Genomic DNA, 1,153,433 nt, shown 5'->3' with positions numbered 1-1,153,433 from the left:
TAAATCATGTTAGTCACTTAGACCCCTATTATCTTTACCACTGCCCCACTTTTTCGGCTTGTCTGTTCTCTTATAATGTCCTTTAAACATGAGTCACTTTTGTTGACATCAGATTCAAAAAGCTGAGGTTCTCATGACTCACGATAATTACAATACTATATAGAATCATCTTGATCTTCACTCACAACTGCTGATTCATAATAAAAAAGCACCAATGATAAGTCATAGAACTTTAAGTGGTGCTATACACAAAGGAAGGCAATCACTGGAGTACCAGCAGTCTAGACTGTACCAATTCCTCATGGTCCATAAACAAAGTATTTATGACATGTTCCAAGAAGAGACAGTGTTCCTCCATTTAACTATACACTCCTACAAACCACACAATATTCTCATTATATTGTAAATCTCACAAGACAGGGATCCTAATTCCTGTTTTCAGCAGTGAATACAAACAAAAACAGGTCTCACCAGAGGGACCACATTTCTCATATCAGACATGTACATTATAACAATATTTGTGGGCAGTTTGCTGATAGCTTTGTGTCTAGATCAAAATTTCAAGACCTCGTTTTTCTATATAAAAATTTAGTGTTTTTTTTTGTTTGTTTCATTTTTTTTTTATTGATCTATGCATTTCTATCTTATGCCAAATATCAATTCATATTGTTGCTTTATTTTAAAATTCTGTATTTCATAATTACAATGATATTCAGATTTATGTTTTACTATGTGTATGTAACATGCAATCTTTGTTTTATCAATAATAATCAATAAAAACATTGAAACACAACTTTTTTAGCAATTAAAAAAAAAAAAAATGTAAAGGCCCCCATTTTTACATAAAAAAAATATATTTTCCTTCCTAAAGGCCCTCCCTAGCAGAATTCCAGTTCAATAACGTGATTTGGTCACTGTTCCTGGATCTCCAAATCAGAAATTATGTATGTCTATAAATTACAAAATCTAGCACAAATTCCCCTCTAGTTAGTTTAGGCACCACTTGTAAAAGGTTAATGGTAGTTAATTCCTTATTAGACCTAATGGCTTCTACGTTACTTTCATATAATATCTGGATATTTGAAATAATCCATAATAAGATTTTTTTTTTGGGGTCTGATATGAATATTAAGGGGAACACCACACCAAAATATAAAAAAAAAATTGTGGGAGTCCCCCAAAAAACCAAACCAGGCCCTTTAGGTCTGGTATGGATATTAAGGGGAACCCTGAGCCAATTTTTTTTAAATGGTGAAGGGGTCCCCCCAAAATCCATACCTGGCCCTTCAGGTCTACTATGGATTGTAAGGGATACCCTGTGCCAAAATGAACTGTACCAGGTCACATGCCCTCAACATGGGGAGGATGCTTTGGGGTCCCCCCAAAGCACCTTGTCCCCATGTTGATGGGGACAAGGGCCTCATCCCCACAACCCTTGCCCGGTGGTTGTGGGGTCTGCAGGTGGGGGGCTTATCGGAATCTGTTAGTTCCCTTTAACAAGGGGACCCCCAGATCCCACCCCCATATGTGAATGGGTATCGGGTACATCGTACCCCTACACATTAACCAAAAAAAGTGTCAAAATGGTAAAAATTACAGTAGACAATTTGGGTTCTTTATTAAAAAAAAGTGTCAGGATCAGCAGCTAGGGAGACCAGGCACGTAGCTACACAAGGGAACTGAGACCAAACAAAGGATATATATATTAAAATGATATTTATTTATAGTGAAACACAGCAAACCATTAACACAGCAAACACAGCACACAGTACATGTGAACATAAACAAACACCAAAAGACAGATAACAAAGGAACCTAACTACTAACTATATACAAAAACCATCTAAAGGACAAGGGTACAGGGAAAGCAAGGTTGCAAGGAAGGGGGCTCTCAACAGGGTACTCGAATAGAAGCAATGCAGGAACAAAGCAGAGAGTTAGGCTGCTTTCACACTGGGGCGGTATTCAGGCGTTACAGCGCTAAAAATAGCGCCTGTGTAGCGCCTGAAAAAAACCGGCCCCTTTCACTCCAGTGTGAAAGCCGGAGGGCTTTCACACTGGAGCGATGCGCTGGCAGGACGGTGAAAAAAGTCCTGCTAGCCGCATCTTTGGAGCGGTGAAGGAGCGGTGTATTCACCGCTCCTAAACCGCTCCTAAACCGCTCCTACCCATTGAAATCAATGGGACACCGCGGCAATACCGCCGGCAAAGCGCCGCTGCAGCCTGCTGGCTCCTGGGTGACACCTGCTGGTGGACACTGGAACTGCAGCAAACAGCCCTGAGCAGGAAAGTGCCACCAGCGGGCAAACTTAATCCTAACAAAAAGAAAAAAAAACTGTCCCGCAATGTCCATTCTTCTTCGATCACAGCATCCGACGACCCGAGAAAAAAAAACGCAACTACTTCACCTCTATGGGAGGCTCCCACTGACTGAAGCCTCTTTGCGATGACACCTGTTATATAGCTGAGGGCGGGGCCATCCGGTGACGTAAATGGGTGACCCGCCCCCTCTGGCACCACATGATGTCCCTCTCATCCAGATCCCCATACACTTTTTATGGCAATAACTTGCATATATGATTGATTTTTCATGTTTGTGTCCCATAGACTCTAACGGTGTTCGCATGTTCGTACAAATTTTTTGCCTGTTCACATGTTCTGGTGCAAACTGAACCGGGGGGTTCGGGTCATCTCTAATGATGACCCACTTGTCAAGCCAAGTCGCCAAAGTAAACACTGCTGCTGGACATCAAGTCTGAGATAGCTGCATTGAAGTTACAAATGGCTCAGATGATGGACATGGTAAACATATTGGCGGCAAAGTTCACCAAGTCGTCCGATGAGGGTGTTGTGGGTCAGAATGTACCCCCGGACATACCTGTTGCGCCTGGCCAGAGGCCAATGAATCAAGACGTCTGTCTAAATTGTGGAGGTGTAGGTCATTACCAGAGAGTATGCCCAAGTCCGTTGCAAAGAGTGGAAGGCTGACGTGGACCACAGAGAGTTGATCCTTTTTATGCCAATAAACACTTAAACACTTTTCATGGCAATAACATGCATATAAGCCTTTAAAATTAGCACTTTTGATTTTTCATATTCGTGTCCCATAGACTTTAACAGTGTTCATGCGTTCGCATCAATTTTTTGCCTGTTCGCAAGTTCTGGTGCGAACCGAATCGGGGGTGTTCGGCTCATCCTTACTAGTGATAAATAACTAGCTGCCAAGGTGGGTTCTGCTTCTCAAATCAATTTTTTAATTAGGATGGAACAGAAGACTCTATAGTCCTTTCTCCAAAGCCCACTGTTGACAAGGTACCTGGGTCTACTCCATAATGCTTGAAAAACTATGTTGGGACAACCATGATACTCCTCTACAGATGGATTCCATAGATGCTCTTGAACAGGCTGCCCATGAGGCTGTAACCGCTCTGGCAGAGTGCGCAGCCACAGCTGAAAGAGGCTCACAAATCCTCGCCCTATATGCCCACCCAAGCCTACTAGAGGCCAGGCAGTAGCCTCTTATTCATGATGATTTCCAGTTGGAATGATGAAATACCTATTAGACAATCTGAAAGGAGCAATTGTGGACAGATAAGATGTGTGATCTTCTGGAAAGTTAGGTAATGCTCAGATGTCTGTTTAATGGAGGGCCATTGCTACCTTTGGTACAAGATGACCTACAGAACGCAACTCTACTGTTTCTGGAAAGAAAACAGTATCTTTTCCTGGAGCTCCAAGAGCTTGCATCTCGAACATCCTTCTGCCTGAAGATACTACGATAAGGTCCTGCTTTGAAGGTAATGTCTCAAACTGCATGCTGCTCTGCGGAGCAACTGTTGCAGGAAATCCAGCAACACTTATAGGTCTCACTTGGGAAAGACTCCCCTTCTTGGTGGTTGAATCATCATGACTGCCTTCAGAAATTGTGCAACTAAAGGATCTTTGGTCCATTTAAACATTATTATTGTTGATACAACCGACACTTGCAACCTTAAAGCGTTTGTTAACCCACAAAAAATAAAAAATCCTGTTCCTGACTGTATTTTGACCCCCTGTATCGCCTGAAATACCTGGCTGATCATGTCAGTTTCTACCCTGCCCTCTGTACACTGACTCCGATATATCAGGGTTGCTGAGCCCTGACACCGTTGTCAGCGTACGTGCCTCTGTCATACGCTGCTATCTGCAGTTCTCCTGTCTCCCTCTGTCCTCCTCCCCCTCCCCTCCCTGCCTGTCATCTCTCACTATAGCTGATCTGCTCCTCTCCCTGCTGCTTCAAAACAAACTGACCTGTATATCATCCCTTCTGTTGGATTAAAAATCTGTGTCCTAGTGCCTATGCTTTATTTAAAAAAAAACGATTCTACCTGTTTTAACGGGGTCTTACAGCGATCACATGAATCCATGCTCTCAGCTCCTCCCCTCCCGGCTGACATCAGCAGGAGAATCTCAGGTAGAAATATTTTTTTTTTAAATAAAGCACAGGTACTAGGATGCAGCTTTTTATCTGACAGAGGGGATGATATAAAGATAAGATAGTGGCTTAACAACCACTTTAATGAGTATGGGTTAAGGCCCATGTCTAATCGGGGCTAGAGACAGCCAGAACCGCTGTCACCGAAGGCACAGTATGATCAAAACAAACTTGTTCCAGTTTTAGTGTAGATTTTGTTAGTAGAGTGTCTTCTAACATGTAGCAAAGTAGAGACCATTCTGGAGCAACTCTGGAGCAACCTCTGGATCCCAAGTCTATGTATGTGCGGATGGGAATTGCCTTCTGTATCCTGAAGTGAATCTCCAGGGAAACCCAAGGCCTCCTTGGCCAATATGGAGGAATGGTAATGACTTCCATATTCTCTCTCGACAGCCTCAAGAGGAATCTCATTACGAGAGATGTTGGGGGAAATATATAAGCTAGATTGCAGTTCCAGGAGAGACCAGAGCATCTGTTCCCTCTGCCTGGGGGTGCGAAACCAGGTCAGACATTTCCCAAGTTTGTGATTGCTGTGGGAACTTGGAAGTGAAGAGGTCTGTCTGTGGTAGGTTCCACCAGTGGACCAGCTCGGAGAAGACCTGGGCATAGGGCCCACTCGTGATCTGGGAAGCTTGCACGATAGTCGGTCTGCCTGTTCAGATTTCCTAGAAGATAAACTGCTCTCAGAATTTGTAGGTGATTTTCTGCCCTGGACATTGTGGATTTCACCTCTCTCAAAAGTATATTACTGCAAGTTCCTCCCTAGTTTTGAATATAGGCAACCGCTGCCCTGCTGACCAACTGCACAGGGACTGGTCTTCCCTTGATTCTGTGATGCAGCGCACTTGAGACCATCCCCTTGGTTGGGAATCTCCACTTGCCTTGACCTACAGTCCATCGCAATGCGCCTTCCAGACTGTCTTGCTGACATGATTCGTAACAGTGATCCAGTCGAACTGCTCTAACGGGACATGACTTCCTCAAGGTCTCTCTCTTTGGCCACCACCGCAGACTCCTACTCATATTGAGTGACACTGTTTTTAACTGTACTAGATTCTAGAGTTTCCTCCATTGAGCTAAGAATTCCAGCTGAAACTGACACAGGTGCCAGTGCCCCCAAGGGATGACGACATTATGCCCAAAAGATTGAGACATTGAGAAGCCATCAAAAAAGCGGATGCTACTGTCCTCAGAATTCCCTTTGTGACTGTCCCTGTTTTCTCTGGAGGAGGCAAAAAAGAGGAATTGGCAGAGTGTCCCCAGGTACACCAACTGTTGAGTCAGAGAGAGTTGGCTTTTTTTTTTTTTGGGTATCTCTACAGGGTGTGTTTGAGGATCTCTTGGTGTGTCAGCAATTTTTCCAGACTTTTGGTTAGAAGAAAAATGTCGTCTGGGTAGTGGCGAAGACGGAGACCCTTTTTTCTGAGTGTAGCTAACAAGGCCCTGCGAATATTCTCAATGACATGCACAAGCCAAAAGATATGCTGTTAAACTGAAGATCGCAACACTTCCAGAAGGAAAGAAGGAAAAAACTTGAGATGTGAAGATAGGATCCTGAAGGTCCAGTAATAGCACCTAACTGTCTGGCTGCACTGTTTGAATGAACTCTGTCTTGAAGTTCCCTAAGAGGATAAAACAGTTCAACCTCTTCAGATCTGTAATTGGACACCAGCCACCAACCTTTGCGAACCACAAATAGTGTCGAATAGAAACCTGTATATTTCCTCCTGGGTCTGAAGTGTCTATATGTATTGTAGCTGCCCACCTGGTTTTGTGGTAAATCTGGCTGCTTGGTGGGAGAGACTGGTCTGGAGAAGGAGCAGTGAGGAATCTCCCAAAATGACCATGAGTGTTGGATACCTTCACCCAAGAATCTGCACAACTTGCTGTCCACATACCTGTGCGGCGTGCCAATCTGTCTCCTACCGCATGAGTTGGGACTGGCCCTCATCAAAAGGCTTAGTGAGTTACTGCGGCATATTCAGGGTTTTTTACTTATGGGCCTTGAGAAAGGTTGTCTGTTTCCTTCCATACTCTACCTAGGACCTAGAGAAGTGGAACCTGCTGGGAGAAGAAATACAACCTTGCCTTTTAACACCAGGTATATGGTTCCCAGAGGGAACAAATGAAACCAAGCAACTCTAGGTCTTCCTCTGATGAAGAGGCACTACTATTGTCTGCAGGCTGCCCCCTTGGCAGGGTAGCAGAACTAAGTTAATAAGGGCTACCTGCCTAGGTTGCTTTTCCAGTGGCCTAAATGGCAACTCAGGGGACTGCCTAGCTGAGATTATTGATGTGTTCAACATTCACTTTCCTAAGTGAATAGTAGTGTCAGGAATTCCCGGGTCTTGAACTTCAGGCTCCTACAGACTGAATCATGACTTGCCAGGTCTGTCACTGCAGCCTTTCCACCCTCTTTAATATTGATGACATTTTGGGTGTTGCGTGTCAACTGCAAACTCCTCCAGGCAGCCTTTACACACCAATCTGTTGGCCATAGGTACTGTGCCACAGGCCCTGCAGGACCTTTGCAGGATTCAGACTTGCATTCCCATGAAAGATGCATTTGTCCACTCAGCCATAGCCAGAGCTGCTTCTACTGTGCCTCTGGTGTTGCTCTGGGGAAGAGGCGGTAAGACGTCATCCCTGGAATTTTTCCCTTGAGTGGAAGTGGCCTCTACGGTTATGCTCCACTGAAGAACGTCTGTCCTCTCTGGCTCTTGATCTTTTAGGCTTCATTCACACTGGACGCTATAACAATGTTATAAAAATGGCAGTAGCTTTACAGTGAGGTTTTTCAAAGGTTTTCAATGTTTTTGCAATAGCGTTTTTTAACGTTTTTTTCTCAATGGGATCAAAAACATGACACACAAAAAAATGCTGGTGAGCCGCGTTTTTGAGCGTTTGTCTGCGTTTTTTTGCATTCTTTGACAGAGAGTGTTGCATGGACACATAGGATAACATGCTGGAGAGTTTTATTGACTGTAGAAAAAAAGTCTGAAGCCAAAAACAGCAGCTGTAAAAACGTCCAAAACGTCCAGTGTGAATGAGGCCTTACAGCGAGCGCATGCGGGGCTGAAATAAATCAAAGCAATCCACATAAGGAAGCAATCTTTGATAGAATAAGGAGGCACTCTTTGATAGCAGCCTTCAGCTCGTCTGCATTGTTGGGTCTGGTGTCTCTCATCTTCCTCTTGACAATACTCCACAGATTCTCTATGGGGTTTAGGTCAGTTTGCTAACAAATCAAGCAAAGTGATACCATGATCCTTAAAGCAGGTATTGGTACTTTTGAAGTGCTCTATAATTTCCTGGTAGAGGGCTACACTGACTTTGGACTTGATAAACCATAGTGGTTTAATGATCATGATACCACTGTGCTTGATTGGCCAGCAAACTCGCCTGACCTAAACCCCATAGAGAATCTGTGGGGTATTGTCAAGAAGAAGATGAGAGACACCAGACCTAACAATACAGATGAGCTGAAAGCCATTATCAAAGAAACCTGGGCTGCCACTTCCATAACACCTCAGTAGTGCCGCAGGCTGATCGCCTCCATGCCAAGCCGCATTGATGCAGTAATTCATGCAAAAGGTGCAACCAAGTATTGAGCGCATACTATACTGTACATGGACATACTTTTTAGTAAGCCAACATTTCTGTGTTAAAAATACTTTTCTTTTATTGGTCTTATGTAATATTCTAATTTTCTGAGATACCGAATTTTGGGATTTTAGTAGCTGTAAGCCATAGTCATCAAAATTAACCAGTTCCCGACCAGCGCACGCCGATATACGCTGGCAGAATGGCACAAACAGGCAAATTTTAAATTTGCCGCCGCCACATTGCGTGCGGCCAAAGCTATGACTTTTGCACAAACCAATCAATAAACGCTTATTGCAATTTTTTTTTTACCAAAAATATGTAGAAGAATACGTATCTGCCTAAACTGAGGGGAAAAAAAGATTTTTAGATATTTTTGGGGGAAAAAATAAAAACCGCAGGGGTGATCAAATATTAGCAAAAGAAAGCTCTATTTGTGGGAAAAAAAGGATGTCAATTTTGTTTGGGAGCCACGTCGCACAGTTAAAGCGACGCAGTGCCGAATTGCAAAAAGTGCTCTGGTCAGGAAGGGGGTAAAATCTTCTGGGGCAGAAGCTAAAAGAAAGAAATGCTTGAAATAATTCACTGTAACGTATCTATATAAAATATATGAGTTTCACTTTTTGAATTGAATTACTGAAATAGATAAACTTTTTGATTACATCCATCCGTCTGGATTTTGTGGAGCGGAGCAGATCGAATCGGATGTCAACGGACATGTCACCGCTGACATCCGCTGCTCCATAGAGCTGTATGGAGCGACCATTCAGATCCACCTTAAAAAACTGACAGGTGGATCTGATCAGTCCGCACATGTGAAAGGAGCCTTACAAAGCATGTAGAGGTCTGACATTTTTATAATAGGTACTCTTCAACTGTGAGAGACAGAATCTAAAACAAATCTAAAATAAAAATCCCGAAAATCACATTGCATGATTTTTAAATAATGAATTTGCATTTTATTGCATGACCTAAGTATTTGATCACCTACCAACCAGTAAGAATTCCGACTCTCACAGACCTGTTATTTTTTATTTAACCACTTCCCGACCAGCGCACGACGATGTACGTCGACAGAATGGCACGGGCAGGCATATTGGCGTACATGTACGTCCAATATTCGATGCCGCCCTGCCATCGGGAGCGCACCGCCGGCGGCGCGCTCCCGCGCTGGTCGGGACCCCCGTGAGTCCGGTCGCGGGACCCGCGGACTCGATCGCCGCGGGCATCCCCGCGATCGTCTCACGGAGCGGCCGAATGGAGGAAATGCTGTATAAACAACATTTTTCCATTCTGCCTAGCAACTAGTGACGCTGATCTCTGCTCCATGTGATTGGAGCAGAGATCAGTGTACACTAAATGAAAGCCCAACCCCCCCACAGTTAGTAACACACCCCTAGGAACACTTAACCCCTACACTGCCACCCACTGGTTAACCCTTTCACTGCCAGTGTCATTTACACAGGAATCACTGCATTTATATAGCAGTGATTACTGTATAAATGACAATGGTCCCAAAAATGTGTCAAAAATGTCCGATGGGTCCCCGACAATGTCGCAGTCACAATAAAAATCGCAGATCGCCGCCATTACTAGTAAAAAAAAAAATAATAAAAAATTATTAATAAAAATGCTATAAAACTATCCCTATTTTGTAAACGCTATAACTTTTGCGCAAACCAATCAATAATCGCTTATTGCGATTTTTTTTACCAAAAATATGTAGAAGAATACGTATCGGCCTAAATTGAGGGAAAAAAATGTTTTTTTATATATTTTTGGAGGATATTTATTATAACAAAAAGTAAAAAATAATGCGTTTTTTTCAAAATTGTCGCTCTATTTTTGTTTATAGCGCAAAAAATAAAAAACGCAGGGGTGATCAAATACCACCAAAAGAAAGCTCTATTTGTGGGAAAAAAAGTACGTCAATTTTGTTTGGGAGCCACGTCGCACGACCGCGCAATTGTCAGTTAAAGCGACGCAGTGCCGAATCGCAAAAAGTGGTCTGGTCTTTGACCAGCAAATTGGTCCGGTCTGAAAGTGGTTAAGAAGCCCTTCTGTTCTCCACTCATTACCCATATTAACTGTACCTGTTTGAACTCATTACCTGTATAAAAAACAGCTGTCCACACACTCAATCAAACAGACTCCAACCTCTCCACACTGGCCAAGACCAGAGAGCTGTATAAGGACATCAGGGATAAAATTGTAGACCTGCACAAGGCTGGGATGGGCTACATGACGATAGGCAAGCAGCTTGGTGAGAAGGCAACAACTGTTGGCACAATTATTGGAAAATGGAAGAAGTTCAAGATAACAGTCAATCTCAAGAGAGATATACACCACCGCTCAAAGGCAGGTCCTGGGAACTCAGAGATAATTGCTCCAGGTGAAGGGATCCGGGTGCGAACCACAGCATGCAGATAACGTGCCTAATGACAGAACTCTGGACGGCCGCACTCCAATGCTAAAATGCTCCAATACTAAAATGATGCTTTATTCAAATAATATTTAGGACACAGCAAATGACATCACAGCGAAAGATGCTAACCCCTGACGCGTTTCGCACTAAGGCTAGTCCTTACTCATAGCTGGTTGTCAACCAGCTATGAGTAAGCACTAGCCTTAGTGCAAAATGCATCAGCTGTTAGCATCTTTCGCTGTGATGTAATTTGCTGTGTCCTAAAGGTTCCCCTGCTCGAGCCAGCGCATGTCCAGGCCCGTCTGAAGTTTGCCAATGACCATCTGGATGATCCAGAGAAGGAATGGGAGGAGGTCATGTGGTCTGATGAGACAAAAATAGAGCTTTGTGGTCTAAATTCCACTTGCCATGTTTGGAGGAAGAAGGATGAGTACAACCCCAAGAACACCATCCCAACTGTGAAGCATAGAGATGGAAACATCATTCTTTGGGGCTGCTTTTTTGAAAAGGGGACAGGACGACTGCACCGTATTGGGGGAGGATGGATGCATGTATAGCGAAATCTTGGCCAACTACCTCCTTCCCTCAGTAAGAGCTTTGAAGATGGGGCGTGGCTGGGTCTTCCGACCCAAAACACACGGCCAGGGCAACTAAGGAGTGGCCCCGTAAGAAGCATCTCAAGGTTCTGGAGTGGCCTAGCCAATCTCCAGACCTGAACCCAACAGAAAATCTTCGGAGGGAGCTGAAAGTCCATATTGCCCAGCGACAGCCCCGAAACCTAAAGGATCTGGAGAAGGTCTGTATGAAGGAGTGGGCCAAAATCCCTGCTGCAGTGTGTGCAAACCTGGTCAAGAACTACAGGAAATGTATGATCTCTGTAATTGCAAACAAAGGTTTCTGTACCAAATATTAATTTCTGCTTTTCTGATGTATCAAATACTTATGTTATGCAATAAAATGCAAATTAATTACCTAAAAATCATACAATGTGATTTTCTGGATTTTTGTTTTAGATTCCGTCTCTCACAATTGAAGAATACCTATGATAAAAATTACAGACCGGCAGTGTATCAAATACTCGTTCTCCCTGCTGTATGTATAATATATATATATATATATATATATATATATATATATATATATATATATATATATAATAAGTAATGCTGAGAACATAAAGAGCTTAAACAGATACAGGTGGATAGGAACAACCAAAATTCCCAGGTGGACAACACATATTAGGGAATTATCACAGGGAAATCTTGCTGTTGGGATATCCAAGGTATATAAGAATCTAGGGACTCACTGAAGCCCCTCAGGCCTATATCACATGTATCTAATCAAAGATTAAAATATACTGACCCTTTAATGACTGGTAGGATTTAAACTTCCCAAAACTCATGCAAAACTAAAATATTATTTTGGGGTTCATTTGATCTCTAATGCCCCATACACACGGTCGGAAATTCCAACGGAAAAAGTCCGATCGGATTATGTTGTCGGAAAATCCGATCATGTGTGGTCTCTATCGGACTTTTTCTGTCAGAATTTCCGACGGAAAAAGTTTGAGAGCTGGATCTAAAATTTTCCAACAACAAGATCCGATCTGACTTTTTCTGATCGTGTGTAGAGAATTCCAACGCACAAAGTGCCACACATGCTCAGAAAATTTTGTTGAGAGGAAAGCTATTGGCTACTGGCCTCTACGTAGTCCCGTTGTACGTCACCTCGTTCCGAACGATCTGATTTTCCGACAACTTTGTGCTACAATGTGTATACAAGACAAGTTTCGGACAAAATCCGTAAGAAAAAATCAGACGGACTTTGTGGTCGGAATGTCCGACCGTGTGTATGGGGCATAAAATATATGCATTGTAAAGAATTAAATTAGAATGGCAAATTGCCCTATTATTTGATACCATTTTCCCTTTCTTACATAGATTTGAAATTTTATATAAGGTGCTGTGATGACTGGAATGTATAGAAATGCTGACCTTTTATTCATTGGCATTTTTAGATCAGCTGTTTTGTGCGGAGGAAATGAAAGATCCCAAAGAAAGGAGCTGTCTTGTGGTTTTAGTGCAGCGGGTCAGAGGTACTTCATTCATCTGCAGTATTGTGTGTGGGTTGTTGACTGTTTGACATTTGTGAATCAGTTTTGTCCTCTGTGTCCTACACACAAATCACTCAAGTGACTGCAGTCTATGTGTTAACTTGCTTGTTGATTTTCTTTGTGACCCCCAAGTGGGTATTTCAGCTGAGCTGAGAGGCTCTTTTTATTTTCCAGCAGTTAAACAGAAGGTCATACACAAGAATTTCCCAGAGTTGGGAAAGTGAACGTTCACAAAATAATTTTTAATAAAAATTGCTTAAATCTTTTTAAAGTTTATATTTTTAAAATGCAAAGATAATAAAAAAGTGTACAAATTCATTTTTGGTTTGGCAATATGAAACCGATACTGATGAAAATATAAATGTTTGAGATATTTAAAGCAATTAACAACCAAAGCAGAAAATTGCACACTGATCAGCCATATTAGTGGTAGGCTAGAAACATAAGGAATGCAACAGTTACAGTATCAAGTAGCCTATGATTTAGGGGGGGGGGGGGGGGGTCAGTGTCGGGCCTAGAAGGGTAAGGGGGAAAATTGTTGCTTAGGGAGAGAAGGGAAGTTGGTAAGGGAACGGGAAAAGGGGCTGGCAGTGTTGGGCATGTTAGTGTTAATGTTCCAAGAGAAGGTAATTCATTTTTTATTAAAATATTTATTGAAATATGCAATAATATTAAACTACAAATACCCGAAATAGGGAAAGTTTCTGCAGCCCTGCCCTGTGCACAGGTGTGCACAGCCTATTGCATTAGGGCGTGCACCCCGAAGCTCAAACACACATGCAAGTGTGTGTGTCCACACATAGAGTATATGACCCCCGCACGTTGGTCTCCCTGCCTGCAGAGTGAAAGAGAAGTTCTTAAGCACTTCTCTTATGGACAAGTCAATAAGAGAGAGATCTTTTCCATCTCCCTGCCTGCACACAGAGTGATAATGCTAATGCACACAAGGTGATTAGTGTGTGCCCAGGCACATCTGGCACACCCTGTGCGTAAGCATATGCCTATGTGGTACAAGCAACTTCCACAGATCCAGCTCTGCCCAGCTTGTAGCTCCTTTGTGTCTCTTCTGGTTTAGAGCCGTCCCGCAAAACCTCCCGGCTTCCTGTTTTTTAAATTTTTTAAGTATACAGAGACAATGTGAGTATGTTTCCAACAGTATACACCTAATAAATCTTTTGCATAACGGTATTATGCTGTGGGAACATCTTTTTTCTGTATGAGGGTGAAACGGATGAAACGAAAGACCAAAGCAAGGAGAGATCTGGAAACTGCCGCACAGGGTAAAAAACACTGTGAATGTGAAATACCCCTTTGCGGGGTGAGTACTTCCAGTGAGTGCAATACCTATAGGGGAGCACCATAAGAAGCCCCAGCACAGAGGCACGATCCAAAAGCACCTGTCACTTTTTACCAAAGACTTTGTGTTTTCATGTAAGGACTGTGCCATATCAATTTGTTCACCCAAGCACAAGTCACAATAAGACTGCACTTATGTCACGATATGTACATATAAAGAAAAAAGTACAGCGCTGGAAAAATAAATATAAATGCAACATTTACAAACACAAAAGTGATACCATTGCAAAATAAAAATAAATATTCAGGACCATAAAAATGAATCAAATGTGTCCATAAATATTCAAAACCATTGAGTTAAAAGGATTATCTGCACTATTGGTGTTTCTTCTCTCCTCGGTTTTTTTATCGCTATAAGCAGTCCTATACTACCGGAATTTCACTGGATATCTGTGGCGCACGTATGGGGGGAATTCCATTGATGTGTACCTGACTACCCTGGAAGTAATCGTTTTTTTCCTTCGTTTGGACATCTCTGAAAGATCTTCTGCTTGGAATGTCCAAGAATTTCTACTAACCCTATTTAAAAGGCTCTCTGGTAAGCCTTTAATTTTACTAAAGTTACGGGCAATACTATGCGGTGAATGTTAACATCCATAATCGGCAGTCAAGTCATCATATTACAATACATAATTTCTTTGGACACTGTTATATGTAATTTTTGGTCTATGATAAGTCTCATTATTCTGGGCAAATTTAGACCATCATATGTTTATGGACATGTTTGCTTTATCTCTATGGTTTTGAATATTTATGGACACATTCGATTCACTTTTATGGTTCTGAATATTTATTTTTATTTTGCAATGGCATCACTTTTTTGATGGATGACCGCATGGGTGCATAGTGACCAATGCCATCTATATGTGAACTTCAGTGGGATCAAGAGCAAACTAGCTGCAGATACCCAACATAACACAATGTTATAGCCAGCAAAATAGCTTTGTTTATGCTGGGGTTTATTGCATACTTTAAACGAACCGTGTGCAATTTAATTTGCATATCCTTGTCAAACCTGCGAAACCAGAATAATATCTTTTTATCTATCCCCTTAGTGCTGGAGTTCCTATGCATAGAGTTAAAAAGTTTCACGGTTCAAACAACTCAAATGCAATTGTGTCAATATGAAATCAATCAATTTAGATCAGTCGCAATAATTATCACAGTGGTCAATTGTTTCACAAATATTTGTTCTATTAAGCTCTATTAAATGACTCCATATAAAAACATTACACAACCATCCCTACCACACGACCTGGCCCTCATAATCATCATCCTCCTAATGAGTAATGGTACAAAAAATATTTTTGTGATTCAAATTTATTAACTATAACACATTATTAAATGTGGTACAATTAAATTGAATGAAATATGTAACCTTTAAATAAATGTTACGCAAGAGAAAATTTACCCTCGTCTTAATAATGACAACAAAGGCACAAATGTTTACTGTAGTAATGGCAATCTACAAACAGATACTTGTAGATAATTGCAGGCTTTTTATTCTTTGCATACCTCATTTTTCATTTCCTACCCCTTCTTTTTACAATAGGCATTTTAACTAATGCCAAATTAATATATCCCCCTTTACTTCTTGGAATTTTGCCTAAAACTCTGGGTTTGCCTCCTGAAACATGTGACAGGAACTTCCCAAGATGCATGTGTGAGGCCAGGGTTACATTACCAGTGCATCATTTAACCAGGAGGTATAAAAAACATTAGCTGTAAGTGACAGCAAAAAAAATGAATGTAAAAAATGAAAAAAACTTGCAGTGGCTAAATAATGTCTCCTCACTATCTAGCCATCCCGAATTTTTACATTTTTCAAATTCTCAGCTGCAGTTTTTATCCTTTCATGCACATGTATCCTATGTTGTGCATAGTGTCTGAATAAAACGCCTTACCAAAAGGTTCTTTACAATATTGGAAGCCCCCCATTTTTATTTCCTTGGGAAATTTGTTCGGCGGACATGAGATTCTGATCTGGACATTGGAGGAACTGTTGCAGAGAGGCATATCCCTTATACCACTGTTTCCCTTGATGTCAGGAGCTGACAATTTCCTATGCTTGTTTGACCTTCCATAACAGAGGGTACACTGTGTGGGGTATGAGTAAAGCCTAATCCCGTGTACACACTACCAGACTTTTTGACAGCAAAGGCCCGACGGAACGAGACGATTTTGTGTGGGCTCCATCGGACCTTTGCTTGCCAAAAATCCGGCGGACTTTAGAAATAGAACATGTTTTAAATGTTTCCACCGGAACTCCACCGGACCAAGAAATCCGTTCATGTGTATGCTAGTCCAACAGACAAAAACCGACGCTAGGGCAGCTATTGGCTACTGGCTATGAAATTCCTTATTCTAGTCCGGTCGTACGTCATCACGTTCGAATCCGTCAGACTTTAGTGTGATTGTGTGTGGCCAAGTCCGTTCATTCGGAAAGTCCGTCGGAAGTCCGCCGAAAGTCCGTCGGAAAGACCGTCGGACCTAGTCCTTCGAAAAGTCCGGTCGTGTGTAAGCGGCATTACTTTATGTTAGTGAATCACCTGGTGAAGGATACCGTTTGGAGTTCAAAGCACCTAGCACTTTATTCAGCACGTTTCAAGAAATTGGACTCTCCCAGAATGCCATGTTTACTGGCCGGGAAGTACAGGAGGCTGAAGAAAGAAAGAAAGAAAAAGTCCCAGTGGCTCCAGGAGTGCAGTTGCCTATAGGGGATGGCTGGAACTGATGTCTCGCCAGCAAGATGTGCAGATGGGTCAGTTCAGGCCACAGGCAGAGACATGGTCAGTAAACAGGCAAAGGATCGGTCCACGCAGCAGGCAGAAATGTGGTCAATAAAAAGGCCAGAGTTAGTACCGGCAGCAGCAGTACTGCAATGGTGTGTGGTGAATAGGAACTCTGTTGCTGGCTGCACTGGTCCAGTGACAGTGGGACTTGTGTAGCAGCAATCAGGAACACTGTTGCTGGCACGGTGGAGATTCCTGGTTCCTTGCTTCTGGAGAAACACTGTGATCCATTCCAGCCAGCTGCCCAATCCTTTCCAGCTATCCGAAACAGCGGTAGCAGACTTTGACAAGCATGTATATTCTATCATCTTGTAAGTGTTTTTAATCTTATCCTATTAAAGTCATAATTTTAATACTACACTCAGGTCGGCGCCTCCCCCTCCCTGTTTTTTCCTTACATGTCTTGCAGAGTTCTGGACACACTTACTTTTTAACCCTTAATACCCCTTTCTTTTCCAACCACCCAACCTATGGATACATCAACATCCAGCTATTACAGCCACAGACTATACTCCTAAAGATTACTCTATTTGGAGTGCTACACTGACTATACTAGATAAGCACTGACTATACTGCTAACTCTGTTGACTTACACTGGTCTGGTGACATTGGAACTGGTGTGGTGACAATTAGGGGTACCATTGCTGACTTACACTGGTGTGGTGACAATCAGGGGTACCATTGCTGACTTACACTGGTGTGGTGACACTGCAACTGGTGTGGTGGTGATCAGGGACACGGGAACTGGTGTGGCAGTGATCAGGAACACTAACTGTTTTGACAGTGATCAGGGACAATATGACTGGTGAGGGGGTGATCAGGTACACAGTAACTGGTGTGGAGGTGATTATGGACAATATTACTGGTGTGGTAGTAATCAGGAACACTTGTACTGGTGTGGCATGAACAGGAACACTGTGAGGTTGATCAGGGACACTGTATCTGACGTGGTTTTGATCAGGGACACTGTAACCTGTGTGGCGGTAATCAGGGACACTGTGTCTGGCATGGCATTGATTAGGGACACTGTAACTTATGTGGGAGTGATCAAGGACAATGTAACTGGTGTGGTGGGGATCATGTGCAAAAATTTGGCTTGTGTGGCAGTGTTCAGGGACACTGAGACTGATGTGAGAATGATCAAGAACCCTGCAACTGGTATGGCAGTGATCAGGGACATTGTAAACAGTGTGGTGATTGGGACAATATGACTGGTGTAGCGGTGATCAGGGAAACGCGGTATGTCGTGATCAGAGACACTTTAACTGGTGTAGCGGTGATTAGGGACAGTGTAGGTGGCGTAGCAGTGATTAGGGGCAAAATGACTGGTGTGGCAGTGATCAAGGATACTGGTACTAATGTGGAAGTGTTTAGGGATGTTGAGACTGATGTGGTGGTGATCAAGGACACTGCGAGCGGTATGGTGGTGATCAGGAACTCTGTCATTGCTGTGGACTTGTTCAAGGTCACTGTAACTTGTCTGGCAGTGATTAGGGACAATATGAGTGGTGTTTGTCGGTGATTACGGACAATATGACTGGTGTAGCAGTGATCAGGGGCACTGGGACTGGTGCGGCAGTGATTAGGGACACTGGTAGTGGGTTGCAAGTGATTAGGGACACTGAATGGTGTGGTGCTGTTTAAGGATACTGAGTGGCAGCACTGCTTTGTACTGCTTCGGTCGTGATAAGCAACAATAGTTGGCTGCACTAACATATATTAATATCAGCCATTATACATGATTACCGCCATAGCAATATGTTGTCACCATAGTGACAGTGCGCTCGCTCAAGTGAGAGTATGTAAAAAAACAAACAAAATATTTCACATAGTGTCAACAGCAGGGCCGGTCCTAGACTATTTTGCGCCCTAGGCGAAACCAGCTACTTGCGCCCCCCCCCCCTCTCAAAAAAGAATCTAAAATGAATTCAATAGTTTTAGCCCCAGAACTCCTGGTGGAGGGATGAGCCGGGTGGACAGGAGGGGGGTGCATGCAGGTGGAGGGATGAGCCAGGTGGACAGGAGGGGGGGTGCAGCCAGGTGGAGGGATGAAGTCAGGTGGACAGGAGGGGGGGTGCAGTCAGGTGGAGGAATGAAGTCGGGTGGACAGGAGGGGGGTGCAGCCAGGTGGAGGGATGAAGTCAGGTGGAGGGATGAGCCAGGTGGACAGGAGGGGGTGCAGCCAGGTGGAGGGATGAAGTCAGGTGGTGGGATGAGCCAAGTGGACAGGAGGGGGGGTGCAGCCAGGTGGAGGGATGGAGTTAGGTGGACAGGAGGGGGTGCAGCCAGGTGTAGGGATTAGCCAGGTGGACAGGAAAGGGTGCAGCCAGGTGGAGGGATGATCCAGGTAGACAGGAGGGGGGTGCAGCCAGGTGGAGGGATGAAGTCAGGTGGTGGGATGATCCAGGTGGACAGGAGGGGGGTGCAGCCAGGTGGAGGGATAAAGTCAGGTGGTGGGATGAGTCAGGTGGACAGGAGGGGGGGGTGCAGCCAGATGGAGGGATGGAGTTAGGTGGACAGGAGGGGGTGCAGCCAGGTGAAGGGATGGAGTTAAGTGGACAGGAGGGGGTGCAGCCAGGTGTAGGGATGAGCCAGGTGGACAGGAGGGGGGGTGCAGCCAGGTGGAGGTATGGAGTTAGGTGGACAGGAGGGGGTGCAGCCAGGTGTAGGGATGAGCCAGGTGGACAGGAAAGGGTGCAGCCAGGTGGAGGGATGAGCCAGGTGGACAGGAGGGGGTGCAGCCAGGTGGAGGGATGAGCCAGGTGGACAGGAGGGGGTGCAGCCAGGTGGAGGGATGGAGTTAGGTGGAGGGATGAGCCTGGTTGACTGCTGGATATTTGTTATATCCAGCAGCAGGATCTCTAAAAGGATCCTTTTTCTTCCCATGAAATCATCATCTGCTGAGGCAACGTAATGTCATTCCCATCATTTGAGTAAAGTAATACATGGGCAACTTTTTTGCCATCCTGCCATTGGTGATTTGTCTCTAGCAGCAAAATGGCCTGTCTGGCATTACCCTGAAGCATACATAGATGGATACCTTCCAATATAAAATCACTGATTCTGTAAAGCTGCATTTAAAGGTTGGACTGCAAAATAACACCAGCATGTTTTTATTGGAATATTCTACAGAAAGCAGATCTAATAACTTAGTTGCATAAATATTTACATAAATCTTGCTTACATTCCAAACATTTAGCTGTAGGTCAGTATGTTCCACCCTCATAATGGGATCGTCTTCAAACACTGCGAGTAAAGTTTGTATGGCATTCAGACGTACCACATTCCACAATGACTACCCTTATATTAGTTTGCAAGGTTCTGCAATCCTTTATTGGTCTAGTTTAATAAACCTGTTATCCTGGATGGAAAGTAAACCTGCATCACTAAGGCTTAATGTACACGGGACGTTTTAAAATCTCTGCTGAACGATTTAACTTGACAGATAGTAACCAATATTAAAACATTTCTGTTTTGCCGCATTTAGCCGCGTTTGCATTTAGAAGCATTTTTTTGGTTAAGGTGCCTACTCATAAAGGTTAGTTTTTGTCTTACCACGTTTCACCTAATAATAGTGCTCACTTTTTAACCAGTTTATAAAACGAAGAATAAGCATCGGTAATGATTTGTATTCAAAAATATACAAAATCTGAAAAACTGGTGAAAAATGCAAAGAAAAAGTATACCACCTTAAAGTTATATTGAACTTAGTTTTAAAGCCGTTTCAGCTGCTGATTTGAAAAAAAAAAATGAACAGAGCATATCCTTCCATTGTGTGAATTAGTCTCAATCCAATGCACTGAGTGTGATTTTTGTTTCCAATCTCTACCGTCTGCTATCTTCATTTCTAATTTCTGATAGGTTATCCTGACACCGCAGAATCTTGAGAAATGGCACTGATCCCTACTCCATCACACAGAAGGTGACTGACAGTCTCAGCTGTGCACGTCTAGCCATCCTGTATCCAGGGGGTGTCTAGTATTTTCCTTTCCTGGGAAGTAGTTGCCTGGGACAGTTTGTAGCTTCTCATCTGGCTTCTCACTTATGTTCTAGAATTGCTGCAGTGCTCTTCTGCCACCACTAGGTATTACTGGTACTTAGAGCTATAGTTATAGGGGTGTAGCAAATTTTGTGCTAATGAGTCTTTATATCCCTTCTCTCTACCACTAGTAGCTTCTTGCAGTGGTACATGCTGGGTGAGGCTATACATGTTTGAGGAGTGGCCTTGTGAGCTTTCTTTACCCCAGCTTTGGTCTGGAGAGGATGTGTACAAGTGCTTGTGCTGTGAAGGACTGAGTCCTATAGGGCCTAGCACAGCATTGTTCAAGCTGTCCTGCCTGGCTGAGGAGGATTTCCAAGCTTTCCCAATTGATGTCTGCTGAAAGGGGACCAGTGTCTGCCCTTTAAAGTGTCCTGGCACTCCCTTGGACTAAAGGTTTCTGGAAGCCCTCATTAATAATGGAGACCTAACCCTAAGTCTCTCTCCCTGTGAAGCTAGAGCAATAAAACTTGAAAAGACTAAAGTGACTGGTGCCCTTCATTGTCATGTGATGCTCTCCACTGCGGTCATGGATCCAACCTAAGGTAAATGCTAGCCTTCTCCCTGCTGAAGGGGAGTCACCTCCTCTAAACCACGCAGGAGGGGTGCTATATACATTTCCCTATAAAAATGTAAACTAAAAAAGTATACGTGCCACATGTGAAAGCTGCCTAATCATGTCATAAGATTTAATATATAACACAATCAGTATAACAGGTAGTCAGTAGGATCAAAAATGAACACAACCTCAGAACAACCTCAGGTGTATGGGTCGACCAACACTAATGAGGAAAAGTCTGATCTAACCAAGCATGGAATGTTGCTGGGTGATCTGGAGGGGAAGCTCCATCTAATGTACAAATGGGAAAGAAGAGGTGCAAAACCTGTATGGTGAACTTCCTAAAGGGGAAGTTCCGCTCTTCCTCCTCTGTCATATTTGGAATATTCATTTTTGGTGGGGAGTACCTAGTTGTGAGTTCTCCTCAAACCCTCCCTCCCTGCAGCCTTCTGGGACACATCACTGGTCCCAGAAGGATGTGTAACGATTCACAAAGCACAGCACGGCTTGTGTAGTGGGCAGCCAGTTGTGAAGCCACAAGGAGTCACAGCCTGCTGCCCACAGTTAACATGCCGGAACCGGGGACCAAAAACTGATGGAGAAAAGGAAAGGGTAAGGACAGTGCTGAATCCTTGGACAGGGGAGTGTCTGTTTTTTAAAAGTCAACAGCTACAGATTTTGTAACTGCTGACTTAAAATTTTTGCATATTTTACTGAAGCTTCTCTTCAAGGTGGTGACATGACTGCTGCCCCAGGTTTCCTGTTCCAGGGTGGCTCCCAGTGGCGCATCATCCATGGGTGCAGGGTGTTCACTGAATATGGGCCCCCGAAGGGTAGGGGGTCCACTGTTCTCTGACCCACACTACACCCATGGATGATCCATCCCTGGTTGACAGCCAGGGATGATCGGTGTGGTGGTGGGGCACCCGCCGCACCACCACCCACCACCACACCGATCATCACTGACAGTCCCTCTGTGTCCTCCTCTGGCCCCCCTGTGTCCTCTTCGGGTCTTCCCTCGTCCCCCGAAGCACTGTGAAAAAATGTATAAAAAAGAATAGAATTTTAAAAAATAATTAAAAATAAAATACGGTAATACAAATAAAAAAAATCCTGACACTGTGCATTGCTGTGGACACCACCCACTGAAAAATTAAAATACAAAAAAATGAAACTGTACAAAATAAATAAATAAAAATAAAGAACAACTGACACTGTCCATTGCCCTACTGACACCATCCTGCAGATACTACCCACCGCCACATACTCTGCACTCCTCTCCTGCACATACTACCCACCGCTATACACTCCATACTCCTCTTCCGCACATACTATCCACTGCCATGTATTCCATACTCCTCTCCCTGCACATACTACCCACTGCCATACACTCCACACTCCTCTCCTGGCTATACTACCCACCTCTATACACTCCATACTCCTCTTCTACACATACTATCCACTGCCATACACTCCATACTCCTCTCCCTACACATACTACCCACCACCATACACTCTGCACTCCTCTTATTCCATTACTACCCACCTCTATACACCCCATACCCCTCTCCTGCACATACTACCGATTGCCATACACTCCAAAATCCTCTTCCTGCACAGACTACCCACAGCCGTACACTCTACACTCCTTATCTGCCATTACTACCCACCTGCATACACCCCATACTTCTATCCTGCACATACTACCCACTGCCATAAACGCTACACTTCTCTCCTGCACATACTACCTACTGCCATACACTCCGCACTCCTCTCCCTGCACATACTACCCACCACCGTACACTCCACAGCCTTCTCCTGCACATACTACTCACCGCCATATACTTCGCACTTTTCTCCTGCACATACTACCTACTGCCATACACTCCGCACTCTTCTCCCTGCGCATACTACCCACCATCCTAAACTCCACACTCTTCTCCTGCACATACTACCCACCACTGTACACTTCTCACTGTACAATCCCTATTTAACATTACTAAATTTTTCACTAGTAAGTCATCTCAGATTCTATTTAACCACACACCCTTTAAGCCGCGCCCAATATTTAGGTCAATTTAAACCACGCCCACTTCCTGTTGCAGCGTGATAAGCACCCCACATTTATTTCTTTATCAATGTCTAGGTCCCATTTTTGATCTTGCACACGGCCCACTGATTTCATGATACACCCCTGGTGGCTCATGCAGCATCCTATGGAGTAAAACTGTCATGCAAGGACTAGATTTTTTTTCTCCCTACTCTGTGTGCATCAATAGAAACATACAGCCCCATAGATTCTTTCTCCTAGGTGACTCCAGACTGCACTGTGTACTGTTAGCTCTTTTCTGTGAAGTTTAGTGAAGCAGCACCAAGAGAGTAGGTGCCAGCATTAAAAGTTGTAAACTGTAAGGTCTAGGGTAAGAATTTCAACAAACGGTTTACTCGGAAATGTTTATTTTATTCTGCTCAGTGTGTTAAGCTAAAAAAAAAAAAAAAAAAACACAATGGGTATAATACTATAATGAAATTTCTTCTTTTTTTCTTCTCTCTCTGGCTTCTTTACTTCAAAGAGACTGTAGAATAGGGAACAAAAAACAATACTGGTGCAGATATAAAGTGCATGCATACCTGCACACACCTGTAGCAGCTTCCCAATCCCGTGGTAAGGCCAAATGTTGGGCTGTTCAGACATCGTACGTGCAATGTTATCCTAGGGACACCGCCTGCTTTCCATCTTCACAATGAGCATGCACAGCTATGCAGGGAACTCATGTGTGGTCTAGCTACCACAGTTGCTCCCTGATCCTAAAAAATGATGTGACAAGTCACATGGCAGTGCCAGAGGGTGAAAACAAGGAGACCTCTGATAAGCTGCCAGCAGACATGCCAGATAATGCAGATTCAATAAAAATGTGTTTACTGCCAAGTACAAAAGCAATGGCAAGTCTGATGCTCCAGTTGTCCCACATCACTTACAAGTTTATCTTCTAGTAGTATTGTTTATAGCTTGTTATCTTACTGGATGGATGAAATAAAATCAATAGGAACTGCAACTGTCTGGGTTCATGGTCTACCATGCGTGTAACGATAATTTGGGTGACTGGGGGGGGGAAATTTCAATTAAAATGATTTACATTTTATGAAAAAGAAAAGATTATCACCAACACATTTTCCATTTACCGTAGATGGAATTTCTTTTTTACTGATGTTTCCTGTTTGAACAGGATCACAGGCAGTCATTCAGGTGTCATAGATTTTTCCATAATCATGAAAATGTGGTGGAATCACAAACAAATTCTTGTATATAGCCAGTGGGGGTTCTTTGTGACGGCCCTCCCCAAATCAGTAATTAAAATGGTTTCATATAGGGAATCCCCTCTATATCACAGAAGTTATGCATACCTGTAGGCCACACATCAAAACCACTCCTTGCATACCTGAGGACTTTCTAAAAACAGCAGACCTGAGAATGGGTAGGGGCAGAATACCAATGGCTGTTCAGCATCATAGCAAATTTAAGATTTTCATAGCAGTGTAAAATGAAGAGCTAAGAGTGGTGAAGGAAGACATGCCCAGTGGGAGCAAAAAAATATAATTGCTTTGGTGATGTCAGCGCAAGAACTAAACGCCACGGTGTCAGTGTCAGTGGGAGAAAAAAAATTCTGCTGCGTCGGTGGGAGCAAAAACTGCTGTTGCGTTGGTGTCATGGAAGAAGGCGGGCTGGGAGGCTGAGGAGGTGAGTTCTTTGGGGTACACTAAACTAGTTGGCCCTGTGTGGCTGTATGGTAGGGGAGCTAATGGGGCTAATCTAAAGGAGCGGCTTTTACATTTTCCTAGAAATAAGATTCTTTTTTACAAATGGCAATACTGTATTACTAATGTAATCCCACAACAAAGGTATACAGTTGTCTTATGACCTGAAGTGTGAAACAACATCCACCAACACCCAATGTCAGAGATCATTATTATTTAAGGTACTTATATAGCACTGTCAATTTACACAGAACTTTACATATACATTGTACATTTTACATCACTCCCTACCCTCAAGGAGCTTACAATCTAAGGTCCCTAACTCACATTCATACACTAGGGTCAGCTTAGACAGAAACTAATTAATCTACCCGCATGTCTTTGGAGTGTGGGAGGAAACTGGAGTACCCAGAGGAAACCCACAAAGGCAGAATATACAAACTCCAGGCAGGTAGTGTTGTGGTTGGGATTTGAACCAACGACCCTTTTTACTGCTAGGTGAGAGTTCTGCCTGCTACACCACTGTGCCACCTGGTATGAAGGTGAATGCAAAAAATGAATGTGAGCCTGGGAGCACAAAGGAGCTGTGAACGCAGGGATTCAGTGAGCATCCAGTGCTGCAGTGTGTTCTTTGAGATTTTAAATAATCATACCCATCTCAATCAGCAAGTAGGTAATTTCCATGTCTTTGACAAAACTGACACACACACAGTGAGGTCCGGCCTTACCCCCTGCTCCCTCCTCATTGAATTCTATTGAGAGCAGCAGGCGCCAATGGCTCCCACTGATGCCTCCATATCCATTGAGAGAGAGAAAGCAGAGCTGCTCTTCTGGGGAACATTGCTGGATCCTCATAGGACCGAATGTAACTTCAGAAGTTATGTAATGTGTTAAATTGTTTTGTGTGTGTTCTTTCGTTTCTGAGCATGCGATATCTTGCTCTTACGATTTTTTTCAGACCAAAACTGTACTACTTAAACAAAAATCGGATGTTGTGTTTACGTACAACAAAAATTTTATAGCCTGCACATCCAGTTTTTGTCGTCTGAAAATTAGGAATCAGCTGTCAAAAGTACCGTACTAACAATCCAAAAAGCGGCACACCGTTGATCGGGTGAAAGTTTACTTCAGATTTTCTGATCATGTGTACGGGCCTTAAGAGAGGTCTCCAACAGCCCCAACATTTCATAGGGTGTTCAGGTAACTCTTGAAACAATTGGGGTCAAAATGCACGTGCCTGCAAGAAATGAGATTTCACCAAATTAACCTGTATGAGAGTTAAAAAAGCCACTGTTGTCCAAAGCAAACACCAGAGCAAGGTTACAGTATGCCATGTTCTGTAACGATTTGCTTAAAGACAAACACTGTTTGGTCACAGTATCAGCAGACCTTTTTTGCTGCCAGCCAAAGACAGTATTTCAGGAAAACCTCTAACAACTGTTCTGCTTCTGGGCATGGGCAGCTCAAAGTCACCTACACATTCTGCATTATATTAAAGTGTGCTTGAGAATGTGAGGCCATCTGTCCAAAAATTAAAGCTGATCCGGAAATTAGTATTTCAACAGAATGATCCAAGGCCCACTAACAAATCTAACCATCCAAGGAATGGCTAAAAAAAAAAGAAATAGAGGGGTATGGACTGCCCAAGTCAAGACCCTGATTTGAATTCTGTTAAAATTGTGTAGGAGGATTTTGATACTGGCAGTTCATACAAAAAAAAAAAAAACTCAACAATATGTATTTTTTCATTAAAATAACAAACATGTTATACTTACCTGCTCTTTGCAATGGTTTTGCACAGAGCAGCCCCAATCCTCATCTTCTCTGGCTCCTCCGCTTGCTATGGGGGCACTCTTGCAAGCTCAATCCCGACCCCGTTCTATATAGTTTATTTACTAAAGCTGGAGAGTGCAAAATCAGGCTCAGTTCGGCATAGAAACCAATCAGCTTACAGGTTATTACAAAAGCTTAATTGAACAAGCAAGGTTAGAAGCTGAATGGTTTCTATGCAGAAGTGTGCCTGATTTTGCACTCTCCAGCTTTAGTAAATTAACCCCTACGTGTCCATAAGACATACAGAGCATGGCTTGACACTGCCCCTCGCTCTCTTCTCAGCCAATGACTCCCGTTGCTGTGTCTGAGCCAATGCCAAATACCCGAGCCTCTGCTCTTGTGCACATCACTGGATCAAAATCGGCTCAGGTATTTGGGGGATCGGGGGGGAGGGGTGTTGCAGGGGGCGAAGAATTTTTACCTTAAAGCGGAGTTCCAGTTATTTTGTGTTTATTAAAAGTCATCAGCTACAAAAAGTGTAGCTGTTGACTTTTGAAGTGGTTGTAAACCCCTTACAACCACTTTTAACCTACAGGAAAGCCTAGATTAAGGTTTACCTGTAGGTGCAAGAAATATCTCTCAAACCTAAAAGGTTTAGGAGATATTTGCAAGAATAGCAGCTCTGATGTCTACGGTGCATGCATCGAGCGCAGACGCACTGAGCGCGCCGTTTCTAATGGCGGCACCAGCGATACCCTGAAGTCACTGGTGGCAACGGAGGTGGTGACCGGGGACCACTGCGGGGGCTTCGATCTCAGGTAAGTAATTCATAATGAGCTAGTATGCTATGCATACTAGCTCATTATTCCTTTGCCTTGCATGGTGTCTTCTTTTTTTTTTCTTAAGAGGCTTTACTTCCTCTTTAATAAACAGCAACTCACCTGTCCCACAATGCAGCAGTGCGCTCACCCCAGCCGTTTTCACCGTGTCTTCTCTTGGCAGCGCCAGTATCTTTACTTTGGACACCCTACTGTGACAGCTTGTGGCTTCACAGCTGGGTGCCTACTGCTGTTCAAGCGGTGGTGCTCTCTGTGACTGGTCCGGAAGTCTTCAGGTCATATGTCCCAGAAGACTTTGGGAAGGAGAACTTCTGGTTCGGATCACCTAAGGAGCCTAACCTGTCAAAATCAGGTACCCGCTAGGCCGTTACCCTCCACCCCAAAAGCTCTGTTTCACAAACAGGAGCCAGGGAGGAGGCCTTAAAGTGAAACTTCCCTTTTTTGGGTGGCGCTTCGCTTTAATGTATAGAATGCACAGAGCTGATGACAGAGACCAGGGGGGAGGTTTACAAAATGTCCACAAGAAGTACTTTCTGCTAAAGGGAGCAATGCCAGCTTTCGATGTCACTGGTGCACTTATTTTTTTCACAGTACATCATTACATCTGTCAAATTTTTGCTGAACAAATGACTGAAAAGGCAAATTTTCCTTGTGTTCTTAATAAAGTACATTACAGTTTTCTGTAGGCACTGTTTGAATAAAGATCTACGGTCTTCATGCTCAAATATGAATTTAGAATGCATGCAAATTTAGAATGTGGTGTATGTTGTTACCACCCTGAAGGCTCAACCCTATTGTATATAAACCCTTATCTTGCCTGACATCCGTCTAGTGACAGCCACTTGCATTAACGCCCTTATGCTTTTTTTGCTTATTATGAGATGCTCTCCATGAGATAGTTCCAACGGCCTGTACCCCGACAAACAAGAATTCTACATTACATTCATTTACATGAACATCTGTTTAATTTGCTTATCCAATGATCTTCAAGTTTGTATGAAAAAATCCCGTCAAACAAAAAAATGTTGTAGAACAGCCTTTCTCAGCCAGGATTCCTCCAGAGTTTGCTGGGGGTTTCTTGATCAGTCAGTTATTTCTGACTCTCAAATAAGTAAACATGGACACCAATGATCTTTTTAGCTATTTGCAAGGTTAATTTCACATTAACATCCTGAATTTGTTTTGTTTTTTAATGCAGGATAAATTCCCTGGGAAGTATCCAGAGCAGGTTCCCCTCTGCTTAGGGGTACTTGTGTTTACATGTATTCAAATGCACTTTGACGCATTCCGAGTACCTAATCTTCCCCTAGACGCATAGAATTAATTTTTTTCTAAACGCAGCTAAACTGAATGCACCTAGCAGGCTCGTTCATACCTGCACAACTCAAATAGCATGCAAAAGGGCCATGTTTCTGCCCCTGGGAAGCACAGGTGTTCTGTACAGCCGTGGCCACCAGCCTGTTAAAATCAATGACAGAGGCAGAAACTACAGAGTGCGTAGAGAATTTTGATCGGACCAAGTGCCATGCATGCTCAGATCAAATTCCTACATCAAAGCTATTGGCTACTAGCCTGAATGTAGTCCCATCGTAACAAAATTACGTCATCACGCTCTGAAAGATCAGATTTTTCGCCAACTTTGTCCGACCGTGTGTATGCAACAGTTTCGGACAAGATCCGATGGACAAAATCCGACGGGCAAAATCCGACGGATTTGGTTGTGGAAATCTCCGACTGTGTGTACAGGGGCTTAGTATCAAAGTCAATAATAAAGAACTCTATTACTTTGACTAAATCCAGAGAATAGCCATTCACAGCTGGATGTTCAATCTAGTTGGATAGTCCCTCTCTCACAAGGCCTAGCAGCCAACAGGGTGCTTAAATCAGGAATAAGTCTCTGCCACAGACTTTGTTGTAGAACATGTAGGAATAAGTCTCTGCCACAAACGTTGTTATAGAACGTGTAGAAAACTAGGATTTGTAGAACATTCGTTTGGTACCAGTATCTTTCAGCCGGTTCGGCGATACTCACGAGATTGGATTCACTAAAGTCCCTCAGCCTCACCAGGCTCTTGCTAAGATGCCAACCCGTACGTGGCCTTCTTCTGAAGAGTCCTCCCATGGATAGCTACGAAGTTCCTGGGCCTCTCCACAACCGGAGACAGCACCGGACCACCTCCGAATCCTTGCCTTAGTTTCCTTGCCTCGGGCTAGCCAACCCCAAGACATAAAGTCGGGTGGATCCGCACCCCAGGCCATAGCCTTCCTGAGGGATGGTCAGGAGGACCAGAACCATGGAGTCAGAACATACTTCTGGACCGGAACCCCCAACCACGTGACATCAGCATCTTAAGTACCCTCTCCCAGAAAGCACAGCAAGAGTGACACTCCAACTGGGCTGGCTCTGAGAGAAAGTAACCTTAAAGCACCCAACCAGACTATGTTTCCATGCCTGCCAGAAGAGACAGTGCCCCCTATGGCCAGGCTGAACACCCTATAGTCCAGTCAGACTGATTCTGAGGTGCAAATTTGGAATAATTATACCCAAACCAAACTGCAGTTCAGGTGTAACATTAAAGTGGTTCTGCACCTAAAAAAAAATATTAAAAGCCAGCAGCTACTAATATTGAAGCTGCTGACTTTTAATAAAATCCCACTTACCTGTCCCAGGGTCCAGTGATGTCGGTGGCAGATGACGAGCGATCGCTCGTCTCGTTGCTGTCCCCGCCGCCATCCTCTGTCAGGGAATCGGGAAGTGAAGCCTGGCGGCTTCACTGCCTGGTTCCCTACTGCGCATGCAGGTAACTATCCAGGTAACTATCCGGCTACTGCGGATTATCCAGGTAACTGCACCCCCCTCCCCCCTGAAAGGTGCCGATTGTGGAACCGGAGGGGGGGAGGGATCAGATAAGCGGAACTTCCCCTTTAGGGTGAAGAACCACTTTAAATTTCAAAAACATAGCACATGCTCTTCAGGAGCCAGCGCTACCCTAGGAACGGAAGAAGTATTCTTCCCACTGACCACCAGTGGAAGGGGTTATCTTTCCACTGACCACCAATGGAAGGGGTTATCTTTCCACTGACCACCAATGGAAGGGGTTTTGTTCCCACTGACCAACAATGGAAGTGGTATTCTTCCCACTGACCATCATTGGAAGGGATATTCTTACCACTGACCATCATTAGAAGGGGTATTCTTCCTACTGACCACCAATGGAAGGCATAGCAGAAGGAGTATTTTCTCCACTGAATATGAACAGAAGGAGTATTCTTCCCACTGACCATCATTATAAGGGGTATTCTTCCCACTGACCACCATTGGAAGGGGTTATCTTCCCACTGACCGCCAGTGTAAGGGGTATTATTCCCACTAACCACCAGTGTAGGGGTATTCTTCCCACTGACCATCAGTGGAAGAGATGTTCTTCCCACTGACCAGCAATGGAAGGGTATTCTTCCCACTGGCCACCAATGGAAGAAATATTCTTCTCAATGACCATCAACAAACAACCAATGGAAGAAGTATTCTAACTACTGTCTATTAGCAGAAGGAATATTTTCTCCACTGACTATGAACAGAAGGAGTATTATTCCCACTGACCCCCATTGGAAGGGGTATTCTTCCCACTGACCACCAGTGTAAGGGGTATTCTTCCCACTGACCACCAGTGTAAGGGGTATTCTTCCCACTGACCATCAGTGGAAGAGATGTTCTTCCCACTGACCAGCAATGGAAGGGTATTCTTCCCACTGGCCACCAATGGAAGAAATATTCTTCCCAATGACCATCAACAAACAACCAATGGAAGAAGTATTCTAACTACTGACCATTAGCAGAGGGAGTATTTTCTCCACTGACTATAAACAGGAGTATTCTTCCCACTGACCACCATTGGAAGGGGTTATCTTCCCACTGACCACCAGTGGAAGGAGTATTCTTCCCCCCTGACCAATGAAAGGAGTATTTTTCCCACTCACCCGTAGGGTAGTGTATCCTGAGCTGTAAATACAGTAATTAGTAGCAGGGTTTCCTGATACAGAAAGTTATTTCAAAAGTCCCTGTTTAAAAAAAAAAAAACATCCTGAAAATAACTGCTCTAGAATATAAAGAAAAATCTAAGAAAAATAAAATACAATTTAACAATGATAACTGTAACCAGTATATATTATATCAAATATGTACAGTGTGGAAGCAGAATTCAGAAAGCTGTCCTCCATTTCTCATTATAATAGAACCTAATGTGTAAGTCCAGAGAGAAGACAGTGAATCACATGTCTGAGTATGTTGTCACTGTCAGGATGTGTTGCGAAAGATCAGACAGGGGACAGGAGCTATCTTCCCCTGCACAGCCCCCCTTCACTGGTGACAGTGTGCTTTTACTACAGCTCAGTTTGACATTTGCAGATCAGCTGTGTGTTCTCCCTCCACCTCTGTCCCTCCCTCTGCTGCTTTGAATGAGAAAAAAAAAAAAAAAAAAGAATAGGCAGCCCTGTGTGCTGGATGGGCTGGATTCCCTCCAGATCTCCGTGAATCAGCTCCAGGGAGCTCAGCTTCTACTAGAGTCCTTAACAGCAGAGCCCATCAACGTCCCCTGGAAGGATCTACCACTGTGGAGGCACCCCTAAAAGTCACCCCTAGACTACCCCTCTGTGCAGAGACTACAGGCTGGAATACAAGGAGCTCACAATTCCCCTCTTACTTCTACTTCACATCCCTACCCAACATCATCACAGTCACCCCTGTGCAGAGGACAGCTGGGGAGGTAAGTTATCAATGGGGTGCACTGGCCACAATCTACAACTTATATGACTGCAACCTGAGATCACATTTAACTTATTTTATTATATAATAAAATAAGTTAAATTGGAGCTCAGATTTTATATATATATATATATATATATATATATATATAGCTACAAATGTAGCCAGAAGGGGAAGGAGGGTACGACATCCTAATAATCTACTGATTGAAAAAATAAATGTATAATAAAATAAGTTAAATGTGATCTCATATTATATATATATATATATATATATATATATATATATATATATATGTCTGCAAATGCAGCCAGAAGGGGAAGGAGGAGGGTACAACATCCTAACAATCTACTGATTGAAAAAAGAAAAAAATAGAAACAAAAGCAGACTTTTAAGATACCCAGATAGCATATCATATAAAAATATTTGGTTTTAATAAATAATAAATATACATGATTAAAACATATTAAATACTTACACTTGGGGTGCGATATGCTCTCAATATATATTGAAGTAGCCTAGTTGCTGTGGTTTTAATACGTTTTTAATCATTTGTATATTAATACAATCAGATGTTTTTACATCATATACTGTCTTGCTACCTTTTAACATCTGCTTGGTGCTTTTTGTTTTTTTAGGTTGAATATGTATTTATTGAAAAACAGTAGTATAGGCGCTTTTTATTTATTTTATTTTTTTCAATATATTTTTTAAAGTATATATATCAATAACAGCAAGCCTGACAGACGTTTTATTATACCATTTATTTTGCATATGCTGCATACCTGATCTCATCCACTCTGTAAGTGTTCATACTCACTAGCTCCTACTTATAATGGCATTGGATGCATTGATAAGTGACCCCCAGCTATGTACTATGGCGTTCTCTCCTCTAGGACGCAGCATTTTCTTTACAGACCTCAGGTCCAGTAACAGGTAAAGGACATCAGGCTATGATAGTGAATAGAGGCAGTATGATATTTATACAATAATCACAGTGTACTGTTGGTAATAATCGGAAGCGCAAGCACACTTAGAATATTTGGTGAAACTCATTTTTTTGTTGGCAGTTTAGGGGTTAAGCAATGGGTACAGTGATATTCTGTTTCATATGGTTTGAATTGATGTAAAGGCAGTTTGTGTTAAAGAGTAGAATGGGGGCATTGATCCCAGGCTGGAATTCCCATTTGGTCTACCTATGTTTACAGTAAAGTGCCTCCCTAACATTTCACAAGCTCAGGTTACCAGGCATAGAGATATTATACAAAGTTAACCTCTTCCTAGCCTGGTAGGTGGAGTTTCAGCTTTGCGGGCTGCTTCTAACTGCGGTGATAGTAATTCACCTACAACAAGTGGAAGGAACTCGGTCTGTTCTGGTGCCAGATTTCCAGCCTTCAACAGCAATACCATAATCATTAATTCAAAGTCTATATTTCTTTAGTCTATAGTTATAGTTGCAGTAGTGTGCAGTTGGTTCATGGCAGCAAATCAGAAATCGCTTTTAGGTGCTTAGAGTGGTCTTGCTGATGAAAGATGATTCCCGATTGGTAGGTTACTGTCCACCACTGCTCTCTGCACCTTGTTGTAAAATAAGCCCAACAGAAACCTGATTTAGTAATATAAGGGTAAGAATTGTAAACCTATATTTAACTGACAAGAGATATTCCAGAGTTTGCTTTTGTCCCTATTATTATTAATAGTATGATCTTTTATTTATAAAACAGTGACAATATTCCACAGCACTGTATGTCTGCATGTATGAAAGCAGACATGTAATACATGCCCACTTTTATTAATATTTTTTTTACATTATTCTTAAGTGGGTTTCAAAATGGAACACATTATTGATAAGCTTTTTAAAAAATATTTTTATTCAAAGTAAACATTAAAATGACAGGAGTACTAATTCAACTTTATTATATTTAAAGGAAAACTCCGCTTTTGCTAAAACATTAATTTAGCATATAAAACTGCTACATGAACTATTTTGCAATGGAAACTTGAAGGTAAGGCATTATAATAACTTACCAGTTAAATCAGCCCCTGAGCTCGGATCCATCCTGTATATAGTTTGTAATAAAATGCTTCCTAAATAGTGTTTCTTTTTTTTATTTTCTATTTTTTTTTTTTTGTTTTTTTTTTAGTTTTTCTGTGTGGTCACATGACCACAAAGTTGCAATGCTTCTCTGTACAGTATAGGAGCCATCATCAGTATCAAGGTCATCCCACCAGCATCCACAGCTTTCAGGGTTGCCAAGTGTTGTCAGCTGTCAGAGTGCTGGAGCTTTGCGGTCATGTGACTGTATAGAAAAAAATATAAGAAGAGATATATTATATATTTTTTTACAGGACAGATGAGAGCTAAGAGGGATAAGCATTTAACTGGTTATTGTGGTGCCTTTCCTCCTACTTTAAAGTTTCTAAAGGTAACATTTTGTTTTTACAAAAATAACAAACATGTTATACTTACCTGCTCTGTGCAGTGGTTTTGCACAGAGCAGCCTAGATCCTCCTCTTCTCTATTCCCACACTGGCACTCTTGGATCCTCCTCTTCATCCAGTGCCCCCATATGAAGCTGCTTCCTATGAGGGCACTCGTGCGGGCTTGCTCCCGAGCCCCACTGCCTGCATCCATAGACACAGACACTGACACTGATCGATCACAGTGGAAGCTGCTGCTATGGATCTGTCCTGTGAGGAGGGCCAGAGCAGAGAGAGCCCCTGCTCTCATGTATCCTTAATTATAAGGGAGTATTTTTTTTGGGGGGGGGGGGGGGGCTGGATACAGAAGTTTTTCTTTTTTTACCCGCAAAATGCATGAAGGTCAAAAAACTTCAACCTTCTGAACCACTTTAATGTTCTTAAAAGTTACTTTTTCCATTTTAGTCTGCAGCTGCTGTAATCTTCTAAAGTGTCAAAATGTTCAATGTAATATGATGTAACCTGTACAGGACTGGTGTAGAGAAAGCCCCCAGAAATGTCATTTACTGCCTCTGTGACTGGTTCACTGATTTTATCTATACTAAGGCTTCTTTCACATCTCCAGAATGCTACATTAAAGAGGAGGTCCAGCCCCCCCACGGAAAATTAAAAGTTAGTAGCTACAAATAATGCAGCTGCTAACTTTTAATATATGGACTCTTGCCTGTGCAGGGAGCCCACAATATCATAACCCCAGCTGATCTCCGGATTGGCTGTCGGGTACAGCAGCTGCCATTCCTTGTTATGGCCTTTCGGCTTCACATCCGGTTCCCTACTGCACATGTGCTAAGCCCACGGAAGTATGGAACGGTATCTGTCAAAAACTGGTACCCGTTCCCATCCCCCCACCCCCCCCCCCCGAAAGGTGCCAAATGTGGCACCAGAGGGGGGTAGGATACGGATAAGCAGAAAGTTCCACTTTTGCGTAGAACTCCGCTTTAAAGTCAATGGGACTGTGCCGTAACCACGTGCCAAAGACTTTAATCTGTGAGTTTGGCAAGTGGTACGACTTGCCAAACTCAACATGCCAAGTTAAAATTGCAGCACGGTGAAGCATTGAACCGTGGCCTTGGCAGTGTGAACACACCCGAGTGGCCACCGTGTCACATTGTAAGTGGGCGGTCGGGGGTAGTAAAAATGTGGACCCGATTTTACCACTTCCCCCTTTTTCTCCGGTCACCCATGTAAACTTCGTCTTGGATACATTTTTGGTGTGATATTTCCAAACCCTTATCTACTGACACTGCAGCTTTCCTTATAAGAACACTGAGATTTGCTTAGGTGGTTGTAACAAAGTCTGAAACGCTCATTCGGAAAACAGTAAAGGCTAGGAACCTGCAAACGTTTGTTAAAATCTGTGCATTGTGCATTGATCACCAAGAAAACCGACATTTTCTTTACATGATTAGGTATTGAAAGTGAGCAGTGCCTAGACCAAAAATAATAAATTAGCTTCCACCAAGTCCTGCTTTAGAGCAAATACCACAAGATTCCTGCTGAAACGTTTTAGCCAGAAAAACCCTTTGATTTTCTGATTTCATTTTTACTTGTTACTGAGACTTTTATTTTCCTAGACTTCAAGGCCAACTGCTAGCTCCATGTCCAATTAGAATGCCTTTACTGGCCACTGAGGCAGGCTCATCGGACATTTGAGAAAAAAAATTACACACCATTATGGGGAAGGTACATTGGACATTTGGATGACAGTTACCAGGGCTTAGCCGTGAAGTACGGCTCAGTAATAAAGTAAACAAACTCAGCAAGATAATTGCAGGCATCTTGTATTGTAGGCTCTTTGGCACATATTTTACTTGTACTTTGCAATATATATTCAGCAGTGCCAGATCTAAATTTGTAAAGTGTACTGTAGGTATTCCCAGTTAACTTTTCAATAGAAACTTTAAAGTCTTACTCAAGTCAAAAAGGGGGCTTTGAGGATTTTGATTGGATTCAGGCTTTAGAATGATCCTGTTACATAAGTAAAATTGTCCCTAAAAGTGACACCTAAAAGAAAGAAAGTGAAAACCTACCTCTCCTGCCACTGGGGCGCTGATCCAATCCAGGTAAAACACTATCTTTAGTTTTCTTTAGAAACCCACACTTCCAGGAGTGCCAATCATCTGGTCTCCTGGAGCACTTAGTGTAGGGTGACCAGACATCCCCGGTTTCCGGGGACAGTCCCGGGATTGAGGACACTGTCCCCAGACCAATCTGTCCCCGGTTTTGTCCCCAGGTTGGATTTGAACAGGGACTGAGGCATTTTCAAAGAAGTCAGTGCAGAATAAAAAAAATCTCAATTACACACCTCCGCTCCACCACTCCTACTAGCTTAGGGGGAGGGGGTGTATTTTTTTCCATTATCTGGGCCCCTTTCTGATGATGATGTGCTGGTCGGAGCAGAGGAAATATTTCTTCAGTTTCGGGCGCATGCCCATTCAGCTCTGCTCGCATGTTCTTCTGCCTTGGCTTAAGTCCCGGCCAACTACCTACCTGCTTGTCAGACTTGACATGCTGTGAGGCGTGCGGCGGCGGCGATGGGCAGAGAGTCGCTGATTGGCACCATTACCAGTAAAAAAAAAAAAAAAAACCCTGGATTTTATTTTAAAAATCTGATCTCCTGGAGTACTTAGTGGCCCTACCCACTGACCTCCACGTCATTACTGTATCCTATAGTAAAGTTGAGGTCGGTGGGAGGAACCATTGAAGCACCTCAAGGGGCCTGGAGATCAACATTTCAGTTCTTGAGAATATTTCAACTGGAGATTTCTTTGAAATAGAAATTGGAATGGAACAGCATTTGGTGACAAGGGCTGCAGAAGAGTTAGGGCAGATTCACACTGAGCTGCTGCGTATGGCCACAGCATAGTGTGCCCACAGTTTTGATGTGCATTAGCTGTGCTTTGCCATCAACTTCTATTATGCCCTGCGGTTTTGATGCACTTTCTGAAAGTGCATCAAAAGTCCTGGTACTAGAAGTTCCAGATACTCTATAACCATGTCAGTATAGCAGTTTATTGTACAGCTATTTTGGTGTCAATCTCTAGTTGCAGTATTTGATTTTTATTCATTTTTTATGATCCTGTACGAAATCTTGTTAAAATGCATTGATAACACAACAGAGCAGTACAGTATTACATTTGTTTATTTGTGCCATTGTATCCCACCCCAGGCTCTATCGGTTCCTGCAATTTGCTTTACTGCACATTCCAAAAGCTAGAACAAAGACTTGTAGCATGTAGCTTTGCTTATTTTTCTATGGATAAAGAAAATCTCTTTCAATATGCTGCTTCCTCCCAAGTGACTTCCACATAATTGTGACAGCCAGGGTTATACGACTTTATTGTAATGAAGAACCCAGAGAAATGAATTTGACCTCTCTCTTGGATACTATTCTTGGATACTATTACAGGGTAACAGATTATTTTCATGCTGAGAAAAGAATCACTAGGTTGCTCAAAACACTTACCGGGCTTATTCAATAACCAAGGAGCAAAGTGTAGTAACGCATAGAAACCAATCACAAATCCCTTAACTAACTGCAAATGGAGGGTAGTTCCTTGGACTGGAAATGGAGGGTTTCTTAAACTGTTTATTTACTGTAAAGTAGAGCTAAAGTATTCACATTGGTATTAATAGCTTGCTACCACTCTTGCAAAGTGCAGTTTCCAATGCAGAAGATCACAGTGCAACATTTAGTGTTCATTAAAAAAAAATATATATATATACTTTTATACAGCTTGCACTAAAATGGCAAATGGCACCTAAAGTTTCATCTTCATTTTTTTCCAGTTGCAGAGATGTATGGCTGGATGTCCACTGTTTTCCAGTTGGGGAGACGTATGGCTGGATGTGCACTGTTTTCCAGTTGGGGAGACATATGGCTGGATGTGCACTGTTTTCCAGTTGGGGGATGTATGGCTGGATGTGCACTGTTTTCCATTTGGGGAAATGTATGGCTGGATGTGCACTGTTTTCATGTGGGGAGATGTATGGCTGGATGTGCACTGTTTTCCAGATGGGGAGACGTATGGCTGGATGTGCACTGTTTTCATGTGGGGAGATGTATGGCTGGATGTGCACTGTTTTCAAGTTGGGGAGACGTATGGCTGGATGTGCACTGTTTTCCAGTTGGGGAAATGTATGGCTGTATGTGCACTGTTTTCATGTGGGAAGATGTATGGCTGGATGTGCACTGTTTTCATGTGGGGAGATGTATGACTGGATGTGCACTGTTTTCATGTGGGGAGATGTATGGCTGGATGTGCACTGTTTTCCAGATGGGGAGACATATGGCTGGATGTGCACTGTTTTCCAGTTGGGGAAATGTATGGCTGGATGTGCACTGTTTTCCAGTTGGGGAGACGTATGGCTGGATGTGCATTGTTTTCATGTGGGGAGATGTATGGCTGGATGTGCACTGTTTTCCAGATGGGGAGAAATATGGCTGGATGTGCACTGTTTTCCAGTTGGGGAAATGTATGGCTGGATGTGCACTGTTTTCCAGTTGGGGAGACGTATGGCTGGATGTGCACTGTTTTCATGTGGGGAGACGTATGGCTGGATGTGCACTGTTTTCCAGTTGGGGAGACGTATGGCTGGATGTGCACTGTTTTCCAGTTGGGGAGACGTATGGCTGGATGTGCACTGTTTTCCAGTTGGGGGATGTATGGCTGGATGTGCACTGTTTTCCATTTGGGGAAATGTATGGCTGGATGTGCACTGTTTTCATGTGGGGAGGTGTATGGCTGGATGTGCACTGTTTTCCAGATGGGGAGACGTATGGCTGGATGTGCACTGTTTTCATGTGGGGAGATGTATGGCTGGATGTGCACTGTTTTCATGTGTGGAGATGTATGGCTGGATGTGCACTGTTTTCCAGATGGGGAGACGTATGGCTGGATGTGCACTGTTTTCATGTGGGGAGATGTATGGCTGGATGTGCACTGTTTTCAAGTTGGGGAGACGTATGGCTGGATGTGCACTGTTTTCCAGTTGGGGAAATGTATGGCTGTATGTGCACTGTTTTCATGTGGGAAGATGTATGGCTGGATGTGCACTGTTTTCATGTGGGGAGATGTATGGCTGGATGTGCACTGTTTTCCAGATGGGGAGACGTATGGCTGGATGTGCACTGTTTTCATGTGGGGAGATGTATGGCTGGATGTGCACTGTTTTCAAGTTGGGGAGACGTATGGCTGGATGTGCACTGTTTTCCAGTTGGGGAAATGTATGGCTGTATGTGCACTGTTTTCATGTGGGAAGATGTATGGCTGGATGTGCACTGTTTTCATGTGGGGAGATGTATGGCTGGATGTGCACTGTTTTCATGTGGGGAGATGTATGGCTGGATGTGCACTGTTTTCCAGATGGGGAGACATATGGCTGGATGTGCACTGTTTTCCAGTTGGGGAAATGTATGGCTGGATGTGCACTGTTTTCCAGTTGGGGAGACGTATGGCTGGATGTGCACTGTTTTCATGTGGGGAGACGTGTGGCTGGATGTGCACTGTTTTCCAGTTGGGGAGACGTATGGCTGGATGTGCACTGTTTTCATGTGTGGAGATGTATTGCTGGACGTGCACTGTTTTCAGTTGGGGAGATGTATGTCTGGATGTGTACTGTGTTCCAGTTGGGAAGACGTATGCTTGGATGTACACTGTTTTCCAGTTGGGGATATGTATGGCTGGATGTGCACTGTTTTCATGTGGGGAGATATATGGCTGGATGTGCACTGTTTTCCAGTTGGGGGATGTATGGCTGGATGTCCACTGTTTTCCAGTTGGGGAGATGTATGGCTGGATGTCCACTGTTTTCCAGTTGGGGAGATGTATGAGTGGATGTCCATCCAGTTGCTGAAATATATGGCTGGATTTCTGCAGAACCCAAAGGTTTGCAGCACCTGTAAGAAAACTCCTGACTTTAAGGAACCTTTTAGGAAACTTCTCTACACAATATTCAGGCAGAGGATGCTTACTCAAGTGTACAAAGCATCATAGCTCCCCTCTGGTGATTTATGTATAACCATGCCTACTGAGTAAAATCATATGTTATTGTTATGCAGAGCATCACAGGATCCCGAGATTTGTAGAAATGAATATAAACAATAGCATTGCTAATATTGTAGCTACCTTATTAATGTTAATGTATTCCTAAACCTAGGGCTTCATCCGAGGGTGTTCTGCATGTGCACAGTAGGAGGTTCCCAGATTTGTGTGTGATTTGCAAGTCGGACGTGTGGAAGAAATAAACAGCCAACAGATCAGGTTTTTCTGGGAGTTGACCAAGGCTCTGCCAGACATGGTAGGACATCTGAATCTTCAAGGCATGGAAGACAGCTTAAAGGACAAGAATCGGGAAGGGTTACTGGACAGTCCTGATTCTGGACTCCCACCGAGCCCCAGCCCTCCTTTTTACTCTATTTCCCCAGGCATCTCTGAGAGCAGAGCTGAGGGCAGCACCACCCCAACACATTACCCTGGATATGCCTACAGGAAGGAAGTCAAGGAGGCCAAAGTGGTAAGTACTTTATTCCTGCCTTTATATATTGCCTATTTACTTGGTCAAACCTGCATTCTTCTATTCCTTACGTATAATTAGAATGTGTCTTGTGTTAACATGTTCTTGACATTTTAGGTGTTATTCCATTGTGTATTCATTGCATTAGAGCATGTTAATAGGGACAGGGTGGGGTCTCATACACATTATAATGCTCTAATAATCATAGGTTGTTGCAGAAGTATTCCAAGGGTAGAGTGTTACAAGAAATACTCTCAGAAGAAAATTAATTATCTATTCAACATTTTTGGTAATATCTTGAAAGCGTGTTCAAAATAAGATGTGGAGACATCTGTATCCCACCGAGACTGTGTGCCCTCAGATCTCCACCAACAGACTTTGTGCATAATAAATTTTAAAATGAAATGCAGGCAATGTGCATTTTGACTGTAATTTGGGGGTTTGTCAAAATGGAGATAAAACAATGTTTTGCAGATTTGTGCAGAGGACAATGTACAACTAGCAATTATCTCTTTGTATATTGATAAAATTGCTGATTACAATAAGCTCATCAATTCACACAGTGTTATCATTTCTGTTACCATCTGTGATTCTTAGATCTGAATCTGTAATGCAGTGCTTTTGGCTTTCCCTTGCGGTTCTCTGTTATTTTTTGGCATGAACGTACCTGCTATCAAAGTATAGAAATACTAAAAAGAATGTTTGTGATTTAGATATTGTTTCCTCTTGTGGCTGGTTTGGTGTCCAGCACCCAGCAACACAAGTGACTGCGGTTAGTCTGTGGGTCAGTAGCTGTCCATGGATCAGTTGTTGTTGGGAATCAGTGCAATATGCATTACATTACATAACACTAATATATGTGTTCAGTAAGGCAGTATAAACAACACGGATGTAGAAACCCTTAGCAACCAATCAAAAATCATGTCTGAGTTGACTGGAGAGAGTAATCTAAAGTCCCATTGGTTGTTATGCAGCTCAAAGTTGTTCTTCACCTTTCCTTTTTTAATAAACCTACCAAACATTTTCCATCATTTAATTTTCTATATGTTTCATCTGTTTGACAAAATGATCTGCAGATGACAAATCAGGATTCAGATACTGCCACTACTGGCATGCAAAGCAGGCATTGGGGTTTATTTACGGAAGGCAAATCCACTTTGCACTACAAGTGCACTGCAAATGCTCTTGGAAGTGCAGTCGCTGTAGATCTGAAGGGAAGATCTGAAATGAGGGGAAGCTCTGCTGATTTTATCATCCAATCAAGTGCAAGCTAAAATGCTGTTTTTTCTTTTCCTTGCATGTCCCCCTCAGACCTACAGTTAACTTCATCTTATTGTATTTTATTTCTGCAGCCAAACCCCAGAACCCCCCTCATGGTTGCAGCCACCCCCCCCCCCCCCCCCCTCATTTCAGTCTTTTCTTTAATACATTTTTTTTTATATAACTTGTTTTAAGGGCTTAGGTAAAGCATAATGCAATAAGCATGGTTTATAATGTATCTGGTACCGGTATTATTCAGCTTAGTCTAGGCACAAAAATGAAAAATTCTCATTGGTTGCTTTGGATTCCTGCACATTGTTGCACATTGCCCTATATCATTTACTTAATGCCTAAATATCTGAAAGCTAATTTACATGAATGCATTAATAGTATGGAAGAGCTATTTGATCTAAATAATCTTGTCAATATAAGTGTTATTAAATCCATTACACATAATTTGTAGTCTGAAAGAAACACTTGCATGATGCAAGAAATGCAACATTACTTTCTTTTCAGGGCTATTCAGATCTGCTATGGGAGACTTCCTTCTATGGGGTGGCTGCATTGCCTTTTGTGGTCTCCCTGGAGCCCTAGCATAGCCGTCCCTATCTGCATGCTCCCGATGGGGACTATAAGCATGCATAAAGATGCACTGTGTTCTGACACAGGCAGAGAGGCAGTTCCTGCACAAGATGGCTTCGCCCACCAACTTGTGATTGACAGCTGCTTGCCTGACCCACGCCCAGGAACGGACTGACCATTCAGCCAATCGGGCTCTGCCCGAGGACCCCGGGCCATTAGGGGGCCCCATCAGGGTTGCCAGCCACAGTAAAACCAGGGACAGTATGTAAAAATCCTCTCCAGTACCTTCTTAGCCAATAGAAACATGTCTGTGTATACTATGTGTACATGTATGTGTATACTGTGTGACTGTATACTGTGTGTGTGTGTTTTTGTATACTGTGTGGCCCAATAATCTCTGATTGCCTGGGGGCCCCATAATCTCCTATTGCCCGGGGGCCCCATGAGTTGTCAGTCTGCCCCTGCCCGCGCCCAAAGAATTATTCGACATCTAGACCTGATATGAGCGGGTTAGGTGATCATTCTATGCATTCCCAAATGGAAGTTTTGGAAACTGCTGCAAATGAGAGAAGGCTGTGTGCACAACCCTAAAAGGTTACAAATATCTTTAGAGCCGGTTCACCTCTGTGTGGTGCCTTCCTTTTTGAGCATGTTTTATATGTGTTTTAGGCACATTACCATTGATATCCCTAAAACACATGTTTACATTAAAGCGCATCAAAGATGCAGAAAGTGGGATTTTTTCTAACGTACAGCAACTAAATGCACAGGCCATTTTAATTAAAAAAAGGATTTGGTCGAAAAGAAAGTTAACTTTCACTAAGGAGGGTTTAATACTACGATGTATATTTTGTAGTTATAAATGTACATGGGGTAATTGCGCTGTAGATAATTGCAGCAAGTAATAGTGCCGAGCCAACGATAACTCCCTCCTTGGCAAATCTACACATTTCTATACCTAATACAATAATAAAATTGTACTAGAGCAAGCCTGTAAAAATGGGAAAGAGTTAAATGATTGTAAACGCTGCAAATATGAGCTTACTGAAAATATATATTATTATATACTGCAACGGTATAATATGAGAAGCATATTAATGTAAGCGCTGTGCTCATAGGGGTTGATTTACTAAAGGCAAATAGACTGTGCACTTTTCAAAGAGCAGTTTCTTTCTGCAAGTGCAGTTGCTCCAGAGCTTAGTAAATGAGGTTACGCTTTACTTTTACCCAATCACGTGCAAGGAAAATTTAAAAAACAGCATTTTTGCGTGCAAATGATTGGATGATGGAAGTCAGCAGAGATTCTGCTCATGTACTAAGCTCTGGAGCAACTGCTCTTGCAGAGTGCAACTGCCTATTTGCCTTTAGTAAATTAACACTGTAATGTCCTGTTTTTATGTAGCGTATATGCTGAAAAAAGTCCTTTGTTTGTCCACTGGGGAGTGTCCTGTCCATGCAATGTGCTACTATGCTCATCAAGAGCCCTGCACAGTGAACATGGGAACTCATTCTTGAAAGAAGCTACTACATTTGCTATGCTTACTTTAAATAGCATGAGGCTATAAAACTACATTGCAGAAACTTCCTGAAAATGTATCATAGGTTCACTGTCCTCATTACTTTCATACAGTTTTTTGGGTTTTTTTTAATAGAAAAAAGTGAATATTGATCTGAGACTACGTGTTTTTTAGCCCCCAGGTTGAAAAAAGGGGGGGGGGGCAGTTCAGCTTAAAATAGGCTTGATTGTTCTGCCATTGAAAGTCTTGCAAATGCTTGGAGAAGAAGCAACTGTCTGTGCTAGGTATCTCTCAATGCTTGAAGTGGAAACCTAGAGAGAGAAAAAGAAAGAGATTGAATGTTGGCAGCCTTGTAAGTAACAAGTATAAAAAAAAGTATACATATTCTGTAGTAGTGGCATCTCCTTCACAGAAAAAGACTGGAATGTATTGCATAGCTCCCAACTGTCCCTGAATTCGAGGGACTGTCCCTGATTTGGAGCAATGTCCCGCATTTCTCCTCATTTGTCCCTCATTTTGGTCTGATCTATATAGATAAGTGTTTTCTAGCACTAAACCTTTCATCTTATTTCCAAATTGCTGCATTTGTAAATTCCAAAACCTAATATAAAGGAATGATAGTGGTAAAAAAAAAGCCCTTGTGGGTTTAACCAATTTAGTTTTTTTATATAATTCTCCTTTAAGGGGGCGTGGCACTGGGTGTGTCCTATGCCTGCATACTTTTGCTGATAGGTGTCCCTCATTCCCATCTCAAAAAGTTGGGAGGTATGGTATAGTAAGTTTAGTAAGTTCTAGACAGGCTAGAATTGAAAGCCGTAGTAACAAAAAAAATGTAATATATTGAAGTTTACCAATCCTTAAATGTGGTGGCTTCTTCAATGTTCTACTTTTAAAATGTTTTCATTTATTTCACCTAGTGATCTGGCCAATACTACAATTCCCATCTAAAGCCCCATACACACGGGCTGAATGTCAGGAGACAACAGCCAACATTCGGCCCGTGTGTATGTCTGTCTGTCAAACACGCATGCTGGAAAACTAGCCGACCAACTCTCAATCACGCTCTTAGCCAATGGTAGAAAGCGCTGAATGGGGTGTTCTGGCGGGGGGGGGGGGCGCCCCCCTGTCAGAACACAATAGCTCAGCGGGGGAGATCGCTGGACTAACCTCGCATTGGGAGGAGCTGTCAAACCTGTATTGTTTACCTGGCTTTAGGGTGTCTCCAGTCTGAATGTAACAGCAACGGAAATTCCTTTAGACAATGGCCTTGTCAGCCTGGGGAGAGAGTAGTGTTAGATACACAAGCAGATTTAAATAGATTTCACTAACAAAGTAAAGCCAAACCTCAGCTAACACTTTTTAAGCAGTTACAGTAATAGTTTATTCCTTTTGGGATAGAGATTTTACCATACTGCCCAACATTTTGAGATGGGAATGAGGGACACCTACTTGCAAATGTATGTAGGCATAGGACACACCCACCTGACACACTCCCTTAAAGGAGAATTAACCAAAAAAGGATAATTAAATCCACTAGGACTTTTACCACTCCTATTCCTTTATATTGGCTTTTAAATTTACAAATGCAGAAATTTAGAAATTGGATGAAAGGTTTAGCAATTTTGAAAGATAAAAAGTGCATTTTAGATGCAACTATATGGATCAGACCAAAATGAGGGACAAATGAGGGGCAAAGAGGGACAGAGGGACATTGCTACAAATCAGAGACAGTCCCTCCAAATCAGGGACAGTTGGATGCTATGGTTTTACATTAAAGAATAAAAGCTGACCATTGTAAGGACCCCTGCCAGTGTTAAATGGTTTATCCCCACCCTCTAACTGATCGTTTTAAAAGATGGTAAAGCAGGGTGAAAAGTTCTTACTGGCTGGATCACCAGATCAACCGAAAAAGAAAAAAAATGCAGCCATCACATCTGATTGCTAAAATGTTATGTTTTTTTTTTTTTTACGTTTAATGCCGTTTTATTGCTGGAAGCTCAATAAAGTTGGTTGCAGCCAGTTTAAAAGAGAAGTATAGAAGATTCTATGGTTATACTTCTCTTCTGGGTCCCAGAACTGCACTTCATTTTGCAGTCATGTGACCCAGAATCAGCCAACAGTGGGCTTAAGACAGCCATACATTGATGGAAATTCAGCCAGTTCAGCAAGGACCAGCCGAATTTCGATGCATGTATGGGCAGCCTGTTTGTACTCAAGTTGATCCATCGATCAACTTGGGTACAATTGAAGGAAAGAAAATCAAATCATCTGTGGCTTACCTAACGGCCACTGTCAGGTGATCTCACAGAGCCGCTGTAGGCTCTGGAAGGATCCCAGCCATATTGTCAGTTTTCACCCAGCTGCCTGATTGACGGCTGGCTCTGGCTCTCAGCGGGACAGCCATAGCCAGCTGCACCCACATCCTCTCCAGGAGAGGGGCAGAGTGGAGAGTGTTGACTGACATTCAGTGCTCTCTGCTCCGAGCAGTCATGTGATCGCTCTGTTCTCAGTCTTAAGGCTGACGTAGGACAGCTGCAGCATCATAGAGGAGAGTATGCATGTTTTTTTTTATAACCCCAAACTTCTATAAACTGTGCTGTATGACCATTCGACTCACATTTCTATTATTTATGTGATTGTTACCTAACTTATTGAGCAACGCATGGCTAATTGACTTCTGCAAAAACATAATATCACAATGACTTACAGTCAAGTGTTTGTTAATTTGGTTTTGATTGCAAAATATGTTAACTAGGTGGAAATTGCTCAAGTGTTATTGCTGTGTTGGTTACCTTTTTCCTCTGCATTGTACTGCGGTAATCTTATTGTGGGCTAGAAATATTTTGGCAAACATTAGTGTGAGCAACTTCTACCAAAATGTACCAATACTTAAAGTATGACTAATACCATGCATCTTGGTGTGTGATTTTGCACACACATCAGCAAGGTGCATTGAGGGGCCATCAGGAATTAATTTAGGGCCATTAAGAATAAATGGTTTTGTGCTCTGCATGAACACCAACAATTTTGCATACATTCCTGCATCACACACGTGAACCCAGCCTAAAGCCTGATTTTGGAGAGTGGCGAGCGATTAAAACACCTGTCAGGCTTTTATTGCTGTCTGTATCCTTGTTAGGGAGATTCGCCCTCTCTATTTGTCCTGTTTTCCGTTATCACCAATAGTGAAAGTGAAAAAATTCCAAATCCCAAATTTTGGGTTGTCACCAGAACAGAAATAGAAGGAAAATCTTTCAATGGGAACACTAGTTCTGGTGACTGCCAGGGATTCCTTCACTTTGGAGGGATTATCTCTCACTTCCTGTTTTGGCAATGCGACAGGAAGTGAATGGAAATCTACCCAATGAGACACAAAAAAATAAACTGAGAGGGTTTATAACCCTGCCTTATTCTATCCAAAAATGATTTAGTTCTACTTTGGACCAAGAAATGTGACAGTGATGTAAAAAAAACTGAAACAAATAAAAATGCAGTAATATTGCAGCTATGACAAGGATTAAAGTGGCCTGACCTGTCATGTTAATTCTGCTGCCACCTCTTCTTGACATGATACTTTAAAAGAGAAGTAAAGGTTGTTCCCCCCCCCCCCCCCCCCCAGTCCAGGTGTATGCAGCATGGGCACGATGCTGCATCTGTCCCTTGGCGCTTCTACACTGATAACTGCGCGATCGAACATTTACTCGGTTTTCAGAGCTCTGTGAGCAGAAATCTGCAGACTCAGGCACAACTCTCTGCTCTGCTCCCTCCCCGCTCTTTGGAGCGCTGAGCTGTGGAGGGGCGCGGAGCAGCTGTCTCAGGCTCTTAGCGGCTCCCTGAGAGTCTAAGACGGGTGTCAGTCCAGGCACTGGGCAGATCCAGACTTCCATTGTCGCAATGACATGGAGCCTGGACTGGGCTGATTTCTGCAACGTCAGCAGAGAGTGGACTTCAGTCGGCTGAAAATGGGTCATAGGAGTGCAAACTAACTGTTCTCCTGTGATCCATAGGAGAAGTACTGCCAAATGATCTTAGGCTGGACTTCTCCTTTAATATCATGTTGTGACATTTCTTAAACTTCCATTAAGTTCTTAGGGCTCCTTCAGACTGGTGATAATGCCTTCCCTTCTCTGAAAAAAACGATCAGCAGTGAAGAGCTTTTCAAGGAGCAGTATAACAGTGGCTGGCAGGAATTGAGGAGATGCTACTGCTGCCTCCTGACACTTATTTCTTTTTGATTTCTTTTTATTTGCTAAATGGCAATTCTTCTTTGCAGGATCACTCTGCAACTGTGAGATAAGGATTTGTTTTGCAGATTGGGTGCGGCCCCATTGATCTCAGCTAGTCAGTTTGACAGGCAGTGCTGTCTGTAAAACTCTGCAGCCCATGTTAAAATTGTTGCATACAGCCCAGATAGCGTGGAACAAATTTGTGGCAGTGTTGAATTGTAAGTCATATTAACTTGCTGCACATGTTCACTGGCAAGTTGTACACTTGCAGAGCACTTGAAGCACAAGTTCTAGTTGACACTTTTCCAATATGTAGCAAACTTGCATGGAAAGTCTCTAGCAAGAGCAAAGTTGCAGTGGTGAGTCTACAGCGAGAGCTCTGCAAGTCTACAGCATGAAAATTTAGACACAGTGACCCCTGTGGTGGGATGACTATCACACGACATAACTGAACCAGAAGTTGCAGCAGACTTGCAGAATGTTTGCAAAGAAAGTTGATCTGGAGTCATGCAATGTGGACTTGATGCAATTATGCAACAAGCTTGTGAGCCTGGCAAGTCTAGCAATAGCTTAGCAAGTCATTTTCAAACTTGCCGCTCAATTGCTTGCTATCTGGGAGCCTGTCAGACTGTAATGTTAGAATTCCGGTGGGCAGCCAGAAATAGTAACTTTTTTTATTTTTTTTAGTGCTCTCCAGCCGCCAGTGTGAAAGAGCCCTAAATCAGTAACCACAAAAATGTTCATGCAGTGAGGTGTAGTTAGTGATTGAGAGCTTAAGAAAGCTGAGAGAACATGGTGCCAAGGTCACTAATTAGAAGAAGCAGTGAGTATCATCATTAACAGTATTGGAGGATTGAAGGATAATTTAAAAAGTTTACAGAATATCCAAGTGAGGCCCTTACCATATGGCCTGTATCATTCCCTGCCAGGCATTAGAAACTGTAACTAAGTCAGCTTTCACACTGAAAGCATCGGGCGTTGGTTCCAAAGCACTGCTCGCTTTAGCGGCACTGTTTAAGCGGCGCTAGCGGGGCGCTTTTAACCCCCCAAAAAAGGGTTAAAAACTCCCACTTTGCATCGCTTTCAAAGCACTTTTCAGGTGCTTTGAAAGCGATGCCCATTCATTCAAATGGGCAGGGCACTTTGGGAGCGATAAATACAGCGCTCCCAACCCGCTCCAAAGATGCTGCTTGCAGGACTTTTTGGATCAGCCCAAAAGCGCATCGCCCCAGTGTCAACAGTCACACTGGAATGAATGGGAGGCAGTTTTGAGGCGCTTAGCAGAGGCTAAACGCCTGAATACTGCCAGTGTGAAAGGGGTCTAATAGTAAGTGTTGCTCACAACAACCAATGCTGTTCACTTATATCGAAAGCATGTTGGAGAAGTAATAATCTAGGCCAGTGATACTCAACCAAGGTTCCGTGGAACTGTAGGGTTCCTCTAGAGGTTGCTAGGGGTTCCTTCAGCATTGGCCAATTTCTGCCTCTCAGATATGTTCCCGCTCACACCATTGATCTTTTTAGCTATCTGTAAGGAGGTAATTCTTCCCAATGACCACAAGTGTAAGGACCATTCTTCCCACTGACTATCACACTAATATATCATGAGTTGTAGATTTCTCATTTTTAGCAGGGGTTCCCCGAGACCGGAGAACTATTTCAAGGGTTCCTCTGTGTTGAAAAGGTTGAGAAAGGCTGATCTAGGCTGATGTGGGACATAGGGGTTGATTTACTAAAGGATAATAGACTGTGCACTCTGTAAAGAGTAGTTGCACTCTGCAAGAGCAGTTGCTCCAGAACTTAATAAATGAGCAGAAGCTCTGCTGACCTCTATCATCCAATCATGTGCAAGCAAAAATGCAGTGTTTTTTTTTATTTTCCTTGCACGTGATTGGGTACTTTTTGCAAATTTAAACTTTACCTCATTTACTAAACTCTGGAGCAACTGCGCTTGCAGGGTGCAACTGAACTTTGCAAAGTCTATTTGCCTTTAGTAAATCAACCTCATAGTGTCAATTCTGTTCATCTACACTATTTGTTGCATGTGATTGATTTCTGTAAAGAAATCCAAACAAATTAACAATCAAATTCCAGGAATAATACAAGACTAACCTGAGCTTAAAGTCAAAGATGAAATAGGGTTTTCTTGTTTTTACAGCTGGTGTGGACAGAGCAGGCTATATACGCCAAGCATGGCTCTGGTGTACCATATGCTGTCAAACTGTATTTCAATGACATTGTCAACATCTGTACATATTCAGTGCTGGCTGCACTTGGCTTTGAAGTCCAGGTCTTTCCTTTCTGAGAGTTAAACTGAAATTGCCAACTCATGCCTTTTGACTTCTTTTTGAAACTTACAAATCTGAAACAGGTAACAGTGCCCATAGCGGTCATCATGCAGTGTTTAATGCAGACATGGTTAATGGTAATTGTTTACAGATGTCCCTGATACACTAGATCAAAAAAGAACTGGTTGTCTAATATGGGCCACATAGAAACTGTTTATGTTCCCAGTTTATCTGTGTAATATAATTCTACTTCTGTATCTGACAGCAGGGTCAGGTTGATGCAAGTCTTTTGAAAAACAAAAGTTGAATCTGGTGTACTTTAATCCCATTCAATCCAATCAGATTTAAAGTGGTTGTAAACCCTTACATACTCAATGAAGTGACTGACACTGACACAGGTGATACATAGAAATGAAACAAGTCATCCTACATAGATTGTACCTGTTTATCTGCAGTCTTCTTATCTCTACATCTGTTTAAAGTCAAGAATTAATAATGCTTGCCTGAGTTGTCACAAAAAAGGGGGCAGAGATCTAAAGTTACACTCTGCAGAGTTCAGTGAGGGGAGCTCTGAGAGCTGATTGGAGGAAAGCTTCCCATGGGGGCACTCGTGCAGGCTGACTCCCAAGCGCTGATGCTGCATCCATTAACACAGACAGTGGGACTCGGCCCGCACTCTGCTCCTTTCGACACTGGCTTGGATTGACAGCAGTGGGAGCAAACAGGCTCCCAGTGCCACAGCAGAGCCAGTAAGACTGGGAAGCAAAGGCAGAGAAGTGATCCCTTTAAAATAAAAGTGGTCTCTGTGGCGGATTCGCTGCAAGATCACTTTTATCGGTGGCAGGAGAGGGCCCCCCTCCCGCCATACTCCGGTCGTCTCCGGCGCTTACCGGAGCCGTCGCCGTCCGCTCCCCTCATTGCCTGGATGCCGAGTGAGGGGAAGATGGTCCCCGCTTGGCTCCATAGCATTGGAGGGCGGGAGCGACGTCAAACTTTTTTTTTCTTATTGCTTTTTTTTTTCTTATTGCTTTTAAGAGTAAATATGAGATACTGAGGTCTTTTTGACCCCAGAGCTCATATTTAAGAGGTCCTGCCATGCTTTTTTCTATTACAAGGGATGTTTACATTCATTGTAATAGGAATAAAAGTGACCCAAAAATTATTATTTTTTTAAAGGACAGTGTCAAAATAAAAAATAAAAAGTAAAATAAATAAGAAAAGTCAGTCAGCATTAGAAATATTCAAGAGCTCCGGGAGAGGATGATTTATGATTAACTTTCATCCCTGGTCAAACATGACCCCTCTTAACACCTTCCTACCCGGCCTATAGTAAAAGGCAGGAGCACTGTTGTTCTGGGAGGACATCATATGACGCCCCCACGAAAGTGCCTCTGGTGTTGCCACGCAGCTGCGCAATCTGTCACTAGCTGTGCCCACGGAAACAAAACCGATCACTGCACCAGCCTGCTGCCAGTGTCATGTGATGGCTGCAACTAATTACAGCAGATCACATAACAATTGTAAACAATGGATGGCTTCCTTTCATACCATCCATTGCATACAATTGTATTGCTAGCTGTGATCGATCACAGTGAACACAAGTTCCAGGCAGAGCCAATCACAGGTCATCTGTACCATGTGATTAGCTTTGACCAATCATAGCTAATCACAACAAAAGACACTGAATTAACTAATTTAATTCAGTAAAAAATGTTTTATATCAATGGAATTCATTGGTACAGTATATGTAAACATAATGTGTAAAAAAATAAATAAAATGTTATCACTACCCCAGAGTAGTACAGTGTTACTATAGAAGAAAAAAGGTTTTAATACATTTTTTTAATATATATATATATATATATATATAACTGGTGTGGCGGTGATCAGGGATACTGACTGTTGACAGTATTTAAAAATAATATATATATATATATATATATATACATATACATAGTATCTCACAAAAGTAAGTACACCCCTCACATTTTTGTAAATATTTTATTATATCTTTTTATGTGACAGCACTGAAGAAATGACACTTTGCTACAATGTAAAGTAGTGAGTGTACAGTTTGTATAACAGTGTAAATTTGCTGTCCCCTCAAAATAACTCAACACACAGCCATTAATGTCTAAACCGCTGGCAACAAAAAGTGATTACACCCCTAAGTGAAAATGTCCACATTGGGCCCATTAGCCATTTTCCCTCCCCAGTGTCATGTGACTAGTTAGTGTTACAAGGTTTCAGGTGTGAATTGGGAGCAGGTGTTTTAAATTTGGTGCTATCGCTCTCACTATACTGGCCACTGGAAGTTCAACATAATACCTCATGGTAAAGAACTCTCTGAGGATCTGAAAAAAAGAATTGTTGCTCCACATAAAGAAGGTCTAGGCTGTAAGAAGATTGCTGAGACCCTGAAACTGAGCTGCAGCATGGTAGCCAAGACCTTACAGCAGTTTAACAGGACAGATTTCACTCAGAACAGGCCTCGCCATGGTTGACCAAAGAAGATGAGTGCACATGCTCAGCGTCATGTCCAGAGGTTGTCTTTGGGAAATAAACATATGAGTGCTGCCAGCATTGCTACAGAGGTTGAAGGGTCAGCCTATCAGTGCTCAGAGCATACGCCGCACACTGTATCAAATTGGTCTGGATGTCTGTCGTCCCAGAAGGAAGCCTCATCTAAAGATGGTGCACAAGAAAGCCCACAGTTTACTGAAGACAAGCAGACTAAGGACATGGATTACTGGAACCATGTCCTGTGGTCTGATGAGAGCAAGTTAAACTTATTTGGTTCAGATGGTGTCAAGCATGTGTGGTGGCAACCAGGTGAGGAGTACAAAGACAAGTGTGTCTTGTCTACAGTCAAGCATGGTGGTGGGAGTGTCATGGTCTGTGGCTGCATAAGTGCTGCCGACACTGGAGAGCTACAGTTCACTGAGGGAACCATGAATGCCAACATGTACTGTGACATACTGAAGCAGAGCATGATCTCTTCCCTTCGGAGACTGGGCCGCAAGGCAGTATTCCAACATAATCACTACCCCAAGACGACCACTCTTTTGCTAAAGAAGCTGAGGGTAAAGGTGATGGACTAGCCAATCATGCCTCCAGACCTAAACCCCATTGAGCATCTGTGGGGCATCCTCAAACAAAAGGTGGAGGAGCACAAGGTCTCTATAATCCACCAGATCAATAATGTCATCATGGAGGAGTGGAAGAGGACTCCAGTGGCAACCTGTGAAGCTCCGATGAACTCCATGCCCATGAGGGTTAAGGCAGTGCTGGAAAATAATGATGGCCACACAAAATATTGACACTTTGGGCCCAATTTGGACATTTTAACTTAGGTGTGTACATATATATATATATATATATATATATATATATATATATATTTATATATTTTTTTATTTTTTTTCTTTTAAATAGTGTCAACAGTCAGTGTCCCTGATCACCGCCACACCAGTTATATGATAATGCTGTATTTCACTGGTGACAGTATGTAAACAAAAGAAAATTCTTAATTTTCCAAATAATAGTCAATAATAATAATAGACAAAAAATTACAACTTCAATAACTCAACATGCCTCTACTAAATACCTTGGACTGCATACTTTCCAAAAAGGGGTCATTTGGGGGTTAGATGGGGAATGAGATAGGGTATCAGTACATCAGGATTGACCGATTTTCAGATATATACCAGTTTGTGGACTCTATAACCTTCCTTCATACTTTCCGCTTGCCGTCCGGCTCACTGAGTGTGATTGTGGGTCCCACAGACTCGATGTCTGCTGGGGGTACCCACGATTATCTCACGGAGAGAGGAATAATGGGGAAATGTTGATGTAAACAATCATTTCCCCATTCTGCCTAGTGACACTGACACTAATCATAGCTCCCTGTAATCGGGAGCGGTGATCAGTGTTGTGTCACACATAGCCCCTCCCCCACAGTTAGAATCACTCCCTAGGACACACTTAACCCCTACAGCGCCACCTGCATTTTTAATTGCACTGATCTCTGTATAAATGTGACTGGTCCCAAAATTGAGCCAGAAGTGTCCGATCTGTCCGCCATAATGTCGCAGTCATGATAAAAATCGCTGATCGCCGCCGTTACTAGTAAAAAAAAAATATTAATAAAAATGCCATAAAACTATCCCCTATTTTGTAGACACTATAACTTTTGCGCAAACCAATCAATAAACCCTTTTTGATTATAGCTCAAAAAAATAAAAACTGCAGTGATCAAATACCACTAAAAGAAAGCTCTATTTGTGGGAAAAAAGGACATCAATTTTGTTTGGGAGCCACGTCGCACGACCGGGCAATTGTCACTTAAAGAGACACTGTGCCGAATCGCAAAAAGTGCTCTGGTCTTTGACCAGTCAAATGGTCCGGCACAATTGGCACCTTTCAGGGGGGAGGGGGTGCAGATACCTGGATAATCCAGATATCTGCACCCAATTCCGGGAAAAGCTAGCTGCTCGTGCTAAATTTTCTCATCCTTGTAGTTTAAAATATATGTTGATTTGACCCCACTAATGATTTGAAAATTGAACGGACAGTCCTGAAATGAACGGTTTCAAACGAAAATCTTCTAGTGTATGGCCAGCTTTATCCTCAGCTCTAAATGTCTGTGAGACGCTTGTGATGAGGGTAATGCCCCTTTACTCAAATATGCCAGCATGGAGCACTGGAGCAGAAGGACGGGGGCATGATGCCAGAAAAAGCAATTTTAAGGCATTTCAGAGTTAAAAACTAGTTAAAAATCATAACAAATGGCAATACAGGACACAACAAGAAAGTATGAGATATTAACTTTTCTTGCTGTACCCAGTGCCCAGTGTTGAAGAAAGGAGACTCATCTTTTTAATGCCATGAGAATGTAATGGTTATCCTGAATTGTGTGACTGACTTATTGGTGTACTTAACTGAAATAATGGTGAGTCAGGCTTCCTAGTTTCAGTCATTCTGCCAATCAAACTTCCTGAAAGAAGGAACATTTAGTGACTCACGTGACAACCAAGAGCCAGAAGAATCACTCATTTGTATATCCTAAAATAGTAAATGAGTGCAGTAAGCATTTTAAATAGCATATATTAGGAAATCTACCATTGACTATTGCTAAATCAGGTTTATCAAGGAGTTCTCCTTTAAGTTTACCTATCCACTGAACTTAAAGTGTTAACCCCCCAAAAAATACAGATCCTGGTCCCTTAAGGCAGATTAAACAGCACAGTACTGTGTAATCTGTCCCCTCTAATCTGTAAAAAAAAAAACTCCCTGAACCTGCCACTTCCTGTATCCCCCTCTCTGCGCTGACCATCAGGGCTGCTGTGGTCAGCGTACATCCCTCCGTTATCCGCATCCCTGCTCTGCTCTCCTCTCTCCCCCTCTCCCCCTCCTCCCTGCCTGTCAGCTCTGTGTCTCTGTCTCGGCCCCCCTCCCGCTGCTGTTATTATAAATCAAAAATTCTAAATGGTCACTTCCAGCCCCTCTACTATAGCCTGGCATAGCACACTGTACATATCTTTTATAAAAACAAGCATTGTAAATACTGATTTAGCGTGATCTTCAGGCCGGTCACGTGACTCTTGGTCAGTTTTCAGGGCTCCTGCAGGAGAGGCTGAGTGCAAAAGACATGTACAGTGTGCTATGCCAGGCTCTAGACGGAGCTGGCAGTGATGTCTATAAATGGGTTCACAAAGACTTTAGCAAGACAACCATGTACACTATATAACTAAAAGTATTGGAACGCCTTCCTTTACATGTACCTGAACTTTAATGGCATCCCAATCTTAGCTTGTAGGGTTTAATATTGAGTTGGCCCACCATTTGCAGCTATAACATCTTCAATTCTTCTGGGAAGGCTGTCCACAAAGTTTAGGAGTGAAGCCGCGTACACACAGGCGGATTGTATGGCCTACTTAGTCCGTCATACAATCCGACGGACAGTCTGTCCTACTTTCGAATGAACGGACTTGACCACACACGGATGCACAAACAGTCCGTCGAAAGCTTGCGCGATGACGTGTACAGCAGGTACGACGGGACTAGAAATAGGAAGTCCAATACACAGCAATGCAACCTTTCGCCGTGTAAATCCTTTCTGAGCATGCGCCATTCTTAGTCCGTCGAACTAGCCTACTGACAAGCGGATTGTCCGCTGAAACCAAAGTATGATGGACAGTATTTCGAAAAATCCGAAATACTTAGTACGCCAGACTGCACGCTGAAAAAGTCAGCTGAAGCCCACACACGAGCGGACTGTCCGCTGAAATGTGTTTCGACGGACTAAGTAGGCCATACAGTCCGCCCGTGTGTACGCGGCTTTAGTCTATGGGAATGTTTGACCATTCTTCCAGAAGTGTATTTGTGAGGTCAGGCAATGATGTGGACAAGAATTCCTGGCTCGCAGTCTCCGCTCTAATTAATCTCAAAGGTGTTCTATCGGGTTGAGTCAGGACTCTGTGCAGGCCAGTCAAGTTCCTCCACTCCAAACTTGCTCATCCATGGATATGATTCTTTTCTCCTTATGTTTTCTGTGTTCCCTCTGCGCAATCTGTGTCATTCCTGTTGCTTTCCCCCTTTAGCAACAGTAAATCTGAAAGCTGTCAGCTGATCAGCCTCTCTAGTGGCTCTAATTTTAGGCACAGTGCAGAGAATAGAGAGCAGCTGAGCATGCGCAGAGCAGGATGAGACAGTGCATTACTGGATTTTAAACAGTATAGGCACTTATTTTTTATGTTTTACATAGCTATACCTGCAAAAGGGGCCAGCCTGAAATAATGTAGCAGGACATAATTTTCTGACTAAAGTTCCACTGTAAGTAAAAAAAATTAAGAAACATTGTATTTGTATGTGTGACTTCTGTTCTTCCACTATGATATCCCCTTGAAAATAAATCATATGGTTTCTAACAGATGACACAGCGTAGAGGCATTTTACTTTTGGATATTTTCGGGGATAAATTCCTTAGCGCTAACAGTAGTGTTTTGTACGCAGGAACAAATGCTGCTCATTGCCTGGCTTACATTAAGTAAACTACTAAGTTTATGTAACAGTAATTTTATTGCAGACAGAATGTCCAAAAACGAAAAACAGACTGAACTGAACATCTTTTCAATGTAAAATATTTATTGATGCTTTTGCTTTCAGCAGCACGACAAAAAGTGAAGCCCTACCTTAGTCTCTCCAATCCAGGGTTTCTTAACAAGGGTTCCTCCAGAGGTTGCTTGAGCATTGAGCAATTTCTGCCTCTGAGATAGTTACATAGTTGGTAAGGTTGAATAAAGACACCAGTCCATCCAGTTCAACCTGAGTGAGTTTCTACAGTTGTCCCTATCCCTGTACATTGCACACTCTCATCAGTCCCTACCCTCAAGGAGCCCACAATCCAAGGTCCCCATTCATATACTAGGGCCAATTTTTGGACAGAAGCCAATTAGCCTACCAGCATGTCTTTGGACTGTGGGGGGAGGCCTGTGCGGGCACAGGGAGAACATGCAAACTCCAGGCAGGTAGTGTTGTGGTTGGGATTCGAACCAGCGACCCTTTTTACTGCTAGGTGAGAGTGGTAACCACTACACAACTATGCCTCCCCAAAAATAAGTTCCCATTTACACTATTAGACCCCTTTCACACCAGGGCGTTTTGCAGGTAAAGCGTTAGAAATAGCGCCTACAATCCGCCCTAAAGAAGCTGCACCATTGTGTGTAGTGTGAAAGCCCCGAGGCCTTTCACACTACAGCGGTGTGCTGGCAGGACGTCAGAAAAAAGTCCTGCCAGCAGCTTCTTTGGAGCGGTTTACCGCTCCTCCACCGCTGCTCCCCATTGAAATCAATGGCGCAGCGCTGTAATACCGCCGGCAAAACGCCGCTATTGCGGCGTATTGCCGGCAGTTTTAACCCTTTCGCAGGCGCTAGCGGTGGGTAAAAGCGGCCGAAATGCGCCGCAAATCCAGCGGTAAAACGCCGCTAAAAATAGCGGCGTTTTACCGCCGACGCAATGGGCGGTGTGGTGTGAAAGGGGTCTTAATATTTTTAACTATCTGAAGGGGATACTTCTCCCCGGTGACCACAAGTGTAAGGAGCATCCTTCCCACTGACCATCAGGCCAATTTATCATGAGTTGTAGATATAGTTATTTTTAGCAGGGGTTCTCTGAGACCCAAAAGTTATTTGAAAGGTTCCTCTGTGTTGAAAAGGTTGAGAAAGGCTGCTGCATACACTACATCTCCCTGCAACTCTGACACCAACCCTGACCTTTAGGCCCATTCACTTCTACATGTTCCAGGTACACACGAGCAGGAACACACGAGCAGGAACACGCTCACTTAAATAGGCTTGGATGCGCAACGCTTGAAAAACGTGCAAAAAAAAGTGTGTAAAAATATGCATTCATCCTACACTAGGTGTGAATGAGGCCTTAAAGCAGTATTAAATCCAAATACAAAAATGTAATATATTGCAGCTTACCAATCCTTAGACGTGGAGGTCGCATTTGTTTTACTTTTTTTAGGCTTTTTTCCCTGGTGATCTGACCAGTAACAAACCTCCTGTCTTAGGGTATCTGCATTCGGGATGAAGGAGCAGTGGAAAAATTCACAGAATTGTCAGATTGGGGAGAGGGTAGTGTTAGATGTGTTACTAGATTTAGATAGACTTGACTAACAAATTAAAGTTGAACTCCAGCTAAGGCCGTGTACACACGGGCGGATTGTCTGTCCAACTTAGTCCGCTGAACCGTGTTTCAGCGGACAATCCGCTCGTGTGTGGGCTTCAGCGGACTTTTTCAGCGGACTGTCTGACGAACAAAGTCTTACGGAATTTCCGTAATTTTGTCCGTTCAAACTTGGTTTTGTCCGTCCAAACTTGGTTTCAGCAGGCAGTCCGCTCGTGTGTAGGCACGTTGGACGGACTAAGTATGGCGCATGCTCAGAAAGGATTTACACGGCCTAAGGTTGCATTGCAGTGTATAGGACGGCGTTTTTCTAGTCCCGTCGTACGTGCTGTACACGTCATCACGCACGCTTTCAGCGGACTGTCTGCTCATCGTGTGTGGTCAAGTCTGTTCATTCAAATTTTGAACGGACTGTCTGTCGGATTGTCTGACGAACTTAGTTGGGCAGACAATCCGCCCGTGTGTACGCGGCCTAATACTTTATAAGCAATTACAGCAAACGTTTTTTTTTTCTTTTGGGATAAAAGTTTTACATAAATGAAAAAAAGTTGACTTTTGTAAGCATCTCTGGCAGGGATAAATGTTTTTCTCAACGCTCTGACACTTTTGCTAGATAGTTGGTCTGTTATAAAAAAAAAATAATAGCCTTAGTGCCCGTTCACACAGGGGCGACACAACTTGCAGCGCGACTCACAGACGCGACCTGCACACGACTTCAGCAGCGACTTGCAAAACGACTACTGTATAGAAGTCAATGCAAGTCGCCTGAAGTCGCCCCAAAAATAGTACAGGAACCTTTTTCTCAGTCGGAGCGACTTGAGTCGCTCCTATTAGAATGGTTCCATAGTACAGAACGGAGCGCGACTTTTCAGGCGACTAAGTCGCCTGACAAGTCACGGTAGTGTGAACGGGCACTTACTGGCCAGATCACCAGGTGAAGATGAAACAATAAATAACTAAAAAAGAGAACTAAAGTAACCACTACATATAACTGGTAAGCTGTAATATATTTTTTATGTTTTTGGGGTTAAAGCAATATTCAGCTCAACTTGAAATGTAATATATTGGAGGTTATCAATCCCAGCTAGTAAGGCTGGGTTCACACTTATGTGAATTGGATGTGGTTTTTCTTGCATCCAATTCGCATGACAGGAGATTGAGACCGGCTCTCAATGAAGCCAGTTCACACATCTCCGGGGCGACTGCGGAGCTGATTGCTCAGCCATCCTGTGCACCTTTAGCTCCATTTCAGGTCCAGATTCAGGCCTGATTTATCCCTGAAACGGAAAACAGGGACACACCAGAACCTTGCCGAGAGCCGCATCCACATTCAGGGGGTACCCAGCCTAAATTTTCAAGCGGAGCTTTAGTGGTAGCATCACTGTCAAAGACGGAATGTTAGTAAAATTTTAGCAATTTTTTTTAGGAAAGAAGCAGCAATCACCAGTGGGGCGCTCATCATTAGAAGTACATTATTGGTTCTTAGTTAATACCCAGTAAACTTTTTTCTCAGAATTCATTTTTAAACATAATTCCTTGTTTTAATACCCATTTCTTACCTTCATTTCTTTCTTTCAGAGCCCCTGCACTAAAGACGCTTAAAGATACTGGTGCCAACATAACCTGTTTCACGCATTTAGGCCTCACGCACTCTGGACATTATAAAAATAGAAGTAGCGTTAGCTGTAGAAAGCTGTAGCTGTAGGAGCATTTTTTTATTTTTTTTTAGCAAAACTATACTCCTACAAAAGCTTATGGCTCAAAAACGCTGATAAATTCAGAGTAGCAAAACATTTCAGATTTTATCAGAGTTAGAGCATTTTTACAGCTGAAAACTCCTCTTAAAACCCAGTAGTTCTGGGGGGGGGGGGGGGGGGGGTTCAGCCAAAAAAACACTGCTGACAGCCAATGGGGGTTATTTACAAAAGGCAAATCCACTTTGCACTACAAGTGCACTGAAAGTGCATTTGGAAGTGCAGTCGCTTTAAATCTCAGGGGTAGATCTGAAATGAGGGGAAGCTCTGCTGATTTTATCATCCAATCATGTACAAGCTAAATTGCTGTCTTTTATTTTCCTTGCATATCCCCCTTGGATCTACAGCAACTGCACTTCCAAGTGCACTTTCAGTGCATTTGTAGTGCAAAGTGGATTTGCCTTTAGTAAATAACCCCCTATATGTGCATGGACACATAGGATAACATGCTGGGGAGTTTACTGTCTGCAAAAAAAAAATGCCTGAAGCCAAAAACAGCAGCTGAAAAAACATCCATTGTACATGAGGCCTTATTATTAACGTTTCTGTGTTACCTGTAGTTCTGCATAGTGGAACATCAGGTAAACGGCTATGTACATAGTTCAGTTGTTAATGTGATGTCCTATTTTTCAAAAGATTAAAAAGTTTTTCATTCAGTCTTATTCTATCACCCCTGTTAAACATAAAAGCCACCTCAGCCTAGTACATGATCCAAAGCACTATTTATTAGACGGAAAGTTAGGGGATACCCTTGAAACGCGGCAGTACCTTCACTTTTGGGTGACATTATTTGGAATCTCTCCTGATATATGTAATGAGCTTTTAATGCTTTTTTGTTTGTGAGTAAAATTGCTTACACTTACCTTTAAATTGTGTTTTGGATAATTAATTGGGCTGGTGCACCCTCTTTTGTGTTTCATTATATAGTATTTTTAAAATCCCCCCAGTCTGAAGAGGGCTGTAAGGCATAGTGGATACTTGAGGATTGATAATGCAATACATTAGAGCAGCCTTTCTCAACCTTTTCAACACAGAGGAACCCTTGAAATAGTTCTCCGGTCTCAGGGAACCCCTGCTAAAAATGAGAAATCTACAATTCATGATACAATAGTGTGATGGTCAGTGGGAAGAATGCTCATTACACTTGTGGTTATTGGGAAGAATTACCTCCTTACAGGTAGCTAAAAAGATCAATGGTGTTGGAGGGATCTTATCTAAGAGGCAGAAATGGTCCAATGATGAAGGAACCCCTAGCAACCTTTGGAGGAACCCTAGTTGAGAATCACTGCATTAGAGTCTGAATTGCTCAAAGTTCTGGTCCCCTCCATCCAAGTCTACTAGGCAAGGGATTGTGGGAAGCTTATACTTATGACATTTAATTCATACATAACTGAAATAAAATGCTATATTTGTATTTTTCTACCTGGAATTCAGCTTGAATAAGATAAACCTAAGGGCAGTAATTTGAAAATAATTGAGTCAGAAGATGTGCGTCATTAAATTAGGGTGCTAAAAACAAGTATAATAATATTTGTTATTTGATAATGTTCACCATTGATCATTGGAAATTATACATAAAGCCCATTTAACCACAGAATGTGCAGGTGTATAGCAAAAGCTTTAAGTGATAAACTGGGATTAAGGGCCTCCGTGTATGATTCTACAGGCTCAAGATATATTTATTTTGTGGGTGGAAAAATACCACAGTTTTTGTATTTTACCCTCAGCAGACATGTGGAAAATCCCTGCAATATTAAAGGGGGGACTGCTTTGAACCAGTGGAGTATGTCTGGACATTTGGCTTACTTCTCTGAACTGATAAGAGATAACTCTCTTTTCTTGGGGTCTCCTATGTGTTTGTGGCCTATAAACAGTTGGAGACTACCAACAGCCACAATGGAATTACCAACTTTTGTTGCCATCTCATAAGTATGGTATAAGCATAAGTTATATTTTATCAAGAAACACAGTTTAACTGATCACAATGCACGGCAGCGGAAAAATGTTTCAGCCCTAAGACCCCTTTCACACCACACCGCCCATAGCGTGAGCGGTAAAAACGCCGCTATTTTTAACTGCGTTTTACTGCCGGATTTGTGGTGCATTTTGGCCGCTAGCGGGGCGCTTCTACCCCCGCTAGCGGCCGAGAAAGGGTTAAAACCGCTAGCAATACGCCGCAATAGGTATTACAGCGCTGCCCCATTGATTTCAATGGGGAGCAGTGGTGGAGCAGCGGTAAACACACCGCTCCTTCACCGCTCCAAAGAAGCTGCTGGCAGGACTTTTCCCTGACGTCCTACCGCTGTAGTGTGAAAACCTGAGCGCTTTCACACTGGAGACAATAGTGCAGCTTTTTTAGGGCGGATTGCAGGTGCTAAATCTAACGCTATAGCGCCTGCAAAACGCCCTGGTGTGAAAGGGGTCTAATACTTTCCACGTGCTGTAGATCAGTGCAACTGATTGTCATCAGCCCATTTTGGAGCAATAGATTGGAAGACCTGTTGAGCACAAAGCCACCTATGAACTTTACCCAACCAATGATTTTTATTTACAACCCCAAATTTAAAAATAAGTTGGGATGCTGTGTAAAAAAATTTAAAAACAGAATGCAATGATTTGCAAATCTCATAACCTCCATATTTAGTCACAATGGAAAACATATCAAATGTTTAAACTGAGAAAATGTACCATTAAAAAAAGGGTCATTTTGAAATTGATGGCAGCAACACTTCCCAAAAAAGTTGGGACATGGCAGCAAAAAGCTGCAAAAGTCAGTGGAAGAGCTGGGAGAACATTTTTCAACTAATTAGGTTAATTGGCAACAGATCAGAAACATGATTGGGTATAAAAAGAGCATCTTGTAGAGTCAAAGTGTCTCAGAAGTAGACCAATAGGTGTTTATGTTTGCGTCTTCACATATATAGCTCTCTATATTAATAATCTGTATATGTGATTTTTATATTTGTGGAAAGGACTGGACGGATTTAACAGATTTTTCTGGCAAACATAAAAAATGGTTCTCTATTATGGAATTCGTATATGACCCCCCTCAAGCTATTATAGTGTTAACACGTATACTCGTCAATCCTATTACTATATCTTTTATAAAGACTTCTAAAGTTTTATTGGCCTTATAATGATCACAAAAAAATGGTTGGAATTTATATGTGCAAAGCAAAATAAAAATGAATGTATCAGCATATGATCACAAAAAAATGGTTGGACATTATATGTGCAAAGCAAAACAAAAATTAATGTATCAGCATATGGTAATATAATATATGGAAGTCAGATAGGTCGTGATTCCAGACTAAACCCTCCGGTTGCATTATTGTGCTGTGCAAGCAGCCTGAAAGGAACAGAATTAGAAATATATGATCTGATGTACCTGCTAATGCTGCTAGTTCAGCTTTTGCTGTCTCAGATTTTCATTTAATGGATCTAGGTTATTGATCAACTCATGCCTCCCAACTTTCTGAGATGAGAAAGATGGGCACCTTTTAGCAAAGAGTATGTAGAAACAAGACACGGAGACCATGCAGACCAGATAAAATTAATAACCCAAAAAATTATTGCCTTAACCCACAAGTGCAAATTGTTCACCATTATGCCGCGTACACACGGTCGAACTGTTTGACGTACTTAGTCCGTTGAAACACATTTCAGCGGACAATCCGCTCGTGTGTGGGCTTCAGCGGACTTTTTCAGCGTGCAGTCCGGAGTACTAAGAATTTCAAATTTTCCAAAAATCTGTCCGTCGTACTTTGGTTTCAGCGGACAATACGGTCGTCAGTATGCTAGTTCGACGGACTAAGAATGGCGCATGCCCAGAAAGGATTTACACGGCGGAAGGGTGCTTTGCTGTGTCTTGGACTTCCTATTTCTAGTCCCATCGTACGTGCTGTACACGTCATCGCGCAAGCTTTCGACGGACTGTTTGTGCATCCGTGTGTGGTCAAGTCCGTTCAGTGGAAAGTACGACGTATTGTCCGTCGGATTGTATGACGGACTAAGTACATCAAACAGTTCGACCGTGTGTACGCGGCATTACTTTTCCTTAAATGGATGAAAAATTGAGTATTGTTACAGTTGAATAATTCAATTTTATAAACATCCATAGATCTAAGTTAATGACAACAGGATGTTAGACCGCTGGAGCTTAGGGAAGAAGACTTTGCAGGGATGGGTCTAGCACTGCGGAGGAGCAGAGGATTAGATAAGTAAATCTACTTTAACAAGTCCCCTAGATCTAAAGGAGTCCTTGCAGTACAGGCATAGCCCCACTGCAAAGAATAATATTCAAGCTTCCCAGGGATGTGCTTGAAGTATATTCTGTCAGAAAATGTGTGTTCTAAAGATACAGAGTGTTTAGAAACAGAAGATACCCACTTCTATGAAGTGCACAAAGTCCTATCTTTAAATCCTAAAGTTGGCCATACATTAATCTTGTAATGCAGGTTGGATGAAAAATAAATGACCCGATTCACCTTCAATATGGATGAGGGAATCCCTCCCGCTACACTGAGACTTCCGCTCCATCAGAACACAGTGATCAGTGCTGCTAGCTATAGCCTGCGGTACTGATCATTTGGGAAAAACCCAAAATGCTGGTTGTACAGAAGCCAATTGCTAGATCGACTTCTGCACAACCAGCCTGCCCATACATGGATCGAAATTTGACTGGTCCCTGCCTGCCTTAAGTCTCAGGCCCCTTTCACATTGGGGCGGTGCGGGCGTCGGCGGTAAAGCGCTGCTATTTTTAGCAGCGCTTTACCGTAGTTTTAGCGGCGGTATGCGGCCGCTAGCGGGGTGGTTTTAACCCCCGCTAGCGTCCGAAAAAGGGTTAAAACCGCCCACAAATCGCCGCTGCAGCATAGCCGCGCTGCCCCATTGATTTCAATGGGTAGGAGCAGTGAATACACTTTTTTCACCGTCCTGCCAGCGCACCGCTCCAGTGTGAAAACCCTCCGACTTTCACACTGGAGTGAAAGGGGCCGTTTTTTCAGGCGCTATTTTTAGCGCTCTAGCGCCTGAAAACCGCCCCAGTGTGAAAGGGGCCTTACTGTAAATTTCAGATATGTACTACCAGTAATATACTTATTTTAAGTGAAAAACCTTAAAATAGATGTAGCAGTATACCAGCACTACAGCTGTATTGTGCACATGTGACATTATTTTGGTGGTTTGAAGTTGAAGAAAAGGCCAGACAAAATCTCCTGATATCAAAAGCAGAAACCAAAGATCCTATTTCATTTATTTATAGAAGAAAGTTATATTAGTAAGTGTTTTGCAAATTTCCTTCCTTTGCAAATCAACCAGGGATAATTTGTTTGAATAGACATTGCATATGTTCTGGTTGCGCTGTGACCAGATAGAAGTTTAATGTTGCCAGTCAGATATTGATTATTTCTAAGGCGATGTTGTACCATACAGTTTGTAGAGCTTTTGCCAGCATACACTTTTGGCCTTCTCTATGCACTGTCATCCTGGATAATGGAAAAACAGGAAGAAGCTGTAAGGTGAAAATATGAGAAGCATGTGATCTTGATAGCAAACACAGGCAGATGATATTTAAATCTAATGGATTAGATTTCCATCAATTATTTCAACATTATTGGCAGTCTTTATGTGGGTCACTTCTGAGAAACAAAACCACACAAGGCGTAATTTAGAACTAGTTAAATGTGTTGAATGAATTCTTCTTATTTTTCTTGTTACCTTGAATTGAAAAATCACAAAATTTCGGCTTCTGGCCTTTTTCCAGGAATATTTTATGCCGAAATAGGCTTTAGTTTCCTGATCTGCTGTTATTGTTATGGTTTAGGTGACAGAATGTCCTTTTTTTATTGATCATGTCTTGCTGAACTTCCTGACAGCTAATTATTGGAAAACAATACAGAAAAGGGCATCTGTGTAAGATACACTGTAAGGTTGCTTACCCAGACTAACCTTTGCCATACAGGTAAAGAATGGATTTCTTTGCTCCCCCCCACCCCAAAGCACCTTGTCCCCATGTTTATGAGGACAAGGGCCACTTCCCGACAACCCTGGCTGTTGGTTGTCGGGGTCTGGGGGCGGGGGGCTTATCAGAATCCGGGAGCCCCCTTTAATAAGGGGGCCCCCAGATACCGCCCCCACCCTATGTGAATGAGTATGGGGTACAATTTACCCCTACCCATTCACCTGGTGAAAAAAAGTGTAAATAAAAAAACAACACAAGTTTTTAAAATAATTTATTAGACAGCTCCGGTGGTCTTCTCTTCTTCCGTCTGGGGGGGGGGGGGTCTTCTCGCCAGACTACACTATCTTCTGCTAGCTCTTTTTCTAGCGGAGGAGCCTGGCTTCCTTCTTCGTCATCGCCGCCGTCTGGGGGTATTCTTCCGACTTCGGAGTCTTGTTCCACTCTTCTGGCCCTTGTCCTCACCAACATGGGGACAAGGTGCTTTGGAGTGGGGGGGGGCAGGCTGCGTGCTCGGATAAGGGTCTGCTATGGACTTTGGGGGGGACCCCCACGCCGTTTTTTCCACGTAGGGGTTCCCCTTTAAATACATACCAGGTGACGGGGCCAGTGAAGTGTCAATCTCGCTGATGGAGGCGGCAACATTGACTTCCTTTGCTAGTTCCGTCTACCTGGAGCCCCGTTCAAAATTAACGGACTTTTCTCCATGTGGGCAAGTCCATTCATTTCAAAAGTCCGGCGGACTAGCACACAGACGGATGGATTTTGAGTCAAAACTTCTTTCTAAGCCTGCCGGACTTTTGGAAAGAAAAAGTCCACCGGAGCCCACACACGGGCGGATTGTCCGGTGGACTCTGGTCCGCCAGACCAAGTCTGCCGGATAATCCGATCGTGTGTACGCGGCATAAGGGATGTTGATCCCGTGACCTACCTGGAATGGAATGATATGTGCTTTAATTTGATTATTTTGTAAAAGGCTGTACAAGTGGCGTGTGGAGCACTTTATCACTGGTGGTGCACTGATGTTGGTAGATTTAAACGTGAGCACAATATTTATATTGGTGTCCATTTTATTTATAAAATATGACACTATATGAGTTTCTTTTGGGTTTCACATGTGATGAGTTGAAGATGTTTGAGAAGAAAAGGTGAAAGGAGAAGACACACAGTTGGTGATTTTGAGAGTTTATTGAACCCATTTGGCATAAGTGGATTGGAAATCTGGTAAGAGGCTTGGGAAGTCATCTGCAGGATAATACCCAGCTTTCATAATTGTTCCTGAAGCTCTGGACATTATCTTGAATTTTTGAGCTAAAGAATGAGCCCAACCCAGCTCAGGATTCAAGCCCATTCTTTAAACAGCAACTATAGTCAGGGGAGGAAGTACATCAGTGAATTGATAATTCTATCTAGGAGACATTGCACCTACCCAGAACAGCGGCAGCCCATCCATAAGAGAGCAGGGGTGCCACCTCCAATCCATGCGCCCGGCCCCTAATCTACATGCAGGGCGCCGGACGCATGGATTCCAATGGCGTTTTTTTTTTTTTTTAAGCACATGATTAATTGGCTTAAAACAAATTGTGGGCTCAGGGCTCAAAGCACTGCACACAGAGCCCACCTAGTTGTGTGTATCTTCCTGATTCTCCTCCCAGCCAAATCAGGAAGCAGGACCCAATTGGCCAAGATGAGAAGCGATCCTGTTGGCCGTCTAGAAGGAGGAAGGAGGAGATGCAGTGCAGAAGTCACAGTGATGACAAGGAGGAGAAGGCACAGGGGAAGACCCCGCCCAGAGGAAGCACTGCCCCACGACCTAGATGGGGTACATGCAGGACTGGTGACTGACTGGGGGTGGAGTTGCGGGTAACCGGGTAACCCGACCAACTGACCTGGGGGGTGGCTGTGGGTGCATTGTTTGCCGCCGTCCCCAAAAATAATAAAAAATTTGTTCAATATATTTTTTAGCTCATTTATTACTGTAGTATGCTCACATGTGAGGCTGCATGCAACTTAACAGTAAGGAGATACTTTTCCATGTTTGCTGTTTGTTTGCGCTTGGCGTGCATAAATGTGATACACACATTTGCAAACGTCAAGTGTTTGCCAAAACACCGTTGACAGGAGGAAAGGTGTCTAGAGGAGATAGCAAAAATGTCCAGTGTGCATGAGGCCTTAAAACTGAGGTCTGCCCACCCCTGCAAAAATTTAAAGCCAGCAGCTACACATACTACAGCTTCTGAATTAATAATAGGACACTTACCTGTCCTGGAGTCCAGTGATGTCGGCACCGCAGCTGATGTTTCCATCAGCCTTTGGGTGCTGCCGCTGCCATTGCCGGTAAGGGAATCTGGGACTGCAGCATTGCGTCTTCACGCCGGATCCCTACTGCACATGCGGCAGTCACCGCTGTGCTCTCCTACTGGCCCGGTGGCAGGGAAAGCAGGAGGGGGGGAGGAAAAAGCAGAGATGTCACTCCCCCCAAAAGGTGCCAAACGAGCGGAAGTTCTACTTTTGGGTGGAACTCTGATTTAAAGTGATTTACCCTTGTAGAATGTATATATATTGTGGCAGCAGGCAGGTAAAGTCACCTGGTTGTATCCAGGATGGTAAATATGTGTGTCCTAGATTCAGGCTTTATGCAGACTTTTACAATTAGAGGGGAAGAGTTAATGAGCCCAGCTGAAGTAAGTGGGCTCATTAAGACCTCTACAAAAAACCCCAGCATGCTTAGGGAGATGCTCCATCCTGGAACCAGTTTTGTGTGTATAGACTGGGGAGTCTGAGATCTGTTCTGTGCGGTGAGTTAACGCCTGTGTGGCAAACCCCTACAATAGAGACAGGGACTGGGGCAGCACAAGGCTGCACCCAGTTGTTAGACAGGGAGTCTACGTGTGTAGTTAGAGGTCAAGCTGACCAGGATTTATTTTCTTGATTTATTTTGTTTGGCTGTTATATGTATCACTGCATGTAGCCTAAATAAACCGGATCTTTTGTTTTTTGAACCTACACCGCTGTCTGCTGTGCCTGACTTTGTGTTGTGAACCCATCCAGGGGGTCACACACACCCGCTGCCGAGCTAACCCCTCACAGTTGGTGGAGAATGCGGGCACTTTTTTTTTTTGTTAAGGCCAGCATGGAGGAGATACTGAGACAGCTGGCTCTAGCAAATGCAAACCAGCAACAAGCAAATGCAAATCAGCAGCAAACAAATGCAGGTTTACAAAAGAGCCTTGCAGCCCAGCAGCAGATAAATGCAACTTTGCAGCAGAGTTTGGAAAATCAGCAGAAGGCTCACCAGCAGAGTTTGGAAGCTCAGCAACAAGCCCAGCAGCGATCTGAAGCCCGCTTCATAGACCTGTTGCAGAAGCAAGAGCAGAATTTTCAACAGAAAATAGAGACATTAATACAGCAACGTCCGCAGACCAATGAAGCAAGTGGTTACAATAATACCGCATCCTTTGGTGTGAGCCGTTTACTGACAAAAATGACTGGAGAGGATGATCCGGAGGTGTTTTTGACCACATTTGAAAGGACTGCTGAAAGGGAAAAGTGGCCTAAGGAGCAATGGGCTGGACTGGTGGCCCCTCTGTTAACTGGGGAATCGCAGAAAGCTTATTATGACCTAGAGCCTGACCAAGCAAAAGACTATGTGGTGCTAAAAGCAGAAATATTGGCACGGCTGGGTGTCACCCTGGCCGTCCGGGCTCAGCGTGTTTATAACTGGACTTTTCAGGTTGGAAAACCTCCCAGGTCTCAAATGTATGATCTCATTCACCTGAGCAGGAAGTGGCTGCAGCCAGAGACTTTGACTGCACCAAACATTGTGGAACGTGTGGTTATGGATCGTTTCCTGAGAGCTCTTCCTACTGCCATCCAAAAATGGGTAAGCCATGGAGACCCAGAAAATGCAGATAAACTTGTGGATCTGGTTGAGAGGTACTTGGCTACAGAGAACCTGACCACCTCTTCCAGGGACTCACGGACTTTCCCGCCTAAGACCAGATCATCCCCAGTGACGGGTAAGATGACTCCAAGGGGTGAGGGTGGAGAGAGTGAGAGGGTGGGAGTTCTACCTAAGGTCTGGCGGGAGCAGCCCAGGAAGCCCATGCTGCAAGAGGCAGCGGAAAAGATTATTTGCTACCGCTGCCGGCAAGAGGGACATATTGCAGCCAATTGCCCAGTTGTGGATGAGCCTATGCAATGTGACTTTATAAGGGAGAGACGTCAGTCGCTGTTTGCGACAGTTGCATGCACTGCCATTCGGGGACCTGAGAGACATTTATGTAAAATGTGTATTAATGGTAGGCATGTTGATGTGTTGCTAGATTCAGGTAGCCTGGTAACATTGATAAAAGCTGAATTAGTTACTACAGAGGTCTCTGGGAAGAACAGGGTGGCTGTTATTTGTGTGCATGGGGACACCCGAGAGTATCCTGTAACTTCAGTGTTTTTTGAGACCCCCAAAGGTAACCTCTCTCATCAGGTGGGGTTAGTGTCTCACTTACCACATGATGCTATTGTGGGAAGGGATTTTCCAAAATTCTGGGAACTCTGGGATTGTCCTGAGCCCCCCACTGGTGCCCCTATAGACCAGGAAGATGACCAGAATTCCTCTGGGAGTGGTGAGGACTCTCCTGAATTTCCCTTGTCGGTATTGGCGGGGGAAACTCGAGAAACTGGGGAGGAGCCAACATCCTCAGTTGAAAACATGCCGTCTGTGGAGTTTTCGGACCTTGAGGTTCACAGGGAAAATTTTGCCACAGAACAGTTAAAAGACCCCACCCTAATAAAGGCACGGGAAAATGTGGTGAAAATAGATGGCGAGTTAGTGAACCCAGATAAGACTTGCACTTACCCGTACTTCACTGTGGAAAGGGACCTGCTGTATCGAGTGGCTCAAAGGGCAGAAGAAACCATTGAGCAACTTGTGGTGCCCAAACCTTACAGGAAGTTGGTGTTAGAATTGGCCCATGGGCACATTCTGGGAGGTCATCTGGGGACCGAAAAAACCAGAGAGAGGGTACTGCAGAGATTCTATTGGCCTGGGGTCATGAAGGAAACAGAAAATTATTGTTCCTCCTGCCCTGTGTGTCAGAAGTCGGCACCTATGCCACATTTCCGTAACCCGCTGGTACCTCTTCCTATCATTGAGGTCCCCTTTGAAAGGATCACAATGGATTTGGTAGGTCCGATAATGAAGTCCGCTAGGGGGCATCAGTACATTTTGGTTATATTGGACTATGCCACCCGTTATCCGGAAGCAATTCCTCTTCGAAATACCTCTGCCAAAACCATAGCCAAAGAGCTATCTCTTGTTTTTAGCCGCGTGGGTATTTGTAAGGAACTGCTTACGGACCAAGGTACACCCTTTATGTCCCGGGTTATGAAAGAATTATGCAAGTTGTACAAAGTGAAGCAATTGCGTACATCTGTGTATCACCCCCAAACAGATGGGTTGGTTGAAAGATTCAACAAAACCCTAAAACAAATGTTAAAGAAGGTGGTGGATAGAGATGGAAAGAATTGGGATTGTCTAATACCCTATCTGATGTTTGCCATTAGGGAGGTACCCCAATCCTCTACGGGTTTCTCACCCTTCGAGTTGCTCTATGGGAGACACCCAAGAGGGCTGCTGGATATCGCCAAGGAAACTTGGGAAAATGAGAGTTCTCCTCACAGGAGTGTGATTGAGCATGTTGCCCTGATGCAAGATAGAATTGCACAGGTAATGCCAATTGTAAAGGAACATTTAACCCAAGCGCAGTTAGCACAGCAGAGAGTGTACAACCGTGGGGCCAAGACACGTACTTTTTCCCCGGGGGATAGGGTCTTGGTGCTAGTCCCTACGGTTGAAAGCAAATTTCTGGCCAAATGGCAAGGTCCATATGAAGTAATTGAAAAAATTAGTGAGGTGAACTACAGGGTTAGACAGCCAGGAAGGCGAAAGCCGGAGCAGATCTATCACGTCAATCTGCTGAAAGCCTGGAGGGATAGGGAATCCCTAGTCGCAGAGACTTTGTCACAAGTACAGCCTGATTGCTTAGTTCCTGAGGTTGGAATAGCAGACACCTTATCGAAAGCCCAACAACAGGAGGTTAAAGAGTTTGTACTTCGTAACAAAGAGATTTTCTCTGAGCTTCCGGGACAAACATCTGGCATAGAGCATGACATTATCACCCCGCCAGGAGAAAGGGTAAAACTAAAACCTTATAGAATACCAGAGGCCCGACGGGAGGCAATACGTGGGGAGGTTCAAAGGATGTTGGATTTGGGTGTGATAGAGGAGTCCCAGAGTGACTGGTCCAGTCCTATCGTACTAGTGCCCAAACCTGATGGGAGCTGGCGGATTTGTAACGATTTTCGACAATTAAATAAAGTTACAAAATTTGACACCTACCCCATGCCGCGTATAGATGAGTTGATTGACCGGCTGGGAACAGCCCGATATATGACAACTCTTGATCTCACCAAAGGGTATTGGCAAATTCCCCTGGCCGAGTCGGCCAAGGAGAAAACTGCGTTTGTAACCCCAGATGGGGCATTCCAATATAAGAGAATGCCGTTTGGGTTACAGAATGCACCGGCAACGTTCCAGCGAAAAATGGATACGATTCTGAGGCCCCATCAGAAATATGCTGCAGCTTACCTGGATGATGTGATTATCCATAGCACAGACTGGGTCTCACATTTGCCAAAAGTACAAGCAGTCCTAGACTCTATCCGGGAAGCTGGGTTTACGGCCAATCCAAAGAAGTGTACCATTGGACAGGAGGAGGCCAAATATCTTGGGTACACTATTGGGAGGGGGGGTGATAAAACCCCAAGTCAATAAAGTCGAGGCCATACAGAGTTGGCCACGTCCCAACAGCAAGAAACAGGTACGAGCCTTTCTGGGAATCGCTGGCTATTATCGACGATTCATTCCCCATTTTGCTTCTCAGGCTGTGCCCCTCACCAACCTGACAAAAGGGAAAGAGTCGGTTATGGTTAAATGGTCCCCAGAGGCTGAGGAAGCATTTCAGTCCTTAAAAACAGCCTTATGTAGCCAGCCAGTGTTGTATTCACCAGACTTCTCTAAGGACTTTGTTGTACAAACTGATGCATCAGACGTTGGGTTAGGAGCAGTGTTATCCCAGGTCTGGAACGGGGAAGAGCACCCAGTCATTTACCTCAGCAGGAAGTTAAAGTCCCATGAGGTAAATTACTCCACGATTGAGAAGGAATGTTTAGCAGTGAAGTGGGCTCCAGATTCCCTTCGGTACTATCTGCTAGGTAGGCACTTTGACCTGGTGACTGATCACGCTCCTTTAAAGTGGATGGCTCAGAACAAGGAGACCAATAGAAGGGTAAATAGGTGGTTCCTGGCCCTACAGGAATTTAACTTTACAGTTAAGCATCGCCCTGGTGTTAAAATGGGGAATGTGGATGCTTTGTCTCGGATACATGCGTGTCTGACTGCTGGTGTTACAACCCCAAGGTTGAAACAAGAGGGGGGGGTATGTGGCAGCAGGCAGGTAAAGTCACCTGGTTGTATCCAGGATGGTAAATATGTGTGTCCTAGATTCAGGCTTTATGCAGACTTTTACAATTAGAGGGGAAGAGTTAATGAGCCCAGCTGAAGTAAGTGGGCTCATTAAGACCTCTACAAAAAACCCCAGCATGCTTAGGGAGATGCTCCATCCTGGAACCAGTTTTGTGTGTATAGACTGGGGAGTCTGAGATCTGTTCTGTGCGGTGAGTTAACGCCTGTGTGGCAAACCCCTACAATAGAGACAGGGACTGGGGCAGCACAAGGCTGCACCCAGTTGTTAGACAGGGAGTCTACGTGTGTAGTTAGAGGTCAAGCTGACCAGGATTTATTTTCTTGTTTTATTTTGTTTGGCTGTTATATGTATCACTGCATGTAGCCTAAATAAACCGGATCTTTTGTTTTTTGAACCTACACCGCTGTCTGCTGTGCCTGACTTTGTGTTGTGAACCCATCCAGGGGGTCACACACACCCGCTGCCGAGCTAACCCCTCACAATATATATATATATATATATATATATATATTTGTTTATTTTTATTGTTACCACACCAAGAGAAGAAACCTGAAGGAGTATTAGGGATGGATGAAAGGGATATAATTACACATTCAAGTTATCTATAAAGGTAGAAATATCAACTTGTAATTATCTGCTGGCTGCTTTCAAGTATGGCAAAACCCAATTTTTTTTTCACTGTTTGGCATCATGCCTCACTGAATACTGTACAGCTTTCTTATGCTCTGTACACACGACCGGACTTTCTAGCAGAAAAGGTTCAACGGAATCATTCTGTCGGACATTCCGATCCTGTGTGGGCTTCATCTGACTTTTTCTTTCTAAAATTCTGACGGACCAAGAAATATAACACGTTTCAAATCTTTCCACCGGAACCAGTTCCTATCGAGAAAACCGCTCACCTGTATGCTGTTCTGACGGACCAAAATGACGAAGGGCAGCTATTGGGTACTGGCTATGGAACTTCCTTTTCCTAGTCCCGTTGTACGTCATCACGTTCTAAACGATTGGACCTTGGTGTGATTGGGTGTAGGCAAGTCTGTTTTGGCGGAACTCCGTCGAAAAGTCCTTCGAAGTTCAGTCCGACGAGAAGTCTGCTCGTGTGTACGCAGCATTAGGCACATATTTTTAGGCCACTTTCACAGGCGTTATATCGCTAAAAATAGCGGCTGTAAAGTGCCTTTCCTGTCATTCCAGTGTGAAAGCCCAAGTGCGATTGCGGTGCGCTTGCGGGACATTAAAAAAAGTCCTGCAAGCAGCATCTTTGAGGTGCTTTAGGAGCGATGTATACACCGCTCCTAAAGTGCCCCTGTCCATTGAAATCAATGAGCAGCACCGCCAAAGCGCCCACAAAGCACTTCGGCAGTGGCGCTTTGTGGGCGCTTTTAGCCCGTTTTTAGCCTCAAGTGGAGGTTAAAAGCGCCCCGCTAGCGGCCAAAAAGCGCAGCTATAATGACAGTAACCACCGACACCCCCAATGCCCCAGTGTGAAAGTGACCTTACTGAATGCAAATGTTCTTAACTGAAAAGTCTGCCAGTAACAGCACTTCTTGCAGGCTAACAACGGTAAGCTGCTGCCTCACAATTTACGACAGCATTCTTAGCCTGCTGGGTGAACTGCTCTAGTTGATCAATGGGCTGCCCATTAGGTCTGCAGAAAGCATTCACAGGACTGATAGACAGTCCAATAACTTACTGAGGAAGTGTGCATGGCAGGCTGACACTTTCATTTCCACTGTGAGGTTTATTATAATTTGCTTACTGTGTGTCTCACACCTACTTGGTAAATAGAAGCTAGAACACAGAGAAGCTAATGATTATTCTCTCCATGTAAATGTAATCCATGGCTATTAAGCCTGTCTATAAAGTGTGATGGAAGGAGTGTAAGCACAAGATTTTGTATAAGAAGGATCATCTTTCTATGGCAATCACTTTTCAAAAAGGATGGGTAATTTTTGACAAGTGCTTCTATAGTAGACATCTTGGAGCCAAGATGTGTTTACAAGCTGAGCATGAAAACTAAATGAGATATATTATGTCATGGCAATATTTGAATTAATTATATATTTTTGACAGGGTAGTTCATGTTGATTTGTCTTGAGGTTTTTGGGGGGTTTTCAGTAGGTGTAAAAAAAATGCCCAGGTATTAGAGGCTTGTGGGAGTACAAACTGCACCTACATCATTGGCCAGTGGGATTAGAAAATGTCTCTGTAATAGTGGTCAGTACAAGTAATAAATGCCTAGGCCTTAGTGATCAGTGGGAGTAAACAATGCCTCTACATCATTGGTCAGTGGGATTACAAAATGCTTCTGCAACAGTGATCAGGAGAAGTAATATATGGCCATGAGTCAGTGGTCAATGGGAGTAACAATACTCCTGCAACAGTGATCAGTAGGAGTAAAAATTACCCTGCATTGGTGATCCGCAGAAGTACAAAATTTCTTGCATCAGTGAAGGTAGAAGATGCCCCCTGCGTCAGTGGAAGTAGATATGCCCCTGAATCAGTGGTCAGAATTAAGTAAAACTAAATAAAGCAATGGGCACTGATCGGATTCATCCCAGAGTTCTAAGAGAACTTTGAGATATAGTTCTTGGACCATTAACAGATCTTTGTAATCAATCTCTTCTAACTATATTAACCCCCCTGACGGTATTCCCGAGTCTGGCTCGGGGTGGAATTTTCATACCAAAAGCGGTATCCCCGAGCCAGACTCGGGACTGCATCGCTGGATCCAGGAGGATGTTTACTTACCTTCTCCCTCGGATCCAGCGATGTCTCCCCGCTGTACGAGCGAGCCGTGTCTCGCTCGATGCATCACATCGCCGATCTCCGTGCCCTGCGAGCGTTGCGACGCACGGGGACGGAGATCGGCGCCAAATTCAAAAAGTGAAACAAACAGTAAACATACAGTATAATGTAATCTTACAGATTACATTGCTGTATGTAAATATTTCACATCCCCGTTGTCCCTAGTGGTCTGTCCAGTGTCCTGCATGCAGTTTTATGTAATAAAAACTGTTCTTTATGCCTGGAAACTGGAGATTGTCCATAGCAACCAAACTGTCATTTTACATCAAAAATGGTTTTAGACCAGCTAGAAAACAGCGATAATAAATTAGAATCACTCGCAGAATTGAGCGATAGCGATTTGTGGGGAGATCCGTCATCAAATACTGAAAAGTAATGACAGTGACAATTCTGCAACTGAGCAAATTTCAGTGTTTTTAATTTGATTACATTATTGAATAATTTTTATTATTGTTATATTATTATTTGGTACAATTATTTATAATTATTTATTATATTATAATTTATGATTTCATTTTTCAAAACTTTTTTATACCCGGGATGTCTGCTAGACTCTGGTTTGGACAGATTTAAGTGAGTTATTCCTAAGAATTGCAGGACTACAATATAAAACGCCAAATTTTCATGCAAAATAATGGTACCGCTTTTAGCACCTAAAATCCGAAATAATCGTACCGCCAGGGAGGTTAACAGTGTTTTGGACCAGGGTGGTGCTGTGGACATAGCATATCTTGATCTCAGCAAGGCATTTGATACAGTTCCACGTAATGATCTAATACAAAAGTTGTAAAAGCTAGGACTTGACCCTTGGGTGGTTCAGTGAAAATGTAGTTGGCTAAAGGATAGATACCAGTGTGTGCACTCAGAACAGAGACCAGTCCCTAGTGGGGTACCACAAGGCTCTGTACTGGGTCCTGTTCAATTTAACCTATATGTAAGTGATAGAACTAAAAGTTTGTTGGGTAAGGTATGTCTTTATGCTGATGACACAAAGGTGTGTAATAGGGTTGATATCCCTGGAGGTGTCTGTAACATGGAACATGATTTTGCATTGCTGGAAGATTGATCAAAGCAGTGGAGACTGCCGTTTAATATTTCTAAATGTAAAATAATGCACCTAGGGAGAAAGGAATCCCCTGAGAGAGATTGGGGGTATGGGGTTATCCAGCACTACAGGAGAAAATATTTGGGTTGCTTATTTCAGATGGTTGCAAAATGAGCAAACTGTGCCCAGGCAATGGGAAAATCAAATAGAATACTGGGATGCATCACTAGATGGATCACCAGCAGGAGAAAGGAGGTCCTGATTCCCCTATATAGATCTTTAGTGAGACCTAAAAATACAGTGTCCAGTTCTGGAGACCTCACTTACAGAAAGATATTGATACAATAGAACAAGTCCAGGGACGGGTAACAAAAATGGTGAAAGGTGTGGGGGATAAAACATATCGAGAGCGACTTTAGGAACTTAATATGTACAGCCTGAAGGAAAGAAGGGAAAGGGGAGACATGATTGAAACCTTTTAATACATTAAGGGGGTGAATAGGATTCAGGAGTGCAGTATTTTCAATATGAAACCAAAACCAAGAACATGGGGACACGACCAAACTAAATGGAGAAAAAACGAATCTTAGAAAATATTATTTTACTGAAAGTAGTTGATGATTAAAATAAACTACCAACAGAGGTAGTGATACAGTCAACGGTAAATGTCTTCAAACATGCTTGGGATAAACATAGATCTATAGTCAGACAACAAGGTTAATGGACTACTCAGTCTTTTTCTGCCGTCACTTTTCTGTGTTTCTATATTTCTAAGTAATAAAATAGAGCATAGCCTGGTTAGCAAGCACCTAGCATTAGATTGACAGCATTATGTGGTGCAGTAGTATCTAGTTTACATCGACATGCTTCTTTCTACTACAGTGGTTCTCAACTCCTGTCCTCAGGACCCACTAACAGGCCAGATTTTAAGTATTACCTTGGGAAGATGCAGACTAGTGCAATCACTGAGCAGCAAATGATATCACCTGTGTAGTGATGGCCGAACGGTTCGCCCGGCGGTCGTTTCGCGGCGAATTTCCGACTTTCGCCGTCCGCGGGTTCGAACGCCTTTTTCCGTCGTTCGCCCCGGCGGACTTACGTGTTTAATGTATACAAGAACTTTAACCTTTCGTGACACGTTTATCATGTGTTACAGGACAACCAATTGAGACATGACAGCTCATGGACACTTGGACATTCCCCCTAACCTATAAATACACCCGATCCGGTGGCCATTTTACATTCTTTCTTCTGTCACTGTAGGGAAAGGATCCTGTGTGGAGTAGGGACAGAGAAAACGCTAGCTATTTGGTACACAAAAGTTCTTTTCAGGACTGGTATAGGTGTTAGGTCAGCAGCCTGAGTTTCTTTTGTCAGTTTAGATAAAGGGACAGAGCGCTGTATGCTGCTATTTTAGGGACAGCTCAGCCAGATTAGTCTTTCTTCATCATCATCATCATCATCATCATTAGCTGTTACTATCAGGTCCACAAAAGAGCTGTTCCAGCTAATCGTTCCAGCCTACTCTTTTTTGCCAATTTGTATAGGGACAGGCAGGAAGCAGTGTGTCAGGCAGTGAGGATAATTTTAAAGACTTGCTGTTACTATTAGTTCCACAAAGGTTCTTTTCAGGACTGGTATCAGTGGTACGGTAATAGGCTTGTACACGTATAATATTCTTTCTTCCAAATATAGAAAGAATATTATACTTGACTGCTGCCCTTCTGCTGCAGTCTGCTAATCATTCACAACTCACTTGTTCCACAAAAGTTCTTATAAGGACTGGTAACTTGGTCTGTCTAGGGTGCTACGGTACATAGGCTTGGGTGCGGTACAGTCTGCTGTTCTGTAAGGACCGCTATCGGTCCACAATAGATAGGGTTGCCGTGCACTACTGCTGACCGCTGCCCTATACTGCAGCAGTCCTTCAGCGGTATAGGGACTGACGCACAGTCTGCTAAACACTAACACACAACCTGCTTGGTCCACAAAAGTTCTTATAAGGACTGGTAACTTGGTATAGGGTGCTACGGTACATAGGCCTGAGTGCGTTACAGTCTGCTGTTCTGTAAGGACCGCTATCGGTCCACAATACATAGGGTTGACGTGCACTACTGCTGACCGCTGCCCTATACTGCAGCAGTCCTTCATTGGTATAGGGACTGACGTACAGTCTGCTAATCACTAACACACAACCTGCTTGGTCCACAAAAGTTCTTATAAGGACTGGTAACTTGGTATAGGGTGCTACGGTACATAGGCCTGAGTGCGTTACAGTCTGCTGTTCTGTAAGGACCGCTATCGGTCCACAATACATAGGGTTGCCGTGCACTACTGCTGACCGCTGCCCTATACTGCAGCAGTCCTTCAGCGGTATAGGGACTGACGCACAGTCTGCTAAACACTAACACACAACCTGCTTGGTCCACAAAAGTTCTTATAAGGACTGGTAACTTGGTATAGGGTGCTACGGTACATAGGCCTGAGTGCAGTACAGTCTGCTGTTCTGTAAGGACCGCTATCGGTCCACAATACATAGGGTTGCCGTGCACTACTGCTGACCGCTGTCCTATACTGCAGCAGTCCTTCATTGGTATAGGGACTGACGTACAGTCTGCTAATCACTAACACACAACCTGCTTGGTCCACAAAAGTTCTTATAAGGACTGGTAACTTGGTATAGGGTGCTACGGTACATAGGCCTGAGTGCGTTACAGTCTGCTGTTCTGTAAGGACCGCTATCGGTCCACAATACATAGGGTTGCCGTGCACTACTGCTGACCGCTGCCCTATACTGCAGCAGTCCTTCATTGGTATAGGGACTGACGTACAGTCTGCTAATCACTAACACACAACCTGCTTGGTCCACAAAAGTTCTTATAAGGACTGGTAACTTGGTATAGGGTGCTACGGTACATAGGCCTGAGTGCGTTACAGTCTGCTGTTCTGTAAGGACCGCTATCGGTCCACAATACATAGGGTTGCCGTGCACTACTGCTGACCGCTGCCCTATACTGCAGCAGTCCTTCATTGGTATAGGGACTGACGTACAGTCTGCTAATCACTAACACACAACCTGCTTGGTCCACAAAAGTTCTTATAAGGACTGGTAACTTGGTATAGGGTGCTACGGTACATAGGCCTGAGTGCGTTACAGTCTGCTGTTCTGTAAGGACCGCTATCGGTCCACAATACATAGGGTTGCCGTGCACTACTGCTGACCGCTGCCCTATACTGCAGCAGTCCTTCAGCGGTATAGGGACTGACGCACAGTCTGCTAAACACTAACACACAACCTGCTTGGTCCACAAAAGTTCTTATAAGGACTGGTAACTTGGTATAGGGTGCTACGGTACATAGGCCTGAGTGCAGTACAGTCTGCTGTTCTGTAAGGACCGCTATCGGTCCACAATACATAGGGTTGCCGTGCACTACTGCTGACCGCTGCCCTATACTGCAGCAGTCCTTCATTGGTATAGGGACTGACGTACAGTCTGCTAATCACTAACACACAACCTGCTTGGTCCACAAAAGTTCTTATAAGGACTGGTAACTTGGTATAGGGTGCTACGGTACATAGGCCTGAGTGCGTTACAGTCTGCTGTTCTGTAAGGACCGCTATCGGTCCACAATACATAGGGTTGCCGTGCACTACTGCTGACCGCTGCCCTATACTGCAGCAGTCCTTCATTGGTATAGGGACTGACGTACAGTCTGCTAATCACTAACACACAACCTGCTTGGTCCACAAAAGTTTTTATAAGGACTGGTAACTTGGTATAGGGTGCTACGGTACATAGGCCTGAGTGCAGTACAGTCTGCTGTTCTGTAAGGACCGCTATCGGTCCACAATACATAGGGTTGACGTGCACTACTGCTGACCGCTGCCCTATACTGCAGCAGTCCTTCAGCGGTATAGGGACTAAGAGTTTTGTCACAGGGTGATTTAAAAAATGACAGGCAGAGGAAGAGGCAGGCCCTTCCGCAGGGGTGGTAGGGGTAGGGCAGGAGCAACAGCCTTGAGCCAAAGTGGGAAGTTGCAGAAGGTGCGTTCAATTACTTTAAAGGACGCACCAGACTTGGTTGAGTGGCTCACTCAGCCTTATTCTTCTGCACCCTCCTCATCCTCTCGATCTGCACCCTCTTCTTCACTCTCTGCTATGTGCACCCCCAAAGACACTACCACCAACAACACCACCACCACCACATACCTTCCGCTTGAGTGCAAATGGGGGCCTTCATGCTCCAGTGTTTTAATAGGGACCCCCGTATAAAAAGCATGAGGGTCAAGGACCAGTACTGGGTGGCAACGTACTTAGATCCCCGGTACAAACACAAAATGGCGGAAATGTTACCGCCGTCGCAGAGGGCTGTCAGAATGCAGCACTTCCAGGCCTTGCTTCGAGAAATGCTGCATTCTGCTTTTGCGTGCGCTGGCAGAGGAGCAATTCCCACTCCCAGAGAAGGATTTGCGGGTACCAATCCAACAGCGCCTGCAAGAAGAGGCCGGTTTGAAGATGTGTTGGTGACTTCGGATATGAGGTCATTCTTTCAGCCGACCCATCGACAGGTGTCATCCGGATCCAGCATCAGGGAACGCCTAGACCGTCAGGTGTCCGACTACATTGGGTTAACGGCCGATGTGGACGCTCTGAGGAGTGATGAACCCCTAGACTACTGGGTGGGCAGGCTTGACCTCTGGCCAGAGCTTGCCCAATTTGCAATCGAACTGTTGGCTTGCCCCTCATCCAGTGTCCTGTCCGAAAGGACGTTCAGCGCAGCAGGGGGGATTGTGACCGATAAGCGTACTCGCCTAGCTCACGACAGTGTTAACTACCTCACATTTCTAAAAATGAATGAGGCATGGATCTCGGAGGAATTCAACACATGTGATCAGTAGACCATGTATATGTCTATAAACAATTTTTGGAATCAAGCACACAGACCTTCTTAATTCATTTGGCTCACTTCCCTGACCCAAAAAAGCACACCGTACTATATGCCCCTACCCTCCTCTTTGAAGAGGTTGAGCGGTGTCATATTTCTACTGGGGCTGCTTATTATGAGGGGTTCCCACCATCCCTGTGCTGTGCTGACTTCCTCCTGGGTGTTCTTATTATGAGGGGCTCCCACCATCCCTGTGCTGTGCTGACTTCCTCCTGGGGGTTCTTATTATGAGGGGCTCCCACCATCCCTGTGCTGTGCTGACTTCCTCCTGGGGGTTCTTATTATGAGGGGATCACACCATCCCTGTGCTGTGCTGACTTCCTCCTGGGGCTGCTTACGGTGCTGCTGTCAGCGCTGTATGTCACGGAGCTGCTGTCAGCGCTGTATGTCACGGAGCTGCTGTCAGCGCTGTATGTCACGGAGCTGCTGTCAGCGCTGTATGTCACGGAGCTGCTGTCAGCGCTGTATGTCACGGAGCTGCTGTCAGCGCTGTATGTCACGGAGCTGCTGTCAGCGCTGTATGTCACGGAGCTGCTGTCAGCGCTGTATGTCACGGAGCTGCTGTCAGCGCTGTATGTCACGGTGCTGCTGTCAGCGCTGTATGTCACGGAGCTGCTGTCAGCGCTGTATGTCACGGAGCTGCTGTCAGTGCTGTATGTCACGGAGCTGCTGTCAGCGCTGTATGTCACGGAGCTGCTGTCAGCGCTGTATGTCACGGAGCTGCTGTCAGCGCTGTATGTCACGGTGCTGCTGTCAGCGCTGTATGTCACGGAGCTGCTGTCAGCGCTGTATGTCACGGAGCTGCTGTCAGTGCTGTATGTCACGGAGCTGCTGTCAGCGCTGTATGTCACGGAGCTGCTGTCAGCGCTGTATGTCACGGAGCTGCTGTCAGCGCTGTATGTCACGGTGCTGCTGTCAGCGCTGTATGTCACGGAGCTGCTGTCAGCGCTGTATGTCACGGAGCTGCTGTCAGCGCTGTATGTCACGGAGCTGCTGTCAGCGCTGTATGTCACGGAGCTGCTGTCAGCGCTGTATGTCACGGAGCTGCTGTCAGCGCTGTATGTCACGGTGCTGATGTCAGTGCTCTGTATTACGGTGCTGCTGTCAGTGCTCTGTATCTCCTGCACCCTCTTGTTTGCCTACCCTGGTCCCTGACCTTCCCTCTCCTCCATTGCCTTCATTAGCTCCATAGTCCTGAATTGTCAGAACAATTTCCCAAATAAAAAAAAAATGCTTGTAGTTATCGATCCCAAATTCACCTCATACATGTATTATGCTATTGTCCAGGTGGTGGGACTACGTGCTACCCCCTAATAATTACCCCGTGGCCGCAAATTCGACCTAAAGGTTTGCGAAATTCGCCTCCCATTGAAGTCAATGGAGCCCGCGGCGAACGGTCGTTTTCGCGAACGTTTGTGCCCGTTCGCGTTTCGCGTTCGCGAAACGTCCCGTCGGAAGTTCGTCCATCACTACACCTGTGATGTATTTCTATTATCTTGCAAAGCTGGCCTGTTAGTGGGTCCTGAGGACAGCAGTTGAGAACCACTATTCTACCAGTAATACTGTACAAGGGTATGCCAGAAGCTAATATGAAAATTTGCCCTACGCTATAAATAATGGCCTGTTATGATGCTAAGGAAGAAGTTTTAACCATAGTTGGAAGGAAAATTCCTCATATGAATATTATGTTTTGGATGTAAGGTGACATCCACGTTATTGAACATGAATTACAAGCTGATTTATGTAAATGGAACATTCATGGCCTTCTCATGGTAAGCTGCCTTGTCAATGTGAGTGGGCTTACATGCATTAAGAAAGCTAAACACTATGCTTCTATGAGTTTCAACTCGTGTTATGGTCACCTACGGTAGACAGGTTTTAGCAGAGATGCCAGACTAAAACCCACCCCCTATACTGGGCAACAGCACTAAAGGACAGTGTCAATGGTGAATGACCACATAGGTGATAACAGCAAAGACGTCAACTAATACTGCACAGAAGAAGTCAGTGTTAAACCACTTTTGGACTTTACAAAACAAACTATATGGATAGATACGATAGAATGAATGTCGATATGGTGCCAGAAGATGGGCCCCTTGGGTCAGAAGGCACTGAATATATTACTATGGAAGGGCTAAGTATTTTTCAAATTACAGCTGGTGTGAATGATGTGACTAGACTAAAACCTTTTAGTTGTCTAGCCACTGATGTTGCCAGGTGATAAAAGAAAATCCAAAGCTTTAAAAATAGACTCATCATAGGAGCTTGAAACATGCAGAGTATGAATTAAGGTAACCCAGACACAATGAAGTTGGAATGGATTATTTAAACATCAACATCTTAGGGATCAGAGAACGCAAATGGACTAGCCTAGGACATTTTCATCCACAAGGCCATACAATCTACTATTCAGCTCAAGAACTACAAAGAAAAAATGATCAGCATAGACATTAACAAGGATAAAGTTCTCTGAATGATTGACCAATATCAGATATAATTGGAGCATTATCATTAAATTTAGGCAACAGTAGATGTTGAACATTAATATGGTACAAAAGGCGATAACATTTCAAAATGACATTATTTTTTTAAATCAGATTTTATTTAATGAAATGTTTAATCTTGAAAAATACAAAATTCAAAATGACATTTAAAAAAATCAAAATATGTTCTCCAGCGGGGGTCGGTAACCCGTCTATTACGGGCAGGTGATGGATAGAATGGTCCCATAAATGTTATGTGAAACAAATAAATAATACATCGCGGTGACGTCAGTACGCCGCTCCTCCCTACGCCGTTTCGTTAAAAGTAACGTCTTCCAGGGGCACTGTAACTTCGTTACTTTTAACGAAACGGCGTAGGGAGGAGCGGCGTACTGACGTCACCGCGATCTACGCTGAACCCGGAAGCGACGGGCAGCGTTACTAAGCCGGCCGGCAAACCTGTTTGATTTTTGAAAGCGAAGTTTTCTCCTACTTGATGTAAGTGCAATCTTTTTTAATTTATAAAATTTCATGACTGTATCACACTATGGCGATTCCTCTCGTTATTATATGTGCTGGGCAATGAGCGGTGTGGCCGTAGGATTCTTCTAACTACTTGAACCAAGCGCTTAAAAGGGATACATCCTCCATGCGGTCCAGGCTCAGAGGAAGTGTTTTAATATTGGCAATATCTGGTCTCTGAGATGGGATCAGTTTAGCTGGTAAGCGGCAGCAGTGTTGGTGGTGGAAGCCTTTTTTTCTGCAAACTCTGATGACACTTTTCCTAAATCGGTGTGGTGTGTTTAAACACGTTGGAGATTACAAGCAGAATCTTTTGTTGATGGGAAGATGGACTAATATTTGAACACTAGTATATGCATTTTTCTGTCTGCATTCTGTCAAATTTTTGTTTCATTTTTTGTTTTTTTTTGTTTCACATAACATTTATGGGATCAGTATAGCGCAGCTTATCTGGAAAAAATTATTTAAATTGTGGGTATCTCACGTTTAAAGCTGCTGCTGCATTTATAGTATATTTTCACAATTTCTTGTCACAATTGTTTTATTATTTCACACTAATTTTACATAGGAACAGCGCTGTATTTTTCTGGTTTCTATTTTGATGGATAGAATGGGTCCCTTGGTTGCGGAAAATTGGCGGGGGGTGGCATTTAGTGGAATAGATGGCTGTATTTTTCTCCACGCAGCAGCTGAAAGCCGGAAATGCCTGCTTCTCCTCTTCACCTTCCAGCCGGCATTCAGCTACTGCAGGGAGGAAAATACAGCCATCAGTTCCACTAAATGCCACCCCTCCTCTCCAGGGTCCTCTTTGTGTTGCCTGGCTTTGGTGTGCTCCAGTGGACCCCCACAGCGCTGCAAGGTTACCCTCCTCACCCCTCTCACTGGCAGCTGCTGGGGATGTGTCAGGATGGAGAGCAGGGAAGGGGCCAATAAATATTGAATTCATAACTGAAGCATGGTAAACGGTGTTTACTTTGCTTCACTTTGTGAATGAACAGGAAGCCATTCAGCACAGAGCACTTCCCGTTCATTCACTGTCCAGTGCAGCTGAGGCTGCAGAGAAAGGGACAGGGGAATCTTAGTCCTCAGCCCCTTTCTCTGTCTTAAACGTGAGACATTAGGGGTATGTTTAAACCCCTGATATTTCAATAAAGCCCCCAACGTTGCTTCTAAAAACAATTGTAAATAATAATTATAATATTGTAAAAAAAAATAAAAAAAATAACATATTACAAATAAAAAACTACAGACACTGTCCACTGCCCTACTAAAAATCAGCCTCTGTCCTACTGGCACCATCCACACTGCCCCACTCACACCATCCACTGCCCTACTGACACAGTCCATACACCATTCACTGCCCTACTAACTAAAACTGTCTACTGTCTTACTGACACTATCCACTGCCCTACTGAAAATTACCTTGACCCTACTGACACCGTCCACACTGCTCTACTGACACCATCCACTGCCCTACTGACACAGTCCACACACCATCCACTGCCCTACTGACACTGTTCACCCTGCCCTATTGACATCAACCACTGCCCTACTAACACCATCCACTGCCCTACTGACACAGTCCATACACCATCCACTGCCCTACTGACACTGTCCTCTGCCCTACTGACACTGTCCACACACCATCCACAGCCCTACTGACTGCCACTGTCCTACTTACATCATCCACTGCTCTACTGACACCATCCACTGCTCTACTGACACTGTCCACACACCATCCACAGCCCTACTGACTGCCACTGTCCTACTTACATCATCTACTGCTCTACTGACACCATCCACTGCTCTACTGACACTGTCCACACACCATCCACTGCCCTACTGACACTGCCTACTGCTCTACTGACCGACACCGTCCACTGTCTTACTAGCACTATCCACTGCCTTACTGGCACCAGCTTCTCTCCTACTGGCACCATCCACACTGCTCTACTGACATCATCCACTGACCATTCACTGCCCTACTGACACTGTCCTCTGACCTACTGATACTGTTGATACACCACCCACCGCCCTACTGACGCTGTCCATTGCTCTACTGACACCATCCACTGCTCTACTGACACTGTCCACACACCATCCACTGCCCTACTGACACTGCCTACTGCTCTACTGACCGACACCGTCCACTGTCTTACTAGCACTATAAACTGCCTTACTGGCACCAGCTTCTCTCCTACTGGCACCATCCACACTGCTCTACTGACATCATCCACTGACCATTCACTGCCCTACTGACACTGTCCTCTGACCTACTGATACTGTTGATACACCACCCACCACCCTACTGACGCTGTCCATTGCTCTACTGACACCATCCACTGCTCTACTGACACTGTCCACACACCATCCACTGCCCTACTGACACTGCCTACTGCTCTACTGACCGACACCGTCCACTGTCTTACTAGCACTATCCACTGCCTTACTGGCATCAGCTTCTCTCCTACTGGCACCATCCACACTGCTCTACTGACATCATCCACTGACCATTCACTGCCATACTGACACTGTCCTCTGACCTACTGATACTGTCGATACACCACCCACCGCCCTACTGACGCTGTCCATTGCTCTACTGACACCACCCACCACTCTACTGATGCTGTCTATTGCTCTACTGACTGACACTGTCCACTGTCTTACTAACACCGTCCTCTGCCCTACTGACACTGTTTAGTGACAAAGTCCACTGTGCTACTGACACTGTTCACACACCATCCACTGCCCTACTGACATGGTCTACTGCTCTACTGACTGACACTGTCCACTTTTACGGTAGGCCAAGTTTATATTTTTTCAGTGACGGTTGTTTTATTATATTTTCCTAAGTTTAACTTACTATTTAGGCCTTGCTGTTTAATTTTGTTTAATTTAAAAAGGGTGTCAAACTCTGGTGATCTTTGATTCCTTTCATGTTCATGTAGATTTCCACCTCTAAAAGATTGCATACCTCTTCTCTCCACGCATCTCTTTAGGGACATCTTTTTCAGCCATGTTCTCAAAATGCCAAATATATGTTTTTGTGCAGGTTGCGCGATTCATAGCTATGTTATTAGCAGTCATTTTAAAAAATGGAACATTTTTAATTGTGATTCATCTGTAAAGCTAAACATCTGGCAGCCAGCTAAATAAACATCTGAAATACATATTTGAGAACCTGACAAAGGATTTATTAGTTTGTTCAGCCACAACTTAGCCAGGTCCTTGACCTTTAATACAAGACATCTTAAACTTCACTGTAACACAGAGTAAACACCTGTTTTCTGCTCATGCAATAAAGGAGCAGCAACACACTGATAAGGACATCCCTCTTTTCATCTTTTTCTCTTCCAGTAAGCACATGAGCATTTCAGCAGAGCCTGATTGGCACCAAGTGCTGTTTCTCCCTTTCCCAGTCTGAGTGCTACTGTAAGGCTTCATTCACACTTGTTAAACTCCAAAGTTGCTCTGACTTTGGTTCAACTTTGATGTAACTTTAACACAACTTTGGATGGGTGCAAATTGGATTCGACTTTGGCTTTGACCAGTGATAATGGACAACTGTTGCACACAAGTTGCATTGTATAACATTCAGGTACAACTTTCATGCAACTTCTGAGGGTTAACATTAAAGTCTATGGCCCTCAAATTGCAAGAAAGTCAGACAAAAGTAGAAAAGTAGTGTATGAACTACTTTGAAGTTGTTGCAACTTTAAAGAGGCGGTTCAGCAGCTACAAATACTGTCGAATGCAGCCACTGCCACTCCTGGTAAGGGAACCCGGCAATGAAGCCTTTTGGCCTCATAGCCGGTACCCTACTGTGAGAAGCTCACTACACTTTCTAATTGGTCCGGCGGTGAAGGAAGGAGGAGGGGGCCGAACTTCTGACAGACCAGGCCGTGGCCCATCTCCCAGAAGTGGGGAATGGTACCTGTCAAAACAGGTACCCATTCTCCCCTCCCCCCTGAAAGGTGCCTGTGCCACTGGAGGGGAGGAGGAGACAGATAATCGGAAGTTCCACTTTAAGGGGAACCCTACTTTAAGTTGTGCACAGGGGCGGACTGACCATTTGGCCACTCGGGCAATGCCCGAGGGCCCGGGCCACTAGGGGGCCCCATCAGGGTTGCAAGCCTCAGTAAAACCAGGGACAGTATGTAAAAATCTGTGTTTTTTTCTGTCTTGGAAATGTCCCTTACCGACATCCTTTTGGTCTAAAAATCCTGAGATTATAGCTGCCCCACCTCTCCAGTACCTTCTCAGCCAATAGAAACATGTCTGTGTATACTGTATGTGTGTGTTTGTGTATACTGTATGGCCCCATAATCTCTGATTGCCTGGGGGCCCCATAATCTCCTATTACCCGGGGGCCCCTTGAGTTGTCAGTCTGCCCCTGGTTGTGCTTATATGTATGGGTATCATTGGAAAACATGAAGAACGACTTGTCACGCAGCTTTGATTTCCAAAGTTGTATGACAAGACACACAAGTGTGAATGGAGCCTAAGGGGGATTACAGGAGGTTTGCAACAGAAATTCAGGCACGTACACTAGTTGTATATAAAACACATTTCATGATTGAAATTAATACATGACTTTAAAAAAAGTAATATGTTTCCTAGCTTCTGGGAGTGCAAACAGCAATATATACTAACCCATAATATTGGGGAAATAATGAAGAAAAAGGGTCCCAAGAGAAGAAAACCTATGGTCAGACTTTAAAGGCACAACAAACAATGAAAGTATACAAAAATATTAACCTTTTTTTGAAAAATACATGAAGTACAGAGAACAGAGTCATGAAAGAAATATGAATAAAAATCATATATACAAACGACAATCCATATATGATGTGAGCCCTAAATGCATCTACGCGTTTCATTGTAAACTTCTTCAGGACACATTTGGGGTTCAATAGTTGCAAGGAAGAGAAAAGGGTCTCACTATCTTTCAAAGGAATCAGGTAATATGTGTTAATCAATCAGTGATCAGGCAAGGGGGTAGTTTGCAATAAAGGAAAAAACACGGAATAGCTAAAAAAAAAAAACAGAGCAGATTACAGAGCAGAGACACATAAGAGCCACCGGTGGGCTAGTCATTACAAGCGTCTAGATGTGATATTATCAAACAGGGGATATCATATCAGAGTAGATTCCTATGGGAGACAGGATACAAGCCAAAGACCATGGTGTAAAAATCATAAAGATCCCTCAGTCAAAGACAACCGCAAAAAGAAGCCTGACTGTCTATCAAGTATAGTGGATCCGGATTCATGTCTCTGTTGTCTGTACTTCATGTATTTTTCAATAAATGTTAATATTTTTGTATACTTTCATTGTTTGTTGTGCCTTTAAAGTCCGACCATAGGTTTTCTTCTTTTGGAACTCTTGTTCTTCATTATTTCCCCATTATTCACAGATGAGGCAATGTGAGTGCTTTTTCTCTTTTTAACCCATAGTATCCATTCCATAGTATGCTGGCTTAACGCTTGATGACCAGATGATGAATGGACACCTGGGCCAAATATTCCCTTTTCTCCCTTGTTGCTGACCCTTGGGCTTCATTCAGATATACGGATAAGGATTTCTGGGTTTTCTACAACTCCTCCAATCTGCTTACTGGTTCTAGGTCAGCAGTTCAGCATGTATAAAATTCATTTAGTTAGAATTACAGCCAAGCACCTAGAATGTTCAGAAGGGAATCAGCAGTAGTGACTCCTATATTCCTATATTATAACACGTGTGCTTTGAGGGTTAATTAGTAATATGGTTCAATGTCTTCTGACTGTTTAAAAGTGTTATGCAAGTCTGGATTGATGAAAGCTGTATCTGATTGGTCCCCATGGGCAAAGAGCAAGAACAGGCTATGGAAGCAAAAGGAATAAACATGCATGTGAAAGTGAAAAATAGACTTCCAATCAAATTATAGAGGAATCTGTGTTGATATACATGCTTAACAGGTGTGGAAAAATACCTTTATCAAAGCTTTTATAAATACAGATATCATGGCCAGTGCGTTATGTGTAAAAACTGTTTATTTTAACTAATGAACATGAAATGATTTCATATAAGCATGCAGGAGCTCCTTGCTGATGTCATATTTAGTGAAAGGGGGGAAGGTCCCCTTTAAATTTGGCTACAGTAGATTACCAAGTAAGCCAAGTAGACTTTCTGGCTTTAGCACAGCCGCAGAGATTGCTTGAAGGCAGGGGTCTCCCAAACTTTTAGTGAGAAGGCCAAAGGTTGTATTTTACAAATATGCATGGGATGAAAAAAAAAAAACTTTCATATATGGCCAAATCAAATTTAAATGAATTCATGCTTTTATTTTAATCAACTTGATATGATTTACAGTAACAGAGAAAAACCTTCAGTAAAACAAAGCAAAGACATTCCAAATAAGCTTGAGCCCATCACAGCTCCCCCTCACACAGAGTCCCTATCAAAGCCCCCCCATCAGAATCCCTCTTTACATCAAGGTCCATATTAGAGTCTCTCTCTACACCAGGGTCCTCATCAGAGTCCCTCCTTAGATCAAAGCCCCTCTTACATCAGAGTACTCATCAGAGTTGCCCTTACGTCAGAGTCCTCTTACATCAGAATATCCTTTTAGCGCAGTGGTCATCAACCCTGCCCTCAGGGCTCACTAACAGGCCAGGTTGCAAGATAACTGAAATACATTACAGGTCATATAATTTGCTGCTCAGTGATTGCAATATTCTAGTCTGCATCTCCCCAAGGTAACACATAAAACCTGGCCTGTTAGTGGGCCCTGAGGACAGGGTTGATGACCACTGCTTTAGCTTACATAAGAGTCCCAGTCAGAACCCCCATACATCAACATCCCCATCAAAGCACCCCCTTACATCAGAGTCCCATTTTACTTTAGCGGGCCAGATAAAACCTTGCACTGGGCCAGATTTGACCCACGGCTGCAGTTTTGGAGACTCCTGCTTTGTAGCATTGGCAGCCCACTAATTGGTTTCACTTGTTGGTTGATAGCAGGATTGTCGTAACACATTATTTGCCAAGAACTGTATGAAAGATATACTGGCTTTGGGGCATAAAGAGACTTGACTATGTTGCATTATTTGCAGAGTCATTTATAACAAACAGCAAACATTTATGCTGTGTACTTTATGTACCTCTGTCGATAGTGATGAACCTGCTGTTTTATATAAATGCTAATTATTCATCTTTGGTACACATACAATAGACAGAGCAAAATATTAATTTGATATTAGAGGAATTGTTTTCTAATCCAGCACTGACGTCACTGTTCAAATATTGCTCACTTAGTCATGTTTGCATAAACAGGATGGTTAAAGCTGCAAGACATCTAGTATTTCAAGGCAAATAAGGCAAACAGCAGACATCTAGTGCCACTATTGACACCTACTTCCACTGCCTGATATACTGTATGTTATGGCTATCATTACACCACAATAGCCGTTTTGACTGAGACTAGGTTCTTTTTTTTTTTTTTCTAAATACGTTCTATTTTTAACCCTTTTCACAAATGTGTGATCATAGAGAAATAGGTGAACATGCTCACATAGGCTAAATATGTGTACATGTACATCAATGAACACAAGTAGTTGTGCAAAACCTTACCGGCGCCCCTTTTCCCTATATTCTGAAAGCTGTCACCACAGACCCAGGCCAATCGAAACACTGCATTGTGTACAGTCAGCTGTCTACTATACCTCCAGACAAAGACTAATGCCCCATACACATGATCAGAAATTTTGCCAGCAAAAGTCCAACGTGAGGTTTTGGTCGGAAATTGCAACTGTGTGTAGGCCCCATTGGACTTTTGCTGGCGGAATTCCCGCCAGAAAAAGATTGAGAGCATGTTCTCTATTTTTCCGACAGAAAATGTTCAGATCGGAATTTCCGATCGCCTGTACCAATTCTGACGTACAAAATTCATATGCATGCTCGGAAACAATTTGATGCATGCTCAGAAGCATTGAACTTCATTTTCTCAGCTTGTCGTAGTGTTGTATGTCACCGCGTTCTTGACGGTCGAAAGTTTGGAGAACTTTTGTGTGACCGTGTGTATGCAAGCCAAGCTTGAGCGGAATTCCGTCGGAAAAACCATCCAAGATTTTTCCGATGAAAACTCTGATCGTCTGTACGTGGCATTAGAGCAAAAGGCATCTGCTACACATACATCCAGATTAAATGATACTGCAAAAGTGTGTTGTTTTGGTTTTTAAGGAAACTGTCCACTTAAAAAAATACCTGTACGGTTTCCCTTACAGCAAACTCAGTCTTCCTGATATAGTGCCCCAAGGCCATAGCAGTTTCTTTCAGGACTGTTCACATCCTCAGACTGCTTTCAGAGTGCCCCTTACCCTCCAAACTTGGGAAATAGTGACCTAATCCTTTCCACAGCATGCAACTTCCCTGTGGCTACCAAAGGTCATCATCAGACAGTCTCATTGACCAATAGGAAAGATTGAGGATAGGAGGAGCAGGATCAAGATGTGATTATGAAAGGTGCGGTTTCCAGTTGCTTGTGGGCAATTTATCAGGGAGACTGAACCCACACAATTCCTTAAAAGTGATGAAGCCCTCAAAGTAAATTGCATAATATTGCTGCCAACCTCAGCAAATACCATGAATCCTTTGCATCTCTCATCCAAACAATGTTGTTTCTTGGAAGAGTTGCATAGGTGACAACTTTTTATGCATCCTGCTGGCACCCACGTGTGGCTTTCCATCACCTAGTTGTATCTATACAGAGGCATATCTAGTGAAAATGGCGCCTATGGCAAGCACTGAAACTGCACCCCTGTCAAAACATTTGAAACCCATCTTTCAGATACTGCATACAGGACATAAGGGCTATGGACATGGTAGTTTCCTCCTCTGTCCCCTTTCATATTACCATACCTTGCCACATCAGTCAGTGTCCGCCTTCTGTTTTGTCACTGTGTCCCGTTCACCTCTCCAGTCAGGCACTGTGCACATCAATGTACTATACTCCTCTACCGGGCTTGCTTCACCCCCCAGTAATGTCCCCCTGAGTCCTCCTGTGGCCTGTGGCTCCTTTCTGCACCGTTGTGCCACTGTGGCACTGCTGAAAATGAGTGCTTTCCATTTACAAACCTCAGCACTATCATTTAAAAAAAAAAAAGAAAAAGCTTCAATTACAAATGGTTTTGCATAAACTATGAAAGTGTGTATTACACAAAGTGTGGAAGGATTCAGGAATGCATTATGTACAGAGTTCAGGAGTGTGCTATGTACAGAGGGCCTTGTTCAGGAGTGTGATATGCACAGGGAGTAGATTTCTGGAGTGCTAAATTTACAGAGTGCAAGGCTTGGGAGAGCACTAGGTACACACTGCAGGTTTCTGGAGTGCCTTTTGCATAGGGAGCAGGGTTCTGGAGTGCATTATGGAGTGCAGGATTCAGGAGAGTGCTAGATACAGAGTGCAGGATTCAGGAGAGTGCTAGATACAGAGTGCAGGTCATCCATCCACATCTCACTATTGCCCCTCTCTTCTGCCCTCATCTCCCCTCCCCAAAGCTCTACCGTCTTCCACTTATTTACCTTTTTAAAAGAAACTCCCTTCTGTAGATGGCTCTTCTATCCACTGCAGTCAGAGCTTCTTTATGCCTTTCAGTGCACTGGGTGCACACTCATTTTCAGCTCTTGAACTGGGAGCAGGAAGGAGATAAGAATTAGGGGCAGCTCACACCCCCCCCCCCCCCTCTCTTGAACACACTGCAGTCAGCCAGTCCAGCACTTGTTCTGACTATAGTGCAGAGCAGGGATGCTGTTCAAGGAGTGGTGGGAGAAGTCAGGCTTCTGTGTTTTAAAGTGAACGTGGCAATCTGTAAATGCAGGGTTACACAAGGCTGAAGGCCAGCTGCATATGCACTGTGCAGCTCCATTGACATCATCTGTCAGATCCAAGCTGTGATGTCGGTTATGGGCGGGACTGCTATCCAGACCCGCCTCCTCTGTCAAACAACCAGTATAATGAAAGAGTCAGCCAGAGCTGTCAGTTTTCTTTTTAAATTCACCGTGCTGGTTGAAAGAGAAAAAATAAATAGTGTGTACCCAATTTGATTTTCAGTGAAATGTCAGCTTTAATGTCTCCCCACATAAGGGATGGGCCTTAGCACAGAGCAAAGCATTCACTAGGTGCCTTTCAGACAGACAGATGGCAGGAGAGTGCAGGGATGGTGTCAGCAATGAAGGCGCTCAGCTGTAGTACTTACCTTTTACTTTAATCTGAATGGACAATGACAGGTTCTCTTTACCGCCAGACACTCCTAGGTGCCTGATCCTCCTCTCAGATCTCCTGTAGGGGGCCCCGGAGCCCACACACTGGACAGATCCAATCTGCAGAGAGATACAATATATGCAATGAGAGATCCCACCAATACATACAGAGAGCTGAGGGGGAGTCTAGCCTGACACATAATTTCCCCCACCAGCACAGCATGTAGTACCCAGGAAGTGATATCCTCAGCACTGCACATAGTGATAGCACAATAACAAACATCAGGGCTGCAGACACACAAACCTTCTCAGAATGCAGCTGACATGCTGGGACATGTAGTCCCTCCTGTGAATGTCCCAGATACCCCACCATCCAATCAGAGCTCAGCCTCCTCTCACTATAAACTCACCTCACATTCACCTGCTACTCAAGCCAGAAAGGACTAGGAGGAGGGGCGGGGCTTAGATACAACGTGCTAGAGGGGACGGGCCGCTGTGCTCTGTGTAAGTGAGGAATGGGGAAGTGTGGTGTGCGGGATGTGATAAGGAAGGGGAGGAGCATTACATATAATGAAGTGCATGTGTGCTGGCTTTTTCATTACACTGGTTGTTTGACAGAGGGGTGGATATGAGTAGCAGTTCCTCCCATCACCACTTGGTTCCGACAGGTGAAGTCTTTAATCGGAGCTGCACAGTGCACATCCAGCCGGCTTGCTTGCCAATCCCTGGATGTGCTGGATGTTCACATTGCTACAAGTCCTATTCAGCCACAATTATGCAGGAAAAAGCCTTGCTGCCCAGCTACTCAGGAGCGCCCCCTTCATATGGCACCCATGGCACTTGCCATGGGTGCCATACTCTGGATATGCTACTGCATCCATAGGGTGTAAAGCCACTCCCCTGCTCCTCCCTCCTCCCAGTGAGTGATTGACAGTGCAGCTTTAGCCTGCACTGTCCCTAGGAAAGGGATATTGTAATGCAATCATAGTGCATGCTCCTCTTTATGGAAGTTCCAAGAAGCAGTGCTCTTGGACTTGGAGCCAGCAGCAGTAAAGAAAGTAAAATTTAATTTTTTTAACACAAATCAAGAAAATATGTACCGCAGGCTGTTTTATAGGCTCCCTAAGCTGGGTTGTGTTGAAAAAAGTACACTTGCCTGCACCATTCTTGCTGTGAGCTTGTACAATATGTTGTCCAGTTTTCTCCTCATTTGCAATATATTAACATCATACAGTTTTTGTAACATCCGTCCTGTGATTTGTAAACAAGGGTTTGTCATTCAGAGTTAGGAAGAACTTTTTTCCTTATTTGGGGAAATTGGTCTATTCTGTATATCAGATTTTCTCAACCAGGGTTCCGTGGAACTTTGGGGTTCCTCTAGGTTGCTACAGGTTTCTTGATCAATGAGCACCTTCTGTTTCTCAGGTAAGTAACTACTGACTCCAATTATCTTTTTAGCTATCTGTAAGGGGGGTTCTTCCTAATGACCCTAAATGTAAAGTGAAATTTTCCTTTTGATCATCACACTAATGTACCGTGAATTCCAATTATAGTAATTATTAGCAGGGGTTACCTGAGACCAGAAGGGTATTTCAAGGGTTCCTCCATGTTAAAAAGGTTGAGAGAAGCTGCTGTGCATGCTTAAAATGCTTGTATTAGCTAAGAGTTTTCAAACAGGTTAAAGCAAACCTATATTTACATTTAAGACTGCAATGTGTCTGCATGTATTTTCAGGTATTTTGTAAAAACAAGTTTGCTTTGAAATGAAAAAAATATCTTTTTATTTCCATAAGATAAAATGGAGGTGCCCTGAAGTGCTAACATACTTCTTGATAACATTGTTTGAGATAAAACTGTAGAGTTCACAGGGAAACACTGAATTTCTAGCAGAATCAACAAATAGTTTTTGCATTTATTAAACAGATATAACAAAAACACTTTCAATAAAATATTTAACTGGCCAAAAGTGAGCAAATAAGATAAGTTCATTCTTAGCCGGCCATAGATGGGTCAAATCTCAGACGAGTTCCTGCTCAACCGGCCGAGAGAACCGTCAATGGTCGGCTTAACAATGATTTGAACCATGTATGGGCAGGCCTTATGTACCCAAGTTGATAGATCAATCAACTTGGATACAACCAGCCTGTGGGATTTTACATGTGATTATTGCTAGCAGCTGTTATAGCCACCAGCAATAATTACTGTGTTTTCCCGGCAGGGAGGGCTTCCCCCATCTCCCCACCAGGAGAACACAGTCGTTTTGTGGGAGGGTCTGTGTTGGTGTAGAAATCGAGAAAATGTCTTTCCTGCAACCTTGCAGGAAAGAAATGTGCTCTACCTATAGCCAGCCTTAGTGTTTACATACAATTTAAAAAACAGTTAAAATATTTTACAAGCTAGCAAAAAATGAATATATATCTTGTTGCATTACAGTCTCCCTTCAGTGCTCTTCGTCATTGACTGTCTTCATCAGGCTGGTGTTGTGACATATATGACAGCCTTATGGGATCCCAGTCTTTGAGATGACTAATATGATAGCTAAACTAGACTTGCAAAACAAAAAAAATACTTCCAGGAAGAGAATTTTGGCAAAAGAGACTTTGTCACGTCTACCAAAAAAAGTTTATCTAAACAATTATTTTCCTACTGTATACTGACTGAGCTACATGTGCAGTGCAGTGTATACTCCTACTACATTCCGGTATCTGGAGTAGAATAAAAAATTTGTATTGCAAATTGCATTGTATTTGTATTGCAAATTAGAAAAAGGGGGGGGGGGGCAGGGAGGAAAGGTCCATTTTCACAGTAAAGGTCTATTTCGTTGGAGAGGCAGGAAAGTGATGATGTTTTCTCCACCTCGTCCAATCAGAATACCCTTTGCATTCATTTATAAAAAGCACAATGGGGGTTATTTACCAAAGGCAAATCCACTTCGCACTGCAAGTGCACTTGGAAGTGCAGTCGGTTTAAATCTGAGGGGGTAGATCTGAAACGAGGGGAAGCTCTGCTGATTTTATCATCCAATCATGTGCAAGCTAAAATGATATTTTTTTTATTTTCCTTGCATGTCCCCCTCGGATCTACAGCAACTGCACTTCCAAGTGCACTTGTAGTGCAAAGTGGATTTGCCTTTAGTAAATAACCCCCAATGTTCTCTGAATGGAACCTGTGCTGAGTGAGCAGCTTCCGTGCTGCGTAATGATCACAGAACCGTGACTTACAGCTTCCACAAGGATGTTCCTGGTACGACACATGCACATGGACCAAGGGACAAGCTGGACTGATGTAACTATGCAAAAATATGCGTACCTTAAACGTCCACTTTAAGCAATGTAAAGTCATGAAATTGAATATTGCACCAAAATTCCCTAACTGCAGTTGGTGCAAATGGCATAAAAACCTCACTGTTCACCTTGTATAATGGTCTCTTAAAGTGGTTGTAAACCCTTACAAACCACTTTGACCTACAGGTAAGCCTAGATTAAGGCTTACCTGTAGGTCCAAGAAATATCTCCTAAACCTACACGGCTTAGGAGATATTTGCCAAAACACAGGCACTGCTGTCTACGGTGCATGCACCGTAGACAGCGGTGCGCAGGCGCACTGAGCGCACAGATCTCAACGGCGATATGCCGAGAGTGTGCATGCAGGAGTGACGTCATTGCGGCTTCATCGAATGACAGCAGCGGAGCAGCGAGACCCACTGAGAAGATGGATGCTCCGGACTACGGGGGTCTCCTGTGTCAGGTAAGTGACACATAATGGACTACTATGCGATGCATAGTAGTCCATTATGCTTTACCTTTGCAGGGAATCAAAGAGGAAGTAAACCCATCAGGGTTTACTTCCTCTTTAAGACAATGTTAAGACTTTGCAAACCCTAATTGAATAATTGCCTTCCCAATATTCCAAACTGAAGTGGTCAAAGAAATGACAGACAGGGGTCGCATTTATACACGTCTAAAACCACATACAGAAAGCACTCCGGTCTTTTATTTCATTTGCACATCTATATTGGAAAAATATATTTTAAATCTGATTGGGTATTATAGGCAAGCCATTAATGTATTTATTTAGATACTTTGATAAATGAAATCCTTTGTACTGTCATATCCACCCTCTCCATATTATTGGTATCTTGGAAGAAAAGCCTGGAGGAACCGAATGTTACAATTTCGAGGTGTATTGCTGATTTCAGGAGAAATGTGACACCTCACAAGAGCTACAGTTCCATTCTGGTTGGAAAGTGAATTTTCAGTGCCAAGACATTTTCTTTCTTGGCTGTCACCAACAGACCTATTGCCCACTTTAAATAAAAGAGTAAAAAAACTGGCAGTTTCACATGCCATAAACCCTGCTGATTTTAAATTGAGAATAACAGTATGCAAATGCGGAGTGAAAGTTTTCATGCAGAGTTTCTTTTGGCTTAACAAAACACCTCTTTCCTTCAACAGATTGGGCAGTGTACATTTTAATGTGCATACTTATGGGCTCAAAGGGTCCTGCAATACATTCTACACAGGCAAATCATTTTTATGGCCTATATTCACACAGTATACTGGTATTGTCTGTAATACAATGTAGTAATTCATGTTAATACTGACGCGATGTCGTGTTCCGTCTGAAGGTTCTTGCCGCTGTATTTTTTCAGGGTGTTTAAGCATCTATTAAAGAAGTGTGGGAATAGAAAAATAAATAAATAAACACATACTCACTTCCCTGTGGCCCGTCGACTCTTAGCCCTTGTACACACGGTCGGACATTTCGATGGACAATGTCCGATAGGACCATGTTGTCGGATAATCCAACAGTGTGTGGGCTCCATCGGACTGTTTCCGTCTGAGTATCCGACGGATCAAGTTTTCCAGCTGGGCTATAAAATTTTCCGACAACATGATCCGATCAGACTTTGTCCAATCATGTGTAGAGAATTCCGATTGGACAAAGTGCCACGCATGCTCAGATCAAATTTCTAGACCGAAGCTATTGGCTACTAGCCTGAACGTAGTCCCGTCCTAATGAAATAACGTCATCACGTTAAGTACGATCGAATTTTTTGAGTGATCACATGACCGCTGATCACATAGTTCTCAGTCTGTTCAGAGCTGAGATCAGTGACTGTAAGTCATCACTCTCTGCTCTGCCCCTCCCACGCTCACTAGAGCTCCAGGCTGTAGAGCAGGGTACTGAGAGGATAAGCTAGTTGGTGCCCACTGTCAGCTGATTGTGGGTCACAGGAGAGCACAAGTAAGTGGACTCACCTCCAGTCTGTGACAGAACAGTGAAAGGAGAAGCAGCACAGTGAACATATTTTGTTCTCTCCTCCTATCAGATTGCTTCTGTCAGTGCATGAACGGATTGGTTGCTTGTACTGCTCCTACCTCTAAGCCCTTGTACACAAGGTCGAACATTTTGACAACCAAATCCGTTGGATTTTGTCCGACGGATTTTGTCCGACGGATTTTGTCCGAAACTGTTGCATACACACGGTCGGACAAAGTTGTCGGAAAATGCGATCGTTCAGAACGTGGTGACGTTATTTCATTATGATGGGACTACGTTCAGGCTAGTAGCCAATAGCTTTGGTCTAGGAATTTGATCTGAGCATGCGTGGCACTTTGTCCGATCGGAATTCTCTAGACACAATCGGACAAAGTCCGATCGGATCATGTTGTCGGAAAATTTTATAGCCCAGCTGGAAAACTTGGTTCATCGGATATTCCGACGGAAACAGTCCGATGGAGCCCACGCACGGTCGGATTATCCGACAACACGGTCCTATTGGACATTGTCGATCGGAATATCCGACCGTGTGTACAGGGGCTTACACTCCAGATATGCTGTACAGGGACTGCAAGAGACTGATAGCAGGTTGAGTTCAGGTACTTACACTGCTTGTATTTAAAAGAGATTTAATGGTGCATTAATGTTTACAGAGCAAACTGATTAATCAGTGTTTTTTTATATCTGCCCGGAGCTTTAAGCATCTTTCTTTTAGGCAAAAGAACAAAATGCAAAGTAGAATCATTTCCAGCAACCAATTAACCAAGAATGTCCCCTGTTGTAAATTCTCAGAACTTGGAAATTCTGATTGATTTCTATAGGATACTATTTATATACCAAACTGTATGTTTTTCCTCCAGTCCTTATTGCCCAAGGCGTGGTTACTCATATTGTTGCAGCACATCTCTCTTTGACAAACAGAGCTAGCGGCATTTCCTTCCATGTGAGCCAAGTCAATATGAAACACTGCATTCATTTGTATGGATGTTTTGCAAGATAGGCTGGAGGCCATTGATGTGTTCTGGTTCAAGAACATTGAAATGCTAAAACATGTCAGCCTGGTTCTAATTTTTGAACTGTGCAGACATGGGAATTGTCTGGACTTGAAGCTTGTTTTCAACTACAAGCAACAAGGAGCTGAACATTTTTGTTTCTTTTTAATTAAAGCTGCAGGAAAGTATGGTCTATTATTAGTGTAACCCCCATTTTTTTACTACATGCATGAATATTAAAGTTAGCATTGCATAAAAGTGGTGGCTCAGACATATACTTTAAAAACACCATTTAATCCAGTTATGCACTCACTAACCATTTGAGCACTGGGTGCCATTTTAAAGCGCTTTTGCGATTACTTTTATTTGCCCCTGCATCAATTTAAAATAGCGCCTAGTCTTAGCAGGTCTAGTGGATCCCAGTCGGGGTTATTTGTTTAACTATCAGCTGTCAGTAATAACTATGGTCTAGCACTAAGCCCACCCTGTCTGTGTCACAAAAAAAAAGCTGGTTAAAAAAGCTCTCCTACAGTAAAAGGCAAACTTTACTGTTGAGTTTTATCATTCAGTTATACTAAATGTATTATTTTTTTTTTAATCAGAAAAGTTTTTATTGTGTCACAAAAACAGATGTACATTGTAAACAGAAACATCTTAGTACCTACAGTGTATACATTAGCAACAGTATTATATTCAGTTGTTGGTCTAAAGCATGGAACTTAGTCATGACATTTCTAACAATATACTTATATTAGATATGTTCCATCACTGCTTTTATGTATTTCTCCAGTAGGTTGGTAACAATGTACCTGACACACTGATAGTCCTAGACAAAAAGGGGAACTGTGATTGAACTAACTGCCTTCCAACGGGAAGGTGAAACTAGCTGATGCCTCTCCCCACAACCAGGACCTGGTTGGGCAATAGTGGTCGGTACCACTGGTTAACCCCTAGGGAAGGAGGTATTAAGAATGATCCCTACTTCCCTAAGCTAGCTCAAGGCTTTGTATTATTGTAACATGGTAAAGACAGTTGTCTTACATTTGGAGTAGTCTGTCAAGAACTAACTGAGAGGGTGCCAAACCCGGAGTGTCTAACCAGGGCTGCCAGATTTTATAGAACTTATTATTCGCAGTTCTGTGTTGATATGTCAGTTTTTCTTTAATTAGAGTATTATTAACCTGTTCGATCCACTGTTTCGTTGTTGGGCTATGTGGTGATAACCATAGACAAGCTATCTGCTTGCGTGCAATATATAATAATCTTGAGACTGCTATATTAGCCGGGGGGGGGGACGAACGATTCCTCGCCCACCACACCCAACAAGCATTTGACCGGGTGCAGCGGAACAGTGGATCGATATATTTCTGATATGGTATTGGTCACTGTGCTCCAATATCTGAATCATTTTGGGCAACGTCACATCAAGTGTATAAGGTCCCTGTTAGCCCACCCACATCTGGGGCACATACTAAATGTATTTGACATCTGTTTTTGTCAGACTTTTTTAGTTATATCCTATGCTAAATTCCGTATGTTGGTCAAATTAAGGATTTAATTAAAGCCCAAGAAATAAAAATATATCTAAGCAAAATTTGTTGGGAAACCCTATTTCCAAAGTAAGAAGTATAATAAATTAGGGTAGACTACAAATTCAGACATTTAAAAAAAATCAGAAACAACACATCTTCAAAAATAAAAAGGCTACGGCCATTAAAGAGGACCTTCTGTGTACACCGGCAAAAAAAAATCGGTTCCTCTTTTACCATTTTTGCTGAATAAACATAATTCCAAGCTCAAGGAATCCATTTAGTCTCTAATCTACATTTTCCTCTGCTGCTGCATGTCTGGTAATGCGTGGGTGATAATGCAGCTCCAGATTTGGTGCCGGGACTTGTAGTTTATATTGTCATTGTCTTAAAACAAGAGAGAGTTCTGCAGCTGAATGAAACTACTGCCTCCTGATATATGAGATGTGGGTATCTTGGCAGGATGCAGTATAGCAAAATGTTGCCTAGGCAAGAATTGAGGAAGTAGAAAGGTGTGGGTACCAAAAGGTTATAGAAAGGTATTTACAAGCCCTGAATTATAAAACAGGTTTGATTTTTAATACTGCAGAGGGAGGAAGAAATAAAAAAGATAGTATATCATTTTAGGTGAAAGGTCAAGGAACAAACAGAAGGAAAAGACTCTGTGTTTAAAGTACTTATAAAAATTGTTTAATATATTTTCTCATGCAGTTAAATGTTGTACCTGAATCTGCCTTAATATATGTCTCCTGTAATCCTCCTGCTCAGCAGCAATTGGATTGGGAGAGGCAGCACTCTAAACTGACTGTTCCTCTAACACTTAATATGTAGGAGGGAGAGCGCAGGGATGATGTCATCACTGTGTCATCACTGTTCCGTCAGTGTCCAATTACTGGCTGAGGGATGAAAAGGTAAAATTTAGGCAACTTATTTCCAATATTAACAAGACAAGAACTTTTACCATGATTTCAGAAGGGAAATATGTTGAACTATGCACAAGTAAGATAAGGTGTATACATAAGCTCAAACAATATGATTTCATATATACATTTTACCATGTTAACATAATTTAAACAGTTATTTTCAATCTTTTTAAATCCAAAGCCTTCATCAAAATTATACCTCGTAATTCTGCCATAGAGGTTCTTGTTCAGGCACTTCTTGTTATAGGCTTACAACCCTTACAGTTCTTGTCTCCAATTGGTGCTCCTGCATTACCACTCTGTGACACAAGCTTCTCATGGGGACTAAACACAGCCATGCCTATACACATTGTACAGGCATGGCCCGATGTTGTCACCATCAGAAAACACACCCCGAGACATTGCTGGAATACACGCATGTAGATAGGGATTGGCTGCAAAGAAGTTGCAGGTAATCAGGAAAACTGAGATGCAACAAGGTACGGAAAATGGCGAAAACCAATATTTTATATAAAAAAAAAAAGTTAAATGTCATTCATTTAGGGTTTGTGTCTAGTTTACTGTGGACCATGTAAATGAGCACAAAACTGAAATCCTGAGATTATTTTATCTAGACTACTGCTTGTTAGAGAAAATATGCTAAAGATAATTGTGTGAAAAATTAGTCCTTGTATGTGAGTTAAAAGAAATGGTAATCGTGTGCCAGATACATATCACATCCAGTAAATGCTGCATATATTTTTGCACACATTGCTTTTTCATACTGGTGCAGTAAAGCTGGCCATAGATGGTGGATAGAGAAATCCCCCTTGCAATGTACAAATTCAAATTCAACTGATCTCTGCTGAACTGGATGAATTTTGATCTGACTGTTGCCAATTTAACAATTTATTCTGAAGAAATTCCAGTTTCCTTGGTTAAATGGAATTATTCAAGCAATGGTATTTTGGTATTCTCCAAACAAGTCTATCACATTTTATGCAAAATCACTTCTGTGGCCCTGCACATAAGATTTGCAAAACCTACAATTTGTATACATTTGGAAAGTACTAAGGATGTCTACAAGTTACCTACATCCAGGGCAGATACCTTCCAGATGTTCCCCCAACAAAGTCTGGCACAGTGAGTCTCATAGACATACAGTACATAAACCTTTGGTATATACTGTAGGCATGCTTAGTGGATAAATCTTTTGGAAGCTAACTTTGTCCTTCATCTATAGTAATGTTATTGCCACTTTTAGTATACAGTCAGAAAAATTCTGTTTAGGGGTATAATGATACTGGTGAAAACTACAATACATTATGGTGATGGTTGTGCAGAGCTGGAATAGGTGGTCACATGGTTAAATTTTTAAATCCTAAAAATAAACGTATTTTCTTTGCTCCCTTCTGTTCATGAAATATATCATGGAAACGCTGTTAGTTTATATCTGATAAGTGCAAACAAATATCTGGTGATCATGCTAGAAATTCAGTGCTGTCCTGGGCATTTTGCAGTTTTATCTCAAGCAGTCTTATCAAACCAAAGGTTGGAAAAAGATTGCTTTGGGTCAAGCAAGTTGTGTGTTTTTAGGTAGAGGCAACTGACCAATCACTCTTCAAAGAGCAAGAGGCAAAATGCATTTCTTACTTTCTGTATGATGCGGTCTGTTCAGTAACAGGACTTTAAAAAAACTCACTTGGGAAAACAATGCTGGGCACTGGCTGTAGTGCTGATCAAAAGAGAATTCTCCAGCCAGCCAGCTGGAGAGAAGTCATTGGAACAGAAATGGCCAGATATGAATCAAATTTCAGCCGGTACCTACTGAACCGACTGAATTTCTATCCACCTATGGTCAGCTTAAAAAGAGTCTTGTGGGGTTTGAAGCATCCTTGACAAATATTTAAACGAAAACCTGGACACAAAAAAATAGAAAAATTTGAACTCTTTTATTACAATGAATATCAAATATTATTTTTCAAAAGTAAGTAAAAAGTAATATTCATAATAACTAGAAGTAATATTTAATATTTGTTTGGAAGAAATACCATATGAGTGTTATTAACATCTTTCAATGGTACATGAAATTGTTGCCCATGCAAGTCATTCACTTGATGACCTTCAATTTCTAACTGCACTGTAGCACCAGGTGATGGAATCTGGTCAACACAGGTTCATTTTGTTTCTTTTCATTTTTATAAAATAAATTTGTAATCTCTTAAGAGCTATGTGAGGTAGTTATGATGAATAGCCATTTTTAATTTCTCCTTCATGTTTTATAATGGAAAGCTTAGAACATCAGTAATGTTCTAATAAGAAAAATACAAGGGTGTAGAGTGCCGTCTTAAACCACCATTATTGGAGACGTATGTACTATATTTCATGCTTGAGCAGTTAAAATAGATAAATGAAATTTTCACCACAGTGAGTGTCAACCATTATTATGTTAGTTTAGTTATGTTATAAATCTTTTGGCAGTAATTTTGAATGTGGAAAAGCAGACTATAACTCAACCTGTCACTCTGAAAGAAGTTAACATGGAATTTATGCATACAGTTATTTAGAGCAGCGTCTGTCATTAAACTAAGCTGCTACTGCTTGCCTTCAATTAGAAAGACTTAACCCATTCAGACGTGGGGGAAGCTGAAGTATTAATAATTACCAGTGTTTGGTGTCAATCAGTATTTTTATATTTTCTTAATGGAAATGTTCAATTTCAGGTAATAAAAGTCACATTTATAGGAAGCCTGTACTGATGAAGTAAATAGTCTGTAATTGTTGACCTCCGCCAATGAAAATGCTGGTTCCCTACATATAACAATGAACCATTGGCTTTGCAACTTTCCCGGTCTCTAGAACAAGTATGCATATTTGGAACTTGTGCCTGTTACCTTTCTAATAATTATAATTGTTCTGGCTCTGTGTCTCAAAAAGTACTAGTTGTGAGCAAGACAACTGTTAAGTGTGCTTTAGAGTGTACTTCAAAGACTGCAACAAGAGTACTGAGGATTGGAGATTTGCATGCATGTCTACTTGATCTGAAGAGTACTGTGTAATTGAGGAATCAAGGCAATTGTGATGCATACATTACAGCATATGATTCTGCACAGATTCACTGATTGACCTGTTTTTCACTTGTTACTTGTCAGTAACTGAATACAACCCTTAAGATTTTATTTATTTTCTGATATGTGCTGAGCATAAAAATATGTGTTCCCCCTTACAGATCCCATACCTCCTCCTCAACAACTCCATGCCAGAAGTGCGGCCAAGGATGCAACCAGTTGTGTTTGGAGAAAGTATTGAAGTGAATCCTGAGCCAGTACAAGAAATAAGGTAAATCAGATCTTTGAGCTGTCCATTTTTGGAAGCTACCAGTTTAGTGTACTTTACTGAACTGCACATTATCAGTGCATTTTTTTATACATGTCTATGCTGTTACCTGGAAAAAAAAATTAAACAATGCAAGTGTTATTTTTTTAGATCAGGTGATGTTATTAATGCATCAAATAAGAGGCCCATGATTTTGCCCAGCACATTTAAGAAAAGAGGTCATATGATTGTAACTGACCATGGGAAAACAGTGTTAGAATGGAACTCATTCTGAATTTATGAACAGAGTAGCTACATTTTTAATAGTCTGGGTCAACCACCCTGTGATCAGCAATTAGGGGCTATTCTGAACCAGTCAAGTAGGCTCTCTTTTATAAAATGGTTGAATGGGCAAATACAGTGCCTTTCAAAAGTATTACCCCCCCCCCCCCCCTCTTGGGTTTTTACCTATTTTGTTACATTACAGCCTTTAGTTACATTTTTTTAATCTGAATTATATGTGATGGATCAGAACACAATAGTCTAAGTTGGTGAAGTAAAATTAGAAAAATATATACATAAAACTTTTTTTCAGAAATAAAAAAAATGATAATTGGCATGTGCATATGTATTCACCCTCTTTGTTATGAAGCCCATAAAAAGCTATGGTTCAACCAATTACATTCAGAAGTCATATAATTAGTGAAATGATGTCCACTTATGTGCAATCTAAGTGTCACATGGTCTGTCATTGCATATACACACCTTTTTGAAAGGCCCCAGAGGCTGCAACACCTAAGCAAGAGGCACCACTAACCAAACACTGCCATGGAGACCAAGGAACTCTCCAAACAAGGTCAGGGTTAGGTTATATAAAAAATATCCAAATCTTTGATGATCCCTAGGAGCAGCATCAAATCTATCATAACCAAATGGAAAGAACAAGGCACAACAGCAAACCTGCCAAGAGACGGCCACACACCAAAACTCACAGACTGGGCAAGGAGGGCATTAATCAGAGAGGCAGCACAGAGACCTAAGGTAACCCTGGAGGAGCTGCAGAGTTCCACAGCAGAGACTGGAGTATCTGTACATAGGATGAAAATAAGCTGTACGCCCCATAGAGTTGGGCTTTATGGCAGAGTGGCCAGAGGAAAGCCATTATTTTCAGCAAAAAACAAAATGGCACGTTTTGAGTTTGTGAAAAGGCATGTGGGAGACTCCCAAAATGTATGGAGGAAGGTGCTCTGGTTTGATGAGACTAAAATTTTACTTTTTGGCCATCAAAGAAAATGCTATGTCTGACGCAAACCCAACACATCAAATCACCCAAAGAACACCATCCCCTCAGCGAAGCATGGTGGTGGCAGCATCATGCTGTGGGATGTTTTTGAGCAGTTGGGACAGGGAAACTGGTCAGAGTTGAGGGAAAGATGAATGGTGCTAAATACAGGGATATTCTTGAGCAAGATCTGTACCTCTCTGTGTGTGATTTGAGGCTAGGATGGAGGTTCACCTTCCAGCAGGACAATGACCCCAAACACACTGCTAAAGCAACACTTGAGTGGTTTAAGTGGAAACATGTAAATGTGTTGAAATGGCCTAGTCAAAGCCCAGACCTCAATCCAATAGAAAATCTGTGGTCAGACTTTAGGGGGTGAATAGTTATGCACATTGACTTTTTCTGTTATTTTGTCCTATTTGTTGTTTGCTTCACAATTAAAAAAAAACTTCAAACTTGTGGGCATGTTCTGTAAATTAAATTATGCTAATCCTCAAACAATTCATGTTAAGTCCAGGTCGTGAGGCAACAAAACACAAAAAATGCCAAGGGGTGTGAATACTTTTGCAAAGCACTTTATAAGAAAAAGAGATCCTATTTAGGACAATCCAAAGAGAAAGATATTTTACCTTTCTCTTGACCACAACTGATGAAGTTATGAAATACTGATTCTGTTGCACGTGTCTTTTTTTTTTAAATAGATCATTTGTTACTATAAAACTATATTCGTAAAGCATTAACTGATTAGTTACCCAGTTCTAAAAAAGGGGCATGCTATAATGAAAGCAACCAATCCGAAGTCAGCTTTTAGCACTTTCATTTAGCCTCACAGTCATTTTAAATCTTTGTTTAAGAACACTCTCACCAGGTGCATTGAAAAACTAGTACTGTGGCAACACCATGAAAGCAGTTTGAGCTATGTCCAGAGATTGCCCAAGTGATACAAGATGCTACAAAAAACTATGGAATTAGTCATTTAAAATTTGTTCCATCTGCATTGGAGGTTGTGCCCCAAATTTGCTGTCATCCTCAAATTTCAGGGAAATACAACAATATTTCTGTAGTTTATCTGTATAAGATGGTGCTGATGAGCACGGTGTGGATATTAAGGAGGAGTATATAGATAGTAACTAATAGGGTTGTAGGTGTTGATGTGACAATAGCTTTCAAATCTGGTCAGGTTAGGTAGAGACCTACTAATGCTGACAAAATGCTTTCTTTACAAGTAACAACGGTGCTACTCCCTCAAGGAATCAAACAGTCAAACTCCATTTAAGTTTGATAAAAAAAATTGTGTAACAAAATCCACTTATTTATGAGTGCTTATTTTACAAATTTTAAAAAGCAACAGTAGCAAAATTGTTTCAGATGCCCATAAATAAAATGTTAGCAAACTTATTGAGATAATGATTCTCAACTTTATGGACAGTGAAGTTTGGATTGGAAAATCATCAGAAAAGTTAGTAAATAATATACTGTTTTTTTTTTTTTTACATGACATATCAAGCAATATATTTATTAAAGGTGTTTATATAGTATTATTGGTTACATACTATTGATTTAAATCAGTCGCTGCTCTCAAAGAGCTTACGATGTAAGGCCCCTATCTCACAGACATACTATTGCCAATTTAGACAGGTGCCAATTAACTTACCTGCATGTCTTTGGCGCATGTGTAGAAACCAGAGTTTCCAGCCAAAACCCACACAAGCACAAGGAAAACATACGAATGTCATGCAGCTATTGCTTTTGATAGAATTTCAACTGAGGACCTCAGTGCTGCAGGACAAAAGCGATAGCCACCCTGCTGTACATATGATACAAAGTATACAGCAATTCATGGATTAATTAGCTTATACTGTATTTTGTCAATTTGTATGCCAAACAACTTTTTAATCTTTGAATTTATGGATGCCATGTTTAAACCATTTTTCCGTTGTGCTACTCAAATTTATAATTTCTTAATCTTCCCTTGCAGGTGCAATTCTGAGATCAAATATGATTCAGAGAAGCATTACCGAGATCATGTATTCTATGCCCCAGTTCCTACCATCACTTCCTACAGTGAGACCATAATCTCCACTCCAAACTGCACATGGAGGAATTACAAATCTCAGCTGCTCTTTGAACCTCGCAACAAACCCTTAAGGTTTCAAAGCACAACCATCATATTCCCCAAACATGCCAAGAACATTTACAGAACAACACTCAATTACAATTGTGGGGGAGCCAAGAAATGGTTTGCATCAAGTGTGCAACTGGAACTGTGTGAGGAAACAAGCCCATGTATTATATATACTGACACCCTATAAACCTGATCAAGGACTATGCCCACCTTACTGAAGAACAACCAATGCACTTGGGCTTACAATTATAAGATGGCGGATCTATAGCTTAAGTGGTTTGGATTTCCCAAAACTAACATTATTAAAACTTGACTGTTTATGATTGAAAGACTTTTACACTACACTGGGATTTCCAGTGCGTTTATGTGAATATTGTATCTGTTCGCTACAATGCCCTGTTTGTTTTATGCTTTTTTGTACATACTTTTGTTTAAGTGGAAGAGTTTCAAGAGAGTTCAGTATGAAATTTATTGTTGTAACTTTTTCTCATGTTAGCTAAAGCTGGCGAGGCACTATCCAGTGCTTTATTCAATGCAATGAAGATTAAAGTATCACTTTAAATCATTGGCCTAAAGTATACCTTTAGAAAATGACACTGAAAAGTAAGCACATGAATTAAGTGCTGGCACCTAGTTGTGTCTATATATATATCTTTATAAGTCTGCACAACCCTGAGGTAGAGTAGCATGAATTCTGAATCACAACTCCCTGTGCAATGAACTACCAAATGATGCGTATCTGGCTTCGGTTGGAACTATATTTGCTATATGCCTGGAGTCTCTATTTGAATTTTGTAGGCGATCCTTGTTGTTTCCCTTTGTGTTGAATGCTGACCTGCTTTCTTTCACTCCTCTCCACTGGTCTGACTCTTTTATACAGGCCCATTGGTCAAGATAGAGGAGGGAAGTGCTAGGCCAGCCTTAGGCACTATTGAGAAACATGGACATTTTACAGATTAAACCTTGAAAAGAATATGCAGGCAACACCAGATCTTTACAGGGTCATTTTCATGACAGGTGTTCTTTTGATAAAAGCAAATTTATTGAAACAATGAAAATTTATAGCACAGAAAAATCTATTGTTCAAGAACAATACCATTTGAAAATAAAATATCTAATAAACAAAAATGAATCACTGCAGAAGGCAAAAATAAGTAATGTTTGCCTTAGAGGTGCAGCGGAGCTACCTTGGACCCTATCAGTTGGTGCAGTGAGAAGGAAAGAGCATTTTTGTATCAGGGTTACAATTGGGCTCCCCGGGACCATGGCTCCAATAGCTGTTGTTACCTCGGTTGTTACATCACTCATTGGATCATAAAACGGTATTCCAGAAAAATAATGCAGCTAAAATAATTTGATTTGGACAAAGCATTTCCAATGCTTGTCTGTCAAGATGAAGAACTGGAAATAAAAAAAAAATCTTACCATGTATGGCTAGCATAAAAATATTTAGTTAAATGACAATTTATCAATCATCTGCTATTAATGCCACATACATTGTGAATGTGTTACCCTACCTGGAGAGTTAGAGTTGTTGGTAATTACAGATCCAACAATGGATAACACATGGATAACATGAAAGCATGGATAACACAAGAACAGAACACAATAACAGAAAGTATGGCTATTCTTTGTTCTATTTTGGGGCCTTTAATTGTGTAACAGAGAAGCAGGTCGGGTGGTCAGCTCTTATACAGAGGGATCTGTGCAATGGGTGGTTTGGCTATATAACAACCACCAACATTTATAGGAAAGATAAGTATGTTATGCCTAAAGGAAGAATAGTTGCTGGACGATGTCATGACAGCACCTTGCAGTTGCATCCTATGCCAACCTCAATAGTTATTTTTATATTAATAAATTTCTTCTGGTACAGGTTTTATGGCTACACTCAATTCCACTAAGGCTGAAGTGCGCAGCTGAAAAATTCCTAGGTGCAAGGTTACCAATGTGCCTTAAATACAGCTGATGTCTATTTTTCTTAAGCTTTTTCTATCTTTTTGATGCCTGTTCCAAGATTTAATTGTTGAGCTTATAAATTCTATATTAGCTTTCTCAGCCCAATGTCAAAGTCTTTATAATATCAAATGTACTTTGTAATGTGCATGAATGAGGCCGAACACAGGCTTAAGCAGGCCACAAATTTGTGAAACTCCTTTTATTGCGTGTTTTAGGTAAATCCTATAACACAATATCATATCGTGTTATTCAGGTTCAAAGGAAGTAAAATAAGTATTTTTCCAAATTTAAGTGGTTATGTAGTGGAGCATTAATGTAACAGAATGTAAACAATTATTAGCTCACATTTCCCTTTAAAGATTAATGATGTTGATGGCAAGATGAGGTCTCTAATCACTTGTCATCTTGAAAAAACAGAAACCAATGTATGCAATCATTTTTAAAGTTCATCAGTGTATCCAGAATGTTTCATTTCAATGGTCTGTTTAGCGATTGCAAGGTACATAGAAGGGATAACCCCTATGGCTTAAACCCCTATGTAAGCATTACAAAGAGTGATGCCAGGCAGGTAGACAGTGCCCTAAATGAGAATATATGGCACTTTGGTTGGTTCTTTGATAAACATCCCACTGTAAGTATGTGAGATTAGGCACCATATATAACATTACAGTTTGCTATTTTCCTTATTCTTGAGTGGAAAAAAAATATTGTAAAATACAAATATGTACTTATAGGATGTGGGGTAAATGTGATTAAAATGCATTTCTATTTTTGATATTAGGATACATTGCAAATAAATAGTAATTTTTGTTCTGCATTTTGGAAGAATCAAAGCATATTAAAGCTGTTTCTAACTGTGATATGGATGCTTTATATAAAATGTGTTGCAGTTTATAATGACTTTGTTTCCTTTTGCTTATCACGTCTGATTTCCATATACTGTACATACATGTATCAGATCTGCTGCGAGTGAAGATGGCTGAAAAGTTAGAGGGGCTTTTAAACTAGGCGACAGGGGGAGGGTCCAGAGGTAGAGATAGTAAGCATGGAACATATTCCAGAAGGTAGTATTGGGGGCATTAGTGGTAGGTTGACTAAAGCACATAAACCCAAGGTAAGTATAGTAACAAGTCCCATTTGCAATCTCAGAACACCCAATAAGAGGATAGTATGCGACCGGTCTAAACTATGTGGCATGTTCACCATCATGTCCGCCTGGCAGACAACATGGGAGAACTAGAGACATTGTTGTAAGAGGAGGGTTTTATTTATTGTGGGAATTTCAGAGACTTGGTTCCACAGCTTTCATGATTGGCTGTCAACCATTCAAGGGTATTCCCTTTATTGCAGGGATAGAGAGGGTAAAAAAGAGGGAGGAGTATGCCTGTATATCAAGAATAATGTACAAATGAATGAGAGAGATTACATCACTAAGGGAGCTAGGGAGGAGGGGGAATCCTTATGGGTAGAGCTCCAAAGGGATGAAACTAAGGCGACAGTTATACTGGGAGTATGCTATAGGCTCCCTAACCTGAGGGAAGTGGGCGAGACGGACCTTCTATCACAATTTGGATTAGCAGCAAGGATGGAAGTGTCATTATAATGGGGGATTTTAATTATCCAGACATAGACTGGGCGGATGGAACTGCGCATTCGTCTAAGGCTTGCCAGTTCCTAAATGTCTTGCAGGACAATTTCATGGGTCAGATGGTAGACACACTAACTAGAAACAAAGCGTTACTAGATCTACTGATTAACTCTCCGCAAGATGTGGAAACCTTGTAAGAAGTTGCCCACCCCAGATTAATGGGGTGGGCAACTACATGGCAAATGAGGTTTGATGTGGAAAATTTTTAAATAATGCATTGGGGTGGCAAAAATACGAATGCAATCTACTCACTGGTGGAAGAACCTCTGGGGAATCAAGGATGGAAAAGGACCTCGGGCCCTAGTAGATGATAGGCTCAGCAATGGCATGCAATGCCAAGCTGCTGCTAACAAAGCAAACAGAACATTGGCATGCATTAAAAAGGGGATTAACTCAAGAGATAAAGCGATAATTCTCCCACTCTACAAGACTCTGGTCCAGCTTTACCTGGAGTATGCTGTCCAGTTCTGGGCACCAGTCCTCAAAAAGGATGTACTGGAAATGGAGCAAGTACAGAGAAGGACAACAAAGCTAATAAAGGGACTGGAGGATATTAGTTATGAAGAAAGGTTACGAACACTGAACCTATTCTCTCTGGAGAAGAGACGCTTGAGAGGAGATATGATTTCAATTCACAAGTACCATACTTGTGACCCCACAATAGGGATAAAACTGTTTTGTAGAAGGGAGTTTAATAACACACATGGCCACTCATTAAGATTAGATTGCGTAGAGGGTTTTTTACTGTACTGTTCTATAATGTAAAAGCGGCACGGATATGGAATTACCTTCCACAGGCAGTGGTTTCAGCGGGGAGCACCAATACTTTCAAAAAACTTTTAGATAAGCACCTGAACGGCCACAACATACAGGGATATGCAACATAATACTGAAATATTTAGAAAAATATGTTTGGGTTTTAACATTTTGCTAGAGAAAACATGTAACTTTGGGCTCCAAGATTATACAGTACATTACCTGTCTACACGCCGAAATATATCCACCTGCCTTTCTCCCGCTAAATACTGATGCTAATAAGTTCAGGCAAAGCTTAATCTGAGTTACTCCTTCAACAGAACAAGATGTATAAATAGCAAAATAAGACAATAGCAATAGGGTAGCTTCATAATTTGGCCTTCGCTGGACTGTTGGAGGCAAAAACAAGTTTTTTGGGCTGCTAGAGATGCTGGATACCTATTGTAAGTTCTCAGTTCAAGATTGGTCAATCCTTTATATCAGGGATAGGCAACCTCGGCCCTCCAGCTGTTTTGAAACTACAAATACCATCATGCCTCGGCCTCTAGGAGTCATGCTTGTGATTGTCAGGGTCTTGCAATGTCTCATGGGATTTGTAGCTTCAAAACAGCTGGAGTGCCAAGGTTGCCTACCTCTGCTTTATATGGAACAGAGGGAAGTATCAAAGTCGCAGATGTGCAATGTTGTTACTGCTGGCCAAATGCAAAGGTAGATTCCAGCTGAGTATGAGCAGATATCTCATCTATGGCCTATGTTTTCCAAATGCAGAAAAAATACATTTTGCCTCCAACAGTCCAGAGAAGGGCAAATTATTAAGCTACCTATTGATATTGTCTTATTTTGCTATTTATACATCTTGTTATGTTGAAGGAGTAACTCAGATTAAGCTTTGCCTGAATTTATTAGCATCAGGATTTAGCAGGAGAAAAGCAGGTGGATATATTTCGGCTGTAGACAGGCAATGTACTGTATAATCTTGGAGCCCAAAGCTACATGTTTTCCCTAGTAAAATGTTACAACCCAAACATATTTTTCTAAAATAAATCTCCTTATCTTGCAAGATACTTTTAATAAATAAAAAGTAAAATGTTTGCAGTTAAAAAAAAGATTTTAGAAAAGAAAATGTAAGTTTACTTTTACTTTCACACATGAGCTAAACAGTTAATGAAATCTTGATGCTTTTGGTCCTGACTGAGCACTAAGTTCCTACAGTCAGATAGTCCACTCTATTCTTTGTGGCAAAACCATGAAACCTAAAGTTTTTGTAACGGAAATTAAAAAAATAACAAAATAAATAACAAATATACTATACTTACCTGCTCTGTGCAATTGTTTTACACAAAACAGCCCCAATCCTCCTCTTCTCAGGTACCCCTGCCGGCACTCTGGGCCCCTTCCCCTTGCTGAATGCCCCCATAGCAAGCTGCCTGCTATAGGAGCACTCATGCATGATCCCTGCTCTGTATCCATAATACACAGAGGGCTTGGCTCAACCCTGCCTCCCAGCGCTCTCCTCATTGGCAGTGATTGGTAGCAGCAGGAGCTAATGGCTCCTGCTGCAGCATCTCAATCAATAAAGAGGGAAAGACCTGAGAGAGTCCCTCAACCTATGGACATCACTGGATTGAGATCAGGCTCATATTAAGGGGGCTGGGGGGGAGCTGCACATTGAAAATGTTTTTAAAAACCTTCAGCCCTTAGAACCACTTTAAGGTTCTTTGCAACAATATTAACTGCTTTGCAAAGTTTACCCCCCCCCCCATTTATGTCGATTGAACTGAAAACTAGGTGCACCGTATAATTGTGCTGCAGCTATACAAATATGTGTACAGTATGTCATCCCTTGTAATAATAAATATCTGGCTACTAATCACTGGTGTGACATGGTCATAACTTATGTTGGATAACATGAGTTAGCTACTGAGGCTGAAGGTTTTGGAGTCAGGTCAAAATTCTGCTAAAAAACATGAATCACTCTGCATCTAAGCAATAAAATTGCTGGAATTGCTATGACATAGTCTTCCACTTAACTGCAATGCTTTCTTTGCTAGCAACAAAAAATTCCTGTGTGGAAACCACAATTTCAGTTAAGAACCAATTCAATCATGCACTACCATGTGAAAATTATGTTTTCAATTCACAAAGGTCTTGTTCACTATATTCACTACTCTTCTTTTTTTTTTTTACAGAATAGTGTATGTAGAATTTAATTAGTAATCATGTTTTCAGTCCCAGAACTATGCTTAGCTTCTGAGTGATATCATTTGTTTGAGCCCTTTATACAGAATGGCTATAAAAACCTTTACAGCTTAGTGAACTGATGTCACAATCCTTAAAGGCTAAGTTCACCTTTTCAGAAAATAGCCTACGCATTCAAGAGGACCCGGTAGATATTGAAGAACTGTGCAGCTTTGTAAAGTATTTTTTCTTTTTTTGTCATACCTGTAATCCATGTGGAAGCCTGACCAAAAAAAAAATCCCAGTTAGCAATCCTCCTGTAATGCTTGGAATAAGCATCCAATAGTTTTCACATCCTAGCAATAATGCCAAATATAGGGATTGCTCACTGGGAGTTTTTCTGAGCTTCTGAGGGTAGGCTAATATTACCTACAGGTATGACAATATCATAATGAACTATGAAATATGCACTTTTTATACACATTGGGGCCCTTGTCTGCATAGGCAATTTAATAAAAAATACAGTACTAGGAACAGGCCACTCTGGAAAACAGGACTGAGCAGAGATATTAGTCTGCAGAGGTGGTGGTATGGGCCAGGCAAACAATTAGCTAGGATGGCACTTGAGCAGCACTCCAAGAGGGAAGCAGATCTCTGGCAAAATAAGAACAAACAGAAGGCGCTTCTTAGTGCAGTAACACAAAGCTATTTTATTGCCCAAGAATAAAAACACACTTACTAGAAGTTAAAAAGGACAAGGCTCTTCATATTCCTGGTGGAAGTGTAGAGTCCAACAATAGGCAGTCCACCATGGATATGATGAGCCTTTCCCATTTTACCTTCTAGTGTGTTTTTACTCTTGGGCAATACAATAACTTTGTGTTCCTGCACTTAGAAGCGCCTTCTGTTTGTTCTTATTTTATGGAAATGGTGAACTTTGTTGTTAAAGAAAACTTTTTTTGACTACAAGATAATGCTGACCATACAGAGGGTTGCCAATACATAGGCATAGAAGGGACCATCATGTGTCACAGCATATCTTCAATTTACCAGCTCAACCCCAAAACTTGCTGCTAGAACCACCAAGCAGGGCCGGCGCTACCACTAGGCGGACTAGGCAATCGCCTAGGGCGCACTGCCGCCTAGGGCGCCCGGCCGCTGGTTAGTTTATTCCTGGCTGCCTGCACAATGTCCTCCTTGCTGTCCGTGCCATGTCAACTTGTCAAGCAGCGGCGCCATCCGCCCTCCCCCTCGCCGCGCTCTGGCTTTCCAAAGTAATCCTCCTCACTGTTCAGACCTCTATAGGGCACCGCACCGCCTCTCAGTGTCTCAGGCAAGCCGCCCCCCTCCTCCCCTCCTCCCCTCCGCTCTCTGTCAGACGCTGTCAGCCTCAGTTATGCCACACTCACTCACACACAGGCAGGCACACTGCAGCCGCTCCCCCTCCCGCCCCCCACCCCCACCTGTCAGTCCGACGGTCTGGGAGAGGGACATGGACATTAGCAATGATGATCAGTCTGTCTGTGTGACTCACACACAGGCACAGTAGCAGCCGCTCCGCCCCTCCGCTCTCTGTAAGTCCTCTGTGAAGGCTTTGATAGCATGAAGGCCCTGGCCCCGCCCCCACGCTCTCCTGGAAGTTCCTGGAACGAAGGATGGATCATGGATGGATGCAGGCAGAGGCAGCATGCATGCATCATGGGATACAGCATCAGCTACGTGCAGCCTGGAACAGGAAGAGAAAAAAAAACCACACGAGGCAGGTACACAAGCTAGCAATTACTATTACTAATTAGCAATTAGTAGCAAATACAGTGGAGTTGGTGCCAGCAACAGGTGTTAGGCTGCTTTCACACTGGGGCGGTATTCAGGCGTTACAGCGCTAAAAATAGCGCCTGTGTAGCGCCTGAAAAAAACCGGCCCCTTTAACTCCAGTGTGAAAGCCGGAGGGCTTTCACACTGGAGCGATGCGCTGGCAGGACGGTGAAAAAAGTCCTGCTAGCCGCATCTTTGGAGCGGTGAAGGAGCGGTGTATTCACCGCTCCTAAACCGCTCCTACCCATTGAAATCAATGGGACACCGCGGCAATACCGCCGGCAAAGCGCCGCTGCAGCGGCGCTTTGTGGGCGGGTTTAACCCTTTTTCGGCCGCTAGCGGGGGTTAAAACCACCCCGCTAGCGCCCGCAGACCGCTGCTAAAACGACGGTAAAGCGCCGTTAAAAATAGTGGCGCTTTACCGCCGACGCCGCTCCCGCCCCAGTGTGAAAGCAGCCTTACTGGTGTGACCGTGAGGTAAGTAAAAAACTGTTGCTTTCTCTCTGTTACACCCCTTTCACACTGGGGCGTTTTTCAGGCGCTAGAGCGCTAAAAATAGCGCCTGAAAAAAAACGCCCCTTTCACTCCATCTAAATCAATGTGGCAGCGTGGCTATACCACCGGCAAAGCGCCACTGCAGCAGCGCTTTGCGGGCGGTTTTAACACTTTTTCGGCCGCTAGCGGGGCAGTTTTAACCCCCGCATACGCCGCTAAAACAACAGTAAAGCTCCGCTAAAAATAGCGGCGCTTTGCTGCTGAAGCCCGCACCACCCCAGTGTGAAAGGGGCCTTAATGTGAATGACATTATGTGAATGTGATGACCATGAAATGTAATTTTAAAATGTGAGTGTATATATATCTATTATATTGACTGTTGACTGATCTGCCAAATGTTCCCCCAAGTCTGTAATTTATGCACGCTGGTGAAGTGGCTTTGATGCGCTCTGGTGTGGCGGAATTGTTGAGCGCTGGTGAAGCAGTATTCATGGGCATTGGTGGGCGCTGGTGAGGCGGCATTGTTGAGCGCTGGTGAAGAGGTATTGATGGGCGCTGGTGAGGAGGTATTGATGGGCGCTGGTGAGGAGGTATTGATGGACGCTGGTGAGGAGGTATTGATGGACGCTGGTGAGGAGGTATTGATGGGCGCTGGTGAAACGATATTGATGGGCGCTGGTGAAACGATATTGATGGGCGCTGGTGAAACGATATTGATGGGCGCTGGTGAAGCGATATTGATGGGCGCTGGTGAAGCAGTATTGATGGGCGCTGGTGAAGCGATATTGATGGGCGCTGGTGAAGCAGTATTGATGGGCGCTGGTGAAGCAGTATTGATGGGCGCTGGTGAAACAGTATTGATGGGCGCTGGTGAAGCAGTATTGATGGGCGCTGGTGAAGCAGTATTGATGGGCGCTGGTGAAGCGATATTGATGGGCGCTGGTGAAGCAGTATTGATGGGCGCTGGTGAAGCAGTATTGATGGGCGCTGGTGAAGCAGTATTGATGGGCGCTGGTGAAGCAGTATTGATGGGCGCTGGTGAAGCAGTATTGATGGGCACTGGGGAAGCGGCATTGATGGGCACTGGTGAAGCAACATTGATGGGCGCTGGTGAAGCAGTATTGCTGGGCCCTGGTGAGGCTGCATTGAAGGGCGCTGGTGGCAGGGGAGGGCTGGTAGCCTTAGGCCTGGGGGGCAAGTCCAGTCAAGTAGCCCATTTAACCACCAAATTAGCTCCACGTTGCCTGCACAGAGAGAGAAATAGCTCCACGTTGCCTGCACAGAGAGAGAAATAGCTCCACGTTGCCTGCACAGAGAGAGAAATAGCTCCACGTTGCCCGCACAGAGAGAGAAATCGCTTCACATTGCCCGCACAGAGAGAGAAATCGCTTCACATTGCCCACACAGAGAGAGAAATCGCTTCACATTGCCCACACAGAGAGAGAAATCGCTTTACATTGCCCACACAGAGAGAGAAATCGCTTCACATTTCCCGCACAGAGAGAGAAATCGCTCCACATTGCAAGCACATCGAAAGAGAGAAATCGCTTTACATTGCCCACACAGAGAGAGAAATCGCTCCATATTGCATTTTCTCTGTGGAAGCAATGTTGAGAAGTCTCTCTCTCTCTGTAAAGGCCAGTGCACCAGTCCCCAGGGTCAGATTAAGGGCACTGTGGGCCTGGTGCAGCAGTGAAGCAGGTTTAGGAGTGGCAGGGATACGATGTAAATAACGTCATATCCTAGCTCTCCTGTTACTAGGCACCATGCTGCATCTCTAGGAGCCTGTGCTGGCTTGTGCCCAGACTTAGTCGCAGCTGCACAGGTGTAATGCTAGAGAAGCCTGGCATTTGATTTATCAAGCTTCCGTAAGAGCCGTGTGTGGGTGTGTGCTCTTAGGTGAAGGTTTCCGAGCCATCAGAATACAGTGATCACTGCTGGCAGCTATAGCAGCCAGCAGTGATCGTCAAAAAAAAAAAAGACACGCTGGTTGTACTGAAGTCAGTTGATCTTTCAAATTCTGTACAACCAGTCTGCCCATCAGGGCCAGTGCTACCACTAGGCAAACTAGGAAGCCGCCTAGTGCGCACTGCTGCCTAGGGGCGCCTGGCCACTGGTGTTACTACTCTGTTCTCTTTGCAACAAGCAACTAAGTCTCAGCATCAGCAGGCAGCCACCGCTCAGTTCGTACATAGCGTTGGAGGCGCAGTGGCGGCGGAGGACTGTGTCTGTGTCCCAACTCCTGAATGAATGGAAGCAAGCAAACATTCATTGATGGGCACAAGTAGGCTGCATTGATGTGCACTGGTGAGGCTACATTGATGGGCGCTGGTGAGGCTGCATTGATTGGTGCTGGTGAGGCTGCATTGATGGGCGCTGGTGAGGCTGCTTTGATGAGCGCTGGTGAGGCTGCTTTGATGGGCGCTGGCGAGGCTGCATTGATGGGCGCTGGCGAGGCTGCATTGATGGGCGCTGGCGAGGCTGCATTGATGGGCGCTGGCGAGGTTGCATTGATGGGTGCTGGCGAGGCTGCATTGATGGGCACTGGTGAGGCTGCTTTGATGAGCGCTGGTGAGGCTGCATTGATGGGCGCTGGTGAGGTGGCATTGATGGGCGCTGCTGAGGCTGCATTTGATGGGCACTGGTGGGCTGCATTTGATGGGTGCTTCATTAAAAAGGTGGGGTATACATGGGCAGGACAAAGGGGTGAAGTCAGGGGTGGAGCGGGGGGGGGGGGCGGCAAAATGAGGTTTCGCCTAGGGTGTCAAAAATCCTTGCACCAGCCCTGCCACCAAGATTTATGAAAGTACCATCTTTTGTGCAGTCAGTGTTTGTAAACCCCCCGAGTGACATTGTTGGTCTTGACAAATAAATGTTTAAGCACCAAATGCTGCATTATGGGAATGAGTGGGATATATACCTAGTCTCCCCACACCTGGAATTGTTGTCAGTTCTCTGGAGGGGAAAAGTGGTTATGCTAAGGGTATGCAGTGGCACCTTCTATAGAACCCCAGGATTAATTGTAGGTCTCTACTTTTAAGCTTGGTTCAGATTGAGTGCAAACGCACAGCAGGGGTCTGGTGTGTCCCTGTTCTCCATTTCAGGGAAAAATCAGGCCCGAACTTTTGCCTGAAATCGGACCTGAAACAGAGCCAAAGATGCACAGGACCCCTGTGCAATCCGCTCCACGACCGTCCCTGAAATGTGTGAACCAGCTCCATTGAGAGCTGGTCACAGTCTCCTGCCATGTGAATTGGATGCGGCGAATGTATAAACCTAAAAGAACATTTAATTAACCCAAAGCATTAAAGTTCTTTAAAACAGAAGTACATTAACAATTACCATGTATATTTTTAACACTAGTGCAACACAGCTGGTCTGTGAAAGTTCAGCATTTAGGAGAAAGCAACAGTATTTCTGTAAAGTATTGTCTGTAAAGCATACTGTTAGATGAAAGGAAGTTTCATCAAATATACATTTCAAAGTGTATTTCAAATTTCCTTCCCCTCAGATTTTCTTTTTTTAAATCAGAAATAAAGTTTATTGATTTTTACCAATGAATACAACAAATACAACCAACATATAAGGGTCAGTAATATGGATCCACAAACTTCGTCACCCATACATAATAGAGGAAAACAAAAGACCACTACATACTCTTAGAGTATAATCACATTAAAGATGCAGAGTTACATAATATGCACATATTAAGAAAAAGATGCAACCATAGTAAATCAATATTATATCAATTCAACCCAGAATTCTATCCATTAAGAGATTGACCGTTGCAAAACTTGGCACTGCTACCCAATCTCCCCAATCTCTCAAATTTGTCGGGCAACCGTGATGCTGGAAAAGTACATTTTCAAGCCTTAGACCCCATACACACCTTTAGATTTTCTTCAGATTTTTGTCTTCAGACTTACCAAAGCCATGTAGTGCGAGGGTCTGTCTGATTGATACAAATTGAAACTCTTAAGGTTTGACCTCATATTATATGGTTTTGGTAAATCTAAAAACAAAAATCTTCAGAAAATCTAATAGTGTGTATGGGGTCTAATGCCGCGTACACACGGTCGAACTGTATGACGTACTTAGTCCGTTGAAACACATTTCAACGGACAATCCGTTCGTGTGTGGGCTTCAGCTGACTTTTTCAGCGTGCAGTCCGGAGTACTAAGAATTTCGGTTTGCCCAAAAATCTTTCCGTCGTACTTTGGTTTCAGCGGACAATACGGTCGTCAGTATGCTAGTCCGACGGACTAAGAATGGCGCATGCCCAGAAAGGATTTACAGGGCTTTGCTGTGTCTTGGACTTCCTATTTCTAGTCCCGTCGTACGTGCTATACGTCATCGCGCAAGCTTTCGTCGGACTGTTTGTGTATCCGTGTGTGGTCAAGTCCGTTCAGTGGAAAGTACGCCGGATTGTCCGTCGGATTGTATGACGGACTAAGTACGTCATACAGTTCGACCGTGTGTACGCGGCATAAGAGTATCACCCATGCTAAGAACCCAGTCTCCATGAGTGGGAACCCTATCAGATTTATATCTTTGTAAAATGAGTGGCTTGAAATAGGGCTCTATTAACAGCAGTTTTCTGACCCTCAGTCAGCAAAAGGTCATCCACAGTGATGTGAAAGACCGTATTAATGGTGCTGATCACCCTAGTCCAATAACAATGTCGTTTAGGACATCGCCATAATAGATGGATAAGACCTGGCGTGGTGGTACATTTAACACAAAGGGGAGACTGTGGGATCTCCATACGATGTAGTTTCACAGGTGTATAATGGGCCCGAAGAACAATATATAGATATAGTGTTAAACAAGCTTTGTAGGACTGATTCAAGAGCATTATCCCAAAGTTCCTCTTCCACAGGGCCTATATCCTGTTCCCATTTCTCTTTAGCATTGCAAGGATAGTCAGCTAAATATAACAGGAGTAACATTGTACAACATCTGGAAATGAACCCTTTGGTATCTTGGACCGAGCACACATATCTAAAAACAGGCATTTTTTGATTGTAAGCTCTAACGAGCAGGGCCCTCTGATTCCTCTTGTACCAAATTGTCCTTACCATCAGTGCCAGACAGGCATTAGACTGACCCCAGAATTGAACTTGAGGGCATGGCCCATAAAGCAACATCAATTGCTGGCAAGGTCAAAACCACCACACGCAAGTCAATGGTACACTGACGAGCGCCCTACCACAGCCAGCACCTGCTTGATGCTAGATTGTAGGCCAAGATTAACATATTTAGGCCAATCATTTAAATTAACCTCATTGGGTCTTAATAAATACTGTTATCTCCCTCAAGACCCCGTTGGCAGACAACAATGTCACCAATCCCTTGAACAAATTAAAAACCTAGGCATTCACCTTGCGGCGAAACAGCTCCAAACAAGAACTAGAAACAAGAACAAAGTATGTGCCGGGCCAAAACCAGAAAAGGGGAACAATGTTGGACCGAACAATAGATTGGTAAAACTGGCACAACTTGAAACAATAACATGCTTAATAGTGGAAAATTAATCTACAGGCCATTAATGCCCTACATTGTTACCCCATACATCAGGGGTCTCAAACTGGTGGCCCTCCAGTTGTTGTGAAACTACAAGTCCCATGAGGCATTGCAAGGCTGACAGTTACAAGCATGATTCCCACAGGCAGAGGCATGATGGGACTTGCAGTTTTGCAACAGCTGGAGGGCTGCCAGTTTGAAACCCCTGCCATACATGAATGATAACAATGAAGGGGCCTAAAGTATTATTACAACGACCCTAAATAAAGGAAGAAGTGTACATTTGTTTCAGATCCACTTTAAATCCATTTAACAAATAATGTGGTCAAGCAGACTCTGTTCCTTTTCTTCTTGCTTGCCCAATCCTTTTATTCCTTACACCACAGGCAATCCTTGAATTGTTTTGGGCACACATAAATATCTAGAAATGCCTAAACCTTGATACAGTCTACCGCTATAAAAGAAAAATGTTTTTACTGTTCTATTTTTGTATTATGAAGTTGCATAACTGATTTATTCACTGCAATTACCTTAGTGAGCAGCCATTGTGGTCTAAAAGCTTAGAACCTACACTGATGTCTGTTACCACAAGAACTTCCACATACAATTTTGGTCCTTCCCTATCACAAATGTTTAGTGTAGTTATTATTTCACCCTCACCAATATTTCCACTGCTAGACTACCTGCTTGCACTGCCAGTCGGGCACACTGTTCTCCAGATTCCAGTAAATGTGGACTTCTCATTGTTTGGTGGAACTGGACTTTAACCCTTTACTACAAGACAGAAGCAGCTTAGGGCTATTACAAATTTGATTGTAAAGCACAATATAGAGACTTGTAGTCAAAGATGCCACTAGCAGGTTTACATCAGCACAGTTATCATAATATTACTATGATCTGCTTCTTACACGTACAAATACACAAAGAAGCTCTGACAGTAATGAGCTGCTAAAGTAAATGTAATTTTTTTATGTTTGCAGAAAAAGGAAAAAAGGTTAGAACCCCTGTCCAGTTTTTATAGCTGTCTGTGTTCCAACTGAAGAGTTCCACTGTCTCAGCTTGAAAATGTTTAACAAAGACACCTGTTTTATTGATAACTAAGCGAAGATTCACCCTCATTGTCATGAGCACAGTAACTTAAGAAAGGTCTACTTAATGAGATACAGACCACAAAGCTTTAAAGTGGTTGTAAAGGCAAAAGTTTTTTTTTAAATTAATGCATTCTATGTAGGGCTGGTGCAAGGATCTTTGACACCCTAGGTCGGGGGTGCCCAACCTTTTTAAGTGCGAGGCCACTTAAGCAACTTGGTAACCAGTCGCAGGCCACAATGAGTGGAGTGGGTGGATGACAGGTCATGGCTACTCTATAGACCCTCCGATCCGATCCAGCCAGATGAAAGGGGACAAATTCTCTTCTATTTTTTATATATAGACTCTGCCTGTAGCAAAAGCCGGTGCTGTACAGCAAGCATCGGCTTATGGGGCACTGCTCTGCAGCCGCTTTCTTCCTCTACCACCAGCTTCATTCACAACACTGATGCTGTGGTATGATGGATCGGCTTGCTAACCCGCCATTCCAGAGCAGGAGGTCACGGGCCACATTAGAGGGCTCCGCTGGCAACTGGTTGGCCGCCCCCTGCCCTAGGTGAAGCCTCGTTTTGCCATCCCACTTAACTCCGTCCCGGACCCCACCCCCTTTGCCCTGCCCATGTATATGGTGGAGGTGGCTGGGGTTATGGAAGCCACCCCCCCCCCAAAAAAAAAATGTCAAAATCAATAATTCGAGCATCAGAACTCCTGCATAACACTAAACTGATGACCTGTAGGGACTTTGCATCTGATGCTAGAATTATTGCTCTCACTCCAGTGTGTGCAATGATACATAACATTTGTAGGGCAATCATAGGTGCCAAAGCGCATGCATTTTTGTAAATGTGTGTGTGTGGGGGGGGGGGTGTACAGTATACAGGTGTGTTGGGGGAGGGGTGCACAGTATACAGGTGGGGGACGGTGTACAGTATACAGGTGGGGTGGGTGGTGTACAGTACTGGTGGGGGAGGGTGTACAGTATACAGGTGTGTGAGGGGTGTACAGTATAGAGGTGGGGGAGGGTGTACAGTATACAGGTGGGGGGAGGGGTGTACAGTATACAGGTGTGTGGGGGTGTAGAGTATACAGGTTGGGGAGGGGTGTACCGTATATAGGTGTGTGGAGGTGTACAGTATACAGGTGGGGGGTGTATAGTATACAGGTGGGGGTGTATAGTATACAGGTGTGTGGGGGGGTGTACAATATACATCCTGGCTCCTCACATCACCGGACACCAACTCTGCTCTTCTCCACCTTCTTGAACACCCATACACTTCTTCATCTTTCTGACCCCGGACAGTCCAACCCCACCTCCTCCGCGACATCATAATCTCTGCCCTTGAGAGTTCCTCATTCGTCTTCTCCCACTAATCTGGACGGAAAAGGACTCCACCTCCTGCAGATCGCCTTCTGAGGAGTTACTGAGTGATCTGAGGGAACTGCGAATGAGGAGGAGAGGGAGGGGGGTGACTATGACTGAAGGAGGATGATGGGAGGATGTCAGGAGAGTAGGGAACGCCATTGCCATTCTGCTGGTCTCAGCCAGTTATGTTCAACACCCCTAGTGACCGTGTGTTGCGACTTAGGTAGCAGTGCACCCTAGGCAGCTGCCTAGTTTGCCTAGTGGTAGCGCCGGCCCTGATTCTATGCATTAGGATAAAAAAACTGTGTGCAGCATCCCCCCCAATACTTACCTGAGCCCCATCTATATCCAGCGACATGGGAGCCCCATCTCTGTTCAGCGACACGAGTGCCTCAGCTGTCTGGGACTCTCCCTCCTAATTGGCTGAGACACAGCAACAGCGCCATTGGCTCCCGCTGCTGTCAATAAAACTCAGTTAGCCAATCAGGAGAAAGAGGGGGCTTCGGCTCCATGTCTGAATGGATACATGGAGCTACAGCTCGGCTCGGGTGCCCCCTTAGCAAGCTGCTTGCTGTGGGGGCACTCAACAGGACGGAGGAGCCAAGAGCTCCAGCCAGGGAACCGAGAAGAGGAGGATCCGTGCTGCCCTATGCAAAACCATGGCACAAAACAGGTAATTACAGCATGTTTGTTATTTTAATTTTAAAAAAAAAGCGAGACTTTGCAATCACTTTAGTCATCCTTTACTGTATCCAAAGCTAAAACAAAAAAACAACAAAAAAAATATGGTTTTGGCTTTACATACATTTTAAAGCAGACTTTTCATAAAAAATTCACACTTCACTTAATCTAACATTCTAAACCACTTGCCGACCAGCTGCTGTCATTATACGTTCCTGTGAATTTCCATACCTGTACATCGGCTCCTTTACGAGCCAGAGCAGCCATGCCTGCGCGCACTGCACAACAGGGGTCCTGATCTGCATTGCCAACGGGCCGCAATGTTGCAGTCCCACTAAAAATCGCAGATAAAAACGCCATAAAGCTATCCCCTATTTTTTAGACCTTATAACTATATCCGCTATAGAAATCTGTTTTTGTTTTTTTTTTGTTTTGTTTTTTGGGGGGGGGGGTTAATACCTATTACAGCAAAAAGTAATTACCGTATATACTCGAGTATAAGCCGAGATTTTCAGCCCCTTTTTTTAGGCTGAAAGTGCCCCCCTCGGCTTATACTCGAGTCACCGCCGTCTGTCTACCCGATCAGCGTGTCGTGCAGACAGACGGCGGCCATACCACTATTCAAAAGCCGCGCCTCCCTGTCTGTGATAGGCGGAACACTCAATTTCCCAGCAGTCAGTGGTCCGCCTATCACGGACATCCGCTCATCCTCATACTACGGACGGAGGCGCGGCTTTTGAACAGTGGAATGGCCGCCGTCTGTCACAGACGAGAAGAGGTGCGGCGATCCTGGCATGGCCACCGTATGTGCAGAAGGACACAGGCTCAGGACACAGGTAGGCTGGACACACAGGGCGGCTGGACACACAGGGCGGCTGGACACACAGGGATGGACGGACACACAGGGATGGACGGACACACAGGGATGGACGGACACACAGGGATGGACAGGCATGTCTCACCCTCGGCTTATACACGAGTCAATACGTTTTCCCATTTTTTTTGTGGTAAATTGGGGGCCTCGGCTTATATTCGGATCGACCTATACTCGAGTATATACGGTATTTATTTATTTATTTTTTCAAAATTGACACTATTTTTTTTGTTTATAGTGCAAAAAATAAAAACCACAGAGGTGATCAATTACCACCAATAGAAAGCTCTATTTGTGAGAAAATAAACATCAATTTTGTTTGGGTACAACGTCGCACGACCGCTAAATTGTCAGTTAAAGCGACGCAGTGCCGTATCACAAAAAATGGCCTGGTCATTAAGGGGGCAAATCCTTCCGGTCCTTAAGTGGTTAAAACAACATTTACAACAGATCTAAATATTCAGTCTCAGAGAAGTGTAAAAGCTCTCCTAGTGGCTGCTATTTTTCTGAAATTTCTCTACAACCAATGATGAGAACTTTCATTGCAAACAGGCATTCATTTTCTTTTGATACAAATTAAACCACAATATGAGAGCACATGCGTGGAATGATATTCATACTATTTGTTGGTAAAACCACCAGTTTTTTAAGATCCTTTATATTTTGAGGTAGCATATCATGTGCCTAAAACCACTTGAATCTTTCAAACCCCATTTCATCTTCACACTGTTGGCCCTGGAAACCAAAGTGTCTACACAAGAGCAGCCATGCAAGTTTTGTGCAAATTACCGATAACATACAGTATATGAGTTCTTGGAGCATGGCCAACAGATACTTTACACAAGAATTAAAAAAATACAAGTTTAATCTGCAGGGCGTATTCATGGCAATAAAAGGGAATTTACTTGTCAGTATCCTTTGCTGGTAAAACAATCTTTTATCATATGTTTTATCAACTGAAAACACAAACTAGTTGACTCTTAAAACACACCTGCTAGGGAGGGAAGGAAACTTGAAGGACTAGACAGATGATTACACAGTCAAACAAAGGCATCATTCAATCAATATAATTTGAGGACACAGCACTAAAATATAAATGTCTCATCATCAGTGGCTAGCTACTGCCAAAATAGATGTTTTTGTCTCTGTGGGGTTCAGCTTCAAGGGGAGAGCTATCAGAGAGGTAATCCCAGCCCCACATAAGGTTAAAGGGATACAGCAAACAAAAAGGATTCCCACGCAGGGGTAAAACAATCCAAAAACAAAAGTTCAGCCAAAAAGTTTGAAGCCTCCTGGCCGACCATTTACCTTATGAACCTCAATATTCTATGTGGCAGATACACACCATCAACAACTGACAGGTGCCGTCTGTCACATCTCCAAAGAACTGACTATTCTTCAACATTGAGCTACAAGCATATTCAAGTGTATTCTTTAAAGAGATGAACCATAAAAGTTCCATCTATCTCCCACCTGGAGAACATCAAAGAAGCAACAGTTTTATCTTATTCCCAACTGTGTTTCCACCTTTTGTTTAATGCAGAACCAAACCAGATAGGGCTGTGACATGGATAAGTCATAATTACTATAGCAGAACAAAGAAAGATATTCATTAACCCCTACGTTGGCACTCCATATTCGTGACACTATTCACGGCGCGCTGACCCTGGCCACCCGAACGGACAGTGAGACATGGGCTGTTGACTTGCTACCTTCCTTACAGCCCCCACATCAGAACTTGAAAGTGATGTCCCATCAAAGCCAAAACCTTGGCATTAGTATCAATTGCTTTTTATTACAAATGTTAATCATTTGGCAGTACTTAAATAAACAGTTGTACCTATGCTATTACTGGACATACTTCATTGTGACCAGCATCACATCTACCCAGTCCTGTGAGGATCACTTTAATATAAACCTAGGGCCCTGAGAGCTGTCTCTTCCTGCTTGATTACTTGCTTCAACAATACTCCAAGTATACATTTGACAGCAGTCTGGAGAAGCCCTTTGGTGTTTCCATTTAAGCCCATACACACCGATGATTATTTGGCTACAGCACTTGGAGTAAATGTGTGTCTTTGGTTTCACACAGAGCAGCCCTCATTCCTCTTCTCTGGTCCCCCTGCTGGTGCTCCTGCTTCCCCCTGCCCCCCCCCCCCCCCCCCCCCGCCAAGTGCACTCATTGCAAGCCATCCTCTATGGGGACACTCATGCAACACACCGAGTGTTTACATAGTTGCATTTGTCCAAGGTAACTATGCATATACCATACTTGTGGGATCCCACTAGAAGCTGGAAATCACTGTGGTAGGCACCTCTACTATTCTGATCTCCACTAGCTTCTGGGTGCCATTGCGAGCAGCTGCCTGCTGCATTGTGACCATAGAAGGTTGCCCCCTCAGCACAAATGCCATTCAGAGATCATTTTGCATTTCCTCATTGAATGCAAAACAGTCTCTGATTGGACAAGGTGGAGAGGTGGGACAGTGACATCACACTCTCCACCTCATCCCATTCATTGAGAAAATGCAAAGCATTCTCTGAAATGCATCCATGCTAAGCAGGCATCCCTTGTGTTCACAATGCAGCAGGGCAGGCAATCAAAGTGTGACCCTGAAGCTGGTAGAGATCACTGGAGCAGCGGTGTCTACTACAGCGATTTACAGCTTTTATTAGGCAATTTGACGAAAAATAGATTACAAGGCCATTAAGTAGTGTGAATTATTATTCTAAAATAAGGTTATCACTTAGTGTCACTTAAAGGGTCCATTTACACCTGCAGGAGCATGTATAAGGTTCTTCTGCTGGTATGCTCTGTTTAGAGATAGTAAGTACCCTCTACCTTTTTTTCTTGTTTACAAATTATTGAAATGTCACAAAAATGTAACAAAATTACATTTATTTCAACTTTCTGCACCATATACTCCCTGTGCAGCATAGAAATGTAGCCTGACCTTCAAAAAGATGTAAGGCATATTGCCTTGTCAATATGTTAGGCTATTGAATGGAAACACTGCCCAAAGCAGCCCTATTGGGCTGGGGTGAATGATCCCTTAGGACACATTTTCATCTATGCATGTTTGAAGAGATGCTTTTTTTGTAGCATTAGGCAGGTGCATTGACATGTGTCAACCTGCATTTCTTGACACACATTATCAATGTGGTTTTGAGTTTAGAATTTGGAGTGTATAGAGTTAACAGTTGGCTTGTTAATAACTCTTGCCAGTGCATAAAAATACATGTTTAATGCATTTTGATTCACTGATTCACTGGCATCACCTTCTATGGACCTTCCAATGCACTAAGGGCCCAATCATAACCTATGCTTTGAGCTGTACTCAGCAACCTTGCCAAAAGTATAGGCAAGGCCATGTGCCCCTAGTGCTATGGGTTCAGTTCACACCACTGCGCTGCAATGGTGTTGCCATGGACATTCACTGTACTGTTCATTTAAGCACAAGAGACTCTATTTTGTTCTCACTGTTGAAATGTGTTCTGTAACCTTCACCTAACACACAGACACATCTCCTACTAAACGCTCTCTACTCCCCCCTACCTTCTCAATGTTTTACTTTTGCAATTGTTCTATTTGCTAGCTTTTAATAATATATTTCTATTTGTTAGCTTTTAATAACATATTTTTATAAGCCAGCAGCTACAAATACTGCAGCTGCTGACTTTTAATAAATGGACACTCACCTGTCCCGGGGTCCAGCGATGCCGGCAGCCGAGGCCAATCGATTGCTCGGCTCTCGGCTGCTGCCGTCACCATTCTAGGTGAGGGAATCAGGAAGTGAAGCGCTGGGGCTTCACTTCCCGGTTCCCTACTGCGCATGCGCGAGTCACGCAGCGCAATAGGAATTGTCCGCGCTGCCTCTGGGACCCGTGTGTGTCCCAGCAGACAGCGCGCACGGACAGGAAGAGGCATAGACTCCCGTGGGAGTCTATGCCCGGAAGTGGGTGTAAATACCTGTCTTTGACAGGTATCTGCACCCCCTCCCCCCTGAAAGGTGCCAATTGTGACACCGGAGGGGGGGAAGGTTCCCATCAGCGGAAGTTCCACTTTAGGGTGGAACCCCGCTTTAACTTTATTTTAGAGTCCCAATCAGAAATTAATCACAACAATTTGGCGAGTCAGATATCATGAGGTTGGCAGAGTTTCCAGAAGGAACCGCGCTTTGATTGAGATCATCGGGAACGCAGACATCTAAATGCCGGCTAGGTAAGCTGTCCTTAAGCTTGCTATATTTCTGCCTTTCCTATGTATCCTATCTGTCGGTTCTCAAGGAAACCAGACCACTCTCGGACCTTTCTGGTTGGGTAACGTGTGTGTGTGAATGTGTTTGTGTCCCCCTTCACGGGTTGGACTGTGTGTGGATAGGGAGAATCCTCTGCAGTTCCCTGCGTTGACTCCTTGTGGACGACCTGGGTCAGAGGCACATGGTAGGGTCAGATAAAACTCACAGAGAAGAGAAGAGACGAGGAGGGTCTCTTAATGAGTGTTTTGTCTATTGTCATAAACCCCTTCTATCCACGTAGATAAGTGGAGACTATTCTTGTAAATCTGCAGATTTGCTGTACTATTTGTTTTAGAGGCAAGAGGGTATAGGCACAAGTAGAGAAGTTTGGCCAGTCATTATGGGCATTAAATTAATTAAGAGAATGAAGGGAGAGGGGCCTTCAGAAAATGCCCAGCGCAATATGAGCGCTAGAGAATATATGAACCGAAGGTACGGTTCCGCCTATACTGAGCCCCTAGATAAATGGGTAGAATGGACTAAGGGAACAGCTAAACCTTTAAAATCTGAAGGGACTTTTTATTTACAAGTATGGCAAACTTTTCTGCACGATTATGGCCCCTTACTGTGCAGTAAAGGAACGTGGAGAATAGCTTGCACATGGGAGACATAAGCTAAAGTAGCAAATCAAACTGGCTTGATGGAGATGTTTAATAAAAGTACTGCCCAAATTTACTACGTTTGGCCATAGAGGAGGACCCCCCACCTTATGTGGCTGCCAGTTTGGCTTTAAGGGGTCCACGCACAAAAGCAAAAGAATTCGATTACATGGAACACACAAAAGATGAGCTGGGAAATATAGTAGAGAGCAGAGGTTTAACAGCCCCATATAAACCTACAAAGAGGGATTTGGCTTGTATCCTAGAAACAGATGATTGGCATAAATCAAAAGGCACATATGCAAAACTAGATCTCTCTGAACTTAAGGCTTTGGCCAGAGAAAGAGAGATAGAGTCTGAACTTCCGGAGCAAACCATAATTTCCAAATTGTGGCAGCAAGATGAAGAGAGAAAGAAAGGAGATGCCACCCCTTCTGCCCCAGTCACAGAGCAATCTGTTGCAGTTTATCCTGTCAGAACCCAAATTGTTTTTGAAGGTAATGCTGTTGACAGTAAGTCTCAAATTAAATGGCATGTACCTTTGAGTCCCCAAGATATGAGATCCATATTAGAGGGATTGGGAGATCCTAGAAAGATCCAATTTGCAAACAAACTTAGAGCTGTACAGGAAGCATATGAGGCTTCTGCTACTGACATTCATCAGCTTCCGATTAAAGCATTGGGAAGCAACACGTCTGGCTATATACTTAAAGAATGTGGTGTAGATGTCAAAAATCTAGGTAAGATGGTTAGTGGATGGGAGGTTTGTAAAAAATTGAAGGAAATATTGCCCCAAATATACGGACAAACCTGACATGCTGAATTTATGAATGCTAAGCAAGGGAAAGAGGAGGCATCAGGGGCTTACTGGGGGAGGTTACGTGATATGTCTGAGGAAGCAGGCATTAAAATAGAGGAAGAGAAAGAGGGAGAAACTGCAAGTCCATCTACACAATTGGTGAAACAAAGGTTTCTTGATGGTCTAATACCCCAGTTTAAAGAAAAGTTGTTCACAGCAAGGCCTGAGGGAGGCATTATGTCTATTCGAGATGTCCTGCCTATCCTGTTATACATAGAAAACAGGATTAAGGCGCATGCGCGGCAGACCTGAAGATGGACGCTTAGTCTGGGAGCTCCGTCCCACCCTAGCAGCACGGGATTTGTAACGGCGTCCACACAGCCAGCATTTACTCGTTGATACCCCCATCGTGCAGCGGATACCCCAAGGACTCCCCCGATGTACTCGGGGGCTGTTCGGAGGAACCTGAAGCCCGCATTTGGGGCAGCCCACTCTCCTCACGGGGCAGCAGATATGGTGGCCGCGCCTCACTACACAGATGCGGCCTGCTCGGCCAGGACACAGCCTGCAGTCTCCTCCTCACCCTCTCCGCTCCAACAAACAGCAGGTATTATTCAAACAGACCTGGCTTCCCCAGCTTCCACAGTTTCCCTCCTAGAGCAATCCTTTCCAGATCTGGACTTTCCCCTCATAGGAGCCGGCCCCCCTCAGTCCCAACACCCACTACAGCCCGGGGATTTGGGCCTAATGCAGCCGATCAATGTGGCTGATCTTTTTGCCAAATTTGCTGATCTTTTGGACAGGGGTCTACAAAATACGGCCAACAAGATCACGAGTGACATTAAAGCGGACCTCCAGACCATAGGGTCTCGCATAGAAATGATAGAATCCAATCTGGACGTCACTATTGCCAGAACAAACCAAAACTCTGCTTGCCTACAAGTTTTACAAGAGCAATTAGAATCCGCCAATGCTAAAATAGACGACCTTAAAAATAGAAATCGGAGATGTAACTTTAGAGTCAGGGGTCTCCCGGAATCTTACAAGGATGTTCCTGAAACCATATGGGCCTTCATTAAAGACCTGCTTCCTGACACACCTCAGCATCGTTTGGAGCTCAACAGGGCTCACAGGGCCCTTAGGCCCCCTAGGGAAGATGGTCTTCCCCGTGACATAGTGGTGAAACCACATTTCTACACAGTGAAGGAGGAAGTAATGAAAAAAAACAGGTCAATGCCAAAAATAATATTTCAGGGGCACCACCTGCAAGTTTTTGCTGACATTTCACCATCCACTATACAAAATAGGCGTACATTGAAACCGCTACTTCAAATATTGATAGACAAGGAAATTAAATATTGGTGGCTCTTCCCGTTCCAACTGAAACTGCTCTTCAAAGGCAAGGCCTACACCTTCAGCCCACTCCAAGAAGGAAAAAAGCTTTTCTTACGACTTGACCTCATCACTCAGGACCCAAATGCTATGCAGCAGGATCCTCAACCACATTCGGCGAAGAGGCAACTTCCTTCCAGCCCCCTGAACCCGGTTTGGGAATTGGCAAGAAACAAGAAGTCGAAGGATAATGTTCCTCCTTGATCACCATTGGATTGACTTCTGTTCCTGTTCTGGGATTTTAGTTAGGGAACAGTCCCCAATCAGGGGCCTTGAGAAGGGGATACGTCAGGGAAGTATCCCCGCGCCTCAGTTGAGGCAGCTTCCGAGGTCTCCACCCAAGGAAAGGGGGGTTGTTATTTATTTTTATTTTTTTGTTATCTCTCCTCTTCATTTTGCTCGAGTTTCCTGGAAGCAGGATTGATGTTGCATAACACAGTTATTTGTTTGATGCTTTTTAGGATAATTACCTGTCGCCTTGTGCTCACCCTCCCTTTTCCTTTTTTTAGAAGGGGAGCTGTGTGCGGACATTCATATCACTGCTGGCCCTGGAGCCCTATTTGTAATGTTTATGATCTTCTGTTATAGTCCTACCTGCTGGGGTGGTGCTCATGCGCCCCATCCTGTCTAGTTAATCTGGTACTTTACCCTTCGCTGGGCAGGATTGCTCCCTGCCTCTTATCCCCTTCAGGGGTGGAGCTCAGGGAGGGTCATGTACCTTCTGCGGGTGGTCCTAGTTACCTCCCCGCTTCGGGAGACACGCTTGTCCCCCGACTTTTCTTTTTTGTCTCTTTCTGTCCTTCTCTTCTGCTTATTCTCTCCTCTATCTTTTTCTTAGAAGTCGTCCGGAAGGGAATCACGCGATTCCCACATCAGCTAGATGAGGTCGCCAGCTGGACCGTGGACTCTCTGGACTCTGAGATCGTGTATGGTAAGTGCCTTTGTTTGTCAGGGGCTCCTTACTCTTCTACTCAATGGCTGTAAACCCCCCAGATAAACTACCCCTTAAGCTAATTTCCCATAATACCCAAGGCCTAAACTCCCCGGCTAAAAGGCGTAAAATTTTCCAACATCTCCATTCACAAAAAGTGGATGTGGCTCTCATCCAACACATTTGCCTAAACGCTTCCACCCATCCTTTATACACTCCAAATTCCCTTGTTTCTCGTTGGCTAACGCAGAGGATAAAACTAAAGGGGTGGGAATATTTATGTCAAACAGATGCAAGTTTTCCCTCAAATCAGAACTTAAAGACCCGGACGGTAGATCTATCCTAGTGGTAGGAGAACTGGACGAACATCTATACTCATTCGTTTCATATTATGCACCCAACAGGGGGCAATTTTCCTTCTTTAAACAACTGCTGGACACTATATCACCTTTATTAGAGGGTACTGTAGTTTTTGGGGGTGATCGAAATACGGCTTTCGACCAGGGACTGGACAAGGTGCGACCCCCGGGTAAGTACCTTGTCAGACCCACTAAACAGAGCCTGCGTATAGCCAAACTAATCTCACAACACGGTTTAGTTGATATATGGAGAGAAATTAATCCATCCCTGAGAGATTTTACCCACTTCTCTAATCCATACCCATCTTTCTCGAGAATAGATCACATCTTGGTTGCCTCCTCAACCATTCCTCTGACTAACAGAGCATACATTAAAGATGTGGTATGGTCAGATCACTCTATGGTGGTTTTGACCTTCCAACGCCCCGGGGTTGTTAATGCTGGCGCGTTAATGAATTAATGAATCCATCTTCAGTGATCCTAGTAGAGCAGCAGAGATTGACCTCAAAATCAAAAATTACTTCCAAACTAATGATACACCAGATGTTGGTCCCTCCTGCCTCTGGGCTGCTCACAAGGCCGTCCTCAGAGGGCACCTTATTCAAATTGCTTCCCAAATTAACAAAGCTCAGAAGATTGACATTGATAGGTTGGAACGGGAATTCGCAGCATTATCCAAAAAACATAAGGCTCACCCCTCGGAGGTTCCCACCTTGGTTCTAGACGCAGCTCAAATTCGGCTCTAAATTTAGTGCTCACTACCAGAGCTGAAAATGGTCTGCTGGAACCAGTCCCGATTTTATTGCCAGGGTGACAGAATAGGCTCGGTGTTAGCACGCAGACTCTCACCAAAGAGCAGACCCACTGCACTCCCTAAAATCAAAATCCACGGTAGCACTTTATCTCAAAACCCCCAACGTATAATGGGACAGTTCCACTCCTTCTACCAATCCCTTTATAGTAATAAGGACAGCCCGTCGCAAGCGGAAGTTGATAGGTTCTTAAACACGGTTCAGAACCCAGTCTTGAAGACAGATTCTAGATGCCCCCATCTCACAGGAGGAGGTTTGTGCTTTGATTAAACGGTTAAAGGCCCACTCTGCTCCTGGCCTGGACGGCTTCTCTATCCCCTATTACAAATCCTTCTCCACCACCCTAGCTCCCTACATGGCCCGTTTTTATAATGAGCTCAGAAGAGGTGGTCAGTTAGATGCCTCTATTAATATGGCCTATGTAACGGTTATCCCTAAACCAGATAAAGACCCTAGCTCAGTTTCCAACTATAGACCGATTTCTCTTATTAATAACGATCTAAAGATCCTGATTAAAATCCTTGCAGACCGCCTGGCCTCCTTCATTAGTCTATACATCCATAAAGATCAAGTGGGCTTTATACCGGGGAGACAGGGCCCAGATCAGACACGTCGTGCCATTGACCTGATTTCCCTTCTAAATTCTAACTGGGACAAGGGGGCTCCAAGCCAAGACAGGGTTGCCTTTTATCTCTTGACCTGCAAAAGGCATTTGATTCCATTCACTGGCCATATATCTTTTCAACCTTACAGCGTTGGGGCTTTGGTGATCCATTTCTCAATGTTCTGCGTGCTCTCTACTCTACCCCCTTGGCCCAGGTGCGTCTGCAGGGATTTTACTCTGAATCTTTTCCCATATTAAGGGGTACAAGACAAGGGTGTCCCCTGTCCCCACTAATTTTCGCCATCGCTATTGAATCATTGGCAATCTCTATCAGAAACGATCCAAGCTTTCAGGGTATTCCTTGTGGCTCACAAACCCACAAATGTGCATTATTTGCGGATGACATACTACTATTTGTCACCTCTCCTCTAACATCTCTTCCTAACATTTGTCACCTCCTAGATGACTTTGGTTTAGCGTCAGGGCTCAAGGTCAACTATAACAAGTCCCAAGCACTTAACATTAATATGCCATGAATGCTCCTCTCCAGGCTCCGGGAGAACTTTCAGTTCTTGTGGAGTGACTCGTTCATCACGTACTTGGGGATAAAACTGACCCCCAGGGTGGAACTCCTCTACCAAGCTAACTACCCACCACTATATAAAAAACTGGAGGAGGATCTCTCTCGGTGGTCAGGGCTTCCCATGTCTTGGCTGGGTAGGATCAATACGATTAAGATGACCCTACTCCCCCGTATACTATACTACTTTAGAGCCCTTTCCAATACCAGTAATTAAAAACCACCTTGAACATTTCCAAGCCAAAATCATTAAATTCATCTGGGGAAAGAGCGGCCAAAGATTCGCCAAATCTGTTTTATTTAGATCCAGGTTAGAGGGAGGGCTCGGCCTGCCCAAACTGCTCTGGTACTTCCAAGCGGCACAACTTGCACAGCTCTCCAAGGTCTATTTACGATGGGAACACCCCGACTGGATACACATTGAGAGACTGGCAGTCCTTCTTCATACTCTGGATTTCCTCCTCTGGAGCCCTAGAAAATTAAGACCTCCGATTATGTCCCCGACGCTGTCCCATTCGTTTGCCTTGTGGGACTCCCTGAAAAGTAATGAACACCTAAACTCCCCCTTAGAACCTCTGAAACACCTATTCCACAAGCCAGAATTCCATCCGGGTCTAGACATTAGAGCCTTCCAGTGGTGGTTTTATAAAGGGTTGTACAGAATAGGGCACTTCCTTAGACCTCTGGGCCCTCTAACGAAAGCGTTCTGTGTTAGTAAATTAGATATGCCCAGGTCTGAATTCTTCAGATTCAAGCAGATTTCCGCGTTCCTACACAAACAATGTAAATCACTCCCAAATGGCCCGCAAATAACCCCATATGAACACTGGTGTGGGCAGGACATCGAGCAGAGGGGTGGGATCTCCCTAATCTACAGGGCGCTGTCATCCAGGAAGTCCAAGATATCTTACATGCTGGCTTGGGAAGGTGATTTAGCTCAAAGCTGGAGCTTGGAAACATGGCAAAGGAATTTTTTTTATTCTTACAAAGGCATTTTGAATACAGGTCTCATAGAAGCTAGCGTAAAAGTTTTTACCAGATGGTACCTAGTGCCCACAAAATTGGCTAAGATCTTCCCAACAGCATCTCCTTTCTGTTTTAGGGGCTGCAACCTCAGGGGTGACATGTTTCATGTATGGTGGTCCTATCCCAGGATTCAACATTTTTGGCGTAAAATTTTCTCATGGATCAGCAAAATCGCTTCAAGGCTTATTCTACCATCTCCCCTCATGGCTCTCCTCAATTTCCCTATAAAGGAAACTTCCAAGTTTACACAGCGCCTCTTCTACTTTATCTTACTGGGGGCCAAGCTCCCCCTGGCAAAAGCCTGGAAGAAAACATCGGTTTCACCCAGACTAGCTAGGAAAAAGATCTCCTGGATCATGAACCAAGAAAAGATGGCTAGTGTAATCTTGGACCGTTCCAAGAAATTCTACCACACTTGGGAACCTTGGGCTTCATTTGTTGGAATCACTCTCCCACATTGACCTCCTATACATGCCTGTCTGTCATTTACTTCTCCGGAGGACCTTCTCTCTCTTTTCCCCCTTTTCTTCTCATCTCTTCTACACCCTTTTTTCACTTCCTCTCTGATTGCTCTCCTTTTCCTCTTCTTTGCTTAACACTAGGCTGAGGCACCCTCAAGAAATAGTTCACCCACGACCAAGGTGTACAATCTCTATTTTTTTTTCTTACAACCTGCTGGGGCGCTACTACTTGACGATTGAGTCTCTCGGGTGGAGGACATGCTATAAGTAAATTTCTATTGGTTTCTACCTTGAGAGGGAGTTTTATATATTATTTTTCCTCCTTGGTAGCCCTCGCCTAGCACTTGCTGGGAACGCAAGGGCGTGTTTTCTAGTTCACATTTGTTCCGTTTATCATTCTTGGTAGGAAAAGGTTACGGAGTCACTCCTCCCTCCGAGGGGTTGGGGGGCTGAGGGGAGTTGCCCAGCCGCAACGTGTTCCCTTTTGGGGCGGTGGGGCGTCCTCCCCCGGCTAAGCCCATCTCCAGGCGGGGGACACTGACAAAAGGCTCCCAGGTGCCTAATTTGCTTTGAGGCCCTGATGTCCTTATCTTAAATCTGGTTGTGTAACCACATGGTATTAGCCTTAACCTAGTCATTGGTTGGTTTATTACTTGATTAAGTTGTCTCCTCATCCTCAAGATGTATCTCGCTTACATAGGGGCGATGTGTCCCATTGTATTTCACTATTTCCGTGTATTGTCATCCTTTGTTTTCGAAATAATAAAAATATATTGAAACAGAAAACAGGATTAACCAAAAAGACAGCTAACCCAAGGTTATTTACATGGGGAAGCAGAGAGGAAGAGGAAGAGGCAAAGACAATTTCAGAAATCATGGCAATCAGGGACCAATTATATGCTACAATTGTAAGGGGAAGGACACAGCAAAATTCTGCCATCTTCCTGACCGTAGACTGGAAAAGAGTTTAGAGGCACCTCGTGCTGATCCCAGTTCTCTGCCAAAAGCAGTGGATCAGGCATAGGAAAATGGCATGCCAGTATCAATCATGTTAAATCGGTGATCCCGAGGCCAGAGTAAAAGTATTTTTACAAGAACTCCCCTATCCTGAAGGAGAAACAGAATTAACCTGTTTAATAGATACTGGTGCAAGCCGAAGTGTTTTTAATATAGAGAACTTACCTCTGGGATTATTATCTACAAATGTTTTCTCTGGTGTTGGCCTAACCGGGACCTCTACTGATTTGGTTGAGTCCAAGCCATTTAAACTCAGGCTAAGACAGCAAACAGAAATTGTCACTAAAGTGTTAGTTTCAGACACAGTTCCTACCAATCTTTTGGGAGCTGACATTTTGAACCAAATTTTAGCAAATGTAGACTACACTCCTACAGGAGTCCAAGTGGTCACTAGTCTGTCAGGAGAAGTTTTAAATACTGCCTGTGGAGTATTTTTAATCCAAGACTCCACTCCGCCATTTCCACCAGAATTGAAAGTGATTCCTGCTGAATTATGGGCCACCAGCAAATATGATGTAGGTCTGCTGGATTGCACCCCAGTCATGATAAAAATTAAATCAGGAGCCCATCTCCCACAGATTAAACAATACCCACTGAGTATTGCTCAGACTGAGGGGATAAAGTATCAAATCACTCAACTGAAAGCAGCAAGGTTTGTTGTACCAATTAATTCCCAAGTCAATACACCCCTGTTCCCAATTGTAAAGAAGCCAGACAAGAAGAGTGGGCAGGTGACATACCGCATGGTTCATGGTTTGAGAGCCATTAACAATATAATTGAGGCAGATACCCCGATCATGCCCAATCCCCGCACTTTACTAAGTGGAATACCTGCCTCCAGCACATGCTTTACAGTGATTGATCTTGCAAATGCTTTATTTTCGGTGCCCCTGCATCCAGATTGCTGGCACCTTTTTTCTTTTACCAATGATGCCCAAAAGTTAGCATGGACAAGACTGCCCCAAGGCTGTGTGAGTAGCCCCTCTGAATATAATACTGCGTTAAAGCAAGAATTGGACCAATGGTCCCCCTCACACCCAAATACAGTTTTGTACATAGACGATTTGCTTATTTGTTCTGATACAAAGGACATTTGTAGTAGAGAAACAGTAAGCTTTCTCATGTTTCTCTATAACAGTAACAACAAAGTTAGCAAAGATAAACTACAATACTGCCAATAGAAAGTGATCTTCCTGGGTCACTGCATTTCACATGGAATCCGTCACCTAACCCCAGATAGAGTTAAAACTCTACAAAAATTAGAAAAGCCAAGAAATGTATGGCAACTACGTGCCTTCCTGGGGTTAGTGGGATATTGCAGGGAATGGATTCCAAATGCATCAGAACTTATGGCTCCTTTATATGAGGCTACCACTAGAAACCCTTTCAAACTCACATGGGACAATGAATTGCAGATGAAGGAGCTTATTAACATTTTGTCTGAAGCTCCCGCCATTGGACTTCCTGACTATACTAAGACTTTCTCATTGTTCTGTCATGAAGTCAATGGAATTGCTACAGGTGTACTCACCCAGCTACATGGAGACAAACAGAGGACTGTGATGTATGTATCAGCCTCATTAGACCCTGTCATCAAAGGCTCCCCCAGTAGTATGCGAGCCATAGCAGCCTGCATTTTGCTGCTAGACAAAGTAACTGAGCTTGCTCTAGATTCTGCTCTGATCCTGTATGTGCCACATGCAGTACAGGAAATCATGAATCAAGTAAATACCAGACATGTGTCTGCCAGTAGATTTGACAAGTACCAGTCTGCTCTTTTTGCTCCATCGAATTTAACAATCAAACAATGTGTTACTTTAAATCCGGCTAATCTTCTTCCTATAATTGATGAGGAAGATGCAACAAATGGTACTGATGTAGAATCAGAGAGTTTTTCTCATGATTGTATGGCTCTGATGGAGTTAGAAAGGGCTTATGTCACACCAGCAAAAGATGAGCCTTTATCAGATTGTGACACACACTTATTTATAGATGGTTCCAGATTTTACACTGATGATGGTCAGCCACCCACAGGGTTTGCTGTAACCACTACAGACACCATTTTACATCAGGAAGCATTGACACCCCAGATGTCAGAGTTGTGTGCTGTAGTCAAAGCATGTCATCTCCTAGAGAATCAAAGGGGAAACATTTACACTGACAGCAGATATGCGTTTGGAATCGCTCACAATTTTGGGGCTATTTGGAAAGCACGGAATTTCTGAGACATGTAAAACTCAGAGCAGCTATTTGAAGCCTTTCAGAAACCAGCAGAAGTTGCCATCTTGAAGGTAAAAGGGCAAGGGGAAAGACATGACAGCCAGAGGAAACGCTTAAGCGGACCAAGCGGCAAAGGATGCTGCCCTTATGGCATTTGGAGTCACACCCAGGTAGCAGGGACAGATTTCCCTCATCAAGAGCAGTGGGATGTAGAAACTCTAATTCAGTTGCAGAACCAGGCCCCTGATGAAGAGAAGGATAAGTGGATCAAATGTAATGCTACCCAAAATCAGCAGGGCCTGTGGAGCGCTAATAGGTCGTGTCTACCCAGGAATTTGTACCCAGTTTTAGCACAACTGGCACATGGCATCAGTCATCTTGCTAAGGGCGTGATGGTGACACTCACTGACTGCTATTGGATAGCACCTAGATTTAGTGCATTTTCAGCCAGGTTTTGTGCTTCATGTCTCACTTGTGCTCTGTACAATGAAGGGAGGCATGTCCATGTTCCCCAAAAGCATTCTACTAAGCCAGATTTCCCTTTCCAAAGAATTCAAATAGACTACATTCAGATGCCCAGAATAGGCACCTATGAGTATGCTTTAGTTTGTATTGACATGTTCTCAAGTTGGCCAGAGTGCTGGCCGGTAGCTAAAGCAAATGCAAAAACAACAGCAAAGAAAATTTTGAATGAAATAGTTTGTAGATATGAAGTTCCTGAAACTATTGAGAGTGACAGAGGAACCCATTTTACTGGGGAAGTAATGAAAGAGGTAGGTAATGGAAGCCCTTCACATACAGCAAGCTTTCCATACACCTTATCATCCACAAAGTAGTGGTAAAGTTGAGAGACTTAATGGAAATTTGAAAAACAGATGTGCAAAAATTAAAGCAGATACAGGAAAAGGATGGGTTGAAGCTTTGCCATTAGCCCTATATTCTGTATGAACTACCCCTAAACAACCACATGGGCTGTCCCCCTATGAGATTTTATTTGGAGGGCCACCCAAAACAGGGCTATATTTTCCCCAACAGTTGCAGGCTTCTCACTCTAGTCTGTTAGAATATGTTAAGTGTGTCCTAGGGAGTGATACTAACTGTGGGGGGAGGGGCTGTGTGTGACACGTCACTGATCAGCGCACCCGATTACAGGGAAAGCTGATCAGTGACAGTTTCATTAGGCAGAATGGGGAGATGCGTGTTTACATTAGCATCTCCCCGTTCTTCCTCACCATGAGACAATCGCGGGTATCTGCGCGGACATCAGGTCTGCGGTCACGGAGCTCCCGGGGGTGGGTGCACGCCCATGAGCTGCCTCCTAAAGGGCAACGTACAGGTACGTTAATCTGCCTGTACGTGCCCTTATGCCACAGTATATCTACGTGAGGCAGTCAGGAAGCAGTTAATTGAATACGCCGTGCTAAAAATTATATAGATTGTAGTGTATACTAAAACTATGTAAAATGAATCTAATTAATATAACTAATAAATGGATATGATATACAGACAAAACCAATTGAAAGTGCCTCGTGCATAACTGTGTTTAAAACCATAAACATAAACAAATAACATATAGAAAAAGTGCTCCTGTGCAATACATAGTGTCCAAATATGTCATAAATGTGCTGAAAATAAACAACACTGCAGGGGATATGTGATTCAGATCATAAGCAAAAGTGTTCACGTGCATATAAATCACATCCAAATTGCATCCAACTGCGTCTCTAGTAACGTGAAATATTTCCCCCTGTAGTAGATATGATATCCTTGAATCGACACTAGTTGCGGAGGGGTCAGGACAGCATGACAAGACATCTTTTAAGCTAAGGAGGACGCTTGTATCATCCCGATACCATGCTGGTATAATCTGCTACATGTTCATCATAGAATGGTGCACTGACGGACCTGATAAATGTGAGTACCCTAGATGGGGATCTTTGCTTTAGTGAAATAAATTGTTTAAAACAGAATTGCACTATTGAGTTTTTCCTTTCTCATATCCCATGAACCATGAGGAGTATGAAGTACAGTCCATTGTTGACTCCCGTAGGAGCATACAGTACCTGGTGCATTGGAAAGGGTATGGTCCGGAGGAACGCTCTTGGGTCTCATCCTCAGGCGTACATGCCCCTGTCCTCCTCTGTGATTTCCATAGACGTTTTCCCCTCAAGCCTGGTGGTCTTCCGAGGGGGAGGGGTCGTTGAGGAGGGGGTACTGTCAGGACTGGGCTCAGCCCTTCCTTCTCTGAGCTGGTCGCTCAGCTGTTGGCTAATTGCCAGCTCCCATCCTTCTCCACAGTTACTCAGCTGTTGATGATCCTGCTCATCAGTACTGCCTACTTAAGCTGTCCAGTCCAGTCTCTTTAGGTCAAATGGACTAACCCTATAGCTTCTTATAAATACAAGTTATGTATCAAAAGTGTATTTATAGCCAAACTTTTTTTGCTTACTACGGATAGAGTAGGGAAGGTTTAGAACAAAGGCCAGCAACAGGGTAATCGTGGTCTTCACATCAATTGCTGCCATGTTGTGGCATGAAGGGTTTTTGAAGATTAAACTGGTCTCCCTAAGGTTGAGAACCCTGCCATAGAGGATAGCTTTCCAATGAGAGGGAAATCTTCTCTTGGACAGCTGCCACAGGAAAAGGTGTCCTCATGGGAAGATTTCCTCTTTATTCCTGTTCTGGTAGCAGCTTAGACTTACCTTCGCTTTCATTCCTGGTAACATTGGTGATGAGGACAACTCGAGAGAGTAAATCCTTCCAACAGGGGCACAAACTGCCATAAAAACCTGACAGCGATTCTAACCCCTCACTATTAAAATCTAAAATAAATGCCTTTATGTATACTTTAAGTGACAAGAGGGGATTTCCACACATTTCATTTTTCCTTGCTTCCTGTTTGCATTTTTGGTACAGGAAGTAAAGGGAAACCTAGATATGCAACAAGTTTGGATTTAACAAAGAGGTATCTCAGCAGTTTAGGATATTTTCCTTTTTTTGGAGCACCAATAATTTGAAGAATTTAAAAGATGTGTAGATCTTATCACATGTATGAAATATTTGCCTTTTTGTGGTAGAAGCAAGCAGAACCATTCACTATACAACTTTGGGATCTTTGTGTATAATATGTCAAGTCTGGTCTGAGCAAACATAAATATACAACGTGTTAATGCCTCTATTTAACCATAGAAAAACTGTCCTCTCTAGAGTTAACACAGTCCCCCAATGCGATTTCTAGCAGATGCACAAATAGAAAGAGCACACTGTAGTCTAGAATTTATTAGTGTAGAAAAATACAAGCTTAGAAAATGTGGTTTCTGTCCAACTTTCCAGCCACAAGTTATAGAGCAGAAGTGAATGGGCAGGACACTAAAACTCTGTGTTCTGCTACTAATACAGAGAGAGAGAGAGAGATGTAGATAGAAAGATGGAGAGAGAGAGAGAATGAGATGGAGAGAGATGGAGACAGAGATGGAGAAAAAAATGGAGATAGAGAAAGAGAGATGGAGAAAGAAATGGAGACAGTGAGAGATGGAGACAGAGATGGAGAAAAAAATGGAGATAGAGAAAGAGAGATGGAGAAAGAAATGGAGACAGTGAGAGATGGAGACAGAGATGGAGAAAAAAATGGAGATAGAGAAAGAGAGATGGAGAAAGAAATGGAGACAGTGAGAGATGGAGACAGAGATGGAGAAAAAAATGGAGATAGAGAAAGAGAGATGGAGAAAGAAATGGAGACAGTGAGAGATGGAGCTAGAGAAAGAGATGAAGATATATATATAAAAAGAGAGAAAGGGCTGGAGATAGAGAGATAGATAAAGAGATGGAGAGACAGAGAGTCGAAAGAGAGAAATAGGGATGGAAGTAGAGAGAGAAGATGGAAAGAGAGAGAAAAAATATATAATAGTAACCAACGGTACAGTTGCTGTTTAATGATAAAAGGTAGAACTTTTCTGAAATTGTGTTTTTCTGTAAATTGTTAAGGTGCCACTTTACTGCACATAATGGTAAAATGGAGTGACTATATAGGGTTGATGTACTAGTACTGGAGAGTGCAAAATCTGTTGTAGCTGTGCATGGTCGCCAATCAGCTTCTAACTTCAGCTTTTTCAATTCAACTTTGACAAAAAAAACTGGAAGCTGGTTGGTTTCTATTCAGAGCTGTACCAGATTTTGCATTCTCTAGTTTTAGTAAATTAACCCCTATGTGTCTGAGTTCAGAAACCATCATAAATACTCATCATGCAATGCAGGTGTTCTTCATTGGGCACCACATTTGCTTGTGTGTGTCAAAAGATGCACACAGCCTGGCCTGGGATCCAGCCCACACATTCTCCAAAGCAAGTAGTTTGCTAAGGGGGCACTCGAAAAGGGAGGAGGAGTCAACAGTGCTAGTGGGGGGACCCCAGAAGAGGACGTTTGGGGCAGCTCTGTGCAAAATCATTGCACAGAGCAGGTACATATAACAAGTGTGTTTTAGAAATAAAAAAAAAAAACCTTTACAATCATTTTAAGCTGTATGTGGTCTTACAGAGTATGATTTTCGCTGACAGCATATTTTTGATATGTAATTGATTTTTTTTTTTTTTGCTTTTACCTTGATTTAACCACTTTCAGACCGGACCATTTTGCTGGTAAATGACCAGAGGTCTTTTTACACTTTGGCACTGCGCTGCTTTAACTGGTAATTGCGCGGTCATGCAATGTTGTACCCAAACAAAATTTGCGTCCTTTTCTTCCCACAAATAGAGCTTTCTTTTGATGGTATTTGATTGCCTCTGCGATTTTTATTTTTTGCGATATAAACGTAAAAAGACCGCAAATTTTGAAAAAAAATGATATTTTCTACTTTTTGTTATTAGAAAAATCCAATAAACTCAATTTTAGTCATACATTTAGGCCAAAATGTATTCAGCCACATGTCTTTGGTAAAAAAAAAGTCAATAATTGTATATTTATTGGTTTGCGCAAAAGTTGTCACATCTACAAACTAAGGTACGTTTTCTGGAATTTACGCAGCTTTTAGTTTACGACTGCCTATCTCATTTCTTGAGGTGCTAAAATGGCAGGGCAGTACAAAACCCCCCCAAATGACCCCATTTTGGAAAGTAGACCCCCTAAGGAAATTGATAAGAGGCATGTTGAGCCCATTGAATATTTTATTTTTTTGCCTCAAGCGATTGAATAATGACAAAAAAAAAATTTTTTTTTTTTTTTTACACAAAGTTGTCACTAAATGATATATTGCTCACACATGCTATGGGCGTATGTGAAATGACACCCCAAAATAAATTCTGCTGCTTCTCCTGAGTACGGGGATACCACATATGTGGGACTTTTTGGGAGCCTAGCCGCGTACGGGGCCCCGAAAACCAAGCACCGCCTTCAGGCTTTCTAAGGGCGTAAATTTTTGAGTTCACTTCTCACTACCTATTACAGTTTTGAAGGCCATAAAATGCCAAGATGGCACAAAACCCCCACAAATGACCCCATTTTAGAAAGTAGACACCCCAAGCTATTTGCTGAGAGGCATGTTGAGTTCATGGAATATTTTATATTTTGCCACAAGTTGCGGGAAAATTACAAACTTTTTTTTTTTTTTTTTTTTTTTCACAAAGTTGTCACTAAATGATATATTGCTCACACATGCCATGGGCATATGTGAAATGACACCCCAAAATAAATTCTGCTGCTTCTCCTGAGTACGGGGATACCACATATGTGGGACTTTTTGGGAGCCTAGCCGCGTACGGGGCCCCGAAAACCAAGCACCGCCTTCAGGCTTTCTAAGGGCGTAAATATTTGACTTCACTCCTCACTACCTATTACAGTTTTGAAGGCCATAAAATGCCAAGATGGCACAAAACCCCCACAAATGACCCCATTTTAGAAAGTAGACACCCCAAGCTATTTGCTGAGAGGCATGTTGAGTCCATGGAATATTTTATATTTTGCCACAAGTTGCGGGAAAATTACAAACTTTTTTTTTTTTTTTTTTTTTTTCACAAAGTTGTCACTAAATGATATATTGCTCACGCATGCCATGGGCATATGTGAAATGACACCCCAAAATAAATTCTGCTGCTTCTCCTGAGTACGGGGATACCACATATGTGGGACTTTTTGGGAGCCTAGCCGCGTACGGGGCCCCGAAAACCAAGCACCGCCTTCAGGCTTTCTAAGGGCGTTACAGTTTTGAAGGCCATAAAATGCCAAGATGGCACAAACCCCCCCCAAATGACCCCATTTTGGAAAGTAGACACCCCTAAATTTAGGGGTACACTAGTGAGACTAGGTAATAAATGGCGGGTGCCCTGAAACTATAAAAAAATAACTAACCAACCAGCGTCACCTGTAACAGTTATATGGTGATCACTGGTGAAAGGGTTAACTAGGGGGCAATCAGGGGGCTTTATGCGGTAGTATATGGGGGTCCCTGGCGCTATAAAAAGCTGCGGCGAACCTAAATACCTACTTGCCTAACTAGCGTCACCTGTGACACTAATACAGCGATCAGAAAAACGATCGCTTATTAGGCTGGGTTCACACTGGAGCGATGCGGGAACGCCACGAATGCGCGGCGGGTTCCCGCATCGCATGCCTCCCGGCGGCAGTTCACACTGCCCTATGCGAACTGCTGGGAGTGTCAGTGAAATGTTACTGACACCCCCAGATCAGTTCGCATATCGCAGTGCGATCTGCAAACTCGGATCGCATGGTGTGAACACCCATGCGATCCGATTCTGCTGCGGGCCAAAAAAAGGGTCCCGTGCGAATTTGCGGCGGGTGCGGCGGGTGTGGCGGGTGCGGCGAATGGCTGAACTCGAATCGCACAGAGATCGGATGTGATTTGCACTGCAGTGCGAATCACATCCGTTCTCAAACCGCTGCAATCTGAACCCAGCCTTAGTGACACTGGCGACGGGGGGTGATCACGGGGTTAAACCTTTATTGGGGGGGTTAGGGGGGTACCTTAGAACTAAAGGGGGCTAACCCTAACTGCCCTAACAGTTATTAGTCACAAATGACACCCGCCGGGTGATCAGGGGGTTAAACCTTTATTAGGTAATAAATGGCGGGTGCCCTGAAACTATAAAAAAATAACTAACCAACCAGCGTCACCTGTAACAGTTATATGGTGATCACTGGTGAAAGGGTTAACTAGGGGGCAATCAGGGGGCTTTATGCGGTAGTATATGGGGGTCCCTGGCGCTATAAAAAGCTGCGGCGAACCTAAATACCTACCTGCCTAACTAGCGTCACCTGGGACACTAATACGGCGATCAGAAAAATGATCGCTTATTAGGCTGGGTTCACACTGGAGCGATGCGGAAACGCCGCGAATCCGCGGCGGGTTCCCGCATCGCATGCCTCCCGGCGGCAGTTCACACTGCCCTATGCGAACTGCTGGGAGTGTCAGTGAAATGTTACTGACACCCCCAGATCAGTTCGCATATCGCAGTGCGATCTGCAAACTCGGATCGCATGGTGTGAACACCCATGCGATCCGATTCTGCTGCGGGCCAAAAAAAGGGTCCCGTGCGAATTTGCGGCGGGTGCGGCGGGTGTGGCGGGTGCGGCGAATGGCTGAACTCGAATCGCACAGAGATCGGATGTGATTTGCACTGCAGTGCGGTGCGAATCACATTCGTTCTCATAAACCGCTGCAATGTGAACCCAGCCTTAGTGACACTGGCGACGGGGGGTGATCACGGGGTTAAACCTTTATTGGGGGGGTTAGGGGGGTACATTAGAACTAAAGGGGGCTAACTCTAACTGCCCTAACAGTTATTACAGTCACAAATGACACCAATGCAAAAAAAAAAAAAAAAAAAAAAAAAATGACATTGGTGTCACTGTGACTGGGGGGCAGGGGTAATTGGGGGGGTGATCGGGGGGTAAAGGGGGGGTGTGAGTGTGCCTGGCATGTTCTACTGTGTGTGGGATGTGTTGGTGCAACTCACTGATCCGCTCTCCTCCGTGTCGGAACGAAAAATACCGACACGGAGGAGAGAATACATCACTTCCTCTCCTGTGTTTACATTACAGGAGAGGAAGTGATGTCACCGGGGATTTCTATTCGTCGGGAGCGATCGCGAGGGGGTGGCCATGAATGAATGGCCGTCCCCTCGTCCGGGATCGCTCCCGAACGAAAACCGACCGCCGCAGGCACCGGGCGGGGGCCCGATCGGGCCCCCGACCCGCGGGAGGCAAATCACGTACATGTACGTGCTTATGCCTGCCCGTGCCATTCTGCCGACGTACATCGGCGTTAGGCGGTCGGCAAGTGGTTAAGCAGCACCCCAACAGTCCTGTAGTTGCTGCTGCCCCTCTTCCATTGCAAAATGGAGTGATTTCAGTGATTGGCTCCAGGCTGCCTCAGCTGCACAGAGACCTTGCTGTTTATCTAAGAAAAGGTCAACGCTTTTCCCTATTGTTCTCGCTGTTGCTGCCGCTACTGCCACCATTTCTAAAACCCCTCTTCCTTCCTTTGCCAAAAAAACAAACCCCCAGGGGAAGCCCTCACATTTTTAAATCTCCAGAAAAAGAGGGAATACTGCAAAGGTTTTTAGGACCTTATACCATCATGAGAATATCTTAAAGCCCACTTCTTAAATCTAACTAGAGATAGAAGCACCTTGGTTAGTCTGCAGAATCCTATCTTTCTGCTCTTCTGTAAAGGTGATGCTAACTCCAAATTAGTGGAGAATGGGGGTCTAGACTGATTCTGATACAATTGGGAGAGCCCACCCACTGGTTGGAATTGAGGGTGACCTATCACTGAAGTCATATGTGATGATGGTTGTTCAACTAGGACAGATAATCTGTTTTTATTGCACCAATCACCAGGTGACTGTGTAGTGACTTGAGAAGCTTGTTAATGAGCCAAGGAAGACCACCATGAGGAATATCTGTCATCGCTTGTCTGTTCTAGTTGACTGCAGCATTTTTCTGAGGCATGTTTACACCAAACTAGAATTTGGGTCATACGGACTGCTCTGCGATATTTAATTGGGGTCAGGAACTCTTATACCATCGCTGCTTTTGGGCTGTGCCAAGAGGAACATGTTCACCCTATGGGATAGCTGATCTAAGCTGAAATGTCAGGTAGTGCATTATGGTTACAAAGAATTTAGTGCATACATTTACTGGGATTACAAACTTTGAACACACATGGTTTACCTCAAACCCATGACAGCGGCACTCCCCTTACCCCTACTATTTCGACAATTTAATATCTGAGGCCCATTTGCAATGTCACATGTCATAAAGTAACTGAGAAGTTGGCTTATGTATGTTCATGGGGACTGTTACCTGATAAAACCCCTTTAGAGGCTTATAAAAAGAACATACACATTACATTGCAAGCTATATTTACATTCCTTTTTAATGATTTGAAAGGTCATTTGAAGAGGTGAATAATTGAAGTGCCCCCTTGCGCCAAACTGGATTAAGTTACTATTACTGATATTTATATTGCTAAGCCAAGTAGTCTCGACAGATAGCAATACTGCCACTTCATCCATGTGAAGCAGGGTATTTTTTTCTATACATCTGCCAAAGTGTTAATTATTAGTCTGAGATTTAAACTGATATTTTAGGGCAGGAGTAAAATTGTCTCAATTGTATGCACTTTCTTTGCATCTTATGAAGATAAAAGACAGCCAAAACCTTTTTTTTTTTAGTTTTCTATAAAATGGGAAAGAGGTCCTCTGTTTATTTTTTAATGCTGTCTATGACTGAAATGGGTCACTGGGACAGGAAGGCAGAGACAGTCTGTATTCCCAGTGGATTGATCTTTGCTCTTATTTAGTAGATTCCATTAATTTCCTAGAAATATATATTATTAGAAATATAGAAAACAGAACACATGCACAAGAGGTGCAGGGTCTCACATTTTTCATACCTAGTGTTTTGAATGACCATTTTTATCAATTATGCTGGCTCTCTTTCGTAAAAGGCTGTTTACATACACCAGAATACCTCCAATAAGAGGAGGGGGTCATAAGATAAGTCCAAATTCATATAAAGCAGCACTGGTGCAATCCCAATGTTCGTAGAATCCAGTAACGTTTTTAGTTAAATAATTGACAGAAAAATCCAATGCATTTTCATGAGTCAGGGCTACAATACCAGTAAAAAAGTGTAAAAATGTATGAGTTAATTTGACATGGAAAAAAAAAAACATCTTGGGGATTCATATTATAAAGGATCTTTAAAAAGAGAGAGTCAAAAAAGCGATTTTGAAAAACAAATATTGTGATAATGTCATCTACAAATTAATATTTGTACAATTATAACACACAATAAAGTTATTACTAATAGAATGTCACAAATTGTTTGCGAAGTACAATAAAATAATGTTAATAAAGAATCATAGTGCATATACAATATAATCATTAGACATGTGCGATTAGTTTCGTACGAATCGCAAATTCGTACGAATTTCCCTAAATTCGTACATTCGGGAGGATCCGGAATACGTCATTGCCATGCGTCCGAATTTTGTACGCAATACGAACTTTTGTTTACGAATTTCGGGTTTCCACCATTCCTGTGCTAACATACTGAGCACAGCAGGGGTAGAGCCCCAGGAGGAAGTCAGCACAGCACAGGGATGGTGGGAGCCCCTCATAATGAGCACATGGCTGCCATGCACAGCTGCTCCAGTTTTTATCCCCCGCACTGTACGGGGTCAGCGGGGATGTGCGGGGTCACTGGAAATTGTTTTGTGTTACCAAGCATGTGCTCTCCGCACATCCCCGGTGACCCCAAACAGTGTGGGGTGATCAGGCGAAAACTGGACCAGCGATGCATGGCAGACAATCCGCTTCTCTCTTGTATTTTCAAATCTTAATGGAACAAACTGAAGAGAAGCTGATTGGTTGCCATGGGCAACTGCTCCAGATTCTGTTCTAGCAGTCATATGTGTAAATGAGAAGAATGGTGGGGGCACATCAGGGCACATTGGAGCACATCAGGGCACATTGGAGCACATCAGGGCACATTGGAGCACATCAGGGCATATTGGAGCACATTGGGGCACATCAGGGCACATCGGGGCACATCAGGGCATATTGGAGCACATTGGGGCACATCAGGGCATATTGGAGCACATTGGGACACATCAGGGCATATTGGAGCACATTGGGGAACATCAGGGCACATTGGGGCACATCAGGGCATATTGAAATACATTGGGGCACATCAGGGCACATTGGGCACATCAGGGCATATTAGAGCACATTGGGACACATTGGGGAGCATCAGGGCACATTGGGGCACATCAGGGCATATTGGAGCACATTGGGGCACATCAGGGCACATCGGGGCATATCAGGGCATATTGGAGCACATTGGGACACATTGGGGAACATCAGGGCACATTGGGGAACATCAGGGCACATTGTTTACCAGTCAGCATGCAGAGTAGCGCAGGAAGCGTGTGTAATAGGTTCTCTCTCCGCTCCTCCCTGGTGGCACCTCCTCTCTTCTCGTCCATCCCAGATGATGTCACAAGCAAATAGGGGTAGATGAGAAGCGAGGGGAGGGATTGTGTGGAGGAGGGACAGGGACCAACTACTAAGACCAAATCACAGAAAACACCCGCTCACTCTGGACACTTGTCGGAGGGCAGGACAGTAGCTCCTTGGAAATATCTGCGAGGGCAGGCCACTCCTCGCTCTTCCCCTGCCAAAAAAATATTGGATCTGTGGTGGGGTGCACTGGTGGGGCTGACAAATAGGACATGACAACCTCCTTTGCTGATATGGGTTTCTTGGGGTGCACTATGCTGGAGGTTCCCATTAGGGTGTCAAGTGCCTCAGCCAAGACAGAAGATGCTCCGCTGGCAGGAGCTCTGCTCACTTCACTAGATGTAGATGATGCATGGGAGAGGGGGTCTTCAATATCTTCTTCCTCCTCTTCCTCTTCTCCCAGACTTACCATCTTTCCCTCTGACGCACCCTGTCAATTAGTCTGTCCCGCCATGTTGTCAGAGCACTACACTGCACAGCCATTTTGCCCTTGATGCGAGGGTCACACATGGCAGCCAGCATCAGTTCTGGGCAAGAGGCGGTCAACTCCTGCGTGCACCTGCCCAACTCCATCAGAAATGTGTTTAGCAGAGCCAACACATCAGGTTGAGGGCCACCACCAGGCAAAGGTTCCTCAGCTGACTTGAACCGCTCCAATTTGCTCTGAAGGTGGTTGAAGAGTGGGAGCACATGACCAATGCTGGCATCCTCGCGGCTTAGGTGTTCTGTGACAGAGAGGAAAGGCTTGAGGACTGCCACAATCTGCCCGATTATGGCCCAGTCCTCCCTGCCTAAAGGTCTCTCTATGCCAATATTATGATCACAGGCCATGGCATGGAGAGCCTTCTGCTGCTCAAGGATGCGTTCCAGCATTGCTAGGGTTGAATTCCACCTAGTCCCCACATCCTGTTCCTGTTTTAGGCAGTGTTCTGGAAGGCCTGCCTTCCTCTGTTCCACCCTGAGGAGGTGGCTGTCCCTCACACTCCGATGGAAGTGGCCAGCCATCTTCCGAGAAGAGTCCACCACTTTGGACAGCCTTCCATCGCCGCCAGAAATGGTCTCCACCAACCGAAAACTGTCAGTTACCACCTGGTGGAGAAGGTGGGCTGAGCAGCGCACACCCACAAAGCTGCCATCCCTTACAGCCTTGACCATGTTGCTGCCTCCATCAGTGACAACATAGCCAATCCGGTAGTTGCTGTCTGCCTGTCCAAACCACTGCAACAACATTTTCTGCAGGGCTTGCAGGATTTTTCACGCTGTGTGCTTTTCATCAAGCACCTCAGCGTGCAGGAGGAAGGAACGGTACCCATGTTTGTCAACTACTGACGAGGATCCAGATGTTTGAACTACATCATGGGACACCTTGGCCTGCCACCAATGTGCCGTCAGGGACAGGAAGGCATGCTGGGCACTACACGCACTCCACAGGTCAGTGGTCAGGTGCACTGCCTGTCCACCTGCCCTTCCAATCTCCTCCTTGAGCACCCCGACACAAGACCTGTATAAGGCTGGCACCACAGTTTGGCTGAAGGTCTTACGTGATGGCACACGGTACTGTGGTGCAACAGCCTGCATCAACTGCTTAACGGGCTCACCTTCCACCATGTTGAAAGGTGCTCCTCCAACTGCAATGAGCTGGCCAATCAGGCGTGTTATTTTATGCACCTGCGCCCGAGACATACCCTTACTCTGAAAGCCACCAAAATCTTCCAGGGTGGCCTGGCTGGTATGGATTGGATGCGGGATGGTAACAGCATTTTTTTCTGCCTTATACTGGCTGGTGGTGCTGGCACTCATGGTGGCTGTGGCTGTGCCACTATTGGTTCCCCTTTTGGTGTTTGGAGGAGTGGCCATGATACTTTTCTCCCCTAACAGCACTGCATGGTGGTGCACACGCATGTGATGGTTCATGCCACTGTTACTGAGATGCCCTATGTCTCGGCCCCGGCTGACCTCCTTGCCACAGTGATTGCATTTGGCCTTTTGACCGACACCAATTCTTTTAAAATGCTGCCAAATGCTGGAACGGCAGCCACCACCTCGGACACTGCCTCATGGAATACCTTCCACTGCAGTGGTCACACTCTCTTTCTGAGGTTCGGCAGGAGCGGGAGGAAGAGACCTGAACATCCCAGGTATATTGGGTCCTGTGATGGACTGAGGTCTAATGGTTGCATTGGCCCATTCTGATGCTGGAGGCTTAGAAAGCACTTGGGCAGGGGTCTTTTCAGGAGAAAAAAGTAGTGGGGACTGAGGGGAGATACTTTCTGGGCTGTCGGTGGTGCCAACATGGGTAGAGGGCTGGAAATTAAATTTGTCTACAACAATGTCAGGAAAGCCTGCTTCCACCTCTTTCCCATTGCCAAGGGAACAGTGATCATTAGAAGCAGTAAACTCTGTCTCCTTGCTGACCACTGCCAAGCTCCCTGTAGTGCTGATGGTGATGGCACTGGCAGCAATGGTGGTGGTGACATCATCATGAGCCTCGGCCTCCTGACATGCTTCCTGCTGCATGGCCAGGATCTCCAGCTTTGGCTGCACAAATGTATGTGCACTGGGAACCCCTTTGGCCTGCCCTCTTCCATAAAAGGTACCAATGGGCAGCATGTTACCAGCAGCAGTGGCAGAGGTGGTAGCACGACTTTTGCTATGAATTGTGCTGCTGGTTCTAGGAGGTAAATCCTGGAACAGCTGGCGACATGCAAATGTCTGCTGTTTGCCAGGCTCTTTACCACCAGCAGTCTTCACTCCCAGTCACCTCAGCTTTATGGGAGGTGAGCTGAGCTCAGAGGCCGCAGAGACAGAACGTCCCACCTGCTGCTCATGTACACGGCTCATAGCTCTCCCTCTCCCAGCAGCACTCTTACTGCTTTTTTGGCCTTGTTTGCTGCTCATTTTTCCTTTAAAACTTAGAAAAATGTAGACAAAAAAAAATATGATTTTGATTGCAGCAAACTAACACCAAAATCACCAAATGTACAAAAAAAATATTATACAAACAGAAAATAACAAAATATTAACTAAATGAAACAAGAAATAAAAAAAAAATGATCTCTCAAAACCAACCAAAAAACGAATAAAACCAGAAACTAAACACTAAGAGATGATACACTTGCAAACTACAACTGATATAAACTAAAATGAACAATGAAAAACTAAGGATTTCAAAGATATTCGCTCAGATGCACAGACAAATAATCGTGTGAACTGCTCCACTACACTAACTAACCCACAAAGGGAAGTCACATGATTGGGCCTGCCCTGTAGTCCTCAGCAGCAGAAGAAAACCTCTGATTGGTCAACCAAGTCACGTGTTGTTTCCGTAGTAACGAAATTTGGACATATTGTCATATTGAGGTATATATTTTTTTCCTTTAAATTCATCGTAAAGAACGTTCGTACAAGTTAACGAACCTAACGACAATTCATATTTCGTACAAATTGAAATTGAATTTCGGACACGAAATACGAAGTACAAATTAATTCTAACACGAACCGGAACGGAACGAAACAAATTTATTGACGGCGCCCATGTCTAATAATCATACCCTTAGTTGTTGGTAAAAAGAGAAGAAAATGAAGGGTGGAAGAATGTTTGACTATGTGTGGTGCCAAAGGGGAGAACAAAAAAACAAAAATAGAGAAAAACAGTGACTGGTGGGGGAGGGGGGGATGTCAGGTCAGTTTTAACGGTTTGTGGGAAAGGGGCTATAATAGCTCTGTTATCCAGCAAGGATAAGCTGGAACCATGATGAGAAATAGGGAAGAATTATTAAATTACATTCCTAAGGGCAGAAATCAGATAAAAAAACTCTAGGATGTCAAGTAAAGGCACATCTGTCAATTTTGCCACCACATATTCCAAGGAATATCATCAAATACCAAAACTAAGATAATAAAAAAGAATTTGCCAATTTTATATACAGACACACATTTACTTGGAATGTTAGAAATGGGTTGCCACTTCTTGAGCCGACGAGTGCCAACTCTAGGCAATTTGCTAACACCTAGGCTTTTCTCCTCATCCAAAAAATGCAGGAGTTATCCGTGTAACATAAAGACTTGCAGGTACTGCCAATCTTAATATGTTAGGTAAAACGTCCTCCTTGATAGCTACAGAGGAAGAATTTTCCATAAAGCAATATATAAATTGTGGCACACAAGATGTAGTCTACCTAATTACCTGCATTATGTGGAGCCTGCAATATATGGGGTGTACCACACGCTCTCTAAGGACCCGAATAGGAGAACACTAGAGATTGTCATCAAGGTGATCTCTCCTTATTTAGATTCAGGGTAATAGAGAGGTTTTCACACTTGCCGAGAGGAGGTGATAGAGAGGAGGCTTTTGGGAAGAGAGGCCTGATAGATTTTTAGATTAAAGTGTAGGTTCACCTTTACAGAAAATCTGTAAGGTGAACTTACACTGGACCCCCTCCTCAAACCCCCCCCCCTTCCGCTAGCCTGGAGTCTGGCACTGACAGGTCATATTGCCGCTGTACCAGTCCAGGGATTTGAAACCCCTCAGGCTTTCTCTCCTCTTTGCCCGTGGTGACAGGATGGGCTGTGTGGGTTCTGATTGGTCAGCTCCTCCTATGTGATGGGGCCGACCAATTAGGATGCTCCAAAACGTACCTCCTGACGAGATACATTTTGGAGATTAAGCTGCAGGGGATTTATAAGCCCTAGATGGTGAGGCAGCAAGGAGGAAGACTGAGAATGCAGCTATAAACAGGTACTAATGTGAGTCTTTCTACGCTTTTTGAAATGGAATGCTTGATTGACCAGTGCTTCATGATTGTACAGAAAGGTGTGTTAGGTAAAAATGACAGGGCTTTAGTATGACCTTATTTAGTAGGTAATAACTTTGTGTATAATTGTTAGTTTTTGCTGTGAGCCCTGGATCCTTGAGAACGGAGCAATGTCTCAGTTCCAGCGCTGCAGATACATGGCTCACACGTGGTGCTTTTAATTTGAAGGTTAACCACAGCAATAAAACCCAACCCTATATTTCCATGTATGTCAGGAGAAATGGTAAGATATTTCTGACATGTACAGGCTGAATGTTGGCATTAGTGTGGCTGAGCTTTTCTTTCTCTTTTTTTTTTTTTATATCTCAGCTCTAATTTCTGGAAAACGTACTACTCTGCAATCTGGGAACCTGCGTAAGCATGGCGACCACACAAGGGAAATAGAAATCCCTAATAATCAACTGGGAATTGCTTGTACAGATGTGGTTTTCGTGAGTACATAGCAACATAGAGACCTCTTAGTAATGACTTTAATGATGTTGCTCTGCTACATAATCAACATATAGAATGGATGTAGATTAGGTGGCACCTATTCAAACCATTTATGAGTTAGGTTTGTTTTCACTAAAATACTCCCCATTCATGCCTGACAATCACATATTATTCTGGTAATTATTTTTAGCATTTTTATACTGTACATTTGATTAACTGTGTAATCTCACAAGAGTGCATTGACCGACAGCTCTAAAATCTGCAGTAAGTGAGCAAATAATGAATTGTCCAAAAAGGCAGTACACACATTACAGAATTTAAAAGAAAGAACAAAAAAACACAAAATAGAGACAAAATATGCTTCTCCCTGCTAAGTTGTAATTGGGAAATAAATCGTAAATTGCTTCTTTTGTGTCACAGTTCCATCGTCCATGAAGGAGTTCAATTGTAACTGCATATGCTTCAATTTTATGATATCAACACAGTAATAACAATACAAACAATAGTTATATTTGAAAATACAATAAAAGCTTACATCAAAAAAATCTCCTCTCATGTTGTGGGTTCTGCCTGTTTGCTGGTCTTCTCTTTACACAACTTCCTGGACCCTGCATCCTTTGCAGCTTCTCATCTGCTGTTTCCTTTCAATTTCTAAGGACTACATATCCCATATTACCGTGCTGCCTGCAAGCAGTAATTCCTGAACTGACTCTGCCTCCTAAAACTCCTCCTCTCAGCACCCCTGTAGTTCAGAAGGCAGGCCCTGTGAAGTGTGTAACACAACAGTGCCTACTCACAGAGCATAGTGCACACGTGTCACAGAATTTAAGGAAATAAATGTGTGGGGATCTTCACAAAGTATCATTCAGGTTAAAGTGATATTAGAGTCTTGTTATTTTTTGTTTAAAAATAACAAACATATACTTACTTATACTTAACTGCTCTGTGCAGTTTTGCACAGAGAAGCCCAGATCCTCCTCTTCTCGGGTCCCTCCCCAGTGCTCCTGGCCCCTCCCTTCAGCAAGCAGCATGCTATGGGGGCACCCAAGCCGAGCCGCTGCTCTGTGTGTCTATTTAGACACGGAGCTGTGGCTCGGCCCGCCTCTCTCTCTCTCCTCATTGACTCACTGCCTTTGATTGATCACCCCATGAGCTAGAGTCCCCAGACAGCCGAGACTCTCATGCAACATCGCTGGATAGAAATGGGGCTTAGGTAAGTATTGGGGGGCTGAGGGGGGCTGTGGCTTCCTTTCAAGCCATCCATTGTATACAATTGTGTTGCTAGCTGTGATTGATCACAGTGATCACATGGTACAGACTGGGCCAATCACGGCTCATCTGTACCATGTGATCAATTGAGGCCAATCACAGCTAATCACAACAAAACAAACTTAAATGTATTGCTATATTCAAACATAATCTGTAAAAAAAATAAAAATACTGATCACTTTCCCAGAGTAGTACAATGTTACTATGGTAACATTATATTGCTCTGGTCAAAGTGTTCTAAAACAAAAATCGTATAAAAATGTTTTAAAAAATACAAAAATAAAAAAGAATGGAAGAAAAAGATTTTTTTTTCCTACTGTCACCAGTCAGTGACCCTGATCACCACCACACCCGTTATATGATGATGCTGTACTGCGCTTATGACAGTATGAAAATAAAAATAAAAGTTTTTTTTAATTTCTTAATTATCCAAAAAATTATGACACTTCAAAAAACTTGCCCTGCCTCTTACTAAATACCTTGGACTGTCTACATTTCAAAATGGGATCATTTGGGGGATATCTGTACTGTCCTGGCATTTTTTGGCCCTCAAGAAATCAGATACAGAACATCAGCATTTATCAATTTTCAGATATATATATATCATAGATTACAGACTAAATTATATACACTAATTTGGGTTATTTTCACCAATGAATTGTAGCAGAATACATTGTGACCTAAATTGATGAAGAAAGATTATTTATTTGCAACATCTTATAGCAGAAAAAGAAAAACTTAACCACTTCAATACAGGACATGTATACACCCTTCCTTCCCAGACCAATTTTTAGCTTTCAACACTCTCACACTTTGAATGACAATTACTCAGTCATGCAACACTGTACCAAGGAAATTTTTTATATTTTTTCATACAAATAGAGCTTTCTTTTGGTGGTATATAATCACCACTGGGTTTTTTATTTTTTGCGACATATAACCCAATTTAGTGGATATTATCTGGTCTCTGTGAAAGTTATAGAGTCTACAAGCTATGGTGCAAATCATTGAAAATTGATCACACCTGATCACACCTGATGCATTGACGGCCTATCTCATTTCTTGAGGCCCTGAAATGTCAGGAAAGTACAAATACCCCCCAAATGACCCCTTTTTTAAACGTAGACAGTCTAAGGTATTTAGTATGAGGCATGGTGAGTTTTTTGAAGTTGTAATTTTTTTCCCACAATTCTTGGGAAAATTAAGAATTATTTTTTTCACAAAATTGTCATAATAACAAATTATTTCTAACGCACAGCATATGCATACTTCCAATTACACCCCAAAATACATTCTGTTACTCTTCCCGTGTATGGCGATACCACACGTGTGTGACATTTACACAGCCTGGCCACACAGAGAGGTCCAACATGCAGGGAGCACCATCAAGGGTTCTAGGAGCATAAATTACATCTCTAATTTCCTAACGACCTATTACATTAGTGAAGGCCCTGGAGCACAAGGACAGTGGAATTACCCACAAAATTACCCTATTTTGGAAAGCAGACACCCCAACGTCTATTCCATGAGGCATAATGAGTCTATTGAACAGTTCATTTTTTTCCACAAGTCTTCGGAAAACGTGGAAAGAAAATTAAAACGTATTTTTTTTTACTCAAAGTGGTCAGTTTATATAATATTTTTAAATCAAAGCATGTATATAGCAAAAATAACACCCCAAAACACATTCTGCTACTCCTCCTGAGTATGACAATGCCACATATTTGAGACTTTTACACAGCCTGGTCACATACAGAGGACCAACAGGCAGGGAGAACCATCAGGCGTTCTTGGAGCATAAATTACATTTCTACTTTCCTAACAACTTATTACACTTTTGAAGGCCCTGGAGCACCTGGACAATGGAACTACCCACAAAATTACCCCATTTTGGAAAACGAACACCCCAGCGTGTATTCTATGATGCATAACGAGTCTTTTGAATGGTTATTTTTTATACACAAGTCTTCAGAAAACGTGGAAAGAAAATGAAAATCTTTTTTTTTTTACACAAAGTTGTCAATTTATAAGATATTTCTAACACATAGCATGTATATAGCAAAAATGGCACCCCAAAATACATTCTGCTACTCCTCCTGAGTATGGCAATACCACATGCGTGAGACTTTTACACAGCCTGGCCACATACAGAGGCCCAACATTGAAGTAGTATCTTCAGGCGTTCTAGAAGCATAAATTACACATCTCATTTAATTCCCACCCATCACACTTTTGAAGGTCCTTGAGCACCAGGACAGTGGAATTACCCACAAAATGACCTCATTTTGGAAAGCAAACACCCCAACGTATATTCTATGAGGCATGGGCTGCATATAGGTACTCGGGTACTCTGATGGGCTGGTGACAGGTCCTTGGGTACTCTGATGGGCTGGTGACAGGTACTCAGGTACTCTGACGGGCTAGAGTTAGATGCTCGGGTACTCTGATGGCCTGGTGACAGGCACTTGGGTACTCTGATTGCCTGGTGACAAGCACTCGGGTACTCTGATGGCCTGGTGACAGGTACACTGGTGGCCTGGTGACAGGTACTGGGGTACTCGTATGGCCTGGTGACAGGTACTCGGGTACTCTGATGGCCTGGTGACATTTACTCAGGTACTCTGATGGGCTACAGATAGGTACTCTGATGGGCTGGTGATTGGGCTGCAGATAGGTACTCGGGTACTCTGATGGGTGCTGACAGGTACTTAGATGGGTAGTGATAGGTACTCAGGTATTCAGATGGGCTGTTACAGGTACTCAGGTACTCGTGTACTCAGATGGATTGTGACAGGTACTCAGGTACTTGGGTACTCAGATGAACTGTGACAGGTACTCAGATGAACTGTGACACAATACATTTTTTAGGCAATTTCCTATGATAGTAGGAGTTTTTTTCTTAGATAAGGATAGTATTAACCATTTGGATCCAGTGTGTCTCTGTCGGGGGGGTATAGTTCCTCAGTGGGACACCCCAATAGACACGTCAATGGGTCCACCGCCAGCTGAACCTAGTACACATGGTTAATTTTGGTGACAATTCTGCTCCAATATCGCACCAACTTGGGACATCTCCAGAGCATGTGGATGAGGTCACCCGGATGAGTCTGACATTTCAGACATATGGAAGTCTCTCGCCTACCCCATTTATGTAGCCATACAGGTATACAATATATTCAGTGCAATATAAACAGATGTGACAGTCTCTGCGCCGCGGATACTGACACCAGTGGTCCCACTACAAGAATCCAATCCCACTGTTCACCATAAATGGGACCAACATCTATCGCCCAACCCTCCCTGCAGGGTAAAAGGTCATGGGTTTGTATATTTGATAGTAGATGAGTATACATCCTAGAGATGATACAGTTTTTCTCAGGGTCGGTGTATATGGATTCCAAGAACGTGAAGTCCTCTAACTTCAGATTAGAGTGTCTATGCTGTCAACGCATGAAATGTTGTAGCTGTATGTGTGGGTAGTGATGACCTTTTAGCTCTGGGAATTCCCTCAGAAGTTGGCTATACAGTTTTATGACAGAGTCATTTCATTCTTGATTGAGGTATCCAATCCCTGCCCTATCCCAGATCGGGTGTTTTACAACTTTAGCTAAATCTGCATAAAAGCAGTTCTGACAAATGGGCATTTGACAAAGAAACCCAGTCAGTCCCAATTTATTCTTGATCCCTTTCCAGAGTTTCATTAATAGCTGAACTATGGGGCAATGAGAAGGGACCATAGGGAGGCCCATTTCCATATGGGATAAAGCTGTATATCCTGTATCAGGGCCAAGGAGTAGATCCTTGGAAGAGTCTGCAGTTGTCACTGGATACCAACCTGTAAAGTGTTGTAATTGGGCTGCAAAATAGTACATTTGTGGATGTGTAACAGCCATTCCCCCCTGATCTTTGGGAAGTTGCAGAGTGACAAGTTTAATTTGAGAGCCGACTTGTACCAATTTATGGCAAAACCTAACAACTGCCCGAACAGATTGATTAGGCGCATCACTGCCCTTAAAGAGTCCCCAGTATCTCCCAGATACAACAGAGTGTCGTCTGTATACAGGAAGATTTTGTCCTCTCTCTGTCCCCTACGGAAGCCCACGATGCTGGGGGAGGCCCGAACCATAGCTGCCAGGGGTTCCAATGCAAGGGCAAACAGCAGGGGCGACAGTGGGTGCTCAAATTAATCCTTATTTTCACCGTGGGTGCAGCATAAAAAAGTTGTACCCAAGATATGAGATCATTACCAGATTCTCCCGCTCTTTGGTTTTAGTTTTAATAGCGGTAATCTGTGTGATAATTAAGCCCCGTAAATGAGCCTTCAGGGCATCCCAGACCACCAGAGACCTAGCTGAAACCTGATTAAAATGCAAGAATTCTGTGACAGCTTTGGAAATGGGGTAAAATTCTGGAAAAATTGTAATCCAGAAGGGATTAACCTTCCACAGCCTATGCTTGTGACTAGGAGAAACAGTTACGTGGACACGTAGGAGAGAGTGATCCGAAATGTTACGTGGAACGTACATCACGGAATCAGTCATCTGATGTGCCAAAGTATTGCCCAGACATATATCTATGTGAGAGAGTCTGTCAGAGTTTCTCCCGCACGGAACGGGCAGATGCGCATGCGCGCCACTGGGCAGGCTAGGCATCGGCGCGCTGTTTGGCGCTAGTGGCCCTATTTAAAGGAGGCTGCTGCATCTGCCCAGTGCTGTTTGTCTGCGGCTCTGTATCCAAATTACCTGCTATCTGCCTGCTGTTGAAATATCTGATCCGGCTTCCGTCTGACCTCGCTGACCTCTCCTGCTCTGACCCCGGCCCTGCTTGACCTTGCTTTGGACCGAACCTCTGTTGCCGAATCCTTGCCTGCCTGCACTTCGCTTCTGCCTGCTGTACTTACCTGTCTGCATTACCCGTTGTGACCCGGCCTGCCTGACAATTCTTCTGCTGTCCAAATGTGCTGCACTCGGTCCTTGCTGCCGCTGCCCGTGCCTGCTGATCACTGCCTGCTTATCCACCATCTACCCTGCAGTTCCAGTATCCAGGAGGAACCAGCTGCTGCTTCCAATCAGACACTCCTACCCCGCTGCGCTCACGGGGCCGCTGTCTCCATTCCAGTGGTCCCTGAACCAGAGCTGTAAGAGAGGTCTTCTTCCATCAAGTCAGGCTCATCACCAGGTACCTAACAGAGTCATTTGTAGGACGCTGACTAGCAAGAAAAACAGTGCACATTAGGATTCCTGTCCCTCCACACATCTCGCAAGAAATCAAGCAATCCCCGCTTAAGCTTGCCACTAGCTCTGAGCGAAAAGTATCCATCTGTTTATCCATAACATTGTTTTAGTCTCCAATCACCCAAATAGGGATGTTGGAGTATGAGGTTATAAATTGTGCTAGACATTTCAGGCTGTCAAACAAGAAGGGTGGGGGGACATATATGTTTGCAATAATACACGTCAACCCTGCTAGTTTGCATAATAAAAAAAGGTGCCCTCCCTGATCATCAACCAGGGAGTGCAGTAACTGAAAGGAGACAGCATGCAAATTTAGTATGCTGACACCCTTGGAGTAAGCTTTGTCAGTGGAGTGGAAGAAGGTTGGATAACTACGGTGCTTAAGCGTAGAAGTAGTATAAGCTTGCAGGTGTGTTTCCTGTGAGCACATCACAGCAGGTTTTGGGCCTTCACCATAGAGAAAAATGCCACCCGCTTCACTCCATCATCCAACCCCCTCACATTTGACGAAATCAAAGTACACACATTAGACATAGGACAACGGAGTAGTAAGTAACTTGTAGGGATAGTTCCAGGTACAGAAAGTCAATAGGGGAATCCCCACATCTCCACTTAGTATCTGTGCACAAAAGGATTATCCAAAGTCCAGGTGAATAGATGGTGGTGTCTGCCAAAAAAAGGCAATTTCAGTTGTACAATGTTAGGGGGGCCCCCAACGTCTCAGTTCAACTCTGATTCAAAGAGACTTGCGAATCCAAATCATTGGTAAAATGTAGTGCAAGCAACTTATGTATTCCTCTCCACCTTAAAGGAAAGACTGAGAAAAGAGATCAACATGCTCAAATCTTCTCCTGAGGTATCCTCACTCAGTAGTAGTAGTAAAAAATAATACAATCAGGCCATGGGTGCTGGTGATTTTTTAAGGGTGTGCTCAATACGATCCAGCCAGTTGGACACATTAACGGGATGAAACAATTGCGTCTCACCATTTGCTGCAATTCTAAGCTTGGCAGGATACAACTTAGCATTCTTCACTTCAGTAAACTTGACCCTGCGGTGCTGTAGGTCAGCAGAGAAATCAGGGTAGAATGATATGTGTACATTATCCATCTTCATAAGGATGCCTTTGGTTCTGGCCTGATATAGTATGGCATCCTGATCTTTGAAATTTAGTAATTTAAATAGGAAAGGCTTAGGGTGCTCTCCAGGTTTAGGTGGTGTGGGTGGGACTCTACGAGCCCTTTCTACAGCAAACATGGGGGAGAAGGCGTCCTTGCCCAATGTGTTAATGAGCTAGTTTTCTATAAACGCCACCGAATTTTTCCCTTCAGCCTTCTCCGGTATGCACACCACACAGACATTATTGCGTCTCTCTCTGTTCTCCATGTCCTCTAAACGGACTGAGTGGCCTGTGATAATCGATTGCATATGGCAAACTTCTCTCTGTAGCGGCACAACATCATCCTCCACATTGTTCACTCTGTCTTCCAGGGCTGCAGTGCGGTCACGCAGTTTCTGCATGTCCGGTCTAATTAGATTCAGCTTCAGTTTCACTTGTTTGATCTCGGTAGTCAGGGTAGTAATACACATGTTACATGAGGTGACCGCTGCAAAAATGTCTCTAAAGCCCCATACACACTATCAGCTTTTCTGCTGAGTTTTTCCTTCAGATTTTCCAAAACCATATAATATGAGGACAAACCTTAGGAATTTCAATTTGTATGCAATCAGGCAGGCCCTTGCACTACATGGTTTTGGTAAAACCGAAGGAAAAACTCAGCAGAAAAACTGATAGTGTGTATGGGGCTTAAGGGTCAGTTCAGAGGTATGCAGCTCCTGGCCTTCTAGAGGCCTTCTTCAGGGGTTAGCGTACTCACTGTGTCCCACGATGAAGCAGGCTCCGAGTCGTCTGGCAATTGTTTTCTATTTTTTCTTTTCTTGCTCTAACCAAAATGGCAAAAAGTTCAACGTTGTTTCACAAAAGAATAGACTTGGATAGTGATCTCTCTTTTTAATCATGTTACTGTATTTTTCAAATCTAAATGGAGCTAAAAAAAAACTTACTTTTTAAAAAAATATGGATCATCATCCTGGTGTTTTGGCTTTGTGAATTCATCTTAAAGCAAAACTAAACCCATTGAGTTAACTTTTTTCCAAGCAGTTACATTCAAGACAAGTCATGTAAGATAACTGTTACAAATGCTTGTGCTCAGTGTCAAGCCATCACATGACTGGTGTCATAACTGATCACATGTGCGGTACCATGATAACAGCAAATTAAACATAGGGTAATGGCAGCTTCCTTGGCTATAAAGGTTTGAAAGGTTTAGTTCTGCGTTTAATGTGGTGTACCCATCTGTGTTAGCTTTACCTGTTCAGAGGCTGCCTGCCTGCCATGTTTCCCATTTCTGAAGCACACCAACAAATTTAGGCTCAGTCTAGAGGTCTTTTTAACATTTATTGCAGATCTTGAACAAAATGCAGGGAGGAGGTTTAGGGTGCAGGATACCCAAGGCATTCACTCATCTTGGGGGACAGCTTCCTGAAAATATTGTCCCAGCAGTATTAGGCCCTGTAGTAGCCTCAAAAAGTTAGGCTGCTAGGTAAATTTAGTTTTTGGTTTCAGTGTAGTGAGCTTAGCGGTGATTGATTGTTTTTGTATGTTCAAGGTTTTCTAAGCCGGGTGTTTGATTTCTTCCACCTGGAGGAAGCTTCCAGAATATAGGGCAGGGATGCAGATGACCAGTATGAATATTTATTATGCCCCAGCCAACCCTGGAAGGAGACTTCCAGAAGGTGGCTGAAAAGGTAATAGGAAGGGAAAATCCTGATCTCCTAGGGGGGTCCTGGGGGGGGTCCTGGGTCCTGGGTCTGGAGAAGGATATCTCCGCCACAGAGGAGGGCTGGGTGGAGGGGTGGAGGGCAGCTCCAAGGACATTATGAGTAAAAACCTTCCTGTAGATCTTGGATGTGCTTGTGCGAGAAGGGATCTATGTGCCAGAGGTTGCTACATGGACTTGAGCTGCTCTAATAGAGTCCTAGATATACTAGTCATTCTATGTTACTTCCAGAAAAGGCTGCTGTAAGAAGATTAGTGAGAGGTTTTTTCTCTCATTATTGCTATTAATCATTTTGGTGTATCCTGTGACCCTAAACCCCATAACCTATTAAAGGTTCTTCAAGCAAATATACTTAAAAGACATCTCCTAGATAGTGTTATTGATGCTGGTATGAATGGACTGGTGCTTGCGGGAGTGGACGGCTTTTGTACTTTTAGAGAAGAATCAGTAATTACCAGCAGTCCCTAGGGGAGTGGCGCTACACGAGCAGTCACAATCCTTAAGTAGCACTTTCTGGCATCTCACCCTCAAGAAGTACTTCCACACTTAGAGCTACAGACAAAAGGTCCTACTTTCCAGCTAAGCTTCCACAGGTAAGTTTCCTTCAGGCCCTCAGCCCATAGCACCCCCTGAGCCCTATTAGCAATAACTGTGGAAAAGGCACACATGTCCCCTCCCAGGAGGGAACCCCAGGAAAAATAGAAACGGATCAGATCCTCCCAAATATTGATCGTCTCCCCAATAACACCTTCTGGGTCAGACTATCAGGGATTGGCTAAGGTCCAGCAAACATTCATAACCCAGTGACTGATCCTCCAACTCTATTGCTGGAATATTCTTCTAGGCACCAAATTTAGGGAAATCCTGAGCAGTCCTGAAAAATGAGTTGCAGCTCACTTGGGTACAGTAAAGTCATATTACTAAATTTAGACAGCTCGGGGCAGGGGCGCTACAAATGGTTAAGCATCAATCAAAACGGAAATCGCAGTATTGGCATTAGAAACTAGGACCTGAACAACTGAACAGTAGCAAATATCCTTTCTGGAGCAATAAATTGGTAACTGATATACTGTCTCTTTAAAAGATCTTACATGCTGAAAAACACAAAATGTGTGTGCCTGTGTGGTCATTTTAAGGACTTGTATACAGAACAGTTGAGCTCATTTTGTATAACTGTCAGTGTATGTCCTCCACTCAAGCAACCCAGGTGCAATGATCAGCCTGTCATTGAATAGCTGTGGGTTGCTCATAAACACAAGTACAGCATATGGGTATATCCAAAAAAAAAAAAACGAATTTTATGAACAAAGGGGTGAGGTCTCTAAGGATTCCAGTGATGTAATTGATCATATATGTTCGGATAAGGGTATTGTCTGGATTTTTTCAATATTTTTTGTGTGGGGATTCCCCCTTAAATCGATAGTAGACCCGAAGGCCATGTAAGTAAATAGGGCCAGGTAACATCAATGATTGTTACGGACTCTGAGGTGCCTCCACCACCCAGTGTCCATAGCAACCATTGGCAGTGGGAAGCTGTCATGTGAAAAAGCTGTAGTAGAACCGATATTACACATGATTTTTGACTCCTGCTGAACAGGTAAATGTTTAGCCATTAGTTTAAACACCTGAACTGCCAAGGTTCAGTCCAAACCTGTGTTTGGACTGAACCATACGTTCAACCCCTCTCTTCAATAGGAATGTGCAGGAGAAAGGAAGGGATTAGGCAAGCATTTGTAAATGCCTAAGAGATCTGGCCATGACAGGAAGGTTTTGGAAGCAGCTACAAATTTGTGCCTGCAACTAATACCTGATGCGATGTCCAACGGCCTTTTACTCTCAGGATTTGTGAGATCTCTGATCTTGAGTTACTGGGTCTGCACGCAAGCTATGGCCAATAGGGGAAGGGGAGCTCTATCTTTTCTGTTTGATTTATTTGGATTCATTTATTTTATGTTATTAAAACTGCAACATGGCAAGCAGTCCTAGAATAAGTTTTAGTAGTATCATTCTCATGCAACATCGATCTCAACTTTTTGTTGATACACAGGGCATATAAAACGCCAATGAGGTTCCATCAATGGTATAGTAGGGAGAGTCCAGATGGCCCAAGATGCTATACTTTCCCTGCAAATCTCTTACATATGTTTTGGCATTGCCCTAAGCTTGTCCGCCACTGGCAACTCATTATTGATACCATTAAGTCATGTAAAAGGAAAACTCAGCAATGATCCACTTACCTGTGTGCTAGAATTTTTAGATAGGGAAGAATTCATATGTCAAACTAGAACCCCTATAGCCAGATTGCTATTCTTAGCGTGTAAATGTATTACTTCCAATTGGTTATCTCTGCTTCCCCCAACGTTTGAGGACTGGCGTACACAGGTTAACTCAGCCCTCTTTAAAGAACAACATATTTTACAACAAAGGGGTACTCCCCACAAATGTGATAAGCTGTGGGATCCATGGATACAGACCCCTGGGCTAGCCCCACTAGCACTCGTGTCATTACAGATTTTTCAATGTTAGTCCTCCTATATAAGTAAATTGTACTGTTTATGGTTCTTTGGTTCAGTTTTCCTTTTTGCCACAATGCCTCCCCCCCCCACTCTTTTTTTTCTCCTCCCCATGTGGTAAACCCATTACTGTCTTAGTTTATCGATTGTTGTATATGACACCCTCAGAATATAGATGGGAGTGAGTGGCGCATTATTTTCTTCTAGAATTACTAGCTTACTAGCCATTAAATATCTATGAAATCTTATTTTTAATGGGAATGTACATATTTGATAAGCCACTGCTATTTTGTTTGTGTATGCTGTTCATGATAGGATGGTGGCGGAAGTGTATAGTACTGATTCTTTAATGTACCTTTACTATTTTTTCCCTTTTTTATTGTGTTTTTTTTGTTTTTATTTTTGTAAACATAACAAAATGTCAATAAAAACTTATTTGATCAAAAAAAAAAATGCAACAGTTTGAGCTGAAACCCAGATAGGTGGACTTTCAAAACTTCCTGGTGAACAAGAGCAGAATAATGTCAGGAAATCTCTCGGCTGGGGTATCCACAGCTTACATTGTATAAAGCTTCATACACACGGGTGCATTCCCCCTACACTGTAAACATGCTGTGTCAGGGTGGTTCCGGTGCTGCATACAGTTGACTATAGACATGAATGGTGCAGGCAGCTATCCGCTTCTACTGCTACCTGTGTAAGGTGGCACATGCGCACAGACATAGGTACTGTTATCATCATCCTAACACCTTAGGCTTGCTTTTCATCCACACAGTCTGAGCAATATATTCACAATACAGTGTATGAATGTAACCTTTTGCAATGCTGATGTATACAGTAGTATTATTTGCTATCTAAATGTGTATATGATTTCAAGGTGACAGTGGCAACTTGAATTGCTTTTAATGGGCTTCGTTATGTATGCTCTGTATGTCATGTGGTGTCTCTGTGTTGCTGCTGTGCGTGAGACCTATAGCAACTCAGTTCTCAAGTGTCCTGATCACTACATTGGCATGTAGTAATGAAAATGCCATCAGACTGGTGTCTATGTTATGTACAGAGTTGTTTAGCCTATTTGCTAAATACGTTTTCTCAAACCTGCTAAAGAAAAAAATATACAAATGTATTCTGTATTCACCCAGCTCTATTTTGCCTACATTTTAAGGGTACATTCACGCCAGATGCATACAGATGCATATACCAGATACAGATTAGCTGTGTTTCAAATGCAGATGAATGGGTCAAAATTGCTTTTTTTTTTTACTGCATTTCTTGTGATCATGTCCAAATAAAGTGAGCTTGTAGGCAGGCGCATTCTATTTTCTCCCCAGCAGATGGCGCTCACTGCGGAGGCTCTGTTGTTGGAGAGAAAGTCAGGAGGAACAAGTTTCCTTGATGGTTTCCTGAGTCACTGGGGGAGCTATCCTATTAGATACTGCCACCCCATGTGACTCAAGCAGCTAACTTGAGTCAGGCAGAGCCTATTTAAGGCCCTGGCTCCTGGGATTGGCATGCATTTTGTGAGTGGAATGGGTAGGGATAGGTGCACCCCATCTGTTAGGGACAGTACTAATGTAAGGAAAAGATTCCTGATAAGGAGGGAAAGAGAAGGTACTCTGCTTCTCTGGACATCTTCCTGACTGGGTGCTGCATGGTCGGATCACCTATCTGGGTTTGGTCACTGAGAAGCTGCATATTTGTGTGCGGCAGGTGCCAAGGAGATAAAATATTTTACCCTTCAAATAATGCATCCCTCTGCTAACAGTCACAATATTTTGCATCTGGCAGAGCTGATCACTGTCTGGTTCTTTCAGTATTGTCCTTAGCAAAGAGTAGAGAATGGTTAGATTCTATGTTAACTTTTTATTGCTGTGAATCCATTGTGGCGATTCTGCTCACTTCCTTTATCAAAGACAGTTGTCACCAGGACAGAAAGTGAAGGCAAAACCAACCCCTAGCAGCTGTCATTGGAAAACATGCTTATTTTAAAAGCTGTGTGGTATCCATTCACTTTTCAGAGTTTTTCTCACACTTCCTGTCATGTCACCAGGTGATGAACTGAGATGGGGACACAGAATTCAAAGAAGTAAATGTGTGGGGATCTTAACAAAGTAAGTTTACAAACTTCAACATCATTCAAATATTTAGGAGTAGGTTACAAGCATTGAAACACAATGTGGAAATGAATATCTGATCTTCTTTAAAGTATAACTAAAGGCAAATTGTTCTTTTTTGAATAGAGTGGTGAGGCAGGAGAACCACTGTCGGGTTTTATTGATGTCTATGTCCCCATTAGGGTAACTTGCTTCCTCTATTTTCCTGATCGCCAATCTCACAGGTAATGAAATTAAGGCAAGCGCTATTTTTTTTTTGCCAACACAACAGGAATAGAGGCCAAATCTTCCAACAGATACCGGGGTGAGTAGTGGTGGATTACTGATAAGACATGATCTTTGATGGATCTTTCTAAGTTGATAATCTGTCACTGATGTCTATTTTAATTAAATTATGCAGACCAGAAAAGACAATCCATGTATAAAAAAATATGTATGTGTGGCTTACATACATTAACCATATGTCAACTATATATATTGTGAGGGGTTAGCTCGGCAGCGGGTGTGTGTGACCCCCTGGATGGGTTCACAACACAAAATCAGGCACAGCAGACAGCGTTGTAGGTGCAAAAAAACAAAAGATGCGGTTTATTTATGCTACATGCAGTGAAACATATAACAGCCAAACAAAAATAAAACATGAAAATAAATCCTGGTCAGCTTGACCTCTAATTACACACTTAGATTCCCTGTCTAACAACTGAGTGCAACCTTGTGCTGCACCAGTCCCTGTCTCTGTTGTAGAGGTTTGCCACACAGGCATTAACTCACCGCACAGAACAGGTGTCACACTCCCCAGTCTATACAACACAAAACTGGTTCCAGGATGGAGCATCTCCCTAAGCATGCTGGGGTTTTTTGTAGAGGTCTTAATGAGCCCACTTACTTCAGCTGGGCTCATTAACTCTTCCCCTCTAATTGTAAAAGTCTGCATAAAGCCTGAATCTAGGGCACACATATTTCCCATCCTGGATACAACAAGGTGACTTAACCTGCGTGCTGCCACATACCCCCCCCTCTTGTTTCAACCTTGGGGTTGTAACACAAGCAGTCAGACACGCATGTATCCGAGACAAAGCATCCACATTCCCCATTTTAACACCAGGGCGATGCTTAACTGTAAAGTTAAATTCTTGTAGGGCCAGGAACTACCTATTTACCCTTCTATTGGTCTCCTTGTTCTGAGCCATCCACTTTAAAGGAGCGTGATCAGTCACCAGGTCAAAGTGCCTACCTAGCAGATAGTACCGAAGGGAATCTAGAGCCCACTTCACTGCTAAACATTCCTTCTCAATCGTGGAGTAATTTACCTCATGGGACTTTAACTTCCTGCTGAGGTAAATGACTGGGTGCTCTTCCCCGTTCCAGACCTGGGATAACACTGCTCCTAACCCAACGTCTGATGCATCAGTTTGTACAACAAAGTCCTTAGAGAAGTCTGGCGAGTACAACACTGGCTGGCTACATAAGGCTGTTTTTAAGGACTGAAATGCTTCTTCAGCCTCTGGGGACCATTTAAACATAACAGACTCTTTCCCTTTTGTCAGGTTGGTGAGAGGCACCGCCTGAGAAGCAAAATGGGGAATGAATCGTCGTTAATAGCCAGCGATTCCCAGAAAGGCTCGTACCTGTTTCTTGCTGTTGGGACGTGGCCAACTCTGTATGGCCTCGACTTTATTTACTTGAGGTTTTATCACCCCCCTCCCAATAGTGTACCCAAGATATTTGGCCTCCTCCTGTCCAATGGTACACTTCTTTGGATTGGCCGTAAACCCAGCTTCCCGGATAGAGTCTAGGACTGCTTGTACTTTTGGCAAATGTGAGACCCAGTCTGTGCTATGAATAATCACATCATCCAGGTAAGCTGCAGCATATTTCTGATGGGGCCTCAGAATCTTATCCATTTTCCGCTGGAATGTTGCCGGTGCATTCTGTAACCCTGTAATTCTGTATTGGAATGCCCCATCTGGGGTTACAAACGCAGTTTTCTCCTTGGCCGACTCGGCCAGGGGAATTTGCCAATACCCTTTGGTGAGATCAAGAGTTGTCATATATCGGGCTGTTCCCAGCTGGTCAATCAACTCATCTATATGCGACATGGGGTAGGTGTCAAATTTTGTAACTTTATTTAATTGTCGAAAATCGTTACAAAACTGCCAGCTCCCATCAGGTTTGGGCACTAGTACGATAGGACTGGACCAGTCACTCTGGGACTCCTCTATCACACCCAATTCCAGCATCCTTTGAACCTCCCCACGTATTGCCTCCCGTCGGGCCTCTGGTATTCTATAAGGTTTTAGTTTTACCCTTTCTCCTGGCGGGGTGATAATGTCATGCTCTACGCCAGATGTTTGTCCCGGAAGCTCAGGGAAAATCTCTTTGTTACGAAGTACAAACTCTTTAACCTCCTGTTGTTGGGGTTTCGATAAGGTGTCTGCTATTCCAACCTCAGGAACTAAGCAATCAGGTTGTACTTGTGACAAAGTCTCTGCGACTAGGGATTCCCTATCCCTCCAGGCTTTCAGCAGATTGACGTGATAGATCTGCTCCGGCTTTCGCCTTCCTGGCTGTCTAACCCTGTAGTTCACCTCACTAATTTTTTCAATTACTTCATATGGACCTTGCCATTTGGCCAGAAATTTGATTTCAACCGTAGGGACTAGCACCAAGACCCTATCCCCTGGGGAAAAAGTACGGGTCTTGGCCCCACGGTTGTACACTCTCTGCTGTGCTAACTGTGCTTGGGTTAAATGTTCCTTTACAATTGGCATTACCTGTGCAATTCTATCTTGCATCAGGGCCACATGCTCAATCACACTCCTGTGAGGAGAACTCTCATTTTCCCAAGTTTCCTTGGCGATATCCAGCAGCCCTCTTGGGTGTCTCCCATAGAGCAACTCGAAGGGTGAGAAACCCATAGAGGATTGGGGTACCTCCCTAATGGCAAACATCAGATAGGGTATTAGACAATCCCAATTCTTTCCATCTCTATCCACCACCTTCTTTAACATTTGTTTTAGGGTTTTGTTGAATCTTTCAACCAACCCATCTGTTTGGGGGTGATACACAGATGTACGCAATTGCGTCACTTTGTACAACTTGCATAGCTCTTTCATAACCCGGGACATAAAGGGTGTACCTTGGTCCGTAAGCAGTTCCTTACAAATACCCACGCGGCTAAAAACAAGAGATAGCTCTTTGGCTATGGTTTTGGCCGAGGTATTTCGAAGAGGAATTGCTTCCGGATAACGGGTGGCATAGTCCAATATAACCAAAATGTACTGATGCCCCCTGGCGGACTTCATTATCGGACCTACCAAATCCATTGCGATCCTTTCAAAGGGGACCTCAATGATAGGAAGAGGTACCAGCGGGTTACGGAAATGTGGCATAGGTGCCGACTTCTGACACACAGGGCAGGAGGAACAATAATTTTCTATTTCCTTCATGACCCCAGGCCAATAGAATCTCTGCAATATCCTCTCTCTGGTTTTCTCTGTCCCCAGATGACCTCCCAGAATGTGCCCATGGGCCAATTCTAACACCAACTTCCTGTAAGGTTTGGGCACTACAAGTTGCTCAATGGTTTCTTCTGCCCTTTGAGCCACTCGATACAGCAGGTCCCTTTCCATAGTGAAGTAAGGATAAGTGCAAGTCTTATCTGGGTTCACTAACTCGCCATCTATTTTCACCACATTTTCCCGTGCCTTTATTAGGGTGGGGTCTTTTAACTGTTCTGTGGCAAAATTTTCCCTGTGAACCTCAAGATCCGAAAACTCCACAGAAGGCATGTTTTCATCTGAGGATGTTGGCTCCTCCCCAGTTTCTCGAGTTTCCCCCGCCAATACCGACAAGGGAAATTCAGGAGAGTCCTTACCACTCCCAGAGGAATTCTGGTCATCTTCCTGTTCTATAGGGGCACCAGTGGGGGGCTCAGGACAATCCCAGAGTTCCCAGAATTTTGGAAAATCCCTTCCCACAATAGCATCATGTGGTAAGTGAGACACTAACCCCACCTGATGAGAGAGGTTACCTTTGGGGGTCTCAAAAAACACTGAAGTTACAGGATACTCTCGGGTGTCCCCATGCACACAAATAACAGCCACCCTGTTCTTCCCAGAGACCTCTGTAGTAACTAATTCAGCTTTTATCAATGTTACCAGGCTACCTGAATCCAGCAACACATCAACATTTCTACCATTAATACACATTTTACATAAATGTTTCTCAGGTCCCCGAATGGCAGTGCATGCAACTGTCGCAAACAGCGACTGACGTCTCTCCCTTATAAAGTCACATTGCATAGGCTCATCCACAACGGGGCAATTGGCTGCAATATGTCCCTCTTGCCGGCAGCGGTAGCAAATAATCTTTTTCGCTGCCTCTTGCAGCATGGGCTTCCTGGGCTGCTCCCACCAGACCTAAGGTAGAACTCCCACCCTCTCACTCTCTCCACCCTCACCCCTTGGAGTCATCTTACCCGCCACTGGGGATGATCTGGTCTTAGGGTAAGGCCGCGTACACACGGGCGGACTGTTCGCCCAACCTTGTCCGCTGAACAGTGTTTGGGCGGACAGTCCGCTCGTGTGTGGGCTTTCAGCGGACAGTTTCAGCGGACAGTTTGACGGACAAAGTCTTTCGGAAATTCCGAAAAACTGTCCGCTGAAACTGTGTTTGAGCGAACAGTCCGCCCGTGTGTAGGCTACTTTCGAAATGAGCAAACTGTTCCCGCTCGGAGGAAAGTCTGCTCATTTCGAGCGCGTGTGAAGGTAGGCAGGGCCCGCGACGGAGACGTCGCGGGCTCCGCCGCCTGGAATGGGCTTAAAGGGGAACCCCAACGCCGAAAAAAATCGGCGTGGGGGTTCCCCCAAAGTCCACAACAGACCCTTGTCCGAGCACGCTACCCGGTCGGCCAGGAAAGGGGGGCGAGCGAGCGCGCCCCCCCTCCTGAGCCGTACCAGGCCGCGTGCCCTCAACATGGGGGGGGTACCTTGGGGAAGGGGGGGCCGCGCGGCCCCCCCACCCCAAAGCACCTTGTCCCCATGTTGATGAGGACAAGGGCCTCTTCCCGACAACCCTGGCCGTTGGTTGTCGGGGTCTGCGGGCGGGGGGCTTATCGGAATCCGGGAGCCCCCTTTAAGAAGGGGGCCCCCGGATACCGGCCCCCCACCCTATGTGAATGAGTATGGGGTACAATGTACCCCTACCCATTCACCTGTGAAATAAAGTACAAAAAAAAACACAACACAGAGAAAAAATATTTTATTGCACAGCTCCGGGGGTCTTCCGTCTTCGGGGGTCTTCTCGCCGGACTCCTCCGCTATCTTCGTGTAGCTCTTTTACTAGCGGAGGAGCCCGGCTTTCTTCCTCCCCGCCGCCGGCCTCTTCTCCCGACTTCGGGGGTCTTGTCCCCCTCTTCGGTTCTTCCGCCGGGCCACCGCGCCTTCTTATAGCTCTTTTACAGGCGGTGGCCCGGTCTTCTGTCGCCGCTGCCTTCCGTTCTTCTGTCGCCGCCTTCGGTTCTTCTGCCGGGCCACCGCGCCTTCTTGTAGCTCTTTTACAGGCGGTGGCCCGGTCTTCTGTCGCCGCTGTCGCCGTCGCCGCCTTCCGTTCTTCTTCTTCTTCTTGTTCTTCTTCCCCAGGAGATGTTGACACGTCGCTCTCTCCGGCCGGAATGCCAGAGCCGCGCTGTGCGGTCACTTATATAGTGACAATGGGGCGGTGTCACATGGTATATGTCACATGGGTTGATGTCACATGGGGACTATGACATCGTAAGGGGGCGGGGTCACCATGTGACCAACCCATGTGACATATACCATGTGACACCGCCCCATTGTCACTATATAAGTGACCGCACAGCGCGGCTCTGGCATTCCGGCCGGAGAGAGCGACGTGTCAACATCTCCTGGGGAAGAAGAACAAGAAGAAGAAGAAGAACGGAAGGCGGCGACGGCGACAGCGGCGACAGAAGACCGGGCCACCGCCTGTAAAAGAGCTACAAGAAGGCGCGGTGGCCCGGCAGAAGAACCGAAGGCGGCGACAGAAGAACGGAAGGCAGCGGCGACAGAAGACCGGGCCACCGCCTGTAAAAGAGCTATAAGAAGGCGCGGTGGCCCGGCGGAAGAACCGAAGAGGGGGACAAGACCCCCGAAGTCGGGAGAAGAGGCCGGCGGCGGGGAGGAAGAAAGCCGGGCTCCTCCGCTAGTAAAAGAGCTACACGAAGATAGCGGAGGAGTCCGGCGAGAAGACCCCCGAAGACGGAAGACCCCCGGAGCTGTGCAATAAAATATTTTTTCTCTGTGTTGTGTTTTTTTTTGTACTTTATTTCACAGGTGAATGGGTAGGGGTACATTGTACCCCATACTCATTCACATAGGGTGGGGGGCCGGTATCCGGGGGCCCCCTTCTTAAAGGGGGCTCCCGGATTCCGATAAGCCCCCCGCCCGCAGACCCCGACAACCAACGGCCAGGGTTGTCGGGAAGAGGCCCTTGTCCTCATCAACATGGGGACAAGGTGCTTTGGGGTGGGGGGGCCGCGCGGCCCCCCCTTCCCCAAGGCACCCCCCCATGTTGAGGGCACGCGGCCTGGTACGGCTCAGGAGGGGGGGCGCGCTCGCTCGCCCCCCTTTCCTGGCCGGCCGGGTAGCGTGCTCGGACAAGGGTCTGTTGTGGACTTTGGGGGAACCCCCACGCCGATTTTTTTCGGCGTTGGGGTTCCCCTTTAAGTCCATTCCAGGCGGCGGAGCCCGCGACGTCTCCTTCGCGGGCCCCGCCTACCTGTACACGCGCTCGAAATGGGCGGATTTGCCTCTGCCTTACGTGGGCGAGTCCGTTCATTTCAAAAGTTGAGCGAACTGTTTGGCAAACAGTTCGCTGAAACAGTCCGCTCAAAAAGTGCCGTGTGTGGCCATGTCCGTCCATGCTAATTTTGAGCGGACTGTTTGCCGAAACTGTTTGACAAACAAAGTTGGGCGAACAGTCCGCCCGTGTGTACGCGGCCTAAAAGTCCGTGAGTCCCTGGAAGAGGTGGTCAGGTTCTCTGTAGCCAAGTACCTCTCAACCAGATCCACAAGTTTATCTATATACATTTATGACCTTTTATAGTTATCTATATACATTTATGACCTTTTATAGTGGCACTTAGACTGTACGTATACACTGCTAAGCCGTATTTTTATTTTTATTTTTATTCTTATTTCTATTTTCTGGTATTTTTATATTTATTATTTATTCACCGGTTACACGTTTATTTACAATTTGGGCATAATTTGGTTTTCTTTCCCGTGAGAGTCATTTACCCCTAGTACCTCTGTGCAGCCCGCTCTGGATATAACTCTATAAGAGACATCCTCTATAAGATCTTTCATTCTGATCTCCTGTGTGTGGTGATAATTACTACTTACCTGGAATTTTCTCTTCCCTTCTTTCCCTGATGTTGAAGGTACTACTTCGCTCACATACATAGGGTTTATACACATATTTTATTTAGCTATGACAGGTAGCACCTGGGCCTCTCCCTTTCTTTCCTAATTTTCTAGATCCACAAGTTTATCTGCATTTTCTGGGTCTCCATGGCTTACCCATTTTTGGATGGCAGTAGGAAGAGCTCTCAGGAAACGATCCATAACCACACGTTCCACAATGTTTGGTGCGGTCAAAGTCTCTGGCTGTAGCCACTTCCTGCTCAGGTGAATGAGATCATACATTTGAGACCTGGGGGGTTTTCCAACCTGAAAGGTCCAATTATGCACACGCTGAGCCCGGACGGCCAGGGTGACACCCAGCCGTGCTAATATTTCTGTTTTTAGCACCACATAGTCTTTTGCTTGGTCAGGCTCTAGGTCATAATAAGCTTTCTGCGATTCCTCAGTTAACAGAGGGGCCACCAGTCCAGCCCATTGCTCCTTAGGCCACTTTTCCCTTTCAGCAGTCCTTTCAAATGTGGTCAAAAACACCTCCAGATCATCCTCTCCAGTCATTTTTGTCAGTAAACGGCTCACACCAAAGGATGCGGTATTATTGTAACCACTTGCTTCATTGGTCTGCGGACGTTGCTGTATTAATGTCTCTATTTGCTGTTGAAAACTCTGCTCTTGCTTCTGCAACAGGTCTATGAAGCGGGCTTCAGATCGCTGCTGGACTTGTTGCTGAGCTTCCAAACTCTGCTGCAAAGTTGCATTTGTCTGCTGCTGGGCTGCAAGGCTCTGTTGTTGAGCTGCAAGGCTCTTTTGTAAACCTGCATTTGTTTGCTGCTGATTTGCATTTGCTTGCTGCTGGTTTGCATTTGCTAGAGCCAGCTGTCTCAGTATCTCCTCCATGCTGGCCTTAACAAAAAAATAAAAAAAAAACTGCCAAAATTCTCCACCAACTGTGAAGGGTTAGCTCGGCAGCGGGTGTGTGTGACCCCTTGGATGGGTTCACAACACAAAATCAGGCACAGCAGACAGCGTTGTAGGTGCAAAAAAACAAAAGATGTGGTTTATTTATGCTACATGCAGTGAAACATATAACAGCCAAACAAAAATAAAACATGAAAATAAATCCTGGTCGGCTTGACCTCTAATTACACACTTAGATTCCCTGTCTAACAACTGAGTGCAGCCTTGTGCTGCACCAGTCCCTGTCTCTGTTGTAGAGGTTTGCCACACAGGCGTTAACTCACCGCACAGAACAGGTGTCACACTCCCCAGTCTATACAACACAAAACTGGTTCCAGGATGGAGCATCTCCCTAAGCATGCTGGGGTTTTTTGTAGAGGTCTTAATGAGCCCACTTACTTCAGCTGGGCTCATTAACTCTTCCCCTCTAATTGTAAAAGTCTGCATAAAGCCTGAATCTAGGGCACACATATTTCCCATCCTGGATACAACCAGGTGACTTAACCTGCGTGCTGCCACAATATATATATATATATATATATATATATATATATATATATATATATATATATATTATATATTATATATATTTATTAAATACATATATGTGAATTCCAATAAAGTATTTTTAATTCTATTTAGCCCGTTTTATTATCTAGACACCCACCTACAGCCTACACTGCTTGGGCCAGAGCCCACTCCAGCCTGTCAATGTCGATAGTGAAGGAGCAGAAGCACACTGGTGAGGTAATCTGTCTGCTCTCCTTGTGCCTAAGCATGTTAACAACGTAGCAAGCACTGTTTAAAGCAATAGGACTCTGACTGGCTTAGAATGCTGCCCCCCTCCCAGTGTACAGGAGACTACTGGTAAAATTCCAGTTGAATGTGAAATATGTTTATATTTTTTAATAAACATAGAATTTGATTAAATTGTGTTTTTATTCCTGCCTGGAATGTGGTTTTAAACACTTCAGCTCTGCTCACCTGTGTACCCTTATAGACCACAGAGCACTTTTTACATTTCCCCAATAGACCTCACTATTGAAAAGTTATTTACAATTGAATTAAAAAGGTAGGTAAAAGTATACATTTCTATCTATATTTCTATAGATATAGATATATCTATTTCTATCTATATAATGTCCCATTTGCAATTACACAAAAATGAAAATTCTGATATAAATTAAAGCGAAGTTCCACCGAAAAGTGGAACTTCCACTCATTTGATTCCTCCCCCCTCCGGTGCCACAATTGGCACCTTTCATATATATAATACAGGTATCTGCACCCACTTCCAGGAATAGACTCCCTCGGGAGTCACGCCCCTTCCCGCACCCCCCCCCCCACTGTTTCCTGGGAAACACACAGGTCCCAGGTGATAGCGGAGACCACTTACAGTGCGCAGCGCAACTCGCGCATGCGCACTAGGGAACCGGGAAGTGAAGCCGCAATGCTTCACTTCCTGATTCCCTCAATAAGAATGGCGGTGGCAGCAGCCAAGAGCCAAGCAATTGCTCGGCTGCCGACATCGCTGGACCCTGGGACAGGTAAGTGTCCATTTATTAAAAGTCAGCAGCTGCAGTATTTGTAGCTGCTGGCTTTTAATATTTTTTTTTTTTAGGTGGACTCCCTCTTTAAGTAAGGCTTGCACATTTTTGTTATGTGACACTAAAATAATTAAGGAACAAAAAGAGTTTGAAAAATAATGGGTAAAAAGGTGTAAAAAAAACTACAGGAAAACAAGGGGAAAAGGGAAAGAAGGCGTAACTATGGGGAAAGAAGAAAAGGATGTATGGCATACTGTATGTCCAAAGTAATTGGTGATGTTTTTTAGGGTGTATGCTGTACACCTTAAGTTCTCAACTGGTTACTGTAAAGTACTGCACAAAAGTTTTCGGCAGGTGTAAAGAAATGCTGTAAAGTAAGAATTGTTTAAAAATATATATTTTAATTTTTTATTTTTCTCAATTTACAAAATTCAAAGTGAACAAACAGTAGAGAAATCTAAAGCAAATCAATATTTGGTGTGACTACCCTTTGGCTTCAAACCAGCATATTCTTATTCTTGCACAAAGTCAGGGATTTTGTAGGATCAGAGTCAGGTGTATAATTACCCAATTATACTAAACAGATGCTAATAATCATAAATGTCAGGTGGCTTCTGTCGGACAGGCTGGTGTACACATGGGCCAAATGTTGGTGCTGGGTTCTGTTGAACCAGCCAATATTCGGCCCATGTGTACCAGGATTAACCCCCCTGACGGTCTTCCCGAGTCTGGCTCAGGGTGGAATTTTTATACCAAAAGCGGTAACCCCGAGCCAGACTCGGGACTGCATCGCTGGATCCAGGAGGAGGTTTACTTACCTTCTCCCTCGGATCCAGCGTTGTCTTCCCGCTGTACGAGTGAGCCGTGTCTCGCTCGATCTATCACATCGCCGTTCTCCGTGCCCTGCGAGCGTTGCGACGCACGGGGACGGAGATCGGCGCCAAATTCAAAAAGTGAAACACACAGTATACATACAGTATAATGTAATCTTACAGATTACATTGCTGTATGTAATTATTTCACATCCCCTTTGTCCCTAGTGGTTTCTCCAGTGCCCTGCATGCAGTTTTATATTATAAAAACTGTTCTTTATGCCTGGAAACTGGAGATTGTCCATAGCAACCAAAACTGTCCCTTTACATCAAAAATTATTTTAGACCAGCTAGAAAACAGCGATAATAAATTGTAATCACTCGCAGAATTGAGGGATAGCGATTTGTGCGGAGATCCGTCATCAAATATTGAAAAGTAATGACAGTGACAATTCTGCAACTGAGCAAATTTCAGTGTTTTTGATTTGATTACATTATTGAATAATTTTTATTATTATTATATTATTATTTGGTACAATTTTTTATAATTATTTATTATATTATAATTTATGATTTCATTTTTCAAACTTTATTATACCCAGGATGTCTGCTAGACTCTGGTTTGGACAGATTTAAGAGAGTTATTCCTAAGAATTACAGGACTACAATATAAAACGCCAAATTTTCATGCAAAATAATGGTACCGCTTTTAGCACCTAAAATCCGAAATAATCGTACCGCCAGGGAGGTTAAGGGCCCACTCAAACTATTGTGTTGTGGTAACTTGCTGCATGCATTTGTGTGATGTGGTGCCATTCATTGGGCCGGTACCCCAACATATTTGCTGGTGAACATGCAGATTGCGAACAGCAAAGGGTACATGCACCTTGTTTTGGTGTGTTCTGTTTTGTTGCTCAGTTCATGCAAATAAATGGTCTGCTTTAATGTAAACGCATTGCAATGATGTAAACAGCCCATAAATTGTGTGTGCTGTATTAAGTACAGTATCCCTGGAGTGCATATGAGCCTTACCTACTATACCAGGGATCTGCAATTAGCGGACCTCCAGTTGTTGCAAAACTACAAGTCCCATCATGCCTCTGCCTCTGGGTTTCATGCTTGTGCCTGTCAGAGTCTTGCTATGCCTCATGGGATTCGTAGTTCTGCAACAGCTGGAGGTCCGCTAATTGCATATCCCTGTGCTATACCATGTGACACCATCTTCAATTTAATTTGTTCCTCTTTGTTTGTAACACCTTCTACTTACTTACATAAGGTTGAGGATGACACAATGAAAACCAAATTAAAAATACACAAAAAAATATTTGTGTACAAATAGGACTATTTTCATACTCTCTCAACAAGATTAACAGTACCTGCAATTATTTTGGACAAATTATGACAAATCTTTGGAATCTCAATTGCTATGTAATGTATGTATAAGAACCATTATTATTACTCTTTTTCTGTTACCTGCTGAGTTTTACAGATGCAAGAATGGTCACTTTGAGTCTCAGTTCACACTGGTGCCGTGCGAGAACCCCTGCGAATCCAGCACAGGTTCCCGCATCACACCTTACTTGCAAGACAGTTCACACTGCCTTATGCAAACCGCTGCGGGTGTCGATACAAAGTTAATGACATCCCCAGATCGGTTTGCATATCGCAGTGCAAACTGTCAGTCCGGACATGAATCAGATCGCATGGGATTCTGGTGCAGACCAACAAGGGTCCTATTTGACTTTGGGCCGAATGCGATGCGAATTCAGCCATACAACCTGTATGGCTGAATTTGCATTGCACAGACATCGCATGTGATTTGCGTTGCGGTTCGGTGCGAACCAGATGAGAGGTCGCACAGCGCTCTGGTGTGAACCAAGCCTCAAGGTTTACTTATAATAAATAAACACTGCATATTTCTATGGTTTGCCAGTGTCTTTTATTTTTATATTTATTTTCAATAGTGTGGGTAAGGCCTTATTTAGACTTGCGGTTGGGGGGCTGCACCCCCTCCCCCCAAAAAATTGAAATTGGAGGGGGGAGGATGCAAGCATAACTTCCCCTTTTGGTTGAAGTTCCACATTAAATATTTATTGCAGTCTGTGTCCTTTGTGAGGAAATATTCCCCTCACTTCTTGTTCTCCTGACACCAAGAATCAAGAGGCTATGGATGTTACCTACAGAGTCACATTCAAAATCAATAAAAACAGACAGGTGTTCTAACCCTTCTCCATTGCAAAAATAAAATCGCTTGTGCCTCTGTCTCTGTCCACGTTAGAGAAACATCCCATCACTTCCTGTTTTTGTGACACCTTTTTACTTGGACAAGTAGTAAGTCTTCCAGCAGGGGCACATCAATAAAAATCGGATGGAGGTTACAAATTCCCCCATCTGTACAAAACTAAAGAGAAAAAAAAAAAGGTTTAACCAGGGTTTGGCTTTAACTAGATTTGCTAAAACAGAACTTTTCCATTCAGACTTGCAGGAGCTAGGTTTGCTGGGTGTGTCCCCAAAAGTTAGGACTTCAAATAACCCGATAAAACATCATACGAAGAATCAAACATCTGCTATAGGATCCTTTATTTCTGGAGCCAAGTTTGTGACTTGTGTGAATAGGATGAAGCTTCACTCAAATGCGTTATTGTTCTTTAGGTAACCTTCCCGGATGGTAGGAATAAACATTTTCTGACACTATGGAAAAGTGCCATAGCTTACTGTCAAATCTTTCCAGCCTGGTTCTGTTTAACTATGAAATATAAGTGACAGCTTGTCAAATACCCCCTAGATTCTCAGCTACTGGATGTCTTGTAGGACCATTAATCTGTCAGGACACATTTTATGATGTGTAGACTGTGGAGTATGTCACCAGCCGTTGCCTGCAGGAAGGTAGAGGACTGAGAACAGCTTCCAGTTCCAGTCCAGGTTCTCCACTTCATCCCGCTTCCCCTTTTCTATCACTGTATGCCCATATAAACCTTACACCTTTCCTCCTGTCTATCAGGGGCACTTCAGAGGACGGACACATGGTTTGAATATTTTGTTTTCTGCTTTTGTCGGTAGAAGTCTTTCGCTTCTTCTGTTTTTCCTGGAATTCCCACAGAGTTCTTGGAATGGGTTCATTTGCACATTTTATAGATTCTTCTTGGTTATTCCATGCTCAGATCCCACAAATACAGGCAGGATAAAACACTGACTACTGTTCTTCATTAGAACGCTCACTCTACAGACTGCTCATAGCACCCTTCCCCTATGGTCAGGCTAGCCTTCTTGGAGATGGGTGCTGAAGCTAACTGTGGATAAAAGATCATGATAGCACAGGTTACAGGCATGTACAGCAGTACTGGATGATGGAGATATTTACTGTTACATTAGGAGAGAATAGGCATATATATATATATATATATATATATATATATATATATATATATATATATATATATATATATATATGTATGTTTAACAGGGATGCTTGCTGTAATGTTTAATGGTTTATTGGTTGAGATTTATACCACCCACGTCTTTCCAGAAAGAGAAGCAAGATTTTAAACTGGCCTGCTGTGCTGTTAATTACTACTACCTGGGACTGCAGTCTGTTAGTGCATGAAGAACACTCAAATAGCTAGATGAAACATTTACAAATAAGATAACAACATGAGAAAATTAGATCTTTAGAGCCGGTTCACACTACAAAAATGCAGATGCGTTTCTGAATGTGCATTTTTTTATGCGTTTTCAATGTGTTTCAGTGCATTTTTTCCCCTTGTTTTTTTCTTTTTCCAAGGTTTCCTGTTTTTTTTGGTGCATTCCAGTGAATTTTTTGATTTTAGATGCATTAGAGTGCGTTGCTGATAAGTTTTGTCACATCCCAATACAGTTCTGTGCAGAAAAAATGCAGCTCTACTTATTTGGTGTGGTCACCATTATTTTCCAGCACTGCCTTAACCCTCTTTGGAATGGAGTTCACCAGAGCTTCACAGGTTGCCACTGGAGTCCTTTTCCACTCCTCCATGACAACATCACGGAGCTGGTGGATGTTAGAGACCTTGCGCTCCTCCACCTTCCATTTGAGGATGCCCCACAGATGCTCAATAGGGTTTAGGTCTGGAGACATGCTTGGCCAGTCCATCACCTTTACCCTCAGATTCTTTAGCAAGGCAGTGGAGGTCGTCTTGGAGGTGTGTTTGGGGTCGTTATAATGTTGGAATACTTCCCTGCATCCTAGCTTCCGAAGGGGATGCACGCTGGCATTCATGGTTCCCTCAATGAACTGTAGCTCTCCAGTGCCGGCAGCACTCATGCAGCCCCAGACCATGACACTCCCACCACCATCCTTGACTGTAGGCAAGACACACTTGTCTTTGTACTCCTCACCTGGTTGCCGCCACACACGCTTGACACCATCGGAACCAAATAAGTTTATCTTGGTCTCATCAGACCACATGACATGGTTCCAGTAATCCATGTTCTTAGTCTGCTTGTCCTCAAACTGTTTGTGAGCTTTCTTGTGCATCATCTTTAGAAGAGGCTTCCTTCTTGGACCACAGCCATGCAGACCAATTTGATGCAGTGTGTGGCGTATGGTCTGAGCACTGACATGCAGACCCCGCCCCCCCAACCCTTCAACCTCTGCAGCAATGCTGGCAGCACTCAAACATCTATTTCCCAAAGACAACCTCTGGATGTGATGCTGTTAAACTGCAGTATGGTCTTGGCCACAAAGCTGCAGCTCAGTTTCAGGGTCTTGGCAATCGTATAGCTATAATCTGATAACCCAAGCCCTCTTTATATAGAGCAACAATTCTTTTTTTCAGATCCTCAGAGAGTTCTTTGCCATGAGGGGCCATGTTGAACTTCCAGTGACCAGTATAAGAGAGTGAGAGCAATAACACCAAATTTAACACACCTGCTCCCCATTCACACCCGAGACCTTGTAACACTAATGACTCACATTGGGGAGGGAAAATGGCAAATGTGTGTGTGTGTGTGTGTGTGTGTGTGCGTGCGCGCACGCACACACACACACACACACACACACACACACACACACAGCACTATACAAAAGTTTAAGGCAGGTGTGAAGAAATGCTGTAAAGTAAGAATGCTTTCCAAAATTTATATTTTCATTGTTTTTGTAGTGCCACTCCTGTAAGATCAGCTAGAGAGATGCCCAGTGTTCCTTTTCTCAACAGTTACCCCACAGCTAGGCACATGGTCACAATCACTCTTCAGCTCAATAAACAATCCAGGGGTTTTATTATTTTTGTTTTTATTTTTGGGTAACTTGGATAGGATTAGGGAATTGAGTGGGATACTCCAAAAACAATATACAAATTGGAGAACACCTATCTTCTGTAGAACAATCAAAAAAAGAGTTTTTATTAACCACAGAGAGTTTATGTACATACATGGTGCAGAGCAAAACAGTTACCATATTTATCGGCGTATAACACGCACTCTTTTCCAGAGTTACCTGCTGTTGTGAGCCTCTGGGCGGCTTTCAGCCGCCTTCGGCCCTTCTAGGCAGCTTTCGTCCGACTTCAGCCGTTCTCAGCAGCTTTCGGCCACCTTTGGCCATTCTGCCGAGAACGGCCGAAAGCTGCCAAGAACGGCCAAAAGCTGCCAAGAACTACCGAGCGCCGCCGAGATACACAGGACATCCGGCTCTGTATCTCGGTGGCGCCACTTTTAAAAAAAAAGCTGCATATGAAACTGACAAGGCTGCAAATGATGGACAAGGCTGCAATTGACACTGACAAGGGTGCACCAATGGACAAGGCTGCATGACAAAGCTGCATATGACACTGACAAGGGTGCAATGATGGACAAGGCTGCATAACAAGGCTGCAAATGACACTGACAAGGGTGCAACGATGGACAAGGCTGCATGACAAAGCTGCATATGACACTGACAATTGTGCAATGATGGACAAGGCTGTATGACAAGGCTGTAAATGACACTGACAAGGGTGCAATGATGGACAAGGCTGCAGATTGACACTGATAAGGCTGCATTGATGGGCATTTAAATGTAAGTTTTTTTACCTTAAACTTCCCTCCTAAATTTTTTTTCCTTAAAATTTCCCCCCTAAACGTGTTATACGCCGGCACGCGTTATATGCCCATAAATATGGTATATATAAAAACAGCTTATACCAATATATATAATGACAGCATATTGTAACCATTAGTCTGAATACACAAGAACTATTCAACCGTTCTCCATTGTAACCAAATGATTGTTAATTTCTTGTTGTCCCCTCATTTAACTGGAGAGACACAATAACTGGTAATAAACCAAATCTAGAGGGGCTAGTCTGGGAACATCCAGCAATGGTGCCCCTAATTTGTCGAATTTGCCACTTTTGCCTCTATGCTGGTAGATATTTTCCAAGTCCCTGGAGAGCCACCACACAGATGTTAAATTCCTGGGCTATATCATTTCCACTGCTGGTTTTTTCGATGGACCCAGAGAAATTTTCGGCAGTCCTACAGTGGATCCGACCTGTGGGTTTACACCCTCTGCAGAATTTCCTGGGCTTTTGAGACCGGCTTACGAGAGGATCCTAGCTGATTCGGTGATTACGAGATATCTGAAGGAGTGGGTCGTTTTCCAGCTTTCCGCATCGAAACGTCTATGTGTCCGTATCTGGGCATACCGACCGATGATCTGGTAAGCCTCCATTCACGATTGATTTACAGAGGTGAAGGGTCCACGTGGTCAAGCACTATTTTTGTTTGAACAAACAAGATCGACTACACTTTTGTTGTACATTCACATGGGATATCTTCTACACTGTGTTGCACCATTATACATTTTTTGACTTTTTGATTTTTGGTTTTTGTTTTTCAAATTTATTGGACATTTGAGTTACAGACAAATGTTTTTTATTTGATGATTGAATTTTGTAAGCATTTTTCACGAAATGATTTTCACATTATTCAGATTCACAATATTTAGATCCCCATTATTTAGGTTTTTTACTAAAATTTATAAATTTTCTTAATAAGTCACATTTATATTCAGAGGTTAAACGCTGCACTTTTATTTTTTATTTTTTCTCTTTTGCCAACTATTATTGGAACTTTTTTTCGTAACTTCTCATCTCTGGTCAAGCCCGTGACTGATATGACCAGAAAGGACGGTAACCCACAGAGTTGGTCTCCAGAGTCCATTTGAGAGTCTCAAGGCTGCCTTTGTTTCTGCTCCTGTGTTGGCACATCCTAATCCTATGTTACCTTTTATCCTTGAGGTTGATGCTTCTGAGACTGGTGTTGGCGCCCTTATGTCTCAACGTCCTACCTCTGAGATCGCTATGCATCCTTGTGGCTACTTTTCCAAGAAATTGTCACCTGCAGATTGCAATTATGAGATTGGTGACAGAAAGCTGTTGACAATAATTTTAGCCCTGAAAGAATGGAGACATCTCCTCAAAAGGTACCACTGAGCCTGTTCTCATTCTTACTTACCATAAGAATCTCACATTCTTGTCTGAGGATAAATGCCTCTCTCCCAGAAGGGCGCGATGGGCTCTTTTCTTGTTAAGTTTCAATTACATTGTCTCATTCTTACCTGGTACTAAGAGCCTGTATCTCAATGGATGACTCAGCCCAAGAAAGGGTGACCAAAACCAGGAGCTTATCCTTCTGGATAACTGGGGATGAAACAACGCCACCTAAGGTCTGTCCGTGGTCACAGTACCCGGTACTAAGAATGCAAGGGCTGAAGCCTTGTCACAACAATTTTCCTCCACTTCCAAGTTGAAGTTGGTTCCTGTGATTCCTCCTGATCGTATTCTGGCTATGGTTCACACCAGTCTCACTTCTCCTTTGGGTGACAAAATTCTTCCATGCTCCTCCTGAGAAACCTTGTGACCGCTGCTTTGTCCCAGAGAGTCTCTGTACTGCTGTGTTCCAGACGTACCATTATCCCAAGGCAGCTGGCCACCCTGGGAAGAATCAACTCGTTTGGGCAATTTTCCAACAATTCTGGTTACCTAGTCTATGTGCTGATGTAACTGCCTTCGTAGCTGCCTGTTCCATGTGTGCTCAGAGTAAGACTCCATGACACCTTCCAGTGGGCCTCCTACAACCCATACCCAATGAAGAGAGACCCTGGACCCACCTGTCTATGGATCTCATTGTGGAGTTACCCAACTCCCAAGGCAACACTGTTATCCTTATGGTGGTTGACCGCTTCTCGAAGATGTGTCATTGCATTCCACTTAAGAAGTTGCCCACTTCTAAGGAACTGGCTTCCATTTTTGCTCGGGAGATCTTTCGCTTACATGTGCTACTCAAGGTGATTGTCTCAGACAGGGGTATTCAGTTTGTGTCCCAGTTTTGGCAAGCTGTTTGTACACAGTTGGGAATTCAGCTTGCTTTCTCCTCTGCATATCATCCGCAGTCTAATGGGGCCGCAGAACGAGCCAATTAGTCCTACGGTGCTATATTTCTGACCATAATAACAACTGGTCAATTCTATTACTGTGGGCAGAGTTTTCTCACAACAGTGCCTGGAATTCTGCTTCCCAATTGTCCCTGTTTATGGCAAATGATGGTTTCCAACCTTCCATGTTGCCTGACTCGTTTGTTCCGCAGAGTATTCCTGCGTTAGAGGAGCACCTCCGTTGTCTTGGTTCCAATTAGGAACAAGTCCAGGAGGCTTTGTGTCATGCTAATGATAGGTACAGACTCCATGCTGACCGTAGATGCCTGCCTGTGCCTTCCTACCAGGTTGGGGACAGGGTCTGGCTGTCATCTCGCAACCTCCGACTTCGTGTTCTCTGAAGTTCGCACCTCAGTTTATTGGGCCTTTCCATATTCTTCGTAGGATTAACCCAGTGGCTTACACATTAGACCTTCCTTCTAATATGCATATTTCAAATATATTTCATGTCTCCTTATTAAAACCTTTGGTCTGCAACCACTTTACCACCTCTGTGCCACGTCTTCACCCTTTACAGGTTGAGAACCATGAGCAGTATGAAGTACAGTCCATTGTTGACTCCCGTAGGTTCCGTGGGCGCATACAGTACCTGGTGCATTGGAAAAGGTATGGTCAGGAGGAACGCTCTTGGGTCTCATCCTTGGACATAAATGCCACATTTTGTCATGTTACAACCAAAAACGTAAATGTATTTTATTGGGGTTTTATGTGATAGACCAGTGATGGCGAACCTTGGCACCCCAGATGTTTTGAAACATTTCCCATGATGCTCATGCACTCTGCTGTGTAGTTGAGCATCATGGGAAATGTAGTTCCAAAACATCTGGGGCGTCAAAGTTCACCATCACTGTGATAGACCAACATAAAGTGGCACATAATTGTGAAGTGGAAGGAAAATTATAAATGGTTTTAATTTTTTTTACTAATAAATGTGTGAAAATTGTGACATGCTTTTATATTCAACCCTCACGAGTTAATGCTTTGCAGAACCACCTTTCGCTGCAATTACAGCTGCAAGTATTTTTTTTTTTTTTTTTTAACCAATTTCTCTTTATTAAATTTTTTAATCACAAGTTTACAATGACTTTCACAAATCAAAAAGACCCATCGTCTTCATATATATGTAATAAAAACAAAGCCATATACAGTATTCAAGTTACTACAGGCTTTCCTACTTAACTATCCCTCAGCCCCCCTCCCCAGCCCTCCCCCCCACCTCGAGCACGCGCTGTTTGTCCCAGCCACCTCAATCATGGTTGGCTGGTTGGGAGGTCCTGGTCGCCATGAGGAGAATAAAACCAAAAGAAAAAAAAAAGGTAGAAGAGTAGCACCCACAGAGAAGTCCACCACAAGGGGCTGGAGAGGTGTAAAGCCCCCCCCCCCCCCGCGGCCACGAACCAAACTAGCAGGTTCTGGGTCTATCCTTCGGCAGCCCCACTCAAGGGGTAACCCATATCACTCAACCAGGGGTTCCATAGTGCCCTGAATTTCTTTAAATTGTTTTGCTTTATGAACATCGCTCGTTCACACCAGATTGTGGAGTTGATTGCATTTGCCCATGCTTCCAATACAGGAGGGTTTTTGGCTTGCCAGTTTATTGCTATTAACCGCCTAGCCTGGTACAGGCACCTTAGTATAGACGTCCATGTTGGAGAATGAATTCTACCCTCCTCTAGGATGCCCAATAAGCAAACCTTGGCCTCTGGTTTCAGGGTGGTCTTAAAAGTCCTATTTATTCTCTGTACAATTTCCATTCAATACCTGTACAATTTTGGGCATTTCCACACCATGTGAAGAAGGTCCCCTGGTGCCCCACATCTGGGGCATTCATCCCTAGGTTTCCTACCCATTTTCCACATCTTATGGGGGGTATGGTATACTCTATGTATAAGAAACAAGTGAGACATTCGCTGTGATGGAGATATGGAAACCAAACTTCCTTGTTCAAGTGTCCTGTACCATTGCTTCTGTAGTTCCATAACATCTGGGGCGTCAAAGTTCACCATCACTGTGATAGACCAACATAAAGTGGCACATAATTGTGAAGTGGAAGGAAAATTATAAATGGTTTTAATTTTTTTTACTAATAAATATGTGAAAATTGTGACATGCTTTTATATTCAACCCTCACGAGTTAATGCTTTGCAGAACCACCTTTTGCTGCAATTACAGCTGCAAGTATTTTTAAATATGTCTCTAGCAGCTACCAGCTTTGCACATCTAGAGTGACATTTTTGCCCAGTCTGTGAACAGCAATTTTCATGTCTTGCCACAGATTCTCAATTGGATTTAGGTCTGGACTTTGACTGGCCCATTCTAACACATGAATATGCTTTGACCAGATCACCTTCTTCCACATTTGCTGTGTCTCCCACATGGCTTCTTGCAAACTGCAAACGGGACTTCTTATGGCTTTATTTCAATAGATTTCGTCTTGCCACTCTTACATAAAGGCCAGATTTGTGGAGTGCACTACTAATACTGGAGGGGCCAAGCAGGAAGCTGGTGACTGACAGTCACGGCTCTCTGCTCAGTGAAGACTGAGAACTGAGTGATCAGCGATTGCTCAATTCTTAGTTTTAGAAGTGATGTGGGGCAGATACAGCATTAATGTTGCATCCACCTAGGTGCGTATACATTTTTTTGGAAACCCACATTTCTATTTTAATCAAATGCAGTTCTGTAGCTTGAAAAGCTATGGTGGTTGAAAAATATTTAGCATCTGGATATGTCAAATTCCTGGTTTCCCTCTGCACTCAGTGGCTTCATCCTCCAGCATTACTATAGAGCACAGTATTGGCGTATAGGCCGAAGAATGGACAAATGAGTATTAGTCTTTTCGTTACGTGGGCCAGCCTTATGAAAAACATTTGAATCCAGCAATATAATAATTTTAAGCCTAAAAAAGTGTAGCACCCTGATGTTTAGGCAGGGTTGCTATTAACTTTATTTGCCAAGTGATAGTTGCCAATTGATAGGGGGTCAATTGATTTCACCCTAATTCTGGAATTGCTGCACTTCTCTCTTCTGTCACTAGATGGCCAGCTATCTGGTGGCATTATATAAGACAATAGCATTGCAAGGACAGATTAGGAAGGAATGGGGCGTCTCACACAATGGGCAGGGATTTTCTTGGGTCCCTTGGCCTGCTTGTAGAGCCTATTTATTTGGGTGGAGTCAGGTGATCAGGGTTCTGTGCCACCTGGATGGCAGTCTGGGTGGATATGTGTTGTAATGCCCCGGGTTGCTAGGCCATAAGCCTTGTGCATATCCCAGGGACATCTGGCTGCTAGGCTGTTTGAGGGCCTATCCAGAAGCCAGAGAACAGCGTAGGGTTGGGACTATGGCTTGCAGTCTAACCAGAAGCAACGGTTCTGCCAGCCAGAGAACCAGCTGTAGTCGGAGGTAGAAGAGGAAGCTGTCGCCACTAAGGGACCATCCGCTTTGCTATCGGAGATCATTGTGAGTAGCTACTAAAGCAACTACCTGAGCAGTATTCTCACCAGCTGGGGACGGTGAAGAATTGGGAAAACTTCAGCAGGTGCCAAGCCAGGAAAGCAGCAGGGATGCGGGAGTGACACTTGAGGAAGATACTGAGTGAGAAGATTGGAAGAGCTCAGGAGATCCAGTGGCTAGTGAATCTGTTAGTCTAGTGAAAGACTGGCAGCTCATTTGAGTGAAGTTCTACAATAGGAGATTGTAGAAGAAGTGGAGGAGTTCATTGCAACTGTGTTAAAAACTGTTACAAGATGGTTGCCATAGGAGTCAGCTTTCCTACCTATTCAGATGTGGTATCTAGCTGGATGCCTTTCCCTGCATGGCTGTCTGCCTATAGAAGTCTCAGAGTCTGCCGATTAACATTGCATCTACTAAAGGGTGTCCTGTCCCTAACCCTCTCATAGTTCTGTTTAACACAGAAGAAGACATTACGAAAAAATAAAACTTTTTGCATTCAAGAAGTGTCTGGCGCTCATCATTGTCTTACTGTACCCACTGTGGCTTCAATTGCTGTGTTAGGTACATTTTTTTTTTTTTTACATTTTTTATTTGTAATCGGAAGAAAGGACCGAACCGGCCACAAAAGGTAATAAATCAAAACAATCACAGTGCAGGTACGGTTAACAACAATCCGGGGTACAAGGCATAATACAACTGTAGCACAGGTATTCCCTGGTATCTACACTCAACAACCAACTGTCTAGGCCCGGCCGGGCCTCCCCCTCCTTTTCTTTTCTTTTTTTTTGTGAAAGAATGTAAAGAGGCGCAGGAACTCCAGTAGAGCCCTGAAGTGCCAAGGAAGGCAAGACTAGAGAGAAAGAAGGTGAATAGGGGAGAGAATAGGAGGGGAGAGGGGAGGGAGGGTCCAGGGGTGGACAGAAGGAAGGAGGTTGGGGGGGCGGGGACCCACAAGCATGGGCGTCCAATATACACAGGTAAGGTAAATCATTCAGTCAGCAGTTCAAGATATTATCCACTTCACGGTGGGTGATCTAGGGGCTCCCTAAGGGCCTGCCCCTCTTGTGAGTATTTGAATACATTCCATAGCTGCCTAATCTTGGAGTATAACTCCTGTCTATGTTGGCTCGTCAAAACAAGGTCCTCCATCCTATTAACATCCTCGACTTTCCTGACCCAGGTATTCAGAGTAGGCGGGAGCGGAGACTTCCAAGCAAGGGGGATGCATGCCTTCGCTGCGTCTACCAAATGTCTTATCAAGGATTTCTTATAGGAGCGTGTGGGTATGTCGTTTGCATGGAGTAGGAAGAACGCCGGTTCATCAGGAATCACATAGTCAGTGAACCTCTGCAGGATTCGACGAACCCCCTCCCAAAAACCTCTAAGTCTGGGGCAGGACCAAAAAGCGTGTAGCCAAGTCCCTTTTCCCTCCCGGCAGCGCCAGCAGTCATCTGTCACCGCCGGGAAGAATTTACGCAACACCACCGGGGTTCTATACCATCTCGTGAGGAGTTTATAGTTCGCCTCCTGCACTTTAGTGCAGATTGACGATTTGTGCGTAAACAGCACAATTTTCTGCTTCTGAAGATCTGTGAACGTGCAGTTCAGTTCCTTTTCCCATTTAATGAGACTCGGAAGCTGATAGCCTTCCGGCAGTACATTCAATAACGTGTAGGTCAAGGATAAAGTATGAGCCACCATCCCCGTTCCCGAGCATAGGTCGTCCATGGGTGTGGGAGCTGGGGCCGTGGCCCTAGGTGGCGTCAGAGTGTCTAGAAAGTGGCGCAGTTGTGCCGCTCTCAAAAAATCCAGTCGGTATGGGCCAATTGGGTCTGTCAGTTCTGCGGTCGTTCTCCAGCGTCCCGCAATACTAAAGTGCGAGGCCAGATAAAACCCTGATTCCTTCAGGGCTCGGAATATTGCATCAGATGCGCCCGGGGGGAAACGTGGGTTGTCCAGAATTGAGCAGAGGGGCGAATTATCGGTAAACAGTGGGGTCTGGGAGACCAGACGCGCACACCCCCCCCCACAGTGTTGCCTATGAGCGGGTGGCGCTTGAGGGCCGGCGGCACGTCATTGTAGCACCATGGTACAACATTCAGGAGGATCTCGCTCTGGGCTTGCTCCACTTGCGTCCACAGGTTCACCTTCTCATGACGACACCAGTCAATGAGTCTACCCAGCTGTGCCGCTTTGTAGTATGTGTGCACATCCGGCACCGCCAGACCCCCATATCGTTTTGGTAGTAATAGAATCTTCCCATGAAGCCTGGGCTTTTTCCCCGCCCAAAGAAAAGTAAAAAATGCTGACCGTATTTGTGCGAAGTAGGATAGCGGAATGTGTATTGGGAGAGCTTGGAGGAGGTAGAGAAATTTAGGAAGAACCATCATTTTCAGGATGTTACAGCGACCGAACCAAGAATGGAGGCCACTGTTCCATTTGTGTAACAGGGCTCGGACTCTATGAAGTAGGGGTGGGAAATTGAGTTGAAAAAGTTGGGATATTTTCGGGGGTATATGCGTGCCCAAGTACTTCAGGGCCACCTCTGTCCATTTCAGGTTGAAACATGTTTGTAGGTTAGTCAGCTGGGGGGCGGGTATGCCTATGCCCATGGCTTCCGATTTACTGAGATTTATACGAAAGTTGGAGAGTTTGCCATACGTTTCAAATTCACATAGTAAGGTAGGAAGCGATAGGGATGGATCAGCTAATGTAAACATTAAGTCATCTGCGTAGGCCGAGACTTTGTATTGTGTGTTCGCAACACCGATCCCTAAAATATCTGGGTTCCTCCTAACATGACAAAGGAACGGCTCCAGAGTCAGATCAAACAGCAGGGGGGAAAGAGGGCACCCCTGCCTGGTCCCATTAGTAATCTCAAACATATCTAGGAGAACACCGTTTGCTCTCACTCCAGCCGTCGGGTTGGAGTATACCGCCGAGATCCAAAGCATCATCTTGTCCCCCAGTCCTATGATCTCCAATGTGGAGAACATGAACCGCCAGCTCACTCGGTCGAATGCCTTTTCGGCGTCCGTCCTGAGGAATACGCATGGAATACGTTCCTTGTTCACCACATGCAGCAGATTCAGGACTTTGATAGTATTGTCCCTGGCTTCTCTGGTCGGCATGAAACCAACTTGATCTAAGTGGATCAAGCTAGGTAAATGCCGTTGTAGTCTAGTGGCCAAAATTTTCGTGAAGAGTTTCAGGTCCGTATTTAGCAAGGAAATGGGGCGGTAGCTCCCACATTGTGATTGATCCTTACCTTCTTTCGGTATTACAGAGATCTGGGCCTGTACAGTGGATTTATGGAAGTTTGAACCCGTGCTCAGGACATTAAAAAGATTAATCAGATGTGAACCTAAAGATGGGAGAAGGGTCTTATAGTATGTATTCGTGAGACCGTCCGGACCCAGCGCCTTTCCCGACTTGGTGGCGCCTAGCGCCGACTGAAGTTCCTGTAACGTAATTGGCTCTTCTAATTTCTCTATAACGTCGGCCGGTAAGGTGGGCATGAGGGAGGTGGCAATATATCGAGAAGTAGCATTTGGGGGCAGCGGGGGCGTGTGGAGATTATAGAGGGAGTCATAGAATGTTCTAAACTCTTGCAAAATTTGTTGTGGCAGGGAGATCTTCTGACCCCCCGCAGAGATTACATATGGTATATAAGAGGCAAGTGTTTGTTCTTTTAGATTACGAGCTAGGTTCCTCCCACACTTATCGCCGGATTCATATATTTTTTTCCGGCATATTTGGAGCATTGCCTTGGCCTTATAATGAAGCAGGTCGGTAATCTGCTTGCGAGCCACATCCAGTTCTCTACCCAATTGCGCTGTAGGAGTGTGTTTATGACACATTTCCAGGTTCTGCACCTTGAGCAGCAACGTCGTCAATTGTGCCGTCCTCTGCTTGTGGAGCCTAGAACCATGTTTAATAAGTACCCCACGGATCACTGCTTTGTGTGCTTCCCATATCACTCCAGGGTTACTCTCAGTATTCGAATTAGTCTGGAAGTAATAGTCTATTTCCCTAATTACATCCACGAGGATCTCCGGGTCCTGAAGAAGGCTGTCATTCAGGCGCCAGGGTGGCCTCTGTGATTTATGAATATCCGTAATGGCGTATCTCAGGGTTATCGGGGCATGGTCCGACCAAGTTATTGTTCCTATCGTGACATCCTTAACAGCATGTAAGTGTCTATGGGGGATTAGGAAGTAGTCTATACGCAAATATGTATGGTGTGGTCTGGAGTAAAAAGTGTAGTCCCTTTCCCCGGGATGAAAAAGTCTCCACGTATCAACAAGTTGTGCGGAATGTAAAAATGCAGAAACGCATTTGCGCATCTCTCGGGAGGTGGAAGAGAGACCCGTAGAGGTATCTTCCGTGGGAGTAAGAGGTATATTAAGGTCACCTCCTACTATAAGCTGGCCCTCTGTATATCGAGCAAGGTGAGATAGTCTGTTTTTGAGAAAGGCGTCCTGTCGGTCGTTGGGGGAATAAATATTCGCCAGGGTCACGACCGTCCCTCCCACCTTCCCTTTCAAAAACAAGTACCGCCCTTCCTTGTCAGATTGTACGTCTATAAACGTCCATGGCACTTTGGCCGAGATTAAAATAGATACTCCTCTCGATTTAGCCTCCGTGTACATGCAGTGGTAAACCGTGGGGAAGAACCTATTCGAGGAGTGGTAGAGAGTTAGCTCTGAAATGGGTCTCCTGTAAAAATACAATGTCCGCTTTCATACGTCTCATATCATGGAGTAGCATCCGTTTCTTCTCTGGGATGTTCAATCCCTTTAAATTTAGGGAGACCCCTGTAAGGTCAGCCATGCTCGTGAGTTCCGGGGGAGGGGGGGTGGGAAGGGATATAGTAGGCCGAAGCCTAGGGGAAAGAAAGTGGATGTAGGAAAGGGAGAGGTAACAGGTAGGCCTTTTGACCGGCCCGAAAAGAGAGATATGAAAAAGAATTAGGGCGCAGTCACAAGAGAGAACTGCGCAAAAGGACAGCTAATGGTGCTGAATACAGCTAAAGCGCTCCCTAGTGAGACACCGGGAATTGAGCGCGGTCCTAAGTGGGGTAGTGGTTGGACAGGGCAGAGAAGTGTGTCCCCCGGTCCCACCCACCACCCCCGGCAATCCAGCATATAACAAAAACATACATCGGCAAGAACATCTAATCACATATTGGGAACAGTATACAGCATATAACAACGTGATGGTTACCCACGGGGGGTAAAAACATTGGTTCATCAAGTCCTAGCTCAACTATAGGAGAGAGAATATCCTGGGAAAAAGAAGCAGTGCTAGGTATTCATTTGTCTAACAGCATACCCTCTACTCCCTGGCATAAAACACAACTCCGTGTCCCCCCCAATGCCCTCAACACAATACCAAACCTCTCTGCGGCCTGTAGGGGTACTCCCGCCCCCCAGCACAATGGGGGTACCCAGAGCCCCCCAGACCGCAGGGTAGAACAGCCCCCACCCAGCAAAACATCCCCCCCCCCCGAAGAGGAGAAAATAACCAAATCCCTCTGGCTAAGATAATCCAGCTTCTAAGGCATTGCATAAAATATCAAATGTGGGGCACAGAGCAGAGCCTGCACTTACGAGCAGTCCGGGAAGGTAGTTCCCACACGGCAAATGCATCTCCGCCCGGGATCCCTACATTCAGGGTGGAGTGCAGGCCGTTCAGCAGATGGCAACGTTCAGTCATGGAACCTGGTGCGATACCTGTGGCCCGCAACCCTCCTCCCCCCACTCTGAACAAAGTCAGTAACAATGTCCAGCCATCTTCAGGGCATCAATCTTCCCATTGCCATGTAGGGAGTATCAAAGAAAAAATTCCCCCCACAGCATGTCAAAGTACCTTGTTCCTCCGTAGAAAAATAGTCACTGCGGGGGTCAGGAGAGGATATAACAGAGCGGGGGGGTAAGGCCGCCGGTGCAGATGGGGGTAAAGAAAAAGCCGGTCCACGGAGGGCAAGAAAGGAGATCCCCCATCGGGGAAAAGTCACAAAACCGCTGGGCGAACACATAGAGGACAGTTGGGGAGGCCCAAGATAAGTCAGGGGTCAGGCAGCAGTACAAGGGAGCTACTCACGGTACGAAGGGTCCTCCCGCTGGGCCATCCTAGGTCTCCATCTGGTGTGTTGCAATCTGGGCTGTAACGGGCCTCTGTATGCGGAAGGTCTGGATCTACCTGTCGGGCGAGGGAGCAGTTGTAACCAGTCAGGTACAGGGATCTGTTCCACTTCAAGGAACCTGAACAGGCCGGGCAGGTCAGCTGGCGACTGCAGGGTGTACATATTCCCTTCCCTTCGGAAGGTGACAGCAAGCGGGTATCCCCAGCGATAGGTGCATCCCTTCGCCTTCGCCAACTCCAGGATAGGGCGTAGTAGGGCCCTACGTTTCAGCGTGGCCCTGGAAAGATCCGGGAGAATGGTAATGGCTGCTCCGTTTAGATCAACTTCTCCCTGCTCCCATGGTTCCAATGTGGAAAAGGAGGCTTCCCCCGCAGACACCCTTTCCGTCAAGGCGGACACATCTTCATTCACCTCCTGGATATCTCTGCGGTGCGTCTCCTCGAGTCGCAGGATAAGTGCCTCGATGTCAGTCCTGGTGGGGAGGGCCTGTATCAAGGACCGGAGGTCCTGCTCAATCTAGTCTGACCCCCGGGAGCCCCCTGGTACCTCCATGGGTGCTGGTGTCGACGGCAGAGTGTTCGCGGCTTGGTGCAGATCCGCTGGGTTGTCCCAACTTTCTGGCCGCGCTTGTGGTGCTCCGCATGGTGTGCCTTGTGGTGCCGCCATGTCCGCACCTGTGGACCGTCTCTGCGTGGGGTTAAAATAGCGCTGTATCGCTCCGGCAGGAGTCCCGGTACGGTCTCCTTTAGCAGCAGCCCTTCTCCTGCATCCTCTGGGTGAGTGCATGCCGATTTAGTAGCGGAATACCGTGGGTGGAAGGCCGGGGCCGGGAGCTCACAGAAAATGCGACTTCACTTCGCCATGTCCAGGCCATGCTCCCCGTGCTAGGTAAATTTAGTTGTGCACACTGTAATCAGTGCAGCTGCATGTGATTAGGTCTGTTCAGTGTTTAAAAACAAAAGGGAATGATGACGCAAAGACCAACTGAGTAATAATAATAAAATAAATAAAAAGGGGGATAATAATGAGAAAGTCTGTTCAGGGGAAAAGGATTATATATAGTTCCAATAAAAGTTCCAGTTAACACTGGTGGCTGCAGCCTTGAGAGTAGAAGCAAAACTCTGGAAAACAAAGATAAAAGAAAAAAGGTACGCCAGACTCAGTGCAGTATTATGGTATCTATTTAATAGAAATAAAAGCAAGCCAAATGGCTACTCACAAAAGGGAAATAAATTCAGGCTCCAAGGGGGAAGTCGTTCAGCGATCCAGCGTGCTGTCCGTATGGTGAGAAGATAGTAGGGTCAAGGTGTTATGGACATTAAGCAGCTGGGAGATGGAAGAGAGGTGTAGCCTCTGATGATATCCGGGAGGCTGGGAGGTACAGCACACAGGCGTACTATGCAACGAACAGAGACCGGAAACCGCAACCGTAAGTGCGTTCCAGCCTGGAACACAGACGAGGACCAGAAATGACGTGATTAGAGCAGCCAACAGGATGATGCATTTCACAGCATCCGCTGTTTCTTCAGATCCAGCTGACTGATTAGGAAGTCATGTATAAATAGGCTAAAGGGGATAATATTGTTATATTGATTATGTTTTTTTTTATCCATATTTATAATTACTATTTATATATATAGATGCATATCCTTAGTATATCTTTCATAGTTTTTTCTATCTGTTTTATATGTATACAGTGATCCCTGGTCCATCCATTAGTATGAAGCTATGCCTATGCATGTATTCAGCTTTATGTCAGCTATGGACGCTCCTCTGTCCCCTTCCCTTTAGCCTATTTATACATGACTTCCTGATCAGTCAGCTGGGTCTGAAGAAACAGCGGATGCTGTGAAACATGTCATCCTATTGGCTGCCCAAATCACGTCACTTCCGGGCCTTGTTGTCTGCATCCCATACTGGAACACACTTCCATTCCGGTTTCCGGTCTCCGTTGATTGCATAGTACGCCTGGGTGCTGTACCTCCGAGCCTCATGGACATCATCAGAGGCTGCACCGCTATTCCATCTCACGGCGGCTTACTGTCCATAACACCTTGACCCTGCTCTCTTCTCACCATACGGACAGCACCTTGGACCGCTGAACGACTCTGCCCCTTGAACCCTGCATTTATGTGCCTGAATTTACTTCTCTTTTGTGAGCAGCCATTTGGCTTGCTTTTATTTCTATTAAATGGATACCATAATACTGCACTGAGTCTGGCGCACCTGGTTTCTTTATCTGTTCAGTGTTTAAACTGCTGCTGGTTTGATTGCTTTCTCTGCTTTACAGAGGACAGTAGAACTCTCTGGAACATAGTTATGGAGCAATTTGAATAGCAGCATGAATACTTATACAGCCCTGGCCAATCCCAGGGAGGGTGGCCCTGAAGGCTGCTCGAAGTCTGCATAAATACTCAGAGGCACAGAGCTTCTCAGTCTTTCTTCAGGAGAGGAACACAGCCTGAAGAGCTTGCTTTCCTCCGGGCAGCCCTGTCATGTGCTTGATGTTGACGAGGCCTCAGCTGGGCTAGCTTAGGGACCTGGATGCTAAACCAACAGAGACTTGACTGAGGGGCTGTGGTCTGAAGATCTAGTCTGCAATCACAGGAGAAAGGTGTCACGATGATGCTGGAAGGAGGCAACAAACATTTCTAGGGAATTTGTGAATACAGACTGCTGAGACAGATCTAAAGCCGCGTACACACGGGCGGACTGTATGGCCAACTTAGTCCGTCAGACAATCCGACGGACAGTCCGTCCTACTTTCGAATGAACGGACTTGACCACACACGTATGCACAAACAGTCCGTCGAAAGCTTTGCCGATGACGTGTACAGCACGTACGACGGGACTAGAAATAGGAAGTCCAATACACAGCAATGCAACCTTTCGCCGTGTAAATCCTTTCTGAGCATGCGCCATACTTAGTCCGTCAAACTAGCCTACTCACGAGCGGATTGTCCGCTGAAACCAAAGTACGACGGACAATATTACGGAAATTCCGAAATACTTAGTCCGCCAGACTGCACGCTGAAAACGTCAGCTGAAGCCCACACACGAGCGGACTGTCCGCTGAAATGTGTTTCGACGGACTAAGTTGGCCAGACAGTCTGCCCGTGTGTACGCGGCTTTAGAGACATTTTGGCTGCTGCCATCCCTCTGGTGCTACAGAGTCAGCTGTGTGTTTGCGTAAAGGGGACATCAGCTGGTGCCCTGAAAAGCTCAGTCTATTTAGTTCTTTGTGAAGGGACTCTGATTGCTCAGGGAAAGAAGCTTATGTTCTTTAACTGCTTTTACTATAAAGCCAAGTCCATAGTTTGCTTTTACAAGGACTTCTGCTTCAGCTCTACAGAAGGAAGTTTATTGTCCTCATCTTGTATGCAATTCTCTTAACCCTATCCCAGTTATGCCCAAAAATAAAAACACTTATAAGAACACCCCTGGACTGGTTATTGAGCCAAAGAGTGACTGTGATTTTGTGCCTGGCTGTGGGGCAATCTACCGGGAAAGGGAAACTGGGCAATTTCCAGTGCCTTTGAGGTAGCACTGCGAATGTTAAACCTGGGCTAGTTCCTGAGACAAATAGCAGTGTCTGCATTACATATACTGCTTACGGAATTTATATAACCTCTCCAGAGCTAGTTACTAGGATTTTTGCTACAAAAAAAAAAAACACAAATAAAATATACAATCAATGTAATATGCTGGTGAAGAATACCATGTGTCCCCTAGAATTGAAAGTAACTATTTAAAATGATTTGTCACAACACTGTTGACTGAAGAGTTTACTCAATGCGGTTGACACAGAATTCAGAAGAACAATGTTGCCATCTAGAGTACATAGAGCAAACACAACTACTTTGTATAGGCAGGATCACTTGTATCTCATCTTTCTACAAAGCTTATGAGCAAAATATAAATATAAAAACTGGTGGAGAAACAACTAAGGCTGCCATTACTTGGGAATGAAGATGTCTGTACTTTTGAGGTGACTGACAGTCACTAGTAGATGCCAGCAGACCTTAAATGTTTGATTTTCTTTTCTCTCCCTTTTCATTTTGACCTTCTTTTCAAATGATATTAAAAATGTGCAGAGGCACCTTTAGTTGGTCAGACAAATTTATTTTTGACAAATCAGGTGAGGGATTGATAACTCTTCACTAATGGATTGTGCAGATGTTTACCTGATAGTTATAGATACAGCTTTGTTACTGTACATTAAATCTGCAATCTGATCACACCATTGCCTATGTCATGTGTAAACTCTATACTGATTTTTTATTTTTGTTAAATAAAGAATTGAAAAAAACAAAGCAGAAGAGTGTAATTTACATTCTGCCTGTCTGCAGTCTGCACTACACAGTTCAGACAGCTTCCAGACTATGCCAATGTGCACTCTGCTTGCTACAGCTGGTTGAATAGGCAGGGTGTGAATTTACTGTGTACTTTTCTGTATGCAAAAATAAAAAAAAGTAAGAATAAAAATATTGGTAACATTTTAGTGGCAATAATGTAACAGTTTAAAACGAATAAATATCATTTTTGTATTAATTGTAAAGTTATCTTCTTCCTTTTCTGAGAGTATATTACAAGGTACAGAACAGTATTGAGGTACATAGGATTATGCTGCTGCCTTAAAGAGATTGAACACTGTAAGGACAGTCCAATAAAGCTCATCCCACTCCCAGCAAGCCTCAGTTTTGTAGCAAGCAATAATTGGAAAGGACCAAAAACCAGAGGGGAAGACTCATGTCCCATAATGCACTCCAATACCCCATACACACAATATGACTTTCCGACAACAAAACTGTGGATTTTTGTTCGAAGGATGTTGGCTCCAACTTGTCTTGCATACACATGGTCACACAAATGTTGGCCAACAATTACGAACGTGGGAACAAGACGTACGACGAGCCAAGAAAAAGATGTTCAATAGCCAGTGGGGCTCTTTCTGCTTGATTCCAAGCAACGTGAACTTTTGTGCGTTGGACTTGTGTACACACGATCGGAAATTCTAACAACAAAGTTTTGTTGGCGGAAAATTTGAGAATCTGCTAGCCAACATTTGTTGGCCGAAAGTCCACCAACAAATGTTTGATGGAGCATACACACGGTCTGACTTTCAGCCAACAAGCTCACAGCCAACATTTGTTGTCGGAAAATCCGATCATGTTTACTGGGCAAAAGTCTACGAATGAAATGCATAAGATGCTGAAGCCGGAACCTGAAGTGGCCATTCCGCCATCTTGAGTATTGGAAGTTTGCATCTCTTTATCCATGTGAGCAGTATTTATGGTAAATAAAGTGTTTTAATGAGGATTTTTGCTTCTTTTATCCTTTCATGTCCTATATATCATTTACCCGTTGGGAGGTTGTGTATTAAGGGGACCAGAGGAGAGACATCAGAGAAGATTACTTGATGCAATCTCATGGTATTTAGCACACACAAGGGTGGTGCATTGTGGTATGGACTGATGTATTGGTAGATTCACAGTTTTGCACTTTATGGAGCACAGTTTAATGTACAGTACAATTCATTAAGTGTTATTAAATGTGGTTATATTACACTATTTACTGTTTCTTTTTTGAGTGACACTGATTAGGACAGGATTCTGGGACTGAGGATGTGGTTTTTAAGTGTAGTGATATACATTTTAAAGTGGATGTTTGGTAAGGAAATAAGCAAGATGGGTGAGAAAGTCACGTATCACTGGTGATATTCACGTGTATTTTATCACATACACACACATGTAAAAACAATATAGCATTTTTATGATAAGGTTTCAATACTAATTCAAGTACTACACTATATGAGTTTTTTATTTTTGGGGGATACACTTGTTATGAGATGGAGATTCATGCATAAGATGTGGAAAGATTGAAGTGAGAGGATTATTGGAAGCAATAATAAGACGCAGACGGTGGTGTTGTAAAGCTTTATTGGACCAAATTTGACATGCAGTATGTGGGTAAGAAAATCTATTAAAAGTCTGGGGGAGTGATGTAGCAGGAAGATACTCACCTTTGATAACTAATCTATTTCTGAAGCGCTGGACAGTTGGATCTAATTTCTTACAAACTGTCTCCGTAGGAACAATTTTGCAGCAAGAGGATCCTGCTCATCTATAATGACATTAGTGGCAGGTGATAATTTTGACACGGGGGATGATTTACTAAAACTGGACAGTGCAAAATCTGGTGCAACTCTCCATAAAAACCAATCGGCTTGTATGTTCAGCTTGTTCAATTAAGCTTTGACAAAACAAAAACAAAAAAAACTTGGAAGCAGATTGGTTTTTATGCAGAGCTGCACCAGATTTGCACTCTCCAGTTTTAGTAAATCAACCCCAGGAAGTCTGCCGAACCATCTACACAGTAGCGTGAGGCTACTGAGAGGAGTTCCAGTTTTTGGAGTACTGAGGGATCCACCAGAATCTATCTGGAGTTGCATTCTATGCACTTGTCCCAGATGGCCAGATTTTGGCAAACAGCCAACGATATCGTCAATGGTCCCATGGCTGAGGTCAACAAAGCAAAAGAGGCTTTAAGAAGGGCCTCAAACCTTTTTTCCACTGGGTCTTAGAAGGCTGGGAATACCTCCACCCGCACAGTAAGATTTGTTAAGGCAGGAAATAGCCGGATCCACCATAGCAATTTCCATTCTTATAGTAGACCTCCCTCATTGGGTACTGCAGCACAAACTGCTTGGGAGGATGGTACATTTTTTGTGGCCATACCCGGTCATTGTACAGAACATTTTAAACTAGTGGGTGAACTGAAATGTGTCTAGGTTTCTGGGACTTAGAGATCCCATACTAGTGACATTAGGTCTAGCAGATGGCCATGAATTTAGCTTCTGTCCACCAGAACCTTAGTGGTTTCTTTCAGCTTGGAAGATATTGAGGGAAACTGCCCATCCTCCTGGGAGGAGTTCTCAGAAGATTAATCTATAAGGAGGAGAGATTTGGTTTCCTGGAGAACTGGGCTGACTTTTGTTTGGTTACTGGCTCTATAGCAGGGACAGACTGCACCTAGATGGGGAGGGCACAGTTCAATTGGGAGAGAAGAGAAGATGGCCAAAAAGTTGGAGAAACATTTAAATTAGGGGGTGGGGGAAAGGATCAGGAGGAAGCTATAGCCAGAAATGAGAGAAGGGCAGAGGTTTCTATTGGGGGGCATTAGGGGTAGTTTAGCTAGAATGCCTAAACTCAAGGAGAGTAGGTTGGCAGAACCCAATTGCAGCCTCAGACCAACTAAGGAGGAGAAAATATGCACCTGTACAAAACTAAAAGGCCTATACACAAATGTTAGAAGTCTAGCTAAATTGAATGGATGAATGGAAGCTCCTGATACATGTGGGTTTTGACTTTGTGAGAATATCAGAAACTTGGTCTGACAGCTCACATGACTGGCTTATGACTGTCCAGGGGTACTCCTTGTAACGGAAGGACAGGAAGGGTAGAAAAGGGGGAGGGGTGTGCCAGTATGCCAAGAATGATTTGCTAGTGAACGCGAGGGACAACATTGTTAATGGGGCAAGGGAGGAGGTGTAATCCTTGTGGCTGGAGCTTCAAAGGGAAGAAACACATGGGAAGGTAAGAGTGGGCATATGCTACAGGCCCCCTAACCTGAAGGATAAGGCAGAGTCTGATCTCCTGTCACAGTTAGGAATGGCGGGGAGGCAGGACAATGTTATTATAATGGGGAACTTCAATTATCCATAGTGGCATTGGGCAGTCAGAACTGCTCACTTATCTATTGTACACCTGTTTTACACAGGCTTAAGAGTGTATAAGAGCAGCAAGCTTTGACACAGCATTTGCAGAGCATTCAGCAAGCTTCATTAAAGCTTTTAAAGTACCCTTCAACTCCAATTTTATAATGTTGAGCTCAAAACCTAATGGGAGTGCTGAATTCCACTTTAAGCAAGCTGCTAGCAGGCTTCAGCAGGCTTTCAACAAGCTTCAGGATGTGCTGAAGCAGCTTCTTTAAAGTGGCAATCAGCACTCCCATTAGGATCCATACTCAACATTTACAAACTGGAGCTGAATGATACTTTAAAAGCTTCAACAAAGCTTGCTGAAAGCTCTGCAAATGCTTTGTCAGAGCTTGCTGTTCACACTGCTCTTATACAAGTTATAATCTGGGTGAAAAAAAGCCTTGTATTTTACTAAAAGTCTCGCAGGACAATTTTGTGTGTCAATTGGTGGATCCCCAGACTAGAAATAATGTATTGCTAGACCTTCTAATTACAAATAACACAGATCTGATTGCAGACATGGAGATAAAGGACAACTTAGGAAACAGTGATCACAGGGTAATTACATTCAAAATAAATGATAGGGAAAGGAGGCACAAGGGTGGTCCAAGTGCACTAAATTTAAAACAAGCCAACTTTTCTAAACTGCGCTCAATACTACAAGGTATTAAATGGGATACAATTCTAGAAACAATGAACACTGAAGAAAAATGGGAGGGCTTTAAGAACATATTAAATAATGGCATTAGCTGATGTATTCCAATGGGCAACAAATATACGAGGGTTCTTCAAAAAATGTCCACACTTTTTTTTTAAAATAAGATAAAAAAAAAGTGCGGAAACGTTTTGAAGACTCCTCGTAAAAGAGCTAAGGTTAAACCTGGGTGGCTAAACTTTATCGTAAAAAGGTATATAAAACAGAAAAAAATGGCGTTTAAAAATTTAAGGCCGAGGGTTCATTGTTGGTTTTTCAACACCACAAGAAATGCAATAAGAAATGTAAGAACACAATCAGGAAAAAGGAGATTAAAAAAGAAAATCCACAAAATGTTTAAAACATATATTAATAGTAAGAAATCTAGGACAGAGCATATTGGCCCCATAAAGGATGATCAGGGGAAGTTGGTTACAAATGACTAGAAGACAACTGTACTAAATGCATTCTTCTCTTCAGTTATTACAAAGAAAAAAGGAGGGGTATTCATAACCAGGACTGTATCGTTAGTAACACAACACGGAATGTACCCTTGTGGCTAACAGAAGCCAGTATCCAAAAAGACTTGAAAAACTTAACGAAAAATAAATCACCAGGACCAAATTGCTTACACCCGGAAGTCCTCAAAGAACTTAACCAGGTTATAGCCAAACCATTATTCTTAATTTTTATGGACAGCTTAGTAACTGGAATGGTACCAGCTGTTTGGCAAGAAGCCGACATGGTACCAATATTTAAACAAGGGGCAAGATGTATACCTGGTAACTACAGGCCAGTCTATCTATTGTATGTAAACTATTGGTGGGGATGATAAACAGTATCATTAATAGTGATGGCCGAACGGTTCGCCCGGCGGTCGTTTTGCGGCGAATTTCGGCTGTTCGCGGTCCGCCCGTTCAGCGGACTATTGGCGCTGTTCGCCCGGCGGACTTCCGTGTTTTTACTGTGTAAAAGAACTTTGACCTGATGACACATCCATCATGGGGTACAGGACAGCCAATTGAGACATTACAGCACATGGACACTTGGACATTCCCCCTAACCTATAAATACACCCGATCCGGCGGCCATTTTACATTCTTTCTTCTGTCACTATAGGGAAAGGTTGCTGTGTGGAGCAGGGAGAGATAAATCGCTAGCTATTTGGTACACAAAAGTTCTTTTCAGGACTGGTATAGGTGTTAGGTGTATATAGGTTTGCTGTGCTACTGATTGTTGCAGCAGCCTGAGTGTCTTTTGTCAGTTTAGAGAAAGGGACAGAACGCTGTGTGCTGCTGTAGGGACAGCCAGATTAGTCATCATCATTAGCTGTTACTATCAGGTCCACAAAAGTGCTATTCCAGTAACCAGTTATTGTTCCAGCAGCCTCTGTTTTGCCAGTTTATATAGGGGCAGGCAGGAAGCAGTGTGTCAGGCAGTGAGGGTCAGTTTAAACAGTAGCTGTTACTATTAGTTCCACAAAGGTTCTTTTCAGGACTGGTATCAGTGGTATGGTAATAGGCTTGTACACGTATAATATTCTTTCTTCCAAATATAGAAAGAATATTATACTTGACTGCTGCCCTTCTGCTGCAGTCTGCTAATCATTCACAACTCACTTGTTCCACAAAGCTCTTTATCAGGACTGGTAACTTGGTCTAGGGTGCTACAGTACATAGGGTTGAGTGAGGTACAGTCTGCTATTCTATAAGGACTGTTATCGGTCCACAATACATAGGGTTGAGGTGCACTACTGCTGACCGCTGCCCTATACTGCAGCAGTCCTTCTCTGGTATAGGGACTGACGTACAGTCTGCTAATCACTCACACACAACCTACTTGGTCCGCAAAAGTCCTTATAAGGACTGGTAACTTGGTCTAGGGTGCTACAGTACATAGGGTTGAGTGAGGTACAGTCTGCTATTCTATAAGGACTGGTATCGGTCCACAATACGTAGGGTTGAGGTGCACTACTGCTGACCGCTGCCCTATACTGCAGCAGTCCTTCATTGGTATAGGGACTGAGAGCTTTGTCACAGGGTCATTTAAAAAATGACAGGCAGAGGAAGAGGCAGGCCCTTCCGCAGGGGTGGTAGGGGTAGGGCAGGAGCAACAGGCTTGAGCCAAAGTGGGAAGTTGCAGAAGGTGCGTTCAATTACTTTAAAGGACGCACCAGACTTGGTTGAATGGCTCGCTCAGCCTTACTCTTCTGCACCCTCCTCATCCTCTCGATCTGCACCCTCTTCTTCACTCTCTGCTATGTGCACCCCCAAAGACACTACCACCAACAACACCACCACCACATACCTTCCGCTTGAGTCACAGGAATTATTTTCCGATCCATATCAAGAGGACATTTCTGATGCGCAGCCACTCTCACGCTGCTGATGTCTGTGCGCTCAATCACGGTGCTGCTGTCAGTGCTGTATATCACGGTGCTGGTGTGAGTGCTTTATGTCACGCTGCTGATGTCAGTGCTCTCTATCACGGTGCTGCTGTCAGTGCTGTATATCACGGTGCTGGTGTGAGTGCTTTATGTCACGCTGCTGATGTCAGTGCTCTCTATCACGGTGCTGCTGTCAGTGCTGTATATCATGGTGCTGGTGTTAGTGCTTTATGTCACGCCACTGATGTCAGTGCTCTCTATCACGGTGCTCTTGTCAGATGACTCTATCACGGTGCAGGTGTCTTTGCTGTATGTCACGCTGCTGATGTCAGTGCTCTGTATCACGGTGCTGCTGTCAGATGACTCTATCACGGTGCAGGTGTCATTGCTGTATGTGACGCTGCTGGTGATCATCTCCTGCACCCTCTTCTTTGCCTACCCTGGTCCCTGACCTTCCCTCTCCTCCATTGCCTTCATGCGCTCCACAGTCCTGAATTGTCAGAACAATTTCCCATATAAAAAAGAATGCTTGTAGTTGTCGATCCCAGATTCACCTCATGTTTGCACAGCTAATAAATATTTTGTGGCTGCAAATTTGACCTATAGGTTTGCGAAGTTCGCCTCCCATTGAAGTCAATGGGGCCCGCCGCGAACGTTCCGGTTCGCGAACTATCGGCCGCGTTCGCGGTCCACGTTCGTGAAACGTCCCGTCGGAAGTTCGTCCATCACTAATCATTAATAGAAATCAGCATGGATTCATGAAAGATTGTTCTTGTTAGACCAATCTGTTAACATTCTATGAGGAAGTGAGAGGTTATCTCAATAAAGGAAAGACTGTGGATATGGTGTATCTGGATTTTTCAAAAGCATTCAACACAGTTTCCCATAAACGCCTATTTTACAAATTGAGGTCTTTTGGCATGGACAATAGTTTATGCACTTGGATAGCAAACTGGTTACAGGGGCGCATTCCAAAGAGTGATGATAAATAGTATGTACTCAGAATGGTCTGGAGTGGTAAGTGGGGTACCCCAAGGCTCTGTCCTGGGACCAATTCTATTCAATTTATTTATAAATGATATAGAGGTTGGTATAAATAGCTCAATCTTAGTGTTTGCTGAGGATACAAAGCTAAGCAGAGCAATAACTTCATAGCATGATACAGAAACCTTACATGGCAAATGAGGTTCAATGTTGAAAAATGTAAAGTATTGCACTTGGGGGCTATAAATATGAATTCAAATTACTTGCTGGGAGGTCCCTTTGGGGGAATCCTAGTAGATTACAGGCTCAGAAATGACATGCAAGATCCAGCTAGCAAAGATAGCAGAATTTTAGCATGCATTAAAAGGGTATCTGCTTAAGAGATAGGACTATAATTCTACCACTTTACAAAACTCTATCCGGCTGCATCTCAAGTATGCCATCCAGTCCTGGTCACCAATCTTTAGGAAGTATAGGTATGTGCTGGAACTGGAGAAAGTCCAGAGAAGATCAACAAAGCTAATATGGGGGCTGGAGGACCTCAGTTACGAGAAACGACTACAAGCATTAACATTTTTATCCCTGAAGAAGAGACGCTTAAAAGCAGATATGATAGTACTATATAAATATCTCAATAGTGATGCTAACATGGGGAGAAACTATTCAGCTTCAGGGAGCTAACAAAGACATACAGCCGCTTAATGAAGTCGCTTACCCTTAAACTGTGTAAGGGGTTCTTTACTGTCAAAGAGGTAAGAATGTGTAACTCCCTTCCACAAACGATGGTGTCAGTGGGAAGGATCAATAATTTAAAACAAGTCTTAGATGGCATCTTAACGAATGCAATAAACAGGGATTTGGGAAATAGTTTTGACATAAACACACCCACAGAGGTTGAATTGGATGAACTGGTGTTTCTATTCAACCTTACCATCTATGTAACCACGTAGCTCCTGCCACCCCTTCTGGACTGCCATTATTACCAGCTTCTTTCACTTCTCCTGGCCTGCCACCATTCCCAACTCTTGCCATCCCTGCTGGTCTGTACCTACCAGCATTACCAGCTCCTGCTACGTCTTCTGGCCTGCCACCATTACCAGTTCCTGACAACTTTGCTTGCTTACCACCTTTACTATCTCCTGCCACTTCTGCTTGCCTGCCACCATTACAAGCTCCTGCCACTTCTCTGGGCCTATTGCTGCTATCATTTCTAGCACCTTCCACCTGTCATGGACTGTTAATGCCAGTAACACCAGCTCCTGCCACCTTGGCCAGCCAACCGCCATTACTAGCTCCTCCATCCTCTCCTGGCCCACAACTGCCAATATTTCCAGTTCCTGCCAACTCTGCTGTCCTATTATATTAGCAGCTCCTGGGGCCTCTTCTGGCTATTTTGGTGCTCTAGCTGCAAAATAACTAATGTTTGCTTCAGAGTAAATCATTCTCTGTGTCTCCTAGTTTGCAGCCTATTTGAGTGCTCTGACACAGGGGCTGTAGCAAAGGCTGCAGGTACAGCGGTGATCAAGTCTGTGAGCACAATGGAGGTGGAAAGTTGTGGGAGCTGAGGTATATGCACACAGAGGCTTTGGAAGGTCAGGGGAACACTCTCAAAGCTTGTTTACACAGTGTGATGTGCTGCATTTTTCTGCACTGGATCAATGCAGGTCACTGCTAGGGCACACTGAAAGCAACTGTTTTCCATGTGTTCTTCTAACACTGCAACAGGAGGTCAAGTATGGCAAGCTGTGGTAAAATGTAGACATGTAACATTTTAGGTGTACTGGAAGGCATTGCCTATTAGCACACTGCAGTGCACTGTTGTGCGGAAACATAAATGACGTGTCACCTTGTGGCACTTCAAAATTGAAAAAATGTAAACTGCAACATGCTGAAATGTGCATCACACTGCAGCCTCACTGCCCCTGACCTCAGCTCACCTGCTAAAACGGAGCATTTTAACCACTTCAATACCAGGCACTTAAACACCTTCCTGCCCAGACCAGTTTTGAGCTTTCAGCGATGTCGCAATTTGAATGACTATTGCGCGGTCATACTACAATGTACCCAAATTAAATTTTTATCATTTTTTTCCCACAATTAGAACTTTCTTTTGGTGGTATTTGATCACGTCTACGTTTTTTTTTTTTTTGCTAAACAAAAAAAAATACAGAAAATTTTGAAAAAAAATATGTTTTTTTTTGTTTCAGTTTCAAAACTTTGTAAATAAGTAAGTTTTCTCCTTCGCTGATGGGCACTGATGGGGCTACACTGATGGGCACCGATGAGGTGGCACCAATGAAGTGGCACTGATGAGGTGGACACTGATATGTGGCACTGATGGGTGGCACTGATGGGCGACATGGATGGGCACTGATAGGTGGCACAAATTGGCACTGATAGCTGGCACGGTTTGGCATGGATGGGCGGCATAGATGGGTATGGATAGTCGGTACAGATGGGCATGGATAGGCGGCACAGATGGGCATGGATGGGCACTGATAGATGGCACAGATGGGCACTGATAAACGGCATTGTATTATATTATACTGTACTAATGGATGCCAAACAGTAATGCATGCCAATCAGTGATGCCCATTGTGGGCACTGATTGGCATCCATTATGAGCACTGATTGGCATCCATTGTGGGCACTGACTGGAATCCCTGGTGGTCTAGGGTGGCATACCTTGTGCTGGGCATCCCTGGTGGCGTCCAGGCTGCGCTGATAATCGATCAGCACATACCCCCCTGTCAGAGGAGCAGCCGATCGGCTTTCCTCTACTCGCGCCTGACAGACGCGAGTGAGGAAAAGCCGATCACCGGCTCTTCCTATTTACACTGTGATCAGCCGTGATTGGACACGGCTGATCACGTGGTAAAGAGTTTCCGTCGGAGGCTCTTTACCGATATCGTAGTTGCGGGGTGTCAGCCTGGAAAGTGGTTAAAACATGTTGTGCTACCTGAACAAGCCCTCATTGCTTGAGTGTTCTGTTTCAGTTTAAGTAACAGCTGTGACACTCCAGGAAAAACTCTGAAGTTTCCAAGGTGGTGCAACAGTTAGGAGGCATCAGTGCTGGATCGCAGTAGGAAACTGTGCCACTGTGCAGTGACTGTACAATATTGTTGGCTTGTCTCTAAAATAATACACTCATTTTGATTTCACGATAAAACCTGCCTTGTCTTTCACTCTCACATTGTAGTCTAATAAAGCAACTTACATAATGTGCATCAAGTGTACAATATTTCTGACTATTGTCTCTGAAATAACACATTCTAATTTTAATTTAGTTTTAACCACTTACAGACCAGAAGATTTTCCCCCTTAATAACCAGGCCATTTTTTTCGATGCGTCGTTTTAACTGACAATTGCGCTTCGTCATGCGACGCTGTACCCAAACAAAATTGACGTCCATTTTTTTCCACAAATAGAGCTTTCTTTTAGTGGTATTTATGCCATAAAGCAAAAAAGAGCAACAATTTAAAAAAATAAAAAATAAATAAATATTATATATATATATATATATATATATATATATATATATATATATTTTTTTTTTTTTTTTACTTTTTGCTATAATAAATATCTCCAATTTAAAAAACAAAAAACAAAATTTCTTCATCAGTTTAGGCTAATATATTGAACATATTTTTGGTAAAAAAAAAAAAAAAATCGCAAAAGGGGGGAAATTGATTGGTTTGTGCAGAAGTTATAGCGTCTACAGAATAGGGGATAGATTTATGGCATTTTTATTATTTATGTATTTTTTACTAGTTATGGCAGTGATCTGCATTTTTTAGTGGGACTGCAACATTGTGGCGGACAGATCGGACACTTTTTTGGGACCATTGACATTTACACAATGATCAGTGCTATAAAAATGCACCGATTACTGTGTAAATGTCACTGGCAGGCAAGGGGTTAACACTAGGGGGTGATCAATGGGGTTAAATGCGTTCCCTGGAAGGTGTTTCTAACTGTGGGAGGATGTCAGTTCCATCCCCTCCCCAGTTAAAAACACCTCCAGTCAGTCCCATCCCCCCTAGAAAAGTGTCAAAAGTGTCCGATCTGTCCACCACAATGTCGCAGTCCCGCTAAAAATCGCAGATCGCCAGCATTACTAGTAAAAAATAAATATTAAAACTGCCATAAATCTATCCCCTATTCTGTAGACACTATAACTAATCACTAGGAGCAGCAGATCTCTCCCTTTCTCCTCCCGTCAGATCGGGGATCTGTCTGTTTTACATTGACATATCCCCGTTCTGGCTCTCTTTCCCACGGGTGGCTGGCGGACATGCGCATCGGGTCACCCACTGTGCAGCGGGTGCGTGCGCTTGCTATGGCTCTTAAAGGAGCCAACGTACACCTACGGTGAATTACGGGAACAAGCCAACCTGCCTCAGTATAATGACAGCAGCTGGTTGGCAAGTGGTTAATCACCGCCTTGTCTCTCCGTCCTACACTGTGGCCTAATAAAGATGCTTATATAATGTGCCATGATGGTACAATATTTCTGGTTATAGCCCCAAATGAACCACTTTGACTCAAAATTGATATGGTCCAGAAATATTTAGACGGGATAATGGTAAATAAAGCACCTGGACCAGATGACACACACCCATGTGTCCTAAAAGAATTGAGCTTTTTCATTTCAAAACCAAACCTGATCGCTGTATTAATGCCAATGGTCCCAAAAATGTATGAAAATTGTTCGACGTGTCTGCCATAATGTTGCAGTTACAATAAAAAAAAAAAATAAAAAAAAAAAAAAAAAATCGCTGATTGCCGCCATTACTAGTAAAAAAAAAAAATTATTAATACAAATGCTATAAGACTATGCCCTATATTGTAGACGCTATAACTTTTGGGCAAACCAATCAATATGCACTTATTGCGATTTTTTTTTACCAAAAATGTGTAGAAAAATATGTATCATATTAGCTATAATGTCAAATATAAAGTTATATTATATCAACGTAATTATATACACAATTGAACAGTGTCACATATTTTGGTTTGTGCATTTTTTTTTTTAAATAATACTCATATGTACTCATTATCTATTGTTGAATACTAGAGATTATTGGTTCAAATACTGTATATGAGTTGGTATGTTTAGGAGTTCTATTAATGAAAATATTCATGCATGACGGTTATGCTTCACTTTCATGGCATTTAGAACACAAGTTAATTGTGTTGGGATATTTTCTCAAACACATACCAGTATATATATTTTTAAGAGGAGCCGGTGTTCTGCCTAATACAGTCCGCCCATCAAATGCTGTCCGCTCCGTACTGCGCATGCGCAGTACGGAGCAGCCGAAGCTTCGGAAAAACTCTGAAGTTGAACGGCGCCTGCGCCGTGAGTGGAGGAGGTAGCCCCACTATCCAAGCGGACATAGGGTTAAGAATTTTAGAGGGCCCCTCGCGGGCGAGCTTCGCTCGCCACGCTTCGGGCTCGGCCTCGCTCCGCTCGGCTCTTTTTTATTCTAACTCTATGTCCACTTGGATAGTGGGGATAGAACCTGGACTCACGGCGCAGGCGCCGTTCGTCCTCGGCAATTTTCGGAATCTGTGTTCCTGTGTACTGCGCATGCGCAGTACGCAGGGGACAGCATCTGATGGGGGACACTATTTTACAAGACACCGGAATATCTGGAGGGAAGTGACACAGTGGGTGGGATAAAAGGGGTTACACATAGATGAGATGAGGATCAGAGCTGGGAGATCTTGAAGGGGGCTGATAGAATTTTGTGATGGAAAGAATCTTGGAAGGCGAGAGGGTGTTTAGATATTGAAACACAGAGATGTAGGAATATTGGAAGAAGTCCTTTGGGACACCTAACGTGATGCTTCTCAAACAACACATTTCTTAAGCCATGGTAAAGTATTAATCTTTTAAATTTTACCTTTTGGGTAATTGAAGTTGTTTGAGCATATGCTTAAAGCGGAGGTCCACCCTAAAATGGACCTCCGCTCATCGGAATCCCCCCCCCTCCGGCGCCACAATCGGCACCTTTCAGGGGGGAGGGGGGTGCAGTTACCTGGATAATCCAGGTAACTGCACCCACTTCCGGGCTAGCTCTCTGCGGAACGGGGCGTACGTTACGCCCCTGTTCCGCAAGCGCCCGCCCCCTTCAGCAAGTGCCCCGCTGCCTGCTGGGAAACACACAGCTCCCAGAGGCAGCGGGGACCGTCCGGATTGCGCCGCGCGGCTCGCGCATGCGCAGTAGGGAACCGGGAAATGAAGCCGAAAGGCTCCATTTCCTGATTCCCATACCCAAGATGGCGGCGGGACCCGGCAGCCGAGCGAGCGATCGGCTTCGGGTGCCGACATCGCGGGCGCGCTGGACAGGTAAGTGTCACTATTTAAAAGTCAGCAGCTGCAGTATTTGTAGCTGCTGGCTTTTAAAAAAAAAAAAAAAAAAAAAAAAAAAAACGCGGAGTCCCGGTGGACTCCCGCTTTAACTAAACTAATCAATATTGGTAGTTCAGTTTTGAAGTGGAGTGAATTCTAACTGCAGTATGTTTTTTTTTTTGCTTTTTAACCAAGGGAGATATACATCTTGTTATAACTCACAAAACTAACTTCAAAGTCTTATGATTGGATTAGTTATAGTATGTGTTGAACCATAGATTCTTTCTAAATTTAAAAATGATTAAATTATCAAGCACAGTATAACATTTTGCCCGTGCATTTTTAAAGAGTAAGTTTGAAGGTCTATTTGTTTTGAGAAGTCACAGGTGTTAAAGCGAACGACAAGCTGTTTATAAAAGTCTGTGGAGCCACAGAAAGCTAATCACTAAGCCCCTGTATACACGGTCGGAGATTTCGACAACCAAATCCGTTGGATTTTGCCCGTCGGATTTTGTCCGTTGGATCTTGTCCAAAACTGTTGCATACACACGGTCGGACAAAGTTGTCGAAAAATCCGATCTTTCAGAACGTGATGACGTAATTTCGTTACGATGGAGCTACATTCAGGCTAGTAGCCAATAGCTTTGATGTAGGAATTTGATCTGAGCATGCGTGGCACTTGGTCCGATCAAAATTCTCTACACATGAATCGGGAGTATGTCCGATCGGCCCAGTTGGTCAGAAAATATTTCCAACAAGTTGGAAAATTGGGTCCGACGGATATTCCGACAGAATCAGTCCGATGCATACCACACACAGTCGGATTATCCGACAACACGGTCCGATAGGACACATTCCGACGGATTCTCCGACCGTGTGTACAAGGGCTAAGAGTTACCAAGTCTAAATTTATCAAGTTATCATTCAAGTATTGAAAGATGGTATTTTGGAATGAGAGCTTATAGTAGAAATGTGATTATCATTTGTATTCCCATATATATTTGAAAGTATATCTATTTTTGTATTATCACAAAATATACCTGATATTATTTTACACTGAATTTTTAGTTACTAAATATATATTTTTAGCATATCATTGTTATCACTTGTCTTCAAAATAGCACAGACAAACGAACTTGAATTTGTTTGTTTTGTGGAAATATGCAAAATCTCCTACAAAAACACAGATTTTGCATAATTTCATAAATACTATACGGTTTTAATATTTCAGTATAAACATTCTGACAGAGGTGTCTATATTTAAAAGGGATTAAAGTCTTTACCAAGTAACTATAGACCTTTTAGTTTAACTTTTATGGTCGAGAAGATACTGGAGAGTTTAATAAAAGACCACACAGATGAGTTCTTGCTGGAAAAAAAATATTTTAAGTAGACAGCATGGATTCATGAAAGACAGAAGTTGTCAGACAAATCTGATTTCTTTTTATGATTTGATTGAGCAACTATGTGGCAAATGAGGTTTAACCACTTCAGCTCCTGAAGGTTTCCCCCCCTTTATGACCAGGACAATTTTTGCGACTGTACCCAAATAAAATGTATGCCCTTTTTTTCCCTCCTCAAATCTTTTGGTGGTATTTGATCACCTCTGCATTTTTTTTTTGTTTTTGAACAAAAAAAAGACCAATTAAAAAAAAAAAAAATTATAATAATTTTACTAAAACCTTTAAAATAAAAAAAAAAAATGTACAAAATCGCATTTTCCATCAATTTAGGCCAATACAATAATCGGCTACATATTTTTGGTTAAAAAAAATCCACAAAAGAGTATATTGATTGGTTTGTGCAAAAGTTACAGCGTCTACAAACCATGGGATATATTTATGGAATTATTTTTTACTATTAATGACGGCCATCAGCGGCTTATAGCAGGACTGCGATATCATGGTGGAAAATCGAGCACTGACACTTGTTTGGGAACCAGTGACACTAATCCAGTGATCAGTGCTAAAAACGTGCAAGATCACTGTACTAATTACATAGACTAAGAAGATGTGATCAAAGGGTTAACTGTGTGCCTAGCCTGTATTTTATTACAGTGAGGTTTTACTAGGGCAAGACATAGATCTATGACCCGGCTTAGCAGGAACACAGGAACCATGTATTTCCTCCTTTCAGAACAGCAATCTGCTTTGTTTACAGGATGATCGGTGGGTGCTGAAGTTAGCCGCCCCCTACCCGGAAGTGCAGGATCGCATATATTAGGGTATTTCATTTTCTAATGGAAATATATATATATATATATATATATATATATATATATTTCTAATGGAAATAAATATATATATATATATACACATACATACATGTGATCCTGCGCATAGCGGCAAGTGGTTAACATTGATGAATGTAAAGTTATGAAATTGGGGGCAAACAAAAAATTGGGGTACAACTGGCGGAATCAATGGTGGAGTAGAATCCAGATGTTCTGGTAGATCATAGATTTAGTAAATGGCAAACTGCGATTTCCAAAGCGAACAAAACACTTTCTTGTATTAAAAGAAGTATGGACTCCAGAGAGAGAGAGACGTAATTTTGCCCCTGTCCAAAACATTAGTAAGACCTCATGTAGAATATGCAGTTCAGTTTTGGGCACCAGTTCACATAAAGGATATTGGGGAACTAGAGAAAGTGCAGAGAAGGGCAACCAAACTGATAAGAGGCAGGCAGGAGCTCAGCTATTAGAAGGGGAGATTAAGGGGGGATATGATCAACCTGTATAAATACATAAGTGGTTCATATAGCGAACTTGGTGTAGGTATTTGCTTTAAGGTCATCACAGAGGACAAGGGGGCACTCTGGGTCTGGAGGAAAAGAGATTTAACCTTCACATACAGCAAGGTTTATTCACAGTAAGAGCTGTGAAAATGTGGAATAGACTCCCGCAAGAGGTGGTTCTGGCCAGCTTGGTAAGTTGTTCTAAAAAGGCCTGAATTTTTTCTAAAATGCACAAAATGTTACTGGATACTAACATTTCATCCAGGGAATAGCGGATTGCCTTTTTGGGGATCAGGGAGGATTTTTTTTCCGCCACTGGAACAAACAAGATCTTGCTTTATTGGGTTTGTTTGCCTTCCTCTGCATCAACTGTGGCTATAGGATTGTGTGTATGAACTGAATAAATTTGTGTCTTTTTTCTAACCAGACGATGTGAAAAAGATCAGAAATGATGGGACGTCAGCAAGGAATTGGTGGTGAATGACAACTGGCAGAATCGCATAAAAATGTACAAAGATAATAACATGAAAGAGTGTCTCTATACAACTGAACAACTGAAGTATTCTTTATACTAAGAGAGAAATATTGAAAGGATTGCAAAGATTACTGTGCTGTTTATGATTGGGGCCTCAGGGAACCATTCAGGCTCCCTGTTCCTTAGTCCATCTTAACCCCTTCCTACTGACTGTACACATACCTGGCCTGACAGAAGTGAGTGTTCTTCCATACGGCTGCATATATGCACACCTGTGTTTGTGCTGGAAGTGTGCTGCACAGTGGGCTCCCAGTACAGACATCGGGCATTCACAGAGAACATCAGGTATCATACTAACGATCAGGAACCAGGAGGCCCAATTCCCAATCATCTAATCACTATAATAGCCTCTTACAAAATGTAAACAAAGAAGTGTGTGCATAAAAATAAAAAATAACTATATTGGGGTTTGATCTAGGTCATTGGCAGGGTTAGGATCAAAGGTCATGTTGTCAGCGAAATTTGGCCGTACGCAGAGCACACAGCCAAACCTCCTGTTTCTAATAATAATAACATTCCCGTCTTAATGATATAATACTTTACCTTACAACCCACTCATCCAAATGAACAGACATGACCATCCTTCTTACGTTCTCAAATCGGTCAGCATGACCGACCCCTCTCACCCGAGCATCGGCTTTTATTTACATATCATCAGGAAACCACACCCTGGAGGGTTTTCCTCCAACAGCTAAACGCCTCCTACAAAGCTTGTGACCTCACAGGAGCAACACAGGATGTGAATGACCATATAAGGATTTGACAACACAGGAACCCTTCCAACAGCGTTAGTTAAGCAATACAATACAATGCAATACAATACAGAAGAAGGTGGTATCTTCACAGAGAGCCAGACATTTGTTTTCCTTCAAAAGAACCAATCACAGACATGTATACATTCAAATAAGTCAATGATGCAAACCATACAAAACCAATGAACGATGACTACAATTCTGCTGATAATAATCGAGGTATGCATTGTTCTTTGGAACAATGTATATTAAAGATTATTCTACACCTCCCTGTGGATGGAAGGTTATCTGCACATGCACGCTGTGAAATCCCAAGATGTGCTGATCAGACACAGCGGAGACAACGAGCGTACATCCACCCACAACCAATCCCTGCAGAGAAAGCATATCCCCCAGATGATCGTCTGTGCAATGCACAGGGGCCCTTTCGTTGGCGGACATACCCCCACTCTGCAAACACCTCTTTCCAATCCCAGGAAGTTATCCACTACCTAACGGATCTCAACCAGCGTCAGTCTGCCCCAGTCAGCTCTTTAGAGCGGGCTAAGGGAAAACGAACACAGGGGGACTCTTATGACAATACATATTAAAATACATCTAAAACATCTTCATAAAATTTTCCACAACAATGTTTAGAGCCAAAGGTTGCGTTCAGTTTATTTTGGTTCGGAAAAAGTGTTTTTTAAATTAGTATCAGTGCCAGTGCATTTTAGGTAGGTAAAAAGAATAGGATTTTTTATACTCACCGTAAAATCCTTTTCTCTGTAATTCACCAACCGACACAGCTCCTCTCTTAGCCATTGGGTTGTTATGTCCACCACTAGGAGAATACTAGGCATTACTTGTTATGTAACACTCAGAACTTTTCAGTTCTGCCCAGGGGGTGGTCCCTTGGGCAACAACCCTCCAGCCTGCCATGCAGTCATCAGTACTTCAACAAGCAGTATAACGTAAAGAGAAAAAGGAGGGGCGGGTGCTGCGTCGGTCAGTGAATTACAGAGAAAAGGATTTTACTGTGAGTACAAAAAATCCTATTTTCTCTTATATTCACCGACCGACACAGCTTCTCTCTTAGCCATTGGGACGTCCCCAAGCAATGCCAAACGAGGGGTGGGAAAAACAGCATAGAAAACTTCCTCCACCATGGCAAGTGGGAACTAGTGAAACCCACCAAAAAAAAAAAAAAAACAACAGCGCGTGGAGAAATCCCCCACAAAACCAGGGGTTTATCATATGTAAAACAAAAAAGAATAACGGTGTATTATTTGCCCAGGCCGGCTCAGGTAAGGCGGGTACCAGCTACATTAAAGTGTGTCTGCCCCTCTGGTAACATCCGGCTGGGTTAGTCACAAGATCCCTTCCCATGTCTCCTCCCGCACTGTTACACCGTTATTATTTTTTGTTTTACATATGATTTTCTTCGTGAGCTTGGCTCTCCCTACTGGAAAAACATTTTTTGCTGGAGTTTCCTTCCTTTCCATTTGTTGGAATTTGTGGTGAAGAATATTGGAACCTCCTAGACGGTGCTGACCACCTCTCCATTGATTTGAAGACCCACAGCCCCCCTATTGGCTGATGGACCGGTTGGGATTTGATGTACAGCCCATGTAGAGTGGATGATCCATCTATATATGCTCGTATGACCTAGTGTACCCACACAGGTCCTGTAGCTCTGGTAAGAGTACCCACCCTTTTGCTTCTTTCGATTCAATTGGATGTCACTGCTGTGAATGTCTTTGAGATTACCCCTTGGCCTTTATACTGTATGAAATATCACATCCAAATCCCATGTGGATTTCAAGGATTTATTTTCATTATTTGGACTTTATAGTGTCCTTTTTGGCGTTAGTCATATTACTATTTTCTTTTTCTTATTTTCCTTAGCGCTACATTATAATTCTTCTCTTTCTTAGGACCCTCTGGCAGAATAAATAAGACTTCAGTCTTATGAATCTGAGCAGTTTTCTTCAAATAGATCTTCACTACTCTCACTACATCAAGTCAATGTAGTGACTTTTCTTCCCTGGAAGCTGGTCTTGGGAAAAAACGAAGGCAGGACAATATCTTCATTCAGATGAAAGCCTGAAACCACCTTTGGCAAAAAAATCTGGACAAGGGCACAACACCACCCTGTCCTCATGAATAATCAAATATGGCTCCTTACAAGAAAGAGCAGCCAATTCTGACACCCTCCTTGCCGAGGATATAGCAACCAAAAATATCAGCTTCCTTGTCAAAGGGACTAAAGGAATATGCTGCAACAGTTCGAATGGCTGTTTTTGTAACACAGACAAAACTAAGTTTAAGTCCCAAGGGCTTAAGGGTGATTTAACTGGCGGATTAATCCGCAGCACTCCCTGCATGAAACCCTGGACTAAAGAATGTGTAGGAAGCGGTCTTTGAAATAAAATTAATAAGGCTGAGACTTGGCCCTTAATAGTACTCAGGGCCAACTTCATCTCTACGCCTAACTGTAGAAAAGCAAGAATTCTGCCTATAATATGTAGCGGATGATATTTTGGACAAAATGTCATACGCATGTAAATTTAGTTTTTTGCCTCAGAACAGTAGGGGTTCTGAGGGTTAATCACGTAGGTTGGCCTTAACATCAGTCTGGCCGGGCTGTGTTGGAAGTTCTGCCTGGTCATGTGAGCAGTGAGGTGCACATGACAGGCCAGAACCAGGCCTGGTTGGACGTTTTGAGTATCAACCTTCTCGGAACCAATCAGTGGGAGTGCCGAGCCCGCTGAAGAGTCTGGGAAGGGGTACTTAATATGCGTTGGTCACGTGTTGAGAGGAGAGGAGTTTGTGAGGCCCGGGTGGTCTGTTCTGGTTCCAGGACCGGGGTAGCCCCGTGAGGGGTCCCGGTTACGGGGTGTGCGACATCCCGCAACATGTTCCGGTTAGAGGCCCCTGATAGACCTGCCTGGGCTGGGGTAGGGATCCGTCCATTCCCAAATCTCAGACCCTGCTGGTCCAAGGCGCAGTAACTGAGGGAGGATTCAAGGTGTCCGGGTGTGCTCTCAGCTTGGAGAGGCACCACAGCTCGTGGAAGTGACTGGGGAGGACTCTTCGGAGGAGGTCCAGCAAGTGGTATTCTGGGAAGTGCCTGGTTACTGAGTTGGGAAGTACATTGACAAATTCACATTTTTCCAGTATCATTGAGGAGACGGGAAACATTCCAGGTGATAAGGAAAAGGGTTCCTGCTCACCCTTAGTTACAACTTGCATACGTTCATAGGATTGCTTCAAGTTTTGCGTCAACATGCTGACTGCCATAGTCTCTGGCTAGAGATCTGTTCAGCCTTAAAGTACCTAGCTGCGAGTGGCTACTCTCTGGGTTTAATTAGAGACTTTGCTAGGCCTGCAGTTCAAGATGCCTGAGTTCTTCACCTGTGCCCTCTGTTCCCACAAGAGACTGTTATTGGATGTTATTACTGCAAAATAAAATCTTTCAAAAGGACTTTATTTGTGTCAGTGTTCAAGTCGTTGGGTATCAACCCTGGGAACCCCTAGACGTGGAAGAGCAGGCCAAGAGAAGGTAACTGGTAAGCCCAATAAGTCAAGGCCACCCTGCAAGGGTTGTTGTCGCTACATGTGGGGGCTTGTCCGGGATTTACAGTTACCTGCGCCACAAACTTAAACTGGGCCACAAAGATCAGCGCCATTTTGGAGAGACTTTCACTGAGGTGCGTAAGCACAAGAGGAGCCTGTATCAAAAGCCTGCAAAAGTACACAGGAGCCAGTGACCATTGGGAGGAGTCTGAGCTGATCTTTTCTCCGCACGAGGCACCGCGTGAGTGGGTGTTTTGCGGAAGGAAGGAGTGAGTCTGTTTTCTCGGAGCTCGGAGAGGAAAAAAAAAAAAGATGCATCGGCTTCAGCACGTGCAGCCAGCAGCAGGACCCAGGATGTCTACAGCGAGGGGCCCAGCAAGTGTGCAGATACCCGGCATAGTAATCACGGACACGGGCATTTGGTTGCTGCCGCAGGGGCGGTTTGTTCTGTGCAACATCGGGGATGTCGAGACCCTCGGAACGTTATGCGGAAGATGTGATGGGTTGGTCGCAAACCCTCGGCCGTTCGCCAGGTATCGGAAGTGCGGTAAGTACGTATTCAAAGTTGAACAACTCACTGTGCAACCCCGGGCCTTCCAGTATGACTGGGCCACGGGTATCTCCATTGAGAAGTCCATTGGATATGCCCCGGCATCGTCTTTCGGGGCTCAGAATGCCAGAAGGGATCCTGCCCCTTCTGAGGTTCCAGAGACTGGTACAGAAGTCGCGGATGTGACCCTGCAGGAGAAAGCTGCTGCTGCTGCAGCACCAGTCCCTAAAGTGTAGGAGCGGCTCAGCAACCCTCGCCACTGCAGAGGCAGGCCTGCCTTCTGCACCCCTAGACTGGATTTCTGGGGGAAAATGTTTAAATGTCAACCACGGGGAGCTGTGGATGCTGCTGTGGGAAGCTATTGGCCCGCTGGAGATTCCTCGCCTGGTTCACCAACTGAGAACGGCTCCGATGAAAGACGATTGGTATTTTGAACCTAGACTGCCGTGAATAAAGGTTTTAACTTTTTAAAAGCTTTTAGCTTGGTTCTAAATGTTGCCTGTGCATAGACACTGCCCGAGGATGACGGAGCCGTTAAGCCCCTGAGACTTTATATAAGCGGCCAGCAACAGAGTATGGACTTGATTTCACGCTCTCATACTGGGCGAAGTCATGGACATTGTAAAGGAAGTGACATGAGGAAAGTGTACAAGGCTAGCCTAAAATCTTGGAATCATGGCTAGCGATGTTCTTCCGGAGCTTTATGACAGATTTAAAGGATGCTTGTTTCACTGGAGGTACGGTGGGCACATCTACAGTGGTAAAGTTATAATATGACGACCGGATAAAGAGAGCGCCATTTACGTCATTACTACAGTTGATGCTCAAGGGAAAGATCTGACTCTACCTGACCCAAGGTTCTATTGGTGAGCTGTTCCTGGAGTCAAGTCTTTGAGAAGTTTTGCAGAAAGAAGAGGAGAGCTTCTTGTCTCTTCAAATTTTTTCAGTGTTTTTGCAATCCACAAAGACTCTGGGGTAGTTAGGCAGGTAGCTCTACAGGAAGATGCAGGTGAAGTTCTTCAGGCTTTTGGCCCATCGTGTTCATTTGTTAAAGGATTTGCAGTTACAGCGGCTCTGACCACTAGGTGGTGTGAGTCGGCAGAAAAGTAGTAGTAGTAGGCAGTAGTTTCACAAGCAATTTGAGCGTGTTAGAAAGATACTTCATGTGCTTATGAAGGAGGAAATTCCGTTGTGTCAATGATGGAATTTCGCCCTTCAAAACCAGAGTGTATAGTGTACAGTGTTGTCTTTTGTATTATGTTTTTCTTTAAGGATGCATCGAGATCAGCTGTCAAGGTCATCGGAGTCTGGGTGGGCTTAGACAGTTAGCTGGGTGGTATGCACACAGCATTGAATATGTCATTGTGATAAATGTTAATGTTTAAACAGGTTTCCCTTTTTTCCCTTCCCCAGCACCCAAAACAAGAGCTCAGGCACTACTTAGTTTTTGTGTAGGATTTTTTACCCTAGTTGTTACCTAGACGATGGGGACATCGTCTAAATGACTGGGGGGATGTGTAGCGGATCACATTTTGGACAAAATGTTATACGCATGTAAATTTAATTTTTTGCCTCAGAACAGTAGGGGTTCTGAGGGTTAATCACGTAGGTTGGCCTTGACATCAGTCTGGCCAGGCTGTGTTGGAAGTTCTGCCTGGTCATGTGAGCAGTGAGGTGCACATGACAGGCCAGAACCAGGCCTGGTTGGACGTTTTGAGTATCAACCTTCTCGGAACCAATCAGTGGGAGTGCCAGGCCTGCAGAGGAGTCTGGGAAGGAGTACTTAAGATGCGTGGGTCACGTGTTGAGAGGAGAGGAGTTCGTGAGGCCCGTGTGGTCTGTTCTGGTTCCAGGACCGGGGTAGCCCCGTGAGGGGTCCCGATCACTGGGTGTGTGACATTTTGTAACATGTCCCGGTTAGAGGCCCCTGATAGACCTGCCTTATCTGGGGTAGGGATCCGTCCATTCCCGAGTCTCGGACCCTGCTAGTCAGAGGCGCAGTAGCTGAAAAAGGATTCAAGGTGTTCGGGTGTGCTCTCGACTTGGAGAGGCACCACAGCTCGTGGAAGTGACCGGGGGAGGACTCCATTGAGGAGATGGGAAACGTTGCAGGTGCTGAGGAAAAAGGTTCCTGCTCACCCATAGTTACAACTTGCATATGTTCATAGGATTGCTTCAAGTTTTGAGTCAACGTACTGACTGCTATGGTCTCTGGCTAGAGATCTGTTCAACCTTAAAGTACCCAGCTGCGAGTGTCTACTCTCTGGGTGGAATTAGAGACTTTTCTAGACCTGCAGTTCAAGGTGCCTGAGTTCTTCACCCGTGCCCTCTGTTCCCACAAGAGACAGTGTTATTGGATGTTATTACTGCAAAATAAAACCTTTAAAAAAGGACTGTGTGTCAGCGTTCAAGTCGTTGGGTATCAACCCTGGGAAACCCTAGACGTGGAAGAGCAGGCCAAGAGAAGGTAACTGGTAAGCCCAATAAGTCAAGGCCGCCCTGCAAGGGTTGTGGCCACTACAAATATATCTCCGAGGGTGCCAACCCTTGGATTCACACCAAGAAACAAGTCTTCCAGACTCTAATATATAGCTCTAGAAGCTGGCTTCCTAGCATTAATCAAAGTCAAGATAATCAACCTGGCAAGCCCACGTTTCTTCAGAATGTGGGTCTCAATAGCCAAGCCATTAAATTTAGCGTTCGTAAAGTAGGATGGAATATCGGCCCCTGAGATAGCAGATCTGGCCTTAGTGTGAGGGGCCATAGACCCTCCACTGCCATCTTTACAATCTCTGCGTACCATGACCTTCTGGGCCATGCTGATGCTACCAGTATCACTGACTTTCTTTCCAGCTTGATCCTGCAAAGAAGTCGTGGTAGCAACTGAATTGGGGGAAATTCATAGATCAGTGAGAACTGATCCTAGGGGGTCACCAACGCATCTGTTCCGTAGGTGAGTGGGTCCCGTGTCCTGGACACAAAGTTGACTATCTTCGTGTTGAATCTGGACGCCAGAAGATCTACGTCCGGAGTCCCCCATCTTTGGCCCGAAACACTTTGGGGCGAAGAGACCATTCCCCCGGGAATAACTGCTGGCGACTCAGATAGTCCGCCTGCCAATTCTCTACTCCTGGAATAAAAACTGCCGATAGGCATGGGACATTCTCTTCTGCCCAAGTTAGAATCTGGTTCACCTCTCTCTGAGCTGAGAGACTCCTGGTGCCCCCTTGGTGATTGATATATGCCACAGCCGTGGCATTGTCAGATTGGATTCTGACAGGACAATTCTATAACCTGGAGGTCCAGGTCCTTAGAGCCAGATATACTGCCCGAATCTCTAGGATGTTGATGGGCAATGCTCTTTCGGTTCTTGACCATTGTCCCTGGACAGTCGACCTTTCTAGTACTGCTCCCCAGCCTGAAAGGCTGGCATCTGTCGTTACTATTTTCCAGATAACTGGTCTGAAGGATTTTCCCTTCAGCAGGTTCCGGGATAGTAACCACCAATTGAGGCTTTGGGACACTCTTGGGGACAACCGCATTGGCAAATCTAAAGCTTGAATTGTCTCGTTCCAAGCAAATAGGATACCGTTTAGAAACAGTCTCAAATGGAACTGGGCATAGGGAACTGCTTCGAATGACAACCTCATACAAAGGCGGATTTAAGGATTTTTCCTTGACCCGATCATCCTCACTAGCTCCTGTATGGAGCTGATCTTTGCGGGAGGCAAGAAGACCCTTTTCTGGACTGCGTCTATGATCATGCCCAAATACTCCAACCTCTTTGGTGGCTTTAGGGAGGACTTCTTTAGGTTGAGAATCCAACCCAGGTCTTCCAGGTCTGCTTGTAATGGCTACGCCTTGCTTCAAGCGAGCCACTGTCTATCAACAACAGATCACCCAAATAAGCCAAGACAGTTATGCCCTGTGCTCTTAACCTGGCTAGAGGTGGGGCTAGTACTTTTGTGTGGGGTGCTGTAGCAAGCCTGAAGGGCAAAGCTACAAACTGAAAGTGCTTTTCTTCTTCTTCGAAACGCAGAAACCTCTGGTGAGGAGGAAATATAGAGACATCAGAGATGCATATCTGCATGTCAATGGATGCCAGAAGTTCTCCTCCTTGTAGAATAGAAACTGCAGATTTTTACATAGTTAGTAAGGTTGAATAAAGACACTAGTCCATCCAGTTCAACCTGACTGAATGTCTACAATTGCCCCTATCCCTGTATATTGCACACTCACATCGGTCCCTACCCTCAAGGAGCCCACAATCCAAGGTCCCCGTTCATATACTAGGGCCAATTTAGACAGAAGTCAATGAACCCACCAGCATGTCTTTGGAGTGTGGGAGGAAACCGGAGTACCCAGAGGAAACCCACGCAGGCACAGGGAGAACATGCAAACTCCAGGCAGGTAGTGTTGTGGTTGGGATTTGAACCAGCGACCCTTTTTACTGCTAGGTGAGAGTGCTACCCACTACACCACTGTGCCGCCCCATTTGATTGACTCCATGCGAAAGGAACGGATCCCCAGGTACTGATTTAGATTCCGTAGATCTAGAATTGGTCTGATATCCCCATTTGGCTTTGGCACCGTAAATAGGTTTGAGTAGAACCCCAAACCTTGCTCTTGTTTGGGAATCTGTCTGATTACCCCTTGAGCCAATAAGTCGGTCTAATGCTTGTAACAGGGATTGCCTTTTGCCTGGATCCCTGGGAACGTTTGATCTCAGAAAACGGGACGGTGGAAACTCTCAAAATTCTAGCTTGTATCCTAGGGATACTGTGAAGAGAGTCCATTTGTCCTGAATCTCCTCTCGCCAGACTTCTGAGGATCTCAGAAGTCTTCCCCCCACCTTTGTGAGGGGGGATGCCTCTTCATGATGAGGCCTCGGTGTTCTGCTTTGCAGGCTTGCGGCCCCAGATCTTCCTTTGTGCCTGGGTTTGACCCTGGGATCTCCCCGTAGAGTCTGACGGTGTAGGCCGTCGCCCCTGCCTAGAGGTGGATGCCCTTGGCGCAGGGGAAAAAGTTTGTTTAAACGAAGGACGTTTATATTTTCTTTTGACTGGCAAAAGAGTACTCTTTCCACTGGAAATTGTTTGAATGTATTTATCCAAATTATCGCCAAATAGTCATTCTCCCTTAAAGGGGAAACTAGTTAGAAGGTTCTTACAAGGCGTTTCATCTAACCAACCCTTAACCAAAGGGACCATCGCATGTGTATAAGTACAAGCGCCCAGGTGAAGCCTGGTGAATAGAATCTTTTATAGCATCTATGGCAAAGCATAATACCCTAGGTAGCTCGGCCAACTCCTGAGCTTGTTGTGCAGGAAGCTCTTTGAGAGAATCTGTAAATTGGTCCTTTAAGGACTGACAGATGCATATAGCTGCTATTGCGGGCTGAGCTACGGTCCCCACCAAGGAAAAAAAAAAGACTTAACAGACCTTCCAATTTTTTATCTGTTGGCTCCTTGAGCATATGTGCATTGTCCACTGGACAAGTTAAACTTCTGTTCACATTGGAAACCGCAGCGTCCACTGCTGGAACCTTCCATCTCTTAGTGAATTTTTCATCCATAGGATAGAGAATAGAGAATCTCTTTGGAGGGGAAAAATGTTTATCCGGATGATCCCATTTGGAATAAATAAGCTTCTCTAGTAATGCGTGTACGGGAAAAGCATGTAAAGGCAGTAAAGGTTTCAGGGAACCCAAGGAGGGACCGGACCTTCAGCTGACTCTGTTAGGGGTAGCATGAAAGTGGAGTGGACCATCTCTGTAAGGCTCTGTATTCCAGATTGTGAAACTGGAACTGCAAGTATTGTTTCCTCCCTAGAGGAATAATCGGCTTGTTTTTCTGACAGCAGATTCCCATCTTTGTCTTTTTTTTTTTTTTTTAACTGTATCCCTAGCAACTGCCAGCATTGCAACAAGGTGCATAAAGAAAAAAAAACACATAGCCTTTCCCCAAAGTTTTTTGCCCTCTGCTGGGACTATAATACAGTGGGACAGTGCTGCTGAACAGACATGCATAGGTGTGCAAATTTTTAGTCCCCCTTAAAGAGACTTACTTTAGGCATATAAGATACATGAAGGAAAAAGCATAACCTTTTCCCCTACCTTGTCCTCGCTGCAGGATGCTGCTGACACAGCAGATCCAAACTTCGCCCATCACGACGGGCTGCATTTAAACACGTTCAAAGACTGGGGCCCTTTTAAAAGGGGTTCTGGGCCTTGTATAGCACCCCTCAGGATAACTTTAGGAAATGTGACAAGACCAAAAAGAGTCCTAGTTCCTAGGGTCCAGCTCTCAGAGAGAAGCGTTACAGGCAAAAAACCTTGTTATTGAACCGAGGTCCAGTTACCTGTTGTGGAGGTTCTTTAAATCCATCATCGATCCCTCTAGGAGTTCCTCAGAGCACATCTTAACTCCTGACCAACGCCTTAGACACTGGCAAAAAAACTGAGGTACTCCTGGAAGGAGGAGGGGTTATATAGGGGAGTCAACTTCCTGTATTGGTTATACCAGTGTCAACACCTCAAGGTAGGCCCATAACCCACTAAGTAAATACTTGAGGTTCTGTGTCCTATGATGTACGATAAAGAAAGAAGGCATAATTCACCCCTGGATACACCAAGTAATTGCATTATGTATGGTTTTACGAATACATGTTAAAGCATGGCTTTGACCAATCCACCGCTGGATATTTTACCTGGCCGCTGAGCTCTATCCCCCCCCCCCATCCCCACACTTGCAGTCGAAACAAGAGGAAGCTAGCATAGAGCAGTGAAGTCCTGAAAGTAGACAAGAGAACAGAGCTGGGAGGAGGTGTAAGCTGTGTTGTGCTCTCCTCATTCTGTCAGAACAACACTCTTCCATACAGCTGTTGATACAGGATTGCTCTTACATTGGACTGTATTGGACTTGAATTCATTACCCACCCCCCTACCCACATTTCTTGCTTTTAGGAGAGGAGAAGTCCTTGGAAGAAATGGGGGTAGGAAATGAAATGATCTACAGTCTCATGTAAGAGTGAGCCTGTGTCATCTGCTGTATAGAGGACAAGAGGGGGATTTGAGCCAGGAGAGGGGATTGGGGGAAATGTTTTGTGCTAGGGGGTGGGGGAATTTGTGCTAAGAGGGGGAATTGGGAAAGGAAAAAATGTATGCTAGGTTGGGAGGGAGTTGTGCTAGGAGGAGGAATTTGTCCTAGGAGGGGGATTTTTTGGGGGGGTGGGGGGAGACATATGTGTTAGGAAGGGGAATTAGGGGAGATTTTGGTAGGGATGGAGGATTTGTGCTGGGTAGTGTAAGTTTGAGGGGGCTGTGGTCAGCGGAGGGATTTGGGAGGATTCATGTTGAATTTCCCTATTGACTCCTTTACATACTGCCCTATTGACCTCGCATCCTTTGCCCCCTGACATTTTTTTACTGCACCTCTGCATCAAACTGTCAGAGTTGCAAAATGGTGTTCAATTATTTGATTTGTTTTACCCGATGTCATGAAGGAGTTAAACAGACATCATAAAAAAAAAGTCTTAGCCCAAAATGCGTAACAATACTGTGTTTCTTCTATAGTTGCTCCAATAAGTATGAATTTTAAAGTATTTCTGAAGGACGTTGATTGGCTTCTTTGTGTTTCTATATAAGAAAAGTAACAGTTAATTTAAGACCTTTTTCTACACATTAGCCAACATTTTTCTGCCATCTTTTTAACCACTTGACTTCCACAAGGTTTTACCCACCTTCATAACCAGACCAATTTCTTGCTATTCAGCATTGTGCTGCTTTAACCGGCAATTGCTTGGTGATGCAACACTGTACGCAAATAGAGCTTTATTGTGGTTGTATTTGATCACCACTGGGTTTTCTTTTTTTATTATATATATATAAAAAAAAAAAAAAAGGATGAACATTTTTGACTAAAAAACCCAATTTCTTTCTAGATATCTAATACAATCAAATTTCTTCATATATTTTGGCCAAAAGTATTCTGCTATATGTCTTTGGTTAAAAAAAAAAAAAAAAAAAAAAAAAAAAATCCCAATGAGTGTATAATAATTGGTTTGTGTGAAAGTTATAGCATCTACAAACTACAAGCAGCTCTGACTTTCTGACTACCCATTACATGTCTAGTATGACTGTGATAGCATGGCAGGAAAATCAGGGACTGGCGCTGACACTAGCTTTAAACTTACACTGCTAGTGACAATAATACAGTGATGCTACTGTACACGGTCACTGTACTAATAACACTGGCTGGGTAACATGGATGATCAGGAGTGCAATCAAGGGGTTACCTGTATGCCCAACAAATGTATGTGTGCTGAATTTACTCACAGATAGGCTGGCTTTGCTCCCTGATCTCAGCTCTGAACAGCAAGTGTGATCAGGGAGAAAAAGAACCAGATAGGTCTCCGTTCTTGTGATTGCAAACACAGTTATCTCTGTATTATGTTTGGCCACAGCCATCAGAAGGTTCCCTGTCAAAATCATTGGCTGTGAGCCTGCTGAGCAGCAGGGTTCGTGCAGACCTGTAAACCCAACAAAGCCACTGGCCAGCAGTAAAAGTTAACTATTGGTCAGCAAGTGGTTAAAGTGAAATGAGCAGTAATGGAAGTCTCTTTGTAGTCTGAAATAATAACCATGATGTTAACACCAAATCTGAATTTTGACTTACTTTTCAATTCCATATCTTGTAATACAGTACAGGATGCAGGCAACTTATTCATACACCATGGGTTTTAGGCTCATACCTTGGGGTGATTGGACACTGAATACTTTGGAGGACACGCTCCCTGGGGCTCCTCCTCCATAACTATACACCACTTAGTGAGTCCTCAGTTTTGTAGAAAGCAATGCAGAGTGATAAAGAATTGTAAATAGCGCTAGTGGGAAAAGACCACTTGCAAACAAACTGTTAATACACAAACCTCAATAATATATGTTAATAAATGTACCAAAACTATTGTATAAACTATATATACTGATCAAATACAAAGAAAAAGTCCATGAAATATTAAAGAAATATATAAAGACCATAATGTATTGTGTGCAAAAATAAATGAGACCACCACCGTGTCTATAGGATGAAGCAATTTATTCCAAATGTGTCACAATCTACCCTCAAGTGTATGTGTACTGTAACACATGGTTAGATGCACACAGCCTGCTTGCACTCCTCTGTCAGCAAAGACCCAGAATGGATGATGACTTCCAGGTAAGAGAAAGCAGCACAGATCCAGAATGGATGATACACAGAGCCTGCTTGCAGTCCTTTGCCAGCAGCGATTCAGGATGAATAATGGCCCCCTTGTGAGGTCCTGAGGAAAGAACAAACAGGCAATCCATTTGTACCTAAAAGCTATTGCTTCCATTAGACACTAATGTCCAATCAATATATAGAGACTTCCTTTTGATGCTTAGGAGCAGAGCACAAGAATGGCAGACCAATGTCCTCATTGAACGCCAAAATAACCTTTGGAAGAAAGGATGATCTTGAGCATATTACAACCTTAACGTTTGTGAAGTATGGGGCAAGGCTCTTTACATGAAACGACCGCCAGCTCAGAGTCTGACGCGACGTACAGACGAGATGGCCACTAAAATGGCTACTTTGCAGCTAGACTCTCTTAGAGAATACAGTAGTAACTTGGATTATGAGCATAATCCGTTCCAGAAACATGCTTGTAATCCAAAGCACTCATATATCAAAGTTTCCCCATAGGAATCAATAGAAACTCAGATAATTTGTTCCAAAATGACACAGTACTGTATGTGGCCAGAGGTGTGGAGGCACCGGTTTATGCAGTACCGTACATGGCCAGAGGTACCAGTCACTTGGGAAAGGAGTGTCCCTGATGCCCCCACACCTCTGGCCAAGTACTGCACACCCCAGCAGCTCGAATCCTGCTAGTCTTGCGAGACAACGCTCGCAAAATCGAGTCAGGATTTATAAATTTTTTTAAATGGCTCGTATTGCGAATATCTTGTAAACGGCGTTACTTGCAATCTGAGGTGCCACTGTATACCTGATGGGTTCAAAGGGTGGTGTGCAAGGCACAGAGAACCAAATGGAGGTCCCAGGGAAGCACAAGGGGCTGCAAAGGGGCCTGTCATGAGAAAAACCGTGAAGGATTTTACAAAGGGAATGCAAAGCCAAAGGCCTTTGGAAAGGATGGATAGGGACATAACTGCCCTTTTGAGCTGGACTCTAAGCAAGACCTGTTTGCAGGAAGGCTAAAATGCAAGGCACAGAGTGGTCTACAGGACTGAATTGACTGCAGTCACACCAGGCAAAGTAAAGGCCCGTACACATGATCTGACTTTTTGACAACAAACATGCAAATTAGGTGTTTTAAGGCAACATCCAACCGTGTGCACGTTCCATCGGACAAACTTTTTTGGTTTTCATCTGACTTTTGTTGGTTGTGCGAACAGACAAACTTTTTGACAACATAAGTCCAATGGAGCAAAGTCCGATCGTGTGTACACAAAACCATCAGACTTTTGTACAAAGAACAAACATGCATGCTCAGAACCAACGCAAAAGATCAGAAAACAATACAGAAGTGTGGCGCCGGAGTAATTGAAAGTCCTCTTTTAAAGTGTCAGTATGTTGAAACATCACTACGTTCGTGTTTGTTGCCTAAAAAGTCCAATCGTGTGTGCGCAATACAAATTTACGGCCAACGCCCTTTGAACAAAAGTCCACGGGAAAGTTTGTACAAAGTCCGATCGTGTGTATGAGGCTTAAGATTTACACGTATCATAGTACATTTTCCTTGGAGGTAGCTTTTCTTGCTATCAGCAAGGTAGGAATCACAGATTCCGAAACCCCTCTATCCTTTAAGACCTGCATTCAACAGCCATGCCGCCAAAGCCAGAGACTATGAAGCAGGGTGCAATAGAGGGCATTGAGCTAGCAGATCTGACCTGCTGAGTAGAGGCCGGGGTTGTCTCCAAGAAGTATGTTTGTGTACCAGGTTCTTACTGGCCAGTTCAGTGCCCGCAGAATCACTGGCTCTCTCATGCTCTATTTTGTGGATCTGGGGGCAGAATGCTTAGTGGAGGGAAGACATAGATGAGCCTGAACTGAGAACAAGGGATGCCTTTTCAAGAAGGATGTCTTTTTGGTGAGGCACTTGACTAATGCATCAAAACCGGTCATAGGTGGTAAGTTTAACCACTTAACGCAAATCGCCATCATTGTACGTCGGTCAGATAGCTGCCATAACCCTTGTATTTTCAATAAGAGCGAGCAGCTGGCTTTCATATAAAATGGTCTCTGCGGCGGATTCGCTGCAAGATCACTTTTATTGGGGGTGGGAGAGGGCTGTCGGTACCGGCGGAGATGATTACGTCCTTCCCCCAACAGGTATGGAGCCAAGTGAGGTAAAGATGGCCCCTACTCGGCTCCATAACATTGAATGGTGGAAGCGACATCAAATGTCACTTCTGCCCAACGGTCTTGAAGGGGATTTTTTTTTTTTAAAACAAAAACAAAACAAAAACCTAGACTTTTTTTTTTTATTATTACATTTTAGTGTAAATGTTAGATTTGACAGATCTCAAATTTAAGAGGTATGTGTGCAGAAGCAAACGCATACGTAAGACGCGGCCGCATATGAAAACTGTGAGGTATTGCCACGATCGTTATAGCGAGAGCAATAATTCTGGCACTAGACCTCCTCTGTAACTCTGTAAATTTTTAAATGCTTCCAATGGAAATTTTTAAGGGTAAAATTTTGTCGCAATTCCACGAGCAGGCACAATTTTGAAGCATGACATGTTGGGTATCAATTTACTCGCCGTAACATTATCTTTCACAATATAAAAAACAATTGGGCTAACTTTACTGTTGTCTTATTTTTTAAGTAAAAAAACAGGATTTTTATAACAGCTTACCTGTAAAATCCTTTTCTTTGATGTACATCAGGGGACACAGAGCCATAGTAATTACTATGTGGGTTTATATGGGAACTGACAGGTGATGGACACTAGCACGCCCCTAAGGCAAGAAGTGTACTCCCCATTACTGGGAGTCCTCAGTTTTGTAGCCAAGCAATACAAGTGTATAATAAGAAGGGAGGGACCTCTGTGTCCCCTGATGTACATCAAAGAAAATGATTTTACAGGTAAGCGGTTTTAAAAAAACTGTTTTCTTTTCTTACATCAGGGGTCACAGAGCCATAGTAGTTACTATGTGGGATGTCCCATAGCAATGGCAACTGAAGGGAGGGAGACGCAACAAAAAAGGAAGCCAGAAGACTCATACTGAAGCCTGCAGCATACTGCACCAAAGGCAATATCCTCATGACCTTTAACATCGATTTGATAAAATCTGGTAAACGTATGAATTGAAGACCAAGTTGCAGCCTTACAGATCTGACCCACAGAGTCCCGATGATGCATCGCCCAAGAGGCACTAACTGCCCTGGTTGAGTGTGCTTTAACATGAAAAGGAGGGATTTTCTTCTTTAAAACATAAGCCTGAATAATGACTTGACAAATCCACTTCTAAATTGGGGATTTCAACGCTGCCTGTCCTCTTTTTGAACCATCTGGCAGTAGGAATAAAACATCTGTTTTACGAACCTGAGCGGTCGCCTTTCAATACACTCTGACCGCTCTCACTACATCAAGGAAATGTAGTGCCTTTTCTTCACTAGATCGAGGCTCTGGGAAGGAAGAAGGAATTACAATATCTTGGTTTAAGTGTAAACCTGTCACCACCTTTGGTAGGAATTCAGGATAAGGATGTAACACCACTTTATCCTTATGCATGATCAGATATGGCGCTTTACAAGACAGAGCCGCTAGTTCTGATACTCTTCTAGCAGAAGAAATGGCACCCAGAAATATTATCTTTCTAGTCAAAAGAACCAAGGGAATATCACGTAAAGGTTCAAAAGGCTGTTTCTGCAATGCCAATAAGACCAAGTTTAAATCCCAAGGATTTAGAGGTGCCTTGATAGGGGGGATTGATCCGTGTTACCCCCTGAGCTACACACTAAAGAGTGAGGCCGCGTACACACGCGCGGACTGTTTGCCCAACCTTGTTCGTCAAACAGTCCGCTCAAAATTTGCATGAGCGGACTTGCCCACACACGAGCGGACTGTTTCAACGAACTGTTTGCCAAACAGTCCGCTCAACTTTTGAAATGAACGGACTCGCCCACGTAAGGCGGAGGCAAATCCGCCCATTTCGAGCGCGTGTACAGGTAGGCGGGGCCCGCGAAGGAGACGTCGCGGGCTCCGCCGCCTGGAATGGGCTTAAAGGGGAACCCCAACGCCGAAAAAAATCGGCGTGGGGGTTCCCCCAAAGTCCACACCAGACCCTTGTCCGAGCACGCTACCCGGCCGGCCAGGAAAGGGGGGCGAGCGAGCGCGCCCCCCCTCCTGAGCCGTACCAGGCCGCGTGCCCTCAACATGGGGGGGTGCCTTGGGGAAGGGGGGGCCGCGCGGCCCCCCCACCCCAAAGCACCTTGTCCCCATGTTGATGAGGACAAGGGCCAGGGTTGTCGGGGTCTGCGGGCGGGGGGCTTATCGGAATCCGGGAGCCCCCTTTAAGAAGGGGGCCCCCGGATACCGGCCCCCCACCCTATGTGAATGAGTATGGGGTACAATGTACCCCTACCCATTCACCTGTGAAATAAAGTACAAAAAAAAACACAACACAGGGGAAAAAATATTTTATTGCACAGCTCCGGGGGTCTTCCGTCTTCGGGGGTCTTCTCGCCGGACTCCTCCGCTATCTGTGTGTAGCTCTTTTACTAGCGGAGGAGTCCGGCTTTCTTCCTCCCCGCCGCCGGCCTCTTCTCCCGACTTCGGGGGTCTTGTCCCCCTCTTCGGTTCTTCTGCCGGGCCACCGCGCCTTCTTGTAGCTCTTTTACAGGCGGTGGCCCGGTCTTCTGTCGCCGCTGCCTTCCGTTCTTCTGTCGCCGCCTTCGGTTCTTCTGCCGGGCCACCGCGCCTTCTTGTAGCTCTTTTACAGGCGGTGGCCCGGTCTTCTGTCGCCGCTGTCGCCGCCGCCTTCCGTTCTTGTTGTTCTTCTTCTCCTGGAGATGTTGACTCGACGAGCTCTCCGGCCGGAATGCCAGGGACACGCTCCGCTGCCACTTATATAGTGACAATGGGGCGGTGTCACATGGTATATGTCACATGGGTTGGTCACATGGTGACCCCGCCCCCTTACGATGTCATAGTCCCCATGTGACATCAACCCATGTGACCAACCCATGTGACATATACCATGTGACCCCGCCCCATTGTCACTATATAAGTGACCGCACAGCGCGGCTCTGGCATTCCGGCCGGAGGGAGCGACGTGTCAACATCTCCTGGGGAAGAAGAAGAAGAACAAGAAGAAGAACAAGAACGGAAGGCGGCGACAGCGACAGCGGCGACAGAAGACCGGGCCACCGCCTGTAAAAGAGCTACAAGAAGGCGCGGTGGCCCGGCAGAAGAACCGAAGGCGGCGACAGAAGAACGGAAGGCAGCGGCGACAGAAGACCGGGCCACCGCCTGTAAAAGAGCTACAAGAAGGCGCGGTGGCCCGGCAGAAGAACCGAAGAGGGGGACAAGACCCCCGAAGTCGGGAGAAGAGGCCGGCGGCGGGGAGGAAGAAAGCCGGACTCCTCCGCTAGTAAAAGAGCTACACACAGATAGCGGAGGAGTCCGGCGAGAAGACCCCCGAAGACGGAAGACCCCCGGAGCTGTGCAATAAAATATTTTTTCCCCTGTGTTGTGTTTTTTTTTGTACTTTATTTCACAGGTGAATGGGTAGGGGTACATTGTACCCCATACTCATTCACATAGGGTGGGGGGCCGGTATCCGGGGGCCCCCTTCTTAAAGGGGGCTCCCGGATTCCGATAAGCCCCCCGCCCGCAGACCCCGACAACCAACGGCCAGGGTTGTCGGGAAGAGGCCCTTGTCCTCATCAACATGGGGACAAGGTGCTTTGGGGTGGGGGGGGCGCGCGGCCCCCCCTTCCCCAAGGCACCCCCCCATGTTGAGGGCACGCGGCCTGGTACGGCTCAGGAGGGGGGGCGCGCTCGCCCCCCTTTCCTGGCCGGCCGGGTAGCGTGCTCGGACAAGGGTCTGGTGTGGACTTTGGGGGAACCCCCACGCCGATTTTTTCGGCGTTGGGGTTCCCCTTTAAGCCCATTCCAGGCGGCGGAGCCCGCGACGTCTCCTTCGCGGGCCCCGCCTACCTGTACACGCGCTCGAAATGGGCGGACTTTCCGAGCGGGAACAGTCCGCTCATTTCGAAAGTACAGCGGACAGGCCCACACACGGGCGGACTGTTCGCTCAAACACAGTTTCAGCGGACAGTTTTTCGGAATTTCCGAAAGACTTTGTCCGTCCAACTGTCCGCTGAAACTGTCCGCTGAAAGCCCACACACGAGCGGACTGTCCGCCCAAACACTGTTCAGAGGACAAGGTTGGGCGAACAGTCCGCCCGTGTGTACGCGGCCTGAGAAGCCAGAGGCCGTTGAAAAAATCTTGACAAGGCCAAGATCTGGCCCTTGATCGTATTCAAGGCAGGGTTAATTTCTAATCCTATTTGCAGAAAATCAAGGATCCTACCTATGACATATTTCTCGGGGTGCCAACCCCTGGATCCACACCAGGAAACATATGCCTTCCAGACTCTATAATAAATGATTCTGGAAGCCGGCTTACTGGCATTAATCAAGGTAGACACTACCGAAGGAGACAACCCATGATCCTTTAGAATGTGGGTCTCAATAGCCAAACCGTTAAATTTTGTGACTGTAAGGTAGGATGGAATACCGGACCTTGTGTGAAAAGGTCTGGCCATAATGGCAGAGTCCAAGGGACTCCTACTGCCATCTTTATGATCTCAGCAAACCAAGATCTTCTGGGCCACCAGAATCACCTCCTTTTGTTCCTGCTTGATCCTGCGAAGAAGACGCGAAAGTAGCAGAACTGGAGGAAATGCATAGAGATAACTGATCCCATGGGAAGACTAATGCGTCTGTTCTGCAAGCTAGCAGATCCTTTGTTCTCAACACAAAGTTGTCAACCTTGTTGAATCTGGACGCTAACAGGTCCACGTCCAGAGTACCCCACCTCTGACATATTGCTAGGAAGATGTTGGGGTGAAGAGACCATTCCCACAGAAATAATTGTTGGCGACTCAAATAGTCTGCCTGCCAATTTTCTATTCCCAGAATGAATATTGCAGATAGGCAAGGGACGTTGTGTTCTGCCCAAGTCAGAACAAGATTCACTTCTTTTTGGGCTGCACGACTCCTCGTGCCCCCCTGGTGATTGATGCAAGCTACAGCCGTGGCATTGTCGGACTGAATCCTGACAGGACAGTCCCTCAGTCTGACTGTCCAGGACTTCAGAGCCAGACAAACTGCCTGAATCTCCAAAATGTTTATAGGCAAGGTCCTTTCCAACTTGGGCCATCTCCCCTGGACAGAATCCTCTTCCAGGACTGCTCCCCAGCCTAGAAGGCTGGCATCCGTTGTCACCACTTTTCAGGAGACTGGTAGAAGCTATTTCCCCTTTTGGAGATTGCTGGATACCAACCACCAATTTAGGCTCTGACGCACGTCGGGAGCCAGGCGTATTTGAAAATCTAAGGTTTGAACCTTCTTGTTCCAGGCCTCCAACAAGATTGTGTTTTGTAGCAATCATGAATGAAACTGTGTGTAAGGGATGGCCTCGATGGAGGCCACCATTTTTCCCAACAATCTCATGCACACTCGAATGGAAGGCTTTTTCTTTGCTTTGATGAGTTGAATTAGCTCTACAATGGAATGGATTCTTGTCTGGGGTAGAAATACCTTTTTCTGTATGGCATCTATGACCAGACCCAAGTACTGTAATCTCCTTGATGGTTTTAAGGAGGATTTTTCTGGGTTGAGAATCTAGCCTAGACATTCCAGGTAGTTTACAGTTGTGAACAGACTGTGGTTTAGACCTGAAACTGAATGATCTATTAAAAGCTGATCGTCTAAGTAGGCTAGGATCCTTATGCCTTGAGCCCTTAATCTGGCTAGAGGAAGTGCCAGAATTTGAGAACACCTGTGTTGCTGTGGCTACACTGAATGGCAGGTCCACAAACTGAAAATTATGATTTTCTATTTCGAAGTGCAGAAATTTCTGGTGAGCGGGAAATATTGGCACGTGGAGATATGCATCTTTGCTATTGATAGAAGCCAAAAAAAACCCTCCTTGGAGGATGGCAACAACCGACCGGATTGACTCCATGCAAAAGGATCGGATGATCAAGTGCCGATTCAGATCTTTGAGATCTAGAATAGGGCTTACTTCCCTGTTTGGTTTTGGAACTGTAAAAAGGTTTGAATAAAAACCTGTGCCCTGTTCCTCTAAGGGAACCTCTGATATCACCGACTAGATCCAGAGCTAGAAGGAGAGCCGCCTTCTTCTCTGGGTCCTTTGGAACATCTGACTTTAGAAACCGAGGAGACAGAAAATCTTGGAACTTGTTTGTAACCTAGAGAAACAGCAGAAGCCACCCACCTGTCTCGACATTGTCCCTGACAGATCCTTGAGAATTGCAGGAACCTTCCCCCCACCCGAGCGAGTGGGGCACCCCTTCATAAGGAGGCTTTAGCATTCTGTTTTGTGGGCTTTCTGCCCCAAGATCTCTTCTGACCTTGGTGCTGCCCTTGGGGTTTTCCCCTTGAACCTGATGGTTGAGGCCATCGAGACTCCCTAGAGGCTGATGCCCCTGGCACAGGTGAAGAAGCACTCTTAAAAAGGAGAAATGTTTGAATTTCTTGTTTACTGGTAAGAGCTTTTTCCATTCGAGCTCTTTTGTAGGTATTTATCCAAATCATCTCCAAATAGCCATTCACCATGAAAAGTGAAACTGACTAAGAGCTTTTTACACGGTGCTTTGGCTGACCAAATTTTCAGCCACAGAACTCAAGAATGCACAAGTCAAAGCATAAGCCGTGAGATTTGAATGATAGAATCTCTCATAGCATCTACTGTGAAACAGTGCGTCTGATAAATCAGCACAATGTTGGGCCTGTTCATCAGGCAAAACTTTAAGCATCTCCCCAAACTGTTCCTTAATGGACTGGGATACGCCAATTGCAGCAAGAACTGGCTGCACTACTGAACTTGCCAAAGCCATATGGCTTTTAGAAAGAAGCTCCAACTTTTTATCTGTTGGATCCTTTAAAATTAGAGCATTATCTACCGGACTTGTGAGATTCTTATTCACTGAGGCAAGTCCTCTTCCATAGGATAAAGTGTGGAGAATCTCTTAAGAGGATAATATTGTTTATCTGGCTGTTCCTATTCAGCATACATAAGCTTCCTTAGCCATGCATGAATAGGAAAGGCATCCCCAGATGGAGGAGGTTTTAATGATCCCAATTTAGAGGTGGGATCATCAAGAGCCTGCGCTGTAGGCAGCAAAAAGGTTGAATGAACCACCTTAGTAAGAGAGTGCACAAGCAACCTGTCTTGTGATGTTACTCCTTCTATATTAGGCTCCTCCGAAGAGGATAAACCCATATTTTCCAAACCTTTGGGAAGATCTACCTGATCCCCAGCATCCTGAACCTCCAAAAGAGGGTCTTGAGCACTAGATGGGGATCTGTTACGTTTGACCCCACCATGAAGGGATAAAATAGCATCAATCTTCTTTTCCAAACCAGCAATGGTAGAAGACAAAACCTCTTCTGTGACATACTCAGGGGCTGAAGTGTCTTGCGTGACTGCAACCACAGTTTCCCCCGGGGGCTCAATCTGACCGGCCGCAACACTCTCAGAAGAGGATGACATTCTTTTGGAAATTGTTTTAGTTTGTTGTGTAACCATTGACCCTTTAGAACTCTTAGGGGAGTTCCTGGTCCCTTTGCCACTCATAGCTTTAAAGCACAAAGCAGAGGCACTACCAGCAAAAGAATGTAAACTGCTAGGCTATAGTATAGTGCAATAGCTGCAATTAATCCTAGCCTCGTTATAGTACAATGTGTCAAAGGGAAATGCCTGTGTAACCAAACCTGATCCAGCCAACCTCTTTGCTGTCCCTCCACAGCCAGGCAGCAGCTATACACACAGTGCTTAAATCACTTCCTGTACGTGTGGCCAGCGTCTGACGCCGTTAGCCACGGCCCCCCCTTTCCTTCTCAAAGGAAAGTGCTTTGCCGAACGAGCGGCGTCTGCAGACATGGTGGAGGGGGTAAATCCCCCGCTGAGTGGCCGCGGTCTGTCCCTTTAAAAAAAAAAAAAAGAAAAGGCAACTGCTTTGGCATCCTATCCCCGAAGGGGAAAAAAAAACAATATTGGGGCACAGGAGGAGACCAGACCCCCCCTTCTTAACGGAGGATCTGCTGTGGCTGGAGGAGAGGAGAATGAAGGCTTCTGTGCTGTTTCCAGTGTCAGGACAGTGAGTGCTCAATACAGCCCCCAGTGGTGACATGACAACATTATACATAGGAGAAATTCCTGAGAAAATCTCCCTTACCTTTCACTCTTCACGGTGGGCTCCGAGACCTTTTAGGAAACCTTCAGGAACTGGGGAACCTCGGGTTACTCACAATCCTGGACCCGCAACAGCACCCTACCAGTAAAAACTTTATGACCTTACTACCAAAAAGTACTGGATCCCAGGGCCCGGCTCTCTAAAGAGAAACGCTTGCAAGCAAAACCGACTAATCTATCGATAATTTTTTCGATTAGTCATCGACTAGACGATTATTATTTTTTTAAATTAATCTAGTGTTTTTTTTTATTAGCTAATGAATCCTTTGGCTAACTTTACAAAAAATGATAAGTACATAAAAAAAAACTAAAAAAATAAAAAAAAAATGATAAGAGAATATAACTAGTACATACATATATATAAACTATATATATAGCTTTTATTTTCTGTTCAGAAGTTCATGAATGTTCATAATTTTTTACAATGCTTTCTTTTTTTAAGGGGGAGGGTGTGTCGGGACAGTGTCAGTGTGTTTTTTGCTTTTTTATTTTTTTTTTAAAACATTTTCTTTTGTTATTTATTGCAATTTTTTATCAGCCCTGTTGGGGGGGCTATGGTGAGATATCAGGGGTCTTAACAGACCTCTGACATCTCCCATTTGAGACAGGGAAAGGGACTGGGGACACAGATTGTTATCTGCTGCACTGATAATGAATGGAGAAGAAAGCGGCTTCTCTCCATTCATTAACTGAGACATTGTAATCACAGGTGGTTATAATGTTTCAGTTATGTGAATGGACAGTCAGTGGTCACTGACTCTGTCCATTCTGAAAACGAAGGAGCCTTCCCTTGGGCAACAACCCTCCAGCCTGCCATGCAGTTATCAGTACGTCAACAAGCAGTATAACGTAAAGAGAAAAAGGAGGGGGGGGGGGGGGTGCTGTGTCGGTCGGTGAATTACAGAGAAAAGGATTTTACAGTGAGTACAAAAAATCCTATTTTCTCTTATATTCACCGACCGACACAGCTCCTCTCTTAGCCATTGGGACGTCCCCAAGCAGTGCCAAACGAGGGGTGGGAAAACAGCATAAAAACTTCATCCACCATGGCAAGTGGGAACTAGTGAAACTTTACCCACAAAAAACAGTGCGTGGAGAGATCCACCACAAAACCAGGGTACCCTCAACAGGAGTGACTACCCACAACTACGGACTGTAATGCAACAGCACATCAAACTTAATGGTACTGCGTTTTTATCGAAAAACAAGGAAAAAAGAAAATATATTGCATATTCAATTGCAACTATACAGCTGCCAGCAAAACTTTGCGGCCAAAACAGGCATCAGCCGATGCACTGACGTCTACCTTGTAGAACTTGGTAAATGTGTGGACAGATGACCAGGTCACCGCTTTACACACCTGGGCGACAGACGCTTGGTGTCGGAAGGCTCAAGACGTTCTGATTTCCCTTGTGGAGTGGGCCGTGACCGGAAAGGGGGGCACCTGCCCCTTCAAGGTGTAGGCTTGTACTACATTCTGTCTGATCCACCTGGAAATGGTGGCTGATGAGACCGCCTTTTTGAGACCAGCCACCGAAACAACTTCTGACTTCTGAAAGGGAGCAGTGGCAGACAAATACAACCACGTCCAGAGCGCGAAGGGCCACTTCAGCTTAGGGCACAGAGATGGTAATACAATGTCCTCATTGATATGAAAAGCCGAGACCACCTTCAGTAGAAAAGACAAGACGGTTGCGGATGCAACACCACCTTATTCTTGTGGATAACCAGATAAGGCAACTTGCAGGACAAATCCGCCAGTTCCAAAACCCTCCTGGCCGATCTGATGGCCACTAGAAAGACCACTTTCTGGGAAAGAGTCAACAGGGGAATCTCCCTGATATTTTTGAAGCGCCGATAACACCAGGGTCAAATCCCATGGGGGTAACAGTGGACGCACCGGAGGGACTACATGTCACACCCCCTGAACAAAGGTACTCACTAATGAGTGAGCTGCCAGGGGTCGCTGAAAAAAAAAAAAAAAAAAAAAAAGACAGCCAAAGCTGATATTTGCCCCTTAATGGTGCTTAACACCAATTTCTGGTCTACTCCTCGTTGAAAAAAACAGCAGGATATAGAAAAGGAGAGCGGATGCCATCCTTTCTCCTCCCACATGGAGATGTAAGCCTTCCAGGTACAATGATATATCTTCCGAGAAGATTTCTGCACCCTCAACATAGTTGGGATCACAGAGTCAGACAAACCCCAGTTCCTCAACACCTGGCTCTCAATAGCTATGCCGTTAAAGCCAGAGATGGTAAAGCAGGATGCAGAATCGGACCTTGAGACAGAAGGTCCTCTCGTAACGGCAGTCGCCATGGGGCGTCCGCCACCAGGTGCACTAGGTCTGCGTACCAAGGATGCTGAGGGCAATCTGGGGCAATCAGTATTACTGGGATCCCCTCGACTTCCACTCTGCGAAGCAGACATGGTAACAGTTTCAGTGGAGGAAAGGCGTAGTTCAGCCAGTACTGATCCCACGGAGCCACCAGCGTATCCAACGCGTCTGCTCACAGATCTCTTGTCCTGGACACGAATCTCGGCACCTTCAAATTGAGACAGGAGGCCAGAAGATCCATGTCTGGTGTGTCCCACTTCAGGCACAGTAGCCTGAATACCTCCAGATGCAATGCCCATTCTCCTGGGTCCAGCATCTGGCGACTCAGATATTCCGCCTGCCAGTTCTCCACTCCTGGGATATAAATGGCTGACAGGCCCGGTACGTGTCGCTATGCCCACTGAAGTATGTGAGCGACCTCCCGTGCGGCGGCTGAGCTTCTTGTTCCCCCTTGGTGATTGACGTATGCCCCAGCCATGGCGTGGTCCGACTGGATCCTGATCGGACACCCCTAAAGTCTCATCGACCATGTGGAGAGGCACAGCCTGATCGCTCTTAGTTCGAGCAGATTGATTAGCAACTTGGATTCTTCCGCCGGCCAGAGGCCTTGAGCTGACTGAACCCCCATTACTCCACACCAACCGGATAGGCTGGCGTCCGTTGTGATCACTGTCCACTTCAGAGGTAGGAACGACTTCCCGGACTGAATCACCGGGGACCACAGCCACCAGATCATTGATCTCTGACTGACCTGCTCACCTGAATCTGTCGATCCAGGGACAACTGAGATTTGTCCCATTTTGACAAAATCTCCTTCTGCAGGACTCTAGTGTGGAACTGGGCATATGGTACTGCCTTGAAGGAGGCTACCATGAGTGCCAGGACTCGCAAGCAGAAGTGGAGCAATGACCGCTTGCGGTTCCTCAGCAGTTTTACCGCAGATCTGAGAGTCTGCAGTTTGTCTGAAGGGAGAAAAACTCTTGCTTCCCTGGAGTCCAGCAGCAAGCCCAAGTACTCCAGACGCTGGGTCGGTACAATCATCGACTTCTTTAGGTTCAACAGCCACCCAAATTCTTGCAAGGTCTGCATGGTGATCCCCACATCCTCCTCTAATTCTGTGGCGAAAGATGCCCTCAGGAGGAGATTGTCTAGGTATCCCACGATTGCCATCCCACGTTGCCACAGCAATGTCAAAACTGGAGCCAATACCTTGGTAAAGACTTGGGGGGCTGATGCCAGACCAAAAGGAAGAGCCACAAACTGGGAGTGGGCTTCCCCGACTGCAAAGTGCAGAAACTTTTGATGCCGAAGGCATATGGGTATGTGCAGGTACACATCCTGGATGTCCAAGGATGCCAGGGAGTCCCCTTGATGGAGTGCAGCGACTAGTGAGCAAACTGATTCCATTTTGAACCTCTGCGCTTTCACAAAGTGATTGAGGGCTTTTAGGTCCAAGATTGTAGTTCCCAAGAAGCAAGGGGTACGCACAAACAGATTTGAGTAGAATCCCTGGAAACATTCCGATTCTGGAACCGGTACAATCACCCTGCGACTCCGCAGGTCCCTTACTGCCCCAAAGAGGGCCTCCCGGCGAGCCGGGTATGCTGGAGGGGAAGAATCTATTTGGCGGCCAAGAGAGAAACTCTATCGTGTAGCCTGAGGAAATCAGACCCATTGGTCGGATAGCCAAGAGGACCACCGAGCTGCAAACTCCCGAAAGTGACCCCCCACTCAAGACATGGGTTCAAACCTTCATGCGGTAGCACTTTTGTTCGCTGGCTTGCGGTTCCAGGGACGTTTTTGTCCTTCCATGGTGGTCCTGTCAGGCTGGGGACGTTTAGCCGAAGCTACGGGTGGACAAAAAAGCAGTTTGTGAGAGGAAAAAGAGGGCCCTTGCCTACCGCGTGGCTCCTTAGCCTTCCTGGCCTGTGCGAGTAGGGTACTCTTACCACCAGTGGCATTTTTAATGTCATCCAAAGAGGCTCCAAAGAGTCGGTCGTCAAGGAAGGGAAGATCTGTCAGGGCTTTTTTTGGATGCCTGGTCAGCAGACCAGCATTTTAACCAAATCAGGCACCTCAGCACCACTGCAGACACTGAAGCCCTGGATAACAGGGGAAGAGTATCCAGGACCGCGTCACAAACGTACTTAAGGCCTTGCACTAGTTGGTCTGCTAGTTCCACGCAGACAGGAGAAGCCTGTTGCTCTCCCAATTCGCGATGCAACAGTTTTGCCCACTGTGTCTGCGGCACAAGTGCGGATGCCAGTACTGGTCGCACGGCTGACCTCACAACCGTAAACAATGAGCCACTGACTCGGCCTTCCTGTCCGCGGGATCCTTAAATGCAGGAGTCCCCTCTAGCGGGATCGCAGTTACTTTATTTAACCTGGATACTGGGGGGTCCACAACCGGAGGAGCCGACCACTTCTTGAGAAGGCTTTCCTCAAAAGGGTAACGCACTGCCAGGGGTTTGGGGACCGAAAACTTGTCAAAATAAGTCAGATACGGGAACACCTTAGGTGAACGTGCTGGCTTGCGGGACCCAAAGGGGACTGCTACATCAGCAGAGGGATCTGCTGGCTCCTGAATCTTCATGGTATCACGCACAGCTGTGATAACACTTGTTGGAGCACTTTTTTCGCAACGGACGACAAAAGTCGGACCGGGACTCATCCTCACTGTCCGAATGGTCCTGGTCAGCGTCATCTGACAAGACAGAGCAGGGGTCACCAGCCTCAGCAGAACAGAGTCTGCGTCAGAGCTCTGCCCAGAGGACGGGTGGGGGGCAGGGGCCATTTTTTTGCACCTTTCACCCTTTTTCCAACGTGCCACCTCCATCTTGGCAATGAACGAATTGAGGACCGCCGTCTGGGTGTCCATGGGCACTGCGCAGTCCGCAGGCGACCCGGTTGCAATTGCCTGGATTTCGGGGGAAGAAACACCAGATTCTGAAGCCATGCTGACCCTGGGGCTCTTTCCCGCCAGATTCACCACCCTGGGGCTCTTTCCCGCAGGCTCTATTCAGCAGGTAGTGCCTGTAGTCCCTGTTAGCTCCCAGGTGCAGAGAAAACAGTGCTGTGTCGGTGTCGCTAAAACTGCTCTGATGTATGCTCAGGCTTCAAGAAAATGGCTGCCCAGTGTCTAGCACAAGGACATAAAACACAGGGAAAATGGCTGTGAGAGCACAGGAGCACATGCTGCCACTAGAGAACACTAAAAAAACGTGTTCAGGCTTCAAGAAAATGGTCGCCGGTGTCCTGTATAGGAAATCACCAGGAAAATGGCAGATGAAGCCCAGGAGAGCAAGGCTGCCCTTGCCCACACCTAAAATGGCCACCAAAAGCAGCTCCATGAGGTACAGGGAGAAAACAATGGTGGTGAGCACAGCGCTGCGCAGGATGAAGAACAGGACCCAGGACACAGCCAGCGCAACCCCCCCAGGTGAGAGCCCCCCCGGAGAGCCCCTGCATAGACACACACACACTGCTCAGCAGCATCCCCAGATGGAAGGGGGGAGGAAGAGGGGGACAGGGAGAGAAGAGAGGGAGGTGAGGGACCCCCGAATCTACCTCCCAGGGAATGCCTAGCTGCTCAGCCCCGACGAGGCAGGGAGAGCTGTACTAACCAGTCCTGAAGAGCTGGGAGACATTCCATCACAGACCCACTCACTGATCAGTACAGGGTGGCTGCTGGCCCAGCATACTGTGACGCAGACATCAATAGCCCAGTCATATGCATGCCCAGGAGCATAAAAGCTCACCGACCACCTCTGGAGCTGAGGTTTCGTCGTGACCTAGCGCGTATCTGCGGCCTGCACACGCTCGATGGCCGGACTGGGGAGACAACAAGGATAAGAGTATCCAGCCTGTCAACCAGCCGGCTGTTGATAGTAGATCACAGGATCAATCACCTTGCACAAAAAGTCACGCTTCTGCAGAAAAAAGCACGGACTGATGGGCCCGCAGGGTTCCTAGGTCCTTTTCCTTCACTAGGCACTATATAAGAGCTGCGTAAATTGCTGGCGCTATATAAATCCTGAATAATAATAATAGGCAAAATAAAACTGATGACTGCTTAGCAGGCTGGAGGGTTGCTGTCCAAGAGACCGCCCCCTGGGCGGAACTAAAGAGTTCTGAGTGTTGTATTAGAACTAATGCCTAGTATTCTCCTAGTGGTGGGCATAACAACCCAATGGCTAAGAGAGGAGCTGTGTCGGTTGGTGAATATAAAAAATTTCTGAGAGGTCATAATTAACAAGTGAGATCCAAAATGATTCCACTTAAAGGGTAAGTTCACCTTTACAGAAAAATCTGTAAAAGGTGAACTTACACATGACCCCCTCTTCACCACCCCCCCACCCCATTCCCGCTGACCTGGAGATCGGCGATATCCGGCTATGAGCCCTGGTATAGCCGTGTCACTGGCCCGAGGCTTAGAAATCCCCCGCAGCTTAATCTCCAAAACTTACCCCTTCAGGAGATACATTTAGGCACATTCTAATTGGTCGGCGCTGACCAATCAGAACCAGCGTAGCCCGTCCTGTCAACGGGGGAGAAGAGGAGAGAAAGCCAAGGAGATTTGTAAGCCCCGGATTGGTGACCCGGCTATACCAGGGCTCTTAGCGGGATATCGTTGTGCTCCAGATCAGCGGGACTGGGGGAGGGGGGGGGTGAGGAGGGGGTCCTGTGTAAGTTCACCTTACAGATTTTTCTGTAAAGGTGAACTTACACTTTAAGAACTCATAACTGAACATTCCATCAGCATGGGAAAAGTCAGCTCTTTCCCTTGGATCCACCAATGCTCCTTTCAATACAGAAAATAATGTCCTTATCCTGCTGGATCACCACTCCAACTCTGACAGTGGGAATATCTTTTCCTCCCTGCAACTGAAAGCTCTTATAACAGCCGGAGTGCGGCTGTCCAGAGTTTATTCGTTTTCCATATACTTATAACAGGCGCATGGCTCTCAGGCTGAGGAGGAGTTTTTCAATCCTTGAAGGTTCAGGCAGTGTGGCCAAGAGAAGAATCCAAACTCCTCATCAACATCTTGAAAGCTCAGAGCCGCCAACTTGTCCCTCCAGCACCAATGCAGTCAGCCAATGACACAGTGGCATATATGAACCATTAATGGGACATGAGAAGCTCTGAGGGACACAAACTATATGCTCTCACTGAAAGAAATTCACTCTTTTTTACACAGTAACATTTGTAGATACAAGGTGACCCTGTCTTATCTGTCCACAGTGCTGAACTGTGAATAAAGAACAGGCTTGGCCCGTCGTGGTGAGCATACCGCTGAAGGGGTCTTCATGAACTGGATTTCATAGCGATAGACCACGGCTCTGGACTTCTATAGCACACTGCGGCTAACTTAATGTGTTGCACCAGATGCCAAGGTGAGAGCCCCAGACAGGATCCACTGCCAAAGCAACATTATAGACCTTCTTACAGTGCGAGGTCTGGATACGTCGCTCAAGGTTTTCTCAAGATTGGGCTGATCCAGATACACTGCCTCTATGTAGGCATTAAAAGACATTGAGGTTTAATTGAAGAATATGAAGATAAAATAATAGAATTCCAACACCTACAGACATTAGCAAAAAACAGAGGGCTCACAGGGTGGGGTAGGGTTGGCGTCCCAATGGGTTGAGTCCCCAAAAGCTTTGCCAGTGTCAAATCACCTGAAGGTACAAGCCGATAATCATGGTGTATTAACCACTTTCAGACCGAACCAATTTGCTGGTCAAAGACCAGACCACTTTTGGCGATTCGGCACTGCGTCGCTTTAACTGACAATTGCGCGGTCGTGCGACGTGGCTCCCAAACAAAATTGACGTCCTTTTTTTTCCCACAAATAGAGCTTTCTTTTGGTGGTATTTGATCACCCCTGCGTTTTTTATTTTTTGCGCTATAAACAAAAATAGAGCGACAATTTTGAAAAAAACTCATTATTTTTACTTTTTGTTATAATAAATATCCCCCAAAAATATATAAAAAAACATTTTTTTCCCTCAGTTTAGGCCGATACGTATTCTACATATTTTTGGTAAAAAAAAATCGCAATAAGCGATTATTGATTGGTTTGCGCAAAAGTTATAGCGTTTACAAAATAGGGATAGTTTTATAGCATTTTTATTAATAATTTTTTATTATTTTTGTTTTACTAGTAATGGCGGCGATCAGCGATTTTTATTGTGACTGCGACATTGTGGAGTTCCCATCGGACATTTTTGGGACCATTGTCATTTATACATTAATCACTGCTATATAAATGCAGTGATTCCTGTGTAAATGACACTGGCAGTGAAGGGGTTAACCAGTGGGTGGCAGTGTAGGGGTTAAGTGTTCCTAGGGGTGTGTTACTAACTGTGGGGGGGTTGGGCTTTCATTTAGTGAACACTGATCTCTGCTCCAATCACATGGAGCAGAGATCAGCGTCACTAGTTGCTAGGCAGAATGGAGAAATGTTGTTTACAACGGCATTTCTTCATTCGGCCGCTCCGTGAGACGACTCACGGAGGTCCCGACCAGCGCGGGAGCGCGCCGCCGGCGGCACGCTCCCGATGGCAGGGAGGCAAATTTAAAGGGACGTACATGTACGCCCATTTGCCTGCCCGTGCCATTCTGTCGACGTACATCGTCGTGCGCTGGTCGGCAAGTGGTTAAACAGTGCCTGTGTCCTGTAATGTACGATTAAGGCAATACCATTGTAACATTTTTAACCTACATAATTTGTCAAGCATACTGTATCTTAATTTTTTCACATGCCCCTTCATATTTTATATACAGTACATATTGGTTTGTAAACGTAAAGTTTTTTTCAATTTTGAAGAGAATACACAAATGAAAATATAGTAGCATCACACACAAGTAGTAAATATCAGCCCCCACAGCACATATAAGGGGTAATGTTTTAATTTATTTTTCTTTTTTTCCACAATATATATTTACTATATCATTCCCTGTATAAAAAAAAGAAACAACAATGTATTATACATGACATATTTTGCTTTACAGAAAATAAAACACCCAAAACTAAGGTCTGGAAATTCAGTTTCAAGTGATGTACCAGCTTCCTACTGCATAAATACAAAGATTGCAGCAAGTGCTAAACAGTTTAATGTTAAACCTAGAAGCAATGTTGTAAGTGTAGATGTGTAATTATGACCCAAGGTCAACAAAGCAAGTATATATACATACATACATACAAGCCCAAATAAAATGGGGTGAATGGCTGCAGTCATTCTAAATGATAGGGCCACACGCCATTGTAAGATCTGTGCTCATTGCGGCATGGTGGAAAGCACATTTTATTGTTTTTAAAGACAATACTTTGCTGTGCAAACTTTCTAGAACAAGATAACATTTTGCGTAAAGACTACTAGGGCAACTGTATAAAACTGGAAGAAAGGAAAATGGATGTATTGCTGATAGAAGCCAATTAGATGCTTGCCTTCATTTTTAAACCTGCAGTATAAAAATTATAGCAATACTCTGACTGGCAAGGACCAATGCCTCCATTTCCCAGTACCTACAGCTTTATGATATAGCCCGCTTGATGGTGCCACACAAGCCTCACCTCTTGAAGGTGGGTGAAAAGACTTAGACTTCTGTTTTGCTTCTCCTTTTACAACCAAAGGGATTAACCATACTATTTTTGACACATGCTAAACAGCATACCCTGTTTACTCACAGATAATGGATAAGTCACTGGATGCTCTACCAGGCTGAGCAACTGCATTGGAGGAGGCCAATCCCCTAAGCTAACTTTGCAGGCCTGACACTCAGTAACACAATCACAATAAATCTTACTTACTGAAAGGCAAAAAAGTTTTAAACTTTAATGTTCTTATCATTTACTCTTAGTTTGCTCAAGGCAGCATAAAAAATAAGCCATGAAGGGAAAGGTCAGCATCATTAGGAACAAGTGACACCAAACAACCCACATGTATGATTATGGGTTGGTGCCACAGTATATACAGTGAAGTTACATCTGCAAATTTGCAACCATGGAAAAAACATGCAGTGATTGCACAAAAGTCTGTTTCTTTATTTCACTAATACTCCTTCAGCAGAACATTCCATAGGTTGGGAAAAGGGGGTGGCATGTTAAGTGCTATCAGCACATAACCTGATGCATCAGGGAGAAAGATATGGCAAGGGAGCCTTTGGTAGGATCCTAACCAATCTGGTAACAGTTCTTCTATGGCCATGCATGCAGCTGCTCTGCACTGCTAGGTCGGTGTGCAATAAACTGGAATGTGTATATATCTTAAGTGCATATGAACACACGTACATACATATACAATGTACACAGACATACGTCATCACGCTTACAAGTTAGCTTTGATAACAAACCAATGCAATGTAGCAAAGCACCAGGTGGAAATATCCCCTGAGTAAAGAGCTGAATAATCCAATCTTCTGCAAGGTCCAGGACTTTCTACTTCTTCATGAGCAGCGGCATGCCACAAACTGAACAAAACCAATGGACCCTCAACTGAAGATTATGGAGTCTTTTTAAGGCTTTTCATACTATGGACGTTTCTTTCCAGTCGCAGGATTTCACTAGGTGCTTCCAAGCATTCAGATTGGCCGTGGGGATTGTGTCATTTTCAGACTTTCCATATTGATATGTTTACCACAAAGACACTTTTACTCGCTGTCAGAGAGCGTTTCATACTGGGAGCAAAGCAGTGGTTTTGGCTCTTCATCCCGGGCTCTCTGCGGGGTTAATGAGTTGCTCTGCGGAATGGTGGTTGAAGATGGTGGAGCCACAAGGCTGTTAGGGAGCCTGATTGTTAATGGGTTGAATGGAAATGGCGTTGACCCTGCAGTAGACAGTAAAGTCAGTATCAGATTATATTGCTTCTCTGGAATTTATGAGATTATGTACAAGACTAAAATCAAATTAAATACTTACATAGTAAATAATTTGTCAATTTTATAAAACACATTCAGGTACTAATCGGATTTACCCATTTTATTGTAATGCTGTTTATATATGAATATACTAAAAGGTATTTAGTCTATGGCAGATCCCATCATCCATGTTTGATATAGATATTATAAAACACACTTTTTATACCATCATTATTAATTACATTTATGTATAATTAGAAAAAATGTAAAATGATAAATTGGATTTTTCCTATAGCTTACCTGTAAAATCCTTTTCTTGGAGTTCATCACGGGACACAGACAGCCATAGTATTTACTATGTGGGTTACACGCCACCTATAGGTGAATGGACACTGGCAGATGAAACAGGAAGTTCTCCCCTATATAATCCCTCCTACACAGGAAGTACCTCATTTTTGAAGCAAAAGCAATGAATGTCCCAAAAAAATGGGAGGGACCTCGGTGTCCCATGATGAAGTCCAAGAAAAGGATTTTACAAGTAAGCTGTAGCAAAAATCCAATTTTCTTTATAGTAGATCACGGGACACCGAGCAGCCATAGTAATTACCATGTGGGATGTCCTAAGGCAGTGCCCTTGAGGTTAGGCAGACACAATCACAGAAACTACCACCTGATAAGGACTTATTCTGCTGCCCATAACATACTGTGGCCAAAGCAGTATCCTCAGTGGCTTTGATATCCATCTGACAAAATCCTGTGACTGTATGAACCAAAGACCATGTAGTGGCCTTAGAATCCTGAGCCACTGACACCTGATGGCACAAGATGCACCCACACACCTGGTAGCGAGCGCTTCCAAAAAGGGGTTGGGACCTTGCCCTGTCAAGCTATAGGCTTGAATAATTACCTGGCGGATCCAACAAAAATAGTTAACTTGGATGACTTCTGTCCATCCTGGGTTCTACTGGCAGCACAAACTGGGATTCCTGACCTGTGCCGACAACCTGACCACCTAAACTACCTGAGGAGTATGCAGCGAGTAATCCTGACCACCTAAACTACCTCCAGAGTATGCAGCGATCTTACTCCTGCCAACTGAGGATTAGAAAAGAAGGCAAGACATTGTTCTGATTCAAGTGGATGCAACATCACCTTATGATGCAAGACCAAGAACGGCCACTTGCATGAAAGAGCCACCAGCTCTGCCACTCGGTAAAGTGAAAGCAACCAAAGAAGTCATCTTCCGTGATAAAGGACTAACAGAGTCTCCCAATTGGTTCATGAAGTATGTATGAATTATGAACCAAGGAGTGAGAAAACAGCTTCTGGAGAAAAATGGATAGGGACAAAATCTGACCCTTAGCCCAGGTTCACACTGAGCTTCGGGAATAAAGCTGTGTGAGTTTAGCCAAACTCGCACGATTTCACTCCCACGTGTCAGTCCTGATTTAAGCTGCAATTTCAGAGACCTCTGTGCAGGTTTCTGCACAGATGTCAATGTAAAGTGCCACCCAAAATCACAAATAGTACAGAAACCTTTTGAAATCAGTGCGGCACCGCTAATGCAGAGTTGCACCGATTAGGAAGTGCAACTGCTGCCGATTTTACATGCGGTTTGACATGTCAAATCATACCAATGTGAACCAGGGCTTACTGGTACTTAAGGCCAATCTCCCTTCACTCATTAATTCATTCCCAATTAGAAAAAGGAAAGAAACTCCCACTCACATATCTGGGGGTGCCATTTCCTGGCTTTGCTTCAGGCATAAAAGATTGAAGCTACCTGAAGACTACTTCAAGGGGCTCAACTGTGCGGAGATACAGCCCACTGGACCGGGGATGTCCAAGAAGCAACCCCTGCAAGACTCGCTATGTCAGTGTACCAAGCCCTCCTGGGCCAATTCTGCTAACACTATTATCAGAGTTACCACTTCCCGGGTCCTCGCAAAAGAGAAGTCGAAACAGAGGGAGAGTGTCACTTAGGGAGAACTGGTCCTTAAGGTGTTACCAGTGCATCTACCACTATTGCCAGTGGGGACTCTCATCCCAGACCTGTCCCAACTTGTAGAACTTGGAATCTAGTAGATCCACTTGCAGAGTTCCCCAACATTGGGCAATTGCCAAAAAACATCTCAGGATGTAGAAAATGCATTGTCCCGGCATTAGTTGCTGATGACTGGAAAACCTCCCTGCCACTATTCTATACCTAGAATATGTGCTGGCGGTAGAGAGAGCACTTGTTGCGCCATCCCAGACAGAATGTGGTTCATCCTTCTGAGCCGCACGACCCACTGGTGCCACCCTGATGGTTGATATATATGCCACTGCAGAGGCATTTCCGGATTGAACCTAAATCTGGTTTGTCCCATAATCCAGAGCAAGGTATACTGGCACAAAGTTTCAAGAAATTGATGGGCAGTACTCTCTCCTGTGGAGACCAAAGTCCACTGAACTGTAGCCAGCTTCAAACCAACTAGAGAGGCTGACAACAGTGGTCATCTTCCTAACCCCTGAAAGGAAGAATTTCACCTTCTCCAATTTTAGCTCTGCAACACAGCAACGGCAACAGAGCCTTCTGGCAAACCAATGAAAATTGAAGATACAGGCAGAAAGAATGATCCTCTGCAAAAGACCTGGAGTAGGACTGTACATAGGGAACATGCTTTGATCTAGATATAAACTCCACATGCAGAATGTATTGACGGGAAATCTGGAACCGACTGCTTCCTGAGCAAAGGTTATTGATAGGGTTGCACCGATACGGATATCGGTATCAGTTCCGATACCAAGCATTTGCACAAGTACTTGTACTCGTGCAAATGCTCCAATACTTGACCCGATACCTGCACCCTCAGTGTAGCAGGGGAGCCGGGCAGCCTCACAAATGATTGGTGTGGCCAGGTACAAGCACTGCCCTCCCTGTATACCTTTAAATAAAGCAGCTGACGGACGCTTCTCCTCTCCCTCCTGCAGCTTTCAGCTGCTTTATTAAAAGGTAGAGAGGGAGATTGGTGCTTGTAACTGCCCCCACAGGTTGTCTAGACTCACCCCCGTGTCATCCTGCTGCTCCCCCCAGAGTCTGCTCTGGTCCCCCTTCTTACTCCTCTGGTCCCTCTCCATGCCCCTCCAGTCCGCTCCCACCCCCCCGTCCTGGATCTGTCAAGATGGAGAGCGGAGGAAGGAGCCGGTAAAATATGTAATTTACCGGCTCCTTCCTTTTCTGAATACACTGTCCATTCATAACAAACATCATAATCTGTGTTTACGATGCTTCAGTTTATGAATGGACAGTAGCCTCTGTCTCCTGTCCACTCATCTTCAGTGCATGCTGAGTCTGCAGAAAAAGGGACTAGGGAATCTGTGTTCTCAGTCCCTTTCCCTGTCTCAAAGGGGAGATGTCATATCTCACCAAAGCCCCCCAACAAGGCTGATAGAAAATAAAGAATTTTAATAAAAAATATTTAAAAGGTTAAATTGTAAAAATAAATAATAAAAATAAACACTGACACCGTCCATTACCCAAAAAATAAAATAAATTGTTAAAAATAAAAAAACTACTGACACAGTCCATGCCTCATCAGTGCTGCATATTAGTGTCACTGTCACATGGCATAAAAAAAAAAAAAAGTTTTACTCGGTCTTAAAAAAGTGGCATCGGTGCAACCCTAGTTATTGCGGTATACAGAGATTGACACCCCTTGCGTATTTAGTAAGCCCAGCACCAGGGCTAGGAGCTTTGTGAACCCTCGGAAGCTGTGGCCAGCCAGGACAGTCACAAAAAAAAACAAAAAAAAACCTTCTACTGCAATTGCAGAAATATTTGATGAGCCTGGAAAAAAACGGCACATGAAGATAAGCATTATTGATGACTTAGGACCCCGAAAACTACCTCTTGCAGAGAGGTCATTACTGAACAGATCAAGCTCATCTGAAACAGAAGGATGCCCAGCGGCTTGAGATCTTTTAGACCTCTTGTCCCCATTTAGTTTTGTAACTGCTATCATTCGAGTGTTTCACAATAATGAGCCCACAGCTTCTGCTCCAATAGCCAAACCAAGGCAAAGACTGTCTTGTGGCAGACCCAGACAGTCAACAAAAAGGTGTACTTAACCTACCAAGTTTTCTGGCCTGAGACACTCTCAAAACCCAGCAGCCTCAGATGCCTCCCTCACTTAGGAAGGGAAAGCTTATAGCACCTGGCAGTTTCCCATCTAAGGACTAATCAGGCATGTTTAGGGTGATGCGGCCTTTGTCCATTGCAGTTCTGTTAAACTCTCCTAATGACCTAATGTGTCAAGAATCACTAAAGTGCCAAACATAACAGTGGCTCGGATACACCAGACGCCACTGGTCCAACAGGAGACTGAACATCGACAGATCACTGGACCCGAGGGCGGTGTAACTGCCTCACTCGGCCACCTCTCCCTTCTGGAGTAATTTAGCTGGTCTAACAGGTAAATAATGTAGCGCCTATATTAGCCAAAACCTAACACGCAGTTCCCAGGAATGCAGGCCTAAAACAACGTTATTCTACTGCTACACAACCCTGAAGGTATGCAAGTATGTAGGTACCTAGGTATGCAAACATGTAGCTATAAAAATATTCTTGCTTTTCATGTATTATGTATGCAGTTTAATACAAATAAGCACATACTTATACAGTTTAATGCAAAAGAAAAATAAACATGCATTTATAGAATATGCGTTTATGCAAACATGCAACATGTAACATGCATCTTATGCAAACATTTATGCACACATGAGCAAACACATGTCTTATGCACACATGTACAAACATGTATAAACATGCATCTTTATGCAAACATGTATAAACATGCATCTTTATGCAAACATGTATAAACATGCATCTTTATGCAAACTTGCGTTTAATCAAACATGCCCCTGCTCAACTGCACCTAGTCTCATACAAGTTTTGCAGGATTAGCCAAGCACACAGGCATTCAATGCAGCCTCTATGATGCTTTAAAACAGCCTTAAAATGAGTTCCTGCAGACAAAATGCACGCTATTCTGGAGACAACTCCTTAAAAGTGCAGTGATACTCATATAGGGGTGTATCAACAGACAGGATTAAGTAGTAAGTAGACCTTTATGCAGTATATTATTATTATACAGGATCTATATAGCGCCGACCATGATTTGTCTAGTCACATAGCTCTCCCGTAGAACGCTCACATTTCATTATGTAGCCATGAGCTGAAGCTACTTTCAGAGGCCTTGTAGATCCTTCAGCTCACATGGTCAACCAGAAAAAAATAAATGGCTGCCCTTCTATACAGGAGTAGGCCATACAGATCGAATCTGCACCCTCTAGTGGCTGGAGGAAACACTGCAGCAAAATAATCCTGAGAAGTACACAGAGCATGAACAGCACACTGGGAGAAAAAACAGCTTTTTTTTCTTTTTAAGAGAAACTACAAAATGCAGACCTACTAGTCCTGCTGTAGGACTCTGAACATAACAGGTGTCCAACCTTCACCCATCACGGCGGCTTCATCATAGAAGACCTTCAGAGACTGAACCCCCCTTAATCTGAGGTCCAGTCCCCTGGACCTGTATAGCACCCTGCAGGAAAGCACCCTGGTCCGAACAAACACTGCACGGGTCCAGCGCCGTAAGGCTGCATTACAGGCAAACCTTGAGGAATCTTCTATCCTATCCAATGAGGCTCGGGTACCATCCATCTTGGCCGACAGCATTTTCGCATGGATCTGATAGAAGTCCTTGATTCTCAGTAGAACCGTTCCAGACCTCCAATTATGCTCCAAGAGCACATGTATCACATCAGTGACCACCACCTTACAGACACTGGCGAAAAAACAGAGGCACTTCCTGTGTAGGAGGGGTTATATATAGGGGAGGACTTCCTATTTGATCTGCCAGTGTCCATTCACCTACAGGTGGCGTATAACCCACATAGTAATTACTATGGCTGCTCTGTGTCCCATGATGTGATGTATAAAGAAAAATATTTTTAAAAATACACACATCTTCTGCACCCTGATGTACACTGAGAACCTCCTGCATATGTTAAGAGAGACAAAGTCACTTTGTCCATTTACGGTAAAGTGACAGTAACTGTGAAAAGCCCCACCCATTGATAATAACCTCTCCAGTGAACTGAAACCCTGTTCTGCAGAGATCATCATGAATTATGAACTAGGTTACAAATAAGGCCGCATTCACTTCTTACTGTTCCGTGAATGCAGGGTGAAGCGCAAGTCTCTGCTTGCGTTTCGGGAAACGCATAAAAAAAGGTGGCAAAATGCACATTGCGCATGCAGTGCCATTATTTCTTAACAGCACCCAAACATAGGTAGCTGTCCCCAGATTTGTGGCACAGAAAAATGTGTTTGGCTCAGTGCCAAAAAAAGGTGTGGTCACACAATTTAAAAGAGAAGTATTATATTTTATCATCCAATTCTCCGCTATTTTAGAATATATCTACATTTTTGGATTTGGTAGGGAAACCACATACGCTACATTTTACACTGTTTAAACAGCCTTTTAAGTTTGTAATGGACCCTGTCTAGAATAATGCCATGATACTTCTATGATGTTCATAGACATAATAGCATAAGTCCAGCATGTAGGCATGATCCATTGTTCTCTGGTTTTGCATGCTTGGATTATAGAGTAGTAGCAGGAGAGGCTTCCTGTTAGGTGCCTCCAGCACCACTTTACGAGAAGAAAAAATAGGATTTTTATATACAGCTTACCTGTAAAATCCTTTTCTTGAGAGTACATCACGGGACACAGTAGCTCATTACATAATGGGTTATATAGTCACCTCTGGTGATTGGACACTGGTTAACCCCAATTAAGGAGAATTCCTCCCCTATATAACCCCTCCCTTATGGGAGGCACCTCAGTTTTGTAGCAAAGCAATAGGAAACTATGTAAAACCCAAGAGGGACAGGAGCCCTGTGTCCCGTGATGTACTCTCAAGAAAAGGATTTTACAGGTAAGCTGTATATAAAAATCCTATTTTCTTGATCATACATGACGGGACACAGGAGCTCATTACATAGTGGGATGTACCAAAGCAATGCTCAGATTGAGGGGAGGGAGACACAGATCATAATTATAGACCGCCATGGGCCGGAGGACCTAAACTGCAGCCTGCAGTACACTGTGCCCAAAGGCGATATCCTCTTGCCCTCTGACATCCACCTGGTAGAATCTGGTGAATGTGTGGACTGATGACCAAGTTGCAGCCTTACAGATCTGAGCCAGGGAGGCCTGGTGATGCACTGCCCAAGAAGCACTTACAGCCCTAGTAGAGTGCGCTTTCACTTGAAAAGTAGGGATTTTCCCTCTAACACTATAGGCCTGAGAAATAATCTGTCTGATCCACCTTGAGAGAGTGGATTTTGATGCTGCCTGGCCCTTCCTAGGGCCTTCCGGCAAAATAAATAAGCAATCAGTTTTCCTTATCTGAGCCGTTGCTTGAAGATAGATAATGATTGCCCTAACCACATCCAAAGTGTGCAAGGATTCTTCATCTGCGGACTGTGGGTCCGGAAAAAAGGATTGTAGGATTACATCTTGATTCAAATGGAATCCCGAAACCACCTTGGGTAGAAAGGACCTGTTGGGGCGCATGACCACCCGGTCCTTATGAACAATTAGATACGGCTCTTTGCTGGAGAGAGCTGCTAGTTCTGACACTCTTCTAGCCGTGGAAATGGCTACCAAGAAAACCAATTTTTTGGTCAAAAGAACTAATGAAGTCAGATGCAAAGGTTCAAAAGGTTGCCCCTGCAAAGCCGAGAGAACCAAATTTAGATCCCATGGGCATACCGGAGGTTCGACTGGCGGCCTTATCCGCATAGCCCCCTGGATGAAAGCCCGCACCAGGGAATGCGATGCAAGTGGCTTCTGGAAAAATACTGACAAGGCCGAAATCTGCACCTTGATAGTGCTTACGGCCAAATTCATTTCTAGGCCTGACTGGAGAAAGGCCAAGATCCTGCTAATGACATACTTTCTAGGATGCCATCCCCTGAGTTCACACCAGGAAACATATGCCCTCCAGATTTTGTAGTAAATAAGCCTGGAGGCCGGCTTTCTGGCATTAACCAGAGTAGAAAGGACTTGCCCCGAAAGCCCACGGTCTCTCAGAATGTGGGTCTCAGCAGCCAAACCGTCAAATTCAGACTGTGCAAAGCAGGATGGTAGATTGGACCATGTGAGAGCAGATCTGGCCGGAGAGGGAGGATCCATGGCCTGCCTAAGGCCAACTTCATGATCTCTGCGTACCAAGGTAGCCTGGGCCAAGCCGGGGCTACCAAAAGGACCGACTTTGTTTCCCTCTTGACTCTTCCCAGGAACCGTGACAGAAGCGGGCACGGGGGGGGGGAAGCATAAATCAGATTGTACTGATCCCAGGGAACTGTCAGAGCATCTGACCCCTGAGCAAGTGTATCTCTTGTTCTTGACACAAATTTGTCCAGTTTTCTGTTGAACCTGGACGCAAACAGATCTACGTCCCCCACCTGCGACATATGTCCAAAAACACATCGGGGTGCAGAGCCCATTCTCCTGGGCACAACTGCTGGCGGCTCAGAAAATCCGCCTGCCAATTTTCCACTCCTGGAATGAAGACTGCAGAAAGGCATGGAACATGCTTTTCTGCCCAGGCGAAAAGGCGATTCACCTCTTTTTGCGCTACCAGACTCCTGGTACCGCCCTGGTGATTGATATAGGCCACTGCTGTGGCACTGTCGGACTGAACCCGAACAGGGAGACCCCGTAGTCTGGAAGACCACCTTATGAGAGCCATATAAACTGCCCGGATCTCCAAGACATTTATGGGCAATAGCCTCTCGATCGCAGACCATTTCCCCTGCGAGCATGTCTCCTCTAACACTGCTCCCTCCCCAGCCTGTCAGGCTGGCATTTGTCGTAATAACCTTCCATGGAAGAGGAAGAAAGGTTTTGCCTTTCAGCAAATTCTTGGTTTGTAACCACCAGACGAGACTTCTGTGTGTCCCTGGGGATAGACGCATAGGAAGATCCAAGGATTGGGGCTTCCTGTTCCAGGCCGCAAGGATGCATCTTTGCAGAGGCCTTGAGTGGAACTGGGCAAATGGGACGGCCTAGAAGGAGGCGACCATTTTCCCTAACAGTCTCATGCATATTACCGAATGGGGGAAGATCTCCTGCCCAGAATTAGGCGCACCAGATCCCCGATGGCCAAGGCTTTTGGCCTTGGAAGAAACATCTTGCCCTGAGCGGTGTCGATAAACATACCCAGGTATTCCAACCTGGTAGCAGGCTGTAGGGACGACTTTTCTAGGTTTATAATCCAACCTAGGCGTTCCAGGTGTTCTAGTGTTCTGGAAACACTGTGGTTCAGGAATGCTACTGTTTTCTCCATGAGAAGCAAGTCGTCTAGATAAGCCATGACGGCTATACCCTGAGCTCTTAGGTTTGCCAAGAGAGGGTCCAGAATCTTTGTGAAGACTCGAGGGGCCGTAGCAAGCCCGAACGGCAAGGCCACAAATTGAAAATGGCGCCGCTCTACCGCGAACCTTAGATACCTTTGGTGTGCGGGAAAAATTGGCAAATGGAGATATGCATCCTTGATGTCTATTGATGCCATAAACTCTCCCCCTTGCAGGGAGGAGACCACAGTGCGAATTGACTGCATTCGCAAGGACCGGATGCGTAAAAAACTGGTTCAAATCCTTCAGATCCAGGATAGGTCTGACACTTCCATTTGGCTTCGGAACGGTGAAGAGATTCGAGTAAAACCCTGAGCCCTGTTCTTTTGGGTCCACTTCTACTATCACCCCTTGGGATAGTAAGTGATCCAAGGCCAGAAATAGCGTTTTTTGCTTTACTGGATCCCTGGGGATCCTTGACCTTAGAAAGCGAGAAGGTGGAATCTCCTGAAACTCTAGCTTGTAGCCCAGAGACACCGAAGAGATCACCCACTTGTCCCGGATCTCTTCCCGCTAGACTTCCGCAAACTGCCGAAGCCTTCCCCCCACTCGGCCGGGCGGGGGTGCCCCTTCACAAGGAAGCTTTTGGGCTCTGCTTGGCAGGCTTCCACCCCTAAGTCTTTTTCTGCCCTTGGGCCCGACCCTGAGCCTTTCCTGTAGAGGAGGGTTGAGAAGGCCGTCGCCACTGCTTAGAGCTTGATGCTCCGGGAGAGAGAGAACGCCTAAATGATGGACGTTTGCTCTTTTTGACTGGAAGGAGAGTAGATTTACCCCCTGAAATTTTTTGGACGAATTTGTCTAATTCTTCTCCAAACAGACGTTCCCCTTTAAACGGGAACCCAATTCAAATGCTTCTTGCACGATAGCTCAGCTGCCCAATTCTTTAGCCATAGGGCCCTTCGCATGTGTACCAACAGGAGAGATAAACGAGATGCTTGTTGAACAGAATCCAAAATCGCATCAATCATGAAACACAGAATTTGAGGTATTTCTGCATAATTCTCCACTTCCTCACTGGGAAGGAGGCCAAGCATCCGCTTAACCTGTTCCTTGAGGAACTGACACAACCCCACGGCTGCGACTGTAGGTTGCACTACAGCGCCAGTCATGAAAAGAAGGCTTTTAATAATGTTTCTAACCTCTTATCAGTTGGATCTTTAAATACCTGAGCATTATCCAACGGACAGGTCAAGTTTTTATTCACACAAGAAACAGCCGCATCGACAGATGGGACCCCCCATTTCTTGGTGAAACTTTCCTCCAGAGGATAATGCATAGAAAACCTTTTAGGAGGAGTAAACAGTTTAATCGGGATGTCCCCAATCCTCATACATCAATTTATCCATTAAGGGATGAATTGGGAAGGAAAAAGCAGTCTGTGGGATTTTTCTGACTCCTAGGGAGGAAACAGAGGACGTAGCGACTTCAGCAGCAGGCATTCTGAATGTGGTACGCACCAATTTAGTATAATACTGCGCCTGTTTTCTGAGCGCCTGGGAGGAGGGGACTCTCTCCTCTTCCTCTGATTCCTCCGACTGCTCAAGATCCCTGTCCCAAGATAGGGATCTCTCCTCATTGTCAGAAGAATCATCTGAGAGAGGAATCTCAGCAGAGGGAGGGGATCTACCCCTTTTCCTGCTATTTTTCAGGGAAGCAGAAATAAAATCCATGATTCTCCCTTCAAAACCCTCCAATGTAGCCCTAAGGTCCTCAGTGACATATTGGGAGGAGGAGCGACGTCCTGACGCCACCAGCTCGCGTTGTTTGTTTGCGGAAGTATTGGGCGCGAATCGAGACCGGCCGGCTCGGATTTGCTTAACGAACGTTTTAAACATTATTTCTGTAAGTGCGCATTTGTCTCTTACGTCAGATTAAAATTTACTTGGGTTTTACACTATTGTGAGTTTTTATTACCTTCTATGTAAACCGGTGAGAGGGAGTGTATTTGGAGGCGAACTGGTTCCAGAATTCCTTTGTATCCATTTGTGAAAACCCTGGACCCTGGGGAATCAGTCATCCGCTCTGCATGGTTCTCTGTAATAAGGAACCATACACCTTCGGTAAGCGGCAGTAATATCTGTGGTGGAGGTTGTGCACGGTTCACGTTCGTTTTGGAGATTTATGCTGTCACCATATCACCGTGGAATATTTTGAAAATAGATATTTTTCATGGACTTTATGAACACTTTAATATTCAATGTTATGATTTCTTTCACTTATATTGATGTGTTATTAATGTTTTAAGGCAATTGGTCATTGGATGTCACATTGCTCCTTTCTTTGAATGTTCACATCATATTAGGATAATTCATTATTATGTATGGTGTCTTCACTGTCAATATTGATATATATTTGTTACCTAAAATAATTCTATCCTCTGGGATTAACTAAATAGTTATTTCCCATTTTATGAACAATATTGAGGTATATTTGCTGTCTTCATAGATTCAGCACTTATTATTTTTATGTGATTGCTCAAATTTCCTTGCACTTAAAACTTTTCCGCATAGGATTGATAAATTATTAAGTTAAAGTTATTGGAGTTTTTCACACAGGTGTATTTTTTGTTTTTTTGTGTAGTAACTTTTTTTAGCGCAACCCACCCTTTTTTTCCCTTTATGCCAAATGTAGTATAACATTTGGGTTGCTGCTTTTTCCTAGTTTTTTATTTGATAAGCGTGGTTTTTCCTCTTTTTTACCTCAGTGACATATACCGGGGCTGGGACATTAGGAGAGGCTGCAAAACCTGACAGGGGCACTGACTCGTCCTGTGAGGCTGGCTCCAGTCTTGCAGGGGGGGAATGGTAACTTACAGGCATTTTTAGAACCCCTGGACCTAGGCGGTGATTTACCAGTGCCTTTGTTACCTCCCCCTGAGACCCTCTTACGAGGAGACATAGTCCCAAGCTACAAAGCAGAGGTACTAGTACAAAGTGCAATCACTGTTGTGCTAAAAGTCTCACAATAACATATATATGCTTAATACTGCACAACCTGATGCTGCGTAGGTGTCTAAGGTTTGCCTGGATCCAATCCCCTGGGATGCTTACTGCCCACAGCTCCTGTGTCTCTCACTTGCAGTCCCCTGACGCTCTGGGCTTTTAAAACTGCCGCCTGGCGCCTGCCCAGTACAGCGCCGTGCACACCAACGTGCACGGCTCACAACCACACTCCCCCCTCCTCCATTAGCCCGGGAGTGCACGCGCGTGCACGAGGACTGCCGGAATCCGGGGGGGGGGGGGAAGGAGTCTCATCAGAGCTGCGTGGGACCCCCAGACTATGAGGGACCCCTGTATTACCTTGTTGTGGCAGGGACTGCAGTGGAGACGTGAGACCTCTGGAGAACCAGGCTTCACTGAGCGTGTATACTGAAAGGCATGTAAGTATGCATCAGGCTGCTCTTACTCCCTGTAGTGGTGGAAACCAGGTAAGACATACAACTACTCACAATGAAGAAATCCATCATATAATTATATATATAGGATTAACTTCCCTTACCTGTCCTCGCCACAGGAATTGCTGAAACAGACCAATTCCAGCCTTCACCCATCACGGCGAGCAGTGTTAGCCAACCTTCAGGTTTATCTGGGGCTCTTTCTCAGAAGAGCCTCCTACCTGGACCTTGTAAAAGACTCTGCCAGAAACTTTCGTGCGCTCTGTGTAAACAGTACACCAAGTCTGGTTTTCCCAGAGCCCAGTCTTCCAACAGGAGAGGACTTGCAGGCCAAACCTTATTTCTTCGGTTGACGAGGCCCGGGTACCATACCATCTTGGGAGTCAAATATCGGCCCGAGATATGGATCTGGTTTGTTGTAGCCCTTAGGCCCCCGCAGGGACCTACACAGAGCTTTCTTCATAGCACATGTTTTACGTGACCAACCACCATTGACACTGGCGAAAAAACTGAGGTGCCTCCCATATGGGAGGGGTTATATAGGGGAGGAATTCTCCTTAATTGGGGTTAACCAATGTCCAATCACCAGAGGTGACTATATAACCCACTATGTAATGAGTTCCTGTGTCCCATGATGTATGATCAAGAAAGAACGATTAAACAAGGTTCTGTAACCGACCTTATTATGATTTTCCCAAATAAACAGTTGTGTCTTTAACATTAGGGTACATGCACACTGGCCTTAAAAAAATGCCAGTTCTTTTGGCAGCTCATATAGAGCATTTTTGTACAGAAAAAAAACCTATCTGGTTTGCATTTTTGAGAACGTTTTTTCTGCAGAAAAAAAAAAAACAATGAATGCTTCTACAGACTCCAAAACACTGCCAAGAACTGCTAAACGCTGGTGTCCAGTGTTTTTTCTTAGGCCCCTTTCACACGGACGATCCGTTCAGGTCCGCCTGTCAGTTTTTCAGGCGGACCTGAACAGATGCTCTATAGAGGTCTATGGAGCGTCGGATGTCAGCGGTGACAAGTCCGCTGACATCTGACCCGCTCCGATCTGAAAAAGTGTGACGGAGGAAAAAGCTATTTTTCCATCAGTCATCGGATCGGGTGACGACGGACACTGCGGTCCTTCGTCACACGATCTCCTATAGGGGAGAGCGGCGCTGTGACAGGTCCGTCCCTGCGCAGTGTGCAGAGACAGACCTGTCATCTTCCTGCTCAGCGGAGATCACTCCGCCGATCCCCGCTGAGTAAGTGGATATCAGCACTGATCCGCCCCGTGTGAAAGGACCCTTAGTGTTTTTTAACATGGTTGTTAAGAAGTGGGCAGCCACCGGTGTCCTTAATAACCAGTGAATAGCAGGTTATAAAGGAGCGGGTGGCCACAGTGTCCTTAACCGATGTTTTATCAGCTGTCAGCGGGTTTTCTAATCATACCAAGCCCTTCGGGCCTGGTACAGTTTTTAAGGGAAACCCCACACCAAACATTAAATGAACAAAAAATAAAAAAACATAGCGTGGGGTTCCAAAGGCCAAAGTTGTGGGGAAGAGACCCTTTTCCTCATCAACAAGAGACAAGGTGCTTGGGGGGGGGGAGCCCTCCTACAAAAGCACCCCCCTGATGTTGAAGGCACGTGGGCTAGTATGGCTGAGGTGACTCTCACTCGCCCACACATTTTTATTTTACTTAAGGGTGAGGTTCCCTTTCAAATCTCTACAAAAAGTTTTTTTTTATGTCATCATTCTTTTGTTTACATTCAGCTGTCAGCTGGGAATCTCACTGATAGCTGATGAGTCATAGGTTGTTAAGGAACGTGGCATCCGCCTGCTCCTTAACAACTCGCTACTCACTGCCGGCACAAAAATGCTAAATATGAGCGTTTTTGAATCCAGCATTTTTCTGTTTTTTTTTTTAAGCTCCTAGTGTGCATGGAGCCAAAATGTAGCAGAAAGGTATATACCCTATTGCTCAGATCTGACACCTTTCAGAGTTCTGCACTACAATTCTGACAAGTCACACACTAGGGTTGATTTACTAAAACTGGAGAGTGCAAAATCTACACAGAAACCAATCAGCTTCCATTTTTTGTCATCAAAGCTTAATTGAACACGTTGATGTTAGAAGCTGATTGGCTACCAGCTACACTAGATTTTGCACTCTCTAGTTTTAGTAAATCAACTCCACTTTGTCCACTCAGCTGCGTTTATGCCCCAAGCAGAAACATTCTTTGTTCACTAATGCCTAAATCCTCATTACATACATTATTCCCTTACTAGTGTTTAAATCACTAGATCATGTTGCCCCGCTGATAGGACCAGTTGTACTGCCCTGTTGTACTGGGCCCAGATCACATCAGCTAAACGGGAGCCCAGGGAAACTTGATTGTTCATTTCTTCCTAAATGAATACATTGATTTTGCTAGACCACACTCCCACTCCTACTTGTTTACCAGAGCTTAAGTTACATTTCCCTGGCCCCAATCAGTTTAACAGAGGGGCCTGGGAAGTGGGAGTCCCCCCCGCCCCATTTTCGGGGCACAGGGGGGTAAAGTCAGCATCGCCGTTTTTCGAGGCACCCCGGGGGTGGGGTGTGAGGGGGGTTGGGGGGGTCCTGTCAGGAAGACTGTATAGGACCCCATCATCTCTAATAGCAACCCTGAGCTCCCATATCACAGCTCTCCCAATACTGCTGCAGTAGGCTCTCTCAAAGATCTACTGTTTTAAATGCAGCTATTCTTCTGATACTGTTTGAGTAGATTCTCTTTCATGTCTCCCTTTCCACTGTTTTAAGGCAGCTTTTCTGCCACTTTTCTTAACAATTTGTTCTCTTCATCTCAATCCTGCAATAAAGTCCACTTCAATCCTAACCTGCAATAAAGTCCACTGCATTCAGCACTGTACTCTCTCAGATCCCCTGTTTTATGCTGTGCTTTACTTAATTTGGACCCTCTGACAGCTGCATTTGTACTCCTATCTTTCTAACCAACCCATGATAATAGTTGCCCAATTCCTACTCGCCTATATTCTATTCCCTTTCCAAGTCTTTCTCCTCCAAACAATCCACAACTTCTCTTCTCTCTATTTTTCACCCACTCCCCTTCATCTCCCCACTTGGTCCATGATCAGCTTAAACAGCGCCTCCTATATTTTTCCTTCAAGGTCTAAAATCAGCTCCCAACTCTACCTTCCCTGCTGCATTTCCACAATCAGCTGCCAATCATCCTCCACCTCTATGATCGCCATCCAGTAACCCCCCCTTTGCATTCCTGATTTAGCCCGTAAACAGCCGCTTTTCCGGCTTCTCGATCATTCCCCTGGTCCATGACCATTTGCCATTCTGTCTCCTCACTCTCCCCCTGTATAATCTATGATCAGCTTTGATTCAATTATTAAGTGCCCATTCTGACCACCCACTCTGCATCCTAATACTACACCCCTATATTACAGACAGATTTCACTCGCTCTCTCTCCCCATAACCAGTTCAGGAAAGCCAAAACGCTTAATAAAATAGAACTGCCCAGTGCTCTGTGAAACCACAGACAAGCGCTGTTCTTTCTCATTTTTATATTTTTGGCACACTTAGTAAGTGTCCAGCTAAAATATTGTCTGCACAATAATGCATACAAATGTGTTGTAAAAAAAGAAAAAAAAAAAGTGTAACTCATTCATGAAAAGGCATATTATGATTCAAAATCTAATAAGAATCAGATGGTTTGAACGGGCATCTGTTATTGCCAAGTAAGAGAATGCAGTTCAAAGCTAAGCACTAGCTTAAAAAGCAACAGAATACAGCAATGGTGGTGCTCACCTGTTGAAGATGGCCTCTCCTCCCACACTCTGTTGGTTAAAGGAGTTTTCCTGTTACAGTCACCTTCTGAGTGTACTGACGATGCAGAGGGAGGACGTTCTCCAGAGGACTGCCCCAGGGCAGGTGATTTTGTTTTCCGGCTGTTTGGCCTTGATATTTTCGGCTTTCCTCCACTACCTGCAATTTTTAAAAAGACAGCCTCAAAGTACTGTTAAACTCCCCTAATCCCATGGAAATAAAGGATTCTGAACAAGTCTGCAAAAGCCATCATTTATAAAAGCCATAGGAATAGTAACAGTAATACTGGACTCTAAGGATTCTATTACAAGTTAATTTCCTCCTTGTTGCTCCTTCCTTGTCCTGGCTTACACACCCCTTGCATCACAAAATAGACTAACAGCAAAGTCACAAATGAAAAGAAAATAACCAGTACAAGCCCAGTAAAATGTAAGGATACCAATAAAAACTGGTAGGTCTTAAGTTACTAAAATTCCGGCCTAAATACTATTTAATAGTAAGGGCCAATTTGCACTATGTGCGGTGACAGATGTTTTACCACAGTATAAAATGTCCGTCACCGCAGAGACACACAGGAAACAGTTGTTTCCTATGTTTTCCATTAACACTGCAAAGCAGTATAGTGCTGCTCTGCAATGTGGTACGATAAAAGGCAGACATGCTGCATTTTATCGCAGCTCAACGACCAGAATCGCTCTGCAATGTCAGGCAGCGTGACTTTGCAGTGAATGCAGTGTATGAAGCATAACGCTTGTTCAAATAAAAAACAAGCAACAGAATCAACTTTTCTTGGCATGGCACTAAATCGGCACATGCCCGAGAACACCCTAGGGTTGCATATTCTGAGGCCGCGTACACACGGGCGGATTGTCTGCCCAACTTAGTCCGCTGAACCGTGTTTCAGCGGACAATCCGCTCGTGTGTGGGCTTCAGCGGACTTTTTCAGCGGACAGTCCGACGGACTTTGTCTTTCGGAATTTCCGTAATTTTGTCCGCTGAAACTTGGTTTTGTCCGTCCAAACTTGGTTTCAGCGGACAGTCCGCTCGTGTGTAGGCAAGTTGAACGGACTAAGTATGGCGCATGCTCAGAAAGGGTTTACACGGCCGAAGGTTGCATTGCAGTGTATTGGACGTCGTTTTTCTAGTCCCGTCGTACGTGCTGTACACGTCATCGCGCACGTTTTCAGCGGACTGTCTGTTCATCGTGTGTGGTCAAGTCCGTTCATTCAAAAGTTGAACGGACTGTCTGTCGGATTGTCTGACGAACTTAGTTGGGCGGACAATCCGCCCGTGTGTACGCGGCCTGAGTAGGATTTCAAAAGCAGAGGAAAAAAATATGTGCACGTGTTCATACAGACATCTCCAAGCACATGCTTTTTCCGAGAAAACCAATCGCGATAGGACAATTTATTCAAATATTGCTAAACACCTCTATGCCTGAAATGTGTTTTAGCATGTGAAGTCAATTCAGTAAGCTGTATGTTATTTTATCTCACAATACTGCAAGTTTTTCATTAATACATTAAAGTATGTGCACCCCTGTGCCTTTGGCCATACTTGTCTTGTGGGTCACATGGGTGCACTTACTTTTGCACTCATGTGACTCATAATTAGTTGGCAGTGGGCTAAAGCCTGGTGTTAGTTGGAGGTCACAGAGCTGGTTCAGGCTCTGGAAGGAACCCAACAATAATGTTGAGATCTACTCAGATGCCTTACTGGCAGATGGGGCAATGCTGAGAGCCTGAGCCAGCTGTTCCCACCCCTTCCTCAGCCCGGCATTCCAGTGAGTGCTGGAGGGGAAGAGTGGAGTGACTGACAGTCACCGCTCTCTGCTCAGAGCAGACCGAGAACTGAGCGATCATGTGATTACTCATTTCTCAGCCTTGGAGCCAGCATATTACAGTTGCATCAGACTAATGCTATAGCCATATAGGTAAGTATGTATGTTTGCTTTTTTTATTTTTTGTTTCCCACACTTCTTCTTTAAATTCACACAGATATCGCATAGGTGTATATTGCTTTTTATAGTTGTTTAACATTAAATTGAATGTGTTTTTTTGGTTTTGTGCAAGCAACCTTATTTTTATCTCAAGAGAGTCTCTTTTTCTCTTTACCACTAATTAGAGATGCTCACCATAAATTATTACCCTGCATCTAGTATATTTGCTAGATCAGCCACTAATTTGCTGTCTAAATCTTGGTAACCATAGCTATGGGTAAGGATTCTGTCACTGCCCATAACACCATGGCTCAGGGTGTGTAATACCCTTTCTGCTTAGACAGTGGTCACCAGTACTGCTCTCAGAGTTTCCCTTAATTTCTGTTGTGGCAGTTTATAATTCTGGATTTTCACTTTCAGTGACAATGACAATTACAGTGACAATGAGGGCAAATCTCCCTAGCGGGCACAGAGATTGCATTTAAAAGCTGAAAGGGGGTTCTAACCCCTTACTACTGTATCCAAAAGTAAAAAAAAAAATTTGCTTGGGCTTTAGGTGTATTTTAATTTGCCATGCAAGTGTTTTTAATCCTAAAAGTGTACTATACTGAAGTGTCTTTACTCTGGTGCCTTGACTTCCGATTTAATGTCATCCAGATGCTGTACATATTTTACGTGGAAAAACATATGTAACAAATTTTGAATACCAAAAACACAAAAATAAATATATCTTCCTTGCAAAAATTTTAATGATTCTTCACATATGTAAATACCATACCTGTATGCTACTTAAGTTCCCACAGACGTCTGGCCAAAAAAACTCCAGTACTTAGCTCTGGCCCCGCCCTTTCACTAGCACAGCTGGAGTGTCCTAGCTGCAGTTTTTTGTCATCTACCAGGGCCCCTTAACTACATATGCTATTTTTAAAGAACAAAGAAAGGAATAACGCAAGCAATAAAAGCAATGGAGAGGTAGGAAACCAGCACCTAGAAATGGTAATGGCAATATACATACTAATAAACCACTTGGTTAGATAAATCAAATATAGTGTACAAGTCCATATAATGTCTCCTCGAGCCAGGGGATGGGCTAGTAGCAGATCGAGAGAACCAATAAGCTCAAATTCACTCTGACGCACACATGCATAAGGAGGCAAAGGATGCAAATCAACAGCCTTTGTAGAACAGGCAAGGAAACGGACTCCAATTACCATGCCTCTTTCTCAAGCTAACAACTGAGGCTTAACAAAGAGGTGGAGCCTTGAACCAGATCACCATGGAGTTAGACTTATTCTCTGTGTAATCCAGAAGTTGTATAGTTTTGTTCTGTGGAGTGGTTGGTGTTCGTCAGCTCCATCCAAGTGTACTTGCTGCAGCGGGGCTAACCTCCAGTGGCGTTTCTTTGAGCGGTCCTGTACTCCTTTCTCCCGATTGGACACAAGAATGGAAGCTGGATTGTGTTCATCCATTCAGTACTTCCTCCCCAAGCACACACATCCACTTGCATCTAAAATCTACTATTATGGTTGTCAATGTATATGGCATACTGGTAACTGAAGTCCCTGTTTCCTTGGCTATTCAACAGAGGCTGCCGGGTTGTATCCTTCAGCTCCTTACACAGGTGTATATCAGATTTGAGTGAATTTGTGCTTATTGGTTCTCTTTGTCTACTGTTAGTCCATCCACCAGCTCCAGGAGACATTATACAAGTAAACTATATTTGATTTAGGTTGTCTTATCGCCATTTAGAAGCTTAATGTTAGAACGTAGAAGGGAATATACCACTATGTTGTTATTCCTGTAAGCTCAAAGAGTTAATACAAGGTATAATAAAACACTAGGTCAAGAGAATTGACAGTAGTCAAAAAATGCAACGAACACTCAGGCTTTGAAATATAAACCCCATTCCATTATTTGCTTTTGCCCCATAATAAAAAGCAAACAGTGGAATACAAAGTACCAGAGAAAATAAGGCAGGCAATGCTTTATAGTTTGTACTGTTACGAGAGACTGGCAAGTGTGGATAGAAAAAGAACACCAAGGAGGCAGAAGAATAAGAAAGTTAAGAGACATCAGGAAAGCCCAAAAGTAAGAAATGAAAAGCAGCAGCAGACCTGGCAAAGACCGCATGTCGTCATTCCGTCCATCAGCAGCTGTTATGGAGATAGCAGAGGGCAGACTTGCGTTGGCATTCAAAGGGTTAAAAGCATTGGTATTGAGGGCTGAGCGGTCTTCCCACTGCTCATCATATTTACCCATTAGGGCCTTCCTAATTATGGCCTCCAACCCAATGTTGCTGCCGGAGCTCTCCTGCACAGACTGTGGCCTGCAACTGATTGGTCCTACAGGGAAAACAAGAGAAATTCAAAAGATACTATTATTATTTAAAGCGTTCCTGTCACAGGACTTAGAAATCGGTGCCCTACACATCAAAGACATTCTCATGGCACAGTCAGTATTGTTTATTTTTATGTAAAACTTTGCAGTTTATGCGAAAACCACTACATTACCGATGCTTTGTGCAAAATTAATTAAAATGTACTCACTTCTAGAAAGACATGTGTGGCAATGCAGCATGATAAAACTAATTCCATGGATGATGCGCAATAAGGTTAGGGTACTGATAAGTTGCCTGTTAGATTATATGAGCCCTTTAAGATGTCTTAATTTCTTAAAAATGTGTTTGTCATTAATTTACTAGTAATTGATTTGGGGCTCTGGTTAATTTAAAGTATATTAATATATTTAAATATATATATATATATATATATATATATATATATATATATATATATATATATATATATATATATAGCGCTAGCAACTCCTGTGGCAAATAAGGGACCAAGCAGCTAACCTAATGTTTGAGCACGACAGACATGAATCAAGTGCACTAAATAAAGGTAGTTCTACACCCCAAAACGTAGCACATTATTAGATAAAAAGTGACAAGTTCAAGCATAAGTAATCATCATAGAGTGTGTACTCAAACATGAGTGCATCACTATGCTCCCACGCATTAATATAATTAATAAAAAAGCCAATAACCCAATATAAATTCCAGTGTGATAGTGATTAACACTACTCCTTAAAATGCAGTGCTCCACTTGTGAAATTGTCCATGATTCCACCATACAAAGAACACTTGCTAGCAGCTTACCAGAACACCATGACCTTCTAAGCATGAGTGGTCATGGTAAGCATGCGTAGAAGCTGAAGATGTTAGCGTCTGACAAAACGCGTATGTAAGTGGTGTTAATCACGTTCACACTGGCATTTATATTGTGTTAATGGAACTTTTTTCACTAATTATATTATTGAGTGGAAGCATAGTGACGCACTTCTGTTTGAGTATATGCTCTATGAGGATTACTTGCATGAATTTGTTTGTTGTCACTTATCTATCTTGGGTAATCACTGGGAGAGCACAATAGCTCAGCGGGAGGGATTCCCATGGTTGCAGGAAAGAAATTTGCTCCATCTATGGCTGGCTTAACAGTTGAATTGGACACAAATGACACAATCAGATCTAAACATTTCCAAAAAAATTATTGGTAAGTAATTGCAGCTAGCAAATATTTACAAAAAAATAATTAAAAATACTACCTGATCCCGTAATTGCTGGCATGTTAAATATTTCTGTTCCCGGTTGCCCAATGTCTGAAAAATCAATTAAGAAAACACAAATCTAAATTACAGTAAAATACAAAACCTTTATATCCTTTGTAAAACATCAAGTTATATCAAGCATTGGGGTTCAGTAAATAAAAGACAGCAATTATCCAGACTGGAGAAAAAAAAATAAATGTGATGCCGTCTGTTTATCCAAGAAACTTTGTCCAAGAAACTTTTTTCCATCTCTTAACTACAGAAAATTACGTTATCAGTGAATCCAGTTTTGAACTTGTTTTGTTTAATCACTTTAACTTCATCTGAACGATTTTTTCGCTCACTGCCAGAAAACAGTCCCACAGGAATTGAGCCTAGCAAGCATATCAGATGAACCATTAGTCCCATAGATCAAACAGCAGAGCTCTGCCTTTCAACATCAGATTTTCTGGTGCTGTAGAGCACTTCACGATGCTGAAAGAGATGATGTGGTGGTAATATGTTGTCCCACAGTCATGACAAAGCATTGCCTGTCAGTTCAGTTACCAGGTAAACTGAACAAATTACATTTTAGCAGTGAAAATACACCTTAAAAATACAGAACTTTCTCTGTGATATGCTGTGCCCTGACAAGCTAGAAGGTAAAACCTCGAAAGACAGTAGATTTGTAAAGGAGCAAACTCTTCTGATCTTGTCCCAAGCAAATTTTCAAACCACTCCCTCCCCAAAAAATCTAAACTTCTTCCATGTGAAAAAACAAATGTGGAAACTCTTACTATACTCTGGCTCATTCCTGTTGGCTGTACTAAGCTTTTTAATGATTTCTTGTTTCTTGGATTTAACCATAGCAGAGGTGCTCTCAGTCAGCTTACTGAAGAACGCCGGGGGTTGTGCGCTGTTCCCTGGGGATTTCGAACCCATTCTGTAGAGAAAGAGAAGAACATAGACCTTTACAAAACCTAATGACAAGTCTCTAGCAGTTACAGCTTACTTGAATGAGCAGTCTACCTTAAAGCGGATATTTCAATTTTGGGTAGAATCACTGTTGCAAATTTCCCATTAAAAAATAAAAGAGTTGCCAGCTCTAGCCCCCTTCCACAGCCATAATGAGGGAGTATTCTTTATTTTAATATACGGAAATTGTAGGCATAGGATCGAGAAAATTGAGTACTGTCCATGATACTTTTTTTATTTGTACTAACATACAATTTTTCAGGACAAGCTTTCGGGGTATGTCCTCTCTTCAAGGTCCAAGCAGTACTAATTCACAAAAACTGTAGCAGAATGTTAAAATGTAAAAAAACAAAACAAACAGGAAATAAAATACGGCTACAATCGCCTCAGGCATAGGATTGAAATTCCAGGGGGTGGTGGGGATTGGAGAGCCAATAACTGTGGTGTCAGATTCTTGCCAGATTCTCCTTTAAAGGCACAATATATATTTTTTTGAATAAAACCCATGGCCCTTTTAAAGGTCAAAGTAATTTGAACTGGAATAGGTTTGGAAATGAAATAATAATAAAAAACCTACATGACTGCATTTAGTACGTAAAAAAAATAAAAACTTGGAGATACTTTGGCACAATACATAAATAAACTAAACCCTGGGAATTCATTATGCCACTGTGTACCTAAGGCACCACTCAGAGTATAAAATGAGTTATGGGTCTTTTGCGGATGGTTTTCATTTACAGAAATGGGGAAGGCATGACACTTCTTTGATGCAGCAGTGCTTTGTGGGACTACAAATCCAAGCAATGCAACCACTGGCACTATCTAATAAGCAGTTATCAAACAGGTGTGAACTGAAATTTCTCATGATATGCAAGTATACAGGGTATACTAGGCTGCAGTCTATCATTTTTATTTAATTTTTTTTATTTTTAGGGGGGGTGACATTTAAGAATAACTGGACATTAGATAAGCATTTACTATGTTTGGAGGATTCATACAGCCACTATATTCTTTAGCTGGCTAGGTCCTAGTTTGAAGATCACACTCTCCTTAATTTAATCAAGTGGGGATCTCTCATCCAAGGCATTGCCAAAAGATAAGAAATCGTGGGGCGGTTTAGACCAATGGGGGCAAAACCAGTGGTCCATGGATCACTGATGGTCCATGAGAAAATGTGATACCCCTGGTGGTCCCTAGGGGCATCAACATTGTGGCGGATGTATACCCCCCAGTGTTGTTTTCAGTGTTCTCAATGCGTGCTGACAGTTGATACCCGATGCCTCCTCTGTAGTTCCAGCTCCTATGAACTCAGAGGGAGGCACTGGGAGTAGTAGGAGGGGACTTCAAATGGCAGCGCTGATCACAGACTGTGGGAGAGAGCACAAAGCTCAAGCACATGGCTGGATAAGTCTGATCCAATGATGAGTCTAAGGCAGTAGTGTTATGCAGAGTATGGTGGTGGTGGTGGTGGTGGTGGTGGTGGTGGGGGGGGGGGGGGGGGGGGGTGCAGAGAGATCCATAGCACTGCGTGTATAAGGCAGCAGTGTGATCCAGGGCAAGAGAGGCAAGAGGCTGCAGAATTGTATGTAGAAGGCATGTAGAACTCATGTTCGTGGTCCATGGGATTCAAAATTGAGAGTTGAGTGGTCCGAAAGGCTGGCGACCAATCGTTTCGACTACCCTGTGCACCCATAACTGAAATATCAGTTTTTGGCAGGACTGAACCTTTAAAAGTAATCTGGATATTGACAAGATTAGATATACAGGCACAATCCAATTGCAGTTCAGTATCTGTACCAGCCAGCACACAAGAACTTGATCGCTTGTGCTGGCTTATCAGGTGGAAAACAATAGTAATGGGACATAGTCCTCTAACCTTTCCATTTACTATTCCTCCTGATAAGCTTCAGTCAGTGATTGTAATACAATCATAGACATTAGACTTTCACCCAACCAGGTGAGAATAAAACACTGTCACCCTGTCATCTAATGTCTACAAGCATTTTACTCATTTAATTGTTACTTCAGTGAATATTTAAAAAAAAAAAAGATTTTTTTTTGGCCCATTTCTAAGCCTTTAGAAATTAGGAGAGAGTACAGAAATGTCTACCAGGACTGAATTGCAATTGTAAAAAAAGCAGACCACAGATAATGGTAAGATGGGGTTAAAAAAAGAGAGACAGAGAGAGGTCCATCTACCCATTGTTCTGTCAATCTATCATACATTTCTGCATTAACGTTCTATACTTACAATACCCTCAGCATGCACTGAAAATTGGCAGGTCAGTATGCAGACATAGTTAATGCAGTTTGAATTCTAAATCATAGGAAAGTCACACAATATAGAAATTTTGCTTTTAGGAACTCGTGGAATAAAGAAAAAAGTTTATTAAATTTGAAACAAAGAATTATATTTGTTTGAGGCAAGGCAACATTGTTGAATTATATCAGTTTAATGTTTTTTTTCTCACTAAAAGCAAGTCATCTATTTGAATACACGAGATGATGTACAACAACATTAGACCCACCTACATCTCCCATATTAGTAGTTGCTGCCTAACAGTGTGCAGTTAGCAGAAAATATATTTTAGCAAATAGCAACTGGAAAAGCATTTGGAGGGCAGCGTGTGCCTGGATACTGATGGAAAAAAAAAAAAAAAAAAGGCTGGCATGCTGTAAGAGTGCTTTACCTTGGTTCTGTTTGCTCTCCCTCTCTATATAAAGTTGGATATGTAGAGCTTCTAGCATACTCTGGCTGTCCCATGCCCTCTGGTGGAGAAATGGGGTCGATACCATCTTCTGATCCACTCAGCGCAGAAACTTTGTTTTGATCTGGTGATCTAAGGATCAACGAAGCTAAAGTTCATCTACTGTGCAAAGGAGTTTTAAAGAGCTCCTCCACTTACAAATAGAAAGTGGAAAACCTGTTGGTATGTTCCCTCCTCACCTGGATTCTCCTGATCACCTGTTAGAACAGTGCCCTGAACAATGTTAACAATAGGGCTCATGAGTCTGTGTTAAAGAGATGCAACTTCGAGTGGTGGTAGCCTTTAACCAATTTAAATAGCCGATTAGCAGCAAAATCCCACCCTGACAGCAGGAGGATGCACCTCAGATTTTCTACTTCATATTTAAAAGTTGAAAACATTCAAACTACACTTAAGGTGGTAGTATACTCCGCATTTTGATTTTAACCTACAGGTAAGCTTATAATAAAAGCTTACAGTGGGTATAGAAAAGAATCAACCCCTTTAAAATAATCACGTTGTTGCTTTTCAGCCGGAAATTAAGACAGACACACTTTTTGTTTTATCCAGCTGTATTTATAACATGTGAAAGATAGATCACCATGTTAGAAAAAATAAAATAATCAATCACAGAGTTGGAAAAAAGGATCTGCCCCTTTCAAAAATGATTTGTAAACTCATTGGGTGTAGCTAATCACCTTCTCAATACCACACAAAGCCACTTGACTCAACTAATCAGCAGAGCAGGAAAATCTTTCCTGGAGCATTTCAGTCCCTGGTAGAGCAACTGAAGCCAACAATCAGGAAGGAAAAAGGGAAGCACCACCAAGTGCAGTATCACAAATAGAATTGAATACAAATGGTTAAAAACACTCACAGGATTGGAATGAATAGATTGCTTGTCACAACAATCCGGATGTCCACCATAGATCCTCTGTCCTGCAGGCGCCGCCGGGATCTGGTCCATGGTGGATGAAAGTAGGGGGAATGGATCCTCTGGTAGACCGGGAGTGCACACCGACCTGCACTGGACACTCCCGCGTCACCAGGAAGGAAGAGGGGAGGCTGGACTTGACTGGGATAACAGACAGATGACAGGCTACGCGCTTGGAGCTCACTGCTCCTTCAGAGGCCTTTGAAGGTGCAGTGAGCTCTGAGCATGTAGGCGGTCATCTGTTTGTTATCCCAGTCAAGTCCAGCCTCCTCTCTTCCTTCCTGGTGACGTCACGTCCACCGATTTTTCCAGCGCGTGTTGGCATGCACTCCCTGTCTACCACAGAGGGTCCATCCCCCCTACTTTCATCCACCGTGGACCAGATCTCGATGGCACCTGCAGGACAGAGGATCTAGGGTGGACATGCGCATTCTTGTGACAAGCGATCTATTTATTCCAATCCTGTGAATGTTTTTAACCATTTGTATTAAATTCTATTTGTGATACTGCACTTGGTGGCACTTCTCTTTTTCCTTCCTTCTTGTATCCAGCAGAGCTGGCCATACTCTGAGGACAGCAGCCTAAAGTGCTTCACATACAGCCCTCAATTTATTTTATTTCATCATAAAGACTATTACAGCTTCCAGTGCTGAAGAATGGCAAGAAAAAAAAGCCACTCCTCAAGAAAGGCCACGTGCCATCACCACTGAGCTTTGCCACAATGCACCTTGAAGATTCTGAGGTCACATGGAAAAGGGTGTTATGGTCAGATGAGACTAAAATTGAATTATTTGGCCTCAACACCAAATAATATGCCTAGCAGAAATCCAATACAGCTCGCCATCCAAATAACACCATTCCTACAGTAAAGCATGGAGGTGGTAATATCCTCTGATGGGGGCGTTACTCTGCAGCAGGGACTGGAGTACTTGTCAAAATAGAAGGAAAAATAGATGGGGCAAACTACCGTCAAGTGTGTGAGGAAAATGTGCTGCCCCCTGCCTGAAAGTTGTCAATGGGAAGAAGGTTTACCTTCTAACATGACAATGCCCCAAAGCACACAGCAAAAATTACAACACAGTGGTTGAAGCAGAAAAAGGTGAATGTCCTTGCATAGCTTAGTCAGAACCCCATTGAAAATCTGTGGAATTACTTTAATACTGCAGTCCACAAAAGGTCACAATCAAATTTAACTTGAGCAGTTCTGCAAAGAAAAGTGGGCAAATAAGTCTAGATGTGCAAAGTTAGTAGAGACATATCCCAACAGACTAAAGGCTGCAATTAAAGCAAAAGGTGGTTTAACAAAATACTAACACAAGGGGGGGTGATAGCTGTATTTGTAGTGCAGAGTTGGAACAGGGAAGTAAATACAGATGGATAAAACAAAAAGGATCTGTCTTCATTTCAGGCTGCAAAGCAACAAAATGTGATTATTTTCTATACCCACTGTACCTGTAGGTTAAATGAATATCTCCTAAACGTGCATAGTTTAGGAGATATTTGCTTGGTTGGCAGCAAGTGACGTCACTGACACATGCACTCTGAAGGAATGGCATACCTGCGCCGTTCCTTCAGAACTCTGCACCATGGTGGATATCAGGTCAACGCGGTTTGACCATTCAAGTGGCTGCAGGCCACTTACCCAGAAGGAAGACTGGATGAAGATGGAATGCAGCAGTGACAGTGTGCTACTGGAGGGCTTTGTTTCAAGGCAAGGATTTCATACTAGCACATTATGCCTTTACCTTGCAGTGAGAATTTTTTTTTTGTTTCAGAGTTTACTATCGCTTTATCAGGGTCATACTAAAATACTCCAAGACAGCAATACAGCTGGAAGACACAGCAGTGTAAACACTGATGTGTGCATCAGCAAAGAAAGGTGAAACTATTACAGCTGGAATAAAGATTAAACCTCCCTTTTAGTAGCCGCCAGTTCTAAACACAAGACTCTTTCCTGCTAACTCTGCTTGTAGACTGCAGCTTTCCTCTCCATGGAATCCACTCACCTTTTCTCTCCACAGCTTCCTGGAGATGCCCTTGCAGTCTGAGCTGCTTCTTGTTGTTGAAGGACATGGTCGGTGGGGTTCTGCCTTAGATCCAGCACAGGGCAGCCGGCATAATACAGTGGTGCTGAGACTTGTTGGTGTAGCTGCTGTGGATGGTGCCTTGTGTAATCCTGTGTAATAACCTCCTGAATGACAAAAAAAAAAAAGTTTAGCTTATGAATTGCAACTAGGAAATCCACCATCATCTTCAATATTAATACATGACTCTCTTCCTACATCAATACATTCATTTGTTTCTTTTCTTCTGAAAATTGCATAGCTCACTTCCAATGTTTGAGTCCAGACAACCCCAGTTTTATACTCCATGGAAATATTTAGGCTGCTTTCACACTGCTCAGTCTTTCTTTTGTTTTTGCGTAAAAAAAGAAAAACACATGACCATTAAATACTATGGAATTCTTCACACTGGTCATCTGCGGATCCGCTGTTTTTTTCAAAGTGCCGCTTGCTGCATTTTTTGGTGCATGTTTAGTGCAAGTAAAAAAAAAAAAAAACACACACACACACACACACACACACACACACACACACAGAAATGAATGGAAAACACTTCAAAAATATGCAACAGAGCAATGTGAAAGTAGTCTTAGAGAAAGCTGAGGCAAGTGACAAACAGTCTTTCGACTATACACCTGGATCAATCATATATCAATAGGATGGTAAGGGCCCATTCACACGTGCGGACCGTTCAGATCCACTTGTCAGTTTTTTAAACGGATCTGAACAATCGCTCCATACATCTCTATGGAATGACAGATGTCAGCGGTCACATGTCCCGCTGACATCCCATCTGCCCCGATCTGCTCCGCGAAATCCAGATGGATGTAAATCCTATTTTCCATCCGTCTGATGGATCCAATGAAAACAGACAGGCGGTCTGTAATCATCCTATCCCCCCATAGAGGAGAGCAGAGATCTGACAGGTCCGTTTCTGCAGTGTGCAAAGACGGACTTGTCATCCGCCGGCTCAGTGGGCATCAATGGAGCGATCCCCGTTGAGCAAGCAGATGGCTGAATACGGATCCGCACATGTGAAAGGGGCCTAAGGGGAGTTCTCTCTGCTGGGACTCTGGACAACAGGGAAAGCCTGAACAGGGAATGAGCCCAGTCACTTCTAATCAAAATTGAGAAATCAGCACAAGGATAAATGTTTGCACTAATAAAGGGAGACATAATAGTTCAATATGGCTGGCTGTCTTTCTGAACGTCTGATTGGCCAAGGTCTGTTATGAAAGTAATCTGAGACTTCAATGCTGGACAAATCCAATCAGATCCCATAATGATCCTCAAACTTCTGCAACTAAATTAGTTTCCCTTGCATTACGAGGGTTAAAACTTAAACCTCACATTTAATTTTGGCAGGCGTCTTTTCTAGTAGGCATGCAGCAAGCTGTATAGATGAATATGGATGGCACTTGTTGCAGAGGCATAGAAGATGTCTTTGCAAGAAGGAGTGAATCATTTGATAGAGAAGACAAGACCATATAGCATTTTAGCGTAATCAATCACAGATCAGTTTCATCTAGAATAACTATTGGCAGTGGCGGCTGGTGCTCCATAGTAGGTTATATGGTTTTCATTGGCATAGTTAACAGCAGTGCAGTCAGTTACAGAAAAAAAGCGTAACACGCTGCATTTTTCTGCACTGGAATTTACTGGAAAAATGCACTGGAACATACACGCCCTTATGTAAGGTTAACAAAAAAAAAAAAGGAGGGGGGAAAAAATGCACTGGACCACATCAAAAACGCACTGGAACGCACCAAAAACACGCATGCAGAAAAGCATCCGGAACATATCCGGACTGTTTCTACGATGTGAGCTGGCCCTAAGGCTTTTCCCCCTCTGCTTTCACCTGATGATCTAGTCAGTAACACACCTGCAGTATTAAAGTGTCCCCCACTCTGGATGAAAGAGCACAGTGGCACCTTTGAACAGCAGCATTATTCATCTAAGACCCCTTTCACACTGAGGGCGTTTTGTAGGTGCTATAGCGTTAAAAATAGTGCCTGCAAAATGCCCTAAAACAGCTGCTCTATGCACTGCAGTGTGAAAGCCTGAGGGCTTTCACACTGGAGTGGTGCGCTGGCAGGGCATCACAAAAAGTCCTGCCAGCAGCTTCTTTGGAACAGTGAACTCACTGCTCCTCCCCATTGAAATCAATGGGGCAGCACTGCGATACCGCCAGCAAAACGCCTCTCCGGCAGTGTTTTGCAGGCGGATTTAACCCCTTTTGTGTGATAGGGCTCTTAGGGAGGGAAGGGTTAGATGTACTAGTAGATTTAGATAAACTAACAAATTGAAGCCTAACTTCAGCTCACAATTTATAAGTTACACCTCCATTTTTGTTCCTTTTGGGATAAAGGTTTTAATAAATAAATAAAAGCTGATTATAAGCACCCCTGTTAGTGGTAAATAATTTGTCCTCAGCCCTCTAACTGCTACATCTGCAGGTCTGCTTTTTTTTTCTGTGGAAAAAACAGACTTACTATCCAGATCAGCATGTGAAAATTAAGGAAATAAAGCCTAAAAAATAAAATTAATGCAAACATCATGTTTAAGTATTAGTAAGCTGTATAATAATATAGGTTTGGTTTTGGATTTAATACCACTTTATTAATAAGCCAGTGATGGCTGTGAACATGTTATATATTACTCTGCTTAGTGGGTGCTTCATTTAAAGTTGCAAACTACTATTTTGAGAATTTTCACTGGAGCAGAAATTGCTAGAAACGTTTACATTTCCTATGAGCACCTCAGTCGTAGACCTGCTTTGCTTTCCTCATGATAACAATGATAAGGTAACACATACACTAATATGCTGAGCCAGGGTGACTACACGTTGACTTTTCATATGAGACCCAGACTGTGACGCGTGACAAGGCGATTGCTGGCCATCAGTTTTCTGCCGTAGATGTCCTTCTGATAAATGCTTCATAGATGCTGTTTGGGAAAAAAAGATGCAAAAGATATTTACAATTACGCATATAGTTAATCCGAGTTAAAAAAAAAAAAATATATATATATATATATATATATATATATATATATATATATATATATATATATATATATATATATATATATATATATATATATATATATATATATAAAAATAAATAAAAAAAAGAACTCCTTTTATATGGATAGTAAAATCTAAATTTCCCTTATATTCAACTGTTGTCTCCTTGTCCTTTGTACTGTGCTCGGGAAAAAATAAAGTTGATCTTACTAATTTATTATTAACTGTTGATAGTAATCATATATTACTTATTCAGATCACATTTTTTTTTTAAATCAAACAATATTGTGATTAGTGTTATTATTCATTTTCAGTGTAACCTTCCATTCTATTTAATTGCCTGCAGTGCAGTACAGTAGCAATATCACTTACTAATGAAAGTTCCCACTCTATACTTGTTATAGTAGTTTGCAGCTCCCTCCTGAGGGATCAGGGAGGTGTACGCAAGAATGTATATTACCGTATCCTCTGTATATGTTACGTGCAGAGAAAGGGTAATATTTACAGTGTGTAAAGGGGTTAAAAAATATCTCAGGGGTCCTAATTCTCCTACATTCTCTATACAAATATTTAAAAAAATCGTTTTGGCCGGAGTTCTACTTCATCAGCATAACATATATGCAACTATATATTTAAAATGTATGTGTACAATCAATCACCTTGTTTGTGTCGGGATTCAAGCTCTATGCGTGCGTTGTCAGGGTCTTGTACAGAAAGCCGGCCTTGCTTCTCATGAGCCATGCGAGGAGAATTCAGAGGGCTAACTGCATCATGCCTGTCAGGGCTGTATCCAGATGGATATCCTAATCAGATGTACAGAGGTTAAGTATTTCAATCCAATCTACATTGACATGCCTTTAAATACAGTCACTGCAATGCAGCTGTGCAAAATGTGTTCACTTTGATGGCCAAGATCCCTCTGAATATTAGAATCCATAAAGAGGATTCAATGAAATGGTGCTACCACTAAGACAAACAATAGGAGCTCCTGGCAAAGGGTCTCCCTTGCACAGGATTGGATACAGAAACTTATGTATGACTAGAGCTTTACTTTAGGCCATGGTTCATGGAGGATGCCAACAGGTACAAATGTAACGGATACTGAGAGTTGTAAAAAAGCAGGATCTGCAGCATTGTCATTATTAGTAAAGTATTGATGTCAGTAGTGACATCCCTTGCGAGTGTCATGGGCTGCTGTATGTAGGTGTTACCCATACCCCCCAACATTTTGAGATGGGAATGAGGGACACCTACTAACAAACGTATGTAGGCATAGGACATGCCCCCCACCTTAAAGGAGAATTAACCATTAAAAAAATAAAAATAATAATTCAATCCACAAGGGCTCAACTCAAAATCCTTCCTTGCTCTGGGCCTGCATCCATACTGCTCATTTACCCCTAGGGGAGCCATGAAAAACTGTTTTGTTTATCCACACTGCTAGACTGGCTCTACAGCCTCTTCTCCCCTGTGCTCTGGCTAAGGTTTCAAGACTGATTTACAGACCATAGCCATGCACTGAATAGGACATTGAGGGACAGTCCACTGGCAGAACAGAGAGGAGCGCCACTTGTTGGGGAGCAGAGGATCAGATATGTTCTTTTCACATCCCATGGACTGAACAAGCAGTTAACCCTAGCAGTGCAGGTAAAGCCCCACTGGGAGATTTTACATTTTCTGGAGTTCAGCTTAAAGTGGTTCTAAAGCCTTAAGGTTTTTTCATCTTAATGCATTCTATGCTTACTTGGCTTGCGTTATTTTTATGTGTTTTGTCACACTACACTCACGGCAAAATTTAACTGTGTTTGGGGCCATATTAACCACTACAATACAGGGCACTTTCACCCCTTCCTTCCCAGCCCAATTTTCAGCTTTCAGCGCTCTAGCGCTTTCAGTGACAATTGCGCGGTCATGCTACACTGTACCCAAATGAAATTGTTATCATTTTGTTCGCACAAATAGAGCTTTATTTTGGTGTTATTTATTCACGACTCCGTTTTTTTTTTTGCGATATAAGCGCAAAAAAAGCGGAAATTTGGAAAAAAAACAATATTTTCTTTTTTCTATTTGAAAAGAAATCCAATAAAATCAAATTTTGTCATAAATTTAAGCCAAAATGTATTCTGCTACATGTTTTTGGTAAAAAAAATTCCGTTAAGTGTATAATAATTGGTTTGTGTGATCACGGACATATGTACGCAAATGATCATGTACATATGTGTGCAGGTGATCACGTACATATGTGTGCAGATAATCATTGGGACATGTGATTTTAGTGGGACATATGTGGGGGACATGTTTTTATTATTAGGGACATGTGTTTTTATTATTTGGGGACATGTATGTTTTGGGGACATGTGTGTTTTGGGGACAGTGTTTGTACTGTGTGGTGTGTTGTGTGTTTACACTACACTGGTGATCAGTGAGTAAAAAGCTGTAAAAAGCAGCCCATACCCACTGATCATCAGCCGGCTGCAGCGTTCTGCTCTCCTCTCCTCAGCGGTGACTTCCGTGTGAGGAGAGGAGAGCCGATTGCCTAGCAACCGGCTGTTTGTTTACATCACATGACGGCCGTGATTGGACACGGCCGTCATGTGATCATGAGGGCCAATCACAGAGCCCTCCTGCCGATCTGAGATGTGCCGTGTCCGGGTGACACGAGCACATCGGGATCGCTGATGGGTTTACTTCCTCTTTCATTCCCTGCAAAGGTAAAGCATAATGGACTACTATGCATCACATAGTAGTCCATTATGTGTCACTTACCTGACACAGGAGACAGCGAAGTCACCGCTGTCCCCTGTAGTTCCAAGCGTCCATCTTCTTGGTGGGTCTTGCTGCTCCGGCGATGTGATTCGCACGGGAGCCGACACTCGCGGCATATCGTCGCGATCTGCGGCTTACCCAGTGTGCCTGCGCGGTGGCCGTCTTCAGGTAAATATCTCCTAAACCGTATAGGTTTAGGAGATATTTCTTGGACCTACAGGTAAGCCTTAATCTAGGCTTACCTGTAGGTCAAAGTGGTTTGTAAGGGTTTACAACCACTTTAATTACATGCAGCTATGTACATCCTTACTTTTAGTATAAAACTAAAAGCAGATTGCTAGAAAATGCTAATTTATATGAGAAACACGGTTAAATTAAGATTAATCAGCTATAAAAATTAGTACTGTATTCAAGGTACTTGGATGGTAGAAGAATTTAATCTCCAAAAGGTACGGTTTTATTGTATAAAAATATACATATTTCATAGTAACCTGTTAGCAGACATCGGAACCATATGCGCTGCAGCAAAGACTTCATTACTTGTACAGTAAAATTCAATTTATACATGCACTTAGGCTGCAATCTATAACAAATTTGGAAGGTCCACACACAGTGGACATTTTGCACAGCTATTAACTTCCACAACCAGATAATCTTAGAACCAGAGCAGGCAATGTAGGATACTGCTTGGCATGATTATAAGATGTTGAATATTGCTGAAAAATGTCACAGTGAGGACACGCCACCAAGCCAAGCCACCCCAGAGTGACTGCAATCTGCCAGCAGTTAGACCCACAATCTGCATAAATAGGAGAGCAGCTAATCCCCTGGAGGCGATGGAATCACCAAATGCCGCAGCCTCTCCTGGGATCATCGGGACACAGGAGTTACTGCACTTTGGCTGAACTTTGTCTTATGATAATGACACACACAGAAATTGGGGGCTATCATCTGGGTCATATTCAGGAAAAGTTAAGACAGTAGCAGCAGCATGCGTCAGTTATTTATTTTCTTTTTTTTTTTTTTTTGCAAAATGGGAATGCCTAATGCAATATATACTGGCCTATAGGAGGTAGCACATGTATAAGCGTTAAACCTTTTTACAGATAGCATTTGAGACTGAAAAATTTATGTTAACCGACTCATACTGAAAAACAAAATCAAATAAACATGCAGTAGCTGTGAAAAACTGTTAGACATTGCTTTAAGAAAGGCCTGGATTCTTTCCTAGATGTACATAATACAATTGGGTACTGACATTTATAGGTGAAGATGATCCAGGGAAAATCCGATTGCCTCCCCTGCTGTGGTAAATTGAATCATGCTTTGCTGGGGTTTTTCGCCTTCCTCTGGATCAACTGTGGGTATAGGATTGTGTATATGGGATTGTATGAGATTTATTATGTATTTTTTGGTTGAACTAGATGGACTTGTGTCTTTTTTAAACTATCCAACATAGATGAGGAAGTATGGATTTTAAGTAGTACCCTTTACTGGCTAGTTTAAAGTGGAATTCCAGGTTATACCCAACTAGCCTTAAACTTGTCCCCTCTCCCTCCAAATACCTCTGCTAACTAACCTGTAAACTATGTAAATACTTACCTAATTTCAGGCTGTTTCAGTACAGTCATGTGATCTCCCATCAGCCATTGTAGTTGCAGAGGAGAGGAGGAAGTGCAAACAATGGATGGGCCATTGAAGTCTATGGGTGACGTCACCACTCATGGCTTTACTAGCCGTTGTTGGTGTACTCTCTCCTCTCCTGTGCAGCCTCCACTGGCTAACACAGGGGAAATCATGTGACTGGACTGGAGCGCCTCGAAATAGGTAAGTAGTAAACCGGTACAAACTACTTACCTCTGGGGCTGCTAGGAGGATACTCCCTTAATGCTCCTCTTTGGCATAATCCACGTCTAAGGGAATTTCTCCAAACGACTGTTGGATTATTCTGGTCTAGGCGTGGAGTGAAATTATTTACCCATTTATTCACCACGGGTACGTTTCCTCCCTTTTTAGATTTCCAGTGGGACTATAATCTTCCCTCCACAGCCTAGTTTGGTATTCACAACTATGACATACTGCAGCAACACAATCTGGCTTGACCAATGTATCTCTCCTCACCTACGTTTTCCACATATTACTCCTCTCTGCTTCATTCCACAAGTGAAAGTCCTCTGACTTAGGATTCTAACTGGAGAACAGATATTCCAGATCCCACGAAGGAAACCTGGCAGGAAATCCTTCTTCTACAGGTTTCCCCTGTCATTTCATCTAGGAATAAGGTTGTCCAAACCCAATTTCTTTACAGATCATACTATATTCCCTGTCTCCTCTGCCTGGGTAAGTTGCCCTCCTCTGTGTGTTCTAAATGCTCATCCATGGATGGCACGTTGTTCCATAAGGTCTGGGAGTGCCCATCTTTTAGAGCCTATTGGTCTGTGGTAATTGCTTTTATTAATTTTCTCACACAACTGCCTAATGTTTGTAATCCCTTGCAATGCATATACGGCTATATAGAGGACGATAGTCTCCGCTGTTCCAGAAAATCTGTTTTCTGGTACAATGATTTTTTTATAAAAATAAGTATAATATCTTGAAAAACTTTCACCCATACAGGTGCGTAGTTCAGTGAGCATGCACAAAACTTCTTTTGAGTTTTGTTATGTTCTATGCCAAGAAATCTATAGATGTGCACTGGAAATCACAGGTTCTTCCTACAACTTCTTTGCTTAATGTAATCAATCAGATTACATGATATAAACTGACATATGAGGCCAAGAGTTGCCCAAAGAAATTCCATAAAATGTGCACCCCATGGGTAGAGCTTGAGCAAACCATATCACCTGTCATTTAGGGTATTTGCAAGACCAAGTACATTAGTTCTGAATGGATTGTTACACATACATGCCTTGTTTTTTTTACAGTTTATGGCCCAATGATACTCTAATGATCCTATCCTCATTGCTTTTTGTATTCCTTTGTGGTATGCTTTTATTGTATGCATGATCCTTCCATGTATTATGACACTATACTGAATGCAGGGCAGTCTTTAATATTGATTGGACCCTGGGCAAACATTTTCTTGGGCCCCAATTGCATTTTTGCCCCCCCATCATTACACGGGACCCCCATTCCCCATACTACCCCCATTCCCCATACTACTGCCATAATTACACAGGACCTCCCTCCCACATACTACCCCCATCACTGCACAGGATCTCCTTCCCTATACTACCCCCATTATTACATAACCCCACATACTACGTTGCCACTCATGAACCGTTAGCGCACTGCTGGTTCTACAGAAATTAGGGTTATTGTTGAGAGTGCAAAGGTGGAAGGGGGGTTATTGTTGTCGGTGGAGCGGTAGGAGACGGGGTTATTGTTAGCGGTGGAGAGGTGGGTTACTGTTGGCGGTTGAGAGGTGGGAGGGGGGTTACTGTTGGCGGTTGAGAGGTGGGAGGGGTGTTACTGTTGGTAGAGAGGTGGGGGGGGGGTGTTACTGTTGGTAGAGAGGTGGGGGGGGGGGGTTATTGTTGGCAGTGGAGATGTGGGGGGTTATTGTTTAGTGGTGGAGAGGTGGTGAGGTGGGAAGGGGGTTACTGTTGAGGGTGAAGAAGCAGGGAGGGGGGTTATTGTTCAACCCATAGCTGTCAATCACTGCCCTGCACTACAACACCCAGCAGCCCTGACCTCCCCCTCCAAGAAGTTCTGCAGCCACCAATCACTGCCCTACACTACAACACCCAGCAGCCCTGCCTTCCCCCCTCCAAGAAGTTCTGCAGAAGCAGCCAATCATTGCCCTGCACTACAACACCCAGAAGATGTGCCACCCCCCCCTTCCAAGAAGTTATACAGCAGCTGAGACTTCCTGGGAATGTTATGATCAGAGGTAGGGGGAGGAGGAGCCTGGTTCAGGCAGCGCCTCCAAGGGAGACAGTATACTCACTGTGCAGAACAAAGTCAGCGACCCGCAGAGGAGGGATGGGAGGGTCGGAATGCAGCACATCACCGGGGAAGAGACTAAGTCCACTCAGACTGAGCTAAGGGGAAGGCGCGGGGCCGGTAGAGGACGTGACTTAACCTGTGCAGAGCTGGATAAAAAGTTACCACAAAGAGAAAACGAATCCGCTTGACTGATCAGCACAAGCTCAAGTAGCAGCTGCTTTAGGGCCCCACAACAATGAAAGGGTCCTGGGCAGCTTCCCTATTTGCCCTGCGTTAAAAACTGCCCCGAATGAATGGACATTCAGACTCTGTTCTGCACATTATTTGTATGCGAGCATTATTTGCTCTTTTTTGAACCTTTTACTTAAAATTTTTTTTTTTTTTTTTTAAAGCTAAAAGTATTTCACAGGTTAGTAGCATAGCTGCTAGAAGGGGGAGAGGGGACATTTAAAGGCTAGTTAGAAGTAAGCTGGAATTCTACTTTAAAGCTGAACTTCGGGCTAAATTATTATCGTTCAAATACAAAAGCTATGCATGCTTTTACTTAAATCTTAGGCTGTATTCACCCAGGAAGGGAGATCTGCTGGAACTCTTTTTCTCTCCAATAACTGTCCGCTCCCAACTGTGGTGTGGGGCAGTGTGGTGTGCGATCAATTCAGTGCATCACACACACACACACACAGCTCCCCTTTTTTTTTTTGTACAAATTTTATTTAAAGTGTTCAAACGTATACTTCATCTATATCACTGTACAGCAACGCAATGCACTGAGCTCTTCTACAGCATCATGTGATAAAATGTAGCATGTCTGCATTTTATCGCAGGACACTGCAGCGCTGCTCTGGGCTTCATTGTAGTACGAATGAGATACACAGTAAACAATTGTTTTCCGTGTGTCCTTGCGATGACCAGCATTTTATAATGCAGGAAAAATGCATGTCCTTTGTCCATTTCTTCCAGATCTTGTTATAATCCAGCATAAGTAAAAACTCTTGCACTTTGCCTTTTTTGCAAGCATTTCTTGTAATAAGGACTTGTAACTTCTACTTTCCTTGGGTGACTGGTCCTGTATCTGTCCCTCTGTAGTTTTCTGTAGGCAACTTGTAGTAGATGGTCCCATCCACAAATCTGCTCTCAGGACAGTGATTATGTCACTGCTACTATTTCAATGTAATATCTGGGCTTGCAATGGCATGTCATGCTATGCAAGTGGATTTTTATCATTTGACTAAAGAAATCTATATTTCAATAAAAGTTTTGTGTCCACAGTTCAGCATTAAGTTATAAAAGATGCAAGCTTTCAAAACATATTTGGCTTCTTTGCTGGCCATTACATACTACCTAACAAAACGACCTAGCAGGTTTCTAAAGCCTACATCTTAAAGTGGTTGTAAAACTCCCATTGATTAATTGTACCTCATATAGGTAAGCCTATAATAAGGCTTGCCTATAGGTACTGTAAATATCTCCTAAGCGTGCATGGTTTAGGAGATATTTACTGAATATGCAGCTGATGACATCATCGGCTTCTGAAGGAACAGCCACCTGTGCTGTTCCTTCAGAGCCCTGTGCTGTGACCAGTGGCTCCCAGTCACACAGCCAAAGTCCGCAGACCAGGATGAAAGATGGGTGAAGATGGGTGCCTCCTCCAGCGGTGACCATGCATCGGTGGAAGGCTTCACATCATGTGCTAGTACGTGATTCATACTAGCACATTATACCTTTACTTTGCAGGTCATAAAAAAAAAAGAAATCCATCGGTTTACTCAGGGTCAGCGCTAACACTAGGCAAAATAGGCAGCTGCCTAGGGCGCTCTGCTGCCTAGAGTGCAGCCACAGTCACTAGGGGTGTTGAAAATAATCGTCTGAGACCAGAGAGCAGCTGAATCGTGATGGTGTGCCATGCCTCTCCCGACATCCTCCAATTCCCCTCCTTTAGTAAGTCATCGCCCCCCCCCCCCTTCGTTCCCACAGATCGCTCAGTAACTTCTCAGAAGGCGATCTGAGGGGGCTGAGTCATGTTCTGTCCAGATTAGCAGGGAAGATGAATGAGGAACTCCAAAGGGCAGAGTTGTATAAGGTCATGGAAGAGGCTGGGTTGGACATCCAGGGTCAGGAAGAAGGCGGAGTGTATGGTCGGTAAGAAGAGCAGAGTCGATGTCCGTTGATGTGAGGAGCTGGGATGGGGCTCCGTACTCATCACACTCTGCCTGACAGGGAGTCACCTATCCACACAGCCTGACTGCCTCGTGTGTGATAAGAAGACACTGATCTACCTACACAGCTGTCTGCATCCAACTGTGCCCAGGGGTTGGATTGTACACCCCCTGACCCCCACCCCTGTATACTGTACACCCCCTGCCCCCACCCCTGTATACTGTACACCCACCCCACATACAACCTGTATACTGTAAATCCCCCCCCCACAGACACACACACCTGTATACTGTACCCCCCCCCCCCACACAGACAGCTGTATACTGTATATATATATATATATATATATATATATATATATATATATATATATATACACACACACATATACATACATACACACACACACACACACAAAAATGCACGTGATTTGGCACTTGTGATTGCCCTAGACATTATGTATCACCGCGCACACCGGAGTGAGAGCAATAATTATAGCATAACCCCTGCATAATGATAAACAGATGACCTTTAGGGGCTTTTAAAGTGCTGCCTATATAGTATACTGAAGTTTTTCATTGTTTCATGGGTGAACATACGCAAAGTCACATTCTGTGTACACAACACCTCCAGGTAGCATTGCAGTTACAGAAAAATACAGCGCTGCAGATTGAAAAGGAAAGGTAATTTTTAATAACGTTCGATAATATGGCTTGTGTCACAATTGTATATGCTATACATTTTTTTCTATTTGCCATTTTTTCCCCCCTTGAAAGTGGAGTTAAACTTTAACCACTTCAGCCCCGGAAGAATTTACCCCCTTCCTGACAGATCACTTTTTGTGTTTCGGCATTGCGTCGCTTTAACTGACAATTGCGCGGTCGTGCGACGTGGCTCCCACACAAAATTGATGTTCTTTTTTCCGCACAAATAGAGCTTTCTTTCGGTGGTATTTGATCATCTCTGCGGTTTTTATTTTTTGCGCCATAAACAAAAAAATAGCCACAAATTTTAAAAAAACAAAACAAAAAGCATTATTTTGTACTGTTTGCTATAATAAATATCCCCCAAAAAATATAAAAAAAAAACAAAACATTTTTTCCCTCTGTTTAGGCAATGTCACAGTCATGATAAAATTCACTGATCACTGCCATTACTAGTAAAAAAAAAAAAAAAAAAAAATATCAATAAAAATGCCATAACACTATCCCCTATTTTGTAGATGCTATAACTATTGCGCAAACCAATCAATAATACGATTATTGCGATTTATTTTTCATTTTTACCAAAAATATGTAGAAGATTACTTTTGCGCAAACCAATAAATAAAAGCTTACTGCGATTTATTTTTATCCAAAATATGTAGATTACGTAAAAAAAATAAAAAAATAAAATCGCAATAAGCATTTGATTGGTTTGCGCAAAAGTTATAGTGTCTACAAAATAGGGGATAGTGTGTATGGCATTTTTATTGATAATTTTTTTGTTTTACTAGTAATGGTGGCGATCAGTTATTTTTATCATCACTTCGACATTATGGCGGACACATCAGACAATTTTGACAAATTTTTGGGACCACTGGCATTAATACAGTGATCAACTGCATTGATTACTGTAAAAAGGTCACTGGCAGTGAAGGGGTTAACCCCTAGGTGGTGCTGTAGGGGTTAAGTGTGTCCTAGGAGTGATTCTAACTGTGGGGGAGGGGCTGTGTGTGACATGTCATTGATATACACACCCGATTACAGTAGGGCTGAAAAAATGAATCGATCAATTGACAACCAATTGATTATGAAATTAATTGATTACTATTTTCATAATAGATTAAATCAGCCAGTAACATAATGGGGTTAAAAAAAACCCCAAAAAACTAAAATTAGCCCTTTATAGTACAAAAAGAGCAAATAATCGCTACTGTAAATATTACTTTCACAGTTCTACAGTAAAAAAATGAACCCCTTACAGTAGCGATTATCTGCTTTTTTCTACTATAAAGGGCTAATTTTTGTTTTTTTAACCCCATCATGTTACTAAACGTCTTAGACCTGGTTCACATCTATGTGTTTTTTGGTGCTTTTTGCAGAAACGCACTACAGATCATTTATCATGGTTTCCTAAGGGACAGGTTCACATCTATGCTTTTTTTTTTCAACCGCTGTGTATTTGGAAACTTCAATGGATAAGCTGCAGAATGCATTTTTGCAGCAACTTGTGTTTTTTACTCTGCCCAACAAATTGGCCAAAAAACATGCAAAAACGCAAATCGCAGCAAAATCATGTGTGCAAACTTCAAAACACACAGCAAAAAGCACTGCAGAAACAGATCAAAAGCAAACTGCATAGTTGTGTACCGAGCCTTTTGTTGGCCACACCGATCAATTTTCAGACGAGAATATTCAGACGAAAAATCTTTGTACATTCGCTGAATGAAAGCATGTTTGAAATTTTCACTTGGTTTTAAGATTCTGTTTTTTCTGAACGAAAACCACATACACTGTCTGAAAATTCCTTTTACCAAGAAGTTTTCTATTTCCAAATTTTCCCGTCACTGTGGTTAAAAACGAGCGTCGATTTGACCCCACTAATGATTAGAAAATAGATTTCTTGATGAAAGATGTGAAGCCTGTGTATCTCTTTAAACCATTGGTTACACGTAACTGTTTTGCTCAGACAAATTTGTTCATTGTTCATTTTTCCTGGTTTTTCTTCAATAAAAGCATTATGGAATAAAAAATTAAAATAAATCGAACGAACGTTCTTAAAATGACAGTTTTTTTAAAATAAAAAAAACTTTCTCCGAGTCTGATGATATTTACTAGATTCACCCTTTAATAGTATATACAGTATATCTCTTCTAATATTATATACAGTATCTCTCTTCTGTCTGTTATTCTCAGAGTGGATTCGAGATTTTGCTCCCTAACCATATAGTTGGTTATTTATATTTACCACTGCATAGAGATATTTAAGAATAAATTACCTTTTTTTAAACTTTACATATTAACAAAATTATACACCACACTTTTTGTTTTTAAAGGTTATTAACCGATTAATTGAAACAATAATCGGCCAACTAATCGATTATAAAAATAATCGTTAGTTGCAGCCCTAATACATACATACATATATTTAAAACGCTTCTAAATGCAAACGTGGCATAACGGACGTTTTAAAACGTGGGTTACTGTCAAGTTAAATCGTTCAGGAGAGGTTGTAAAAGCGTACCGTGTACATGAAGTCTAACATGATTATTTAAAAAAATAAAACAAAAAAAACAAAAAACGAGCCTTTACAATCATTTTAAATGTTAATTTTGTATAGGGTAAGTTATAATAGCAGTTTTACTTACCTTACCCCTTTAACCTCTGGCAGATGGTTCTTTCCGGTTCCCTCCATCCTCCAGTGCTCTGGGCTGTTGACAGATTATTGCCTCCCTTACAATGCAGGACTGCTGTAATCCCGATTTTCACAATATTGCTACCTGTATCCTTAACACTAACTGTTACCTTTCCTAAGACACCATCCCCCACACTAACCTTCCCTAATGTAAATGTTTTTACCCTTCCTTCTGAAACATTATTTTCCACTTGCAGACCAACCCCATAGTGTTAAAACATAATGTATGCTGAATCTACTAAGACCAGCTAGCTTCCATCAACATTTATTCGGAAATGAATAATTCAATAAGGTTGATGGGCAAATGCAGGTTACTTCCAGGTACACTCCGCTTGACTTTGAGGTCAGTTTTTGAAGCATCTGAGATCACTCAGCATCCGTGAACATGTGCATTTAACCTGAAGTGGACCCCTTTCTGACCTACATTTGACAGCCGTCTAAGATGCATCAACCTGCTTTTACATCCCCATTGATTGAGAGGGATTAGAAACAAGTTCTGATGCAATAAAAAAAAAAAAAGCCTGTCCACGCACACCCAAGTCATATTCTCAACGCACCAAATGGTGAAAGCTCGCCCATTCGTCACAATAAACACTACAATAAAATCCAGAAAATTACCAACAGTTTGCCATAATAATTTCTTGGGAGCTGCCTCTGGATTTCTATGATCTCAATTAAAAGGCAGATTTTTCAAATCCATAACTGTACTATCACAATAAATACATAAAATGTGTAACAATGTATGAGGTATAGTGTAGGGTTTTTCCAGAATTAAAATCGCATTATAAAAGTTATTTAAAAAAAAAAAAAAAACCCTTATTCTCTCAGAGAGGCACAACACAATGCAGCAAGGAATGTATCCCCAAAGCTATTGTTTCAAAGATTTGGAATTAAAACACCACAATTTAAACTGAATAAAGTCAGCCAAGCACAAACTGAACAAAAAAAGAGAACAAAATGATTCCTCAAAAACAAAAATTAAATTAATCAGACAGATGATTTGTGTGCGGTGGGAAAAAAACAAAACAAAAACAAACTGGGAAGCTGAAAAAAGCCAATCACTTGTACGTGCATTAAAAACCAAAAGCAAAACAAAACAAAAAAAAAATATTATATTATACATATATATATATATAAATATATATATATGTATATAAGAATTTTAAATGTATACACTATATTTATATATAATATATGTATATAAATATAAAATATGAATAAAGAATATATATAGGCTACAAGCTTGGAACTACCTGCTCCCGTGTGTCTTACCATCACTACTGGCGCTGGTATTTAGCGAGGGTCTTTCTCGCTTCCCGTTATCACAAGAAATTTGACGCATGATAATGGCGTCTATGAAGTTGGCCGCGGTCATGGTGGTCTTACCGAGTGATCGGAGCTCCTGTTCCTGCATGGAAAAGGGTTTATTTGGGGTCTTGTCTCTATTGTGCTGCTCACTGGCTGGCACTGCTGTCTGGTCCAGGGGCTGAAGAGGTTGGCTTTTCCCCTGTCCGTTGTTATACTGGTGAGCTGAATTAGCCACAGCTGATGGATGAGGCCTGGACTCCATGTTCTTAATTGGTGATGTCTGTTCAATGGCTGCTGGTGGCAGCTTTGAATTGTAAAAGTTTTCAGTTCTCGAGCGATCAATTTTGCCTTCTCGTGTCCTTGCAATCTCTTTCTGAAGCATAGCATTTTCTGCAGTTTGGTAACTTTCTCTTTCACTAGTGGCACGCATAGACGAAGAGGAAAACTGTACAGAGGACCGAATGGGTGAAGAGCTGGAGGATGTTCTAAAGGGAAAATACAAGCCTTTTACTTTAAAAAAAATAAAAATAAAAAAATAAAAAAACATTTTAGAATATTTTACACTGAATTGTCTCTGCACTCTAACTTGTCACACACGTTTTCTGTGTGAATTGCATTTACCTTTGTTCGAAGAACAGATTTTCAGAATCTGTGGCTTGAACCTTGGTCTTCCAATGTGCTGGGATACAAGCTCAGAAACTAACACTAGTCTGAACATCTGAAAGTCCCTGTACTCTCCAAATCCCCTTTCACATGGGGCATACTGAGACAGCAGATCTGCCTGCTCAGCAGGGGAATCTGTCCGCTGATCCCTGCCGAGCAGGCTGATGACAGGTCCGTGTCTGCTCCACTCATGCAGAACAGACTTGGACACCGAATGCTGTTCTCTATGGGGCGGCCAGAGAGAAATTGACAACCTGGCTCTTTCCATCCCACGGTCATCCGATCCACTAGATGGATGGGGAAAGTCCTTTTTTTTTAGAGGATCGGAGGTTGGCAGGTGTAAACGATAGAGGGCAATGGAGGGCCTGATCGGATCCGCTTGTGTGAAATATCCCTAAAACTTTCAAGAAGACTATTGAACTGGAGATATAGTGTTAAAGTACAGTACAGAACTGAAATTTTCCTGATTTTCAAAGTATAATTAAAGGCAAAACTTTTACCTAGCATCTGCACAGCAAGCATTGGACTCAAAGCTCTGATAAGACTTCCATTATCCTACAATTCACTTACATACCTCTATCACAATGCACAGTAGAGAAAATGTTCACTTTAAACGCCTACATTCCCATGCCCTCTGCCAATAAGGCTTCTTACCGTAATACAGTTGAAGCCATGCTTTCTCCTCCAGTCATGAGATTTTTCATACCCGTGTTATGAAGAACGCTGGGACGTTGCTGGACATTTTCATGTGTCCGTGGGGATGCTGGGGAGTGCTGGTGGCTGTGACTCTGTGACGACAACCGTCCACTGCTTTGTTCTGTCCCTGAAAAGGCACAGAGTAAATAGGTAGGCTAATCTGCAGTATTCCTTGATATGAAGTATGCAAACTCAATAATGCAACTATTACAACAAGAAACGAAGAGATGAAACACAAAAGAGTACCTACCTGGCCTCCATATTGGCGCGTGTTCTATTGTCGTTGTAAGAACTGATTTTTCTCTTTCTCGGTCAGAGTTTGTTGAGGTCTGCTTGGTCATATGTGTGGTTGTTGCTGTAACAGAAATGCAATCCTTGTAAAAGAACCACAAACACAGTACAATAGAATGTTCACTATAAATTATTTTCTTGGAATCCATTGACAGAAATGGGAAGTCTCTAAACTTTGGGTTACACTGCTGCCTATAGGAGGATAGGAAACTGGCACACAAAAAAGGTCAACCCAGGATAACCCCTCTTACTACCAGCATGTTTCAGTTTTGTAGCAAAGCATGAGCAAGAGAATGATTATAAGCACAGAGGGGTGGGATCTGTGTCCCTCAATGGAACTGAAATAAAAGAATTTTACAAAACATTTTTTTCTTGTCCATTGAGGAAAGTCATTAACCATTTGGGTACCCAAAAGCTGTTAAACTGAAGGGTAGCAAACACAGCAAACACTAACCAGCCCATGAAAATGACAGGAAGAGTCATGCTCCCTGAAAGCAGCAGTAGCTGAGAGACTCTTCGTGCCTGAACATCCAGCAAATTAAGAAAATTTTTCTTTTGGTAAACTTAAGCCAAACAGAGAGATAGAAGAACAATGGCTGCTTGACTTAAGTAGCAGAAGCTACCACAGGCAAGTATTCCTGGGCCTCTACATCACCTTGCACCTATGCAAAACAAGAAAAGGTTTATTTGCGGATAGGACTGCCAGTTCAGACACTCATCTTGCTGAGGCGATGGCTACAAGGAACACCACTTTAAGAGTTTAGATGGTGAAAGAAAAGTCTCTAATAGGTTCTGAAGTGCAGCAAGAACCAGATAAGGATCCCAGAGTCACAGGGGAATGGATAAGTGGGAGGGCTGTGGAGAGACTTATTGCAGAATTCTCCTGAAAAAGGACTTAATCAGAGAGAGTGAGAAGGCCAACAGTCTGTAAACTGAATAAACCGGAGCCTTGAAAAGTGGTCAGAGTCACAGACACTAGTTCAGTTAGTGTTGGTTTGTTAACATGGACACATACCCAGTGTAATGACGGGCCTCAGGTGATACACAGAGATTAAACATCCTCCTAGATAAGCTTTACCTGTTTTTCTGCAGTCTTCTCTCCTCCTCATCTGTTCAAAGTCCAGAATTTTTAAAGTTTGGTAAGCATTCAGAAAAAAGGGAGATGGAGAGCTGGAGTTGCACTCTGCGGAGCTCAGTGAAGAGAGTTCTGGGAGCTGATTGCAGGAAAGGAACACCCCCCACCCCCTCTCCATCCCACAGCACACAGGAACAGAGCTAAGGCCTTCAATCAGCTGGAGCTCCCTTCTCTGTCACCTTTATGCTTTGTTCATATTTCATGTCTGCGGTTTACAACATTGCCATTGTGAGGCTTTTGGTTCCTACTTGTACATAACAGCAGTGGTGATGTCCGACTAAGAGAATAGGGACCAGCACCTTGGTAAATATCCAAGAGGCTGAAATGAAGGGCCACAAACTGCTAAAGTAGAGACCCCACAGCAAAACAGAGACATTGTTGATGCACTGAAGAGATGGGGATATGTAAACAAGCACATTTGAAGTCCAAAAGGAGCTAGAAAGTTCCCAGTGTGTAGGGAATCAATAGCAAAGTTGGTAGATTCCATGCAGAAGTTTCTGACTTAAATAAAGACATTTCAATTTTGACATCTAGAATGGGGCAAATGCCTTCTTAGGGCTTGGACACACTGAAAGGGTTGGATTAAAATCACTATAACAGTTCTGTCACAGAAACTGGAGCAGCGACGCCTTGAATTAAAAGAACTGAGAGGGCTTGACAGAGATCTGTTAATCTGTACGGTGCCACAGGAAAGTTGCAGGTGAGAAACTGAGGAAGTGGCACAGAATGAAAACCCAGTTTGTAGCCCTGGGAGAGCACCTCTCGAACACTAGCATTTGCAAATATTAACAAACATCCCCTACTGAAAAGTTAGAGAACACCTGGGGACTTGACAGATTTTGAATTCCAGACCTTGTGGGTGGACAGGGAGCAAGGCTTGGGGGTCTTGATGTAGGGGGCAAAAAAGTAAAGCAAATGGGACTCTTTTTTTTAACAGATTCGGTGGGAAGAAGGCTTTGCGGTCTGTACATCAGGCTTCTTCCACTGAGAAGATGGGTGTTCCCTATAGCATTCTTGATGCTGTTGTGAAGAACTGGTCCAAAGAGATAGTGTCACTCAAGGCTTTGCGGATCAGGTACATTTTACACAGGGGTTCTGTAGACCAGCAAGTGAGAAAAAAAAAGACAGGACCCTGGACAGCTGGAAGCAGGAGAGAGTCTGATGGCTGGAGATAACCGTCTGCAGGCTACAGGGATGGATCGAAGACTGAAGTTTCACATGGCTCTTGGCCATCGGAGAAGCCATCGAATAAGAGAACTTCTGTGGCACAACTAGCAGGGGATTAAAGATGCCCAAAGACCCAATAATTGAGGTAGCGCCTGGTGCTCGGCCTGACCAATCTGCTAACTAAATGAGTCTTCAGAGCAAGGTTTGAGGCAATACCAATTGCTCTGAACCTGGAAAATCCTTTGTATCTCCCTTTTGCCAGAATGTGGTGTGAAAAGCTACCGATTCAGAGTCCAGTACTCAAAGACAACAACTAAGCTTTACTAGCAGCAATCAGTGCTGAAGGAAATATATTCATCAAGCAAAAAACAGGCATACTGGTAGTGGGAGGGTTATCCTGGGCAGGCCTACAGTTTTGTTGGCCAGTGTCTGATCCTACTCTAGGCAGAAAGATAATTTGTAGGTTAAAGACTTCCGGTGTTCCCCAATAGATAAGAAAATATTGTTTGAGAACCTAGATTTTATGATTTCAGGTGGGCAAACAAGTGAAGGAAGTGATTTCAAATGACTGATACTTTTTTTTTTTTTTACAATATAGCAACCATTCTCCTTCACTTTCCACCTGAAAATCCTTCCTTTTCCACTGACCTTCCTTATAACCAAAGAATGAAATCAGGTATAAATGACATAAAGTGCTACTTATTATCATATTATCAATATCCAGATGGGGGCCTACAAGTTAGAATATGGGGTTGAGTAAACTAATTGCAAGAAATATAACAAATACTTCCTTATACGAACCAGAACAGAGAAAAAAGGATTGACTGTAGACAATTTTACAAAACATTTTTTTCATGAAGTTGAAGGAAAAGCAGTTTGATTTTAAACTGCATAAGGGATTCTTTATTGTTGCAGCAGTACGGATGTGGAACTCACCACAGTTGGTGGTGTCAGCTGGGAGTGTAGATACATTTTAAAAACTTTTGGACACATCTCTTAGCAAACACAATGTACAGGGATATTGAAAATGGAAGTGACACACATACACACTGAACTGAATGGATTGGTGTCTTTATTTAACCTTACCAGCTATGTAACTATGTCTCAACAAACTGCTGTTACTGTGACTGCATGTTTTAGCTGGACAAATGTTCTTGTAGTTACCTGGAGATAAAGGTGAGCTACTGAGACGGCTGCTAAAAGTTTGTGGGCTTCCAGAGATGTATGTGACACGATCTATGGTGGCAGATGAGGAGCCTGCAGACTGAGGTATTAGGACAGGCAGTGGCACTTGAGACAAATCTATAATTCCTGCAAGTAATAAAAGAGAACAGCAGACATTGAGTACATTACGTCAAATGCTTATTTGCTAGCAAAAATAATTTAACAAAGAAAAACAAGGACCATAGTTATAATAACTGTATCCAATCTAATTCCAAAACTTAATGCACTTATATCCAGCTATATCTATTATAAACAACTGTACATATTTCAGGGAAAAAAAAACTCCTCTCAAGTTTGTAATGGAAATGTGTAAGTTCTGTATATAATTGTATTCCATTTTATATGTATTGCACACTGCCCTCACTGTGCACACGGCACTAATAATTTTTTCAGTACGTTTTCATTCTTTCGAGTCCTGATTAGAATTAGCCTGCCTATATAACGCCCCTTGTTACCATAAACGTACAATTGTAATATTAATGTGATACCTACGTAATCATGTGTATAAAAACCTTCAATTGCGTCATAATAAAACAGAACAGTTATTTGGAAAGATGCGGAGTGTATCTTTTGTGTCTGTTCCCTACTGCAGTAGTTATTAATTTGGAACCACTAATCAATATGAGGATAGGAGTTGCCTATCTATAAAATGTCCAGTTCAAGTTAAAATACACACAGCTCAATTTTGTCTTGTCAGTCTAAGGCCTCGTGCACACTGGATGTTTTTACAGATGCTGTTTTTGGCTACAGATGTTTTTTTTCCTACAGTCAAACTCTCCAGCATGTTATCCATGCGTCCATGCACACATAGGCTGTTAGCAACTGTTTTGGCTGGGGTGTTTTTTGGCTGTAAAAAAAACCCCAAAGCTAGTGGGTTCCGAGGGGAGTTTTTAAGCTGTAAACAGTTAACACCGAAAAAACACTGATAAACGCTCAAAAACACGGCTCACCAGGCTTTTTTTTTTTTTTTTTTTTTTTTTTTTTAACGTTTTTGATCCCATTGAAAAAAATAAAAATAAAAAAGCTATAAAATGCTGAAAAAAAAATGTATTGCAAAAATGTTGAAAAACTCACTGCAAAGCTACTGGTGTTTTTAGAACATTGTTATAAGGTCCAGTGTACATGAGGCCTAAGGGCTAAACAAGCAAAGAAATGTTTGATTCCCCTATCCATACTAACAGCATGGCTAGAGGAATCTCAGCTGTTGGATATTGTATTCAGGCAGCTGTATTTGATAAAATGCGGTCACTGTTTAGCCAATAATCATCCTCCTGGCTCTGTCAATTTTTAATTTGACTTTTGCCAAGTTAGGTTGTGCTTGCAGGGCCACCCACAGCTCATGTTTTGGCTGATTGGTGGGTGGACATCGCTCCAACCTGGGAACCTGGGATTCTACTGCCTCTCATATGATTGAAATCAGAGGTTGCACAGATATTTGCCAATTACAGAGGGAATATATATATATTCATATCTCACATCACACACATACATACACATATACAAAAAATAAAAACTTGCAAGAAACAAAGACTAAATAAATTCAAGAGCTGTTTAGAAATGTAGCTTTGTAAATTTTGCATACTTGTATTTTAGGGTGCATCTTGGCATGCTATTTGTACATGCTAAAGCATATTAAATTATCCTTACAATGCCAGAAAGTACAGCAAATCCTCTTTAAGCATGCCAAATGCTCCTGAGAGGAGTGTGGTACCCACTGATCATTAATATTATATTTATGGAAACAACTGAGTCTGCTCATCAGCTGACATCATGGTTTCCAAGCTAAGAACACAGTCATTATACCTGCCATGATGAATAATCAGCTTTATATACTGAAAATTAAAGTTGTAGTGGACACAAAGCTAAATGACATTCTGTGCATACTTCGAGGACCTGCTGTGTAGTTGAGAGCCATGGCAGGGTCCCTTGTTGGCAACCCACGCAGCATTTCTGCCCTCTGTGCCATAGCAGTTGAAGGGTTGTGGTGCATGTGCTGAGAGGTGATATAGTCATTGATGATGGTCTGGCGATTTTCCATGGCAGCAGTGTCTGGGTATCCTCGAATGAGATATGGTGAAAAAAGGTGGGGATAAGCTGGATTGGGAGCCATGTGTCTGGGTAAGTAATAGGCAGCTGTAGAAAAGATAAAAAAAAAAAAAAAAAAAAAAGATTATAAAAAATAAACCACATTAGACAATTCAAAACGTTCAGTTACAATTGCCTCTAGTGAATGAAACTGTATGCAAAGGAATTCTAACACACATCTTTATTATGATAACATAACAATGTTTTTGTCCAGATGTAGCAGAATTCACTGACAAGTGCATTTGACCTGAAGTTTTCCTTCTCATAGAATCTGCATAGGAAATACAACACCTTTTTGAAGTGAACAAAAGGCCATTGACACAGGAACAAACTATGCTTTTAGTAGGAAGTGTCAGAGATTATACCTGCTTCCAACGGGATCCCTCTGGAAATGGCAGCGGGGTCAAAGGGTAGGGGAATATGACCACGATACAACTCTGGGTTGACTCTTTGCAGTAAGTGCTCATAGGTGGACATGGCATGAAGATGTTCAGGGACCGTGGTGTGGGGAGATTTGGAGCTTGACATTTCTCTGGGATTTGGGGTGCTCTTCCTTTCCTGAGTCACAGGTTTTCCAGAACTCATGCTGCCTGAGGATGACAAAACAGCTACATGAAACAGACAATTATAATGTTCAACCTGAATTTCTTCACTTAAAATGAATTCAGTGTAAGAAATAAAGTAAAGGTTTAGCACAATTATCCACTTCAGCCCCAGAAGGTACGGCCTTGCGTTGTTTTTAAACTGACAATTGTGCGGTTGTTCAATGCTGTACCCAAAGAGAATTGATGTCCTTTTTTTCCCCCACAAATAGAGCATTCTTTTGGTGGTATTTGATCACCTCTGCAGTTTTTATTTTTTGTGCTATAAAACAAAAAAGACTGACAATTAAAAAAAAAAAAAAAATGTTTTTTTATTTTTTGACTTTCTTCATTCGTTTAGACCAATATGTATTCTGATGCATATTTTTAGCGGGACTGTGACATTGCGGCAGACAAATCTGAGGACCAGTGACACCAATACAGTGGTGATCAGTGCTAAAAAAAAATGCATTGATCCCTGTATAAATGACACTGGCAGGGAAGGGGTTAACTACAGGGGTGATCAAGGGGTAAATGCGTTCCCTGGGAGGTGTTTTCTAACTGTGGGGGAGTGAATTCACCGAAGGAAGAGAGAGAGAGAGAGAGAGAGAGAGAGAGAGAGAGAGAGAGAGAGAGAGAGAGAGAGAGAGAGAGATTGTGATTCGGCTGATTGGACACAGTGGGAGCCAATCACAGCGGGAGCAGTGTGCCCCCTAAACTGCGTACACAAAATCACCTACAGGTACGTCATTTTGCGCACCCGGGCCGCCCTGCCGCAGTAACACCCCTTTCACACCACACTGCCCTTTGCGTCGGCGGTAAAATGCCGCTATTTTTGCGGCGCATTTCGGCCGCTAGCGGGGCACTTTTACCCCCCGCTAGCGGCCGCAAAAGGGTTAAAACCGCTGGCAATATGCCGCAATAGAGGTGTTTTACCGGCGCCATTACAGCGCTGCTCCATTGATTTCAATGGGGAACAGCGGTGGAGGAGCGGTAAACACACCGTTCCTTCGCCGCTCCAAAGAAGCTGCTGGCAGGACTTTTTTCTGACGTCCTGCCAGCGCACCGCTGTAGTGTGAAAGCCCTCGGGGCTTTCACACTACACACAATGGTGCAGCTTCTTTAGGGCGGATTGCAGGCGCTATTTCTAACGCTATAGCGCCTGCAAAACGCCCTGGTGTGAAAGGGGTGTAAATGTACATGGGGCGGTCTGGAAGCGGTTAAACAACAACTTGCAAGAACTGCATGAAAACACAACCCAAATGGCATTTAAAAAACAGCAACCCTTCTAGGAAAAATAAATCTCCATCCTAAGGTGCCCAAGGATACCCTCAATGTTAATACAATGTTCTAACTATAGAATTATAGCTTGTTTTTCCAAGATACTCAACTTACAGCGGTTCTACACCTTAAAAAAAATATTAAAAGCCAGCAGCTACAAATATTGCAGCTGCTGACTTTTAATAAATGGACACTTACCTGTCCCAGGGTCCAGTGATGTTGGCGGCAGATGACGAGCGATCGCTCGTCTCTCTGCTGCCCCCGCCGCCTTCCTCTCTCAGGGAATTGGGAAGTGAAGCGTTGTGGCTTCACTGTCTGGTTCCCTACTGCGCATGCGCGTGTCACGCTGCGCATCTCTGCTGGTCCCCGCTGTGTCCTGGGAACTGTGTGTTTCCCAGAACACAACGGGGGGGGCATCTGCGGCGGTCTGTCCTGGAAGTGGGTGCAGATACCTGGATTATCCAGGTAACTGCACCCCCCTCCCCCCTGAAAAGGTGCCGATTGTGGCACCGGAGGGGGGGAGGGATCAGATGAGCGGAACTTCTGCGGCGGTCTGTCCCGGAAGTGGGTGCACATACCTGGATTATCCAGGTAACTGCACCCCCCTCCCCCCTGAAAGGTGCCGATTGTGGCACCGGAGGGGGGGAGGGATCAGATGAGCGGAACTTCCCCTTTAGGGTGGAGAACCGCTTTAAAGTGGATGTAAACCCGATTCATGAAATTTGAACTGGGCACATATATCTGCAGTGTTTAGTTATCTCTCTTCAAAGCACACCCCATGGCTTTCTCCTGCTCCTTTCTTCTGTTATCAGCCTGATAACTTCTGACAAGTTCTCCATCAACTGAGATAAAATCAAAGGCTGAATTTTGTGTTGGGGAGGTTGCTATAAATAGATTAGCAGAGAGCTAAATTATTCACAGAACAGCTCTGAGAGTCTCTGCCTATGTGGTGTGCCTTTCCTCCAATCAGCTGTCTTGGCTGAGTGCCCAGACTTCACTTTCAGTGCTGAATAGGAAGAGAAAATCTCCTAACAGATCTGAACTTTCTAAAGAATATATAAATCTGAAGAAAGCAGATATGCATGTAAAACGTACATAGGGAGATTTGTTTAATCTCTGTGTATCATCTGAGGCTGTTCACTTCACTGGGTATATGTATGGATTTACATCCACTTTAAGCACACCTTTTAAGACCAAGTTCCCATCTTTTTGCTCATATCTTTTAACCAGTCAACCAAAACTTAGGATTAGTGGCGTTTTGAAATAGTCATAATGTGCACACTTTTCTGGCATAACCGCTTGAATCTCTGGCCAAGGTCTTTTGGGTAGGGAAGAATGACATTCATTAAGGCACACAGTTTTGTAAGATTAAATATAAATGGGTCATGCTGCTAACTACATGGGGATCTGGACACTAAACAAAGTTCAGTGGGCCAGCCCCACAATGGGCTGTAACCCCACCACTTACAAGCATGTTTAGTTGTAGCAAGCAAATAAAAAGTCAACCCAACAAGAAGGCTGGGATAGCTGCCCTCAAACATAAAAGAGTAAAAAAAAAGTTCTCTATCATTTACTGAGAGACATGGCACTAAATTCAGCACAATGGAGCAATGTAACTGCCCTAACTACATCATGGAAAAGTAGACAAATCTCCCTAGGATGGTCTACAGCAAAACAAAGCAATTGTCCTCATTTATGCAAAAGGAAGAAACAAAGCTGACAAAAATTAAGGTCGCCCATGCACAATAAACGTGGAGCACAATAAAAGGGCTCCTAACAGGACAAGGCTGCCTGTTCCAAGAACCTCCCGGCTGAGCAAATTTCCAACAGGAATTACATTTTAGGGTAAAGTTGGAAGATATCACCCAGCGGTTCCAAAGGAGGTTGATGTAGAACTGAAAGAAGCAGATTTGTGGGGGTGGTCTCAAAAGGAAGAGCAACATGGATTGCCCCTGATAAAAGTATGAACAAATGAGTGTTGCCACTGGAAGAGGACAGCCAAAGGCCGACACACCTTGCCCCTAATAATGCTAAGGGCTGAACACAGCTGGAGGACAGAAAGGAAAGGATTTTGCCCAGGAAAAAAACAGGCAGGATTGATCACAAGAGTCTCATACCACCAAAATGCACTTCTCAGGTGCAGTAGTATACCTTACAAAGGTATAAGGCATGTTGTTGAAGCCAACTACAATTCAAGAAATCAGTGAGAAAACAAACCTTTCTGGACCAACCTGGAACAACTAGGATGAAAAAAATATCTTCTAATTCGAATTTCTCTGACAAAGCATCTTTTGGGAGCTTGAACAGAGGGGTGGGAAAAAAAACATACATCAGTGTCCCAAAGAGCTAGAAAGCCATTACCATTGTCTACTTTCTGGCTAAACTGGGAGGCCAATACATCTATGTTCACCGTCTACCTGTATCCCTGGCAGATCTGTCAAATACCTTCCAGTATTCAAGCTCTGATTAATTAAAAAGCCTGCCTTCCAGATGTCCACAGATAAGTTGTGAATATGCCAGAACATACTGCTGAACACATCATTTACTCCACCTTTCTGGAGGCACAGTTGAATTGCCAGTTCAATGTTTGGAGCTTAGTTTCCTCTGGATATCCATCGAAAGCTTAACTTTGGGATTTAAAAAAAAAATTGCACTTTTTTTCATCTAAAGCTAGAGAAACTCCAGAATTTTTGTAAAAAAAAAAAAAAAAAACCCTTGTCGTGAGGCTACAACTGCAAGGGTTAGATGTTTGTCAAGTCTGAAGATAAAGGAATATGCTGTAATACTTGCCTTACTCTTTGACCAGCAGTCACACTCCAAGGTCATCATATACAATGCCGGACCAAAAATTCTATACTATACTTGGACAGCGAGGGCCTGCCCACAACCTGGAGAGTCAGAGAAGAGAAGAAGAGCCAGAAGTCTTCCAGAGTGAGGCATATGGCGAGTATTACAGCTTATTCCCCTATCTTAAAACGGTGCAGTTAACCACTGCAGTGAAGAATGGTAAAAACAGGGCCCTAAATGCAAAAAACAGTAACGCTATCGACCTTTTTTAGACTTCCAGGGACAAGCACCCCAGCAGAAGAGAGCCACACTCACTAGTAGTAAGCGAGTTTTCAGAGCATCTGAGAGTGTTGCAGCTTTCATTGCTCTAACTTGGAGAAAGCAACCGCTGTAAATAAGGTAATCTGGTGATCTGCCATGACATATTGCAAGGCCCTGTGACGTAAAGAAGATCCAGATATGCCAGTGCAGGGCCGTTGCAGAGATAACTTTGAATACTTTGAAAACTTTTCCCACTACTTGATTTATTCTTGATATTTGAAATCCCAAGGTTTTCCTAATTTTCTACAAACAGAGCTGGAGAGCTACTTTCTTAGGACACAAAACTGGGAATTTTTGGTACAAAACTGTATACTTCAGTGAACGATTAAGAAAATACTAAACACTAATACAATACTAGGATTTGTTGAGATTTATATCCATATGGGCTTGCCCTGAGAGTAAGGGGAGGTTTGGTGTGACCTTGCTTGCTCTTTGACCTTTTCAAGAAAAGCCACAGTTACTTATTCATTATATACACCTCTAAGATGGCTCAGTGTTGCCAATAGATGGCAGAATGTTCTGCAATGTCACACTACAGCTTGCACATTTATGGCAACACGCATTGTTAATATACTGTATATTTAACACACTTTTGTTTTTAGATTAACGGCACTATTGGCCAGCTAGATATAGAATATAAAATATATGTATTTGATATACAAAAAGAAAGGAGCATGACACAGAAAGAAAAAAAAAAAAAAAAAAGACACCCATGGTCAGAGTAGCTAGAGATACATTTATATTTATACCTTCATGTTGTCGTTGTGCAGAATCTCTTGTTGGAACAGGAGATCCTCTGTTCAAGGGATGACTGCTGTATGATGCTCCATGGGTTAACTGATGCTCTTCATAAGTCAATGGGCTGTGCCTGGGTTTCCCAGGGTCTGGCACAATTACAGGGGCCCCCCTGGTTATCGATCCAGAACCAGCTCGACTTTTCAGCATCATCTCATCATATACCCGATCCATGGTTCTGTGGTCCTGTAATACTTCCATTGGGTGTAAAGAATGATAAGGCCGACCTGTACTACCAATAATAGACCGTACATCATGCTTTTTAGAGCTCACTGAAGCGCCACTGTCATACTTCAAAGGTGTACCCTGTAGAATGAAAAAAACAAACCGCTTTTTAAGAACCACTCAACTATAGAAATTAATATTAAGTAATTATAGTATTTTTTTTATAAATAAGAGATGACTGTTAATAGATACGTACTTTGAATTGCAATTACAATTGAAATTTCGGTTCCCAAAAACAAAAGTGACTGTATGTGCCTATTTGAATAGAGAATTCAATTTTCAAATGAGACAACATTGATTATACTGACTTATGCCGGCCATACACGGTTTCGAATTTCGAAAGAATTTTCTTTTGAAAATCGTATCTAAGAATTTTCGTATGAATTTCGCACCATTAGTGGGCTGCAGCAACAGCCGATTTTCGTGCAGAAATAAAATTTGAGGAATCGGACATGTTGGAAATTTTTAGAAAAACTAACGATTTTCTAATCAATGATGGGAGAATCGTGCGAGAAACGTAATAAGAAAAGAAAATGTACGGAGATAAACGAAAATTTACGGAGAGAAAAGAAGATTCCCAGCCAAGAAAATTCTTTTCTGTAGCAACATGAGGTGAAATTGAAGGCTTGGTCGGCCGAATTTCGAAAATCAGTGGTGGCACCATCGGATCACAAAAAAAAACGAATTTTCTGATTTTGAAAAGAAAATTTGTTCGAAATTCGACCGTGTATGGCCTGCATTAGGCACCAGCCTAAGTCAAAAAATTCCAAAAACCACGACACTGAAGGTCACAAATTCTGTTCTTGCAAGAGTTGGATTTGTAAATTTCTCCTGCTTCATAATTAGCTTTAGACTAAGAGAGGAATTTTATAAATGTGTATAATGACTGCGTTGACAAAAATGTGAATCAAATTACTAAACCGTTTACCACATATAAAAGTGCAAAAAATAAAATGAATGAACAGCAGAAAAAAAAAAATACAACTAATATCCAATGTATCAGTAAGTCCCATGCAAATAATAGTTGCTTAAAAGAGGAAGTTCAGCCAAAAATGAACTAAATCGACTACCAGCCACATACTAAAACTAATCTATCTAGGCCTGTAAAGCAGAAATGGCTATACATACCTTTCCTGCAGCTATCGGCGGATGTGGTGTAGAAGAGACAGCCAACAATGGCTGAGAAGGGACGTCACCCATAGACTTACTATAGGGATTCCGTTGTCTGGTGCCTCTCCTGCACACGCCTACACAGAAAAGCCACTGCTGACAGCTCAGCCTGGGACCAGACCGGCTGCAGAAAAGGTTTGTATAGCGATTTTTGGTTTACAGGGTTAGATAGATTAGTCTTAGATTTTGGCTGAACTTCTACTGTAAAAAAACAGACATCAGGTACATACATCGCTTGTGGTCAAGATGGCTGCTGCGGCCCCCCGGGACCAGAAGCTGGCTTGCGCTGCAGGTATGGAATGTAACGTATTGGCTGGGGAACACTGCCTCAGCAGCATTCTACTGGAAGGAATCACATCCTGGGTACATGTGAATGGTCAAGTTGGTGATGGTGACAAGTGGATTGGTTGCCCACACATCGGCTCCAGGTTCTGCCTGCTCCAGTTTTAATAAATCCCCCCTTATGTGTTTAAAGAGTAAATACATTTTTGTTTGTTTAGTGCAGGGGTGGGCAAGCAGTCGTTTATTTGAACGGTCAGATATTTGTGCATTCCGCAGGGAAAAAGTCCTTGACCCTTTTTTTTTTGTTTAAACGTGGCTGCATGGACCTGCATGGTGCTTTTACACCGTGAAGTTTCACGCACTACCTTTTCCGTTGCATGGGGGTGCCATTAAGAATTAATGGCACCGCTGTGCGTCTGCGGGAACGTATGTTTAACAAGCATTCCCACACTTGTAATAGTGTGAAACTAGTCTAAAGGATGATTAAACCTCCCCAAAAAAATGTAACATATTTCAGCCTACCAGTCTCTAGATGTGGTGGCTACTTTAGTTTTCATTTGACAGCAACATGTAGGTTTATATAACTGAACCATTCTTGAATTTAAACCCATGCTTATTACAGTGTGATTTAATAAAAACAGACAGAAAAAAAAATCACATAGTTTGGAATAAAGTAAACAGTGACATAAATACCACATTAGTAAGGTTGACATTTGTCTGCTAAGTGATTCCACGATGACAGGAATATGCACAAGTGTTATTCTGCAAAACTATTGTATGTTATCTAAGTATCTGGCTGTGCTCTTTGCTTCCATGGGCTGGCTCTGAGAACACATTCTTATGGAAAGGTGCCCACTGTCTTACAACATGTTTGCCAGAGGCTTTCCACTCTTCAAAGCCAAGTGTGTTATAGTGTGTAGACTGATCTTTCACCCATTAGCCACAATGCTGTTTCATAAGACATTATTTCTCACACACTTTGGTAAGAGAAAAATATACTCTGTTAAAACACAGAAAAGCAATCAGCATTACCCTAAAAACTGCTGCTATAGGTTACAGCAGTTTGCTCTTTTCACTACTTTACTGAATAGTCTCCAAAAAGGCCCAATATATGGGCATTACCATGATACAAAGGTCAGTTCACACCTTATAAATTTGTATAATGATTAGGCTGGTATAATAAAGATGCAAAAATCAGCTATACAAATAGAAATAGCACTCATTTTTGATCCTACATTGCACTGTTAACTTTGATTTCAACAAACTTTACTAAAATGTCACAGACATTTTATAAAGTTCAGTTGGCTGCTGTGGTGGATTGCCTCCCACTGCGCTGTACTGAACAAAAAGTACTGCATGCATTACTTTTTTCACTGCACACCACCCGCACATAAACGCAACACAGTGGTGGTATCTGGGCACACAGGCGACAAGGCATTTGGCTTGCCATGCAGTGGGTCTGCGCTGCTGTACAATGCTCTGTGATAAAGTGCAGCATGTAGCATTTTGTCATGGATCACTGCAGTGCAGCTCCGGAAAACAATTGTTTGTTGTGTGTCCTAGGAGTGACTGGCCTTCCTGGTTACCGTACTATGTGTGAAATGGGCTCAACTCAGGGGGATAATTTGCTATCTGGGCCTCAGATATTATGCGAAATGTAACTTCTAAATTTGTCTGGATTCTGTGGTTTATTTTCAGTTTCAAAAACAGTTTATTTTCATAATGGATTGCCTATTTAAGTCTTCTTTTCAAGCATTCATTCCATTCCCCAGTAATGTATGAAACTCGTGTTTCCAAGCTGTTACGGGGCATTTGGCGTTTCAAATGCCTCTGAACATCCGTTCTGAATTCATTTTTTTGCTTTCCAAAAATGCCTCTAAACACAACTGCCCAGAAACAACTATAAATGACCCTGTGTACATGTACTGATAAGATAACAGAGGAGAGTTCAGGGGCAGCTGAAAAAAAAAACTGCTCCAAACGTCCGTTTACCAGCAGCAGTGTACATGAGGCATTAAACACAATACACTGTATGACATAGTTATGTATAAAACAAGGGAAAAAATGAATAAAACTTTCATGTATAAATTTATACTTTTTCTCATGCTGTATTTATCGATTAACATAAGGCCAAAGCGCAAACACGAACACTACAAACACAATATGTAAGATTACGTATTGCCAGGGTAACACAACATCTTAAGAGGTCTACAATCTAGATGGGAAAATTGCCCCAACAACAGATTTACAGAAAAATGCTGAGAGGCGCTCATTAAAAGTGGAGTTCCAGGCATATTTTTGTTTATTAAAAGTCAGCAGCTACAAAAAGTGTAGCTGCTGACTTATTAAACTGCCACTCACCTGTCCCACGATCCAGCAGTGCACTCACCCATGTTGTGTTCTCCTGTGCTCTCCCTCGGTGGCGCCAGGATCTCTACTATGGGCACCTGGCTGTGACAGCTTGTGGCTTCACAGTTGGGTGCCCACAGTGCATGTGCGAGTGGCGCTGCGCTCTGTGACTGGTCCCAAAGTCTTCTAGGACCGGTCATATGTCCCAGAAGACTTCAGGAGGGAGAACTTCCGCTTCCAAACATCTAAAGGGACCAGAACGAAAGTGGGAGCTGATACCTGTCATAATCGGATACCTGCCCCCCCCCTCCCCCAAAAGTTACGTTTCACAAACAGAAGCCAGGGAGGTGGCCTTAAAGCACAAGTTCCACCTTTGGGTGGAACTCTGCTTTAAGTTTAGGAGGGGCTAAGAGTAAAGGAGAGTCAGGGTAGGGGGTAGGTAAAAGGGCATCAGAGAGAGGGTACAGAAGATGGGGATATAGTAGGATAGAGAGAGATACAACAAAAGTAGAATATATAAAAGTAAATAAAACTATAAGTCACTGTGTTAATTGCGGATACAAGTTAGAGGAAAGGAAAACTAACCACAAAACACATATTTTGTATTATTTGGTAAATATTATATCTTGCACCTTCACCTTCTTTGACCGTGGGCACTACTGGAGACTTCCAATAAGTTGGGAAACAAGTCATTTGCCAGCATTAAGGAGGTGAGGCCTCAACAAGACCCCACAGACTTCTTTGTGTAATGAAATGGCATAGGGAGGGGATCATTGGGGTAGCAATATAACTATTTCACGCCCTCGCTATGGCCGAAAGACAGCTACAGTACAGGCTTACATTGCCGGGAGGGCATCCATGTACGTCCTCAGGGACGATGTACTCTAATCACCGAGTCTGTGGGACTCGGCTGATTAGATTGGAGTAAAATGTCTATCCCAGCCCTTTAACCATGTGATCAGCTGTCAGCCAATGATAGCTGATCACATGATGTAAACAGAAGCTGGTAATCTGCCTTTTTTCCCCTCATGCTTATAGTGCGAGGAGAAAAAGATAAGCCAATTACCTGCTTGTGTAAACAGGACATCAGTCCCACAAGGTCACTGCTGCTAACCAGTGCCACCTATCAGTGCCTCACCAGTGCCACCTATCAGTGCCTCACCAGTGCCACCTATCAGTGCCTCACCAGTGCCACCTATCAGTGCTGCCTCATCAGCCTACATCAATGAAGGAGAGGAATTACCAGTTTGCAAAATTTTATAACAATGAAAACAGTTTTATTTTAGTTTTTTTTTCAAAATTTTACATTTTTTTTTGTTGGTTTAGAAAAAAAGGAAAAAACCCCAGCGGGATTAAATACCACCAAAAGAAAGCTCTATTTGTGTGAAAAAAGATCAAAATGTCATATGGGTAGTGTAGCATGACCGCGCAATTGTCATTCAAAGAGTGACAGCACTGAAAGCTGAAAATTGGGCTGGGCAAGAAGGGGTTATATGTGCCCAGTAAGCAAGTGGTTAAACTATGTAGTATCAGGTGATATTGAAGCTTCTGATTTTGCTTCAGGAGGATTTTTCTACCATGAGCATCAAAGGTCAGGTACCACTTCTCCAATCTGACCTAGCCGCGTTTAGCAACGTAACACTGACAATAAATATACACTGTTCACTCAGTAGTGTCCTTACCCCTAGCAGAAACATTGTTCCCTTACCAGTATCTATATTCCTACAGATTATCCTTTCACCAGTGTCCACCTTGATATATGCTCTCTGAATGCATGAAAGTATTTACATTCATTTTGACAATAAAGGCTACAAGCAACCAGCCCTGCCCCATTTACTAGGAATAGCATACCTGTGTAATAGAGCCATCTTTAAGAGGCCTGGAAGTCACCGGAATCTCGGCGCTGTGTCTCATTTCTTCCCTGGGGATCTCATGGACAGACCTCCCAGCTTCCTTCACTGTGGCCACCATGTCCTCATGGGTTTTCAACTTCAGCGGGCCTGAAAGACCTTCATGTGCTCTAACTTTGTAGGCATCAGATAGGCTTCGTGGTGGAGTGCTTTCTCTTTTCAGCTGCTTGGCTTCTCTTCTGAGGTAGTCATCTGGAGCATCAGCAAAGGAGCGTGGGATTCCTGAAGATTAAAGCCAGATTGCAAAATGAAAAATCAAATAAACTAAAGTGAACTTATCACACAAAGCAGAGTAACGTAAAAAAATATATATTAAAAACACCATGGGAAAGCAGCACCAAATGCATATGACCCTTCCAAACCAAATAAAGTGGTATTAAACACAAAACCAAAAAGGTAATATATTGCAGCTTACCAATCTTTAGATGTGGTGGCTGCATTTGTTTTAATTTTTACCTCTGTTTTCACCTGGTCATATGGCCAGTAACACACCTTCTGTAGAGTAGAGTGCCCCCCACTCTGGATGAAGGCACACAGGGGCACCTTTGGGCAGCAACACAGTCAGTCTGGGGGGAAGGGAATGTTAGTTGTACTAGCAGATTTAAATACACTAGCAAATCGAAACCAAACTTCCGCTAACACTTTATAGACAGTTACAGCAAACACTTTTTCCCTTTCACATAATTAAAAGCTGATCATTGTAAGCACCCCTGTTAACCCTTTCATGACTAAGCCTATTTTTGGAATTTGGTGTTTACAAGTTAAAATCCATATTTTTTGCTAGAAAATTACTTGGAACCCCCAAACATTATATATATTTTTTTAGCAGAGACTCTAGAGAATAAAACGGCGATTGTTGCAATATTTTATGTCACACTGTATTTGCGCAGCGGTGTTCTAAACGCAACTTTTTGGGAAAAGGGACACTTTCATGAATTAAAAAAAAACGAAACAGTTAAATTAGCCCAATTTTTTGCATAATGTGAAAGATAATGTTACGCCGAGTAAATAGATACCAAACATGTCACACTTTATAATCGCACGCACTCGTGGAATGACGAAAAAGTACAGTACCTAAAAATCTCAATAGGCGACGCTTTAAAATTGTTTTACGGTTACCAGGTTAGCGTTACAGAGGAGGTCTAGTGCTAGAATTATTGCTCTCGCTCTGACAATCACAAGGATTTCTCACATGTGTGATTTGAACACCGTTTACATATGCGGACGCGACTTCCGTATGCGTTTTCTTTGCTTCGCGAGCTCGCGGGGACGGCGGGCACTTTAAAAAAAAAAATTTTTTACATTTATTTTAAAATGAATTGTTTTAAAAAAAAATAATAATAATTTTGATCACTTTTATTGCTGTCACAAGGAATGTAAACATCCCTTGTGACAGTAATAGGTGGTGAGAGGTACTCTTTATGGAGGGATCAGGGGTCTAAAAGACCCCCCACCCCTCCTTTACACTTCAAAGTATTCAGATCACTGAAAACGGCGATTCTGAATACTGTATATTTTTTTAAAACAGGCGCCATTGGCAGCCGAGTAAAAGGGGAGGGACAGCATGACGTTGCTTCCGTGTTTACTATTAGGAGACTGGAATGATGCCGATTACGGCGTCATTCCAGTTCCTCTCCAGCAGCCGGAGGCATCACATCTTGAATCGGTGCTGCGGCGGGAGGGGGGGTGGGGGAGTCCCCTCCCGCTCCTCCGGCATAACAGCCGAGCGGCTTTTAACCGGCTGGATAGCCAATCGTCTGCTGTAAAAAACGGTGCGGGCATCATCCCGGTATACCCCCCGGAAGCCGAGTACGCACATCTGCATACGCTCGGTGGGAAGGGGTTAATCTTGAATGATTTGTTGCATCCCTGTAACTGATACATTCTGGAGAGCTTGTTCTTTTGGAAAACAGACTTACTAGCCAGATCACCAGATGATAATTGTAGAAAGAAAGACAAGAAATATAATGCAGCCATCACATCTAAGAAATGGTAAGCTGCAATATAATAAATGTTTGCTTTTGGGTTTATTACCACTTTACTCTATGGAACATGCCTACTATTTATGCCAGCAAAGTGGATGTTAACAAAACTAGGGCCTCGATAGGTTCCTATCCCTACAACATTACAATGGCAATATAGACAAAGCAACCTTGTATAAACTGTTGTTACAGCCAGACCAATCTGAAACATTAACTGCAATCATTTTGATCTCAAAACCAAAAATCCATTTATAATATTAAAATATAACTAAAGGCAAAACTTTTTTCCAGTTTTAGATTGGAGTGGAGAAGGATTAAGACGCTTGTCCGTTTATACTGCGTCTGTGCCCCCATTAAGGAGATTCACTCTCTCTCGCTTTATCCAAACCCATTATCATTAAAAGTGAAAGTAAAGAAAATCATAAATCTTGGGTTGTCCCCAGAAAAAGTAATAGAGGGGAAATTTTCCAATGGGAACACTAGCTCTGGTGATCTGGGGGTCCCCAAGGAATTGCCTATAGTAAAGGAAATTAAGGGAAATATCCGCAATGGGACACAAATGGGCAATGAAGGGGGTTAAGTGTGCCCTAGGGAGTGATTATAACTGTGGAGGAGATGGGCTTTAACACATGACAGCGATCACTGCTCCCGATCACAGGGAGCATTGATCTCTGTCATGTCACAAGGCAGAACAGAGAAATGCCTTGTTTAAAAAGGCATCCCCTCGTTCTACCTCTCTGTGACGTGATCGCAGGCACCCGGTAGACATGGAATCCGCGGGACCCGCGGTCACAGAAAACACGGCAGGAGTGCGCCCGCAACACTGCTTCTTAAAGAGGTTGTCCCTGTATGCCCTTTTGCCCACCCGTGCCATTCTGCCGACATATATCGTTGTGCAGCGGTCTAGAAGCAGTTAAGTATATCTAAACCCAACAACAAAAAAGTAAATGTATTGCAACTTACTGTGCAACCTGAAATCTCAAACAATGTGACCACCCTTTCCAATTATCTTCTGTGAACTACAGAACCCCCCCCCCCCCCCCCCCCTCATGTTATGGAGATGAGAAGGGTGGTGTTCTGTAGCCTTATCACAATTCCTGCTCTCGAGTGACAAAATTGCTCCATCATACATACGAGTGAGTACTGTTACATTTGAACAGGAAGTGTGTTACTGCCATCACCAAGTATACATTACGTGGGGAAAAAAAAAAAAATTCAGCTAAAGATTAGCATTGTCACCCTAGGAAAGTACTACAGAACACCTTCACCTGCCCTGGTAGAGGGTGCAGTTCTTTAGTCCACAGAGGTAGCTGCAAACAATGTAACTTATAAAGTGTACAGCACAGGCAGAAAGCAAGGAACATTATAAGCGCACAAAAATTCTGGTAGACTCAACAGGTACCGTATTTATCGGCATATAACACGCACAGGCGTATAACACGCACCTTCATTTTAGGAGAGAAGTTTCAGGAATTTTTTTTTTCATTTTAAATGAAGAACTTTGAAGCAAAATAAGGGCCAGTGCCCATCAATGCAGCCTCACCATTGCCCATCTATAGCCTGATCAATGTCCATCTGCAGCCTCACAATTGCCCATCAATGCCCATCTACAGCCTCACAATTGCTAATCAATGCAGCTTGATCAATGCCCACCTGCAGCCTCACCTTTTCCATAAATGCAGCCTGATCAGTGCCCATCTGCAGACTCACCTTAGATTACTGTTGCCTCGGAGGGGACAGGGATGGGGCGGGACGAGTGCCGTCAGATTACATACAGCGCAAATCTGTTTACTTGGCAGGCTCTTTAATACAAAGTTCTATGATAGCCAGAACACTGGTCCAATGCCGCCCAGGAGACAGGACTTCCTATTAGAGAGGCCGCAGAGCAAACAGGAGATTTTTGCTGTATGTAATCTGACGGCTCTTGTCCTGTCCCCTCCCTGTTCCCTCCTAGGCAGCCCAAATTGCAGTATCGGCTTATAACACGCACACCCGATTTTCAGGGTGAAAAAGTGAGCGTTATACACCAATAAATACAGTATCTGTTTTGCACTTTCAGTGGTATATCTACAGACTATAAGGGGCCGAAAAAAATAGTTTGTTAGGGTTTACATATACTTTGAGAAACATATAAGGGAACTACCTAGTGCCTCCACAAATGGAAAATCATTTTTGGTGGACTTAATATTTAATAACATGTCTATTATTAAAGTGTTTAGGCCCCTTTCACACTGGGGCAGTGCGGGCATCTGCGGTAAATCTGCGCTATTTTTATCGCCGCTTTACCAGCACTATCCGGCCGCTAGTGGGGCGGTTTTAACCCCCGCTAGTGGGCAAAAACGGGTTAAAAAATGCCCGCAAAGCGCCTCTGCAGCGGCACTTTGCTGGCAGTATAGCTGCGCTGCCCCATTGATTTCAATGGGTAGGAGCGGTGAAGGAGCAGTGAATACACCGCTTCAAAGATCCTGCTAAATGGACTATTTTTACCATCCTGCTGGTGCACCGCTCCAGTGTGAAAGCCCTCCGGCTTTCACACTGGAGTTAAAAGGGCCGCTTTTTTCAGGTGCTATACAGGGGCCTTATGGAAGGTTTATGTGGTATATTTTAATAGAACAAGGATATACTGCAGGGTACATTTTGCACCAGGATCTAGAAATTCTTAGCCATGACTACCTTTCCTAACATAGCTTTAATTTTTTTTTTTTTGTGTGTAGACAGTGGGACCAAATTATAAAAGATCTTTGAGCAATGTGTAGTAATATGAAATTTCAAGTCAATCCAAAATATAAACTGTTGGTGCAAGCAATGAAAGTTAACTGGTAGAAGATACAAAAGAAAAATATGATTCCATGTCTGAATAAAGGAAACTGCCATACAAAAATGTGCAATCCTAAAAGCACTAAGTGTAATCAGCTGATGACACAACCAAATAAGTAAATACACAGCAGCCGGAGCTATGTCCGGATTTTGTGTGTGTACGATTTGTATATGCAAAGCTGACCTCAAATGAACTGAAACTCTTTGGGTAATCTCTGTGACCAGCCTACATTGTACCAAAGCATTAAGCAGCAGGCATTCTCCTAGCACACTGCTTGTCCTAAGAAGAAAAACATCATGTACCTAAAGAGTGCAATGTTCCTGCTTCAGTTTTATTTACACTTCTATTACCACACAGAACACTAGGCAGTTGCATTCGTTTATAGTTTGTTAATCAAGCTAAAGGAGTCAAAAATTATGTTTTTTTAAATAAATGGATTGAAGGGTTTCCAATTATGAACATGATTTATAAATTATTTTTTAGGCGTATAAAAAAAGTTCTTTTAACAACACTCCAATACAGTGATGGCAAAAATTGTATTACTTACAATAGATGCCTTATGTTGCCTTTGTTACTTTTACTGGTTACATACAGGTACATTCTGAATGACCACATTCCTTACGTCAGGGGTGCTCAACCTTTTGAAGAGCGAGGGTCACAATGAACTGTGTGTTTTACCCCCCCCCCCAAATTTGCAAATGTAAATGAGCTCTTACTGTTCTGAGTCCCCTATAATTTTGCTTACACACTGATGTGCTGCAGTTTACCAGCACCGTGCCTATGGGTTAGCTGTACTTTGCTGAGGACTGCTATTATATTTTACAGGTGTGGTACATTTTCGGAAAATGCAGTAAAACTCTTGCATTCAGGAGTTTTGGTGCGCTTTCAGAAAGTGCACCTAACCCGCAGAATATAATAGACGTCTACGGCTCAGTGCAGCTAACCCACAAGTGCACTGTGCGGCAACTGTGGATTAATTTGAAAGCAGGCTAATAACCATTGCAGATTATTAATATTATGTCCATTGCTAAACTGTGAATGATATATGCACTGGCCTTTCATTTCTTTACTTTCTGAGCTTCAGGAACCACCTCTCTGCAAATCTGCAGGCATCAACGGCTGCAGTTTTGCTGTCCCAGGTGGAGTGCATTTGATATGACCACCTAGGACAGGAGCCGGCGCTATAGAGGAAGAATTGGCTTCTGCAGCTTTGCTAGCTTCCTCTACAACCCACCATCCTAGAGCAGGAGGTTGAGGGCCAGATCAGAGATCCGCGGGTAGGGCAGCCATGCCTTATGTGGTAGCAGGGTAGCTATGAGAAGAAACTATACAAGCATGGAGATAGATGTATCTAAGAATGTAGTGCCAATAAAGGGGGTTGTATCACATCACAGGGACTGCAGTTTAGCAGGATGCACTCAGACTGCTGGAGCTACAGGTTAACCTGGTACCCTACTAAAATAAAAAACAGTGTCAGAAAAAATGATAATGCATACATACATGTTTTGTATTGCTATAGCTATGCAACTATGTACTAGGAAATACGGTTTAATACGGTTTATGAGGGATTCAATAAAATCTACACTATATATAATTTCTGAAACTGCCAAATATAGGTTTCCAAAATTTGACTTTCAAAATGAACACGCAAGGCTACAAAGAAAAGCAAACTAGTGTCAACAACTAGCAGCTGCTAAGATAACAAGCACAAATAATATAATCCAAAATCTGAGGCAGAACAGTACCTGTGGGGCAATATCTCACACAACAGCACTGAAGTTAAAATGAGGTTCCACTTTTTTGTTGGGAAAAAAGCATAAAAAATGTTTGAAAACTTCATTACATGTAACTAAGTTCATATTAATAACACTTTGATACATCAAGATGCATCATGAATTTCTGGAAGCAGACCAGCAGTAGCAGTTCACTTTGGGCACAAGCCTCATGAATCAAAATAAATTACAAATCATTCGAAATTAGAGAAACGGAACATTTAAAAAACAATGCATTACCCTGTGTTATGGAGCCTCTTATATGTTGTGGTGGTTCCTTCATGGTGTGTGGACTATGTCTGTCTCCAGGAATGGCTCTTCCCATTAAACCTGCACATATACACACAAAGACAATACTGAATTGATGCCAAAATTCTCATAGTAACATTTTTTTTTTTAAATGGACATCCATTACATTCATTTTGTACTGTCTAAGTTGGCATCTTTCTGTGCAATGTGACCTGAGAAATCCATTGCCAGACCTTATACAGCATTTGGCATAGAGTACGTTGGGTGTGCTGGCTGAGGTGTAATGCGTCTCTGCTATGCTATGTGACAGCTGTTCCTACCTAGTATTATTAAGTCACATTTACCTGGATTTGTTTTGTAATGTTGAAGAAAATAGGATTTTTGTACTTATTGTAAAATCCTTATTGTGGAGTATTTTAAGGGCCAGAGGAAGTCTTAAACCTTTGAGTTATACTGCTGCCAAATGGGAGGATTGGACAGTAGTAAACAAAAAATAAAATAAAAAATTAGGCCAGCCCAGGATAACCTCACCTACTACCAGCATTCCTTTGTTTTGTAGTATACCAAGTGCATTGTGGGAGTATAAAACCTGAAGGATGTCAAAAAGCAGTTCAACTGAGAAGGTGGGCAAAAAAATAATGCTAACAGGTCCAAGAAAAAAAAAAAAAAAACAGAACTGGGGACTAACGCATAGAGCATGCCTGAATAAAAGATCAGGCCGAGTCCTTGCAAATCTATGAAACTGTTGCTTGATGCCTAAAAGTCAAAGAAGAACTTATAGAGCATAGTAGTGTGTGCCTTGACAAGGGTGCAACTTGTCTCTTGACACACCATAAGCTCCTGCAGCCTTTTGGGTTCATCCAGCATGAGAAAAAAGAAAATTGTCGAAAAAGGAAAAAATAAATACAAATAAATAAAATCAGTGAAGAAGGAAAAATTCTAGGCCTCAACACCATCTTTGTAAATTTGCAAAACCAGAAATGATTTCTTGTAGCATAAGGATGAAAGTTCAGACACTCACCTCACTGAGGCATCCAGGAAAGCGTTACAGCTGACCACTATCTGCTCCACATGTTTAATAAGGAAGGGATCACCCATACTAGTGGTTGTATCTCTTAAAAGAGATTTTGACCAAACGCGGTTTGACAAGTCACATCAAGATCAGTTAAAGGGCAGTACCAGCCAGCAAGAACAGAATTCTATAAAGGGCTTCCAAGCTCTTTCACGTGGCTTTTGCAAGAAAGAGCAGCAGTGGGGAGATGCTTCCTCAATGCTGGATGACAGGGATAAAAGTGCAAAGTATGCTTATGTGACACTCCACCCAGTAAATAATGTCAGACTGACTGACAATAAGGGGAACTAAAAATGACTTATGCAAATGAGGAAGCTCCCTGTGCTCGCCTGACTGGCCTCACCCACTAAGCAAGTCCTTTATGACAGGGCAATCACTGAGGCAATGCCAGCGGCTTTGGAACTGGACCAGCACACTCTGCAGCCAACCTTTACCAGAAATCATTCAGGAAAGTGGCCCTCTCTGAAACAGTGCTTAAAGATCACTTCCAGGCTATGCCCTCAACATCCAATTAGGTCTGGATGTGGTATTCTAAAAGCCAGGCTAACCACAACCATTCTGGATAGATGCAATGGAAGAGACAAAGCTCCAGCAACAAAGTATAGAAGAGTTTAGACTGAAGAAAAAAGTGCTAGCAAAAAAAGGGATTTTATTCCACCTGTAAAATCCATTTCTAGAGTGCATTACAGGACGGAGGATAAAATATTCTAGAATTCTGCGTTATGCAGGCCAACCAAGCTAAACCAGCCCTGTATAACCCCATCCTACTCCCAAAAAGCCTCAGTTTTTTAAAACGCAGTAATGAGAGTAAATCATAAGAAACAGAGGGGAGGGACATGTGATCAGTACCCCAAAAGGGACTTTATAGGTGGGACAAAAATTTTCTTTTCTTAATAGTATTCTACAGGACACAGGATGAAATATTGTGGAACCAATGGGATGTCCAAATGCAGTTCAACTAAGTGGTGGGGAATAAAGCAATTGAAAGTCTAACAGGCAAAAAACAAAACAAAAAACAAAACAAAAACAAAGCTGGCATCTGCTAAGGTCTGAATGTCCACCTATTAAAACTTAACCAACATGCGAACCAATGGCCAGATGAAAGCCTTGAACTACAAGTATCGTCATCCGTTGCAGGTGATGGCTTGTAGTTCTGAATGGTCTGTGAGGTCACCAATGAGTGACCTTGTAGTTTATTCACAAGCCCTGCAACTTGTAAATAGCCAGCTCGCATACAGGTACAGGCTGAAAGCTGCAGCGCTGATCTGCAGGAGTCTGCCATTGCACCCCTGATCCACTGTGCAATGCTTTCCAGACTCTTTAAGGAAAAATAATAAATGCACTTTTTTTTCCTGCAAAAATATGTGCATTTAATATTTTTTCCCAAAAGGTGAATTTAGCCCTTAAGTCGCTTTAACAGTTAGAATTTAGGAAGCTATTATGAGGAATAATGTTTCTAGCATTATATAGGAAGCTCAGCTGAATGAGACTGCTTATAAGAGCCACATGAAAGTTCGATGTTCAATCTGCTGCTGCCCACTTATGACTACTACGGGGTATACCATTAACCTGGATAAATGAGAACCTTCGCCGAGGCATATATATTATCATTAAACATGACATAGGAATCAAACAGTTAGACCTACCTTCTGTAGGGCCGGCTGGCAACTCACGGACATGTAAACCTCTTGGAATCTGTCCCTCCATCATATCGTAAGTGCGTTTTGCAGCACTTGACTCTTGAGTGGACCCAATACTTCGATGGTCCTCTTTGGAGTTTTGAGAGGTTGATCCACCTAAAAAGCAAGGCAGCAGTGTTAATCACACAATCAATTAAAGTGTCATCAGCTGTTGAGTTAAATTACTGAGAGATGTCCAGCATTATTTTTTTCCCCTTTGAGCCAAACAGTAAGGCTAATTTCACACTAGGGCGTTGGGGGCGTCGGCGGTAAAGCGCCTCTATTTTTACAGTCGTTTTAGCAGCTCTATTTGGCCACTAGTGGGGAGCTTTGAATCCCCGCTAGCAGCTGAAAAAAAGTTAAAACCACCTCGGAAAGGGGCGCAGGCGCTATGCAGGGACTATTTTTGGCGCTATAGCGCCTGTAAAGCTCCTCAAACAGCCTAAACACTACTATATAGACCAATTACAGAGAGTCACATCTTGGCATCAAAATAAAGGAAAAGAAAAAAATCACAAAGAAAAAAATAAAAAAAAAAGTCCACAAGGGTGACACCAAAGATAGAGGATTCAATAGGAAATAATAATCCTTGCCTTGTTTTAAACATGAGGAAGACTGCCAATAGCAGATAAACCCAATAAGTTAATGTGTAGAATCTGACTAACGAGCAAAGTGAAGAACACTTGTAATTAATAATAAAAGCAGTAATCAATTAGTAGCTGTCCTAGTTTCTAGATTACAAAATAAAAAACTAACTGGGAGTACATATATTTTTCATGCCTGCAGTATGAATACATACGTTTGTTTCGTTGACAAATTAAAAAAAATGCATTTCTGTAATATAAGGTGCTGTAACATTCTTTTCAGTAAAGGTATTCAGAGTATGCTGGACACAACGGAACACTCCATGTGTACATTTGTCAAAAAGGTCATCGCATTTTTTTGAATTGTGAAATAAGCTTTGAGTAACTACTATTTATGTACTTTGGAAATTGCAAGAAAAGATTGAAACCTCACAGTTTTTTATTACCATTGGAGATATTCTCTTACTTGATGTCACATTAGGTTTACCATCTCCAGCTTCTTCAGTATCCAGGATGGTGACTAATGCTATTGGAATAGGCAACTGTAAATTTTTTTGCTTTATAATTATTTTAGACAAAACCAAGCCAGTCACTAATCCCTGGATATTTTGGCATAGAGCAGCTTTCCGGGACTAACATAGCCTATTCTCTTACAGAGTATTCCCTACCTTTCTACACCATCACTTGAGTGCATGCATACTGGAAGTGGTTGCAAAAAGGCTGCAGAAGAGCAGCAGCACTGAAATGCAACAAAGGATAAAAAAGTGAACATTGAAATTTTTAAGAAAAAATAAACAATTTTAGCACTGTGGCTAAGTGGTTAGCAGTTCCGCCTACCAGTACTAGGGTCATTGGTTTGAAACCCAACCACGGCACTACCAGCCTCGAGTTTGCATGCTCTCCCTGTGCGGATTTCCTCCCACACTCAAAAGAAATGCTGGTAGGTTAATTGGCTCCTGTCCAAATTAGCCATAATATATGTATGAATGTGAAATGGAGATCTTAGATTGTAAGCTCCTTGAGGGCAGGGACTGATGTGAATGTACAATATCTGCAAAGCGCTGTGTAAATTAATAGAACTATATAAGTACCTGTAATAAATAAACAAACAATGTGCAGGGCTGTAGTAAAATAAATATCATTCATTTAGGGTTTATATACAATTTAAAGGTGCTATCTTTTGTTACCTTCGCTGAAATGAATTGTGCCAATTACAAGTGCAGCCCTTCAATGTATACACAAGATATATTATAGTCTGGCCATAAAATGAAAGGCCCACTAAAAGGTCGAATTTTTATTTAGGTATTGCAAAGAAAAATTTATTATGTAGTTGGTTAATGGCTTATCTTCTACACACTCTTACACATTTCAAGTATAAATATTCTTCAGTCCATTCATTTGTGTTGTATAGGGTCTATAAAAAAAAAAAAAAAAAAAAAAAAGGTAAAAAAGATCCTAGGACTTACCATCGAGTGACAGGATGTGGCCTTTCATGCCTTCATAAATGACTTTACCCTTGGACACTGGTTCCTCACGCATTCTGTCCACCCTGCATGGGCTATTTTCTCCCATGATCTTGGAAATGGTTCCTTTGTAAAGTACTTCAGCTGGAGTGCCCTAAAGATGTGTTGAAATGGATGCAAGAGAAAAACAAAATGAAACAGAGTCGGGTATTATATGTGATAACCCTAATGCACCATTTCAATAAACATCAGCCCACAGGGTAGACTTACATGTGTAATGGACCCTCTGTACGATAATTGAGGATCTGGTGTATGACGACTACCTGGTAAGCCTTTAGTGAGACTTCCTCCTTGAGCTGTACCTGTAATAGAAACACCAATGCCTTTTTCGAACCAATGAAATAATACCTCTCTTATACTGCTTTTGTATGGATCACCCATGTAGGTCATGGGGTTAAGGGAATTATAGTATCCCTTTTAGTATGAAGTGTAAAAGTGCCCTGGTCAGGAAGGGGCTAAAACCTTCCGGGGCTGAAGTGGTTAAATAACAAACATGTTATACTTATCTGCTCTGTGCAATGTTTTTGCACAGAGCAACCTGGATCCTCCTCTTCTCGGGTCCCATGCTGGCGCTCTTGGCCCCTCCCTCCAAACTACTTGCTATGGGGCACCCTAGCAGGCTCACTCCCAATTCGCTGCTCGGCATGTCCATTCAGACACAGTGCCGTGGCTTGGCTGTTCCCTCTCTCTCTTCTCATTGGCTCACTGGCTGTGATTGACAGCAGCGGGAGCCAATGCTGGAAGGGGTGGGCAAGCCTAGGCACTGTCAAAGTGCCCAAGGTTTACTTGTCAGAAGGGTTGAGTTTGGCCATAGCTGCAGGTACTGGGGCCTGCTGCAGGCATCTCTAGGCACCTGCACTTTATATGTGTATCAGTTTCATGTATTTTCATTTGATTCACTAAAAATGTGATAAAAATAAACTTTTTTTGTTATTCAACACTGCATCGTTTTAACTGACTGTCGTGCGACATTGTAGCCAAATCAAATTGATGTCCTTTTTTTTCCCACAAATAGAGCTTTCTTTTGGTGGCATTTGAACACCTCTGCGGTTTTTATTTTTTGTGCTATAAAAAAAAAAAAAAAAAAAAAAAAGAGCAACAATTTCGGGGAAAAAAAATGCAATATTTTTTACTTTTTGCTATTAGAAATATCCCCCAAAAACATATAAAAAAAAAACATTTTTTTTCCTAAGTTTAGGCTGATATGTATTATTCTACATATTTTTGGGGAAAACAAAATCACAATAAGCGTATATTAATTGGTTTGCGCAAAAGTTATAGCGTCTACAAAATAGGGGAGGACACATCGGACACTTTTGACACTATTTTGGGACCACTGTCATTTATACAGCGATCAGTGCTATAAAAATGCACGGATTACTGTGTAAATGAAACTGACAGGGAAGGGGTTAACCATTAGAGGGCAATGAAGGGGTTAAGTGTGTCCTGGGGAGTGATTCTTACTGTGGGGGGAAGGGCTACCTAGGACATAACAGCGATCACTGCTCCCGATCACAGGGAGTAGTGGATCTCTGTCATGACACAAGGCAGAACAGGGAAATGCCTTGTTTACATAGGCACGTCCCCGTTCTACCTCTGCACACCGCAATCGCGGGCCGCTGGAGAACATAGTTCCTGGGACCCACGGTTATGCTCCTGCGGAGTGTGTGCACCCAAAAGGCAGCAAATGTAAAGGGACGTACCTGTACGCCCATTTGCCTGCCTGTGCCATCATACATCTGTGTGCGGTGGTCGGCAAGCGGTAAAAAACAAACAAAACAAAAAAAAACACCACAACAACAAGCCTTTAATATTACTTTAAATCTCTCTTTAACATAGGGAAGGCTTCTTGGTGGAATAATCATATCAAGTCACCCAAGTCTTGCCTAGAGCTGGATTCCCACTGTTGCGGTGAATTAAAGTGCACTATACCATGCTTAATACCATACCTTACATTAGGACAGCCTATTCATTTAAATGGGCATTGCGGCAGTACAATAGCGCAAACCCTGATCTAAAGGAGAAAGGCAGCACAATGTACTGCCATTTATGTTATAAACACAGGTGTAGAGAAAGGATATTTTAAATTTGTGGCCATTCAAGAGAATATATTAACTGTACTATAATGAAGAGTACATCTCATGTCTTATGTTACAGAAAAGTGCATATAATATATTTCAGACACGACCCTTACACTAATTGAGCTTTAGCACTACTATTTTCACAGCATCTTTCAGTTTTCAGTGCTGTAATACTAGGCAATTACTTGTTTATGTAACATAACATTTATAGTATATCATTTTGTTCGACAAATAGAGCTTTCTTTTAGTGGGATTTAGAGAGGGGGAGGGTGGAGATAAGGAGTTAATGCGCAACATGGTGGCTAGGTGGTTAGCCTCCGTGTTGTACCCACATTAATTTTATAGTATATCATTTTGTTAGACAAATAGAGCTTTCATTTAGTAGTAGTTAGCAAGGGGGAGGATGGATATGAGGGGGTTAATGCTCAACACGGTGGCTAAGTGGTTAGCACTTCCACCTAGCAGCACTAGGATCATCAGTTCGAAACCCAACCACGCCACTATCTGCCTGGAGTTTGCATGTTCTCCCTGTGACTGCAAGGGTTTCCTCCGGGTACTCAGATTTCCTCCCACACTCCAAAGACATGCTGGTAAGTTAACTGGCTAAATTGTCCTGCATGTATGAATGTGAGTTGGGGACCTTAAATGATAAGCTCCTTGAGGGGAGGGACTGATGCGAATGTACAATACATATGTAAATCCAATCACTGTTCAATTCATGCTGCCTTAGCCTTCACAACATTGCTAGAATACACTCCTTTTTAACTAATGACACCACCAAGGTTCTAAATTCACTCCCTGGCTATCTCTTGCCTCAGCTACTGCAACTCCCTCCTCATTGGATTACCTTTACACAGACTATTCTCCCTTCAGTCCATAATGAATGCCATTGCAAGACTCATCCACCTTACCAACCATTCAGTGTCCTCCACCCCTCTCTGCCAATCCCTCCACAGGCTTCCACTCACCCAACAAATAAAATTCAAAGTACTAACAATAATTTACTAAGCCATCCATAACTCTGCCCCCAGCAACATCATTAACCTAGTCCCAAATTACCAACCAAGCCGCTCTCTTTGGTTCTCCCAAGACTGCCTGCTCTCTAGCTCCCTTGTCACCACCTCCCATGCTCATCTCCAGGAGTTCTCCAGAGCTTCTCCCAACCTTTGGAACTCCCTACCCAATCTGTCCGACTGTCCCCTAATCGATCCATCTTTAGATGATCCCTGAAAACCCTTCTCTTTAAAGAAGCCTATCCTGCTTCTAACTAATACACTGTTTTACTTCCTCCATCAACTGATTTCCCACAGCTATCACCTTTTGTATCAATTGACCCTCCCTTTTTAGATTGTAAGCTCTAATGAGTAGGGCTCTCCGATTCCACTTGTACTAAATTGTAATGTAACTGTAATGTCTGCCTTCATTTTGTTAGTTGGTGCTTTATAAATCCTGTATAATAATAATAATAAAAAAGTGCTGTATAAATTGACGGCGATATACAAGTATCTGTAATAAATAAATAATGTGCATAAGGCAAGTGAGTGTGTTATATACAAGTCACTAAAGAGATAGGCTGGAGAGATGTACAAGAGAGGAGGGTTAAAAAAACAAAAACAAAAAAAACAATCTAACCTTTTTTTACTGCAATTTTTACATTACTGTATCTGGCCATTACAAAACACAGAGCCATTCAGACAGGCTCTGTACATTTTGTCAGTGATATGCACTGCGCACACACAAGTAGTAAACATAGCGCCATATTTAAATGATGCTCCAGAAATGTACATCCACCCTCTCACCATTTATTAATGTGTGGCGATTAATGGTGGTTCTTATATTGGTTACTTCATTTTATGAAGATTACTAATCATTATACCTCCTGAAATTACGCTATTGTTGTATAAAATAATAAGAGCAACTTCTTTCAGTTACAAAACAAATTTGAGCTCATTTGACATAGGAAGATATGTACTAGATTTCCTAACATATCACGCACTGTAGGTCAAGCCAAAAACATGTCACCTAAAATGATGGGTGGCATATTTAGAAAAGCAGAATTCTAGAACTTTAGAGAACAAGAAAACTAATTTAACACCTTAAACCCTAAAGCCATTTACTGTTTTTAATGTGCAAGAACACACAAAGATTTATAATTCTGCTATTAAACCATAGAAATCTTACAGAGAAGCATTAAAATATATGTAACCTGGATATTTATTATTTCACTGAAGTGCACGCAGCCATCCTATCTGCACCTGTGATATCAAAGAACAATGTCAGTGAGGCCATAACCAGGGCAAATAGGTGGAGATTGGGGTCAGTGCTGTGGACTACATGTAAGCATGCATTTAAAAAGTGTATTATAGAGCTGGCCATAGATGGACTGCAAGAGAGAAGTCGATCTAATGGTTGGCTTCTCTCGAACATTAATGTTGAAAAATCTTTCTTCGATTGGATTTGTAGCCAATCGGCTGCAGCTTTGATCAGTGTATTCTGACAGCGGAGGAGTTTCCATTGTCAGAATACAGTGGCACAGCGGGGAGGATTTCTCCATCCACCCTAAATGCGCAGATGGGGGAATCAGCAAATTTTTCTTTGATCAGTCTGTGGGCTGATCAAAGAAAGATAAATAAAAATCCATCCATAGTCCGCTTTATTCTCACAATGACAAAACGATTGCATTATACTGTAATTTACAACATTTGTAGACAGATGTGGCTGTAAATGAACACAAGAGTACCGTAATTCCTACCCCTGAATATTGAGCTTTCTTGAGGTGTCTGCATAACCAGGTTCTCTGGCTGGCTTCTGGGTGAGAGTTGCTCCTGTTTTACAGCCAGAAAAGGCACTGAAAAATAACAAATAAATAAAAAAAAAGAAATCCATTAGCATATACATTTTTGCTCCTTTTCTTTGGACACATTTTCATCACTAGCCCTATGCCAACATGGGTTTGCTGCTTGTCAGTTACTTCAGCCCCTGCAGTAGGAGGCAAAGCTTTCTCCAACACCCCTTCTGTAGAGTTCAGCTTAGGGAATATCATTCACGTGACCATCACATGCTCCAATTTATTTACAGCACACTGCAGAAAGCACTCAGGTATATAATATGCACAAATGACAATTGCAAGTGAGAAAAGGCACACAAATCACACCTTAAGGCAGTAGATTTCCAAAAAGAAACCGTTCATCTTAAAATCTGTTCATGGTTCATAGATTTTATCTCTAGCACAGAAATACCTTATGACGATAGTGCTTGTGACACATTCCCCCTTACAAAAGTTAACAAAACAGCATCCCAGCACATTGTAAGCAATAACTTCTTGCAGTTTTTCCTCCCTCTGGCAAATAGGACAACTGACAAAATAAATGCACGCTATGGCAGAGAGGAATGTAATGTGAGTCTAACAGGCAGAAAATGTTCCCGATACAAATAAATATGTACCACTCCCACTTCCTGCGTGTACACACATATCCCGCTCATTCAATGCACTCATACCTCTCTGAATTTTACAGAGCCATAAAGAAAAAGTGCCACCATTCATTTCCTCCAAAACACTCCTGTGCAAAGTTCACTGTATTTAAAAATGATCTATTAAACCTTTATTGCAGTAGCAGTGTGATAACAAACTCATAAAAGGAAGTCACCTTCTGGAAGTCTGATGACCCAAGAAAAACATGTTTAACCATCTGATTTCCAGCATGATTTCTACCCAGCATATAGCACATAGACATAGCAGGATAGTTGGATTTGCACACTCTTGAACTGGATCCCTCTTGATCCTAAGTGCTGTAGGCTGCTCTGTAAACTTGCAAAGCTTGCTTTGCTTTTAACAAATATGTAAATAAAAAGCCTGGGGAGGTGGAGGAAAGCAGCGTAGATGCACTTCAATTCATGTCTACCCAAGGAATTATTGACCAGTGTGGCCACCTGCTTGCTTTTACAGTTGTGAGATTTTGCATCTGGCAGAAAACAAAGTAGAGACACAGACTGCCATCTCATGTCTATGGGCTGTTTTACTGTATAAACGATTAAAGATCCCAATATGCTAAAGATGCAATTTTCTCTTACAAACATTTTATTGGCATTTAGCACATAATACAGTGCCATTTGTCATATAACAACATGAAACCCGATAAAGAAAAAAAAAAAAAAAAAAAAAAATTGCGGTCCTAAGAGACACAACATTACACACAAAGGCACTAGCAGTAAGACCAGTGCACATTGAAAATTGTACAATTAGCGGGAACATAAGAATGTTCCACTAAAGTCATAAGCAACAAGTCAAAGAAATTACATGTCTGCTCTACATATCAAATATGTCCAACAGCTGTCTAAAACAAGATCGGCCAGTGCCAAAGGGCCAGGCTGGTGTAAAGTTAGATCACAGAAAATTAAGGTTTAAGGGAGGAGGTTAAAAAGAAACCAGGATTATAGGTCGGGGAAGGACAAAGGGGAGGGGAGGGGGGAGGTCTCAGGGGTCCATGTACCAAGAGAAAGCAAATGACCACTCAAGTAAGCCAAATGGTGTTGCCAACATCCCTGGTATAGATACGGAGCAGTGGTCCTTGGTGATGTTTACACCAGATGTTTTTTTAGCTTATTTGTATAATAAATTTTGATATATTTTTGTACCTTTTTGTTCTCTTTGTTTGCCTCTAAAGTCTCACTAGTACCGGTGGGGGGGGGGGGGGGGGGTTACTTTTTGCTCCGTACATGGGACCAAGAGAGGTCAGATTGCTAAAAGATGATCATCAAAATGTGAAGGATTGGTGTGGGTTATCCAAGGCTGCCCAACCTGAAGAAATTTATCATGGGAGTTAGCCAGTTTTACTGCTTCAAAACTAAGAGCGGGCAATTTAGAGGCTCGTGTAAGGTTGGTTACCGTAAAAAGATGCAATGCTAGCTGACGTTTCGAGCAATACAACGTCTCTATAGGTTTAAAAGGTGGGTTTCCCAAGGATTCATCTTGAAAACCAAATGCAGTATATATGTAGGAGGGCATAGACCCAGATCCATAGTCCGCCTGATTTTGGGCAAAACCACCAAATACGTGCCACCCCACCCTGGCTGGGGATATCCTCGAAAGCAAGTCGAGGGGTAGAAAGGAACAAAACAGGCCAGACTATCTGGCATATAGTATCATCAGTATAGATATTTAGAAGCATTCTTAAGAGTTGTAAGATTTCTAAACATTAAGAGAGTGCTAGGGCCATGATCTGCCAGTCCCCTGGAGTCAGCCCCCAAACTCACTTTCCCATTGCTGCTAAATAGCTCGTAGACAGGGTTTCTTTAAAGATATAATTGCAGTATTGATCAAAGAGATAAGACCTGTAGAGTGTGGATGTGCTTTACAGAGACTTTTGAACGACATCAGGGGATAAGGAGAGTGCTGAGAACGAAGGACCAACAAGGTGAAATCATGAAACTGTATGTAGCGGAATCTTGTAGGGCAATCTAAGTAAGCCAAACATCAGGATCCTTTTAGGGATGAGAATGGAAATCCGTAAATCCATGTTCATTCCACCAGCAAAATTGCCCTGGGCTATCCATTCCTGGAGAAAACAGAGGGCAATGCAGTGGTAGATGGGGCGAATTTAGACCAGCAGAGAATGTAACAGAATCCCAAAGCCAAATCATGTGAAGCAAAATGGGGCTCAGATGGAGGGCGGGAAGAGGGAGGGAGCCAAGCTAATGAGGAAAGGGGACCAGGTTGATAGTGGTCCAGAAGACGACTGAAATTTTCAATACACTTGGATTGCATAGATTTAAAACATAACTCGGTTTAAAATAAAACACTATAACGCTAAACACCAAAAAAATATTTAAACTGCACCATTTTATCCACTTCAAAAATTACTGAATCCATTTTTTTACACAGGGACACCATACAGACTGAAATCTGTCTTGATATTAGCGTCTTGTAATTCCTTGTACTGCAGCACTGTGCATCAACCAGGGCTGTACTGTTCATTATCACCTTTAATGTGCATCTGCACATTAGAAGTGTCAATTCTGTAGAAAGGGGCTTACCAGAGTGGGAACCATGTCATTGCTGAACATATTATGTGTCGGTGATACACACCAGGAAGACTGGCAACACACAATCTTCAAAGGCTCAAGCTTCATAGGAGATTTTTGGTACTCCACACCCGCTAAAAGCACTAGTGATTATTCGTTCAACATCTACTCACCAGCACAAAATTTATAAAGCAGCCATAGGCATAAGGGTACTTTAAAGTGGTTGTAAACCCCAGTCATTGAATCTGAGCAAAGCACGTATATCTTTAGTGTTTACTTATCTCTCCAAAGCTCTAAGCCCCTGTTCACACTGCATCTGACTTTAGTCGTACAATTTCAAAGCTGCAGGTCAATGCAACTTCAGGTGCGACTTGGCTGACAATAGGTCTATGCAAGTCGCACCTGAAATTGCAAAAAACAGTGCAGGAATCTTTTTCAAATCAAATCGGTGTGGCACCGCAAAGTCGACATTGCGCCAATTTGAACAGTTCCATGGCCGACAATAGGGTGCGACTTGTTCTGCGATGTGGACCTGTCAAAGAACATGACACGTCGCACCAGTGTGAATGGGGGCTGTGTGTTGTTTCTTTGTTGCTCTGTTATCAGCATGAGTCACTTATGAGAAGTTTTGGCGACACATGAGATAAAGTTGTGTGTGTGTGTTGGGGGGTGTGGGGTGTGTGTGTGTGTGTGTGTGGGGGGGGGGGGGGGGTGTTTGGGAACTCATCAGACAGCTTGTCTATTCAGAACAGTGTTCTTCAGCTGTGTGGAGCGGGGTGTGTTCCTTTCCTCCAGACAGCTCACACACAGTGTTTAACTGCAGCCGCTCTGCCCCCTCCTCTGTGCTCTGGACAGATGAAGAATGATTTTACATTTTTTCTGCCCTTTTGAAGGGGTGCAGAGAGGAAGAGACTGCAGACAAACAAGTAAACCCTATGTGGGAGGATTTGTTTAATCTTTGTGTATCAGCTGAGGCTGTTCACTTCAGTGGGTATATTGTGAGGATTTACAACCGCTTTAAAAGGTACTACAAACTTTTACTAAAATATGTAGTTGAACAAAAAACCTGTGCTCTTAGGAGCATGACGAGAGGCAGAATATCAGGACTGGAGAGCTGCATGACTCGTGACCCTTTTGCGCAGTTATGATATCTGTACTGAGCCAGAGCTACAGTTGTTCACACTTATAGTTATAGCTGAAACATTCCAGTCAATGTGTGCTAAAGGCAACAAGACGTGTCAAGGATGATGAAAGGAGGTTGCAGACAAACCGTCATTATAAGTGAACTTTGCTTTATAAAGAGAACTGGAGTTCACCGTGGTTCAGTCATGCACAGAGGGAGGTCAGTGACCCGGGTCTGCTCAGCAATGTTGTGTTTATACTGGACAGTCCTTTTTTTTTTTCTGCTTGTATCTGGCAGGCTTACTGTGAACACAATTGAGTGCTGTAAGTGGAATCATTTAGTAACACACTTGGCATTTAAAAGGGGAAGGGAATTTACGAACAGGAACATTGACAACATATATCTGGCTATAACACAAAGGACAATTTATAAATTAAAGTGATCACATAAACATAACTGGACAGAACAGATTTGAACTTACGCTCCTCACCCAGTTTTTTTGGGTCCACATTGATTGGTAAACCCATTGTGATGGACCCTACAGGGACCTTTGCATGTTCAGAGCTGTATGGAGCATGAAGTGGGATGGGAACACCCTGAAAATAGAAACATTGTTGACACAAGGCTCAGTTAATCCTTACCAAAATTAAAACTAAAAAACAAATGGAATGGAATAAATGACATTTTCTGTTTGTTTTCAATGTTTCTTATTAGTATCATTAAGGCTGGATTCACACCATACTGCGGTGAAAAATGTTTTACTGCATTGTAAAACGTCCATTTACCGCAAGGACAAACAATTAATTCCCATTCACACTGCATTGCAACCTGTTGCAGACATCACAGCACACCGTTCCAAATCACATGGCTGTATAACACCGCAGCATATCATACGTCACATAAAGTTTGTACAAATCAAAACAAAAACAAAACAAACAAAAAAGAAAGCTTTGCGATGTGTTGAATTGCATACCACACTGTATCTTACTGCAGCTGGGAACGGTGAGCAGCCAAAGTGGTAAAGGGCATGGGCATGCAGCTTTGCATGCCCATGTGAATTCAGCCTAAATGATAACCAAATCCAAGAAAAAAAAAAACATAATATTGCAGCTTCCAAGTCCTTAGATGCATTGGCTGCCTTACTTTTTTTTAAATGATTTGTATATTTTCAGCAAGTATAGAGAATACCTGTTGATCTTGCTAAAAATGCAGCATCCTGGTCACTTGTGAGCTGTACTGAAAGCAAAAATAAATGTAATCTTTCTTCTATATGTTACTAATCTCCCAATCCCCCCCATGTAATGCAGATGAACAGAGGTAGATATACTGTATTTTAGAAGCTCGGACTGGGTGGCAACCATGACTTCCTCTATAGATACACTGAAAGAGTGAGCGTACAAACTGGCAGCATTACCGGGGAAAATAAAGGGAAAAATGGCTGGAAAAAAATGAAAACGAATGCAGCCACTATATCTAAGGACTAATAAGCTGCAATATATTCCATTTATGTTTTCTGGGTTTAGATACACTTTAACTATCTGGACGGAGCTGTGACAGACAAAATACGCAGTCTTAAGTTTTCATTTTATCTGTAAAATGTGTATTTTGTTTGTACATACAGCAATAAAACACAGAACACAAGAATGGATTTCAAAAGCCATTAACACTCCCAAAATACAGTACATCTTTTTTGAAAAGAGAGAACCTACAGAGTCAAACACTAATGATTTCCTGATATTTCATGGCATTCTGACGAATACTTGCCATATACATTTTTTTAATAAATACATGAAACGGTTACCAGTACATAAAAAAGATGCAACATAAGCTATAAATAAATGTTAAAAGTAAAAATTTGTTGAATTGATAAATAACACACAAATGTGGCTAAAAATGTAAAACAAAGTTACTCTATATCGAATATTTATTGTATAAGCTCCAATGTGTACATCAATAACAATATACTGTATATAGATTTAGGCCAGTTAACACATGCCTGTGCGCTAAAATGATTGGTTTCAGCATGTAGGCTTGTGTCTGTGGTGGCAGGGAGTAGCAATGCCTTGTGTTGTAACAACCCAAGGTACCGTTTGCTTTCTTTTTTTTACTTTATTGAAATGTCAATATGAAATCAATCAGCAATTCCGCTCGTTATCACAGCACATGCGGCCGGACTCTTGCTACCTCTCCCGCCCGGTGGATAGACAGGGGTAAGCGTGAAATCCCCCATAACTTCCCGCAGACTAATTTATAAATACGGCCCTCATATCCAAAATGGCAGCGGCGGCCTCAAAGCACACACAGGTGCTGTAGCCAGAGACAGACGTGGCTCCTGGATCTGCCTGGACATGGCTCAGTGAAGGATCTGAGTGCCAGGGCTTCTGAGGCTGCATCCATGTCCCCAGACAGAGATATCTTCTCATCCCAGTTGGACCTGGACAGGGAACTATGTGATATTGCAAGTCAGGGGAACATGGAGGACAGTCCCTCATCTTCCCCAAGCTCCCAGGACATGGCACCACTGCCAGAATACTTGGGGGATCCCATTTTGTTGGCAAGATTTTCCACCCTGTTAGAACAAGGGCTTGAAAAAGTAAACGCATAACCCCTGACCTGAAACATGAATTTCAGGAGCTGGGCTTCTGCACAGGAATAGAAAGCACACTGGCAGTTACCATCACCATAACCAACCAAAATGAGTGTATTGAGGACATACACAAGAGATTAGATGATGCGCTAGATAGAAGCACCAAAAATGGGGAATAGGAGAAAGTGTCCACATCCCTAATGACACATCAAAAAAAGCAAAGAAACCCTCTGACGGGACTTTATAGGGCAAGGACTCCAAAAATAGTGTATGCAAACAATTCGGTATAAAAAATTAGTTTAATACAAAGTCTAAAAAACATCAATACATAAAGGTTTTGTCAAAACTGCATATTCAATTGATGTCATGGATAAGAGAACACATTCAAACCACTATTTACAACACTCTTGTGCAAATGTATGGAGTGAAGCTCTATGCGTTTTAAGTTTTTTTCACAAATCCTCTTCATCAGGAAGCAAGTGGTGTAGAGGTTTATGCAATCTACAATTCAGAGAGCTACAAATAAGTACAGGGTATATGCATACACAAATTGAGACACAAAAGTTTGTCCACAGACAAGCACTATATAATATATATATATATATATACATATATCTTGATGTTTTGCATCAAGAGTAGAGAAAGAAGGGAGGGAGGGACAAGGAGAAACATGGCTGCGCCGACCACACGGTGCCCTAGAAGGGGGAAGGATGGATCTGTGGTGTTCGTGTCTGCATCAGTCCTTCCCCTTCTAGGGCACCACGTGGTCGAAACGCGTAGAGCTTCACTTTGTACATTTGCACAAGAGTGTTGTAAATAGTGGTTTGATTATGTTCTCATATCCATGACATCAATTGAATATGCAGTTTTCACAAAAACCTTTTGTATTTTTAATACCCAATTGTTTGCATACACAATTTTACACAATTTTTGGAGTCATTGCCCTATAGAGTCCAGTCAGAGGGTTTCTTTGCTTTTTTTAAACAAGATAAATGACCTGGAAAATCTGTCTCGCCTCTACAATTTGTGTTTGTGCCATTCCTGAATCCTTCCTTGATTCTGAAGCCATTGTTAAAGAGCTCATTCACCACCTCATCCCTGACATACCTTCTCACAAGTTAGAACTGGATAGAGTGCACAGGGCCCTGGCGGCGCCCCGTGACGATCTGCAAAGAGACATAATCGTAAAGTCTCATTATGCGGTCAAAGAGCAAGTAATGGCCAAAGCTAGAGAAATAGCTGACCTGCAATTGCGGGGCCACAAAATCCAGATCTTTGCTGATATTCTACCACCTACTATCCAGAAGCGCAGAGATTTGAAAACTTTTCTACAGCCTCTGATAGCCAAAAATATTACATACTACTGGGCTTTCCCTTTTCGATTGAACTTTACTTTTCGCAACAAGAAACAGTCCTTTTCCACATTTCCAGAGGGTGATGTTCTGCTGAAAAAACTGGGTCTTATATCCATGGATCCGGAGGGATCTTCCCGCACCCAACAGCCCAGATCACCTGTCACCAAGCCCACGCAGAGTCCCTTAACTCCAGTGTGGCATTCCACCAGAAGCCAGGCCAAGCTCAAAAGTAGATCCCCATAAAAAAGAAAAAGGCAGCTCTTGGGTTCAATGGGACCTTGTGAAGTGATTTTTCCCTTTCTTTAATTGATCCTAGGACAGGATCACAGATGGAACATCTAAGGATGCTTCCTGACATTTCATTGCTAAGCGTGAGAATGAGTAACCCTGGGATTTAGGTTTTATGCATACTGTTATGTTTTTTCTTTCCTCGGGGGACTTCTGATTCTAACAGTTATAACTCATTATGTTAATGTTGAGGTTTCTAAAGGCATGTTAAGGCCAGTGATGACAGTCATGTGTCCAGTTTGTCTTTGTTTCCCTCCACTAGTGAGGGGACCAGAGCCAAACCAGGCCCTGGGCATTGCCCAGGGTGAAGTTAGTGGAGGACTAGGGGATCTTTTCTCCGGTTTGGAGTATGTTTGGTTGGAATTACTGTCTAACTATTGCATAATATATGTGGATTTGTTATTTGTAGGACAGTCCTAATTTAGGAATTCTTCTGAATTTTTGCTTCTTTTGTGTGTTTACTTTTCTCTTTTCTTTTTCTCAACCCTTACCCCTTTTCCCTTTGCTCCGAGACCCCTCAGTACTGGGCCTTCAGCTGCTGAATGGTTCTGAGAACCAGGGAAGGCGATTGTCATTCTAGAAGAGGTTGGTCAGTGACCTTTTGGCTTTCTTTGTGCACCATGGCAGACAATACTACTGGGGTCCCCTTCAAATTTGTTACCCACAATGTTAAGGGGCTGAGTTATCCATTAAAGTGGAGGATGGTCCTCCAACATTACAAATCCTTGCAGGCAGACGTTCTCCTTCAGGAGACACACTTTCCACCAACCAACAACCCTTTTCCACAAACTTTTTGCGCCACTATGACCCCCATTTCTACTTGGCAAATGGCCTAGGGAAGACAGGAGGCCTACTTTTCAAAGCGGGCATCTTTCTCGCTGGAGAAAAAGATGTGCGATCTGGAGGGACGTTACTTGATGCTAGTAGGGCATCTGGGGCATCTGGAGGGCTCCCCAGTTTCATTGATCTCTTAGTACGCTACTAACTCAGGTCAAGTTCCCTTTTTTAGAACTTTGCTTCATGCTGTGTCCCAGACCTGAGGAGGTATGGTGCTTTTTGCAGGGGATTCCAATGTAGCTCAAGGCCAGAAGACCAATGTCCTCTGCTAGGCATTACCCCAAAAATTGGGTCAAAACTGGCTAACATGTTACATTACCACAATCCAATTGATATATGGCAGGAACTCAACCCTTTCAAGAAAGACTATACGTTCTTTTCCTATGTTCATCGTACCTATTCTAGAATCTATCACTTTTTTTACCAATCCTGAAACGGTGCACCTCTTCCGGGTAAGTAAAATAGTAGGCATATGGTCAGACCAATCTTTGCTTTGGACATCGTGTGACACTTTACTAGTAAACCGGGGTCCTGTCCCTTGGAGGCTTAAAATGAATCACTTTTGAGTAATCCATCAGACTGTTTTGATATAGAACAACATCTTAAGGAATATTTTGCCTCAAATAAACCTGAAGACACCTCTCCAGTGATCAACTGGGCAGCTCACAAAGCCACAATCAGGGGTTATCTGAGAATAGCATCTCTTCTCAAGAAGAACTTGAATGCTCAGACAACAAAGAGTTGTCTAACCTACTGACCCGACACAAACAAAACCCAAATTTGGACCTTAGAGACAAAATATACGCAATCTTTGTCTGACGACTAAGGCGGAAAAAAAATCTTAGATGGAATCAGGCCTCCGTTTACATGCTAAAGGGTAAACCAGGTACCTGTTAGCCCATAATCTAACACCTCAATTCCAACGGTACGCCCTAATTAGATGTACGAATAGCACTCGACACAGAATCCACAAACGGTAATGAAAATATTTCATGACTATTATTCTTCATTATATGGTGAACAGGAGAATGCATCAACTGGAGCCATAGACAATTTTCTTTAAGATCTCACCATCACTTCTCTCTCAACCTCCCATCGGGAGATTTTGGAAGGGGAAATCACTGTAGAAGAGGTACTGGCAGTAATTAAAGAAGCTAACACTTCTAAAACTCCGGGCCCAGGTGGCTTCTCTACAGCATATTACAAGAAATTCGCTATTCAGCACCCCATCGTCTCCAGTTCTTTATGGCAATATGGCCCTTGATGCAGACTCTAATAAAGCTGATATCTGTTTAATACCTAAACCAGACAAGTACCATACTGAGGTGGCCATTTACCATCCAATATCCCTGATCAATACTGACTTGAAACCCCTGACCAAAATATACACGACTAGGTTCAATACATTTTTAACACAATATATTCACATCGATCAGGTTGGATTCGTTCCAGAGAGATAGGCCGCAGGCTTGATCTCTATATTGCGCTCTAATTGGGATAGTGCAGATGAGCTGTGAGGCACGTTATTGTTACTGGACCTACATAAGGCCTTTGACTCTATATCCTGGCCTTTTCTGTTTCATATATTGAGGAAATGGAATTGTGGACCGAAATTTCTTAATCTGAGTGCTATCGTTTGCAAATCTGGAGAGGAACTAGGCAGAGATGTCCTCGGTCGCCACTCCTGTTTGTGATAGCGATTGAGACATTGGCAATAGCTGTCAGATATAACCCCAATATCCATGGCATTGAAAATGGCGGCAAAATGCATAAATGTGGCTTATTTTCTGATGACATGCTGTTATTCCTATCGGATCCTATCACGACCTTACCCAATTTATTTGCCTTATTTTCCGATTTCTGAACCATTTCTGGATTCAAGGTAAGTCAACTACAATTGGAGGCTCTAAATACAAATCTCCCAGACAGTCTTTGATTATATACGGCCATTCTTTTCCTTTAAATGGCGTGCGCAGATGTTCCCGTTTCTTGGAGTTAAACTGACTTCTGACATTGCCTCATTGTATTGGGCAAATTACACCTTTATATGACTCTACAGAGCGTGACCTGAAGACTTGGCAAACCCACGATATTTCCTGTATGGGTAGAATAGCGGTCGTTAAAATTATGGTTCTCCCTTGAATACTATATCATTTTAGGTCCCTTCCGATTCCAGTTCCTCTAGTTTTCTTTCGGATCAGTCCCTGATCTATACATTTATTTGGGAGGTTATCAGGTGGCCTGCTCTACCCTGTACAGGTCTAAATGGCAAGGAGAACTGGGAGCTCTGCATTTCTTGCGATACTGTAGAGCGGCACATTCGGTCCAGTTATACCAAATTTTTGATGAAAGATATAGACCTGACTGGGTCCACTTGGAGGCACAGGCAAGCCGACCATTCCCTTAGATCTCCTTATGCGTCGGGCGGTGTTGAGCCATTCTTTATCCCACTCCTTGTTTTTGTGGGACTCCCCAAATATGCTATATTCTTGACTATTATGTTTTGTTGATGTTTAATGGGTCAGGGACACTGATCATATTGGATAACGCATACTTGTTATAACTATTTCATGATGATTATTTGACCGTAAAACGTTTGTATGATGATTTAAAATTGTAATAAAAACTATTGAAACAAATAAAGTTAATAGTACTGCAATTGAAAGCATTAAATCTCACTATGTACTGCATTATGGTTATCATTACTAGGTGGAATTCGCCATTATCATTACAAAAGTGGAGCATACCTGAGATATGGAGCCCATGGGTCTTTCAATAGCAGCTGGGTGTTTGCTGGAGGAAATAAGAGGCGGTGGGTTTGATATGCTGTTGATACGTGGTGCCAATGTCCGTGAACCATCATGCAGGTTTAGTGGCACTGACTGACCTGTTTGAAAAAAAAAAAAAAAACACAAAATATGGATTAAGAAAAACCTGTAATAGTTATCTGCTTTCAAAGAAAAAGGTTTATTATTAACCAATACATGTTTAAAGCAATAGCAACCCTCTGTTTTGTAAGCTTTTTCAGCAGTTGAAAGTTTTCATATTTTTTTTTAGGGTAGTTCCTTTCTCTTGCAGCATCCTATTGAGCCACTCTTGAATGCAAGGACTAGAGTTACCTTACACTGTATGTAACAATAGAAACACACAGCCCCCTAGCCAAGGGATGCAAAGGCACCTGCTCCTCCCCCCTCCAAGCTAACAGACTGCCTTGATACTGCTCACTGTTAATTATTTCCTGTGAAGACTAGAAAGTCAGGGAAGCAGCAGGGCGAGAGCAAGAGCCAGCAGTATTGAGGCTGTAAACAGGAAGTGATGGAGCAACCAATAGTTTACTGGGAAATATTTATTTTGTTGTTCTCAAGGTTCTAAACTAAAAAAACACAAAGGGTTTAATACTACTTTAAATTCTAATATGATATTTCCTGCATACTTACAATGATCCAGCTTGACACAATGTAAGTATGCATATCTCAAACCTGAGGGACCTCTGGGGAAGTTGAAAATACATTGATTGCAGCACTCTTCTGGGTCTTGAGTTAGAGAAGAGGGCTGGTGACATCACAATCTTCATCTTGTTCAATTAGAGGGGCTAGTGCCAAGAGAGCGACCCTTTGTGGTCAGTGTGCAGAGGGGAAGCAGCTCAGCACAGATCCCCATATTGTAGTAGTAGTATAAACCGCTACAGTGATTGTCAGTTTACCCAGTGGCCCTTCAGGGATGATATGCAACAAGGATCATACCTGAAAGTTCAGATTTAAAAAACAACTGTAGGCAACAAGTGAAAACAGTGAATTGGTATTTGAACACTGCTGTATGTTTTTTTTTTTTCATCACATGACCACTATAAGCACCTAACAAAATATCGGCATTTAAATAGAGAGCATAGTACAGCAAAAAGGACAATTCTGAGAAGTAATAGGTGGCGATCTGACTGTCTGACGAAAAGGGAGTGCATGAAACTTTACTTAGCCTAATGACTGAAACCTTTAAATACATCAAGGGGTGAATAAGGTTCAGGAGGGCTGTATGTTCAATATGAAACCAAAATCAAGAACACAGGGACATGACCTGAAACAGGAGGAAAGTTCAAAACCAATCTTAGAAAAATAGGATTTTTTCTACAACTTACCTGTAAAATTATTTTCTTGGAGTACATCATGGGACCCAGAGCAGTCATATATTATATATATATATATATATATATATATATATATATATGGGTTATACGTCACCTACTGGTAAAATCAAACAATAAGTCCCCCCTTCCTGCGCAGGAAGTACTCAGGTTTGTAGCAAGCAATAAACTTCCCAGACAAGATGGGAGGGATCTCTGTGTCCTGTGATGTACTCCAAGAAAATGATTTTACAGGCAAGCTGTAGAAAAAAATCCTTTGTTCTCTAACGTACATCACGGGACACAGAGCAGTCATTCCTATATGGGACATCCCCAAGCAATGCCCCTGAGGGGAGGGAGACACCATCACAGAAACTGCCACCATTACTGTTTGTAATACGCTGAGACCAAAGGCAGTCTCCTCCATGTTCTTGACATCCACCTGGTAAAAACCCTGTGGATGTATAAACTTAAAGACCAAATAGCGGTTTTGCACACCTAGACCACTGACACCTGATGGCCCAAGATACTCCCACACACCTGTTAGAGAATCTCTCCCCAGAAAAAAAAAGGGATTTTGCTCATTAAAATCATAAGCATCATTGATAAATTGGCAGATCCACTGCTAAACATTTGACCTACATGCCACCTGCCCTTCCTTGGCTTTTTTGGCTGCACAAATCAGGATTCCTGACCTGTGCCAACAACTAAAGTATACCCTGAGTATTTGAACTAACTCTAGAGTAGGTAGCGATCTTTCTCTTGCCGATTGCGGATTAGAAGAAAAATAAAAAAGAAAGACACTGTCCTGATTCAAGTGAAAACTAAAAAACACTCTAGACAATAGAGATGGATTAGGACGCAACATCACCTTATGATGTGCGACCAAGAGCGGCTCCTTGTAAGAAAGAGCTGCCAGCTCTGACACTTTACTTAGTCCCTTACCTCGGAAGGGTGGTTTCTACTAACAGTCTGCCAATTGGTTAAAAAAAAATAAAAAATAAAAAAGACCTCTGCAAAGATAGCCCAGATCAAATCCCAGTTCCAAGGACATAAGAGTGGCCTGACGTGGGACTATCTATGCTACACGCTATATGAAGAATGAATCCAGGAGTGAGAAACAATGGTCTCTGAAAAAAAATGGATAGGGATGCACTCAAACCCTTAATGGTACTTAAGGCCAATCTCCTTTCCCCTACCGATTGGAGAAAGAAAAGAAAATCTTCCACTCATATTCCTGTGGGTGCCACTTCCTGGCTTCCCCTAGGAAAAAAATATTTCCAAGTCCTGTAATTGAGGTTCCATGAAACCAGTTTCCAGGGCTCAACAGTATGGAGGTACAGGACTCAAGACCATTAGGTCCCGCTGGACTGGGAGTATTCAAGGAGCGACCCTCGCAAGCTTCGCTATGTCAGTGTACCAAGCCCTCCTGGGCTAATTCGGCTAACACAATTGATCAGTGTTACCACCTCTCGGATTCTTCGCAAAAGATGTGGGAGAAGTCAAAACAGAGGGAAAGCATCAAATAAGGGAGAACTGGTCCCTAAGGTGTTACCAGTGCATCTGCCCCTACTTTCGTCCCAGGCACAACCACTTGTTGTGGAACTTGGAATCTAGTATCTCCACCTGCACAGTTCTCCCTGACCTTATTCTATACCTGGAGTATGTACTAGTGATAGAGATAGCACTTGTACTGTCTCAGACAGAATGTGGTTCACCTTCCTGAGCCGCATGACTCCTGGTGGTTGATATATATGCCTACAGAGGCATTCCCAGATTACACCTACAACTGGTTTGTCCCAACATCCAGAGCAAGGCGTACTGGCCAAAAATCTAACATACTAATAGGCAGTATTTTCTCCTGTGGAGACCAAGTCCACTGAACTATAGCCACCTTCAAACCAACTGGAGAAGCTGGCATCAGTGCTTATCTTGCCCATCCCTTCTCCAGATCTCAAACCATCAACCACCAATTCTAGCTCTACAATACCCCAGGAACAGAGCCATCTGGGAATCCAATGCCTGGATCTTCATGTTCCAGACAGAGAGAATGATCCTCTACTAAAGACCTGTAGTAGCACTGACTAGGGAACGTGCCTTGACCTAGATACAACTTCCTCCTGCAGAAAAGCATCAAAGGAATGGACCCCGAAATCTACCTCTCGTAGAGAGGACAACAATAAATGGACAGAAGGATGTCCAGTGGCTTAAGATCTAAGTTAGACCTTCGGTCTCCATTTGGTTTTGGGACTGCCACCGTTGAAGTTTTTTTTTTTTAAACTGTACCCATACCTTCTGCTCCAAGAGTCAAAATGAAAGGCAAAATATTGACGACTCTATGGCAGACCCAAAGACCAATAGAGGGGTACCTAACCTAGCTTTTGCTGGCTAAAGATTGAGCAAAACCACCTCAGAGACTGCCCTAAGATCTTCTGGCCTGAGATACTCTCAAACACAGCAGCCTCAGATACCTCCCTCACCCAAGTGGGGAAAAGCTTACAGCATCTGGTATTCCCGGGCAGTCTCACATCCATATAAAGGCTTTATTCTGCTTAGGCTTCGATCAACATAGATCAGGCTTGATCAAGGTGATGTGGCCGCAATCCATCTGATGAAAAATTAATGTGTCAGGAAAATACTGCAATGCCAAACACCCCAGTGGCTCAGAAGCCTCTGACACCACTGTCCATCGGGTATGTGGTCACCGCCAGATAACTGAACCTGAGAGCGGTGCACCTGCCTCCCCCAGCTGCCTTTCCATTCTGGAACCATTTGACTGGTGTAACAGGTAAATAAACGTAGCAACTATACTAGCCAACCTAATACACAGGCCTAAAACAATGTTGGTTTACTGCTATGCAACCCCTTACGTATGCAGGTACCCAAGTTATGCAAACATGCAGGTATACAAGTATTCTTGAAAATGTATGCATTTATGTATGCAACTCAAGGCAAATAAGCAAATATGTATATACCCCCAGGCAAACAAGCACACAGGTATGTAGTCCCAGGCAAACAAGCCCATATGCATGTAGTCCCAGGCAAACAAGAGCATATGCATATAGTCCCAGGCAAACAAGAGCATATGCATATAGTCCCAGGCAAACAAGAGCATATGCATATAGTCCCAGGCAAACAAGAGCATATGCATATAGTCCCAGGCAAACAAGAGCATATGCATATAGTCCCAGGCAAACAAGCGGATATGCATATAGTCCCAGGCAAACAAGCCCATATGTATACAGCTTAATAAGTACATATGTATGCAATACAAATAAAAACGTGCCAGTATGCGTTTAAAGCAATATGCACTTATGGAAGCATGTGCTTATGCAACTATAAATTTAGGCAAAAAACACGAATGTGTGCGTCCATGTAAACATACATTTATGCAATACGCGCCCATGGAAACATGTATTTACGCAATAAGCAAGCATGCGTTTATGCAACATGTATCCATGCAAACATGTCTCTTTATACAACCCTGTATCAACATGCATCAAGTATCATTATGCAAACATTTATATCCATATATCTTTATGCAAAAAAAACATGTATTTTTATGCAAACGTGTTTTATCAACTGTGCATTTCAGCAACCTTGGATTTCTGCTGCTGTGTGTTTTAGCTAGTTTGCAAGCATCCACATGCTTAACTGTACTTGGCTCCATACTAGTCCTGCAATATTTAACCAAGCACATATGCATACAATGCACCCTGTATGCTGTTTCAGAACAGCAAAAAAAATAAGCTTCTTCAGACCAAATGCACACTATTCTGGAGATACAACTTCTTAAAATGCACCCATGGTCATGTTTTTCCAAACGTGTATATTTAAACATGCATTTAAGCAACAAGTTTGCAATCATGTATACTAACGCTGCACCTGCCTACCAAGCAGTCAACACCACTTTAAAGTGAACTGCTAACCATCCAGGGGTGTATTGTACAGTTGTAAATATAAAGCATACAATAATCACTTGTCTGGTCAGACAGTTCTCCCATAGTAAGTACTCACACTTTGTTAGTATTCATGGGCTGCTGCTATGTCTCCAGAGGCCCTGCTGAACCTGTTGCCACATGGCATCATGGCTGCCCTTCCCCTTCCTGCTTATATAAAAATAGACCCTACTGAGCGAGCCTGCATCCTATAGTGGCTGGAGTAGAAACCACAGCCCACACGACTAAGAAGTACATAGCATAATATAAGGCTGTCTGTTCTCCCGGTGACCCCTAGTGGCCACCGGGAGAATAGACAGTCAGATCTCTCTCTTAAAAAAAAAAAAAAAAGAGAAACTGCAAGAATGCAGACTTACAATTCCTGCTGCAAGACCATGAACATAACAGTAGTCCAATCTTCACCCAACATGGCAAGCTTTGTCAAAAAAGACCATCAGAGACTGGGTCCCCTTTAATGCGGGGTCCACTCCCCTGGACCTGTATAGCACCCTGCAGGAAAGCACCTTGGTCAGAACAAATACTGTACAGGGTTCCATTACACAGGGTCCAGCCCCCTAAGGCTGCATTACAGGCAAAACTTCAAGGAATCTTCTCTCCTTCCAATGAGGCTTAGGTACTATCTATTTTGGCTGATAGCTTTTTTGAATGGATGTATCCGATTGAAGTCCATGATTCTTAATAGAACCATCCAGACCTCCAAGTTTTCTCCAAGAGCACATGTCACATGAGTGACCAGCCACCCAACAGACACTTGCGGGAAAAAAACTGAGGTACTTCCTGTGTAGGAGGGGTTATATAGGGGAAGACTACTTCTTTGATTGATTTACCAGTGTCCATTCACCAGTAGGTGGCGTATAACACATATAGTAATGACTGCTCTGTGTCCTGTGATGTACAATAAAGAAACATTTATTTTACTGAAAGGGTAGTTGATGCTTGGAATAAACTTCCAGCAGAAACAGTGAGCCAGTCAACAGCAAATGGCTTCCAACATGCTTGGGACAAACCTTTTTCTGCCGTCACTTTTCTATGTTTCTAGCTTTCTAATGACACCAGAGCTCTGCCCAACAGCATTATCAACAGCTGTCAAAGAAGGGTTGGCACCCAAAGACTAATAAAAATAAGGAGGGCTTGTAGTGGCCAGCCTGAGTGGCCTACTCATGAGAGTTAAGCTTCCAAGACAGGGCAAGCGAATGGCAATGCCAGTGGTTCTGGAACTGGAAAGCAGCAAACAGCGAATATAACCAAAGCCAGCCTGGAAAATACTCAAATGTAGCCCAGTTCACTAGAATCACTTGCAAGCAATGTCCAGTCTAGCAGGGTTCAGTGTCTGGAAGCCAAGGCTGAGGACAACTGCTCTGGAGAGCTGTGAAGGAGTGAAAGACCACCAGTAGATAGAGTGACAATTTTTGATTGAAGAAAAAGACATTACAGATAAAGTAGAACTATAAGACAATCTTTTTTTCCCCATTTTGGATAGGGTATGGGAGGGTTATAACCCTTGTGAAATTATTTTGCCATCTGTCTCCCATTTTGGAGATTTCACTTCACTTCTTGTCCCATAATCAAACAGGAAGTGAAAGAAAATCTCTGCAAATTAAGGGAATTCATTGGGGACCCCCAGGTCAACAGAACTAGTGTTCCCACTGAAAGATTTCCCCTCCATTATTTTTCTGGGGACAACCCAAAATGTGGGATTTTCTTAATTTTCACTTTCAATGATAATGGTAAGCAGGACAAATAAAGAGAGTGAATATCTCTTTATTTGGGGCACAGACAGCAATGAAAACTGTATCTAAAAAAAAAAATGTTGTCTTTAGTTATACTTTGATTTGAAGAAGACATCCATCTTCCTAGGACATTAGCAAAAAAACTAAAGCATCATGGCAGTAGGATGGGTTATACCCAGAGATAGCCAATGCTTTTTTGTTTGCACTGTGTCTTGTAGGTGCCAGTGTAATGCCTGTAGGTGTCACTCATGTAGGAGTCAAAACAGTGTCTCAAAATTCCTGTGCCCCTCAACAGACAAGAAAAACATTGCTATTGTGTAGAACACACTGTGCTTTAGTGACTACATTTTATCTAGTTAGGGTTTGGGCTACTTTAACAGATAACTTTGATTCTCACCTTGGGGATTATATGGGGATGCAGCTTCAGGCTGTGGAAGGGGCTTCAATACTTCTCTGGCAGGCACTTGGTATAGTGCAGTAGGGGGCCAAGTTGGCAAGGATGTTTGCTCTGCACTTAATCTTTGACTCTCCAACGGTAAAGTCATGTACACTTTATCTGAATTTGAAAATAAAGGCATTAACAAATTTCATAAAGCACCCCAAAGCATCTAACACAACATGCAGTAAATGACTTGCATTGTAGCACACCAAAACATATTGATCTATCAAAGCCTTCTGCACTTAGATACAGATAAATACAGCAGCCAGCAACATGTGAATCACCCATAGAAATAAATAAAAAAATGAAAGTACAATGCTAATTTCCCATCAATAAAAAACATTTAATGTGCACTATATCCATATAGCATCAAAATTGAAAGAATATATAGAAAAATACAACAACGCTTAAAAGCAGGTCCAAAATTACATAAATCTCTTCACAATAATGTCCATAAATTCTTCTCATCTCAGTGCTTTAAATTCCTTGGGTATCAAATCATACGCAAGATGAGGTGATTTCCGCACTCTGCTTTCCTTCTCCTGCAAACTCCACATTCTATCTCTTTAGAAACAGGCTCTCTTGGTGATGAACCTTTACTATGTACAGTATATACACCAAAAACAGAGGTGAACCATCTGTGCATAGTATTTAAATTATGTATAAATGGAGTGGTAAAGGAAGGTTTTTGTTTTAATCTTAATACATTCTATTCATTAAGATAAAAAGCCTTCTGTGTGTAGCAGCCTCCCCAGCACCTCCCAATACTTACCTGAGCCCCCTCTCTGTCCAGCGATGTCCACGAATCCCTCGGCCATCCGGGACTCTCTCTCCTGATTGGCTGAGATACAGGAGTGGCTCCATTGGCTCACGCGGCTGTAAAAGTCAGTTAGTGAATCAGGGAAGAGAGGGGTGGGGCCCAACGTCAGCTCCATGTCTGAATGGACACACGGAGATGCAGCTCGGCTTGGGTACCCCCATAGAAAGCTGCTTGCTGTGGGGGCACTCAACAGGATGGAGGGGCCAGGAGCAGCAAAGAGGCACCCGAGAAGAGGAGGATTCAAGCTGCTCTGTGCAAAACCACTGCAGAGAGGAGGCAAGTATAACATGTTTTTTATTTAGAAAAACAAAAAAACTAGACTTTACCATCACTAAGTTTGTAGCAGAGCTTTGCTAGCCTAATTAGTATTAATCAGATGTGCAATACCTTACATTAACGCATGCTTTACCGCAATACATGGGTGTGAAGATGCATTGCCGCAAGATGCAATACCCTTATACTCTGTTGAAAGTGAATTTTGCTAAAAACTGCACCAAAAAAAAAAAAAAAAGAGCAGGGTTTTATTTTTCAATGCAATGAAATTAATGTAAAGTGGTGTATGTACCAAACAGTAATAGGCTTGCCTGTATTTTATTTTTATTTTTTTTAGGTATTATTCAAAACACAGGCTTATTTAAACAAACTCTTAGCGCATTGAAATTAAAATATTGAGCGAAGCAGCAAACCTCCTGCTTTGCTTATGGACGTGATGCAAAAATAAGTCCTTGAAAATAAAAATCGGTGCATGGTATGTCTCTCAGTATTTTATTACATTACCATATACCGTATGTAACTGAAATTATTGCAGTGCCAGAACATTAAACACAATGAAATAAAGGCCAGGACCCCGCAGAACTTGCAAACGCTTAGGACAAATATGAACACACGTGGCTCTGATTTACAGACATACATATTCCCTGCGAGCTGCTACCCCTGCTGATTGCTGTAAATATTTAAAATGGTGAAAATGTGCCAGGAGGAAGAGCGGAGCAATACGTGGAAATTGGCCTTGTTTATTCCGCACTTGGTTCACCGTTTAGCTATACAATGATCACCCCAATAATCAGACCTCTCGGTTTGTGCCTGAGCACACAAACAGATAAAACACCACAGCTACTAGATTTCTGGCTGATCACACAACGGCTAGGCATCATAGGCATCTTATATACTGTGTATATACACAGTGGGAAAATTATTTGATCCCCTGCAGATTTCGTAAGCTTGCCCACTTACAAAGAAATGAAGGGTCTATAATTGTTATCATAGTTGTATTTTAAATGATAGAGACAGAAAATCAACCAAAAATTCAGAAAAAAATAAATAAAAAATCACGATACAAATGTTATAAATTGAGTTGCAGTTCAGTGAGTAAAATAAACATTTGATCTCATACCAACCAACAATTATTCTGGCTCCCACACACTGGCTACATTATTTGCTTATGTGGTACACAGATTAGTCCTGTCAATTTAAGCAGGTGCTCCTAATGACATCTCGTTATGCGTATAAAAGACATCTGTCCACAGAATCCCTTTCTTCCATTCAAACCTCACCATCATGGGCAAGACCAAAGAGCTGTCAAAGGACGTCAGGGAGAAGATTGTAGACCTGCACAAGGCTGGAATGGGCTACAAAACCATCATTAATAAGCTTGGTGAGAAGGAGACAACTGTTGGAGCAATTATTCGCAAATGGAAGAAATACAAAAATAACCATCAATCGCCCTTGGTCTTATGTTCCATGCAAGATTTCACCTCAAGGAGTAAGGATGATTATGAGAAAAGTGAGGGATCAGCCCAGAACTATACAAGAGGAGCTTATAAACGATCTCAAGGTAGTTGGGAGCACAGTCATGAAACAAACCACTGGTAGCACAATACCCCGCCATGGATTAAAATACTGCAGCGCCCGCAAGATCCCCCTCAAGAAGGCACATGTACAGGCCCATCCGAAGCTTGCCAATGAATATCGAAATAATTCAGAGAAGGATTGGGAGAAAGTGCTGTGGTCAGAGGAGACCAAAATTGAGCTCTTTGGCATTAACTCGACTTGCCATTTTGAAGGAAGAAAAATGCTGACTATAACGCCATCCCTACAGAGGTTGAAACATTATGCTTTGGGGGCTGTTTCTCTGCTAATGGTATGGGCCGACTTTGCCACATTAAAAAGCCAATGGATGGGGCCATGTATTGTAAAATCTTGGATAACTTTCTTCCCTTAGCCAGAACACTGAAGATGGGTCGTGGATGGGTCTTCCAGCATCACAGTGACTCAAAACATATTGCCAAGGCAACAAAGGAGTGGCCCAAGAAGCAGCACATTAAGGTCATGGAGAGACCTAGTCAGTCTCCAGACCTTAATCCTATAGAAAATGTATGGAGGGAGCTGAAACTTTGAGTTGCCAAGCGACAGCCAAGAAACCTTAAGAATTTAGAGAAGATCTGTAAAGAAGAGTGGACCAAATCCCTCCCGATATGCGTGCAAACCTGGTAACTACAAGAAATGTCTCAACTCTATGCTTGCCAGCAAGGGTTTCTCCACCAAGTACTAAATCATGTTTTGCTTGGGGATCAAATACTTATTTTACTCACTGAACTGTAACTAGATTTATAACATTTGTATCATGTGTTTTTTCTGGAATTTGGTTGATGTTCTGTCTCCATCATTGAAAATGCACCTATAATAAAAATTATAGACCCTCCATCTCTTTGTAAGTGGGCAAACTTACAAAATCTGCAGAGGATCAGATAATTATTTCCCCCATTGTGTTTGTGTGCGCGCGTGTGTGTGTATGTATGTATATGTATATGTATATATATATATATATACACACACACACACACACACACACACACACACACACACACACATATACATACATACACAAAGTGGGGGGAAATCATTATGTAATACCACAGAGGTAGGCATGCATTCCAAATAATGAATTAAGCCACTGATTGCAAGGCATCTTTTTATATAAATCCCTTTTTATAATTTGGCAGGCTTTATGGTGACCATGCCCACCCAGGCAGGTCTCTCAATCTACACATGCTCTTCCAGAAAACTGTACAACACAGAATCCGCAGAGGTTTTTCTCCCCATGCAGTAACATGTATTAACAAGAACTTCTCAAGAAACAAACCTTAAGCAGCCAAACATTCAAAAGTAATGCCGATTGCAGATTGCATGTTTTGCTAGCCATGGACAGAGAGATTTTAATATGTGGATTAGGTGGTGGGTGCAGATTAAATGGGTAATAACCAATAGTCCATTTTGGATCAAGCCAGCTGAGAAGCACATCATATGCAAGATGAAAACCTAGACATGGGAACATTTTTGGCCAGTACATGCCTAAACATATAGGAAGAAATTCCGCCAGAGGGACCATCAACAGACATCATTTAAAAGCTGACAGGAGATCTAACCTTCCTCTAGTTAACTAAACGAAAAGCAATTTTACTTTTGTCTTTGTTGCTCTTGGAGCTTTACCTCCACTTCCTGTCTGGTAACAGGAAGTCTGTCTGGTAAGTAGCCAGCAAATTAAGGAAAATCTCAAAAAACAAAAAACACAGACACACACACACCAGAGCCCCAGATATACGTACTGATATACATTTTATTTAAAGTGTATTAATAATAACTTTCTAAATATACCCCCTTGGAATCAGAAGTACCTCAGGGAAAGCATACACACAAGTGAGCACTGGTGCTGACCAATGTTTATTATGGGCAAACGCTGAATATTTTATTTTAATGATCAGTTACAAATCCGAGACAAATTTAAATCTAGGTGAAGGATCATGGAAAGTTACACCCATATGCTTCAAAACTTAAAAAAAAAAAAAAAAAAAAAAAAAAAACACAACACACAGCAAATAAAACAAAACGTATGCTGTCTACTTGTTATGTTTATGAAGGACAGTAATGTGAAAATTGTTATGAAAAGAGAATGTTAATCTCCTTAAAATTTTGGGTCGCACACAAACAAACCAATCAATTGCATAGCCCTGCCTGTAAAAATGAAGGGTATTGGGTGTCAGCAGGTTTGTGAGATACCTACCTTCTTTATCGGCAGCTTTCCCTTTTGGGCTACTGATTGTCTCTTGCTCTATTTCAGGTGGCAGACTAGACGGAGGCTGTTTTGCAGGGATTTGTCCATCCAGGGCAGACTCATGTACCTTGGTGATCTGCTCTTGATAAAGGGCCAAAGCATGATGAGGTTTCACAGAAGCATTCAGAGGAACAATGTCTGAGATGCAGTCGGATATCTGAAAATAAAAAAAGTATTAGGGAATCCCAGTCCAATGCAAAAATCAGTATATTGATTTAGAATGAACAAACAGTGAAATCACTAAATCTAACCATTAACAAAGTTTGTAGCACTTGACAAAAAATTGACAGTGTACAATTCAGCAATCCTGAGATGAAAACTCCCATGCATGTGCGGGAATTACGTGATCTTGGCCTGGCCAATGAAAACAAATGAAAATTGGTACCCAGAGACAGACCGGCAGGGAGCTCTGGGATGACACAGCACAGGAGCGAAGGGAGTTTAGTTCTGCTTTAACAGTAGAACTAAAGCCACAAATTTTCTTTTCATTCTGAATACAGTAAGGGAGGGTTATAACCCCTGTCAGTCCCCCCCCCCCCCCCTCATTTTCTAAACTACTGCCACAACAGGAAGCTAACGGCTAATGAATATTGCAAGGCAATGGACCCATAAACCATTAAATGAAAGTGTATTCCACAGTGAAAAAAACGGATCCCACAATCACCACCCTTTATTATAGAGCCCTGTTAGCTAGGCTCATTTTTATCTCTGAGGAGCAATTTCTTGTGCAGATTGTGTGCTTTAGATACCATTCACACTTATTGCAACTTTGGACATCAAAGTTGCATGACAAGTCGTACCCCATGTTTTCCAATGATAACTATTTATATATGTGCGACTTAAAGTCATGAAAGTATATGAGGGCCGAGTCCAATCTGTTGAAGAGAGAGTGGAAGGAACTCCCAGCTTACCCGTTTCAAAGGCCTTTTTGGCATCAACCGCTAGAAGGCAGAAAGGAATATCATGTGTGTGGGTAAAGTCTGACAACAGAAGAGCTATTTGTGTTATCTAGCCTCTCGTCCACTGACAAAGCCAACTTGGTCAAGATGTATTAATTGGGGCAGTAATTGTTGTATTTTGCTAGCTAGAACCTTGGCAAATATTTTTAGATCGATTTCCATTAACAATATCGGTCTATAATTCGCACAGAGGGAAGGGTCTTTTTCTGGTTTCAGAATAAGCAAGATGTGTGCCTCCAGGGTTTGGGTAGAGAAGATGGAATAATTTGCTATAAAGTTAAATGGTTTAGTCAAAAAAGGGATAAGGGTAGGGCAAAAAGTTTATACTATTTAGGCGTAAATCCATCGGGACCTGGGCTTTTACTTGCTGGTGTATTAGTAATGGCCCTAAGAACCTCTTTCTCTGTAAGTAGGTTTTCCAGGTTGACATTTGTATCTATGTCCAAGGTCAGCAAGGATTATAATATTTTTTTTTTCTAACAGCCACATACCAAATATGACTGTGTTGGCCAATCCATCTTTGATGTTGTAAGGCTGGATTCACACTATTTTGAATTGGATGCGGGTTTGCATCCAATTTGCATGTCAGGAGATTTTGACGGACTCTATGGAGTCTGTTCACACCTCCAGAGCGGCTCCTGTGCTAATTGCACAGGAGTCCTGTGCATCTTCTGGTTCATTTCAGGTACTAATTCAGCCAAAATTTCAGGCTGAAATTGGACCTGAAAATGGTGAACAGGGACGCACCAGAACCCTGCTGTGAGCTGCTGCATACTTCAGTGTCAACCCAGCCTAAAGCTCCAGAAATCTGATTATTCTTGCAAATTCACCAAATGAGTTTCTATCCGTTTACCCAGTAAAGCCCCTGCACTGTAGGGCTTGTGACAAACACTCATTGTAACCCTAAAAAAAAAAAAAAAAACAACTAACTGTGTGTAATTATTTCACAAATGTAAAATATAGAATTCTAAACTATATTAAAATAGAGCCCTTTCTACAACGTTTACATGGGTGAGCAAATCAGTGGGTAGATATTAAAAGGAAAAGACAGGTTGTTTGACTGCTTGAAACATGTGAGTACGGTGAATGATAACTAGAATCTGACAAGCAGAACAGCTCTTGCACGAGAGGCCTTGTTGTGCGTCATCCAACTGCGCTGACATGCACATTAATATACGGAGCCACACACACATATACATATGGTCCTAAAACTTAAAACCTGGCTCATATTTCTACACTTTAGTGCTTGTTCACCTGAAAGTGGCTTCCCTCAGCGTATGTTGAGGAGGAAAAAAAATTTATGCTTTTCATTATGGTGTTAGCGTTTTTTTCAGCTGCATTTATGGGCATTTCTTGAGCTCTTCCAAAACAAGCTTATCCTCTAGGACAACTGAACTAGACATGTGGCGCAATAGTGCATTAGGGTACAAATCTACACACTGCACTTCAAAAAAGGCTTATAATGCATATACCTGTGATTGCACAGTTGCATTCTTGCATAGATTAATATATCAGCTGGTACTGCAATCACAATCATTTACTGAAGCATGCCCATTATGTCCCCATATGCATTAATTGCACAGGCATATTATGCTTTTAACAAGAGCAAGGCCACAATGAAAGTGCTTGGAGCTGAGCTCACTGGCCCTTTTCAGGAAAGTGCTGCCATGTCATAGAAATCTGCCTCAGTGGAGACAGAGGGAGATAAACCACTACTATGTGGAATCACTTGTAGCAATCCAAAAAAAAAAAGGTTTCTGAAAAAAGAGGCTATGGTCACAAATTTGGCCAAAAAAAAGGCTATGATTCTTGAAGGAATTAAAGGAATGATCGAGGCACATAAAAAAGCTTTGTCAGCCTGGAGTAGCTCTGTGATGTCAGTCAACAGTGGACTTTGGTCTGCTATCAGCCGATTCTGGGTCACAGGAGAGCACAAATAAGTGATCCCCCATAACCCAAATGAGAAGTATTACCAAAAAAGCTTCACCCACACATCTTTAAGTTGCACAATATTTACCCAACTGTTTTTCAAATCGATATTTTTAGTAGAAAATATGCTAAATGTGCACATAAACAATGAAAGTTAAAAAGTCAAAACTGTGTGGAGTAAATAAATGGCAACTATGTCAAGCATGTGCCTGTGATATAGTGAAAAAATATATATTTTTCAGGGAGTTTGTTAGGGGACACAGTTGATTTTGATACAAGAGGGTTATAATGCTGCCTACAGGGGACTGGACACTAACAAAACAAGCTGTTAATAAGATATAACCCCTCCCACTCCCATTAGGCTCTATTTTCGTGGAAAACAGTAGTAGGAGTCGATCACAAAGACAGAGGGGAGGGATCGGTGTCCTTCAAAGAATGTCAAGAAGAGCATTTTACAGTAAATACAAAAATCCAGGTTTCTTTATCATTCATTATCGGACACAAGGAACCAATCCCTGTGGCACATCTGCTCACGCACAGGAAGCGGGGAGAAAGTTTTTTTTCAAGGCAAGAAACCCAGAAGTGCTGCCTTGCAGCACAAATAAAAGTACTTTGTAAAAAAAAAAAAAAAAAAAAGTGTCCATTTGTAAAAAAAATAAAAAAAAATAAAAGTGGCGAGAGGGCAGGGTGGTACAACATAACATGTAGGATGAAGGTCCACCTTAAGGGCTTCAATGAGGAGATGCTTAAGCCACCTGGTAAGAGTGGAGCGAGAGGCAGGTTGCATCTTTGGAGACCTTTTGAAAAGGTGAAAAGGGAGTCTGAACCTTGGAGGTAAGTTGTAACCAAGAGAAGAGAGAAACTTGAACAGCTAAAAAGCACATTCGCCAGCACACCGCAAATCATCAAATAGCATCCAAATTTTAATTGAAGAACAATCAGATGACAGAGGACATAGTGCAGGTAAGGGTCCGTTCATCTGGTGGGAGAATATAAGACCCTGTAGACTATATTAAACACTGGGACAGATTCTTTGAGTGCTGGTCTTGATTTATAGATTTTCAATTGCCCGGGGAAGCATTGTGTTTCCAGCTGCTGTGGACAATTTTCTCTGTGCACTGATACAACTTTTAAATAAGACCAAGTGCCCTTAGTGCCCAGGGTGGAAAGAAATCTACCATCAAGATTTTACAGAATACTGTAAGGAATAATTTATCTGACATCAGATTCGGACCCTGAAGAAACAGTCAAATAAAGTCCTGTGCCTGATGTCCAATGAATTGGTTTGTCTAGAGATGGGACAAGTCTGTCCCAGGGCGACAGAATATCGCATCATAGGTTTCTGGAATGGAACTGGGCAAAGGGAACTGCCCCAAAGGAGGCTACCATCAGCCCCTCAAGCAGAAATGAAGAGTCAGATGGCTACTTGACACAAACCTGGGACTGAAGAATCTGAAGTTTCTTCTGAGGAAGAAACACCCTGATTGAAGTGATGAGTTAGAACCAGTGACAACTTCAGGAGGTTCTGGATCCATCCGAACCTCTGTAACATTTTGACGGTAAGGCCATTTTGTCCTGCAGAGACGTCTCTGACTGCTCCCTCAAGAAGAGTTTGTATAAGTAGCCAACTAGCAGAATTCCAGAGTAAGTGGGCCAACACTGGAGCCAGCACTTTGGTGGAAATGATGAATGGAAGGGCAACAAACTGGTAGTACAGAGACTCCACTGTAAATCGCAGAAAGCATTGATGTGCTGATGTAAGTTGGAAGTTCTCCTCATATAGAGAGGCGATAAGGTTTCTATTTGATTCCGTTCTGAATTTCTGCACACAAATTAAGCATTTAAGGCACTGAGGCTGAGAACAGGTTGAATGCCCCCTTTGGGTTCTAGAACAGTGAACAGACTGGAGTAAAATGGGGCAATGAACCCTTTGTCCAAGAGTCCAGAAAATGCTGGAATTGAGAGTGGCAAGCAGATGAGGAGTTACAGGGGGATAAAAGGTTAGAAAACGAGAAGAGAGTTAAGTTAAATTCAAGCTTGTAACCCTGGAATACCACCTCTGGCACTCATTTATATCCATGAAGGCTAACAGTTCCCCCCCTACTCTGGAAAGTGGGGGCACACCTTTCATGTCAAGGAGGGCTTATTGTTGGGTTTGGCAGACTTGAAATACCAGTGCATTGTTGAGCGCCAAATCTCACCACTTACAAACAAATCAAGTATAGACACTGCTGGATTTGTTTACTTTCCCGCCACAGGTGGCCAGAATCCGACTTTCTGCAAACCCAGTAATGGTCATGTTCTTTCAGATCAACAACAAAGTGTTCATTAATCCTCCACCCTCTGCCATGCTCAAAGATCCTGGTATCCTTGATGTTAATACCATTACGCACAGTGTATTATGTAAAAATGGTTACCTCAAGTGATGATCAGGGCTAAAATATTTTTAGACAGATTTCTCAGCCTGAGCAACACTAAGGAAATGAACACTTGCTTTTACTTTTAAATTCCTGGGTACTCAAAACCTTAAGCTACTTGGTGTAGAGTACACAAAAACAGTACAAAAAAAAATTTTTTAGTATGCAACAATTTAAAAAAAAACCCATATTTTTCACCATATTTTAATTAAGGTGTATACTCTGACCTACTATTTTTAACTGTGGGTTGTGCCATGCTAAACCAGAAATAGATTGTCATATGAGAACAAGTTTGTAAAGATGGAAAGTACTTTGAAGGATATGTTCACATTTAGGAGCATGTTACATCCATATTTAGCGTGTAACATGCTCCTATTGCTGCCACATTTGGGATGCCGACATTCTGCCTGGCTCTGTTCTCATTGTTTTTTTGTTTTTTGTTTTTAACATGCACCTATTCACTTCCACAGAGCTCCCCTCTCTGCAGCAGCAGGTTGGGAACCTTCTTCCTGCATCCGCTGTCACATTTTGAAAACAGCATTGGTGAAAGAATAAACTACAAGTTCCACTGCAGGCAAACTTGTATTATCAATGAACTGTGAGTGCAATGATCATTCACACTGCCTACAGCTCAGGAACTGTCTGTAGAGAGCTCTAGGCAGTGTGTGCAGAAGCATGACATTGCACCAATGATCAGGGCTCTGAAAGTTCCAGTGAACAAAATAATAAATGCATATTGTTTTCCTGCAAAAATATGTGCTTTTATTTTTTTTCACAAAAAGTAAACTCAGCCTTAAAAAACAGCTTCCAAAAATCCTAAAAAAAAAGTGCTCTCTCAGAAATAACAATTTGATTTATTTTCTATGTTTCTGATTTCAAAGTTGCAGTGACGAAGCCCTTCAATAAGACTGCAGCTACACACAAATGTCTATATTTGCAATGAGTACGAAGAAGAGTAAACAAAGTCACGTGAGTGAAGCCTTTCCCCTGCAGACACTTACTATGGATGGAATAGCAGCCGCTCTCTGCTTTAGTTGTTTCAGGTCCATTGGTTTCTGAGGCGAGGAGTTCACACGCATGTCATTGCCTGTGTTTAGCAAACTGGGCCGGGGAGACAGCAGCCTGTGTACACAAAACACAAAGGTCAGCCATTTTATTCACACGCAGGTTAATCACTACTTATTAAAGAGGTACGGTAACCATTTCTACACCATGGACTCCTAGCAAAGGATGACAGCAGAACAGCCTGTACAAAGAACACAGCATATAAAGGCTTGCTTATAAATCCAACACTAGCTAAAAGTAAGCTATTGTTAAAATCTGCCCATTTCTTGTTGGGTTGAGCACACTTAAGGTTTTTTTTTTATTTATTTATTTTAAATTATAAGTTTTTTGCCTATTCTTTCCCTGCTGCACTTGGCTTGAAAATCTGCAAGAACTACACACATGTTTTTTTTTTAGATTAATCACTACTGTAAAAATCAAACCCTAAACAGATGGAATAAATAGATTATTGGGATGTAAGCTACACAATCAGCTTGAGGTAGCAATCAATCACTCTCAAAGAATTGTGCAATCATGAAAGATTAAAGTATATATCTGTGGGGGGGGGGCGACATATTCAGTACATTTTTGCAGTATATGCACATTTCCTGTGGTTTGTCTCTTTTATAAAAGCTGAAGGTCCTGAAAACGTACATGTTGATCCTGCCAGAAATACAGTGCGCCCTTGAATTCTTGTTTAAGTAATCAATAATTTGTCATTAAGGGGGACAATCCTAGGATGCAGATAATCAAATTATACTCCCAAAATCTGCTACTGATATAAATGGATGGCTCACCGTAGGGAACACATGACCTTAACTAACTTATGTCTCTTGCATTACTTTTTGTGTCAGGCAAGTATTTTTATTTATTTTTTTGCCAATTAAAAGAACTGCTTCATTCATAAGATGATTGCATTACAAGAAAGATGTACATATACTTCTTTTAAATTAGAATTTTGCAGCTTGCTTCCCCTCAAAGAAGAAAATGTTATACTTTACTGCATTTTGGAGGGTGTTTTTGGTTGCTTTTGGTTCCTCGCTGTCATCTGATTGGTTATATGGTCTATTTTTGCTGTAAGCTTTGTTCCATGGTGGCTTTGCGGACACTTGCGGCCAAACACTATAGCTGGCCATACATGGGTCAAATGCCGAAATAATTCTCTTTAGAAAATCGTAATTAAGATTTTTTGTTTGAATTTCGCACCATTAGTGGGCCACAGCAATGGCTGATTTTTGTGCGGCCATCGAATTTGAGTGATCGAGCATGTTGGAAATTTTTTGAAAAACTAACGATTTTCTCACTCGCTCAAAATGAATGTTTTGCAAAGCTTGTTGTATCCCTTTCATACACTCCCAGTGTATTTAACCACTTCAATACAGGACATTTTTACCCCCATCCTGGCCAGACCAATTTTCAGGCCTAATATTTTGAATGACAATTGCGCGGTCACGCAACACTGTACCCATATGAAATGTTGATAATTTTTTCCCCCACAAAGAGCTTTCTTTTGGTGGTATTTGATCATCTCTGCGGTTTTTTTGTTTATAGCAAAAAAAAATAAAGAGACAATTTTGACAAAAAAATAAATAAAATAAAAATAAAACAATATTTTTTACTTTTTGCTATAATAAATATCCCAATAAAAAAAAAAAAAAAAAAAAAAAAAAAAATTCTTCCTCAGGCCGATATGTATTTTTCTACATATTTTTTGTAAAACAAAAAACTAAAAAAAAAAAACGTAATAAGCATATATTGATTGGTTTGCGCAAGTTATTGCGCCAACACAGTAGGGGATAGATTTATGGCATTTATATTTATTTTTTACTAGTAATGGCGGGGATCTACAAATTGGACACGTTTGACATTTTTGGGACCAATTACACAGCGATCAGTGCTATAAAAATGCACTGATCACTGTATAAATGTCACTGGCAGGGAAAGGGTTAACACTAGGGGGCGATCAAGGGGTTAAATGTGTTACCTAGGGAGTAATTCTAACTTTGGGGGAGGGGAACTGATTGTAGGAGGTGTCCGAATGGTGTCCCCATGTACAAGGGACACACGATCTATCTCCTCTCCCCTGACGGGACATGGATCTGTGTGTTTACACACGCAGATCCATGTCCCTGCTCTGCGACAAGCAATCACGGGTGCCTGGCGGACATCATGGCGGCGAGAGAGCACATCCCCTAGATGGCCGGGAAGCAGAGAACGTCCTATGACGGCTTCCCAGGATGAGAGAGCTACCTTGCGGCCGTCATATGTTTATACCTGGGATGGAAAGTGGTTAAATATGTCTGATCTAAAGAAATTTCAATGACAACTGTCAATGTATTTTTGGGGAGACAAGGGGCCCAGGGTGAATAGAAAGACATGTTATGCTTTTAGAGTAAGGGGAGGCTTAGGCGCTCCAGACTTACTTAGATATTTTCAGACTGCCCAACTGTCTTCATTGATTACTTTTCACACTAAACAATGCCATCCAATCTGGATGTAGCTGGAATCCTCTATCTTGCCTATGAGACCAGTATGGTTACCAGCCAAAGTTCAACCCCCTAGCCTATGCCCTACACTTTCCTCCTTGCATCTCTGGAAACTCTTAAGGAACAACACGTTTTACCACCAGCAGAATACTATCAATACAATCAGATAGACCACTTGATCTCTTCACTGAAAAAGGTTTCTGAATTATCCACAACAACCCCAATGTAACATGGAAACCTGTTCGGGGTAGATATCTAAGGTTTACAGCATTCTGACCTCCACAGTTGACAAACTTCCTTATATGGAATAATGGGAACAGGATATAGGGGAGGTCTTGGACCCTGCAGATTGGCATAAACTGGCACAAGGGGCTGCAAAATCAATTATAAACACCTACCTAATAAAGGACGATTACAAGGTACTAATGCAATGGTATATTGTCCCTGCTAGAATTGCCCAATGGGTGCCGGGAGCCTCCCCCCATTTCACAAATGGTGAATGTGCCCAAAAGTTTGTAGATTCTGGATTCAAATCTACAGTTTTATCTATTCTCTCACAGGGACCCCGCAAAAGGCACACTTCGGACACCGTGTTGTGGGAGCCCCAAGACTAATTTCTTTCATTTTTACATCAGTCAAAATAACGATCAAATGATCCTGGAAATCCCGATGCTATCTTTTGACCTCAAAGAATAAATTGTCCTGAATAATGTTAAAAACGAATGCCTCTCTGCCATTCTCGAGGACAAGCTTCCCCGATTTGAAAAAAAACCTGGGACCCCAGAATCACATACCTGACGGGGTCAACCTCGCCAGATCTGAGGCTGATCTCCTAGTGCCCCAGGAGAGGCTTGCTGTCTCTTCCCCCACCCCCCCCCTTATCTCTCTTCCCTTCTCTTTTTTCTACTTACTAAACTCTGGGTTTAGTTTGGGGAGGGATCTAGGACCACTGGTCGACCACCATTGGTCCCAATCACAGTTTGCTATTTGTGTATTCAAACATAATGACCAGCTACCATGATCGATTTATGGCTGAGATTACCTCTCATCTTAGATGGGGGGTGCCTCTGGTCATGCAGTACCTCTTCGGAGGATGTATCTTCTGTTCCCCAGAACTATAGTCATAGCCCAAAATAGTGTTATACTTGTTCGTTAACGACCAATGCTGTAGGTCAATAATGCTGTCATGTACTGGTACTTAACTAAACTATATTGTATGGTTTTATATCTGAATGTAACCTTAATAAAACCGATTGGAAAAGAAAAACAAATGATTTTCTAATCAATAGAAAGGAAGAATCCAAAAAAAAAAAAAATGTGCAGGAGCGCAGGAAAAGAAAATTCCCAGAAAGGAAAGAAGAAGATTCCCGGCCATGAAAATTATTTTCTGTAGCAACATGACGTGATATTCAAGGCTTGGTTGGTCAAATTTCAAAATCAATGGTGGCACCATCGGATCACAAAATTAATGACATTTCTGATTTTCCAAAGAAAATTATTTCAGAATTTGACTAATGTTGAATAATGTATGGCCTGCATTAAATAGCATACAATGACTAGCTGCATTGCTCCACTTACTACTTTAGAATAACCTCTTGTTATTTTAATTATGGTGGAAGCAATTACAAGCAAACACCTTCTGTACCTCACAATATTTTAGCAGCGGGACTATTGGTTCCCTTTGGCACATCTCACCATAATTTGAGCAGTTCTAACAACAGACGTGAGCTACTTGAGACACTGAGGACAATGGGGTCAGCAGAAAAATTCCTATTTAATAGAAGCACTTCAAGCCGAGAAGTCTTCACAAAACAAGGCCAGAACATTATTCCTTGATACAATAATTGTCTCTATAGTTAGCTAAACATTTATTAAGCCTTTAAGTAGTGTGCCTGGAGATCATCTTTTCCTATCAACAACCAGCAAAAACGTATAAATATATGGCTGTCTACAAATATAGATCCTTCAAACAAAGGTGAATTGTACGGAACATAAGGCAGCAGTCATTACTGGGAAAAAGTCTTTCCAGTAGACACTTAACTGAAGAGCCCTTTTCAAGGAAGCAATTCACTTCAGGCATACAGACGATGCAGGTGAAATGTTGTTCTCATGAGGTCAGCTAATTGGGCTGCTTCACAGAAAACAAAAAGTTCTGGAAGCCAAAGAGGCTGTAGCCGTACACAGGTGCACCTCTCTTCCAGCAAAATAATATACGAGTAAGAATGGAAAATAGCTGGATTCTGAAGAGCTGGCCTGGCACAGCCTCCATCAAGCTTGATGCCTGTACAAGCCTCACCTAGCGCTATTTACAATGCCAAAGTTGAACTTTTCTATCATGCGACATTTAATGACTGCACATACACTCTGATGCAGACTGAAATGCCTTATATTCCACAAAAGCAAAATCTGTACATATATTGAGTGCCCTTCATTAAGAGATAGGGTCTAATATGATCTGGCAGATTGCTGACCTGTGCAGCTCTGGCAAGGGTTGATCTTACTATATTGGTTCAAAAACAGTGCCCTTTGCAGCTGGAACCAGTATTTAAGAAATGCAAACTACACCAATAAAAAGTTTACTATAAATACATTTTGAGCAAAATGGGCACACACATTAACCACTTCAATACCGGGCACTTTCGCCCCCTTCCTTCCCAGCCCAATTTTCAGCTTTCATCGCTCTAGCGCTTTCAGTGACAATTGCGCGGTCATGCTACACTGTACCCAAATTAAATTTTTATAATTTTGTTTGCACAAATAGAGCTTTATTTTGGTGCTATTTATTCACGACTCCATTTTTTATTTTTTGCGATATAAGCGCAAAAAAATCGGAAATTTGTAAAACAATATTTTCTTTTTTCTATTTTAAAAGAAATCCAATAAAATCAAATTTTGTCATAAATTTAAGCCAAAATGTATTCTGCTACATGTTTTTGGTAAGAAAAATTCCGTTAAGTGTATAATAATTGGTTTGTGTGATCACGGACATATGTACGCAAATGATCATGTACATATGTGTGCAGGTGATCACGTACATATGTGTGCACATAATCATTGGGACATGTGATTTTAGTGGGACATATGTGGGGGACATGTTTTTATTATTAGGGACATGTGTATTTATTATTTGGGGACATGTGTGGGGACATTGTGTTTATACTGTGTGGTGTGTTTACACTGTGTGGTGTATTGTGTGTTTACACTAGACTGGTGATCAGTGAGTAAAAAGCTGTAAAAAACAGCTCATACTCACTGATCATCAGCCGGCTGCAGCGATCTGCTCTCCTCTCCTCAGCGATGACTTCTGTGTGAGGAGAGGAGGAGCAGATTGCCTAGCAACCGGCTGTTTGTTTACATCACATGACGGCCGTGATTGGACACGGCCGTCATGTGATCAGAAGGGCCAATCACAGAGCCCTCCTGCCGATCTGAGATGCACCGTGTCTGGGTGACACGGGCGCATCGGGATCGCGCCGCTGCGCGGGCGCGCGATCCCGCTCCTTCTGATGGACGTTCCTGAACGTCCTATCAGAAGTAGACGGTTCCCACCCGGCCGTATATGTGCATTGGCCGGGTGGGAAGTGGTTAAATATAAAACAATAATAATAATTCTAGTACTAAGGTTATGGAAGAGGAGAAGAACCTGTCACAAGAGTGAGGTTCCACAGTGAGGATAACAAGCATGCTTTACTGCATATACAGATAATTTTACTGGTTTCAGTAACACTTTAAAGAGAAAGTAAACCCTTACAAACCACTTTGACCTACAGGTAAGCCTAGATTAAGGCTTACCTGTAGGTCCAAGAAATATCTCCTAAACCTATATGGTTTAGGAGATATTTGCCCAAAAACGGGCACCGCTGTCTACGGCGCATGCGCCGTAGACAGCGGCGCGCAGGTGCACTAAACGCGGCAGTTCCAAGAATGGAGCTGCCGCATTTGTCGACTCCCGTGCGCATGCGCGGGAGTGACGTCATCGCGGCTTTGCCGAATGACAGCGGCGGAGCTGCGAGACGCCACTCCCGTGCGCATGCGGGGGAGTGACATCATCGCGGCTTCGCCGCTGTCATTCGGCGGAGCTGCGAGACGCCACAAGCAAGATGGATGCGGCGGACTACAGGGGACAGCGGCGACTTCGCTGGCTCCTGTGTCAGGTAAGTGACACATAATGGGCTACTATGCGATGCATAGTAGTCCATTATGCTTTACCTTTGCAGGGAAAAAAAGAGGAAGTAAACTCATCAGGGTTTACTTCCTCTTTAAGGCCCCATTCACACCTGAGCGTTTTGTAGCTTGAAACCTGAAGCTACAAAACACTGGAGGGGAAAAAATCCATTATTCTCAATGGAGATGGTTCACATCTCCACTCCATGTCGCCTGAAGCTCAAACAAGTTCTGGACCCTTTTTTGTCGCTCAAATCGGGCAGATTTGGGCGTTTTTCTTCTTTTTACATTGGTGACCTTTTGTCCTGCACAAAATCGCAGAAAAAAATGCAGCAAAATCATGGTAAAAATGCTGCAAATCGCGGTAAAGTTGCACGATTTTCTGCCTGAAAGCGCTATGTTCAGGTGTGAATGGAGCCTAAGGGCTCGTTTACACTTGATTCAAAACATGGCATTGGGCATGCATTTCTAAAGCACTCTGAACGCCAATCAAAGCCCCTGTTGCTAAATGAAATGGTTAGCTTATAATCTTGTTCACACTGAAATGGTTAGCTTATAGTCTTGTTCACACATTGTGCGTTTGGTTTGCGTTGCTTTAGTGGTGCTTTAAAGCCTTCATGGAAGTCTATGACAAAGCTCGCTTAAAGCACCTGGAACTTTTATTCAGCTTTAGCTTTGCTTTGGAGAAATTGCAGGTATGAGATATCAACACACACACACAGGACATCTGCCAAACTTAATTAACGCTGAAAAAAAAGCACCATTGAAGCATCAAAAACACATAAAAAACAAAACAAAAGCATGTTGAAGCGGTAGGCGCTTTAATGTGTTTTGAAAGTGAAGCAAGTGTAAATGAGCCCTAAAAGCCATGCTCTCTCTCTCTGCCATCAAGAAAACCTGTCTTGACAAAAGCAGAGAGTGTGTCATCGCTGACATCTCTTTCTAATAATGCTAGTTCCCTGGGTGTCATGATGATCCTCTTGGTCCAAAAACCTTGAATGTTTCATCTAGAACAAGTATGCAGGTAAGTGCTTCTGGCTTTTTGCCAACTTTCTTAATTTGCATACTTGTTCCCAATTGGAGATGAGCTCCGACGTGTTCAAACATGAGTCCAAATTCACCTGAGCTTACCCCACCAGGAAGCTGTCACTGTGGATCCTAATCTCAAGCGGCGGAGGCATTTCCTGCTTAGTGGGGAATGACTCCACCACTTATGATTGGCTGTCTGCAGTGACAAATTCCTGACAGGATAGCTCAAGCATGTTCTGTAGTGTGCCTGAACATGCCTGAGCATGCCCTCTTCCTGATCCGTTACTCAGGAACTGTTAAGGCAAGAGTGTCAGCATAACAGCCTATGTTTCTCTTATGAGAGGTTTACTTGAGATACTAAGACAAATCTGATTTTGCATAGACTTATTTCATACTAATAAAGGCAGACGGACAAACAGGGATGCTTGGTTGCTGGGCAGTGCAGTATTGTGAATGATCAGTCTAAAGATTCCATATAGATTTACTGGCCTCTCTGATGAATTTGTATTGACAAAAGCAATATCAACAGATCAGTGCATGAACTATACTTGTTAAGCAAGTTGCCAAACCCTGAGCTCCTGTTCTCTGCAACTGCACAAAAGGTTACCATTAACATAAATCACATAGTAGCGAGAACATGTTCACTGTTGCAGATCTCTGCAATCCCAACTTTCTCTGTTATACCTGTTTTTGTCAGAAGAATCCTGTTCTTCAGCTTCATCTGCACTGCAGGTGGCGCTAGAGTCACTGTCTGCATTTGTCTTTCCGCTATGTTTGCTGTGCTTCTTTTCTACTTTTTGTAGTGCCTCTGTTTCTTCCTTTGGTGGCTCTTCTGGCTTCTCAGCCACACCCTCTTTGCAGTCCTCCAGTTCTTCCTGTTTGATTTCACTTTTTCCTAGTTCCTCATAGATTTTCCCCCCACATTCCTCCTCTTTTTTCACCACACTGGGATCTGGTTCTTCTTTGGTCTCCTCCCCATTACTAGTCCTTTCAGCAAGTTCCTGAGATTGTGGCGAAGTAGAGTTACCAGAATTTCCCGGCACGTCACTGTCCCCTTCTACCACAGGCTCTACGGTTGGCTTGGCCTCATTGTCTTTGCTCTCTTTGGCTTCTTGTCTTGGTGAAGGAACACTCTCTGTGTCTGAACTGTTGTTAACTGCTGCTATTGGTAGAAAAACAAACATGAATGTACACAATTCTCAAACTGAAAATCATTTGCAAATATATCCATAAAATGCAATTATAGCTTGCAGTGTACGCTAAAAACCCAACACCTACAACGTTGACTATCATATAAACCTGATTTTTACAATAAATCAGATCATCTCAATATGTGCTTAAAGAATAACTCCGGGATGGGCAAAAAATAATCACTGATTAGTATACCCAACTACACAAAACATTTAATAAAATATTCAAATACCTTACCATTTAGGAGAAAAGTCTGATGGAATTTTTCATGATGTCATCTCTTTAATTAAAAAAATAACAGCATCTGCCTGGCTGAGAAGGAGGTGTAACAGCAGAGGTGACATCACATCCTCCCCTCTCTCTACAGAGAAACAAAAAACTACAATTTCCATCACAGCAGTCAGGTAGACCTACTAAAATTTCAGCCACAACTGCAAGGAAAATTGTTCGGGATGCAAAGAAAAACCCACAAATAACTTCAGGTGAAATACAGGACTCTCTGAAAACATGTGGTGTGGCTGTTTCAAGATGCACAATAAGGAAGCACTTGAAGAAAGATGGGCTGCATGGTTGAGTCGCCAGAAGAAAGCCAATACTACGCAAATGACACAAAGTATCCCACTTACAATACTCCAAACAGCAGAGAGACAGGCCTTAAACCTTCTGGCATAAAGTCATTTGGAGTGATGAGACCAAAATTTAGCTTTTTGGCTACAACCATAAATGCTACATTTGGAGAGGAGTCAACAAGGCCTATGATGAAAGGCACGGAGGTGGATCTCTGATGTTTTGGGGATGTGTGAGCTACAAAGGCACAGAAAATTTGGTCAAAATTGTTGGCAAGATGAATGCAGTATGCCGTTATCAAAAAATACTGGAGTAAGATTTGCATTCATCAGCCAAGAAGCTGCGCTTGGGACATATTTGGACATTCCAACATGACAATGATTCCAAACACAAGGCCAAGTCGACCTGTCATTGGCTAAAGCAGAGTGAAGGTTCTGGAGTGGCCATCTCAGTCTCCTGACCTCAAAATCATTAAACCACTCTGGGGATATCTCAGAACATGCAGTTCATGCAAGACAGCCCAATAATTTACAGGAACTGGAGGCTTTTTGCCAAGAGGAATGGGCAGTTTTACCATCTGAGAAGATAAAGAGCCTCAAAAATAAATACCACAAGACTTCAAGCTGTCATTGATGTTAAAGGGGGCAATACACGGTATTAAGAACTGGGGTATGTACATTTTTGAACAGGGTCATTTGGGTAGCTTTTGTTGCCATTATGATTTAAAAAGAGTAAACACAGTTGATTGATAATAAATGGCTGTAGCGGAACACTAACCATGAGTGAAAGAAGTTTTGGTGCCATCATTCATATTCTCTGAAAAATGGCCAAGAAATCATAAATCCTGCCAGGCTATGTAAACTTATGAGCACAACTGTGTAAAATTATTATATATATATATATATATATATATATATATATATATATATATATACATACATACATATATACACATATATACACACACACACACACTTACTAGTGGAGGAGGTGCAGAGGCTTCTAGCTGAAGATATGGGTGGCAGGACTGAGCCAGAATATTCTGAGCTGTCATTCTTACTTAGGGCACTGCCTTGGTGGGCCATACAAACCAGGACCCCCAAGTCCACCAACTACAGTGAGCGGAGAGGAAATGCACCACTGCTTACTGGAGAAAGAATTACAAGAGGACTATGACAAGACCAGTGGCTGGAGGAATACAAGGCACATCAGCCAATGGTCTTACAAAAAGGGGAAACCACTGGGAATTAACAGTTTGATTTAAAAATAAACAGCCAATTTCAGAGCATCTACTGAGTGAACCAGAAGATGGATAACATTCAGACAAAAAAAACATGGACCGACGGGCCTGCAGGGTTCCTAGGTCCTTCTTCACTAGGCAAAATAAAACTGAAGCTGCATGGTAGGCTGAGGGGTTGTTACCTATGGGACCGCCCCTTGGGCGGAACTAAAAGTTCTGAGTTTTTTCATTACATGTTAACATGTTATGCCCAGTCCTCTCCTAAAGGTGACGTAATAATCCAAAGGCTAAAGAGATGAGCTGTGTCAGTCGGTGAATATAAGAGAAAAGTTTTTGCTTAGAGTTCTGCTTTAAGTATATATCCTTGTGACCACCAAGATGGCCATTTATTATGTTGTGAACACTAGAGGGCAAAACCCTGGCCCAAAAAGGACAACCCCGCCCCAGGGAGGTACAAAGGGAACCAGCTAGGGAGCCAGACAGTCAAGATTCCTTTCAAACTCTTCATCACCTGCTCACTATTCTTGAGTGACGGACCCAAATGAAGAATACTTAAAAATTTAGGAGGTGTAGCATAGAAAGTGATGACACTGGTCCTGTCCAACCACAGCTGGTGTGAATAAGTTATGGTGTGACAGGAACACTGGCAACATGCAGACACAGCATACTATAGGTTACCAGGGAGTCCCCAATATGTCTGACATTTAGAAGTACAACTTTTATTACCATAGGAGACCCTTCGTTCTTCCAATCAACTGAGTCTAAAGCACATCTAAACACAAGAATAAAAATTTAATGTATTGCAGCTCACCAGTTCTTACAGATGATGCTGCATTAGTTCTCCCTTGCCAGGCTTTTTTCCTTCATTTTCACCCGGTGAATCAGCCAGTAACACTTCCTGTCCAAAGATGACAACACTCTCTTGTACTGTATCTATGGAGGGGCAGTATTGTCAACCTAGGCTGCTCTACTAATTTGGGGTTCAAACAACTATCCTTCTCTTCATCTGCATAATATATATTAGTTCAGAGAAAAGAACTGGTGAGAGCCGAGATCATTGAGACTTTAGTTTGTGGGTGCTCAACCTGTGGCCCTTCAGCTGTTGTGGAACTATAAGTCCCATCATGCCTCTGCCTTTGAAAGTCATGCTTGTATCGGTCTGTCTTGCGATGCCTCCTGGGACTTGTAGTTCGCAACAGCTGGAAGGCCATAGTTTGAGCACCCATGGTTTAGTACATAGGAAGTCACAAGCATACTGGATTAATACCAGAATCAACAGATATTTTCTGTACTTGCAGAAAACATACTTAGCCTGAAAAAAGAAAACGAATGCAGCCACCACGTCTAATGCTTACTGTGCTGCAACATCTAAAATTTGTGTTCTCGGGTATAGACATTACTTTTAATAACAGATTAACAAAAATACTTAAAAAAAAAAAAAAATAATAATAATAATAATAATAATAATAATAATAATATCTGGACATATTAAGCCCCACAAGAAAACAAAGCCTTACTGTCTCCTTCTTCTGCCATTTCCTCTTCATTGCCACTAATCCCAGATGCCTCCATTTCTTCATCTTCAACAGCCGGGGTATAGGGGACCTCCTCTTCCATTTGTACAGCTTTCTTCTTCTTGCGCCTGTTGTTGCGTTCCTTCTCCTGAAACAAACATATCCATTATAAAGCATACAAACAACTGACAAGCTGATAGTAGCAGCTGAGGAAAAGGGCTATTTATGTCTGAATCAAAATTGCAGGTGTCACAGAAGATGACTTTCAATAAGTACTTTACTATAGAGGGAAAGCAAAAAAAGTTCTATATACAGTGGATATAGAAAGTCTACAAGCCCCTGTTAAAATGTCAGGTTTCTGTGATGTAAAAAATGAAACAAAGATAAATCATTTCATAACTATTTCTACCTTTAATGACTTATAGACTGTACAACTCAGTTGAACAACAAACTGAAATCTTTTAGGATGGAGCGAAGTAAAAATAAAAAACTGAAATATGGTTGCATAAGTGTGCACATCTTTAAACTAATACTTTGTTGAAGCACCTTTTGATTTTATTACAGCGTCTTTTTGGGTACGAGTCGATCAGCATGGCACATCTTGACGTGGCAATATTTGCCCACTCTTTGCAAAAACACTCCAAATCTGTCAGATTGCGAGGGAATCTCTTGTGCACAGCCCTCTTCAGATCACCCCACAGATTTTCAATTGGATCCAGGTCTGGGCATTCCAAAACTTTAATCTTCTGGTAAAGCCATTCCTTTGTTGATGTATGCTTTGGGTCATTGTCATGCTGAAAGATTAAGTTCCTCTTCATGATCAGCTTTCTAGCAGAAGCCTGGAGGTTTTGTGCCAATACTGACTGGTATTTGGAACTGTTCATAATTCCCTCTACCTTGACTGAGGCCCATGTTCCAGCTGAAGAAAAACAGCCCCAAAATATGATGCTGCCACCACCATGCTTCACTGTGGGTATGGTGTTCTTTTGGTGATGTCAGTGATGTTTTTGCAGCAAACATATCTTTGGGAATTATCACCTAAAACTTGGTTTCATCAGACCATAACACATTTTCCCACATGCTTTTGCTAAATTTAGCTGGGCTTGGATGATTTTCTTCCTAAACAAAAGTCTTCCGTCTTGTCACTCTACCCCATAGCCCAGACATATGAAGAATATGGGAGATTGTTGTCACGTGTACCACACAGCCAGTACTTGACAGATATTCCTGCAGCTCCTTTAATGTTGCTGTAGGCCTCTTGGCAGCCTCCCTGACCAGTTTTCTTTTGATCAATTTTGGAGGGACGTCCACTTCTTTGTAATGTCACTGTTGTGCCATATTTTCTCCACTTGACAATGACTCTTCACTGTGTTACATGGTATATCTAATGTCTTGGAAATTCTTTTGTACCCTTCTCCTGACCTATACCTTTTAACAATGAGAACCCTCTGATGCTCTGGAAACTCTCTGCGCACCAAGGCTTTTGCTGTAGGATGAGACTAAAAAAGTCAGGAAAGGCCTACTAGAACAGCTGAACATTATTTGGGGTTAAATCAGAGGCACTCTAAATGATGGTAGGTGTGCACTGACTCCTATTTAACAAGAGTTTGAGTGTGATTGCTTAATTCTGAACACAGCTACAACCCCAGTTATAAGAGGGTGTGCACACTTATGCAACCGCATTATTTTAGTTTGTTATTTTTATTTCCCCTCCCTAAAATATTTCAGTTTGTTTTTCAATTGAGTTGTACAGTTGATATGCCACATTAAAAGGTGGAAATTATTAAATTTTTTACATCACAGAAACCTGACATTTTAACAGGGGTGTGTAGACTTTTTATATCCACTGTCTGTATAATATATATATTTATTTCAGTGCATAGGTAACACCACACCTACACATAGTTCACAGACCATCATGAACTGAACAAATGCAATGCATATCACCACACATCATAAAAACAATTGTAAAATTCAGTCAGCAAACATCATAAACGTCACCCCTTTCTGTAAATTTTACAGAACTCAGAACAAGTCAAAGCATAAATAAGGTTTAAATTAGGTACTATCACTTCCACATGCTGCCAGAGCTCTAAGTGTTTTGAAAAAAAAAAAAAAAAAATTATCAAAGTTGGTGCCGATCGTTAAGAGTGTGGTAGTCCCAGCCGTAAGCTTGCAAATTTTGTCATTATACTGTTACTTCTAAGGCTGGTTTCACACTCGGGCGTCTGCGGTACTGTCGTTTTCGGCCGCTGGCAGGGCACTTTTAACCCCCGCTAGTGGCCAAAAAAGGGTTAAAACCGCCGCTACACATTACACATTGATATCAATGGGCAGGGGCTCTTTAGGAGAGGTGTATACACTGCTCCTACAGCGCTGCAAAGATGCAGCTTGCGGAGCTTTTTTTTACTGTCCTGCCAGTGTACCAGTGTGAAAGCATTCGGGCAGTTGGTTTGTAACAGGAAGTTAAAAAATAACAGTTCGTTGAGGTGCGATTTGAGCCCATTCATTTAGCATAGGTGGATCTGCACCAGACCGTAGCAAAAGTAGCGCATGCACTTCTTTAAAAACGCACAAGCAACCTGATCCATTGTGGCACAGAAGTACCATGTAATCCGGTGCAGGCAATTGCACTGCGTTTGTGGTATAATTAACTTCGCAAATACAGTGGTGGGAATGGGTCCTTACTGGTTGGATCATCAGGTGAAAATAATGGGGGAAAAAAAAAAAAAAGACACCACATCTAAGCTACAGTATAACAAATGTGTGTTTTTGGGTTTAATACTGATTTAAATATTCAGCTGCAAAATTATGTAAGGGAGACACTCTAGCTCAAAAATAAATGAAATAGAAAAAACGGCACATCTCAAGCCAAAACCTGTTGCACACCCCAAGGATCAACAATGTCTGACATACAATCACATTAAAGTTATGTGGGTTGTTTGTTAAAGTTATGTGGGAGGGTCTTAGATAAAATGAAATCACCTTCTGGATATCTTCACGTGATGATGGTCATACCAAAACATGCTATTAATTCTGGGTTTGAAATAATAAAAAAAAATCATGTTTTGTGCAAATGTTTTTTCCACTTTATTCACTAAAAATGTTTTTTAGACTGAAAACTCCCATTTACAAATGATTTCTGAAAGATGCAATTCTTTCATAAAAATCAACCATTATTTATGGGTCATCATATAGTTCCATGTATGGCCAGCATTAGAAACAACTTGAATGAAGCACAGATTTTAAAAAATAAAAATAAAAAAAAATAAAAAAAAAAAAGTTTCTGCTATAATTAAAGTGGAACTTCAGTCATTTTTTCATCTTTCCATCTAGTAAATCTTCTGTCCTTGTTATTTTAACTTCGGATAGTAAAACATTTTTTTCTCTGCCAGTAAATACCTTATACAGCCCACTTGCCGTTTCTGATCAGGTAAAAAGCCTAGGCTTATGACATCATGCACAACTCTCTCTCACTCTTGTGAGAGTTTGCCAGGAAGGTGGTAGGGGAGCCATAAAAGGCCAATGAGAGCTGCAGAGCTGGAGGTGTGCCTCTTTAAATCCAGGAAGTGAACAGGCAGCAGCTTCAGCTGCCCACAGTTAAAATGGTTGCAGCCAGACTCAGTGGAGTGAGATTTCTGCAGCATATTTGGCAAGTCCAGAGTCACAGTATATAAAATAATATGCAAAGTGGTTGAAGGGAAGCTTCAGAATGGCAAAGATGTTTTTATTATAAATTATGTACGCAGACTGCAGTTCCAATTTAAAAATGTCACCTACTACTTTGGTAATGTACAAGCATAGTTTCTGCCTTCCTTCTTTAAGCCCATTATTCTTAGAATTAGGAATTATCATGTAAACGTATACTCTGCTTTGTCCAAAGCTGCTAAAGCAAGTTCTTGTTTGGAAATAAAGCATCACTAGGTATCAGACTGTACCTTTGGGTAAGTTGCCCTGTTGCTACCTTGCTTCCAAGGTAAGTGAAAGGAAGTAGGACCTACTTTAGTTCACTTTGCAAAGAGTGGGTAATATTTGGCTGGATGTGTCCAATGGCCAAGATTTTCCTTCACTTCCTGCCCTGTAGACAAAACAGGAAGGAGGAGGGAAATCTTGTTCAAAGTGAACACAGCCGAAAGCAAAGATTTCTCCTCTATTTTTGCACTTTTGATTCATTATTGAGGATTTGTTCTAACTTTTATAAGCAGGGGACATAGAGGGGTGACTTTCCCCAGCTGGAATACAGGTAGCAATAAAAAAATAAAAAACAGAGGTTGTAGCCCTTCCCCAATCTATCAAAAACAAAGAAACTTTGGTTTTACCAATACTTTCAGTTGAAAAAAAAAAAAAAAGTTTATTAGTTCTAACTTTTGGATCCAATTTAAATGGATTTTGCCTTGAGCTTTTAATGTAGACTGGTAGTAGTATTGGGTTCTCTAACTGGCTAGGATTGTACTGTTCTCAAATGCCTGACAAAGAGTGCTGTGAATGTTTTCCATTTATACAGATGTTACTTTACAGACTGATTGGCCTTAAAAGCATTTGAAATACTTCCATTTGGAACCTGGAAAACCGCATAAAGATGCGCAGCACAAACCTTTTCAATGTTCAAAGCTAATAAATATCATGCGTTTTCTACTTATCGGAGAACCACTTTTCATTTATTTATTTTGTTTTTAACAAAATAAAAACTCAAAAGAGTTGGAAACGTAAACTGAACCTGAATTTTAATTGCTATCTTCTAGCTTGAAGAGAGGCTAGAAGACAAACAGTCTTGGAGAACAGCCACATGACTATGAAGTATAATGGTTACTATGGAAAAGGTCTCCTTCACCTTCTCTCTTTCAGCATTTCTCTTCAATGAGCAATTGTTATTGCAGAAAGACATTCTATATTATGATATACAATTTAACCTGTCTGCTGCCAGTGGTTCCCGAAAACGTTCAACGGGTTTGTGTCGAAGGGAAAACACAGATTGCTTTCAGGAGCATTCTGTTTGCTTTTGGAATCAGTCTCGGATGTTTCCAAGATCATTCAGAAGTTTTTGACAGGCACATCTGACCTGCAGTTGACCTACTGACCTGCATTCACTAAGCTGCTTATGCATTTCCCTTGAATTCCCCTTGGGGGGGGGGGGGGGGGGGAAGAGAAGCCGTTAGAAAAGAACAAAATTCTGCATAAACAGGCCCTAACAACATACATGCCACTAACAGACTACTGAATTTGTAAATGGCTACCACAACAAAAAAAGCACTTGCCTTTTTTTTTTTACTTTTTTATTTAGTATTACTGCTACTACTGATGCCTTCATCATACCGCTTTAAATGTTATACGTCAGCTTAATGCAATGAATCTGATCAGCGTGTTAAAGTTTGAGGCTGGGTTCACACATATGCAAATTTTCCCGCATCCAAGCTGCATAACAGGAGACTGACGGGCTCTCAATGGAGCCGGTTCACACAGCTCTGGGGCAGCCGCGGTCTGCATCGGAAAAGGGACCTGTGCGTCTTTGCCCCATTTATTGTCCGAATTATGGCAAAAATTCAGACCAGATTGCCCCCTGAAATTGATAACAGGGATGCACCGGACCCCCGGTTGCGAGCCACAGCTAGTGTAAGACCGGCCTTATAACTTATAAACCTTGTTTCTAACAAATAGAGAAGATACAGTATGTGCAGCCAGTCTGCACAATACACATTAAGGTTAGCGTTGAACACCGGTTTTCCTAAAGAAAGAACCGGCATAGAGAAATGGAAACACTTTAATTGATGAATTCCTTCTGAAAAATGCTAGTTGCCTGGTAATCATTATGACTGGCCTACAAGCATGCAACCAGCAAAATAAGAATTCCTGATCTGTATGTTTATTCTAGGTTGGTGGCCCAAATACTGAAGCCAGGACATTAGTATGGCAGTTATTGAACTAACATTTTTGGCAGGAGATCAGCAATGCTATGCTATGTTTCCCTCAGCACATGTTTTATAGTCATCTAATCAGGTAATAATTTCATGTTTATGTGGCCTAGCATATGCTTGTTGGCCAACTACACTAAGGACCAGTTCATATATATGCATCAGATTTTTAACTGCATCCAATTCTTATAAACATGTGAACTGGACTCGTTTCCAATGGAGCCAGTTCACACGTCTAGGGTAGCCATGGTCTGTTTTTGAAAAGGGTCCCGTGCGGTTTTGGGTCCAGTATAGGTGCGAATTCAAGTAAAAATTTGCACCTGAACCAGTAAACAAAACTGCACCAGACTCTGGACTGCAAACCGCAGCCGGACATGGATGAATCTATCCTTAATGGAGCTCATTAACTGGCCAGGTTAGAAAACCTGTCCAAAATGGCACCCACCTTTTGTTGCTCACTCCCTTTTTTCTCCAAATTATGGGCCATTTGTGCAGGACAGTGTCAGCTATCAGGTAGAATAGAAACTGGTCAGATTGTTGCAGAATGGCTGGCTATAATTTGGGCCCACTTACCAGGGCCATAAATGGAGGAACCTTTTATCTGATCTGTCAAAAATGCAACTAGGGCTGCATAAAACAAAACAACTTTCACATTTCATGGACTTCCTGGACCCCATAAAACCAGTCCAAAAATGCTAGGACCATCTTACTAGATCCATGAGAAGCCCACATTTTAAGGTATTCTGGCTATAAAGATTGCTTATAAAAATTAAGTATGTCAAAAGCCAATGAGTTTTTTTCTTAGACAGGGTTTTTTTTTTTTTTATATGCTCAATTAGGGAGACTGCCCTTTACTTGCTGTCTCAGAGACAACAGGGTGAAAAGGGAAATCTTTCTAAAGTAGGAGACTTCGGCCAGCCATATACGGTTCAAATCTTGGCTGGTTCAGCAGGAACCGGCTAAGATTCAAACCGTTAATGCGCAGGCTGAATGTACCAAGTTGATCTGCTGCTATAGCCACTAGCTATAATCACTGTCTTCTCCCAGCAGGGACAACTTAGCCTGCCCCCCTCCCCTGCCGAGAGAAGACAATTGCTGATTTCCCTGTCAACACAGTCTGTGCTGATGGGGGAATCGTGCAAATTTCTTTCCTGCGCACCGTTTATGGCCAGCCTTGGACATCCTTCAGGGGTTACCAATCAGAAAGATGTGGCCACTATTCCTGTTTCAGTGAGGACTGAACATCTTTTTGATTTCCCATCAATTTCTGTGACAATGGTCAACAGAAGATTTAGAAAGGAAAAGCTGAAGTTAGGCTTTAACAATAGTTTGGAAATAAGTTTAAAACATAACTTGATGGTTTCCACCATGAGATCAATAAACATGAAGTCAGTTCTGTGCTTAAAAACATTTCTATTTAGGAGTCACACAACATCTGACTGCTTATAGAGGAGAATGGAGGGTCCCATCGGGTCCGCCTCAGAAATGGACAGGCAGACCTGATTAGACCGTTCGTGTGAAAGGGGCCCAAATGCGATGGACGCTGTTAGCTTACATTTTACATGCAACTTAACCGGTTTCCGAAAGGCGCACGCCGATGTACGTCGGCAGAATGGCACGGGCAGGCATATTGGCGTACAGGTACGTCCAATCTTCAATGACGCCCTGCCATCGCGAGTGTGCCGTTGGCCCTGCGCTCGCGTGCCAGTCGGGACCCCCATGAGTCCGGTCGCGGGTCCCGTGGACTCGATCGCCGCGGGCATACCCGCGATCGTCTCACGAGGCAGCTGAATGGAGGAAATGCCCTGTAAACAGCATTTCCCCATTCTGCCTAGCAACTAGTGACGCTGATCTCTGCTCCATGTGATTGGAGCAGAGATCAGTGTTCGCTAAATGAAAGCCCAGCCCCCCCACAGTTAGTAACGCACCCCTAGGAACACCTAACCCCTACACTGCCACCCACTGGTTAACCCCTTCACTGTCAGTGTCATTTACACAGGAATCACTGCATTTATATAGCAGTAATATTACTGTATAAATGACAATGGTCCCAAAAATGTGTCAAAAATGTCCGATGCAATGTCACAGTCACAATAAAAAAAAAAAAAAAAAAAAAAAAAAAAAAAAAAAAAAAATAAAATCGCTGATCGCCATTACTAGTAAAAAAAAAAAAAATAATAAAAATGGCATAAAACTATCCCTATTTTGTAAACGCTATAACTTTTGCGCAAACCAACCAATAATCGCTTATTGCGATTTTTTTTACCAAAAATATGTATCGGCCTAAACTGAGGGAAAAAAATGTTTTTTTTAAATATATTTTTGGGGGATATTTATTATAACAAAAGTAAAAAATAATGCGTTTTTTTTTTCAAAATTGTTGCTCTATTTTTGTTTATAGCGCATAAAATAAAAACTGCAGGGGTGATCAAATACCACCAAAAGAAAGCTCTATTTGTGGGAAAAAAAAGGACATCAATTTTGTTTGGGAGCCACGTCGCACGACCGAACAATTGTCAGTTAAAGCGACGCAGTGCCGAATCACAAAAAGTGGTCTGGTCTTTGACCAGCAAAATGGTCCGGTCTGTAAGTGGTTAAAGATATAACAAAACGCTGTAGGTTACAATTACAAAAAGATATAGTGGAGTCCCCTTAGTACTTTTCGTATGCCATTGACTAAGGAGAAAGCGATTGACTGGCGCACAAAAAAGATGTAAAATAAAGCGCTAATTATCTACAAACATAGCCAAAAATAAAGTGCTAAGCGGGCAAAAAAAACAATAATTCTTCCCAAAGTGTATCTCATCAAAAAACCTTCATATAAATATGTTCAATAAAAATAATCCAATAATAAAGTACATCACATCATAACAACATTCAATTAAATAATGGGGAGCCCCATCTCAAAAAGTTGGGAGAGATTTCCTTTCAGGAAAAAGACCATCGAGATTGGAGGAAAAGCTGCAGTGATTCCCTGTCCTGGACACACTAAGGAGAATAAAGTAAATCGGTTTTGACACTTATTGATGCACTACTAGACCCGTTGGAGTCTATCCATAAGGGGAGAGGATAGTACCACTGGGGGATGAGTCTAGAAGGATTTTGCATATATTATCATTAAAACATCTGTGAATTGGACTCCCTTATCTGTCCCTTTCCTCATCTCTGCTTGTCTGCATAGGAATTACCTGATTTATATCCTGAATGAGACTGACTATCTCTCCGAATCATTCAATTTCTTTGGATGCACTTTATTGAACTTTTTTCACCAAATTATTGCTATTTTTGCCCACTTAGCACTTTATTTTTTGCTAGGTTTGTAGATAATTAGTGCTGCTTCACTATACATATCTATTGGTGTTAGCAACACTACAGAAGTTTAGTTGTTTTTTTTATTAAACACTTTATATTTTACCAAAGCACTTAACATTAAGCACTTTACTCGTTATTCATACTTTTTTGGTAGCACATTAGCATTTTATTTTCCATTTTATGTACAATAAAGGCAAACTTTTTCTTTGACATCAATAAGACTAGTTGATTATTTTTAAGCCTAGATGCCTAGATAATGTTTCATATTCAATGGCTTCAATATGGAGAATGAGAATGACAGATATCAACGACAGAACATATTAAGCGACATTAAAGCAGTAGTAAACTCATTTTTTGCACTTGTACCTACAGGTAAGCCTATAATAAAGCTTATCTGTAGGTACAGTGAATATCTCCTAAACTTGCGGTTTTTAGGAGATATTCACACTGGATGCAGCCAGTGACATCGGTGCATGTGCTCCAAAGGTCCAGCATACAGAGGGCTCCTGTGTGCATAGGCGGGAGTGACATAGCTGCTCCACTCATACAGCCGGAGCTAGCAAACCTGGAAGACCGAATGCAGATGGAAGCTTTGTTAGCGCATCGCTGGGGGGGGCTTCATTCTAAGGTAAGTATTTCATAATGTGCTAGTATACAAAGCATACTAGCACATCAGGCCAATGCCTTGCAGGGTATTTTTTTTTAAATGCTGCGGTTTACTACCGTTTTAAACAGGAGAGTTTAAGGAAAACTGGAGATGCAGATTTAGATTAACAACTTGCCATCCTGACCAATTTTGAAATATTTTAAATATGTTAAAAAACAGTATTTGTTTGCTAGAAAATTACTTAGAACCCAAAACACTATATATTTTCTGAAAGCAGAGGCCCTGAAGAATAAAATGGTGTCTGTTGCAATTTTTACATTGCATGATATTTGCACAAATGCTAATTTTCAGGACAAATACACTAAATACATTTTTAGTGCACACTAATACAATCAAATGCACAATTTTTAGGTAAAATATAAAAGATAATTTTGCACCAAGAAAATAGATACCAAACATGCCAATATTTAAAATTTTGCATGCCATGGAATGGTGACAAACTGTGGTACCTAAAAATTGCTCCACAGATATTGCTTTAAACGCCTTTACAGGTTACCAATAGTTAGAGCTCTGGCACTAGAATTATTGTTGAATGATGTTCATGGCGATACCGCACATGCCAGAAGTGACGAATCCCCATTGCTTCCATCCGAATTCATCACATAGGAGAGGGAGGAACAATGTTCCTCCTCCTCCTCTGTGGGCAGCTGACCGGAGCTCTCAGGTGGATCGGGAGAGCCCATGAATGGTGGCAGCAGAAGGGGGGCCCTTTCTGAGCCCTTTAAACGTGATTGGATGTAGAGCCGCATAGATCACACTTTAAAAGTGTCTAGTTTTATTTTTCTGCTCTTAAAATTTTCAGCACCAAAATGTCTTTTTTTTTGGTACTGATAATTTTATCAGGAGAAAATAATAACAGACACTTTAAAGAGAGTCTAATTTATGACATTCTTTAAATGATCAATGATAATTCTCTCTAGAATGTATCCTTGAAGTAGATAACGCAGTCAGACACAGAAATTAAACTTGTTGAGAAAACCCGTATTATCTCTACTTTCTGAGAAGGATTTAAAGTTTGGAACAAAACAGCTGAAGGGAGTCTAAATCTAACTTAATTCATCTGCAGGCCTGTAGAGGCTATTGCATGGTCAAGTGAATTTCTCCCATGACACGTGTGTAGTTACAATCTATTTAAACCAAAACCTTTTGCTGGGATTGTAGATTTGTCAACTAAAAAATAAAAAAAAAATAAAAAGGTAAAAATTGCTAAAACCTTCAAAATACAGGGTAACAAACCCAGCGAACAGCTTAAGATTTTTTTGTAGATTTATGTTCTAGTTACCCACTCAATGGCTAAACATTGTAGAACTGTTAGTGCATAATAAAAAAAAAAAAAAAAAAAAAAGTACAGTACATTTCTACAATACAAGCATATTTTCCTATGTCTTATCCTCTTGAAAGAACCTGCAAGTACAGAAAAATACTGGTTAATCCTCCAGAAACGTACTTCTAATATCCTCTTTGTATTCTAATATCCTCTTGTGGAATGATACAGCATGTCTTTTTGTGAATTGAAATAGCAATAGTGTCAGACCTGCCCAGTTGTCAAACTACCGATTCCCTCCCCTCTCCTCGTCACCAAACCATAGGGAATAATAGCTCTGAGAACAAGAAAATTGTGGGATTTCCTTGTAATAAAAACAGAAATGTGGACATCACGGAATTTCTGACATGATCAACAGTTATTTTTTGCTGATCATGCCTCACTTAAACTTTCCCAGGGACCAGTCTCACAGCACTTTGAGCCTTAGGCTCCTTTCACACTGCCGCGACTTATAAGTCACATGATTTTGCCACAAGTTCAGGGAATGCCTGAGTAAACTTGAGGTCTATGGACCTAAACTCGCATCAAAGTCAGACCAAAGTAGTACTTTGAAATCAGTGTGACTGGAAGCCGCACAGATATGAATAGTTATCATTGGGAATCATGGGGTACGACTTATCATGTGACTCTGATGTCCAAAGTTGCAGGAAAAGTTGCACAAGTGTGAAAGGGGCCTTAGGCCCTTTTCACACATGCGGACATTATGTCCGTATTTCATCCATCCGTTTGCGGATGAAATATGGACATACATGCATTCCTATGGGATAGCGGGTGTCTGCGGATGAACATACCTACTGTTATATGTCATAAAAGACAGATATCTCTGAACTGCCATTTTTTTGTTGTTGTGTGAATAAAATTAGTTTTTAATTACTCTAACATTTTAAAGCTTATATGAAGATTTGCAAATTCTATAAGCATAAGATCTGATTTCTCAACAAACATAGCACCTGTGAGCAGAAGGAGAACTGACCCACCGACACTGCTGCAGTATCACTTGTCGGTTAGCAGCAATGCTCAGAGATTACCAAACCCCCTAGTTCACACCACATGTGCCCCAGTGTTTTTTTTGCATTTTTGTTCTGCATCCAAAATGAATAGAAAGTATGTTACATGGTTTTCTATGGCACAGTTTACACTAGCGCTTGCAGTTCCAGTTAAAAAAACAAAAAACGAACAAGCTGCATTTTACCTGCACAAAACTGTGCCAGAACATGGTAAGACACATTAAAAACGCACCTACATGCATCAAAAATGCAGTTCAGTGAAAAAAAGAAAAAACAAAACAAATAAAAACACCGTCTGGAATGCATCCGGAAATGTGTCAAAAACGCACATGCAGAAACTCATCCCGAACGGATCTGGAGGACATTTTTGTGGTGTGAACTAGCCCTAAGAATATTTTTTCACTTCAGTATTGACAATTAAGGATGAACTCCAGGGTGTTCGTATATACCACGTGCAGAGCCCGCCAGGAAGTGGGCACAGCGCTGCGTTAATCACAGGCAGTGAGCCATTGCCCCGATGCACGGCTGAAGAGATCGGGCAATGTCCCACTGCCCGTGGTATATGTGAACATCCCTATTGACAATCTATAACTTTATTGCCAGCTGCCTGCCTCTTTTCCACTCATTGCTGTGAATGTTATTGTTTCAATAAATTCCATCCCACAAGATTAAAAAAAAAAAAAAAAAAAGCCTCCCCAAACCAAACTTTTATTATTTTCGTTTTTACAAAACTGTATGTTTAAATGTTATCAATCTTGGGAGCCATCTCAAAATAATAACTCATAAACCACCTCAAAGCCTGTTAAAATAAATCAGAATCCTAACTGGATGCAATTCGTTTGCTAAAGAACCACGTACCATAAACAAACCACAGGTTCATTTTCATAAAACACTTTTTTACTGACTTTAAAATGTATTTTTTGCTTCTGAGCTTTCCTGATCTTCTCCAGCCACTTCAGCCCCTGTAGGTTGCACATCATTGCTCTGGATTATCATCCTGACAGTGACAAAAGATGGGCCATACGTGTGCAATGTTTGTTAACACAGCAAAGCTTCTTATACATGGACTTCGGCCTGTATAAGAGCAGTGTGAACAGCAAACTTTTATGAAACTTTTAGCAAGCTGATTGCGAATTTAAACAAGCTGCTGGCAGGTTTCAGCAGACGTTCAATAAGCTTTAATTAGTGCTGAAGCTTGCTCGCCGCTTGTTTAACCACTTTCAGACCGGACCATTTTGCTGGTAAATGACCAGAGGTCTTTTTACACTTTGGCACTGCGCTGCTTTAACTGGTAATTGCGCGGTCATGCAATGTTGTACCCAAACAAAATTTGCGTCCTTTTCTTCCCACAAATAGAGCTTTCTTTTGATGGTATTTGATTGCCTCTGCGATTTTTATTTTTTGCGATATAAACGTAAAAAGACCGCAAATTTTGAAAAAAAATGATATTTTCTACTTTTTGTTATTAGAAAAATCCAATAAACTCAATTTTAGTCATACATTTAGGCCAAAATGTATTCAGCCACATGTCTTTGGTAAAAAAAAAGTCAATAATTGTATATTTATTGGTTTGCGCAAAAGTTGTCACATCTACAAACTAAGGTACGTTTTCTGGAATTTACGCAGCTTTTAGTTTACGACTGCCTATCTCATTTCTTGAGGTGCTAAAATGGCAGGGCAGTACAAAACCCCCCCAAATGACCCCATTTTGGAAAGTAGACCCCCTAAGGAAATTGATAAGAGGCATGTTGAGCCCATTGAATATTTTATTTTTTTGCCTCAAGCGATTGAATAATGACAAAAAAAAAATTTTTTTTTTTTTTTTACACAAAGTTGTCACTAAATGATATATTGCTCACACATGCTATGGGCGTATGTGAAATGACACCCCAAAATAAATTCTGCTGCTTCTCCTGAGTACGGGGATACCACATATGTGGGACTTTTTGGGAGCCTAGCCGCGTACGGGGCCCCGAAAACCAAGCACCGCCTTCAGGCTTTCTAAGGGCGTAAATTTTTGAGTTCACTTCTCACTACCTATTACAGTTTTGAAGGCCATAAAATGCCAAGATGGCACAAAACCCCCACAAATGACCCCATTTTAGAAAGTAGACACCCCAAGCTATTTGCTGAGAGGCATGTTGAGTTCATGGAATATTTTATATTTTGCCACAAGTTGCGGGAAAATTACAAACTTTTTTTTTTTTTTTTTTTTTCACAAAGTTGTCACTAAATGATATATTGCTCACACATGCCATGGGCATATGTGAAATGACACCCCAAAATAAATTCTGCTGCTTCTCCTGAGTACGGGGATACCACATATGTGGGACTTTTTGGGAGCCTAGCCGCGTACGGGGCCCCGAAAACCAAGCACCGCCTTCAGGCTTTCTAAGGGCGTAAATATTTGACTTCACTCCTCACTACCTATTACAGTTTTGAAGGCCATAAAATGCCAAGATGGCACAAAACCCCCACAAATGACCCCATTTTAGAAAGTAGACACCCCAAGCTATTTGCTGAGAGGCATGTTGAGTCCATGGAATATTTTATATTTTGCCACAAGTTGCGGGAAAATTACAAACTTTTTTTTTTTTTTTTTTTTTTCACAAAGTTGTCACTAAATGATATATTGCTCACGCATGCCATGGGCATATGTGAAATGACACCCCAAAATAAATTCTGCTGCTTCTCCTGAGTACGGGGATACCACATATGTGGGACTTTTTGGGAGCCTAGCCGCGTACGGGGCCCCGAAAACCAAGCACCGCCTTCAGGCTTTCTAAGGGCGTTACAGTTTTGAAGGCCATAAAATGCCAAGATGGCACAAACCCCCCCCAAATGACCCCATTTTGGAAAGTAGACACCCTTAAATTTAGGGGTACACTAGTGAGACTAGGTAATAAATGGCGGGTGCCCTGAAACTATAAAAAAATAACTAACCAACCAGCGTCACCTGTAACAGTTATATGGTGATCACTGGTGAAAGGGTTAACTAGGGGGCAATCAGGGGGCTTTATGCGGTAGTATATGGGGGTCCCTGGCGCTATAAAAAGCTGCGGCGAACCTAAATACCTACCTGCCTAACTAGCGTCACCTGTGACACTAATACAGCGATCAGAAAAACGATCGCTTATTAGGCTGGGTTCACACTGGAGCGATGCGGGAACGCCACGAATGCGCGGCGGGTTCCCGCATCGCATGCCTCCCGGCGGCAGTTCACACTGCCCTATGCGAACTGCTGGGAGTGTCAGTGAAATGTTACTGACACCCCCAGATCAGTTCGCATATCGCAGTGCGATCTGCAAACTCGGATCGCATGGTGTGAACACCCATGCGATCCGATTCTGCTGCGGGCCAAAAAAAGGGTCCCGTGCGAATTTGCGGCGGGTGCGGCGGGTGTGGCGGGTGCGGCGAATGGCTGAACTCGAATCGCACAGAGATCGGATGTGATTTGCACTGCAGTGCGGTGCGAATCACATCCGTTCTCAAACCGCTGCAATCTGAACCCAGCCTTAGTGACACTGGCGACGGGGGGTGATCACGGGGTTAAACCTTTATTGGGGGGGTTAGGGGGGTACCTTAGAACTAAAGGGGGCTAACCCTAACTGCCCTAACAGTTATTAGTCACAAATGACACCCGCCGGGTGATCAGGGGGTTAAACCTTTATTAGGTAATAAATGGCGGGTGCCCTGAAACTATAAAAAAATAACTAACCAACCAGCGTCACCTGTAACAGTTATATGGTGATCACTGGTGAAAGGGTTAACTAGGGGGCAATCAGGGGGCTTTATGCGGTAGTATATGGGGGTCCCTGGCGCTATAAAAAGCTGCGGCGAACCTAAATACCTACCTGCCTAACTAGCGTCACCTGTGACACTAATACGGCGATCAGAAAAATGATCGCTTATTAGGCTGGGTTCACACTGGAGCGATGCGGAAACGCCGCGAATCCGCGGCGGGTTCCCGCATCGCATGCCTCCCGGCGGCAGTTCACACTGCCCTATGCGAACTGCTGGGAGTGTCAGTGAAATGTTACTGACACCCCCAGATCAGTTCGCATATCGCAGTGCGATCTGCAAACTCGGATCGCATGGTGTGAACACCCATGCGATCCGATTCTGCTGCGGGCCAAAAAAAGGGTCCCGTGCGAATTTGCGGCGGGTGTGGCGGGTGCGGCGGGTGCGGCGAATGGCTGAACTCGAATCGCACAGAGATCGGATGTGATTTGCACTGCAGTGCGGTGCGAATCACATTCGTTCTCATAAACCGCTGCAATGTGAACCCAGCCTTAGTGACACTGGCGACGGGGGGTGATCACGGGGTTAAACCTTTATTGGGGGGGTTAGGGGGGTACATTAGAACTAAAGGGGGCTAACTCTAACTGCCCTAACAGTTATTACAGTCACAAATGACACCAATGCAAAAATAAAAAAATAAAAAAAATAAATGACATTGGTGTCACTGTGACTGGGGGGCAGGGGTAATTGGGGGGGTGATCGGGGGGTAAAGGGGGGGTGTGAGTGTGCCTGGCATGTTCTACTGTGTGTGTAGAGTGTTGGTGCAACTCACCGATCCGCTCTCCTCCGTGTCGGAACGGAAAATACCGACACGGAGGAGAGAATACATCACTTCCTCTCCTGTGTTTACATTACAGGAGAGGAAGTGATGTCACGGGGGATTTCCATTCGTCGAGAGCGATCGCGAGGGGGTGGCCATGAATGAATGGCCGCCCCCTCATCCCGGATCGCTCTCGAAGAAATGCCGACCGCCGCAGGCACCGGGGGGGGGCCCGATCGGGCCCCCCACCCGCGGGCAGGCAGGGACTTATATATACGCCCATATGCCTGCCCGTGCCATTCTGCCGACGTATATCGTCGTGCGGCGGTCGGCAAGTGGTTAAAGGGGCAATCAGCACTCCCATTAAGATCTGTGTTCAATATTTACAAACTGGAGCAGAAGGGCGGATTAAAAGCATCAACAAGGCTTGCTGAAAGCTCTGGGAATGTTTTGTAAAAACTTGCTGCTCTTATACAAGCTAAAGCCTGTGTGAGGTCTTGGGCTACTTTCACACTGAGGCGCTAAAAATAGCGCCTCTGCTCTAGCGCCTTCACACTGGAGCGGTGCGCTGGCAGGACGCCCAAAAAAGTCCTGCAAGCAGAATCTTTGAGGTGCTGTAGGAGCAGTGTATACAAAAAGCACCCCTGTCCATTAAAATCAATGGGAAGCGGCGCTTTTAACCCTTTTTTGGCCATTAGCGGGGGGGGGGGGGGGGTTAAAAGTGCCCCGCAAGTGGCCGAAAAGCATTGCAAAAACAACAGTAAAGTGCCGCTAATATGTACCTCATTTGAAAGTGCCCTTAGGCTAAGATTAGACTCGACGCAACATAAATGTGTTAAGACGCATTTTCCCGGCCATCAACTGACCCCCGTTAAGCTGCAATAGGCAGTGGAAAGGTATATTTACACGCCACAATGCTTGGCGCCTATGGCAAAGGTCACCTGACACGTAGTGATCAACAGGCGGCAAGCTCACCGAACGCTGCACAATCAAGCATACGGGAAAGTCTGCAATACATGTGGCTGTGGCACATTTGTTGGCAAAAGTGGGTTCGTTTCCGACAAACAAAATTTGATGGCTGGTTCTCAAATTTTCCAACAACAAAATCCATTCCCGTAAATTCAGATCGTGTGTACACAATTCCGATGCACAAAATTCCACACATGCTTGGAATCAAGCAGAAGAGCCGCACTTGCTATTGAACTTCATTTTTCTCAGCTTGTCATACGCGTTGTACGTCACCGCGTTCTTGACATTTCCACTACATGGTTTTGGTAAATCTGAAGACAAAAATCTGTATAAAATCGAATAGTGTGTATGGGGCTTAGATCTAGCCTAAAGCCTCGTACACATGATCGGATTGTTGAAGAACAGAGGGCAAGACTTTGTCCGAAGGGAGTGTGCCAGGAACTTGTCTTGCATACTAACAACACACAATTGTCAGCCAACAAACACGAACATAGTGATGTACTATGTGGAATTTCAGCTCTTGGGCACCGCCCTTTGGGCACCTTCTAATGTTGTTTGTACTTTGGACTTGTGTACACAATATGCAAATCTGACAACAGACCGTTGTCCGACGCAAATTTACTAGTCTGCCATCCAACAGTTGTTGGTGGAAAGTTGAACAATTGTCTGATGGAGTTTACTAACGGCTGGATTTTAGGCAAACAGTCTATCATCATACAATTCCCTGCCAAAAAAATCCAATCGTGTGTACAAGGCTTAAGTCTCCACTAGGGGTGAATATATAACAATGCAGTAGCACAATTAGGAGACTGTTGTCACCCAATAATGGGATGGTGCCAGAACAAGGATCTTCATGTTATATAAAAGCTTGTATATTATTTTAGTGATTGGGTTTAGATCTATTTACTGTATTTCCATCGATTTAATCCAGTAATGCATTAATTTACAAAAATATTAAATGTAATTACCTGCACAGCAACACAGTGAGAATCGGTGAGGGACCTATTGCTTTGCAAATTGCACATGTAAACATACTTTCAGGAGGGGAGAACACGAAGGCGATTTCATCCATGTGCTGCTATTTCTTCACATCAAATCACAAACTGAGTCAGGTCTCAGGCCAGAATTTATTGTTTAACCACTTGCCTACCATGTTACGCAGATATACAATGGCTCTCCTGGACGAAATCCCGTACGGGGAACTCCTATCCATTTTCGGCCAACAGAGGGCACACGCCGTCAGCAATGCGCGATCACATGCACGAGCACCAGCACAGGGATTTGTGTGTGTAAACACACAAATCCCTGTGCTTTCAGAGGAGAGGAGCCATATCGTTTCTTCCTACGAAGTAGGAAAAACAATATGGCTCCTCTCCTAGTCACTCACATCCCCACACAGTTAGAACATGCTGAGGGAATACACATTTAACCCCTTGATGGCCCCCTAGTGTTAACCTCTTCCCTGCCAACGACATTTACACAGTAATCAATGCATTTTTTTTTAGTACTGATCACTGTATAAATGCCAATGGTCCCAAAAAAGCGTCAAAAGTTTCCGATCTGTTTGTCGCAATACCGCTAAAAATCGCACTAGTAAAAAATAAATAAAAAGGCCATAAATCTTTCCCATAGTTTGCAGAAGCTATAACTTTGGCTCAAACCAATCAATATACGCTTGTTGCAATTTTTTTTTATTTTTTACCAAAAATATATAGAAGAATATATATTGGAAAAAACTTTTGGGGATATTATAGCAAAAAGTAAAAAATATTGTTTTTTTTTCCTAAATTGTTGCTTTATTTGTTTATAGCGCAAAAAAATTAATACTGCAGAGGTGATCAAATACCACCAAAAGAAAGCTCCATCTGTGGGGGGAAAAGGACGCAAATTTTGTTTGGGTACAGGGAACGGCCACACAATTGTCAGACAGTGCCAAATTGTAAAAAGTGCTCTGGTCAGGAAGGGGTTAAAATCTTCCAGGGCTGAAGCGGTTAATTATGTACAGCTTTCAGAGAGGTCCAGGGTGTGACTATGCTGTCTAGAAAGGATGCCTGGATTACAAGACTGACTAAACAGGATTACAACTCATGAAAAAAAAAAAAAGAAGAAGAAAATCACTGTCACAATTCTTTTTTTTACGGCTCAAATACATAAGCAAGCAAATCACTATATATTTTTAAACTGGATCCAATATGTAATAAAAAAAACGTTAATCCAATATGCACCAAAATTGAATGCAACCATTTAAAAAATATATATATTTAACACATTGAAATGACAATGCTCCTTACCATCTTCAGTTTGTGCTGCTGTAGGATGCCATCTAAGTTCTGCCTCTTCTTGTAGTTAAAGTAGAAGTTCTTGCACTGAGATACGGTTTTGGAGCCAACCATTCTGGCAATGGCAGACCAATTGCGGCCATATTCAAACAAACCTGAGGAGGAGAAGGTAAAAGGATTGGTGAAGTTAATCATTGCAGAGGATGAAGCTGAGTGAAATGAAGGATTACTATGTCATTGTAAATCCCAGACCTTGGACACAAGCCTATTGATACAACAGAGAATGCTCACACTTGTGAACAAGTAAATCAGTCATTAGCTAGACAAGTTCATGGTAAATGCAAGACCTACTTATGGCATGAGGTTAACCCCTCATATTCACAATTCCCTGGCAGTAAGTATTAAAAACAGAATTCTTAACCGGTCTAAATCGAATTTGACTTGCATGCATGTGTTATATCAGAGGGTACAATGTATAGGTTTACAAAAATTAGGTTTTGATGATAGGTGAACACACTCCCCTTTTAGGATGCCCTCATGCACATTAGGCATTGTCCCCAATGCATGGGGCTCTAGCATTTAGCTGTGGGTGAAGGGCACAGGTGTGTTGTGCAGCCATGTTGAACTCTATGGGAGACTGACAGATGTTGCGGCTGGATGGTGCACCTAGCAGTACTTATGTTTAGGGCAGTATACACCCCAGGTCAAATGCCCAGAATGCAGAATTCCTGCATTCTGGGCATTTGCCCCCAAGTGCATGCTGCCCTAAATGTTCATACTGCTAGGTGCGCTGTCCAGCCCTAACAGATCAAAAAGGTGCACAATGTGGCTCTAAATCCAATAGATCCACGGCACTTAACCCTGTTAACAACAATAGATGTAATACAAACCTGACTCTAATAAGAATATGTAATCCATAGTGTGTAGATACCTATGAACGTCTACAGCTCATACAGGATATTGTATTCAAATATTACCTGTAAAAGCTAATAAAACAGCCTCTCTCAGCCGGAGTGCTGCAGCACCCTTGGGTGCCATTGTATCCTGGTTGAGAAAAGCTGTAGATCAAGCTTTCATTGTGCCAATGCACAGTTGTAGCTCCACCAGTCGCAGACCAGTAAAGATGCAGTTTACCTGGCACTGCTGGCGCAGTAAATAAGCATTTGTTAAAAAGGCTTCTAATTTTAAAAAAAAAGGCTATATGTATGTGTGCATGTGTGTGTGTGTACGTTCTTTGTATTTGTGTATGTGTGTGTATATGTATGTCTGTACATTACTTTTAATCCTAACCCCTAATCACATATGATCAGAACTGCTTTTCTAAGAAAACAGGACTACTTTCTTTTAGAGCTCATTCACAAAAGCAGTAAGGTGATATGTCACCCCTTTACCACCTATTTTAATCCCCTAAATGTAGCACCTCCGTGCTGCAAACCACGCATAATGCACATGGTTGCAGCACAGGCCATTCAACTAAATGGGTCACGTTTGGTGGGCGTCAGTGCCGGCGATATAATTCCTGCCCCGGGCGCAAAGGATCGTGGCTGCGGCATGTATACAACTTAGGATACTGCCTCTGCAGCCAAACGGGGAGCAGGTGGGGGTGGTAAGAACATGGCTCAATCACATAGTTTTTACCGTCCCTTAACCTCAACCCTTAGACCGGGGTGCCTGGAGACTGAAAATACTTTTAAAAAGGGCACATGACTGGAAAAAGGTTGAGAAACACTAATAAAGCGCTCTCCCACCAAAATGATTATTTCAGTAAGAGGTTCTAGTGGGCTGAATCATCCCCTGGTTGCTTGTATCTTCAGGGGGCTGATGTAAGCATCTCCCCGTCAATGTTCTGAGCCCTGTTTCTGACCAGCTTAGAGTTTTGGGTGTTCCTGCCCAACTTGGGATATTCACAATACTAGAACTGAATTCTCTAAAATAAGAAGTTAATCGAAAAGAGAGCGGGTCCCATCTGTAATCGGCATAGCCGGTATGCAGATCTGTTAGCCCAAATGTTGACATTGTCCCTAAGATATAAGAAATGTGCTTTAAACCTCTAAAGTAAAAAAAAAAAGGAGGCTAAAATGGTCACGGTAACTCTTAAGTGGCCTATTCCTAAAATCTGCAGAGCACTCCATCGTCGTCTATTTCAAATCAAGTTAGTGAAATAACAGCTTAGCAGGTAAAGCCAAAAAGTCTATTAGGATAAGAAGATTAATTCACACTGTAAGTGGTGTACCTGAATTATTAATACATAGATCCTGATCAAATGGTTAGGATCAGCCATCAGGCTTATGGAAAAGACTGGAGAAACAGAACAAAGCTTGAATATATCTTCCTGGTATTATCACAGTATTTAAATACTATCTACATGTATTACACACAGATATTTGTAAGAATGTACATGATTATTATACTGAAGTCAAGATAGTACAGTATGGGGAGCTGTCGAGAGTAACACGACTGCGGCTTAAGTAGCAAAGCATCAAATGTTATCTTCCTTGAAGGCTCTTGATTTAAGTGTATTTTAACGGTAGACCTATGTTTGCCACAAACTGCATATGATCTCCGGCAATACATTTTTATACATACAATTTGGGTGACATAAACATTTTTATTTTCCATCAGCTAAAACTTTCATTGTAAAAGAACAGCAATCACTTGCAGTTTTCTTTTTTGAAAGAAAGAAAAGGAACAAAGAAAACATGGACCACTAAGGGCTTGTTCACACAAAAAACATGCATTAAAATGCATGAACATGCCTGAAAAGGGGATATGCATTGCCTACCAGGGGCCTGCACTGTTATATGCGATGATGTGCATTTTAAAGTTTAGTTGTGGTAAAATACATTCATGTTGTAATGCAATGCACATGACACAAATTGTGGGGTGAACAGGACACACAGAAAACATTTTTTTTTTATGTATCCTTGCAGTGACCTGCATTTTTCCGATGCAATAAAATGCAGGTCACTGCAGTATGTGTGAACAGGGCAAAAGAGTGCAGTCTGTGCTTATAGTGATTGTGAGTCTAGGCACACATTGATGTGGTGCAGGATTCGCCGTAATTCCTGTGCGTTTCCCACACTGCATCACAATCGCATTCCGTTCATGTGAACCGCTGCAGGTGTCAATGTTAAGTTAAACTACAACCCAAAAAGGTTTGCAAAACGCACTGCAATTGGCAGAATTTTGCACCCATGTGATCCGATTCTAGTGCGAGAAAAAAAAAAAAAAAAAAGGCGTGTTGCGATTTGAGCCATACAAAATGAATAGACTCAAATCTCACTGCAAAGAATTGCATGTGATTTGAACAGGAATTTGGTGTAATGCCTGTCCAAATCACATGCGGTTCCCCGGCACTGTGTGAGCCTAGGCTAAAGGCTAAATTAAAAAAAAATAATAATAAAAAAGAAAGAACAAACCAGTTTCTACTTACTGTTTTGCACAGAGCAGCCCCAATCCTCCTCTGCTAGGGCTCCTGGCCCCTCCTCTGAGCAGTTTGCTACCATTAGAAACAGCTTCCTATGGCAGCACAGACATTGAGGCTCAGGCCCGTCCTCTCCTCACAGGCTGTGATTGACAGCAGTCGGAGCCATTGAGAAGAGAGTGAAAGACAGCAGCTCTGCTGCACTTGGGCACAGTGCTGGATTGAGATTTGGCTCAGGGAAGTATGGTGGGGGGGGGGGGGCAAGCAAAACATTTTTTACCTTAAAGCAAAAGAACTTTAGCTTTTACAACCATTTTAACAGCACAAATGGGTTTGCATATTAGAAATGCCAACAATAAATGTGGTCTTTAGTCATCTATACATATATCTACTATAAAAAAAATTACAAACAAGTAAAAGCTTATCAGATGTTATCTATATCTATCATATAAATTAAACTCTACTGTTCAAAGTAACAAAGTAACAAATGTGTACTAATAAAATAGAAAGTACAATAGAATAACATTGTGGACATTTTTTTGCCCTCTACCGCCTTTGCGGGAGTGTGGGCAGAGTGTGCAAGCTTTGTGGCCACTTTCTTATGTCTGGTGGTATGGGAGCCAGTGCTATCTTTAGCCATGCTGTCCGCAGTTGCAGCATCCTCTCTAATCCTTTTAGTCATTGTAGGATCAAAGGAGGTGAGCAAACAGCTGACTTTGAATCCAATGTTTTTTCCAGTCAAAAATTAAACTGCAGTTATGATATTTTTATGTGGGTTTTTAACAGAAACAACTATCAAGCACCAGGCCACCAATGCTCCGTATATAAACACTCTATTCTGTGCCAACAAGAAAAACGTCTTTCCAAGTTGAATCATGATGTAGGGAGTATACATGTGAAGGAATGCTTTACGGCCCCAGGATCTGCATGACTCCCAATTAGTATAGAACCTGTAAGTTCACTATCTAGGAGAATATCAAAGTTTTTTGTCTGTGTATAAAACACAGAGCAGATAAACAGGAGAAATGAAATATTTCAGAGTCACCAGGTGAAGAGTCCTGAACTCAATCACAATCAAATGCTGTGAAAAGATCTGAACTTTGCTGTTTAAATAAGACATTAAATAATATAAATGAAACAGTTATAAAGGTAATAGATAAAGCCCCAGACATATGGATCAAATATCAGCTGGTATCACGGAAAATGTTCGACATTAGGCCCATGTAAAAAAAAATTTTTTAAAAGAAAATTCCTATATGACCTACATACCAATGCCAAATAAACACTTTCTAAATATCTAAAAAGAAGCTTTATATACCCAGAAGTGATAAGATTTCATAGCAAGGTGTCTACCTGCCTGGAACATTTTCTTCCACTCCCCCTGCATTCCTTGTGAGACACTTGGCAAGTGGTTGAAGATGGAGAAATGTGACATTTGTCAAAGCAGCCTTCTCCTAGCTAGCTGCATTGTTGGCCATGGAAGGAGGAAGGGTGTCCTCTCAGACCTCGCAACTAGTCATTGACAGGAAGCACTACTTGTACTTTGTCCGCTGAGGAACAGAACATATTACTAAAATATGACATGAGAATTTTTCCTTAATAGTTCACAAATCTTTCCTTGGAAGAGTATAATTACGTATGGAAATAAACAACATTTACAGACATCTACTGTGTGTAAAATATGCATGAGAGAATGTAATTGTGGCGAAGAACTCCTCTTTCCTCTAGTCCCTTCCAAACTTTAAACTACTTCAACCTCCACCCATCCAACAATACCATTAAGAAAAAAAGTAGAGGTGGTCCTAAAGAGTATACTCTTCTAACCAGGCTAGTCTTGAAGGCACCATGTTTAATGTGCATATACAACTCATCAGCAGCAAACGGATATAGGCTGATTACACATAATATACAACATACATAATACAGAGAGGGTACAGAGCTAACGCAATGTTCAAAAGTCACTAATAGAAATAACACACGAAAGTCCACATATAAAACGATAGCGAGAAAATCTCCACATCAACTTCTGTGAAAAGGATGTGCATGCACACTTGTCAACTCTGTGAGGGAGTGGCAAGCCTGCTTACCGGAACCTATTGACCCTCAAATTATAGAGAGATTCATCAATGGCAATTTTGTTGTCTGCAGTGAGGAGACCTTTATGCAGTCTGGAAGTCTCCATAGTCTGACTTTGACCTGCTAGCCAATGGACGCGAACTTCATATTTCTAGTGTGCGCTGTGAAGATACTGGGGCCTATACATGTATTGCAAAAAATTAACTTGGCATAGATGAAGGCGTATCTTCTCTCTTCATTGAAGATTCTGCCAGAAAAACTCGTAATACCGCTGGCACTGTTCACACTGCTGGAAGTGGGGATTTTCCTGCTAGATGACTACATGAACCACATACTCTAGTGACCTGCAGTGATGGATGATGCGAAGATCATGGCAGGGTTCTGGCCGTTCCATCTGGCCCTTGATTCCTTATATGCGGACGTTGACCTCTCTATAATTTGAGGGTCAATAGGTTCTGGTAAACAGGCTTGCCTCCCCTCACAGAGTTATGAATTTTTCTGGCAGAATCTTCAATGGAGAGAGAAGATACGTCTTCATCTACTCCCAACTTCATTTTTTTGCAATACATGTATAGGCCCCAGTATCTTTAAAGCGCCCACTAAAAATATGAAGTTCACTTCCTTTGGCCAGCAGGCCAAAGTCAGACTATTGAGACTTCCAGACTGCATCCAGGTCTCCTCACTGCAGACAACAAAATGAATCTCTCAATAATTTGAGGGTCAATAGGTTTCTGTAAGCAGGCTTGCCCCCCCCCCCCCCCCCCCCACCGAGATGACGAGTGTGCATGCAAATCCTTTTCACAGAAGTCGGTGTGGAGATTTTCTAGCTATTATTTTCTATATATAATGTAACTGCTTACCCATACCCCATTCGTTTTTCTGATGAAACTCTTGAACTTGACTAAAGAATTTATAATGAAAAAAGTAATGAATCAATGTAAAACACCATTTAGGCACCATGGAGAGCTGCAGACGGCACGTTTCATGATCTCACTATAGATGATAAAGGAAACTACTAAACTTGCGGTCCTTCAGGTTCGTAGAGTGCACGTTAGACACATTATAAAGTAAAGCAATTGTGGCTATTGCAACAGAGAAAGCTGCCCACATAATTTCCCAACGTTTTTTAAAAAAAAAATAAGCCCCAGTATCTTACTAAATATCAAATAAAACATCTCACCATCTTTATTAACACCGAGACAATGCTCTTCTTTTAGTTAAAAGAACTTTATTATTTTGTTTAAAAGACATTTAAAGTTACCGTATATTACATTCAAGTTGCATGTACTCTTCACAATCAAGTTTAATTAAGCTGCTGCATTTCTTGGCACAGCCTTTACTGGAACACTTCCCAACAAAACCACTAAACCCCAGCTGCTACTATCTCATAACATCCTACAGTCAGAGTTATACTGTATTGCCTTACCTGCAGCCAAAGCTACCTCATGCTACTCTTGACACACACAGGACTTGTGGAAATCAAACTCCGCCATCTCTCAACACTAGGCCACATGCTTTATTTACAAGTACACAAGACACAAAGGGGAGCATCTTCACGTTTCAGCCAGGAAGGTTGTGAGCTCGTAAGAACAGAAGAGATCCGAAACCCCAGCTATAAGATTTCTCATTCTTTTTTTTTTTTTTTTTTTTAACCAATGGGTATTCTTCAGTCACTTGTGATGCATACCAACATAGGAAATGTCAGTTTTATTCAGAGATTAAAAAGCAATGAACCCAACAGTAAGCTTGACAATCTTTCCTAGATTTTCGTGTAATCTCTCCACTTCCTATCCTCATTTGAACCTCTATACAGCTATGCGGGCCAAAAGCAAAGGAAAAAAAAAAAAACTACACACATACACTTTGTGGCAATGAAAACATTTCTACCGAGGTCACCTTGATAAGGAGAGGATTCGGTAACTTTTGTAGAGCTGCATATTGTTTACTGCTTAGCACCATAAAAATGTAATTCCATCTCTGTACCACTGTAAAACGGTTAAGCAGGGCAATGAAGTTCATACATACCTACAATTATTATACAGGATTTATATAGCGACAGTTTATGCAGCACACAATTATTATTATACAGGATTTATATAGCGACAGTTTATGCTGCACTTTACAATATAAAAAGAAGACAATACAGTTATAATACAATAAAATACAAGAGGATTAAGAGGGCCCTGCTCAGAAGAGCTTACAATCTAATAGGGTGGGACAGGTGGTACAAAAGGTTGTAACTGTGGGGAATGAGCTGATGGAAGTGGTAGAAGATTAGTTGAAGATGTGATAGGCTTGCCCGAAGAGATGAGTTTTCAGGGATCGCCTGAAAGTAGCAAGAGTAGGGGATAGCTGGACCAGTGGATGGTAGCGAATTCCAGAGGATGGGAGAGGCTCTGGAGACGAGCATGGGAGGAGGAGATGAGAGAGCTTAAGAGTGGTTTCATTGGTTAAAAAGGGGCGAATTTTAGAGATGTTACGGAAGTGAATTTTTGACAACGATTGGACTTGCGGCTGAAATCACAAGTCAGAGTCTAAGATTACACCAAGTACTGAATTGGTGTTCATTATCTGGTTGTTGTTTTTTTACAGCAGATTTTACCCCAAAAGCACACATTTAATACTTTGCAGCTTACGTATGCTTAGATGCGGTGCATGCATTAGTTCTTTTTTCTGTTATTTTACATTTTTCGTCTAGTAAGCTTATGAATCATTAACACACTTCCTGTCTCTGGGTGGCTACAATCTCTTCTCCACTTATCTCTATGTATTGTAGAGAGTTGTGGTACCCGCCGAGGCTGGACTTCATGCATGTCTGCATCTGTTCATGTCTATTATAATGGGGGGGGAAATAAAACAAACGTAACCACTTGCCAACAGCCTCACGTATGAGTACAGCAGCAGAGCAGCTCTCTTAGTACGTGACCCGACACTTCCGGGTAGGGGATGCGCATGCCACCGCTGTGCTGTGATTAGACACAGCACATGCCAATCAGCGGGTGTCGGCCAATGGATGTCCGCTGGCACCCGCTGATCGGTGAGGAGACACACAGAACAGAGCTCTGGCTATGTAAACAGAGTACACAAAAACACTGATTAGGGACACATTTAACCCTTTGATCACCCTAGATGTTTAACCCCTTTCCAGCCATTGTCATTAGTATAGTGACCGTGTATATTTTTAACACCGATCACTGTATTAGTGTCCTGGTTTCCACAAAGTGTCAAAAGCGTCTCGATACAAGTCGCTAATCGCCGCTATTACTAGTATAAAAATTCCAGTATATATACACCATAGTTTGTAGTTACTATAACCTTTGCACAAACCAATCAATATAGCTTATTGGGATTTTTTTTTTTTTTTACTCAAAAATATATAGCAGAATACATATTGGCCTAAATTTATGAAGAAATTTGTTTTTTTCTATTTTTTTTATAGGACAGGTTTTATAGCAGAAAGTAAAACATTGTTTTTTTTTTTCAAAATGGTCAGTCTTTTTTGTTTATTACGCAAAAAATAAAATAACGCAGTGGTGTCCAAATACCACCAAAAAAAATATCTATTTGTGGGAGAAGAATGTAAAAATTTCATTTATGTACAACATGGCGCAAATGTCAGTTAAAGTAATGCAGTGACAAAAAAGGCAGATCATGTGGGGGTATAACTTTTGGAGAGCAAGTGGATAACACTGGTTTTGTTTCCAGTCATCACACAGGAAGTGAAACGAGCACTGTATTTCTGGCAAGCTCAGCAGGATTTTCTGTACTTGCTTTAAATGTTCTCAGCCTGACAAATTTAAATTATTGAAGTCACTGCATCTAAGAGTTGGTAAGCCGCAATATTTTACACCTTTGTTTTGGGGTTTGGATATGCTTTAAGTCCGTGCTGGCTCTTGAAGTTTACACTTTGCCCTCTGTTGATTGTGTATCATAAGCAATTGGCATTTTTTATTTTTTTTAATACTTTGGTTTAGATTTTTTTTCAACCTTTCTTGCATTCTAGGTGCTTCTGACGCTTCCTGTCTGCATGTACTCCAGCAATTGCTACAAAGGTTTCCTGAAGCTGACAAGTGGACCATGCCTGAATAATGCATGTTGAAAGAGCCATTAGTAATCTGCATTAAAAGCCATAGCGACAAGGTGACAATGTAAAAGCACAATTGGTAGACAGCAACGGAGCGTTGTCACTGCTACAGAATAACAGGAAGAGACTGAACATGGACCTTTGTGAATACCGCAGATTTAACCACTTGAAGACCAGGCCTTTTCTGAAACTTTTTGACTACATGTAAACTTTTTGTTTACATCTGATTTTTTGCTTGAAAATTACTTAGAACTCCACACATTATATATATTTTTTTTAAATCAGAGGCCCTAGAAAATAAAATGGTGGGTGTTGCAATTTTTTTTTATGTCACACGGTGTCTACACAGCAGTTTTTTAAATGCAACTTTTTTTTTATTTTTTTTTAATATACATTTGGTAAAATATAAAATATGATGTTATACCAAGTAAACAGATACCAAACATGTCACAGTTTAAAATTGTGCATGAACAGCCGCTAGGAGTGCTTTTACAAGAAAGCCAACCGCCGGATATATAAAAAAAAAAAAAACAATACCGGGATGATGCCTGCAGCTACAGATATTGAAGCCAAATGCTAGTTAGCATGTATGTAGCTGCAGGCATTCTGGTACAATCACAAAGTCCAATGACATAGTTAACAGTACGTCACTGGTCGGAAAGTGGTTAAATAGAAACAAAAAGGACTTTTGGATACTGGCATACTGTTTAGCACCTCGGGTTATTAAATCTCTGGCCCACCATAAATGATATGTGCAGTGCAAGCTGAGTAGGGCTCTAATAATTTCTACCCCAAATTTTCCACTATAAAAACTTTTCATGGTACAGGCACAGACAACACAATATTTTGCCCGTAGATATTTTTGGAAATACAGACTAAAACAAATACATATATTTTTATGTTCACATAGCCACATTGCATGTATTGCAGCTTTTTCTAGGGACCCCCCTAGAAAAGCATATCCATCTTATCGGTAATTTTTTTTTACATTAAGACCCCCTTTTACACTGGGACGGGGCTGTGCGAGCATTAGCAGTAAAGCGGTGCTTTACCGCTGTTATAGCGGCACTTCAAAGGGGGGAGGGGTCACCCGCACATCACTGGGGAAGCCCGGGTTTCCCCTTGCGTCAGAGGAGGACAGGGTCACGTGACGGGGGGCTCCATCCTCAGCTAAGAGACCTGTCAGGCTGCTGGGATTCCCGCGGTGTCTCCAGTGGAGACAGGATGCGCTGCGCTGGACATCATGGTTGGATCCTGGACCTGGAGAGGAGAGATCATCTATCGCTGGACCCCGGAGAGGAGATCACCCATCGCAGGATATCGAGAGTGGATTACCACCGCTGGAAAGTTTTTTTTATTTTTAATAAAAGGACTTATCCCAACGGTGTCTGTTTTTTTACAATTTTTTCCACTTTCTTTGTGAAATGGTAAGGGTACAATGTACCCGATACCATTTCATACGGGGGGGGCAGGCTCCGGGGGTCCCCTTGTTAAAGGGGGCTTCCAGATTCTGATAAGCCCCCCTCACGCAGACCCTCACAACCACTGGGCAAGGGTTGTGGGGATGAGGCCCTTGTCCCCATCAACATGGGGACATGGTGCTTTGAGGGCTCACAGACAGCCTTGCGTGCAGACAGCTTGCGTGCTCGCATAAAAGGGTCTGGTATGGATTTTTGGGGGGGAATGCCACGCCATTTAAAAAATAAAAATAAAAAATTGACGCAGGGTTCCCCTTAATATCCATATCAGACCTGAAGGGCCTGCAGGAAACAAATGCTACTTTGCAGGCATACTATACACTCCCTTTAGGTATGAAATTTAAAGGAATATTTCACTTTCATTGTTTCACTTTAAGCATTATTAAAATCACTGCTCCTGAAAAAACTTCAGATTTAAAAACAAAAAAATTTGCATTGATACATGTCCCCTGGGGCAGGACCCAGGTCCCCAAACACCATTTATGACAATAACTTGCATATAAGCCTTTAAAATTATCACTTTAGATTTCTCCCATAGACTTTTACAGGGTGTTCCTCAGCTTTTCGCATTTGCCGCGAACACCCCAAATTGTTCGCTGTTTGGCAAACGGGTAAACAGGCAATGTTCGAGTCGAACATGAGTTTGACTCAAACTCGAAGCTCATCCCTACCCATCACCTATCATTTGTTATCCTTTATCATGCGATATCCATAGAACAGTGCTGTCAGGAACAGAGCACTACCATTGGTCCACCCAGTTGCACTGTTTGAGATTAAGGGGAGTTCATTTGTACCAAAATAAACTAATGCATTTACCATAAATTCAGATAAGTAATGATAAAGGCAAGCTATCTTCAAAAAAATCCAAATCATCAACCAGTTAGACTGAATGGTTCCTGCAATCAAATAAAAGCTGGATAGATTCCAAGTGCTTATTTTTTTTATATACATTTAAATAGCACTAACAAATGAGCAGCACTTAACAGAATGCATATATACATCACTTTTGAGGAAACTCATCTATGGCTAGGAGGGCCCTTTATCTCAAAAGCATAAACCTATGCACTATGGAAATTCTGAAAGTACAAACAAGAAGCTATAGCACAAGGGTGGACAAATTCAAGGCACCTAATAGCCATTTTGTTATTTGCATACAATAATTAGAATTGTGCTTTAAAGTTAACATACTCTATTTTTAACTGTAGGACAGTAGGATTCGTGTATAAGAGCACAGAAAACAAGATTAATATTATCTTTAAAAGGCATAAAAGCCCGTTTTGTGCCACTCTCTGATTTCATTTCACGTGGTTTCTGAAGCCCGATTTTCCTTGACTTTCCTGGCAAGCTCTATCAACTTCTTGTCCATTAAGGGCCTGTTCACACCAGCCCATGTGCACTTACTCTGCTGTTTATGGGATGTTACAATGCATTGCACGGTTTAAATTTTCTCTCTTTTTGTAAAGCCCAACTCTGGGAAACTTAACATTATCTACTGCAGTGGGCCTTTGCACGCACTTCAAAGGTTATTTTCTCACATACAGTAGCAGAAATTATTTAAACCCCTGCAGATTTTGTAAGTTTGCGCACTTACAAAGAAATGAAGGGTTATAATTGTCATCATAGGTATATTTTAAATGATAGAGACAGAATATCAACCAAAAATCCAGAAAAACACAAATACAAATGTTATAATTTGAGTTGCAGTTCAGTGAGTAAAATAAGTATTTGATCCCCTGCCAAACATCAATTATTTAAGAAGGTGCTCCTAATGATAACTCGTTAGATGTATTAAAAAAAAAAAAAAAAAAAGACACCTTTCCACAGAATCTCTTTTTTCCATTCAAACCCCGCCATCACGGGCAAGACCAAAGAGCTGTCAAAGGACGTCAGGGATAAGATTGAAGACCTGCACAAGGCTGGAATGGGCTACAAGACCATCAGCAAGAAGCTTGGTGAGAAGAAGACATCATTTGGAGTGATTATTCACAAATGGAAGAAATACAAAATAACCATCAATCGCCCTCAGTCTGGAGCTCCATGCAAGATTTTGCCTCATGGGCTAGGAATGATCGTGAGAAAGGTGAGGGATCAGCTCAGAACTACACGGGAGGAGCTTGTGAATGATCTTAAGACAGCTGGGACTCCAGTCACTAAACAAACCATTGGTAACACAATACGCCACCATGGATTGAAATTCTGCAGCCCCCACAAGGCAGCCCTCCTCAGGAAGGCACATGCACAGGCCCGTTTGAAGTTTGCCAATAAACATCTAAATGATTCAGAGAAGGATTAAGAGAAAGTGCTGTAGTCAGATGAGACCAAAATTGAGCTCTATAGCATTTCTCCGACTCGCTTTGTTTGGAGGAAGAAAAATGCTCACTATGACCCTAAGAACACCATCCCTACAGTCAAGCATGGAGGTGGAAACATTATGCTTTGGGGCTGTTTCTCTGCTAAAGGTATAGGCTGACTTTGCTGCATTAAGGGGCCAATGGATGGGGTCATGTATTGTAAAATCTTGGATGGGAACCAAAACACACCGCCAAGGCAACAAAGAAGTGGCTCAAGAAGAAGAATATCGAGGTCATGGAGTGGCCTAGCCAGTCTTCAAACCTTAATACTATAGAAAATTTATGGAGGGAGCCGAAACTTTGAGTTGTTAAGCGACAGCCGAGAAACCTTAAAGAGGGATTCCACCAAAAAAAAAAATATCAAAAGCCAGCAGCTATAAATACTACAGCTGCTGACTTTTAATAAATGGACACTCACCTGTCCCGGGTTCCAGCGATGCCGGCAGCCGAGGCCGATCGATCGCTCGGCCCTCGGCTGCTGCCTCCACCATTCTAGGTGAGGGAATCAGGAAGTGAAGCGAATCGGCTTCACTTCCCGGTTCCCTACTGCGCATGCGCGACTCGCGCAGCGCAATAGGAAATCTCCGCGCTGTCACTGGGACAAGAAATGGCGTAGACTCCCGTGGGAGTCTATGCCCGGAAGTGGGTGTAAATACCTGTCTTTGACAGGTATCTCCACCCCCTCCCCCCTGAAAGGTGTCAATTGTGACACCGGAGGGGGGGAGGGATCCGATCAGCAGAGGTTCCACTTTAGGGTGGAATCCCGCTTTAAGGATTTAGAGAAGATCTGAAAAGAGTGGACCAAAATCCCTCCCGAGAGGTGTACAAACCTGGTAACCAACTACAAGAAACATCTTACCTCTGTGCTTGCCAACAAGGGTTTCTCTACAAAGTACTAAGTCATGTTTGCTTGGAGATCAAAGACTTATACGAATAGAACTGCAACTCAATTTATAACATTTGTATCATGTATTTTTTCTGGATGTTTGATTAATATTCTGTCTCGATAATTTTCCTTTCTTAGTGGGCAAACTTACAAAACTTGCAGGGGATCAAATAATGAATTTTCCCCACTGTAGATCTAGGGGACACCGAAAAGAAGAGTTTCTTACCTGATCCTCCGCACTGCTAGACTATTCCCTGCAGTGTCTTCCCTCCCACGCTGCACCAGGTCCTGACGTCATCATGACAATTGCAAGGGCCATTGCATTGAACATGATGATACCAAGACACAGTCCACCACTTTAGCATGGGTAAAAGCAGTGCCACCTGCCAGGTAAGCAGAGGATCAGGTAAGTAAAATGGCTTCTCTTCTCCCCTAGAAAGCACAAGCAGTTGACCCTTGGCGTACAGGTGCAGTCCCACTACAAGGGATAATTTTAAAGTTTCCTGGAGTTGGACATGGTTTTAATGGCAGAGGTTTTTTTTTTTTTAACCCAACTACTTACCTGAGCTTGATCTTGATCCAGTGATATGTTTGAGAGCAGTGGCCCTCTCTCTCTCCTCATTAGATAGAGAGGCAGAAGCAGGAGCCATTGGCGTGCAGCCGAGTCGCACGCTGTGTGTCAATGGAGACACAGACCCAGCTCAGGAGCAAGCATGCACCGCTACAGACACTGGGTCCTTCTTTAAAATCTATGCAATGCCTCTGTCCCTAAGGGTGCTCAGCATTGCCCCGTGTTACAACCATCAAGAGAGTAGGGAAAACTGCATAAAGTGTAATAATTTGATTGTAAACTCTTTTGGAATGGTATTGCACTTACATTGACAGACATACAAGCCACAAGAAATCGAAACCAGGAGCGCCACCTGCATTCCATAAAGTTGAATTGATGTCACTGAGAGTCCTGCCCTATACACGCAACATCACCAGGGACTCCTGAGAACAGCTGCCTGCTCTGTTAATGTATGGTTTACTTTATAACATATACAGAAATGCTGCGCTAATCACATCTCAACTCAATAAAGTGCCTTCCAATGTGACAAAAAAATTGTGTGTTCACATGTGTTCTACTTCCGGATTACCAATCCACCACCATGCCAACGCCAAAGATGCTTGCCAAAGAGCCATTAACCCCCTATTTTAGAGAAGTCAAACTGAGCCTCATGAAACCAAAATGCAATGGATATTATCTACCATTCCACACAAGTACACTCATATATATATATATATATATATATATATATATATATATATATATATATATATATATATATACCATGTTGGAAGAGAAGAAAGAGCCAGATGCTCCAAATAATGTAAATCCCATGGTAAAAATTAACAAGTTAAAAAAAACTCACATTATAAGAAGCAAACAGCGCTCTATAGAAATCACCCTTCTGGGACGCAGACCTAGTACATACACAAGTGTGTTGATATCACAACGTACAGCTCTGCCCTACGCATTAAGTCATAAATTACATCATTGGCGGCTTGGACGCTGCACATCACCACCAAGATAATATATATACGCACCCTCACTGGGCAGTTGGGAATCCATAACAATTTATCAGTAAAAAAATAAACAAGACTAGCTTTCATACTGAAGGAAGAGATCAATATGCATTACAAGAGAAACTGTCAACTCCATCTTGTGGTAGAAAACCAGTACTACCTACCTGCAGAAAAGCAAATAGGTCAACTAAAAAAAAATTCAATTGTACAATTCATGGTTTTATAAAAAAAAATAATAATACTTGAAAAATGGGTACAAACTTTCCTATGTTCCCATTGCCTACTGAAATACTAAACACATTCATGAAAAAAAATAAATCACAATAAATTTTCCCTAAATATATGAATTCACAAGACACCATAAAATAGAAAAATACATAATTAAAATAATGAGAGATGTTAAAAAATAAATAATAATAAAGCTAAGATCACAGAAGGAATCCTATAAATTAACGGTTATTTGAAAAATGCATTGACATCCCAATCACTTTACTTATCACTTGACTGTTTTTGGTGTTATTTCACTTATTTCATTGTCACATTGAAAGGCACTTTGAGTTGAGATACGTAGCAAAGCACTTGTATAGGTTATATTGTACAGTGCCTTGAAAAAGTATTCATACCCCTTGAAATTTTCCACATTTTCTCATGTTACAACCAAAAATTTAAATGTATTTTATTGGGATTTTATGTGATAGACCAACACAAAGTGGCACATAATTGTGAAGTGGAAGGAAAATGATAAATAGTTTTCAATTTTTTTTTTACAAATAAATATGTGAAAAGTGTGACATGCATTTGTATTCAGTCCCCCTGAGTCAATACTTTGTAGAACCACCTTTTACTGCAATTACAGCTGCAAATCTTTTTGGGGATGTCTCTATCAGCTTTGCACATTTAGGGAGTGACATTTAAAGGGGTTGTAAAGTAAAATTTTTTATTTTTTTAAAATAACAAACATGTCATACTTACCTCCACTGTGCAGCTCGTTTTGCACAGAGTGGCCCCGAACCTGCTCTTCTGGGGTCCCTCGGCGGCTGTCTCTGCTTCCTCCCGCAGGTGCTTCTCACGTTAATGCAAGCTCCCTCGCATTGGTGAGAAGCACTGCGGGCGCGCTCCCGTGATACAGCCGGCGGCTATAGCCGCTCGCTGTATCACAAGGCCCCGCCCCCCGGCGCGCTGCGTCATTGGATGTGATTGACAGCAGTGCGAGCCAATGGCTGCGCTGCTTTCAATCCATCCACTCCAGCCAATCAGCGGCCAGGCTGAGCGGCGAAGAGGACGGCGGGGGCGAGCGCGGGATTTTCGAGGGGTCAGGTAAGTAAAACGGGGGGACTGGGGGCGCCAGCAGTGTGAGATGTTTTTTCACCTTAATGCATAGAATGCATTAAGGTGAAAAAACATTTACCTTTACAACCCCTTTAAGCCCATTCCTCTGCAAAATAGCTCAAGCTGTCAAATTGGATGGAGAGCATCCGTGAACAGTAATTTTCAAGTCTTGCCACAGATTCTCAATAGAATTTAGGTCTAGACTTTGACTGGGCCAGTCTAACACATGAATATGCTTTTATCTGAACCATTCCATTGTAGCTCTGGCTGTATGTTTAGGATCTTTGTCCTGCTGGAAAGTGAACCTCTGGCCCAGTTTCAAGTCTTTTGCAGACTCTAACAGGATTTCTTTTAAGATTGCCCTGTATTTGGCTCCACCCATCATCCCATCAGCACCTTTTTCCACATGTTTGCCGTGCCCCCCACATGGCTTCTCACAAACTGCAATAGGGACTTCTTATGGCTTTCTTTCAACAAAGGCTTTCTTCTTGTCACTCTTCCATGAAGGCCAGATTTGTGGCGTACACAACTAATAGTTGTCCTTTGGACAGATTCTCTCACTTGAGCTGAGAATCTCTGCAGCTCCTCCAGTTATCATGGGCCTCTTGGCTACTTCTCTGACTAATGCTCTCCTTGCCCGGCCTGTCAGTTTAGGTGGACAGCCATGTCTTGGTAGGTTTGCAGTTGTGCCATACTCTTTCCATTTTAGGATGATGGCTTGAACAGTGCTCTGTGAGATGTTCAAATCTTGGGATTTTTTATTTTATTTTATTTTTTTAACAACCTAACCTTGCTTTAACCTTCTCCACAACTTTATCCAAGACCTGTCTGGTGTCTTGCTTTGCCTTCATGATGCCGTTTGTTCAGTAAGGTACTCTAACAAACCTATGAGGGCTTTACAGCTGTATTTCTACTGAGATTGTACACATGTGGACTCCAATTACTAATTAGGTGACTACTGAAGGAAATTGGTTCCATTCGATTTTAGTTGGGGGTATCAGAGTGAAGGGGGCTGAATACAAATCCACGCCACACTTTTCAGATATTTGTAAAAATTTGGAAAACCATTACTCATTTAACCGCTTCCCGACTGCCTCATGCAGATATACTGCGGCAGAAGGGCACGTACTGGCAGATTAACGTACCTGTATGTTGCCCTTTAAGAGGCGCCCGCCGGGAGCTCCTTGAGAGCGATCGCAGGACCCGCGGACTCAATGTCCGCGGGGATACCGGCGATTGTCTCACGGACAAGAAGAAAGGGGAAATGCTAATGTAAACAAGCATTTCCCCCATTCTGCCTAATCAGTGTCATGTCACACACAACCCCTCCCCCCTAAAGTTGGAATCACTCCCGAGAACACACTTAACTCCTACAGCGCCACCTAGTGGTTAACCCATCCAATGCCAATCACATTTACACAGTAATCAATGCATTTTTAGTTGCACTGATCGCTGTATAAATATCCCAAAATCCCGCCAAATGTGTCCTATGTGTCCACCATAATGTTGCAGTTCCGATAAAAATCGCTGATCGCTGCCATTACTATTAAAAATATATATTAAGAAAAAAGCCATAAAACTATCCCCTATTTTGTAGATGCTATAACTTTTGCACAAACCAAACGCTTATTGCTATTTTTTTTACCAAGAATACGCATCAGTCTAAACTCAGGAACAAAATAATTTTATATATTTTTTGGGGATGTTTATTATAGCAAAAAGTAAAAAATAATGTGTTTTTTCAAAACTGTCACTATTTTATTTTTTATTTATAGCGCAAAAAATAAAAACAGCAGAGATGATCAAATACCACCAAAAGAAAGCTCTATTTGTGGGGAAAAATGGACGTCAATTTTGTGTGGGAGCCATGTCACACGACCGCGCAATTGTCAGTTAAAACTACGCAGTGCCGAATTGCAAAAGTGCTCTTTGGCCAGCCAAATGGTCTGGGGCTTAAGTGGTTAACTTCCACTTCACAATTATGTGCCACTTTGTGTTGGTCTACTACATAAAATTCCAATAACATACATTGACCTTTCTCGTAGTAACATGACAAAATGTGGAAAATTTTAAGGGGTATGAATACTTTTTCAAGGCACTGTATATCCAATATAGTGCAAGCAGCTATCATTTTTTGTTATTCCATGGATATAGGGGTCAGTGCTATATTTTCCAGTTCTATCTGATTATTTGTATCTTGTTGGTCACTCAAATTACCTAATCCTTTAGAGCAGGGGTCTTCAAACTATGGCCTCACAGTTGTTCAGGAACTACCATTCCCATCATCTAGTCGTGTCTGTGAATTGCAGTGTTTTACAATGCCTCATGGGATGTGTAGTTCCGCAACAGCTGAAGGGCCGTAATTTAGAGATCCCTGCTTTAAAGGATATCCAATTGTCTTCTTTACGTTTGTTAAACAATAGCAATTGATCATCCAAATTCTCAGTACTGTGAGGATTATTAAAGAAAAAGGATGTGCATGTGCAGCTACAGAAACATTTGTGGTTATGGTCTACATGAGCAATTGAAATATGGCTTTTATTTTTTCAGTCCCACTCATTCTCATAATTACCATCTTTGTACTTGTTTTTATGGTTCCTAGTATTTCTTTGGACAGAGATGATGTAGGAGAAATGGATGAGTTAGAATGAGGATTTTATGTTTGGGTATCTGATGAGTTGGGAGAGATCAAAAGAGGAAAGACAGGGATTCAGGCCCAAAAACATTTAGAAACCATTTAGGAATCACTTAAAGCAAACCTGTACTTTGACTATCCTGGACAAAATAATAGGTTAACCGGACAGCTGGCTACCTTCAAATACCGACCTATCCATCTCAACAGAAGCTTTTCTGATGTACAATCATGCAGGGAAAGGGGACTATACATGTTTAGTTTCAGGCCCTACTCTTTATTCGGTCTTCTACACCAGTTCTCATATTTCATAAAGGTGATGGCAGAGGTCATTGCAACTTTGAGTCCATCAAAATAATTTATCTAGATAACTTCCTGATTAGACACCAACACGAAGCTTGATTGTGTGAATCATCAAGAAAGCACAAGTCCCTCCTGTCTTCATCTATCTTTGGAAACCTTGCCCTGGGCAGAAAAATCATCAGCTTCATGACGCTATTCACTTTTCATTTTTTTTGCCAGCTTTTTTTTCCAATATAATCTGAATTAGTCAAAATTTTCACTTGGTTATCAGACCCTGCTCAGGTAGATCTGTTTGTTTTGACAACCGATGCTTAGGTTTTCTGGTTTTCTGTTCTTAGTCCCTGGGAAGGGGCCATGAGGGTATATGCTATCAGTTATGCTTGCCAGTTTTCACAGGCAAATGCATTCCCTCAGATCCAGTTGCTTCTTTTGGTCATCCGGAACATAAGAATAGACAAGGTCAGGGAAATTCTTGATGCCTCATATTGGCCTCAGTTCTCAGGGCTCCTTTAGCTGTCTAATAAAAGCCCTTTGGCATATCTCCTCGGATCCAGGGGCAGTCTGATGTCTACAGGTCCAGGGTTACATCCTGAAGTAAGTCTCCAGAACTTCTTTCACATTTCAAATGCTAAATTGTAAAATCATGAAAGTCACTGATATGCTCCAACAGCCAAAGTTCTGTGGTCACACGGGGTTCTTTCCTGGGGTCAAAAACTTCAAGTATGAATGAAAGAAAACGTCATCCAGCTAGTATTTTCCGAAATAAGTCAACAGACATGTAAACTTCTCCCAGTTCTGGTTTCCTTTAAAGTGTCTGTATAACCTGAACTTTTCTTTTTAGTTTTATAATAAAATGGTCTAAGGCACATTCATTCACTCAAGTCTTTTCTTCACAGTGTAATCGATAGCAAACCACTAAAGTTTCTCATTTTTATGTAAAACCACCAAGCGTTATTCTGGGTTTGTCAGATCATCACAGAGGCAAACAAGCATGTGGTAGCAAACTATTTACATCAGTGGCATAGCTACAAACATATGGGCCATCCAGCTATTAATGGTTCCAGGTGGTATCTGATAGCTTTCCAATAGCTTTGAGGTAAGGTGCTGTCAAACGATCCACAAAAGAGGTGCACATAGAAACTGCTTCATGCATTCTAGACACTTGGTAAAGTGATTTGTAGAGCAGAGGGCTTACACTATCAAAAGTCACTGTGCTCTGCTCATCGTACAGCACCTCTTATAGTGTACTCTTCTGTAAATGTGTTTTTGAAGGTTTGTTTTCATTTGCCCCACTTGAAACAGGGGCCCAGTCACATCTATGACTGTTGCAACACCTAGTCCTGCACCAATGCTTCACATTTCTGCATAAATTAGGGACTGTAAGTTTACCAATTACAAACAACACAAATACTTAAATCAAGATAATAGCACACAGACCTGTTGAGAGCGCTACAACATGATTTTGTAGGCAGCTAGGAAATACTCTTTAACCAGACTATCTCTGATAGATGATCTGCTATCTTCTGGTTGCCAAAGAAACGCAATCGGAGTAAACATATTTTTAGAAAATGCCATCAATTCTTAACTTTCCAACTCTAGAACAGGATGACACACCGCTTCATTTATCATCAAGTCTTTAATAAGTACCGTCTGTACCGCTCCACAAAGTGAAACACACACATCCAACCTTCAATTCTCCAGCCATCATTTTCAACTGCATGGTTGAATGTGGGCAGTGACAGAGTTCAGAAAATTCTGAATACTAATTATGAATTAAATATAACCCAGTGTAATAAAAATCTAAAATTACCTTTTTTTTTGTTTTCTTTTGTATCTACAAAAATGTTTTACGTACTTCTATACTTTATTTTTATTACAGCTTCTCTGCTGAGAGCTGCATTCGTGAGCTTTGCAAAATTTTCAACTCCAAATTCAGTATGTTAAATATGGACAAATGGCATTTTCAAACAATTTATAAAACATTAACAGAATGCAAAAAAAAAAAGTATAATACATATTTCAGTAGAACGGCCACACATATTTTACACGGGAATTTGTAAAACAGATACAGACATTGAATCGTACAGAAATATAAAGCACCATAATAGCAGTAAGAAAGTGTGAAACTTACTTTTGCCAACTCTTCTCTAGCATAGATGCCTCGAAAAAAGACACTTGGAAAGTTTACTATTAACCCTTTCCACTGCCACAACAAGCATCAAGAGCAATTAAAGGATTACATTCCTTGATTACAGAACTGACTTATCAGATATGATCCACAAGATTCAAACTATACTCCATTCCTCAGATCCATTTAATAAGTTGAATGAAAAAAAAAAATAATAATTTCCAGCCACCACTACACAGTCCATTTTGCAGAGACCATCTTAAAGGTTTAATGTTTCTGAAGTAACTCATCCGCAGTGTGTTGGCCCAAGTCACAGCAAGATCTTCTGCTATTTTTTTTTTTTATATAATCTGAGCTTCTCTCTGATGCGAGCCGAAGTAAACATCCACTATCGAGTTGGATGTGAAACCAGGTCACTGTCATTGAAACCTACTGATGGATGCCCAGAAGTTGTCAGGGACACATGTTCTGTCCTCTGGGGCTTTTAATCTGCTTTTCTCTCGGCTGATTCTCCTCTCCCTCCTCCTTTACCGCTCTGTCTGCACAGAAGTCCCTCTCTCATCATCATTTTCATCTCTGGGACAACAGACCAAAGCTTGTTCATCTCTATTTTCCATCCAAACACTAAGCATTGAAACCAGTCCATGTCTACCTTCATGGGGCACGCTACATTATCTCTGACAACCTCTAGTACACACAGCACTAATTCTTAAAAAGCCATACATGTTCTTCTGAGCTTTTCATTCCTATCCGTGCTAAAAATCTCCTGGACTAGGAAACTGAAACTCGCCCAACTTTTCAACACGCTTCATTCACCCTATGCTGCTTGCTCTTACCTGTCTCTCGCAGCAGCTTGCCAGGATGAAGGCCGATGCAATTTTTATTCTCGATATCCGTTGCTGCCAAAGAAAATCTGAATATAACCACTAAACGAGTAGATAACAGCACTGCAGATGCGCAGCTCCTGCCAGCTGGGAGACTGATACTGTTGCTATGTGGAGGAGTCACAAAACGAGTGCTAATCGCTCTCCTGCCTGACCTGCGGGCTCATCTTGTCTGAATGTGACCTCTAGACAGAGCGCTAATAGCACAAATGTGTGGCACAGACCCAGGTTGTCAAAGGGTGCGGCAATCTTGGCACCAGACTTCCTACTCTCACTTTTTTTGCCATTCTTCCTCCCACCTCACAATCTTTGCCCTCTTCTCTCTCACTCTGAATGCAATATAACATAACAAAGCTGTCTCTTTTGTACTGAAGGGGTTATTCAAGTGTATTTAGCATCCTTCATTGATGCGTGACACAAACCTACAATATACCGCTTTTTCTCAGATTATATAAGCAGATAGAATAACGCTGTCGATTATAAACACATACAAAAAGACAAATACTAAGCAATCCCAGCAGTAATTTATACTGTTTATACCTCTACAAATATTCTTTTGGACCCCCCCCCCTCCAAATTAGTTCACAATATTCTACAAATGCTTCTAAAATGAATCCTACTAAATAATAAGGGTTTACCTAATTCACTTATATTGTAAATTTAACATTAACCACTTAAGGACCAGCCTCGTTTTTGAATTTAGGTGTTTACATGTTTAAAACAGTTTTTTTTTGCTAAAAAATTACCTAGAACCTCCAAACATTCTATATTGTTTGGCGGTCATTGCAATACTTATTTTCACACCATATTTGCGCAGGGGTCTTATATGCGCACTTTTTTTTTTGTAAAAAATGCACTTTTTTTAAATCAAAAAAATTAAGACAGCAGTAAATTTAGTCCAATAAAAGATAATGTTACGCCGAGTAAATTGATACCCAACATGTCACGCTTCAAAATGACGGCCGCTTGTGGAATGGCGTCAAAAGTTTACCCTCAAAAATCTCCATAGGCGACGTTTAAAAAATTCTACAGGTCTAGAATTATTGCTCTCACTCTACCAATCGCGGCGATAGCTCACGTGTGGTTTGACCACCGTTTTCATATGCGGCGCAACTCACGTATGCGTTTACTTCTGCGTTCACTTCTTCTTGTTTATTTTACTTAATTTTACTTAATTTTATTTATTTTTTCACTGTTTAAAAAAAAAAAATTGGGTCACTTTTATTCCTATTACAAGGAATGTAAACATCCCTTGTAATAGAAAAAAGCATGGCCAGTCCTCTTAAATATGAGATCTGGGGTCAAAAAGATCTCATATTTGGACTAAAATGCAAAAAAAAATAAAAAAATTGTCATTCGAAAAAATGACAACAGAAAAATTTTCCTTTAAAGCGGAGGTCCACCCTAAAATGGACCTCCGCTCATCGGAATCCCCCCCCTCCGGCGCCACAATCGGCACCTTTCAGGGGGGAGGGGGGTGCAGTTACCTGGATAATCCAGGTAACTGCACCCACTTCCGGGCTAGCTCTCTGCGGAAAGGGGCGTACGTTACGCCCCTTTCCGCAAGCGCCCGCCCCCTTCAGCAAGTGCCCCGCTGCCTGCTGGGAAACACACAGCTCCCAGAGGCAGCGGGGACCGTCCGGATTGCGCCGCGCGGCTCGCGCATGCGCAGTAGGGAACCGGGAAATGAAGCCGAAAGGCTCCATTTCCTGATTCCCATACCCAAGATGGCGGCGGCACGAGCGAGCGATCGGCTTCGGGTGCCGACATCGCGGGCGCGCTGGACAGGTAAGTGTCACTATTTAAAAGTCAGCAGCTGCAGTATTTGTAGCTGCTGGCTTTAAAAAAAAAAAAAAAAACGCGGAGTCCCGGTGGACTCCCGCTTTAAGAGGTATGGGCGGAAGTGACGTTTTGACGTTGCTTCCGCCCTCCTATGGTATGGAGACGGGTGGGGGCCATCTTAGCCTCATTGGTCTCCATACCCAGGACATGAAAGGACCCAATCGCCTCTGCCGCTAACGATGGCTCCGGTAAGCGGCAGAGGGCGCGGGAGAGCCACCGCGGCTAATGGTGATCTCACGGCGAATCCGCCATGGAGACCACCATTATCCTAAAGAGGACCGGCTACTGTAAAGTTGGATACCTCGGTTGTGGCAGCAGCTGCTGCCGTTACCGAGGCATCCCTCTTCAAAGTGCTGACGTATATGTACAGGAGCCGGTCGGTAAGTGGTTAAAACAACCCATATGGAAGAATTGTGGTTACAGTGCATACACCTCCTTGTTTACCGACTAACTGAAAACAATTATAAAATCTCCCATAATTCCCAACATCATTGATAAGGTCAGTATCAGCATCGATTCAGCTACTTTTTGTTTGGACGTTGGAGAGTAAAGAATCGGGTACCATGTGTTCCCCACAGTCAAATTGTAACTAAACCCACTGAATAAACCGGTTTTCCTAAAAATTATACTCAAGGCTAGGGTTGTCACCTCATCCCTTTAAACCCGAACACATATGAATTACACAGGTTCTGAGGATAATGTAATGCAGATAAGGCACCAAGTGAGTTTACCACTTTAATCAGCCACAGAACCTGTGTAATCAATAGGTGTTCAGTTTTAAAGGGATGAGGTGGCAACCCTACTCAAGGCATACCTTGAATGATAACGGTTAGCCCTTGTACACACGGTCGGACATTCCGACGGAAAATGTCCAATCGGACTGCGTTGTCGGATAATCCGACCGTGTGTTGGCTCCATCAGACTGTTTCCATCGGAATATCCGAGTTTTAGAGCTGGGCTATATTCCGACAACATGGTCCGATCGGACTTTTTCCGATCGTTTGTAGAGAATTCTGATCGGACAAAGTGCCATGCACGCTCAGATAAAATTCCTAGACCAAAGCTATTGGCTACTAGCCTGAACGTAGTCCTTTCATAACGAAATAACGTCATCACGTTACGGACGATCGGATTTTCCAACAACTTTGTCCGACCGTGTGCATGCAAGTTAAGTTTCGGACAAAATCCATCAGACAAAATCCGACGGATTTTGTTCTCGGAATGTCCGACCATGTGTACAAGGGCTTACAGTTACTAGTGTGCTTATGTTAGCTCTCAACTGAACCATTAAGCCATCAAACACAGTAGTTGGTGTCAAAGCTGATCACATGTGTAGCGCCATGGCAACTGCAGATCAAACAGAAGCTAAGATGGTAGCTTCCTTGGCTGTAAAGTATAGGAAAGTTTAGTTCAGCTTTATATACTGATTGGTCTTAAACAGAAAAATAAGACTTTGCGTGAGATGCAGTATATATAGAAGATGATCCTGAGAATATTTTAGGTGTTTTTGGTAAATTATGACTCCAGCTAAGACTTTACACTTTGCATAGGTTGGAAATGGTTAGAAACCTTGTCAGGTTTTCATTGCTGTCTGAGCCCCAGCAGGAAATAGCCCACCACTTTCTATCTTGAAGATAAAAAAAAAGTAAAGAAAATTCCCACAAGGGAACAAAGATAGCAAAAAATAAAAATGACAACCTGAGGTGTTGTGAACAGGCCAAAAGGGCGGGCAACAAATTGGTAAAGTAAAATGAAAGAAATGTTATGCTAGGAAAATTGGAATTTGCAAGTAAGCATCCTTGATGTTCATAGGGACCAGAAATTCCCCTTTTCGAAGGGAAGAAATGGAAGTCTTCCTGGCAGATTGCATGCAGAGATTACAAATGGTAGGCTGACAAATTTGATAGCATAGAACAAGTTAGAGACTACTAGAGTTTTGGTCTCTGCCGCTAACTTGTAACATGTGATCAAATTTGCCAGCCTACCATTTGCCCTGGTGTCAGACGGCCATGAAAGTCAATAGGCATCCCCCACTCTACAAAGGCAGGGGCACCCCCTCATTGAGATGCGTGCTTGTTCCCAGATTTGGCAGGTTTGAAGGTCCAGCGAAACAGCATTGTAAGCTTGGACTTGCAGCGCTGAAAGCTTACCTGCAGAAGCTTTGGCCTTCTTTTCCTAAGGTAAAAGGGTACTCTTTTCCTCTGTAACCTCCTTAATGTAGGTGTCAAGGGAGCCACTAGAAAGGTATTCCCCATGAAAGGGCATTCTCACAAGGCATGCAGACCAATACTTAAGCCTAAGTATCCTCTGCATATGTACTAAAAAGTAGGCTCATCCTAGATATTTGGCAAACCCTGTTCACTAACCTAGCAATACAGAAACACAAGGCCACAGACAAAATCTCCAGATGCTGCAGTACATATGGATCTGTTAAAATAGTTCCAGGGTCAAAGTTGCATTTTTGGAACAGACAGCTAAAGTCTGGCAAACTGACATGGTCAATAATTTGCATAGCTGGATAGCAGGGCCTTCTAAGGAGAACAAGGTTTTAAAGCGAAGTTCACCTTTCAGAAAATGTTACACCCATATTTAGGGTGGAACATGTAACATGTTCCAGTTCCTGCAGTCCACTCTCCACCTCACTGTGACAGCGGACAGGCGATCTTCTCACACAGGCTGCTGTAAGGTAAGCTAGATGAGAACTGAGTGGGTAAGATGTGAGAGACAGGCTTTTGCTGTTGAATAGATTGCCGCCATGTACCCATATAGCAATCTGCCACTAAAGTGTTACTAAACCCAGGACCCTGCATTCATGGTCTCCCACAGTACACAGAACACAAAAATGCAATTGTTTTAGTGAATATAAACTGATAAATACCTTTTCTCATCAGCAGTATGTAGTGTATCACTCTGATCCTCTGATGGGAGAGTGCGTGCAATCAGCACAGGGCCAAAGAAAAAAAAAAAAAAAACAGAACACAACTCTAGCAATACACACCAAACTGAGCATGTGCAGCCTGACTCCTAATGCTCTATTCTATCAAGAGATGGTTTGGAGTCAGTTAACAGTTAGCCGACCAGCCACCGCAGTTGTACTGCGGCAGCATGGCTCGGCTGTTCGAATTGCCGTTATGCTACGTCGGTAACATAAACGGCCACTAGGGGTCGCTTGCGTCCTGAGCCGTTGAGAGTGCCCGGTAGTCTCGATCAACGCCAGGCTCCCGTGATCGCTCGGGGCACAAGGAGAACCGGGAGCTGTGTGTGTAAACACACAGTTTCTGGTTCTCTGAGCAGTGAACTGACAGATTGTCTGTTCACACAGAGAATTTTTTTTATATATTTTTTGGGGATATTTATTATAGCAAAAAGTAAAATATAATGCGTAAAACTGCCACTATTTTTTTGTCTATACTGCAAAAAAATTAAAACCGCAGGAGTGATCAAATACCACCAAAAGAAAGCTCTATTTGTAGGAAAAAAAGGACATTAACTTTGGGAGCCACGTTGCACGACAGCGCAATTGTCAGTTAAAGCGACGCAGTGCCGAATAGCAAAAAGTAGTCTGGTCTTTGGCCAGCCAAATGGTCCGGCGCTTAAGCGGTTAAAGAAGATGAAGATCAGAGAAAACAGGATCACACGCCTGTATACACAATGCTGAGGATTAACCCCTTGGGTTCCACAGTGAGTATAACAAGAATGCTTTACTGCATATACAGACTGATTTTACTGTTGTGGGTTTAGTAACACTTTAACTCATGATGTTACACTATGTGCTTAGGTGAGATCTGAATGCAGGATTCAGTGTCTCAAGTACCATTACAGACCACCTTACATCTTCAACCTGGCAGGTCCGGCAGACCCTCCCACCCCATGCTAAGGAATTACTCGATCTGGAATGCTGGAAAAAACGGGAGCCTCGATGATGTAGCCGATAAAATTACTAGAAGTAAGGTAGTAAGGAAAAAAGTCCTTTTGCTTCTTTCAAAGATAAAAGACCTAAGGATAATAGGAAAAATTAGACTTGCTGAGAGTGGGAGGGGAAATTTTAGGGCTGCCCTTACAGTTTTGTTTACCATTGTCTAATCACCTAAAGGCAGCTGCATTATTCATGGTCTAAGACTCTGATCTGGTTTCTTCTAGTGTACGGTTAAGAAAAAAAAGTATTTAATGCTGGGTTTCAGAGAAATTCTTTTCGCTTTCTCTCCCAGTAACACAACCAAAATGAAAGGGATATCTTCCTAGTACACAACCACATGAAGAGGTTCCACTGGATCAACGTACAAACAAAATGTTGAACTAAAATCCACTGCAGTTTGCAAAACATGAATATAAAAAAAAAAAGTGCAGAAAATGTCATCTAGTTAACCCTCTAGCCATGAAGATATCAGTCCATATTTTTATCCTATAGAGGATAGTGCACACAAAAAATAAAGATTTGTACAGGCTCAGATTTAGGGCTATTAAATATCAACTATATTGGCAGCCATAGGGTTTTTTTTTTTTTGAGTGGGGCCACCAGATGAACAAGATGAATGCCAGGGTGACAGACACACTCAATAGGATATAGCTTTATATCTGTTTTTGTGCCAAATGCTCATGTCTGACTAAAGTAGGTTTTTAGTAGCAAAATATAATAAAACACGTATTAATATTTTATATATACAATAATCCGTGCTGTTTTTCCATTTCACCTCCTTTTAGATGCTGCTTTGAAAGAGTGTAACACCACCCACATTTACCTCAATTAAATAAAATATGAACTCGAGACCCTAGTGCAGGTTTTAAACATTTCTGATCCCACAAAAGCAACCTTTTGCAGATGCTTTTTGCATTTAAAAATATACAACACATTAAAACTGCTACACTGAGCAATTATATTAGGATCCAGGTGCAGCCATCATTATTACAGACTATTCTTTCAAACAATACTGGTATTTAAAATGTTACATGAGCAGCAGATTCTGGCACATACACCAACACATCCTACCCACCGGCTGCAACACGCTCTCTGTTCAGTCCCATCTTACATTTGTGTTTACAACAGATTTATTGCTGTACAACATTGGACAGGTCAAGGCAAGCAAGGCGTGATATGTGCTATGCCAAAGAAACAAACTTGAGTCATCTTAAGATCCTTCTAGCAAGCAGCACAGGTAAGAGAAATATGTTTTACACAGAGCAGAAAAAGCCTTTATTTGTTTGATCAAATGTCTGGGGCCTGGGCCAAAGCAACGACTTGAAGTTGATCCGATACACCCCTACCTATGGCTATGCTAGAAGTGGCTATCTTGGATTTGCAGAATGTCATTCGGGGATTTATAAAAGGATTCAATTACTTAGCCTTTTGTAGGATCTCATCTGTTAGACCCAGGAAGCTTTGCAAAAAGAAGACACCAGGTTTATTGTGCAACTGTTAAAGTGTATTTCCAGTTTTACAGTCAAATTTGAGAAAAGATGCCATGACAGACACCAACCATTTCTGAACAAGCTGAGTTAGTCTTAAGAGAAAGTCTAAAGACTGGCTTTGTTGCCACTTATTAAAATGGTTGTAAAGCCTTAAGCTTTTTTCACCTTAATGAATTGTATACATTAAGGTGAAAAACCTTTTGTGCTGCAGCTCCCCCCATACCCCCCCCTTTTCTTACCTGAGCCCGATCTAATCCAGTGATGTGCACAAGCACAGCGGCTCTAGCCATTGTCGCTCTCCTCATTGGACAGAATCAATCATAAGCTGTAACGTGAGAGCAGGGCCAAGTCCCGATGTCCTCATCAATAGACGCAGCAGCGGGACTCAGAAGCGAGCCCACACAGGTGCTTCAGTGGAAAGCGGCTTTCCACAGGGGCACCAGATGAAGAGAAGGAGCCAGGAGTGCTGGTGGGGGACCCCAGAGGATTGCGCAGAGCAGGTAATTATAGACATGTTTGTTATTTTTTTTTAAAAATCATAGATTTACAATCAATTTAAAACTGAACTGCAGGCATTTATTTATTTTTTGCACACTAACATTGATCCATCTTAGACCAATGTAGGCATGTATATTCCACATCTGAGGGAACCCTGTGGAAGTGGAGAATAACTGGAGTAGCTTTTGCGACCCCAGTGATTCTCACTCTCTTCCAGGTTTTGTATTATGCTGCTCACACAGACGCTGTTGAGAGAACACCTTGTCAACCTATCCGCCAGACAGATGAACGGGTCCCCCATCTGTTTGTTTTTTAGCAGACAGGATTGGATAGTATGATGGCGGGTGTAAACAGACATGTCCGTTTACATCCGCTGCTCTATAAAGGGCAATGGATGGCCCGATTGGGTCCTCCTAAAAAAAAAAAAAAAACTGACAGGCGGACCCGGTTGGTCCATCCATGCGATAGAGCCCTAACTCTATCCTTCTCTGGCACTGCTCTTTTGCACCTGGCTGCCATACTAGCTACATTTGTATAGTTCTGGAAGACCTCAAACACCCTCGTCTCTCTCTGCCCTCAACAATGGTGGTGCATGGGTAGGTGCAATTACAGGCAATGAGACTGCAGTGCACACAGAAAAAGTGTAAGATTCTTGGTTATTCTGGCTGAAATGAACTACTGTACATAAAACAAGGATTAAATGCTAAACTGAATGGACTCTGAGATTAAATGAAATCAGCCTTCCTTACACTCCAAACCCACATTAGAACACCAAACCCAAATGATTGAGCGTTCTCAGCTATACAGATGTTAGAACAAACTTGGCCCATTAAAACCTGACTGTTCTCCTTGCATTCCAATATCAAATTTTCTGGAAATATTGAAAGACTTTCAACACCATAAATAAAACCAGAAGCTGATGAATAGTATTGCTTCAGTTCCATTCTAAAAGCTTGGGAGAGTGGCACAGGGGTTAGCGTTCTACCGAGCGGAGTTCATTTTGGAACCAGATAGAAGCCAGCAGCACTTTCCTGTGAGCTGTCACTGTTTATTCTACTCGTCATGGTGTTTGTCTAAGAGAGATCTTGCCAAGGCTATGATCCCTTCAGCAGACTGCAGATTTCTTGGAGGTGCTGTATTACTCATCACAAGTCATCTGTTCTCTAGAACATCGCGCAGCACAAGACACAATTCTGTTTGGAGCGGGCTCTGACAATATTCATTAGCCAGCCACTTGCACAGGATACCAGAAACATTTAAACAGGGCATTTTTGAATAACATCAGCCTAAAGAATGTCTTAAAATCAGAATAAACAGATTTCTATAGGCAGTGTAAAGCCCTCTGCGAGTTTTTTTAGGTCTAGGTATAGTGCTTGTACAAGTTTTCAGCATATAAAAATTTATAAATACAGCTATGATCTCAATAAAGTAAGGTTTTTATTGATTTCATAAAAGTCCCGATCCATAAAAAATTTGCACGACAAGTTGTCATGTTTCTAAAGAACATAGATCCCATATGTAGACACTATTTACCTAATTCGATTGCAATAGATAACAAATTATAATAGAATTTCTGTGAATACTGGTGATAAATGAAAAGTTGACCCAGAATGTAAACAGTACAGCTATTTAACCACTTAAGCCCCGGACCAATTTGCAGCCAAAGGACCAGGCCCCTTTTTGTGATTCGGCACGGCGTCTCTGACAATTGCGCGGTCATGCAACGTGGCTCCCAAACAAAATTGGCGTCCTTTTTTTTCCCACAAATAGAGCTTTCTTTTGGTGGTATTTGATTACCTCTGTGGTTTTTATTTTTTGTGCTATAAACAAAAATAGAGCGACAATTTTGAAAAAAATACAATATTTTTTACTTTTTGCTATAATAAATATCCGCAAAAAATATATAAAAAAACTTTTTTAAAAAATCCCAATTAGCGATTATTGATTGGTTTGTGCAAAAGTTATAGCGTTTACAAAATAGGGGATAGTTTTATAGCATTTTTATTAATATTTTATTTTTTACTAGCAATGGACTGCGACATTATGGCGGACACATCGAACATTTTCGACACATTTTTGGGACCATTGTCATTTATACAGCAATCAGTGCTATTTAAATGCACCGATTCCTGTGTAAATGAAGGAGTTAACCACTAGGGGGCAGTGTAGGGGTTATGTGTGAAGTTATATGTTTTTTTATTGTAGGGGGAGTGGCCTGGCATGTGACGTCACTGATCGTCTTTCCCTATAACAGGGAACAGAAGATCGGTGGCAGCCACAGTAGGAAGCACGGGGAGAGGTTTGTTTACAGACGTCTCCTCGTTCTTCAGCTCTGTGACCCGATCGCAGGACATCAGTGGCGATCGGGTCCGCTGTTCCCGCGGCCACGGAACTCAGGACCGGGTCGGGAGCATGCCGCCTGTGGCGCGCTCCAGACTCACGGCTGGGCACTTAAAGAGTCACGTACAGGTACATGATTGTGCCCAGCCGTGCCATTCTGCCGATGTATATGTGCAAGAGGCGGTCCTTAAGCAGTTAAAGTGTAATTCCACAAAATAATTAGTGTACAACTTTAAGAAAAACCTTGTAAATGCGTTAACCGCAAAAGTCCATGTAATGCATCTTAAAGAGGTATTAAAGGAACAAAAAAAAGGATATGTTGCAGCTTACGAAGGGCTCGTTTAGACTGTAGATTAGTGCTGTCCTCTGGTAGATGCCTGTGCTTCCACCTTGGAGCTGCATGCAGATATCCCATAGATGTGGATGCACCGGCATGGACACAATCACTTGTCAAAGTTTGACAAGCTGCAGAAGCGGTTGCACAGACCCTAATGCAAAAGGACACTAATCTGCTGTCGGAATGAGCCCCAATCCATACATTTTGTGACTGAATTTGTTTATTTTTCAGGTTTTTTATGGTCAGTAACAAACTTTGTTTTAGGGTGTCTCCACTCTGGATGGAGGAGCAAAGGAAACATGGTCGTTTTTGGGAGAGGGTAGAACCCTAAGGCCGGGTTCACACCGCTGCGATGCGGGAATGCCACGAATCCGCGGCGTTTTCCCGCATCGCATTACTCCCGCCGGCAGTCCACACTGCCCTATGCGGACGGCTGGGAGTGTCAATGATATGTTAATGACACCCCCAGATCCGTCCGCATATCGCAGTGCGATCTGCCGACTCGCACAGGAATCGGATTGCATGGTGTGAACCCCCATGCGATCCGATTCTGTTGCGGACCAAAAAAAGGGTCCCGTGCGAGCTTGCTGCGGGAGCGATGCGAATTCAGCCATACTATCTGTATGGCTGTACTCGCATCGCTACGGAGATCGGATGTGATTTGCGGTGCGAATCACATCCGGATCTCCCCCCGCAGCAGTGTGAACCCAGCCTAAGGCTCGGTTCACATATGAGCGTTGCACAGCAGGGGTCCTGTGCATGCTGGTTCACCATTTCAGGTCCGATTTCAGCCCAAATTTTGGGCTGAATTCCGACCTGAAACGGACCAAAAAAAGCACAAGTTTTTCCTGCAAAATGCACCGGACCTGCTACAGAGATATGTGAACCGGTTCCATAGAGAGCCGGTCACATTCTCCTGCTATGCAAATTGGATGTGGGGAAACCCAAATCTAATTAGCATAGGTGTGAATCCAGCACCCGGTGGAAATCCAGCTTAAATTGAACTAGCCTTAAAACTGTTTCCCAACACTTATGCTAACTAAGCTGTGTAAGAAAGAGATATATATTTGATTTATTTACTTTTATTTTCAGGCCGTTTTGGTCCTGTCATGTGATCTGGCTCCCCTGAGTCAGTTAGCAGTGGCTGCAGGGAAGAAGAGGAAGTGCAGACAACAGATGGGTCATTAAAGCTAGATGATGTCACCACTCCAAGCTTTACTAGACAACACAGGGAGCTCATGTGACTGAGGGGGCCTGAGGATAGGTAAGCATATACAGTATCTCACAAAAGTGAGTACACCACTCACATTTTTGTAAATATTTTATTATATCTTTTCATGTAACATCACTAAAGAAATTACACTTTGGGGTTGATTTACTAAAGGCAAATCCACTTTGCACTACAACTGCACTTGGAATTGTACTTGGAAGTGCAGTCGCTGTAGATCTGAGGGGGACATAAAAGGGAAAACAAAAACAGCATTTTTGCTTGCATATGATTGGATGATAAAATCAGCAGTTTCCCCTCATTTCAGATCTTCTCCTCAGATCTACAGCGTCTACACTTCCAAGTGCACTTGTAGTGCAAAGTGGATTTGTCTTTAGTAAATCAACCCCATTGCTACAATGTGAAGTAGTGAGTGTACAGCTTGTATACCAGTGTAAATTTGCTGTCCCCTCAAAATAACAGCACAGCCATTAATGTCTAAACTGCTGGCAACAAAAGCGAGTACACCCCTAAGTAAAAATGTCCACCTTGGGCCCAATTAGACATTTTTCTTTCCCGATGTCATGTGACTCGTTAGTGTTACAAGATCTCAGTTGTGAATGGGGAGCAGGTGTGTTTAATTTGGTGTTATCGCTCTCACTCGCATAGTGGTCACTAGAAGTTCACTGGTCACTGGAACATGACACCTCATGGCAAATAACTCTGAGGATCTGAAAAAAATTGTTGCTCTACATAAAGATGGCCTAGGCTATAAGATTGCCAAGACCCTGAAACTGAGCTGCAGCACAGTGGCCCAGACCATAGAGTAGTTTAACAGGACAGGTTCCACTCATAACTGGCTTTGTCATGGTCGACCAAAGAAGTTGAGTGCACCAGCTCAGCGCCAGATCCAGAGGTTGTCTTTGGGAAATAAACGTATGAGTGATGCCAGCATTGCTGCAGAGGTTGAAGGGGAGGGGGAAAAGCCTGACAGTGCTCAGACCATATGAAGCACACTGCATCAAATTGATATGCATGGCTGTTGTCCCAGAAGGAAGCATCTTCTAAAGATGATGCACAAGAAAGCCCGCAAACAGCTTGTTGAAGACAATCAGACTAAGGACATAGATTACTGGAACCGTGTCCTGTGGTCTGATGAGACCAAGATAAACGTATTTGTTTCAGATGGCGTCAAGCGTGTGTGGCAGTACAAAGACAAGTGTGTCTTGTCTACAATCAAGCATGGCAGTGGGAGTGTCATGGTCTGGGGCTGCATGAGTGCTGCCGGGAATCATGAATGCAAACATGTACTGTGACATACTGAAACAGAGCATGATCCCCCTCCCTTCAGAGACTGGGCACCGTAAGGCAGTATTCCAACCGGATAAGGACCCCAAACACACCTCCAAAACGACCACTGCATTGCTAAAGAAGCTAAGGGTAAAGGTGATGGACTGGCCAAGCATGTTTCCAGACCTACACCCTATAGAGCAGGGGTAGGGAATGTTGGCTCTCCAGCTGTTTTGAAACTACAAGTCCCATGAGACATTGCAAGATCCTAACAATCACAGGCATGACTCCCAGAGGTTCCCTACCCCTGCTATAGAGCATCTGTGGGGCATCCTCAAACGGAAGGTGGAGGAGTGCAAGATCTCTAACATTCACCAGCTTTTTGATGTCATCATGGAGTGGAAGAGGACTCCAGTGGCAACCTGGGAAGCTCTGGTAAACTCCATGCCCAAGAGGTTTAAGACAGTGCTGGAAAATAATGGTAGCCACACAAAATATTGACACTTTGGGACAATTTTCACTTAGTCTTCACCCAGCGGTTTAGACATTAATGGCTGTGTGTTGAGTTATTTTGAGGGGACAGCAAATTTACACGGTTATACAAGCAGTACACTTACTACTTTATATTGTAGAAAAGTGTAATTTCTTCAGTGTTGTCACATGAAAAGATAGAATAAAATATTTACAAAAATATGAGGGATGTACTCACTTTTGTGAGATAATGTACATCTTTCTTATACAAGGGGACAGTTTTAAGACTAGTTAGGTGTAAGCTGGAATTCCACTTTAAAGCCACAAGTTTAACCACTTGCCGACTGCTGCATGCAGATATACGTCGGCACAATGGCAGCGGTGGGCAAATGAGTGTACCTGTACGTCCCCTTTAAAAGGTAGGGTTGACCGTGCCCGCGGGACCGGAGGACTCAATGTCCGCTGGTCTACCGGCGATCGTGTCACAGAGCCACATAACGAGGAAGTGCCTAAGTGAACAAGGCATTTCCCCGTTCTGCCTTGTGTCATGACAGATCACTGCTCCCTGTCATCGGGAGCAGTGATCGCTGTCATGTGACTGGAAGCCCACCCCCACCCCCCCCAGTTAGAATCAGCTCCTAGAACACACTTAACCTTCATGGCCCCCTTGTAGTTAATCCCTTCACTGCCAGTGTCATTTACACAGTAATCAGTGCATTTTTATAGCACTGATCGCTGTATAAATGACAGTGGTCCCAAAATAGTGTCAAAGGTGTCTGATGTGTCCACCATAATGTCGCAAATCGCTGCCATTACTACTAAAAGAAAAAAAAAATGAATAAAAATTCCCTAAAACTATCCCCTATTTTGTAGACGCTATAACTTTTGCACAAACCAATCAATATATGCTTATAGCGATTTGTTTACCCAATATATGTAGAAGAATACATATCGGCCTAAACTGAGGAACATTTTTTTTTTATATATTTTTGGGGGATATTATACCAAAAAGTTAAAAATTTTAATTTTTTTTCAAAATTGTCGCTCTTTTTTTTGTTTAGAGAGCAAAAACTAAACAGAAATGATCAAATACCACCAAAAGAAAGCTCTATTTGTGGGGGGAAAAAAAAGACGCCAATTTTGTTAGGGTGCAACGTCGCACGACTGCGCAATTGTCAGTTAAAGCGACTCCGTGCCGTATCGCAAAAAGTGCTCTGGTCAGGAAGGGGGCAAAATCTTCTAGGGTGGAACAGGTTAAATAGTCTTGAACCAAGGTAGTCTAAGCAAACTATTACCTTCACTATTAGACTTGCCCACCGTGTGCGCAGCCTAAGCTATATGTAGCCTCAGCTACGCACAGTATACAGCACTGTGTTCCAACAAAACGGAATGAATACAAAGTCAAAGATCATGACATCATTTCTCACTACGTTTTAGATTTGTAATGTGTGAGGAAGGATCAGAACCCATGTTGGGCCTTTACTGATATCTGATGTTCTATTAGAAAGATTTCACCAGATAGAAAATCACAAGCACACTGGAAACACAGTTTTTTTATTTGTGGTACAGTAGATTAAAGGCTAGATAGATATTTAGATAGATATATAGATATATAAATAAAATCAATCATTACTGTAAGTCAAAATAAAAGTCGACAAACATCTGATTGGCTGCAAATATTTTCAGAGTTCTTATAGATTCCAAACAGTGCCATCATCCCTTGCTAGGTGGTCACATTGGCACCACTTAACGTAGAATAAGAGTACTAACTGAAACTCACATCATATGCTTACTTTAGCATATTACTTACATTCTTTTCACTGTTAAAAGGCACTTTAAAGGCTTGCATGGATTTCCTGAATGTGAATCAGACAAGATACAAGTGCTATATTCATTTAACATTCAATAAATTACTTCCTGTTCCAAACAAGACTAAAGATACATTTAGTAAAAAACACTTCTTACACAAAGAAACCTTGATACTGACACGGCAAAGCTTTGTACTCTGGTATACTATATGTAGAAAACAAAGTACAGCCTAGATCTCTAAACACTCTTAATGTGGGAAAAAGACATTTCTTTTGAATGGATGGTACAAGCCTACAATCATATAGCATTACCTGAACAAAAGTCCTCCGACACAAAGATAAAAGATGCAAAACTTCATTTAGGATAATCATACAAGGCCTCATGTTTTCATAAGATTCAATTCACCAAACATGATTGATAATCAAAGCTTTAAAACAAAACATCAATTTCCGACTGGATGAAATGCAAGAAATTGCAGAGAACGTGGTGCATTCCAGTTGGTACAATGGCAACATTTAAAACCAGACTTCAGGAATTAAACAAAATTGACACTTGCAGTAGGGTTCCCTGCAGTTAAAGGGTCTACGAGGGAGCTGGAGGGGCTGCATTCGTTTCCTTGTTTCCCTGTCCTGGCTGGCTCCAGTGCTCTCCTTCTCTCCCTGCAGCACTCCATGCGGTGGGCAGTCTTTCAAAGTTATTACATACAATATAGAGTTATCAACTCTGCATAGTACATGGAAAAGGCATCAGTGTGACCGCAGCCGAAAACACCTTAGAGAGGAGGCTTTGGGGGATCGGTTGCAACTCCAGAGGGACCATGCTGGAAGACATGTAGTATTGCTTATTCTTGCCCCTCTTGCCCACATTGTAGAAATCAACCATTGTAGTTAAGAGCGGGGGGGCTCTAAACCAGGGATATGCAATTGGCGGACCTCCAGGTGTTGCAAAACTACAACTCCCATCATGCCTCTGCCTCTGAGTGTCATGCTTTTGGCTGTCAGAGTCTTGCTATGCCTCATGGGAGTTGTAGTTCTGCAGCAGCTGGAGGTCCGCTAATTGCATATCCCTGATCTAAACTGAGCTTGTAATGCTTTTGTGACCGAAATGTCAGAGTAAATGAATTCACAACAGACTGGAAAAGCATTCTCTAAGGAAGGCTATTCGAGACAGACACAGCTAACACATGTGATCATGTACCAACTGAATAACAGTTATGAGCAGGCAGTGAGATGACGTGTACATTGGCCAGAGTGGATAATCCAACAGTCAAAAAGGCCATTGGAGCAAAAAAAAAAAACAATACATACAAGTACAAACATTTGTGAAAACTTGTAAGGTCGGTTTACACTGTAAGAGCCAACTGTACCTAAAACAGTGTCTAAACTTCAGTGTTATACTGTATATTAGCAAACTAAATCACATGTTGACATCTTACACTTTCTAGTGGTTAAAGCGTTAGAGCCCATTCACACAGGGGCAACTCCTGATCCGACTTCAGGTCGCCCCAAGTCGCCTCAGGTCGGACAACATTTAAAAAGCAATGTAAGTGAATGAGAGCCGTCTTAATGCACACTACTGAAGTCGCTCCGACTTCAGAAAAGGTTCCTGTACTACTTCTATCCGACTTGTAGGCGACCGGTACCCATTGATTTCAATGGAGATCGCCTCCAAGTCGGATCTCCGTCTATACGGAGGCGACTTTGACAGAATTATTAGCTCTGAAGGGGGAACTCCACGGCAAATTTCTGAAAAAAATTTGGCGTGGGTTCCCCCTCCGAGAGCATACCAGGCCCTTAGGTCTGGTATGGATTCCAAGGGGAACCCCCTACGCCGAAAAAACGGCGTGGGGGTCCCCCCCAGATCCACACCAGACCCTTATCCGAGCACGCTACCCGGCCGGCCAGGAAAGGGGGTGGGGACGAGCGGGCGCCCCCCCCCCCTCCTGAGCCGTACCAGGCCGCATGCCCTCAACATGGGGGGGGGGTGCCTTGGGGGAGGGGTGGCGTGCGGCCCCCCCACCCCAAAGCACCTTGTCCCCATGTCGATGAGGACAAGGGCCTCTTCCCGACAACCCTGGCCGTTGGTTGTCGGGGTCTGCGGGCGGGGGGCTTATCGGAATCCGGGAGCCCCCTTTAATAAGGGGGCCCCCGGATACCGGCCCCCCACCCTATGTGAATGAGTATGGGGTACAATGTACCCCTACCCATTCACCTGTGGAAAAAAAGTACAAAAAAAAAAAACACAACACAGGGAAAAAATATTTTATTGCACAGCTCCGGGGGTCTTCCGTCTTCGGGGGTCTTCTCGCCGGACTCCTCCGCTATCTTCTTGTAGCTCTTTTACTAGCGGAGGAGTCCGGCTTTCTTCCTCCCCGCCGCCGGCCTCTTCTCCCGACTTCGGGGGTCTTGTCCCCCTCTTCGGTTCTTCTGCCGGGCCACCGCGCCTTCTTATAGCTCTTTTACAGGCGGTGGCCCGGTCTTCTGCTGCTGCCGCTGCCGCCGCCGCCGCCGCCCGTTCTTCTTCTTCTTCTTCTTCTTCTCCAGGAGATGTTGACACGACGCTCTCTCCGGCCACAATGCCAGGGACGCGCTCCGCTGCCACTTATATAGGGACAATGGGGCGGTGTCACATGGGTTGATGTCACATGGGTTGGTCACATGGGTTGATGTCACATGGTGACCCCGCCCCCTTACCATGTGACATCAACCCATGTGACCAACCCATGTGACATCAACCCATGTGACACCGCCCCATTGTCCCTATATAAGTGGCAGCGGAGCGCGTCCCTGGCATTGTGGCCGGAGAGAGCGTCGTGTCAACATCTCCTGGAGAAGAAGAAGAAGAAGAAGAAGAAGAAGAAGAAGAAGAAGAAGAAGAAGAACGGGCGGCGGCGGCGGCAGCGGCAGCAGCAGAAGACCGGGCCACCGCCTGTAAAAGAGCTATAAGAAGGCGCGGTGGCCCGGCAGAAGAACCGAAGAGGGGGACAAGACCCCCGAAGTCGGGAGAAGAGGCCGGCGGCGGGGAGGAAGAAAGCCGGACTCCTCCGCTAGTAAAAGAGCTACAAGAAGATAGCGGAGGAGTCCGGCGAGAAGACCCCCGAAGACGGAAGACCCCCGGAGCTGTGCAATAAAATATTTTTTCCCTGTGTTGTGTTTTTTTTTTTGTACTTTTTTTCCACAGGTGAATGGGTAGGGGTACATTGTACCCCATACTCATTCACATAGGGTGGGGGGCCGGTATCCGGGGGCCCCCTTATTAAAGGGGGCTCCCGGATTCCGATAAGCCCCCCGCCCGCAGACCCCGACAACCAACGGCCAGGGTTGTCGGGAAGAGGCCCTTGTCCTCATCGACATGGGGACAAGGTGCTTTGGGGTGGGGGGGCCGCACGCCCCCCCTCCCCCAAGGCACCCCCCCATGTTGAGGGCACGCGGCCTGGTACGGCTCAGGAGGGGGGGGGGCGCCCGCTCGTCCCCACCCCCTTTCCTGGCCGGCCGGGTAGCGTGCTCGGATAAGGGTCTGGTGTGGATCTGGGGGGGACCCCCACGCCGTTTTTTCGGCGTAGGGGGTTCCCCTTGGAATCCATACCAGACCTAAGGGCCTGGTATGCTCTCGGAGGGGGAACCCACGCCAAATTTTTTTCAGAAATTTGCCGTGGAGTTCCCCCTTGAGCTCATTCTCTGCTTGGCCTCGGCAAAAGTCGCCTGGCCTGGGGCGACTTGTAAGTCGTCCCAAGTCGGGCTTGAAGTCATCACAAGTCGTTTTGAAGTCGTCCCAAGTCGCGCTGTGATCTTAACTCAAGTCGTGTCCAAGTTGCCTGACTCAAGTCGCCTACAAGTCGTGTTGCCCCTGTGTGAATGGGCTCTTACTAAACCCACAACAGTAAAATTATTCTGTATATTCAGCATAGCATGCTTGTTCTACTCACTGTGGAATTTAAGGGGTTAATCCTCTGCATTGTGTAAAAAGGCTGTTTTATCCTGTATGCACAGATCCTTCCCTCCTGCACTGGGGGAAGGCCAGCTAACACAGGCAGAGTAGCCGACCTGCACATGCTCAGTTGTGTCTTTTATGCTGAAGAGAACAGTTTCTTGGACTCAGAGCTAGCCAGGTCACATGCTATTGACATCACACATGTGAAGAAACTGCAGTTTATTATGCAACTGTGTTATACAGATCATCCGAAAAGGTATATAGTGGCAATATTTTAATGTAAAAAGATTTATAAGCTGTGGGCACTGTGAGGAGGCAAATTAACTATTTTCATATTGCTGGGTTTAGTAACACTTTAATCCACAAAATCTTTATATACAATAATTCAATAAAAACAAGGAAAAGAAACCTTAAAGCGGGAGTCCACCGGGACTCCGCGTTTTTTTTTTAAAAGCCAGCAGCTACAAATACTGCAGCTGCTGACTTTTAAAATAGTGACACTTACCTGTCCAGCGCGCCCGCGATGTCGGCACCCGAAGCCGATCTCTAGATCGTCACTCGGGTGCTGCCGCCGCCATCTTGGGTATGGGAATCAGGAAATAGAGCCTTTACGGCTTCATTTCCCGGTTCCCTACTGCGCATGCGCGAGTCGCGCTGCGCAATAAGGACGGTCCCCGCTGCCTCTGGGATCTGTGTGTTTCCCAGCAGGCAGCGGGGCACTTGCGGAAGGGGGCGGGCACTTGCGGAAAGGGGCGTAATCTACGCCCCTTTCCGCAGAGAGCTATCCCGGAAGTGGGTGCAGTTACCTGGATTATCCAGGTAACTGCACCCCCCTCCCCCCTGAAAGGTGCCAATTGTGGCGAGGATTCCGATGAGCGGAAGGTCCATTTTAGGGTGGACCTCCGCTTTAAGAAATGCAAGTCACATCAAAAATGTCTTTAATGTAAACACGAGCATTTATCAATTCCTTCATGCAGCAAGTCAAAGCTAAACAGGAGCAGCAAGACAGATTATGCAAAAGATTGACTATTAACTTCATACCAGCTTCATTCATAACTTCCTGTATCGTGTCTCCCACAGTACACAGAACATGGAAATTATTTTAGTACCGTATTTTCCGGCGTATAAGACGACCTTTTACATGTAAAAAAATTGGCCAAAAAGCAGGGGTCGTCTTATACGCCGGGTCAGCCCCTCGGATGGCCGCTTGGTGTTCGGTAATACTGTATGTAGCTTCGGCTACATACAGTATATACCGCTGAGCCAATCCTGGTGAGTGATGTATTCAAATGAATACAAAGCCTGCTCGGATTGGAGCAACGACCTCTGCCAATCCGAGCAGGCTACTCTGTAGCCTGCTCGGATTGGCTTGGAGAGTCAGAGAGGCGCGGGCTGATGATGTTAAAGCCTCTGCCAATCCAAGCAGGCTTTGTATTCATTGCTCGCCGTGATTGGCTCCAGCAAATGCAGGAAGAAGGAAGAAATATGAAGCCTCGGAAGCCTCGAAAGCCGGGTCGTCTTATACGGTAAGTACAGTTTTAAAAGCGTTTTTGTCCTGTAAGATTAGGGGGTCGTCTTATACGCTGTGTCGCCTTATACACTGGCAAATACGGTAAATATAAACTGCTAAATACCTTTTCTCATCAGCAGTATATAGCAGTCCTGTGACTTCTATCAGTGTCCAGCAAAGCACAGGGTAAATCTTGTAGTAGTTTTCATTCTCCTCTGACTCTCATACAAGGCTGCATGACACCTGTTTTCTGTCTGGACAGTGCTAATTGGCCCTGCACTTATCACATGCACCGCCCCCCTCCCCCCCCAAAAAACAAAAAAAAACCTCTAACAATACACACCAAACTGGACACGTGCAGAGTGCCCTCAAGGCTGTGTACTATCTGGAGATGGACTGGGGACAGTAAAAGAAGGGGGAAGATCAGAGAAGACAGGATCAAACAGCCTTTTTACACAAAGCGGAGGATTAACCCCTTAGGTTTCACAGTGAGTATGACAAGCATACTTTACTGCATATACAGATTTTATGTTGTGGGTTTAGAATCACTAAGGCTCGGTTCACACAGCGGGCGGCACGACTTGCAGCGCCCCGACTTGCCGCGACCTGCACACGATCAGCGGCGACTTGCAAAACGACTTCTGTATAGAAGTCAATGCAAGTCGCCCGAAGTAGCCGCAAAAGTATTACAGGAACCTTTTTTCTAAGTCGGAGCGACTTGAGTCGCTTCTATTAGAACGGTTCCGTACTACAGAACGGAGCGCGACTTGTCAGGCGGCGAAGTCGTCTGGACAAGTCGCCCCTGTGTGAACCGAACCCAATTGTTAGCGTCTGCATGAAACTGAGATGGAATATATTAGCTGCCATTGCAGGTGGCCGTCTGCACACACTGATTACCTGTTGCATAAATATGAATGAGATGAGTTAAAGATGCCTTCATCTCCTGTTCTCCACCTGTAGAGAACGCCTCGGATGCGTTTCGACCTTTTCAGGGCTTAATCGCAGAGGCCTCTCCCCGTAACAGCAGAAGAGCCTGGGAACCACGGGTGGAGGGGGGCACTGCGCAGCCAGGTCTGTGAAAGTGATTGTCTGCACCACTTCCAAGCCAGGAGGTAGCTGAAGAAAACCCACACAAGCTAATGGCTACTACTGTAGCCATCAGCTTGTGATTAAAGGTTCACTTTTTGGACCCACTACCTACGTCCAAACCGCTGAACTAGTTAAGATGGGTATAAACGTTGAGTTTTTTTCATTTAAATAGCGGGTTGAACAAAAAAAACATTACAAATCCTGGAATCAACAGTGATTTTACTGTTGTGGGTCACGCTTTAACGTAGCACCACAGCAAAATAAAACTTGCTCTGAGCATTTCTTAAATTGTTCATTAGTTTGGAGTAAAAATCTGTCCCATCACCAGTGCTTAATCTTACGCATGTCTTTGCAAATCTGTTTCAGTTTGCTGCTCATGATTCCATATTGAGAAATTTAGGGTGGATATTGTTAAAGTGGTGTTCTGACCCAAAAAAATAAAATAAATAAAATTAAAAGCCAGCAGCTACACATACTGCAGCTGCTGGCTTTTAACAATAGGACACTTACCTGTCCTGGAGTCCAGTGATGTCAGCTGTTGTGTGCTGTCGCCGCCATTGCAGGTAAGGGTACCCTGGCAGTGTAGCCTTAACAGCTTCACACTGGGAACTCTACTGCGCGAGGCCTCGCTCCTCTCTCCTACTGGCCCAGTAACAGGGAGAGGAGGAGGGAGCCCCACGGTGATGTAATGGGCCGAGGCCTGGACTCAGGAAAGTGGGAACAGGATACCTGTCAAAGACCGGTATCTTGCCCCCCCCCAAAAAAAGTGGCAAATGCGGCACCAGGGGGGGAAGGAGACAAATGAGCGGAACTTCCACTTTTGGGTGGAACTCCGCTTTAAGGATTGTGGTAAGTTTCTCATGTACCATAATCTTCTACCTGGCAGCAAGAAAGATGAAGTCTAACAATTTCCTTTGGCAGTTCACAGACAGGCCTGTGTTACAAGGCTTCCCAAGGGTTATGGATTTAATTATAGTTCAAGATAAATCCAATCTGATTGTATATGTGAATGAAGAATGCACAAGCTTTAGGACAGTTCCACCATATATGTGTTAAAGTGCCACACTCCCCAGAACCCTGGAAGCAAAGGAAAAGCACCGGGAATAAATTTAGCAATGTAGTTGGGAATAATATATCAGCAAAAAAGCACCTTGTAAGAATTTTCTTAAGCAAAGATATTAGGTGAGGATTTCTCCATGGCAGCCCAAATAGTATTCCAGTCAGCTATATCTAGAAACTCTCCTAGGTCTCTCTCCCATTTCTCCATGGGTAGGAGATTCAACCAGCTCACCAAGGTGGTAAGGGCAGTATATAAGGTAGGAAAAAGGTCCATTTATGGGGATCCTTCAGACAGCATTTTTCCAACAAGGTCAGGTGTATTGGGCAACTACATCAGTACGGTTTGATGGCAATACTGGTGTAGTATCTAACCAGCACATATCAAAATGTTTCCATATGGACCAGTTTCCAAAACTATAAAGGTATGGGACAGATCTGATCTGATAAGATAAGATGTGATAAATGTACTTTAAAGCCATCCACAGACAGTTTAAATCTCAGCTGGTTTAGCAGGGACCTGCAGAGTTTCGAATCATGTACGGGCAGGCCGATTGTACCCTAGTTGAACGATCGATCACCTTAGGTACAACCCACCTGTTGGATTTTACATACAATTCTTTCTAGCGGCTATTATAGCCACTAGTAGTAACCACTGTGCTCTCCTGGCGGGGATGGCACCAGGAGAACACAATGGCTTTGTGGGAGTGATTCCCTCATCACCACAGTCAATGTTTATGGGGAAATCAAGTGATTTGCTTTCGTTTGCAGGAAAGGAAATCACTCTATCTGTGGCTGGCTTAGGCCTTGCAGAAGACACCAGCAGAAAACCAAAGTCCCATTTCCTTAAAGAATATAGGGCCTACTATTGAGGGTCATAATCTGTCCATATTCCAGATGCAAATACTCAGAAAATCCATTGCATATACTTTGCTAAATGAGAGGAAGCCTCCTATGCATTTAATTGTCTCTCTAAGTTGTTTAATTAATGCTTCCCAATATATGTGACCACTGTATAGGAACGTGCACAGGACTTTCCCTTTAAATGTAAAAGGCTCTCCCATGTAACACTAAACATTAGGTAGCGTAGAAGGTCTTGTATTTCTGAATCATTCTGTGTCTCACATGGATGCTACAAATAGCATGAAAGTAGGGGGGAGGAAAAAGCTGACAGTTTATGACAGCACATAGCAACCCACTCATAACACCACCACAATCCTACCCACCTTTCTTTGCAGTTTCCATTTCCTCTTCTGTCCAGCGTGAACTTTCATTCATCTCCATCGCAGCTGTGAAACAAACAACAAATAAAGCTTAATAAAAAGAAATGAAGTAAAAAAATAAATAAACTACAGTACACATACTGATAAAAACCTTACCAAGCAAATACCAGACAGGCGTGCTCTAAAGTTAGCTGGGACAGGCATCCACATTTATAGCCATGCTAGTGGCTGATTTGGAGCATGACTCAGAGCAAAACAGAGGGCAGACGTTTCAGGTCAAGTGGTAACAACACAATGAGATCCAGGGGCTTCAGCTGCGAGATGCTCTTGCCAGTGTACATTTTTAGAGAAATTCTGTTTCTCAGGCTGAAAACATTCACTACCATTCCACTTCAAATGGCCCATGAAAGAGAGAGCAATGGGCTGCGGGCACTTAAGTATACCGCACTGATTGGACCACGATAAAACATGAACAGTTCACATAAAGGACAAACACAGGACAAGAAAAGGGGAAAGTTGCGGAGACAATTAAAAATAGCTGAGCTCTTCATGCAGAGCGTCTGCTGCTGCAAGCCCCTGACAACTATTAGCCCCGGCCCTTTGGGGAGCGCGCAGGAACATCCTTTCCAGTTCACTGCCTCGGATTTCAGTTGGCACCTCTCTTGGGCACATCACAAGTAATTTTCTTTCAGAAGACTCCCCACAGCCACAAGATGGTAAGGGATAGCACACCAGCAACTTATGTCTGCCATACTGTGTGATAAAGAAGAAGCGCGACACCCACACAACGCAGACACAGAACAACACTGCAGCAAAGGTAGTAAAGTCTCTGCAACAGATGGCATTCTTATGTATTCATTAATTAGTAAGGAACTAAACTTTCCATTAAAAAATGCAGTAAATGCTTAGTGTGTAATACTAAGAGCAGGCAGACAAGTAAGGATCCTTCAGCAGCACACGTTAAATAATACGCTGTCAGTTTGTCGTCATACTAGAAATTGTAAGCGAATGTGAAAGTAACACCTGCCTTGTCCTTACAGAAAAAAAACAAAGGATTCAAATATCCTGTGCATAGGTTATCCCAAATAGCAAAAGCAAACCTTTAACCCTGACCATTGAGAAGCAGCTTTGTGTAAATAGTGTGCAGAAGGAAAGAGAATACAGCACATCGTATTTGATACCTTCAGTATCCTCTCTAGCAATAAGTCTCATGCAGCAAGTCTCCAGCAATGTCCAGATGCAAAGCAGCTAGTTGATGAGCATACAGGTCCCAGCATATCATGTGCACTTGGTTCTTTCCTTCATTTAAAGTGGTATTAAAGGTTCTTTTTTTTTTTTTTTTTTTTTAAACAAAATGTCATACTTACCTGTTCTGTGAAATGGTTTTGCACAGAGTAGCCCAGATCCTCCTCTTCTCAGGTCCCCCGCCAGCACCCCTCCCTCCTACCCCTTCACTGGTGCACCCAATAGCAAGCCGCTTACTATAGGGGCACTAATGCATGCTTGCTCCTGAGCCCTGCTCTACACATCCATAAGGCACATAGAGCTGTGGCTTGGCCTCGCCCCCATCTCTCCTCATTGGCTTACTGTATGTGTCTCAGCCAATGAGGAGAGAGAGACCTGAGAAAGCTGAGGCTCCTGTGCACATCGCTGAATTGAAAGGGGGCTCATGCAAGTATTGGGGGGGGCTGTGAGACGAGCAGCGCACAGAAAGTTTTTTTTACCTTGCATCAAGGTAAAAAACCTTTAGCCTTTACAACCACTTTAAATCACTTAAGTGCGCATTACTCATTCTATGAAAAAACCAAGGTGGCTCGCTTCTGTTCTTTTTTATTAATTCTTTTTTGTAACAGAAATGGCATTACTATTCCACAGAACAAGAGATAGTTCATGACCATGACAGAGCACACAATACAAAGTGAGATATTCACGTAAAGCATGTCCCTCAATGTTCTTCTGTACATCAACAAAATCCGCTTATATTACATTATATTAAACCTATGCTGTGATCTTCAGCGAGTAACTTTCTTTCACGCAAAACTCTAGGCCTTAAGAGGAGGGAAGGAGTAAGGGACAAAGGGTGACCCGGTCGCACTCCCTCCATGGCATATAGAATGAGCTTAAGATAATGACAAGGCTACAGCTAAGAGGCTAAGGGGGTCTTTTGTTTGTAAAAGGAATAGGGAGTCTAGACTATATTTCTCATTTTGCTCTCACAGAACCATACTAAAGTTCTCCACTTGTTGCATTTCAGTGAGCTCGGCAAGCCAATGAGATTTGGTTGGCAGGGTGGTACTTTTCCACACGGGAATACACGCCTTCGCAGCAGTTAAAATCCATTTTAAAAGTATTTTTTTTTTTTGATGGACAGAGAGATATCATGTAATAAGAAAGCTTGGATCGCTTTTCAGAGTGCAGCTAAGCAGTTGCTGTCAGGCATTCAAGAGGCAATCATTTTTTTGGCTGAGCAATTTTTATGGGATTATTGTGCAGCAATTGCCTCATGGTAGCAGCATGGCCCCACTAACTTCAATGGCTGAGTTTGCCAGTCGATTCTACCTGGGAACTTGGCATGCCGTGCTAAATTCTGTGGCACATAAAGCCACAGCTCAACCTGCCCCCAACCCACCGTTGTGGAAGAGGACTAACAGTTCAGATAGGCGAACAGAAATGTAATATATTGTAGCATACCAGCCCTTGGATGTGGTAGCTGCATTTGTTTTCTTTTTTGCAAGTACAGAAAAATACCTGATGATCTTGCCATAATTCCAGTGTGCTTCTACATTCCTGTGCACTGATCTGATATCTCAAACAGTGAGTCTGTACTGTCGCCTTAGGACAGAAATAGGTTACTGGCAGGTGAAAAAAGAAAAAAGTAAACCCAACACAGTCACCACATCTAAGGAATAATAAAAGTGTGGATGGACAAATCTCCTACTTCCACCACTGTATTTTGACAGCGGGACCTGCCGGCTGTGAAACAAATACCGCAACAGAAGCTGAATGTGACTGAATACAGCCACTGTGTGGCCAACACTTTTCTGGCTGGGAGGAGTACAATATGGCCACCCTTTGAGCAAATTTCAGCCGGTTATTCAGAAATCGGATAAAAAAAGTCATACAGTGTGTAGCCTGCTTTACCTTCTTCCCGATACCCGCACCTCTGTGGTTATCACCAGAACAAGTGTCCCCTCTGGGGGAATTCCCTTCACTCCCTGTATATGGTAACAACTCTAAATGTTGGATTGCCTCTAGCTTTCTATCAGCAGTCACCAGGACAAAAAGAAGGTATCTCCCAAACGGTACAGAGGTTTTTACCCTTCTCCAGTCTCAAATTAGAATAAAAATGTGGCTGGAGGTCAAGTCTAGGTGCATTATATGGAGGGCCGCCGTTTGGGAGATAGAGCCGGGCCACCTGTAACAGGCACAGACCAAATCCATTCAACAAGGCATATGGGCAGAGAGGGGACTCTTTAAATACCCTGATCATACAGTTGTGTATTATCTAAATATTATCTGTACAGTTACATGTATAAGCAACAATTGTCACAATGAGCATGGCACATGGCAAAATATATGAATGTCCACAAACAAGCGCTACACTACTGGGTTCCTCCACAATCTACTTCCAGATATGACTAACAGTTGCAGCATATATGCAGCAAAGGCTTTCTCCCTTTTCTTCACTGAAAAGGAATGACTATCAGTTATCGCTTCCATAGATATTTTCCTACCTGTTGGAATATTTCTTAGTGCAACAACTGCTTCCAGAGATCACAGGAGCAGTCACATCATTTTCTTTTTATTGAGCTGTGTATACTCATCTGCTTGGTCAAACGAGAATTTTGTCTGCACATTTCACAAATACAACGAGTGCCCACCAGTGGTCTAAGTATAACATTGCATCTGACTACACTATGCTAATGTTCAGAGAATGACACAAGAAAAGGGGAAATAATACTAAGGCTGGCCATCTCTGTCTGATCAGCCTAGGGGGGGGGGGGGGGGGGGGCAGAGGAGAGATTTGGGGTCTAATAGACCCTAAATCTCTCCATAAAGAGGACATGTCACAGAACAAGCTGTCACAGGGGATGTTCATCCCTTGTGATTGCAATAAAGTGTGATAATGTGAATGCTTATGTTACTCCCGCACGCATATCTTTCACATTATACAAAAAATTTGGGCTCACTTTAATGTTTTTGTTAATTCATGAAAGTGTTTTTTTCTTTAAAAAAAATTGTGTTTGAAAAACCCTTGCGCAAATACCATGCGACATAAAAAAAATTGCAACACCCACCATTTTATTCTATAGGGCCTAAGCATACATACATATAATGTTTGGGGGTTCCAAGTCATTTTCTAGCAAAAAAAAAAAGCAGATTTTTACATGTAGGAGCGAAGTGTCAAAAATGACTGGGTACAAAGTGGTTAAACTAAGATAATGCACCATTTTAAGAAAAAAATAAGATCATTTTGACATTTATGGTAGCAACGCATCTCAAAAAAGTTGGGATAGGGCAACAAAAAGCTGGCAAAGTAAGTGGTACTAACAAGGAAATGCTGGAAGGACATTTTGCAACCAATTAGGGTAATTGGCAACAGGTCAGTAACAAAATTGGGTATAAAAAGAATATCTTAGCAAATCAAAGTGTCTCAGAAGTAAAGATGGGCACAGGTTCACCACTCTGTGAAAGTGAGTCAAACAACTTTGGAATAATGTTCCTCAATGGGAGAAATCTCTGTGCACAATGGACAAGGCCGAAATGAAATATTGGTTGCTCATGATCTTTAGGCATTGCATTGACAAAAAAAAAAAGAAAAAAGGCAAGATTCTGTATGGGCTCAGGATTAACTTCCAAAACTCAGTCTGTAACTGCAGTTCTCCATGCCATCCAAAAATGTAAGTTAAAGCTCTATCATGCAAAGAAGAAGCCATATCTGAACATGATCCAGAAACACTGCCTCTTTTCTGGGTCAAAGCTCATTTAAAATGGTCTGTTGCAAAGTGGAAAACTGTTCTGTGGTCAGACTTTGACATTGTTTTTGGCAACCATGGGTGGTACATCCTTTGGACTTCAGAGGACAGGGACCTTCCAGCCTGTTATCAGTACTCAGTTTAAAAGCCTGCATCTCTGATAGTATGGGGGGGGGGGGGGGATGCATAAGTGCATATGGAATGGGCGGCTTGCACATCTGGAAAAGCCCCATCAATGCTGAAAGATTTATCCAGGTTTTAGAGGAAAGCTTTGCATATTCTAGCAGGACAATGCTAAACTGCATGCTGGATCTATGACAACAGAATGGCTTCGTAGTAGAAAAGTCCAGATGCTTAACTGGTCTGCCTGCAGTCCAGACCTTTCACCAATTAAACATTTTTGATGAGCAGGTAGAATCCTATATCAGGCAAGAATGGGACAACAGTCTTCTACAAAAACTCCAGCAACTGGACACCTCAGCTCCAATATATTTACAGAGTATTATTAAAAGAACAGGGGCTGCTACACCGTGGTAAACATGGATCTGTCCCAACTTTTTGGAGATGTGTTGCTGCCATCAATTTCAAAATTACCTTACTTTTTTTCTTAAAATTGTACATTTTGTCAGTTTAAACATTGGATGTGCTTTTTTTAAAGTTTTATATTGTGAAAAAAAATATGGGTTTATGAGATTTACAAATCATTGCATTCTGTATTTATGTAGAATTTACACAAACATCCCAACTTTTTTGGAATCGGGGTTGTACAATGATTTTAGCTTTAAAACAAGACATATATTCAAGTAAAAACATTTGAATACTTATTCTATTTAACCACTTGCAGACCGGACCATTTTGCTGGTCAAAGACCAGACCACTTTTTGCGATTCGGCACTGCGTCGCTTTAACTGACAATTGCGCGGTCGTGCGACGTGGCTCCCAAACAAAATTGACGTCCTTTTTTTCCCACAAATAGAGCTTTCTTTTGGTGGTATTTGATCACCCCTGCGGTTTTTATTTTTTGCGCTATAAACAAAAATAGAGCGACAATTTTGAAAAAAACGCATTATTTTTTACTTTTTGTTATAATAAATATCCCCCAAAAATATATAAAAAAACATTTTTTCCCTCAGTTTAGGCCGATACGTATTCTTCTACATATTTTTGGTAAAAAAAATCTAAATAAGCGATTATTGATTGGTTTGCGCAAAAGTTATAGCGTTTACAAAATAGGGATAGTTTTATAGCATTTTTATTAATAATTTTTTATTATTTTTTTTTTTTACTAGTAATGGCGGCGATCAGCGATTTTTATTGCGACTGCGACATTGTGGGGGACCCATCGGACATTTTTGACACATTTTTGGGACCATTGTCATTTATACAGTAATCACTGCTATATAAATGCAGTGATTCCTGTGTAAATGACACTGGCAGTAAAGGGGTTAACCAGTGGGTGGCAGTGTAGGGGTTAAGTGTTCCTAGGGGTGTGTTACTAACTGTGGGGGGGTTGGGCTTTCATTTAGTGAACACTGATCTCTGCTCCAATCACATGGAGCAGAGATCAGCGTCATTTGCTAGGCAGAATGGAGAAATGTTGTTTACACAGCATTTCCTCCATTCGGCCGCTCCGTGAGACGATCGCGGGGATGCCCGCGGCGATCGAGTCCGCGGGTCCCGCGACCGGACTCACGGGGGTCCCGACCAGCGCGGCATTGAATATTGGACGTACCTGTACGCCAATATGCCTGCCCGTGCCATTCTGTTGACTTACATCGTCGTGCGCTGGTCGGGAAGTGGTTAAAGAGGAAGTAAACCCTAATGGGTTTACTTCTTCTTTGTCTCCCTGCAAAGGTAAAGCATAATGGGCTACTATGCATCGCATAGTAGCCCATTATGTGTCACTTACCTGACACCGGAGCCAGCGATTTCACCGCTGTCCCCTGTAGTACGGAGCATCCATCTTTTTCCAGGTATTGCTGCTCCATCCACTCACAGCACCAGAGCAGTGATGACGTCACTCCCGCACATGCGCACGGGAGCCGCCACTAACGACATATCGCCATTAGCAGCGGCATGCTGCTAACGGCGATAGTGCGCCTGCGCGCTGCTGTCTACGGCGCATGCGCCGTAGACAGCAGTGCCTATCTTTTGGTAAATATCTCCTAAACCATGTAGGTTAATTTTTTTTTTTTTTAAACACCCCCCTCCTCCTTGCAAGACAAAAGTGACCACTGTGCTGGATTGTGGGTGTGGTCTAATAGTAGGAGGAACATGGTTAAATAAAACCTGCGGCCTAACCCCCCAGCCCAGAATCCCGTTCCAGACTAACCCCAGTACAGATCTCCCCCAAATACAGACCCTGCTTCCCACCATAACCCCCAGTACAGACCTCCCCCAAATACAGACCCTGCTTCCCACCATAACCCCCAGTACAGACCTTCCCCCCCCTTCCTTACTACAGACACCCCCCAGCCTAACAACCAGTACAGCCCCCATTCTCGGCCTAACCATCAGTACAGACCCCTTCCCCCCCCTAATCCTCAGTACAGAACCCCTCACCCAATACAGACATCTTCCCCCAGTATAGACTGCCCGTGCCAACCTAACCGCTGACCTCCTCTTCCTGACTAACCCCTTAGTACAGACTGTCATCAGCACAGACACCCCTTCAGAAAAATACCCCCCCATTGGCATTTCAAGGTGAGGCTGTGTTCCGTCAGACTAGGCAACCTGTCAGAATTAATAATGGAAGTGAGGTTCCCTCGCTGTCATCTTGCTACACCCCGCACTCCTCCACAGCAAGGATACACCCACTGGAGTTTTGCATTTCACACTTATTTTTAACAGTAAACGCAACTTATAAAAAGGTCAAATATAGCATTTATAAATCTGACGGACTGTTTAGATGTTGAATTTTAAAAGCAGCAGCAAACCTGCTGATCTCACAGGTTTGCTAATCTGACAGAACACCTCTGCTTTTTATAATTCAACATGTATGTAAACTGTCTCGCTTGATTTGCAAATACTGTATTTGGCCACATATGCTCCATTTACTGTTAAAAATAACTGTAAAAAATTATAATTGACAGTCCTAGTATGTGGCTTCATATTTTTATTTTTTCAGGCCAAGTACATTTTCCGTAAGTACACAAAAATACCCACTGATCCAATCAGAAAACCGGTATCCTTGTAACTTCCTGTGTACTGACCTCAAATTTCAAATAGTATCAGGCTTCCCAGCTATATTCTGTGAACTGCAGATCACCTAACCTTATGCAATGGAGATAAGGGGAAGAGGTGGTATTTGTAGTTCAAATTAGGAGAGAAGCCTAAGGTGACAATGCTGCTCCCCAATAGATACAGTGCAGCGAGCGAGCATTGTCACCTCAAGAAGAAAAATCACCAAATACAAAATTATGGAAAAAGCCCTAAAAAGAAGCTAATGCAGCCACCACATCTAAGGGCTAGTTAGATGCAATATTTTAAATATTTGATGTTGGGATTATATACGCTTTAAATTGTGGCCTGCTTAACAGTACCATCTTAAATGAACTTCCTGACATGATTTTTTTTTTTGCTTGCCGTTCTGCTTAAAACATCACATTTTACACAGATTATGGTCCCATTTCCACAATTCTTCGTCAAACTCACTAGTAATAAGTTTCTAGTTTTAAAAATAACCTGTAACCATTAATTCTATGACTTCTTTTTTGTAAACATCCACTTCACGGTACAGCAACTACGTGCCATGAATAAAACAGCAAAGACTGGCATTAAACCTTACGCTTTATAAACATGAATGCTACAGACGTCACTTCATATTATTAAAGAAAATACGCTTTTTTTTTATTTATTTTTTATCAAAAGGTGAGATAACATGCAACAAACAGGGATCATTGGTTAAAACGTAACGGTGTGTTCACAATGTAAATGTCTCCACTTCTGCAGCACGCACATGGAGCGCACAGGAACAAAGGTCAAAGGGATGCCGAGCAAACCATCTGCAATTAAGGTGAACAGCTCTCTGCCAGACTACAAGAAGAATTCTACTTAACTCATTGATGAGCGGAAAAGGTTCTTCCTCCCAAAATGCCTGCAAAGTGTATAGGGCTAAAACTGAGCTCACCAATTACACAGATTGCAAACTTTTAATATTCAGATTGTGGCTGCATCTGAACATTTTGTCTAAGTGCTTTCATCACAATTAATGATGATGGATTAGGCTTCCGTGACAGCTATTAGAGAAATAGCCTCGGTTACATTGTACCAAGTGTTTGATTATGTATCGCTTCGCTGGAAACAAGCCATTTCTGCTGTAAGATTTTACAGTAAATGAAAAATTATTTTATCAGTCTTTACTGACTGTTACAGACAAAAGGAGAAGTCTCAGTTCCTGAGCTAGCAATTCAGTTTGATGCTACAGACAGGGCTGGTAAGTCCTGCATTAGAGCAATTTAAGGGGAATTCCAGGTACCTGTAATCAATCTTGTAGTCAAATTGTTTAAGTGTATATAAAACCTAACAATGATCTTCTCTTATGCACGTTCTCTTACATAGTTACATAGTCAGGTTGAAAAAAGACACAAGACCATCCAGTTCAACCTTAAAAACAATAAATAAAATAAAAAATATATATAAAATAAAAATATCAATAAAATAAAAAATATCTCTTGGTCTGCTAAATATACCACTGAAAGACTTTTGATTAATCTGTTTGACAAAGTGAAAAAAAAAAACCCAGTGGATCCTGCTAGAAATCCAGTGAGTCCCTAACTTCAGTAAGCCGATACTGAAATCTCAAAGTTATCAGCGTTCAAAAACTCTCTGTGGACTACTAAACACCCCCCCCCCCCCCCGCCTATGTTATTAAGAGCGGAGACAAGAAGGTGTAGTTCTGAAATTCTAACACACTTCCATTCCTGGAATGACAATGCTGCTCCCCCATAGATACATTACAGTGAGTTAGCACTGTCACCCTAGGACAGTGATGGCCAACCTTGGCACTCCTGATGTTTTGGAACTACATTTCCCATGATGCTCATGCATTCTGCAGTGTAGTTGAGCATCATGGGAAACGTAGTTCCAAAACATCAGGGGTGCCAAGGTTCGCCATCACTGCCCTAGGACATGAAGTGTGTAACTGGCAGGATCACCAGATGAAAAGAAAGGAAAAAAAAAGGAGAAAAAAAAATATGCAGCCACCACATACACAGGAGCTGCAATATGTAAAAAAAAAATGTTTTTTGTTTAGTTATACTTTCATATTTTGAAACTAGAAAAAAAATATATCAAGCAATGCACACACACTGAATACAGTATTCATACCCTCTTGAAATTTTCCACATTTTTCATGTTACAACCAAAAAAGTAAATGTATTTTATTGGGATTTTATGTCATAGATCAACACAAAGTGGCACATATTTGTAAAGTGGAAGGAAAATGATAAATGGTTTTCAATATGTTTTACAAATAAATATGTGAAAAGTGTGGCATGCATTTGTATTCAGCCCCCTGAGTCAATTCTTTGTAGAACCACCTTTGGCTGCAATTACAGCTGCAAGTCTTTTTGGGGATGTCTCTACCAGCTTTACACATCTAGACAATGAAATGTTTGCCCATTCTTTGCAATAGCTTAAGATCTGTCAGATTGGACGTAGAGCGTCTGTGAACAGAAATTTCAAGTCTTGTCACAGATTCTCAATTGGATTTAGGTCTGAACTTTGACTGAGCCATTCGAACACATGAATATGCTGTGATCTAATTCATTCCAATGTAGCTCTGGCTGTATGTTTAGTGTCGTTGTCCTGCTGGAAGGTGAACCTCCCCCTCAGTCTCAAGTCTTTTGCAGACTCTAAACAGGTTATCTTCTAAGATTGCCCTGTCTGGCTCCATCCATCTCCCCATCAACTCTGAACAGCTTCCCTGTCTTTGCTGAAGAAAAGCATCCCCACAACATGATGCTGCCACCACCACCATGTTTCACAGTGGGGATGGTGTGTTCAGGGTGATGTGCAGTTTTCCGCCACAAATAGTGTTTTGCTTTTAGGCTAAAAAGTTAAATTTTGGTCTCATCTGACCAGAGCACCTTCTTCCACGTTTGCCGTGTCCTCCACATGGCTTCTCACAAACTGCAAACAAGACTTCTTATGAATTTCTTTCAACAATTACTTTCTTCTTGCCACATCCATAAAGGTCAGATTTGTGGAGTGCAGGACTAATAGTTGTCCTGTGGACATATTCTCCCACCTGAGCTGTGGATCTCTGCAGCTCCTTGGCTACTTCTCTGATTAATGCTCTCCTTGCCCGGCCTGTCAGTTTAGCTGGATGGCCATGTCTTGGTAGGTTTGCAGTTGTGCTATACTCTATTTGTGGATGATGGATTAAACAAACAGTGCTCTGTGAGATGTTAGAAGCTTGGGATATTTTTTTTATAAACTTCTCCACAACTTTATCCCTGACCTGTCTGATGTGTTCCTTGGCCCTCATGATGGTGTTTGTTCACTGAGGTTCTCTAACAAATCTCTGAGGGCTTCACAGAACAGCTATATTTGTACTGAGATTAAATTACATACAGGTGGAATCTATTTACTAATTAGGTGACTTATGAAGGCAATTGATTCCACTAGATTTTAGTTAGGGGTATCAGAGTAAAGGGGGCTGTATACAAATGCATGCCACTCTTTTCAGGTATTTGTAAAAAAAAATCCCAATAAAATACATTTGCATTTTTGGTTTTAACATGACAAAATGTAGAACATTTCAAGGGGTTTGAATACTTTTTAAGGCACTGTATGGCTACTTTTTCTACTGTAATTTACACAATGGGAGTACATGCCTTTATATATACAGAGAATGTATGCAATCCAATGCTTTGTTAATAAAAAAAAAATCCTGTATATAAACCCATTGGATTGCATAAATTATATATATATTCTGAGCGTGAATGGGGATTGAAATGTTCTGTTTTCATCAGAGAGTCTGCCATAAAACCTACATGCTTAGTACATAAAGCGGAGTCCAGATCTGAGAGATCAGCCCTGACCAGCTGTTCCCAGCACATGTGATTCTGAGCCCTGTCGAACTGCTCAGAGCAGAACTTTGGCATTCAGCGTTAGAACATACAACTGCCAGGAATAAATTGAGCAGAAAAACATGTGTGCTTATTCTCATTTTTTCAAACCCCCTTTTGTAGTTGTATACTGCAACACTGTGTCCAGCGTGCAATTATTGTTCATTAAGTAGTACTTATGTCCTAAAAGAGACATCATTGTCTATGTCCTAGACATCCATTGATCCCAAGATCCCCAGTGTCAGCCCTACCTTTTGTCGCAAAATTCTCCAGCTCAATCCCACCAATTTACACTACATTCTACATATTTTACAATGCCATAATTTCCATGGTATGTTGTCTGTGGTCACTTACTTGTGGCTGAATTGGGGTTCTATGTATAAAGACTTTGAAGCCGAAATTAAATGAGTGGGACACAATCATCTGCCACTCTTCTCTCCCTTTCACCCCTTCTCTTTCCCTTTCACCCCTCAACAGCCTCTCTTCTACTGTACATTCTTCCTTTCAGCCACAATCATCTTTCCCTATGGACCCCAAACATGCTCAGAACCACCTAAACGATTCTGTCAATGGTCATTTATCACATCATACTTACCATGATCATCTTCTGCCTCCTGTTACTTTTCTTGGTACTTGATCAGCTCAAGATTTTTCATTTTCTTCCATGCTCAGCTGCTTGCTTTTGCGGCCTCAATTTCCATGGTCCGTTGTCGCTCTCCCATTCACCCCCGGCCATGAGCAGCTTCCACTGTCTTTTCTATTCTGCCTTGTCCACAACCAGTTGCCATACTGCTTCCTCTTTACCTTTCTCCAACCCTTACATTTTGCCTCATATTTCGCTTCTTTTCTCTGTTTTTTTATACTCCTCAGCTCCACAATTAACTTACTCTTTTCTTTCCCCGGGGTCACATTTAATGAGAAGGCACAACTGACCAAGTAAAATATTGGGCAGTAATGCATACAAGTGTGTTGTGTTCGCAGAGAAGAAGATATAACATTAACGAAGAACTGCAGGCAAAATGTTTATCTTCCTATGCAGTGGGACTGTGTTTTTGTATAGGGGTGAGGAGAGAGGAGATATGCTTACCTAATCAGAAGATCCTCCAAGTGCAAGGCCGGTCCCTGCCCTCCCCCCTGCATGCTAGTGGTCTTGTGAATGGACTGTTCCTGACGTCCTCATGCTCATAGATCAGCTCTCACTTGACGGCAGAAACAGTCCACAGCTGGATGTGGGCAAGGGCTGTTTTCCAGGTGAGTTCTTAGTTCTTCTTTGAGAAAAATAACACAATTCATGAACAGACACACACTTACTAGTTTGAAGAATGAGGTCTTTGCAGGACAAAAATAAATGACAGTAGCAGGCCGACACAGAAGAAAAAGTCACACTCACTTCTCAACCATAACTGCTGTACTAGATGCCTAGGCATCCAAGTCATTCACAGACATACTGGCATGATCCGAATGCCAGAATATTTTTCTTTAAAGCTGGCACAAAGTGAATGGAAAACAATAAACTTCTCTTTGAGGGACATTTATCAACACTTTTGCAAGGCAAAGGCTAAATAGGAACAGTAAAACGCATTGTACGACAGATTTGTTACAAGTTTACAACCCAAGTCAAAAATTCCACCTTTGGCTGATCTCAAGTAGCACTTGTGACTGCATTAACGCTGACCCGGACCACTTCTTAATTATCCATCTGTTTAGAGTGGAAATTTTGTCTCATTGTCAGTAATAAATCTGTCTTTGCATTTAGCAAGCTATCGCACTTGGTTGTCCAGGAATACGACCACACAGGTCTGTAAACCAGTCACAGAGACTTTGCTGGAGACACAGCCTGATTTGCAATTGTGTTAATTTGCTTGATAAATGTCTCCACTTATTTCTTCCCTTTGGCCTGTTGCATATACAAAAGAAGGCACTTTTGTTGTGCTGTTCTGTTAGTGCAAAAAAAAAACAAAAAAAAACACAACTGTTGATTTTGGTGGAAAATGTAGAGCTTTCCTCTGTGCCCTGAACACTATCGGTGTTATCAGAAAGGCTATGTAGACCTCCTAGTTTTTATTAAGGGCTATAAAATGATTACGTTGTAGAGATCTGAGATCAGGAGCAGTTAAAGTGGTAAAAAAAAAAATGCACGCTTTGCCATGTGTTTTGAAACTGAGCAGCAATGTATGTCATGCTCGTGTTACCATTTAGGCTGCGTTCTCATTTACGCATTTCCAAATGCAACTAGCACAGACAACACGCACTTTTCTGTGCGCTTCAAAAACAAATAGCAATGAATGCACAGCAACCTGAACAAAAACACACTTTGTTGCACATTTTAAAAACGCATGGCAATGCGCATCATACTTATGTCACCATTTGTTTGCATATGCGTGTTTCCGAATGCAGGCGGCTCGCAAGAAAACGCACGTTTTGGTGAGCTCTTCAAAAACATGTGACAACGTATGGCTCACTTGCATTACCATTTGTTTGCATCTGCATGTTTCTGAGCACACAGCAACAAAAAACACACGCTTTGCCATGCATATCAAAAACGCACAGCAACCAGGGAAGATAATATGTCCTTTGTCATGCATTTCAAAAACAAATGGCAACATGTGTCACATTTGTATTACCATTCATTCACATCTGTGCATTTCCACAAGAAAACACACGGCACATTTGTGTTACTTTTCTTTTGCATCCTTGCACATCGTGCTTGCCTTACCATTTGTTCACATTTGCGCATTTCCAAATGCACAGCAACCTGCAAGAAAATATATGCTTTCTTTGCATTTAGAAAACGCACAGTGCAGCGGCATTACCATTCCTTCACATCTGTGTGTTCCCAAATGTACAGCAAGCCACAAAAAAACACATGCTTTGCCTTCAGTTTTGGAAACGTGTAGCAATCTGCGCCATGCTTGTGTGACTATATAGGCGGCGTTCGCACCTGCGCATTTCCAAACGTGTGGCAACTTGCACAGGAAACGTGCTTTACTGTGTATTTTGAAAACACGTGGCAGCGCACGTTGTATTACCATTTGTTTACATCCGCAAGTTTCTGAAAGCAGGGCAATCTGCAAGAAAAAGCATGCATTTTCTGTGTGATCGTGATAGTCTGTGGTAGTCGTGTTGGAAGTCATGTGACTTTTATGTGGTGCTGTGTGTACCAGGATTATCTATTCATCTCTCCCAGCATCAGTACAACTAGCTTCCCAGAAGGCTGTGTATATAATATGGAGGGCTTTTCTTTTTTTGAATAATGTGGTGATCTGTGAGGTGGGACTTGGGAGGTTTGGACTCTTCCTGTAGGTGTAACTGGGTGGGACTGAATGCCAATTAGGATTTATTCCTTCCCACCCACCAGAGCTGGTTAGATCATTTGCAGACTACAAAAGGGTTGTGTTCCAGGCTAGAGATACAGCAGGAAGTAGCTGGAAGGCCCCTGTAACAACATATACGGCGACCCATCGCAGTTTTCTACGGAAGTGAGGTTTCGTTGCCACCATCTTGCTACACCCCACACTCGTCCACAGTAAGGATATACTAAGGGGGAAAGCGGACATGTTGTTACACCCACTGGAGTTTTACATTTTACACGTATTTATAACAGTAAAGTCAGTTTATATAGTGAAATACATTACTTACAACTCTGACTACTTAGAGCTTTAATTTTAAAAGCAGTGGCAACACTGCTCATCGCACAGGTTTGCTAATATGACAGAAGTTTGCTGCTTTTAAAATTCAACATCTAAGCAGTCAGACGGAGTTCTAAAGCACTGTATTTCACTATAGAAACTCACTTTACCGATATACATGCATCTAAAATGCAAAAGTCCGGTGGGTGTAACAAGATGTCCGCTTTCCCCCTTCTTAGTGTATCCTTACTGTAGATGAGTGTGGGGTGTATAAAGATGGTGCCGACGGAACGTCACTTCTGTAGCAAACTGTGATAAGTCGAATATGTCGTTACACCCTCAGTCTACATCCAGATCATACAGACTGTCACATGGTACAAAGCCACAACTAAACCCGGAATATCAGGAGATCTGCAGATAACAAAGCAACGTGGTACAGAGGTAAGATCTATGCTGAGACTGATCACTCCATTCAGTTCTAGTGCAAAGGAAGCTGAAGTTTAGCTTTAAGCCTGTTCCTTCATGCATGTTTATGCCTGTGGAGGATATTAGGATGACATCTCCGGTGTTGACTTATACCAGGGGAAAACAAAAGCATTTGGCAAAGAAAGTCCAACTCAGTCAGTTGATTCTTCCCCCGAGATTGGAGAGCCAATCTTTAGTCCAATTAAATATTAATAAAAAAAAGAAAATCTCTAAAGTGTATCCGTGCCCTCTTATATGTTTACTCATACATACATGCAAACAAAATGTGACGGGTTGGGCCCATTACAGTCGGACTGTCCCTGACCAATAATGCCATTTGTTTCGCATATCCCCAACGGTGTGCTCCTTGTGCTTACAGGGTCCCCATGTGTCTATAAGGTCTATGACCAGAGTGCATGTGTGGACTACCACGTGAAGTAGGTGTGTAACTTGTCTGTTTAATACAACAGATCTACACAAAAAAATATTTTCTTGTTGCCAACATGTGTGATTAATTTATGTGAGGACATAAGCTGCAGTACACTTTAGCTTTCAGTGCTGAGAACTCTGTACTGGTAGTACCCGAAGCAGAGTTTTTGGCACCAAAACAAGTGACTGACCACTTTGATCTCTTAAAAATCTGATTAAAATCTGGGACACACAAAAGGCTACACTTAAAGTGATGCGTTTCTTTACTTATGTAGGGTCATGTGTTACGTATTCGATATGGTCCCAGCTCTGGTGTAATGGCAACTCAAACTAACTGGTCTCAAGTAGAAAAAAGGCAGAAACAACCTAAACACAAAAAGACAAACAACCCAAATCCTCAACACTTAGGAAACCATTTCACGTGCCTCTGCTTTTAACTTCTGTAACGACAGATTACAGAAGAAAGGAATGTATGAACCTTCACAACTGCATCTGAGCATGTGATAATCAGTTATGTCTTTACCAAGAAATGGATAGCATGGTCCCTCCTGTGGCTGACGGGGAGAAATACAAGACACCCTAGTACATACTGCCAGTGTAAACGGCCAAAACCAGCTGAAAAAGGTGGATAGTTCTGGTGAAACCAATATGTTTTAGCAAGGTGGACAAGAGCACAGCTGAAGCAATCAACTATTGGACAGATTCACCAAGCTGTAAGAAACCAGACTTATGAAGACCATATACGGGTCACATTCTGAACAAATTTTCTTTTGAAAATCCGATATTTCGTGCATTTTGTGATCCAGTGTTGCCACAATTGATTTCGAAATTCAATCAACCAAGCATTCATATTCACCTCATGTTGCTACAGAAAAAAATTTTTTTGTGCCAGGAATCTTTCGGGGAATTTTCTTTTCTTGCGCTCATTCACATTTCTTTTTTGATTACATTTCTTGCACGATTCTCCCATCATTGATTCGAAAATTGTTTGCTTTTCAAGAAATTTCAAACATCACACGAATTCTATGGCCACACAAAAATCGCCCCCATTGCTGCTCCCCACTAATGGTGTGAAATTCGAATGAGAATTCTTAGATACGGCTTTCTTAAGAAAATGCTTTTGGAATTTGACCCATGTATGGCCAACTTTAGCCCCTCAGATTAGCATTTTGCTCTTTTAAGTGGGGTACACGCTATAGGAAAGTCGGGGCACACGATCTTTCGATTTTCCTCGTTGTTTCATAACAAATCGGAACAGAGGAAGGAAAGAACGTATGGAAATTCTTTTGGCGTTTATCGTTTCTGATCATGCGCAATCTCTCTTTTCTGATTTTTTTCTTGTACGAAAAATCATACGAAAAGAGTTTGTTCTGTTACGGTACGAGAAAAAAATGTGGCGTTTGTCCATTCGGACATTTCAGTTCAGAATTGGCTGTCAAAAGTTATGTACACACAGTTAGCATTTGTAGCGCTATACAAAATCATTCATTCATTAGAAAATCGTACGATCGTTCCTCAGATGAAAATATTCACCCAATTTTCTTACCCTTTTATTTAAAATATATAAATTTTCCTTTTATAAAAAAAAATATTCTGTAATCAAACATGGGTGACAATCTTATCCTCCTTGATTTACTAAAGGCAAACATACTGTGCACTTCAAGTGTATTTGCTCTACAACTGAGGGGAAGCTCTGCCAGTTTCTACCATCCAATCGTGTACAAGCAAAAATTCTGTTTTTTATTTGCCTTGCATGCGATTGAGTATGCTTTGCAAAGTGAAGCTTTACCTCATTTACTAAGCTCTGGAGCAAGTGCACTGTCTATTTGCCTTTAGTAACTCAACCCCAGCGTACAATGCAACTGTGAATCTAAAAGGCTAAACAATGAAAAACACGTATTTTTATAACCATTTGACAGTCTTCACTATACATCTCTCTTCATCGAGTAAATCATTTGCAAGATTGGGCTCTCTATTGCCAGAAAACAAAGGTTCAGCACCACTCACCAGATGTCTCACACAAAAAATGAATGCCACTCATACCATGGAAGGCCCTGGCATTTGCAAAAATGTGATGTGATCTAAGGTCTGTGTAGGGGTAGACAGTCAATTGGATGAACAAATATATATATATATATATATATATATATATATATATATATATATATATAGTTTAATTATTTTTTTTATTAAAGAAGAAAGACATTATACTTATGCATAGAGTGGCCCTGATCCTCCTCTTCTGGGTTACCCCACAAATGCTCCTGACGACTCCTCTTCTCAGGGTGCCACCATAGAAAGATGCTTCCTTTGGTGGCACACCTGTGGGCTTGATACTGACACGTGCTGCCTGTGTCCATAGACACAGACAGTACAGCTCAGCTCCTTTGTCATAGGATTTGACTTACAGCAGCAGGATCAATATAAGAGGGGGAGATGTAGAGGGGGCGATACGAATACTTGAACATAAATAATGTTTAGGCTTTAAAACCACTTTAAAGTGGTAGTAAACCCGCTGATATGTTTTTTTCACACCTGCAAGGCAAAAGGCATAATGAGCTAGTATGCACCACATACTAGCTCATTATGAAATACTTACCTTAGAACGAGCCCACGACATCTCACCCGATACATGCCAAGGGAGCTGACATGTTCCCTCTGCGTGTCTTCCGGATATCGTGGCTCCAGCGCCGTTAGTGGGCGGAGCAGCGACATAGTCACTCCCGCGCATGCGTGCGGGAGATTTCTTTCCGGCAGGGTCCGGCGTCTGCCGGGCTTCCAGCAAGGCCTGTACTGGCCATCGGGACTACCGGGAGTTTCCCGGTGGGCCGATTGGCTCAGTGGGCCGGTTGTCAGTGTGTCACTGACTCACTAAACTTCTCTCTCCGTGTCTGCATTGTGTTATAATAACTCTGGCTGGCTCCGCTCCTGCACCCAGCGGCGGCGGCACACAGACACCATCATCGTGATGCTGCCACTCAATTGTAACTCCCCCTAACATTACGGCCTCCTTGTCCTGGCGCCGTGACGTCACTCACGGCCGGGGAGGGGGAGGCTGGCCGGAGATACAGGAGGAGCGTAGCGAGCGGCTGCCCAAGCTCAGCTGCCTGCAAGACTGCAACCAAGGAGCCAGCGCCGCTGAGGAGGAGGAACCTGATAATTCCTTGCAGTGCAGCAAGTCCAGACAGCATCAGATGCTATACGGGATGCAGGCTGCATGATAAGCTGAGTCTATTACTGTCATTATCTGATTTCTGTAATATGCAGCATGGGGGGGGGGGGGGGGGGGGTAAATGTACTGCCACTGGTCATGGTAACTGATAAATAATTTAATGCCACTGGTCATGGTAACTGATTATTAAGCAGTTACTGTGACCAGTGGTATTAAATTATTCATCAGTTACCATGACCAGTGGCATTAAATTAATAATTGACCAGCGGCATTCAATTATTAATCAGTTAGCGTAACCAGTGGCATTAATATAAATTTAATGCCACTGGCCACGGTAACTAGTGAATGATTGAATGCCACTGGCCATGGTAACTGATGAATAATTGAATGCCACTGGCCACGGTAACTGATGAATAATTGAATGCCACTGGCCACGGTAACTGATGAATAATTGAATGCCACTGGTCATGGTAACTGATGAATAATTGAATGCCACTGGCCACGGTAACTGATTAATAATTTAATGCCACTGGCCACGGTAACTGATTAATAATTTAATGCCACTGGCCACGGTAACTGATTAATAATTTAATGCCACTGGCCACGGTAACTGATTAATAATTTAATGCCACTGGTCACGGTAACTGATTAATAATTTAATGCCACTGGCCACGGTAACTGATGAATGATTTAATGCCACTGGCCACGGTAACTGGTGAATAATTGAATGCCACTGGTCACGGTAACTGATGAATGATTTAATGCCACTGGCCACGGTAACTGTTGAATGATTTAATGCCACTGGCCACGGTAACTGATGAATAATTTAATGCCACTGGCCACGGTAACTGGTGAATAATTGAATGCCACTGGTCACGGTAACTGATGAATAATTGAATGCCACTGGTCACGGTAACTGATGAATGATTTAATGCCACTGGCCATGGTAACTGGTGAATAATTGAATGCCACTGGTCACGGTAACTGATGAATGATTTAATGCCACTGGCCACGGTAACTTATGAATGATTTAATGCCACTGGTCACGGTAATTGATGAATAATTTAATGCCACTGGCCACGGTAACTGATTAATAATTTAATGCCACTGGCCACCATAACTGATTAATAATTTAATGCCACTGGTCACGGTAACTGATCAATAATTTAATGCCACTGGTCACAGTCACTGATATATGAATTTGCTAGTGCCACTGTTGGTCATGGTCACTGATGAATGAATTTATGGCCACTGGTCATGGTCACTGATGAATGAATGTACTGCCACTGGTAGCCATGGTCACTGATGAATTAATGTACTGTCTCTGCTGGTCATGATCACTGATGATGAATGAATGTACTGCCACTGGTCACTGATGCATTAATGACCACTGGTATAACTGTTTTCCTTATTTATGACACCTGCCATTGAACGGAGTGTAACTTACACATTTAATGCTAAAGGCGTCTGTTATGTTGGAATGCATATTTTTCTCTAAATAATAAAAAAAAAAGCTGTTTATACTTACAGTGAAATAATTTAACTTTTTTTTTTTTTCCACCATTGCGTATAGTTTATATACTGTTTTTGCGTGTGTTTGCAAAATGTGGGCCGGTCTGGATGAAGTCCAGGGCCAAATTTTTGTCCCAGTCCAGACCCTGCTTCCAGCCGAGAATCCCCTGTGCGCATGCGCCTCTGCAGTCAGCAGCGCATTGCCAGGGGAATATCTCCTAAACCGTATAGGTTTATGAGATTTTTTTTTTTACCTACAGGTAAGCCTATAACAAGGCTTAAAAGTTCAAATTAAGACTATACAACTGCTTTAAGCCAGATGTATCTACTAGTATAATTTTATTTATGCTCCAAAATAGAGCTCGTCTGTGAATAGCCTGCAATACGCAGGTACACAAAGGCAGCCTTAGTTTTACATTACATATGCTGGCTCTCCTTTTTACGTTAACCGTACTTTAGGGGCCTTTTCATGCAGGCTTTCCGATCAGGTCTGCCTGAAAAACTGCCAGGCGGACCTGATCAGGCGCTCCATTCAGCCCAGATGTCAGCGGTGACACGTCCCTGACACCCGCTGATATCTGATCCATGAAATCCAGATGGATGGAAACCCTATTTTTCCATCTGTCTGGAGATACCGATCACATCGGATGAAAATGGACGAATGGATGAATCGGATGAAGTCTGTTTTCATGTGATTTCCATAGAGGACAGTGGGACTTTGACAGATCCATCCCTGCACAATGAGTGGAGACGGACCGGTCACCTGCCTGCTCAGCTGGGATCAGTGGATGGATCCCTGCTGAGCAAAGCAGAATTCGTACACGGACAAGCCCGTGTAAGAGTACTGTAAGTGTCTGTCACTCGCAGCAAATATGGCTGCCTAACACACTCTCTACAGGTCCTATCCTGTAATCTGTTGTCATACTGCTGAATCATAGATACGTAGATGGAGCATCTAAAAATCCTTATATAAAATACTATCATGATAATCGCTTCTAAATATGAGAATGACATCAAAAACTATAATAATAAAAAATGCATAGTGATTAAAAATACAATAGACAGACAGCACAATCGTTATCCAATTTTGAAGTTAAATGCACAGCACTGGTTCTAAATCAAGTCAGTAGGTCCTCCCAGCAGTGTATGTATAGCTGGAGGAACCTAAAAATCTTTTGTGAGCAATATGCAATGGATTCTGCCAGCCTTTTCTATGAACTCAAGTGCAAGTGAGGGGAGAGGGAGAGATAGGGAGAGAGAGAGAGAGAGAGAGAGAGAACAAAAGATGGAAGCACCTGTATGTCACTGTTCATTTTATATAAAGCACAGCCAAGTTTTCAATTATAACTCAGCTGGCACGTTTTGTACTGTCGACTTGTTTGTAAGGTAAACAGAGCAGTTGCAAGGCCAGGATTCTTGGTAGAATTTCCAGTTTTTATTACAGGTAACACAGCACCTCAGGCACTCTCAGTTATGCAAGAAGACCAATCGCAACATAAATAGCTTTTAACCAGAAGCTAGGGCATTATGATACCACCTATAATATAGTTACCACCATATATGTGGCATTTTATTCAATTATAAAATGCCAACATAGCAAATCTGCAATCTGAATGAACTATTAAATAAGGGTTCTCAATCATATTTTACTTTCCTGATACTTTATTTTACATTGTACTGCTGTACTGCTCTAATTTTTACTTTGACTTGCCTTCACGACCAATTCTTGGTGGTTTTGAACTGGGGTTATGAATACTTGGGACATGGTTTTGGAAAACAGCTAATTTTATTAAGTGGAAGATAACGTTTTAGAGTCAGGTACCAGTTTGGATGTCGCTAGGGTCCTAAGAGACCCAGAAAACCACTCTTCTAGGGTGAAAAGTTGCAAAATGCCACACAGAACATTAGATATACTCTTTTCACTTTCCTCTCTATGCTACCTGACATTTTCTCCCCTTTGCCAACCCTAGTACTGCTGATCTTCATGGGAACAATGTTGCTTTAAGTAGAACCATAGGCGTTATAACCTCTGTCAGACTTTTTTCGCCATCTGTGTCCCACTGGGGAGCTTCTGCTTCACTTCCTGTCCCATACCCAACAGGAAGTAAAAGGAAATTCCTGAAGACTAAGGAAATTCCTTAAGGGACCCCCAGGTCACCAGAACTAGTGTCCCCAATGGAATATTTCACCTCTATTACCTTTCTAGGGACAATCCAAAATATGGGATTTTCTTTTACCTTCACTTTCAATGGTAAACAGGAAAACTAGAGAGGGTGAATCTCCCTAATGGGGGGCACAGAAAGCAATAAAAACCGACAAGCTTTCCAATCCCTTTCCACTCTATCCAACACTGAAGAAGAAACGTTTTGCCTTTACTTATGCTTTAATGAGAAAGATTCTTTGTGTGCTATTTGGCCTCAAGTACCAGACAGTAAGCTTCTAATGTGAATTGCCTTCCCTAAATTCTCAGATTCTTTGTAGAGGACAGTTGTAGTTGTGAGGCCCAGTGTAGTGGCAGTAGAGATGGGGACAACTGCTCCTGGAGGCAAGGCCTATCCAATGGTTGAATAAACCTTTTATTTACAATATAATCATCTTTTTTAAAGTAGTTGCATTCAGGAACAAATTCACAAAATATTTTCATTAAAGCAAAAAAGGAAAAGCCTTTGCGAAGCTGAAGATTTCCTTTTGCACTAAGAGCTTTTGACAAATGAAAATATAGCATACCACTGATGGATCTCTGTTTGGAAATAGGCATTTCTGAATCTAGACCTACCTAAATCATCATTCTTTTGAGGTGTGGCAGCCTCTTCATTGGCTTCATTCGCCATGGATCGAGTGATACGTCCTTTGCGGCGGCCCTGGCTGTTGGCTGTTTTTCTCCCTTTTGATGTCACCGTTTCTTTGTCATCATTCTCTTCCCCAGAAGTGTCCTCATTTTTTTCCCTAAGAAATCCATTAAATATGATAAAAATAAAATTCAAATCTGTTTATTGTGCTCAAGCAGTTGTATAAAAGTATAAATTTACATTTATGTTTACGATTATAGTAGTCATATAAAAAAACCTCTTTTGGCTAACATGCAGAAGAGTTATACACTTCCTTAAGTTTTTTTGATTGGTCGGTGGATATACAGCTCTAAGGTGGCTATAGATGGGCACGCGTTTCTCCAAGAACAATAGAAAGTGATTCATCTTCTCAGCCTCAAACTCGAGTGCCACAAGGATTTGAGGTGATTTTTTTGTAAAAGAATGCAGTGCACATGCCGTAAAAGCGGTGTTGCCTTTTCGTCACAGAAAATCAGGCCATGCAAATACAACCTTAGCCAAGAAATTATCTGCTCATAACTTTGATTCAACTTTAAGGCTCAGTTCACACTGCTGTGATGCAAGAACCCATGCCAATCCAGTGCGACTTCCCGTATCGCATACAATTCGCAGGCAGTTCACACTGCATTATGTAAACCGCTGTGGGTGTCAATACAAAGTTATTGACACTCCCAGAACGGTTCGCAAATCGCAGTACGAACTGTCAATTCAAACAGGAATCGGATCCTATGGATGTGAACGCCCATGCGATCAGATTCTGGTGTGGACCAAAAAAAGGCTCCTGCACGACTTTTGTCCGAATGAGATGCAAATTCAGCCATACAATCTGTATGGCTGAATTTGCATCGCACAGACAATGCCTGCAATTTGCACAGCAGTGTGGTTCAAATCCCTTGCAATGTCGCACAACGCACCAATGTGAACAGAGCCTAAGGCCCCGAGAATAATATCTGCTGAACAGTCAACATGCATTCTCCTGTGTTATTTCTGTAAGAGCATAACTTCTGCCAATCCCCACTAGCAAGATCCTGCATTTGCATTTAATATTGGTCTACGACTGGCAATGGGATGTACATTGATTTAATTCTACAGTATATCTAGGTTTCAATACTCAAGGTCCAAATAACAGGAACAACATCCTTGGTCTCAAATTAGTTCATCGAAATGTCCAATTTATTCATATATCCTTAGAGTGGCTAACATTCCAGCCTCCCAGTATTGGATTCTAGTTTAAAATCCCCAAAAAGAACCCTTTATATATGGAGTTTCTATGGGAGCTTCTTCTTGGCAACACGGGATTTCTCTGGACACTTAAATTTCCTCCCACCTCCGGAAACCATACATGTAAACTCCCTGTACACTCAGCTTGGGCCAAATTATAAGAAATATTTTTTGTAACACCCTGCCGTTATACATTAGGTCAGACTTGATACAATATGGATGACCGACTTATGTTAGTTAGGCCCCTTTCACACGATTGGACAGATGGGGTCCGCTTGTCAGTTTTTCAGGTGCACCCGATTGAACCACCCATTGTCCTCTATGGGGGACATGTGTCTGCTGACATCCGCCTGGCATCCAATCCGTCAAAATCCGCTGAGAACAGATGTATGGAGATACGTTTGCCAGCTATTCAGCGGGTCTGATGACATTCAGATGGCATAGCGAAAACGGACACGGACCTGTCATCTGCTTGCTCAGCGGGGATCAGCGGAGAGATCCCCCACTGAGCAGGCGGATTCTGCTCAGACGGATTCGCTCTGTGTGAAAGGGCCTTAAAAATACTATTTATTATTTATATTGGACCAATACACTCTCTCACACTCTCTTAGTTGTATTTGTATAAAAGACATCTCGATATATAGTTATATGTTCAGAACACTAAAGTAGACCTACTTTCCAAGTTCCTCTTTGTCATTCTCCACATCCTGCTTAAATTCTTCTTTTTCAGGTTCCTTTTCTTTTTCATCTTTCTCTTCCTGATTATTGCGGGGCATCTGCTGCTAAAGAAAGAACAGTAAAATGTTAACAAATAGCATCAATGCTTCCACTTTACAAGATACAATGAAGCAACAAGGTCTTAGATGATGTAAGTACAGGGTCTCTCTTCTCAGTTGCAGAATCCTCCCTATAAGTGACTCCACAGCAGTTACATAATTCAAAAAAAGAAACCATTTTTTTTTATTTATTTTTTTATTTATTTTTTTAGCAACCTCACATTTCCCAAAGAAAAAAAAAGACTTCTAAAACATGGATTGTCCAATGAAACTTATTTTAAAAGGTATACTCCACTAAAATGTAAAAGTTTGCCATGAATACATAGAGGGGTTTCCTGCATTTACTTTGCGTTACAGCAATGCAAAGGGTGGGAATGGGCCCCTAAAGCAGATCTGTTATCTGTTGAGAATCAAAAGATTCAGGATCCCCTACTACTGTGATGCAGGTACAGTATGGCGACTGGACAAATCAGTCTGAATGCATATATTCACGTACCTAAAGTTTACTATACATAGGGAATAGCTAAACCACCAAAATAAATAAATTACAGCTAATCAGTCCTTAAATCTGATGTTTGAATGTGTTCTTTTTCAGGTTTCTTTGCTTCATTTTTACCTACTGATCCTGCAAATAACACATTTTCTGTCTATGGTGACAACCCTCGCTCACTGTACTGTATCAATGGAGAAACAGAGGTCACGCTAGGTCAGGCATACAGAACACTTCCAGCTATCCTTTTCTCCCTAACAGAGGGAGGTGTTCTGCAGTTTAGAGTCAGAACTGGGAACAACGCTGACTGATAACAGTCAGCAGAGGCAAAGTGCACAGGACAGAGAGCGTGGCTAAGCCCCGCCACCCCCTGCTCCTCCCTCACTGTCTGTGATTGACAGCAGAGGGAGCCAATGCTCCTGCTGCTACATCTCAGCCACATCACTGGATCAAGGTAAGTATTAGGCATGCTCAGGAATGTCTATTACTTTCATGCATAGAATGCTTGAAGGTAAAAAACCTTTAGCCTTTAGAACCACTATAACAACAAACTCTTTTTATTTGCTTGCTTATGGTGTTAAATAGACCATCGTACCATCTTAAAGGTTTCTTTATATTGAGTCAATAAGCTGAAAAAACAAACAAACTTGATCCAGCCAGAAATGATCTGATCAGAAAATCCCCGTGCTCTCTGCTTACATGGGACGAGATGAGGGGAAGGTGTTTTGGTGTGCTGTTCTAGGTTGACCATAAATACAGCATGCTGAGCGAGCGCCGGCACTTTAGGACAGGAAGTGAGTTACTGTCAGGATCACCAGGCGAAAAGCCTGGAAAAAAAAAGGCCACTATCTAAGGACTGGTAACCTGCAAATATATTACAACTTTGTTTTTGAGTTTAGATTTATTTTAACTGTCTAAAAGAAAGTAGTTCATTGTTTGGGTTACCATACACTTTAACCCACTATAGTCAGTCCTACTCATAAAAAGGTATAAAACAGCATTGACAGAATCATGAAAACAGCCAACACACACTCACATTTACAACCATTGATTTACATTTTGTAAAATGCGTGAATTCATTTCAAATATCCACTTTTGGATTTCAAAGAATTAAATAGCATGGAAAATCAAGGCTTTAATTCATCTAGTCTATGTTGCTAGAATGCTTGCTGATAATCTGTCATCAGGAAGAATCACATAACCCCACTAAAGACAGCATGACATCATTGAGGAATTTTTCTGGAGCAGACGCCATGCGTTTCCAGTGTTCATCAGAACAGCTGTAGAAATCATTAAACTGCCTTAGCAATATAAACCAACACAGGTTAGGATGTGGTATACAAACAAGAACAGTCTGGAAGAAAAAAAAAATATTTATATGTACTTTGTGGTTAATATATAATGCACTCGGCCAGCTTAACTAAAGTCATATACCTAGAGAGTATGCAGCACAAAGAACTTGATACCTAGCTGTGCATTAATAACGCCATTTAAAGAACAACTGTACCATACACGGTGTAAAAGACAGCAGATTTAATTTTAGCCACTGGCATGTCTGGGATCGTCCATGCTTGATAATCACTGCTAGAAATTTTCACTAGACGGTTTAGCTGCAAATGCTTGGTATAAAAAATATCCCATAGTACACAAGCCAAGCCGGCAATAAGTCATCACCAAATTCACCTAAGTATGACGCTAACATCCAAGCCCAGGCTTTTCAGCAATACACTAACATGTAATAATCCAAAATGAAAAAGCTTATTGTATCACGCATAAGATAAATCCCTGCAGGAGTCCTCAGTAGCTTTAGAAAGAAGCCTGTGTGACATAGGACATATTGGAAGATTATAGCATGGTCTTGGCAAATTTGTTAATACAAATACACAGTATCTCACAAAAGTGAGTACACCCCTCACGTTTTTGTAAATATTTTATTGTATCCTCATGTGACAACACTAAAGAAATGACACTTTGCTACAATGTAATGTAGTGAGTGTACAGCTTGTATAACAGTGTAAATTTGCTGTCCCTTCAAAATAACTCAACACAGCCATTAACCACTTTTAGACCGGACCATTTTGCTGGTAAATGACCAGAGGTCTTTTTACACTTTGGCACTGCGCTGCTTTAACTGGTAATTGCGCGGTCATGCAATGTTGTACCCAAACAAAATTTGCGTCCTTTTCTTCCCACAAATAGAGCTTTCTTTTGATGGTATTTGATTGCCTCTGCGATTTTTATTTTTTGCGATATAAACGTAAAAAGACCGCAAATTTTGAAAAAAAATGATATTTTCTACTTTTTGTTATTAGAAAAATCCAATAAACTCAATTTTAGTCATACATTTAGGCCAAAATGTATTCAGCCACATGTCTTTGGTAAAAAAAAAGTCAATAATTGTATATTTATTGGTTTGCGCAAAAGTTGTCACATCTACAAACTAAGGTACGTTTTCTGGAATTTACGCAGCTTTTAGTTTACGACTGCCTATCTCATTTCTTGAGGTGCTAAAATGGCAGGGCAGTACAAAACCCCCCCAAATGACCCCATTTTGGAAAGTAGACCCCCTAAGGAAATTGATAAGAGGCATGTTGAGCCCATTGAATATTTTATTTTTTTGCCTCAAGCGATTGAATAATGACAAAAAAAAATTTTTTTTTTTTTTTTTTTTACACAAAGTTGTCACTAAATGATATATTGCTCACACATGCTATGGGCGTATGTGAAATGACACCCCAAAATAAATTCTGCTGCTTCTCCTGAGTACGGGGATACCACATATGTGGGACTTTTTGGGAGCCTAGCCGCGTACGGGGCCCCGAAAACCAAGCACCGCCTTCAGGCTTTCTAAGGGCGTAAATTTTTGAGTTCACTTCTCACTACCTATTACAGTTTTGAAGGCCATAAAATGCCAAGATGGCACAAAACCCCCACAAATGACCCCATTTTAGAAAGTAGACACCCCAAGCTATTTGCTGAGAGGCATGTTGAGTTCATGGAATATTTTATATTTTGCCACAAGTTGCGGGAAAATTACAAACTTTTTTTTTTTTTTTTTTTTTTCACAAAGTTGTCACTAAATGATATATTGCTCACACATTCCATGGGCATATGTGAAATGACACCCCAAAATAAATTCTGCTGCTTCTCCTGAGTACGGGGATACCACATATGTGGGACTTTTTGGGAGCCTAGCCGCGTACGGGGCCCCGAAAACCAAGCACCGCCTTCAGGCTTTCTAAGGGCGTAAATTTTTGAGTTCACTTCTCACTACCTATTACAGTTTTGAAGGCCATAAAATGCCAAGATGGCACAAAACCCCCACAAATGACCCCATTTTAGAAAGTAGACACCCCAAGCTATTTGCTGAGAGGCATGTTGAGTCCATGGAATATTTTATATTTTGCCACAAGTTGCGGGAAAATTACAAACTTTTTTTTTTTTTTTTTTTTTCACAAAGTTGTCACTAAATGATATATTGCTCACGCATGCCATGGGCATATGTGAAATGACACCCCAAAATAAATTCTGCTGCTTCTCCTGAGTACGGGGATACCACATATGTGGGACTTTTTGGGAGCCTAGCCGCGTACGGGGCCCCGAAAACCAAGCACCGCCTTCAGGCTTTCTAAGGGCGTTACAGTTTTGAAGGCCATAAAATGCCAAGATGGCACAAACCCCCCCCCCCAAATGACCCCATTTTGGAAAGTAGACACCCCTAAATTTAGGGGTACACTAGTGAGACTAGGTAATAAATGGCGGGTGCCCTGAAACTATAAAAAAATAACTAACCAACCAGCGTCACCTGTAACAGTTATATGGTGATCACTGGTGAAAGGGTTAACTAGGGGGCAATCAGGGGGCTTTATGCGGTAGTATATGGGGGTCCCTGGCGCTATAAAAAGCTGCGGCGAACCTAAATACCTACCTGCCTAACTAGCGTCACCTGTGACACTAATACAGCGATCAGAAAAACGATCGCTTATTAGGCTGGGTTCACACTGGAGCGATGCGGGAACGCCACGAATGCGCGGCGGGTTCCCGCATCGCATGCCTCCCGGCGGCAGTTCACACTGCCCTATGCGAACTGCTGGGAGTGTCAGTGAAATGTTACTGACACCCCCAGATCAGTTCGCATATCGCAGTGCGATCTGCAAACTCGGATCGCATGGTGTGAACACCCATGCGATCCGATTCTGCTGCGGGCCAAAAAAAGGGTCCCGTGCGAATTTGCGGCGGGTGTGGCGGGTGCGGCGGGTGCGGCGAATGGCTGAACTCGAATCGCACAGAGATCGGATGTGATTTGCACTGCAGTGCGGTGCAAATCACATCCGTTCTCAAACCGCTGCAATGTGAACCCAGCCTTAGTGACACTGGCGACGGGGGGTGATCACGGGGTTAAACCTTTATTGGGGGGGTTAGGGGGGTACCTTAGAACTAAAGGGGGCTAACCCTAACTGCCCTAACAGTTATTAGTCACAAATGACACCCGCCGGGTGATCAGGGGGTTAAACCTTTATTAGGTAATAAATGGCGGGTGCCCTGAAACTATAAAAAAATAACTAACCAACCGGCGTCACCTGTAACAGTTATATGGTGATCACAGGTGAAAGGGTTAACTAGGGGGCAATCAGGGGGCTTTATGCGGTAGTATATGGGGGTCCCTGGCGCTATAAAAAGCTGCGGCGAACCTAAATACCTACCTGCCTAACTAGCGTCACCTGTGACACTAATACGGCGATCAGAAAAATGATCGCTTATTAGGCTGGGTTCACACTGGAGCGATGCGGAAACGCCGCGAATCCGCGGCGGGTTCCCGCATCGCATGCCTCCCGGCGGCAGTTCACACTGCCCTATGCGAACTGCTGAGAGTGTCAGTGAAATGTTACTGACACCCCCAGATCAGTTCGCATATCGCAGTGCGATCTGCAAACTCGGATCGCATGGTGTGAACACCCATGCGATCCGATTCTGCTGCGGGCCAAAAAAAGGGTCCCGTGCGAATTTGCGGCGGGTGCGGCGAATGGCTGAACTCGAATCGCACAGAGATCGGATGTGATTTGCACTGCAGTGCGGTGCGAATCACATTCGTTCTCATAAACCGCTGCAATGTGAACCCAGCCTTAGTGACACTGGCGACGGGGGGTGATCACGGGGTTAAACCTTTATTGGGGGGGTTAGGGGGGTACATTAGAACTAAAGGGGGCTAACTCTAACTGCCCTAACAGTTATTACAGTCACAAATGACACCAATGCAAAAAAAAAAAAAAAAAAATGACATTGGTGTCACTGTGACTGGGGGGCAGGGGTAATTGGGGGGGTGATCGGGGGGTAAAGGGGGGGTGTGAGTGTGCCTGGCATGTTCTACTGTGTGTGTAGAGTGTTGGTGCAACTCACCGATCCGCTCTCCTCCGTGTCGGAACGAAAAATACCGACACGGAGGAGAGAATACATCACTTCCTCTCCTGTGTTTACATTACAGGAGAGGAAGTGATGTCACGGGGGATTTCCATTCGTCGAGAGCGATCGCGAGGGGGTGGCCATGAATGAATGGCCGCCCCCTCATCCCGGATCGCTCTCGAAGGAATGCCGACCGCCGCAGGCACCGGGGGGGGACCCGATCGGGCCCCCCACCCGCGGGCAGGCAGGGACTTATATATACGCCCATATGCCTGCCCGTGCCATTCTGCCGACGTATATCGTCGTGCGGCGGTCGGCAAGTGGTTAATGTCTACACTGCTGGCAACAAAAGTGAGCACAACCCTAAGTGAAAATGTCCAAACTGGGCCCAAAGTGTCAATATTCTGTGTGTCCACCAGTATTTTCCAGCACTGCCTTAACCCTCTTGGGCATGGAGTTCACCAGAGCTTTACAGGTTGCCACTGGAGTCCTCGTCCAGTCTTCCATGATGACATCAAGGAGCTGGTGGATGTTAGAGACCTTGCGCTCCTCCACCTTCCATTTGAGGATGCCCAACAGATGCTCAATAGGGTTTAGGTCTGGAGACATGCTTGGCCAGTCCATCACCTTTACCCTCAGCTTCTTTAGCAAGACAGTGGTTGTCTTTGTGTGTTTGGGGGCATTATTATGTTGGAATACTGCCCTGCAGCCCAGTCTCCGGAGGGAGGGGATCATGCTCTGCTTCAGTACATGTTGGCATTCATGGTTCCGTCAATGAACTGTAGCTCATTAAGCCCCATACCATAATACTTCCACAACTGTGCTTAGGCAAGACACACTTGTCTTTGTACTCCTCACCTGGTTGCTGCCGCACATGCTTAACACCATCTGAACCAAATAAGTTTATCTTGGTCTCATCAGACTAAGGACGTGGTTCCAGGAATCCATGTCCTTAGTCTGCTTGTCTTCAGCAAACTGTTTGTGGGCTTTCTTGTGCATCATCTTTAGAAGAGGCTTCCTTCTGGGATGACAGCCATGCAGACCAATTTCATGCAGTGTGCAGTGCATGGTCTGATCACTGACAGGCTGACCCCCCCACCCCTTCAACCTCTGCAGCAAAGACAACCTCTGGACATGACGCTGAGCACGTGCACTCAACTTCTTTGGTCGACCATGGCAAGGCCTGTTCTGAGTGGAACCTGTTCTGTAAAACCCTTGTATGGCCTTGGCCACCGTGCTGCAGCTACATTTGCCATGATGCTCATGCACTCTGCAGTGTAGCTGAGCATCATGGGAAATGTAGTTCCAAAACATCTGGGGTGCCAAGGTTCGCCATCACTGGCCTAGGCCATCTTTATGTAGAGCAACAATTCTTTTTTCAGATCCTAAGAAAGTTCTTTACCATAAGGTGCCATGTTGAACTTCCAGTGACCAGTATGTGAGAGTGAGAGCGATAACACCAAATGTAACACACCATACCCCCCATTCACACCTGAGACCTTGTAACACCAACGAGTCACATGACACCAGGGAGAGACAAATGGCAAATTGGGTCCAATTTAGACACTTTCACTTAGGGGTGTACTCACTTTTGTTGCCAGATTTTATACAAGCTATACACTTTTATACAGGCTGTACACTCACTACTTTACATTTTAGCAAAGTGTAATTTCTTCAGTGTTGTCACATGAAAAGATATAATAAAATATTTACAAAAATTTGATGGGTGTACTCACTTTTGTGAGATACTACTGTTTTGTAGATAATAGAGTTTAAAGTGTAAAGCTGGGTACACACGGATCAAAATTCATTCAGTTCCACTGAACTGACTGAGTATCAATCTGTGTGTAGCCCTCCATTTAACAGAAGCCGAATGTTACACGGACTTCAGCTGCATGGCCCTGCTGGAAAACCTACATTCGATCAGCCGCTGCAGCCAATTGCTGCAGTGGTGATCTATGTATTCTTATGGGGGAGGGGGGGGGCACAGGTTCATGGTGGATGTGCACTGAGATGCCATTCAAAATTATTTCAATTGAAGGCTGTCCCAGCTGAAATTTGCACAGTATATAACCAAGCTTAACCTGTCCACAGAGTGCATGCTGCTATTAGATTTGAATGCAAAACATATAGAATTTTCGTCCTGTTACAGAAGAAAACAAAGACGTTACCAAATCACAAGGTTTTGCCAGGTAGTTTTTTGCACGTCTCGAACAGATAAAAAAAAAAAAAAAACACTAAAGCCGCATACACACGGGCGGATTGTATGGCCTACTTAGTCCGTCATACAATCCGACGGACAGTCCGTCATACTTTTGAATGAACGGACTTGCCCACACACGGCACTTTTTGAGCGGACTAATACGGCGTACTAAGTCCGCCATACTATCCGCCCTACTTTTGAAATGAACGGACTCGTCCACACACATGGAGGAAAGTCCGCTCATTTCGAGCGCGTCTCCAGGTAGGCGGGGCCCGCGAAGGAGACGTCGCTGGCCCCGCCGCCTGGTATGGACTTAAATGGGAACCCCAACGCCGAAAAAAAAAAAAAAATCGGCGCGGAGGTCCCCCCCAAGTCCACAACAGACCCTTGTCCGAGCGCGCTACCCGGCCGGCAAGGAAAGGGGGGCGAGCGAGCGCCCCCCCTCCTAAACCGTACCAGGCCGCGTGCCCTCAACATGGGGGGGTGCCTTGGGGAAGGGGGGGCCGTGCGGCCCCCCCACCCCAAAGCACCTTGTCCCCATGTTGATGAGGACAAGGGCCTCTTCCCGACAACCCTGGCCGTTGGTTGTCGGGGTCTGCGGGCGGGGGGCCCCCGTATACCGGCCCCCCACCCTATGTGAATGAGTATGGGGTACAATGTACCCCTACCCATTCACCTGTAAAATAAAAGTACAAAAAAAACACAACACACGAGATAAAATACTTTATTGCACAGCTCCGGGGGTCTTCCGTCTTCGGGGGTCTTCTCGCCGGACTCCTCCGCTATCTTCTTGTAGCTCTTTTGCTAGCGGAGGAGTCCGGCTTTCTTCCTCGCCGCCGGCCTCTTCTCCCGACTTCGGGGGTCTTGTCCCCCTCTTTGGTCTTCTGTCGCCGCCTTCCGTTCTTCTTCTTCAGGAGATGTTGCCTCGACGATCTCTCCGGCCGGAATGCCCGGGACGCACTGCGCGGCCACTTATATATAGACAATGGGGCGGTGTCACATGGCTTTATGTCACATGGGTTGGTCACATGGGGACTATGACATCGTAAGGGGGCGGGGTCACCATGTGACACCGCCTCATTGTCCCTATATAAGTGGCCGCGCAGTGCGAGGAGGAGGGAGGAGGGAGGAGGGAGGAGGACAGAAGAAGAAGACAGAAGACCGGGCCACCGCCTGTAAAAGAGCTATAAGAAGGCGCGGTGGCCCGGCAGAAGAACCGAAGAGGGGGACAAGACCCCCGAAGTCGGGAGAAGAGGCCGGCGGCGAGGAAGAAAGCCGGACTCCTCCGTTAGCAAAAGAGCTACAAGAATATAGCGGAGGAGTCCGGCGAGAAGACCCCCGAAGACGGAAGACCCCCGGAGCTGTGCAATAAAGTATTTTATCTCGTGTGTTGTGTTTTTTTTTGTACTTTTATTTTACAGGTGAATGGGTAGGGGTACATTGTACCCCATACTCATTCACATAGGGTGGGGGGCTGGTATCCGGGGGCCCCCTTATTAAAGGGGGCTCCCGGATTCCGATAAGCCCCCCGCCCGCAGACCCCAACAACCAACGGCCAGGGTTGTCGGGAAGAGGCCCTTGTCCTCATCAACATGGGGACAAGGTGCTTTGGGGTGGGGGGGCCGCGCGGCACCCCCCCATGTTGAGGGCTCGCGGCCTGGTACGGCTCAGGAGGAGGGGCACTCGCTCGCCCCCCTTTCCTGGCCGGCCGGGTAGCATGCTCGGACAAGGGTCTGTTGTGGACTTGGGGGGGAACCCCCACGCCGATTTTTTTCGGCGTTGGGGTTCCCCTTTAAGTCCATACCAGGCGGCGGGGCCTGCGACGTCTCCTTCGCGGGCCCCGCCTACCTGGATACCCGCTCGAAATGAGCGGACTTTTCTCCGGGCGGGAAAAGTCCGCTCATTTCAAAAGTACGGCGGACTGGCATACACACGGCCGGATTGTCCGCCGAAATGTGAGTACGACGGACAGTATTACGGAAATTCCGAAATACTTAGTCCGCCGGACTGCACGCTGAAAAAGTCAGCTGAAGCCCACACACGAGTAGACTGTCCGCTGAAATGTGTTTCGGCGGACTAAGTAGGCCAGACAGTCCGCCCGTGTGTACGCGGCTTTACAAATACATATCCAACAGACCATATGTTTTGAATCTCGGCAAGTTCAGCAGGGACTGGCCAAGATTCAAACCATGTATGGGTAGGCCGATTGTACACAAGTTGCTTGATCAACTTGGGCACAACCAGCCTGTTGGATTTTACATGCGATTATTGCGAGCAGCTATTATAGCCTCTAACAGTAAACGCTGTGTTCTCTCGGGGGAGGGAGCTCCCCCCCGCCAGGAGAACACAATGGCTCTGAGGTATGGGGTTCTCACATCAATGACCCGTGGTTGCAGGAAAGGAAATCTGTCTGACATTAGGGTTTTTTTTGGGGGTGAGGTGGCTAACAACCCCCCCCCCCAGGTTTCACAGTTGGTCGGTCAGTCATCCAGCACTTGCCCCATCTAGGTTCCAGGCTGGCAGCGCTGCGACAGGCGGGAGTCTCCTCCTCTGCATCATGGGGGCTTCCACCATGCGTCTCCTCCCTCCTCCTAGGCGCCCAATATGATCACCTGTCCATTCAGCCAATCGTGAGGGACTGGTCTCACGACCTGCTTTCTGAATGGCTAGGAGGAGGAACAGTGTGAGAATAGTGAATATTCATTCGCTAGTCTCACACAACTGGGTGGGCTCAGAGCACAGTCCTCTGCGTCCTAAGCCCACCCTTTTTTGAAGCCTATTAGAGCTTCTGGCTCTAATCACGTGCTTCATCCCCCACCCCATTGATATCCATCCATCCGGCACCACAAATGTACATTAGGAGGCCAGATGCACGGAGGGTGGGGCATGGCCTGTGCGCCCCTAATAGATGGGCCGCCACTGGGTTTACATACACTTTAACTCTTCATGTTAACAGTGGCTGCTTCAGAGTCAGATCCTCTCACAGACATGGCCAGACTGGAAGACTGCCATCTCACCTTTATTTGTACCTTAGGCCGGCACTGCCAGTGGATTAGAGTGGCCCTATCTGCAGCGGGTAGGTACTGTGATCCTCTACCATGGCAGTTCCAGCCTAATGTAGAGCATACCCCAGAAGGCACCATAGGCAATGATGGCTGTATCTTGTCCATGATGACCATTATTTTATACAGTGTGTACCAGTGCAATTGCTGGATTTCAATGAAGGCTGGGAATTCTAAACAGAGAAGCCTGTGCCAGGTTGAGAGTACAGAGAAAAAGGATTGCCATATTTGCCCAGGGTAAGTTAAGCAATGTAACCCACCTTTCTGATTTACCACAGGTATTTGGTTATGTCATGATCTATGAAAGCTGTTGCACTGGGTGGGAGATTTACGATTTATAGAGGCATTTAATAGTTCAATCTTACAAAGTTCAAAATTAAACAAAAGAGCTGCCATTGCAAACTTGTCTTTGTAAGGAAAGGATACAGGACTGTTCTTATACCTGTCTACATCCTCAATCAGCCACTGACTCTGAATATTGTGCCTATCCTAATGCATGATATGCCATCCATGTTCCAATTTAAGTGTCTGCAAAGTAGCAAATGTAAGTATATGAATGGCACTTCAGAGCCAGCACCTTCAAAAACACTTCAGCAATGGAAAAAAGAAAAAACGTATACTTGAGCTTATGGTATATAAGGAAGAGTTCAATTATATCTAAAGCCAAAACTTTTTTTCTGTATTAGTGTAGGAAATGGTTTCAATCCTGGTCAAGTTTCCTGTGTCCTATTGGGGAGATTTCCACGTACTTCCTGTCTTCCAGACATAATAGGAAGCAAGAAGAAAGAACTTGAAAGTGAGGGAAATCCCCTCTTAGACAGCTGTCCGCACTGGAAGATTTTACCTCTAGTCCAGTGTTGGTGACTACATTTTTTTTTTTAATTCCCTTTAAGTCCCAGTAAAACAGACAGTAATACAAATCTTTATTTTAAAGCGTTTTTGTTAGGTACACAATACAAAAATTGTGTTGTAAAGTTTCTGCCTGGAGACTGATAAGATTATCTGTACTTGTGTTCCTGGGTCTGCAGACCTACTGTGGCCATTATGAAGGGTTTTCACTCCCTCTGTTGGGCTTTGTTTTTATTTTAGATTAAGGCAACTACAACTAGAGGAGCTGGAACACCTTAAACTTCTATGTGGACATGAAGAGTTGGAAGTGCCAGAACCTCTGGTATGGAGAACTCAATTCAAGACAGAAGAACTCCAGGTCTGGCTTACCCACCAGGCTCCATCTAGAATTCACAGTACACATATTTTTCCACAGAAAGGGTTCCCCTTTTCCTGAAATTACATTTTGACCTTGTAATGTGGCCAGTAAACAAAGCCCCGTGCTTAACGGAGGCCATTAAATTTGCTCTATGGGCCCTACCACAATTCACAAAAAAAATGTTTTCACCGTTACTTGAGATGCAAGTACAACTAATTCAAATGAGCAGAACGTCCTTTTTAAACCATTGGCATACACTTCATCCACAGCATGCTACAACGATGAGTGTGGAATGAGTAAAGACGCTGTGATCCATGATGTAACGAGCTGGAAATGTGATCAATGACAGAGGAACTCTATGAATGAGCATAGGCGTCAGAGGCAGATCATCACAGGATGTGTCACCCATCTGTCAATTAGGCTGCTTGTAATAATGATCTTAATTACACTCAGTAATCTTAAAATTCAGAACTGGAATATCCAGTTCTGCGCTCTCAGGATGCAATATAATTAAGTACATTCATTCTATAAGTGATGCATTTCATACTATGTAGAAAAATACAACCATTTTTATTTTTGTGGAATACAATTTCATTTGAAGCATGGAAGTGAAGTCCAACAAAACTATTAAATCGGAGTCCTAAGGAATAAAAATCCATTTTACCTTTGCAGTGGGTTTCCATCTGTACTGCAAAGGTTAACTGCTTGTTTTGCATAGGGAAGGATGGCGTAGGTGATGTACTGTACTTAGGGCAGGGACAAGGGGTGGGCAAGAGGGACAGCTGGGCACTATGCTATCATCATGTGGGGTGGAGGGTGCCTCAAGGAGATTTGGGGGGGGGGGGGGTTGTGTTGAAGGGGAAATTTGGGGTTAGGCAGGGGGTGGGATGATGGGAAGATGACTTGTGCTGGGGGGGGGGGGGGGATTTGTGCGGGGAGGGATATGAAGTTGGGGGGGGGATCTGTACTAGGAAGAGAAATTTTAAGGGTGGAAGAAGATTTGTGCGGGGGGGGGGGGGATTTGAGCTGGGGGGCAAAGATGTTTGCTGGGAGGGGGGAATTTCAGCAGGGGGCAGATTTGTATTATTGGGAGGAGGGGGGATTTTGCTGACGCATAATGCTCATACATCTTGGGGGGGGGGCACAGTTTGGCATGTTCACCCTGGGCTTTAGTTGACCCTGTTCTGGTACTGGCTGTACTTACCTTATTCCAGTGTTCATCTCTGATGCCTGATGTCCTAACTTGTGAGTGGTTCTGGGGTGAAGTCGCTTAAAATGCATGACTGCTGGATCTAGATTGGACATGCGGTTCAAGAGCTGCAACCAAGCAGCGAAGAGGAGCAGTTTTGGGGAACCAGCGATAAGGCTGAGTTCATATTGTTGTGCCGTTGTAAACATGCCTTAACTGCAACACACAAAAACTTGTGTTGCACACTGGTGCACTGTCCAATGTTGCAGCGCACCACAAGACATTGTAATGCATTACTATATGTCATGGCATGCTGCATTACAAAAAAAATTGCATGCAACTCTTTTGGTGCATTCGGCAGCCCATTCAAATAAATGGCCTGCCCTAACACAAAACATGTCATCACGCAGCTGTCGCAATTTATAAAAAATGCAGCCGCATGGACCTCCGCCACAGAGTTCTGTGAATGGGAGAACTACAAGTATCAGCAGCCTTTGTGGCTGTTGGCTTGTAGTTCTCAATAAATTACCGGGGTGCTGCTGAGCACTGTGGTAGTTTATGGAGTCTTCCTGTCAGTGTGTAACTGCTTGTCCATATGGGGTACGAGAAGACAGCTTACACTGACAGCCTGCAAGAGCCCTGCATTGCACTCACGATCTGCTGAGTGGGTGCAATGATTAGCAAGCTCTTAGCAAATAAAGTAAATAATGCACGTTTTTACCTGCAAAAAGAATGTAGCTATTTTTTCCCCCGCTGCAAAGATAAAATTTTTTATTTTATTTCCTGGAGTATAGCCTACTAAACATTAGCATTATGTTGTGAGTAAGCAGCCATTCCTTAATTATGTGTTTAATAATAAAACTATAGTCATAGGATAGAGGAAGTCAAAAAGTCATAAGGGATGGTCATGAGTACGGATTTTTAAAACAATGTAGTACCTCGGCAGAGTAAACCATTACCTAAATTGCACAGAATGTATGGTTGTAATGGATCATTTTTGTTTTATTATGGTCAGGACTAAAAGTACTTTTTGTTGAAAAAAGGAAAACCTGCCGGATCAAACAAGGTGGTGTGTGCTCTCTGCTCCTGTAAGCAAGCCCAGTGTAAACTAGTCAGAGCCCTGCTGCTTTGCACAGCCCTGACTTACACAGTCCTGATATACATATGGGCAAATATCACAAGTACAAATACTAGTTAAATAGCAATGCTAGGCCACAAGTGAAAGCATTCTGTGAGTTACTACTATGCTGCATAGTAAACACAGCAAGCCCAAACTTCTTTTCTAGTTTTGCTTAGAGTAGAAAAGGGGAGAAACTACCGTTAAATTCACTTTTTTTTCATTTTGCTTTTGTATGAGGCAATTCTCTTTTACTTCTGGTTCCCGAGACAATAGGAAGTGAGAACAATTCTCTACAAAATAAGTAAAAATCTCCTCTTAGACAGTCATTAACAGAATAGGTGTCACCATTAAAAGATTTTCCCTCACTTCCTGTTCTGGTGACATCTAAAATGTTAAGCTTTCCCATCATTTTCTATCCTAATGACAATGATCACCAGGACAAACAGAGAAAATTACATCTCTAAAAAAGGAACACAGTGAGCAATACAGACCCTAAAAACCGTCCAATGCATCCAGCACCATACAATCTGCAACGTGTGGCAGGTGACGTGGCAAGTGACAATCTGCATATCCATCAGCCCAATGTGGGGTACTCTGCTTGTGATGACATTGTTTTATAGATCAATTCCAAGAAATAACCAGCACACCGCTCAAGTATCTGAAAATTTTCTAGAGATCAAAAAAGACCCTTCCCTACTCTATCCAAAACTGGAAAAAATCAAGGCAAAATTTAATCTGATTTGTGGCCATACAAAACACAATTTTTGCTGGCATTTTACATCTGGTTTTCTGTACATGTGAAGCAGAAAGAAGGCTGCCCTAGCATCAACAGCAAGTGCAGTGGTGTTGCTATGGGGGTGCGGCCCACACCTGGGTGATACCCGCCAGAGGGCGATACCAGGCTCACCTCAGACTGGCCCCGGCGCCGCATTGAGAGGGGCGCAGCTCCGCAGCTCCCTCCTTCCCTCCCAGGATCTTCTTTGCTCCATGCGATGTGTGGGGAAGGGGGGGGGAGAGAGAGGCAGAGAAACGGGGGTGCCCTGGTCCGACTTCATCCATCACACCCCCACGCGCCACGGCCACAATCACATCTCTGTCCTTGCCGGCTGCACTCACTGCAGACTGGACTATAGCTGCCTCCTCCTCGCCTCTGACGTTTCAAGTACACAAGCCAGGAGGGAGAGCCGAGGAGGAGGAAGAGGGACACCACGCGCTACAGCACCTGCCCTGAGGTATGTAATAACAGGAGTATTGCAGAGGAGGGGGACATGTTGATTTGGGGTGTGGTCATTGGCAGGTAATAATTATGCTGCCAGGAGTGGGGTGGGGGGGTTAGAGGATAGGTGCTAGGGGTTGCTTTCTTGGGTTAGATCCCACCCCTGCTCCATTCACCCCCCTATCCCGGCTCCATCCACCCTCCTGATCCCATTCACCCCCCCAAATCCCATCCTGGCATCATCCATTCCACCGATCCAATTCCAGCTCCATCCATCCCCACAATCCCAACCCAGCTCCATCCATTGTGGCAAGTGAAGGTGGGAGCCACACCGACACACTAGCCTGCTTGGTGCCGAGGATGGGGTTACCATGTTTTACCGCACCACGTGACACCAACCCTAGTGACAGCACTGAGCAGGTGTGCTCCAGGATTCCCACATAACCATTGGGGGGGGGGGGGGGGGAAGAACATAAAACAAACTATTAAGAAGGAAGGTTATATTTCCAGAGTGTCTATTTTCAATTTGAATGCGGTGTTGCAGTGTACCTGTAATTATTTTTAGAAATTCATTAAAGGAGACTTGCATTGAGAAAATATGTAGACTAAAACCAGGTACACACCGTTGAACAAAAAAAAAAAAAACTGTCAGCACTGGCTGGAGACGCTGTGCTAATGATCCAACATTAGTACAACGGTCTCCCCCACTAAGCTGTTGTGTTCTGACAGGGGGATAGCCACCCGTCAGAACACTCCAGTCAGTGCTCTCAGCCATTGGCCATTAGCTAAGAGCACTGATAGGGAGCCGGTCGGCCACTGGTTTTCCAGCATGCTCACCCGACAGACATCTCAGCTGCCTGACTGATAATCTGCTGCCTGACTATGAGACCACCTTAGCAGGAAAGTGACACAGCAAGCAGCAATTGTAGCAGGCAAGTGACAATCTGCAACATGTGGCAAGTGACAAGCCGCAAAGTGTGACAGGTGATGTGGCAAGTGACAATCCGCAACGTGCGGCAGGTGACAATCCACAACATGTGGCAAGTGACAAGCCGCAAAGTGTGACAGGTAATGTGGCAAGTGACAATCCGCAACGTGCGGCAGGTGACGTGGCAAGGGGCAATCCGCATCTGGGGGCAGACGATGTGGCAAGTGACAATCCGCAACGTGTGGCAAGTGACAATCCACAACATGTGGCAAGTGACAATCCACAACATGTGGCAAGTGACAATCCACAACATGTGGCAAGTGACAATCCACAACATGTGGCAAGTGACAATCCACAACATGTGGCAAGTGACAATCTGCATCTGGTGACAGGTGACGTGGTACATGACAATCCGCATCTGGTGGCAGGCAACATGGCAAGTGACAATCCGCATCGTGTGGCGTGGCAAGTGACATGCTCAGGGCTCTCACCGATTCTGCATTATGGCGAGTTGAACTATTTCATTATATATAACAATGTAATAATAGAAATAATGCACTTCAATCATCCTGACACCATAACAACTATGGTGCCGTGATGACTGAAGCGCCAACACCAGCTATTTCCCCGAAAAATTGCCCCACCTCTAAGAGTATGACAGGCCTCTGGCAGCAGGGCTGAACAGTGCACCTATGCCCTCCGCCGCCACCTGATGCTGGAGACTAATGCACTGGAGCTAAACACCCAGTGGGCATGGGGCATGACTTGTCAACATTCATATGCTAAAAATGTATATTGACTGGCTTTAGGTTTATCCAAAAGCTGCAATAATTGCCATATCATTGACCAGGCACAGATATACCGCCAGCGGTGGAGGCATTGCTCAGTAAGGGTTTCCTTTATAAATATACAGGACTGAACATAAGGGTTTATTTTTACATTCGACAGGGAATCAGCTTTTTCATATATAACCAACTTCAAGACATTTAATCCCAGGTCTTTTCTAGCCTGCATAAAATAGAAATAATAGTTCACTTTCCAAAGTTCTGAATCACGTTTTATCTCCGGCTGCGATTCCAGAAACATATCGCATATCGCTGCCAAGTGTGAAATGTCAGAAGAACCAAGTTGGGTGTGTTTCCTGGAGAACTCGTGTCATTAGGAGGCTGCAACTGAGGTGATCATTGATGAAACATCAACAACACATGATATCATGTCTATAAATGTCCGACAAGGTTTACACAGCCACATGTAAGCACAACCAGTCATCATTATGGCTCATTACAGACACCATTAAGTACTTCCTCTGTTAAGTGTAAAATGAATCTGTATACACATGGATGAATATGACATGTGGTGACAGAGGATGTGAATGTCTACAACCATCCAACTGCCCACACACACTACAATCAGACTGAGAAAGTCATTAACATTTAGATTTTACTTCCAAGAAATCATAAACAGGACATACACTATACAATCTGATTGTACAATCTCCCAAAACTATCCCCACTTTTAAGTACACAATGGGTTTTATTTACTAAAGCTGGAAAGTGCAAAATCAGGTTCACTTCTGCATAGAAATCAATGAGCTTCCAGGTTTCATTACCAAAGCCATAATTGCACAAGCTGGGGTTAGAAGCTCATTGATTTCTATACAGAAGTGAACCTGATTTTGCATTTTCCAGCTTTAGTAAATAAAGCCCATTGTGTACTTAAAAGTGGGGTACGCCTGTAATGTGAGGACCTACTTAAACAATTCTAGTATCATATCGGGTGGGCCCTTGTATTATATACATTGATGAAGGTAGATCTAAATCAGATTGTACAGTGTATGGTCAATCTTTAGGTAAACCTTAAGGTCACCATACACGTTAGAATGTGACAATCTGTACTAATGTGAGATCTAGTATAGTCCAAAAAGGTCCTACGTATACTATCCAATCCGTTTATATCGAAATCAGGCAGGACCCCTCACTACGTTTTGGTAGGTCTAATAAAGATTGTACAATCAGATTGGATAATGTATGGTCAACATTAAGGTATTTGCATATGCTACACATATGATCACATGCAACTGTAAAAACTTGTTAAAAAAATAAAAATAAAATATATATTATCAAATGATTTGAAAACATTTTAATTAGAAACAGCAGGGTACATAACTGTACAATCGTACAGGATCTCCTTGGCCAAACTGTGTGCTGGTAGTCTTACAATGTTTTCAATCCCGAGACACCAGATAACCCATCGGTGTATGGCATGGATCGGACCATCTGATGGATGCTGGCACACTCCCAGCCCATAACACAAAGCAGCTGCTCACCTTTGCTCTAGTTGTGCTCACACTGCGGGGACTGAGCGGCTGGCTGGCCTGGCACACCGACTTATATGGCTTTCACTTTCTGCCCCTTTAATGCCCCTCCCTGCATTTCCCAGAGAGGAGGGGGCAGCAAAACAGGCTGGCATGACGTGAAGGGAAAAGTACCCTCAGGCAAAGTACAGCTTCCCCACTAGAGACCCTCCCACGTGGATGTGTTTACAAGCTTGTCTGTCACTTCCAGCTGCCCTCCTCCCTCCCCTCCAACATCTATACCATGCGGGGACACAAGCTGTACATTAGAGATTGGGGCCACCCTAGGATTAGGCTACACGGAAGCATACACAAGCTACTAAGAAGAGGCAGGAAGAAGAAAAGATGGAGTGGAATGTCACAATCAGAAGTGTAATGGAGCAGACTTTGCTTCCAGTCCATGTAGTGACAAATAAATGACACTTACTGCCTGTGAGATCCGGCGTCCTCAGCATAGTAGATCCCAGTTGTCTCTCTCCCCCCACTCTCTCCAGGCTGGGAGCAGCCCAGCACATCTCAGTCTCCACACTTCCTGGCCATTTGCATAGTTAAGCCCTCAACTAACCGCAACATTCCTGCTGTGATTTTGCAATATACTGGAATGGCTCGAGCTGGCTTTGTGATTCATCTGACTACGTGTGCTACACATACAAAAACATCATTAAATGCACTCTCTCACTTCTGCCAATCCGCTTCTACTACACACATTCTATACATACATTCACCTTCTCATCATCCCACACAGAAATGCTACTTTTGGAAGAAGAAATGTCCTTTTAGTGTCAGGAAACATATAAAAAGCCACCTGTGTGACATACCATCAAACATCTACATCATTTCACAGAGCTAGGGGAGCCCCCACACCACAGGGTGCTCATATATGCACATGTTGACTTTACTCATTGATTAATCTTTCCTCTTGTGACCTGATAGATATTCTATTACATAGTTATTTAGGGTCCTTTCCTACAAGCAGTCTGATCAGATCCACCTTACAGTTTTTCAGGAAGCTCAATGTTAGTCTATGGGAAGGAGGATGTAAACTGACATGCATCTATCTACATCTGATTACCTCACAACGTGTCTAGGTCCAATAAACACAGAGGTAAAAGGGTGAAAACGTATCAGAGGTAAAAGGACATTAACTGGTCAGCGGTAAAAGGGATGGAAACGGATCAAAGGGGATTAAACGGATTGGACCTAAAGGGATGTAAACGGATCAGAGTAAAGGGATGTAAATGGATCGGAGCTAAAGGAATATATACGGGTTGGCGGTAAAAGGATGTAAACAGATCAAAGGTAAGGGGATTAAAGGGATCCAAAGTAAAAAAGGTATGTAAATGGATCGAAGGTAAAAGGATGTAAACGGATCAAAGGTAAGGGAAATAAACAGGTCAGAGGTAAAGGGATTTAATAAGATCAGAGGTAAAGGGATTTAATAAGATCAGAGGTAAAAGGATGTAAACGGATCAAAGGTAAAAGGGATGCAATAAGATCGGAGGTAAAAGTGATGTAAATGGATGTAAACGGATCAGAGGTAAAAATATGTAAACGGATCAGAGGTAAAAACATGTAAATGGATCAGAGGTAAAAACATGTAAACGGATCAGAGGTAAAAACATGTAAACGGATCAGAGGTAAAAACATGTAAACGGATCAGAGGTAAAAACATGTAAATGGATCAGAGGTAAAAACATGTGAACGGATCAGAGGTAAAAACATGTAAACGGATCAGAGGTAAAAACATGTGAACGGATCAGAGGTAAAAACATGTGAACGGATCAGAGGTAAAAACATGTAAACGGATCAGAGGTAAAGGGATGTAAACTGATCAGAGGTAAAAATATGTAAACTGATCAGAGGTAAAGGGATGTAAACGGGTTGGAAGTAAAAGGGATGTAAACGTATAGAAGGTAACTAGCTGTAAATGGACCAGAGGGGTAAAGGAATGTAAATAGGTTGGAGGTGAAGGGTTGCAAAAGGATTGGGGGTAAAAGGTATATAAACAGATTTGAGGTAAAGGAATGTAAACAGATCAGAGGGAAAGGGATATAAATGGATCGGAGGGAAACTCTGGGCTAAACCTAGCTAATCTTAAACCTGCTCCCACCCCCATTCTAAGTCCTATACAAACTAGCCTGTAGAGGGAAAAGGTCTATACTTACTTATTCTCAGGGCGTTCTGGTCCGGTCATGTGATTAGCTCCCAGCACTGATTTTAGTGGAGAGGAGGGTACAGTCTCAACAATGGATGTTCCATAGTAAGCCCATGGGCGATGTCACTGCACAGGCATTGCAGCCGTCATTCGTGATCTCTTCTCTCCCCTGAAGCTGGCACTGGGAGCTGTTCGCATTACCAGACCGTAGCACCCTTAAAATAAATATTGGCATCTTTCCTCTACAGGCTAGTTAGTATAGGAGTTAAGAAGGGGGGATAGGAGCAGGTTTAAGATTAGAGGTTTAGCCTAGAATTCTACTTTAACTGATTGAAGGTAAAAGGGATGTAAACGGATCCAAGGGATGTAAATGGGTTGGAGGTAAAAGAATGTAAACGGTCGACGGTAACGTATTGTAAATGGACCAGAGGTAAAAAGATGTAAATGGACTGGGGGTAAAGGGATATAAATGGATCAGAGATAAAGGGCTGTAAACGGATTCAAGGAAAGGGATGTAAATGGACAAACATCTGTTTACATTCACCTGCCCATAGACCTAACATGGGTCTGTTTATCTTTGATAGGAAACTGGAGGAAATAACAGAACAGACACAGATGTCACGAAAATGGCATCCATTCCGATTGGCTCTAATTCTGCAGGGATTTAGAGAGGACAGCCATTGGAAAGGACCCTTAAAACGTTTGTAACATGTCTAAATGTTTTTTTGTAACTTAACTGTGACCACTGTCATGGTGGTCACATGATCGGAAGCCGAGGCGACCAACTTCTAATTTGTAGCCCGGACTGAGAGCTTTCTGTGCCAGCCTGGTCTCTGAGCCGAGAGTGTGCAGCGAGCTTGCGCTCAGCACAAACAGCGGCTGTCCAGCGAGGCATATATGTGCAGCATGTGGGCATTTAAGCCCACCTTTTTGCCACCATGTGGTAAGGAATAGTAATCAATACCAAATGTAAATATCAGGGCTCCACAAACCCCAGGTTACCATGGCGACCAGTTTTGTCCCGACACCTGGGCTGCTACCCCAATGCTCACCATACCCCGCGCATGGGACACACTTCTGCTCTCCTCCCCCTTTTAGTTGTTGACCTGGACGTGTGTCACGTCATTTCCAGGTCCCAGTTGAGTTTCCCTGGCCATCAAGGCCGGGAAAGAATGTAATGCAGTGCAATGTGCATTGCATTGCACTCAGTGGAGCACAGGGAAGACACCCTGGATGGATGTCTCATTAAACCGGTCACCAAAAAAAAGAAATAAATAAATCACATGGAAAAAAAAAAGTTAAGTAAAAATAAATAAAATATTGTTTTAATTAAGTTACACCCAAGCACATAAAATCTCTCTACCCCCCCCCCCCCCCTCCCCCAACAAAAAAAAATTGAGGCACCCCCACATATACACATGTACAAACATAAAGGCATGCAGTGGGCACCTACGTCTGAAAGTGTTGATTGTTATACAACTTACATATTGCCACACACGCATTGATGAGAGCAATATGCGCCAGACCTCCTTTGTAACGATAAACTGATGACTTATAGGAGTTTTTTTAAAGCGTTGCCTATGGAAAATGAAGGGTACTGACATGTTTAACCACTTGCCGACTGGCTCATGTCGCTATACGCTGGCAAAGTGGCACGGGTACGTCGCCCCCTTTAAGAGCCACTGGAGGTGTGCGCATGCAGAACGGCAGGGGACCCGATGCACGTGGCCGGTGGGCAACATCGCTGCCAGCCACCCTCGATTGTGGGAACGAGAGCTAGAACAGGGATTTGTGTGTGTAAACACACAAATCCCTGTTCTGTCAGGGGAAGAGGAGACATATTGTTTGTTCCTAGTAAGTAGGAACAATGATATGTCTCCTCACCCAGTCAGTCCTAGCCCCATACAGTTAGAAACACTAACAAGGGAACACATTTAACTCCTTGATTGCCCCTAGTGTTTACCCCTTCCCTACCAGTGACATTTACAAAGTAATCAGTGCATTTTTATAGCTCTGATCACTGTATAAATGTCAATGTGTCTTAACTGGCATTAAGAGCAGGCGTTTGTGAGGCATTAAAAAGGCCCCTCAAACACCCATGCACAAGATACAATAGACAGCACATAGTGCTGTTCAGACTAAGCATTAGCTTTGCTTCAAAATTGAAACCTCATGTCGAGTCAGGAGGCGTTTGAAGCCTTTTAACGCCCCACAAATGCTCTGGAATTCAGTTGTGGAGCGTTAAGATTCGGTCATTTACTGTGATGGAATAGGCATTTGTGGAGCAGTTTTAATGCTCGTCAAACACTTCAAAACTGCCCAATGGAGCGATTGGGGAGCATTTTTAACTCCTCATTAATGCTTGTAAAATGCCTGCCTAATGCCCATACTAAAGCTCATTGACGCCTGTCTGACGCCAATACTAACACCATGCAAACGCTATAGGAGCGTTTGTTGAGTGTTATAAATTTAGTCAAGTGTAAACAAGCCCAAAAAAAAAAAAAAAAAAAAAAAAAAAATCGCAGATCACTGCCATTACTATTAAAAAAATAAATAAATAAATAAAAATGCCATAAATCTTTCCCCTTAGTTTGCAAACACTATAACTTTTGCGCAAACCACATCAATATACGCTTATTGCAATTTTTGTTACCAAAAATAAATAGAAGAATATATATCGGCCTAAATTGATGAAGAAATTTGGCTTTTAAAAACATTTTTTGGGGATATTTAATATAGCAAAAAGTAAAATAATATTTTTTTTTTTTTAAACTGTCACTATTTTTTTTGTTTATAGTGCAAAAAATAAAAACCGCAGCGGTGATCAAATACCACCAAAAGAAAGCTCTGTGGGAAAAAAAGGATGTCAATTTTGTTTGGGTACAACCGCAAAATTGTCAGTTAAAGTGGCGCATCTCAAAAAATGGCCTGGTCATTAACCACTTGCCGACCGACTCCTGTACATATATGTCAGCACTTTGAGGCTAGGTTCACACTATTGCGATGCGGGAACGCCGCGAATCCGCGGCGTTTTCCCGCATCGCTCACCTCCCGCCGGCAGTTCACACTGCCCTATGCGGACGGCTGGGGGTGTCAATGTTATGTTAATGACACCCCCAGATCCGTCGGCATATCGCAGTGCGATCTGCCGACTCGCACAGGAATCGGATCGCATGGTGTGAACCCCCATGCGATCCGATTCCGTTGCGGACCCAAAAAAGGGTCCTGTGCGAGTTTGCTGCGGGACAGCTGCGAGTTCAGCCATACTATCTGTATGGCTGAACTCGCAGTGCTACGGAGATCGGATGTGATTTGCTGTGCGAATCACATCCGGATCTCCCCCCGCAGCAGTGTGAACCCAGCCTTAAGATGGATATCTCGGTAACGGCAGCAGCTGCTGCCACAACCGAGATATCCATCTTTTCAAGAGCCGGTCATGTATACAATAATGGTGATCTCTGCTGCGCATTCGCCGCAAGATCACCGTTATCGTCAGCGGGATAGGGCTCCCCCCTTCGCCACTCACCCGCACCCTCCGCCACTTACCGGAACTGTCAGCAGTGGCGGAGGCGATCAGGTCCTTTCAGCGCCTGGGTATAGAGACAAGTGAGGCTAAGATGAACCCCACCCGTCTCTATACCATAGCAGGGCGGAACAACGTCAAAATGTCATAGTTCTTAAAGGCACATTTTTTCAAAGTAATTTTTTCAAATGTAATTTTTTTTTTTTTATTGCATTTTAATCCAAATATGAGATCTGAGGACTTTTTGATCCCAGATATCATATTTAAGAGGACCAGTCATGCTTTTTTCTATTACAAGGGATGTTTGCATTCCTTGTAATAGGAATAAAAGTGATCCAGAATTTTATTTTTATTTTTTTTAACAGTGAAAAAAAATTTATAAAATAAATAAGAATTTTTTTTTCTTTTAAAGCGATCTGTCCCGACGAGCTCGCGTACAGAAGCGAACGCATACGCGAGTAGCGGCTTCCTATGAAAACGGTGGTCGAACTACACGCGAGGTTTCGCTGCGATTGTTAGAGCGAGAGCAATAATGCTAGCCCTAGACCTCCTTTAACTCAAAACCTGTAGAATTGTTTAAACGTCGCCTATGGACATTTTTAAGGGTAAAAAAGTTAGACGCCATTCCACAAGTGGGCACAATTTTGAAGCAAGACATGGTGGGTATCAATTTACTTGGCGTAACATCATCTTTCACAATATAAAAAAATTGGGCTAACTTCACTGTTGTCTTATTTTTTTATTCAAAAAAGTGATTTTTTTTCCAAAAAAGTGGGATCAGGCCTGACTCTGCGATCGCTGTAGTTATGTGTTTAGTGACAGTGACAGTGATCGATCGATACTGCACTTGGGTGGGCTGGGCGCAGGGGCAAAACGCAGGTGCTAGCAGGTATCTGGGCTGATCCTGCTAACAATGGTTTTTTTTGGAACCCTAAACTGCTGGGGACGCTAGTATAGATCTGATCAGATCAGATATTGATCTGTTCAGATTTTATACCACTACGGGAGGTTTATGCTTTGCGCGTGTGTGTTAGCGGTACTGGCACTAACCTAGCGCTGCCTGGGGCGACGCAGACCCTGACCCTAAAACCTAATTGATATCACCCGCCGGGTGATCAGGGGGTTAAACCTTTATTGGGTAACAAATGGTGGGTGCCCTGATGCTATAAAAAGCAAACTAACCAGAGTCACCCGTAACACTTATACGGTGATCACTGGTGAAAGGGTTAACTAGGGGCAATCAGGGGGTTCAAATTTTTATTAGGTAGTATATGGGGGTCCCTGGTGCTATATAAAAACTTGACAGGGAACCTAAATAACTAACTGGCTAACCAGCGTCACCAGTGACACTTATACTGTGATCGCTGGTGAAAGGGTTAACTAGGGGCAATCAGGGGGTTAAAACCATTATTGGATAGTATATGGGGGTACCTAGTGCTATAAAAACCTGGCGGTGAACCTAAAAAAATAACTAGCTACCTAGCGACACTAGTGACACTAATGCAGCGATCAGAAAAATTATCGCTTAGTGACACTGGCAAAAGGGGGTGAAAGGTTTGTGTGCCTACATGTCAGTGTAGTGTTGGTGCACACTTACTTTCAGTCTTCTCCTCGTATTCCAGTCAAAAAGACCGCCCCGAGGAGAATGACATCACTTCCTCCCTGCCTGTGTTTACTATACACAGCGGGAGGAAGCTTCTCATTCGCCAGGAGTGATCGAGAGGGGACGGCCAGAAACCAACGGCCGTCCCCTCATCCCGGATCGCTCCTGAAGCGAAACGGGCCGCCGCATCCAGCGGGAGGGGGTCCACCCGCTGGAAGGCAAGCACGTACATGTACGCGCTTGTGCCTGTACATGCCATTGTGATGACGTACATTGGCATGCGGCGGTCCTTAAGTGGTTAAAATGACCTGAACTGTGACAGCTGTGAATAAAAAAGGCAAGCAGGGGCCAAAGGTCTAGTCATTAGTACGGGCCTGTTTTCTCCCCATTACTGACTTATACATGCGTGTCTATGTGGGTATGGCCATCTTGGTAGAGGTAAGGTTTTGGTTCCTCATGTCAGAGAAGCTCCCCTAAAGACTGGTGATCAGACGATTGGTGGTGAAATATTTAAAGAAGTATTAAACCAAAAATGTAATATTTTGCAGCTTACCAAATACTTGGATGTGGTGGCTACATTAGTTTGCCTTTTCAACAATTTTCCATCGGTTTTCACCTAGTGATTTGGCCAGCAAGACACCTCCTATATTAGAGTGCCCCCCGTATTTAAAGAGTGAACTTACACTGGACCCCCTTCCCATCGCACCTGGTCCCGGTAACCTGGAGTCTGGCGATCACCTGTTCTGATAGATCGTACAGCCCAGACATGTGCAAAGTCCAGCCCACGGTCCGATTTTGAACGGCCCACCTGATTATCTAAACATGTATATCTTTTGTGGCCCCCCGAAAATCTCCCAGCACCGGGGCCACAAAAGATATATAGGCTGGCTGCCTTGGAGGGAGGAGGCAGGATGAGTGCCGTGCACACAGGATTACTATTTCCTGTTTACATGGCAGCCTCTGTAATAGGAAGTCCCGTCTGCGGCGCTGCCATTGGATGACTGTTCTGTCCAAAGTAGGCAGGACTTTCTCTTAAAGAGGCCTCTGTGTAAACAGTAGATTCTCCTGTAGGATATCTTTGGGGCTCGTCCTGCCCCCTCCAATGCTGCACTGATGTTTATGGTGAGTGAATTCCTGGCAATGGTGGGGAGTGAATTCCTGGCAATGGTGGGGGGCTGCATTCCTGGCAATGGTGGGGGGCTGCATTCCTGGCAATGGTGGGGGGCTGCATTCCTGGCAACTGGGGGTCTGCAGACGGGCACTGACCCTTATTTTGCTTCACAGTTCTCTATTTAAAATTACGTTTTTTTTTCCTGAAACCTTCCTCTTAAAGTGAAGGTGCATGTTATACGCCAATATGGTATATCCAAATAATACACCTGAGCTCATCTCTTTACTCACACACAGCCACAAAGGCAAGAGAATTCTTCTTGGGCAGTGTATTAGTACTCGAAAGAACACACTTAGACCAAATTTTAATGGTTCAAAGAATGTCGGGTAAAATGGTTGGCCCTCATGCATGTTCACTTAATCAAATCTGGCCCTCTTTGAAAAAAGTTTGGACACCCCTGGTATAGCCGCTTTACCAGTTCAGGGATTTGAAATCCCCAGGGCTCTCTTGCCTCTTCCCCTGCAGTGACAGGATGGTTTATGCGGGTTCTGATTGGTGATGCCACTGACCAATTAGAATGCTCCAATATATACACACCTCTTGACGAGGTACGTTTAGGAGATTAAGCCAAGGGGATTTCTAAGCCCCGGACTGGTGAGGTGGCTACAGGAGGTCTCCTAGTGGGTGATCGTCGGGCTCCAGGTCAGCAGGATTTTTTCTGTAAAGGTGAACTTACCCTTTAAATACAAATTGAAGCCAAACTCCAGTTCACACTACAGTTACAGCAAACATTTTCTATTTCTTTTGGGATAAAGGTTTTGCATAAATAAATAATCGTGCATCATAAATTGTGTTGCAATCGCAGCAAACCGCATAACGTAATGCTAATCGCCAAAAAAAAAAAAAAAAAAAAAAGCCCAGGAGTTTTTTGGTTAACATGCTTCACGCAATGAGGTTTGCCGCGATTGCAGCTACATTTGTCGCATGAAAATCGCAGCACAACTACACCGCGTTTTTAGTTGGCATTCAAATGGCTGGCATCTGAAATGTGCATTTTGTTATTCACACCCGGGCGGTTTAAAATCGTGGGCAGAATTGCGGCAAATCTACCCGCGATTCAAAACACCTAGGTGTAAATGCAGCTTAAACGGCTACATTTGAAGGAGAGCTTGTTCTGTTGAAAAGCAATAGACTTACTGCCCAGATTGCCAGATGAAAATAAACAAAAGCAAGACTAACAAAGAAAACAAATCTAATCTAATCTAATAATTGGTTAGCTGCAGTATAATAAAAGATTTGCTTTGGGTTGAGTACCGCTTTAAGAAGCACCAAAAGAGGTGGATCTATAGTGGGAATGAAACCAAAAGATCCTTGGACTGCAGCTTTCTCTTCAGAAAGAGAACAGTGAGCAGAACAGTAGTGACATCATCATATCGCACTGCAATTTGCATGAGACTAGCGATCAGAGGCAGCAGAGTATTTCACTCTGCAGATATACAACTGTGAGGCTCAAGGCACCAGAAGTACTCTGCTATTTTCCAGGAGGAATTCAATACCAAAAGGGAAAAAGTTCCAGATGTTCCTTATAACATAGTAAATCTTTTTTTTTTATAGTTTAGCTTTACTTATTGTGCTTAGTAAAGTTTTTAAGAGGCAACTTCACATTTCTATTATTGAACCTTGGTCTAAAACAGACATGCCTAGTACACACGCCCAGAAAATCGGCTGAAAAATACCAATTTCGAATATCCGAAGGGACAAACACGAAGATTTCTCGTACGACACCAGAACATATGATTTTTGTTTAATCAGTACAGTATATGTCTGAAAAAAAAAATCAGAAGAGGAAGACTACGCATGCTTGGAAACGAAAGATTACAATACAATACATTACTTCCAAAGTTGAATTTACATAACTTTAATAACTTCTTCATTTTTGAAATGGGTCATACAGAAAAAAAACAAAAAAAAACTAAATGTTTTCAATATTCTCATCATGTGTAGGAGGCATGGTTTATAGAAATTCTATGCAAATCTTCAAGTTATTAGTTTTCCTGGAGGCATACTGGACAAGTTAGGGAACCAAACAAGCAGCACCAATCCCCAGTTTGACACTCCAGCCCAGCAACATCAATGGAGACACGGAACACAAGCTACACAATTTCCATGGAAGAGGTGTTCATGGTAAGGGTGGACATGCTCAGGAATAAGCATTAGGATAATGTAACTGAAGGGTAGCATGCAGGAAATATTTGTGTTGCAGAGGAAGCAAGTGACAGGGGAAGAAAATCTGTTTTAAACACTAATATGTTAAAGCAGAGATTTTTTTTTTTTATACATTTGTGCAGGTTTATTACAATAATGAAATTTAAAGGAGAAATAAAGCCAAGTATATTTTACAAATTACAGGGGTGCAGTTGGTTGTGCACTTCCATGATCCATTTTCAGCTGCCAGTGGGTGAAGCCCGCTGTCGGCTGAAGTCTCAGAACCAGTCCAGGCTCTAAAAAGATCCCAACTATATGGTTGGGATCCCACCAGAAGACAGGCCTGATAGCTGGCTCAGCCTCGCAGCTATCAGCTGAGAGCATGAGCCAGCCCCTCCAGACTCATCCACAGCCCAGCACTCCAGTGACGCTGGAGGAGCAGAGCAGATAGCCGAGTACTGACAGTCCCTGGCTCCCTGCTCCTAGAATGCTGAGAATTGAGCGATCAGCAGTTTTTGATCTCTCGGTTCACAGTGTAGAGTCGGTAGGTAGGATTGAAGCTGCATCCACCAAGGAGAGTACAAATGCTTTTTTTTTCTAAATCCCATAATTCTCTTTAAACTATGAGTAGACCTCCTGAATTTCTTATGTATCAGATGAAAGCTGCCGGTTTATACGACTAGCATAAGGTTATAGACTATTCAACTATTCTCGAAAAGATCACAGAGCATTTTATTGAAAGGTAACCATTCTTTTTTTTCGCCACAGAGACATCTTTGTTGACACCTGAACAGCTACACGATTCACAGTTCAGAAACCCTGACAGTTGGCAAGCATATACACCATTCCAGCAGTATTTGGACTACAGATCATTTTCCACAGACATTTTTAGACTGACTGGCCACAAATTTCTTGTTCACTGCTCATTTTCAAAAGTTGGCAGTCTATAGATCTACAAAAAAATATCACTAGTAATGTATGTATAAAACATCACATCTGTGAAAAAATAAGGTCATCTTTAGGCATTACCACTGTACAAGATTGCCCTATCACAATGTATTTTGACAAATCTGAAAACACTAGATTTTTTTATATACAACACAGCTTCAGAACACCTGATGCAAAAAAGATCCGCTTTCATTCTAAAAAATCTTTAAGGGCTGCTGGGAAAAAAAAAAAAAAAAAAAACAGTACTGATGTGCTAACCTCTTGTTACAACATTTCATAAAGTTCTATTTACACAGAGGCATTGCAATTCAGTAGTGTGCATTGCAGCTGGTGTGAATGAGCCCTAAAATGAACCTATAAGCCATGGGACTTCAAACTACTGGCCCTCCAGTTGTTCAGGAACTACAATTCCCATCATGCCTAGTCATGTCTGTGAATGTCAGAGCTGCACAATGCCTCATGGGATGTGTAGTTTTGCAACAGCTGGAGGGCCGTAGTTTGAGGATCCCTGCTATAAGCTCACCTTACAAGGGGTATCTAAATTTATAAAACAAACCCAATGAATCTCCAAAACCATAGTTTAATACTAGGAAATTACCGAGTACACTGACTTAAGTTGGTCAATGAGGGTGGGGGAAGCTAACAGAACGTCAGGGTTTTGGAAATTACCATGCACTATAAAGATAGGCTAAACCAGCATGGAAACACCTAAAAGTAGGGGGATATCTGGAACAAAATACCTTGCCAAAAGAGACCTGAGACCAAGCCCCATGACCCCGCTGTTTGGACTCGCATCTTTCTCTCCGACCTATACTAAACTCTAAATTTCTTTTGTAGCAAAAAGCTGATGCTCCTCTTGAGCCATACAATCCAAAAACGGAAAACGCCTTCCCTTATCCCGCATACTTTCCACCGACAACACTTCTGGGGCCTGGCTTGAACATACTCAATTGACACTTTCTGAAAAAATGACTGAACATTGACAAATTTAATAGAGCACAGACAGCCTTTGAGTCATTGCTATATCAGGCTGGCAGACCGGAGTGCTCGCTATCCCAAATCAATCAGATTTTGGTTCAGATCTTTTACCCAGATGCACCACCATTCATTTCAAAATGGGAACGGGAAATTAACTTATCCCCTGATAATACGGAACGGGGCAAAACACTGGTGCTGTCCTTTAAACTATCTATTTCATCTCATGCCCACAAAAGAAATACAGAATTGTGTCTACGGGGTATCGTGGCCCTACTCTTCTACATAAGATTGATCCTAAAGTATCAGACACATGCTGGAGAGGTTTACAGGCCATCCCTATAACAAATTAATTGGGGACAAATTTACAAATGAACCTCGTATAACTATATTATCTATGTAGCCAGGCTCCTAGAAGCAAATAAAGAGCTTAATTCGTAATTTTCAGGTGGCTGCTTGTTCTGTTAACGCTAGATCCTCTAGCCCAGTGGTCATCAACCCTGTCCTCAGGGCCCACTAACAGGCCAGGTTTGCAAGATAACTGAAATACATGACAGGTGATATCATTTGCAGTATTCTAGTCTGCATCTCCCCAATGTAATACATAAAACCTGGCTTGTTAGTGGGCCCTGAGGACAGGGTTGATGACCGCTGCTCTAGCCAATCTGCGGATCCTTCTTTGGCTAGGGAAGTGCACAGCATTGGACACCTAGAATGTATGATAGCATGGGATGCTGATAAGAGTGTATTTCACACCGTATCGTTGCACTTCCGGTTCTTCACAGATTTTGACGTTTTTTGTAGCCGATAAATTCATTGATGTCTGTCAGGGGCCCTCCCATGTGTAGATTGCTACCTCCTGCCCTTCCCTCCCTCATTTTAGCTTAACAATGCCATATTCGTCAAGCATTTTTGTTGCTCCAACTCGGCTCCTGGTGGTCTACTGGGTAATTTAATTTCTTTGCAGTTACTATGCTCGTTTTACCATGTCTTAGTGACCTATGTCTTAAATCCAATTGACCTTTTATTATGATCTTAATGTATACTTGTGCATCTATTGAAATTGAGCTGACGCACTATGTTTTCATTCTATATTGTCAGATACTGTTTAAAACCGAATAAAAATAGATTCGGCATATAAGTAAGAGGTCTTCAGACCTACACCTAAAAGTGACTGCTAAGCCTGTGGCCAGCTTACAAGGCAACAAAAGCCTGCAGGCTCACTATATAATATCTGTACATATTCAAAATTTGCCATTCTCAAATATTTGCAGTTTCAAAAGATTTGAGTGAAAAACTGGGACGATATGGTATAAGAGCAATCACAAGAATACCACTTCTAGAGAAAAACTTGTCCATCTTTTTTTGTTTTCCTAAATCTCAATGTAATTCAAGAGAGAATCCTGGCATTGTAATGCTGTCTATGCTATGCTCATAAGATATACAGCATGTGTACAAAAAGCAAATATTTCCTATAAGACAGTGTTTCATATAACGTACATAACTTTCTTGCCACCTAAACGGCTGAACCATACAAGAGAAGTGAATATAAAACATCAATACCAAGAAAATTCACCAATTTATTCTTAAATCTATCTGGCCCAGGCAGAATATTATATCTGTTACCAATATAGGCACTACAAACACGATTTCACCTTTAACCACTTACAGACCGGACCATTTTGCTGGTCAAAGACCAGACCACTTTTTGCGATTCGGCACTCTGTCGCTTTAACTGACAATTGCGTGGTCGTGCAACGTGGCTCCCAAACAAAATTGACGTCCTTTTTTTCCCACAAATAGAGCTTTCTTTTGGTGGTATTTGATCACCCCTGCGGTTTTTATTTTTTGCGCTATAAACAAAAATAGAGCGACCATTTTGAAAAAAACACATTATTTTTTACTTTTTGTTAAAATAAATATCCCCCAAAAATATATAAAAAAAAATGTTTCCCTCAGTTTAGGCCGATACGTATTCTTCTACATATTTTGGGTAAAAAAAAAAAAAAAAAACGCAAAAAGCGATTGATTGGTTTGCGCAAAAGTTATAGCGTTTACAAAATAGGGATAGTTTCATAGCATTTGTATTAATAATTTTTTATTATTTATTTTTTTACTAGTAAATGACAGCGATCAGCGATTTTTATTGTGACTGCGACATTGTGGGGGACCCATCGGACATTTTTGACACATTTTTGGGACCATTGTCATTTATACAGTAATCACTGCTATATAAATGCAGTGATTCCTGTGTAAATGACACTGGCAGTGAAGGGGTTAACCAGCGGGTGGCAGTGTAGGGGTTAAGTGTTCCTAGGGGTGTGTTACTAACTGTGGGGGGGGTTGGGCTTTCATTTAGTGAACACTGATCTCTGCTCCAATCACATGGAGCAGAGATCAGCATCACTAGTTGCTAGGCAGAATGGAGAAATGCTGTGTACACGGCATTTCCTCCATTCAGCCGTCCCGTGAGACGATCGTGGGTATGCCTGCAGCGATCGAGTCCGCGGGTCCCGCGACCGGACTCACGGGTGTCCCGACCAGCGCGCTCCCGATGGCAGGGCGGCATTGAATATTGGACGTACCTGTACGCCAATATGCCTGCCCGTGCCATTCTGTCGATGTACATCGTTGTGCGCTGGTCGGGAACCGGTTAAGAGGGTAAATAAACTGTGCACTGAACGAGTTATAACCTGTGGAAAGAGGAAATTCATTTTATTTTCTTCAGGAATTAAGAAAAGCTCGAGTCCCCAAAAAAGGTTTCTAGCAATCCTTTATGACCGGTTTCTTGCAAGTACTACTAAACAGTACTACTAAACATTAGGGCCTCATGGGTTGAAATCTGTGAGAGGAACTGTCAGTACTGTGCACACCAACTGATCGTAGATTCTCTTTCATTCTACCAGCAGTGGCTGGAAATGGAAATGTAGTGGCTGCAAAGGGCAATATTTCACCATTCAAAAGGCCTGTTACTCTAAGTCAGCGGTAGCCAAACTGCCCCCTTTGATGGTCTTTATCCGCTTTTGTGGCAATTTTATTTCAGCCAACACCAACAATGGGGCATAATTCTTGTTACTGACACCAACAATGATGCACTATTCCTCTCATTGACACCAACAATGGGGCCAGAGGCATACCTAGGGTCTCCAGCGCCCCTGGCGAGAATCTGTTTTTTTTACATCAATTTCCTGTCAGTTTTAATTGTCCGCATATCCATTATAGATAATGTTTAGGCTATACAGTCCCTTTTTGAAAAAACATATTGCATATAAACAAACATAGTAGTCAGATGAGGTTTAGGATAAACACGTGGTATCACATGCAGAAGAAATAGAAAACCTTAAAAACCTTAAATAGGTTTTATATTTTTTTCTAATATAACTCATTTAAAATTTTTAAAGGTGCTAAATATAATAAGAGAAGAATCTGTATTCATATTATGCTTCATATTGTGCTTAGCTTGGCTATCTAAAACTTCAAAGTGACCTCATATCAGAAGAGGTCCCTGGTGTGCAATGGGAAGGGAACAGAGTCATGTGCTTATTACAATGCATCACACTATTCAACTTTTGCTTTTTTTCATTTTGCAGCTTTTTGAAATGTCACAAACGGACATATCATTCCTGTTTATACACCACTGTACACAGTGTTGTAGTGCGCCAAACACAGTATAGTAATAAAGAACATCCTACATGTTTTCACTTCAGTGGTGTGAACTGAACAAGCAGCACACAATGCAAATTGCCCCATCTATCCTCTACACATCACAGCTCAACGCAGGGTGGTGTGAATGGGCTTGGTTGGCACTATTGCTTGCGTGGGTGCCTCTCTCTGCATGCTCTTGTGCATAGGACAGCCTATTAATTTTAATGCACTCCCCTACATGTGAAAAACTAGGAAAATAAGTCCCTGGCTCTTTTCTAAAAACATGCTGTATAGAACCGCATTCTGCTGCAGCACCATTCAGTTTAGGATGTGTGTTTGCAGATGCATGGGGGGTGCCATTGACAATTAGTGGCACCCCCACTCAAGTGCAGTGCATTTCCCTGTGTGTTGGGAAAGCATGCGATTTTGTGGGCTTTCCCAGCACATGTAGATGCCGATCTAGAATGAATGAATGTTCTATTTAAACCAATTAGGTTCCTGGGAATTTCCTATGTTCTATAGAATCAGCAGCACCATAAAACCTGCCACTGTTATTGAACCATCTCCTGTTCATAGTCTCCTGACAGGGTATGAGTATTAGTGTCACGGTTGCTAAACAATCCAGAATAGGCGGTCGGTAAAAAAAAAAAAAAAAAAAAAAAAAAATCTTATTTACCCAAATTAAATAAAAAGTGGAATGCTTTTAGATTGTAAGCTCTTCTGTGCAGGGCCCTCCTAATCCTCTTGTATGTTATTGTATTATAATTGTATCACATCCCTTTTATTGTCTAAAGTGCTGCATAAACTATCAGTGCTATATAAATTCTGTATAATAATAATAATAATAATAATAATGATAAATGTTCTAGTACAGGGGTAGGGAACGTTTTGAGCACAGTGTGCTGAAAAATGTTTTCAAAGAGATTGAGAGTGCCGATTTTATAACAAAAAAACGTCAACTTCACATTCTCAATCCCTAAAAGGATTTTTTATAAAGTAAATGCTATAAACTACTTTAGTAGTGAGAAATTAACATCCTGCACTCTCACGCCTCAGATCGGCCCCAATTCATGCACCTTCACACCTCAGATCACTGTCCCCCCTGCTCATCCGCCCCACCACTGTAACCCCCTGCTCATGTGTTCCACAGATGTACTTCCTTTCTCCTCTGCCCCACCAATGTACCCCCCTGCTTTTCTGTCCCACCTCTAAACCCCTTTCTCATCCCTTCCACCACTGTACCTCCTGCACATCTGCCCCACCACTTTACCCTCTTGCTCTTCTGTCCCATCACTGTAACCCCCTGCTCACCTACTCCATCAATGTACCCCCTTTCTCATCTGCCCCACTGCTTTACACCCCCTGCTTTTCTTCCCCAACACTGTACCCCCTGGTCTTCAGCCCCACCTCTGTACCCCCTGGTCTTCAGCCCCACCTCTGTACCCCCCTGGTCTTCAGCCCCACCTCTGTACCCCCCTGGTCTTCAGCCTCACCTCTGTACCCCCCTGGTCTTCAGCCCCACCTCTGTACCCCCCTGGTCTTCAGCCCCACCTCTGTACCCCCCTGGTCTTCAGCCCCACCTCTGTACCCCCCTGGTCTTCAGCCCCACCTCTGTACCCCCCTGGTCTTCAGCCCCACCTCTGTACCCCCCTGGTCTTCAGCCCCACCTCTGTACCCCCCTGGTCTTCAGCCCCACCTCTGTACCCCCCTGGTCTTCAGCCCCACCTCTGTACCCCCCTGGTCTTCAGTCCCACCTCTGTACCCCCCTGGTCTTCAGCCCCACCTCTGTACCCCCCTGGTCTTCAGCCCCACCTCTGTACCCCCCTGGTCTTCAGCCCCACCTCTGTAAAGCATGCAGGGACTTGTAGCCCCGTCACAGGCTGTAATAGAGGAGCAAGGCATGTTGGAGCTTCTAGTCCTATCACAGCTACAATGGAGGTGCACAACATGCTGGGACCTGTAGTCCTATCACAGGCTGTACATCGTTTTAGTTTCCTCCTTCCCAATCCCAGCAACTCTCGCCCCCTCCTCCCTGTCTCTCTATAAAGCAGGGGTCTTCAAACTACAGCCCTTCAGTTGTTCAGTAACTACAATTCCCATAATGCCTGGTCAGGTCTGTGAATGTCAGAGTTTTACAATTCCTCATGGGATGTGTAGTTCTGCAACAGCTGGAGGGCCGTAGTTTGAAGATAGAAAGGTTTGTACAGACCTGAAGTCAGCGCGTGTTCCTGCTCCCGGGAGGAGACCGCTTCGTTCTGCTGTGTGGGGGAGACTGCCTGCAGGGACGGGAGACATGCATCTGCATCTGAAGTGTGTGAAGTGACGTGAAGGCGGGCTGTGTGTATGTGAGAACAAGTTAGAAGAGCAGCAGAACACTGCCAATATGTACCCTTCCCCCCTCAGCCTGCGACCCTGGCGGGCGCCAGTCTACCCAACTTCTTGGTACGCCCCTACATGGGGCACTATTCCGCCCTCTAATGCCATAGATGCACTATTTATGCCCACTGATGCCATAATAATTTCTACTCCCAATGGCCACAGATCCACCACCCCCAAAGTCTGAAGGAAAGTAAACTGGCCCTTTGTTTACAAAGTTTGGAGACCACTGCTCCAAGTGACAGTGTAAAGTAAAACACAAAACATACCTAAAAACCGACAGCTGATTAACCAGTTCTATATTCTGAAACTGAACAAAAGGCTTTAAAAGGATACATTTCTAGCACGCAACCAAAAATAATAGATTACATTTTGAAGAAAAGGCAAAGACTTCTGATTTGCACAAATCTTGGAAACTCAAACTGAACATAAGAAAATGTAAATGCAGAGGTTACCTTCAATGAAAAATACATTTTGAGATTATCAGTAGATTGGGTGTATGCTGAACATAGTGGGGAAGCCTTTTTCCCCCCATTCTTGTCCTCATAATGATCTTCAACTGAGGACAATAGCTACACTGTGACCCTTCTACATAGAAGAATGAAGGATTAGGGCCCACTAGTAGGGAGACATTTCAACAAGCTTTACTTACGGTCAGCTTAAGATGTTTGTGCACCAAAGTATTCCTATATTTGTGCGCATCGGACATTATGAAAACAAACGTGCCCCTTCATAGCTTATGTATGTCGATTTTTGTTCTTTTTTTTCACTTCCCCTTTTATTAATTCTAATGAAGTTCCTGGCAAAGGTTATGCAATAAGAGCAATTCAGTTATCTTTTATTCACATCTCTTAGTGTGGTAAAACTATAGAGTGTGCATACAGAATATTCTGATACAGCGAAAGGATAACACTGGAATATCTCTGGAGATCTAAAAACAGTGGCCCTGCTGCCTGGAAGGTAGTTCAGATATACCAGGTACTGTTACATATGTGAATGGGACCAATGGCAGTGGTACAAGAGTGTATTACATTTTTTTTTAAATGAGAATAGAAAAGAATTTGGTTCCAGGACAGAGGAATGTGTCATGTGAACCACTTGATGACCCAACAAAGATATTTTTGCCTCGGCTTTAGAGCTGCACGATTCTGGCTAAAATGAGAATCACAATTTTTTTGCTTAGAATAAAAATCACGATTCTCACGGCGTAACATCATCTTTTGCATCATACAGAAAAAAATGGGCCAACGTTACTTTTTTTTTAAATTCATGGATGTGTATTTTTTCCAATTGCGTTGAAACACCACTGCGCAAATACAGTGTGACATAAAACATTGCAACAACCGGCATTTCATTCTGTAGGGTCTCTGTTAAAAAATATATATAAAATGTTTGGAGGTTCTAAGTACAGTAAAACCTTGGATTGCGCGCATAATTCGTTCCAGAAACTTGCTTGTAATACAAACGCACTTGTATATTAAAGCAAATTTCCCCATAAATAATGGAAACGCAAATGATTTGTTCCACAACCATTCATTCATACGTCCTTCAGTTTATAGTCCATATAAAAAGATTATAGCAATGTGACCAGGTTGTGTAACCATAAAATGTCCATCCCCAAATGGAAGCTTCCACAAGGGGATTAGACGCAAAATCCATTGGAAGCTACAGAGTATAAAAGAGAAGAGAGGCGCCTTTAACCATATAAATTATTATTATACACAATTTATATAGTGCCAACAGTTTATGCAGCACTTTACAATGTATGTGGGGGGGGGGGGGGGGGGACACAATTACAGTACAGTTCAATACAAAAGGTACAGGAGGGCCCTGCTCGTAGAGCTTACATTCTAAAGGGAAGGGGTTGTGGTACAAAAGGTAATAGCTGCAGAGAATGATTTGATGGGGTACAACTAAATGTTGTACCTTCATTAAATGTAACCATATTGCTACACTTAGAGGTGACTCTCTTTTCTTTTATGCTCTGTTGTGACATGACGCTACTGTATATCAAAACATCGCTTGTATATCAAGTCAAAATGCATTTAAAAAAAAATAAAAATTGGCTTGTCTTGCAAATTGCTCTTGAACCAAGTTACACTCAAACCAAGGTTTTACTGTAATTTTCTAGCACAAAATACTGATTTTAACTTGTAAGCAACAAAATGTCAGGAAAAGGTTTATTCTTTAAGTGGTTAAACTGACCTGATTTACAGACCGAAGTTCAATCCTTTGATCTCCAAAATACCTAAAATGTTGAAATGTTTATAGTTGAAAAACTTGGAAGGCTACCTTTTTTTTGACAGCTGTGAGTGAGCAGAGGACTCTCTGCACTTGTTACATGAATGAATTGGGGAAATACTGCATAGAGATCGTAAAGGGGGTGTGAATTGAGATTGCAATTTTTTAAAGATTAATCATGCAGCTCTACTCGGCTTCTCATAAAATCTGGACTGATATAAAATGTGAAAGCAATGAACAAGGCAGGTGAAGGGTTTCATTATTTGAGACAAATGGTTTCAGCAATAACGGATGCCAAGTTTAATGAGGGCATTTTTGTTGATCTACGGATCAGATAGGTCAATGACAAGCAGTTAGAAGATTTGTTAGGCAGGCCATAGATGGTGCAAATTTGCACGATTCTCCCATCAACACAGACAGTGCTGACACGGGAAGCCCTCCCGCTGAGACATTGGGGGTTATTTACGAAAGGCAAATCCACTTTGCTCTACAAGTGCACTGCAGTCGCTGTAAATCTGGGGGGACATGCAAGGAAAATAAAAATCAGCATTTAAGCTTGTACGTGACTGGATGATAAAATCAGCAGAGCTTTCCTTTATTTCAGATTTACAGCGACTGCACTTCCAAGTGCAATTTCAATGCACTTGTAGTGCAAAGTAGATTTGCCTTCCTAAATAACCCTCATTGTGTTCTCTCAGTGGGAGGTGGGAGCAGGCGGAAGAAGCGGTCTCCGCCAGGAGAAGACAGCTAAGGCAGCTGCTAGTGAACAATGCAAGTCAATCCGGCAGGCTGGTTGTACCGAAGTTGATCGATCAACTTGGTACATCGAGCTTGCCCACACGGTTCAAATCTCAAGTGGTTCCTGCTGAACCAGCCAATATTCAAACAGGCTATGGCTGGCCTTAGTAGGGCCAGGAAAAAAAAAAAACACCTGGAAGGCATTCAAGGATGTTGTTGGCAAATACAGAGCACCAAACAGCATACAAGACAATGAAGTACAACATGTCTGAAGATTCATTTTCTGCATTCACACTTGTACTTCTTTCCCAAAATCTAGGTGTGGTCAGTGACGAACATGATGAAAGTTTTCACCAAGACTTTGCCATCATGGAAAAACTGGTATCAGAGCAAATAGAATCCATCAATGCTGGCTGAATTTTTTTGAACACTGCAGTGGGATGCACTGGACACGGAGTACAAAACACTTTTAGCCTTGTGAACTCATGCAACGTGTCAGAAACATAGTCATTAAAAGTTCATTTCATATTTCTCAAGATTCCTATGTGATACGGTCATTCTGATCCTGTATACAGTATGTGTTCAGTTTGAAGGGGTCCATCCTAAATTTTAAAACAAAGTGTTGTGCAGTGTAATCATTTTTTTTGCCAGAGAAAGTAAACCTAATAATGTATATTAAAAAAAAAACAGGACCGTATGTGCCTTAGTTTTAGGCAGAACAACTTGGCTCATTACCCCAATCAAGCATGAAACGTTCACACACACCTTGATAAACATCCTTTTATAGCCTCATGCTGATTTTGTCTGAATCGCTTGCTAGACTGAAGTTCAGCCAGAATATTACATGATTCTCACACTAAAGCCGGGTTCACACTCAACCGTTTTTTTTTCGTGCAACCCAGTGGGCCAAATGTCTGCCTTTTTTTTTTTAACCGTCCACTGTCTCCCAACATGCGGTCTGTGTGGGGCACTGCATGTAATTCGCACCACAGGAAACGCAGCACATTGCTATTCGAATTACATAGTGTCTTTGGGTGCAATTTGAGTCATGTATTTGTATGGCTCAATTCGCACCAAACTGTGCAGGACCCTTTTTTTTTTGGTCTGCACCAGAATCGGATCGCATGGGTGTTGACACCCATGCGATCCAATTCTACAAATCATGCTGCCTTTTGCAAAACGATTGTGGGGAGAAGGAGAAGGAGAAGGAGAAGGAGAAGAAGGAGGAGAAGGGCAATACAAAATATTTTTGACAACTGCTTCCCTTACATTAATAAAACACATCAATAAAATGACAGGACAGTACAAACACTCCCAAAATAACCTCTTTTTGGAAAGTGGACATCCTTGTCTTATTTTTTTTTTCTTTTGCACAATGTTTTGGAAATAAGGAACCATATTGGTATTTAGGCGGCTTAGCCTTTTAAAGCCATCCACTGAAGCCAAGTACAACTCTTCTGTTATTAATCGAAGAAAGTTCATGAAGGATGACATTGTATTGCATGCAATGGGTGGATGTCAAACCCAAAACATGTTAAGCCACTCCTAAAACAATTGCACAGTGGTCAACAAAACTTTAACCCCCCCCCCCCCCCAAAAAAAAAGAAACCCACATTAATGGTAATCTGTGGCCCTTTAAGATCCTACCCCTAGCTCTTTTCAATTGCTCGTTCTTTGTTGTAGCTGGAGGATTTAATGAACAGATTCTTTCATTGAATCACTTTCTGGTGAAGATTACGTAATGCAAACAATTCTGTCATCTTTTATTCACATCCCTCAGTATGGCAAAGCTGAAATACATTGTATATTCCAGTACATTTCAAGGGTAATTTTATTTATTTCTTTAAATCAGAGAAAGCCGGGCTGGCACACAAGTGCACACTAGCAAGGACGTATGGTTGTTTCTATCAATCACAATAGTGGTGCTTTCTGGATGTTTAGTTACAACAGCCAGCCGTAAAGCAGTTAAAATGTGGCCTCCAGATCTCCACACCATTGCCCGCATACTCCGAGAGGACGTGGACTATTTTTTGGTCCAAGCCCTACCTCCTCTCCATCCAGACAAGACTTCTAAGCACTCAGCCCTCACATGGTCCAATGACACAGCTAAGTTTACTGGTTATCAGTTACAACATTCTTCCACCTTTGCACATCTAAAGCACTCACATACAATGCAGCAGTTGTGCAGTTGTCTCACGTAATGCCACGTACCTCATCCTTTGGCTAAAAGACATAACGTTATGCCACTTACCTCTCATACCATTGCTATATACCACAGTTTCTCCAGCCTGAATCTGAGACATGGTATGACTCAATTAACTTTTTCATACGTTTTTGTTTAATGTGGGGGTTCCCCCCCCTTTTTTTTTTACTACTGCAACCTTTGATAAATTATCGGTGCTCTCCAAACAGCCATATTTAGGATACCATTAATGACACTCACGCAGAGGTTTCCCCACACCGGTTTGTTACCAAGCTACGTCTCTGCTGCCCACTGAACATGGACTGTGATATGTGAAACTTCTCCAATAGGAAGACATCTTGACCCTTTGTACACGACATAGTATATTGATCCCACAGGACACAAGGTGGTACAGTGGCCTTCTGCTTTAACTAAACAGTAGACACGATGGCAGTGATTTTAGTTGAACTACTATGATCATCATCCGCGAGTTCAGCAAATTTCTCAAAAGAATCCACATGTCAAACTGACCCAGCGGTCTCAGGACGGGGTCCTTTTGAAATTCTAAAGGAGCTTGCCACTGTTACTGGTTCCTGCTTGAGGCATATCAATATTACACCTCTCCTGCAATTTTGCCACAGCCAGTTAGGCTGAAACTGGTTCACTACTGCTTGAAGTTCTTATTATTGATATATTAACAAATGTTGTTAGAGGTTTTTTTTAATACAATGTGACTGACTTACCACATTCCACCCTCACCTCTAACTGGTAGGGCGTAAATGTTAACACTTATGACGTAATAGATATGGACCCCAATCAGAATTTCATTACTTCCTTTACCTACATATATAGACTCCCACCCAATTACCACTAAAGCTTGATCTTACTTTGCTCCGGCTACATAGTCTCCTTCCAAGCTCACGCTGTCCCCCAAATGGCCACAGCCATCTGATTTCTATATATGGATTGTGCACTCCCACAGTGGATATCACTACCACACTAATACCTTAAGTAGCTATACCCTTAATCACTGACTTTATCCAGAATCCTTTTGAGCCTCCTTCAGACAGGCTAGCAGGTTCTTGCCTGTCCACAGAATTTCTTGTCCTGACGTTCTCCCCCACCCTCTTATAGCCTCCCGGGCCTACCCTCTCTTCCCTGTTTGCACCCCCACCCTTTTTTGTTTCTCTCCTCAACCCCTTTCTCCTTAAAAAACAATTGGTTCCATCATTTTTCTCAAAGAATATCTGAACATATTGTGTGCTTCAGTCCCCACCATTGCTCTCCTAACTGATACCAGACAATCTAAAGATATACCCAAAACCCTGAAGTTTGTCTCGATCAATGCTCAGGGACTGAATATTCCAGAAAAGCGTTCTCAACTGCTACTACTAATGAATAAGATGAAAGCCGATAATGTGCTTATACAAGAAACCCATTTTCGATCCAACCAAATTTCCACATTGACCAATCAAATTTTACCAATAGCTCATCATGCTACCAACAGCCAAGGCAGAACTAAAGGGGTGTCCATCCTTATCTCCAAACACTCCCCAATAAATATTATGCATATGCTTGACAACACCGAGGGGAAGTTCCTTTTTGTGAAAGGTACTCTATACAACAGACCAATCACTCTGGCAAATATTTATTGCCTGAACGTGAAAAAGGGCACCTTGCTCAATTCGCTTGTGAACCACCTCACCACCTTTCAATCAGGCATCCTCATATTAGACGGAGATCTCAATATACCTCTGTAACCCATCCTTGACACCTGTACAGGCACATCTTCCTTGCTATATAGGGCACTACGGAAGACCAACCTCATATGATTATACATATTTCTCCCCACCCCACAATTGCCACTTCAGGCTAGATTATCTTTTTCTTTCCCAATCAGACCTTCGCTTCTTGTCGAAGGCCACCATCGAGCCCATGATTATTTCTGATCATAACCCAATCAAAATGACCTGAACATTACCAGAATCTGCTCAGCACACCAAACAATGGTGCCTAGACGCCTCTCTTCTCACAGACCAAACACACAGACTTCACACTAATCTAAGCTTATACTTTCAGGACAACTCAGACCCAACAATCTCCCCTATCTCAACCTGGGAAGCTTACAAATGTGTGATTAGAGGAGAGCCAATTGCTATGACCGCACAGAGGAGGAAGGAGAGACAGGCACATCTAGATGCTTTAACGGACCGTATCTGTGGGCTGGAAGTTTCACATAAAAAAAAAAAAAAAATAATCACGTGCTGATCAAACTTTTAAGGATCTACTAGATGCCACAAAAGACCTACTTACTGAATTAGGATGGACAAGAAGACGTAAATATATTCTATCCAAAAAACTGTTCTATGAGCAAGGAAACAAAAGCGGTAAGATGTTAGCGAGAGCCCTACAATCTATCAGAGTGGCCACCACAATACATCATATTAACTCCCCAGAGGGGCGTCCTCTAGCCTCAGCAGATGATATAGCTGACCAATCTGTTCACTACTATGCAAATCTTTATAACATAAGACCCAACTCACCTTCTAGGACTGACCAAATCTTTACGCAAGAATCCATCTCAGCCTTTTTAACAGAATATAGTCCAAATCCTATTTCCAGGGAGGATGCACACAATTTAAAACGGTCCCAGCTGAGGAACTAGCCCCATCTATAAAACAACTAAAAGTAGGACAGAGTCCTGGCCCTGACGGCTTTTCGACATCTTATTACAAAAAATATTTGTCAACGTTCTCACGGTCCCTTTTTTGTCTGCTTTCAACTCGCTAACATCCAACCCAGTGGCCTTATGGGCAAGTTGGAAGCACACATAATGGTAATCTCCAAGGAAGGAAAAGTCACCAATTATAGACCAATATCCTTACTCAATGTCGACTTAAAAATCTTCGCAAAAATTTTGGCCATTCGCTTATCGGTACATATGCCATCATTCATAACCAATGATCAAGTTGGCTTTATCCCAGGCAGAGGGCAGGGACAATATCCTGAAAGCCTTACATTACTGGTTAACTAAGAACAACCACAGAGGGTTTTTCCTGTCTTTGGACATGGAGAAGGCATTTGATAGGGGGGCCTGGGACTACATGCGTGTCTTGGAGCACATAAGCTTAGGCCATAACATGCTTAACTACATATTTGCACTGTATGCTTTTCCGACAGCTAAAGAGTGAATTGCCCTCTATTGAATGCCTTCTCTATATCAAGCGACACTAGGCAGGGCTGCTTTTGTTTGTTCTGAGGTTGGAACCCTTGCTGCGGCACTTAGAGCTAACAACATTAAAGGAATTGAGATTGTAGAACGCACCTTTAAAATAGCAGCCTTTACGGATGATATCTTATTATTCCTATCTGAACCACTGACTTCCATTGCTGCACTACTTAACAGACTTTTCATATTACAAAGACCTCTCTAATATGCAGATTAACTTTGCCAAGTCCTTCACTCTCAATGTGATGCAAACAGCATATGAGGTAAAAACATGCAAAACCAGCTTCCCCTTTGTGTGGCAAAAGCAATCGATAACATACCTTGGGATACAACTCCCAATATCCCTATCAGAGCTCTACACACTGAACTACTTGCCCATACTGAGAAAAATCCAAAGTGACCTGCAAACCTTTATGTACTAGAAACGGTACCTATTCAGCTATCCAAGGCATTTTTCATGGCGTATTGCAGGGCCTGCACACTATTCATCTGAGGCAACAAACGTCCTAGACTAAACTATACCATGTTTACTCTACCCAAACTAGGAGGAGGCATAGGCCTGTCTGACATCTACAATTATTACTCAGAGTGTCACTTATCTAGAATTGTTGACTGGCATCGCCATAAAAAGATAAAAGCATATTTGAAAAAAAAAAAAAAAAAAAAAAAAAAAAAGATAAAAGCATGGATTTACATCCAAGCAGGCAGGTTACGTGGTACCGCTAGGATTGATTCCTTGGCTACACAAACAACGCATACCTACAGAATATAACACACACCCGATTAGGGCTGCAACTAAAGATTATTTTCATAATCAATTAGTTGGTCGATTATTGTTTGATTAATCAGTTAATAACCTTAAAAAAGAAGAAAAAAAAAAAAAAGGGTGGTGTACAATTTAGTTAAATATACAAAGTTAAAAAAAGGAAATGTATTTCTTAAATATCTCTATGCGGTGGTAAATATAAATAACTATTTGGTTAGGGAGCAAAATCTCTAATCCACTCTGAGAATAACAGACAGAGGAGATATAATCTATATACTATTAGAGGGGATATACTGTATGTACTATTAGTTTATATATACTATTGTTTAAAAAAACAAACAATTTCTTCCTTCAAAAAAAAAAAAAATAGTCATTTTAAGAACGTTCGATTTTCTAATCATTAGTGGGGTCAAATCGATGTAAATTTTCAACCACAGTAACAGGAAAATTTGGAAATAGAAAACTTCTTGGTCAAAGGAATTTTCAGACAGCGTATGTGGTATTTATTCAGAAATGACATTCAATTTAAAAACAGAATGTTAAAAGACAAGTGAAAATTTCAAACATTCTTTCATTCAGGGAATGTACAAAGATTTTTTGTCTGAATGTTCTTGTCTGAAAATTGATCCATGTGGCCAGCATAAGGCTCAGTTCACACCTATGCAGTTTGCTTTTAATCTGTTTCTGCAGTGCTTTTTGCTGTGCGTTTTGATTTTTGCGCACGTAATTTTGCTGTGATTTGCGTTTTTGCATTTGCTGCAAAAACGCAGTACATGCTTTTCTGCAGCTTCTCCATTGAAGAATATTGAACCAAGAAAGCACCGTTTTGTGTCCCTGACCCTTTCCAAATATGCAGCGGCTGAAAAAAGCATAAATGTGAATGTGTCCCAGAGGAAACCATGTAAATGAACTGTAGTGCGTTTCTGCAAAAAGCACCAAAAAACACAGAGGTGTGAACCAGGTCTATGATGTTTAGTAACATAACGGGGTTAAAAAAAAATGTATTCCCCCTTAGACATAACCCAGTCTTCTCCTGGACTTTCCAAACAATTCTTAAAAGACATATGGTCCCACAAACAGGTATACGCTGAACATTTTTTCCACAAAGTTGCCTTTCTATCCTTTGAAGCACTACAAGCAAAAATGAGAAACGCCACGTTCCGCTCCCACACACCATTCAAAGCTATTTGCAAAGGACTCGTGACACAATAACATATGATCTCTGTTAATTCCCACATACACCCCAAGCACCACTAAAGTCTGCCAGACATGGGAAACACAACTTGAACGCAGATTGGAATAAAATCTTTACCCACTTGCACAAAGGATCAGTAAATGTTACATGTCACAACCCCTGTAATCCGCCACAAATTTTCTCCCCTAACCTCCCCTCTGTGTTGGAGATGTGAATCTGCACCTGGATCCTTGTTGCCTATCTGGTGGTCCTGTCTGTCTGAATTACAGGAATTCTGGAAAGCAGTGCATGATGAAATAACCTAAAATCACCACCTTTACCCTTGACTTTACCTCAGCACAGTACATACTACATCAAACTTCCCTTTCAAAACCCAAATATCACAAATCTCTGGCTCTTCATTTAGTAAATGCCGCTAGGCGGTGCATCCCAGCAGTATGGGGTACCACCACAACCCCAACGTTAAGGGACTGGCACTGTATTAGCCATACGGATGAAATGGAGGAGCTGATCAGTGTCGCACATGATGACCCCTCTAAATTCACCAGCACGTGGGCATGCTGGTTCCACTTTAAAGAAACACTGAACGCAGTGACAACACAAAATGTGACGGTTTAACTGGTCGACACCCATTCTCATTGATAATCTATCTTTAATGCACTACAACTAGGTAGGGTTTGGCACCCTACCAACCTATTTCCCACTCTGGACATACATTCGAGTGCAAATGATATACCTTACACTTCTCAAGCTATGCAAACTGTGGGCTTTTGCCTTGCACCCTTTGTAGTTTTCCTGCTCCCATGTCTTCCCTTTGACTTTCTTCACCCACTTATCTTATAAATATAATGGTGCATATCTCCATATAATTGAACTTTACCTAAGTATTGCTGCACAATACATTACCCTGGCGCCACTAATCCAATGAGATGTAATTACACAAGAGCTGTATCAAATCACTTGTAAAAACAGTTGGTAGACTTCATACGATTGCATATGCACTCACTAGGCCCGGGATATGCAATTAGCAGACCTCCAGCTGTTGCAGAACTACAACTCCCATGAGGCATAGCAAGACTGACAGCCAAAAGCATGACACCCAGAGGCAGAGGCATGATGGGACTTGTAGTTTTGCAACAGCTGGAGGTCCGCTAATTACATATCCCTGCACTAGGCCCTTTTATACTGCAAGACTAGACAGGCGGTCAATCATCCCACCCCCAATGGTGGGTGACATTGAAACAAGTTCACTGTCCTAAGAATTTGTTATGTTATGTTTGTTTTTTGCACTGAATATGTTCCAAAATAGCCCACTAATTACTTTTTAAAACAGTCACTATTCACAGTGGATATCTATAGGAGAACCAGGTTTTACTTCAAGAAGGGAAAAAAATAAAATAATGCCTTACTTGATTCTTTCCTCGCCGTCTGTAATTCCTTCGTACAAGACTTTTGTAGTTCTCATTCTTTTTAGTCAGGTAGTAGAAAAGAACACAATCCGACACAGTCTGTGAAACAGAGAGAATACCCACATATTAGTATAGCTACATTAGGGCAAACACTGAACCAGATTTATTTTTCCACAAAAATATGAATCTATATACTTAAGTTAAGCTGCTAAAGTGATATTAAAGGTTTGTTTTATTAAAAAAAAAAAAAAATTATAAACATATTATACTTACCTGCTCTGTGCCTTGGTTTTGCACAAAGCAGCCCGGATCCTCCTCTTCTTGGATCCCCTGCCAGTGTTCCTGGCCCCTTCCTCTTGCCAAGTGCCTGCATAGCAATCAGCTTGCTATGAGGGCACTCGTGCATGCTCAATCCCAAACTGCCTCTGTGTGCCCATAAGACACACAGAGTGTGGCTTGGCCCCGCCACCGACCCCCCCCCCCCCCCCTCACTGGTTGTGATTGACAGCAGCAGGAGCCAATGGCTCCCACTTCTGTGTCTCAACCAATGAGGAGGGAGAGACCCAGGGGAGCCGCTGGTCTTGTGCACATCACTGGATCAAAAAGGGGACTCCGGTAAATAATAGGGGGGATGTTGCAGACAGAAGTTTTTTTACCTTCATGCATAGAATGCATGAAGGTAAAAACCCTTCAGTCTTTACAACATCTTCAATTTGCGTACAATTTATCTTTGCATTACAGCACAGGCATTCTGCGATTTTTATTGAGACTGCGACATTATGGTGGACACAGACACATTTTTGGGTTGATTGACAATTATACAGCTATTAGTGCTATAAAAAAAACTGCCAGGTGTTTTTCACCCTAATGCATAGGATGCATTAAGATGAAAAAACACAAAGGTTTACAACCCCTTTAACACACTTACTGTCTTAGCCTTTGCACACACGGTCGGAGATTCCGACGGAATGTGTCCTATCGGACCGTTTTGTCAGATATTCCGACTGTGTGTGGTCTCCATCGGACTGTTTCCATTGGAATACCCGACGTACCAACTTTTCCAACTTGGCGGTAAAATTTTCCGACAAAATGCTCCGATCGGACATACTCCGATCAAGTGTAGCCTACTCCAACGGACAAAGTGCCACGCATGCTCAGATCAAATTCCTAGACCAAAGCTATTGGCTACTAGCCTGAACGTAGTCCCGTCGTAACGAAATAACGTCATCACGTTATGTACAATCGGATTTTCCAACAACTTAGTCCAACCGTGTGTATGCAACATCACTTCCAGACCTCTTCCGGAATTACTCCGACGGATTTGGTTGTCGGAATCTCCGACCGTGTGTACAAGGGCTTAAAGTGGTTTCTCTTTTTATGGAGGATCAGTGTAGACACCCTTGGAAAGCAGCATTTTTGTTTTTAGGTTTAACACACCTTTAATCACTTAAGGACCGAGCATCTTTCTGAGATTTGGTGTTTACCTGTTAAAAACTGGGGGTTTTTTTTCTAGAAAATTACTTAGAACCCCCAAACATTATATATTTTTTTTCTAACACCATAGAGAATAAAATTGTTGCAATACTTTCTGTCACATCGTATTTGCGCAGCCAACTTACAAGCGCACTTTTTTGGAAAAAATAAATTTTTGGCATTAAAAATATAAGACAGCAGTAAAGTTAGCCTAATTTTTTTTACATTGTGAAAAATAATGTTACGCAAAGTAAATTGATAACCAACATGTCATGCTTCAAAATTGCACCCGCTCGTGGAATGGCGACAAACTTTTACCCTTAAAAATCTCCATAGGCGACGTTTAAAAAAAATACATTCTACAGGTTGAATGTTTTGAGTTACAGAGGAGATCTAGGTCTATACCCCATATGTGTGTTTTGAACACCGTTTTCATATGCGGGCGCTACTTATGTATGCGTTGGCTTCGGAAAAAAAAGCATGACAGGGCCTCTTAAATATGAGCTCTGGGGTCAAAAAGACTTCAGATCTGATATTTACACTAAAATGCAAAAAAAAAAAATAAAGTCCCTTTAAGAGCTATGGGTAGAAGTGACGTTTTGACATTGCTTCTGCCCTGCAATGGTATGGAGATGGGTGGGAGCCATATTCCCCTCATTCATCTCCATACCTAACAGGGATAAGGATCAGATTGCCTCTGCCGCTGGCACTGGTAAGCGGTGGAGGGCACCGGAGATCGGCGGGGGGAGGGGGTGGAGGGTCCCTCTCCCACCGCAAATGAAAGTGATCTTGCGGCAAATCCGCCACTGAGACCACTTTTATCTGAAACCAGACCACTCACTGAAGAAGAGGATACCAGGGGTTATGGTCGCTAGCTGCTGCCATAACGATATCCCTCTTCAAAGTGCCGACGTATATCGTCATGAGCCGACCCAGAAGTGGTTCTCCACTTTCAGAAAAGTTCACTTTGACCATGCTCCAACTCATGAATCTCTACCTGATTTTATATAAAAAGAGTGCTATTCTTTTTTTTTTCTGTAAATAGTACTGCCTTAAATCAAATGAGCCTAATTCAATACAAAAGAAGAAAATAAATGAGCAAAAAACTGTAGTTGTCACCTGTATCAATTAATTCAATTTTATTGTCCTGAAAAATAAAAATAAAAAAAATCTGCTGGTGGCCATGGGCACCAATTCCAATTTTGCACATACTCTTTTGTTCTTGAGTAGTCAATCAGTCCTAGCATAAAAAAATCCAAGGGAAAAAGTTGACATTTAATCAAACAGTCAAAATTAGATTAGATTATTCCTAATGATCTTTGACCCATTCAACTCTACAAAGAAAAGGGTTGATTCAACGTAAAAAAAAATTGTTACCCCTAACATTTCCTATTCCTGATATGTGCCTGCTGTACCATATACTTGTGTTAAAAAGTATCCTGTTCTCTTTGTATTGCTTATTTTGAAATACCTGGTAATTCTGGCAGCCCCCCTGGGCTAGCTAGTACTGAATTTGATCTATTGGGTTGACATGTGTACAACCAACTAGCCCAGGGAGACCGGCAGGGTGTTTCCCGAATGATCAGTGCCACTGGCTATGGCCCTCAACACTAATCAATGTATAGCTATACATTAGCTCAGGGGAGTGATCCCTCATCCACATCAAATGTGAACCCCCCTGGTTGAACGAAAAAAAAAAATGGATTATGTATGACTGCCCTAAGAAAAACACACAGTATGTAACAAGAATGTTTCTCAGACAATTATAAAAAAATAATATTAGTACCTTTCTTTCCAGGAACGAAGCAATGAACACAAAGTTCTTTGGTTGCTGGATAAATCTGTAATGAGAAAAACATAACAGCTTAGACTTAACACCATAATAAACTCTTAATTCTCAGCACACCACATGTCACATTAATATCACACAGCAGAATGTCCTTCTCATACACCAGGATAGTGCCAACATCATGTCACCAAGCTACAAATGGACGATTTGCACTATCAGCATGCAAACAGATTTGATATATGCAATGGAGCCTAACATAAAAAAAAAAATAGAAGTTTGTCCTAAGGAAGAACGGGTTTGCAATTGTTGACCTCTTCTGAAAATACTAGTTTTCTGGCTGTCTGATCTAGTGACATGTAGTGATCTGGAGAAAGTATGCTGAGTGGAATATGGAATTTCATTCCGATTTCCTCACCTACATGTTTTGCTTCTTCTGATTCAGTGATTTCAAAATAGAGGTGGCCAGACAAGATGATATGTGGTGTTTGGAATATTAACCCAAATTTTTACTTTTTAAGAGAAATATTTAACAAGCCATGTATTATTTTTAAATCAATTTTCCAAAGATGTAGAGTTAAAAGAGTGTAGGCAGACTGGTTTAGACCCAAAAGGTATTAAAAGATTTAATGTAAAGCACTGGCAACTATGTATAAAGTTAATGTACATGTTAAGACTCTATTGATATAGGTGCCCATTGCAAAAGAATGCTTAAGTGTGGTGCATGTTTATTTTAATAAACTATAATTTACTCCCGGATTGTAAAACCTGATGATTGGCTATTAGAAATCCTATTGCTTATTTGCTACTTTTTCTGGTATACCTTTGTATGGTTATAAAATCAAACCATTTGGATATACATATCGTCGAATGTAATATAGTAACTTTATATAAAACAAAACCAGATCCATTTCTTCTTTTTCTCTCTCAGAGAATTAAAGGAAATGAAACCTATTAATTGCTTTGGATAGTAATACCACTTCAGCTCATATTTTCACAAATCAGCCCTATGATATGGTTCAGCTTTGAAACATGCATTTCAAAGTCCGCTAGGCCGGAATTGTTACTGTGTAATCAGTGATGGCAATCACTTATTAAAAGAAAGTTTTGCAATGCATTTTACAAAAAAGCAACACATAAAAAAAGGAAATAAAGTTAGAATACAATGTAAGAAAAAAAAAAAAAAATACTGAAGAAACTCATTCAAATGAAGGTCCTGCTCATAAGGGCTTGCAATCTGGCTGAGCCAGCTGCCAGTCCAGGCATCTGGGTGAATCCTGACGTTAAGTTGGCGTCATCTGACAGCCGACTTTAGCCCGCTGTTGGCTGAAAACCGGTCAGGAGGAGAAGAGGTTAAATTTACTGGATAGGTCACTTCAGTAAACAGATTACTTTCTGTTCCATTTCACTGTGGACAATGTATCATAATGATTGTACAGATCTCTCCAACTAATAGATTTTTCCGAAACCTGTGCCTACAATCTGCACGTCATCTAAAATGTTATAAAGGAACTCAAAACAAAATTAAAGTCAGCAGCTACAAATACTGTAGCTTCTGTCTTTTAATAAACATGCACCTACCAATCCGGGGATCCAGCGCTGTCCTCACCCAGACCAGTTCTTCACTGGTCTTTGGGTACCCAGAGCCGGTATCCTGGATGTGGGAAGCTGGCTGTGACTGCTTGGTGCTACACACTGTGCATGTGCAAATAGCAATGCACTCTCTCAATGGGCCTGCAGCCTCCTGGGAGCTGTGACGTGTCACAGAAGGTTGTGGACAGGGGTGGGGGAGCAAACTTCTGCTCGGAGGGGGTGCCTGTCAGAAAACATCCAAAGTAGTTGGGGAGGGGTAGCAGAACTTTCCCTTTTAGGTGAAGTTCCATTTTAAAAATGAATAATTAGAAAGGAGTATGTACTCCAAAGAAAACCCCAAAACACATCACCTGACTGCCTGACATGCCCAGGGTTAATACACATACATAAGATTGGAGGCTGTTATCTTGCCATTACGTCTGATTCTTTGCTGTAAACATACAAGTTAAAATCTGTATTTCTTGCTAGAAAGTTACTTAGAACCCTCAAATATTTATATATTTATTTTATTTTATTAGCAAAGAATCTATAGAATAAAATGGCAATTGTTGCAATATTTTATCTCGCACTGTATTAGGGCAGCAGTCTTTCAAACTTTTTTTTTTTTTTTTTTTAAAGGAAAAAACACACTTTCATGAATAAAAAAATAAAAAATAAAAATAAATACTGGACAGTAAAGTCAGCCCAATCTTTTTTGTATAATGTGAAAGATGATGTTACGCCAAGTAAATAGGTACCCAACATGTCATGCTTTGAAATTGTGCACGCTAGTCGAATGGCGACAAACTATGGTACCTAAAAATCTCCATAGGCGGCGTTTAAAAAAAAAAATAACGGTTACCAGGTTAGAGTTACAAAGGAGGACTAGTACTAGAATTATTGCTCTCGCTCTGACGATACCTCACATGTGTGATTTGAACACTGTTTACATATGCGGGAGCGACTTGCACGTGCATTTTCTTTGCAGGGATAGGAGTGCTTTAAAAAAAAAATTCTTATTTATTTTATTCATTTTTCATTGTCACTTTAAAAAAAAAAAAAAAAATCCGATTACATTCCTTGTGACAGCAATAAAAGTGAACATCCCTTGTGACAGTAATGGGTGGTGACAGGTACTCGTTATGGAGGGATCGGGGGTCTATTTGTTTTAAATGGCGCCATCAGCAGCCGAGTAAACCAGAAGTGGCGTTGTGACATTGCTTCCTTGTTTACACAAAGCAGACTGGAACAAAGCCATTTCCGGCTTCCTTCCAGTCTAACTGGTGGAAGTGCCGGACAGTGGATCGGGTCTGCCGGTGGGATGGGAGGCCCGGGAAGAGCTGTGGAAGAGGGGGGGGCACCCCCTCTCGCTCCTCCAGGCTAACAGCCGAGTGTCTAAAAGCCGCATCGGTTGTTATCCCCTGAAGAGCCAACCGCCTGTTCTATAAAAACCGTACGGGATGATGCATGTAGCTGCATTCATCATCCCGGTATAACCCCTTAAAGCCGAGGCCGCATATGTGCATACGGTTGGATGGAAGGGGTTAAGATATGTTAAGCCATTAAAATGCTTTACACATTGGCTGTAACTCATGAGAAGGAAAATCTTGAAATCAGCCACAAGGACTGTTTCTAGGTGATTCTCATTTTTAGTCTGTTTTTGTAATATGATTAATTGTACACTGGATAGGGCTCCTTTACACTGCTGAGCAGCAGTATCATTAGCTAAGATATGTTACTTGGTTAAACTGCATACAGTACTGGCCCTGGTCAACAAAGGCAATTATTTAAGTATGACACATATGGTTCTTTTTAGTCCAGGTTTCAGGGGACCAGCAATCACATTAACAGAACTAGGCCCTATCAAATGTGCAGGCATTGTGAAAGTCACAACAAACGCACTGTAGTCCATAAAATGTGCATGTTCACTCCACAAATTCTGGAATGTTCCTTCAAGCTGGGTTCACGCTTTGGTGCCTTGCGTTAATGCGTGAATTACACCAACATGAATTACCATACATTAGGTGTATTAGCGCATTGCAGTGGCATTCTTTTTGAATGAACCCCCAAGGCAACAAGGGCCCCAGCGCCAATGCATGTGTTGTGCAACACAAAGAATGGTAATGTACCACCCTGTGTTGTGATGCGCCAGTTGTCAAAAATGGTGCCTATTTGTTATGGACATTTTAGAATGGGTTGCCTTTGGGGAATATACTGTATGTCAACATGTAAACGTTCAATTCTCAGGGAACTCCAAGAACAAGTATTTACGTTAAGATAGTATACAGCAACACAACTAGAGCCCTAATTTATGCGCCATTTTATTTGTTTACCAGATATTTGTCAGCTACATTTCACTTCACCTACTTACAGTAAAAGAAAAAAAAATCCTGGTGTTGGGATTTTTATTACAACTTTTCTAAGAAATAAATATGACTAAAGATCCTCTTGGGATGAAAATGAAGTGAAGCTATCATATAGTTATGTCTAGATTACAACAAACCTTCAGGACCATAGGGCAGAGACATAGTAGTGCAATTACTTATCCCTAAATGTTTGTAACTACAGAGATACGAAATTCAATGAAACTATCTAGGACCATACATGTAGCAATTTGATGGAGCAATGGAACTTTGCAAATTTGAAAAAAATAAAATAGAAAGTAAAAGAACATAAAATGGTGATTTTGATCAGTGCACGAAGATGAAATCAAATTGCCCTGGCTATGTGCTGTGACAATTTCAATCTCCTTCAACCAAAAATGATAGTTTTCTCTCATTTCCATTACATTTGCCTTGATCTTCCAATAAATTGTAATAAACTGAATTCATTGTCCAGTTTCAACTTCAAATCTTGCAGAATTTTGGTGGTTGTTAGAACTTATGGATAACAGATTGCTTTGTTTCTTGGTATTACTTGCAATCATATTTGGAACTGTTCAAAAGCGGTTAAAAAATGACCGAAATCCCTGCCATGGCATGTGTTCACGCCTGACCCTACCTTTCCAGCTTAAGGGGTGAGCTGGTGAGGGCAGTAAAATGCAGCTCAACCACATGGTTTTACCACCACCCCACCTGCGAGTGTGAACAAGCCCTTATTTGCTACACCAGTGCAACCAGTGTCCCTGAACATTGCTACATCAGTCCCAGTGTCACCCTACGGCCTCATTCACACGAGGCGTATCAATGCATACCCCGTGCGAGATCAGTGTTTAACCACATAGGGGTGCATATGTATTCTGCGCATCCTTGTGCAGGTAGTCCCATTTAAGTCTATTGGGACACAGCGGCTGCTTCCAATTTCATGTCCATGTGGATGTTGCATGGATGTCAGTTTGGGAGCAGCAGCTGTGTCCGTGCAGCCTCTGTGTCCAAATAGAGATTGTTGGGACTGCCTGCATGGGTATGAAACACCAGCGCACCACTATGCAGATAAACACTACCCTCACATGGGGTACACAATGATACACTCCGTGTGAACAAGCCCCAATAGTAAAGCCAGTCACAGTGTCCCTGATCACCGCCACACCAATCGCAACGCTACCATAAGGTCTCGTTCACACGGGATGTATTACTGCTTACCATGCGTGAAGGCCAGGTGTTCCATGCATCCTCTTGCAGGCAGTCCCATCAATGTATATTAGGACACAGCAGCTGCACACACACACAATCTAACATCCATGTGGGTGCAAGGCCCTAAACGCGGAGAGTTTGAACAGCCAGTCACTGTGTACCCGATCACCATTACCCTAGTAACAGTTTTGCCAGACCAGTGTAGCCAGCAATAGTGTTACTGATCACCGTCAAGCCAATGACGATGTCACTAAAGCAGTACAGCCAGCAACAATGTTCGCAATCCACACCAGTGTCACTGTTACCAAATCCACAAGTGTCCCTGATCTCCACCACATCACTACAGTGTAACCCGAACTGAACCATCTGCATATCCCGCTGACTACATTCCTGAGAGACACCAGTCTCGGGCATCTCTGGTGATAACTGCACTACTCTTGTTCACCCCCCCCCCCCCCCCCCCGCAAGAGCATTGGAAAGGACAAGGATGTCTCCATCCCGTCCCGTTCCTCCTTGAAAAAGAAAACCTAGGCTTCAGGGCCCTTGAAAGGAAGGGTTTCCACCCCACATCTTGTCAATCTTTGATGGATTCCATCAGACCTTCCTGGGCCGGGAACAACAACAACTTCTGTCCCCCAAGCCCTGATACATCCAGTCATGGAGGGATAGCGGCTTCTTTTCCTGGATTCTCAGGGTGGTACGGATGTCTCCCAAGAGATCCTACACCCCCTTTGAGGGAAAGCTTGTAGCGGGAGGGTCTAGAAGTCTCCCAACCCCAACTTCTCTCCCTATGACTCCACCTGGGAGCCTGAAGAAGCACCAACTCCTCAGCTTGTCATTAGTGCCCCCACCCCTCCCATGCCCCCCCATTAGCGGAGGATAAGACTGGTGTGCAGGTGCAATACTCTGCTGAGCTGGCGGGGGGGGCCAGCCTGGGGCCAAACCCAACAAAAAAGGGGCCTGCTGGGCATAGCAGTTCCTTAGGCTCACCGCACAGAGGGCATGCTGGGCATTGCAGTTCCTCAGGCTTACTGCACAAAGGGCATGCTGAGCACTGCAGTTCCTCAGGCTTACTGCACAAAGGGCATGCTGAGCACTGCAGTTCCGCAGGCTTACTGCACAAAGGGCACGCTGGGCACTGCAGTTCCGCAGGCTTACTGCACAAAGGGCACGCTGGGCATTGTAGTCCTCCAGCTCACTTTTAAAACCAAATAGAAGGCCATACTCCTAAGCAGAGTGTCACCATGAGTGTCCCTAGGACCAAACACTACCAAGGTCCCAGTACCACCTCCCAACCCCTCGACCAACAGAGGGGTCTACACCCATGGAGCCATCGGGTAAAAGCCTTAGTGGCTGGTGCTGGCATTACCAGGAGTAGTCCGGGCCGCCTCTGCTCCGGACATCTCCTACTGAGGATCGCGGTGGTCCCGCCTTCCTGAGCAGCTCGCTGACATCTAAAGCGTTTACAGGCTCGCACCATAAGCCACGGAACCGAAAGTCGCAGCCTTGAAGTGCAGCCCCTCACCGGACATGACGTCACTACGCCCTCCGGTCCAACCTCGACCTCCCTCAATGGCCACACAGAATGCAGAGAGGAATGATGCACCTCTGACAGAATGAGATTGGGGCCCCAAAGCTTCTTCCCCAGCCTCAGGAGAAGCTCTGGGTGGCTAAGCGGCAGACCTAACGGTACCTTCCCCAAGGCCCAAAGCTCCACCAACCGGGGGAAAAAAAAAAAAAAAAAAAAAAAGCAGCTAGGGGATGCTTCTACCCACAGTAAAAGAAATGTACATTTTTTTTTTTTAAAACACGGCTTCAACCTCCCCAGTTGATCAGCCCTAGTTCGCATCGATGTCTCCCCGCTGGAGAAAACACCAAAACTGAATCCAGTGGGAGGGACTTAAATCTTTAAGCCAAGGTGGTGTTTCCTGTGAAGAGAGGTCTCTTAAAAAGGTGGCTGTCCTGAAAGATGTTCAAGAAAAAAATTATTTTCTTTTTGCATTTTCCAAAAACATATTTTAAAAAGACTCATTATGCCTCTTAGAAAATACCTTAAAGCGGGAGTCCGCCGTTTTTTTTTTTTTAAAAGCCAGCAGCTACAAATACTGCAGCTGCTGACTTTTAAAATAATGACACTTACCCGCCCAGCGATGTCGGCACCCGAAGCCGATCTCTCGATCGTCTCTCGGGTGCTGCCGCCGCCATCTTTGGTATGGGAATCAGGAAGTGGAGCCTTTCGGCTTCCATTCCCGGTTCCCTACTGCATATGCGCGAGTCGCGCTGCGCAATAAGGATGGTCCCCGCTGTCTCTGGGATCCGTGTGTTTCCCAGCAGGCAGCGGGGGACCTTCGGAAAGGGGAGTAGATTCTGCGGAAAGGGGTGTACCTTCTGCAGAATCTACGCCGGAAGTGGGTGCAGATACCTGTACAGGTATCTGCACCCCCCTCCCCCCTGAAAGGTGCCAATTGTGGCGCCGGAGGGGGGGAGGATTCCAATGAGCGGAAGGTCCACTTTAGGGTGGACCTCCACTTTAAGTTGTATGGTTTCCAAAATGTGCTAATTTTCTAAGCGTTTCCATTGTCCTGATGCTCCAGAAATGTGATAGTCAGTCAGGAAATTATATGTATAATGTATGCCCCTGGAATATCTGAAGGTCCTGCTTGGATTTTGGCCTCTATGTTGCGAAGCTGTTAAAAAGTCTAATATATTTGGTATTGCCATACTCTGGAGTAGCAGAATGTGCTTTGGGGAGTAATTCTAAGTATGCCCATGCTGTGTGTTAGGAATATCTTGAATAAAAAATACATTTTCATTTTCCTTCAACATTTTCCAAACTTATGGTAAAAAATGACAAATTTCCAAAAGACTCATTATGCCTCTTAGAAAATACCTTGGAGTTTTTGCTTTTTAAAATGTGGTCATTTTGTGGGTGGTTTATATTGGTGCTTTAGGGCCTCCAAAAATGTAATAGGTAGTCCAGAAATTGGATGCATAGTTTATGCCCCAAGAAAGCCAGAAGGTGTACCTTGGATTTTGGGCCCCTTCATGTGTCTAAGCTGTAAAACCGTCTCACACATATGGGATCCCCATACTTGGGAAGAGTAGTAGAATGTGTTTAGGGGGGGGGGGGGAATTTTTAAGTATGCCTATGCTGTGTGTGAGAAATAACTTGTTAAAATTACAATTTTCAGAAAAAAAAAAACACTTTTTTCATTTTTATACTTTTCAAAAGAATTGTGGATAAAGAATTGACAACTTAGGCTTTACAATAAGGCCATTGGGGGGGGGGGGGGGTGTATGTGTACTGTCCTGGCATTTTAGGCAGTCAGAACATCAGGGCTTATCAATTTTCAAATATAAATTGTACATACCCCATAACTTCCACACAAACTAAATAACAAACATGTTATTTTTTATTTTTTTTTACAAAAAAATAAAAAAGTAGAAAACATTTTAGTACCATTTTATTTCATTAGTCACATATACCTGTCATTAGTAATGCCAACTGTATTTTTTGCTCCAATGGGTTAAACGTCATGGCATAAGGTATCTAAACTGTGTATGTCTAGTTAGAGCAATTCATGCGTACATGCTATTTGCTAGGACATTTCAACATAACACAACTTCATCAGGTTCCTATAGGGAGATAGACACACAGAGTACCCCAGAATTCAGAAACCCAGAGTGCTGTTTTGTTTCCTTTTTAGCACTTTGGCATATTTGCCTTGGGTAGCAGAGGACCCTGTCCTGTCACTGCTTGCTGTTCTCATAAACAAGACTGAAGTTTATACCCCAAAAACGGTTAATGGGATAGGGAGATTTTACAAAATCCTGTTCTGTAAACACAACATATATGCTACATCTACAATGCCCCTATTTCTAAATAAAATACTGAATTTGTCATGGTTGGATATAAGCTGAAAAGTGAATTTGTAACACACAAAGACGGTCTATCATCACATGTATACATAACACTTAATTATGACAATATACTGTAACTATAGGGTCTCTGGGATTAGAGGGATTGATAACATTACATCTCCCCTAACCTGGGAGTATCCATATTCGTGTATAAGCAAATACAGTAATTCCCAAGCCATATAATGCATTAAAACATTTTTTTTTTAAAGTTACAATCTTTCCCCAATGAATTTTACTCATATGCCAAAATAACTTTGCTGTGTTCACATTATACTATTCCATTCTGTTCACAACATATGGTTTTTGGAAGACCCCAAGGCTAAGTTAGTTCCCAGTAAACATACCATTGACTGCCAGTTTGTCATCCCTGGACATGATTATGTTGTCTTCAGATGTAATACATTTTTACGCGTTACTGTTATCACAGTCCAGTCTAGTCTAGACCACAGTTTACTTTTACTCTTAACCAACTACTTAAAAATATAAAGTAACCACATCTACACATACAGTGGATATAAAAAGTCCACAAACCCCTAATAAAACATCAGGTTTCTGTGATGTAAAAAAAAAAAAAAAAATGAGACAAAGTTAAATCATTTCAGAACTTTTTCCACTTTTAATGTGACCTATAAACTGTACAACTCAGTTGAGGGAAGTAAAAATCAAAAATTAAAATAATATGGTTGCATAAGTGTGCACACCCTGAAACTAATACTTTGTTGAAGCACCTTTTGGTTTTATTACAGCACTCAGTCTATTTGGATATGAGTATCAGCATAGCACAACTTGACTTGGCAAGATTTGCCCACTTTTCTTTGTAAAAACAATACAAATCTCTCAGATTGTGAGGGCATCTCCTGTGCACAGCCCTCTTCAGATCACCCCACAGATTCTTCTGCTGGAGCCATTCCTTTGTTGATTTGGATGTACACTTTGGGTTCTTGTCATGCTGAAAGATGAAGTTCCTCTTCATGTTCAGCATTTTAGCAGAAGTCTGAAGGTTTTGTGCCAATATCTGGTAATTGGAACTGTTCATAATTCCCTCTACCTTGACTAAGGCCCCTGTTCCAGCTGAAGAAAAACAGCCCCAAAGCATGATGCTGCCACCACCATGCTTCACGGTGGGTATGGAGTTCTTCTGGTGATGTGCAGTGTTTTTGCACCAAACATATTTTTTGGAATTATAGCCAAAAAGTTCAACCTTGGTTTCATCAGACCATAACATATTTTCACACATGCTTTTGGGAAACTTCATTAGTGTTTGTACAAAATTTAGCCGGGCTTGGATGTTTTTATTCATAAGAAAAGGCTTCTGTCTTGCCACTCTACCCCATAGCCCAGACATATGAAGAATATGGGAGATTGTTGTCACATGTACCACACAGCCAATACTTTCCAGATATTCCTGCAGCTCTTTTAATGTGGTTGTCTTCTAGTCTTTTCATCAATTTTGGAGGGGCATTCAGTTCTTGGGAATGTCACTGTTGTGCCATATTTTTTTCCACTTGATGACTGTCCTCACTGCTTTCCATGGTACATCTAATCCCTTGGGAATTCTTTTGTACCCTTCTCCTGACTGATACCTTTTAACAACGAGATCCCTCTGATGCTTTGGAAGCTCAAAGGACCATGGCTTTTGCTGTAGAATGTGACTAGGAAAATGTCAGGAAGGCCTACCAAAACAGCCGAATTTTATTTGGGGTCATTTAGAGGCACTTTAAATGATGGCAGGTGAGTACTGACTCCTATTTAACATGAGTTTGAATGTGATGGCTTAATTCTGAACACAGTTATATCCCCAGTTATAAGAGGGTGTGCACACTTAGGCCGCGTACACACGCGGGGACTGTTCGCTGAAACTGTCCGCTGAAACCAAGTTTCAGCGGACAGTCCGCTCGTGTGTGGGCTTTCAGCGGACAGTTTCAGCGAACAGTCCGCTGAACAAGGTTTTTCGGAAATTCCGAAAAACTGTCCGCTGAAACCTTGTTTCAGCGGACAGTCCCCGCGTGTGTAGGCTTGTTCGTCAAACAAAGTTGCGCGCATGCTCAGAAAGGATTTTCACGCCGAAAGTTATAATGCAGTGTATAGGACGTCGTATTTTTCGTCCCGTCGTACGTGCCGTTCACGTCATCGCGCACGGTTTCAGCAAACTGTTCGTCCGTCGTGTGTGACCATGTCCGTCCATGCTAATTTTGAGCGGACTGTTTGCCGAAACTGTTTGACGGACAAAGTTGGGGGAACAGTCCCCGCGTGTGTACGCGGCCTTATAAAACCACATTATTTTATTTTACCCCCCCCCCTAAAATTTTCGCTTGTTTTTCAAATGATGTGTACAGTTTATAGGTCACATTAAAAAGGTGGAAAAACGTTCTGAATATTATATAGGGCATTAATAAGGCATCCAATGACCTGACCAGAAACTAAGGCATCCTGAAACAGAATTTTTTGTAACAAAAGTATTTTATGCCTTTCATGGCTTAAGGGGATCAGGGTGGGAAAGATATCACGGGGTTCCTATTTGGTTGTAGTTTTTGCTGGTAATGTATATATTGTGATTATGAACCATATAACACACCTATTTTAAAGGAAGTAAACGTTTTTGATGAAAAGTATACAAAGTTATATTTAGCCTTTTATAAACATTCACTGAGTCATGGATATTTCTTAACAATTCTATTCTGATGAGTCGGAGTAAGCAGACTAATTTATGAATAATGTTGCAGTGATTTTGTTGCATTCTCAAGAGGAAAACGATTTACTAGAACAAGAGAAGATTGATTGCATGTGGTCAGTCTTGGAAAAATTATTTTTAACAATGACAATACTTTCCTACCTCCATTCTACTACAGCTATGATAATCCACAAATGTCAGAAAAAAAAAAAAAAGAAAAAAAAAAAAGAAGGGTACAAAGTTACTATTAAGAAACTTTTTGAACATTGTTGCAAGTTAAGCTAATTTGAAGCATACAGCAGCACACACTTCAAGAACATGTTTTCAATATCTTTAATTTTACTCTGCTTTTTTATAGAGATCATACTTCATAAAATTAGTATGAAGTTGAAAACAAAGCTTGAAAAGAAACCTAATGTAGCCACCACATCTAAAAACGAGTAAATTATAATATATTACATTTTTGTTCTTGGGGTTATATACATTTTTAAAAAGGTGTGCAATATTACAACAGTTGTGGCCAGGAGAAGACCATGATTATTACTATCAGCTATACCAGCTAGTAGAGATAATCATATGTAAAATCTTACAGGCTGGTTGTACCCAAGTTGATCGATCAATCAACTTGGACATTCAGCCTGCCCATATATGGCTCCAATCTCAGACTGTTCCTACATAACCAGCCAAGATCCAAACCGCTTATGACCGACTCTCTTTAACCTCTACAGATCCGCGCTATAGCCGAATGATTGCTACAGCGCAGACCTGCTTTGCCAAGACTACGTCTATTGACGTCGTCCCGTGCCCGAGCGGCCTGCGCGCCACCTGCAGGGCATGTGTGGCACGCTCTATGATTAGACTCACTGGATCACAGATCGGAGTAAGGGGTCGATCCCGACCCCTTACCACGTGATCAGCTGTTAGCCGATCAGCTGATCATGTGATGTAAACAGAGCTGGTAATCAGCTATTTTTTCTCCTCGCGCTGACAGCTTGAGGAGAAAAAAAAAAAATGATCAGGACATCAGTCCCGATCACAGCTAGCTGCTACAGATCCTTAGTGCCCACCTGTGCCCCCTGCCAGTGCCACCTAGCAATAGGCAACAGTGCCATCTACCAGTGCCCACCAGCGACACCCATCAGTGCCCATAGTGCCACCTATCAGTGCCTCAGCAAAGGTGGCACCGTTGTGCAGCACTGATCAATTCCCAGTGTCACCTACCAGTGCCACCCATCAGTGGTACCTATCCATTCCACCCATCTGTGCCACCCATCAGTGCCGCCTCATCAGGGCATATCAATGAAGGAGAAAAATGACCAGTTTGCAAAATGTTATAATAAACTATGAAAACACCATTTTTTTTTCTTTGTTTAGCAAAAAATAAAAATCCCAGCAGTGATTAAATACCACCAAAAGAAAGCTCTATTTGTGGGATAAAAAAAATAATAAAAATTTAATTTGGGTACAGTGTTGTATGACCGCACAATTGTCATTCAAAGTGCGTCAGCGCCAAAAGCTGAAAATTGGTCTGGGCAGGAGGGGGGTTTAAGTGCCCAGTGAGCAAGTGGTTAAACTGTACAGCCACAACTGAACTAAGGCTATATTCAAACTTTTTTTTTAGCATTAGTACAGGTGTTTTTTTGCATATTTTTGTAGGTGGCTGATGCTTAAGCATGTTTTTACTATTATCTTAAGCAATGGAAAGATAGTTACTATGGGAAAAGAAACACGTTATGTGTGTAGTTTCTCCCATTTTCACACATTTCAATTGGAGTCTTTTAGGGCCAAAACCACTTGAAGTTTGCAGCTCAAAAGAAGCTCAAGTACTTTTTCGCGCTACGAGCTTCAAACGACAGTATGTTCAGGTGTGAACAGGCGCATTTAAAAACCATGGGATTTTGGAAGTTGAGCATGTTGGAGTCCCTTTGGTAACATTTTCATTTTATTCCAGTCATAGCAATACAACAGGATGTGAGTGAATTTCTACAAAGATAGAGAAGATCAGCTCTTAGACAGTTGTCAATGTGTTCCCAGTAAAGGTTTACATTACCCTCCAGTTTTACCACAACTCAAAATGATTTGGCTGTATCACTCTTTGTAATAACAGAAAAACTGGTCACCAGGACCGATAATTGGGGAGAATCACCCCAGCAGGGGCACATACAGCAATGGAAACCTGGCAGAGGCCCTAACCATTCCCAATTATATGCAATACTAGAAAAACCTTGACTTTACATACACTTTAGATTTTTGTGGGCCTGAACTATAAAAAAAAAGTGAATATTAGCTAACTTATATGGAACAACCTGAAATGTTAATAGTGTCTTTGCAATTCTAGAACAATGAGCCTTCTTTCTTGAATTCTTCCTGAAAAACAGCAATGTAGCAACAATGGCTGTGCATCTGCAGTGTTTTGAATATTGGCAGTATGAGATTTGTATACTCACTACTGTACTGCTTACCGTTCTCCTTGCTAAAAAGATAGCCGTCAGAGGACCTACAATGCAAGATCTCCAAACTTCTGCTTCATCCATCTCTCTTGCTACTTCTAAAATCATTCCTCCACTGGTAATCAGGGGGTAAAAAGCTCTGACATAAGGGAACAAAGCCCTGCTCTTTTACCAAGATGACTGCCTCCAAACAGACATGGCCGAGCCAGTAATATTGGCAATACTAGTGACTAGTCCTTTTCTTTCTACTTGCGATTTTTGCACAGTTCATGTTGTATAAAAAAAAAAATATATATATATTATATATATATATTCACACTGCATTAACATGAAATCTCTATAAAGAAATTAAGGGGAAACACTACTGAGGACCACCTATAAAAGCAACAGCCAAACAGGTTCAAGTCAGGTTCATTTTTGGAAACACCATATAAAATTAATCTTGAGTAATATTGTAATTCATAAAGCACAAACATATAATATGGCATTAATATTCTGTGTACAACACATAGTCACTACCATACAAATGCACAAAATGATCATTGAAGCAATAGAACTGCAGGAAGGGCAGTTTGGCTGATTGGAGGCCACTATGTCAATACGATCAGTTTCAAAGTGTGAAACATAATAGCCCATACACACCCCGGCAAAGATTTTCCATGCCCCCTACTGCCATAAGAAGACAAGAGCCTTTATATAAAAAAGGAAAAAAAAAACCTAATAGAATCCAGCTCACAACTATGATTACAATACGCATGGGGTAAGTTCTTTGAAAATAATTTAGTACCCAGGTGGTTTATATCAGGTTTTTTTTTTCTTTTAACATTCCAAAAGGTAACAGTTTTCTGGGTAAAATAACCTGCTACTCTGATATGTCAGCTTGTTCCTTTTTACCTACATGCTGAAAGTGTCCATTTGATTTCTCTGCCTTTTTACTGACAAGTAATATAAAACACACAGACTAGGTCACTCACTGGAAATACATATTTAGGCAGCAATGTCAGGAGTAACAATCAGAGATGTTGGCGTCCATACTGGACAAATGGTTCATATACAGGTGCATCTCAAAATTAGAATATCAACAAAAAGTTATTTCAAAAAGTGAAACTCATTTTATATAGATGCGTTACACACAGTGATATACTTCAATCATTTCTTTCTTTTAATTTTGATGATTATGGCTTACAGCTATTGAAAACCCAAAAGTCAGTATCTCAGAAAATTAGAATATTACAGAAGACCAATAAATAAAAGGATTTTTAATACAGAAATGTTGGCTTACTGAAAAAAGTATATCCATGTACAGTATAGTATGCATTTAATACTTGGACGGGGCTCCTTTGCAGGAATGGAGGCGATCAGTCTGTGGCACTGCTGAGGTGTTATGGAAGTCCAGGTTGCTTTGATAACGGCCTTCAGCTCATCTGCATTGTTGGGCCTGGTGTCTCTTATCTTCCTCTTGACAATACCTCACAGATTCTCTATGGGGTTTAGGTCAGGCAAGTTTTCTGGCCAATCAAGCACAGTGATTCCATGATCATTAAACCAGGTATTGGTACTTTTGGCAGTGTGCGCAGGTGCCAAGTCCTGGTGGAAATTGAAATCAGCATCTCCATAAAGCTGGTCAGCAGAGGGAAGCATGAAGTGCTCTAGAATTTCCTGGTAGAGGGCTGTGCTGAATTTGGACTTGATAAAACAGATTGGACCAACACCAGCAGATGACATGGCTCATTAAATCTTCACAGACTGTGGAAAAACGCATTCCATTTGGAAATCAAGGTCCCAGAGTCTGGATGAGTCTGAAGAGTAGAGAGGAACAGAATCCAAGTTGCATGAGGACCAGTGTGAAGTTTTGACAATCAGTGATAATTTGGGGAACCATGTCTTCTGCTAGAGTTGGTCCACTGTATTTTATTAAGTCCAAAGTCAGTGCAGCCCTCTACCAGGAAATTCTAGAGCACTTTATGCTTTCCTCTGCTGACCAGCTTTATAGAGATGCTGATTTCATTTTTCAGCAGGAATTGGCACATGCCCACCCTGCCAAGTACCAATACCTTGTTTAATGATCGCTATGCTTGATTGGCCAGCAAAATCACCCGACCTAAACCCCATAGAGAATCTGTGGGTTATTGTCAAGAGGAAGATGAGACACCAGACCCAACAATGCAGATGAGCTGAAGGCTGCTATCAAACAAACCTGAGCTCCTATAACACCTCAGCAGTGCCACAGGCAGATCGCCTCCATGCCACACCACATTGATGCAGTAATTCATGCAAAAGGAGCCCTGACCAAATATTGAGTGCATACGGTACTGCATGGGTCTTCAAACTATGGCCCTCCAGTTGTTCAGAAACCACAATTCCCATCATGCCTAGTCACGTCTGTGAATGTCAGAGCTTTACAATGCCTCATGGGATGTGTAGTTTCGCAACAGCTGGAGGGCCGTAGTTTGAGGATCCCTGCTATACTGTAATTGGGCATACTTTTCACTAAGCCAACATTTTTGTACTACATTTTTTATTTTTTTTTAATTGGTCTTATGTAATATTCTAATTTTCTAAGATACTGAATTTTGTGTTTTCACTAGCTGTAAGCCATAATCATCAACATTAAAAGATAGAAATGCTTTAAATATATCACTCTGTGTGTAATGAATCTATATAAAATATGAGTTTCACTTTTTGAATTGAATTTCTGAAATAAATTTACATTTTGATAATATTCTAATTTTATGAGATGCACCTGTAGAAGGTGAATATACAGTCTCAGCATAAACAAGTAAATATAGGTCAAGGTTATACGAAGTGATTGCAGTAAATGCCAGCACACAACACAAAATATATGGTATGTAGACTATATAAAAATAAATAAATAAATCGGAAACGTATATGTACAAATGCATGCAGATGATCTCAGAGTACCTTTTGCAAAATTGGACTGGCATTCTGGCCAATCTAGAACATAATGGAAGGGCTTCTTCCTGTGTGCAAAGCTTGACACAGGCATACTGAGAACATTCGGACATGCATGCATAATGTAACCATCTCACAATATCTGCAGGAAAAGCTCCTGCACAAGTATCCCTGATTAAGTAACAGAGGGTCTTAGGAACCACAGTTTCATTCCCTGCAGATTAAACTGGCCTTACCTCATTTTAAACCGGTCACACATTATACAATTTGTATACAAGAAAAATGTTTTTCTTTTGGGGGGGGGGGGGGCGCAAACAAACATTCGGGAAAAAAACCTCATAAATTGCAGCCTCACTGTACCATCAATTGCAGCCACTGTGCCCTCCGTCGGCCCGCCATCTGCATCTCCTCGATGTCTTGTCCCTTCCTCTGCTATGATTGGATGCCTGGCGTCCAATCACAGTGCCAATCAGGTGATGGGTAACAGATTAGAGCACCTGATTGGCGGTTTAGTGTTAGGAAAGGAAATATACATTCGCTTTTCTGACACAGCTGAGTGACCTGCAAGCGCACAACATGGTCAGCTTTTTTGATGCCTATTAGAGCCTACGACTATTCAGGTGCTTCAAAATCACCCCCACCACTGCGCCCGAAAAAGGGACAAGCGACTGAATAGGGGGTGGCAGTGGTGGCCGTAGATCGGTTCATGCAGTGCAGGAGAGAGGGGGCGCACCGCCACTGCTCTGAAAGAATATCTTGCAGGACTGTATGAGGGTGCCCCATATTATAGAATATAACTAATCTTGTTTTGGGCAACATGGGGGAACCGTCATCTAATATCTATGGATGCCACAAGTGGATCTGTAGTTGAGAGCCCCTGCAAGCTACTTGGCCTTATCAGTCTCATCTTAACACAGGACAGACATGCATTTACTCTTGTACTTGGCTCCAACACTTTATAGAGATATAGCTGTATATTACTGAATGTATATTATTATTTAGCAATGCTACAATGCATGAACAATGTGATCTGGGGTACTTTAGATTTACTTTGTATCCACAGTTTGAGATTTAAATTATACTACATATATGAGAGTTTGAACTCACTTCTCCCTGAAGGTGTCTTTCTCTTGTTCACTCCACATGTTCATGACCTGTCGTTCCTTATACACCTTCATGGGGTCATCCATTAGACCATTCATATTGATAAACTTAATACGCTGCTGCTCAGCATCAAACAGCATTGGTGGAATGACTGCTAGTTGACGCATCTGTTTCTCCAGGTTCTGTAGAAAAAAAAGGTTTATTATGAAAAGGTACAGTGCAGACCAGCAATGGCATTTTTTAGCAACATACAGTACTGCAATTAACACACGGAAAGACCATTAATATTTGAGGGTGGCTGATGGACTGTTGAGCTCACATCTGATAACATCTATATTTGTACTGAGTCAATCTGTGGATAGTATAGGAAAGGAACAAAGAGCAACAGAGAACATAGACCTAAAGTATGCTGTGGTCACATGGTCAGTATGCCTAAAAGGGGGCATACCCAAGCATGAAACGAAATGAAAGAAAAAAGAAAAGGGAAATGGGTGCGTGGGTGGGACACGGGAGCCTACGACCACCAGGGAGGAGACAAAGGAGGACAGGCTTTATGCAGCCTGACTCCTCCTACAAATACAGGCTGACCTGTGGCCAGCCTTACACATGCCAACTGCAGGACTAAAGCTGGGTACACACTACCAGTTTTTTTTTTTTTCCATGCAACCCTGTGGGTTGCATGAAAAAAACAAAATACAAAGACAAAACAAAACAAAACAAAAAAAAACATCAGATCGGGGTCGGAGCCCCTCTACTAACCAATGTGAGGTTAAGACCAGCGATCTCCCCCATTGAGCAGTTGTGTTCTGACAGGGGGGTGGCCATTGGCTGAGAGTGCTGATCGGGAGTCGGCTGCTGGTTTTTCCAGCATGCACTGTCGGACAGACCGACATATACATGGGCAAAATGCAGGCTGGTTTATTGAACCGGCCGTTGTCTCCTTATAAAAGCAGTGCAAGTACCTTAGTAATTGATTTGGTATCAGCCTCTTGTTATCTCATATACAGCAGAGCTAAGGACTAGGAAAGGAAGAAGTAGCTAAGAGAGAGCCAGGCAGGTGTGCTGCAGTGCTAACATGCTAATAAAGGACATTCTGATAAGTGGAATAAAAGAGTGATAGACAGATGAGTTCATCAGTTTGCTGCTTCTTCTTTCACTGTCCAGTCACAGGCTGGGGTAGAGACAAAACCTTAAAGTGTAAACTTAACTGCAGCAAAGAAAACGGAAGTCCCTGGTTGTGCTGTGTGGTAGAGCTGTGCAAATCTAAGAACTGGATAGACAAAAATACAAATCCTTTGACAGGTAAAACAGCTCTTATATACAGTATGTATTTTCATGTATTTAGTTAGCTCAAGTTCAGCTTTTACATAGTCCTACCTAGTATATGAATGTGCACACACTAGTTTCTCCACAACACAGATTCCCCGATAAAAAAAAAAAAAAAAAAAAAAAGAAGGGACCATTAAACAAAACAGAATATAAATATCCCATGTCTATGTAGGTCCTGCAATTCTATTACATTCTACTTAAAATTATATGACATTATACTTGGCATCTGCACGTATGCATCATCTGAGGTACTGTTTTTTTGCTATGCAGGCAGATTTTGGTAGAGGGTATTGTAGCAATTGACATATGCAAGAAAGAAGACTTACCTCCTGCTCTGACAGTCCGTCAATAATTTCTGACACTTCATGCTCGCTGCGTGCCGCAGATAAGGACAGGCCACTTCCCCTCTGTCCTACCCTGCTGAGAAAAGAAATTGAAATGTTCAACCACCTGTAGTGATGCATGAGAAGGTTGCATGGATGAGCAGCTTAACATGGTCACTGAAGGCATTCATAGTATGCCTGATACCCAGGCTCTCCATCGCTAAAACAATACTTATAAATTCATGTTATTTCCTCTGTGTGACATTTCAAAAGCAAACAATGTTGGGCAATAAGCCAGAAGTACCTCGAATGCAAACATTAAGATGAGGAGAACCATTAACCAGAATGATGCCGTTTTGTCTGACTAGATTATACATAAATGTAATTATGACCATATTACACTTAGACACATCATCGCTTGTTTTAGCACCAGCTGTATACTAAATGCGTTCCACAGGGATACATAGATCTTCGTACAAAACACATTACTATATTATTCTATTCCATATTTTTTGCATATGTAATACCGTCCTGGCTCTTGAAATTTTCACAATTATTTCTGCTCAGCCACCATAAAACCAAATTTCCCCTACACAATGGTATTATACTTTGCCAAATTTATTACAGGATGTTGCAGTTCCCCGCAGCACAGTGTAGGGCTGCACTGCAGTGTGAATAGGGCACATAGAAAATAATTGTTTTCTGTGTCCCCTGGCTGTGACTGGCATTTTTCCATGGTGGATAAACGCTGATCACCGCACTATACATTAACTGGGTCTAAGGTAAACAAGAGTAATGTGCTGTAACTCATATCGACCTATCAAGAATCATCTTATTATGGTGCAAAAGACAATGTGATTGGTTGTGAACAGGTATTCATTTGTTAATTACAGGTATTTATTTAGAGCTGACAATTAACATGGAATACTTACCTTACAACGAAGCCCTCAAGCGGTGCACTGTCACTGCTGACAGGGCTTCCATCTACACCCGGTCTTCCTTCCGGGTTCACGGGCTCTGGCTGCTTGAAGGACCAAGCCACAATGAAGTCGCTCTTGCGCATACCTGTGATGTTTCTTCAGATTGCATGCGCCAGAGATGTCACGTACTGCCAAAAGAGCGAGCAACTCCTAAACAGTGCACATTTGTGAGATATTAATTTTACCTACAGGTAAGCTATGTTAGAAGCTTACCAGTAGGCAAAAATCACAAAGAGGACTTTACTACCACTTTAGGAGGAAGAGCATAGTGTGACATGCTATAACAAGCTCTACTACCTTTTTACTGTTTGGACAATGGGGCTCAAAGACTAAGTCCACGTTTTCACAGCAAAAATCTAAAAATGCGCACTTATTATATTTTTTGGCAAATTAGTCTGCAAAGCATACAAAGGCAATCAGTGTATTGTGGGTGCAAATCCAGGCTCCTGCAGACTCTTCCTCCAGCTCTGTGTCCGAACCAAGGTACTGATTGTCAGTTAGAGAACTGGAGAATTGTTGGTAAACTATAAGTATGGTGATTATTGTAGCAGATAGGACTTGTAGTTGTATTTTATTAATTCACAGACCTCTGTGAATGAACGATGCAGAGGTGCAGGTGGGCCCATGCATGGGCATGTCGATTTCAAATCTGAGAATAATTACAGGGGGGCTGTTTTGGGTGTGTGTATGTGTGGCGGGGGTCTGTTCGGCGCCATGTTATGCCCTAAATATAGGTGTAAAATGTAACATGGTCCTAAAGATGGAGTTAGCCTTTAATAGTGAAATCCGCATGTCAAAGCTTACGTTAGAATAAACGCAGGCACTGAAAAGGAGTAAACATAGCATACCAACCTTTGCATGCGTTCTTGAAGCTCCCTCTGCTTGCGAATCTCTGGAAACTGTTTCTCATAGTACTCCCTTACTTTGCTCTCCTTTGCTCTCCTTCGTGGGTTATTTTCAATTCGTTCCACCTTCTTCTCCCAAGCTTCCATCAGCTGGTCATAACGTTGGCAAAGCTTCTGTTCCTAAAAGAAATGTATACAAATGCTTTAGAAAATGCCAGCCGTAAATGCAAAAAAGGTCTAATTAAAGTGAAACTAAACCCAGAAACAAACATTTTATATATTGTGACCTACCGCTCCTAAGTTGTGGTAACTGCACTAGTTTTCTTTTATTTAAAGGCTCCCCCCCCCCTTTTATTTTCAACTTGTCATCCTACCAGTAAGTGCTTCCTGCCCTAGGGTGGCAATGTTCACTCACTGTACTGTTATCTACGGAGGAGTTGTCACAGTGAGCTGCTCGCCAGATTTAGACAAATGCCTCACTCTCTTCTCAATGCCACATGGGGAAAGGTGTTCTCTAGGATCACTGAAGAAGTCTGGAGATTTCTGTTCAGTGCACAGGAAATGTATAGCAGGATCAACAGCGACTGTAGGTTTCTGTACTTGCAGGAAACGTACAAAGACTGAAAAATAAAACAAATGCAGCCACCATATCTGTGAAAGCTGGTAAGCTGCAATATATTCCATTTTTGTTCCTAGGTTTAGATTTTAAGCCCTCATAGCAATCATTGTACACCTGTGCTCATAGCAACCATTGCTCTGTGTCATTCATGTAACATGCCCACTTTAGCCTAAACACACATTTTACAGAACCTGCTTTTTTCTCTGTATGTGGTCTGTTTTAACGCAAGCCTAAATCACATGATGTCCAGCCATTTTCCACTGCCTTAAACATGCAACAGACAGAACTGCTGCATAAAAATACCTAAAACCCTGCAGATCTGAATTTGTGTTAATAATCAATGCATTCTCATCTAAGTAGTATTAAACCCAAAACTAATATATTACAGCTTTCCAATCATTAGATGTGGTGGCTGCATTAATTTTAGTTTTTTTTAGGCTTTTTCCCCCTCCACTTTCACCTGGTGATCTGGCCAGTAACACACCACCTGTATTAAGTAAAGTACCCCCCCCCCCCCCCACACACACACACACACACACACACACACACACACACACACACACACACACACACACACACACACACACACACACACACACATAAAGGGGGCAAAGCAGACAGCAGCATTGTCAGTCTGGGCAAAGGGGGTGTCAGATGGACTAGCAGATTCAGATACACTAACAAACTGAAGCCAAACTCCAGCTCACACTGCAGTTACAGCAGCAGTTTTTTTTTCTTTTGGGATAGAATTTGCATGAATAAATAGAAGCTGATCATGGTAAGCACACCTGTCAATAGTAAATGGTTTGTCACAACACTCTAACTGATACATTTGCAAGAGAGTTTGTTCTGTAAAAAAAAAAAAAAAAAAAAAAAAAAAACAACACACACTGGCCAGATCAGATAAAGAAAAGATTAAAAAAAATATAAAAAACAAAAATGCTGCCACAAAAACTAAGAATTGATAAGCAGCAATATAATAAATGTATGCTTTTGGGTCCAATATTGCTTTAAGCCATTGTTCACATTGACCTTTGCACACCGCTGCGAGTGTCAATACAAAGTTAATGACACTCCCAGATCGGTTCGCATATCGCAGTGCGAACTGTCAATTTGGGCAGGAATTGTATTGCATGGGTGTGAACGCCCATGCGATCCAATTCTGGTGCGGACAAAAAAAGGGGTCCTGTATGCCTTTGGTCCAAATGTGATGCGAATTCAGGCATACAACCTGTATGGCTAAATTTGCATTGCTCAGACATCGCATTTGATTTGTACAGCAGTGTGGTGCAAATTACATGCGATGTTGCACAGCGCACCAATGTGATCCGAGCCTATATCTGAAACCCAAGATAATAAGGCATAAATATGTACATGCTTCATATACATGTCCTGATGGTCCTTGTATTGATCAATGAAAAGAGGTGGGGCTTAGTATTCCACAGTTTCAACCCATTCAGTTTTGCATGACATAAGATGTTCTAGTGGAGAGAATTCAAACATACTAATGTACTGCACACCCAAACTCACACACAGAGGACTGCCAGTATTACTGTACTGCTGTATAGCATCAACCTTGTGCATTGAAAACAATATAGGGAAATTAATTTAGTACATGCAGTATATAAGCAAATGTAACAGCCCAATAGCATAGCATGTGGAAAAATCTGTTAGCACGTTAGCTATATCTGTGCCCTGCTAATTTACTAGCAGCTCACGCAATAGCGCAAAAAATTCCTGTCAGCATCATTTCTGTATATCTTCTTACTGACTTAGGCTTGGTTCACACTGGTGCTATGCAGGAAACACAGCAATTCCTGTGCGTGTTCCTGCATCGCAAATGAATCGCAGGCAGTTCACACCATGTTCTGCATCCCCAAATCAGTTCTCAGAATGCAGTGTGAACTGTGGAATCGGGTGGAATTGGATCGCATTGGGTCTGAACACCCATGTGATTGATTCCACCATGAACCAATAAAAAAAAAAAAAAGGGGTCTTGCACCATTTTGGTGCGAATGGTACGCTCCTGTGAATCAGACCCGATGCAGTGCATATCACTTTAGGTATTGTGGTGTGAGTGAGCCCTTAGAGGTGTGGCAAATGACCAATGCAGCTATAGCATTAACTGGGATTCAGGACGCATTCCACATGAATAAAGTCACAGGTTTTTGAAGCATTGCAAGTGAATTCAATAGAGGTAGCAGTTTGTGGTAAACCCTAAAGAATATGACATGCCGTAATATTCTTAACACAACACGCAGAGACACTAATGTGAGGTGTATACTGTGTAATTATCCAGAGCATTGGCAGGCGCTATAGGAGTTTTAAAAAGGCAGCTAAAACATTTGTTTTTTGACCTATGTGAAAGAGGCCTTGCTGTGTTTTAAATCAGGACAGAAAAAGACTCATGGATACGATCTGCTATACATCAATGGCTGAGAAACAAGGATAGACGGCAAACTATTTATTTCATTAGCAGCTGGAGAGCCAGGAAAAAAAAACAAAAAAAAAAAACAAAGTAAACTGACTAGAAAGCCTATAAAAAAAAAAAAAAAAAAAAAAAGAAGACTTCTGATAACTGTTTTTACGTTTTCTCACAAAACACCTGCCAATTTCCGTTTTTATGTCCCAAGAGTAGCTTTGTTGGTCTTTTCCAGAACTATACAAGACTGTCAATGTAACGTGCTAATTTTTCTCTGATCACCATTAGGAGTGCGCCGTCCGCTAAGATTCTTCCTTCAGCCTCTTTCACACGGCCAATCCATTCAGGTCCGGCTGTCAGGTTTTTCAAGCGGACCTGAACAGATGCTCCATAGAGATCTATGGAGCGTCGGAAGTCAGCGGTGATATGTCCGCTGACATCTGACCCGCTCCGTTCTGAAAAAGTGTGACGGAGGAAAAACCTACTTTTCCATCCGTCATCAGATCGGACGACAACGGACTCTAGTGGGCTTTCACACTGGAGCGGTGCGCTAGCAGGATGGTAAAAAAAAAAAAGTCCTGCTAGCCACATCTTTCGAACGGTGTATTCACCACTCCTACCCATTGAAATCAATGGGGCAGCACGGCTATATATACTATATACTATGCTGCAGCGGTGCTCTGCGGGCGGTTTTAACCCTTTTTTGGCCACTAGCGGCCGAATACCGCTGCTAAAAATATCGCCGCTTTACCGCCAATGAATCTCCCACCCCAGTGTGAAAGGGGCCTTAGAAGGACTAGAACTGTACTTCAACAGTTCCAGCAAAATAACTAAGCTCCCACCCAAAAAGTACAAAATATAAAAATACATCAAGTTACATAATGCTTCAGCTAAAATTAAGATCACAAGCTTGGCAATCACAAAGAATCTGAGCTCTATGTAACCTAGTACACAGGATTTTAATTACAAGGCTTGAAGTTACCAGACACAGCACAGCTCTGCTATTTAGCAACATCAAGAAAACTTTCCATGATAAACTTGAATAGCCTTGAGTGATATAGTCATCTCTGACACTATGCAATAGATTTTCCTCTTTAAATTCATATGCAATCTTAGAAAAACGTATGTAACCTAGCGTTTAGGAGTTTTGGGTCAAACCCCATTGCCTTATGCTGAAAGCAATCAAATGGAATCTGATCTCACACATGGAAGATTTTCAAAGAAGCCTTTAGGCTGGATTCACACCTTTGTATTTTTAGTGCTTTTTGCATTTTGCAGATTTGCACTACAGAACGTGTTCCATAGGAAACCATGTTAAATGGACAGTAGTGCAAATCTGCAAAATACAAAAAGCACTAAAACTGCATAGGTGTGAATTCAGCCTTAGATCAGATTTACATTTTTTTTTTTTTTTTAGACTAGGGTAATGTTAGACTCTTCCACCGGGGTGCTGTTCAGGTGTTTTAGCGCTGAAAATAGCGCCTCTCATGCCTCCCCAGCATGAAAGTCAGAGTGCTTTCACTGGGGTGGTGTGCTTGCAGGATGGGGAAAAAAGTACTGCAAGCAACATCTTTTGGGCGGTGTGGGATTGCTGTATACACCGCTCCTCCACCGCCCCTGTGAACCAATTCGGCAGCACCACAAAACATCAGATCATCAGAGACATCTCTGCAGGTTTCTGCACAATGTCAATGTAAATCGCAGCCTGAAAAAAAAAAAAAAAAAAAAATATCACAAAAAGTAGTACAGAAACTACTTTTTGAAACAGTGCGGCGTCGCACCGATTAGGACCGTGCCATTGACGGCAATTGCTGCCAATCTAACTTGTCAAATCGCATGTCAAAATGCTCCAGTGTAAACCAGGGCTTAATATACTTTTTAAAAAGGTGAATTTATCCTTGAAGCAACATACTTTGCTTGCCTCTTCAAACTGCTCAGTAATCACTTGTGAATGTCAGAATTATCCTATGGTGATCTGTAAATAAATCTTCCCTTTTGCACTTTGTGCTGAATGTGATGATTAACAGGTGCAAGGCATTACAAGTGGTCAAGTGTTAGCAGAACTACTAATTAGCACACTTTATAATTAAATTATTATTAGCATTGCAACCAACTTACTGCAATAAATATGGAATTAATGTCACTTACCATTTTACACGGTATATGACTAAACTTGCAACATGCTTTTGGCACGTCACTACAGCGAGTGGTTCTAGCTCATTCCCACCTCTAATCAGCTGATTTGATGGGGTAGAGAAAAAGATTGGCCAAGACCGTGCAGGTGAAAACAGGTGAGGCAAACAGAATCCCATGTGCTGCGCTGATTTGCTATCTCCATTATATTTAGAAAGCCACAAATGGCGAACTGGTGTTCTAAAAAATCCTGAAGGGTTCTTTTAAAGTGGAAAAGGTTTTCAAAGAAATAAGACAAAAACTGTAAGCCGGGTTAAAAATGCTAAATGTAAGAGGATTGTTATTAAAAGTGGCAGGCCAACTGTGCACATTGTTCCTAAAAAATTAAACTTTATAATGTTTAATTATGACAAAAAAGGTAAGAAAACTGCAAACTTGTAAGATGGAGAATGACAGGTTCCTCTGCTGAGAAAAACACTTTTAGAAATGGGATGAAAAAATATGGAGAAAACAAAAAGCACAGATACTCAATCATGCCTATCAGATCACCTTAGTGACGCTTTGCGGGCGGTTTTAACCCTTTTTCGGACGCTAGAGGGCGATCAGCGCTGCTAAAACGACGGTAAAGCGCCGCTTTACTGCCAGCATGCTGAGTGCCCCAGTGTGAAAGTAGCCTAATGCTTCAGTTGTGATGCCTTATTCAAAGTTTAATAGAACCAATTTACAGATGCACAGAGCACTTTGGCTGCATGCATGGAATGCTGATGCTATATCCAAGGACTTTGCCTTCATGGACTATTCAGCTCTGACCTTCAGAGGCTGACTCATGCTCAATCCATAGCACTCTCAGTTAGAGGTCAGATTAACCCCTATGAACAAGCCTTCTGCATGACTGTGCATCCCCACTTCTACAAGTGGGGTTTTGAGTGTGTTTTCGGATGGATGCTTGGGCAATTTGCCTCTGGCCACTGAGTGCAGAGGTCACCCTCTTTACCACACATTTCTACCTCCTTGTCTGACACCCCCTTAGTGATTCCCCACCACCTCTCTTGTGCTATTGCACAAAACATTGCAGTTTCTTGTGTGGCCAAGGTCAACTGGGCCAATCCTGGCAGTCCCTTACCTAAGAACCTGGCTCCTCAACTTACTTTAAATGCACCAGCTAACTCTGGTCACTGAGCCCTCTATTCACCCCAGTGCTTCCTCTTTGTCCTCATTGTGGAAGCTACCTGTCACTGGCAAGGGAAGCTGGGCAGCTTCAAACCTTGCTAAAAAGCTTTACTTATTTGGCTAGGCAACCTTTTCCAGAGTATGGAAAATGTCCTTCCCCAAGAGTTTAATGGGTAAAGATTCCTGTGTGTAGACTGACTTCTAGTCTTTTCTCTGTACTTGGACGGATTCTTTTGGGGGTTGTCCCTGTATTTTTTCTGTTGACCACATGTTGTGGGCCTGTTCTTTCTTTTATCAGGTAGTGATGTTCTACCTCTTTAAATGTGTTTTTGGTTTGACAGTCTCTCATTGGTTTAGGCTAGTGTTCTCTTGATGGAGTTATTCCTTTTTGATAATGATCTCTGTCCTGGTCTTGTTCATCAGATTGTAGCCTCCTCTTGGTCTTTGGCAGTCTCCCTTGTTTTGAAGAGGGCCTAAAGTGATTGCAAAGGATTTTTTAAAAATAACATGTTCTACGTAAATGCTCTGTGCAATGGTATTGCACGGAGTGACGCTGAACCTCCTGTTTGCAGGTCCCCTGCCGATGCTCCTTGCTCCTCTTCTCAGTGTGCCACCATAGAAAGCCACCTCCTATTATTGCACACCTGCATCCCTAGACACAGACAGCGTGGCTTGGCCCCATCCCCCATCAAAGTACTGATTGACAGCAGTGGGCGCTGCTTCAGCAAAGCCTGAGAGTGGGGGAGCTTCTATAGATGGGCACAGAGATGGACTGAGTGAGGACTCAAGTAAGTATAAGGGGACGATACTGAAACCCAAACCTTTCTTACCTTAATACAGGGAAAACTATAGGGTAAAAATGTTTAGGCTTTAGAACCACTTTAATTTGATCTGATCAGTCAGCAGTCGGTTCCCAAAGTGGTCCTGAGGCGCAGACAGGCTCCACTCCCCCACCTACAGTATCTCACAAAAGTGAGTACACCCCTCACATTTTTGTAAATATTTTATTATATCTTTTCATGTAACAACACTGAAAAAATGACACTTTGCTACAATGTAAAATAGTGAGTGTACAGCTTGTATAACCAAGTAAATTTTCTGTCCCCTCAAAATAACTCAACACACAGCCATTAATGTCTCAACTGCTGGCAACAAAAGTGAGTACACCCCTAAGTGAAAATATAAAAATTGGGCCCAATTAGCCATTTTCCTTCCCCGGTGTCATGCTACAAGGTCTCAGGTGTGAATGAGGAGCAGGTGTGTTAAATTTGGTGTTATCGTTGTCACTCTCTCATACTGGTGACTGGAACTTCAACATGGCATATCATGGCAAAGAACTGAGGATATGTTGCTTTACATAAAGATGGCCTAGGTAATAAGAAGATTGTCAAGACCCTGAAACTGAGCTGCAGCACGGTGGCCAAAACTATACAGTGGTTTAAAAGGACAGGTTCCACTCGGAACAGGCCTCACCATGGTTGACCAAAGAAGTTCAGTGCACATGCTCAGTGTCATAAGGTTGTCTTTGGGTAATAGACGTATGAGTGCTGTCAGCACTGCTACCGAGGTTGAAAGGGTGGGGGGTCAGCCTGTGAGTGCTCAGACCATACGCACAGTGCATCAAATTGGTCTGCATGGCTGTCGTCCCAGGAGGAAACCTCTTCTAAAAATAATACACAAGAAAGCCCGCAAACAGTTTTCTGAAGACAAGCAGAATAAGGACATGAATTACTGAAACCATGTCCTGTGGTCTGACGAGACCAAGATAAACTTATTTGAACATCTGTGGAGCATCCTCAAACGGAAGGTGGAGGAGTGCAAGGTCTCCAACATCCATCCACCAGCTCCTTGATGTCATCATGGAGGAGTGGAAAAGGACTCCAGTGGCAACCTGTGAAGCTCTGGTGAACTCCATGCCCAAGAGGTTTAAGGCAGTGCTGGAAAATAATGGTGGCCACAAAAAATATTGACACTTTGGGCCCAATTTGGACATTTTTATTATGGTGTGCTCACTTTCGTTGCCAGCGGTTTAGACATTAATAGCTGTGTTATTTTGAGGGGACAGAAAATTTACACTGTTATACAAGCTGTACGCCCACTACTTTACATTGTAGCAAAATGTCATTTCTTCAGTGTTGCATAGTAGGTGAGGTCAAAAAAAGACACAAGTCCATCAAGTCGAACCTATGTGTGTGATTATATGTCAGTATTACTTTGTATATCCCTGTATGTTGTGGTCATTCAGGTACTTATCTAATAGTTTCTTGAAACGATTGATGCTCCCCGTTGAGACCACCGCCTGTGGAAGGAATTCCATATCCTTGCTGCTATTACAGTAAAGAATCCTCTACATAGCTTAAGGTTAAACCTATTTTCTTCTAATTTTAATGAGTGGCCACATGTCTTGTTAAACTCCCTGACTTGAAAACGTTTTATCCCTATTGTGGGGTCACCAGTACGGTATTTGTAAATTGAAATCATATCCCCTCTCAAGCCTCTCTTCTCCAGAGAGAATAAGTTCAGTGCTCGAAACCTTTCCTCATAACTAATATCCTCCAGACCCTTTATTAGCTTTGTTGCCCTTCTTTGTACTCGCTCCATTTCCAGTACATCATTCCTGAGGACTGGTGCCAAGAACTAAACAGCATACGCTAGGTGCGGCCGGACCAAAGTCTTGTAGAGTGGGAGAATTATCGTTTTATCTCTGGAGTTGATCCCCTTTTTAATGCATGCCAATATTCTGTTTGCTTTGTTAGCAGCAGCTTGGCATTGCATGCCATTGCTGAGCCTATTATCTACTAGGACCCCCAGGTCCTTTTCCGACCTAGATTTCCCCAGCGGTTCTCCACCCCCCCCCCCCCCCCCAATGTATAGATTGCATTCATATTTTTGCCACCCAAATGCATTATTTTACATTTTTCTACATTGAACCTCATTTGCCATGTACCCCATTAATTTGTTCAAATCTTTTTGCAAGGTTTACACATCCTGTGGAGAATGTATTGCCCTGCTTAGCTTAGTATCGTCTGCAAATACAGAGATTGAACGGTTTACCCCATCCTCCAGGTCGTTTATGAACAAATTAAACAGGATTGGTCTCAGCACAGAACCCTGGGGGACCTCACTTCCTACCCCTGACCATTCTGAGTAACCATTTATCACCACCCTCTTAACTCGCCCTTGAAGCCGGTTTTCAATCCATGTACTCACCCTATGTTCCATGCCAACGGACCTTATTTTGTACAGTAAACGTTTATGGGGAACTGTGTCAAATGCTTTTGCAAAATCCAGTTCCACCACATCTACGGGCCTTCCTTTATCTAGATAGCAACTCACCTCCTCATAGAAGGTCTGGCAAGAAAGATTCTTCATGAATCCATGCTGATTACGTCTAATGATACTGTTGTCATTACTAAACTCTTGTATATAGTCCCTTATCATCCCCTCCAAGAGTTTACATACTATTGATGTAATGCCTCGTACGCACGATCAAACAATCCGATGGAAAAGTTCAGCAAACTCAAGTCCGCCGGACAATCCGCCCATGTGTAGGCTCCGGCTGACTTTTTTTACCCAAAGTCCGGCGGACTTAGAAAGTATTTTTGCACTCCAATATGTCCGCCGGACTCGCATTTTGGCGGACAGTACGGCCGTGTGTGCGCTAGTCCGCCGTACTTTTGAAATGAGCGGACTTTTCGCGCAGAGAAAGGTCCGCTCATTTTGAGCGCGCCTCCGGGTAGCCGGGGCCAGCGAAGGAGGCGTCGCTGGGCCGTCACCTGGTATGGACATAAAGGGGAACCCCAATGCCGAAAAATCGGCATGGGGGTCCCCCCCCAGATCCCCATCAGACCCTTATCCGGGCAGGCTACCCGGCCGGCCAGGAAAGGGGGTGGGGACGAGCAAGCGCCCCCCTTCTGAGTTGTACCAGGCCGCGTGCCCTCAACATGGGGGGTGCCTTGGGGAAGGGGGGGCCGCCCGGCCCCCCACCCCAAAGCACCTTGTCCCCATGTTGATGAGGACAAGGGCCTCTTCCCGACAACCTGGCCGTTGGTTGTCGGGGTCTGCAGTCGGGGGGCTTATCGGAATCCGGGGGCCCCTATGTGAATGAGTATGGGGTACAATGTACGCCTACCCATTCACCTGTAAAAAAAAAAAAAAAAGTAAAAAAAAAAAACACACAAGGGTTAAAATAGTTTATTGCACAGCTCCGGGGGTCTTCTTCAGTCTTCGGGGGTCTTCTTGCCGGACTCCTCCGCTATCTTCTGCTCTTTTGCTAGCTCTTTCACTAGCGGAGGAGCCCGGCTTCCTTCTTCGCCGCCGCCCTCTTCTTCCGACTTTGGGGGTCTTGTCCCCCTCTTCGGGGGCCTTGTCCCCCCTCTTCGGTTCTTCTTGCCGAGCCACCGCGACTTCTTCTAGCTCTTTTACAAGCGGTGGCGCTGTCTTCTGTTCTTCTCTTCTTCTTCTCTTCTGAAGATGTTGCCTCGTCGCTGCCTCCAGTCTCAATGGCAGGGACGCAGCGCGTGGCGACTTATATAGGGACATCCCAGATGATGTCTCCGCCCATTATGATGTCACAGTCCCAGCATCCTCTGGGAATTTTCCTGTTTTCCAGTGTCCAAACCTCCTGTAGGCAGCAGTGTACCCCAATGTATCTGAACTATGTCTGTCTCTCAATGAACTTCAAGCAAAAAACTAACTAAAACTAGTGACATATATGTGTTTTTAAATTTGCCCCATAGTTCATTTTAAACATGGGTTTGTGGGACTTCCAAAACACTTTCCATGTCAGTTGTCAAGTGAGCAGAAAGCGAATGTTCCCAGTACAGCATGCTTGAAGGTCTAAGGCTGGCTAAACACTATAAAATCTAAGCAATCTCTTTAGTCTTCTTCAGAGTTCCAAAAATGATATAATATGAGGACACACATGAATAATTTATTATTTTAATATTGAGGCAGGCCCTTGCATTACATAGTTGGTGGTAGATATAAAGGTGATGGTACAATCAGATTGTATAGTGTATATTTGGCTTAAATGAAGAAGAAATATGAGCCTAAATGTAGTTTGCAGTATGCGTTGCGTTTTGGGAGCGACTCAATGAAAAATGGCTGTAATCTTATATTATATTCAATTGTAAATTCATCTGTTTCTTGGGCCTACTTAACACATGTCTTCCAAAATATGTACAGCAAATATTTGCAAAGCTTAAAAAAGCTGGATCCCTTAAATGAAACTGGCAATGAGGGACATATGTAGGCAGCAAATGCTTACATCTTTTCATGAAAATGTTAGCTGCCTGGCTGTCATGCTGATTGAATTGCTTCAAAACTTTGTGAGATATTGACTTGAAACAAGTATGAGATCAAGTGCTTTGATAATAGTTGACTTTCCTGAACTCCATCTTTATTCCAGGGTGGTGGCCCAGCGAGTGATGAAGTTGAAGATAAAGACGGAGATCTAACCTTCTTTTAAGATGAGAGTCAGTAATGGCAGCTTCTACATTTCTTAGTGTCTTTTCTTAAAAGTTGGCTCCAGCCTGGGAGTTTTAAAGCAGATCTTAGGCCGCGTACACACGGGCGGACTGTTCGCCCAACCTTGTCCGCTGAACAGTGTTTGGGCGGACAGTCCGCTCGTGTGTGGGCTTTCAGCGGACAGTTTCAGCGGACAGTTGGACGGACAAAGTCTTTCGGAAATTCCGAAAAACTGTCCGCTGAAACCGCGTTTGAGCGAACAGTCCGCCCGTGTGTGGGCCTGTCCGCTGTACTTTCGAAATGAGCGGACTGTTCCCGCTCGGAAAGTCCGCCCATTTCGAGCGCGTGTACAGGTAGGCGGGGCCCGCGAAGGAGACGTCGCGGGCTCCGCCGCCTGGAATGGGCTTAAAGGGGAACCCCAACGCCGAAAAAAAACGGCGTGGGGGTTCCCCCAAAGTCCACACCAGACCCTTGTCCGAGCACGCTACCCGGCCGGCCAGGAAAGGGGGGCGAGCGAGCGCGCCCCCCCTCCTGAGCCGTACCAGGCCGCGTGCCCTCAACATGGGGGGGTGCCTTGGGGAAGGGGGGGCCGCGCGGCCCCCCCACCCCAAAGCACCTTGTCCCCATGTTGATGAGGACAAGGGCCTCTTCCCGACAACCCTGGCCGTTGGTTGTCGGGGTCTGCGGGCGGGGGGCTTATCGGAATCCGGGAGCCCCCTTTAAGAAGGGGGCCCCCGGATACCGGCCCCCCACCCTATGTGAATGAGTATGGGGTACAATGTACCCCTACCCATTCACCTGTGAAATAAAGTACAAAAAAAAACACAACACAGGGAAAAAATATTTTATTGCACAGCTCCGGGGGTCTTCCGTCTTCGGGGGTCTTCGGGGGTCTTCTCGCCGGACTCCTCCGCTATCTGTGTGTAGCTCTTTTACTAGCGGAGGAGTCCGGCTTTCTTCCTCCCCGCCGCCGGCCTCTTCTCCCGACTTCGGGGGTCTTGTCCCCCTCTTCGGTTCTTCTGCCGGGCCACCGCGCCTTCTTGTAGCTCTTTTGCAGGCGGTGGCCCGGTCTTCTGTCGCCGCTGCCTTCCGTTCTTCTGTCGCCGCCTTCGGTTCTTCTGCCGGGCCACCGCGCCTTCTTGTAGCTCTTTTACAGGCGGTGGCCCGGTCTTCTGTCGCCGCTGTCGTCGCCGCCGCTGCCGCCTTCCGTTCTTGTTCTTCTTCTTGTTCTTCTTCTTCTTCTTCTTCCCCAGGAGATGTTGACTCGACGAGCTCTCCGGCCGGAATGCCAGAGCCGCGCTGTGCAGTCACTTATATAGTGACAATGGGGCGGTGTCACATGGTATATGTCACATGGGTTGGTCACATGGGTTGATGTCACATGGGGACTATGACATCGTAAGGGGGCGGGGTCACCATGTGACCAACCCATGTGACATATACCATGTGACACCGCCCCATTGTCACTATATAAGTGACCGCACAGCGCGGCTCTGGCATTCCGGCCGGAGAGCTCGTCGAGTCAACATCTCCTGGGGAAGAAGAAGAAGAACAAGAAGAAGAACAAGAACGGAAGGCGGCGGCGGCGACGACAGCGGCGACAGAAGACCGGGCCACCGCCTGTAAAAGAGCTACAAGAAGGCGCGGTGGCCCGGCAGAAGAACCGAAGGCGGCGACAGAAGAACGGAAGGCAGCGGCGACAGAAGACCGGGCCACCGCCTGCAAAAGAGCTACAAGAAGGCGCGGTGGCCCGGCAGAAGAACCGAAGAGGGGGACAAGACCCCCGAAGTCGGGAGAAGAGGCCGGCGGCGGGGAGGAAGAAAGCCGGACTCCTCCGCTAGTAAAAGAGCTACACACAGATAGCGGAGGAGTCCGGCGAGAAGACCCCCGAAGACCCCCGAAGACGGAAGACCCCCGGAGCTGTGCAATAAAATATTTTTTCCCTGTGTTGTGTTTTTTTTTGTACTTTATTTCACAGGTGAATGGGTAGGGGTACATTGTACCCCATACTCATTCACATAGGGTGGGGGGCCGGTATCCGGGGGCCCCCTTCTTAAAGGGGGCTCCCGGATTCCGATAAGCCCCCCGCCCGCAGACCCCGACAACCAACGGCCAGGGTTGTCGGGAAGAGGCCCTTGTCCTCATCAACATGGGGACAAGGTGCTTTGGGGTGGGGGGGCCGCGCGGCCCCCCCTTCCCCAAGGCACCCCCCCCATGTTGAGGGCACGCGGCCTGGTACGGCTCAGGAGGGGGGGCGCGCTCGCTCGCCCCCCTTTCCTGGCCGGCCGGGTAGCGTGCTCGGACAAGGGTCTGGTGTGGACTTTGGGGGAACCCCCACGCCGATTTTTTTCGGCGTTGGGGTTCCCCTTTAAGCCCATTCCAGGCGGCGGAGCCCGCGACGTCTCCTTCGCGGGCCCCGCCTACCTGTACACGCGCTCGAAATGGGCGGATTTGCCTCCGCCTTACGTGGGCGAGTCCGTTCATTTCAAAAGTTGAGCGGACTGTTTGGCAAACAGTTCGTTGAAACAGTCCGCTCGTGTGTGGGCAAGTCCGCTCATGCAAATTTTGAGCGGACTGTCTGCCGAAACTGTTTGACGAACAAGGTTGGGCAAACAGTCCGCGCGTGTGTACGCGGCCTTACAGTAAACCTGTACTGAGATAGCTAAGGAAGATCCCATTGAAGACTTCCCTCTGAAAATGATAGTTTCATGTCTATTACTTGTCTAAATACTTGACCTGGAACAAACACACAGCTACTGAAGACAGAACCCCTGATCGGTATACTTGTTTCAAGTCAATGTACGGAAGCCTTTGGCTCAACATAACAGTTAGGCAAATAATATTTTCAAAAGGAGTGTCTAGCAATGGAGTGTTTAGCAATTTCAGCTTGTCTTCACAGTACAGGTAATGAACAAGTCGGCCTGTGAATCTAAAATTAGAGAAATAAGTAGGCTGGTATTGCTGAAATTTCTAGTTTTTGGCACTTATATTGGCTTACTAACTTTAAACCTTTTGTAGTCAAACAGAGCAAGTATATGGATCAGTAAAACCAAAAGTCCTTATCTACAGTATACACTGTATTTGTTTTGGTCACGACACTCAAAATAATAAACACGAGAAGGGCCAGCATGGAAGCCAGGCAACTTGCTCCTCAAAAGGCAGAAATTGGGGTTTGCAAAAAATAAAAAAATATTATATATATATATATATATACACACACACACACACACACACACACACACACACACACACACACACACACACACACACACACACACACACACACATACGTATGTACATAATCTATGCTATAGCATCAGTGTGATGGTGCAGCTGTCCAACGTCAGCTCTAAAACCAAGAACTGAGTCATCGCATATGACCACTGATCTCTTCGCTCTCAGTCTTCACGGAGCAGACAGCAGTGACAGTTATGCCCCATACACACGAGCGGTATTTGGATGGCTTTTCCGACGGAATTCTGCTCAAGCTTGGCTTGCATACACACGGTCACACAAAAGTTCTCGTAATTTTTAACCATCAAGAATGCAGTGACGTATAATACTACGATGAGCCGAGAAAAGTCTGATGCTTCCGAGCACGCGTCGAATTGTTTCCAAGCCCACGTAGGAATTTTGCGCAACGGAATTGCTACAGACGATCGGAATTTCCGATCGTTACTTTTTCCGCCAGAAAAATAGAGAACCCGCTCTCAATTTTTTGCTGCCGGAAATTCCACCAGCAAAAGTCCAATGGAGCATACACACGATCGGAATTTCCGACCAAAAGCTCACATCAGACTTTTGCTGGTGGAATTTATGATTGTGTGCATGGGGCGTTAGTCACTGCTTTCCAGTCTGATCCTGCAGTGCTCACTGAATCGCCAAACAAGAAAGGGGCTGGCACAACTGTGTGTGTGCTGAAAGGCGGAGCCAGCTGTCAATCAAGCACCTATTCAGATACTAATAAAATTGCCAAGCTCTTTCCAGAGCTGGAGCAACACCACCTTATCAACTAAAAATTAACTATAGCTCACTATCAGCTGATTCTGGGTCACATGAAAGCCAAAGTAAGTGTACTCCTGTGTATCATCATAAGCAAACAAGCATATTATGCCTATGACCCAACAGCTTTAATTCAAGATGACTGCACCTCTAAGGTTACATTTGAGTGCTTCCTGAATAGCAGAGACAGTGTGGCCTAGAAAACATGTATCAAAAAATGTGGAATAATCTTTGAAAAAGAGTGAAAAGTTGTAGAGTAAAAATTGTATTTAAAATGCACTTTGTACAGAGGCCTCCTTCTGCTGGAAAGATTCCATAAAGGCCATGGCCATTTAGGAAGTGGAGCTGTTTCTTTTCCGTGCACATCATGTGTGTCAGAGAATTGTTTAGACACTTGGTAAACAACTAAAGTCATCACCATTTGGCTGGGAAATCTAGCTTTCAGTATTCTATTATCACATAAAGTATACTGGGGCAGTTGGCAAATGGATAATGATTTACTTCCAGGAAGTCTGTAATGTAAACAAGACTTAAATGCCTGCCAAAAATGTACAAGGAAGTTAATTTCCACTGAAACAATACTAATAAGAAGTACAGCATCTACAGCTGAAAGAATAAATTGTGAACCCATAAAAAATGCTCTCCTTTTCTGTATGAATGATTCTTAAGATCTCATGCACAGAGAACATTTTCAGTCTTCAAAAGCACCTCTATTTAAGCTTATGTGTGTATGCATATATAGGAGTTTATAGGAAAATTAGAAGAGGAGTGTTTACTGACCCGAAAAACCCCACAAAAAAAAACAAAAACAAAACAAAAAAAAAACAACTTAAGGAGCCTTCTTGAGAGGAACTGAAAAGCAGAAAAAATGTGGAACGCACATAAACGCTATAGATGTGTTAAGTGTATGCATGCCAATGACCAGAATAAATATTCTGGCCAGTAGAATGTATTTCTGTTCAACTGCTATTACCGCCTAAACACGTGTGCAATGCACAATGTTAAGTGTGTTTTTAAGCAGCATTTTCCTGCCAGACGTTCTGGTGTTTTACGGATGCCCCATGTGCGTGAGGCCTAAATGGGTTGTGATCATCTAAATTCTAATGACAGGGGTTTTCTAAAGGCTAGAAACAAATTAAGTAATGAAAAATGCTAAATGTGTGGTATTTTGAAGAGGGGGTAGCCAGCAACTAATATTCTAATTGATATTTCAGGTGTAACAATTAATTCAGGATTGTTTTTATTTGCCCTACTGCATATATTCATCAATAACAATTTTGGTAACTTGCTGTGCAAGCATCTGTTGAAGTGCAATAGTGTCCAATTAAAAGGTTTCAGAGGACCTCATTAAAGCTTACAATACTGAAAAAAGTAATCATTTTTTTTTTAAATATTGGCCTGTATTAAAGTGTTTGTTACCCTAAATAAAAACAGATCCTGTTCCCTTTAAAGCATGTCATACCGCACAGTGCTTGTGCTGTGTCTTTTGGCCCCCTATATCACCTGAAATACCTGGTTGATCCTGCCTAGTTCTGCCCATCATGGCTGTTGAGCCCTGACACCTTGGTCAGTTTACATGCCTCCGCAGCCCTGCTCTGTCCTTCTTTGTCCTCCACTCCCTCTCCCTCCATGCCTACCAGACCCTCCCGCTGCTATAAAAACTATTCATCCCATCCCATTTGTTAAATAATGATATGTGTCCCAGTGTCTGAGCTATATAAAAAATATGCAGATTTCTACCTTATATCAGAGCGCCTCCCGGCACTCACGAGACTACTTGGCTTTCTCCTCCTCTCCTCCCAGCTGAGATCAGCTGGAATTCTTGGCCCCTCCCACTGTAGCCATCAGCCTGGGAGAGGAGAGAGACAAGGAGTCATGTGAGCCCCGGGAGTAGCTCTGAGAAAAGGTAGAAATCTTTTTTTTAAGTAGCTCAGACACTGGGATGTATATTGTTATTTAACAAATGGGATGGGATGAATATAATATAGTGGCCTAACAACCACTTTAAGCCACTAGTTTTTTGTTTTTTTATTCAATCGTTTTATATGCCTTGGCCAAATGCACATAAATCCACAAAATTATTTCTTGGGGTCTTTGAAAGCCCTTAGCAAGATGACACCACAAATGCTAATAACAAAGAGAACACCAGACCCTAAATGTCTGGAATACAAATAAAACAGGCCCCACCTACATGCTCCCTAAGGAATAAATGTACATCACTGGCACATAACCTGGAACACCAGATTCTAATTGGGATGAAATGGTGGTAAATGTAGGAGTGCACTTACTTTTTCCATGTGACAAATCTGAAATTTTGTTAACATAGCTGATAAGAATGAATATGCCATGTCAATATGATGTGTTATTCAAGGATATCACCTTTATCTGTAGAACGGTTTGACTACTTCACGTTTGCCTGTTCAAAATCCATGAAATTTGAACTTACTTTTTCATGAGTGTGTATTTGCATGCATGTGTATTCACTTTAATGCATGCCTCCACCTCTACCTTCATTCAACTGATTGTAAAGGAAAATTATTTAAAAAAATAAATAAATAAATAACAAACCGGTTATACTTCCCTTATCTGTGCAGTGGTTTTGCCCAGAGAAGCCCGATTCTACTCTTCTCAGGTTCCCCACTGGCGCTCTGGGCCCTTCCTGATAGGGAAATTGCATATTTCATATTCCTTATTAAGGTTGGCCTCACAAATGTCTAATGAAGCCTCTAATATCCTGGTTACCTTGGATGACTCATCTTATTGGAATGTGAACTGCCTATATGGACAAGCCAGCTCCCTCTCCTTCAGGAATTTGGCATTTTCCTTAGAAGGTCAATTTGCTCTGAAGGTGGGCTTGATCATTTCTTACATACAAGACCCTAGCTAGAACTTGCATGTTTAGTCTCACACCAGACCTTGCATTATGCATGCATCTGCCCGATTACTGGGCCATGCTACATACATAGATGGGACTCCATAGCGAAAAAGCATCTTTAGTCAAGTATTCTTGTGATATTTTCTTTATCTTTATCTGTATCTGTCATCAATTTTAATAAATATTATACTTTTAGGTATTTGTGTGATCTCTCTTTGCACATATCGAACACAACCACAAAAAACATGACAAAACTTCTCCCCTTTGCCAAGTGCCCCTATAGCAGGCTGTTTGCTGCGGAGGGCACCTGTGTGTGCTTGCTCCAAAGCTGGTTCAACTCAGCCCCGCCCCCCACTTCACTGGCTGTGATTGACAGCAGCAGGAGCCAATGGTTTCTGCTGCTGCATCTTAGCCAATCAGGAGAGAGAGAACTGGGTCTTGTGCACATCGCTGGATCAAGATTGGGCTTGGGTAAGGATTGAAGTGGGGGGCTGCAAACCTCCAGCCTTTACAACTACTTTAACTTTCTTTTGCTTTCACTGAGACTAAAAGGAGGAAAGCCTCACGTGAACTATCGACTGCCAGTTGCAACTTGTACCAGTTTGAATGTTGTCACAAGTGTGAATCATATGCTCCTCCTGGATGTAGAGGGCAATTTCTTTAGCTTCTGGTGATGAAAAGAGCAGTGGCGAAGCGAAACAAGGATAGGTTTATGCTGCTATGTACAGGAACTGTAAAATAAACCAATACTGTTGCTTTGCCTTGAATGGGCAAAGCATGGATTTGGTTTAAGGAACCAACTCCTGCAGCATACACATACCGTTTCTTTGATCTTTGGCTGCTCTGCTCTCTTGCCATACGCACAGAAAATATTGGGTACAGCCAGGTATAATGGAGCATGTGCCTCATCCACCTACCTTTTGTGTACCATTTCTGGTGCTTGCTGAGAAAGTCCCCAGCACTATTTAAGCTCCATCTACAGCTAATTGGAAGCAATAGAAAACTTATTTTCCTCACTCCCAACAGCAGGACAGAGCATTAGGAAGTAAAGAAAAATCAGATATGTGCTACTGTAAAAGGGGACATTAAAGCTAACAATTTTTATCTGCATTAGCAAAGCACATAATTGCTTTAACTTGGCCTTTTTTTACTCTAAAGACTGCATAACTATTATGAACATATTTTGTATAGTATGTGTGCAGTGCCTCCAATGATCTACTGTATTTTATATTGTAATGTAATTTTAAATAATGGAAATTCCATATAATAAAAGAAAAACTGAATCCGTAATACCCAAAGTTTGTGCAGAATTCTTTCCAGCATAAACAATCCCTCAGAGCACAGTATTGTTCCGAGTACAGGGCACTTGTTCAGTCAAGATCTGCTTCGTTCTTTTCTTGCCAGTTTCTACCGCATTAACAAATGCTGAGAACTCCTATACTATTACACGTTTATTTTTCTTGTAAACTCACTTGGAGATTGTTTTACAAATGTTCTGTCAGTGTAGCCAGAATAATAGCGCAAATGTTATGATATCAAGATTGGAGCAATAAAATTCAAGCTGTGAATGGTGATCCACACCACTCCCTCAGTTCTTCATATTGCTGATCTGTTTCTGACAGCATGCTAATGAACTGCATAGTGGGATTATCTGGTACTTTCCAAAGGTAATTACCCTTTGGCATCCCCCTAAAGTAATTCTGTATGGGTTTGTTCTATTCCACCCTCCTTAAATAATAAGAAGAACCTTCAGATCTGACCTTAGTAACACACACTTCCAAGTCCAGCACATTTAAATTGTACACAAATTTTAGAACTTGTTTCTTAAAGACTCCATATGCTTCTTAATCCTGGCTCAGCAGCAATAAGCATCTGTGTGAAGGACTGCCACTGTTTCAGGGGACGCAAGATGCTAAGAATCATTCATAGCAAGTTGCCAGCAATTCTTGCAAGCCGGTTAATTGAAAATTTACATAGCGCCAACCAGCAGATTTCACTTTTTATTTTTTATAAAAGCCCTATGATTGCCATCTGAAGTACAGGTTAAGGGGATGTGATCTGACAATGCTTTTACTACAGGTGCATTTACAGAAGTGCAACGAGCGTGCAGACTGTGAAGACTTAAATGTCTAAACTCTTTTCAGGTAATCGTTTAATTAGATATCAAAAGTAAGGATCAAGATGATAACCACTGGAGCCTTTCAAAAACAAGATTAAAATGAACGCACCAATATTTCTAGAATTGTAAGCTCTCCTTAGTGCAGATCTATCATAATATGGAATGGTGTTGTGCACAAAGCACTATACTACTCCCCTCTTAGCAGCATTTCACAGTGTCTCTAATATGGGTTTTTCTTTGTAAAAAAAAAAAAAAAAAAAGATGTAATTGTTAGGTGCAGTAACCCATATCGCTTCCCAATCGAGCCTCTGAAGCAGCCGGCGCTAAGTCCAGTGAAACTGGTCAGGCAACCTTTTTGACCACCTCTGATGTTGTGACCTTGCCATTTTACCTTGAGGACTTTACACATGGCATACCCTGTGATGAGAGAGAGTATTGAGTGATGAAGCACATCTGGATCAGATAAGTGCTTCTTACCTTTTGGAACATTGACTTTGCACTTGCAGGTGTATCACAGATTATGGATTCAAGGGCTCCATGAGATCTCTATTGGTAACCCTGAGCTCATACACAGACTGTGGTTTAACAATATAGTGCGAGGGAGGGAGTCCAGGACAGCAAATGTCTCTGACAATGGAATATGTGGATCTATGCAATTTGTGCTATATACTTCTTGTTTCTGACGACTGAAACCTCCTCTAGACCAGTGATGGCGAACCTTGGCACCCCAGATGTTTTGGAACTACATTTCCCATGATGCTCATGCACTCTGCAGTGTAGTGGAGCATCATGGGAAATGTAGTTCCAAAACATCTGGGGTGCCAAGGTTCGCCATCACTGCTCTAGACCATAATCACCAGCCTTTGTTGTATGGAGCTCAATACTGGGTTATTTCCATGGTCTATGCTGCAGGTGCACTTTGATTTTGGGACTTGACCTCAGTTCTATACATCAGTGGTTCTCAACTCCTGTCCTTAGGACCCACCAACAGGCCAGATTTTAAGTATTACCTTGGGGAGAAGCAGACTAGAATACTGCAATCACTGAGCAGCAACTTATATCACCTGTGACCTATTTCAATTATCCTGCAAACCTGGCCTGTTAGTGGGTCCTGATGACAGGAGTTGAGAACTGCTGCTATACATCCTGAGGAATATTCAAATATCTCATTCTTCCTGCAGTAAATCTTGCCAGCACACAGGGTGAACTCTCTACAAAGTCGTTACCACATAGGAGATGTGTGTAATCAGAAGGACTTCCTTCATTCACACACATTGAGATTTGGTCTCACTATACAACCATGAGGTGGTCATGATTTTAGACTGTATACTTGTGTTATATGTGTTTACATGTAGTTTTCTATAACTTACTTTTTTGATACTAATAAGTTCTGTCATTTATTCATTTTGGAGATGGTTGAGCAACCTCAGTTTTTTTTATTTTTAGTTTTACACAAGTAACCCATAGCAACCTGATTTTGGTTCATGATGAAGGTAATGTAGAGTGAACCCAGATGAAAAAACTGTGGAAGGCAATTTCCTCCTGTGCATGCTAGTATGGACTGGTAGAGTTAAAGCACACGGACCGCATACAAAAAAATAAATGAGAAATAAGAGTATATGTGGGGTCCTGGCTGGGAAGATCTTGACAATTGGCTGTTTGTTATAATGAGCCAAGTCTGCAAAAGGGGCTGAGGGTCTAACTACCCACCACCATAAACTAACCATTCCTCATTCACAGGCTGCTCAATTCTGTTCCCAGGAATAGGGAAAGAATGCCCTGTGTAAGCTCCAAATTACCCCACTTGCACAGGGCTATGGACTCCTTCCTTGGTTCTATGTGACATCACTAAGCCAGTTAGAAGGCGCTTAGCCCCGTCACGGAGGAGAGAGAGAGCAAGTCATATGCTAACCCATACCCAAAAGCGGTGGATATTTTTTGCCTATCCCAGGGGTCAAAAGGATTGGACAAGTGGGTATTCACAAAAGAAAGTTTCACTTTACGACAGGATTTATATTATACGTTTGCAGTGCAGAGAGTATTTGATGTGCATCTTAATATGTTGCTGTATCTTGCCATTCCTACAAAATCCCTAACTGTTCAGCCTCTTGGATAAGCCATTTGTGACCGTTTTTAAAATGAAGATGTTATGCTTCAGAACATAAAAACCTACGTGTATTTGGCTCATTTGCGTGTACTTTCTGCTATGAAAGATGTTTATTGCAAAATTTGTTCCCCTAATTGCACAGCAAAATTACATCTTTATTCTTTTCTTGCTTTTCTGAGTGCAGCTGGCTGAAGAGAGAGAGAAAAAAAAAGCTTTTATTCCTCAGTAAGCCGCGGTGATCAGTCAGAAAGGAGAAGTTACGCTTCTGTACTTTTAATTAATTCTACCTTGTATTTTGCTGGATCAGCGTCTGTTCCTTCATACCTTGAAACATTAAGCTGTCCTTTGGCACCAAAAGCCCTGTGCAGTCGGCACCTCAACCTGATTGTATTAAGCTTTTTCCTTTTAACCCACACTGGTCCACACACATTTTAATGTTTTACACTACAGAGGTTATTTAAAGCTATTCCAGGCCAAATGATCATGTAAATTAAACAGTGTGTGCTTAGTATCACTTTAAGCTCTGTAAGCAACAAGTCTTTTTCAGCAAACCCGCTAAGGGTAACCTCAAAAACTGATGGCCTGTGGTATTTCATATTTACTCAACTAAAAAGAAAATATATATTTTTATTTAATTTAATTTGCTATTTAATATTTTTGTCCTGAAAATTAAAAAGCAGAGACAATGTATGCAAAACCACTACATTCACTTTAAATGAGGAATACATATTTTCTTTATTTTTCTTTGTGATGGAAGTTAATGCCATGTAAATCGCTTACATTTTTAAACAGGAAACCTATAAATTGAATAAACAACTTTATATTACAAGCTGTACTGATGTGCTAAACCAGCAACTCTGGGTGCACAGCTTGTCCAACCACAAGTTTTAAAAATGAACACCTTGTTTTTTTTTCAATTCACGGTGAAAGTGTGGGTTTGCTCTGTCCCAAGAAGGCAATGCTATGCATTTGTAGCTGGAAAGACTTTGCTGCTGTCATAAAATTCCACTACCGTAATCATTGGTAGGCTGAGTTCATTATACTTCACATTCCTGAAACCCAATAAGCCATGTGTCCATCTGTAATCCATTTCAGTATTTACTGGTAACCCGACAAAAAAATTATTTTTATATACGCCACTGCATGAGTTAAAATCACATGAGCTTCATTCACAATCTGGTTTGGACTTTGCAAACCGTATAAGTCACAGCGACCTCCAATATAACTCGATATGTGATTAATCACAGAATACTTTGCAATTCTACTACTGTTCACAGGTTCACTCGACTAAGCTTAACTTACATTCACTGCTTGCAGTTGAATTGTGGGCAATTATCTCAACCCTTATATCTTTTGGATGGAACTTGATTGGGATACACAGTGTGAAACTGTACATTTTATGACTATAATTGGTTCATATACTGGCAGCATTTTTTAAAAATGTGAAGATTAAAATAATTCTATCCCTACAAAAATACATAATCCAAAATAAATAAGAGGCGTGCTCCAAAATCTTATAATACCTAGTGCATGAACTACTCCAAGGCTAGACAGCAACAAGATGCCAGTAAAGAAATGTGTTCTAAAAATGGTACTAGAGACACTACTTAAAGTGGATGTAAACCCTCTCATATACCCAGTGAAGTGAACAGTCTCAGATGACACAGAGATGAAACAAATCTCCCTACATATGTTTTACATGTATATCTGCTGTCTTTCCCTTTCTACATTCTTTGGAAAGTGCACACGGTGTTAGATATTTTACTTCCTCTTTCAGCAGTCACATGGTAGTCTTGGCATACATTATGTGAGAGCTGATTGAAAGAAAGCCCCCCCCTCCACATAGGCAGAGGAAGAAAGAAACATGCAGAACTGGGCTGTGAACAGACTAGCTCTCTGCTAATCTATTTATAGCAACCTCCCCGACACAAATTTCCAGCTGCTTTTATCTCCTGTGTCAAAGAACTTGTCAGAAGTTATCGTGCTGATAACAGAGGAACAAAGCAGTAGAAAGATACAGGACTTAGGGCTTTTGGGGAGAGATAGGTAAACACTACAGATATATGTGCCCAGGTCAAATTTCGTGAATCGGGTTTACATCCACTTTAATAGCCATTTCAACAGAAACCAAGCTAGAATAAGGCCCTTTATTAGGACAAGTACATAAATACTTGATTACCGTACAAAAATGTTATTTACAATTGGCACTGTGCACGTCAGAGAAAACTGTAGGTAGTATTATTGTCTTCTTCACAGCCAAAATAAGATGCTGTTTTTTATATGGTACAAGCAGTTAAAGTTGATATACTTTTTTTTGGTTACAACAAGATAGTCTTTAGGTTTTTTTTTAAGTTGAATCTGTTTGTAAGTCTAAACAGGTAAATTTTTTAAGAGTAGCTCCAGCTAAAAAAACTATTTTTATGCATTTTGCATAGCATAGATAAGGGTTAACACCCCTGTAATGTTTGTTTTGCTGTCTGTGCCTCTGTTCAGAAGATTTGACCTCACTTTCTGTCCCAATGACAATTGGATTTTGAAAATTTTGGGTTGTGGAAAAAAGCCATGGTGATAAAGCATCAGTGGAGACACCTTTTCCTATAATAACTCTTACTGGAGTGAATTTCCCTTCCTAGGGGTAGATTTCTTTGCTCTCACTTCCTGTTGTCTCTCTCCATTTGTAAGTTGGATGTTCGTAATTAGGGAACCGCCTGTAACTTAGCTCTGAGAACTGCCTTGATTGATAATGTAATTGTCCAGCTTTGAGAATAAGCAAGATCGTCAAAAAAGGCTTGGCTTTTGCAACACAATTTTCGTAACAAATGTTATCATTTTTTGGCAGCAAGTCTGCATTGTTACATGCATAACATAACACTTACCCACTGCTTGCGTGCATGATTCCTCCTTTTAAAATATAGTATAAGCTTCTTGCGCATTGTCTGATTTCTACAACAAGATGGGCAAAATAAAACACAGGCTTTAGGACACTGACCAACATATGACCCTTGTTTCAAATTTTTAACAAGGATATGGCCCTTCTGTAATAATCACAAACATATTGAAAAGCCACAGAAAATAGTAGCAGGTTGAGAGGAAGGCAATTAAAACATTATTTCCATATACAATTTTTTTTTTTATTTCACGGATAGAATTTTTTTTATATATATATCCCAGCTAGACACATCTCACGAGCCTGTGCCTATAAAAAAAAAAAAAAAATAGCTGATAGAAATATGTGTATTGTTGAGTATGAATATACTCCAGTAAGGCATCTCAGGAGCCAGTGTAAGTATCTCTGAAATAGAACAGCCAGTACTGTACAAAGCACTAGCAAATCATCTACATTAAAGAATATGTTACCCCACCATTTCATATTCTTGATATGTGCCTGCTGTACCATGTACTTAGTGTAAAATCCCTGCTGTTCCTGACAGTCCCTCTGCTTTCTTGGTAAAAACAGACCATATTAGGCATGAAAGCACAGGGTGGTCGGTTCTCTAGCTGTGCTGAGAACTCAGCCTGCTCTCCTCCAATCAGACTTATCCTGTCATGCCCCTTCTTGCACAGCTATTCACTTGGAAGACCAGTGTAGTGCTGTTTCTCCTCCCCCAGTTCTTGAAGATCCTTATGCAGCTAAGACTGGAGGTTATGTGATCACTGATAAAAAATGGAAAAGAAACGTTTTTTCTTTTTTAATATGCAAGCACAAGTATTTTGCGCTTCATTTCTGTTTTAAACTGAATTGGTTGTTTTACAGGGTAAGTGTTCCCATACCGTATACTTTAAGCACAATATAAGCCCATCTCCCACTATTCTGTAAGGCTTAATGTACACGGGAAGTTTTACAACCTCCCCTGAATGATCTAACTTGACAGATGGTAAACGACATTTAAAAACATCCGTTTTGCCGCATTTATAAGTGTTCTTTTTTTTAAAAACGGCTGTAAACGAAACATGTCTAAACATGAGTTACCGCATTTACACGCGTTTACAAGCTGTTACGGGGCATTTGGCGTTTCAAATGCCTCTGAACATCTGTCCTGAACGCATTTTTTTTTTCTTTCCAAAAAATGCTTCTAAACTCAACTGCCCAGAAACAACTATAATAGATCCTGTGTACATGTACTGATAAGATAGCAGAGGAGAGTTTGAGGGCAGCTGAAAAAAACGCCCAACTGCTCCTAAACATCCATTTACCAGCATCAGTGTACATGAGGCCTGAAAATATTGATTAGTCTTACGAACTTTTTTAATATTTTGTTTTTTCCCTATGCATAAGGCTGTTTTCCCTTTTTTTCCACAAAGTAAGGCTGTTTCTAAATCTTTTATTTTGCTAATATTAAAACATTAAAAGTAATTGTCCAATCAATGAAGGTTATTATTTTGTTATTAAAAACTTTACAAATGTGATTTCCAGCACACTTACATTTTAATATTTTCATGGTACTGCTTGGTGTCTGACGGCTGGTTGTACAATGGCTGCAATGAAAATCAATAGACGATTATCTACATAAATCTGCTGTGTGCTCTATACACCACAAACTAAAAGTTCCAAATCTCAGGACTATGTGAATGGAAGACAGAACTACTGCACATATAAAAGTGTCCTAAACAATATTCTAGTGATGGGGTACCATTAATGTGACATACCAGTTCTACATGAGGTCCCAGTCCTTCCAGTATCCGGTGAGCGGCCTCTGCTTTTTTCTGAAAACACAAACAGGTCTCATAAGATCTTATGTCTTTATGATACTGATGCTGTAATATAACATAAGATGGCAATGCAAGTATCATCTCTTGTGGAGAGCTCTTTATACTGCAGTTCACAGTGCTGATGTTGGTTTACAAGTTCACAGCAGGCGAAAGGCAATGTGTGAGTAGAATATATACTATATCATGACAAGCTTAAATAAGTAACCATAGATGATACTAAAGAACTGCAATTCTCCACATGCATTTCTCTATTGCCATATACTGCCTTTAGGGCCTGTAGACATTAGTGCATTGTGGAACATTTGTCAAAGTTAATGTGTGCTGCATTAAGGTGGTCCAGTCATTTCCAACAAGCATGCCAACGCACATAATACAGGATATGCTCCATCTTCCCACCGCAACAACACATTTCCATTCATTCATATACATATATCAACATATCTACACACAACAGATTTTCTTGCATTGTGGTGTGCAGCCCAAAAGAACTGCATGTACCTTTTATTTGTTAGTTAAGGCCTGTTTAGGACTAGGGATGAGCTCCAGCGTGTTCGCATACTCCACATGCAGAGCCGGCCAGGAAGTCGGCGCAGCACTGCGCTAATCACAGGCAGCGAGACATTTTCTGATCTCTGCAGCCGCACATCGGGGCAATGTCTCACTGCCTGTGATTAGCGCAGTGCTGCGCTGACTTCCTGGCGGGCTCTGCACGTGGACCATGCGAACACGCCGGAGCTCATCCTTATTTAGGACCCTTTCAAAGAAAAAAAAAAACACACAAAAATGCACATTGCCTGTGAGGTCTGAATGGGCTCTTATTGAGTAAATTATAGAGATATGTAAAATGAAAAAATTCCCTGACCTCTGTTTTCCCATCTGCCCAATTTTTCTATATTATTCATCTCATTATTCATCTATTATTCATCATGTAACTTATCATTATACAAGACAGCCACAAAATAGAAATTCAATATTTAAAACAAAACATTCCACAAGCACAAAATTATGGCAATTGGCCTCTCCCCACTGCAAAAATAGGAGCACAGCTGACAATTTTATGGTTTGTATACAAGGCTTAACAGGGCAAAAATGAAAAATGAGCTCGCTACATTTCGGTAGTAGAGTAAGGAAACCACCTAGTGGTCATCTGTCATAATGCAACACAAAAAAACTGACTTTTTTTTTTTACAAAGAGATTTATTATTTTATTAACTCATGTCCTCATACAAACTAAAATATGAAATGTATATAAATTAGATGGAATTCACTGAAATGCTGGCACCACTGTCATACCATTAGATGGTAAGCTTTTAGATTGTAAGCTCTAATGAGCAGGGCCCTCTGATTCTGCCTGTATTGAATTGTACTGTAACTGTACTGTCTGCCCTCAAGTCCTGCATGAACTGTTGACACTATATAAATTTGGCATAATAAGAAGAATTATCGGTTTAATCTTTTTCCTAAAGTGACACTCACTACACCATATACCCTTGAACTCCAAAAATAATCCATATACATCCACTACTTATTGGTCCTCTAATTTATTCATGAAATAACTTCTTACTATGTTCTCTGCCTCCAAGTTCCTGAACCTCTTTTTCCACGCATCCATTTTTTATTTATTTTTGGAATTGGCAGTGATGTTAGTTGCTGTATGCACACTACAAATACCATAGTCCGCAGTCCCTGGTCCATCTTAGGAGCGAGCTTGAGGGGGCGACTATGTTCCTACATACAGTGAGACAATGGAAAATGAACATAGCCTCCCTCTAACACGAAAATGTGCAACAGTGCCACTGATAGACTATCAATTTCCAAAGCAGTGGTACAGCCTAACTGCCTTTCTAATAAAATAAAAAAATCCAGTACACTTATAAAGCACTGCTGTGTGGTTTATAAATGTGTTTTGCACTTGCTTCAAGAAACCCTATTAATTCTAATTAATGGGAAATAAGAAATGTGGCAGGAGTAAAAAAATAACTCTTAAATGACAGTAAAAATATCCCTGCGCTATCGTAAATATAATCTACCTAAAATCAAATTAGGGTTGCAGCAGAACACCGACAGAGGTATAGACCCTACCACTGAAAAGTATAACGCAAAATCAAATAGATGGTGCTGCGCTCCCTTAAACCAATAAGCTAAATAAATTAATCCATATAAAGTGCTAACAAATAAATAAATGTACATAAAGTATCAGTGGATAGACTCTGATTAACGTGACCAATCGTGATCGGTGATTAAAGTGACTAGTGCAAGCAAAAAATTACAATATAAAATAAATATATATATGTGCAAAAAACTAAAAAATCGCATCAACCAAAACAAGGTCGGTGTGTTTTTATGCGACTTTGTTTTGGTTGATGCGATTTTTTAGTTTTTTGCACATATATATATTTATTTTATATTGTAATTTTTTGCTTGCACTAGTCACTTTAATCACCGATCACGATTGGTCACGTTAATCAGAGTCTATCCACTGATACTTTATGTACATTTATTTATTTGTTAGCACTTTATATGGATTAATTTATTTAGCTTATTGGTTTAAGGGAGCGCAGCACCATCTATTTGATTTTGCGTTAAAAAAAAACTCTTATGCCCTGTAAACACGACAAGTTCTCCTGTCGGAATAAACTCTGAAGGCTTTTCCGACGGAGTTTCGATGGAATTCCGCGAAAATGTCTTGTGTACACACAATCACACCAAAGTCAGATCGTCAAGAACGCGATGACGTACAGCAAGTACGACGAGACTAGAAAAAGGAAGTTCAATAGCCAATAGCTTCTGTCTCGTACTTGCTTCAGAGCATGCGTCGTTTTTGGTCCGTCGGAAGAGCTTACAGACGAGCGGCTTTCCTTTAGGAAGTGGTTCGGTCGGAAATATTTGAACATGTTCTATTTCTAGGTCCGTCAGAATTTTTGGGGAAAAAAAGTCAGATGAGGCATACACACAATCGATATATCCGATGCTAAGCTTCCGTCTGACATTCCGCTCATGTGTCTACGTGGCATTACATGGCTTGAAAAAGTTAATGTAAGGGTGCTCTCAGTGTTCTCAGCAGTTGTGGGACAAGGTTATTCAGCAGCCAAAGTGAAGATGACAAACTGCATCTCCATCACTGTACCCCCTCAGATGCTACTGTGGTGGGAACTAACTACATGAGTAGTGACAGCAGAAGAGAAAAGTGGAGAGAACAAGAAGGAGGTGCCGGCTGTGCTCTCCCTTTCCAGCTCCTTCCTCCTGTCAAGAGCTGGCACAGGACTCCTGTCAGATCGGGAGTGTGCAGGGTTTGATTACCCACCAAAGATCTGCAGTTTCTGCTGCTGGGACAAGAGCAGTCTATAGAACTCCTGTATCAAGCAGCATTACTCTGACAAGAGGGAAGGGTCAGAGGAGGGAGAGTGCACAACCCACACCTCCTCCTGGCTCTTACCTCCTCTCTGCATCTGTAGGGAGCTCACTGTCACTAATCCTCAAGCAAGTTCTGCAGCATCCCCCTTCTTCACAGTCCCTTTTGCATCCTCCCCCCCTTATGCTGTCCCTGGTTCTCAGCAGTATTAGGTAGAGCAATGGTTTTCAACCTTATTGAGACCAGGTCCCAATCAATTTTTCCAAAACTTTTCATGCCCCAACAGTAAAAATATGTTTATTCTCACAAAATAAAAGTATGGGAGTACAAAATATGAAACATTTTGAAAGGTTCTGGATTAAGCTGGGTGTCACTGTGGGTAATGGGTACTGTGGGAAGGGGAGGGTTAGGGCACTCTGCAGCAGACTGGGTGGCCCTGTAAGCAATGAGGTTTCTGAAGGGAGATGGTGGCAACTATGGCGGATGGGTCTCTGGAGGGCACTGGGGATTTTGCAGGAGACTGGAGGGCACTGTGGGGGTGCTGGAGTGACACTTTGAGAAGTTGGGCAATACTGTAGGAGCTAAAGGCTCTTGGGGGACCTAGGGGCACTGTTGGAGGTTGAGGGTCACAAATTGAACAGGGAGGCACTGTGGCAGGTTAAGGGATCTGCAGAAGGTTTGAGGCATGGAAGAAGAGAGGTCCTGGTCCAAGATCCCTACGTTTGACTAACCAATGAAGTATCCACTTAAACTATTTCCCTAACTTCTGGGGGGAACTTATAGGGGCTGATTTACTAAAACTGGAGAGTGCAAAATCTGGTTCAGCTCTGAAAAAAAATGAATCAACTCCAAGGCTTTTTGTCAAAGCTTAATTGGACGAGCTGACTGGCTACCATGCACAGCTGCACCAGGTTACGCACTCTCCAGTTTTAGTAATTCAACCCCATAGTATTTTCTTCTACAAATCTCTACATTTAAAACAATATCAGCAATATACAGGAGCAAACAAATTGAAAAAAAAACACCAACGGTTACACTACATGGTGAAATAGAATCCCAATGCTTTCCCTATAATACTCCCCTATTTGAACATGTAATACCTTATCTAACCCCGTAAAGGGAGTCCTTAGAACTTAACCTATTCCCTAACACTTGAGCCGTAAAAGCTAAGCCAAACATTACACTAAGCCCCATTTTGGATACTCCTTTCATCCTAAGCCAGAAGACTCTCTCCTCTTAAAGCATTAAGTACCTGCTGAAACCCCACAATGCCATGAAACTCGTGGCAGAGCAAATTGATCCAGCTAAAGTTGTAGACTTTTCAGTAACTTTAAAATCAGCATAAATAAAATTTCACAATATAAAATACTATCATTTTTTTCCCGAAAAGCTCTTATCATTTAATATAAGCCATCATGCAGCTCCAATGAGTGACCTTGCATAAGCCAAGATGATGTCATTAATCTGCTGCAGGCAGAAGAAAGCACTTCCTTGGTCTCCTTCGCTTTATTAGGTAGATGGCAACACTGCAGGATTCCTAAATAAATCTGGCTCTGTCTATGTGTCTGTCTATTCCAGCACAGTCATACCTCAAGACAAAGCAAAATGCCTGGTCTCCTATGTGCCCGGTTTACATCACCGGCTTGTGGTGGTGTGCTGGCGGTGTGCGTTTGAAAACAGTAAGGCAGGCTGTTTTTTTTTTCAATGTAGAGCAGTGCAACATTTTAATAGAGTTGGTTTTCTAAAAAAAAGCGAACAGTGTGATGCAATGCAATCAATGTATTTGGCACCGCATACTAGCCGCTGCGTTAGCCCTTAAATTTGTCTGAGGAAAGGAAATGCCTATAACCAGCATTTGTTTACATGTGATCAGCTGTGATTGGAGACAGCTAATCACATGGTAAAGAGCCTAGGTCATTATCTCTTTACCCTGATCGGTGATGCGCTGTGTCCGAGTGACACTGCTGCCCACCGATCGCTGTGTGCCACCAAGAAGCGAGATGTGAAAGACGTCACCCATCTACCTCATCCAGTCATGATGGTAACGTACCTGCTCAGCCATCAATGCTGCTTTAAAGAGAAACTGAATCTGGAATTTGTGCTCAAAAAACGGAGGCAGAGGGCAAAGGTCTAGTTACCAGTAATGCCAATGGTCTCCCTGCAGCTGATCTTTTCCCATTACTGACTTAAAATGACTTGTGCTGCCTACACTGTGTCTGTGTGAAGGTGGCCCATTTGGTAGAGCCAGGTCTATGCTTCTTTGTGACAGAGCCTTCATCAGTGAGATCAGTGATCAGTGCAGTAATGACATCACCAAGCCTCACACTAAAGGCCCGTATACACGATATGAAAATCAGATGGAAAAATGTGTACAATAAGTTGTCTGCCGATTTTCGGATCGTTAGTACGGTGCTTTCGATAGCCAATTTCGGCAGACAAATGCTGGATGTGCAGACTATAAAATTTTTGTCAGATGTGAACTCAACGTCCGATTTTCATTTCATTAGTACGGTTTTCGTACAAAAAAAAAAAAAAACATAACAGCAAGACTACACATGCTCAGAATGAAAGAATACATACAAAACTATTCAACACATTACATCTCTTCTGATGTTGTATTCTGACGTTCGAAAATTTTCGTATTGTGAGTAACCTCTTGACTTTCGACTTGAGACTAGCATGCCACAAAAAACGGACGTTTGGTCACCGGAGTGTGTGTGCACGAGGCTTTAGGCCTCATATACCCCGGCATATTGAAGTATTTAAATGTTAAATTCGCTGTGGCTCTTTTTGCTAGGAACTGGCAGAAAACTCCAGCATAAAAAATGCTTGTTTAGATTTCTAATTACAGGCATATAGCATTTAGAAGCAAATTCAAAGTCAAATTCAAATAAGCTTTATTGGCAGGACCAAATACATTTTAGCATTGCCAAAGCAGTGGAGTTTGGAAGCATATGCGCATAAGCTCATTTTGTTGGCTAGAATATTAATTTATTCCAGCCACTAAAAAAAGTACATGCATACGCATTTACATGAAAGTTATGCTAGTAAGCTCCTTTCTGAACGCAGATTTGGACAATTTTTTATGTCTCCAAATGCTGAACTAAAATAAGAATGTAAATAAACATTGGCTATAATAGAGTTGTGCTCAAAGGGATAAGAAAATAAATTTAAAAAAATGCCTCTAAAAACAGTGTTTTCGGTTCATGTGCATGAGGCCTTACATGTCCTAAAACTAGCAGTTAGACCCCTTTCACATGCAGTTTTCAGGCATTTTAACAATAGAAATAGCGCCAGTAAAGCGCCTTAAAACTGCCTCCCAAACGTGAAAGCCTGAATGCTTTCACACTGAGGGTGGTGCACTTCCAGGACGTTAGAAAAAGTCCGGCAAGCAGCATCTTTGGGGCGGTTTGGGAGCGGTGTATACACTGCCCATTGCAATGAATGGGCAGCTCTTCCAAAGTGCCTGTAAAGCAATTCGGAAGCGCTGTAACACAGGTGTTTTTAACCCCCTCTTTGGCTGTTGGAGGGGGGTTAAAAGCACCCTGCTGGTAGCCAAAAAGCACAGCTTAAACAGCGGTAAAGCCCCGCTAAAACGAGCGAAGCTTTACCGCTAACGCACGGGCAGCCCCAGTGTGAAAAGGGTTTTAGAGGTAGCAGTGCCTCAAATCTAATATTGAAGATATACAGCTATAAAGGCTGTAGCCACAGGAGTGAAAAAGCACTCCAAAAAGGTTAGTATTTTTCTGTTCAGCCTTTTGTCTGAACAGAAAAAAAAAACATAACAGATTTCTCCATCTACACAAATGAGGTAGATGGAGGAAGCCCTCTCACTACGACATTGAATTCGGACAGCGGCAACCACAGCTGTCAGCATACACTTATCAGCGTGTGCATGGAACATTTTTCAACACATTCTTTCAACAGAAATCAATTAAACAATGTACTTCTGTCGAGAGGAGGAGCCCACACATTGATCCCTGCTGGACTGGTCAATGATTGATAGAAACGTCTTTTACGTCAATCATTTCTGTCCAGAGGTGGGGCCCCACACACTGATCCTCTGTACTGGCCAAATTTCAACTAGCGTATGGCCAGGTTTACATACTAGAATTTGCACCATGATTTCTCAAGGGAAATTAGAGAGAAAGGGTAAATAGTTAGGGTGCTGCAGTGCTTAGTCACAAAACATTTATAGTTGTTCCCTATAAAATAGCAAATCACTTTTGATGTTCAGATCTATGTTAAAGGGGAAGGGGAAGTTCCATTTTAAAGTAGTTGTAACCCTTTAAAAAAACAACAAAAAAACATCCTGTACCTTTTAAGGCATGATCTGTAGCACAGTGCTTGTGCAGTGGAATTTGTCCCTTTCTATGTTGTAATATACCTGGTTGATCCTGCATGTTCCTGTGTCCCCCTGTATGTGCCGACCACGTTAATCAAGGCTGCTAAGCAATGATACCGTGATCAGGTTTTGTGCCTTTGTCAGCCCACTGCTCTGCTTTGAATCTGTCCCCTCTCCTCTCCCTCTCTAGAGTGAAGAACTGCTTTAACGCCATAGTTATGTGAATATAATATTTTTTGCAACAGTGGTTCTGTAAGTTATTCTAAAATATTCATGAACAGTTGGATTTGGAGCCTGATTGACATCTTTTTTTTCCCAGCCTTGTTATCCATGCAACTATACATGTCATTTAGCGGACAAAATACTATTTCTGTACCAATAGCCATTACCGTACAGCCTTGATGTTCAAAATCCCCACCTGACAAATTTGTGCATCAAAAAACACTTATTATTTTATTTAATATATGTGTACCATACCATTTATGCAATATAAATAATAAGACAATGTATTATTGGTACATTTCCTGGGATAAATGGTCCCCTGCTACGTTATTGTTTTTTATAGAAAGGGTTATTATATATATTACATGATTACTGGTTTACCTTGTAAGGCTGGGTTCACACTGGTATGATAAACGCTCCGACATTGGGAGCTCATGTCGCATGAGGTGTGAAAAGCAATGTTTCCCTATGAGAGCCGTCTTAACTGGTCCAACACAAGTCAGCCCGACTTTGAAAATGCTCCCTGCACTACTTTGGTCTGACTTTGATCCTACTTCAGCCCATTGAATATCACTGAAGTCGGATTTCCGGATCCAACTTTGGCATGTGACTTGTGCTCTGATAATCTTGGAGGGGAACTCCACTCCAAATCAAATTAAAAAAACGGCATGCCCCCCCCCCCCCGAGCACACCAGGCCCTCCGGTCAGGTATGGATTTTAAGGGAAACCTTCCCGACAACCCTGGCCTTTAATAAGGGGGCTCCCAGATTCTGCCCCCACCCTATGTGAATGAGTATGGGGTACATTGTACCCCTACCCATTCACCTAAAAAAAAGTGTCAAAAATAAAATACATTACACAGTTTTTAAATTAATTTATTAAGGCAGCTGCGGTGTCTCTTCTGATCTCTTCTTACCTCTCCAGCTCTTCTGCCTCCTCCACTGATGTCTTCTGCCTCTGCCGGTTCTTCTCCCTCTGTCCACTGTCTTCTGCCTCTGCTGGGTCTTCTCTGCTATCTTCTCACTCTTTTGTCATGTCTTCTCCCGATGTTGATTCAACGCTCTCTCCTGCTCTAATGCTGGGTGCACAGTGTGCCACTACATATATTGGCATGGGGTGGGGGTCACCAGGTGATGTCAGCCGGAGGCCCCGTCCCTTAAGACATCACCACTCCATCATGCCCCGGGTGGTGACATCATAAGGGACGGGGCCCCTGGGTGACATCACCAGGTGACCCCGCCCCATGCCAATATAAGTTGTGGCACACCGTACACCCAGCATTAGAGCGGGACAGAGCGTTGAGTCAACATCGGAAGAAGAACAGAGGGAGAAGACAGCGGAGAAGACCTGGCAAAGACAGCGGGCAAGACCAGCAAGAGGCAGAAGAGAGAGGACAGAGGGAGAAGAACTGGAGAGGGCTAAAAGACATCAGCAGAGAGCGAAGACCCAGAGAGGGGAGAAGAAATTGGAAGCAACGCCAGAGCTGCCTTAATAAAATATTTATAACCTGTGTACTGCAGGGTTTTTGACACTTTTTTTTTTTATTTATCGTGGAGTTTCCCCTAAAGATTCATACCAGACACAGTGCCTGGTATAGTCAGGGATCAAAGTTAGGTCCCTGTTCATTGAAGTCAGACGCATGTCAGACTTCAATCAAGTCGGATCCACAGTCGTATGATTGTCATGTTGTACCAGTGTGAACCCGGTCTAGTGTAGAGCTGGCATGCTGGTTCTGTTCTGTTTGAAAAAACACTTTTTAGCACTAATACCACACTACCCAAGCCAGCAACTGGGAAAGCAAAACATTGATAGGAAATACATCTGAGTAGTCTGGTCACCTGCTCCTATGATTCAGCAGCTGTGTATTGCTTGCAAATGCCATTCCATCTCAGTGGGCCCTGCAGGATAGCAGTTATTAGGTGGAAGATTAATAAAAATGTCCCAGCGCATCACTCGCCATGGAATAGCACGCACAGAAAATTCCAAAATGCTCTTAACACTTTCTTTCCGCTTCAAGAACGATAACACCAGCCCTCTGCTCATCTCCCGTCCTGGGGGACCTGGCTACATTTAAAGGTCATCTCCATTAGCCTAGTGACAGGATTTGATAGCAAAGTAACACAGTGAAGGAAACTCTACCATGTGTGTCAAATGCAGACTGTTGTAATTAATAATAGCAATGAAGGATACAGACAGATTTTATTTGTATGCCTCTGTAGCGGTGTCAAACCAGTACAGGCCTTCATTTCATTGTAGGTTTTTTTTTTTTTTATCATTGCTGCTTAAAACAATTCACAGAGAGAACAGCTGGAGGAAGTCCAGTCTTTAAAAACAAGGCTTTGATTTACAAAAGACAATTTCCTAAGACCATAAGGAGGAACAGCATGTGCCGATCTTATCACTGCATCCTCCATTGCGTTCTGATAGATAGGCTCCATGTGTGATACTACAATGCTGTCATGAATGTACCACACACGTATGCTCGCTACTAACCAATCATCCACCTGTATAAAGGTCAGCATGACAAAATTAGCTTTTCCCACTCAGAAAGTGTGACGTGGTTTATTTACTGGAACCAATCCATATGCTTGCATACTGGAACAGATCAAGCTAAAATCTAATGCTGGAAAAATGCAAGCAGTGTTTAAACTGTGCACTAAAAGCATAAATAGGAATCCAAGGGAGATGTGAGGAAATGTAGGGGTTGCATTTGCTGACTTGGCTTTTATCATGTAAAAGCTCCAGATCGGTTATTCATATCCTTTTTTCTGTACTCAGTGACTCATTGCAAGAAGCTCCCCAAATCTGATGAGGCAGAGCAGTCACTTATCAGCCACGTGTGGCAAATGTGTTACAGGATCTTACAAAAACCTTTAGGATCATAGATAGCAATTCCTTCTCTTTGTACCCAACTGTAGGTAAGCCTGCTTTGCAGATTCATGACGGCATGACACTTCATTCTGTGGAAAAGCCCTGTAATCCAGATGTGTGATAACCCTCACAATGCAATAGCTATACAGCACAAAGGGTACTATTCAAGCAGCTAGAAGCATATTTATAAAGTATGTGATTGTGACATTCCCTGCTGGTGCAATTTAAAAACACATACACCAGTAAGATACAACTGCAGTGAGGGCCGGTTCACACCTGAATCGCACAGGAATGCGGTTTACGTTCCTGTGTGATTCAGTGTGGTGTGATTTTCAGGCTATTTGAATGGGTTGAAATCGCACTGGATTGCACCAAAAGTAGTGCACACACTACTTCAAAAACCCACTGCACCAGTTTGCATGGTACTGTGGTACCATGCAATCCAATGCATGCAAACGCACTGCATTTGGATCTCATTAGGAATACATTAACACCTGCAGAAGATCGTTGTTGTGGGAAAATGTGCACAGAGGGTGGATTTACCTTGCCACGTTCTGGTGTGAACAAGCCCTAAAGCTTTTGAAAAACTCACATCCTCTACTCTATAAATATATAGTATCTATACATGAGAAAATATAGAGAAGAGGAAGCAAATAACATTGCGGTCTATTTGAGGGGTCTCCAAACTTTTCAGTACAAGGGCCACATTGTTTTTTTGCCTGCAAATATTTGTAAACTAACAAAAAAAAAGGAGTTAAATAAACGAATGAACAACATTTATTGAAAATGAATGTTTTGAAAATGTATTGAATATATATATATTTTAATCAGCATTAGATGATTCAGAACAACAGAGAACTTCAGTTAAAGCATAGCAAAAGAGAGAAATTCCAAATAAACTTTAGCCATCAATTTAGGTTGAACAAAAATAATTACAACCTGCATCTTTCTCATCAGAGCCCCCTTTTTTACAAGGGTCCCCATCAGAGTCCCCTCTTGCATAACAATTGCCTCTTACATCAGGGTTCCCATTAGTGTCCTCCCTTATATTAAAGTCTCCATCAGAGTCCCCACATAAATCAAGGGTCACCTCAACATCGGAGTTCGCATTAGAGTTCTCCCTTACTTTAGGGTCCGCCTTGCATCAGTGTCACAATCAGATTCCCCCTTACATCAGGGTTCCTCCTTAGAATTCCCCCTTTACATCAGGGTGGGTGGGCAACTTTTCAGCCTAACTTTTCTTTTTAGTTTTGTATAGAGTGGGGGGTGGGAGGGTTAGAACCCCTGTCAGTTTATATTTTGCTGTATATGTCCTGTTGGGAGGATTGTCTTTTACTTCCTGTCCTGGAGGAGCAACAGGTAGCAAGACGAATTTGTTACAAAGTGGGGGGTACTCTCAGACCTGTCCACTCTCAGACAGCTGTCACTGGAACAGGTGTCCTCATTGAAAAATAAAATCACTCTTAACTCTTATTCTGGTGGCACCTCTAAAAGGTTGGCTGTTAGTGAATCACTCATAAAGCCCCAGGTTACAGTGGGGATAGGGAGTACCAACCTCTTTTAAAGAAAAAAGCATATTGTACACTAGATGTGTTAGTTGTGTGTAATGTATAAATTAAATGTGTAAATTTGTGTTTTATTTCCTCTATACAGGATTTTCTCACAGAATATGATGTAGTTAACTTGCTTGTTAACTGCAGTGGATATAAAAAGTCTACACACCCCTGTTAAAATGTCAGGTTTCTGTGATGTAAAAAAATGAGACAAATATAAATCATTTCAGAACTTTTTTCACCTTTAATGTAACTGAAGTAATTGGTGCAAACAACTATTATTTGAGGGTGATTACGGAATTTCCTATATCTATTGCACCTATGTATTAACTTGTCTAATCCCCTAGTTAGCTAATCTATTAAAGCTCTGATCACATGTTACTGTTGATATCACAATACAAGGTTAGCTATGAAATCAAGCACACGGCTTAATAAAACAAAATCTTATTTATTTCCCAAGAACATAGGAAAGCGCCAACATAAAAGTACTAACAGATATTACAAACCTATACCAACAAAACACATCAAAGATACTTAGCACATGGTCTCCTCGGCTGACTCAAAATGGTGGATAGAGCCATGCGACTAAGAGACAGAGAGAAATAGCCATGTGGCTCAGGCACTGTGAACACACAGCGAAAAAGGGACGAATTTCCTCATGTGTGCCCTTTTTACACATTCATCCAGACTCATTATTAACCACCCCCCCTCCCATCCTCCTGGCCAATGAGATATTGTCAAGAGGTAGTCCTTTTAATATACTGCCTGTCCAGCTGTATTGGCCTCCAGGGGAAGCATTGTCCATATATGTCTCTGTATCCTAAGTGCCTGTTGATCCTTTTATCTTTGTCACCCACCGTCCTTAATCATCCTGGCAGCTATGGTCCTTTGAAGATTGCTTTATAGCAATAGACGATCCGGAGCAAAGCCTTGCTAGATTTCAGATGCAGATTCTGATATGCTATAAGCTCTGATGTGTAACTGGTTACATTCCAACTTGGAGCCATATCAGCCAGGGAAATACCATAAATGTGATATTAAATCATGTTGACTTCCAACACTGACCCATAAACTGTACAACTCAGTTGAACAACAAAACGGAAATCTTTTATGTGGAGAGAAGTAAAACAAAAAACTAAAATGATATGGTTGCATAAGTGTGCACACCCCTAAACTAATACTTTGTTGAAGCCCCTTTTTATTTTATTACATCACTCAGTCTTTTTGGTTATGAGTCTATCAGCATGGCACTTGTTGACTTGGCAATATTTGCCCACTCTTCTTTGCAAAAACACTCTATAGCTGTCAGATTGCGAGGGCATCTTCTGTGCACAGCCCTCTTCAGATCATCCCACAGATTTTCAATCGGATTCAGGTCTGGGCTCTTCCAAAACTTTAAACTTCTTCTGGTGAAGCCATTCCTTTGTTGATTTGGATGTATGCTTTAGGTCGTTGTCATGCTGAAAGATTAAGTTCCCTCTTCATGTTCAGCTTTCTAGCAGAAGCCTGAAGGTTTTGTGCCAATACTGACTGGTATTTGAAACTGTTCATTATTCCCTCTACCTTGAATAAGGCCCCTGTTCCAGCTGAAGAAAAACAGCCTTCAAAGCATGATGCTGCAACCTCCATGCTTCACAGTGGGTATGGTGTTCTTTTAGTGATGTGCAGTGTTTTTGTGCCAAACATATCTTTTGAAATCATGGCCAAAAAAGGTCAACCTTGGTATCATGAGACCAGAACACATTTTCCCACGTGCTTTTGGGAGATTTCAGATGTGTTTTTGCAAAATTTAGTGGGCTTGGATGTTTTTCTTTGTAAGAAAGGCTTCTGTATTGCTATTCTACCCCATAGCCCAGACATATGAAGAATATGGGAGATTGTTGTCATATGTACTACACAGCCAGTACTTGTCAGATATTCCTGCAGCTCCTTTAATTTTGCTGTAGTGTAGCCCTCTTGGCAGCATCCCTGACCAGTTTTCTTCTCGTCTTTTCATCAATTCTGGAGGGACATCCAGTTCTTGGTAATGTCACTGTGGCCATATTTTCTCCACTGGATGATGACTGTCTTCACTGTGTTCAATGGTATATCTAATGTCTTTGAAATTCTTTTGTACCCTTCTCCTGAGGGATACCTTTTAACAACGAGATCCCCCTTATGCTTTGGAAGCTCTCTGTGGACCAAGGCTTTTGCTGTAGCATGCGACTAAGAAAATGTCAGTAAAGACCTACTAGAACAGCTGAACTTTATTTGGGGTTAATCAGATGCACTTTAAATGACGGCAGGTGTGTACTGACTTCTATTTAACATGAATTTGAATGTGACTGCTTAATTCTGAACACAGCTACATCCCCAGTTATAAGAGGGTGTGCACACTTATGCAACCACATTATTTTATTTTTATTTTTACTTTCCTCCCCTAAAAGATTTCAGTTTGTTTTTCAACTAAGGCCGCGTACACACGGGCGGACTGTCCGCCCAACTAGGTTCGTCAAACAGTTTGACAAACAGTCCGTTCAAAATTTGCATGAGCGGACTTGACCACACACGACGAACGAACAGTCCGCTGAAAACTTGCGTGATGACGTGAACGGCACGTACGACGGGACGAGAAATTCGGCGTCCGATACACTGCAATGCAACCTTCGCCGTGTAAATTCTTTCTGAGCATGCGCGAGACTTAGTTTGCCGAACAAGCCTACACACGAGCGGACTGTCCGCTCAAACCAAGTTTCAGCGGACAGTCTTACGGAAATTCCGAAAAACTTTGTTCGTCAGACTGTCCGCTGAAACTGTCCGCTGAAGCCCACACACGAGCGGACTGTCCGCTGAAACACTGTTCAGCGGACAAAGTTGGACGAACAGTCCGCCCGTGTGTACGCGGCCTAAGTTGTACAGTTTATAGGTCACATTAAAAAGGTGAAAAAAGTGATTTATCTTTGTTTAATTTTTTCAAATCACAGAAACCTAACATTTGAACAAGGGTCTGTGGACTTTTTATATCCACTGTATGTTTACAGGGAGGATAAGGGTTATTCATTAATTCACAAAATGTATTATTGTAGTAGCAATAATTATATATTGGGTAAGTCTACAGGTTGGATTTTTTGTTAAGGGTATTTATTTAGGTCTACAGAAGACAGTTCTGTTACGGGATCTAGAAAATAATTCATATTATATTTACTATTCATGTCCACAGGGTGAGCCCACCATGTATTTTTCATTGTACGGTTTTGGGTGCAACCCTTGGCCAGCTTGGGAATATAAAGCTATTGATCTACGAGGGTTGTTCAAGTCAAACCAACATTTTTTATTTTACAGGTATAAAAAGGGATGCTAGCGTGGGGATACTACATGCAATAGTAAGTAGCAAGTGTGTCCTATTACTAATAGGCGGGGCACATTTCACGGGCCAGTCCAGAGACTGTTATTCAAGAGGGCAGACAACAGTGTTAGTGTGTGCATGGAACAGTGTGTGGTGATGATGTTTTCTGTGAATGAAGAGATAAAACTTATGGTTATCTACAGCAGAATTCAAGCACATTATGGTGATGAGACACTCAGCCGCAGTAAGACATTTGAATAGTGTAAATGTTTTAAAGATGGCCAAACAGCCATCAGTGACAATCCTGGCCATGGTGGTTCCCAGGCCACAGCAGTCATTCCTGAGAACATTCAGCGTGTAGAACGCCTGGTCCTGGATAATCGACGCATAACCTATTGTGAAATTGCACAAGGGATGAATCTTTTTGTGGGAATGGTGACACAATTAGTCACAAACATTTGGATTTTTGGAAAAGTTAGTGCATGCTGGGTACCAAGACCCAGAGCTTTCCACGTTTGACCGGCACAGAAGAGTTGAAGTCTGCACCGTGTTGAAGGAGGATTTTGACAGGGAAGGCCAGGATTTTCTGGATCGCATCATTACATGGGCACATCATTTCACTTGGGAATAAAATTGAGCTTCAAAGCAGTGACTGGGAGGTATTGCCATATCCCCCTTACAGCCCAGTCCTCACTCCACCTGTCTGGAACCCTAAAGAGTCCATCGGAGGTCAGTATTTCAGCACTGATGATGACGTGAAGCAGGCTGTCCTAGGATGGTTCAGGCTTACAGACAAATCTTTCTATGCTGAAGCTTTCCAGACATTAGTTAAATGCTGGGATACGTGTATAAATGTAGCAGGGGAGTATGTAAAAAAAATAAAAATGCCATTCCCACTCCTTGAAATGTGTTCTTTTATTATATAAACTCACTTGACTTGAATGCTCCTCATATAAAAGATAATCTGGAACAAGATCCTGTGTGTACAATGTTTTTGCATGTGTCTATATTCAAAATATTTGGTGGGTGCAGCAATGTTGCCATTGGGGTACTTGGCAATTAAAATATATTTCATGGCATTCTCCCTTTCCACAGTCTGATTCATTGCAGTATAAATTTAAAATTATACCTCCTCGAGGTGTCAGACTAAATGGAGAGGGGGGATTATGTTGACATTTCCAGGATATAAGGTCATCGATTCAAGGAAGAGGAGCATTACTTTTTTTTTCTGAATAAATCATTTTCCAGTGAGCTGCCTTTAGATGGATGGCTTTGTTTACAAATTAGCTAGGTAGGTGGTTTGCTTGTGTTGCTACATATGCACCATGAGGATTTATTTTTTGGAGATGCCTGGGGGAACCAGGCACAAAAGTCACACTGCACAACAGTAAGTTCTTGTGCTTCAAAGTGTGTTGATATGCCCTTTAATTTTTTGGTCAATGCAGATGTAACACCTCTAAATATTGTTTTTCCTATCAGGCTCAGAATAATTGGAAATTCAAGGAGACAGTGAGTAAGATGTAGCAGAGACAAAGCAATCTCCGCTGTCCTCAGATGAACCTTTCTGCACAATAAAAGGAGGAAGCTTGCAATAAGATCAAGCAGCAACTCTGCGTTCAACAGCCACGACAACACCCTTTATTCTCTGAACTAATAGATCCCCATAACACAGAGGAACACAAGAATCTCCCTAAATGAGTTCACACTCCAAATCATTGGGGAGAATTTTAGGAAAACTGTAGATGAAATTTTGTTGCGACTTCATAATCATTTTAACATAAGAACTGATTGAGAGTATAATACATATAAACACACTCAAACACATCTCTCTGTATTATATAGCAGAAAAATACATTTGCACTTATTCTTTTTATATGAAGGGTATTCTCCGGTAGAGCAGCAGTTGTGATGCTTCAACATTGTATAATCTTGGAACATGAGAATCCCAGAGGATGTATGAGTTGTTAGTTTTTAGCTAAAAAAAAAAACAACTGCCTGTGAGTTTGCATAATATTCAGATGATTTCTACAGATCTTCCAGTAAATATATCTTCTTTGTACCAAGTTCACAACACAGAGCTGTAACATTCATGCATATTGACGAAAATAACTATTGAAAGAAATGCAAGCTTTTTGTGGTTTATAAGTGATAAAAAAAATTGGAAACCCCTCATTCTACCAGTCATATGTAAAAAAAACTAGCATATCATACCAATGTTTGCAATGCTTGGTGGACCGCGATCACACCATAAAAATGCAAAGATTTCTGCAGAGGATTGTTGTATTCTAGTGGACCATCAAAATGGTTAAACATAGAAAATGTGTGATTAGGTGGCCCCATCTATTATTAGTGATGGTATAAGTTCTCCTAGACATCCAAGATGTGAAGAGATGTAAACAGTACCGCTATCATTTTTTCTTCTAATAATAATCATAACAGTACTTGCTTTTTAACAACTTGCCGACCGCCTACTGCAGATTTACTGCAGCAGAGTGGCCCCGCTTGCTGGATCACATACATGCACATGATCCAGCATTTTTGGGTAGGAAGCCACAGATTATACCAATTGGTCAGTGAAAAAAAAAAATAACCCCTTTTTCTCTTTCCACCCCCTTCCCTATTTATTTTCCTTTATTACATAATACAATTAAAAACCAGGCGACTACTGAGCCCAGATACACACTGAGCCATATATCAGGGGCTACCGTTATAATCCAAAACGGGGTCTGTACGTTCACTTGATAAGATACGTAAAATCCTGGCCCGTTGTTCAGGGCCACTGGTTGTCTATGTCATATTTCACATATACTCTGTTTCTTACTTAGTTAATCTGGTTGAAAAAAAAGACACATATATTTCAGTAATGGAAGAAAATTCTTGCTATGAGCAACTACCTGCCCAGATGTGTTTTCTAAATAAAGAATTCACATTTCCTGCACCTGACATAAGGACACTCAGGTTTAGCAATCCATTAATGGTTGTGCAATTGTAGATTTCAAAAATTGTACCTTCGACATGCAATCAATCTATCCTTTTCAGTAAAGTCATAGCAATATAGCCAGAAGGCAAATTTCTTGATTCTCTATCACACCTGCTGATAAGAATGACATAAGCCATCTTTCCATGTCACACACTACGCTAGTCATACATTTTCCAGTAAATGTATATTATAGTTTAGAAGGGGGATCTACCAAGATTGCGATTGTTCCTACTGTAAGGATACAAAGCCTTTGCATATGCTTCCCTCATATTACACCGATTAAAACAAGCAAATCTAAGTTTTACAAGGGTGATAGTTTTCTAAGCTGGAGTTTTGTAAAATAATGTACTGTATATCATAGCAAGCTTTAATGAATGGCAATAATGTAGCAGATGCAATTACAGGGGCTATGGGCCATATTTATCTAACACACTAATCATTCACCACATTTATGCCAAACACCTGCTGAAATAATGGGGACATTTATTAGGCACATTATTCTCTTTCGGTGCTCGTTGCACTGTACTTCCAATTCTTCAACAGGCTTTCCAGATATCTATAACATTGTATTGTGTCAATTCACAAATAAATCACAAGTCACAAACAATTCACACGTTATTTTACATGTGTTTCTTATTTTATCTCATAAGCATTTGCATAAACTGTCTGAATTCACAATTGGTGAAAATATGTTATTTCCTGAATGAAATAAAAATGTAACCATTCAATGCCTCTATTTCTCTCAAGAAAAAGTGCCTTTTAGACAAAGTGCACTTATTCTTTTTGTACCCTGAGATGGCCATCTGTGTTCCCCAATGAAAGGGCATGTGACAGTATGACGACACAGAAGAGCAATTGCAAAACAGAGACAAACCATTTTCACACCAGAATAGGAAATGCCAAAACAAGGAACCACATGGCAGGATCAGCAGATATTATTTCAAATTAGAGCTGTATGTTTAAAAAGGATTGGAAATTTCTTTTAAAATTACATTAACATGTTAAAGATCGTATGTGAGTTTAGTGATTGTATAGCTTGTTTGCTGGATTCTGCGTGGAGACACAATGAGTGCCTTCAGCTGTCATTGTATTTTTTGCTGGGCGTCTAATGTATCCTTGTACCTTTAAGGAAGAGTGGGCTCACTCCAGACATGCCTGCTCCTAACTACTTGGTGCCCACCCACAGTAAATTTACTACAGGCGGGCGGGCACAGGCAGGGCAGACAATAGTCCTGTCTGTAGCCAGCTCACTTCCGGGTTCAGAGCACACATGCGCGAGTCCCTTGCTGACCCATGCCATAATTGCACACAGCAGGAGTTTGCCAGCTGATTTCAGACAATGATTCTGGCTGAAGTCAGCTGATCAGCTGTGGCCAATCATACAGAGTTCTGTTTATACAAAAACACAGAACTTTATATACTGTGAACAGCAATTTGGTTGTTCGGGGTGAAAAAGCAGCCAGATAATAAAGTAAAATCAGCACACATTACACACTGTTAAGTACACAGTTAACCCCTTGAGTGCCCTTAGATGTCAACCCTGTCCCAGCCAGTGTCATTAGTACAGCTGTACTTAGCTGATTGGATGCTGGTTTTCCAGCATGCTCATTCAACAAAGCTTGAACAAGTATGCTCACAACCGGCTTCTGTCAGACAGGGAGCTGTACACATAGGCCAAAAGTTGACCGGTTCCTGCCGAACTGACCATTTTTAGATGATTTTTGCCCCTTGGTAACCAGCCTTAGACGGTTGTTGCTATTTAATGATTCCCCCTCTATTTCTATTCCAGTGATCACTGTCAAATTTTGAATTTTCCGTTATGGTCACAGGAAAAATAAGAGATGGTGAATCTCAAACAACACAAAATTTTTTTTTTTTTTTTTTGGAGTAGGAGCATAAAAATTGAAATTGGAAAAAAGCTGCCAAAGAGGAAAACAAAGAAGACCATACTAAATAAAAATAAAATAAAAAAAGCATTGATATTCTGTTGAGAGACATAAGGCAAGAAAGCATCTTAACACAAAAATCTGTTTTCATAGGAGCACCACAAGTAACAATAGCAGCCAACTCACCCTGTTCTCATCATATATAATTTGGACCAGACTGCGATGCTTTGATTCAATTGGTGGAGGTGAAATGGGCTTCTCCGGCTCTAATGGTTTGGCTGCTTCCTCTTCTAACTGTTGCTGTAGAAGAAAATAGAGGCACTTTACTGTACTTTCCTAGACTGACCTAAAATGCCCACTGGGAGTGAGGTCTTTCAGATTTTGAGAACTGGTTCTAAACACAGTAAACTCATTATGTATGAATGACTCTATAAGAACTGTACACAGTTGCTCTCTTCTGTCTCAGGCCAATGAAGGCATTCACTATGCTCAGTCACTAGTGTCACATTTGCCAGCTGTCATTTAACATTTGTACTCTGTGTTAACACAGTTTACATGTACGTTGTATGTGTAATCTTTCATTTTTTGAGAGCTGGATGTTGATGCAGCATCTGGTGGCCAAAAACAGACAAAAATATGCCTGAGAACAATAGACAGGGAAACACGTAGCCAACCTCTACAGCTTAAGTAACACACTTGGAGCTGCACATAGAATGTATTAACGTATGAAATAAGAAACACTGTTAGCTATGAACATAGCTACTACATGGATGTGATCTATATGTCAGGAGCAGATGATGTCTAATCCAGATAGTGTCTACAAGTGTTTCTGAGACATACAATACTCTTCCTTCACAGGTAGATCAAAGGTGTGATAGGCATAGGACATCAAGCATCCTTAGGGCTTGTTCACATGAATGTAGGGGGGACGTAATGGCAAGCGGTTGAGCTGCCCCTACCTATAAGGAAGGGCATGCAGCCACTCAGGCTTGCAGCCATGGGCAAACATTAAATTGTGTGTTGCATGCGGCCGGCGCTACCACTGCCAAATGTCACTCAAATAAGTGTATGTTGCCACGCGGAAACCACAAGCAATGCAAGTGATTGCAGCACAGTGGTACAGCTTTATTATGGTTAGCTTTATTATGGTTACAAGTGGTGAGGAGGTGATAATGTATATCGTCTTTTAACCACCTGTCAAATGCCCGGTAAAAAGCAGTGGATCACTTTTCAGAAGGGAGGCAAGGGCTGCTGCACATGAGAAAATGTACTTGCTTATTAACTTGGTTAACCCTAATCAGCCCTAATGCCTTTTTCCCTTCTCCGCTTAGTTAATATTGTTCTGTTGACCTTTTTTCAGTTTTTTTTTTTCCAACTAAAATTTCCTTTTTTTACTTTTTTTGTTACGTTTGTTAATTTTGTTGCATTCAAATAACATCAGTCACAAATAAAGAAAAAAAAAAAAAAAAAGGAGTACTGTATTTTATCTGTAAACAACTTATTTGTCATATTTTGCTCCACAAATGTAACTTTAGTTTCATTATAAATAGGGCAAACTATAGGATTAAATATTTGTTAACTACAGAAACACTACTTATTTTAAAATGAACTTGTATATTAAATTGTTTAACATCTCTTTTGTATTTATATTGCACAGAAAATAAATATATGCTGTATATCCCCTGCAATAAGTATGTATCCCCTTGAGTTTCATGTTTTGTTGTACTAGGAAAAAAAATCAGTTATCCCTTTTCTTTTTTTTACATTTAAAAGTTTTACTTCACCTTTGATGACTTTTGCCAAAAACAACCCTATAGATTAAAGCATTCTCAGTAAATGAACATGTAGCTCTGAGTTTCCAAAAAATAAAGTAAAAAAAAAAAAATGTTAGAAAGATAAATATAGAAATATATATATATATATATATATATATATATATATATATATTATATATATCTTTTTAGGCTGGGCTTCTCCTATGGGTCACAGGAGTGCAATTGGTTTTGCACTCCTGTGAACCGTTTTTCAGTGGAGATCGGTCTGAAGTCCGCTCTCCGCTGACCTTACTGGAATCAATCTAGATAGCGCATCACCCCAACTTAGGAAGTCTGGATCCGCCAGCTGCCTGGACTGATGGCAGTCTCAGCCTCTCAGTGAGCCGCTGAGACGGCCACTCCCCATCCCTCCATAGCTCAGTGCTCCAATGAGCGTGGAGGAGCAAAGCAGGAGAGATGCTGACTGACAGGCAGCAGCTCTTCGCTCTGGGTGGTGAGAGAACCGAGCCATCTGCGATGTTTCTCGATGAAGAGGCGGCGAGGGACAGATGCAGCATCTGTCATTGGCTGAGACAGAAGCAGGAGTCATTGTCTACTCGAGAGCAGGCCTACTTGGGTGCCCTCACTGCAAGCTGCTTCTGCTTGGGGCACTTGACAGGAGGCAGGGGGCTGCTGAGGGACCAGAGAAAAGGAGTATCATAGGATTGGGAGCTGCTCTGTCCAAAACCGCTGAGGGTTTCGTTTGAGGGTTACTGGGCAGTGCTAAATTTTATATGGGTCGATATCATGGGGAAGATTGATTGATGGCTACTGTGTGTGCACACTCCCTTTTGCCCACACACCTGGAGCCTGCTCACCCTACGTGAACGGCTACAGAAGGACAAACTGTGCCTGGCTGGCTACTAGTCTCTTCATCTACTTACTAGTCTCGTCCGTACCTGTCCTGGGTCTAGCATGCATCTAGTATATCCCTGTATTCTAGTTATTCTGAAAGCATTCATGGTAACTCCCTTGCCTTGCAGCACGCAAGCCTAACTACAGACCCACCCTTCTTTTCTCGAATATGAAACGGTGTCTCAGGTGTAGCAACTGTTGCATAGGCAAAAGATTAGGATAAATGAAAGGCACTTCTATGCTGTACCAGGATAGCAGGTACCTAAAAAGGCATTGCATCTTCTCGCCATCATTGCAGTTTCACAAGGAAGCCAGGAGGATTTCTGTGTACAAGGGGATATTGGTAACTTAACTCAAGGTGTCATGTCACAGTACACACAAGTCTGCTCCAGGTCATACACAAGTTCTCTGCACTTTGCATTGCATACTCCTGACCTGCACTCTGGTTAATTTACTCCTTACCCCTGCAGTCCGCATTATTCACAACTGACCCCTGCACTCCGCATTATTCACAACTGACCTCTGCATTCTGTGTTACTTACTCCTGACCGCTACACATGCTTTACTACTGACCTCTAAATTACCTACTACTGACCCCTGAACTTTGCCTTCCTTACTTTTTGGGGCCTTGCCAGGTCATCTCCTTAAAAAAAAAAAAGTGTGCTGCACCCTGATGAACGTTATACTCTCCCATGTTATTTAGGCAGATCTCAACCCTTCCAAGTCTGCCAATCCTTAGTTTACATAATTCAATATTAACTGAATTATTTGGGTAGGCCCTCCTACTACATAACAGTTATATAGAGACAGTGCATATCAATTATACACATTTGTTTTTCTATCACAATGTAAGCACAAGTTTAAATGTCTTTGACATTGACACAACTGGAATATGGAAATAAACGTACTTGTTTCTTCTTGAGCTTGGTGATCTGTTGCTCCACCATGGTAATTTCACGGTCCACCCTGTCCATGTTCTGGATCAGCTCCTCCTTTGAAAGGCGTGTGGGCAGCAGATCCAAATCTCCTTCCCCATGTGGCGGGCTTGAGGGAGACAAAGGCTCCAGTTTCCCAGCTAGGCAGCGATCCTGGAGATGGTAAAACATAGTCTTATACACCATTTCACTTCAAAATTGTACAGTGTTCAAAATGATCCTCAAATGGCTTATATGAGAGAAAGAAAAAAACTTTGAGACAATCTGTGTGGTTGAAAACAATCTAACTCTGAATATAATCAGCTTGACATAATTTTTTTTTGTCAAAGTGTTTCTTTGAATAGGTATAAGTGTATGAAATGGAGACAGCCCGATTTGTTTGCAGGCTGAATTTTCCGGTTTAATTCTGCAGCATAATAATTGTGCTTTACTGTTTAATTTTTCACGTTGCACATTTATCAGTCTATTCATGTTGTAAAGCACTGTGCAAACTGCTGGCCCTATATAAATCCTGTATAATAATAATAATTAAAACTATGAACCATTTACTAGAGGCCCAAAGTATGAAAAATCTGCTAAAAGTTATTGTTGTCCATAGCAAGAACTGTGGAATATCTTGAAACTAACATTCAGTTATTCGGCAGGGAAGCTGATCAAATTGCATGACAAGCCGTATTAATTTTGTCTAAAATATTTTCGTCTACTAAATTAACACTATTTGAGTTAACTAAAATATGACTAAAAATTCAGATGACTAAAAAACGACAAAAAAAATGCATTTTAGTCAAAAGAATCAAATACGACTAAAACTAAAAATGCAGTCAAAGTCAAAGTGAAGTCAAAAGTCTATGACTAAATCTAAATTGAAATTTGACGTCAAAATTACCACATAATAAGTAGGGCGAATCTACTAAGATGCTGAAAGAAAAGAATAAAAATAGAAAAAAGGCTTTTCTTATTTATTTATTTTTATATTTATTGTTGGTAATATATTCAGATAATATGTGCAATGACATTACAGCCAACAGAGCTTATTATACATAACAACGGCTAAATCGGTGTCTGTAGTGCATTTTGAATTATTTTTTTAAAATAAAAGCTGCAAGTAAAACTGACAAGGCTGAAAATGACACTGACAAGGGTACAATGATGGACAAGGCTGCATGTGACACTGACAAAGGTGCAATGATGGACAAGGCTGCATATGACACTGACAAAGGTGCAATGATGGACAAGGCTGCATGACAAGGCTGTATAGGACACTGACAAGGGTGCAATGATGGACAAGGCTGCAGATTGACACTGATAAGGCTGCATTGATGGGCATTTAAATGTAAGTTTTTAAGTGTAAAATTTTTCCTTAAAATTCCCTCCTAATGTTGAGTGCGTGTTATACGCCGATAAATACGGTACATAGAATACTTGAGTTCACTGAGGAGTTCCATGACCATGTAACCAAAGGCATCAGGCAGAGCACTTTTATAAAACTGAATAAACTTTTTTTTTTTGTTGCAGTAAAGCACAGCTCCGTGCACCTCAAGCAAGCCTGAAAAAAAAGTTCCTAAAAAACATTTAGGATATATCATTTTGATAGTACTAGAAATCAATAGTTGCCATTGGATACAAAGTTATTTTTATTATAGATTTCAAAATTCAGCCAACACGTTCTGAGAGAGCTGTCAACCTTTTAATACAATGACATTCATTCATTATAATCAAACCCTGTATGTTCCAGGTAGACAGTGTAAAATAATGTCCATTGCTCTTTGTGTACCATGGTGTGTGTATGTACTATATATATATATATATATATATATATATATATATATATATATATATATATATATATATATATATATATATATATATATATATATATATATATATATCAGGGGTTGACAAATTTGCTTGGAATCTAGGAGCCAGCTAAAAAAGTTAGGAGCCAGGTCCGTGACGGCGATCTGGACCTGTCCCTGGCCTGACATGGAGACGAGTGAGGGGAAGATAGCCCCCAGCCCCCCACCTGTCTCCAAGTCATTGCCCATAGCTCTTAGAGGGACATTTTTAAATTGCATTTTAGTGTAAATATGAGATGTGAGGTCTCTGACCCCAGATCTCATATATAAAAGAGGACCTGTCATGCTTTTTTCTATTACAAGGGATTTTGACATTCCTTGTAATAGGAATAAAAGTGACACACATTTTTTTTTTTTTTTTTAAAAGAACAGTGAAAAAAATTAAAATAAAAGTTAAAATAAGAAAAAAAAATGTTTTAAATGCGCCCTGTCTCGCCAAGCTTGCGTGCAGAAGCGAACGCATATATGAAAGCGGTGTTCAAACCACACATGTGAGGTATCGCTGCGATCGGTAGAGTAAGAGCAATAATTCTAGCCCCAGACCTCCTCTGTAACTCAAAACGTGCAACCTATAGAATTTTTTAAACGTCGCCTATGGAGATTTTAAAGGGTAAAAGTTTGTCGCCATTCCATGAGCGGGCGCAATTTTGAAGCGTGACATGTTGGGTATCGATTTACTCGGCGTAACATTATCTTTCACAATATAAAAAAAAAAAAATTAGGCTAACTTTACTGTTGTCTTTTTTTTTTATTAAATAAAAAATTTTTCCCCCAAAAAAGTGCGCTTGTAAGTCCACTGTGCAAATACGGTGTGACAGACAGTATTGCAACGACCACCATTTTACTCTCTAGGGTGTTAGAATAAATAATAAAAAAAAAAATTATATATATATATATATATATATATATATATATATATATATTTTTTTTTTGTTTTTTTTGTTTAGGGGTTCTAAGTAAAGGGATGGAGAAAGACTGGCAGGCAATCCGATTAGCATTGTTGGTTGTAATTCCAACGGCCACCACAAGAGGGCGCCAGATTCCAGAAGGAACCATAGGATCACAGAAGGCCTCAAAGCCGGGGGCTCAATTACCGGCCGCCTGCGGCGCGGCCCGACGCGATCGCGCGGGGGGGGGGGGTCCACGGAGACGGGATACCCCCAGCTATGCTGCCCCAGGCGCAAGGTCGCTGATTCTAGTCGCCAATGCGACCTGGCGACCGGGTTTTGTCGAGCACTGATATATATATATATATATATTGTGGTAGTATGGTACCCCACCAGCAGAAGGATGCATGGTTCTCAACCAGGCAGGTTGAGGGACTCCAGGGGAGTTGTTTATTTGGGAGGAAACTGGCTTTTCAGTTTCCTCATTGTTTCCAAAAATACAGTTGGGGACCTGGAGCCCGGAGATTCCATAGTGTTATGGGTGGGACGGAATCTCCAATCCTGGGGCTGGGTTTTTGGGCTCACCAGCACACTGACTGGTCAGGTGTGTGTTGGTCTATTTCTAGACACCTGACCATGGTTCTGGGCTCCACCCTCCTGAGCAGTCCAGGCAAGCAAGGGAGAAGCATGCAAGTCTTCATGATATAGTCAGAGGGCCCAAACCTGTGGGCTGAGCAGCAAGGAACATAAAAAGTGGTACAGTAGTTGTACGTGATCTCTGTTTGATGGCCAAGAGGGCTGAAGTGTAAAGCCTAAACGGCAGTACTGCTGAAGAGAGCCAGGTGGCTTGGTATTTTTCTGTTATTACATTGTTGCTGTGGGAAGCTGAAACCCCTGTGTGGGCAACCCTCCTGTTATTGGACTTGTTTTTGTTTACTTTTAATAAAAGTGGGCCAACAAGCCCTGAAATGGCATAACTGGTGTGGACTCTGCTCACTGGTGTGCTCTACACAGAGGCTAAATAACCCCCAAAGATTACAATATATATCTATATACATACACACACACACACACACACACACACACACACACAGTAGGCTGCATCACGGTGCTGGTCTTCCACGATAAATTGCAATGCAACCCGCATCTCGTGAAGCATATCGCCCAAAAGTTGCTCCTGAACTTTCTTCCCACACCGTGATTTTGGGTGTCATTCAGATGAATGGCATCTCAAATGGAAGTCCCGTGATTTGTCATTCACACATTGGCACTTTGAAATCGCAGGAAAACCTGCCCGTGATTCAAAACGCTTAAGAATGCAGTCTCAGGGTCCTCTCACACATTACTGTACATTAAAAAAATAAAAAATGAATGTGTGTTGTGTGCATTTAGCATGCATTTCCATTCGCATTGTGAGGTTTTGTGTGATTACATAAAAGCCATTTATTTTTATATCTTTACTTTGCGTTGTTTTTTGTTTACATACATTCATATAAATGCAAAACGAGTTTGAAAAAATGATTGTCTAGAATGCAGGCTATACATAAATAATAGGCAGTATTCCAAGAAGCTAATTTTTTATTTTCATATATTTATGAAAGAGAGCATCTTATAGAGATAAAACAATACACCCTCATGCACACTAGACATTTTTACAGCCGCTGTTTCCGGAGTCGGGTGGTTTTTTTTCTGCAGCCAGTAAACTCCCCAGCATGTTATCTCCTATGTATCCATGCACACATAGGCTTTTATTTGCGTTTTTGGCAGGGGTGTTTTCTGGCTGGAAAAAAACAAAAAAACACAAAAACACAGAACTAGTGGGTTTGAAGAGGAGTTTTTGAGCTTTTTTGGGGATATCGTTTTGCTAAAGAAAAAAAAAAAAAACACTAAAAACCGCAAATGAAAAAACGCTGTAAAGAGGTTTTTAATACAGCATTCTACAGCTAAAGCTACTGGCGTTTTATATCATTTCCAGTGTGCATGAGGCCTACATCAGAGTACCAGATCTGCTCACAGTTCCTCTATTTAGACAAAGGCTTCCCTCAATGGGTTGGCAGGCTGCATCCAAGAGGTTGTGGACTGGAAGTGATGTCATGGAAGTGCACCTTCCTGCACTGGTAATGACATCACTCCAGCCCAGGGGTGGGCGGGTTTAGTGGAGCCGTTCTGTGTATTTAAATGGTTTGTATACCATATGCAGGTGGATCTCACTTGAGAAAGGGGTTCCTCACTAAAATGAAAATGTATTCAATAAAAAAATATGACAAAAGATCAGTTTATAAACAAACTGGGATAGACAAATGAAGAGTGACATTGCTAACATTTTTGTAAATGCTAATTCCCAACGGCCGTGCTGGTCTAATGACTTCAGTGCTGTAGAAGTCACATCCGATCATGTGTGGGCTCCATCTGACTTTTTCCATCGGTCAGAAGTCAGAGTCAGAACATGTTTGCAGCAAATGAAGTCACTGCAAAGTCATACTTGACTCAGGTGATCAATGCCAACAGATGAGCACTAAGACACTAATGACACCAAGCAACTATCATTTACAGAAGGTGAGGTCAGTAATGACAGCTTCCATATTTTTCCCCAACACAGATTTGCTTTGCAGGTTGAGATTTGAATTGTTGCTTTTTATTAATATGTGAATAAAATCTCTCAACTTGGTAATGAGCCAGTTAAGAAAAGAAGACTATGAAGAGGTCCACCCTCTCGTTTCAGTTGGCTGAGGCTGCTGGACATAGCCCAGCCACTAATAAAAGCCTCACCCTGGTGGTCCTGGTCCAGCTGCAAGGCTCACACCAAGCAGGGCTTATTAAAACTTTCTGTTTGCACTTATGAACTTTCCCCTTTTAATCTCAATGAACTCGAAAATGGCAGCATATTCTACATGGCAGGATGCAATAAGCTTACAACAAACTAATGTCATCTAAACTACAAGCTTGTAACCACATTCAACTGTTCCATGGCAAAACAGTGGAATGTTAAAGCCATCGATATTACAAAAAGCCTATTGTGACAATATACTTGATAGCAGCAGGAAAAATGCACAATGACCCCATTGTTGTACGCTTGGAACCAGTATAGCATGTTGATCTGGCGATGAAAGGGTGAGGATCCTTCTGTTTTTCCAGAACAGACTATTAAAATGCATCCCATGTGAGGGAAACCTAAGTCTCTGTGGCAGGAAGCCAACAGAGAGCACTCCCCCCTCTAATGAAACCCAACTCTGGCCTTCAGAGACCTGCCTTGTATAGCTTGGCATCCCCCACCTCTATACTTGTTGCTGCTCACCAGCTGCACACTCACAATGACATTGGTATGACTGGGCCCACACGAGTGACAATGACATCATAGCTTTACCCAGCCAAGTTATAACACTGCAGAGATAAAATGGGAAGTGGCGTTGGGAGAATACTTAACCCTTTAGGCAACAGATTAGCAAGAAAACAAGGCTCATGACAGGAAATGTTAAAATCCACACTGGACTTTTTAAAACGTAGGTCAAAGTTCCTTTCAACGTGCTGGAAGTATATTCGGATTACAGTGCTAAATCACTCTGCTGAAATCGGACACTAAGCACTTTTCCTGTACTGGGAAATGAAGTTTCATAGTGGTTCCTGCCAAACCCTTACATTTATTACTGGCAACAAAGGGTTACATTTCCTTATTAACCTGCAGCTTGTGGCTTCCAGGGGAATGGAAAACAAGCAGGGTTTGGAATAATGAAATAATGATGTTTGTTTGCTCTTCTGGCAGATTATTCAGTCAATGCCTGCTCAGTAATTACACGTCCTAACCATTTGTTTTTATAAGCTACTAACAACTGCACAGACCTTCTTTATTAGTGTGACCATACATGCAGAAAGGGGAGCACCTGCAAGACTGGGAGCAAGTGGAGCATGGGGTAGAGCCTGGCCCAGAAAAGTAGCAACGTAGACCCACTTTGCCCTCCAGGAACAGAGCATTTTATGATGCCCCAGATGTACCATCTACAGACTTGGAGAATAATAGGCTCTGTCAAATGACTACTTACTTATTCCTGGCAAAGGGGGTCTATTGTCATCCCTATACTCGGGCACTCTGTTTGTTCTGCCACTGCCTGGTGGCACCCTGCTTTCATTTCCCAATCCTTAGTTAGAGTTAAAGCGTCACTAAACCCACATCATAAAAAACTATCAATAAATGCACATGCTGTTCATACTCGCTATGTCACTATGGGATTTGTCTTCTGTACTCTGCAAAAAAATAAATAAAAAATAGCTGATCCTGCTGCTCTCTATTTCCCCATTCCGTCCATGTCCCCAATGCAGCTGGGGATTTTGGGGAGCAGTGTTGGCAGCTAGTGCACATGCTCAGTTTGCAGTGTATTTCTACCCTGAGCATTTCTTCCCTATCACATCTGAGCAGCCCATGTGACTATAGAGTCACAGATGTGGGTGTATACAAAGTGGTAAATTACAGATCATTCCCTCCCTCTTCCATGCCCACTAACCAGCTAAACACAATGAGGGCAGGATGTTACATCTTGATTGATGGAGGCTTCACTTCCCTGTTATTCTAAGACATAGGCTGGAGGGGTATGGCACTACCTGTGACTGGCAGAAATCTACCTATACCATGTTATTTCCACAAAATAATAAAGATTTGATTTCAAATACGGTATATATTTGTATGAAGATTGAACAGTTTATTGATTTTCAATATTTATTTTTACTCTGTATCCCAAAGGCTGTTTTTTTTTTTCTTCTTCTCTTTTGAACATGTGACCAGCAGCAGAGGACTATAAGCTCCTCCTGCCTGTGTTTCCCTGCAGACAGGCTGGGTAAGACCTGGGTCATATGACAGCTGTATATATCGATTAGGAGTTTTTTTTTTAATTAAAGCGGAGGTCCACCCTAAAGTGGACCTTCCGCTCATTGGAACCCTCCCCCCCCCTCCGGCGCCACAATTGGCACCTTTCGGGGGGGGGGGGGGGGGGGTTCAGGTACCTGTACAGTACAGGTATCTGCACCCACTTCCGGCGTAGATTCTGCAGAAGGTACGCCCCTTTCTGCAGAATCTACGCCCCTTTCCGAAGGTCCCCCGCTGCCTGCTGGGAAACACACGGATCCCAGAGACAGCGGGGACCATCCTTATTGCGCAGCGCGACTCGCGCATGCGCAGTGGGGAACCGGGAAATTAAGCCGAAAGGCTCCACTTCCTGATTCCCATACCAAAGATGGCGGCGGCAGCACCCGAGAGACGATCCAGAGATCGGCTTCGGGTGCCGACATCGCGGGCGCGCTGGGCGGGTAAGTGTCATTATCTTAAAAGTCAGCAGCTGCAGTATTTGTAGCTGCTGGCTTTTTTTTTTTAAATTACGGACTCCCGGCGGACTCCCGCTTTAATATAATTGCAGTGCTATCATCCATATACAGAAAGAGAAGGGATAATTTAAATTAAACAGTGTGCGTTTAGTATCAATTTAAGCAAACCTATGTCTTGAATGTTTCCCAGTAACAAATTCTTATCTTTCCTATGCTCCCTCTGCCACACCCTTCACTGACAGTAAGGCCCCTTTCACACTTGTGTGACTTCAAAGTCCCGCGATTTTGACAAGACAGTTGTAAGACTGTGGATCCAACTTTGATCTGCGACTTGAAGTCCGACTTCAATGAACAGGGATCTGACTTTGATCCCCAACAATACCAGGCACTGTCTGGTATGAATCGTTAGGGGGAACTCCACGGCAAAAATGCATGTGTTCCCCCCTCCAAGAGCATACCAGGTTCTTCGGTCGGGCATGAATTTTAAGAGGAACCATATTTTAAATACGGCGTGGGGTCCCCCCCAAAATTCATACCAGACCCTTATCCGAGCACACAGCCTGGGGTATAAGGGTTTGGTATGGATTGGGGGGGGCCCCCCACACCGTTTTTTTCAGCGTGAGGGGTTCTCCTTAAAATCCATACCAGACCGAAGGGCCTGGTATTCTCTTGGAGGAGGAACCCATGCCTTTTTTTTTATTTTTTTATTTGATTTGGCATGGACTTCCCCTTCAAGATCATCAGCATGCAAATCGGATCTGTTAATATGGTGATCCATCTTTGATCCGACTTCAGTGATATTCAATGGGCTGAAGTAGGATCAAAGTTGGACCAAAGCAGTGCAGGGACTACTTTGAAGTTGGCACAACTTGAAGTTGTACTAATATGAATGGTTGTCATTGTAAATCATGGGGAATGACTTGTCCTGCCACTTTGCAGTCCCAAATCGTGGGACAAGTCGTACAAGTGTGAAAGGGGCCTAAGCAAAGGAAAAAAAACTGTTATTTTGGTGCTTGGAGGAGTATGTAACTCATGATATGTGACAGCTTCATTATACAGGGAGTCTCTAGCCCTTTGTAAGCTACAACTCCGGTGACTTGTGTCTTACACAGGTTTGATTTTTTTTTGCTTCTGCATCTGTGGAGGTCAGCAGTTTGCCCTGCATGAGCAAAGCACAGACTCATTTTAAGGTCAGATACCTTTGTTGAACTACCGTAGCATTTGCAGTTATAAGCTTTTAGTAGAGTGATGCTACAGAAAAACAAACGCCTTTTATTTATTTTTTTCATTTCTACATTTTTATAGCATAGCATAAAGTACCTTTGTGAAATAGAGGATGTTTCAGAGCCAGAACGGGTGCAGCAGCATGAACAAAGAGGTCACATATACATAGAAGTAATCTTCAAAATATTACATTTTGTTGAAGAAAATCAGATCTATCAGGAACTAACAGACGCCCATTTTATTCTGCGTTTATTATAGCCCTTAAAAGTCCAATATCGGTTTAAAAAGTCAATATTGTATTTCATGGACAGTTGAGCATAGTCCTTTCTACATAAGATCTGCTGTTAGAATAGGGTGAGAGGTGCTGGAGCTTTCAATTGGATTATTGGACAAAAAAATCCATCTGAATAGCCCAAAACACCTGTTCCTATGGCTATTTGTTTACTTTTAATAAGATTATGAGGATCACAAAGGGGAGTTGGAATGCTAAAATGTAAAGAAAGAAATAGATTTTTTTTTTTGCACAGAAGTAGATTTTTAGGGGTTTTCTGTACAGAACACCCCCATGGTTCAAGGAAATGTAATTTGAATTTGTTTTCAGTTCTTAAATATACCTAGCTGCACATGTAATTAGATATTAGGACCCCTTTCACATAGAGGAGCTTTACAGGAGCTATAGAGCTAAAAATAGCACCTGCAAAGTGCCTGTAAAGCGCCTTTCATCTCACTCCAGTGTGAAAGCCTGAGTGCTTTCACACTGGAGCGGTGCGCTGGCAGGACGATCAAAAAAGTCCTGCAAGCAGCTTCTTTGAGGCGCTTTATGGGCGGGTGTATACACCGCTCCTAAAGCGCCACTACCCATTGAAATCAATGGGCAGTGCCACCGAAGCACCGGCAAAGCGGCGCTGCAGCAGCAGGCGGTTTTAACCCCTTTTAAACCGATAGTGGGGGTTAAAAGCGCCCGTTAGCGGCCGAAAAGCGCTGCTAAAACAGTAAAGCGCTGCTAAAAATAGTGGTGCTTACCCCCGACACCCAGGGCAGCTCAGTGTGAAAGTAATAGCTTGAAAACCTCTAATGCCACATACACACAAACGGAATTTCGGCCAGCAAAAGACTGATGAGAGCTTTTCATCGGAAAATGCGACCGTGAATGTATGCTCCATCGAAATTTAGTTGGCCGAATTTCCGGCAGCAAAAATTTGAGAGCCTGTTCATCGGAAATTCTGATCGTGTGTGTATGCAATTCCAACGTGCAAAAAAAAAAAAGATAAAGCGGCACTCCTGGGACTTGAAAGGTGAACACTTAGTGATAACGGTTCTAAATAAACCTTATTACTGAGTGTTCACCTTTCAAACCCCATGAATGAATGAATGCCACCTCATCTTTTGGAAGAAAAAAAACAAAGGTAATATTAAGATATATATATATATATATATATATATATCACACACACACACACATATATACACACACACACACACACACACACACACATACATATATATATATATATATATACATACACACACACACACTATACCAAGGGATTCACTGAACACTATGGGCCTGCTTGCAACTTGGATGGTCTAAATGAATCCCAAAAATGCTTTAAAATGCTTTGCCCCTTTTAGTTTGAGTTATTGAGTTCTGTAAACCAGTAGTGATTTACATCAAAGAAGCATCTAAGAAGCAAACAGAGCTACAAACACATGAATAAGAGCCTAAAACGTTTTTCCCGATGGCTTATAAAGAGAATGCTAAATATTATTATCCAATACCTCAAATTTTAGTGAAGAAAACTTTATTTTGTTTATATCTCCTACCATAATAAATAGAGACAAACATATGTACAAAACTACTACACATTCCATTTGAATGAAACCCATCATGAGAATAATATAAAGTCTGACATTTTTGAACCCTTCTTTTAGAAATTACGGTTACCTGGCTGTAATTTTGACTGCTTTACATCCATAATATAAATCACTGACAAGGAACATTAAGCAGATGAGAATGCCTGTAAAGAGCTAAGTAAAATTGATGGCACTATATAAGTACCTGTAAGAAATAAAACTTGCATACTCATTCCATGTTAATTACTCAGAAACGAAGTCAGTGGATTATAACAGAACAGCCAGTCAACTAACATTTTCAGGAATATGTCAATGGCAGATTCCATTCTTACAGAATAAAAATAGCTATAATGCTGCTCCGTAGAGGAATTTAAACAAGCTCATTTCCTGTAACTCAATTTACTGTTCATTTAATTTCCTGTTCCTCAATTTGTCTTATTTGGTGGCACTGTTCTGCATTCCCTTTTATGAATATTTTGTTTTTTGCCCAAAGCCAGTTCTATTTCATCTAACAAGTGCCAATATAAATAACATTTCGAACATGTTGCATGAAGATTGTGGGAATGATTTTACCCTTGCAATCCTTTTTATTTTGCAGACATTATGCGCCCTATTAATGAACACATTTTTTTCTGCAGCAATGAGTTCTAATTATATTCATTTTTTACCTACTCTCTACACAAGCACGGCAAAGTATAATAATTAAAGCGCACAGCGAGGTTCTGTTATAGGACCTCCATATGGGACAACATTTAAATTTGGATGGAAAATGCAATTATCCCTTGGAGTCGATAGGCAGCTGAGCTCTATGATATGATCTGGAAATACCATTACTCGCTTTCTCTTGCTGCAGTTAAATTTACCCAAAGAAAGCTTAACTACAGTACTTAAATTCCCATTATGCAGGCTGGTGGCAGGGAGCTGTTAAAAGTCTGTGACTTAAGCATCCTTTAGGAAGAAAAAGATCTGTGCAGGATTAAAAAAAAAAAAGACTATATTACACAGACCACCAAGGATGTAGGGAAATATTGTCTACATCATAACTAGCAGTGAAAGTTAGTGTTAGGTTTTTTTTCAGACTAGAATTATCAATATTTTCACAGCTAATAAATTACCCTACATCATGTATACATAATGGTACATCTCTATTTATAATCAATGTAAATATAAGGTCTAATGATATATTATAATATAATAATATAAGGTACACACAATCAGAATTTCGGCCAGCAAAAGACCAATGAGAGCTTTTCATCTGAAAATGCAACTGTGTGTAGGCTCTATCGGAATTTAGCTGGCTAGGAAGAATTTGAGAGCATGTTCTAAATTTTTCAGACAGAAAAACTTTCTATCGGAAATTACGATCGTGTGAATGCAATTCCGACGCGCAAAAACTCACGCATGCTCAGATTCAACTAGGAGATGGAAGCTATTGGCTACTGGATATTGAACTTCCTTTTTCTAGTCCCGTTGTACGTCTTGTACGTCACCGCCTTTTTGACGGTCGGAATTTAGTGTGACCGTGTGTATGCAAGACAGCTTGAGCGAAATCCTGTCGGAAATCCGTCAGAAAAACCATCAGAGCTTTTTCTGACCAAAATTCCGATCGGGTGTATGGAGGATAAGTGTATAAACAAGTAACTAAGGTAAAATATAAAACACATATACTGTGCTCAGCAAAGCATGGAGTACATATAAAGATAAAGCAGCACTCCTGGGGCTTGAAAGGTGAACACTTAGTGAGTTCACATCTGTACGGCTGCGTGCTGCATGTAGGGCAATCCATTAATTTCAATGGGCTGCCCTAGCTGCTACAATGCAGGAAAATAAGTTCTGGACACCCTTTCTTTAAAATCGTGTCACATCAAAAACGCACAGAATTAATGGCACCCCTGCGTGTGAGGAACGTGCGTTATTTTGCATGCAATCTTCAACATGTAGCAATGTGAACCAAGCCTTAAGCCTCATACACACAATCCAATTGTTTGGCCAACAAAGCGTCAGACTTTTGTCCGAAGGGCGTGTGCCAGGAACTTGTCTTGCATACAAACAGTACATAATCGTCGGCCAACAAACACGAACATAGTGACGTACTACATGAAATTTTAGCTCTTGAGTGCCACCCTTTGGGCACCTTCTGCTAATGTCGTGTTTGGTGACCAATGTTTCCGAGCATGCATGTTTGTACTTTTGCGTGACAGACTTGTGTACACACATTATGAAAATCTGACAACAGACCGTTGTCTGCCGAAAATTTACTAGTCTGCCATCCAACATTTGTTGGCGGAAAGTTGGACAACAATTATATGATGGAGCGTACTAACAGTCGGATTTAAGGCAGTCTGTCATCATACAATTCCCTGCCGAAAATCCGATCGTGTGTACAAGGATTTAGACTGGGAAATCTTGACACTAAAAATACTTTTTAAGGGCACCGTGACTGGAAAAAGGTTGACAAACACTGCACTATATGGCCAAATGTTTGTGAACACCTAACCATCACACCTATAGGAATTTGCTGGACGTCCGATTCCAAAAATTATGTACATTAATATGGAGTTGGCCCAACCTTTGTAGCCATAAAAGCTTCTACTCTACGGGGAAGGCTTTTCACAAGTTTATGGAGCATGTCCATTTGGTCCAAAGAGTTTTGTGAGGTTAGTTACTGATGTTGGATGAGAAGATCTGGCTTGCAATCGATGTCCCAAGTTTATCCCAAAGTTAATCAGTGGGGTTACAGTCATGGCACTGTGCAGGCCACTCAAATCCCTTCATACATACCTTGTCTCTATGAACTTGGATTCTTGCACAAGGTTGGAAGTGCATAGTTGTCTTAAATATCTTTGCATGCTGCACATACTTTGAGACAGTTGCTGATTGCAGACTTCATTGCTGACCTACTTCTGAAAATGCGAGATGCCCAGCTGTCTCAGGCTTTAAAAAATTGGATCTCATACCCTGGAAAACCTGCAGGCATTGTAGCTAGAACTCCTAATGTGTATTTGTAATGTGTTCCTAGTCAATGACTCAACAAGGTTGATTTACTAAAGGCCAATAGACTGTTAATTTTAAAAGAAAGTTGCACTTTCCCCAGAATTTAAAGTGATATTATAGTCTTTTTTTTTGTTTAAAAATAATAAACATGTTATACCTACTGGCTCTACGCAGTGGTTTTGCACAGAGCAGCCCAGAGTCTCCTCTTCTCTTGTCCCTTTCCGTCGCTCCTGGCTCCTCCTTCCTGCCAAGTACCTGCCGAGTACCCACACAGCAAGCAGCTTTGTGGGCACTTGCTGCTGTCTCAGCCAATCAGGAGAGAGAGTCCTGGACAGCCAAGGCTATTTTACAACATTGCTGGATCAAGTATGTATAAGGGGGGGCTGCTGCACACAGAAGGTTTTTTGCATGCATTAAGATAAAAAAAATCCTTCTGCCTTTAGAACCATTTTAACGAATTAGCTGGCTTCCATCGTCCAATCAAGTGCAAGCAAAAGTGCAGGTGTCAAATAGTATGTAGTCTGTATTTGCAAAACATATGAGGATTGGGGCAACGAACAGGAGCATGGATGGTTAGTAAGGGTACCAGAGCACAGGGCTAGAGTCATTTAAAAAGGATCATACCAGAATATTGATATGCAAGCTGCCATTGCAGAGTTGTGCTTAAAAGGTGCAACCTCCACACTGGTCATCCTATTTTTTTTACCATTTTTGTGACTCTGGCTTGTTTTTCTGTTTCGAAATAAAATATTTTAGACTTGTACTGTATGTCAGCTTTCATGGACGGCGGGAGTGTTTTTTTTCCGGGTGCAGCGGGTGGTGTGATTAACAACGGATTTACATCAGGGGACAGTTTTTTAATAAAGAAATGGTAAAAAAAACTGTCTGTTTTTCTTACTTTTTGGTGAATGTACCCCATACTCATTCATATGCGGCGGGGTGGAATCTGGGACCCCCCTTTAAAGGGGGCTTCCAGATTCTGACAAGCCCCCTGCCCACAGACACCCACAACCACTGACCGTGGTTGAGGGGATGATGCCCTTGTCCTCACCAACATGGGGACCAGGTACTTTGGGGTGGAGGGGGGCACGTTGAGGGCATGTGGCCTGGTATGGTTCAGGAGGAGGGGGGTGCTCACTCTCCTCCCCCCCTTTCCTGACCTGCCGGGCTGCATGCTCATATAAACGGTCTGGCAAGCTGGGTTTTTTTTTCATTCTTTTTAATCGTCTTCTTTTTTTTTGTACATTCAGCTGATGAGTTATCTGCTGTAAAGGACTCGGTGGATGGCTTCCCGATCTCCATTCTAGTTTTTTGACAAAAACCGCATGTGATACCGCCAGTTAAAGTGGTTGTAAACCCTTACAAACCACTTTGACCTACAGGTAAGCCTAGATTAAGGCTTACCTGTAGGTCCAAGAAATATCTCCTAAACCTATACGGTTTAGGAGATATTTGCCCGAAGACAGGCACCGTAGACAGCGGAGCGCAGGCGCACTGAGCGCGGCATTTCCAACAATGGAGCTGCCGCGCGCGTCGGCTCCCGTGCGCATGCGCGGGAGTGACGTCATCGCGGCTCCGCCGAATGACAGTGGCGGAGCAGCGAGACCCCACCGAAAAGATGGATGCGCCGGACTACAGGGGACAGCGGTGACATCGCTGGCTCCTGTGTCAGGTAAGTGACACATAATGGACTACTATGCGATGCATAGTAGTCCATTATGCTTTGCCTTTGCAGGGAATGAAAGAGGAAGTAAACCCATCAGGGTTTACTTCCTCTTTAAACCCTGCTGGTAAATATCACATGTTTTTTTACTCTCTGGTCCATTTGTGGATTAGACTTATAGGAGATTTTTATGTGATCTTTACCAGCACATTTTTCATTTTGCGGTAAATCCCGCCAGATTGTTAATTTATTTATTTTTTATAAATTGGACTTTATTTACTGCATACAATAGATTATGCAAATGAGTAATACGATACCCTTATGGCATGCTATAAAATTTAGTGAATCGACCCCGTGATGCTAGTTGATACAACATTTGAAATATCAAAACCAATAACTCAGATTTAGGTAGAGGTGTCCATGCCATTCAAAAATCCTGGTGAAAATCTAAGCCAAAGATGTCAACTCTGGCCCCTTTCCTTGACCACAAAAGTGGTCATGTGCCCATAAACTAATATTTCAGCCTAGGTTTTGAGGTTGCTGAACCCATCATCTCAGGGAATGTTTCCTTGCCAGTGATCACCAATGAGATCACAAAAGGGTACATTGTTCTAGAACCACCAAGCATCCATACAAAGCTTACATTATAGAAGGCTTATTTTATTACCTTACCCACTGCACACAAAAAAAAATATTGGTAGACCTCTGGTGCATTTATGTATACATCTACTTGTATATTTGCCTTTCTCTGTGGGTCCTAGGAGGCAGCTTCTTATCCCAGGCTTGCAGTTATTTCTAGGAAAACTAATACATTTGAGTCTAATACAGTAGTGGGGCAGCTGTAAATCCACAGGGAGGGAATTCAGCATTTGTTACTTGTTTAGCGGTGAAATTGCTTCAGGCTGTTGAATCACTAGATAAATTTGACCTAGATCCATACAAGCATCGGGATTCAGATTTTATTCTTGTGCAAGCTGCTCCTGGAGGATTACAATTCTATTTCAGACCTTTCAAAATAAGTGCTCAGCTGAACACTCTGTACCTGAGAATATAATGAGCATTTATTAATAACTTGCAGATCTAATTCCACAGTGAGGCTACATTCTGAAAATTGAAAGCAATTTATTTTTTTAAGTAAAATAGCTGAATTTAATTTCATAAGCTACTTTGAAATGTAAACCACAAAAACCATGTTTGTATTATGGATAACACAGGAAGAAAAGCAGTGGGCATTACTGGGTAACATTAACTAGAATAATCACATTTAAAGTGACCATTTCCATTTGTTTAAAGTTAGAACAATTTAAAAAGAGGTGCTTTTCATAAGCATGCCCACTTTGCCGAATTTTAACTCCTATTCTCGCCCTCAAAATTTACATCCAGCATGATTTTTGCAGGTACTATTTTTGGAAAAAAAATTTTGAATAAAAAAAAAAATAAGACAACAGTAAAGTTAGCCCAATTTTTTTTATATTGTGAAAGATAATGTTACGTCGAGCAAATTGCAAAATGCCTCCGCTCGTGGAATGGCGAAAAAACATTTACCCATAAAAATCTTCATAGGCGACGTTTAAAAAAATTCTACAGGTTGCATTTTTTAAGTTACGGAGGAGGTCTAGTGCTAGAATTATTTCTCTGGCTCTACCGATTGTGGCATTACCTCACATGTGTGGTTTGAACACCATTTTCATATGCCAGTGCTACGCACGTATGCGATCGCTTCTGCACGTGAGCTCGGTGGGACGGGATCGTTAACATTTTTAAAATTAAAGAAAGAAGTTATATGGCAGACGCTTTCATCGCCTATTATAGCTCACTATATAACGTAAAGAACCAAGATGGTACCCCACAACCCACACCTGATCTAATAGATGAGTTTTTGAATTCAATATCCCTGCCCTCATTGTCTTCAGAAGATAGGTCAATTCTAAACCAGCCTTTCACACAAAAATAAATTCTTAAAGCTATTCAAACACTCCCACATGACAAAGCCCCTGGTCCAGACAAATTATCATCCAAATACTATCAACTGTTTCACCACATCTTATCTAAATACATGGGAGGGGGGGGTGTTCAATGCCGCTGTGTCCAGGGCTTCCTTCCTGGAAATGTTAACTGCAAATATAATTACTTTACCAAAGCCAGGTAAGGACTCTGCACATGTACAATACTTTAGGCCTATATCATTATTGAACGTAGACTTAAAGATCTATGCCAAACTTATCTCCACCATACTGCAGTCCTTTATACCAACCCTTGCAAAGCCAGACCAGGAGGCTTTTGTGCAGGGCCGCCAGGCTCCGGATGCCACAAGGCGGTCATAGATCTCATGCACAAGGTTGGCCTCTCGAAGGCCTTCTCTACTATTGATGCTGGATACCAAGAAGGCCTTTGATAGGGTCCATTGGGGGTACCTGTCTAAAGTACTGGAAAGGTTCGGTATTCAAAGGAAGATTTTTTCAGCCATTACAGCTTTATATACGACCCCATCAGCTTATGTGTACACGGAAGGTTTATTTTCTAAAAACGTTGCCATTTCAAATGGCATGAGACAGGGCTGCCCCCTGTCACCGATCCTTTTTGCATAGGTAATGAAGCCCCTAGCCGAGAAAATGAGGTCCCATATTGATATCAAAGGAATATCGTCAGGAGGGGAATCACACCCTATAACACTTTTTGCAGATGACATCATAGTAACATTAGACGATTCAATTAGATCACTGTCCAATCAATGTTGGCGAAACTGTGGTCTAGTGGGCACTCTATCTCATATGTTGTGGTTCTGTCCCAACATACGTAGATATTGGAACTCTGTGTTTAAACTCATAACAAAATTGACAGGGTTTATATCTAGGCCCAATGTTAAGCTGGCTATTCTAAGCATTGGAATAGAAAAATTTCCATATGCTTTTTTGCCACACGTTTAATACTCATGAGGAAGTGGAAATCAGATATGGCCCCGAATGTTGGTGAAGTAAATAATCAAATTTCTGAGACTTACTCCTTAGAACAAATAATGGTGTATAAACATGGTAATCTACCTAAATTCTTTAAAACAGTGGTTTGCATGGAGAATTCACCATAACCACCTGACATCCGCGCTATGGCCGAATGACGGCCACAGCGTGGATGTGAATTCCCGGGAGGCCGTCATATGACGGCCTCCTCAGTGCACGTTCCCTGTGGAGCATGCTGTGATCACTGAGTCACTGAGACTCGGTGATCACCGATCCGAGTAAGGGGCCAGTCCCGGCCCCCTACCATGTGATCAGCTGTCAGCCAATGACAGCTGATCACATGATGTAAACAAAAGCTCTGTGATCGTTTTTTTTCTCCTCACGCTGATAGCGGAGGAGAGAAAAAAAGCCTATCACTGGCTTATCTTAAAAGGGACATCGGTCCCAAAAAGGAAGAGCATTTATAGAGTAACAGTGCCCACCAGTGCCACCTATCGATGCCCACCAGTGCCACCTATCAATGCCCACCAGTGGTGCCAATCAGTGCCACCTAGAAGTGCTGCCTATCAGTGTAACCGATCAGTGCCCATCACTGCCACCCATCAGTGCCGCATCATCAGCGTACATCAATGATGGTCAAAAATGACCCGTTCTAAAATTTTAAAACAAAATTAAAACATTTTTTTTTTTTTATTCGGTCTTTTTAATATACTGGTGGTTTGAGAGCACACAAACCATACGTTTTGATATAAGATTTCTGGTGACCTTAAAGCCCCATTCCGTTAACTATAATTTCCTATCCCTTATGTTGGTTAACACAGGTATAATTTACAAGTATATAAGAATGGTAGACTCATCTCATAGATTCTTGGATGTTGTAGGTATACTACTACCTCTGAACATAGAGCTAGTTCGCTGTTTTGAAAGTAAAAAAGTTAAGGCTGGTCGTGTTGCCTCCCGCTTTCTGACACAGTTTGCTCCCAGTTGGGGTGTATGGCCCCAGCCAGTCATTCAATGCAAATATTACACTTACTGTTTAAGTTTAAACGTGATTTTTGATGTTTCAATGTAAATCACTTACTAAATTCTTGTTGTATGTTCTACTGCACAGCGAGAATTGAAAGTGTTTTCCTATTTTTCTGTACATTTTCCTTTTGAAAAATCTAATAAAAATCTATTGAATTGTGCCACTTTTATACGTATTACAACCCTGACACCCCGCAACTACGATCTCTGTAAAGAGTCTCCGACGGAGACTCTTTACCGCGTGATCAGCCGTGTCCAATCACGGCTGATCACAGTGTAAATAGGAAGAGCCGTGATCTGTCAGACGCGAGTAGAGGAGAGCCGATCGGCTGCTCCTCTGACGGGGGGTCTGTGCTGATCGATTATCAGTGCAGCCCCCCCGAGGATGCCCACACTGGACCACCAGGGATGCCCAGAACCAGGTATGCCACCCTAGACCACCAGGGATGCCAGTCAGTGCCCACAATGGATGCCAATCAGTGCCCACAATGGGCACCACTGATTGGCATGCATTATTGTTTGGCACTGATTGGCATCTATCAGTACAATATAATACAATTCCACCTATCAGTGCCCATCCGTGCCCATCCATGCCGCCTATCCATGCCCATCTGTGCCACCTATCCATGCTAATCCATGCCAGCTATCAGTGCCAATTTATGCCACCTATCCGTGCCCATGCGTGTCGCCCATCAGTGCCACCTATCAGTGCCCATCCATGCCAACTCATCAGTGCCACTTCATTGGTGTCACCTCATCAGTGCCTGCCAGTGCAGCCCCATCAGTGAAGGAGAAAACTTACTTATTTACAAAGTTTTGAAACTGAAACAAAAAATGTTTTTTCAAAATTTTCGTTTTTTTTTTTTTTTATTTGTTTAGCAATAAATAAAAACCGTAGAGGTGATCAAATACCACCAAAAGAAAGCTCTATTTGTGGGAAAAAAAGGATAAAAATTTCATTTGGGTATAGTGTAGCACAGGGATATGCAATTAGCGGACCTCTAGCTGTTGCAGAACTACAAGTCCCATGAGGCATAGCAAGACCCTGACAGCCACAAGCATGACATCTAGAGGCAGAGGCATGATGGGACTTGTAGTTTTCAACAGCTGGAGGTCCACTAATTGCATATCCCTGGTGTAGCATGACCGCGCAATTGTCATTCAAAGTGCGACAGCGCTGAAAGCTCAAAATTGGTCTGGGTAGGAAGGTGTTTAAGTGCCCAGTATTGAAGTGGATAATCAAACTTTCTGGTTTGGCAATTCCAAAACGAACTAACTAAGCTTAAACCTACTCCTACCACCATTCTATAGCCTTTTCTAACTTCTCTGTAAAGGAAATATGTTTATATTTATATATTCTGAGGGCGCTCTGGTATGGTCACATGATTGGCACCCAGAGCCAGCTTCAGTGAAGAGGGACATCCAACAACGGATGTCCCAAAGTAAGCCTATGGGTGATGTGGAGGTATAGGCATTGCAAAACAAAAACAAAGAAAAAAAAAAGTGCAGCACTCAAAATAAATATTCAGCATTATTCAAGAAAGACCATTAAAAGTCCAAAAATATCAAAATCCTGGTGGAATTTAATCACCACTCGGTTTTTTATTTTTGTACCCAAACTTTTTATCATTTTGTTCACACAACTAGAGCTTTCTTTTGGTGGAATTTAATCACCACTCGGTTTTTTATTTTTATTTTTTTGTTAAACGAAAAAAAAAAAAGAACATTTTGAAAAATAAGGTGTTTTTCTTCGTTTCGGTTAAAAAGATTTTGCAAACAAATAATCGTTCTTAATAATTTTAGGTCAAAATGTAATCTGCTAAATTTCTTTTGTGAAAACAACCTTAATCTATGTATATTATTTAGTCTGTAGGAAAGAGTCCACAAACTATGGTATACATAACTGAAAATCGATCAATTCTGGTGTACTGATGGCTCATTCCTTGAGGCCCAAAAATGTCAGGACAGTACAAATATCCCCCGAATTACCCCTTTTTGGGAATTGGACAGTCCAAGGTATTTAGTAAGAGGCATGGCAAGTTTTTTAAGGCTGTCATTTTTTGAAGAAATTTTTAAAAAGTCACAATTTAAGAAAAAGTTTTTTTACAATGTCACCAGTGCAGTACAGCGTCATCATAACTGGTGAGGCGGTGATCAGGGACACTGACTGGTGATAGTATGAAAAAAAAAATATGTTTTTTTACTTTACGATTTTTGTATTAACACACTGACCAAAGCAATGTACCGTTACCATAGTAACATTGTACTACTCTGGGGAAGTGATCAGTATTTTTTTTTTTACATTATGATTGCTTATAGCAATGCATTTCATTGCTATAAGCAAGTATTTTAATGAATGAAATCAATTCTTTCAGTTTGTTTTGTTGCAATAAGCGGTGATTGGCCACATATAATCACATGGTACAGATGGGGCTGTGATTGCCCTGTCTGTACCAGGTGATCACTGTGAACAATCAGACCAATCACAGCTAGCAAAACAATTGTACAAAATAGAGGACATGAAAGGAAGCCATCTATTGTTTACAACTGTCATGTGATCTGCTGTGATTGGTCACAATCACTGATCATTGGACGATCACTGATCAGTCATCGGCTGTGTCCGATGGACACAGTGACAGATCGTGCCTCAGTGTGGCCCTGCACGAGGTGCGATCTGGGAGGACATCATATGACATCCACCCGGATTGATAAGAAGAAGAATCCACCCTGTGTAGTGGGAATGCAATTTTACTACTTCACTCTCCTTATACACTCACCAGAAATTAGTAACATGTATACACATATAATAAACACACTCTGAGTATCCACCATATGAAAAGAAAGCACAGTGATCACTCCTACAACATCTATACACTTACTAGAGTTACAAAGTACAGTATATAAGCATATCCTGACCCACTGGAGCTTATATAGTTTATTGTGCCTCCAAAACACAGGATGCAGAGGTCTTGGTACCTTCAAGATGCTAGAAAAAAAAGCTCAGAGATACTAAAATATATACGTCTTTAGAACCGGAAACGTCAGCACATAAGGCACCCTTGGTCCTCAAGACAACCTTATCCCTGTGCAACACTATGTAGGGCTCTTTACAGCTCAAGGCAGCTACCTCAGGGAACCTCCTCACAGAGATGTACGCAATCAGAAAGCCAACCTTGTGAATGATGGTAGACAGGGGAACACAAGTTCAAAGGGCAGTTTCTGAAGAACCTAGTTAAGATCCAACTGCATCACTGGGAGGCGGGGAGAGCAATGTCTGCCTGCTAATTTTAAACCATTGGGGTGTGCATGGTGGTCAGGACCAGAATGTGGATGTGACAGACTGCATAATACTATGCCAGGGTATCTCCATCAAGAAGCTGCCCCCCCCCCCCCCCCCAGCTCTGGAACATGAGGCAAGTGACTATAGCTGTAGCTACCCCCAACAACTAGGCAACAACAGTTTTTGGAGTAAATCAAAAGAACAGTTTTCTTTTTTTGTTTTTTGTTTTTTATAGGGAAAACAATCAGATAAGAGCTAATCACAATACCACAGACAATGTTCACCTCAGAAGAAAACAATGGATTCCTTCCCAGCAGTAGCAGTCTGGACTCTGGGAAATGATTGAACAAAGTGAGAGCTGATCACCTAAACCTAACTCAGCAAATATTTGATGCCAGGAAACCTGCATTAGAAAATAAAGTTTCTTAACCCCACATATGATGGAATTCCCCCCCCCCCCGCACTTCACTCCAGGATAATTTTTCCACTATGCACAGTATTCCAATGGGTCCCGGAAACAGTCCCTCCAGCCCTAATTGCATGGAAATGGTAGCTGGTATAATTCACGGCCAGCCAGGTACTTAGGTAAATGATAACCCCAAGAGGGGAATCTCCTTAGTTCTTGGTCCATAGTTGGTGCAAAGGAGACTGGCGCCCAGGCCCCTCCAGGAATCCCAAAACAACAAAGAGGAAGGTGCAAACACCTAGTGCATTACCCGAGTAAAAAGGTATTTTATTCAAAAGCAATAAAACCAACAAAATGCATATCCACAAAGGTGCAGCGAAAAACAGCATGTAAGTCAGTAGATGCTATGAGGTGCAAAGCGCAAAAACCTCACATTACAAGAACGCTGATGCATTTTGGGGGCATACCCCCTTCCTAAGAGGTGAACCCTCCAGGAACCCAAGTCATCAGAAGCCAAACATCTGCCGACAACCAAGTTCCCTGCACCAAGAGTATGCTGGACTTCTCCCCAGTACAGCAGGCAGGCATCTGTCATGAGCACCTTCTAGGTCAACAAGAGAACGCAACTGGAAATCCACTGCACCAGGGGCAGCCTTAGTTTGCTGCTCAGACGCATGGGGATTTAGAGAATGCTTGTATCATAGTGCAAGAATGTTAACTGACAATAGTCCGGAGTGAATCTTTTTATGTTGTACATTACTCCCTCAAGTGGCTACAATTAGTCCCAGAACCCACATGCAAAAAGCGAAAGGTTGGGTGGCTCCAGGACCATAGGGTCTGAATGTGGTAGAAAAAAAGAGAATGGAGTTTGTCCAAATACTCTGGACAGGACCTTATCCAAAGATAAAGCCCAGATACTCTAAGAAATGAGTCGAAGTGCAGTGCTGATTTCTGGAAAGTCTGCAACAAACGGTTCTTTTTGCAGGAGATCGTCCAGGTATCCCACAAATGGGGATTCCCTGAAGGTGAATCAGAGCTAGGACAGGTGCTAGCACTATAGTGAAGACCAGAGGTCCTGTGGACAGGCCAAATGGAAGCAAAATAAGTTTGTAATGTTGCGTTTACATAGCAAACCGTAGGTAGATTTGGTGCAATGGAAAAGACTGGTGAAGCTTGTCTTGGCTGGCGCAGGCTGCTCTAATGCAAGGTATGTGGGCACTGTGTCAGTAAGGACAGTGATGGAATCCTTAAGCTTGAGAAAAATATCAGCAAATTGGGCTTCCTCCTGTCCTGAGAACCGGACAAGGTTTCATCCTCATTCTGTTCTTCATGAAGCACAGAAGCAGTCAGAGGAAAGTCAGTAATGGACTCTGGGGAAGAAGAAGGACCTGCTTGCAGCCTGCAGTCTGAGTCCTCTAATAGGGCTAAAGGCCTACTCATTAATGCAGGCACTGTGACAGAAAACTCCTCTCTGGATATCTGAATAGGCAGGAGTTGGGGTGCCCCAGAAGGGGCTAGGGAGGGATATTGGAAGAGTGGTGAATCCGTTTTGAGACAATGGTCTGGTTTAGAAGAAACAGGACCCTGCTGTACCTGTCCCTACTGTTTTCTGCATACATTTTATAACTGATCAGCAATTTAATCTAAAGTGCAGGGAATAGTACCAAGGAAAGGAAACTATAGGTATTCAAGCATTCCATATTAAGAAAACAGCTGGCACATTTTCACCAATTACATGAAAAGGTAAAAAGTACCATGTTTTACATTTGACTGAAGTTCTGATATTTTAAGCAATCTACTAACCCATCAGGCTTTATACCCCTAGATAAAACAGAGAATTTCTCAGGGTTTTAGAGAAAAGCAAATAAAATGACCAGGAGTGCATTATTTCTCTGTGTGGCAGAAAGTGCCTCATCAGCGTTCTGAATCATTAATATGTTTGTTAGCAGAAGAGGCAGAAGTCAGTGCATTCCTCTGTCAATGAAATGCTTTTATCCGTCTGCGGCTCTAAGTGCCAAGCATAATCCATCTCAAACATATATGCCCTCCAGGGCAGCCAACAACATACAAACCTTCCCTTTCTCATTGTTTATGCTTTTTTTTTTTTTTTTTTAACTTCCACAGTAATTAGGATTACCAAAGCAACTGACAGCACGCCTGTATTACTCCTGTGTCCTTGTAATGCTGTGGAGTCTCCAGTTTTACCTTTTATGCTGCAGAGATCCAGCCAAAACCATCTTATTATTTAATTCCAGCAGAGCAAAGGCAAATTGAAAGACTTGAGAGTGACAGATAGTGATACGCAACAGAGGGTGTTAAGTGTCCCCAGATGACCTCTCCTTCTACCATCCGCTGCCAGCATTCCATTACTGAAAGCTGCATTATGCGTTCCCTGTTCTCTCTGAAGGCTCAACACAAGCCTTTTATTCTAAAGATGTTTAAATATCTTATGAAACTGTCTGAATTCTGCTTTCAAGGATCTTGCTCAGATCATTTTACATTTCAAGCTTGCCATTTTTAGAAGGGCTATTTTTAAAACGTGTAGACTAAATTGATAATGGGTTATTGGATTTAGTCATCCCTGTTGTGCATGATAAACTCGTTCATGTATTATTGCTGTACATTGTATTTTCCCACTCTTGTATACTAAAACACCATACTATATTCAATATGTCATCAAACTATAAATGCCAATATAACACAACACACATTGAAAGGGTCTTTTATTGTGTACAGTATTTTCAGAAGGTATATTTAAGAACCACTGCTCAAATGGCTTATGCCAATAAGATAACCTAATTTGACTTGCTGGTGATGAATAGAATTGGGCTTTAGGTTGAGCATGAGCATGACTCAAACTCACTTTGTTACCAGCTACAAACTGGTCATATGGCCTACCTAATCCCCTTATATTTGGTCAATAACGTCACTCAGGATCCTCGTTCTGTTTACAAACAGCGGCTGGCTGGGGATCTGTCATTTTGTGGCAGTAGTGCGCTGGATAAACATTGTCAAGTGGTGGTTCAACATCAGGGCACGATGGGCCTCACAATGAGAATCTCTATATCGCTGGATGATGTGACTGATGTTGGCTTTACATCAGGTGAGGTTTCCTTTTTTTAATTTTCAAAAAAGGACTTACAGTGTGGGTAGTTTTGTTTACCTTTTTTTTCTGACTCCACACGCATTCACCTTGGGGTGGATATCTGGAACCCCTCTTATTAATAAAGGGGGCTTTCAGGTTCCAAAAAGCAAACCCCCACATCCCGTTTGATGGACAGGGTGGGGGGGCTATTTGTACCCTCTCAAAATTGAAGACATGTGACCTGTTTCAGAGAGGGGGAAGGGAGGGCAGGGCTGCGGAGAGGCACACACTCACTGCTCACCTTTTCCAAGCCACCCAGGCTACATGCCTGAATAAGGGTCTGGTTTAGATTCTAGGAGTAAACTCATGCAGGTTTTTCCCCTCATTAAAATTAACCAATTGTTTGATGACAACACACAGGTTTCCCGTTTGGCTTGATTAAAGATACCAGCTAGCCAGGATTTGCAGCGGTAGTGTTGCTGCTAAATTACAGATCTTGGATTGCTGTTTGTAAACAAAATAAGTAACTTTTAAAGGATTACATTATATCTCTTCTTAACTTTACAGCTTAAACGCATCCCCAAAGCATGCAATGTATGACTCAAATCACATTGCACCTGCACCAAAATGTGCAGGACCTCTTATTGCTTCGAACTTGAATTGTATCGCATTACACTGCTTGGCAATCGCACGATGTCCATGCGATCTGTCAATGTTAGATTAGCAACACCCCAAAACAGACTGCAAAATGCAGTGTGATTGCTAGAATTGCATTGCATTGCATGGGTGCAAACACCAGGGGCGTCTGGAGGGGGTGGCTGAAGCCCCGAATATGACCCCGAAAAGCCTAGAGTCTATGGAATGCTGCATTCCATTGTTAGCCCCAAGCGCCTGCTGGGACCGATCTGATCGCGAGTGTGGCTGAAAGTAGCCAAGTGCCATAGCGGCTGAGAATGCCCGAGTGCCACAGGTACCACCTTCTGGAGCCTACAGCACCAATGCCAGGACCACGGGATGTGTGACGTCCATTTTAGCCTGCAGGCTCCAGTTTGCGGGAACGCTACATGCTTGGGCGGGCGGCCACACCACGGCTGAGGTAGGTCAGACACACAGTGTGTGTATGTATGTCATTGTCAGTGTATGTAGGTCAGGCAGGTCAGTGGTCAGTGTATGTAGGTCAGTGGTCAGTGTATGTAGGTCAGGCAAGTCAGTGGTCAGTGTATGTTGGTCAGGCAGGTCAGTGTATGTAGGTCAGGCAGGTCAGTGTATGTAGGTCAGGCAGGTCAGTGGTCAGTGTATGTAGGTCAGGCAGGTCAGTGGTCAGTGTATGTAGGCAAAGCAGGTCAGAGGTCAGTATGTAGGTCAGGCAGGTCAGAGGTCAGTATGTAGCTAAGGCAGGTCAGTGGATGTAGGTCAGGCAGGTCAGTGTATGTATGTCAGGCAGGTCAGTGTATGTAGGTCAGTGTATGTAGGTTAGGCGGGTCAGTGCAATGGTCAGTGTCAGGCAGGTGTGTTTACTAGTCAGCATTGATGGGCACTGGTATGTCACACAAAACTCCACCACCCAGCCCAAAAAAAAAAAAAAAGCCGTGCCACCCACCCCCCGTTCTTGGGCCTAGGGCTCAAGCCCCTGGTCTTTTTGCCACCTAGCAACACCCCTGGTGAACACCCATACGATGCGATTCAGGTACAGGGAAAAAAAAGGGTCAGGAAAAATATGGCCAGGATATTTGGAGTTATTTAGATTAAAAGAACTTGTGTATTTTTAACATTGTCCCTTAAGCTGCATTGAAAGACCTTCCCCCATAAGCTTCTATAAACTTCAATTGGATTGATAGCCATGTTCAGGGTTCATGAGCATTTGGCAAGTTCTTCGAACATCCAGTGAACTGAATTTTGACTGTCCTTCAAGGGTATCTTTTAGGTGCTTGATAGTTTTATGCACTGAAATAAGTTTAGTTGTTTCGCTTTGCACATTCCTGTTGTTGTGTCAAGGAAATATAATGCTGGTTTACAATCTTCTAGCTCTTTATGTTAAAGCCATGCTGTGATCATCTTTCTCTCTTTGTACTCAAAATGTTTCAATAAAATGCACTGCAATGGAGATCATACAAGGCTAATGACATAGGTATTTAGTGACAGTCACCCATACCAAGACCTAGACAATAGAGGACTTATTATTGAATTTACTGTGCAAGATGGGGTAAAATTTTAAGCACTTAGCAGTTTGAAAAAAACTAATTTATCCTGTGCCCACAGATTGGGCGATTAAAAGATCCTTCACTCAGCATTTCCTCTCACAAATCTTCCTGGTGCTTGTCTTATGCACTATTATTATTATTATTATACAGGATTTATATAGTGTGCAGCGCTTTACAACATCAGAGAAGACAGTACAATTACAATACAATACAGGAGGGATCAGAGCGCCCTGCTTGTTGCACTAGGAGTCTTTAGTCCAAGGAGACCTCATAAAACCTGTGTGGCAAAATTTTTCTGTAAGATATAGGCCGACAAGGAGAAACAGTAGGACCTCAAGCAAGTTTGACCTAGCCCTTGGCATTTCAGTCACTAAATAGCGCAGACAGGAGTATGTACGGTTAGCTTGTAGTTACTACCATATAGGCCTGAATGGTGGAGTGCTGCAGAGATGGTTGTTCTTCTGGAAGGTTCTACTCTCCACAGAGAAACGCTGTGCCTTTTCAAATCATGTTCAATCAACTTAATTTGCCACAGGTGGACTCCAATCAAGTTGTAGAAACATCTCAAGGATGATCAGTGGAAACAGGATGCACCTGAGCTCAATTTTGAGTGTTGTGGCAAAGGCTGTTAATACTTTTACTGTATGTACATGTGATTTTTTTTTCATTTTTTATTTCTAATAAATTTGCAAAGATTTCAAACAAACTTCTTTAACGTTGTCATTATGAGGTATTGTTTGTCGAATTTTGAGTAAAATAATGAATTTAATCCATTTTGGAATAAGGCTGTAACATAACAAAATGTGTAAAAAGTGAAGCGCTGTGAATACAGCCATGGTCAAAAGTTTTCAGAATGACACAGATAGTAATTTTCCTAAAAGTATGCTGCTTCAGTGTTTTTAGATCTTTTTCTCAGATGGTACTATAGTATACTGAAATAGAATTATAAGCATTTCATAAGTGTCAAAGCTATTAGGCTGGGTTTCCCTGCATCCAATTCACGTGGTAGGAGATTGTGATCGGCTCTCTATGGAGCTGGTTCATATATCTCCGCTCCGGCTCCGTGCGAAATTGCACAGGGGTCCTGTGCGTCTTTTGGTCCATTTCAGGTCCGGATTCAGGCCAAAAATTCGGGCTGAAATCAGACCTTAAATGGTGAATGGGGATGCACCAGACTACTGCTGAGAGCCGCATGCGGCAATAAGGTAAACCAAGCCTTAATAACAATTACATGAAGTTTATGCAAAGAGTCAATATTTGCAGTGTTGACCCCTTTTTTTTAAAGACCTCTGCCATTTACCCAGGCATGCTGTCAGTCATCTTCTGGGCCACATTCTGACTGATGGCAGCCAATTCTTGCATAATCAGTGCTTGGAGTCTGTAAGAATGTGTTTTTTTTGTTCACCCGCCTCTTGAGGATTGAACCTAAGTTCTCAACGGGATTAAGGTCTGGGGAGTTTCCTGGCCATGAACCCAAAATTTCAATGTTTTTTTCCCCAAGCCACTTAGTTATCACTTTTGCCTTATGGAAAGGTAATCATGCTGAGAAGGCATTGTTTGTCACCAAACTGTTCTTGGACCATTGGGAGAAGTTGCTCTCAGAGAATGTTTTTGTACTATTTTTTATTCATGGCTGTGTCCTTAGGAAAAATTGTGAGTGAGCCCACTCCCTTGGCTGAGAAGCAACTCCACACATGAATGGCCTCAAGATGCTTTACTGTTGGCAATACACAAGGCTGATGATAGCACTCACCTTTTCTTTCTGGAAAAGGTTTTTTTCAGGATGTCCCAAACAATCGGAAAAATGATTCAGCAGAGGAAATTACTTTAGCCCAACTCCTGTACCTTTTTGCAGAATATAATTTGGTTCCTGATGGTTTTCCTGGAGAAAAGTGACGACTTCTTCACACCAGGCCATCCTCCAGAAGTCTTCACCTCACTGTGTGTACAGATGCACTCACACCTGCCTGCTGCCATTCCTGAGCATCCTCTACACTGGTGGTCCCCCTATCCTGCAGCTGAATCAACTGTAGGAGACGGTTCTGGCTGGTGGTACTTGTTGGATGCCCTGAAGCCTTCTTCACAAATGCAGTGGAAATATTTTTTTTTTTATGGGATTAGGTTAATTTTCATGGCAAAGAGTGACTTTGTTATGAAGAGCGATCAGATGAATTGCAATTAATTGCATTCTGGAGTTCATGAAAATTGCCATCATAAAAACTGATGCAACAGACTTTGTGGAAATAATATTTGTGCCATTCTCAAAACTTTAGGCCACGGCTTTACATTCCGGATGGGGCCATTCTGTTCAAAACTTGATGTAGACAGCCTGTAAATGCTCAGGCCAGTATATGTGCACACAGCCTCAATGTAATGGTTAGTATATAAGATTCTCAGATGTTAAGGACTAGTATATCAGTCCAAAGAAATATAGATTGTGCAGCTGAAAAATTTACATACTATGAACGTAAGGAATGGTGTGAACAAAGGCCATGTCTATAAGCGCCTACTGCCTAATAGCAATGGAAAAGGAGGCTTGCCCACTACACACGGTGCAGCATGTATGAAATTCAATTGTACGACCTCAATAATCATAACAAATGTTACACAAAAGGGCCATGTGCTATAGTCTATATTAAGGTGTAATGCAATACAGGAGTTCAGATATAAACTGAGATAGGCTCACCCGATGAAGCAGAGTGGCATCTGTGATTGCCATAAAGTTTCAAAGCACGTTCAGCTGCCCAGAACAGCAAACTGTAAAATGCAAGTCCGTGTTCACCTTATCCTGCAAAACGCAGAAGAACCCCGATACCAATACAGCAGCGCAGATGAAGGCATCAAAACGGGACCCCAGTCCAAAGAACGGCACACATGACCTGACATGCTTTACTGTAGCAGGGCCTCTTCAGAGGGTATTTGCATCCAATTAGAAAATAGTATAAATCCTGGGTTAAACTTATGTGAATCTTGCGCAAAAACATTTATAAATAGACCCTTTTGTGTTTTACAGACATTTTGTTATGCATACCTGACTAGAAAATGTCTCCTCACCCCAAAACCTCACCAGTTATCGGTTTGCGGGCTCCAAAGCTGCTAGTGCTTTGTCTTTTTAGGATTGATAGGTCACGTTTGTACCCACATTGGAAACAAAAAGTGAAGGAGAGAAGCAAACCATTCCACATAAGTGCCAAGTGGAAGGAAATTTCTATTTATGGGTGTAAGCAAACCATTTACAAGCATATTTTAAATATAAATAATTCATCTGTTTAGCTTGAAAAGAAGAGAAAATGTAAAAGAAAAAAAAAATCTGCCTAATTGAATCTGGGTCAAATTTCGAAAAGGATTGCACAGCACATTCAGGGAAATCACGTCAGCTATGCTAATTATTCTAATAAATAAAGACAGTTGTTATTATTGCTTTCTACCATATCTGGAATTTCCCCCCAGCATTCCTTCCTCTGTTGCACAGAGATTCCACAGTGCAGCTTAATAAATTATATGGAGACATTTACTGCTACACAACCAAACACACTGCTAACAGTGACTCCTTTCAGTTTAAGCTTTAACCCCTTAACAGACAGTTGATATTGATTTGCTATTATTATTATTGATCTGTACAGCTTTAACATTTTTACAATCATGACTGGACTTATGATAAAAATATACTCAAATTATTAAAACTATGCTTACTTACAGAAGACTGATTAAATGTAACCTAATAAATGTTAAAATACACAGTTTTATTATGAAAAAGGAATGGTAGGACAAGTCTATGATCTCTTGGATGGGCCGCATCCACACGACCAAGATGACCTTCTCCTGAAACTTCTGTACACTTTGAGTCCTACCGGTTTCATTCCCCCCACATATCTTGCGTTCTTCAGAACGTCAAATTCTTAAATTTGTCTGGGCATCGACCAGACTGAGTTCGAATCAGGCAGTGCTATACAATCAGAAGTGTGCAGATGGTTTGATAGTCCAAAATCTCATGCACTATTATAAAGCAAAGCAAATTGCACCTTTGATACATCTATATGTTGGAGAGTCGGCTCCTTTGTAGACATACATTGATCTAGTGGATGTGGACTCTGTCCCATTATAGTCATTCTTATGGCTGCCTGCTCAGTTTAGTCCTGAGCCTTAAAACCCCATTTTGTCCCATTTGCTCGCAATACGGGACTCGGTTAAATATTTCGCTGGGCTACTTTCACCTGGAGGTTTTCAATTGCCCATGGTTTCCTCCAAGCTTGGATGACCCTCATAGCTTTCATTGGTGGAGTTTTAAAAGCCTGACAACGGTCCGTTCTTTTCTTACAACCAGAGGTGTATACACTTTTCAGCAGCTTCAGGAGATTTATGAAGCCCTTGAAGGAGAGAGATACCGCTAGATCCAAATTCGCCATTTCCTAGACTCCCTGGTTAGAAATTATGATAGTTCCCCGACCTTCAACTGCATTCGAAACCAGATGCCGTACTCACCCGACTACTTAGGGCCTAGTTTTGTTACTTTATTCTTCTCTTCTGAGAGACTCTTAGCCCTTGTACACACAGTAGGACATTCTGACAACCAAATACGTCGGATTTTGTCCGTAACTGTTGCATACACACAGTCGGATAAAGTTGTCAGAAAATCCGATCACACTTAATGTGATGACGTTATTTCGTTAGGACGGGGCTACTTTCAGGCTAGTAGCCAATAGCTTTGGTCTAGGAATTTGATCTGAGCATGCGTGGCACTTTGTCCGATCGGAATTCTCTACACATGATCGGACAAAGTCAGGTCGGATCATGTTGTCGGAAAATTTTATAGCCCAGCTGGAAAACTTGGTCCGTCGGATACTCCGACGGAAACAGTCCGATGGAGCCCACACACTGTCGGATTATCCGACAACACGGTCCTATCGGACATTGTCCATCGGAATGTCTGACCGTGTGTACAAGGGCTTACACCCAAGCCCCCTCCTACTGTGCATGATGGGAGGCAGATTTCGGAGCCCTTCAATCCCCAGAGGACTGGCCCAAGATGTGAGAGCCCCTTTTTCATTCTTCCCGCAACGTTATAGCACTAGAGAGTTTGTTCAAAGTTATGTCCAGATGGTATTACAGCCCAGTGAGAATTGCAATATACCTTCCCGTCCGCCTTCCAGCTTTTTGAACCTATAGGAAATTTTGACAAGCCCATTGGTGATGGACTTGGATTCCCCTGGTGTGGGGCTTCTTTTCTCCTTCATGACTCTTTTCTCCTTGGTTTTCTATTCTTACTCTCCTTGTTGCTCCTTTCTTTCTTGTTTTTTCTTCCTTTTTATATGTTATTTTGATTATTTATAGCCATTTGCCAGTGCATGGAGTCTGCAATTGTTTTTTGGCCACACTTTTGGGGTCAATCTTTTCTCCCCTTTGTCTTGAAGGTATAGCTTTCTGGCCTTTGGGTAGAGACCTCTTGTATATCAGGAGACTTATGGAATAGCTCCCCCCCGTATTCCTTTATTTTTTTTCATATAGCTATTTTCTTTCATGTTTTTGGTCCTTGAGAGCGCTTTTGGACTTCATTTTTATGTACGAACATGGGTCAATCTCAGGTACTGCATGGTATTTGATTGATGATTTCTGAAATACTGTTTGCTTAGCATACCTTCTAGGCTGAGAGTTACATGTTTGTTATCTCACAGACTGTACCGAGGCATCCTGACCTGGTTACGTTTCGTCTTTGTAGTTACTAGCTACCATACAAGAGGCCTACTTGTCTGCAGTATATGTTACCCTTTTCAAATTACTGTCCGCCACTGGCCTTGATGTTTGTTCACCGTTTTGTGAGTTTGTCTTTATTCTTTATTATGTCTTCATAGTTTCCTAAAGACTAAATAATAAACACTGATTTGGGTTATTTTCACCAAAGAAATGTAGCAGAATACAGTTATGAAGAAAAAAATTTTTGTTTCTATAATAAAACTTTGCAAATAAAGAAACTTTTTTTGTCAAAATACTTGGTCTTTTCTGGTTATTTAGCAAAAATAATTTAAAAAAACCCAGTGGTGAACAAATACCACCAAAAGAAAGCGCTATAAAAGCGCTATGCTCTGTGTGTGAAAAAAATGATAAAAATGTTATATGCATGACCACACAAGTGTGACAGCACTGAATACTGAAAATTGGCCTGGGCAGAAAGTGCCCTGTATTGAAGTGGTTAAGTCTAAACAAAGGGGAAAAATAAATGATTATTATATATATATATATGCAACTTTACATGTTTGAACGCATCTATGCACAATAGAGCTGCACTATTTTGGCTAAAATGAGAAGGACGATTTTGGCTCAAAGGAGAATCACGATTTTTTTCTTAGAATAAAGATCACGATTCTCGCAGTGTAACATCTTTCACATTATGCCAAAAAATTGAGCTAACTTTAATGTTTTTTTTAAGTTCATTAAAGTGATTTTTTTTTAAATTTAGTTTAAAGACCGCTGCGCAAATACGGTGCGACATAAAATATTGCAACAACCATTTTATTCGATAGAGTCTCTGCTAAAATAAAAATATATCATGTTTGTTTGTTCCAAGTAATTTTCTAGCAGAAAATAATGATTTTTACTTGGTCTTTAAATGGTTAAAGCTCCTTAATTTACTCGCTGGAGTTCTTTACTTTCATAAAAAGAACGAAAAGATATTTTGTTTCCACTTATTTGTGTGTTGTGATTAAACTTGGCAGGCTGCCAGCCCCTAGCTGTGAGAACTCTCTGCACTTGTTAAAGAATCCTAACATGCTTGTTTTGAAGATCGGGAAGAGAAAAAGAACACAATTTTGATTCTTAACGATTAATCGTGCAGCTCTAATACACAAGTATTGTACTGATCATTACGCAGGAACCTTTCTCCTTCGAAAACACGTGTAATAACATCAGTAAATTTTTGATCCCGGTGAATGTGTTTTGCATGTACACACACATATTGTGTATAGATGCATATAAGTGTAAACTTATTCTATTGGCTAGAATATTCATTTATTCTAGCCACTACGTAAAAGTGACATGTATAAAACGCACGTTCAGACACATTTAGGCACACGCAGGTGTAAATTACGCTGGTTTGGAGCATATTGTTTGTTACGGCAGAGGGAGACTAGAGCCCGGCAGATCATCACCTGCACTCAGAACCTCTATACCAGTGATGGTGAACCTTGGCACTCCAGATGTTTTGGAACTACATTTCCCATGATGCTCAGGCACTCTGCAGTGTAGTTGAGCATCATGGGAAATGTAGTTCCAAAACATCTGGGGTGCCAAGGTTCACCATCGCTGCTCTATACGGTCACCAATTGGAGATCCGTGGTCGTGTACCTGCTCCTACTACAGCAGGGATATGCAATTAGCGGACCTCCAGCTGTTGCAAAACTACAAGTCCCATCATGCCTTTGCCTCTGGGTGTCATGCTTGTGGTTGTCAGAGTCTTGCTATGCCTCATGGGAATTGTAGTTCTGCAACAGCTGGAGGTCCGCTAATTGCATATCCCTGTACTACAGGATATTCATGAAGCTTACTAATGGAGGTAAGGACTCTGTGAGCATTAAGTGTTTGTGAAGTCACGAAGATTTATATTAAGAAGAATTTGTGTCCATTTCTTAGAAGATTAATTTCACTTTTACGTGTTTGGACATTTTTTTTTACTATTTTTTGGAAATGTTAGACTCTAATATTGATTTGATTATTTGGATAGATTTCACTCATTGTCTATTGATTTAATTACTTACCACTTAGAAACTCACGCTGATCACTTTATTCATTTTATATCTTTTGTATGCCCCCTAAATGTTGCACTAAAATATGTCTGTAAACGACACATTGTGCACATGCACATTAGACGACCTAGAGCTAACTTTCAAAGGCATTAAAAAAAAAAACCTGCCACACACCTCTAGCTGCAGCAATTTTTCTGCTTGTGTGCATGAGGCCTAAAAGTCCTATGGGCTGCCTCAGAGTCTGGATTTATTTATAATGACATGACAATGGAAAGTAGTACTTCTATGTGCTTGACATGAAATTATCACAGTAAAACACTAAAAAATATCACAGCTGGTAGTACATGCACCCCAGCAAGACTATCACAGAGTTTGAGGGCTGCCGGGTAAATTTGATTCATAAGAGCAGCACTGAGAACGCCTGATGGAGTAATTTAATTTCTTTGCATAGTACAAAGTGATTCTCTAAAGGAAAATGTAAGCCTATCTGACAGTTCCTCCCCATCTTTATAAGGTATGTCAGCTAACTGCTTGTTGAAGTCGATTGGGAAAACAGGTTAGTGCAAATGAATGACATTAGCATGAATTTACAATGACACATGAGTTTATTACATTCATATGTTAAATTATCTCATGATAATTTTCACATAAAAATTTTAACAAATAATGAACATCACATTCCTGTGAAATCCTCTGAATTTATAGACTTTGTTTTACCAAATGAATATTTACATTTTGAATGCCTCTATTTCTATTAAATCCTTATTGTATGTCACAATTCCTTATTTTATTTCCACTAGGAATGGCTCCTTATTGTGATCTTCCCGATAGTTACCTTACAGAAAAAGTAGTGATTTTTTTTTGTTTTAATTCAAAACCCCGTGTGATAATCTTTGTAAACAGAATAACAAAATTTCCAGCAGGTCTATACAATAAAAACTTTACTGAAGAAAAAATTAGCAAACAATACACAAAAAAGAAAATTTTGATTTTGCTTTAGTAAAAAAGGATGAAAATTGTTGTGTGATAAGGGTACTTCACTTCCCTCACTACTCTTTTATAGCAGCTCATGTATTAAAGCAGGCCTTCACAACTGCGTTTCTAAGAACTCTAGGGTTCCACCAAAAGTCCCCAACAATTCCACAGGGAATTTATATATGCTTAATGGGTGGCTTCAAGGCAGGCGGATTGATGTCAGCCCAATAGTACACTTAGATTTCCAGCTCTGGAATTCCCTAAAGAGAGCAGCACAGGATGGGAAGAGTGCTCTTTAAAAGCCAGAAATGTGAAATGGAAGGACCCCTGTCTACCACACGAGGTAAGTTTACAAAAGTAAACGTTTGCAAAAGTTGTGCCCGGATTTCCTGCCACAATAACTCCAAAGTGGCCTACTGTCAATACAAATAATGCGCAAGATAACATGTCCTAAGAACTATCCAAGGCACATGTTTACCTACCACTGTCCCTTAACATCCCCTCTCTGCTCTTCTTGTAGATGAGCTGTAGAATAAAACATTATGCTAGAGGTTCTCAGAGATCTGAAAAAAGTGCAAGGGTTCCTCCATGGTTAAAAAGTTGCGAAAACCTCTGCTACAGTGAGGTATGCATATGCAAAGTTCCTGTTCCCCTCTCTGTCCAGTCAAGCCCCATCTCTTTTTAGCTAGGGGTCAAGGCTAATGTAGAAAACTGGAATAATACTGCAATGTTCCTCCACTAAAACCATGTCTCCGCCAGTGCTCCATAACCAGTAGACAGACTGCATTCAAAGCCCAAAGCAGCCTTTTAGTTACAATTTCAGCATACATGTGATAAACTTTGCTGATGCATTTTGGACACAAAATCTTTAGTTGCAGCTACTGCTATTACCTACTGTCTCCTGGAGGAGCAAATGGCTTTGCTGCAAAATATCTACATTTCTAGTGAAGAAATCAGAAATCCTAGCGGACAGTAGGCATGCCCCTGAAACACATGTGCATAAATTCTACATACAGCCAAAGTGTAAGTAGTGAGTGTTTCATTGTTCACAAAACAGACTTTTTGGAGACATCTGTAGTACGTTCAGTTTTACGAGAATAGGAACCATTTACAGACAAAAAAAAACAGCACTATTGTCTTTCCCATGCCTGACCTATGAAGCATAGGACATGTGTAAAAGTAATTGTATAAATATGAAGACCCAGCTCACTCATACAAACATTTCCTGTTATGACGCCTATAAAGAGGAAACATTCCACTTTAGTGTAATGAGAACCCTTTAACATATGGACATTCTCTTGTTCATATACATATAATATATAACCAGAAATGTGGACTACATGGTATGTGAATAAGGGGGCAACAGGAAGAGGACATAAAAATAAATAATCGTATACCACAAGGCTGAAGATTTCAAGTCCTGAGCTACTAGCCAGGCATTAAAGAGTTACTGGCCACCAGTTGCCTCACCCAACCCCTACCATGTCCTGCCCCTAATCCCGCCCTAAACACTCTCTTGTAAATTATCTCATGAAATTACACTTAAATGTTTTAGACAGAATTAAGTTACAAAAATAAATATTAACAACTTCTTTAACTACCTTAATACAGGGCACTTTCACCCCCTTCCTGCCCAGGCCATGTTTCAGCTTTCAGTGCTGTTGCACTTTGAATGACAATTGCACGGTCATGCAACACTGTACCCAAATTTATTTTTAATCATTTTCTTCACACAAACAGGGCTTCTTTTGGTGGTATTTAATCCCTGCTGGGTTTTTTATTTTTTATTTTAAAAAAAGAAGAAAAAAAGACCGTAATTTCTGTGAAAAAATAAATAAATTTTGTTTCTGTCAGTACATTTTCTAAATAAGTACTTTTTCTCCTTCAATGATGTGCGGTGATGAGGTGGCACTGATAGGCTGCACTGATGGGCACTGGGCCCCACTTCATCTAGTTCTTTGCTGACTCCCACTGTATGCCAGCCCCTGCTAAGAGAATGACAGGGGGCGGAAGCTGGGAGGAGATAAAGCTAAAATTCAACCCAACCGCCCCCCCCCCCCCCCACCCCCACATATGTGGCCCCACACTCACCCTCAGCTTATGTCCACACATCTAATGCAAGCAGGCAAGTGGAAATTTATGAGGGCTAATATACAATGTACAATATATAGTAGCTGCTATGTAGCAATTTGAGAATCATGGGCAAACAAGTGTTACACTACACACTAGGCACGTAATATGCAACCAATCAGAACTTGCTACACAATAAGAAGAAAAATAATCAGTGCCTTTTAGTCATAGTATTAAAAAAATAAAAAATACCATCCTATATAGTTTATTACAAGACATGCTGATAAACTCAGATTTTTTTTTTTGCTCTGTCAATTTGCTGTAAAATGTGCTACATTCATACACCGCCACCCACTGGAAGATTTCCTAAAAATTGGAGATGTGACTCCCTTGCATGTATTGCTGTAAACCAAATGACTAAACAAAACCAAATAATTACAAACAGACAATAACTATTGCATTTGACTGTGCATGGATGATACTAGCAAGTCATGCTGAGAAACTTTAGGTGTAAAAGTGTCATCACTTGATAGTCAAATGCTTGTACCTAAGAGATGGAACTGTATGTCTGTACAGTATGTGCCTAGATGCGAAAACAAGACTTTCTGCTGTGTGGATTGGAGAGGTTTACGGGAGAGTCCAGACCTGACAAAGAACATGCAGTGCCTGGCAAAAGTATTCACCCCCCATGGCATTTTTTGTGTTTTGTTGCCTCACAACCTGGAATTAACATGGATTGTTTGAGGATTTGCATCATTTAATTTACAGAACATGCCCACAACTTTGAAGATTTTTTTTATTGTGAAACAAACAACAAATAGGACAAAATAACAGAAAAATTCAATGTTCATAACTAGTCACCCCCCTAAGATCAATACTTTGTAGAGCCACCTTTTGCAGCTATCACAGCTCCAAGTTGCTTTGGATATGTCTCCTATGAGCTTACCACATCTTACCATTGGATTTTTGCCCATTCCTCTTTACAAAACTGCTCCAGCTCCTTCAATTTGGATGGTTTGTGCTTGTGAACAACAATCTTTTAGTCTGACCACAGATTTTCTATTGGCTTGAGGTCTGGGCTTTGACTAGGCCATTCCAACACATTTACATGTTTCTCCTTAAATCACTTAAGTGTTGCTTTAGCAGTGTGTTTGGGGTCATTGTTCTGCTGGAAGGTGAACCTCCGTCTTAGCCTCAAATCACACACACAGAGGTACAGATTTTGCTCAAGAATATCCCTGTATTTAGCACCATCCATCTTTCCCTCAACTCTGACCAGTTTCCCAGTCCCGCCTGCTGAAAAACATCCCATAGCATGATGCTGTCACCACTGTGGGGGTGGTGTTCTTTGGGTGATGTGATGTGTTGGGTTTGCGCTAGACATAGCGGTTTCTGTGATGGCCAAAAAGTTCAATTTTAGTCTAATCAGACCAGAGCACCTTCCTCCATACATTTTGGGAGTCTCCCACATGCCTTTTCGCAAACTCAAATGGTGTAATTTTTTTTTTGATGAAAGTAATGGCTTTCATCGGGCCACTCTGCCATAAAACCCAACTCTACGGAGGGTATGGCTTATTGTCGTCCTATATACATATACTCAAGTCTCTGCTGTGGAACTCTGCAGCTCCTCCAGGGTTACCTTAGGTCTCTCTAATTAATGCCCTCCTTGCCAAGCCCTTAAGTTTTGGTGTGTGGCCGTCTCTTGGCAGTTTTGCTGTGGTGCCATGTTCTTTCCATTTGGTTATGATAGATTTGATGGTGATCCTAGGGATCATCAAAGATTTGGATATTTTTTTATAACCTAACCCTTAGACTCGTACTTCTCAACAACATTGTCCCTTACTTCTTTATAGAGTTCCTTGGTCTTCGTGGCAGTGTTTGGTTAGTGGGCCTTTCAAAAAGGTGTGTATATGTAATGACAGATCATGTGACACTTAGATTGCACACAGGTGGACATCATTTCACTAATTATGTGACTTCTGAAAGTGGTTGCACCAGAGCTTTATATGGGCTTCGTAACAAAAGGGATAAATACATACTCACGTGACAGTTATCAGTTTTCTATTTCTGAAAAATAGTTTTATGTATAGAATTTTTCTAATTTTACTTCACCAACTTAGACTATTGTGTTCTAATCCATCACATATAATTCAGATAAAAAAAAAACAAAAAAACATTGCACTAAAGGCTGTAAAATAGGTAAAAAGCCAAAGGGGGTGAATACTTTTGCAAGGCACTGTATTTACTAAAATAATTGCATTTCAATGTTCTATGTACTGTGGGAGACCAGATATAGTGAATGCAGGGTCCTGGGCTTAGTAACACTTTTACCACTTCTCGACCGCTGCACGACGATGTACGTTGGTAGAATGGCATGGCTGGGCAAATGTGCGTACCTGTATATGTTCTTCTGTCATCACAGGCTAGCGGGAACGCACCCGCAGACTTGATGTCCGCCGATGGCCCGCGATTGTGGCAAGGAGAGGCAGAACGGGGGGAGATGCCTATGTAACAAGGTATTTCCCTGTTCTGCCTAGTGACATGACAGGGTTCTACTGCTCCCCGTCATGTCCTAGTGAACCCATCTAGCCTACAGTTAGAAAACACTGTGGGAACACACTTAACCCCAATCAATATACGCTTATTGTGATTTTCTTTATTAAAATTCTGTAGAAGAATACATATCGGTCTAAACTGAGAAATAAATTAGTTTTTTTATATATTTTTTGGGGATATTTATTATAGAAAATGTAAAAAATATTGCTTTTTTTCAAAATTGTCTCTTTTTTGGTTTATAGCGCAAAAAATAAAAACCACAGAGGTGATCAAATACCACCAAAAGAAAGCTCTATTTGTGGAAAAAAAGGATGTACATTTTTTTGGGTGGAACATCGCACAATTGTCAGTTAACGCGACACCGTGCCACATCGCAAAAAATGCTCTGGTCATTAAGGGGGCAAATCCTTCTGTCCTTCCGGTACTTAAGTGGTTAGGCTTTGACATAAAAACCTGGAAGCTGATTGGTTTCTATGGAGAGCAGCACTAGATTTTGAACTCCCCAGTTTTAGTAAATCAACCCCAAAGGCTCCTAATTCGCAAAAGGCTGCCGAGATTTACATCTCCAACAAACGATTTTGTGTTTAAATGCTCCCAGCCAGCAGCATTGCTAGATCCAGGCACATAGAGAAATATTTCTCAAACATACTGTAAGACAATTTCATGGAACAGATGGTAGAAGCCCCAATAAGGAAAATTGTTCAGTTGGATCTATTAATTTCAAACAACGTGGAGCTTATTACAGATGTGCAAGCTAGAGACAACTTGGGTAATAGTGATCTTGGTGTAATCACATCTGCCATAAGTAACAGAAAAGAGAAGCATGTTACTATAATAGAACTCTAAATAAAAAAAACTGTGATCCTTACAGCACAACATTTAATGGGACCAAATACTTGCAATAAATAGCATGCAAGACAAGTAGAAGTGTTTTAAAGATAAATTAAACTGGCGCATTAGTGTTCCATTGGGTAACAAACATAAAAGAAAAACAATTAAATCCTATGTGGCCTATGTGTTAGCCACGGCTTCGCTGTGAAGGCGGGTGCAAAGGACATGACCCGTAACTCCATGGGCGACATCACTCCCCATTAATTTCACAGCCATTGTCGGACGTGTACTCACCAGAGCTCCTGCCGCTGGAGATCGGGTCGGATCGGTTTCAGAAAAGGTATGTATACTGATTTTTTTCTTTATAAGGCTAGATAGGTTAGTGTTAGAATGTTGGTGGCTATAGATGCAGGGATTTTTATTTTAGAATGGACTTGCACTTTGAGATACCACTGTTGTTGATTGAAAAAACAGGTACAAAAAGACTAGAGAAACTTATTGTAAAGAATTCACAAGGTCCAGATGGCTTACACCCACAAGTCGTTATGGAACTTAGTTCAGTTTTACCAAGCTGTTTGACCACGTAATTGACATTCATAATGCAACAGCACTAAAAGCTGGAAATTGGCGTCGGAAGGAAGAGGGTGAAACTGGCCAGTAGACAAGTCGTTAGTCTATAAAGTAAGGTCTGTTGGATTTGATGAAACTGAATGTACATGGATTGGAAACTGGTTTCATGAACTGATCCAGAGTAATGATTAAAGACTCATTCTCTGAATGTTCTAAAGTTGTGAGTGGTGTGCCCCAGGGTTCTGTCCTTGGGCCAATGCTATTAAGTTTGTTTAAAGGGTAACTCCACTTTCATGGGGAAAAAAATAGCAAATAAAGAATAAATAATATAGCGTGTAAAATTGCAATACAAGTCATATTCCTTTTCAGTCTGCAGCTGTTGTAATTTTACAAATTTTCCCAGAAGTCTGCCTAAGTGCCCTTTCACACTGAAAGTGACCGGGCATCGGCGGTAAAGCGGCGCTATTCGGCTGCTAGTGGGGTGGATTTAACCCCCGATAGCAGCCTGAAAAATGGTTAAAAACACCCGCAAAATGCCGATACAACGGCCCTTTGCCGGCAGTATGGCGGTGCTGCCCATTGATTTCAATGGGCAGGGGCGCTATAGAAGCGGTGTATTCACTGCTCTGATAGTGCTGCAAAGAAGACGCAGCGCCCCAGTGTGAAAGCACTCGGGCCATCACAATGGGTTTGCAGCTGAGGCTTTTTCCAGGCGCTATTTTTAGCACTAAAGCGCCTGAAAAACGCCTCCAGTGTGAAAGGGGTCTAAGATACAAGTCAGATTTCAGGCATCCCCTACAACAAAAATTAAATTTTTGGGGAGATACTTCCAATAGGAACATGTCTAAAGGGATGCAGGCCCAGCAGATTTCCTCATTAGAGCCCTGCAGCTGCCACACCTGACAGATAATTATCCACTCCCATTAGACCCACCTAGCAAAGGGGCACAGAGGAACAAACAGGGATTTCTTCAGAATAACAAAAGGTAGGAATCTGAAACAAAGGTTGTCACCCAGGGCGGAATGTTTTTTTTTTCTCAACAAAAGTGGAGTTACGCTTGTTATAGTGGTTGCAACCAAGAGCTCAATTTCAGTGTTTGTTGTAGTCTATAGGGCAGTCTATAGTGAGACCTGGCATAGAAGAGTAATGATGTGATATCAGCTGCCAATCTTTAGTGTCATCACCAATTATTTCTTTGAGTACACTCTATACAAGATAATGGCTCAGTAGGTCTGAGAGAGCTAGTGGCTGATTTCCTGGGGGGCTGTTACTATTTGCACACTTGCCACATAAGCACTAACCTAGGAAAAGTGAAGCTTTTTCTCCACCTAAAAAAGTAGATACCGTTGAAAAATTAAACTGGGATGGAATCGGTTTCTATGTGCAAAAGGCCTAGTTTGCTATATTTTTCTGTGTACCAGTTTTCATAATTCTCACAAAACCAGAGATATTCATTCCCCTGAGCCAAACTGTCCGTTTCCTTTGTGGGTTTCAATCTGATTAGTAACTGACAATACAGAACAGTTATTTTTCTAAATGAGGCCTATAGTGAATACACTTTATCTGGGTTTTCATTATTTGCAGGCACATCCAGACATCAGCAGGGAGCTATTTCGTGGGAAGACACATTGAGGGAATATGTGATGCACTCAAATGCTAATAAACAAATTGCAAATGAACAGCACTGTAACAAAACAATTCACTATCCAGGAACTCTCTCAATAGTGGGGGGGGGGGGGGGGGGGCTCCAAACTGCATTCTGGGGACCACGCCCAGCCCGCTACAAGATTTGATCTGGCTCACAGCTAGGCTATGATCAAGCCACACTGTCTGTGTCAATGGTTGCAGACAGCGTGGCTTGGTATCGAACCTGCAAGTTGACCACCATAGGAAGAGGCTTCCTATGGTGGCACATTGAGAAGAGGAGAAGAGGAGGAGCCCAAAGTGCCAGCAGGGAACCAGAGAGGAGGATTGGGGCTGCTCTGTGCAAAACCTTACACATAGCAAGTACGTATAACATGTTTGGTATTTAAAGAAAAAAAAAAGAAAGCATAGGTTTACAATCACTTTAATGTCTATGTCAGGGGTATAAAAATGCCTATAACTATACAATGTAAAGGGTACTGGTGCTGCTATGTAAACAAGCCTACATTCCGTGCATACGCACATTTTTACTTTCCTGATGAAGTGAGGTGTCCTGGGTAAACTGCAACTCAAGCCATGTTCGTGGAGCAAATAGACTGAAGTGCTGTCATGTTTTACAATCATTATCATAAGTATTTCAATATTTATATACAGTGGTCCCCAATCTTTGTCAACTTTTATCTAAAGCCAAAACTTTTGTTTAGTTTTGGATAGAGTGAGAAAGGGTTAGAACCTCTGTTTTCACTGCGGTCCTCTGTTAAGGAGGATCTAACAGTGGGGTTTATTTACTAAAGGAAAATCAATGTTGAACTACAAGTTCACTTGGAAGTAAAGTCGCTGTAGATCTGAGGGGGACATGCAAGGAAAACAAAAAACAGCATTTTTTCTTGCACATGATTGGATGATAAAATCAGCAGAGCTTCCCCTCATTTCAGATCTTGCCCTCAGATCTACAGCGACTACACTTCCAAGTGCACTTGCATTTGTAGTGCAAAGTGGATTTGCCTTTAGTAAATCAACCCCAGTGTGTCACAAGCTGAGCTCAATGTACTTGTCTTGCTCCACAAGAACAGTTGGTGAAACTCATGAACCTCGGCATAGAAGTACTGCCAGACAACTGGCTGCAGGGAGTGCAAATTAGAGCACTGAGAAAGGAAAAAAAAATTATACGCGGGCGCGGTGCAGAAAGTGTGTGTTACTTACTCACATGACTGAGCAATTCAAGAGCCAAGCGGTGCAAATATAGTAATCAGTGCAAAATTGTACAGAGAATACTGATGCCATCGAGAATAGCAGTCACACAAATAGCATCTCTAGGGCCATCCAAGGTATAAAAAAAAAAAGCCAATTAAGAAACCTGTATATTTTGAGATTTTAGAAAACACACAAACACGAACACAAGTTTGCAGATATTATCTCAGATTGAATTAAAGTTCAGGTTAAGCACAGTAAAGCTCACTTCACATTTTACATTTTTAATTACAGTAACCCCGCCACACGTTTAGATAAGTCAAATTCAGCAAATGATGTAAAAAAAACAAAAAAAATTCAAAAATCCATAGGCAAAGGTTATCAAAAGTGAAAATTGCATGTCAAACTGATTAGTGTATCCAGAGGTAGGAGTAGCGTAGATTAAATGGAAATCTTGACTTCTTTTTCATAAGTCAAGTATGCTCTGCCCCTCCCACCTCTTGAGCCTCCCTGCTGGTACTTTACTGTGATTGAATGGCTCTACTGATTAACCACTTGACCACTGGGCACTTAAACACCCTTAATAACCAGACCAATTTTCAGCTTTCGATGCTCTCACGTTTTGAATGACAATTACTCAGTCATGCAACACTGGATCAATATGAATTTTTTTTTTTTTTTTCACACAAATAGAGCTTTCTTTTGGTGGTATTTAATCACTGCTTGGTTTTTTATTTTTTGTGCTATAAAAGAAAAAAGACTGAAAATTCTGTTATAAAATTTAGCAGATTAGTAATTTTTCTTCATAAATTTTGGCCAAAATTTATACTACTACATATCTTTGGTAAAAATAAGTACAAATTGGTGGATATTATTTGGTCTTTGTGAAAGTTATAGAGTTCACCAGCTATGGTGCCAATATCTGAAAATTGATCACACCTGAAGTACTGACGGCCTATTTCAATTCTTGAGACCCTAACATGCCAGAAAAGTACAAATACCTCCCAAATTACCCCTTTTTGGAAAGAAGACATTCCAAGGTATTTAGTAAGAGGCATGATGAGTTTTTTGAAGTTGTCATTTTTTCCCACAATTCTTAGCAAAATCAAGATTTTTTTTACTTATTTTTTTCACAAAATTGTCATATTATCAGTTTATTTCTCACACACAGCATATGCATACCACAAATTACACCCCAAAACACATTCTGCTATTACTCCCGAGTATGGCGATACCACATGTGTGAGACTTTTACACAGTGTGGCCACATACAGAGGCCCAACATGCAGGGAGCGCCATCAGGCGTTCTGGAGCACCAAGGACAATTCTGACATTTCTCTCCTACATGTAAAAATCATAATTTATTTGCTAGAAAATTACATAGAATCCCAAAATGTTATATATGTTTTTTTAGCAAACACCCTGGAGAATACAATGGTGGTCGTTGCAACTTTTTATCTCGCACGGTATTTGCGCAGCAATTTTTTGAATGCTTTTTTTTGGAAAAAAAAACAATTTTGTGCTTTAAAAAAAAAAACACAGCAAAGTTAGCCCAATTTTTGCATAATGTGAAAGATGAAGTTACGCCGAGTAAATAGATACCCAACATGTCACTCTTCAAAATTGCACACGCCCGTGGAATGGCGCCAAACGTCTCTACTTAAAAATCCCCATAGGCGACGCTTTACATTTTTTTTTACTGGTTACATGTTTTGAGTTACAGAGGAGGTCTAGGGCTAGAATTATTGCTCTCGCTCTAACGTTCACAGCGATACCTCACATGTGTGGTTTGAACACCGTTTTCATATGTGGGCGGGACTTACGTATGCGTTCGCTTCTGCATGCGAGCACATGGAGACAGGGGCGCTTTAAAAAAAAATATTTCTTATTGTTCATTTTACTTTATTTATTTTAGTTTGACATTTTTTTCCCCAAAAATAATTTTTTTGATCACTTTTTTTCCTATTACAAGAAATGTAAACATCCCTTGTAATAGGAATATGGCATGACAGGTCCTCTTTACAGTGAGATATGGGGTCAATAAGACCCCACATCTCACCTCTAAGCTGGGAAGCCTGAAATAAAAAAAAATAAGTGGTTAATAGGGAGGCTCAGGAGGTAGGAAGAGGTTCAGCCCAGCAGTCATTTTCTTATATAAGCTACCTACAGGAGTTGGGCAAAAATATTGAAAGACAACATGCTTTGCAGGTGTGAAAGTGATGACGGAAGGCGGAAGTGATGTAACATTCTTTTGCTTCTGCTGTGTGATGAGACACCTAGCTATCAGGAGAGAAGCCTGGCTTTCGTCATTCACTGCATGCGCTGCTAGTAACATATGGAGTCATGTCAGAGCTTACTGAGTTTCAAAGAGGGCAAATTGTTGGTGCCCGCTTAGCTGGTGCCTCTGTGGCCGAAGTTGCTCATTTATTTGCGGTGTTGCGAGGTACAGCATCAGCGGTATATACCGTTTCCAGGAAAACAGTCGCGGTTAACATGGCCAACTGATGGAAAGAGACAAAAAGGACATTGCACAGGATTGTGACCCGGATTTTTGCATGAAGAATGGTATCAGATTCCATTATCCAAACACTTATATTTGTCAATTTCCAGGAGAATTCAGGCCGTCTTGGATGCCAAAGGCAGGCCAACACCATATTAGGCAACAATTTTGTGCTTTTACCATACTTGTTTCTATAATTTTGTCAACCCCTGTATAAATCAACAGAATTAAGATTTAATTTTTTACTTAAAGCGGAGTTCCGCCTGGGGGGAAAAAAGAAAAAAAGTCAGCAGCTACAAATACTGCAGCTGCTGATTTTTTATATGTGGACACTTACCTGCCCAGGGAGCCCGCAATGTCCTCACCTGAAGTCGACGCGTCACTCTTGATGCAGGCGCCGGCATCCTTACTAAGGGAAACAGGAAGTGAAGCCTTGCAGCTTTACAGCCCGTTTCCTACTGCGCATGCGCGATACACGCTACTCTCTCTGAATGCTCCCTGCTGTCTTCTGGGACCTGTGTGTCTTCCAGAAAACTATTCTCAGCAGGATCAATAACACCTCATCAAAAAAAAAAAAAAACATATCTGTCAGAGATCAATGGAAAACCAGCTAAAACTCATGTGTTAAAAATGTGCTTTGCAAATTAATTGAAAATTGTATGCATTTTGAAATGTAAAGTGCAAACTAGAAAATATCTATTAAAAAATTCATGCAAAAAAAAAAATGATGCAGTAAATTACCATTATTTGCTCACACTATGCAAGAACAGGCATTATTGAGGAAAATCTTAGAAAAAATAATGTATGTATCTTCACGTAAGTAAATGAGCAGATATATGCAGCAGCAACAATTAAATATATTCCCTGATTTATGTATAATAAACAAGCATTGCTGCTGGTCAATACAACAGGCTGAAACATATTCATTAATATCTGATGGGGTTGCATGTCTGCCAGCTTCTTGTGGCAGCGAAACAGCCAAATGATGAGCAAATAAAAGGCAGGTAAAAACTGCTAGCACTGCTGATCAGAATATGAGACGGCTGATGTTCCTGGAAGACAACAGCCAGCCAGCTGCCAGTAAAAGCATCTATTTGTTTTCCAGTGCTTCTCATTATCCAAAAATTGAAATAGACATGGCTCGCCAGGCGTTATTTCCAGGTTTTGTTGATGGACTGCTTGAACACTGAATCCACTCCTACACATCCTGAGGGTTTCAGCTGTAGAGAGGGTCAGTGCTCAGCCTCCCCCTCCCATGCTTTGCATCTAAGGATTATGCTAGTGCCATTTTACCTCGTAGCCAACTGGGCTCTCTGCCAAGGTCAATACAAGTCGCAGCCAGTTTCATGAATAACGGGGGAGGCCCGGCCCACTGGAAACTCTGAGATGTTAATCCCAGCAACAGATTAGTGTTCCCATAACAGAGCTGTACTGAAATGCATCAAGCAGGGACAATGCTGGACAAACTCCAAGTAGACCACAAGACACCAATCTAGTTCCTCGCCGTGCCACCGCAGCAAGGATTTTATTTCCCAAACTCTATTTTAAAGCAGAGTTTAATATAGCAGAGCGATTACTGTATAAACAGGTGAAACATTTATATCACATTTAAAACAGCCATTTTTTATGATTTTATACTGTAAATTAACCCTTCAACACACAGCTGATCCTAATAAAGAAGTGTCTTCTCTGTTCTATTTAGAATGGAAAAAGTAACAGAGCAGCCAAAGCACAGCCCCAAGGGCCTTCGCTCTGAACCTATGCTTCCTCTTCACACACCCAAATTCCCTGCAGATATCATTAGTATTATTATTATTATACCGGATTCATAACAGTTTACGCAGAGCTTTACAACATAAGATATACACTTGTTAAGCCTGAAATATTGCAGAGAAAAGCAGTTTTGTGTATATGTGGCATTTGATAACAGTCAGGTTCATCACGGGTTAACTGTTCCCATGGGCGTAATGCTAGCCATACATAGCTTAAAGTGGTTGTTAAGCCACTGAGTCTTTTTTTCTACAATACCCTCTGTTACATTAAATAATGTTCCCTAGTGTATGTGTTTTTTTGTTTTTTTTTAATAAGCTGCTATATACCTTATTTTACAGCGCCGCTCACGTGACCGGCCGCCTTTCTGCTCTCTCAATCTGACAGCTATAGCGGGCGGGGCTGACAATCCCCCGCTGACATCAGCCAGGAAGAGGAAAGGAAGAGAGAGGTGGCCAGCTGGTCACGTGAGCGCTGAGCGGTGCAATGAAAAAGGTATACAGCAGGTTATTTTTATTTTAAAACACATACACTGGGGCACATTATTTAATGTAACAGAGTAGGCGTCATCTAGGGTAGCTTATGCACCCCTCCAGTTCCCAGCACCACTTCAAGCTGCAGCAAATCAAGCTCACACCGGAGCCAGCAAAGATGGTGATAATGTAGTATTTATTGCACCATGAGGATCACATACATAGCAGGCCAAACAAACAGACCGATATATCAATGCAAAAACTGCCCTCCCCCCTGTAAACTGACCATGGTTTATCATGGCTTCTAAACTCCTAACACCGTGGTCAGTTTACGTGCCTCCGTCATCCGCAGCTTTCCTCTGTCCTACTCCTCCCCCCCTCCATCCCTGCCTGTCAGCTCCAACTACTGCTATCATATCTGACTCTTCTTTCTACAATCCCCTCTGTTACATTAAATAATGTGCCCCAGTGTATGGGGCAGAGACATCAAGCTGCTGCATGATATCGGTCAGCAGCGGCTTTCTATGTGAGTTACAGCAGTTTTTGCATTGATATATCGGTCTGTTTGTTTGGTGTGCTATGTATGTGATCCTCATGGTGCAATAAATACTACATTATCACCATCTTTGCTGGCTCCGGTGTGAGCTTGATTTGCTGCAGCTTGAAGTGGTGCTGGGAACTGGAGGGGTGCATAAGCTACCCTAGATGACGCCTACTTAGAGCCCTTTCACACCAGAGAGTTTTGCAGGCACTATAGCGTTAGAAATAGCACCTGCAATCCGCCCTAAAAAAGCTGCACCATTGTCTATAGTGTGAAAGCCCGAGGGCTTTCACACTACAGTGGTGCGCTGGCAGGATGTCAGGGAAAAGTCCTGCCAGCAGCTTCTTTGGAGCGGTGAAGGAGCGGTGTGTTTACCGCTCCTCCACAGCTGCTCCCCATTGAAATCAATGGGGCAGCGCTGTAATACCGCCGGCAAAACGCCGCTATTGCGGCATATTGCTGGCGGTTTTAACCCTTTCTTGGCCGCTAGCGGGGGTAAAAGCGCCCCGCTAGCGGCTGAAATGTGAAGGCTAAAAATAGCGGCGTTTTACCGCCGACACTATGGGCGGTGTGGTGTGAAAGGGGCCTTAAGATGACATGCTAAGCTTGCTACACATTTTGCAGCACATTTTCTGGTAAGTGTTCATTTCACAAGGTGGTAGCTGGTCCTTCTTTACACTGGGAAGTCTGGCAACAATCTGAGTCATTTGAAGGAATTAGAATACATGTGTTTTTGGATCTTATACAGGACTTATTGCAATTTATGCACATTATATATAAACACTTTATTTTTAAATCATACTGCACTAGGATTGACGGATTTATATTTACGTTGATTTATGCACTTTATATAGAAATGTGACTAATTGTTGCACTTTGTGATCAATTGTTGCACTCTGGCTGTGTGGCACCACAGGTGATAATCTTTATGGTTCCATAGGGGTTTTTGTATGTCAACCTTTCTGCTAGCAGACACCTTTATCACAGCACGGACCTTTTTAGATACGGGTATTCTGTCGGCTGCATTTATCAGCAGCTGACTGAATACAATAGCCGGCAGTGAAGATGCCTCCATCCATGCTGTTTAGTTTAAATAGGGGATTCTCACACTACACGCAGTTCCCTAGTTATAAACATCTGACTTAGAGATGACTCCTACTTACAAACGGAGGGAGGCAACAGGAAATGAGAGGAAATCTACCCCTAGTACCCCTAACTCCTGTTAGCCCTTCGGACCATGTTGTCGGATAATCTGACCGCGTGCGGGCTCCATCGGACTGTTTCCATTGGAATATCCGACAGACAAAGTTTTAGAGCTGGGCTATAAACTTTGTCCTATCGTTTGTAGAGAATTCCAATCGGACAAAGTGCCACGCATGCTCAGCTCAAATTCCTAGACCAAAGCTATTGGCTACTAGCCTGACCGTAGTCCTGTCGTAACGAAATAACATCACCAAGTTCTGAACGATCAGATTTTCCGACAACTTTGACCGACCGTGTGTATGCAACACAAGTTTCGGACAAAATCCGACGGATTTTGTTGTCGGAATATCCGACCATGTGTATAAGGGCTAAGAGTTATTATGGGGAAAAGGTGTCTCCACTGATGCTTTATCATAAAGGCTTGTTTCCACAACACACAATTTTCAAAAGCCAATTGTCATTGGGACAGAAAGTGAGATGATCTTCTGAACAGGGGCACAGACAGCAAAACAAACATTACAGGGGTGTTAACCCTTCTCTATGCTATCCAAAAAAACATAAAAATAGTTTTTTTTGGCTGGAGCTACACTTAAAAAATTACCTGTTCCGACTTAGATTCAACTTAAGAGCAAACCTACAGACCTTTTTTGTTTGTAACCGGGGGACCGCCTGAAGTTTCCATTCACACTGATTGTCCAACATGGCCAACTGGGCTTTTCAGATAAATACTATAAAGCAGAGGTGCTGCACCATCAAAATAAAGCTAGAAATAATTTTCTATACATTACAAAATAAACATTCAGATTTTTGTGTTCAACATCAACAATTTCCCTTTGCCGAGCAGAAACCTCCATGACGAAGTTGGAAGTGACACAATGCATCGGACATGGCTACACGGCAACCAGAAGTGATGTCAGGGCATTGAGCCAGGAAGTGATAGTGACCACTCTGATCCGTGAGGGTGAGACCGCTGAACTGTGTCACCTGACAGTAATTTCAATATGGGCTTGTTTATTTTATTGTAAATGTAAGTGCAATTCTTTAAAATAAAAGCGGGTACTTTAAGGTTTTACACTATTGGAGGAATTTTCTATTTCCTCTACCTGTGGCTATACATGTGAGTGAATGGAATTTCAAGGTGCTTTTTATATTAACATATACAGTGACTTGAAAAAATATTCATACCCCTTGAAATTTTCCAAATTTTGTCATGCTACAACCAAAAACGTAAATGTATTTTATTGTGAAGTGGAAGGAAAATAATAAATGGTTTTCAACATTAAAAATAAATATAAATATATAAATTATATATATATATAAAAATTATATATATATATATATATATATATATATATAATTATATATATATATATATATATCACTAACCCCCGAAGGAGCTGCTAGTTATTTTTGGGGTTACCTTCTGTTCTCCTTTTGGCACGTCTAGGGGATGTCTAGTGGTAAATAGCCCAGTCACTTGAGACTGACAACAGATCCACTTGAATGAATTTTATTTGCAAAACTCAGTCAATTGAACAGTCTTTCAACTTGGGATCAGAGGGTTGAGAAGGAAGTTCAGGTACTCTTAGTGTCAAATAAAAAAAAACCTGTAAGAACTTGCTTACTTTGACTGCATCCAGAGAATAGCCATTCACAGCTGGATGGTCACCCAGGTTGGACAGTCCCTCTCTCACAAGGCCTAGCAGCCAACAAGGTGCTTACTCAGGAACAAGTCTCTGCCATAGACATTGTTGTAGAATGTACAAAATAATGTCTCTGCCACAGGCATTGGTGTAGAACATGTAGGGAAACTAAACTTGAAAACACTTGTAGGATACCTGGATCTTTCAGCCTGCTTGGCGATATCCTCAAGACCGGACTCTCTCGGTTACTTCAGCCCTTCCAGGCTCTTGTTAAGAAAACCAACCCGTACGTGGTGTTTTTCTAAAGAGCTCTCCCCTGGAATGCTCGAAGTACTCTGGGTCTCTCCCGAACCGGAGACGGCACCCAACCACCTCAGAATCCTCCTTAGTTTCCTTGCCTCGGGCTAGCCAGCCCGAGGCATTAAAGTCAGGTGGATCTGCACCCCAGGCCATAACCTTCCTGGGGGCTGGTCAGGAGGACCAGGTCCATGAAGTCAGCACATCATACTGGACCGGAACTCCGTACCACGTGACATCCGTATCTTAAATGCCCTCTCCCAGAGGGCACAGCGAGAGGGCCACTCCCACTGACCTGACTCCGAAAGAGAGTAACTTAAGCCCCTAACCAGACCATAGTTCCATGCCTGCCACAAAAGACAATGCCCCCTGTGGCCAGACTGAACATCTCACAGTCCAGTCAGACTGATGCAGAGGTCCAGTTTAGACAAATAAACCCAAACCAAACTGCAGTTTAGGCGAAGTTCAACTTTGAAAAACGCTTAGCGTGTGCTCTTCAGGAGCCGCCTCTACACATTTACTCTGATACCCCTAACTAAAATCTAGTGAAACCGATTGCCTTCAGAAGTCACCCAATTAGTAAATAGAGTTCACCTGTGTCTAATTTAATCTCAGTAAAAATACAGCCGTTCTGTGAAGCCCTCAGAGGTTTGATAGAGAACCTTGGTGAACAAACAGCATAATGAAGGCCAAGGAACACACTAGACAGGTCAGGGACAAAGTTGTGGAGAAGTTTAAAGCAGGGTTAGATTATAAAAATTATCCCAAGCTTTGAACATCTCACAGATCACTGTTCAATCCATCAACTGGTAGCATCATGTAGTGGGACTGCTTCTCTTTAGCAGGGACAGGGAAGCTGGTCAGAGTTGATGGGAAGATGGAGAGAGACAAATTACAGGGCAATCTTAGAAGAAAACCTGTTACAGTCTGCAAAAGACTTGAGACTGGGCCGCAGGTTCACCTTTCAGCATGACAACAACCCTAAACATACAGCCAGAGATACAATGGAATGGTTTAGATCAAAGAATAGTCACGATTTAGAATGGCCCCATCACAATCCAGACCTAAATCCAATTGAGAACTGTTGCAAGACTTGAAAATTGCCATTCACAGAAGCTCTCCATCCAATCTGACAGAGTTTGAGCTATTTTGCAAATAAGAATGAGCAAAAATGTCACTCTCTTGATGTGCAAAGCTGGTAGAGACGTATCCAAAAAGAATTGCAGCTGTAAGGCCCCTTTCCCACTGGAGCAGTGCGGCCGTCGGCGGTATATTTAGCGCCGCTTTACCGTCGTTTTAGCGGTGGTCTGCAGGCGCTAGCAGGGTGGTTTTAACCCCTGCTAGCGGCTGAAAAAGGGTTAAAACCGCCCGCAAAGCACAGTATAGCCGCGCTGTCCCATTGATTTCAATGGGTAGGAGCGGTTTAGGAGCGGTGAATACACCGCTCCTTCACCGCTCCAAAGATGCGGCTAGCAGGACTTTTTTCACTGCCCTGCTAGTGCCTGACTTTTTTTAGCGCTGTAGTGCCTGAAAACCGCCCCAGTGTGAAAGGGGCCTAATTGTAGTGAAAGGTGGTTCTACAATGTATTGACTCAGGGGGGCTGAATACGAATGCACACCACACATTTATTTGTAAACAAATTTGAAAACCATTTATCATTTTCCTTTCACTTCACAATTACGTGCCACTTTATGTTTGTCTATCACATAAAATCCCAATAAAATACATTTACGTTTTTTGTTGTAACATGACAAAATGTGGAAAATTTTAAAGGGTATGAATACTTTTTCAAGGCACTGTAAGCGTTGTTTGCCAGTCATGAGAATGAATGAGTGTTATGGTTAAAGCGGGATTCCACCCTAAAGTGGAACCTCCGCTGATCGGATCCCTCCCCCCCCTCCGGTGTCACAATTGACACCTTTCAGGGGGGAGGGGGTGGAGATACCTGTCAAAGACAGGTATTTACACCCACTTCCGGGCATAGACTCCCGTGGGAGTCTACGCCATTTCCTGCCCTGCCGCGCTGTCTGCTGGGACACACACGGGTCCCAGTGACAGCGCGGAGATTTGCTATTGCGCGACGCGACTCGCGCATGAGCAGTAGGGAACCGGGAAGTGAAGCCGATTCGCTTCACTTCCTGATTCCCTCACCTAGAATGGTGGCGGCAGCAGCCGAGTGCCGATCAATCGGCCTCGGCATCGCTGGAACCCAGGACAGGTGAGTGTCCATTTATTAAAAGTCAGCAGCTGTAGTATTTATAGCTGCTGGCTTTTAATATTTTTTTTTTTTGGTGGAATCCCTCTTTAAGGGAATAGAATGTTCACAAGCACTCGTGATGGTGGATATGCGGTGCATTATTTTTCAGTCAGAAGAAGTATGACACTTTTATCACACCTTTTGTGGACTTTATACATTCTATTTTGGATGGACTCATTTAGCCATCACTTTTTGTAAAATTGTTTTTTGATTTTTGTTTTGTGGTGCGTTACTGTAGAGTTTTGATTATTTCTAGTGATATTTCATCTAGGTTACCAATTTCCCTACAGCAGTTTTTTTAAAGAATGGATGTGGCTGCTGTATTTCTGTAAGAACACATTTGCTCATAACCTACAAACTTTGATTATTCACACTTTTCTTTATATTTCATGTAAATAAATACTGTATATATCAGAAAATCTCATTCTTGTTCCATAAACTGGAGCGTTTTTGTGGTCATACTGATGTAGAATCTGAACCACACAGCTAAAAGGATGTAAGGTTACAATGCAAATAGTGTAGAATTCAACCGCATAATGCTTATGATTTTTTTAATGGGAACATTTTTAACCTTCTTTACAATGGACATAAATTGTCTAGAGTACAACTCCCCACAATTAATGGTTCAGGGACTGTCTACAACAATTCGACCTACTGATCGAAAGTCACAACATTAAAAATAGGTGTCATCAGACATAGCCAACAACACCCTTTCTGGCCACATCTCAGGCATACTGGATGATCTGTGCTTAAAAACAAACCAAGCTGTATCAGCAGTACCCGGGTTAATAACATATAAAAAAATAACTTGCTGCCCTTCCTCCCTTGTGGCCACTATCCAAATGAAACACAGAAAGGAAGGCCAGCTGGTTTTCCTCAAGTCCTTATCCCAAAGCACAACCTGCACAGCATTCCAGCTATCTCCGTACCATCCTCAGTGGAGAAAAAAGAAAAACACTTTATAAATGGAAACAGATTGTGCTTCCCCTGAACTGAATGGAATGATAACAGAGAAAATCATAAATGCCACCATTCTTGTAACCCTGTATAAACAATGGTCACTTGGACTCATCTATGTCAGTAAAAGTGAGATAAAACAACCCTTGGTGTGCCCAGTACAGAAAGGACTTACAATATGAATCAAAGATTAACAGAGGGGCGTAAGACATGACAACAAAATCAGCTCACGTGGTATAAGGCTTTAAGATCAGATCCTAGGATGCACATTTTATTATAGTTTTGGGTAGAGTGGAGAAGAGGGAGACCCTTTGTTAAGTTTTTATTGCAATATGTTCCCATGGTGGGGCGATTGAGCCCTAGAGTTGTTGCCGGGACAAGAGGTAAGGGGAAGTCTTCCAATGTAGACATTTCGGCAGGATTAAACCTGAGGTCTAAGGGTACTTCCATGCTGGGGCGATTGAACCCTAGAGTTGTTACCGTGACAAGAGGTAAGGGGAAGTCTTCCAATGTGGACATTTCAGTAGGATTTAACCTGACGTCTAGAGGTACTCATAAGGTACTTGTAGCCAAACAAAGAACCAACTTTCAACTGAATTTGAAAGCAAACAGTGTGTGTGTCATTCACCCCTGGCTGATCCACTAGGAGAAAATGTTAGCAGTCAGGTTTTTTGATTAGTCTCTTGGATAGTATGTTTTTGAATGTTTATACACCTTTAAGAACATTATCTTATTGTTATAGCTTCACTACCTTGCTCATCTCCTCATTGGCTGAATGTTGGCTCTGGCTGAGAAGTTGCGAGTGTCTCATTAGAGGTTCCTGCAGAAGATCCAGTCTAGGCCTTTTTGTCTCAGTAAGTTCAATATCGGATGCCTTGCTCATGTCAGATATGTATGAATGGGGGTCTCCTCTCCCATGCAGTTCCTGTGACCTGGAGAAAGACCAACATATAAAAAGTTAAATTGAATTTCAAACTGAAGCACTAAATAAGACAGGTGCTTAGGATAGTAATGAATCTGAAAATTGAGACTACTTCAGGATACAGAAGAAACATACTGAACATATGACCTGGACAGCCATTGCTGGACAGCTGGAAGCATGTCTGTTAATATAGAGAGAGAGAGAGAGATGCTCACTATAGGTTCTCCCTTTTAACACTGGGAGTGAAAAAAAAAGCTACATTTTTAAACATCTTACGTTTTGTTTCTTAAAACGGAACTTCAATCATTTTTTCATCTTTCCATCAATTAAATCGTCTAACCTTGTTGTTTGAACTTTGGATAGTAAAACATTTTTTTTTTTTACATTATACAGCCCACTTCCTGTTTCTTGTCTGGAAAAAATCCTAGGCTTAAGGCATCATGCACAGCTCTCTCTCGCTCTCGTGAGAGTTTGCCATGACGTGAAGGGGGTGAGTCATAAGAGGGCCAATGAGAGCTGGAGGTATGCGTCTGTGCAAACCCAGGAAGTGAACAGGCAGCAGCTTCAGCTGCCCACAGTTAAAATGGCTGCAGCCAGACTCAGTGCAGGGAGATTTCTACAGCATATTTGGCAAGTACAGAATCACAGTATATATAAAATAATATGCAAAGTGGTTGGAGGGAAGATTCATAAAGGCAAAGATGTTTTTATTACAGATTATGTGAGCAGACTGCAGTTCTTCTTTAAATAGCGCTCCGGCACAAACCCAAACTCCACTTCCCAGGCAGCAGACTGAAGAGAAGGCCCACTGTCCTATTTATTTTTATAATTTAATTTTTATTTTTATTAATGACATAAGGCTGCAACAATACGTACATGTTACAAGCAAGTTACCACTTCAAAATAAAAGGACACAAAATGAATGTACACCTGTCACAATATAGAGAAATCTAATGTAAGGAAATTAATAAAAGAACACAAATCCTTCATAAGGTAACAGAACATTACAGATCACGAAAAAACAAATATAAATGTATATGTTTGAAAAGCATTCTACAGTGCATCCGGGAAGTCCTTCACAGCGCTTCACTTTTTCCACATTTTGTTATGTTATAGCCTTGTTCCAAAATTTATTAAATTCATTATTTTCGTCAAAATTCTACAAACAATACCCTATAATAACAATGTGAAAGTAGTATGTGTGAAATCTTTGCAAATTTATTCAAAATAAAAAAACAGAAAAATAAATCACATGTACATAAGTATTCACACCCTTTGCTCAATACTTTGTTGAAGCAACTTTGAAGCCATTTACAGCCTAAAGCCTTTTTTTAGTATGATGCTACAAGCTTGGAGAAAACCATCCAGGCAAAAAAGTTTGATCTTTGTGTCATCAGACCAGAGAATTTTGTTTCTCATAGTCTGAGAGTCCGTCAGGTGCCTTTTGGCAAACTCCAGGTAGGCTGTCATGTGCCTTTTACTGAAGAGTGGCTTCCGTCTGGTCTCTCTACCATACAGGCCTGATTGATGAAGTGCTGCAGAGATAGTTCTCTTCTGGAAGGTTCTCCTCTCTCCACAGAGAAACGTGGAGCTCTGTCAGAGTGACCATCGGGGTTCTTGGTCACCTCCCTGACTAAGGCCCTTCTCCCCGAATGCTCAGTTTGACCGAACGGCTAACTCTAGGAAGAGTCCTGGTGGTTCCAAACTTCTTCCATTTACGAATGATGGAGACGTTCAATGCTGCAGAAAGTTTTCTGTACCCTTCCCTTGATCTGTGCCTCAATACAATCCTGTCTCGGAGGTCTACAGACAATTCCTTATACTTCATGGCTAGGTTTGTGCTCTGACATGCACTGCTAACTGTGGGTCCTTCTATAGAGGTGTGTGCCTTTCCAAATCATGTCCAATCAACTGAATTTACCACAGGTGGACTTCAATCAAGTTGTAGAAACATCTCAAGGATGATCAGTGGAACCAGGATGCTCCTGAGCTAAATTTTGGGTATCATGGCAAAGGCTGTGAATATGAATGTACATGTGATTTTTTTCATTTTTTATTTTTAATAAAATTTGCAAAGATTTCAAACTTCTTTCACTTTGTCAACATGGGGTATTTGTAGAATTTTGAGGAAAATAATTAATTTAGTCCATTTTGGAATAAGGCTGTAACATAAAATGTGGAAAAAGTGTTGCACTGGGAATACTTTCCAGATGCACTGCATCTTCACTCCAAGTGGTTTATTCTGGTGATTATTTTTCCAATTCTGCATCTCCTTTTTACTAAAATGTCAGAACCAGTATCATTTATGTTTTAATTAACTAACCACTTAAGAAGCTGATCTGCAGGTGGCAGGCAATGGATATCTGCCGGCACCCACCAATCATTGGGCAGAGACGCTGAACGGAGCTCTGCCTAAGTAAACAAGGCAGAGTTCTGTTTTCACAGGGAGAAAGTGATGGATTTTGTGTCCATCACTTCCCTTTGTAAATTCTGCACACAGTTTACACAAAAACACTCATTAGGCACACAGTTAACCCTTTGATAGCCCAAGATGTTTAACTCCTTCCCAGCCAGTGTCATTAGTACAGTAAGACCTTGTACACGCGGTCGGACATTCTGACGGAAAATGTCCGATCGGACTGTGTTGTCGGATAATCCGACCGTGTGTGGGTTTCATCTGACTTTTGCCGGCGGAATGTCCGACCAACAAAGCTTGAGAGCTGGATATAAAATTTTCCGACAACATGATCCGATCGGACTTTGTCCAATCATTTGTAGAGAATCCAGATCGGGCAAAGTGCCAAACATGCTCAGATCAAATTCCTAGACCAAAGCTATTGGCTACTAGCCTGAACGTAGTCCTGTCATAATGAAATAATGTCATTACGTTACGAACGATCGGATTTTTCGACAACTTTGTCCGACTGTGTATGCAACACCAGTTTCAGATAAAAATCAGACGGATTTTGTTGTCGAAATGTCCGACCGTGTGTGTGTACAGGGGGGCTAACAGTACACATTTTTAGCACTGATAGCTGTATTAAAGTGTCAGTGAATAGTCCCGTTATAAGTCGCTGAGCGCAGCCATTACTAGTATAAAAATAAATATTCCAGTATATATCATAGTTTGTAGACGCTAAGTTGTGTGCAAACCAATTAATATACGCTTATTGGGATTTTTTGGATATGTTTTATAGCAGAAAGTAAAAAATAGTAAAAAAAAGTTTCAAAATGGTTGAATTTTTCCTGTTTATAGCGCAAAAAATAAAAGCGCAGTAATGGATAAATACCAATAAAAGAAAGCTATATATCTGTGGGGACATTTTATTTGGGTACAGCAAAAATGGCCTGGTGATTAAGGTGAGTAAATCTTCTGAATTGTCAAGTGGTTAATCTAATTTAACATTAGAAGCAAGAAAACAATTCTACAGCAAGAGGCATTACCAAAATATATGGGGACACTAGTACTAACATAGGCAAGGGTTCTGCTGATAGTTCAGAAATATATATTTTACAATTCTGCTGTTTAACATGCTATATTAAACCAGACATTTATGACCGAAGGTTTAACAGAGTAGTAGTATAAATATGAAGGATCAACATGCAAATTAAATAACTGCTTTAAAACCTCTCCATAATAAATAAATACAAACAGGCATTTCTCTTGTCCCCATACCCATTTTGTTTATTTAGATGTATACATGTGCCTGCATCCAGTGACCTCTCTGTAATGTCACCAGAGGGAAGTTCTCAAGAAGGACACAGGCTTGATATCCCATCTTAGTCTTCTTGCAAGTCAGATCCTATTTAAGCATTTTAGGCATGTGCTTATTTACAGACCTAAATATTTTAACAGAGCTAAAAGGAGGTATGGGAGTATGACTTATTCATAACCAGAGACTCTGCGGGGACATGAATTGCATAGTGTGGAAAGTCACAGGAGCTAAAGCCAAAGGAAAAATGCATAAAAACAACTCATCTATTTTATCTGCTCTTTCAGAGTCAAAGACCCAAATATCAACTCACTTATCAAGCTGTGCTAAAGCGGTTTTGGTACCCAATTGGCTGAATTCTGCCTAAAAGCATCACAATAGTGGGATTTAAAAGAAAAGAAAAAAAAAAAAAAAAAATATATATATATATATATATATATATATAAAACATGATGTAAAAATATAATTATATATGTTTGGAAATACAATTATAAATCCATTCATAATGTTAAGAAGAGAAACACATCATTAACCATAACCTACAAAAAACAAGATTGTGACCCAATTTATTTATTTATTTATTTAAAATCAGATTTTATTTAATGCAATTTTTAAATTGTACACAAACACTACAAAGCACGCAACGCAGGACATCAAGAAAGAAAACAAAAAAACAACAAATTGAAATATATTTAAGATTATGATGATTATAGCTACGGATAGTTACATGATTTAGTATTCTGGTGCTATCGTTTTATTTTTTGAAGCAAGGGATGTAAGGTGTAAATAAGTACAATTGTGACTTATAGAAGTTCTGGTAAACATTAAAAAAAAGATTTATTGGCATTATGAAAATTGATTCAGTACAAAACTCTAATTATTGGTGGTTGAGTTCCTAAATGTTTGAAACGTTATACAATACTGATGTTGTGTTATGTTGAGATTTGTGGTTAGGAGTGGTACTGGGGGAATTTTAATTATTGTAAGGCTCACTGATCTCATCCTGTGCTAGCATAGTCAGCCACTAAGTGTATAAATGCTTTTTGTGATGATCTTTTTCTGGAGTTCTGGATTGTAGGCTATAAGTTTCTATTGGTACAAAATCCTAAAACTGGATTACTCTTTGCCACGAAGACAGCAGAAAATCAGACTTCATCAATTTAATTTGGTCAGATTGCTTAGAGTCTCGCTCCCCATCACTTTTTCAAAGATTGCTGTAGTTTTGGCCTGCCCCATTTCAAATATAAGGCTGATAAACTTAGTTGGCATTAACTGAGATCCTTTTCAATTTTGGGTTCTAATCAGATAAGGTGCATTTTGTAATCTCTCTCCACTGCTCAAATGCAAATATAACAGATGTAAATATCCATGAAATACATTTCCTAAAACATATTTTATGTTAAGATAAGTTTAGCCCAACTTTATTCACAGACTACCTTGCAAAATGTGCTGCATCTTTTGAAAGCTATGGTTAATCAACAGATGCAGTGAGCCCCTCCTTTGAAACGTAAGCGTCAGACTTTTGTTGCTAAGGGCGCGTGCCAGGAACTTGTCTTGCATACTAACGGCACACAATTGTTGGCCAACAAACAAGAATGTAGTGACGTACTACGTGGAATTTCAGCTCTTGAGCGCCACCCTTTGGGCACCTTCTTCTTATGTCGTGTTTGGTGAGCATTAATTCCAAGCATGCGTGTTTGTACTTTGGACTTGTGTGACGGACTATACGAAAATCCGACAGCAGATCATTGTCCTTTTTTGGTGGAAAGTTGGACAACTGAGTGTACTAATGATCAGATATTAGGCAAACAGTCGGTCATCACACAATTTCCTGCCGAAAATCCGATCGTGTTTATGAGAGTTTAGATACATGAGTGACAAGTTTAAAAAAAAAAAAAAATATATATATATATATATATATATATATATATATATATATATATATATATATATATATATATATTTTTTTTTTTTTTTTTACTTTTTGCCTTAATAAATATCCCAATTTAAAACCGATAGGCCGATACGTATTCTTCTACATACTTTTGGTAAAAAAAAAAAACTAAGCATATATTGATTGGTTTGCACAAAAGTTATAGCACTGACAAAATAGGGCATAGATGTATGGCTTTTTTTTTTTTTTTACTAGTAATGGTGGTGATCCACAATTTTTATCATGACTGTGACATTGCGGCAGACATATCGGACACTTTTGACACTATTTTGGGACCATTCACATAGCGATCAGTGCTATAAAAATGCACTGATTACTGTATAAATATCACTGGCAGGGAAGGAGTTAACACTAGGGGGTGATCAAGGGGTTAAATGTGTTACCTAGGGAGTGATTCTAACTGTGGGGGAAGGGGACTGACGAGGGGAGGAGACCAATCGGTGTTCATACTTTGTATGAACAAACGATCTGTCTCCTCTCCCCTGACAGGACGTGGATCTGTGTAACGGTAGCTTTCTTCATTGTTCCTTTCAACGTTGTCCTATACATCTTCTTGGCTACAAACAGGTTACCGCTGCTTGATGGACATTACCGTATTTGCCGGCGTATAAGAGGACTGGGCGTATAAGACGACCCCCTATTTTTCAAGTGAAAACATAGGTTTTGGGCAATACTCGTGGTATAAGACTACCCCCCTTCTGAGGCAACACCATTTTAAAAAAACATTAGAACGATTAAAAAATACAAAGCAAGAATGTCAACTACTCATCCGCCATGCTGTGTTATGTCATAAAGTAAATCAAACAATAATAACACAAACAGAGATCTATTGAATACCACAACTCTGGAAAGTAGAATTTTTCACTAACCAAACCTATACCACTTTTGGGTTACATTCTATGGGAATTGTCCACCAAAATGCATTTAATAACCCCCCTGTCATATGTCCTAGATTTACCTGTCCCTCTTGGGTGCCTGAGACCTCAAAGGCAAATAGCAGGATGTATAGTAGTAGGAGATCAGTGAATGGATTTACCCAGGGAAGTATGGTGAGCGGTGCATTATTTTAATGAATACAACGCCTGCTTGGATTGGCAGAGGCTGTAGCATCATCAGCCTTGCCTCTCTCTCTCTCTCAAAGCCAATCCGAGCAGGCTACTCTATGTAGCCTGCTCGGATTGGCAGTGGTTGTTACTCCAATCCAAGCAGGCTCTGTATTCATTAATAGAATACATCGCTCGCCGGGATTGGCTCAACGGCGTATACTGTTTGTTGCTGAAGCCACATACAGTATTAGCAGACATTTGGGGGCTGACATCCATCGGGCAGCATTGTATACCTGTATACCCGGCGTATAAGATGACCCCCAATTTTTGGGCATTTTTTTTAAGTGTAAAAGGTAGTCTTATACGCCAGCAAATACAGTATGTTTTAATCATTTCAAATGACCCACTGCCTGATTTTTTTGTGCCCAATTGAGAGATTAAGGAATTAACAAAAAAAATCCATTACACATGTGCCAAGACCTGCATTTTTCTATTTTTAAAAACCATATATCTCAGCAAGGGCACACAGAAAACAATTGTTCTCTTTGTGTCCTGTTAATGGAACAGAGAGGCGTGGAAAAATTCAGCATGCCCGAAATTCCACTCTTCACATTAGAGCTCTCCTGAAGTCTCTGTCTGTCACTGCAGTTCCAAGCTCCACAGCTGGGATGCGGTGCATGAAAAGAACTGGTATGTCGCTTTGTGACAATTTAACAAAAGTTAAAAAAGAAAAAAAGTAAACCGGTCCCTGCATTGTAAAAATGCAAGGCACCGCCTGCACAGAATGGACAGCAGTCTGCACAGGGAAAAGCTTGTTCTTCTGTGCAGATTAATGTGAGTGGTCATCCAATGTCATTATCTAGCAAGTAGCAATAAAAGTCTAGGATTCATCTTGTATGCTTACACTTCACCCACCTGCTTGGTTTGTTTTTGTATTTGAGCTTTTGTCTATGCCATTATCTTGTGCAACTGACTTCCTCTTTAGCTCAGTTGCCAGTATTGTCATATTTTGAATTATCTGAACTTGAGCCTACAGAAATGCAATTCAACATATTCCATGGTTCAGGAATTTCACTTTTTCTGAGCCTTATATAAGCCTACTGACAAATGCCAGAGTATAACTGAATGTTTTTGCAAGATTTGATTTATTTTGACTTGGCCGCACAATTATTTCAGCCTATGCCAAAACTACATGTCATTGGTTCTGCAGTCTGGGAGTGCCAGAGGGTGGGCTCTGCATGTCATTGGAGCTGGCTGCCTACACATAAAGGGGACCAAGATGACAATGTGTGACTTGTTACCTAGGACCGGCACGGCGGCTCGAAGTAGGACAGTGCTGGATCTGCTGTGTGGGTAATTGTGTTTTGAAAAGAACCCAAGAATACAGATGAAAGAGAAGAAAACATGGGGGAGGCGAGGGTAGTTGTGTACCGCTTTAAGCAGTATAACCTGGAAATAAGTAGTAACAGCACCATTGAGGCCTCATCTTCCCTGTAAGCATGCTTTTACAAAGTAACAAAGCAATTTGTGGCTCTAAATGCTCACTCCCTCTATCAGTGTGATACACAGAGGGTTACTGGAGGCCAATATCAACATCAATTCAGTTCAGTTGCTAGTTATAAAATTGTAAGCCATTTATATATCTACCTAGAGTTCAAAATTAAGTGTATGAATGCGGTTTCCTGAAGAACCGTAATATTTTCTGAGTGGCTTTGGATAACCTTTAACTTTAAAGTTTTGTTTTCAAACATTTAAATAATAAAATATGTGGAACCGAGAGCCAGAAAATTTTACAAATAAGGAAGTTTTGTTTTCCACCCAATTCAGAACAAATAGAATACTAAATATGTAACAATCCTTTTTGACAAAATGAAGAAAAAAAACATTTTGCATAGCCTGTGCCACCAGGTAGAGGGGAGAGAGGAGAGTGGACACACGTTCTAGGTGTTGATCCAGAAGTGACACGCAATGTCATTTTCGGGTCCCTGTTGACAGTTTCCCCAGCCATCAAGACCGGGAAAGAATCTAATGCAGTGTGATGTGAACTGCATTCAATTTAGTCTTTTAGACCCTGCTTGTCTCATTAACCACTTGCTTACTGGGCACTTAAACCCCCCTCAGTCCCAGACCAATTTTCAGCTTTCAGCGCTGATGCACTTTGAATGACAATTGCGCGGGCATACAACACTGTACCCAAATGAAATTTTTATCATTTTTTTCCCACAAATAGAGCTTTCTTTTGGCATTTAGTTACAGCTCGGAGTTTTATTTTTTGCTAAACAAACAAAAAAAGATGCAAAAAAAAAATCATGTTTTAATAGTTTGTTATAAAATTTTGCAAACGGGTAATTTTTCTCCTTCATTGAAGTGCGCTGATTAGGCGGCACTGATAGGCTGCATTGGTGGGCACTGATGGGCTGCATTGGTGGGCACTGATAGGCTGCATTGGTGGGCACTGATAGGCTGCACTGGTGGGTACTGATAGGCATAGTTAAGGCGGCACTAATAGGCACAGATAAGGCGGCACCGATGGGCACAGATAAGGCGGCACTGATGGGCAAAGATGGGCACAGATAAGATGGCACGGATGGGTGGCACGGATGGGTGGCACGGATGGGTGGCACGGATGGGCACTGATAGGTACCACTGATAGATGGGACTGATGGGCACTGATAGGTGGCACTGATAGGTGGCACTGCTGGGCACTGATGGGCGGCACTGCTGGGCACTGATGGGCGGCACTGCTGGGCACTGATGGGCGGCACTGGGGTGCAGCACCTTTGAGGCAGATTGTGGGCACTGTGGGTGGCACTGTGGGTGGCACTGCTGGGTGGCACTATGGGCACTGCTGGGTGGCACTGCTGGGGGGCACTTACTTTTTATCAGGGTGGCACTGCAGGGGGCAGGTGGGCACTGGCAGGGGGCAGGTGGGCTCTTGCATTGCTGGCCGTGATCGGGACTGATGTCCCGATCACGGCCGCCGGTGATCGGCTTTTTTCTTTTTTTTTCTCCTCGCGCTGTCAGCGCGAGGAGGAATACTAGCCGATTACCGGCTCCGTTATGTCACCTGATCAGCTGTCATTGGCTGACAGCTGATCACGTGATAAGGGGTCGGGATCGACCCCTTGCACGGATCGGTGATCAGGCGAGTCTCATGGACTTGCCGATCACAGAGCGCGCCGCGCGCGCCCCTTAGGGCGCGCGCAGGCTGCTCGTACACGGGACGACGTCAATAGACGTAGTCCCGGAAAAGGAGATCCGCTCTGTAGCCGTCAATTGACTATAGCGCGGATCTCAAGTGGTTAAAGAGAACCTGTCACCAAACAAATCATCACCTAATGGAGTTTTTGTTCTCTAGGTGCCGGGGGGGGGGGCAAGTAAAAAAATAAAAATAAAAAAAAAGTTTTTTTATTGTAAAAAATGAAATTACACTCAGAGCACATACAATCTCCCCCCCCCAAAAAGCTAGCTTTTAACAGCGTTTCTCTGCATCTATTCAAAATCAATGGTTCGCTATGAGAGCCCATTGATTTATGTCACATCCAAGATGATCCGACTTGTGGTGCGATTTGTGCGCTAAACATCTTGAAGTGGAAGCCCTCTCCAAAATGAAAAAAAAAAAAAAACGGTTTGGGGTCCCCCCCTCCAAGACCTATACCAGACCCTTTCCGAGCATGCAGCCCGCAAGTCAGGAGGGGGGGGGGGGAATGAGCAGGTGAGGGCAAAGTCCCCCTGCTCCAAAGCACCCCCCCCCCACACCAGAGCACCTTGTCTCCATGTTGATGGGGACCAAAGCCTCTCCCCACAACCCTGGCCAGTCGTTGTGGGGGTCTGTGGGCAGCTTATCGGAATCTGGAAGCAAGGGGCCCCCAGATCCTGGCCCCCCACCTTATGTAAATAAGTAAGGGGTACATTGTACCCCTACCCATTCACCCAAAAAGGTATAAAAAATAAATAAAAACAGTACAAAGGTTTTTAAGTCCTTTATTAAAGCAACTCCGATGTATCTTCTTCCTCTGGTCTTCTCCCCTCTGCGGCTCTTCTCCCTCCTTTGCTGAGGTCTTCTCCACTCTCTGGCTCTTTTCCTTCCGCTATATTCTTCCGTTGTCTTCTCCCTCTGCCGGGTCTCCTCTCTACGCTGTCTTCTCCCTCTGTTCTTCCTCCGATGCTCTGGGTCTGGCTTGGATTTTGGGGGGACCCCACGCCATTTATTTTTTCATGTTGGCGTGGGCTTTCCCTTCAATAACCTTAGCACAAGTTGCACCACAAGTTGGATCGTCATGATCCGGCTGGGATGCGACTTCTATTCAAATTAATGGGCTTTCATAGGAAACCACCTTTAAACTGCGTTTAGGCGCTTTTAGCAGTGTCAGACATTTTTACAGCTGTAACGCAAGTCCTCTAAACGCGCTAGCCCTGGGGTTTTTTTTTCTGCAGCTTGAAAAATGCCTATGCTCCTTATTTCTTTCGGACCCTCCCTATACACATCCCATCTTGTTATCTCTGTCTTTAACAGAACAGAGTCCTTCAGTTTATATGAGCTCATAAACACACTAGAGTACCCAGATCGACGCTCTATACCCAAAGGGTTGCAAGGTAACCTGGGAGCCCCTAACCATGCCAAATATTTGGCAGCCCAGATTTCTCAACTGTCTATGTTACATGCCCCTTTTGACACCCCATTGTGGGTGCTTTTGGAATTACCTACCTAAACCCCGGATTCTCTCGTTGCTTTGGTTTCCTCATAATTTACGCCCCCTGACACTAAGTCCTCTTATGCTTCATGGCTTGAAATTGTGGGACTCTGTCAGATATTCGGGAAATCTGATGTTCCCTTTCATGCCTCTTTTAACGACTGTTAACAACCCTCTTTTTCTGCCGGGACTAGAACAACCCCATTCCTTCTCTTGATGAACCTCCAGTGCTCATTTTGCTACTATGCGCTCGTTCCCATAACAGGAGACCCTCCAGGAGACATATGAGATGCCTGGGCAAGAACATTTCCATTATTTACAATTGGCCAACTAGATTTTATCTCTCCATCACACTGCCTCCTTTCTTTTTTGCAAGAAGTCCTTTGAGCATACCTGTTTACACTCCCCGGGGGCCACTGGTCTTATTTCATTGCTTTACACCTCCCTTAATGGTAGGTCATCTTTATCGACCCTTTCCTATGTGACACAATGGGAGCGGGATCTGGGTTTAAGTGTTGAGGGGAAGGACTGGAGAAAAGCTTGGATGACAATAGCGAAATTCTCATTTAATACTAACATTTTTGAGGCTGCATTTAAAGTGCTCCTGCAGTGGTACTGGGTCCTGGCAAGGCTTGCCCATGCTTACCCTGGTAACAGTGACAGATGTTTTCGTAATTGCGATCAGTGTGGGGATGTCCTAAATATATGGAGATCATGCCCATGTCTGATTGGCTTCTGGTCCATAGTCTTTGGCCTATTACAATCCTTATTTCATATAACAATTCATAAAAATGCCTGACTGGCTTTTTTTTACATTGTCCTATACCAGGTCTTTTCACGCACAAGCGGAAATTGGCCTCATACCTTTTTATATCTGCCAAGCAAATTATAGCCCAGGCTTGGAAGACTCCATCTGTTGCTTTTCAGGGAGTGAAAACCAGAATGACTGCCCTGATGGTTGATGAGCAGATGTCCAGTATTTTGAAAGATTTGCATGCAAAATTCTTAAACTTTTGGGACCCTTCCATAATGTACTCCTGCCTGTCCCTGCCCCCAACTAGCTATGGCCGACTGTAAACTTTGCTTGTGCAGGTCACGTGTCTGTAGTACTCGCCCTCTCCTGGGGCGTCTTTGTCCTCTTTCCCCCTTTTATTTCTCCTCTGTCTTTTTCTCTTCATTCTTGATATGGAGGCTATTATATGAAGACCGATTTCCCTTAGGGGACAATACAGTATAGCTTTTGGGTCCTGGTAACAGTTGACAGTTATGTTAATTATTCTACGTACATGCGCTGTTTCTTTTGTCAGAGCCTGTTCAATATCGCCCCTGCGTGGTCAAACCATGGCTTGTCATACTCTCTTGAACCCTAATAAAAATATTCAAACAGAAAAATGCCTATGCCACTTAGAGCTCCTAAAAGCCTGTGTGTGCATTAGGCTATAGAATATGGGGAGGTGTTTTTAACCACCTCAATACAGTGGCCACTTACACCCCCTTCCTGACCAGACCAATTTTCAGCACTCTCACAGTTTGAATGACAATTACTCAGTCATTGATATTTAAAATGGAACAAGTGTGTATCTATCACAGGGTGGTGTCTGTGGATACACTGATAAATGAAATGCCACGTCCTGGTTATCACTTTGTGAATGTAAATATTGACAAGGAAAAGGGGGAGTAAGGGAGAAAAATAAAAAATAAAAATAAAAGAACCTTCACACAAAAGACCTCAAAAGAAAAAATGTGGGTTCAGTTGGACTTTTTAGGCCCCTTTCACACATGCGGATGGTATGTCCGTATTTCATCCATCCGTTTGCGGATGAAATACGGGCCATACATTCATCCCTATGGGATAGTGGGTGTCTGCGGATGAGCATCTGCAGACACCCGCTATTGTCCGCCTCCGCAAATGTCCGATTCTGCAGACGGAGGAAAATCCTATTTTTCTGTCCGTCTGCAGAGCGGATCGGATGAACACGGACACACGGTCCGTGCTCATCCGATCCCCATAGAGGAGAGCGGAGAGCTGACAGGGCGGTCCCCGCACAGTGTGCGGAGACCGCCCTGTCCGCAGCCGGCTCAGCGGGGACAACGGAGCGATCCCCGCTGAGCGAGCGGATCTTCACGGGGCGGATCTTTACTGATCCGCCCCGTAGGAATTATTTCTATTTATTTTTAAAACAAAAAATAAAAACAGAAAATAAAGAGTTCAATTTCCTTTTTACACACAAAAAAGAAATGTTTCCTCCTTATAACTACACATTTAACATCCTATCAAAAGTAGTAAAAATCCATTTCAAATTTCCAAAAAGGAAAAAACAAAAATTTTGTGAAAAAAAATGCCTTTGTTTCTGTGATACATTTTTGCTAATTAGTCATTTTTCTTCATAAATTTTGGCCACAATTTATAGTGCTACATATCTTTGGTAAAAATAACCCACATTAGTGTATATTATATTATTATAGATCACATCTGATCAGGTCTTCAGTACATCAGGTGTATCTCATTTCTTGAAACTAACAAGTCAGGAAAGTACAAATACCCCCCAAATGACCCCTTTTTAGAAAGCAGACATTCCAAGGTATTAAGTAAGTAGGATGGTGAGTTTTTTTAAGTTCTCTTTTTTTCCCACAATTCTTCGTAAAATTAAGATTTTTTTTTATTAATTTTTTTACAAAATTGTCATATTATCAGGTTATTTCACGCACAGCATATGCATACAACAAATTACACCCCAAAATACATTCTGCTACTCTTCCCGAGTATGGCGATACCACATGTGTGAGACTTTTACACAGCCTGGCCACATACAGAACACCAACTGAAGTAGTACCTTCAGATGTTCTGCGAGCAAAAATTACTTTTTTCTCATCTCATCTCATTTCACAGCCACCTATTAGCCCTTGTACACACGGTTGGAGATTCCGACGGAATGTGTCCGATCGGACCGGTTTGTCGGATATTCCGACTGTGTGTGGTCTACATCAGACTGTTTCCGTTGGAGTATCCGACGGACCAAGTTTTCCAACTTGTTGGTAAAATTTTCCGACAAAATGTTCAGATCGGACATACTCCGATCATGTGTAGAGAATTCCGATTGGACAAAGTTCCACGCATGCTCAGATAAAATTCCTATACCAAAGCTATTGGCTACTAGCATGAACGTAGTCCCGTCGTAACAAAATAATGTAATCACGTCGGATTTTCCGACAACTTTGTCCGACCGTGTGTATGCAACAGTTTTGGACAAAATCAGTCGGACAAAATCCGATGGATTTGGTTGTCGGAATCTCCGCCCGTGTGTACAAGGGCTTATATTTTGAAGGCCATGGAGTACCAGGACAATGGAATTTCCCATAAAATGACCTCATTTTGGAAAGCAAACACTCCAACGTATAATCTGTGAGGTATAATGAGTCTTTTGAACGGTTCATTATTTTCCAGAAGTTTTTGGAATATGTGGAAAAAAAATGAAAACGCATTTTTTTTTTTTACACATAGTTGTCAATTTATAAGATATTTCTAACACATAGCATGTATATAGCAAAAATTACACCCCAAAACACATTCTGCTACTCCTCCTGAGTATGGCGATACCACATGTGTAGGACTTTTACACAGCCTGGTCACATAGAGAGGCCGAACATTGAAGTAGTACCTTCAGGCGTTCTAAGAGCATAAATGACACATCTCATTTCATTCCTACCTATCACAATTTTGAAGGTCATGGAGCACCAGGACAGTGCAATTACTCACAAAATGACCCCATTTTGGAAAGCAAACACCCCAACGTATATTCTATGAGCCATGGGCTGCAGATAGGTACTCTGATGTGCTGGTGACAGGTACTTGAGTACTCTGATGGCCTGGGGACAGGTACACGGATACACGGATGGACTGTGACAGGTACTCGGGTACTCGGATGGACTGCGACAGGTACACGGGTACTCGGATGGACTGCGACAGGTACTCGGGTACTCGGATGGACTGCGACAGGTACTCGGGTACTCGGATGGACTGCGACAGGTACTCGGGTACTCGGATGGACTGCGACAGGTACTCGGGTACTCGGATGGACTGCGACAGGTACTCGGGTACTCGGATGGACTGCGACAGGTACTCGGGTACTCGGATGGACTGCGACAGGTACTCGGGTACTCGGATGGACTGCGACAGGTACTGGGGTACTCGGATGGACTGCGACAGGTACTCGGGTACTCGGATGGACTGTGACAGGTACTCGGGTACTCTGATGGACTGTGACAGGTACTCAAGTACTCTGATTGACTGTGACAGGTACTCTGATGGACTGTGAGTGACATGTACTATGAGGGGTGGTGACAGGTACTCTTTATTGGGGGGGGCAATCAGTGTGATTGGTGTACACTGTAAGCGGTAACGAGATGTTACCGCAATCTCCTCCTCACACACGATCGGTGTGTGAGGAGGAGAACCCGGGAAACCTCTTGTTACCGCGGTTTGTTTACATTTTAGTGATCGCCTGTGAAACAATCACAGCCGATCACGTGGGTAAACAGCCGGCCAATGGCTGTTAACCAGCGTCGGTGACGAGCAGTGTTCCTGGGGAACACGCCGCCACCGACGTGCACGCTCAGAGCGCTCGCGTGCATTCGCCATGCACACTGGGGTGTGACCATCTGTGATCGGCCGTGGCTTCATCACGGCCAATCACATGGTAAACAGCCATGCGCAATGGCTGTTCACACCCTTCGGTGGCGAGCGGTGTCTCCGTGACACGCCAGCACTGAAGAAACAGGGATGCGCTAGCATTCCCTGTTTAAACGGGAGGACGTCATATGACGCCCTCCCGCCACAATAGGTCCGCCACCTGGCCGTCATTTGACAGCCGGCGGTCGGAAAGTAGTTAAGCTGCGGGAAAAAAATGTCTGATGCTGATAAAAGCAGCTGTAAAAATGCATGTGCATGAGGCCTTAAGCCGCGTACACACGGGCGGACTGTCTGTCCAACTTAGTCCGTCGAAACACATTTCAGCGGACAGTCCGCTCGTGTGTGGGCTTCAGCGGACTTTTTTAGGGGGCAGTCTGGCGGACTAAGTATTTCGGAATTTCCGTAATATTGTCCGTCCAACTTTGGTTTCAGCGGACAGTCCGCTCGTGAGTAGGCTAGTTCGACGGACTAAGTATGGCGCATGCTCAAAGGATTTACACAGCGAAAGGTTGCATTGCTGTGTATTGGACGTCCTATTTCTAGTCCCGTCGTACGTGCTGTACACGTCATCGCGCAAGCTTTCGACGGACTGTTTGTTCATCGTGTGTGGTCAAGTCCGTTCATTTGAAAGTAGGACGGACTGTCCGTCGGATTGTCTGACGGACTTAGTTGGCCAGACAGTCCGCCCGTGTGTACGCGGCTTTACATTTTACAAAAAAAACCTGGGTAATTGGTTGCATTTTTGTTCCCCCTAGACCTTGTGTTTCCTAAGCCTTTGTGGTAATATCATGTGACATAAAAAAATTGGAACTACCACTATTTTATTCTGTAGGGTGTCTGCTTTCAGAAAATATATCATTTTTGGGGGTTTTATGTCATCTCCAGGCCTAAAATTCTTTTTTAAAAGTTCACAAAAAAGGTTTTGGCTGTGAAAAGGTTATAGAATAAGTTCACCTCCAGGAATGTGTTACATGTTCCACCAGTAAGGTTTGTTAGTTAAGAAAAAATGTCAAACTTTTTTAGCTGGCTCCTAAATTCACAGCATCTTTGTTAAGCCCTGCTCTAGTCTATTATTGTATAGTAGTATTATTATGAAAGTTCTATGTTTCATATCATACAAAGATGGAGGGGATCAATCACTGACCGGTAGATTGTAGACAAAATCACAACCTGCGTGACCCTAATAAATAGTTAGCGCCAGTAAAATATACAGATAGACAAATTTTAGAAAATATATAGCTGACATATACACACATATACAAAGTATATGAAAAGCGTAGAACAGGAAAAAAAAAAAAAAAGTTAGTGGTAATATCAAAAATAAACAATGCTGATGGAATTCTAGCATGTAAAACAATATATTATGTTATACTCTTTATTGGGCACTCATTGAAACTGCTTTACCACCAACAGAGAATGCCTATGTACTGAAATATTCCGCTGAAAAACATTTGAAATAAAAGGTTCATGGGATACGTTCTGGCAACGTCGTACAATTAATTTGGCCCATATAGCTTTCCACAGGGCTTTTATGGTTAGCGCCTGCATTCCTTGGAAAAAAAGCTGAGTCAGATATGGAATCACAATGTGTTTCTGCTGAAGGGCAACACTGAATACAAACCACAACAACTTCGCCCGTGAGCATGTTTTCAATTAAGAACTATGAATTCTCAGAGAGTGAGCATTGAATACAAGTAAAGTTTAGGCAATGGAAACAAACGTTACTGAGCACCAAGTATAAGCCTGGAGGCAGCTCAGTGCTGCAGGAATTCACACCCAGTTCATGCTCAGTCTTGCCAAAGCAGATCAAGCAAGTAGAGGAATGCAATCTAATCCAACCGAATCTTGGTATAAGCCACACATCTCAAATTAAATTAGGCAATGGCAAGTATTTACACAAAAACAAAGTTATCCTTGTGTGGCCCTTCTGCCGTTTACTTTTCATTTCAGTAGAATACCGCAGACTATGGCCCTTTGTCTGCAACAAGATACACCTGCAGCTATAATCTTTCGTGGCTTTTCTCTGTAATCAAGAATATATGACGAAACATGGCACAATAAATTCCTAATGGCAAAGACCAGAAACAACCACTTCCTCTTGATATCCAAAGTAAACTGTTTGACGTTAATACATTACCTAATACCAACTGCAAACTATTTTTATTCCTAAATACACTATACAGCAGAGTGCAAACCATGTTGTATATTGGCTCGAAGAATATGGAAGAGATTTTCTGTGCATTCAAACAATTCAATCAACTCTAGCCCAAGAGAAAAGTGAGGACTAATTTTTGCCTGTGGAGTTGTTAAACTAACATAGGCAGGCCATACATGGTGCAAATTTCTTTCCTGCAACCATGGGTTGCAGGAAATACATTGTCACGATTCCCCCACCAACACAGACAGTGCTGACAGGGTAATCCCTCCTGCCGAGCCATTGTCTGCTGGGAGAGGACAGTAACTATGGCTAGAAGCTATAATAGCCACTAATTATAATTGTAAGAGAATCGGGCAGGCAGGCTGGTTGTACCCAAGTTGATCGATCAACTTGGTAAATTCAGCCTGCCCATTAACGATTCAAATCTCATTCAAACCGTGTATGGCTGGCCCTACTGTATCTAATAACTACTTTCTTCAATGGGGAAGCAGCTAATAAAGTCAAGGTCCAAACAACCTGAAAACGATTGGTATCTTTGTCTATAACATTACATCTCTCACATCATTCTCATTGTCAGCAAGAATGGGGGTCTCAAAATATTATTAAACTCTCCATTTTTTCAGCAGCCAATTTAATTACTTACTGGAGGATGCAGTTTCTTTATCCTTTATTCCTTGCCCCAGGTTTCCTAATTCAGGGTGGCTCCTTTTTCTTGCAGTGTCCTACGGAGCCACTCACCCTTGCATGCAGGGACTAGAGTTGTGTCTTCCTGTGCTGTGTGCATTTATAGAAAACATAGCACCAAAGCCTAGGATGGCAAGGCACTCATCTGCTCCTCCCTCCCCCTTCTCCAAGCTAACAAACTGGTTTAACCACTTGAGACCCGCGCTATAGCCGAATGACGGCTACAGCGCGGATCTCCTTTGCCGGGACTACGTCTATTGACGTCGTCCCGTGCACGAGCGGCCTGCGCACCCCCTGAGGGGCGTGCGCGGCGCGCTCTGTGATCGGCGAGTCTATGAGACTCACCTGATCATGGATTGGAGCAAGGGGTCGATCCCGACCCCTTATCACGTGATCAGCTGTCAGCCAATGACAGCTGATCATGTGATACAACGGAGCCGGTAATTGGCTATTATTCCTGACAGCGCGAGGAGAAAAAAAAAAGACCCGATCACTAGCGGCCCTGATCGGGACATCAGTCCCAATCATGGCCAGCCCTGCCAGTGCCCACCTGCCCCCTGCCAGTGCCCACCTGCCCCCTGCCAGTGCCACATCAATAAAAAATGTGTCCCCCCCTGTCAGTGCCACCCAGCAGTGCCCACAGTGCCACCCAGCAGTGCCCACAATCTGCCTCAACAAAGGTGCTGCACCCCAGTGCCACATATCTGTGTCCATCAGTGTCATCTACCAGTGCCCATCAGTGCCCAGCAGTGCCGCCCATCAGTGCCCAGCAGTGCCACCTATTAATGCCACCTATCAGTGCCCATCAGTCCCATCTATCAGTGGTACCTATCAGTGCCCCTTAGTGCCACCGATCCGTGCCACCCATCTGTGCCACCCATTCGTGCCATCTTATCTGTGCCCATCTTTGCCCATCAGTGCCGCCTTATCTGTGCCTATTAGTGCCGCCTTAACTATGCCTATCAGTGCCCACCAATGCAGCCTATCAGTGCCCACCAATGCAGCCTATCAGTGCCCACCAGTGCAGCCTATCAGCACCAGTGCAGCCTATCAGTGCCGCCTCATCAGCGCACTTCAATGAAGGAGAAAAATTACCTGTTTGCAAAATTTTATAACAAACTATTAAACATAATTTATTTTTATTATTTTTTTGCATCTTTTTTTGTTTGTTTAGCAAAAAATAAAACTCCCAGCTGTAATTAAATACCACCAAAAGAAAGCTCTATTTGTGGGAAAAAAATAATAAAAATGTCATTTGGGTACAGTGTTGTATGACCGCGCAATTGTCATTCAAAGTGCATCAGCGCTGAAAGCTGAAAATTGGTCTGGGCATGAGGGGGGTTTAAGTGCCCAGTAAGCAAGTGGTTAAAGTGGTTGTAAACCTGCCATGCATGCTTTATAATACTAAGGCACCATAGAAATGTGCTCACATATCTAAATGCAATCTATGTAGTTTTACCTTAAAAAATCTTTTGCCCAGTGCCTGTATGAGCCCTGTCAATATCAGAAATCAGTGGGTGGGTCTCAATGCCGAAGCTCAGGAGGTGGAGTCGTGTGCTCAAAGGCCTTCCCTCCCATCTCTACACTCCCCCCAGCAAGCGAGGATTAGCCTTGTGTGCGTTCACATCACACGCAGAGCGCTTACGACCCCGTCAATGCGCGAAAGTCAAAGCTACTGTGTGTATACAAATTCGCATTGACTAGCCAAGTCCTCTCACAAGTTCCGCCCAATTTGAACTTGGGGAAGCCACCACATGACTTGGCATGGCCAATAATGCTGAGGCAGCCAAACGTAGGAGAGCTGGAAGAGGTAGGGGGAGCAATCTGTTGCTGGAATGCTGGACCCACCCCCCTTTTTCTCATGCTTGTGCATGAGAGAAATACGTAATTTGTCACATCAGTGGGGTTGTGGCGGGACACATTTTTCTCATGTGTCGGCTTTTAACCCAGCAAGAAAGATGGATCCACCATTCATGGCAAGATTGGGCACCGATGACTTGTTAACCTTTACTGTACCAGGTAAACTGCTTAATTACATTTTTTTTTATGTTTACAACCACTTTAAGACTGCGCTTTCCAATGTTAACTCTTTCCTGTGAAGATCAGACGTTCAGGGAAGCAGCACTGATAGAGAGAGAGCCGGAGACAGCAATGTGATCATAGAACTTTTTTTTTTTTTACCGGGAATGCATCAAGGTAAAAAACCTTAAGCCTTTACAACCACTTTAACAGTTTGAGAGTGTCTGAACACTGAAAATGTAAAAGTGGTTTTCAATATATTCATGGAAGAAGTGGGAAAAAGCAGCTAGATTCCAGAACAAGAGAAACAATAGAGAGCCACGAATCTATGGGGGACAAAAATGGTAAAGAGAGGGCTGGAGGGGAAGAAAGAGGGAAGTGAAGGAGAGGGGGAAAGGGGAAGGAGACGGTTCCCCCTTCTCCGACCTCTACTTCAGAACCTGACTCATGCCTGTGTTTTCTTCTTTTTTTCGATTTATTTAATTTGGACAGTCAGCACTTTGTATTCAAATAGTCTGTTGTGAGTGCTTTTCCTGGAGTCAACAAGGTCCTCCATATGCTTAATATCGTTGATCTTTACTATCCACAGGGCAATTGAGAGGACATGAGGTTGTTTCCATAACTCCAGAATACAACTTCTGGCTGTGTTGAGTAAGTGTGGAAAAATGGATGTCTTATATGTCGTCTTGTTGTTTTGATGAAGCAAGACAAATGCTGAGTTGTCCACGATTAGAAAGAATGTACACTTTTTAACAACCCAATGTACCTCAGCGCAAAAGGATTGTAAAGAGGGAAATGACCAGAATACATGTAGGATGTCACCAGTGGCACCCCATTTCTAGCATCAGTCAGGCTAGAAAAAAAAAGTTTTTGTTCTATTCTTAGTTCTTTACTGTCTGGCTTGGAGAATTAGATCACAATGACCAAAAAAAAACTCATTCTGCAAAAATTTTTAGTAGTCCAAAAATTGGGAAAAAACATACCAGAATTTACTAACTATAATTGCTACATAAGAGGATTGTTCTGCAAGCAAAACAATTATAGGTCATTCTTCCAACAGCTTTTGTTAATAGGCAGCAAAGGCTGGTTTATATTAATAGCATGCTGCCAGTTGTGAGCACCGTAAGTCATGGTCATTGGATTAGTGTCCACAAGAATAGTTTAAAGGATAAGTTAGTTTTTTTTTCAACTTTTTTTTTCTAAATTCCAGCTCCCCTATGTACCAAAATAGCATTAATGTTCTTATTTTGCCTAAATAAAACAGCTTTCCATTAATGCTACGCAGACTTATCTCCCGCTCTTCATAGCTGTTTAAACACACTACTCTATTACTTGTGCCTTACCGGACAGACTTTAGGTCATAACACAGGAAGGAGTTGACCAGCTGAGGGTAGATGAGGCTGGGTGTGTGCTAATGAGATCAGCTGGGCAACTCCTTCCTGTGTCATGACCTAAAGTCTGTCCAGGAAGTAATCAAGCAGTGTTTTTAAACAGCCATAAGACATTGAGGTAAATGTGTGTACAATAAATGGAAAGCCAATTTATTTTTGTAAAAGAAGTACATTAGTTCAGGAATGGTACATAGGAGAGCTGGCATTTAGGGGAAAAAGGGTGAACTTTAAATGTTTACAAGGCCGTCCAGTCACAAAACAATGTAGGAAACAATAAAACAAATCAATACTCACGCTAGGTGACAAATTGTGACAAACATGCAGCTGCTGTCCACTAGGTGCTAAATCACCTCAAATGACAATCAGAATAATACAGCGCTTACAGTTTGTGATAATATATAAATCATTACTGTGACAAAAATCAATTACAAAAACAAATCTCTTATAAAGTGCTCGGTGCTCCAAAAAGATTTAGAAGGTGCTTAAGTGATTCATGTAAACATGCTGTGTCACGTGACACACTCCCCACTCGTATTCCCACTCACCAGTAAAAATGGACCGTCAGCTTTGCAGTCGGGGGGTTCAAACACGCTTGTTACTGGTGTTAGGAAGAGGGGCCTCTGGAATTCCCTATTGAGATCTCTGAATAAAGGTCTCAGGGGTAGCCAAAATATCCACAGGGCTCGACAAAGCAAATAAAAGCTCATAGTGAAGTATTGTATAAAAATGTTTATTTGCACAGTCATAAGCAACCGTTACAAGATTGCAGATGAAAAAGAGCATATGACAGAGTCCGCGCGGCAAACCCGGAAGAGCATCACTCTCTGTCCTATGCTTCTTTTTATCTGCAATCATGTAAGTGTTGCTTATGACTGAACTACCCCTGAGACCTTTATTTGGAGAGCTCAATAAGGAGTTGCAGAGGTCCAATCTTCCTCACACCAGTAACAAGCATGTTTGACCCCCAGACTGCAAAGCTGAGGGTCCATTTTTTTCTGGTGAGTGGGGGTTCGAGAGGGGAGTGTGACACAGGGCACAGCATCTTTACTTGAAGAACTTCAGCACCTTCTAAATGTAGGAAAAAGGCAATCAAGACCCATAATTTATTATAAACATACACAAAAGTATCAGGTCTTTTGAAGGCTAAAGACAAACCAAGAGTCGCAAGGATATAAAAGAAAAAGTGGCCCTGTTTCTTATTACGGCGCTTATTTTGTGTGTACGATATACATATAACACATGTAGAAACAGAAAAAAAAAAAAGCTATGCTACTATAGATTCAATGGTTCTCAGCATTGTCTTCAGGTCAGTTTCACTGATGTCCAGCATTCTGTCTGGCCAAAATAGGCTGTTTTAATACTATTTAAAATTTGAATACTCACCATATAGGGCTTGTGAGCTGTTCATTTCTTTGCTTACTAATAGATGCTCCTTCTAATATTCTATCTGTTGCAAGGAATTCTCCTCAATCCCCAGCCCAGTAAAATCTTTACTTGTAGCAGGCTCATATGTTTCCCCTTTTCTCAGCACAAACATTTGACTTGGGATCAGAAGATGCTGAAGACTCAGCTCTGATTCCAGGCAACTAAGCTCTTTGCATAAGAGATTTTTTTCATGAGAACCAGAGGAGCCCTAATCATTCGGAAAATATTAAAAGCACAGAGTAACACATCCTGGCATTAAATAGACTGGCTTTACAGTGCATCCGTAAAGCATTTTTTCCACAATTTGTTATGTCACAGCCTTATTCCAAAATGGATTAAATTCATTTTTTTTATTCAGAATTCTACAAACAATACCCATAATGGCAATGTGAAAGAAGTTTGTTTGAAATCTTTATAAATGTATTAAAAAAAATAAAAAAATAACATGTACATAAGTATTCACAGCCATTGCTCAATACTTTGTTGAAGCACCTTTGGCACCAATTACAGCCTCAAGTATTTTTGAGTATGATGCTACAAGCTTAGCATAGCTATTTTTGGGAAGTTTCTCCTATTCGTCTTTGCAGGACCTCTCAAGCTCCATGAGGTTGGGTGTGGAGCGTCAGTGCACAGCCATTTTCAGATCTGGCTGGACCACTCAAGGACATTCACAGAGTTGTCCCATAGCCACTTTTGTTATCTTAGGTGTGTGCTTAGCATCATTGTCCTGTTGGAAGATAAACCTTAGCCCCAATCTGAGGTCCAGAGCGCTGTGGAGCAGGTTTTAATCAAGGATGTCTATGTACATTGTTGCATTCATGTGTCTCTCAATCATGACTAGTCTCCCAGTTCCTGCCACTGATCAACATCCCCACAGCATAATGCTGCCACCACAATGCTTCACTGTAGAGATGGTATTGGCCAGGTGATGAGTGGTGCCTGGTTTCCTCCAGACATGACGCTTGCCATTCAGGCCAAAGAATTCAATCCTTGTTTCATCAGACCAGAGATGTTTCTCATGGTCAGAGTCCTTCAGGTGCTTTTTGGCTAACTCCAGGTGGGCTGTCATGTGCCCTTTACTGAGGAGTTGCTTCCGTACAGCCACTCTACCATACAGGCCTGATTGGTTGAGTACTGCAGAGATGGTTGTTCTTCTGGAAGGTTCCACAGACAAATGCTGGAGCTCTGTCAGAGTGACCCAGGTTCTTGGTCACCTACCTGACTAAGGCCCTTCTCCCCCAATTGCTCAGTTTGGCCAAGCAGCCCACTCTAGGAAGAGTCCCGGTGGTTCCAAACTTCTTCCATTTATGGATGATGGAGGCCACTGTGCTCATTGGGACCTTCAATGCTGCAGAAAGTTTTCTGTACCCATCCCCATATCTGTGCCTCGATACAATCCTGTCTCAGGGGTCTACATTTCTTTGGACTTCATGCCTTGGTTTGTGCTCTGACATGCACTGTTAATTTTGGGACCTTATATAGACAGTTGTGTGCCTTTCCAAATCATGTCCAATCAACTGAATTTACCACAAGTGGACTCCAATCAAGTTGTAGAAACATCTCAAGAATGATCAGTGGAAGCAGGATGCACCTGAGCTCAATTTTGAGTGTCATGGCAAAGGCTGTAAATACTTATGTGCATGTGATTTTTTTTCATTTTTAATAAAATTTGTATAGATTTCAAAACAAACTTCTTTCACATTGTCATTATGGGTTGTTTGTAGAATTTTGAGGAAAATAATGAATTTAATCCATTTTGGAATAAGGCTGTAACATACCAAAGTGTGGAAAAAGTCAATACTTTCCGGATGCACTGTATGTGATCTAGCACTGATCTTTACAAGAAACATAATAGACTGAAATCTATCAGAAATAAGTTTCACATGTTATTTATCATTACAAATACCACAATAAATGAGTATGATCATATTATATCATGTAGATATACTGTTTTAAATATACATATAAAGGAATGGTGATCCACAGTACATCTACAATAAGCACATCAGCAACCTTTGAACCTACCTAGTTATAGTTTTCCTTATCTTAAATAGAGGCTGGACAATGGATGCATTGTTCATGCTGTAGGTACCACTGCCTCTTTCATACATGTTGAGCTGCTTCTAAGTGCTACATTAGAATTACAAGGCTTCCTAGTATATCCTCAATATCTATTTGCAAAAAAAACTCCACCAATGGTCAAATCTCGTTGTGATTTTGTGCAAGATCATTTATGTAGTGTATGAGCCAACATTTTCCCAGGTGTCAACTTCCTCAGTGTCATGTATTTGCTCTTTATTGAATTCCCTCTTGTTATGCCATTAAAACACGGTTTAGGTTTCTAAAAAAAGACTTCCTAGCTGGTATTACTTCTGGTTGGCAAATGAAGCTCATTTTCCCGACTTCTCCAAGTTGCCTATTTAGGGAAGAGTGCCCAGAAATATCCTGCTGATCTATAATTTATTTTTTACCAAGTGATATTCATAATAATGCAGTAAGAAATTAATGTCTATCAATATCCCTGGTGACCTAGCGGTTAATTAATGCCCAGAAATAGTAAAGTCCCTATTGGCTTACTTGCCTTCCTTTGCTCTTATCCCACTCACTCCTGCAACACTGCTACAGAATTCTGTACAGAAATGAAAACTATACAGGTCCAGGCTATCAGAAAAAAGGCTGAAGTAACTTCCAAGCCCCAGAACAAGCAAATATACTGTAGTGTTCTAAAAAAAAAAAAAAAAAAGATTTGTAAAAGAAAAGAACCACCAGGCCTGTTATATTATTACAACACATACATGAGCTTAGGGTACAACCCAATTTATTATTCATACAAGGCCAATCAAAGGGGACCAGTGGTAGTGGGTTAATGGTTTGGTTAGCAAAACAGGTTTAGCTGCTTATGTGGTTTTCTATCGTGGACACAGTTTGATTTTCCCATTCAAAGCAACGAGAGGCCCTATTAACAGTAATGACAAACTGAAATCCCCCACAGCCATTTGTATGTAATAGGTCATATGTGATTACCTGTGGAAACAGGCTGCGGCCAGGGCTGATATCCTTAGGCAGGCAATAGATGTGGTTTTCTTTTCCCACCACGAGTCAGTGATGATGTGGGAGTCCCTCCCATTGTGTTCTCCTGGCAGGGGGGCGTGGGGAGCTGCCCCTGCCCAGAGAACACAGTGATTACTACTAGCAGCTATAGCTTTGATGAATGAAGGCTCAACACAATGCCAAATAGAAATAAAAAATCCCTGTTTACACCATACATATGAGTTGGATAACATCTAAAAAAGCCCACTGGCGGTCCAATCAGTAGAGGCGCCAATTCTTGTGTGTTTAAGAAACGATTAGGGGCGGTCTGGTTTATCATTATCATCAATGTGCTGTGCTGTAATCAGTAGAAGTGGAGTCGTCCAATGATTCACCCTGACAGCACAGCGCATAAGGGAAAACAGAACAGCAGTGTATCACCTTGAACGGAGGAAGTGGAAATTTAAAGCCAGGAGATATTTGTGCACAATATACCAGAAAACCCTGATCCTTTCTTAAATACACAACAATGGGTGCCTCTGCCACTTATGCCACCTAATGGCTTTTTTTTTCTTTTTAGACACTCTCCAACTCACCTGATTCAACATCCACCTGAAAACCTTATACAGAATCCAAGACTGGAAACCCTGAGGCATCAAGTGCAACCTTTCTCATCCTGCCTAGAGACAGGATAATGTCCACCTGCACTCACAAAAGATTGCGTGTATTTACCCCATGAGGTCATTCTGCTGTAATTTACTCCCCTACCAATTTGAGGCAACTAGTATATTTTCAGTCATTCACTCTGCCATTTTCCCAAGGGCTTTCTCAACTCCCCCATTTCTTTTCAGGTGGACAATTGGAGTCATCCCAGGGGTCTACAAACAACCCTTTTGAGGCTGAACCCCTTGGATCTCCTTGGACCACCACACCCTGAATATAACGCTATACATGAACAATGAATGATGTGCGTTGTATAGAAATGCAGTAGGCCTGCATTTTTTTTGCAACACAACCCATATCACCACATGTCAATGTACTGCATAGATTTGAGCAAAACTTTGATTTTTGTGACACTTCGATAAAGTAAAAAAAGGAGGAAAATACAGCATTTGGCAAGGTAATTCCAGTCCTGGCGCAAGCAATGACGTCATTTAGTCCCAGACAGCTGCTGTGACTTGTGACCTACCTACAGTCCTGGTCATGAACAGTGACAGGAACAGGAAGTGGGCACATGCCTGTTGGAAATAGGGGGGGGCAGCAGCCTCAAATAGGGTGAGTAAAAGTTCAGAAATCAGCACATCAGAGGAACCATTACTTTCTATACCTATAAACAAGTTCAGGGGGGACTTGACTGGATGAAAACTAGAAAGCCTCTTGAAAAGCATACAGGAATTCTGCAATAGTGTAGTGCACTAAACTTCTTTTAAGATATTATGTAAAATAAAATACAGTTACGGACATAATAAGAGGGACTTATCTGGTACAAAACAAATCTAAAGGCTAACTGACAAGTCACAAGTTTAATGTGTTTACTGCTGTAAGTCATGCTATGCAGAACATAGAATAAGGTCATCATTATGAAACAGCAAGTCTTTTATGTCCCATGCATGCTGAGTGTTTAACCCTGATGTATGAGGCTTTGGCGTTGTGAGGTGCGTGAGGAACGGGTGCACCACAAACTCTGTGAGAGCTGTGACAGCTGCTGTGGCTGGTCAGGGCACCTAGAAGTCCTTACATTTTAGGGGGGGTGTGTACCCAAAGACAAATGCCTGGAATTCAGACTACACCCATTCTGGACATTTGTCCCGGGCACATTCTGACCTAAACGCAGTGCACCTATGCCCTCTGCCTATACCTAAATCATGGAGCCTCATGCACCGAGGCTAAATGCCTAAATGCCCAGTGTGAATGGGGCCGTACTGTGGGGAAAAAAACAGAATGCATTACACAATAGCTGACGGTAGATACAATATAACTAGGGATGCACCGAAATTTCGGCCGCCGAAACATATCGGCCGAAAATGGCCTTTTCGGCATTTTGCCGAAAGAGAATTCTTGCCGATAATGGCGCCGAAAATCGCGCATGCGCAGTAGCGGTGGGAGAAACTTCGGATGACATCACTCGTTCTGTGGGCGGCTTGCACGTTCCTCGCGGTTAAGACGCCGCACTCGTAAGCACGTTCCCTGCTGAGACGCTGGCACCTTCCCCGCGGACGCTCCTCGTGCTTGTGAGACGCTGCTGGGACCCGAGAGACGCTGCTGGGACCCGAGAGACGCTGCTGGGACCCGAGACGGCTTCATAGAGAGCTGCACATACTGAAGTACAACAGTGGGCACTGGGCACTGTCCCTCCTGGATGGCTACCATTACTACTATTCGCCGGTGAGCAATGCATTGCCTTTTTGCCTTAAACTGCCAAACAATCCAACTAATTTATTTTACTATACTACTGAAACTGTCATAGCAGTCAAACAACATGTATTACTTTGTGCCTTTTGTGCCATGCAGTATGGTATATTAATTAAATGTCTTACAGTACATCCTGATGTAGCAAAAAAAAAAAATGTACCGTATATACTCGAGTATAGGCCGACCCGAATATAAGCCGAGGCCCCCAATTTACCCCCAAAAAAACTGGCAAACTTATTGACTCGTGTATAAGCCGAGGGTGAGACATGCCTGTCCATCCCTGTGTGTGTGTCCGTCCATCCCTGTGTGTCCGTCCATCCCTGTGTGTCCGTCCATCCCTGTGTGTCCGTCCATCCATCCCTGTGTGTGTGTGTGTGTCCATCCATCCATCCATCCCTGTGTGTGTGTGTCTCCATCCATCCATCCATCCATCCCTGTGTGTGTGTGTCTCCATCCATCCATCCATCCATCCCTGTGTGTGTGTGTCTCCATCCATCCATCCATCCATCCATCCCTGTGTGTGTCTCCATCCATCCCTGTGTGTGTGTGTGTGTGTGTGTGTGTGTGTGTGTGTCCAGCCTACCTTTGTCCCGAGCCTCCGTCCCGTGCCTTGCCTCCTTGCCTCCGTCCCGTGCCGTGCCTTGCCTTGCATCCGTCCCGTGTCGTGCCTTGCCTTGCCCCCGTCCCGTCCCGTCCCGTGCCGTGCCGTGCCTTGCCTTGCCTCCGTCCCGTGCCCTCTTCGTCGGCGGCCATTGTAAAATTCAAAAGCTGCGCCGCCGCCTTCGCCTGTGATAGGCGGAACACTGAATTTCCCAGCAGCCTGTGTTCCGCCTATCACAGACGTCGTATCATCCTCGTCCGTAGTACGAGGATGATACGATGTCCGTGATAGGCGGAACACAGGCTGCTGGGAAATTCAGTGTTCCGCCTATCACAGGCGAAGGCGGAGCCGGAGGCGCGGCTTTTGAATAGAATGGCCGCTGTCTGTCTGCTCGACACGCTGATCGAGCGGGCAGACAGCGATGACTCGAGTATAAGCCGAGGGGGGCACTTTCAGCCTCAAAAAAGAGGCTGAAAATCTCGGCTTATACTCGAGTATATACGGTAAACTGATTTGAAATGGAATGGCATGCTATTTATTATTCTGTAGTACTAGTATACTATAAAATGTATGCCCTTGTTGTCATTTGGTATAGTATAGCACACTGACATGACATGATTTATCATTTTTTTTAAAACATGACAGACAGTACGCAATATAATATATTATATTTAACAACTATATATATATATTATATATTTTATTGTACAACAAGCACATGAAGTTATAGTATTATATTATACTGCAGAATAGCGCCCAAAAAATTAAATATAGCATGAAATTGCAATTGCAATTTGCATGCAAGCAATCCATTCCATTTGCAATGAAATTTAATCAGTGCAATTATATTATCTTTTGGTACAAGTCAGGATATATACTGCAGTGCAGACATATTAACTACCTTGCATGGCAAGAGCTGCAGCGTTTAAAAAAAAAAGTGATAGTTTGTTATTATTTTTTAAAGCTGCCTCCTGGGGTTTAGCTTTAAAATTAATTTCGTCCTTTTTTTTCTTTTCCCCCTCAGATTTCACTCCCACTATAGATCATTCTATGCTATTATTCTGCGCTACCAGCAAAGGTGGACCATGTCTGCAGTGTGGAAATATTTTAAAGTTTCTGATAAAGACCCCAAATTTGCAATCTGTAGTCTTTGCTCAGCAGAAATTTCAAGAGGGGGTACAGTGCCAAGGCATTTTTCAACAACAGGTTTGATACACCATCTGAAAACACGACATCCAGTTCAGCATTCAGATTACAAGAAAACAGTGCCACTTCCAAAAAGTGACTCAGGCTCAACACCATCTGTGGCCACGGTCTTTGAAAAGGTTAAAAAATTTGCAAGTGACAGTCCCAAAGCTCGTGCCATAACAGATAAAATTATGGAATTTATTGCATTAGACGACCAGCCATTCTCTGTTGTGGAGGACATTGGATTCCGTAGGCTTATGCAACATATTGAGCCGCGTTACTCACTACCAAGCAGACGCTACTTTGCAGATACCTGTCTACCTGAATTGTTTTGCAGTGTTAGAAAACACATTCAAGAGCTCATGACTACCGACATCATAGCAATCAGTTTTACTACCGACATTTGGAGTTCAGACGTCAGTCCAACGAGCATGCTTAGCCTGACAGCGCAGTGGATAGATGACAAATTTCAATTGCAAAACATCCTACTTAACGCACGTGAGTTTGTTGGATCACATACTGCAGCAGCAATAGCTGACACTTTAAAATCCATGCTTGACACTTGGCACATTGAGAAGTCTAAAGTGCATTTGATTGTACGAGATAATGCGCGGAACATGGCAAAGGCAATGGAGGACAGTGAACTTAAAAGCATACCGTGTATGGCACACACGCTGCAATTGGCTGTGAATGAAGGATTGCTGAGTCAGCGCACCATATCTGATATTGTATCAAAAGGAAGAAAAATTGTGGGTCACTTTAAGCATTCTCCACTTGCTTATTCCAGATTACAAGCTTTGCAGATACAGTTTGGAATGCCACCGAAACGACTGCAGCAAGATGTAGCCACTCGTTGGAACAGCACCTACTATATGCTGCAAAGTCTTTTTGAACAAAAGCGTGTTTTAGCTGCATACATTGCAGATTACGAGCTGCCGGCAACACTGAGTGCACATCAGTGGATGTTAGTTGAAAATAGTTTGTCTCTTCTATCTCCATTTGAACAGTTAACAAAAGAAATAAGCTCAACTAATGCTTCCATTTCTGAAGTTATTCCCTTGATTGCCGCACTGAAGCGTCTGCTAGGAAAAGAGATAGAAACAGACCATGGCGTAAAAACGGCTAAAACCACTCTACTGGAGGCTGTTACCAACCGGTTTCAAGACACCGAGTCCAACCCTCTGTACTGCATTGCAACAGTTCTAGATCCTCGATTTAAAGAGCATTATTTTAATGTTGAGAAAAAGCAGCGTGCACGGGAAATGATACAGGCACAAATGGAGGTGGTGGAAGCATCCGGTGAAGGAGTTTTGAGGTGTAGCACAGAGGAACGTGAGAAGAAACAGTTGCATACAAGTGAAGAGGAACACGCTCCCTCCATATCTGATATGTTTGAAGAAATTTTACATGAATGCACCCCGGTCCATAGCAGTGCAACAACAAGTGCAGCTACCCAACAGCTGGACATTTATTTAGCTGAACAGCCTATCGCCAGAAGTGACAATCCTCTTGTGTACTGGCGCATCAACAAACAACGTTTTCCTTTGCTTGCACAGATTGCACGCAGATATTTATCTGCCCCAAGCACCAGTACAGAGAGTGAGAGACTATTCAGTCTAGCATCTCATATTCTTGACGAGAAGAGAAACCGTCTCTCCTGTGAGAAAGCGGAGCAACTTTTGTTCTTAAAGCTAAATCTGCCACTTATACTGAAATAGATTTATAAATCCGTAGCATAGACCAATTCCTTTACCATGTTGTTGAACATAGTAAATGAATTGGCATTGGACTGTGCTATTTGGACAATTGGAACATACAACATAGTATGACTGACTACCAGTATGTTCCAGTTGTCTAGTTGTGCCATACTGCCATTAGTTGTTTGTTCATTGTAGTAGTTCTACAGTTTTTGCACTTCTTCAATTTAAGAGATCTCCAGTTTTAGTACTGTACACAGTCACACACATCATACATAGTTTGTTGCTGTTGGGCCAAACTATATCTCTCTCTCCCTAAGCTTTCAGCCTGCTGCATGGCAGCAAAACTGTATGTCCTGTATTTGTGGCTGTCCACATATTCCAGTACTATACACTATACCACACTGTGTTCCAGATATGGGCAGAGACTTCCAGAAACAGACTAGTCTACATTGCTTGCTGTGATTGCCCGAGCACCGCTGCTGTAGACCAGACTGTAGACTGTGTTCCAGGATGTCTCTGCTCATACCCGGGGGCCGGAAAACAGTGTGGTCTACTGTATGACTGTGTATGTAACCCGCAGCTACATATATACACTTTTATCGCACATGCAGCCGCTGACACCTTAGGGAGAGAACTTAGGGGGGAAAAAATAAATTACTACAGTTCTCTCAGGTTGGAAAATATTTATTGCATTTAGCATACTTATATATTACTGTGAAACAGAATAACAGCCTTCTGCCATTGTTATTCTTTATAGTTTGTTGTTGGGACAAAACTGTCAGTCATTGATTGTCTCTCCCTAAGCTTTCAGCCCGCTGCATGTGCAAAACTGTATGTCCTGTATCTGTGGCTGTCTACATATTCCAGTACTATACACTATACCACACTGTGTTCCAGATATGGGCAGAGACTTCCAGAAACAGACTAGTCTACATTGCTTGCTGTGATTGCCCGAGCACCGCTGCTGTAGACCAGACTGTAGACTGTGTTCCAGGATGTCTCTGCTCATACCCGGGGGCCGGAAAACAGTGTGGTCTACTGTATGACTGTGTGTGTAACCCGCAGCTACATACATACACTTTTATCGCACATGCAGCCGCTGACACCTTAGGGAGAGATAACTGAATTACTACTAGTTCTTCTGGTTTAAGTTGAAAATTAATAAAGTCTAAGACATTAAGTCTTCTTAGACTTAGTCTTAGTCGTTTTATTTTTATATTATTTTATTTCATTTTTTTAATTTATTTTGTTATGGTTCAATGTGCACTGACTGCAGTCTACACTGTAGGATATGCGGTAGTAATTTATCATTTAATTTTGTATTTTATTTGATTTTATGATTTTATCTTCTGTGTCCACTGTCCAATTTATTTGGGTTGCTTTATTAAAGTACTGTTATTTTCCATTACTGGACTATTCTTTTATTCATAAAATTAATGATTCAGTTGAATATGAATACTATAATGAATAATACTATATAAGGCGATTTTATATATCTTTTTTTTTTTTTATATATATATATATAAAAAAAGCCATTTTCGGTTTCGGTGCTGTTTCGGTATCGGTTTCGGTTTTCGGCCTAGTGTATTTTTCATTTTCGGTATCGGTTTCGGCACCAAAAAACCCATTCGGTGCATCCCTAAATATAACAGACAAAACATTTCACAGACAATTATAAGACAATGAAAACTGTGAAAGGACCATCATAAAAAAAAAAAAAGGAGCACTGCAAGCAGACAAAATATTAGCAAATTTGTAGAAATAAAGCTTGGTCTCGCCATCTCTAGGTCCTAAACTTACCTGGTGCACTTTTATTTTAACTAATAGCTTTATTGACTATTACATTGGTTCATTGGAGGCGAGCGCAAATTTGCAGTCTTAATTTGTCCATAATTTCAGCTGTTAATATCCCTGATTCTTTTGAAATGACCATTTTAGGATGGTTATGTTAACATCTAAAACTTTTTCTTTTTTCGCTCCAGGTTTAATACATTGATGCTAAACAACTTACACATATGTTACTAGATTAATAAAACATCAAGGCCTGAAAGCAAATAAAAATAAAAACTACTTTCAGCCAACCTGCACTTCCGATAAACAGATCAGTATTTGATTCCTAATGCCTGGCCTTTCAGAACGAAGCCGAGGTTCTACTCAGAAAATTGTGAAAAAAAATTGTAAGCTACTATACAAACTAAAACGTAGTCGCCCCCACTAGCTAGCTGCCATAACCCCAGTATCCTCTTCCTCAGCGAGCGGTCCGCTTTCAGATAAAAGTGGTCTCTGTGGCGGATTTGCCGCAAGATCACTTATCTGCGGAGGGAGAGGGCCCCTCCCGTCGTGCTTCAGTACCCTCCGGAGCCGCCGGTAGCGGCAGAGGCGATCGGATCCTGTGTGGTATGGAGTTGAGTGAGGGGAAGATGGCCCCCATCGGGCTCCATACCAATGCAGGGCTCTTAAAGCAACATTTATTTATTAACATTTTTTTCAAAAAGACATTTTTTCTATTTTTATTTTTTTTATTGAATTTTAGTGCAAATATGAGATATTGAGGTCTTTTTGACCCCATAGCTCATCTCTAAGAGGTCCTGTCATGCTTTTTTTTTTATTACAGGGGATGTTTACATTCCTTGTAATAGGAATAAAAGTGACCCTTTTAAAAAAAAAAAAAAAAGAACAGTGAAAAAAAGAAAAAAGAAAAAAGGTAAAATAAATAAGAAAAAATGTTTTTTTTTCTTTTAAAAACGCCCTGTCCCGCAGAGCTCACGTTCAGAAGCGAATGCATACGAATGCAAACCACACATTTGAGGTACCGCCGTGATCATTAGAGCGAGAGCAATAATTCTAGCCCTAGACCTCCTCTGTAACTCAAAACATGCAACCTGTAAAATTGAGGGTAAAAGTTTGTGGCCATTCCACGAGGGGGCGTAATTTTGAAGCATGACATTTTGGGCATCAGTTTACTTGGCATAACATCATCTTTTACAATATAAAAAAATGGGCTAACTTTAGTGTTGTTTTACTTTTTAATTAAAAAAAATGTATTTAAAAAAAAAGTGTGCTTGCAAGACTGCTGTGCAAATACCATGTGACAGAAAGTATTGCAACAACCACCATTTTATTTTCTAGGGTGTTAGAAAAAAATATATATAATGCTTGGGGGTTCCAAGTAATGTTCTAGTGAAAAAAAAAATTATTTTAACTTGTAAAACAAGTTTGAAAAATGGGCCCGTTCTTAAAGTGGTTAAGTGAAACCAACATGCCCAGTGTCCATTTCTATTAGTGAAAATAAATGAATGAATTGATCTCTTCACAAACATCTACCTCTGTGCCTCTACTAAGGTTCCTGTGCTCCCTTCACCGGATGTGCCCTCACCTTATATCCTATAAAATCATGCCTTGTTAGTGATTATTGCCCTGGAACTCTCTCCGCTCAGTAATTTTCTTTCCCTATCAAGTTTTGCAAGGTTTTGTTTCATGCTAGTTTCATAAAATTACCAGATTACTTAGACTCTGCCTAGATTCTGATTTCCTGCTTTCAGCTCTGCCACTAAGGACAGCATTAAGCAGGGAGTTTGCAAGCAGCATCGATAAGGAAGGAAAATTACTGAGAGGAGAGTTCCAGAGGATTAATCACTAACAAGGCATGATTTTATAGGATATAAGGTGAGGGCACATCCAAGGTTCTACTCAGAGCTCTCTGCAGATAAGGTAGCCTAGAGGTGTCAAAGAGTGGCTCTTGTGACATTCACAATACGGTAGTTCTGACATAGGCCAATATGACTGGCACTGCTTCAAGAGTAAAGTGGAACTGAAACTACAACAGTTGTTACCCCATGACGTCTAGGCAAACATCTTTGCCAAGATCACTTATCACATTTTGTAATGTCTGTAACCACTGTGAGGACATTACGATAGGCAGCTTGTGTTAAGGATGTATGGGATACATGTCCCTAAAACCCATGGAGTTGATCAGGCGGCCAGGGTTTTTATCCTAATTATTGTTAATGTCATAGCCCACCCTCGCTACCCCTCTGTTTAATGCTGTCCTCCTTTGTGGCAGAGCTGAAAGCAGGAAATCAGAATCTAGGCAGAGTAATCTGGTGATTTTATGAAACTAGCATGAAAGAAAACCTTACAAAACATTCTAAAATTGCCTTTTCTCTTTTAAACAGGTTGTACAAACATAATATCATTAGGGGAAGGAAAAATCACTAGCAGGTAATTACCATTCTGGCAAAAATAAAAAAACCTAACATGAGCTTTTAATATATTTTACTATAGCCCAAAAAAGTTTGGCGCTAGATAAACTTTAATACTCATTTTTTGCATAGTGTGTATTGGCTAAATCCTTTGTTGTATTGGCTAAAACCTTGACTACAAAAACCAGAAAGTCAAATAATCCAGACAATACTAATAAATTTAAGATTACTTTTATTAATCCCGATGTGAACATATTCCCTGGCACCTGCCTTAAAGTGAGAGAGAATATTAGCAGCAGGAACACACCTTCCAGGGCCGGCGCTACAGGTAGGCAAACTAGGCGGGCACACGGCCACTAGGGGTGTTGAAAATAATCGGCTGAGACCAGAGAACCTCCAAATCGTGATGACGCACCCCACCTCTCCTGATATCCCCCCACCCCGTTCATGGTTTCCTCAGATCTCTCAGTAACTCCTCAGAAGGCGATCTGCAGGGGAGAGGAGAGTCTTCCATCCAGATTAGGAGGGAAGATGAATAAGGAACTCCAAAAGGGTGGAGTTGTATGACATCATGGAGGAGGCAGGGTTGGATGGTCTGGGGTCAGTAAGAGGGCAGAGTGTATAGTCAGTAATGGAGAAGAGTGGGGTCTGTGTCCGTTGATGTGAGGAGTCGGATGGGGCTCCGTACTTATCACCCCTGATCATACTCTGCTTAACGAGAGTCACCTATCCACACAGCCTGAGTGCATTGTGTGCGATAGGAGGACCTACTGCCAGGGGGACACTGACCTCCCTACACAGTTGTCTGCATACAACTGTGCCAAGGGGAGTGGATTGTATACCCCTGCACTGCCCCCCCACCTATATACTTTACACCCCCCCCCCCCACACACACACACACACACACACACACACACACACACACACACACACACCTGTATATTGTACAACCCCCACCTGTATACTATACACCCCCTGACCCCCACCTGTATACTGTAACCCCCTGTCCCACCTGTACACTGTACGCCCCCTGCCCTCTACCTGTATACTGTACAACCCCCCCCCCACACACGCCTGTATACTGTACCTTCCCCTACACACACCTGTATACTGTAACCCCCCCACACACACACACCTCTATACTGTACACCCCACACACGCCTGTATACTGTACACCCCCACACACGCCTGTATACTGTACACCCCTACACCCGTATATTGTACACCCACCACAAACACGCACCTGTATACTGCACACCTCCCCCCCACACACACCTGTATACTGTACACCCCCCCCCCCCACACACACACACACACACACACACACACACACCTGTATACTGTACACCCCCACACATACACACGCACCTGTATACTGTACACCCTCCCCACACACTCCTGTATACTGTACCCCCCCCCCACACACACACACACACACACACACCTGTATACTGCATCTACACACAAACACATATATACAAAAATGATTGCCCTACACATTATGTATCACCACGCACATCGGAGTGACAGCAATAATTCTAGCATCAGAACCCCTGCATAATGATAAACTGATGATCTGTAGGGGCTTTTAACTGCTTGCCAACCCGGTTACGCCGATATACGTCGGCAGAAGGGCACATACAGGCATATTAACGTACCTGTAAGTTGCCCTTTTAAGAAGTGGTTTGCGGGTGCATGCGCCCACCGCGAGCTCCGCAAATGATGCCTGCAATTGTCTCACGGAGAGGAAGAATGGGGAAATGCTGCTGTAAACAAGCAATTCCCCATGCTACCTAGTGACACTGACACTGATCACAGCCCCCTGTAATCAAGAGCAGTGATCAGTGTCGTGTCACACATAGCCCCCCCCCCACAGTTAGAATCACTCCCTAGGACACACTTAACCCCTTCACTGGCAGTCACATTTACACAGTAATCATTTTTAATCGCACTGATTGCTGTACAAATGTGAATGGTCAACAAAATAGCACCAAAAGTCCAATCTGTCTGCCATAACATTGCAGTCATGATAAAAATCACTGATCACCGCCATTACTAGTAAAAAAATTAATTATTAGTAAAAATTCCATAAAACTATCCCCTATTTTGTAGACGCTATAACTTTTGCGCAAAACAATCAAACACTTATTGTGTTTTTTTTAACCAAAAATATGTAGAAGAATACGTATCAACCTAAACTGAGGGGGGAAAAAATTTATATATATTTTTTGGGGATATTTATTATAGCAAAAGTTTTTTCAAAATTGTCCCTATTTTTTTGTTTATAGCGCAAAAAATGAAAACCGCAGAGTTGATCAAATATCACCAAAAGAAAGCTCTATTTGTGGGGAAAAAAGGATGTCAATTTTGTTTGGGAGCCACGTCGCACGACCGCGCAATTGTCAGTTAAAGCGATGCAGTGCCGAATCTCAAAAAGTGCTCTGGTCTTTTGCCAGCCAAGTGGTCCGGGGTTTAAGTGGTTAAAGCAATGCCTATGAAAGAAATATAGGATACTGAAGTTTTTCATCATTTCATGGACGAACAAGCGCAGAGTCTCTACAGGTCATCAGTTTAGTGATACGCAGGAGTTCTGGTGCTAGAATTATTGAACATCTTAAAGTTAATTTTGTTATTTTTTGGGTGGGGGGTAGCTACTGTGCAAGTAGCTAGTCTTGCCTAGGGTGCAAAAATTGTCTAGCACCGACAGATCCCTTCCCTTCTCTATCCAAAACATTTTTTTTTTTATTTAAAAAAAATGACCTGTAATCCTGGTAGCACTGGCGAAAGTTTATGACTTAATTTTTCTGTGGTTTAGCAACACAGAATGCAGAATTTTAAGAATTTCTTATTAGCAGAGTCAGTGAGGTCAAAGGAGATAAACAGACAACAATCTCAGTATTTCCAATTTGCATGACTCTTGAATTGGTAAAAATGCATGAGAAAGAGAAAACTACAAGTCATTTATGAACTAAAATAATTAAAGAAAACACAGCTTTACCGCTCAGGGCTCTGGTGGTTCTATAAGCTACCTACAGTAGGAGGCATGGATTACTCAGAGCATCAATAAAAATCTGCTAGGCCTTCTATATGACTTTCTGAAAGTAGAGATGTCTAGGCATTTGGAACATCCAGTCTATATGGCCAATGTTCTGAAAGCACTAGAAACATCAAAGGTGAATTTAAATTGACTGTTGTGGAAAACATATTCATTCACGTACATAGATAGATTGGACAGATCTTGAACAAAATTTTTAGATCTGCTTATTTAATTAGATCCTTGTCCACCATAATAAAATGGCCAAGGCACTGAAGTGAGAGTGACATCAGCAACCATCAGGTGATATTCTGACAAATACTAAACAACCACAATCTTGGGAGCTAGTGCACTGTATTACAGCATTATGTTCCATGATTTGGGCTACTCTGCATTCCCCTTGATATCACCCACAGGATCCGTCACCGTCATCCAGCACTACAGAAGAGAGTGAAAGGTAAGGATTTTAACCAACTCCTTTTTCCACCTAGGTGTTTATATTTATTTACCTTTAAAGAGTACTTTCCTATTGTATATTTTTCAATATAGTCAGTAGACATAGCATCTTGCCCCACCAGCACTGCATTGGAAATATACCAGCAGTCATTGAGACATCATTTGAGTTTCTTGTTAATACAGCAAAGCACCAAAAAAGATCGCTGTCATTCAGCTTATTCTGGGAAATAGAGAGCCATGAATAGAGCCCTGCAGATATGTTGGCATTTCAAGCCTATCGCTAATATTACACTATACATATCAATTACTTGCAGCAGATATTTTCTATAGGATGGAACAAAAGTGTGATTATGAAAACAGATCTTAATAAATAGGTGAAAACATCAGTGACGTGCAAGGAAGGTACCTAAGAAGATAAGATCTTTGATTGTTAGCGGATGTGATCTCAATAAACAGAGTCACACTCAAGCCTGGTATACACTACCTGTGGGCTGACCGAAAAAAAATTGTCATTGCCATTGGTTGAGAGCGCTGATTGCAAGTCAGGCGGCTGCTGGTATTCCAGCATGCTTCTGTCAGACAGACCAACATACACACAGGCCTAATGTCGGCTTTTTTTTTTTTTTTTTTTTTTTTTTTTAACTGCAGTTGTCTCCCAACATTCGGCCCGTGTGTACCCGGCTTGACTGTTGGGTATTTATATCAGTAGTCATATACAGATGTGGTGTTAAATGATCTTTTCATATCCAGATTGTTCCAGCATGTGGACATTTCAGAAAGGAATTGGAAACCAAATATTATCAAATATTGCCATAAACTGTTCAAGTCTGATGATGAATTGTCTAAAATGTCAAACTTTTACAAACAATCCATAAAATTATTGTCATCTGATCTCAAATTTGCATGCGTATACACTGTCAGATGACAGTCAATACAACTGGAATTCTATACATTTTACAAACATTTCTGCCACTGTATGTGCTGCTTTAGCCCTAATGACCAGTACATTTCAGATTCAATCAATTTTGAGCAGTCAGAACATTTAGACCCCTTTCATGCTGAGGTGCTCAAAAACTGTCCATAACACGCTGGGCGTTTTTGCGGTGCTTTAGTACCATTTTTGCAGCACTTTTGCAGCCAAAGAAAAAAAAAGCCATTTTGTGGCACTTTTGAAACGCTTCCCATTCATTTCAATGGCCTGGGGCATTTTTTGAGGTGCTTTTTAAAGCACTCCAAACATGCCCCAAAGATGCTGCTTGCAGGACTCTTTGCACTGCCCGCCAGCGTACTGCCCCAGTGTGAAAATAACCATTAAAATTAATAGGAGCAGTTTTCAGATGTTTTTCAGGAGCTATGTTTAGCGCAAATGCGTCTGAAAAGCGATTTGGTATGAAAGGGGTCTTATAGATGCTGCTACGTTGCACTCTTCACTGTGGATACAAGAAAAAGGATTTTAAACATTAAGGTGAAAGCTTGTACAAAGGAGAACAATGGTGTGATCCTACCTTTCATTCCCTGGTTGGAATTTGGATAGTAAGGATGGCCGTCTCCTCTGTGGCATAAGAACAGAACTAGGAGCTAGATGAGGGTTGTACTCTCTTGGATGGTGCTGATACTCTAGCAGATTGGCATCCTGTAGAACAAAAACAGCATTGCAGTGTCAATGTATATTTGTAAAAAGATTAAATACATTAAGGACAAGCTAATAAAAAAGCCATTTTATTTTTTACATCTGTTCATCCTTTTTCCCTTCTATAGCCAAGAATGACAAATTGTGTATTTACTCATCACACATGAAGTGCACCAGTCACAACGTTGTTGTGACAATGTTGACAGCTGGTTCTTTTCTGTGTCTAAGCAGCCCTCTCGCTGTCAACTCTCCTGGTAGACCAGTGGTCATCAACCCTGTCCTCAGGGCCCACTAACTGGCCAGGTTTTATGCATTACCTTGGGGAGATGCAGACTAGAATACTGCAATCACTGATCATCAAATATGACCTGTGATGCATTTCAGTTATCTTGCAAACCTGGCCTATTAGTGGGCCCTGAGGACAGGGTTGATGACCACTCTGGTAGACAGAGTAGGACGCAGCTGTCAAACTGACATACACGATCTTCAGATCTACACTGGGGGAGCAGCTCTCTATGTATAATCTGCAGAAGTAGGGGGAACACAGAAAGGGGTACTCAGGAGAAGTGGCAGAGGGCAGGAGAAACACAATATACTGTATAGGAAAGTGGAGGCATAACTGGAAGCAAAAGAAGAATTCCCTTGTGGTAAAACCTGAAATGGCTGTGCAAGATAGCGATATATATAAAGTACTGTCTGTGTGGTACATGTGACAACAATCTCCTATATTCTTCATATGTCTGAGCTATGGGGTAGATTAGAAAGAGGAAGCCTTTTCTTACAAAGAAAAACATTCAAGTCCAGATAAATTTTGCAAAAACACATCTGAATTCTCCCAAAGGCATGTGAGAAAATATGTTATGGTGAGATGAAACCAAGGTTGAACTTTTTGGCCATAATTCCAAAAGATATGTTTGGCGCAAAAACAATACATCACCAAAAGAACACCATACCCACCGTGAAGCATGGTAGTGGCAGCATGCTTTGGGCCTGTTTTTCTTCAGCTGGAACAGGGGCCATAGTCAAGGTAGAGAGAATTATGAGCAGTTCCAAATACCAGTCAATATTGGCACAAAACCTTGAGGCGTCTGCTAGAAAGCTGAACATGAAAAGGAACTTCATCTTTCAGCATGACAAAGACCCAAAGCATAAACCCAAATCAACAAAAGAATGGCTTCACCAGAAGATTAAAGTTTTGGAATGGCCCAGCCAGAGCCCAGACCCGAATCTGATTGAAAATCTGTGGGGTGATCTGAAGAGGACTGTGCACAGGAGATGCCCTCGCAATATGACAGATTGGGCAAATATTGCCAAGTCAAGGTGTGCCATGCTGATAGACTCATACCCAAGAGTGCTGTAATAAAATCAAAAGTTGTTTCAACTAGGTATTAGTTTAAGGGTGTGCACACTTGTGCAACCATATTATTTAATTTTTCTATTTTTACTACCCTCCACCTTAAAGATTTCAGTTTGTTTAACTGAGTTGTACAGTTTATAGGTCACATTAAAGGTGGAGAAAGTTCTGAAATTATTTAGCTTTGTCTCATTTTTTTTACATCACAGAAACCTGACATTTCAATAGGGGTTTGTAGACTTTTTATATCCACTGTATATGTGTATATATTACACACATACACACAATGCTGTGAAAAAGTATTTTATTTTTTGGCACATTTGTCACACTTAAATGATCATCAAATTGAATTATTACACAAAGATAACCCAAGTAAATACAAGATTCAGTTTTTAAATGATGGTTTCATTTATTAAGGCAAAAAAGCTGTCCAAAACTGCTTGACTTTATGTGAAAAAGTAATTGCCCCCTAAACCTAATAACTGGTTGTGCCAACCTTGGCGGAAACAACTGCAATCAAGCGTTTGCGATAACTGGAAAAGAGTCTCTTCTTTGCAGAATTGTGTTAATTCAGCCACATTGGAGGTTTTTCCGCCATGAATGGCCTGCGTAAGGTCATGATACAGCATCTCAATTGGATTTAAGTCTGGGCTTTGACTAGGACACTCCAAAATCTACATTTTGCTTTGTTTGAACCATTTGGGAGGTGGACTGTTATGTTTTGGATCATTGTCCTGCTGCATAACCCAAGTGCACTTGAGCTTGAGGTCACAAACTGATGGCCGGGCAGTCTCCTTTTGGATTTTCTGGTAGAGCTCAGAATTCATGTTTCCATCAATTATGGTAAGTCATTCAGGTCCTGAAGCTGCAAAGCAGCCCCACACCATCATGCTACCACCACCACGTCTGACTGTTGGTATGATATTCTTGTTCTGAAATGCTGTATTAGTTTTATACCAGATTTAATGAGATGCACATCTTCCAAAAAGTAAAAATGTTTGCCTCATCAGTCCACAGAATATTTGCCTAAAAGTTTTGGGGATAATCAAAATGCTTTTTGGTAAATGTGAGATGAGCCTTTGTGTTCTTTTTGGTCAGGAGTGTCTTTGGCCTTGGAACTCTCCAATGGATGCCATTTTTGCCCAGTCTCTTTCTTATTGTTGAATCATAAACCATTACCTGAGGTAAGTGAGGCCTGCAGTTCTTTAGATGTTGTTCTGTGTTCTTTTATGACCTCCTGGATGAGTTATCGTTGTGCTCTTGGAGTCATTTTTGTAGGTCGGCCACTCCTGGGAAGGTTCACCACTGTTCTAAGTTATCTCCACTTGTGGATAATTGCTCTCCCCACGGTTCACTGGAGTTCCAAAGCCTTAGAAGTGGCTTTGAAACCCTTCCTAGACTGATACATGTTTGTTTCTAATACGTTCTTGAATTTTTTTTTAGGATTGTGACATGATGTGTGGCTTTTTGTGATCTGTAAGCGAGCATCACTTTTTCAGATATCTTCTATTTATGTGATTTCTTGATTCAACAGGTCTGGCAGTAATCAGGCCTGGGAGTGGCATGTGAAATTTAACTCCGCTTTTCAAAAAATTGTGGTTAATCACAGTTCATTCATGATTCAGCATGGGAGGAGGCAATTACTTTTTCACATAGGGCCAGACAGGTTTGAACAGTTTTTTTCCCTTAATAAATGAAATAACTTAAAACTGCATCTTGGATTTACTTGGGTTATTTTTCTGTAATATTAAAATGTGTTTGATGATCTGAATCATTTAAAGTATTTGTTAACCTCTCTAAAAAAAAAAATATACAGATCCTAGTCCCTTAACCACTTGCTTACTGGGCACTTAAACCCCCCTCATGCCCAGACCAATTTTCAGCTTTCAGCGCTGATGCACTTTGAATGACAATTGCACGGGCATACAACACTGTACCCAAATGAAATTTTTATAATTTTTTTCCCACAAATAGAGCTTTCCTTTGGTGGTATTTAATTACAGCCGGGAGTTTTATTTTTTGCTAAACAAACAAAAAAAGATGCAAAAAAATAAATAAAAATCATGTTTAATAGTTTGTTATAAAATTTTGCAAACAGGTCATTTTTCTCCTTCATTGAAAAGCGCTGATTAGGTGGCACTGATAGGCTGCACTGGTGGGCACTGATAGGCTGCACTGGTGGGCACTGATAGGCATAGTTAAGGCGGCACTAATAGGCACAGATAAGGCGGCACCGATGGGCACAGATAAGGTGGCACTGATGGGCAAAGATGGGCACGGATGGGTGGCACGGATGGGTGGCACGGATGGGTGGCACTGATAGGTACCACTGATAGATGGGACTGATGGGCACTGATAGGTGGCACTGCTGGGCACTGATGGGCGGCACTGATGGGCACTGGTAGATGACACTGATGGGCACGGATATGTGGCACTGGGGTGCAGCACCTTTGTTGAGGCTTTGTTGAGGCAGATTGTGCCCACACTGCTGGGTGGCACTGTGGGCACTGCTGGGTGGCACTATGTGCACTGCTGGGTGGCACTGACGGGGGCACTTATATTTTATTGAGGTGGGCACTGGCAGGGGGCAGGTGGGCACTGGCAGGGCTGGCCGTGATCAGGACTGATGTCCCGATCACGGCCGCCGTTGTATCACATGATCAGCTGTCATTGGCTGACAGCTGATCACGTGATAAGGGGTCGGGATCGACCCCTTGCTCGGATCGGTGATCAGGCGAGTCTCATAGACTCGCCGATCACAGAGCGCACCGCGTGCGCCCCTCAGGGGGCGCACAGGCCGCTCATGCACGGGACGACGTCAATAGACTTAGTCCCGGCAAAGGAGGTCCGCGCTGTAGCCATCATTTGGCTATAGCGCGGGTCTCAAGTGGTTAAAGAAGATTACACAGCACAGTGCTTGTGCAGTGTAATCTGCCCCCTCTAAACTGTAAACAAAAAAAAAAAAAAAACTGAACCTGGCATTTCCTGTATGCCTTCTCTGAGTTAACCACGAAAATCAGGGCTGCTCAGCCCTGATCACTGTGGTCAGAGTACGTCCCTGCATCACCCACTCCTTCCTGCCTGTCATCATCCTCTGTGTCTGTCTATGGCCTGGCCCCATACCCACAGCTATTCTTTTAAAATAAAAACCTAAAATGGTCACTGCCAGCCTCTCCATTAGAGGCTGGCATTGCACACTATGTCAGTAGTTTTCAAAAACGAGCGTTCTAACTACCAAATTTGAGCAGTCTTCAGGCCGGTCACATGACTCGCGACCACTTTACAACTCAGATGGATTGCTTATCAATCAACTGTGTTTACTCTTTTTAAATCATAACGGCAACAGAAACCAAATGACCCTGATCAAAAGTTTACATACCCCAGTTCTTAATACAGTGTGTTGCCCCCTTTAACATCAATGACAACTTTAAGTCTTTTGTGGTATTTGTGGATGAGGCTCTTTATCTTCTCAGATTGTAAAGCTGCCCATTCCTCTTGGCAAAAAGCCTCCAGTTCCTGTAAATACTTGGGCTGTCTTGCATGAACTGCACATCTGAAATCGCCCCAGAGTGGCGCAATGATATTGAGGTCAGGAGACTGAGATGACCACTCCAGAACCTTCAATTTATTCTGCTGTGGCCAATGACAGGTCGACTTGGCCTTGTGTTTTGGATCATTGTCATGTTGGAATGTCCAAGTACGTCCCATGGGCAGCTTGCTGGCTGATGAATGCAAATGTTCCTCCAGCATTTTTTGATAACATATTGTGCGTGGGATACTTTGTGGCATTTGCGTAGTAATGGCTTTCTTGTGGTGACTCGACCATGCAGCCCACCCTTCTTGAAACAGCCACACTACATGTTTTCAGAGAGTCCTGTATTTCACCTGAAGTTATTTGTGGGTTTTTCTTTGCATCCCAAACAATTTTCTTGACAGTTGTGGCTGAAATTTCAGTTGGTCTACCTGACCATGGTTTGGTTTCAACAGAACCACTCATTTTCTACTTCTTGATTGGATTTTGAACACTGCTGATTGGCATTCTCAATTCCTTGGATATCTTTTTATATCCCTTTCCTGTTTTATACAGTTCAACTACCTTTTCCCGCAGATGCTTTGACAATTCTTTTGCTTTCCCCATGACTCAGAATCCAGAAACGTCAGTGGATGAAAGATGCAAGGGTCTGTCAGGAGTCCAGAAAAATCAATGACCTTTTATACACACACACTAATTACAAGCAAACACATCACAGGTGAGGATGGTTACCTTTAATTGCCATCCAAACTCCTTTGTGTCAACTTGTGTGCATATTATCAGGCCAAAATCACCAGGGTATGTAAACTTTTGATCGGGGTCATTTGGGTAGTTTCTGTTGCAATTATGTTTTAAAAAGAGTAAACACAGATGACTGATAATAAATGGCTTCAGCCAAACACTAAGCATGAATGAAAGAAATGTTTTTGTGTTATCATTCATATTCTCTGAAAAATGGCCAAGAAATCATAAATTCTGCCAGGGTATGTAAACTTATGAGCACAAGTGTGTGTGTGTGTGTGTGTGTGTGTGTGTGTGTGTGTGTTTGTATATATATATATATATATATATATATATATATATATATATATATATATATATATATATATAATAAACTAACACACACACACACACACACATATATACACATACAGTGGTGTGAAAAAGTGTTTGCCCCCTTCCACATTTCCTGTTCCTTTGCATGTTTGTCACACTTAAGTGTTTCGGAACATCAAACCAATTTAAACAATAGTCAAGGACAACACAGGTAAACACAAAATGCAATTTGTAAATGAAGGTGTTTATTATTAAAGGTGAAAAAAAATCCAAACCATCATGGCCCTGTGTGAAAAAGTGATTGCCCCCTAAACCTAATAACTGGTTGGGCCACCTTTAGCAGCAACAACTGCAACCAAGCGTTTGCGATAACGTGCAATGAGGCTTTTACAGCGTCCTGGAGGAATTTTGGCCCACTCATCTTTGCAGAATTGTCCTAATTCAGTTACATTAGAGGGTTTTCGAGCATGAACGGCCTTTTTAAGGTCATACCACAACATCTCAATAGGATTCAGGTCAGGACTTTGGCTAGGCCACTCCAAAGTCTTCATTTTGTTTTTCTTCAGCCATTCGGTGGTGGACTTGCTGGTGTGTTTAGGATCATTGTCCTGCTGCAGAACCCAAGTTCGTTTCAGCTTGAGTACACGAACAGATGGTCGGACATTCTCCTTCAGGATCTCTTGGTAGACAGCAGAATTCATAGTTCCTTTTATCACGGCAAGTCTTCCAGGTCCTGAAGCAGCAAAACAGCCCCAGACCATCACACTACCACCACCATATTTTACTGTTGGTATAATGTTCTTTTTATGAAATGCAGTGTTCCTTCTACGCCAGATATACTTGGACACACACCTTCCAAAGAGTTCCACTTTTGTCTCATCGGTCCACAGAATGTTGTCCCAAAAGTCTTGGGGGTCATCAAGATGTGTTGTGGAGAAATTGAGACGAGCTTTGATGTTCTTTTTGCTCAGCAGTGGTTTTCTCCTTGGAACTCTGCCATGCAGGCCATTTTTGCCTAGTCTTTTCCTGATGGTGGAGGCATGAACGCTGACCTTAACTGAGGCAAGTGAGGCCTGCAGTTCCTTGGACGTTGTTGTGGGGTCTTTTGTGACCTCTTGGATGAGTCGTCGCTGCGCTCTTGGGGTAATTTTGGGCAGCCGGCCACTTCTGGGAAGGTTCACCACTGTTCCATGTCTTCGCCATTTGTGGATAATGGCTCTCACTGTGGTTCGCTGGATTCCCAAAGCTTTGGAAATGGCTTTATAACCCTTTCCAGACTGATAGATCTCAATTACTTTCTTTCTCAATTGTTCCTGAATTTCTTTGGGTCTCGGCATGATGTGTAGCTTTTAAGGATCTTCTGGTGGACCTTACTGTGTCAAGCAGCTCCTATTTAAGTGATGCCTTGATTGTGAACAGGTGTGGCAATAATCAGGCCTGGGTGTGGCTAGAGAAATTGAACTCAGGTGTGGACAACCACAGTTATAGTATGTTTTAACAAGGGGGGCAATCACTTTTTCACACAGGGCCATGATGGTTTGGATTTTTTTTCACCTTTAATAATGAACACCTTCATTTACAAATTGCATTTTGTGTTTACTTGTGTTGTCCTTGACTATTGTTTAAATTGGTTTGATGTTCCGAAACACTTAAGTGTGACAAACATGCAAAGGAACAGGAAATGAGGAAGGGGGCAAACACTTTTTCACACCACTGTACATGCACGCGCATATTTATACAGAAAAATTTGTGGAAGATGCATATCTTTAGCAGATAGATTCTTTGGACAAATGGCTCCAAAAAATTAAAGTGTATGTCTGGATAAAATTATAAAAATAATACAATACAAAAGCATGCACATTTCCTCATATTTTAACCTTTTAAAAATTCCTTTAGGACCGCCAGAAATCCACGCTGCTTGAGATGCAGTGGAAGCCGCGTTGTCAGCTCACAATAGAATTGTAGAGCTTACTGGATTTCTGGTAGAATTTTCTTACTTGCAGCACTTTGAAGAGACTAAAGCACATGCAATACAGAGATGTACTGCACATCTTCTTTGTATTTTGCTCAGACATACACTTTAAACAGATTAGAGGTTCACATGTATTCAAGTCTGGCAATACACATTATTAACAGCTACTTATCCCTAAAAAAAAAAAGCTGAACCAAAAATGAAACAATGGTCCGAGACACTGACAGAAATCTGCAGAGAATAGAGAAAAATCTTTTTAGGCAGCCTTACAGTTATATGTCACACGTTGGCTGACATTTGGGTGCTAACTGCGATAAACTATTCAAGCTCACATTGTTGGCTCCAGACTATCAGAAATGTAAGCATTCTCAGTGTTTGCCTCCCTGGTCACAGAATGTGTCAGATCGAACAAAAGGAAAAGAAACTCAAAGACTTGGCCCATAACGTCAGGAAACAGAAGTGTCCAACTCCACACCATCAGTATTCAGCTAATAGATTTGTACAGTAAGTTTGTGGAAAATGTGTCCCGTCTTCCCCCCCACAGTTGCCAAGAAAAATTGTCGCATTCGCAGTATCTGCCAGTGTAAAAGACAAACGGAAAATAAAAAAAGTAGAGGGAAACATGCTGTCTAATCTTGGTGGAAATCTGTCTACTGTAAAATCTTCACTGCAAGTGCAGGTGTCATGGGGCAAAGCCCTTCAGTACTGCTCCACATTTCTGTGCTTCATTACTTTGTACAGGGATTTATATGCCTGCGAGATGACAAAGTACAAGCAAGGGCATGGATCCTATCTTCCAGGAATTATCTATCACCCGAGGAGCCAGTAAATGTGTTCCAAGCCTGCAGCGCTTTATAAGTCATGTCCAATGAGTCATGCATTGGAAGGAAGCCTCTCCCATCTTCTATCTATCTTTATCTTGCACAGACATGTCAACTGAGGCACTGCCAGTGTCACTGAACAAGAGCATTACAAATAAATGACATGTTAAGGCATCATTAAGGGGAACTGCATTGTCCACTTTCAGATAGTCATTCCTGCATGTTTTCCTGCAGACATCACCGATGTTATTTATTTTATAGTAAAGAGAAAAGGGTTTTTATTTTAAGTGTGAGTCTGTAGTGCTTTTTGTGTTTTACAAACCAGAGCAGGATAGTTCACAAATCAGTCACTGCAATATGACCTGCACTTAGCGCCACTTTCACTGCTCCAAATTGTTCTCCCTTTGTAGCCAAGCCAGTGCGGCTTTTCTTCAAACTCTTGCCTGGTCTTTGGCCTTGCCTCATAATAATGCATTGTAGAGATTGCCACTCTGAGAAACATGGCAACCAAGACCAGGAAGTATATGCTACATGATACTGGACAACTCATGGGATGCAGAGTTGCCAACTGTCAGTAAATTCACTGACAGTTTGTAAAATCCGTGATTCTTACATCTGTCTGTGAAGGTTCATTGACTGCATGTTTGTAACGGCCATTCATGGAGAGATGAAAAAAATCATAAACTGCCCATGAATTTCTTGACGATTGGCAACCCTGCATCAGGACTGCACATTACAATGGCATTCAAACCTACAGGATTTGGCATATGATGATGCAGAGACCGTAAGACCACCTGGAACTGGAACACTTCTTAGAGACCACAGCACATAATTTAAGAGTTAAAAGAGCTAACATAATACTATTTTATCAAAGACTGCAAATGGTTCTTACAATAAATCGACCTTTCAGTTGACCTCTTCTTCACCACTAGGGAGCTATGCAAATCTAGGACTAAAGAAAGTCCAAACCTAAAGTTCTAGGACTATTGACACAAGTAGACAGTAGTAGTAGAAAAGAACTACAGGAAAACTTGTTTTTTTTTTTTTTCATTTTGAATAAGGGAGGGTAACCCCTGTAAGGTTTATTTTTGCCATTTTTTGGCCCATTGGTAAGATTTCCCTTCACTTCCTGTCTCATAGCCAAACAGGAAGTGAGAGAAAATCCCTGCAAATTAAGGGAATCTCTCAGGGACCCCCAGATCACCAGAGCTAGTGTCCCGCTAGTGTCCCTATTGAAAAATTTCCCCTCTATGACTTATCTGGGGACAACCCAAAATTTGGGATTTTCTTTTACTTTCACTTTTAATGGCAATGGTAAACAGGACAAATAGAGAGGGTGAGTCTCCCCAACAGGGACACAGACAGTAATATAAACTGACAGAGGTCTCTCCACTCTATCCAAAACTAGAAAATAAATTGCCTTTAGTTATACTTTAAGAAAATGTGATTTGAAGTCAGACAAGCACTCTCTCTGCTGGTCAAGAGTTTCTAGTCAATCCCCCTCACATTCACCCCTAAACAAACTGAACGCAACTATATTTTGCCCACAAATCATTTATCTCATACAAGATGCTAGAGGCGGGTTACATTGTAAGACCAAGACCAGATGGTACAGAATTCCCATCACCCTCTATAAAATGTTCCCTACCTCAAGAACAACAACCCTGGCACTCTTTTACACACCTTTTCAGATTGTAATATCCTGAAACCACATTAGTGGATAATGCAGGAGCTTATACACAAAATTGGGACATTCTCTTTGATCTACAACCTGTTACATATATTCTACATCTCAACAACTTCACAAACAAGAACTATAGGAACTTCTCGCTAATACATCTCCTAAATACTACTAGGGCATGCATACTGGCAATGTGGAAACAAACCAACTCACCAACTGCAGACATGTGGTTCTGCAAGATGAATGAGGCCGTGACTATGATACACTCACTGGTTTCCTTACAATGTAGGGCTTACAAGACAAAAGTGACAAATTCTGTTCCACATGGTATGAATGGATACAGTTCACCACCTCACAAGAATGCCAGACGGCACTTGACTCTCAACAATACAGTCAAGGTGAAACCACTGGGTGCAGAGTATGGGTCATCTCCCCTCTCTTCCTCATACTTCTTCTAATGACCTGACCCCCTTTTCCTCGGCATCTCTAACCATCATCCCCCCCTTACACACCTTGGATACCCCACCGTCCTCATTTCTTACCCCGATTTTCCTCACCCCACCCCACACTTCTCTTCCACTTGCATCACCCTCTGTTTATCGCATTCGTTTTCCCCATATACTAGTCCTTTGATTATAAGAAAACTATAAAAACAAAAAACAAAGAGTGGCAAGGGAACACATGTTCACCTTACGAAAAGCGAGTTTCACAGTCTGGGTAGTCACAAAGTTGAACCTTTTAGAAACATATATATTTTTTAAATGTAATTATTTTGGTTCACCAGTGAGTTGAAAACACTGAACCATGCATGTGCATATGTTGTTTCCTTGTTGCTCAACTAGAATAAAGAGTTAAAGCGGAGGTCCACCCTAAAGTGGACCTTCCGCTCATTGGAATCCTCCCCCCCTCCGGCGCCACAATTGGCACCTTTTAGGGGGAGGGGGGTGCAGTTACCTGGATAATCCAGGTATCTGCACCCACTTCCAGGATAGCTGTCTGCAGAAAGGGGTGTAGGTCTACGCCCCTTTCCGAAAGTCCCCTGCTGCCTGCTGGGAAACACACAGATCCCAGAGGCAGCGGGTCCATCCTTATTGCGCAGCGCGACTTGCGCATGCGCAGTAGGGAACCGGGAAATGAAGCCGAAAGGCTCAACTTCCTGATTCCCATACCCAAGATGGCGGCGGCAGCACCCGAGTGACGATTGAGAGATCGGCTTCGGGTGCCGACATCGCGGGCGCGCTGGGCGGGTAAGTATCCTTATTTTAAAAGTCAGCAGCTGCTGTATTTGTAGCTGCTGGCTTTTAAAAAAAAAAAAAAAAACGGCGGACTCCCGCTTTAAAGAAAAAAGAGATCTTACATATTGAATCCGGTTAAACACATAACTGCGTTTTAACCAAAAGACCAATTCTAGCACTTGTCCAATTTTTTTTAACTGGAAAATGCTTTTCTGATCCCCAAGTGCAATCAAATGCTACCTGGATTAACAATCTATGGTGTTACTTATCATTAATACCCAGACAATGTATTGCTTATAGAAACACATCCAACCTTATTGAAGCAATTAACAGAGTTGGGTAGAACTAGCTCCTGTGGAAGTCTGTTATAAAATTTTAAGATTTGTTAAAACAGAAAATATTCCTCACACTATTCCTCCTACACCAATGATGGGGCACTATTCCTCCTACTGACATCAATGATGGGACACTATTCCTCCTACTGACATCAATGATGGGACACTATTCCTCCTACTGGCACCAATGATTGGGCACTATTCCTCCTACTGACACCAATGATAGGGCACTATTCCTCCTACTGACATCAATGATGGGGCACTATTCCTCCTACTGACATCAATGATGGGGCACTATTCCTCCTACTGACATCAATGATGGGGCACTATTCCTCCTACTGACACCAATGATGGGGCACGATTCCTCCTACTGACATCAATGATGGGGCACTATTCCTCCTACTGACATCAATGATGGGGCACTATTCCTCCTACTGACATCAATGATGGGGCACTATTCCTCCTACTGGTACCAATGGTGGGGCACTATTCCTCCTACTGACACCAATGATGGGGCACTATTCCTCCCATTATCCCAATGATGGGGCACTATTCCTCCCACTGACACCTAGATGGGACACTATTCCTCCTACTGACACCAAGATGGGCAGGCACTATTCCTCCCACTGACACCAATGATTAGGCACTATTCCTCCCACCGATACCAATGATGGGGCAAGATTCTTCCCACTAATACCAATGATGGGGCATTTCAAAGAACCATATGTGTTGGACTTAAATGGCACTAGTGGAGGCATTGTTCACTCCCATTGATGTTGGGGCATTTTCTACTCCCATTGGCCACAGTCAGTTTTGGGGGGGGGTTTTTGCAGTCTGTGCCCCTGTTAAGGAGATTCATCCTCCCTATTTGTCCTCTTCACCATTATCATTAAAAGTGAAAGTAAAATAAAATCCCAAATTTTGGGATGTCCCCAGAAAAGTAAGAGGCGAAATCTTGCAAAGAGGAGCCCTAGTTCTGGTGACCTGGGGGTCACCAATAAATTTTCTTAATTTGCAGGGATTTCCTCTCTGTTTGCGATGAGACAGGAAGTGAAGGGAAATCTTCTCAATGGGACAAAGTTGGCAAAAATAAAACTTACAGGGGTTATAACCCTCCATTACTAAATAAAAATAAAAACGTTTTTCCTATAGTTCCAATTTAAGGATAGATTCACACTAGTGCAGCGAAATTAGGTATCACCACAATACCCACCTATCTACCTTGGGTCTGGTATGTATTTTGAAGGGGATCACATGCATGAACTCAGGATCCAGTAACAAAGTAAAACTAAAATAGGGTAGCGGCAGGCATTTTCTCACGTCTTCTGTTAGTGAGAACTTTTACATATACACATCAACATATAATTAAAAGAGGAACTGCAGTCTGCTCGCATAATTTGTAATAAAAACATGTTTGCCATTTTGAAGCTTCTCTCCAACCATTTTGAATAATATTTTATATATACTGTGATTTCTGTACAGAAATCTCCCTCCACTAAGTCTGGCTGTAGCCACTTTAAACTGTGGGCAGCTGGAGCTGCTGCCTATTCACTTCTTGAATTTACACATCAGGCACACCTCCCGCTCTGCAGCTCTCACTGGCTCTCTTATGACTCATCTCCCCCTCCCTTCCTGGCAAACTCTGACAAGAGTGAGAGAGAGCTGTGCATGATGTCATAAGCCTAGGCTAATGACCAGACAAGAAACAGGAAGTGGGTTGTATAAGATATTTACTGGCAGAAATAAAATGTTTAAGGCTTAATGTAAATGAGACATTTTAAAACCTCTCATGAACAATTTAACATGACAGATAGTAACCGATGTTTAAAAACGTCTGTTTAACTGCGTTTACATGCTACGTTTAGAAGCTTTTTGTCATTTTCAAATAGTCAAAAATGTATCTCCATTAGAAACGCCTGTAAACTAAACACGGCTAAACGCAAGTTACCGCATCTACAAGCTGTTACAGGCATTTGACGTTTCCAATGCCTCTGGAACATCCATCAAGTACACATTTTTTTGCTTTCCAAAAAAAAAATGCTTCTAAACTCAACTGCCTAGAAACAACTATAAAATGACCCTGTGTACATGTACTGATAAGATAACAGAGGAGAGTTCAGGGGCAGATGAAAAAAAACACCCAACTGCTCCTAAATGCCCGTTTACCAGCATCAGTGTACATGAGGCCTTACTATACAAAGTTCAAAGATTTAATAGATGGAAAGTTAAAAAGTGACCGAAGGTCCGCTTTAAGATCAGAACAGATATTGGGAGAAAATATATACTGTGGGGAGAATTTACTAAACCTGGGATGGAATCTGGCGCAGCTGTGCATAGTAACCAGTCAGCTTCTAGCTTCAGCTTGTTCAGGTAACCTTTGAAAATGAAAGCTCAAAGTTGATTGGTTGCAAAGCAGCTCCATTTTAGGTCTGTCCAAGTTTTAGTAAATTTCCCTCTGTGTGTTTTCCAATGTTGATACAGTGAAAGGACATCAAATGTTCTGTTTATCAAACAACTTATTCAATGGTTTGGTAGTTAGAGAAGCAACAAAGAATAGAAAAGTAGGGTGTGTGAACCACACAAAGAAAACCTTTGTAGCTGAAGAGCGGTATAATAGGGTAAAACATCCTACCAGCCAGCCTGATGTAGGAAAACACATTGGAGGCCTATAGGAAGCCTGCATGACGTTATTATAGAGCAATACTTAACATCATTTATTAGATAAGCTGCATTTAGTGAGTCCACACAACACAATTACCTTTCTCAAGGGTATAGTTAAAAGCTTGTCACTCTCTCCAATCAAAAGATATTACTGACGCACACTGCCCTAACCTGTTCTGACAGTCCTCTAACTTGAACTCATTACTCTGTTATTACAAGTGTTAAATGCTTTGTACAAGCACACACACACAACACCTAATAATTGTTACTAAGGCCCCTTTCACACTGGGGCGGTGCGGGCACTGGCGGTAAAATGGCACTATTTTTAGCGCCGCTTTACAGTCGTTGCAGCTGCAGTATTCGGCCACTAGCAGGGGTGGTTTTACCCCCCTGCTAGCAGCCGAGAAAGGGTTAAAACCACCTCAAAGAGCTGCTGCAGCAGTGCTTTGCCGGCAGTATAGCCACGCTGCCCCATTCATTTCAATGGGCAGGAGTGGTATACACACCGCTCCTTCACCGCTCCAAAGATGCTGCTAACAGAACTTTTTTTAGCGTCCTGCCAGAGCACCGTTCCAGTGTGAAAGCCCTCTGTCTTTCACATTGGAGTATGAGGAGCGGCTTTTTCAGGGCGCTTTGCAGGCGCTATTTTTAGAGCTGTATCGCCTGCAAAGCGCCCCAGTGTGAAAGGGGTCTAAGGATGTAAACTCTAAGCGAATCATAACTGAGAGTAAATATTCCAGCTTTATGCAGAAAATAAAATTTGTGTATAATAAAATGCTGCATACTTGCACAATAGGCCCACTGAAAATATGTTGAGCAAAGAGGTTACGCACCTCTGACAGATACCGACTCCAGTCCCACCAGGATAGCCCGGGTGATTGGAGTGGAAATTGGGCCCCCCCCTTCCATACCCCCAACCTCCTGTGACACATTGCAGGTCTCAGGAGGCTGCGGGTCCAGTGAGAAAACTCAGTGCTACTAGCGCATTCGCAGTAGAAAACCTGCTGTGAAGCACCAGGAAGTCACAGCCAGCTTCCCAAATCCAATGTGGCAGGACCCAGGAGCCAAGGAATGGTGAAGAACTGGCCCAGGTGGGAACAATGATCCTCTTCTTCTCAGGTCCCTCGCCAGTGGACCTGGCCCCTCCCTACTGCCGAGTGCCCCACAGCAAGCAGCTTGCTATGGGGGCGTCGATTCAGATATGGAGCAACGGCTCGGCCCTGCTCCCTTTCTCTACTCATTGGTTCACTTGGTTTCATTGAATGGAGTGGGAACCAATGGTGCCCCGCTGTTGCCTCAGCCAACAAGGAGGGAGAGTCCCAGATAGCCGAGGCTCTCATGCAACATTGCTGGATCGAGATGGGGCCCAGGTAAGTATTAGGGGACTGAGGGGGGCTGCTGCACATGGAAGATTTTTTATCTTAATGTATAAAATGTTTTATAATAAAAAACTTTCTGACTTTAGAACCACTTGGCCGTATGGCCTTATTCACACACTGTTTTGAAAACGCTCCTAGAAGCCATTTCTCCTGGCAGCAACGTTTTGGCAGAAAAAAAGCCTAACACTTGTAAAGGTGTCTAAAGCTTTTAGGCACATTTACAGGTGTCAAAAGCTTGGGCGTTATTTTATTCTGGCCATTGAAAAGGAAAAAAACGTGCATTTAGACGCCTCAAGCCTGCCAAAACACTGCTGCCCCTGTATGCACTGACTGTGGGTTTTTGCCTGCCACTAAATGCTGCTAATAGCCTATGTGTCCATGGACACATAGGATAACATGCAGGGTAGTTAAGAGGCAAGAAAAAACAAAAGAAAACCAGATGCCCCTGGAAGCAGTTGCAAAAATGCCCAGTGTGCACAAAAAAAGAAAAAAAAAAAAAAAAAAAAAGTGTTCACTGCAATACTCACTTTCTCTCCAGATCTGTCCCCAGTGAACACTCCAACCCAATTACTTAAGACTTTTCTGGGCTGAACGACACTAGGCAGTTGATGCTTTTAGAATTGTAAACATATGAGAGTGATGTAACTGTCTATATTATTTAGTATATCATTTTAATTCAATGTCAAACTAAATGAAGCTGGTTTTCATTGTATTCACAATAAAAATGGTTACCCTTTACATTTAAGTGATACACTTTTGTACATCATCTTTTACGTTAGATCAGTTTCGGGGAACTGAAAATTCATTGTGCGTTTGGGACACTTCCGTGTAATATGAAAGAGACTGATTTCACCTGTTCTTGTGGGAAAAAAAATCCCCTCATTATTTTTTTCTTCCTTTGAAACCTTTGGAAATAAAGGAGACTGAAAAAAGGAAAATAAAAAATTCTAACCCACAAAAAATCCCACATGAAATAAGCCAACTGAGAGTTTCCACTTCAAGACACTTGTAGTTTCACTGCAAAATCAGTTTGACAGAAATCACTGTTCACTTGGTATATTACAATTCAATAAAAATAAAATGTACTTTTTATAAGTGGCACTATATAAATGTTGTATAACAGTAATAATATACAGCCATTGATATGCTTAGAAAAAAAAGGGCCATAAAATACTAAAAAGCAAACTTGCATAAAAAAAAAAGTAATTGTCAAGTATGGCAATACGAGCTGTTCATACTACAAGCTGCAGCCAATCATTTGTTGATTTAACCACTTTAGGGACCGCCCACCCTGCATATATGTCGCTATTTGCCTTTAAATACCAGAGTTATGGCAGCAGAGAGCTGCCAGAACCCTGGTATTTTTTTAAACGGCGGGTGGTCTTAACATAAAAGTGGTTTCAACAGTGGATTCACCGCAAGATCACTTTTATGGGCAGCGGGAGAGATGCTCCCCCCCGCCGTGTCCCGGTGGTCTCCGACACTTACCTGAGCTTTGGGTAACGGTGGAAAATATCCGATCCCCAGGATGGATGGGCAAGAAGTCCAGTGAGGGCAAGATTGCCCCTACTCGGCTCTATGCCCTTGGAGGACCTGAGCGATGTCAAACCTTGCGGCCAAAAGAAGCATCCGCAGATGCCAAAATATCTACTTTATAGAATTTAGTGGAGGTGTGTACTGAGGACCAAGTGGCCGCCTTGCAAACTTGTGATATTGATGCTTTATGACGGAAGGCCCAAGAAGTACTAAGCACCCGAGTAGCATTCACTGCGACAGGGAAAGGAGGAACCCGACCCTTAATAGAATAGGCCTGAGTCACAGTCTGTCTGATCCATCTAGAGATGGTAGCTGAAGAAGCGGCCAACCCTTTCCTTGGTCCTTGTGTAACCAAAAAACTTGAGTCTGACCTACGGAAGCACTCAGTGGATTCCAGATACACCCGAATCCCACGAACCACATCCAAGGTATACAAAGCAAATTCCTTGGGATGAGCCAGCTTGGGACACAAGGACGGCAACACAATGTCCTCATTGGTTTTAGTAAGGGTTCCTCGAGACCTGAAAATACTTTTTGGGGTTCCTCTAGTGTTAAAAGGCTGAGAAAGCCTGCTCCAGACAGAACTGCTCGCCACAAATACAGTGCGACGTAAAAAATTGCAATGATCGCCACTTTGCTTTGCTTAAAAAATGTATATATAAAAAAAATGTTTTATATATATAAAACATTTTTTGGGGGTTCTAAGTAATTTTCTAGCAAAAAAATACTGATTTTAACTTGTAAACAACAAGTGTCAAAAATAGGCTCGGTCCTTGAGTGGTTAAACTATACCAGGAATCTTTGGCATATTACAAAGCTTTCCCTGCAAATTTACATTCAAATGTGACCATGAGTACAGTCTCTGTGCCCTAGACTTTGTATTGAGGACAAATTCACACACTGACATATTGCCGGGGGAAGTTGGTGCAGCTCTTTGCTGCCCTTTTTTTTTTTTTAATAACAGATTCTAGATGTTCAGCTAACAGCCTGAATGTTCTCAGTATTTTATGACTGCAGCATGCTCTGTCTACGTTTTATGTCCTCTGGGGAAATGTAAGCTCCATGAAAGCACAGTTATGCCATGTAGATATTGATGTGGGACCCTCTTCAAAGTGTGTGAGCGTGCGGGAAGAATGAAACTAAGAGAGTCACACGGCTGATGTCACTTCTGGGGTCATGCAAGCACAGAGTGGGAAAATGATCTATTTAAAGGGCCAATGAAAACAGAATACACGTTGCCCTATATAAAAATTGTGCATAACATTCAAAAAAATATCTGGTTTGATTTTCAAAAGGGGATGAAATATGTGTAAGAGAACTAGCGATTCATCGGTTCTGTCGTGAGATAATGTTTTACGCAAATAGGAAGGACTAGATGGTAGGAGGACCCTGTGGGATGTCCCCTTCAATCATATGCAAGTCAGTCCTAACAATGCAAGGTATAGTGATAGCCAACATAGCTAAGAATATCCATACCAGCATAGTCTGTATATGCATTAAATGTGTATACGTCAATGGCAAACAATGGCATCACTAGATGTGTTCATATAGGAAAGTCCCTAAAGTCCTGAAACAATCTGTAGGTGGCCAAAATCACCACAATCTTGCTATAGAAATTGGAGCCAAGAGGTTAGAAAATGTGGTGTAATATTTGCATTTTGGTAGTTTGATTTTCTGCTATTTTTCAATCTATTTTTTTCTATGAAGCATTTTAATAGGGTGGCAAGTTTTATTACAGTATAGTGTTACTTTCGTTTTATCCAGCATGGGTTTCCTCTGTGTACTCCACTAGTATGCGTTTGTATGAATGCAAGTTAGGGGATACCTTAGATTGTAAGCTCCTTGAGGGCAGGGACTGATGTGGATTTATACTATGCAAAGTGCTATGAAAAATTGACGGCACTATATAAGAAAAAAAGTGGTATTAATTTGCGGTTATTGGTATTTTATTTTTGTTAATGTGTCCCGTTTTTGTTTGTTATTGTGAGAATTATGAATTCACACTATATTTCTCATTGAGATATACTACAAATCAGCTCCCAACCATACACCAATATGTTCCAGTGTGGCGGTGATTTGGTCGAACCTATATGTACAGGTTGTATTATATGAATGGAATACTGTAATTATGAAGTATATTTTACAGCATTATAATGATGCCTGTTGATGAGGATATCAATAAAAATCTGCTCTCAACAATACCATTCTTACTTACTCTACTGTGTTTTACGATTCTACCTGTGTATTTATCTCAAATATATTTTCTATATATACTACTATATCTACTGTATGGTGCACACCTCATTTAAAGTCCCACTTCCCCTTCTGCTATTATATACAGCGATACCTTGGTTTGCGTGTAACACGGTATACAAGATTTTCGCAAGACGAGCTATATTATTTTTAAAATCCTGCCTTGATTTGCAAGCGCTGTCTCGCAAGACGAGCAGGTCTCAAGCTGCTGGTGTATGTATTACCATATGTGGCCAGAGGTCCGGGGGGGGGGTTGGAGAACTCGGGAGCCACTCCCAGCTGGGTGGGGCAGGTGTAAGATGCGTCAGAGCACCCGACAGTGTCAACAGTTCCCAAGTGTCTCTGAGTGTCACCAGCGCCCCCGCACCTCTGGCCACATACAGTACTGCATACACCAACAGTGGTTGTGGAACGAATCATCCGAGTTTCCATTATTTGTTATGGGGAAACTCGCTTTGGTATACGAGTGCTTTGGTTTACAAGCATGCTATTGGAACGAATTATGCTCGTAATCCAAGGTATTACTGTTTAGGGATGCAGGCACAATGGCCCTACGCACATGTGCCTCATATAAAGTCCCAAAATCCCCCCTCCCTTTTAGTTGTGATTTTGTATTGACTTTATGGAATTTAACCATCTTAATAATTTTCCTTTGGGATTAATAAAGTCTAAAACAATCTCTTACTGTATTTAGAGGGTCTTGTATGATGTTAGGTGATGACCATATACATAAATAGCCTTCCTTCCTCATCAGCTACAAGTAAGTAATTGTAAAGCCGCGTACACACGGGCGCACTGTATGGCCTACTTAGTCCATCGAAACACATTTCAGCGGACAGTCCGCTCGTGTGTGGGCTTCAGCGGACTTTTTCAGCGTGCAGTCTGGCGTACTAAGTATTTCGGAATTTTCGAAATTCTGTCCGTCATACTTTGGTTTCAGCGGACAATCCGCTCGTCAGTAGGCTAGTTCGACGGACTAAGAATGGCGCATGCTCAGAAAGGATTTACACGGCGAAAGGTTGCATTGCTGTGTATTGGACTTCCTATTTCTAGTCCCGTCGTACGTGCTGTACACGTCATCGCGCAAGCTTTCGACGGACTGTTTTTGCATCCGTGTGTGGTCAAGTCCGTTCAGTCGAAAGTAGGACGGACTGTCCGTCGGATTGTATGACGGACTAAGTAGGCCATACAGTCCGCCCGTGTGTACGTGGCTTAAGAGGGCTGCACAAGCCAGAGGATCCTAACGGGAGAACTTGAAGAATTCTATATCACTGTTTGATAAAATTATTTAATAACTTCAGTGCACATCTGTTTTATAGGCTTGTGTAGACCACCATCATTGAGGATTGCCGCCCTTTACATTCTAACACAAAACTATGTAACAAATGTGTTCAAACACAAATGCCAATGGATTCAGCTGACCTGTTTTGCCAGCAATGCAATAAGTGATCTCAATAAGATCGGTTGCATATAAAATAATGCAAAACAGTGCAGTAAGTTATGGGGCACAAGCAGGTCAAACAATATCTCCACGGGTGGTCCACATTACACAACCAAGCAGTATGTATCTTCAACACTTTTATCCGTTTTACATATAACAGGAAAGTGTTGAAACCTTATTTTATTTGCGATCTGTGCCCAGCTGGGAATATTTTATTTCACTTTCTGTTTTATAGATGCAATGAGAAGTGAAAGAAAACTCCCCAAATTTAGATAAATTCCCACCTTAGTCAGTTGTCATCAGAACAATTGTCGTCATTAGAAGATTTCCCCTACTTATTGTGGTCATAACTCGTATGTTAGATTTCCCATCTCTTTCTTTCTCGTTTACAATGGTCACCAAAACAAACAGAGGGCTGAATCATCCCAGTGGGGACACAAACAGCAATAAATACCCAACAAAGGGTCTAACCTTTCCCCTGTACAGCCAAACCTATAAAAAAGAAATAAAAAAAAGTTTGCTTTTGCAAACACTTTAGACCAGTGGTTCTCAACTCCTGTCCTCAGGCCAGGTTTGCAAGATAACTGAAATACATCACAGGGAATATCATTTGCTGCTCAGTGATTGCAGTATTCTAGTCTGCATCTCCCCAAGGTAATACATAAAATCTGGCCTGTTATGCCGCATACACACGACAGGACTTAAGTCCGGCAGACTTTCGACGGAGTTCTGACGGAGTTCTGACAGAGTTCTGACGGACTTTCCGAATGAACGGACTTGGCCACACACAATCACACCAAAGTCCGACGGATTCGAACGTGATGACGTATGACTGGACTAGAATAAGGAAGTTCATAGCCAGTAGCCAATAGCTGCCCTAGCGTCGGTTTTAGTCCGTCAGACTAGCACACACACGAGCGGATTTCTGGGTCCGGCAGAGTTCTGTCGGAAAAATTTGAAACATGTTCCATTTCTAAAGTCTGTCAGACTTTTGCAAATCAAAAGTCCGCTGCAGCCCACACACGTTCGAATAGTCTGCCGGAATCATTCTGTCAGGCTTTTGATGTTGAAAAGTCTGGTCTTGTGTACGGGGCATTAGTGGGCCCTGAGGACAGGAGTTGAGAACCACTGCTTAGAGCAAATGAAAATCTGCATACCTGAACCTGATGTGTCCTTTTCAAATACAAAAAGACCGTAGGGTTGATTTACTAAAGGCAAATAGACTGTGCACTCATTTCCCCCACAGCTTAGGAAATGTGGTAAAGTCCTGCCTATTTCCATCATCCAATCATGTGCAAGCAAAAACGTATTTATTTATTTTTTTATTATCTTTGCACCTGATTGGGTATTCTTTACAAAGTGAAGCTTCTCCATATTTACTAAGAAATATAAGTGTGAGTGCACTTTCAAAGTGCACAGTCTATTTGCCTCAAGACCCCTTTCACACTGCCAGCGGGCTGTGTTAGCGGCAAAGCACTGCTAGTTTTACTGTCATTTTAGCAGTGCTTTTCGGCCACCAGCGGGGTGCTTTTAACCCCCGCTAGTGGCCAAAGAAAAGGTTAAATGTGCCTGAAAAGCGCCGCTGCCGAAACGCTTTGCAGGCGCATTAATTTCAATGTGTATACACTGATCCTAAACCACTCCAAAGATGCTGCTTGCAGGACTTTTTCTAATGTCCTGCAAGCGCATCGCTACAGTGTGAAAGCACTCGAGCTGCAGGGGAGGCGTTTTTCAGGCACCCTCTTTTGCCCTTTAGCACCTGAAAAGTGTGAAAGGGGTCTTAGTACTTCAACCTCAATGCCCATCTACATTATATACACAAATTATATATTATTATACACACAAACACACTGCTTACTTACAGCTGACAAAAGGTTGTCACTGGAGTTGAATCCAGCAATTGCATTCATGACATTGTTCTACTGTGCATTGCTCTTTACCTTAAAAGAGAAGTACACACAGTCGGTTCAATAGAAACAGGCCAACATTTGGTCCATGTGTATGGCAGCCAGACCGACTTCTGTCGAAGGGTCAAGACCAAAAACAGTATGCGACTGGCTCCTGATCAGCCTTCTCGGCCAATGGCTGACAGCGCTGACTGGAGTGTTCTGGCGGTGGGCCGTTCCCCTATAAGAACACAATAGTACAGCAGGGGAGATCACTGGGGCCATGCCCCTGTACGAACACAATAGTACAGCAGGGGAGGTCACTGTACTAACATCAGATTGTTAGTACAGCGACTCCGACCTGAGCTGAGGTTTTATTTTGTTAAAAAACAAACAAAAAAAACGAATAGTGTGTACTAGGCTTAAGGCAGTGCAATTGACAAATATCATGTGTAATGTGCAGTTCACCTTCAATTTTGTCGATCCAATGGGTGAAGAGAATGAAGTAGACATGAAGTCCATACCATTATTATATGCTAAAAATTACACAGTGATGTTAAAATGATGGCCTTAAAGATCATTCATGCTAAGACATAGGCTGAAAACACTGTGTGGGAACAAGTCTGCAGGCCCTTTAAAACATGGAAAGCATCATAGTATGAAATGGTAATTTAACAGCATGGTTTGTCTCTGACATACAAAGCGTGTCATTTATGGAAGATAATATAGGTATGGACTTAAAGCGTATGTTACCCCAACATTTTGTTTCCTGATATGTGACTGTTATAACATTTACTTGTATAAAAGAAAAGTATCCTTTGGATGAAATACCTGGTGATCCTGTCATTCTCCCTGCTTTCATAGTTCAAACTGACCACGTCAAGGCACAAAAGCACATTCATCTCAGCGTGGTCAGTTTTCTTCTTTTCATTCTAATTGAGAGCACAGCTTGCCTCTAATCCAGTGGTTGAAATTCTGCTGACACACACCCAGCACAAGCAATCAGAGGGAAGATCAGAGTACTGCGGTTTCTCTGCCTTCTGCTGAAACGCCCACCCTACAGTATCCACCCCCAGCTCTCTAAGCACGTTATGCAGGTGAGAACGGAGATCATGTAATCATTTGTAATAAAAAAAAAAGTATTTATAATCTTTATTATATATATATATATATATGAATATATATACACACACACACATATATGTGTACATATATTTATATTTTAAACTGAATGGGTTGTTTTACTGGGTAAATGTTCATATATACGTTAATCCTTGTTTTATTCTCTCTGTTCTGTTTGAGTACAGGTGTAATATAAGTGTAATTTGGAATTCTGTAGTATATAAAGTGTACAAGATAGTAATCAATTTACTCCACCAATCTATAAATACTTTCTAATTGGTTACTATGAGGTGCTGCCCTGTTTGCACGCCATCATAGCTTCTGCACTACTGTGCCGAATAAACCTGACAGAGTAGAGTTTTCTTTAGAGCAATCAGGTTAAACCTAACCACAGCTGAAAAGATAATCAGCACTATGACAAAGCACTGCAAACACCTCGGTCTAACGTAATCAGGATATTACCATTAGCGATACAGCATAAACTAATATATGACTAATAGTGTCTATAGCCATGCATTACCTCCCGCTTGGCATGAAAGTCATTAGCTACTAGCCTTTGCACAATAATTGCGCAGGTACTAATTAGAAGCACATGGCATTCTTCAAATATTTCCATTGTAAGGATTTATTTAAGCAGGACCATTCTTCTTTCCTCCCGTCCTGAAAGCAATGACACAGAATAACCCGAGAACAGCACCATCATCCAGATAGCATAATCACACAGTCTGACACACTGGCGGGATCAAATAGCACAGTTCTCTGCTGATGCATTCAAAGCCACAGGCCATATTCACGGATTTCTTCATTTCTAAATAACTTTCCATCTGCAGCATTGCCCCATCTATGACAAATAAATAACCTCTACATCTCTTTCAGCTGAGAATATAAGCTCACTGCTTACATACCCACACAGGTACACACAGAGATGGGAAGCGGAGGTGATAGAAGCGAGAAATGAGAAGATAGCATCTCTAATAGGGACTACTCACAGTCCGCACAGTAATTCTCTTCTACAGATTTTACAGATGATGCTGTCATTCTCCAGGCATCCCTGGGTAACTGCCATAAATTAAACTGTCTGAACGTATTTTTAGAGTAATTTTCACTTAAAGAAAGCGGTCCTACAGGATGGGTATGTGGTCTCGTTCTGCATGGTTTAAAACGGATTTACCATGGATTTTTTTTTTTGAGGCTCACCACTCTTCCCTTCCCCAGGGGAAAGAATAAAAAGCTTGTGTTAAGAAATAAGGGACACTAAAATGATAATCCCAGAGTGTTCCCACATTAGTAGCCATAAATATATCATTGATACAATACAGCTGCACCCTGCAGCACCAATATTACGGGATATCTTCATTAATCACTACAAATGGATTGGCTCTGCTAGAGGAGGCTTTGCCCCTTCAGTATGAGCATGATTTGTGGTCTTAATGCATCGTGAAGCCTGAATGTATTAGTTAGAAAAGATTCCCACATCCTTGGATGTCACAAGGGATCTAAAAGAACACAAACGCAACAACATTTATTAGACGCACCCTGGAAGCCTGCCATCTTATATCTTTAAATGCCCGGGAAGATATATATAGATATGAATACACGTTATTTATACAGTCACATACCAGTAAAACCTAAAGTACAATTCATGCCAAATGATCTTGTATACAGTGGGAAGCATTAGATCCTCTGATGGGTTCCTGCCCTAGGAAACATATTAGCCAGCAAGTATAAATCTCCCCAAAGTGAAGGGACATTCCACCTTTGATAGATGTCACCAAATCTTCTGTCCTTAGATACTGCCCATAACTATTGTTCCAATGACACCTGTAAATTTTTTCCCAACCTTGGTTCCTGTAACAAAGGTTTTCAATAACAAATAGTAAGTTTATAGCCATGGCCAGTTCTCTTCTGTGGACTAGAGCAGTGGTTCTCAACCTCAGTCCTCAAGTACCCCCAACGGGCCGCGTTTTCAGGTTTTCGTTCACGTTGCACAGCTGCTTTAAATCAATACCAATGACATGGTATCGATAAGAGCTATTTTATCTAAGGGAAGTTCCCAAAACATGGCCCATTGGGGTTACTTGAGGACTGAGGTTGAGAACCACTGGACTAGAATACATATATCTAACATATTTTGTTGACGAAAGGTTTATTACCTTTCTAAGCCTAACCTTTAAAACTGAAGACAGAACGCTTGTCACAAGTACAGTCATTAAGCCCACTACGGATAATGGGCTCTTCCATGCCACCAGTCAGTCATCACCCACAAGCGCTAAATTGAGAAAAGCCTACAGGGTGGTATGTTTGAGTACAGATAAACTGCACTCATACTGTCAAGTTTCAAGCTGATGCAAAAAAATTAACACAAAAAAAGTCTATCATAGTGTATTAAGAAGCAAATTGAAAGCTCTGACTAGGGATAGGGTGCAGCTGATTGGAAAAGAAGATAAAACAGCACGGCAAAGCATTAGAATAAATTAAAATAAATACTGCCAATCCCCAGATGGCAGCAGCTGTGGGTCCTCGCCCTCATATGGTTGGTCAAAGATCAAAAAATGTTGATGACCATACAGAATTTACCCCAACTAAGAATGAGGGAAAGAATACTGGTATGTACTGGTGCAACACTTGCAATTTCTTACAAATATGTGGAGTTGATGCCTACTTTGAGGAGCATTATGGCATGGAAACAAGCCAGATCTTATCCTCTAATAATTGTAGAACAAGGACGATATGCCATTTGCACCGTCTTAGTCAGAAATATTACAGAGGGAAAAGAGAATGTGAGATTCGCAAAAAAGGCGAACACATTTGTGCAATCGCTCAACACTTTAAAGATGTCCACAACTCCATTCTAAAAGGTCTGTTGGCGAAAGGAATTAAACATCAATAATTGTCAAGGAGATTTTGATGTAGATTTGCAAAGAAAAGCGACAGTGGGGGTTGATTTACTAAAACTAGAGAGTGCAAAATCTGGTGCAGCTCTGCATAGAAACCAATCAGCTTCCAGGATTTTTTTTTTGTTAAAGCTTAATGGAACAAACTGAAGTTAGTAACTGATTGGCTACCAGCTGCACCTGATTTTTCACGCTCTAGTTTAAGTAAATCAGCCCAAATGTGGATTAGGTGCTTTGTCTCCCACAGGGCTGAACACAGATTTTAATCTTCAATTGATTTGGGAATAGGCCAATGTGTCAGCAGTCCCATATTCCTTTCCTCTTGGCTAATTTTTAACAATTGTCATTCTTTTAGTTGCAGCATTGGTGTGTACCTTTAAAGTATAACTAAAAAGGTAAAACTTTTTTTTTTAGTTTTGGATAGAGTGGAGAGGGATTAGAACCACGGTTAGTTTTTTATTCGCAATCTGTGTTCCCGCTAAGGAGATTCACCCTCTCTATTTTTCCTGTTTAGCATTAGGGATGGGCTCAGGCGTATTCAGATCCTCGTCCCAACCCCAAGCAATCCTACTAGGAAGCGGTCTCTGCACATTGTCAATCATAGGCAACCTGTGTGTGTGCAGCTACGGGCTGCTAAATGCCTCACTGTCTATGAATGGCGGTGTGCAGTGAGGGCTTCCTGAGCCTCTCTATTTACTAGGGGTGCAACGGATTGCCACTGATACGTGCAGGTCACCCTGTTCAAATCGGCACACGTCATGATCCGCAGATCGCTTCGCAGTCTCGGCCTTAGGAAAGGTAGCGGCTCCGGCCTAGCTCCGGAGCGGTGGCCATCTTTGTACACCGGTGGCTGTTTACAATGTGATTGCTCTGTCAAATGATGGAACGATCACTTGTAAACAAACATGTCATGACGTTGGTTCCTCTCCCCCCCCCTGTGTACTAATCTGTACAGTGGAGGGGAGAGATCAGATGGCAGCAGCGCCGTGGGCTGGATCTGTAGTGCCCACAGCGCTGCTCTGTGACAGTTGCAGTCACAGCCATCCCTCCATACTCTGCCAATACCCTGCCATACTCTGCCATACCCTGCCAATACCCAGCCGAACTCTGCAATACTCGGTAATAACCAGCCATACTCGGCGATACCCAGCCGTATCCAGCCATGCTCAGCCGTACCCAGCCAATATTACAGTGGGGTAGATGACGTGGATATTACAGTGGTGGAGATGACGTGGATATTACAGTGGGGGAGATGATGTGGATATTACAGTGGGGGAGATGATGTGGATATTACAGTGGGGACTATATGGTGGTGGAATTTTCACAGGTTTTTGCAAATTCAATTATTATTTGCTGATCGGAAAAAATATCCGATCCATGACTGTGATCCGAGGAACGATCCGATCCATGAGTTTTTTGATCAGTTGCACCCCTACTATTTATCATTATCTCTGAAAGTGAAAGCAAACGAAAATCCAAAATTTTGAGTTGTCCCCAGAAAAGAAATAGAAGGGAAATCTTCCAATGGTTCTGGTGACAATGGGGGTCCCCAAAGAATTTCCTTAATTTGCAGGGATTTCCCCTCACTTCCTGTTTGGCTATGGAACAGAACGCGAAGGTAAATCTCCCCAATGGGACAGAGGGTGAAAAAAAAATCTGACAGGGATTAGGACCCTCCCTTACTCTATCCAAAAATGAAAAAAAAAAAGTTTTGCCTTTAGTTCTACTACATGATGGTGGGTCTGAACCAGGTACATAGTGTGCATAAATAATCTGTGATGGCTGTAATTTAGTCCTGAGGAAGGCTACACTCTAGCAGACAAAAAATGTTGGTGGTTTGACCTCGAGACCTTGCCACCTGAGTGCCAATGACCAGCAATGTCTGAGAAGGGCCTCCTATGTAAAGGAAATGCATTCCTTCATTGCATACGTCTATGTATATACTATACACCTGAGAAACCATAACATTTAGAATGAATTTACATCTCAATAACCAAAAGGAATACATTCTCATACCTCCATACTTTGCGAGTTGGGAAGGAGGGACACATTATAGCAGAAAGTATATAGGCAAATGACACGCACAAGCCATGCCTCCAGTCATACAGACCATTGGGATTAGTGTGCAGAAACAGTTGATTTACCTCCAATTCAATCACTGTTTTTCCTTTATGTTGGCTTTTTAACATAACAAAAAGAATTTCAGAGCTAGATAAAAGGTTTAGTGCAGTAAAACACATTTGATAATCAATAAAAAAAATTTATAGCCATCCTTACATAAAGACAAAAGAGGGGCAACAGAGGAAGAATAGGCAGGATGGATTTAGTTCCAAAATAGGGATAGTCCCTTCAAGCGAGGCACAGTTGGGAGCTATGCATTCTAGCAGTAAACAGTAAATCAGGTTTGTGCAGTCTACATTAAAATTAGAACAGAAGTAGTGGGATTTGGATTATGGCTCATTGGGGGCCTACCTTTAATTTACAAACACATTCTCCAATCAATTGTAGAACACACTTGTGTGCTCTGCTAAAAACATACCTCCAACCACCTAGGCATCACAAGAGCCATTGTACATTCACGCTAGCCTAGATTATTTAAATGAAAGGATCCAAATCAGTACCTGAACAGGACAAGGATCGTTTCTTAGAATTTACAAAATGCATACATGAAGAATAACAATATCCTGATAAGGAACAGAGCCCTTTTCTAGCGACTGCAACATGAAAAAGAGTACAGGAGGGCTGTACCATATATGCTCCATTACAACAGACTCAACAGGATCCTAAAATGTATCATAACCTGCAATATTATAGTAATTTTCTTACATCTTTATCTAACCTGTCATGCTCCATTCATGAAGTATGTGGGGGCTGACTTGAACAAGCCAGACTTTTTTTCAATGCCTGCAACATAACAATTGGTGTGAAAAGGTCCTATTGAAAACAATAGGTTTTCTCTCGTCTGCACATTTTTCCCCCGAGCTGAAAAATGTGGAAAATGTATGACAATGCATCCAGCATGAATGAGTCTTCACCAGTACATAGAATAGGAGATTTTTAATGTTGCCACAAGAGAAGCAGTTGGAAATCTGAAATAACGTTTTTTTTTAATTCCCTTCAATATTTGTAGCAGACTTGGTGGTTGGGTAATGTTTCACTTAAAGCAGTATTAAACCCAAAAGCAAACATTCATTATATTGCAGCTTACTAATACTTGTGACAGCTGCATCAGTTTTCTTTTTTTAGGCTCTCTTTCCTGTGTGTTCTCCCAGCGGGCATGGCTTCCCCCACCCCCTACCGGGAGAACACAACAGCTCTATGGGAGGGATTCCACCATCAACACATACACGTATTTTTTTAGGCATTTTTATGTGTTTTAAAAGCATTTTTGCACATGTATCAACCTTCAGATGTTTTTTGAGCATAAGGCGTAAAGCAACTGAGCTTACAAATGGGAACAGGGACAGTTATTAATAATGGGATTCTGCATGTTGAATGTAGTCAGGCAGACAAAAATACGGTGAAAAAATGCTCAGGTAAGCTTGTATATCACCGACTGTATGTTGTTGTGTTTTTTTGCTTAACATGCAGTCTGTATAGTATTGTTTAACTGAAAAACAAAAAAAAATGTTTAAAAAAAAATGCTCAAGCAAAAAAGTAAGGGTTAGGTAAAAGGGTTTCTGCAGTTGTTAATAACCAACAGTGTCCCTCTGGGGACACTATAGATAATGCTCCTCAGTCTGAAAAATAGGGTTAAATAACACATCACAACAATCCCTGTTAGGGTATTCAAAGTCAATTATTAACACAAAGATGTTAAGTTTTTCCATTAACCTTGTGGTAATAGAGTACTGTAGTGGGAAGTAGGCAAAAGGTATCCTACTGTTATCCTACTGTATGTGAAATGTTTACAGTTGCACCAGGATTTTCTCAATTCTAAAATACTTGCAACTCTACATTACTAATTTATGAAGTCCAGTTTTCTGCCCCGATTTAAATGGACATACTACATTAAAAATGTGGTCCTTAGGCTTCTTTGGAGCGACAATCGCACATAGGGCAGCCCATTGAAGTGTATGGGCTGCCCTATGCGCAAAAAAGAATTTTCACGTGACAATCACACAAACAAAATCGCGGGTGGGACGGCATAGTGTGAATGGGGTCTAAAAGTTATTGATACTACCCAGATACTTACTCCTGTGTTTAGAAAAGCTAAAGGCAGGAGTGTCAAAATTCATAAGGCCCAAGGGCTTGGTTGGAGAGTTTCAAATGGATTGTAGAAGGCTAATACAGAGAAGTGAATAGGCTTTTGGGAAGTCCTGAAGGTGACTCTGCCCAAATATTACTAGAGTCGAGATGAACATGAAGTTATATACAGAGCTGAGATTGCCATGTGGTTAGTATCTGGAAAAATCATGGAAAAGTAAGGTTCAGGTTGGAGAAGGTTTCATAGTAAAAGCCCTTGAACTGTATTTTCTGTGCAACTGGAAGTCAGTAAAGGCTCAAAGAAAAGCAGCATTGGAGAAGGAGAAGAGTCTACAACTCATGATACATTAGTGGGATGGTCATTAACAAGTTTGCTCCTTACATTTGTGGTCAATAGGAAGAATTACCCTCTTATGAATAGCTAAAAAGATTAATAGTGTCAGTGGGAACTTATCTGAGAGGCAAAAAGGAAGCCCTAGCAACCTCTGGGGGAAAGCGAGAAGTTTTGCTCCCAGGGCCAGTGCTGGACTATTTTGCTCCCTAGGCAAGAACAGCTACTTGCACCCTGAACCAGGACTTGCAGTGGGTCTGCGGGAAACCTGCACCGGCCCTGGGTAAAGAGTAGGGAAACCAGCGGCCGTGGCTGCACCCTAGATGGCAGTGCACCCTAGGCGACTGCCTAGTTTGACTAGTGGTAGCACCGACCCTGCCTGGTCCAGAGTGTTAACTGTGTCATGTGTGAAAAATAGATAGATGTGGTAGGATCTTGCAAGTGGGAGATATCAGAAGATTTTTAATGTGTAGATGTGATGCGTAAAAAGAGAGAATGGCATCAAATATTTATATCACGAGCTTGGAGAACTATTTTAATATACCGTACATGTGTCTCATTGCTTCTTGGAACAGGGAAGGTAACCAACAATTTTGGTATAGTTTAATTTAGTGTAAAGCTGCTGACTGGCCTTCTCTGCTGGAATATTGGATCTGCAAGCCTCTCTGAAAGAGATGGCACTACTGGTCACATGATCTGCTGCAAGGGGGACCCGGTAGTCCCCTTTTTTCCAGCACAAGTAAATCTGTTTTAATATTGGTTAATATTGGTTCATAGAGCAGGCTATAAATTTCCCTTACACACTGATCCCCCCCCCCCCCCCATTTCCTTTCATGAGTAAGCAGAAAGATTTTAAAAAACTTTCCGAAAAACCCTCTTAAACGGATATCAAACGGCAATCACTTATGGCAACCATCTAAAAAAAAAAAATGTCCATCTCAGCAACAAAGGAAAAAAAAAAAAAGAAGGATAGCAGTTTTAGAAACCCTATTATATAGATCAGAGATGTGGTCTCCTCTAAACCGTCTGTTGCGGAATGCACTGAACAGGAAACCCATAAAAAAAAAAAAAAAAAATGTGTAAATGTAGAAAGCACCACTTCCCCTCAGTTAGGATCTATCTAAGCAATGGATCACTGGCCTGTGCAGCAACCCCCATGAGCATTCATCTAAGAATCCATAAAGACACAAAACATGCAGGTCCTGAGAAGTGTCCTGGGACACCCCATACGTTACTCAGTAAACATACATCTCTTCTAAAATAAAATGCTCACAGTAAAGCAATTGCTTCCTGTAATCACAAAGAAAAAAGTTAGTTATCAGATTTAATTTTTGTAGTGAAAGTTAAAGCTGAATTCCAGGATAAGTACACGTTGTCTAAATACATTCATCATGCGTAGTTTTACTCTCATCTCTTTAATCTTGGTGTGCTTTGTGTATTTCTTCCAGATCTGTACAATAATACAGTGTGGCTATAACTTCCAAATTTCGAATTATGTATGGGCTAGCTGGTTGTACACAAGTTTATCCATCGATTCATTTGTATACAACCAGCCTGTTTGCTTTTTCCCCGAATGATTAGTGCCCCCGGCTATAGCCGGCAGCACTGATCATTATATTATACCGCCGGGAAACCAGCCCATCTGCTTTTTCCCCAAATGATTAGTGCTCCTGGCTATAGCTGGCAGCACTGGTCATTATATTATACCGCCGGGAAACCAGCCCGTCTGCTTTTTCCCTGAATGATTAGTGCTCCTGGCTATAGCCGGCAGCACTGATCATTATATTATACCACCGGGAAACCAGCCTGTCTGCTTTTTTTTTGCCAGCAGAATACAATAAGTCAACAGGATTGATTCTCCCATCTGCATCAATTTTGTGGATGGGGAAATCGGTTCATTTTTTTCTTCCTTGAACCTGCTGATTAAAAAAAAAATAAAAAAAAATTCATGTATGGCCTAAGGTCCCTATCTCACACACACAAACATACTAGGACCAATGTAGACAATTATCCTGCCAGCATCTCTTTGGAGTGTGGGAGTAAACCAGAGTACCCAAAGCAAACCCATACAAGCACATGCAAAGTAGTGTCATGGTTGGGATTTGATCTGATGACGCTAATGCTGCAAGGCAGAAGTGCTAACCGCTAAGCCACGCCCCAAAAACTATAATAATACAGAAAGGGATACTTCACTTTGTATATCTATTTTTTAATTTTACAACAGGATGGTCCAAGTGGCAAATAAAGATCTGATATAAAAAATGTTTGCTCTATAAAAAGTAAATGTTATGTGTACTTCATTTATGATGATCATGTCACTTTAAGGGAAGTTCAGTTACAAAACCAAAAAAAGAGACTCACTTTGAAGCTTTGTCTTTATCGCTTAGAATAGGAAATGTGGTTTATCTTAAACAAACATCAAACAGACCATCCCTGAAACCAACAAAATAAACTGCAGAGAATTTTAAAAGGACCTGTGATCTCAGAATACATTTCAGAAGATAATTCCCAAGTGCAAGGAGAACAGGGCTATAGACATTAGAGGGACTCTGATGTGCAAGCATGATCCGACCTCCCTCAGGGCAGCAAATCTTTCCAGTGTGGAATAGCACTTTATGTACTAAAGGTGGGCCCTGCAAACCTAGTTCCATTAAGTCAATGCAGGAGAGAGAGGAAGACAATGATACAAAAACATACTGCCTGGTGTCACTGATTTTGGGGCACAATAGTACTGAGCCAGAAAGGTCTTAAAATGCCCAAACAATGTTTTCCTCTGAAATGTATATGCTAGAGGGGTCCTGCTTGCCCCAGATGTGAAAGTATGACCTAGCACAAAGCAGAGGTCAGTGTATTCTAGCCTCTTTATAATATCATCTATGTTAAGAACTCATACTTTGTGACATTGTGAACACTCCTAGAAAGTAGCACACGAGAACAAGTTTCAGGGAACTAAAATATACCTCCAGCTTAGTGGTTAGACCTCGCTGTCAGAATACACAACAGCATGGGGATGATCCTTGCATCAACATCCCTTGTGTGGATGCCGGGATGTGAGTGTTTATCCCCAGCTTTAGTTTTGGACAGGATGTGGTAAGGTTAGAACCCCTGTCAAGTTTTACTGCCATCCAGGGCTCTGTTGTTGGAGAGATTTCTCCCCACTTGCAGTTTTGGGGATATTTTACCAGACAGGAAGGGAGGCCAAATCTGCAACAGGGAAAGAGACAACAATACAAATCTGACAGAGGTTCTAGAATTCCCCTACTTAAAGCGGAGTTCCACTTATTTGTAAGTTTATTAAAAGTCAGCAGCTACAAAAAGTGTAGCTGCTGACTTTTAATAAACAGACACTCATCTGTCATCGCGATCCAGCAATGCAGCCGCCCGAAGCCTCGCTCCTCTCCCCCTCCTCTCTGTGTCCCTGTCATTGACAGTGTTGGCCCCCTGGCTGTGACAGGTGTCGGCTTCACAGCCGGGTAAGAGTTGCACAGCGCTCTCTTAGCGGCCAGACAATCTTCTGGGACCTGTGATATGTCCCAGAAGATTGCAGAGAGGGAGGGAGAGAGGTGACGGAAGCAGGAAGTACCCATCAAAACCAGGTACCCACTCCCCCCCCACACACACACAAAAATGACATGCCAAATGTGGCATGTAAAGGGGCGAGGAGTGCTTAAAGCGGAAGTTCCACTTTTGGGTGGAACTCTGCTTTAACTTAAAATAAAAGCATTTTTACTTCCATCTGTATTGCTGTCAGAGATATTTTGCCTCACTTCCTGTCCTGGGGAAAACCCTTTTACCAAAGATGAAGTGAAGGAATCTCGCCAACAGAGCCTCCAAAGGATAGTAAAAACTGACAGGAGACCTGTTTTTTTCACACTCTATTCCAAAAAGGAAAAATAAAAATAAAAAATTGGATATAGATAAATCTTTAATACATACAAATGCTGGCTATCAGTTTTAAATTATGATTAGTTTACAGGGTTTATATAGTGCCAACAGTTTGTACAGCTCTTTACCATACAAAGGGAGACCATATGTAGCTTCCGCCTCTTATTTACCCAAGCAGAAATCTTCAGACCAAATATTGCTAAATACCTAATTTAATTGCGTATTAAGTTTCTAAATCAATTCATAAAAATCAAAGGCTGTGCATGCTTCATTCTTGAAGACAGTGCAATAGAGAATGACAGAAAATGTTTCATTCATATAATACCAAAACGCAATATTTTGGTATCTATCTTAGGGTGGCCATAACACCCCAAAGTTTGGGACAGGACTAGGCCATTTAGGCTCGGTTCACACAGGGGGTGACACGACTTGCCGCGCCGCGACCTGCCGCGACCTCAGCGGCGACTTGCAAACGACTTCTGTATAGAAGTCAATGCAAGTCGCCCGAGGTCGCCCAAAAGTAGTACAGGAAACTTTTTTCTAAGTCGGAGCGGCTCTAGTCGCTTCTCTTAGAACGGTTCCGTAGTACAGAACGGGGGCGACTTGTCAGGTCGCGGCGCGGCAAGTTGTGTCGCCCCCTGTGTGAACCGAGCCTTACGGCTACTGTAGGTAACAACCATCTACACAAATCTCTGTTCCACCTGATCAATTGTTCTTTGTTTTTTTTTGTTTTCTTTAACAATAAAAAAAGGGAAAATGTTTATTTTTGGATAGAGTGGAGATGGATTAGAACATCTGTCAGTTTTAATTGCTTTCTGTGACCCCATTAGGGAGACTTGCATTTGTCCTGTTTCGGCTCGGTTCACACTCCCATGACCTGAAAGTCACACAATTTACAGTGTGACTTTGCAGTGCGACTTTGAAGCAACTTCAGGGAATGCCTGTGCAATCTTCCTGTAATGTTGGATCCAAATCACATTAATTAAGATGAGGATCCAACTTGGAGGCAACTTCCATTAAAGTCTATGGGCACAAGTCAGATAGAAGTCACCTTGAAGTAGTACAGGAACCTTTTCTAAAGTCGGAGCAACTTCAGTAGTGCTAAGACAGCTTTCATTGACCAAAATGGGGTTTCATATGTCACGTGACTTGGGGTCTCACAAGTTTGATCACAAGGCGCGGCAGTGTGAACCAAGCCTTACTGTTATCTGTGAAAGTAAAAGACATTAGTTCTTGTGACACCCTTTGATTTCCTCACTTTGGAGGGATTTCCTTTCACTTCCTGTTTTACCTATGACACAAGAAGTGAAGAGAAATCTCCCCAATGAGACACAGATGAAAACAAAAACTAATAGAGGTTATAATAGTTTTGGCTTTAGGTCTATTTTAAAAAGTGCCCAATGTGTTCCAGCATGTTAGAAGACAGGTAGTTGTCTACAAACCTTGGGGAGAAGCCTACCCAACTGGGACCAGCCTTAACCTAAAACATGAAACACATAATCTTCTGCCATCATTGTATGATATGGGAAATACTGTAAAAATTGTAAATTTCCAATACCACTTGGATGGGTAAAATTATATTTTTCCAAATGTTGATACTGCCTAAAAATCTACCCCGATACAGATCATATCCCTTTTTAATTTACAAAATATTTTAATAAAACTTAAACACTTTTTAAAATATCTATATGGAATTTAAAAATAGCTAGTATATATCAACTAAAATAAAAAATAAATTAAATGGAGAGTTGGGCCTCCCATAACTCAATGGATATTAAACAAGAAAGACTCACCTTAATATTAGTATGGCATAATAATGTCTCAACAAACTTGCATATTAAATAAGGGCTACTTTCACACTCAGACCGCCCGAGTGTCACTTTACTGGCGCTGTGGGAGGGGGCGCTTTTAACCCCAAAGAAGGGGTTAACAAGAGGTTAAAAGTGCCCACAAAGCGCTGCTGTCAAAGCACTTTGCAGGCAGTTTGGCAGCACTGCCCATTGATTTCAATGGGCAGTGCCCCAAAGAGGCTGCTTGCGGTACTTTGCAGACCGTCCCGCAAGAGCACCGCTCCAGTGTGAAAGCACTCAGGCTTTCACACTGGGGTGGCATGAGAGGTGCTTTACAGGCACTATTTATAGCACTAAAACGCATGTAAAGAGCCTCAGTTTGAAAGGGGTCTAAAGTATAACTAAAGGCAAAAATAATTTTTTGGTTTTGGATAAAGTGGAGATGGATTAGAACAATGGTTCTCAACCCTGTTTGCAGGTTTTCCTTTATCTTGTACAGGTGCTTTAAATCAGAGTCAATGGCTTGGTATTTTGGACAGCCATTCTATCTAAGAAAAATTCCCAAAACATGGCCTGTGTGGGGTACTTGAGGACTGGGTTGAGAACCACTGGATTAGAACACGTCAGTTTTTAATGCCCTTTGTGTCACAGATAGGGAGATTTACCCTCTTGAATTGCCCTGTTTACCATCATCATTGAAAGGTAACGTAAAAAAACAAAAAAAAAAAAACATTTTGGGTTGTCCTTCCAATCTTTCAATGGAGACACTAGTTCTGGTGACCTGGGGTTCCCCAATAAATTCTCTTCATTTGCAGGTATTTTTTTCTCATTTCATGTTTGTCAACGGGACAGAAAGTGAAGGTAAATCTCCCCAATGAGACAAAGATGGCAACAATAAACCTTATAAGTGTTATAACCCTTCCTTGGTCTATCCAAAATGGAAAAAAACAAAACATGTTGCCTATAGTTCTAATACATTCAAACAAATCACTTACTAAAAAAAAAAAAAAATCACTGGGCCACCAAGATTTGGTCTTTGGCCTACTCTCAGAAAACCCCTATGACGTTAGAGATGACATTAGAGCTTTAGTCACCAACTTGAAGCATCCCAGTTTTGTTGTTTTAAAATGTGATCTGACAGAAAAGGCTGCAGCAAGATCAGAACAGAAAGAGCGTAACACCACTCACACTGTTGATAAAGATTTCCTCGTGTGTGCTGGCCCCCGGCTCACCACCATCAATAGTAATTGAAGAAAAAGAAAATTGGTCGCACACGATAGAAGGAAGAACTTCTGTTACTTTATTGTCAGGGTGCCAAAGGACGTAGACAGGACGTTACAGTAACATTGGTAAGTTACCAATGCTTCTGTAACGTCCTGTCTATGTCCTTTGGCACCTTGACAATAAAGTAACTATTTTACAAAAGTTCTTCCTTCTATCGTGTGCGACCAATTTTCTTTTTCTTCAAGAAAGATCAGAACACCCTGGAGCCGAATAGTTTAGCTGCTGGGCTGAATGTTGGATCGTGGCGCAGTCCTCCGTACAGGACCTGCATGCAATTGCCATAACTAGGTGCCCCTTTCAAAATGTACTTTGGCTGGCAAGAGAGTCATACACGGTTTTAAAACCAGCACTGGATACAGTAATTACAGGGGTTTATCCCTTCAGCTGTAAAAGCATAATTATTACTAACCTACCAGTCACTTGCTTACAGGGGCACAGAAAGAGTCTCCAAAGATCGTACAATAAGTTTACAATGAAATGAAAGGTTCCTGCAATAGAAGAACATTTATGTTCACTTCTCCTGTGGCAAATGTCTCCTCCATTCCTAAGCTGCAGTCTCCATATATCTCTTTGGCATTCAACACTTCTATGTGCTGGATGCTCGTGTCCCCTTACACTGCACAATGGTTCTATGCTCTATATTACTACTGAGTCCTGTAGTAACCTGTGGTTGGAGGTCTGAACTACAGCGCTGCAGGGGACACAAGTTTCCAATATTCCCCCTACTGAGGCTTCTGTGCTGGAATGGAAGAAAGGTAAGTGTCAGGGGCTGCCAGATAAAGGAGTTCAAAAATCTTACGTTGCAGGGACATTTCATCTCCATTTTGTGTAACCTCATATGGTCACTTTTTTTTTTTTTTTACAGAGGAGACAGGGTCACTTTAAGTGCAGACAACCTGGTAATGGTCATTCGTACTGGGCTCACAAATAGTGGTGTGTGTAGTAACCATTTTGTTCACATTCAGCCAATACTTTTTTTTAAGCTTCTCTGCTTTAAACCCAGAGATCCAGCAGCTTTAATTACCCCCCCCCCCCTTCCTTTATAAAATGCACAAACTGTTAACTGATGCCAGGACCTTATCAATTCATTGATCAGACACACAGACATTTCTATTATCTTATCCACAATTTAAGTCTAGAAACCCTAATAAAATGGTCACCCTTGCAAGCTGAGCAATCCAGAGAACTAACAGATACTGGTTGTAAATAGCTCAGTTGGAGGGGATGGCCAATACACATCTCTGCAGACAGGTTAGCAGTTATAACTCTGAAACTTCAGCATGTTTCATAGCTCGTGAAATAATATTAGCACAGACAGAATATGGACATATGTACCTTCCTCTGTTAATTTAGAGTGTTTTGAATCCAAACACTGCCGCCCTAGCAGTACAAGGAGCAGAACCAGCCCAATTAATCTCCTAGGCAAACTGGGCATTCAAAAACGGTCATATGTATATTAATTTCAAAGCTACATTCAAGCTGGGCAATAATCTGCATGTTAGCAGACTGTACCCAGTAAGTACAAATACCTATAGAAAACTGTCTCAGGACATAGTCATAACCATAGTCCCAGAAACCACTCCTCAGGCACTTAATTGGTCAGATGGCCTCTGTCAACACACCCATGCCAGGACAGATTGACAGTTCCCACGTACAAACCAAGGAACATCTGTCAAGTTATGAGAACCAATAACACCTTGCTCATTGACTGGACAAGTATGCTTCCTTTTGAACCCTACTTTATTTCTTTGTTGTTATATTGTCTCTTTATTGCTTATAACACACTTTTACACTGTAAATATTTTATTTGCACCATTTGATCTTTTCATTAATAAACCTTATTTTGAAAAGGGTTAACCTTGTCCCTAAGCTTTTAATGCAAGCTAAAAATCATCGGTTTCTTGAAGAGTGCTACTGTATAGTATAAATCCTCTGAACATACCTGTCTGTGGTGACGTTGTGTGTTACAGATGTTTATTCTAAAATCATAGATGGTAATACTAAGATTAGGAGTTCCCTACTTCTCTGTCAAAAGGTGGTGGTAGCTTAAAGGGATGTAAACCCTCAAATATACCCAGTGAAGTGAACAGCCTCAGATGATACACAGAGATGAATAAAATCTCCTTACATAAGTTTTATTTGTACATCTGCTGTCTTCAGCTTTCTAAACTGTTTAGAAAGTGAACATGGTGTTAGAAAATGTTCTTCCTGTTCCACCACTGGGTGTGGAGTCTTGGCATAAACTATGGGACAGCTGAGTGGAGGAAAGGCACACAGCCCCCCTCTACATGGGCAGAGGAATGAAGAAACTTTCAGAGCTGTACTGTGAATAGACCAGCTCCCAGCTAATTTATCTCTATGCACCCAGCCCGACACAAATTTCCAGCTGCTTTTATCTCCTGTGTCAGAGAGCTTTTCAGAAGTTGTCATGCTGATAACAGAGGAATGGAGCAGCAGAAAGACATAGGACTTAGGGCTTTGGAGAGAGATAAGTAAACACTACAGATATATGTGCCTAGGTCATATTTCATGAATGGGGTTTACATCCACCTTAGGCAATGTAACCCAGTGACAATCACCCTGCTGTCACCTAGATTGGGTCCCGCAAACTGGAATATCTTTGTGCAGGGTACAGCTGAGAGTGACAGTACTGTGTCAGATTGGCCAGTTCTTTGTCACAAGTAAGTGAGGAGGTTAGGGATCTGATATCCGCTTTCGTCACAAACTTTGTATTTAAAAAGTTCTTACCGTGTGGGTACGGGTTAACTGTATTGGGTAAGGAATACCATGTGGAGTGTAACGGGCCTCTGCAGCCCTCCTGCTTGGGGTTGCTGGCTGTGCGGATCCAGACATAATGAGAGGCAGGCTTGTACTTTATTCTTAATGTAGGAATGGGATGCCAGAGAGTATCCTGGGATTATTCAACCTTTGGTCACATCACTGGGTATCTGAGGATACAAAGAATGAACTGTTAATTAAAGTGAAGCCAACCCCAAGGCAAACATCGAAAATAAACAGGATTTTTTTTTAAAACAATAAATCTTTATTACACTTAAGGATAAATTACACAGGAGTTTTACATGCTAAGAATTATTATCCACCCATTAAATTGTGTGCCACACAAGAGAGTCATACCACTTTCACTGTTACAGTTGAGGAGTTGCAGTAAAGCCCCAACAGTGCCCATCATTGACCTCTGCAGTTACAGCCACTGTGGAGAAATTTATCCTTGAAACAACCCTGTTCTGAAACCAAAATTGCCCATAAAAAGTGGCACAGAAGCAACTGAATGCTCATCTCTCCTGCCCCCATTGCCTCCGATTGCTACTCCAAATCACAATCGAAAGTGTCAGTTTGTGAGGCAGATTTCACTCAGGAAATTCACTGAATCAGAACAGCATTCAGCAGCTGCAGAGGTGATTATTCGCTTGCTTCATTACAGGTACAGGCTTTTTATGGGCAATTTTAGTTTGAACAGAAAATTCACAAGTAGTGAAGTTGTTAAATTCCAGTTTTGGCACTTTGGTCTCTCCCCTCTTCCTGTGTACCTGTTGTGTCACTGGCAGAGGGAATCCGAGCCACAGAGATAAAGTGAAAGTAAACCAGAGATACTTACACTACAAACTTTGAAGATAAATTATTCCACAGTGGCTACAAACTACAAATATGTATATGTATATGTATATGTATATGTGTGTGTGTGTGTGTGTGTGTGTGTGTGTGTGTGTGTGTGTGTGTGTGTGTGTGTGTGTATGTATGTATGTATGTATGTATGTATGTATGTGTATATATATATATATATATATATATATATATATATATATATATATATATATATATATATATATATATATATATATACACACACATTATATTAATTTCCTGACCCAGTTTCACTTGAAAATCATTATGAATGCAAAGAGACATTATTCATATGTTTAAATTAGTAAAGTAAATTAATATATAACGCTTAACAGGAAGCAATGGGTGTAAAAGGATGGCGGTGCAATTAGTCAAATTAACGTTTTTATCTGATTAATTTAAAAAAAAATCCATATTTCACAACAGTGCCAAAAAGTTTTTTTTTTTTTAAATGGTCAATAATGGGGAATATACTAAAAGTAAATTTTTTCTATATAATTCCTAACTTAAAAAATGGGCAGATTCATTACAAACATTAAACGGTTGATTATAAAAAAGACCAATCAGAGATTTGCTTTATTTTACAATCTGTACTATAGCAATGATAGGTAGAATCGAATTAGTTGCTACTGGCAATCCTATATTTCACCTATATACATATCAACTCTACTATAAATGAAGAGAACGTGTGTATACAAGCTAGATAATGATACAGTAAAACACCCATATCATTTTTGACAAATCTGCTCTTTCATTTAGGCTCACCTACTGCACTCTATGAACTCCACCAAGCATTGCTTTATAACAGCTGCCTGACTCATGGGCTGAGTCAGGATTTTTAGCACTGATCACCAAACCGTCATTTGCCACAAGGCCCTCTATTAGCAGCATTTCCAAGGTTGTTGTGAAGCATGATGGGTAATTAGACAGGTTAATAGGGCAGGGATATCCTACAGTGCCTTGCAAAAGTATTCCCCCCCTTGGCTTTTTACTTATTTTGTTACATTACAGCCTTTAGCTCACAATAGTCTTAAGTTGGTGAAGTAAAATTTAAAACATATATACACATAAAACTATTTTTCAGAAATAAAAAGAACTGATAATTGGCATGTGCGTATGTATTCACCCCTTGTTATGAAGCCCATAAAAAGCTCTGGTGCAACCAATTACATTCAGAAGTCACATAATTAGTGAAATGACGTCCACCCGTGTGCAATCTAAGTGTCACATGATCTGTCATTACATATACACACCTTTTTGAAAGGCCCCAGGGGCTGCAACACCTAAGCAAGAGGCACCCCTAACCAAACACTGCCATGAAGACCAAGGAACTCTCCAAACAAGTAAGGGGCAATGTTGTTGGGAAGTACCTCTAAAGGTAAACACAAGGAGAGGTGGATGCTCCTCGCTGGGGATTCCAAAACCGCTTTGGTGAGGTGGCAGCGTGAGGTGGATTGCAGCTGTGTGAACCAGAGGGATACCTCGGTAAAAGGGGGACACCGCCATTGGGATACAGCTAATACGCCTGTTACCCCTGCAGGGGTGAGGCGCTCTGGTGAGTGCAAACACAACAGGGTGATGTGAATGGAAGAGGGGAGCACTGGAGAGTCATTTATATTTTATCTGTGCACGGATCACCACTCACAGACTGTTATCTGATAGTGTATAATCATATACACATTGATTATAGAATTTTTGGGACTCACTACTCTGCAATAGCACTTGTCACTTTTGAATTGGTTGTGTGCAGGGGCAGCACACGGCAAATGTTTTTGGATTTGTTGTTTTTCTATATGATTTTTTGAGTTCACATATATATATATTCATATATATTTCCAGGGATTGAGTCACGTAGCACCAAGCACCTGTCATTTTTTATTTTTTATCTTTGATGTGCTGAACCAATACTGTCACATACCTTTTATTTTATTTTTTTATTATTATTTTTTTTTTATTATTTGTGTTTTATACATATATTTAAGCACCATTCACTTTATATGAAGTGGTAGCAATATTCACAGTAGTGGACTAATTATAAAAACATTTTTTGAACAGCGCCATTTTCCCTTTGTAGAGCTTTAATATGCATAGTTATATTGGTCCAAGCTGGAAAGAATAGTAAAAATAGCCATACCTGGAATTTTTCAGTACCTTTACAAGTTTATGTGAATACATTGCCATGTTACAATATACAGGAACAATAAATGGTTTCAAACAAGCTTCATCTTTTATCATCGAAAAGCCGTCCCGGAGCTCCAGTTAGTAACTATGGGGGTTATTTACTAAAGGAAAATCCACTTTGCACTGCAAGTGCACTTGGAAATAAAGCCGCTGTAGATCCAAGGGGGTCATACAAGAAAAGAAAAAAACGCATTTTAGCTTGCACATGATTGGATGATAAAATCAGCAGAGCTTCCCCTCATTTCAGATCTTCCCCTTAGATTTACAGTGTCTGCACTTCCAAATGCACTTTCAGTGCAAAGTGGATTTGGCTTTCGTAAATAACCTCCTTTGTCTAGGTTGTGATAACACCATTAGTCTGCTGCAGGCAAGAGGAAGTATTTCCTCAGTCTTCTTCCCCTTAGTGATCAAGCTGCAACATTGTAAAACTGCCCATAGATGGATCAAAAATATCAGCCAGATCGGCAAAAATACATGTGGTCGTCCCTGTTTGACAAAAGTTGATCATTAGATCAACTTCTGTTGAACAGGAATGTTGGAAAATGTTTGTCAATCCACTGCCACCGCTCATCAGTGTATTCTGACAGTAGAAAGTCCCGCTGTCAGAATACAATGTCTCAGCAAGGGGGGTCCCTACATCCACCTCGCTTGAATGGACCATCATAGACCCTATCTATCTATGGACAGCTTAACTTTGTAGCAAGTCACAAGGTGAAAGACTACAGCAGGAGCTGACCCGTGTCAGACATTTGTCTGAACTGCAAAGGATTGCACAGGCAGCAGAATTACGCGATTGGGTCATTTTTGAGCCAGCACCTCAGTCCAGAACGTAGATGGTGACCCTGGATTGTGCCTGAACAATCCATCTGGAGAGACAATCAGATGAAGTCATTGTCAGTGGGAGTACCGTTATCTCTGCCAAATGTAATAAAAACCTTGATGTGTTACATTTAAGGCTGCCCATACACAAGCTGAATTTTGGCTGTTTACAGTTGAAATTTGATCTGTGGGTGGTCCTGTCACACAGCTGGGGTCCGCGAACCCGGAAGGAAGACTGGGTGAAGATGGAAGCCTCTGCGGCAGTGATGGCGCACCACTGGAGGGCTTTGTTTGAGGGCAAGTCTTTCATAATGTGCAAGTATGTGGCGCAAACCTTCTTTTTTTGCTTATTTGTAGAGTTTACCACTGCTTTAACATTAAAAGAATATTCAGTAGAATGTATTCAAACTGGAGCAGACAGAATCTGGATCAGTTGTGCATGGCAATCAAACAGCAACCAAACAGCTTTCACACTGAGCCGCCCCAGGCGTCAGCGCTAAAGCGCCAACATTTTTAGCACCGCTTTACCATTGCTTTAGCAGCACTAAAATGGGTTAAATCCGCCCGCAAAATTCCGCTGCAGCAGCGCTTTGCTGGCGGTATTGCAGCGCTGCCCTATTGTTTTCAATGGGCAGGAGTGGTGGAGGAACGGTGTATTCACCGCTCCTCCACCGCTGCAAAAAAAAGCTGCTGGCAGGACTTTTTGTGATGCCCTGCCAGCGCAGCGCCCCAGTGTGAAAACATTCAGGCTTCCACACTGGGTTTGCAGTTGAGGCTTTTTTCAGGCGCTATGCAGTTGCTATTTTTAGCGCTGTAGCACCTGAAAAACGCCTCCGTGTGAAAGGGGTCTAACTGAACAAGTTGAAGATAGAAGCTGACTGCTTGCCATGCACAGCTGCTCCAGAATCTGGATGCTCCAGTTTTCACAAATACTCCTCCAATGTATATTAGATACTCGGGTCCATGTTAATATTTAAAGAAAGTACTAATACAGTGAAAGGATTATGCCTCCTCAAAGTGATTGTAAAGGAAAATGTTATATATTTTTTTAAATAACAAACATATCATACTTACCTCCACTGTGCAAATCGTTTTGTACAGCGTGACCCCAAACCTGCTCTTCTGGGGTCCCCCAGGAGTTCTCGCGGCTCCTCCCCACATCAGATATCCCCCTGGGAGAAGCGCTTCCGAGGGGGTTACTTGCAGGCCCCGCCTCCCTGGCGCTCACGTCATTAGATTTGATTGACAGCAGCGGGTGCCAATGCCTGCGCTGTTATCAATATATCCAATCTAGAGCCAAGAACCCCCGGGCAGAGAGACAGCGCGTCCCCGTGGGTCAAGTTCGAGGGTTTAGGCAAGTAAAACGGGGGGGGGTGGGGGGGGGTATGCTGGGGGGCCGGTCACTGACAGGCGTTTTTTCACATTAATGCATAGGATGCATTAAGGTGAAAAAACACAAAGGTTTACAATCCCTTTAAGCCCTAGGAAGACTACACAAAGTGGGCTAGTAAGGTTAGATGCCCAGTTTGATGGTCCATGGCCCACATCAGGACCAAGGCCCACGCAAAAAGAGACAAGAGACAAATTCACTTATCACTTTTCTACTACAACACTCTTCTGTAAAATATATATGAACTCTTAACACAGTCAAGACTCCTTACTCGATCTTGGCAGCTATTCATCCTTCTCATCAAAGCATTTTAATGTGCACTTTGCTGGGGCACAGGAGGCATTAAAATGTAAAATGGAATTATGGAATTACTCACGAAGAGAGGAAGCACATGCACATACACGCACACCACTGGCTCATTACAGTACAGTCTATACATTCCCATGACCGGCAAAACACAACGCCAATATATATATATATATATACTGCAATAGAGAATACAAAGAAATGATTTACTTGCACTAGTCCCCATGTATCTTGAAGCTGGGCTATGACACAGAGTGAAGCAGTCCATACAGCAGAGTCGAAACATATAAACGTACTACATGTGAGGCCAGCAAACACATGCCTCGTGTAGCCGTGGTGAACACCCGGCCCTCCAGACTTAAACAATTAGGTGGAGCGAGCAGACTTCCTTATTGTCATGTAACCTGTGCTCCACTCAGCTTCTTCTGCAGCAAAGCAGTGAGACTGCAGCACTGTACACTTGTCACAACTTCCTCTCTGCGGCCTGTTCACATGTGCCCTGAATGTTAGTAGTTGGCGTATGAAACCGAGCTGGGGGGGAGGGGGCTGTTCTGACGCTAGGCCACAGATCAGGGGATGGTGATAAATTGTTTTGTTATCTACTGCTGACAGATTCAGGCAGCTACTAACAAGAAAAAGCTCAAGTTTTATCACTTTTATTTTCCATTCTTCTGCAACCATTTACTGATCTGCTACACGGATTCTGTACTATTTTAGCCAGGTGGTTTGCTTCACGTTTGCCTTCATTTCAGTCTTCTGAATAAATATGTTAGAAACTGATGATTGGGAACAAGAAAACCACATGTTTAAAAGCAAAAAAAAACCCTCACAGCAAAATTTAACCAGCCCTGGAAGGTTTTACTCCCTTAATGACCAGAGTAATTTTTGCGATACGGCACTGCGTCATTTTAACTGACAATTGCGTGCAACGATGTGCCCAAACAAAATTGACGTCCTTGTTTTTCCCAAAAAATTATTATTATACACGATTTATATTGTGCCGACAGGTTACGCAGCGCTTTACAATGTAGAAGGGGGACAGCACAATTACAGTACAAATAGAGCTTTCTTTTGGTGGTATTTTATCACCTCTGTGGTTTTTATTTTTTGCGCTATAAAACAAAAAAAAGAGCGACAATTTCAAAAAAAAAAAAAAAAAAGTTTTACTTTCTCCTATAAAACAGATCCAAAAAAATAAAAAATACAATTTACAGAAAAAATTATTTTATTCATCAGTTTAGGCCGATATATATTCTACATATTTTTGGTAAAAAAAATAAAAATAAATCGTAATAGGCATATATTGATTGGTTTGCGCAAAAGTTATCGCATCTACAAAACGACGGGATCCGTTTAGGGACTTTTTTTATTGTTTTTACTGGTAATGGAAGCGATCTGCGATTTTTAGCGGGAATGCAACATTGCGGCAGACAAATCTGACCCCAAATTACACTTTTTGGGGACCAGTGACATTACATTGATCGGTGCTATCAAAATGCACTGATCAATGTAAAAATGACACTGGCAGAGAAGAGGTTAACACTAGGGGGCAATCAAAGGGTTAAGTGTGTTCCCTCAGCATGTTCTAACTGTAAGGGGGTGGGCTTACTGAAACATGACAGATCACTGTTCCTGATCACTGGGAGCAGTAGATCCCTGTCCTGTCCCTTCATTAGGATGCATTAAGGTGAAAAAACACGTACCTTTACAACCCCTTTAACCGCTTCCCAACTGCCTTACACAGATATACTGCGGCAGAAGGGCACGTACAGGCAGATTAACGTACCTGTCCGCAGGAATACCCGCGTTCTTCTCACGGTGAGATGCTAATGTAAACAAGCATCTCCTCGTTCTGCCTAATGACACTGTCACTGATCACAGCTCCCTGTAATCGGGAGTGGTGATCAGTGACGTGTCACACCCAGCCCCTCCCACAGTTTGAATCGCTCCCTAGGACACACTTAACCCCTACAGCGCCACCTAGTGGTTAACCCCTTCACTGCCAGTCACATTTACACCGTAATCAATGCATTTTTAATCGCACTGATCACTGTATAAATGTAATGGGGTTTTAACCACTTACGGACCGCCCGCCATCATTCTAAGCAGATTGAAAAGGAGCTAGCTGCCATAACCCCGGTATCCTTTTCTTCAGCGGACAGTCCACTTTCAGATACAAGTCGCCTCAGCGGTGGATTTGCCGCAAGACTACTTTTATCAAGGCAGGAGAGGCCCTCCCCTCCCCCCCCCCCGCTGCGCTCCGGTCGTCTGCACCACTTACCGGAGCCGTCAGTAGCGGCAGAGACTATCGCATCCGCTCTCCTCTGAGCCTGGATGCGGAATGAGGGGGAAGATGGCCCCCGCTCAGCTCCATAGCATTGGAGGGCAGAAGTGACGTCAAACGTCACTTCCGCCCAATACTCTTAAAGGGGGAAAAAAAATATGTTTCCATTGCATTTTAGTGTAAATATGAGATCTGAGGTCTTTTTGACCCCAGAGCTCATATTTAAGAGGTCCTGTCATGCTTTTTTTCTATTAAAAGGGATGTTAAAATTCCTTGTAATAGGAATAAAAGTGACCCAAATATTTTTATTTATTTTTTTAACAAAAAGGACAGGGTCAAAATAAAAAGTAAAGTAAAATAAATAAGAAAATAAAATTAAAACTGTGTTCAAACCACACACGTGAGGTACCGCTGCGATCATTAGAGCGAGAGCAATAATGTTAGTCCTAGACCTCCTCTGTTACTCAAAACTGGTAACCTTAGAAATTTTTAAACTTCGCCTATGGAGATTTTTAAGAGTAAAACTTTGTCGCCATTCCATGAGCGTGCGCAATTTTGAAGCGTGACATGTTGAGTATCAAGCATAACATTATCTTTCACAAAAAAAAAAATTGGGCTAACATTACTGTTGTCTTTTTAATTCCAAAGGTGTATTTTTTCAAAAAGTGCACTTGTAAGACCGTTGCGCAAATTTGTGTGATAGAAAGTATTGCAATAACCGTCATTTTGTTCTCTAGGGTGTCTGATAAAAAAAAAAAAAAAAATTATATATATATATATATATATATATATATATATATATATATATATATATATATATATATATAATATAATATAATATATATTTTTGGGGGTTGTGAGTCATTTTCTATAAAAAAAAAAAAGTGATTTTAACTTGTAAACACATCCTGAAAAATCGGCCCGGTCCTTAAGTGGTTAAATAGAGAAACCGCTTGGCCTCTTACCAAAGTCCTGGGCAACCTCTTGGGAGTTTTCCCAGTAAGGGCCGGTTCACACTGCGGGCGATGCGAGGCGACACGACTTGCCTCGCCGCGATCTGACAAGTCGCCCCCGTTCTGTACAATGGAACCGTTCTGAGAGGAGCGACTCGAGTCGCTCCGACTCAGAAAAAAGGTTCCTGTACTACTTTTGGGCGACCTCGGGGTGACTTGCATTGACTTCTATACAGAAGTCATTTGCAAGTCGCCGCTGAGGTCGCGGCAGGTCGCGGCGAGGCAAGTCGGTGTCGCCTCGCATCGCCCGCAGTGTGAACCGGCCCTTAGGCTTCAAGAGATACCTAAATGGACTATGCCTATAGCAAGGGTATTATTCAATTTTTATCACAGCAAAATCATTACTTGATTTTATGTATAGACATTCCTTATCTGCACAGACAGTTTTGTGGTAAAGGTGAACTATGCTTTTAAAAGACGAGTTCCTGGTATGGTTATTCTATATACAAAGTTACATCGGTCCAGCAGTACCATACCTGGCTAATGCGATTTGACATGACAAATCGGCGGCAATGGCACCATCCTAATCGGACCACATTGATTTCCAGAAGTATTTTCTGTACTACCTTTGGCGATTTCGGGGTGAAATTTCCATTGACATATGTGCAGAAACCCGAAATCTGGACTGACATGCGGGAATGAAATTGTGCGAATTCAGCTGAACTCGCACAATTTCATTCCCGCACTCAGTGGGAACCTAGGCTAAAGCTGGAAATCACTGTAGTGTGATCTCCACTTGCTTCCAGGTCCTGTGCTGGGCAGCGGTCCCCAACATGGGAGCCAATCAGAGAATGCTTTGCAATTTCTGAATGAATGCAAACCTCTCTCTAATTATACAAGAGGGAGAGGCAGGACGGTGGAGATACACACTTCATCTCGCCCAATCAGCAACAAAAGAACCGATTCTTAAAAATACACAGATGTGAATGGGCCTTACAAAAATGCTTCGATTGTGTGCCTATATATACACTATATACGACCCTGAATAAAAGCAACACGGAAGTGTATCTAAAGGCATGTGTTTCAGTTGTGGCTAGTGGAGAGGGGGTAGAATCTGACAGATGTAATTTCACTAGAGAGAATCACACTCTACTGGTCTTCTCATTGAGACTGAAAGTGGGAGAAAAATCTAAAAATCTGAACCCACAACAGCATGAACTTAAAGTGGATGTAATCCAGATTCATGACATTTGAGCTGGGCACATCTGTAGTGTTTTCTCATCTTGCTTCAAAATCCCTTGGCATTCTCCTGCTCTGTTCTTCTGTTATCAGCCTGATAACTTCTGACAAGTTCTTTGTCAACTGTGATAAAACCAGCCTGAGTTTTGTGTCATAGGAGGTTGCTATAAATAGATTAGCAGACAGCTGAACGGCTCTACAAGTCTCTGCCTATGACTGAGGGGTGTGTGCCTTTCCTCCAATCACCTGTCTTGGCTATATGCCCAGACTTCACTTGCAGTGCTGAACAGGAAGAGAAAGTCTGTATCAAGATCTTCACTTTCTAAAGTATATATAAAGATGAAGACAGCAGATCTACAGGTAAAACTTAAAGCGGAGGTCCACCCTAAAGTGGACCTTCCACTCATCGGAACCCTCCCCCCCTCAGGTGCCACAATCGGCACCTTTCAGGGGGGAGGGGGGTGCAGTTACCTGGATAATCCAGGTAACTGCACCCACTTCCGGGACAGCTCTCTGCGGAAAGGGGCGTAACTTACGCCCCTTTCCGCAAGTGCCCGCCCCTTCCCGCAAGTGCCCCGCTGCCTGCTGGGAAACACACAGCTCCCAGAGGCAGCGGGGAGCGTCCTTATTGCGCAGCGCAATTCGCGCATGCGCAGTAGGGAACCGGGAAATGAAGCGGAAAGGCTCCATTTCCTGATTCCCATACCCAAGATGGCGGCGGCAGGACCCGACAGACGACCTAGCGATCGGCTTCGGGTGCCGACATCGCGGGCGCGCTGGACAGGTAAGTGTCACTATTTTCAAAGTCAGCAGCTGCAGTATTTGTAGCTGCTGGCTTTTAAAAAAAAAAAAAAAACGCGGAGTCCCGGTGGACTCCCGCTTTAAGTAGGGAGATTTTTTTCATCTCTGTGTATCATCTGAAGCTGTTCACTTCACTGGATATATGTGAGGGTTTACATCCACTGTAGGTGGGAAATCATACTTTAAAGGACACTTGTTCAGAGACATCTTGTCTTAATGGACATTCCTCTCACTTTGAAGAGATTTCCTCCTACTCCCTGACATCTACAGGACAGGCAATGGGACATAGATGTAAAAAAAAAAAAAGAAGGAAAAACCAAATACATTCCCTATTCCATTAACCATTCCCTACTGAATCCACAATTGAAAAAAATGAACATGAACGGGGAATGATGATGTCAGATCTGATCAGATGATTTGTTTACACCCCAAGAAATGTTTTCTTACTATGTAACACACATATTTAGCGTGCTGTCTTCCTATGTCCCAAATGCTACACATGTGCATCGCTGCCCTTTTTTCCTGCAGTGTCATAGAGCTGTAGTCACACTACTTTCATCCCATGAGCTTTGCACTTGGGAACCAATACCAAAGGCCTACATTTTACTTAAAGTAGTAGTAGAGAAGTATTTTTTTTTCTAATCATACTTACCTCGGCGGATGGAGCATCAGACCAATGTTACAGCTGTCCCCCGGCGTCTCTGCACTGAGAACCGAGAATCGCTGATGGCTCGGTTCTCACTCCCGCCCGAGCAGAGTGATGCTGACTGTCACTCACTGTCACTCACTGGAGTGATGAGCTGTGGAGTGGCAGGGAGAGGCAGTCTCAGCAGCTCGCTGAGCCTGCCATCAGTCAAGGCAGCTGGCGAATCCAGACTTGGGAAGTCGGAATGATCCGCTGCCTCGACTGATGGCAGTGACGTCAGCGGAGAGCAGACTTCAGACTGTTCTCCACTGAAAACGGGTTACAGGAATGCAAAACAAATTGCACTTCTGTGACCCTTAGGAGAAATCAAGCCAAAAAAGCTCAGGCTGGACTTCTCCTTTAACTATATGGGATTATGCAATAATTATAAGTGGGCACAGAGTGTAGAAGCCTACGGACCCCAATATGGTTGCTGCATCTGTGAAGCTGAGACCAAATTGTGACAGAATTGAAGTGTAAAGAATAGGATTGTTGCAGTGATTCATTGGCAATGTACTTACTATCCAAATTAGATTTTTGGGAATCTGTGCATGGTATAAGAGTTCTGCATTTGGAAAGTGTCAGCGGGAGTAAAAAAAAGGCCTTTAGACTTGGTGATGAGTGGGAGTAAAAAATTACATAATGCTGTCGACAGTAGGATGAGGAATAGTGGCCCTATCATTGATGTCAGTGGAAGGAATAGCACCCCATTGTTGGTGTTAGTGGGAGGAACAGTGCCCCGTCATTGCTGTCAGTGGGAGGAATATTGTCCAGTCGTTGGCGTCAGTGAGAGAAATAGTGCCCCACTGTTGGGGTCAGTGGGAAGAAAAGTGCCCTATCATTGCTAGCCCCCCCCCCCCCCCCCCGGTCCACCACTGTGCCAATCTGCAGAGGCTCTCTCCTCTCGCTTCCCAGTCTCACAGGCTTTGCTGAGGCTATTGGCTCCTGCTGCAGTCAGTCAAATCCTGTGATGAGCGGGCGTCGGGCATACCTGCGCTGGCTGTGTCAATTTGGCCGGCAGACTGGTTGGGGAGTTGAGCTATGGAATTGTTTTGGTCTTACATGTATATGCCCTCCATGTGCTCTTTACTGTGAAGGCCAGTTATGGGTGCGGGCAGTGGCCAGTTTTTTGTTACTGTTTGTATATATGGTCCGGGGACACACTGGGCACCTTCGCTGCCACTGTGCTCTTGCTGGGTGTCCAGCGTGCTCTTTTTCCTTTAAGGGGGCTTGGGTAGTCTCCAGGCTCACCTGTCCCACATCTATCCATTCCATGCATGTGCTTCCACTGTGGAGACACTTATAAATTTGTAGTGTTAGGACTGCAAGCAACACAGGGTGCCATGACGAGGCCTTGCAGCTTTCACATGCGTTTGCAAATGTGTGCTAACTAAACCCCTGCTTTTAACAGACGGTTAGACAGGTTAATTTGGGTGAGTTGAGCTATGGATTTGTTTTTGTCTTAAATGGATGCGGGCAGCGTGGCTTGGGATCGAGCCTGCAGGTGTGCCACAAAAGAAAGTGGCATACTATGGTGGCACGAGCGCTTGCGGGGGACCCCAAAAGGGGATGCTCAGGGTAGCTCTGTGTAATTCCACTTCACAGAGCAGGTAAGTATAAACCTGTTTTTTTTAAATAACAAAAGAAGTTTACAATTACTTTTGATGACAGTGTGAACTGCCTGCAGGAGAGATGTAATGCATCGCATCAGTGTGAACCTAGGCTAAAGGCTCAGTTTTTCCTGTAAGCTCATCACTATCAGTAAGATCGACTGATTGGCAAAGAAGACATTTCCTTCCATAATTCATCTTGTGCTTTTGTCATCTGAAGCTGTTGTGCTATCGCTGACACAATTACACACCTGAACTCATACTATAATTATACACCGACCTCTTCAGCACTGCGCTTGATTTTCCATTCATTATAGCAATTTTATCTTCCTGCTCTGTAAACACTCACCCATACAAAATTATTCTCGCCTTCTCGTCACCTTTGTGGAAAGTATGCTGTATCATAAATTAGACTGAAGCTGGCCATACACAATTAGAATTTTGTTGGAAAATGTTTTGCTTAAGGCTCGGTTCACACTGCATACCGATGTGTCTCACATCACGGGTTCTGTGCGTCATGCTTCATCATTTTCAGGACTGATTTCAGTCACGAATTTTGGACGGAATTCGGACCTGAACTGGACCAAAAGGCGCACAGGGCTCCTGTGCAAATTCGCAGCGGAGATATGTGAACTGGTTCCATAGAGAGCCAGTCACAATCTCCTGCTATTGCGAATTGGGGGGATTGCGGGGATTCCGCATCCAATGCACAATAGTGTGATCCCAGCCTAAAGAACGTTCAATTTAATAACCTACTGGCTAGTTTGGCCAAACTGACAACTACAGTGACTATAAATTTCAAAAGCAGCAGGATGGAATTTTTTTTTCTCAAAAAATAATGGATATCTAACAGTGAATGTCGTTTCCAGTCGGGAAAGTCCTTTCACTCCAAAATTGAATGTTATACAAACAACCTTTATTTGAAGTACTTTCAAATGACATTAGTCGAGTCATCGTACGAATGTTTACACGAACATTCATCTGAAAATCTACTACTGTATGGCCAGATCTGGCTATTGAGTGGAGTGTAACAAAAACACATCACCAAAAGCATCAGTCTATAAGGTACAAATTTTCTCAAAATTTTAAGGGGTGTCCCCATCAGTTCTGAACACGCTGCATTCCAACTCACTCGCTGCTGTAGTATACATCATCTCTGTAATGCCCCGTACAGACGGTCGGTATTTCTGACAGAAAAAGTCAGGTGGGAGCTTTTCATCGTATATTCCGACTGTGCGTATGCCGCATCGGACTTTTCACATCGAAAATTCTGACGGACGTAGAAATAGAACATGTTGTTTATTTTTTTTCCGATGGAACCAATTCCTATCTGGAAAACCGCTCATCTGTATGCTCTTCTGATGTACCAAAAATGGCGCATGCTCTGAAGCAAGTACGAGACGGAAGCTATTGGCTACTGGCTATTGAACTTCCTTTTTCTAGTCCAGTCATACGGGTTGTACGTCACTGCGTCCTTGACTGTCGGAATTTGGTGTGATCGTGTGTACGATAGACAGCTTCAGTGGAATTCCAATCGGAAAAACCTTCATAGTTTATTCCGATGGGAAAACCAGTCATGTGTACAGGGCATTACTGTTGACAGCAAATATCCTCATCTTTGAATAGGACACTGGGAAAACACAGTTTCAGCAAACTTTGTCTGAGCACAACCCTTTGGCTTTGTTTACATGTGCAGCGTTGTTTATTCATCTCGAAAGGGAATTTTCCCCAGAGCTTAGTGAAAAAGGTGAAGCTCTGTAGACTTCTATTATCCAATTATGTACACAAATAGTTTTTGGGGTTTTTTTTACTCTTTTTTTTATTCTTTTCAAAGTCACATTTTGCCTCATTCCTTAAAGGGGTTGTAAAGGTAAAAGTTTTTTCACCTTAATGCATTAGGCTGGGTTCACACCGCTGCGGGGGGAGAACCGGATGTGATTCGCACAGCAAATCACATCCGATCTCCGTAGCGCTGCGAGTTCAGCCATACAGATAGTATGGCTGAACTCGCAGCGGTCCCGCAGCAAACTCGCACGGGACCCTTTTTTGGGTCCGCAACGGAATCGGATCGCATGGGGGTTCACACCATGCGATCCGATTCCTGTGCGAGTCGGCAGATCGCACTGCGATATGCCGACGGATCTGGGGGTGTCATTAACATAACATTGACACCCCCAGCCGTCCGCATAGGGCAGTGTGAACTGCCGGCGGGAGGTATGCAATGCGGGAAAACGCCGCGGATTCGCGGCGTTCCCGCATCGCAGCAATGTGAACCTAGCCTTAAGGTGAAAAAAAATCCAACAGTGCCGGCCCCCCCATCCCCCTCATTTTACTTACCTGACCCCTCGAAAGTCCCATGCTCGCCCCCGACGTCCTCTTCGCCACTCACCCTGGCCGTTGATTGGCTAGAGTGGATGAATTGAAAGCAACGCAGCGATTGGCTTGGGCTGCTGTCAATCACATCCAATGATGCAACGCACCGGGGCCGAGTGATACAGTGAGAGGCTACAGCTACGCCAGCTGTATCACAGGAGCGCGTCCGCAAGCACTCCACATCATGCAAGGGAGCTCGCATGCAGTTGTGGAGTCCTTAGGGGAGGGAGCCGAGACAGCCTCCAAGGGACCCCAGAAGACCAGGTTCGGGGTCATTCTGTGCAAAACGAGCTGCACAGTGGAGGTAAGTATAACATGTTTGTTATTTAAAAACAAAATAAAACAATCCTTTAAGCTATAGGGAGAATTCCCTTGCAAAGCACAACTTTCCTTGCAAAGTGAACAGTATATAATGACTTTAGTAAATTAACACCGCCCTACACTTATCAGATGCGATTTCAATTGAAAGTTCCTATAACCAATTTCCTGAACACTTTAGACACATGGCATCAAAAGCCAATGGGGGTTATTTACTTAAAGCTGAAAGAGTGCAAAATCAGGTGCAGCTTTGCATAGAAACCAATCAGCTTCCAGGTTTTATTGCCAAAGCTTCATGGAACAAGCTGAATTTAGAAGCTGATTGGCTACCATGCACAGCTGCACCAGACTCTGAGTGCACCACTTTTAGTAATTCTTCCCCACAATGTCCAGATTCTGGATTCGGTAGGAGGCAGCCTAACCCTGAATACACTCCTTATGCGGGATCTGGAAGGTCTTTCCTTCTACCATCACTGCTGCCAGAGTCTGAAGCTCTGTGTTCATATTTTCTGCATTCTTGAGAAAGTGCCAAACTTTCTTACTTTCCTGATTCTATAAAGCCATAATGTGCTGCGAGATTACATTTACAGGAATCAACACACGCTGATCACACATTTTCCTGATAAAATGTCAAACAATGGTAAAAAGAATTATTCCTGTAACACCAACCCAGTGGTTATAAAAGAGGATCTGTCTCTGAAACTGCCTGATGAATAATAAGATTTCAAAACAAGCTGAGAATTTTTTATTTTTTTTATAGTCTTCATTTGTTGAAAAATTGTTCTTTAACCACTTCAGCCCTGGAAGATTTGGCTGCTGAATGACCAGGCCATTTTTTGCGATTCGGCACTGTGTTGTTTAAATGACAATTGCGCGGTCGTGCGATGTTGCACCCAAACAAAATTGATGTCCTTTTTTTCCCACAAATAGAGCTTTCTTTTGGTGGTATTTGATCGCCTCGGCGGTTTTTATTTTTTGCGATATAAACGAAAAAAAGAGCGGCAATTTTGAGAAAAAAAAAAAAAACACAATATTTTGTACTTTTTGCTATAATAAATATCCATTTAAAAAAAAAAAAAGCTAATTCTTTTTATGTTTAGGCAGATATGTATTCTTTTACATATTTTTGGTAAAAAAAAAAGAAAATCGCAATAAGCGTATATTGATTGGTTTGACCAAAAGTTATAGCGTCTACAAAATAGGGGATAGATTTATAGCATTTTTATTAGGCTACTTTCATAATGGGGCGTTGCAGGCGTTGGCAGTAAAGCGGCGCTATATTTAGCTGCGCTTTACCGTCGTTTTAGCGGCACTATTCAGCTGCTAGCGGGGCAGTTTTAACCCCCGCTAGCAGCCTAAAAAGGGTTAAAACCGCCGCAAAGCGCCGCTGTGCAGCGCTGTCCTATTGTTTTCTATAAGAAGGGGCGCTTTAGGAGCGGTAAATACAGCGCTCCAAAGATGTGGCTTGCAGGTCTCTTTTGACCATCCTGCAAGCGCACCGCTCCAGTGTGAAAGCCCTAGGGATTGTGCCGACCTGCTGCTATAAAATGACGGCGGCTGGTCGGCAAGCGGTTAAAGGAAATCTGTGCCGAGTAGGCTGCAATAAAGGAGAAGTCCAGCCTGAGCTCGTTTGGCTGGGCTTCTCCTATGGGTCACAGGAGTGCAATTCGTTTTGCACTCCTGTGACCCTTTTTCAGCAGAAAGCGGACTTCAGACTGTACTGCACTCCTGTGACCCATAGGAGAAGCCCAGCCAAACAAGCTCAGGCTGAACTTCTCCTTTATTGCAGCCTACTCGGCACAAATTTCCTTTAAAGAACAATCATCACTGGAATCAGGCCAGGCAATGCGTCATCACGACAATAAAGTCTGGATCCTCCAGGTGCCTGGTCTGATGCCAGTCTCAGCCTCTCAGATGAGAGTTGCCCGCTCCCCACCCCTCCACAGCTCAGCGCTCCAGTAAGCATGGGAGGCAGAGGGGAGAGCCGCTGACAGTCAGCAGCTCTCTGCTCGGGGAGCTGAGAGAACTGAGCCATCAGCGATGCTCAAGCACTCGGTTCTCAGTGCAGAGGCGCCGGGGTGGACCGATGCTGCATCCAGCTAGGTAAGTATGATTATGGGAAAAAAAAAATCCCATACCTCTCTTTTAAAGACCTCCCTTTCTGAAAATGCTTGTTGAATGGCTCTTATGCTGATCCAATAAAGCCCAATAGAAGCCACAGAAATGAATAAGCAATCTGGCAGATGTTATACTAGCAACCTCAATTTACATAATCTTAGCTCAATTTTCATGTCTAAATAGGATTCTGCAGCCATATTAGTTAGACCTAATGAACTCAGTAATTAAAGCTCATTAAAAAATTCAGGTCTGTGTAAAGCAGGATAAACACATACCAAACTTTGGTTGAACCAGCATTCAATCAGCACTTTCAGCCAATGGCAGCAGTGCTGATCAATGTATTCTGAAGCGGTGGGGGGGGGGGGGGGTGGCGACAACAGCGGGAGAAATCCCTGCATGAACATCGCTGTAGATTTGTGAGTTTTCTTTCCGTTCAACCCGCTAGTTGAATGGAAAAAAAACTCAACGTGTATACCCATCTTAACTGGTTCAGCTCTTTGGACGTAGGTAGTAGGTGCAAAAAGTGAACCTTTAATCACAAGCTGATGCTTACAGTAATATCCATGCTTGTGCAGGTTTTCTTCAGCCACCTCTAGGCTTGAAAGTAAAAGTGGTGCAGACAATCACTTTCACAGACCCGGCAGCACAGTGCCCCCCTCCACCCGTGGTTCCCAGGCTCGCCTGCAGTTACCGGGAGAGACCTCTACGATTAAGCCCTGAAAAGGTTGAAACACATCTGAGGAGTTCTGTACAGGTAGACAACAGGAGACAAAGGCATCTTTTACTCATCGCATTCAAATTTATGGCAGCTAACATATTTCATCTCTGTTTCTTGTAAACAAATGAAATACTTACCTTAGAACAAGGTCCCTGCATCGCATCCCGGTCAATGCTGAGGGAGCTGACATTTTCCCCTCTGCATTTCTTCTGGGGTTTTGGCATGCACGCAGGAGTCCTCAGTTCCGGCAAGGTCCGGCGAGATACGCCAGACCTTCACTGCGCATGCACGGCTGACGTCAGTGGCTGCATGCAGGGTGAATATCTCCGGGAGGAACTTCTGTTGTTCCTCTACCTATGTGGCAAAAACCGTAAGGGACAAGGATTTCATGAGTTCCATTTTTGTTTTGTCGGTTTCCCAAGTCGTTAGTGGCTTGTAAAGAATCTGATCAAACCGATCCTGGTTTGAGCACATAGTTTAGAAGGCAGAGGGAAGATCTGGGATTTAAGAGACCTCAGATCTCTCCAAAAAAGAGGACCTGTGCAGCCCATGCGATCACAAGGCATGTTGTTCATCCCTTGTGATATCAATAAAGTTCAATAAAAATAAAGGTACAGTGTAAAAAATAGATAAATTAAATTATAAAATAAAGTTAAAATTAAAGCACCCCCTTTAACCCATGCTCACATGCACAGTATATACATATGTAAATGGTGACCACACCACACGTGAGGTATCCTTGCGAATGTCAGAGTGAAAGAAATAATTCTAGCACCAGCCCTCCTGTGTTACTCTAAACTCGTAACCTGCAAAAGGCTTTTAAAGTGTTGCCTATGGAGATTTTGACAGTATTTTGCTGCTGTTCCATATGTTATTTACTCGGCATAACATCTTTTATATTTTATAAAAAAAAAAGGGTATTATATTGTGCGCATTAAAATTCACTAAAGAGTATATTCTCCTGAAAATCTGCATTTGATAAACCGCTGTCTGGCATAAACCCACCATTTTATTCTCCAGGGACTTTGCTTTTAGTAACTTTATAATGTTTGAGGGTTCTAACTTCTAAGTCATTTTCCAGCATAACAATGCAGATGTGTACATGTATGCAAGAAATGGCAAAATTGGCCAGTTTTGAAGTGGTTAAAGAAACCATTTTTTTTCCCAGTGAAACCAGTGATCCGATTCTCAGCTATGAACAATGCCTTTGGACTAAAACATCCTTCCTACATTGAGGGAAAAAAAGTATTTGATCCCTTGCTGATTTTGTATGTTTGCCCACTGACAAAGAAATGATCAGTCTATAATTTTAATGGCAAGTTTATTTTAACAGGGAGAGACAGAATAAACAACAAAAATATCCAGAAAAACACATTTAAAAAAAGCTATAAATTGATTTGCATTTTAACGAGTAAAATAAAATATTTGATCCCCTATCAATCAGCAAGATTTCTGTCTTGTGTTTTCTATACAGGTAACAAACTGAGATTAGGAGCACTCTTAAAAGGGAGTGCTCCTAATCTCAGCTTGTTACCTGTATAAAAAGACACCTGTTCACAGAAGCAATCAACCAGATTTCAATCTCTCCACCACGTCCAAGACCAAAGAGCTGTCCAGGATGTCAGGGTAAGGATTGTAGACCTGCACAAGGCTGGAATGGGCTTCACGACCATCGTCAAGCAGCTTGGTGAGAGGGTGACAACAGTTGCAATTATTCGCAAATGGAAGAAACAGAAAATAAATGGCAATCTCCCTCGGTCTGGGGCTCCATGCAAAATTTCACCTCATGGAGTTTCAATGATCATGAGAACAGTGAGGAATCAGCCCAGAACTACACGGGAGAATCTTGTCAATGATATCAAGGCAGCTGGGACCATAGTCACCAAAAAAACAATTGGTAACTCACTACGCCACTAAGGACTGAAATCCTGCAGCGCCCACAAGGTCCCCTTGCTCAAGAAAGCACATGTAAAGGCGCATCTGAAGCTTGCTAATGAACATCTGAATGATTTAGAGGAGAACTGGGTGAAAGTGTTGTTGTTAGATGAGACCAAAATCAAGCTCTTTAGCATCAGCTCAACTCGCCGTGTTTGGAGGAGGAGGAGAAATGCTTTTTATGACCCCAAGAATACCATCCCCACTGTCAAATGTGGAGGTGGAAACATTATGCTTTGGGGGTGTTTTTCTGCTAAGTGGACAGAACAACTTCCCCACACCAAAAAAGGGACAATAGACGGGGCCATGTCAAATCTTGGGTAAGAACCTCCTTCACTCAGCCGGCGCCTTGAAAATGGGTCGTGGATGGGTATTCCAGCATGACAATGACCAAAAACACATAGCCAAGGCCAGATAGGAGTGGCTCAAGAAGAAGCATATTAAGGTCCTGGAGTGGCCTGGCCAGTCTCCAGACCTTAATCCCATAGAAAATATGTGGGGGGAGCTGAAGATTTGAAGTATCAAACACCAGCCTCGAAAACCTTAGTGACTTGGAGAGGGTCTGCAAAGAGGAGTGGGACAAAATCCCTCCTGAGACGTGTTCAAACCTGGTGGCCAACTACAAGAAACCTCTGACTTCTGTGATTGCCAACAAAGGGTTTTGCCACCAAGTCATGTTTCGCAAAGGGGTCAAATACTTATTTCATTCATTAAAATGCAAATCAATTCATAAACTTTTTTGAAATGCGTTTTTCTGGATTTATTTGTTAGTTATTCTGTCTCTCACTGTTAAAATAAACCTACCATTAAAATTGTAGACTGATAGTTTCTTTGTCAGTGGGCAAATGTACAAAATCAGCACAGTGGTGTAGTGGTTAGCACTCTCACCTAGCAGTAAGAAGGGTCGCTGGTTCAAATCCCAACCACGACACTACCTGCCTGGAGTTTGCATGTTCTCCCTGTGCCTGCGTGGGTTTCCTCCGGGTGCTCCGGTTTCCTCCCACAATCCAAAGACATGCAGGTAGGTTAATTGGCTTCTGTCCAAAAATTGGCCCTAGTATATGAATTGGGACCTAGGATAGTGGGCTCCTTGACGGTAGGGACTGATGTGAGTGTGCAATGTACAGGGATAGGGACAATTGTAGACACTTACTCAGGTTGAACTGGATGGACTGGTGTCTTTATTCAACCTAACTAACTATGAAACTATGAAACTATGAATCAAATACTATTTTCCCTCACTGTACCTTTGTCCTAAATCTAACATCCCTCATAAGAAAACCATCATACAGTATTCCTGCTAAACTTGTCTCCTAAATGAAAGGAAATGTGTACTAAAAGAAATACGGGGCGGTCATTCTTGACCTTATTTTAAAATACTAGTTCCCCAATGTAGAGATTTAAAGGAAATTCCACCTTTTGCAAAAAAAAAAATAAAAAAAAATAAACGCACACATATTGCAAAACGCAAAAATGAGCACCTTTTTGTTGTTCTTTTTTTACATTTGAGTCTGCAAAGCATTGCAACCATGATCAGTGAATGATGGGTGCGCTGCTGTGCCTTCTGTGGATTTTTTACTAGGGTTCTCAGGAGGACCTTCAGCTACAGAGCCGAAAACTATCAAGTGTGGTGACATCATTGCACTTCCTTTCCTTTGAGAACTACATTCCTTCTGTAGCTGGTGGCAGATGGAGAGTTTTTAAGTGTTTTTTTTCCATCTACAACATTCTATGAATGAATGATGGTGGTGGTGTGAGCACAGCCACACACTGCTGTGCCAAATTCAAATTTGACAGAAGCCATCAAGGAGAAGGAAGGACCCCCACATTCCATAAAGCACATTCTGAGCGCCGTCTGCATCGCAAAGCATTAGCATTACTGGATCAGCGAATCAGCCAGACATCCAGTGACTTCAGAATGCTAGATATGACAGAATGCCGATATGTCTCCATATTATTTCCGTATAGGTTTTCTTTAACTTATGTCAGGCAGGAGAGTGGAGGAGATGGCTTTGTTAGGGGAAATAATGTACCTTAGAAGGAAGGCTGAGGTATGTACGCAAGTGGACAACACAACCAAAATTCAGGTCAAGTGTCGGTACATTAAAAATGTTAGAATATGTCATAAATATAAAAATAGCAATAATAATGCCATAACATTAAATGGAGTCACATAGAAATAAACGTTTTAACTCTTCCCCACTATATACTAAGATAACCATGTGGGTTGTAAGCATCACGTTCTTCCCCCTATATTGCACATTTATGAAATGTCAGCAGCATTGCGGTGGATGTGTCCACAACTTCCCTTTATGTTTTCCTCGGACACCAGCTTTCTGCTGGGGCTCTGTGCCGAAGAAGCACTAGCTAGCCAAGCTATTCTTAACCTTTACCAACTTCACCTCCTTCCTCTTTTAAAATCACTTCACAAATGCAAACCTCAAGATAGAGAAATGGACAAACCAAGTAGATTCAGAATAAATCCACTGCAACTAAACAGCAGAATTACGGAATTTCGTTTTGCAAACCCTGTATTATGAACCGTGCAAACAGCATGTATATGAAGTGGTAGCTAATGAGTAACTGGTTTTAAAGAACTAATTGAAAAGTGAGATATTGTTTAAAAACAGGAGCTTTTGAAATCCCTAACCATAACTAGGTAACACCTTGGTCCTAATTTATCATGCTGAGATAACACTTCAATTGTGGGGAAGTGGCCTCGCAGGGCTCATGCGTGGTTGTAATTAATTTGCTTATATCTACACAGAATCTTGCTACAAGATCCTGCGTTAAACACATTACGCATTACACATTATGTATAAAACACCCTTGCAGTGCATGTGTGGTTACAACCTAGAAGTGTGGTTAAAAGACTGTTAGGCCTATGAGTAGAGAAATAAGCTTAACGTGGGCCTTAACCCTCTTCCTCACGTTCCTTCCATTCCACACCTCCTCCCATCCTGCAGAAGTATTGGGCTTTTATTTATAATTTTTTTAAAGTCTGGCCCACCTCCCCGTGTGCGTTATTAGGCAACGGAGTTGCGCACTGCCCACTGTGCCTCCTGGGATATGCACGTCACATATACCAGGAGGCTTAGCCTTTCATTCAAGGAAAGGATGGAGGGCCGGGCCTATCTGCATGTCATCGAGAGGCCTGCCTGCTGAACCCAAAAGAGTTGGCAGGCCTCTCAATGAAGTCAGAGAGAACAGGGTAGCACAGGACGGAGCTGTGGCCGGGCATGAGAGGATCTCAGAGGGACAATGCTAGATCCCCTGGATGGGTGAGTACCTGAAATGTGCAGATACCACCTTCAGGTAATTGGGGTCAGAAGGTCATAATGCCAGAGGTACTCTTTAATACATTTATTTCTTTTTTCAGCAGGCTCTGATACTCCCCTCTTCTCTTTGACACTCCAGGTTGTGGGCGCACCCTTGCTGTCCTCGTGTACAATGCAGGACAATTGGCCCTGTATTGTACTTGATGACATCAACATACTACCAGTCCAGAGCACCTTGCAGAAAAGGCTTCAGGGGACCTGACACACGGCATGGAGAATGCCTGTCAAAACAAGGAATATGTTAAATATTACAGCGGATTCCTCTACTCCTAAATTTAACTAAAGAGTAATTTCATATTCCATAATATTATTTAATTATATTTCAGTGGTTCAGCTGTATATGGGCAGTCTGGGTGCCATTTAATTTAACAGGATGTTCTTAAATGTCTTTGTTTACAGAGCAAACTTGTGCGCCTGTGATCGAGCCGTCATCATTAGACACTGCAGATCAGACACATTTGCACAGAGCCATCGGAGAGCATCAGAGAAACTCTTTGCATATTGTCACTGTGAACCAACCATAGCACTCACAGTAGTAAAAAACCGAATGACGTCACATTTAACCATTTGCTGACCACCCCATGCAGATATACTGTGACAGGACGGCTGCTCTGCGGTGTATCGGATATACGTGATCAGCGCTCTGAGTTAGTGCTGTGATTTGTTACAGCACAAGCTGATCAGAGGATGCCGACCAATGATTGATCGCAGGCACCCGCTGATCGGATCTGTCATTCAGGGAAGGGAGCTCTGTGTTGTAAACAATACAAAGCTCTGGACACTAATCTTGCTGTTTTTATTCCCTGCCAAGCAGAGACTGCTTAGTCATAGGCACGGTAAATACTGTTAGGCACATATTTAACCCTTTGATCCCCCGTAGATGTTAACCCTTTCCCAGCCAGTGTCATTAGTATAGTGACAGTGTTTACCATTAGTATTGATCACTGTATTAGTATCACTATTGATATCAGTGTCAGCTAGTGTACCCCCCCAGCCAGCGTCAGCTGGTGCCAGATTGCCCACCACACTATTGAAGTCCCATTATAAGTTGCTAATCACCGGTGTTACTAGTATAAAATAAATATATAAAAATTCCAGTATCTATATCAGACGCTATAATTTTCATGCAAACCTAATATACACTTATTGCAATTTTTTTTTTTTTTTAAACCAAAGACATGTAGCAGAATACATTTTGTATTTCATGAAGAATTTTTTTTTTTTTTATTGGCTATGTTTTATAGCAGAAAAGAAAAAAAATATTGTTTTATATTTTCAGTTTTTTAAATTTCTATCCCAAAAAATAAAAAACCCAGTGGTGATCAAATACCACCAAAAAAAGCTCTATTTGTATGAAAAAATTATAAAAATTTCATTTGAGCACAGTGTTGCATAACCGCACAATTGTCGGTTAAATTATTGCAGTGCGGAAGAGAAAGAAATACTCTGGTCATGAAGGGGTAAAATCTTCTGGAAGTCAAGTGGTTAAAGTGAACAAATGCAAAGGTGAAACTTAGTCTTTTAGGAAATCAACTGCTAGGGTTAATATACAATCACATAATGCGGTCCATTGTAAAATGACACTTCTTCTGTCAGAATCCCTATTGTTTAACCCTTTATGGAAAATTACTCATGCAGTGCCAATAAGGGCCTGCTTGTACTGGAGTTCAGGTCAGGCTGACTTTTCATTTAAACCTCCCTTATTTAAAGTGATGTAAAATAGGGAGCCTTGTTTGAAGGGTCTTTCTAAATTTCTTAACTACCTCAATAGTGGCATGCAAAAATTTGATTGGGTCGTCTACTTTCCAAAAAGGGCACACTTTGAGGGTGTCTGTATTGTCCTAAAATTTTACTTTAAATGTTTTATAAAAGAAAAAATATAGAAAACATTTTTTTTTTTTTTTTTAAACAGTTTAACTTTTTACTTTAAATTGTAAAAAATAAAAACAAATCCGATGGCTATTAAAAACCACCAAAGGAAAGCTCTGCCTTAAAAATGTATATAAAATTCCTTTGGGTACACCATTGAACGACCAAGTATTTGTCAAACTATCACAGCACTGAAAACTGAAAAATGGACTGGGAAGAGGAGCGTGTAATTTCTTGCTAGTTTGGCAACGACTGGCCCTCTTTAAACCCATTAAGGGCAGCAATAAAACACTGAATAACTGAAATACAGAAGACCGGCTACAATACCTGACGGTTTCTGTGGTCTCACTAGGAAAAGTCCAAAAGAATATTCTCGCTCTGTACAAACATGAGCATGTACTCTCGAAATTTCCAAACAGTTCAAAAAACAAAAAACAAAACAAAACCTCTGTAGTAGATCGGATGAGACTTTTTTTTTTTATCTTGTATCTCCAGAGGTTTTTTCACTTCTTGTGGCTTCACCACTGTAAAAAGGATTACACTGACCTCAACTGAAAATCAGCATAAAGATCGATCCCTGGCCTGGTTTCTGTATTACACAACTACGTTCTGTAAAAATACACTAGCAGAGCAAAAATAAACTTCTTTAAAAAAATGTAACTCCATTCATCTCACGTTTTTTTTATGTTGCTAAGCTCTGTAAAGGTAATAAAAAAAAAAAAAAAAACACAAAAATGTAACCATCCAAGATGGCAATTCATTATTTACAGCGTAACCCGCTATAAGCAATTGGCATTTTGTTCCCAACAACAGTTTCGCTGAAATGTCCCAAACTTGGGCCTTTATGTGTTAAATTAATTAAAGAAAATGAAGGAGGTATGTATACCATTGTCTACTCAGTAATCTTAGGACAGTAGCTGTGGAAGAAGTGCCTCCTTACTCAAGAAAGTCTGAGCACCTACAGACCTACAATCACCTCATAAAACCGCAAATCCCACCACACTTGAAACTCTTCCAATTTTCATACAGGAAGATATGAAACATAAGATTGAAATTGAAGTGGTGGTTGCAGACTGGGATTTATAGTTGAAGGATGAGCACACTTTAAAATAAAGCGTAGTTATCCTTTTTGCACCCGACCAATCCCCACCCTCCCCTTCCACCGAAGCATACTTACTGAGATCCAACGGCCTACGGCCTCCGGGAATTGTTTACATCCAGTGTCAAAAGTCCCCTCTGTCCTAGTTGTGCCTGCCTATTACAGCCCCATACATTTCTGCCTCCTTTTATCTCCCCGGGTCAGAAATGAGGTAGAGTGTTACTTTGTTTCCAGGTTTAATTCAATGCAGACCTTCCCACCACAATTACCTATTTGTCCCATCACCACTTCACCAGAAGCAATGAAAGTCCTGCATGAGTTAGGACACTGGAGTTTTAGCTTACATAGAGTTGTGGGCTACCCCAGTGACTACCCTAGTACCATCACATACCCAGAAAAAAGGATCTTCTTTGGTTCTCAGCACTTAATAACATGGCAGGGGTGGATAGGAAATGTAACCATATGCTGCTGAGGATTTCAGGGGATAGGATTAGGCAAAACTGTTTATTTGCCCTGAATGCAAATGAGCAAACAGTCATTTTCCCAAGAAAGACCTGTCATAAAATAGTGTTCATAGAATATACTGTATGTACTTTCTGCTACGAAAACACCAAACATTTCAAAGAGGAAGCAGAGAAAAGACCAAATAAGAAATTTATATATATATATATATATATATATATATATATATATATAAACATTTCTATCCAACAAATAAACCCAGGAGATATTACCATTAAAAAGTTTGTTTACCAGTGCAATATGTTATTGCGTATAAACACAATTTAACTTTTAGTCTAAATCTAGCCAAACCGGATTTTCAAGTGCAACTAAGCAATGAATCAGGCTTTAAAAAAACGAATGGAGAAGAAAGGAAACAGGAATTGAACACATAGTTTGTGGTTTTCACAAGGTGGACTAGATTGAAGGATGTTTACATGAAGAGCACAAACAAGTTTTCTAAGTTAATCAGGTTATTTTCCAACAAATATATCCAAATGTGACTGTTAAGCTCCATTGATCCTACATTTATGCTTACAGACGAACTAGTAGGCCCCTTTCACACATGCGGACATTATGTTTGTATTTCATCCATCCAGTTTCGGATGAAGTACGGACATACATGCATCCCTATGGGATAGTGGTTGTCTGCGGATGAACATCCGCAGACACCCGATATTGTCTGTCTCCGCTATGGTCCGATTCTGCAGACGGAGGAAAATACAATTTTGTGTTCATCCGATCCCCCATAGAGGAGAGGGGAGATCTGGCAGGGTGGTCCCTGTGCAGGGACCACCATGTCATCCGCCGGCTCAGGGGGGGATAAACGAAGCAATCCCCGCTGAGCAAGCTGATCATCACGGGGCGGATCATTACGGATCCGTCCCGTGTGAAAGGGGCCTAAGTGCCTAGAACCACACTTTAAGGAGCATGGTTAAGGGAAAGGGATAAATAAGACGAAAGTAGAGGAGCAGGATTCAGTTCACCAATGCGTACACAAAAACAGTTCTCTGTCTTGGGGGAAAACACTATAAAAGAATGGCTAGCACAATGTCGCTGGACCAAAACCAGAAACCTACTTCGGTCTCCTCCATCTGGGTTCTCTGATATGTATGGTACCCACAGTACATACGTCAGAAACCGGGACCACCTGATGGTTATGATAGCCTCTGATTGGCCATCACAGTCATCAGACACTGTACAAACTGCCCCTATATTGTTTTCTCCTCTTTTCCACATAAACAGTGCTATAATGTATTAAAATCCTGGGTTGTTCTCATTATCTGTGTCTACACTGTGGCATAGTCCTACACTGGTAAGATGGCTTAAAAAGTACTAGGCCAGCAAGCTATCTACTCAACACATGATGGGGGGACAAAACACAGACATAGGAATTAACATGTTAGAAGGAGGTACAAGGTCCACTTTAACCACTTGACCTCTGGTAGATTTACCCCCTTCGTGACCGGGCCATTTTCTGCAATAGAACAGAAAAATGTGACCTGGCACAACCACCGTGACAAGCCTCCATCCCTATTGTATACACACAAAAAAAGACTTTATATCAGGCATGTCAGGAAATGTAATACATAAATAGTAGTAAAAATTATATTTATTAAAACAATCAGAATTAGACATTTCATGATAATAAAAATTGTATATTTTCAAAGGGATAAAACTGATTGAGAGCTGACATCTGGGAAAACACATGGGTGAAATTAATGAATTCATCTTGCACTGGTACATAATGGTATATTTACATACATTTATATGGTAAGCATAAAATGTGAAAGCCAAAAATCTCTTGACATCTTAAAAACACTGCACTTCTTTAACGGACAATTGCGTGGTCGTGCGTTTGCACCCAAATAAAAATCACCTCTGCAGTTTTTATTTTTTGCACTATAAAGAAAAAAACAACAATTTTGAAAAAATAAAAAAAAAATCCCAATAAGCGCATATTGATTAGTTTGCGCAACGAGTTATAGAGGCTACAAACTATTGGATATATTTAAGGAATTTTTTTTTTTCGTTTTTATTAGTAATGCCGGCAATCGGTGACTTATAGTAGGACTGCGATATTGTGGTGGACAAATCAAACACGAACTGACACTTTTTGTCAACCAGTGGCAATAATACAGTGATCAGTGCTACAAATATGTACTAATAACACTGGCTGGGAAGCGGTTACCATCGGGGGTTAACTGTGTGCCTAGCAATGTGTTTCCTCACTGTGGGGGAGGTGCTTTTACTATGGGAAAGCATTAATTCATGCCTTACCTACTAACAGAACGGCAATCTTCCCTGTTTACATAGTCCATGGTACCCACTAGGGATGCACCGAATGGGTTTTTTGGTGCCGAAACCGATACCGAAAATGAAAAATACACTAGGCCGAAAACCGAAACCGATACCGAAACAGCACCGATACCGAAAATGACTGTTTTTAAAAAATATTTTTATACAGGAGGTGGTCAGAGACTGGGGACATGGTACAGGAGGTGGTCAGAGACTGGGGACATGGTACAGGAGGTGGTCAGAGACTGGGGACATGGTACAGGAGGTGGTCAGAGACTGGGGACATGGTACAGGAGGTGGTCAGAGACTGGGGACATGGTACAGGAGGTGGTCAGAGACTGGGGACATGGTACAGGAGGTGGTCAGAGACTGGGGACATGGTACAGGAGGTGGTCAGAGACTGGGGACATGGTACAGGAGGTGGTCAGAGACTGCATGCATGGTACAGGAGGTGGTCAGAGACTGGGGACATGGTACAGGAGGTGGTCAGAGACTGCATGCATGGTACAGGAGGTGGTCAGAGACTGCATGCATGGTACAGGAGGTGGTCAGAGACTGCATGCATGGTACAGGAGGTGGTCAGAGACTGCATGCATGGTACAGGAGGTGGTCAGAGACTGCATGCATGGTACAGGAGGTGGTCAGAGACTGGGGACACGGTACAGGAGGTGGTCAGAGACTGGGGACACGGTACAGGAGGTGGTCAGAGACTGCATGCATGGTACAGGAGGTGGTCAGAGACTGCATGCATGGTACAGGAGGTGGTCAGAGACTGCATGCATGGTACAGGAGGTGGTCAGAGACTGCATGCATGGTACAGGAGGTGGTCAGAGACTGGGGACACGGTACAGGAGGTGGTCAGAGACTGGGGACACGGTACAGGAGGTGGTCAGAGACTGGGGACACGGTACAGGAGATGGTCAGAGACTGGGGACATTGCAGCCAGTGTGTCCCCATTGCAGCCAGTGTGTCCCCATTGCAGCCAGTGTGTCCCCATTGCAGCCAGTGTGTCCCCATTGCAGCCAGTGTGCCATCTTGCAGCCAGCCTGTGCACTGTGTGCAGGGAAGAGAGCCGCCTCCGCCGCCTGTTTGATAACAGCGCCGGGAACATCACAGCTTTCATTTCAATTGCTGTGTGTTCCCGGCCGTGCGCCGTCACACGCAGCCCCTCCCCCTTGTCCGGGCACTTTGATAGACAGATCATCCGTCCAATCCTGCGGATGATCTGTCTATCTAAGTGTCCGGACAAGGGGGAGGGGCTGCGTGTGACGGCGCACGGCCGGGAACACACAGCAATTGAAATGAAAGCTGTGATGTTCCCGGCGCTGTTATCAAAAAGGCGGCGGAGGTGGCTCTCCTGCGCTATTATGGGCGTCACCAGGGGCGGGGGCGGAGCCCCACCCCCCACCCAGGCCACGCCCCATTTTCGGCTCCATTATCGGCCGTTTTTCTCTTTCGGCAAATTGCCGAAAAGGGCATTTTCGGCCGATATGTTTCGGCGGCCGAAATTTCGGTGCATCACTAGTACCCACAGATCAGCTCCCGCTGTGTCTAATCACAGCAGGAGTGGGTTGCCGGTGGCACGCATGTGCGCCCCAGACCTGGAGGCGCATGCTTACGTGATCCTGCACAAGAGAGCCACCTTGCCGCCGTATCTGTACAGTATACAGTCAGCAAGCAGTTAACCATGTCAACTGCACCTTTACTGAACATTACATCATTTTAGTAACTGTACATATAACCAAAGATGTGTGAATGAAGACCTATCTGGAGTACTATGGGGACTTTCTTCATAAAAATACAAACAAGGGCTATTATAGTTGTTGCTAAGTTCTTATGTATATATTGATATTTCATTTTCCAAGGCCTCTTTACGAGCCCCAGAAACCCACCACTAACCGGTATAAATGTTCAGAGTTTTTGTATCTGGCTTTCCATTGTCTTTTGGAGCATCCTCTATGTGATCAAAGTTTGTGCTATCTACCCGTTTTACTATATACCTTGATGTCACATACCGTATTTATCGGCGTATAACACGCACTTTTTTCCCCTTAAAAGCAGGGGGGAATCGTGGGTGCGTGTTATACGCCGATCGCCCAAAATTCTGAGCCTCTGGGCGGCTTTCAGCCGCCTTCGGCTCTTCAAGGCGACTTTCGGCCATTATCGGCGGCTTTCGGCCTTCTTCGCCCGTTCTCGGCAGCTTTCGGCCACCTTCGGCTCATCTCGGCAGCTTACGGCCGCCTTCGGCTCTTCTCGGCGGCCGAAAGCTGCCGAGAATGGCCGAAGGCGGGCGAAAGCTGGCGAGAAGAAACCGAAGGCGGCCGGAGGCCCGCCGAGAACTACCGCACGCCGCCGAGATACACATCCGGCTCTGTATCTCGGCGGCTGCATTTTTAAAAAAGAAAATAAAAATGGCAAATAAAATAGACACGGCTGCAATGGGGGACAAGACTGCATAAGGCTGCAATGGGGGACAAGACTGCAATGGTGGACAAGGCTGCATAAGGCTGCAATGGTGGACAAGGCTGCATAAGGCTGCAATGGTGGACAAGGCTGCATAAGGCTGCAATGGTGGATAAGGCTGCAATGGTGGACAAGGCTGCATAAGGCTGCAATGGTGGACAAGGCTGCATAAGGCTGCAATGGTGGACAAGGCTGCATAAGGCTGCAATGGTGGACAAGGCTGCATAAGGCTGCAATGGTGGACAAGGCTGCAATGGTGGACAAGGCTGCAGATGACACTGATGGGCATATAAATGTAAGTTTTTTTCTTTTTCCCCTTAAACTTCCCTCCTAAAAGTTTTTTTCCTTAAAATTCCCTCCTAAACTTGGGGTGCGTGTTATACGCCGGCGCGTGTTATACGCCGATAAATACGGTACTTAACATTTGTAACCTATACTTTAAAATGTTAAAGAAAAATGTATTTGACCGAAAAATACAAACGAGGTTTGCTTATTATAGTTTAGAGCAGGGATATGCAATTAGTGGACCTCCAGCTGTTGCAGAACTACAACTCCCATGAGGCATAGCAAGACTCTGAGAGCCACAAGCATGACACCCAGAGGCAGAGGCATGATGGGACTTTTAGTTTTGCAACAGCTGGAGGGCCGCTAATTGCATATCCCTGCTTTAGAGTCCTGAAGTAGAAAAAAGTCCAATTATGATGTGCTGAAAAAGTTGATCAATAGTAACCCTGAAGCATTATTGTACTCGTTAATTGTCCTGCTAGCTGTAACATTTATTTTATATCAATAATAATTAACACCACACAGCCATCAGCATTCTATTTGACACTTAAAATCTAAAGACTCTAAAATGTGATTTTTTTTTTTATGCCATAAACTGAAGCAAAGGTAAACGGCACAAGAAACTGAAGTGGAGGTCCTGAGACTTGATCTCGAGGTAAAGAAAAAAAAAAAAAGAAAGATACTTCAAGTTGTTTTGTGAAGATTTTAAGACATTTGTAGGAGGCGTTTATGCCAATGTGAAGTATTGCAGTCTCATACATATAGATCAGGGTGAACTACTCATTTAGTCTAGGGGGTGATGAAAAATAAGCAAATTGATTATCTTATGTCATACCCCTGTTGGTTTTATGCCCACTGTAGGACCTCTCCCATGGTCAAGTGGCTGACCCTCTCCAACGTCATCACGTACAACGTAGGACTAGTGATCCAGCATTGTACATGAGGATGTCAAAGCATCATACACATTCCCGTTGGAGAGAACCAGCTGGCAGGGGAGTGTGGAATTCGGTAAGTATATCACCTTATTTACTTATTTATCACCATCCAGTCAAATTGAGCATGTAACCTTTGCAGTGTGGGGGAGTCCCTCTGCAAGGTCATTTTTAAGGATAGCTGGAGTTCTGCTTTAGAGTGACCATTGTTATTAGTGGGCAGCTGATTGTCCAACTACTCTCCTATGTATAAATTCTTACATCTTTTCTGTATTATCGTTTCTGTACATCCCCAATAGTTCTATATATTTACATATGTCATAGGCTCCCCCAACCTCCCCTTCTTTTTCTTCCTTTGGATTTTTTTTTTCCTTTTTTTGTGGTTCCCGTCCCCTCCCTCTATTTTACTGTTGGACGGAAGAGGACGAGAACTGATAAGATAAATTACATTGCATATGTTTCAAGATAATGTTTGAAATTTTCTGAAATGCTGAAATAATATAATTTAAAAAAAGATAGATTTACTATGCACTATCAAGGTGTTATGCATTTGCACGGACTTTTATAGTTAAATAAATACAAAGGATAAATACATTGAAAATGTATAGTAAATATACACTGGTTCAAATGCATCTCAAATGCCTGTGTATGGGCTAGCCTTCACAAAATGCACTTCTGTGATGTCACAGCCCTATCTCTTCATCACGTCCAACTAGAAAAGGTTTACCATTTACTGAAAAAATACAAAGTCTTCTCTGAATGGCCCCCGATGATGAGTTAGCTACCATCAGTGTTTACTAAACATCAGGACAGCTGTTAAGGACACAGAAGCCAGCAGTATCTACTACAGTGATTTCCAGATTCTCCAAGGATCCCACAGGTATGGCACATGCACACTTACATGTAACTATGCAAAAAAGCCATACTTAGACTCCAGTCCCCCACTGGTAAAACAAATTGCAAATGGGCAGCACTTTAACCTAGCAGTAAGAAGGGTTGCTGGTTCGAATCCCAACCACGACACTACCTGCCTGGAGTTTGCATGTTCTCTGTGTGCCTGCGTGGGTTTCCTCCGGGTACTCCGGTTTCCTCCCACACTCCAAAGACATGTGGGTAGGTTAATTGGATCCTGTCTAAATTGTCCCTAGTATGTGTGAATGTGAGTTAGGGACCTTAGATTGTAAGCTCCTTGAGGGTAGGGACTGATGTGAATGTACAATGTATATGTAAAGTGCTGTGTAAACTGATGGCGCTATATAAGTAACTTAAATAAATTATACTCACGTAAGTTCCCTATCCAGGTACCATGTTGATACTGTTTCTGCCTATAGGAACCACTATTCCAGGAATGCAGATTAGCCCTCACAGCATGGTCCTTTAGACTTCCCTTTGGCCAACATCAGTAGACTTCTAGATCCTAAAAAAGGACCCCTCCAGTGGTCAGCCAATGGCAATTGTCCAACTTACACATGACATGACCATCCATAAGAAGGGCCCAAGCAGGAAGTAAAGGGAGAGAAGGAGGACCAAGTGTTCATGTGACCGCCGCTTTAGGCAAGTGAAAATAGGTATTTAAAATGATTTTTTTTACCCCAGACATCAGTGAAAGGGGGGTGGGATGAGTTTTTTCTAAGTTTTACTAACACTTTAACCACTTCCCGACCAGCGCACGACGATGTATGTCGACAGAATGGCACGGGCAGGCATATTGGCGTACAGGTACGTCCAATATTCAATGCCGCCCTGCCATCGGGAGCGCACTGGTCGGGACCCCCGTGAGTCCGGTCGCGGGACCCACGGACTCGACCGCCGCGGGCACCCCCGCGATCGTCTCACGGTGCGGCCGAATGGAGGAAATGCCGTGTAAACAGCATTTCTCCATTCTGCCTAGCAACTAGTGACGCTGATCTCTGCTCCATGTGATTGGAGCAGAGATCGGTGTTCACTAAATGAAAGCCCAACCCCCCCACAGTTAGTAACACACCCCTAGGAACACTTAACCCCTACACTGCCACCCCCTGGTTAACCCCTTCACTGCCAGTGTCATTTACAAAGGAATCACTGCATTTATATAGCAGTGATTACTGTATAAATGACAATGGTCCCAAAAATGTGTCAAAAATGTCCGATGGGTCCCCCACAATGTCGCAGTCACAATAAAAGTCGCTGATCGCCGACATTACTAGTAAAAAAAATAATAATAAATTATTAATAAAAATGCTATAAAACTATCCCTATTTTGTAAACGCTATAACTTTTGTGCAAACCAATCAATAATCGCTTATTGCGATTTTTTTTACCAAAAATATGTAGAAGAATACGTATCGGCCTAAACTGAGGGAAAAAAATGTTTTTTTATATATTTTTTAGGGGAAATTTTTTATAACAAAAAGTAAAAAATAATGCGTTTTTTTCAAAATTGTCGCTCTATTTTTGTTTATAGCGCAAAAAATAAAAACCGCAGGGGTGATCAAATACCACCAAAAGAAAGCTCTATTTGTGGGAAAAAAAGGACGTCAATTTTGTTTGGGAGCCACGTCGCACGACCGCGCAATTGTCAGTTAAAGCGACGCAGTGCCGAATCGCAAAAAGTGGTCTGGTCTTTGACCAGCAAAATGGTCCGGTCTGCAAGTGGTTAAATGACAGTACCAGGAGTTTCCAAGTTTAAAGCGGGAGTCCGCCGGGACTCCGCGTTTTTTTTTTTTTTTTTAAGTCAGCAGCTACAAATACTGCAGCTGCTGACTTTTAAAATAGTGACACTTACCTGTCCAGCGCGCCCGCGATGTCGGCACCCGAAGCCGATCTCTAGATCGACACTCAAGTGCTGCCGCCGCCATCTTGGTTATGGGAATCAGGAAATGGAGCCTTTCGGCTTCATTTCCCGGTTCCCTACTGCGCATGCGCGAGCCGCGCAGCGCAATGAGGACGGTCCCCGCTGCCTCTGGGATCTGTGTGTTTTCCAGCAGGCAGCGGGGCACTTGCGGAAGGGGGCGGGCACTTGCGGAAAGGGGCGTAATGTACGCCCCTTTCCGCAGAGAGCTAGCCCGGAAGTGGGTGCATTTACCTGGATTATCCAGGTAACTGCACCCCCCTCCCCCCTGAAAGGTGCCAATTGTAGCGCCGGAGGGGGGGAGGAATCCGATGAGCGGAAGGTCCATTTTAGGGTGGACCTCCGCTTTAAGTCAATCTGTATACAAGCTTATGCAGTTAGAAGAAAAGTAATGTGTTAGAACTTGTAGCAACCACTCAGGAATTAACCTTGACTGCTCCGGATGGAATGGAGTAAACCGAGAACCAACTGACTGGGTTGCCCCACTTTACACATCATCACTGATCACTGCTTTATTGAATGAATGAACATTTTAGGAGAGAGTAACAGCCAACTTCAGAGACTGCTGAAACAAATGTTTCCTGCTAGGCTTCTGTTGCCAAATGACCCTTGTACATACATATCGTAATTACTCACTGATCTCGCTATAAAAGTCACATTATCTGTGCTTTTGCAACAAGTTGTAGCTCCAATTGTAAGCTGTGAAGCAACCCCCTAGTTTTAAAGGTTTCAAAGAAATTCCTGCAAAAGAACACAGTTAAAAGGTCCAGTATACTGTAACTGTATGAAGTTAATAGCTGTAATGACAGTATTTAGTATGTGAAATCATACTATTTATTTTGCCTGCCTTTTTTTAGATTTTTTACCACATCCAGGCCAAGCTATCCAGCAAAAGTGACAGTCAGGGGACACTATTAAATGTGTTTAGAAGAATCCAATTTTTATTCATTTGATTCAATCCCTTTCCCCCAAAATGATACTGTGGTTGCAACAGTTAGCTGGAGTTGGTCTTTTATTGTTTTTTTTTTGCTTACCTAAACTGATACAAAGATTTTATTTTTTATTTTTTGTTTAACCACTTAAGGACTGGAAGAATTTGCCCCCTTAATGACTAGGCCATTTTTTGCAATACACTTTAAATGACAATTGCAACAAGTGCGACGATGTACCCAAACAAAATTGGCATCCTTTTTTTTTTCCTTAAATAGAGCTTTCTTTTGGTGGTATTTGATCACCTCTGCAGTTATTTGTTGCGCTATAAACAAAGAGCGACAATTTTGGAGGGAAAAAACTTTTTTTTTACTTTTTACTAGAATACAGATCCAAAAAAATATATACATAATATATATATATATATATATATATATATATATATATATATATATATATATATATATATATATATATATATATATATATATATATATATATTATTTAGGCCGATATATTCTTCTACATATTTTTGGTTAAAAAAAAAATACAATATGCGTATATTGATTGGTTTGCACAAAAGTTGTAAAAAGAGCCGGCAACACTGTAATCCTTGCAGTGTCGGGGGCCTGGTGTATGGATTGAGTTGTCTCTGCAGAGAGTGCTGTTACCTTTCTTCTTTTCTTTACGCAAAAGTTATCGTGTCTGCAAACTATGGGATAGATTTAGCGACTTTTATTTATTGTTTTTACTGTTAATGGCGGCAATCTGAGATTTTTAGCTGCGGACAAATCTGACCAAAATGACACTGGCAGGGAAGGTGCTAACACTGGGGGGCAATCAAGGGTTTAACTGTGTTCCCTCAGCATGTTCTAACTGTAGGGGGGATGGGCTGCCAGGGACATGACAGAGATCACTGTTCCCAATGACTGGGAACAGTAGATCTCTGTCATGTCCCCTGTCAGAAAGGGAATCAGCCTTGTTTACAAAGGAAGATCCCCATTCTGCCTTTGTACTAGGCGATTGCGGGTTGCAAGTCATTGAGTCTGCCCAACCCGCAGGCAAGATCCCGCCTGTTCGACCTTCCGTACAGCTACAGTGATTTGCCAACCTATCACCGTATAACGACAGTGGCTGGTTGGCAACTAGTTAAAATACTTACCTACTCTGTGCAGAGATATTGCACAGAAAAGTCCCTTACCTCCTCTTTGGATAGCCCCCCGCCCACACTGTCCTTTCCTCTCTCCTCCAGGTGTCTCCTTAGCAAGCCAAGTGCATAGATACACACAAGGGCTGATTTACTAAAACTCGAGAGTGCAAACTCTGGTTTCTTTGCAAAGCTGCACCAATCAGCTTAGATTTTTTTTGTTGTCAAAGCTTAAAATAGAAGTTCACCCTAACACTAAAATCTCTAAACCTGCAGGCATCCATGATCTAAGACTAACCTATCTAGCCATGTAAAGAAGAAATTGCTATACATACCCTTTTTGAAGCCACTCCGGACCGGTCTCTAGTGGCAGAAGCTCTGCAGAGGACACAGCCGACAATGGCTGGGAAATGAATGGGAAGTGATGTCACCCATAGAGTTACTATAGGGCTTCCATTGTTGGCTGCCTCCTCTGCACCCGCCTCCACAGCACAGCTCAGCGAGGGACAAGACTGGAAAGAATGCAAGTTAGAAGCCGATGGGCTGCAATGCACAGCTGCACCAGATTTTGCACTCTCCAGTGTTAGCAAATTAACCCAAAAGCATCCTCTTCACAGGAGTTTGACAGCAGCAGGACCCAATGGCTCAATTGTCCTCAGTTTCCACTGTCAACGCAAGAAGTGAGGGGAGTGGTGCTGGAGCCAATAGTTCTACTTTAAAGTGGTTGTAAAGGCTCAAGGTTTTTTATCTTCATGCACTGTATGCATGAAGGTAAAAAACCTTGTGTGTGTGCAGCAGTCCCCCTAATACTTACCCGACCCCGCTCTCAATATGCACAAGAGCAGTGGCTCTCCAGGGTCTCTTCCTCCTCATTGGCTGAGACAGCCAGTGAGCCAATGAGAGAGTGGGGGCTGGGCCGAATCGTGCTCTATGTGTGAATAGACACACAGAGCAGCAGCTCAGGAGTGAGCCTGCTCGGGTGCCCCTATAGCAAGCTGCATCTTTTGCCCTCTCCAGTTTTAGTAAATCAGCCCCCAATAGTTTCTTGACAGTCACTAAAGTCCCTGGGGTAAGGTGGATCATTACACAGGCAGATATATTCCTTAAAAACAATGAACAGGCATGATCTGCCCATCCTTAAATGGTTACTAAACCCACAACAGCAAAATCAGTCTGTATATGTAGTAAAGCATGCTTGTTATACTCACTGTGGAACCTAAGGGGTTAATCCTCTGCATTGTGTAAAAAGGCTGTTTGATTCAGTCTCCTCTGATCCTCCACTTCTTCCACTGTCCAATATATTTCCTGACAATACAGAGCCAGGGGGCAGGCTGTACATGCTCAGTTTGGTGTGTATTGCTAAAGAGTTTTTATTTTCTTGGGAGGTCGCACGTGGGTGAGTGATGTGATCAGCACAGAACCAATCAGCTCTGTCCAGATAGAGGGTCAGGGGTCCTGCACCCTGATAGGACAATCAGTGCAGAATGACAACTCCTCCAATAAGCTTTAACCAGGCACTCATAGAAGTCACAAGACTGCTCTAACTGCTGATGAGAAAAAGTATTGAGCAGTTTATACTTACTAAAATAATTGCATTTCCATGTTCTGTGCACTGTGGGAAACCAGATACAGTGAATGGAGGCGCCTGGATTTAGAAACACTTTAAATAAATGATGACAGCATCAGCACCCTCAACCAATTGTGATGGTTGCACATGCCCAGTGTGGATTTCATGTAAGGTTTCTGACCGACAGAGAGATTTTTAAACTTTGTTCAAAGTCAGAGAGATTTTTAACTTTGTTCAAAGTCTCCATGCCTGATAAAAAACATCACCAACCACAGGAGGCATGTATACAATTCACTCTCTAGGACAGCCTTTCTCAACCTTTTCAACACAGAGGAACCTTTGAAATAGTTCTCCGATCTCAGGGAACCCCTGCTAAAAATTAGAAATCTACAACTGATACATTAGTGTGATGGTCAGTGGGAAGAATGGTCCTTACACTTGTGGTCCTTGGGAAGAATTACCTCCTTACAGATAGCTAAAAAGATCAATGGTGTGAGTGGGAACTTATCTGAGAAGCAGAAATTTTTCAATGCTGAAGGAACCCCTAGCAACCTCTGGAGGAACCCTACAGTTCCACGGAACCTTGGTTGAGAATCACTGATCTAGGAGAACAGAAGTGGCTCAATTAATCTCAATTGAAGTTAGAAAAACCAAGGTGCACTATTCACTTGTATGAGGTTATTTATGGGCACTGAAAGAGGTCTGGTAAGGACCATTGTGGATCCAGTAATTAATTATGACAAAAAAAGTTTTAAACTCTTTCTCAAAAAAAAAAAAAAAAAAAAGTAATGGATTTTAAATGGAAAGGTACTTCTACTTTAATAAAAGTACCCACCTCCTACACTTTACTAATTCATTTGTAATGCTGCAGTTGTCCTATCGTTCCTCTGACACAATGAGAATTAAGAATTTAACTTCACTTGAATTTTAATTGCTTGTGAGCATGTGCTTTACATGTTGCCAAATCCCCAATTAAAGAACACTGATCTTGATTATGCCGCATGTCAAGAGAGGGTTACAATTCATATATATATTTCAACAGAACTACAAGGGCTAATGCCTACCATACATTGGACAGTTTCTATCTATTTTAATCACTTCAAGGCTCGATTCACATATGCGCCGCATGCGGTTCACAGCAGGGGTCCATTGTGCTGGTTCGCCTTTTCAGATCCGATTTCAGCCCGAATTTTGGGCCGATATCAGATAATGGACCAAAAGACGCACATCGTTTTTGTGCAAAACGCACCGGACCTCCTGCGGAGATATGTGAACCGGCTCCAAATCTCTGTCCCCGCATCCAATTCACAATAGTGTGAACCGAGCATTAGTCAGTTTTCATTCACACGAAGGAAAAAGGCAACCTACCACCAACTGTATATACATTTAAACAGAAGGGACACCATTAGCTTGCCTCAATCCCTTTTCCCCTCGGAAAAGCACTTCACTGGTGTGAATAGGGCCTTTGGAATACATATAAAATACTCTGCATGCATTTTTGATGCAGATTAAAAATGCCTTGAACTGCATCTGGTGTGAACCACCCCTTACTCCAAGTAAACAGCTAAATAAACATATAAATGCCAAGGTATATCTTTCCAACCAGTCCTGAGATTTGCATAGCTCTGTCACATATAACAGCTGTCTGGCAGGGCAAGAGACCTAATTTTTCTCTGCCACCATTCATTATCACCATTCATTATTACAGGTCTTGCCACTTCCCCTGCCTGTGACTGGACAGTGAAAAGAGAAGCAGCACACTGATGAGCTCACCTCTCTATTACTCTATTTTACACTACAGTACAACTGACTGGTTGCTTGTGCGACTTTTTTCCCCCAGTCTGCTTTACAGCGTTTCTCGCCCCTGCTTTATAGGGGTTGAAAAAGGCTGTGATATCAAGTCAAAATTCAGGAGCGTACACTGTTGGCAAATATATTTAACCACTTCTGGACTGCCGCACGCCGACGTATGTCCTCACTTTGAGGACCGATATCATTGGTTTTAACAGCAGCTAGTTGCCATAACCCGGTATCGCCGCAAGATCACATTTATCAGCGGCGGGAGAGGCCCCCCCACCACGATCCAATGCCCTCCACCGCTTACCGAAGCCGCCGTCAGCGGCGGAGGTGATCCGGTCCTTTTCAGGGCTGTGCATGGAGACAAGTGAGGGGAAGATGGCACCCACCCATCTCCATGACACTGCAGGACGGAAGCGACGTCAAGACATCACTTCCGCCCATAGCTCTTAAAGAGCCATTTTTTTTAAATGACAATTTTCTTTTTGCATTTTAGTGTAAATATGAGATCTGAGGTCTTCTTGACCCCGATCTCGTGTGTGTGTATATATATATTTATATATATATATATATATATATATATATATATATATATATATATATATATATATATATATATGGCACTGTCATGCTCAGTCTTTAAGTGGTTAACAATGTACCAAGCCAAATTCATTAATATCTTTTATATCTGCATGGCGTTAAGCTTTAAAAGTAAGAGCCAGCTACAATTATTAAAAGAGATTAACACGGATGGATTGCCTATGCAAGATATGATCAGTTTACAGTAACTATGATATTGCAAATTATACACACACACACGAGAAAAAATAAATAAAATGTGCAAATATAATTGTGACTGATTGTTACACATTAACTAAATCAAGAGCAAAGCGCAGGAACGTGGATTGATGAAAGCAAACGACCACAGTGCGTTAAACTGGCAGACTGCGCTAAAGCCAGTAAAACATTTGCAAGAACACTTATCAAAAGAACTTTTTGTGAATTCTTTAGACTCCTCATGTTAACATTTTTCTGGTCTAAAAATACCGAGCACCCAAGAGTTCTATGTTAATGTGTCCGCACAATGTGAGATCTTGGCGGTCTACGGCTGTACGCTGAAGTGCTTTCCATCCAAGGCATTTTACATCTATTGATTGCTTTTTATTTTATTTTTCCCCGACTCTAAGCAGAGATACTGTACTTTCCCTGGTGAAGTAAGCTTTCCATTAGAAGCATCTCTTCCATATGGCCATCCAATTACCCATTCTCCCCGAAGGAGAAGAATAAAAAAAAAAAAAAAACGCTATCCAGAAAAGAATGTATATTTATAGCAGCGTGTCAGACACTTGCAGGATAACTACAAAGTCATATGTGCTTTCAAAGCTAAATAAAGTTAAGCCTGAAGTACTATGATTTGCTACAGAGAAATGTGATAAAAAGAACAGAATAATATTTATGCTATACCTTTTTTTCCCCCTTCACAACCCCGGGCTGTACCTACAGCAGCAACAGGCTGCATTCCGACATATGTAAATGATTTTAGGCTCAAATATTCAATTCTATTCTACAGGAGGAATTCTTCGAACAGAAGTGCTTCTTGGCTATGGCACTCTGACACACAACAGCTATATGTGACCATTGTGGTTATGATCTTTTTTAATTTTCCCATTAGGCCTGGCTCACACCTTTGAATTGTTATGTGCATTGAGTAACGCATAAAAACATGCATCACAAATATATAGTCCAATGAGGCGGTTTACATTTGCACGCTGCATTGTTAAACATTTTTTACTTGTATTTATATGCATTTTCTGGCTTATTGAAGTCTATGGAAGCGCATGAAAATTTATAGTTTCTGCATTATTTTATGCATTTTCAACTTGTAGGTGAGCATGTGGCACCTTGTCGTTCCATGGTTACAAGAACCTTTCATACCTGCCATGCGCTCAGCTAAAATTCACCTGATCAACCTGTCATGTTCTCAGCCACATTTAAAGTGGATGTAAACTATCACATATACCCAGTGAAGTGAACAGCCTCAAATGATACACAGAGATTAAACAAATCTCCCAACATAAGTTTTACATGTATATCTTCTGTCTTTATCTTTATATACTGTTTAGAAAGTGCACATCATGTTAGAATTTCCTCTTCCTGTTCCAGCAGAGGGAGGGGAGTTTTGCCATACACAGCTAATTGGAGGAAAGACCCCCCCCCCCCCCCGCCTCCCCCATAGGCAGAGACTTGCAGAGCTGTGCTGTGTAATCTACACCCACCCTGACATAAATTTCAGTATAGTTTTATCACATGTATCAAAACTTGTCAGAAGTTATCAGGCTGATAACAGAAGAATGGAGCAAGAGAAAGCCACAGGAATTAGTGCTTTGGAGAGAGATAAGAAAACACTACAGATATATGTGCCCAGCTCAAATTTCATGAATCAGGTTTATATCCGGAGCTGGCCGTACATTTAATTAAATTTGGCTGATTCAACAGGAACAGGCAGCATTTCAATCCATCTATGGTTATTCCCGTTTGGGAGGAGTCAATTTAGCGATTAACTCCCCCTGAACAGGACTGCTGGTATATTTTCAGTCGACAAACATTTGTAGCCAATGGGCTGCAGAGCTGATTAGTGTATTCTGGCAGAGTAGGAGTCCCACTGCCAGAATACAATAGCGCAACAGGGGGTTGCATTGGGGAATCGGTTGATTATTTTTATTTTGATCTGTCGGCTGGCTGATCAAGAAAGACGATCTATGGCCAGCTTAAGGCACCTTCCACACTTCAGGAGTCTGCCTGCTCAGCGAGGAATCTGTCCACTGATCCCTCCTGAGGAGGCGGATGGCTGGTCTGCGTCCATTCCACTTAGGAAGAGCGCATACAGACACAGCCTGCTCTCCTCTACGGGCAGCTGGATGTAAATGGACCACCTGCCCATTTACATCCGACTGCCATCCAATTCGATTGATTGGAAATGGATCCCTGTCTGTTTTTAGCGAATCAGATAGGATTGGATGTTGGTGGATGTAAACAGACACATGTCCATTTACATCCACCGCTCCATAGAGGAAATTGGAGGGTCCGATAGGGTCCACCTGAGAAATTGGCAGGCAGACCCAATCTGTCCACCCGTGTGAAAAGGGCCTAAGACTGCAGCCATGTTTCTTCAACTCATTCACAGAAAAAACACAATCCCTTGTGATATCACTATAGGAAAAGCAATCCAAACCGGTCAACAAAAATATACAATGCATGAAAATGTATGTAAAACACACAAAAGTGAAAAAGTGGAAGATGGGTGGAAACCAAATGTTGTCTACAATAAAAATGTATTGGAATAAATATGTAATAGTTCCTAGGTCACATTTACCACTGAGGTATGCTTTGTGAAAGGAGAAGTAGGGCATGTAGGGCATCAAATCATTCTCTGCAGCTACTACCTTTTGTACCACCACCCCCTCCCTTTAGAATGTAAGCTCTACGAGCAGGGTCCTCCTGTAACTATTGTATTGTAATTGTGTTGCCCCCCCCCCCCCCCCTATACATTGTAAAGCGCTGCGTAAACTGTTGGTGCTATATAAATCGTTAATAATAATAATAATAGGTGTGTACGTTATTCAAAAAACATTTTTCATTCACCTACTCTGTCTGGGCTGAGTAGATTTCTATTAAAAAAAAAAACCCAAAGGGAAATCCCTTATAAAGAGATATATACTAATAAAAAAAAAATATATATTGTTCTCCAGGAAAGTATTAATGTAAAATAGGAGCATGAACCAAAAGAAAACCAGTCTTTTTTTTTTTCCAAAAATGTAGGTCGGCCCACAGATAACATGGGCTGAATGCTGAATGGATTAATGACAAAAATCAATCAGAACATCAAGATCCCATTGGAAATGAGGGCAGTTCTCCATGCACAAAGCATTGACTCAACTGACATTCAATTAGACAGCTCTAGGTCACTACTCAGAGGGCTGAGAAGTGGAGGTCCATTTAAAACAGAAGTCCCATGATTTATAAATGAGCAATTTTTATTAAATGCAAAATGATGGTTCATTTCTAATCACAGGATCAATAAAGATAGACCGTTCACTTTTCAAGGACACAGATAACGGAAAAAAAATATGACAGGGGTTAAAACCCTCCCTTGCTCTATAGCAGTGTTTCTCAACCTTTTTTCAGTCAAGCCACCCTTTAAAATTCTGCTCAGTCTCCGGGAACCCAATTTTTAATCTAAAAAATGAAACTAATAGTTTTACATAACACAGCAACATCCGCACACATAGGACAAACACTAGAGGGGATTTTTTCTTCCAAAGCAAACACACCTTTGCACACTGGTACTGACTAGTATTCTAATGTTTCTCTTCTCCCTCACTCAGCTAATGTGACCCAGTGTTGAAGGAGAGGGGTGATGGGGTCAAACAAGAATGCTGTGCTAGTACTACTTGATGACATCAGTGGATGCAAGCGGCTGGAAGGTTGTAATAGTGTGCAATGAAAACTAAAAGGCAGGCTTGATCCACCCATTGGTTTGAATAAAATCTTGTGGAAATGCAATGTTAGCTTTGAATACCACATTTGCAGCATATCCACGATTCTGTAAATCACCGACAAATTCAGTAATGAACCCTTCCAAACAATGAGCTTCACAAAGCTGATCTGGCCTAGTGAATATAACAGAAACCATATTATAGTATACAGATATTCGATTGGCTGCTCCAACCAGTATCGCACTTTTCCTTTCCACGAATTTGTACACATCAGTCCTCTAAAAATTTAGACTACAAGGACAAAGTTGCCAAACAAAACTGAACCAAAGAACTGAAATATAAACTTTTTATTTGAAGGTGTTCCATTGTTTGATGTGTAGGTTTCAAGTGAAATGCTTTAGCTAGGCGTTTAGCCGGAGGCAAAAAACACCTTTTCTACTCATCTGACTAGTTGCTATTTGAACAGAAACATGTCCATACCACTTGTGTTATATCTACTTATTCAGGTTCTCTTCTCTAGACATATGGGAAGGCTAGAACCCCTGTTGGGTTTTCCTGCATTCATGGGCTCCCTCACTTGCTACCATGGTGAAAAAGGTTTAAATCAGACAGGAAGTTTGGTAAAATCTCTAACCGCAACCTAGACAGAAATAAAAATGCTTTTTTCTTTTCTATGAGTACAGAAAGGGTAGAACCCCTGTCATCTTTTATTGCTCTGTGCATCTTTGTTTTCAGATAGATCAAGAAAGCAAAATCAGGGTAGATCTCTGGAACGGCCATGGATAGTAGTAGAAGAGTACATGCAAATGGTACTTATATGTGAACATCAGACATACCTGGCATACAAAAAAACAAGAGAATGGGCTCTATAGCCCGTGTGCGTTTTTGCACTTGCATACACACACATAATAATTATTCTAGCTTTATTTTTAGGGGACTTACCGTATATACTCGAGTATAGGCCGACCCGAATATAAGCCGAGGCCCCCAATTTACCCCCAAAAAAACTGGCAAACTTATTGACTCGTGTATAAGCCGAGGGTGAGACATGCCTGTCCATCCCTGTGTGTGTGTCCGTCCATCCCTGTGTGTCCGTCCATCCCTGTGTGTCCGTCCATCCCTGTGTGTCCGTCCATCCATCCCTGTGTGTGTGTGTGTCCATCCATCCATCCATCCCTGTGTGTGTGTGTCTCCATCCATCCATCCATCCATCCCTGTGTGTGTGTGTCTCCATCCATCCATCCATCCATCCCTGTGTGTGTGTGTCTCCATCCATCCATCCATCCATCCCTGTGTGTGTCTCCATCCATGTGTGTGTGTGTGTGTGTGTGTGTGTGTGTGTGTGTGTGTGTGTGTGTGTGTGTGTGTGTGTGTCCAGCCTACCTTTGTCCCGAGCCTCCGTCCCGTGCCTTGCCTCCTTGCCTCCGTCCCGTGCCGTGCCTTGCCTCCTTGCATCCGTCCCGTGTCGTGCCTTGCCTTGCCCCCGTCCCGTCCCGTCCCGTGCCGTGCCGTCCCGTGCCCTCTTCGTCGGCGGCCATTGTAAAGTTCAAAAGCTGCGCCGCCGCCTTCGCCTGTGATAGGCGGAACACTGAATTTCCCAGCAGCCTGTGTTCCGCCTATCACAGACGTCGTATCATCCTCGTCCGTAGTACGAGGATGATACGATGTCCGTGATAGGCGGAACACAGGCTGCTGGGAAATTCAGTGTTCCGCCTATCACAGGCGAAGGCGGAGCCGGAGGCGCGGCTTTTGAATAGAATGGCCGCTGTCTGTCTGCTCGACACGCTGATCGAGCGGGCAGACAGCGATGACTCGAGTATAAGCCGAGGGGGGCACTTTCAGCCTCAAAAAAGAGGCTGAAAATCTCGGCTTATACTCGAGTATATACGGTACACACAGTACTAACTTATGAACATCAGATATTCCAGCCAGAAAAAATCTGAAGATGGTCTGTACAGCCCATGCAGATACTTACGAGCATTCAGTCCCATTTATTCCATATTCTTCTTGTTCTTCCATATAACCCAATCTGGCCGACACTAAATAAATCCACAAACAGGCTATATTTGTACAGTATCCTTACCCAATGTGGTCTCCAACAGCATATTGAAGTTGACACTCCAAACGTGTGTCTGATCAAATATGTATCATTCATTGTATTTCAATTAGGAAACTGACATATAGGGATGGTTTTCTTTAGGAACAACTGATTTAGTTTTATTACAACAATGGGATGCATTTACACCACATTTAAATTAACCTTTCAAAGACAGCAAATTTCCCAATTTCATCTGACTACTAAAGAGACTTGGAGAGGGAAGTGAACCTTCTTTTTTTTAAAATCCACAGCCACCTAGTAACGCCAATGAAGCTGGCAGTCCCCATGTAATATTGGCAAATTATTTTGACAATATGTACCACTTATTTATATTCCATTGACAAAGTCATTACAAAAGGAAAAGTCTGTATGGCCCCCTGCAGGGACATGTGGCAAGCATTGGGTCCCCTTTAGTGAGATTTGGGATTGAGTTGACTCTAACCTGCAATCACTGGTACGGTGGCTTTATGGATACATTCCTGATACTAAAATTTTGCAGGAAAAAAAAAAAGGAGGAACCTCACCTCTAAAAAGGGAAGCTTCACTGATCCTCCTCATCCTTTCTTCCACTACTGGAACTTTTTTTTGGGGGGGGGGGTATCCAGTTTTCCAGGTACCCTCTACCCACTTCTGCTGGAATACCTTAGGCAATCCCATCCGAAGTTCCCCCCTTCCCCGACAACACCCTCCCCCCACTTGCAACCTCTTGGGATAAATCACAAGTCCCAGGAGGCTGCCAGACCATTCACAGAGTGTAGCACGGCTCACGCATGTGAAGGCGCAAGGAGTCTCAGCCAGCTTCCCACAGTCAACATGGTGGTGCCAGGAGAATAACTGCCCTGCTGGTTCCCTGGATGGGTAAGTGTCTCTATTAAAAGTCATCAGCTATAGTATTTGTAGCTTTACTTAAGACTTATGACTTAAGATCCGATTTAAGGTGGGGACAGAACTTCTTTTGGGCCACCTTGGACCTTAAAGCAATTCTGTCCCTCATGATCAGCTCTAGTAGACTTGGAACATCACACACAAGGATGTCATTTGTATCCAGTGGAGTTGAGATCTTTTCTGTTGACGGCATTGGGATTTTGTTGTCACAGAATTTTGTTTTGTTTGACAGGGTTTTCTACCTGCAGAAATGCAAAGCTTCTATTAGTACAACATTTTAAAACTCACTTCTCACCATCAATCTGTGTATAGGTTGGTAGGAGAATATTTCGACAACCAGATTATATGGCATTGTTGGTATTTTAACAACCTACTTTTGATTTGGTTGGTGACCAAACAGAATTTGAAGATTTTTTTTTTTTAATGTTGTTTACTTAAACACGACATTCACAAAAAACTGGAATGAGCCGTCTATGGATTTCTTAGATTTGACACTTTGTGGGAACTCCAAAACTATGGAGTGTGGCTGTAACTCTACTTTGTTATCTGCTAGTTTATATTCCACTATACACCATTAAAGAGGCAGTAAACATGATGCATACTAGCACACCATGAAAGATTTGCCTTAAAACAAAACGTTCCAATGGCGCACAGTCACCGCTGCAGAGGCTTCCATCTTCACTCGGTCTTCCTTCTGGGTTCACAGGCTGCGGCCAATTGCGCAGGAGTCTCAGCCACAGCACACAGCTCTGAAGGAATGGCACAGGTATGCCAGTCCTTCAGAGCACATGTGCTGGTGACGTCAACAGCTGCTGCTCACTGGAATATCTTCTAAACGGTGCACAGTTAATTTTACCTATAGGAATTTACTACCACTTTAAGTCAGTACCAGCAGGTGAACTTTCTTGATTTAAAAAGAGACCGCTCTGACGTGAATAAGTATGGGATCGCGGAAGAAGTACTAAGTAAACAAGTAATTCAGAGACTATATCCAGTGTGGACTATAGATAGAGCTAAGGAAATTGCGGGCCTTAAAAGTAGGAAAAATCAATTGAGAGAAGATAGGCTGAAACATGTGGATAAGACCAATAAACCTACTATCTTCATGGAATATAAAGACGTGAATGAATTGTGAAAAGATTTTGCCAAGTTTACGTGGTGACTGATGTAAATATATTTACAACTGGTATCTTCATGAGGTAATAGTAAGTGTAGGTTTTCTAGTAGGAAAGCCCCTACATTAGGTTCACTTCTCCCTCCAAGTATTTTTAGTATTCCGACGAAATAAGGAAATTGGTTGCATCTGAAAGGTCCATTTAGATGTGGTGTAAATACAGGACTTATTGTAAGCCCTTGTACACACGGTTGGACATTCCGACGGAAAACATCCAATCAGACCGTGTTGTCAGATAATCCGACCGTGTGTGGGCTTCATCAGACTTTTTCCGTTGGAATGTCCGACCAACAAAGTTTGAGAGCTGGATATAAATATTTTCCGATAACATGATCCAATCAGACTTTGTCCGATCGTTTGTAGAGAATTCCGATCGGACCAAGTGCCACGCATGCTCAGATCAAATTCCTAGACCAAAGCTATTGGCTACTAGCCTGAACGTAGTCCCGTCATAACTAAATAACGGCATCACATTACGAACGATCGGATTTTCCGACAACTTTGTCCGATCGTGTGTATGCAACACCAGTTTCGGACAAGATTCGTCAGAAAAAATCAGACGGATTTTGTTGTCGGAATGTCCGACTGTGTGTACAAGGGCTTAGGCAACCAAAAACTGAAATGATTCAGTTAGTTACCTATTACCTTCCCTATCTGAGTTTCTGATTTGTGATACCATGAACATGATTTATTTGATTTCATGTTTGGAATGCCATCTCCAATATGTTGGAGGTACGGAAAGGCCAGTTAAGCCAGCCATAGACAGTGAGGCAAGGGGAGACATCCCTGCCAGGGGAACACACAGTCATTGTTCAAAGCAGCTAATGCCGATGGCAGTAATCGCATGAAAAATCCGACATGCTGTTTGTACCCAAGTTGAATGATCGATCAACTCGGATACAATCAGCCTGCCCATACATGGTTCGAGTCTTGGCCAATCCCCGGTGAACTGGCCAATAGGGTTGCACTGATACCGATACTAAGCATTCATACGAGTACTCGTTCAAATACCTGAAAGCAATACCTATGCGGTGTGATTTGAGCCCATACAAAATGAATGGGCTCAAATCGCGCAGCAAAGAATTGCATGTGATTTGAACAGTACTGTGGTGCGATTCCTGTCCAAATCTCATTAGCCTTAAAGTTTAAGTTTAGGCAAATATAGAAAAAGACGCTCATCCCATCCGTTCACGTATTCATTAAAAACATGGGGGGAAAAAAAAAAATTTCATCCAGTCTTTGCACTAGCCTCCTGTAACCTGAACATCCATATTAAGCCAAAAGAGAAAAGCCCCGTCACGATCACGTCACGAAAGACACGATCGGAAATCCCGCCAGCAAAAGTCTGATGAGAGCTTTTGGACAGAAATTCAGACAAGCTTTATTGTGCTGCAAATCTAAAAAATTGCATGATCAGTGTCTAATCTACCAAGCTGTACTGCTTTGACTGCAGTTGATAAAATGAATGGACCTGGATACGGTGTCTGGCAGGAGTGCCTGCCTGGCTTCAAAATTGGCTGAAAATAAAAAAATAAAAATCACAAATTTTTTGGCAGGAAAAACAGTTTGCATATGGGATTTCACAGTTTTTATTGTTGGAATTCATTCAATACATCCATTGCTTAGTTACAGTACAATGCACTAAGCACGTTACATTTAATTCTGATACTGATGTAAGCTGTATTTAATTCAATAAAATGTAAAAAAAAAAAAAAAAAAAAGTTTAGCAACATCTATAAAATGCCCAGGTACAGCGATCTTTCTTTATTTGTGCAATACCCAAAGCAACGTCTCATCACTTTCTGAGCAGCTTTGAAAGGGTTATTCAGTTATTGAAGCAAGGGGTGTGTAATTATACCAGAGAGCTTCCTGACTGTCTGAGCCACATACACGGCACATTACATAAGACTGTACTGTAGCCAGAAGTATACGAGTGTTTTTTCCCCAACCTTGGCAGCAACTAATTATTCCTTTGTTTCCATGGCAACAGTGGCAGCTTTCCAGATGCCTCTAGGAGTTGAAAAACTACTTAGGACTTTTAATAGCTCTGTCTCCCCAATCACCTCTAATTATGAGTTCTCCTATGTGTAACCTACTTTCTCTACATGCGCTGCTTGGACTGACTGTTTGATTGCATAAACGCAGAATCAAGATGCTCCCGGAGAAGGACTGCGCTACCTTGACGGGAAAGTCACTGATGTCTTCTCTGGCCACAGTTTGCAGACTGATTATCGCATCTGTCAGGCTTCATTTATCACCAACATGAATGGTTGGATCGCTTCCTACTTACATCACTGTAGAATGTTACCATAAATTTAACATGAGATAATATAAGCCATACCGCAATGAAAAAATAATTGTCTAGGACTAAATTGTTTTTTAATAAAGCTTTTGTAAGGCTGGTAAGTCAAACATGCAGAATCCATCTTCTAGTGGCTGAATCTAGACTGGTTGCTATGGCCCACTGCACTTAAAGCAGAGCTCCACTCAAAACGGGAAGCTCCTCTTGTCTGCCTCCTCCCCCCTCTCCGCTGCCACATTTCCACATTGGGCACCTTGTGGGTGGAAGGGGGTACCTGAGCTTGCCATGGCAAACTCTGCTGGAAGTTCAGTCCTTGCCGCAACTCGCCCATTGAGAAAGCGCAGCGCGATGTGCGCATGCTCTGTAGGAAACTGGCTGTGAAGCTACAAGGCTTCACTGCCGGTTTCCCTTACCAAAGATGGCGGCGTCTGCAACTGAGAGCCGATTCAAGAATCAGCTTGGGTGAGGACACTGCGTAATCCCTAGACAGGTAAGTGCCCTAAGAGTGAAAGTCAGTAGCTACAGTATTTGTAGCTGCTGAATTTGAATTTTTTGGTTGGGGGGGGGGGGTTGGAGCTCCACTTTAAAATCAAACGTAAAGTGATACTAAACACACACGATTTATTTTACATTATCCCTTCTATTTTCTAATGGATATACAGCTGTCACATGACCCAACTCTTTCCCAGCCTGCAGGGAAACAAACATGAGATGCTCTAGTCCTCTGATGCTGGTTATTTTTTTTTTTTTTTAAACAAACAGCCTTTGGAATACAGAGTAAAAATAATTACTATCAATAAACTGTTTTAAATTGTCACAAAAATATATATTTAAAATCAAACCTTTAGTATTTTTTTGGAAATAACTTGGTGTGGGTGGATTTCTGCCAATCATGCCCCTCCAGCCTTTGTCTTAAAATAAGAGGGAGGTGAAGCCTCCATTAATCTACATGTAATATTCCACCCCCACTGTGTTTGGCTGGTTAGTGGGCATGGAGGCGAAGGGAGGGAGTGGGCTGTTATTTACCACTGTGTATACGCCCACATGTGTGACTCTATAGTCACACGGGCTGCTCAGATGTGATAGGGAAGAAATCCTCAGCATAGAAGCTCACTGAAAACAGAGCATGTGCAGAGTTGCCACCACAGTCTCAAAATCCCTAACTGAATTGGGGACTTGGATAGAAGGTGGAGATAGAGAGCAGCAGGATCAACCAGTTTTTTTGCAAAATACAGTAAACTAATTCAATAGTGACCGAGTGTGAACAGCATGGAATACAGCATTTATTGAGTTTTTCTGGTGTAGGTTTAGTGACACTTTAATTCTTAAAAGGGAGTTAGTTCCACTTTAACCCCCTCCCCCAAGCAGAATTGTGGGAATTTTCTTTGCTATGTTTTTACATTTTTCTAATGTTTAGCCCCCCCCCCCCCCACCCCATTGCCACTCCGGCCTTGGCCAGAAAGACGCATAACAGAGCCTGCAGTCTCCTGGGATACTTACACCATATGTTCCAGGATCCGCACACTGAGCGGCCAAGCACTGAAAGAGACAACCAGCTGAAGAGGAGAAAGATGGCGGGGCAGGATCCACTGTATAGCTCCCAAACAGTGGATCTTAGTGAGACAACACTATATTTGCTGTAGGGGGTGAAGAGTTCTACAGAACTACAGGTAAGTAGCATGAATGATAACTGTCACAGTCGTGTGTGATTTGAACTGAACTGTTAAGCCATCAAATGCATGGTGTCATAACTGATCACATGTGCAGCACCATGGCAACTATTGATCAAACAGAAGCCAAGATGGCAGCTTCCTTGGCTCTAAAATGATGGGAGGGTTTAGTTCTGCTTTAAAGTATAACTAAAGTCAAAACTTTTCGTTTTGGATAGAGGTGAGATGAATTAGAGCACCTGTTTATTGCGGTTTGTGTTGCCATTAGGGAGATTCACCCTATTTGTCCAGTTTACCATTGTCATTGAAACTGAAAGTAAAAGAAAATCCCACATTTTGACTTGTCCCCAGAAAAGTGATAGAGGGGAGATCATCTAATGGGGACATTAGTTCTGGTGGCCCGGGGGCCCCAAAGGATTTTCTTGATTTGCAGGGATTTCAGCTCACTTCCTGTTTTGGCTTGTAAAGAAAATGTTTAAATTTTGTATAAAATTTTATTCTATTTTGTATGCTTTTCCTTGTATTGCACACTGCACACGGCACTAAAAATGTTTTAATTCTTTCAAGTCCTGATTAGAATTTTGCCTGTCTATGTTACGCCACTTGTTGCCATAAAAATACAATTGTAATATTAATGTGATACCTACGCAATAATGTGTATAAAAAAAAAAACTTCAAATTGAGTCAACTAAACAGAACAGTTATTTTGGAAAGATGTTGAGTGTATCGTTTTGTGTCTGTTCCCAACTGCAGTAGTTAAATAATAATTTGGAACCACTTAATTAATATGAGGATAGAAGCTGCCCTTCTATAAAATTTCCAGAACAGGCTGTGTGACAGAAAGTGAAGGTAAATCTTCCTAATGGGAAGAAAAAAAAAAAAAAAAGTTTTGACTTTAGTGCTACTTTTGGCTGGCTTCAAGTTTGTGCGTTTTATTGCAATGCATGTTTAGAATGGCCCCTTGTGCATACATATAGTGGCTGCAAAGACACCTGCGCTACATGCATCATACGATACACTGTGGTGAGGCACGGGATTGATAAAAATGCTGCAGATGCAGTTTTTGCACATTGCAGTACACTACAAGCTCATTCAGAATAAATGGCCTGCCGTAACAAGCTTCCACGTACTAAATCACATGCGTTAATGTACACAGAAGTGTGAAGGAACAGTTAGACCCCATTCACACCGGGGCAGTTTTCAGGAGCTTTAGCGCTGGAAACAGCTTCTGCTATGCGCCTGCATACCGCCTCCCATTCATTCAAGTGTGACTTTTCACACACGGGCGGTGCGCTTGTGGGACGTTCCGAAAAGTCCTGCAAGCAGCATCTTTGGGGTGGGTTGGAAGCACTGTATTTAGCGCTCTCACAATGCCTTGCCCATTGGAATGAATAGGCAGCGCTTTCAAATCGTTTGAAAGCGCTGCAAAACGGGGAGTTTTTAACCCTTTTTGGAGTTAAAAGTGCCCCACTAGTGACCGAAAAATGCTGCTAAACGGCACAGGCGCTCAGTGTGAAAGGGGTCTAAGCCCTGGTTCACATTGATGCTACTTTGAAATTGCGTGATTTCAAAGTAGCAAAGTCAGCGCGACGTCAGGTGCTACTTGATAGGCATCCCTGTGGCTTCATGCACAGATGTCTATTGAAGTCACACCCAAAAATCTGCAAAAAGTAGTGCAGGAACTACTTTTGAAAATTGGTGTGGAACCGCAAAATCGGTGTCGCACCAATTGGAACAGTGCCATTGCCTCCAATATGCTGCGACTTGTCATGTGAAATTTAGGAAAAGTTCATTAGCCTTTGTCTCTTATCCTGTTATGTCAGTTCACTAAAGGAGAAGTTGACAAGTTGTTTTAGATACCATAGTGATTTCATTTCAGACACAGACGTATGCAAGCACAGACATATGCCTGTTGATGTAATACAAGTAACATACCACAATATGAATCCATTTATTAACCATGGGGAGACTGCAATTCATCAAACATTATCATGTGGAACAAATGGTGAGACCACAGAGAAGAGATCAAATCATGGTGCGAAGTCCTCACTCACTGACTTTCAAATAAAATAAAAACTCTCCTTGCCAACTGACATCCATCTATTTGATTTGACAGGAGCCTAACACATAACAGTAACTGGCCTTCCATATCTACTGAAGAAGAAATCTCTGAGGCATCTTATGGGCAAAATTGCAAATCCATACATCTCGGTGTTTTGTAGAGAACTTTGTGAACAACCTCTATGGAAATGGATTGTGACAGCTGAGCATAATTCAAAACAATGGAGTCAACACTGAACAATTGGCTGCTCTGACAAACTGCCATCACGCTATCCGACAAAGCAGCTACAAATCATTCTCACACATCTAGAATATCTTCAAAACCTTCCATCTTCCTCACACAGTGGAGGTTGTCACATAATACCTAATCCAATATGGAAGGGGTACGGGTACTCAGACATTAACCACTTCAATCCCCAGGCCAAATTTTCTCTCTCACACTTTTAGGGCTGGTTCACACTATTGCGATGGCAGACATCGCATGTAATTCGCAGTGCACTGCTGTTCACATTGCATGCGATATCTGTGCGGTGCGATGTTGCACCGTATTCGGTGCAAAAACGCACAGGACTCTTTTTTCTGTTCGGAACAGAATCGGATCGCATGTGTGTTCACACATATGCATTGCGATTCATGTCCGAACTGTCAGTTCGCAGTGCGATATGCGAGCTGAAATGGGGATGTCGCGTTAACATAATGACACTCCCCAGCAGTTCGCATATGGTTGCGATGAGGGAATCCGCAGTTGATTCGCAGGGTTCTCACATCGCAATAGTGTGAACTGGGGGTGTCGTTAACATAATGACACTACTCGGCAGTTCGCATATGGTTGCGATGCGGGAATCCGCAGTTGATTCGCAGGGTTATTGCATCGCAATAGTGTGAACCGGCCCTTAGGCATTGTTCACATTAGTGCGCTGTACTACATCGCATGTGATTCGCCACACACTGCTGTGTGGCTGAATTCCCATCACATTCAGACCAAAGTTGTGCATGACCTTTTTTTTTGGTCCGCACCAACCATGCGATCCGATTCATGTCCGAATTGACAGTTCACACTGAGATATGCGAACCAATCTGGGGGTGTCATTAACTTTGTATTGACACTCCCAGCAGTTTGCATATGGCAGTGTAAACTGCCTGTGAATTGGTTGCGATGCGGGAACCAGCAGTGGATTTGCAGGGCTTCCTGCATCACACCAAAGTGAACCAAGCCTGAGTGACAATTATGCAGGCATGCAACACTGTACCCAAATGTACCCATTGTACCCTGTACCCATTGTTATCATTTTTCTGAGACTGATGGAGCTTTCTTTTGGTGGTATTTATTATGGGTTTTATATTTTTGCTATATAAAAACAAATACTCTAAAAACACTTTTTCTTAGTTTTTGTTATATAATTTTTATTTTTTCGTAAAAATAACCCAAAACAGTGTATATTATTTAGTCTGTGTGAAAGGTATTGAGTCTATAAACCATGGTATGGTGATCAGAATGCTGGTATGGGTTATGGCAGTGTTCAGGTCGCTGGTATGGCATACGGTGGTGATAAGAACACTGGTATGGCATATGGTGATGATCAGGACACTGGTATGAGGTATGGTGAGGATCAGGATGCTGGCATGGTGTTCGGCATCGATCAGGGCGCTGATGTCGCATATGGTGGTGATCGGGGCATTGGTATGGTGTATGGCAGTGTTACTATGAGCATTGGTGACAATGGGGCTGGCTGCACTCTTTATTTGTATTATGCCAGGGGCAGTGATCAAGATCACTGGTATAGGGTATAGCGGTGATCAGGAATGCTGGTATAGCAGTGATCAGGATGCTATGCATAATACCTCATTATGCCTTTGCCTTGCACGGTGTATTTTTTTTGTTTGGCTTTACTTCCTCTTCAAGCATCGTGTTGCAGTGCAATAATGCTTTAACTAGTATTATGGCACTAGTTAATGCCCTGAATAATGATTGGGCTCCCAACATACCACAACAGATGCAATAACCATACATTAACAATGCAGCTGCATGGTATATGACTTGTGATGGGCTGTGGTGTGTTTGGCACTACTGTACAGTGGGCTGGGGTATCATTCACAATAAACTGAACCACAATACATCACACATAGAACTGGTGCATTGCCATGCATTGTGCAGACTCAAATTAATGCATGTGTTGCAGCAACGTACATGTGTAAATGGACCCTTAAATACATCCGCACTGACACTGTACAGGCAGCATCAAATCATTTGGACCTCACATTACCCAGCAGAAGCTTTATTGAAAAGAACAGCCCAACTATAAAAAATAAAAATCTTGCGATTAGAATATAAAACAGAAAGTACATTTCTTCAGTGAACCAGCAGTTTTCATGCTGGTGTTTAAGCAGACATTATAACAAGCTTACTTTTAACAAGGTGATGAAAATTGCAATGTGGTCCGGGGGACGTCGGGGGGTAGCCCATATGGGGAACTATTTTGTTTGATGGGTCAGCCTGTTAACTGTTATGTTGATGATGCTGTTTATAGATTTATAGAATGATTTGGAAACAAGAGATCTATGTAGATATATGTCCTTGTATTATACAGCTTGAAATATCCGCACCACCCTACTATGTACCACAGACCACACTACGACTGCCCACATCAATGCGATCAGGACAGGCCGGTGTGGTCAGGAAGGGACTGGGAGCCTCCCAAGAGCCCTTGCTGAACACACTCCCACTTAGGACCACGCTCACCACCCAGGAAAACTGGGGAGCGTTTTAGCAAGTATTTTGCAAACACCTTAGAATACCAGCTAAGTGGGTAAACGACCACTGCAGACACTTACCTCCAGCAGGTGCTTTTTTTACCATCTTAGAACTGGTCTGTTGCAGAGGTCTTTCCACCTCTCTACCCTCCTCTCTTCTCTAGTTCTTTACTGTATACCCCCACCTACTTTTCTACCCCGGCGAACAAGACTATACGTTTTATTCACGTCCTCACAACGTGTACTCGTGAATTGACTACTTCCTAATACCCCACAACCAACTCCGTGCCTTCAAAAATACAATGCTAGGGTCCACTACCTGGTCAGACCATGCCCCGGAGATGCTGAGCTATGCCCTGACCGACTTCCATAGAAGTCAACGGAAAACGTGGAGGCTTAACGAAAGCCTCCTACAAGACCCCGAAGTATTAGCAGAAGTGACAAGAGAAATAGCCAATTACATCCAAGCTAACAGCGACACCGGCAGTGACGAGGACCTAATTTGGGAAGCCCACAAGGCGGTGATACACGGGGTACTTACTAAGCACGGCGCGAGAATCAAATCAAAAGACAGCCCAACTAGCCTCACTCCTTAGCAGACTCCAAGCCCTGGAAATCAGACACAAACAAACCCCGACTGGCCCTTTAGGCAGTGAACTTGACGCAATACGCACACAGGTCACTGAACTACTTAACTTTAAAGCAAAGGCGGTGCTACAAATATCTCGCACCCAGAGAATGACTTCCTACATACCATCTATACAGTCCTCGACAGGACAAAAGGTTGCCTTACCCCAGCAAATAACACAGGAATTTAAATCCTTCTGAGTCACTTTACAATTTGACCAAGTCTCCTCCACCTCAAGAACGCATAACAGACTATATAACCACTTCCTGTATGCCCACCCTATCCACTGAATCACTTGCACTATTAGAAGACCCCATCACGTTACCCGAAATACAGCTTGCGATTGAAAACTCCAAACTCGGGAAAGCCCCCGGACATGACGGCCTCACACTCCAATACTATAGGACACTATTTCCAGCGCTGGACGACCATCTAGTTAAATTACTTAACGGCCTTACCAAGAGAGGAAAACTGCACACCACTACACTACAAGCCCAAATATCCGTCATCCCTAAAGAAGGTAAAGACCCGACCAGCTGCGGGAGCTACAGACCCATATCCCTACTCAATACAGATCTCAAATTGTTCACCAAAATCTTAGCCACCAGATTACAGACCCACTTGCCCCACCTGATACATTTAGATCAAGCAGGCTTTGTCCCAACAAGAGAGGCAACGGACAACCCCACCAAAGTCCTGAACCTGCTTAACGCAGCAACCCACACCAAAACACCTAGTATCTTCATAAGCACTGACGCTGAAAAAGCGTTCAATCGAGTCTGCTGGCCCTTTATGTTCGCCACACTACGACATGTGGGTCTGGGCGACAATATGTTGAACTGGATAGCCGCGACATACGAGACACCGTCAGCCAAAGTCAGAGCCAACGGAGTGACCTCAGACCACTTCCCAATCATTAATGGGACAAGACAGGGATGCCCGTTATCCCCCTTCCTTTTCGCCCTCACCCTAGAGCCATTCCTGTGCCATATACGACTGAATCCCAACATCTCGGGTGTGAAGGTCAATCAAACCCAACATAAGGTCTCGGCTTACACGGACGACCTTATGTTTACACTCACCACCCCCTCAATCTCACTCCTCAACCTCCTACGGGAATTTGCGACATATGGATCCCTCTCCAACCTAAAAATCAACTTCACTAAGTCAGAGGGGATGGGCGTGGGCATACCGCAAACACAACTCAAACATCTACAATCTAGCTTCAAATTGAAGTGGACGACAACCGCCCTGAAATATTTAGGCACGCATATACCCCACACACTCTCGCAGCTATATGAGCTCAACTTCCCACCCCTCCTGAAAACAGTTAGAACACTGTTAAACAACTGGTGCACAGGCCTCCACTCCTGGATCAGCCGCTGCAATATATTAAAAATGACGATCCTCCCAAAATTCCTCTACTTTATGCAAGCACTACCCATCCACATACCAGCATAAGTGCAATCTACATTTACGGAATTCGTATGGGCTAAGAAAAGACTGTGACTTTCACATAAACTTTTAGTCCTACCTAAACACCATGGTGGTCTTACACTGCCGGACATTCACACATATCACCATGCGGTTCACCTGGGGAGACTTATAGACTGGTGCCGTCACCAAGAGACCATGCTCTGGCCACAACTAGAGAAAAACCAAAGTCCCGTCCAGCAGAAACCAAACATCACCCATTGTTTGGCAACACAACGCAAATCTGTGCCCGTCTCATCTCTGAGGCTTCTATATCATCTCCCAACTCACCTCTATTCCCCATAATGGGGAACCCCGCATTTTCACCGGGATTACACGATTCGACCTTTCGGAGACTGAGCGAAGCGGACCTCCACCAAGCATCTCATTTCAGTACTGGAGGCCGGTGGTTCACTATAGCGGAACTATCTGAACCTTCAGGCCAGTTTAGACTGGATTTCACAAGATCCCGTTAACTAGGCCATTTTCTACACTCTGAAACCCCCCGCTGCGGAAGAACACCCCCTCACAACATTTGAGGAACTATGTAGCACCTCTGGAACCATAACACTCTCACAAGCCTACAGCCTATTTGGCACACCAAAAACAGACTTTATACCCCCAGCCTACTTAAATGGGAACTAGAACTAAATTGCCAATTCAGCACAACCCAAAGACAAGGTATACTTAAATTCACGCAAAAGTCCTCTATATGTTCCAAAATCCAAGAGACCAATTACAAACTCTTGTCAAGATGGTACAGGACCCCAACACTGTTCCACACATTTTTCCCGATGACGCCGGACCTTTGCTTGCGCTGCCGGGCAGATAAGGAGACACTGTTACACATATTCTGGTCCTGCCCCGCACTGAGCCACTTCTGGAAGGTGGTACGCGAGGTAGCCCAGAAATTCTTCCTGCTCCGTTCACCCCGGAGAAAATATACAAAAAGTCTGTAATTAGACATTTGCTAGACGCGGCCAAGGCTTGTATACTGCTACATTGGAAGTCCACACTCCCACCGACTATAGCCTCATGAATTTCTAGAGTGGAGGATACAAGACAAATGGAGGACCTTGTCCTTACAGCGCAACATAGGCAGGAAACATTCTCCAAAACTTGGCAGCTGTGGATCACCTTTATATACTCGGCTGAGCGCCAAGCGCTGAGGGAAACCACCGCAGATGCGCAGAGATGACACTCCTCTGTTTGTCCCCTCCAGTACAAAGCCAACGCAGTACAGATGAACACACCCGTAAATATAGAAAAACCTGGCACCCCATGTTCGTGGGATCCAACAATGCAACAGCCCTTACACCTCCCACCCACCCCCCCCCCCCATCCACTTCTTCTCCCCCTCTTTTCTTTTTTTCTTGCTACATCTTAATACTCTTTCCAGGTACCTTCACTTCCATGCTAGGGGGCTACCTCCCCTAAAAAAGAAAAGGAAGGAACTGGGCACATGACCCCGATATCACACATCGCAATAATTCTGCACATAAACACCCTCCCCAAGGAGAAGGTCCCAGCAGTTCTAACCACACACTTAAAGAACAAGATGCCCGGGCAGACTCCGGAGATGGGAAAAGAACCCCACAGCTTCGGTGTTGAGCTCGAGCCCACCACCTACACTCTGCTGGAAGGAATACGATTATATCTGTTTGGTTATAACTCGATATGTTGGATTATGTAATCTGAAAGCGATGTTTTTCTTGACACACGTAATACCTTGTACCATGTCGGCTCGGATGGGCCCTGTTCCTGTTATAAATAAACAATTAAAAAAAATAAAAAGAAAATTGCAATGTGTTGTAAAACCAGACAAGAGAAAAAAAATCTTCTCAGGAAACACAACCCAAAAAAACACAGACACCACAATGCAGGTAGTATTCCCCTGTGTGGGACCACATCCGGCAGCCACTGCAATTCGCAGATACAAACAGCACTGCTCGCCCACAAGGGAGTAAATGTTACTGTGAAATATACAGTATAATATATATTATGGAAGAATTTCATGCTAGCCCTTGGTCTCCACAGCAGAATAACCTGGCGACTCAGTAGATTGTGGTTGCCTTCTTCCCACAAATACCCAGATATGTTCCTATTGCTCATTTAAGCCTTGTGCACATTGGCCGTTTGCCCAGATCCTCTGAACACTGCTCCTGGCACGAAAAAAGCAGCTGGAAAAAAAAAAAAACACACACAACCCTCACCTAATGCTGCGTTTAGGCAATACCAAACATTCAGGTGTTCATTAATTCCATTGACCAGAATATTAATGTATTCATTTATCAAGCGCTAAATGTGTTTAGACATGTTTACAGGCATTTAGGTACGCCAAGCATTTTTTCTGCTTAACCCCTTGAAGTCTAGGGCTTTTCTGGCACTTTTTATTTACACGCTAAATCCGTTTTTTTTTCTCGAAAATTACTTATAGCCCCCAAACAGTAAATGTTTATATATATATATATATATATATATATATATATATATATATATATATATATATATATATATATATATATATATATATATAGGAATAAAATGGCAATCTTTGCCATTTATGTCACACGGTATTTGCGCAATCTTTTCTTCACTATTTTTTGGGGAAAAAATAAATTTTATTGAATAAAAATATAAATATATATATTATGTTACGTCAAGTAAATAGATATCCAACATGTCGCACCTTAAAATCGTGCATGCTTGTGGAATGGCAACAAGCTACATTACTTAAAATTCTCCATAGGCAATATTTTAAACACCTCTACAGGTTACCTGTTTAGAGTTGCAGAGCAGGTCTAGCACTAGAACTATTGCGCTCGCAGTGTGAACACTGTTTACATATGCCTGTGCTACTTACGCATGTGTTTGCTTTTGTATGCAAACACAGAGGGATGGGGGGGGGGGGCGCTCTACGTTTTTTTTTTTTTTTCCTTATTTATTTTACTTTTTATATTTACACTTTCCCTTTAATTATTTTTTTTGATCACTTTTATTCCTATTACAAGGAAAGTAAACATCCCTTGTAATAGAAATAAGGATGACAGGTCCTCTTTATGAAGAGATCTGGAGTCCTCAAATCTTTTTTTTTTTTTGATCTTTTGCTTTAAAAAAAAAAAAACCTGGTTTATTTCCACCCTGCACAGGAAGGGACAGCATGGTGTGGCTCTGGTCCTCCAAGGCCATAGAGGCGATGAAAGCAGATCAACTCTTTGATTGCCTGCGTGACCAGCCGGCAGGACCATCAGATAGTTTCTGGGGCATGCCGGTAGCAACAGTAAGCCCGAGAAACAGTGCTTTTAAAAAGGGGTTATAAACCCTTATTTTTATAAAAAAAGGAAGAACAGAAAAACATACAGTGGTGTGAAAAAGTGTTTGCCCCCTTCCTCATTTCCTGTTCCTTTGCATGTTTGTCACACTTAAGTGTTTCGGAACATCAAACCAATTTAAACAATAGTAAAGGACAACACAAGTAAACACAAAATGCAATTTGTAAATGAAGGTGTTTATTATTAAAGGTGAAAAAAAATCCAAACCATCATGGCCCTGTGTGAAAAAGTGATTGCCCCCCTTGTTAAAACATACTATAACTGTGGTTGTCAACACCTGAGTTCAATTTCTCTAGCCACACCCAGGCCTGATTATTGCCACACCTGTTCACAATCAAGGCATCACTTAAATAGGAGCTGCTTGACACAGTAAGGTCCACCAGAAGATCCTTAAAAGCTACACATCATGCCGAGACCCAAAGAAATTCAGGAACAATTGAGAAAGAAATTAATTGAGATCTATCAGTCTGGAAAGGGTTATAAAGCCATTTCCAAAGCTTTGGGAATCCAGCGAACCACAGTGGGAGCCATTATCCACAAATGGCGAAGACATGGAACACTGGTGAACCTTCCCAGGAGTGGCCGGCCGCCCAAAATTACCCCAAGAGCGCAGCGACGACTCATCCAAGAGGTCACAAAAGACCCCACAACAACATCCAAGGAACTGCAGGCCTCACTTGCCTCAGTTAAGGTCAGCGTTCATGCCTCCACCATCAGGAAAAGACTGGGCAAAAATGGCCTGCATGGCAGAGTTCCAAGGAGAAAACCACTGCTGAGCAAAAAGAACATCAAAGCTCGTCTCAATTTCTCCACAACACATCTTGATGATCCCCAAGACTTTTGGGACAACATTCTGTGGACTGATGAGACAAAAGTGGAACTCTTTGGAAGGTGTGTGTCCAAGTATATCTGGCGTAGAAGGAACACTGCATTTCATAAAAAGAACATTATACCAACAGTAAAATATGGTGGTGGTAGTGTGATGGTCTGGGGCTGTTTTGCTGCTTCAGGACCTGGAAGACTTGCCGTGATAAAAGGAACTATGAATTCTGCTGTCTACCAAGAGATCCTGAAGGAGAATGTCCGACCATCTGTTCGTGTACTCAAGCTGAAACGAACTTGGGTTCTGCAGCAGGACAATGATCCTAAACACACCAGCAAGTCCACCACCGAATGGCTGAAGAAAAACAAAATGAAGACTTTGGAGTGGCCTAGCCAAAGTCCTGACCTGAATCCTATTGAGATGTTGTGGTATGACCTTAAAAAGGCCGTTCATGCTCGAAAACCCTCTAATGTAACTGAATTAGGACAATTCTGCAAAGATGAGTGGGCCAAAATTCCTCCAGGACGCTGTAAAAGCCTCATTGCACTTTATCGCAAACCCTTGGTTGCAGTTGTTGCTGCTAAGGGTGGCCCAACCAGTTATTAGGTTTAGGGGGCAATCACTTTTTCACACAGGGCCATGATGGTTTGGATTTTTTTTCACCTTTAATAATAAACACCTTCATTTACAAATTGCATTTTGTGTTTACTTGTGTTGTCCTTGACTATTGTTTAAATTGGTTTGATGTTCCGAAACACTTAAGTGTGACAAACATGCAAAGGAACAGGAAATGAGGAAGGAGGCAAACACTTTTTCACACCACTGTATCTATACTTATCTGCTCTGTGCAATCGTTTTGCACAAGGCAGCCCTGATACTCTCCTTCTGGTGTTGCCTGCCTTGTCTCCAATCCCCTCCTCTTCATTGGGTGCCCCCACAGAAAAACCATTGATTGACACAGACAGCAGGACTTGCCCACCCCTCTGCATCACTGGATTTAATTGACATCAATCTGTCCAATTAGGAGAGAGACAGCGGCTGGAGCTGGCCGCTGCGCTTGTGCATATAGCTGGATCGGGTCAGGCTCAGGTAAGAAAAGGGGCGGGGGGCTGGACGGAGCTGCAGCACAGAAAGTTTTTCACTGTGGTTGAGGCTTTACAACCACTTTAACCGCTTAAAGACCGCCTCACGACGATATTCGTCGGCAGAATGGCACGGCTGGGCACAAGCATGTACAGGTACGTTGCCATATAAGTGCCCAGCCGTGGGTTGCGGGCAGGGCGGCTCACTCTCGTCCTGGTCCTGAGCTCTGTGACAGTCGGGTATTTTTTTTTACCAAAAATATGTAGAAGAATACATATCGGCCTAAACTGAGGAAAAGAAAAATGTTTTTTTATATATATTTTTGGGAGATATTTATTATAGCAAAAAGTAAAAAATATTGCATTTTTTTCAAAATTGTCACTTTTATGCTATATTTTTGTTTATAGCGCAAAAAATAAAAACCGAAGAGGTGATCAAATACCACCAAAAGAAAGCTCTATTTGTGAGAAAAAAAGGATGCCAATTTTGTTTGGGAGCCACGACCGCTGTTAAAGCGACGCAGTGCCGAATCGCAAAAAGGGGCTTGGTCCTTTAGCTGCAAAATGGTCCGGGGCTTAAGTGGTTAATTGAGACAAGTACACACTATTTAATGGTTCTGCATGGGAGATCCAGCTTATTTTATCAGTCTGTGGTAGCCAGGATGCTTCTAGTAGCTACAAATATACACAATTAGTTCTGAAGCTGAGCTTTTTGGGGAAATATTTTGTTCTAAAAAAAAAAAAAAACATCAAAGTGCATGCCCATACACAGAGAAAAAAAAAAAAAAAAAACTTGACTGATTTTAGCAAGAATACGGAGGAATATTTCGGGCAAGTCAGAGAAAAGGTGTGCTCAATCCTCTAGATCTGGTCCCATCCTAGAACATTGGATATCTTACCTATGAAGGTGCACACTAGACTAGGCCTGCTAATGTACAGCACTCAGCTAAACATTATTTTGAGTACTCTACAGTAATTATGACTGTACAACCATGATATCCTCTGTGTTTTTTTTTTTTTCACGATTACTTTAGTTACATTAGGTCCTGCCTACATATTCACAGTATGAGCAAAATTCCCCATAAGCAAGGAGCATCAGTTTAATAATTAAAAACTTTTTTTTCTTTAACTTTTCAGAGTGATAAACAGACATTTTTAACCAATTGCCCTCTGGAACATTTTTTTAATTTTACACACACATGTAAAAATTACCTAAGAGCCGGTTCACACAGCGGGCGATGCGAGGCGACACGACTCGCCTCGCTCTCGCAAGTCGCCCCCGTTCTGTACAATGGAACCGTTCTGAGAGGAGCGACTCGAGTCGCTCCGACTCAGAAAAAAGGTTCCTGTACTACTTTTGGGCGACCTCGGGGCGACTTGCATTGACTTCTATACAGAAGTCATTTGCAAGTCGCCGCTGAGGCCGCGGCAGGTCGCGGCGAGGCAAGTCGGAGTCGCCTCGCCTCGCCTGCTGTGTGAACCGGCCCTAAAGTGTGCAGTAAAATCAGTCTATATATGCAGTAAAGCATGCTTGTTGTTATACTCACTGTGTAGTGTACCCAAGGGGGTTAATCCTTTGAAATTTATAAAAAGGCTGTTTGATCCTGTATTCTCTGATCCACTGTCCCCAACCCATCTCCTGATAAGACAGAGCCTTTGGGGTCACTCTGCACATGCTCAGTTTGATGAGTATTGCTAGAGAGTTTTTGTTTATTTTTTTCCTTGGAGGGTGCATGTGATCAGCACAGGGTCAATCAGCACTGTCCAGACAGATGGTTAGGGTTCCTGCAGCATCATAGGTCTGATGAGAATAAAAAAAAACTCCTTCTACAAGCTTTAATCAGACACTAATAGAAGTCACAATGATTGAATTTCCATGTTCTGTGTACTGTGGGAGACCAGATGTAATGAATGCAGGGCCCTGGGTTAAGTAACACTTTAACCCCTTGCCGCCAAGCGTACGCAGATGTGCGTACTCGGCTTTTGGGGGTTATACCGGGAGGACGCCTGCAGTTCCTTAAACTTCCCTCCTAAAATTGGGGTGCGTGTTATACACCGATAAATACGATCATTTTCTTTAGATTTTTTTTTTTTACTTTTTCTTATGGTAAATGCAACAGGAAAACTGGATTTCCCCTACAAATAGGCAGCATTGTGAGGGTGGGAGGGACTGAGCAGGGTTTTTACAATTGAATAATGTATTGTCAATAGAAAAGGCTGTGGGTTGAGCTAGGAATGGCCATTTATTGATGTGGCCATCAATGGTGCCAGCATCTAGGCAAATACAGCAGCAAGCGTGACACCCTTGCAGTGATCCCACTGCAGAACGAAGAGCCTGGTCACCTTATGAAAGGAAGTGCCTTTGTCAATGGTTCTGCTAGCAGGATCAACAAGTATTTAGAAATATTCCAGGGAGCATGCAGCAAACAGGTCTTACATCATCAACGCATTATTAAGTCTGCCAAACTGTCACGCTGCCTAAATAACCAGCCGGGCCGCCCAGTCCTATTTACGAACATCTCCCACTTTTCATCTTGTCAGACTCCTCTGTGCCTAGCTAGATTAAAACGCAGAGACCCCTCTGAAAGATGCAGAGACAGCAATTACTGCGACTTGAAGTGGCAGGCTAGCCAGGCTGTAAAAAGTGTCTGGAACATTATGACAGCGTCTGAATGAAAACAAGAAATTTCTTCTCTTAGCAGACAGGAAAAGGGATGACACTACTTTCCAGTTTAAACACAACTTTTTTAAACACTCCAAACTCCATCAAATTCAAAGGAAATAATGACAACAGAGACAGAGTCAGTAGACTATACAGAATATACACAGTATACCAGCTGATTCCTGGGACCCAAATTCTGTCATTTTCCTCCAAGAGTTTTGTACGGATGAATTTTGCCAGGTCTAAGGCCTCATGCACACCGGGCTTAGAAAGGCCACTTTTAAAAGTGTTTGGTGGGGGTTTTTTCAGCCTGTAAACGTGTCTCCAGGTAATCCTATGTGTCCATACTTACATAGGTGTTTATAGGACTATTACAAGAGAAGTTTACAGGCTAGAAACAAAAAACATCACTAGAGAATTAATGAGAGGAGCTTTTTGGGCAAAAAAAAAATAAATGCTGAACGCGCCTAAACTCGTGCAAAACGTGCTTAAACACTTGATGTTTTTAGTGTTTGAGCGTTGACTTCATTGTGCAAAATAAAATATTCTGGCCAATGGAATCAATCAATATCCAAATCCTTGACGCATCTAAACACCTTATTATAGGCAAAAATCATACAAGGGAGTTTTTTCTTTGTGCTACATTACCATTGTACAGAAGGAACATAGGCAAAATAAAAATTTCACATTACCATTGTACAGAAGGAACATAGGCAAAATAAAAATTTCACATTACCATTGTACAGAAGGAACATAGGCAAAATAAAAATTTCACATTACCATTGTACAGAAGGAACATAGGCAAAATTAAACACATTGCAATACATCTTCAGTAAAAATCATCACAGAAATAACCTCACCACAGACACAGAGCTGAACACATAACAGAACAGTTATAACAGAGTGTAAACATAACATACAGCCCAAACCCCAGACCCAGACCGTCTACCCCACTTCTGCTCATTACTCTGGCCAGTTAACCGGTTCCATGGGCAGCGTCTACCATAGCCTCCCAGGAGAGTATCCCAGCGGGAGACGGGGTCGACCACTTCATTAAAAATGTCCTTTTCTTTTTCTGCATAATACAGGAGATATGCTATCAATAACTTAGTGTGGCAAGATCTCTGTTCATCATTCAGAGAGTCCGCTGTAACCTCCTGTTCATACAAGGGTGTTTACTCCCACTTTAACTAGATGCCGACCATCCCACACATATTTACTGCGGCAGAGCAGCCGCTCTGGGCAGTATTACATACCTGTACATGTTCCTGCACTGCCAGGTCTGCGTCATGCAAGTGTGCCGACGGCAACCCACTCTCACTGTGAATGGACACAGAAGGTGCCAATTAGCGGGTGCAGTGGACATGATGTCTGCTGGGATCCACCAATCATTCAGGAGACAGGCAGAATGGCAATCTTCCTATGTAAACAAAGCAGATTGCCGTTCTGTGCCAAGGGAAGGCTATGATCCAGTCTTAACACGGATCTCTGCCTTTAAACAGTACAAGCAACCCCCACACAGTTAGCAAGCACACCCTAGGCACACATTTAACCTTTTGATCGCCCCAGATGTTAACCTCTTCCCTGCCAGTGTCATTAGTACAGCGACAGTGCATATTTCTTAGCACTGATCACTGCATTAGTGTCACTGGTCCCCAAAATTGTCACTTATGTGTCTGCCGCTATAGGTCGCTATATTTATATCTCCCATAGTTTGTTGATGCTATAATTTTTTTGTCTGTATTTTTTGTTTATAGTGCAAAAAATAAAAACCGGAGAGGTTGATCAAATACCACCAAAAGAAAATCCTATTTGTGGGGGAAAAGGACATGCATGTTATTTGGGCACAGCCTTGCACTACCGCGCAACTGTCAGTTAAAGTAACGCAGTGCTGTATCGCAAAAATTGGCCTGGTTATGAAGGTAAACCTTCCGGAGCGGAAGTGGTTAAGCCCCCATTATGTTGAAATGCTATGACTAAATTCATAATAGTTTCGCTTCTTACATGATTTGCTATTTAAATGACCCAAGGTATCAGGTTCAACACTCAGTATTTCAGGTGGACGCCAATGTGATGTGCTAGATTGAGACCATGTTGACTTGTAATCACTTCCAGATGAAAGTGAAACAGAAATGTGGACTTTACCCCAATTTGTGTCAGCCCAATAAAAGTGCTCCCACACATCTCTGCGCTCATGAAAGAGCCTTTCTACTTCTCAGCTGCTGAATTACAAAGACGGAAGGGGACATTTCACCCAGAGATGAGTCAGCAGTAATCTCCTGTCTGTGATGCAGCTACACCCACCAAATCATTTCATTTCTCAGTCACAAATTACAAAAGCAGAAATCTTTAAAGGCAAATTGTCTAAGAAAAATGCATTTCAACTCTTCTTACGAATGCATTATATACCCATGAATGCGTCTCTTTCAATGTGTATCAAACCATAAAAGAGAGGAAGAAAAAACAAAAAAGACACAGTGCCAAAAATGAAAAGCAACCTTGAAGAATGCTTCTACTAGGCGGCACTGAATTATATACCGCACTATGAATGTTCACGGACACAGCAAACATTTGGCTTTGTTCATCATCATCATCATCATCACTATTATTATTACTATAATAGAGATTTAAAATTGCTCACTTGAGGGATTCTGCGCAGTCAGTCTTGTGATCCAGGCACCCCAATCAGATAGCAAAAGCAGGCCCTAGGCTCAGACAGCAGCATAGACTGGTCACACATGTTCCCGGCCTGGAGCAGCACAATGATCCGTCGTCTCCTTTCCTTATTCCACTCTTTGCTTTTGTCAGCAAATTCACTCTGAGCACATGTGCACTGCAGCAGAGCCCGACTGGCATTCAGCGCTGGTCCTCTTTAGCCTAACCTGGGAGCTATTGCTCAGGGATTACTGGAGGCTGATATCAAGGCAAATTCAGGTACATATACTACTTAAAGCATAGCTCGCCTCCCAACTGTCCCTGATTTGGAGCAATGTCCCTCTCCCCTCCTCATTTTGGTCTATATAGTTATAAAAAATACACACACACACACACACACACACACACACCACACACACACACATACATACATACATACATACATACATACATACATACACACACACACATACACACACACACATATATACATATACATACACACATACACACACACACACACACACACATTTTAAATTTTTTTATATATAGCAATTTTTCCTTTCAAAAAGTGTTTTTCAGTGCTAAACTTTTGGGAGGTATGCTTAAAGTGATACTAAACTCAACTAAAAATCTATTCAAGTATTCATTCTAAAAACTTAAAAAGGAGGTCCAGACTAGGTAAAAAAATAAGTCAGCAGCTATAAATACTGTAGCTGCTGACTTTTAATATTAGGACACTTACCTGTCCAGGAAGCCCGCAATGTAGGCTCCCCAGCCGATCTTCAGATCGACTCCCGGGTGCTGTCGCCGCCTTTCCTGGTAAGGGAACCCAGTAGTGAAGCCTTTTGACTTCACAGCGAGTTCCCTACTGTGCATGTGCGAAGCACGCTGTACTTTCTAATTGGCCTGGCGGCGGGGGAAGGAGAAGGAGGGCCGAACTTCTGGGAGATCGGGCCGCAGCCCATCTCCGGAAGTAGGGAAGGGGACCCGTTTTTGATCATTCCCCCTCTCCAAAGGTGCCAAATGTGGGGGGGAGGGGAAGCATATAGGCAAGAGTTGCACTTCTGAGTGCAACTCCTCTTTAAGAGTCTCTTCTATGGCTCTCAGTTTCTTCGAAATTCCTTTTTTTGCTGCTGTGATCTGACTTTCTGTTAGAGGATGGCTACATTTGTTCTCCATGGTCCTACAGCACGTGTCAAACACGAATCCGGCCCACCAGGCCCTTTTATGTGCTCTTTGCACCTCTCCTGCAGCATCTCCCTCATCTCCACCCCTACCATGTCTCAGCAGTTGGCAGCAGAGGGAAGGACAGAAGTCCTCCACCAGATCCTGTCCTTCTCCATGCAGTACTCCATCTCTGCATATAGCTAACTCCAGCCCGCTTTAGGTCCTCCTCCAGATCCTGTATGTTCTGCTTCCCAGCTCTTCCCCTAGCTTCTTCCTGTCAGGAGCCCAAGGTAAGCGGGCACACAGGCACCCTCTTTTGCTCACTCTCGAAATGGCATATGGACAATGCACTATGGGATTTGTAGTGTGCATAGAGCAGCGCACCTCGTTCCAAACAAACTGAAATGAAGGGGAAAATAAGAGGCTCAAGAGCTTAAGGAGGACGCTATAAGGAGGCTGAAGATACCATTTCATGAAAAATAGATTTCAGGGTCAAGGTTAGAGTCACACTAATGCAGCTGGGACTTTTCCAATTTTCTGTGCGATTATGCAGTGCGATTTGGTTGCATTTTTGACGCAATTGTGAGGTTTTTGATGCAATTTTCATGCCTGTGCGTTTTTGCCCAGTGATAAGCATAGCTGCTATAATGGGGAAAAAGTACTTAAATTTCATTAAAAAACGTATGGAATCACATTTAGATGTATTCCATTTAAGTCTATAGAGACAAAAATCACACTAGATTCACACCAAAATGATGCAGGACCCTTTTCCAACATTGAGCCGGACTTTGCTGCATTGAAATAGGAGGGCTTAAGGCTTTGAGCCCGACAGCATGGGAATGCGGTCGCCCCTCCCTTTATTAATAAGAGAATAGAAGCAATAGTGTAAATATTTAGGGCTATATACAGGTTAATGTATTTGGGTTAATGTCCCTTTAAGAGAATGGCAAATTGGGCTGGGGGCGGGGTTAAGGGTTGCAAGGCTATTGGTGATATCCCAAATGGTCATGTGACCCATGGGGAATGTTCTGGAAAAGGGCTTATTATATATAGGAATCTCTCACAGGTGCACTCACACCTGTTCCCAGCCAAGCAGTGAAGGTGCAACAAGCTTCCCACCCCCCCTTCCCTTGTCGCTAAGCACGTTTATGTGGTCTGTCACCCTACGTGATGTAGGGGGGACTTTGGTTAAAAGATTTATGTATGCTCGAGTCCTTTAAGACTGAGCTGTTTTGAAGTTGATCGTTTGAAATATAAGAATTTTATGATGCAATAAAATTATCAGAATATGGTTATTATTTATTTATTGATTTGAATATACCAATAAATGTGCAGCGGCCAATTCTTTGCCAATAAGTGTGTTGAGTATTATTTAAATAGGCTAGATACGTTTTGGTATTTGGGGAGGGTAGGTGCGGCCTGCATTCCCATGATTTAAATGGCGATCATTGAAAGTAATGTGGTTCCCCTTGTCATGCAATTCTGTGCACCTCAAGTCTGTGTGATCTCAAGTTTGAGAGTATTTGAGCTTTGTGACATGGTGCATTATCCTGCTGGAAGTAGCCATCAGAAGACGGGTACACTGTAGTAATAAAGGACATGATCAGCAACAATATTCAGGTAGGCAGCGGCATTTAAACTATGCTCAATTGGTACTAAGGGGCCCAAAGTGTGCCAAGAAAATATCCCCCACACCATTACACCACCACCAGCCTGAACCGTTAATACAAGGCAGGATGGATCCATGCTTTCATGTTGTTTACATCAAATTCTGACCCTAACATCTGAATGTTGCAACTGATTTCGAGACTCATCAGACCAGGCAACGTTTTTCCAAACTTCTACTGTTCAAGTTTGGTGAGCCTGTGCAAATTATAGTCCCACTTTCCCGGTTCCTAGCTGACAGGAGTGGCACCTGGTGTTTTCTGCTGCTGTAGCCCATCTGCTTCAAGGTTCAAAGTGTTGTGCGTTCAGAGATGGTATTCTGCATACCTTGGTTGTAACGAGTGGTTATTTGAGTTACTGTTACCTTTCTATCATCTCAAACCAGTTTGCCATTCTCCTCTGACATCAACAAGGCATTGCCGCTCACTGGATATTTTCGCTTTTTTGGACCAAACCCTAGAGATGGTGGTGTGTGAAAATCCCAGTAGATCAGCAGTTTTTGAAATACTCAGACCAGCCCATCTAGCACCAATAACCATGCCACGTTCAAAGTCACTTAAATCCCATTTCTTCCCCATTCTGATGCTCGATTTGAAATTCAGCAAGTTGTCTTTACCACGTCTAGATGCCAAAATGCAACTGAGCTTCTGCCATGTGATTGGCTGATTGCTAATTTGTGTTACCAAGCAAGCAACTGAATGTGTACCTAATAAAATGGCTGGTGAATATGTGCGGTATGCCATGGCTTGCCACCACAGTGATTCGCTGAGCCCAAGTCAGACCAAGACCAGAGAATGTGGTTGCCCATTATTTTGAGGTACACATAAGAGTTGTCCTTCAACTATAGATATAATACTTTGCCTAGTTAAAAAAAATAAAAAAATTCATCATTCATTATCCACAAACAATCTGTTTCGCCGTTAGTACTATAACAGTGATGGCGAACCTTGGCACCCCAGATGTTTTAGAACTACATTTCCCATGATGCTCAACTACACTGCAGAGCTGGGAAATGCAGTTCCAAAACATGTGAGGTGCCAAGGTTCACCATCACTGTTATATAACAATGGTTCTTCAAACCAACACCATCAGAACAAGTCACTTGACCCGTTTATCTAGCACAAGATGACACACTCAAGACAATCTTGCTGTGGAATGCCAACTCCACCGCTCAGACCATCATCTGATTTGCTGTACTGGCGTTATGTTGTCAACCATTTGGCTGTTTGATGCGTTTTGCCCAACTCTGGACGGTTTGTCTCCTGGAGCCATAGGTTCAAACCCTGTGTAACCTTCCTCTCCATCAGTTTGGAAGCCTACATATGGTGACTTGCAACCCTCCCATATGCAACATTGTTCGGGCCTGGTGACTGGCACTGCATCCTGGATGGTACCCAGAAGCACCAAGTATTTTTGACAGTTCCTACAGAGTTATGGATCACTGGTGCAGGTGAATATCAGTGGGTGGCGGGGGGGGGGGTTCTTTAAAAGTCTGAATCAGCAAAGTGTCAGATTTTCTTTATTACAGGCACAGACTTCCGTTGGGTGACATCTGCAATTCACAAGGCAGTCCTCGTTCTGTCACATTTTGGTGCCAGCTAACTGTATGAAAAGGAGGAAGCGAGCTCTTAATACTTCCTCTTCAAGTGTAAAATAAGAAAAATAGCTTTAACACTTCCTTTTCAAAACTGGTTTCTCTTTTATACCATGGTTCATTTCTCTTGAAGAACGTAAGCGTGATTTTTATCTTATCTGGCAGATAAAATTAGAAATAAAAAAATGACAAACTTTTCTGAGGAAAAAAAAAAAAAGTCGTGCCCTGTACTGTAGATTCTATGTTATATCGGAGCAGGTTTGAGGCATTTTTAAGACCACCTTTATAAAGGATTTCTTTTAGGGCCGGTTCACATTGGGAATCGCACTGCGATTCACATGCAGTTCTGTGTCACTTAAACCTATTCATTTTAAATGGGCTGAAATCACACTGCACCAAAAGTAGTGCATGCATCACCGCAACGCATTTTAGTTCTATACTATGAGATCCGATGCGGGCAAACGCACTGCATTTGGGGTATCATTAACTTAATATTGACATCGGCTGCAGATCGTGTTTTAAACACAGATTGAGTTAACCACGTAAGGACCGGAAGGATTTACCCCCTTGGCGATCAGGCCAATTTTTTGCGATAAAACACGGCGTCGCTTTAACTGACAACTGCTCAGTCACGCAACGTCGTATCCAAAAAAAAAGGTTATTTCCCCCCCCCCCCCCCACAAATAGAGCTTTCTTTTGGTGGTATTTGATCGCCTCTGTCGTTTTTATTTTTTTGTGCTAAAAAACAAAAAATAAAAAAAAGGAGTGACAATTTTGAAAAGAAAAACAAAAGCAATATTTTTTTACTTTTTGCTGTAATAAATATCCCCTAAAAAATATATGAAAAAAAAAACGAAATGTCTTCCTCAGTTTAGGCCAATATGTATTCTACATATTTTTGGTAAATAAAAAATTTTTTGCAATAAGCATATATTGATTGGTTTGCGCAAAAGTTCTAGTCTCTACAAAATAGGGAATAGATTTATGCCATATTATTACTAGCAATGGCGGTGATTTGAGATTTTTAGCGGGACTGCGCTATTGCCACAGACAGATCACACACCTAACTAATATTTTTGACACTATTTCGGGAACCAGTGACGTTATTACAGTAATCAATGCTAAAAATGTGCACTGTTATTGTAATAATGACACTGGCACGAAAGGGGTTAACATTAGGGACGATCAATGGGCTAAATGTGTTCCCTGCAGGTGTTTTCTAACTGTATGGGGGATGGGCTGCCTGGGGAAACACAAAGATCCACCTTCCTGCATAGCAGAAAGACAAGATTTCTGTGCTCTCCCCTGTCAGAACAAAGATCTACCTGTGTGAATGATCGCAGGTGGTCGGCGGACATCGAGTCCGCCCCAGCCGCTGATTGGCTCCCACAAAATGAGAGTTCCAGAGCCGACGTAAAATGATGTCGATTTGCGGGAACGAGCTGACCTGCCGCAGTACAACGACGGCGGCTGGTCGGCAAGTGGTTAAGGTGGGCACAATGTGGGCCCACCATCATGGGCTTGCAGCTGCAGAGCTGATTTCAATTTTACCCCCAGTCAAATGCAGGTTAATTGGTACAGGTGTGTGGGGCCATTGCCCCTTTAATTTCAGCTAGCTCACCTGTACGGGTGTCTTATTGCCCCCCCCCCCCATCACATGCTGTTCTAGAAGTTCCCCCTGGCTTGAGGAAGGTTATACAAGCAGCCTTCTATGGAGAGCGGGCCTTTTCTGGCAACCTCAGGGCCCCGAGCACCCACCCTTGTCACAGGCACGGTTATGTGGTTTGTCACCCTTGTAGCTGTGTTATCTGGCTTGAGTTCTTTGACTAAGCCTAAAATAGAATACGCCATTTGAATTTGTTATCATTTAAATGAAATACGTTGGATATGTATCTTATCTTGTAACCAATCAAAAGCAGCAAACAATTTTATGCCATTTTCTGGTCTTTGTATATTTTCTTTAATGGTATTTTTGTGGTATGTGAGCATGCAGGCTTGCAATCCCATGAGAAAAGCACATGGAATGCAGGTTTCCAGCAATTTGTTCTATTGTGAACTGGCCCTTAAAGTGTTACTAAACCCACAACAGTAAAATCAGTCAGTATATGCAGTAAAGCATGCTTGTTATACTCACTGTGGAACCTAAGGGGTTAATCCTCTGCATTGTGTAAAAAGGATGTTTGATCTTGTATACACAGATCCTCCCTTCCCTGCACTGTCCCCCTATACAAGTTGGGATAAGACAGAGCCTTTGGAGTCAGGCTGGACATGCTCAGTTTGGTGTGTATTGCTAGAGAGGTTTTTTTTTTTTCCTTGGGAGAGTGCATGTGCTCAGCATAGGGCCAATCAGCACTGTCCTACAAGCTTTAACCATACACTGATAGAAGTCACAAGACTGCTATATACTACTGATGAGAAAATGCCATTTAGCCATTTATATTTAGTAAAATAATTGTGTTTCCATGTTCTGTGTACTGTGGGAGACCAGATATAGTGAATGCAGGTTCTGGGGAAAGGTTAAAACTCCTGTAGGGTTCTGCTATCCGGATATCATTGAAGAGAATTCCTCCCGCTTCTTATCCCACTGACACTGGGGTCACCAGAAAGGAAGTGAGAGAAAAATCCCCAACAGGAACACAGACAGTCAAAAAAATCTTCACCTTTGGCTACTAAATTTGTTGGCTAGGCATATACTAGGAGTCTGACACATCAGTTATGAAATTTGTTTGATAATAATAAACATTTAACCCCTTAAAGCATATCATATATGGTCAAAATGTAAAATCATATATTCCTTTCCATGTTGTATTATATCTAGCGTGCTCCTATTCTCAACGATCTTGAAGTTTGTAAACTTTGTGACAATCCCCACAAAATGTACTTTGTATTCTGTGACAAATATTCACTATGCCCTGTTGATAGGCAATGCTGTGTCACACATTTCACAGAGCCCGCCTTCTGATCTACAGAGGTGCAGAGAGGAGGAGTTTCAGGAGGAGGACTCAGTACAGTGATCACTGCTTGCAGGCAGAAAGGTACCATGGGATATGTAGTCCTTAGAATTGGAAAGTAAACAGTAGACGAGAAGCTGCAAAGCATGCAGGGAATCCAGGAAATTGTCTAAAGAAATGGCCAGCAGACAGACAAAACACGAGACATTAAAGTGGTTGTAAACCCTTACAACACACTTTGACCTACAGGTAAGCCTAGATTAAGGCTTACCTGTAGGTCCAAGAAATATCTCCTAAACCTATACAGTTTAGGAGATATTTGCCCGAAGACAGGCACCGCTGTCTACGGCACATGCGCCGTAGACAGCGTCGCGCAGGCGCACTGAGTGCGGCATCGTCAACGACGAAGATGCCACGCGTGTCGGCTCCCGTGCGCATGCGCGGGAGTGACGTCATCGCAGCTTTGCCGAATGAGCTGCGAGACCCCACAGAGAAGATGGATGCGCCAGACTACAGGGGACAGCGGTGACTTTGCTGGCTCCTGTGTCAGGTAAGTGACACATAATGGACTACTATGCGATGCATAGTAGTCCATTATGCTTTGCCTTTGCAGTGAATGAAAGCTGAAGTAAACCCCTCAGGGTTTACTTCCTCTTTAAGGGCTACTAGTTTACACTTGCTTCAAAACAAGACTTCGGAAAGGCTTTGTTAAAGCTCTCTGAACACCAGTCAAAGCTCCCGTCACTAAATAAAGTAATTAGCTTGCAGTCCTGTTTATACTTTGCTTTTGCTTGGTGCTTCGAGGAGGATTCGGTGGGGCTCCGAGCGAGCTTTGCCATAGACTTCTATGGAGGCTTTGAAGATGCTTTAAAAGCACCAGCCGAAGCAAAGCAAAGCAAAAGCAAGCGTAAAGAGGACTGTAAGCTAACAATTTTATTTAGCCCAGGTCAGAGGTGTAACTAGAACCTTCAGTGCCCCAATGCAAGAAACCATGGGTCCCCCTCCCTTCCATCCGAGCCCCGGGTTTCCAATTTTGGGAGGGTGTTCATGGACATCCTCCCAAAACCGTGCTTCCCACATGCCCCCGGGACATGCATCCAGCGCAATCACAGCGGCCCTTTACCATGCAATGTCAGCTGATCACATGTAAACAGACTTGCCAGTTATCCGTAGCCCTTTCCTCCCACGCTGTGTCTGTGTTAGGAAAGGACTGCCAAAAATGTCAGTAAATAGTTTACACTGATAATCAGTGCCACAATCATCAGTGCCATCTATCAGCGCCCATCAATACTGCCTACAAATTTTACCCATCAGTGCTCATTAATGCTGCCTATTAGTGCCCATTAAATCTGCCTATCAGCACCACCTATCAGTGCTCATTAATGCTGCCTAACAGCATCCATCTGTGCCACCTATCAGTACTCTTCAATTCTGCCCATCAATACTGCCTGGGTTCTGCCTATCAGTGCTCATCAATGCCCATTAGTGCAGCCTATAAGTGCCCATCAGTGCAGCCTATCAATGCTCCGCATTAAATCCTATCAGTGCTCATCAGTACCTCCCATCAGTGCCCACCAGTGCCTCCCATCGGTACCCCCTAGTGCCTTCCCAGTACCCCCTAGTGCCCCCTATCAGTGATCATCAGTAAATCCACCCTATCAGTGCACACTAGTGCCTTCTCAGTGCCCCCCCATCAGTGCCCCCTAGTGCCTTCTCAGTGCGTCCCTTCAGTGCTCATCAGTAAATTACATCAGTGCCTCTCAATGGTGCCCCCTATCAGCGTCCCTTATCAGTGGCCATCAGTGTCCTCTATCAGTGCCTTCTATCAGTGTCCCCTATCAGTGCCCGTCAGTGTCCTCTGTCTTCCCAGGACAGCACGGCTCTGAGTGGAGAGCATGTCTCTCGTAACAGCAGCACAGAAACACCGGCATTGACAGATTTATGTCCCTCTCCATCTGTCCTCTCTCACAGGGGATGACACAGGACACAGCTGATCTGCTCCCCCTTCTCCCCCTCTCTCCTGTGTGCTCCGTAGGAAACATGAGCTCATTAGCTTTCCCGTGGAGAACACAGGAGAGAGGAGGGGGGAGAAGGGGGAGCAGATCAGCTGCGTGCTGGAGGCCCCTTCAATTAAAGGCTGTGTGCTGGAGCCCCCTTCCCTCTCACCCCTTTGGAGTCAGCACAACCTTTCAGAAATGACATATGCACATAGCAGAGGAAAGAGACAGAAATCACACTTGGTGCTTTGGACTGAGACAAGTGCACACTATAGAAGGATAAGCTTTGTTCATATTTCACGTCAGAGCTTTTCAACCACTTTAACACAGCACAAATAACACAAGGCATATACAGCGACAACCTAATATGCAAACTACTGAAAACACATGCAAGGAGAAGTAACTAAACTATATACAAAGTAACAGATGCCAAGGATAGGTAAATGGGGACCAAAGCAGGTTTGTCTGGTAAGTCGGGTAACACGTGGTATACAGGTCAGGAGTGGGAAAGGCATGATACAGAGTCATTCAGGACTCCAGACATATATAAAAACACACAAATTATAGTATCTGTATATCCAAAAAAAATTCTTCTAGTTTTAGATGGTTCGGAAGGTTTTTTTTTTTTTTTGCTATGTCCTGCTTGGGCAATTTCTCTTCACTTCTTGTCTTGGAGATACAATGAGAAGTTAAATTAAATCTTCTCACACTAAGGGCAATTCCCACTTTACACCGTTGTCATCAGCAACATTTGTCCCACAGAAAAATTTCCCCCTACCTCTTGATTTAATGACTACTCAGAATTATAGCATTCCCAATTACTTCCAGTCTCGTGACTATGGTCACAGGGACAAATCGTGGGTAAAATCTCACCAGCAAGGACACAGACCGCATGAAAAAAACAAAAGACAAAAACTTGGCACAGGGTCCAACCCTTCCTTGCATATCTGCAACTTAAAGCGGAGCTTCCGCTCATTGGAACCCTCCCCCCCTCCGGCGCCACAATTGGCGCCTTTCAGGGGGGAGGGGGTGCAGGTACCTGTACAGTACAGGTATCTGCACCCACTTCCGGCATAGATATCTGCAGAATATACGCCCCTTTCCGCAGAATCTACGCCCCTTTCCGAAGGTCCCCCGCTGTCTGCTGGGAAACACACGGATCCCAGAGACAGCGGGGACCATCCTCATTGCGAAGCGCGACTCGCGCATGCGCAGTAGGGAACCGGGAAATGAAGCCGCAAGGCTCCACTTCCTGATTCCCATACCCAAGATGGCGGCGGCAGCACCCAAGAGACGATCAAGAGACCGGCTTCGGGTGCCGACATCGCGGGCGCGCTGGGTGGGTAAGTGTCCTTATTTTAAAAGTCAGCAGCTGCAGTATTTGTAGCTGCTGGCTTTTAAAAAAATACGGCAGGAACTCCCGCTTTAAAACAAAATGTTTTGCCTTTACAAACACAGCATTATATGTATTCATATATCATTTTTTGTATTTTTAATGTCTGCAGAGTTACTGAATTAGATTTTATATCAATCTACTGTATTGTGCAGCTCAGACTGGCAGAGGGACAGAGAGCTTGAGGGCATAAATGAGCAATTAGCTCACCCATGCGATCTGATTCCTGTGCGAGTCCACAGTTCGCACTGTGATCTGTGAACCAAGGGGGTGTGATTACCATTGTATTGACACCTGTAGCGGTTCGCAGTGGGAAAGATGCCTTGCGGGAACCAGCGCTGTAATCGCACTTGTTCCCGCATCGTTGCAGTGTGAACCTAGGCTAAAGGACCCTGTGTGCATATACTGATAAGATAACAGGGGAGAGTTCAGGGACGGTTGAAAAAAAATGCCCAACTGCTCCTAAACGTTCGTTTACCTGAAGTAATAAACCGTAAGTGGCAACGCATGTTTGGCATCTCTGCATTCCAGAAAAACAGGAGATTGTGTTTAGACGTTGTATCTAAGCAGCAAACATTACAAATTCTTAAGAGTAATTTCTTTAAGGTTTTTTCTCCTCAATATTTCCTATTCGAATGTCATTTTTTGAGCATGCTACCTAAGGGAATACAAACCTACCTTCAGCAAAAGGTTAAATACTTGCAATACACAAATCAGTTAAAAAAAAAAAAAAAAAATTAAAAATAGCAGTCGAATCTACACAACAAAAATCATGGAGGGGTTAAAAACATCAAGTCACAGGCCTCATGATTTCTGTACACCAGATGCATTTGACATTTTTTTTTTATCTTCCTATAAAATGATCCACTGGCCTCTGAAGACACCTGTTTTTCAAATCTTCAGGGACCCATTTAGGAAAAAATTATATTTTTTTCCCAGGGTTTACACCTCCTCCTGCCCTGGCGATCCAATTTACAATAGTCTGTCTAGACAGCGCCATTGTAAAACTGACTGACGTGTGTACATTTCTGATAAAAACGATCCAGCTGGCACTGTGCCAACCAAGTAAAGGGGAGATGTGATACTTATGTATAATTAAAAGTGACCCATTTCCTGCTTGTAATATCCACAATACAAACCTATTAAACCAGTTTCACTGCTTCAAGAAACATTGTCCTATTTTAACACAAGGCCAAAGCTTAGTTGGCACCGATAATCACAGCGTGCTGACAACACGATAAAAGCGTTAAACACCTAAATACACGATTGAAATGCATACCGGTTTATGGTTTTATGTGCCACAGGATATGCAATTCTGTGGAGCCACACATATCCCACATTGCATAGCCACAAAGGTGACACCATAGTTCCTAACCCCTCTGTCCTCCTCAAATAAATCCACATTATCACCTTTGCTGGGCGAGGAGGAAGCGGAACTAAGAAGTAGGAATTCGAAATCTAGAAGCTGTTACATCAGTAGACAGGGCAGTGTTTGAGAGGGAAACCCCCGAAAGGAGAACTCATTTTCTAGAATGTACAGTTCAAAAAAAAAACTGCCCTAACCCAAAGAAAAAAAAAATGTGGGCCTTACTACCTACCAATCTTCAAAATGTAAAGCAGAACTAAACCCATCGATTTAACAGTTGTTTCAAAAAAACTGTTGGGAATGTAACTGTCACATTGGTTGTGCTCTCAAGCAAACTGTTAGGGCCAGTTCACACCAGATGCAGTTCTGTGAGATTTTTTCTGCACTAAAAATGCATGCCGTTTTCTCCATGTATTCCAATGGCTCTAGTTCACACCATGCAGTCAGTTTTCGGTGGAGAAACTGACTGGAAACTGACTGCATGGTGTGAACTAGAGCCATTGGAATGCACGGAAAAAGCACTGCATGCATTTTGTGTAGAAAAAAAAAACGCACAGAACTGCATCTGGTGTGAACTGGCCCTTAAACCATCAAATGCCTGGTGTCATGGCTGATCACATGTGCAGCATCATGGCAGTTGCAGATGAAACAGCCAAGATGGCAACTTCTTTGTCTGAAAACTATAGGAGGATTTAGTTCTGCTCTAAATAAGTTCACCTTTTAAGAAATAAATAATAAATGCACATCTTTTAGCAGGTAAAATGTGCATTTATTTTTTTTTTTTACTTGGAGGATACACAATGACAAGAAGAGAGGATGAACTACCAAAGTGCTGAACAGCGCCATAATAGTTCATTGAAACTACAAGCCAACAGCCACAAAGGCAGTTTCCCATTCACAGAGCACTGTGAATGAATGACAGGCCAGGCAAACAGTGACAGCAGGCACACAGAGGTGGTGTAACAAGTACCAAAAGGTGAACTTATTATTTAAATCATATGTAAAGCCCGCCACACACACACACACACACACACACACACACACACACACACACATTACAATGCTATGGCAGATGTAGGCCTGCATTCACACCTGAGCAGAATGTAAGCAAAGTATGTTCCTGATTTAGGCTAGGTTCACACTGCTGCGATGCGGGAACTCTGCGAATCTACTGCGGACGCATCACATGCCTCCCAGCGGCAGTTCACACTGCCCTATGCAAACTGCTGGGAGACGAGTGTCAATTAAAAGTTAATGACACCTCCAAATCAGTTCGCATATCGCAGTGCGATCTGCAAACTCGTACAGGAATCGCATCGTATGGTGTGAACACCCATGCGATCCGATTCTGCTGCGGACCAAAAAAAGGGTCCTGTACGAGTTTGGGCCGGGTGCGTGGCGAATTCAGCCATACTATCTGTATGGCTGAAATTGCATCGCACAGAGATTGCATGTGATTTGCACTGCAGTGTGGTGCGAATCACATCCGATCTCGGACATCACAGCAGTGTGAACCTAGCCTTAGGCGGGGATTCACACCTATGCATTTTTAGTGCTTTTTTCCATTTTGCAGATTTGGACTACAGTCCATTTAACATGGTTTCCTATGGAACATGTTCTGTAGTGCAAATCTGCAAAATGCAAAAAGCACAAAAAATGCATAGGTGTGAATCCAGCCTTAAAGCATTTTTCAGGCGTTTACAATATGACAAGATTTTTTGCCCGTGTATCAAGCTTTGTGTGTTTGTTTACTGGTCTGGATCGGGAAAAGGAGAACAGTTCTGTGGGAGCAGAGAAGTTCTGCAGGTGAAAACTGCATGTACACAATTACACTGAAGTCTCTAGGGCCAGTGTACGTTTTTGAGTGTAGGGCATAGAGCAGTGTTTCTCAACTCCAGTCCTCAAGACGCCCCAACAGGTCATTTTTTCAGGATTTCCCTCAGATGAAAGGGCTGTGAAACTGATCAAATCACCTGTGCAAAATAATGGAAATGCTGAAAAAAACAGGACCTGTTGGGGTGCCTTGAGGACTAGAACTGAGAAACACTGATGTAGAGTATGGGGAGACTTACAAGGGTGAACAAGGACATGCTTGCATTGCACTGGTTAAGTCAGGGGACTTGGTAAGTAGATTTACTTACGTGATCCTACTCCCCTCTGCATTGGTAGACCGTCCCTGCAGTGTCTTCTCCTCTAAGCTCCAGTGGTTTAGGGTCCTGACATTATCAAGACCAATGAAGAGTCCATAGCCCTGCTTTGGGCATGATGGCACCAATGGACAGTTCATTGCACCATTCAGCTCACATTTGTAAATGCTGAAGACAGATCCTAATGGAGGTGCTGGCTGTCACTTTTAACAAGCTGCTAGCGGGCTTCAGCACTACTTGACACTCGTTGAAAGCCTGCTAGCAACTCGTGACAGCCATCACTTCCATTAGGATCTGCGTTCAACGTGTACAAACTGGAGCTGAAAATTACTTTAAATGCTTCAACAAAGCTTGCTTTAAGCTCTTCAAATCCTTTGGGAAAGTCTCCTGTTCACATTGCTCTTATACAAGCTGAAGACTGCGTGAAACAGGCCTTATTGCTGGCTGTGTCCCCATTAGGTAGATTTACCCCCTTTATTTGTCCTGTTTACCATTAGAGAGTGAAAATGAAAGAAAAAAACTCCAAATTATGGGTTATCACCAAACAGGAATAAAGGGATAATCTTCCAAAGTGCACACTAGCTGTGGTGACCCTGGTGACAACCAGGGATTCCCTCCCTTTGGAGGAATTTTCTCTCACTTCTGCCCTGTACACACGGTCGTACAATCCGACGACAAAATCCGTCAGATTTTTTCCGATGGATTTTGGCCCAAACTTGTCTTGCATACACATGGTCGCACAAAGTTGTCCGAAAATCTGATCGTTCAGAACAAGGCGACGTAAACCACGTACGACTGGACTATAAATAGGCCAGTAGCCAATAGCTTTCATCTCATAATTTATTCTGAGCATGCGTGGCACTTTGTCCGTCGGAACTGTCGACACACGATCTGAATTTAACCAATCGGATTTTGTGTGCCGAAAATTCCGATGGAAAAAGTCCGATGGAGCCCACACATGATCGGATTTTCCGACAACACGATCTGATCGCACATTTTCCGTCTGAAAAAACGACCGCGTGTACAGGGAATTCTTGTTTTGGCTCTGCAACAGGAAGTGAAGGGCAATCTCCCCAATGTATCACAGGTGGACCTAAAGTGCCAGGGAATATAACCCCCCCTCTATCAAAATCATAAAGTTTTGCCTTTAGTTCTACTTTAGGATACACATTGGGTATCACCATATAAAATTGAATCTATCAATGCCTACGATGATTGCGTCTTTGGAACGCAAGTGATCATCGAGAAAGGAACCTCAAAACTGGATTCTTACCAGTAGCTGGCTCAGAAAACAAACACGATGAAATACTAAATGTAGCGATGACACTTTGGACAAAGTGTCTGTCATGTGCAAATTTAGTTTTTGCCTCAGAACAGTAAAGGGGTTCTGAGGGTTAATTGTGTAGGCTTAACTTTGACATCAGTTTGGTTGGGCTGTGTTAGAGTTCTGCCTGGTTATGTGTACAGTTAGGTGCACATGACAGGCTCAGAACCAGGCCTGGTTGGACGTTTTGGGTATCAGCTTCCCCGGAGCCAATCAGTGGGTGCGCCGGGCCCCGCTGATTAGTCTGGGGAAGGGTACTTAAGATGTTGAAGTCACGTGTTCTAGTTCGTTCATGAGGCCCTAGCGGTCTGTTCCCGATTCTGGACCGGGGTAGCCCCTCGAGGGGTCCCGGTCACGGGAGCATTTGTCGCTCCGCAACATGCTTCGGTTGGCTAGCCCTAATAGACCCGCCTGGTCTGGGATAAGGATCCGTCTGAACCAGGTGGTCTGAGGTGCACTAACTGAGGGAGGATTCAAGGCGTCCGGGTGTGTTCTCGGCTTGAAGGGGCACAGCATCTCATGTAAGCGATCGGGGGAGGGCTCTTTGGAGGAGGGCCAACAAGCTGGCATCCTGAGAAGTGTCTGGTTGCTGAGTTGTGAAAGACACTGACGAATTCACCTTTTTTCCAGTACTGCCAAGGAGACAGAGAACGTTCCAGGTACTGAGGAAAAGGTTCCGGTTCAGTTCTGTTACAAGTTACTCAAGGTCAAAGATTTCACAGTTTCTGGATCAAAGTGCTGAATGCCATAATCTCTGGCTAGAGATTTATTGGCTACTCTCTGGGTAGCATTAGAGACTTTCTGATATTAGCAGTTCAAGATGCCTGAGTTTCTTCACCCTTGCCCTCTGTTCCCATACGAGACTGTGTTGTTGGATGTTACCCCTGCAAATAAAAACCTTTTCTAAAGGACTTTTATGGTGTCAGCGTCCAAAGTGTTGGGTACTAACTCTGGGAACCCCTAGACATGGAAGAACCAGCCAATCGGAGGTAACCGGTAAGCCCAAAAGTTAAGGCCGCCCTGCCAAGGGTTAAGGCCGCTACATAAACAAAACAGACTAATAGAAAGCACCTCCACTTTTTCTTTCTACGGCATATGAAGGGACATGCCATAAGGGAGTACACAGTGGTAGAGCAGGAAATGTGTACTCTACCTCTGAATGTACAGGAACAATTCCTAGTGCTGTCATCACCTATTATGCTTCAGCTAGGAGGGAGGGAAAGTACTGGGTCTAACTATGGCTGTACACGTCAGACACAGGTCAAACACTAGGAAATGATCTGACCACTGAACCATGTCTTGGCCTGCTGACAAACAGACAGACATGAATACTTACATTACATGAGCATACATATCTGTGTGTTCTGTAGATAACACTAGTCCTAGCTTTAGCTAGTGGAAACAGCTACTGGCAGGAGACATGTCAAGCAAGAAAGTCTACAGATTTCATAGGGAGCCTATAGACTTCAGTAGCCTTATTAACGGGATCAGACATCATCTATTGTCTGAAGGTATCCAAAAAAAACACCTTCAGACAACCAGGAAAATCTATCCCTGATATGAAGGGTTAGAGCCGGTTCACACAGCGGGCGATGCGAGGCGACACGACTCGCCTCGCCTCGCTCTCGCAAGTCGCCCCCGTTCTGTACAATGGAACCGTTCTGAGAGGAGCGACTCGAGTCGCTCCGACTCAGAAAAAAGGTTCCTGTACTACTTTTGGGCGACCTCGGGGCGACTTGCATTGACTTCTATACAGAAGTCATTTGCAAGTCGCCGCTGAGGTCGCGGCAGGTCGCGGCGAGGCAAGTCGGTGTCGCCTCACATCGCCCGCAGTGTGAACCGGCCCTAACTGTAGCAGCCATGACTACTTTATCTTAGAACTCCATTCTTACATATTTCTGTCTCTAGTGCTTGGTGGAAAATGGTGTTGCTCAGTCATTTTTCTCCACCCCACCACCTCTGAATTTTCATTGTAGAGCACTGAACTGCACTTGAGCTGCTGTTGTGTACTATGTGGTGCACACAACTTCCATACAGCCAGTTTCATCTGAATAAGGATCAGTAAATTTTCCATGTTTTGTCAGTAAAAAATGCTGTGGGAGGTTGGCAACCCTGCAGCTGAACTGTAAGGCATCATGCACGCTGGATGTTTTTTCTGCTGCTCCTAGGGGTGTTTGCCATTTTTTCCTGCTTCTAAAATCCCCTACATGTTAGTCTGTGTGTCCATGAACACATAGCCATTTAGAGGAGTTTATAAGAAGGGGCATTTAGAGACAGAAAAGACTACAGCCAGTGCTTCCAGGAGCAGTAGAGTTTTGGTAGAAAAAAAAATGCATCACACACCTAAACCTAAGATTAAGTATTCTGGCCAATGAAATGAATGCCCAAGCAATTGACGCTCCTAAAACGCACCTAAACACTTTATATGAGTTTACAAGAGTGTGTGTTTGTGTAATCAACTTTGCAGCAATGCAGAGCCCTGTCTAGCAAGGTAGGAGATCAGATTTTTCTCGGTGGCCTCCTCCCATACACCATCCTGTGATTGTACAGTGAAAGGAGAAGCAGCAATTTGAACTCCTCTCGCCATCACTCTGCTCTCTTCTGCTATCAGCAAGTGCTATATATTTGCACATAGTTGGTACAACCAATACATATGACAAATATGAAATGTTGGGGTAACATATACTTTAAAGCTGAAGTTTAGGCCTGGCAAATTTTACTTGGTCCAGCTTGGAACAATGTAAATATGTAGATGTCATATCTGTAGGATCCCCATGGAAGCTGGAAATCCCTCTAGTAGGCACCACTACTACAGTGATCTCCATTAGCTTCTGGGTCCCATGCTGATTGGAACAGTTCAGAGTCTACAAATCATTAGATGAAAAACAAGCTCTGGACTGCCGCACTCTTCAGAAGACCACTTTCTTTTATTGGAAAATCACAGCTCAACAAACACAGCGAACAAGGAAAAATTGCTGACGTTTCGCACTAGCTGTAGTGCTTATTCATAAACACTACAGCTAGTGCGAAACGTCAGCAATTTTTCCTTGTTCGCTGTGTTTGTTGAGCTGTGATGTGATTTTCCAATAAAAGAAAGTGGTCTTCTGAAGAGTGCGGCAGTCCAGAGCTTGTTTTTTGTCTGTTGCTAGTGGTAATAGCCAGCATCTGTGGCTTCCCAGCCGAAGAGACAGTTTACAGCCTGCATGTATGTTCCTGGAGTGGCGAGACCCCTTTTACAGATCATTACAAGTATTCTCAGGAGGACCAGTATGAGACTTTTCAAGTGTCAAAAAAAAGCACTCTGGAAAGTACTGAAAAAAAATAACACATCAAAAACACGCTAACACATATTCTAAATAGTATCAGTAACTCAGAAATAGTGGTGTGAATTAGGAGTCCCCTCCTCTTCCTCCCTATTTAATATCATAAGTGTGAAGGCAAATTCTTAAACACAAAATATGACAGTTAATGTTTAAAGTGAGTTGGCAAAAAGCCACTTTAACCTGTTCCCGACCAGCCTCCACAGTTATACTGCGGCACGTTGGCTCCCCTGGGCGAGCTGTTGTAGCTGTACGTTGGCGCTTTAAGGCCTCATGTACACTGCTGCTGGTAAACGGAGGTTTGGGAGCAGTTGGGCATTTTTTTCAGCTGCCCCTGAACTCTCCTCTATGTTATCTTATCAGTACGTGCACACAGGGTCATTTATAGTCTTTTCTACACAGCTGAGCTTAGAAGCATTTTTTGGAATACAAAAAAATGGGTTCAGAGGCATTTGAAACGCCAAATGCCTGTAACAGCTTGTAAACGCTGCTAAACACGGTAATTCGCGTTTAGCAGCATTTTGTTTACAGACGTTTATCATCTTAACAAAAAAAAAATATATATATATATTTTTTTACAAACGCTTCTAGATGCAAACGCGGCTAAAAACAAACATGGCTAAACTGACGTTTTTAGATAACGGTTTCTAGCTGTCAAGTTAAATCGTTCAGGAGAGGTTAAACAATGTCCCGTGTACATGAAGCCTAAGATGCTGTAGGAGGCATGCGCCTGCGTGTTCCTGAAGCCGATGTGAATGCCTGGCGGGTGCGATGACCGCTGGGCACCCGCGATCGCTCGTGACAGAGCAAGAACTGGGATCTGTATGTATAAACAAATCCCAGTTCTGTCAGGGAAGAGGAGATCGAGCACTTGTTCATACTAAGTATGAACACCGATTGGTCTCCTCCCCTAGTCAGTCCCAACCGCCATCCACAGTTAGAACACACCTAGGGAACACAGTTAACCCCTTGATCGGCCCCTAGTGTTAACCCCTTCCCTGCCAATGACATTCATACAGTAAAATCGGTGCATTTTTATAGCACTGATCGTGGTATAACTGTTACTGGTCCCAAAAATATGTCAAAGGTGTCCGATTTGTCCACTGCAAGATTGCAGTACCGCTAAAAACTGCAGATCGCTGCCATTACTAGTAAAAAAATAATAATAAAAATGCCATAAATCTATCCCCCAATCAATAGACGCTTATTGTGATTTTTTTTTTACCAAAAATATGTAGAAGAATATATATATTGGCCTAAACTGAGGGAAAAAAAAAATAGGGATATTTATTATAGAAAAAAAGTAAAAGATATTGGGGTTTATTTATGAAAGGCAAATCCACTTTGCAGTACAAGTGCAAACTAGAAGTACAACGTGCTCTTGAAATTGCACTGGAAGTGCAGTCGCTGTAAATCTGAGGGGTAGATCTTAAATGAGGGGAAGCTCTGCTGATTTTATTATCCAATCATGTACAACCGAAAATGCTGTTTTTTTATTTTCCTTTCCACGTCCCCCCCGGATCTACAGGCGACTGAACTTCCAAGCGCACTTTCAATGCAATTTCAAGTGCACTTGTAGTGCAAAGTGAATTTGCCTTTAGTAAATAACCCCCATTGTGTTTTCTTCAAAAGTTACGCTCTTCTATTGTTTAAAGCGCAAAAAATAAAAAATAAAACGCTGAGGTGATCAAATACCACCAAAAGAAAGCTCTATTTGTGGGGAAAAAAAGGATGTAAAATTTTGCACGGCCGTGCAATTGTCAGTTAAAGTGATGCAGTGCCGTATTGCAAAAAATGGCCTGGTCAGGAAGGGGTTAAATTCTTCTGGAGTTGAAGTGGTTAAAGAAACAACTTTCTCCAAACCGATGACCTGCAAGTTCTGGCCTGAATCCTGCTGTAATAGAAATGTCTTATGGCTGGCTGCACTGTAATGTTTAGAAATTGCTCTCCTGCAGGGACAATGTGAGGCTTTCATGGTATAACCCCAATCAGAAAGATCACAGAGCAGCTTCTGGAAATACAGAGAGCAGACAGAGGAGAATCCACTTAAAGCGGTCTGCCAGTAAACGATGATGCATTCTGCCATGAAAAGGCTCAGCAGTGACGTCCTTAAAATAGTCACTGCTTGACTTGCTTTCAGGTGAAATGGGGATGGATTTTCTTCTGTCAATACAATAAAGCTTACTTGGGCTTATGTACATAGGCAAACAGCTGTGCCTTCACAGCCACCTTCTACATCCCCCACTCTGGGGACAGTCGGTGCTGGATCAGACAATGCAAGGGCATACTGATGACTGCGCCAACCATGAGAGTGCTTGTAGTCTTCAATCTCAGTCTCTAAAGGCATATTGAATAGCTCTAGGGTGTCCGTACGATCACAATCTACAAGCGAACAGCATTCTGGCCAGCTTTAACCACTTCAGCCCCAGAAGAATTTACCCCCTTCCTGACCAGAGCACTTTTTGAGATTCGGCACTGCGTCGCTTTAACTGACAATTGCGCGGTCATGCGACATGGCTCCCAAACAAAAAACAAAATTGACATCCTTTTTTTCCCCACAAACAGAGCTTTCTTTTGGTGATATTTGATCACCCCTGCAGTTTTTATTTTTTGCTCTATAAACAAAAAAAACAAAAAAGAGCGATAATTTTGGAAAAAAAAAAAAAAAAAAAAAGCATTATTTTTTACTATAATAAATATCCACCAAAAATATATATAAAAAAACGTTTTTTTTCCCTCAGATTAGGCCGATACATATTCTTCTAAATATTTTTGGTAAAATAAATAAAAATCACAATAAGCGATTATTGATTGGTTTTCGCAAAAGTTATAGTGTTTACAAAATAGGGGATAGTTTTATGGCGTTTTTATAAAAAAAAAAAAAAAATGGCGGCGATCAGCGATTTTTATTGCAACTGCAACATTATGGAGGACACATTGGACATTTTTGACACATTTTTTGGGACAGCAATCAGTGCTTTACAAATGCACGGATTCCTGTGTAAATGACCCTGGCAGTGAAGGGGTTAACCACTAGGCAGTGGCAGTGTAGGGGTTGAGTGTGTCCTAGTGGAGTGTTTCTAACTGTGGGGGTGTGGCTGTGTATGACACGTCACTGATCTCTGCTCCAATCACACGGAGCAGAAATCAGCGACACTGTCATTAGGCAGAACAGGGAGATGCTCGTTTACATTAGCATCTCCCCGTTCTTCCTCCCCGTGAGGTGATCGCGGGTATCCCCATGACGATCGAGTCTGCGGGACCTGCCTCACAGAGCTTGCCGTGTACGCACCAGCGCCCGCTGGCCGCCTCTTAAAGGGCAACGTACAGGTACGCGATTCTGCCTGTACGGGCCCTTCTGCCGACGTATATCGGCGTGAGGCGGTCGGAAAGCGGTAAAGTAAAATTAAACTGGAGCTCTGCTTATCTGGCCCCCTCTGGCATCTTTTGGGGGGGGGGGGGCGCAGCATGTACCTGTTTTTGACAGGTACTCGTCCCCACTTCCGAGAGATCACACCGCAGCAAGATCACTCGGGAGTTCAGCCCCCTCCTCCTTCCCCCTGCTGCTGGGTCATTCAGAAAGCACAGCGCGGTAGGGAACTGGCTGCTAAGCCAAATGGCTGCAGCGGGTGGGGTGCCAACATCGCTGGATTCCCGGAAAGGCAAGTGTCCTAATATTAAAAGTCAGCAGCTACATTATAGCCCCTTTCACACTGGTGTGGTTGGTGCGCCAGCGGTAAACCACCATTATTTTTAGCAGCGATTTACCGTCAATTTCGCAGGCTATTCGGCCTCTAGCGGGGTGCTTTTACACCCTCCCGCTAGCGGCTGAGAAAGGGTTAAAACCACCGCAAAGCGCTGGTCACCAAAAAGTGTCACTTAGGGTCAGATTTGTCCGCCACAATGTCGCAGGCCTGCTAAAAATTGCAGATCGCCATTTCTAGTAAAAACAATAAAAAGTCCCTACATCTTTCCCCTATTTTGTAAATGATATAAATATATATATCCAAATTCAAAGTCAAAAGGCAAAGTTGCACCCAAAGTTGCATCAAAGTCTCAATGGAAATTATACGACTTTATAGTCACACAAGTGTGAATGGAGCCTCAACGAGATCTCTGAGGCCGCGTACACACGCGCGGACTGTTCGCCCAACTTTGTCCGTCCAACAGTTTCGGCAAACAGTCCGCTCAAACTTAGCATGGATGGACATGGCCACACACGACGGACGAACAGTTTGCTGAAACCGTGCGCGATGACGTGAACGGCACGTACGACGGGACGAAAAATACGACGTCCTATACACTGCATTATAGCTTTCGGCGTGGAAATCCTTTCTGAGCATACGCGAGACTTAGTTGGCCGAACAAGCCTACACACGAGCGAACAGTCCGCTGAAACCTTGTTTCAGCGGACAGTTTTTCGGAATTTCCGTAAGACCTTGTTCGTCCAACTGTCCGCTGAAACTGTCCGCTGAACGCCCACACACGAGCGGACTGTCCGCTGAAACACTGTTCAGCGGACAAAGTTGGGCGAACAGTCCGCGCGTGTGTACGCGGCCTCACAGGCAGAAATTTCAAGGAAGACAGGCGATTATCAGGTCTTTGTAGAAGCACAAAGTAATGGACAATAATGAAACCAAAAACACAGTGGTCAGCCAAGGAAACTTATTGCAGCAGATGACAGTAACATAATACTGTCAACCCTTTGAAATCAATAGATGTCCAGCATCATCATCTCAGACCTGGCAGCAACCAGTGGGACTCTGGTAGCTACAGTCCAGAAAAGTCTTTTTTTAGAAGTGGTCTTCAGTAGGCCTGAAGAGCAGTACAATGAGTGTCTGCAGGAGTCGGTGAAGGATGGTGGGAATTCCTTGTAAGTTTGGGAAGCATTGCTGCACATAAACAGAAAGTGTCCAATATTCCCACAGTTTGCTTGCCTTGTAGTTGCGCCTGTCTCCGATAACACAGGCAAGTTACGGAGTGGACAAATGTTGGCTTGAGAAGGTCGAGGCAGGTAGAGAGGTGGCACTGAAATGCTGGGGCTATCGTTGGTAAACCTGGCATCTGCATGTAAACATAACAGCTAATGTCACTGCATTGACAGCTGGTGTTTAAAAACAGACTGGGCCAATAGTCCTGTCGATATGCAAGTAAAGTGAACTTATCTCATGTCCTGCACAAAGCTCAATACTCAATACTTTCATATTAATGGCTGTGCCGGCTTTGGCCAACATTAGTCTTTGCATACCAGCACCGGTCTCCTCACTGAAAATAACACTCAATGAAATGGACGCCAGAGGGTTTTTTCAGTTGCCATGGTGACCAGGAATGGTCCAGCTCTGATATAGCATAATAGATTTAAGCCCGTACACACGATTGGACTTTCCGACGGCAAAGGCTTTTGGCGGAAAATCCGACCGTGTCCATCGGACAAATTGTTGTCGGACTTTCCGCCAACAAATGGCTAACATGTCTTCAAATTTTCCGCCAACAAATGGCTAACATGTCTTCAAATTTTCCGCCAACAAATGTGTTTTGTCGGATTTTCCCGATTTTACACAAGCCGACATTCTCGGTGAGGGGGATCGGGAAGTGAAGCGTTACGGCTTCACTTCCCAGTTCCATACTGGGCACGCGCAAGGTGCGAGTGTGTCCTAAATGGTCCCGCTATCTCCTGGGACCTGTGCGTTTCCCAGGAGACAGAGGGTGCAGGAAGGGACGCGATTCCCGGAAGTGGGTGCAGATACCTGTATTATACAGGTATCTGCACCCCCCCCCCCCAAATGTGCCAATTGTGACACCGGAGGGGGGGGGGGGGAATCAGATAAGTGGAACTCTGCTTTAACATTCGTGATGTGGCAAATTATGAAATCTCCAAATGCAGTGCACATTCTTTTCTTCTTTAGGCTGGGTTCACACTGCTGCGGTGTACGAGATCGGATGTGATTCGCACCGCACTGCAGTGCAAATCACATGCGATCTCTGTGTGATGTGATTTCAGCCATACATATAGTATGGCTGAATTCGCATCGCATCCGGCCCAAACTCGTACAGGACACTTTTTTTGGTCCGCAGCAGAATCGGATCGCATGGGTGCATACACCATGCGATCCGATTCCTGTTCCGAGTTTGAAGATCGCACTGCAATATGCAAACTGATTTGGAGGTGTCATTAACTTTTCACTGACACTCCCAGCAGTTCGCATAGGGCAGTGTGAACTGCCGCCGGGAGGCATGCGATGCGGGAACCCGCAGTAGATTCGCAGCGTTCCCGCATCACAGCAGTGTGAACCCAGCCTTAATGGGATAATAATGAAGCTGGTGATACTGATGGAGTTATTGCAAACAAATTTTCAAAGGCTTTTTTTTTCTGGTGATATCAAGAATATTATTATTATTATGTTTTTGTTTTGTTTTTTGTTTTTTTATTTGTGCAAGTTACCACAACACCATTATCCTGTAGTTTTTAAGATCAAAGATACAACTATGTTGGTGTCCCTTGTCAATTTTACATTGTATTTTTTTTTAATGCAGCTACCTACTCCCAAAACTGTCATTTGAAGTAAAACACATAGTCAAGTATTATTCTCCACAATTTTTTTTATTGTCCATTAAAAAAAAAAATTTGAATTAGACATGCCATCTGCCAATAGAACTTAACCAAAAAGTGCATTCTGTGCATCCAAAAATATACCAAATCAAATCATTATTCAAACAACAGATTCCGCAACATGTCTGGTTGACGAACGGCCGTTCAGAAACAAACTGAAAAGCACAAAATGAAAAGCACGAATCAACACTCAAACTTCTACTAACACAAACTTAGCAGAAGGAGCCCAAATGGTGACGCTAAAGAGCTGAAAAAACACGTAGTACGTCTAGTACGTCCCTACGTTTGTAATTGTTGGCCAACATTTGTGTGACCGTGTGTTTGCAAGACAAGTTTGGGACAACACCCTTCGGACAAAATTCCACACTTTTGTTGGCGGAAAGTCAGATCGTGTGTACGAGGCATAAAAGTTCTGTATTTGCAAATGGCATAAAGTTATGTAGAGGAATACTATAATAATACAATACTGTATAGCTCAGACTTACAAGCTGACCTTAATGCTTGTTTGACTAGGCAAATACATGTCAATTGTCAAACCAGGTTTAATGTTGATAAATACCAAGGTATGCACTTGGGGGCTAAAAATATGCATGGTTCAAGCCAAATTAAACTACGCTCTATTTTTTTTTTTTTAAGGCCCTCAGGAGGTTTATGCCATCATGTACTAGTATGCACAACATACTAACCCAGCCCTTCTCAATGTTTTCAACACAAAGGAACCCTTGATATAATTTTCTGGTCTCAGGGAACCCCTGCTAAAAATGACTATATCTACAACTCATGATACATTAGTGTGATGGTTAGTGGGAAGAATGTTCCATACGCTTGTGGACAATGGGAAGAATTACCCCCTTACAAATAGCTAAAAAGATCAATGGTGGCAGTTGGAACTTATCTGAGAGGTAATTTCTCAAGGAACCCCTAGCAACCACTGGAGGAACCCTGGTTGAGAAACTCTGTACTAACCTGTCTGTACTCGGACGTTTCCATCTTCTCCCAGTCTTCCTTCTGGGTTTGCTCCGATCGACCGCTTAAATGGCTGGGCTGTGATGACATCACTCCTGTGTATGCCCAAGGAAGTCACTTCATTACTGCACAGAGCAGAGCAGTGCTGTAAATGTAATATGAGCTGCACATGCACGGCTCAGTAAACATTACGCGCTGAAAGTCCAGTAGAGACCAATAGGGTCTCTTCTTTTATGAAAACCTGACTGTCAGTGTTTTGGTATCAAGACAACCCTAATTATTATGTATATTCCTTGCTAATTTTATCAAGTTTTTATGGGTCTTAAAGTTCCACTTTAAGACTTCTTAAGCTACATTTTCTGGAAAAAAAATAGAGTGCTTTTGAAAAAACTGATGGATTGGATTATGAATATCAGACAGGACAGAAGTAGATACCACTAGACTGTCTGCATGACATGTATACCACATAGTTCTTATCTTTACGACATACAGCAGTAACATGGACATTTTCCACCATTATTACAAAGATCATAACATTTGCACAGGCCTCAGTTATTTCACAAGTAAGGCAGAGGTTTACCAAGTTGTTCCTCCAAACAGGTTTGAGTTGTTTAGAAACATTTGTGGTATTAGAGTCCTCATATGCCCTGGCTTTGGACTTCTGCCAAGTCTTCTAATTTCTGAGTATAAAAACAGACTATCCCCACAGGTTTGTAAATTCAAGAAAGCAAAGAGCAATATAAAAACTTCCAACACTAATAGCAACCATTCAGAATTCATCTTCCGCTGATCTGACTACAGAAAGCTGTAAATCACATTGGGGGGGGCATTCATCAAAACTGGAGCAGCTGTGCATAGTAACCAATCAGAGGTTGTTCAGTTATGTTTTGAAAATGAAAGCTAAATACTGATTGGTTGCCATGCACAACTGCTCCAGATTCTGGCTACTCCCTTTTGACAAATCCCCCCTCATTGTGTTTTACAGGTGACTTATTGCACATTACTGCTCCCTCTGGAATGCTTTGCAAAATATAAGACCTCCAGCCAAGGTGAAGAAGTAGGCAGATGACATCATGATTGCATGACATTAGGATCTCTGCCTCGTCTTAGAGAAAGCCTGGTATTTTGAAAAAAAATAAGACTTCTCGCGAGTGGTGGAGATGCGGGGCAAGTGGCGCTTATTAGTTCGTACACAGAGGGCAAGTCACTGGAGCACATGCTGAAAGAGGACGCAGCTTACAGTATGCCTAGGCGAATAAATTACAGCTTCACAATCGGCAACACAGAAGTGGCGTCTGGATAATCTGTTTGAGCCAAGCTGGTCCAAAGTCGGTGTTTAAGCCCAGGTTCACACTGAGATGCGGGAATGAAGCTGAACTTGCACGATTTCACTCCCGCATGTCAGTCCCATTTCGGCAGCAATTCCAGAGATATCTGTGCCGGTTTCTGCACAGATGCCAATGTAAATCGCAGGCCGAAATCACAAAAAGTATGCAGAAACTACTTTTTGAAAACGGTGCAGCGCCGCAGATGTGGCGTCGCACCAATTAGGACAGTGCCATTGACGGCAATTGCCACAGATTTGAAATGTCAAATTGCATGTCAAAATGCCCCAGTGTGAACCAGGGCTCAACAAATCACATTCCTGGAGTTCTTCAAGGCCTCATTCACACAGCCAATGACACACACACAAATATATACATTTTAAACCACCAGAGGAAGTTTCTGAAAGCATATAAATGCATGTACAATTACATGTAATTCTTGCCCCCATGCTGCCAAACAAACCTATAGATAAAGGAGAAAAAGGAGAGAAAGGGGCGCCTCTGGGTGCAGATTTTTTTAAAAGGTTTTATTTTCAGTGTAAAAAACATAAAATTTTGCACTCACATTTAGTAGGCAAAAAGTAAGCATTAAACACCAGGGGTCATCTGGTATATCTGATTTTTGGGACGTCAGCCAGTGGTCCGGTCCACATCTGTCATCTCATCGCGTTGTTCCTGTTCCTCTCACATGCTGTCCACTGCAGGTGTTTTGTATGAAGCAGCCGGCTTGTGGTGGACACGAGATGTGCGGTCTTCAAAACGAGGCTTGGGAGGCAGAGACGACCAGGGCGCGGGGCTATGACGTCAGCGGGTATGCGACGCGTTTCTTGAGCGTGCGGGTCGAGATTGTCGGACGACCGCGCTCTTTCATCAGGCAGAATCAGAAAACTTTTCTGATTCTGCCTGATGAAAGAGCGCGGTCGTCCGACAATCTCGACCCGCACGCTCAAGAAACGCGTCGCATACCCGCTGACGTCATAGCCCCGCGCCCTGGTCGTCTCTGCCTCCCAAGCCTCGTTTTGAAGGCCGCACATCTCGTGACCACCACAAGCCGGCTGCTTCATACAAAACACCTGCAGTGGACAGCATGTGAGAGGAACAGGAACAACGCGATGAGATGACAGATGTGGACCGGACCACTGGCTGACGTCCCAAAAATCAGATATACCAGATGACCCCTGGTGTTTAATGCTTACTTTTTGCCTACTAAATGTGAGTGCAAAATTTTATGTTTTTTACACTGAAAATAAAACCTTTTAAAAAAATCTGCACCCAGAGGCGCCCCTTTCTCTCCTTTTTCTCCTTTATCTACAGCAATCCAGGAGCTCAAGTTTCAGCTCTTTTAAGGTGGCAGCCCTGCATGCGGATCCATTCCCCCCTTCCCCATCCCTTTTCCCCTCCCCCTCTCCATGAACTAAAGAACATTTATTCCCTCCTTTTTTTGGTCTGGACAAAGTAGTGCATTCCCTGCACTCACCATATGTAACCTTATAGACTCCCTTTTTTTCAAGTGGGAACCTAATATCTTTGATTTGCGCCAAATACTTGTCTTATGCCAAACAAACCTACACTGTCTCTCTTATTAATACCTTGTCATCCAGTCCCCATCAGCTCTTCTCTACCTTCAATTCTGCTTTGTCCCTCTACCCACTAACTCACTCACTGCCCAAGAGATTGGCAATCACTTCAAAGACAAGATTGATGCAATACGTTAGGACACCACCACTGTGCATACATCTTCCCCACTTTTTGAAACAGAGGTTACAAAACTTCTCAGATGCCCACCTAACCAATTGTCCCCTTGATCCTGTTGCCTCGCAACTACTACAGTCACCCTCCTATTGTAGCCTATGCTCCCTCACATCTTTAATCTCTCCCTCTCTACTGGCACCTTCCCCTCCCCTCTAAAGCATGCACATATCAGTCCCATACTTAAAATGCCCTCACTGTACCCCACCAATCTGAATATTTTAAAACCCATCTCTTTGCTCCCATTCACCTCTAAATTTCTAGAAATCTTAGTCTACAACCGTCTTCACTCCTACCTCAATAACCTACTTGATCCCCACAGTCTTGCTTTCGCTTGCAGCAATACGCAAAAACTGCCTTACTAAAACTCACTAACGATTTTCTAACTGCTAAAACCAATGGCCACTAATCCATACTCCTACTGCTTAACCTCTCTGCGGCCTTTGATACTACTAACCAGCCGTTCCTTCTCATACTCTGTTCCCTTGGCATCAAAGATTTGGTTCTATCCCGGTTTTCTCCCATCTATTACATCGCTCCTTCTGTGTTACCTACAAATCTGTCTCCTCCTCTCCATTTCTTCTTTCTGTAGAGGTAACCCAAGGCTCTGTTCTTGGATCCCTTCGCTTCTCTATCTACACCTCCTCCCTTGGTCACTTGATAACCTCCCATGGCTTCCAATACCATCTCTACTTCATAACACATAAATCTATCTCCCTACTCCTCACCTAACTACTTCAGTCTCCTCTCATATTACTAACTGACATATCAGCATGGATGTCGCACCACTTCCTTAAATCTCTCTAAAACCAAGCTAATATTCCCCCCTGCATGACTTTCCCATCAAGGTCAATAATGCAACCATCATTCCCTCCCCTCATGTCAGGGTACTAGGTCTAATCCTAGACTCTGACCTGTCCTTCCAGCCCCAAATCTAAATTGATGTCAAAAGCTTGTAGACTTTACCTCCGTAACATCTCTAAAACTCGTCCCGTCTTAATTAATGAAACCGCCAAGCTACTTATTCACTCCCTTGTTATTCCAACTCCTTCCTCATAGGTCTACCTCTCCATAGGCTATCCCCTCTTCAGTCCATCATGAATGCTGCTGCCAGACTCCTTTACCTTACCAACCACTCAGTGTCTTCCATTCCTTTCCACCAATCCCTACACTAGCTTCCTATCCCCTAGCGAATTAAATTCAAAATATTAACTAAAACATTCACAATTCTGCCCCAAGGTATATCACCAATCTTATCTTCAAATATCACCCAAACTGTCATTTCTGGTCCACTCAAGACCTTCTGCTCTCAAGCTCCCTCGCCTCCTCCTCCCACGCTCATCTCCAGGACTTCTCTAGGGCCTATCCAATCCTCTGTAAGTCTCTACCTGGATTTGTCTGGCTATCTCCTACTCTGACAGCCTTCAGGCAATCCCTGAAAACCCATCTTTTCAGGAAAGCATACCTCCAACAAATATCTTATCACTTCCATCAGCCAATTTCCCAGATTGTAGGCTCTTCTGAGCAGGGCCCTCCTAACCCTCTTGTATTTTATTGTATTGTAAGTGTATAGTCTCCCTTTTACATTGTAAAGTGCTGCGTAAACCGTTGGCGCTATATAAATCCTATATATTATCATCATTAATAATGTCATGATTTTAAAATATATAATGCACATTGAGCATTTACGTGTATTCAGGTGCACTCGGTTTAATAGTATTTTAAAAAAAATTGAATACCGTGAATCCATTATTAGATACGCTGAACATATGTAAACGTATGCAAACTTAAGATGCTAGGGAAAAGTCTGTGTGAAAGATCTCAACACATGTAAACCAATATATATGTAAATGCATGTAAACACAAAAAATAAACATCATCATTTCCAAGCACCTTCTCTATCTTCCCTATATTGTAACAAATGGATATGTCAGTTTAGAAGAACTCCATCATAGGCCCCTTTCACACTTGTACGACTTGTGCTACAATTTGGGACTGCAAAGTCGTATGACAAGTCATTCCCCATGCTTTCCAATGACTACCATTCATATTAGTATGACTTCTAAGTAGTCTCTGCACTACTTTGGTCCGACATCGATGTCAGTTGAGGTCCATAGACCTCAAGTTTCCCTGAAATCACAGCAAAATCACAGTGAAGACGCAGTAGTGTGAAAGGGGCCATAGGTCTCATTTCACTATGTGTAGAATCATTGCCTAGAAAACACACGTAGCCAGTGCATTGTCAGGACACCGCACCTGCATATTTTTACTAGGTAAGACAGCCCTGGAGGTAACACGATTTAAAAATATATATATATTATCCCAGAGGCAGGGTCCTACCCAGAGTTCAGAGGTGCCCCAAGCCAGAGGCCTTAGTCAGAGAGAGTCTAGGAGAGACGAAATAGCTGGGAGCTGTAAAGGAAAGAAACAGCTGCAAGAGGTAAAGCATTTGTGTCCCAGCACTGGGGATGGGTGCTAGGCGGTCTGAAACCAAGGCCCGAGGGCCACAGGGCTGATAAAGAGTGCCAGGAGGCTTAAATATTGTTTTGTCGTATCGATAGTGCGAACCCCCTGCGTGGCCCACAGGTGACCAGAACTACTATTTCAATTGGAAGGTCTCCCCTCTATTACTTTTCTGGGAACAACCCAAAATATGGAATTTTCTTTCACTTTCAATGATAATGGTAAACAAGTCAAATAAAGGAAGGTGAATTTCCAGAACAGGACCACAGACAGCAATACAAACTAACAATGCTCTAATCCCTTGCTCTCTATCTAAAACATAAAAAAAAAAAAAAATGCTTTGCCCTTAGTTATACTTTAATGCAGGAAATACATTAAACGCGAAGCTCCATCCAAAAGGGGAAGCACCGCATATCTGCCCCCCTCCCTCCTCTGCAACATATGGAACCTTACAGGGGGAGCGGGTACCTCCTTCCTCCGCAGCTGGGCCAAAGTGCAGCATGCTTCGCACATGCGCAATAGGGAGTTGGCTGTGTAGCCTCAAGGCTTCACTGCCGGTTTCCTTTAGCCAAGATGGCAGTGGAAGCACCCGAGAGCCGATTGAAAAATCAGGACAATGCTGGATTCTTGGACAGGTAAGAGACCCAATATTAAGGCTGGGTTCACCCCAGTGAAAATTGGATGTAGGTTTCTCTGCATCTAATTCGCAGGAGATTGTGACCGTCTCTTCATTGAGCCGGTGCACACATCTCCGGAGCGGCTCCGGTGCGAATTGCACAGGAGCCCTGTGCGTCTTCTAGTCCGTTTCAGGTCTGAATTCAACCAAAAGGTCAGGCTAAAATCGGACCTGAAACGGTGAACAGAGACGCACCTGACCCCTGCTATTAACTGCTCTGTTAGGGCCGGTTCACACAGCGAGGCGCGGCGAGGCGTCTCCGACTTGCCTCGCCGCGACCTGCGGGGACCTCAGCGGCGACTTGCAGAGGACTTCTGTATAGAAGTCAATGCAAGTCGCCCCCGAAGTCGCCCCGAAGTAGTACAGGAACCTTTTTTCTGAGTCGGAGCGACTCGAGTCGGTCCTCTCAGAACGGTTCCATTGTACAGAACGGGGGCAACTTGCGGGAGCGAGGCGAGGCGAGCCGTGTCGCCTCGCATCGCCTCGCTGTGTGAACCGGCCCTTACTCAGTGTGAACGCAGCCTAAAAGTCAGCAGCTACAGTATTTGTAGCGGCTGACTTTCATTTTTTTTCCTGAAGGAGCCTCTTTAAAGGTAAAAAATATTTAGGCTTTACAACCACTTTAAGATCAAGTCAGCTAGCTCCATTTTATCCATTCCAACAGGTTCCCTCAAAAGCTGGCCATTGATGGCTAGAGTTTTAGGTAAAAATTCCTAGAAAAAGAATGTTCTAAGAAAGTTCATTTGTTTTCAAATCATTAGTGGGTCAAATCAGCATTCGTTTTTTGACCAACGAGAAAATTCAAAGAAGCAGGGTGGCGAGTTTTTCTTGAATGAAAGAAAGTCCATTCATTCCCATATCAAAATGTTAAAAGCAAACAAAATCTTTTGAAGGACATTTTTAAATGTTCTGAGAATGTTCGTACCATTTTCATTTAAAAATTCTATCAGTCTATGGCCAGTTTAAGGCCGCGTACACACGGGCGGACTGTTCGCCCAACCTTGTCCGCTGAACAGTGTTTGGGCGGACAGTCCGCTCGTGTGTGGGCTTTCAGCGGACAGTTTCAGCGGACAGTTGGACGGACAAAGTCTTTCGGAAATTCCGAAAAACTGTCCGCTGAAACTGTGTTTGAGCGAACAGTCCACCCGTGTGTGGGCCTGTCCGCTGTACTTTCGAAATGAGCGGACTGTTCCCGCTCGGAAAGTCCGCCCATTTCGAGCGCGTGTACAGGTAGGCGGGGCCCGCGAAGGAGACGTCGCGGGCTCCGCCGCCTGGAATGGGCTTAAAGGGGAACCCCAACGCCGAAAAAAATCGGCGTGGGGGTTCCCCCAAAGTCCACACCAGACCCTTGTCCGAGCACGCTACCCGGCCGGCCAGGAAAGGGGGGCGAGCGAGCGCGCCCCCCCTCCTGAGCCGTACCAGGCCGCGTGCCCTCAACATGGGGGGTGCCTTGGGGAAGGGGGGGCCGCGCGGCCCCCCCCCACCCCAAAGCACCTTGTCCCCATGTTGATGAGGACAAGGGCCTCTTCCCGACAACCCTGGCCGTTGGTTGTCGGGGTCTGCGGGCGGGGGGCTTATCGGAATCCGGGAGCCCCCTTTAAGAAGGGGGCCCCCGGATACCGGCCCCCCACCCTATGTGAATGAGTATGGGGTACAATGTACCCCTACCCATTCACCTGTGAAATAAAGTACAAAAAAAAACACAACACAGGGAAAAAATATTTTATTGCACAGCTCCGGGGGTCTTCCGTCTTCGGGGGTCTTCTCGCCGGACTCCTCCGCTATCTGTGTGTAGCTCTTTTACTAGCGGAGGAGTCCGGCTTTCTTCCTCCCCGCCGCCGGCCTCTTCTCCCGACTTCGGGGGTCTTGTCCCCCTCTTCGGTTCTTCTGCCGGGCCACCGCGCCTTCTTCTAGCTCTTTTACAGGCGGTGGCCCGGTCTTCTGTCGCCGCTGCCTTCCGTTCTTCTGTCGCCGCCTTCGGTTCTTCTGCCGGGCCACCGCGCCTTCTTGTAGCTCTTTTACAGGCGGTGGCCCGGTCTTCTGTCGCCGCTGTCGTCGCCGCCGCCGCCTTCCGTTCTTGTTCTTCTTCTTGTTCTTCTTCTTCTTCTCCTGGAGATGTTGACTCGACGAGCTCTCCGGCCGGAATGCCAGAGCCGCGCTGTGCGGTCACTTATATAGTGACAATGGGGCGGTGTCACATGGTATATGTCACATGGGTTGGTCACATGGTGACCCCGCCCCCTTACAATGTCATAGTCCCCATGTGACATCAACCCATGTGACCAACCCATGTGACATATACCATGTGACACCGCCCCATTGTCACTATATAAGTGACCGCACAGCGCGGCTCTGGCATTCCGGCCGGAGGGAGCGACGTGTCAACATCGCCTGGAGAAGAAGAAGAAGAACAAGAAGAAGAACAAGAACGGAAGGCGGCGGCGGCGACGACAGCGGCGACAGAAGACCGGGCCACCGCCTGTAAAAGAGCTACAAGAAGGCGCGGTGGCCCGGCAGAAGAACCGAAGGCGGCGACAGAAGAACGGAAGGCAGCGGCGACAGAAGACCGGGCCACCGCCTGTAAAAGAGCTACAAGAAGGCGCGGTGGCCCGGCAGAAGAACCGAAGAGGGGGACAAGACCCCCGAAGTCGGGAGAAGAGGCCGGCGGCGGGGAGGAAGAAAGCCGGACTCCTCCGCTAGTAAAAGAGCTACACACAGATAGCGGAGGAGTCCGGCGAGAAGACCCCCGAAGACGGAAGACCCCCGGAGCTGTGCAATAAAATATTTTTTCCCTGTGTTGTGTTTTTTTTTGTACTTTATTTCACAGGTGAATGGGTAGGGGTACATTGTACCCCATACTCATTCACATAGGGTGGGGGGCCGGTATCCGGGGGCCCCCTTCTTAAAGGGGGCTCCCGGATTCCGATAAGCCCCCCGCCCGCAGACCCCGACAACCAACGGCCAGGGTTGTCGGGAAGAGGCCCTTGTCCTCATCAACATGGGGATAAGGTGCTTTGGGGTGGGGGGGCCGCGCGGCCCCCCCTTCCCCAAGGCACCCCCCCATGTTGAGGGCACGCGGCCTGGTACGGCTCAGGAGGGGGGGCGCGCTCACTCGCCCCCCTTTCCTGGCCGGCCGGGTAGCGTGCTCGGACAAGGGTCTGGTGTGGACTTTGGGGGAACCCCCACGCCGATTTTTTTCGGCGTTGGGGTTCCCCTTTAAGCCCATTCCAGGCGGCGGAGCCCGCAAAGTCTCCTTCGCGGGCCCCGCCTACCTGTACACGCGCTCGAAATGGGCGGATTTGCCTCCTCCTTACGCGGGCGAGTCCGTTCATTTCAAAAGTTGAGCGAACTGTTTGCCCAACCTTGTTCGTCAAACAGTCCGCTCGTGTGTGGGCAAGTCCGCTCATGCAAATTTTGAGCGGACTGTTTGCCGAAACTGTTTGACGAACAAGGTTGGGCAAACAGTCCGCGCGTGTGTACGCGGCCTAAGACTCCTTTCACACGGGCACCGCCCTCAGTTATATCTCAGAAGGGGATCCTAACCTGTTCAGAATTGAAACAATTGTCACATCTATGTCTGTTTCATCGTGTAATGGAGGAAAAACAGACCTACGTAATAATCCTTAGAGGAGAATCCAGGTCCGCTTTAAAATCATTATACTGGAGTTATATTGTGCCAAAAGTTTGCGCAGAGCTTTACAACATGAGGGTAGACAGTACAGTTACAATACAATTCAATACAGGAGGAATCAGAGGGCCCTGTGTGTTACAATCTAAGAGGAAGGGTCAAGTGATACAACTGTGTGGAGTGAGCAAATAAAAAGTACAGTTGTTAGGTGGTGGCAGGATAGGCTTCTCTGAAGAGATGAATTTTCAGGGATAGTCTGAAAGTGTACAGAGTAGGAGTCAAACAGAGTGGGGTAGGGAGTTCCACAGCATAGAACAGGCTCGGAAAAGTCCTGGAGGTGAGAATGAAAGGAGGTGACGAGGGAGCTAGAGAGTAGGAGGTCTTGGGAGGAATGAAGAGAACAAATTTGGTTTGTATTTTGAGACTAGGTTGGTGATGTAGTTGGGGGCCGAGTTGAGTTATGGATGGCTTTGTAAGTTGTTGTTAGTAGTTTTAATTGAATTTGTTGAATAAGCAGAAGCCAGTGGAGGGATTGGCAGAGAGAGGTAGTAAACACTGAGCGGATGGCAAGATCTGGCAGCAGCATTTATGATGGACTGAAGAACAGAATAAAAAATGGCTATGAACAGAATAAAAAAAATACTCAAAACATCCATTTCGGAAAATGCCCAAAACGACACTTTATGGGTATATAAATGGATCATAGTGTTTGTTTTTTTAGACACGCACACACAGTTTAGGCTAGCACGGTGTGAACAGGTATTTCAGTATCAAAGGTATTTTGATGAAGGGCCGTTTTTTCATGAGACAGGAAAGAAAGGGATTCTCTGTGAGTTGAGCCATGGATCATCTCACCTTTCGCTTGCTGCTAACAAGCTGTTAGAAGAACAAGAAGGGTGCATTGTGCAGGAGGAACTTCTGTTATCTTTTATATCTATGCTAAATCCTAAGCAAACACTGACACAAAGGAAACAAATGCACTGTATGAACTCACTTACACCCCTGGCAGGACTCCAGAATTAGTCCTGAGCACCGATAATGCTGTGCTCTGCACTCCCACATATCACATACACACCAACCTGTAATTCTTCTCCACCTTCCGCATCCTAAAACAGGTCAGAAAATAGTGGAATCTCAGCACTTCAGATAATATCAACGAAGTTTCAAGCTGCTCTGACATTCCAGCTTTTGGCAGTGCAGGGGTCATGCAGAGCCTGCTTAATCATTTTCCTGAGACCCACTGCTGCCGTATACTGCCACCAAGAAGATGAATTGGAAGATGCGGCTGTATGCAGATATGCACTGGGGATTGGATAAAAGCCCACTATCTAGGTTTGGAGCGTACAGCCACAAAATACAAATTTATCTCTGTGGTCAGAGGTGGCTAGTGAAGTTTTAGGATGGGGGGGGCGCCAGACCCTGCCCTCCCTTTTTGGCCCCTCCCACTTGGCAAAAATGGGCATGGTTTCAGCAGAATAGTGGGCATGGCTTAAAGGGTGTGGTTAGTGTCTGAGATGAACAAGTGATGGAGGGAGAGGGAGGGAGAGAGGAAGAGACAGCAGGCCCAGATCCTACACAACAATAGAAATATGTGTATTCTAGAACATTTCGCAATCAGCAGATAAAAATAATCCAAACACCTGGTGTTAGCACTTCAATCATTCCGGCACCATGGTTGTTATGGTGTCAGGATGATTGAAGCGTATTATTTCTATTATTGCATTGTCATATACAATGAAATCATTCAACTCACCATAATGCAGAATTAGTGAGAGCCCTGAGTGTGACACCTGCCACGTCACCTGCCACCAGGTGCCCCCAGCAGAGTCCCTCCTTACATCAGGTTCCCCCAGCGGAGTCCCTCCTTACATCAGGTTCCCCCAGCGGAGCCCCTCCTTACATCAGGTGCCCCCAGCAGAGCCCCTCCTTACATCAGTATCCCCATCAGCAGAGTCCCTCCTTACATCTGTATCCCCATCAACACAGCAGAGTCCTCCTTACATCTGTGTCCCCGGCAGTACAGCCCCCCTTCATGCTGCGTCTGTCTCTCCCCTTCAGCTGCAGCTAGTTCCTGTCTTTCTCCATGTGTTCAGTCCACTAAACACAAGGGGATTAGGTGGCGGTCATCATTTTTTAGTCTGCCGGAAGTGACTTTGTTCTCACACCGAGAACAAAGCACCCGGCTGTAGTGATATACTACGGGCGCTGGGCGGATGCTGCTCAGCACAATGGACTGCACCACAAAGCAGCTCCAAACCCCAATGAAGCGCCTCGTCTGCAATCTCGTGATTGCATAGACTTGCCGCTTCCCAAAGTGCACTGTGCCCGGCGCGCAAACACAGTGGACTTACGTTTTCTTTTGTTTGTTTTTTTAAGAGGGCCGCATTTTTTTTTTTGTTTTTTTTGACTGCCCAGGGGTGGGGGGCGGGCCACCACTGTAGCAGTTAAATTAGACAGGTCCTGCACACTGTACAGCCCCTGTACGTCTATTGCATGTGATTCGCACAGCATTGCACATCACATGCAATGTCTACGCAATGCGAATTTCAACCATACAAACTGTATAACTGAGTTAGCATCGTATTCGGACCAAACTTGTGCAGGACCCTCTTTTTGGTCCGCACCAGAATCGGATTGCATGGGTGTTCCCACCCATGCCATTCAATACTGCAAATGGCGCTGCGTTTTGCAAACTGATTGTGAGGTGTCATTAATCCATACATTCCACAATCAGTTCGCATTAACAGGTTTCCGATTTAGCTGCGGTGCGAATTTGCAGCAAATTTGCACCGCATCTAGTGTGAACTGACCCTAAATGAGAATATTGTGAACAGTACGTTTTGCTTTGTGTAGATTAACCACTTGCCTACTAGGCACCTTAACCCCTTTCTGCCCAGGCCAAATTTTCGGCTTTCAGAGCTGTCACACTGAGTGACAATTGCGCGGTCATGCAACACTGTATCCAAATAACATTTTGATTCTTTTAGTGCCATTTAATCATCACAGTTTTTTTTCCTAAACTAAAAAAAAAGACAAAAAAATTTGGGGGGGGTGTATAGTTTTTCATAGTTTGTTATAAAAGTTTTCAAACAGGTACATTTTCTCCTTCACCGATGAGCGCTGACGAGGCTGCACTGGTGGGCACCGATGAGGCGGCACTGGTGGGCAGCACTGATGAGACTGCATTGCTAATCAGGACACTGATAATCTTTGTGCACTATATAAACAAGTTACCTCCAAAGATAGTCTGAATTGATAGGGTTTCACTTTCAAATCATAGTCTTGCTTACGCCGAAATGTACCTGCAGTGCAATACTTCTGGCGCGGATCGCTATGTGGTGTCTGTGATTATCCCTGTCCTGAAATACATATGAAGGTTTCCAAGTCCTGGGAAAATGTAAGAGCTTCACTATCCATCCCATATCATCCAATATTTAAAATGTTTGATCATGTTTCATGCTGAATCCTTATTGCGTGTGAATCAAACAAATAAAAACACATGACTTGACCGATTGAAAAATAAATACTCCAAATGTTCAACTTACTGAGACTAGGCATTCACGTACACCAATTCAACCAAATTGCATGTGAGTGCAACATCAATGAAACGCAAAAAAAGTCAACAACCGTGAGATGCAACTCTCTCGAGGGATTGAACATTGTAAATCCCTTAGCACCTCGAAGAAACTCGATTTCGCAAGTCAAAGACAATGAATATCAACCCAGGCTGTAAGCTACTCTCCAATTTATCCTACCATTTAAACCTTCCATAAATAGGAAATATATTTCTTTATGCTTATTTAAACACAAGTTTAAAAGTTTTTTTTTTTTTTTGCTGAACTCCAGGCAACAATAAAACGTAAATGGTGCATTGTGCATCCACTCCTCAGTCTTAATTCCAAACACCTCTTCCTAAAGCCTGGCACACACTGGCGGAATATTGGCCAGTTCAACAGAAACCAGCCAGCCAATCAGCGTGTGTGTTCTGGGGGGAGGGGGGGTATGGGGTGCAGCCTCCCTATTAGAACACAATAGCTCAGCAGTGAGATCAGTGGAACTAACAATCCATAGTTAGTACAGCAAGCTCCTCAGTTTTTTTTCTGTTCAGTCAGCTGAGTTGTGTGTACCAGACTTAAAGTGGTTCTAAAAAGGCTGGAGGCTTTATTTCTTCTTTTTTTTTATCTTAATGTATAAAATCTTCAGCCCCCCCTCCCCCCTGCGATGTTGCACAAGAACCTCGGCTGTCCGGGACTCTCCCTCCTGATTGGCCGAGACACAGCAGTGGGTGCCATTGGCTCCTGTTGCTGTCAAAGTGTGTGAGCCAATGAGGAGACCGAGGGGGTGGGGCTGAGCCATGGCTTTGTGTGTATATATACACATAATATTATATATATATATATATATATATATATATATATATATATATATATATATATATATATCTATATCTATATCTATATCTATATCTATATCTATATCTATATCTATATCTATATCTATATCTATATCTATATCTATATACACACATACATACATACACACACACACACACACTTAAAAATCTCCATAAGCGATGCTTTAAAAATTTCTACAGGTTACCAGTTTAGAGTTACAGAGGCGGTCTAGTGCTAGAATTATTGCTGTCACTCAGATTTTTATAATGTCCAGTGTGCACGAGGCCTTAAAAGCAAAAGATCAAAAAATAAATAAAATGTACCCTTTGCTTTAAGAAAGCAAAAAAAAAAAAAAAAAAAAAACCATGTTACATGCCTCAAGAACTGGAAGTGACGTCAACGTCACTCCGGTCCTCCAAGGGCATAGAGATGAGCGGTGGCCATCTTGCCATCACTTATCACTATGCAAAAACCCTGCCAACGCGAGTTGGTTCCCAGGCTCAATCACATTGACTCGGTGGTCGGTAACGTTAACCACCGGGGGCACCTCTCCTGATGCTTCTAAAAGTGATCCCGTGACAAGTACGCTACTGGGATCACTTTTATCAGAAAACCGGCCACCCAAGGGAACGAAGGATACCAGGGTTATGGCATCTAGCTGCAGTCATGCAGTCATGATGTACATTCCCAGTTAGGTGGTCAGCAAGTGGTTTATGTCACTTTAAGCCATCTTGCAGTGTAAGGGTCACCCAAAAAAGAGCAGGCGTTGAAGTGAATGAGCTGCCCTATGTGTGAAATGTGTGTAAATCACGCTTTGAAAATCGCAAGTGGGAACAAGCGTTTATTCGCATACACACACACACATTTACTACACAGCCCATCTTGCCATTTTTACTGAGGAATTTTCTGTCAGAAATATCTGATGTGCACACATCAGTACCATGTGCAAATACCCTTACGGAGATCTGTACCATGGCAGACAGACTTGTTCTCAGTGGAATACAAGTGAGGTGATCACCACATTCTTATGCCATGTACACACGATCGGACATTCCAACAACCAAATCCATAGAGTTTTTCTGACGGTTGTTGGCTCAAACTTGTCTTGCATACACACGGTCACACAAAGTTGGTCGGAAATTGCGATCAAGAAGAATCAAGGACGCAGTGACGTACAACACGTACGACGAGCCAAGAAAAATTAAGTTCAATAGCCAGTGCGGCTCTTCTGCCTGATTCCGAGCATGCGTGGAACTTTGTGTGTCGGAATTGTGTACACACGATCGGAATTTCCGACAACAGATTTTGTTGTCAGGAAATTTGTGATCCAGATCTCAAATTTTGTGTGACGGAAATTCCGATGGAAAATGTCCGATGGAGCCGACACATGGTCGGAATTTCCGACAAAATCTCCCATCAAACAGTTTCCGTCGGAAAGTCAGACCGTGTGTACCGGGCATTAGTCTATTGACTCTTCCTCCAGCTTTCCAACTGAAAATCAGTACCCTGGCGCAGACAGGGAACAGAAAAAAAAAAAAGACAGCAGGAGCCTGACATTGCATCTACGATCCACTGATCAAGGGTGCAATGCTTTGCATACTCCTGTGAAAAAAAGAAATGCAATTTTTTTTTCCTGCCAAAATATCTACACATATTTTTTAACAGTGGACTTAGCCTTTATCTTAATTTTCTTTTTCATACTCATGTTCACTAAATTAGTCAAAATGTTCAACACAAAGGCATTTTCAAATCGCATGCATTTCAAGAATATGTAAACCTAACATTTAATATTTCTGGCACATAGCAGAAATATTAAATGTTAGGTTTACATATTCTTGAAACTACCATGTACTTGTATTAAAAAATATGCCATTTTCTCTGTATTGCTTCCTTTGTGTGAAATTTGCTTCCTGCCAGTCCCTCTGCTTTCCTATTTTAAGAACTGACCGCACTATTCATGAAAGCACAGTGTGGTCAATTCTCTAGCTGTACTTAGCCTGCTCTCCTCTAAAGGACCAGACTTGTTCTGACACCCCTCACACAGCCTTTCACGGGAGAGCCCAGTGCACAGCTTTTTCTCCTCCCCCAGCTCTCTATGCAGCGGAGAATGGGGGGGGGGGGTGTTATCTTATGTGTATACACACATTTTGCCTTTCATTTCTATTTTAAACTGAATGGGTTGTTTTACAAGATGAAGGTTTACATATACTTTAATAAATGGATGCCAACTCTAACTCAGTAAACGGAACCACTCAATAAACCAATATTAAGTTATTAGAAAACAGTATTCACCTATTCCCGCTGATCTGGTAGTCCTTGACAGCAAACTCTTTGATTTCAACACTACCTTATTAGATTTGTAGTACAAGTTCAGACAAATTCCGGTCACCATGGTGACTGAGAAGCTCGACCTGGTAATTGAGTACCGTCCTCCTTGCTCACCACTAATATTTAGCTTTAACTAGCACTTCACGCTCTGTGTGAAGGGAAGCTATGTTAACATTGCCTTGCAGTAATTCACATTAGATTTGTCTTGCATCATCTAAAAAGGCAAGAAAGGGTATGAGTCTATGGAATTGCACTAGGTGCATCAAACATTAGATATAAAATGATAAAGCCAAGTTCAATATCCGTGTTTTGCAGACTCCACTGACCTGCATAGACAACACAGCCAAAAGGCTGTGTGGCTTATCTCACTACTCTCACGCAAATACAATCATGGGGCAACTGCCAGGCATTGCCTGTTGCCCCACCCTGGTCTGTCTCATTCAAATCCTGCTGCACCCTCGCCTAGAATTCACAGGTGTCAATCTCATGCGTTCCCCAGATGTGCCCTAATGGTGGAATATTATAACTGCCCTTGAGTGTTCCCCAAGAGGGCATCCATGCCTTCTAGTGGTTTTAGGTTTCTCATGCCTACTGGTTAATTCTTACCTCTAGTTCTATAAAAGGAAGTGCTCAACTCCGGCCTGACCAAGTATCTCCCTCTGAGACCGTTTGCTAGGCTCCTGTTCAGTGACCTCACTCAGGATTTCCTGTTCCAGTATCTGATAACCGTTGATGACTCAGCTTACCTCTTACCACAATTGCTGTTAGCTGCCCACCCAGACCCCTGTCTGGTTTTTAGATGATCCATTTTTGCCATCAGTCCTGCCAACATGCCTGTCTAGACCACAATCTTGTCTGTCAGTTCTGCAACTCGTTTCACTGTTGTCAGCTGTTGCCAGACCGGGTGAATCCATCAGCCTCAACCTGGGATCTGTCCTTTCAGTGCCTACACTCATCTGATGACGGAATAGTACAAAACTACAATGACACGTACATAGGTAATTTTGTAATAGGAGTCACCATTAGCTACCCGACCTATTTTGGGGCTATAAAACTACTCCTGTATATGCTAGGTCCCTCAAATTCAGAATTGTACCATGCACGCACAGCTAATCAACCTTCTTAGCCCCTGTACACAGGGTCGGAGATTTCGACAACCAAATCCGTTGGATTTTGTCCTTCGGATCTTGTCCGAAACTGTTGCATACACACGGTCGGACAAAGTTGTCGAAAAATCCGATCTTTCAGAACGTGATGACGTAATTTCGTTACGATGGGACTACATTCAGGCTAGTAGCCAATAGCTTTGATGTAGGAATTTGATCTGAGCATGGGCAAGGGCACTTGGTCCGATCAAGATTCTCTACACACGATCGAAGTATGTCCGATCGGACCAGTTTGTCGGAAAATATTTCCAACAAGTTGGAAAATTGGGTCCGACGGATATTCCGACGGAATCAGTCCGATGCATACCACACACAGTCGGATTATCCGACAACACGGTCCGATAGGACACATTCCGACGGATTCTCAGACCGTGTGTACAAGGGCTTAGTGTCCCCAGCCTCACCTATAATACCTTCATTCATCCAAGAGAAAGGCTTTTTTTTTGTAACTTTTGTACATTCTTGTCAACCCTGGCTAGACGAATTACTAAGCAATCACCCTAGTTGTTCAGATTACAAAACATGACTTTTATGTGTCATGGGAGTATCCAGGGGAGGAAAACATGGCACAATCCAATACCCAATACAGGTCAACCCAAGTTATTTGAAGCAAACCCCTCATTTTAAAGTTCCCCAGGGTACAGGGAAATTTTATGGAAATATATAGTAAATGTATTTGCAGTAACATTAAAACAAAACAATAGAAAAAGCATGGCAAGTTTTTTTTTATACTAGGGCTGACAAAAGGGTTACTTTATCGTATATGTTGACATTTTTCAAATTTTCATCTTAGAACATATTTATGGAGCATCCTTTTCTATTTCCTATTAGTATTTAAAAGACTCTCACTGTGATGGAGGTGGGGGTTGTTTAAAGGTATGAAGTGCAGTAACCTAGGAGGAGTTTGCACAACCCACAGTAGCTTTCTAAACCTTTTAGTCATGGGCCGATTCCCAGCTGTTTGGTTATTGTCAATAGTGTGACAACCTGATTGGCCAATAGGAATGTGCAGGTGGTAGGCATGGGTTGGGAGAATGGCAAAGGTTTAGCACGGACAAGAAATTCCCAATTTTTCATTTGTCACATTGCCTATTCTAGGTTTGGGTGGCCACTGTGCGTTTGGGCAGGCCCTGGCCACCAGTACGCCTAGGACAGAGGTCTCCAAACTGTTGCTCTTTGCTTCTCTTTATCTGCCCCTTGGAGCACTATTCCTCCCAAGGACGGGACACAATTCCTCCCACTGACACCAACAATGGGGTACTATTCCTCCCAATGATATCAGAAACGGGGAACCAATTCCCCTACTGACAGCAATTATGGGGCACTATTCTTCCCACTGACACCAATGTAGTTTCTTTTTTTACTCCACTGACCACAAAACCTATGGCATAGTTTACTCCCACCAATGCCAGGGCATTTTCTACTCCCACTGACCACAGTCTGCCCCCCCCCCTCCCAAAAGTTTGAAGGGCAGTAAACTGGCCCTTTATTTATTTTATTGGAGACCTCTGGCCTAGGATTTAGCAGATCTCTACACTACAATTCAATTTAGCCTAAATAGTCATAGTTGTGTACAAAATATGATCTCTGAAACCTTAATCACGACTGCATCCGAATGATTTTCTACTCATCTCAGCTAATTTTTAATATGCTTTTTGTTGATACTGGGGGGTGCTGAAGGGGTCACCCATGGCTGGATTTTTGGTGGATTCAGCAAAAATTGGCTAAAATTTGAGCCATGTATGGTTAAGCTTACCTGTTCCTTTCATTGTTTCCTATCAAGCCTATATCTGGAATCTCATTCTTCCACTGCTAAAAACAAAAATATACCCGTTTTGACTAAAACCAATGAAAATAGATTAAAACACAAAGATATGCAGGTGTATAGGTAAAATGAATTTGTAAATCAAAAGTCGTTTCAAACATGTTTCACAAATATGCATTGGATGATCCTGGCAACAGCATCTTAGTGCTTTCGCCAAACCGTGGGTGTGATGTGACTCATCCAGTGCAGAACAGCTGTCAGTACCCTCTGAAATTCTTTTCCCAGGTTCAAGCTGTGTCATACAACAGGTTGGAGCCTTGATGGAACAGGAGTATTGCCAGCATGCACAATGAGATCCTTTGCCAAGAAGGTAGTTTGTCAAACACCACCATTTCCCATCTGTACACGACAGGAGACAAAGCTGGAAAGGTTTGTGTCCACCTGATTCTATCTTCTTACATATTTCCACAATATGTCACAATGAGTCAGAAATTGGGATAAAATCGGGCTATGAACAAAGCTATGAGTTGGTCTATATATGGAGGAAAGCCAAACTTCTAAGAGGGGGGCTGGATTTTTTTGAAAATGCAACACAGGCCAGAGGCAAGGACATCGATTTCAGGAGAAATGGCAGTTTGCCCTTGTTTTGTCAGTATATTACATCTGTTATTAAAATCTTCACTGGGAAGTTAGTTATTGGGAAATGAGCATTTCAACACAGCAGAATAAACATATTAAAGTGCTTGTAAACCCATATACCCAGTGAAGTGACTGGTCTCAGGCGATACAAAAAAAATGGAACAAATGCTCCTACATAAGTTGTACCCGTTTATCTGCAACCATCCCTACCCTACAGCTATTCATAGTCTAGAATTTATAAAGCTTGTCTGAGCCGTAAGAAAAAAAAGGAGCGGAGATCTGAAGTTAAACTGAAGTTTAAAGTGGGGAGAGCTCTGAGAGCTGATTGGAAGGAAGAAACCCCCCACCTTTTTTCACACAGCTCACAGGAACAGAGATGAGACTGTCAATCAGCTGAAGATCCCTCCCCTGTCACCATTTTTCTCTTAGTGTCAGGAAAACTTGTCAGAAGCGATTCATGCTGATAGCAGAGGAACGAAGCAGTAGACAGAAATGACACATAGTGCTCTTAACAGTACACACTATAGAGGGATGCGTTTTGTTCATATTACATGTGTAATGTTTACAACCACTTTAATTTACCACTTCAGCACTTGAAGGATTTATCTTCTTAAAGACCAGGCAACATTTAGCGATACAGCACTGCGTCGCTTTAACTGACAATTGCATGGGGGTGCGACATTGTACCCAAACAAAATTTATGTTTTTTTTCCCTTACAAATAGAGCTTTCTTTTGGTGGTATTTGATCACCTCTATGGTTTGTATTTTTTGCGCTATAAAACAAAACAAAAACAAAAAAAAATGACAATTTTGAAAAAACAAAAACATTTTTTACTTTCCGCTATAATACATATCCAAAAAAAATAATATTATATATATATATATATATATATATATAAAACACAAAATGTATTCATCAGTTTAGGCCAATATATCTTTTGCTATATATATTTTTTTTAGCAAAAAACGCAAAAAGGGTACATTGATTGGTTTGCGCAAAAGTTATAGCGTTTACAAAATAAGGGAAAGAAAGATTTAGGGACTTTTTAATTTTTTTTTATTGTTTTTACTAGTAATGGTGGCAATCTGCGATTTTTAGCGGGGCTGCAAATAAAAATGCACAAATAACTGTATAAATGGCACTGGCAGGGAAGGGGTTAACACTAGGGGGGCAATCAAGGGGTTAAGTGTGTCCTTGGGAGGTGTTTCTAACTGTCAGGGGGACGAACTGACTGGGAATACAGAGAGATCGCTGTTCCTGATCACTAGGAACAGCTGATCTCTCCTCCCTTGTCAGAACGGGGATCCGCCTTGTTTACACTGACAGATCCCCATTCTGCCTCTTTCCTCGCAGCACACGGCGTGTCCACAACAGCTAGTGCACGGACCCTTGTATATGGGTGGTGTTTGAGGTGTGTGGAACTGTGTGACCACAAAATTGTGGTTATAGGGGACAACACAAAAAAAGTAGCCCAAATGTCAAAAACATTTCAGGGCTGAGTCACACCTAAGCGATCTATTGCAGTATGTGGGGAATGTTATGCGTTAAAGTGGAAGTTTAGGAATGATTTTTATAGCATAGTTAGAATGGACCAATGTAAGTAAGTATGCTTGCCTCATACCAGGCCAATCCCAGGAAAAGCTGCAAATCACTGTAGTAGTTGGCACTACTACAGTGATAGCAGCAGTCTTCGGCGTCTAGTGTCAAGTGGCTGCCAGGGAAGGGTCGCTTACAAGGCATTGCCACTATTCAGAGAAAACCTTGTATTTTTTCAGTGAATGCAAAGTGTTCTCCGATTTGATGAGGTGGAGAGGCAGGGCGGTGACATCCAAAATGTACAGTTAAACAACACACCACAACAACACACAGTATTCGCACTGCGGTATGCTGTGGTGCTTTGGTCTCTACTGTATAAAGTATTAGAGTGCCATTCACATCGAATGGGACCACAGCAAGCAGCATATAGAGCAGTGATGGTGAACCTTGGCACCCCAGATGTTTTGGAACTACATTTCCCATGATGCTCACCTACACTGCAGTGTATTTGAGCATAAGAAATGTAGTTCCAAAACATCTGGGGTGCCAAGGTTCGCTTAATATAAAATGTGCGTTTCATGCCGTGTACACACAACCGGACTTTCCAGTAGAGGTCTGATGGTCTTCCCGACGGACTTTTGGCCCGAGTTCCGATGGACTTCCGAATGAACGGACTTGCCCACACACAAACGGACTAAGTCCATTCGTTTTGAACGGGAAGACGGGACAAAAAAAAGGAAGTTCAATAGCCAGTCTTCCCCTGCGTCGCATTTGGTCCGTCGGACCAGCGTACAGATGAACGGTTTTCCCGACAGGAATGGAGTCCGTCAGATTGGAAACATGTTCTATTTCTAGGACCGTCTGATTTTTTAAATGAAAAACGATCAGATTAGACCTCACACGATCGGATTGTCCGATGGACGGATTCCGTCTGACCTAGTCTGCCGGAAAGTCCGGTCGTCTGTACGCGGCATTAGTGTGCTTTTCCGCAAGACACAAGTGTGAATGGGCCCTCAGAAAGATGTAGTGCCGATTTTCAATACATTAGCTACCATATTTATGGAAGCACCGCTGCTTGTTCTTTTGAAAAACAGACTTACTGGCTGGATCACTAGATAAAAATAGAAGAAAGAAAACCTAAAAAAGAAAAACAAAATACAGCCATCACATCTAAGAAGTGATGAGCTGCAATATAATAAAATGTTTGCTTTGTGCTTTATTTCTGCTTTAAAGTGACCAGGGGCTCAAGTAATGTCCAGTAATGAACAGGTTAAAATTGTAGCATCCTCAGAATTGAATGTCCTTGCTCAGTCACTGGGGAAATCCTCCTTGCTTTTAGCCAGATCATTTTTATAGTCTCCTCTACAGACAGTGTCAGTTTCTGCTTCAGTGACTCCATGTAAGGGTACAAGAAGTGACAGCGCTAACATCCGCCTTTCAAAAGTCCTAACACATCTCCCTTTGGGGAGCTGACCTCCTGATCCTTGCTTTTTTTTCTCTTTTTTGTTTCAAACATCTAATGTTGAAATCAATTAATTAAAAAGTTTTAGCTCAATATTCCCTGTATAACGAATGCATCCAGCATCAAGGTACCATGACCATAGTGCCAAGATATTGCTAGGATTTTGTTTAAATATGGCAACTTCCATGAATGACCTCCACAGCATAAAAGGAAGAACTCCAGACAAACACACATTTGAAAAACGTGGTTAGTAATTTCCCATGCCAATCGATTTGCAGTAGTGGTACTGCCAGTTTTATGGTTATCACAGCTCTAGCACACTGCACAGCCAGGAAGAGCCCTCTGCTTTGTCTAGATCAGTGGTTCTCAAGTACCCCCAACAGGCCATGTTTTGAAAACTTCTTAGATAAAATGGCCGTCCAAAATACCAAGCCATTGCCATTTAAAGCACCTGTGCAAAATAAAGGAAAGCCTGCAAACATGGCCTGTTGGGGGTAACTTGAGGACAGGGTTGAGAACCATTGGTCTAGATCACTCTCTGCTCACAGATACACAGTAAGTGAATGCCGATTTATTAAATCAGTAGAGACTCTCCACCCCAAGCCTGAAACTGGACAGAAGTGCCATTGTCAGGCTAGAGGAAGAAAGGTGACCGAGTTGTATTGCTGAAATAAGTGTCTCACCTGCCTGGCTGCACTCTGGAAGTCAATGAAGGCCAGCCATAGATGATAAGATTCTCCCCTCAACACAATCCCTCCCGCGGAGCTATTGTGTTCTTTGGGTGGGGGGTTGGGAGTGTTGAGCTGTCCCTGCTGGGAGAACACAGTGAACACATGAGGTCCCCCCCAAACCAGACCCTTATTAGAGTATGCAACCCAACAGGCCAGGAAAGGGTGTAGATGAGCGTACACACCATGTACCCACGTTGATAAGGACAAGGGCCTAATCACTACAACCCGAGGGATGACTTTTTGGAATCTGGAAGCCCTCTTTAAAAAGGGGGCCTCAGACACCACTGCGGGCGGCATTCATTGTAATCGATGAGGAATATACATCGGGGACATTTTTTTTGATAAGGGACTTGTCAAAAAAACTGTAGTTTTTACTTACACTTGTAATTTTTTTTGGTGAATAAGTAGGGCTACTATGTACTCCATACTCATTTACATGGGGGGACTAAATCTGGGGCCCCCCCTTGTAAAAATGGGGCTTCCAAATTCCAATAAGTTCCCCCATGCACCCTCACAACCACCTGGCCAGGATTGTGGGGAAGAGGACATTGTTCTCATCGACACAGGGACAAGATGCCAGGGGGCGCACTCGTACTTACCTTTCCTGGCCTGTCAGGCTACATGCTCAGATAAGGGTCTGGTATGGATTTTAGGAGGGGGACCTCACTCCTTTTTTCACTTTTATTTTTGTCTTGAGGTCCCCCCCCCCCTAAAATCCATACCAGACCCACCTATTTTGTTTGTACGGTTGGCTCTTATTTACATTCTGCTGTCAATGGGAATCCCTGCTCGTCAGCACAAGTCACTAGTTGTTAAGGACGTGGCAGGTCCTGGCTCCTAAACAACCAACTATTCACTGGTTGAGGAGTGTTCTGGCAGCTCAGACAGTGCGAAAGGCAAGTATTCCTTATTTATTTTGCAGGTCCAATTTTTTTTCAAAGTCAGAAGAAGTCATGCCAGGGTCACTAGATCTTGGCAAATTTCCTTTTACCTACCAACATTATTCTACGTAATCTTTATTTCCTACATCTAGTTTCAAAAAAAATTCACAAAAACAAAATTTTATCTGGATCCATATCCAGATCGTTTTAGACACTCGTATTTAATCCTCAAAGGCTTTAACCAGTGTATTTCTTTGTGTTTTGACTGGTGGGTGGCAAAATATTACTAACAGTTTAAATAATTTTTCTATAATCAAGAGACAGATTTCAGCAGCCATAGGGTCTCATAAGAGTAGTATATTCTACCATGCTGGGATTTCTTTGATTAATGCTACAGATCAACATTTTAATAGCCTGCTAATTATACAAATGAGAGCCTCCTAAAACAACTCTCTAATCTTTGTGGTATAAGCTCATGTATGACCAACATAATCCCACCATGCCATTAGTCATGACACCATTATTGAAGAAAGATTAGCACAAAAACACGCAACAACATAGGCTGGAAATGATGGCAGAATCTTAGAGGATTTAAATTCATACACCCCAGGCATCTACCACAATATAGATATCTTTTAATATAAAATGATGAGGGGCTAAAGAGTTAACCGCCTCCTCAAAAAACCTAGGTCTACATCTCGTTATTGATTTATATTCTCATGCGCCTTAGGTTCATTTATACAATTTCACTTTCATATAAAAAGTATAGTGCATTTGCAGAGAGCACATCTTTTCAGATACTATTGCACGATTTACCTTTGATTTTTGATTTGGCATTTACATGTTACGCGCTTCGCCCTTCAATTGTCTGGTATTTAATTAAATGCAGAAATGCCAATGCAAAATGTTTTCTTCAGCTGCAGCAATACCTGCATGAAATTCATGTCTCTTAAGCCCCGTACACACGAGCGGACTTTTCAACATCCAAAGTCTGACGGAATGATTCCGGCAGACTATTCGATCGTGTGTGGGCTGCAACAGACTTTTGATTCGCAAAAGTCTGACAGACTTTAGAAATGGAACATGCTTCAAATTTTTCCGCCAGAACTCTGCCGGACCCAGTTTCTACCGAAAAATTCGCTCGTGTGTATGCTATTCCGACGGACTAAAACCGACGCTAGGGCAGCTATTGGCTACTGGCTATGAACTTCCTTATTCGAGTCCAGTCGTACGTCATCACGTTCGAATCCGTCTGAGTTTGGTGTGATTGTGTGTGGCCAAGTCCGCTCATTTGGAAAGTCCGTCAGAACTCTGTCAGAACTCCGGCAGAACTCCTTCGAAAGTCTGTCGGACATAAGTCTGGTCGTGTGTACGCGGCATTACTTTTATTTTCTATCCAACACTCTTAAAGTGGCACTGAATCCCGGTTTAGAAAAAATAAAATAAAAAATAATTTCAAATATCTATTCTTAAAACTAGAATTATAGGCAAAATTGTGTTTTCTTTCATCTTGAATGGAGTAAAGGAGGGTTAGAAAACCCTGTAAGGTACGATTTTGCCACCCATGTTGCATTGCAGAGATTTAACTTTGCTTCCTCTCCGAAAACAGGAAGTGAGAGGAAATCCCTAGTTCCTGTTAGAGGGTGGCTACGTTCGTTCTCCATTGTTCCACTGTATGTAAAATTCAATTCAAAATAGACTAGGGATTATGGACTATGAGAATTGAAAAGTTCATAGAGGTGCACGTGGCCCCAGCTAACGTTTATAGCTAAAGGTTTTTAATGCATGTAGACAGGTGCTGGTTTCTGCTTTGCAGTGCTATACAATAGTCAGCCCTCAAATTTTCCACTAGCCTACTGGTAAATGGGGACTGGCGAGGGACTGGGCTGCCTGGGAGCGGGGGGGGGCACCATGTCCTGCAATGGTGCTCCTGGCCCCTCCCTCCTGCTGGGTACCCCCACAGCAAGCAGCTTGCACTGGGGCACCCGAGTAGATTTGCTCCTGAGCCGCAGTTCTGTGGGTCCATTCACACACTGAGCCGTGGCTTGGCTCCATCCCCTCCATCTCCTGTTTGGCTCACTGCCTGTGATTGACAGCAGCCGGAGCAGTTTGGCTTTTGGCAGCAGCGGGAGCATATCAGGAGTGCTAGCCCCCAGAGAGCCAGAGGTTCTCGTGGACATTGCTGGATCGAGAGGGGGTTCAGAAAAGTATTAGGGGGGCTGCCACACACAGGTTTTTTTACCTTCATGAATAAAATGAATGAAGGAAAAAAAACATTGTGCCCTAACAACCACTTTAACTCTATATGCTCTTCTGCTCCTCCACTTTATATACTGTACTGTTTTGTATACTGTTCTCTGGTATTACTTGAGGGTGAAATTCCTCTGCCAGCTCTATGTATTTTATACGTTTGTCTACATATTTCTGCATAATTTGTTCTAGTGGTAAAGATATAATTGAATGTCATTTTTATTGCTAATTTAAAGTTAATCTTTTTTTTATATTTTGATAAGGTGTTCCAGAATGAAGAAGCGCTTCTCACTAATCAGCGTGGTCATTCCATTTTGATCATGATGGTGTATATTCACTCTGGGGCTTTGTGGTGTATGGTCTGTAACACAGGCAGCACTGCGGATCACAACCTCTATGTGCAGTGGGGTCCTTTTCGTGGAAAAAAATAAAAATGTACATTTACCGTTTAATGGGTAAAGTAAATTCTGTGCAAAACTGACAGAACATACTGTATGTTTTCCTTTTATCTGTTGCCCAACTACGTATCTATATAGTCATATGTAGGTTGCGTAGTGCTGGCTTTCTACGTTTTTCAAGCTAGCTCCTCATTGTGGGTGAGATTTGTCCAGGCCTCATTCAGTACCATTTAGTCTGCCTTGGCACCGATATGTGTGACATATTACTGTGCTCACCCCGACTTTCTCTTCTGACCAGCTAGGATTGGTAAATGTGAAACTCTGCAGGAGGGAAGGTGAAGTTATATACATTGCGTAAGCTGCATGAAACAGAATGCAAGGAGCCCAAGCAATAAATGGGGCAAAGGTTCCACAGAGATGACCAAGAACATCTTATGCTGGAAGAAATGTGCAGATGTTCTGTTGTCTGCTTACCTAAATAACATATCACTACAAATAGAACTGGATAGGCAAACTTATTCCAATTAGGTAAAGTATTTTAAATTTAAAGTTTACATAAAATGCTGCAAATACATTTTTGTCTTCCATGTTTTTTTTTTTAAGGTATTTTGGAAGAATGTATTTTTTTTTTTGTTAATCAGCCCAACTTTCTAACAGGGAATGCTCCCCTTGTACACACGGTCAGACATTCCGACGGAAAATGTCAGATCGGACTGCGTTGTCAGATAATCCAAACGTGTGTGGGCTCCATCGGAGCTGGATATAACGTTTTCCGACAACATGATCCAATCGGACTTTGTCTGATCGTTTGTAGAGAATTCTGACAAAATGCCACGCATGCTCAGATCAAATTACAAGACCGAAGCTATTGGCTACTTGCCTCAACGTAGTCCCGTCGTAACAAACGAACGTCATCACGTTCTGAACGATCTGATTTTCTGACAACTTTGACCATGTGTATGCAACACCAGTTTCGGACAAAATCCAACGGATTTTGTGGTCAGAATGTCCGACCATGTGTACAAGGGCTTAAAGGATAAGTGTGCTTCTGAAGAGGTTACAGATGTTAGTGACTTTTTAACAAAATTTCTATGCATCACATTTTACATCTAAAAATATTTTTAGTAGGGCTGTCCTGCATGTACTATATCTCTGACCATGGCTCCTGGTGATGCTCACACACCTTACTCCAGTCCCCAATTCAAAAATAGGGACACTAGCTCTTTAATTATTAGGTCCCTGTATCACCCAACCTTATTAAGAAAGCAAAAGGGATGCAAGGAGTACTCGTTGTGAATAGCATCCATCAGGAACGCCGAAGCCACATTCCTCCCTCCCACATGTAGATCAACAAGTGGATGCAGAGAAGTCACAACAGAACAGGAGACAAAATTAGCAAGCCAGAAATGGTAGTAAATACAGACCAGGCCTTAATAAAATAGCATACGATTATGGGTTTCCTGAAAACCGTTAACAATTTCAAAGCCTGTAACCTTTTTCAAAAATGTACTTATCTCATAAAAACATTTATTCATGCATTGAAGGCTTTGCATCAGCCATATGCATATTAAACATATTTCCCTACTTTTTGAGTTAAGAAAAGTGTGATTGGTTACTAGGCAGCGGGGCAGTCCCAGCAGCCAATCTTCTGCCTTTCACTTTAAAAGTCCCGCCCTTTGTCCGGATCATGCTTTGCGTTTTGTGTGATTAGGATAGCAGACCCTTAAAAATCTCCATAAGCAATGTTTAAAAATGTCTACTGGTTATCAGGTTTGAGTTACAGAGGAGGTCTAGCTCCAACTATCAGGGCAATACCTCACATGTGGTTTTAACACAGTTTTCATATGCGGGAACGACTTACGTATGTGTTCGCTTCTGTGCGCAAGCTTGGCTGGACAGGGGGACATTAAAAAAATTGTTTTTTCTTATTTTACTTCATTTTTACACTGACCTTTTTAAAAAAAAATGGGGGGGGGGGGGGGGGGGAGGGTCACATCTCTTGTAATAGAAAAAAAAAAAAGAATGACAAGACCTCTTAAAATGTGAGATCTGGGGTCTAAAAGACCCCAGATCTCACATATACACTTAAATGCAATAAAAAAAATCCCCTTTAAGACCATTGGGCGGAGGTGACATTTGACATGTTATGGAGCCAAGTGGGGGCCATCTTTCCCTCCCTTGGCTACAGTACTGTCAGTGGAGAGGACACGATCGTCTCCACCGCAACCAACCGCTCTGGTAAGCGGTGGAGACTATCGCAGTGCAGCAGGAGGCCCCAATAATAGTGATCTTGCGGCGAATCGCTGCAGTTTTATCCTAAAGAGGACGTCAAAGTACCGACGTACAGCTACAGCTGTTTGTGGTTTAAAAAAAAACATGAAGCTCACAATATTAACACAGCATAGTGTCTTCTGGCCCCCTTCACATCACCCCCACTGTAGTGTCCTTTGCCCTTCTCCCACCCCCCCATAACAGTGTCCCCTTCCGCCATGAGGTGTCCTCTGCCCCCCCCCCCCACCATCATATAACCCCCCTTCCCCATTGTAGTGTCCTCTGCCCCTCCCCCTATAGGAGTGTCCTGTGCCCCCAAAACAGTGTCCTCTGTCCACCCTTCACATCACCTACCCCCACATTGTACTGTCCTCTGTACCCCCATAGCAGTAGCCTCTGTCCCCTGCAGCCCCCCCACTGTAGTGTGAGATTGGCGGGTATCACAGTACTGGATGAAGGTGGGAGCAGGAGCTAACTTTTCACATTACCAGGCTGGCGATTGCTTGATAGGATCACCCAGCAATCAATCACTTACTGTTTATTGTGACAAGTTATCTCCAGCAGCTTCTGCTCCAGCCCCCATACAGCCCTAAGGTGCCAGCCGCTCTGCAATGAAGGAAGAGAGCAGCGAAGGCTTAGGGGGAGGACTGGAAATACAGGGCTGCCTGTGATCTGTCCGTCGGCTGCCTGGGACCCCCATTCTAGCTAGTGTCAGGGGCAGGAGCGCACTCGGCACACTGCAACTCTGCAAGTCTACGGCAGAGACTGTAACCAATGTGAGTCGGCCTCACTTTGCCCTAGCCTTGCCCGTGGCCCCCAGGAAACGCTGGGCAAATACAGTGTGCCCTATAGCAAGTCCAAGCATGTTTAAATGGTATCCAGGAGGAGCATATTGGCAGAGACTGCAGCGAGTTTCTGACCGTTACAAATATTTTAAAGATTGTGAATATCGACCCTAATAATCGGCCGCTCTGACCCCTAAGATGATGGGTTTCAACTTCTAACCTAATCTACCAAAAATGTCTATTGGAATGTGTCTAGTGGCTAAAAATAAGCATGCTCACAATTCTGTGGTCGGACAAGTTTATAATTAGACACATCATGGTTCCCACCATGGCCTGGGATGCCAGTAACAGGTTTCTGATTTTCAAAAAAAAAAAAAAAAAACGTTACCAATTTCCAACAGTGCTGGAAGACAACTAATTATGAAAGCAGCTGCACCACATTTTTCATTTTTTTTAAATAAATGGCATCCACATTATCAGTAGACCTTGGACAATAGATAATCATCTGTGACAGTGCTGAGGAGTACAGCATGTTCAGCTAAATATCATCAACAGATATAAAAGCCAGATATGGACACAGGCTACATATAAAAATAAGAAGTTAATCAGAATAGTGCAGCTTCCTTTTCACTGAACCACTTACAGACCGTAAAGGATTTGTGCCCTTAATGACCAGGCCGTTTTTTGTGATATGGCACAGAAATCGCTTTAACTGGCAAATACGCAAAAATGTATGTCCTTTTTCTCCCACAAATAGAGCATTCTTGTGGTGGTATTTGAACACCTCTGCGGTTTTTATTTATTGCACTGTAAACAAAAAAAAATGAGCGACAATTTTGAAAAAAAAAAAAAACACAACACACCACACAATATTTTGTTCTTTTTGCTTTAATATCCCATAAAATTATTTCTTAGGCCAATATGTATTCTTCTACAAAATTAATAATAAATCGCAATAAGCGGTTATTAATTGGTTTGCACAAAAGTTATAGCGTCAATAGGGGATCAATTTATTATTATTTATTTTTTACTCGAAATGGAGGCAATCTGCAATTTTGAGTGGGACTGTAACAAACAGATCGGACACTTGACACTTTTGTGGGACCATTGACATTTATACAGCGATAAAAATAGCCACTGATTACTGTATAAAGGTCACTGTCAGGGAAGGGGTTAAGACTAGGAGGCGATCAAGGGGTTAAGTGTTTCCCAGGGAGGTGTTTCTAACTGTAGGGGGAGTGTATTGACTGGAGGAGGAGAGAGAACACTGTTCCTGATCACTAGGAACAGCAGTTCTCTCTACTACCGCAGAATGGGGATCTGTTCGTTTACATACACAGATCCTCGTTCAGGGTTTCTGTGGAGTGATCGGACAGGACACACGCGCATTGGCTCCAGTGGCGCACACAAGCCTATCGCTTACAGCGGCCGACCTGCACCTACGGAGATTCGCACAGCGGTGCCAACCTGCCGCAGTATAATGATGGTGGCTGGTCGGCAAGTGGTTAAAGTTATAGTAAAATATTTATTTCTACATTATATTTCAATTATTTGGAGCCTAATCCCATTAACCTGCATGATCTTGAATTTTCTAAACTTACTTTTTGACCAAACCAATACATTTGAGTCTTTGAATTCTGTTACATGTATTCAATATTCCCTGTAGGTCACCGCTGTGTTACACATTTCACAGAGCCTGCCCTCTGAACTACAGAGGTGCTGAGAGAAGGAGTTTCAGGAGGTGGAGTCTGTAGAGGAATCACTGCATTCAGGCAGCAAGGTACCATGGGATATGTAGTCCCTGGAAATTGGAAGTAAACAGCAGGGAATCCAGAACATTTTGGAAAGATGGTCAACAGACAGGCAGAACTCACAACATGAAAGGAGATTTTTTCCAGTAAGCTTATACTGGAAGGTCAAATATAACTATTGTTTGTATTGATAGTTATTGCAATGCTGATGTTATAACATGAAAGTGTAGTGTATGCAATGCGCATACTGTAGAAATTCCATTAACTCCCTCCCGCCGCCTGTATAGTAAAATCCTGACGGCCGGGATCCCCTCTCATTCTGGGGCAACGTCATACAACGTCGCTCCAGTGTCACCGTGGTCCCTAGGACACGGCGCGACCCCGATCTGGGTAAAGATCGATGACGTGGCTATTTAGCCATGTGATCAGCTGATCACATGTAAACACAGAAGTGCCATTTTTCGGCTCTCCTTGCCTCACACTGGCAGTGTAAGACGAGGAGAGCCGATCAGTGGCATCTCCTCGCAGAAGAGACTGTACAGGTAGTCAGGGCACTGATCATCAGTGCCCCGATTATCAATGTAGCCCCAGCAGTGCCAATCAGTGCCCATCAGCGATGCCAGTCAGTGTTGCCTGTCAGTGTCCATCAGTGCGGCATATTAGTGTCACCTTATCAGTGCCCATAAGTGCTGCCTCATCAGAGCACATCAGTGAAAGAGGAAAAATTATTTATTTACAAAATTTACTGACAGAAAATAAGAACTTTAAAAAAAAAAAAAAAAAAAAAAATAAAAATTTCAGGTATTTTTCTCATTTATCAAAAAATAAAAAACCCAGCTGTGATTAAATACCACCAAAAGAAAACTATTTATGGGGGGGAAAAAAATTATAAAAATTTAATTTGAGTACAGCGTAGCGTGACTGCGCACATGTTAAAGTGTGACAGCGCTGAAAGCTGAAAATTGGACTGGGCAGGAAGGGGGTGAAAGTGCCCAGTATTGAAGCAGTTAAAAAGCATTACAGAACATTCTTGTAAAGTAAACCATATATTAACTAGATTCGATTCAGCTTCCAAACCACCTATGTTAATGGATTTTTTTGTATTTGCATGACATTAACACATCTTCCAGGAACCCAGCCACATAAAACAATTCATTAGAAGGATAAAAAGATCACATGTTCATATCAATGGTCTATTAATTCAGGGCTATATAAATATCCTCAGAGCTGAGAAATACTGAAAGCAGATCTTTGTAACAACAGAGCGTACTGAGAGCTCATTATAGCTTCCAAGTAATTGCGTAACTTTATGGCTCGGCATGTATGATATTACTATAATAAACATTTACATTTTGTCATTTATTTGGACAAATGGTGAACCCCTATCCACACTACCTAATGCATCAAAACGGAGGTCTGAATGCGAAGCCCATTATTTTCTAAGCTTCCACTTAGGCTGCTGGCCTAAAAAAGTCATGTGTCAGCATTGCAATATTTTAAGAGTCTGAATGCACAACAATCAACGCGATTGACAAAGATATGCAATTCAGAGAGCATGAGACTGAAGGCCACACTCACCTCAAATAAACCTTTTACCCAGATACTAGCAAATAAAGATTGAATTTTGGCAAAATTTTGGCTGCGGCACCTTTTATTGGTTTATATATCTCAAAACATTACAATTTTATTGTAAATAATAACTTTCAGCATAACTTTAATGAAAACAAAATATTATTAAACACATGCCGACCGGGCCATAGCCGAAAGACGGCTGCAGCACAGTCGGCTTATTCTGGGAGGGCGTCCATGGACGTCTTCTCAGAATCTTGCTCCCGCGAGCCCCCTGGGGCACGCACCCAGGAATATCCGTGACTGCCGGGTCCGCATCACGGATCACGGTAAATGGCCGCTGATAGTAGCCGTTTACCGTGTGATCGCTCCGTCAAATGACGGAACGATCACTTGTAAACAATCCAGAGTCACGTATGGTTCCTCTCTCCCCTCTGTACCGATCGGTACAGGGAGAGGGGAGAGATGAGATGCAGCAGAGTTGTGGGCTCGATGTGCACTGCCCACAGCGCTGATCTTTGCCCATTCTTGCACTCATCCAGCCATCCATCCATGCTCAGCCATCCATGCTCAGCAATACTCATCCATTCATCCATCCATACTCAGCAATACTCACCCACCCATCCATGCTCAGCAATACTCACCCATCCATCCATGCTCAGCAATACTCACCCACCCATCCATGCTCAGCAATACTCACCCACCCATCCATGCTCAGCAATACTCACCCACCCATCCATGCTCAGCAATACTCACCCACCCATCCATGCTCACCAATACTCACCCATCCATCCATGCTCACCAATACTCACCCACCCATCCATGCTCACCAATACTCACCCATCCATCCATGCTCACCAATACTCACCCACCCATCCATGCTCAGCAATACTCACCCACCCATCCATGCTCAGCAATACTCACCCATCCATCCATGCTCAGCATTACTCATCCATCCATGCTCAACATTACTCATCCATCCATCCATCCACGCTCAGCATTACTCATCCATCCATCCACGCTCAGCATTACTCATCCATCCATCCACGCTCAGCATTACTCATCCATCCATCCACGCTCAGCATTACTCATCCATCCATCCACGCTCAGCAATACTCATCCATCCATCCACGCTCAGCCATACTCATCCATCCATCCACGCTCAGCAATACTCATCCATCCATCCACGCTCAGCCATACTCATCCATCCATCCATGCTCAGCCATACTCATCCATCCATCCATGCTCAGCCATACTCATCCATCCATCCATGCTCAGCCATACTCATCCATCCATCCATGCTCAGCCATACTCATCCATCCATCCATGCTCAGCCATACTCATCCATCCATCCATGCTTAGCCATAGCCGACCCAGCCATCCCATCCACACTCAGCCATACCCACCCAGCCATACTAAGCCACCCCACCCATCCCCATCCATAGCTCATCCATGCCACAACAGTCCCTCAAAGTGTAATAGGTAGTCAAATTAGATTTGACATTTATGCCCCTAGAACACCTGAAGGTGCTCCCTGTACGTTGGGCCTCTGTATGTGGCCAGGCTGTTTAAAAGTCTCACACGTGGTATCGCCATACTCAGGAGGAGTAGCAGACAATGTTTTGGGGTGTCATTTTTGCCATGTACATGCTATGTGTTAGAAATATTGTATAAATGGACAACTTTGTGTAAAAAAATTAGTTTTCATTTTCATTCCACATTTTCCAAAATCTTGTAGCAAAACAAACAAATAAAAAAAATAAAAGACATGTTTAAAGACTCGATATGCCTCATAGATTATATGTTGGGGCATTTTCTTTCCATAATGGGGTCATTTTTGTGGGTGTTTTTTATTGTCCTGGTGCTCCAGGGCCTTCAAAAGTGTAAGATGTAGTCAAGAAATGAGATGTGTCATTTATGCTCCAAGAACGCCTGATGGTGCTCCCTGAATGTTGGGCCTCTGTATGTGGCCACACTGTGTAAAAGTCTCACACATGTGGTATCTCCATACTCAGGAGGAGTAGTAGAATGTATTTTAGGGTGCAATATAACAATTTTGTGCAAAAAAAGAAAAATAATATCTTGATTTTGCAAAGAATTGTGGGAAAAAATTACAACTTCAAAAAACTCACCATGCCTCTTACTAAATACCTTTGAATGTCTACTTTCCAAAAAGGAGTCATTTGGGGGGGTATTTGTACTGGCCTGGCTTGTTAGGGTCTCAAGAAATGAGCTAGGCCGTCAGTACTTCAGGTGTGATCAATTTTCACAGACTGGCACCATAGCTTGTGGACGCTATAACTTTCACAAAGACCAAATAATATACACCGTTTTGGATTATTTTTACCAAAGATATGCAGCAGTATAAAATGTGGCCAAAATTTATGAAGAAAAATTACTAAAATTTGCTAAATTTTATAATAGAAACAAGGAAAAATTTATTTTTATTGTCAGTCTTTTTTCATTTATAGCGCAAAAAATAAAAAACCCAGCAATGATTAAATACCACCAAAAGAAAGCTCTGTGTGAAAAAGAGGACAACAATTTCATATGGGTACAGTGTTGCATGAATGAGTAATTGTCAAAGTGTGAGAGCACCGAAAGCTGAAAATTGGTCTGGTTAGGAAGGGGGTTTAAGTGCCCCATGGTCAAGTGGTTAAACTGCCCCATACCACATACAAAAACGTCCCCCCTAGATATTCAGGATGACCCGACCACATAAATAGTGCCTGCGACTGAGGAGGGAGGAAGTTCTTGTGCTTCTGCTCCGGTCCTGGGGGGAAAGGAATAAGCCCCACAGCAACAGCCCTTAAATAACCCATCCCTGTTTCCAAAGAATTCCAATGATTCCCATTGGAAACTGGAATCTTCATTCCCCATTCTTAAAAGTGAGAGTAACCCTAAATAACTAACCTGCATATTATACATATAAACATTTCCTAGCCAAACATAAGGTGCGGTTGGCGATAGTCTCAAGCCGGTGGGCCCCTAATTGTGCCCCCCTCCCCTTTTCATTCTATTCCAAAGTACATAAAATACTGTCACTATATTTACAACTTGTCTGAACATGTGGAAAGATAGGCAAGACCCATGTGTCAAGTGGATTTTATCTAGTCAAATCTGAATTCTGCATCGGCATAATGAAAAAGGCACTGATATATTTCAGAAGGCGGGGGTAGATAATCTCAATAAACACAAGTGCTAGTGTAAGAAGATTGATATGCAAAGTGCTTCGTATCAGATGTCAAGAGAGGCAGACACAACTAGATATACATTCCAATGGAAGCTTGGGAAATATTTAACCCTAGGCCCGCTGGAGGAAGTATTCTGCTTTACACGCTTCTGCATGACTTTCAGTCCGTGTCTGCAGTCAAGTTCAGATTTCAGGTTAACATGTCTAAAATACAAGTGAAAAGTCGTTTGCTTTTGATGGCCTTTGTCAAAAGCAAACATGCCAAGAGAACTATCACAAGCATTCCAGAAGCACAGCTGGAATGTTGAATAAGTTAGGTCCATAATGGCCTTGATCATAATCTCCTTCATTGTAAAGTAAAATATGGATGCCATGGGCAACACAAAAGTGCAATTTTTACAAATAAAATAACCGAATAACTAGATCAATTAATATACTTATTTTACAAATGCAATCCTAGGTGCCTTGCCAGCCGTACAAAAAGTTGGCCCACTGGCATGTCAACTTTGGCAAACTTTTTACCAGTGTTGGGGGCTTTTTCCATATATCAGGCCATGTAATAAATAGCCACTTCAGTTTAGAATAGTAAAATATCTATACTTGCTGCGTATCTATACTTCCGAGAAAGCAGGGTGTGGGCAAACGCGGCATAGAAATTGTAGGAGAAAGAGCAGAACATGCAAGCAGTAAAGGAGACACAAGGCGGTAAGGTACTGTGCTTCCTTTATAATCGCAGTGCGATCTGCAAACCCGGACAGGAATCGGATCGCATGGTGTGAACACCCATGCAATCCGATTCTGCTGCGGACCAAAAAACCGAATGCGATGCGAATTCAGCCATACTATCTGTATGGCTGAAATCGCATTGCACAGAGATCGCATGTGATTTGCACTGAAGTGTGGTGCAAATCACATCCGATCTCGTACATCGCAGCAGTGTGAACCTAGCTTAAGAGTAGTATTTTTCCAAATTACCATCGATGTAAGGAGGCATTCTTCCTCCCACTGACCACTAATGCAGGGGGGCCAAAAAAGGATGTCTTGAGTGTCAGCTACTCCAGGGATGCACATTCCTTATTTTGTGTTATACCTACAACACTAAAGTACTGTAACCTGTCAAGCAGATGTTCCCACAAGGCCTAAATTCATTCAAGGGTTCCCATGGGGTAAAAGGCTGCCCTAGACTAAGAAGAGAGGAATTGTCTTGGGCAACACGTAAAATACACCGACAATAAGGATAGCTGATGAGCAGAAAAAGGCGGGCAGATCACAAGTAAATGATCACTAATATAGATAAAGTACCTATTTGAGTAATAAAACTTTTTTTTTATTATTATAAAAAAATATTTAAAAAAATCAATAAATAGAGAAGAGGGCAACGTAAAACTAGTGCAATGTTTGACACGGTTTTTGATAAACAAATGCATCAATATCTGGTTTGATGGATGTATTGGCGATTCTCAAGGTGCTCATCTGATATTTGTTGGTTATAATTTTGCCCTTCGCTAAGGGTTTGACACCTAAAATATCCATATTTACTCACCCAACGAATAAAATTCAAAGTACTAACAATAATTTACAAAGCCATCCATAACTCTGCCCCCAGCTACATCACTGACCTAGTCCCAAAATACCAACCAAACCGCCCTCTTCGGTCATCTCAAGACCTCCTGCTCTCTAGCTCCCTTGTCACCACCTCCCATGCTCGCCTCCAGGATTTCTCCAGAGCTTCTCCCATCCTTTGGAACTCCCTACCCCAATCTCTCAGACTGTCCCCTAATCTATCCATCTTTAGGCGATCCCTGAAAACCCTTCTCTTCAAAGAAGCCTATCCTGCTTCTAACTAACACTGTTTTACTTCCTCCATCAGCTCATCCCCCGCAGCTATTACCTTTTGTATCAATTGCCCCTTCCTTTTTAGATTGTAAGCAGGGCCCTCTGATTCCTCTTGTACCAAATACCAAATTGTAATGTAAATGTAATGTCTGCCCTCATGTTGTAAAGCACTGAGCAAACTGTTGGTGCTATATAAAACCTGTATTATTATAATAATAATAATAATAATAATATTCATGGTCTGAAGTAACTATTGGTACATTGAATAAAAGGGAATGGCCAATCAGTAGAAATCTTCCATGCAACCATTTTTTCGAGGGAGTTATAAACCAACCTGAAAAGACAGAGCCGCCATTGGTAATCTAGTCCTTTTAAACATGTATACAGGAGAGTAGTTCAGAACTCATTAGATTTTAGCTTGCTCCAGGGTCCATGACTCAGTGTCTGGTAAACCTGGGATCAGGATAACAAACCAGGAGCCTGAGGAGTTACAGCAAAGCTATGCTTTTCTTTAAGTCTCCAGACAGCAATAAAAAGCTGACAGAGGTTCAGTTTCTCTAACCAAAACCTAGGAAAAAAATCTTGGCTGGATTTGGGCTTTAACAAAGCAAAAATGATGGTCATCTCTACAAAAAAAAGACAACCTTGCCATTAACATGATACTAAACACACACTGTTTAATAGGGGTGCAACGGATCAAAAAACTCACAGATCAGATCATTCCTCGGATCAGAGTCACGGATCGGATCCTTTTTCGGATCAGCAAATAATAATTGAATTTGCAAAAACCTGTGAAAATGCCACCACAATATAGTCCCCACTGCAATATACATCTCCCCCACTGTAATATTGGCTGAGCATGGATGGGTATTGGCAGGGTATTGGCAGAGTAAGTATTGGCAGGGTAAGTATTGACAGGGTATGTGCTGCAGAGTATTGGCAGGGTAATTATTGCAGGGTATTGCTGGGATGGCTGTGGCTGCCATCAGATTTCTCCCCTCCACTGTACAGATCATTACAGAGAGGGGAAGAGAGGAACCGGCGTCATCATGACGCCGGTTTGTTTACAGGTGATTGCTCCGTCATTTGGCGGAGCGATCACATTGTAAACGCCGATGGGTGTACCAAGATGGCCGCCGCTCCGGAACTAGGCCGAAGCCACGGCCTTTCCTAAGGCCGAGACCGTGGAGCGCTCCGCGGATTGTGGCGTGTCCCGTTCGGATCTGTGTCGATCCGTTGCACCCTTACTGTTTAACCACTTCAGCCCCAGAAGATTTTACCCCGTTCCTGACATGAAACACTTTTTACAATTTGGCACTGCGTTGATTTAACTGACAATTACCGTATATACTCGAGTATAAGCCGAGATTTTCAGCCTCTTTTTTGAGGCTGAAAGTGCCCCCCTCGGCTTATACTCGAGTCATCGCTGTCTGCCCGCTCGATCAGCGTGTCGAGCAGACAGACAGCGGCCATTCTATGATTCAAAAGCCGCGCCTCCGGCTCCGCCTTCGCCTGTGATAGGCGGAACACTGAATTTCCCAGCAGCCTGTGTTCCGCCTATCACGGGCATCGTCTCATCCTCGTACTACGGACGAGGATGATACGACGTCCGTGATAGGCGGAACACAGGCTGCTGGGAAATTCAGTGTTCCGCCTATCACAGGCGAAGGAGGAGGCGCGGCTTTTGAATTTTACAATGGCCGCCGACGAAGAGGGCACGGGACGGAGGCAAGGCAAGGCACGGCACGGCACGGGACGGGACGGGACGGGACGGGACGAAGGCAAGGCAAGGCACGACACGGGACGGAGGCTCGGGACAAAGGCTCGGGACACAGGTAGGCTGGACACACACACACACACACACACACACACACACACACACACACATACACGGATGGAGACACACACACACACGGATGGATGGATGGATGGAGACACACACACACACAGGGATGGATGGATACACACACACACAGGGATGGATGGATGGAGACACACACACACAGGGATGGATGGATGGATGGATGGAGACACACACACACACACAGGGATGGATGGATGGATGGATGGAGACACACACACACAGGGATGGATGGATGGATGGACACACACACACACAGGGATGGATGGATGGATGGACACACACACACACAGGGATGGATGGACGGACACACAGGGATGGACGGACACACAGGGATGGACGGACACACACACAGGGATGGACGGACACACACACAGGGATGGACAGGCATGTCTCACCCTCGGCTTATACACGAGTCAATAAGTTTGCCAGTTTTTTTGGGGGTAAATTGGGGGCCTCGGCTTATATTCGGGTCGGCCTATACTCGAGTATATACGGTACGCGGCTGTTCGACACTGTACCTAAAACGGAATTAGCTCTATTTGTGGGGAGAAAAAAAAGATGCATTCTTTTTATGGTATTTGATCATCTCTGCAGTTTTTATTTTTTGCGCTATAAAAACCAAAAATAGAAGAAGAAGAAGAAGGGCGACACAAAAAAAAAAAAAAAAAAAAATGTATATAATATAATATAGATAAATAATAAAAAAAAATTGGGGATATTTATTATAGCAAAAAAGATATATATAAAATAATATATATCTTTTTTGCTATAATAAATATCCCCAATTTTTTTTTTTATTATTTAAAACACACCACACATTTCTTCATCAGTTTAGGCCAATATATATCCTTCTACGTGTTTTTGGTAAAAATCTCAATAAGCGTATATTGATTGGTTTGCGCAAAAGTTATAGCATCTGCAAACTAGGAGAAAGATTTATGGCATTTTTATGTTTTTTTTTACTAGTAATGGCAGTGATCTGCAGTTTTTAACAGTACTGCAACATTGCGATGGACAGGTCGGAGACTTTTGACACTTTTTTTGAGACCATTGGCATTTATACAGCAATCAGGGCTATAAAAATACGCTGATTACTGTGTAAATGTCACTGGCAGGGAAGGGGTTAACACTAGGGGGCAATCAAGAGGTTAATTGTGCGTTTCCCTCAGTGTGTTCTAACTGTATAGGGATAGGATTGACTAGGAGAGGAGCCATATCGTTTTTCCTACTTAGTAGGAACAAAGATATGGCTCCTTTCCTCTGACCGCACAGGGATTTGTGTGTTTACACACACTCGCACAACTCGCCATGCTATTGCACGTGCATGCGAATGCACATGGCCAGCGGTGATCGTGCCCGCCAGGCGTGTGCCCTCTGTTGGCCCAAATTGGGTAGGACGTTCTGCTGCAGTATACCTGCGTGACATGGTCGGGAACTGGTTAATTTACATTGTCCCTCCTATTTCTGCATGTGGATGATGATAGCACTAATTATTTTAATAAAAAAATAAATAAATAAATAAATAAATAAATAATAAAACCACACAAACACATACACACACACAAAATCAGTTTGTCTAATATTTTATATTAATTTACAATAAAATTAGAATTAAAGTGGTTGTAAACCCTTACAACCAACTTTGACCTACAGGTAAGCCTAGATTAAGGCTTACCTGTAGGTACAAAAAATATCTCCTAAACCTACACGGTTTAGGAGATATTTGCCTGAGCGCGCCGCTGTAAACGGTGATATGCCACTATTGGCGGCTCCTGTGCGCGTGCGTGACGTCATCGCGGCTTCGCCGAATGACAGCGGCGGAGCAGCGAGACTCACTGAGAAGATGGAGGCTCCGGACTACAGGGGACAGCGGTGACTTTGCTGGCTCCTGTGTCACGTAAGGGACACATAATGGGCTACTATGCGATGAATGAATGAATGAATGAAATACTTGTATAGCGCACAATGCGAACTGAATCGCCTCTAGGATGCATAGTAGTCCATTATGCTTTACCTTTGCAGGGAATCAAAAGAGGAAGTAAACCCATCAGGGTTTACTTCCTCTTTAAGTAAAAATCAGGGGTCGTCTTATATGCCAGTATATGAATGTCAGCCCGCTGGATGTGCATTAATGTCCGCGCTGAGCCAATCACGGCGATCGATGTATTCTATTAATGAATACAAAGCCTGCTCGGATTGGCAGAGGTTGTAATATCATCAGACAGTTGGAAGGGGGTCGTCTTGTATGACAAGTATATTTCAAAAGCAACGTTTTAGCTGGAAAATTAAGGGGATTGCCTTTTATGCCAGCAAATATGGTACAGAGTAAAAATATAATCCATAAATGGTTATAAATTGTCATACAAATATATACAGTGTTTGAAATCAAATCTATTATTATTTTGTGGAAATAACACATGTGGGCAGATTTCTGCCAGTCACATGCTGTTACGCCCCTCCTGCCTGTGTTTTAGACTAAGATGGAAGTGAAGCCTCCATCAATCTACATGTAATATCCCACCCCTATTATGTTTAGCTGGTTAGTGGGCATGGAGGAGGAGGGACGGAGGGCTGTCATTTACCACTGTGTATACGCCCGCATGTGTGACTCTATAGTCACATGGGCTACTCAGATGTGATAGGGAGAAAATTCTCAGCATAGAAACTCACTGAAAACTGAGCATGTGCAGAGTTGCCATCACAGCTGCAAAATCCTTAGCTGAATTAGGGACATGAACAGAAGGTGGAGAAAGAGCAGCAGGATCAGTTTTTTTTTCGCACAAAATAAATACACAAAATAAATCCCAAACTGACGGAATACAGCATGCATTCCACCCTTTATTGATAGTTTTTTTATAATGTGGGTTTAGTGACACTTTACCCACTTCAGCCCTGGATCATTTGGCTGGCCAAAGACCAGAGCACTTTTTGCGATTGAGCAATGCGTCGCTTTAACTGACAATTTCGCGGTCGTGCGACATGGCTCCCAAACAAAATTGTCTTTTTTTCCCCACAAATAGAGCTTTCTTTGGGTGGTATTTGCTCACCTCTGCAGTTTTAAATTTTTTGCGCTATAAACAAAAAAAAGCAACGATTTTGAAAAAAAAAAAAAAAGCTTTTAATATACCCCAAAAATATATTAAAAAAACAAAACAAAAAAAAAACGTTTTTTTTTTTTCCTCAGTTCATACATATTCTAAAAAAATTTTTATACCAAAATCACAATAACCGTTTATTGATTGGTTTGCGCAAAAAGTTATAGCGTCTACAAAATAGGGGATCGTTTTATGGCATTTTTATCATGACTGCGACATTATGGTGGACACATCGCACACTTTTGCCGTGATTTTGGGACCATTCGCATTTATACAGGGATCAGTGCAATTAAAAATGCATTGATTACTGTGTAAATGTGACTCGCAGTGAAGGAGTTAACCACTAGGTGGTGCTGTAGGGGTTCCTAGGGAGCGATTCCAACTGTGGGAGGAGAGGGGCTGTGTGCGACACGTCACTGATCACCGCTCCAGATTACAGTTAGCTGTGATCAGTGTCATTAGGCAGAATGGGGAGATGCTTGTTTACATTTGCATCCCCTTGTTCTTCCTCACCGTGAGATGATCGCGGGTATCCCCACGGATAATCTAGTCCGCGGGACCCGCTATCACGGTCGCGGAGCGCCCGCAGGCCGCCTCTTAAAGGGCCATGTACAGGTATGTTAATCTGCCTGTACGCGCCCTTCTGTTGCAGCATATATGTGTGAGGCGGTCAGGAAGTGGTTATCGTTCTATATATATATAGTGAGATCTTCAAATAGAACACAGACCCAGATGTGACACTAGGCCTGCTAGTATCCAAATACATCCTCTTTGTATGCGACAGCTCAGCAATGTCTTACTGCACAAGGTCCATTTGACCTGATTTCAGTATGTCACCATGTGACATTTTTCTCTATTGTCATGGCACTGTGGGCAGATGTTTTCACACCAAAAGGCAGTTGCAGCCTTAAGCACGATCTGAAAAAGTCAAATTACTTTTCCACAAAAATGCTGACAGCTCATCTTTAAAATGCAGGTTACTCAGATAGCATCTTTTGGCAGTTGTCCTTGCTGCTCAAGAGTAAGGATTCATATGTACACTGGATGAATTCCCAGCAAGGTAAGTCTTTATTCCATTAAACAGAAAATGGTACAGCGTGTCTCTTGTGTAATCAAAAATCTAACCTGTTAATTAACAAAGCACTTGTGTTCCCGAACAGGGACAGCATGACGGGAGGACATGGCTTACGGTGGTTAAAGAAAATCTATTATGAAAATTTCCATTTTGTTTCACACAGATGGTAATTTCAATAAAACTATATCGTTTTTCCATCAGTGAAATAGAACACCACATGTGGTGGCATTCAAACAGACACTTGGGCCTGTTAATCATTAGGCCTTGCGTAAAAGAAAGTGCGTTACCTATGGCAACCAGATCACAGTTATTATAATACAGAATTTAAACTGGGCCAACAGTTAGCGCAGCCCTTTACAAAATAAAATAACAGTACATTTACAATATGATCCAATGCAAATGTTTATAATAAAATAAAAAAGTTATGTTTGCAAAGAAAGAAAAAAAAAAAACACCCTCTTTGTGATAAGATTTCCCTTCTGTAAATTATTTTTAATATTGCAGTACACCACAATACATACCCTGTTTCCCCTAAAATAAGACCTAGCGTGAGTGTCGGTGATGGCTGCAATATAAGCCCTACCCCCCAAATAAACCCCACCCCATTTCCCCAAAAATAAGCCCTACCCTGAGAATAAGACATAGAAGGACTTTAACTAGGGCTTATTTGGGGGGTAGGGCTTATATTGCAGCCATCGTCGACAATCACGCTAGGTCTTATTTTAGGGGAAACAGGGTAGCTTCCCTCCTATAGTGTGCTGCAGCACAGGTACATGGTCCACTATGATTGTTGGTTGGAATGCCATTCCATTTCATGGCACTGCTATGCACTGAGGATCCCTTAATATCAAACACTGACCCAGGGCAATATATCCACTTAGATTGTAAGCTTTAACGAGTAGGGCTCTCTCATTCCTACTGTTTTAAAGCGTATTGTAGTTGTACTGTCTACCCCCCAAGTTGTAAAGCACCACGTAAACTGTCGGCGCTATATAAATCCTGCACACATTACTGCAACACACAGGTCTGAATGGACCCTGGTAGGCAACGCACCTATGCTGCAAAGCACCACAAAGTACAAGCTATGCGTTGTGGTGCAAAACTTCCTATTCACGTCTATTTTATCGCATCCTAAAGTTGTGCTGTCGGCACATTGAAAAAGCCTTAAAAAAGTAGGACTATAGGTTAAACATTCCCCCCCCCCCCCCGCCAATTTGGATAGAGTGAGGGAGGGTCATGACACCTGTCAGTTTATTTTTTTTGCCGTCTGTGCCCAATTAGGGAGATTTCCCTTCACTTCCCGTCCCAAAGCCAAAACAGGAAGTGAGAGGAAATTCCTGAAAATGAAAGGAATAGCTTGGTGACTCCCAGGTCACCAGAACTTGTGTCCCCAATGGAAGATTTCCTCTGGGGACATGTGGCATTTTCTTTTACTTTCACCATCAATGATAATGGTAAAACAGGACAAATAGAGGAAGTGAATCTCCCTAATGGCAACACAGCAATAAACACCGACATGTTCTCATCGCTCTCCACTCTATACAAAAAAAGTTTTGCCTTTAGTTTTTACTTTTAAGTGGTTGAAAACCCTTACATATACCCAGTGAAATGACAGGTCCCAGGTGATACACAAAGATGAAACAAATCCTCCTACATAAAGCTGTACCTGTTTACCTGCAGCCTCTTTACATCTGTTTAAAGTGCTGAATTTAAAAGCTTGTCTGAGAATTCAGGAAAAAAAAAAAAAAGGGAAGAAGAGGTTGGAGCGCTGAAGTTACACTCTGTTCAATTGTCAGAAGTGACTCAGACAACAAAAGTTGTAGTTAGTGCTCTTAATTGAGACAAGTACACATTATAGAGGGGTATGCTTTGTTCATAAGTCATGTCTGATCTCTCACATCATAGGATAGAGATATTATATATATATATATATATATATATATATATATATATATATATATATATATATATACACATATATACATATACACACACAATTTAGCACACACCCTAGAGCAGTGATGGCGAACCTCGCCACTCCAGAAGTTTTGAAACTACATTTCCCATGATGCTCAACTGCACTGCAGAGTGCTTGAGCATTAGGGGAAATGTAGTTCCAAAACATCAGGGGTGCCAAGATTTGCCATCACTGCCCTAGAGAATAAAATAGAGATTGTTGTCAATACTTTGTGTGTGTGTGTGTGTGTGTGTGTGTGTGTGTGTGTGTGTGTGTATATATATATATTTTATTTTATTTTTTTTGGGGGGGGGGGGGTCTAAGTAATTTTCTAGCAAAAACAAAATTGATTTTAACTTGTAAACAACAAGTGTTAGAAACCGGTACATTTCTTTGGCCTGTAGCCACATCGTGGGTCTGTTGAAAATGAATTGGCAACTCATCACAGCAATCACCAAAACTGTACACATAGGTGTAAACAGGCCCTTAAAGATACTACTAGTGGCTTATTTCTAGTCCCATATATCCATAGCCCCTCTATGTAGTCATCTATCAGGAATTTCAATGCTGAGCAAACAACTTGAAGTGACATCAGTGTGGATAGCTCGCCATCACAAATAGTTCTTCCAGTAATTTTCACACACTACAAAGGGATAGTCTTTAACACTTGATATTCCCTACACTAGTAAATGCAAGTTCAGTAATGCATATAAACAGAACAATCTGCTTAGCCAATAGATGGTTAAAAAGCACACATAAAAGTTGACCCTTGCATAGATGTGCGCAGCCTGTTGCATTAGGCTCCATGCACACTGAAGCTGATAAACTGCAGTTTATTGGCGTTTGGGCGTTTTTTGTAAAAGCCCATAAACTCCACTCTATGTTAGCCTATGTGTTCATGCACACATGGACGTTTTTCAGCTTTAATGAGCAGTGGAGTTTATGGGCTTTTTTCTGAACGCCAGAAATTCGCGTTCAAAGTGCCGTTTTTCAGCGGCAAAAAACGACAAACGCTCATTAACGCTCGTTCATTAGTGTTCGGCATTCTATTTTTCAATGCATTGTGGGATTTTTGGAGTGTCCTCTGTGTATTTTTATAAAAAACGCCCATTAACGCTAACGCTGTAAAACGCTCATTAACGCTCATTAACGCTAGTATAAAACGCTGTTAAAAGCAGGTTTTTCAACCAGCGTTTTCTGCCAGCAATCTGGCGTCCAGAAATAGCTTTTTTGAGCTTCAGTGTGCATGGAGCCTTAGGGTTTGCACTCCAAAGCTCAAACACATCTGTGCAATTGTGCATATATACTGACGTGTCAGTAGAGCAGTGGACAGTGTCAGTAGGGCACAGAACGGTGTTGGTAGTTTTTATTTTTGTTATTTAATTTTTTACAATTTTACTTCATACATTATTTTTCACAATTTTATTTAGGAGCCCCATAAGGGGACTTTAGTGAAATCAGGAGTTTAAACAGGGGGAATCTGCACTACACAGGGTGATTAGGGTGTGCCCAGGCACACCAGGCACACCTATGAGCCCTTGTACACAATCACAAGACTGCTGAATTGATATCAATGCTGTAGGCATTCAGAACATTTGGCCATGGAGACAACCAAGATTTCTGATGTACGTGGGTCATGCAGATCAGAGTCAATCTCCAATATGCCTTTATATTACATTGAGGTACATTTACGTTACAATGTAAACCAACATAAATTCCTTACACAAGATAATCCTAATACCCAGTTGTGTTTGGGCTTTCACTGAGCAATGTGGATTACAGTATTAATCATGAACACAACTCCAAATTCATTGCAAACATTTGTGTTCTCCAAGTATACTTTATACCAGGGGTCTCCAACTGGCGGCCCTCCAGCTGTTGCAGAACTACAAGTCCCATCATGCCTCTGCCTATGAGAGTCATGCTTGTAACTGTGAGCCTTGCAATGCCTCATAGGAATTGTAGTTCTGCAGCCAGGGGGCCACCAGTTTGAAACCCCTGCTTTACACCAATATGATAACTATTCTCCAAATTTAAAAGGGTCACAAGCAAAATCATAAAAAAATTATATTTTACATGCATTCGTAACAGTTGAATATATATTACATACACTTTGTTTAGACACAATTACGAAAAACTACCTTTACTTAACATATAAATACAATACACAGAACTGTGACATGTCCCCACTGTATGTAAAGAGATGCAGCCCTCCAATCATGCTGGAAGTAGTCCAGTAGTTGCCAACTGTCCCCTAGTTCCAACGACAGTCATAAATCTTAAAGCTGGCCATTCACCAACATCCATATTAAAAACAGCATGGATGGTTGAATCTTCAGCACCGGTGTTCTGTCAAATTAGCCAACTCGTCAGAAGCTCAAACCATGTCACTTCCGGTTTCTTTAAACCAGGGATATGCAATTAGCAGACCTCCAGCTGTTGCAAAACTACAAGTCCCATCATGCCTCTGCACCTGGGTGTCATGCTTGTGGCTGTCACAGTCTTGCTATTCCTCATGGGACTTGTAGTTCTGCAATGGCTGGAGGTCCGCTAATTGCATATCCCTGCTTTAAACCATCAGTAATTGGAGATTTTGACTAATTGCTGTTTGGATACAACACCGGCAACCTAGTACAGTCTGGTACAGGAAGTTTTAGCGTTTTGACATAACAACAGCTAATGAAGGCAAAGTTGTCACCGCCTCGGGGCAGCCATTTTGTTGGCTAATATCGAAGAGTAACAATATCCATAGCCCCTCTATGTAGTCATCTATCAGGAATTTTGGTAAGTGGACCTGTCAGCACCACTTGAGTTGTCAAGTTGTTTTTTTTTCAGTTGACTTGTTGAAGTTGCTGGGTGGATAATATCGTGCACCGGACTGTATTTAGTTGCTGGTGTTGTGTCCAAACAGCAATTCCTCAAAATCTGCAATTACTGATGGTTTAAAGAAACTGAAAGAGAAGTAGGTTGAGTTTTTGCAGAGTTGGCCATTTTGACAGAACATCAGTTATTGTATTCTGACAAACAACACAGCGTCATCAGAATACCAGAATAATGCCTGTTCTGATTGGATGCAGCTGTTGTGCGGCTGAGATTTTTCCACCCAGCAACTTCAACAAAAGTCAACTGAAAAAAACAACTTGACAACTCGAGTGGTGCTGACGGGTCATCTTACCAAACAAATTTCATCCAATTTAGCAGGAATCGACCAAAATTCGCTCTCTGTATGGCCAGCTTAAGGATATAGTCACACCAGCTTCCTGCGATTTGGTTATTTTAGCGCAACAGAAATTATCTGTGACGTATAAACAAACGATATGCTTTCTAAAACCAAAGTTCTTCATCATTTATATGCATTTGCCTTTACATTTAGAGTAGCTAATCTGACCCTGGACACACAAAATTCTTCATATTCTAAAACACAACTAAACTGAACGCACCGAATCGCAGGTAAGTGTGAATTACATCAGTTAAATGTTATTATGTTTTTATATGCATTTAGAAATGTCCTATAAATACAATTAAACACATACAGTATAATAACAGGTTTGAGGAATGGGGCCTTCGCTATCCCAAAAATAGTTTTTCAGCTCTGACCAAATAAAATTATAAAATGCCACTTTTCTACATTTAGACTGTAATTCACATTTTTATTAAAGAACCACAAATAAAAAAACAAAGACAAAACCAAAGAGAAAAACCATTGGAATGCTAGAACCAGTAATTCGCGTATATATATCTGTTCTAGGGCCCTTCAATCACACCTAACTTCCTGAGATGGGGCAGCAGAAAGCTCATAGGCAAATAACATGGCACCAGTTACAGAATTAATATGCAAAAAAAAAAAAAAGTTGGTTAAACCCACAAGTACTTTTTTTTTTTTTTAAGCATTACTTTCTTTAAAATCGCTTGTCAAAAAAAAAAAAAAAAACAATGCTATAATTTGGAGAGTTTGGTGGTCAGCAGATTCCTGCGGCTTGCGGCACACTTGTGTGAAATCAGTTGCAACTGCTCGGCCTAGTTTCATTCTGAACTGGTTATCTGTCCCTAGTCACGGGTAACCGCTGGGATGTGGAGATACATAGGAACAGCAATGGAAAGCCCCAAATCCTGTCAGCCTGCTATTGCTTTGAACAGGCTAAGCAACCACAAGAATCTCATGGTCCTAATCATAAAAGTGTGAATGAGACCCAATGGGGGATGTACAACTGGGAAGGAACGAGGGGCAACTGGGATGAAGACAGGGACAACCGAGAAGGAATGGGGGGCAACTGGGATGGAGACAGGGACAACCAAGAACTACAGAAGAAACAAGGGACAACTGAAAAGAAACAAGACACAACTGAGAATCTGAGAAAGGAGGGAGCGAGGGACAACCTGAGAAGGTACGAGGGACAACCTGAGAAGGAACACTCTGAGAAGGAACACGGGACAAAAAGAACACCAACCAAGAAGGAACAGGGAGCAACTGAGAATCTGATAAGGAGCGAGGGACAACTGAGAATCTAAGAAGGAGCGTGGGACAACTGAGATGACAAGAACGCCAACCAAGAAGGAACAGGGGGCAACTGAGAATCTGAGAAGGAGCAAGGGGCAACAGACGAAAAGAACGCCAACCAAGAAGGAACAGGGGGCAACTGAGAATCTGAGAAGGAGCGAGGGACAACTGAGAATCTAAGAAGGAGCAAGGGACAACTGAGAATCTGAGAAGGAGCGTGGGACAACTGAGATGACAAGAACGCCAACCAAGAAGGAACAGGGGGCAACTGAGAATCTGAGAAGGAGCGAGGGGCAACAGACGAGAAGAACGCCAACCAAGAAGGAACAGGGGGCAACTGAGAATCTGAGAAGGAGCGATGGGCAACAGACGAAAAGAACACCAACCAAGAAGAAACAGGGGGCAACTGAGAATCTGAGAAGGAGCGAGGGACAACAGACGAAAAGAACGCCAATCAAGAAGGAACAGGGGGCAACTGAGAATCTGAGAAGGAGCGAGGGGCAACAGACGAAAAGAACGCCAACCAAGAAGGAACAGGGGGCAACTGGGATGGAGACAGGGACAACTAAGAACTCAGAAGAAACAAGGGACAACTGAAAAGAAACAAGACACAACTGAGAATCTGAGAAAGGAGGGAGCGAGGGACAACCTGAGAAGGTACGAGGGACAACCTGAGAAGGAACACCCTGAGAAGGAACACAGGACAACATGAGAAGGAACACGGGACAAAAAGAACACCAACCAAGAAGGAACAGGGAGCAACTGAGAATCTGATAAAGGAGCGAGGGACAACTGAGAATCTAAGAAGGAGCGAGGGACAACTAAGAATCTAAGAAGGAGCGTGGGACAACTAAGAATCTAAGAAGGAGCGTGGGACAACTAAGAATCTAAGAAGGAGCGTGGGACAACTGAGATGACAAGAACGCCAACCAAGAAGGAACAGGGGGCAACTGAGAATCTGAGAAGGAGCGAGGGGCAACAGACGAAAGGAACGCCAACCAAGAAGGAACAGGGGGCAACTGAGAATCTGAGAAGGAGCGAGGGGCAACAGACGAAAAGAACGCCAACCAAGAAGGAACAGGGGGCAACTGAGAATCTGAGAAGGAGCGAGGGGCAACAGGCGAGAAGAACGCCAACCAAGAAGGAACAGGGGGCAACTGAGAATCTGAGAAGGAGCGAGGGGCAACAGACGAAAAGAACACCAACCAAGAAGAAACAGGGGGCAACTGAGAATCTGAGAAGGAGCGAGGGACAACAGACGAAAAGAACGCCAATCAAGAAGGAACAGGGGGCAACTGAGAATCTGAGAAGGAGCGAGGGGCAACAGACGAAAAGAACGCCAACCAAGAAGGAACAGGGGGCAACTGGGATGGAGACAGGGACAACTAAGAACTCAGAAGAAACAAGGGACAACTGAAAAGAAACAAGACACAACTGAGAATCTGAGAAAGGAGGGAGCGAGGGACAACCTGAGAAGGTACGAGGGACAACCTGAGAAGGAACACCCTGAGAAGGAACACAGGACAACATGAGAAGGAACACGGGACAAAAAGAACACCAACCAAGAAGGAACAGGGAGCAACTGAGAATCTGATAAAGGAGCGAGGGACAACTGAGAATCTAAGAAGGAGCGAGGGACAACTAAGAATCTAAGAAGGAGCGTGGGACAACTAAGAATCTAAGAAGGAGCGTGGGACAACTAAGATGACAAGAACGCCAACCAAGAAGGAACAGGGGGCAACTGAGAATCTGAGAAGGAGCGAGGGGCAACAGACGAAAGGAACGCCAACCAAGAAGGAACAGGGGGCAACTGAGAATCTGAGAAGGAGCGAGGGGCAACAGACGAAAAGAACGCCAACCAAGAAGGAACAGGGGGCAACTGAGAATCTGAGAAGGAGCGAGGGGCAACAGGCGAGAAGAACGCCAACCAAGAAGGAACAGGGGGCAACTGAGAATCTGAGAAGGAGCGAGGGGCAACAGACGAGAAGAACGCCAACCAAGAAGGAACAGGGGGCAACTGAGAATCTGAGAAGGAGCAAGGGGCAACAGACGAAAAGAACACCAACCAAGAAGGAACAGGGGGCAACTGAGAATCTGAGAAGGAGCGAGGGACAACTGAGAAGGAACTAGGGAGAACCAGAAGGAACTAGGAACCAAGCCCAGAGAAGGAATGAGGGCCAACCAAGAAGGAACAAGAGACAACTGAGAAGGAAAGTCCCTTGTGGGAGGTATGTGAAAAGAGAGTGAGCTGCAAAGTGCTGTCTCAGCATAGCAGTGGCATGCTGGGAGGTGTAGTGGTGAAGTTAGGGCAGGCTGTGTGTACACTAGGCCTGGTGTCATTGCTGTGTGTAGAAGGAAGCTGTGTCACCCAGCTGACAAAGTTGCTGTTTCTTGGCAGCTCTGTGCCCCCCGGAGCCGCATTGCTCTGTGCTCCTCATGACTGATCTCAGCCCCTTCTACAGGAATAATAATAATAATAATGATAATAATAATGATGACGACGATGATCGGAGGGTTTGAGCCTGCAGGCCACTCATGGGGAGAAGTTGTAATGTGCGCAGCAGCCAAGACTTTCCCGGCAAATGGAGAGAGCACAGGGAGGGGAGAGCGGCCCCAAATCCGGCCACAACTCCACCAATCGTGACTTGTCACCGATCCGTCCTCCGATGTGTGCCCGGCACCCCTCCCCCTCTCCCGGCGTGCACTGATCGCCCGGAGTGCCGCACACATCATCATCATCACATTTCCTGATGCAGAGCAGAAAAATAAAACATGAAGGCGATGATCCGGCAGCCATAGGATCCCGGTGTCAGCTGCAGTCTTACCTCCAGATCCATCATGGCTGTGGCCAGCCCCGTGTGATCCCAGTGATCTCCGGACACACACACTGTAGATCCACCCCAGTCCCGGCTCTATAAATCCAGCGATCCCTATTCTCCTCCCCGGAAAGGATCCGTCTAGAGAAGATGTCTGTCTGGAGCGGCTCCCCTCTGCTCTGCACGGCTTTGGAGAGCAGCAAGTTTGTGATTGTGCTTTGCTTGGCTCCTTCTGTGTCTGTGATTCTGCAAGAGATTGATGGCACCGATCCAGCCAAGGCTTACACCAAACAAATAGCTTTCACATTTCTCCCTGGGCTTTCCTTAAAGGGACCTGCTCCCTTTTCTTCTTCCTCACTTCTCTCATGGTGTACAGCACTGATCACACAAAGATCACACACAGATCACACACTGATTACACAAAATGATCACTCACAGATCACCAACTGATCACTCACAGATCACACACTGATTACACAAAATGATCACTCACAGAGCACCAACTGATCACTCACAGATCACACACTGATCACTCACAGATCACACACTGATCACTCACAGAGCACCCACTGATCACTCACAGAGCACCCACTGATCACTCACAGAGCACCCACTGATCACTCACAGATCACACACTGATCACTCACAGATCACACACTGATCACTCACAGAGCACCCACTGATCACTCACAGAGCACCCACTGATCACTCACAGAGCACCAACTGATCACTCACAGATCACACACTGATCACTCACAGAGCACCCACTGATCACTCACAGAGCACCCACTGATCACTCACAGATCACACACTGATCACTCACAGAGCACCCACTGATCACTCACAGATCACACACTGATCACTCACAGATCACACACTGATCACTCACAGATCACCCACTGATCACTCACAGAGCACCCACTGATCACTCACAGATCACACACTGATCACTCACAGAGCACCCACTGATCACTCACAGATCACACACTGATCACTCACAGATCACACACTGATCACTCACAGATCACACACTGATCACTCACAGAGCACCCACTGATCACTCACAGATCACCAACTGATCACTCACAGAGCACCCACTGATCACTCACAGAGCACCCACTGATCACTCACAGAGCACCCACTGATCACTCACAGAGCACCCACTGATCACAGACAGATCACACACTGATCACCAACGGATTGCATATTGATCACCCACTGATCACCGCAGATCACACACTGATCACCCACGGATCACACACTGATCACCCACGGATGGCCCACTGATCACCCACAGATCCCCTTCTGCCTGCAAACTTTCATTCTACAATCTCATCCCCATTTCACATCATACAATCTCATCTCCATTTCACACCATACGCTACACAATCTCATCGCTATTTCACACCAGACACCATACAATCTTATCCCCGTTTCACACCAGACACCATACAATCTCATCCCCGTTTCACACCACACATCATACAATCTCATCCCCGTTTCACACCACACATCATACAATCTCATCCCCGTTTCACACCACACATCATACAATCTCATCCCCGTTTCACACCACACATCATACAATCTCATCCCCGTTTCACACCACACATCATACAATCTCATCCCCATTTCACACCACACATCAGAACTTGTTTTACTTTTTCCCCAGCAGTTCCGGTCTTATTCCCACCATGATGAGTGTGTTAAAGCTCATTCACACCAAACCCACCCCCCCACCCATGTAAAAACGCATACGCACTGGTGTGCAGGGGCAGTGCGATGCGTTGATACAATGCATCACAATGCATTAATATTGCAGCTGTGCATAGTAACCAATCAGCTTCCAACTTCCGGTTGTTCAATAAAGCTTTTACAATAAAACCTGGAAGCTGATTGGTTACTATGCACAGCTGCACCAGATTCTGTTTGCTCCAGTCTTAGTAAATCTCCCTCAGTGTTTACTTTTATTTTAGGCCCTTTGGTCCCTTTCAAACGGAGCGGATCCGTTCAAGCGGATCTGACTGCTCAGCGAGGGGATCTCTCCATTGAGCAGTCGGGTGACAGGTCCATGTCATGGATGCAAACAGACTGCATGTCTGTTACCATTCGAATCCGCCGAATGAATGGTGAACATATCCCCATACCTCTGTCCTTAGCAAGCCAGATTGGATTGGATGTGGGAGGGTGTCAGCGGGACACGTCCGCTGACATCTGTCGCCCCATTGAGAACAATGGCTGGTCCGCCTAAAAAAAAAATAGGAGGACCCAATCGGTCCACTGGTGTTTAAGGGGCCTTTCAGATGTGCTTTCTGATCAGGTCCACCTGTCAATTTTTCAGGCAGACTTGATCAAGAATGCAGCCTTATGGAAAGTAAACAGACTTGTGTCTGTCATCACTCGCTTACGGGCAAGTCCATCCAGATCCAGAAAAAAAATGGAAAAGGTCTTAAATGTGAGGAATCTGTAGTAGCCTGATGTAAACAGTCACCAGAGTCCAATTACAGCTGGTTGCCCATAGAGCTATCACGGGTCTGTCCGTGTCCATCAGGACGGGCACAGGTATGAAAACACTTACATCTGTCCTGTTTTGCTCTGAATCAGCAAGGGATCCATTCAGATACCCTGCTGACCGGAGCAGACCCTGCTCTGCGTGAAAGAGTCTTTATATTAATTAGGGGTCATTTACATTTGTGATGGGGGAAGACCCCACAGATGATCCACACTTCTACTACACCTCAACTGCTCCCCCATTTATTATAGAGGCAGCAGCCTGGGGTGTACACATCCCACAACCGCAATCCTTTGCTTCACAACCACAACAGGAAATATAGCCCCCATCGCATTCTGTGGGCAGTATCGCCTGCCAAGTAGAACCCATTAAAGTGAAATTGCCAACGCTGCAACCACTCTGCATGGTTGCAATGCAGTTGTTCAATATTTAGGGGCTTAAAGCGCAGGTTCACACAAAAATTGAACCTCCGCTTTTCGGATCCCCCCCCCAGTTTCACATTTGGCACCTTTCAGGGGAGAGGGGGGTGCAGATACCTGTCTAATGCCCTGTACACACGGTCTGACTTTCCGACATGTGCGATCGGATCGTGTTGTTGGAAAATCTGATCGTGTGTGGGCTCCATCTGACTTTTTCCATCGGAATTTCCGACACACGAAGTTTGAGAGCAGGATCTAAAATTTTCCGACAACAAAATCCGATCGTTTAAATTCCAATGGTGTGTAGACAATTCCAACAGACAAAGTGCCAGGCATGCTCAGAATAAATTAAGAGACCACAGCTATTGGCTCCTGGCCCGTTTATAGTCCAGATGTACGTGTTGTACGTCACCTCATTAAGAACGATCGGATTTTACGACAATTTTGTCTGACCGTGTGTATGCAAGACAAGTTTGGCACAAAATCCGTCAGAAAAAATCTGATGGATTTTGTTGTCGGAATGTCCGGCCGTGTGTACAAGGCATAAGACAGGTATTTGCACCCACTTCTGGGCATAGACTGGGAGTCTATGCCTCTTCCTGTCCTGCCGCGCTGTCTGCTGGGACACACATGGATCCCAGAGACAGCAGGGACCATTTGGGTTGCTCTGCGCAACTTGCGCATGAGCAGTAGGGAACCGGGAAGTGAAGCCGCAAGGCTTCATTTCCTGATTTCCTTACCGAAGATGGCGGCGGCAGCATCCGAGGACCAAGGGACGGTTCGGCCTCGGGTGCCGACATCGCTAGACCCTGGGAAAGGTGAGTGTCCTTATTTTAAAAGTCAGCAACTGCAGTATTTGTAGCTGCTGACTTTAAAAAAAAAAACATTTTCGTGGGACTCCCGCTTTAAAGCAAATGGTGAACAGGCAATGCAACGTCTCCTTACCGCCTGTCCAGAGCTCACTGAAGAGCAATCCAAACACAGATCACAATTCAGAGAGAAAAGCAGGTGTACACAAGGTCTTAAAGTGTGAAAAAAATTTAAATTTATGTCTATGCATTTGTGTCCGTGCAACCACTGCACCCCAATAGACATGAATTGTACTACCTGTATACAGATGCATGAAGTATTCTGAATGGGAAAAGACGGCCCCTCACATGGGTATCCAGATAGACATGAGGCCTTAGGCCTGATCTACACCTATGCTTTTTTGGTGCTTTTTGCATTTTGCAGATTTGCACTACAGTCCATTTAACGTGGTTTCCTGTGTTCCATAGGAAACCACGTTAAATGGACTGTAGTGCAAATCTGCAAAATGCACGTTCTGTAGTGCAAAATGCAAAAAGCACTAAAAAATGCATAGGTGTGAATCCAGCCTTTTTTTAGACATACTGTATATGAATGCATGGAATTATTTTTCAATGGCGTCATCCACACTGTGCATTTATCTACATTTAGGTGTGGTCACTTTAGCGAAAATAGAATCCAGTGTATCCAGGATCAAGTTTAGATACTCTAAATGGGGCTAAATATATGTAAACGAGTGTGAACATGGCCAAAAGTATTGCAGACATATTTAAATTAAGGAAAAAGTGATCTGGGAGGGGGAAAAAAATTATATATACTTCTGAGATGACTAATTGCAGGAGTGCCAATGTGGTATGATGCCTAATTGCAGGAGTGCCAATGTGAATGATGCCTAAATATGTATTTATTGATTACAGGTATTTATGTAGTGCAGAGAATTCATGCAGTGTTTTACATATCATTACTTCATATCAGTCCCTGTCCTCAAGGAGCTTGCAATCTAAAGACTCATGTAGGCTGCAAAGTCAGCCAGACTGGGGAGTACACATGCCCTGACAAAACTGATATGTCACATTTTGTGGGCAGTGCGAATTACGACCTGTTCAGGTAAATGAGGCTGCGCCACCCTGCAAAACCATGTAATGCATGTGGTTGTGGTGCAACATTCACAGGGTTAATCAGGCAGTGAGTAGGTGATATATTGCCTCCTTACCACCTGTCAAACGCTTCTGAAAAACGATCCACCACACATTTCTTTTCTGAGGTGCAACAATGAAAAGTGGGCACATCACAGTACCCACTATATGGGATTGTGGCGGCCACAGCTATATAAAAAAATAAATTCTTATTTTGAATGTCACGAGTATTTTAGGCGGGAAACACGAGTCCTTCTGGAAGCTTCTCCACACGTGTAATGGAGGCTATAGAAGGACTCCACACGAAGGCTCCCATCACATTTGACCTGGATCGGCTTGGCGAGCTCCCCTCTCTCCCACCCTGTCGCAGTACCTCTTATGTGGTTTTGTCACCCTTGAATCAAGGGAAGACTTCTGCTTGAATTAATTATTTGATGTTATGCGCTCAAGTTCTATGACTGATACACACACATATATTTTTTTTTTTTTTTATGTATATTTTGTAGCTTTAAAGATTTATTTATTTATGAATTTAATAAAATTTACTTGCCTCAGCTTGTATACCAATAAAGGTGCTGCGGCCAATTTTAGTACCAAAATCTTTGTACGATGGTTTATTTCTTCAGGTTTTATTATTTTATTTGGGTTAAAGCGATTGTAAACCCAGTCTAGCAAGTTTCTTTTAAATTAATCCATGCAGCCTGCAGTTTTATGTTCTCTGTGTCTATGTCTTCTTACCTGCTTGTTTTTTGTGTAATTCGTAGTTTTCTTTTTCATGACATCACTGGCGCATGTGCTTTCGTCCCCATTTTTCCAACAAGCTTTTCATGCCAGAAAAAAGGCTGTGTATATGCCGGGGCTGTGTCATTTCCCTAGGTCGATGTCAGCCCCAAGATCCCACAACACTTCTCCGTTCCCCATTCATGATGTTGTGGTGGTCATGGAGGAGGCCATAGCACCCATTTGCTTCAAGCTATTCCAGGAAACGTGTGCAATGGGAATATTCTACTTAAACCTAGCGCAAGGGCCGTACCTCACATGTAGAGATGAGCTTGGGTTTCCTCTGAACTCATCTTCAAACTTCAAACCCATGCTCTTCTTTTTACTTCAATGAACTGTTGTTGAACTTGTTTATATTAGATCTTCAGTATCAAACATGGTGTGGCCTGCTCTCTCCTGTTTATGCAGCCTGTGTGGAGTACGTGTTTCTAGTAAAAGACTTGCTTGTAGTTATGCATAAAAACATGTCAAAAATGCACAAAAACAAATTAGCTGCTTAATTGCCTTTGGGGGTCAATGCACTAAAACACTTACAACATACATTATATTATTGTAATCCTGTAGAGGGAGGCATTATATTGTGCTCTGTGAGGGAGATGTATTTAGAATTTGCCAGATACAGTCAATTTGGGAGCTATTAAACAAGGAAAACACTTAGCGCTCGTATTTGGGGAAGAGACCCTGGGAATATGGAGGAACCACAGGACAAAGTTGATTCCAGTGTGGGGCTTTTCACCCTTGCAGGGGTACATCTCTTTGGTGAGGGGGAACATGCTTGAAAATTCACCAATTTTTACTTATCACAGTATTCACTCAAGCACCAGTCACTTTTTTGAAGATCACTTATGTGAATTTATGAACTGTGATTTTATTTTTTGTTGAAATTGTTTTATTTGTATTTCACATTTGCCTGTTTTATATTGAACATTTTATTTCAGGATGCAGTTATTAATTTGTTGTTTTGCACTACTAGCACTTTGAGCACTTTATTCATTTTTATCTCTTGTCAGTAATTGATGCTATTAGATACCAGGGTTGTGTCTGAACACCTTATACACCTATTCATTAATGTGTCTTTTGTGATTTAAAGAGACAGTACACAATTTATTTTACTCAATTTATTTCATTTTTCATATCGCACAACAAGAACACAGCAGCTCCACTTCACCCCCTTATTTTCTTATTACTCTCCACTGATCTCACATTTGTGGGTTTAGCTGGGCTGGGCAGCAGCTATTTCATCACCTTAGCGCGGGACACGTACATTATGTGCTTAAGGCCCAATTCACACCTATGCAGGCTGCAGTTTGTGTTTTTCAATACACTTTTTTGATCCATTGAAGTCTATGGAACCAAAAAACAGAAAAAAATCCCTGGCCCTTTCCATAAAATGCACGGATGTGAACTACAGCCATAGGAAACCATGTTAATGGACTGTAGTTTGTTTCTGCAAAACTAAAAACACCCAAAAAAAATGCATAGGTGTGAACCGGGCCTAAGGCCATATTCATAAGGGATGATTAGCCCTGGTGCACGAGGCTCTGGCATTTAGGCGTGGGTGGAAGGCACAGGTGTCCAGCACCACCAACGGCAGCCTGTCATACTTTGTGAGAGAGTGATAGCTACTACAGATGGACGGTGCACCAAATGGTACTAATGTTTAGTGAAGTATTCGCCCAGGGATGAATGTCTGGAACACAAGAAGTCTGCATTCCGGGCATTCATCTCAGGGCACATACTGTACTAAACACAAGTAACGCTCAGTGCATCATCCAGTTACAGTAATTGTTAACCTCTCGTAGAGTCCTACAGTCTTCTGGCAGTGGGGCTGCATGGTGCACCTGTACCTTCCACCTGCACCTAAATACAAGAGCCTCATGCACCAGAGCTAATCACCAAGTGTGGAAGAGGCATAAAGGTTCATAATTTCTCTATTCTGTGTGGAAAGATAACTTTGGCTAATTTATAAAAAAGATTACCTCACATTATCAACACAAATAAACCCACAAATAAAAAAAATGTGTGTGATAGTTTACCAATCCTTGGATGTAGGGTTTTCTTTTCACCTGGTCCACCGGCCAGTAACACACGTCCTGTACTGGGGTGTCTTCTCAATCAATGGAAGCAGCAACACTGAACTTCCCCTATTAGGCCACTTTCACACTGTGCCACCTATAGCGGCAGTGGTAAAACACCACTATTTTTAGCACTGTTTTACCGTCTGATTTGTAACGCTTTTCGGCCGCTAGCATGGTGCTTTTTTTGTGCCGCCCATAGCGTCAGCAGTAAAATGCCGCTATTTTTAGTGCCGTTTCACCATCGGATTTGCGGCACCCTTGGGCTTTCACAATGGAGCAGCTGTGTGAGGGCGGATTGCAGGCGCTATTTTTAATGCTAAAACACCCTCAGTGTGAAAGGGGTCTAATAAACAAAGGGGACTGTTCATAATATAGCTGCACAAAAGTATTTTCTGTGTATAATAACTTTTTTTTTTGGGGGGGGGGGGGGCTTTTAAGTATATTCGAGCGCTTTATTGATTTATTTATTAATTTTGCATTCATAGACTGTAGATTGGGCAATACTATGCAGTATTGGGTTTTTACTTTATGTATTTATCTTATTTATTTATGTAATTCACTTAGAGTGTTCCACTTTGATAATTTTTTATTTCTTCACATATATGGCTGAATATGTACATACTATTGGGATATTTTATGTATGTATTTTTTATTATTATTTTTTATGTATTTTATTTAGAGCTCTGCACTTTAATTATCTAATTTAATTATCTATCTACTTATCCCCCCCCCCCCATTATTGACTTACCATGCCTTATTCTGCTCTGTGTCTGTGTGGAGACGGCCATCTTGGTAGAGGTAGGACTTTGCTTCCTCATGTCAGATTCTCCAGCGAGGAGAACGGCAGGCAGCACATCCTTGACATTACCAAATCTCACTCCAAATCTCCTAAAACTAGTAGACAGAGGCAACAATGCCTTATTTCTCACACTGCACACATGTATGAGACTGTAGACACGTGAGTGCCTAGGCACCCTCACATACCAGGAAGTGTGCTGCTATTTATAAGAGGAAATCAAGACAATAGGTGAATTACTGCTCAAGCACAATTAACATTTCAAAATTTTCCCTATAAATAGCACTTTTTACCTTTTTTGAGCTCAGATCTATTTAAAAGAGACGTGTTGGGATGTTTTTTTATTTTATAATCATACTTACCTAGGTGAATGCAGCATAGGTCTGATGCTACATCTATCCCCCGGTGCCTCTAATGCCATGTAGACACGGCCAGACTTTGACAGCAAAGGTCTGACGGAACGAATCCATCGGACAATTCAACCATGTGTGTGCTTCATCGGACCTTTGCTGTCAAAAAATCAGACGGACTTTAGATTTAGAACATGTTTCAAACTTTTCCGATGGACTCTAATCCGGTCGAAAAATCTGTTCGTCTGTATGCTAGTCCGACGGACGAAAACCGCCGCTAGAGCAACTATTGGCTACTGACTATTAACTTCCTTATTCTAGTCCGGTCGTACATCATCACGGTCGAATCCGTCGGACTTTGGTGTGATTGTGTGTGGCCAAGTCCGTTCGTTCGGAAAGTCCATCGGAACTCCGCCGAAAGTCCGCCGGGAAGACCGTCGGGCCTAGTCTGCCAGAAAGTTCGGTCGCGTGTACACGGCATAAGCCCTTGTACACATGGTCGGAGATTCCGATGGAATGTGTCCGATCGGACCGTATTGTCGGATAATCCGACTGTGTGTGGTCTCCATCAGACTGTTTCCGTCGGAATATCCGACGGACCAAGTTTTCCAACTTGTCTATAAAATTTTCCGACAACATGCTCCAATCGGACATACTCCGATCATGTGTAGCCTACTCCGACGGACAAAATGCCACGCATGCTCAGATCAAATTCCTAGACCAAAGCTATTGGCTACTAGCCTGAACGTAGTCCCGTCATAACGAAATAACGTCATCACGTTATGTACAATCGGATTTTCTGACAACTTTGTCCAACCGTGTGTATGCAACAGTTTCGGACAAAATCCGTCGGACAAAATCCAATGGATTTGGTTGTCAGAATGTCCGACCGTGTGTACAAGGGCTAAGACTGAGAAAGGAGAGATCAAACACTACAGATCACTCAGTCCTCAGGGCTCCCCGAGCAGACAGTGGGCACACTTCAGGCCGCTGTCTGCTGAAAACGGGTCACAGGAGTGCAGAACGAACTGCACTCTCCATAGGAGATGTACAACCAAACACGCTTTTAGGCTATATTCTCATCTATACACCAGCAGTTGATGTATTTTTGCAGTGCATCTTCCAGTACAATTTTCATTGGCGGTTTTAAAGCGTTTTTTAATGTGTCTTGCATTTTTTTGGAACGTTGCTAGGGGGAGATGTCTGTAGTCATGCAGGAAAATGCACCAAAAAAGGCATTGCAGGAAACTTGGTTACTGCGTTTCTGTGGATCTGCAAACGCACTAAATAACGCATAGATGTGAACCTAGCCTTTAGGGAGTATTCAACTGGCAAAATGAATGCTTTTAGCTACTTAAAAATTATATTTCTTGTAGTTCCCTTTAAAAAAGAGAATTTGCTGCACTGCATAATGTTTCAAATTCGTCTGCAGGCAATATTTGTTTTTAAACTGCAGCACTGACCTGTGTTTATCCTGGATGTGTTAAATGGGGCGGATAAAAAGAGTAAAATTGATCTTTTAAAAAAGCGTCTAGCTTGGCTGCAGTTAAGAGTTAAATGAAGTGGAGCCCTGTTCTAGTGTTAGCGAGAGGGTGGGATTTTGGTGTAAGGCCAAGTTCTACGTCAGAACTTCCTCATGTGACTTTCCTAAAGTCCAGCCTCAGCCATGTCACTGAAGCCTTTCACACACACACAGCAATGTCAATATTACCTCTGATCGCTTACTTTTGTTACAGTTGTAACTTAGTCATTTTTTTATAGCTGAATTAATTCAGTGCTTTGCTTGCCGCCACCACTAGAGTGAATCTGTCATAACGTAAACATGTAATACTGACATAAACTCCGACACCTACAGGAAATCTTTTTCTTTAGCCAGCTTTCACACCTGTGAAGAGCGTATTCCCGGTGATTTTGAAGCATTTTTTTTTCTTAAATCCTGATTTTAGAAGCATTTCAACACATTTAGCAAGCTTCCAGTGATTTTATAGAGTTATTTCACCTTTACCAAAAAACTGCCGATGCAGATAAGGGGCACCTAAAGATAAAAACAAGCTGTGCAGCTTTGGGCACAGTTAAATAATGCCCTCATTATAGGTGTAGGCTAATTATGTACTTCCTGAAGCCTGGCCTAAAAACACCAAGAGATGGCATCATCCGATCCTGCCTCATTGCTAGGATGTTGCTAGCCGCTTCAGACCCCCAGCATGGACTCTATTTCCCATGTTACAGTAGCTCTGTGACCTCAGCAAAGTGTGGGGGGGGGGGGTTTAGAGCTCGTTCCTGTGATGTTGAGCGGGAACAGTTGGAGCTTAACCACTTTCCTACTGGGCACTTAAACCCCCCTATTGCCCTAACCAATTTTCAGCTTTCAGTGCTCTTCCACTTTGAATGACAATTACTCAGCCATGTAATACTGTACCCAAATTAATTTTTTGGCCTTTTTTTCATACAAATAGAGCTTTCTTTTGGTGGTATTTGATCACCTTTGGGTCTTCTATCTTTTGCGCTATAAATGAAAAAAAAGACTGACATTTTCTTCGTTTCTGTGATAAAACTCTGCAAATTATTAATTTTTCTTTATACATTTTGGCCACACTTTATATTGCTACATATCTTTGGTAAAAAATAACCCAAATTAGTGGATATTATTTGATCTTTGTGAAAGCTGTGGTGCAAATCATAAAATATTGATCACATCTGATGTACTGGTGGCCCATCTCATTTCTTGTGACCCGAACAAGCCAGGAAAGTACAAATACCCCTCAAATGACCCCTTTTTGGAAAGTATATTTAGTAAGATGCATGGTGAGGTTTTTGATGTTGTCATTTTTTTCCCCCCACAATTCTTTGCAAAATTAAGATTTTTTTTTCTCCACAAAATTGTCATTGTAATAGGTTTCTCTCACATGGCATGTGTATTCCACAAATGACACCCCAAAATACATTCTGCTACTCCTTCTAAGTATGGCAATACAACATGTGTGTGATTTTTCACAGTGTTCTAGAAGAATAAATTACAGATCTAACTTGTTGACTACCTATTACATTTTTGAAGGCCCTGGAGCACCAGGACAATGACACGTGACACTGATATGGCACTGATGACAGATGGCATTGATACGTGGCACTGATGACAGATGGCACTAATACGTGGCGCTGATGGCAGATAGCACTAATTCGTGGCACTGATGTGGCACTGATGACAGATGGCACTGATAGGTACTGTGTGCACTGTTTGTTACTCATGCTGCAGCACAGAAGCTCTCCCTCCTCACACGCGGTCTCTGTGTGAGGAGGGAGAGCCAGCAATGAGAGATGATCTTATATGTTTACATTTGAGACCATCTCTCATTGGACACATCAATCGAGTGCTAAATAGCCGCTGTGGCCATTTAGCACGATCTGTGATTGGCTGTGTCCAAGGGACATGGCCAACACAGATTTTCCCCAATGCGCGACCGCGGCGGCGTGCAGGGAATAAGTAAACAGGGGGACATCCAGGGACGCCCTCCTGGCAATTAAGAGCTGCACTGTAGCCATATTTTGGCTATAGCGCGGGCGCCGGGTGGTTAAATTGATTGTAACCCTTTCATGCCTAAGCCTATTTCTGACATTTGTTGTTTACACAAGTTAAAATACGTATTTTTTGCTAGAAAATTACTTAGAACCCCCAAACATTTTATATATATATATATATATATATATATATATATATATATATATATATATATATATATATATATATATATATATATATATTAGAAGAGAATCTAGAGAATAAAATGGCGATCGTTGCAGTATTTTATGTCACACTGTATTTGCGCAGTGGTCTTTCAAACGGGGGAAAAAAAGACACTTTCATGAATTAAAAAAAAAAACGAAACAGTAAAGTTAGCTAAATTTTTTTGTATAATGTGAAACATGATGTTACTCCAAGTAAATAGATACCTAATATGTCACACTTTGAAATTGCGCACACTCGTGTAATGGCGACAAACTACGGTACCAAAAAATCTCCATAGGCGACATTTAAAAAAATAATAATTACGGTTACCAGGTTAGAGTTACAGAAGAGGTCTAGTGCTAGAATTATTGCTCTTGCTCTGAGGATCACAGCAATACCTCACATGTGTGATTTGAACACCGTTTGCATATGTGTGACTTACATGTGCATTTTCTTTGCTGTGCAAGCTCGTGGGGATGGGGGCGCTTAAAAAAAAACATTTTTTCTTATTTACTTTATTTATTTAAAAATTTTTGGTCACTTTTTTTGCTGTCACAAGGGATGTAAACATGTAAAACATCCCTTGTGACAGTAATAGGTGGTGACAGGTACTCTTTATGGAGGGATCGGGGGTCTGAAAGACCCTAAATCTCTCCTTTGCACTTCAAAGTATTCAGATCGCCAAAAAATGCAATTTTGAACACTGTAATTTTTTAAAATTCACTGCCATCAGCAGCCGAGTAAACTGGAAGTGATGTCTTCAGGAAGTACTTAACCGCTTCACTACCGAACACTTTTCCCTCTTCCTGCCCAGGACAATTTTCAGCTTTCAGCGCTGTCGTATTTTGAATGACAATTGCGCAGTCATGCAACACTGTACCCAAACTAAATTTTTATAATTTTCTTCCCACAAATAGAGCTTTCTTTTGGTGGTATTTGATCACCTCTGCGGTTTTTTGCACTAAACAAAATTTTGGAAAAAACAACAACAACTGATGGGCACTGATTGATGGCACTGAGAGGCAGCACTGAGTGGCACTGATAGGTGGCACAGATAGGCAGCACTGATGGGAGCAGATAGGTGGCACTGGATAGGCAGCATTTATGAGGCGTTACTGACAGGCATAAATGAGTGGCATCTGAAGGGCACCGACAGGCATTACTGATGGGGCACTGCCACTTTTATGGGCACTGATTGACACTGTGGGCACTGATTGCCAATTTTATGGGCACTGGCAGGCGTTCTTTCTGGGGCACAGCCTGGCAGGTGATGGGCCCGTATTGGCAGCTGATTGGCACATCTGATGGGGGCTGCACTGATAATCAATGTGCCAATCGACTCTCCCTGTCAGCGTGAAACAAGGAAAACCGATTACCGGCACTTCCTGGTTCCTGTGATGAGCTGATCACGTGGTAAAAAGCTTCTGTCAGAGGCTCCATACCACGATCGGAGTTGCGGTGTGTCAGACTGACACACAGCACCCAATGATCACCACTCTGCGTGCCAACTTGTTATCCTGATCTCGTTATATGACGTCCGATCAGGATAGCTAAACCACTTTGCCGCCATCATATTGCTATATGGCCAGTGGCAGAGTGGTTGTAAAAGGCTGAAGGTTTTTTACGTTTATGCATTCTATGTAAAAATCCTTATGTGTGCAGTGCTACTGCGCAGTCCCTACCCATTGGCTAAGACAGCAGCTGGGGCCTAGTGGCTCCCACTGCTGTCAATCTTCTCATCCTTTTTGGCTAAAATCATGTGTAGTATCTGTTCTTATCAGTTGCTAAGAGGAGGCGCTGTGCTACTGCCCCAACTATGGTGGAGGTTGGGGTGGCAGCTTTGCAAATCCTCTGGTGTAATGGTACCTAAAAGGTTAGTATTGGGTCGAACCAAACCCGGAGCTTCCTAACAAACTTGGAGGTCGGCAGTAGGTTCTCCCGAGAAAGCCGAGAGGGTACCCCTGGTGAGGATGGAGAGGCACTGGGTCTGGCGGAAGGGTCCCAAAGAAAGCCTGTGGTGTATGTGCCCCTGTAGTGGCACGTAAAAATGGTCATCTAGATGTGGTCCTAATAAAAGTAAGGAGAAGTAACAAAATAAATAAATAAAAATGGGGTGGAAGGGGGCATGGGGTAGGGGATAAGGGGTAACAAAGGTAGCGAGCATCCAGAATGATAATTGTTACATCTTGATCTTGTTTTCATACAGAAAAGGATGTTTTGGGAGTATTCACCTAGACCAGTGATGGCAAACCTTGGCACCCCAGATGTTTTGGAACTACATTTCCCATGATGCTCATGCTCTCTGCAGTGTAGTTGAGCATCATGGGAAATGTAGTTCCAAAACATCTGGGGTGCCAAGGTTTGCCATCACTGACCTAGACTCTGTAGCTTTGATTTTCCTTCTTCCGTAGATAAAATAGGAGCATAAATGCTAAGTTCACCTTTACCAGAAAATAGCCCATGCAATGAGCGGGCCCCAGTAGATGTTACAAAACTGTGACCAATAGGGTCTCTTTTGTTATAAATATCCTACTTATAAGCAATTTTTTTAAATATAATTTTTAGGCTTAATTCCACGTTTAATTTTAATAATTTACATACACTTCAAAATAAACCCATCAGTTCTGTACACTAAAATCTAAACTCTCTCCAGGGCTGAATACAAGCACCTGCTGTGCCTAAGCATGCATTTGAAAGTTTTGGCATGCCCCAGAAGCCCAAACCTCTAATATGTAAATTCTGAACCTGTCTAAAGCCCTGTACACACGGGCTGAATGTCGGGAGACATTGGCCGGTTGGATAAAAACCGTCCGACATTTGGCCCGTGTGTATGTCAGTCGGTCCAACAGAAGCTGGTCATTTAATGGGCTTCTGTCAGACGAGCATGCTGGAAAACCAGCAGCCGACCGGCTACTGATCAGCCGTTTCGTTTAGACGTTTTTCATTTTAACGGAAATTTTTTTTATTTTTTAAAACGCTTCTAGACGGCTAAACAAGACTAAATGGAATGATTTTATACGTTGGTTTCTAGATGTCAAGTTAAATTGTTCAGGAGAGGTTAAACAACACCCCTTTTACATGAAGCCTTATGGTTCCACAGTTTTTATTTATACATTATTCAACAAAAAGGTAACACAACTATTTATTGCATTATTGCGACAACAGCTTTTACATCTAAACATGCATTCCTATCGCATTTGTTATTAACAATATAAAGATCTTGACACAGAAAATGTTTGCACTGTTAGATATGTGTTTATTAACCTTGCAGCACCATATTTCAATAAAAATGTATGCACATTTTAAACCATGGCTTATTCTGTAAGCTTACAAAGGTCATTCAAGGTTGTAGAACCTAGCTCTGTCCCGCTAACATTGACACCCTATGTATTCTTGGCTTGCAAGGTTACTGTTCTGCTATTTGATCCCGTAGTGTATAAAAATCCATAGAATGCAAATAATGATTGTTATCCCGCCTGCTCTGTCTGAGCCGCCTGATAACTGCCTGTATTAGTGCGCTGTATAGACTTCTGTGGGCTTTTTGCCAGTAGCTCAGGGACTAATGTACCAGCAACCCACAGAAGTCTATACAGCTCACCAGTGCAGACACTGTACTGTGCTCAGCCGGATCAGAGAAAGACGATTTAAAAAAAGACCTGCTGGGCTGTTACAAGCTTGCTATTGCAAACGCTCATCTGATCCAAGGTCTGCATTTTTATTTGTTCTGAGTGCTGGGGAAGATAAGGTGACTTTAGAGATTTCAGTTCCAATTTAAAGTTGAACTCCAGGCAAACAGCTAAATACGCAGATTAAATATTGTACAAAAGAACGGTTTTATCTGCCACCTTGTATTTCTGTGCATCATCTAGTCCTGAGATTTACAGCTCTGCCACACAGCAGAGACCTATCTAGCAGGGGAGGGGACCTGATTATTCCTTGCTGCAGTTTCACTTTCACCCACAGGCAGGGCTTTTTTTTCTCAAACAATAGGTGCTGGAACTTAACCATAACCCTCCAAGACCCCTCTTAAAGGGGTCTCAAAGGGGCATTAAATACCAGGATTGCATTACATATAGAGTGCAGAGTTCAGGGGGGTTACACACAGAGTGCAGTGCTGTCACTTGTAAACACAAAAACCGGACTTCTGTGTTTACAAGTGATTGTGGTGAGCAGGCCCCTCCCCAAGGGTCTGAGCCAGCGGTGGTGGAACTGAGTTCCACCAAGTTCCCCCTGAAAAAAAGCCCTGCCCACAGGTCTTCTCCCCACCCCCACCACCATCCTGTGACTGAACAATAAAAGCAGCCCACTGATGAACTAATCTCTCCATTTCTCTGCCCTCTTCTGCTATGCTCCTTACACTGCAGTATACTTAATTGGCTGGCTGTTTTTGTTGCTTCTCCCTCTCACGTTTGATTAGTACTTACATTGCTTGCATTTAAAATACATGTAGTGATGTCAAAAGAAAGAGTACTCTGCTCCAAGCTCCTTAACCACTTGCCCGCTGGGCACTTAAACCCCCTTCCTAACCAGACCAATTTTCAGCTTTTGGTGTTCTCACATTTTAAATGACAGTCAGTCATGCAACTCTGTACCTATATGATTTTTTTTTCCTTTTTTCACACAAATAGAGCTTTCTTTTGGTGTATTTAATCACAGCTGGGTTTTTTATTTTTTGCTCTATAAAAGAAAAAAGACAGAAAAATTCTGTAAAAATATGCATTTTTCTTTTGTTTCTGTTATAAAATTGTGCAAATTAGTAATTTTTCTTCATAAATTTTGGCCAAAATGTATACTGCTACATATCTTTGGTAAAAATAACCCAAATCGGTTATTATTTGGTCGTTGTAAAAATTATAGAGTCCAAAAGCTATGGTGCAAATCACTGAAAATTGATCACACCTGAAGTACTGGTGGCCTATCTAATTTCTTGAGACCCTAGAAAACCAGGAAAGTACAAATACCCCCCAAATGACTCATTTTTGTAAAGTAGGCATTCCAAGGTGTTTAGTAAGAGGCATGATGAAGTTGTAATTTTTTCCCACAATTCTTTGCAAAATGAAGATTTATTTTCTTTTTTTTCACAAAATTGTTATATTAGCAGGTTATTTCTCACACACAGCATATGCATAGCACAAATTACACCCCAAAACACATTGTACTATTCCTCCTGAATATAGCGATACCCCATGTGTGAGACTTTTACACAGCCTGGCCATATATACAGAGGCCCAACATGCAGGGAGCACCATCATGGGTTCTAGGAGCACAAAATTACACATATCATTTCTTGACTACCTCTTTCACTTTTGAAGGCTCTGGCGCACCAGGACAATGGAAACACCCCAAAAATGACCCCGTTTTGGAAAGAAAACACCCCAAAGTATAATCTATGAGTCATAATGAGTCTTTTAAACCTGTCATTTTTTTCTACAAGTTTTTGGAAAGTGTAAAGAAAATGAAAACGCATTTTTTTAAAAAGTTGTCCATTTATACAATATTTCTAACATAGAACATGTGCATATCAAAAATTACACCCCAAAATAGATTTTCCTACTCCTCCTGAGTATGGCGATACCACACGTGGGAGACTTTTACAAAGCCTGGCCATATACAGAGATCTAAGATGCAGGGAGCACCGTCAGGTGTTCTAGACACATACATTTTAAATCTAATTTGACTATTACACTTTTGTGAGGCACTGTAGTGGCATGCATGTGCCATGGATGAGAACTGATGTGGCATGGATGAGAATGAATGGATGAGTGGATGGGGATGGCTGAGTTTGGATGGGATGACTGTGCATGAATGAGTATGGCTGGGTACGGCTGGGTATGGCTGGGTATGGCTGAGTATGGCGTTTCTCATGAGAGTGCAGGCCCAATTTAAATCAGCAGCTCCTTCGGGGATCAGTGCCACAGATGGATCAGTATTGCTGAGTATGGATGGATGGCTGAGCATGCATGAGTATTGCTGATTAGGGATGGATGGCTGAACATGGATGAATGAATATTGCTGAGCATGGATGGATGGATGAGGCTGCAATGGGCACACATCAGCGCTGTGGCCACTACAGATCCAGCCCACAGTGCTGCTTCACCTGATCTCTCCCTTCTCCGCTCACACTGTACCAATCGGTACAGAGAGGGGAGAGAGGAACCGGGCATAACGCCATTTTTTTTGACAAGTGATTGCTTCATGATTTGACGGGCGATCACATGGTAAATGCCTGCTGTCAGCAGCCATTTACCTTGATCCGTGATCACAGATACTCATGTCTGCACGCCCTTGGGAGGTCATCATAGTGCGCCCTCCCAGAGTTATCGAGCCGCACTGAAGCCGTCAATTGGCTATGGTGTGGTCATTAAGTGGTTAAAACTGCCTCTCAAGATGTCCACTGCTCCGGTAGAAGGTCTCAGGAAATAGTCTAACTTGGTATGTGTAGTAAAGTTGGAAAAGGAGGCCGCACTCCACCGAGTTCCCCACTAGTAAGTTTATTGTATGCAGCTGGCTGTTGACACAGTCCCCACCCTTAGGCCACAGCCCTCCTAGGGCTTAATCATAGACCTCTAGACAGTCAGCTACACATGATAAACGAACCATTGGGATTTACAAGCAGTGTGGCCTCATTTTTCGATTTATGCTATATATTTTATCATGTACTACTGATTACAGAGCCACATTCACCTGTGTCTTTTATATCTGCCTAAAGTTCAGCTAAACCTACATCATAAAAACTCTCAAAAATGCTGTATTACAAGCTGTCCATCTCACCATGAGATTCGTTTTCTGTATTCTGCAAATAAAACTGGTTGATCCTGCTATTCTCTATCTCCACCTTCTGTTCATGTCCCAAATTATCTAGGGATTTTGTAGAGCAGTATTAGCAGCTCTACACGTGCTCAGTTTTCAGTGAGTCTCTATGTAGAGCATTTCCTCTCTATTACATCTGAGCAGCCCATGTGACTATAGAGTCACACATGTGGGTATTTACACAGTGGTAATTGACAGCTCACTCCCTCCCTCCCTCCTCCTCCATGCCCACTAACCAGCTAAACACAATGGGAGTGGGATATTACATGTAGATTAATGGAGGCTTCACCCCCTATTATTCTAAGACACATGCTGGAGGGACGCGACACAGCGCGTGACTGGCAGAAATCCATTCACACCATGCTATTGCAAGATTTAATTTTAAATTGTTATATTTGTATGACAATTTAAAACAGTTTATTGATATTAAATATTTATTTTTACTCTGTATTCCAAAGGTTGTTTTTTTTTTTTTTTTGTTCAACATTTCACCAGTAGCAGAGGTCTAGAAGCTCCTCCTGCTTATGATTACCTGTGAACAGCTGTATATCGATTAGGAAAAAATAAAATAATTACAGTGCCATCATCAATATACAGAAATAGAAGGGATGTAAATTAAACAGTGTGTGCTTAGTACCATTTTAAGCTATTTTTTATACTGTAATTGTTGTATAGCTACATAAAAAGATATACAAATATATAAAATAGAATAGAACACATCTTCATCATATTGCTAGTGCTAAATGCAAATGCCTTATATCTCACTTAAAGTGATGCTAAAGTCTCAGTTTTTTTCATTTGAAAATAACAAACTTGTAATACTTTCCTCCTCTGTGCAGTGGTTTTGCACAGAGCAGCCCAGATCCTCCTCTTCTCAGGTCCCTCTTCAGTGTTTCTGGCCCTTCCCCCTATCAAGTGCCCCCACAGCAAGCAGCTTGCTATGGGGGGCACCCTAGCCAAGTCGCTGCTCTGTGTGTCCATTCAGACATGGAGCGGCTGCCCGCCTCTGCCCCTTTTCTCTCCTTATTGACTCAGTGACTTTGATTGACAGCAGAAGGAGCCAATGCCACTGCGGGTGGCTGTCTCAGCCAATCAGGAGGGAGAGTCTCTTGTGCAACATCGATGGATCAAGATGGGATCAGGTAAGTATTAGGAGGGCTAAGGGGAGCTGGTGCACACAGAAGGCTTTTTTTTATCTTAATGCATAGAATGCATCATGAAGATAAAATACCTTCTGCCTTTACAACCACTTTAACCTTTCCATGTGCAGGGGTAATCAAAAGACAAAACCAAACCAAATTTTCAAGCTCTGGTTTAAATACTTGGGGGGGGGGTGGGGGGGACAAAACAATTTTCACTTTGATTTTTTTAGCATATATACTGTAAAGGCTTCATTTGGTGATTTGTTTGTAAAAAATAACCTGAATCTGTATTTTATGTTCAACGAAGAATGCAACACAGGCATGCTAATAAAATACAGCTATAGTTTATAGAATATGTAATGTATTATGTATAATATTATCCAAAAGATTTTTTATAAATATTTTTTGTCTTTACAAATTCCAAATATAGGGATCCCAAAGATGTGAAATTTTCAATATACATAAATTTGCCTATGCAAATACTGACCATTATTAGGTCAGTGTTTGCATATGATTTAAGGTAGCTTTAGCAGCAGATCAAAGAAGTGGGTGGCAAGGTAGGGGCAGGGAAATTACAGAGAAAACTGTATAGTGTCGGGCATAGTTTGCTTCTCATAACCTGAATACAGTTTTACATGAAAGAAACCTTGCATTGCTGTAACAAAAGACCTAGCTGAAATTACTAGTTGTGGTTGGTTTAAAATTGCAGTATTTAGTTATTCAGCAGTTCTCGTAACCATTTAATCCTTTTCATGCTATGATTTTTTTTTCTGCAACCTTTCACAAGATTAGTTGTCTTGTGCATATTTTGGCTTGAATACAGCACAAATAAATAGCTTATCTGTACTCTGCAAGACTTTAGACTAAATTTCTGCTGTGAAATCAACAATATAACATTTGTCTTATAAAGTATACAGTAAGATCTTGGCTTATAGATTTAAATAAATTAATAGTTAAAGCATAAAGCATAAATGCCAAAAATCGAATATATTGCAGCCTACCAGACTAGATAAGGTGACTGCATTGGATATCTTTTTTAAGGTTGACAGGTAAAGTGAATAACATTGATTATCTAATTACAATGGCATCTGAAAGTGCTAATGGTCATAGTCATAATGGTCAATCAAGTCATAATGGTCATAATGTTATGGTTGATTGGTGTAAGGTTAAGCATGTAGCGCTACCCGATAGGGAGCTGCTTGGTAATTTACGCTCTCTGTACTGCGCCAAGAACAACCTCAGCCCCTGGCTGAGTGAAAGTTCTTAAAAGTGACTTAAGGACTTAAAGGTGACTGACAGTTGATGCCAGATACCACAGCATATCTTCAGAGGTGAATAAGCAAAGGTCTCTTTTTAGCAGCTATTTGGCTTCAATCACACCGAATGCGGCTTTGAAATCGTGTTATTTGACTTGAAATCGCACGATATCTAAGGATATATTAGGCAGCAAGTGAACATGTTGTCCCTGAAGTTGATATTTTGAAAGCAATCTACAATGGACACATGAGCTTCAGAACTGGACTACAGGAGCAATGGAAGAAGGCGGGCTGGCCTGATGAAATCAAGAACAGTGTGAAGAATAAAACAATAAGTTTGAGGTGTTGACCAATCTCAGTCCTATTAGGTATTTGTGGTATGTACTGGAAAACAGTTCGATCTTTGGAGGCCCCACCTTTCAACTTACAGGACTTAAAGGTGACTGACAGTTGATGCCAGCTTCCACAGCATATCTTCAGAGGTCTAATGGAGTTCATGCTTCGACGGGTTATGGTGGATGGTCATAATGGTCATGTTATGGTTGATTGGTGTCAGGTTCAGCATGTAGCGCTAGCTAGGGAGCTGCTTGGTAATGTAGGTTCTCTGTGCTGCGCCGTGACTCCAAGAACAACCTCAGTCCCTGGCTGAGTGAAAGTTACTGTATGCACCTATGGCAACACAAGTGTGGATAACTTTAACTCAACTGTGAATTAGTATCAGGAAACAGACACAAGACCATTTAGTGGTAAATGAACGTAATGTATTGATATGGGTTAGAGTAAAGGGTAATTTCGGCATAAATGAGCATAAAGAAGGTAGGTTCAGACACAGTCTGCTAGACAGTATAATTACTATGCCAAGGTAACTTAGTCTAGTGCCCACTTTATAAGAATGGCTAGGATATGGTGCAAAGTCTCCTGAGAGGTACCTCTTGGCATAGACAATAAGCAATTGTCTCTTTTTAGCAGCTGTTAGGCTTCAGTCACACCGAATGCAGCTTTGAAATCATGTGATTTGACTTGAAATCGCATGATATCTAAGATGCATGTCAGTGCGACTTCAGATGTGACTTGAAAGACATCTGTGCAACTTCATGCACAGATGTCTATGCAAGTTGCACCTGAATTTGCAAAAATAAATAGTGCAATAAGTACTTTCAAAATCGGTGCAAATTCGATGTAGTTGGAGCCGCACCAATTTGACCACCTACATTGCTAACAATAGGGTGCGACTTTTCATGTGATTTGAAATGAGGGGGGCTAACGGGGCAGTCTTAAGTCCTAGATATCTGGCCCACTAGTGTTGAGGCTCATTGTACCATTGGTGCACATGAGAATAGTCCCAGTCAAGCCTACAGGCAGCAATAAGTCTACTAGTTGGTTGTATGGTCAGTTCCTAAATGGCTCAGTATCTCTAGCAGCCAATAGTAAATCCCCAAATCCCCACTAGAGAAGCTCACCAGTCCCAGCGCTATTGCAGCTCATCAACCAGGCACACACAGCGATTAGTCCACTCTCTTTTCTGCACCCAAGTAAGTCTGGCTGTTGATGCCCCTAAACACAGCACTCTACATCCTGCTCAACCCGCCAACATGCAGCAGTGATGGTGCACACTGAAAAGCAATGTGCACTCTCCAGTTTCCCTCATGGCAAGAGGAAGCTGTGTCCTGTACAGCTTGAGAAAATGCAGCTCTTTCCCCAACTTATGGCAATCTACCTCTGGGAAATGCAGTTCAAAAGCTCTTGATTACAGTAGAGTCTATCTCCTCTGGAGTACAGATCCCACAGTGCAGTGCTGCCTGACTCTATTGTCACTCTAATCTATTTTCCAGTCTATTGAACTCTTCCTGCTAAGCAACTCCTTCCTCTTGCTCACATAGCTGTTAACCAGTTCAGCACCTCAGGGCAACAGCTACAATGAGCAGCTGCAGCCAGTGTTTCTCTCACTATCCATTAACCAAGCGCCTGGCTACAAACATGCTAAGGCCCCTTTCATACCAGTGGACCGATTGGCTCCCCCTGTCCATTTTTCAGGTGGATCCGATCAGACCACCCATTGTCCTCTGTTAAGCGTCAGATGTCAGCGGATCCAGGCCAGGCATCCGATTCAACAAAATCCACTGAAAACAGATGTATGGCGATACCTTCTCCATCCGTCCAGCAGGTCAGATCCGATGACAATCGAATGGAAACGGACATGCAGTCCATTTCCATCCGACCGCCCCATAGAGGAGAGATGGCTCTGTCCATGTTCAGTCTGCATAGCGGAGCAGACAGGGACCTGTCATCCGCCTGCTCAGTGGGGATCAGTGGTCTTCCGCTGAGCAGGCCGATTAAACTTAGACAGATCGGCCCCGTCTGAAAGGGAACTTTGTATAAGGTTTTACTTACTGAGTCCTTTTCTTATTAATATTAATAATAATATACTATGACAATAAATATTATTCAGAAATAAATGAATGTATTTTTTTAATAAAAATATTGTTTTCTCTTTTTTCATTCTGTTTTGCATTTCAGTGTCGCTGTTTTCTGCAGCTACTCACAGGCACTCTCTGTCTGAATGCATTTGCTCCAGCATTGACTGGCCTTCATTGTTCAGAACCAGATTCCCGATAGTGACAAGTTACAGTGAACCATGCCTACATAACATATGACATTGTGACAATGTATGAGCACTACTGTAAGACAGTTGTCACTCCAGAACAAGAAGTGCCCGAACAAGGATCTTCATGGCATGTATTATTTTAATGAAAGCTTATTATTTAAAAAGATTGAAAATAACTTTTAAAATGAGCTGAACATTTAGCATGTTAAGGTCATTCTAAAAGGTCTTTTTCATTTCCATATAAAAGGTCTTTTTATTCTTTAACCCCTTCACAACAGAGGATAAAACAAGTCTTAAAGTGATTGTAAAGGCAGAAGGTTTTTTTTTATCTTAATGCTTTATATGTGCAGCAGCTCCTCTCAGCCCCCTAATACTTACCAGAGCCCCATCTAGACCGAGTGATGTTGTAAGTATGCCTCAGCTGCCCGAATGTCCTCATTGGCTGAGACAGCAGATATTGGCTCCCGCTGCTGTCAATCAAAGTCAGGACCGGGCCACGGATCTGTGTCTCAGCTGGTTTTGTCTTTCAGAGAGAGGGGGCTAGAGAGAGAGAGGGGGTGGGTGAAATAGAGAGGGGTGAGAGGGGAGATTGGGGATGAGAGAGAGGGGTGTGAGTGAGAGAGAGGGGAGATTGGGGATGAGAGAGAGGGGGGATTGGGGATGAGAGAGAGGGAATTGAGCATAAGACAGAGAAGGGTGATGAGAGAGGGGGGCCGGGGATGAGAGAGAGGGGGGATTGGGGACGAGAGAGAGAGGGGATTGGGTTTGAGACAGATAGGGAGTTTGGGGATGAGAGAGGGGGGATTGGGGACGAGATAGGGGGGTTGGGGATGAGAGAGAGGGGATTGGTGATGAGAGAGAGAGGGGGGTTTGGGGATGAGAGAGAGAGGGGGGGTTGGGGATGGGAGAGGGGAGGTGAGAGAGGGAGGTTGGGGGTGAGAGAGAGAAAGGGAGAGGTGGGTTGGGGATGAGAGAGAGGGGATTGGGGATGATAGAGAGGGGGGATTAGGGATTATAGAGAGGGGGGATTGGGGATAGGAGAGGGGATTGGTGATTAGAGAGGGGGGATTGTGGATGAGAAAGAGGGGATTGGGGATGAGAGAGAGAGGGGGGATTGAGAATGAGAGAGGGGTGAGAAGGGAGGATGAGAGAGACGGGGCCTTAGTCCTGGCTGCAGTCCCTTCTGTGTACCCCCTGTCACAGTCTGTGCATTGGTGTGTATGATGCCTGGTACCTCCTTCCATAGGATGTTTACGCTGGCCAGCAGCATTCAGGGCCCTTCTCCTTCTGGGTGGTGAGCATGCTCCTTCCAGCAGATACTTTCTAGACCACGGACTGTACCGGGTAGCACTAGCAGTCCCTGGCTGCATGCACCCTGCGTCAGTCCCGGGGGGGGGGGGGGGTGATCCACCTGTCCTCTGGGCCACTGTCAGAGCTTGAAGAGGCGGGGAGAGCAGGGTAGCAGTCCCTGGCTGCATGCACTTCCCGCCAGTCCTTGGGGGGGATCCGCCTGTCTTCCGGGCTGCTGCCAGAGCTTAGAGAGCAGGGAAGCAGTCCCTGCCTGCATGCCCCATCCTGCCGGTCAGCTGAGAGGCCACGTAATAAGTTTGAAGGCAAGGAAGCGCCAATCCCCCCTCCAAAATAGCTAGTTGTAACGTGTCTTTTGCTATTCTCACCACCCCTCCCCCCAAATAAATTTAATAAGAATTGTGTCAATTTCTTTAAATTTGTTTTTAGGCATGTATATTGGGGAGTTACTCAGAATATATAGGAAGCGTGGTACAAAGATCATTTAAAAAATATTTATTCTACCCAGCAGCGCCAGTGGAAGTTTAGTCCAGGTCGTATTCCTCATTCTACTAATGAGTGGATCTAAATTAATTTTAATGTATGAGGAGATAGGCCGCTCTATCTCAATGCCTAGATAATGAAAGGTATGTACAATTTGTAATGTACAGGAGGGTGGTAGTGTAATTGGGGTGGATTGGTCCAGCATAAACAACAGGGATTTGTCCCAGTTTAACTGGAAGCAAGAAAAGTGCCCAAAGCACTGGATAATATCCAGTAGAGTAGGGAGTGACGAATGGGGGTCTGCAAATTTATCAACATGTCCTCAGCTTATAAGGATACCTTTTCTTCCAGACCCCAGTTGTCAGTCCCATGACTTCCCACTATATCCGATAAGCGCTGCCAGTGTAGGGGCGTTGAATATAATCGTAGCATCGATGCATCAGGATTCAGGTATCCATGATGCGGCATCGATGCTATGACCGGCATAATCGATTGGCAGGTGATGTCATGCCGACTTGCCCCTCCCCTCCTGGGAGAGCGCACCAACATACTGTACAAGTTTAAAAAATAAATGTGTCTTAACGAATCCCCTCATATAATACATTAAGTGCCCCCCTGTTCAAGTGTACATAACTTTTAAAAAATATGTAGCGATATAAAGCATATTTCAGAATGTTCCTCGGCTCTCATGTGACTGCCCGGCGCACAGTTCTCCTCCCTCCATCTAACAGCTACAGTGGGCAGGGCTGAGAAACCTCTGCTGATGTGAGCCGAGAGGAGAGAAGAGAGCAGCAAGGGGCCAGCCGGGTCTGAGTTACATGTGAGCCGAGGAACAGTCTGAAATATGCAGTATTTATATAGCTACATATTTTTTAAAAGGTGTTTACAGTAGGGCACTTAATGTACATGTTTAATGTTTAACAGGAGTAAGCAGAACACATATAAGTGTGCTCTGCTTACAACTTGTAATGACCACGTGGGAGAGTTCAGCACCGTCTTTCCCCGTTCACACATATGTGAAACTCTATATTAACTCCTAGAGTGCTGGAATGTGCAACAGGGAAGAGCTGAACTCTCAGCACTGAGAGATCTGTGAAGTAGTTTACTGTATTCTGTTTGTCAATAGCAAATTCCATCACTTCTATCCTCCCAGCAGCAGTTTATTTTTCTACTATGTGAATGTCTGTACCCTGAGTGCCAGTGTCACTGATCCCACTATACCTCTGCCTCTGATCCCATCCATCCCTCTGCCTATGATCCCATCTATCTATCCCTCTGCCTCTGATCCCATCCATCCATCCCTCTGCCTCTGATCTCATTCATCCCTCTGCCTCTGATCCCACCATCCGTCTGCCTGATCCCATCTATCCCTCTGCCTCTGATCCCATCCATCCCTCTGCCTCTGATCCCATTCATCCCTCTGCCTCTGATCCCATCCATACTCCCTCTGCCTCTGATACTACCATCCATCTGCTTGATCCCATCTATCCCTCTGCCTCTGATCCTAACATCAATAGCAGATTCCATCACTTCTGTCTTCCCGGCAGCAGCTTGTTTTTCTACTATGTGAATGCCTGTACACTGAGTGCCAGTGTCACTGATCCCACTATCCCTCTGCCTCTGATCCCTTCCATTCCTCTGCCTCTGATCCCTTCCATCCCTCTGCCTCTGATCCCATCCATTCCTCTGCCACTTATCACATCCATTCCTCTGCCACCGATCACATCCATACCTCTGCCACTGATCCCATCCATCCATCCCTCTGCCTCTGATCCCATCTATCCCTCTGCCTCTGATCCCATCCATCCCTCTGATCCCATCCATCCATGCCTCTGCCTCTGAATTCACCATCCGTCTGCCTGATCCCATCTATCCCTCTACCTCTGATGCCATCCATCCCTCTGTCTCTGATCCCATCCATCCCTTTGCCTCTGATCCCATCCATCCATCCTTCTACCTCTGATCCCATCCATCCCCCTGCCTCTGATCCCATCCATCCATCCCTCTGCCTCCGATCCCATCCATCCCTCTGCCTCTTATCCCATCCATCCATCCCTCTGATCCCATCCATCCCTCTGCCTCTGATCCCACCATCCGTCTGCCTGATCCCATCTATCCCTCTACCTCTGATGCCATCCATCCCTCTGTCTCTGATCCCATCCATCCCTTTGCCTCTGATCCCATCCATCCATCCCTCTTCCTCTGATCCCATCCATCCCTCTGCCTCTGATACCACCATCTGTCTGCCTGATCCCATCTATCCCTCTACCTCTGATGCCATCCATCCCTCTGTCTCTGATCCCATCCATCCCTCTGCCTCTGATCCCATCCATCCATCCTTCTGCCTCTGATCCCATCCATCCCCCTGCCTCTGATCCCATCCATCCATCCCTCTGCCTCTGATGCCATCATCCGTCTGCCTCATCCCATCTATCCTACTGCCTCTGATCCCACCATCTGCCTGCCTGATCCCATCTATCCTTCTGCCTCTGATCCCAACATCCCTCTGCCTCTGATCCCAACATCCCTCTGATCCCAACATCCCTCTGCCTCTGATCCCAACATCCCTCTGCCTCTGATCCCAACATCCCTCTGATGCTGATCCGAACATCCCTCTGCCACTGATCCCAACATCACCCTGCCACTGATCCCAACATCCCTCTGATCCCAACATCCCTCTGTCTCTGATCTTAACATCTCTCTACCACTGGAGAAAAATTTAGTTTTTCTGACTGCTTGAATCTTCGGATAAAAAGTTTTTAACCATGCACTGTAATCGTGATGCATCGTGGAATCGAATCAAATTGAATCGTGGACAGGATGATCGTAAGCAAATCGAATTGTAAGACTAGTGAAGATGCACGACCCTATGCCAGTAGCTCTATCGCCATTGTAAATAGTAGTGGCAATAGAGGACACCCCTGTCTGATGCCCCTGCCTATCATGAAGGGATCAGAGAGAGTTGTATTTACTCTCAATCCAGCTGTAGGTTTGTAATGTAGTAACTGAACCCATTTTATAAATGTGTCACCGAATCTGAATTTCGCTAAAACATCCATTAGACGTGGCCATTCAACCGAGTCAAAGGCCTTATGAGCATCGAGGGCTAGAACAGCCCTGGAGCCCATTGTATCATGGGTGGCCTGCATGTTGGTAAAGAGTCGCCGTAAATTAATTGAAGTAGATCTTTCAGGGATAAATCCTGTGTGATCCGTTCCAATGACAGTAGTAATGACTGTATTTACTCTCTGGGCACGTCATTTGGCTAGAATTTTTATATCTGAGTTAACTAGGGATATTGGTTGGTAAGATTCACAGAGAGATGGTTCTTGTGAGGTTTGGGGATAAGGACAGCAGTCCTATCCTCTGGGCATAACTGTATACCCTGAGGAGATGTGGAATCAGTAACTCTCTATATTGCATATACCATTCTATAGGGAATCCATCCAACCCTGGCGTCTTATTTCTAATGAAGGACTGGATGGCTTCTCCTATTTCCTCGTTGGTTAGGGGGGCATCTAGCAATGAGACCTGGGAATCTAGTCATTGAAAGTGGAATATCCTGCAAATAGTCGTCTAATTCCACAATAGTGTAATGGGCCCTAGTGGAATATAGAGTGGAGTAGAATGTAACAAAAGCTTCTACTACCTCCTTTGTCTGTTCCACGATTATGCTCTCCTAGTTCAGAATTCTAGGGATGTTGCATGGCTGGTAGTCTGGTCTAGACAGGTAGGCTAGCAGGCAGCTATTTTTGTCTCCAGATTCGAACAGTTGCTGATTTTGATATAGCAGTTTTTTCTGGATTTGTTCGAGTAATATCATGTCTAGTTCCCTGGCCTTGTATTGCCAGGTAGAGTGTTGTTCAGGCATAGGACACGTGGCGGAGTAAGCCACCTCCACCACTCGCAGCTCCCTCTCCGCGTCCACCAGCATGGAATGAGAGGCCTTGCAGGCTTGTCCTATGGCCGCAGCAAACGAGCCACGCATGGTAGCCTTGAAGGCATCCCAGACCACAAGGATGGGTGCACTGTGTGTATTGGTGGCCCAATAGGCGTTCAGATCAGCCGTTTCCCGATCTGTGACAGCCTTGTCCGCCAGTCACTGCAGGCTCAGCCACCACATCTGAAAGGAGGGTGACACTCCCAAAGCTAGGTCCACCAACAGTATCAATACATAATAGTATACCATGGGAGTCAGATTGACAGGAATATTCCCTCCCATCTGCATATTTCCATCTCTAGATTCTATCTGTCATATTGGGTCAGATAAGTGCTTAAGGGAGTGGGGGGTATAGAAGAGCATCAAAATCTGTCAAGAGAGTTGTCAAGGACCATGTAATAATCTCCAGCTATCAACAAAGGGCCTTCTGCAATTTCCAGGATGGAAGTGAAATACACAATCAAAGAATTGTTTAATAAAGGGTGGTGGGGCATACAGGCTAGTCACTGTGTATGGTTTACCAAAGAGTTCCAACACCAAAATTACGTAGCAGCCACTGGGATCCAGCTTAATATGCTTAATAGTAATATGAGCTGATTTAGCTATGAGGATAGATGTGCCTTCGGGAGTATGTGGAGTATAGGGCATAGGCTATTTTCGCCCTCTTTAGCGCCATTACTCTGGAGCCAAGTAGGTGGGTTTCCTGGAGAAGGATCACATGCGGATTGTGTCATGCCAGGTACTCAAACATCAATGAAGGTTTAACCTTGGAGTTAAGCTCCATAACATTCCATGAAATTATTTATAGTTTAGACACGTTGTGAAAAGTGAATTCAAAAGCTCCAATTAAAGCGGTTGTATAGTGTTTTTTTAAATTTTTACCTACAGATAAGCCTATAATAAGGCTTACCTGTAGGTAAAAAAAATATCTCCTAAACCTGTATGGTTTAGGAGATATTCCCCTCGCAATGCGCCGCTGACTGCAGCGGCGCATGCGCACGGGGGATTTTCGACTGAAAGAACGGCAGACGCCGGACTTTGCCAGAAAGAAATCTCCCGTGCGCATGCGTGGGAGTGACGATATTGTTGCTGCGGCCACTCACACCGCCGGTGCCGCGAAACCCGGTAGACACGCCAAGGGAGCATGTCAGCTCCCTCGCTGTGGATCGTCTGAGATATCGAGGCCTTTCATAAGTATTTCATAATGAGCTAGTAGCATACTAGCTCATTATGTCTTTTGCCTTGCAGGTCTGAAAAAAAAAATTTCAGCGGGTTTACTACCGCTTTAATGTAAATCTGGGGCATCATTTTAGTCAAACCAGACCAAGCAACTGTTATAGTGTTGATTAATATCTGGCTGCATACTGAGTTATCATAGCCATGATAACATTTACCAATAATGTGGATAAAAATAAATGTTTATAAGTTTAAAGATTATTGCTATGAAATGAATTACCACCAGGGAAAGTCTATAGATTTTAATTTTATCTGAGCCTGCCAGTGGCAGCGATGATGCACTTGTAACCTGGACTGTAACTGATAACTTCTGTGGAACTTCTGTAGTGTGGACAGGGTCAAACTGTATATTCATTAATGCAGGAGTGCAGCAGCCATCTTTAGGAGACCACTTTGTAATGCTCGTCTATGGAGTATCTCCAATGCAGGGGACAGCCATCTTGGCTGGGTCTAAATAGAACCTGGAGGATAGTGGTTGGCTGATGCAACAGAGCAAGGCGAAATGTGGTCTACAGGCTGTTAAGAGGAAAGGAGAGAGGAGAGTCTTAAAGCTGGAGAGGTGTGGGGAAAAGAATCAGCTCCTGGCTGAATGGAACTCTGCCATAGCTGGCCACAATTGGGAAAGGCTGCTCATTGCACAGTTCAAGGTGTGAGTTGGATGCCTGGTGTGACTAGTGTAGTAGAGAGCACTTTTATCCCTTGGAAGAAAGGAGAAGAGGGACTGTTTCAGCAGGATTGAAAAAGGAAAATAACAGTAACTTCTATCCCTGTCTGATTTTAAGTTGACTTCTACTGAATCAGAGCACATGTCCAGGGACCCAGAAGAGGGTGCCCTGGGTCTGGCAAGAGACTAACATCACAAGTTAATCTGTTCTGGGAACCTTTGTGCTTTCTTCAAGGTCCCCAACTTGGCCAGCTAACATTTTTTTTATTCAACATTCACTGGCTAGTATGACTGTTATAGCAAGTTAGGACTGTCTTTAAATATTGTTAGTCAGAACACTGCACATGCTTAACCACATCTGAGAGTAACAGTATTGTCTTACTAGTTGTTTGCATAAGTGCAATTGCTCATCCTCTCTTTTTTTAGGCTATACTTAGTCTAATAAATTATTTAAAATACCTCAAGGAGTCACATATACGGGCTACCTTGTTATAATAACTAGAGGGTTCACCTCCCATGGACTTAAAGTACACTGCTCAGGCAGGTGAATAGATCTCTTTTTCTTATCTTATGTTGTTTGTTGTTATGTTAAGAGACCAAACTATGATTCTCTTGTGACTATACATACTGTACAAAATGTATAATGAGCATATTGTTCTATACCGAAAACTTTAATAAATACCATTAAAACATAAAATACCTCAAGGTGTGTCAGTAAGTGCTGGGTGAGCGAGATGTGTCATCTTCAGGTGTGCAGAAAAATCGCACAACAATTCAGCAGCTTCTCTAGGGGTAGCAGTACACACTGCTCCTAAATTCAGACCAGAGCTCCTAATCTAATGTTAGGTGGGCCAGCTTGCATTATTTTGCTTACTTTCTGCCTTTAACAGAGTGTCGGTTTCCAACAAAAGAAGATTTTAACATGTAGTTGATGAATAGTTGAAAATAGACTTCAGTCAAATTTAAATAATGGAATTAAAATGATCCTGGCAGCCTTAAAATAGCAGCAGGAAAGAGGAAGACAGGTGAGTAAATGCTAGACAAAACACAATTTTACTTTAAGTTTTATTAAAGGAAAAATAATAAACATAGAAGATCCTGGGAGCTGCACATTTGAACAAAACCCGCTGTGTGTGAACAAGTGGCGGTGTCAGCGTGGACCCCTGCCTGGCCATGCCCTCAATGCATTTCACGTAGCCCACTGGATCCTACTTATGGAGATCCCATGAGTAAGCTCCAGTGGGTGGAGTGAAACATGTTGGGGCGTGGCCTGGTGGGGGTCCAGGCTGAGACTGCTACTTGTTCACACACAGCGAGTCATGTTCTGATATTCGGCTTCCGGATCTTCTGCTCTTATCTGTCATTATCTGGAGCATTGGCAGGCTTCATCCCAGCCAGCACTCAGCAGCAGGCACAGGACTATGCTTCTTAGCAGCTTGAGTAGCTCACATACATACCATGGGTTCAAAATAATAAATGTGTTATACTTACTTGAGCGGTCCCGAACCTCCTCTTCTGGAGTCCTCCTCTGGCACTCTCAGTTCCTCCTTTTCTGTGTCCACCCCTAGCAAGCACTTGCTATTGGCTCGCTCCCTAGCCAGGCTCTGTGTGTCCATAGACACACACAGCGTGACTCTGCCCCACCCCTGGCTCCCCCCTCACAGAATTTGATTGACAACACCATGGGCCAATGGCCTGTGAGGAGAGAGAAAGCAGGGACACTGCCCTCTGAGCTGATACTGAAAGTTTTTTTTTACCTTGATGCACGAAATCCATTAAAGTACAAATCAACATTTTTAACTTCCTTTCTTCTTCTTTTTTTTTTTTTTTTACAAATAATGCTTGTTTGTGTGTTTAATGTTGAATCTAAAGGAGGTCAGAGTGGCACACATTTTAGTACAATTGTTACACAAAATATTGTTTCAAAATATATTTTTTCTGTAAAACAAAAAATTGGAAGCCAAAGAACTTTTTCATTACTGTTAAAATTAATTTTCATCAGCACAACACTAACAGGATCTGCTTACTTATCAAGTCAATCACCAGGTGTAAATATTACTGAGACACATGAATAGTCCCGTTGTTTAACCCACAGATGTTGAATGCATATGAAAGGTTTCTATTTAGCGTTGAGTCTGACTCAAATTAAACATGAAAAAAGTATTTTCAGTAAAATGATCACATTCCTCAGGACTTAGGGTTCATATAATATATAAACAGAACACAGATTAGGCTTTATGTATCTATCGATCCATGCACTATATCATTTTAATATAGTAAGGTTAAATAGAACTTCACTGGAGTACACAGGAAATTTTACAATGCGGACTGCTTTTCTGCTAACAAATTTCCAAGATGGGTTTTTGTGCTCACTTAATGTTGTGTCTCCAGGGCAGGGAGAGAGGGTAATTCTTTCTAGAAGGCAATATACACCTGAGCTACCTGTTTTACCAAGCCTCCCTAATTCAAATACTAGAACAAAGATTTTAGCTGGACTTAAAGTGAAGTTCCACCGAAAAAAAAAGTCAGCAGTTACATATATGCTTTTAAAATAAGGACATTTACCTGTCCAGTCCGAAGCCGACCTGTCCCTCGGCTCCCGGGTGCAGGCGTCGACATCTTCAGTAAGAGAATCAGGAAGTGAAGCCTTACGGCTTCATAGCCTGGTTCCCTACTGTGCATGTGTGAGTTGCGCTGCGCGTCCTGACTGGTCCCTGCTGTCTTCTGGGACCTGTTTGTCTCCCAGAAGATAGCAGAGGGGGCGAAGGTGGGGTTGGACATGGTGTAGATCGACGTGGATTCTGCAGCTATCTGTTGCTGGAAGTGGGAGAAAATACCTGTATTAGACATCTATCAGCCCCCCCTCCCCCCTGAAAGGTGCCAAATATGACACTAGGGGGAGGGGGAATGGATAAGCCGAAGTTCCATTTTTGGGTGGAACTCCACTTTAAAGATAAATTTGTCACAAACCTTGATAATACAAACTATGACATAATAAACTGTAAATGAAATGATATACAAATCTCATCTTTTTCTATAATTGAGATTGGGTACACTTCCTCTAACCTGCCAAGCCTCTTTATTTGTCACCAAGGTCACTCATAACAATAAGCAACCTATTGGGAGACAAGACTATGGAAGGAGTAATACCAAGTTTTTTACAGCAATATTAGGATCTGTATATAAAATCTGCCTGTATTTCTAGATACACTGATAATTTTGACTTACATTTTTTACCTAGGGCACCCTTTATATATACAGTCCATCAGAACATAGTCAGTTTGAATTGACAGGTTTGTAACTATATTCTTTAGCCAGTGATATTGTATCCAGTCTGGCTTGGCTTGATTTGAGTGGAAAGGTTTCTCAACTGAATAAATACAAATGTTGGTACAGAATTTAAACAAATGTGCTTTTGCAAATAAATTAAAACTTTAAACAACTAATCTAGTCAAACAACAATTGGAAATTGGCTAGTAGCGGTTAGTCATGTTGTAATATTAAAGACAGTTTGAAGCTTCTCCAACCCAAATTGTTCATGTCTATTGAGTGTCAGGGAGATACCTCAGTCCACAAATTTTGCATTGACACCTCAATCCGAACACCATGGAATATTTAGAAATTGACTGTTGAAGAACAGGATGGGCGGTGTTAATTCCTCAATATACATAGCCATGAAAAATGTAAGAATTAACGCCTGTGCAATATTCCTAAAACTATATATATATATATATATATATATATATATATATATATATATATATATATATATATATATATATATCCCAAAACCCATAGAATTCTAACCTGCAAGGTTAATCAGCAAAAGGTTAACCCACCCCCTCTTGCACTTACCTATTTGTCTATCACTATGACTGGTGGTGTCACTTACCAATTACCAGTAAAAAGTAGGAGCAGTGCCAGATTTAGACTTTGGGGGCCTGGGGCACTTTAAGTTTGGGAGCCCTTCAACGAGGAAATTAAAATAATTGCAAACGACCACCTTGTAAAAAAAGAAATGAAAGGCAAAACGTTGTATAGATATATAAAAAAAAATTATCAATACCTTTTTTCCCTTTTTTATAAATGATCACATTCCTTCTGTTCTCAGCTGCATAAGAGCTGGAGGGAGTAGAAGCAGCTGCAAACTGAACTTCCCAGTGAATGGCTGTGCAGCTGAGGCATGTCGGGGCAAGTCTGATCATTGGAAGAGAGTTCCCAGCATAGCTAGAGAAGTTTACCGCGTTGTGCTCTCCTGCTTAGTGTAGTCAGTGTTTAATAGGAAAGCATGGGGATTAACAGGAACACCAGGGATTTCACACAAAGTAAGCAATACAAGGAGATCAGGATGCTTTCTAATACAAGTACATGGTACAGCAGGCACATATGAGGAATATGAAGTGTTGCGGTATTAAACGCTTTAAATTATATGACACTTGCAATGTAATTATGATTTACCAGGGCACTGCATTCATATATGGTTTCCCACAGAACATGGAAATGCAACTATTTTATTAAATATAAACTGCCAAATACCTTTTCTCATCAGCAGTATATAGCAGTCTTGTGACTTCTATCAGGGCTTGGTGAAGCTTGTAGGAGGAGTTTTTATATTGCACTGAGCTGTCCTATGAGGCTACAGGGCTCCTGACTCTCTGTCTGGACAGTGCTGATTGTCCCTGTGCTGATCATATGCACTCTCCCAAGGAAAAAAAAACCTCTCTACCAATATACACCAAACTGAGCATATGCAGCCTGACTCCAAAGGCTCTGTCTTATCCAGACTTGTCCAGGGGGGCGGTGCAGAGAAGGGAGGATCTGTGCATACAAGATCAAGCAATCTTTTTACACAATGTAGAGGATTAACCCCTTAGGTTCCACAGTGAGTATAACAAGCATGCTTTACTGCATATACTGACTGATTTTACGGTTGTGGGTTTACACTTTAACAGGTGGCATTAAGGCTTGATTTTTAGTTTAGACTAGGATGTTCACATTACCTGACAGGGAATAAAAATACCACTTTATTTTTGGGCAACAAATTAGTAATTGATTCCTTTTTTAAAATTGCATATCCAATATGTTGTTGTTTTTATGAAGGAATGATAGTTATATATTTCATATAAATAACAAAATGCCATATAACATATTATATAAATTACATATACAAGCATTGTACCGGTAAGTACTTTAGGCAATGATGAGGTTATTCTGGATATAATACCCAGCATTATTTATTTCTAATTTTCTAGTTTAGCTGTTAGAATCAATCAATGTGTAGTTTGTGGCCTTCTGCTCCAAGATGACACATTTCGCTGGTGACCTTTCATGTCATTGGTTTAGGCATTACACATTACTTTTCTATCTTAGCACAAGATAGGCTTGGAAACAGCATGATGTAAAAAAAAAAAAGAAAAAAAAAAAAAAAAAACAGATGTCTCACAAAGTACTGTACTCCTATCTGATAAAACAGATTGAGAAAGATAAAAGGAGCAGTTTTACTGACACTTAGTAACCTGTTAATGCTCTGATCTCTTGTCTGTTTTAGTAATTGAAGATGGGCTCAGTTTTAATTAAGAGGCTGGATAATATTTAAAAAGGGAGAACGGCTGGGAATGCAAAAGACAGCTAACACTTTCATTTCCATTTTGTCCATTAACCAACAACACCTTCAACAAAAATTGTCTGATCCTTCTACTGCATGATTCTAATGACATTTTACAGTTTCACAAAAATCAGTGTAGAAATGAGCAACCTTTGCTTCATTGCTTGTTTTTGCTTTGGTTCATGTTGACTCAGCTATAGGATGCTAATAAAAAGGTGACTTAATAGAGGAAGAAAGAATCACAATTTTCCACATGAAAATTGAAGTTCCAGGAACGCCATAAATATTGTGTTTACAGAAGACAGTAGCAAAATCTCTAGCTGCAATTTGAGGAGAAGCTTTTGGGGGTCTACCCCCTTATTTTTGTTGAAGCAGTACAGATACATAAAGGTTTTCAAAAAATGTTAAAGCCTAAGTTTATTAAAAACTTAAAAGAAAATCACACCACAAGGGATAGCACTTACAGTCAGTGCAAATTATCCCTTGGGCTCCTTGCTGCAGTTTTAGTTAACAGATCTTTGATTCCCCCTACCCCCCGCAGCCGTATTCCTCCAGTGCTGTGGGGGGTTATTACGAGGTCCTGTCATAGGCATTTGTCAAGAGTGGCAGCTATGCCCTCCCTTTCTGCCCCCATCCGCCAGTCATAGAAGCTGAACACTGCAGCCAGCAGTGCAGGGGACACTTCACATTGATTGTATGTACTGTCTCTGATTTTGTTCTGATTTTTTTTAGGCTCAGTTTACACTAGTGCGATTTGAGATGCGACTTGAGTTACACAGACCTTTGCATTATTAATTGCATTACCTTTACATCAATGCAACGCAACACGGTGCAATTTAAAAAAAAAGGTCCTGTACTATTATGGTGAGTTTCCAGCGCACATTTGGCTCCATAGAATATGCAATCCCATAGTTCGGAAGGGGGAATCGTTTGATATAATTTTTGTTCAGCTTGTACGCTAAAAAAAAAAAAAAGTTAAGTGTATGGCCAGCTTTAGTCAAATAAAAAGAGTGGGTTTTGGAATTAAGGTAGGGGGGAAGAGTCAAGGAGCTAAGAATAGTCATAAAACGGTTTGATAGAGATTGTCCAAGGCAAAAGTGCCTAATACAATTTCTGATGTAGCGCCCTTCCCTGAAAGGTAGGCTAAATTTAGTTTTTGTCTTCACTGTACTTAGTGAAGTGGTGATCTTTTTTTTTGTCTGCTTTTGGTTGCTTCTGCCTGCCTATGGAAGAATCATCCAGAACAAAGAGTGGGAGAATAAACCAATGATTTATGAATATTTATCAGACCCCAGCCAATCACTGGGGAGGAGGTGCCCAGATGATGGCTGAGGGGGGATTAATGTTTGGGAGGGCTGGGCAGAGTGTTCTTCCTCTGCTAGTGGGGTTCTATTCTGGAAAATAACTAGTGTGGGACAAAAGTTGCTGCAGTCTGGGACTCAACAGGCGTTGGGCTGGGGACCTGGAGAAGATTGCTAAAGGGATTTTTTCTGAAGTCCTGATTTGGAGAAAGAGTGTGGTGTGGAAGCAGACAGCTGCTGTGACATTGTGAGTAAGACCTGGCTTTGTGACTTTCATGTGTTCCTGCTACTATAAGGATGTGTGCTAAGAAGTTTAACCTCCTGTTGATTTCTGATATAATTTAGGAGTATCCTGCACCCATAGACACCCTTAGACATCCTGCACAAAAGACATCCCCTAGATTTAGCCTGTGTTGTCGTGCGTATGGAACTGTGTCTGTGGCTGGCAGCCTCTGTACTAGCAAGGGAGTCAGTGGCCCCTTCAAGGGACATGTAACCTCCATACCTTTCCATCTAACCATAACAGTTTTCTAACCTTATTTGCTTTATTGTTGGGTCAGTACAAGTTTGAGAGAGTGCTTCACTTTTTTTATAATCACATTTGACATGAATACTAATAGGAGAATGGGCCTCAAGGCATGATTACGGTAGCCAGAAAATGTTACATTACTTTAAAAGCTATGAAGATTATTTCTGTATGTCATATGAACAAGGTGCAAATTTACAGAATTGCGATACAATTTGCTAGACAGTATGTGGTTCAGAAATATTTTTATAAAATCTGGTTAAAATTTCAAAAACAATTTGGGAAAGAGAGATCTCAATGAAAACATGGAACATCTAGAACAGTGGTCTTCAAACTATGGCCCACGGGCTAGATGCTTCCCTCTTGCTTGCCTTTATCCAGCCCTTGAGGCATTATTCCTGCCACTGACACCAACAATGGGGCACTATTCTTTCCACTGACACCAAAGATGGGGCAGAATTCTTTCCACTGACAACAAAAATGGGGCACTATTCCTCCCACTGACACCAACTATTTCTGCCCCTAATACCAAAGATCGGGCATTTACCTCCACTGGGCACAGTCTGGCCCTTTCTTTGGAGACCCCTGTTCTAGAACAAAGACTGAAAACATTAGAAGTTATACTATCAAGCAGAGACCCCTGTTCTAGAACAAAGACTGAGAACGTTAGAAGTTATACTATTAAGCAGACTTGGTTACAAAGATTACAGGTATCTGTAGCCTAATGGGGTAAATGGCAACACATTTGCAATCATATGGCTTATTACAATTAGCACATTAGCACTTATTTTGCACTTCTTTATTAAATAAGCCAATGAGAGTTGAGGGATGGGGACATTTGCTAACAGAGTAAGATATCTATATAACACATCTGGCTGCTTAAAGCATTTGTGAAGGTTTTTTTTTTAAAACAGAAAGAAGTACCGTATTTATCGGCGTATAACACGCGCCGGCGTTTAACACGCACCCCAAGTTTAGGAGGGAATTTTATGGAAACTTGTCAGTGTCATTTGCAGCCTTGTCATGCAGCCTGTCCATCATTACAGCCTATCCATCATTGCAACCTTGTCATGCAGCCTGTCCGTCATTGCAGCCTTGTCATGCAGCCTTGTCATGCAGTTTGTCCGTCATTGTAGCCTTGTGCATCAGTGATGTCAGCTTATGTTTTTAAAAATGGTGCCGCCGAGATGTCCTGTGTATCTCTGCGGTGCCCGGAAGTTCTTGACGGCTTTCGGCCACCTCGGCCCTTCTCGGCGGCTTTAGGCCGCCTCGGCCGTACTCGGCGGCATTCGAGCGCTCTCGGACCTTCTCGGCTGAGAGAAGGGCCGAAGGCAGCTTAAAAGCCGCCCAGGGCCCAAAAATCGCGCGGAAATCGTGGAGGATCGGCGTATAACGCGCACCCGCGATTTTCCCCTGATTTTAAGGGGAAAAAGTGCGTGTTATACGCCGATAAATACAGTATATTAAACAAAGCATAAAGGAAGGTTGTACAATTCCAGAATGAACATGTAAAGCAAAAGGGACATTTAGATATTTTCATCTTAATACATTACAGGCCTTTTCCCTAACTGAGAACATGGTACCCTGATACATGTCCACAATTACAACTCCAATACCAGTGACAACAAGCAGAGTGGGTTAATAATAATAACTATATTTCAGAAGGCCTCTGTACAGGGCAGCGCTAATAAACTGATTAAACTGGTTATAGAAGTCTGTTCATTACCAGTTCCAAGGGACTGGGACCTGGGGTGTCTAGCCAGGGGGACTAGCACTTCTTAAATTTGCCGGAACATCCCCTGTGCTGATAAATGTATTTTTTAAGCCTTGGTGTATCCCCTACGCTACTCACCCAATCCAAAAGTATAGGAGGTTCCGTAGATTTCCAGTTTCTGTATGATATTTCTGTTATTGCCATTTGTCTAGGATAACAGACCAGGTTTGCATGATAACTGAAATACACAGGTGATATAATTTGCTGCTCAATTTGCAGTATTCTAGTCTGCATCTCCCCAAGGTTATACTTAAAATGTGGTTTGTTGGTGGGTCCTGAGGACAAGAGTTGAGGAGTTGGTCTCATTCTTCTACACCACTGGTATAGAAGAATGAAACCACGGGGATCCAGAGCCCTGACCTTTAAAGACATGCTGCAATTGTATATATATATATAGTTTATATACGGTATGTATATATATGTATATATATATATATATATATATATATATATATATATATATATATATATGTATGTATATATATATATATATATATATATATATATATATATATATTTATCAGTCTATCATTACTTCCCTGATCTTAGCCCCTCTGCATCGCACGCCAGTCACAATGCAGCGGCTGGTGTGAATAAGCCCTCTGCCATCACATCTAAGGACCGGCAAACTGCAATATATTATATTTTTGTTTGTGGGTTTAGGTATACTTTAAATTTGTGCAGTCCCACTTCTATAAAGCAGAAGACTAAATTGATTTATCAAACTGCAATCTCGATATGAAATCTTTCTTATAAAACACAATTCTGTTTTTTATTTTACATTGCCTTGTTGAGCAGCAAAGGTGATAAATCTCCTCTTTGTGTTTTTGTGTTTTTATGGCCATCAACGGTCTAGCCAAACATTTGAGTAGTTTTTTGGGTTTATATTACAAGCTACTGAGCATTAAATTGCTACATGTGAGAAATATATTAGTATATCCCCACCCTCCCCAGTATACCTGATTACGAAATAATATCAGCCAAACCCGAGGAGCTTCATTTGACCTTTAACTCTTGTGAAAAAGCATTTCCCAGCATATTAAGCAAATAAATAAATAAATAAATAACAGCATGAATAAATAACAGATTTTTCTGGAATCTTTTCCCTGTCAATTCTTTTTTACTTGCGCCACTGATTATGGCTTCTCTCTATGTCTTGAAAATGAAATGTGACTTAATTAATAAGACAGCATAGTTAACCAAGACCATTAATACGTCTTATACTCCACAAGGTTCTTTGTGCAATTAATTAGAATTGTGCTACACTTTGTTCCCATTCCTTATGATTGTCAAGAACTGAACAATACATGGATAAACCTAAACTGCTTAATTACTAATACATGTGTAATTCACAATGTTAATGCAAAACTACCTGCTTTAATTAAGTAAATATACAATATATGTAATATAATAAAAATAATCACCCCAACAGTCTTTACCGTTTGGGCTGCCAGTTTAAAAAGAGCTCTTGGCATATATCATTTCTATCCTAGGTCCATTAGAGATTATCTAGCTTTGCTCAGCCATAAATAGAAATACAATGTCTGTACTGCTCCTTCCAGTTCTATTCATAATTAATTAGACTGTGAGAGAAAGAGAAGGAGAAAAAAAACATAATTATAATCTTGAAGTGAGAACATTCATTATCATGCTAATGTACACCGTGGAATGGTTCCGCTATTGCTCCAATTATTCTGTAGTGATGTGTGTCATTCTTACATCAGACCTAGTTTGTGAAGTTCTTAAAGAGGTGTTGCTACTAATATTTAATACTGTTTGCTGCATTTAATACAATTACACTTTGCAGTACTTACTCATTAGGTCATAGCTTATTATGATTTATTACTGCAGAGTCTTTACTCTAACCTAAATGATCATTTGATTGCAAAATGCATACCATATGGTCAAATACAAGGAAAGTTTCAAGGTCAGATACAGATACATTTCCTGTCTGAATACCACCCATTAAAGACAGTCTAACAAGATAGAGAGAAGAGAACCCATATCAACTGTTCTTGAGCAGCTGATTCCTTTAAAACTGCTAACTGCTATGCAATGTGAGAGGATAGGGCTACAAGCTGAAAACTTTAGAAATTTAGGGGTCTTCCCATTTTACTTATTATCCAATTCTGTGCAAAGAGAAAAAAATCAGCACAGTCCTTCAAAAATATGAAGAATAATTGAGTTTCTAAAGCCAAAACTTTTTTTTTGTTCTATAGTAAGGAACCTCTCTATTTGTCCTGGTGACCTTTGACAACCAATAGAAAGTGATGGACATTCATAATTTTACAGTTGTCATCAGAGCAGAAAATAGGAAATCCTGCAATGCGGACACCTGGTCAGATGACAACTCACTTGGTTCCACATATTTTCTGTTGTGTATCCAAAACAGTAAATTCATGTAAATCCATCAGACTGCAAAAAAAAAAACACTGTCTTCCCTACACTATCTAAAATTTTTGATTATAAATATACACTTTAAGTGGTATGACAGTTGATAAGTATAATCTCTGCATAGTTCTGTGTCTAAGATATAGGCTGATATTGTATTCAGTGAAATCTGTAAAACTATCCAGTTCTAGGTTTCATCCACTTTTACATGCATGGTGTTCATATTGACATACTGACTCAAGTTTATAGCAAGATGGCTCTATAAAACAGCTTCCTTGGCATTTGTTCATACTGTTGGAGGTTGCTGATTTCATGGGTTCTCTCCCCCTTTCAAGTCTCCAAAGGCTAGATTTACACTGTTGGGAAGCAGTAACACACATGTGTTTAATGTGTTAAGATAGCAAATTTTTTAGAATAGACTGCCCAACATTCCAACAAAGGTGCACGCACTATAGTGCACTATCATGCAGTCTGTGCGCTGCAACGCAGGTTGGGAAGTTAATATAAATTAATGGCAAAGCAGCGTGCCAACTAGGGTTGCCCCCTCGTCCCTTTAAACCCGAACACATATAAATTACACAGGTTCTGAGGCTAATTTAATGCAGATAAGGCACTAAGTGAGTTTAATTACAACCTTAATCAGCCACAGAAACTGTGTAATTATTAAGTGTCTGGGTTTAAAGGGATGAGATGGCAACCCTAGCACCAACTCACCAAATGCCACTTGTGCTAACTCTTGTGTTGCCACAGCTCAGCATTATCAATCTAGCCTCAAGCTTTATGCTTTGAGGAGTGCCATTCCCATCAAGTCACAACCATTTTTACTACTTTTATTAGTGAATACAAAGAAGAGACTCTTGACATAGTTTTTTTTTTTTATTATTATTACCAGATAGCTAAGAAGCCAAAAGAAGAATGTAGACTTGGCTTCTGGACCCAAGCGTAGAATCATTTAATGCTGAGAACAAACTTTTAATAGTGTTAAGAGCAGCAGCACATTGCAAACCCAGCAGCTTCAATCAAACTGACATGGCTGGCTTGGGATTAGTACAGGCTATCTTCAGCTTGTGCCAGGTAATTAAGCTGATGTCAGGTTGAGGTTTCGGCAAGGTTAATTATATATCACACAATACTTGGCAAATAGACATTGAAATAATTTTCTTTTAAATTGTTTTTGTTTAGTTTAGAAATATAGTTTACTTGTTCAGAATGCACCGTACAGATCCATAGAGCTTGCATATTTTTATGGACTAGTAAAGCTTTCAAATACTTAGATATATGATAGTTAAAGTATCTTAAATGCAAAACATTTTATTTATGTTTGCAAGAACAGGGGATGGTTAAAAACCTGGTAATTTTTTATTTAAATTTTTTTGTCTTTGAGTACTATAGTTGAGGTTTCTCTTCTCTTGTCCTGCAGACACAACAGGAACTGATAGGAATTAAGGATGCCACAGTGGTGTAGTGGTTAGCGCTTTCACCTAGCAGTAAAAAGGTTTGCTGGTTTGAATCCCAACCATGACACTACCTGCCTGGAGTTTGCATGCTGTCCCTGTGCCTGCATGGGTTTCCTCCCACACTCCAAAGACATGCTCTTAGGTTAATTGGATCCTGTCTAAATTGGCCCTAGTATGTATATGTATGAATGTGAGTTATAATAATAATTTCCTCATAGTCAGTTGTCACTTGCAATGAAAGTGTCCCCAATAGAAAAGTACCCCTATATTCCTGTATAGCTTGTAACCTCCACTTCCAGCAGTTTTGTTGAAGCTGCAGGGGCTATAAGAAAGTTCTAGATGTGGAAAGTTTGGGGACCCAAAATATACATTTCACAGCTCACTTATCCACAGTATAGTCAGGGGTATAGAGAAGAATCTTTATTCCCGCTAGTACAAGGAGAGCGACGCTACACTCCAGTCAGAAGAAAGCTGCAGCCCCTAGTGGTCAGTCTGCTTTAATTAATGGGAGGACCAAGCTTCAACACAGTGTCCTCACTTGTACGGGCCAACTAAACCTTCCTCACAGAGTACATTAGCATACCTTTGAAACTCTATAGGCAATATATAGGTAAACCGTTCATTTAAAGAAAGATATGAAGACTCAGTCCTGCATAGTGGTTTTCAAATACATTTTACTGAATGTAAATTTCCATCTTACAATTCTTTAACATGGCAATAGTGCACAAACAGTTTTCACAGTGCAGAAAATTACCACCCCCTAATAGGCAGCAAAAATTAGGCTTCCTATGACATGGGTATTTCACCTACAATTCCTAAGCCTGGAGCAGCAAGAGGAAAACTGTGATAACTACATCTGGTTATTTTACCTAAGTCTATACCTCAGAGTATATATATATATATATATATATATATCCAAAACAAATAAAACAAACAAAAATCGCATTAGATATAATTGTATTCATCAATTAATATTTAGTTGGTAATTCCAGTAAGAATTAACTTGTTATGTGGATATATAAAAGTTACAGTCCAGTCACTGTTATAAATTAAGCATCGAATTATATACAGAAGACACAGCCTGCCCCAGGCTCAGGTGCAATTCACAGTTTAACAGTAACAAAATTGAACATCATTTTCTTAGCAGACATTTATACTTCCCCAGCAGTCGCTTAGTTAAACCTCTTTCTCTGTCTGCTAAGTATTCACCACTGCCCAGTTCAGTAGCCATATATACCCTAAGGCTGGTTTCACACCTATGCATATTTAGTGTAATAGACGCATGAGTGCTGCCAGAATTGCTGCAGAGGTTGAAGGGGTGGGGATCAGCCTGTCAGTGCTCAGATCATATGCCGCACACTGCATCAAATTGGTCTACATGGCTGCCATCCCAGAAGGAAGCCTCTTCTAAAGATGATGCACAAGAAAGCATGCAAACAGTTTGCTGAACACAAGCAGACTAAGAACATGGATGACTGGAACCATGCCCTGTGATCTGATGAGACAAAGATAAACTTATTTGGTTCAGATGGTGTCAAGCGTGTGTGGAGGTAACCAGATGAGAATTACAAAGACAAGTGTTTCTTGCCTACAGTCAAGCATGATGGTGGAAGTGCCATGGTGTGGGGCTGGAGTGCTGCCGGCACTGGGGAGCTATGGTTCATTGAAGAAACCATGAATGCCAACATGTACTGTGACATGCTAGAGCAGTATTCCAACATGATAACGACCCCAAACATACCTCCAAGACGACCACTGCCTTGCTAAAGAAGCTGAGGGTAAAGGTAATGGACTAGCCAAACATGTCTCCAGACCTAAACCCTATTGAGCATCTGTGGGGCACCCTCAAATGGAAGGTGGAGGAGCGCAAGGTCTCTAACATCCACCAGCTATATGATGTTGTCATGGAGGAGTGGAAGAGGACCCCATTGGCAACCTGTGAAGCTCTGGTGAACTCCATGCCCAAGAGGGTTAATGCAGTGCTGGAAAATAATGGTGGCCACAGAAAATATTGACACTTTGGGCCCAATTTGGACATTTTCACTTAGGGGTGTACTCACTTTTGTTGCCAGAGGTTTAAACATTAATGGCTGTGTGTTGTTTTTTTGAGGAGACAGCAAATTTACACTGTTATACAAGCTGTATACTCATTACTTTACATTGTAGCAAAGTGTCATTTATTCAGGGTTGTCACATGAAAAGATATAATAAAATATTTACAAAAACGTGAGGGATGTGCTCACTTTTGTGAGATACTGTACTTATGTTACCTCTCCCCCTCCAGCAGCCATATATTTACTACTACCCCCACCCAGCATCGATGTACTGTATATATTACCTCTCCCCCTCAAGCAGCAAAATATATACACTATACCCAGTACCATATGTATATTTATTTATATTTATTCATAAATCAAAATGTTGAGCTTTGCATCCCACCAAGTAACTTAGAATGGCCCAAAGCATGTACATTTGGCAGGAAGAACAAAGTTTGGTTCCCAACAATGTAATTTTGAACCATGCTTTATCAAACAAGTCATAAATGTTAGTCCATGTATTTTGGATCTGTTTGCCATGTGTTCACAGATGTCTTGTCTATTGAGACATATGCATGGTGACGCAGCACATGAAAGAAAACCTGTACTGAAAGAAATGTGTATTCTTCCATTTCTGACCTTCTAAAAACTGCCCCAGCTGTCTCCTAAAGGGGTTTTAAAGTCGGAAGGTTTTTTTATCTTAATGCATTCTATTGCATTAAGATAGAGAAGAGGAGGATCGGGCTGCTCTGTGTAAAAACCACTACACAGAGCCGATAAGTATGACATGTTTGTTATTTTTTACAAAAAAACAAAACAAATCAAGACTTTACAATCATTTTAAGCTAAGTACACGCAATCAGAAAATCGTACAAAAAATACCACTTTCGAATCGATCGTACAATAATCTGATCATTAGTACACAGATTTCATCTGAAACCAGAGCATATGATTTTCATTTAAACAGTACAGTTTTCGGTAAATACAGTACAAATACTTTACATTACATCATGCCCCAATTTTTATTCTGTTGTATGAGAATTTTTGTAACTTTAGTAACCTCATATTTGATATGAAGACTAGCATGCAAAAAAACCCCCAAAAAAACAAACAATTATTCCTCCTGTAATCTCATTGTGTGTACAAGGCTTAGCTCTTTCACACTTGCATTAAAAATAGGCAGTTGGTTCACAGTTTTAACGCTTCCCAAATGCCTATCAATGCCACACATAATTGTTACAATGGGAAGCAGATAGAGGTGTTCACACTGCAACGTTAGCATTACTTTGTGTTGCTGCAAGGCAAAAATAACACTGCCTGCAAAGTTTGGCAGGAGTTGACACTTTGCAAATGCCTCCATTCACTTCTATTGAAATGTACCATACCTGCACCTAAGGCTGGCTTCACGCCAGTGTGAATTGGATGCAGCGTTTTCCCGCATCCAATTCGTATGTCAGGAGATTGTGCCCGGTTCTCTATGGAGCTGGTTCAAAGTTGAAAGTACAAACATGCATGCTTGGAATCAATGCTCACTAAACACGAAATTAGCAGAAAGTGCCCAAAGGGTGGCGCTCAAGATCTGAAATTGCTCGTAGTAAGTCACTATATTTATGTTTGTTGGCCAACAATTGTGTACCGTTAGAATGGAAGACAAGTTCCTGGCACACGCCCTTAGAACAAAAATCAGACGCTCGGTTGGTCAACAATCGGATTGTGTGTACGAGGCTTTAGTCTCTCTGAATCACTGACCTGGAAAAATTATGCATCTGGGGAAGTCAGAACACCTGATCTGCATTTATGCCCCCGGACAGGCTCTCAAACTTATTAAAGCCATTGGATTATCAAGACAATCAAGCAAGTAGCATTTTCAGAAGAATGCATTGAATCTTTATTATGTGTACAGACATATAAACAAATGGGACTGTTTTAGAAGCTTTTCAATGTAATATGTTTACAAAAAATGCAAAGATGCCAATGAAATGCATATCCTAAAAGAACCACGCTTAATATTTTGAAAAGGGTGAAAATGTACAATCAATGATTGGGTTGAACAATGACTGTATGTATTCTGTAATTGTTGCAATTTCTATTTTCTTCTTAAGAAAATCCTGCACTTTCAGAATTTTCTCATCCTGTTTATTCCTTATCCTTGACAGTGCACACCTGTAGGTTCTTTCTTCTATTTGTGCTGCCATATGTGGTCTTACATCTGCAATAACCTTGATAACCAATGATTTGCTGTGGAAAATCTCCTGATGGTAGCTATGAGAGTTATTATTATAGAATTTGTGCAAGGCATGGATGGGGGAGGGGGGGATATGCAACACAACCCTGGATCTGCAATGCAAGGGTGGGTAAATAGCACTGTCACTGACCAGCATTAAAAAAGGGTGTATTGCTCTGTCACTGACACCAATGTTGAGGGTTATCATTGCGGTCACTGACACCAGTGCTGGGGGTTATTATTGCAGACACTGACACTATTGCTGGAGATTGTGTCCACTAAACCATTATCCGGGGGTATGTTTTGGTCATTGACACTAAATCTTAAGGTTATTATTGTTGCTACTGACACCAGTGCTGCTGGTTATTATTGCGTCACTGACATTAACACCTTCTCGGCTGGCCTATAGCAGAGTGATGGCCGGTCAGGTGCTTTCTCCTTCTGAGTGGAGGTCATATGATGTTCTCTCAGAAGGTGCAGCACAACCAGACACAGCCGATGACTGATCAGTGTACCGGCTTGCTTCCGGTACCATGTGACATCTATGACCAATCACAGCAGATCACATGACAGTTGTAAACAATGGATGGCTTATTTTCATGCCATCCATTGTGTACAATTGTGTTGCTGGATGTGATTGGTCAATATGATCATATGGTACAGACCGCGCCAATCACATGCAAGGAAAATAAAAAAAAAAGAATTTTTGCTTGTGCGTTATCAGATGATGGAAGTCAGCAGAGCTTCTGCTCATTTAGTAAGATCTGGAGCAAATGCTCTTTAAGTGTGCAACTGCATTTTGCAAACTGCACGTGCAATAGATCTTGGCACTCTCTGGCCTTTGTAAGTATGACAGTTGTTTACAGACTTTGTTGACTGGTTTTCAGCTCCCTGATACCTGTGTTCCTGTGTGCTTGTTGATTCTGGATTTCCTGTTACCGACCCGGCCTGCTTCTGGACTTCCCCTTGCTTCTCTTCTGGCTCTGATCTCGGATTGTTCCATGGACCTGTTCCCAATTACCTCCTGTGTATGACCCTGGCCTGCCTCTGACTACGCTCCTGTCTACTCCACTGCTTGACCAATGTGCTCTGACTTTGACTTCCATTCCTGACCACATCTCCTGCCTGCTGTGAACTGCCTGCACTTCCCAGTCATCCTGCATCAGCTGTATCCAGTGCCCGGTTCAACCTGAAGAGGCATCACTACTGAAGATCCATGTGACTACCATACAGCTGGCAATCCGTGCTTCTGTGGGTCCACATCTACTGTCACCATCTCCAGGGGTGTTGTGCACTCAGCCGCAAGGGGAAGCCTTCTTATCATCTTGGTCTCAAGACCAGGTATGTGGCAGGGTCCCAACGATAGCCGGCAAAAGAACATCCTAAAGGACTCCTATATTAATTATTCAGCAAGTCCCCTTGTTCCATTGTCCCCTCCTCTACCATCCTCCTTTTTTCTTTTGGACAATGCATACCCAGTCGGTCTAGGACTAGCATTGCTGCTATAAATGCGCTCAGTATTATTCCAGCACTTTGTAGATTAAACTTTACTACTGATCTTTGCTGCACTTCAGGTGGCCTTGCTACTATTTATGTTGATTTGAACACCGAATGTCAACTTATGCCTAGTCATTACTAATCACTCTAATTAGTGTTATTACCATTGTTGATCCATTTTATGCTTGCCTTGTTAGCAATCATAACGGGTGACAATATATTAAGTTTGCCTTTACTACCTGCTTTGGTGCCCATTTTCTTTTATATAATGCTTCTACTGGTTACTAAGTATTACTATCACTGCATTCTACGCACACTCCAGATTTCTTCCCATAAGTAGTCATTGGTGCCATAGATCTTTCAGAACACATACAGCATCTACTCCCCTGTATGTGCCTGTGAGAACATTTCCCCTTTACTTCCTGTCCTGGTGACCATGGAGGAAGATGGGAATCTCACTTTTCGAGCTGTCCTGTCCTCTTGATCACACAGGAAATCCTCACCAATGGGAGCACAGATAGCAATAAAAACCTTACAGAGGTTAAACTAGGGTTGCCACCTTTTCTTCAAGTCAAACCCGAACACTTCGTCATCACACAGCAATTTTTTTTACATAGTATGCATAGATAAACAATGCATAGATGTTGCTATTAAATAACATTTCTAATAATATGCAGTTAATCACAAGAGTCCCCCTTTACATCAGAGTCCACAGAGTTCCCCTTATACATCTGAATCTGCAGAGCTCCCCTTTTACATCTGAACTCGCAGAGTTCCTTTTCCCTGTAAGGGGGGACTCTGCAGACTCTGATGTAAGGGAGTACTCTGGGGACTTTAACATAAGGGATACTCTGGTGTATGAAGAGGACTCTGATGTAAATGGGAGCACTCTGGCCTCTGGTGTAAAGGGGAGCTCTGATGTAATGAGTGCTCTAAGAACCCTGATTTACCTTAGCGTACTAACTTAGAGGCTGGAGAGAGAAGGTGGGAGACTTAGTCCGGTCTGAATAATGTGTCCGGGTCTCAGACAGTCTGAAATCCAAACTTATGATTCCAAACCCGAACTGTCTTGGTGAATCCCGAACAGGTTGCAACCCTAGGTTAAACCCTTCGAATATGGAATGAAAACGTTTTGCCTGGAGTTCCATTTACCATAAAGTAAATGCAAGATATTTTTCTTTAGACCAATTTTATATTAGCACATTATCACCATAAAAAGAAATATACTCTAATTATGGGGCCTATTTATAGATCAGAAAAATACTTTCCCCAATGAAATGACAGTATTGTCACTCTATACATTACCAGGAAGTACCTAAACAAGTACTTTTGTTGCAGGATCATCGAGTATTATTCTAACGAAAGCCGCAAAAACACTGAAAATCACTTTCAAAATGTTAGAGCTAACTTCAGTGATTGTCGTTTATAAACACATTAAATAATTTTACCAGCAGGAAATTATTTCAGCACCTTAGTCTAACTGTTTATACTATTTTGTTAGTATGAAAAAGTAATACTTAGAGGAAAGCCGGTTGCAGATGAAAAAAAAAATGCAGCTAGAGAGGAATTTATTTTACAAAGAATTTCAGATATGCAGGTTACAGCTGCCAGGAAATCATTAACCCTTGGCAATCTTTGAAGGGCTGCTGCACTTTGTTTCAATAATACATTGAAATGGAGAGCTCTTTTTACAGTGTGTGATTGTACTGTATGTGTGTGTGCATATATATATATATATATATATATATATATATATACACTAGGTTATTATTATTATTATTATTATTTTTTTAATGCTATCAGTGTAATATAAATTACTTCATCACTAGGGTTAAAGATTGCAATGGTTCTGTGCATAGTTTGTAAGAAATATGTACTGTATATGGGGACATATTTTTGCACTACATAAGCAATTTGTGCTTCCTGCTTTGTAGTCATGCTAATTGATTATTCTTTACTGTTCCTATTAAAGGCAATGCAAGTCTATCAGTCTTCTCAGACTAGTTAAAGACAACAAATTATATAACACAGTTTCTAAAATGTTATAGCAACAGTTCCTGTTGACATTTTTATTTTGTTTTGTTGGATTTTGTGCATATATATACAGTACATTGGAAGTCTAAAGCTGCCATTGGGTGATTTTGGACTTCTGGTGTGTCCCTGAATCTTTTTATGGGATAGGGGCATCCCTCCAAGGCATACAGACAACATGTGCATCCCACTTAGATAAGGCGGCCCTTCGCATTGGTTTACAGATAGGTACGCCAGTGTAAATGAGGCCTTAATATCCATATTGCTATATATGTCCCAAGATGAGAGACTAGAGTTAGGGACTACAATTTGCAGAGGTGGCAGTGTTTCTTAACCTATATTTGCAGATGTAAACAAAAAAACAGTTATTTTCACTTCAAAGTTAAAATCCATATTTACCTCAGACAGTTTCTCTTCAGGGCCTATTCACAAAAATACACTGGGGGTAATTAACAAAACTAGAAAAGGCAAAATCTGGTGCAACTCTGCATAGGAACCAATCAGCTTGCTGGTTGTATTGCCAAAGCTTAACTGGACAAGCTAGAGAAAAAAAATTGAACAAACTAGCGTTAGACCCTGATTGGATACCATGCACAGCTGCACCAGTCTTAGTTAATCCCCCCACTGTGATAATATGCACACGATGAGCATCATTGGCATGAGGTGCTATTCATTCTGAATGCCCCCCTATGTACCTTCACAGTACACCTGCATTGCAGTCAAGTGTACCACAGTAAGGCTGAATTCACACTTATGCATTTTTAGTGCTTTTTGCATTTTGCAGATTTGCACTACAGAACGTGTTCCATAGGAAACCATGTTAAATGGACTGCAGTGCAAATCTGCAAAATGCAAAAAGCACTAAAACTGCATAGGTGTAAATCGAGCCTAACTAAGCCAGGATAGCAGGATTCTATATTTAAGATACCTGATATCCTATATAGAAAATCAACTATAGGGAGCCTTCCATCTCAGATGAGTTTCATGATCAATCTGAAATCATATTAGGTGCCACAAATAAATAAAATAATCTCAAAATTCTAGAGAAAATCTAAGTTCCCCAAACTTCCTATATTCCAAATGACTATGACCTGCTTTCATAAATAAAAAATAAAAACATAATATGAAGACCATAAACAAGGCTTTTGCCCTGATTCCTCTAACAAGAGGAATAATTCTCTCCATTTATCTTCTATGGATTTTAAAAATAAACATTACCACTATAAGAAATTGCAGGCCGTAAGCTGTATTACGTAACATTACTTGGAAAATATGACCTAAATGAAACTGCATCAAACTGAGACATTTTAAAATAAACATGTAATGAAGATACTATCAGTGAAAACAATATGTCAAAATGGTCAATAGATCCAAAGGTATAGGAAGAAAGATTAATCATATTGTGACTTTTCTTCGAAAATCTAGGGTGTCCCCATCCCTCCCCACTGCCTGTCCCTACCTGTTGGCTGTTCAGTGGAATATTATTCTCAATAACATATTTCATATCATATGTTCAATTTAAATTGCTTAAGTGTGTGACAGTAGTTAACCACTAACTAAAGACTCGTGGGAACTGAAAGTGCACATGCTGCTCCCCCAAGAAGAAGAATGAGGAAGAGCAACATAATAATGTTTTGTGTGGATTCTACTATCAATGTCAGTGTGGATGTGAGAGTGAGAGGTTGCATGTAGGGCATGCTCTGACCTTTCCATCCTGCACTGGCTAACTCCCTGGATGATATGTCTTGAGTTTCTGTGAGGCAGACAGCAGCTGTATTGCATATTCACATTGAACTGCTTGCCGATTGCTGGCCCCTTCTGATTATGGATGCTGGATCCCTGTATTTCCCCATGTATTTCCACTTGCTTTGAGAGAGACTGCATTATAGCCTACACCAGCAGCAAAACTGATATACCTGCAACTGAGCTGTTACCCGCCATGTCCACGCTGCTGTTGGCACCAACCGGCATTGTTTGGGCTTGACTCTTGGCTGAGATATGACCCCCTCTTGCTCTCTGCTCCTTGCGCTGGCAATGCTTGCAGGAGTTGGATCGGTCCCGGTCCTCGTGGCAGCGGGATTCTCAGAGGATAGTGGGAGTGGGCGGTGTTTGCAGAGTGCCCTGGCCTTGGGAGGGCTTTGGGAGGCCTTCGCGGGACCCGGGGAGAGAGGCTGATGTCTGTACCGGCTTCAGCCTAAGGACACAGCGGGGATCGGCCATACTCGGCAGGAATTGTCAGAACTCGGCAGAAGCCGGAATAAGTCAGTACAAATCAGAGGAAATTGGCTAATTTCGATAGCAGGTGCAGGTAATTACAATAAACTGTGATTAAAGAAAAAAAAAATTGGGGAAAACTGTAATTTAAAGAAGCAGAAAGAACATATACAAAAACAAAATAAAATCAACTAGGTAAAAAAACAATTAAGAGGGGGATAACAGGAAGAAAGAGGAGGAATGGAGAAAAGGGGCGGTAATAAACCGGGAAAATTATGGAAAGAGTGGTCTTTAAAAGCTGATGCCTCTATGCAAGATGATCGCTGATTTCCTCAACAAATACAAAGTGGTAAATCCACAAAAGAGAAGGCTAAAGAAGCCGCAGCTGCAAAACTTCCAAAATTTGCATTGCCATTAAAAGACAGGGAACATAAAGTGTCACAACACATTTCTAGTGAAGAATTGGAAGTCTCTTGCACTAAAGTTACTGTGCACGAACACTTAGATAGAAAAGACAAATGAAGTGGAAGAAATGGATAAAAGTGTAAAATTACACACTGATAATCTGCCAAGTGACACGCAAATAACACAAATAATACCACTAGAGCCTACACTATTAGATGTGTTAAAAGCGACACATCAATGGCAGAGTTCCATAGGTAATTTGACAAGACAAGTGCAGAAGCTCAAAGAAGAATTCATTTTTTTTATGCCAAGACATTCAGAAAATACGGGAAAGAACATCTGTTTTGGAAAATCATGTAAAAGAAATAGAGGATTCAACACTGCCATTGGGCAAAGATATTAAAGAAGCAAGGAAAAAATCTGATTCAAATGCTCAAAGAATATTTTTCTATGTCTTTCTCGGTCAAAAGAGCACATCGAGTACCAAGTAGGCCATTACCTGCAGGAGCCCCTCCACGGCCATTCCTAATATGACTTCTTAATCAACGAGACAGAGACCATATTCTTAGAAGAGCCAGAGTTTTGAAGGAAATCATGTTTAATGGAACTAAATGTATGTTTTTTCCGGATTTTTCTCCTGAAGTTCAAAAACAGCGGCCTAACTTTCAAGTTGTAAAAAAGAGGCTGCAGACCCTGCAGCTGTATTATTCAATGCAATATACTGCTAATTTAAGAATAGAGGCAAATGAGGCTTTTTATTTTTTTGACAAGCCGCAGACAGCTGTTGAATGGCTGGATGGGCACTATGGATAGAGCTGCGGCAAGGAGTATTTTGGGAGGGGGAGGACAGGAGGTAAGGAAGTTTTTTTTTGCATAATATTAATTCATGTTGCATTCCAATACAAATATCGAATACAACAGTACAAAATGCGTGCTACGAAATGTAAGATTTTTGTCGTACGATTCTGGAAAACCTTCCTGTTTGCATATTTAAATCCATTCTTCAATCCATTATGAATGCCGCTGCCAGACTCATCCACCTTACCAATCGCTCGGTGTCTGCTACTCCTCTCTGTCAATCCCTCCACTGGCTTCCGCTCAACCAAAGAATTAAATTCAAAATACTAACAATTAGTGATGGACGAACGTTTCGCCCGGCGGTCGTTTCGCGGCGAATTTCCGACTTTCGCCGTCCGCGGGTTCGAACGCCTTTTTCCGTCGTTCGCCCCGGCGGACTTACGTGTTTAATGTATACAAGAACTTTAACCTTTCGTGACACGTTTATCATGTGTTACAGGACAACCAATTGAGACATGACAGCTCATGGACACTTGGACATTCCCCCTAACCTATAAATACACCCGATCCGGTGGCCATTTTACATTCTTTCTTCTGTCACTGTAGGGAAAGGATCCTGTGTGGAGTAGGGACAGAGAAAACGCTAGCTATTTGGTACACAAAAGTTCTTTTCAGGACTGGTATAGGTGTTAGGTCAGCAGCCTGAGTTTCTTTTGTCAGTTTAGATAAAGGGACAGAGCGCTGTATGCTGCTATTTTAGGGACAGCTCAGCCAGATTAGTCTTTCTTCATCATCATCATCATCATCATCATTAGCTGTTACTATCAGGTCCACAAAAGAGCTATTCCAGCTAATCGTTCCAGCCTACTCTTTTTTGCCAATTTGTATAGGGACAGGCAGGAAGCAGTGTGTCAGGCAGTGAGGATAATTTTAAAGACTTGCTGTTACTATTAGTTCCACAAAGGTTCTTTTCAGGACTGGTATCAGTGGTACGGTAATAGGCTTGTACACGTATAATATTCTTTCTTCCAAATATAGAAAGAATATTATACTTGACTGCTGCCCTTCTGCTGCAGTCTGCTAATCATTCACAACTCACTTGTTCCACAAAGCTCTTTATCAGGACTGGTAACTTGGTCTGTCTAGGGTGCTACGGTACATAGGCTTGGGTGCGGTACAGTCTGCTGTTCTGTAAGGACCGCTATCGGTCCACAATACATAGGGTTGCCGTGCACTACTGCTGACCGCTGCCCTATACTGCAGCAGTCCTTCAGCGGTATAGGGACTGACGCACAGTCTGCTAAACACTAATACACAACCTGCTTGGTCCACAAAAGTTCTTATAAGGACTGGTAACTTGGTATAGGGTGCTACGGTACATAGGCCTGAGTGCGTTACAGTCTGCTGTTCTGTAAGGACCGCTATCGGTCCACAATACATAGGGTTGACGTGCACTACTGCTGACCGCTGCCCTATACTGCAGCAGTCCTTCAGCGGTATAGGGACTGACGCACAGTCTGCTAAACACTAACACACAACCTGCTTGGTCCACAAAAGTTCTTATAAGGACTGGTAACTTGGTATAGGGTGCTACGGTACATAGGCCTGAGTGCAGTACAGTCTGCTGTTCTGTAAGGACCGCTATCGGTCCACAATACATAGGGTTGCCGTGCACTACTGCTGACCGCTGCCCTATACTGCAGCAGTCCTTCATTGGTATAGGGACTGACGTACAGTCTGCTAATCACTAACACACAACCTGCTTGGTCCACAAAAGTTCTTATAAGGACTGGTAACTTGGTATAGGGTGCTACGGTACATAGGCCTGAGTGCGTTACAGTCTGCTGTTCTGTAAGGACCGCTATCGGTCCACAATACATAGGGTTGACGTGCACTACTGCTGACCGCTGCCCTATACTGCAGCAGTCCTTCAGCGGTATAGGGACTGACGCACAGTCTGCTAAACACTAACACACAACCTGCTTGGTCCACAAAAGTTTTTATAAGGACTGGTAACTTGGTATAGGGTGCTACGGTACATAGGCCTGAGTGCAGTACAGTCTGCTGTTCTGTAAGGACTGCTATCGGTCCACAATACATAGGGTTGCCGTGCACTACTGCTGACCGCTGCCCTATACTGCAGCAGTCCTTCAGCGGTATAGGGACTGACGCACAGTCTGCTAAACACTAATACACAACCTGCTTGGTCCACAAAAGTTCTTATAAGGACTGGTAACTTGGTATAGGGTGCTACGGTACATAGGCCTGAGTGCAGTACAGTCTGCTGTTCTGTAAGGACCGCTATCGGTCCACAATACATAGGGTTGCCGTGCACTACTGCTGACCGCTGCCCTATACTGCAGCAGTCCTTCATTGGTATAGGGACTGACGTACAGTCTGCTAATCACTAACACACAACCTGCTTGGTCCACAAAAGTTCTTATAAGGACTGGTAACTTGGTATAGGGTGCTACGGTACATAGGCCTGAGTGCAGTACAGTCTGCTGTTCTGTAAGGACCGCTATCGGTCCACAATACATAGGGTTGACGTGCACTACTGCTGACCGCTGCCCTATACTGCAGCAGTCCTTCAGCGGTATAGGGACTGACGCACAGTCTGCTAAACACTAACACACAACCTGCTTGGTCCACAAAAGTTTTTATAAGGACTGGTAACTTGGTATAGGGTGCTACGGTACATAGGCCTGAGTGCGTTACAGTCTGCTGTTCTGTAAGGACCGCTATCGGTCCACAATACATAGGGTTGCCGTGCACTACTGCTGACCGCTGCCCTATACTGCAGCAGTCCTTCAGCGGTATAGGGACTGACGCACAGTCTGCTAAACACTAACACACAACCTGCTTGGTCCACAAAAGTTTTTATAAGGACTGGTAACTTGGTATAGGGTGCTACGGTACATAGGCCTGAGTGCAGTACAGTCTGCTGTTCTGTAAGGACTGCTATCGGTCCACAATACATAGGGTTGCCGTGCACTACTGCTGACCGCTGCCCTATACTGCAGCAGTCCTTCAGCGGTATAGGGACTGACGCACAGTCTGCTAAACACTAATACACAACCTGCTTGGTCCACAAAAGTTCTTATAAGGACTGGTAACTTGGTATAGGGTGCTACGGTACATAGGCCTGAGTGCAGTACAGTCTGCTGTTCTGTAAGGACCGCTATCGGTCCACAATACATAGGGTTGCCGTGCACTACTGCTGACCGCTGCCCTATACTGCAGCAGTCCTTCAGCGGTATAGGGACTGACGCACAGTCTGCTAAACACTAACACACAACCTGCTTGGTCCACAAAAGTTTTTATAAGGACTGGTAACTTGGTATAGGGTGCTACGGTACATAGGCCTGAGTGCAGTACAGTCTGCTGTTCTGTAAGGACCGCTATCGGTCCACAATACATAGGGTTGACGTGCACTACTGCTGACCGCTGCCCTATACTGCAGCAGTCCTTCAGCGGTATAGGGACTAAGAGTTTTGTCACAGGGTGATTTAAAAAATGACAGGCAGAGGAAGAGGCAGGCCCTTCCGCAGGGGTGGTAGGGGTAGGGCAGGAGCAACAGCCTTGAGCCAAAGTGGGAAGTTGCAGAAGGTGCGTTCAATTACTTTAAAGGACGCACCAGACTTGGTTGAGTGGCTCACTCAGCCTTATTCTTCTGCACCCTCCTCATCCTCTCGATCTGCACCCTCTTCTTCACTCTCTGCTATGTGCACCCCCAAAGACACTACCACCAACAACACCACCACCACCACATACCTTCCGCTTGAGTGCAAATGGGGGCCTTCATGCTCCAGTGTTTTAATAGGGACCCCCGTATAAAAAGCATGAGGGTCAAGGACCAGTACTGGGTGGCAACGTACTTAGATCCCCGGTACAAACACAAAATGGCGGAAATGTTACCGCCGTCGCAGAGGGCTGTCAGAATGCAGCACTTCCAGGCCTTGCTTCGAGAAATGCTGCATTCTGCTTTTGCGTGCGCTGGCAGAGGAGCAATTCCCACTCCCAGAGAAGGATTTGCGGGTACCAATCCAACAGCGCCTGCAAGAAGAGGCCGGTTTGAAGATGTGTTGGTGACTTCGGATATGAGGTCATTCTTTCAGCCGACCCATCGACAGGTGTCATCCGGATCCAGCATCAGGGAACGCCTAGACCGTCAGGTGTCCGACTACATTGGGTTAACGGCCGATGTGGACGCTCTGAGGAGTGATGAACCCCTAGACTACTGGGTGGGCAGGCTTGACCTCTGGCCAGAGCTTGCCCAATTTGCAATCGAACTGTTGGCTTGCCCCTCATCCAGTGTCCTGTCCGAAAGGACGTTCAGCGCAGCAGGGGGGATTGTGACCGATAAGCGTACTCGCCTAGCTCACGACAGTGTTAACTACCTCACATTTCTAAAAATGAATGAGGCATGGATCTCGGAGGAATTCAACACATGTGATCAGTAGACCATGTATATGTCTATAAACAATTTTTGGAATCAAGCACACAGACCTTCTTAATTCATTTGGCTCACTTCCCTGACCCAAAAAAGCACACCGTACTATATGCCCCTACCCTCCTCTTTGAAGAGGTTGAGCGGTGTCATATTTCTACTGGGGCTGCTTATTATGAGGGGTTCCCACCATCCCTGTGCTGTGCTGACTTCCTCCTGGGGGTTCTTATTATGAGGGGATCACACCATCCCTGTGCTGTGCTGACTTCCTCCTGGGGCTGCTTACGGTGCTGCTGTCAGCGCTGTATGTCACGGAGCTGCTGTCAGCGCTGTATGTCACGGAGCTGCTGTCAGCGCTGTATGTCACGGAGCTGCTGTCAGCGCTGTATGTCACGGAGCTGCTGTCAGCGCTGTATGTCACGGAGCTGCTGTCAGCGCTGTATGTCACGGAGCTGCTGTCAGCGCTGTATGTCACGGAGCTGCTGTCAGCGCTGTATGTCACGGAGCTGCTGTCAGCGCTGTATGTCACGGTGCTGCTGTCAGCGCTGTATGTCACGGAGCTGCTGTCAGCGCTGTATGTCACGGAGCTGCTGTCAGTGCTGTATGTCACGGAGCTGCTGTCAGCGCTGTATGTCACGGAGCTGCTGTCAGCGCTGTATGTCACGGAGCTGCTGTCAGCGCTGTATGTCACGGTGCTGCTGTCAGCGCTGTATGTCACGGAGCTGCTGTCAGCGCTGTATGTCACGGAGCTGCTGTCAGCGCTGTATGTCACGGAGCTGCTGTCAGCGCTGTATGTCACGGAGCTGCTGTCAGCGCTGTATGTCACGGAGCTGCTGTCAGCGCTGTATGTCACGGTGCTGATGTCAGTGCTCTGTATTACGGTGCTGCTGTCAGTGCTCTGTATCTCCTGCACCCTCTTGTTTGCCTACCCTGGTCCCTGACCTTCCCTCTCCTCCATTGCCTTCATTAGCTCCATAGTCCTGAATTGTCAGAACAATTTCCCAAATAAAAAAAAAATGCTTGTAGTTATCGATCCCAAATTCACCTCATACATGTATTATGCTATTGTCCAGGTGGTGGGACTACGTGCTACCCCCTAATAATTACCCCGTGGCCGCAAATTCGACCTAAAGGTTTGCGAAATTCGCCTCCCATTGAAGTCAATGGAGCCCGCGGCGAACGGTCGTTTTCGCGAACGTTTGTGTCCGTTCGCGTTTCGCGTTCGCGAAACGTCCCGTCGGAAGTTCGTCCATCACTACTAACAATTACATACAAAGCCATCCACAACTCTGCCCCCAGCTACATCACTAGCTTAGTCTCTAAATACCAACCTTCTCGTCCTCTTCGTTCCTCTCAAGACCTCCTGCTCTCTAGCTCCCTCATCACCTCCTCCCATACTCGTCTCCAGGACTTTTCCAAAGCCTCCCCAATCCTATGGAATGCCTTACCCCAATCTGTCCGCTTATCTCCTACTTTATTAGCTTTTAGACGATCCCTGAAAACACTTCTCTTCAGAGAAGCCTACCCCACCAACACCTAATTGTATTTTCATTTTCTCCATCAGCTCATCCCCCACAGTTATTACCTTTTGTTTCAACTTGACCCTCCCTTCTAGATTGTAAGCTCTAACGAGCAGGGCCCTCTGATCCCTCCTGTATTGATTTGTATTGTAAGTGTACTGTCTGCCCTCATATTGTAAAGCGCTGCGCAAACTGTTGGCGCTATATAAATCCTAAATAATAATAATAATAATAATATTTACATATCGGAAATGATAACAAATACGTGTGACCTCAGTGTCTGCCACGTCTTTTGGCTATCAGTGTTATTTAAAAATGCAATGATTACTGTGTAAATGTCACTGGCAGGGAAGGGGTTAACACTAGGGGCGATCAAGGGGATAAATGTGTTCCCTAGGTGTTTTTCTTTCTGTGAGGGCATGGGACTGACTAGGAGGAGCCAGATTGTTGCTCCTACTTAGTAGTAACAAACGATCTGTCTCTCCTCCCCTGTCAGAACAGGGATTTGTGTGTTTACACACACAATCCCCATTCTGGCTATCGTGCCTGCGATCACGGGTGGCTGGTGGCAATTGCAGTGGCAAGCAGCAGGCACGCGCACCTGCTATGGCTCTTAAAGGAGCCCTGTACATATACGGCGATTTGTGCAGGAGAGCCATCCTACTGCCATATAGGTACAGGAGCTGGTCAGCAAGTCGTTAAAGAATAGTTGGTAGTTATGGCAGTGGCCTTCCATTGTGTTCCTATCCCGAGCACAGAAATCTTCTAGTGTACAGCACTACTTTAGTCTATGGGAAATTATTGAGAAAGCGTGGCCAGTTCTGGGGAAAATGTCTGCTTCCAGTATGTACACCATTGGAGGCGGAAATGGCACAGAGAGATAAGCAAGTTCTGAGGTTATTGATGTTGGGGGTTCTGAGGCTAGTGATGTTGGGGGTTCTAGGTTAGATTTTTTTATGGGGCTTAGAGGGGCTGGGGAAGTTAATAGAAAAATAGTAATTCATTCTAATAGTAATTTATATAATGGCTATCCCTGTTAGGGTGTGCATATTGCAAAGTCTTTATATTGATTTTAATCCTGGCTCCTGGCTGCATAAAAACCTTGGTTTGGATTCCTTTTAATTGCCAGACAGTCACATCTTAGCATTACTTCTCTCTTATTTGCTTAAAACTCATCTTTCTTTGAAAAGTAGCAGTGTTGCAATCAGGGCCGCCATTAGGGGGGTACAGCCGTCACAACTGTAAGGGGCCCTAAGAATGCAGGACGGGTGAAGGGGATCCGTGCTGTGCATTACAGAAATGATCTCACAGCTTCTGCTGTTCTTGTCTCATTGAGCTGAGACATCAAGCTCTTTACTGCCACCTCTGGCTACTATGTGTATGTGCACCCCTCGTGTGATCTGTACGCGCAGCAACATATCAGCTTTGTGAAAACGAGCTGGGACCAGGTAGGAAGATCTTCTTTACAAGTAAGGGCTATGAGGGAAATGGAGGGGGGCTGTTTCTGTACAGGGAGGGGTCAGAGCCTTGTCTGTTAACAGATTTATGTATGTGAGGGGCTGGCATATACAGGTGTGTGTGGGGGGGGGGGGGGACTGGCATATATACAGGTGTGGTGGGGCTGCCATATATGCAGGTGGGGGGTGGGGCTGACATATATACAGGTGTGTGGGGGGGCTGACATATATACAGGTGTGAGGGGGGCTGATATATACAGGTGTGAGGGGGGCTGATATATACAGGTGTGTGTGGGCGGCTGATATATACAGGTGTGAGGGGGGCTGATATATACAGGTGTGAGGGGGGCTGATATATACAGGTGTGTGTGGGGGGCTGACATATATACAGGTGTGAGGGGGGCTGATATATACAGGTGTGAGGGGGGATGATATATACAGGTGTGTGTGGGGAGGCTGACATATATATATATATATATATATATATATATATATATATATAGGTGTGTGGGGGGGCTGACATATGTACAGGCATGAGGGGGCTGACATATATACAGGATTGAGGGGGGCTGAGTGCGTAGAGGTGAGATGGCTGGTGTTTGGATTCGGAAGGATGGCCTGTGGGCAAGCCCTGGGGAATGTTTGTGGTCAGGCGTGTGGGAGGGGGGTCCCAAGCCTAAAGCTGTGTAAGGGGCCCGAAAATTTCTGATGGCTGCCCTGGTTGCAATGAACAGATAGAAAAGCATGTTGCAGCTGAAAGAAGTCTGGCAGCAAATGGCCTTTTTACAATTTCTCCTCCTCCTTGAATTTACAGGCCTGTTGAACTCGGTCACCCTTCACAAAGCCTCAGGTTACAGCTCTCTGCATGTGTCTGCTAGTTTGATTAATCAGATTCTAGGATGTGGAAGCAATGTTATCTTCGAAGAATAATAGATGACCTGTTACCTAGCTGGTTCAGCTTGATTTCAGTCACTTAACTGCTGAGCCATAATATAGGCAGGAGTCATTTGGCAAAAAAATGTACTGTTGTTATCTTCATAGAATAATAGTTGACCTGTTACCTAGATGCCTCAGCTTGATTCCAGCTACATGAGTGCTAAGTCATTATAGCAGGAATCATTGACACTTCTCATACATAGAAATTTTTTTTAATATAAAAAAAGACAAAAAAAAAATTAAAACCAACAACTAGTGACTGTCATTTACTGTATAATAGTTACTGGGCATGCATGCATGTATACTTCACTTTACTGACTACTTGGTCCACTTCTGGATCGGCATATTGGGAGTCTATAAGCATGGGTAATTTCACATAGTAAGGGCTGGGTCACATTTTCTGCGTGTTAAAACATGCCGTTTTACCATGCAGGAAGTATCAGTTCTGGCCAGCATTTTGGTCAGTGGTGCCTTGCATTTTTAACCACTTGCCGCCCGCCCTATTACAAATTGACGGCGGCAAAGTGGTTTCATTATCCTAACCGGACGTCATATGACGTGATTAGGATAATGAGCCGCTGCGCGCCCCCGGGGGCGCGCATCGCGGCGATCGTTGTTGCGGGGTGTCAGTCTGACACCCGGCAACTACGATCTCAGTAAAGAGTCTCCGACGGAGACTCTTTACCATGTGATCAGCCGTGTCCAATCACGGCTGATCACAGTGTAAATGGGAAGAGCCGGTGATCGGCTTTCCCTCACTCGCGTCTGTCAGACGCGAGTAGAGCTGACAGGGGGGGTCTGTGCTGATCGATTATCAGCACAGCCCCCCCGAGGATGCCCACACTGGACCACCAGGGACACCACTAGACCACCAGGGAAAAGGTAATAAAAATCCATAATCCTCCCTAGACCACCAGGGTGCCAGTCAGCACAATGGGTGCCAATCAGTGCCCATAATGGATGCCAATCAGTGGCCACAATGGGCATCACTGATTGGCATGCATTATTGTTTGGCACTGATTGGCATCCATTACTATAACACCGATGCCGCCTATGAGTGCCCACCTGTGCCGCCTATGAGTGCCCACCTGTGCCGCCTGAGTGCCCACCTGTGCTGCCTATGAGTGCCCACCTGTGCCGCCTATCCATGCCCACCTGTGCCGCCTATCCATGCCCACCTGTGCCGCCTATCTATGCCCACCTGTGCCGCCTATCTATGCCCACCTGTGCCGCCTATCCATGCCCACCTGTGCCGCCTATCCATGCCCATCCGTGCCGCCCATCCGTGCCAGCTATCAGTGCCAATTTGTGCCACCTATCAGTGTCCGTCCGTGTCGCCCATCCGTGTCGCCCATCCGTGTCGCCCATCCGTGTCGCCCATCAGTGCCGCCTATCAGTGCCACTTCATTGGTGCCACATTGGTGCCCATCAGTGCCGCCTTATCAGTGCCCATCAGTGTAGCCCCATCAGTGCCCATCAGTGAAGGAGAAAACGTACTTATTTACAAAGTTTTGAAACTGAAACAAAAAAAAAACATTTTTTTTTCAAAATTTTCGGTATTTTTTTATTTGTAGCGCAAAAAATAAAAACCGTAGAGGTGATCAAATACCACCAAAAGAAATCTCTATTTGTGGGAAAAAAATGATAAAAATTTCATTTGGGTACAGTGTAGCATGACCGCGCAATTGTCATTCAAAGTGCGACAGCGCTGAAAGCTCAAAATTGGTCTGGGCAGGAAGGTGTTTAAGTGCCCTGTATTGAAGTGGTTAAAGCACAAAGCACTATTTACATTTTTTTTTTTTTACTTTATTGAAATGTCACTGTGTGAAATGTTATTCATTTTTATGCACTGCAGCCCAGTTGTGGTGTGTAGAAATGCATGAAGAAAAAAAGCCGAGCTGCAGTGCCAGGTGGAAAGTTGCAGACATGTTGCAGATTTCTGCACAACAGCTCACCTGTGCATTCAAGTGTGAACAGGGCAAAGAAAACACAATCATCTAGTGCAGAAAAATGCAGGTCTCTGTGAACAAGCACTAAGCCTCCTTGATGAACAGACCACATATCAAGCCCCTGTTTTTTTTTGCATAAAAGTGTTTTTTTCTAAAAAACAAATCCTGGGAACCAAAGCAGAAGGCAAATGTAACTATTTCATCAGCTGCACCGTTGTAACCTTTAGCCTGCATTCACACCTGAGTGTTTTCAGCTCGTAAAACGCTGGTAAAGCTCTCATCTCAAAAGTCACAAAATGCCCAACAAGCAAAATCCCATTCATTTAAATGGCCCCTGTTCACATCTGAGCGTTCTGTCGCCTGAAACAAAATGCTTGAAGCTCAAAAAAGTACATGAGCTTCTTTTTAGGCAGATTACAGGCGTTTTACTGCTCAAAACGCCTGTATTATTATTATTATTATACAGGATTTATATAGCGCCGACAGTTTACGCAGCGCTTTACAACATTAGGGCAGACATTACAATACAATACAATTCAAGACAGTGGGATTCAGAGGGTCCTGCTCGTTAGAGCTTACAATCTAGGAGGCCTGTACTGCTCAAAATGCCTGTACAAAAATGCCCCAAAAAATGCCAGAAAAACCACCCCGAAAAACAGCCCCAAAAAATGCTTGAAAACTATACACTCGGGTGTGAATGCAGCCTTATGAGCAAGTTTTGGCTTAAGACCTATTGATTTTGCAATAATCTTGTAATTGCATGAGGCATATCTAAACCTCAACATTTTTAATTTTTTTTAGTTTGATAGTTGCGAGGCTCTGTCACGGTGGAAATGGTGAGGAAAAGGACACAGGGTTTGCACGTTTGCTGAGTGCAGTACTATGGAATGTTACCTTTGAGTGGAGGCAGATTTCTCCAGATTTTGGTATTTCTGGATGAGACTCTATAGTTTGAAGATTTCAAAGTGCATTCTGAGGGAAGAAATCTGAAACCTGTTGTCTGGATTTTTGGCGTGTGCATGGACAAACATAAAGGAATAACATTGAGAAATAAGAGTGGGGTTCTCTTTCTGGAGGCATCAAGCCTCAAATGGAGTCAGATCCTGCTGAAGGCAGACCTTTGTACAGGGTGAATTGAGAAACCCATGAAGTTTTACCTCGAAGTGAGAACAATAGAGGACTTCAACTGTTTGTTGTGAAAATCACTTGCAACAGGTTACATATTGCCCTGGGTCCATGTGAGGTATTGTGAACAAAACATTCCTGGAGGAAACATTGGTATCCTAATTATTTGGGTTAGAGGACTTGGGATCCATCTAGTGATACCCACAGTTTGGCATCCTAATAAAAAGTCCAATCCAATAAAAGGATCAAGAGGGCCAGCTTATGGTGATGCTCCCCTTTTTCCACTCCCAGATGTCAGGATTGGAATGAATTGCCAATGTGCCATGTACTCAATGAGCATCCCTGGTATATCTCATTGTGGATCTGAACAAAGAGAAGGTTTTTCATGTAGATCCAGCCCATGGCACAGTCATGGAGGTGCCATGGCGATCTAGAATTTTTAGTTGTAAAAGTGTAGGCAATAAAAACCCCAATACAAATGATCAAATGCTTTCTCAGTGCCAATGGATAACAAGCACAAAGGTATTTTTTGACTGGAAGTATTGTATAATGTATTAGCTATTGCTATAATAATTTTTTTGTGTTGTCTTAGGCTTTGAGAAACCCTTCAAGTATATTATTGAATAAATGTATAACTGTGATCTATTGGCAATCAATAAGGCAAATATTTTCAAGTCTATATTAAGTAAAGATATGGGGGGGTGGAAAGCTTGTGCACTGGGTCAGACCTTTTTGGCTATATCATCAGTATTTTAAAGAAAATTGTCTGTTTCTATCCCATTATGTTATTCAAAATGTATTTATCAAAAAAAAAAAAAAAAGCAACTATGATCCGAACAAATAAAAATGAAAGTGAAAAGTAACCATATGTACAATCATATGTATATAGTTCTGCATATTACTGTTTGCATTTCCTGAGATTCTGCAACTACCAACAAGGCTTTCTTTTTCTTTTGCCATAATGCATTTTTCTTTCCAGTCTGCTTAGCAATAACCACCCAGTGACTGGACACTGAAAGGAGAAGAAGCCAACTGATAAACTAATTGCTGTCTCCTCCTATTAGCATGCTCCTAAATGAACTACAGCCCAGCCGATTAGATGCTTGTTATGCTTCTCCCTCCCCTTCTCTGAGGTCTGCTGTAAAGTAGACTGCAAGAAGTTGATACCAAGTCTAATTCAGGTACAGTAGTACCTTGGATTATGAGAATAATCCGTTCCAGAAGCATGCTTGTAATCCAAAGCACTCGTATATCAAAGCGAGTTTCCCCATAGGAATCAATGGAACCTTAGATTAATTGTTCCAGTGTCAATGCTAGCGTATGCATTACCGCGTGTGGCCAGAGGTGGGGTCGCGCCCTAAACACAAGGAGACGCTAAGGGGCCACTTGGAGACGATCAGAGACACTTGGGAACGGAGCGTCTCCAAGAGTCTTAAGCCTCATACACACGATAGGACTTTGTACAAACTTTCCCTTGGATTTTTGTACAAAGGGCGTCGGCCCGGAACTTGTATTGCATACACACGGCAGGACTTTTTCAGCCAACTTTCACCAAATCATGGGGTTTTTCTGCTCTTTACCGCCACCTTTGGTCAACTTCTGTATTGTTGTGTGATCTTTTGCATTGGTTCTGAGCATGCCTGTTTGTACTTTGTACAAAAGTCCTATGGTTTTCTGTACACACGATCAGACTATGCTCCATCGGACTTTTGTTGCCAGAAAGTTTGTCCGTTCGCACAGCCAACAAAAGTCCGATGAAAACCAAAAAAGTTTGTCCGATGGAGCGTACACACGGCCGGATGTTGCTCCAAAACAGCTAATTTGCATGTTTGTTGTCAAAAAGTCTGATCGTGTGTATGGGCCTTTAGAGTGTCTCCGAGCATCACCATTGCCGCCGCACCTCTGGCCACATACTTTACTGCACACCCCATAGACAAGAATCCTGCTCGTCTTGCAAGACAATTCTCGCAAATCGAGTCAGGATTTAAAAAAAAAAAAAAAACAGCTTGTTTTGCAAAATGCTCATAAACCGCATTGCTCCCAATCCGAGGTTTTACTGTACTTACACTGCTTCATTAAAAAATTAATTTAAAGCAGTGGTAAAGTTATTTTTTCCCCCTAATTAAAAAGAAGAAAAGTTTTTTTACTTACTTGTTCTGTGCTATTGTATTGCACAGAGTGACTCCTTACTTCGTTTTCTGGGGTCTTCTGCTGGCACTCGCTACTCCCCTTATGCTCTGTGTCCCCCATAGCAAGCGGCTTGCTACGGGGGCACACACTTGGCCGCATTCCCGAGCCAGTCTGTGTACGTCCATAGACACACACAGTGTGGCTCAGCAAAACCCCTGCTCCCTACTCACTTGATTTGACATGATTTGAGGTCACTCCTGCTCTCACAGGACTGACCACAATCTGTCCTGTAAGTGCAGGGATAGAGAGCAGTGCTATATTGTTACATCGAGAAAGGACTCAGGTAAGTGTTTGGTGGGTGGGAAAGGAGCAGGTAGTGGGACATATTTTACCTTAATGCACGGAATACATTAGGGTAAAACATGATTTGACTTTATAACCACGTTATAATGTATTGCAGAGCTGCATTAATTTGCGTCTTTCACATCTGCCTGAATTTCTGCTTTAAACTAGGAAAAAAAGTACCAATTACATTCTAGGAAAAGAAATGCCCAGAAATGCCTTCTTCAGCAGAGTGATTTAAAAATCAGTATATTTCCCTCATACACTGTATTGAAAATTTATAGAATACCTGCAAACAATAAGGAAATTGTGGTAAAGTGCAAAGCCAGAATATTCCTTTGCAAAAAAATAAATAAAAAATACCCCTGACAATTGGCAATTTTTTTTAGAGGTTATTTATTCCATTATGGGTTATTTTCAGATAATTTTATTTATGTGGCTGCATGTGATACAAAATGTTTCAGAGACAGGCTCCTTATCTAATGCATAATGTATTTATTCATTTAAATTCAAACTTGAATAACTCTCAATCCTCTCAAATGGTGCTGTCAAAATCATAATGTTTTGTTATAAACCTCGATAAAAGAACAGGCAGCAAGCAATCAGAAATGTTGGGCATGCATAACCTAAAATCAAACACAGTTTACTACAGAAAATACATGCAATAATAGGCAAATTGTAGCCAGTATTCAAAATTCTACTCATAGAGCAGAATTGTTAAAAAAAAATGTTTAGAAATATCTAGACAGAGAAATATTTATTACCACAAAAAGTGTCAACCCTACAAAATTTTAATTAGGACCCTTTCTAATTCACACAAGCATCATCCCCACTTATTATTACATTTGGATAGAGCATGTCAAAAGTGGGACAATCTCAGAATTCAGGACTGTTGAGTGTTATAGATAAAATCTTTTGTCCAGAGCACAGGAGCCAAATCACATTTATTTCTTGCATTAGATTTGTAGCGTGGTGGGTTCCTTTACCCCAGAACAATTGATTCAGTTATCCACCACCAGTCCACAAATAGAACTCTGTCAGTCCATAATAGTATGTCTTTATGCTTCTTGTGGCATCATGCAGGCTGTTATACAATATACAGTATGTGTATAGTAGACTACAAGCAGCCCTCTGGTGGAGATAACAGTTATGGCAAGCTTGCTGTTGTGCTGCTGTATATTAAATATTGACCGGTGTTGGCTACTCTTCTTTTACAAAAAAGAATATGAAGAGTCTTCCGATGGTCTAGGAAAGTGTTTCTGAACCTTTTTTCAGCCAAGTCACCCTTTAAAAATTATGGACAACCTCGAGTCACCCTTTAAAAATGATGGACCGTCTTAAGGCACCCCTTTCTAAAATGTAAGTGCTATTCTAATAGTTTTACATAAAGCAGCAACATCTACAAGTCCAAGTAGGACACCAAACGTTTGAGGTGATTTATTCTGCTAAAGCAAATACACTTTTTCAAACTGGTTTTGACTAGTATTCCAATGTTTCTCTTCTCCCTCAGTTTTTCTCCATCACTCAGCTAATGTGACCCAAACCCTGATGGAGAAGGGGAGGGTCAAACAAGGATGTTATGCAGGCAGCTGATGAACCGATGATGCCATTAAGTGTTAGGTTGCCAACAGCTAGAAGGTTGTAATGGTGCACAATGAAAACCTATAACTAAAGCTGCGTAAACACGATTGGATTTTCCGATGGGAATTGCGTGATGACAGGCTGTTTTCGGAAAATCCAACAGTTTGTACACTCCATCAGACAATTGTTGGCCAAATTTCCCTGGACAAATGTTGGATGGCAGGCTTTAAAATTTTCCGTGGGCAATTGTCTGTTGTCGTATTTTCCGAGCATGTGTACACAAGTCCATCGGACAAAAGTCCAATGTACAAACATGCATGCTCGGAAACAAGGACGAGCTTGAAGCTGTCGGTCTTGTTCATAATGGAGAATTAACATTCATGACGCGGCAAATTATGAAATCTCGAAATGCAGTGCACATTCTCTTCTTTTTTTTTTATTTCTCTTTATTGAAAATTTATTCCATGGCAGTACAAAACAGGGCCATTGGGGCATACCCCGGGCCAACCAGTGCACATAGTCATGTGCATAACATAGTACAACTAATGCCGCGTACACACGATCAAACAATCGGGTGGAAAAGTCCGGCAAACTCAAGTCTGCGAGACAATCCCCCCGTGTGTAGCCTCCGGCGGACTTTTTTTACCCAAAAGTACGGCGGACTTAGAAAGTAGTTTTGCACTCCAATCTTCCCACCGGACTTGCATTTCGGCGGACAATCCGGCCGTGCGTATGCCAGCCCGCCGTACTTTTGAAATGAACGGACTTTTCCCGCCTGGAGAAAAGTCCACTCATTTTGAGCATGTCTCCAGGTAGGCGGGCCCGCAAAGGATGCGTCGCTGGCCCCGCCACCTGGTATGGACTTAAAGGGGAACCCCAACGTCGAAAAAATCGGCGTGGGGGTCCTCCCCAGGTCCACATCAGACCCTTGTCCGAGCACGCTACCCGGCCGGCCAGGAAAGGGGGGGACGAGCGAGCGCCCCCCCTCCTGAGCCGTACCAGGCCACGTGCCCTCAACATGGGGGGGTGCCTTGGGGAAGGGGGGGCCACGCGGCCCCCACACCCCAAAGCACCTTGTCCCCATGTTGATGAGCCGGGCTCCACCGCTAGCAAAAGAGCTAGAAGAAGATAGCGGAGGAGTCCGGCGAGAAGACCCCCGAAGACGGAAGACCCCCGGAGCTGTGCAATAAACTATTTTAACCCTTGTGTGTTGTGTTTTTTTTTACTTTTTTTTACAGGTGAATGAGTAGGGGTACATTGTACCCCATACTCATTCACATAGGGTGGGGGGCCGGTATCCGGGGGCCCCCTTATTAAAGGGGGCTCCCGGATTCCGATAAGCCCCCCGCCCGCAGACCCCGAGAACCAATGGCCAGGGTTGTCGGCAAGAGGCCCTTGTCCTCATCAACATGGGGACAAGGTGCTTTGGGGTGGGGGGGCCGCGTGGCCCCCCTTCCCCAAGGCACCCCCATGTTGAGGACACGCAGCCTGGTATGGCTCAGGAGGGGGGGCGCTCGCTCGTCCCCCCCTTTCCTGGCCGGCCGGGTAGCGTGCTCGGACAAGGGTCTGATGTGGGTACAAAAAGTGTTGCGCTAGAAAACATGTACAATGTGAAAGTGTACTAATAGTGACTAAATGTCTTACCCATTCAAATTTTTAAAAATAATAAACATCTGAAACAATACCTAATACAAAGTAACTATGAAAAAATAAGTATAAACAGAAGAAAGTCCCTTTCTAGAAGATCAAAATTGTGCTCGCCCTTGGTGCAAACATGGAGAGATGGAAATATTCATTCAGTCCATAGACTGTTTGATCAAAAAATACCCTGGTGCTGACATCGCCACACACAGAAGAAGGATGTAAGCTTACCGACTCCAAATGACCCCGGCGAGCATACGCTCCAAGGGTCAAATACGCTTTTCTGTCATACAGGTAAGAAATCCTCAGGTCATAGAAGATGAGCACTCAATGATGAAGGTCACTCCACACTTGTTCAAACTGAATTGGACACGGAGCCAATGCTCACGGAAAAGATCACACTCCCCTCAAGGAACCATGCGGAATAAGAAGATTGGGCCAAATAGCGTAATTCGGTACAGTAAACAAATTTATTAAAAATTAAATCACACTTATATTTAAGCAGTGAATTAAGCGCTTCTCAGATAAAAAGGCAGCAGTAGAGTCCTCCTGGCGTGTTTCGTCTCCTTGGACATCGTCTGGGGTGTCACTCTACTGCTGCACCACTTACTTTTATAATCTAATGATTGAAATCCCCCTCCCAGTGTCACTGCAAGACACTTCCGGTTTCGGTCCCAAAATGGCCGCCCTGCGTGTGTTTCAAGCCTCTTTCTCAACTACAGGATGTAAACAAACCAAAATTGGCAGAGATCTGCTTTTAAACCGAAAACATAAAAAGAGGAGGCCGTTGATAATTGAATGACACATATTCTGTGGGAATTATATGGCGCCGTTCCTCCCATAAATGGTTTATTAACTTGTCTCACAAGGTAAAAAACGGCACAGATTAAATTGCTATTAGTATAATAACCCGGAAGTGACGCGGGCAAAGGCTTGTCATCACTTCCGCTTGGTGTGTTCCTGGAATGCAAGGGTCTGATGTGGACCTGGGGGGACCCCCACGCCGATTTTTTTCGGCGTTGGGGTTCCCCTTTAAGTCCATACCAGGTGCTTTTGAAATGAACGGACTCGCCCACACATGCGATCGTTTGCGCGCATTCCCTGTTCCTTCCGTGGCCACCAAGGGGGGTGAACAGCCATTGGCTATGGCTGTTTACCACGTGATCGGCCGTGATGAAGTCACGGCCGATTACAGATGGTTCCACCCCCACTGTGCACGGCTCATACGTGCGATCGCGAGCGCGCTGTACGTGCACGTCGGTGGCGGTGTGTTCCCAGGAACACTGCTCGTCACCGACGCTGGTAAACAGCCATTGGCTGGCTGTTTACCCACGTGATCGGCTGTAATCCTTTCACAGCCTATCACTAAATGTAAATAAATCGCGGTAACGAGATGTTACCAGGTTCTCCTCACACACCGATCGTGTGTGAGGAGGAGATTACGGTAACATCTCATTACCACTTACAGTACACACCAATCACACTGATTGCCCCCCCCCAATTAAGAGGACCTGTCATTACCCATCATAGTATCTGTCACTCACAGTCCATCAAGGTACCTGTCACAGTCCATCAGAGCACCTGTCACAGTCCATCAGAGCACCCAAGTACCTGAGTACCTGTCACAGTCCATCAAAGTACCTGAGTACATGCCCCAGTCCATCAGAGTACCCGAGTACCTGTCCCAGTCCATTAGAGTACCGAGTACCTGTCCCAGTCCATCAGAGTACCCGAGTACCTGTCCCAGTCCATCAGAGTACCCGAGTACCTGTCCCAGTCCATCAGAGTACCCGAGTACCTGTCTCAGTCCATCTCAGTACCGGAGTAACTGTCCAAGTCCATCTGAGTACCCGAGTACCTGTCACAGTTCATCTGAGTATCTGTCAAAGTCCATATGAGTACCTGTCACAGTCCATCTGAGTACCTCAGTACCTGTCACAGTTCATCTGAGTACCTGTCACAGTCCATATGAGTACCTGAGTACCTATCACCACCCTTCAGAGTACCCAAATACTAGTCACCAGGCCATCAGAGTACCCAAGTACCTGTCACCAGGCCATCAGAGCACTCAAGTACCTGTCACCAGGCCACCAGAGTACCCGAGTACCTGTCCCCAGCCCATCAGAGTACCCGAGTACCTGTCACAGGCCATCAGAGTACCCGAGTACCTATCTGCAGCATATCAGGGTACCCGAGTATTTGCAGCCCAGGCCTCATAGAATATACGTTGGGGTGTTTGCTTTACAAAATGGGGTCATTTTGTGGGTAATTCCATTATCCTGGTGCTTCAAAAGTGTGACAGGTAGGAATGAAATGAGATGTGTAATTTATGCTCCTAGAACGCTTGAAGGTTCTACTTCAATGTTCGGCCTCTCTATGTGGCCAGGCTGTGTAAAAGTCTCACACATGTGGTGTCGCCATACTCGGGAAGAGTAGCAGAATGTGTTTTGGGGTGTATTTTTGGCTATATACATGCTATGTGTTGGAAATATTTTATAAATGGACAACTTTGTGTAAAAAAAAAATAAAAATAAAAAAATAAAAATGCGTTTTCATTTTTTTTCCACATTTTTCAAAAACTTCTGGAAAAAAATGAACCGTTCAAAAGACTAATTTTGCCTCATAGATTATATGTTGGGGTGCTTGATTTCCAAAATGGGGTAATTGTGTGGGCAATTCAATTGTCCTGGTGCTCCAGGGCCTTCAAAAGTGTAATAAGTGGTTGTGAAATGAGATGTGTCATTTTTGCTCGTAGAATGGCTGAAGGTGCTACTTCAATGTTGGGCCTCTGTATGTGGCCAGGCTGTGTAAAAGTCTCACACATGTGGTATCGCCATACTCGAGAAGAGAAGCAGAATGTATTTTGGGGTGTAATTTGTTGTATGCATATGCTGTGTGTGAGAAATAACCTGATAATATGACAATTTTGTAAAATAATTAATAAAAAAATAAAACAAATCTTCATATTGCAAAGAATTGTGGGAAAAAATGACAACTTAAAAAAACTCACCATGCTACTTACTTAATACCTTGGAATGTCTACTTTTTAAAAGGGGGTCATTTGGGGGTTATTTGTACTTTCCTGACTTGTTAGTGTCTCAAGAAATGAGATACACCTGATGTACTGAAGGCCTGATCAGATGTGATCAATTTTCAGTGATTGGCACCATAGTTTGTAGACTCTATAACTTTCACAAAGACCAAATAATATACACTAATTTGGGTTATTTTTACCAAAGATATGTAGCAGTATAAATTTTGGCCACAATTTATGAAGAAAAATGACTAATTAGCAAAATTTTATGACAGAAACAAAGAAAAAGGAATTTTTTTCACAAAATTTACGTTTTTTTTAATTTATAGCACAAAAAATAAAAATAAAACACTAGTGATTAAATACCACTAAATGAAAGCTCTATTTATGTGGAAAAAAGGACGCAAGTTTCATATGGGTACAGTGTTGCATGACTGAGTAATTGTCATTCAAACTGTGAGAGCACTGAAAGCGGAAAATTGGTCTGGACAGGAAGGGGGTGTAACTAAAAAGGCAACCTTATCCACACGCTGACTTGTATACAATTTTTGGGAAATGTTTAGGCATTTTGCCAAGGTACCCCTGAAGAAACCTCAAGGCCCCCCAGGTTGCCCGGGTACCCTGGTTGAAAAAGGCTGCTCTAGGAGACCTGCACGTGATTGACTCCGGTGCATTTGATGAGGCAAGAGATCGCCTTGAACAGGTAGCCCGTTAGTGTAGAGGTGCTTAAACGGTGCCAACTGATTTCTCAAACTCATTGGGGGGATTCATGACAGAAAATAAAGACTTTCCTCTAGATTCAGTCAAAATTTCCAAAATCATTATTGCAGTCTTACGTTGCTGATAAAATTTGAAAATGTAAGTACACCAGCCCTTTGGCTATAACATGGCAATATTTACTTCTTGTTTGCCTGACACATAGGGGTTGATTTATGAAAGGCAAATAGTCTGTGCACTACAAGTGCAGTTGCTCTAGATCTGAGTGGAATATGCAAGAAAAATTTAAAACTGTACTTTTGCTTACACATAATTGGATGACAGAAATCAGCAGAACTTTCCTCATTTCAGAGCTTTCCCTCAGATCTAGAGCAACTGCACCTGCAGTACACTTCCAAGTGCACTTCTAGTGTACACTATATTTACCTTAGTAAATCAACCTCATAGTGTTGCTTTGCTAAAGGCAAATAACTGTTCACTTTACAAAGGAAGTTGCATTCCTTTGGATGATGAAAGTCAGCAGAGGACGACCTCATTTACTAAGATCTGGGGCAAATTTCCTTGTAAAGTCCTTCTCATGCAAAATGAACCAACTGTAAGCCTTTAGTAAATCAATGCCATAATGGAAAAAAGAGGGATCACTCTTCTTATGCCAGATACTATACCAGAGTATACCAGCTACCATGGAAATTATGAACCAAACTTCAATAAATATTATAATTTATTGCCGCAGCTGTTATGTGTGTTCCCACACCAAAAAATTCTATAAAAATAAATAAAACGCAAACTCATCACAATCAAACAAAATGAAACCATATACATAGCATATAAATCTCTTCCAAAAAATCTGTATAACTAAAAAAATATTATCTGAATATCTTCCATCACAAAATATAAAGTGCCAAGTTCAAAATACAGTGTAACATCCACTTATATGCAAATGATAATGAATAGTGAAAAAAGCATACATACGACCACTCCTGTTACCGGAGGCAAGTTTGGAAAGGATGAAGTTCTGAAGGAGTACCAGCGCAGATGTTTCATTGGCCAGGGATAGTGAAGTGGTGGGAAAGCTTAAGTAGAGACTCATCCAGGAAGGCAACGGGTAGCTGTGGGTAAAGCTTAAAGGAGTATGGCAGGCAGCTATAAGCTTGAAGATAAAGTACAGCGGTTAGCTGTAAGTGCAGCTCGGGAGAATCCAACGGGTGGCTGAGAGTCCAAGAAGTCTAGTGAGAGACTGTGAGCTGAACATAAAGATCTACAGTAGGATACTGTCAGTTAAACTACAAGGTCTACAATGGGTTACTTTGAGTTAAACTGGAAGATCTACAGTAGGATACTGTAAGAGAATGTGTTGCCATAGAAGACAGTGGTTGCTACAAGATACAGATTGCTGCATTCAGCTTAAAGGTCCTCGTTCTGTATTGCTGTCTGCCTAGTTAAATTTTTGTCTGCGGAGTTTGTCTTAATTGCTAGAGGGTGTCCTGTGCCCTAAACCCCCTCTCCCCAACATTCCTTTTAAGAGAAATAAAACACTCTTTGTTAATTTTTTACAAAAAGTGACTGGCACCCAATCGTTTCACCTTGCACCACACCCACTTTGCCTAGTAACCTGCACCCTGAGGAGGAATGTCAGTTCCCCCTGGCTCTGGGGGTCACCATCAGGCCCTTGGAAGTTGGGGAGACCACTACAAGTATCTCTCAAAAGTGAGTATACACCTTACATTTTTGTAAATTTGCTGTTCCCTCAAAATAACTCAACACACAGCCATTAATACGGCTGGCAACAAAACCGCTGGCAGCAAAAGTAAGTACACCTTTAAGTGTTTATTTTTGCACGGACTTTATATTTTACTAATTTTTTTTTTGTTTTATTGTTTAAACACATATGTTTTTGTAAGACTGGTATGTGCTACTGTGAATTATTTGTTAGTATGACACTTACATTATCACTGTTTTATCATTTATTTTTATTGCTTATATCAGAGTTGGCTTGGCAGAGGTCAATAAGTTGAATAGTTTTTATTTAAATACATATATATTTGTATTTCATTTGTTGCTCTGTCTTGTTGGTAATACCTATTTTGTACATGCAGCAGAAGAATGACCTAGATGATGGGACAAGGTTGTCAGTAACACTAGATGCACCCCCATTTGTGGAAGTGAAAATGACAGTATTGGCTGGATATGTGTCAGTGAAGAAGGAAGGAGTGGTTGGGAAATCCCCTTATAGTGTGTGACACAATATTGTGAGAAATAGACTTCTATAAAATGGGAGACGATCTGCGTTTTGAATGGCCAAGGCCATGCTGTAGGCTTGGTGTGGAGTTTATTTTGGACTGGTCACATCAGCGGTTGTTAGGAAGAGTAGTGCTTATGTGTTGTGCCAATCGTAGCCACGGCATAATGTTTGGAAAGTGTTGAGTGAGACAAGGCCCAAAGTAGGATTCCCTTGATGGTGAACTGTAAGTGTATTGGTTCAGGCAAGTCAGTTTGCTGAAAACCCATTCCCCATGTGAAGAGCATTATTAGACCCCACCCAGAGGCGTAGCTTGAAGCTTGTGGCCCCTAATGCAAAAATTGACCTCCAACGTGCGTGCAGATACATCCACCGCACGCCAAGATACTCAAAGTGGCTTAAGAGGTTTGAGTTCCCAGAGTGCCTCTTTACATCAGAGGACAGGGACCCCTGGCAGGTCACTTGGCAGAGCTCCTCTCCCATCCCAGCACTGCACACAGCTCCCCCCCCCCCCACACACTACACAGGGCTGAAATCACATTCTTTTACACACAGTCTGTCAGTCTTCACAGGGTGTATCTGGCTTTTATGTTGCCCTTCTGACCTGTGAAATTCTCTGGTTGGAATGGTAGTGTAGTTGCAGTAGGCAGATACACCCTGTGCAGATCAAGGCTAACTTAACTGTCTGTGTTGTAAAGGAATGTGATTTCAACCCTGTGGAGGAAAAACAGTATAGAGTGCTGTAATGGGAAAGGAGCTCAGCAGCTGGGCATTGCATGCAGGATGTAGGGGGTGGTCAGGGGGCTTTGGGGGGGGGCAACTTAGGTCTGGGAGGGCAAAGCCACATGACATAAAATCTGGAGCCTGCAGCCCTTCAAGGGATCCCAGAGGAGGTGATAAGGGATTTGTTTTAGCAATTTCTGAAGGTTTCTCTGTCAGTGTTGGCAGGTGTTGGGGGAAGCTCACCTCCTGGAGGTGTGTGTCTTTTTCCCAGTTGTCAGGGAAGTGGGATAAGTAGACATCCCCGGGTAGGGGGGGTACAGAGAATCCCAGATGGTGACTAGGAGACACTGAGCAGTACCATACCTCAGTGACATCAGTCCCATTGTGGCTACAGGACGGCACTCTCCTCTTGCCTCGCTGAGCAAGGTTTTTGGAGATACTTTTATAACCCTTTCCAGCTTTATGCAAGTCAACAATTCTTAATTGTAGGTCTTCTGAGAGCTCTTTTGTGCGAGGCATCATTCACATCAGGCAATGCTTCTTCTGGAAAGCAAACCCAGAACTGGTGTGTGTGTTTTTTTTTATAGGGCAGGGCAGCTGTAACCAATACCTCCAATCTCATCTCATTGATTGGACTCCAGTTGGCTGAAACCTCACTCCAATTAGCTCTTGAAGATCTCGTTAGTCTAGGGGTTCACATACTTTTTTCCACCTGCACTGTGAATGCTTACATGGTGTGTTCAATAAAAACATTGTAACTTTTAATTCTTTGTGTGTTATTAGTTTAACCACTTTCAGACCGGACCAATTTGCTGGTCAAAGACCAGACCACTTTTTGCGATTCGGCACTGCGTCGCTTTAACTGACAATTGCGCGGTCGTGCGACGTGGCTCCCAAACAAAATTGACGTCCTTTTTTTCCCACAAATAGAGCTTTCTTTTGGTGGTATTTGATCACCCCTGCGGTTTTTATTTTTTGCGCTATAAACAAAAATAGAGCGACAATTTTGAAAAAAACGCATTATTTTTTACTTTTTGTTATAATAAATATCCCCCAAAAATATATAAAAAAACATTTTTTTCCCTCAGTTTAGGCCGATACGTATTCTTCTACATATTTTTGGTAAAAAAAATCGCAATAAGCGATTATTGATTGGTTTGCGCAAAAGTTATAGCATTTACAAAATAGGGATAGTTTTATAGCATTTTTATTAATAATTTTTTATTATTTTTTTTTTTACTAGTAATGGCGGCGATCTGCGATTTTTATTGTGACTGCGACATTGTGGGGGACCCATCGGACATTTTTGACACATTTTTGGGACCATTGTCATTTATACAGTAATCACTGCTATATAAATGCAGTGATTCCTGTGTAAATGACACTGGCAGTGAAAGGGTTAACCAGTGGGTGGCAGTGTAGGGGTTAAGTGTTCCTAGGGGTGTGTTACTAACTGTGGGGGGGTTGGGCTTTCATTTAGTGTACACTGATCTCTGCTCCAATCACATAGAGCAGAGATCAGCGTCACTAGTTGCTAGGCAGAATGGAAAAATGTTGTTTACACAGCATTTCCTCCATTCGGCCGCTCCGTGAGACGATCGCGGGGATGCCCGCGGCAATCGAGTCCGCGGGTCCCGCGACTGGACTCACGGGGTCCCGACCAGCGTGGGAGCGCGCCGCCGGCGGTGCGCAGGGCAGGGCGGCATCGAATATTGGACGTACCTGTACGCCAATATGCCTGCCCGTGCCATTCTGTCGACGTACATGCGCTGGTCGGGAAGTGGTTAAGCAGACTGTAATTGTCTATTGTTGTGACTTAGATGAAGATCAGATCACATTTTATGACTAATTTGTGCAGAAATCCATATCATTCCAAAAGGGTTCACATACTTTTTTTTGCAACTGTAACAGGCTATAGATGTGTATAACAATCTCTGGTGTTATTTCGGGCACTAGAACATCATTTTTTGTTACTGATCCTTATTTTTCATCCCACGTCTTACATTGTTATTATACATGAATTATAGCGCCAACAGTTTGCTCAGCCCTTTACAAAATGAAGGCAGATATTACAGTTATAATACAATTTGGTACAAGAGGAATCAGAGCATGAAAAGATCTGCCTCTGATCTGCTCCGTTCTAGTCAGAAAACAACCTGGATTTGACAGTATCAATATCCCAAACAGGCTGTGGTAATGGAATAAAAATGGACAATGGTTTCAGTGGTGATTTTGCTAATGTAGCATGGCCCCCTTGGGAACTGTTTGGATTTACCTGCTCATCTGCACCACCATGACCCTGTGAACATTCCAACCCACCTGACACTCTGGGTTCAGATATCTTTGCACCACTTTAAAGTAATAAGTCAACAACTCAGTGAATTTATATTCTATTAACGTTTACTGGAATGACTCAAAGAAGATCTTGTTGCACAGAGGAGGTAATAAATCAACTGAACTTTGGATAACATTCCTAGCTCAGTAGAATTCCTCTTCAATAATACTAGTTAAGACAATTTGGCAGCAACAGTATATTATATACTAGGGATGAGCCGAGCACCCCCATTTCGATTTTTAGGCACAAAATGTGTGTGAACACTGTTAAAGTCTATGGGACACAAACATGAAAAATCAAAAGTGCTTGTTTTAAAGGCTTGTATGCAAGTTATTGCCATAAAAAATGTATGGGTACCTGGGTGCAAAATTTTTTTTAAAAACGGGCGGTTTTTCAGGAGCAGTGATTTTAATAATACTTAAAGTGAAACAATAAATGAAATATCCCTTTAAATATTGTGCCTGGAGGGCCCCCTTAGTCTGCCTGTAATGTAGTGCATCTTTCCCACGTTCATAACAGTCCCGCAGCAAAATGACATTTCTAAAGGAAAAAATGTCATTTAAAATGATCCCGGCAATATACATAAAAAACATTGAGAAAAACGGCGTAGGTTCCCCCCCCCCCCCCCCCCCGAGTCCATTATCAGGCCCTTCGGGTCTGAACCTCTCCGCCTTCAACCTCTCACACGTTGGAAGAACCTATGCAGCTTGGACGTACTCACCTCACTCCCGAGGAACATACCTGACGCATGGGATTGGGCTTGTGCCTTCAGTGTGGTGATAAAAGACATCTTTTGAACTCCTGTCCAGTCCGTCTGGGAAACTCCAGGGTCTAGGTCACTCGGAGGGAGGTGATCTAGACCGATCCTTTAATTTTGTCGTTTTCCCTAGTTTCACTCTTCCTGTGGCTATCCACTGGGCTCAAAATGCCTATCAATTCTCTGCATAAGTGGACTCTGGTGCTGCCGGGAATTTCATTGAACAATCTTTAGCTTCCCATTCGGGCGTTGTCTTTGTTGCCTTGGCTATACCCATTTCTTTGACTGCAGTAGATGGCTCCTTCTTGCCTATGAGTCCCATCCGGTTTAAAATCCCTCCTATTGTCTTACGCATTGGGGTTTTGTATGCTGAGGAGATCTCTTTTCTAATTCTGCCTGAATCCTCCAGTCCCATCATCCTGGGCCTTCCATGGTTGCAGAAACACTCCCCACATCTTGACTGGAATTCTGGACAAGTATTGGCTTGGGGTTTTCCGTGTCAGCAACAATGTATTTCCAAGGTGCTACCTCCTTCCATTCTTCTGGCTGAGACGTCCACTACTCCCTTGTTGCCTTCCCAGTATCAGTCTTTCCGAGATGTTTTCTGCAAAAAGTCAGCTGATCGCCTTCCTCCTCACAGAGACTATGACTGTTCGTCCTTGTACACACGGTCGGACATCCTGACAACCAAATCCATAGGATTTTGTCCGACGGATTTTGTCCGAAACTGTTGCATACACACGGTCGGACCAAGTTGCCGGAATTTGCGGTTGCCAAGAACGCGGTGATGTAAGCCGTGTACGGCAGGACTAGAAAAGGGAAGTTCAGCACCACGTCCGGCACCCTTTGGGCTCCTTCTGCTGATCTCGTGTTAGTAGAAGTTTGGTGAGAGACGATTCGCGCTTTTCAGATTAGTGATTCAGATCGCTACTGTTCTTCGGTTTGTGCTTGTGTGTGCGTATCTGATAATCAGTGCGTGCAGTCAGTAAGTATTTGTTTCTCATTGTGGACTATATCTTGGTATAGTACGCTTTGAAAGGCATTTCTTATTGTCTGCTTGCTTCTGCTATTCAGGTCGTTCTTTCTGGCCTTGCTGTTTATCGGTGCTTTCTGTTGTCCGTTCTGACGAGCGGACCGTTTTGAAACCATGTTTCGTCTACGTACTCATCGTAGAGTTTGTGCTGTGCAGGGGCTTCATTTTGGGGTTGTTACTTTGACTCAAACCCGGTCCATGAACAGGGAGGGGAGGCGTTTGTGGACCAAGAATTGGTTGCGCCAGCGTGACCAGTTCTCGCACATGCCTTTGCTCCGTGAGATCCGGGAGAATAATCCTGATGATTTCAGGAATTATCTCCGGATGACGGACCCCGTTTTTCACAGTCTGCTGGCTTTGCTGACCCCTTATATCACCAGGCAGGATACCTGCATGCGGCAAGCCATCACTCCGGAGCAGAGGCTTATCGCCACGTTGCGCTACTTGGCGACAGGGAGAAGCCTTCAGGACCTAAAGTTCCCTACAGGCATCTCCCCCCAGGCTCTGGGGATCATTATTCCAGAGACCTGTTCTGCCATCATTCAGGTCCTGCAGAAGGACTATATGAAGGTCAGTTTTCTCCTTTAACATTACATTCTATGTATTTCATGATTGCTAATGTCTTGCATTTCTTTCCTCATTCCCTAATTACCATCATTGCAATATGCTCTAATTCATATCCTCTGCCCCTTTGCCCTCAGGCATATTTGCCTCACTAACTTCACCACCATGCTCTTCTTGGCCCATAAAACTATAGTCTAGTCACTTACCAATGTCTTTTGTCAGCTCCATAGTATTATTTTCCCCTAAACACCCCCTATAATGTCTACAAATGTGATGTGTGTGCTTACAGAGTGAAATTTTTTGAATTTTTGGGGTTGTGCCAAACTCATTAGGAACCCCCCGCCCCCCAACTGCTAGCTCAGCTGATAGCAATCCTCTATCTGATGACTTTACCAAACCCAAAACACACTATACCTACCTTTTTGATGATCACATTTATGGATGAATTCACCTAAGCATGTAGTGCAAGGGCCTGCCTCAATAAATACTTTCAAATGCTATTTTTTTTTTAACATATTAATTATCTGGATATGTAATAGCAGAATGTCAAAATGTGCTTCCATTTTGTTTTCTTTTTGGGATTATGACACTTCTTACCTGTCCGGTGGGCTGCCAATAGTGTAACTAAGGAGGGGCTTCCCAAAGTATCACACATTATTTAGGCATTCAGCTCTCAATCAAGTGGAGAGGGTTACCTGTCCAAAACATCCCCCCTCATTTTTTAGCAAGGGCCCATCAGATGGGGGGGGGGAAGGGTGGGGGGGGGGTGATGACTCTCATAAGGGGACCTTATACTTTAGGCTTTAAATACTCAGTTCCCAAAATGTTATACTAATTTTGACCAAAAATGTTGGTGTCTAATCTGCTTGCAATGTTGATTTGTCAAATTACTAATGTGTTTTACTACACAGTGTCCTTCAACGCCACAGGAATGGCAGACTGTGGCCTCCCACTTTGCCAGTCATTGGGACTTTCCCAATTGTGGAGGAGCTATAGATGGGAAGCACGTCCGCATCATCCCACCAACCAACTCGGGGTCGTACTATTTTAACTACAAGGGGTTTAATAGTATCGTAATGTTGGCTGTGGTGTCTGCGACATATGAGTTTTTGTATGTGGACGTGGGGCAAAATGGACGAATGTCGGATGGTGGAGCCTTCGCACGGACGGAGTTCTACTGGCGTCTCCAGAGTGGCAGTCTGGGCTTGCCACCCCCAGAGGAGAATCAGGAAGGACTCCCGTTCGTCTTTGTCGCGGATGAGGCGTTTGCCCTGGCGAACCATCTGATGCGGCTTTTTCCGATGAGGACCCTCACCCCAGAGCAGAGGATTTTTAATTTCTGCCTGTCCAGAGCCCGAAGAGTGGTGGAGAACACTTTTGGTATACTGGCCAGCCGGTTCCGCCTTTTTCTTACGCCTATTCACATGGCGGAATACAAATTGAATCACATAGTGCTGGCATGCTGTGTTCTGCACAATTTTATGAAAAAAGTTTCTGTGAACTATGCGGTCTCAGTTGGCCAACAAGAAGCAGACTTGCTGGAAAATGAAGATAACCTCACGGGCCTTGAACCTGCTCATTCTGGCTTGCCCCCCCAAAGCGCCCGTGAGGTTAGAACCCGATACATGGACTACTTTGTGAGTAGGGGGGCCATTTATATGCCAGACAATGTCTGAGCGGCATTTTAAGAATACATTTTTCTCTGAAACTCCTTCATTTACTGCTTGGCTTGGTTTTAGGTGTCTCCTAGGTATATTTATGTTTTTTCAATTTGTGCCTTTTTCAACAACAGTGCAAACCCAAGTTCAGAGCGAGATGAGGGGACAGTCTCTTCTTCAGATAATCTTATTATGGTGTGGGTCTGCTACACACACACCTTTTTTTTGGTAACTAATGTATGTAGTGCATTACTGACCAAAATCGTGCTCATTTTCAGCACCATGGCAGGAAAATGGCATGATTGTCCAAATTTACACCTCACTGTGGGTGTTTTTTACTAAAGGCACATCCACTATGCACTACAAGTGCACTGCAAAAGTACACCTGAAACTGCACTTGGAGTGCAAAGTGGAGTTTCCTTTAGTAAATCACACTCCTTCTCAGCACAAACTAAAATTTTACTCCAAATACATTTTTGGCGCAATGAAAAAGGAAGCCACACATTGTTGATAATTAAACTTTTTAATCCAAGCACATTCACATGTGCGTTTAGAAAAGGTTTTTACAACAAACCAAGAAATTGTGTGTATCAACAACAGAGTTTCTGTAAAATTTGATTTACTTGGTGTTTTTGTGTAAACAGGCATGTATCAAAGCGTAAAATACAGAACACAGGAACTTACAAAGTTCAACTTTGAAAAGTGAAGACAATATCAGACATGAGTATGTACAAACTGGGCTGATATTGCCTTCATCACATGGGGTGTCACCCCTGGAAAATCCAAATTTGGAAGATGCACACAGTGTGTCAACATGTGCTATCTCCCATCATGGGGGATCAATGTACATGCTTTGGGGCTGCAACCCCTTCATCTCAGCCACTTTCCACAAAACGCGTACATTGATCCCCCATGATGGGATATAGCGCATGTTTACACACTCTGTGCATCTTCCAAATATGTAATTTCGAATAATACAAAAGTTGTGTTTTAAAATAGCAAAACTAAAACCCTATCTAGTTTTTCTTTTTCACACTCTCCCCAAAACATCAATGATGTTCTTCATTTTATTTTTAACATCATTGATGTTTTGCTATATATTTTCCAAATCCCGATTGCACCCCATTATCTCCCCAATCAGGATCTGGGCACTTTCACTCGTAAAACGGGAATCTTCTTCCACATCACCTACAAAACAAAGCAAAAAAACACACCATGTAATAAAAATATGGTGACATACATTGATGAGCTTACCGGAAGCTGTGTTCTCCGACACTCACCTGTTGTGGTGACAATTTGCCCAACCTCAACGATCTCTCCTTCCTCCTCCTGCTCCTCTGTTTCTGGTTTTCGAAGTTACCCTTCATTGGGAGGGGTGTGGTCCCTGGTGTCCTCATACTTGCCGAGTCTTCTCTTCCCTATGAGAATGTAAAAATAAAAAAATTAGCACACAGAGGGCAGAAATAGGAATATGAAACATTGCTTGGAAGTGTTGTACAATTGTTTTTTGGCCGAGTTCCAAGGTGAGAACATTAGTGTGGACACTTTGTTAAGCTGGAATACTTACCTGCAGAACGATGTTTCTTACGAACGAATGAAACCATGAACTTGAAAGTGGCCATTTTAAAATGCACAACATGAAATCAAAGCACATGGAGCAGTATGCAAGCAAGAATAAACATATGAACACACGACAACTACTTACTTTTTTTAAGAACATGCTTGATCCTTATGTACTGCATGTGCTCCCTCAGTTTCAGGTCTGACCAGCGTTTTCTCAGTTGATTCTTGGATCGGCGTACCCCAAAATTCTTCTGAAGACTCTTCACAACTTTAGTCATGATCTTGGCCTTTCTGATATTTGGGTTTGGGTAAGGTCCATACTTTCCATCATAGTCGGTCCTGTTCAATATGTCCACCATCTCCAACATCTCTCCAAAAGACACATTTGAGGCCTTAAATCTTCTCTTCCTGGATCGGGACGTTTCAGGCTCCGGGCTTTCCCCACCCTCCTCCTCGTTAGTGGAACTGTGATTGCGCACCTGCGTTCTCTCCGCCATGTGCTCTTCCCACTGCGCCGAAAGCGAAGGGGCGGGGAATAGTCTAGAAAGAACGTCAGGGGCAGGCGGAGTTTCACGCATGCGCACTGTATATAAAAAGCAACACGCGTGTATCGTCCGTACGATCTGGGAAGAGAGTGAGGCGCGGACGCAACGATCGTGCAAACGAAGGTAAATTTTTTAACTTGGTGCATCACTAGACTAGACTGTTTCTATCTAGGCCAATTTTGGGACAAGATTAGGAGGGTTTTTAATGGCATTATTAGTATTTGAGGGTTTGTCTTGTGTTATGTCTTGCAGACAATATGGATCCATTCCAAAGCCCCAATTTTATGGGGCTATTCCTCCAAATGTACAAGGAGATGCCCTGCCTGTGGCAGATCCACAACGAGTTTTACTACGACATAACAAAGAGGAACGCAGCGCTGGAGAAATTTCTTTCTTTGGTGCGGATCATGGTCCCCACGGCAGACATGGCCTATATCAGTGATGGAGAACCTTGGCACCCCAGATGTTTTCAAACTACATTTCCCATGATGCTGTTGCACTCTTCAGTGTGGTTGAGCATCATGGGAAATGTAGTTCCAAAACATCTGGGGGGCCAAGGTTTGCCATCACTGGCCTATATGAATATGAAAATTGTGGCCATGAAGATTACATATCTCAGGGAGAGAAAGAAGCACCTGGAGTCCTTGAGATCAGGAGATCCAGATGCCATTTATTACCTCAGGATGGTTTACTTTGAGAGGCTGCATTTTCTGGTAGACCAGGGAGTACCCAGGCCACCACTCAGGCCACCACTCTCCAGTCTTCCTTCAAGGCATCCTCCACCCTCAGCTGAGGCTTCCAACGTCCAACCTGGGCCTTCCAGGCAGCAACATGTGGTGGGGCCCAGCTTGAGACAGGTATTGCATTGTTGAACATATTTCTTGTGTTACATTTATTGATGTTAACTAGATGTTCTTATTGATCAGTAAGTTGTGATTTAACAAAGTGGTTTACATATCAAGAGACAGTAGTGACCAAAAATGATTGGGACGGGAACGAAAAATGCTGGGCTCAGAATGATAGTCTGTTCTATTTGGTAACATTCAATTTGCAAAAGCCAGGAGCACAAAATGGTGTGACTGATGAGCAAAAAACTAAAACTATTTCCCCTTTTCATACACAGGAAGACCTCAGTTGGGGGGAGGCTGTGGCAAGTGGCAGCCAGGAGGTCGACCAACGCCCTCCTCCTCCTGCCCCAAATACAGGAGCCCAGCCACAGCCTCGAAGGTTTCCTGGAGGGAAGTGCCTAAGGAAGACGAGAGAGTGATGGCCTGGGTTCAGTCTGGTCTGCCAGAAGATGCAGCCTCTTGAAGAACCACATCCTGGGGACATAAAGGCCACCAATTTTTATTATTCTAATTTGTTCATGTCTGCCCTGGGGTCCAAAGGCTGCACCAAAGTAACAAGTTTCTCCAGCGCTGCATTCCTCTTTTTATTTTATTGCGACCAAAATAACGTTTTTTTTGGTTTGATGAAATACTTGTGTATGTGTTTTCCTTCCAAAAGGCCAGTTTATTTGTGAGCAGGCAGGTACATTTCAAAAATACAAAGTGAAATGAATAACAAGGGGTACCAACACTAAACAACCTCCTGTAGATTAAAAACGAAAAACCAAAGATAAAAAATACAATAATGTTGTTGTGGTAAGTTTACACACAAAAAACACCCCCAAAAAAAGGAGAAATTAGCAAACTGTCTTTAAAGGAGAGTTTTAGGAAATAAAAAAAAAAGCATCCATAAAAGAATAAACAAAATCTAAAATTGTGTAGATGTGACGCAAACAAAAATTGTATTGCCGAAATGGTTAAAAAAGAGTCATGAAATACGTTTGGGAGAAGTGTGTGTGACTATGAGCATCAAAAGAAGTTCCTTCTTGCAGCATTGTAAAGAACAAGAGAATGCGCTTCATGAAAGAATTTTTTACATTGCAGCGTGACGTATGTGCTATATCACTTACGAGCAGTAGTTTTACCTGAACGAGCGCTTCCGTGTCAGAATTTGAATGTGAGCATGCGTGGCACTTTGTCCGTCGGAGTAGGCTACACATGATCGGAGTATGTCCGGTCGGAGCAGTTTGTCTGAAAATATTTCCAGCAAGTTGAAAAATTTGGTCCGACGGAAACAGTCCGATGCATACCACACACAGTCGGAATATCCGACAAAACGGTCCGATAGGACACATTCCGACAGAATCTCCGACCGTGTGTACAAGGGCTTCCATTGATCTGTTACCTGGGACCTCTCCTCCCCGAGGCCGAGTCTACCCTCTGTCTGTCCCTGAAACACAAGCCATATCTGAATACATTCGGGAAAACCTGCAAACGGGTTTCATCAAGAAATCAAACTCACCTGCTGGAACCGGGTTCTTGTATCGAAAAAAATATGTTTTACTACATCTATGCATTGACTACAGGGGTCTTAACGCCATCACTGTGAAGAACCGATACCCTCTTCCTTTAATTTGGGAACTCTTTGAGAGACTGCAAGGTTCTCATGTTTTTACCAAACTGGAACTTAGAGGGGCCTACAATTTAACCCCTTTACGACTGGCGCATGCCGATTTACGTCCATTTTTTGAAGAGGGATATCTCAGTAACGGCAGCAGCTGCTGCCACAACCGAGATATCCATCTCTTCAGGCGCTGGTCTTGTGTGCGATAATGGTCATCTCTGCGGCGGGTTCACCGCGAGATCACCGCTATCGGTGGTGGGAGAGGTACCACCCCCCCTCCCACCGCTCTCCCGTGCCCTTCGCTGCTTACCGGAGCCGTCGGTAGCGGTGGAGGCGATCGGGTCCTTTCCTGTCCTGGGTATAGAGACGAGTGAGGCTAAGATGGCCCCCACACGTCTCTATACCATAGGAGGGCGGAAGTGTTTTTTTTCCAAAAAAAAAGTGCACTTGTAAGACCGCAAATACGGTGTGCAAAAAAGTATTGCAATGACCGCCATTTTATTCTCTAGGGTGTTAGAAAAAAACAATATATAATGTTTGGGGGTTCTAAGTAATTTTCTAGCAAACAAAAATGTTTTAAACATGTAAACACCTAGTCTGAAAAAGAGGCCTGGTCCTTAAGTGGTTAATAAGAATCCGGAAAGGAAACGAATCGAAGACCGCTTTTAACACCAGGGACAGACATTATGAATATCTTGTGATGCCCTTTGGCTTATGCAATGCCCCAGCGGTCTTCCAAAATTTGGTTAATAAGATCTTCCGCGACCTTCTGTATGTCTGTGTTAATAGATATCTGGATGATATTCTTATCTTCTCACCAGACTTATGTACCCATCTTCTTCATGTGAAAGCTGTGCTACAGTGTCTACGGGACAATTGTCTATATGCAAAATTGGAGAAATGTCTATTTGAACAAACTCAAGTTCCATTTCTGGGCTACATAATCTCATCACAGGGCCTCCTCATGGACCCAGCCAAACTTCGGACCATCTTTGATTGGCCCCAGCCCTCTGGTCTTAAAGCCACCTAACGCTTTTTGGGCTTCACCAATTACTGTTGTCAGTTCATTCGTATCTTCTCTACCTTGGTGGCCCCTATTACATCTCTCACTCGCAAGGGGGTCAATGCCCAGATCTCGTCCCCTGAAGTCATTGATGCTTTTCTCAAACTCAGGGCAGCCTTCCTCTCTGCCCCAATTCTCCTACATCCAGACATTACAAACCCTTTTCTTTGGAGGTTGTTGCCTCTTCAGTAGGAGTTGGTGCTGTCGTACTCCATACTCAGAAGGGCAAGTCTCTGCCTTGTGGATTATTTTCCAAGAAGTTTTCTGATGCGGAGAAGTACTATACCATTGGGGACCATGAGCTACTCGCTATTAAACTAGCGCTTCAAGAATGGCAACATCTTCTAGAGGGTTCGCCCCATTGTATTACCATCTATACTGATCATAAAAATCTGTAGTATTTACAAACCGCAAAACGCTTGAACCCACGTCAAGCTCGCTAGGCCCTCTTTTTTGCCTGCTTCAACTTTAATATTACTTTTTGTCCAGGTACCAAAAACCTTTGAGCCAATGCCTTGTCCAGGTCGCTTGATGTCAACGATTCTGAGAATCACCTAGATCCTGGTCCGATCATCCCTCCGCATCGTATTCTAGCCACTACTCACCTCCGGTCTATGCATACTCCTCCAGGTAAAACTTTTGTAGTTCCCGCACTTCATCCCAAACTCCTTGCTTGGGCACATGACTCCAAGTTCTCTGGACATCCTGGCATACCTCGTACTTGTGATCTTCTCCAGCATCATTACTGGTGGCCTTCTCTTCAAAAGGATGTCAAGGAATCCATTCCAAACCGTTGTACAGATTGTGTACTATCCAAATCTTACACGTCTGCCCCTGCTGGGTTGCTTTTGCCCTTACCAGTTCCTGATATACCTTGGCGTTGTATTTCCATGGATTTCATCTCAGATCTGCCCCCCCTCAACAAGTTCTACAGTCATCTGGGTAGTGGTGGATCAGTTCTCCAAAATGTGTCACTTGATTCTGCTCCCAGTCTTGCCACAACTTTAATTAAGGAGATATTTCGTCTTCATGGGAAGCCTTCACATATTGTCTCTGACAGAGGAGTTCAATTTACTACGTGGTTTTGGAGAACCTTGGCCAGCTCCTATGGGATTAAATTGGATTTTTCATCTGCCTTTCATCCCCAGTCCAATGGGAAAATGGAACGTCTCAATCAAAATGTAGAACGTTTTCACCGTGCCTTTATCTCAGCCCACCAAGATGACTGGGTGGACCTTTTGCTCTTGGCAGAGTTTGCCTTAAACCATCACTCCAATGCCAGTTCTGGAAAATCTCCCTTCTTCACTGTTTACGGGTAGCATCCATCTGTTCCCTTTCCTGTTCCCATTTCTCCACTTGTACCAGCAGCAGCTGAAATTCAATGGTCCTTCAACTCAATCTGGAAAGAAGTCTCAGAGAATCTTCATCGAGCTGCTTCCAGGCATAAAAAGGCAGCAGATCATCATCGCCGTCCAGCTCCTAAGTTCCTGCCTGGCGATAGTTTGGCTCTCTACCAAGCATATCCGACTCCGGGTGCCCTCAATGAAATTTGCCCCTTGCTTCATTGGTCCATTTCCTATTCTATGTCAGATTAATCCAGTTGTTTTCAAGCTCTGTCTGCCCTCTCATCTCAGGATACCCAATGCTTTCCATGTCTCCCTGCTCAGGCCACTGCTCCTCAATCGCTTCTCTCACCCTTCTTCTCACCCTGCTCCAGTGGCTGTGTTAGGACCTGGGTTTGAACCTGGGACCTCTGGTGTGTCTGGCAGTGACTCTGCTTGCTGAGCCACCTAGAATGCTGGACAGCTCCTTGGACAGCTCTTTGGACAGCTCTTTGGACAGCTCTTTGGACAGCTCTTTGGACAATCCCTTTAGTGATCTTGTCTTGAATCTTGTTTGCCTTGAACCTTGAACCCTTTGCTCCGCCCATGAACTTCCTGATTTAAGCCATGTCTCTGCACTTCCTGGTTGCCAGAATATTGTGCCTTTACCAGCCAATATCTTGCTTCTATCTCTCCTGCTGCCGACCGTATCCTCGCTACCTTTCGTTACCGACATTTGGCTTGCTCCTGGACTACGCTTCTGCTGAATCCCAACCTGCAACTATTGGTTACCGACTTTTGGCTTGTTTCTCAACTATGCTTCTGCTTGATCTCTACCTGCTATATCTGCTACCAGACCCCCGGCTTGCTCACCTCCTGGTGGGGCTATCCTGAGGACCGCGACCTGGCACTAACATGCAGCCAAGCCCATCTCCACCTTTGGGAGCTCTGGTGAATACCGGTTAGTGCTTAGACCCCGCACCTCAGGTGAACCCGTGCCATCAGCCAGGGTGACCTTTGTGAATATCTGCTCTGCTGCTATAGCTACTTGTCTCTGAGCCTGACTCCAGATCCTGACAGAATATTCTGGCCAAAAACATGGAGGCCGTTGTAGCAGCTGCCGTGGCTCCTCTCAGGGTTCAAATCGCTGAGTTACAGGCATTTGGTGTTGACTACCAGGAAAAATTTTCTGAGTTACAAATTGAAGTGAAAGGTCTACAAGAGGAAATCCTTGATCTACACAAACAATTGCGGGATTTTAATGCCCGAGATACTGCTGCCATAGAAACTAATGCACGAATGCCCCTACCACTCAAGTTTAGCGGAGACCACCGCCATTATAGAGGATTCCTTAATCAATGTCGTATATACTTTCAGATGCAACCTGCTGCATTCACTTCTGACAGGAAAAAGGTGCTGTTTATTATCAACCTCCTGACTGAGGAAGCCTTAGCCTGGGCCTCCCCTTATGTGGAGAAAGATGATGTCACCCTGGATAATTTTGATTCTTTTGTGACTGCGATGAACCAAGTTTTCAATGATCCTAACCGCTGTGCTACTGCTGAGGCAAAATTGCACAATTTATGGCAGGGAAGACGCTCTGTTGCAGAGTACACAACTGAATTCCGACGTTGGATCTCAGATACCAATTGGAATCCAGCAGCACAGAAGAGTCAGTTCCGTCAAGGACTCTCGGAACAATTAAAAGATGAGCTTGCCAGAGTAGAAAGTCCTGATGACCTTGAAGCTTTTATTAAATTATGTATTCAAATTGATCAGAGACTTACTGAAAGGAGAAAGGAGAGACTGGGAATCCTAGGCAGTAATGGTGGCATGCGTTTTCTACTACTCAGTATCCTCCTAAGGGTCCAAGAGTTTTTCCTGATTCTGACACTCCTGAACCTATGCAGGTGGATGCTATTAAAAGATCTATTACTACTCAGGAGAAAGAAAGACGACGTTCAGAAAACTTATGTCTTTATTGTGGAGACTCTGGACATTATGCAGTTAATTGTCCCAATAAATTTAAAAGAACAATTGCAGCAATGGATGTTACAGTATCTGAACAAATAAACTAAATTTCTCAGTCCATCTCTCCTTTGATTCAGGAAGCAAATAAAGTTAATTCTTTATCAACTCATTTTGTCATCCCTATAAAGCTTATTGTTGAAAGCAATGAAATACCTTGCTCTGCTATGCTGGACTCAGGGGCTGGGGGAAACTTCATCGACATCGAATTTGCCCAAAGTAATAACATTCAAATAAGAAATAAACTTGCCCCAATTGATATGGAAACTGTGGATGGCTCACCTTTGACTTCAGGCCCTGTTACCCACGAGACAATCCCACTTAAACTCCTAATTGAAACTGACCATCAGGAGACTATCAGCTTTGAGCTGATTACATCACCCAAGTTCCCTATTATCCTGGGCATTCCTTGGTTCTCTATCCATAATCCCTCCATCAACTGGGGGACACGTTCTTTAAGCTTTACATCTGACCATTGCAAGAAACATTGCAAAGTATCTTATCAAATAAGCCCTCCACCAACCCAAGATTTACAAGCAGTTTTGGCAACTATCCAGTCATACGACAAGCTACCTCCACAATATCTTGAGTTTCGGGACGTTTGTGATAAAAAGAACGCAGATCAGCTTCCTCTTCATCGCTCTTATGATTGTCCCATTGAATTGCTTCCAGGGGCAGAAATACCATTTGGTCGCCTTAATTCTTTATCAGAACCTGAACTGAAAGTGCTCAGGGAGTGGATTAATGAGAATCTTGCGAAGGGTTTTATCAGACACTCAACCTCTCCTGCTGACGCAGCCTTATTCTTCGTGACGAAAAAGGACTCCACCCTGCGTCTGTGTATTGACTACAGAGATTTAAATAAGATCACAATTAAGAATCGCTATCCACTCCCACTGATTCCAGAAATGCTTGAGAGACTCCGCTCTGCCAAGCTCTTTACCAAATTAGATTTACGGGGGGCATACAACCTTGTCCGCATTCGTTACGGTGATGAATGGAAAACTGCTTTCAGAACCAGATATGGACATTTTGAGTCTTTGGTTATGCCCTTTGGGCTTTGCAATGCTCCTGCAACTTTTCAACATTTTATTAATGATGCTTTTCGAGATTTGCTTGATCAGTTTGTAATAGCATATTTGGATGACATTCTCATTTTCTCTGATACTTTGGAAGAACACCGCAAGCATGTCTGTATTGTTTTCGAGAGATTAAGGCAAAATCAACTTTACATAAAATTGGAGAAATGCGAGTTTGAACAAACTCAGATCCAGTTCTTGGGATATATAATCTCTTCTGAAGGGGTAAGCATGGATCCCGATAAGATCAAAGCTGTGGTGGATTGGCCCGCCCCTAAGAATGTTAAAGAGATACAGTGATTTGTTGGATTTGCCAACTTTTACAGAATATTTATAAGGAATTTCTCTAGGGTAATTGCTCCAATCACACAGTTGACAAAGAAAGGGGTGCCCTTTTTGTGGTCACCTGAGGCACAGGCTGCCTTTAGTAAACTGAAAACTCTCTTCACTTCTGCACCAATACTGGTACATCCAGATCCAGAACTACCTTTCATCGTAGAAGTTGATGCTTCTAATGCTATCCTTTCTCAGCGAATGGGAGAAAAAATGCAGCTTCATCCTTGTGCTTATTTCTCTCGACTGATGTCTTCAGCCGAGATGAATTATGACATTGGAAACAAGGAGCTGCTGGCAATTAAGGAAGCATTTTCTGAGTGGAGGCATCTGCTGGAAGGAGCTAAGCACCCTGTAACCGTTCTCACCGATCATAAAAATTTAGAATTTATTAGGTCTGCTAAAAGGTTGTCATCTAGACAAGCACGTTGGACCCTTTTCTTTTCCAGGTTTAATTTTGTTATTTCATACCGCCCTGGGTCAAGGAATGGTAAGGCTGATGCCCTATCACGGATGTTGTCTGGGCCTCTCCAGGAAAGCACCTCTGAATGTACAATCCTGCCTCAAAAGAACTTTCTAGGGGCCATGAGTTCAAAGACATTTCTTAATCTTCTCAAGGAGGGGTATGAGAATGACCCACTTCTTAATAATCCTCCTAAGGACATTAACCTCAAGTACAACAATGGTTTTTGGACTCAAGCGCATTGCCTCTATGTACCTGAATCAGTTCGGGTAGAATCCCTCAGGTTGGTACATGACTCTAAGCTTGCTGGTCATTTTGGGGTTTCTAAAACAGAAGAACTCTTATCACGTTCCTTTTGGTGGCCTGGTACAAGAAAGATGTTAAGAGTTATGTGGCTTCATGTCTAACCTGTGCTCGCAATAAGACACCTCGATCTTCTCCTCTGGGGTTACTTCTACCACTACCTGTTCCATCAAGACCATGGGGGTCAATTTCTATGGACTTTGTGGTTGACCTTCCTCTTTCAAAAGGGATGACCACCATTCTGGTAGTCGTTGACCGTCTCACTAAGATGGCTCATTTTATTCCAGTTAAAGGGGTACCCTCCGCCGAACATACTGCTGAGGTAATGGTTAGAGAAGTTTTTAAACTTCATGGAATTCCTGATGATGTGGTGTCTGACAGAGGGGTACAGTTTACCTCAAAATTTTGGAGAAGTTTTTGCTCAGCTTTGGGTGTAACAGTTAATCTGTCCTCGGCTTTTCATCCGCAGTCTAATGGTCAGACCGAGAGGACCAATCAAACTCTGGAGCAATACCTTCGATGCTTCGTGAGTTATCTTCAGGATGACTGGGTGGACTACCTTCCTACGGCAGAGTTTGCTTATAATAACTCTAAACATAGTTCCACATCCCAAAGCCCATTTTTCTTAAACACCGGGTATCATCCAGTTTTTATTCCACTTCAATTCCTGCTGTTACCAACAGACTAACTTCATTACATGAGATCCAGGAGAAATTGATTGATACATTGAAGGAGGCGCAGGAATATTACCAGAAGGCTGCTGACAGACATCGTAGGTCTATTCCCACTTTTCAAGTAGGTGAGAAAGTTTGGTTATCTACCAAAAATTTAAAAGTTCAAGTTCCATGTGCTAAGTTGGGCCAAAAGTTTATGGGACCTTTTGAGATTTCTGCTCAAATCAACCCGGTCACTTTTCGCCTAAAACTTCCTGACAATATGAGGATTCACCCTGTGTTTCATATATCACTACTCAAACCATTTCATGAAAATACTTTTTCTGGAAGAATTCATCCTCCTCCCCCACCTGTCGAGGTACAGGGTGAAGAAGAATTTGTGGTGGGAAAAATTCTTGACTCCAGGATCTCTAGGAACAAATTGCAATATTTGGTTCAATGGGAAGGATATGGGCCAGAAGAAAATTCTTGGGAGCCTGAGGAGAATGTTCATGCCCCTAGATTAACAAGGGAATTCCACCAGAGGTTTCCTCAGAAACCTGGCCCTAAGATGTCCAGGGGACGTCCTGGGAGGAGGGGAGTACTGTTAGGACCTGGGTTTGAACCTGGGACCTCTGGTGTGTCTGGTAGTGACTCTGCTTGCTGAGCCACCTAGAATGCTGGACAGCTCCTTGGACAGCTCTTTGGACAGCTCCTTGGACAATCCCTTTAGTGATCTTGTCTTGAATCTTGTTTGCCTTGAACCTTGAACCCTTTGCTCCTCCCATGAACTTCCTGATTTAAGCCATGTCTCTGCACTTCCTGGTTGCCAGAATATTGTGCCTTTACCAGCCAATATCTTGCTTCTATCTCTCCTGCTGCCGACCGTATCCTCGCTACCTTTCGTTACCGACATTTGGCTTGCTCCTGGACTACGCTTCTGCTGAATCCCAACCTGCAACTATTGGTTACCGACTTTTGGCTTGTTTCTCAACTACGCTTCTGCTTGATCTCTACCTGCTATATCTGCTACCAGACCCCCGGCTTGCTCACCTCCTGGTGGGGCTATCCTGAGGATCGCGACCTGGCACTAACATGCAGCCAAGCCCATCTCCACCTTTGGGAGCTCTGGTGAATACCGGTTAGTGCTTAGACCCCGCACCTCAGGTGAACCCGTGCCATCAGCCAGGGTGACCTGTGTGAATATCTGCTCTGCTGCTATAGCTACTGGTCTCTGAGCCTGACTCCAGATCGTGACAGGCTGATACCACGGATCTGTATGAGATAAAAAAAAATTGGACTCCAGGTACTCCCAAGGAGATTACTCTATCTGATTGATTGGAAGGGCTATGGTCCGGAGGAGAGGTCTTGGGTTCCTGCCACCGATGTCTCAGCCCCACATTTGGTGACAAGATTTCATTGGAAATTTCCCCCCAAGCCAACCCCCAGATGTGTAGGGGGACCTCGTAAGGAGAAGTACTGTCATAGATCAGCTGCAGAGCTGATCTGTGTCTCACCTTTACTGCTGTAGGCCAGCTGGCACCTGTTGTTCTACTAGCTTGTGTTCAGCTTTGCTGCACTCTGCAGCTATGGGTGTCACAGCCCTCACCTGTTGCTTAATATATGATTCCTTCCTGCTGCTTCCTGTCCAGCCCCTCATGTGCTTCTCTATTTAAATCCCTCTCAGACAACTTCTGGTTGCTTGAGCAACATTTGTTTCTGAGCTCCCTTCGTGTAACCTGCCTTAACCTGACCTCTCGTGAACTGATCCCTAGTGTACTGACTTGGCTTGTTCTGATTACGTTGTCTGTAGCCCGCCCTAACCTTGGCTCGCTATCCGGCTCTCCTTTGCTTCATCCATCCATCCTTGTCTGATAGTGTCTTCTGGTACTTCCCTAGCGAGTGGGGTGAACCTGGGGGTTGTGACCTGGGGTCAGCACGCAGCTAAGCCCAAACCCTTGTGAGGGGGTTCCTGACAGAATACTGGCTGGCCCTTAGACTCCAAGCCCTGGGAGATCCCGTGTCACCTGCTCGCCTATGGGCTCACGGTAAGTAGTACTGTGACATATATTATATAAATACACTGCCTAAAGTGTATTAGAAACTGTACACACTATATTAGAATTACGGAATTCTAATTTTGTTTTGCCAATGTAGAAACACTTACATTGGCAAGTCAATAGGTATACTACCCCAAACGTTCTACAATTGGCGTAATGTCGTGGCTTATATATCACGCCATTGGGTAGTACTACATTTTTTAGAATATTCATATATCTACATATCGTGCATCCACCACAGGTAAATGTACCCAAGTTCTTACATGGATCTGATCTAAATTGTCCAACAAATTCACTCTGGACAAGTTGATTTTTGATTGATTTTGTTCTACGATACGTAACTAGCGGTTTTGATGATATATATGGACTTAAGACTGGATCAATGGTAAGTAAATGCCAATATTTTTCCAGGATTCTCTTAATTGGTTTATGCTGATTATTGTATCTCATAATAATCCGGGTAGTCTGTGATTCTGTATTATCATGATTTTGGGCTTCTAAAAAGAGAAGATTATTTATAGATTGATTATTAGCATGATTGAAAGCTTTTTTTTTAAACATTTTTGTGAGTATCCTTGATACAGGAGCCTCGTTCTTAAATGATCTGCTTCTATGTGAAAAGAGCTTTCAGTTGAACAGTTTCTCTTTAGCCTTAAATATTGGCTGTAGGGAATGGATTGGATGAGTGGTTTAGGATGCGCACTAGATGTAAAATGGACAGTATTTCCCGCAGTGGGCTTTCTGAAGAGACTAGTAAACAGAGTCCCATCTTCATTTTTAGAGATTGTGACATCTAAAAATGTAAGGATGTCCTTACTCCAGGGCATGGTGAAAAATAAGTTGAAGTTGTTTTTATTGATGGCCAACAAAAACGTATTGATTAATTCCACTGGTCCCTCCCAGTTGATGAGGATATCATCGATGTACCTATACCAAGTAGTGATATGGCACATCAATTAAACCAAATCCTCATCATCTAGGAGGGCCCGTTCCCACTCTCCCAGGTACAGGTTAGCGTAGGATGGGGCACAGCATATCCCCATCGCTACTCCCTGCACCTGGAGGTAGTGGGAACCATTGAAAGAAAAACAGTTGTGTGACAAGATAAACTCAAGAGAGTCAATGATGAACTGCCAGGTTTTCCAATCCCCCCAGAGGAACATGAGAGTTTGTGCCTAACAGCTGTGACTCCTAGGTGGTGAGGAATCGAGCTGTACAGTGCCTCAATGTCCACAACTACCAATAAGGTGTCTGGGGTGAGTTGGATACCTTCTAGGTTTTTCAAAAGATGTATCGTATCTTTTATGTAAGATGGAATATTTTGTATATAAAATCTAAGTTGAGCATCTACAAATTTACTCAGATTCTCGGTAATACTCCCAATTCCTGAAATTATTGGTCTCCCTGGTGAGGTTTTGATGTCTTTATGTACCTTTGGCAGGCTATAAAAAGTAGGGATCCTAGGGTGCTTTGTATGTACAAACTCCCAGGTCTCCCTACTGATTGCCCCATTGAAAAAACCCTCATCCACCAGGGAGTAAAACTCTTTGTCATATTTCTCAATCACATTTCTAGAAATCTTTCTATACCATGTATTTTTTTGGAGAATCTTATTACACATTTCCTGATATTAGTCATTTGTCATTATGACAATGTTGCCCCCCTTGTCCGCCGGCTTTATCATTATATCATGATTGTCTCTCAGCGATTGTAGTGCAATTTTTTCTTCTTTATTTAAATTTCCATTTACTCTGAATTTATTTTTCTTTTTTGTATTAATTTTCTTGAGATCCGTGCTTACAAGATTTACAAATGCTGCCAGGTTTATATTTTCGGATAGATGAGGGAATTTGTCTGACTTCTTTTTAAAAGCGACCGGACCTACTCTAGGTTCAGTTTTTTTTCCCACCCTGTTGTTGCAACAGACTAGTAGAAGCGCCAGTATCGGATATGTCACTTGGATTCGATTCTTCCAATAAGCTTACTAATATTTCCAGTGCTCCGTCTGTTTCAACAACCTTTTCTTTTTTCACTTCTCCTGTCTTTACTTCTTTTTTTGTAACATTTTTGGAGTATACACTTTTGAAAAACAAACGTCTTGTGAATAATTGGACATCTTTATAGTATCAAAGGTGTCCATATCTGAATCTGGGCAAAAGTTTAAGCCCTTCGATAGGACCGATATTTACGCCTTTGATAATACATGATTAGTTAAATTAATGATATTCAGATTAGCAGACAGATCAATCTGATCTGTCATTTGTTCATGTCAAAATCTGTCCTCTCGTGTTTGGGCATTGGTCGCTATATATGTGAGAAAGGTGTTCCCACATGAATAACAATAGGCACCCTATCACCTGTGGAACCTACCCTACGGGATCCTATTGCCCCACGTGCATTACCTCTGTCTGCATTAGGGACAATTCCAGCCATGGAGGGTGTGGAGTGTTGTTGAGACGCTAGTGAATTGACCAAACGTTTCTTCACTCTAGCGTCATCGCCAGAGCATGAACGTTTTTTCTTTTGGCTTTTTTTTATCCATTCTCTGTGATCTCTGTGAGAAAGAAGAGAATGATACTGATGAATTAAGCTTAGAATTAAAGCCTTTTTCATAATGGTAATTTCTTTGTCTACTATTGGGGGGGATTTAATTTGTTGTTTTGCTGTCATCTGTATGGCTTTCCTTCTTGAAAAGCCCTTTGATCCCGCCAGAACTTTTTTTCTTTTGTGGCTAACTTTTCTCTAGTAAATGCGTCCAAATGGTTTTTTAACTCTTTCCTCCTGTTCCCTGAAAATAGCCAATTTTTTAAAAGGTTGTAATTTATTGTAGATTGAGTCAATGTCTTTATCCATGATAGCGATGCATTTCTGATACTCCTCAATGAGGAGCTGCATCATAGTCATGGTGCAATTTTGTTAATTATTTTCCCATTTTAGTTTAAAAGATGTATCGATATCTTCCAAAATGGGAAAAAATTTAATTCTTAACTCAAAAGGATTGACATTTTCTCTCAGATATCTTTAAAAGCTCTCAATATGCCAAAAGCATGCCACTTTCTTTTCTACCACCTTTTTAAATTGTGTAAATAGGGATAGTACCTCAGTTTGAGAAGATTCGCTCTCATTGTGGCCCTTGTAATAGCCTGCCATCAGGGCCTCCTAATCCTGTCCCCGAAACATGATGTAGACAGACCAGTTAAAGACAGAAAAAAAATAAACAAAAAACAGAACGATCTTAACCCCTTCACTGCCCCCTAGTGATTAACCCCTTCACTGCCAGTGTCATTTACACAGTAATCAATGCATTTTTATAGCATCGATCGCTGTATAAATGACAGTGGCCCCAAATGAGGGTAAAAAAAGTCCGAGGTGTCCGCCATAATGTCGCAATCCCGAAAAAAATTGCAGATCACCGCCATTACTAATAAAAAAAAAAATTACATTTAAAATGCCATAAAACTATCACCTATTTTGTAGACGCTATAAATTTTGCGCAAACCAATCAATATACGCTTATTGCTATTTTTTTTACCAAAAATATATAGAAGAATACATATCAGCCTAAACTGAGGAAAAAAAAATGTTTTTTTAGATATTTTTGGGGGATATTTATTATAGAAAAAAGTAAAAAATAATGCGTTTTTTGAAAAATGTTAACTTTTTTTTGTTTATAACGCAAAAAATAAAAATCACAGAGGTGATCAAATACCACCAAAAGAAAGCTCTATTTGTGGTAAAAAAAAGGACGTCAATTTTGTTTGGGTACAACATCACACAACCGGGCAATTGTTACTTAAATCGACGCAGTGCCAAATCGCAAGTGCTCTGGTCAGGAAGGGGGTAGAATCCTCTGGGGCACAAGTGGTTAAGAAGACTATCCGATTCCGTTGATTACAGAGTTATTTGACCACCTCAGGGAGCAATGGTTTTCACAAAGCTTGATTTGAGAGGGGCATACAATCTTGTGAGGATTAAGGAGGGCGACGAGTGGAAAACTGCGTTTAATACCAGAACAGGCCATTATGAGTACCTCGTAATGCCTCTTGGCCTTTTTAACACCCTAGCAGTTTTCCAGGAATTTATTAACGATGTCCTCCAAGATTTGTTGCAGTTATGTGTGGGGGTTTATCTCAATGATATCCTTATATTTTCCAAGTGCCTAGAGAGTCACCACACAGATGTCTGTCGTGTGCTTCAGAAACTTAGCCCTTGTACACACGGTCGGACATTCTGACAACCAAATCTGTTGGATTTTGTCCGACGGATTTTGTCCGAAACTGTTGCATACACACGGTCGAACAAAGTTGTCGGACAATCCGATTGTACATAACGTGATGATGTTATTTCGTTATGACGGGACTACGTTCAGGCTAGTAGCCAATAACTTTGGTCTAGGAATTTGATCTGAGCATGCGTGGCACTTTGTCCATCGGAGTAGGCTACACATGATCGGAGTATGTTCGATCGGAGCATTCTGTTGGAAAATTTTACGGACAAGTTGGAAAACCTGGTCCGTCGGATACTCCGATGGAAACAGTCCGATGGAGACCACACACAGTCAGATTATCTGACAAAATGGTCCTATAGGACACATTCGGTCAGAATCTCCGACCGTGTGTACAAGGGCTAAAAGAGAACAATCTCTATTGTAAATTGGAGAAGTGCGAAAATTCCATCATGAACAGGCTAAATTTCTGGGTTATGTCATTTCCACTGCTGGTTTTTCGATGGACCCAGAGAAACTTTCAGCAGTCCTACAGTAACCCAACCCGTGGGTTTACATCCTCTGCAGCGTTTTCTTAGCTTTGCCAACTATTATTGGAAGTTTATTCGGTAACCCACAGAGTTGGTCTCCGGAGTACATTAAGGCCTTTGAGAGTCTCAAGGCTGCCTTTGATTCTGCTCCAGTGTTGGCACATTTTGATCCTATGTTACGTTTTATCCTTAAGATGAGACTGGAGTTGGCACCCTTCTGTCTCAACGTCCTACCTCTGAGAGTGCTATGCATCCTTGTGGCTACTTTTCCAAGACATTGTCACCTGCGGAGTGCAATTACGAGATTGTTAACAAAGAGCTGTTAGCGATCATTTTAGCCCTGAATGAATGGAGACATCACCTCAAAAGTACCACTATGCCAGTTCTCATTCTTACTGACATTAAGAATCTCACATTCTTGTCCAAGGCTAAATGCCTTTCTCCCAGAAGGGTGCGATGGGCTCTTTTCTTGTATAGTTTCAATTACATTGTCTCATTCTTACCCGGTACTAAGAATGTAAGGGCAGACACTTTGTCACAACAATCTTCCTCCACTTCCAAGTTGGAGTTGGTTCTGGTTCCTGTGATTCCTCCTTATATTCTGGCTATGGTTTGCACCAGTCTCACTTCTCCTTTGTGTGACAAAATTCTTCTTGCCCAGGTCCATGCTCCTCCTGAGAAACCTTGTGACCGCTGCTTTGTTTCAGAGAGTCTCCGTACTGCAGTGCTCCAGACTTACCATTCTCCCAAGGCAGCTGGCCACCCTGGGAAGAATCAACTTGTTTGGGCCATTTCCCAACAATTCTGGTGGCCTAGTCTACGCGCTGATGAAACCGCCTTCATAGCTGCCTGTTCTGTGTGTGCTCAGAGTAAGGCCGCGTACACACGGGCGGACTGTTCGCCCAACTTTGTCCGCTGAACAGTGTTTCAGCGGACAGTCTGCTCGTGTGTGGGCTTCAGCGGACTGTTTCAGCGGACAGTCTGACGAACAACGTTTTTCGGAATTTCCGTAAGACTGTCCGCCCAAACTTGGTTTCAGCGGACAGTCCGCTCGTGTGTAGGCTCGTTCGACAGACTAAGTTTCGCGCATGCTCAGAAAGGATTTACACGGCGAAGGTTGCATTGCAGTGTATTGGACGTCGAATTTCTCGTCCCGTCTTACGTGCCGTTCACGTCATCGCGCACGCTTTCAGCGGACTGTCTGCTCATCGTGTGTGGTCAAGTCCGTTCATGCAAATTTTGAGCGGACTGTTTGTCGGATTGTCTGACGAACTAAGTTGGGCGAACAGTCCGCCCGTGTGTACGTGGCCTAAGACTCCACGACACCTTCCAGTGGGCCTCCTACAACCCATACCCAATGGAGAGAGGCCCTGGACCCACCTGTCTATGGATTTCATTGTGGAGTTACCCAACTCCCAGGGCAACACAGTTATCCTTATGGTGGTTGACCGATTCTCAAAAATGTCCCATTGTATTCCACTTCTAAGAAACTGCCTTCCATTTTTGCTTAAGAGATCTTTCGCTTACATGGGCTACCCAAGGCGATTGTCTCAGACAGGGGTAGTTAGTTTGTGTCTCTGTTCTGGTGAGCCTTTTGTGCACAGTTGGGAATTCAGCTTGCTTTCTCCTCTGCGTATCACCTGCAGTCTAATGGGGCTGCAGAACAAGCCAATCGGTTCTTGGAGCAATTCCTACATTGCTATATTTCTGACATCATAACAACTGGTCAGACCTCTTACAGTGGGTTGAGTTTTCTCATAATAGTGCCTTGAATTCTGCTTCCTGATTGTCCCCGTTTATGGTGAACTATGGTTTACAACCTTCCATGTTGCCTGACTCATTTGTTTCGCAGAGTATTCCTGTGTTAGAGGAGCATCCCTGTGGTCTTCGTTCGACTTGGGCACAAGTCAAGGAGGCTTTGCTACATGCTAATGATAGGTACAGACTCCATGTTGACAGCAGACGCCTGCCCACGCCTTTTTACCAGGTTGGGGGCAGGGTCTGGCTGTTATCTTGCAACCTCTGACTTTGTGTTCCCTCTCTAAAGTCTGCACCTCGGTTTATTGGGTCTTTCCATATTCTTTGCAGGATTAACCCAGTGGTTTACGCATAATGCCGCGTACACACGTAGCAGACTATACGGCGGACTTAGTCTGGCGGACTTTCCGCCGGACTTTCCGAACGAGCTACCTGCCCACACACGGCACTTTTGCGGTGGATTAATATGGCGTACTAAGTACGCCGGACTATCCGCCGTACTTTTGAAATGAACGGACTCGCCCACACACGCGGAGGAAAGTCTGCTCATTTTCTCCAGGCAGCCGGGGCCAGCGACGCCTCCTTCACCTGGTATGGACTTAAAGGGGAATCCCTACGCCGAAAAATCGGCGTGGGGGTCCCCCCAGGTCCATATCAGACCATTATCCGAGCACGCTACCCGGCCTGCCAGGAAAGGGGGTGGGGACGAGTGAGCGCCAGAAGACACCTCGCTTTCTTCTAGCTCTTTTACAAGCGGTGGCCCGGCAAGCAGAACCGAAGAGGGGGACAAGACCCCGGAAGTCGGAAGAAGAGGGCGGCAGTGGTGAAGAAGAAAGCCGGGCTCCTCCGCTAGTAAAAGAGCTAGCAGAAGATAGTGGAGGAGTCCGGCGAGAAGACCCCCGAAGATGGAAGAAGACCCCCGGAGCTGTGCAATAAACTATTTTAACCCTTGTGTGTTGTGTTTTTTTTTTTTTTTACTGTTTTTCACAGGTGAATGGGTAGGGGTACATTGTACCCCATACTCATACACATGGGGTGGGGGGCCGGGATACGGGGCCCCCTTATTAAAGGGGGCTCCCGGATTTCAATAAGCCCCCCGACTGCAGCCCCCGACAACCCTGGCCAAAGAGGCCCTTTTCCTCATCAACATGGGGACAAGGTGCTTTGGGGTGGGGGGGCGCGTGGCCCCCCCTTCCCCAAGGCACCTCCCATGTTGAGAGCATGTGGCCTGGTACGGCCGGGTAGCGTGCTCGGATAAGGGTCTGATATGGACCTGGGGGTACCCCCACGCCGATTTTTCGGCGTAGGGATTCCCCGTTAAGACAATCCATCTGTGGATGGGCTCCGGCTGACTTTTTTTACCCAAAAGTCCGGCAGACTAAGAAAGTATTTTTGCACTCCAATCTGTCCGCTGGACTCGCATTTGGGCGGACAGTATGGCCGTTTGTGTGCCAGTCCGCCGTACTTTTGAAATGAACGGACTTTTCCCGCCCGGAGAAAAGTCCGCTCATTTTGAGCGCGGCTCCAGGTACCCGGGGCCAGTGAAGGAGGCATTTATACATACATTTATATACACATACACAATATTGGAGATGTTGGTTACCTTCTATGTATTGGGCATATATCTCTCTATATAATCATAGCTTCTGTGCGACTTCATCTTGTGGAATTTTATCTTGTTCGATTTCATCTTGTGAAATAACCCTAATTTCTTTGAGTCACCTAAATTCCTTCTTTTTAGTCCTCCACTTTGTGTGTGGGGTCTTTTGATTTTTAGTTTTTTTTTTTTTGTTTTGTTCTGTTTTTTACTTCTTTGAAGTGTTCTTGGTGTGTTGGGCGATGTATTTGGATATTTATAATTGACACATTGTAGGATTGTTGCAATTGTATGTGTGTGTGTGTGTGTGTGTGTATGTGTGTGTATATATATATATATATATATATATATATATATATATATATATATATATATACACAGTATTTCACAAAAGTGAGTACACCCCTCACATTTTTGTAAATATTTTATTATATCTTTTCATGTGACAACACTGAAGAAATTACACTTTTCTGCAATGTAGTGAGTGTACAGCTTGCATAACAGTATGAATTTGCTGTCCCCTCAAACAGGGCCGTCTTTAATATTTATTGGACCTGGGCAAAACTTTTCTTGGGCCCCCCCCATGCAGTTTTGCTCTCCACCTGCTCTGAGACATACAATAAATAGCAGCTAGACTCAAAATCAGTTTACTGAATCAGATCAGGCAGCTATTGCGATTGGTTTCCAGAGGTTACAGTGTAGCATTACCGCGCACTGACTGGTTGCTAGAGGTTACGGAACACATTACAACTCACTGTTTAGTTGCTAGAGGTTACAGCACATGATTTCTGCTTGTTGATTGGTTGCTAGAGATTGGTGTGGATATGACCTCAGGGGGGCATGATATACATATCAATGATGCTGGCCGTCACCATTTACATATGAATGCTGTTGCTATTTACATATGAATGCCGGTAATTTACATGTAAACACAGGGTCTGCAGGTGAGTCATCTGTACACAGCAATAGGGCAGAGCTGAGCAGCATTAGTAGCAGCACTTCACACTGAGATATTGGGACACAGCACAGGGCTAAAACCTCAAGGGGTGAGGTAATTTAAACCAGGATAGTTGGCAAGTATGAGGCAGCTGCTTTGGGCCCCACAACAATGACAGGGCCCAGGGCAGCTGCCCCTTTTTCTCTGCCTTAAAAACTGCCCTGCCCTCAAATTAACTCAACGCACAACCATTAATGTTTAAACCGCTGACAACAAAAGTGAGTACACCCCTAAGTTAAAATGTTCAAATTGGGCCCAATTAGCCATTTTCCCTCATGGTGTCATGTGACTCGTTAGTGTTACAAATTCTCAGGTGTAGGTGTGTTAAATTTGATGTTATCGCTCTCCCTTTCAACATGGCACCTCATGGTAAAGAACTCTCTGAGGATCTGAAAAAAAGAATTGTTGCTCTACATAAAGATGGCCCAGGCTATAAAAAATTTGCCAAGTCCCTGAGCTGCAGCACGGTGGCCAAGACCATAAAGCTGAGTGGCTCTTTCACAAGTGATGTGCAGTTTCATTGCCGCACGAAAGCAGGATAACTAAAGCTGGATGAAGATACAACAAGAACTCTGCTCCACTCTGCAAGACAGCAAGCAAACCAGCATTTGACATTTATTTTATATCAAGTCAGATTCCCACTCTATCCACTAAGATGCTCCTAATTCTCTTCCTTCTCACATCAGTGTCTTCTATCCTCAAATTATCCTTACTCTACCCCTCCTCTCTACCCTGTAGCATGCACATATCACCCGCATGCCTACCATCTCCCTACTGCTGCACCCATCATCTCCTGCATTTGCTGCACCCACATGCTGGCATAAACCCCAGGGCCACTAGACATGTGCGCTCATGCACATCCCACTCCCATCTTGCGTTCCTCACCCTCACCCTCCTCCTTCTCCTAGTCTCAGGTGACATTTCTCCTAATCCTGGTCTGCCATATTAAAACTGCAAGCCAATACCCCTCCCTCTCTGGCAACCACCGCAATCCACTTAATTTTGTTTCTATTCCCCTGCTTCCTCAAAGCAGCCCACCTATCTCATGCGCCCTTTGGAATGCCGGCTCCATCTGTAACAAGCTAACATCTGTACATGACCGCTTCATCTCTCATGGCTTTAACATACTCGCCATAACTTAAACCTGGCTTCAAAATTTGGACTCAGCTTCCCCTGCTGCCCTCTCCCATGGTGGTCTCCATTGGACTCACTCCCCCAGACCCAATGGACAGAAAGGAGGTGGAGTTAGATTCCTTCTATCCCCACAATACACCTTCCAAGTGCTTCTCATCCCTCCCTCTCTTTCACTCTCTTCTTTTAAGATGCACTGTATTTGGCAGTTTTTGTCCTATTTCTCTGGGAATTGCAGCAATTTATCAGCCTCCTGGACTGGTGTCATGCTTTCTTGATGACTTTGCTGCCTGGCTACCCTCTGAAATACCCACGATCATTCTTGGTGACTTCAACATTCCTGCCAATGTTAACAGCCCAACTACAGCTAAACTTCTCGCCTTAACCTCATCTTTTGACCTAACACAATGGACACATACTTCCACTCACTCCAATGGTAATACTCTTGACCTTGTATTCTCCCATCTCTGCAACCCTGGCAACCTCACAAACACCCCCTTTCCTCTCTCTGATCACAACCTCATTAGTTTCACTGTATCCTTGCCTCCAACCACCCATCTCTCCAAGCAGCAAACAATTACTTGTAGGAACCTTTGCCACCTTAACCCTTCTCTTCTCTATTCTGCTACTGACCACCTATATAACATAATCTCTCCCCTGTCCTGTCCTTGCCACCTCTGTCTACAACAGTTTGCTCTCATCATCACTAGATGCACTTGCTCCTCTACCACATGCAGAATCAGGCCCTGACCGTTACAACCCTGGCAAACTGACACTAGAAATCTCAAGAGACATTGTCGCGCTCTTGAATGACTGTGGCGTAAAACTAAATACTTGCAAGACTTCACCCTATATAAATCTGCCCTTCTAAAATACAATTCCTTCCTCTATTCTGTCAAACAAGCCCACTTTGTTTCTCTTATTAATACTTTGTCATTCAGTCCCAATTGGCTCTTCTCAACCTTTAACTCTCTGCTTCGCCCCCACTCCCTCTACCCACTAACTCACTCACAGCCCAAGAGATTGGCAATCACTTCAAAGACAAGATTAATGCAATTAATGAGGACATCTCCACTGTGTGTACATCTTCCCCACCCAACATACCTGGCCTAACAGCACATTCAGCACTCTCCCACCTAACCAATTTTCCCTTGAATCCTGTTCCCTCACAACTACAAAGGTCACCCTCTTATTCTATCCTATGCTCCCTCATTCACATCTTCAATCTCTCCCTCTCTAGTGGCACCTTCCCCTCCACCCTAAAACATGCGCAGATCACTCCCATACTTAAAAAGCCCTCACTGGACCCCACCAATCTAAACAACTTAAGACCCATATCATTGCTCCCATTCACCTCTAAACTTCTAGAACGCTTAGTCTACAACCGTCTTAGCTCCTACCTCAGTGAAAATAACCTTCTTGACCCATTACAGTCTGGCTTTTGCTCGCAGCACTCCATGGAAACTGCCTTACTAAAACTCTCTAACAATTTACTAACTACTAAAACCAACAGCCAATACTCCTACTACTTGACCTCTCTGCTGCCTTTGATACTGTTGACCACCCGCTCCTTCTCAATAAACTACATTCCCTTGACCTCCAAGATTCTGCTCTATCCTGGTTCTCTGCCTATCTATTACAGTGCTCCTTTAGTGTCACCTACAACTCTGTCTCCTCCTCTCCATTGCCCCTTTCTGTGGGGGTCCCCCAAGGCTCTGTTCTTGGACCCCTTCTCTTCTCTATCTACCCCTCCTCCCTTGGTCACTTGATAACTGCCCATGGCTTCCAATACCACTTATACACCGATGACACCCAAATCCATCTGTCTACTCCTCACCCCACTCCTTCAGTCTCCTCTAGAATTACTAACTTACAAACTGACATATCAGCATGGATGTCGCACCGCTTCCTTAAACTCCAAATATCACCCATTAGAAAGGGGTCATGATCTGTCCAAGGGGCAGCTAAGATGGAGACTGAATCTATTAATGGGAGATGTTTTCTAAGCATAATCAAATGATCGATTCTAGAATGGGAGTGGTGTCGGTGAGAGTAGTACGTATAGTCTACACGAGGCACCGCGTGAGAGTGTCGCGGGAGAGAGAGGAAGAAGCTTGTGTGTTGTATCAGAAGCAAAGCTAAAGAAAATGTTTGGAGTTCCAGGAGCATCGCCTGCCATGAGACCCAGAATGCCAGCTGTGCGTATCTCTGGGACTTCCAGGGACTGTGATAACTGACACGCACCTCAAGGGCGTTTCCTATTGTACACCTTGGGAGACATTGAGGCCCTCGGGATGCCATTTTCCCGCTGTACAGGCTGTGGAGAGTATTTGTTCCGAGTGGAGCAACCTGTTGTGCCGCCAAGGGCATACCGCATGGACTGGGCCACAGGCGTGGTCACTGAGGAATCTGCTGCTTATACTCCCTTACTGAGGCCTACCACAGCCGTGATGCCTGTTGCTGTTAGTACTCCGGACGGAGATGTGACCACCACTTCTGTGACTACTACTACTGCTGCCATTGTCATGGAGACCGCATCGTCCACCGTGACTGCCACAACTATGCCTGCCTTGGAGAAGGTGGGGTGATCCAGGTCCTCCTGCGGCCGCAGTCGAGGACACTCCAGGAGATCACCACAACCTGACCGGACTGAGAGGACTGCCAACACTGATGGTGAGAGATCTGGGGCCATTGTGTTGGGTGGGACTGTGAGGAACTATCTCCCAATGGAGGAGCTGAGAGATTCGGAGTTGGACTCTCTCTCTGACACTGGAGATGATGATCTCTTCTAGACTATGTCACAGGAGATGCTTTGGGCTAACGTGGATGATGTTGCCGCAACCTGAAACTTCTCCGGATGGCTGGCCCTGAATTCGGGGAGTGTGACGCCATGCGCGGAAACCCCAACTACAATAGACTTAACTTTGCCCAAACCCGTAAACTTGCCCACGCCTTAAACAAGCTCTGATACCCTGGTGTGCAAGGCCCCTAACTCCCGGAGATGGGAATGCCAGGGCTTTGCCTAAACTTGTGAGGTCTCAGAGACTGCTCAACAAGCGGGTAGCATCTGAATACAGGTCTGAGTTTCCTTTTGTGCCCAAGGAGATAATGGACATTATTGAAAAGCACCATGAGGAATGGTATGCGGAGGATGTCTGGAACTACTTAAAGGTTCCAAAACCGTTTAGGAAGAAAATATTTTCTTTGGACGGTTTACCGGGTGCCTCCAGCATTGGAGTTAAGGAAGGCATATATATGCAGATAAGGTGGTGATCTGTAGACCGGGGCGGGACAATGTGGTTTATTTTGTGACAACGGTGGATACTCAAGGAAAGTCATTGACCCTACCAGACCCCAGGTTCTACTGGTGTGATCCATTACCAGAACTGGTTTTTTTTTTTGCTTTGAAAAAAAAAAAAACGTTACTTCCCCTAATTCAGGGCTCAAGTCCTGCGGGAACGCGTGGGAACGGAGTTCCTGTACTTTTTCCACAACAGGAACTCAGTTCCCGTTAGCAGCCACGTCCTGCAAGACTTTGAAGTATGCTAGCTGTGTGGCAGGTGCTACACCAGCAGCCGCCGACACAGCTCACAATAGTAAGTGCCGCACACCAGGGGTGGACTGACCATTCAGGCATTGCCAGTAGGGGGCCCCATGACCGCTTCCGCTTCAATCTGCCTGTCAATCACAGCTAGCTAACGGGTAGATCAGATCCCTGCTGCTAAGAGATTGTATTTAGTCAGACCTCTCGTGATGCGCTCCTCCCTGCCGGCCCCTCCTGATTTTCTGTCTCCTCATCAAACCCCCCCCCCCCCCCCAGTCTCCTGCATACTTGCTCTGTGTGTCCTGCTGAATCCCCCCTCCTCTATCTTCAGTGTCATATGATTAGAGAACACAGAGGAGGAGCACAGCTATTCTGCTCACAGGACATGCAGGGAGAGAGGTGAGCTGTGTGAGGAACATAAGTTTGGGGTGGTAAGCTGAGCACAATACCTGGCAAAGTTTAATGCCAGGAGGGAAGTTTATGTGGAAATATGTGAAGGGTTGGAATAGCAGCGAGTGTGTGGTGAAGCCCTGCATAGTTTGCAGCCCCCCAAGCTAACATATATCTCCTAAGCAGGAACACATCACTATCTCCCCAAGCATTCTGTCCAGATAATGTGCAGTTAATTTATGACCATTCCGTTTAACCCTGTGTTATCCAAACTCAAAAAAGAAAAGTGTAAATTCACCACATAAACACTCTATATACAAAATAACATTCCCCAATAAAATCAGAACATGATGTTCACATTTGCATGGAAGCACAATTGAATGAATCCTGATTATTCAGAGAATTACCGTATTTATGTTTATTGAGGATTGTTTTTTTAATGTATTAACAGTTAAGCTTCATACACACAATACGAAAATTGGATGAAAAATACCACTTTTGAAGTGTTCGTGCATATGAGCGTATCATTTTTTTTGGTGGGGGAGTGGATCTTGGATGGGAGTTCCCACACTTTTTTCCCCAGGACTTGACCCCTGCCCTAATTTTTGCTAGGACTCAAGGACTGTGGGTAGACAGTTAGATGCTAGGCTCTTGAATAGATTTCGTGTCAAGTTCTACACAACACAGCATTGGTTGAGAAAATAAAGGACTAGCACTTATAGCTCTTGTCGCTAGCCTTTGAAGCTCTTGATTTTTTGGCAACAGTCCAAGTTGGAAGAGAAGGACTCATCATTCTATGATGGGGACTTGCCTTCTGAATATAATGGTTTGTTGTTTTATATGTGTTCCTTTGCAGGAGAGCCTCTATAAAACTACCCGAGAGTGGGTGGTATAGGTAGACAGGTCTTGGGCTGCATTATGTGTGAGATGATCCTGTGTTGCTGATAAATGTTTTTTTATATAAATGTTTCCCCATTCCAACCCTAAAGTTCAGGTACTCAATTTTGTTAGATCACAGGGTTAACCAGGTGCATCAGTGTCAGATGGAACATTGATGCACCTGGTTAACCTTGTGATCTATCCATCAAGTCTAGAAGGGGCCATCCAAATTTGCTATCTTCCATCTTTGATTGCATGATTATACACCTATCTTCTTTTTCATTCTGGTAAGCAGATTGAGAGCATGAGGGTGTAGTGTGCTTCATATATGCACTTTGAATCTTGGTGGAAGATTTCCGTCACCTGTCTATGGACAAGAACGCTTAAAGTTTTTTTATTCACATTTATTTTTTATGGAAAATCATTGTCTTTACCCACATTTGTTTTTTATGGACAATCATTTAAAACTTGTGTAGCGCTGCACTATTGGACTTTATATTATTGTTTGATGAATCAGCAACCTGTGATAGCCACTGTGTGTGTTTTTTTTTTTTTTTGGGTTAGCGCAAATATTTGTTCACCTTGTTATATATTGCTCTTCTAAAGATGATGTACTGTACAATAAAGCCCGCAAACAGTTTGCTGAAGACAAGCAGACTAAGGACATGGATTACTGGAACCACGTCCTGTGGTCTGATGAGACAAAGATAAACTTATTTGGTTCAGATGGTGTCAAGCGTGCGTGGCCGCAACCAGGTGAGGAGTACAAAAACAAGTTTGTCTTGTCTACAGTCAAGTATGGTGGTGGGAGTGTCATGGTCTGGGGCAGCATGAGTGCTGTCGGCACTGGGGAGACAGTTCATTGAGGGAACCATGAATGCTAACATGTACTGTGAAATAATAAAGCAGAGCATGATCCCCTCCCTTCGGAGACTGGGCCGCAGGGCAGTATTCCAACATGATAATGACCCAAAACACACCTCCAAGACAACCACTGCCTTGATAAAGAAGCTGAGGGTAAAGGTGATGGACTGGCCAAACATGTCTCCAGACCTAAACCCTATTGAGCATCTGTGGGGCATCCTCAAATGGGAAAACTCAGAGCACAAGGTCTCTAACATCCACCAGCTCTGTAATGTCGTCATGGAGGAGTGGAAGAGGACTCCAGTGGCAACCTATGTAGCTCTGGTGAACTTCATGCTCAAGAAGGTTAAGGCAGTGCTGGAAAATAATGGTGGCCACACAAAATATTGACACTTTAGGCCCAGTTTGGACATTTTTACTTAGGGGTGTACTCACTTTTGTTGCCAGCGGTTTAGGTACTAATGGCTGTGTGTTGAGTTATTTTGCGGGGACAGCAAATTTACACTGTTATACAAGCTGTACACTCACTACTTTACATTTTAGCAAAGTATAATTTCTTCAGTGTTGTCTCATGAAAGAATACTCCCCGGAGCCGTGATACCTGGAAGATACGCTGAGGGAAAATATCAGCTCCATCGGCGTTGACCGAGATCACCCGCCGGCGCCTCATTCTAAGGTAAGTATTTCATAATGAGCTATTATGCAGTGCATGCTAGCCCCTTAATTCCTTTTGCCTTACAGTTTAAAAAAAAAAGAACCGGTTTACTACCGCTTTAATATCCAATTTATGCAGTTTGACTCATCCAAAGGCAAGTCAACAAGGAAGTATATTAGATCTATGAGTTAGGAACCTGAACTGTTTAGTTAGTGCCTGGATGGCAAGGATTTATTTTCTGTTTTGTTTGATTTCCATGCAACCTTTTAAATAAAAGTTGGCTACAAGTCAGGTTTTACAATAGACCTGCCGTCTGGACTACCTTTTTCCCATAAGGACCACATAGAAGATTGAAAATTTTTTACACTTTCCATTGGTGCAGGTGGAATGGAGCTATGGCTGCAACATACACAAAGATTGCTAATTTGAATCATACCCTGGTAAAGTTAGTGAGATTTACCAGGTGGGAAAAATGTGTACACCTTCCTGATTATGCATATTATCATGTATCTTATAGGTGTGTAGGTTGCTAGGCATATTTATCTTTGGCTCTTTCTGTAATCAATGAAGCATTAATTGTTTGTTCTGGTCAGATCAGAGAATTATAGGCTGGGAATTTAATTTCTTCCCCTGCCTCTGGAAGAAGCTTCCATAGCTTAGGGTGGGGGTTTCCAATCGACCAGCCTGAATATTTATTGGGTTTCTGACAATCCCTGGAGACTAAGGCCGCGTACACACGGGCGGACTGTTCGCCCAACTTTGTCCGCTGAACAGTGTTTGGGCGGACAGTCCGCTCGTGTGTGGGCTTTCAGCGGACAGTTTCAGCGGACAGTTTGACGAACAAGGTTTTTCGGAAATTCCGTAAAACTGTCCGCTGAAACCTTGTTTGAGCGAACAGTCCGCCCGTGTGTAGGCTTGTTCGTCAAACTAAGTTCCGCGCATGCTCAGAAAGGATTTACACGCCGAAAGTTATAATGCAGTGTATAGGACGTCGTATTTTTCGTCCCGTCGTACGTGCCGTTCACGTCATCGCGCACGGTTTCAGCAAACTGTTCGTTCGTCGTGTGTGGCCATGTCCGTCCATGCTAATTTTGAGCGGACTGTTTGCCGAAACTGTTTGACGGACAAAGTTGGGCGAACAGTCCGCCCGTGTGTACGCGGCCTAAGTGTCCAGAAGGGGACTGGAATGTAGATAAAAAGTGGATAAATAGTCTAATATACTGGAAAGCAGGGTTCTTTCTCCCCAGGGGGGTTCCAGAAGTGCAGGAGCTGTGGCTTTCAGGCAGTCCCTGGACCATACAACTGCTTCAGAAGTGCCAGGACAGAGGACTTGAATGGACTTCACTCAAAGCTGATTGCACAACCAAACAGCTGGGACCTGGTCCTGAGAAGTGTCGCCTCTCTCACTGGATTATGTTTGAAGGAAGCTGTAAGGAGGCAGCTGTCCTGGGTACTTGTAAATAGTGACTTTTAATTAATCCCTTACACTGCATGCTGGATACTGCTCTGGGTACTGACAGTTGCTCTTTGATGGAAGGTAACCAGGCCTCCAAAGAGTTGCCACATGGTCTCCAGCTGTGGTGCCTTGGACTGATTGCCATTAGCGACTACTCCTACTAGAAGAGACTTTCCTCTAACCACTAGCTTCTACTAAGTACCCCTTTATTTAGGCAACCTAAAACAACATGGATAAAAAGGAAGAAGGGGTGAAAATGACTAGTCAAAGTTCCTCCTTATAGTATGGCAATGAGAAGGGAACTCTAGCACAAGAGGAGCCATGTCATGAATTACAATGCTATGTGGCTAGAGTGGAACAGAGGTTAGTTTGTGCATTGCCTGGGCTGGCTCTTTGGATATCTTATGTAAATATGAAAATGCCTTGATACATGGTGGTCAATCAAGGGAGTGGGCGTTCCCAGATAGGCTGCATGCAAACTGCCCTAGGAAATGTCCACATGGGATTCTGAGCCTCCATGACTGAAAGAACTGAAATCCAAAGAATGAAAGGGGTGAGCCAAGGACAGTCAAGCTGTGGAGGAAAGAAGCTAGATGATGCTGGATGTCCTGAAGCCAGGGAATGAGACTGGCTTTGTCTGACTCACTCCAGCTTCTAATGTACACTGTGAGAATCTCACAATTGTAGTGGGTACCATATTCTGATGAGGTTGCGCAAGAACACTTTTAAATCTGTAATAAAAACTGTAATAAACACAGTCATTTTTTTTACAGAGAAAAAACCTTGTGCTAAGAAGAAGTCTGACTAATAATGCTAATTTATGACTGGTTACTGCTTTTTATTTATAATATTAAAATAAATTATGAATTGTATTTGTAATAAAAAAATAAATAGATGTCTAATTAATGTGTTGCATATGTCGGAAAAAGTAAAATTGGACAAATCTAGGTTCAAAAACAATTTTCTAGATTTATGTTTCTAATTTATATTTTCTTGTTTCTTCCACTTTTTTGGTTTACAGGTAATTCTGCAAAATACTCAAAATGCCTATTTTCCAGTCATCTGTAGTTTTACTTATTGCTTTTTGTAATTTTTTATTTTAGTATAACTAATCCAAACATTTGTGATCTTTGTTAAGATACCAATCTTAGGTTTTTTCCTTTTTTTTTCTTTTTTAATACAGATTTTGAAATATGCTAGTGCAATAATGAATGATGAAGTAGGCTAAAGATTTATTTCCACTTAATCATTCCACTTGATATCTGACATTTCCTGTGGAACCATGCAAGATACCTAAAATTCCAGACCAGTTATAGGCAAATCCTACTATCTCATGGTCAAGTCTGGTTGCCACGGTTTTCTCCTGGGAAATACCAGCGGAATCAAAGGTCAGATGTTAACTGTCTGGAAACCTCCACAGATTTCCTTTGCAATGTTAAGTCAAAAATAAGCAGACAAGTGCTCCCTGTGTCATTCTCAATGCTAAGATGTTCACGTGAAAGATGTATTTCATGAGAAAAGAAGAAAAATTAAACCAAATACAAATAAATGCAAGATAAAATATTGAAAGTATAAATACTGCACACAACATTAAAAAGAACGAAAAAAACAAAACAAAAATAAATAAATAAATATATACAGTATATATATATATACAGTGTGTATGTATATACATATGCAGTATCTCACAAAAGTGAGTACACCCCTTACATTTTTGTAAATATTTTATTATACCTTTTCATGTGACAACACTAATGAAATTACACTTTGCTACAATGCAATGTAGTGAGTGTACAGCTTGTATAATATATATAAATTGGGCCCTATTAGCCATTTTCCCTCCCTGGTTTCATGTGACTTATTAGTGTTACAAGGTCTCAGGTGTGAATGTGGAGCAGATGTGTTCAATTCTGTGTTATCGCTGTTTCTGCTGTCTCTGGAAGTTTAACATGGCACCTCATGGCAAAGAACTCTCTGAGGATCTGAAAAAAAAGAATTGTTGCTCTACAAGTTGGCCTAGGCTATAAGAGGATTGCCAGGACCCTGAAACTGAGCTGCAGAACTGTGGCTAAGACTATACAGCGTTTAACAGGACAGGTTCCACTCAGAACAGGCCTCGGGAAATAGACGTATGAGTACTGCCAGCATTGCTGAGGTTTAAGGGGTGGGGGGGGTCAGCCTGTCAGTGCTCAGACCATACACCGCACACTGCATCAAATTGTTCGACATGGCTGTGGTCCCAGAAGGATGCCCCTTCTACGTATAATACACAAGTAAGCACGCAAACAGTTTGCTGAAGATGAGCAGATTAAGGACATGCCCTGTGGTCTGATGAGACCAAGATACACTTATTTGGTTCAGATGGTGTCAAGCGTGTGTGGCAGCAACCAGGTGAGTAGTACAAAGACAAGTGTGTCTTGCCTATAGTGATGGCCGAACGGTTCGCCCGGCGGTCGTTTCGCGGCGAATTTCCGACTTTCGCCGTCCGCGGGTTCGAACGCCTTTTTCCGTCGTTCGCCCCGGCGGACTTACGTGTTTAATGTATACAAGAACTTTAACCTTTCGTGACACGTTTATCATGTGTTACAGGACAACCAATTGAGACATGACAGCTCATGGACACTTGGACATTCCCCCTAACCTATAAATACACCCGATCCGGTGGCCATTTTACATTCTTTCTTCTGTCACTGTAGGGAAAGGATCCTGTGTGGAGTAGGGACAGAGAAAACGCTAGCTATTTGGTACACAAAAGTTCTTTTCAGGACTGGTATAGGTGTTAGGTCAGCAGCCTGAGTTTCTTTTGTCAGTTTAGATAAAGGGACAGAGCGCTGTATGCTGCTATTTTAGGGACAGCTCAGCCAGATTAGTCTTTCTTCATCATCATCATCATCATCATCATTAGCTGTTACTATCAGGTCCACAAAAGAGCTGTTCCAGCTAATCGTTCCAGCCTACTCTTTTTTGCCAATTTGTATAGGGACAGGCAGGAAGCAGTGTGTCAGGCAGTGAGGATAATTTTAAAGACTTGCTGTTACTATTAGTTCCACAAAGGTTCTTTTCAGGACTGGTATCAGTGGTACGGTAATAGGCTTGTACACGTATAATATTCTTTCTTCCAAATATAGAAAGAATATTATACTTGACTGCTGCCCTTCTGCTGCAGTCTGCTAATCATTCACAACTCACTTGTTCCACAAAGCTCTTTATCAGGACTGGTAACTTGGTCTGTCTAGGGTGCTACGGTACATAGGCTTGGGTGCGGTACAGTCTGCTGTTCTGTAAGGACCGCTATCGGTCCACAATACATAGGGTTGCCGTGCACTACTGCTGACCGCTGCCCTATACTGCAGCAGTCCTTCAGCGGTATAGGGACTGACGCACAGTCTGCTAAACACTAATACACAACCTGCTTGGTCCACAAAAGTTCTTATAAGGACTGGTAACTTGGTATAGGGTGCTACGGTACATAGGCCTGAGTGCAGTACAGTCTGCTGTTCTGTAAGGACCGCTATCGGTCCACAATACATAGGGTTGCCGTGCACTACTGCTGACCGCTGCCCTATACTGCAGCAGTCCTTCATTGGTATAGGGACTGACGTACAGTCTGCTAATCACTAACACACAACCTGCTTGGTCCACAAAAGTTCTTATAAGGACTGGTAACTTGGTATAGGGTGCTACGGTACATAGGCCTGAGTGCAGTACAGTCTGCTGTTCTGTAAGGACCGCTATCGGTCCACAATACATAGGGTTGCCGTGCACTACTGCTGACCGCTGCCCTATACTGCAGCAGTCCTTCATTGGTATAGGGACTGACGTACAGTCTGCTAATCACTAACACACAACCTGCTTGGTCCACAAAAGTTCTTATAAGGACTGGTAACTTGGTATAGGGTGCTACGGTACATAGGCCTGAGTGCGTTACAGTCTGCTGTTCTGTAAGGACCGCTATCGGTCCACAATACATAGGGTTGCCGTGCACTACTGCTGACCGCTGCCCTATACTGCAGCAGTCCTTCAGCGGTATAGGGACTGACGCACAGTCTGCTAAACACTAACACACAACCTGCTTGGTCCACAAAAGTTTTTATAAGGACTGGTAACTTGGTATAGGGTGCTACGGTACATAGGCCTGAGTGCAGTACAGTCTGCTGTTCTGTAAGGACCGCTATCGGTCCACAATACATAGGGTTGCCGTGCACTACTGCTGACCGCTGCCCTATACTGCAGCAGTCCTTCATTGGTATAGGGACTGACGTACAGTCTGCTAATCACTAACACACAACCTGCTTGGTCCACAAAAGTTCTTATAAGGACTGGTAACTTGGTATAGGGTGCTACGGTACATAGGCCTGAGTGCGTTACAGTCTGCTGTTCTGTAAGGACCGCTATCGGTCCACAATACATAGGGTTGCCGTGCACTACTGCTGACCGCTGCCCTATACTGCAGCAGTCCTTCATTGGTATAGGGACTGACGTACAGTCTGCTAATCACTAACACACAACCTGCTTGGTCCACAAAAGTTCTTATAAGGACTGGTAACTTGGTATAGGGTGCTACGGTACATAGGCCTGAGTGCGTTACAGTCTGCTGTTCTGTAAGGACCGCTATCGGTCCACAATACATAGGGTTGCCGTGCACTACTGCTGACCGCTGCCCTATACTGCAGCAGTCCTTCATTGGTATAGGGACTGACGTACAGTCTGCTAATCACTAACACACAACCTGCTTGGTCCACAAAAGTTCTTATAAGGACTGGTAACTTGGTATAGGGTGCTACGGTACATAGGCCTGAGTGCGTTACAGTCTGCTGTTCTGTAAGGACCGCTATCGGTCCACAATACATAGGGTTGCCGTGCACTACTGCTGACCGCTGCCCTATACTGCAGCAGTCCTTCAGCGGTATAGGGACTGACGCACAGTCTGCTAAACACTAACACACAACCTGCTTGGTCCACAAAAGTTTTTATAAGGACTGGTAACTTGGTATAGGGTGCTACGGTACATAGGCCTGAGTGCAGTACAGTCTGCTGTTCTGTAAGGACCGCTATCGGTCCACAATACATAGGGTTGCCGTGCACTACTGCTGACCGCTGCCCTATACTGCAGCAGTCCTTCATTGGTATAGGGACTGACGTACAGTCTGCTAATCACTAACACACAACCTGCTTGGTCCACAAAAGTTCTTATAAGGACTGGTAACTTGGTATAGGGTGCTACGGTACATAGGCCTGAGTGCGTTACAGTCTGCTGTTCTGTAAGGACCGCTATCGGTCCACAATACATAGGGTTGCCGTGCACTACTGCTGACCGCTGCCCTATACTGCAGCAGTCCTTCAGCGGTATAGGGACTGACGCACAGTCTGCTAAACACTAACACACAACCTGCTTGGTCCACAAAAGTTTTTATAAGGACTGGTAACTTGGTATAGGGTGCTACGGTACATAGGCCTGAGTGCAGTACAGTCTGCTGTTCTGTAAGGACCGCTATCGGTCCACAATACATAGGGTTGCCGTGCACTACTGCTGACCGCTGCCCTATACTGCAGCAGTCCTTCATTGGTATAGGGACTGACGTACAGTCTGCTAATCACTAACACACAACCTGCTTGGTCCACAAAAGTTCTTATAAGGACTGGTAACTTGGTATAGGGTGCTACGGTACATAGGCCTGAGTGCGTTACAGTCTGCTGTTCTGTAAGGACCGCTATCGGTCCACAATACATAGGGTTGCCGTGCACTACTGCTGACCGCTGCCCTATACTGCAGCAGTCCTTCAGCGGTATAGGGACTGACGTACAGTCTGCTAAACACTAATACACAACCTGCTTGGTCCACAAAAGTTCTTATAAGGACTGGTAACTTGGTATAGGGTGCTACGGTACATAGGCTTGAGTGCGGTACAGTCTGCTGTTCTGTAAGGACCGCTATCGGTCCACAATAGATAGGGTTGACGTGCACCACTGCTGACCGCTCACCTATACTGCAGCAGTCCTTCAGCGGTATAGGGACTGACGTACAGTCTGCTAATCACTAACACACAACCTGCTTGTTCCACAAAAGTTCTTATAAGGACTGGTAACTTGGTATAGGGTGCTACGGTACATAGGCTTGAGTGCGGTACAGTCTGCTGTTCTGTAAGGACCGCTATCGGTCCACAATACATAGGGTTGCCGTGCACTACTGCTGACCGCTGCCCTATACTGCAGCAGTCCTTCATTGGTATAGGGACTGACGTACAGTCTGCTAATCACTAACACACAACCTGCTTGGTCCACAAAAGTTCTTATAAGGACTGGTAACTTGGTATAGGGTGCTACGGTACATAGGCCTGAGTGCGTTACAGTCTGCTGTTCTGTAAGGACCGCTATCGGTCCACAATACATAGGGTTGCCGTGCACTACTGCTGACCGCTGCCCTATACTGCAGCAGTCCTTCAGCGGTATAGGGACTGACGCACAGTCTGCTAAACACTAACACACAACCTGCTTGGTCCACAAAAGTTTTTATAAGGACTGGTAACTTGGTATAGGGTGCTACGGTACATAGGCCTGAGTGCAGTACAGTCTGCTGTTCTGTAAGGACCGCTATCGGTCCACAATACATAGGGTTGCCGTGCACTACTGCTGACCGCTGCCCTATACTGCAGCAGTCCTTCATTGGTATAGGGACTGACGTACAGTCTGCTAATCACTAACACACAACCTGCTTGGTCCACAAAAGTTCTTATAAGGACTGGTAACTTGGTATAGGGTGCTACGGTACATAGGCCTGAGTGCGTTACAGTCTGCTGTTCTGTAAGGACCGCTATCGGTCCACAATACATAGGGTTGCCGTGCACTACTGCTGACCGCTGCCCTATACTGCAGCAGTCCTTCAGCGGTATAGGGACTGACGTACAGTCTGCTAAACACTAATACACAACCTGCTTGGTCCACAAAAGTTTTTATAAGGACTGGTAACTTGGTATAGGGTGCTACGGTACATAGGCCTGAGTGCAGTACAGTCTGCTGTTCTGTAAGGACCGCTATCGGTCCACAATACATAGGGTTGCCGTGCACTACTGCTGACCGCTGCCCTATACTGCAGCAGTCCTTCATTGGTATAGGGACTGACGTACAGTCTGCTAATCACTAACACACAACCTGCTTGGTCCACAAAAGTTCTTATAAGGACTGGTAACTTGGTATAGGGTGCTACGGTACATAGGCCTGAGTGCGTTACAGTCTGCTGTTCTGTAGGGACCGCTATCGGTCCACAATACATAGGGTTGCCGTGCACTACTGCTGACCGCTGCCCTATACTGCAGCAGTCCTTCAGCGGTATAGGGACTGACGTACAGTCTGCTAAACACTAATACACAACCTGCTTGGTCCACAAAAGTTCTTATAAGGACTGGTAACTTGGTATAGGGTGCTACGGTACATAGGCTTGAGTGCGGTACAGTCTGCTGTTCTGTAAGGACCGCTATCGGTCCACAATAGATAGGGTTGACGTGCACCACTGCTGACCGCTCACCTATACTGCAGCAGTCCTTCAGCGGTATAGGGACTGACGTACAGTCTGCTAATCACTAACACACAACCTGCTTGTTCCACAAAAGTTCTTATAAGGACTGGTAACTTGGTATAGGGTGCTACGGTACATAGGCTTGAGTGCGGTACAGTCTGCTGTTCTGTAAGGACCGCTATAGGTCCACAATAGATAGGGTTGACGTGCACCACTGCTGACCGCTCACCTATACTGCAGCAGTCCTTCAGCGGTATAGGGACTAAGAGTTTTGTCACAGGGTCATTTAAAAAATGACATGCAGAGGAAGAGGCAGGCCCTTCCGCAGGGGTGGTAGGGGTAGGGCAGGAGCAACAGGCTTGAGCCAAAGTGGGAAGTTGCAGAAGGTGCGTTCAATTACTTTAAAGGATGCACCAGACTTGGTTGAGTGGCTCGCTCAGCCTTACTCTTCTGCACCCTCCTCATCCTCTCGATCTGCACCCTCTTCTTCACTCTCTGCTATGTGCACCCCCAAAGACACTACCACCAACAACACGACCACCACCACCACCACCACATACCTTCCGCTTGAGTCACTGGAATTATTTTCCGATCCATATCAAGAGGACATTTCTGATGCGCAGCCACTCTTGGTATTGGATCAGGAAGAGGAGGTAGCAACAAGCGCTACTCAGCAGTCTGACGCCAGTACCCAGATCAGCCCAAGGAGGAGGTTGGTCCCCGGTGTTGCTGCCTACTCTACTTATAGCGGTGGGGAAGGTGACGTTGATGATGACGTGTCTAGTGATGTCACGTGGGTGCCCACAAGAGAGGAAGAGGAGGGGAGTTCAGAGGGAGATATGGACCAGCAGATAGGGAGGAGAAGCAGCAATGACTTACATTGCACAGCAGGGACAAAGCAGACTGCAAATGTATCAGGAGCGAGTCATCGACCATGTACGGTCACATCTGGCGCTCCCAGGACACCGGCACATGGCTCCGCAGTGTGGGCTTTTTTTAACGTGTCCGCTGCTGACAATAGCGTTGCCATCTGCAATCTTTGCAGTCAACGCGTTAGTCGCGGTAAGCCCAATACTCACCTAGGGACGACCGCCTTAAGAAGGCACATGAGCAGCCATCACCGAGCCCAGTGGGAGCAACGGAACACACAAAGCCACACTGCAGGCTCTCACCGTCCAGCCTCGTCTTCTACTTCTCCTTCTCCTCTCTCCTCACAATTGTCCTCCACTCCACCTTCCATCACGCCAAGCTCACATTTTTCTGCAAAAAGGCAGGCTTCCGTGGGCCTAATGTTTGAGCGTAAAAAAATGATGACGCCGGATAACCCTCTTGCCCAACGGTTGGCGGCTGGCTTGTCAGAACTCATAGCCCGCCAACTACTGCCATATAAACTGGTGGACTCGGAGGCCTTTCGCAAATTTGTGGCCATTGGAACACCACAATGGAAGGTCCCAGGAAGGAAGTATTTCTCAGAGAAGGGCATCCCAGAGCTATATGGCCATGTTCAGCGGCAAGTGAATGTATCTCTGGCACACAGTGTCGGTGCCAAGATACATCTGACCACAGACACGTGGTCTAGCAAACACGGGCAGGGAAGGTATATCAGTTTTACTGCCCACTGGGTGAACCTTCTGACGGCCGTCAAGCATGTAACCCGTGGCACCCGTGTAGATTTGGTTTTACCGCCACGGATTGCATGCAGGCCTGACTCTTCTTCTCCTCCTCCTACTCCATCCTCCTCCCTCTCCTCCTCAGCTGCCTCCTCCTTTTCCGCTGCTAGCGTCTCTTCCACTGCACCGCCCAAGCTCCCCAGAACCTATTCCACATGCCAGGTGAGACGTTGCCATGCCGTGCTGCGTCTGTTGTGCCTGGAAGCAAAGAGCCACACTGGCCCGGCACTCCTTTCAGCTTTGCGTTCACAGGCAGATGAGTGGCTAACACCGCTCAATTTGACAGTTGGTAAAGTGGTGTGTGACAACGGTGCCAATCTGCTTAGCGCATTGAAACAGGGCAAAATCACGCACGTGCCGTGCATGGCACACGTCTTAAACTTGGTCGTGCAGCGATTCCTTGTCAAATACCCTGGGGTCCAGGACATCTTGCGGCAGGCAAGGAAAATCTCGGCCCATTTCAGAAGATCTTACACGGCCATGGCTCGCCTTGCTGACATTCAGCGGCGACACCATCTGCCGGTCAGACGTCTTATTTGCGATTGCCCGACGCGATGGAACTCAACCTTCTATATGCTTGATAGGCTGCTCCAGCAGAAACGTGCAGTTAACGTCTACCTGTATGAACTCTGCGAAAGAAACGGTTCTGGGGAGCTGGGTTTTTTTTCACCGCGCCAGTGGCTGCTCATGCGCGACACATGCAGACTTCTGCGGCCATTTGAGGAGATCACCAAACTGGTCAGTCGCAGCCATGGCGCCATCAGTGACATGGTACCTTATGCCTTCTTTCTGGAGCGTGCATTGCGTCGTGTCATTGATCAGGCTGTGGAGGAGCAGGAGCGGGAAGATGAGGAAGTCGCAATGCTGGATGAATTCCCAGGGGGGGCTACTCTATCTGAGACAAGTCAACAACAGGAGTCTGATGAGGAGTCAGAGGAGGATGGTGCCGGGGCGGATGAGCAGGAGCAAGAAGAGCATGCTTTAAACCTTTCTGGGATCCCTGTTGTGCGAGGATGGGGAGAGGAGAATGAAGAGGACGACATTATCCTGGATGATGAGCAGGAGCCAGGCCACCACACCGCTTCCACTTTAGTGCAAATGGGGGCCTTCATGCTCCAGTGTTTTAATAGGGACCCCCGTATAAAAAGCATGAGGGTCAAGGACCAGTACTGGGTGGCAACGTACTTAGACCCCCGGTACAAACACAAAATGGCGGAAATGTTACCGCCGTCGCAGAGGGCTGTCAGAATGCAGCACTTCCAGGCCTTGCTTCGAGAAATGCTGCATTCTGCTTTTGCGTGCGCTGGCAGAGGAGCAATTCCCACTCCCAGAGAAGGATTTGCGGGTACCAATCCAACAGCGCCTGCAAGAAGAGGCCGGTTTGAAGATGTGTTGGTGACTTCGGATATGAGGTCATTCTTTCAGCCGACCCATCGACAGGTGTCATCCGGATCCAGCATCAGGGAACGCCTAGACCGTCAGGTGTCCGACTACATTGGGTTAACGGCCGATGTGGACGCTCTGAGGAGTGATGAACCCCTAGACTACTGGGTGGGCAGGCTTGACCTCTGGCCAGAGCTTGCCCAATTTGCAATCGAACTGTTGGCTTGCCCCTCATCCAGTGTCCTGTCCGAAAGGACGTTCAGCGCAGCAGGGGGGATTGTGACCGATAAGCGTACTCGCCTAGCTCACCACAGTGTTAACTACCTCACATTTCTAAAAATGAATGAGGCATGGATCTCGGAGGAATTCAACACATGTGATCAGTAGACCATGTATATGTCTATAAACAATTTTTGGAATCAAGCACACAGACCTTCTTAATTCATTTGGCTCACTTCCCTGACCCAAAAAAGCACACCGTACTATATGCCCCTACCCTCCTCTTTGAAGAGGTTGAGCGGTGTCATATTTCTACTGGGGCTGCTTATTATGAGGGGTTCCCACCATCCCTGTGCTGTGCTGACTTCCTCCTGGGTGTTCTTATTATGAGGGGCTCCCACCATCCCTGTGCTGTGCTGACTTCCTCCTGGGGGTTCTTATTATGAGGGGATCACACCATCCCTGTGCTGTGCTGACTTCCTCCTGGGGCTGCTTACGGTGCTGCTGTCAGCGCTGTATGTCACGGAGCTGCTGTCAGCGCTGTATGTCACGGAGCTGCTGTCAGCGCTGTATGTCACGGAGCTGCTGTCAGCGCTGTATGTCACGGAGCTGCTGTCAGCGCTGTATGTCACGGAGCTGCTGTCAGCGCTGTATGTCACGGAGCTGCTGTCAGCGCTGTATGTCACGGAGCTGCTGTCAGCGCTGTATGTCACGGAGCTGCTGTCAGCGCTGTATGTCACGGAGCTGCTGTCAGCGCTGTATGTCACGGAGCTGCTGTCAGCGCTGTATGTCACGGAGCTGCTGTCAGCGCTGTATGTCACGGAGCTGCTGTCAGCGCTGTATGTCACGGTGCTGCTGTCAGCGCTGTATGTCACGGAGCTGCTGTCAGCGCTGTATGTCACGGAGCTGCTGTCAGTGCTGTATGTCACGGAGCTGCTGTCAGCGCTGTATGTCACGGAGCTGCTGTCAGCGCTGTATGTCACGGAGCTGCTGTCAGCGCTGTATGTCACGGTGCTGCTGTCAGCGCTGTATGTCACGGAGCTGCTGTCAGCGCTGTATGTCACGGAGCTGCTGTCAGCGCTGTATGTCACGGAGCTGCTGTCAGCGCTGTATGTCACGGAGCTGCTGTCAGCGCTGTATGTCACGGAGCTGCTGTCAGCGCTGTATGTCACGGTGCTGATGTCAGTGCTCTGTATTACGGTGCTGCTGTCAGTGCTCTGTATCTCCTGCACCCTCTTGTTTGCCTACCCTGGTCCCTGACCTTCCCTCTCCTCCATTGCCTTCATTAGCTCCATAGTCCTGAATTGTCAGAACAATTTCCCAAATAAAAAAAAAATGCTTGTAGTTATCGATCCCAAATTCACCTCATACATGTATTATGCTATTGTCCAGGTGGTGGGACTACGTGCTACCCCCTAATAATTACCCCGTGGCCGCAAATTCGACCTAAAGGTTTGCGAAATTCGCCTCCCATTGAAGTCAATGGAGCCCGCGGCGAACGGTCGTTTTCGCGAACGTTTGTGTCCGTTCGCGTTTCGCGTTCGCGAAACGTCCCGTCGGAAGTTCGTCCATCACTACTTGCCTACAGTCAAGCATGGTGGTGGGAATGTCGTGGTCTGGTGCTGCATGAGTGCTGCCGGCACTGGGGAGCTAAAGTTCATTGATGAATGCCAACATGTACTGTGACATACTGAAGCAGAGCACAATCCTCTCCCTTCGGATACTGGGCCGCAGGGCAGTATTCCAACATGATAACAACCCCAAACACACCTCCAAGACGACCACTGCCATGCTAAAGAAGTTGAGGGTAAAGGTAATGGACTGGCCAAGCATGTCTCCAGACCTAAACCTATTAAGCATCTGTGGGGCATCCTCAAATGGAAGGTGGAGGAGCGCAAGGTCTCTAAAATCTACCAGCCCCTTGATGTCATCATGGTGGAGTGAAAGAGGACTCCAGTGGCAACCTGTGATGCTCTGGTGAACTCCATACTCAAGAGGCTGGAAAATAATGATGGCCACACAAAATATTGACACTTTGGGCCCAATTTGGACATTTTCACTTAGGGGTGTGCTCACTTTTGTTGAGAGGACAGCACATTTACACTGTTATACAAGCTGTACACTCATTACTTTAAACTTCAGTTTTGTCACATGAAAAGATATAATAAAATATTTACACACACATATAAATAAATAATAAATATATATATATAGCATGTATTTATCTTAAATCACACTCCAGCAAAAAGTGGGTTTTGTTCTGGATACAATGGAAAGGGTTTGTACTTGTGCAGTTTTTTATAGCTGTCTGTGGAAGACTTTTCCTCACATCCTGTCCTAAGAAAAGGTGGTCAGAGAGAAGGGGAAGGAAAGTCTTCCCAGCTGGAGAACTGTCAGTAACAAAACATGTTTTAGCAGACTGCTCAAAAAATATTTAAACATGGCTTGAGATCCAGTAGCAAGCAGCAATAAAAATGAGGTAACCAATGCATGTCAGCTGCGCATGGCATTAGTCACAACATAATCTCACATTGCATCAGCAAGAAAGAAATACCCCCCTTTCCTAGAAAAGAGGGGAGGATCAGTAGTTTACTAGTAACAAATCCATAGTAATATAAAAATCCCCACTTCACCATCGATATTGTGGCCACCATGGTGCCGATGATCCTCAGACACTGGAGGGCATGGAGATGAAAAGAGGAGAGAGCAAAACGAGTCCTGTCTCATAACCTTTTCCTTGGGTAGGGAGATGGTGCCTCTCACTGTGTCGAAGTGAGCTCAGAGGAATACAAGAGACTGTAAAGGTTCCAACTAACTTTTCTCTAGGAGAAAAAAAAGGGGGGGGGGGGAGAGGGGAAATGTGGGACTTTAAATGAAATTGTGACCTGGTAAGGTCGTGTATTTCTATCCCTGTCATTCTGACTAAATATTTTTCAGCACGCGGGCAAATTGCTAGCGATTTTAAGGAAAAAGGTTTGGGACTTTAAATGAAGCACATGGTTTACAAGACAACACAAAATGGTGGATAAATGAGCTGTTTAATAATTCATATACAAACAGTGGTATCAAACAGTATCCTATTAACACTTGACAAAATATCTAGAATGAGTATTAACACTGATAAACAGTGAACAGCATACAGACTATGATGTCAAATAGCAAGATAGGTAGACCAAGTAATAACAATGGTACAGACATCATTGCTTGGTAAAATCAATGGTCCCTTGATTTTACCAAGCAATGATGTCTGTACCATCGTTATTAAAAATGTATTAAAAATAAATAAACAATCTTGGCTTCCCAGCTGAGGCAGCGCCATTTGTTTGAATGTAGAGGCCGGGCTCCGAACGATCATAGAGACTCCGGCGGCCATCTGGTCCGCCGGAAATCTCTATGATCACCATCCAGGGCCGGCGGATCCTGTCTCTAACTCACCGATGGAAGCAGTGAGTCGGTAGAAGCACCAGAGGGTGGCGGGAGCAGGGCCTCCCCTCTCGCCGCCTGTGAGAATGATCAAGTGATGATGCCTGAAACTGCAGGCATCATTCAGATATACCCACTCAAAGTCCATGACATCATATGAGGTACCTTGGGCGGGAAGTAGTTAACACAATAGGGGAGTTTTGGAACCCTGTGAGACGCTGAAATAAAGTCTCAGTTTTTTTCTATTAAAATAACAAACATGTTATACTTACCTGCTCTGTGCAGGGGTTGTGCACAGAGCAGCCCCGATCCTCCTCTTCTCAGGTCCCTGGCTGGAGCTCCGGGCCCCTCCCTCCTTTTGAGTGCTCCCCAACAAGCATCTTGCTATGGGGGCAGCCGAGCTGCATTTCAGTTTATCCATTCAGTCACGGAGCTGCTGTTCGGCCCCACCCTCTCTCTCCTGATTGGCTAACTGAGTTTGAGTGACAGCAGTGGATGCCAATGGTTCCGCTGCTGTGTCCAATTCAGACGTGGACATCTCTGGATAGACATGTGGATCAGGTAAGTTTTGGGGGGGCTGAGGGGGAGCTGCTGTACACAGGAGGCATTTTATCTTAATGCATTAAGATAAAAAAACTGACTTTACAACCCCTTTAAGGTTGCGTATCAATGCTTTTAGTGTAGTGGTTTCAAAGTGGTAGGGCTTTTCATGGCAGTAACTTCTGGTCTTGTGGTTCCAAAAACAAACAGAACTGACTTTGTTACAATCATAGAAATGGTGGCTTAACAGGAAGCTGTGGTAATACATCAGCAGATGTGGTAATATGCAGTCAACACACTGACAATTGTGCTTATATTAGGACAATATAATAGCAATCATAACAAGAAATGGACACAGGTAATGCTGACAATATGGGTAACAAATTGTGGACAAAACAGTGGCATTCATGGCGATGTCTGGACAACAAACTTATAGTTGTGACAATACATGGGAAACCCAATGGGAAAACACTTGCTGCTTCACATAAACTATTTAAAAAAAAAGAGAGCACATTTACATACTAATTAAGTGTGTTTGACTAAGGAGTAGTATTATTATTATTGGTTTCAGGCTGTGACTTTAGGCAAAAAGCTGTATATTGTAGTTGTCTTGCAAAAAAAAAAAGCTGCAGGGACCTTTTTCCCTGCATTTTTTTTTTTTGCAAGACAACTACAATATACAGCTTTTTGCCTAAAGACACAGCCTGAAACCAACAATAATAACACTACTCCTTATAAAATAAAATTCACTGCAGCATAATGTACAAAAACAGCGTGATTAATGGATGACATTAAACATACCTGGCTGAGGTGGACAAGATGCTTTTATTTGCTTGTAGGTGTGGCGTACTATATTTGAAAGCCATGATGACATTTTGAAACATATATATATATATATATATATATATATATATATATATATATATATATATATATAATATATATCTCCAAGGGTAGCCATGGCACTCTATGTTTTAAGTAAATGCCCAGGTGCTCACCCACAAAGAAATCCGTATAAATCTAAAACTGGCTCAAGATGAATGAAAAACATGGACTAAGCTTAATCGAAATGTTGGCAATAAAAACAATGCTGTTAGGGCTCCTGTTTACCATGTGATCAGCAGAATCAGCTATATCAGTTAAAGTGAGGTCACTATCTTACTGTGACAGGAACCTCCTAAGTGGTAACATAGAAAAGAGTGATGTGATGATCCAGCAGACAACACAGCTTTGCTCACTCATCACTTCCTTTTCTTTCACCATTTTAACCATTCCTCAGTGATGGCTAAAGCTCGGTGAGAATTGTGAGCATCACTATGTTGGTCATTGATCTAACGATTGGTGATGGTGGGATTTGCTACTGATGATCCTCTTTGCCCTTTCATCTTTCCTTGATTACATAGTTACATACCGTGTTCCCCCAAAAATAAGCCTAGGTCTAATATTAATTTTGGCAACAAAAGACACAGTAGGCCTTATTTTCGGGGTAAGTCTTACCATGTAATGTGCTGTCTTCTCTCCCCCACTCTCCCCCTGCCTGACAGGAATCCCCAGTATGAACTGAGTTAAAATGCTTGTAAAATCCTAAAACTTCCACTCTATTATCATAGTATATAATGTACAATGTGTGTGTTTCTGTAATATAATTGTGCCAAATACCTTCGTTATAGAGCCGCTCTGCTCTTCTGTGATAGGTCTTACTTTTGGGGAAGCACGGAAGTTAGTTAGGTTGAAAAAGACACAAGTCCATCTAGTTCAACCAAATTATTGATTAGTGTTTTATACCTCCAAAATAAGGCTACCAGGTTACTGGAGATCCTTAACCACTTCAATACCAGGCACTTCCCCCCTTTCAGCTTTCAGCGCTGTCACACTTTGAATGAAAATTGTGTGGGCATGCTACACTGTACCCAAACAAAATTGTTATCATTTTGTTCCCACAAATAGAGCTTTCTTTTGGTGGTATTTGATCACCTCTGTGTTTTTTATTCTTTGCTAAACAAAATAAAAATTCTGAAATTTTTGAAAACATATGTTTTTCTTTGTTTCAGTTGTAGCGCTGGCTCCTGACGAGCAGGCACTATGGGTTTTTTCTAAAGTTAATTTGCCTGAAACCACAGTTTGGTTTCAGGCCTATTCTCAAAATTTCTGCTGTCAGTACCAGTCCAGCTGGGTTGCACTGGGTTCTCCTTGGCCGCAGGTGTCGCTGCCACGCTGGCAAGAGAAGGAACGCAGTTTGGCTGGGTGTATTGAATACCGCTGTTCTCTCGGAACCAGCCCAGCGAGAGTGTTCTCCTGCTGTGCATTCTGGGGGGGGGGGGGGGGGGGGTATTTAAGGTACCAACACCACGTGTTTCGGGGTTCCATCTTGGATTTTCTGTCTGTTTGGTGCTGGTGGTCCTCCTGACCCAGCCCATGGCCCTCCTGGCCTGGGGCCCGGAACCATGCATTCCGAGTCTCGGGGGCCGGCTGGCCCAAGGCAAGGCAACTGCAGGGACAGGCCTGAGTGGATTTTGAGGCCTATTGATCCAAGGGTGGTCCGGTGCCGTCTCATCTGAAGGGAGAGGCCCAGCAACTGAAGAACCCCAGGGGAGGACTCTTCAGAAGAAGGCCGTGCGCAAGGCTGGTATCGCCAGATCGGCTGAGAGAACCTGGTACCGTATGTTAGCTCTTTAAATCTATCTACGTCCCTCTGTAACATTCAAGTGTACATCACAAGTCTGTGGCAAAGACATTGTCAAACACCCTTCCAACTGCTAGGCCCAGTGAGAGGAGGTCTATCCGGGGGTTGTAATATCCAGCTGTGAAAAGGTCTTTATTCTCTGGATTTACTATAAGGACTTCCCCTTTAATTTTTGCAGTCTAAAGTACCTGAACTTACTCCTAACCCTCTACCCTCTATTTGAAAGACTCTGTTTCTGTTACAAAGTAAATAACCCAAAAGAGGATTCAGTGTCAGTTTCCACATTCTTTGGGTCATCTACCACGGGAATCCCCTAGAAGGAGAAGCAGACAAGGAGGTAACGGTAAGCCCAATAAAACCAGAAGCTCCTTTGGGGGTCAGTGCTACACAGTTATAAAATTTAGTTTTCTCCTTCACTGACGGGCACTGATGAGGTGGCACTGATGGGCACTGATGAGGCGGCACTGATGGGTTGGCACTGATAAGGTGGCACTGATGAGGAGGCACTGATATGTAGAATCGATGGGCACTGATAGGCGACACTGATATGCAGCACTGATGGGCACCAATAGGCAGTACTGATATGCAGCACTGATGGGCCATTTTTCTTTTAGTTAGGTAAATGTACTTTGTTGTAAATTAAAATAAAAATACTTACAACACTAAAATTGCACCACCACTGCAATATTTTCCCCCTATTCACCATTATGTAGAGCAGAGGAGTTCCTAATATAAGCTTACTTTTAGCATGCAGGGATGAATAAAGCTCTGAGCCACAGACTAAAGATTTTAAAGCACTCACAGGCATTCTCTTTCAATAAACGGCCCATTATTCAACATGTGAATGAGATAACCACAGAGAAATGTCGTTTTGTGTAGAAGAAACTTAACTCTCCACAGCTGCGGCTTGGGCTGCTGTCCAGCTCTTCAGCCATAATCATATTTTCATTCTTGCAGAGATACAGAATTGTTATTAGTCCAGGCTTCCAGAAGGATGGGTTTAATTTGAGCATATGAATGTACGTCAAGGAACAGAAGACATTCCTTTCATATTTTGGCCTTGCTTAGTCAACACAGTCAGCACCTTTGTGCAGTGCATGAAAAGTTATAGTGACCTCCTAATAGGGCTAAGGAGAATATACAAAACATAGAATTATATATCAAGTGATAATGAAATGAAATAGAGCTACTCTACATAAGTAAAGGGAATACATGTAAATCATACTTACATGCCATGTGTGTATTTATTCTAATGTGCTATGGTTCCGATTTGTCACTAACTGCTACTGACTTGATCTAATTTTAGGCTGCATTCTTTGCAGAGAAAATGGCTAAAGCCTCATACACACGATTGGATTTTCCGACGGGAAATGTGTGATGACAGGCTGTTGGCGGAAAATCCAACAGTTTGTGCGCTTCATCGGACAATTGTCGGATTTTCCACAGGTAAAATGTTGGATCGCAGGTTTTAAAATTCTCTGCAGACAAATGTCTGTTGTCGGATATTCCAAGCATGTCTACACAAGTCCTTGGACAAAAGTCCAAAGAACAAACACGCATTCTCGAAAGCAAGGACGAGCAAGAAGCGGTCGGTCTTGTAAACTAGCGTTCATAATGGAGAATTAACATTCGTGACGTGGAAAATTATGAAATCTCTAAATGCAGAGCACATTCTCTTCTTATTTAATGGGATAATAATGAAGCTGCTTTGCTGGTGATACTGATGGAGTTATTTCAAACTAATTTTTGAAGGCTTTTTTTTTCTAGTGATATCAAGAATAACCCTTTTATGACTAAGCCTATTTTCGGCATTTGGTGTTTACAAGTTAAAATCCATATTTTTTGCTAGAAAATTTCTTGGAACCCCCAAACATTATATATATTTTTTTAGCAGAGACTCTAGAGAATAAAACGGCGATTGTTGCAATATTTTATGTCACACGGTATTTGTGCAGCGGTGTTTTAAACGCAACTTTTTGGGAAATGCATAATGTGAAAGATAATGTTACACCGAGTAAATAGATACCAAACATGTCACACTTTATAATCGCACGCACTTGTGGATTGACGACAAAGTACGGTACCTAAAAATCTCAATAGGCAACGCTTTAAAAAATGTTTACGGTTACCAGGTTAGCATTAAAGAGGAGGTCTAGTGCTAGAATTATTGCTCTCGCTCTGACGATCGCGGCAATACCTCACATGTGTGATTTGAACACCGTTTACATACGACTTCCGTATGCGTTTTCTTTGCTTCGCGAGCTCGCGGGGACGGCGGGCGCTTTAAAAAATGTTTTTTAATTTTTTAATTTATTTTATTTATTTTAAAATGACTAAATTGTTTTAAAAAAAAAATAAAATTTTGATCACTTTATTGCTGTCACAAGGAATGTAAACATCCCTTGTGACAGTAATAGGTGGTGACAGGTACTCTTTATGGAGGGATCGGGGGTCTAAAAGACCCCCCACCCCTCCTCTACACTTCAATGTATTCAGATCGCCGAAAACGGCGATTCTGAATACCGTATATTTTTTTTAAACCGGCGCCATTGGCAGCCGAGTAAACGGGAAGTGACGTCATGACGTCGCTTTCATGTTTACTATGAGGAGACTGGAACAAAGCCGATTACAGCTTCGTTCCAGTTCCTCCCCAGCGGCCGGAGGCAGCGCAACTTGAATCGGTGCTCCCGATCGAACGGGAGCACCGGTAACAGCGTCGGGAGGCGGCGGGAGGGGGGGACGTCCCCTCCCGCTCCTCCGGGTTTTAGACGCATCGGTTGTTATGGCTGGAAAGCCAATCGCCTGCTGAAGAAAACGGTACCGGGATGATGCCTGCAGGTGCAGGCATCATCCCGGTATACCCCCCGGAAGCCGAGTACGCATATCTGCGTACGCTCGGCGGGAAAGGGATAATATTATTATGCTTTTTTTTTCAGGCAAGTTACAACACCATTATTCCGTAGTTTTTAAGATTAAAAATACAACTATGTTGGTTTCCCTTGTCAATTTTACATTGTATTTTTTTAAATGTAACTGCCTACTCCCAAAACTGTCATTTGAAGTAAAACACATAGCCAAGTATTATTCTTCACACTTTTTTTTTTCAAAATTTTCGGTATTTTTTTATTTGTTTAGCAAAAAATAAAAACCGCAGAGGTGATCAAATACCACCAAAAGAAAGCTCTATTTGTGGGAAAAAAATTATAAAAATTTCATTTGGGTACAGTGTAGCATGACCGCGCAATTGTCATTCAAAGTGCGACAGCGCTGAAAGCTCAAAATTGGTCTGGGCAGGAAGGTGTTTAAGTGCCTGGTATTGAAGTGGTTAAAGGAGTAGTTATTATTATTATTATTATTATTATTAATAATAATAATAATAATAATAATAATAATTCATATTATCAAATTGTGGGTGAGAGGTCAGCTCTAAGTAAGGGGTAAAAAATATATTTTAAAGGAGTATAAATGATCTAAGACCTATTTTATTTATATTTAATATTTTTTGCCAGCATTCTGAAAATTTTACATATTATATTTCAGTATTTCTTTAGCATAAACCACTCTGTAGTTCCTGCTGTTATTGGTCCTGTAAACCCAATCACTAAAATTTCAGATAAGGCTTAAGATGTTAATGTAATTTCAAAAGTAATATTCAGCTCTACAGATTTCATGAAAATAATACCCAGTCGTTCAGGTCATAAATGTCCTTGTTTAGGCAAAATGTTCTATCCCTGTCTCCCACTTGCACTCCTGCATTGTTACTCTGTGATACAGATTTCCATTGAAGACTACAAGTGGCATTTTCAACACACATTAGGCCGGCATGGTCCATCAATGTCACCTAGAGGAAGCCAGCCCTGAGAAATGCAATTGTAGCACTGACCCCTGAAGGAGCTGCTGGTTTTTTGTTGGGCTTACTGTTACCTCACCTGCTCACTGTGTCCATCTTAGGGGTCCCATTGTAGAGTGGATTAAAGAATGTTAGCTCCGACACTTAGTCCTTTTTCCAAAGATTTATTTGAAAGAAATATGAAGTTTTGTAATAGAGGGATAGAGGGTTAAGGGGAGTTCAGGTACCTTGTAATTATGGGTTAGAGGTATTTCCTTAATCCAGAGGACAAACAGCTTCCACAGGCTGGACCTAGCAACCACCAGATAGGCCCGTCTCACTGACCTAGCAGCCAGTGAGATGCTCAAACAAAGTCTCTGCCACAGACTTGTAAATTCAACTAAATCGTTGTGCAATCCTCTGCCATAGGAAAGCACAACCAGCAACTTGTTGAAAAATTAAAGAGTTGTCACACAGTACCAGTTCCTTTCAGGCGACCCGGCGATACTGTGTGATAGGTGACCCGGGATGCATCCTCCACCTGAATCTCCAGGCTCTTCCAGAGATACCAGCTTTGCTGCTCGGTCCTCTCATGAAAAAGCCCCCCCCCCAATCCTCCAGTCTCTTGGCTTCTCCCCGCAGGCAAGACAGCACAGGACCACCCCTGGATCGGTAAGCCCCAAGACTTTTGGGCCCACGCTTTCAGTTACAAAGCCTCGGGCCAGCCGGCCCCCGAGAAAAAAAAGACAGGCAGCACACACCTCAGGCCAGGAGGGCCATGAGGTCGGGATAACTAACCCCAAAAATATGGCACCTGTACCTTAAGTACTCTTACCCAGAATGCACAGCAGGTAAACCATTCCCACTGGGCTATTTCTGAGTAAAAGGGGTACCCAATGCATTCAGCCTGTTGCATTTCCAACACTTACCGGTGGTGACAGCGACACTTATGGCCAAGTGCAAACTAGCACAACCCAGCTGAACTGATACAGAAACCAGAACTTTGACATAATTAGTCTGAGCCAAACTGCAGCTTCAGACAGAAAATTTACAAAAACAATAGTGTCTGCTCATTAGGAGAAGGGCGCTACACAATGTAGCCATCACTAGAGTGCAGGTAGATGGGAGGTACCTGAAAAGTGGCTGCAGGATATCAGCAGCTCCAAGATTCAACTAACAATGAAAAAAGGTAAAAACAGGTATTTTATGAGTGAAAAATAAAAATTGTTTGTGTGCTTTAACAAACTAAATGTCATTCAGTTGGGGTTTACGTCTAATTTAGTGTTAAATGGAGCCTCTAAAAAATAAATCTTTCAGGGCCATTTACCTTTCACTTTTGTCCTTTTGATTTTCGCTTTAATATTTTCCATCAGTGGTGCTTGAAAATCCTTCCCTGATGTATAGTATGAGCATGTTGAGTTGGCATTATTGTTTTATACAGCAATTTATAAAATATGTCACTGAATAAAACTGTCAGTATTGTTTCTCTGCTGGCTTTGCAATATGTTTTCTACTCTGTGAGTCATTCAAACAGCCTTGTTGCAGCAAATGTCCTTTGGACAGTGACACACTTGAACAAGCTTTCTGTCTTAAGATCCCACATATTCTATTCCTGGCAGGAAGAATGCTAGTGTTCCCTTCCCCCGCCAGATTAAATTAACCTGAAGTGACTGCTTATATGGCCTGTTTGGCTGGAGACTGTCATCTTGTGCAGACAATGCTATTCTGGAAATGAACGTGGCACTTTCTCCAGAGTAGTGATGGACGAACTTCCGACGGGACGTTTCGCGAACGCGAAACGCGAACGGACACAAACGTTCGCGAAAACGACCGTTCGCCGCGGGCTCCATTGACTTCAATGGGAGGCGAATTTCGCAAACCTTTAGGTCGAATTTGCGGCCACGGGGTAATTATTAGGGGGTAGCACGTAGTCCCACCACCTGGACAATAGCATAATACATGTATGAGGTGAATTTGGGATCGATAACTACAAGCATTTTTTTTTTATTTGGGAAATTGTTCTGACAATTCAGGACTATGGAGCTAATGAAGGCAATGGAGGAGAGGGAAGGTCAGGGACCAGGGTAGGCAAACAAGAGGGTGCAGGAGATACAGAGCACTGACAGCAGCACCGTAATACAGAGCACTGACATCAGCACCGTGACATACAGCGCTGACAGCAGCTCCGTGACATACAGCGCTGACAGCAGCTCCGTGACATACAGCGCTGACAGCAGCTCCGTGACATACAGCGCTGACAGCAGCTCCGTGACATACAGCGCTGACAGCAGCTCCGTGACATACAGCGCTGACAGCAGCACCGTGACATACAGCGCTGACAGCAGCTCCGTGACATACAGCGCTGACAGCAGCTCCGTGACATACAGCGCTGACAGCAGCTCCGTGACATACAGCACTGACAGCAGCTCCGTGACATACAGCGCTGACAGCAGCTCCGTGACATACAGCGCTGACAGCAGCACCGTGACATACAGCGCTGACAGCAGCTCCGTGACATACAGCGCTGACAGCAGCTCCGTGACATACAGCGCTGACAGCAGCTCCGTGACATACAGCACTGACAGCAGCTCCGTGACATACAGCGCTGACAGCAGCTCCGTGACATACAGCGCTGACAGCAGCACCGTGACATACAGCGCTGACAGCAGCTCCGTGACATACAGCGCTGACAGCAGCTCCGTGACATACAGCGCTGACAGCAGCTCCGTGACATACAGCGCTGACAGCAGCTCCGTGACATACAGCGCTGACAGCAGCTCCGTGACATACAGCGCTGACAGCAGCACCGTAAGCAGCCCCAGGAGGAAGTCAGCACAGCACAGGGATGGTGTGATCCCCTCATAATAAGAACCCCCAGGAGGAAGTCAGCACAGCACAGGGATGGTGGGAGCCCCTCATAATAAGAACCCCCAGGAGGAAGTCAGCACAGCACAGGGATGGTGGGAGCCCCTCATAATAAGAACACCCAGGAGGAAGTCAGCACAGCACAGGGATGGTGGGAACCCCTCATAATAAGCAGCCCCAGTAGAAATATGACACCGCTCAACCTCTTCAAAGAGGAGGGTAGGGGCATATAGTACGGTGTGCTTTTTTGGGTCAGGGAAGTGAGCCAAATGAATTAAGAAGGTCTGTGTGCTTGATTCCAAAAATTGTTTATAGACATATACATGGTCTACTGATCACATGTGTTGAATTCCTCCGAGATCCATGCCTCATTCATTTTTAGAAATGTGAGGTAGTTAACACTGTCGTGAGCTAGGCGAGTACGCTTATCGGTCACAATCCCCCCTGCTGCGCTGAACGTCCTTTCGGACAGGACACTGGATGAGGGGCAAGCCAACAGTTCGATTGCAAATTGGGCAAGCTCTGGCCAGAGGTCAAGCCTGCCCACCCAGTAGTCTAGGGGTTCATCACTCCTCAGAGCGTCCACATCGGCCGTTAACCCAATGTAGTCGGACACCTGACGGTCTAGGCGTTCCCTGATGCTGGATCCGGATGACACCTGTCGATGGGTCGGCTGAAAGAATGACCTCATATCCGAAGTCACCAACACATCTTCAAACCGGCCTCTTCTTGCAGGCGCTGTTGGATTGGTACCCGCAAATCCTTCTCTGGGAGTGGGAATTGCTCCTCTGCCAGCGCACGCAAAAGCAGAATGCAGCATTTCTCGAAGCAAGGCCTGGAAGTGCTGCATTCTGACAGCCCTCTGCGACGGCGGTAACATTTCCGCCATTTTGTGTTTGTACCGGGGATCTAAGTACGTTGCCACCCAGTACTGGTCCTTGACCCTCATGCTTTTTATACGGGGGTCCCTATTAAAACACTGGAGCATGAAGGCCCCCATTTGCACTCAAGCGGAAGGTATGTGGTGGTGGTGGTGTTGTTGGTGGTAGTGTCTTTGGGGGTGCACATAGCAGAGAGTGAAGAAGAGGGTGCAGATCGAGAGGATGAGGAGGGTGCAGAAGAATAAGGCTGAGTGAGCCACTCAACCAAGTCTGGTGCGTCCTTTAAAGTAATTGAACGCACCTTCTGCAACTTCCCACTTTGGCTCAAGGCTGTTGCTCCTGCCCTACCCCTACCACCCCTGCGGAAGGGCCTGCCTCTTCCTCTGCCTGTCATTTTTTAAATCACCCTGTGACAAAACTCTTAGTCCCTATACCGCTGAAGGACTGCTGCAGTATAGGGCAGCGGTCAGCAGTAGTGCACGTCAACCCTATGTATTGTGGACCGATAGCGGTCCTTACAGAACAGCAGACTGTAACGCACTCAGGCCTATGTACCGTAGCACCCTATACCAAGTTACCAGTCCTTATAAGAACTTTTGTGGACCAAGCAGGTTGTGTGTTAGTGATTAGCAGACTGTACGTCAGTCCCTATACCAATGAAGGACTGCTGCAGTATAGGGCAGCGGTCAGCAGTAGTGCACGGCAACCCTATGTATTGTGGACCGATAGCGGTCCTTACAGAACAGCAGACTGTACTGCACTCAGGCCTATGTACCGTAGCACCCTATACCAAGTTACCAGTCCTTATAAGAACTTTTGTGGACCAAGCAGGTTGTGTGTTAGTGATTAGCAGACTGTACGTCAGTCCCTATACCAATGAAGGACTGCTGCAGTATAGGGCAGCGGTCAGCAGTAGTGCACGGCAACCCTATGTATTGTGGACCGATAGCGGTCCTTACAGAACAGCAGACTGTACTGCACTCAGGCCTATGTACCGTAGCACCCTATACCAAGTTACCAGTCCTTATAAGAACTTTTGTGGACCAAGCAGGTTGTGTGTTAGTGATTAGCAGACTGTACGTCAGTCCCTATACCAATGAAGGACTGCTGCAGTATAGGGCAGCGGTCAGCAGTAGTGCACGGCAACCCTATGTATTGTGGACCGATAGCGGTCCTTACAGAACAGCAGACTGTAACGCACTCAGGCCTATGTACCGTAGCACCCTATACCAAGTTACCAGTCCTTATAAGAACTTTTGTGGACCAAGCAGGTTGTGTGTTAGTGATTAGCAGACTGTACGTCAGTCCCTATACCAATGAAGGACTGCTGCAGTATAGGGCAGCGGTCAGCAGTAGTGCACGGCAACCCTATGTATTGTGGACCGATAGCGGTCCTTACAGAACAGCAGACTGTACTGCACTCAGGCCTATGTACCGTAGCACCCTATACCAAGTTACCAGTCCTTATAAGAACTTTTGTGGACCAAGCAGGTTGTGTGTTAGTGTTTAGCAGACTGTGCGTCAGTCCCTATACCGCTGAAGGACTGCTGCAGTATAGGGCAGCGGTCAGCAGTAGTGCACGGCAACCCTATGTATTGTGGACCGATAGCGGTCCTTACAGAACAGCAGACTGTAACGCACTCAGGCCTATGTACCGTAGCACCCTATACCAAGTTACCAGTCCTTATAAGAACTTTTGTGGACCAAGCAGGTTGTGTGTTAGTGATTAGCAGACTGTACGTCAGTCCCTATACCAATGAAGGACTGCTGCAGTATAGGGCAGCGGTCAGCAGTAGTGCACGGCAACCCTATGTATTGTGGACCGATAGCGGTCCTTACAGAACAGCAGACTGTAACGCACTCAGGCCTATGTACCGTAGCACCCTATACCAAGTTACCAGTCCTTATAAGAACTTTTGTGGACCAAGCAGGTTGTGTGTTAGTGATTAGCAGACTGTACGTCAGTCCCTATACCAATGAAGGACTGCTGCAGTATAGGGCAGCGGTCAGCAGTAGTGCACGGCAACCCTATGTATTGTGGACCGATAGCGGTCCTTACAGAACAGCAGACTGTACTGCACTCAGGCCTATGTACCGTAGCACCCTATACCAAGTTACCAGTCCTTATAAGAACTTTTGTGGACCAAGCAGGTTGTGTGTTAGTGTTTAGCAGACTGTGCGTCAGTCCCTATACCGCTGAAGGACTGCTGCAGTATAGGGCAGCGGTCAGCAGTAGTGCACGGCAACCCTATGTATTGTGGACCGATAGCGGTCCTTACAGAACAGCAGACTGTAACGCACTCAGGCCTATGTACCGTAGCACCCTATACCAAGTTACCAGTCCTTATAAGAACTTTTGTGGACCAAGCAGGTTGTGTGTTAGTGATTAGCAGACTGTACGTCAGTCCCTATACCAATGAAGGACTGCTGCAGTATAGGGCAGCGGTCAGCAGTAGTGCACGGCAACCCTATGTATTGTGGACCGATAGCGGTCCTTACAGAACAGCAGACTGTAACGCACTCAGGCCTATGTACCGTAGCACCCTATACCAAGTTACCAGTCCTTATAAGAACTTTTGTGGACCAAGCAGGTTGTGTGTTAGTGATTAGCAGACTGTACGTCAGTCCCTATACCAATGAAGGACTGCTGCAGTATAGGGCAGCGGTCAGCAGTAGTGCACGGCAACCCTATGTATTGTGGACCGATAGCGGTCCTTACAGAACAGCAGACTGTACTGCACTCAGGCCTATGTACCGTAGCACCCTATACCAAGTTACCAGTCCTTATAAGAACTTTTGTGGACCAAGCAGGTTGTGTGTTAGTGTTTAGCAGACTGTGCGTCAGTCCCTATACCGCTGAAGGACTGCTGCAGTATAGGGCAGCGGTCAGCAGTAGTGCACGGCAACCCTATGTATTGTGGACCGATAGCGGTCCTTACAGAACAGCAGACTGTAACGCACTCAGGCCTATGTACCGTAGCACCCTATACCAAGTTACCAGTCCTTATAAGAACTTTTGTGGACCAAGCAGGTTGTGTATTAGTGTTTAGCAGACTGTGCGTCAGTCCCTATACCGCTGAAGGACTGCTGCAGTATAGGGCAGCGGTCAGCAGTAGTGCACGGCAACCCTATGTATTGTGGACCGATAGCGGTCCTTACAGAACAGCAGACTGTACTGCACTCAGGCCTATGTACCGTAGCACCCTATACCAAGTTACCAGTCCTTATAAGAACTTTTGTGGACCAAGCAGGTTGTGTGTTAGTGATTAGCAGACTGTACGTCAGTCCCTATACCAATGAAGGACTGCTGCAGTATAGGGCAGCGGTCAGCAGTAGTGCACGGCAACCCTATGTATTGTGGACCGATAGCGGTCCTTACAGAACAGCAGACTGTAACGCACTCAGGCCTATGTACCGTAGCACCCTATACCAAGTTACCAGTCCTTATAAGAACTTTTGTGGACCAAGCAGGTTGTGTATTAGTGTTTAGCAGACTGTGCGTCAGTCCCTATACCGCTGAAGGACTGCTGCAGTATAGGGCAGCGGTCAGCAGTAGTGCACGGCAACCCTATCTATTGTGGACCGATAGCGGTCCTTACAGAACAGCAGACTGTACCGCACCCAAGCCTATGTACCGTAGCACCCTAGACAGACCAAGTTACCAGTCCTGATAAAGAGCTTTGTGGAACAAGTGAGTTGTGAATGATTAGCAGACTGCAGCAGAAGGGCAGCAGTCAAGTATAATATTCTTTCTATATTTGGAAGAAAGAATATTATACGTGTACAAGCCTATTACCGTACCACTGATACCAGTCCTGAAAAGAACCTTTGTGGAACTAATAGTAACAGCAAGTCTTTAAAATTATCCTCACTGCCTGACACACTGCTTCCTGCCTGTCCCTATACAAATTGGCAAAAAAGAGTAGGCTGGAACGATTAGCTGGAACAGCTCTTTTGTGGACCTGATAGTAACAGCTAATGATGATGATGATGATGATGATGAAGAAAGACTAATCTGGCTGAGCTGTCCCTAAAATAGCAGCATACAGCGCTCTGTCCCTTTATCTAAACTGACAAAAGAAACTCAGGCTGCTGACCTAACACCTATACCAGTCCTGAAAAGAACTTTTGTGTACCAAATAGCTAGCGTTTTCTCTGTCCCTACTCCACACAGGATCCTTTCCCTACAGTGACAGAAGAAAGAATGTAAAATGGCCACCGGATCGGGTGTATTTATAGGTTAGGGGGAATGTCCAAGTGTCCATGAGCTGTCATGTCTCAATTGGTTGTCCTGTAACACATGATAAACGTGTCACGAAAGGTTAAAGTTCTTGTATACATTAAACACGTAAGTCCGCCGGGGCGAACGACGGAAAAAGGCGTTCGAACCCGCGGACGGCGAAAGTCGGAAATTCGCCGCGAAACGACCGCCGGGCGAACCGTTCGGCCATCACTACTCCAGAGTCCTAATGCTGGATGCCTATCCCAACGTGTCAAAGAGATGAGTGTAAATGGAGCACTCAACACTTGTGCATTGCTTCCTTTTGCTTTATTTGTCATGTGTGATTTAGCAGACTGGGATGGATGACAGCTGAATGCCAGCCAACATTGGTTGTAGGAAACTGGCAATTTAACCCATTATATCCTTAATGTATACAGTTTCCAAAAACAAATGTCTGTAATCTGAAAAAAAAACATGTTTTTGCAGTTATTTAATAAAGATAATGGCTTTAACAAATCAATTATATATTTAACATACCAAAAACAAGCAAGTAAATAAGAGAAGCAATTTTCTTAAAATTTACTTTCACCAACAATTTGTCACAATCCGTTTGCCACAATAGCTCATGAAGATGTTAGTCTGGTATTTTTCAAATCAATTCCATGGGGCTAGATTAGTCAGTTTTCTTTAGAAACAGTTGTTGACAGCTTATTTTTTATATAGCCAAACAGTACACAGTGAAAGAATAAAATTGCCAGTCAAATATACATCACCACCAAGATATATATTATATGCACAACATTATTAATCAAAAATATAACATATAAAAATGCCTTTTTTAGGTTGTAGAATTAGCAGCATTCTTTCAAGGAATCTTAATAAACTCTGCTACCCAGGTGACGTACACCCCCCCCCCCCCCATGTTATAGAGGTGAGGGGACAGAAAGGCGCTCTGTAGTTCCGTCTCAGGGTAACAACCCTCACCCTCTCATCCTCCATAGATACAGTGAGAGTTGTCACCCTAGGACAGGAAAGAAAATAATAAAGGGGAAAAGAAGAAAAAAGAAAACCAATTGTAGCCCTATTGGCCCTAATGTGTTGCAGCAGAACCTCTTCTTCTGGCCACAGGTCATTGCTTCTTTCTTGCTGGTGATGGATAGTCCAGGGCAAGACAGGAACAAAGGAGGACACTGATTGCCTGCAAAACCTTTACCCACTGGATCTTGCTGGGAGGAGAGCCAAATGAAAACCTGAGAGAGGAAAGCCAGAAGGAGGCCTGAAAGAAATCAACTGGTGAGATGGAGCATCAGAAGTGCTTCTGTTGTGCTGCCCAAGAGACTGCTGTGTGTGTCAAGCTGTATGGAGGACTGAGTTGCAGGGAGCTACTGTGGTGGAGCCACAAAGAACGGTGTCTAGAGTTGCAGAGTATCACATCCAGAGCTTCTGAGAGTGAGACTGCTAACTCCAGAAAGAGACTGACTACAGAGAACTATGTGGTAGAGAAATATAGGACAAAGTAAGGAACAGGAAGAGTTTTTCTCATATAAACCAAAAATGTCCCTAGTTACCTTCAGAGTTTAGTTTTGTCTTTATCCGGACCAATGGTTTCCAAACTGTGGGCTGCAACCCTTTGCTTGCCTTTATCCGGTCCTTGGGGCACTATTTTCCCACATATATGAGACACTATTCTGCTAACTGACTTCAACATTGGTGCACCATTTCTCCCTCTGGCACCAAAAATGGGACACTATTCCTCCCAATGATACCAACAATGGGGCACTATTCCTCCCAATGATAACATTGATGGGGCACTATTCCTCCACCTTATACCAAATGTTTACTGCCACTTTTGCCAGGAAAATTTCCACTGCTGCTGGCCTCAGTCTGGCACCCCTTAAGTCTGAAGGACAATAAACTGGTCCTTTGTTTAGAAAGACTATACTAAAACTGCGGCAACTGGTGTGAGATTTCATATGACTAACATGCCGTTTGTCACTAGTTTACAGCTTAAATACACGTGAGAGTATTCAACAATTACATTAATTTATTATGCATTTGTCTACTTTTATATCTTTTTTATGCAAACCATGTGAGATGCCAAATCAGGGAAATCATATGCTAAATGAATTATAAAAAGACACATTACATTTTTTTTTCTGTTAGATGTTCTCCTAATTTTTTTTTATAAATCTTAACAACCACACCCTCCATGAACAGATGGCTCTGTATCATGCCAAAAGTGGAATGATATCATCATCAGTTTGTTGGACTATAACATAGCTAGTTAGTGATTAAGAGAAATATATTGTAAAAATACATTAATGCTTTGTGTCTGTAAAACAATTATTCCATTTCAAACTAGATACGTATGTATGTTTACAGTGATTTCATGAGATAAACTATGTATTAAAGCTAGGTTTACACTGCTGTGATATGATTTTGATCTTTCAGTGACATTATGTAATGCTACTTGGATGTAACTTTGATAAGGTTTGTATATTCTTTGGGGCCAAGATCACACTCGAATTGCACCAAAGTAGTACAGGAACCTTTTTTTAAAATCGTTCCATGCTGAGTTGCATAGAAGTGAATGGACACCGTTGAAAGCAATGTAACGTCCCTTGTCATGCAATTCTGTGCGTCTCAAGTCACATCTGAAATCGCACTAGTGTGAACTAGGCCTAAAGCTTTACCACATATTCACATCTCTGGAGAATTACTTGTGCATCACTGCATGGACATTTTTGTTGTGGTTGTTCTATAAATGTAGTCACTAGCCAGACATACATGTTTATGGGATAGCAGGCTGACAAAAATGCCTTTGGACAGTCAGCTTGTGCCTGACTGTCCTTCATCGTCTATGACTTCCATTATTCCAATGTTGTTTCCAGTCCACAATGGGAATGCAAACAACATTAAACAGTTAAAGGAGTTGTAAAGGCAGAAGATTTATTTTTATCTCAATGCATTCTATGCATTAACCACTTGCCTACTGGACACTTAAACCCCCCTCGTGACCAGATACATTTTCAGCTTTCAGTGCTCTCACAGTTTGAATAACAATTACTCAGTCATGTAATACTGTACCCAAATGATTTTTTGTCCTTTTTTTCATACAAATAGAGCTTTCTTCTGGTGGTATTTGATGAACTCTGGGTTTTTTATTTTTTGAGCTATAAATAAGACCGAAAAATTTTGAAAAAAAAAAAATTTTTTCTTTGTTTCTCTGATAGAATTTTGCAAATTATTAATTTTTCTTCATATATTTTGGCCACAATTTATACTGCTATTTATACTAGTAAAGTAACCCAAATTAGTGGATGTTATTTGGTCTGTGTGAAAGTTATAGAGTCTACAAGCTGTGCTGAAAATCATAAAAAATTGATCATACTTGATGTACTGGCAGCCTATCTAATTTTTTGTGACCCGAACAAGCCAGTAAAGTACAAATACCCCCCATATGACCCCTTTTTTGAAAGTAGACATTCCAAGGTATTTAGTAAGATGCATGGTGAGGTTTTTGATGTTGTAATTTTTCCCACAATTCTTTGCAAAATTAGGATTTTTTTTCCCCACAAAATTGTTTCTCTCAGATGGCATGTGTATACCACAAATGACGCCCCAAAATACATTCTGCTACTCCTCCTGAGTATTACAATACTACATGTGTGGGACTTTTTCACAGCCTAGCCACATAGAGAGGCCAAACAGGGAGTACCATCAGGTGTTCTCGGAGCATAAATTACACATCTAACTTGTTGACTACCTATTACACTTTTGAAGGCCCTGGAGCACCAGAACAATGACATGTGACACTGATGGGGCACTGATACGTGGCACTGATGGCAAGTGACACTGATGTGGCACTGATGACAAATGGCACCAATATGTGGTACTAATGACATGTGACACTGATGTGGCACTGATGACAGATGACACTAATACGTGGCACTGAAGACATATGGCACCAATACGTGGCACTGATGACAGATAGTACTAATACGTGGCACTGATGACAGATAGCACTAATACGTGGCACTGATGAGATGTGACACTGATGTGGCACTGATGACAGATGGCACTGATACGTGGCACCAATGACACATGACACTGATAACAGATGGCATGTGACACTGACAGGTGGCACTGGGGGCAGATGGCACTGGGGGCAGATGGCACCGGGGACTGATGGCACTGATAGGTGGCACTGGGGACAGATGGCACTGTGGGCATGTGTGTTTGTGTTCACACAGTCACGGCTCATTCTGCAGCCGGAGGTCGCGCTCCCTCCTCACACACGGTCTCTGTGTGAGGAGGGAGAGCCGACGATGAGCGATGATCTCATATGTTTACATATGAGATCATCTCTCATTGGACACTCCGATCGAGTACTAAATGGCTGCTGTGATTGGCCATTTAGCACGATCTGTGATTGGCTGTGTCCGAGAGACAACGGCCAACACAGAGTTCCCCCAATGCATGCCTGAGGCGGCGTGCAGGGGTGAGGTAAACAGAAGGACATCCAGGGACGCCCTCCTGGCAATTGAGTGCCACGCTGTAGCCGTCTTTCGGCTATAGCACGGGCGCCAGGTGGTTAAGATAAAAAACCTTCCACGTGTAGCAGCCTCTCCAGCAATGTCCACGATCCCCTCAGCCATCCAGTACACTCCTCCTGATTGGCTGAAACAGAGCAGTGATGCTATCGGCTCCCGCAGCTGTCACTCAAAGTCAATCAGCCAATTGGGGGAGAGAGGGGATGAGGCCAGGTCAGGGCTCCATGTCTGAATGGATACACTGAGCTCTGACTCAGTTTGGGTGACCCTTGTTGCAAGCTGCTGGCTGAGGGGCACTCAAAGGAGGGAGGGGCCAGAAGCAGCAAAGAGGGACCCGAGAAGAGGAGTATCCAGGCTGCTTTGTTCAAAAACCAACTGCACAGATGAGGTAAGTATAACATGTTTGTTATTTAAAAAGAACAAATAAAAAAAACAAGACTTTACAATCACTTTAAAGGATGTGTTTATTTGTCCTTTTTACAGTACAGTGTAGTACAATTTAACAGATTTGAATTGTACGTTACAAAGGTAGCGCATGAATTCAGTTGCTGCATGTTTATTAAATTCTCTTTGGCTTGAAGGCCAAATCGCTCAACGGAATAACAAGAACCAACTTTAGAGCTGTGTCTGATAATAAGATGTGAGTATGATACAGGAAAACAGAAACAAGCAAGAGACAAAAATGAATTACCAATAGTGTATCCAGGTAATCTCTCTATTTAAATAAGGTCTGTCCTACCCAAGCTTTTCTTTTTACAATGATTGATTTGTTTTAAGGGATAAGCCAATCTTTTTGTGTGTGCATTATTCATAAAATACGTTTGATAAAATTCAAAATACAATATCTTATCACAATTCTGAGGCCATCTTCCAAAGGTTGTCCTGAATAGGTGCCAGTGCCCTGATAGAAAGTAGCTGCTGCTACTGCACAGGTGGGTGGATCTTTGATAAAGGTAAACTAGGACATTATTTAGTGGGTTGCTCTGTCAGTGTAATCTAAGCACCACCATACAATTGGGCCTCCAACTTCAAATTGATAATGTTGTATTGTATAATATATTGCAATATATAGGGTTATATTTAGGATGTTCTTATTTACAATGTATTAAAGCAGTATTAAACCCAAACACAAAAAATTGCATTTTTGGTAATGTAAATATTGCAGCTTACATAGTTACATAGTCAGTCTGTTTGGAAAAAGACACAATCCCATCCAGTTCAACCCACATTAGATTTGGTGGCTGCATCAGTTTCATTTTCCTACGCTTTTTCCCCTCTGTTTTCACCTGGTGATCTGGCCAATAACATACCTCCTGTATTAACCTCCCTGGTGGTATGATTATTTCAGATTTTAGGTGCTGAAAGCGGTACCATTATTTTGCATGGAAGTTTGGCGTTTTATATTGTAGGCCTGTAATACTTATGAATAACTCACTTAAATCTGTCCAGTAGACATCTCGGGTATGATAAAGTTTGAAACACAAAATCATAAATTATAATATAATAAATAACTATAAATAATAATATAATAATAGTAATACTTTTTATTCAATACATTTTGGTAAATTAATATAATCAAAAACACTGACTTTTTTTGGCCAAACAAGGGTGCAATATTAGTAGTCAGTAAACGTTCCGGGTATGGAAAATGTTAAAACATGGTATAGCACAAAGTTCGACGTCACAGTCAGGACAGTAGAACCTGGTTTCTTTTCTGATTGTCCTTCCAGTGTCGTCACACTTAGAGCAGCAAACCACACACATCCTTGGGGCTGCTGCCTTCTTTTCCGTTGGTGGAATGTGGTTCATAAAGTGACGACCAGTCAGGTGTTCCAGGTTTACAACGCCAGCAGCACGAAGTCCAGATCTATTTACAGTGATTGGTGTTTGGTGCTTGAGAAATATAAGTTCGGCAACTTTCCAAACAAAGTCCGCATGAACCACAGGCTTGTCACTCTTTTTTTTTTTAGAAGAATGAAAGAATTCCACAGGCACTGTTCAAGAAGATGCCTGAAGATTTTTTTTTAATTTTTTTGTTGCTTTCTCATGGCTGGATAAAAAGTCACGGCCTGGTCAGCTCTGTCAACACTTCCCATGGTGTGTTTGTAGTCCATCACGACTTGTGGTTTCATTATGTCTTTTCCACCTTTTGTGTGTACCATGACAGTAGAGGTGATAATAATGGGTATGAATGTTTCTCTTACCAATCTAAAAAATAAATCTAGAAATAAATATAGATAAAATAAAATGATCCTCTGGAGGTACTACAAAGAAAATATCTCCACAAGGATTATAAGTGTCTGAGGCTTAATATCTCATGGATAATAGATACAGAAATCAAATTTTAATGGCCTCCACCAATCGATGAGCAATCCCCCTCTTCCCCTTCAATCACACAATTGTGAGGAAGCAGGGATAAAACAACAACACACACTACTATAGCCCTCCAAGTCACTATATATAAACTCTACAAATTAGGGATGGCCTTGCAGTTCGTCCGGCGGTCGGTTTGTGGCGAATTTTGTGTGTTCGCGATTCACCAAACCGGCGGACTTCTGGCGCTGTTCGCGCAGCGGACATATGCGTTTACATTGTGAAAGAACTTTGACCCATGATGACACATCCATCATGGGATACAGGACAACCAATTGAGACATTTCAGCTCATGGACAATTGGACATTCCCCCTACCTTATAAATAGACCTGATTTGGCGGCCATTTTACATTCTGTCTTTTGTCAGTGTAGGGAGAGGTTGCTGTGTGGAGCAGGGACAGACTGTAGTGACACAAATCACTAGCTATTAGGTCCACAAAAGTCCTTTTAAGGACTGGTATAGGTGTACAGTATATAGGGTTCTGGTGTACTGCTGCTGACTGCTGTGCTGCTGATTGCTGAGTGCACTGCTGACCGATTCTGCAGCTGTCTTTTGTCAGTGTAGGGAGAGAACGCTGTGTGGAGCAGGGACAGTCAGTTTAATCACTAGCTATTACTATTAGGTCCACAAAGGTCCTTTTAAGGACTGGTATAGGTGTACAGTATATAGGGTTGTACACGTATAATATGCTTTCTTTAAAATATAGAAAGCCTATTATACTTGACTGCTGACCGATTCTGCAGCTGTCTTTTATCAGTGTAGGGACTGAGGGACAGTCTGCAAATCACTAGCTACTAGGTCCACAAAAGTCCTTTTAAGGACTGGACTAATTGGTGTGCAGTATATACGGGTGTAATACACGTATAAAATACCTGCACATATAGAAAGCATAGTATAGTGCATTTCCACTGTGCAGCATTGTGACTGCTGAGCGGTTCTGCAGCGATACTACAAAGAGTGACAAACGCAATTAAAAAAAAAGTATTATAACTGGTGTGATAGGCCAGTGGCCCCCAAAAACGACAGATTGAAGCGGGGTGTTATATACCTTCTTCCACATACATACTGCACTTCTCAAGAGACTTTTGTCACAGGGTCATTTAAAAAATGACAGGCAGAGGAAGAGGCAGGCCCTTCCACAGGGGTGGTAGGGGTAGGGTAGGAGCAACAGACTTGAGCCAAAGTGGCAAATTGCAGAAGGTGCGTGCGATTACGTCAAAGGACGCACCAGACTTGGTTGAGTGGCTCACTCAGCCTTACTCTTCTGCACCCTCCTCATCCTCTCGATCTGCACCCTCTTCACTCTCTGCTGTGTGCACCCCCAAAGACACTACCACCAACACCACCACCACCATATACCTTCCGCTTGAGTCACAGGAATTATTTTCCGATCCATCACAAGACATTTCCGATGCGCAGCCATTTTTGGCATTGGATCAGGAAGAGGATGTAACAACAACCACCACTCAGCAGTCTGACGACAGTACCCAGATCAGCCCAAGGAGGAGGTTGATCACCGCTGTTGTTGCCTACTCTGAGATCTCTAATTATAGTGGTGGGGAAGATGACGTCAATGATGACGTGTCTAGGAGGGGAGGAGGAGGGGAGGAGGAGGAGGGGAGTTCAGAGGGAGATATGGACCAGCAGATAGGGAGGAGAACCAGATGGAACTTAGATTGCACAGGAGGGACAAAGCAGCCTGCTAATGTATCAGGAGCGAGGCATCAACCATGTACGGTCACATCTGGCGCTCCCAGGACGCCGGCACATGGCTCCGCAGTGTGGGCTTTTTTTAACGTATCCACTGCTGACAATAGTGTTGCCATCTGCAATCTTTGCAGTCAACGCATAAGTCGCGGTAAGCCCAACACTCACCTAGGGATGACCGCCTTAAGAAGGCACATGAGCTGCCATCACTGAGCCCAGTGGGAGCAATGGAACCCACAAAGCCACACTCCAGGCTCTCACCGTCCAGCCTCGTCTTCTACTTCTCCTTCTCCTCTCTCCTCACAATTGTCCTCCACTCCACCTTCCATCATGCCGTCCTCACGTTTTTCTGGAAAAAGGCAGGCTTCCGTGGGCCAAATGTTTGAGCGTAAAAAATGATGACGCCGGATAACCTTCTAGCCCAACGGTTGACGGCTGGCTTGTCAAACCTGATAGCCCGCCAACTACTGCCATATAAACTGGTGGACTCGGAGGCCTTTAGAAAATTTGTGGCCATTGGAACACCACAATGGAAGGTCCCAGAAAGGAAGTATTTCACACAGTGTCGGTGCCAAGATACATCTGACCACAGACACATGGTCTAGCAAACACGGGCAGGGAAGGTATATAACTTTTACTGCCCACTGGGTGAACCTTCTGACGGCCGTCAAGCATGTAACCCGTGGCACCCGTGTACATTTGGTTTTACCACCACGGATTGCATGCAGGCCTGCCTCTTCTTCTCCTCCTCCTGACCCATCCTCCTCCCTCTCCTCCTCGGCTGACTCCTCCTTTTCCGACGCTAGCGTCTCTTCCGCTGCGCCGCCCAAGCTCCCCAGAACCTATTGGACATGCCAGGTGAGACGTTGCCATGCTGTGCTGAGTCTGTTGTGCCTGGAAGCCAAGAGCCACACTGGCCCGGCACTCCTTTCAGCTTTGCGTTCACGGGCAGACCAGTGGCTAACACCGCTCAATTTGACAGTTGGTAAAGTGGTGTGTGACAACGGTGCCAATCTGCTTAGCACATTGAAACAGGGCAAAATTACACACATGCCATGCATGGCACACATCTTAAACTTGGTCATGCAGCGATTCGTTGTCCAATACCCTGGGGTCCAGGACATCTTGCGGCAGGCAAGGAAAATCTCGGCCCATTTCAGAAAAACTTACACGGCCATGGCTCGCTTTGCTGACATTCACCGGCGACACAATGTGCCGGTCAGACGTGTTATTTGCGATTGCCCGACGTGATGGAACTCAACCTTCTATATGCTTGATAGGCTGCTCCAGCAGAAACGTGCAGTTAACGACTACCTGTACGAACTCTGCAGCAGAACAGGTTCTGGGGAGCTTGGTTTTTTTCACCGCGCCAGTGGCTGCTCATGCATGCAGACACGACACATGCAGACTTCTGCGGCCATTTGATGAGATCACCAAACTGGTCAGTCGCAGCCATGGCACCATCAGTGACATTATACCTTATGCCTTCTTTATGGAGTGTGCATTGCGTCGTGTCATTGATCAAGCCATGGAGGAGCAGGAGCAGGAAGATGAGGAATTTGCAATGCTGGATGAATTCCCAGGGGGGGCTACTCTATCTGAGACAAGTCAACAACAGGAGTCTGAAGAGGAGTCAGAGGAGGATGGTGCCGGGGCGGATGAGGAGGAGCAAGAAGAGCATGCTTTAAAACTTTCTGGGATCCATGTTGTTGTGCGTGGATGGGGAGAGGAGAACGAGGAGGACGACATTATCCTGGATGATGAGCAGGAGCCAGGCCACCACACCGCTTCCAGTTTAGTGCAAATGGGGGCCTTCATGCTCCAGTGTTTTAACATGGACCCCCGTATAAAAAGCATAAGGGTCAAGGACCAGTACTGGGTGGCCACGTACTTAGACCCCCGGTACAAACACAAAATGGTAGACATGTTACCACCGTCACAGAGGGCTGTCAGAATGGAGCACTTCCAGGCCTTGCTTCAAGAAATGCTGCATTCTGCTTTTGCGTGCACTGGCAGAGGAAGAATTCCCACTCCCAGCTAAAGAGTTATGGGTACCAATCCAACAGCGCCTGCAAGAAGAGGGCGGTTTGAAGATGTGTTGGTGACTTCTGATATGAGGTCATTCTTTCAGCCGACCCATCGACAGGCCTCATCCGAATCCAGCATCAGGGAACGCCTAGACCGACAGGTGTCTGACTACATCGGGTTAACGGCCAATGTGGACACTCTGAGGAGTGATGAACACCTGGACTACGGGGTGGGCAGGCTTGACCTCTGGCCAGAGCTTGCCCAATTTGCAATGGAACTGTTGGCTTGCCCCTTGTCCAGTGTCCTATTAAAAAAGACGTTCAGCGCAGCAGGGGGGATCGTGACTGATAAACTTCTTTAAATCTAATACTACACTATGGAGTGCCTTCATTCTTTCCCATAAACCGCCTGCCATTCCCGGGCTGAGATTGACTGTGTGACCTGAAGGTTATTACAGCGGAAGAGACAGGAATCATTGCAAAGGTAACACAAAGGGACGTGGATTCAAACAGCCAGGAGCCAATGGTATTAAGGCTGATACTTGCTTTATATAAGGTGAGAATTTGGGGGAAACACTCTGCATGATTGCTGCAGATTGGTTCGCACAAGAGCACGGAAGTTATTTGTGGAATTCCGAATAATATTGAAGAGCATTATCACAATTTAAATTGTACGATTTGAATTGCACTGTGTATGGGACTTAATCGCACAAGTTATCAATATAGCTTTTTGCACGATGATTTGTATTCATTAGAACTTTGTTATTTATTATTGCATTATTGCACTTCATGCATGGTGCACATTTTTTGCTAATCTTGCACAATTTTTTGCTGTTTTTAATGTAATTGCACAAATCTATATTTTGTCACAATTTTATTCATTTTAATTTTTATTCTTTATCCATTCAATTTAAGAACATTATTAGTGAGCCAGCTATTTGCTGATTTTGCACTTTCTCTTTTTTTTGCACATGTGTTTTTTTCTGCACATCTACACTGGATGATTATTGATTTTAGTTATTTATATTTTTTAAATTGATGACAGTTTTGCACATCTATTGATTTATCTATTTACATTTTTTTATGGTATATTATTTCTTATTATTTATTCATTTTCAAGATTATTAATGAGGATCATCTCTATGAGAACACTATATTTATTTTTAGAGTTTATATACAGTGATCATTGAGGATTTATTGATTATTGAGGAATATTCTTTATGAGATCACTATTGAGTTAATTTAGTTATTTGGAGAGCTTATCTATAGTGACTTGGAGGCCTTTAGTAGTGTGTGTTGTTGTTTTATCCCTGCTTCCTCACTAGTGTTTAATTGAAGGGGAAGAGGGGGATTGCTCATCGATTGGTGGAGGCCGTTACAATCTGATTTCTGTATCTATTATCCATGAGATATTAAGCCTCAGATGCTTATAATCCTTGTGGAGATATTTTCTTTGTAGTACCTCAAGAGGATCATTGTATTTTAGCTATATTTATTTCTAGATTTATTTTTTAGATTGGTAAGCACCACATTCATACCTATTATTATCAGTTTGTTATTTGGTTTCAGAACATCCTGATGTTGGCAGCTGCCTGTTGATCTTTCTCCTGTTGGTTTATGCATTGATCTCCCCTTATTTACATGACAGTAGAGGTGTTGTGAATAGTACTCATTAGGCACACATCTTTTTTGTCGTGCCATTTCAGTGCCATCATTTTGCCTTTCTGCCAGGCAACTATTTCTCCTGCCTTTTTATTGCCAAAGGTTGGTGGCATGCCATGCCGGTTAGCTTTAATGGTCTCATATGCATCCGTCTTGTGCTGTAGAAGGAACTCTGAGTTCTGGAGAAGTGTAAAAATGGTCTGTGGTTACACAGTAGTCCTGATTCAGCAATGGTTCAATAAAAGTAAGAACGGAAGCGGTTACTATTCCATAATTACTGAATCTTTAGTTGAACTTGGTTCCTTTCCTTGTATAAAAGGCTGAATTCCATATGTAACCAGTGCTGGATTCAGAGAGCATGAATGATTTTATGCCAAATCGTGCTCTCTTAGACATGATATACTGTATCCAGCTGAATCTTCCTTTGTAGGCCATTAGACTTTTGCCGCTACTGTTGTCTCTATCTGGCACATAGGTCTGCTGGAAATTTTTCTGAATAATTTGATATACCTCCCAAATCTTTTTCAATTTTGCTGTTGGATGAAAAGTCTCATCAAAATTTTCATTATTTTGAAAGTGCAAATATTTCATTATAAGAGAAAATTTGTATACCGACATGACGGTGCCAAAAAAAAGGAGTAGCTAGTAATTTGTTGGTTGTCCAATACCACTTCTGCAGGGGTTTCCCCCACCACTCCCTGAAGAAATATGAGGCCCAGAAACTTCCAGATGTCCTCTTTGGTCACTGGTTCCCACTTTCTGCTCCTTGAGGCGTAACAGCTTGTTGTTCTTGGTACCAATTTGTCTCTGTAACAATTTTTTCTATAACCTCGTCGGTCAAAAAGACTTGGAGGTATGCCAATAGGTTGTCATCTTCCACATCCACTTTGATACCAGGTGCTTCAGTAAATGGGAATCTTGGGGGTGCTGCGTGCTCCATACCACAGTCAATCGAGCATCAAGTCCGCACATCACTGGGCACAGTCGCAGGATCATCGCTGAAATTTCTTTCCGTGCCTGATGACAAACATCCCCATGAATCGCTATCACTCAATTCTGCAAGCGATTCTGTATCGCTGTCACTGTTTTTCAGCAGGTCATATGCCGCTTTTGAGGTAGAGGCGCGCTTTTTTGATGCCATGGTCACTCTACAGCTTCCAGACAGAAAGTGCAGTAAAACTGCAGGCAAGGGCACTGGATAAAGCACTTGGGGCAAACTAAGGTCAATTTTATTTTATTTAGTAATGTAATCCAATAGGATTACAATGCATCAGTGTGTTTGTGTTTTATACTGTTTGAATTTGCCGCCAGTTCCACCTCCCTGCGTCGCAGGGAACGTAAACCAGGGCACACAGTGCATCGGGCGGAAGATGCGGAAGATCCGGCCGTTGTACACAGTGGGGGTACATTGCGGGATCCCGGGGACAATGTAAGTAACCTCTTCCAGGATCCAGCGATGCAATCCCGAATGTAACTCAGGGTTACCGCTAATGATACTGAAATCTTACCCCGAGCCACACTCAGAGATTACCGCCAGGGGGGTTAAATTGCACTCACTCTGGATGAAGGAGCACAGGGGGCACAACAGACAGCAGCATTGTCAATCTGAGTGGAGGAAAGTGTTTGATGCTCTAGCAGATTTAAATACACTAACACATTGAAGCCAAGCTCCAGCTAATACTTTATAAGCAGTTACAGCAAACAGTTTTTTTCCTTTAAGGGTAAAAGCTTTACATAAATAAATAAAAGCTAACCATTGTAAGCACCTCTGTTAGCGTTTAATGGTTTGTGTCATCCCTTTAACTAACACATTCTGCTGAAGAGCTTGTTCTTTTGAAAAATAACAGACTTACGACTGGATCACCAGATGAAAATAGATATAAGGACACCTAAAACAGAAAATGAATGCAGCCATCACATCTAAGAACTAGTAAATGGTGCATCCAGTCACTGTGCCTGTCCCCTCCCCTCCTCCTGTCCAATCAAACAGCTCTTTATAGTATGTGAACGGCCACTTTATTAGGTATACCTGTTCAATTGCTTGGTAACACAAATTGCTAATCAGCCAATCACATGGCAGCAACTCAAAATGTAGGTATCTAGACCTGGTGAAGATGACTTACTGAAATTTAAACCGAGCATCAGAATGAGAAAGAAAGGGGATTTAAGTGACTTTGAAAATGGCATGTTTGTTGGTGCCAGACAGACTGGTCTGCTGATTAAGATTTTCATCCACAACCATCTAGGGTTTACAGAGAATAGTTTGAAAATGAGAAGATATCCAGTGAGTGGCAGTTGTATGGACAAAATATGCTTTGTTGATGTCAGAGGTCAGAGGAGATTGGGCAGACTGTTTCAAGATGATAGAAAGGCAGTAACTCAAATAACCACTCCTTACAGCCAAAGTTTGCAGAATACCATCTCTGAAGGCACGTCACATGAAACACTTTGGGCCCCCTAGCACCAATTGAGCAACATTTAAACACCACAGCCCACCTGAGTATTGTTGCTGACAATGACCATCTTCTGATGGCTACTTCCAGCAGGATAATGCACCATGTTACAAAGCTCAAATAATCTCACCACTGGTTTCTTGAACATGACAATGAGCTCACTGCACTCCAATGGCCTCCACAGTCAGCAGATCTCAATACAATAGAGCACCTTTGGGATGTGGTAGAAAGGGAGATTTGCATCATGGCTGTGCAGCCATGGAGGTCCAATCCAGTACTAGCAAGGTGTACCTAATAAAGTGGCCAGTGAGTGTATATTGTTTTGCATTTAGCAAAAATCAGGGAAGACAGTGCCGCACTCACTCCAGCTTTTTGGCACCTATCACACTCAACAGCCAGTTCAGGCACACCTTCTCCCATCCTGTAAAATGTCAGACAATTGTGGGATTTAATATAAATAAAATAGTACAGGTAGTTACAGAAAATACAGTTTAAACACAAAATAATTTGAAATAAAAGTCAGCATTTTTCACAAAATCTATAGGTATTTATGGGGCCTGAATAACGCCTGTTTATGTTTATTGAGTTCAATGTTCTTTACACGACCAAAGCAATAAAGACCATATGAACAAAAGTACTTCAGCAATAAAACCAGGCAAATATAGACTTTATTCAATTTTTCCTGAACAGCAAATCACTTGATACATTTTAATGTTCCCTATAAATTTTGCCTCCTATTTGCTGATTTGCTAGTTTCCCTTTGCTCATTGCTGGGAGCTTCAGCTGTAGATTTTTACAAAATTAATCTAAAATGAAGAAGGTTTGAGCATTTCCCAAACAAGATTTACTGGATTTGGCTGTGAGCAGAGCTAGCCGTGATTAAAATGGAGGAGGGTCATTTATCACTTTGCCAGACTGAATTAGAGATTTTCCACATTTAAAAGGAGCAGGCATATAGTGGGATTCATTCCTCCTGGGAGTCTTAGGTCATTACTTGGCTTACACTGTATGTAGCACAGGTTTTATAATAATTTTCGGATAGAAATCCAATGCTTCTTATGACTGTGTTACTGCTTCCAGTGTGTGCCTTAGAGAAGAACATTTTTGAGAACTGTGAATCCAAGTACTGATTTTTTTTGCTCTGGGGAAAAGATTGACCCCTTTTATAAGCTTATTACAATATTCTCCTAGGAGGATGTTATACTCCAGGCATTGCTTGCTTTGCTCTTTTTATCTGCTCTGGAGGTGTCAATACAGTTTTCTTATGCTTGAAACAGCTAGGTTCAGTGCCCTAGCAGTCCTAGAAATGCTTTTAAGTGCAACAATAGGTTTTTCCTTCATATGTAATATTTTAGTGATAATATCTGGAATTTGTTAAAGGAAAAAATGTATACACCGTTTGAAGTGTATGTTTCTAACTGAGCTAATATGAGAATTCTATTGACAAACACAACAAGATAGGATAGGAAGCCAAACATCAATGGGCATGGCTAGCAGGATAAAGTCACAGGTTCTCACCTTCTCTTTTCCCCATTATTATTATTATACAGGATTTATATCGTGCCAACAGTTTATGCAAGGCTTTACAATGTAAAAGGGAGACAATACAGTTACAATACAATAAAATACAAAAGGGTTAAGAGGGCAAGCGGTACAAAAAGTTGTAACCACTGGTGGCTGGTGCTCAAAATTTGGTGGTGGGGGGGGGGGGGGATACTGAACCCCCTCCCCATCAATTGCAACCTCACTGTGCCCATCAAATGCAGCCATTGTGCCAGTAAAATTCAGCCATTGTGCCCATCAAACTCAGCCACTGTGCCCATCAAATGCAGCCACTTGTGCCCATCATATGCAGCCATTGTGCCCATCAAATGCAGCCACTTGTGCCTATCATATGCAGCCACTTGTGCCCGTCAAAAACAGCCACTTGCGCCTCTCAAATGCAGCCACTTGCACCTGCCAAATGCAGCCACCTGTGCCCATCATATGCAGCCACTTGTGCCCATCAAATGCAGCCACTTTTGCTCGTCAAATGCAGCCACTTGTGCCCAGTATATGCAGCCAATTGTGCCCATCATATGCAGCCACTGTGCCCACCGACCCCCCCACTCACAGGGCTCATGGCCCTGGTAGAACCCCAAAAAGCATGCGTGGCTCTGACAGAGGGGACTTACCACAGCAGCTCCTCTCCAACGCACCAGAGTGGCGGCGACTTCCGCCCCAGCGTGTCTCCTCCGTTCCTCTTCCTAAGCGACAGGCATCCAATAGGGTTGCCTGGCGCTTTTGCAAATCAGGAAACAGACCTGATGCCCTGCCCCCTGATTGATGGGGAGGAAGATTAGTGTGAATATTAATTCGCTATCGTCACACAATTGGGTAGGATTGATGCGCACTCTCTGAGCCCTGAGCCCACCCTATTTTGAAGCCTATTAGAGCCTCTAGCTCTAATCAGGTGCTTCAAAAAGTACCACTCCCTCCCACCCCACCATAGGAATCCATGCAACTAGCGTCCTGAAAGGGGTTCTGGAAGGGAAGGTGGCGCTCGTGCACCCACACTACATGGGCTTCTACTGGTTGTAACTGTGGCGAATGAGCTGATGGAATGGTGGGGGAATTAGTTGAATGTTTGATAGGCTTTGCTGAAAAGATGAGTTTTCAGGGATCACCTGAAGGCAGCCAGAGTAGGAGATAGCTGGACAGATTGAGGTAGAGCATTCCAGAGGATGGTAGAGGCTCTGGAGAAGTCCTGGAGATGAGAATGGGAGGAGGAGACAAGGGAGCTTGAGAGCAGAAGGTCTTAAGAGGATTGGAGAGGAGGGTTTGGGGGATATTTGGAGATAAGATTGGTGATGTAGCATGGGGCAGAATTGTGAATGGCTTTGTATGTTGTAGTTAGTATTTTGAATTTAATTTGCTGGGCGATGGGAAGCCAGTGTAGGGATTGACAGAGAGGAGTGGCAGACACTGAGTGGTTGGTAAGGTAGATGAGTCTGGCAGCAGCATTCATGATAAACTGAAGAGCCTATGGAGAGGTGAACCTATGAGGAGGGAGTTGCAATAGTCAAGGCGAGAGATAACGAGGGAGTGAATGAGTAGCTTGGTGGTTTCATTAAGGGTGAATTTTAGAGATGTCATGGAGGTGAATTCTAAAAGCTATTCACAACCACGATTAGATTTGGGGCAGGAAGGACAGGTGAGAGTCTAGGATTACACCTGGCATGAGGGGAGGGATTGATGGTTGCATTATTGACCTTGATGGGAAAGTCATGTAGGGGGCATGGGTGGGGGATTATATAAACTCAATTTTAGAGAGATTTAGCTTAACCGCTTGGCATCCGTAGGCTGTCATATGGCGGCCTCGACTTTCCTGGGTTATATCTGAATGATGCCTGAGGCTACAGACATCATTCAGATATTGGCATTTTCACCCGGCGATTCTCTGCACCATGAGAATGATCATTGCGGCTGTTCCACCGGCTGATCGTTTTTACGGGCGGTGAAAGGGGACGACCCCCCCTCCCACCGCCCTCTGGTACTTCTACCGACTCACCGCAGCAATCGGTGAATCGGACAGAGGATGTTGATCATAGAGATTTCCAGTGGTCGCTGGAGTCTCTATGATCGTCAGAGGCCAGGCGCGATGTTATGACGTCACGCCCGGCCTCTGCATTAAAAAAAACGGTGCCGCCTCAGCTGGGAAGCGTGATCTTTTTATTTTTTCGGATTTCAGGCTTCCCAGCCTAGTGGTGAGATATGGGGTCTTATTGACCCCACATCTCACTGTAAAGAGCACCTGTCCTGCCATATTCCTATTACAAGGGATGTTTACATTACTTGTAATAGAAATAAAACTGATCAAATAAAAAAAAAAAAAAAGATTATGTAAAATTAACAATAAAAAGAAGCAAACACATACGTAAGTCCCACCCACATATGAAAACGGTGGTCAAAGCACACATGTGAGGTGTCGCCGCGATCGTTAGAACGAGAGCAAGAATTCTAGCCCTAGACCACCTCTGTAACTCAAAACAGGTAACCAGTAAAAAATGCCTATGGGTATTTTGAAGCACTGAAGTTTGGCGCCATTCCACGAGCATGTGCAATTTTTAAGCGTGACATGGCAGGTATCTATTTACTCGGCATTACTTCATCTTTCACCTTATGCAAAAAATTGGGCTAACTTTACTGTTTTTTTTTTTAAAGCATGAAACTCTTTTTCTTTCAAAAAAATGCGTTCGAAAAATTACTGAGCAAATACCATGCAAGATAAAAAGCAATGACCGCCATTGCATTCTCTAGGGTGTCTGCTAAAAAAACATATATAGCGATACCCTCACTTAAGAGGGCCGCAAGTTTGGTTTGGGCCCTGAGCACAGCTCCGCCAACCCCCCCGGCAATCTGCTCTACCCACTCTGGCACAGTTAGTATCTAGCAATACACATTAAATCACTTATACTCTAAATATGTGTGTGCGTGGGTGGGTAACTCAAGCTCATAGACAATCTTTGAAAGTATATAACTGACTTTACTTGTTGTTTTATAAAAGGAATTACATGAATTGAACATTTGGTTTGCAACACATAAGCAGGTCCCTGCAGTAACCAGTAATAAAGATAAACAGAGTAATCAGCATAATAAAGTATTGCTATGCAACTCTAACGCTGCCCTTTTTCAGCTACTTCCCCGCATGGGTAAACTAACACCCAGCACTATCTACCTATGCAGTCAGGCCTGACTGATCTAGATGGAAGTCCAGTGAAACAATATTCGCTAGTAATCTTTCGGTGGTGCACTTGAAGAACAACTTTGTAATCCAAACGAATAATAAATATAAAGTATCTGTCTTTAAACAGCTCTCACCACCCGGACAGATCCAAGTCAGTTTTCTCCGCCGATTCGTCTAGGAACAGGAATCCACCAACCTCCGAGTCTTCAATCCTTCTGGTGTACTGCAGCAAGGATGAGAAGATGTCTCTCAGGTGCAGCTAGGCTGGCAAAGGGCTCTTTGGAAAAGAGCACAAGGCCCAGGCTTCAGGCCTTGTGCCTCCAGCAGTTCAGCACAAACCTCCTCTTGCTAGGAGAGGGGGGGTGTCCAAAGAGAGAGAACTAGGCCTCTCCCCCTCCTTATATGCCCTCCCCCATGAGTCTCTGGGGCATAACTCCAAACATCCTGGGAACCAGCGGGGTTCTGGGAACAGTAGTTTTATAGTCCTTAAAGAGACCCTGCTACACACTCCCCCCACTTAAACTCTTTGGTCCCCAAAGATAAACTTTTAACACATATCCTGTACCAATTTTGAAAGTGCTGGGTATGATGTTGGTACAGGGAATTTCCACCAGAACTCAGAGGTGGGATTCCCTGTCCCACAGGTCACACTGGCATGAGTGGCCTGCCTAACTGTGCCAGAGAGTGAGCTGGGGTTGCCCTCCACCAAATGGTCAGTGGAGGGATTAGAGCGTTCAGCACTTCTTCTAGCAGTCACAACAGAGTCCTCAGAGCTCTCCCCCATTTGAGAGTAGGTTAGCTTCTTGGGGGGTCTCACAACTCGGCGAGCTCTCTGTTCTCTTGGGACTTCAGGCTCTGGTGCCACAGGCTCTACTTCAGGAACACACTCTGACAGCATCACTGGTTCTGGAACATCGGTCCTTTCCTCTTCTGAGTGAATGCTAGGGATATCTTCCCAGCCTTCAGGCACACCACTAGATGGAATGAACTCTGTATCCTCAGTGGGTGGGAGATCTATGGCAGAATTTCCTGGAGTTGATGAAGGCCACAGCCACTCAAGCTCTCCTCTTCCACCTTCACCTCGTTGGGAATCTTGTCCATCTCTAACCCGGGAGGTCTGAGACCTAGTGCTAGGTCCCGGGGTATCCAGAATGGAAACAGATTCTGGTGGATTTCTCACTGGAGGTATTCTGACTGCTTCAGTAAGCGGGAGCAAATGATTCCTGTGCCAAGTCTTCAAGGGCCCCACTTTCCCCTCTGGTTTTAACTTATACACAGGCAATCCAGGTAGCTTTCTGCAAATGACATAGGGCTCCGATCTCCATCTATCAGCAAGCTTGTGCTTCCCAGGGATCCCCAGATTGCGTAGCAGTACACGGTCCCCAGGCTGCAGGTCTTGCACTCGAACCTTCAGATCGAAGTTCCTCTTGTTGCGGGCTCCCCTTTGGTCCGAGGCCGCCTGAGCTCGTTCATGGGCCACTTTCAAATTGTGTCTAAGTCGGTCCACATATCCCTTGTGGGAGGTAGCAGAGGCATGGTCTAGGGAAATGCCAAAGGCCAGATCCACCGGCAATCTTGCTTCTCTCCCAAACATGAGCCGGTAGGGGGAGTAACCCGTCACATCACTTGTGGTGCAGTTGTAAGCGTGCACCAAAGCTGATATGTGTTGGCTCCAGTGTTGCTTCTTCTCTGTCTCTAGAGTTCCAAGCATGTTTAGTAAGGTCCGATTAAACCTCTCAGGTTGGGCATCTCCTTGTGGATGATAAGGTGTAGTCCTGGTCTTCTCTACTCCCAATGAGTCCAGTAGGTTCCGGATCAGACGACTCTCAAAGTCCCTTCCTTGGTCTGAGTGGATTCTCTGTGGTAATCCATAGTGGACAAAGTATTTTTCCATGAGCACCTTGGCCACAGTGGAGGCCTTTTGGTCTTTGGTGGGGAAAGCCTGGGCATAACGGGTGAAATGATCGGTTACCACCAGAACATTTCCCAATCCACTCAAATCGGGTTTGAGGCAGAGAAAGTCAATGCACACCAGATCCATTGGACCCTGACTCTGTAGGTGGCCCATTGGGGCAGCTTGATGGGGTAGAGTCTTCCTCTGGATACATCGTGCACAAGAATGGCAATATTCCTCCACTTCTGCCCTCATACAGGGCCAATAGAACCGGCTTCTGACAAGCTGGAAAGTTCTCTCCGCCCCTAGATGGCCATGCTGGTCATGTAAGGCAATTAGTACCGTCTCTCGGTGCTTCTCTGGGAGAAACAACTACCACTTATCTTCTGAGTTATCAGAGGGGCCCCTTTGGTAGACCACTCCCTGATGTACTTGTAGCTTATCCAACTCTTTCCTCAGCAGGCGAGCCTCCTTGGAAGGGTGACATCGAAGTCCCTCTGGATTCTCGTTCTCCAAAGCTTCAAGGACCAATCTCCCCATGGGGTCTTCCAATTGGTCATAGCTCAGCTCCTTTCTGGACAGTTTTGGCAGGAGTTCCTCTGCTAGTTGAGTTACCCCACAGTAGGGTTAAGGGACTCCCACTGCGGTGACTCCTATCTCCTCTGCTCTGGAGCCCCCTCTTGCTTGAAACTCAGCACCCTGACAGAGTGCTCGCACTCCTTCCGGTGCTACCTGGGTCCAGTCTTCCCAGTCATTGACCATGACATGAGATCTTCGGGACAGGGCATCTGCATCCCTATTTCCAGCCCCTGGTCTGTACTTTAGACTGAAGATGAATCCGGATAATGCAGCCAACCATCTGTGTCCGGTTGCATCTAACTTTGCAGTAGTGAAGAGGTAGGTCAGAGGATTGTTATCTGTCTTTACGGTAAACTCCGCCCCATAGAGATAGTCCTTCAGTTTGTCTACTACTGCCCATTTGAGGGCCAAGAACTCCAATTTATGAGTGGGGTAGTTCTTCTCCGAGGGAGTCAGGCTCCGGCTCACATAGGCCACTGGTCGCAGCTGCTCTTCATACTTGATAGAGCACTCCGCCTAGGCCCTCATGACTGGCATCGACATGTAGCTCATATGGTCTGGTGGGGTCGGCATAGGCCAGGACTGGGGCCGTGGTAAGGCTCCTCTTCAAGGTTCGGAAAGCCTCTTCACACCTTGGGTTCCACTGATCTTGAACCGACTCACCGGCCCTCCTAGGTCCCAAGCCATCCTCTTCTCCTTCAGTCTTGAGCAATTCGTTTAGTGGCTTGGCAATCCGGGCAAACCCATCCACAAATCTTCTATAATAGGAGCAGAACCCCAGGAAAGATCTGAGCTCTGTGACTGTTGTCGGTCTTGGCCAAGAGGTAACTGCCTCCAACTTCTCAGGGTCTGTAGCCACTCCCTTTTCAGACACTATGTGTCCCAGATAGTTCACAGAGGATTGGTAAAACCGGCACTTCTCGGGAGAAAGCTTGAGTCCCTCTTCGCTGAGTCTTCTCAACACTTTCTCCAACCTGGCCTCATGTTCTTCCAAAGTCTTCCCGAAGACAATGACATCGTCCAAGTACACAAGGACTTCTATGAGGTTCATGTCTCCAACGGTCTTCTCCATGAGGCGTTGAAAGGTAGCAGGGGCTCCAGACAGGCCCTGAGGCATTCTGTTGAATTCAAAGAATCCCACTGGGGTTATGAAAGCTGTCTTCTCTCGGTCTTCCTGGTGCATGGGGATTTGGTAGTACCCACTCTTGAGGTCCATTACACTGAACCACTTGGCACCTCTATTCTCGGTGTGGTATACTGGTCAGGGATGGTCCTCCTGTTGAGAGTCCTGTAGTCGATACAAAGCCTCAACGACCCATTCTTTTTCCTGACCACCACTATGGGGGAGGCATAGGGACTTCTAGACTCCCGAATCACACCCGTCTTCTTCAACTCCGCAAGCTGCTCCCTCAGATCCTCCAGATCAGCTAGAGGGACCCGCCTAACCCTTTCCCTGAAGGGTTTGTCTTCGTGGAGGCAGATTCGGTGGGTGTCACTCCTGGCACATCCCACATCAAATTTATCCTTTGAGAAAATCCTCTCCCATCTAGTCAGCTGGGCCTTGGCTCTCTCCTTCCAGGCTCCAGGTAGGTCCGGGTTCTCCATGGAAAGTTTTTCCCAAACATCTCCTCCTTCACCCGTTCCTTTTACTTCTCACCAGCTGACTGGGGCCGCAGGACTCACCTGCCCCAACAGCATACTGGCAGGGATCTCTATGGGTCTCTCCGTAGGGTTTCTCACACTCACTGGGACTCTTCCTCGAGCCTTCTTCAGGGCCTTGATTGGAATCACTTCCGGTATCACTTCCAGGCCTGAGTGGTCCTCCCTTGGATCGGATTCCAGCATGACAAAGGGGCCAGGCTGCTCCCAGGTAAGCTTCACCGTCGCCCTGAGGCAGGCTACCTCTCCGGGCTGCAGCACCACTCCTTCTCTCCCAAGTCTCCACACCTTCCCTATCCCCTCTCCTGGGGTCTTCTGCTCTAGGACCAACCGTTGGTAGGCTGTCTTCAGCATGGGATGGATATTGGGATCTTGATGGTTTCCCGTCTTCACTAGGGGGGTCAGAAGTCTTCGCACCAGATCCGTATTGGTCCCTATGATGAGGGACATCTTGCTGGCCCCGGGCGGTCTAGGACACACAACTGCCAGGGTGTCAAACACCTCTGTTTTCCCCCCACAGATGGATCGAAGGTCAGCTTTATGGGCAGGTAACCATCGTAGGGGAAACTCTGAGCTCCCAGGCCCCATATCTCCAGCTCTTCTATCTTCTGTATAGGCAAATGGCTCAAGTGCCTATCATAGAAGTCTCTGTACAACAAAGTCACTTGAGCTCCAGTGTCCAGGAGGGCCTTCGTGTAGACTCCTTCCACCTGGATGGAGACAGTGGGGGACGGGCCAACCAATTCTTCTGGGTAGGGCCTGGTTGAGGCCACCCTCTTCTGGGGACCCATCTTCATCCAGTTGGTTTTTGACTTTATTCTTTTTCCAGCCTGGTATGCATTGACCCTCCCCACAGTAATGGGAGTACAAACCCGCTGAGGGATGTTTTTGTTTCTTATTTGTAGACATTCCTTCTGAGGGGTCTGTTTTTCTCTCTTTCTCTTCCTTCTATTCAGTTTGGAGTTCACTGAAAGGCATGGGCACCCAGTTGACTCCCTCACCGGGGCCCTCTGGAGTTTCCCGCCGGCTGGCGGTTATCTATCTTCTTCTTCTTGGGACTGGAACATCTACTGGCGAAGTGGCCACTACCCCCGCAGTTGTAGCATAGCATCTCTTCTTGGTCTCGAGTGGGACTTGGTGTATCTGGAAACAACTCCTTCCTAGGACTTGGTTTCTCGGCTCCCCCTTGACCTTTCGCCATCATAGCAGTCAACATCTCCATCACCTGGGACATCTGTAACTTCAAAGTGTCCACCTCCTTATCTCTAGCGGGAGTCATGGCCGGTGTAACTATTGCTACCGGTTGTTTGACGGGCTCGGTGAGATGTTCTTCCCTTTTCTCTTCCAGTAGGGCCTCTTCCTCTCTGATCATTCGGATGAGGTCAGTGTACTTCAGATTCTTCCCATCCTGTCGGGCACGCAGTGTCCATGCAATAGGATCCATGGGTTGAGCTCCCCTCAGTACCTGTTGAGCACGGGCCTCATCTACTTTCCCTGGGCTGATCCCCTTCCTTAGGATCATCCTATGCAGGATTTTATCTATACGTCCCATGTAGTCTGATAGTTTTTCACCTTTCTTCTGGTAGCAATGCTCTAACTGATAAGCAAGCTCAGAGATTTTCTCTGTCCCACCAAACACATTCTGTAATACATCTAGGTACTCCTGCGCATTACAGTCTGTCCTGCTCATCTTCAGGTTGCGTACGGCCTCTAGAGCAGGCCCCTTTAGACTTTCCACAATCCGCTGCTTCTTTCTGCACTCTGGAACTTCCCATTCCTCTAGTGCCTGAGTTGCGCTATCTAACCTCTCTTCAAATCCCTCTTCTTCCAAAGGTACAGGTTTCCTCCCTGAAAACATCCGGAGTTTTCTGTACCCCGACATCGGGTAATCTGTGGGATCCTTCTTGCACTGGGCCACAATCTCCCCCAGGACAGCACACAGTTCTGCGCTAAGGGTGGCCGGTGCTGGTCTGAGACTCTCGGGTGAAGTACAGGCCGCAGCCTGCGGTGATCCCGTTGGCGATGGCTCCTCCTTAGTTGCGTGCGTCAACCTATAGGATCTGTTGTCTTGGGTCCGTACACAGTTGCGCTTGCAAGCCTCCGGCATCCCATCCCAGTATTCCACTAGCGTGTACTGATATGAGATGTCTGGGTCTGATTTTACCTCCATCACCCATGGTTCATGGTCTGGGGACACTGACTTCATTAACTCCTCTACGGTCTCAGTCGACCATTTCTCCCCTGGGAGGCTAATGCCCACTGACTGACTTGGGTCGGCCTTAGCCGCTTCACACCATGCTCTGACTCCCTGTGGGTCCATGCCGGTACCTCTGGCGTGTTCACCGCTGTCTCAGAAATCCCGGATTTACGAGCCCCCACGTATAGCGATACCCTCACTTAAGAGGGCCGCAAGTTTGGTTTGGGCCCTGAGCACAGCTCCGCCAACCCCCCCCCGGCAATCTGCTCTACCCACTCTGGCACAGTTAGTATCTAGCAATACACATTAAATCACTTATACTCTAAATATGTGTGTGCGTGGGTGGGTAACTCAAGCTCATAGACAATCTTTGAAAGTATATAACTGACTTTACTTGTTGTTTTATAAAAGGAATAACATGAATTGAACATTTGGTTTGCAACACATAAGCAGGTCCCTGCAGTAACCAGTAATAAAGATAAACAGAGTAATCAGCATAATAAAGTATTGCTATGCAACTCTAACGCTGCCCTTTTTCAGCTACTTCCCCGCATGGGTAAACTAACACCCAGCACTATCTACCTATGCAGTCAGGCCTGACTGATCTAGATGGAAGTCCAGTGAAACAATATTCGCTAGTAATCTTTCGGTGGTGCACTTGAAGAACAACTTTGTAATCCAAACGAATAATAAAGATAAAGTATCTGTCTTTAAACAGCTCTCACCACCCGGACAGATCCAAGTCCGTTTTCTCCGCCGATTCGTCTAGGAACAGGAATCCACCAACCTCCGAGTCTTCAATCCTTCTGGTGTACTGCAGCAAGGATGAGAAGATGTCTCTCAGGTGCAGCTAGGCTGGCAAAGGGCTCTTTGGAAAAGAGCACAAGGCCCAGGCTTCAGGCCTTGTGCCTCCAGCAGTTCAGCACAAACCTCCTCTTGCTAGGAGAGGGGGGGGTGTCCAAAGAGAGAGAACTAGGCCTCTCCCCCTCCTTATATGCCCTCCCCCATGAGTCTCTGGGGCATAACTCCAAACATCCTGGGAACCAGCGGGGTTCTGGGAACAGTAGTTTTATAGTCCTTAAAGAGACCCTGCTACACATATATAATGTTTGGGGGTTCTATGTAATTTTAGAGCAAAAAAATTGTGATTTTTACACGTAGGAGCGAAGTGTCAGAATTGGCCTGGATGCGAAGTGGTTAAGGAAGTGGTGTGACATCCATGCTGATATGTCAGTTAGTAATAGTAAAGGAGCATGAAGGAGTGAGGTCTGGCAAAAGCCAGACTGTAAAGGGGCAAGTAGGTTATTTTTAATGAGTTAGGAACTAAGGCAGTTGTAGACTAAGCATTCTAGAAGTTTAGAGGTGAATGGGAGCAATGAGATGGGTCTTAAGTTATTCAGGTTGGTGGGGTCCAGTGAGGGCTTTTTAAGTATGGGGCTGATATGTGCATGCTTTAGAGCAGTTTTTCTCAACTCCAATCCTCAAGGTGCCCCAACAGGTCATGTTTTCAGGCTTACCATTATTTTGCACAGCTGATTTGACCAGTTTCACTAATTACGTAATTACCACAGCCGTTTCACCCGAGGGAAATCACGAAAACATGACCTGTTGGGGCGCCTTGAGGACAGGAGTTGAGAAACACTGCTTTAGAGGGGAGAGGAAGGTGCCAGTAGAGAGGGAGAGATTAAAGATGTGAGTGAGGGAGCATAGTATAGAATAGAAGGGTGACCATAGTAGTTGCGAGGGAACAGTATCCAGGATGCAGGATCCAGTGATGTCACATATGGCTAACACGAATGCCGAGATTGGTGGTGGAGGCACTTTGATCTTTTGGTTACCTTTGGTGCCTGCATTCTATTTTAAAGAGTTTATTTCCAACTGTTTTATTGTTCATGTTAGTATTTTTTAACTGCTTGCCGCCTGCCCCGCCGTCAAATGATGGCGAGCGGTGCGGCTCTTGTTCTGGGATGACGACATATGATGGCAACCTAGAACAGCCACTCTTGCGTGCCTATTAGTACCCATCAGTGCCACATATCAGTGCCACCTATCAGTGCCCATAAGTGGGGCATATTAGTGCCTCCTCATCAGTGCCACCTAATCAGTGCCCATAAGTGCCGCCTTATAATTGCCCATAAGTAGCACCTGATCAATGACCAACAGTTCAGCCTATCAGTGCCCATCAGTGCCGCCTTATCAGCGCACATCAGTGAAGGTGAAAAATTACTCAGTTACAAGATTTACTGAAAGAAAAAAGGTAAAAAAAATGTTTTTTCCGAAATTTTTGGTCTTTTTTTTTGTAAAAAATAAAAAACCCAGCAGTGATTAAATACCACCAAAAGAAATCTCTATTTGTGTGAAGAAAATTATGAAAAATTTGTTTGGGTACAGTGTAGCACGACCAGGCAATTGTTATTCAAAGTGCGACAGCGCTGAAAGCTGAAAAATGGCCTAGGCGGGAAAGGGGTGTAAGTGCCTGGTAGGCAAGTGGTTAAATGGGGAAAACTTTAAAGTGTATATACCCTCACCGGCCACCTTATTAGTTACACCTTGCTAGTACCGGGTTGGACCCCCTTCAAAACTACCTTAATTTTTCATGGCATAGATTCAACAAGGTGTTGGAAACATTCCTCAAATATTTTGGTTCATATTGACATGATAGCATCACACAGTTGCTGCAGATTTGATGGCTACACATCCATGATGCGAATCTCCTGATCCACCAAAACCAGTTGGAGATGATTTGAGATGATTTGAGCTTTGTGACATGGTACATTATCCTGCTGGAAGTAACCATTAGAAGATGGGTACACTGTAGTCATAAAGGGATGGACATGGTCAGCAACAATACTCAGGTAGGCCGTGGCATTTAAACATGCTCACTTAGGCCGCGTACACACGGGCGGATTGTCTGCCCAACTAAGTTCGTCAGACAATCCGACAGACAGTCCGTTCAACTTTTGAATGAACGGACTTGACCACACACGATGAGCAGACAGTCCGCCGAAAGCTTGCGCGATGACGTGTACGGCACGTACGACGGGACTAGAAATTCGACGTCCAATACACTGCAATGCAACCTTCGGCGTGTAAATCCTTTCTGAGCATGCGCCATACTTAGTCCGTCCAACTTGCCTACACACGAGCGGACTGTCCGCTGAAACCAAGTTTGGACGGACAAAATTACGGAAATTCCGAAAGACTAAGTCCGTCAGACTGTCCGCTGAAAAAGTCCGCTGAAGCCCACACACGAGCGGATTGTCCGCTGAAACACGTTTGAGCGGACTAAGTTGGGCAGACAATCCGACCGTGTGTACGCGGCCTAAGTACTAAGGGGTTCAAAGTGTGCCAAGAAAATATCCCCCACATCCTTACACGACACTACCTGCTTGGAATTTGCATGTTCTCTCTGTGCCTTTGTGGGTTTCCTCCGGGTACTCCAATTTCCTCCTACAAAGACATGCTAGTAGGTTAATTGGATCCTGTGTAAATTGGCCCTAGTATGTGTATTTATGAATGTGAGTTAGGGACCTTAGATTGTAAGCTACTTGATGGTAAGGACTGATGTGAATGTACAATGTATAAGAGCTGCATAAATTGACAGCGCTATATAAGTACCTGAAATGAATAAATAAATAAAATAAAATTACACCACCAGCCTGAACCATTGATACAAGGCAAGATGGATCCATGTTTTTATGTTGTTTATGCTAAATTGTGACCATACCATCTGAATGTCGCAGCTGAAATTTAGACTCATCAGACCAGGCAATGTTTTTCCAATCTTCTATTGTCCGATTTTGGTGTGCCTGTACGAATTGTAGTCTTGGTTTCTTGTTCTTAGCTGACAAGTGTGGCCCCTGGTGTGGTCTTCTGCTGCTGTAGCCCATCTGCTTCAAGGTTGCATGTGTTTTGCATTCAGAGATGGTATTCTGCATACCTTGGTTGTAACAAGTGGTTATTTGAAGTTACTGTTTCCTTTCCATCATCTTAAACCAGTCTGCCCATTCTCCCCTGACATCAACAAGGCATTTTCGTCCACACAACTGTTGCTCACTCAATATTCTCTCTTTTTCTGCCTATTCTCTGTAAACCCTAGAGATGGTTGTGCGTGAAAACCCCAGTAGATCGGCAGTTTTTTAAATACTCAGACCAGCCCATCTGGCACCAACAACCATGCTGCTTTGATTCCTTAAAATGCACTCACATTCACTACATTGTCCTATGCAGTAAGTAATTACCTGAGGAAGAGGCCACAAAACCAGCTATCTGACCGGCAGATTGTGTCGCCGCTGAATGTCAACAAGGCGAGCCATGGCCGTGTAAGATCTTCTGAAATGGGCTGAGATTTTCCTTGCCTGCCGCAAGATGTCCTGGACCCCAGGGTATTTGACAATGAATCGTTGCACGACCAAGTTTAAGATGTGTGCCATGCATGGCACGTGCGTAATTTTGCCCTGTTTCAATGCGCTAAGTAGATTAGCACCATTGTCACACACCACTTTACCAACTGTCAAATTGAGCGGTGTTAGCCACTGATCTGCCTGTGAACGCAAAGCTGAAAAGAGTGCCGGGTCAGTGTGGCTCTTGGCTTCCAGTTACAACAGACGCAGCACAGCATGGCAACGTCTCACCAGGCATGTCGAATAGGTTCTGGGGAGCTTGGGCGGCGCAGCGGAAGAGACACTAGCAGCAGAAAAGGAGGAGTCAGCCGAGGAGGAGAGGGAGGAGGATGGAGTAGGAGGAGGAGGAGAAGAAGAGCCAGGCCTGCATGCAATCCGTGGCGGTAAAACCAAATCTACACGGATGCCACGGGTTACATGCTTGACGGCCATCAGAAGGTTCACCCAGTGGGCAGTAAAAGTGATATACGTGTTTGCTAGACCACGTGCCTGTGGTCAGATGTATATTGGCACCGACACTGTGTGCCAGAGATACATTCACTTGCCGCTGAACATGGCCATATAGCTCTGGGATACCCTTCTGTGAGAAATACTTCCTTCCATTGTGGTGTTCCAATGGCCACAAATTTTCGAAAGGCCTCCGACTCCACCAGTTTATATGGCAGTAGTTGGCGGGCTATCAGTTCTGACAAGCCAGCCATCAACCGTTGGGCAAGAGGGTTATCCGGCATCATCATTTTTTTACGCTCGAACATTTGGCCCACGGAAGCCTGCCTTTTTCCAGGAAAACTTGAGGATGGCATGATGGAGGGTGGAGTGGAGGACAATTGTGAGGAGAGAGGAGAAGGAGAAGTAGAAGACGAGGCTGGAAGGTGAGAGCCTGGAGTGTGGCTTTGTGGGTTCCGTTGCTCCCACTGGGCTTGGTGATGGCAGCTCATGTGCCTTCTTAAGGCGGTCGTCCCTAGGTGAGTGTTGGGCTTACCGCGACTTATGCGTTGACTGCAAAGATTGCAGATGGCAACACTATTGTCAGCAGTGGACACGTTAAAAAAAGCCCACACTGCGGAGCCATGTGTCGGCATCCTGGGAGCGCCAGATGTGACCGTACATGGTTGATGCCTTGCTCCTGATACATTAGCAGTTTGCTTTGTGCCTCCTGTGCAATCTAAGTTCCACCTGCTTCTCCTCCCTATCTGCTAGTCCATATCTCCCTCTGAACTCCCCTCCTCTTCCTCTCTTGTGGGCACCCATGTGACATCACTAGACACTAGACACGTCATCATCAACGTCACCTTCCCCACCGCTATAATTAGAGATCTCGAAGTAGGCAGCAACACCAGGGACCAACCTCCTCCTTGGGCTGATCTGGGTACTGTCGTCAGACTGCTGAGTGGCGGTTGTTGCTACCTCCTCTTCCTGATCCAATGCCAAGAGTGGCTGCTCATTGGAAATGTCTTGATATGGATCGGAAAATTATTCCTGTGACTCAAGTGGAAGGTATATGGTGGTGGTGGTGTTGGTGGTAGTGTCATTGGGGTGCACACAGCAGAGAGTGAAGAGGGTGCAGATCGAGAGGATGAGGAGGGTGCAGAAGAGTAAGGGTAAGTGAGCCACTCAACCAAGCCTGGTGCATCCTTTAACGTAATCGCATGCACTTTCTGCAATTTGCCACTTTGGCTCAAGTCTGTTGCTCCTGCCCTACCCCTACCACCCCTGTGGAAGGGCCTGCCTCTTCCTCTGCCTGTCATTTTTTAAATGACCTTGTGACAAAAGTCTCTAGAGAAGTGCAGTATGTATGTGGAAGAAGGTATATAACACCCCGCTTCAATCTGTCTTTTTTGGGGGCCACTGGTCTATCACACCAGTTATAATACTTTTTTTTTATTGCGTTTGTCACTCTTTGTAGTATCGCTGCAGAACCACTCAGCAGTCACAATGCTGCACAGTGGAAATGCACTATACTATGCTTTCTACATGTGCAAGTATTTTATACGTGTATTACACACCTATATACTGCACACCAAATAGTACACCTATACCAGTCCTTAAAAGGACCTTTGTGGACCTAGTAGCTAGTGATTTGCAGACTGTCCCTCGGTCCCTACACTGATAAAAGACAGCTGCAGAATCGTGCAGCAGTCAAGTATAATATTCTTTCTATATTTGGAAGAAAGTATATTATACTTGTACAACCCTATATACTGTACACCTATACCAGTCCTTAAAAGGACCTTTGTGGGCCTAGTAGCTAGTGATTTGCAGACTGTCCCTCAGTCCATACACTGATAAAAGACAGCTGCAGAATCGGACAGCAATCAGCAGCACAGCAGTCAGCAGCAGTGCACCACAACCCTATATATTGTACACCTATACGACTCCTTAAAAGGACCTTTGTGGACCTAGTAGCTAGTGATTTGCAGACTGTCCCTCGGTCCCTACACTGATAAAAGACAGCTGCAGAATCGTGCAGCAGTCAAGTATAATATTCTTTCTATATTTGGAAGAAAGCATATTATACTTGTACAACCCTATATACTGTACACCTATACCAGTCCTTAAAAGGACCTTTGTGGACCTAATAGTAATAGCTAGTGATTAGATTGACTGTCCCTGCTCCACACAGCGTCCTGTCCCTACACTGACAAAAGACAGCTGCATCATCACTCAGCAATCACCAGCAAACCAGTGCACCAAACCCTATATACTGTACTACACCTATACCAGTCCTTAAAAGGACTTTTGTGGACTTAATAGCTAGTGATTTGTGTCACTACAGTCTCTCCCTGCTCCACACAGCGTCCTGTCCCTACACTGACATAAGACAGAATGTAAAATGGCCGCCAGATCAGGTCTATTTATAAGGTAGGGGGAATGTCCAATTGTCCATGTGCCGAAATGTCTCAATTGGCTATCCTGTACCCCATGATGGATGTGTCATCATGGGTCAAAGTTCTTCCACAATGTAAACAATATAGACGCAACAGCGCCAGAAGTCCGCCGGTTTGGCAAATCGCAAATACGCAAAATTTGCTGCGAACCCACCGCCGGGAGAACCGCAAGGCCATCTCTATTGGTAAGGGCAAAATAATGGGCTAGTATGCATTATGCTTTTACTTTGCAGGGGAAAAAGAGGAAGTAAAACCCATGAGGGTTTACTTTCTCTTTAAAGCTCCTGCAAATAGCCCTACACTATTGTGTTGATGGATTAGTTGATATTATGGGCGGCACAGTGGTGTAGTGGATAGCACTCTCACCTAGCAGTAAAAAGGGTCACCGGTTCAAAGCCCAACCATGACACTACCTGCCTGGAGTTTGCATGTTCTCTCTGTACCTGCTTGGGTTTCCCCTGGGTACTCTGGTTTCCTCCCACATGCCAAAGACATGCTGGTAGGTAATTGGCTTCTGTCAAAATTGGCCCTTGTATATGAATGTGAGCTAGGGACCTTAGATTGTAAGCGCCTTGAAGGTAGGGACAGATGTGAATGTACAATGTATATATACAGCACTGCATAAATTAATGGTGCTATATAAGTATGTTAAATAATAATAATAATAATATTGCCCTTCTTAGTTCCTGAATATGAATACCATTGGAAAATATTCTGAGAAAGCTTTTGCTGCGTATGATTTTGAGGGTGAACAGACACCCTCATAAAATATGTCACTGTGGGTTAAAGTACTAATTTGCCATAGCTGAAAAAGCCTAAGCCTTAATCTGGAATGGCCCCTCTAAGGCCACAAAAGGTTTTATTACTTCCAGGCTTCAAACTCCAAGTCCAGACCAAAGCCAGGGGCTTAGTTCAACCTCAAGCTGTGGGACGTTCTTCTTCAGCATGAAGGGATGAAGCTTGTGACCCCTTTAAACCATGGCTCTTGCCTAGGCAAAGGCCAACAGACATCACCCAACACCTTGAATGCCTAGTCAAGAACCATGGTTTCCAGGGGCCACAAGAGTCTCCTCTCTGTCCCCTCCATGCTTCATGTTATCCAACCTTTCCATGTCTGCGCACAGACTAGCAGGACTCCATCTTTTAAATCATGGTATTATTGCCATAGTTCCAACAGTGGGAATGTTTAAGGGGTTTTACTCTAACCTTTTCACAGCACAAAAACCAAAGGGGTATCTGCCCATTGGATCTAAACTCCTTAAATGTCTTAATTTGTGTCCAGAATTCTTCATGGAATTTATGAGGTCAGTTAAAACCTTCCTTCTTCATGGAGACTTTTTAGCTTCTGTGCACAAGGGCAACAGAGCTAATAAAGGGTCTAGAGGATATTAGTTATGAGGAAAGGTTGCGAGCACTGAACTTATTCTCTCTGGAGAAGAGACGCTTGAGAGGGGATATGATTTCAATTTACAAATACCGTACTGGTGACTCCACAATAGGGATAAAACTTTTTTGTGGAAGGGAGTTTAACAATTTTAATGGACACTCATTAAAATTAGAAGAAAAGAGGTTTAACCTTAAACTACGTAGAGGGTTCTTTACTGTAAGAGCGGCAAAGATGTGGAATTCCTTTCCACAGGTGGTGGTCTCGGTGGGGAGCATCGAAAGCTTCAAGAAGCACATGAACGACCACAACATACAACAATATACAATGTAATACTGACATATAATCACACACATGGGTTGGACTTGATGGACTTGTGTCTTTTTTCGACCTCACCTACTATGTAACTATGTAACATCAAGGATGTTTGCTTGTATGCTTTATTTCCAGCACATCAATGTTACCTTCTTTCTATAGGCAATCAATGCTACCATTTAGTTTGTTTTCCACGTCCTGAGCCAATCAAGGGTCATATGATCCAGATGCATTCAGGCAATGTCATGGCAGTGGCCTACATCAATCATCACGAAAGAGTAAGGAGTCTTGCAATGGCAAAAGAGGTAGAGTTCCTCCTGTCCTGGGCAGAACTCCACGTTTCAGCCTTGTTAGCTGTTCATGTTCAAGATGTTAATAGTTGGCAAGCAGACAACCACACATAGCAATGTCTGGACCAGGGGAATGATCCCTACAGCCTGGAAGTGTTTCAGGACCTGTGTCACAGTTAAGTTGACACTGGATGTGGACCTCCTGGGCTCCCAGTTCAACAATGAACTGGATTGGTATAGGTGCAGAGAACTTCTGGCAGGAAGCAGTGGATGCTCAGATGGCTCTGTGGGAACAGTACAAATTGATCTATGAAATGACTTTTATATGAGGGTTATTATTGGTACCCAGTTATAGCGGAAGCAGAGTTCCTACTATATATACGCTACTTAAGGTTCACAAGGATACTCTGAACCCTCCGGCCAGGCCAATAGTGAATGGTATTGGATCTGTATCCTCTAAGGTTGGACCGTACCTTGACCATTTCTTCAAGAAAGTGTGATACACACTAAAGCCTATTTAAAGAATACCAAAAATTGTTTACAGCTCTTAAAAGATATAGATATACCCTGGCAAAAAAGAGATTTTTTTAGTGACAGCGGATGTTGCATCGCAATACACTGTCATTCAACATGATGATGCCTTGCTGTCACTAAATTGGGCATTTATACAGAGGGATGACTTACCATATATACAAAAAAAAGTGTTGAGGAATGGCCTTAGCATTTTGTTTATCCCACAATTATTTTTGGTTATCTGGAAAGTTTTTTATTCAGAAGAGAGGGTGAAGCGATGGGCGCTAAATTTGTGCCAAGCCTGGCTAATCTTTTCATGAGTTAGTGGGAGGATAGGCATATTTATGGACAACAGAGAAGTGAGCTAATATTTCAACCAAAATAATAATATTAAACTGGATTGTCACAAGTTTTGTATAGCAATATCTTGACCTATTCATTTATTTATTTATAGATTGGGCGACTCTACATATGAGTCAGTGACGGTGTCTGTTACCTATCCCGGGCTAGGTCCTTGTTCACAGTCCCCTATTTTCCCCCTTTGGGAGCCCCTTCTTAATATCATTCATTCAGGTAATATCCTTGATCTCTATAAAGGATTTTGTTTGCCTTATGAGGTGTGCATGTTCACCATGGTTTTTGCTCATCAGTTCCTCACTCCTTAGCACTATCACTTTCTTGCTTTAGGTGTATCTCACCACCATATATTTGTCCTTATTTGGGTATTATCATATTCATCATGCACCTTGTTACACTTATACTGGCACATGATCTTTTCACTACGGTATATACACTCTTTCTCACTTGCATATATCTCTTCAATTTTTAAAATTTTTTTTTTTTTTACCACCACACTCATGTTGTTGTTGTTCTTTCATTTGTTTATTATTGTTCTTTCACTCGCATTTTTCACTCAATCATCATTTTTTCACTTGGTGTGGTGGCCCCTTCCCTCCTCACCTTTTTTTTTTGTGAGATCAACCTCAAACACTTGGGACAGCGAGTTTTCTTCCTTTTCTTCTTCTTATATATATATATATATATATATAATTTATTTAAAACATCTGGGTGTGGGTATCATTCACACATACAGATTAGTGGTATGATAATAGATTCATGCCCTGTAGATATCCACTTACTATACTTTAATTGCATATCTTTAACCCTATACCTATATGGAATTCTGCTGCAGGTGCGATCTGTCACACTGTCCCGCCGCCAACGTCCGCACCCACTCCCTTTGTTCATGGGGAGTGAGGTAGTAGTGTGACCTCTCGTAAGCCACGTCATCGGAGGGAAATTGAGGCAGTCGTTTTAAGGGGGAACTCCACTGAAATTACTCTTTTTATCTCTTTGGACGTGCATCATCGGGTAAACCATATTAGAATATTAGGTACCCCTAGTATAAACAAATAATACTTGATGTATATATTCATTACATTTTTGTTTTATAACAGACCATTTCTCTGAAGAAGACACTTTGAGTGGGTTGAAACGCGTTAGGACTATACCTTCACTGTTTTTGTACTTGTACAGTGTTAACAATAGTCGTGTCTGTTTCTGCACATCCATTGTTGTTATTGTATTTCCCATGCAGTCTTTATGTTATTGTTTTGAGTTTTTCAACTGTTCAGTGGAGCTCGTGTTTTTACCCATGTGCTTTACTGTTGTTTTTTTATGGTAATAAATATTAAAACATTTTTTATACTATACTGTCTTACATTTATTGTTTTGCTGCCTAAAAACCCCTCTGTGGGGGAGTTTGTTCCATTTTTCATGTTTGTTTGGGGTGAGCAGCACTCTTTTTTAGTGTCATATAATATTGGGTGGTTAAACACCCCTTTTTTCTTTTCTTTTTTCCTTTTTTTCCCCCTCTTTTTCGAACACAGGAGTGTTTAAACATGAGCTCAGCTTAAGCAAAGTATTATTTGAGAATTGTAATTTTCTTATATATTTTTGTGTAACACACTCACAATGAATATGTTTCAGGATAATGACTGGGATGCTTTGATGTTAGGTTATGAAAATGAGTTTGAGCAAAGTGACCGAATAGATACGGAAATAACTACCCTAACCTCTATACTTATGAGAGTACTTGAGAAAAAATCAGCACTATTTTGGCATACAAAATCATTTGATAGGTATAGTAAGGAAAAGATCAATCCTTTGGGTCTTCGGGTTCAAATTTTTCCAAACATAGATTCGATTAGTAATGAATGTAAAATGGAATGGGAGGAAAACTTGAATCTTTGTTCTCAGCAAATGATGGTTATCCTCACTAAGGAATATAATAGGCAAATTGCGCTCCTGGATAAGGAAATTCTTGCCTTGGAAACGGCTTTACAACCCTTTGCGCTGCATACTCTGTTTGTGGAATCTCGGACTAAACTCCGAGACGATTTATCAACCCACAATAGAAACATTCTGCGCAAGAAGGAGTCAAAATATTGGAGGGATAAACTTGCTTTTTCGGAAGGGCGGGCGTATAAATGCAATACTAACACACATTCCCAGAAGAACACCAATGGGAAGCAACACTTCATTACTAAGAATGTAGCTAAATCTAAAACTATGCCCAACCTTAACTTAAAGCCCACCCTGGCGCAAAAACCGCGGGGGAAATTTAAAAGGAATCATAACAGCAAGGATTCCCCAGAATGCAATACCAAGAAACGCATTATTGATAGCGATACAGTAGAGAGGCTAGATAACCAAAAGGATTTGAACGCATATCCACATGCATCCTGATGGGATGGCTACTGCCACCCCTGGGAATGGTACATGTATGGAGAAAGAAAAGGAAAATGCAGGGCATCAATCTGAAACACGCCAGAATGCTTTAAACCCAATGCAGGGACTTTCCTCACCCCGAATTAACAGGGGAGTAGGAAATCTGGACGCATATTACATGGATTCCACCGAATCCTTCAGTGTGATTAACCTTTCGTCCTATGCATTGTCCCCAGCTGAAATTAAGGTTCTAGCACGTGGCCTAACGTTTTGCCCACAGGAAAATGTTGATGCCTTTGGGGTGATTACGGACATAAAACTTTTCGCACGCAGGCTCCTGCTTAAGAGCCTGCATGCGAAGAATACTACTGACGTTGATGCCACAGACTGGTCCAGGTTTAGCATGAGAGAATTCAAGGCCTTATGGGATTTGACACTTCTATATGAAGAAAACAACACTTTGGATTTGATAGATTTGGAAACGTTATTGGAAAATGTAAACAAATCCACATGCATTGTCCAGCCTGACTTTAAAAAGCCCTCTGGTAAATTTCCACCGTTAAGCCTTAATCCAAGTATTGAAACATTTGTAAAACAAACTACGAGAGACATTTGCAAATTATCATGGAGGAAATCTCACCCTGATAATTTGAGTGTTGATGAAATCAAGGCTCTTGACGCTTTAGGTAAAAATGTTAACATCACAATAAAACCCTCAGACAAGGGGGGAAATGTTGTCCTAATGAACAACATGGACTACGTATGCATGTGTCAGGACATATTGGACAATAAGGATTGGTATAAGACCATTCTGAGCAAATTAATACAGACTTATTACAACTAATTTTACACTCTAATAGATGCAGCATTCGTGAAAGGCGGCATCACAAAACATCAATACGCCTTTATTAGGACCAAATACCCTAGGGTAGCCACTTTTTATAGCTTACCTAAGATCCATAAGTGTCAATCCCGACCTCCAGGCCGACCGATCGTTTCAGGGAAAGGAGGAATAGCTGAAAACCTCAGCAAAGTCATCGATTCACTATTACAACCGTTTGTCGTTTGTATGCCGTCCTTTGTAAAGGATACCATACATTTATTACAAACGATTGAAAATTGGACCCTATCAGACAACTCGATTCTGGTAGCCATTGACGTGGAGGCACTCTACAGCTCGATCCCCCATACCAATGGGATTGAGGCAGTACGGCGCTTGCTCCAACAGAGCGACAGATACGAGCATGAAGTGAATGAGTTCATAGTGGACAGTCTGGACTACATTCTGCATCATAATTTCTTTGCATTCAACAACTCCCACTTCCTCCAGGTGCAGGGCGTGGCCATGGGCACCTGTTGTGCCCCGGCCTACTCCAATCTGTACCTGGGGGAGTGGGAGAAGCCCCTCCTAGGTGATGGGGATCTCGTCGAGTATACGCGCCACATCTCCATGTGGCGGCGATACATCGACGATGTCCTCGTCATCTGGGAGGGGTCTGAGGCATCTCTGTTGGAGTTCAAATCTTGTATCAACACATTCAAAGCCTGCGTGCTGAAAATTCTATGTCCCTAACTACAGTTGCACACTGCTCAGCACTTCAGGATGAGATATGCCTTAAGTGAGTAAGCACTACTTAAACACTAAACCAACAATTATAATACAAATTAATAAAAATAGTAGCTGCTGCTTGTTTAAAACATAAAATCATAGAAAATATATAAAAAGCTCAAATCCTAAAATCAAGAGTCCACTAATTATATATAGCAGCGCTCAAACATGCGAGTCTTGTTCAGAAGACCTTCATTTTGTGCTCATGAAACAATGGTGATTGGACAGTTTGTGAAAAGGAGAGAGATACAAACAGCTTCCACCTCACGTTCCACCTTTTGTGCTCCAAAACAAGAGCCCCCTTTGGGGGTGCACTCACCAAAATTCTAAAGCATTTGAGCTTTCATGATATCAAACCGATTACTTCTTGGCCACTAGATGTCTCAATAATGGGAGGTCCAGTGTTTTTCATATAAAAGACAAGATTATACCAACATAGTGTGATATTGTTTTAACCTTTTTATTAGAACCACCCATATAAATAAATTATGCGTACCAAACAGAATAAAAACAATCGCTTTAAAAATGTGTGTACTGTGCCTTTTTCCTTGTTATGATCTACCACGGTCACCGCGGACGTCCGCTCTATAGATTGGTTTACTTCCTGGTGCCTTGGTTATTCAAAACTCGGTGCATGGAACGCACACATCACTTCCGTTGTGTGTTATGCACTGACGCGTTTCGTCACTTCCGACTTCTTCCGAGGGCGTCTTGTATCTTGTATCAACACAAACAAGTATAATTTGAAGTTTACCATGACTTATGATCCTCAAAGCATCACGTTTTTAGATGTTTTGATAGGCAGTACCCCAGAGAATCAAATCTTCACCTCCTTGTACCGCAAAAACACTGCGGGCAATACGGTACTGCATGCGGATAGTTTTCATCCCATTCCTCTAAAACGGTCCATCCCTTATGGACAATATCTATGCCTTCGTAGAAATTGCTTGAATGATAGCATCTTCAAGGAAGAGGCTTATAAATTACAGACTAGATTCCTTGAGCGGGGCTACAGACGCTCATGCTTACGCGGTGCAAAAAATTAAAAATAAAATTAAAAATAATATTAACATTCTCTGGACAGCATGCATGCCGCAAATAAAAAATAAAAAAGAAAACAAGCTAAGATGAGACATGGTCTGTTAGCAATATACACATAAATGTAAATTATACCTGGAAGATATATGGTATTAACAATCGTACATAAAACACTATCTAACATACTATATTGACCAATCAGTAATTTGCATAAGCGTAGTATACGTATCCATGAGAAAAAGAAGAAATTAAAAGAAAAGGGGGGGTAAAAGGGAAGACATAGCAACAGTTGAACCCAACTGGCTGGACTCGTAGCTCTTGGGCTCACAGGCTCATTTAATGAAAAAGAGGAGATTCTAAGATGTTGGAATATTGGGGGGGGAGTCAATTCTGAGGTACCAAGGCTCCCATATCGCCTTGTGATGGTCCAACTTATCAGCCAATCGAGCAGTCGAGCAGACAGGGATTCCATAACTTTCATATCTTTCATATCTTTAATTCCAGCATATAGATCAGTCAGTGATGGGGGATTCCATTTTTTCCAATGAAGGGCAACTAGGCATCGGACTGCTGGTAGCAAATGTATAGTAAATTCTTTGGCTAATCCTGGCAGCTTAGGAGGAAGGAGTCCCAATAGGATAACCTTTGGGGAAAAAGGAATGTCCATCTCAAACAACCGATGGAGAGGGTCCCGGAGAGAGTACCAATAGGGTTCCAGAGATGGGCAGTGCCAGTATATGTATATCTGAGGCCGAAGGGTAGATAGCATGCAAGCGAGATGGTGTAATGGTGTAATGTATCAGAAGAATAGTACCTTATATGTATTTTCCTTATATAGGCTACATATAGAGCTTTTGGCTACATGTGACCATATCATTTTCCATTGTGCTGAGGTGAGTTCCTCTCCTAGATTCTCCTCCCGTTTTAGCATAAAGCTATGTTTTCCCAAAGAGTCTACGTTATATTAGGATTTTGTATATATCTGAAGTTAATCCCCTCTGGGAGGGACCAGATAGAATTAGGGACTCAAATGGGGATGGCTTGGAGAATTTAAGGTTAGGTGCAAAAGTAAGAGTGCAGTGCCAAATTCGGAGGTAATCAAAAAGGCACTACGGGGTAGATGTAGATCATACTTGGCATGGAGTCTGTCAAAAGGTAGTAGTTCCCTTGTTACTGGATTCACTAGGTGGCCATATTGGAAGAGGTTCCTCTGTAGCCAAGGAGATATCATCTGGTAAGTTATACTGTCTGGGAGTTTAGGGCTATAAGGGAAGGCTGTCACTAGAGAGGCCTCGGATTGGAGAGAATAGGAGCAGTTTAATCGCCTCCATATGTTACGCAGCAAATTCATAGTATGTAGTAAAGAGGCGGAGGGGACATCAGCACAGGGATATGTTAATTTTTTGTGTTACAAAGGAATGATTCGTAGAAATGGGATATAAATCGGTACATTTAGACAGTGCCCTACAAGAGGCGAGGCACACTACACAAGCTACATGTTTAGCAAATAAGGTCAAATCTAATGATGATAGACATGAATGGCATTTTATTAGTAACTATCTCACACAATACAAAGAAGTTGAAACTATTTTCAGAAAGTACTGGCCAATTTGATAAGATAGCGAAAAAAATATTAGATCCTACTACCAAACCTTTATTGCTCTGGGATAGAGCAAGTTTTTATTTCTTACGTAGGTGTTTATTGTGTCGGCAGGTGAACACACATGTAAGCCCTTGTACACATGATCGGAGATTCCGTCGGAATGTTTCCGATCGGAGCGTTTTGTCGGATATTCCGACTGTGTATGGTCTGCATCGGACTGTTTCCATCGGAATATCCGTCGGACCAACTTTTCCAACTTGCCGGAAATATTTTCCGACAAAATGCTCCGATCGGACATACTCCGATCATATGTAGCCTACTCCGGCGGACAAGGTGCCACGCATGCTCACAATCAAATTCCGACACGGAAGCGCTCGCTCAGGTAAAACTACTGCTCGTAATCGATATAGTACATTCGTCACACTGCAATGTTAAAAATTATTTCATGAAGCGCATTCTCTTGTTCTTTACAATGCTGCAAGAAGGAACTTCTTTTGATGCTCATAGTCACACACACTTCTCCCGAATGTATTTCCTGACTCTTTTTTACTCATTTCGGCAATACAATTTTTGAATTCGTCACATCTAGACAATTTTATATTTTGTTTATTATTTTTTGGCTGTATTTGTTTTTTCCTAAACATCTCCTTTTTTGACAGTTTGCTCATCTTTCCATTTTTTTGTGGTGTGTTTTGGGTTTCAACTTACCACAACAACATTATTATATTTTTTATATTTTCTTTTTCTTTTTTAATCTACAGGAGGTTGTTTAGTGTTATTACCCCTTGTTATTCATTTCACTTTGTATTTTTGAAATGTACCTGCCTGCTCACCAATAAACTGGCCTTTTGGAAGGAAAACACATATGCAAGTATTTCTTCAATACGCACATGTGCTTTGATGAAAAATTAAAATTATGAACAATGTGTGGCTTCCTTTTTCATTGCGCAAATGATGTATTTGGAGTAAAATTGTTGTTTTCGGTGAGAATGGGTGTTATTTACTAAAGGTAACTCCACTTTGCACTCCAAGTGCAGTTTCAGGTGTACTTTTGCAGTGCATTTGTAGTGCATAGTGGAAGTGCCTTTAGTAATTAACACCCACAGTGATGTGTTAATGTTGACAACATTTTCCTGCCATGGTGCTGAAAATGAGCACGATTTTGGTCAGTAATGCACTACATACATTATTTACCAAAAACAAGGTGTGTGTGTAGCAGACCGACAACATAATAAGCTTATCTGAAGAAGAGACTGTCCCCTCATCTCGCTCAGAAATTTTGTTTGCACTGTTGGTGAAAAAGGCACAACAAGAAATAACATAAATTTACATAGGAGACACCTAAAAGCAAGCCAAGCAGTAAATGAAGGAGTTTCAAAGAAAAATGTATTCTGAAAATGCCGCTCAGACATTGTCTGGCTTATCAATGGCCCCCCTACCCACAAAGTAGTCCATGAATTGGGTTCTAACCTCACGGGCACTTTGGGGGGGGCAAGCCAGGATGAGCAGGTTCAAGGCCCGTGAGGTTATCATTTTCCAGCAAGTCTGCTTCTTGTTGGACAACTGAGACCGCATAGTTTGCAGAATGTCTTTTTAGAAAATTGTGAAGAACACAGCAGGCCAGCACAATGTGATTTAGTTTGTATTCCGCCATGTAGATAGGCGTTAAAAAAAGGCGGAACCGGCTGGCCAGTATTCCAAAGGTGTTCTCCACCACTCTTCGGGCTCTGGACAGGCAGAAATTAAAAATCCTCTGGTCTGGGGTGAGGGTCCTCATCGGGAAAGGCCACATCAGATGGTTCGCCAGGGCAAACGCCTCATCCGCGACAAAGACGAACGGGAGTCCTTCCTGATTCTCCTCTGGTGGTGGCAAGCCCAGACTGCCACTTTGGAGACGCCAGTAGAACTCCATCCAGGAGAACACTCCACCATCCGACATCCGTCCATTTTGCCCCACGTCCACATACAAAAACTCATAGGTTGCAGACACCACCGCCAACATAACGATACTATGAAACCCCTTGTAGTTAAAATAGTACGACCCCGAGTTGGGTGGTGGGACGATGCGGACGTGCTTCCCATCAATTACTCCTCCACAATTGGGAAAGTCCCAACGACTGGCAAAGTGGGAGGCCACAGTTTGCCATTCCTGTGGCATTGAAGGACACTGTGGAGTGAAACAAGACCAAAAATTAGTAATTTTAAAAATCAACATTGCAAGCAGATTAGACACCAACATTTTTGGCCAAGATTAGTATAACTTTTTGGGAACTGAGTATTTAAAGCCTAAAGTATAAGGTCCCCTTATCAGAGTCATCACCCTCCCATCCCCCCCATCTGATGGGCCCTTGCTAAAAAATGAGGGGGGGATGTTTTGGACAGGTAACCCTCTCCACTTGATTGAGAGCTGAATGCCTAAATAATGTGTGATACTTTGGGAAGCCCCTCCTTACTTACACTATTGGCAGCCCACCGGACAGGTAATAAGTGTCATAATACCAAAAAGAAAACAAAATGGAAGCACATTTTGACATTCTACTATTACATATCAAGATAATAATAGGGGGAAAAAATATAGCATTTGAAAGTATTGAGGCAGGCCCTTGCACTACATGCTTTGGTGAATTCATCCATAAATGTGAGCATCAAAAAGGTAGATATAGTGTGTATTGGGTTTGGTAAAGTCAGCAGATAGAGGATTGCTATCAGCTGAGCTAGCAGTTGGGGGGAGGGGGGTTCCTAATGAGTTTGGCACAACCCAAAAAAAATTTTTTTAGGGGGTGTTTAGGGGAAAGCAATACTATTGAGCTGACAAAAGACATTGTCAAGTGACTAGACTATAGTTTTATGGGCCAAGAAGAGCATGGTGAGGAAGTTAGTGAGGCAAATATGCCTGAGGACAAAGGGGCAGAGCATATGAATTAGAGCATATTGCAATGATGGTAATTAGGGAATGAGGAAAGAAATGCAAGACATTAGCAATCATGAAATACATAGAATGTGATGTAAAAGATAAAACTTACCTTCATATAGTCCTTCTGCAGGACCTGAATGATGGCAGAACAGGTCTCTGGAATAATGATCCCCAGAGCCTGGGGGGAGATGCCTGTAGAGAACTTGAGGTCCTGAAGGCTTCTCCCAGTTGCCAAGTAGCGCAACGTGGCGATGAGCCTCTGCTCCGGATTGATGGCTTGCCGCATGCAGGTATCCTGCCTGCTGATATAAGGGGTCAGCAAAGCCAGCAGACGGTGAAAAACGGGTCTATCATCCAGAGATAATTCCTGAAATCATCAGGATTATTCTCCCGGATCTCATGGAGCAAAGGCATGTGCGAGAACTGGTCACGCTGGCTCAACCAATTCTTGGTCCACAAACGCCTCCCCTCCCTGTTCATGGACCGGGCTTGTGTCAAAGTAAGAACCCCAACACAAAGCCCCTGCACAGCACAGACTATACGATGAGTACGTAGATGAAACATGGTTTCAAAATGGTCGGCTGGTCAGAACGGACAACAGAAAGCACCGATAAACAGCAATGCCTGAAAGAACGAACTGAATAGCAGAAGCAAGCAGACAATAAGAAATGCAGATCAAAGCGTACTATACCAAGATATAGTCCACAATGAGAAACAAATACTTAATGATTGCACGCACTGATTATCAGATACGCAAAGACAAGCAGAAACTGAAGAGCAGTAGCGATCTGAATCACTAATCTGAAAAGCGTGAATTGTCTCTCACCAAACTTCTACTAACATGCGATACACACGAGATCAGCAGAAGGAGCCCAAAGGGTGCCGAAAGTGGTGCTGAACTGCCCTTTTCTAGTCCCGCCGTATGCGGCTTACGTCACCGCGTTCTTGGCAACCGGAAATTCCGACAACTTGGTCCGACCGTGTGTATGCAACATCACTTCCAGACCTCGTCTGGAATTAATCCGTCGGAATAAGTCAGACGGATTTAGTCGTCGGAATCTCCGACCGTGTGTACGAGGGCTAAGAGGTTTGACTGAATTTTGTTCAACTGCCAATGGCAAAACATTTAAGATTAAAGATTTAATTACATGTAACTCGACCCATGTTGTATATGTATTACAGTGTACAGTGGGGAAAAGAGTATCTGAACACATTAATAACATCAAAATAAGTTACAAGGATCATAGTATGTCAATGCAATTTTGCTGCAAACATAATTGAGACCATTCAGGTTTAAAATTTTGGGGCTTAGAAATAACTAGGCCTGTGTGGAGGGGTGAAAATAGAGATCTATCAAAGTGTGAAACTAAATGGATATATCTAACAGACACTTTATACCCCAAGAGGATGCATGTAGAACTCGATTTGAACTGTTTCATCAGCGATTATTAGTTTTTTTATGAATGAATTAATTTTTAGAAATCATTTTTAGAATACATTTTTATGAATAGACCTTGGAAAGCTGGCTTTTTCATTTTAGTGTTTATGTTGTAAATTCATCAATGTTAGTCCATTTATTAAGTTGATGTTTATACATAAATGAAATAATTTTAATGTTTCATCAATTTATCAATTTATGGCTCTTTAGATTTAAGTATAGATGGTGATCTACTTATTTGTTAATATATGGATTCTAGTGCTATAGATATTTATAGGTGGAGGCGCTGATGCTACAAATTCTATAGCAAATCTCCAGTATGTCAAATTAAATTAATGCGTTTGGCGTATCATTATTTTAGGACCATACACGATGCAATTGAATGATATCAAGAGGGGTGCAATATGCTAATATGCACCGTATTTATGTTAAGAGGTTTCAATATGGGTGGAAAGGTGGAAAGAAAGTTCTTTAATCATCATTGCTGGTGAGGAATGTACTGTCTAATGTTGAGTTAGGACGAATTTTATGGCATATGTGTAAGCATAGGCGCCTTTGCACATTAGGCGATGAATGAATTGTGTTACAGAATGGACAATGGGTTAATTCCCCTCGCTGGTAAGTATATAAATGATTTGTACTGCGCTGTGTGGCCACGCCCTCTGAAGAAGTGATGACGAAACGCATCAGTTCATGACCACGCAGCCATCCACTCTGTCGATCAGCTGTCAACTCGACCCGGGTACGCCGCCGTGTGAGAGATCCATCAGGCGGTGAGAGTTTGACCGAATGTGACAGGACTGCTTTGTTGAAATGCTTTTACTTTTTCTTTGCTCTTGTAAGTGCAATCTGTATGGGGGGACAGGAATTTAATCAATAAATTTTACCTTATGGATTTATACTATATTTATGAATCTTTTTGTCGTGAGTGACATCTAGATGGAAGGACTGATTTGCTGCTCCCTGAATGGATGATAACACAGGCGCATACCTATTGTTTATCCATTGAGTTCACTACCATAGGGGTGAGATCTCACAAGGCGTAGTGACGGTCAATCAATTAGGATATATTTCACACATCGAATATAGGGACAAACTTTTATCTGTGGTTTCATCTAATCAACATATGTGATTATATGAATGGATCTATACATTCAATTACTTAGACTTTATACAATTTGAATTTGAGCGCTGCTAATGTTGGATATTATTCAGCATTCAGCATACGTTTACAAATTGATCTATGCCTTTCCACCTGAAACTTCTTCCTCATCTGCTCAATAGGATCAAGATGGAGAGTATACCAGTGATAATTATAGCTCCAAATGGACCCAGGTAGAAGTGCTACTATGCAGAGAAAGACGAATAAGGGCACTTCTGCCTAGTACAGGGATCAGCAACCTATGTCCCGCGGGGTCCAGAGGTGCAGGGGGCTGTGTAATGTAAAGGGGGCCAGAAGTGCGGGGGCTGTGTAATTTAAAGGGGGTCAGAGGTGAATGGGTCCCTCCCTGCATTCACATACATTGAATCTGGCCCTTAAGTGGAAAAAGGTTGGTGACCCCTGGCCTAGTACAGTAACCAAGACACTATTTATTCAAAGAATAAAAGTAGGTGATTATATTCATAAACGGACATCAAATAAAGACTATTCACAAATATCAAAGAAGAAACAACCAGACCACTGTACGTGCCCCCCGATAGACTGGGAAGACAACACAAGAGCCTGCAGATGTTGACACATTTCGAGAGTGTCCCCTTTTCTTCAGAGCTAAATGTCTGCTGCACACTAAGGGGTTGATTTACCAAAACTGGAGAGTGCAAAATTCTGTGCAGCTGTGCATGGTAACCAATCAGCTTCTAACTTCAGCCTGTTCAGTTAAGCTTTGATAAAAAAAAAAACCCTGAAAGCTGATTTGTTTCTCTGCAGAGCTGCACCAGATTTTGCACTCAATCGACTCCTATGGGTTATTAATGCTAACCAGGTACAGTACTTCAGAAGTTGGTTCAGAGGGCTAGCAATTGTACAACAATCAGATGGGAGCAGAATAAATCCACCACTAGTGATGGCCGAACGGTTCGCCCGGCGGTAATTTCGCGGCAAATTTCGGCTGTTCGTGGTCCGCCCATTCGGCGGACTATTGGCGCCGGTCGCCCGGCGGACTTCCGTGTTTTCTGTGAAAAAGAACTTTGACCTATGATGACACATCCATCATGGGGTACAGGACAGCCAATTGAGACATTACAGCACATGGACACTTGGACATTCCCCCTAACTTATAAATACACCCGATCCGGCAGCCATTTTACATTATTTCTTCTGTCACTATAGGGAGAGGTTGCTGTGTGGAGCAGGGAGAGATTACAGTGACCCAAATCGCTAGCTATTTGGTACACAAAAGTTCTTTTCAAGACTGGTATAGGTGTTAGGTGTAGTTCAGGATAGGCAGTGCTGTGCTAGTGATTGTTGCAGCAGCCTGAGTGTCTTTTGTCAGTTTAGAGAAAGGGACAGGACGGTGTGTGCTGCAGGGACAGCCAGTTTAGTCATTAGCTGTTACTATCAGGTCCACAAAAGTGCCATTTCAATTATTGTTCCAGTAGCCTCTGTTTTGTCAGTTTATATAGGGACAGGCAGGAAGCAGTGTGTGAGGCAGTGAGGGTCAGTTTAATCAGTAGCTGTTACCATTAGTTCCACAAAGGTTCTTTTCAGGACTGGTATCAGTGGTATGGTAATAGGCTTGTACTCGTATAATATTCTTTCTTCCAAATATAGAAAGAATATTATACTTGACTGCTGCCCTTCTGCTGCAGTCTGCTAATCATTCACAACCCACTTGTTCCACAAAGCTCCTTATAAGGACTGGTAACTTGGTCTGTCTAGGGTGCTACAGTACATAGGGTTGAGTGAGGTACAGTCTGCCATTCTATAAGGACTGGTATAGGTCCACAATACATAGGGTTGAGGTGCACTACTGCTGACCGCTGCCCTATACTGGAGCAGTCCATCGATATAGGGACTGATGTACAGTCGGCTAATCACTCACACACAACCTACTTGGTCCACAAAGGTCCTTATAAGGACTGGTAAGGTATAGGGTACTACAGTACATAGGGTTGAGTGAGGTACAGTCTGCCATTCTATAAGGACTGGTATCGGTCCACAATACATAGGGTTGAGGTGCACTACTGCTGACCGCTGCCCTATGCTGCAGCAGTCCTTCATCGGTATAGGGACTGACGTACAGTCTGCTAATCACTCACACACAACCTACTTGGTCCATAAAGGTCCTTATAAGGACTGGTAAGGTATAGGGTACTACAGTACATAGGGTTGAGTGAGGTACAGTCTGCCATTCTATAAGGACTGTTATCGGTCCACAATACATAGGGTTGAGGTGCACTACTGCTGACCGCTGCCCTATACTTCAGCAGTCCTTCATCGGTATAGGGACTGACATACAGTCTGCTAATTACTCACACACAACCTACTTGGTCCACAAAAGTCCTTATAAGGACTGGTAACTTGGTCTGTCTAGGGTGCTACAGTACATAGGGTTGAGTGAGGTACAGTCTGCCATTCTATAAGGACTGGTATAGGTCCACAATACATAGGGTTGAGGTGCACTACTGCTGACCGCTGCCCTATACTGCAGCAGTCCTTCATCGGTATAGGGACTGACGTACAGTCTGCTAATCACTCACAAACAACCTACTTGGTCCACAAAAGTCCTTATAAGGACTGGTAACTTGGTCTGTCTAGGGTGCTACAGTACATAGGGTTGAGTGAGGTACAGTCTGCCATTCTATAAGGACTAGTATAGGTCCACAATACATAGGGTTGAGGTGCACTACTGCTGACCGCTGCCCTATACTGCAGCAGTCCTTCATCGGTATAGGGACTGAGAGTTTTGTCACAGGGTCATTTAAAAAATGACAGGCAGAGGAAGAGGCAGGCCCTTCCGCAGGGGTGGTAGGGGTAGGGCAGGAGCAACAGGCTTGAGCCAAAGTGGGAAGTTGCAGAAGGTGCGTTCAATTACTTTAAAGGACGCACCAGACTTGGTTGAGTGGCTCGCTCAGCCTTACTCTTCTGCACCCTCCTCATCCTCTCGATCTGCACCCTCTTCTTCACTCTCTGCTATGTGCACCCCCAAAGACACTACCACCAACAACACCACCACCACCACCACCACATACCTTCCGCTTGAGTCACAGGAATTATTTTCCGATCCATATCAAGACATTTCTGAAGCGCAGCCACTCTTGGTATTGGATCAGGAAGAGGAGGCAGCAACAACCGCTACTCAGCAGTCTGACGACAGTACCCAGATCAGCCCAAGGAGGAGGTTGGTCCCCGGTGTTGCTGCCTACTCCGAGATCTCTACTTATAGCGGTGGGGAAGGTGACGTTGATGATGACGTGTCTAGTGATGTCACGTGGGTGCCCACAAGAGAGGAAGAGGAGGGGAGTTCAGAGGGAGATATGGACCAGCAGATAGGGAGGAGAAGCAGGAATAACTTACATTGCACAGGAGGGACAAAGCAGACTGCAAATGTATCAGGAGCAAGTCATCGACCATGTACGGTCACATCTGGCGCTCCCAGGACACCGGCACATGGCTCCGCAGTGTGGGCTTTTTTTAACGTGTCCGCTGCTGACAATAGCGTTGCCATCTGCAATCTTTGCAGTCAACGCATTAGTCGCGGTAAGCCCAACACTCACCTAGGGATGACCGCCTTAAGAAGGCACATGAGCAGCCATCACCGAGCCGAGTGGGAGCAACGGAACCCACAAAGCCACACTCCAGGCTCTCACCGTCCAGCCTTGTCTTCTACTTCTCCTTCTCCTCTCTCCTCACAATTGTCCTCCACTCCACCTTCCATCACGCCAAGCTCACGTTTTTCTGCAAAAAGGCAGGCTTCCGTGGGCCTAATGTTCGAGTGTAAAAAAATAATGATGCCGGATAACCCTCTTGCCCAACGGTTGACGGCTGGCTTGTCAGAACTCATAACCCGCCAACTACTGCCATATAAACTGGTGGACTCGGAGGCCTTTCGCAAATTTATGGCCATTGGAACATCACAATGGAAGGTCCCAGGAAGGAAGTATTTCTCACAGAAGGGCATCCCAGAGCTATATGGCCATGTTCAGCGGCAAGTGAATGTATCTCTGGCACACAGTGTCGGTGCCAAGATACATCTGACCACAGACAAGTGGTCTAGCAAACACGGGCAGGGAAGGTATATCACTTTTACTGCCCACTGGGTGAACCTTCTGACGGCCGTCAAGCATGTAACCCGTGGCACCAGTGTAGATTCGGCTTTACCGCCACGGATTTCATGCAGGGCTGACTCTTCTTCTCCTCCTCCTCCTACTCCATCCTCCTCCCTCTCCTCCTCAGCTGACTCTTCCTTTTCCGCTGCTAGCGTCTCTTCCGCTGTGCCGCCCAAGCTCCCCAGAACCTATTCGACATGCCAGGTGAGACGTTGCCATGCCGTGCTGCGTCTGTTGTGCCTGGAAGCCAAGAGCCACACTGGCCCGGCACTCCTTTCAGCTTTGCGTTCACAGGCAGATCAGTGGCTAACACTGCTCAATTTGACAGTTGGTAAAGTGGTGTGTGACAACGGTGCCAATCTGCTTAGCGCATTGAAACAGGGCAAAATCACGCACGTGCCATGCATGGCACACGTCTTAAACTTGGTCGCGCAGCGATTCCTTGTCAAATACCCTGGGGTCCAGGACATCTTGCGGCAGGCAAGGAAAATCTCGTCCCATTTCAGAAGATCTTACACGGCCATGGCTCGCCTTGCTGACATTCAGCGGCGACACAATCTGCCGGTCAGATGTCTTATTTGCGATTGCCCGACACGATGGAACTCAACCTTCTATATGCTTGATAGGCTGCTCCAGCAGAAACGTGCAGTTAACGTCTACCTGTATGAACTCTGCGGCAGAACCGGTTCTGGGGAGCTGGGGTTTTTTCACCGCGCCAGTTGCTGCTCATGCACGACGCATGCAGACTTTTGTGCCCATTTGAGGAGATCACCAAACTGGTCAGTCGCAGCCATGGCGCCATCAGTGACATGGTACCTTATGCCTTCTTTATGGAGCGTGCATTGCGTCGTGTCATTGATCAAGCTGTGGAGGAGCAGGAGCGGGAAGATGAGGAAGTCGCAATGCTGGATGAATTACCGGGGGGGCTACTCTATCTGAGACAAGTGAACAACAGGAGTCTGAAGAGGAGTCAGAGGAGGATGGTGCCAGGGCGGATGAGGAGGAGCAAGAAGAGCATGCTTTAAACCTTTCTGGGATCCCTGCTATGCGTGGATGGGGAGAGGAGAATGAAGAGGACGACATTATCCTGGATGATGAGCAGGAGCCAGGCCACCACACTGCTTCCACTTTAGTGCAAATGGGGGCCTTCATGCTCCAGTGTTTTAATAGGGACCCCCGTATAAAAAGCATAAGGGTCAAGGACCAGTACTGGGTGGCAACGTACTTAGACCCCCGGTACAAACACAAAATGGCGGAAATATTACCGCCGTCACAGAGGGCTGTCAGAATGCAGCACTTCCAGGCCTTGCTTCGAGAAATGCTGCATTCTGCTTTTGCGTGCGCTGGCAGAGGCGCAATTCCCACTCCCAGAGAAGGAGTTGCGGGTACCAATCCAACAGCGCCTGCAAGAAGAGGCCCGTTTGAAGATGTGTTGGTGACTTCGGATATGAGGTCATTCTTTCAGCCGACCCATCGACAGGTGTCATCCAGATCCAGCATCAGGGAACTCCTAGACCGTCAGGTGTCCGACTGTCCGAAAGGACGTTCAGCGCAGCAGGGGGGATCGTGACCGATAAGCGTACTTGCCTAGCTCACGACAGTGTTAACTACCTCACATTTCTAAAAATGAATGAGGCATGGATCTCGGAGGAATTCAACACATGTGACCAGTAGACAATGTATATGTCTATAAACATTTTTTTTAATCGAGAACAGAGGCCTTCTTTCTTCATTTGGCTCACTTCCTTGTCCAAAAAAAGCACACCGTACTATATGCCCGTACCCTCCTCTTTGAAGAGTGAGGGGTGTCATATTTCTACTGGGGATGCTTATTATGAGGGGCTCCCACCATCCCTGTGCTGTGCTGACATCCTCCTGGGGCTGTACCTCCGCTGTGCATATTTTGAGGTGCTCCCACCATCCCTGTGCTATGCTCATTATGAGGGGCTCCCACCATCCCTATGCTGTGTTGACTTACTCCTGGGGCTGCTTATTATGAGGGGCTCCCACCATCCCTGTGCTATGCTCACATCCTCCTGGGGCTGCTTATTATGAGGGACTCCCATCATCCCTGTGCTATGCTGACATCCTCCTGGGGCTGCTTATTATGAGGGGCTCCCACCATCCCTGTGCTATGCTGACATCCTCCTGGGGCTGCTTATTATGAGGGGCTCCCACCATCCCTGTGCTATGCTCATTATGAGGGGCTCCCACCATCCCTGTGCTATGCTGACTTCCTCCTGGGGCTGCTTACGGTGCAGGTGTCAGTGCTGTATATCATGGTGCTGATGTCAGTGCTCTCTGTCACGGTGCTACTGTCAGTGCTGTATATCATGGTGCTGGTGTGAGTGCTTTATGTCACGCTGCTGATGTCAGTGCTCTCTATCACGGTGCGGCTGTCAGTGCTGTATATTACGATGCTGGTGTGAGTGCTTTATGTCACGCTGCTGATATCAGTGCTCTCTATCACGGTGCTGCTGTCAGTGCTGTATATCACGGTGCTGGTGTGAGTGCTTTATGTCACGCTGCTGATGTCAGTGCTCTCTATCACGGTGCTGCTGTCAGTGCTGTATATCACGGTGCTGGTGTGAGTGCTTTATGTCACGCTGCTGATGTCAGTGCTCTCTATCACGGTGCTGTTGTCAGATCACTCTATCACGGTGCAGGTGTCATTGCTGTATGTCACGCTGCTGATGTCAGTGCTCTCTATCACGGTGCTGCTGTCAGATGACTCTATCACGGTGCAGGTGTCATTGCTGTATGTCACGCTGCTGGTGATCATCTCCTGCACCTCTTCTTTGCCTACCCTGGTCCCTGACCTTCCCTCTCCTCCATTGCCTTCATGCGCTCCACAGTCCTGAATTGTCACAACAATTTCCCACATAAAAAAAGAATGCTTGTAGTTGTCGATCCCAGATTCACCTCATCCATGTGTTATGTCATTGGCCATGTGGTGGGACTATGTTTGCACAGCTATTAATTATTTTGTGGCTGCAAATTTGACCTGTAGGTTTGCGTAGTTCGCCTCCCATTGAAGTCAATGGGGCCCGCCGCGAACGTTCCGGTTCGCAAACTATCGGCCGCGTTCGCGAAATGTCCCGTCGGAAGTTCGTCCATCACTATCCACCACAACAAACTCATACCTGTTCATAGAATGCCATGAGTTTAAGCAAACTGAATATTAACTAATATTAATAATCATACATGTACAAAAAGGGGGGCAGGTTATACACTTCCTTCAGTGCTAGCAATAGGGCTGCCCTAAGTTCATGTCACTCGCATGTCCATCTAAGGCCGGGTTCACACTACTATTCAGTGCGATTTAGGTCGCAGTGAATAGCATGACAATGGAAATAACATTGCTTCCAATTGTGCCCATTCACATCAGTGGAGCGCAGCTGTGATGCATCTTTGGGAAGGGTTCCTGCCAGGGGTCACGTCCTGGAGAAAAAAGTGTGGGAACTCCCACCCAAAATCCACTCGCCCACCAAAAAAAAAATGATATGCTCATATAGCCAAACGCTTCAAAAGTGATATTTTTCATCCAATTTTGGTATTGTGTGTATGAAGCTTAATTGTTAGTACATAAAAAAAAACAATCCTCACTAAACATAAATACGGTAATTCTCTGAATAATCAGCATTCGTTTAGTTGTGCTTCCATGCAAATGTGAACATCATGTTCTGATCTTTATTGGGGAATCTTATTTTGTATATAGAGTGTTTATGTGGTGAGTTTACACTTTTCATTGAACAGAGTTTGCATAACACAGGGTTAAACGGAAAGGTCATAAATTAACTGCACATTATCTGGACAGAATGCTTAGGGAGATAGTGATGTGTTCCTGCTTAGGAGATGTATGTTAGCTTGGGGGGCTGCAAACTCTGCAGGGCTCCAACACACACTCGCTGCTAATGCAACCCTTCACATATTTCCACATAAATTTCTCTCCTGGCATTAAACTTTGCCAGGTATTGTGCTCAGCTTACCACCCCAAACTGATGGTCCTCCCTCAGATCACCTCTCTCCCTGCCTGTCCTGTGAGCAGAATAGCTGTGCTCCCCCTCTGGGTTCTCTCATCATATGGTATTGAAGATAAAGGAGGGGGAGGGGATTCAGCGGGACACACAGAGCTAATATGCAGGAAACTGGGGGGGGGGGGGGGGGGAGATGAGGAGACAGAAAATCAGGAGGGGCCGGCGGGGAGGAGTGCATCATGAGAGGTCTGACTAAATGCAATCTCTTAGCAGCAGGGACCTGATCTACCCATCAGCTAGCTGTGATTGACAGGTAGATTGAAGCGGAAGCTGTCATGGGGCCCCCTACTGGCAATGCCTGAATAGTCAGGTGTGCGGCACTTACTATTGTGAGCTGTGTCAGCAGCTGCTGGTGTAGCACCTGCCACACAGCTCGCATACTTCAAAGTCTTGCAGGATGCGGCTGCTAACGGGAACTGAGTTCCTGTTGTGGAAAAAGTACAGGAACTCCGTTCCCATGCGTTCCCGCAGGACTTGAGCCCTGGTTCCTGAACTTCTTTGGTATGATTTACACTGCGATGTGCCTCTAAAGAAGAAGCAAACCACATCAAAAACGCAATCCAAGCCTCATCAATGTCACATTACATAATCATACTGTAGATCGAGTAAAAATCACATCACAGTAGTGTGAACCAAGCCAAATGTTCTCTTGCTGACTAACACCACACAGCCGCAGCTGCTGAGTGTCCCCACTCACCCCATGGAGTGTGCATGTACTATTAAAAGGTATAGGCTGTGTGGTGTTAGTAAGGAAGAGAGCATTGGATGGACATGTGCAAGTTTCATGGAATTAGGGCAGCCCCATTGCCAGCACTGAATAGAGTATAGCACTATCCCACTCTCTGTTGATTGGATGGATTTCTGGGCAGGAAACCGGATTTATTGGCTGGAGCGTATAGCAGAACAGTATTTAAGAATGTCGGATCTGGTGTGCAATCCAGCATATTTAAGAACACATAGTGTGCAGCAGACAATTTAGAAGAGGGGGCACCTATGAAATGTATCAGCATCTACATGCCCTTATGGCTTCTTCCTAGCCCATCTAAGGGCATGAACAGTGGTTCTGGTAATTTCTTCTTTCATATTTGTGTTGAGCCTTTTTTAATCTCCGTTTGTGAGTATAATTACCTAATTTTATCTTTTGAATAAATGGTAAATAAAAGGACGCACTAGGGTGGTGTGCCAGCTTTTGTCTTTTTGCATGTAGTGCTTAAGGATTACCCCTGTTTGAAGAGGGTGGCAAAGATTAGTTGAAAACTGAGGACTGAAGTTGTTATGTCCATGGACTTAAGAGGCCTGGAGTAGAGAGGGTCTCCCCCTAATATTGGTTTTACATTTGAGCACAGAAACCTGTTGTAGAAGTTCTACTATGACCTGATCAAACTGCTCTTCCAGATCAACTGGATCTTCTATCTCAAGGATCAGTTTACTAGCCTGCTTCATGGTTGCTGACTTTATTGCCATGGCTGTTAAAGCCCAGATTTTAAGAAACGAGCCTTTCCAAGTCAAGTTATTTTCATTGCAAGTCAGAAAGTCTACCTCTCACAAATTCTTCTTGCGCATGAAAGTCATACTTTGAATAGTGTGAGGAATTCAGGCTTTTAGTCTAGGAAATACTCTGTGGGATGTATCCTGATCGTTTTACTATCAGGCCTGGATCAACATTTGGCCTCGAGTACCATCAAAGGTAAAATCTCAGCTCTGTACCGGATGGCTCTCATGTAACCTCATGTAACCTTTCCTATACAACTGTGACTTTAAGGGATACGAATTTGAATCTGTTGTAACTTCAAATACCACCATTTTAACCTATCAAGGATATTCCTATTTCCACCCTTACTTGCAAAGTTGCTTTTTTGCTGGCTTTATCTTGTAAAGAACTCTTTCTGGTCTTTTGCAAAGATAAGGTGGTGTTAAGACCTAGAGCCTATATAAAGTGAAGGTAGTGCTGCTCTATGAATCTAAATACTGTGCGTAATAAAGTGCAAAGGTGCTCAATGAAAGATATGGTTGAAAGAGGCAATGTTGAAAGGTCAATATATATCCAGTCCTAAGCAGTGAAAAAACGTAACGCATGCCCTGCAATTTCTTTGGATAAAACAATAAAAGTGTATCAATAAGGCAATAAAAGTATATCAAACACTCAAATGATTCTTTGTAGAACAGTGATATGAAATATATCCATAGGAAATGGCATGCCAGCGACTTCTTTGGATAAAACAATAAAAGTGTATCAATAAGACAATAAAAGTTTATCAAACACTCAAAAGATTCTTCGTAGAACAGTGATAGAAAATATATCCATCCAACATGAAGTGAAAAAACTTTGCTCATAAAGAAGGTGCACTACTATTGCAATAAATCCTGAAGGAATAGGTAAAATCCTAAAAGGCATATAAAAGCATACAAAAAAGCTTCCTCCATATAGGTATATGCTGCAAATGTTCTTATAGGTCAGGGATATGCAATTAGCGGACCTCCAGCTGTTGCCTCTTTTTTCTATATTTTAAAACTACCCTTGTAATTTGGAGAGTCCTGGTATGTGCATGGTAGAATATCCATCTGACCCATTAGAGGAGAAATTTGATTTTTACAATCTCCAAACCGGAAGCCTGCCTGCTGTGTCTGCTACATCTTTGGAGTGAGCCGAGTCTGTGGTTTGCAGCTGATGGACATAGGAAGACATTCCCTTCACTGGAATTCGTTTACCGTATTTTGGCTTATGCCTGACAGATGCACCGCTGCTGGTGAGTGGATCTATCATATAGGGTAAGAGTACCCCATCCCTCCCCGTTTCCTTCTGAAGGTGGAGGCACTTTCCTTGGTGTTATCACACACGGATTGGTGTGCACACACTGCATAGAAGATAGCAGGAAATATTGGCCTGTTTTATATCTGTTTGTTGGCAGATTACAGTACTTTAAGAATTATAGACTTTACTCATTATCCTGATTAATAAGAGAGTTTTTCTCTTGTTGTCTTTGGCATTTTCGTCTTTGTTACACCTCGATGTATGCTATTGTTGATTTGTATTATCATTCACCACTGCACTTTGCACTTTATTTCACATAATTGTAATTGTTTCTCACTGTGATTTTATTGTATAATATGTTAACCCCATTCCCTGTCTTCAATATATGTCAGTGCAGCTTTAATTACTGCTAATTGTTATTCCGCAGTGAGATTTTACAGCTGTTTGGGGCACTATCTATAAGGATACATTTTGGACTAATATTTCAGAGTCCCATTATAGACTTTCACATTTTGTATTAGACGCCCTCATTCATGCTTTAGAATCATATTTAATTACTGTATCTATTGATGTGATTTTTTAATCGTATCACTTACATACCAAGTTTTATTAAATTTTTTACACATTTCGTCACAGCAATTTGTTTTTGTACCCATAGTGTGCACACTTCTCAGACATACATCTGAAATGTGGCACATTGTATAACATATCATTAGCGCTACACATTTTCTTTTCACATTACTGTATGGATGTTGTTTGTGCTGTGCAGGTTTACCTTGCAGCTACTGTTCTTATTGCAAGACTGACTCTTTTTGTCATCCCTGAATGGGAAGCAGCTTTCACCATTTTTCGATGGCTCAGACAGATCATTGTTCAAGCTTATCGTCTTAAGGATCAGGTTGGCCCTGTCCATACAGGATGTTGTGCTGAACCTGTAGTTAAATAAGAGAACCAAGTGGAAGAGTGGGATTGATAATAAAGTTGCAGGGCCTCCATCCAGGACAGGACCTTTGTGAACAGAGGGGATTCCCTTCCTGGGAAATTAATCAGTATTCTTAACAAAGTCATTTGTAGCAGAAGAACTACTGCAACCAGCATTTAACAATAACCATAAGTATATGATGCACACCAGTATAGAAATAATACATACTTTATATAAGAAGTGATTAATAACAGTGCATACATCTGAAGAACAAACAGGTGTTATCAGCAAAGGGTCCATAGGAGTCCTGGTGGAAAATTGTGCACGTAAATCCAGGTATATATAGTTCATAATAGTTACCTTCAGATAAATGTTGCAGAAAGGTCCAGTTCCAAGGGTCCCTGAGGATGATGGGACGTCTGTCTTTGTGTCTGAGACTTGAAGTCTGGGGAGATCCTCCAACTGTTGTCCAACCAGCCCAGAACAGAGCTTCTCACTGGCAGGAGCTGTGGTGTGGCACTGGAACTGAGAGTCAGCCCAACCTAAAGCTTAAATCTGCGCAATAGTCCCTTCCTAATAATTTCTAATTTGCCACTTTTTAATATGTGATTAAACAGTACTGGCTGTCATAGTCAATGCTTTGGGTATCTTTTTATATCCTTTTCCATTATTATTATTATTATTATTCAGAATTTATATAGCGCCAACAGTTTGCGCTGCGCTTTACAATATGAGGGCAGATAGTACACTTACAATACAAATCAATACAGGAGGGATCAGAGGGTCCTGCTCGTTAGAGCTTACAATCTATAAATCTTTGTAAAGTTTCATTACCTTGGTACACAGGTCTTTTGAATGTTCTTTTCTACCTCCGCATGGCTCAGTGTTTAGCTTGCTTAGAGCTAACAAACCCGTTGACTATTTATACACAGATACTAATTGTGATTTAAAAAGCCAAAAATGTTGGAAATTAACCTTTAGTTGCCATTTTAACCTGTGTGTGCCACCTTCTGTGTCTGTACCAAGGCCAAATATTCCAGAATATGTAAGCTTTTTATCAGGGCCATTTGGGTGATTTCTGTTATCATTATGATTTAAAAAGGATCAAAAAACTATGTGATAATAAATGACTTCATATGATTTCTATCCTTAAATAAAAGACAGTTTTTTTGCCATGATCAGTCATATTTTCAATATTAATGCCAAAATTTCCAAATTTCTGCCAGGGTATGCAAACTTTTGAGCACGACTGTACATATGTCGCGGTGAATCGTTCTGAATGAAGGTCTCAGCACAGTCCCAATTTCTCCTCTTTAAGACCCCTTTCACACTGAGCCGCCTAGGGCATCAGCGGTAAAGCGGTGCTATTTTTAGCGCCGCTTTACTGTTGTTTTAGTTGTGCTATTCGGCTGGAGCGGCATTTTGCTGGCGGTATCGCAGCACTGCCCCATTGATTTCAATGGGGAGCAGCGACGGAGGAGCGGTGAGTTCACCGCTCCTTCACCACTCCAAAGAAGCTGCTGGCAGGACTTTTTCTGTTGCCCTGCCAGCGCACCGCTCCAGTGAGAAAGCCCTTGGGGCAGTTTGTAGGCACTATTTTTAATGCTATAGCACCTGCAAAAGGCCCCCAGTGAGAAAGGGGTCTTAAATTTTCTTTAATGTTCTTTTTGGGATGCGGTGTTGATTTTTCAACTAAACTCATTTCCTATTGTAAAATGCTTCAGGCAGCTCTGAGCTGGATGCAGCCTCTAATGTTGTTGTTTTGATATGTGGGCCTGTTAGTATTTTCCTACTATTGCCTACCCCCCCTCCCCCCCAGTTGGACTGCTTTTGAACACTCTAATTGTGTCTGAATCCTGTATGTCCTTGGAGTTCATTAAGGTACACAGGTCTCTGCTTCTCTACAAACTGAGGCATGTTGGGGAGTGGGAGGGGTTATATCAGACTGGTTATTGTTTATTGGTTGTGTCCACATCCTCCTGCAGGTGGAAGCAATAGTAATAATTCAGGGTTGATCACAGAGAAGTTATTGTGTTGGGAAATTCCCCTGCTGATTATTGTATTGGTTCATTCTTCATAATAAAAAGAAACAATCACTCACTAGACATGTGTTGGCTTCAGAACATGAGAAGTGATATTGTTATTATAAACATAGGATCAACCCTTAACTGCTTGTGGACTGCCCACTGTACATATACTGCTGCTGCTATTTGCTGGATAACGTACCTAGTACGTGACCCAGCCCTTTCAGGTAGGGGGTGTGCTGCTGTGCTGTGATTTGACACGGCACAAGCTGATCAGTGGGTGTCGGCCAATAGATTTCCACCAGGACCGGCTGATCATTGAGCAGAGACACAGAACGGAGCTCTGCCTATGTAAACAAGGCAGAGTTCAGTTCTGAAAGGGGGAAAGTTATGGATTTTGTGTCCCTGCAAAGCAACTGTATTAGACAATCCTGGCGCTTGCTGGACCTTCTTGGGCGCCCTGAAGCCTTCTTAGTAGAGGAACTATCCTTGCCTGTGAATCCCTTTGTGTGCAAAGAAATTATGACTGCATATGTTTCCTTGCAGGAAACCATGGTAACAGAGGAAGACCAATAAATTCAAGCACCACCCTCCTTTTAAAGCTTCCAGTCTGTTATTCTAACTCAATCAGCATTACTGAGTGATTTATAGCCTTGTCATCATCAACACTGACACTGATACCTGTGTTAATGAGAGAATCACTAACATGTCAGCTGGTATTTTTGTAGTAGTGCTGAGATGCAGTGGAAATGTTTTTTTTTTTGATTAGTTAATTTTCATGGCACAGAGGGACTTTGCAATTAATTGCAATTCATCTGATCAATCTTCATAACATTCTGGAGTATATACAAATTGCCATCATAAAAACTGAGCCAGAAGACTTTGTGAAAACTATTATTTGTGCAATTCTCAAAACTTTTGGCTAAGTCTGTAGTATATAAAACAAAAATTCCAGTACATATGCCATAGTTTATAGACACTATAACTTTTGCCCAAACCAATCAATATATGGTTATTGGGATTTTTTTATACCAAAAATATGTAGCAGAATACATATTGGCCTAAACTTATGAAGAAATTTGATGTTTTAATTTTTTTATAGGACATGGTTTATAGCAGAATGTAAAAAATATATATATTTTTTAACCACTTTACGACAAGCGCACGCCGATGTACGTCCATTTTTTGAAGAGGGATATCTCAGTAGCACCAGTCGTGTGTACGATAATGGTGGTCTTTGCGGCGGGTTCGCTGCGAGATCACCGTTATCAGCAGTGGGAGAGGTGCCACCCCCCCTCCCTCCGCTCTCCCACACCCTCCGCCGCTTACCGGAGCCATCGGTAGCAGTGGAGGCGATCGGGACCTGTCTTGCCTGTGGTATGGAGACGAGTGAGGCTAAGATGGCCCCCACTCGTCTCTATACCATAGCAGGGTGGAATTGACTCCAAAACGTCACTTCCGCCCATACCTCTTAAAGGCACATTTTTTCAATGTCATTTTTTCAAATGACAATTTTTTTTTTTTTTTTTTTATTGCATTTAAGTCCAAATATGAAATCTGATGACTTTTTGACCCCAGATCTCATATTTAAGAGGACCTGTCATGCTTTTATCTATTACAAGGGATGTTTACATTCCTTGTAATAGGAATAAAAGTGATCCAATTTTTTTTAAAACAGTGTAAAAATTTATAAAATTAAGTAAAATAAATAAGATTTTTTTTTTAAAGCACCCCGACGAGCTTGCGCACAGAAGCGAACGCATATGGGAGTAGCGCCCGCATATGGAAACAGTAGTCAAACCATACATGTGAGGTATCGCCGCGATTGGTAGAGCGAGAGCAATAATTCTAGCACTAGACCTTCTCTGTATCGCAAAACATGCAACCTGTAGAATATTTTAAATGTCACTTATGGAGATTTTTGAGGGTAAAAGTTTGACTCCATTCCACGAGCGGGCACAATTTTGAAGCGTGACATGTTGGATATCAATTTACTCGGCGTAACATTATCTTTCACAGTATAAAAAAATTGCGCTAATTTTACTGCTGTCTTTTTTTTATTCATAAAAGTGAATTTTTTCCAATAAAAGTGTAATTGTAAGACCGCTGTGAAAAAAATGATTGCAATGACCGCCATTTTATTCTCTAGGGTGTTAGAAAAAAAAACAATATATAATGTTTGGGGGTTCTAAGTAATTTTCTAGCAAAAAAAACTGTTTTAAACATGTAAACACAGAGTCTAAAAAAGAGGCTCGGTCCTTAAGTGGTTAAATTGTCAGTTTTTTTTGTTTATAGCGCAAAAAAAAAAAACAAAAAAAAAAACCTCAATGGTGATTAAACACCACCAGAAAAAGCTGCATTTGTGGGGGAAAAAAATGACCTAAATTTCATTTGGGTACAGAGTTGCATGACCGCGCAATTGTCAGTTAAAATAATGCAGTGCCGTATCACAGAAAATCTCTTCCAGAGGTCAAGTGGTTAATGTATGGGCTATAAAAGATTTATGTTTTATTTGATTTGATTTCATAATTGATAGTCCACATGGTCCCTATGATTTCAAAGTATGTTGTTCACTTAACATATAGGCATACATAACACAACTGTAAAAAAGTGCTATATTTCTCACAAAAGGGTTTTGAAATGATTACACATCTAAAGTGAGGAATCCTTGTGAACAAACAATGTCACATCGATTATAGTAGGTGCTGATATGCACCCAGGGAAGCGAGTAACCTCTATCTGCGTCATTAAGGGCGAGAGAAAAAAATGCTTCCTGTAGAACTGTGCTATCACTGGAAATGACAGGTTCCAGCACCGCAGGCTTTTATAGCTCTATATTTAGTGTGTCTCTGCAGATCTGGATCTTGCCCTAAATGTCAAGGTTCAGAGATTCTCTATGAAATAAAATTACTTTAACCTGTTTGACATCCAGTAGAGCATTAAACAAAGCTGTCATGTTATGAATACAATGCTTGCAGATAAGCAGTGTTTTTATTATTCTCTATAATGGGCGGCTTAATTTTAATGACTGCCACTATTGTTTGAATATATTGAAAAATTAACAAATTGTATTTTTTACACTCACAAAATGTCAATATGGATGTTATTAGCACTAAGCATTATTTCATAGCTTTAATTGACCACATGTAATTAATTCTAGAAATTAGGCAAAGTGCCAGCATTTCTTTATCAACAAGTGTATTTTGTCTTGGTTAGATCACACGTAGTCATTAATTATAATACAGTCATAAAATGTTTAGTGATCAGTACTCAACATATCTGAATTTAACCTCAACTCATCAAACTAAAAATCTGGCAAGGATAAGGAAAACTGTTCTCAAATCTGGTAATTTTTATGAGAGATGCAATGTAGACCAAGGAAGTGTAATTGTGTCAATGGGCATAGCATAATGCATGTCTTGAAATTCAAGGCAAGAAAAAGCACATAATAATTTCTTAGTACGTTTTGTTTAATTTTTTATTTTATTTTTTAATGGACCTGATCTAAAAGGGCAGACATTTTACACACCACACATAGGGTTCATTGATATTTAGCCACTGTACCAACATTTGAAAACAATCAGGCCTTTCCACCTTGGAGATGTATGCATACTAAGCACAGTGAAACTCTTAAAACGTATCAATAATTTATTAAAAGGGAAATTATCTGAATAATGGAAATATAGCCCTGTTAGATTCTACAGTTTAACTTAAGAACCATCATCTCAGGTGTTCCAATTGCATTGGTTAGATCAGTGGTTCTCAACTCCTGTCCTCAGGACCCACTAACAGGTCAGGTTTGCAAGATAACTGAAATACATCACAGGTGATGTAATTTGTTGCTCGGTGATTGCAGTGTTCTGGTCTGCATCTCCCCAAGGTAATACTTAAAACCTGGCCTGTTAGTGGGTCCTGAGGACCGGAAATTGAGAACCACTGGGTTAGATGAACTTTGTCATTTGACTGTAGGGACCTGTAGTTTCCAAACTTGTTGTGTCTGTAGCAGCCTCCTAGTTAGGCTGCTAGGTAAAATTACTTTGTGGCTCCTTCTGTAACCAGGGGAACAGTAATTGTTTGGTCTGGTCTGTTCAGGGCTTTACAGGCTGAGAGTTTGATTTATTAACCTTTGCCTCTAGAAATGTTTTTTAAGCTTAGGGAGGGAGAATTGAAATGACCAGCCTGAATATTAAGCAGGGCCTAGCCAATCCCTGGGGGAAGGTGATGACCAGAGGGTGGCTGGGATGCTGTTAAATAATCTGGAGCCCTGAGGCGATCATCTTTTTTCTCTGCTGAATAAATGCAAAGAGGTGCTGCTTGCCCCTGAAGCCCTTTGATCTATATGCTGGACTACTTTACAAGGGATTGCACCTATGCAAACATATCGACTGTTCCAGTCTACCTTTACCTGTTCTTCAACCTACTTCATGGTCAACAGACTTGAGGATATAGACTGTTCCAATCTACCTGTTCCTTGCCCTGCTGTTATTGAGGGAAAAGTGTCCCCTGCTAAAAATACCTAAAGTTTTGGAGTATCCCATACCACCCCAAACCCCCTCCTGTTACCAGTTCTAAAAGAAAAGAAAATGTAAAAAGACCGTAGATCCCGTAGATTGTTCAATGAGCCAGAGTGAATGGACCGCTGCTTTGTGCCTGATTGCCTCTGCACTGTTTTTGGGAAGGAACCTTTAAATTCACAGCAGCCCTTTTGGGGGTAGCGCTACACAACAACGAATCGGAAGAATGTGTCACTAGTCAAACCAAGCTGACATACATAATTGACACGATGGCCTGTTTGTATTTATGGCTAAGTGATGAATCTGCAACTTGGACTTTAGACTAGGGTATCACTCAAACCTCCTGATCAAGCAGTTGCTTTCTGAGTATAAATCATCTCATTCTCAGCTAGTCCCTAGTTTCATTGCTTTTATAAGTAACAGTGACCTTTAAAACCGGCCCAAGATCCAAGCTTTCTTTCAAATATAATCCTGGCATAAGAGGAGCGAAAAAACATGTTTGAACACTTACAAGACACCATGCAATGAGATGTAATGCAATCAGGAGAAGGGAACTAATATTCTCACAGTTATCACTGATTTTGGTCATAGAGCATGGTTTGATGAACCAGATTCCAGTATTTTATGTAGTAATAATATAGTATGGCTAACTGCAGGTTTTGTGGTGAAAATAAACCTGCGGTATATACAATACAGAAGATAAGCCACCACGCATCACACCAAAAATATGCGTAGCTTGTGCTACTAGTGTGAGTGCAGGAAAATGTATGTTTTGGCTCATGTGAACTGATGAGTCTTAAATCTGGGTCACGGGTTACTACAGTTTTGATGGGGTTTACTTCCTATTCTTTCCCCTGCAAAGTAAAAGCATGATGGGCTAGTATGCATCACATACTAACCCATTATGTGGCACTTACCTGCAAATTAAACCATCGCTGTCCCCGCTGGTGGCCACATCCATCTTCACCCTTCTTCCTTCCGGGGCCGCGGACTCCAGCTCTGTGACTGGCCAGAGTACATGTGCGCGGGAACCGTCATTCACGGTACTTGCGAGTGAAGAAACGGCACACGAGGTCCGTTTTATCACAGCGCATGCGCTGATGACATCATTGGTGCACTACAAGGTATGTTTAGGAAATATTTCCACTACCTATAGGTAAGCCTTATTCTAGGCTTACCTATAGGCAAAAGTGACAATCGGGGGTTTACAACCACTTTAAGTATGGATGAGATCTGCTGGCTCTGGAATCGGATGGAAGATAGAGATGGAGTGGTGAGGAGATTGTCAGAGGCCCTTAGACCCCTTTCACACCACACCGCCCATAGCGTCGGCGGTAAAACGCCGCTATTTTTAGCGGCATTTTACAGAGAAAAGGGTTAAAACCGCCATAGCGGCGTTTTGCCGGCGGTATTACAGCGCTGCCCCATTGATTTCAATGGGGAGCAGCGGTGGAGGAGCGGTAAACACACCGCTCCTTCACCGCTCCAAAGAAGCTGCTGGCAGGACTTTTCCCTGACGTCCTGCCAGCGCACCGCTGTAGTGTGAAAGCCCTCGGGCTTTCACACTACAGACAATGGTGCAGCTTTTTTAGGGCGGATTGCAGATGCTATTTCTAACGCTATAGCGCCTGCAAAATGCCCTGGTGTGAAAGGGGTCTTAAGGGGAACCTCTGAAGGTGGAGATGAGGGCTCTACTTCAGGCTGGAGCATGGGCTGACTTGGCAGGATCCTGACAGCGGAGTGGTTTGAAAAAGTGTAATGTTTATGCAGACCCCTTTCTCCTGATGCATGCTGGGGGAGGGGCTGTACCAGGAAGTCAGTCACAGTGTGTGTGGGAGTGGAAGCAGCAGCATGATACTTAGAGGGAGATCTGTTGTATATGACTCCTCCATGTAAGAATGTACATCGCTTTCTGAGTGAGTAATAAACCCTTCCCTGGTTAAGAAGTGCATCCAGCCTGTGTGTAACTTGCTGAGCAGTTACTGGCAGCATTGCTAGCAACACCCTGGGAGACCCTGTGTCGAAGGGACATAACAAAAAGAACATCAGCATGGTCAGGGACTGACAAGGGAAAAGTCTGCCACATGCAGCAGTTCTTTCTGGAAGACAGTGTTGTGCTTAATCTTTAATCTACCATCTCCTTGGAGGTCTCTGGAGCAGTCAGCAGACTAGTGAAGAGGCAGTCTGGGTACACTAGTGAAGAGGCAGTTGGGTGGGCTGGTGAAGAAGCAGTCAGGTGGTCTGGCATTTCCTGAAGTTTGTAGAGCTGTGACCATTGTCTACAGGGGAATTGGAGATACTCCAGAATGCAACCTACAACACTTTGTGCTATTTGCTAAGGGACTTAGAGTTCCTGGTCCTTAAGAGGCTTTTTGCATCTTTTCTATCAGAGACTTTCAGCGGGCCGGAAGGAGACAAATCTGGAGTTAGGCAGGAAGTTGTCCCTGTTTGTTGCTATCAGGTTCATCCCATAAATTCCTATTCCCCATCCAAGTTATTACCCCTAATAAAACAACAAAAAACAAGATCAAAGACTGTTCCTTGTGTCTGGAGAAAGTGTTGAAAATGCTTGTTGCCTAGCTGTGCAGGAGTGGAAAACCCAGTCATTTGCAACCCCTATGGGGTAGTGCTATAGATAAAAATATGAGATTATCTATAGCATGGAGCTAGTGTTTCATGAATACATCTAATTGCAGTTTAAAATTATATTAAAGTATTTTTGTTATTCAAATAGAAGGAGGTTTATACTTACATGTACAGAGTAGTACCTTACCTCTTCTTTCACGGTCCCCTGCTGGTGCTGTCCACTCCTCCTCTTCTTTGAGTCTCCCCATAGCAAGCACTGTGCTATAGGAGCACTTGTGCGAATGCACTCCCAAGTGAGGCTGTGTGTGTCAATAGACACAGACAGCACAGTTTGGCCTTGCCCCCTTGCTCATTACATCAGAGGATTTGACTGACAGCAGCAGGATCCAATGGCTTTGCTGCTTTCAATGAAGTCTGTGAATCCAGGAAGAGTTTAAAGGGGCATCTGTAGATAAAACAAGCTTTGCAGCTTTGACCAGAGTTAAATAATGCCTTTGCTATAGGTGAAGGCCATTTACCTACCTCATGAAGTCCGATTGGAATACTTCCAGGATATTGCTGAGGATGTTGCTAGGAAGAAGCCTAGTGATAACAGCTCACCTTCACTATCACAGGAGTGAGCACTCAGATTCTGAGGTCAGAGCTACTGCATCAGGGGAGAGAAAGTGTATGTAATGGGATTTGAATCAGAGAAACTCATGTGATATAGGCGAGCAGTGACACTAGGCTTCTCTTAGCAATGCCCTTAGCAAAGAATATAACAGAATATGTAAAAAGGAAATTAAGGACGCAAAAATCCAAAATGAACGACAGATTGCAAATATATTTGTATCGCTGGAATTTTTGCCATGTAAATGCTGTATAACAATGTAATGCTATTAGATTAGTATTCAGCTCCCTCTAGTGGCCAGAACATTTATGCTTCTTGGGACTTAAAGTTTTATTTGTGAAAAAGCCACACCTACCCACAGTGCTCACTTACCTACCCATGAGGCTGAAGTGACAGAACTGCATGCTGGGTAGGATATAAAAGGCCCAGCGCGGCCATTTTCTGTCTCTTATACCGGGACGTGAGACCTGCCTGCAAAGACCTGAAGGTGTGTGTCTGGAAGAGCTGAGGCCTGCTTGCAGAATAAAATCCAAGCCACCGGAGAGTGTTTTACCACAGCATGCTGGAGCAGCAGCGCGACCGAACAGCAGGATCCAGAACACTTAATGGAGCCAACCGAGGGTCCGGTCATCTCTTCGGAGCGGTACATTGTGACGGTACTGGCTGACAGCAGGACGGAGAACACCGGAGCGGAGTCATCAAACTACCCAGGCCTGAAGTGGTGAGAGAGCTGTCGTCCAAGATTCATATAACACTTTAACCACACGTTACAGACTACACCAGAGTGTTGCTGAGATCTGCAGTTCCACAAAGCGCCCTCACATAGATAGAATGTGCTTAACTAGGCCCAAAAGCCTGCCTTTCTTTAACTATTGAGTGATGTTCCAGTTAACCTGCCATAGGAGAGGAAAGTTACAAATGTGTTACCTGAGCAAGTTTTCAGTTACTAATCATTCTTACTCTACTTTGTCCTCTGCTTACGCATCGGATTACAAACACTGCAGTTAACTGAGCTAGCTGAAGACAGAAGACAAGAGACTTATCATTCAGTATAAGGCCTTTTATCCTGCAGTGAGGATGGGGGGGGTATAGCAATCTAGGGGGAGCCCTTGAGCATATGTATCATAACATACTGATATTCAGTGCGGTATAGCAGACTACAAGTTGTGTGGGTTTTGCGTGGCTGTACTGGAAGTGGGAAAGTGCCCAGTTTTATGGTTTTGCCACCCTGAGCACCAGTCCCACTTGGAGACATGCCCACACATAATACTTAGTATATCCTTGGGTCTGAATGTTTGACTGCCTTACTTTTATTATAAGTCCTGATCTTGTATATCACCATTAGTATTGTACTACTCTGTATATTACCATTATTACTGTGTTTATGATGGGGGGGTGGCTGTGGACATGGTATGCCTGGATTTTGCAAAAGTGTTTTGACACAGTTCCCCACACGCGGCCAATGTGTAAGGTAAAATCTACAGGCTTGGAAAGATTAATTTGTAAATGGATAGAAAACTGGCTAAAAGACAGAATTGAGAGAGAAGTGGTAAATGATTCTTACTCAGTGTTGGTACCCTTACTTTTTAATATCTTTATAAATGATATAGGGTCTGGGATTAAAAGTAACATTTCTGTCTTTGCAGATGATTCTTACTCAGTGTTGGGACCCTTACTTTTTAATATCTTTATAAATGATATAGGGTCTGAGATTAAAAGTAACATTTCTGTCTTTGCAGATGACACTAAGCTATGCAGTGAAATAATGTCCTTACAGGATATCTCCAATTTACAAGCCAACCTCAAACTGTCTAATTGGGCAACTAAGTGGCAAATGAGGTTTAATGTTGATAAATGTAAAGTTATGCACTTGGGGGCTAAAAATATGCATACATGATACATACTAGAGGGAGTACAATTGCGGGAATCAATGATGGAGAAGGATCTGGGGGCTTTGGTAGATCACAGGCTCAATAATAGCATGCAATGCCAAGCTGCAGTTTCCAAAGCAAGCAAAGTCCTTTCTTGTATTAAGAGAGGTATGGACTCCAGAGAGAGAGACATCATTTTGTCCCTGTACAAATCAATAAGACCTCATGTGGAATATGCAGTTCACTTTTGGGCACCAGTTCTCAACAAAAATATTGGGGAACTGGAGAAAGTGCAGAGAAGGGCAATCAAACTGATAAGCGGCATGGAGGAGCTCAACAATGGGGAAAGGTTAAAGGAACTGAATCTATTTCCTCTTGAGAAGAGGAGATTAAGGGGGATATGATCAACATGTACAAATACTGTACATAAGTGGTCTATATAGTGAACTTGGTGTTGAGTAATTCACTTTAAGGTCATCACAGAGGACAAGGGGGGGGGGGGGCACTCTTTACGTTTGGATTTAATCTCCAAATACAGAAAGGTTCCTTCACAGTAAGAGCTGTGAAAATATGAAATAGACTTCCTCTGGAGATGGTTCTGGCCAGCTCAGTAGATTGCTTTAAAAAAGGCCTGGATTCTTTCCTAAATGTACATAATATAACTGGGTACTAACCTTTATAGGTAAACAGGGGCGGGCTGGGCTGGGGGACAGAGTGGCAATTTCCCCCCAGGCTGCTCTGATTCCCTGTAAAAGGGCCGCTATGCGGCCAGCTCAGAAATGCGCATGTGCAGTTTCTGGACCCGGGCAAGTGCTACTGCTTGGGCAGCTCCAGCGGGGGTGAACAGGGCTGGATCCTGAACTAGCGGCCAAATTGCAGTGATCCCCCCATAATCTCCATTCAATGCTGCAGCTGCGATGTGTCCTGTGACAGGGACATTGGCTGCACCTGTCACAGGGCTGAGAGTGTGTGTGTGTGTGTGTGTGGTGTGTGTGTGTGTGTGTGTGTGTATGTGTGTGCATGTGTGTTCCGTCTCGCAGAGTACACAGTACAGCCCTCCTCTAGTCTACACTAATGGGAGAACGATCAGCTCTGCCTCTTCCCGCCCCTCTCTCCCTGTGCCCGCCCACACTCAATGCAGCCGTCTGCTGTGTAAAGGGGATATGCGGGTGGGTAACTTTAAAGTCGGCAGCCACAAAGTCCCATCCTAAACATGAAGACTGACTGAGCTAGTGAGCCTCCTGCTGGGACTGTGCATTGTGCAAGTGAGTGAGCTGTGACCATACCCCCCCCCCCCTCCTCCTCCCTCTCTTCTATCCTACTCTGTCTCTCCCTAGGCCTTATCATTTAACCTCCTGCCTGCCAGGCACTTTAACCCCCTTCCTGCTCAGGACAATTTACAGCTTTCAGTGCTCTCACATTAAACCCAGGTTCTCATTGGAGTGATTTGGCATGCAATCGGTGCAACGATTCCACTTGCAGTGTCAAACCAATTCCCAAAAGTAGTTTCTGTACTACTTGTGGCAACTTCGGAATGCTATTTCAATAGACATTTGTATGTCTCTGAAATCGCACCCCAAAGTCGGGATTGACATGCGGATATGAAATTGTTCATCTGTACTCGCTTGATTTCATTCCCAATGTTAGTGTGAACCTGGGCTCTGAATGATAATAGCGCTGTCAAGCAACACTGTACTCATATTACATTGTTGTCCTTTTTTCACACAAATGGAGTTTTCGTTTTGGTGGTATTTAATCACCACTGGGGGGTTTAGTTTTTGCTAAAATATGAAAAAAGCCATAATAAAAAATAAAAAAAATGAAATACATTGTCTTGAAAAGTATTCATACCCCTTGACATTCCCCACATTTTGTCATGTTACAACCAAAAATTTAAATGTATTTTATGTGATAGACCAACACAAAGTGTCACATAATTGTAAAGTGGAAGGAAAATGATAAATGATACAAATAAATATGTGAAAAGTGTGGGAGGGCATTTGTATGGCGCCCCGTTTACTCTGATACCCCTAACTAAAATCTAGTGGAACCAATTGCCTTCAGAAGTCACATAATTTGTAAATAGAGTCCACCTGTGTGTAATGTAATCTCAGTATAAATACAGCTATTCTGTGAAGCCCTCAGAGGTTTGTTAGAGAACCTTAGTGAACAAACACAAGCATCATGAAAGTCAAGGAACACACCAGACAGGTCAGGGATAAAGTTGTGGACAAGTATAAAGCAGGGTTAGGTTATATACAAATCTCCCAAGCTTTGAACATTTCACAGAGCCCTGTTCAATACATCATCGGAAAATGGAAAGAGTATGGCACAACTGCATACCTAGCAAGACATGGCCGTGCACCTAAACTGACCGGCCGGGCAAGGAGAGCATTAATCAGAGAAGGAGCCAAGAGGCCCATGGTAACTGGAGGAGCTGCAGAGATCCACAGCTCAGGTGGGAGAATCTGTCCACAGGACAACTATTAGTCGTGCACTCCACAAATCTGCCCTTTATGGAAGATTGGCAAGAAGATGTGGAAGAAGGTGATCTGGTCAGATGAGACCAAAATTCAACTTTTTGGCCTAAATGCAAAACGCTATGGGTGGGGAAAAACTAACACTGCACATCACCCTGAACACACCATCCCCACCGTGAAACATGGTGGTGGCAGCATCGTGGTGGGGATGGTTTTCTTCAGTAGGGACAGGGAAGCTGGTCAGAGTTGATAGGAAGATGGATGGAGACAAATACAGGGCAATCTTAGAAGAAAACCTGTTAGAGTCTGCAAAAGACTTGAGACTGGGGCAGAGGTTCACCTTCCAGCAGGACAGTGATCCTAAACTTATAGCCAGAGCTACAATGGAATGGTTTAGATGAAAGCATATTCATGTGTTAGAATGGCCCAGTCACAGTCCAGACCCTGTAGCAAGACTTGAAAATTGCTGTTCACAGACGCTCTCCATCCAATCTGACAGAGCTTGAGATATTTTACAAAGAAGAATGGGCAGAAATGTCCCTCTCTAGATGTGCAAATCTGGTAGAGACATCCTCAAAAAGACTTGTAGAGAAAGGGGGTTCTACAAAGTATTGACTCTGGGGGGCACCATACAAATTCCCCCCACATTTTTCACAGATTTATTTTGTATCATTTATCATTTTCCTTCCACTTCACAATTACGTGCCACTTTGTGTTGGTCTATCTCATAAAATCCCAATAAAATAAATTTTTATGTTTTTGGTTGTAACATGACAAAATGTGGAACATTTGAAGGGGTATGAATACTTTTTCAAGGCATTGTAAGTCATTTTATTCCTTCACTGAAGTTCACTGATAGGTGGAACTTATGGGTGGCAATGATGGGCATTAATGGGTGGCACTGAAAGGCATCACTGGTGTCACTGATGGGCACAGACTGGCGTCACTTGCTGGGCACTACTAGGGCAGCACTGTAATCAGTGCCCTAATTGTCTGTACAGTCTCCCCTGTGAGGAGATGCCGCTGATCGGTTCTCTTTACATGCAGTCCTTTACATGTAATTGGCTGTTATTGGAAACAGCCAATCACATGGGTAAAGAGCCGCGTCATTGGCTCTTTACCAAGACCGGGGTCATGCTGTCATTGCTGTGTCATATTTGTTTTGCTTCATAACATCAATACATGTTATAAAACCCGGTGGGCATAGATGGTGGGCTGATTCGGTGGTACAATGGGCCACTCGGCTGGACTTGCCTCCCAGGCTTAAGGCTGCCAGCCCTCCCCTGTAGGTAAAGTTTATCCAAGGAAAATCCAATTGCTTCTCAGGGATCTGGAAGGAATTTCCCTGCTGTAGCAAATTGGAGCATGCTTTGCTGAGGTTTTTCACCTTCCTCTGGATCAACTGTGCTGAAGGATTGTGTATATGGGATTGTATTTATTATTATTTTTTGGTTAAACTAGATGGACTTGTGTCTTTTTTCAACTTGACTAACTATGTAACTATGTCCTAGAAGTAAAATTCCCATGGTCCTATTCCCACACCTCCTGTGGCATCCATGATACCGGAGCCCTTGGAGAGCAGGCATTCCGAAGAGCCTGGAGTCTCTGCATCATCCCTGCAGCATACCCTGTCCACCTGGGGGAGAATTGCAACACCGAGTGCTGCACCTGGTCCCAGGATTCAGGAGCATGTTTAAGTGTCTCCTGGTGAGTTACTGCATGTATCTGTGCTTTCTGATTTGATTATTTCTTTGTCTATTGCTGCCAGGTTAATGCTGCCAGTGGGTTTCATTCTGGTAATACTCCCTCTGCAGCGGCTCTAGTATTAACAATTACTGACACCTGTAAAGCAGCTGCGCAGACGCCTGTGTCAGAGGTGTGTTATAAGGAAACCTTGCCTTGTGAAGTTTCTCCTCTGGGGTTTCACCTGCCTGCTGCTTTAAATGAGAGAATATGGAATGGGGATTTCGTTGACATTCTATCGCTTTTGCCCTCAGCTAAGGAATTTTCTTTCAGGAGTTATGACAAGAAAGGTGATGATAGGTCAGATGAGGATAGGCGCAGGCCAGTCCCATGTTCCTTTTTTAACTGGTTGCAGGGTTTCTGAATTTTTGGCAGCATCTTGTCTGAAAAGCTCCCAGAGTTTAGAGGCAGCTTATTCCAGTATGTCGACCATGTACTGGAGGCTTATAAAAACGTTGGCAGTTTTGGGCAGTTTCAATGTGACGAGTTCTTCCACCAGAAGCTAGCAGTACATCCGTCCTTGAAATGGGGCATAAAGGACGTGGGGTTGTGGTTACACCTGATCCTACCGCAAAAATCGACTGAGTCTAGAATGCAGGTTATTGGTCAACCGATGGTGCAAGCTTATCGGAGGGGTGTGTGTTTCTCTTAAAATGAGTCTCAGTGTAAGTGAAACATATCTTGCTGTTACAAGCATGAATGTTCTTTTTTTTCCGGTGCCAAATGCTACAAGAAAGCTTCAAGCCCTGCTCCCACTCAGCGCAACATTTTTCAGAAAAGCCTGCACTCCAGTGAGGCTTCAAAACATGCTCCCATGGATGGAACGGTACCCAAACAGGGCAAAGGCCCGTTTTTTGCATGAGGGTTTTGCGGTGGGTTTTCCTTTGCCAGAGTTTGCGGGTGCAGGTTGTTTTATCATCCCTAATCTTAAATCGGTTGCTCGTTTCCCACAGGTAGTTAGAGAAAAGGTGCTAAAGGAGATTTTTGTTTATAGCCCCCCCTCCCCCCAGAATCCGGCATTTTCTAGTTGCTGTAGCTCTTTGTTGACGTGGCAACGTTTTTCGGTGTTCCTTTGGCAGCCATAAAGATGTTTTTTCCATCAGTTTCTTTAGAAAACGTGTATTTGACACGTCATTGTTGGAGTTTAGGCTACCTCCAGCAAAAATGGACAGAATCAGTTCCATGATTGCGATCTTTCCAAATCTTTTCCAAAAAGATTACACTCAGAGATGCAATCTTTGCTGGGTCTCTTAGCACTACATAGTTACATAGTTGCATAGTAGGTGAGGTTGAAAAAAGACACAAGTCCATCAAGTCCAATCTATGTGTGTGATTATATGTCAGTATTACATTGTATCTCCCAGTATGTTGCGGTCATTCAGGGGCTTATTTCTTGAAACTGTCGATGCCCCCTGCTGAGACCACCGCCTGTGGCAGGGAATTCAACAACCTTGTCACTCTTGCAGTAAAGAACCCTCTACGTAGTTTAAGGTTAAACCTATTTTCTCCTAATTTTAATGAGTGGCCATGAGTCTTGTTAACCCTTTGAGGACCATAAGATTAATGTCATCAATATAAAAATAATTATATATTTTTTCCCTTTAAAGCAGTAGTAAACCTTTTTTATTTTTTTTTAAAAGGCATAATGAGCTAGTATGCACCGCATACTAGCTCATTATGAAATACTTACCTTAGAACGAGGCCCCGACATCTGGCCCGATCCACGCCGAGGGAGCTGACATGCCCCCTCTGCGTTTCTTCCGGGTATTGCGGCTCCGGCGCTGTGAGTGGCCGGAGCCGCGATATCGTCACTCCCGCGCATGCGCGCGGGAGATTTCAGTCCGGCCGCTCGGCTGCTGCCGGATTTTGACGGCGAGAAACCCCTTGTGCGCATGCGCCGCTGCAGTCAGCGCCGCATACCGAGGGGAATATCTCCTAAACCGTACAGGTTTAGGAGATATTTTTTTTACCTACAGGTAAGCCTTATTATAGGCTTTCCTGTAGGTAAAAGTTAAAAATGTGGGTATACAACCACTTTAAGAATGTATTTGAACAATAAATAAAACTATTTTCACACTTGTGTCATTTTTGGGGGAGGAATTATGACAACCATTTGTTAAGAACTACTATTTTGACTCAAACCAAAAAAATAAGTATTTTAAGTTCTTAATCAGATGATACAGGCAATTAAAAACATGGGGAAAATACGTCCCTTGGTCCTCAAAGGATTAAGCTCCCTTCTGCGAAAAAGTTTTATCCCTATTGTGGGGTCACCAGTATGGTATTTGTATATTGAAATCATATCCCCTCTCAAGCGTCAATTTCAGTGCTCGCAACCTTTCCTCATAACTAATATCCTCCAGACCCTTTATTAGCTTTGTTGCCCTTCTTTGTACTCGCTCCATTTCCAGTACAGCTGGACCAGAGTCTTGTAGAGCAGGAGAATTACCATTTTATCTCTGGAATGAATCCCCTTTTTAATGCATGCCAATATTATGTTTGCTTTGTTAGCAGCAGCTTGGCATTGCATGCCATTGCTGAGCCTATCATCTACTAGAACCCCCAGATCCTTTTCCATCCTAGATTCCCCCCAGAGGTTCTCCCCTCAGTGTATAGATTGCATTCTTATTTTTGCCACCCAAATGCATTATTTTACATTTTTCGACATTGAACCTCAGTTATCATGTAGTTGCCATTCTATTAATTTGTTCACATCTTTTTGCAAGGTTTCCACATCCTGCAGAGAAGTTATTGCCCCGCTTAGCTTAGTATCGTCCACAAATACAGAGATTGAACTGTTTACCCCATCCTCCAATTAGTTTATGAATAAATTAAACAGGATTGGTCCCAGCACAGAACCCCACTACCCACCCCTGACCATTCTGAGTACTCCCCATTTATCACCACCCTCTGAACTCACCCTTGTAGCCAGTTTTCAATCCATGTACTCACCCTATGGTCCATGCCAACAGACCTTATTTTGTACAGTAAAAGTTTATGCACAACTGTGTCAAATGCTTTTGCAAAATCCAGATACAGCATGCCTACGGGCCTTCCTTTATCTAGATGGCAACCCATCTCCTCATAGAAGGTTAATAGATTGGTCTGGAAAGAAGTATTCTTCATGAATCCATGCTGATTACTGCTAATGATACCATTCTCATTACTAAAATCTTGTATATAGTCCCTTATCACCCCTTCCAAGAGTTTACATACTATTGATGTTAGGCAAACTGGTCTGTAATTCCCAGGGATGTATTTTGGGCCCTTTTTAAATATTGGTGCTACATTGGCTTTTCTCCAATCAGCTGGTACCATTCCAGTAAGTAGACTGTCAGTGAAAATTAGGAACGATGATTTATTAGTGTTAAGTTTCCCAAGTCTAATTTTAATTCTGTCCTCTGTTAACCATGAAGGTGCTTCCTGTGATGTGTCATGAGGATAAACACTGAAGTTTTGGTTACTGAAGCCCCCCGATTCCCTCTTGAAGACTGAGGAGAAGAATCAATACATTTGCCATTTCTTGGGATTTTTTTTCCTCTCCTCCGCTATGTGTCTTTCATGTTCTATCTTAGCTGCCCTTACTGCACCCTTACATTTCTTGTTGCATTCTTTATAAAGTCTGAATGCTGATGATGATCCCTCAACCTTGTATTTTTTGAAGGCCTTCTCCTTTGCATTTATATGCATTTCTACATTGGAGTTAATCCAGGACTTTTGTTCGCTCTTTTAAATTTATTACCCAATGGGATGCATTGGCTAATTCCCTTATTTAATATGCTCTTAAAGCAAACCTATCTCTCCTCCGTGTTCTTTGTTCCTAAGATTTTATCCCAATTTATGCCACTTATGTTTCCTATTTATGTGATTTATACTGAAGCCAACTGACCTGTGATCGCTGTTACCTAAATTGCCCCATATTTCCACATCCGTGATCAGGTCTGTATTGTTGGTAATCAGTAGATCCAGTAACGCTTTATTGCTAGTTGGTGCATCGACCATCTGACCCATAAAACTGTCCTGCAAGACATTCAGGAACTGGCGAGCCTTAGATGAATGCGTGGTTCCCTCCCAGTCTATGTCTGGATAATTCCTTCATGTGCTTGTATTTGGCTACTTCCGGGTCGAAATCCCCTTTACTCTCACATTTGCCTTATGTGGTCGCTTAAGGATGGTTTTGTTAGTTTGGTAAACATTTTTGGAATCTTTTAATCACAAGTCCTTCTTCCAGGAGGAGTTTGTGGATTCCAACGCTTTCCACCTTTTCACTGACGCTTCAGGATCCTGTGGTTTTGTCAGGGTGCTCAAGAAGGCTACTAGAAACATTGTTTTGCTGGAGCTATTTCCGGTGGTGGTGGCTGTGGACTTGTGGGATTCTCATAGATGGACACATTATGTGCCAGGCATCCTGTATCCAGGGTAATGTTGGCTCAATTATGTAGGGTTACGCCTGTTATTTGCTTTTCTACATTCAAGACTTTGTTTTTTCAGACTGTGTACTGCTTTTTCTTTTTGGAGTATTCAGGCTTTCCGGGTTGATCCCATACAATAAAGCCAGTTCAAATGGTGTCTGGATTGATCAGATTGATCCTTGAGGAGTCAGTTCTCAAAATATTTATCAAATGGTCCAAAATGGATCGATTAGGAAGAGGTCATTGGCTCTCCATTCCTGCTGACGAGGATGGTAGCATTTGTCCAGTTGGGCTGACTCGCCAATACCTGTTAACTGTTGGTTCGCCCGTCGCGCAGCCTACTGATTAATGTGGATGGACAACTATCATTTGGCCATTAACAAAGTATCAATTTGATTTTGTCTTTAAGAAAGGTTTAACTTCCATGGATTTACAAAAATCTAAGTTTACATCCCATTCATTTAAAATTGGAGCTGCCTCTGAAGCTGCTCGGAGACTGAAGACGCCATCAGGGCTTTGGGTAGGTGGGAGTCCAAGTTTTTCCAAGTTTCCATCCTAATCTGTTTCTTTGATCTTTCCCAGGTGGTGCATGCTGTGTCTGGATCATAGGGCACTCTTATATTTTTTGGCCAGCAAGAGAGCGGCTCAGCAGAGATATTCGGAGAATCTTTCTTTACCCCCGGATCGTTTCACGGTGTTATGGAAAGGTATACGGGGTTTGCAATGGGGTCAGCTGTACCTAGCTTTTTCTAGATTGTACCAGAATTGGCCTTCTCCATCTATTCTGATTGTGCATCTGGGGGGAAATGATCTTTGAAAATTGAGGACTCTATATTTGCTCTTTAAGCTGAAAACTGATTTACATAGATTTAAGTTGACTTCTCCTACTACTACTGCAATTTTTTTCAGCGATTGCCCCCCCATTTGTCTTGGCTTCAATCTCCTCAATGCCGTTCCATGGAAAAAAACAGGAATAGGATAAATAGGGCGCTTGCAACGTTTTTGCCTCTTCTTGGTGGTTTTTCATATAGGCACATAGACTTGGAGGGCGGGGTTGATGGATTGTATCGCCAAGACGGAGTTCATTTGGGGTTGGACATATTCAGCTTGGGAATGCAAACGTGTTGAATTGGCCGCGGGTATGGGTAGGCCGGTCCGGTTTGTTGCATAAGGACTGGCTAGTGTGTGTATGTATATATATATATATATATATATATATATATATATATATATATATATATATATATATATATATATATATATATATTCATGCTCGCGTTCTGATAACTGGGCAATGCAGTGGAATCTATATTGTCTGTATTGTCTTATTTTATTAGAATTTAAATCTGCTTGAAATAAATTTATGTTATTTTGGGAAGCCAATAAATACTGCGGCCATTTTATGCCAATTTCCTGTGTTCAGTGTTTTCCTTCATTATTAGTATTGTAGGTTTGTTTGTATGGTTCGGGAGTTAGTGGCCTACAGTCCCGAAGAGAATACATTCCACAGCTTTACAGAGAAGAAACAAATTATATTGTCAGTCAGTTTTCTGTATAAATGAGGTCTTAAAGTCAGAATGAGACTAGCATCGGTTTACATTCCTGGCGTCTCAGTAAAACTGTACTCAAGTTAAATTGGCATGGAAAATGCCCAGAAGAGATTAAAACACTCAATGCAGCAAAATTCAGTTAGTGATATGTCATTACTTGGCTATAAAATCTGTCTTTAAGTGGCATTCAAGTTGGATAGTTCAACAATTAAAGTGGATGTAAACCCTTACAACCAACTTTGACCTACAGGTAAGCCTAGATTAAGGCTTACATGTAGGTCCAAGAAATATCTCCTGAACCTACACGGTTTAGGAGATATTTGCCAAAAGACAGGCACTGCTGTCTACGGCGCACTGAGCGCACCGCGGTCAATGGCGATATGCCGCGAATGTCGGCTCCCGTGCGCATGCGCGGGAGTGACGTCATTGCGGCTTCGCCGAATGACAGCGGCGGAGCAGTGAGACCCACGAGAAGATGGATGAGCCGGACTACAGGGGACAGCGGTGACTTCGCTGGCTCCTGTGTCAGGTAAGTGACACATAATGGACTACTATGCGATGCAAAGTAGTCCATTATGCTTTACCTTTGCAGGGAATGAAAGAGGAAGTAAACTCATCAGGGTTTACTTCCTCTTTAAACTGTTTCTTCTTTACCTAAACCTCTGGTAACGCAACATGCTTTAAAAAAATCAGTTGCAATAAGCAGATGAAATCAGCAATAGCATATTTACTTTGTTCACCTGCAAATCCAGCATGCCATATCCTCACATTCTGTCTATGAGCATTACTTCATCATACTTATTGGCAGTATAACTTATGCAGGTAAAACACGCTTCAGAGCAGGAAAAAACTCCCACTGCGCTCTTGGAACTGAGCCTCTTTTTCTGGTTCAGGGTTGCCCAGCACATTCACCATTCACAGACCCACCAAACTAATGTGGCCATTCACCCACAAAAATTCCTGGGGTTTCTGTAATGTAAATAGCACTGGGATCCCTGATGCTGTGTTTACCAGTGTTGGTCATCTTTCTTTAAAAAAGTAATTAGTTAAGTTACAAATTACATCTCCCAAAAAGTAATTGGGTTAGTAACTTGGTTACTACATTGGAAAAGTAATTAGTTACTCAGCAAAGTAAGGCCGCGTACACACGGGCGGATTCTCTGCCCAACTAAGTTCGTCAGACAATCCGACAGACAGTCCGTTAAAAATTTGCATGAACGGACTTGACCATACACGATGAGCAGACAGTCCGCTGAAAGCGTGCGCGATGACGTGTACAGCACGTACGACGGGACTAGAAAAACGACGTCCTATACACTGCAATGCAACCTTCGGCCGTGTAAATCCTTTCTGAGCATGCGCCATATTTAGTCCGTCCAACTTGCCTACACACGAGCGGACTGTCCGCTGAAACCAAGTTTGGACGGACAAAACCAAGTTTGAACGGACAAAATTTCGGAAATTCCGTAAGACTTTGTTCGTCAGACAGTCCGCTGAAAAAGTCCGCTGAAGCCCACACACGAGCGGATTGTCCGCTGAAACACGGTTCAGCGGACTAAGTTGGACAGACAATCCGCCCGTGTGTACGCGGCCTAACTGTGACAGGGGTGGCAGTGGTGTACAGTACTTGGGGGGGTGGCATCAGTGGTACTTGGGGGGGTGGCAGCGGTGGTGTACTTGGGGGGGTGGCAGGCAGCGGTGGTACTGGGGCGGTGGCAGCGGTGGTGGTGCCATCCTCTCCCACCACCACCTTCCCCTTATACTGATCCCATCCCCCACCACCACTGATCTCATCCCTACCGTATCCCCCCCATCACCTCTGTTTTAGAAGTGATGGTGGGTGAGTAGGGATGGGATCAGTAAGAAGCAGAGGTGGTGGAGGACTTGGAATGGGTCGATTGCACTGCAGACAGTCACTTACTTAAATGCCTCCAGGGATGTCTTTCCTCATGGGGCGAGAGAGACCCTCCCCTTCACTAGATTGGTGTCAGCTGGTCAGCTGTCTTCATTTTTCAGTATCCGCCCCACCTCCCTACATTCTCTCTCTCTGGATAGGCGGGGCGGTCCAGACAGTCTCTCTGAGTCTCAGCCTCTTCTCAGCTCAGCGGGCGAAGGCCCCCCTCCCCACGGCGGAACGAACGGCCAGGCACCGCGGCCACAACGGGCCTCTCGGGCGGTAGATATAATTGCAGTAACGCTGCCCAAGTAATGGGAACTGAGTTACCATGAGGGGAAGAGTAATCAGTTAGATTACTCATAACCCTCTAAAGTAACTGCGTTAAGTAATTCTGTTTATTTTAACGGAGTTACTTACATCACTGGTGTTTACTTACCAAAATGCCAAGGATCTGTCATTTTGCAACCAGAGTGCAACATATACATATTGGTGGGAGCCGAGTTGTCATGATTGTTGATGGACTTACATCGCTGGACATCGTGATTACATCACCAAACATCATGATTGTTGGGGGACATTAGTGACTCTTTTATTGTATTTTTTGGTATTGTTAATTGAGTTTTTCACAGTATCAGTGTGTAGCGCTGACATCCTTGTCTATTGATGTGGTTATGCATACTGTAATATAAGGTTAATGGACATTACTATGGTTCCGTATCCAGAGCCATCTAGTGACCAAATATGGGTAATGCATTTGTACATTGTTACCTCTGAACAACCCAGAAGACTTATATAGGAAGTGACTGTTGTTTTGATTCAGAAGGTTGACCTTGTTACGCAGGAGTCTGTGTGACCTACCCATGAACACTCTCTTAGGCAGTGCATGTTGGGTAGGAGATAAAAGGGACCCGAGCGGCCATTTTAGGTCTCTTGGGATCGCGTTGCCAGCCTGTGCGGATCTGTGAGGAGGCTTCCCGGAGACAGCGGCCCACAGCCATTGTGGAGCGCAACTCTGTTTGTTTGTGAAGTGACCTGACGGTGCCTGAGAGACGGTGACTAGATTGAGAAGGTCCAGCGACACTCATCGGAACATTGGAGGATCAGATGAATCCAGCGGAGCGGTACGGAGTGACTGGCTCAGCTGACCGAGAAGCAAGCTGCAGTCACCGGACCCAAGTTACCACACGGAGCTCTGATCCAGTTGGTGAGCGGGTTACGGCCGACCGTTTGTTAACTTTTACACGCAGTTAGACACATACAGGCCTCACTGGAATTTGTAGTTCCACAGAAGAGGAGCAGAGCAACTGACACTGAGCAGGCTTGAGGCCTATCTACTCTGGCGCCTCAAGCATTGTAAATTAGTTATTGGAGCCACACCAGGAGCATTTCAACCTAACTTTTCATAAGCTGTGGATTGCAAATTACAAAATAGTTATTTTAGCTAGTGAAGAAAGAAGATTATGGACTAAGTACTTTAACCACTTCCCACCCGGCCAATGCACATATACGGCCGGGTGGGAGCCGTCTACTCCTGATAGGACGTTCAGGAACGTCCATCAGGAGGAGCGGGATCGCGCGCGCGCGTGCCCGCACAGCGGCGCGATCCCGATGCGCCCGTGTCACCGGGACACGGCACATCTCAGATCGGCAGGAGGGCTCTGTGATTGGCCCTCCTGATCACATGACGGCCATGTCCAATCACGGCCGTCATGTGATGTAAACAAACAGCCGGTTGCTAGGCAATCGGCTCCTCCTCTCCTCACACAGAAGTCATCGCTGAGGAGAGGAGAGCAGATTGCTGCAGCCGGCTGATGATCAGTGAGTATGAGCTGTTTTTTACAGCTTTTTACTCACTGATCTTCAGTCTAGTGTAAACACACAACACACCACACAGTGTAAACACAGTCCCCACATATGTCCCCAAAACATACATGTCCCCAAAAAATAAAAACACATGTCCCTAATAATAAAAACATGTCCCCCACATATGTCCCACTAAAATCACTTGTCCCAATGATTATGTGCACACATATGTACGTGATCACCTGCACACATATGTACATGATCATTTGCGTACATATGTCCGTGATCACACAAACCAATTATTATACACTTAACGGAATTTTTTTTACCAAAAACATGTAGCAGAATACATTTTGGCTTAAATTTATGCCAAAATTTGATTTTATTGGATTTCTTTTAAAATAGAAAAAAGAAAATATTGTTTTTTTTCCAAATTTCCGCTTTTTTGCGCTTATATCGCAAAAAATAAAAAACGGAGTCGTGAATAAATACCACCAAAATAAAGCTCTATTTGTGCGAACAAAATGATAAAAATTTCATTTGGGTACAGTGTAGCATGACCGCGCAATTGTCACTGAAAGCGCTAGAGCGATGAAAGCTGAAAATTGGGCTGGGAAGGAAGGGGGCGAAAGTGCCCTGTATTGTAGTGGTTAAGTGAAATCTCATTCATAGCTTTTAAAGTGAGGGGAGCTCCCAGGTATTTATACAAATATATATATATATATATATATATATATATATATATATATATATATATATATATATATTGTTTTAAATTGTTCCTATTGAAATATATTGTGCTGGCGTCCTATGTTGGGATGACAGCACAATTTCTGTAACCACCTGTTTTGAATATTATACAGTAAAATAATATTTCTGGTTAAGTATCCAGTGTTGTGGTGTACTGTTTTCCACCAGGTGGAGCCAGTGGAGCCTGAGATTACAATGTATTGTACTTTGCATTTGTATTATATTGCATTGCACCACAGCTGGGACAAGGGGATTGAGTCAAGTTAGTGGGGTTATTGGTAGAGTGCAGGCCCAAATCAAACCAGCAGCTCCTTTGGAGGCCAGTGCTACAAGTGTATTTATTTTATTTAACTCTTTGGGAGAAGAGGTAAAGCATACTAATTTAAGGGTCTGGTTGAAAATTTAAGGGCAATGCCATGCTTTTTTTTAGTTAGAACACATCTGTTTTTTTCTTTAAAGGGTCCATGCATATTTTTGAAAAATGGTGTGGGATTCCCTTTTAAGTTCCAACCAAACCCTTATCCAGGCATGCAGACTAAGTGACCAGTAATGGGTGAGTAGCAACATGAAGCCTTCCCCTCTTTATTTGCATCATACCAGGTTACATGCCTTTTAACAGTGGGGGACTACTTTTTAAGGGGGATGCAAAGCCCTCTCCCCCTTGCAAGTCACAGTGTCCCAATGTTAAGGGACAAAAGCACATCCAATCACCAAAAAAATGTGGAGAATAAGGAGGTTCCTTATAATGAGTCTTAAAAATGCCCATTTATAATATACTAAATGTAAATAAAGATATACAAACATTAGAAAAAGTATTTTAATTACAAGAAAAATGCAATTAAACAAAATGTCCCTACAAAAGGACCATTTAAGTGTGTGCAGACCAAAGGTCAATAGTGATTTTTGCACTCCGGTCACATAATCTATAATAATAAGCTTGACCCACAAACATTTCAGACCAGTATTTCAAATAAACTACAAATATATTCATCATAGCAGGCTCCTTTTCCTATGATATATTACTGAAGACGTTGGTACCTTTGGTGATCAATAAAAACAACGTAGGGCATAAACTATTTAACAAAAAGAATATTCTGAATGATCAGAAATAGCAGTCTGTATACGATTGGGAATCGAAGGCAGAGTCACGGCAATTCTGACCGCGATCTGGAATGCCATAGTGTGAATGGAGCCTTGCTGAACTATTTATATTTATATATGTATCGAGTGTGGTATTGTTATACACATGCAATTTATATAACACCAAATGGAGAAACATTTTAAAACATTTGGTTCATGATAGTTACTATTACTTTAACATTCCTATGCTATTTAGTACTATAAGACTCTTAAAAAAGCAAATGTCTGCCTATTAAATCATATAAAGACCTTGGCTTGTCTTTGCTGAGCTACATAAATCTCAATATCATAGTGATTTGCCTATAAAGCACTAGAATGCTGATCACATATTTTAGATCATTAATACAAGTGAGGGGGTTGAGCCATCTGCACACACAGATGGAATGGAAGGATTTTCCGTGGGAGTCCTTCAAGCTGAGATTGTAGCCAACACGACTGCTAAGACCTAGGAAAGTAGTCCTAATTTGCCCTTTTATGTTATAGCATTTGTTATAATATGATATATTCATATGATGTCAATATCTCCTGCAACTATATAGCTAGGGGGGCACCTCAGCCAAAACTATGTGAAGTTCTAAAAAGGGGATTTACAGGTATTGTTGGCATAGTGGAATAAATGGTAGTAGGCAATCCATAATACATGTAACTATTCTGCAACACCACAAAATGTAAGTAAAATGTGCTGCTTGGAAAAAAAAGATATACCTCAGCATGAATTCACAATAGACCTACATATTATCTGTTGTGAGGATTGATGTTTTCACTTATGGCACCACTACATGCCCCCATTCACAATTGAGCATTTTTCTGCTCATTTTCCTATGCCTGACTACGCAGAATCACATTCTTTCTATTTGTCCCAGTTATTTATTTAATACAGGTATTTATATAGTGCTAACAATTTATGTTGTTTACATTTATATTGTACAGCTCCATCAGTCCATGCCCTCAAGGAGTTTACAATATAAGGGTCGTAACTCAAATGAATATATACATATACTAGGGCCAATTTAGACATGAGCCAATTAACCTACCAGCATGTCTTTGGAGCGTGGGAGGAATGCACAGTGGCAGCATTTGATGGGGCACAGTGGTGGCATTTGATGGGCACAGTGGCAGCATTTGATGGCACAGTGGCTGCATTTGATAGGCACAGTGGCAGCATTTGATGGGCAAAGTACCTGCCAACACGAGAATTTCCTGCGATTTTCCTGAGATAAGTTCCGTGATAAGTTCCGATCAGAATCGGTGGGGTTCGTGTGATCCATCTATATACTTAGTGAGCGTTTATATGCTTCCTTTTGTTAAGCGTGCATTTTTACTGGTGATCAGCACTTTTGGTTTTGGTGAAGGAGGACTGCACATTTGCTTAATATAATTTTAAAGGGATATTCCTCTCACTGCAAGGACTCTGTTTGGACTGTTTCACTTTGGGCTGTGGGTTATTGCCCCACACATCTTTTATGTATAGTTGTTTCTTATTTACTTTATTTAATTTTTAGTTTATTTATTTAATAAATTTTTCACTGGCACTCAATAATTTGTATAATATTTATCAATATTTACCGTATTTATTCACTTTATTTAGTCATTATATTTTTTTGTGTAATAATCATTTATTTATTCACAGTCATTGATTAACGATTGCTTATGAATTTGTTTAATATTTATTTATTTATTTATTGAGCTTTATGAATTTGTCTAATGCCGCATACACACGGGCGGATTGTATGGCGTACTTAGTCCGTCGAAACACATTTCAGCGGACAATCCGCTCGTGTGTGGGCTTCAGCTGACTTTTTCAGCGCGCAGTCCGGAGTACTAAGTATTTCGGTTTTTTCGAAATTTTGTTCGTCGTACTTTGGTTTCAGCGGACAATACGGTCGTCAGTGTGCTAGTTTCAACGGACTAAGAATGGCGCATGCCCAGAAAGGATTTACACGGCGGAAGGGTGCTTTGCTGTGTCTTGGACTTCCTATTTCTAGTCCCGTCGTACGTGCTGTACACGTCATCGCGCAAGCTTTCGACGGACTGTTTGTGTATCCGTGTGTGGTCAAGTCCGTTCAGTGGAAACTACGACGGATTGTCTGTCGGATTGTATGACAGACTAAGTACGCCATACAATCCGCTTATGTGTACGCGGCATAATACTTATTCATATATTTATTTATTGAGCTTCACTTATGTTAATTAATTGGGAAAGTATTTAATTATTTTTCATTTAATTTACATAACAACTAGATGGTCTGTAGGTGGTGACAACATCTGTTGGTCATACTGAGTGGGGTGGGAGTGTTTAGGTTGTAGACCAGACGTTCAAGGAGTTTGGATAAGAAGAGGAGCAAGGAGATGGGGCGTAAGTTGTTAAGATTGCATGGGTCCAGTGAGGGCTTTTTAAATATGAGTCTGACAAGTGCATATTTTAGAGAGTTGGGGAAGATGCCAGAAGAGAGGGAGAGATTGAAAATGTGGGTTAGAGAGTGTAACATAGAGCCAGAGGGTTAACGTAGCATTTGCGAGGGAACAGGATCCAGAGGGCAGGTGGTAAGGTGGACGTTAGCAAGTAGTTTAGCAACCTCATCTATAGTGGTGGGGTTGAAAGAGGGAAGTAATGATTGTACCTGTGGGCATGAAGTTTAAAGCGTGGAGGGTATCTAAACAGTAGAGATCTCCTCACAAATTGTATCAACCTTATGTTTGAAGTGATTGGCGATCTCCTGGGCAGTGAGTAAGTTGGCGGGTGTGGGCGGTGCAGGACGAAGTAGAAAGTTGAAGGTAGAGAAGAGTTGATGGGAACGGGATGATAAGTTGCTATAGAGAGTGATAAAATAGGTCTGTTTAGCAGTGAGGAGGTTGGAATTGTATTTTTGGAGGGCAGATTTATATTGGTTGAATTCTCTCTGAGACTTAGTCTTACGCCACAGGCGTTCATGAGCACGACTATGTTTTTTCAGACTTCTAGTATCATCTGTTTGCCAATGTTGAAGTGGTCGGGTCTGATTCTGTGTTTAGTGAGGGGGGCCAGTGAGTCCAGTGAGGCTAGAAGTGAAGTGGCAAGGTTGGTGCAGGATAGGGGTGAGATTTTGTCGTAGAGGCTGTCGATAACAGAGTAGAGAAAAGAAGGGTTGAGATGATGTAGGTTTCTGCGGGTAACTTTTAGGTGGTTAGAGGGAGAGGAGGTGGAGGAGAGGGAGAGAGTGAAACTAATAAGGTGGTGATCAGAGAGAGGGAATGGATAGTTAGAGAGGTTGCATGGAGTGCAAAGGTGAGAGAAAACAAGGTCAAAGGTATTGCCTTCAGAGTGAGTAGGAGCGTGTATCCACTGCTTCAGGTCAAAGGAGGAGGTTAGGCTGAGAAATTCTGGAAGTGCCAGGAGTGTTAGCATTAATATGGATGTTGAAGTCCCCAAAAATGATTGTGGGGATTTCAGAAGAAAGAAAGTAGGTTAGCCAGGCAGAGAAGTCATCAAGAAAGGTTGATACTGGTCCAGGGGACCTGTAGATCACAGCTATCCATAAAGAAACTGGAGTGAAAAGACAAATGCAGTGTGCTTCGAAGGAGGAGAGTGACAGAGAGGAAGGTGGTTGAAGTACCTGGAAGGTGCTATGTGGGGCTAGAAGGATTCTGACACCTCCTCCCTTACTTCCACTGGATCTGGGGAAGGGAGTTCAGAGAAGACCACCATGGGATAGGGCATCAGAAGATGTAGTGTCGGATTCGTGAAGCCAGGTTTCGGTAATGGTGAGTAAATGAATTGGCAATAAAGAGGTCATGGAGAGAGGTGAGTTTGTTACAGACAGAGCGGGAATTCCAAAGGGCACAGGAGAAAGGGCGTCTGGTCTTGGGAAGAATAGAAATGGGAACTAAATTGTATTGATTGCGGCTGCTGCCAGAGGGTTCAGGGTGATGGGTCCATGGGGTGCAGTTAAATGATGGAGGCCCGGGGTTTGGGGATATATCTCCAGAGGTTAGGAGAATCAAGAGGGTGAAGGAGGCAATATGGGAGTGGGATTTATATGAAGGGACATGCCCCAGGTTCCTTGAATTTTTTTGTTTGTGGATTTAGAATCAGCAGGAGTTGGTAGCTGCATTAATAAGGTGAGGACAGAAGTGAGGGTGATAGATATATGCTGTGCGAGGCTGTGCGGAGAAAAGTCCGCTCATTTTGAGCGCGTCTCCAGGTAGCCGGGGCCAGCGAAGGAGGCGTCGCTGGCCCCGTCACCTGGTACCTGGTATCGTCACCTGGTATGGTCCCCCCCAGGTCCACATCAGACCCTTGTCCAAGCACGCATGGCCCCCCGACCCCAAAGCACCTTGTCCCCATGTTGATGAGGACAAGGGCCTCTTCCCGACAACCCTGGCCGTTGCTTGTCGGGGTCTGCGGGCGGGGGGCTTATCGGAATCCGGGAGCCCCCTTTAATAAGGGGGCCCCCGGATCCCGGCCCCCCACCCTATGTGAATGAGTATGGGGTACAATGTACCCCTACCCATTCACCTGTAAATAAAAGTAAAAAAAAAACACAACACACAAGGGTTAAAATAGTTTATTGCACAGCTCCGTGGGTCTTCTGTCCGTCTTCGGGGGTCTTCTCGCCGGACTCCTCCGGTATCTTCTGCTAGCTCTTTTGCTAGCGGAGGAGCCTGGCTTTCTTCTTCGCCACCGCCCTCTTCTTCCGACTTCAGGGTCTTGTCCCCCTCTTCGGTTCTTCTTGCCGGGCCACCACGCCTTCTTCTAGCTCTTTTACAGGCGGTGGCCTGGTCTTCTGTCGCCGCTGTCGATGTCTTCTGTTCTTCTGTTCTTCTCTTCTTCTCTTCAGATGTTGCCTCTTCGCTCTCTCTGCTTACAATGACGGGGACACCGCACACGGCGACTTATATAAGGACATCACCGGATGATGTCCCCGCCCAGTATGATGTCACAGTCCCAGAGAATGCTGGGACTGTGACATCATACTGGGCGGGGACATCATCCGGTGATGTCCCTATATAAATCGCCGCGCGCCGTGTCCCCATCATTGTGAGCAGAGAGAGCGACGAGGCAACATCTGAAGAGAAGAAGAGAAGAACAGAAGACGTCGTCATCGATGACGGCGGCGACAGAAGTCCGGGCCACCGCCTGTAAAAGAGCTAGAAGAAGGCGCGGTGGCCCGGCAAGAAGAACCGAAGAGGGGGACAAGACCCCCGAAGTCAGAAGAAGAGGGCGGCGGCGAAGAAGAAAGCCGGGCTCCTCCGCTAGCAAAAGAGCTAGCAGAAGATAGCGGAGGAGTCCGGCGAGAAGACCCCCGAAGACGGACAGAAGACCCCCGGAGCTGTGCAATAAACTATTTTAACCCTTTTGTGTTGTGTTTTTTTTTTTACTTTTATTTACAGGTGAATGGGTAGGGGTAAATTGTACCCCATACTCATTCACATAGGGTTGGGGGCCGGGATCCGGGGGCTCCCGGATTCCGATAAGCCCCCCGCCCGCAGACCCAACGGCCAGGGTTGTCGGGAAGAGGCCCTTGTCCTCATCAACATGGGGACAAGGTGCTTTGGGGTGGGGGGGCCGCGCGGCCCCCCCTTCCCAAAGGCACCCCCCCATGTTGAGGGCACGCGGCCTGGTACGGCTCAGGGGGGGGGGCTGCTTGCTCGTCCCCCCTTTCCTGGCCGGCCGGGTAGCGTGCTCGGACAAGGGCCTGATGTGGACCTGGGGGGGGGCCACGCCGATTTTTTCGGCGTTGGGGTTCCCCTTTAAGTCCATACCAGGTGACGGGGCCAGCGATGCCTCCTTCGCTGGCCCTGGCTACCTGGAGACGCGCTCAAAATGAGCGGACTTTCCTCCGCGTGTGTGGGCGAGTTCGTTCATTTCAAAGGTACGGCGGATAGGGGGATAGGCGGACTTAGTATGCTGTATTAGTCTGCTGAAAAAGTGCTGTGTGTGGGCAAGTAGCCCGTTCGGAAAGTCCGGCGGACAGTCCGGCAGGAAGTCCGCCAGACTAAAGCCCCGTACACACGAGCGGACTTTTCAACATCCAAAGTCCGACGGAATGATTCCGTCAGACTATTTGATCGTGTGTGGGCTGCAACGGACTTTTGATTCGCAAAAGTCTGACAGACTTTAGAAAATGGAACATGCTTCAAATTTTTCCGACGGAACTCCGCCGGACCCAGTTCCTACCGAAAAATTTGCTCGTGTGTATGCTATTCCGACGGACTAAAACCGACGCTAGGGCAGCTATTGGCTACTGGCTATGAACTTCCTTATTTGAGTCCAGTCGTACGTCATCACGTTCGAATCCGTTGGAGTTTGGTGTGATTGTGTGTGGCCAAGTCCGCTCAGTCGAAAAGTCCGTCAGAACTCTGTCGGAACTCTGGCAGAACTCCGGCAGAACTCCTTCGGAAGTCTGTCGGACATAAGTCCTCTCGTATGTACGGGGCTTTAGTCCGCCGGATAGTTGGCTACGTGTGTACGCGGCATTACAAGCAGAGAGATCTGAAGGGATAAACAAGGTCACCTGATGTCTGTGCTGTGTTTTTCAAAGTTTTTTCTTGTGTTCATTTGCTTTTTGCATTTGCTGAAGTGTAGAGTCAGAAGTGCTCCCACTTATAGAAATATCCCCACTTTGAGAAAGAGCCCTAGTTGCAAATGTATGCACCCTGTAAATGCTTCCCCCAAAAGAAGCTTATATTTATACTGATAGGGGTGGGGGATAGGTGCATTTCAATTATCAATCAGGAGGTAATAAAGATTGGCTGGTTAACAGGGCAAAATTCTAACATCAGAAACAGACTAGCAAGAGGGCACTAAAGTTAATGGGCCATCATTTTTGGGTAAGACAAGGTAGATAATAAAGCATTGTAATGTGGACAGGTCTACAGACGGGTTAAGCAAAAATAGCATACCAGCAATTATTAAATAGATGTAAGCAAAGGCAGATAGCAGTGTTTCAGTTTTTGGGTGGAAATTTTTCAGTGGCATATACCAGTAATTATTAAATAATACCAGGCAGGTGATTAAACAGTCACAAAAACTTAAGTGAATATACAAAAATACCATACAGTGTATAAATAAAAAGTGAACAATCTAGAAACACAATGATGTGTCACTAGTGTCAAGTGCATAAAAATGTATGCAAAAAATGAAAATGTATGAAATCTAAATAATAAAGAGATGGGCGATCTAAATGACAGAATGACGTGTCAATAGTGCCAACCAAGTGAAATGGTTGAGTATTTATAGCATAAAATTATATTGTGCAGGTAAGTATATCATATACAGAAACATACATAAAACTATAGTGATTCTCATAAGGCCGCGTACACACGGGCGGATTGTCTGTCCAACTTAGTCCGCTGAACCGTGTTTCAGCGGACAATCTGCTCGTGTGTGGGCTTCAGCGGACTTTTTCAGCGGACTGTCTGACGAACAAAGTCTTACGGAATTTCCGAAATTTTGTCCGTTCAAACTTGGTTTTGTCCGTCCAAACTTGGTTTCAGCAGACAGTCCGCTCGTGTGTAGGCAAGTTGGACGAACTAAGTATGGCGCATGCTCAGAAAGGATTTACACGGCCGAAGGTTGCATTGCAGTGCATAGGACGTCGTTTTTCTAGTCCCGTCGTACGTGCTGTACACGTCATCGCGCACGCTTTCAGCGGACTGTCTGCTCATCGTGTGTGGTCAAGTCCGTTCATGCAAATTTTGAACGGACTGTCTGTCAGATTGTCTGACGAACTTAGTTGGGCAGACAATCCGCCAGTGTGTACGCGGCCTAAGAAACAACGATATGTGTGAATAAATAGTACAATGTGGAAAGGAAAATCAGTCCACAAAAAGAAGACAACAACACAATGGGGGTTATTTACGAAAGGCAAATCCACTTTGCACTACAAATGCAAAGTGCACTTGAAATTGCACTTGAAAGTGCATTCGCTGTAAATCTGAGGGGTAGATCTAAAATGAGGGGAAGCTCTGCTGATTTTATTATCCAATCATGTGCACGCTAAAATGCGTTTTTTTATTTTCCTTGCATGTCCCCCTCGGATCTACAGAAACTGTGGATTTGCCTTTATTAACCCTTTCATGACTAAGCCTATTTTTGGAATTTGGTGTTTACAAGTTAAAATCCATATTTTTTGCTAGAAAATTACTTGGAACCCCCAAACATTATATATATTTTTTTAGCAGAGGCTCTAGAGAATAAAACGGCGATTGTTGCAATATTTTATGTCACACGGTATTTGCGCAGTGGTGTTTTAAACGCAACTTTTTGGGAAAAGGGACACTTTCATGAATAAAAAAAAAACAAAACAGTAAAATTAGCCCAATTTTTTTGCGTAATGTGAAAGATAATGTTACGCCGAGTAAATAGATACCAAACATGTCACACTTTATAATTGCGCGCACTTGTAGATTGACGACAAAGTACGGTACCTAAAAATCTCAGTAGGCGACCCTTTAAAAATGTTTTACGGTTACCAGGTTAGCGTTACAGAGGAGGTCTACTGCTAGAATTATTGCTCTCGCTCTGACGATCGCGGCGATACCTCACATGTGTGATTTGAACACCGTTTACATACGCGGGCGCGACTTCCGTATGCGTTTTCTTTGCTTCGCGAGCTCGCGGGGACGGCTTCGTTCCAGTTCCTCCCCAGCAGCCAGAGCCGACGGATCGCTAATCGGTGCTCCCGATCGAGCGGGAGCACCGGTAACAGCGGCGAGAGGCGGCGGGAGGGGGGGACGTCCCCTCCCGCTCCTCCGGCATAACAGCCGAGCGGCTTTTAGCCGCATCGGTTGTTATGGCTGGAAAGCCAATCGCCCGCTGTAAAAAACGGTACCGGGATGATGCCTGCAGGTGCGGGCATCATCCCGGTATACCCCCCGGAAGCCGAGTACGCAGATCTGCGTACGCTCAGCGGGAAGGGGTTAAATAACTCCTAATCACCGGTCCCTCAGGTGGAAAGGACTACGTTCCAAATACCTTTTATGAGAGGGCTGGCCACAGACAGGCGGTAGAGAATCCATGTCCTCAGCGATATCCATTTGCACTGAAAAAATGACAAAGGGTTCAATGCAAGGGATGGGGAAGACATAAATAACCTGTCCCAGAATGCCACTTACCAGTAGCTGCAACACAGGGGCAGGGGGAAGTCACCGCAATAGCCCGCAAGCATTCCCAAGGCATGCAGGCTAATTCCTCAGTTTAAATAGCGCTCCCCTGTGATGTCACCGCCGCGCCCGTGCACATGCGCGAATAGCGTCATTTTTCCACTATCACGCATGCGTGAGACCAAGTCTCGATCTTGTACCGCACTCGCGCATGCACAGTATGGCCGAGAACGAAAACCGGAAGTGAAACAGCGGCTGGAACACAGGAAGAACCAGCCGCCATGCCTGCACAAAAAACAAACAGCACAAAACAGGAAAAAACAAACAGATAAGGAAAATAACATAAACTGCTGCCATGAAGAACAAGAAACCTCTCACCACTCCCACCACGATCGATCACCCAGGCCGAAGGTAAGATAGGATGACACTGGACTTTCCAGGGGCAAACAGGTCACCTGCTAGTAGCTGGCTGTCTGACCAATGCGCAGCCTGCCTGCCAGTGGCCAGGACACGGACTTCTTCTCAGCGCCTCTTCCACTGTCCACTCCATACCCTGCTAATAGCTAGGGCTTAGCGGAGTAATGCAACTTTCCAGACCCAGAGTCGCAAACCTCGATCGTGGTCATGACAGATCTTCGCGTAGAAAGACCACCACTAGGTCCTTCGGAGGAGGACAAAAAAAGAACACGGCCATGGTCAGGGAGCAAAGATTTATGGGAGTAGTGTCCTATAGGGTAATGGAGGCAGGACTTAACCCACATGTTGCTGCCATAAAGTCTGTCAGGAAACAATGCATCACACTATTCAGCTTTTCCTTTTTTTAATTTTGGAGCTTTTTGAAATATCACAAACTGACATATCATTCCTATTTATGCACCGCCGTATGTTAGAAGGCTGGCCGCAGGCTAGAATGGATTTGTAGGAGGAGTCTGAGGGTACATATATCCCTCCTCCTCCTCCATGAGATCCTTCGTCGGATCGTTTCCGGGTCACGCCGACCTACGTCATTTCCGGGTTCCTGCTGGGCTACATTCAGTGGCAACAGTGATGGTGGTGGTTCCTCTCTGGGTGCACCATTGAGGAGATCACCCACCCACCTTCATCCACCAAAGGGTATCCGGCATCGCAAGGGGGCCGCCCGCTCCCTTTTCACGGTGTTGCTCACGGGGGGGGGGGACTGATCGACCGCCAGCCGCCCGCTCTTCTTTCACCATACAATCCGGCATCATGAGGGGGCTGCCCGCTTCTCCTGGTCTTCATGCCGGGAGGGGGGGTGGGATCCTCCGCCTGCCAGCTTATCTCCCCTCACAGGTGGGGAGGGGGATGATGTTTTTTCTGGGATATCCCCCAGGTCACTGCCTGCCCTCCTTTTATTCTATCTGGAGGCCTCCTGCTTTCGCTGATGATCGGGGGGTTGGCACCTGTCCTCTCTCTTCTCCCTGCGAACAGCTGATTCAACAGGGGGCCGCCCGTCCACTTCTCCCGGTGTTCATGGGGGGGGGGGGGTATCAGTCAAGCAGGGTGCTACTCACGTCGCCTTCCCGCCTGGCCACCCACCTTCCTTTCACCCCAGGGTAGATCTGGCTGCACAGCAGGAGAGCTCAGGTATAATGAGGGGATGGGGGGCTCATTCATGATGTGTTATCATACAGTATCGGGGTGTCAGTGTATGCTGCAGGGGGGGATCATATGCTGTATGGGGGGGGTCATACATCTCATTCAGCCCATATAATTGCATTTTCAGTCCATGGTAACATGTAACATGTAACTACAAGTCATATTATGGTGGCATGATCATGCTCACTGGGAGATCATGTGCCTTATTATAGACTACAGCACCATGGATACCTCCAATGTTATCATATGATTACCCTGTGTCTGTGGATGCTGTTTGGGTGTTCTTAAACATTCTATACCCAACCACCCATATACACTAAGGATGAGCCGAACAACCCCCTGTTCGGTTCGCACCAGAACTTGCGAACAGACCTAAACTTCGTGTGAACTTTAGAACCCTATTAAAGTCTATGGGACTCGAACGTTCACAATCTAAAGTTCTAATTTTAAAGGCTAATATGCAAGTTACTGTCCTAAAAAGTATTCTCTCTATTACGGGAGCCAAGAAAAAAATACTTTTTTTCCTTGCAAAATGACACTTTATGCAGGGACAGTTCTAAGCACGGGAAACATGCGCCCCTTCACAGGCATACTATAGACACCCCCCAGTTACGAAATATAAAGGAATATAACACTTTTATTGTTTCACTTTAATCATTATTAAAATTATTATTATTATTATTATTATTATACAGGATTTATATAGCGCCGACAGTTTACGCAGCGCTTTACAACATTGGGGTAGACAGTACAATTCAATACAATTCAAGACAAGGGGAATCAGAGGGCCCTGCTCGTTAGAGCTTACAATCTAGGAATTAAAATCACTGCTCCTGAAAAAACGGCCGTTTTTAAAACTTTTTTTTGCATTGATCCATGTCCCCTGGGGCAGGACCCGGGTCCCCAAACACTTTTTTAGGACAGTAACTTGCATATTAGGCTTTTGGAATTTGCTGCGAACAGCCCAAATTGTTCACTGTTCGCTGAACAGGCGAACAGGCAATGTTCGAGTCGAACATGAGTTTGACTCAAACTCGAAGCTCATCCCTAATATACACCCATATCATGGCATTATCAGGATGCAGCATCATAGGCAGCCAAGGAAGAGTCTATGTTGTATTACCTAGCAGTGCATTCTGAAATGGGGATCATACACTTTACAGAGCAGAATGATATAAATTTTCTGCTCCTCTCCCCATGTACAGCTGGTTCCACAGGGGCCTCCCGCCCGCTTCTCCCGGTGTTCACGCTGGGGGGGGGGGGGGGTCGATCGGCCGCCCGCCTGCTCCTCTCCCCATACACGGCTGGCTCCACGTGGGGGCCGCCCGCCCGCTTCTCCCGGTGTTATCGCCGCTTGCTCCTCTCTCCCTACAAAATTTACATCGCTGCGGCCTGTGGTCCCAGCACACTCGGTATTACCATGATTTCCGCATTAGGTGCAGCTTGCATGGGGAGCTCAATGCAGGGGGTCAATGATGGTATAGACCTGATACAAGCAGCAACAGATATTGATAGTAAGGTGAGCTACAAGTCCCAGCATGATCATGGCAGCTGCATAAACAAGCAGGGTCCCTGTGCTGTATTTTATCAGGAGCTAAACGCATGTTGGCTGGTGCACCTGCACTGTGTGTGGGATCCAGGAGGTCTTGTAAGTATTTGTACTTCAGTCATGGCAGAGCTTGAGTTATGAGCAAGGTTGTATGTCATCCTGAGTATTGCTGTCTGTGATTGCAACTTCACTGAGCAATCAATTTATCTTATCTTGCAGGGAATGTTAGTAAAGCATAGAGATGGTCATGCCAGAACACTTGGGTAAGAAGTGTATCAATAGGTGTGTCTGCATTCAACAGGGCTGACAATGACTATACAGTAGCCTCGCCTGCAAGATATTTTCAAGTAATTACAGTAACCATTGCTAACCCATGTGCCTTTGGCAAACCAAATCTGGCTTTGATCGTAGCTTTTTGTCATGGCATGTCATTTTTCGCAGCATTTCATTCGGAGCTTTTCTGTCGTAGTTTTTTCCTGTCATAGTTCTTTCCCATGTAGTTTTCGTCTATAGCATTTTCCCGTCGTAGCATTTACTGGGTAGCAGTCATTTCATAGCGTTTTTCCTGCTGTAGCATTTGCCTGTCGTAGCTTTGTCCCGGGTGGTTTTTATTCGTAATATTTCCTGACGTAGCATTTCATTGTAGCGTTTCCTGACGTGTAGCTTACATTCGTACCAATTTCCTGTCAGCAATTTTCCTGTCAAAGCGTTTCTGTCATAGCGATTTTTCTGTTGCAGTATTTTCCCGGGGAGCTTTCATTCGTTGCATTTTTCCTGTCGTAGCTTTTCAGTCGTAAACGATTTTCCCGTCGCAGTTTTTCCGGTCGTTTTAATTCATAATTTCCTGTCGTAGCATTTCCTTTGTAGTGTTCCTTGTCCTATCGTTGCAATTTCTTGTCATCGAGTTTCTGTCGTAATCAATTTTTTCCTGTGTAGTTTTCATTCGTAGCGATTTTCCTGGTTAGCTTTCTTTCATAGTATTATCCTGTTGTAGCTTTTAGTTCATAGCATTCCTGTCAGCTAGTGCTCACAGCCAGGATCTGTCATGTCTACGGATCCATATGGGCTGTGGGTTCGTTTAATGGTTGACCACTATCTTTTCGCTCATATACCATACGATGCACGTTCATTTCATTACATCTGTACGACTACCCACCACGGTCTGTGGGTACACTAGCCCTGAGGGTTTCAGTTTGCTACCTGTCTGTTTTCTGTCGCCCGTATACCATACGTCATACATGCACATTCACTATTACACCTTTACTACTACCCACCACAGTATGTGGGTACATCAGCCCTGAGTGTTCGTTTTTAATTACCTGTATTGGCGCTACAGGTTGCTCTGGCTCGCTTACTGCATACACTAGGGTGATTGTCATTAGGTTCACATTCACACGCTGTTGGTCAAGTCATTTCTGCACTTACATCCTCATACTTGTCAGATACGAAGGGGTGTGGTTTTTCATGGGTTGGTTGTCTGTTCTTTTTCCCCTTGTTTGTTTTTCCTTAGGTCAGGGCGTGATGGGAGTTCTGGAAGCGGAAATCCCTTCATCGCATGGGGGTTCAGTGCATGGTAGCACCCCATCAGGTAGGGGTGGGTACATGCCAAACTCATAGCTGAGTTTATCACTGGTGTACCTGGGCGGGGGGTTACGTATTCCTAAACTTCGTCCCAACCTCTTCCATCCACTAGCGCAGAACATGTGTCATGCATGATTCTTAACCCAGTTTGTGCGGTAGTTATGTGCTCTTAACGTCCATGCTACAATTGTTAGACAGGATGGAGGGGATCCTAGCCCTTTCAGCTAGAGTGGAGATGTCAGCTGCGACCCCGGCTCCTGCTCTTATTTCTTCACAGTGGCATGTGGAACTAGGGGCTAATCTGGTCAGGAGATCAATCTGGCCAATGGTTCTTATCCAGAGTATTCCGGGGGCTTCTACCAACGGTGGGATGGTTTTTTAGGTTCATGTCTGGCTTTCGCTGCATATAGCCTCTGCAATTGGGCCATCTGCCAACACTATCAGTATCTATCAGGTGACCAACATTTCAGGCCCCTAAAAAACTCCTGTCAGTTTGTATTTTTTTTTTTTTTTGTAACTCTAAGCTGTGATGAGGGTAGTCAGGGATGTTCTCTTGGCACAGCTACCAGTTACTGTCTAGGTTTTTCGTGGTGTTGACTTCCTGTCTCTTACCCTTGGCGCAGTTACCAGTTAGTGATCTAGGCAATTCCTTTTGCTATGCTCACAACTTCGCCATGATTATAACAAAGGTTGAGCCAGGGGTTTTGTGGTAGTTACCGTACCACAGGAATGGTATCGGATTAAGTTGCATCCTGCTTTGCAACATTCCTCTGGTCAGCTCTTTCTCCCTTTCTCCATGCATCCTCTCACCACGAATAGTTCGTTCTCATGTCCAGGTATACCTGCCATATTAGGCTCATATCCTAGACCCCTTTCTGGATATTCATTGAGATCAGAGGCATTTTGTGGGTCCCTTCTTTCATCATCACGTACATGGGGCGCTAGAGTTCCTCCTGTTTTAGCTGTTGCATACATAACCCCCTTTTGTAGTCATCCAGGCTTTCGCTATTTTTCTGGTTGGATGGCTAAGCTTTCATATCCTACCTACTTTGTGTCTCTTTTTGCCCTCTTTTAGGCATACTGACCAGCAGGCCAAGGCACACCTCAGGTCTTGGTAGTTAGGATTATCGCATTTCCAAGTTCCAAGTACGCCTCTGGCTGAGACTATACCATACCTATACTTTATCTATACTGCATGAAGGTTAACTGGGACTGTCAAGTGCATCAAGGCCCTTAAAGTAGCTTGCAGAAGATTTTTTTTTAAAGGACTGCCCCTCCTGTAATAATTATTCTGCAAGCTCCCTTTGTTCACCTGCCCCCTGTGCTACCCTCCCCCTTTTCTTTTGGACAGTGCAGAACCAGTCAGTCCAGGGCTTTCATTGCCGCCATAAATGCTCTCTGGTAGTATAGTTCCAGCATTCAGTAGAATAAACTTTACTACTGTTCACTGATGTACTTGATACTTGCTACTGTTTATGCCGATTTGATGCTAAATGTCAACTTATGTTTTGTCCCTACTGTTAATCACTTTGTATGCTAAATTGTTTTATTACCATTGTTAATCAATTTAATGCTTGCCTAGCTACCAATCATATTGGGTGACAATATATTTATTGTCATAAGTTTACCTTTACTAACTGGTTGGGTGCCTGTTTTCATTGATATAGCACTACTATTGGGTACTAAGTATTACTTTCAGTGAATCCCTTTGATATTGTATGTTTGTACACTCAACCTGTTGAGTCGGAGGGGCATAGCTTCTTCAGAAGATAAGGGCAAAGAACAGAGGACCCATCCTATCCAGAAGCTCCTACAGGGGTAGCGCTACACATGATTTACTTGTATTCTATATTTATGTACACTACAAATGTATAATATACCAATACTCCCCTATTATAATCAATTTAGCAATTGTATTTTTACAAACAGTATTTATCCACGCTACACTGCTTACTTCATTTAGAACATTATGTTTATCAGTCCTAATATCAATGTGACCCAATTCAGAAACCATAAGTAGTGAATATTCAAAATGTAATTGGTCCTAGTCTATGAAACAGAATAGAATAAGATCATTCAGGGTGAGCTGCACAGCAATGTACAGTTTATCTAAACATAAAGGCAATTCATACACATTTTATTTACACCCCTTACGCCCAGCATTTTTTTATCCACACAGATCGGAAAAATAAATGTGCCTTGTAGAGTTCTTTTGTCACTGAGTCATTCACAGTTTCCTGTTGGAAGCACATTCAAATTTAAAATGAAATACACTGATATGAATCATTGATTCTAGATAAGTAGATGTGAGCGGCCTACTTAGTGACTCATAGACCTCAGAGAGTACAATTACTAGTTTAAATAGTCTAAGCAACAAAGAGTATCACGGTGCATGCAACTGTGCTTTCAGCTGTGCTTTCAGCTGTATTAGTGCTTCATCAAAATAGAAATTCAAAGGTTTCCCTAACTGGTATATAATTAGTACATGAAATTGCATGCATTATCAAGGCTGTTATGAAAGAAAACATGTAGTACTTAGGGTACCATGTTGGGTGTCCAGCCAAGCCCTTCATAAGTACAGAGTGTACTTGTCTCCCAATATCGGCTTTTATATATACACATGTTTAAGATATTTATATTTTTAGTCAGGGTCCCTCCATGCTGTCAGCAGTCAATGTATTCTGAATAAATAATATATCAGCTGTATTGAGGTTTTATATTATTGTATGGTTAGTTGCTATTCATGGGCAGATCTAGGGGGGTGCTGTGGTAGACTGCATCCACCCAGATTTCAGTTGTTCCCCCCCCAGGCTGGCTCTCCCTTGAATGTTGTGCCTGACTGGAAGCCGCTGAGTTCCTTCCCCCACCTTGCCCGCACTCAAGGCCAGCACAAGGGGACAGCAGCCTGGAGACTGGAGCAGTGAGAGGAGAAGTGGCAGAGAGGAAAGAGCCAGGAGGAGGTGTGCTGTGTTGTGCTCTCCCCTCATGTCAGAACAGGGCTTGTCCATACAACAAATACAAACAGAATCGCTCTTAGCTCGCATTGGACTGTAAACAACAGTTTAATTACCACCCCCTATTTCCTCCAAGGGCTGCTCATCTCCCGGCAGCAGGAAATGTGGGTAGGGGGCAATAAGCAAACTGTGTGTGTGTGTGTGTGTGTGTGTGTGTGTGTGTGTGTACAGTCCAATGTGATCTAAGAGTCATCCTGTGTCATGTGCTGTATGGACGAGTGCTGTTCTGACATGAGGGAAGAGCACAACACAGTGCACCATCTCCTGACTGTGTAGTGGTTTTCCCCCTGAAAGTTGGGGGGCAGAGGGAATGTTTGGAGCTTACAAGCAAATTGTACACAATGGGGATGTTTGTGGAGGTGGGGCTATGGGTGGCTATCTGTGCCAGGAAGTGTAATGTGGGTTTGGGCATGGGGGGGATTTGTGCTAGAAGGGGAATGGTGGGGATATGTGCTAGAAGGGGTAATGGTGGGGATATGTACTAGAAGGGTTGGGGGGATTTGAGCTGGGGGGGTGTGTTTGTGCTAGGAGGG

At 43.0% G+C, this 1,153,433-nt stretch overlaps 2 protein-coding genes across 19 annotated transcripts; one reads left to right on the top strand and one right to left on the bottom strand.

Annotated features, from left to right (window-relative positions):
* The first annotated feature begins 32,196 nt into the window (after positions 1-32,196).
* Positions 32,197-115,640, top strand: RFLNA (refilin A). The gene is made up of 4 exons (XM_077461847.1): positions 32,197-32,492; positions 41,132-41,488; positions 109,292-109,401; positions 112,638-115,640. Exons 2-4 carry the CDS (start codon positions 41,270-41,272, stop codon positions 112,969-112,971), a joined length of 663 nt encoding a protein of 220 aa, XP_077317973.1. The 5' UTR covers positions 32,197-32,492; positions 41,132-41,269; the 3' UTR covers positions 112,972-115,640.
* Positions 115,641-260,852: 145,212 nt separating this feature from the next.
* Positions 260,853-901,395, bottom strand: NCOR2 (nuclear receptor corepressor 2). Of its 18 annotated transcripts, none has more exons than XM_077461835.1 (47): positions 901,136-901,395; positions 748,749-748,948; positions 707,222-707,349; positions 665,149-665,329; positions 606,413-606,592; positions 603,022-603,135; positions 582,239-582,295; positions 582,015-582,067; positions 580,468-580,534; positions 554,683-554,855; positions 552,854-552,947; positions 551,202-551,380; positions 532,996-533,050; positions 529,737-529,835; positions 480,167-480,273; positions 478,219-478,388; positions 454,190-454,252; positions 407,047-407,189; positions 387,010-387,154; positions 383,179-383,656; positions 374,773-374,893; positions 368,416-368,623; positions 363,494-363,652; positions 356,038-356,177; positions 348,705-348,819; positions 343,832-343,927; positions 339,209-339,300; positions 338,942-339,092; positions 336,859-337,008; positions 334,132-334,221; positions 327,261-327,541; positions 321,338-321,689; positions 315,984-316,208; positions 315,427-315,666; positions 313,474-313,620; positions 309,967-310,071; positions 309,675-309,843; positions 308,322-308,842; positions 295,442-295,585; positions 294,573-294,703; positions 291,701-291,885; positions 288,704-288,853; positions 285,836-285,981; positions 285,057-285,110; positions 283,565-283,792; positions 279,494-279,670; positions 260,853-262,784 (listed from the first exon to the last, which is right to left on the bottom strand). In XM_077461835.1, the coding sequence occupies exons 2-47, from the start codon at positions 748,851-748,853 to the stop codon at positions 262,609-262,611; spliced, it is 7,344 nt and encodes a 2,447-aa protein (XP_077317961.1). In that variant the 5' UTR covers positions 748,854-748,948; positions 901,136-901,395; the 3' UTR covers positions 260,853-262,608. The 18 variants fall into 18 exon arrangements, with proteins under 18 accessions (XP_077317961.1, XP_077317953.1, XP_077317965.1 ...); XM_077461827.1 differs by having other exon boundaries at positions 315,418-315,666; positions 901,136-901,394; XM_077461839.1 differs by having other exon boundaries at positions 283,706-283,792; positions 315,418-315,666; positions 901,136-901,394.
* Between the last annotated feature and the right edge of the window lie 252,038 nt (positions 901,396-1,153,433).

This window comes from Lithobates pipiens, unplaced genomic scaffold, assembly GCF_037356315.1.
Source record: "Lithobates pipiens isolate NorthernLeopardFrog02 unplaced genomic scaffold, aLitPip1_a1.2 Scaffold_3, whole genome shotgun sequence".
Lineage (NCBI taxonomy): Eukaryota > Metazoa > Chordata > Amphibia > Anura > Ranidae > Lithobates > Lithobates pipiens.
This window is presented reverse-complemented; position numbering and strand designations above follow the sequence as displayed.

Coding starts and splice junctions, on each gene's coding strand:
- RFLNA (XM_077461847.1), top strand. CDS start 41,270: ATGGTAGGACATCTGAATCTTCAAGGCATGGAAGACAGCTTAAAGGAC. Junction 41,489..109,291: donor AAGTCAAGGAGGCCAAAGTG/GTAAGTACTTTA, acceptor TCCCCCTTACAG/ATCCCATACCTCCTCCTCAA. Junction 109,402..112,637: donor GAGCCAGTACAAGAAATAAG/GTAAATCAGATC, acceptor CTTCCCTTGCAG/GTGCAATTCTGAGATCAAAT.
- NCOR2 (XM_077461827.1), bottom strand. CDS start 748,853: ATGTCTGGATCCGCACAGCCAGCAACCCCAAGCAGGAGGGCTGCAGAG. Junction 454,253..478,218: donor TCAAAAGAATGATGATTTAG/GTAGGTCTAGAT, acceptor TTTGTTTCACAG/CTGCGATGGAGATGAATGAA. Junction 313,621..315,417: donor CTACACAGCAGGTCCTCGAA/GTATGCACAGAA, acceptor TATTACTTGCAG/GAATTATAGATTTGTCTCAA.